At 49.2% G+C, this 1,153,433-nt stretch overlaps 2 protein-coding genes and 1 pseudogene across 4 annotated transcripts; 2 read left to right on the plus strand and 1 right to left on the minus strand.

The window, feature by feature from the left end:
* Positions 1–25,173: 25,173 nt before the first annotated feature.
* On the plus strand, positions 25,174–238,688 carry LOC137345807 (zinc-binding protein A33-like; annotated as a pseudogene).
* Positions 48,118–192,193, plus strand: LOC137346253 (uncharacterized). 3 transcript variants are annotated; one of them, XM_068009704.1, is made up of 4 exons: positions 48,118–48,527; positions 60,862–61,017; positions 61,201–61,338; positions 189,017–192,193. In XM_068009704.1, the coding sequence occupies exons 3-4, from the start codon at positions 61,239–61,241 to the stop codon at positions 191,983–191,985; spliced, it is 3,069 nt and encodes a 1,022-aa protein (XP_067865805.1). In that variant the 5' UTR covers positions 48,118–48,527; positions 60,862–61,017; positions 61,201–61,238; the 3' UTR covers positions 191,986–192,193. The 3 variants fall into 3 exon arrangements, with proteins under 3 accessions (XP_067865805.1, XP_067865804.1, XP_067865806.1); XM_068009705.1 differs by lacking the exon at positions 48,118–48,527 and adding an exon at positions 49,365–49,875; XM_068009703.1 differs by lacking the exon at positions 60,862–61,017.
* A 2,822-nt stretch (positions 238,689–241,510) lies between the features above and the next one.
* LOC137345808 (collagen alpha-2(XI) chain-like) lies at positions 241,511–971,530 on the minus strand. Its single transcript, XM_068009057.1, has 69 exons — positions 970,996–971,530; positions 836,715–836,882; positions 807,930–808,146; positions 771,672–771,834; positions 761,678–761,809; positions 757,854–758,134; positions 754,227–754,318; positions 753,599–754,044; positions 753,176–753,301; positions 739,597–739,794; positions 733,029–733,082; positions 718,785–718,826; positions 713,336–713,398; positions 708,619–708,693; positions 706,452–706,538; positions 705,801–705,857; positions 698,172–698,225; positions 695,258–695,311; positions 695,113–695,166; positions 683,946–683,999; positions 682,676–682,729; positions 681,696–681,740; positions 673,557–673,610; positions 533,741–533,785; positions 533,595–533,648; positions 358,948–358,992; positions 354,623–354,676; positions 352,713–352,757; positions 351,226–351,279; positions 351,056–351,100; positions 348,936–348,989; positions 342,745–342,852; positions 340,587–340,640; positions 338,923–338,976; positions 337,881–337,925; positions 337,074–337,127; positions 330,833–330,877; positions 329,837–329,890; positions 326,465–326,518; positions 322,804–322,857; positions 322,600–322,707; positions 320,035–320,124; positions 318,009–318,062; positions 315,880–315,987; positions 310,592–310,699; positions 309,659–309,712; positions 308,366–308,419; positions 305,485–305,592; positions 303,269–303,322; positions 302,970–303,023; positions 302,818–302,871; positions 299,844–299,897; positions 298,964–299,071; positions 288,896–288,949; positions 277,350–277,403; positions 277,201–277,254; positions 276,706–276,759; positions 275,675–275,782; positions 269,906–269,959; positions 265,481–265,534; positions 262,208–262,315; positions 259,256–259,309; positions 256,911–256,946; positions 253,893–253,946; positions 252,866–253,136; positions 249,341–249,453; positions 247,618–247,686; positions 244,581–244,814; positions 241,511–242,183 (listed from the first exon to the last, which is right to left on the minus strand). Exons 1-69 carry the CDS (start codon positions 971,102–971,104, stop codon positions 242,037–242,039), a joined length of 6,123 nt encoding a protein of 2,040 aa, XP_067865158.1. The 5' UTR covers positions 971,105–971,530; the 3' UTR covers positions 241,511–242,036.
* Positions 971,531–1,153,433: the final 181,903 nt, after the last annotated feature.

A 1,153,433-nucleotide genomic window follows, 5' to 3' on the forward strand; every position in this document is an offset into this window, starting at 1 on the left:
CACAATTTTAGAGAGGATGCAAGGATGGAGAGAGCTGGTGTGTGTATGTACACAAATCACTGAAGGTGACAGGACAAGGTGAGAAGTCTGTTAAAATGCATTTCAGATCCTTGGCTTTATAAGTAGAGACACAGAGTACAAAAACAAGGAAGTTATGAAGTTATGATAAACCTTTATAAATCACTGGTTCGACCCCAGCTGGAATATCGTGTTCAATCCTGGGCACCAGACTTTGGGAATGATGTCATGGTCTTGGAGAGGGTACAGAGGAGATTTACTGGAATGGGACCAGGGATGAGGGAGTTCAGTTAATATGAAGAGACTATTCAGTATCCATGGATTATGGATGTTTTTTTCAGATGTGTGTGATTTATTTAATGTTATGTTGAATTGTGCAGTGCCCCGACTGAACCAATGTGGTTCCAACAACCAATGGGAGGGAATTATTTGGCTTTGAAATTGGGTGACAGATTTAATTGGTCAATAACCTCTCATTGTAATTTCTATTAGATTGTTCACTTTTAGTCAGTCAGATATCTGAATAGTAACTGAGCAGCTGACTGGTTACTTGAGGCAATACTGAATACTACACTTTGGAGGGTTGAGGAGCTAAAGGGATACACATGGGGAAGGGGGGTAGGTGGAAAAAACAGACACCAGGGGTGGGGGGCTGGGGGAGAGGACACTCAATGGAGGGGAGGGGAGACACTCGGTGGGGTGTGGGGGTGGGGAGGTGGGAGAGACAACCGGAGAAGGGGGAAAAGTGACACAGAGCTGGGGGGGGGGGGGGGAGAGACGCTTGGGGTGAGGGGAGGGGAGGGGACATGTTGAGAGGGCCCGACACCACAAGGTGCAACACACTGAGGAGCTGTGATATTCTGAAGTGTAAGACTTTGATTTTGACTCTGGGGTGAGAGTCACTGGGGTGTGATGTTGGGGTGTGATGTTGGGGTGTGATGTTGGGGTGTAACTGCTGGGGTGAGACTCGCTGGGGTGAGACTCGCTGGGGTGAGACTCGCTGGGGTGAGACTCGCTGGGGTGAGACTCGCTGGGGTGAGAGTCGCTGGGGTGAGAGTCGCCGGGGTGAGACACGCTGCGGTGTGATGTTGGGGTGTGACTCGCTGGGGTGTGACTCGCTGGGGTGAGAGTCGCTGGGGTGAGAGTCGCTGGGGTGAGAGTCGCTGGGGTGAGAGTCGCTGGGGTGAGAGTCGCTGGGGTGAGAGTCGCTGGGGTGAGACACGCTGGGGTGTGATGTTGGGGTGTGACTCGCTGGGGTGAGTCTCGCTGGGGTGAGAGTCGCTGGGGTGAGAGTCGCTGGGGTGAGTCTCGCTGGGGTGAGTCTCGCTGGGGTGAGTCTCGCTGGGGTGAGAGTCGCTGGGGTGTGACTCGCTGGGGTGAGTCTCGCTGGGGTGTGACCCTCTGGGGCATGAGGGTGAATACAGAATCTGCTTTTGGGAGATGATTCTGGGCCTTGCTGGTACAGTTGTGGCTCTCACTCTGAGTGTCACTGACTTGCTCAATGTGGGGGTTTTATTAGAAGTGAAAGTGGAGGAAACAGTCTCTTCTCGGAAGAAGCTGGACTGCAGCCAGTGACCGGGCTCTGCACTGTGACTGGGAATGTGTAACAGAATCGTGCTGTCCTCACTGGCAGGATTCAGACCCTGATACTCAGCTAGCTGAAGCGATGTTTCTCTTTAAAACAACAGCAACTAAACACTTCAAATAATTCACAGGCTGCTTGGCCTTGGAAGAAGTCCTGGGGACATGAACCATGCTGTATAGACGAGAATTTGATCAACAACTTTCCAAAAAGTTAGTTCAGGGACTTTCCAACAGTGATAAAGATAAGGTAGAGGGCAGCAAGCAAACAACTATATGGGTGGGCCCAGGGGGAGCAACCACGGAGTGGAACGGGATAGTGTACAGGGTCAAAGTGTACAGTCCGTAGTTTGACCACAGTATTTCAGGGCAGTGAAATCCCTGAAAGAACTTTCTTCACAGTCTCATTCCCAGCCTTTACCCCATTCAGCCATCACCCCATTTCCCCCACTCAGTAATAAACACTAATTGTGGAAATAAACCACAAACCTGGTAAAATACTGTACACACAGAAATATACCGTACATCCAATAATAAACACAACACCCAAAAGTATACAGTGCACTCAGTAATAAACCATCTTCTCCTTCTTCTTCTTCTTTGGCCTCCTTGTGTTGGGAGACAATGGGTAAGCGCCTGGAGGTGGTCAGTGGTTTGTGGAGCAGCGCCTGGAGTGGCTATAAAGGCCAATTCTAGAGTGACAGACTCTTCCACAGGTGCTGCAGATAAAATTGGTTGACGGGGCTGTTACACAGTTGGTTCTCTCCTTGCGCTTCTGTCTTTTTTCCTGCCAACTGCTAAGTCTCTTCGACTCGTCACACTTTAGCCCCGCCTTTATGGCTGCCCGCCAGCTCTGGCGATCTCAAACAACTGACTCCCACGACTTGTGATCAATGTCACAGGACTTCATGTCGCGTTTGCAGATGTCTTTAAAGCGGAGACATGGACGGCCGGTGGGTCTGATACCAGTGGCGAGCTCGCTGTACGATGTGTCCTTGGGTATTCTGCCATCTTCCATGCGGCTCACATGGCCAAGCCATCTCAAGCGCCGCTGACTCAGTAGTGTGTATACGCTGGGGATGTTGGCCGTCTCGAGGACTTCTGTGTTGGAGATACGGTCCTGCCACCTGATAAACCATACATGCAATTATAAATTATAGACCCAGTGATTAAACCGCACACCCAGTGACAAACTGCACCCTCTCCGTAATAAACCATGCAAGTAATAAACCAGACCCTCCGTAATAAACCTACAGAAGTAATAAACCAGACCCTCCATAATAAACCACACAATTAATAAACCATGATGATGGTATCTGTCCGTCTCTGGAGACAATGGACTTTGTCCAGGGTGTGTGTCATTTCTGAATTGAACAGCATCTGTTGTGGCTGTAGAGGCTGACTCGTGAGTGGCATTCCCTTACACAGCTGGCACAGATGAACAACATTGGCCCAAGGTTTGTTTCTGTTTTTTTTCCTTCTGCCGGCCTCTCTTTTCTGCCATCATTTATTTTGTCTTCTGCTTTTTCCACACTCTTCCTGACTGCCTTTCTCCAGACACTCCAGTCAGTGTAGTATAATGGCCTGAAAGGGTTAATGTTTGAGACAGTGAGAGTAAACCACTCCCATGCCAGTGATGAGGATGTAATGGTCACATGGGTATTAGGCTGGGAAGATGCTAGAAGCAGCACGAGGTGTGTTGGCTAGACAGGCTTGTGGAGAGTGTAAATAGTTATACGTTTATAATAAACAAGTTATTCATTAACCCTGCAAAGACTCTGAAACTTCTGTTAACAACATTCAATCCAGGCTACAACAATACCCAAGAGTCAGCAGCAAGGACTTCCCACACATCGACTCTGATCCCCGTCAATTTGAGGTCTAGCTTTCAGACATCCTTGTATTGCAGACATGGATGAACTGTTGGTCTCGGCTGATAGCACGCTCGCTGTAGAGCATGTCTTTGTGTATGCAGCCATCAACCATCACTCATTCAGCTCACATGACCCAGCCAACGGATTTGCCGCTGACACAAGAGGACAAACATGCTGGGGATCCCTATACACCGGTATACTTCTGTATTCGACACACTGTCCTGCCAGGAGATGCCCAATATCTGTCTGAGGCAGCAGAGCTGGAAGCTATTCAGCCACTTTTCTTGGCTTGCATAAGTTGTCCTTGTTTCGTTACTATAAAGGAGGGTGCTGAGAACACAAGCCTGGTACACGCAGAGCTTTGTATTGTCGGTTAGTTTGCTGTCGGTCCACACTCACCTTCTCAACTTTAACATGACAGCTGCGGCCTTGGCAATGCTGATGCTGATTTCGGCATCAAAGGGGCAGGTTGCTGGTGATTGTTGATCCAAGGTATGTGAAGCTGTCAATGACCTCCAGAGTGAGGTTGTCCATGTTGATGGAAGATGGAGTCTCCATGTCCTGGCACATAACTTTTGTCTTCCTGACACTGATCGTCAGTCTAAACTCCTTGCAGGCCCGGGAGAACTGATCTACAAGTTTCTGTAAGTGAATGTCATTATGGGATGTCAGCGCAGTGTCATCAGCAAACAGCAATACACAGACTAGGACTTCATGCACTTTGATCTTGGTGCGCAGTCTTGCCAAGTTGACCAGCTTACCATCAGCTCTGGCATGGAGGTAGATGCCCTCATTTGAGTCGCCAAAAGCGTACAATAGCAGCAAGGAGAAGAATATGCCAAAGAGAGTTGGCGCCAGGATACAGCCCTGCTTTACCCCACTGCTGACTGTGAAAGTGTCTGATGTTGCTCCATTGTAACTGATGGAATTGTGCATGTTCTCATAGAAAGAAGAAGTAACACCCAGGAGTCCAGGAGCACAGCCTATTTTCCACAGCAGTTTGAAGAGTGCGTCTCTGCTGACAAGATGGAAGGTCTTGGTGAGGTCTATGAAGGAAATGTCGAGCGGTCTGTGCTGTTCATGGCACTTCTCCTGTAATTGCCGAAGTGAGAAAATCATGTTGACTGTTGACCTGCCAACTCTGAAGCTGCACTGAGACTCAGGATAGATGTGTAATGCCGGGGTCTGCAATCTGGTCAGAGTAACTGGTCACAGTAATTGTTGCAGTCACTGTGATCCCCGTTAGTTTTGTACAAGGTGACAATGTATGCATGATGCATATCTTGAGGCACAGATCTTTCCTTCCAACAGAGACACAAGAGTTCATGGAGATGTTACAGAAGCGCGGGTTTTCCGATCTCTTTTCTTCCATGCAATGAGTGCAGAGTTATAGATGGTGACATGCAGATGATCCCATTTTGACACCGCACTCTGGTTTTGGGCATTGTTATCTGAAAGAGTCTGATCGAGGATGTTGAGGAACTCTTGGGTCCTGTTTGGGTCAGTGGTACAGCAAGTGTTGATCCGAGGACGACCTTTCTTCTTGAATTGGTATCATTTCCTTGGCTGAAACCTGACCTTGCTACACATCAGAGAGTGGTCAGTGTCACAGTCAGCACTGTGATAGCTGTGAGTGATGAGGACACTATTGAGGGTGGTACGTCTGGTGATAAGGTCTAGCTGGTGCCAGTGGCCTGATCTCGGATGTCTCCAGGACACCTTGTGACACGGCTTGACCTGGAAGGAGCTGCTCATCACACACAGTCCATGGTGACAGCATAACTCCAGCAACCTCTGTCCATGTTCGTTCATCTTGCTAATCCCCTGGTACCTCTGCACATTGGCCAAGCTGTGTAGTTGGTACCCACCCTTGTGTTGAAGTTCTCTAGAAATACAGGTGCTGGGAATTCTGCTGATGGCAGCATCAATTATCTCACAGATCTGATACTTGCCATCGTGAGTGGAGGTGAGTGTCAGGAAATTGATGTACATGTGGTTAACTGGGCTCACGCTTGTTGACAACTGAAGAGTAAGAAGTCTCTCTCAGCCTTCTGTGGGCTCAATCATCGCACATCAGTGGTGTCATATGTCCACATACTATGCACCTCTAAAGTGTTTCCACATGCTACCTCACAGAGAGGTCAAGGGGCACCAAATGCTTTGGGGTGTTGTAGCAAGCGTGAAGTCTTGATGTTAGGATGCAGCAAAGATGGAAAGCTGCAGTGAGTGAAGGAATAAAACTGTGCAAGAATTGCTGCCTTCTCTGAGGCTTGAAGTCAGGCCCTTCAGATTCTGAGACCGACACTCTGTCTACTGCATGTGTTCAAAAGGCCATGTGACCAAGTAGCACAGCTTGCACGATAGTCCAAACCATAATGCAAAGTTTGCATAAATCTGCGAGCCAGACAGGAGTCAAAGCTATCAGCTCCCGATCCATAGTCAGACGTGTTACCCAGGCTGTGGAGCCTGGTGGCTCACAGTCCACAGAACTGCGGCATTAATAAGTAGACAAAGCCCCGAGTGGCTAAAGGAGCATGGTGAAAAATCAGTGAGGTTTGCTGCTTTCCTTTGATATCTCATCTGGTAGAGTGGAGGACTCCAGAGGAAAACAAAGCAAAGTTATCCTGAAATCGCTGGTTCATTTCCGGCTCGAAGGAGTGTATGCCATTTTGGAGTAAGTGTGTATTGGCAGCAATTAGCTGAAGGCTGCACTCTGAACTTGACGAATAGAGATGTACTAGAAATGTAAACAACCCAAATGTAAACAGAACAGGGAAGGAAAGCATAGAAAAGAATAAAGTGAGGGAGGACTTTGATGGTAAAGAAATGCATAGAATTATAGAACAGGAGTCTAAAAGATGGTTGAACATAAAGTGATAGAAAATCCTATTAAAAATAAGTTAAAATATCTGTGGTGCAATGCCCACAGTATCTGTAATAAAACAGGTGAGCTGGAGGCAATCGTGTATTGGGAGGAACCAGATGTAGTTGGGATGAGTGAGACATGGCAACTGAAAATTCAGGGACTGGGAATTAAACATTGCAGGGTATAACATATTTAGAAATGATAGAGAGGGAAAAAAGGAAGGTGGAGTACTTACATTGATTAGGAATAGCATAATGGCAGCAGAAAAAAAGGGATGCAGCTATTTGCAAGACAGAATTAGAATTCATATGGATAAAGATAAAAGATAACAAATGATCAATCTACAGACCCCCACCTAATATTGGAAGGGAGATGTAGGAAGAAATATGGTTACGACCAAGGCGGGAGAAATGCACTGTTAATTCAGTCCCACTTCTCCATGGGTCACAGCACATCAATAAGTTTTTTCCACCAACCGAAGAATAGCCAATTAGATTCTATTTGTCCCCCAGAATAAAGCGCACCAACCAGGTTTCTTTAAACAACAACAACACTAACTATTTTTTTAAAAAGTCTTTACCACTAATGAGATAAATCTATATATATGAAAGCTCCTTATTTCCCTAATCCTCATGTACACACATACATTAAAAAAAACAGTTAAGTGGGAAAAAAAGGTTTTGGTTTGTTAGGAATAGAATGAATAATAAATCAGTTTGTCACGTTCTGGTAGGGTATTCTTCAGTTAGGTGAGGTGTCCCAGAGTCGCATAGTCAGACGCCACAGGAAGACTCTCCAGGCGAGGTTGATGAGCAGTCTACAATGGATAGGCATTCAAGGCATTTCAGCTACAGCAGACATCACATAGGTTTTTCAGCAGGAGCGTAGCAGCAGCTCTGCTTTGGACGCACAGCAGCAGGTTCCAGGATTTCCCAAAACACAGGAGGAAACAGGAACCACACAGGATGCAGGAATTCTTCAGAGACAGGAGGCAATAGGAATCTGCCAGCTTTCAAATACAGGGTTTCTTTTCACTGGATGCAAGTTTCCTTTTCAGAGAGTGGTATTTTCTGGGTCTTCCACTTTGATTTCCAGGCAGGTCAGAAACCAAATTTCAAATGCCTGCTCTTTGTCCAACTCACTGGTTTTAAAAGAGTCCAAAGTGAAAGTAAATCTTCCTGAGCTGATCACATGACCAGACACAGTGTCTCCCCTGTCATTTACAGTGTTGCTCTGAGGAGTTCAAAGACCCCTGACTGGCTTCCTTGAAACTGCTTGCTTTCCTATTCTTGTATACAAGTCAACATCGAAAAATTTCAGATATTTGCAGGTGTCCATGTCTACCGAAAATCCTTTTTTTCAGTTTTTATTTTAAAACACACAGAATTCTAAGATTTTAGTACAAAAATAAAACCTCTTGTAAAAATATTCATACCACACATTAGAAGTGACGTTAAGGCATTAGAGAGAGTGCATTAGAGTCACGAGAATGGTTCCAGGGATGAGGAACTTCAGTTCTGTGGATAGTTTGGAGAAACTGGAGCTGTTCTCCTTGGAGAAGAGGAGATTTGATAGAGGTGTTCAAAATCATGAGGGGTCTGAACAGACTAGATTGGGAGAAACTGTTTCCATAACTGTTCCCATTCGCAGAAAGATTCAGAACCAGAGGACAATGATTTAAGACAATTGGCAAAAAAAAAACCAATGGTGACATGGGGAAAACCTGTTTTATATACAGCAAATGGTTAGGATCTGGAGTGCACTACCTGAGAGTGTGATGGAGGCAGATTTAATTGAGGCTTTCAAAACAGAACTGGATAATTATCTGAAGAGAAAAACAATCAGGACTATGGGGAAAAGATGGGGAGTGGGACCAGGTGAGTTGCTCTTGTAGAAAACCGATACGGCAGGCTGAATGGCCTCCTTCTGCGCTGTAACCATTCTATGATTCTGTAATTCTAATAATCGTGGGTGATTTCAACAAAACAGATATTAGTTGGACGGGAGAGGTAGGTAAAGGGGAGAAGGGAATGGAGTTCCTACAATGTGTACAGGACTCCTTTCTAACCCAATATGTAAAAAGCCCAACAAGGGAAGATCGCTCTTGGATCTAGTAATGGGGAATGAACTAGAACAGATAAGAGAAGTAAAAACAGAGGAACATCTAGGCAGTAGTGACCATAATATAACACACTTTAAGATGATGGTAGAAAAAGACTATAAGTATGACCTGGTTAACAGATTGGAGTAAAGCTGATTTTGAGGGACTGAGAATAGAACTTGGGAAAATAAAATGGGAAAAAATATTGGCAAACGATGATGCAGATTCCAGAACAACAATGGGAAACATTGTTCAATAGAGTGCAGGAAAATATATTCTGCTAGAAGAAAAGATCAAACTAAACACTCGTGAGACTCTATGGATGAATAAAGAAATAGGGAACAATTGAGGGTTAGCAAAGAAGCATACATTAAGTACATAGACAACAGAGGAGTGCATGATAAGAAAAAATGATCTGGAATTGAAAGCTAGTCTCAGTCATGGCACCATGACTATCATCAATTGTCATAAAAGCCCATGTGGTTCACTAATGTCTGTTAGGAAAGGAAATCTGCCGTCCTTACCTGGTCTGACCGACATGTGACTCCAGACCCACAGCAATGTGGTTGGCTCTTAACTACCCTCTGAAATGGCCTAGCAAGCCATTCAGTTGTCAAGGGAAATTAGGGATGGGCAACAAATTCTGACCTTGCCAGCAATGCCCACATCCCAATAAAGAATTTTAAAAAAGTAAAAAAAACAAAAATTAGGAAAGCACAGAGGAACTCTGAAATTAAATTATCAAAGAACAAAACAAAATAGTAAAATATTGTAAAATACTGACCCTCCGACAGTGCAGCGCTCCCTCACTACTGACCCTCCGACAGTGCAGCGCTCCCTCACTACTGACCCTCCGACAGTGCAGCGCTCCCTCACTACTGACCCTACGACAGTGCTGCTCTCCCTCAGTACTGACCCTCCAACAGTGCAGCGCTCTCTCAATACTGACCCTCCGACAGTGGAACGCTCCCTCAGTACTGACCCTCCTACAGTGCAGCACTCCATCAGTAGTGACCCTCTGACAGTGCTGCTCTCCCTCAGTACTGACCCTCCGACAGTGCAGCGCTCCCTCAGTACTGACCCTCCGACAGTGCAGCGCTCCCTCAGTACTGCCCCTCCGACAGTGCAGCGCTCCCTCGGTACTGATCCTCCGACAATGCAGCTCTTCGTCAGTACTGACCCTCTGACAGTGCAGCACTCCATCAGTAGTGACCCACTGACAGTGCTGCACTCCCTCAGTACTGCCTGTAATGAGGTCTTTTTATGTTGTCTGATGCAAATTTAATGAGATGCGTGGAGTCCAGGTTGTTGAAGAGCTCCACTAGACGCTATATAATGGAATCTAAATACTGCAGATGCTGGAATCTGAAATAGGAAACAAATTGCTGGAAATACTTAGCAGGTCTGGTAGCATCTGTGGAGAGAGGTGCTGAGTTAACGTTTCAGGTCTGTGACCTTTCATCAGCTTATTACTGCTAACTTATTATACAGTACAGAACTCACTATTTACAGAACTTGCCTCTACTTGTTACAGCAGCAGTGAGACGAGCATGTAGTCACATGACTACATCCTGGCACTTAGCTCATGAGCATACCAAGATCTTAAAAGGACACTCTTAAAGACAATCACACAGCATCCCCTTCTTTCCAAAGTCTCGTGTGCTAGAATGAAAAAAAAAGAAACACTAGATAGCATCAAAATTAGTATATAGAAGGATCGAGAAAAATTTACAAGTATACAGCCGCACAAGTCTATGTTTCGTTTTGGTGATTTGACAACTCTTGCTCGGAGAATGTGTGTCTCGGGTGTTGAGTTTCTTAATGAAGTTTCTCCATCTCTGCATTCAGTTTCTGATGCTCTGCCTTCAGCCTGCTGACGTACTCTGTTGCTTTATTCAAGATCACCACTTTTGAGGCCTTGTCAATCTTGGAGAGTTCCGGCACCTCATCTTGAAGATCTAACAGACAATGCTTCAACTCATTCCTCCTCTGCCTCTTGAGGGCATTGTGTGTCCTTCACCTCTCCTCATCCTCTGTGTCTGAAGCTTCAGGCTTAAGGTTGAGGAGCAGTTGAGGGAGGAGTACTTGGTCTTATGGAGATACCTGCCCGCTCTGGCTTGTTGTGGTACTGTAAGTTCTCTAGAGAGCAAAAGTGAAGGCACGGCATAGTTGTGCTATTGCTGGGTTTCCAGACTGCACCATTTGATGCTGGTCAGTCTGTGAGCGGGTTCCGGTCCTTGGAGATTTCCCCTTGGTCTCTTCTGCTGTAATGGTTACCTTAGTGACCTCATGGATGGTTATAATGTTGAGGTCCTTATACATTGGTAGTCCAACCTCTGCTTGCCTGCTCGTGTTAACTAGGTAGAACATTTGTGGTTCCATGCTGACTTGGCATAGCTGCATTGCATTGTTAGTGTGATACTGCAAGGGAATGGATGACCTGTTGTATGCAGATAACCTGGCAGTTGTCAGTTGTATCATTGATTTCCAGTGACTCCAGAACATATCTTTCATGATTCGGACTGGTAGTATATTTGCACGAGCTTCGGTGTCAATCTTGACCCAGAGTGTATGTTTGTCAGCTTTCTTTGGGCACATGATGTTAAATGGAGCAAAAGTTGTTTGACTTCATCAACATGATGTGTTAGGTTCACAATGTGGAACGCTTTCTCATCTTCTGTTTGAGAACGTCTTCTCTCAGAGTCTGGTCTCAGGTTTGTTTTGCTGTGGACTTCGTGTATCAGCTTGCATTTACTCAAGACTTTGGCATGTTCCTTGCTGCTGTTGCCCTGTTTTCTGTTTGCTTGTGTTCTACCGTGACTTCTGGCTGTGTCTCTGGAGCCAGAATTATTGCATAGGTGTACCCAGTGTCCTTTTGCTACACGCCTTGCACAGGTCTCAAAATGCAGGACAACTTCACCATGAATAGGACCAACCACACTTACCACACAGCTTGTTTGCTCTTTTCAACCTGGTTATTGGTCTGATACTGTTGGCTACAGCTAGTGCTTGCAGGTCCTGTTGTTCAGCTACAATGGCTTCATATTTCCTGCCATCTTGCAGCAGTGCATCAATTCTGTGACCTTTCTTTTTCCCGATGAGGTCTTTCTGAAATGCTTCAATGGGTATTCATATGAGCATCAGCTCCATTATTCGGTCAGACAGCTCAGTTTCTGAGAAGTCGCATTTATTGCCCTTACTACGGCATCTACTAATGAACTGGTCTATTGATTCCTGTGGCTGTTGCCTGTAGGATATCAATTCCAGGTGGTGAATTTGAAAATTCACTCTTAATCGGAGTTGATCATCCAGCACCATCCATATCTTTGCGGGATATTTCTGGTCCTCTTCAGGTAAGCCAGAGTTATTGATTCTGTGTAATCCATCAGTTCTGACTGTTAGAAGCATTTTTACAGCCTGTTTTTCTGGTACTACAATTATTTGGTCTTTAAAGCCTAATGACATTCCTTTTTGGAACAGTTTGAATTCTGATAGGATACCCAGGTCTTTCCAGTTTGTGCTGCAAAATTTGGTATCCATAGTTCTACTGCTGTTTTGCTTTAAGACAAGCTTCTATGATTCTGTCAGCAGGTCTGGCAGCATCTGTGGAAAGAGAAGCAGAGTTAACGTTTCGGGTCAGTGACCCTTCTTCGGAACTGACAAATATTAGAAAAGTTGTTCAATATTCAGTGTATTTACACCTAATCTGTACTAATGCTTTGTCTTTCAACACACCATTAACATATTGTTTGCCTTTGCTCCGTGACCTTTTGGTCAGCTATGTGGCCTGGTCCAATCTGCACCTTCTCCTTTGTTATCTCTTGCCCCACCCCCACCTCACTTGCTTATAATCTGTGACTTTTCTAATATTTGTCAGTTCCGAAGAAGGGTCACTGACCCGAAACGTTAACACTGCTTCTCTTTCCACAGATGCTGCCAGACCTGCTGAGTGATTCCAGCATTTCTTGTTTTTGTTTCAGATTTCCAGCATCCGCAGTATTTTGCTTTTATTCTACGATTCTGTACTGCTTTCCTTTAAAAAAAAGTCTTGGCTGCTTTGATTGACAGGAGCAGGCGTTTAGCAGTGCTTGTCTGTTTATGTAGCTTCTGGCACTCTATTCTGTCTGTTGAAGAACATTTGTTGCTTTTAAATGAACTTTTTGATTTATTGCAGAAAGTGGGATTGAAGGTGAACCTGAAAAAGACTCAGTTGGTGCAGAGTGAAGTCACCTCCTTGAGGGTAAAAATCTCTGCTCCAGGACTCAGTCCGGATCAGTATAAGGTCAAAGTTATTCCGAGACTCCCATTGCTTGTATCGATGACGGCATTGCCATCCTTTTTGGGATTGGTAGGATATCGGAGAAGTTTTATCCTGAACTTTGCAGATTTGGCCGAGCCACTGTATGAATTATTGAAAGGTGATGAGGAAGATATTCGGCCAGCATGGGGGTGATAGTCACACAGAATCAGTGAATGTCTGAAAACAGGCAACAATGCAGACTACTGCCCTTATCACCCCAGACTCCAGCAGGCCTTTCCATCTGGAAGTTGGTTCAAACCCTTCCAGCCTGACAGCAGTTTTAAGTCAGCAACAGCAGATAGACGCACGTTGTGCCCTGTATTTTGAGAGAGGCAGGAAATATGTACTCAGCCTGTGAACGTCACCTTCTGGGCAGTCAATCACTTTACTTACATCACCGGACCACAGAAAGTGATTTTATATTCATCGCACATGCTCCTTAATCTTCTATTAAAACCAAGTGATACGAAGGTGTCTTCTCAATGGATCATCAAATAGACACTTGAGTTACTGCAGCGAGACTTGGACATCACCCCCACATGAACAACTCTTTTTGCCCTGATGCTTGTGTACGAGCGAAGTCCACACCAGTGTCTATTACCTGTGTTGGAGATGGAATTAAACCCGGTAAAAGCCTGCACTATTCTGGAGGCCCGAAATGTGTACTTGTACGGCTCGTCCTATTACACTGACGGCCACCCCAAAACCGGGTGTGTCATAGTTGACATGGACACTCCTGATTGGACAATGGGAGTCCAAGTTCCTGTCCATTCATCTCAACAATCAGAGCTGATAGCTGTCATCCTCACCGTCCACTATACAGCATCAAAAGCAACTAATATTGGGTCTGATAGTGGTTACGTCTGCAATGCAGTTATGGTCTTACCCCTGTACCATAAAAATGATTGTTGTTTATCTGATGGTAAATCTTTATTACATTCTGGTCTCCTCTGTAAGCTATGGGAAGTGCTCCGGGAACGAGTCACCCTCTGTCATTAGGAAAGGTAACAGCCCATCGGAAATAGTTGGGACAAGGGATCAAATTTGGGAAGATGTGGTAAATCAAGGCAAGAGAGAAAGGGATTAATATGGGAAATGATAATCTGACTATGACAGGAAAGATTCATCACCAAACACCCAGGGTAACAATACAGCCGACTGACTTGCTCCAGAATCCGCAGAGAATGGATTCCCAGTCCCAGGGTAGGTGATGGATAAATCCAGATCCCAGGCACCTGTTGTAGCTGTTGTTACGAAAATAAAAACCATCAATTTGACAGAACTCCAAACTTTGTTCACTCCATTTGCTCAGGTTATAGAATGGCACAAACAGGGGTGTCCAGTATCACAGCCCCCCTGGTGGGCAAACTCCACAGTGATTCAACACCATGATAAAGAAAGCCCCTCCCTATTAATGATTAAAATAAGGTTGATTCATTGGTAGTTTACATTCCTCCCCACCTTAAAGAGGAAATGTTAGTACTCTTTCATTCTCACCCAATGGCTGGACATTACTCAGCCGATACTACATCACAAAAGCTAACTTGCGCCTGTCGGTGGCCAGAAATGGAGCAGCATGTAGAGCAATATGTCAATAGATGTAGACCATGTTTGCAAGTTAATCCTCCTTCCTGTTCGAATCGCGCCCTACTCCGGTCACAACCTCCTCCTAATGGCCCGTGGACACACTTACAGATTGATTTTATTGGTCCCTTTACAAAGTCTCAGGGAAACTATGAGTTTGGTCTTGTGGTGGTGGACCAATTTACAAAATGGATGGAGGCCTTCCCAACCAGGAATAATAAAGTACATACGGCCACACAATTCCTTTTGCGTGAGGTGTTCTGTCGGTAGGGAATACCGAGACAGGTGGTTAGCGATCAGGGTCCACACTTTACAGGGGACATTTTTACTGCCCTGCAGGACATGCTCCAAATAAGGCAGAAATTGCACATTACACACCACCCGCAATCATCAGGGATTGTGGAAAGGAGTAATCGTACTTTGAAAACCAGAACACCCCACTCAATTGGCTGACATGAAGCCTCTATGTTTGATGACAATATGTTCCACCCGTCATAAGGCAATAGGGATAAGTCCATATGAGGCTATGACTGGGAGACAAATGCAGATACCGGGACAATAACTCTGGGGAATAGAACGTCATTAAAACTACAGCCATGTCGTCAGAAGTGGTTGCAGACAATGATAGACCACGTGGAATAAGTGAACAGACTGGTGGCAGAAAACCTGGGAAGGTCACAAAATCAAGTTAAACAATGTTTTGACGAGAAAGTCAAACCATTTGAATATGGGGTTGCAGATCAAGTAAAATAACAACATTTCTCCCCTAAAAAAAACACCTTTTGATGTGAAATGGGTCAGTCCCCAGACCATAACTGATAAATTAAACCCAGCTGTAAACTATTGAATGTGCCACACGGTCCAAAAAAAGAACCAAAGTTAAGGTGATTCCATATTAATCAGATGGAAACTGTTAAGGATTAAGATGTTACATTTGCTCTACCTACAGGTGAGAATGTGGACCTGCATGCTTGAATTAATACTTGGAAAGACAGTGAACACAATAAACACAACAATAACATTCAGGACACCATTATTCACTGTACTCTGGACAAAGCAGGTGAATGTGCTCCACTTTGCAATTTATGGATCAGAACCTCAGATTTTTGGTGGACATAAAGTTAATGAGTCACAATGACTCTTACAAGACATACGAGGAGGATCTCCCAGTTTGGATAAGAAATAATAAGAGAGATAGTGTAATGACAGCAAACATAACAGGCTATGGTGCTCTCCTGGGAAGACTTTCTATGAGAAATAAAAGAGGGATATGGAGTGTGTATTCTGTGCAAGGTAAAAGACAGGGGAGGCCTGAATGTGTGGAACTTTCTGGGAAAGAATAATGGGAACTGGGAGCAAGTAAAAGAAACAAACCAAGGCCCAGTGGAATCAGAGAGTGAAGAAGACATCCAATTGAGTTGGCTTCGATGGTGGAAGAGACAGGAAGGGCAATATTCTTGTCTTAGGTCTAATAATGGAAATTGGGATGACAGACCTCTTTCAGTAACTTTTCGGTGATGGGCCTTGGGGGGTAATAGGCCGAGTCAAGATAAGATTTGAGGATGCAATAACCGGATGTACAAATACCGACAGCTACCTCTACAGTGTTACACTCATACCAATGAGAAGGTCGATAGCTCAGATGCCTGGGATCAGGAACAAGTGGGGCAATGTCCTCAATTAGAGGCTCAAACTAGGGTGTCAACTGACGTGGCAGACAAAAGACACCTACACGAGATACTTCATATAAACACCTTTATTGATACTTCAATCACTTATTAAGCTACTCGTTATTTCCCTTGTTAAACTATTTGTTACTTGTTACAATAAATCACAAGACTCACGGCTTGGAATTAAATACTACCCGTTGTGAGGTGAGGTGATCAGTCTCCCTCCAGTGGTGGGTTCTCTTCACTGAATCCTGGACTCGGGGTTCCCTTCCGCGATGGTGGTTCCTGCAGATCTTCGCTTCGGAGGTTCCTAACCTCCCCTTTTTATCCAGTTGCTTCCAGCATCGAGAATGTTCTTAGTCACGTACACCCATGACTTGGAGCCATCCGTTTGCTTAGTGCTAGTTGCAAAGCAAAACAAAATACATCTGCTGGCCTTGTTCTCCCTATCTGTCCTTGTCTAGCAAACTTCGTAACTGCAGCAGTCTCATATTCTCATAGTCTCATTCAGAAAACAAAATACATCTTATCACACACTGCCTATTCAACAGGCTGGGCTTGTTAAGCTGCAACTGCAGCTGTTTCACAGTCCTTGTCCTTGTGTAAAGTTGGCTATTTTTCCCTTCATGCTTTGCAGATGCTTGGCTGTTAGCCATCCAGGTACAATCCAGAAATAGCCTTGTAATCATCCCTACCCACGAAGCAGTATATCACCAGGTAATACCAGAAGTGGTCCCTGTCATTTTAAACTTAACCAATTTAGTATTGCTCGAATGGTGTCCCAACATAACAATACAGTTAACTCAAGGGATGATACAGCAGGTTTTCGACCAGTATTGGGAAAAGGTTGCCTTTGTCAGGAATATCCTGTTATCAGGACAATACAGAATTATGTAAAATTAGGAGTTTGATTGAAGTTTGCCCAGTCAAGCACGAATGCTACAAGGTTGGGAAGCAGAAGTTATTGGGACTAGTAATACAGATCCCCAGTCTTATGAATTGACCCATGCCTAATCCTCTGTTTAGAGTAGAAAACATAGGGGTTGTGAGGGAAAGTGTCATTCGTCGATTCCTGAAAGCACCCCAATGGTCGATCCGGCTAAAAGAACTAACTTGGATAGAACCAAACCTACAGGGATTCAGAACAAGTAAGGATGCTCTCATTTGCCCAGATGATTTATTCAAGAGACACATGTGGATTCAATGAGTAGGAACTGAACAGTATAATGGAGGTTACAGGACCATCAGATGTGAGAACTAGAATGACCAATGTACGAGAAGGGAATTACTGTTTTACCACCTTAGAAGACTATCATCATCACGGGTCACTGAAATGTCCAATCAAACCTGGGCCCAACAGTCCGACACCAACCAAAACCACAGGGATAGGGGGAAAAAACCTCCTCGCCATTGCTAAGCCTGACCAACAGGTTTTACAAGTAAAAGATGACTTGAACGTAAACATAGAGGATTATGTCACTAAATGTGGATATGACATCCCTGAACTACCTATGGTCTTAACAACATTAATAAGTCAAATGAACATCTCCCAATGCCATTATTACACACAAGAGCAAAGAAATAAAGCTATAGCTAAGGAAGTTCCGGGGTAGAGGATTCAATACATTGATGGGAAATAGGGTTCAACGTGGAACTTCCCCCCTGAATTAGAATAATTTCACAAATATTGGTTATAACTCAGTTATTGGTGCTAATATGCTTACCACTCTATACTTGCTACTTGAAGCACCTGGTGTGTCAGACAAGATGAGAATTAAACATGATCACAGCACAAAATCTCTCGGAAATTAGTAAATGTGGAAGTTTGAAGTACACAAGAATTTAATTTGAGGGGTCAGCGTAAATGCCTTGCCCTCAATGTGGGGTTATTGTAACATATTTCACTGCTTGGTGTAATTTCTTAAAATGTGTAAGCTTAATTATGTGATTATAAGAAGTAATAACACTTTATAATACTGTTACAGTAACTATAATATGAGTAAACTCAGGTAAACCTAGTCTGAGGCTGAGAAGCAAAGCCTGATGCTGAGCTGAGGTTATGATCAAAAACAAGCTGGCAGCGAAAAACAAACCTCGAGTTAAATATAAAAAGAATGTAGTGGAATGTTTGAAACTAACATAATGAAAAACAGAACATTAGTTAATTACAATTAAAAGAGAAGATTTAATGTTCCTAAGATCTGTTATCACCAGATTAAAAGATATTGCTGTAAGTCATGTAACAAGTGTTTGTATGAGGTTCCTAGATCAGGAATAATAACGTTGTAAGGAAATGGAACAATGTGATACCAGAATATTAAGCATAACATTTGATGTTACACTTTGAAAAAATGATGATTAAACGGAATGAGTGAGATAGCCCAGGCGATTGTCAGTTGCCACGTAGACTCAAAAGAGAAAAAGGGTATAAAAGAACAGCTATTGAACATGAGAAGCAGCACAAAAACCCAGAGGAAGAAAGAAGAGAATCTTTAGTCAACAGAACACAGCATGAAAAAGAGACACTGCACCACAGTCACTCGGAGGGCTAGCGCCAAGGTTCTGAGGGACAGGCTGTGACTATTGTCCTGGTCAATTATTACTTCTTTGGAAAGGATGCAAAGTACTTCATAAACCTGTGGTACTTAGAACCAATATATATCTGTACCCATAGTAATTATTGTCGTCATGGACAAGTCACCCTTGTTGGATTGAACTGAATCCGGAAAGTAGCAGGAAAGCTCCACATATATCCCCATCCTCAATGATGGGGGAGCCCAGCACTTGAGTACAAAAGATAAGCATTTGCGACCATCTTAAGTCAGAAGTGCTGAGTGGCTGATCCATCTTGGCCTGATCCTGTGGTCCCCAGCATCACTGATGCCAATCTTCAGCCAATTTGATTCACTCCACGTGATATCAAGAAATGTCTGAAGGCACTGGATACTGCACAGGCCATAGGCCTGACAATAATCTAGCTGTAGTACTAAAGACTAGTGCTCAAGAACTAGCCAAACTATTTCAGTACAGCTACAACACTGGCAGCTACCCGACAATGTGGAAAATTGCCCAGGTATGTCCTATACGCAAAAAGCAGGATAAAATAAAATCTGGCCAATTATTGCCCCAACAGTCTACTCTCAATCATCAGCAAAATAATGGAAAGTGTCAACGACAGTACTATCAAGTGGCACTTATCCAGCAATAACCTGTTCACTGACAGTCAGTTTGCGTTCCACCAGGGTCATTAAGCCCCTGATCTCATTACAGCCTTGTTCCAATCATGGACAAAAAAGCAGAACTCAAGATGTGAGGTGAAAGTTACTGACTTCGACATCAAGGCAGCATTTGACCTAGTATGGCATCAAGAGCTCTAGTAAAATTGAAGTCAATGGGAATGAGGAGGAAAACTCTCCAATGGTTGGAGTCGTAACTAGCACAAAGGAAGATGGTTGTGGTTGTTGGGGGTCAATCATCTCATCACTGCAGGACTTCCTCTGGGTAATGTCCCAGGCCCAACCATCTTCAGCTGCTTCATCAACGACCTTCCCTCAATCATAAAGCCAGAAGTAAGGATGTTTGCTGGTGATTGCACAATGTTCAGAACCATTTGTGACTCCTCAGATACTGAAGACGTAAGTGTCCATATGCAACAAAACCTGGGCAACATTCAGCCTTGGGCTGATAAGTGGCACATAACATTTGTGCCACACAAGTGCCAGGCAATGACCATTTCCAACAAGAGAGAATCTAACCATCTCCCCTTGACATTCAATGGTATTACCATCACCGAATTCCCCACCATCAATATCCTGGGGGGTTACCGTTGACCAGAAACTTAATGGACCAGCCATATAAATATTGTGACAACAAGAGCAGGTCAGAAGCTGGGAATTCTGCAGCGAGTATCTCATCTCCGGACTCCCCAAAGCCTGTCCACCATCTACAAGGCACCATTGTCAGGAGGTTGATGGAATACTCTCCACTTGCCTGGATGGGTGCAGCTCCAACAACATTCAGGAAGCTAGACACCACCCAGGACAAAGTAGCCTGATTGATTGGCATCCCATCCACCACCAACGCACAGTGGTAGCACTGTGTACCATCTACAAGATGGACTGCAGCAACGCACCAAGGCTCCTTCGACAGCACTTTCCGAACCCACAACCTCTCCACCTAGAAAGACAAGGGTAGCAGTTGCATGGGAACATGACCACCACCGGCAAGTTCCTCTCCAAGCCACACACCATCGTGACTTGGAGCTATATTGCTGTTCCTTCACTGTCACTGGATCAAAGTCCTGGAACTCCCTCCCTATCAGCACGGTGGGAATACCAGCACCAGATTGACTGCAGCTGTTCAAGGCAATGGCTCGACACCACCTTCTCAAGGGCAATTAGCAATGGGCAAGAAATGCTGGTCTACACCCATGAAAGAATAAAAAAAAAACATTGTTTAATCCCCCACCATTTATATCCTGGCTGTAACCATTGCAGCAGCAGCAGGATTATAATCCACCACAATCTGTAACCTCATCTCCTGGCAGATCCTTCACTCCACCATTACCCTCAAACCAAGTGACCAATCTAGTTTAAGGAGAAGTGAAGGGGGAGCAGCACCAGGAAGACCTGAAAATGAGGCATCTACCATTTGAAGCTACAACACAGGACTGTATGTGTGCAGAATGACAGAAGCAGCAAACTAGAGACAGAGGCCAGCGATCCCCTAATCAACAGATCAGAACACAGCTTTGCAGTCTGGTGACATCCAGTCATGACTGCTGGTGAACAATTAAACAACTAACAGTAGGTGGAGACGCCATGAACATCCTCATCCTCAACGATAGCAGAGACCAGCGAGTGAATGTAAAAGACAAAACTGTAGCATTCACCCCAATCTTCAAACAAAAGTGTAGGGTGGATGATCCATCTCAGCCTCCTTCTGAGGTCCCCACCATCACAGATGTCAGTCTTCAGCCAATTCAGTTCAATCTACATGATATTAAGAAATGGCTGGGTGCACTGGATATAGCAAAGGCTATAGTCCCTATAACATCTCAGCTGTAAAGCTGAAGGCCTGTACTTCAGAACTAACTTAGGGCGGCACAGTGGTTAGCACTGCAGCCTCACAGCTCCGGGGACCCGGGTTCAATTCTGGGTACTGCCTGTGCGGAGTTTGCAAGTTCTCCCTGTGACCGCGTGGGTTTTCGCCGGGTGCTCCGGTTTCCTCCCACAGTCAAAGACTTGCAGGTGATAGGTAAATTGGCCATTGTAAATTGCCCCTAGTGTAGGTAGGTGGTAGGGAATATGGGATTACTGTAGGGTTAGTATAAATGGGTGGTTGTTGGTCGGCACAGTCTCGGTGGGCCGAAGGGCCTGTTTCAGTGCTGTATCTCTAAATAAAAAAAAAATAACTTCATCTCTAGCCAAGCTGTTCGAGTACAACTACAAAACTGGCATCTACCGGACAGGTATGTCCTGTCCACAAAAAAGCAGAACAAATCCAATCCAGTCAGTTACAGCCCCATCAGCCTCCTCTCAATCATTAGCAAAGTGATGGACGGTATCATGGACAATGCTATCAATCACCATTTACTCACAATAACCTGCTCACTGAGGCTCAGTTTGGAATCTGAAAAGATCACTCAACACAAGACCTCATTACAGCCTTGGACCATAGATGGACAAAACATCTGAATCCCAGAAATGAGCAGAGAGTGGCTGCTCTCAACATCAAGGCAGCATTTGACCAAATGTGACATCAAGGAGCCCTAGTAAAATGGCTGGTGTCACACCGAGCACAAAGGAAGCTGGTTGTTGTAGGAGGATAATCATCTCAGCTCCAGGATGTCACTGCAGCAGTTCCTCAGAGTGTTTTTTTTGTTTTCTTTCATGGGATGTGGGTTCATGGGAACAGCACCACCTCCAATTTCCCCTCCAACTCACATACCATTCTGAATTGGAAATATATCACCATTCCTACATCATCACAGTCAAAATCCTGGAACACATTCCCTACCAGCAGCATTGGGAGAATATCTTTCCCATACGGATTGCAGCATTTCAAGGCAATGGCTCACCACCACCTTCTCCAGGGGAATTAGGGACGGGTGATAAATGCTGGCTTTTCCAGTGAAATCCACATCCAGAGAATGAAGAATTAAAAAATAAAAATTTGATTTTTATATATTTTGCTTCTTGTTTTTAATTGTAAATTCATTTTGCTTTAACCTTTTCCCATTCTCTTGTCCTCTTTCACTACTGACTTTTTTAGCCTCCGCCTCTCATTTTCTATCTCCATTCTTTACTACTTTCTATCCATTTCATTTTGTACTGAACATTTCTCCCATTGTCTCTCTTATTTTTCTCTTCATTGATGAATTATTATTTCTGTCTTTCCTTTTCCTCTTCTCATCTTCATTCTACTGATCTTTGGACTGGTTTCTTTCTTTCTCCCTCTCAGACCTTTATAGCTGATTATTTCTTACTTATCTTTTCCACACATCATTTCCCTCTTTTTTTTTATTTCCCAATTTAATTCCACATCTCTCTCATTTTGAACCTTAATTCCTCATCTCATTTTGTACATTTCATCTTTCAATTTTAATCTTTCCTTTCCACATAATCACTTCAGTTGGTTTTAATTGTAATTTAATTTAACTTTTTCTTATTTCCTATTTTACTCCTTCCCATTGCTCTAATGTTCTCCTGATCTTTTACCATCCTGAACTGATTTATTTGTTTCAATTTATCTTTGCTTTGCTCAATTTCTTTTCCTATTTCACATTTCAATCTCTTTTCTCTTTATCTTCTCCCTCATTTTTCTATTTTCTTTTCCTCATATTCATTCTATTGCCCTTTTAACTCTTCATTTGCTGATTAACGTTTGTCTCTTCTCATCTCCCACACTTTCCGATGTATTTTTTGTCTCCATCACATTATTCTTGTTTCTCTGTTCTTCTCTTCCTCACATCTCACACTTTTTAAAAAATTCATTCTTGCTTAACTTTTCCTCTTCTCATCTCCCTCATTTTTCGATTAACTTTTTCTCTCCTTCATATCTCTCATTTTTACCTCAAACAGATACACATGGTGGGACTGTCACTATCAGTGTTTACACACTCCTTAATCTGACACAATTGGGATCTCTCTGAAATGTTCACCATGATTGGGACATTACCAGACTAGGTCAACTCCTTAGTGAAGAGCAGACAGTGTCCGTCCAAAGATTGTCAGCAAATTCCCCCTCATGAAGTGAGACTAATATCACTACCTCTCAGGTGGGAATTTCCTCCAGAACCCAAAGATACTCTTGTAAATTTCTCCATGAACCAACTTCCCAAAATTACCCACAGTCATTCTATTCCTCAGCCCCAGAGATTGGTCCAACATCACCTTCAATCAAATTCTGCTTCTCCTGAGTCTGGGCCGTGCACCTGGGTTCACAATTAGAAAAAATAGTTTTCAGGATTCCCTGTAGTCTAAGAAAAGGAATTAAAGGAAGACCAGTAAGGTCAAGTGGGTTTTTTGATACAGGAGCTGGTAAAGGGATGTTCTGCTGCTGATGGGTGAAACAGACCCAAGGGCTGTGTTGGTGCCATTAGAGGGAATCCTCCTCCCACTCATGAAGTGCCAGAGACTGGATTCTCCATCAGTCAGATGAAGCTTTCCATGGATATGGAGATGTCATCTTGGTACTTCAGAGGGACTGGGCCTTGTGTCCCCAATCTGACCCAGTATTAACAGGAATGGAGATTAAGGGAGCCAGAAGTTACCACTTGTGTCTCCAAAGAGTTATGGGTGATGTAAAAGAGGAGAAAATGATCTGTATAAATTTCCCCTCTGATCCAGTGTTGGCCAGTGTCTGTACATCGGTCAGCTCTGTACCATCAACCTCTGGAGAGGAAACATCACAATAAACTGAATTGAAACAAATTGGATGTTAGAAACAAAGAGTGAGATTCACTGTCAGTCCATCGAATGGGGCCAAACCCACTCCAGAAGCAGCAGTGGGAAAGGAAATGTAAGTGGGAAATGTTGATCCTCCTGCTCAGTCCATGGCCCAGCACATTAGTGCTTCAGTGTCCTGGTTATTCCAGATTAGCACCTTCCTTCCTTCTTTTCCTCCTTCCTTCCTGCTGGGTCAAATTTCATCCAATTCCGATCTTCCCACTGATCAATACTTCAATGCTATTTATCAGTGTCCAGTTTGGTTTCTAATCCCTTTGTAACAGGCCTCATATGTGTTAACCTGGTATTGACTGTTACTCCTCTTGATCCGTAGACAATCTGGATTAATTGTAAACAACAAGCATATCAAACACATGTATCTGGTATGAACACACCATGATCTGAGGATCTGTATTTTGTTCAGAATCCAGTTCCTCAAAGCTTTACTTTTTCTGTCTTTCCTTCACCGTCTCTTGGGTCGAGTGACTGACTGTCTTTTACAGCAGAGCTGCCGTTATCTCCCTCCGCAGGGGAATTCCAGCATTTCTCCATCTGTCACAGCACAGCAACAGGTGTGGGCAGGATGGATGTTGCTGAGTGTGACTGCACATGTCCTACCTCTTTGACGACACTCTCTTGTCCTTTGGACAGTCCTGGAAATGCACTGTCTGGAAATGCAGGGCATCTGAAGGACAGTCTTGGTCTTCAATGATGAGCTGAACCCAAAGAATTGAAGGACTGAAGAGATCAAAGTGGGAAATTCCTCAGACTGAATGTCACACACACACAATATTCCAACTGTAACCAGTAGAAAAGGATAAAGTAGAATGGGAGTGGACAAAGGCTCATCTCTCGAGGTTTCTAATTTACCTGCAGAGTGAGTGCTGCACCATCCCAGGGGCAGCTCCTGTGAATGGAATGTTTCGTGCTCTTGTGCTGATCTCTGTGAGTGTGCAGAATGTGTCTGATTTCAGGCCAGTGCTGGGTACAAGAACAACAACTTATATTTATATTGCACCTTCAACCTAATAAAATGTTCCAAGGCGCTTCACAGGAGCATTATAAAACAAAGCATGATACATAGCCACATAAGGAGATATTCGGTCAGATGACCAAAATCTTGGTCAATGAAGTAGGTTTTAAGGAGTGTCTTAAAGGAGGAAAGTGAGGTGGAGAGGTAGAGAGCTGTTAGAATCAGAGGACCTTAAACAGCAGGAGAGAGGGTTTAGGATGGAAAAGGAGCAACAGATGGCCATGGATGGACGTGCACAGCAAGAAGCTCTCTTGGGAGCTGACTGCCCAGGAGCCATCTTACACTGGTATGTGAATGAGGTAGATAAAGAGTAAACCTCCCTCTACAGTGTCACAGCAAACACTCCCATGGCAGGTACAGCCCAAGTTAAATACAGTGTAAAAGCCTCCAAATTGGCTCACCAATCACAGCCAACTCAGTTACAGCTTGTGTTAAACACAATGTACAAACTCTCTGACACTAACCAATGACACACACCAGCTCAGGTACAGCATGGTAAGCAGACAGATCAAAAATCCCTCTACATGTCAGTGTCAAGTCCTCCCAGGTGAGGTATAGACTCACTTTACACACGGTTTAAACTACAGTCAACTTGTTGCATCAAAGTCCGAGATTCATCGTTAGACTGTCACCTCGGCAAAATCCTGGACTGATGGGAATCTCAGTAAAGTTCCTCACCTTTACAAATCATTGAAGCTGCTGTTTCATCCCATCCTCAATACTGAGGGTCTTGGAGCCACCAGATCTGCTCTGTGAACCCAGAGACCTTTCTCCAGTCCCAGTTAGTGTGGTGATGATTCAACTTCTCTCTCCAGCTTCCTGAGATACTGTTCACTCCAAGAATCTTTAGCATTAAAGTTATTAATATTAATTCTAGAATCTGTAACTTTAATACAGTGAGACTGTGTCTGAATATGATTATATTTAATTTGAATATATTTGTAATGAATGGCATTTGTTTGAATTACTTACTTTAATATGAAATTGTTCTTTTCTTTCCATTTCCCTATTGATATGGTCTAAAGTCACTCACAGTGTCAGCTGCCGACTCCAGCTCCTCCCTCAGTAACTCCACTGATGTGGAACCAGGGCTGTAAACCCGCCTCCAACTGACATCACAAAGGAGCCAGGAGCCAATCACACAGCAGCCAGAATTATGTCACAAAGCAGCCCGAGTCTCTCCCACTCAAGGGGAAGGGGGTGGGGTGGTTACAGGGTCAAATGACCAGACTCTGCCGCAGACAAAGAGACGTTACACCACAGAAGGCAGACCATTGGCTGCCTTCTCCCATCTCCTGATTTTGATAGAATAAATAAGGAGAAACTGTTTCTACTGGTGAAAGCTCTGGTAACCAGAGGACACAGGTTGAAGGTGATTGGCAAAAGAACCAGAGGTGACATGAGGAAATATTCTTTCACACAGTGAGTTGTTATGATCTGGAATGCATTGTCCAAAAAAGGTGATGGAAGCAAATTGAATAGCAGCATTCAAAAGAGAATTAGATAAATACTTAGTGGGGAAAAATACAGAGTGATAAGGAAAGAGCAGAGGAGTGGGATTAATTGGATAGCTCAAGTAAAGGGCTGACACAAGCACAATGGCTACCTCTTGTGCTATGATTCTATATTCCTCCCTGTTTTCATTAGTTGCTTATAAGAGATATTCCAGCTCATCACACTGTTTTTAGTTTAGAGATACAGCACTGAAACAGGCCCTTCGCCCCACCGCGTCTGTGCCGACCACCAACCACCCATTGAAACTAATCCTACACAAATTCCATATTCCTACCACATCCCCACCTGTCCCTATATTTCCCTACCACCTACCTATACTAGGGGCAATTGCTAATGGCCAATTTATCTATCAACCTGCAAGTCTTTGGCATGTGGGAGGAAACCGGAGCACCCGGAGGAAACCCACGCAGACACAGGGAGAACATGCAAACTCCACACAGGCAGTACCCAGAATTGAACCCGGGTTGTTGGAGCTGTGAGGCTGCGGTGCTAGCCACTGCGCCACTGTGAGAATATTATAGGGTAATGCATGTATGGGACACAATAATTCGGGGGCACGTCAGTATAAAATCATACAGAGGCCAAATTCAATGCATAACATTCAATAGGTATCAGAGCATCACATTTCAGATTGAGATGCACCAACAGCTGAGGAGAGGATTTAAACATCCTCTGCAGTGATTATCACCCTGTTATTAAATACAGAGCGGAAGGGAAAGAGCAAGTGAGTGGGATTAATTGGATAGCTCAACTAAAGGGCTGACACAGGTACGATGGGCTGAATGGCCTCCTCCTATTCTGTGTGTTTATATGATCCTCTATTTTTTCATTCATTGCTGAGAAGAGATATCCCAGCACATCACACTGTGGGAATGTTGTAGAGCCATGCATGTATGGGACACAATCATCCTGGGTCACATCAGTATCAAATCATACAAGGGCCACAATCATTAGGTGCAATTTCAAAACATATCATTCAATAGGTATCAGAGTATCACATTTCAGATTGAAATGCACCAACAGCCGAGGAGAGGATTTAAACATCCTCTGCAGTGATTATCACCCTGTTATTACAGTCCTGCAGACTGTTAACTGGGAAGACAGACACTTCACCACTTTGTAACTGCAGCTTGTTGGCACCAATGTCAGCAACCTCATTCCCTAATCCAAGAGACTCCATGACCAGTGAGCTCCGCTGGATACAGACGGTGTCATTGAGCGGCAGAATCAAATCCTCATTTAACATCACAATATCATTTTAGTTTGTCAGGAAGGGTACTTGTAGAATGTATTACTTCAGTGCTGGAGAGATTGGGATGATTGGCCCCTTCAACAGGCTTCCAGTCAAAGGTACTGACAGGGTTAATGGGGAAGTTGCTACATTGGTGTACTTGTCCATAGATCACTGAAGGCAGCAGTGCAGGTAGATAGGGTGGTTAGGAAGGTATATGGGATACTTGCCTTTATTAGCTGAGGCATAGAATATAAGAGCAGGGAGGTTATGATGGAGCTGTATAAAATGCTAGTTAAGCCACAGCTGTAGTACTGTGTACAGCTCTGGGTACCACACTAAAGGAAGGATATGATTGCTCTGGAGAGGGTGCAGAGGAGATTCACCAGGATGTTGCCTGGGCTGGAGCATTTCAGCTATGAAGAGAGACTGAAAAGTCTTGGGTTGTTTTCCTTAGAGCAGAGAAGGCTAAGGGGAGACATGATTGAGGTTTACAAAATTATGAGGGGCATTGATAGGTTAGATAGGAAGAGACTTTTTCCCTTCGTGGAGGGGTCAATAACCAGGGGGCATAGATTTAAGGTAAGGGGAAGCAGGTTTTGAGGGGAACTGAGGAAAGTTTTTTTTTTTTACCCAGACGATGGTTGGAATCTGGAACGCACTGCCTGAAGGGGTGGTGGAGGCAGGAACCCTAACAACATTTAAGAGGTATTTAGATGAGCACGTGAAACGTCATAGCATACAGGGCTACGGGCCAAGTGCTGGAAAATGGGATCAGAATAGTTAGGTGTTTGATGGCCAGCACAGACACGATGGGCCAAAGGACCTGTTCTGTGCTGTATAACTCAATGACACGATGACTCCATCTGTCAATCATTATTGGAGTTGAGTTCCGAGATCCACTTTACCAGGCAACCCAACTTTGCAGCATTGGGGAATGAATTAAACTCAATTAGATGGAAAGTGATCCAATAAAACACATTCAGGTGGAAGGAATGTATCTGATTCATTCCTCTGCTGTGAGTTCACAGTTTGTTAGAAGGAGGGGAAGAGTTGTTGGGTTAATATTAGTAACTGTCTAATTTCAGGATTGATTGTTTCATGGCTAGAATGCAGAGAATGGGAGTTATGGAGAAGCTCTCATCTGTTCCCTTTGCCTTGGGTTATTTGTTGATCCTGTCCTAGTGGACTGTGAGTGTAATTTCTGCCGCTCCTGTATTGTGTCCTACAGACAGGTGCAGGGAGGGTCTGTCTGTTGCCCCCAGTGTGGTGAAGATGCTGCAGAGCAGACCCTGCAGCCCAACTGTGTATTGAGGAATGTGATGGACAAGATTTTCAGGCTGACTGGTTTGCTGGAGGTGAATGAGGAGGAGAGGCGTCTGTGCCAGGAACACCAAGAGAAATTGTCCCTGATCTGTGAGACGGATGAGATGTTCATCTGCCTGGTGTGCAGGGACTTGAAACTTCACAAGCAGCACAAATTTATAGAGAATTGAATTCATCACAACATGCAAGGTATGGGATCCCTTCTCAACGGTGAGAATGGTGATGGGGGAATGGTGGAAATGTACTACTCAGTCAGTACATGAAGGTGGACTGGGGTCTCCTGTATACTTTATCATGGGGTAATTCTGTCTTCTCTTCTACTTAGTAACTTCACAGAACTAGTCTTGTATCCAAGTATCACAGTTCAATACACTTCCTTCCTGTCTCCCCTGCAGAATAAAGGAGTTGCTTTCTTAAACTCACTAAACCAGAAAGTGGTCTCTTTGAAAGATGCGCTGCAGAAACAAGGACTTGAGATTGCACACACTAAAGTAAGTTGGTCTGATCTACCTGTGTCCAGAAAGGTTTACAATCTGCAGTCACTGTGTGTGTGTTGTGGCTGTTACACAGGCTAATATCTGCATGACAATGACTACACCTGTTGTTTTGGTAAGTCCCAAGATTGTAAAAGGTGTATTATCAATGCCAGATTTCTTTCAATGTGGCAGCCATTTTACATGTGCTAGCGAAATAAATAAATTACTAATTAAATAGTTTCTGAGGCTGTTTTGAAGGAGGGGTATCAGTTGGGGCATTGGGAGGAATCTCTGCTCTTTTTAATATTGCCAAGGGATCTTTCACATCCAGACAGGGCCTTGAGTTAACATCTTATCCAAAAGGCAGCACCTACACCAGTGCAGCGCTCCCTCAGTGTTGCCCATCTGAGAGTGCAGTGCTTCAGCAGGTCTCGGCCTAGATCATGTGCTGAAGTCTAAGTCATGGGTTCAAGATCCACTCTATTCATAGAGGCTACCAAATTGGCCAAGGCTCCAGGCTGTGGATTTCACTTTTTTTAGTTTGGAGAATGTGTAGGAATTAATTTTTTTGGTCTGGAAATCAGTGTCAATCATGTTGAATTCTGAAGTTTGTTCCTTTCCTTAAGGAAATGGGGTTTAATCTGATCTACCATGTTACACAGCAGTTTGCTGACCACCAGTTCCTCAATGACCAAGAGCAACATGATGGAAAGGCTGGAAGCTCAGGTGGAAAGTAACTTGACAAATGGAAAGAAACCTGACAGAAATGCACACGATACTCTTCTCCCCTGAGCTGGATATCACTAACATTTGAGGCCAAACTGAATCAAAGTGATCTCTCTGCAGGTCCACACTGTGCTCTTTTCTTCTCCCTCCTCACTTCTGTTTGATTAAATTGAAAGGTATCTGCCCCCTCCCAGTGGCTCATTGTTATGGCGATGGTGGACATCTGTAACTTAGCTTCCAAGTTGCTCGACAACAAAGGGAAACCTAAGCCAGGGTTTCTGTTGCTGACGTCCATTCGTTTTACTTAGTTTATGCTATTGCACCTCACTTTTTCTTACCAAATGCATTGTTTTACATTTGTGTTCAATTTCATCAAATATGTGTCTGCCCGTTTTACCAGTTCATGTCCTGTCACTATCCTCCTCACTTGTGTTTACTACATTTGAACTTTGAAACAATGCCCTGTCGAACCAACTCCAAATCATTGTGAAAAAGAGCGGGTTCCTAATACTGACCCCTGGGGGACACCACTGTATAGCCTCCCTCCAGACTGAAAAACAACCATTCACCATTACTCTCTGCTTTCTGTCTCTTAGCCAATGTTGTATTCATGCATCCACTGTCCCTATTAATCCAAGTCAATTATCTGGTACTTTATCAAAATATTCTAAACCTGCATCTTTCTGGGTTTTTTTTACTTTTTATTACACAATAGCAGAGTAAATCCATCTGGCTGATGGGTGACTGACCCCAGCTCCAGAATCTACAGTTGTTCACATTGGGCTGATCTCTCTGATTTGCCTGATCTGTCTGTGCAATGGTTCCTGGCTTTTCCCTCCACCTCTCTGTCTAGAAATCCATTCCACGTGTCCTCTTTGAGTGAAGAACTTCCTGACCATCGGATATTTAACTTCACCCGGTTTAGCCTGTCACTTTGTCATAATTTACCTTTCATTCATCCTGATCCGTCTCTAAATGCCACCCATTGTATCATGAACTTCCCTGCTCTCACCGGCACCCTGCTTAGGCGCCTCAACAGTCACCAGTGTTTCCTTCTTCCGTCTTGCCTTTACTGATTTATATATTTGAAGGGTCAAAGGGCTTTAAAAAGAATTCTGACCAAATCCTTTACTATCTAGAAGGACAGGGGCAGCAGACACATGGGAACACCACCAATTGCAAGTTTCCCTCCAAGCCACACACCATCCTGACTTAGAACTAAATCGCCGTTCCTTCACTGTCACTGGGTCAAAATCATGAACTCCCTCCCTAACAGTACTGTGGGTCTACAAACATCACATCGACTATAGTGCTTCAAGAAAGCAGTTCACCACAATCTTCTCGAGGGCAATTAGGGATCGGCAATAAATGCTGGCCTTGGCAGTGATGTCCACATCCCATTAAAGAATCAGATTCTGGCTTTTTGATTCATTCTCATGTCTGTATTAATCTTAGATTATTAAATAACCGTGTTCAAAGAGAACTTAATCTAAAGTGGGATAATATGAGACCAAATCGATGAAGCTTCAGTGAAGTGATGAAATCTGTTGGGAATGTGTGCCCTGGGTACATTGAGTGTGGAATCAATGAGAATGTACTGTCCCAAGTTGGTTTTCACCTCGCCCAGTTTAATTCACTTCAGCGTGCTTTTGTGTTCCATGAAGCTGCAACAACAAACTAACATTGTTTCTGTTTTCTCTTCAAGGAGGTTAGTTCTTGGAGGGACAGGTATGTATTGTCAATAATGAACTATTGCTGATGTAGCAGCTCCACATCCCACTGTGTTCTCTAGTCTGAATCCTGTAGTGTTAATTCACTTCATACAAAACTGGCTTTTATTGCAGGGGCTTGGAGTACAAGAGGAAGGAAGTCTTGCTGCAATTGTACAGGGCTTTGGTGAGACCACACCTAGAGTGATGTGTGCGGTTTTAGTCGCTGTGTACCAAAGGAGCTTTTTGCCTTAAACAAGGTGCAACAAAAGTTCATGGATTTAATTTCTAGCATGAGAGGGTTGTCTTATGAGGAGAGACTGAGTAAATTGGGCCCATACTGACTGGAGTTTAAAAAAATGCCAACTGATCTCAGAATCTTCTTTTTCAATGATGGGGTATGACAGGCTGGGTGCAGAGGGGCAGCCATGTAGGAGTAAGATGAAGAGCAATTTCTTCACTCGGTGTTGTTTCTCTACCCCTGAGGGCTGTGGATACTCAGTCACTGAGTATATTCAAGGCTGAGATTGATTAGATTTTGGGACTCTAAGGGATCGAGGATATGGGGATGAGAAAAAGTGGAGTTGAGGGTCAGCTGTGGTCTTATTGAATGGCGGTGCAGGCTCAAGGGGGTGTATAGCCTACTCCTGCTCCTAGTTCTTGAAGTTCTTCTGTCCTGGTGTTCTCCAACAGGTATTAATGTTAGCAGTTTTTCTGAAGAGACGCCCACTGCTATGTCTGGGAATGTGTGCCTGGGGACATACAAAGTGCACACTTAGGAGAGAAATAAAGGAAATTATCCATCCAGGTAAATGAATGAATAACATTGCTTCCACCAGTAATCCTGTATCCAGATCAACAGGGGTGATCTGAATCCCAGCCTGTGTTCAGTTGTAGATTATTCTTTCCCAAGTTGTGTCTGTAGAATTCACTTGCAGGGTTAGTGGTTTGACACAGAAGCTGTCGACATTCGAGGTTAGGTTGGTGAGGTGGATGAAGGGATGTGTGATTAGGACTATTCCCTCATGGAGGGTGGACGGTGGGGTGGGGGGGCAAATACTAATATGAACTGGCTGAGCTGACTGTAACTTGTATGTGGGAGGGTGGCAGGAATTTTATTTAAACCCTTTACACTTTATAGCATTTAAATACAGTCCCCACTGCTTACAGTTTGTGCTAATGCATTTTTCCCACTATAGGTAGTAGATGGCTTGTCCCAAAGTTGTGACTCTAAATCTAAAAATGGGCACACTTTTCTTCAAGGGAACCTGTAAAGTGATTTATGCCTTTAACCCCTTATAGAGACTAAACCAAATCAGGAGTACATCTCTATGAATCTCCTTTAAGTTCAAATCAGACAAATTCTCAGACACATGGGGAGGCGGTGGCGTAATGGTATTGTCACTGGACTAGTTACCCAGAGACCCAGGGTATTGCTCTGGGGACATGGGTTCGAATCCCACCACAGCAGAAGGTAGAATTTGAATTCAATTAATAAATCTGGAATTAAAAAGCTAGTCTAATGATGGCCATGAAATCATTGTCGATTTGTTGTAAAAACCCATCTGGTTCACTAATGTCCTTCAGGGAAGGAAATCTGCTGTCCTTACCTGGTCTGGCCGACATGTGACTCCAGACTCACAGCAATGTGGTTGACTCTTACATGCCCTCTGAAATGGCCTAGCAAGCCACTCAGTTGTATCTAACTGCTACGAAGTCAATAAAAAGGAATGAAACCGGACGGACCACCCGGCATCGACCTAGACACCAGAAACGACAACGGCAAACCCAGCCCTGTCGACACTGCAAAGTCCTCCTTACTAACATTGGGGACTTGTCCCAAAGTTGGGAGAGCTGTCCCACAGACTAGTCAAGCAACAGACTGATGGTCATACTCACGGAATCATACCTGACAGACAATGTCCCAGACACTGCCATCACCATTCCCGGGTATGTCCTGTCCCACCGGCAGTGCAGAGGTGACGGCACAGTGGTATACAGTAGGGAGGGAGTTGCCCTGGAAGTGCACAACATCGACTTTGCATCCCATGAAGTCTAATGGCATCAGGTCAAACATGGGCAAGGAAACCTCCTGCTGATTACCACTTACCGCCCTCCCTCAGCTAATGAGTCAGTACTCCTCCATGTTGAACAACACTTGGAGGAAGCACTGAGGGTGGCAAGGCACAGAATGTACTCTGGGTGGGGGACTTCAATGTCCATCCCAAGAGTGGCTCGGTAGCACCACTGCTGACTGAGCTGGTCAAGTCCTAAAGGACATATCCACCACCGACGCACAGTGGCAGCAGTGCGTACCATCTACAAGATGCACTGCAGCAACGCACCAAGGCTCCTTAGACAGCACCTTCCAAACACCCAACCTCTACCAACTAGAAGGACAAGGGCAGCAAATGTATGGGAGCACCACCAACTGCAAGTTCCCCTCCAAGTCGCACACCATCCTGACTAGGAACTATATCGCCGTTCCTTCACTGTCACTGGGTCAAAATCCTGGAATTCCCTTCCTAACAGCACTGGGGTGTACCTACCCCCACATAGACTGCTGCAGTTCAATAAGGCAGCTCACCACCACCTTCTCAAGGCAATAAATGCTGGCCTAGCCAGCGACGCCCACATCCCATGCATAAATTAAAAAAACTTATTTGGATCCAAAGAATTGTACTTTCTTTCCCTCAAAGAAAGATACTAAAAGAGAATATTACCATTTGTCGGGTGGCCTATTTAAAAAAATTATTGTGGCTGTCAAGTATCCCAGATATTATAAGGGTCTGGGAAGTCTGTTCAATATGCATCTCTCCACTTAGAGACACGGAGAGGGGGCTCCTTGTAGTTGTATACAGGATGCAACATGAGACAATTTATTAACTTTTTTTTATAGATTTATTAAAGAATTTAACATGCAACCACTTCTAAGTGGATAAATATAACACTATCAAATATTACTAAAAGATGTAACTCCTAATCTTATTTCTAACCTATAACCAAAAGTTTAACCTTGCTAATGTTACAGCAAAATATTTTAGAATATCCATAAATTTAAAGTGAACTTTTTTACCTTAAATTCCCCGTAGTTGAGAAGCATTGTTGAGGATTCAACATTTCTAATCTTTGCTTCATAACCTCCTTAGGTTTATACTGTTTCTGAAGTGTCATCTGACTTTTAACATATAGGTGTTATCTTCCTGTGTGTTTTTCTTTTGCTTTTTAAAATCCATACCTTGAACTACTATCTCCACTTAATGGTTTACTGGAACTCTCCTGCTCTTGAGGATGTGAGCATTTATCTGGTCAAAATGTTGATAATTGTGTTTATTTGACTATTTTAATTGCCTTTTTTATGGTAGGTTGGACTTCCCTTGTTGGTCAATCTGTCGACATTTACTAACACCATCAATTATTTTAAATTTATGGTATCTCTTACTGATATCACATGGGATATTTCAATGTGTGTGTTTATCCTCCAAGACCCGAGCTACAGAAACACTGAAATGGATTTTCCAACTTAAGTTTGTAGCAGGGACCTTGAAATTTCTAAGTCTGCCTTCTTAAAGGGGAATGCCAATGAGTCTTGAAAACCTGACCAGCCACTCAATCTTTAATTCTAAAAGGTATAATGCATTAACTATTTCTAAATTTTACCTAATGAAGCCTGATACCTATATTCCATCATACCTGTGTGTACTTCACATAGAAAAGGCACACTCTGAATCTTTGACACCTGTTTGTAACTTTATCACAAAAATGTCCTGTTCAAGGACAGCAGAGTATTCAACTCCACAGAAGCTTGGCAGGGGGAGCAGATGACAAAACAAATTGCAAAGGTTAAAAATAGTCTATTGATTACAACAAAACAAGCTGAACTGATTGGTTGGGCTGGTGTAGTGTAATTTACTGAGACACTCACTGTAAGCAGGTGGAGCCTCCACACTGAACATCCTGTTTCTGCACTGAAAGAGCTGGTGTGTGGAACACATTAATCAGTGACTTTGTAATTGACGATGGCAGCAATGGAAATTGATCAGTGCTCTTTGCCCAGTTGAAGTGGTGCGGACTGTGTGTCTTTTACTGAGGCCGGTGGGGCTGCTGTTCTTCTACTCGGCCAGTTTGTGGGGAACTGGGTCACAGCAGTTGGGTGGAAATGCTTGGTGATTTCTGACCCCTCCCCATGCTCAGATTTCTGAGCAACTCTTTTTTTTTTATTGATCAGAAATGAAATCTGTTTTACAATGTGAAGTGATCTTTTATAATGTCCTTAACATTTTTCACATTGGACAGTGTCCTCTCTCTGAAGGGAGGAAAATGGTGTAATATTTGACCTGTAGTCCATCCCACCTGATGCCAAGGATTCTCCGGAGGCAGCGAAGATGGAATGAATTGAGACGTCGCTCTTGGCTGACATACGTTGTCCAGGCCTCGCCGCCGTAGAGCAAGTACTGAGGACACAGGCTTGATACACGCGGACTTTTGTGTTCTGTGTCCGTGTGCCATTTTCCCACACTCTCTCTTGGCCAGTCTGGACATAGCAGTGGAAGCCTGTCCCATGCGCTTGTGGCAGGACCGTATCTCCAACACAGAAGTCCTAGAGGCAGCCAACATCCCCAGCTTATAGACCCTACTGAGCCAGCGGCGCTTGAGATGGCTTGGCCATGTGAGCCGTGTGGAAGATGGCAGGATCCCCAAGGACACATTGTACAGCGAGCTCGCCACTGGTATCAGACCCACCGGCCGTCCATGTCTCCGCTTTAAAGACGTCTGCAAACGCGACATGAAGTCCTGTGACATTGATCACAATTCGTGGGAGTCAATTGCCAGTGATCGCCAGAGCTGACGGGCAGCCATAAAGGCGGGGCTAAAGTGTGGCGAGTCGAAGAGACTTAGCAGTTGGCAGGAAAAAAGACAGAAGCGCAACGGGAGAGCCAACTGCGAAACAGTCCTGACAACCAATTTTATCTGCAGCACCTGTGGAAGAGCCTGTCACTCTAGAATTGGCCTTTATAGCCACTCCAGGCACTGCTCCACAAACCACTGACCACCTCCAGGTGCTTACCCATTGTCTCCCGAGACAAGGAGGCTAAAGAAGAAGAATTCCATTCCACCCAGAGTTCCAATTAAAGTGGGATTCTCTCCATTCCAGTAAAGGAACAATTGGCTCATTCCCCCTCCCCCAAGACTCAATCACTGTCCTCTCTTGGTCATCCACCGACGAGAGGGAACTCCAGTAACCCATGGACTTTGTTCTGCAGTTCTGCTTGCCCTGACCCTGGACTCTCGAACAGTAAACCCTTGGCTGCTGCTGTCTGCTGATCTGACCAGTGTGACTGCCATCGATACCAAACAGCTGCTTCCTGACAGCCTGGCCAGGTTCGATCTGTGTCACCATCCTGGCTGCTGTGGGTTTTATGGCAGGGATGCACTACTGGGAGGTGAAGGTGAGCGACCAGTCCAAATGGGACCTGGGCGTGGCCAGAGTCCATTAACAGGAAGGGAGACATCGCTTTGAAACCCGAGAATGGATACCTGGCACTGTCCCTGAGCAATGGAGAGCAGTACTGTGTTCAAACTTCACTGACAGTCACCTTGCTGGCTCTGAGGAGGAAGCCCAGCCACACATGAGTTTACCTGGACTACGAGGGAGGCCAAGTGTCCTTTTACAATGCTGCTGACTTGTCTCAATTCTACACTTTTACAGAGACTTTTTTTTTAATTTCCAAAATATACTTTATTCATAAAAATCTGTAAAAATTACATTCCGAAACAGTTTAATACAGCATCAAGTCAAAAAATACAAACAGTGCAAAGATGATCGGTTTCCTTCAATACAATCATGAGTTGCCTCACAACCCTTCCATTTCATTGTCATGCCATATACATTTTTACATTTGCAGCACACAGAATTTTCCCGATACAGTTCGAGGTGTTTTCCATGGACCCAGCCCCTCAGTTCAGCTTGGTGGGGGGACCTTACACTGTGGTCTTTCCCCATTGAGCCTTTGCTGCGGCTGCCCCAAGCGTTAGTGCGTCCCTCAGCACGTAGTCCTGGACCTTGGAATGTGCCAGTCTGCAACATTCGGTGGTGGACAACTCTTTGCGCTGGAAGACCAGCAAGTTTCGGGCAGACCAAAGGGCGTCTTTCACCAAATTGATAGTCCTCCAGCAGCAGTTGATGTTTGTCTCGGTGTGCGTCCCTGGGAACAGCCCGGAGAGCACAGACTCCTGTGTTACAGAGCTGCTTGGGATGAACCTCGACAAAAACCACTGCATCTCTTTCCACATTTGTCAAGAGAATGTTCCCTTTCTTTTGCCCCTGTTTGAATGACACTGGTGACAATGGTGCTCCTCTCTCAGTAGTTTTCTTGAGGTGACTGTGTCTTTAAAGATCTGTTCAGCTCTGGCTGCTCCTGGCTAGGTTGGTGTATAATTAAAAACACTTTACTGAGAATGTGTAACCGTGGTTGTGAGACTGGGAGGAGTGGACTATTAGAATTGTCTTTCTAACCTCATCTGCATTGCCCATTCTCTACTGTGAGAACCTAGTGGGACAGGGAATGTGTATTGACCAAACTCTACTGTCCATCCAATACACATTCCCTGTCCCACTCGGTTTACACTCATGATGTTTCAGTGTACCTGTGTCAGAGGAATCCACATCTCTGCTCCAATGAAATAGAAGCTTCATAAATTTCATCCTTGACAAATACACAAATTGCTTCTGATATTTTTTTCACTCCCTTGTGTCCCATTCGCAGCTATACACTGCAAAGTATTTGATGCCCCTTGATCTCTCTCTCTCTGCAGCGGTATATGGATTTTGAGCTCATTGATGCAACTACTGGCTGTGAACAGTTGCCCTTAGCCTAAAAGGGAGTGGGGAATTCAGGCATTGAACCCACTACCTCTCATGTAAAGCAACTGTTTTACCATTTGAGCTAATTCCCAGTCTCTGATGGCATCTTACTCGAACTTTCAGGAGCCCTTCAGCATCCACCTTCATGTTACTCTCTGACCAGCAGTGAAATCCTGCTTCGGGTTGACCCGCTGTCTGAACACATTAAATGCTTTGCTTGATCCGAGCAGCAGCAGGCGAGCACTGGCTGCACCGAAAGACACAATAATGATGGAAGAAGCCGAGAAGAGCCCGAACTTGAAGCAAGTGAGGTGACTGGAAACTAGCAGCTGCCCAGAGTGTGAGGGAGCAGTTGAGAGCCCTGTCTGACTGACAGAGACTTCTTTTGCTTTCAAGCGAGTGCTGAGTGGCAGGGACCCCATGACTGCATCTTGTTCTCCGACCGGTATTCAGTTTTGAATACTGGTGAGAATGTTGGTTTCTCGGGGGATTACAGGCAGAGCCAGGTTTATGGCACCATAGGTGGCTTAGCTGCACAGTGAGGGAGGGAGAGAAAGTGCAATTGAGGTAGGGGTTTGATAGTGAGGGGGAACAGACAGGCACTTCTGATGCAGACGTGACTCCAGGATGTTATGTTCCCTCCATGGTGCCAAGGTCCAGGATGTCACTGAGTGGCTGCAGGACATTCTGCGGGGGTGGGTGAACAGCCAAAGGTCATGGTCCTTATCAGTACCCATGACACAGACAAAAAGAGGGATGAGGTTCAAAAAGCAGAGTTTAGGTAGCTAGAAGAGAGATTGAAAAGCAAGACCTTGAAGGTAGTAATCTCCAGATTACTGCTACTGAGTACAGAAATAAGATAAAGCTGATGAATGCATGGCTGGAGAGATGGTGCAGGATAAAGGGCTTTAGATTCCTGGGGCATTGAACCTGGTTCTGGGGGAGATTGGACCTGTGCAAGCTGGATGAATTGCACCTCAACAGAACTAGGACCAATATCCTTGCAGGGGGTTTTGCTAGTGCTGTTGGGGAGCATTTAAACTAGCCTGGGAGGGGGATAGGAAACTGACAGCAGATTTGGAAGGGAAAGAAGAAAATGTGGAAATGGAAGACTGATAATGCTCGCAAGGCAAAGGAATAAAAAGCTGGAAGGTAGACAACAAGGGCGTTTGGCTGTACTCATTTTTGTGTTATAGTCTTTCTTGGATGTTTCTTGGATGTACTTTGCATCAGTATTCACCAAAGAGAGGGACTTGGTGGATGATGAGCCGAGGGAAGGGAGTGTAGATAGTCTCAGTCATGTCATTATCAAAAAGGAGGAGGTGTTGGGTGTCTTGCAAAGCATTAAGGTAGATAAGTCCCCAGGGCCTGATGGGATCTACCCCAGAATACTGAGGGAGGCAAGGGAAGAAATTGCTGGGGCCTTGACAGAAATCTTTGCATCCTCATTGGCTACAGGTGAGGTCCCAGAGGACTGGAGAATAGCCAATGTTGTTCCTTTGTTTAAGAAGGGTGGCAAGGATAATTCAGGAAATTATAGGCCGGTGAGCCTTACGTTAGTGGTAGGGAAATTATTAGAGAGGATTATTTGGGACAGGGTTTACTCCCATTTGGAAACAAATGAACTTATTAGCGAGAGACAGCATGGTTTTGTGAAGGGGAGGTCGTGTCTCACTAATTTGATTGAGTTTTTTGAGGAAGTGACGAAGATGATTGATGAAGGAAGGGCAGTGGATGTTATCTATATGGACTTTAGTAAAGCCTTTGACAAGGTCCTACATGGCAGACTGGTACAAAAGATGAAGTCACACTGGATCAGAGGTGAGCTGGCAAGATGGATACAGAACTGGCTCAGTCACAGAAGACAGAGGGTATCAGTGGATGGGTGTTTTTCTGAATGGAGGGGTGTGACTAGTGGTCTTCCGCAGGGATCAGTGCTGGGACCTTTGCTGTTTGTAGTATATATAAATGATTTGGAGGAAAATGTAGCTGGTCTGATTAGTCAGTTTGCAGACGACACAAAGGTTGGTGGAGTTGCGGATAATGATGAGGATTGTCAGAGGACACAGCAGGATATAGATCGGTTGGAGACTTGGGCGGAGAAATGGCAGATGGAGTTTAATCCGGACAAATGTGAGGTAATGCATTTTGGAAGCACTAATGCAGGTGGGAGGTATACAGTAAATGGCAGAACCCTTAGCAGTATTGACAGGCAGAGAGATCTGGGCGTACAGGTCCACAGGTCACTGAAAGTGGCAACACAGGTGGATAAGGTAGTCAAGAAGGCATACGGCATGCTTGCCTTCATCAGTCGGGGCATAGAGTATAAAAATTGGCAAGTCATGTTGCAGCTGTACAGAACCTTAAGTTAGGCCACATTTAGAATATTGCATGCAATTCTGGTCGCCACACTACCAGAAGGACGTGGAGGCTTTGGAGAGGGTACAGAGGAGGTTTGCCAGGATGTTGCCTGGTCTGGAGGGCATTAACTATGAGGAGAGGTTGGATAATCTTGGATTGTTTTCACTGGAACGATGGAGGTGGAGGGGCGACATGATAGAGGTTTACAAAGTTATGAGCGACATGGACAGAGTGGATAGTCAGAAGCTTTTTCCCAGGGTGGAAGAGTCAGTTACTAGGGGACATAGGTTTAAGGTGAGAGGGGCAAAGTTTAGAGGGGATGTGCGAGGCACGTTTTTACACAGAGGGTGGTGAGTGCCTGGAACTTGCTGCCAGGGGAGGTGGTGGAAACAATACGATAGCGACGTTTAAGAGACATCTTGACAAATACATGAATAGGAAGGGAATCGAGGGATATGAGCCCCAGAAGTGCAGAAGGTGTTAGTTTAGGCAGGCATCAAGATCGGCGCAGGCTTGGAGGGCCGAATGGCCTGTTCCTGTGCTGTACTGTTCTTTGTTGTTTGTTCTTAGCCGTGTTGGCAAGACCAGCATTTGTTGCCCATCCCGAATTGCCCTTGAAGGTGATGAGTTGCCTTTTTGAACCACTGCAGTGCATCTGGTGCAGGTACTCTCTGTGCTGTTGGGGAGGGAGTTCCAGGAATTTGACCCAGTGACAGTGAAGGAATGGTGATATAGTTCCAAGTCAGGGTGGTGTGTGGCTTGGAGGGGAACTTGCAGGTGGTGGTGTTCCCATGCATCTTCTTTCCTTGTCCTTCTAGGTGGTAGAGGTTGTGGGTTGGGAAGGTGCTGTTGAAGGAGTCTTGGTGAATTGCTGCAGTGCATCTTGTAGATGGTACACACGACTGCCACTGTGTACCAGTGGTGGAGGGAGTGAATGTTTAAGGTGGTGGATGAAGTGCCGATCAAGAGGACTGCTTTGTCCTGGATGGTGTCGAGCTTCTTGAGTGTTGTTGGAGCTGCGTCCATCCAGGCAAGTGGAGAGTATTCCATCACACTCCTGACTTGTGCCTTGTAGATGCTGAACAGGCTTTGGGGAGCTGAGTTACTCACTGCAGAATTCCCAGTCTCTGACCTGCTCTTGTTGCCACAGTATTTATGGTCCAGTTCAATTTCTGGTCAATGGTAACCCCCAGGATGTTGCTCGTCGGGGTTTCAGCAATTGGTAATGCTGTTGAATGTCAAGGGGAGATGGTTACATTCTCTCTTGTTTGAGATAGAATTGGACAAATTAACCCATTGGGCTCAGGGGCAGAGCCACAATGGATTCTTTGTGTTTTTTTAAGCAGGTGACGGCAAGTTCCAAGGCCACATGAGAACTGATGCCACAGCAAGAGATCCAGCAGCTTTAAGAATTTAAAAACTTAATTGCAGACATCAAATGTCACAGCATCTTTATCAATGAGACAAAGTGCTTGAGAAGGAGAGATAGTTGCAAGCATTTCTGTCTTTAATGTAACAAATGCAATACCACCAAGTCTGGGCATAAGAAATTGGAATCAATAAACACAATGTAATTGATATGTGTGGTCATTTAAAGCACTCAAAGGGAAATTTATCTGATATTTAGGAGGACAATCAACGTTTTAGAAAATAAAAAAACAGAACAGTCTAAGTGGTTTGCTGTGTTGGATATTAGCAATGGGTTCTGGTCCATACTGCTGGCACAAGAGGGTCAATATAAATTTGCGTTTGCGTTCCAGGGACAACAGGACGTATGGCTCCCAGGGAAAGGCACAGATATTGAAAGAAAAGGTTTATTATTTGAGAATAGTGATAACACAGGGAAAGCGTGAGACGGAGCGGATGCGAGTACAGACAATCCTCAAACTCCCCTTACCACAAGATACTAAGGCTCTGAGATCATTTTTGGGCCTTGTCGGGTATCGCAGGAACCTTACTGATGGATTTGACTTAAAGCCAGCCCCTTTATATAAAATCCTGAAAAGAACTACTATGTGCCTGGCGGACAATTTAATCTGCTGAGTATTTCCAGCATTTCTTGTTTTTGTTTCAGATTTTCAGCATCTGCAGTATTTTGCTTTTATTTTAGTGGACAATTTAATCTACCAGGGGTGTCAGGTTTTGACAGCAAAGGCCCTCCAGGGACCTTTTGTGTCAAAATCATTGAGGGGTGTGCAAGGGAAGGAGACATAAACGTAGTTTAGTGAATGACGCAGCCACAGTCCTTAATATTAATGATATCATAGAAAAGGTAAAGGAGGTCCACGACATTTCAAATAATGAAAGTGTTTGTAGTACATATGGTCCGTGGATGTTAGAACAAACGAAGAAAAATTGGAGGCAAATTGATGCAGGACAGGTACCAGTTTGGATAAATTACACCCAGTTGGAGGAATTACCTAGTCATACATAATAACATTACCACGTGCCAACTCAGAAAACCTAAGATATGGAAAGGTCAGGAGTGTGTAAATACAGGATCTATGAGTATTGGAGTAGTGTTGGGAATACCTGTAATTCTGAGAGATAAGTTAGGGATGCAATTACATGAAGTAGAAAATATAGGGGTGATAAGGGGAAAAGATTACATAAAATACCATGATATTTTACCCTACGTTATGGAAATTGGAAACGAGGTAGTTGGAACAACATTGTCTGAGTGTAGTCTGGAAAACCAGGTGGTCATATGTCCTCATCCTATATATAAAACGGCAGAATCAAAATGTGGGTTTAATGCCACTGTAAATTGCACCATGGAGACTAGGAAAGCATTGTCAGGGCTAACCCATGTGGCCTATATGGGAAAGGGGAGGTATTGCTTAACCACCACAGCGAAGGAGTACCAGTATGGACATAAACGGACTTGTCCGGTGAACAACAGTATGTTTCGTTACAACCCACGAATACCAACCAGAGTAGGGAAGATGGAGTTGGTAGATATACATAAACGAAAGAGAGAAACGAAACCTGTGACAAAGTATTAAGGAGGGTTTGACAAATTACCACCGGGAATATGAATATACTATTCAACTATTGTCCACACGCTTGGGTAAAGAGAGACAGCAGCTAGAAGTCATTGCTGTAGTATACTACAATCTGGAACAACAGTCGAAGATGCTACAAAATGAGATTGACGAGACAAACGATTCTACCTGGTGGAAGGACTTATGAAGTTGGGGGTCAAATGTGCAGATACACCCCTGGTTTAGAATTATCTCCCATGTCCTGATAGTGGTTTTGGGTATCAAGGCGTAATATGTGACATACTTAATTTGGAAACTTAGGAAATTAATTAGGCGATGTGAGAGGATGTATGAATACAGGATGGACAGCTACCTTAAAGACAATCAGTGTTCAAACTTGCTCTATAAAAGATAGACAATTAGTTATGCCACACGAGGGTGATTGTATAACCTATTCGTATATACTTTAAATTAATTAATGAATGGTCAACTTGCTCCAAGAATGAAATTGCAGCTGTATTGTGTTCGCACAATTGATTATGTAATCTTCTTCTTCTTTGGCCTCCTTATCTCGAGAGACAATGGGTAAGCGCCTGGAGGTGGTCAGTGGTCTGTGGAGCAGCGCCTGGAGTGGCTATAAAGGCCAATTCTAGAGTGACAGACTCTTCCACAGGTGCTGCAGAAAAATTTGTTTGTCGGGGCTGTTACACAGTTGGCTCTCCCCTTGTGCTTTTGTATTTTTTCCTGCCAACTGCTAAGTCTCTGCGACTCGCCACACCCCGCCTTTATGGCTGCCCGCCAGCTCTGGCGAACGCTGGCAACTGACTCCCACGACTTGTGGTCAATGTCACAGGACTTCATGTCGCGTTTGCAGACGTCTTTAAAGCGGAGACATGGACGGCCGATGGGTCTGATACCAGTGGCGAGCTCGCTGTACAATGCATCTTTGGGGATCCTGCCATCTTCCATGCGGCTCACATGGCCAAGCCATCTCAAGCGCTGCTGACTCAGTAGTGTGTATAAGCTGGGGAGGTTGGCCGCCTCGAGGACTTCTGTGTTGGAGATACGGTCCTGCCACCTGATGCCAAGTATTCTCCGGAGGCAGCGAAGAATTGAGACGTCGCTCTTGGCTGACATACATTGTCCAGGCCTCGCTGCCATAGAGCAAGGTACTGAGGGCACAGTCTTGATACACTCGGACTTTTGTGTTCCGTGTCAGTGCGCCATTTTCCCACACCCTCTTGGCCAGTCTGGACATAGCAGTGGAAGCCTTTCCCATGCGCTTGTTGATTTCTGCATCTAGAGACAGGTTACTGGTGATAGTTGAGCCTAGGTAGGTGAACTCTTGAACCACTTCCAGAGCGTGGTCGCCAATATTGATGGATGGAGCCTCACAGCTCCAGCGACCCGGGTTCAATTCTGGGTACTGCCTGTGCGGAGTTTGCAAGTTCTCCCTGTGTCTGCGTGGGTTTCCTCCGGGTGCTCCGGTTTCCTCCCACATGCCAAAGACTTGCAGGTTGATGGGTAAATTGGCCATTATAAATTGCCCCTAGTGTAGGTAGGTGGTAGGGAAATATAGGGACAGTTGGGGATGTGGTAGGAATATGGAATTAGTGTAGGATTAGTATAAATGGGTGGTTGTTGGTCAGCACAGACTCGGTGGGCCGAAGGGCCTGTTTCAGTGCTGTATCTCTAAAACTAAAAAACTAAAAACTAAGAACAATCTGCTGGACATTCCGCTTCTGTAAATTGCCTAGGCAACCACACTAAATTTAGAATAACAAGTGACGTATGCTCTGAAATGTATAAATGCTACCTCGCATTGTTTTAAACTTAACTCACATGTGACACTGTCAGTGGGACATGTGGTCCTGCGCAGTAGAATCAACTGAGTTCAGCTTGCAAGCAATAAAGAGTAATTGATTTTAAAATGGTGTCGAGACTTCTTGACCTATCCAGGTCTGAACCGATTCTTACAATCTCATCACCCAGACATGACACATTCCTAAGGAACTGTTAGTGTGAGAAATATACTGACCAGGCAAACCCACACCCCTTGTCCGAGGATGGCTCACCTCAGGTTCCACACGTCCCCCCTTTTGTCCTGAAAGGACAACTTCCAGTCCTCACTCAAGTTCTATGTTTGCTAGCCGCTGGGCTTCATCCTTCATGGGGTCATGGTTCTTGAGAAGAGGGAGGAGATGGGTTGTTGGACTGCCACCAGGACCCTGGAGATTTTGTGACCGGCAAACGGAGTGGATGCAACAGAGGAAGAGTTGGATGACAACGTACAGGATGAGCTGCACAGACCCCCCCTTGTGCCGCCAGCAAGAAGTCAAGGGCCATTGTCGCTAGATATGATTTCAGGGATTCCAAACCTAGGCACATACTCACCTAACAGTAACTTGGCTACAGTAATAGCAGCACATAGTTGTATCCCATACATTTAGGCATTTGTATCATCACCATTGTTGCAAGATGGCTCCTGGGCTGTAAGCTCCCTAGGAAACTCCCTCGCTGTTCAACTCTATCCATGGCCATCTGCTCCCATTCCTCGTGTTTTCTCCCCCAATCTACCCTCTTAAACTGTTTAAACTCCCCGGGCTCTTTAATCAATTCATTTTAGCCCTAACTAAAAGCTAACAGTTAGTTTATGTTACCTGGGCCCACTGCCCTCCCCCAGCCATACCTGCTCTTTGTTTTATCAATGAAATTGATCACAGTCTGGATGAAACTGAAAAGTACAGCTGGTGATACTCTGATCTCCAATCCTGCTGTCTTCACTGGTGGGGGAGGGGGCTTCCTCTTTGAACAAGCTCCCAGATGGGGGGGCTCCATCTGTGCTGACCTCTGGCGGGGCAGCACTCCCTCTGTTGGCAGAAAGGCCATCCATAATGCATAATAACTTCTCCAATCTGTCTGCATAACTGAAATTCCCCATCCCTAGAACCATTCTTGTGAATCTTGTCTGTACTTTCTCCAATGTCCTCACACCTTTCCTCAAGTGCGGGACCCATAATTGGACACAATACTCCAGCTGAGGATGAACTATTGTCATATGCAAGTTCAACATTACTTCCTTGCTCTTGTACTCTATGCCCCTATTAATAAAGCCCAGGATACTGTATGCTTTATGAACTACTCTCTCAACCTGTCCTGACACCTTCAATGACTTATGCACATATACACTTAGGTCCTTCTGCTCCTTTAGAGTTGTACCCTTTTGTTCTATCTTGTCTCTCCATGTTCTTCCTTCCAAAATGAATCACCACACATTTCTCTGCAATGAACTTCATCTACCACTTGTCTGCCCATTCCACCAACTTGTCTATATCCTTACACTATCCTCACAGTTCACAATGCTTCCAAGTTTTGTATCATCAGCAAACTTTGAAATGGTGCCCTGTACTCCAAGGTCGAGGTCATTAATGCAGATCAGGAAAAGCAAGGGTCCCAACACTAATCCCTGGGGAACTCCACTACAAACCTTCCTCCAGCCAGAAAGACTTCCAATAACCACTACTCTTTGTTTCCTGTCACTCAGCCAATTTCGTCTCGATGTTGCTAATAGTGGAGCAGACCTGAGGGGCTGCATTCCTCATGTACTTCCCTCTGTTACTTTCTGTGTCAAATTTTTATCCGTCCGAGCAACTGGTGATGAAACTAGCAATATTTCTTTGATTGGATAGTTCACGATATTTGTTCCTATCCCTGACTCAAATTGAAAAAAAGCCGAAATGTTAACTCTGCTTCTCTTTCCACAGATGCTGCCAGACCTGCAGAGTGGTTCCAGCATTTCTTGTCTTCATTTCTGACTCAAACTGTCTGAGACTATTCCGCCCGGAGCCTGATGATTCACAGTCTGTTTTAATTCTGATTGGTTTGATGCTATGTTAACGTCCAATCAGTCTGGAGCAGTCTGAATAATTGGCAACAGGGTTTAATATCATCGGTGCAGGGCACAGCTCACAGACTGAGTGACACAGTATCGGTACAGGACACAGCTCACAGACTGAGACACAGTATCAGTACAGGCACAGCTCACAGACTGAGAGACACAGTATCGGTGCAGGGCACAGCTCACAGACTGAGAGACACAGTATCGGTGCAGGGCACAGCTCACAGACTGAGAGACACAGTATCGGTACAGGACACAGCTCACAGACTGAGTGACACAGTATCGGTACAGGACACAGCTCACAGACTGAGTGACACAGTATCGGTACAGGACACAGCTCACAGACTGAGTGACACAGTATCGGTACAGGACACAGCTCACAGACTGAAAGTGGAAGTCTTGCGGAGGGTTTGGTTTTTCACTGGGTGTGCTTATCACATCCTATAATTTGCAGCTACAGGTATGGTTTAGTTGTGTGTTTTTTTTTTACTGAATGCACTGTATATTTTGGGTGTCATCTTTATTTGTGAATGTACGGTATATTTCTGTGTATAGTTTTTTTTTAACCAGTGGTTTAATACTGGGTGTTGGAACAGGGTTGTTGGGTGAATGTTGGAAAGGCTGGGCATTGGACTGTGGTGGAAGAAGTTCTTTCAGGGTTTTCATTGCCCTGAAATACTGTTCAAACTGCTGACTTTACACTTTGCCCTGTGGACTATGGGCCCTGACAATATTCCAGCAATAGTACTGAAGACCTGTGCTCCAGAAGTTTCCACGCCCCTAACCAAGCTGTTCCAGTACAGCTGCAACACTGGCATCTACCCTGCAATATGGAAAATTGCCCTGTACACACAAAGCAGGACAAGTGCAACCTGGCCAATTACGGCCTCATCAGTCTACTCTCGATCATCAGTAAAGTGATGGAAGGTGTCATCGATAGTGCTATCAAGCGGCAGTCGCTTAGCAATAATCTGCTCAGTGACACTCAGTTTGTGTTCTGCCAGTGACTGTGAACTCCTAACCTTACTCCAGCCTTGGTTCAAACATGGACAGAAGGGCTGAACTCAAGAAGAGAAGTGAGTGACTGCCTTTGAAATCAAGACAGCATTTTACCAAATATGGCATCAAGGAGACTGAGCAAAACGGAAGTCAGTGGGAATCTGGCGAAACTCTCCACTGGTTGGAACTGTACCCAGCACAAAGGAAGATTGTTGTGGCTGTTGGAGGTCCATAATCTCAGTCTCAGAAGACCACTGCAGGAGTTTCTCCAAAGTAGTGTCCTAGGCCCAACCATCTTCAGCTGCTTCATCAATGACCTCCCTTCAATCATAAGGTCAGAAGTGGGGATGTTCGCTGATGATTGCACAATGTTCAGCACCATTCGCAACTCCTCAGATACTGAAGCAGTCTGTGTAGAAATGCAGCAAGACCTGGACAATATCCAGGCTTGGGCTGATAGGTGGCAAGTAACATTCGCGCCACACAAGTGCCAGGCAATGACCACCTCCAACAAGAGAGAATCTAACCACCACTCCTTGACTGAATCCCCCACTATCAACATCCTGGGGGTTACCATTGACCAGAAACTAAACTGGAGTAGCCACAAATGAAGGGCCCGGGATCGGCGGATCCCCGAGTTGGAGATTCCTGGCGTCAGCGACTCACATCGACAACGGCTTCTTCCCTGAGGTAAAATCCGAAAGCGCGATTAAAGATCCGAGAGTGGCCATCTTTGGGAGGGGCTGAAAGGTCGCAGTGCTGCTGGTCAAAGTGTGGGCTTTGGCGTATGTCAGGCTTCAGTGACGAGGGTGAGTATTGACCAGGTAAGGCTTGGTTTTTTCATTCCCAATTTCTGTCTTTTAAGCCAGAAGTAAAGCGACGGGTGGAAATGGCAGTCGGTGGGGTAATATGCTCCTCCTGTGAAATGTGGGAGATCAGGGAGAAGTCAAATGTCCCTGACGACTATGTTTGTAGGAAGTGTGTCCAGCTGTGGCTCCTTTCAGATCGGTTGGAGCAGCAGTTGGACTCACTGAGGAGCATACAGGAGTCAGAAAGTATCAGAGAGTTTCAGGGAGGTGGTCACACTGCAGGTTCAGCCAGATAGATGGGTGACCACCAGGAGGGGCAGGCAGGTAGTGCAGGAGTCCCCTGTGGCTAGTCCCCTCAATAATAAGTTTGCTGTTTTGGATACTGTTGGGGGGGAATGGTCTCTCACGGGAAAGCAGCAGCAGCAACCAGGTCAATGGCACCACGACTGGCTCTGTTGTACAGCAGGGAAGGTCAAAGTGTAGGCGAGCGGTAGTGATAGGAGACTCAATAGTCAGGGGCACAGATATGCGTTTCTGTGGCCAGGAGCGACAATCCAGGATGGTGTGTTGTCTTCCTGGTTCCAGGGTCAAGAATGTCTCTGAGTGGGCACAGGGCATTCTGAAAGGGGAGGGTGAGCAGCCAGAGGTCATGGTCCATATTGGTACTAACGACATAGGCAGGAAGAGAGATGAGGTCCTGCAAAGTGAATATCGGAGTTAGGCAGAAGATTAAAAAGCAGGACCTCTAGGGTTGTAATCTCAGGATTACTCCCTGTGCCACGTGCTAGTGAGGGTAGGAATAGCAGGATAAGGCAAATGAATGCGTGGCTGAAGAGCTGGTGCAGGTGGGATGGCTTCAACTACTTGGACCATTGGGATCTTTACTGGTGCAGAGGTGACCTGCACAAGAGGGACGGGTTGCATCTGAACTGGAAGGGGACCAATATCCTTGCGGGGAGGTTTGCTGGTACTGCTCAGGAGGGTTTAAACTAGTCTTGCAGGGGGATGGGACCCAAAGTAGTAGTCTCTCCGATGAGATGTGACAGGTTTTGTGACGGGTAGGTCGTGCCTCACAAACCTTACTGAGTTTTTCGAGAAGGTGACCAAACAGGTGGATGAGGGTAAAGCAGTGGATGTGGTGGATAAGGATTTCAGTAAGGCGTTTGATAAGGTTCCCCACGGTAGGCTATTGCAGAAAATACGGAAGTATGGGGTTGAAGGTGATTTAGAGCTTTGGATCAGAAATTGGCTAGCTGAAAGAAGACAGAGGGTGGTGGTTGATGGCAAATGTTCATCCTGGAGTTTAGTTACTAGTGGTGTACCGCAAGGATCTGTTTTGGGGCCACTGCTGTTTGTCATTTTTATAAATGACCTGGAAGAGGGTGTAGAAGGGTGGGTTAGTAAATTTGCGGATGACACTAAGGTCGGTGGAGTTGTGGATAGTGCCGAAGGATGTTGTAGGGTACAGAAGGACATAGATAGGCTGCAGAGCTGGGCTGAGAGATGGCAAATGGAGTTTAATGCGGAAAAGTGTGAGGTGATGCACTTTGGAAGGAGTAACAGGAATGCCGAGTACTGGGCTAATGGGAAGATTCTTGGTAGTGTAGATGAACAGAGAGATCTTGGTGTCCAGGTACATAAATCCCTGAAAGTTGCTACCCAGGTTAATAGGGCTGTTAAGAAGGCATATGGTGTGTTAGCTTTTATTAGTAGGGGGATCGAGTTTCGGAGCCACGAGGTCATGATGCAGCTGTACAAAACTCTGGTGAGACCGCACCTGGAGTATTGCGTGCAGTTCTGGTCACCGCATTATAGGAAGGATGTGGAAGCTTTGGAAAGGGTGCAGAGGAGATTTACTAGGATGTTGTCTGGTATGGAGGGAAGGTCTTACGAGGAAAGGCTGAGGGACTTGAGGTTGGTTTCGTTGGAGAGAAGGAGGAGGAGAGGTGACTTAATAGAGACATATAAGATAATCAGAGGGTTAGATAGGGTGGATAGTGAGAGTCTTTTTCCTCAGATGGTGATGGCAAACACGAGGGGACATAGCTTTAAGTTGAGGGGTGATAGATATAGGACAGATGTCAGAGGTAGTTTCTTTACTCAGAGAGTAGTAGGGGCGTGGAACGCCCTGCCTGCAACAGTAGTAGACTCGCCAACTTTAAGGGCATTTAAGTGGTAATTGGATAGACATATGGATGAAAATGGAATAGTGTAAGTCAGATGGTTTCACAGGTCGGCGCATCGAGGGCCGAAGGGCCTGTACTGCGCTGTAATGTTCTAATTCTAATTCTAGTTCTAATATAAATACTGTGGCTACAAGAGCAGGTCAGAAGCTATGAATTGTGTGGCAAATAACTCACCTCCCCAAAGCCTGTCCACCATCTACAAGGCACAATTCAGGAGTGTGATGGAATACTCTCCAATTGACTGGATGGGTGCAGCTCCAACAACACTCAAGAAGCTCGACAGCATCTGGGACAAAGCAGCCCACTTGATTGACACCCCATCTACAAACATTCACTCCCTCCATCACGGACGCACAGTGACAACAGTGTGTGTACCATCTGCAAGATGCACTGCAGCAACGCACCAAGGCTCCTTAGACAGTACCTTCCAAACTCGCGACCTCTACCACCGAGAAGGACAAGGGCAGCAGATGCATGGGAATGCCACCACCTGCAAGTTCCTTTCCAAGCCACACAGCATCCTGACTTGGAACTATATCACCATTCCTTCACTGTCACTGGGTCAAAATCCTGGAACTCCCTTCCTAACAGCATTGTGGGTGTACCTACACCACATGGACTGCAGCGGTTCAAGAAGGCAGCTCACCTTGTCAAGGGCAATTAAAGATGGGCAATAAATGCTGGCATTGCCAGCGATGCCCACATCCCATGAATGAATTTTTTTTTAAACACCCTGAAGAGGAAGTGAGGGACCTTGGAGTGAATGTCCACAGATCCCTGAAGGTAGCAGGACAGATTGATAAGATGGTTAAGAAGGCAGATGGAATCCTTTCCTTTATTAGCTGTGTATCAGGGTCTGAATCCTGCCCAGTGAGGACAGCACAATTCTGTTCCACGTCCCCAATCACAGTGCAGAGCCTGTTCACTGGCTGCTGTCCAGCTTCTTCCGAGAAGAGACTGTTTCCTCCACACTTCGAATAAAACCCCCACATCGAGCATATCAGTGACACTCAGAGTGCAAACCACAACTGTACCAGCAAGGCCCAGAATCATATCCCAATAGCAGATTCGGTGTCTTGGTTCCCCCCCACCGCCCTGCCTCCCTCCCTCAAAGTTCTTCAACCCTCCAAAGGGTAATATTCAGTATTGCCTCAAGTAGTCACCCCGCTGCTCAGTTACTATTCAGATATCTGTCTGACTAGATGTGAACAGTTGAACAGGAAGTACAATGAGAAATCAGTGGCCAATTAAATCTGTCACCCAATTTCAAAGCAGGTCAGCTTGGTCAAGTGGAATGTACTTCCTGCGGTATGTGGGAAGTCACTAACACATCTGCAGGAAGTTTCACCGGCTGCAGAAGCCCAAGTTCCAGGTTTAGCATCCGCAAGACAGAGAACTATGTGGATAGCACGTTTAGGGAGGTGGTCACACTGCAGGTTAGGAAAATGCAGGCTGAGTGGGAATAGGTGACTGCCAGACAGGCAGTGCAGGAGTTCCCTGAGTTTATCTTGCTTGCTAATCGTTTTCCGTTTTGGATACTGGTGACAGCGATGGTTCCTTGGGGGAGTGCAGCCAGAGCAAAGTCTGAGGCACCACGGGTGGCTCAGCAGCACAGGCGGGGAGGAAGAAGAGTGGGGTTTTATTATTTAAAAGTTAGTTTTGCAACTGTGAAAAAGCAATGAACAGCTTGTTTTGTAAGAAATAAGCTTTAGCCTTTATTCCTTGTCGGGGAACATTTAGGGGACAGTGATCATAGTATCATAAAGATAAGGCTGATTAAGGAAAAGGAGAAATTCAAAGTAAAAATAATTTATTAGGGGAAGGCCAACTTCAATGTGGTGAGAACAGATCTGGCTCAGGCAAACTGCGGTATGCTCAGGCAAGCTCAGAGTGCGGTGGATGCCAGGACATTTAATGAATTTAAGGAGGAGATAGACACATTTTCAATTAGTAATGGGTTGATGGGTTATGGAGAACGGGCAGGAAAGTGGAGCTGAGGCCAAGATGAGATCAGCCATGATCGTATTGAATGGTGGAGCAGGCTCGAGGGGCTGAATTGCCTGCTCCTGCTCCTAGTTCTTATGGCCTTATAAACTGGAATCACACATTGGCAGGCAAAACTGTAACTGAAGAATGGCTGCCTTTAAAGATGAGATAGTTTGGGTACTGTCAAGATATATTCCCATGAGGGAGAAAGGTAGGGCAAACAAATCCAGAGCTCCCTGGATGACAAAAGAGGTAGAAAATAAGATGAAGCAGAAAAATCGTGCAAATGACAGGTGTCAGGTGGGCAATACAGTTGAGAACCAGGCTGAATATAGAAGGTCCAGAGGGGAAGTGAAAAAAAAAACTGAGAAGTAAAGAGAGAGTATGAGAAGGGACTGGAAGCTAAGACAAAAGGGAATCCAATAGTATTCTGCAGGCATATAAATACTAAAAGATTGGTAAAAGGAGGAGGGGACCGATTAGGGACCTAAAAGGGACCTACGCATGAAGGCAGAGGGTATGGCTGAAGTGCTAATTGCATATTTAGCATCTGTCTTTACCAAGAAAGAAGATGCTGCCCAAGTCATTGTGAAAGAGGTGGTAGTTGAGACTCTGGATGGGCTAAAAATGGACAAAGAGTAGGTATTAGATAAGCTGGCTGTACTTGTGTTGATATGTCACCAGTACCGGATGAGATGTACTGAGGATACTGAGAGAAGTAAGGCTAGAAATTGAGGAGACACTGGCCATAATCTTCCAGTCCTCCTTAGATACAGGGGTGGTGTCAGAGGACTGGGAAATTACAGATGTTACATACTTGTACAACTACAGGCCAGTCAGTTTAACCTTGGTAGGAAAGCTTTTAGAAACCATAATTTGGGACAAATTGTTTTTAACTAACTTGCTTGAGTTTTTGATGAGGTATCAGAAAGGGTTGATCAGGGAAATGAGGTTGATGTAGTGTATATGGACTTCCAAAAGGCTTTTGATAAAGTACCACATATTAGACTTGTCAGTAAAGTTAGAGCCCACGGTATAAAAGGGACAGTAACAGCATGGATACATAATTGGCTGAGTGACAGGAAACAGGTAGTAGTTATGAATGGTTGTTTTTCGGACTGGAGGAAGTTATATAGTGGGGTACCCCAGGGGTCTGTGTGGTGACCTCTGCTTTCCTTGATCTACATTAATGACCTCAACTTTGGTGAACAGAACACAATTTGAAAATGTGCAGATGACACAAAACCTGGTAGTCTTGTGAACTGTGAGGAGGATAGTGATAAACTTCAAGAGGACATAGACAGTCTGGTGAAATGAGCAGACAAGTGGCAGATGCAATTTAATGCAGAGATGTGAGAGTGATTTGTTTTGGTATGAGAAGTGAGGAACAGCAATATAAAATAAAGGGGATTCAATTCTAAAGGAGGTGCAGCAGCAGAGGCACCTGGGGGTATATGTACACAGATTGTTGAAGGTGATAGGGTAGGTATGGACCTGAGGGGCTGTATGGCCTCCTTCTATGCCATTAATGACTCTGACCGTAGGTTGAGAGTGGTTAATAAGGAATACAGGATCCTAGGCTTTATAAATAGAAGCATAGAGTACAAAAGCAAGGAAGTTATAGTCAACCTTAATAAAACACTGGTTCAGCCTCAACTGGAGTATTATGTCCAGTTATGGGCATCATCCTTTTGGAAGGCTATGAAGGCATTAGAAAAGGTTCTATGGATAAGGAGAGATTGGAGAAGCTGGGGCTGTTCTATTTAGAGAAAAGAAGATTAAGAGGAGATTTGATAGAGGTGTTCAACATCATGAGGGGCCTGGACAGAGTAGGTAGGGAGAAACTCCCACTGGTTGAAGGATTGAGAACCAGTGGACATTGATTCAAGGTGACTGGGAAAAGAAGCAGTGGTGATATGGGGACAAACGGTATAACCCAGCAAGTGATTAGGATCTGGAATGCAGGTCCAATCAAGGTCTTCAAAAGTAGATTCAATAATTATCTGAAGAGAAAAAAATTTGGAGAAGAAGAGCGGGAGTGGGACTAGGTGAGTTGCTCTCGTAGAGAGCTGCCATGAACATTTGGGACTAAATGGCCGCCTTCTGTGCTGTAACTGTTCTGTGCTACGGTGATTCTGTGAAACAGGCTCCCTGACAGAGGGGGGTGGCTCCCTCTTTGAACAGGCTCCCTGATTGGGGGTGGGGGGGGGCTCCCTCTTTGAACAGGCTCCCTGATGGTGGGGGGGGGGGGCTCCCTCTTTGAACAGGCTCCCGGACGGTGGGGGGGGTCTCCCTCTTTGAACAGGCTCCCTGATGGGGAGGGTGGGCTCCCTCTTTGAACAGGCTCCCTGATGGGGGGGTTGGTGGGGGGGCTTCCTCTTTGAACAGGCTCCCGGACGGGGGGGCTCCATCTGTGCTGACCTCCGGCGGGGCAGCACTCCCTCTGTTGGCAGACAAAGGTTGGCAGGCAAAATTGTAAATGAACAATGGGCTGCCTTTAAAGTGGAGATAGTTTGGGTACAGTCAAGGTACATTTCCACGAGGGGCAAAGGTAGGGCAAACAAGTTCGGAACTCCCTGGATGACAAAAGAGATGAAAAGTATGATGAAACAGAAAAAGGGTGCATAAGACAGATGTCTGATGGATATTATAATTGAGAACCAAGCTGAATATCTGAGATACTGAAGGGAACTGAAAAAACAAAGAAGAGGAGCGAAGAGAGAGTATGAAAAGAGACACGTGGCTAACGTAAGAGGAATCCAAAGGTCTTCCATAGGCACCTAAATAGTGACACAGTGGTAAAAAAGAGAAGTGGGACCAAAAAGGGAATTTATGCGTGGAGACAGGGGGCATGACTGACGTATTAAATGTATACTTTGTATCTGTATACTTTGTACCAAGGAAGAAGATGCTGCCGAAGTCGTAGTGAAAGAGGAAGTAATTGAGACACTAGATGGGCTAAAAATTGGTAAAGAAGCGGTATTAGATAGGTTGGCTGTAAAGATGATAAATTATCAGGGCCAGATGAGATGTATTCAAGGATACTGAGGGAAGTAAGAGTGGAGATTGAGGAGATGCTGGCCATATTCCAATCCTCTTTAGGTACAGGGATGGTGCTAGAGGACTGGGGATTTGCAAATGTTACATCCTTGTTCAAAAAAAGGTGTAAGGATAAGCCCAGCAACTACAGGCCAGTCAATTTAACCTCAGTGGTGGGAAAGCTTTTAGAAAAAATAATTAGGGACAAAATTAACAGTCACTTGGAAACCAGCATGGATTTGTTAAGGGCAAAATTTTTTTTACAACTAACTTGCTTGAGAATTCTGATGAGATAACGTAGAGCATTGATGCGAGTAATGCAGCCGATGTGGTGCACTTGGACTTCCAAAAGGTGTTGATAAAGTGTCAGATAACAGGCTTCTCAGCAAGTTAGAGATCATGGAATAAATGGGACAGTCGCAGCATGGACAGGAAGTTGGCTGAGTGACAGGAAACAAAGACTTGTGGTAAATGGTTGTCTTTGGACTGGAGGAAGAGATACAGTGGGGGTTCCCCTGGGGTCAATATTAGGACCCCTACTTTTCTTGATCTGTATTAATGACCTAGACTTTGGTGTGCAGGGCACAATTTCAAAATGTGCGAGTGGCACAAAACTTGGAAATATTGTGAACTGTGAGGAGGATAGTGATGAACTTCAAGAGGACATAGACAGTTTGGTGGAATGGGCGGACAAGTGGCAGATGCAATTTAATGCAGAGAAGTGTGAAGTGATTCATGTTGGTAGGAAGAATGAGGAGAGGTAATATAAATCAGTGGGTACAATTCTAAAGGGGTGCAGGAGCAGAGGCACCTGGGAGTATATGTGCACAAATTGTTGCAGGTTGAGAAAGTGGTTAATAAAGCATACAGTATCCTGGGATTTATAAATAGATTACAAAGGCAAGGAAGTTATGATAAACCTGTATGAAACACTGATTTGGCCCCAACTGGAGTATTGTGTACAATTCTGGGCACCACACTTTAGGAAGTATGTGAATGCATTAGAGAGGGTGCAGAAAAGATTTTCGAGAATGGTTCCAAGGGTAAGGAACTTTAGTTTTGGAAATAGATTGTTCTCCTTAGAGAAGGTTGAGAGGAGATTATTTTGAGGTGTTCAAAATCATGAAGGGCCTGGACAGAGTAGAGAGAAACTGTCCGCATTGGCCAAGAACCAGAGGACATTGATTCAAGGTGATTGGCGACATGAGCAAAACATTTTTATGCAGCGAGTGGTTAGGATCTGGAATGTGGTGCCTGAGAGTGTGATGGAGACAGATTCATTTGTGACTTTCAAAAGACAATTGATAATTATCTGAAGAGCAAACATTTGCAGAGCTATGGGGAAAAGGCAGGGATGTGGGACTAGGTGAGTTGCTCTTGCAGAGAACTGGCACAGACATGATGGGCTGCATGACCTCATTCTGTGCTGCAAAAGAATAATATTATCGAGTTCAATGTAGTGTTTGAAAAGGAGAAATATGGAACGGCTACCAAGAATCTAGATTTAGGTAAGCCTGACTTCAATGGGATGAGACAGAGACTGTCCACAGTAAACTGGTCTAGTCTGTTAATCAGTAAAAAAGATAGAAGATCACTGGATGCTTTTCAAAAACAAATAATTTAATGTGATACAGAACTAGTTTCTAATCCTGAAGAGCAGCAGTTTTGCTTGCCAAAATGAAAACAACCACAGATGACTAAAGAGGTAAGAGGCAACATAAAAATAAATGGAATACAAAAAAAAATCACAGATCCTGGCAAATAGGAGAGCTACAAAGAACAGCAATAAGTGAACAACAGATAGTAAGAGCTATAAAAAGGAGTCTCTCTGTCAAGGAACCTGTTTATAGAGGGAGTCCCTCCATTGGGCAGCATGTTTATAGAGGGAGCATGTTTAAAGAGGGAACCTCTCCTTTCCGGGAGAGTGTGAGTGTGTGTGAGAGTGTGTACAAAACTATTACCTTGAAGAACTTGGTGATCCCAATGAGTCCTTCGGGGGTTTTGATGTCCAAATCTGAGTTGAGATATTTGATTTTCCAGAATACCAGGTGTGTCTGCAACAACTACAACAGGTCTCAGCGAGCAGAGATAAGTCTTCACTATCAGTCTGTGCAGTTCTCAAACTGTCATTAACTCTCTCAACTGTCTCTGTCTATCTCTCTCTCCCTCTGTCTGTCTGTCTGTCTCTGCCTTGGCATCTCTCTGTGTTTCTTTCTGCCTCTGTCTTGTGACACGGGGCACATGTCTTCTTTAACAATATAGAAATATAAGAAATAGGAGCAGGAGTAGACCATTCTGCCTCTCAAGCCTGCTCAACCATTCACTATGATCATGGCTCAACCCCACTCTTTCCCGCCCCTCCCCATATGCTGATTTCCTGAGAGATCAATAATCAATCTCAATCTTGAATATACTCAGTAATGGAGCATCCACCACCCTCTGGGGTAAATAATTCCAAAGATTAGTAACCCACTGAGTGAAGAAATTTATCCTCATCTCAGTCCTAAATGATTGAGCCCTTACCCTGAGACTTTGCCCCCATGGTCTTGATTCCCAGCCAGTGGAAGCATCCCCTCAGTGTCTTCCCTGTCAAACCCCTTCAGAATTGTGTATGTTTCAATATGATCATACCTCATTCGTCTAAACTCCAGATAGTTATAGGCTGTAATTGCTTGGTTTTGAGTCATCATCATGCAATAAGTCAGGTGATTCCTGTGTTTTCTCCTTCTGCTTTGTGCGCTTCGGAAACTCGTCAAATTTAACTTGCTAACTTATACGCCGAACAAATACCCTGATGCACCTGGAATTTAAAGATGTTTCAACACCTCTGTCTGTCTGTCTGTCTCTCCCGATTGGTTGAAAATGGAGATCCAGTTCTTGATTGGTTTGGAATGTAGATCCTGATCTGGATTGGTTGGAAGGGATTATTCTAATTCTGAATGGTTTGGAGTCTTTTCAATTTGTCTTTGGGATGTGGGTATCGCTGACGAGGCCGGTATTTGTTGCCCATCTCTAATTGCCCTTGAGAAGGTGGTGGTGAGCTGCCTTCTTAAACTGCTGCAGTCTATATGGGGTAAGTACACCCACAATGCTGTTAGGAAGGGTGTTCCAGGATTTTGACACAGTGACAGTGAAGGTATGGCAATATAGTTCGAAGTCAGGATGGTGTGTGGCTTGGAGGTGAACTTGAAGATGGTGATATTCCCCTACGCCTGCTGCCCTTGTTCTTCTAGGCGGTAGAGGTGAAAGGTTTGGAAGGTGTTGGTAAAGGAGCCTTGGTGCATTGCTGCAGTACAACTTGAAGATGGTAAACATTGCTGCCACTGTGCACTGGTCGTGGAGGGGGTGAATGTTTAAGGTGGTGAATGAGGTGCCAATCAAGTGGGCTGCTTTATCCTGGATGGTGTCGAGCTTCTTGAGTGTTGTTGGAGCTGCTCCCACCCAGCCAAGTTGAGAGTATTCCATCACATTCTTGACTTGTGCCTTGTAGATGGTGGACAGGCATTAGGGAGTCAGGAGGTGAGTTACTCATCGCAGAATTCCTAGCCTCTGACCTGCTCTTATAGCCACATTATTTACATGGCTGGTCCAGTTGAGTTTCTGGTCAATGGTAACCCCCCAGGATGTTGATGGTGGGGGATTCAGCGAGGGTAAAGCTGTTGAATGTCGAGGGGAAATGGTTAGATTCTCTCTAGCTGGAGATGGTCATTGCCTTGGACCTGTGTGGCGCAAATGTTACTTGCTACTTATCAGCCCAAGCCTCAATGTTGTCTAGGTCTTGCATCCCCACTTCGGACCTTATGATGGAGGGAAGGTCATTGAGGAAGCAGCTGAAGATGGTTGGGCCTCGGACACTACCCTGAGGAACTCCTGCAGTGATACCCTGGGGCTAAGATGATTGGCCTCCAATAACTATCTTCCTTTGTGCCAGGTATGACTCCAACTAGTGGAGAATTTTCTCTGATTCTCATTGACTTCAATTTTGCTAGGGTTCCTTTGATGCCACATCTAGTCAAGGGCAGTCACTCTCACCTTGCCGGGCCTAGCTCCAGTATTAATGTAGTAATTAGTCAGAAATCAGTTGTATCTAATTCACTGTCCTTCTCCATATCAGAGACCATTTCTGGCCAGGACATAAACAAACCTGGTGCAATGGCTGAAGGAGGCAAAGACATCATTGAAATGCCAACTCTTGGGAGATCTCTCCGACTAGGGACGCTATACGATCGACGCAGTGACATGATCATCCCAGGTAACACCAGATCATCCAGGATGTTATCCCAATATAATCCAGAATAAAAACCTGAAAAAAATCAGTTAGGATAAACATCCAGGAAAGGAACCTAATATAGTCAAGAATAAAAACCTAACAGAATCTAATATCAGACAGCATTTAACAACAATTTCATCCAGAATTTAAACCTTAATATCACCAAAGATATGATCCCATTATCGCCGGGGGTATAAACCTCAATATCACACAGCATATCAATCACAATAACACGCAGGATATATTCCCATAATTGCTCAGGATATAATCCCCAGTACCACCAAGGATATAAACCCCAATATAATCCAGGATATAAATTCCAATATCATCAAGGATATAAATCCCAATATCAAAAAGGATATAAATCATAATATCAAACAGCATATCAACCACAATATCATGCAGGATATAAAGTGCAATACCATCTAGTATATATATTTCAATATCACCCAGGATATAAATGGAGCTATCATGTAGGATATAAATCCCAATATCACCCAGGAGATAAAGCCCAATACCACACACGATACAAGTGGCAATATCACCCAGGATATAAATCCCAATATCATCCAGGATATAAACTATAATATCAGCAAAGATATAAACACCAATATCACCCAGGATATAAATTCTAATATCACCCAAGATATAATTCCCAACATCATCCATGATAGAAACCCCAACATCATCCAGGAGAGAAACCCCAAAGTCATCCAGAATATAAACCCCAATGTCACCCAGTATATAAACTCCAATTTCACACAGGATATAAACCCAGCTATCACCAAGGATATAAAACCCCAATATCCCATGGGATATAAATCCCAAAGTCACCCAAGATAAAAACCCCAATATCACCCATGTTATAAGCACCAACATCATCCAGGACATAAAGCCCAATATCATCTTGGATATAATCCTCAATATCACCCAGGATATAAATCCCAATATCATCCAGGATATAAAGCCTAATATCACCAAGGATATAAATCCCAAAACCATCCAGGATATAATTCCTTATATCATCCAGGACACAAACCCCAATATCACCAAAGATATCATCCCATTATAGCCTGGGATATAAACCCCAATGTCACCCAGGATATCAATGCCAATATCACACAGGATATAATCCCCAGTATCATCCAGGATATAAATCCTGATATCTCACAGGATATAAATCACAATATCACCCGGGATATGAAGTCCAATATCATCCAGGATATATGTCCCATTATTGCCAGGATATGAATCCCAATATAATCCAAGATATAATCCCCAGTATCATCCAGGATATAAATCCCAATATCACACAGAATATAATTCCCAATATCATGCAACATATCAACCACAATATCACACAGGATATAAAGTGCAATCTCATCTAGTATAAATATTTCAATATCAACCAGGATATAAGCCCCAATGTCATCCAGGATATAAACCCCAATATCATCCAGGATATAATTCCCAATATCATCCAGGATATAGAAACATAGCAAATAGGAGAAGGAGGAGGCCATTCAGCCCTCCGAGCCTGCTCCGCCATTCATTATGATCATGGCTGATCATCCAACTCAGTAACCTGTTCCCGCTTTTTCCCCATATCCTTTGATCCCTTTAGACCCAAGGACTATATCTAAGTCCTTCTTGAAAACATACAATGTTTTGGCCTCAAATGCTTTCTGTGGTAGCAAATTCCATGGGCTCAGCAATCTCTGGGTGAAGTAATTTCTCCTCATCTCAGTCCAGAAAGGTTTACCCCGTATCCTCAGACTATGACCCCTGGTTCTGGATTCCCCCCCATCTGGAACATCCTTCCTGCATCTACCCTGTTAGAATTTTATAGGTTTCTGTGAGATCCGCCGCACTCTTCTGAACTCCAGCGAATATAATCCTAACCGACTCAATCTCTCCTAATACATCAGTCCCGCCATCCCAGGAATCAGTCTAGTAAACCTTCGCTGCACTCCCTCTATAGCAGGAATATCCTTCCTCAGATAAGTAGACCAAAACTGCATACAATATTCCAGGTGTGGCCTCACCAAGGTCCTGTATAGTTGCAGCAAGACATCCCTGCTCCTGTACTCGAATCCTCTCACTATGAAGGCCAACATACCATTTGCCTTTTTTACCACCTGTTGCACCTGCATGCTTACCTTCTGCGACTGGTGTACGAGAACACCCAGGTCTCGCTGCATATTCCCCTCTCTCAGTTTATAGCCATTTAGATAATAATCTGCCTTGCAGATTTTGCTACCAAAGTGGATAATCTCACATGTATCCACATTATACTGCATCTTCCATGCATTAGTCCACTCACTTAACTTGTCCAAATCACCCTGAAGCCTCTCTGCATCCTCCTCACAACTCACCCTCCCACCCAGTTTTGTGTCATCTGCAAATTTGGAGATATTACATTTAGTTCCCTCATCTAAATCATTAATATATATTGTGAATAGCTGGGGTCCTAGCACCGATCCCTGTGGTACCCTCGAGTGACTGCCTGCCATTCGGAAAAAGACCCATTTATTCCTACTCTTTGTTTCCTGTCTGTCAACCAATTTTCTATCCGTCGCAATACACTACCCCCAATCCCATGTGCTTTAATTTTACACACTAATCTCTTATGTGGGACTTTGTCGAAAGCCTTCTGAAAGTCCAAATAAACCACATCCACTGGCTCCCCCTCATCAACTCTACTAGTTACACATCCTTGTAGAATTCTCGTAGATTTGTCAAGCATGATTTCCCTTTCGTAAATCCATGCTGACTCTGCCCGATTCTACCACTGTTCTCGACCTTTTCTGCTACAAAATCTTGATAACTACGTCCCCACTACCGACGTCCGGCTGACTGGTCTATAATTCCCTGTTTTCTCTCTACCTCCCTTTTTAAATAGTGGGGTTACATTAGCTACCCTCCAATCTGTAGGAACTGTTCCAGAGTCTATAGAACCTTGGAAGATGACCACCAATGCATCCACTATTTCTAGGGCCACTTCCTTAAGTACTCTGGGATGTGGATAATCAGGCCCTGGAGATTTATCAGCCTTCAATCCCATCAATTTCCCCAACACCATTTATCTACTAATATTGATTTCCTTCAGTTCCTCCCTCTCACTAAACCCTGTGTTCCCCAACATTTCTGGTATGTTATTTGTGTCCTCCCTTGTGAAGACAGAACCAAAGTATGCATTTAGTTGGTCAGCCATTTCTTTGTTCCCCATAATAAATTCCCCTGTTTCTGACTGTAAGGGACCTACATTTGTCTTCACCAATCTTTTTCTCTTCACATACCTATAGAAACTTTTGCAGTCAGTTTTTATGTTCCCCGCAAGCTTGCTCTCGTACTCTATTTTCCCCTTCTTAATCAATCCCTTGGTCCTCCTTTGCTGAATTCTAAACTGCTCCCAATCCTCAGGTCTGTTGTTTTTTTCTGGCATATTTGTATGCCTCTTCCTTGGATCCATTGCTATCTCTAATTTCCCTTGTAAGCCATGGTTTGGCTACCTTTCCCGTTTTACTTTTGCACCAAACAGGAGTAAACAATTGCTGCAGTTCATCCATGCGTTCTTAGAATGTTTGCCATTGCCTTTCCTCCGTCATTCCTTTAAGTAACGTTTCCCAATCCAGCATAGCCAACTCGCGCCTCATACTTTTGTAGTTTCCTTTATTAAGATTCAGGACCCTTGTCTCAGAATCAACTACGTCACTCTCCATCTTGATAAAGAATTCTATGATATTGTGGTCACTCATCCCCAAGGGGTCCTGCACAACTAGATTGTCAATTATTCCTCTCTCATTACGCAATACCCAGTCTAGTATGGTCTGTTCTCTAGTTGGTTCCTCAAAGTATTGGTCCAGAAAACCATTCCGTATACACTCCAAGAATTCCTCCTCTACGGTATTGTGACTAATTTGATTTGCCCAATCTATATGCAGATTAAAGTCACGCATAATTACAGATGTTCCTTTACCGCATGCATCTCTAATTTCCTATTTAATGCCATTCCCAACATCACCACTACAGTTTAGGGGTTTATATACAACCCCACTAACCATTTTTGCCCGTTAATGTTTCTCAGCTTTACCCATACAGAGTCGACATTATCAGAGCTAATTTCCTTCCTTACTATTGTGTTAATTTCCTCTTTAACCAGCAATGCAACTCCACCACATTTTGCTTTTTGTCTGTCCCTCCTAAATACTGAATACCCATGGATGTTATTTTCCCATCCCTGGTCACCCTGCAGTCATGTCTCCATAATTCCGACTATATCATACCCATTTACATCTATTTGCATGATTAATTCATCCACTTTATTGCGAATGCTCTGCACGTTAAAGCACAAAGTCTTTTTAACACTACTTGTCCCCTTCCCACTATTTTTCACTGTGGCCCTGTTTGATTCTGGCCCTTGATTTCTCTGCCTATTACTTTTCTTATTCCCCTTATTGCCTTTTGTTCTTGTCTTTGATCCCCCCCTCCTCTGACTCCTTGCAAAGGTTCCCATCCCCCTGCCATTTTAGTTTGAACCCTCCCCAACCACTCTAGCAAATACTCCCCCGAGGACATCAGTCCCGGTCCTGCCCAGGTGTAACCCGTCCAGTTTGTACTGGTCCCACCTCCCCCAGAACCAGTCCCAATGTCCCAGGAATCTAAATCCCTCCCCCTCACACCATCTCTTCAACCATGTATTCATCCGATATATCCTGCTATTTCTACTCTGACTAGCACGTGGCACTGGTAGTAATCCTGAGATCGCTACCTTTGAGGTCCTACTTTTCAACTTACTTCCTAACTCCCTATATTCTGCTTTTAGGACCTCATCCCTTTTTTACCTACGTCGTTTGTACCAATGTGTACCATGACCACTGGCTGTTCACCCTCCCCATTCAGAATGTCCTGTAACCGCTCTGAGACATCCTTGACCCTAGCACCAGGGAGGCAACATACCGTCCTGGAGTCTCATTTGCGGCCACAGAAACACCTATCTATTCCCCTTACAATTGAATCTCCTATAACTATTGCATTCCCACAATTTTTACTCCTCCCCTGTGCAGCAGAGCCAACCGTGGTGCAACGAATTGGGCTGTTGCTGCTTTCCCCTGAGAGGCCATTCCCCCCAACAGTATCCAAAGCAGTATATCTGTTTTGCAGGGGAACAGCCACAGGAGATTCCTGAACTGCCTGCCGAGTCCTCTTGCTCTGCCTGGTGGTCACCCATTCCCTTCCTGCCTGTGCAGTCTGAGCCTGCGGTGTGACCACCTCTCTATCCGTGCTATCCACGATACTCTCTGCATCGCGGATGCTCCACAGTGTCCCCAGCTGCTGCTTCAGCTCTGAAACCCAGGCTTCCAGGAGCTGCAGCTGGAGACATTTCCTGCACACATGCTGGTCCCGGGCGCTAGAATTGTTCCTGGCTTCCCACATAGAGCGTGAGGAGCACACCACAGCTTTGAGCTCTCCTGCCATGACTTAACCCTTTAAATTAAACCTTTTGGAAAATGCTTAATATCAAATAATATCTATTACTCGAGGGCCCTTCTTCCCTGGTCCTCGTTACCACAGAACTCCCTAAAAACCACGACTTACTATATATGAAAATAAACTGTAGACCTCTCTTACCTTAGTTACTAAGCCAGCTATTTAGAGCTATTCCCTAATTATTAAATATTCTCTCAACCCTAATATCACCCAGGCAATAAACCCCAATATCACACAGGATATAAATGGAAATATCATTCAGGCCATAAATCCCAATGTCATCCAGGATATAAATCTCAATTTCACCCAGGATATAAAACCCAATTTCACCCAGGAGATAGACCCCAATGTCATCCAGGATCAAAAAAAAATCATTCAGATATAAATCCCAATATCATCCAGGATATAATTTCCAATATCATCCATGACAGAAACCCCAACATCACCCAGGATAAATAGCCCAATGTCATCCAGGATATAAATCCGAATGTCATCCAGGAGATAAAAACCCCAAAATCACCAGGATGAAAATACCAATATCATCTTGGATGTAATCCCCAATATCATCCAGGATATTCCTCCAGTATCATCCGGCATATAATTCCAAATATCATCCAGGAGATAAAGACCAATATCATCCAGGAGAAAATTCCCAATATCACCCAGGATATAAATCCCAATATCACCCAGTATATAATTCCCAACATCATCCAGGATATAAACCCTAATATCACCCACAATATCATCATCCAGTATATAATTCCCAATATCATCTGGGATATAAATCCCAATATCACCCAGTATATAATTCCCAACATCATCCAGGATATAAACCCTAATATCACCCACAATATCATCATCCAGTATATAATTCCCAATATCATCTGGGATATAAATCCCAATATCACCCAGTATATAATTCCCAACATCATCCAGGATATAAACCCTAATATCACCCACAATATCATCATCCAGTATATAATTCCCAATATCATCTAGGATATAAATCCCAATATCACCCAGGATATAATTCGCAATATCATCTCGGATACAAACCCCAATATCACCAAGGATATAAACCCCAGTGTCATCCAGTATATAAACCCCAAGAGCATCCAAGGTATAAACCCAAATATCACCAAGGATTATAAAACCTCAATATCACTTGGGATATGAACCCCAAAGTCACCCAAGATAAAATCACCAACATCATCCAGGATATAAACCCAAAAGCCATCCAGGATATAAATCCCAATATTATCCAGGATATAAATCCCAATATTATTCAGGATATAAACTCCAATGTCATCCAGGAAATAATTCCCAATATCACCCAGGATATAAACCCCTATATCATCCAGGATATAACCTGTTAAACACCCAGGATGTAAACACCAATATCACCCAAGATATAAACCTCAATATCGTCCAGAATATAAATCCTATTATCATCCAGGACATAAACCCCAATCACATCCAGGATATAAACCCCAATATCACGCAGGACATAATACCCAATATCACCCAGGACATCAACTCCCATATCACATAGGATATAAACCTCAATATCTCCCAGGACATAATACCCAATATCACCCAGGACATCAACTCCCATATCACATAGGATATAAACCCCAATATCACCCAGGACATCATCTCCCATATCACATAGGATATAAACCTCAATATCACCCAGGACATAATACCCAATATCACCCAGGACATCAACTCCCATATCACATAGGATATAAACTCCAATATCACCCAGGACATAATACCCAATATCACCCAGGACATCATCTCCCATATCACATAGGATATAAACTCCAATATCACCCAGGACATAATACCCAATATCACCCAGGACATCAACTCCCATATCACATAGGATATAAACTCCAATATCACCCAGGACATAATACCCAATATCACCCAGGACATCATCTCCCATATCACATAGGATATAAACTCCAATATCACCCAGGACATAATACCCAATATCACCCAGGACATCATCTCCCATATCACATAGGATATAAACCTCAATATCACCCAGGACATAATACCCAATATCACCCAGGACATCAACTCCCATATCACATAGGATATAAACTCCAATATCACCCAGGACATAATACCCAATATCACCCAGGACATCATCTCCCATATCACATAGGATATAAACTCCAATATCACCCAGGACATAATACCCAATATCACCCAGGACATCATCTCCCATATCACATAGGATATAAACTCCAATATCACCCAGGACATAATACCCAATATCACCCAGGACATCATCTCCCATATCACATAGGATATAAACTCCAATATCACCCAGGACATAATACCCAATATCACCCAGGACATCATCTCCCATATCACATAGGATATAAACCTCAATATCACCCAGGACATAATACCCAATATCACCCAGGACATCAACTCCCATATCACATAGGATATAAACTCCAATATCACCCAGGACATAATACCCAATATCACCCAGGACATCATCTCCCATATCACATAGGATATAAACTCCAATATCACCCAGGACATAATACCCAATATCACCCAGGACATCATCTCCCATATCACATAGGATATAAACCTCAATATCACCCAGGACATAATACCCAATATCACCCAGGACATCAACTCCCATATCACATAGGATATAAACCTCAATATCACCCAGGACATAATACCCAATATCACCCAGGACATCAACTGCCATATCACATAGGATATAAACTCCAATATCACCCAGGACATAATACCCAATATCACCCAGGACATCATCTCCCATATCACATAGGATATAAACTCCAATATCACCCAGGACATAATACCCAATATCACCCAGGACATCATCTCCCATATCACATAGGATATAAACCTCAATATCACCCAGGACATAATACCCAATATCACCCAGGACATCATCTCCCATATCACATAGGATATAAACCTCAATATCACCCAGGACATAATACCCAATATCACCCAGGACATCATCTCCCATATCACATAGGATATAAACTCCAATATCACCCAGGACATAATACCCAATATCACCCAGGACATCATCTCCCATATCACATAGGATATAAACCCCAATATCCCCCAGGATATAAACCCCTATATCATCCATGATATAACCTGTATAACACCCAGGAGATAAACCCCAATGCCACCCATGATATCATCCCCCATATCATTCAGGATATAATCTGAATAATGCACAGGATATATTATCACCAATATCACCCAGGATAGATATCCCATTATCACCCAGAATATAAAATGTAATACAATCCATGATATAAATCCTAATGTTACCCAGGATATAAACACCAACATCATCCAGGATATAAACCACAACATCACGAAGGATATGATCCAGAATATCATCTAGATATAAACCCCAATAAACATCTAGGATAGAAAAAACATCATGAAGGATGTGAACACCAATATCATCCAGGATACAAATCCAACTACTAATCAGGATATAAAACCCAATAAGATCCAGGATACAAATCCCACGACTGATCAGGATATAAACCCCAATATTATCCAGGATACAAATCCCACGACTGATCAGGATATAAACCCACATATCATCCAGGATACAAATCCCACCACTGATCAGGATATAAACCCCAATATTATCCAGGATACAAATCCCACTACTGATCAGGATATAAAAACCAATATCATCCAGGATACAAATCCCACTACTGATCAGGATATAAATACCAATATCATCCAGGATACAAATCCCACTACTGATCAGGATATAAACCCCAATATCATCCAGGATACAAATCCCACGACTGATCAGGATATAAAACCAAATATCATCCAGGATACAAATCCCACTACTGATCAGGATATAAACCCCAATATTATCCAGGATACAAATCCCACGACTGATCAGGATATAAACCCACATATCATCCAGGATACAAATCCCACCACTGATCAGGATATAAACCCCAATATTATCCAGGATACAAATCCCACTACTGATCAGGATATAAAAACCAATATCATCCAGGATACAAATCCCACTACTGATCAGGATATAAATACCAATATCATCCAGGATACAAATCCCACTACTGATCAGGATATAAACCCCAATATCATCCAGGATACAAATCCCACGACTGATCAGGATATAAATCCAAATATCATCCAGGATACAAATCCCACTACTGATCAGGATATAAACCCCAAGATTATCCAGGATACAAATCCCACTACTGATCAGGATATAAACCCCAAGATTATCCAGGATACAAATCCCACTACTGATCAGGATATAAACCCCAATATTATCCAGGATACAAATCCCACTACTGATCAGGATATAAACCTCAATATCATCCAGGATACAAATCCCACTACTGATCAGGATATAAACCTCAATATCATCCAGGATACAAATCCCACTACTGATCAGGATATAAACCCCAATATCATCCAGGATACAAATCCCACTACTGATCAGGATATAAAACCCAATATCATCCAGGATACAAATCCCACTACTGATCAGGATATAAACCCCAATATCATCCAGGATACAAATCCCATGACTGATCAGGATATCAACCCCAATATCATCCAGGATACAAATCCCACGACTGATCAGGATATAAACCCAAATATCATCCAGGATACAAATCCCACGACTGATCAGGATATCAACCCCAATATCATCCAGGATACAAATCCCACGACTGATCAGGATATAAACCCCAATATCATCCAGGATACAAATCCCACTACTGATCAGGATATAAACCCAAATATCATCCAGGATACAAATCCCACTACTGATCAGGATATAAACCCAAATATCATCCAGGATACAAATCCCACTACTGATCAGGATATAAACCCCAATATCATCCAGGATACAAATCCCACTACTGATCAGGATATAAACCCAAATATCATCCAGGATACAAATCCCACTACTGATCAGGATATAAACCCCAATATCATCCAGGATACAAATCCCACAACTGATCAGGATATAAACCCAAATATCATCCAGGATACAAATCCCATGACTGATCAGGATATAAACCCAAATATCATCCAGGATACAAATCCCACTACTGATCAGGATATAAACCCCAATATCATCCAGGATACAAATCCCACTACTGATCATGATATAAACCCCAAAATTATCCAGGATACAAATCCCACCACTGATCAGGATATAAAACCCAATATCATCCAGGATACAAATCCCACAACTGATCAGGATATAAACCCAAATATCATCCAGGATACAAATCCCACTACTGATCAGGATATAAACCCCAATATCATCCAGGATACAAATCCCACAACTGATCAGGATATAAACCCCAATATCATCCAGGATACAAATCCCACTACTGATCAGGATATAAACCCAAATATCATCCAGGATACAAATCCCACTACTGATCAGGATATAAACCCAAATATCATCCAGGATACAAATCCCACGACTGATCAGGATATAAACCCAAATATCATCCAGGATACAAATCCCACTACTGATCAGGATATAAACCCCAATATTATCCAGGATACAAATCCCACTACTGATCAGGATATAAACCCCAATATTATCCAGGATACAAATCCCACTACTGATCAGGATACAAACCCCAAAATTATCCAGGATACAAATCCCACCACTGATCAGGATATAAACCCCAATATCATCCAGGATACAAATCCCATGACTGATCAGGATATAAACCCAAATATTATCCAGGATACAAATCCCATGACTGATCAGGATATAAACCCCAATATCATCCAGGATACAAATCCCATGACTGATCAGGATATAAACCCCAATATCATCCAGGATACAAATCCCACTACTGATCAGGATATAAACCCAAATATCATCCAGGATACAAATCCCACTACTGATCAGGATATAAACCCAAATATCATCCAGGATACAAATCCCACGACTGATCAGGATATAAACCCAAATATCATCCAGGATACAAATCCCACTACTGATCAGGATATAAACCCAAATATCATCCAGGATACAAATCCCACTACTGATCAGGATATAAACCCCAATATTATCCAGGATACAAATCCCACTACTGATCAGGATATAAACCCCAATATTATCCAGGATACAAATCCCACTACTGATCAGGATACAAACCCCAAAATTATCCAGGATACAAATCCCACCACTGATCAGGATATAAACCCCAATATCATCCAGGATACAAATCCCATGACTGATCAGGATATAAACCCAAATATTATCCAGGATACAAATCCCACGACTGATCAGGATATAAACCCAAATATCATCCAGGATACAAATCCCATGACTCATCAGGATATAAACCCAAATATCATCCAGGATACAAATCCCATGACTGATCAGGATATAAACCCAAATATCATCCAGGATACAAATCCCACTACTGATCAGGATATAAACCCCAATATCATCCAGGATACAAATCCCACTACTGATCAGGATATAAACCCCAATATCATCCAGGATACAAATCCCACTACTGATCAGGATATAAACCCCAATATCATCCAGGATACAAATCCCACTACTGATCATGATATAAACCCCAAAATTATCCAGGATACAAATCCCACCACTGATCAGGATATAAAACCCAATATCATCCAGGATACAAATCCCACAACTGATCAGGATATAAACCCAAATATCATCCAGGATACAAATCCCACTACTGATCAGGATATAAACCCCAATATCATCCAGGATACAAATCCCACAACTGATCAGGATATAAACCCCAATATCATCCAGGATACAAATCCCACTACTGATCAGGATATAAACCCAAATATCATCCAGGATACAAATCCCACTACTGATCAGGATATAAACCCAAATATCATCCAGGATACAAATCCCACGACTGATCAGGATATAAACCCAAATATCATCCAGGATACAAATCCCACTACTGATCAGGATATAAACCCCAATATTATCCAGGATACAAATCCCACTACTGATCAGGATATAAACCCCAATATTATCCAGGATACAAATCCCACTACTGATCAGGATACAAACCCCAAAATTATCCAGGATACAAATCCCACCACTGATCAGGATATAAACCCCAATATCATCCAGGATACAAATCCCATGACTGATCAGGATATAAACCCAAATATTATCCAGGATACAAATCCCATGACTGATCAGGATATAAACCCCAATATCATCCAGGATACAAATCCCATGACTGATCAGGATATAAACCCCAATATCATCCAGGATACAAATCCCACTACTGATCAGGATATAAACCCAAATATCATCCAGGATACAAATCCCACTACTGATCAGGATATAAACCCAAATATCATCCAGGATACAAATCCCACGACTGATCAGGATATAAACCCCAATATCATCCAGGATACAAATCCCACTACTGATCAGGATATAAACCCAAATATCATCCAGGATACAAATCCCACTACTGATCAGGATATAAACCCCAAAATTATCCAGGATACAAATCCCACTACTGATCAGGATATAAACCCCAATATTATCCAGGATACAAATCCCACTACTGATCAGGATACAAACCCCAAAATTATCCAGGATACAAATCCCACCACTGATCAGGATATAAACCCCAATATCATCCAGGATACAAATCCCATGACTGATCAGGATATAAACCCAAATATTATCCAGGATACAAATCCCACGACTGATCAGGATATAAACCCAAATATCATCCAGGATACAAATCCCATGACTCATCAGGATATAAACCCAAATATCATCCAGGATACAAATCCCATGACTGATCAGGATATAAACCCAAATATCATCCAGGATACAAATCCCACTACTGATCAGGATATAAACCCCAATATCATCCAGGATACAAATCCCACTACTGATCAGGATATAAACCCCAATATCATCCAGGATACAAATCCCACAACTGATCAGGATATAAACCTCAATATTATCCAGGATACAAATCCCACTACTGATCAGGATATAAATCCAAATATCATCCAGGATACAAATCCCACTACTGATCAGGATATAAACCCCAATATCATCCAGGATACAAATCCCACTACTGATCAGGATATAAACCCCAATATTATCCAGGATACAAATCCCACTACTGATCAGGATATAAACCCCAATATTATCCAGGATACAAATCCCACTACTGATCAGGATATAAACCCCAATATTATCCAGGATACAAATCCCACTACTGATCAGGATATAAACCCAAATATTATCCAGGATACAAATCCCACTACTGATCAGGATATAAAACCAATTATCATCCAGGATACAAATCCCACTACTGATCAGGATATAAACCCCAATATTATCCAGGATACAAATCCCACTACTGATCAGGATATAAACCTCAATATTATCCAGGATACAAATCCCACTACTGATCAGGATATAAACCCAAATATCATCCAGGATACAAATCCCACTACTGATCAGGATATAAACCCAAATATCATCCAGGATACAAATCCCACTACTGATCAGGATATAAACCCCAATATTATCCAGGATACAAATCCCACTACTGATCAGGACATAAACCCAAATATCATCCAGGATACAAATCCCACTACTGATCAGGATATAAACCCCAATATCATCCAGGATACAAATTTCACTCCTGATCAGGATATAAACCCCAATATCATCCAGGATACAAATCCCACTGCTGATCAGGATATAAACCCATATATCATCCAGGATACAAATCCCACGACTGATCAGGATATAAACCCCAATATCATCCAGGATGCAAATCCCACTACTGATCAGGATATAAACCCCAATATCATCCAGGATACAAATTTCACTCCTGATCAGGATATAAACCCCAATATCATCCAGGATACAAATCCCACTGCTGATCAGGATATAAACCCATATATCATCCAGGATACAAATCCCACTACTGATCAGGATATAAACCCCAATATTATCCAGCATTCAAATCCCACTAGTGATCAGGATATAAGCCCCAATATCATCCAGGATACAAATCCCACGACTGATCAGGATATAAACCCCAATATTATCCAGGATACAAATCCCACTACTGATTAGGATATAAACCCCAATATCATCTAGGATACAAATCCCACTACTGATCAGGATATAAACCCCAATATTATCCAGGGTACAAATCTCACTCCTGATCAGGATATAAACCCCAATATTATCCAGGATACAAATCCCACTACTGATCAGGATATAAACCCCAATATTATCCAGGATACAAATCCCACTACTGATCAGGATATAAACCCCAATATCATCCAGGATACAAATCCCACTACTGATCAGGATATAAACCCCAATATTATCCAGGGTACAAATCTCACTCCTGATCAGGATATAAACCCCAATATTATCCAGGATACAAATCCCACGACTGATCAGGATATAAACCCCAATATTATCCAGGATACAAATCCCACTACTGATCAGGATATAAGCCCCAATATCATCCAGGATACAAATCCCACTACTGATCAGGATATAAACCCCAATATTATCCAGGATACAAATCCCACTACTGATCAGGATATAAACCCCAATATCATCCAGGATACAAATCCCACAACTGATCAGGATATAAACCCCAATATTATCCAGGATACAAATCCCACTACTGATCAGGATATAAACCCCAATATCATCCAGGATACAAATCCCACTACTGATCAGGATATAAACCCCAATATGATCCAGGGTACAAATCTCACTCCTGATCAGGATATAAACCCCAATATTATCCAGGATACAAATCCCACGACTGATCAGGATATAAACCCCAATATTATCCAGGATACAAATCCCACTACTGATCAGGATATAAACCCCAATATCATCCAGGATACAAATCCCACGACTGATCAGGATATAAACCCAAATATTATCCAGGATACAAATCCCACTACTGATCAGGATATAAACCCAAATATTATCCAGGATACAAATCCCACTACTGATCAGGATATAGACCCCAATATCATCCAGGATACAAATCCCACTACTGATCAGGATATAAACCCCAATATCATCCAGGATACAAATCCCACTACTGATCAGGATATAAACCCCAATATCATCCAGGATACAAATCCCACTACTGATCAGGATATAAACCCCAATATTATCCAGGATACAAATCCCACTACTGATCAGGATATAAAACCCAATATCATCCAGGATACAAATCCCACTACTGATCAGGATATAAACCCCAATATCATCCAGGATACAAATCCCACTACTGATCAGGATATAAACCCCAATATTATCCAGGATACAAATCCCACTACTGATCAGGATATAAACCCCAATATTATCCAGGGTACAAATCCCACTACTGATCAGGATATAAACCCCAATATTATCCAGGATACAAATCCCACTACTGATCAGGATATAAGCCCCAATATCATCCAGGATACAAATCCCACTACTGATCAGGATATAAACCCCAATATTATCCAGGATACAAATCCCACTACTGATCAGGATACAAACCCCAATATTATCCAGGATACAAATCTCACTCCTGATCAGGATATAAACCCCAATATCATCCAGGATACAAATCCCACTACTGATCAGGATATAAACCCCAATATCATCCAGGATACAAATCCCACTACTGATCAGGATATAAACCCCAATATTATCCAGGATACAAATCCCACTACTGATCAGGATATAAACCCAAATATTGTCCAGGATACAAATCCCACTACTGATCAGGATATAGACCCCAATATCATCCAGGATACAAATCCCACTACTGATCAGGATATAAACCCCAATATCATCCAGGATACAAATCCCACTACTGATCAGGATATAAACCCCAATATTATCCAGGATACAAATCCCACTACTGATCAGGATATAAAACCCAATATCATCCAGGATACAAATCCCACTACTGATCAGGATATAAACCCCAATATTATCCAGGATACAAATCCCACTACTGATCAGGATATAAAACCCAATATCATCCAGGATACAAATTCCAAAACTGATGAGGATATAAACGCCAATATTATCCAGGATACAAATCCCACTACTGATCAGGATATAAAACCCAATATCATCCAGGATACAAATTCCAAAACTGATGAGGATATAAACCCAAATATCATCCAGGACACAAATCCCACGACTGATCAGGATACAAATCCCACTACTGATCAGGATATAAACCCCAATATCATCCAGGACACAAATCCCACGACTGATCAGGATACAAATCCCACTACTGATCAGGATATAAACCCCAATATCATCCAGGACACAAATCCCACGACTGATCAGGATACAAATCCCACTACTGATCAGGATATAAACCCCAATATTATCCAGGATACAAATCTCACCACTGATCAGGATATAAACCCCAATATTATGCAGGATACAATTCCCACTCCTGATCAGGATATAAACCCAAATATTATCCAGGATACAAATCTCACCACTGATCAGGATATAAACCCCAATATTATGCAGGATACAATTCCCACTCCTGATCAGGATATAAACCCAAAAATCATCCCGGATACAAATCCCACTACTGATCAGGATATAAACCCAAATATCCAGGATACAAATCCCACGACTGATCAGGATACAAACCCCAATATTATCCAGGATACAAATCCCACTGGTGATCAGGATATAAACCCCAATATCATCCAGGATACAAATCCCACTAGTGATCAGGATATAAACCCCAATATCATCCAGGATACAAATCCCACTAGTGATCAGGATATAAACCCCAATATCATCCAGGATACAAATCCCACTAGTGATCAGGATATAAACCCCAATATCATCCAGGATACAAATCCCACTGATGATCAGGATATAAACCCCAATATTATCCAGGATACAACTCCCACTACTGATCAGGATATAAACCCCAATATTATCCAGGATACAGATCCCACTACTGATCAGGATATAAACCCCAATATTATCCAGCATACAAATCCCATGAGTGATCAGGATATAAACCCCAATATCATCCAGGATAGAAATCCCACAACTGATCAGGATATAAACCCCAATATCATCCAGGATACAAATCCCACTACTGATCAGGATATAAACCCCAATATCATCCAGGATACAAATCCCACTACTGATCAGGATATAAACCCCAATATCATCCAGGATACAAATCCCACTACTGATCAGGATATAAACCCCAATATTATCCAGGATACAAATCACACTACTGATCAGGATATAAAACCAAATATCATCCAGGATACAAATCCCACTACTGATCAGGATATAAACCCCAATATTATCCAGGATACAAATCCCACTACTGATCAGGATATAAACCCCAATATTATCCAGGATACAAATCCCACTACTGATCAGGATATAAACCCCAATATTATCCAGGATACAAATCTCACTCCTGATCAGGATATAAACACCAATATTATCCAGGATACAAATCCCACTACTGATCAGGATATAAACCCCAATATTATCCCGGATACAAATCCCACTACTGATCAGGATATAAACCCAAATATCATCCAGGATACAAATCCCACTACTGATCAGGATATAAACCCCAATATCATCCAGGATACAAATCCCACTACTGATCAGGATATAAACCCCAATATTATCCAGGATACAAATCCCACGACTGATCAGGATATAAACCCAAATATCATCCAGGATACAAATCCCACTACTGATCAGGATATAAAACCCAATATCATCCAGGATACAAATCTCACTCCTGATCAGGATATAAACCCCAATATCATCCAGGATACAAATCCCACTACTGATCAGGATATAAACCCCAATATCATCCAGGATACAAATCCCACTACTGATCAGGATATAAACCCAAATATCATCCAGGATACAAATCCCACTACTGATCAGGATATAAACCCCAATATTATCCAGGATACAAATCCCACTACTGATCAGGATATAAACCCCAATATCATCCAGGATACAAATCCCACTACTGATCAGGATATAAACCCAAATATCATCCAGGATACAAATCCCACTACTGATCAGGATATAAACCCAAATATCATCCAGGATACAAATCCCACTACTGATCAGGATATAAACCCAAATATCATCCAGGATACAAATCTCACTCCTGATCAGGATATAAACCCCAATATCATCCAGGATACAAATCCCACGACTGATCAGGATATAAACCCCAATATCATCCAGGATACAAATCCCACTACTGATCAGGACATAAACCCAAATATCATCCAGGATACAATTCCCACTACTGATCAGGATATAAACCCAAATATTATCCAGGATACAAATCTCACCACTGATCAGGATATAAACCCCAATATTATGCAGGATACAATTCCCACTCCTGATCAGGATATAAACCCAAAAATCATCCCGGATACAAATCCCACTACTGATCAGGATATAAACCCAAATATCCAGGATACAAATCCCACGACTGATCAGGATACAAACCCCAATATTATCCAGGATACAAATCCCACTACTGATCAGGATATAAACCCCAATATTATCCAGGATACAAATCCCACTACTGATCAGGATATAAACCCCAATATTATCCAGGATACAAATCCCACTGGTGATCAGGATATAAACCCCAATATCATCCAGGATACAAATCCCACTACTGATCAGGATATAAACCCCAATATTATCCAGGATACAAATCTCACTCCTGATCAGGATATAAACACCAATATTATCCAGGATACAAATCCCACTACTGATCAGGATATAAACCCCAATATTATCCCGGATACAAATCCCACTACTGATCAGGATATAAACCCAAATATCATCCAGGATACAAATCCCACTACTGATCAGGATATAAACCCCAATATCATCCAGGATACAAATCCCACTACTGATCAGGATATAAACCCCAATATTATCCAGGATACAAATCCCACGACTGATCAGGATATAAACCCAAATATCATCCAGGATACAAATCTCACTCCTGATCAGGATATAAACCCCAATATCATCCAGGATACAAATCCCACTACTGATCAGGATATAAACCCCAATATTATCCAGGATACAACTCCCACTACTGATCAGGATATAAACCCCAATATTATCCAGGATACAACTCCCACTACTGATCAGGATATAAACCCCAATATTATCCAGCATACAAATCCCATGAGTGATCAGGATATAAACCCCAATATCATCCAGGATAGAAATCCCACAACTGATCAGGATATAAACCCAAATATCATCCAGGATAGAAATCCCACAACTGATCAGGATATAAACCCCAATATCATCCAGGATACAAATCACATTACTGATCAGGATATAAACCCCAATATCATCCAGGATACAAATCCCACTACTGATCAGGATATAAACCCCAATATTATCCAGGATACAAATCTCACTCCTGATCAGGATATAAACACCAATATTATCCAGGATACAAATCCCACTACTGATCAGGATATAAACCCCAATATTATCCCGGATGCAAATCCCACTACTGATCAGGATATAAACCCCAATATTATCCAGGATACAAATCCCACTACTGATCAGGATATAAACCCCAATATTATCCAGGATACAAATCCCACTACTGATCAGGATATAAACCCAAATATCATCCAGGATACAAATCCCACAACTGATCAGGATATAAACCCCAATATTATCCAGGATACAAATCCCACTACTGATCAGGATATAAACCCCAATATTATCCAGGATACAAATCCCACTACTGATCAGGATATAAACCCCAATATTATCCAGGATACAAATCCCACTACTGATCAGGATATAAACCCAAATATCATCCAGGATACAAATCCCACGACTGATCAGGATATAAACCCCAATATCATCCAGGATACAAATCCCACAACTGATCAGGATATAAACCCCAATATTATCCAGGATACAAATCCCACTACTGATCAGGATATAAACCCCAATATTATCCAGGATACAAATCCCACTACTGATCAGGATATAAACCCCAATATTATCCAGGATACAAATCCCACTACTGATCAGGATATAAACCCCAATATTATCCAGGATACAAATCCCACTACTGATCAGGATATAAACCCCAATATTATCCAGGATACAAATCCCACTACTGATCAGGATATAAACCCCAATATTATCCAGGATACAAATCCCACAACTGATCAGGATATAAACCCCAATATTATCCAGGATACAAATCCCACAACTGATCAGGATATAAACCCCAATATCATCCAGGATACAAATCCCACTACTGATCAGGATATAAACCCCAATATTATCCAGGATACAAATCCCACTACTGATCAGGATATAAACCCCAATATTATCCAGGATACAAATCCCACTACTGATCAGGATATAAACCCAAATATCATCCAGGATACAAATCCCACTACTGATCAGGATATAAACCCCAATATCATCCAGGATACAAATCCCACTACTGATCAGGATATAAACCCCAATATCATCCAGGATACAAATCCCACTACTGATCAGGATATAAACCCCAATATCATCCAGGATACAAATCCCACTACTGATCAGGATATAAACCCCAATATTATCCAGGATACAAATCCCACTACTGATCAGGATATAAACCCCAATATTATCCAGGATACAAATCCCACTACTGATCAGGATATAAACCCAAATATCATCCAGGATACAAATCCCACAACTGATCAGGATATAAACCCCAATATTATCCAGGATACAAATCCCACAACTGATCAGGATATAAACCCCAATATCATCCAGGATACAAATCCCACAACTGATCAGGATATAAACCCCAATATTATCCAGGATACAAATCCCACTACTGATCAGGATATAAACCCCAATATTATCCAGGATACAAATCCCACTACTGATCAGGATATAAACCCCAGTATTATCCAGGATACAAATCCCACTACTGATCAGGATATAAACCCCAATATTATCCAGGATACAAATCCCACTACTGATCAGGATATAAACCCCAATATCATCCAGGATACAAATCCCACTACTGATCAGGATATAAACCCCAATATCATCCAGGATACAAATCCCACTACTGATCAGGATATAAACCCCAATATCATCCAGGATACAAATCCCACTACTGATCAGGATATAAACCCCAATATCATCCAGGATACAAATCCCACGACTGATCAGGATATAAACCCCAATATCATCCAGGATACAAATCCCACTACTGATCAGGATATAAACCCCAATATCATCCAGGATACAAATCCCACTACTGATCAGGATATAAACCCCAATATCATCCAGGATACAAATCCCACTACTGATCAGGATATAAACCCCAATATCATCCAGGATACAAATCCCACTACTGATCAGGATATAAACCCCAATATCATCCAGGATACAAATCCCACTACTGATCAGGATATAAACCCCAATATCATCCAGGATACAAATCCCACTACTGATCAGGATATAAACCCCAATATCATCCAGGATACAAATCCCACTACTGATCAGGATATAAACCCCAATATCATCCAGGATACAAATCCCACTAATGATCAGGATATAAACCCCAATATCATCCAGGATACAAATCCCACTACTGATCAGGATATAAAACCAAATATCATCCAGGATACAAATCCCACTACTGATCAGGATATAAACCCCAATATCATCCAGGATACAAATCCCACTACTGATCAGGATATAAAACCAAATATCATCCAGGATACAAATCCCACGACTGATCAGGATATAAACCCCAATATTATCCAGGATACAAATCCCACTACTGATCAGGATATAAACCCCAATATTATACAGGATGCAAATCCCACTACTGATCAGGATATAAACCCCAATATTATCCAGGATACAAATCCCAATACTGATCAGGATATAAACCCCAATATCATCCAGGATACAAATCCCACTACTGATCAGGATATAAACCCCAATATCATCCAGGATACAAATCCCACGACTGATCAGGATATAAACCCAAATATCATCCAGGATACAAATCCCACGACTGATCAGGATATAAACCCAAATATCATCCAGGATACAAATCCCACTACTGATCAGGATATAAACCCCAATATCATCCAGGATACAAATCCCACTACTGATCAGGATATAAACCCCAATATCATCCAGGATACAAATCCCACTACTGATTAGGATATAAACCCCAATATCATCCAGGATACAAATCCCACTACTGATCAGGATATAAACCCCAATATCATCCAGGATACAAATCCCACTACTGATCAGGATATAAAACCAAATATCATCCAGGATACAAATCCCACGACTGATCAGGATATAAACCCCAATATCATCCAGGATACAAATCCCACTACTGATCAGGATATAAACCCAAATATCATCCAGGATACAAATCCCACTACTGATCAGGATATAAAACCAAATATCATCCAGGATACAAATCCCACGACTGATCAGGATATAAACCCCAATATTATCCAGGATACAAATCCCACTACTGATCAGGATATAAACCCCAATATTATACAGGATGCAAATCCCACTACTGATCAGGATATAAACCCCAATATTATCCAGGATACAAATCCCAATACTGATCAGGATATAAACCCCAATATCATCCAGGATACAAATCCCACTACTGATCAGGATATAAACCCCAATATCATCCAGGATACAAATCCCACTACTGATCAGGATATAAAACCAAATATCATCCAGGATACAAATCCCACTACTGATCAGGATATAAACCCCAATATTATCCAGGATACAAATCCCACTACTGATCAGGATATAAACCCCAATATCATCCAGGATACAAATCCCACTACTGATCAGGATATAAACCCCAATATCATCCAGGATACAAATCCCACTACTGATCAGGATATAAAACCAAATATCATCCAGGATACAAATCCCACGACTGATCAGGATATAAACCCCAATATTATCCAGGATACAAATCCCACGACTGATGAGGATATAAACCCCAATATTATCCAGGATACAAATCCCACGACTGATCAGGATATAAACCCCAATATTATCCAGGATACAAATCCCACGACTGATCAGGATATAAACCCCAATATTATCCAGGATACAAATCCCACTACTGATCAGGATATAAACCCCAATATTATCCAGGATACAAATCCCACTACTGATCAGGATATAAACCCCAATATTATACAGGATGCAAATCCCACTACTGATCAGGATATAAACCCCAATATTATCCAGGATACAAATCCCAATACTGATCAGGATATAAACACCAATATTATCCAGGATACAAATCTCACTCCTGATCAGGATATAAACACCAATATTATCCAGGATGCAAATCCCACTACTGATCAGGATATAAACCCAAATATTATCCAGGATACAAATCCCACAACTGATCAGGATATAAACCCCAATATTATCCAGGATACAAATCCCACTACTGATCAGGATATAAACCCCAATATTATCCAGGATACAAATCCCACGATTGATCAGGATATAAACCCCAATATTATCCAGGATACAAATCCCACTACTGATCAGGATATAAACCCCAATATTATCCACGATGCAAATCCCACGACTGATCAGGATATAAACCCCAATATTATCCAGGATACAAATCCCACGACTGATCAGGATATAAACCCCAATATTATCCAGGATACAAATCCCACTACTGATCAGGATATAAACCCCAATATTATCCACGATGCAAATCCCACTACTGATCAGGATATAAACCCCAATATTATCCAGGATACAAATCTCACTCCTGATCAGGATATAAACACCAATATTATCCAGGATACAAATCCCACTACTGATCAGGATATAAACCCCAATATTATCCAGGATACAAATCCCACAACTGATCAGGATATAAACCCCAATATCATCCAGGATACAAATCCCACAACTGATCAGGATATAAACCCCAATATCATCCAGGATACAAATCCCACTACTGATCAGGATATAAAACCAAATATCATCCAGGATACAAATCCCACTACTGATCAGGATATAAAACCAAATATCATCCAGGATACAAATCCCACGACTGATCAGGATATAAAACCAAATATCATCCACGATACAAATCCCACGACTGATCAGGATATAAACCCCAATATCATCCAGGATACAAATCCCACTACTGATCAGGATATAAACCCGAATATCATCCAGGATACAAATCCCACTACTGATCAGGATATAAACCCCAATATTATCCAGGATACAAATCCCACTACTGATCAGGATATAAACCCCAATATTATCCAGGATACAAATCCCACTACTGATCAGGATATAAACCCCAATATCATCCAGGATACAAATCCCACTACTGATCAGGATATAAACCCCAATATCATCCAGGATACAAATCCCACGACTGATCAGGATATAAACCCCAATATCATCCAGGATACAAATCCCACTACTGATCAGGATATAAACCCCAATATCATCCAGGATACAAATCCCACTACTGATCAGGATATAAACCCCAATATCATCCAGGATACAAATCCCACTACTGATCAGGATATAAACCCCAATATCATCCAGGATACAAATCCCACTACTGATCAGGATATAAACCCCAATATCATCCAGGATACAAATCCCACTACTGATCAGGATATAAACCCCAATATCATCCAGGATACAAATCCCACTACTGATCAGGATATAAACCCCAATATCATCCAGGATACAAATCCCACTACTGATCAGGATATAAACCCCAATATCATCCAGGATACAAATCCCACTAATGATCAGGATATAAACCCCAATATCATCCAGGATACAAATCCCACTACTGATCAGGATATAAAACCAAATATCATCCAGGATACAAATCCCACTACTGATCAGGATATAAACCCCAATATCATCCAGGATACAAATCCCACTACTGATCAGGATATAAAACCAAATATCATCCAGGATACAAATCCCACGACTGATCAGGATATAAACCCCAATATTATCCAGGATACAAATCCCACTACTGATCAGGATATAAACCCCAATATTATACAGGATGCAAATCCCACTACTGATCAGGATATAAACCCCAATATTATCCAGGATACAAATCCCAATACTGATCAGGATATAAACCCCAATATCATCCAGGATACAAATCCCACTACTGATCAGGATATAAACCCCAATATCATCCAGGATACAAATCCCACGACTGATCAGGATATAAACCCAAATATCATCCAGGATACAAATCCCACGACTGATCAGGATATAAACCCAAATATCATCCAGGATACAAATCCCACTACTGATCAGGATATAAACCCCAATATCATCCAGGATACAAATCCCACTACTGATCAGGATATAAACCCCAATATCATCCAGGATACAAATCCCACTACTGATCAGGATATAAACCCCAATATCATCCAGGATACAAATCCCACTACTGATCAGGATATAAACCCCAATATCATCCAGGATACAAATCCCACTACTGATCAGGATATAAAACCAAATATCATCCAGGATACAAATCCCACGACTGATCAGGATATAAACCCCAATATCATCCAGGATACAAATCCCACTACTGATCAGGATATAAACCCAAATATCATCCAGGATACAAATCCCACTACTGATCAGGATATAAAACCAAATATCATCCAGGATACAAATCCCACGACTGATCAGGATATAAACCCCAATATTATCCAGGATACAAATCCCACTACTGATCAGGATATAAACCCCAATATTATACAGGATGCAAATCCCACTACTGATCAGGATATAAACCCCAATATTATCCAGGATACAAATCCCAATACTGATCAGGATATAAACCCCAATATCATCCAGGATACAAATCCCACTACTGATCAGGATATAAACCCCAATATCATCCAGGATACAAATCCCACTACTGATCAGGATATAAAACCAAATATCATCCAGGATACAAATCCCACTACTGATCAGGATATAAACCCCAATATTATCCAGGATACAAATCCCACTACTGATCAGGATATAAACCCCAATATCATCCAGGATACAAATCCCACTACTGATCAGGATATAAACCCCAATATCATCCAGGATACAAATCCCACTACTGATCAGGATATAAAACCAAATATCATCCAGGATACAAATCCCACGACTGATCAGGATATAAACCCCAATATTATCCAGGATACAAATCCCACGACTGATGAGGATATAAACCCCAATATTATCCAGGATACAAATCCCACGACTGATCAGGATATAAACCCCAATATTATCCAGGATACAAATCCCACGACTGATCAGGATATAAACCCCAATATTATCCAGGATACAAATCCCACTACTGATCAGGATATAAACCCCAATATTATCCAGGATAGAAATCCCACTACTGATCAGGATATAAACCCCAATATTATACAGGATGCAAATCCCACTACTGATCAGGATATAAACCCCAATATTATCCAGGATACAAATCCCAATACTGATCAGGATATAAACACCAATATTATCCAGGATACAAATCTCACTCCTGATCAGGATATAAACACCAATATTATCCAGGATGCAAATCCCACTACTGATCAGGATATAAACCCAAATATTATCCAGGATACAAATCCCACAACTGATCAGGATATAAACCCCAATATTATCCAGGATACAAATCCCACTACTGATCAGGATATAAACCCCAATATTATCCAGGATACAAATCCCACGACTGATCAGGATATAAACCCCAATATTATCCAGGATACAAATCCCACTACTGATCAGGATATAAACCCCAATATTATCCACGATGCAAATCCCACGACTGATCAGGATATAAACCCCAATATTATCCAGGATACAAATCCCACGACTGATCAGGATATAAACCCCAATATTATCCAGGATACAAATCCCACTACTGATCAGGATATAAACCCCAATATTATCCACGATGCAAATCCCACTACTGATCAGGATATAAACCCCAATATTATCCAGGATACAAATCTCACTCCTGATCAGGATATAAACACCAATATTATCCAGGATACAAATCCCACTACTGATCAGGATATAAACCCCAATATTATCCAGGATACAAATCCCACAACTGATCAGGATATAAACCCCAATATCATCCAGGATACAAATCCCACAACTGATCAGGATATAAACCCCAATATCATCCAGGATACAAATCCCACTACTGATCTGGATATAAAACCAAATATCATCCAGGATACAAATCCCACTACTGATCAGGATATAAAACCAAATATCATCCAGGATACAAATCCCACGACTGATCAGGATATAAAACCAAATATCATCCACGATACAAATCCCACGACTGATCAGGATATAAACCCCAATATCATCCAGGATACAAATCCCACTACTGATCAGGATATAAACCCGAATATCATCCAGGATACAAATCCCACTACTGATCAGGATATAAACCCCAATATTATCCAGGATACAAATCCCACTACTGATCAGGATATAAACCCCAATATTATCCAGGATACAAATCCCACTACTGATCAGGATATAAACCCCAATATTATCCAGGATACAAATCCCACTACTGATCAGGATATAAACCCCAATATTATCCAGGATACAAATCCCACAACTGATCAGGATATAAACCCCAATATCATCCCGGATTCAAATCCCACTACTGATCAGGATATAAACCCAAATATCATCCAGGATACAAATCCCACTACTGATCAGGATACAAATCCCACTACTGATCAGGATATAAACCCCAATATCATCCAGGATACAAATCCCACTACTGATCAGGATATAAACCCCAATATCATCCAAGATACAAATCCCACTCCTGATCAGGATATAAACCCCAATATCATCCAGGATACAAACCCCACAACTGATCAGGATGGAGACCCAAATATTATCCAGGATACAAATCCCACTACTGATCAGGATATAAACCCCAATATTATCCAGGATACAAATCCCACTACTGATCAGGATATAAACCCCAATATTATCCAGGATACAAATCCCACTACTGATCAGGATATAAACCCCAATATCATCCAGGATACAAATCCCACAACTGATCAGGATATAGACCCAAATATTATCCAGGATACAAATCCCACTGCTGATCAGGATATAAACCCCAATATTATCCAGGAAACAAATCCCACTACTGATCAGGATATAAAACCCAATATTATCCAGGATACAAATCCCACTACTGATCAGGATATAAACCCCAATATCATCCAGGATACAAATCCCACTACTGATCAGGATATAAAACCCAATATTATCCAGGATACAAATCCCACTACTGATCAGGATATAAACCCCAATATCATCCAGGATACAAATCCCACAACTGATCAGGATATAGACCCAAATATTATCCAGGATACAAATCCCACTACTGATCAGGATATAAACCCCAATATTATCCAGGATACAAATCCCACTACTGATCAGGATATAAAACCCAATATTATCCAGGATACAAATCCCACTACTGATCAGGATATAAACCCCAATATTATCCAGGATACAAATCCCACTACTGATCAGGATATAAACCCCAATATCATCCAGGATACAAATCCCACTACTGATCAGGATATAAACCCCAATATCATCCAGGATACAAATCCCACTACTGATCAGGATATAACCCCAATATCATCCAGGATACAAATCCCACTACTGATCAGGATATAAACCCAAATATCATCCAGGATACAAATCCCACGACTGATCAGGATATAAAACCCAATATCATCCAGGATACAAATCCCACGACTGATCAGGATATAAACCCCAATATCATCCAGGATACAAATCCCACGACTGATCAGGATATAAACCCCAATATCATCCAGGATACAAATCCCACTACTGATCAGGATACAAACCCCAATATCATCCAGGATACAAAGCCCACTACTGATCAGGATACAAACCCCAATATCATCCAGGATACAAATCCCATGACTGATCAGGATATAAACCCCAATATTATCCAGGATACAAATCCCACTACTGATCAGGATATAAACCCAAATATCATCCAGGATACAAATCCCACGACTGATCAGGATATAAACCCAAATATCATCCAGGGTACAAATCCCACGACTGATCAGGATATAAACCCCAATATCATCCAGGATACAAATCCCACGACTGATCAGGATATAAACCCCAATATCATCCAGGATACAAATCCCACTACTGATCAGGATATAAACCCAAATATCATCCAGGATACAAATCCCACGACTGATCAGGATATAAACCCGAATATCATCCAGGATACAAATCCCACTACTGATCAGGATATAAACCCCAATATCATCCAGGATACAAATCCCACGACTGATCAGGATATAAACCCGAATATCATCCAGGATACAAATCCCACTACTGATCAGGATATAAACCCCAATATTATCCAGGATACAAATCCCACTACTGATCAGGATATAAACCCCAATATCATTCAGGATACAAATCCCACTACTGATCAGGATATAAACCCCAATATTATCCAGGATACAAATCCCACTACTGATCAGGATATAAACCCCAATATCATTCAGGATACAAATCCCACTACTGATCAGGATATAAACCCAAATATCATCCAGGATACAAATCCCACTGCTGATCAGGATATAAACCCCAATATTATCCAGGATACAAATCCCACTGCTAATCAGGATATAAACCCCAATATTATCCAGGATACAAATCCCACACCTGATCAGGATATCAACCCCAATATCATCCAGGATACAAATCCCACTACTGATCAGGATATAAACCCAAATATCATCCAGGATACAAATCCCACTGCTAATCAGGATATAAACCCCAATATTATCCAGGATACAAATCCCACTACTGATCAGGATATAAACCCAAATATCATCCAGGATACAAATCCCACTGCTGATCAGGATATAAACCCCAATATTATCCAGGATACAAATCCCACTACTGATCAGGAAATAAACCCAAATATCATTCAGGATACAAATCCCACTACTGATCAGGATATAAACCACAATATTATCCAGGATACAAATCCCACGACTGATCAGGATATAAACCCCAATATTATCCAGGATACAAATCCCACCACTGATCAGGATGTAAACCCCAATTTCATTCAGGATACAAATCCCACGACTGATCAGGATATAAACCCCAATATCATCCAGGATACAAATCCCACGACTGATCAGGATATAAACCCCAATATTATCCAGGATACAAATCCCACGACTGATCAGGATATAAACCCAAATATCATCCAGGATACAAATCCCACGACTGATCAGGATATAAACCCCAATATCATCCAGGATACAAATCTCACTCCTGATCAGGATATAAACCCCAATATTATCCAGGATACAAATCCCACAACTGATCAGGATATCAACCCCAATATCATCCAGGATACAAATCCCACGACTGATCAGGATATAAAACCAAATATCATCCAGGATACAAATCCCACTACTGATCAGGATATAAACCCCAATATTTTCCAGGATACAAATCCCACAACTGATCAGGATATCAACCCCAATATCATCCAGGATACAAATCCCACGACTGATCAGGATATAAACCCCAATATTATCCAGGATACAAATCCCACAACTGATCAAGATATCAACCCCAATATCATCCAGGATACAAATCCCACGACTGATCAGGATATAAAACCAAATATCATCCAGGATACAAATCCCACTACTGATCAGGATATAAACCACAATATTATCCAGGATACAAATCCCACAACTGATCAGGATATAAACCCCAATATTATCCAGGATACAAATCCCACAACTGATCAGGATATCAACCCCAATATCATCCAGGATACAAATCCCACGACTGATCAGGATATAAAACCAGATATCATCCAGGATACAAATCCCACTACTGATCAGGATATAAACCCCAATATTATCCAGGATACAAATCCCACAACTGATCAGGATATCTACCCCAATATCATCCAGGATACAAATCCCACGACTGATCAGGATATAAAACCAAATATCATCCAGGATACAAATCCCACTACTGATCAGGATATAAACCACAATATTATCCAGGATACAAATCCCACAACTGATCAGGATATAAACCCCAATATCATCCAGGATACAAATCCCACTACTGATCAGGATATAAACCCCAATATCATCCAGGATACAAATCCCACTACTGATTAGGATGTAAACCCCAATATTATCCAGGATACAAATCCCACCACTGATCAGGATATAAACCCAAATATCATCCAGGATAGAATTCCCACGACTGATCATGATATAAACCCCAATTTCATTCAGGATACAAATCCCACTACTGATCAGGATATAAACCCCAATATTATCTAGGATACAAATCCCACCACTGATTAGGATGTAAACCCCAATATTATCCAGGATACAAATCCCACTACTGATCAGGATATAAACCCAAATATCATCCAGGATACAAATCCCTCGACTGATCAGGATATAAACCCCAATATTATGCAGGATACAATTCCCACTCCTGATCAGGATATCAACCCAAATATCATCCAGGATACAAATCCCACTACTGATCAGGATATAAACCCAAATATCCAGGATACAAATCCCACTACTGATCAGGATATAAACCCCAATATCATCCAGGATACAAATCCCACTACTGATCAGGATATAAACCCCAATATCATCCAGGATACAAATCCGACTACTGATCAGGATATAAACCCCAATATTATCCGTGATACAAATCCCACAACTGATCAGGATATAAACCCCAATATTATCCGTGATACAAATCCCACAACTGATCAGGATATAAACCCCAATATTATCCAGAATACAAATCTGACTACTGATCAGGATATAAACCCCAATATTATCCAGGATACAAATCCCATGACTGATCAGGATATAAACCCCAATATTATCCAGGATACAAATCCCACGACTGATCAGGATATATACCCCAATATCATCCAGAATACAAATCCGACTACTGATCAGGATATAAACCCCAATATTATCCAGGATACAAATCCCACGACTGATCAGGAGATAAACCCCAATATCATCCAGGATACAAATCCCACTACTGGTCAGGATATAAACCCCAATATCATCCAGAATACAAATCCGACTACTGATCAGGATATAAACCCCAATATTATCCAGGATACAAATCCCACGACTGATCAGGATATAAACCCAAATATCATCCAGAATACAAATCCGACTACTGATCAGGATATAAACCCCAATATTATCCAGGATACAAATCCCACGACTGATCAGGATATAAACCTCAATATCATCCAGGATACAAATCCCACGACTGATCAGGATATAAACCCCAATATCATCCAGGATACAAATCCCACTACTGATCAGGATATAAACCCCAATATCATCCAGGATACAAATCCCACTACTGATCAGGATATAAACCCCAATATCATCCAGGATACAAATCCCACGACTGATCAGGATATAAACCCCAATATCATCCAGGATACAAATCCCACTCCTGATCAGGATATAAACCCCAATATCATCCAGGATACAAATCCCACTACTGATCAGGATATAAACCCCAATATCATCCAGGATACAAATCCCACTCCTGATCAGGATATAAACCCCAATATTATCCAGGATACAAATCCCACGACTGATCAGGAAATAAACCCAAATATCATCCAGGATACAAATCCCACTACTGATCAGGATATAAACCCCAATTTCATCCAGGATACAAATCCGACTACTGATCAGGATATAAACCCCAATATTATCCAGGATACAAATCCCACGACTGATCAGGATATAAACCCCAATATCATCCAGGATACAAATCCCACGACTGATCAGGATATAAACCCCAATATCATCCAGGATACAAATCCCACTGGCGATCAGGATATAAACCCAAATATCATCCAGGATACAAATCCCACTCCTGATCAGGATATAAACCCCAATATTATCCAGGATACAAATCCCACTACTGATCAGGATATAAACCCAAATATCATCCAGGATACAAATCCCACGACTGATCAGGAAATAAACCCAAATATCATCCAGGATACAAATCCCACTACTGATCAGGATATAAACCCCAATATTATCCAGGATACAAATCCCACGACTGATCAGGATATAAACCCAAATATCATCCAGGATACAAATCCCACGACTGTTCAGGATATAAACCCAAATATCATCCAGGATACAAATCTCACTCCTGATCAGGATATAAACCCCAATATTATCCAGGATACAAATCCCACGACTGATCAGGATATCAACCCCAATATCATCCAGGATACAAATCCCACGACTGATCAGGATATAAAACCAAATATCATCCAGGATACAAATCCCACGACTGATCAGGATATAAACCCAAATATCATCCAGGATACAATTCCCACGACTGATCAGGATATAAACCCCAATATCATCCAGGATACAAATCCCACTACTGATCAGGATATAAACCCCAATATCATCCAGGATACAAATCCCACTACTGATCAGGATATAAACCCCAATATCATCCAGGATACAAATCCCACGACTGATCAGGATATAAAACCAAATATCATCCAGGATACAAATCCCACTGCTGATCAGGATATAAACCCCAATATCATTCAGGATACAAATCCCACTACTGATCAGGATATAAACCCCAATATCATCCAGGATACAAATCCCACTGCTGATCAGGATATAAACCCCAATATTATCCAGGATACAAATCCCACGACTGATCAGGATATAAACCCCAATATCATCCAGGATACAAATCCCACTGCTGATCAGGATATAAACCCCAATATCATCCAGGATACAAATCCCACTACTGATCAGGATATAAACCCAAATATCATCCAGGATACAAATCCCACGACTGATCAGGATATAAACTCAAATATCATCCAGGATACAAATCCCACTACTGATCAGGATATAAACCCCAATTTCATTCAGGATACAAATCCCACTACAGATCAGGATATAAACCCCAATATTATCTAGGATACAAATCCCACTACTGATCAGGATGTAAACCCCAATTTCATTCAGGATACAAATCCCACTACTGATTAGGATGTAAACCCCAATATTATGCAGGATACAAATCCCACTACTGATCAGGATATAAACCCAAATATCCAGGATACAAATCCCACTACTGATCATGATATAAACCCCAATATTATGCAGGATACAAATCCCACTACTGATCAGGATATAAACCCAAATATCCAGGATACAAATCCCACTAATGATCAGGATGTAAACCCCAATTTCATTCAGGATACAAATCCCACTACTGATCAGGATATAAACCCCAATATTATCTAGGATACAAATCCCACTACTGATCAGGATGTAAACCCCAATTTCATTCAGGATACAAATCCCACTACTGATTAGGATGTAAACCCCAATATTATCCAGGATACAAATCCCACTACTGATCATGATATAAACCCCAATATTATGCAGGATACAAATCCCACTACTGATCAGGATATAAACCCAAATATCCAGGATACAAATCCCACTACTGATCAGGATATAAACCCCAATATCATCCAGGATACAAATCCCACTACTGATCAGGATATAAACCCCAATATCATCCAGGATACAAATCCGACTACTGATCAGGATATAAACCCCAATATTATCCGGGATACAAATCCCACAACTGATCAGGATATAAACCCCAATATCATCCAGGATACAAATCCCACGACTGATCAGGATATAAACCCCAATATCATCCAGGATACAAATCCCACGACTGATCAGGATATAAACCCCAATATTATCCAGGATACAAATCCCACGACTGATCAGGATATAAACCCCAATATCATCCAGGATACAAATCCCACGACTGATCAGGATATAAACCCCAATATCATCCAGGATACAAATCCCACGACTGTTCAGGATATAAACCCCAATATTATCCAGGATACAAATCCCACGACTGATCAGGATATAAACCCCAATATCATCCAGGATACAAATCCCACGACTGATCAGGATATAAACCCCAATATCATCCAGGATACAAATCCCACGACTGATCAGGATATAAACCCCAATATCATCCAGGATACAAATCCCACTACTGATCAGGATATAAACCCCAATATCATCCAGGATACAAATCCCACTACTGATCAGGATATAAACCCCAATATTATCCAGGATACAAATCCCACTACTGATCAGGATACAAACCCCAAAATTATCCAGGATACAAATCCCACCACTGATCAGGATATAAACCCCAAAATTATCCAGGATACAAATCCCACCACTGATCAGGATATAAACCCCAATATCATCCAGGATACAAATCCCATGACAGATCAGGATATAAACCCCAATATCATCCAGGATACAAATCCCACTACTGATCAGGATATAAACCCCAATATCATCCAGGATACAAATCCCACGACTGATCAGGATATAAACCCCAAAATTATCCAAGATACAAATCCCACCACTGATCAGGATATAAACCCCAATATCATCCAGGATACAAATCCCACTACTGATCAGGATATAAACCCCAATATCATCCAGGATACAAATCCCACTACTGATCAGGATATAAACCCAAATATTATCCAGGATACAAATCACACTACTGATCAGGATATAAACCCCAATATCATCCAGGATACAAATCCCACTACTGATCAGGATATAAACCCCAATATCATCCAGGATACAAATCCCACTACTGATCAGGATATAAACCCCAATATCATCCAGGATACAAATCACACTACTGATCAGGATATAAACCCCAATATCATCCAGGATACAAATCCCACTACTGATCAGGATATAAACCCCAATATCATCCAGGATACAAATCCCACTACTGATCAGGATATAAACCCCAATATTATCCAGGATACAAATCCCACTACTGATCAGGATACAAACCCCAAAATTATCCAGGATACAAATCCCACCACTGATCAGGATATAAACCCCAATATCATCCAGGATACAAATCCCACGACTGATCAGGATATAAACCCCAAAATTATCCAAGATACAAATCCCACCACTGATCAGGATATAAACCCCAATATCATCCAGAATACAAATCCGACTACTGATCAGGATATAAACCCCAATATTATCCAGGATACAAATCCCACGACTGATCAGGAGATAAACCCCAATATCATCCAGGATACAAATCCCACGACTGATCAGGATATAAACCCCAATATCATCCAGGATACAAATCCCACTACTGATCAGGATATAAACCCCAATATTATCCAGGATACAAATCCCACGACTGATCAGGATATAAACCCCAATATTATCCAGAATACAAATCTGACTACTGATCAGGATATAAACCCCAATATTATCCAGGATACAAATCCCATGACTGATCAGGATATAAACCCCAATATTATCCAGGATACAAATCCCACGACTGATCAGGATATAAACCCCAATATTATCCAGGATACAAATCCCACGACTGATCAGTATATATACCCCAATATCATCCAGAATACAAATCCGACTACTGATCAGGATATAAACCCCAATATTATCCAGGATACAAATCCCACGACTGATCAGGAGATAAACCCCAATATCATCCAGGATACAAATCCCACTACTGGTCAGGATATAAACCCCAATATCATCCAGAATACAAATCCGACTACTGATCAGGATATAAACCCCAATATTATCCAGGATACAAATCCCACGACTGATCAGGATATAAACCCAAATATCATCCAGAATACAAATCCGACTACTGATCAGGATATAAACCCCAATATTATCCAGGATACAAATCCCACGACTGATCAGGATATAAACCTCAATATCATCCAGGATACAAATCCCACGACTGATCAGGATATAAACCCCAATATCATCCAGGATACAAATCCCACTACTGATCAGGATATAAACCCCAATATCATCCAGGATACAAATCCCACTACTGATCAGGATATAAACCCCAATATCATCCAGGATACAAATCCCACGACTGATCAGGATATAAACCCCAATATCATCCAGGATACAAATCCCACTCCTGATCAGGATATAAACCCCAATATCATCCAGGATACAAATCCCACTACTGATCAGGATATAAACCCCAATATCATCCAGGATACAAATCCCACTCCTGATCAGGATATAAACCCCAATATTATCCAGGATACAAATCCCACGACTGATCAGGAAATAAACCCAAATATCATCCAGGATACAAATCCCACTACTGATCAGGATATAAACCCCAATTTCATCCAGGATACAAATCCGACTACTGATCAGGATATAAACCCCAATATTATCCAGGATACAAATCCCACGACTGATCAGGATATAAACCCCAATATCATCCAGGATACAAATCCCACGACTGATCAGGATATAAACCCCAATATCATCCAGGATACAAATCCCACTGGCGATCAGGATATAAACCCAAATATCATCCAGGATACAAATCCCACTCCTGATCAGGATATAAACCCCAATATTATCCAGGATACAAATCCCACTACTGATCAGGATATAAACCCAAATATCATCCAGGATACAAATCCCACGACTGATCAGGAAATAAACCCAAATATCATCCAGGATACAAATCCCACTACTGATCAGGATATAAACCCCAATATTATCCAGGATACAAATCCCACGACTGATCAGGATATAAACCCAAATATCATCCAGGATACAAATCCCACGACTGTTCAGGATATAAACCCAAATATCATCCAGGATACAAATCTCACTCCTGATCAGGATATAAACCCCAATATTATCCAGGATACAAATCCCACAACTGATCAGGATATCAACCCCAATATCATCCAGGATACAAATCCCACGACTGATCAGGATATAAAACCAAATATCATCCAGGATACAAATCCCACGACTGATCAGGATATAAACCCAAATATCATCCAGGATACAATTCCCACGACTGATCAGGATATAAACCCCAATATCATCCAGGATACAAATCCCACTACTGATCAGGATATAAACCCCAATATCATCCAGGATACAAATCCCACTACTGATCAGGATATAAACCCCAATATCATCCAGGATACAAATCCCACGACTGATCAGGATATAAAACCAAATATCATCCAGGATACAAATCCCACTGCTGATCAGGATATAAACCCCAATATCATCCAGGATACAAATCCCACTACTGATCAGGATATAAACCCCAATATCATCCAGGATACAAATCCCACTGCTGATCAGGATATAAAGCCCAATATTATCCAGGATACAAATCCCACGACTGATCAGGATATAAACCCCAATATCATCCAGGATACAAATCCCACTGCTGATCAGGATATAAACCCCAATATCATCCAGGATACAAATCCCACTACTGATCAGGATATAAACCCAAATATCATCCAGGATACAAATCCCACGACTGATCAGGATATAAACTCAAATATCATCCAGGATACAAATCCCACTACTGATCAGGATATAAACCCCAATTTCATTCAGGATACAAATCCCACTACAGATCAGGATATAAACCCCAATATTATCTAGGATACAAATCCCACTACTGATCAGGATGTAAACCCCAATTTCATTCAGGATACAAATCCCACTACTGATTAGGATGTAAACCCCAATATTATGCAGGATACAAATCCCACTACTGATCAGGATATAAACCCAAATATCCAGGATACAAATCCCACTACTGATCATGATATAAACCCCAATATTATGCAGGATACAAATCCCACTACTGATCAGGATATAAACCCAAATATCCAGGATACAAATCCCACTAATGATCAGGATGTAAACCCCAATTTCATTCAGGATACAAATCCCACTACTGATCAGGATATAAACCCCAATATTATCTAGGATACAAATCCCACTACTGATCAGGATGTAAACCCCAATTTCATTCAGGATACAAATCCCACTACTGATTAGGATGTAAACCCCAATATTATCCAGGATACAAATCCCACTACTGATCATGATATAAACCCCAATATTATGCAGGATACAAATCCCACTACTGATCAGGATATAAACCCAAATATCCAGGATACAAATCCCACTACTGATCAGGATATAAACCCCAATATCATCCAGGATACAAATCCCACTACTGATCAGGATATAAACCCCAATATCATCCAGGATACAAATCCGACTACTGATCAGGATATAAACCCCAATATTATCCGGGATACAAATCCCACAACTGATCAGGATATAAACCCCAATATCATCCAGGATACAAATCCCACGACTGATCAGGATATAAACACCAATATCATCCAGGATACAAATCCCACGACTGATCAGGATATAAACCCCAATATTATCCAGGATACAAATCCCACGACTGATCAGGATATAAACCCCAATATCATCCAGGATACAAATCCCACGACTGATCAGGATATAAACCCCAATATCATCCAGGATACAAATCCCACGACTGATCAGGATATAAACCCCAATATTATCCAGGATACAAATCCCACGACTGATCAGGATATAAACCCCAATATCATCCAGGATACAAATCCCACGACTGATCAGGATATAAACCCCAATATCATCCAGGATACAAATCCCACGACTGATCAGGATATAAACCCCAATATCATCCAGGATACAAATCCCACTACTGATCAGGATATAAACCCCAATATCATCCAGGATACAAATCCCACTACTGGTCAGGATATAAACCCCAATATTATCCAGGATACAAATCCCACTACTGATCAGGATACAAACCCCAAAATTATCCAGGATACAAATCCCACCACTGATCAGGATATAAACCCCAAAATTATCCAGGATACAAATCCCACCACTGATCAGGATATAAACCCCAATATCATCCAGGATACAAATCCCATGACAGATCAGGATATAAACCCCAATATCATCCAGGATACAAATCCCACTACTGATCAGGATATAAACCCCAATATCATCCAGGATACAAATCCCACGACTGATCAGGATATAAACCCCAAAATTATCCAAGATACAAATCCCACCACTGATCAGGATATAAACCCCAATATCATCCAGGATACAAATCCCACTACTGATCAGGATATAAACCCCAATATCATCCAGGATACAAATCCCACTACTGATCAGGATATAAACCCAAATATTATCCAGGATACAAATCACACTACTGATCAGGATATAAACCCCAATATCATCCAGGATACAAATCCCACTACTGATCAGGATATAAACCGCAATATCATCCAGGATACAAATCCCACTACTGATCAGGATATAAACCCCAATATCATCCAGGATACAAATCACACTACTGATCAGGATATAAACCCCAATATCATCCAGGATACAAATCCCACTACTGATCAGGATATAAACCCCAATATCATCCAGGATACAAATCCCACTACTGATCAGGATATAAACCCCAATATTATCCAGGATACAAATCCCACTACTGATCAGGATACAAACCCCAAAATTATCCAGGATACAAATCCCACCACTGATCAGGATATAAACCCCAATATCATCCAGGATACAAATCCCACGACTGATCAGGATATAAACCCCAAAATTATCCAAGATACAAATCCCACCACTGATCAGGATATAAACCCCAATATCATCCAGGATACAAATCCCACGACTGATCTGGATATAAACCCCAATATTATCCAGGATACAAATCCCACTACTGACCAGGATATAAACCCCAATATTATCCAGGATACAAATCCCACTACTGATCAGGATATAAACCCAAATATCATCCAGGATACAAATCTCACTCCTGATCAGGATATAAACCCCAATATTATCCAGGATACAAATCCCTCTACTGATCAGGATATCAACCCCAATATCATCCAGGATACAAATCCCACTACTGATCAGGATATAAACCCCAATATCGTCCAGGATACAAATCCCACTACTGATCAGGATATAAAACCCAATATTATCCAGGATACAAATCCCACTACTGATCAGGATATAAAACCCAATATTATCCAGGATACAAATCCCACTACTGATCAGGATATAAAACCCAATATCATCCAGGATACAAATCCCACTACTGATCAGGATATAAACCCCAATATCGTCCAGGATACAAATCCCACTACTGATCAGGATATAAAACCCAATATTATCCAGGATACAAATCCCACTACTGATCAGGATATAAACCCAAATATCATCCAGGATACAAATCCCACTACTGATCAGGATATAAAACCCAATATTATCCAGGATACAAATCCCACTACTGATCAGGATATAAACCCCAATATTATCCAGGATACAAATCCCACTACTGATCAGGATATAAACCCCAATATTATCCAGGATACAATTCCCACTACTGATCAGGATACAAACCCAAATATTATCCAGGATACAAATCCCACTACTGATCAGGATATAAACCCCAATATTATCCGGGATACAAATCCCACAACTGATCAGGATATAAACCCCAATATCATCCAGGATACAAATCCCACGACTGATCAGGATATAAACCCCAATATCATCCAGGATACAAATCCCACGACTGATCAGGATATAAACCCCAATATCATCCAGGATACAAATCCCACCACTGATCAGGATATAAACCCCAATATCATCCAGGATACAAATCCCACTACTGATCAGGATATAAACCCCAATATCATCCAGGATACAAATCCCACGACTGATCAGGATATAAACCCCAATATTATCCAGGATACAAATCCCTCTACTGATCAGGATATAAACCCCAATATCATCCAGGATACAAATCCCACGACTGATCAGGATATAAACCCCAATATTATCCAGGATAGAAATCCCACTACTGATCAGGATATAAAACCCAATATTATCCAGGATACAAATCCCACTACTGATCAGGATATAAACCCCAATATTATCCAGGATACAAATCCCTCTACTGATCAGGATATAAACCCCAATATCATCCAGGATACAAATCCCACGACTGATCAGGATATAAACCCCAATATTATCCAGGATAGAAATCCCACTACTCATCAGGATATAAAACCCAATATCATCCAGGAGACAAATCCCACGACTGATCAGGATATAAACCCCAATATTATCCAGGATACAAATCCCTCTACTGATCAGGATATAGCAACCCCAATATCATCCAGGATACAAATCCCACTACTGATCAGGATATAAAACCCAATATTATCCAGGATACAAATCCCACTACTGATCAGGATATAAACCCCAATACTATCCAGGATACAAATCCCACTACTGATCAGTATATAATCCCAAATATCATCCAGGATACAAATCCCACTACTGATCAGGATATAAACCCCAATATCATCCAGGATACAAATCCCACTACTGATCAGGATATAAACCCCAATATTATCCAGGATACAAATCCCACTACTGATCAGGATATAAACCCCAATATTATCCAGGATACAAATCCCACGACTGATCAGGATATAAACCCAAATATCATCCAGGATACAAATCCCACGACTGATCAGGATATAAACCCCAATATCATCCAGGATACAAATCCCACGACTGATCAGGATATAAACCCCAATATCATCCAGGATACAAATCCCACTACTGATCAGGATATAAACCCAAATATCATCCAGGATACAAATCCCACGACTGATCAGGATATAAACCCGAATATCATCCAGGATACAAATCCCACTACTGATCAGGATATAAACCCCAATATCATCCAGGATACAAATCCCACGACTGATCAGGATATAAACCCCAATATCATCCAGGATACAAATCCCACTACTGATCAGGATATAAACCCGAATATCATCCAGGATACAAATCCCACTACTGATCAGGATATAAACCCCAATATCATTCAGGATACAAATCCCACGACTGATCAGGATATAAACCCCAATATTATCCAGGATACAAATCCCACTACTGATCAGGATATAAACCCAAATATCATCCAGGATACAAATCCCACTGCTAATCAGGATATAAACCCCAATATTATCCAGGATACAAATCCCACTACTGATCAGGATATAAACCCAAATATCATCCAGGATACAAATCCCACTGCTGATCAGGATATAAACCCCAATATTATCCAGGATACAAATCCCACTACTGATCAGGATATAAACCCAAATATCATCCAGGATACAAATCCCACTGCTAATCAGGATATAAACCCCAATATTATCCAGGATACAAATCCCACTACTGATCAGGATATAAACCCAAATATCATCCAGGATACAAATCCCACTGCTGATCAGGATATAAACCCCAATATTATCCAGGATACAAATCCCACTACTGATCAGGATATAAACCCAAATATCATCCAGGATACAAATCCCACTGCTAATCAGGATATAAACCCCAATATTATCCAGGATACAAATCCCACTACTCATCAGGATATAAACCCAAATATCATCCAGGATACAAATCCCACTACTGATCAGGAAATAAACCCAAATATCATTCAGGATACAAATCCCACTACTGATCAGGATATAAACCACAATATTATCCAGGATACAAATCCCACGACTGATCAGGATATAAACCCCAATATTATCCAGGATACAAATCCCACCACTGATCAGGATGTAAACCCCAATTTCATTCAGGATACAAATCCCACGACTGATCAGGATATAAACCCCAATATTATCCAGGATACAAATCCCACGACTGATCAGGATATAAACCCAAATATCATCCAGGATACAAATCCCACGACTGATCAGGATATAAACCCCAATATCATCCAGGATACAAATCTCACTCCTGATCAGGATATAAACCCCAATATTATCCAGGATACAAATCCCACAACTGATCAGGATATCAACCCCAATATCATCCAGGATACAAATCCCACGACTGATCAGGATATAAAACCAAATATCATCCAGGATACAAATCCCACAACTGATCTGGATATAAACCACAATATTATCCAGGATACAAATCCCACAACTGATCAGGATATAAACCCCAATATTATCCAGGATACAAATCCCACAACTGATCAGGATATCAACCCCAATATCATCCAGGATACAAATCCCACGACTGATCAGGATATAAAACCAAATATCATCCAGGATACAAATCCCACTACTGATCAGGATATAAACCCCAATATTATCCAGCATACAAATCCCACAACTGATCAGGATATCAACCCCAATATCATCCAGGATACAAATCCCACGACTGATCAGGATATAAAACCAAATATCATCCAGGATACAAATCCCACTACTGATCAGGATATAAACCACAATATTATCCAGGATACAAATCCCACTACTGATCAGGATATAAACCCCAATATCATCCAGGATACAAATCCCACTACTGATTAGGATGTAAACCCCAATATTATCCAGGATACAAATCCCACCACTGATCAGGATATAAACCCAAATATCATCCAGGATACAAATCCCACGACTGATCAGGATATAAAACCAAATATCATCCAGGATACAAATCCCACGACTGATCATGATATAAACCCCAATTTCATTCAGGATACAAATCCCACTACTGATCAGGATATAAACCCCAATATCATCCAGGATACAAATCCCACGACTGATCAGGATATAAAACCAAATATCATCCAGGATACAAATCCCACCACTGATTAGGATGTAAACCCCAATATTATCCAGGATACAAATCCCACTACTGATCAGGATATAAACCCAAATATCATCCAGGATACAAATCCCACTACTGATCAGGATATAAACCCCAATATCATCCAGGATACAAATCCCTCGACTGATCAGGATATAAACCCCAATATTATGCAGGATACAATTCCCACTCCTGATCAGGATATCAACCCAAATATCATCCAGGATACAAATCCCACTACTGATCAGGATATAAACCCAAATATCCAGGATACAAATCCCACGACTGATCAGGATATAAACCCCAATATCATCCAGGATACAAATCCCACTACTGATCAGGATATAAACCCCAATATCATCCAGGATACAAATCCGACTACTGATCAGGATATAAACCCCAATATTATCCGTGATACAAATCCCACAACTGATCAGGATATAAACCCCAATATCATCCAGGATACAAATCCCACTACTGATCAGGATATAAACCCCAATATTATCCAGGATACAAATCCCATGACTGATCAGGATATAAACCCCAATATTATCCAGGATACAAATCCCACGACTGATCAGGATATAAACCCCAATATTATCCAGGATACAAATCCCACGACTGATCAGGATATATACCCCACTATCATCCAGAATACAAATGCGACTACTGATCAGGATATAAACCCCAATATTATCCAGGATACAAATCCCACCACTGATCAGGATATCAACCCCAATATCATCCAGGATACAAATCCCACGACTGATCAGGATATAAAACCAAATATCATCCAGGATACAAATCCCACTACTGATCAGGATATAAACCCCAATATCATCCAGGATACAAATCCCACTACTGATCAGGATATAAACCCCAATATTATCCAGGATACAAATCCCACAACTGATCAGGATATCAACCCCAATATCATCCAGGATACAAATCCCACGACTGATCAGGATATAAACCCCAATATCATCCAGGATACAAATCCCACTACTGATCAGGATATAAACCCCAATATCATCCAGGATACAAATCCCACTACTGATCAGGATATAAACCCCAATATCATCCAGGATACAAATCCCACTACTGATCAGGATATAAACCCCAATATTATGCAGGATACAAATCCCACTACTGATCAGGATATAAACCCAAATATCCAGGATACAAATCCCACTACTGATCAGGATATAAACCCCAATATCATCCAGGATACAAATCCCACTACTGATCAGGATATAAAACCAAATATCATCCAGGATACAAATCCCACCACTGATTAGGATGTAAACCCCAATATTATCCAGGATACAAATCCCACTACTGATCAGGATATAAACCCAAATATCATCCAGGATACAAATCCCACTACTGATCAGGATATAAACCCCAATATCATCCAGGATACAAATCCCTCGACTGATCAGGATATAAACCCCAATATTATGCAGGATACAATTCCCACTCCTGATCAGGATATCAACCCAAATATCATCCAGGATACAAATCCCACTACTGATCAGGATATAAACCCAAATATCCAGGATACAAATCCCACTACTGATCAGGATGTAAACCCCAATATCATCCAGGATACAAATCCCACTACTGATCAGGATATAAACCCCAATATTATCCGTGATACAAATCCCACAACTGATCAGGATATAAACCCCAATATCATCCAGGATACAAATCCCACTACTGATCAGGATATAAACCCCAATATCATCCAGGATACAAATCCCACGACTGATCAGGATATAAACCCCAATATTATCCAGGATACAAATCCCACGACTGATCATGATAATAACCCCAATATCATCCAGGATACAAATCCCACGACTGATCAGGATATAAACCCCAATATCATCCAGAATACAAATCTGACTACTGATCAGGATATAAACCCAAATATTATCCAGGATACAAATCCCATGACTGATCAGGATATAAACCCCAATATTATCCAGGATACAAATCCCACGACTGATCAGGATATAAACCCCAATATTATCCAGGATACAAATCCCACGACTGATCAGGATATATACCCCACTATCATCCAGAATACAAATGCGACTACTGATCAGGATATAAACCCCAATATTATCCAGGATACAAATCCCACAACTGATCAGGATATCAACCCCAATATCATCCAGGATACAAATCCCACGACTGATCAGGATATAAAACCAAATATCATCCAGGATACAAATCCCACTACTGATCAGGATATAAACCCCAATATTATCCAGCATACAAATCCCACAACTGATCAGGATATCAACCCCAATATCATCCAGGATACAAATCCCACGACTGATCAGGATATAAAACCAAATATCATCCAGGATACAAATCCCACTACTGATCAGGATATAAACCACAATATTATCCAGGATACAAATCCCACTACTGATCAGGATATAAACCCCAATATCATCCAGGATACAAATCCCACTACTGATTAGGATGTAAACCCCAATATTATCCAGGATACAAATCCCACCACTGATCAGGATATAAACCCAAATATCATCCAGGATACAAATCCCACGACTGATCAGGATATTAAACCAAATATCATCCAGGATACAAATCCCACGACTGATCATGATATAAACCCCAATTTCATTCAGGATACAAATCCCACTACTGATCAGGATATAAACCCCAATATCATCCAGGATACAAATCCCACGACTGATCAGGATATAAACCCCAATATTATCCAGGATACAAATCCCACGACTGATCAGGATATATACCCCACTATCATCCAGAATACAAATGCGACTACTGATCAGGATATAAACCCCAATATTATCCAGGATACAAATCCCACAACTGATCAGGATATCAACCCCAATATCATCCAGGATACAAATCCCACGACTGATCAGGATATAAAACCAAATATCATCCAGGATACAAATCCCACTACTGATCAGGATATAAACCCCAATATTATCCAGCATACAAATCCCACAACTGATCAGGATATCAACCCCAATATCATCCAGGATACAAATCCCACGACTGATCAGGATATAAAACCAAATATCATCCAGGATACAAATCCCACTACTGATCAGGATATAAACCACAATATCATCCAGGATACAAATCCCTCGACTGATCAGGATATAAACCCCAATATTATGCAGGATACAATTCCCACTCCTGATCAGGATATCAACCCAAATATCATCCAGGATACAAATCCCACTACTGATCAGGATATAAACCCAAATATCCAGGATACAAATCCCACTACTGATCAGGATATAAACCCCAATATCATCGAGGATACAAATCCCACTACTGATCAGGATATAAACCCCAATATCATCCAGGATACAAATCCGACTACTGATCAGGATATAAACCCCAATATTATCCGTGATACAAATCCCACAACTGATCAGGATATAAACCCCAATATCATCCAGGATACAAATCCCACTACTGATCAGGATATAAACCCCAATATTATCCAGGATACAAATCCCATGACTGATCAGGATATAAACCCCAATATTATCCAGGATACAAATCCCACGACTGATCAGGATATAAACCCCAATATTATCCAGGATACAAATCCCACGACTGATCAGGATATATACCCCACTATCATCCAGAATACAAATGCGACTACTGATCATTATATAAACCCCAATATTATCCAGGATACAAATCCCACAACTGATCAGGATATCAACCCCAATATCATCCAGGATACAAATCCCACGACTGATCAGGATATAAAACCAAATATCATCCAGGATACAAATCCCACTACTGATCAGGATATAAACCCCAATATCATCCAGGATACAAATCCCACTACTGATCAGGATATAAACCCCAATATTATCCAGGATACAAATCCCACAACTGATCAGGATATCAACCCCAATATCATCCAGGATACAAATCCCACGACTGATCAGGATATAAACCCCAATATCATCCAGGATACAAATCCCACTACTGATCAGGATATAAACCCCAATATCATCCAGGATACAAATCCCACTACTGATCAGGATATAAACCCCAATATCATCCAGGATACAAATCCCACTACTGATCAGGATATAAACCCCAATATTATGCAGGATACAAATCCCACTACTGATCAGGATATAAACCCAAATATCCAGGATACAAATCCCACTACTGATCAGGATATAAACCCCAATATCATCCAGGATACAAATCCCACTACTGATCAGGATATAAAACCAAATATCATCCAGGATACAAATCCCACCACTGATTAGGATGTAAACCCCAATATTATCCAGGATACAAATCCCACTACTGATCAGGATATAAACCCAAATATCATCCAGGATACAAATCCCACTACTGATCAGGATATAAACCCCAATATCATCCAGGATACAAATCCCTCGACTGATCAGGATATAAACCCCAATATTATGCAGGATACAATTCCCACTCCTGATCAGGATATCAACCCAAATATCATCCAGGATACAAATCCCACTACTGATCAGGATATAAACCCAAATATCCAGGATACAAATCCCACTACTGATCAGGATATAAACCCCAATATCATCCAGGATACAAATCCCACTACTGATCAGGATATAAACCCCAATATCATCCAGGATACAAATCCGACTACTGATCAGGATATAAACCCCAATATTATCCGTGATACAAATCCCACAACTGATCAGGATATAAACCCCAATATCATCCAGGATACAAATCCCACTACTGATCAGGATATAAACCCCAATATCATCCAGGATACAAATCCCACGACTGATCAGGATATAAACCCCAATATTATCCAGGATACAAATCCCACGACTGATCATGATAATAACCCCAATATCATCCAGGATACAAATCCCACGACTGATCAGGATATAAACCCCAATATCATCCAGAATACAAATCTGACTACTGATCAGGATATAAACCCAAATATTATCCAGGATACAAATCCCATGACTGATCAGGATATAAACCCCAATATTATCCAGGATACAAATCCCACGACTGATCAGGATATAAACCCCAATATTATCCAGGATACAAATCCCACGACTGATCAGGATATATACCCCACTATCATCCAGAATACAAATGCGACTACTGATCAGGATATAAACCCCAATATTATCCAGGATACAAATCCCACAACTGATCAGGATATCAACCCCAATATCATCCAGGATACAAATCGCACGACTGATCAGGATATAAAACCAAATATCATCCAGGATACAAATCCCACTACTGATCAGGATATAAACCCCAATATTATCCAGCATACAAATCCCACAACTGATCAGGATATCAACCCCAATATCATCCAGGATACAAATCCCACGACTGATCAGGATATAAAACCAAATATCATCCAGGATACAAATCCCACTACTGATCAGGATATAAACCACAATATTATCCAGGATACAAATCCCACTACTGATCAGGATATAAACCCCAATATCATCCAGGATACAAATCCCACTACTGATTAGGATGTAAACCCCAATATTATCCAGGATACAAATCCCACCACTGATCAGGATATAAACCCAAATATCATCCAGGATACAAATCCCACGACTGATCAGGATATAAAACCAAATATCATCCAGGATACAAATCCCACGACTGATCATGATATAAACCCCAATTTCATTCAGGATACAAATCCCACTACTGATCAGGATATAAACCCCAATATCATCCAGGATACAAATCCCACGACTGATCAGGATATAAACCCCAATATTATCCAGGATACAAATCCCACGACTGATCAGGATATATACCCCACTATCATCCAGAATACAAATGCGACTACTGATCAGGATATAAACCCCAATATTATCCAGGATACAAATCCCACAACTGATCAGGATATCAACCCCAATATCATCCAGGATACAAATCCCACGACTGATCAGGATATAAAACCAAATATCATCCAGGATACAAATCCCACTACTGATCAGGATATAAACCCCAATATTATCCAGCATACAAATCCCACAACTGATCAGGATATCAACCCCAATATCATCCAGGATACAAATCCCACGACTGATCAGGATATAAAACCAAATATCATCCAGGATACAAATCCCACTACTGATCAGGATATAAACCACAATATTATCCAGGATACAAATCCCACTACTGATCAGGATATAAACCCCAATATCATCCAGGATACAAATCCCACTACTGATTAGGATGTAAACCCCAATATTATCCAGGATACAAATCCCACCACTGATCAGGATATAAACCCAAATATCATCCAGGATACAAATCCCACGACTGATCAGGATATAAAACCAAATATCATCCAGGATACAAATCCCACGACTGATCATGATATAAACCCCAATTTCATTCAGGATACAAATCCCACTACTGATCAGGATATAAACCCCAATATCATCCAGGATACAAATCCCACGACTGATCAGGATATAAAACCAAATATCATCCAGGATACAAATCCCACCACTGATTAGGATGTAAACCCCAATATTATCCAGGATACAAATCCCACTACTGATCAGGATATAAACCCAAATATCATCCAGGATAAAATCCCACTACTGATCAGGATATAAACCCCAATATCATCCAGGATACAAATCCCTCGACTGATCAGGATATAAACCCCAATATTATGCAGGATACAATTCCCACTCCTGATCAGGATATCAACCCAAATATCATCCAGGATACAAATCCCACTACTGATCAGGATATAAACCCAAATATCCAGGATACAAATCCCACTACTGATCAGGATATAAACCCCAATATCATCCAGGATACAAATCCCACTACTGATCAGGATATAAACCCCAATATCATCCAGGATACAAATCCGACTACTGATCAGGATATAAACCCCAATATTATCCGTGATACAAATCCCACAACTGATCAGGATATAAACCCCAATATCATCCAGGATACAAATCCCACTACTGATCAGGATATAAACCCCAATATCATCCAGGATACAAATCCCACGACTGATCAGGATATAAACCCCAATATTATCCAGGATACAAATCCCACGACTGATCATGATATAAACCCCAATATCATCCAGAATACAAATCTGACTACTGATCAGGATATAAACCCCAATATTATCCAGGATACAAATCCCATGACTGATCAGGATATAAACCCCAATATTATCCAGGATACAAATCCCACGACTGATCAGGATATAAACCCCAATATTATCCAGGATACAAATCCCACGACTGATCAGGATATATACCCCACTATCATCCAGAATACAAATCCGACTACTGATCAGGATATAAACCCCAATATTATCCAGGATACAAATCCCACGACTGATCAGGAGATAAACCCCAATATCATCCAGGATACAAATCCCACGACTGATCAGGATATAAACCCCAATATCATCCAGGATACAAATCCCACTACTGATCAGGATATAAACCCCAATATTATCCAGGATACAAATCCCACGACTGATCAGGATATAAACCCCAATATTATCCAGAATACAAATCTGACTACTGATCAGGATATAAACCCCAATATTATCCAGGATACAAATCCCATGACTGATCAGGATATAAACCCCAATATTATCCAGGATACAAATCCCACGACTGATCAGGATATAAACCCCAATATTATCCAGGATACAAATCCCACGACTGATCAGGATATATACCCCAATATCATCCAGGATACAAATCCCACGACTGATCAGGATATAAACCCAAATATCATCCAGGATACAAATCCCACGACTGTTCAGGATATAAACCCCAATATTATCCAGGATACAAATCCCACAACTGATCAGGATATCAACCCCAATATCATCCAGGATACAAATCCCACGACTGATCAGGATATAAAACCAAATATCATCCAGGATACAAATCCCACGACTGATCAGGATATAAACCCAAATATCATCCAGGATACAAATCCCACGACTGATCAGGATATAAAACCAAATATCATCCAGGATACAAATCCCACTACTGATCAGGATATAAACCCAAATATCATCCAGGATACAATTCCCACGACTGATCAGGATATAAACCCCAATATCATCCAGGATACAAATCCCACTACTGATCAGGATATAAACCCCAATATCATCCAGGATACAAATCCCACTGCTGATCAGGATATAAACCCCAATATTATCCAGGATACAAATCCCACGACTGATCAGGATATAAACCCCAATATCATCCAGGATACAAATCCCACTGCTGATCAGGATATAAACCCCAATATCATCCAGGATACAAATCCCACTACTGATCAGGATATAAACCCCAATATCATCCAGGATACAAATCCCACTGCTGATCAGGATATAAACCCCAATATTATCTAGGATACAAATCCCACGACTGATCAGGATATAAACCCCAATATCATCCAGGATACAAATCCCACTGCTGATCAGGATATAAACCCCAATATCATCCAGGATACAAATCCCACTGCTGATCAGGATATAAACCCAAATATCATCCAGGATACAAATCCCACTACTGATCAGGATATAAACCCCAATATTATCCAGGATACAAATCCCACTACTGATCAGGATATAAACCCCAATATTATCTAGGATACAAATCCCACGACTGATCAGGATGTAAACCCCAATTTCATTCAGGATACAAATCCCACTACTGATTAGGATGTAAACCCCAATATTATCCAGGATACAAATCCCACTACTGATCATGATATAAACCCCAATATTATGCAGGATACAAATCCCACTACTGATCAGGATATAAACCCAAATATCCAGGATACAAATCCCACTACTGATCAGGATGTAAACCCCAATTTCATTCAGGATACAAATCCCACTACTGATCAGGATATAAACCCCAATATTATCTAGGATACAAATCCCACTACTGATCAGGATGTAAACCCCAATTTCATTCAGGATACAAATCCCACTACTGATCAGGATGTAAACCCCAATATTATCCAGGATACAAATCCCACTACTGATCATGATATAAACCCCAATATTATGCAGGATACAAATCCCACTACTGATCAGGATATAAACCCAAATATCCAGGATACAAATCCCACTACTGATCAGGATATAAACCCCAATATCATCCAGGATACAAATCCCACTACTGATCAGGATATAAACCCCAATATCATCCAGGATACAAATCCGACTACTGATCAGGATATAAACCCCAATATTATCCGGGATACAAATCCCACAACTGATCAGGATATAAACCCCAATATCATCCAGGATACAAATCCCACGACTGATCAGGATATAAACCCCAATATCATCCAGGATACAAATCCCACGACTGATCAGGATATAAACCCCAATATTATCCAGGATACAAATCCCACGACTGATCAGGATATAAACCCCAATATCATCCAGGATACAAATCCCACGACTGATCAGGATATAAACCCCAATATCATCCAGGATACAAATCCCACGACTGATCAGGATATAAACCCCAATATCATCCAGGATACAAATCCCACGACTGATCAGGATATAAACCCCAATATCATCCAGGATACAAATCCCACGACTGATCAGGATATAAACCCCAATATCATCCAGGATACAAATCCCACGACTGATCAGGATATAAACCCCAATATCATCCAGGATACAAATCCCACTACTGATCAGGATATAAACCCCAATATCATCCAGGATACAAATCCCAATACTGATCAGGATATAAACCCCAATATCATCCAGGATACAAATCCCACTACTGATCAGGATATAAACCCCAATATCATCCAGGATACAAATCCCACTACTGATCAGGATATAAACCCCAATATTATGCAGGATACAAATCCCACTACTGATCAGGATATAAACCCAAATATCCAGGATACAAATCCCACTACTGATCAGGATATAAACCCCAATATCATCCAGGATACAAATCCCACTACTGATCAGGATATAAACCCCAATATCATCCAGGATACAAATCCGACTACTGATCAGGATATAAACCCCAATATTATCCGGGATACAAATCCCACAACTGATCAGGATATAAACCCCAATATCATCCAGGATACAAATCCCACGACTGATCAGGATATAAACCCCAATATCATCCAGGATACAAATCCCACGACTGATCAGGATATAAACCCCAATATTATCCAGGATACAAATCCCACGACTGATCAGGATATAAACCCCAATATCATCCAGGATACAAATCCCACGACTGATCAGGATATAAACCCCAATATCATCCAGGATACAAATCCCACGACTGATCAGGATATAAACCCCAATATCATCCAGGATACAAATCCCACGACTGATCAGGATATAAACCCCAATATCATCCAGGATACAAATCCCACGACTGATCAGGATATAAACCCCAATATCATCCAGGATACAAATCCCACGACTGATCAGGATATAAACCCCAATATCATCCAGGATACAAATCCCACGACTGATCAGGATATAAACCCCAATATCATCCAGGATACAAATCCCACGACTGATCAGGATATAAACCCCAATATCATCCAGGATACAAATCCCACGACTGATCAGGATATAAACCCCAATATCATCCAGGATACAAATCCCACGACTGATCAGGATATAAACCCCAATATCATCCAGGATACAAATCCCACGACTGATCAGGATATAAACCCCAATATCATCCAGGATACAAATCCCACCACTGATCAGTATATAATCCCAAATATCATCCAGGATACAAATCCCACTACTGATCAGGATATAAACCCCAATATTATCCAGGATACAAATCCCACTACTGATCAGGATATAAACCCCAATATTATCCAGGATACAATTCCCACTACTGATCAGGATACAAACCCAAATATTATCCAGGATACAAATCCCACTACTGATCAGGATATAAACCCAAATATTATCCAGGATACAAATACCACTACTGATCAGGATATAAACCCCAATATCATCCGGGATACAAATCCCACAACTGATCAGGATATAAACCCCAATATCAACCAGGATACAAATCCCACGACTGATCAGGATATAAACCCCAATATCATCCAGGATACAAATCCCACGACTGATCAGGATATAAACCCCAATATCATCCAGGATACAAATCCCACGACTGATCAGGATATAAACCCCAATATTATCCAGGATACAAATCCCACGACTGATCAGGATATAAACCCCAATATCATCCAGGATACAAATCCCACGACTGATCAGGATATAAACCCCAATATTATCCAGGATAGAAATCCCACTACTGATCAGGATATAAAACCCAATATTATCCAGGATACAAATCCCACTACTGATCAGGATATAAACCCCAATATCATCCAGGATACAAATCCCACTACTGATCAGGATATAAACCCCAATATTATCCAGGATACAAATCCCACTACTGATCAGGATATAAACCCCAATATTATCCAGGATACAAATCCCACTACTGATCAGGATATAAACCCCAATATTATCCAGGATACAATTCCCACTACTGATCAGGATACAAACCCAAATATTATCCAGGATACAAATCCCACTACTGATCAGGATATAAACCCCAATATTATCCGGGATACATATCCCACAACTGATCAGGATATAAACCCCAATATCATCCAGGATACAAATCCCACTACTGATCAGGATATAAACCCCAATATCATCCAGGATACAAATCCCACGACTGATCAGGATATAAACCCCAATATCATCCAGGATACAAATCCCACGACTGATCAGGATATAAACCCCAATATCATCCAGGATACAAATCCCACAACTGATCAGGATATAAACCCCAATATCAACCAGGATACAAATCCCACGACTGATCAGGATATAAACCCCAATATCATCCAGGATACAAATCCCACGACTGATCAGGATATAAACCCCAATATCATCCAGGATACAAATCCCACGACTGATCAGGATATAAACCCCAATATCATCCAGGATACAAATCCCACGACTGATCAGGATATAAACCCCAATATCATCCAGGATACAAATCCCACGACTGATCAGGATATAAACCCCAATATCATCCAGGATACAAATCCCACTACTGATCAGGATATAAACCCCAATATCATCCAGGATACAAATCCCACTACTGATCAGGATATAAACCCCAATATCATCCAGGATACAAATCCCACGACTGATCAGGGTATAAACCCCAATATTATCCAGGATACAAATCCCACTACTGACCAGGATATAAACCGCAATATTATCCAGGATACAAATCCCACGACTGATCAGGATATAAACCCCAATATCATCCAGGATACAAATCCCACTACTGATCAGGATATAAACCCCAATATTATCCAGGATACAAATCCCACGACTGATCAGGATATAAACCCCAATATTATCCAGGATACAAATCTCACGACTGATCAGGATATAAACCCCAATATCATCCAGGATACAAATCCCACAACTGATCAGGATATAAACCCCAATATCATCCAGGATACAAATCCCACTACTGACCAGGATATAAACCCCAATATTATCCAGGATACAAATCCCACGACTGATCAGGATATAAACCCCAATATCATCCAGGATACAAATCCCACTACTGATCAGGATATAAACCCCAATATTATCCAGGATACAAATCCCACGACTGATCAGGATATAAACCCCAATATTATCCAGGATACAAATCCCACGACTGATCAGGATATAAACCCCAATATCATCCAGGATACAAATCCCACAACTGATCAGGATATAAACCCCAATATCATCCAGGATACAAATCCCACTACTGATCAGGATATATACCCCAATATTATCCAGGATACAAATCCCACTACTGACCAGGATATAAACCCCAATATTATCCAGGATACAAATCCCACGACTGATCAGGATATAAACCCAAATATTATCCAGGATACAAATCCCACGACTGATCAGGATATAAACCCCAATATCATCCAGGATACAAATCCCACTACTGATCAGGATATAAACCCCAATATTATCCAGGATACAAATCCCACGACTGATCAGGATATAAACCCCAATATTATCCAGGATACAAATCCCACGACTGATCAGGATATAAACCCCAATATTATCCAGGATACAAATCCCACGACTGATCAGGATATAAACCCCAATATTATCCAGGATACAAATCCCACGACTGATCAGGATATAAACCCCAATATTATCCAGGATACAAATCCCACGACTGATCAGGATATAAACCCCAATATTATCCAGGATACAAATCCCACGACTGATCAGGATATAAACCCAAATATCATCCAGGATACAAATCCCACGACTGATCAGGATATAAACCCCAATATTATCCAGGATACAAATCCCACTACTGATCAGGATATAAACCCCAATATCATCCAGGATACAAATCCCACGACTGATCAGGATATAAACCCAAATATCATCCAGGATACAAATCCCACTACTGATCAGGATATCAACCCCAATATTATCCAGGATACAAATCCCACTACTGATCAGGATATAAACCCAAATATCATCCAGGATACAAATCCCACGACTGATCAGGATATAAACCTCAATATTATCCAGGATACAAATCCCACTACTGATCAGGATATAAACCCCAATATCAGCCAGGATACAAATCCCACGACTGATCAGGATATAAACCCCAAAATTATCCAAGATACAAATCCCACCACTGATCAGGATATAAACCCCAATATCATCCAGGATACAAATCCCACGACTGATCAGGATATAAACCCCAAAATTATCCAAGATACAAATCCCACCACTGATCAGGATATAAACCCCAATATCATCCAGGATACAAATCCCACCACTGATCAGGATATAAACCCCAATATCATCCAGGATACAAATCCCACGACTGATCAGGATATAAACCCAAATATCATCCAGGATACAAATCCCACGACTGATCAGGATATAAACCCCAATATCATCCAGGATACAAATCCCACTACTGATCAGGATATAAACCCCAATATCATCCAGGATACAAATCCCACTACTGATCAGGATATAAACCCCAATATTATCCAGGATACAAATCCCACTACTGATCAGGATATAAACCCCAATATTATCCAGGATACAAATCCCACCACTGATCAGGATATAAACCCCAATATTATCCAGGATACAAATCCCACTACTGATCAGGATATAAACCCCAATATTATCCAGGATACAATTCCCACTACTGATCAGGATACAAACCCAAATATTATCCAGGATACAAATCCCACTACTGATCAGGATATAAACCCCAATATCATCCAGGATACAAATCCGACTACTGATCAGGATATAAACCCCAATATTATCCGGGATACAAATCCCACGACTGATCAGGATATAAACCCCAATATCATCCAGGATACAAATCCCACGACTGATCAGGATATAAACCCCAATATCATCCAGGATACAAATCCCACTACTGATCAGGATATAAAACCCAATATTATCCAGGATACAAATCCCACAACTGATCAGGATATAAACCCCAATATCAACCAGGATACAAATCCCACGACTGATCAGGATATAAACCCCAATATCATCCAGGATACAAATCCCACGACTGATCAGGATATAAACCCCAATATCATCCAGGATACAAATCCCACGACTGATCAGGATATAAACCCCAATATTATCCAGGATACAAATCCCACGACTGATCAGGATATAAACCCAAATATCATCCAGGAGACAAATCCCACGACTGATCAGGATATAAACCCCAATATTATCCAGGATACAAATCCCACGACTGATCAGGATATAAACCCCAATATTATCCAGGATACAAATCCCACGACTGATCAGGATATAAACCCAAATATCATCCAGGATACAAATCCCACGACTGATCAGGATATAAACCCCAATATCATCCAGGATACAAATCCCACGACTGATCAGGATATAAACCCCAATATTATCCAGGATACAAATCCCACGACTGATCAGGATATAAACCCCAATATTATCCAGGATACAAATCCCACGACTGATCAGGATATAAACCCCAATATTATCCAGGATACAAATCCCACGACTGATCAGGATATAAACCCCAATATTATCCAGGATACAAATCCCACGACTGATCAGGATATAAACCCAAATATCATCCAGGATACAAATCCCACGACTGATCAGGATATAAACCCAAATATCATCCAGGATACAAATCCCACGACTGATCAGGATATAAACCCCAATATCATCCAGGATACAAATCCCACGACTGATCAGGATATAAACCCCAATATTATCCAGGATACAAATCCCACTACTGATCAGGATATAAACCCCAATATCATCCAGGATACAAATCCCACGACTGATCAGGATATAAACCCCAATATTATCCAGGATACAAATCCCACTCCTGATCAGGATATAAACCCCAATATTATCCAGGATACAAATCCCACGACTGATCAGGATATAAACCCCAATATCATCCAGGATACAAATCCCACGACTGATCAGGATATAAACCCCAATATTATCCAGGATACAAATCCCACGACTGATCAGGATATAAACCCCAATATCATCCAGGATACAAATCCCACGACTGATCAGGATATAAACCCCAATATTATCCAGGATACAAATCCCACGACTGATCAGGATATAAACCCAAATATCATCCAGGATACAAATCCCACGACTGATCAGGACATAAACCCAAATATCATCCAGGATACAAATCCCACGACTGATCAGGATATAAACCCCAATATCATCCAGGATACAAATCCCACGACTGATCAGGATATAAACCCCAATATTATCCAGAATACAAATCCCACGACTGATCAGGATATAAACCCAAATATCATCCAGGATACAAATCCCACGACTGATCAGGACATAAACCCCAATATCGTCCAGGATACAAATCTCACTCCTGATCAGGATATAAACCCCAATATCATCCAGGATACAAATCCCACTACTGATCAGGATATAAACCCCAATATCATCCAGGATACAAATCCCACTACTGATCAGGATATCAACCCCAATATCATCCAGGATACAAATCCCACTACTGATCAGGATATAAACCCCAATATTATCCAGGATACAAATCCCACTACTGATCAGGATATAAACCCCAATATCATCCAGGATACAAATCCCACTACTGATCAGGATATAAACCCCAATATTATCCAGGATACAAATCCCACTACTGATCAGGATATAAACCCCAATATTATCCAGGATACAATTCCCACTACTGATCAGGATATAAACCCAAATATTATCCAGGATACAAATCCCACTACTGATCAGGATATAAACCCCAATATTATCCAGGATACAAATCCCACTACTGATCAGGATATAAAACCAAATATCATCCAGGATACAAATCCCACTACTGATCAGGATATAAACCCCAATATTATCCAGGATACAATTCCCACTACTGATCAGGATATCAACCCAAATATCATCCAGGATACAAATCCCACTACTGATCAGGATATAAACCCAAATATCATCCAGGATACAAATCCCACTACTGATCAGTATATAATCCCAAATATCATCCAGGATACAAATCCCACTACTGATCAGGATATAAACCCCAATATCATCCAGGATACAAATCCCACTACTGATCAGGATATAAACCCCAATATTATCCAGGATACAAATCCGACTACTGATCAGGATATAAACCCCAATATTATGCAGGATACAATTCCCACTCCTGATCAGGATATCAACCCTAATATCATCCAGGATACAAATCCCACTACTGATCAGGATATAAACCCAAATATCCAGGATACAAATCCCACTGCTGATCAGGATATAAACCCCAATATCATCCAGGATACAAATCCCACTACTGATTAGGATATAAACCCCAATATTATCCAGGATACAAATCCCATTACTGATCAGCATATAAACCCCAATATTATCCAGGATACAAATCCCACGACTGATCAGGATATAAACCCAAATATCATCCAGAATACAAATCCGACTACTGATCAGGATATAAACCGCAATATTATCCAGGATACAAATCCCACGACTGATCAGGATATAAACCCAAATATCATCCAGAATGCAAATCCGACTACTGATCAGGATATAAACCCCAATATCATCCAGGATACAAATCCCACGACTGATCAGGATATAAACCCCAATATTATCCAGGATACAAATCCCACGACTGATCAGGATATAAACCCAAATATCATCCAGGATACAAATCCCACGACTGATCAGGACATAAACCCAAATATCATCCAGGATACAAATCCCACGACTGATCAGGATATAAACCCCAATATCATCCAGGATACAAATCCCACGACTGATCAGGATATAAACCCCAATATTATCCAGGATACAAATCCCATGACTGATCAGGATATAAACCCCAATATTATCCAGGATACAAATCCCACTACTGATCAGGATATAAACCCCAATATTATCCAGGATACAAATCTCACTCCTGATCAGGATATAAACCCCAATATCATCCAGGATACAAATCCCACGACTGATCAGGATATAAACCCCAATATTATCCAGGATACAAATCCCACTACTGATCAGGATATAAACCCAAATATCATCCAGGATACAAATCCCACGACTGATCAGGATATAAACCCCAATATTATCCAGGATACAAATCCCACTACTGATCAGGATATAAACCCCAATATTATCCAGGATACAAATCCCACTACTGATCAGGATATCAACCCCAATATCATCCAGGATACAAATCCCACTACCGATCAGGATATAAACCCCAATATCATCCAGGATACAAATCCCACGACTGATCAGGATATAAACCCCAATATTATCCAGGATACAAATCCCACGACTGATCAGGATATAAACCCCAATATCATCCAGGATACAAATCCCACGACTGATCAGGATATAAACCCCAATATTATCCAGGATACAAATCCCACTACTGATCAGGATATAAACCCAAATATCATCCAGGATACAAATTCCACTCCTGATCAGGATATAAACCCCAATATCATCCAGGATACAAATCCCACTACTGATCAGGATATAAACCCCAATATTATCCAGGATACAAATCCCACTACTGATCAGGATATAAACCCCAATATTATCCAGGATACAAATCCCTCGACTGATCAGGATATAAACCCCAATATTATCCAGGATACAAATCCCACGACTGATCAGGATATAAACCCAAATATCATCCAGGATACAAATCCCACGACTGATCAGGACATAAACCCAAATATCATCCAGGATACAAATCCCACGACTGATCAGGATATAAACCCCAATATCATCCAGGATACAAATCCCACGACTGATCAGGATATAAACTCCAATATTATCCAGGATACAAATCCCATGACTGATCAGGATATAAACCCCAATATTATCCAGGATACAAATCCCACTACTGATCAGGATATAAACCCCAATATTATCCAGGATACAAATCTCACTCCTGATCAGGATATAAACCCCAATATCATCCAGGATACAAATCCCACGACTGATCAGGATATAAACCCCAATATTATCCAGGATACAAATCCCACTACTGATCAGGATATAAACCCAAATATCATCCAGGATACAAATCCCACGACTGATCAGGATATAAACCCCAATATTATCCAGGATACAAATCCCACTACTGATCAGGATATAAACCCCAATATTATCCAGGATACAAATCCCACTACTGATCAGGATATCAACCCCAATATCATCCAGGATACAAATCCCACTACCGATCAGGATATAAACCCCAATATCATCCAGGATACAAATCCCACGACTGATCAGGATATAAACCCCAATATTATCCAGGATACAAATCCCACGACTGATCAGGATATAAACCCCAATATCATCCAGGATACAAATCCCACGACTGATCAGGATATAAACCCCAATATTATCCAGGATACAAATCCCACTACTGATCAGGATATAAACCCAAATATCATCCAGGATACAAATTCCACTCCTGATCAGGATATAAACCCCAATATCATCCAGGATACAAATCCCACTACTGATCAGGATATAAACCCCAATATTATCCAGGATACAAATCCCACTACTGATCAGGATATAAACCCCAATATTATCCAGGATACAAATCTCACTCCTGATCAGGATATAAACCCCAATATTATCCAGGATACAAATCCCACTACTGATCAGGATATCAACCCCAATATCATCCAGGATACAAATCCCACTACTGATCAGGATATAAACCCCAATATTATCCAGGATACAAATCCCACTACTGATCAGGATATAAACCCAAATATCATCCAGGATACAAATCCCACTACTGATCAGGATATAAACCCCAATATCGTCCAGGATACAAATCTCACTCCTGATCAGGATATAAACCCCAATATCATCCAGGATACAAATCCCACTACTGATCAGGATATAAACCCCAATATCTTCCAGGATACAAATCCCACTACTGATCAGGATATCAACCCCAATATCATCCAGGATACAAATCCCACTACTGATCAGGATATAAACCCCAATATTATCCAGGATACAAATCCCACTACTGATCAGGATATAAACCCCAATATCATCCAGGATACAAATCCCACTACTGATCAGGATATAAACCCCAATATTATCCAGGATACAAATCCCACTACTGATCAGGATATAAACCCCAATATTATCCAGGATACAATTCCCACTACTGATCAGGATATAAACCCAAATATTATCCAGGATACAAATCCCACTACTGATCAGGATATAAACCCCAATATTATCCAGGATACAAATCCCACTACTGATCAGGATATAAAACCAAATATCATCCAGGATACAAATCCCACTACTGATCAGGATATAAACCCCAATATTATCCAGGATACAATTCCCACTACTGATCAGGATATCAACCCAAATATCATCCAGGATACAAATCCCACTACTGATCAGGATATAAACCCAAATATCATCCAGGATACAAATCCCACTACTGATCAGTATATAATCCCAAATATCATCCAGGATACAAATCCCACTACTGATCAGGATATAAACCCCAATATCATCCAGGATACAAATCCCACTACTGATCAGGATATAAACCCCAATATTATCCAGGATACAAATCCGACTACTGATCAGGATATAAACCCCAATATTATGCAGGATACAATTCCCACTCCTGATCAGGATATCAACCCTAATATCATCCAGGATACAAATCCCACTACTGATCAGGATATAAACCCAAATATCCAGGATACAAATCCCACTACTGATCAGGATATAAACCCCAATATCATCCAGGATACAAATCCCACTACTGATTAGGATATAAACCCCAATATTATCCAGGATACAAATCCCATTACTGATCAGCATATAAACCCCAATATTATCCAGGATACAAATCCCACGACTGATCAGGATATAAACCCAAATATCATCCAGAATACAAATCCGACTACTGATCAGGATATAAACCCCAATATTATCCAGGATACAAATCCCACGACTGATCAGAATATAAACCCAAATATCATCCAGAATGCAAATCCGACTACTGATCAGGATATAAACCCCAATATCATCCAGGATACAAATCCCACGACTGATCAGGATATAAACCCCAATATCATCCAGGATACAAATCCGACTACTGATCAGGATATAAACCCCAATATCATCCAGGATACAAATCCGACTGCTGATCAGGATATAAACCCCAATATTATCCAGGATACAAATCCCACGACTGATCAGGATATAAACCCCAATATCATCCAGGATACAAATCCCACTACTGATCAGGATATAAAACCAAATATCATCCAGGATACAAATCCGACTACTGATCAGGATATAAACCCAAATATTATCCAGGATACAAATCCGACTACTGATCAGGATATAAACCCCAATATCATCCAGGATACAAATCCCACTACTGATCAGGATATAAACCCCAATATTATCCAGGATACAAATCCGACTACTGATCAGGATATAAACCCCAATATTATCCAGGATACAAATCCCACTACTGATCAGGATATAAACCCCAATATTATCCAGGATACAATTCCCACTACTGATCAGGATATAAACCCAAATATTATCCAGGATACAAATCCCACTACTGATCAGGATATAAACCCCAATATTATCCAGGATACAAATCCCACTACTGATCAGGATATAAAACCAAATATCATCCAGGATACAAATCCCACTACTGATCAGGATATAAACCCCAATATTATCCAGGATACAATTCCCACTACTGATCAGGATATCAACCCAAATATCATCCAGGATACAAATCCCACTACTGATCAGGATATAAACCCAAATATCATCCAGGATACAAATCCCACTACTGATCAGTATATAATCCCAAATATCATCCAGGATACAAATCCCACTACTGATCAGGATATAAACCCCAATATCATTCAGGATACAAATCCCACTACTGATCAGGATATAAACCCCAATATTATCCAGGATACAAATCCGACTACTGATCAGGATATAAACCCCAATATTCTGCAGGATACAATTCCCACTCCTGATCAGGATATCAACCCTAATATCATCCAGGATACAAATCCCACTACTGATCAGGATATAAACCCAAATATCCAGGATACAAATCCCACTACTGATCAGGATATAAACCCCAATATCATCCAGGATACAAATCCCACTACTGATTAGGATATAAACCCCAATATTATCCAGGATACAAATCCCATTACTGATCAGCATATAAACCCCAATATTATCCAGGATACAAATCCCACGACTGATCAGGATATAAACCCAAATATCATCCAGAATACAAATCCGACTACTGATCAGGATATAAACCCCAATATTATCCAGGATACAAATCCCACGACTGATCAGGATATAAACCCAAATATCATCCAGAATGCAAATCCGACTACTGATCAGGACATAAACCCCAATATCATCCAGGATACAAATCCCACGACTGATCAGGATATAAACCCCAATATCATCCAGGATACAAATCCGACTACTGATCAGGATATAAACCCCAATATCATCCAGGATACAAATCCGACTACTGATCAGGATATAAACCCCAATATTATCCAGGATACAAATCCCACGACTGATCAGGATATAAACCCCAATATCATCCAGGATACAAATCCCACTACTGATCAGGATATAAAACCAAATATCATCCAGGATACAAATCCGACTACTGATCAGGATATAAACCCAAATATTATCCAGGATACAAATCCGACTACTGATCAGGATATAAACCCCAATATCATCCAGGATACAAATCCCACTACTGATCAGGATATAAACCCCAATATTATCCAGGATACAAATCCGACTACTGATCAGGATATAAACCCCAATATCATCCAGGATACAAATCCCACTACTGATCAGGATATAAACCCCAATATCATCCAGGATACAAATCCCACGACTGATCAGGATATAAACCCCAATATTATCCAGGATACAAATCCCACTCCTGATCAGGATATAAACCCCAATATTATCCAGGATACAAATCCCACGACTGATCAGGATATAAACCCCAATATCATCCAGGATACAAATCCCACGACTGATCAGGATATAAACCCCAATATTATCCAGGATACAAATCCCACGACTGATCAGGATATAAACCCCAATATCATCCAGGATACAAATCCCACGACTGATCAGGATATAAACCCCAATATTATCCAGGATACAAATCCCACGACTGATCAGGATATAAACCCAAATATCATCCAGGATACAAATCCCACGACTGATCAGGACATAAACCCAAATATCATCCAGGATACAAATACCACGACTGATCAGGATATAAACCCCAATATCATCCAGGATACAAATCCCACGACTGATCAGGATATAAACCCCAATATTATCCAGGATACAAATCCCACGACTGATCAGGATATAAACCCAAATATCATCCAGGATACAAATCCCACGACTGATCAGGACATAAACCCAAATATCATCCAGGATACAAATCCCACGACTGATCAGGATATAAACCCCAATATCATCCAGGATACAAATCCCACGACTGATCAGGATATAAACCCCAATATTATCCAGGATACAAATCCCACGACTGATCAGGATATAAACCCCAATATTATCCAGGATACAAATCCCACTACTGATCAGGATATAAACCCCAATATTATCCAGGATACAAATCTCACTCCTGATCAGGATATAAACCCCAATATTATCCAGGATACAAATCCCACTACTGATCAGGATATCAACCCCAATATCATCCAGGATACAAATCCCACTACTGATCAGGATATAAACCCCAATATCATCCAGGATACAAATCCCACGACTGATCAGGATATAAACCCCAATATTATCCAGGATACAAATCCCACTACTGATCAGGATATAAACCCAAATATCATCCAGGATACAAATCCCACGACTGATCAGGATATAAACCCCAATATTATCCAGGATACAAATCCCACTACTGATCAGGATATAAACCCCAATATTATCCAGGATACAAATCCCACTACTGATCAGGATATCAACCCCAATATCATCCAGGATACAAATCCCACTACCGATCAGGATATAAACCCCAATATCATCCAGGATACAAATCCCACGACTGATCAGGATATAAACCCCAATATTATCCAGGATACAAATCCCACGACTGATCAGGATATAAACCCCAATATCATCCAGGATACAAATCCCACGACTGATCAGGATATAAACCCCAATATTATCCAGGATACAAATCCCACTACTGATCAGGATATAAACCCAAATATCATCCAGGATACAAATTCCACTCCTGATCAGGATATAAACCCCAATATCATCCAGGATACAAATCCCACTACTGATCAGGATATAAACCCCAATATTATCCAGGATACAAATCCCACTACTGATCAGGATATAAACCCCAATATTATCCAGGATACAAATCTCACTCCTGATCAGGATATAAACCCCAATATTATCCAGGATACAAATCCCACTACTGATCAGGATATCAACCCCAATATCATCCAGGATACAAATCCCACTACTGATCAGGATATAAACCCCAATATTATCCAGGATACAAATCCCACTACTGATCAGGATATAAACCCAAATATCATCCAGGATACAAATCCCACTACTGATCAGGATATAAACCCCAATATCGTCCAGGATACAAATCTCACTCCTGATCAGGATATAAACCCCAATATCATCCAGGATACAAATCCCACTACTGATCAGGATATAAACCCCAATATCATCCAGGATACAAATCCCACTACTGATCAGGATATCAACCCCAATATCATCCAGGATACAAATCCCACTACTGATCAGGATATAAACCCCAATATTATCCAGGATACAAATCCCACTACTGATCAGGATATAAACCCCAATATCATCCAGGATACAAATCCCACTACTGATCAGGATATAAACCCCAATATTATCCAGGATACAAATCCCACTACTGATCAGGATATAAACCCCAATATTATCCAGGATACAATTCCCACTACTGATCAGGATATAAACCCAAATATTATCCAGGATACAAATCCCACTACTGATCAGGATATAAACCCCAATATTATCCAGGATACAAATCCCACTACTGATCAGGATATAAAACCAAATATCATCCAGGATACAAATCCCACTACTGATCAGGATATAAACCCCAATATTATCCAGGATACAATTCCCACTACTGATCAGGATATCAACCCAAATATCATCCAGGATACAAATCCCACTACTGATCAGGATATAAACCCAAATATCATCCAGGATACAAATCCCACTACTGATCAGTATATAATCCCAAATATCATCCAGGATACAAATCCCACTACTGATCAGGATATAAACCCCAATATCATCCAGGATACAAATCCCACTACTGATCAGGATATAAACCCCAATATTATCCAGGATACAAATCCGACTACTGATCAGGATATAAACCCCAATATTATGCAGGATACAATTCCCACTCCTGATCAGGATATCAACCCTAATATCATCCAGGATACAAATCCCACTACTGATCAGGATATAAACCCAAATATCCAGGATACAAATCCCACTACTGATCAGGATATAAACCCCAATATCATCCAGGATACAAATCCCACTACTGATTAGGATATAAACCCCAATATTATCCAGGATACAAATCCCATTACTGATCAGCATATAAACCCCAATATTATCCAGGATACCAATCCCACGACTGATCAGGATATAAACCCAAATATCATCCAGAATACAAATCCGACTACTGATCAGGATATAAACCCCAATATTATCCAGGATACAAATCCCACGACTGATCAGGATATAAACCCAAATATCATCCAGAATGCAAATCCGACTACTGATCAGGATATAAACCCCAATATCATCCAGGATACAAATCCCACGACTGATCAGGATATAAACCCCAATATTATCCAGGATACAAATCCCACGACTGATCAGGATATAAACCCAAATATCATCCAGGATACAAATCCCACGACTGATCAGGACATAAACCCAAATATCATCCAGGATACAAATCCCACGACTGATCAGGATATAAACCCCAATATCATCCAGGATACAAATCCCACGACTGATCAGGATATAAACCCCAATATTATCCAGGATACAAATCCCACGACTGATCAGGATATAAACCCCAATATTATCCAGGATACAAATCCCACTACTGATCAGGATATAAACCCCAATATTATCCAGGATACAAATCTCACTCCTGATCAGGATATAAACCCCAATATTATCCAGGATACAAATCCCACTACTGATCAGGATATCAACCCCAATATCATCCAGGATACAAATCCCACTACTGATCAGGATATAAACCCCAATATCATCCAGGATACAAATCCCACGACTGATCAGGATATAAACCCCAATATTATCCAGGATACAAATCCCACTACTGATCAGGATATAAACCCAAATATCATCCAGGATACAAATCCCACGACTGATCAGGATATAAACCCCAATATTATCCAGGATACAAATCCCACTACTGATCAGGATATAAACCCCAATATTATCCAGGATACAAATCCCAGTACTGATCAGGATATCAACCCCAATATCATCCAGGATACAAATCCCACTACCGATCAGGATATAAACCCCAATATCATCCAGGATACAAATCCCACGACTGATCAGGATATAAACCCCGATATTATCCAGGATACAAATCCCACGACTGATCAGGATATAAACCCCAATATCATCCAGGATACAAATCCCACGACTGATCAGGATATAAACCCCAATATTATCCAGGATACAAATCCCACTACTGATCAGGATATAAACCCAAATATCATCCAGGATACAAATTCCACTCCTGATCAGGATATAAACCCCAATATCATCCAGGATACAAATCCCACTACTGATCAGGATATAAACCCCAATATTATCCAGGATACAAATCCCACTACTGATCAGGATATAAAACCAAATATCATCCAGGATACAAATCCCACTACTGATCAGGATATAAACCCCAATATTATCCAGGATACAATTCCCACTACTGATCAGGATATCAACCCAAATATCATCCAGGATACAAATCCCACTATTGATCAGGATATAAACCCAAATATCATCCAGGATACAAATCCCACTACTGATCAGTATATAATCCCAAATATCATCCAGGATACAAATCCCACTACTGATCAGGATATAAACCCCAATATCATCCAGGATACAAATCCCACTACTGATCAGGATATAAACCCCAATATTATCCAGGATACAAATCCGACTACTGATCAGGATATAAACCCCAATATTATGCAGGATACAATTCCCACTCCTGATCAGGATATCAACCCTAATATCATCCAGGATACAAATCCCACTACTGATCAGGATATAAACCCAAATATCCAGGATACAAATCCCACTACTGATCAGGATATAAACCCCAATATCATCCAGGATACAAATCCCACTACTGATTAGGATATAAACCCCAATATTATCCAGGATACAAATCCCATTACTGATCAGCATATAAACCCCAATATTATCCAGGATACAAATCCCACGACTGATCAGGATATAAACCCAAATATCATCCAGAATACAAATCCGACTACTGATCAGGATATAAACCCCAATATTATCCAGGATACAAATCCCACGACTGATCAGGATATAAACCCAAATATCATCCAGAATGCAAATCCGACTACTGATCAGGATATAAACCCCAATATCATCCAGGATACAAATCCCACGACTGATCAGGATATAAACCCCAATATCATCCAGGATACAAATCCGACTACTGATCAGGATATAAACCCCAATATCATCCAGGATACAAATCCGACTACTGATCAGGATATAAACCCCAATATTATCCAGGATACAAATCCCACGACTGATCAGGATATAAACCCCAATATCATCCAGGATACAAATCCCACTACTGATCAGGATATAAAACCAAATATCATCCAGGATACAAATCCGACTACTGATCAGGATATAAACCCAAATATTATCCAGGATACAAATCCGACGACTGATCAGGATATAAACCCCAATATCATCCAGGATACAAATCCCACTACTGATCAGGATATAAACCCCAATATTATCCAGGATACAAATCCGACTACTGATCAGGATATAAACCCCAATATTATCCAGGATACAAATCCCACTACTGATCAGGATATAAACCCCAATATTATCCAGGATACAAATCCGACTACTGATCAGGATATAAACCCAAATATTATCCAGGATACAAATCCGACTACTGATCAGGATATAAACCCCAATATCATCCAGGATACAAATCCCACTACTGATCAGGATATAAACCCCAATATTATCCAGGATACAAATCCGACTACTGATCAGGATATAAACCCAAATATTATCCAGGATACAAATCCGACTACTGATCAGGATATAAACCCCAATATCATCCAGGATACAAATCCCACTACTGATCAGGATATAAACCCCAATATTATCCAGGAAACAAATCCGACTACTGATCAGGATATAAACCGCAATATTATCCAGGATACAAATCCCACGACTGATCAGGATATAAACCCCAATATTATCCAGGATACAAATCCGACTACTGATCAGGATATAAACCCCAATATTATCCAGGATACAAATCCCACGACTGATCAGGATATAAACCCAAATATCATCCAGAATACAAATCCCACGACTGATCAGGATATAAACCCCAATATCATCCAGAATACAAATCCCACGACTGATCAGGATATAAACCCCAATATCATCCAGGATACAAATCCCACTACTGATCAGGATATAAACCCCAATATTATCCAGGATACAAATCCGACTACTGATCAGGATATAAACCCAAATATTATCCAGGATACAAATCCGACTACTGATCAGGATATAAACCCCAATATCATCCAGGATACAAATCCCACTACTGATCAGGATATAAACCCCAATATTATCCAGGATACAAATCCGACTACTGATCAGGATATAAACCGCAATATTATCCAGGATACAAATCCCACGACTGATCAGGATATAAACCCCAATATTATCCAGGATACAAATCCGACTACTGATCAGGATATAAACCCCAATATTATCCAGGATACAAATCCCACGACTGATCAGGATATAAACCCAAATATCATCCAGAATACAAATCCCACGACTGATCAGGATATAAACCCCAATATCATCCAGAATACAAATCCCACGACTGATCAGGATATAAACCCCAATATCATCCAGGATACAAATCCCACGACTGATCAGGATATAAACCCCAATATCATCCAGAATACAAATCCCACTACTGATCAGGATATAAACCCCAATATTATCCAGGATACAAATCCGACTACTGATCAGGATATAAACCGCAATATTATCCAGGATACAAATCCCACGACTGATCAGGATATAAACCCCAATATTATCCAGGATACAAATCCGACTACTGATCAGGATATAAACCCCAATATTATCCAGGATACAAATCCCACGACTGATCAGGATATAAACCCAAATATCATCCAGAATACAAATCCCACGACTGATCAGGATATAAACCCCAATATCATCCAGAATACAAATCCCACGACTGATCAGGATATAAACCCCAATATCATCCAGAACACAAATCCCACGACTGATCAGGATATAAACCCCAATATCATCCAGGATACAAATCCGACTACTGATCAGGATATAAACCCCAATATTATCCAGGATACAAATCCCACGACTGATCAGGATATAAACCCAAATATCATCCAGAATACAAATCCCACGACTGATCAGGATATAAACCCCAATATCATCCAGGATACAAATCCCACGACTGATCAGGATATAAACCCCAATATCATCCAGGATACAAATCCCACGACTGATCAGGATATAAACCCCAATATCATCCAGGATACAAATCCCACTACTGATCAGGATATCAACCCCAATATCATCCAGGATACAAATCCCACGACTGATCAGGATATAAACCCCAATATCATCCAGAATACAAATCCCACTACTGATCAGGATATAAACCCAAATATCATCCAGAATACAAATCCGACTACTGATCAGGATATAAACCCCAATATTATCCAGGATACAAATCCCACTACTGATCAGGATATAAACCCAAATATCATCCAGGATACAAATCCCACTACTGATCAGGATATAAACCCCAATATTATCCAGGATACAAATCCCACTACTGATCAGGATATAAACCCCAATATTATCCAGGATACAAATCCCACTACTGATCAGGATATAAACCCAAATATCATCCAGGATACAAATCCCACTACTGATCAGGATATAAACCCCAATATTATCCAGGATACAAATCCCACTACTGATCAGGATATAAACCCAAATATCATCCAGGATACAAATCCCACTACTGATCAGGATATAAACCCCAATATTATCCAGGATACAAATCCCACTACTGATCAGGATATAAACCCAAATATCATCCAGGATACAAATCCCACTACTGATCAGGATATAAACCCCAATATTATCCAGGATACAAATCCCACTACTGATCAGGATATAAACCCAAATATCATCCAGGATACAAATCCCACTACTGATCAGGATATAAACCCCAATATTATCCAGGATACAAATCCCACTACTGATCAGGATATAAACCCAAATATCATCCAGGATACAAATCCCACTACTGATCAGGATATAAACCCCAATATTATCCAGGATACAAATCCCACTACTGATCAGGATATAAACCCCAATATTATCCAGGATACAAATCCCACTGGCGATCAGGATATAAACCCCAATATTATCCAGGATACAAATCCCACTGGTGATCAGGATATAAACCCCAATATTATCCAGGATACAAATCCCACAACTGATCAGGATATAGACCCAAATATCATCCAGGATACAAATCCCACTACTGATCAGGATATAAACCCCAATATTATCCAGGATAGAAATCCCACTACTGATCAGGATATAAACCCCAATATTATCCAGGATAGAAATCCCACTACTGATCAGGATATAAACCCCAATATTATCCAGGATAGAAATCCCACTACTGATCAGGATATAAACCCCAATATTATCCAGGATAGAAATCCCACTACTGATCAGGATATAAACCCCAATATTATCCAGGATAGAAATCCCACTACTGATCAGGATATAAACCCAAATATCATCCAGGATACAAATCCCACTACTGATCAGGATATAAACCCCAATATTATCCAGGATACAAATCCCACTACTGATCAGGATATAAACCCCAATATTATCCAGGATACAAATCCCACTGGTGATCAGGATATAAACCCCAATATTATCCAGGATACAAATCCCACAACTGATCAGGATATAGACCCAAATATCATCCAGGATACAAATCCCACTACTGATCAGGATATAAACCCCAATATTATCCAGGATAGAAATCCCACTACTGATCAGGATATAAACCCCAATATTATCCAGGATAGAAATCCCACTACTGATCAGGATATAAACCCAAATATCATCCAGGATACAAATCCCACTACTGATCAGGATATAAACCCCAATATTATCCAGGATACAAATCCCACTACTGATCAGGATATAAACCCCAATATCATCCAGGATACAAATCCCATGACTGATCAGGATATAGACCCAAATATCATCCAGGATACAAATCCCACTACTGATCAGGATATAAACCCCAATATTATCCAGGATAGAAATCCCACTACTGATCAGGATATAAACCCCAATATTATCCAGGATAGAAATCCCACTACTGATCAGGATATAAACCCAAATATCATCCAGGATACAAATCCCACTACTGATCAGGATATAAACCCCAATATTATCCAGGATAGAAATCCCACTACTGATCAGGATATAAACCCAAATATCATCCAGGATACAAATCCCACTACTGATCAGGATATAAACCCCAATATTATCCAGGATACAAATCCCACTGGTGATCAGGATATAAACCCCAATATTATCCAGGATACAAATCCCACTACTGATCAGGATATAAACCCCAATATTATCCAGGATAGAAATCCCACTACTGATCAGGATATAAACCCAAATATCATCCAGGATACAAATCCCACGACTGATCAGGATATAAACCCCAATATTATCCAGGATACAAATCCCACTACTGATCAGGATATAAACCCCAATATCATCCAGGATACAAATCCCACTACTGATCAGGATATAAACCCAAATATCATCCAGGATACAAATCCCACTACTGATCAGGATATAAACCCAAATATCATCCAGGATACAAATCCCACTACTGATCAGGATATAAACCCCAATATCATCCAGGATACAAATCCCACTACTGATCAGGATATAAACCCAAATATCATCCAGGATACAAATCCCACTACTGATCAGGATATAAACCCCAATATTATCCAGGACACAAATCCCACGACTGATCAGGATATAAACCCCAATATTATCCAGGATACAAATCCCACTACTGATCAGGATATAAACCCAAATATCATCCAGGATACAAATCCCACTACTCTTCAGGATATAAACCCCAATATCATCCAGGATACAAATCCCACTACTGATCAGGATATAAACCCAAATATTATCCAGGATACAAATCCCACTGCTGATCAGGATATAAACCCCAATATTATCCAGGATACAAATCCCACTACTGATCAGGATATAAACCCCAATATTATCCAGGATACAAATCCCACGACTGATCAGGATATAAACCCCAATATTATCCAGGACACAAATCCCACTACTGATCAGGATTTAAAACCCAATATTATCCAGGACACAAATCCCACTACTGATCAGGATATAAACCCCAATATTATCCAGGACACAAATCCCACTACTGATCAGGATATAAACCCCAATATCATCCAGGATACAAATCCCACACCTGATCAGGATATCAACCCCAATATCATCCAGGATACAAATCCCACTCCTGATCAGGATATAAACCCCAATATTATCCAGGATACAAATCCCACACCTGATCAGGATATATACCCCAATATTATCCAGGATACAAATCCCACTACTGATCAGGATATAAACCCCAATATCATCCAGGATACAAATCCCACTCCTGATCAGGATATAAACCCCAATATTATCCAGGATACAAATCCCACACCTGATCAGGATATCAACCCCAATATCATCCAGGATACAAATCCCACTACTGATCAGGATATAAACCCCAATATCATCCAGGATACAAATCCCACTCCTGATCAGGATATAAACCCCAATATTATCCAGGATACAAATCCCACACCTGATCAGGATATAAACCCCAATATCATCCAGGATACAAATCCCACGACTGATCAGGATATAAACCCCAATATCATCCAGGATACAATTCCCACTGCTGATCAGGATATAAACCCCAATATTATCCAGGATACAAATCCCACGACTGATCAGGATATAAACCCCAATATTATCCATGATACAAATCCCACTGGCGATCAGGATATAAACCCCAATATTATCCAGGATACAAATCCCACTGCTGATCAGGATATAAACCCCAATATTATCCAGGATACAAATCCCACTGCTGATCAGGATATAAACCCCAATATTATCCAGGATACAAATCCCACTGGCGATCAGTATATAAACCCCAATATTATCCAGGATACAAATCCCACTGGTGATCAGGATATAAACCCCAATATTATCCAGGATACAAATCCCACTACTGATCAGGATATAAACCCCAATATTATCCAGGATAGAAATCCCACCACTGATCAGGATATAAACCCCAATATTATCCAGGATACAAATCCCACTGGCGATCAGGATATAAACCCCAATATTATCCAGGATACAAATCCCACTGGTGATCAGGATATAAACCCCAATATTATCCAGGATACAAATCCCACTACTGATCAGGATATAAACCCCAATATTATCCAGGATAGAAATCCCACCACTGATCAGGATATAAACCCAAATATCATCCAGGATACAAATCCCACTACTGATCAGGATATAAACCCCAATATTATCCAGGACACAAATCCCACTACTGATCAGGATATAAACCCCAATATTATCCAGGATAGAAATCCCACTACTGATCAGGATATAAACCCAAATATCATCCAGGATACAAATCCCACTACTGATCAGGATATAAACCCCAATATCATCCAGGATACAAATCCCACTCCTGATCAGGATATAAACCCCAATATTATCCAGGATACAAATCCCACGACTGATCAGGATATAAACCCCAATATTATCCAGGATACAAATCCCACTACTGATCAGGATATAAACCCAAATATCATCCAGGATACAAATCCCACTACTGATCAGGATATAAACCCCAATATCATCCAGGATACAAATCCCACTACTGATCAGGATATAAACCCAAATATCATCCAGGATACAAATCCCACTACACCTCAGGATGTAAACCCCAATATCATTCAGGATGCAAATCCCATTACTGATCAGGATATAAATCCCGATATCATCTAGGATATAATGCACAATAATCACAGAGCACATAAACACCAATATAATCCAGGATATAGACCCTAATATCATCTCGGATACAAATCTCAATTTCACCCAGGATATAAACTCCAGTTTCATTGAGGATATAATCCCTGAAATCACACAGGATATTATTAACTTGCATATAACCCCCAATAACAACCAGGATAAATGCACAATAACACAAAGTATATAAACTCCAAACCCATTGTGGATATAAACCTCAAAATCACGCATGATATATCCCCCAATATCACACAACATAAAACCCCAATAACACCCATGGTATAAACCCATTACCACCTAGCTTAGAAACCTCAATATCATGGAGGATATAAACTTCAATATCACCATGAATATACAACCCAGTATCGTCCTGGTTAGAATCCCAACATCATGAAGCATGTAATGCCAACAGACTGCACGTATGACAGAGCAGCGCACCTTCAGTACTGCGCCTCCCACAGTGCAGCATTCGCTGAGTACTGACCCTCAGACAGCTCAGCAATCTGTCAGTACTGATCCTCCGAGTGTGCCGAACTCCCTCAGTACAGACACCTGATATTGCAGCGCACCCTCACTACTGCCACGCAGACAGTGCATCACTGCTTCAGTAATGACACCCCGACCGTGCAGCAATCCCACAGTACTCATCTTCTGACAGTGCAGCACTCGCTCAGTATTGCCCCTCCAACAGTGCAGCCTCAGTACAGATCCTCTGACAGTGCAGCACTCCCTCAGTACTGACCATATGGCAGTGCAGCACTCCCTCAGTACTGACCTTCTGACAGTGCAGCATTCCCTCAGTACTGACCCTCCGACAGTGCAGCACTCGCTCAGTACTGACCCTCTGACAGTGCAGCATTCCCTCAGTACTGACCCTCTGACAGTACAGCACTCCCTCAGTACTGACCCTCCGACAGTACAGCACTCCCTCAGTACTGACCCTCCGACAGTACAGCATTCCCTCAGTACTGACCCTCCGACAGTACAGCACTCCCTCAGTACTGACCCTCCGACAGTGCAGCACTCCCTCAGTACTGACCCTCTGACAGTGCAGCACTCCCTCAGGACTGACCCTCTGACAGTGCAGCATTCCCTCAGTACTGACCCTCTGACAGTGCAGCACTCCCTCAGTACTGACCCTCTGACAGTGCAGCACTCCCACAGTACTGACCCTCTGACAGTGCAGCACTCCCTCAGTACTGACCCTCAGACAGTGCAGCCCTCCCTCAGGCAGTGCCGCACTCCCTCAGTACTGACCCTCTGACAGTGCAGCACGCCCTCAGTGCTGACCTTCTGACATTGCAGCCCTCTCTCAGGCAGTACCGCACTCCCTCAGGACTGACCATATGGCAATGCAGCACTCCCTCAGTACTGACGCTCTGACAGTGGAGCACTCCCTCCGTACTGACCCTCCGACAGTGCAGCACTCCCTCAGTACTGACCATATGGCAATGCAGCACTCCCTCAGTACTGACGCTCTGACAGTGGAGCACTCCCTCCGTACTGACCCTCCGACAGTGCAGCACTCCCTCAGTACTGACCAGATGGCAATGCAGCACTCCCTCAGTACTGACCCTCTGACAGTGCAGCATTCCCTCAGTACTGACCCTCTGACAGTACAGCACACCCTCAGTACTGCGCCTCTGACTGTGCAGCACACCCTCAGTCCAGACGTTCCACCAGTTCAGCACTCCCTCAGTACTGACCCTCAACAGTGCAGCACTCTCTCAGTACTGACCCTCTGACAGTGCACTCCCTCAGTACTGACCCTCCGACAGTGCAGCACTCCCTCAGTACTGACCATCTGACACTACTGCTCTCCCTCAGTACTGACCCTCTGACAGTGCAGCACTCCATCAGTACTGACCCTCTGACAGTGCAGCAATCCCTCAGTACTGACATTCTGACAGTGCAGCACTCCCTCAGTACTGACCCTCCGACATGCAGCACTTCCTCAGTACTGACCCTCTAACAGTGCAGCATTCCCTCAGTACTGACCCTCTGACAGTGCAGCATTCCCTCAGTACTGACCCTCCGACAGTGCAGCACTCCCTCAGTATTGACCATCTGACACTACTGCTCTCCCTCAGTACTGACCCTCTGACAGTGCAACACTCCCTCAGTACTGCGCCTCTGACTGTGCAGCACTCCCTCAGTACTGCGCCTCTGACAGTGCAGCACTCCCTCAGGACTGACCCTCTGACAGTGCAGCATTCCCTCAGTACTGACCCTCTGACAGTGCAGCACTCCCTCAGTACTGACCCACTGACAGTGCAGCATTCTCTCAGTAATGACCCTCTGACAGTGCAGCACTCCCTCAGTACTGACCCTCTGACAGTGCAGCATTCCCTCAGTAATGACCCTCTGACAGTGCAGCACTCCCTCAGTACTGACTGTCTGACAGTGCAGCATTCCCTCAGTACTGACCCTCTGACAGTGCAGCACTCCCTCAGTACTGACCCTCCGACAGTGCAGCACTCGCTCAGTACTGACCCTCTGACAGTGCAGCACTCCCTCAGTACTGACCCTCTGACAGTGCAGCACTCCCTCAGGACTGACCCTCTGACAGTGCAGCACTCCCTCAGGACTGACCCTCTGGCAGTGCAGCACTCACTCAGTACTGACCCTCTGACAGTGCAGCACTCCCTCAGTGCTGACCCTCCGACAGTGCAGCACTCACTCAGTACTGACCCTCTGACAGTGCAGCATTCCCTCAGTACTGACCTTCTGACAGTGCAGCATTCCCTCAGTACTGACCCTCCGACAGTGCAGCACTCGCTCAGTACTGACCCTCTAACAGTGCAGCATTCCCTCAGTACTGACCCTCGGACAGTACAGCACTCCCTCAGTACTGACCCTCCGACAGTACAGCACTCCCTCAGTACTGACCCTCCGACAGTGCAGCACTCCCTCAGTACTGACCCTCTGACAGTGCAGCACTCCCTCAGGACTGACCCTCTGACAGTGCAGCATTCCCTCAGTACTGACCCTCTGACAGGGCAGCACTCCCTCAGTACTGACCCTCTGACAGTGCAGCACTGCCACAGTACTGACCCTCTGACAGTGCAGCACTCCCTCAGTACTGACCCTCCGACAGTGCAGCACTCCCTCGGGACTGACCCTCTGGCAGTGCAGCACTCACTCAGTACTGACCCTCTGACAGTGCAGCACTCCCTCAGTGCTGACCCTCCGACAGTGCAGCACTCGCTCAGTACTGACCCTCTGACAGTGCAGCATTCCCTCAGTACTGACCTTCTGACAGTGCAGCATTCCCTCAGTACTGACCCTCCGACAGTGCAGCACTCCCTCAGTACTGACCCTCCGACAGTGCAGCACTCCCTCAGTACTGACCCTCTAACAGTGCAGCACTCCCTCAGGACTGACCCTCTGACAGTGCAGCATTCCCTCAGTACTGACCTTCTGACAGTGCAGCATTCCCTCAGTACTGACCCTCCGACAGTACAGCACTCCCTCAGTACTGACCCTCCGACAGTGCAGCACTCCCTCAGTACTGACCCTCTGACAGTGCAGCACTCCCTCAGGACTAACCCTCTGACAGTGCAGCATTCCCTCAGTACTGACCCTCTGACAGTGCAGCACTCCCTCAGTACTGACCCTCTGACAGTGCAGCACTGCCACAGTACTGACCCTCTGACAGTGCAGCACTCCCTCAGTACTGACCCTCCGACAGTGCAGCACTCCCTCAGGACTGACCCTCTGGCAGTGCAGCACTCACTCAGTACTGACCCTCTGACAGTGCAGCACTCCCTCAGTGCTGACCCTCCGACAGTGCAGCACTCGCTCAGTACTGACCCTCTGACAGTGCAGCATTCCCTCAGTACTGACCTTCTGACAGTGCAGCATTCCCTCAGTACTGACCCTCCGACAGTGCAGCACTCGCTCAGTACTGACCCTCTGACAGTGCAGCATTCCCTCAGTACTGACCCTCTGACAGTACAGCACTCCCTCAGAACTGACCCTCCGACAGTGCAGTACTCCCTCAGTACTGACCCTCTGACAGTGCAGCACTCCCTCAGGACTGACCCTCTGACAGTGCAGCATTCCCTCAGTACTGACCCTCTGACAGTGCAGCACTCCCTCAGTACTGACCCTCTGACAGTGCAGCACTCCCACAGTACTGACCCTCTGACAGTGCAGCACTCCCTCAGTACTGACCCTCAGATCGTGCAGCCCTCCCTCAGGCAGTGCCGCACTCCCTCAGTACTGACCCTCTGACAGTGCAGCACGCGCTCAGTGCTGACCTTCTGACATTGCAGCCCTCCCTCAGGCAGTACCGCACTCCCTCAGTACTGACCATATGGCAATGCAGCAGTCCCTCAGTACTGACCCTCTGACAGTGTAGCACTCCCCCCGTACTGACGCTCCGACAGTGCAGCACTCCCTCAGTACTGACCCTCTGACAGTGCAGCACTCCCTCAGTACTGACCCTCCGACAGTGCAGCACTCCCTCAGTACTGACCATCTGACACTACTGCTCTCCCTCAGTACTGACCCTCTGACAGTGCAGCACTCCCTCAGTACTGACCCAACGACAGTGCAGCACTCCCTCAGTACTGACCATCTGACACTACTTCTCTCCCTCAGTACTGACCCTCTGACAGTGCAGCACTCCATCAGTACTGACCCTCTGACAGTGCAGCAATCCCTCAGTACTGACATTCTGACAGTGCAGCACTCCCTCAGTACTGACCCTCCGACATGCAGCACTTCCTCAGTACTGACCCTCTAACAGTGCAGCATTCCCTCAGTACTGACCCTCTGACAGTGCAGCATTCCCTCAGTACTGACCCTCCGACAGTGCGGCACTCCCTCAGTACTGACCATCTGACACTACTGCTCTCCCTCAGTACTGACCCTCTGACAGTGCAACACTCCCTCAGTACTGCGCCTCTGACTGTGCAGCACTCCCTCAGTACTGCGCCTCTGACAGTGCAGCACTCCCTCAGGACTGACCCTCTGACAGTGCAGCATTCCCTCAGTACTGACCCTCTGACAGTGCAGCACTCCCTCAGTACTGACCCACTGACAGTGCAGCATTCTCTCAGTAATGACCCTCTGACAGTGCAGCACTCCCTCAGTACTGACCCTCTGACAGTGCAGCATTCCCTCAGTAATGACCCTCTGACAGTGCAGCACTCCCTCAGTACTGACTGTCTGACAGTGCAGCATTCCCTCAGTACTGACCCTCTGACAGTGCAGCACTCCCTCAGTACTGACCCTCCGACAGTGCAGCACTCGCTCAGTACTGACCCTCTGACAGTGCAGCACTCCCTCAGTACTGACCCTCTGACAGTGCAGCACTCCCTCAGGACTGACCCTCTGACAGTGCAGCACTCCCTCAGGACTGACCCTCTGGCAGTGCAGCACTCACTCAGTACTGACCCTCTGACAGTGCAGCACTCCCTCAGTGCTGACCCTCCGACAGTGCAGCACTCACTCAGTACTGACCCTCTGACAGTGCAGCATTCCCTCAGTACTGACCTTCTGACAGTGCAGCATTCCCTCAGTACTGACCCTCCGACAGTGCAGCACTCGCTCAGTACTGACCCTCTAACAGTGCAGCATTCCCTCAGTACTGACCATCTGACAGTGCATCACTCCCTCAGTACTGACCCTCCGACAGTGCAGCACTCCCTCAGCACTGACCCTCTAACAGTGCAGCATTCCCTCAGTACTGACCCTCTGACAGTGCAGCATTCCCTCAGTACTGACCCTCTGACAGTGCAGAACTCCCTCAGTACTGACCCTCCGACAGTGCAGCACTCCCTCAGTACTGACCATCTGACACTACTGCTCTCCCTCAGTACTGACCCTCTGACAGTGCAGCACTCCCTCAGTGCTGACCCTCCGACAGTGCAGCACTCACTCAGTACTGACCCTCTGACAGTGCAGCATTCCCTCAGTACTGACCTTCTGACAGTGCAGCATTCCCTCAGTACTGACCCTCCGACAGTGCAGCACTCGCTCAGTACTGACCCTCTAACAGTGCAGCATTCCCTCAGTACTGACCCTCTGACAGTACAGCACTCCCTCAGTACTGACCCTCCGACAGTACAGCACTCCCTCAGTACTGACCCTCCGACAGTGCAGCACTCCCTCAGTACTGACCCTCTGACAGTGCAGCACTCCCTCAGGACTGACCCTCTGACAGTGCAGCATTCCCTCAGTACTGACCCTCTGACAGTGCAGCACTGCCACAGTACTGACCCTCTGACAGTGCAGCACTCCCTCAGTACTGACCCTCCGACAGTGCAGCACTCCCTCAGGACTGACCCTCTGGCAGTGCAGCACTCACTCAGTACTGACCTTCTGACAGTGCAGCACTCCCTCAGTGCTGACCCTCCGACAGTGCAGCACTCGCTCAGTACTGACCCTCTGACAGTGCAGCATTCCCTCAGTACTGACCTTCTGACAGTGCAGCATTCCCTCAGTACTGACCCTCCGACAGTGCAGCACTCGCTCAGTACTGACCCTCTGACAGTGCAGCATTCCCTCAGTACTGACCCTCAACAGTACAGCATTCCCTCAGTACTGACCCTCCGACAGTGCAGCACTCCCTCAGTACTGACCCTCTGACAGTGCAGCACTCCCACAGTACTGACCTCTGACAGTGCAGCACTCCCTCAGTACTGACCCTCAGACAGTGCAGCCCTCCCTCAGGCAGTGCCGCACTCCCTCAGTACTGACCCTCTGACAGTGCAGCACGCGCTCAGTGCTGACCTTCTGACATTGCAGCCCTCCCTCAGGCAGTACCGCACTCCCTCAGTACTGACCATATGGCAATGCAGCACTCCCTCAGTACTGACCCTCTGACAGTGTAGCACTCCCCCCGTACTGACCCTCCGACAGTGCAGCACTCCCTCAGTACTGACCATATGGCAATGCAGCATTCCCTCAGTACTGACCCTCTGACAGTACAGCACACCCTCAGTACTGCGCCTCTGACTGTGCAGCACACCCTCAGTCCTGACGTTCCACCAGTCCAGCACTCCCTCAGTACTGACCCCCAACAGTGCAGCACTCTCTCAGTACTGACCCTCTGACAGTGCAGCATTCCCTCAGTACTGACCATCTGACAGTGCAGCACTCCCTCAGTACTGACATTCTGACAGTGCAGCACTCCCTCAGTACTGACCCTCCGACAGTGCAGCACTTCCTCAGTACTGACCCTCTAACAGTGCAGCATTCCCTCAGTACTGACCCTCTGACAGTGCAGCATTCCCTCAGTACTGACCCTCTGACAGTGCAGCACTCCCTCAGTACTGACCCTCCGACAGTGCAGCACTCCCGCAGTACTGACCATCTGACACTACTGCTGTCCCTCAGTACTGACCCTCTGACAGTGCAACTCTCCCTCAGTACTGCGCCTCTGACTGTGCAGCACTCCCTCAGTACTGCGCCTCTGACAGTGCAGCACTCCCTCAGGACTGACCCTCTGACAGTGCAGCATTCCCTCAGTACTGACCCTCTGACAGTGCAGCACTCCCTCAGTACTGACCCACTGACAGTGCAGCATTCCCTCAGTAATGACCCTCTGACAGTGCAGCACTCCCTCAGTACTGAACCTCTGACAGTGCAGCATTCCCTCAGTAATGACCCTCTGACAGTGCAGCACTCCCTCAGTACTGACTGTCTGACAGTGCAGCATTCCCTCAGTACTGACCCTCCGACAGTGCAGCACTCGCTCAGTACTGACCCTCTGACAGTGCAGCACTCCCTCATTACTGACTGTCTGACAGTGCAGCATTCCCTCAGTACTGACCCTCCGACAGTGCAGCACTCGCTCAGTACTGACCCTCTGACAGTGCAGCATTCCCTCAGTACTGACCTTCTGACAGTGCAGCATTCCCTCAGTACTGACCCTCCGACATTGCAGCACTCGCTCAGTACTGACCCTCTAACAGTGCAGCATTCCCTCAGTACTGACCCTCTGACAGTACAGCACTCCCTCAGTACTGACCCTCCGAAAGTACAGCACTGCCACAGTACTGACCCTCTGACAGTGCAGCACTCCCTCAGTACTGACCCTCTGACAGTGCAGCACTCCCTCAGGACTGACCCTCTGACAGTGCAGCATTCCCTCAGTACTGACCCTCTGACAGTGCAGCACTCCCTCAGTACTGACCCTCTGACAGTGCAGCACTGCCACAGTACTGACCCTCTGACAGTGCAGCACTCCCTCAGTACTGACCCTCCGACAGTGCAGCACTCCCTCAGGACTGCCCCTCTGGCAGTGCAGCACTCACTCAGTACTGACCCTCTGACAGTGCAGCACTCCCTCAGTGCTGACCCTCCGACAGTGCAGCACTCGCTCAGTACTGACCCTCTGACAGTGCAGCATTCCCTCAGTACTGACCTTCTGACAGTGCAGCATTCCCTCAGTACTGACCCTCCGACAGTGCAGCACTCGCTCAGTACTGACCCTCTGACAGTGCAGCATTCCCTCAGTAGAGACCCTCTGACAGTACAGCACTCCCTCAGTACTGACCCTCCGACAGGACAGCACTCCCTCAGAACTGACCCTCCGACAGTGCAGTACTCCCTCAGTACTGACCCTCTGACAGTGCAGCACTCCCTCAGGACTGACCCTCTGACAGTGCAGCATTCCCTCAGTACTGACCCTCTGACAGTGCAGCATTCCCTCAGTACTGACCCTCTGACAGTGCAGCACTCCCTCAGTACTGACCCTCTGACAGTGCAGCACTCCCACAGTACTGACCCTCTGACAGTGCAGCACTCCCTCAGTACTGACCCTCAGACAGTGCAGCTCTCCCTCAGGCAGTGCCGCACTCCCTCAGTACTGACCCTCTGACAGTGCAGCACGCACTCAGTGCTGACCTTCTGACATTGCAGCCCTCCCTCAGGCAGTACCGCACTCCCTCAGTACTGACCATATGGCAATGCATCACTCCCTCAGTACTGACCCTCTGACAGTGTAGCACTCCCTCCGTACTGACCCTCCGACAGTGCAGCACTCCCTCAGTACTGACCATATGGCAATGCAGCATTCCCTCAGTACTGACCCTCTGACAGTACAGCACACCCTCAGTACTGCGCCTCTGACTGTGCAGCACACCCTCAGTCCTGGCGTTCCACCAGTTCAGCACTCCCTCAGTACTGACCCTCAACAGTGCAGCACTCTCTCAGTACTGACCCTCTGACAGTGCAGCATTCCCTCAGTACTGACCATCTGACAGTGCAGCACTCCCTCAGTACTGACCCTCTGACAGTGCAGCAATCCCTCAGTACTGACATTCTGACAGTGCAGCACTCCCTCAGTACTGACCCTCCGACAGTGCAGCACTCCCTCAGTACTGACCCTCTAACAGTGCAGCATTCCCTCAGTACTGACCCTCTGACAGTGCAGCATTCCCTCAGTACTGACCCTCTGACAGTGCAGCACTCCCTCAGTACTGACCCTCCGACAGTGCAGCTCTCCCTCAGTACTGACCATCTGACACTACTGCTCTCCCTCAGAACTGACCCTCTGACAGTGCAGCATTCCCTCAGTACTGACCCTCCGACAGTGCAGCACTCGCTCAGTACTGACCCTCTAACAGTGCAGCATTCCCTCAGTACTGACCCTCTGACAGTACAGCACTCCCTCAGTACTGACCGTCCGACAGTACAGCACTCCCTCAGTACTGACCCTCCGACAGTGCAGCACTCCCTCAGTACTGACCCTCTGACAGTGCAGCACTCCCTCAGGACTGACCCACTGACAGTGCAGCATTCCCTCAGTACTGACCCTCTGACAGTGCAGCACTCCCTCAGTACTGACCCTCTGAGAGTGCAGCACTGCCACAGTACTGACCCTCTGACAGTGCAGCACTCCCTCAGTACTGACCCTCCGACAGTGCAGCACTCCCTCAGGACTGACCCTCTGGCAGTGCAGCACTCACTCAGTACTGACCCTCTGACAGTGCAGCACTCCCTCAGTGCTGACCCTCCGACAGTGCAGCACTCGCTCAGTACTGACCCTCTGACAGTGCAGCATTCCCTCAGTACTGACCTTCTGACAGTGCAGCATTCCCTCAGTACTGACCCTCCGACAGTGCAGCACTCGCTCAGTACTGACCCTCTGACAGTGCAGCATTCCCTCAGTACTGACCCTCTGACAGTACAGCACTCCCTCAGTACTGACCCTCCGACAGTACAGCACTCCCTCAGAACTGACCCTCCGACAGTGCAGTACTCCCTCAGTACTGACCCTCTGACAGTGCAGCACTCCCTCAGGACTGACCCTCTGACAGTGCAGCATTCCCTCAGTACTGACCCTCTGACAGTGCAGCACTCCCTCAGTACTGACCCTCTGACAGTGCAGCACTCCCACAGTACTGACCCTCTGACAGTGCAGCACTCCCTCAGTACTGACCCTCAGACAGTGCAGCCCTCCCTCAGGCAGTGCCGCACTCCCTCAGTACTGACCCTCTGACAGTGCAGCACGCGCTCAGTGCTGACCTTCTGACATTGCAGCCCTCCCTCAGGCAGTACCGCACTCCCTCAGTACTGACCATATGGCAATGCAGCACTCCCTCAGTACTGACCCTCTGACAGTGTAGCACTCCCTCCGTACTGACCCTCCGACAGTGCAGCACTCCCTCAGTACTGACCATATGGCAATGCAGCATTCCCTCAGTACTGACCCTCTGACAGTGCAGCACTCCCTCAGTACTGACCCTCCGACAGTGCAGCACTCCCTCAGGACTGACCATCTGACACTACTGCTCTCCCTCAGTACTGACCCTCTGACAGTGCAGCACTCCCTCAGTACTGAACCGCCGACAGTGCAGCACTCCCTCAGTACTGACCATCTGACACGACTGCTCTCCCTCAGTACTGACCCTCTGACAGTGCAGCACTCCATCAGTACTGACCCTCTGACAGTGCAGCAATCCCTCAGTACTGACATTCTGACAGTGCAGCACTCCCTCAGTACTGACCCTCCGACAGTGCAGCACTTCCTCAGTACTGACCCTCTGACAGTGCAGCACGCACTCAGTGCTGACCTTCTGACATTGCAGCCCTCCCTCAGGCAGTACCGCACTCCCTCAGTACTGACCATATGGCAATGCATCACTCCCTCAGTACTGACCCTCTGACAGTGTAGCACTCCCTCCGTACTGACCCTCCGACAGTGCAGCACTCCCTCAGTACTGACCATATGGCAATGCAGCATTCCCTCAGTACTGACCCTCTGACAGTACAGCACACCCTCAGTACTGCGCCTCTGACTGTGCAGCACACCCTCAGTCCTGGCGTTCCACCAGTTCAGCACTCCCTCAGTACTGACCCTCAACAGTGCAGCACTCTCTCAGTACTGACCCTCTGACAGTGCAGCATTCCCTCAGTACTGACCATCTGACAGTGCAGCACTCCCTCAGTACTGACCCTCTGACAGTGCAGCAATCCCTCAGTACTGACATTCTGACAGTGCAGCACTCCCTCAGTACTGACCCTCCGACAGTGCAGCACTCCCTCAGTACTGACCCTCTAACAGTGCAGCATTCCCTCAGTACTGACCCTCTGACAGTGCAGCATTCCCTCAGTACTGACCCTCTGACAGTGCAGCACTCCCTCAGTACTGACCCTCCGACAGTGCAGCTCTCCCTCAGTACTGACCATCTGACACTACTGCTCTCCCTCAGAACTGACCCTCTGACAGTGCAGCATTCCCTCAGTACTGACCCTCCGACAGTGCAGCACTCGCTCAGTACTGACCCTCTAACAGTGCAGCATTCCCTCAGTACTGACCCTCTGACAGTACAGCACTCCCTCAGTACTGACCGTCCGACAGTACAGCACTCCCTCAGTACTGACCCTCCGACAGTGCAGCACTCCCTCAGTACTGACCCTCTGACAGTGCAGCACTCCCTCAGGACTGACCCACTGACAGTGCAGCATTCCCTCAGTACTGACCCTCTGACAGTGCAGCACTCCCTCAGTACTGACCCTCTGAGAGTGCAGCACTGCCACAGTACTGACCCTCTGACAGTGCAGCACTCCCTCAGTACTGACCCTCCGACAGTGCAGCACTCCCTCAGGACTGACCCTCTGGCAGTGCAGCACTCACTCAGTACTGACCCTCTGACAGTGCAGCACTCCCTCAGTGCTGACCCTCCGACAGTGCAGCACTCGCTCAGTACTGACCCTCTGACAGTGCAGCATTCCCTCAGTACTGACCTTCTGACAGTGCAGCATTCCCTCAGTACTGACCCTCCGACAGTGCAGCACTCGCTCAGTACTGACCCTCTGACAGTGCAGCATTCCCTCAGTACTGACCCTCTGACAGTACAGCACTCCCTCAGTACTGACCCTCCGACAGTACAGCACTCCCTCAGAACTGACCCTCCGACAGTGCAGTACTCCCTCAGTACTGACCCTCTGACAGTGCAGCACTCCCTCAGGACTGACCCTCTGACAGTGCAGCATTCCCTCAGTACTGACCCTCTGACAGTGCAGCACTCCCTCAGTACTGACCCTCTGACAGTGCAGCACTCCCACAGTACTGACCCTCTGACAGTGCAGCACTCCCTCAGTACTGACCCTCAGACAGTGCAGCCCTCCCTCAGGCAGTGCCGCACTCCCTCAGTACTGACCCTCTGACAGTGCAGCACGCGCTCAGTGCTGACCTTCTGACATTGCAGCCCTCCCTCAGGCAGTACCGCACTCCCTCAGTACTGACCATATGGCAATGCAGCACTCCCTCAGTACTGACCCTCTGACAGTGTAGCACTCCCTCCGTACTGACCCTCCGACAGTGCAGCACTCCCTCAGTACTGACCATATGGCAATGCAGCATTCCCTCAGTACTGACCCTCTGACAGTGCAGCACTCCCTCAGTACTGACCCTCCGACAGTGCAGCACTCCCTCAGGACTGACCATCTGACACTACTGCTCTCCCTCAGTACTGACCCTCTGACAGTGCAGCACTCCCTCAGTACTGAACCGCCGACAGTGCAGCACTCCCTCAGTACTGACCATCTGACACGACTGCTCTCCCTCAGTACTGACCCTCTGACAGTGCAGCACTCCATCAGTACTGACCCTCTGACAGTGCAGCAATCCCTCAGTACTGACATTCTGACAGTGCAGCACTCCCTCAGTACTGACCCTCCGACAGTGCAGCACTTCCTCAGTACTGACCCTCTAACAGTGCAGCATTCCCTCAGTACTGACCCTCTGACAGTGCAGCATTCCCTCATACTGACCCTCTGACAGTGCAGCACTCCCTCAGTACTGACCCTCCGACAGTGCAGCACTCCCTCAGTACTGACCATCTGACACTACTGCTCTCCCTCACTACTGACCCTCTGACAGTGCAACACTCCCTCAGTACTGCGCCTCTGACTGTGCAGCACTCCCTCAGTACTGCGCCTCTGACAGTGCAGCACTCCCTCAGTACTGACCCTCCGACAGTGCAGCACTTCCTCAGTACTGACCCTCTAACAGTGCAGCATTCCCTCAGTACTGACCCTCTGACAGTGCAGCATTCCCTCAGTACTGACCCTCTGACAGTGCAGCACTCCCTCAGTACTGACCCTCCGACAGTGCAGCACTCCCTCAGTACTGACCATCTGACACTACTGCTCTCCCTCACTACTGACCCTCTGACAGTGCAACACTCCCTCAGTACTGCGCCTCTGACTGTGCAGCACTCCCTCAGTACTGCGCCTCTGACAGTGCAGCACTCCCTCAGGACTGACCCTCTGACAGTGCAGCATTCCCTCAGTACTGACCTCTGACAGTGCAGCTCTCCCTCAGTACTGACCCACTGACAGTGCAGCATTCCCTCAGTAATGACCCTCTGACAGTGCAGCACTCCCTCAGTACTGACCCTCAGACAGTGCAGCATTCCCTCAGTAATGACCCTCTGACAGTGCAGCACTCCCTCAGTACTGACTGTCTGACAGTGCAGCATTCCCTCAGTACTGACCCTCCGACAGTGCAGCACTCGCTCAGTACTGACCCTCTGACAGTGCAGCATTCCCTCAGTACTGACTCTCTGACAGTACAGCACTCCCTCAGTACTGACCCTCTGACCGTACAGCACTCCCTCAGTACTGACCCTCCGACAGTGCAGCACTCCCTCAGTACAGACCCTCTGAGAGTGCAGCACTCCCTCAGTACTGACCCTCTGACAGTGCAGCACTCCCTCAGGACTGACCCTCTGACAGTGCAGCACTCCCTCAGGACTGACCCTCTGGCAGTGCAGCACTCACTCAGTACTGACCCTCTGACAGTGCAGCACTCCCTCAGTGCTGACTTTCTGACAGTGCAGCCCTCCCTCAGTACTGACCCTCTGACAGTGCAGCACTCCCTCAGTACTGACCCTCTGACAGTACAGCACTCCATCAGTACTGACCCTCTGACAGTGCAGCAATCCCTCAGTACTGACATTCTGACAGTGCAGCGCTCCCTCAGTACTGACCCTCCGACAGTGCAGCACTCCCTCTGTACTGACCCTCTAACAGTGCAGCATTCCCTCAGTACTGACCCTCTGACTGTGCAGCATTCCCTCAGTACTGACCCTCTGACAGTGCAGCACTCCCTCAGTACTGACCCTCTGACAATGCAGCACTCCCTCAGGACTGACCCTCTGACAGTGCAGCATTCCCTCAGTACTGACCCTCTGACAGTGCAGCACTCGCTCAGTACTGACCCTCTGACAGTGCAGCATTCCCTCAGTACTGACTCTCTGACAGTACAGCACTCCCTCAGTACTGACCCTTCGACAGTGCAGCACTCCCTCAGTACTGACCCTCTGACAGTGAAGCACTCCCTCAGTACTGACCCTCTGACAGTGCAGCACTCCCTCAGGACTGAACCTCTGACAGTGCAGCACTCCCTCAGGACTGACCCTCTGGCAGTGCAGCACTCACTCAGTACTGACCCTCTGACAGTGCAGCACTCCCTCAGTGCTGACTTTCTGACAGTGCAGCCCTCCCTCAGTACTGACCCTCTGACAGTGCAGCACTCCCTCAGTACTGACCCTCTGACAGTGCAGCACTCCATCAGTACTGACCCTCTGACAGTGCAGCAATCCCTCAGTACTGACATTCTGACAGTGCAGCACTCCCTCAGTACTGACCCTCCGACAGTGCAGCACTCCCTCAGTACTGACCCTCTAACAGTGCAGCATTCCCTCAGTACTGACCCTCTGACAGTGCAGCATTCCCTCAGTACTGACCCTCTGACAGTGCAGCACTCCCTCAGTCCTGACTCTCCATCAGTGCAGCACTCCCTCATCACTGCCCATCCGACTAGTAACGATCCCTCAGTGCTGTTCCACAGACTGGGCTGCACTCCCTCAGTACTCACCGTCCAACAGTGCAGCACACACTCAGTACTGACCTTTTGACAGTACAGCACTCCCTCATTACTAACCCTCTGACATGGCAGCACTCCCTCAGTACTGACCGTCCAACAGTGCAGCATTCCCTCAGCAATGACCCTCTGACAGTGCAGCACTCCCTCAGTACTGACCCTCTGACAGTGCAGCATTCCCTCAGTAATGACCCTCTGACAGTGCAGCACTCCCTCAGTGCTGACTCTCTGACAGTGCAGCATTCCCTCAGCAATGACCCTCTGACAGTGCAGCACTCCCTCAGTACTGACCCTCTGACAGTGCAGCATTCCCTCAGTAATGACCCTCTGACAGTGCAGCACTCCCTCAGTGCTGACTCTCTGACAGTGCAGCATTCCCTCAGTACTGACCCTCCGACAGTGCAGCACTCGCTCAGTACTGACCCTCTGACAGTGCAGCATTCCCTCAGTACTGACCTTCTGACAGTGCAGCATTCCCTCAGTACTGACCCTCCGACAGTGCAGCACTCGCTCAGTACTGACCCTCTGACAGTGCAGCATTCCCTCAGTACTGACCCTCAACAGTACAGCACTCCCTCAGAACTGACCCTCCGACAGTGCAGTACTCCCTCAGTACTGACCCTCTGACAGTGCAGCACTCCCTCAGGACTGACCCTCTGACAGTGCAGCATTCCCTCAGTACTGACCCTCTGACAGTGCAGCACTCCCTCAGTACTGACCCTCTGACAGTGCAGCACTCCCACAGTACTGACCCTCTGACAGTGCAGCACGCGCTCAGTGCTGACCTTCTGACATTGCAGCCCTCCCTCAGGCAGTACCGCACTCCCTCAGTACTGACCATATGGCAATGCAGCACTCCCTCAGTACTGACCCTCTGACAGTGTAGCACTCCCCCCGTACTGACCCTCCGACAGTGCAGCACTCCCTCAGTACTGACCATATGGCAATGCAGCATTCCCTCAGTACTGACCCTCTGACAGTACAGCACACCCTCAGTACTGCGCCTCTGACTGTGCAGCACACCCTCAGTCCTGACGTTCCACCAGTCCAGCACTCCCTCAGTACTGACCCCCAACAGTGCAGCACTCTCTCAGTACTGACCCTCTGACAGTGCAGCACTCCCTCAGTACTGACCCTCCGACAGTGCAGCACTTCCTCAGTACTGACCCTCTAACAGTGCAGCATTCCCTCAGTACTGACCCTCCGACAGTGCAGCACTCCCGCAGTACTGACGATCTGACAGTGCAGCACTCCCTCAGTACTGACCCTCCGACAGTGCAGCATTCCCTCAGTACTGACCCTCTGACAGTGCAGCACTCCCTCAGTACTGACCCTCCGACAGTGCAGCACTCCCGCAGTACTGACCATCTGACACTACTGCTCTCCCTCAGTACTGACCCTCTGACAGTGCAACACTCCCTCAGTACTGCGCCTCTGACTGTGCAGCACTCCCTCAGTACTGCGCCTCTGACAGTGCAGCACTCCCTCAGGACTGACCCTCTGACAGTGCAGCATTCCCTCAGTACTGACCCTCTGACAGTGCAGCACTCCCTCAGTACTGACCCACTGACAGTGCAGCATTCCCTCAGTAATGACCCTCTGACAGTGCAGCACTCCCTCAGTACTGAACCTCTGACAGTGCAGCATTCCCTCAGTAATGACCCTCTGACAGTGCAGCACTCCCTCAGTACTGACTGTCTGACAGTGCAGCATTCCCTCAGTACTGACCCTCCGACAGTGCAGCACTCGCTCAGTACTGACCCTCTGACAGTGCAGCACTCCCTCAGTACTGACTGTCTGACAGTGCAGCATTCCCTCAGTACTGACCCTCCGACAGTGCAGCACTCGCTCAGTACTGACCCTCTGACAGTGCAGCATTCCCTCAGTACTGACCTTCTGACAGTGCAGCATTCCCTCAGTACTGACCCTCCGACAGTGCAGCACTCGCTCAGTACTGACCCTCTAACAGTGCAGCATTCCCTCAGTACTGACCCTCTGACAGTACAGCACTCCCTCAGTACTGACCCTCCGACAGTACAGCACTGCCACAGTACTGACCCTCTGACAGTGCAGCACTCCCTCAGTACTGACCCTCTGACAGTGCAGCACTCCCTCAGGACTGACCCTCTGACAGTGCAGCATTCCCTCAGTACTGACCCTCTGACAGTGCAGCACTCCCTCAGTACTGACCCTCTGACAGTGCAGCACTGCCACAGTACTGACCCTCTGACAGTGCAGCACTCCCTCAGTACTGACCCTCCGACAGTGCAGCACTCCCTCAGGACTGACCCTCTGGCAGTGCAGCACTCACTCAGTACTGACCCTCTGACAGTGCAGCACTCCCTCAGTGCTGACCCTCCGACAGTGCAGCACTCGCTCAGTACTGACCCTCTGACAGTGCAGCATTCCCTCAGTACTGACCTTCTGACAGTGCAGCATTCCCTCAGTACTGACCCTCCGACAGTGCAGCACTCGCTCAGTACTGACCCTCTGACAGTGCAGCATTCCCTCAGTACTGACCCTCTGACAGTACAGCACTCCCTCAGTACTGACCCTCCGATAGTACAGCACTCCCTCAGAACTGACCCTCCGACAGTGCAGTACTCCCTCAGTACTGACCCTCTGACAGTGCAGTACTCCCTCAGGACTGACCCTCTGACAGTGCAGCATTCCCTCAGTACTGACCCTCTGACAGTGCAGCATTCCCTCAGTACTGACCCTCTGACAGTGCAGCACTCCCTCAGTACTGACCCTCTGACAGTGCGGCACTCCCACAGTACTGACCCTCTAACAGTGCAGCACTCCCTCAGTACTGACCCTCAGACAGTGCAGCTCTCCCTCAGGCAGTGCCGCACTCCCTCAGTACTGACCCTCTGACAGTGCAGCACGCGCTCAGTGCTGACCTTCTGACATTGCAGCCCTCCCTCAGGCAGTACCGCACTCCCTCAGTACTGACCATATGGCAATGCAGCACTCCCTCAGTACTGACCCTCTGACAGTGTAGCACTCCCTCCGTACTGACCCTCCGACAGTGCAGCACTCCCTCAGTACTGACCATATGGCAATGCAGCATTCCCTCAGTACTGACCCTCTGACAGTACAGCACACCCTCAGTACTGCGCCTCTGACTGTGCAGCACACCCTCAGTCCTGGCGTTCCACCAGTTCAGCACTCCCTCAGTACTGACCCTCAACAGTGCAGCACTCTCTCAGTACTGACCCTCTGACAGTGCAGCATTCCCTCAGTACTGACCATCTGACAGTGCAGCACTCCCTCAGTACTGACCCTCTGACAGTGCAGCAATCCCTCAGTACTGACATTCTGACAGTGCAGCACTCCCTCAGTACTGACCCTCCGACAGTGCAGCACTCCCTCAGTACTGACCCTCTAACAGTGCAGCATTCCCTCAGTACTGACCCTCTGACAGTGCAGCATTCCCTCAGTACTGACCCTCTGACAGTGCAGCACTCCCTCAGTACTGAACCTCCGACAGTGCAGCTCTCCCTCAGTACTGACCATCTGACACTACTGCTCTCCCTCAGAACTGACCCTCTGACAGTGCAGCATTCCCTCAGTACTGACCCTCCGACAGTGCAGCACTCGCTCAGTACTGACCCTCTAACAGTGCAGCATTCCCTCAGTACTGACCCTCTGACAGTACAGCACTCCCTCAGTACTGACCGTCCGACAGTACAGCACTCCCTCAGTACTGACCCTCCGACAGTGCAGCACTCCCTCAGTACTGACCCTCTGACAGTGCAGCACTCCCTCAGGACTGACCCACTGACAGGGCAGCATTCCCTCAGTAGTGACCCTCTGACAGTGCAGCACTCCCTCAGTACTGACCCTCTGACAGTGCAGCACTGCCACAGTACTGACCCTCTGACAGTGCAGCACTCCCTCAGTACTGACCCTCCGACAGTGCAGCACTCCCTCAGGACTGACCCTCTGGCAGTGCAGCACTCCCTCAGTACTGACCGTCCGACAGTACAGCACTCCCTCAGTACTGACCCTCCGACAGTACAGCACTGCCACAGTACTGACCCTCTGACAGTGCAGCACTCCCTCAGTACTGACCCTCTGACAGTGCAGCACTCCCTCAGGACTGACCCTCTGACAGTGCAGCATTCCCTCAGTACTGACCCTCTGACAGTGCAGCACTCCCTCAGTACTGACCCTCTGACAGTGCAGCACTGCCACAGTACTGACCCTCTGACAGTGCAGCACTCCCTCAGTACTGACCCTCCGACAGTGCAGCACTCCCTCAGGACTGACCCTCTGGCAGTGCAGCACTCACTCAGTACTGACCCTCTGACAGTGCAGCACTCCCTCAGTGCTGACCCTCCGACAGTGCAGCACTCGCTCAGTACTGACCCTCTGACAGTGCAGCATTCCCTCAGTACTGACCTTCTGACAGTGCAGCATTCCCTCAGTACTGACCCTCCGACAGTGCAGCACTCGCTCAGTACTGACCCTCTGACAGTGCAGCATTCCCTCAGTACTGACCCTCTGACAGTACAGCACTCCCTCAGTACTGACCCTCCGATAGTACAGCACTCCCTCAGAACTGACCCTCCGACAGTGCAGTACTCCCTCAGTACTGACCCTCTGACAGTGCAGTACTCCCTCAGGACTGACCCTCTGACAGTGCAGCATTCCCTCAGTACTGACCCTCTGACAGTGCAGCATTCCCTCAGTACTGACCCTCTGACAGTGCAGCACTCCCTCAGTACTGACCCTCTGACAGTGCGGCACTCCCACAGTACTGACCCTCTAACAGTGCAGCACTCCCTCAGTACTGACCCTCAGACAGTGCAGCTCTCCCTCAGGCAGTGCCGCACTCCCTCAGTACTGACCCTCTGACAGTGCAGCACGCGCTCAGTGCTGACCTTCTGACATTGCAGCCCTCCCTCAGGCAGTACCGCACTCCCTCAGTACTGACCATATGGCAATGCAGCACTCCCTCAGTACTGACCCTCTGACAGTGTAGCACTCCCTCTGTACTGACCCTCCGACAGTGCAGCACTCCCTCAGTACTGACCATATGGCAATGCAGCATTCCCTCAGTACTGACCCTCTGACAGTACAGCACACCCTCAGTACTGCGCCTCTGACTGTGCAGCACACCCTCAGTCCTGGCGTTCCACCAGTTCAGCACTCCCTCAGTACTGACCCTCAACAGTGCAGCACTCTCTCAGTACTGACCCTCTGACAGTGCAGCATTCCCTCAGTACTGACCATCTGACAGTGCAGCACTCCCTCAGTACTGACCCTCTGACAGTGCAGCAATCCCTCAGTACTGACATTCTGACAGTGCAGCACTTCCTCAGTACTGACCCTCCGACAGTGCAGCACTCCCTCAGTACTGACCCTCTGACAGTGCAGCATTCCCTCAGTACTGACCATCTGACAGTGCAGCACTCCCTCAGTACTGACCCTCTGACAGTGCAGCATTCCCTCAGTACTGACCCTCTGACAGTGCAGCACTCCCTCAGTACTGACCCTCCGACAGTGCAGTTCTCCCTCAGTACTGACCATCTGACACTACTGCTCTCCCTCAGAACTGACCCTCTGACAGTGCAGCACTCCCTCAGTACTGACCCTCCGACAGTGCAGTTCTCCCTCAGTACTGACCATCTGACACTACTGCTCTCCCTCAGAACTGACCCTCTGACAGTGCAGCATTCCCTGAGTACTGACCCTCCGACAGTGCAGCACTCGCTCAGTACTGACCCTCTAACAGTGCAGCATTCCCTCAGTACTGACCCTCTGACAGTACAGCACTCCCTCAGTACTGACCGTCCGACAGTACAGCACTCCCTCAGTACTGACCCTCCGACAGTGCAGCACTCCCTCAGTACTGACCCTCTGACAGTGCAGCACTCCCTCAGGACTGACCCACTGACAGGGCAGCATTCCCTCAGTACTGACCCTCTGACAGTGCAGCACTCCCTCAGTACTGACCCTCTGACAGTGCAGCACTGCCACAGTACTGACCCTCCGACAGTGCAGCACTCCCTCAGGACTGACCCTCTGGCAGTGCAGCACTCACTCAGTACTGACCCTCTGACAGTGCAGCACTCCCTCAGTGCTGACCCTCCGACAGTGCAGCACTCGCTCAGTACTGACCCTCTGACAGTGCAGCATTCCCTCAGTACTGACCTTCTGACAGTGCAGCATTCCCTCAGTACTGACCCTCCGACAGTGCAGCACTCGCTCAGTACTGACCCTCTGACAGTGCAGCATTCCCTCAGTACTGACCCTCTGACAGTACAGCACTCCCTCAGTACTGACCCTCCGACAGTACAGCACTCCCTCAGAACTGACCCTCCGACAGTGCAGTACTCCCTCAGTACTGACCCTCTGACAGTGCAGCACTCCCTCAGGACTGACCCTCTGACAGTGCAGCATTCCCTCAGTACTGACCCTCTGACAGTGCAGCACTCCCTCAGTACTGACCCTCTGACAGTGCAGCACTCCCACAGTACTGACCCTCTGACAGTGCAGCACTCCCTCAGTACTGACCCTCTGACAGTGCAGCACGCGCTCAGTGCTGACCTTCTGACATTGCAGCCCTCCCTCAGGCAGTACCGCACTCCCTCGGTACTGACCATATGGCAATGCAGCACTCCCTCAGTACTGACCCTCAGACAGTGTAGCACTCCCTCCGTACTGACCCTCCGACAGTGCAGCACTCCCTCAGTACTGACCATATGGCAATGCAGCATTCCCTCAGTAGTGACCCTCTGACAGTACAGCACACCCTCAGTACTGCGCCTCTGACTGTGCAGCACACCCTCAGTCCTGACGTTCCACCAGTTCAGCACTCCCTCAGTACTGACCCTCAACAGTGCAGCACTCTCTCAGTACTGACCCTCTGACAGTGCAGCACTCCCTCAGTACTGACCCTCTGACAATGCAGCAACCCCTCAGTACTGACATTCTGACAGTGCAGCACTCCCTCAGTACTGACCCTCCGACAGTGCAGCACTCCCTCAGTACTGACCCTCTAACAGTGCAGCATTCCCTCAGTACTGACCCTCTGACAGTGCAGCATTCCCTCAGTACTGACCCTCTGACAGTGCAGCACTCCCTCAGTACTGACCATCTGACACTACTGCTCTCCCTCAGTACTGACCCTCTGACAGTGCAGCACTCCCTCAGTACTGAACCGCCGACAGTGCAGCACTCCCTCAGTACTGACCATCTGACACGACTGCTCTCCCTCAGTACTGACCCTCTGACAGTGCAGCACTCCATCAGTACTGACCCTCTGACAGTGCAGCAATCCCTCAGTACTGACATTCTGACAGTGCATCACTCCCTCAGTACTGACCCTCTGACAGTGCAGCACTTCCTCAGTACTGACCCTCTAACAGTGCAGCATTCCCTCAGTACTGACCCTCTGACAGTGCAGCATTCCCTCATACTGACCCTCTGACAGTGCAGCACTCCCTCAGTACTGACCCTCCGACAGTGCAGCACTCCCTCAGTACTGACCATCTGACACTACTGCTCTCCCTCACTACTGACCCTCTGACAGTGCAACACTCCCTCAGTACTGCGCCTCTGACTGTGCAGCACTCCCTCAGTACTGCGCCTCTGACAGTGCAGCACTCCCTCAGTACTGACCCTCCGACAGTGCAGCACTTCCTGAGTACTGACCCTCTAACAGTGCAGCATTCCCTCAGTACTGACCCTCTGACAGTGCAGCATTCCCTCAGTACTGACCCTCTGACAGTGCAGCACTCCCTCAGTACTGACCCTCCGACAGTGCAGCACTCCCTCAGTACTGACCATCTGACACTACTGCTCTCCCTCACTACTGACCCTCTGACAGTGCAACACTCCCTCAGTACTGCGCCTCTGACTGTGCAGCACTCCCTCAGTACTGCGCCTCTGACAGTGCAGCACTCCCTCAGGACTGACCCTCTGACAGTGCAGCATTCCCTCAGTACTGACCTCTGACAGTGCAGCTCTCCCTCAGTACTGACCCACTGACAGTGCAGCATTCCCTCAGTAATGACCCTCTGACAGTCAAGCACTCCCTCAGTACTGACCCTCAGACAGTGCAGCATTCCCTCAGTAATGACCCTCTGACAGTGCAGCACTCCCTCAGTACTGACTGTCTGACAGTGCAGCATTCCCTCAGTACTGACCCTCCGACAGTGCAGCACTCGCTCAGTACTGACCCTCTGACAGTGCAGCATTCCCTCAGTACTGACTCTCTGACAGTACAGCACTCCCTCAGTACTGACCCTCTGACCGTACAGCACTCCCTCAGTACTGACCCTCCGACAGTGCAGCACTCCCTCAGTACTGACCCTCTGAGAGTGCAGCACTCCCTCAGTACTGACCTTCTTACAGTGCAGCACTCCCTCAGGACTGACCCTCTGACAGTGCAGCACTCCCTCAGGACTGACCCTCTGGCAGTGCAGCACTCACTCAGTACTGACCCTCTGACAGTGCAGCACTCCCTCAGTGCTGACTTTCTGACAGTGCAGCCCTCCCTCAGTACTGACCCTCTGACAGTGCAGCACTCCCTCAGTACTGACCCTCTGACAGTGCAGCACTCGCTCAGTACTGACCCTCTGACAGTGCAGCATTCCCTCAGTACTGACTCTCTGACAGTACAGCACTCCCTCAGTACTGACCCTCTGACCGTACAGCACTCCCTCAGTACTGACCCTCCGACAGTGCAGCACTCCCTCAGTACTGACCCTCTGAGAGTGCAGCACTCCCTCAGTACTGACCTTCTTACAGTGCAGCACTCCCTCAGGACTGACCCTCTGACAGTGCAGCACTCCCTCAGGACTGACCCTCTGGCAGTGCAGCACTCACTCAGTACTGACCCTCTGACAGTGCAGCACTCCCTCAGTGCTGACTTTCTGACAGTGCAGCCCTCCCTCAGTACTGACCCTCTGACAGTGCAGCACTCCCTCAGTACTGACCCTCTGACAGTGCAGCATTCCCTCAGTACTGACCCTCTGACAGTGCAGCACTCCCTCAGTACTGACCCTCTGACAGTGCAGCACTCCCACAGTACTGACCCTCTGACAGTGCAGCACTCCCTCAGTACTGACCCTCTGACAGTGCAGCCCTCCCTCAGGCAGTGCCGCACTCCCTCAGTACTGACCCTCTGACAGTGCAGCACGCGCTCAGTGCTGACCTTCTGACATTGCAGCCCTCCCTCAGGCAGTACCGCACTCCCTCGGTACTGACCATATGGCAATGCAGCACTCCCTCAGTACTGACCCTCAGACAGTGTAGCACTCCCTCCGTACTGACCCTCCGACAGTGCAGCACTCCCTCAGTACTGACCATATGGCAATGCAGCATTCCCTCAGTAGTGACCCTCTGACAGTACAGCACACCCTCAGTACTGCGCCTCTGACTGTGCAGCACACCCTCAGTCCTGACGTTCCACCAGTTCAGCACTCCCTCAGTACTGACCCTCAACAGTGCAGCACTCTCTCAGTACTGACCCTCTGACAGTGCAGCACTCCCTCAGTACTGACCCTCTGACAATGCAGCAACCCCTCAGTACTGACATTCTGACAGTGCAGCACTCCCTCAGTACTGACCCTCCGACAGTGCAGCACTCCCTCAGTACTGACCCTCTAACAGTGCAGCATTCCCTCAGTACTGACCCTCTGACAGTGCAGCATTCCCTCAGTACTGACCCTCTGACAGTGCAGCACTCCCTCAGTACTGACCATCTGACACTACTGCTCTCCCTCAGTACTGACCCTCTGACAGTGCAGCACTCCCTCAGTACTGAACCGCCGACAGTGCAGCACTCCCTCAGTACTGACCATCTGACACGACTGCTCTCCCTCAGTACTGACCCTCTGACAGTGCAGCACTCCATCAGTACTGACCCTCTGACAGTGCAGCAATCCCTCAGTACTGACATTCTGACAGTGCATCACTCCCTCAGTACTGACCCTCTGACAGTGCAGCACTTCCTCAGTACTGACCCTCTAACAGTGCAGCATTCCCTCAGTACTGACCCTCTGACAGTGCAGCATTCCCTCATACTGACCCTCTGACAGTGCAGCACTCCCTCAGTACTGACCCTCCGACAGTGCAGCACTCCCTCAGTACTGACCATCTGACACTACTGCTCTCCCTCACTACTGACCCTCTGACAGTGCAACACTCCCTCAGTACTGCGCCTCTGACTGTGCAGCACTCCCTCAGTACTGCGCCTCTGACAGTGCAGCACTCCCTCAGTACTGACCCTCCGACAGTGCAGCACTTCCTCAGTACTGACCCTCTAACAGTGCAGCATTCCCTCAGTACTGACCCTCTGACAGTGCAGCATTCCCTCAGTACTGACCCTCTGACAGTGCAGCACTCCCTCAGTACTGACCCTCCGACAGTGCAGCACTCCCTCAGTACTGACCATCTGACACTACTGCTCTCCCTCACTACTGACCCTCTGACAGTGCAACACTCCCTCAGTACTGCGCCTCTGACTGTGCAGCACTCCCTCAGTACTGCGCCTCTGACAGTGCAGCACTCCCTCAGGACTGACCCTCTGACAGTGCAGCATTCCCTCAGTACTGACCTCTGACAGTGCAGCTCTCCCTCAGTACTGACCCACTGACAGTGCAGCATTCCCTCAGTAATGACCCTCTGACAGTCAAGCACTCCCTCAGTACTGACCCTCAGACAGTGCAGCATTCCCTCAGTAATGACCCTCTGACAGTGCAGCACTCCCTCAGTACTGACTGTCTGACAGTGCAGCATTCCCTCAGTACTGACCCTCCGACAGTGCAGCACTCGCTCAGTACTGACCCTCTGACAGTGCAGCATTCCCTCAGTACTGACTCTCTGACAGTACAGCACTCCCTCAGTACTGACCCTCTGACCGTACAGCACTCCCTCAGTACTGACCCTCCGACAGTGCAGCACTCCCTCAGTACTGACCCTCTGAGAGTGCAGCACTCCCTCAGTACTGACCTTCTTACAGTGCAGCACTCCCTCAGGACTGACCCTCTGACAGTGCAGCACTCCCTCAGGACTGACCCTCTGGCAGTGCAGCACTCACTCAGTACTGACCCTCTGACAGTGCAGCACTCCCTCAGTGCTGACTTTCTGACAGTGCAGCCCTCCCTCAGTACTGACCCTCTGACAGTGCAGCACTCCCTCAGTACTGACCCTCTGACAGTGCAGCACTCCATCAGTACTGACCCTCTGACAGTGCAGCAATCCCTCAGTACTGACATTCTGACAGTGCAGCGCTCCCTCAGTACTGACCCTCCGACAGTGCAGCACTCCCTCTGTACTGACCCTCTAACAGTGCAGCATTCCCTCAGTACTGACCCTCTGACTGTGCAGCATTCCCTCAGTACTGACCCTCTGACAGTGCAGCACTCCCTCAGTACTGACCCTCCGATAGTGCAGCACTCCCTCAGTACTGACCATCTGACACTACTGCTCTCCCTCAGTACTGACCCTCTGACAGTGCAGCACTCCCTCAGTACTGACCCTCCGACAGTGCAGCACTCCCTCAGTACTGACCATCTGACACTACTGCTCTCCCTCAGTACTGACCCTCTGACAGTGCAGCACTCCCTCAGTACTGCGCCTCTGACTGTGCAGCACTCCCTCAGTACTGCGCCTCTGACAGTGCAGCACTCCCTCAGGACTGACCCTCTGACAGTGCAGCATTCCCTCAGTACTGACCCTCTGACAGTGCAGCACTCGCTCAGTACTGACCCTCTGACAGTGCAGCATTCCCTCAGTACTGACTCTCTGACAGTACAGCACTCCCTCAGTACTGACCCTCCGACAGTGCAGCACTCCCTCAGTACTGACCCTCTGACAGTGAAGCACTCCCTCAGTACTGACCCTGTGACAGTGCAGCACTCCCTCAGGACTGAACCTCTGACAGTGCAGCACTCCCTCATGACTGACCCTCTGGCAGTGCAGCACTCACTCAGTACTGACCCTCTGACAGTGCAGCACTCCCTCAGTGCTGACTTTCTGACAGTGCAGCCCTCCCTCAGTACTGACCCTCTGACAGTGCAGCACTCCCTCAGTACTGACCCTCTGACAGTGCAGCACTCCATCAGTACTGACCCTCTGACAGTGCAGCAATCCCTCAGTACTGACATTCTGACAGTGCAGCACTCCCTCAGTACTGACCCTCCGACAGTGCAGCACTCCCTCAGTACTGACCCTCTAACAGTGCAGCATTCTCTCAGTACTGACCCTCTGACAGTGCAGCATTCCCTCCGTACTGACCCTCCGACAGTGCAGCACACCCTCAGTCCTGACGTTCCACCAGTTCAGCACTCCCTCAGTACTGACCCTCAACAGTGCAGCACTCTCTCAGTACTGACCCTCTGACAGTGCAGCATTCCCTCAGTACTGACCATCTGACAGTGCAGCACTCCCTCAGTACTGACCCTCTGACAGTGCAGCAATCCCTCATTACTGACATTCTGACAGTGCAGCACTCCCTCAGTACTGACCCTCCGACAGTGCAGCACTCCCTCAGTACTGACCCTCTAACAGTGCAGCATTCCCTCAGTACTGACCCTCTGACAGTGCAGCATTCCCTCAGTACTGACCCTCTGACAGTGCAGCAATCCCTCAGTACTGACCCTCCGACAGTGCAGCACTCCCTCAGTACTGACCATCTGACACTACTGCTCTCCCTCAGTAATGACCCTCTGACAGTGCAGCACTCCCTCAGTACTGACCCGCCGACAGTGCAGCACCCCCTCAGTACTGACCATCTGACACTACTGCTCTCCCTCAGTACTGACCCTCTGACAGTGCAGCACTCCATCAGTACTGACCCTTCTGATAGTGCAGCAATCCCTCAGTACTGACATTCTGACAGTGCAGCACTCCCTCAGTACTGACCCTCTGACAGTGCAGCACTCCATCAGTACTGACCCTCTGACAGTGCAGCACTCCCTCAGTACTGACCCTCTGACAGTGCAGCACTCCATCAGTACTGACCCTCTGACAGTGCAGAAATCCCTCAGTACTGACATTCTGACAGTGCAGCACTCCCTCAGTACTGACCCTCCGACAGTGCAGCACTCCCTCAGTACTGACCCTCTAACAGTGCAGCATTCCCTCAGTACTGACCCTCTGACAGTGCAGCATTCCCTCAGTACTGACCCTCTGACAGTGCAGCACTCCCTCAGTCCTGACTCTCCATCAGTGCAGCACTCCCTCATCACTGCCCATCCGACTAGTAACGATCCCTCAGTGCTGTTCCACAGACTGGGCTGCACTCCCTCAGTACTCACCGTCCAACAGTGCAGCACACACTCAGTACTGACCTTTTGACAGTACAGCACTCCCTCATTACTAACCCTCTGACATGGCAGCACTCCCTCAGTACTGACCGTCCAACAGTGCAGCATTCCCTCAGCAATGACCCTCTGACAGTGCAGCACTCCCTCAGTACTGACCCTCTGACAGTGCAGCATTCCCTCAGTAATGACCCTCTGACAGTGCAGCACTCCCTCAGTACTGACATTCTGACAGTGCATCACTCCCTCAGTACTGACCCTCTGACAGTGCAGCACTTCCTCAGTACTGACCCTCTAACAGTGCAGCATTCCCTCAGTACTGACCCTCTGACAGTGCAGCATTCCCTCATACTGACCCTCTGACAGTGCAGCACTCCCTCAGTACTGACCCTCCGACAGTGCAGCACTCCCTCAGTACTGACCATCTGACACTACTGCTCTCCCTCACTACTGACCCTCTGACAGTGCAACACTCCCTCAGTACTGCGCCTCTGACTGTGCAGCACTCCCTCAGTACTGCGCCTCTGACAGTGCAGCACTCCCTCAGTACTGACCCTCCGACAGTGCAGCACTTCCTCAGTACTGACCCTCTAACAGTGCAGCATTCCCTCAGTACTGACCCTCTGACAGTGCAGCATTCCCTCAGTACTGACCCTCTGACAGTGCAGCACTCCCTCAGTACTGACCCTCCGACAGTGCAGCACTCCCTCAGTACTGACCATCTGACACTACTGCTCTCCCTCACTACTGACCCTCTGACAGTGCAACACTCCCTCAGTACTGCGCCTCTGACTGTGCAGCACTCCCTCAGTACTGCGCCTCTGACAGTGCAGCACTCCCTCAGGACTGACCCTCTGACAGTGCAGCATTCCCTCAGTACTGACCTCTGACAGTGCAGCTCTCCCTCAGTACTGACCCACTGACAGTGCAGCATTCCCTCAGTAATGACCCTCTGACAGTCAAGCACTCCCTCAGTACTGACCCTCAGACAGTGCAGCATTCCCTCAGTAATGACCCTCTGACAGTGCAGCACTCCCTCAGTACTGACTGTCTGACAGTGCAGCATTCCCTCAGTACTGACCCTCCGACAGTGCAGCACTCGCTCAGTACTGACCCTCTGACAGTGCAGCATTCCCTCAGTACTGACTCTCTGACAGTACAGCACTCCCTCAGTACTGACCCTCTGACCGTACAGCACTCCCTCAGTACTGACCCTCCGACAGTGCAGCACTCCCTCAGTACTGACCCTCTGAGAGTGCAGCACTCCCTCAGTACTGACCTTCTTACAGTGCAGCACTCCCTCAGGACTGACCCTCTGACAGTGCAGCACTCCCTCAGGACTGACCCTCTGGCAGTGCAGCACTCACTCAGTACTGACCCTCTGACAGTGCAGCACTCCCTCAGTGCTGACTTTCTGACAGTGCAGCCCTCCCTCAGTACTGACCCTCTGACAGTGCAGCACTCCCTCAGTACTGACCCTCTGACAGTGCAGCACTCCATCAGTACTGACCCTCTGACAGTGCAGCAATCCCTCAGTACTGACATTCTGACAGTGCAGCGCTCCCTCAGTACTGACCCTCCGACAGTGCAGCACTCCCTCTGTACTGACCCTCTAACAGTGCAGCATTCCCTCAGTACTGACCCTCTGACTGTGCAGCATTCCCTCAGTACTGACCCTCTGACAGTGCAGCACTCCCTCAGTACTGACCCTCCGATAGTGCAGCACTCCCTCAGTACTGACCATCTGACACTACTGCTCTCCCTCAGTACTGACCCTCTGACAGTGCAGCACTCCCTCAGTACTGACCCTCCGACAGTGCAGCACTCCCTCAGTACTGACCATCTGACACTACTGCTCTCCCTCAGTACTGACCCTCTGACAGTGCAGCACTCCCTCAGTACTGCGCCTCTGACTGTGCAGCACTCCCTCAGTACTGCGCCTCTGACAGTGCAGCACTCCCTCAGGACTGACCCTCTGACAGTGCAGCATTCCCTCAGTACTGACCCTCTGACAGTGCAGCACTCGCTCAGTACTGACCCTCTGACAGTGCAGCATTCCCTCAGTACTGACTCTCTGACAGTACAGCACTCCCTCAGTACTGACCCTCCGACAGTGCAGCACTCCCTCAGTACTGACCCTCTGACAGTGAAGCACTCCCTCAGTACTGACCCTGTGACAGTGCAGCACTCCCTCAGGACTGAACCTCTGACAGTGCAGCACTCCCTCATGACTGACCCTCTGGCAGTGCAGCACTCACTCAGTACTGACCCTCTGACAGTGCAGCACTCCCTCAGTGCTGACTTTCTGACAGTGCAGCCCTCCCTCAGTACTGACCCTCTGACAGTGCAGCACTCCCTCAGTACTGACCCTCTGACAGTGCAGCACTCCATCAGTACTGACCCTCTGACAGTGCAGCAATCCCTCAGTACTGACATTCTGACAGTGCAGCACTCCCTCAGTACTGACCCTCCGACAGTGCAGCACTCCCTCAGTACTGACCCTCTAACAGTGCAGCATTCTCTCAGTACTGACCCTCTGACAGTGCAGCATTCCCTCCGTACTGACCCTCCGACAGTGCAGCACACCCTCAGTCCTGACGTTCCACCAGTTCAGCACTCCCTCAGTACTGACCCTCAACAGTGCAGCACTCTCTCAGTACTGACCCTCTGACAGTGCAGCATTCCCTCAGTACTGACCATCTGACAGTGCAGCACTCCCTCAGTACTGACATTCTGACAGTGCAGCACTCCCTCAGTACTGACCCTCCGACAGTGCAGCACTCCCTCAGTACTGACCCTCTAACAGTGCAGCATTCCCTCAGTACTGACCCTCTGACAGTGCAGCATTCCCTCAGTACTGACCCTCTGACAGTGCAGCAATCCCTCAGTACTGACCCTCCGACAGTGCAGCACTCCCTCAGTACTGACCCTCAACAGTGCAGCACTCTCTCAGTACTGACCCTCTGACAGTGCAGCATTCCCTCAGTACTGACCCTCTGACAGTGCAGCAATCCCTCATTACTGACATTCTGACAGTGCAGCACTCCCTCAGTACTGACCCTCCGACAGTGCAGCACTCCCTCAGTACTGACCCTCTAACAGTGCAGCATTCCCTCAGTACTGACCCTCTGACAGTGCAGCATTCCCTCAGTACTGACCCTCTGACAGTGCAGCAATCCCTCAGTACTGACCCTCCGACAGTGCAGCACTCCCTCAGTACTGACCATCTGACACTACTGCTCTCCCTCAGTAATGACCCTCTGACAGTGCAGCACTCCCTCAGTACTGACCCGCCGACAGTGCAGCACCCCCTCAGTACTGACCATCTGACACTACTGCTCTCCCTCAGTACTGACCCTCTGACAGTGCAGCACTCCATCAGTACTGACCCTTCTGATAGTGCAGCAATCCCTCAGTACTGACATTCTGACAGTGCAGCACTCCCTCAGTACTGACCCTCTGACAGTGCAGCACTCCATCAGTACTGACCCTCTGACAGTGCAGCACTCCCTCAGTACTGACCCTCTGACAGTGCAGCACTCCATCAGTACTGACCCTCTGACAGTGCAGAAATCCCTCAGTACTGACATTCTGACAGTGCAGCACTCCCTCAGTACTGACCCTCCGACAGTGCAGCACTCCCTCAGTACTGACCCTCTAACAGTGCAGCATTCCCTCAGTACTGACCCTCTGACAGTGCAGCATTCCCTCAGTACTGACCCTCTGACAGTGCAGCACTCCCTCAGTCCTGACTCTCCATCAGTGCAGCACTCCCTCATCACTGCCCATCCGACTAGTAACGATCCCTCAGTGCTGTTCCACAGACTGGGCTGCACTCCCTCAGTACTCACCGTCCAACAGTGCAGCACACACTCAGTACTGACCTTTTGACAGTACAGCACTCCCTCATTACTAACCCTCTGACATGGCAGCACTCCCTCAGTACTGACCGTCCAACAGTGCAGCATTCCCTCAGCAATGACCCTCTGACAGTGCAGCACTCCCTCAGTACTGACCCTCTGACAGTGCAGCATTCCCTCAGTAATGACCCTCTGACAGTGCAGCACTCCCTCAGTGCTGACTCTCTGACAGTGCAGCATTCCCACAGTACTGACCCTCTGACAGTGCAGCACTCGCTCAGTACTGACCCTCTGACAGTGCAGCATTCCCTCAGTACTGAACCTCTGACCGTACAGCACTCACTCAGTACTGATCCTCCGACAGTGCAGCACTCCCTCAGTACTGACCCTCTGACAGTGCAGCACTCCCTCAGTAATGACCCTCCGACAGTGCAGCAATTCCTCAGTACTGACATTCTGACAGTGCAGCACTCCCTCAGTACTGACCCTCCGACACTGCAGCACTCCCTCAGTACTGACCCTCTAACAGTGCAGCATTCCCTCAGTACTGACCCTCTGACAGTGCAGCATTCCCTCAGTACTGACCCTCTGACAGTGCAGCACTCCCTCAGTACTGACCCTCCGACAGTGCAGCACTCCCTCAGTACTGACCATCTGACACTACTGCTCTCCCTCAGTACTGACCCTCTGACAGTGCATCATTCCCTCAGTACTGACCCTCCGACAGTGCAACACTCCCTCAGTACTGACCATCTGACACTACTGGTCTCCCTCAGTACTGACCCTCTGACATTGCAGCACTCCCTCAGTACTGACGCTCCGACAGTGCAGCACTCCCTCAGTACTGACCATCTAACAGTGCAGCATTCCCTCAGTACTGACCCTCTGACAGTGCAGCATTCCCTCAGTACTGACCCTCTGACAGTGCAGCACTCCCTCAGTACTGACCCTCCGACACTGCAGCACTCCCTCAGTACTGACCCTCTAACAGTGCAGCACTCCCTCAGTACTGACACTCCGACAGTGCAGCACTCCCTCAGTACTGACCCTCTAACAGTGCAGCACTCACTCAGTACTGACCATCTGACACTACTGCTCTCCCTCAGTACTGACCCTCTGACAGTGCAGCACTCCCTCAGTACTGCGCCTCTGACTGTGCAGCACTCTCTCAGTACTGCGCCTCTGACAGTGCAGCACTCCCTCAGGACTGACCCTCTGACAGTGCAGCATTCCCTCAGTACTGACCCTCTGAGAGTGCAGCACTCCCTCAGTACTGACGCTCCGACAGTGCAGCACTCCCTCAGTACTGACCCTCTAACAGTGCAGCATTCCCTCAGTACTGACCCTCTGACAGTGCAGCATTCCCTCAGTACTGACCCTCTGACAGTGCAGCACTCCCTCAGTACTGCGCCTCTGACAGTGTAGCACTCCCTCAGGACTGCGCCTCTGACAGTGCAGCATTCCCTCAGTACTGACGCTCTGACAGTGCAGCACTCCCTCAGTACTGACCCTCTGACAGTGCAGCATTCCCTCAGTAATGACCCTCTGACAGTGCAGCACTCCCTCAGTACTGACCCTCTGACAGTGCAGCATTCCCTCAGTCATGACCCTCTGTCAGTGCAGCACTCCCTCAGTACTGACTCTCTGACAGTGCAGCATTCCCTCAGTACTGACCCTCCGACAGTGCAGCACTCGCTCAGTACTGACCCTCTGACAGTGCAGCATTCCCTCAGTCATGACCCTCTGACAGTGCAGCACTCCCTCAGTACTGACTCTCTGACAGTGCAGCATTCCCTCAGTACTGACCCTCCGACAGTGCAGCACTCGCTCAGTACTGACCCTCTGACAGTGCAGCACTCCCTCAGAACTGACCCTCTGACCGTACAGCACTCCCTCAGTACTGACCCTCTGACTGTGCAGCACTCCCTCATCACTGCCCATCCGACTAGTAACGATCCCTCAGTGCTGTTCCACAGACTGGGCTGCACTCCCTCAGTACTGACCGTCCAACAGTGCAGCGCACACTCAGTACTGACCCTCTGACAGTGCAGCATTCCCTCAGTAATGACCCTCTGACAGTGCAGCACTCCCTCAGTGCTGACTCTCTGACAGTGCAGCATTCCCTAAGTACTGACCCTCTGACAGTACAGCACTCCCTCAGTACTGACCCTCTGACCGTTCAGCACTCCCTCAGTACTGACCCTCCGACAGTGCAGCACTCCCTCAGTACTGACCCTCTGACAGTGCAGCACTCCCTCAGTACTGCGCCTCTGACTGTGCAGCACTCTCTCAGTACTGCGCCTCTGACAGTGCAGCACTCCCTCAGGACTGACCCTCTGACAGTGCAGCATTCCCTCAGTACTGACCCTCTGAGAGTGCAGCACTCCCTCAGTACTGACGCTCCGATAGTGCAGCACTCCCTCAGTACTGACCCTCTAACAGTGCAGCATTCCCTCAGTACTGACCCTCTGACAGTGCAGCATTCCCTCAGTACTGACCCTCTGACAGTGCAGCACTCCCTCAGTACTGCGCCTCTGACAGTGCAGCACTCCCTCAGGACTGACCCTCTGACAGTGCAGCATTCCCTCAGTACTGACGCTCTGACAGTGCAGCACTCCCTCAGTACTGACCCTCTGACAGTGCAGCATTCCCTCAGTAATGACCCTCTGACAGTGCAGCACTCCCTCAGTACTGACTCTCTGACAGTGCAGCATTCCCTCAGTACTGACCCTCCGAAAGTGCAGCACTCGCTCAGTACTGACCCTCTGACAGTGCAGCATTCCCTCAGTACTGACCCTCTGACAGTACAGCACTCCCTCAGAACTGACCCTCTGACCGTACAGCACTCCCTCAGTACTGACCCTCTGACTGTGCAGCACTCCCTCATCACTGCCCATCCGACTAGTAACGATCCCTCAGTGCTGTTCCACAGACTGGGCTGCACTCCCTCAGTACTGACCGTCCAACAGTGCAGCACACACTCAGTACTGACCCTCTGACAGTGCAGCATTCCCTCAGTAATGACCCTCTGACAGTGCAGCACTCCCTCAGTGCTGACACTCTGACAGTGCAGCATTCCCTAAGTACTGACCCTCTGACAGTACAGCACTCCCTCAGTACTGACCCTCTGACCGTTCAGCACTCCCTCAGTACTGACCCTCCGACAGTGCAGCACTCCCTCAGTACTGACCCTCTGACAGTGCAGCACTCCCTCAGTACTGACCCACTGACAGTGCAGCACTCCCTCAAGACTGACCCTCTGACAGTGCAGCCCTCCCTCAGTACTGACCCTCTGACAGTGCAGCACTCCCTCAGTACTGACCCTCTGACCGTGCAGCACTCCCTCAGTACTGACCCTCAGACAGTGCAGCCCTCCCTCAGGCAGTGCCGCACACCCTCAGTACTGACCCTCTGACAGTGCAGCACTCCCTCAGTACTGACCCTCCGACAGTGCAGCACTCCCTCAGTACTGACCATCTGACACTACTGCTCTCCCTCAGTACTGACCCTCTGACAGTGCAGCACTCCCTCAGTACTGCGCCTCTGACTGTGCAGCACTCCCTCAGTACTGCGCCTCTGACAGTGCAGCACTCCCTCAGGACTGACCCTCTGACAGTGCAGCATTCCCTCAGTACTGACCCTCTGACAGTGCAGCACTCCCTCAGTACTGACCCTCTGACAGTGCAGCATTCCCTCAGTCATCACCCTCTGACAGTGCAGCACTCCCTCAGTACTGACTCTCTGACAGTGCAGCATTCCCTCAGTACTGACCCTCCGACAGTGCAGCACTCGCTCAGTACTGACCCTCTGACAGTGCAGCATTCCCTCAGTACTGACCCACTGACAGTGCAGCATTCCCTCAGTACTGACCCTCTGACAGTGCCGCACTCCCTCAGTACTGACCCTCAGACAGTGCAGCCCTCCCTCAGGCAGTGCCGCACAGCCTCAGTACTGACCCTCTGACAGTGCAGCACTCCCTCAGTACTGACCCTCCGACAGTGCAGCACTCCCTCAGTACTGACCATCTGACACTACTGCTCTCCCTCAGTTCTGACCCTCTGACAGTGCAGCACTCCCTCAGTCATCACCCTCTGACAGTGCAGCACTCCCTCAGTACTGACCCTCTGACCGTACAGCATTCCCTAAGTACTGACCCTCTGACAGTACAGCACTCCCTCAGTACTGACCCTCTGACCGTTCAGCACTCCCTCAGTACTGACCCTCCGACAGTGCAGCACTCCCTCAGTACTGACCCTCTGACAGTGCAGCACTCCCTCAGTACTGCGCCTCTGACTGTGCAGCACTCTCTCAGTACTGCGCCTCTGACAGTGCAGCACTCCCTCAGGACTGACCCTCTGACAGTGCAGCATTCCCTCAGTACTGACCCTCTGAGAGTGCAGCACTCCCTCAGTACTGACGCTCCGACAGTGCAGCACTCCCTCAGTACTGACCCTCTAACAGTGCAGCATTCCCTCAGTACTGACCCTCTGACAGTGCAGCATTCCCTCAGTACTGACCCTCTGACAGTGCAGCACTCCCTCAGTACTGCGCCTCTGACAGTGCAGCACTCCCTCAGGACTGACCCTCTGACAGTGCAGCATTCCCTCAGTACTGACGCTCTGACAGTGCAGCACTCCCTCAGTACTGACCCTCTGACAGTGCAGCATTCCCTCAGTAATGACCCTCTGACAGTGCAGCACTCCCTCAGTACTGACTCTCTGACAGTGCAGCATTCCCTCAGTACTGACCCTCCGACAGTGCAGCACTCGCTCAGTACTGACCCTCTGACAGTGCAGCATTCCCTCAGTACTGACCCTCTGACAGTACAGCACTCCCTCAGAACTGACCCTCTGACCGTACAGCACTCCCTCAGTACTGACCCTCTGACTGTGCAGCACTCCCTCATCACTGCCCATCCGACTAGTAACGATCCCTCAGTGCTGTTCCACAGACTGGGCTGCACTCCCTCAGTACTGACCGTCCAACAGTGCAGCACACACTCAGTACTGACCCTCTGACAGTGCAGCATTCCCTCAGTAATGACCCTCTGACAGTGCAGCACTCCCTCAGTGCTGACACTCTGACAGTGCAGCATTCCCTAAGTACTGACCCTCTGACAGTACAGCACTCCCTCAGTACTGACCCTCTGACCGTTCAGCACTCCCTCAGTACTGACCCTCCGACAGTGCAGCACTCCCTCAGTACTGACCCTCTGACAGTGCAGCACTCCCTCAGTACTGACCCACTGACAGTGCAGCACTCCCTCAAGACTGACCCTCTGACAGTGCAGCCCTCCCTCAGTACTGACCCTCTGACAGTGCAGCACTCCCTCAGTACTGACCCTCTGACCGTGCAGCACTCCCTCAGTACTGACCCTCAGACAGTGCAGCCCTCCCTCAGGCAGTGCCGCACACCCTCAGTACTGACCCTCTGACAGTGCAGCACTCCCTCAGTACTGACCCTCCGACAGTGCAGCACTCCCTCAGTACTGACCATCTGACACTACTGCTCTCCCTCAGTACTGACCCTCTGACAGTGCAGCACTCCCTCAGTACTGCGCCTCTGACTGTGCAGCACTCCCTCAGTACTGCGCCTCTGACAGTGCAGCACTCCCTCAGGACTGACCCTCTGACAGTGCAGCATTCCCTCAGTACTGACCCTCTGACAGTGCAGCACTCCCTCAGTACTGACCCTCTGACAGTGCAGCATTCCCTCAGTCATCACCCTCTGACAGTGCAGCACTCCCTCAGTACTGACTCTCTGACAGTGCAGCATTCCCTCAGTACTGACCCTCCGACAGTGCAGCACTCGCTCAGTACTGACCCTCTGACAGTGCAGCATTCCCTCAGTACTGACCCACTGACAGTGCAGCATTCCCTCAGTACTGACCCTCTGACAGTGCAGCACTCCCTCAGTACTGACCCTCAGACAGTGCAGCCCTCCCTCAGGCAGTGCCGCACAGCCTCAGTACTGACCCTCTGACAGTGCAGCACTCCCTCAGTACTGACCCTCCGACAGTGCAGCACTCCCTCAGTACTGACCATCTGACACTACTGCTCTCCCTCAGTTCTGACCCTCTGACAGTGCAGCACTCCCTCAGTCATCACCCTCTGACAGTGCAGCACTCCCTCAGTACTGACCCTCTGACCGTACAGCACTCCCTCAGTACTGACCCTCCGACAGTGCAGCACTCCCTCAGCACTGACCCTCTGACAGTGCAGCACTCCCTCAGGACTGACCCTCTGACAGTGCAGCCCTCCCTCAGTACTGACCCTCTGGCAGTGCAGCACTCCCTCAATACTGACCCTCTGACAGTGCAGCACTCCCTCAGTGCTGAATTTCTGACAGTGCAGCCCTCCCTCAGGCAGTGCCGCACTACCTCAGTACTGACCCTCCGACAGTGCCGCCCTCCCTCAGTACTGACCCTCTGACAGTGCAGCACTCCTTCAGTACTGACCCTCTGACAGTGCAGCACTCCCTCAGTACTGACCCTCTGACAGTGCAGCACTCCCTCAATACTGACCCTCTGACAGTGCAGCACTCCCTCATTACTGACTCTCCATCAGTGCAGCACTCCCTCAGTACTGACCCTCTGACTGTGCAGCGCTCCCTCATCACTGCCCATCCGACTAGTAACGATCCCTCAGTGCTGTTCCACAGACTGGGCTGCACTCCCTCAGTACTGACCGTCCAACAGTGCAGCACACACACAGTACTGACCTTTTGACAGTACAGCACTCCCTCAGCACTGACCCTCTGACAGTGCAGCATTCCCTCAGTACTGACCCTCTGACAGTGCAGCACTCCCTCAGTACTGACCCTCTGACAGTGCAGCATTCCCTCAGTAATGACCCTCTGACAGTGCAGCACTCCCTCAGTGCTGACTCTCTGACAGTGCAGCATTCCCTCAGTACTGACCCTCTGACAGTACAGCACTCCCTCAGTACTGACCCTCTGACCATACAGCACTCCCTCAGTACTGACCCTCCGACAGTGCAGCACTCCCTCAGTCCTGACCCTCTGACAGTGCAGCACTCCCTCAGTACTGACCCTCTGACAGTGCAGCACTCCCTCAGGACTGACCCTCTGACAGTGCAGCCCTCCCTCAGTACTGACCCTCTGACAGTGCAGCACTCCCTCAGTACTGACCCTCTGACAGTGCAGCACTCCCTCAGTACTGACCCTCAGACAGTGCAGCCCTCCCTCACGCAGGGCCGCACACCCTCAGTACTGACCCTCTAACAGTGCAGCTTTCCCTCAGTACTGACCCTCTGACAGTGCAGCACTCCCTCAGTACTGACCCTCCGACAGTGCAGCACTCCCTCAGTACTGACCATCTGACACTACTGCTCTCCCTCAGTACTGACCCTCTGACAGTGCAGCACTCCCTCAGTACTGCGCCTCTGACTGTGCAGCACTCCCTCAGTACTGCGCCTCTGACAGTGCAGCACTCCCTCAGGACTGACCCTCTGACAGTGCAGCATTCCCTCAGTACTGACCCTCTGACAGTGCAGCACTCCCTCAGTACTGACCCTCTGACAGTGCAGCATTCCCTCAGTACTGACCCTCTGACAGTGCAGCACTCCCTCAGTACTGACCCTCTGACAGTGCAGCATTCCCTCAGTCATGACCCTCTGACAGTGCAGCACTCCCTCAGTACTGACTCTCTGACAGTGCAGCATTCCCTCAGTACTGACCCTCCGACAGTGCAGCACTCGCTCAGTACTGACCCTCTGACAGTGCAGCATTCCCTCAGTACTGACCCTCTGACAGTGCAGCATTCCCTCAGTACTGACCCTCTGACAGTACAGCACTCCCTCAGTACTGACCCTCTGACCGTACAGCACTCCCTCAGTACTGACCCTCCGACAGTTCAGCACCCCCTCAGTACTGACCCTCTGACAGTGCAGCACTCCCTCAGTACTGACCCTCTGACAGTGCAGCACTCCCTCAGGACTGACCCTCTTACAGTGCAGCCCTCCCTCAGTACTGACCCTCTGGCAGTGCAGCACTCCCTCAGTACTGACCCTCTGACAGTGCAGCACTCCCTCAGTGCTGACTTTCTGACAGTGCAGCCCTCCCTCAGGCAGTGACGCACTCCCTCAGTACTGACCCTCTGACAGTGCAGCCCTCCCTCAGTACTGACCCACTGACAGTGCAGCACTCCTTCAGTACTGACCCTCTGACAGTGCAGCACTCCCTCAGTACTGACCCTCTGACAGTGCAGCACTCCCTCAGTACTGACTCTCCATCAGTGCAGCACTCCCTCAGTACTGACCCTCTGACTGTGCAGCACTCCCTCATCACTGCCCATCCGACTAGTAACGATCCCTCAGTGCTGTTCCACAGACTGGGCTGCACTCCCTCAGTACTGACCTCCAACAGTGCAGCACACACTCAGTACTGACCTTTTGAGAGTACAGCACTCCCTCAGTACTGACCCTCTGACAGTGCAGCACTCCCTCAGTACTGACCCTCCGACAGTGCAGCATTCCCTCAGTAATGACCCTCTGACAGTGCAGCACTCCCTCAGTACTCACCCTCTGACACTGCAGCATTCCCTCAGTAATGACCCTCTGACAGTGCAGCACTCCCTCAGTGCTGACTCTCTGACAGTGCAGCATTCCCTCAGTACTGACCCTCTGACAGTCCAGCACTCCCTCAGTACTGACCCTCTGACCGTGCAGCACTCCCTCAGTACTGACCCTCCGACAGTGCAGCACTCCCTCAGTACTGACCCTCTGACTGTGCAGCACTCCCTCAGGACTGACCCTCTGACAGTGCAGCCCTCCCTCAGTACTGATCCTCTGACAGAGCAGCACTCCCTCAGTACTGACCCTCAGACAGTGCAGCCCTCCCTCAGGCAGTGCCGCACACCCTCAGTACTGACCCTCTGACAGTGCAGCACGCCCTCAGTGCTGACCTTCTGACATTACAGCCCTCCCTCAGGCAGTACCGCACTCCCTCAGTACTGACCATATGGCAATGCAGCACTCCCTCAGTACTGACCCTCTGACAGTGTAGCACTCCCTCCGTACTGACCCTCCGACAGTGCAGCACTCCCTCAGTACTGACCATATGGCAATGCAGCACTCCCTCAGTACTGACCCTCTGACAGTGCAGCATTCCCTCAGTACTGACCCTCTGACAGTGCAGCACTCCCTCAGTACTGACCCTCTGACAGTGCAGCAATCCCTCAGTACTGACATTCTGACAGTGCAGCACTCCCTCAGTACTGACCCTCCGACAGTGCAGCACTCCCTCTGTACTGACCCTCTAACTGTGCAGCATTCCCTCAGTAATGACCCTCTGACAGTGCAGCACTCCCTCAGTACTGACTCTCTGACAGTGCAGCATTCCCTCAGTACTGACCCTCCGACAGTGCAGCACTCGCTCAGTACTGACCCTCTGACAGTGCAGCATTCCCTCAGTACTGACCCTCTGACAGTGCAGCACTCCCTCAGTACTCACCCTCTGACCGTACAGCACTCCCTCAGTACTGACCCTCCGACAGTGCAGCACTCCCTCAGTGCTGACCCTCTGACAGTGCAGCACTCCCTCAGTACTGACCCTCTGACAGTGCAGCACTCCCTCAGGACTGACCCTCTGACAGTGCAGCCCTCCCTCAGTACTGACCCTCTGACAGTGCAGCACTCCCTCAGTACTGACCCTCTGACAGTGCAGCACTCCCTCAGTACTGACCCTCAGACAGTGCAGCCCTCCCTCAGGCAGTGCCGCACACCCTCAGTACTGACCCTCTGACAGTGCAGCACTCCCTCAGGCAGTACCGCACTCCCTCAGTACTGACCATATGGCAATGCAGCACTCCCTCAGTACTGACCCTCTGACAGTGTAGCACTCCCTCCGTACTGACCCTCCGACAGTGCAGCACTCCCTCAGTACTGACCATATGGCAATGCAGCACTCCCTCAGTACTGACCCTCTGACAGTGCAGCATTCCCTCAGTACTGACCCTCTGACAGTGCAGCACTCCCTCAGTACTGACCCTCTGACAGTGCAGCATTCCCTCAGTGCTGACCCTCTGACAGTACAGCACACCCTCAGTACTGACGTTCCACCAGTTCAGCACTCCCTCAGTACTGACCCTCTGACAGTGTAGCACTCACTCAGGACTGACCCTCTGACAGTGCAGCATTCCCTCAGTACTGACCCTCTGACAGTGCAGCACTCCCTCAGTACTGACCCTCTGACAGTGCAGCACTCCCTCAGTACTGACCCTCTGACAGTGCAGCACTCTCTCAGTACTGACCCTCTGACAGTGCAGCATTCCCTCAGTACTGACCATCTGACAGTGCAGCACACCCTCAGTACTGATCCTCTGACAATGCAGCAATCCCTCAGTACTGACATTCTGACAGTGCAGCACTCCCTCAGTACTGACCCTCCGACAGTGCAGCACTCCCTCAGTACTGACCCTCTAACAGTGCAGCATTCCCTCAGTACTGACCCTCCGACTGTGCAGCACTCCCTCAGTACTGACCATCTGACACTACTGCTCTCCCTCAGTACTGACCCTCTGAAAGTGCAGCACTCCCTCAGTACTGACCCTCTGACAGTGCAGCAATCCCTCAGTCCTGACATTCTGACAGTGCAGCACTCCCTCAGTACTGACCCTCCGACAGTGCAGCACTCCCTCAGTACTGACCCTCTGACAGTGCAGCACTCGCTCAGTACTGACCCTCTGACAGTGCAGCATTCCCTCAGTACTGACCCTCTGACAGTACAGCACTCCCTCAGTACTGACCCTCTGACCGTACAGCACTCCCTCAGTACTGTCCCTCCGACAGTGCAGCACTCCCTCAGTACTGACCCTCTGACTTTGCAGCACTCCCTCAGGACTGACCCTCTGACAGTGCAGCCCTCCCTCAGTACTGACCCTCTGACAGTGCAGCACTCCCTCAGTACTGACCCTCTGACAGTGCAGCACTCCCTCAGTGCTGACTTTCTGACAGTGCAGCCCTCCCTCAGGCAGAGCCGCACTGCCTCAGTACTGACCCTCTGACAGTGCAGCCCTCCCTCAGTACTGACCCTCTGACAGTGCAGCACTCCCTCAGTACTGACCCTCTGACAGTGCAGCACTCCTTCAGTACTGACCCTCTGACTGTGCAGCACTCCCTCAGTACTCACTCTCCATCAGTGCAGCACTCCTTCAGTACTGACCCTCTGACTGTGCAGCACTCCCTCATCACTGCCCATCCGACTAGCAACGATCCCTCAGTGCTGTTCCACAGACTGGGCTGCACTCCCTCAGTACTGACTGTCCAACAGTGCAGCACACACTCAGTACTGACCTTTTGACAGTACAGCACTCCCTCAGTACTGACCCTCTGACAGTGCAGCACCCCCTCAGTACTGACCTTTTGACAGTACAGCACTCCCTCAGTACTGACCCTCCGACAGTACAGCACTCCCTCAGTACTGACCCTCTGACAGTACAGCACTCCCTCAGTACTGACCCTCCGACAGCACTGTACTCCCTCAGTACTGACTCTCTGACAGTACAGCACTTCCTCAGTACTGACTCTCCGACAGTACAGCACTCCCTCAGTACTGACCCTCCGACAGTGCAGCACTCGCTCAGTACTGACCCTCTGACAGTGCAGCATTCCCTCAGTACTGACCCTCTGACAGTACAGCACTCCCTCAGTACTGAGCCTCTGACCGTACAGCACTCCCTCAGTACTGACCCTCCGACAGTGCAGCACTCCCTCAGTACTGACCCTCCGACAGTGCAGCCCTCCCTCAGTACTGACCCTCTGACAGTGCAGCATTCCCTCAGTACTGACCCTCTGACAGTACAGCACTCCCTCAGTACTGACCCTCTGACCGTACAGCGCTCCCTCAGTACTGACCCTCCGATAGTGCAGCACTCCCTCAGTACTGACCCTCCGACAGTGCAGCACTTCCTCAGGACTGACCCTCTGACAGTGCAGCCCTCCCTCCGTACTGACCCTCTGACAGTGCAGCACTCCCTCAGTACTGACCCTCTGACAGTGCAGCACTCCCTCAGTGCTGACTTTCTGACAGTGCAGCCCTCCCTCAGGCAGTGCCGCACTCCCTCAGTACTGGATCTCTGACAGTGCAGCACTCCCTCAGTACTGACCCTCTGACAGTGCAGCACTCCCTCAGTACTGACTCTCCATCAGTGCAGTACTCCTTCAGTACTGACCCTCTGACTGTGCAGCACTCCCTCATCACTGCCCATCCGACTAGCAACGATCCCTCAGTGCTGTTCCACAGACTGGGCTGCACTCCCTCAGTACTCACCGTCCAACAGTGCAGCACACACTCAGTCCTGACCTTTTGACAGTACAGCACTCCCTCAGTACTGACCCTCTGACAGTGCTGCACTCCCTCAGTACTGACCTTTTGACAGTACAGCACTCCCTCAGTACTGACCCTCCGACAGTACAGCACTCCCTCAGTACTGACCCTCTGACAGTACAGCTCTCCATCAGTACTGACCCTCCGACAGTACTGTACTCCCTCAGTACTGACTCTCCGACAGTACAGCACTCCCTCAGTACTGACTCTCCGACAGTACAGCACTCCCTCAGTACTGACCCTCCGACAGTACAGCACTCCCTCAGTACAGACCCTCCGACAGTACAGCACTCCCTCAGTACTGACCCTCTGACAGTACAGCACTCCTTCAGTACTGACCCTCCGACAGTACTGCACTCCCTCAGTCCAGTCCCTCCGACAGTACAGCACTCCCTCAGTACTGACTCTCCGACAGTACAGCACTCCCTCAGTACTGACCCTCCGACAGTACAGCACTCCCTCAGTACAGACCCTCCGACAGTACAGCACTCCCTCAGTACTGACCCTCCGACCGTACAGCACTCCCTCAGTACTGACCCTCCGACTGTACAGCACTCGCTCAGTACTGACCCTCCGACAGTACAGCACTCCCTCAGTACTGACCCTCCGACAGTGCAGCACTCCCTCAGTACTGACCCTCTGACCGTACAGCACTCCCTCAGTACTGTCCCTCCGACAGTGCAGCACTCCCTCAGTACTGACCCTCTGACTTTGCACCACTCCCTCAGGACTGACCCTCTGACAGTGCAGCCCTCCCTCAGTACTGACCCTCTGACAGTGCAGCACTCCCTCAGTACTGACCCTCTGACAGTGCAGCACTCCCTCAGTGCTGACTTTCTGACAGTGCAGCCCTCCCTCAGGCAGTGCCGCACTGCCTCAGTACTGACCCTCTGACAGTGCAGCCCTCCCTCAGTACTGACCCTCTGACAGTGCAGCACTCCTTCAGTACTGACCCTCTGACAGTGCAGCACTCCCTCAGTACTGACCCTCTGACAGTGCAGCACTCCTTCAGTACTGACCCCCTGACTGTGCAGCACTCCCTCAGTACTGACTCTCCATCAGTGCAGCACTCCCTCAGTACTGACCCTCTGACTGTGCAGCACTCCCTCATCACTGCCCATCCGACTAGCAACGATCCCTCAGTGCTGTTCCACAGACTGGGCTGCACTCCCTCAGTACTGACCGTCCAACAGTGCAGCACACACTCAGTGCTGACCTTTTGACAGTACAGCACTCCCTCAGTACTGACCCTCTGACAGTGCAGCACTCCCTCAGTACTGACCTTTTGACAGTACAGCACTCCCTCAGTACTGACCCTCCGACAGTACAGCACTCCCTCAGTACTGACCCTCTGACAGTACAGCACTCCCTCAGTACTGACCCTCCGACAGTGCAGCACTCGCTCTGTACTGACCCTCTGACAGTGCAGCATTCCCTCAGTACTGACCCTCTGACAGTACAGCACTCCCTCAGTACTGACCCTCTGACCGTACAGCACTCCCTCAGTACTGACCCTCCGACAGTGCAGCACTCCCTCAGTACTGACCCTCCGACAGTGCAGCATTCCCTCAGTACTGACCCTCTGACAGTGCAGCATTCCCTCAGTACTGACCCTCTGACAGTACAGCACTCCCTCAGTACTGACCCTCTGACCGTACAGCGCTCCCTCAGTACTGACCCTCCGATAGTGCAGCACTCCCCCAGTACTGACCCTCTGACAGTGCAGCACTCCCTCAGGACTGACCCTCTGACAGTGCAGCCCTCCCTCAGTACTGACCCTCTGACAGTGCAGCACTCCCTCAGTACTGACCCTCTGACAGTGCAGCACTCCCTCAGTGCTGACTTTCTGACAGTGCAGCCCTCCCTCAGGCAGTGCCGCACTCCCTCAGTACTGACCCTCTGACAGTGCAGCACTCCCTCAGTACTGACTCTCCATCAGTGCAGCACTCCCTCAGTACTGACCGTCTGACTCTGCAGCACTCCCTCATCACTGCCCATCCGACTAGCAACGATCCCTCAGTGCTGTTCCACAGACTGGGCTGCACTCCCTCAGTACTGACCGTCCAACAGTGCAGCACACACTCAGTACTGACCTTTTGACAGTACAGCACTCCCTCAGTACTGACCCTCTGACAGTGCAGCACTCCCTCAGTACTGACCTTTTGACAGTACAGCACTCCCTCAGTACTGACCCTCCGACAGTACAGCACTCCCTCAGTACTGACCCTCTGACAGTTCAGCACTCCCTCAGTACTGACCCTCCGACAGTACTGTACTCCCTCAGTACTGACTCTCCGACAGTACAGTACTCCCTCAGTACTGACTCTCCGACAGTACAGCACTCCCTCAGTACTGACCCTCCGACAGTACAGCACTCCCTCAGTACAGACCCTCCGACAGTACAGCACTCCCTCAGTACTGACCCTCTGACAGTACAGCACTCCCTCAGTACTGACCCTCCGACAGTACTGCACTCCCTCAGTACTGACCCTCCGACAGTACAGCACTCCCTCAGTACTGACTCTCCGACAGTACAGCACTCCCTCAGTACTGACCCTCCGACAGTACAGCACTCCCTCAGTACAGACCCTCCCACCGTACAGCACTCCCTCAGTACTGACCCTCCGACCGTACAGCACTCCCTCAGTACTGACCCTCCGACAGTACAGCACTCCCTCAGTACTGACCCTCCGACAGTACAGCACTCCCTCAGGGCTTCCCTTCAATCCAGCTTTTCATTGTATCTTTGCAGGAGTCACTTTATGGGACCTGGACAAACTCCAAAATAACCTCAACGTTCAGCCAAGTCCCAATACTGAGTTCAGCATCATTTCCTCAGACTCCATTGATGATACAACATCCTCTTTAGATGTGGATGCATCCCTCAAGGCCAGTTTTCTGAGTGGACTGGTTGACGTGAGCGGCTCTGCCAAGTTCCTGAAAAACAGTAAGGTATCCAAGCAGCATGCCCGGGTCACCCTCCAGTACCGAGCCACAACCCGGTTTGAGCAGCTGACCATGAGCCATCTGGGACCCCAGAATATATCCTACCCATCAGTCGTTGATCAGGATTTGGCCACTCATGTTGTCACAGCCGTCTTGTACGGAGCTCAGGCTTTCTTCGTGTTTGACCGGGAATATTCATCCAACGACAATGGCCAGGATATTGAGGGAGAGCTGAATGTGATGGTTAAAAAGATCCCCAGCTTCCAAATTGATGGAAAAGGCTCCGTGAAGCTGTCAGACCATGAAAAGAAAATTGTTGAGACATTCAGCTGCACATTTCATGGAGATTTCTTCCTCGATAGGAACCCGGTGGGTTACGAAGATGCTCTTCAAGTTTACTCAACACTCCCCAAGTTACTGGGCGAACACGGAGAGAAGGCAGTGCCGCTGAAAGTCTGGTTGTATCCTTTGAGCATGCTGGTCTCGAAAGCTGCCCAGTTAGTTCGGCAGATCAGTCTTGAGCTGGTCAATGAGTGCCGGCTCCTCCTGGAGCATTTCCATGACATAGAGATGAGATGCAATGATCTGATGAAAAGCACAGCAGCCAGAACATTCCCTGAGTTAAAGACAAAGATTCAAACCTTCAAGAGATTGTGTCTGGAATACCAGCTGTTCTTTCAGAAAGAACTGGCGACAATTCTGCCATCCATCCGCAGAATGGAGCAGGGGGAAAGTGGCCTGGTGGAAATATTGGAAGGGAAGGAGCGATCTCCATTCAGTAACCGTTCACTGGACATTTGGGTGGAGAAGAGGGAGAAGGAAGTGAACACTGTGGGCGGATACCTGGCCATGTTGCAAGGAGTGGACATTCTGACCCAGAGTCAGTTGGACAGGGTCTTGGTGGACCCAATGACTGAACACGTGGTCTGCTTCACCTTCAGCTCACTGTCGGAGACAGATAACTATCTACAGGAGCTCACCAACTACCTTAAGAGCCCACAGTCTTTAACAGAACCAAACCACATATCACAAAGTGATGCATGTCAGCTGAGTGAGGGTTGGTTTGAAGTAGCATCGGTGACTGAGAAAATGAGAAAACAGGCGCGATTGTTCCTGCAATTCACTGAGTCCAACAAATCCTTTGGGAATAACAAGGCTGGTGAGAGCAGCAAGATTGCAATAGCTTCAGTAGATGACAGGAGTTGTCCTGGGGCCTCGATTTTCCTGTATGAAGAGGGAATTTTGTTGAAGGAGGAATTCATACTGCAGAAAACTGACATCCCATTGATCAGAGGAATAAGCGATTCCAGTGTAACACTACAACTCAAAGCGCCTGGAGATAACACTGAACCAGTGTTGATGTTCAGGGTAGTGTATAGGTGTGTTGAAGATGAGGATTGGTCCTGGCAGGATACACAGGATGACCATGAGACCTTCACAGTGTCCGGATTGCATCCACACAAGGAATACCAGTTCAGGTCTGCTCCTGTATACAAGTCCTGGGCTGGCTTGCTCAGTGATCCCACTGCCAGTCTCCTCACCCTTCCTGCTGCTTCTCCCAGTCAGCTTTCAGTACTCAATGTTCAACCCACATCACTGACCATCACCTGGGCCCCTCCTGCCCAGCTTGGTGATGGTGTTAATATTGGGCATTACTTAGTCGAATATCAGAAAGGCAGGAGCCAGGAGGACACATGGACTCAGATCAGAACTGATGATTCGACCCATGAGTGTATCCTGGACAACCTGAATGTCGGCACTTCCTATCGGATCCGGGTGTCCGCTGACTGTGGGGTAGCGGGAATCAGTGCTCTGAGTCAGGAGGTGGAGACATTGACCCCGAGAGAGAGGAGCTCGGCTCAGTTAGCAGAAAGTGTTCGCAGAATGTGTAGACTGGTGAGGGCTGGGAGGCCGGATGTTTACCAGCTCCCTCTGAGAATAGAGACGGATGAAGAGATGGGGGCAATAATGGAGGAAGAGATGTGGGGAATAAGAGCGAGAGTGAGGCACAGAATGTGCAGAAAGTTCATCTTTGGAGAAGCCGGGAGCTCAACCAATCACAGGACCATCGTACTCACTGGGAACGAGGAATCGGGGAAAAGTGATCTGATCAATGGTCTCATCAACTACATCCTGGGCGTGGACTGGACAGATCAGTTCAGGTTCCAAATAACTGACCATCCGTGCTCAATAGCCCTGTATGAGATCAATTACCAGGAGGGTTTCAGGGTCCCATACTCTCTCACCATTGTGAATGTAGATGAGGAACACCTAGGGGATTTTTATATCTTGAAGGATCACTATTACAGGAGAAGTAATTTTATGTGTCTGGTCACAAAATTATCAGCAGATTCTTTGCAGCAAGAGATCAATTCCTTTTCTGAAAGCTATCTGAGCAGGTCCAATATTACCCCCCAGCTCCTGATCACATCCTGTGATGATCAAACTCCTGCTGTTCTGGAGGTGTTTCAGGAATCAGAGATTCCTTTCCCCAGAGATGGACAGGGTGTCCCCATCTATTTCCAATTCAACTTTTCAGGCTTATTTGCAACCAACTCCTACCCTGAGCCCACAATGCAGCGAAGGGAAGAGGGGGAAGAGGAGGGAGAGGGAGTAGGATCTGGGGGAAGAGGGAGTGGGGGAGGTGGAGTCACAGCAGGCAGCAAGACTGGCGCTGATACATGGATCTACAACATGAAGAGGTTGTTCTGGGACATGAGCAACGACAACCTCAAGAAATTCCTCATGGAATTAAACAGCGACCGCAATTGTTGACAACGCGATCGGTAGGTGGCGCTGTTTTGGCACATGCGCAGATACAGCATGTGCCACGAAAACGTCACAGCTTGCGACTGTAGCAGCTGCCAGGACTAAAGATGGCGCTGCTCAAAAAATCACAGAGATGAAACCTAACAAACACGTGGCAGAATACAATGGCCGGAGTGAGAGAGTGGAGCAGGCCGGGGAGAGCAGCGCGGGGGCCGGGGAGATCAGCGCGGGGGCCGGGGAGATCAGCGCGGGGGCCGGGGTGATCAGCGCGGGGGCCGGGGAGAGCAGCGCGGGGGCCGGGGAGAGCAGCGCGGGGGCCGGGGACAGCAGCGCGGGGGCCGGGGACAGCAGCGCGGGGAGACCAGCGGTAGCGGTGCCGGGGGGCAAGGGGGGGGAAGGGAGAGGGAGGAGAAAGAGGGAGGGGGGGAGAAAGAGGGAGAGGGCGAGAAAGAGGGAGGGGGGGGAGAAAGAGGGGTAAGGAAGGGGGAGAAAGAGGGAGAGGGAGGGGTAAGGAAGGGGGGAGGGAGAGAGCTGGGGGAGAGGGAGGAAGGGGAGAGAGTGGGGAAGGGGAGAGCTGGGGGGAAAGGGAGGAAGGGGAGAGAGTTGGGGGAGGGGAGCAGCAGAACGGAAGAGGAGTGCCTTTTTCTGTGCATGCGCCATAAACACAACAGCAAAAGACTTACTGACCAGTCCCTGGACCCGGTGACACCAAGGTCTTCGCACGCTCGCTCCCCGCGGCTCTCTACGGCCTCTCGCTTCCGGCCCTCTCCATTCAGCCGTTCCCTCCAGCTGCGGGTGCCCAATCCAGTTGCTTTCTCCCCTTCTCCACAGTACTTCAGGCATTGCAACTGTTTGGTCCCTGCATTTTGCATGCTCCCTCTCCCCACCCCTCCCTGCTCTCCCCACCCCTCCCCCTCTTCACCACCCCTCCCTCTCTTCACCCACCCCTCCCTCTCTTCACCCACCCCTCCCTCTACCCCCCCACCATAGTTGAATATCTGAAGTGCAGTTGCAAAGTCGGGGAAATAACATGCAAAACAAAACCTCAACAATTCTGGGTTTAATTATTGAAAAGTTTTATTAAGTTCATTAAGTATCCAAGGAACTGCTGTGCATGGATACATGAGTGTTGTGTCCAGCATTCCCGTTAGACAGACAGGCCGAGTCTCTGCTATGCACAGCTAAAGAGATTGTTCCTGGAGAGCCTTGTGGTGAATAAACGCTTGGCTCTCTATTCCACTACTGTATTGTCCATGTGAAGAAGGCAAAGTCACAAGAGTCTGAGCTCAGTCTATTCTTGGTGAATGTTCCCCAAACGCATCCCAATGTGCATTCCCAATTCATCCATAAATGCAATGTTCCTTTCCACATCGTGATGAGCTCCGCAGCATGATCTAGTTGTCTTCGTTGCTTGAATGCTGACCGTAAGTCTCGAGGATTGTTTTCTCGACGGCATGTTTTACATGAAAAGAAATAAAGCAAATCAGAGTCAGAGCTTGCCTCCCTCCATCCACTGAAATTACTGTTGTGCACACCTTTTTAAGTTCTGCAGTGAAGGCACCAATTGATAACGTCGCCAATGAAGCACTTATTACCCACCTCAGATGAAGGAATCAGCACATCCTTGCGTCATCTCCTGCACTGCCTCCTTTGCTTGAATGTCGTCCTTAAGTGTCAAGGATTGTTTTCTCAAGGGCACGTTTTACATGAAAGGAAATAAGGAAAGAACATCAGTGTCAGAGCTTCCCTCCCTCCAATGAAATTACTGTTGAGAATGCTTTGTGTTCTGCGGTAAAGGCATGTACTGATAACACCGTCAATGAATCACTTAGTACCCACCTCAGCTGTCGGAGGCAGGATGATGTTACTGCCCCTATCTCGTGATGGTTCAATGCTGCTCTCAGGGAAAACATGAATGATGTGAGGATGCTGGAAAAGAAGCACATTTCTTTTGGGCTATGAACATAAAGCTGGCCATTTAGCCCAGCTGTTCCCTGCTAGTGGTTATGTTACTCGTGCGTCTTTCCATCCATTCCCATTTAATCCTGCCTACTACTATCACCAGTTGTGTTCACAGCAAGAGCATTCACATTTCTGCTACCACTGGACACGGCATGCTTGTTTCTTTTAGTGCTCAGTCTCTTCTTGCTGAATGTTCCCCAAGTGCTTGACCCCTTTGGACGCCCTCTCTGCTTGACAGGCAGCAGCTGGCAATTGCGGAGTCTCACAAGGCTCTGCATGGTTGTTTCAACGTCGGATGGGGAAACAGGTGGCTGTGTGTCCATGTGCACTGCTCTGATGGGTGTAGGAGCAGGTAACTGTGTGTCCATGAGCACTGCCCTGATGGGTGTAGGAGCAGGTAACTGTGTGTCCATGAGCACTGCCCTGATGGGTGTAGGAGCAGGTAACTGTGTGTCCATGAGCACTGCCCTGATGGGTGTAGGAGCAGGTGTCTGTGTAACTGAGCAGCAAGGAGAGGGTACCGCAGGTGGGGGAAGTGGAGATTTGAACAGGCAGGCATATGTATGGTCCATCAGATCATTAGGCCAGGGGGTGAGACGCTCAGGATCCAGGGTTTGTGACACGTGACTGATGTCCAGCGCGCGGCCACCTCCATCCGAAGGTGCTTCCGGGCAATTGTTGGGCATAGTAAATGGTTCCATCTCATCAGCCAGTCCTTGCTGCCAGCGGAGAGTCTGTTGCCGCAGCCAGTCCAGTCTCCTCATGAATGCTGCCGTTCCACTCTGCAGAATGGCCTGTTGTAGCTGGTACAATTGATCTGAAAGCAAGCGGTATTTTTCATTGTGGCTGAGGGGCCTTGGCTGTTCCTCTGTAATCACAATGGCAGCAGCCATGCCTGTCGTCGTTGGTGTCTGAGATGCACGCCAGCGACAATTGGGGGCGAGCCTGTCCAAAGGCAGACCCAGATGCCTCTGCACAACAACAGCATGTTTGCAGGGCAACAAAGTCTGAATGGAGAAGATGCAGCTGCAGGTAGCCTGGCCATCATGTATCTGCAGTGTGTACTGTTTGGCGCCAGAAATCACAGTCACTGTGCCTTCATCCTGCTACATGCGGTGGCCCAGACAATGGAAATGTTTTCAGAGCAACTCACAACAGGGACTGGAGAACATGCGGTGGCCCAGACAATGGAAATGTTTTCAGAGCAACTCACAACAGGGACTGGAGAACATGCGGTGGCCCAGACAATGGAAATGTTTTCAGAGCAACTCACAACAGGGACTGGAGAACATGCGGTGGCCCAGACAATGGAAATGTTTTCAGAGCAACTCACAACAGGGACTGGAGAACATGCAGTGGCCCAGCCAATGGAAATGTTTTCAGAGCAACTCACAACAGGGACTGGAGAACATGCGGTGGCCCAGACAATGGAAATGTTTTCAGAGCAACTCACAACAGGGACTGGAGAACATGCGGTGGCCCAGACAATGGAAATGTTTTCAGAGCAACTCACAACAGGGACTGGAGAACATGCGGTGGCCCAGACAATGGGAATGTTTTCAGAGCAACTCACAACAGGGACTGGAGAACATGCGGTGGCCCAGACAATGGAAATGTTTTCAGAGCAACTTACAAAGGCAGAGCAACTTACCTTGGAACAATCTCCTGTGTCAAATAAAAATGAAGCAAGTCTCCAAAACAAATAAATAATTCAGAGAAAATGCCCGACGGAACCTCCCCTCCTTCCACTTTCAAAAAGTCGCGCCGAAGCTTTGACGCATGCGCAGAGGCCAAACTGGCGCATCGGCGAGGAAGACGAAATAACGCGATGACGTCATCTGCGCATGCGCAGGGGGCATGAGACCGTCTGCGCATGTGCGCACCGCGGCGCATCCTGATGACGTGTCCGATGAAGTAGCGTTGACATGAATTACTTTGTTAAACAGCTCTCTCTACTTGGAGCAGGATACAGATTGAAGACAGTGATGGGGGACAGAGAGACAGAGCAAGAGAAAGAGCAGGTGGTGGTGGTGGGGAGAGCAAGCGTGGGAGACGGGGGGAGAGAGAGAGCAGGACACTGGGGGGAGAGAGAGAGCGGAACATGGGGGATGGAGGGAGAGCAGGACACGGGGGGAGAGAGAGAGTGGGACACGGGGGGTGGAGGGGGAGCAGGACACAGGGGCTGAGAGAGAGTGGGACACGGGGGGTGGAGGGGGAGCAGGACACAGGGGCTGAGAGAGAGTGGGACACGGGGGGTGGAGGAGGAGCAGGACACAGGGGCTGAGAGAGAGTGGGACACGGGGGGTGGAGGGGGAGCAGGACACGGGGGGAGAGAGAGAGTGGGACATGGGGGGTGGAGGGGGAGCAGGACACGGGGGGAGAGAGAGAGCGGAACATGGGGGATGGAGGGAGAGCAGGACACAGGGGCAGAGAGAGAGTGGGACACGGGGGGTGGAGGGGGAGCAGGACACAGGGGCTGAGAGAGAGTGGGACACGGGGGGTGGAGGGGGAGCAGGACACGGGGGGAGAGAGAGAGTGGGACACGGGGGGTGGAGGGGGAGCAGGACACGGGGGGAGAGAGAGAGCGGAACATGGGGGATGGAGGGAGAGCAGGACACAGGGGCAGAGAGAGAGTGGGACACGGGGGGTGGAGGGGGAGCAGGACACAGGGGCTGAGAGAGAGTGGGACACGGGGGGTGGAGGGGGAGCAGGACACGGAGAGAGAGAGCGGAACATGGGGGGTGGAGGGAGAGCAGGACACAGGGACTGAGAGAGAGTGGGACACGGGGGGTGGAGGGAGAGCAGGACACAGGGGCTGAGAGAGAGTGGGACACGGGGGGTGGAGGGGGAGCAGGACACGGGGGGAGAGAGAGAGCGGAACATGGGGGATGGAGGGAGAGCAGGACACAGGGGCAGAGAGAGAGTGGGACACGGGGGGTGGAGGGGGAGCAGGACACAGGGGCTGAGAGAGAGTGGGACACGGGGGGTGGAGGGGGAGCAGGACACGGAGAGAGAGAGCGGAACATGGGGGGTGGAGGGAGAGCAGGACACAGGGACTGAGAGAGAGTGGGACACGGGGGGTGGAGGGGGAGCAGGACACGGGGGGTGGAGGGGGAGCAGGACACGGGGGGAGAGACAGAGTGGGACACGGGGGGTGGAGGGGGAGCAGGACACGGGGAGAGAGAGAGCGGAACATGGGGGGTGGAGGGAGAGCAGGACACGGGCTGAGAGAGAGTGGGACACAGGGGTTGGAGGGGGAGCAGGACACGGGGGGAGAGAGAGAGTGGGACACGGGGGGGTGGAGGGGGAGCAGGATACGGGGGGAGAGAGAGCGGAACACGCGGGGTGGAGGGAGAGCAGGACACGGGGAGAGAGAGAGTGGGACACGGGGGGTGGAGAGGGAGCAGGACACGGGGGCAGAGAGAGAGTGGGACACGGGGGGGTGGAGGGGGAGCAGGATACGGGGGGAGAGAGAGCGGGACACGGGGAGAGAGAGCGGGATACAGGGGGAGAGAGAGCGGGACACCGTGGGGGAGTGAGTGGGACACGGGGTTGGGGGGGAGAGAGCAGGACACGGGGGGAGAGAGAGCAGGACACAGGGGGAGAGAGAGCAGGACACAGGGGGAGAGAGAGCGGGACACGGAGGGGGGCAGAGAGAGCAGGACATGGGGGGAGAGAGAGCGGGACACAGGGAGAGAGAAAGCGGGATACAGGGGGAGAGAGAGCGGGACGGTGGGGGAGAGAGTGGGACACGGGGGGAGAGAGCGGGACATGAGGGGAGAGAGCGAGACACGGGGTGGGGGGGAGAGAGCGGGACATGACGGGAGAGAGCGGGACACGGGGGGAGAGAGAGCGGGACACGGGGGGAGAGAGCGGGACATGACGGGAGAGAGCGGGACACGGGGGGAGAGAGAGCGGGACACGGGGGGAGAGAGAGTGGGACACGGGGGGAGAGAGCGGGACATGAGGGGAGAGAGCGGGACACGGGGGGGAGAGAGAGCGGGAAACGGGAGAGAGAGAGCGGGACACGGGGGGAGAGAGAGCGGGACACGGGGGGGAGAGAGCGGGACACAGGGGGAGAGAGAGAGCGGGACACGGGGGGAGAGAGAGAGCAGGACACGGGGGGAGAGAGCAGGACATGGGGGGGAGAGCGGGAAACGGAGGGGGGCAGAGAGAGCAGGACACGGGAGGAGAGAGAGTGGGACACGGGGGGAGAGAGAGCGGGACACAGGGGGAGAGAGAGTGGGACACAGGGGCAGAGAGAGCAGGACACGGGGGAGAGAGAGTGGGACACGGGGGGAGAGAGAGCAGGACTAGGGGGGAGAGAGAGTGGGACACGGGGGGAGAGAGAGCAGTACTCGGGGGGAGAGAGAGTGGGACACGGGGGCAGAGAGAGTGGGACACGGGGGGAGAGAGAGCAGGACATGGGGGGAGAGAGAGCGGGACACGGGGGGTGAGAGAGCAGGACACGGGGGGTGAGAGAGCAGGACACGGGCAGAGAGAGAGTCGGACACGGGGGGTGGAGGGAGAGCAGGACACGGGGAGAAAGAGCGGGACACGGAGTGGGGCAGAGGGAGCAGGACACGGGGGGAGAGAGAGCGGAACACGGGGGGTGGAGGGAGAGCAGGACACAGGGGGAGAAAGAGCGGGACACGGGGGGGAGAGAGAGCGGGACACGGGGGGAGAGAGAGCGGGACACGGGGGGGCGAGAGCGGGACACGGGGGGAGAGAGAGCGGGACACTGGGGGGGGAGAGAGCGGGACACGGGGGGAGAGAGAGCGGGACACTGGCGGGGGAGAGAGCGGGACACGGGGGGAGAGAGAAAGAGGGACACGGAGGGGAGAGAGAGAGCGGGACACGGGGGGAGAGAGAGCGGGACACGGTGGGGAGAGACCGGGACACGGGGGCAGAGAGAGCAGGACATGGGGGGAGAGAGAGCGGGACACTGGGGGGGAGAGAGCGGGACACGGGGGGAGAGAGAAAGAGGGACACGGAGGGGAGAGAGAGAGCGGGACACGGGGGCAGAGAGAGCAGGACATGGGGGGAGAGAGAGCGGGACACTGGGGGGGAGAGAGCGGGACACGGGGGGAGAGAGAGAGCGGGACACGGGGGGAGAGATAGCAGGACATGGGGGGAGAGAGAGCGGGACACGGGGGGTGGAGAGAGAGCAGGACACGGGAGAGAGAGAGTGTGACACGGGGGGAGAGAGAGCAGGACTAGGGGGGAGAGAGAGTGGCACACGGGGGCAGAAAGAGCAGGACATGGGGGGAGAGAGAGCGGGACACGGGGGGTGAGAGAGCGGAAAAAGGGGGAAGAGAGAGAGTGGGACAATGGGGGAGAGAGAGCGGAAAAAGGGGGAAGAGAGAGAGTGGGACAATGGGGGGGAGAGAGCGGGACACGGGGGCAGAGAGAGCAGGACATGGGGGGAGAGAGAGCGGGACACGGGGGGTGGAGAGAGAGCAGGACACAGGAGGAAGAGAGTGTGACACGGGGGGAGAGAGAGCGGGACACAGGGGGAGAGAGAGCAGGACTAGGGGGGAGAGAGAGCAGGACACGGGAGAGAGAGAGTGTGACACGGGGGGAGAGAGAGCAGGACACGGGAGAGAGAGAGTGTGACACGGGGGGAGAGAGAGCGGGACACAGCGGGAGAGAGAGCAGGACTAGGGGGGAGAGAGAGCAGGACTAGGGGGGAGAGAGAGTGGGACACGGGGGGAGAGAGAGCAGGACTAGGGGGGAGAGAGAGTGGGACACGGGTGCAGAAAGAGCAGGACATGGGGGCAGAGAGAGCGGGACACGGGTGTGAGAGAGCAGGACACAGGGGCAGAGAGAGAGTCGGACACGGGGGGTGGAGGGAGAGCAGGACACGGGGAGAAAAAGCGGGACACGGAGTGGGGCAGAGGGAGCAGGACACGGGGGGAGAGAGAGCGGAACACGGGGGGTGGAGGGAGAGCAGGACACAGGGGGAGAGAGAGCGGGTCACGGATGGGGGCAGAGAGAGCGGGACACGGGGGCAGAGAGAGCAGGACACGGGAGAGAGAGAGTGTGACACGGGGGGAGAGAGAGCAGGACTATGGGGGAGAGAGAGCAGGACTAGGGGGGAGAGAGAGTGGGACACGGGGGGAGAGAGAGCAGGACTAGGGGGGAGAGAGAGTGGGACACGGGTGCAGAAAGAGCAGGACATGGGGGCAGAGAGAGCGGGACACGGGTGTGAGAGAGCAGGACACAGGGGCAGAGAGAGAGTCGGACACGGGGGGTGGAGGGAGAGCAGGACACGGGGAGAAAAAGCGGGACACGGAGTGGGGCAGAGGGAGCAGGACACGGGGGGAGAGAGAGCGGAACACGGGGGGTGGAGGGAGAGCAGGACACAGGGGGAGAGAGAGCGGGACACGGAGGGGGGCAGAGAGAGCAGGACACGGGGAGAGAGAGCAGGACATGGGGGGAGAGAGCGGGACACGGCGGCAGAGAGAGCAGGACACAGGAGGAGAGAGAGCAGGACACGGAGGGAGAGAGAGTGGGACACGGGGGGAGAGAGAGCGGGACTAGGGGGGAGAGAGAGTGGGACAACGGGGGCAGAGAGAGTGGGACACAGGGGCAGAGAGAGCAGGACACGGGGGGAGAGAAAGTGGGACACGGGGGGAGAGAGAGCAGGACTAGGGCGGAGAGAGAGTGGGACACGGGGAGAGAGAGAGCGGGACACGGGGGGAGAGAGACAGCGGGACACGAGGGCAGAGAGAGAGTGGGACACGGGGGGAGAGAGAGCGGGACACGGGGGCAGAGAGAGCAGGACATGGGGGGAGAGTGAGCGGGACACGGGGCAGAGAGAGCGGAACACGGGGGGTGGAGGGAGAGCAGGACACAGTGGGAGAGAGAGAGTGGTACACAGGGGGTGGAGGGGGAGCAGGACACGGGGAGAGAGAGCGGGACACGGAGTGGGGCAGAGAGAGCAGGACACGGGGGGAGAGAGAGCGGGACATGGGGAGAGAGAGAGCGGGATACAGGGGGAGAGAGAGCGGGACACGGTGGGGGAGAGAGCGGGACAAGAGGGGAGAGAGCGGGACACGGTGGTGGGGGGAGAGAGCAGGACACAGGGGGAGAGAGAGCGGGACATGAGGGGAGAGAGCGGGACACGGGGGGGAGAGAGCGCGGGAAACGGGGGGAGAGAGAGCGGGACACGGGGGGGGGAGAGAGAGCAGGACACGGGGGGAGAGAGAGCGGTACACGGGGAGAGAGAGCAGGACACAGGGGGAGAGAGAGCGGGACACGGAGGGGGGCAGAGAGAGCAGGACACGGGGGGAGAGAGAGCGGGACATGGGGGGGAGGGAGAGCGGGACATGGGGGGGAGAGAGAGCGTGACACGGTGAGGGAGAGAGTTGGACACGGGGGGAGAGAGCGGGACACGGGGGGGGGGAGAGAGCGGGACACGGGGGGGGGAGAGAGAGCGGGACACGGTGGGAGAGAGAGAGCGGCACACGGGGGAGGAGAGAGCGGGACACGGAGGGGAGAGAGAGCGGGACACGGAGGGGAGAGAGAGCGGGACACGAGGGGAGAGAGTGGGGCACGGGGGGAGAGAGAGCGGGACATGAGGGGAGGGAGCGGGACACGGAGGGGGGAGAGAGCGGGACATGAGGGGAGAGAGCGGGACACGGAGGGGAGTGAGAGCGGGACACGGAGGGGAGAGAGAGCGGGACATGAGTGGAGAGAGCGGGACACGGAGGGGAGAGAGAGCGGGACATGAGGGGAGAGAGCGGGACACGGAGGGGAGTGAGAGCGGGACACGGAGGGGAGAGAGAGCGGGACATGAGGGGAGAGAGCGGGACAGGGAGGGGAGAGAGAGCGGGACATGAGTGGAGAGAGCGGGACACGGAGGGGAGAGAAAGCGGGACATGGGGGGGCAGAGAGCGGGACACGGGGGGGGAGAGAGCGGGACACGAGGGGAGAGAGAGCGGGACACGGAGGGGAGAGAGAGCGGGACATGAGGGGAGAGAGCGGGACACGGGGGAGGAGAGAGCGGGACACGGGGGGAGAGAGAGCAGGACACGAGGGGAGAGAGAGCGGGACACGGAGGGGAGAGAGAGCGGGACATGAGGGGAGCGTGCCGGACACGGGGGAGGAGAGAGCGGGACACGGGGGGAGAGAGAGAGCGGGACACGAGGGGAGAGAGAGCGGGACACGGAGGGGAGAGAGAGCGGGACACGGAGGGGAGAGAGAGCAGGACACGGAGGGGGGAGAGAGCGGGACATGAGGGGAGAGAGCGGGACACGGAAGGAGAGCATGGAGCAGGACACGGCGGGGGGGGAGCCGGAAGCAGGACATGGGTGGGGGAGAGCAGAGAGCAGGACACGGGGCGGGGGGAGCAGAGAGCAGGACACGGTGGGGGGGGAGAGCAGAGAGCAGGACACGGGGTGGGGGAGAGCAGAGTGCAGGACATGGGGCGGGGGGAGCAGAGAGCAGGACACGGGGGCGGGGGGCAGAGAGATGGACACGGGGCGGGGGAGAGCAGGGAGCAGGACATGGGTGGGGGAGAGCAGGGAGCAGGACACGGGGTGGGGGGGAGCAGGGAGCAGGACACGGAGGGGAGAGAGAGCGGGACATGAGGGGAGCGTGCCGGACACGGGGGAGGAGAGAGCGGGACACGGGGGGAGAGAGAGAGCGGGACACGAGGGGAGAGAGAGCGGGACACGGAGGGGAGAGAGAGCGGGACACGGAGGGGAGAGAGAGCAGGACACGGAGGGGGGAGAGAGCGGGACATGAGGGGAGAGAGCGGGACACGGAAGGAGAGCATGGAGCAGGACACGGCGGGGGGGGGAGCCGGAAGCAGGACATGGGTGGGGGAGAGCAGAGAGCAGGACACGGGGCGGGGGGAGCAGAGAGCAGGACACGGTGGGGGGGGAGAGCAGAGAGCAGGACACGGGGTGGGGGAGAGCAGAGTGCAGGACATGGGGCGGGGGGAGCAGAGAGCAGGACACGGGGGCGGGGGGCAGAGAGATGGACACGGGGCGGGGGAGAGCAGGGAGCAGGACATGGGTGGGGGAGAGCAGGGAGCAGGACACGGGGTGGGGGGGAGCAGGGAGCAGGACACGGGGGTTGGGGAGCAGGGAGCAGGACACGGGGGGCGGGGAGCAGGCAGCAGGACATGGGGGGGGAGGAGCAGGGAGCCGGACACGGTGGGGGCGGGGGAGAGCAGGGAGCAGGACACTGGGGGGGTAGCAGGGAGCAGGACACGGGGGGGGAGCAGGGAGCAGGACATGGGGGGGAGGGAGAGCAGGGAGCAGGACACGTGGGGGGAGCAGGGAGCAGGACGCAGGGGGGTGGGGGAGAGCAGGGAGCAGGACACGGGTGACGGGGGAGCAGGGAGCAGGAAACGGGGGGGGATGGAGAGCAGGGAGTAGGACACGGGGCGGGGAGCAGGGAGCAGGAAACGGGGCGGGGGGTGGAGAGCAGGGAGCAGGACACGGGTTGGGGGGAGCAGGGAGCAGGACACGGGGCGGGGGGAGCAGAGAGCAGGACACGGTGGGACGGCGGAAAGCAGGGAGCAGGACACGGGTGGGGGGGAGCAGGGAGCAGGACACGGGTGGGGTGGGTGGAGAGCAGGGAGTAGGACACGGTGGGGGGAGCAGGGAGCAGGACACGGTGGGGGGGCGGAAAGCAGGGAGCAGGACACGGGTGGGGGGGAGCAGGGAGCAGGACACTGGGGGGTGGGTGAAGAGCAGGACGTAGGACACGGTGGGGGGGGTGGTGGAGAGCAGGGAGTAGGACACGGTGGGGGGGGGGGTGGAGAGCAGGGAGTAGGACACGGTGGGGGGGGGGGTGGTGGAGAGGAGGGAGTAGGACACGGTGGGGGGGGGATGGTGGAGAGCAGGGAGCAGGACACGGGGGGCGGGGAGAGCAGGTAGTAGGACACAGGGTGGGGGTGGAGAGCAGGGAGCAGGACAAGGAGGGGGAGAGCAGAGAGCAGGACATGAGGGGTGGGGAGCAGAGAGCAGGATACGGGTGGGGGGAGAGAGAGAGAGCAGGACACGGCGGGGAGAGAGATTGCTGGACACGTGGGTGAGAGAGAGAACAGGACATGGGGGTAAGGGAGAGAGCAAGACATGGTGTGAAGAGAGAGAATAGGACACGGGGGGAGAGAGTTCGAGCGGGTCACGGAGGGAGAGAGAGCAGGACACAGGGGCAGAGAGAGCAGGAAATGGGGGGAGAGAGAGCGGGACACGGGGGCAGAGAGAGCAGGACACAGGAGGAGAGAGAGCAGGACACGGGGGGAGAGAGAGAGTGGGACACGGGGGGAGAGAGAGCGGGACACGGGGGCAGAGAGAGCAGGACATGGGGGGAGAGAGAGCGGGACACGGGGGGTGAGAGAGCAGGACACAGGGGCAGAGGGAGCAGAACACGTGGGGTGGAGGGAGAGCAGGACACAGGGGGAGAGAGAGAGTGGTACACGGGGGGGTGGAGGGAGAGCAGGACACAGGGGGAGAGAGAGCGGGACACGGGGAGAGAGAGAGCGGGACATGGGGGGGGAGAGAGAGCAGGACACGGGGGAGAGAGAGCGGTACACGGGGAGAGACAGCAGGACACAGGGGAGAGAGAGCGGGACACGGAGGGGGGCAGAGAGAGCAGGACACGGGGGGAGAGAGCAGGACATGGGGGGGAGAGAGAGCGGGACATGGGGGGAGAGAGAGCGGGACATGGGGGGAGAGAGAGCGGGACACAGGGAGAGAGAGCAGGACATGGGGGGGAGAGGTGCGGGACATGGGGGGAGAGAGAGCGGGACACGGGGAGAGAGAGCGGAACATGGGGGGGAGAGAGAGCGTGACACAGTGAGGGAGAGAGTGGGACACGGGGGGAGAGAGAGGGAAACGGGGGGAGAGAGAGCGGGACACGGGGGGAGAGAGAGAGCGGGACACGGGGGAGGAGAGAGCGGGACATGAGGGGAGAGAGCGGGACACGGAGGGGAGAGAGAGCGGGACACGGAGGGGAGAGAGTGGGGCACGGGGGGAGAGAGAGCGGGACATGGAGGGGAGAGAGCGGGACACGGGAGGGGGGAGAGAGCGGGACATGAGGGGAGAGAGCGGGACATGGGAGGGGGGAGAGAGCGGGACATGAGGGGAGAGAGCGGGACACGGGGGGGGAGAGAGAGCGGGACACGGGGGGGGAGAGAGCGGGACACGGGGGGAGAGAGAGAGCGGGACACGAGGGGAGAGAGAGCGGGACACGGAGGGGAGAGAGAGCGGGACATGAGGGGAGAGAGCGGGACACGGGGGGGGAGAGAGGGGGACATGGGGGGGGAGAGAGCGGGACACGGGGGGAGAGAGAGCGGGACACGGAGGGGAGAGAGAGCGGGTCATGAGGGGAGAGAGCGGGACAGGGAGGGGAGAGAGAGCGGGACACGAGGGGAGAGAGCGGGACACGGGGGGGAGAGAGCGGGACACGGGGGGAGAGAGAGAGCGGGACATGGGGGGGGGGAGAGAGCGGGACATGAGGGGAGAGAGCGGGACACGGGGGAGGAGAGAGCGGGACACTGGGGGAGAGAGAGCGGGACACGAGGGGAGAGAGAGCGGGACACGGAGGGGAGAGAGCGCGGGACATGAGGGGAGCGTGCGGGACACGGGGGAGGAGAGAGCGGGACACGGGGGGAGAGAGAGAGCGGGACACGAGGGGAGAGAGCGGGACACGGGGTGGGAGAGAGAGAGCGGGACACGGGGGGGGAGAGAGAGCGGGACACGGGGGGAGAGAGAGAGCGGGACACGGAGGGGAGAGAGAGCAGGACACGGTGGGGGGGGGGGTAAAGAGCGGGACATGAGGGGAGAGAGCGGGACACGGAAGGAGAGCATGGAGCAGGACACGGCGGGGGGGGAGCAGGTCATGGGTGGGGGAGAGCAGAGAGCAGGACACGGGGCGGGGGGAGCAGAGAGCAGGACACGATGGGGGGGGAGAGCAGACAGCAGGACATGGGGCGGGGGGAGCAGAGAGCAGGACACGGGGGCGGGGAGCAGAGAGCAGGACACGGGGCGGGGGGAGCAGAGAGCAGGACACTGGGGGGGTGAGCAGAGAGCAGGACACGGGGCGGGGGAGAGCAGGGAGCAGGACATGGGTGGGGGAGAGCAGGGAGCAGTACACGGGGTGGTGGGGAGCAGGGAGCAGGACACGGGGGGTGGGGAGCAGGGAGCAGGACACGGGGGGCGGGGGGAGAGCAGGGAGCAGGACACTGACGGTGGGGGGGGTAGCAGGGAGCCGGACACGGGGGGGGGAGCAGGGAGCAGGACATGGGGGGGAGGGAGAGCAGGGAGCAGGACACGGTGGGGAGCAGGGAGCAGGACGTGGGGGGGGTGGAGAGCAGGGAGCAGGACACGGGTGGCTGGGGAGCAGGGAGCAGGACATGGTGGGGGGGAGGAGCAGGGTGCCGGACACGGTGGGGGCGGGGGAGTGCAGGGAGCAGGACACTGGGGGGGGGAGCAGGGAGCAGGACACGGGGGGGGAGCAGGGAACAGGACATGGGGGGGAGGGAGAGCAGGGAGCAGGACACGGTGGGGAGCAGGGAGCAGGACGTGGGGGGGGTGGAGAGCAGGGAGCAGGACACGGGTGGCGGGGGAGCAGGGAGCAGGAAACGGGGGGGGATGGAGAGCAGGGAGTAGGACACGGGGCGGGGAGCAGGGAGCAGGAAACGGGGCGGGGGGTGGAGAGCAGGGAGCAGGACACGGGTTGGGGGGAGCAGGGAGCAGGACACGGGGGGGGATGGAGAGCAGGGAGTAGGACACGGGGCGGGGAGCAGGGAGCAGGAAACGGGGCGGGGGGTGGAGAGCAGGGAGCAGGACACGGGTTGGGGGGAGCAGGGAGCAGGACACGGGGCGGGGGGAGCAGAGAGCAGGACACGGTGGGACGGCGGAAAGCAGGGAGCAGGACACGGGTGGGGGGGAGCAGGGAGCAGGACACGGTGGGGGGGCGGAAAGCAGGGAGCAGGACACGGGTGGGGGGGAGCAGGCAGCAGGACACGGGGGGGTGGGTGGAGAGCAGGGAGTAGGACACGGTGGGGGGGGGGTGGTGGAGAGCAGGGAGTAGGACACGGTGGGGGGGGGGGGTGGTGGAGAGCAGGGAGTAGGACACGGTGGGGGGGCGGGGGTGGTGGAGAGCAGGGAGTAGGACATGGTGGGGGGGGGGGATGGTGGAGAGGAGGGAGCAGGACACGGGGGGCGGGGAGAGCAGGTAGTAGGACACAGGGTGGGGGTAGGGAGCAGGACAAGGAGGGGGAGCGCAGAGAGCAGGACATGGGGGGTGGGGAGCAGAGAGCAGGATACGGGTGGGGGGAGAGAGAGAGAGCAGGACACGGCGGGGAGAGAGATTGCTGGACACGTGGGTGAGAGAGAGAACAGGACATGGGGGTAAGGGAGAGAGCAAGACATGGTTTGAAGAAAGAGAACAGGACACGGGGGGAGAGAGTTCGAGCGGGACACGGAGGGAGAGAGATGAGAGAAAACACAGGACACGGGGGGGGGGGGCTGCAGGGGGAGAGAGAGAGGGCAGGACACGGGGGGAGAGAGTTCGAGCGGGACACGGAGGGAGAGAGATGAGAGAGAACACAGGACACGGGGGGGGGCTGCAGGGGGAGAGAGAGAGGGCAGGACACGGGGGGAGAGAGAGAGGATGTGACAAGGGGAGAGAGAGTGGGTAATGAGGGTAGAGGGAGAGACAGTGGGCCATGGCAGAGCATGGCTACCTGACCCGAACCCGAAGGGACCCGACGGCATGTGTCGGTTTCGGGTCGGGTCGCTCTTCCGGGTTTGGCATTCGGGCTCGGGTCGGGTCAGGCCGGGTCAGACACAGTGGCAGCCAGGAAGTCAAGGCAGGGAACTCTCCACACTAGTCTACAGTGAGCGATTCCATCGAAGGGAGAGCACAACATCTTCAATAAATCTGATAATTTTCCGGTGGTCGGTTCGGGCCGGGTCGGATGTGGTTCTGTCGGGCTCGGGCTGGGTTTCATTTGCAGACCTGAGCAGGCCTTTAGGACATGGGGGGTAGGGGGATTTTGGTGGGAAAGAGTGAGACATGGGGGGAGAGAGAGAGCAGGACATGGGGGGAGAGAGAGAACAGGACTCAAGGGAGAGAGAGAGTGCGGGACATCGGGGTAGATAGAGCGGTATACGGAGAGAGAGAGATCGGGACACGGGAGAGAGAGAGAGAGAGACTGGAATACGAGGGAGAGAGAGGGGGTGACACAGAGGGAGAGAGAGAGAAAGAGTGCAAAACGGGGAGAGAGGGGAAGATGGTAATAGGCGATCGGGAGAGAAAACAGGACAAGGGGGTAGAGAGAGAGTAGGTCATGGGGAGAGAGCGAGAGCGGGACACGGGCAGAGAGAGATTGTGAAACATGGGGAGTGGCGAGCAGGGCATAGGGAGAGCGCGGGACATGGGGAGAGAGAGCGAGACACGGGGAGAGGGAGGAGGAGATGGTCACAGGCGAGTGAGAGAGAATAAACAGGACAAGGGGGTGGAGAGAGAGAGCAGGTCATGGGGAGAGAGAGATAGCGGGACACGGGGAGAGAGAGAGTGGGACACGGTGAGAGAGAGAGCGGGACACGGGGAGAGAGAGAGTGGGACATGGGGAGAGAGAGAGCAGGACACGGGAACAAAAGGTCAAGTAAACACAATTTTAAACATTTTGACCAGATAAAAGCTCACTACTTCAAATTCCGGTAAAACATTAAGTTAGTTCATGATATGATCAAATATGAATTTTATGAGGAACACAGGAAGATTACATCTAAATGGAGAAGTCAGATGACACTTCAGAAATAGTATAAAAATGAGAGGTTTTGAAAGCAAAGTTCAGAGGTGTTGTATCCTCAAACAATACTTCTCATCCCATGTCTTACTCAGGGGATCTAAGGTAAAAGTTTACTTTAAACTTTGATGGATATTCTAAGATAATTTTGCTTCAACATTAGATTCTATGTTAGAAATAAGAATATGTTACATCTCTCAGTAATATTGGATATTGTGATATACATGCCCACTTAAGTTTATTGCATGTTAAATTCTTTAATAAATATATAAAAGTTAATAAATTGTCTCATGTAGTATTCTGTATACAACTACAAGAGCCCCCTCTCTGTGTCTTTCTAAGTGGAGAGATACGTATTGAAGACAGTATCCCAGACCCTTATAATATCTGGAATATTTATGACAGCCATAGAAATTAAAAATAGACTATCTGAAAGATGATAAAATTCTCTGTTGGTGTTCTTTCTTTGAGGGAAAGCTAGTACAATTCTTTAGACCCAAATAAGTGTTGGAGAATTTGTCTGGTTTGAACTTGATTAAGGGAGATTCATAGGGATGTACTCCTGATTTGATTTAGCCCCTATAAGGGGTTAAAGTCATAAATCACTTTAGGGACACGTGGACAGAGAAAGCAAGACACGTGGAGAGAGAGAGAGTGGGACACGGTGAGAGAGAGCGGGATAAGGCGAGAGAGAGAGCAGGACCCGGGGAGAGAGAGAATGAGACACAGAAGGCGAGAGAGAGAGTGGGACACAGGGGTAGAGTGAGTGAGAGACTGGGACATGGGAGTAGAGAGAGAGAGATGGGGATGCAGGTGCAGAGAGAGAGAGAGAGTGTGAAATGGGAGGTTAGAGAAAGGGGGACACGGGGGAGAGAGACAGTGGGACACGAGGTGAGAGAGCGGGACATGGGGGGAGAGAGAGAGCGAGACACGTAGAGAGAGCACGGGACAGTGGAGGAGAGAGGGAGCGGGACACGGAGAGAGAGAGCGGGACAGAGAGAGAGAGAGCAGGACACGGAGAGAGGCAGTGGGACATGGGAGCAGAGAGAGCTGGATGGGGAACAGAGTGGGGGGGGAAGAGAGAAAGAGAATGGGACACGGAGGTAGAGAGAGAGGGACATGGTAGGGATGGAGGGAGAGAGAGCAAGATACTGTGAGTAGAGAGACAGGGACACGAGGGAGGGTGGGGGGGGGAGAAAGAGAGAGAGACAGAGCGAGGGTCATGGGAGGAGAGGGAGAGAATGGGCACGGGAAGAGAGAGAGCGTGACATGGGAGGGATAGAGACAGAGAGAGGGACACGGGGAGAGAGAGAGGGTGGGACAGGGGCCAAGAGAGAGAGAGAGCATGACACTGTGAGAGTGAGAGAGAACATGACACGAGGAGAGGGTGAGAGAGCAGGCGACACGGGGCGGGGGGAGAGTGAGCTTACAACATGGGACATGGGCGTGGGGGGAGAGAGAGACAGAGTGCAACATGGGAGGCGAGAGAAAGTGCGGGACAGTGGGGAGAGAGAGATACAGGGAAGTGAGAGAGTGCGTCACGGGGGAGAGAGAAAGCGGGACAGGTAGAGAGAGAGCGCGGAACATGGGAGGGATAGAGAGAGAGAGAGAGCGGGACACATGGAGAGAGTGGAACATGTGGGAGAGAGAGCAGAACACATGGAGAGAGAGAGCCGGTCACATGGAGAGAGAGTGGGACACGTGGAAAGAGAGTGAGTCACATGGAGAGAGAGTGGGACACGTGGAAAGAGTGGGACGTGTGGGAGAGAGAGAGAACGGAACATGTGGAGAGAGAAAGCGGGTCACATGGAGAGAGAGAGAGAGAGAGCGGGACATGGTGGATACAGAGAGTGCGGTACCCCGGGAGAGAGAGCGGGACATGGTAGAGACAGAGCCGCCTCAGTCGTAACATATTAATTGGGGATGTTATGACCAAGGTGGGAGAAGTTCACTGTGAATTAAGTCCCACTACTCCACAGGTCACAGCATATCAAGAAAGTTACCCATCGACAAAAGAATAGCCAAATTAGACACTCTATTTGTCCCCCAGAATAAAGCACAGCAAAGCAGGTTTCTTCAAACAACAACATTAACTATTTATTAGAAAAGAAACAATAGTCTTAACTATTAATGGGTTAACTTTCTATATTTGAAAAGCTCCTTAGCCCTCATGCATACACACATACATTATTTTTTAAAAACGGTTCACCGGAGAAAAAATTCTTTTTGGTTTACAGCTTCTTAGGAATAGAAGGAATAATAAAAATAAATCAGTTCATCACATTCTGGTCGGATGTTTTCAGTACAGTGAGGTTTCCCAAAGTTGAATAATCGGATGCCACTCAAAGTCTCTCCAGGCGAGGTTGATGAACAGTCTGTGATGGATAGGCATTCAAGGTAGTTCAACCACAGCAGGCGTCACACAGGTCTTTCAGCAGGGGTACAGCAAGAAGTCTGCTCAAGACTCACAGCAGCAACACAGCAGTAGAAGCTTTGTTCAGGTTCCAGGAGGTAACAGGAACCACACTAGATGCAGGAATTCTTCAGAGACAGGAGGCAGTAAGAATCTGCCACCTTTCAAATACAGGGTTTCTTTTCAAGAGATGCAAGTCTCCTTTACAGAGAGGTCTTTTTCTCTAGTCTCCAGGCAGGTCGTGTCTAAGTTTCAAATGTCTTTTTCTCTTTGTCAACTCACTGGTTTTTAAAGTCCAAAGTGAAAGCAAAACGTCCTGCCGATCACGTGACCAGACACAATGTCCCCACTGTCATTCAAAGTGTTGCTTTGAGGAGATTGACGCCCTGACTGGCTTCTTTGCAAGTGCTTGCTTTCCTATTATTGTATACAAAATCAACTTCCAACAATTCCAGCTGTTTGCAGGTGTCCAAGTTCACTGAAAAAAAATCCTTTTTTCAGTTTTTTAAAACATATAGAAGTCTAAGATTTTAGTACAAAATTAAAAGTTCTTGTAACATCTCCGCCCTTGGTGAAATGAAATGGCATTCTTGAATGTATTTCATTGCAATGTCAAAACAGGAGTTGAAAGCATTTTTAAACATTTTTTTTCACAAAGGTTATTCCCATCAGCCAATTGCAACCTTCCAAACATAGTCTCCCAGTTGTTTCATGTGTTCCTTCCAAGTGTCCCTATAGACAAGCACCTCAGCAAAGTGAACTTCACAGTAAGGAACACTGACTACTACTGGTGTTCGCTATTCTATGAGGAGTTTTTCGAGTATCCATTAACCTGTGTGGTATCATTGGACACTGGAAAACCCCATTCAGTGTGACAATAGCTGATATTTCTTCAGTTCAGGATGTTAAAGGAACTTGCCAGTATCCCTTTAACAAATTTGCCTTGTAAGAAACATGGCACTGTCCAATCTGTCAGTGCAGTCCTCCAAGCGAGGAACTGGGTCAGAATCTGCCTTCATTACTGCATTGACTTTTCTGTAGTCTCTGCAAAATCAGGTTGACACATCAGATTTAGGCACTAATACTATTGGTGAACTCCAGCTGCTTTGACTCAGTTCTATTAAGTTGTTTTCCAGCATGTATTGGATTTCTGCATTTACTTGGGCCTGCGTCATAAATACATGGTAACCAACTGTAAATTATGTTTTATGCATTTGGATATTAATGCCAACCACCATTTTATACATCATGTTTAAGTTTTTTACTTCCATGTTCCAATAGTTAAAATGGAGCAGAAAGGTCAGGTGGGACAGCAACTTGAATGGGTCCAAGTCACAGGAACCATGATTCACACTATTCAGCATGCCTGAATTTTAAACTGTAGCAGTTGAGGTTATAGCTTGTTCTGAAGTCACAGCTGCCTTGTGCTGCCTGAAGCCATACTTCGCCTTGACACCTCCCTACAAGAAGCAGAACTGCCTTCAAGCTGCATTGACTTTTCTCTAAGGCTTTTTCAACAAGAAAATTTCAAAGAAACCACACTCTGCAAAATCCAGCAAGAAAAATCAAAAAGGAGACAAGCTACAAAAACAGCAGGAATGCCTGATTTCTACCAGTTTTCTCTCCGTCTAAAGGTGACTTCAGAAAATTAAGCTACCTCCATTTACCTTCGAGAGTGCATAAAGCAGAAATTTGTAAGAGAAGAGGTATTTCCAACAGCTCCTCCCACATTCAGCATTTCTAGTCAGTGATCTCCAGTTTGTTTGGGCTTTTTTTGAGAATTAAAGATGTGCTCTAGGTTCGAATGAAATGTTATAGTTCTGTTTAATAAATGTCTTTGCCTTTTTATGCCTTTAATCTTTCCTTGTATGTTTGTAAGCGTGCGTTGAGAAGTTAATCCCCCTTCCCGTGTTTAAGAGTGTGTTAATAAACCTACTACTCTGCTTTAACTCTAACAACCGTGTTGTTGTTGTGGTCATTTACTACCAGGGTTAATGGGAGGAAAATATTCAGTCACTTTAAACTAATTTGGCAGGGGGATGGGATACAGAGTGGAGGTACAGTAGGGGGTGATGCACAGTCAAACAAAGAAGAGAAACTAAGTCAGTCTGGAAGGCAGAGCAAATATAGACCTGTTAAGGCACAAGCGAATAATGCAAGGCTGGATTGCATCTATTTTAACGCAAGGAGTCTCACAAGTAAGGTAGATGATTTGAGGGTGTTGATTGATTAACACATGGAATATGATATTATTGCTATCACATAGACATGGTTGAAAGAAGGGCGGAACTGGTAGCTCAATATTCCAGGGTATAGAATCTTCGAGCATGACGGGGGGGGAGGGATAAAAGAGGAGGTAGCCTTACACTACTGATCAAGGAGTTAATTATTGCATTAAGGAGGGATGATATCTTAGAAGGTTCCTCAAATGAAGCCATATGGTTAGAACTTAAAAACAAAAAGGGGTCAATCACTTTGCTGGGAGTGTACTACAGGCCTCCAAACAGTCAGGGAGAGATAGAGGAGCAGATATGTAGGAAAATCTCAGAACGATGTAAAAATAATAGGGTAATAATAGTAGGGGATTTCAACTTCTTCAACATTAACTAGGATACTCTTAGTGCAAAAGGCTTAAAGGGGGCAGAATTCTTAAAATGCATACAGGAGAGCTTTTTGAGCCAGTATGTAGAAAGTGCGACAAGAGAAGGGGCAGTACAGGATCTAATCTTAGAGAATGAAGCCGGACAAGTGATAGAAGTGTCAGTGGGGGAGCATTTCAGAGATAGTGACCATAACTCTGTAAAATTTAAGGTAGTTATGGAAAAGGACAAAGAGGGACCAGAAATAAAGGTACTGAATTGGGAGAAGGCCGATTTCAATATGATAAAACAGGATTTGGCCAAAGTGGACTGGGAGCAGTTACTTGCAGTTACATGAGACTTTCATTTATATCATTTATATATACTACAAATAGCAAAGGTCCCAGCACTGATCCCTGAGGAACACGACTAGTCACATCCCTCCATTCAGAAAGGCACCCTTCCACTGCTACCCTCTGTCTTCAATGACCAAGCCAGTTCTGTATCCATCTTGCCAGCTCACCTCTGATCCCGTGTGACTTCACCTTTTGTATCAGTCTGTCATGAGGGACCTTGTCAAAGGCTTTACTGAAGTCCATATAGATAACATCCACTGCCCTTCCTTCATCAATCATCTTTGTCACTTCCTCAAAAAACTCCAAATGGGAGTAAATCCTGTCCCGAAGAATCCTCTCTAATAATTTCCCTACCACTGATGTAAGGCTCACCGGCCTATAATTTCCTGGATTATCCTTGCTCCCCTTCTTAAACAAAGGAACAACATTGGCTATTCTCCAGTCCTCTGGGACCTCACCTGTAGCCAATGAGGATGCAAAGATTTCTGTCAAGGCCCCAGCAATTTCTTCCCTTGCCTCCCTCAGTATTCTAGGGTAAATCCCATCAGGCCCTGGGGACTTATCTACCTTAATGCTTTGCAAGACACCCAACACCTCCTCCTTTTTGATAATGAGATGACTGAGACTATCTACACTCCCTTCCCTAGGCTCATCATCCACCAAGTCCTTCTCTTTGATGAATACTGATGCAAAGTACTCGTTTAGTACCTCGCCCATTTCCTCTGGCTGCACACATAGATTCCCTTCTCTGTCCTTGAGTGGGCCAACCCTTTCTCTGGTTACCCTCTTGCTCTTTATATACGTATAAAAAGCCTTGGGATTATCCTTAATCCTGTTTGCCAATGACTTTTCATGACCCCTTTTAGCCCTCCTAACTCCTTGCTTAAGTTTGTTCCTACTGTCTTTATATTGCTCAAGGGCTTCGTCTGTTCCCAGCCTTCCAGCCCTTACGAATGCTTCCTTTTACTTTTTGACTAGGCTCACAATATCCCGTGTTATCCAAGGTTCCTGAAACTTGCCAAACTTATCCTTCTTCCTCACAGGAACATGCGGGTCCTGGATTCTAATCAACTGATGTTTGAAAGACTCCCACATGTCAGATGTTGATTTACCCTCAAACAGCCGCCCCCAATCTAAATTCTTCAGTTCCTGCCTAATATTGTTTAGATTAGATTAGAGATACAGCACTGAAACAGGCCCTTCGGCCCACCGAGTCTGTGCCGAACATCAACTAATCCCATATTCCTACCAAACATCCCCACCTGTCCCTATATTTCCCTACCACCTACCTATACTAGTGACAATTTATAATGGCCAATTTACCTATCAACCTGCAAGTCTTTTGGTTTGTGGGAGGAAACTGGAGCACCCGGAGAAAACCCACGCAGACACAGGGAGAACTTGCAAACCCCACACAGGCAGTACCCGGAATCGAACCCGGGTCCCTGGAGCTGTGAGGCTGCGGTGCTAACCACTGCGCCACTGTGCCGCCCTGTTATAATTAGCCTTCCCCCAATTTAGCACCTTCACCCGAGGACTACTCTTATCCTTATCCACAAGTACCTTAAAACTTATGGAATTATGGTCACTGTTCCCGAAATGCTCCCCTACTGAAACTTCGACCACCTGGCCGGGCTCATTCACCAATACCAGGTCCAGTATGGCCCCATCCCTAGACTACATATTGTTTCAAGAAGCCCTCCTGGATGCTCCTTACAAATTCTGCCCCATCCAAGCCCCTAGCACTAAGTGAGCCCCAGTCAATACAGGGGGAGTTAAAATCACCCACCACTAAAACCCTGTTACCTTTACATCTTTCGAAAATCTGTCTACTAATATGCTCCTCTACCTCCCGCTGGCTGTTGGGAGGCCTGTAGTAAACCAACAACATCATGACTGCACCCTTCCTATTCCTGAGCTCCACCCATTTTGCCTCACTGCATGACCCCTCTGAGGTGTCCTCCCGCAGTACAGTTGTGATATTCTCCTTAACCAGTAATGCAACTCCCCCACCCCTTTTACATCCCCCTCTATCGTGCCTGAAGCTTCTACATCCCGGAACATTTAGCTGCCAATCCTGTCCTTCCCTCAACCAAGTCTCTGTAATTGCAACAACATCATAGTACTAATCCATGTAAGTTTGCGGACGACACAAAGGTTTGTGGAGTTGCAGATAGTGATGAGGATTGTCAGAGGATACAACAGGATATAGATCGGTTGGAAACTTGGGAGGAGAAATGGCAGATGGAATTTAATCCGGACAAATGTGAGGTAATGCATTTTGGAATGTCTAATGCAGGTGGGAGGTATACAGTAAATGGCAGAACCCTTAGGAGTATTGACAGGCAGAGAGATCTGGGCGTAGAGATCCACAGGTCACTGAAAGTGGCAACACAGGTGGATAAGGTAGTCAAGAAGGCATACGGCATGCTTGCCTTCATCGGTCGGGGCACAGAGTATAAAAATTGGCAAGTCATGCTGCAGCTGTACAGAACTCTAGTTAGGCCACACTTAGAATATTGCGTGCAATTCTGGTCGCCACACTACCAGAAGGACGTGGAGGCTTTGGAGAGGGTACCGAAGAGGTTTACCAGGATGTTGCCTGGTCTGGAGGGCATTAACTATGAGGAGAGGTTGGATAAACTCGGATTGTTTTCACTGGAATGACGGAGGTGGAGGGGCAACATGATCGAGGTTTACAAAGTTATGAGCGGCATGGACAGAGTGGATAGTCAGAAGCTGTTTCCCAGGGTGGAATAGTCAGTTACTAGGGGACATAGGTGAGAGGGGCAAAGTTTAGAGGGGATGTGCAAGGCAAGTTCTTTACACAGAGGGTGGTGAGTGCCTGGAACTTGCTGCCGGGGGAGGTGGTGGAAGCAGGTACGATAGCGACGTTTAAGAGGCATCTTGACAAATACATGAATAGGATGCGAATAGAGGGATACGGTCCGCGGAAGTGCAGAAGGTGTTAGTTTAGGCAGGCATCAAGATCGGCGCAGGCTTGGAGGGCCGAATGGCCTGTTCTTGTGCTGTATTGATCTTTGTCCTTTGTTGAGACCAGTGGGAGTCATTCAAAAGGAATTAGTGAGAGTTCAGGGCCAACATGTTCCCATTAAGGTGAAGGGTAGTACTAATAAGTCCAGGGAACCCTGGATGTCAAGGGATATGCAGGATTGGATAAGGGATAAAAAGGCTTATGGCAGATTCAGAAGGCTGTAAACAGCAGAGGCCCTGGTGGAGTTTAGAAAGTGCAGGGGGGGTTAGTTAAAAAAGTAATTAGGAGAGAGAAGAGGGAACATGAAAAAACACTGGCAGACAAAATAAAGGAAACTCCCAAGGTGTTTTATAAGTATATTAAGGGCAAGAGGACAACCCGGGAAAGAGTAGGTCACGTTAGGGACCAGAGTGGCAATCTGTGTGTGGAGCTGAAGGACGTAGGTGAGGTTTTAAATGATTACTTTTCATCGATGATCACTATGGAGAAGGATGATGCAGATGTTGAGATCAGGGAGGGGAATTGTGATATATTTGAACATATTAGCATTGAAAGGGAGGAGGTATTAGTGGTTTTAGCGAGCTTAAAAGTGGATAAATCCCTAGACTCAGATGAGATGTATCTCAGGCTGTTATGTGAGGTAAGGGCGGAGATTGCAGGGGCTCTGACACAAATTTTCAAATCCTCTCTGACCACAGGAGAGGTGCCAGAAGACTGGAGGACAGCGAATGTGATACTATTATTCAAGAAAGGAGCAGGGATAAACAAGGTAATTCCAGGCCTAACATCAGTGGTTGGGAAACGATTGGAAAAAATTCTGACGGACAGGATTAATATCCATTTGGAGAGGCAGGGATTAATCAAGAATAGTCAGCATGGCTTTGACAAGGGGAAATCATGTCTAAAAAATTGGATTGAATTTTTTGCGGTGGTGACTAGATGTGTAGATGAGGGTAAAGCAGTTGATGTAGTCTATATGGACTTCAGTAAGGCTTTTGATAAGTTCCCACATGGGAGACTGGTTAAGAAGGTAAAAACCCATGGGACCCAGGGTAAATTGGCAAATTGGATCCAAAATTGGCTTAGTGGCAGGAGACAGAGCGTGATGGTCAAGGGTTGCTTAACCCGTGTGTAAAGTGAGTCTATACCTCACCTGGGAGGACCTAACACTGACATGGAGAGGGATTTTTAATCTGTCTGATTACCATGTTGTACCTGAGCTGGTGTGTGTCATTGGTCAGTGTCAGAGGGTTTGTACGTTGTGTTTAACACAGGCTGTAACTGAGTTGGCTGTGCTTGGTGAAGTAGTTTAGAGGGAGTTTTACTCTGTATCTAATTCGGGCTATACCTGCCCTGGGAGTGTTTGCTGTGACACTGTAGAGGGAGATAGTAACATCTTCTGGCAGCATCTGTGAAAAGAGAAGCAGAGTTAACGTTTCGGGTCAGTGACCCTTCATCGGATCTGACAAATATTAGAAAAGTCACAGGTTATAAGCAAGTGAGGTGGGGGTGGGGCAAGAGATAACAAAGGAGGTCGAGATTGGACCAGGCCACATAGCTGACCAAAAGGACATGGAGCAAAGGCAAACAATATGTTAATGGTGTGTTGAAAGACAAAGCATTAGTACAGATTAGGTGTAAATACACTGAATATTGAACAGCAGCAAGTGCAAACCTGAAAAAAAAAAGTGGGTAAGCAAACTGAACAAACAAAGATGAAATGAAATAAATGCAAAAAAAAATTGTTAAAAAATGTAAAAAAGAATGTTAAAAAAAAGGAAGAAAAAATAACTAAAAATGAAACTTTATCAACTTTGCTTTCAATTTCCACCCTTCTCTCACCTTTACATGGCCCATCTCTGACACTTCCCTTCCCTTCCTCGACTTCTCTGTCTCCATCTCTGGGGATAGGTTGTCTACTAATATCCATTATATGCCCACCGACTTCCACAGCTATCTCGACTACACTTCTTCACACCCTACCTCCTGTAAGGACTCCATTCCATTCTCCCAGTTTCTCCGTCTCTGACGCATCTGCTCTGATGATGCTACCTTCCATGACGGTGCTTCTGATATGACCTCCTTTTCCCTCAACCGAGGATTTCCCCCCACTGTGGTTGACAGGGCCCTAAACTGTGTCCGACCCATTCCCCGCACCTCTACCCTCACCCCTTCCCCTCCCTCCCAGAACCGTGACAGGGTTCCCCTTGTCCTCACTTTTCACCCCACCAGCCTCCATATCCAAAGGATCATCCTCCGCCATTTCCGCCACCTCCAGCGTGATGCCACTACCAGTCGCATCTTCCCCTCCCTTCCCCTGTCAGCATTCCGAAGGGATTGTTCCCTCCGCGACACCCTGGTCCACTCCTCCATTACCCCCACCACCTCATCCCCGTCCCAGGGCACCTTCCCCTGCAATCGCAGGAGGTGTAATACCTGCCCATTTACCTCCTCTCTCCTCACTATCCAAGGCCCCAAACACTCCTTTCAGGTGAAGCAGCGATTTACTTGTACTTCTTTCAATGTAGTATACGGTATTCGCTGCTCACAATGTGGTCTCCTCTACATTGGGGAGACCAAGCGCAGACTGGGTGACCGCTTTGCGGAACATCTCCGCTCAGTCCGCAAGCAGGACCCTGAGCTTCCGGTTGCTTGCCATTTCAACACTCCCCCCTGCTCTCATGCTCACATCTCTGTCCTGGGATTGCTGCAGTGTTCCAGTGAACATCAACGCAAGCTCGAGGAACAGCATCTCATTTACCGATTAGGCACACTACAGCCTGCCGGACTGAACATTGAGTTCAATAATTTCAGAGCATGACAGCCCCCCATTTTCTTTCATTTTTAGTTATTTTTTCTTCCTTTTTTTTAACATTCTTTTTTACATTTTTTACAATCTTTTTTTTGCATTTATTTCATTTCATCTTTGTTTGTTCAGTTTGCTTACCCACTTTTTTTTTTCAGGTTTGCACTTGCTGCTGTTCAATATTCAGTGTATTTACACCTAATCTGTACTAATGCTTTGTCTTTCAACACACTATTAACATATTGTTTGCCTTTGCTCCGTGACCTTTTGGTCAGCTATGTGGCCTGGTCCAATCTAGACCTCCTTTGTTATCTCTTGCCCCACCCCCACCTCACTTGCTTATAACCTGCGACTTTTCTAATATTTGTCAGATCCGATGAAGGGTCACTGACCCGAAACGTTAACTCTGCTTCTCTTTTCACAGATGCTGCCAGACCTGCTGAGTGATTCCAGCATTTCTTGTTTTTATTTCAGATTTCCAGCATCCGCAGTATTTTGCTTTTGTTTGTGTTGTTGTGTTGTTGTAGTAACATCTTCTGTTTGTTTTCTCGTTCCCAGATGTTGGAAATAATCATACTTTAAACTTGGAATGGCTGGAGTCTTTGTTTATTCATTCAGTCAGCATGCTGCCTGGTGTAGACTGCTTGAGACTGGTTTCCTGTTACACATCACATGACTCTCCAGTGCAGCCGTGAATGTGGTCCCACTGGAACAATTACACAGAAACATAGGAGCAGAAGTAGGTCATTCAGCCCATCGAGCCTGCCCTGCCATTCAATATGATCATGGCTGACCATCCAATTCAATGCCTTTTTCCCACACTATCCCCATATCCCTTTATGTCATTTGTATTTAGAAATCTGTCAATCTCTGCTTTAAATATATTCAATGACTGACCTTTCACAGCCCTCTGGGATAGAAATTCCAAAGATTCACAACCCTATGAGTAAAGAAATTTCTCCTGATCTCTGTTCTAAGTGGCTTCCTCCTTATTTTGAAATTGCGTCCCATGGTTCTAGACTCACCGACCAAGGAAAACAGCTGCATCTACCCTGTTCTTCCCTTTATATATTTTGTAGGTTTCAATGAGATCACCTCTCATTCTTCAAAACTCTAGCGAATACAGTTTCCCCAATCTCTCTTCATTGGACAGTCCCGCCATCCCGGGAACAAGTCTGGTGAATCTTTGTTGCACTCCCTCTATGGCAATAATATCCTTCCGAAGGTTAGGGGACCAAAACTGCACACAGTACTCCAGGTGCAGTCTAACCAAGGTTCTATACAATTGAAGCAAGACTTCACTACTCCTGTGCTCAAATCCTCTTGCGATAAAGGCCAACATACCATTAGCCTTCTTAATTGCTTGCTGCATCTGCATGTTAGCTTTCAGTGACTTATTGACAAGGACACCCAGGTCTCTTTGTACATCTACACTTTCTAATCTCTTACCATTTAAGGAATACTTTGTACATCTATTCCTCCTACCACAGTGGATAACCTCACATTTTTCCACATTATATTCCATCTACCACATTCTTGCCCACTCACTAAGTCTGTCCAAATCCCCTTGAAGCCACTTTGCATCTTCCTCACAACACACATTCCCACCTAGTTTTGTGTCATTCACGAACTTGGAAATATTATATTTGGTCCCCACATCCAAATCATTGATACATATTGTGAACAACTGGGGCCCAAGCACTGATCCTTGCAGTACCCCACTAGACACAGCCTGCCAATGCGAGAATGACCCTTTTATTCCTACTGCCTGCCTGTTAACCAATCCTTAATCCATGCCAGTATATTATCTCCTATCCCATGTGCTTTAATTTTGTTAACCAACCTCCTGTGGGGGACTTTATTAAAAAACCTTCTGAAAATCCAAGTTTACCAAGTCCACTGACTCCCCTTTATCAATTCTGTTAGGAACATCCTCAAAAAACTCCAAAAGGTTTGTCAAACGTGATTTCCCATTCATAAATCCATGTTGACTATTCCCAATCAGATCATTATTATCCAAGTGTCCATTTATCACATTCTTTAGAATTGATTCTAGCATTTTCCCAATGACTGATGTAAGGCTAACAGGTCTGTAATTCCCTGTTTTCTCTCTCCCTCCCTTCTCAAATAGTGGGATGATATTTGCCACCTTCCAATCTGCAGGAACCGCTCCAGAATCTACAGAATTTTGGAAGATGATCACCTTTGCATCCACTATATAGCTACCTCTTTCAACACTCAGGGATGTAGAATATCAGGTCCTGGGGACTTCTCAACCTTCAGCCCCATTAATGTCTCTAATACAACCTTCTTACTAATAATAATTTCCTTCAATTCCTCATTTCCCCCTAATCCTTTGGATCCCTAATTCTGGAAGATTTCTTGTATCTTCTTCAGTGAAGACAGACACAAAGTAACATAACATAACAATTAGTTCCCAGCACTTTACAAATAGTATAACAATGTATAACATCCCTCTTTCTTTCAAACATAATGGTCCTATGTCAATATAATTGTCCCAGTTATTAACTTTTCTTTAAACTAAAGTAGATTATCAACCGACTTTTGGAAATAATTTGAACCCCTTTTTAGAGTCTTTTATAGTGTTTATTCTTTTCTAAAAATATTCACAGTATCGTTTGGGTGATAAGATGTTGTTCCTCCATCTTGTGGATTTGGCATTTGTTGCTCTTAGTGGTGAGTTGGCACACTGTACAGGCTATGTTGTGTCACTTGCTGATGAAGTTGTTAATGTTGTCTTGCTGGATAGTGATGTTTCTGGTGTTGTTGATGGTCTTTTCTGTTGTTCCAGCTCAGGTGTAGGTCAAATATGGATTCTGTTCCTTCTCATTTGGTTACCGGTTTTGGTCTCAATGATATATGACTTTGGAGTTTCAGCTTCACTAATAACTTTTGCTGGGCTCCAGGTTTTCATGATTGGATCCTGTGTACAGTTTGTCCTTTCAACAGCTTGGGTAGGGATTTAGCATATTTGTTGAAGTGTTTCTCTCCTCTTACCTGTGCTTCAGTGAGTTGTCTCACTTCCTCCTGGTCACTTGAAGGATGTATTTTGCTTGGCAGAGTTATCTTATATTTTCTTCCATTTAACAGCTCCATTTAACAGGTGATTTCATGTCAGCCTTGAGAGGTGTGGATCGGAGTGACAATAAGGCCAGGTTTGGGTCTTCCTTCGTCTCTTGGCATTTGACAAGTGTTCTTTTGACCGTCTGGACGTGTATTTCTATAAATTTGTGTCCCTGTGGGTAGTGTGGTGATGAGGTGATGATGTTGAACCCATACTGGTCAGCAAATTCCTTAAATTCTCTGGATGTAAATTGGGTGCCATTGTCACATATTAACCTTTCAGGAATCCTTTGCTCAGCGAACAGAACTCGTACTTTTGTTTTATTCATTCATGGGATGTGGGCATCGCTGGCCAGGCCAGCATTTATTGCCCATCCCCTAATTGCCCTTGAGAAGATGGTGGTGAGCTGCCTTCTTGAACCGCTGCAGTCCATGTGGGGTAGGTACACCCACAGTGCTGTTAGGAAGGGAGTTCCAGAATTTTGACCCAGCGACAGTGAAGGAACGGTGATATAGTTCCAAGTCAGGATGGTGTGTGACTTGGAGGGGAACTTGCAGGTGGTGGTGTTCCTATGTATTTGCTGCCCTTGTCCTAGTTGGTAGAGGTTGCGGGTTTGGAAGGTGCTGTCGAAGGAGCCTTGGTGCATTGCTGCAGTGCATCTTGGAGATGGTACACACTGCTGCCACTGTGCGTCAGTGGTGGAGGGAGTGAATGTTTGTAGATGGGGTGCCAATCAAGCAGGCTGTTTTGTCCTGGATGGTGTCGAGCTTCTTGAGTGTTGTTGGAGCTGCACCCATCCAGGCAAGTAGAGAGTTTTCCATCACACTCCTGACTTGTGTCTTGTAGATGGTGGACAGGCTTTGGGGAGTCAGGAGCTGAGTTACTCGCCTCAGGATTCCAAGCCTCTGACCTGCTCTTGTAGCCACAGTATTTATATGGCTACTCCAGTTCAGTTTCTGGTCAATGGTAGCCTCTAGGATGTTGATAGTGGTGGATCCAGCGATGGTAATGCCATTGAATGACAAGGGGAGATGGTTAGATTCTCTCTTGTTGGAGATGGTCATTGCCTGGCGCTTGTGTGGCGCAAATCTAACTTGCCACTTATCAGCCTAAGCCTAGATATTGTCCAGGTCTTGCTGCATTTCTACACAGACTGCTTCAGTATCTGAGGAGTCACGAATGGTGCTGAACATTATGCAATCATCAGCAAACATCCCCACTTCTGACTTTATGATTGAAGGAAGATCATTGATGAAGCAGCTGAAGATGGTTGGGCCTAGGACACTACCCTGAGGAACTCCTGCAGTGATGTCCTGGAGCTCAGATGATTGACCTTCAGCAGAGATTATTGTTGTGGCTCTCAAGTCTTTCATCTTCCAGATAATAGGGAACTTTGAGTACTAGTCTGTGACTATGAGATACCATTCTTGATTATGTGTGAATAAATCGGCTCCTACAGTGTGCCACGGTCTGGGTGGTACTTCAGTAGCTATCATTCCTCTTTCTGTTGTGAGTTTCTGTACTTCTGGCATACATTGCATGTAGACACCATATTTTCGATTTCTTTCTATATGCCTGTCCAGTACACTGCTGATTTGGCTCTGAGCTTACACTTCTCCATTCCCATGTGGCCTTCGTGTATCTTTTCGAGAAGTTCTTCCTGCATTGTTTTGGGTATAATTATTCTGGATCCGGCCAGCAGGACACCATCTTCTAGTGAGATATCATCTCTGATAGACCAGTCCTGCCGTATTGCTGGCTGTGTGTGCTGTATCCTATCAGACCATCCCTGGATCACTTGCTGAGATAGCATCTGTAACTCCTCGGCTTTGCTGGTCTCATCTCTAATTTGACTCAGTTTTGGTGGTGTTACGTTCACTAGGTGATGAATCTTTATGCCCAGATCTTCTATCTCATGGTTCTCCTATGGTGACAACTGAGATAGGGTGTCTGCCAGCACCATTTCTCTTCCTGGCTTCTATTCCAGAATGAGATCGTAACTCTGAAGCCTCAGTCTGGCTGGTGCTTAACATAGATTTTCCTTGTAGATCTGCTCCAGTGGATGATGATCACTCTCCACTGTGAACTTCCTCCTATAGAGATATGTGTGGAAGTTCTCACATCCATACACGACTGCCAAAAACTCTGTTTCTGTGTTGGCATATCTTGTCTCAGCTGTTGTCAGAGCTTTGGACACAAATGCTTTCCCTCTTTCACCAGGGCTGCTCCCAGTCCTTTTATGGAAGCCTCTAATTGCAGAGTGACAGGTTTCTTTCTGTCGTAGTATGACAGACTTGTCTCCTTGCACACTACCTTTTTGAGTTTGTTGAAAGTCCTGTCATGTGACCACTGGTACGGTACATTTTCTTTCATCAGCTTTTGCAGGTTTGCTATGTGTTCCGACATGTGGAATACAGCAGCTCATGTATTGTATCAAACCAAGGGAACTTCTCAACTCTCTCTTATCTCTTGGGGCTTCCATCCCCGAGATGGCTGAGATTATTTCAGGGCTCGGATTAACTCTGTCAGGTGTGTACACCATTCCCAAGAACTGACATTCTGTCACTTTCACAATGCATTTGTCTGTGTTTAGCTTAATCCCAGCTTTCCTGGTTCTCTCCATGGCTCCATGTAGATGATTGCCATGATCTTTTCCATCTACACCATATATCTGAATATCATCAGCTATGCTGACTGCTCCTTTGCATCCCCTGTATGTCCCCTCTATCTTCTGTTGGAACACATCCTGGCTCACTTTGATGCCAAAGGGTAGACACAGGAATATGTACGGTCCACAAGGTGTGTTGAATGTTGTCAACAGTGAAGATTCTGCAGCTAGCTTCACATTCCAGTAGCCATTTCTGGCATCAAGCTTCCTGAAACCTTGTGCCCCTGCCAGTGCTGGTGTGATTTCTTCCAATGTTGGAATAGGGTAGTGATCCCTCTTTAATGCTTGGTTAAGATCTTTGGGATGTTTAGTTTAGTTTTACTAGGCAAATTCTTAGCCATCCATTTGGTTTCTCTCTCACCACAATAAAATTTACCCAGTCTGTAGGTTCTGTGACTCTGGCGATCACCTTCTTTTCTTCCATTTCTCAGAGCTCTCTTTCAAGCTTTCCTTTTAGTTCTATTGATATTTTACGTGGGGGATGAATCACTGGTTTCATCGCTAGGTCAATAATGATGTGATACTCAAAATTTTCAAAGCATCCAACTGTCTCATCTAAACACTCTGAGGACATTTGTATCAGATCTTCTTTGCTTCTGAGCGAAGGGCACTTTTCAACGGGTGTACTGTCTTCAACCCTCATGGTTTACTGAGATAATCTGCAGCTCTTCACAACTGCTCAACCCCAGGATAGCTGGACCATCTGTTTCTGTGACGTAGAGTTAGCAACTTTTCTTTTGTGTATCCCTCTGATTTGGGTTGTTCCTAGCTGTCGAGTCTCAGTTCCCCCGTATGCTGTTACCATGAGGTTGTTTGGTTCCAGAGCACCTTCCCTTGGATAGCCATTTTCTTCCAAATTTTCAGTAAAGATCTTCTGGTATAGTCTGAGCGGAATGATGTTACTCTGCGCTCCAGTATCAATCTTCACCTTCAGATTTATCCTTGTGGGTTTATTTCTCAGCCTCTTCCTGATCTGAATAGTCGTGTGAATTTCTTTTCTCTGGGAACTGTCACATCCAGACATTTTGTGCAATTGTATGGTTCCTATGTCTATCATGTTCTCAAACCCATCGCCATCTTCCAGGGTATGGATGTTTTGGTTTTCTTCACTACTCATTTGCCCTGTTACTTTGGCTCTGGTGACTCATCTGCCACTTTCTTGCCTTGTTCTGCACATCCTTTCCCAGTGATTGGTCTTTCCCACCAGCTCTGCAGATTGATCCATATGCCGGACATTTCCTTCTGTCTGTGAATTCATGTGTTCGTCCACAGCTCCTGCACATCTTTCTCTCTGTCTTGTGTACATTCTTTAGTTGTTGTTTCACTGCATCAACCCTGTTGCCTTTCGCTTGGCTTAACTGAAGGTTAACTGAAGGTCAGAGTCTTCATCTGTCTGCTTGTAGCTTCATGTGCTCTGGCAGTGTGTACAGCCTGTGATATTGTGAGCTTGTCCGGTCCGATTAGAACTTTCTGTACTTCCACATTGCAGGGTAGATGCCAGTGTTGTAGCTGTACTGGAACAGCTTGGCTAGGGGCGCAGCAAGTTCTGGAGCACAGGTCTTCAGTATTATTGCCGAAATATTGTCAGGGCCCATAGCTTTTGCAGTATCCAGTGCCTTCAGTTGTTTTTTGACATCACACGGAGTGAATCGAATTGGCTTAAGTCTGGCATCTGTGATGCTGGGGACTTCAGGAGGAGGCCGAGATGAATTATCACCTCGGCACTTCTGGCTGAAGATTGTTGCAAATGCTTCAGCCTTATCTTTCGCACTGATGTGCTGGGCTCCCCTCATTGAGGATGGGGATATTTGTGGAGCCACCTCCTCCAGTTAGTTGTTTAATTGTCCACCACCATTCACGGCTGGATGTGGCAGGACTGCAGAGCTTTGATCTGATCCGTTGGTTATGGGATCGCTTAGCTCTGTCTATCGCATGCTGCTTACGCGGTTTGGCACGCAGATAGTCCTGTGTTGTATCTTCACCAGGTTGACACCTCATTTTGAGGTATGCCTGGTGCTACTCCTGGCATACCCTCCTGCACTCTTCATTGAACCAGGGTCGGTCTCCTGGCTTGATGGTAATGGTAGAGTGGGGGATATGCCAGGCCATGAGGTTACAGATTATGGTTGAATACAATTCTGCTGCTGCTGATGGCCCACAGCACCTCATGGATGCCCAGTTTTGCATTGCTAGATCCGTTCGAAATCTATCCCATTTAGCACGGTGATAGTGCCACACAACACGACGGACGGTATCCTCAATGAGAAGGCGGGACTTTGTCTCCACAAAGACTGTGCAGTGGTCACTCCTACCAATACTGTCATGGACAGGAGCAGCTGCAGCAGGCAGATTGGTGAGGACAAGGTCAAGTATGTTTTTCCCTCGTGTTGGTTCCCCACCATCTGCCCCATACCCATTCTGGCAGCTATGTTCTTTAGGACTCGGCCAGTAGTGGTGCTATCGAGCCACTCTTGGTGATGGACATTGAAGTCCCCCACCCAGAGTACATTTTGTGCCCTTGCCACCCTCAGTGCTTCCTCCAAGTGGTGTACTGAGTCATCAGCTGAGGGAGGGCATGTTTGAGCTAATGCCATGAGACTTCATGGGGTCTGGAGTCGATGTTGAGGACTCCCAGGGCAACTCCCTTCCTACTGTATACCACTGTCCCGCCACCTCTGGTGGGTCTGTCCTGCCCGTGGGACAAGACATACCCGAGGATGGTGATGGCATTGTCTGTAAGGTATGATTCCATGAGTATGACTATGTCAGGCTGTTGCTTGACTAGGCTGTGGGACAGCTCTCCCAACTTTGGCACAAGCCCCCAGCTGTTAGTAAGGAGGACTTTGCAGGGTCGACAGGGCTGGGTTTGCCGTTGTCATTTCCAGTGCCTCGGTCGATGCCGGGTGGTCCTTCCGGTTTCATTCATTTTTATTGACTTTGTAGCGGTTAGGTACAACTGAGTGGCTTGCTAGGCCATTTCAGAGGGCATGTAAGAGTTAACCACATTGCTGTGGGTCTAGAGTCACATGTAGGCCAGACCAGGTAAGGACATTAGTGAACCAGATGGGTTTTTACAACAATCGACAATGGTTTCATGGCCATCATTAGACTTGCTTTTAACTCCAGATTAATTGAATTCAAATTCCACCTTCTTCTGTGGTGGGATTCAAACCCATGTCCCCAGAGAAATACCCTGGGTCTCCAGGTTACTAGTCCAGTGATAATACCACTACATCACCACCTACCCCTATTGAATTACCCTATCTGGCTTCTTTCTCTTTCTGTCTGGGTATCTTCTTCCATTTCCATTCGCTTGACTCTGCTCTCCCAACATCTCAGACTGTGTCGACCCTGAACTTTAACTTTGACAACCAACTCCACTTAATGTTTGGGACTGTGACAGTGATTGATTAATCTTAATCAAAGACCCTGACTCACTTTGCTCTCCTGGTGGATACTGTGATACTGGAAAACTTTCAGTTTATGACTTTCACTTTAATTCTGATTTTCACTTGGGACTGTAGGAATTTGGACTATAGGACGTTTGACATGTTCTCCCTTTGTCAGATTTCCTCTTTCATGACTCTGATGGAGTATCTCTCAAATCTTCACTAGATATATGAATGCAACTAGTCTTTTTACAAGTCCAAACACATACTTCTCCTTATCGCCTCAGTGGTTTATCACCATGACCTTCTGACCTGCACTGAACTCTCTAAGTTACATGCCTTGTGGATTATGACTGATCTTCACTCTGTCTTGCTTTTCTCTTTGCTATTGATGACAGACTTAAGCAAAGTAAGCCTTGTCCTGGAGCATGTTGTCATGAAGATGTTTCCATTATTAAATTTTTTTGAGGAATTTTGTTTAAATGTCTGTGAGGAGATGCTGGATTTGTAAAGGGTGACTGGAAGGGCACTTGGGACTTTGTCGCTTCCAGTAAATGTTAGTTTTTAAGCAATGAAGTTAAAATAACTCTGGCTATTGGAGCTGTTTACAGAGATGTTACATGTCTAGGTTTATGGTGGTCATGAGTTTTGGGCTTTCTGACTTGGAGCATGGACTGTTTGAATGTTCAGTTGGGATTGCAGCCTGCTGAGAGAAGCAGTCGACTCATTTTTTTCCACCTCTTTGAGAAACTCTGAGAAACCAGTGTGATAGCTGAAACTCCTGATGCAGTGATTCTCCAGAAAAGCCTGCCAGACTGATCCTCGATGTCACCTGAAGAGAAATGCTCCAGAAAGATCCCACTGTCACCATCTACGTGCACCTGGATGTATGACCAAAGGACCATCTGGAACATTCCATATCTTAACATTTTTCTTCTCGAATGAACAACTATTTGACCCAAGTATTTTTTGTGTTTTTTGTAAAATTGATCTCTGCAGAGAAAGCTTTATTTTTTCTTTAATCGGTGTGTGTGTGTGTGTGTTGGGTTATTTTAGAAGGATATAGATTTGTATCTTGTTATGACCAGGTGGGCGGCATAGTGGTTAGCACTACAGCCTCATAGCTCCAGCGACCTAGGTTCGGTTCTGGGTACTGCCTGTGTGGAGTTTGCAAGTTCTCTCTATGACCGTGTTGATTTCCACTGGGTGCTCTGGTTTCCTCCCACACCCAAAGACCTGCAGGTTGATAGGTAAATTGGCCATTGTAAGTTGCCCCTAGTGTAGGTAGATGGTGGGGATGTGGTAAGGAATATGGGATTAGTATAAATGGGTGGTTGTTAGTCAGCACATTTCCCACCATTTGTGGTCTCCTAAGATTTTGATTCCTTTCTCGGTATCTTTATTATCCTGCTGCATATGAACCAAATGTTCTTGTAAGGTAGTTGTACATTGAAGGATTGATTTCAAACTAAGTAAAAGGGGATAATCGGGTGAGCAAAGTGGACACCGACCTTAGGGCTTCCTCCTGAAGGGGCAGCTCCAGCTGTATTTCTGTAATGCTGCGCAGGTGAAATGGTAATAACAGTTTTCCTCTGACTTTGACCAATTCAACTGGGGAGAGACAGAACATGGGGCTATTAAGGGGGCAGAGGGCTTCCTCGAGGTGTAGGTGTGAGGCACTAGTTGTAACACAGTACCATTCCCTGTCCATGTAGGCAGTTCCCGCCAGAGCAGGACTCCATCAGCCTACGGTGAATGTGCAGTTTGGAGAATGCTCGTCCAATGTGAACTCACACGTGGGTGTAGTATGCTGGTACATGTCACACCTGCACACCCTCTCATTTCCAAGTTGTCAACAACACTCCAAGTCTGAGACTAAACACATGTTAATTTTAATAATCAACCATCGAGGATGGTCCTGAAATTCCTCAAAGATAATATCATCATGGGAATGTTCAATGATTCCCATGGATTCTACAGGATGTACTGTAGAGTTTACAATGATCAGGGCTGCCAATATCACTGGAACCAGGCCGTTACTGCCCTGAGAGTGAGCTCGAGGGGTGAAGAAGGCCAGGCCGTGCCGTCTGATGTGTTTATATTCTTCTTCCATCTTATTGGTTCCAAGCCAGGTGGTCAAGTGGTGATTCTTGACAAAGGCAGGAATATGATTAGATTCGAGGTCAGACAATCCTTTTTGGAGTAAAGGTAAGCACAAAGTTTCCATCCATACTACAGGTGACTGCTTTGGTGATGTTCTGCTGTGTTTACTCTTCATTGTTTTCCCCAATAATCTCATTGACCTTATCCGAGAGGGACTGCATGGCCGCTACTATCTCTCAGGTGGATAACAGGGTTTTACCTTGTTCATGGATTAGATCCCACTTTGGTCATTTAATTTGGTTAAAAGCCCCTTCAGTTGCCTCCACATGACTTCATCATGTTCCCACATAAACTCGACATCTATACGATTCAGGCCGGCCACACCGGCGGTGGCTCCTATCCCCACCCATTCGGCTAAACCTCATTTGTGTTGGGTCTTCAGCCCTTCACCCATGTCTGAGTCAGGGCTCCTCCAATCTGTCCTGTGGTTCCTCACCTGCACCTCCCCGAACACTTCATTTAACATGAGGTGAAACAAGTTCAGGTAGTTACTGTGACACAATCCGTCAGGCAGATGCAGAGAGGTTAAATTAAAAACAACCAGAACAATTTCAAAGTGAACATCATTATAGAGCAAATCACCTGATTCCATCACTTCTAATCCATTTGTTTGTGGATTAGGGAGTAACATGGGACAAGGGGGAGCCGGACTTCTGGCAGTGATTTCACCTGGTTTCCCAATGGTCTCTAACCTCACCTGAGAGCTGACATAGACACTGTCATCACCCGGTTCACAACGGACGTTACCACTGTGTCTATTCCAGAACTGGGACCAGTTTAATCTTTGAATTAGTACCAGACCATTCTTTCCATCAGATTGTCTGGATATCTTCCCCTGATAGGATACCCAGACATCCCCTACAGGAGGGGCAAACATGCTGAATTGGTCAACAGTCACCAGTAGTTTCCTTCTTCCGTCTCGCCTTACTGATTTTCTTTTTGAAGGGTTAAATGGGTAATAAAAAGGGGTACAGGAGGAGGTAACAGAGCTGCTGGCCAAGCTTGGCTCCTCCTCTTGCCCCTCCTCTTGCTTTACTTCCCACCCTGCACCCCATCGGGTAACTCGATCTGCCAGATTCAGTTCGTCCCACTCCCTTGCTCCTTCCCCTATTCCTGCAATTTTCCCACCATCAATTATTTATCCAATTCCCTTTTGAAGGTGACTATTGAATCTGTATCCACCACCCGATCAGGCAGTGCATTTAAAATCCTCAGCACTCCCTGTGTAAAATGTTTTTCTCCTGTCACCTCTGGATTTTTTGCCAATCACTTTAAATCTGTGCCCTCTGCTTATCGATCCTTCAGCCATTGGAAACAGTTTCTCCTGATTTACCTTTTTCATGATTTTAAACACCTCGATCAAATCTCCTTTTCGGCTTCTCTGCTCGAAGCAGAACAACCCCACCTTCTCCAGTCTATCTGTGTAACTGTAATAACCTCATCCCTGGAACCATTCTAGTAAATCTCTTCTGTACATTCGCCAAATCCTTCCTGTCCTTTCTAAAGTGTGGTGCCCAGAATTGGACACAATTCTCCAGCTGGGGCCAGACTAGTATTTTATAAAGGTTTAGCATCACTTCAGGGGGAATGGTGTGATAGAATCTTTAACATCCTGATTTTAATTACTGGAATGGGGAGAATGAGGGGGGAGGGGCCTTGGCTTAGCACTGCTGGATGAGGACAGCACCTCTGGCAGCAAAGCAGCCCCTCAGCACTGGGCTGCAGTGTCTCTTATCCTGATTTCCCATCTCGAGCCCCACAACTGTCTGACTTGGAGCTGAGCTGCCAACCTGACATTCCTGAGCACAAACCAGCTTCATGTCGGTCCTGGAAATCTAACCAGATCCTGCGACCTTTACCATCTAGAAGGATAAGGGCAGCAGACACATGGGAACACTGTCACCTGCAAGTTCCCCTCCAAGCCACACACCATCCTGACTTGGAACTATATCGCCGTTCCTTCACTGTCGCTGAGACAAAAACCTGGAACTCCCTTCCTAACAGCACTGTGGGTGTACCTACACCACACAGACTGCAGTGGTTCAAGAAAGCAGCTCACCACCACCTTCTCGAGGACAATTAGGGATGGGCAATAAATGCTGGCCTTGACAGTGATGCCCACATCCCATGAACAAATAAAAAAGCAAGAATCTGATTCGTTCTCATGTTTCTTACAATAACGGTGTTCAAAGAGGACTTGATCTAAGGTGGAATATTATTAGATCAAGCAAAAGTGAAGCTTCAGTGAAGTGATGAAATCTGTTGGGAATGTGTGTCCAGTGTACATTGAGTGTGGAATTGATGAGAATGCACTGTTCCAAGTTGGTTTTCACCTCGCCCAGTTTAATTCACTTCAGCGTGCTTTTGTGTTCCATGAAGCTGCAACAACAAACTAACATTGTTTCTGTTTTCTCTTCAAGGAGGTTAGTTCTTGGAGGGACAGGTGTGTATTGTCAATAATGAACTATTGCTGATGTAGCAGTTCCACATCCCACTGTCTTCTCCAAACTGAATCCTGTAGTGTTAACTCACTTCATACAAAACTGGCCTTTATTGCAGGGACTTGGAGTACAAGAGGAAGGAAGTCTTGCTGCAATTGTACAGGGTTTTGGTGAGATCACACCTAAAGTGCTGTGTACGGTTTTAGTCACCGTACCAAAGGAGCTTTTTGCCTTAGACAAAGTGGAAGAGACGCCCATTGCTATGTCTGGGAATGTGTGCCTGGGACATACAAAGGTCCTTTGCAGTATAAACTATGGAGGGAAATGAAGGAAATTATCCATCCAGGTAAATGAATGAATAAAATTGCTTCCACCAGTAATCCTGTATCCAGCTCAACAGGGGTGATCTAACTCCCAGCCTGTGTTCAATTGTAAATGAGTCTTTCCCGAGTTATGTCTGTATTCACTTGCAGTGTTAGTGGTTTGACACAGAAGCTGTCGACATTCGAGGTTAGGCTGGTGAGGTGGATGAAGGGATGTGTGATTAGGACTATTCCCCCATGGAGTAGAGACAGGGGGATAAATACTGATATGGACTGGCTGGGCTGACTGTAACCTGTATGTGGGAGGGTGGCAGGAATTTTATTTAAACCCTTTATGCTTTATAGCATTTAAATATAGTCCCCACTGCTTACAGTTTGTGCTAATACAGTTTGCCCACCATACGCTGTGGACAGTTTGTCTCCAAGTGGTGGCTCTAATAAATCTAAAAATGGACGAACACATTCCTTCGAGGGAACCTGTGTGTAGAACCATTAGTACTTCACATAGAAAAGGCACGCTCTGATTGAATCTGTGTTGCTTGTTTGTCATAACTTTATCACAACAATGTTCTGCTTAAGGACAGCAGAGGACCCTCAACTCCCCAGAAGCTTGACAGGGGGAGCAGATGATGAGACAAATAGCAAAGATTAAAAATAGTCTCTTGTTTTAAACAAAGAAAGCTGGTTGGATTATGTGCAGCTGAACTGATTGGGCTGGTGTAGTGTAATTTACTGAGACACTCACTGTAAGCAGGTGCAGCCTCCACACTGAACATCCTGTTTCTGCACTGAAAGAGCTGGTGTGTGGAACACATTAATCAGTGACTTTGTAATTGACGATGGCAGCAATGGAAATTGATCAATGCTCTTTGCCCAGTTGAAGTGGTGCGGACTGTGTGTCTTTTACTGAGGTCGGTGGGGCTGCTGTTCTTCTACCAGGGGCCAGTTTGTGGGGAACTGGGTCACAGCAGTTGGGTGGAAATGCTTGGTGATTTCTGACCCCTCCCCATGCTCAGATTTCTGAGGAAATCTTTTATTTTTATTGATCAGAAATGAAATCTGTTTTGCAATGTGAAGTGATCTTTTATAATGTCCTTAACATTTTTCACATTGGACAGTGTCCTCTCTCTGAAGGGAGGAAAATGGTGTAATATTTGACCTGTAGTCCATCCCACCTGATGCCAAGGATTCTCCGGAGGCAGCGAAGATGGAATGAATTGAGACGTCGCTCTTGGCTGACATACGTTGTCCAGGCCTCGCCGCCGTAGAGCAAGTACTGAGGACACAGGCTTGATACACGCGGACTTTTGTGTTCTGTGTCAGTGTGCCATTTTCCCACACTCTCTCTTGGCCAGTCTGGACATAGCAGTGGAAGCCTGTCCCATGCGCTTGTGGCAGAAACAATGCTCAAATTTCTGAGGAACATTTTTTTCATTGATTTGGAAATGAAATCTGTCTGAAAGGACCACTTAACATTGTAAAATGTCCTTAACATTTCTCACATTGGACAGTGTCCTATCTCTGAAGGGAGAAAAATGGTGTAATACTGTCCTGTAGTCCATCCCACACAGAATCCTATTGAAGTGGGACTCGCTCCACTCCAGTAAAGGAACAATTGGCTCATTCTCCCTCCCCCAAGACTCAATCACTGTCCTCTCTTCGTCATCCACTGACGAGAGGGAACTCCAGTAACCCATTGACTTTGTTCTGCAGTTCTGCTTGCCCTGATCCTGGACCCTCGAACAGCAAACCCTTGTCTGCTGCTCTCTGCCCGACCTGACCAGTGTGACTGTCATCGATACCAAGCAGCTGCTTCCCGACAGCCCCGCCAGGTTCAACGTGTGTGTCTCTGTCCTGGCCGCTGAGGGCTTCCAGTTGGGGACGCACTACTGGGAGGTGGAGGTGAGCGGCAAGTCCAAATGGGACCTGGGCGTGGCCAGAGAGTCCATTATCAGGAATGGAGACATCGCTTGGAAACCCAAGAATGGATACCTGGCACTGACCCTGAGCACTGGAGAGCGGTACTGTGCTCTAACCTCACCGACAGTCACCCTGCTGGCTCGGAGTGGGAAGCCCAGCCGCAATGGAGTTTACCTGGACTACGAGGGAGGCCAAGTGTCCTTTTACAATGTTGATGACTTGTCTCATCTCTACACTTTTACAGAGACATTTGTTGAGAGAATGTTCCCTTTCTTTTGCCCCTGTTTGAATGACACTGGTGACAATGGTGCTCCTCTCTGTTGTTTTCTTTAGGTGACTGTATCTTTAAAGATCTGTTCAGCTCTGGCTTGGTTGGTGTCTGATTAAAAATGCTTTACTGAGAATGTGTAACTGTGGGTGTGAGACTGGGAGGAATCGACGATTGGAATTGTCTTTCTAACCTAATCTGCATTGCCCAGTCTCTACCCTGAGACCCTAGTGGGACAGGGAATATGTATTGACCAAACTCCAATACACATTCCCTGTCCCACTCGGCTTGCACTCATGGTGTTTTAGTGTACCTGTGTCAGAGGAATCCAAATCTCTGCTCCAATGAAATAGCTTCATAAATTTCATCCTTGACAAATACACAAATTGCTTCTGGTCTCTTTTCTTTACTCTACCCCACCCCCTGCCCTGTCCACTGGTGTCCCAGTCTTTATGGTCAGCTATCCCAGTCCAGTTACTCTATCCAGTCACAAGTAGGCCAGCTACTGAGAACAATGAATCAACAGGCAGTAACCAAGGAGAATGTCTCACTTCCCAGTGAAACAGCATCTGCAATCTCACTCAGTTGGCTCAATCTGCACTATATACAGTTTTACACATAACCTGCTTTGTACGAAATGGTTCTAATCCTGAGTGTGGCAGTTGCATCAACACCAGGCCATTGGAGAGTATTCCATCACACTCCTTATTTGCTCCTGCCTGGTATTGGAAGGGGTTTGGGAAGTTGGGAGTTGATGCATTTACTGCAGAAGAGCCAGCCTCTGATCTGCTCGCATAGTTGTGGCATTTATGTGGCTGGTCAATGGTGACCCCCCCCCCTCGGATGTTGACAGTGGGGAATTCAGTGATGGTAATGCTGCAGAACATCAAGGGGCGATGTTTAGATTCTCTCATTGGAGATGGTCATTGCCTGGCACTTGTGTGGTGCGAGTGTTACTTGCCACTTATCAGCCCAAGCCTGAATGCTGTCCGGGTATTGATAGGGACTGCTTCAGTATCTGAGGACTCGGGAATGGTGCTGAACATCATGCAATCATCAGCGAACATTCCCACTTCTGATCTTAAGATGGAAGGAAGGTCATTGATGAAAATGGTTTGGCCTACCACACTACCCTGAGGAACCCCTGCTGTGATGTCCTGGAGCTCAGATGATTGACCGCCAACAACCACAACCATCTTCCTTTGTGCTCGGTATGACTCCAACCCAGCAGAGAGTTTTCCCCCTAATTCCCATTGACTCCAGTTTTGCGAAGGCTCCTTGATGCCATACTCGGTCATATGCTGCCTTGATGTCAAGGGCAGTCACGCTCACCTCACCTCTGGAGTTCAGCTCTTTTGTCCATGTTTGGACCAAGGCTGTAATGAGGTCAGGAGCTGAATGGCCCTGGCGGAACCCAAACTGAGCGTTGGTGAGCAGGTTGTTGGTGAGTAAATGCTGTTTGATAGCACAGTTACAGCCTGGAATCTGATTGTAAATTTCAAATGCTACATTTCTATATAGAATAATGGATAGCCGGGAGTGAATTACAGCCCGCTGGAATCCCATCAGCTTGCTTCTGAATCTCCAAATCACAGGCCCCCCAAAGAGAAGGTTCTGTCTGCCTGACCCATTGAACAATCTGTAGAGATTGAGCAGTCATTACCCAAGTTCGGAAAACATTGGCCCAGCTCGGCAGGTGCTGAGGTTTCACAATGAGCAAACATCAGCGAACAAATTTGCAAGTGGCAATTAACATTCGCGCCACACAAGTGCCAGGCATTGACCATCTCCAACAAGAGAGAATTTAACCATCTCCCCTCGACATTCAATGGCATTACCATCGCTGAATCCCCCACTCTCAACATGCTAGCGGGTACCATTGACCAGAAACCGAACTGGAGTAGCCATATAAATACCGTGGCTACAAGAGCAGGTCAGAGGCTATTAATCCTGCGGCGACTAACTCACCTCCTGACTCCCCAAAGCCTGTCCACCATCTACAAGGCACAAGTCTGGAGTGTGATGGAATATTGTCCACTTGCCTAAATGGGTGCAGCTCCAACAACACTCAAGAAGCTCGACACCATCCAGGACAAAGCAGCCCGCTTGATTGGCACCCCATCAACAAACATTCACTCCCTCCACCACCGATGCACAGTGGCAGCAGTGTGTACCATCTACAAGATGCACTGCAGCAATGCACCAAGGCTCCTTAGACAGCACTTTCCAAACCCGCGACCTCTACCACCTCGAAGGACAAGGGCAGCAAATACATGGGAACACCACCACCTGCAAGTTCCCCTCCAAGTCACACACCATCCTGACTTGGAACTATATCACCATTCCTTCACTGTCGCTGTGTCAAAGTCCTAGCACTCCCTTCCTAACAGCACTGTGGGTGTACCTACCCCACACGGACTGCAGCAGTTCAAGAAGGCAGCTCACCACCACCTTCTCAAGGGCAATTCGGGATGGGCAATAAATGCTGGAGTTCATCCAGTTAACCAGCTGAAACTGTACAATTTTCCAGCAATAGTGAGCTTCCAGGATTGCCCTAAGCATTAGCCAACCAGCTTTATGGGGAGCCCAGCATGAGGAATCGCAGCTCTCAGTAGCATTTGTGCCTTCGCCACCCCCCCACCCCCACCCCCCCCCCATTCTGTTTGGCTTCTTCTTCTCCATGTCCTGACCTTAACCTTCCCTGCAGATATGGAAGGAGTCTACTTGCACACTAGGTCAGTCGGCAAGCTCTACAATCTATCAAGGCTGAAAGTGAAGACAAAAACACATTAAGTCCTGATCAGAGAACTCCTATACGCTGATGATATTGCAGGGGTTGCTCACACAGAAACTCAGCTAGAAAGACTCTCTCTGTCTCTCCCATGCCTGTAACTTGTTCTCCTTGACTATAAGCGTCAAGAAAACTGCGCTCACAGGACAGGTTGTTGCATCTCTGCCCCGATCACACTAAATAACACCCCACTGGAACTGGTTAGCACATTCAGCTATCTTGGGGCCACGGTGACAGGCAATCTGTCCCTTGATACAGAGCTCGATAAACCCATAGGGAAAGCAGCTACCACCTTTGGCTGACTTGCGAAATGCACCTGGAATAACACCAAGCTGACATGTGTGCGAAATATCAGAGGTGAAAAGGCTTGTGAAATGAACACCACGAGGCAGCAGGTGGGGGCTGGGGAACTGTACAGCCAAGTTGCATCAGTGTATTTTTTCTCTCCCTTTCTCTTCATTGGAACTACAGGAGGCCAATTCACCTTCAAGCCTGTCCTCTCCATTCAATGAAGTCACAGCTCATTTGTGAACTAACTCCATCTCCCTCAATCCTAACAAAGTGTATCAATCTCCGATTTTAAAATTAACAACCTATTAGGCGCCAACTGCCATTTGTGGAAGAGAGTTCCAAACTTCTCCCATCCTTTGCATGCAGTGTTTCCTTACCTCGAAATCTTAAGTCTCTACTTCCAGGTGTCATTTTGATAAATCTACACTGCACCCCCTCCCCTAACCGTCCTAAGGTGAGCACATACTCCAGGTGTGGTCTAACCAGGGCTTTGTATAATTTAAGCATGACTTCTACACACCTGTATAAAGGATATTCCATTGGACATTTTGATCATGACATTTTATTGATCTGTGTTGATGGTCCCCAAGTCTCTTTGGATTTCCACTATTGCTAGCTTATTTCTTTTAAATAGATATATGGCATTGAAACAGGCCCTTCAGCCCACCGAGTCTGTGCTGACCATCAACCACCCATTTATACTAATCCTACATTAATCCCATATCCCCTACCACATCCCCTCAATTCTCCTACCACCTACCTACACTAGGGGCAATTTACAATGGCCAATTTACCTATCAACCTGCAAGTCTTTGGCTGTGGGAGGAAACCGGATCACCCAGCGAAAACCCACACAGTCACAGGGAGAACTTGCAAACTCCGCACAGGCAGTACCCAGAATTGAACCCAGGTCGCTGGAGCTGTGGTGCTAGCCACTGCGCCACTGTGCTGCCCTAGTTTTTCACCATTTGGAAAGTGCCCTGCTCTGGCAATTCTGGGTCCAAAATGAATGACTTCACATTTGCCTACATTAAAATCCATTTCACCACAGATTTGCCCATCCACTTAATCTATCAACCTCTCCCTGTAATTTTATGCTTCCACTATTTCTACACTATTTACAATGCACCTCTGTCTTTGTTTCATTATCAAATTTGCATGTGTGATTTTTCTATCCCATCATCTCAATACAGTGAATAGTTAAGGCCCCAACACAGATCCTTGCGGGAGCCCACAGGTCACATCCTGCCAATTAGATTACCCGCCCATTATCCTGAATCTCTGTCTCCGCATGCTCAGCCAATTTCCTAACCAGCTCAATAATTCGCCTTCCATTCTGTCAGCTTCAACCTTAGCTAAGAGTCTCTTACGAAGGACTTTATTGAAGGTCTTCTGGAAGTCCATATAAATAACATCCATAGACCCTGTCGATTACTTTACTCACCTCATCAAAAAAAAATCAATCAGCTTTGTCAGGCATGACCTACCCTTTACAAATCCGTGCTGGCTGGCTCTCACTGATCCGTTAAAAACATCTGAGGTGTTCAGTCACCCTATCCTTAAATATAGACTCAAGCAATTTCCCAACAGATTGTTCAGCTAACTGGTCTCTAATTCCTTGGTTTCGACCCCGCTCACCACCTTTAAATAGAAAGTTGACCTGTGTAATTTTCTAATCTAAAGGAATGATTCCTGAATCGAGAGGACGTTGGAAGATGAGAGTTAGGGTGTCTGCAATGATCTCACCTCCTTCAAAACAAAACTGATGAAAAGAAGAGGCAGGCAGGGTAATGTTGGTGATTTACGATCTATTAAAAGATTCGCTCCATTCAGACAGAAACAGTACAGTACAGCGAGTGACCTACCACACGGCGCCGACAGTAAATTTCTCAGACAAAATAAAATGTGATGACAAAAATGAACAAGGTCGAGTAAAAGCGCAAGCGAGCTGAGGTGATTTGCTACGTCCAGGATCGGTAACTGCTGGGGACTTTGGGCAAGGGTGTAAAATGCGAGGTAAGGAGAGAGAGAGAGAGCGAGAGAGAGAGAGAGAGAAGGTGGCATCAGGACATAAGGAGTATACACATGTGTGGGAGAGAAGCAGAGAAGCATAGAGAGAATATGAAGAGGGCAGTTTTTAAAAAAAAACACACATGAGCCACCTTCAGGAGTTTACAGAAAATTAACACAACAAGCAGCAATTTATAGATATATTTTACATTAGAAATAAAAAATACTTACAAACATATAACACTCTGAGCACCTTTTTTTTTAAAAAAGGAGAGTAAAATACAATTTTGGAGCACCATATTTACTAGTAAAGCTTCACAGACTTAATTCATCATTTATTTTTAATATTTGGTTCAATTTCTGGCAGGTTTGCGAATTAAATAAAATCGTCTCTCTCTCTCTGTTGTGGTTTTATATTACAATCTATGGAGAACACTTTTAATTAAAAACAAAACAAAAACACATTTCTCATGTTGCCGTTTTTTCCTTAGAAAAAATAATCCCACCTGAAACCAGGCCACTACCACCAAAGGGAAGCTGGTCTTAAAGGGACAGTACATACAGTGGAGGGAGGTAGAGGGAAGCAGGAGACATTTTAAGATACATTTCTCATACTTTTTTTTTGACACACACGTAACTGTTCTCTCAGGGTCTTCAGGCAGGAGAACACACTCGTCACGGCTGAGCTTTTCCTTTTCCCGAAGTGGTGTCAGTTGCACGACGATTATTGGGAGGAGATGGGGAAGGGTCAGTGGCGGTGATAGTGGCACTAGTCATGGTGGGGTGGGTGGCGTGTGTTTTTTTTTTTCTCTCTCTCTCGTTTAGCCCTGGAAGCAGACGGGTCCCACGTCAAATCCAAACTTCTGATTGGGTTCGGCGAAGTCAGTGAACAGCACATCGACGAAAGGCATCTGCTCCACCTGCGGAGTGTTTATCTCCAGCACCGTTTTGTCGTTCCCCTTCCTCATCTAGGGGCAGCACAGGAAGGAGATGCAGAGTTACTGGGACAGCCTACGAGGCAGCAACACGATCATCCCACATCAACTTCACTGACACGTGCACAGACTTTCTCTCTACAAGCCACCCTCTTTCTCCCCATCCCTCTCTTTCCAGGTTTAATCTCTGGTTTTCCACCTTCTTTATTAACTGGAAACCTGTGTAACTGACTCCAACCACTGCTCAAGAAACCAAATGGGGAACAGCTCAAGCACTTCCAGCTGCATACAGGCCCAATGGCGACTTTATATTACAGCTTGCTGACTTTTGGTCACATCATGATGAGTGAGAAGATGCACTATTGGAATTTGTGATTATCATTGATTTCTCCCACGTTTGATACAGAGTAAAGCTCCCTCTACACTGTCCCATCAAACACTCCCAGGACAGGTACAGCACAGGGTTAGATACAGAGTAAATCTCCCTCTACACTGTCCCATCAAACACTCCCAGGACAGGTACAGCACGGGGTTAGATACAGAGTAAATCTCCCTCTACACTGTCCCCATCAAACTCTCCCAGGACAGGTACAGCACAGGGTTAGATACAGAGTAAATCTCCCTCTACACTGTCCCATCAAACACTCCCAGGACAATTACAGCACGGGGTTAGATACAGAGTAAAGCTCCCTCTACACTGTCCCCATCAAACACTCCCAGGACAGGTACAGCACGGGGTTAGATAAAAAAAAAAAAACGGGGTTAGATACAGAGTAAATCTCCCTCTACACTGTCCCCATCAAACACTCCCAGGACAGGTACAGCACGGGGGTTAGATACAGAGTAAAGCTCCCTCTGCAAAAAAAAAATGGGGGGTTAGATACAGAGTAAATCTCCCTCTACACTGTCCCCATCAAACACTCCCAGGACAGGTACAGCACGGGGGTTAGATACAGAGTAAAGCTCCCTCTGCAAAAAAAAAATGGGGGGTTAGATACAGAGTAAATCTCCCTCTACACTGTCCCCATCAAACACTCCCAGGACAGGTAAATCCCTCTCTTCTGGACTGATAACAGAGAAAAAAAAACAAAACGGGGTTAGATAAAAAAAGAAAAAAAAAAACGGGGTTAGATACAGAGTAAAGCTCCCTCTACACTGTCCCATCAAACACTCCCAGGATAGGTACAGCACGGGGTTAGATAAAAAAAAACAAAAAAACGGGGTTAGATACAGAGTAAATCTCCCTCGACACTGTCCCCATCAAACACTCCCAGGACAGGTACAGCACGGGGTTAGATACAGAGTAAATCACCCTCTACATTGTCCCCATCAAACACTCCCAGGACAGGTACAGCACGGGGTTAGATACAGAGTAAATCACCCTCTACACTGTCCCATCAAACACTCCCAGGATAGGTACAGCACGGGGTTAGATAAAAAAAACCAAAAAAACGGGGTTAGATACAGAGTAAATCTCCCTCGACACTGTCCCCATCAAACACTCCCAGGACAGGTACAGCACGGGGTTAGATACAGAGTAAATCACCCTCTACATTGTCCCCATCAAACACTCCCAGGACAGGTACAGCACGGGGTTAGATACAGAGTAAATCACCCTCTACATTGTCCCCATCAAACACTCCCAGGACAGGTACAGCACGGGGTTAGATACAGAGTAAATCACCCTCTACATTGTCCCCATCAAACACTCCCAGGACAGGTACAGCACGGGGTTAGATACAGAGTAAATCACCCTCTACATTGTCCCCATCAAACACTCCCAGGACAGGTACAGCACGGGGTTAGATACAGAGTAAATCACCCTCTACACTGTCCCATCAAACACTCCCAGGATAGGTACAGCACGGGGTTAGATAAAAAAAACCAAAAAAACGGGGTTAGATACAGAGTAAATCTCCCTCGACACTGTCCCCATCAAACACTCCCAGGACAGGTACAGCACGGGGTTAGATACAGAGTAAATCACCCTCTACATTGTCCCCATCAAACACTCCCAGGACAGGTACAGCACGGGGTTAGATACAGAGTAAATCACCCTCTACATTGTCCCCATCAAACACTCCCAGGACAGGTACAGCACGGGGTTAGATACAGAGTAAAGCTCCCTCTACACTGTCCCCATCAAACACTCCCAGGACAGGTACAGCACGGGGTTAGATACAGAGTAAATCACCCTCTACATTGTCCCCATCAAACACTCCCAGGACAGGTACAGCACGGGGTTAGATACAGAGTAAATCACCCTCTACACTGTCCCCATCAAACACTCCCAGTGTCAGTTTGCTGGCGAATTTGGGACAGTTTTGCTCACACTCAGGACAGAACCTTCCCTGACTCATCTCACATCCATTAAGTATGATTCACAGACAAACGGAGAACATTAGGAGAGCGACAAGCGCTGAGACTGACCGCACAGCCATCCATGATGGCCTTGATGTAGGGGTTGTTATCGAAGGACATTTCCTCGTCGTTGGAGCCCAGGAAGCGCATGGCCTTGTCGTAGTTGTCGGCTGCCAAGTGGTACCATGCGACTGAGCGGTGGCAGTGGTAGGTGAAGTTCTGGCGGGCCGCCACACTCAGCAGTCGCAGGAAGGTCATCTGCACAACGCCAATGGGGTTACTGTCCGAGTCCACATAGGAAAGCTGCAGGAGAGGTGGGAAGACGAAGCTTGCTTTTATATCATGCCTTTCACTGCCTCAGGATGTCAATTGTGCACAGCAAGATCCCTCAAACAGCAGCATGATAAATGACCAGATAATCTACTTCAATGATGCTGATTGTGGAATAAATATTTGCCCAGAATACCAGGCAGAAGTCCCCAGTGTCGAGGGATATTTTACATCCACCTCAGAAGGGGCTTTGATTTAACATCTCATCCGAAAGGCGGCACAACCTTCTAACTCGGAGGCGAGAGAGTGCTGGCACTTATGACAGTACAGCATTCCCCTGCTAATGCACTGGGAGTGTCAGCCTGCATTACAAGTTCAAGTTTCTAGAGTGGGACTTGAACCCCTGACCTTTTGACTCAGGGAGGTCAGCGAGCTATGCACTGGGCCAGGGCTGGCACAAGTGGTGGGTTTCAAGCTCAGACTCTGAGCAGCACGTTTCCCAGTGTCAGAGCACTAAGGTGAGCGGGCAAATCTAATGAGTCGAGGCTTTAACATACAGACATATAAAATGAACGGGCAGGAGAAGAACAGTTGATCCACCCCAGCGTGACCTCCTCATTAAGATGGACGGAGCACGTTTGAAAACATTCTCCCACTTCCGACACAGGCAAACGGAAGCCACAATGGAGAGGGTTAAAGGCCCTGAATTCACTGTGTGATTTTACTGTGTGAAGCTCCTCGGTTGAAAGCAAACCCATTGAAAATGAACAGTCTGGAGCCTCCCACTGGACCAATGGGTGAGAGAAACGCATTCACTGTTCATACACCAAGACACCTGGCAATTGTATACCACCTTCTCACATCCTGAAACACTCTGGGGTTAATGTTCATCTAACTCACCAGGCGGGAATCCCATGGGATTGGGTGGAATGCACACTTCAGCGGAGCATAAATCAGGTGAAATTAGGGGAGGGGGTAAATACAGTGTTGCCCCCCCCCCCGCTTCCCTGCCCACAATGCCTTCAGTTTCCCCATGGTCAAGTTAGGTTAAAATTGCTCCCTTCATGTCTAATCAATGCCTTTGAAGCATAGTTGCTTGTTAAGTAGGCAAACACAGCAGCTATCTTACACACCCTACAATCAGCAATGAGACGATAGTCTGATTTATTTAGGGAAGAATGTTATCCAACAGACTAAACATTCTCTGCTCATTCTTGTCTCACACCAATGGAATCTTTAACAGCGGCCTGAGCAGAGAGAGAAAGACAGGGCCTCGGTTGAATCTCACATCTGAAAGACAGCACCTCAGACACTACAGCACTCCCTCAGTACTGGTTCTAGGAGTGGTGAGACATGATCAGAGGTCGGAATGGTACGGTAGCATAGCGGTTATGTTACTGGACCTGGAAGCCTGGACGAATAATCTAGCAATCTAAGTTTAAATCCCATCACTACAGTGGCTGGGGAATTTAAATTCAATTAAATAAATCTGGAATAAAAATCTGGTTTTGATTGCGGAACTACTGGATTATTGTAAAAACCCATCTGGTTCATTAATATCCTTTAGGGAACAAAATCTGCTGTCCTTACCCAAACTGGCCTACATGTGACTCCAGACCCACAGCAATTTGGTTGACTCTTAACTGCCCTCTGAAATGGCCTAGCAAGCCACTCAGTCTTATTCAAGAAGGCAGCTCACCACCACCTTCTCAAGGGCAATTAGAGATGGGGCAATAAACGCTGGCCTAGCCAGTGATGCCCACATCCCATGAATTAAAACAATGAAGGGAATATGTTTACAATTGAGTGCATCAGTTAGAAAATGAGTGAAACTGAAGTTAGATTTCAACAGGTCTCGGAGAAGTAATGAAACAGATAAAATAGGAAAGTGGGGCAGCAGGACTGAACGTTGATCATTCAGTAAAATAATAACCTTGGGTATTGATTTTATTTGTGTCTTCCCTCCTGGAGATTAACGCTTTCTTGTGTGTGTTTTTTTTTGGTGTGTTCTCAACTACCTCACCCAGATGCCTGTTAGACACAGATACACACAGAGACAGGCCCAGTGATATATAGACACACACACACACACACACACACACCAAGTGCTGTACACATGCATACAAACACATGCGCACACACAGAGATACAAGCACACACACACAGACATAGACCCAGTGATAAACTTACATGCACACACAAACATACATATCCATACATACACATATGTATGTATGTATGTAGCCCGCCACAAACTCAATTCCCTAACCACTGATTTCATCTTCTTTAAGACGTTCCTTCACACTTGCCTCTTCAATCAAGTGTTTGGTCACCAGTCCTAATATGGCTGTGACACTCGGTGTCACATTGTTTCTGGTTATGCTCCTGTGAACAGCCTTGGGAAATTTAGGCCAGTTGTTGAAGACGACCATATGTACATACACATGAATATACATGCACACGCGTGTGGCTGCACATGTGTGCGTGTGTATATATATCTTTGTGTGTTTTGTGTTTATATATATCATTTTAAAATGCTTGTGTCTTGGTGTTTTCTGTGACAGACTGTCTCAGGACACACACTATGTAGACTACCCCCCCACCGCCTCCCTTCCTCGTGCCGCTGCTCGCCATGAGTCAGTGGACGCTGTAAAGTTTACCAGCTGCAGTGTGACAATGTAAACATGACAAAGACAAAGTGTGACACTGACAAAGTGCGTGTGTGCTGGACACAAGCCATTTGCTATCTTACAGATACACATCAGGTGTGACTGACAGCTCAGCACTCTGTCCCACTCTCCCGCCCCTCTTGCCCCACGGAGCTGCCGTTCCTTACCTGTGCCCCCCGTTTGAACTCGCTGAACCAGGCTCCGGGATACTCATTGTTCCAGGACGATATCTTCACCTGAAGATCACAATCACAATGTGACACAGTCTGAACTGTCTTTCAAACACTCCATCACAATCAGAACCAACAGTGTAAGGAGGGGAGTTCCCCACCCGCCGGTCAGAATTCCCCGCCCAATATTCCAAAATCCCAGCCAAAATTACCCACTTCCCCCCCAGTCTGAAGTTACCCACTGCCCCCCCCCAGTCGGAATTACCCACTGCCCCCCCCAGTCTGAATTACCCACTGCCCCCCCAGTCTGAATTACGCACTGCCCCCCCCAGCCTGAATTACCCACTGCCCCCCCCCAGCCTGAATTACCCACTGCCTCCCCAGTCTGAATTACCCACTGCCCCCCCCAGTCTGAATTACCCACTGCCCCCCCCAGTCTGAATTACCCACTGCCCCCCCCAGCCTGAATTACCCACTGCCCCCCCAGCCTGAATTACCCACTGCCTCCCCCAGCCTGAATTACCCACTGCCCGTCCAGCCTGAATTACCCACTGCCCCCCCAGTCTGAACTACTCACTGCCCCCCAGTCTGAATTACCCACTGCCCGTCCAGCCTGAATTACCCACTGCCCCCCCAGTCTGAATTACTCACTACCCCCCCAGCCTGAATTACCCACTGCCTCCCCAGTCTGAATTACCCACTGCCCGTCCAGCCTGAATTACTCACTGCCCCTCCAGCCTGAATTACCCACTGCCTCCCCAGTCTGAATTACCCACTGCCCGTCCAGCCTGAATTACCCACTGTCCCCCCAGCCTGAATTACCCACTGCCCGTCCAGCCTGAATTACCCACTGCCTCCCCCAGCCTGAATTACCCACTGCCCGACCAGCCTGAATTACCCACTGCCCGACCAGTCTGAATTACCCACTGCCCCCCCAGTCTGAATTACTCACTGCCACCCCAGTCTGAATTACCCACTGCCCGTCCAGCCTGAATTACCCACTGCCCCCCAGTCTGAATTACCCACTGCCCCCCCAGTCTGAATTACTCACTGCCTCTCCAGCCTGAATTACCCACTGCCCCCCCAGCCTGAATTACTCACTGCCTCCCCAGTCTGAATTACCCACTGCCTCCCCAGCCTGAATTACCCACTGCCCCCCCAGCCTGAATTACCCACTGCCCCCCCAGCCTGAATTACCCACTGCCCCCCCAGCCTGAATTACCCACTGCCCCCCCAGCCTGAATTATCCACTGCCCTACCAGTCTGAATTACCCACTGCCCTCCCAGTCTGAATTACCCACTGCCCCTCTCGCCTGAACTCCCCACTGCCCCCTGCAGAGAGCGTTCCCCTCAAAACAAGAATTCCCTACTTCCCCATATACTTCCAAGTTTTCCCTACCTCAGCCCAGTATTCCCCATGGGGGGGGTCGGGAGACAGGGTCTGGGTGGCAGAGGTGGAGGGAAACGAGATGGAGCTGGGGGGACGGAGTGAGGTTCAGGCTGCGAGGCAAAGGGAGCAAGGAGGCAATGGGTGTGAGGCGGAGATGGGATCGAGGCGGAGATGGGATCGAGGCGGAGATGGGAGCGAGGCGGAGATGGGAGCGAGGCGGAGATGGGAGCGAGGCGGAGGGAGTGGGTGTGGGTGTATGCGCGCGTGCTCAGGAGAGGGTGTGCGGGAATGGATGAGGTCAGACCTGGGAGCTGCGGAGTTTCCACTCACCCCTTCGGATTTCTTGTCTGGGAAGATGCAGGTCTCTCCACCTGCTGTGAAGTTACAGTAAACCTTGAAGGAATCTGCAGAGCAGCCCTGGTTCGGGTCAATCCAATATTCACCTGATGGGGGAGGGAGAGCATGGGGTCAAAACCACAGTCAAGCAAAGAATGCCGGAACACTAAAATACTCAGCCTAAACCAGCCAGAATTAAAGGTGAGAAGAACCTGCAAGTATACAGAGGTAAAGTACATTAGCGCGAATGGAAAGGCCTGCTAGCCATGTTACGCACAGCAAGATCCCACAAAACAGATAAAGAGTTTAGTGGTCAGTGAATCAGTTTTAGCTGATGTGGGATGAGGGGGGAATGTTGGCCAGGACAGTCTGTGCATCTCCTGCCTTCTTCAAATGGGATCTAACTAAGCAGACAGACAAACTTTAACAAATCGGAGCCGCACAGCAGAAGCCGCCCCCCCCCACCCACCTCAGTTATTGTTTTTTGCTGAAAGCTTTGACTCTTAGTGAAGTGCTTCCCCCCCATCCAGGGAGTGGTAACCCTCCCTGCCATAATCTTTATGGGAGATGCTGGCTGGCCAGCATATCTGGGCTATTCGCCTCTCGAAGGCACCACGACCCAGTCTGATCTTGTCAGTGAGAGATGCTGGGTCGCGGAGATCACTGGGTCACAGGGGATCACGGGGTCGCGGGGTGGCGATCAAGAGTGGAAAGTCAGCTTGAAGTCTCCTGAACACCCCCTCAGTGGAGCTGTGCCAGCTGAGCACAGACACTGGACTGGTTGATGTTTCAGCTGTGAGGGTTGATATTTCATCAAAGTGAGGCACGAAATGCTTCACATTAATCTGTATCGAACTGCGATTCAGCAGGTTGTGAATGTTGGGCTGCGTGCTTACTTCTCAATGTGTCAATGCACACATGTCCGATTGCTCACTGAGTAGGTAACACTCTCATCTCCGAGTCCCAGTCCAGAGGCTTGAGTGCATAAGCTAGGCTGATCATCCGGTGAGGGAGTGCTGCACTGTCAGAGGGTCAGTACTCAGAGAGTGCTGCACTGTGGGAGGGTCAGTACTGAGATAGTGCTGTACTGTGGGAGGGTCAGTACTGAGGGAGTGCTGCACTGTCAGAGGGTCAGTACTGAGGGAGTGCTGCACTGTCAGAGGGTCAGTACTGAGGGAGTGCTGCACTGTCGGAGGGTCAGTACTGAGATAGTGCTGTACTGTGGGAGGGTCAGTACTGAGGGAGTGCTGCACTGTGGGAGGGTCAGTACTGAGATAGTGCTGTACTGTGGGAGGGTCAGTACTGAGGGAGTGCTGCACTGTGGGAGGGTCAGTGCTGAGGGAGTGCTGCACTGTCGGAGGGTCAGTACTGAGATAGTGCTGTACTGTGGGAGGGTCAGTACTGAGGGAGTGCTGCACTGTCGGAGGGTCAGTACTGAGATAGTGCTGTACTGTGGGAGGGTCAGTACTGAGGGAGTGCTGCACTGTGGGAGGGTCAGTACTGAGATAGTGCTGCACTGTGGGAGGGTCAGTACTGAGGGAGTGCTGCACTGTGGGAGGGTCAGTACTGAGATAGTGCTGTACTGTGGGAGGGTCAGTACTGAGGGAGTGCTGCACGGTGGGAGGGTCAGTACTGAGGGAGTGCTGCACTGTCGGAGGGTCAGTACTGAGATAGTGCTGTACTGTGGGAGGGTCAGTACTGAGGGAGTGCTGCACTGTGGGAGGGTCAGTACTGAGATAGTGCTGCACTGTGGGAGGGTCAGTACTGAGGGAGTGCTGCACTGTGGGAGGGTCAGTACTGAGATAGTGCTGTACTGTGGGAGGGTCAGTACTGAGGGAGTGCTGCACTGTCGGAGGGTCAGTACTGAGATAGTGCTGTACTGTGGGAGGGTCAGTACTGAGGGAGTGCTGCACTGTGGGAGGGTCAGTACTGAGATAGTGCTGTACTGTGGGAGGGTCAGTACTGAGGGAGTGCTGCACTGTCGGAGGGTCAGTACTGAGATAGTGCTGTACTGTGGGAGGGTCAGTACTGAGGGAGTGCTGCACTGTCGGAGGGTCAGTACTGAGATAGTGCTGCACTGTGGGAGGGTCAGTACTGAGGGAGTGCTGCACTGTGGGAGGGTCAGTACTGAGGGAGTGCTGCACTGTCGGAGGGTCAGTACTGAGATAGTGCTGTACTGTGGGAGGGTCAGTACTGAAGGAGTTTTTTTAAATTTTCATTCATGGAATGTGGGTGTCTTTGGCCAGGCCAGCATTTGTTGCCCATCCCTAATTTCCCTTGAGAAGGTGGTGGTGAGCTGCCTTCTTGAACCACTGCAGTCCATGTGGGGTAGGTACGCCCATAGAGCTGTTAGGAAGAGAGTTCCAGGATTTTGACCCAGTGACAGTGAAGGAACGGCGATATAGTTCCAAGTCAGGATGGTGTGTGACTTGGAGGGGAACTTGCAGGTGGTGGTGTTCCCATTCATTTGCTGCCCTTATCCTACTAGTTGGTAGAGGTCGCTGGTTTGGAAGGTGCTGTCTAAGGAGCCTTGGTCTGTTGCTGCAGTCCATCTTGTAGATGGTACACACTGCTGCCACTGTGCGTCTGTGGTGGAGGGAGTGAATGTTTGTAGCAGGCTGCTTTGTCCTGGATGGTGTCGAGCTTCTTGAGTGTTGTTGGAGCTGCACCCATCCAGGCAAGTGGACAGTATTCCATCACACTCCTGACTTGTGCCTTGTAGATGGTGGACAGGCTTTGGGGAGTCAGGAGGTGAGTTACTCGCTGCAGAATTCCTAACCTCTGACCTGCTCTTGTAGCCACAGTATTTATCTGGCTACTCCAGTTCAGTTTCTGGTCAATGGTAACCCCCAGGATGTTGATAGTGGGGGATTCAGCGATGGTAATGCCATTGAATGTTCAGGGGAGATGGTTAGATTCTTTCTTGTTGGAGATGGTCATTGCCTGGCACTTGTGTGGCGCGAATGTTATTTGCCACTTATCAGCCCAAGCCTGGATATTGTCCAGGTCTTGCTGTATTTTTACATGGACTGTTCCAGTATCTGAGGAGTTGCGAATGGTGCTGAACATTGTGCAATCATCAGCGAACATCCCCACTTCTGACCTTGTGATGGAGGGAAGGTCATTGATGAAGCAGCTGAAGATGGTTGGACCGAGGACACTACCTTGAGGAACTCCTGCAGTGATGTCCTGGAGCTCAGATGATTGACCTCCAACAACCACAACCTTCCTTTGTGCTAGGTATGACTCCAACCAGCGGAGAGTTTTCCCCGATTGCCATTGACTCGATTTTGCTCGGGCTCCTTGACGCTATACTTGGCCAAATGCTGCCTTGATGTCAAGGGAGTGCTGCACTGTCGGAGGGTCAGTACTGAGGGAGTGCTGCACTGTCAGAGGGTCAGTGCTGAAGGAGTGCTGCATGGTCAGAAGGAGGGGGCCATACTGTTAGTAAGGTTTAATATCCCACAGAGACTGCACAACCAGTGGGTCAGTAAGGGTTAATACCCTATGGAGACTCACCATCCGTGTAGTCTTCATGACAGAGCTGCAGGTCCCTGCAGGTGCGTGCTGGATTTTCCTTTGTTCCGATCGGATGCCTCATCTGTTCAATCTCCACTTTCAGTGAGTTCAGAGATCCGAATATTTCTTCCATGCCATCAGCGTAGTCGAGGATCTCGTCTCCCATCATCCGCTCGTCCGGCACGATCTCGCTTCCATCGATGAACACGGATCGCTTGCTTTTCTTGCGCCTCTGGATGGGCAGTGGTTGAATGACTTCACCTGGAGGACCCTAGAAAGACGAGAAGGCGAAGAGACATCAACATGGGCAGCAGAGACATGTGGAGTTCGGACATGTCCCTCCATATCGCTGAGGAGCGGCCCCACAGCGTCCAAGCACAAATGGAATTGGAGGGTTTATCAGCTCCCCTGCAATCCCAGCAAAGTTCCCCGCTTCAAGGGAGCTTCCTGCCTTTGATACCCAATACTTTAAGCTGTTTCTGTAACACAGAGCTGAAAACATAACTAGCTCCCTCTACACTGTCCCATCCAACACTCCCAGGACAGGTACAGCACGAGTTAGATACAGAGTAAAGCTCCCTCTACACTGTTCCAGTCAAGTTTGTGCAGCTTCTTTTTAACTACATCAGTGTAATATCTCTTCTTACGATCAGGCAGCTTTGTGGCCTCTGAGTGAGACAGCCTGGGGATCATGTCTGGTCTCTGGAAGGAGATTCCCATTGCATCAGTCTGCCCTAGATTAGAATGCTGAATCAAGAGTTGACTGGACCGTGTCTCACCCACTGTACCAACCAGTGCCAGTCTCCCTTCTACCACAGAAAAGTATGTGCAAACTCAAGATTTATGTTCCCTGGAGCCCCAGACGAGGAGCGGATTGATTAATTGGAGGGTACAATGCAGCAAAGACAAGCAGCCAACCTGACAGCCGATGGTTCAAGAGATCAAAGAATGGGTCTCTCTCCAGACTATCTCAGTGCCGCACCTATCTACTACAGCAAAGTGTGCAGAGATCATAAGAACAACTTACAGGAACACCAGGAGGACCGGTAACCCCTCGCATGCCTTTAGGACCAGCAGGACCCTGCAGCAAACAGAGAGAAGATACAGTTAAATACAACAACAACTTGTACTTCTTTAGCACCCATAATATAATAAAACATCCCGAGATGCTTCACAGGAGCAATTATCATACAAACTTTGAGACCAAGCCACATGAAAAGATATTAGGTCAGATGACCAAAAGCTTGGTCAAAGAGGTAGGTTTTAAGGAGTGTCTTAAAGGAGGAAAGAGGTAGAGAGGCGGAGAGAGAAAGAGGTAGAGAGGCAGAGAGAGGTAAAGAAGAGAGAAGTGGAGGGAGAGGGAGCGAGGCGGAGGGAGAGGTAGAGAGAAAGAGAAGAGAGCGGTAGAGAGGAAGAGAAGAGAGTGGTAGAGAGGAGGAGAGAGGCGGAAAGAGTGATAGGGAGGAGGAGAGAGTGGTAGAGAGGAGGAGAGAGTGGTAGGGAGGAGGAGAGAGTGGTGGAGAGGAGGAAAGAGTGATAGGGAGGAGGAGAGAGTGGTAGAGAGGAGGAGAGAGTGGTAGGGAGGAGGAGAGAGTGGTGGAGAGGAGGAAAGAGCGGTAGAGAGGAGGAAAAGGAGGAGGAAAGAGCGGTAGAGAAGAGGAAAGGGAGGAGGAAAGAGCGGTAGAGAGGTGGAGGGACAGCTAGAGAGGAGGAGAGAGAGGTAAAGAGATGGAGAGAGAGGTAGAGAGGCAGAGAAAGCAGTAGAAAGGCAGAGAGAGAGATAGGAGGAGAGGTCGAGAGGCAGACAGAGAGGTTGGAAGAGAGTGAAGTAGGAAGAGAGAGAGAGATAGGGAGGCGGGGAGAGAGGTAGGGAGGCGGAGAGAGAGGTAGGCAGGCGGAGAGAGAGGTAGGGGAGGAGGAGAGAGAGGTAGGGGAGGAGGAGAGAGAGGTAGGGGAGGAGGAGAGAGAGGTAGGGGAGGAGTAGAGAGAGGTAGGGGAGGAGTAGAGAGAGGTAGGGAAGGAGTAGAGAGAGGTAGGGGAGGAGGAGAGAGAGGTAGGGAAGGAGTAGAGAGAGGTAGGGGAGGAGTAGAGAGAGGTAGGGGAGGAGTAGAGAGAGGTAGGGAAGGAGTAGAGAGAGGTAGGGGAGGAGTAGAGAGAGGTAGGGGAGGCAGATAGAGAGGTATAGGATGGGATTTCTGGAGTTTAGGGCCAATGGTGGAGTGAAAGCAATCAGGGATGCTCACGAGCCCTGAATTGAGAAGCTCAGAGTTTGCAGAAAATAAACACACACGAGACTGTTGGGTCCCTCTCCCTTCAATACGCGTCTCCTGGCCATCCAATATTGCTCTTCAGTGATAGGGCTGAAGTGCTGTCTGAGTTGGTCAACGCTTGCACCTGAAATGCCTCTGAGCCCCATTTCAACCAAGGTGTCAAGCCAGCTGACAGAGTTTCACACAAACATGCTGCAAATATCACACATGCCCCTCCAGAAACAAGCAGCACTGGTACACGCCCCCCCCCACCGCCAGTGCCCGGGGGAAATCTCCCCCCAGAGTGATCCTGATGGAAAGCCTGAAGAAACAGCGGGAGATTGGAGGAAACCCCTGCAGGAACCGGATCCCAAGACGGTCAGATATCGTGGGAAACCTCAAGCCACAGTCCTGGCACTGATATTCCTCCGCAGAGGGAGTCGCTTGGCAGCTTGCCCGGAAACCCATCTCAACCCGGGGAGGGCGGGTCCCACCAGTGTCAAGTTACCCTCGCCCAAACTGAGGCCAAGGCTGAGGCGACGGTCAGCATGGCTGCGTGGATACAAAGCGGGACATCACTCTGAGAAGTGGCCGTGTAACTCAGCAGGTCAGGTTCCTGCTCTGCCTGCCCATGACGTGACCATCAGGCGATGAGACACTCATCCTCTCCCTCGCTCCACCCTGCAGGGCTGGCCTCCCCCAGCTGCAAGTTCCCAGTTACTCCAATATAACTCTGGAGCTACACTTTAGCCTTTTGCCAATTATTGTAAATCTGTGCCCTCTCATTCTCGATCCTTTCACGAGTGGGAACAGTTTCTCTCTATCTACTCTGTCCAGACCCCTCATGATTTTCAATACCTCTATCAAATCACCTCTCAGCCTTCTCTTCTCCAAGGTAAACAGTCCTAACTTCTCCAATCTATCTTCATAACTGAAATTCCTCATTCCTGAAACCATTCTCGTGAATCTTTTCTGCACCCTCTCTAACACCTTCACATCCTTCCCAAAGTGTGGTGCCTAGAATTGGACACAATTCTACAGCTGAGACTGAACTAGTCATAGAGTCATAGAGTTTTACAGCACAGAAACAGGCCCTTCTGCCCATCGTGTCCGGGCCGGCCATCAAGCACCTATCTATTCTAATCCCATTATTCCAGCACTTGGCCCATAGCCTTGTATGTTATGGCATTTCAAGTGCTCATCTAAATACTTCTTAACTGTTGGGGTTCCTGCCTCTACCACCCCTTCAGGCAGTGTGTTCCAGATTCCAGCCATTCTCTGGGTGAAAAAATGTTTCTAAACTCCTGCCCCTTACCTTAAAAGACCAGTGTCTTCTACACTGTCTTCTAATGAAGGAACGTGCATTTAATTTGTACCTTTCACAACCTCAGCAGTTTGCAACCAATGGAGAACTCATGAAGTGTAGTCATTGTTGTTAATGTAGGAAATACGACAGCCAATTTGTGCATAGCAAGATCGCACTAGCATCAATGTGATAATGACCCTATCATTTGTTTTAGTGATATCGGTTGAGGGTAACTAGTGGCCCCAGGACACCGGGGAGAATGCCACAACTCTTTTTAGAAATAGTGCTATGGGAGATTTTGCAGACATTCTCATTCATCCATGCTTTTTTTTCCCCCAAAGACTTTCTCCTGTGAGTCTCATATTCCATGGAGGCAAACAACCTTCCGACATTTCGCCCCAGACAAGACATTTGTGCCCTCTACATCTGCGACTGCAATTTTACTTTCAACGAGTGGCTCAGAACATATTTGCAAAGAGGGTTGACTCACCCTAGAACCTTTCGAACCTTTAGGACCAGGGTGACCCTGGAAAACAAGGAGGAAAAGGGAAACACAATGTTAGGAAGAGTGCACTGAACCCTTGCGTATCTTCTTATCAGCAGTCACACACTTTAAAGGGTGCAAGCAGCATTGGCTGAGGGAAGTCCAGTATCAACCAGGGAATCTCCATGACTTCCACATCATAGTGAGACAGCACATGGGGAATGTAGGTACTTGACACAAAATACTCTGGGTTTCTCTTTTATGAGGCACCGCTATTTAGAAACACTGATGCCTCGAAAGTAGAAAGTAGGATTAAAATTTAGAGCAATTGAAAAGGTGAAGTTCACACAAATTCGGCTTCTTGACTTGATCATGTACAAACAGATTCACAGAAAAAGGCAGCATGTTCAAAGTAAACTAGTCACCACAGCAGTGAATCGCAATATTAAAAAAAAACGACCAAAGCCAGTGTTTTACCACTGGCACATATCACTGAAATGAAACATTAGTCCTTTTGAGTGCTGATTATCTACCGAACTTGCACGTTTGTTAATTGCCAATAAGAAACCCCTAGAAAAATCATTTTTGTCAATGTTGTGCTTCTCCAGGTAAAAATATTTACAAAGAGGTAAGGGGAAATCAATGTATGGGCACTTCCTCACGGCCATCTTTCCTGTTCCTGTGGAAATCGGATTACCATCCGGGAGAAAGCAGCCCGCTTGATCAGCACCCCATGCACTACCTTAAACATTCACTCCCTCCACCACCGACGCACAGTGGCAGCAGTGTGTACCATCTACAAGATGCACTGCAGCAATGCACCAAGGCTCCTTAGACAGCACCTTCCAAACCCTCGACCTCTACCAACTAGAAGGACAAGGGCAGCAAATGCATGGGAACACCACCACCTGCAAGTTCCCGTCCAAGTCACACACCATCCTGACTTGGAACTATATCACCGTTCCTTCACTGTCGCTGGGTCAAAATCCTGGAACTCCCTTCCTAACAGCACTGTGGGTGTACCGACCCCACATGGACTGCAGCGGTTCAAGAAGGCAGTTCACCACCACCTTCTCAAGGGAAATTAGGGATGGGCAATAAATGCTGCCTAGCCAGCGATGCCCACATCCCAGGAATGAATTAAAAAAAACAGGGTAAAGGGGATATAGGGGAATGGGGCACAAACAGGAGAATCTCACGCTTATGTCAGGATCTATAAACATGGACCAATTGCTTGGATATATACTGACGTCACCAACTGATGAACCACCAGCCAGAACTCCCATCCCCTCTTAGATATGGTCACTGGGTAAAATTCAGTTGGTGTGTGATTTAAGTTTGAGCATGTTAACCTGCCCAAGAAACTGATTGCATTTGCAATGCGTTGCCAATTGGCACAGTGGGCAGTGCCTCTCTGTGTGTCTCTAACAACAGTGGGATGGAGTCTTGGTCTGAGGCAGACAGCACATCATAGGGAAGCCAAGTACTTTTATAGATAACAGTTAGTCCATGTGATCTTTTGGATGGGTTTTGATCATCTGAAAGGGCCGGAGATAAATCTGCTAGACTATTTTTTTCCCCCCTTATTGGCTCTGGGTTTGCTCTGATTTTTTTGCCTCTTTCAGGAGATTACTTGGCTGTGGGGGTTGTTGCTGGGGGCGTGGAGGGTGCTGGGGTTGAGTGGGGGCTTTAGTGTTTAGTGATGATGCTCCGACCATCCTGAGTTTGGGGTGCGGTTGACAGGTCAGCTGACATTTCCTGCCCACCAATTTCTTGCATCTGTCCTGACTCTGGAATTGTTGCCGGGAGCAGCCTCAGCACCATCAACACCATTGCAATCGACATTTCCCTCTCAAGCAATGAAACTGAACATAGGAAATAGGAGCAGGAGTGGATCATATGGCCAATTGAGCCTGCTCCTCCATTCAACACCATCACTTTCCCGCCCAATCTCCCCTACATCCCTTGATCGCCTCACTGCCCAAAGAACTACTGATCTCAGTCTTGGCAAGTTAATCACTGAAAACACCCAGTCTGGGATAGGGAGCAGAGTGGGGGAGGGGAAGTTGAGTCTCCGAGGAGTGTAAATGTTATTCCAGTGTCACGGACAGACACGTCCTTCCCAATCTCCTTCTTCTCCAATCAAACCTTCCTCTTGCAGCAAAGGGCCCACTCTGCCGGACACCAGGAGTTGGTGTTGTAATAGACCCATTGTGTACTTGAGTCTCCCCAGTCAAGGAGCTAGGCCTGGGGCACACCTTTTGCTCGGGTTAAGTTATTTCCAGGTTTGATGATGCTCTGGAGCTCACTGCTGTTAAATACCACCATCCTTGAGCAGTAACGAAGCTTACCGGTAAACCAGGAGGACCAGAAGGACCCAAGGGACCACTCGCACCTGGAACACCCTAGGGCCAAAGAGAACATGATGTGAAAACTAAACACGGAACTGAGCACCGAGGAAATTCTTTGTACACAGACACACCCCTTTACAGTAACTGAGGCATCCCCAGTGGGGGTGATAGTGTCACGGAAAATATTTCTCGTCTCTCAGTTTCTATTCTCACCCACTCTCCCGTCTTCCTGCATTTGGTGTCCTTCACTGTCTGTCTGTCTCTCTCTTTCCTTCCTAAGCTGTTGCCTCATTGTCATCCCTGAATTGACCTGTCTGAATCTTTCCCAATCTCTCTCACTCTCCGTGTGAACCCGTCGCTCTCCGTGTGAACCCCCCGCTCTCCGTGTGTACCCCTCGCTCTCCGTGTGTACCCCCGCTCTCCGTGTGTACCCCCCGCTCTCCGTATGTACCCCCCGCACTCCGTGTGAACCCCCCGCTATCCGTGTGAACCCCTCGCTATCCGTGTGAACCCCTCGCTATCCGTGTGAACCCCTCGCTATCCGTGTGAACCCCTCGCTCTCCGTGCAAACCCCTTACTCTGCCTCTAACGTACCTTTCCTTTCTTCCAGTGTAGCTTTCCTTTTTGTTCTGCTTTTCCCACATTCTCTGCGCCTTCCTTCCCTTTCCATTTCTCTAAATATCTTCTGCAACCAGCCTGTCTATACAAGTATCAAACTTGTCTAACACCATTTTTCATTGTAACAGCCATCACTATAAAACTCTTAGCACTGCAATAGTTTAATGCTGCAATGAGTACAGTAATAGTATAGCACTTGTATCGCGTAACACTGATCGCATTACACTGTTACAATGTTAGACTGACAGCGCAACACCGTAACTGCACGCCACTGTAACTGTGTGCCATCATAATATTAAGAGTGAGACACTGCAAATAGTCTAACAGGGCAATGTCGAACACCCAGGGGTATCATTCTTGTTCCGTTCTGCTGCATTTTTCAGCGTAATTCGCCCAAAAATCGGCAGAACCGGCACAAGATTGTGGAAGTTTCAGCGCCAATTACGTCCAGCGCCACTTGAGTTTCTGCAATACTTTGGGCTAGTTCTAAAAGAATATGGCGCAGGAATCAGGCCCCGCCCACAAAACTGGCCCTGCCCTCCCCTTGGCCAAATTAATCACCGCAATGAGCTTCTGCTAATGGTGCCCCTTTGTGGGCCTTTGAAGAGACTGCAAAAATTACGCTGGTTCTTCTGGGCACAAGAACACAAGAAGGTACCTTTTAGAAGGTTCTGAATAAATATTTATATATTTTTAATTTATTCAGAAACCAACTACATATCCCAATATATCTAGCAAATGATTCAGTATAATTTGTAAAGTCATTTTGAGTTAAACTTGGTTTACTTGCGGGTGTTGCGTAGTGTTTGATTGATCAGGGTTTGATTGTATCAGTCTGTCCACTTATCTGTGTTCACTGTGTTTGATTGCTTAAGCTTACAGGTGGAGCTGCAGAGTAAACTTGAAACTAAAAAGACACAGCTTGGAACACACACTGGCTGCTATGAGGAGACATGTACTGAGATTTATTTTTATGTATTTATTTTATTTAGAGATACAGCACTGAAACAGGCCCTTCGCCCCACCGAGTCTGTGCTGACCATCAACCACCCATTTATACCACTCCTACACTAATCCCATATTCCCACCACAACCTCACCTTCCCTCAATTCCCCTACCACCTACCTATACTAGGGGCAATTTATAATGGCCAATTTACCTATCAACCTGCAAGTCTTTGGCTGTGGGAGGAAACCGGAGCACCCGGCAAAAACCCACACCGTCACAGGGAGAACTTGCAAACTCCGCACAGGCAGTACCCAGAATTGAACCTGGGTCGCTGGAGCTGTGAGGCTGCGGTGCTAACCACTGCGCCACTGTTGTGCAAGTACTAGTATAGGTCAAACTGCTGTAAATACACCAATATGTGATTTAATACAAGTGCGATATCTGCTTTGCTCTGAGATCAATCAGTTATACAAATTAAATCCAGCAACCCAGTGTAAACATAATATGGTGGACTAGCGCTCTGATTAAAAATGCTTATTCTTGTTATAAGCCAATCCAACTGCACCGGGTTATCGCTCTGTGTTAAACACCGATACTCAAACACTGTGGTATTGTATTAAACACTGATACTCAAACACTGCGGTACTGTGTTAAACACCAATACTCAAACACTATGGTACTGTGTATAACACTGATACTCAAACACTGTGGTACTGTGTTAAACACTGATACTCAAACACTGTGGTACTGTGTTAAACACTGATACTCAAACTCTGTGGTACTGTGTTAAACACCAATACTCAAACACTGTGGTACTGTGTTGAACACCAATACTCAAACACTGTGGTACTGTGTTAAACACCGATACTCAAACACTGTGGTATTGTATTAAACACTGATACTCAAACACTGCGATACTGTGTTAAACACCAATACTCAAACACTGTGGTACTGTGTTAAACACCAATACTCAAACTCGGTGGTACTGTGTTAAACACCGATACTCAAACACTGTGGCACTGTGTTAAACACTGATACTCAAACACTGTGGTACTGTGTTAAACACCAATACTCAAACACTGTGGTACTGTGTTAAACACCAATACTCAAACACTGTGTTAAACACTGATACTCAAACACTGTGGCACTGTGTTAAACACTGATACTCAAACACTGTGGTACTGTGTTAAACACCAATACTCAAACACTGTGGTACTGTGTTAAACACCAATACTCAAACACTGTGTTAAACACTGATACTCAAACACTGTGGCACTGTGTTAAACACTGATACTCAAACACTGTGGTACTGTGTTGAACAGCAATACTCAAACACTGCAGGAAGCTGGTACTCTCTTTTAAATCGTGAAGAATGTGACCAATTACATTGTCGCCTTTAAGTCCTTCTGTTCCATGTGGACCAGGAAGCCCTCGATCTCCCTTCTCGCCTTGCTCTCCAGGAGGTCCAATTAATCCAATGAGGCCAGGGTGACCCTGAAACAGATTACAGAGGAGTGAATATCTGAAAATTAAAGAGGATAAAGAGAGATTCACGGCAGCAACAATACAGAACCACAGAAAGACAAAAATAATGCTAACCCGAAGTGATATGCATAGGCCCAACAGAGGGCCAGCACAGGGACTGAAACATAGATACAGGGCCCACACAGAGACTGAGACCCAGATACAGGGCCCGCACAGAGACTGAGACCCAGATACAGGGCACACACAGTGACTCAGACCCAGATACAGGGCCCGCACAGAGACTGAGACCCAGATACAGGGCCCGCACAGAGACTGAGACCCAGATACAGGGCACACACAGTGACTCAGACTCAGATACAGGGCCCGCACAGAGACTGAGACCCAGATACAGGGCACACACAGAGACTGAGACCCAGATACAGGGCACACACAGTGACTCAGACCCAGATACAGGGCCCGCACAGAGACTGAGACCCAGATACAGGGCCCGCACAGAGACGGAGACCCAGATAAAGGGCCCACACAGAGACTGAGACCCAGAGACAGGGCCCGCACAGAGACTGAGACCTAGATACAGGGCACACACCGTGACTCAGACCCAGATACAGGGCCCGCACAGAGACGGAGACCCAGATAAAGGGCCCACACAGTGACTCAGACCCAGATACAAGGCCCGCACAGAGACTGAGACCCAGATACAGGGCCCACAACAGTGACTCAGCCCCAGATACAGGGCCCGCACAGAGACTGAGACCCAGATACAGGGCCCACACAGAGACTGAGACCCAGATACAGGGCCCGCACAGAGACTGAGACACAGATACAGGGCCCGCACAGAGACTGAGACCCAGATACAAGGCCAGCACAGGGACTGAGAGCCAGATACAGGGCCCACACAGAGACTGAGACCCAGATACAGGGCCCGCACAGAGACTGAGACACAGATACAGGGCCCACACAGAGACTGAGACCCAGATACAGGGCCTGCACAGAGACTGAGACACAGATACAGGGCCCGCACAGAGACTGAGACACAGATACAGGGCCCACACAGAGACTGAGACCCAGATACAGGGCCCGCACAGAGACTGAGACACAGATACAGGGCCCACACAGAGGCTAAGACCCAGATACAGGGCCCGCACAGAGACTGAGACCCAGATACAGGGCGCACACAGTGACTCAGACCCAGATACAGGGCCAGCACAGGGACTGAGCCAGATACAGGGCCCAGACAGGGAGGGAAGCCCAGATACAGGGCCCACACAGTGACTCAGACCCAGATACAGGGCCCACACAGAGACTGAGACCCAGATACAGGGCCCACACAGTGACTGAGACCCAGATACAGGGCCCCACACAGGGAGGGAGGCCCAGATACAGGGCCCACACAGAGACTGAGGCCCAGATACAGGGCTCACACAGGGAGGGAGGCCCAGATACAGGGCTCACACAGAGAGGGAGGCCCAGATACAGGGCCCACACAGAGGTGGGGGGGAGGCCCAGATACAGGGCCTACACAGTGGTGGGGGGAGGCCCAGATACAGGGCCAACACAGGGCTGGCGGCCCAGATACAGGTCCCACACAGTGGTGAGGGGATGCCCAGATACAGGGCCCACACAGGGAGGGAGACCCAGAAACAGGGTCCACACAGGGAAGGAGGCCCAGATACAGGGCCCACACAGGGAAAGAGTCCCAGATACAGGGCCCACACAGGGAGAGAGGTCCAGATACAGGGCCCACACAAGAAAGGAGGCCTAAATGTTACTCAGTGGTAATTTAGGCTTGGACTTTATCCTGAAGATAAGTTCTGTGCAGTGGGCCTGTCATGACGCCTTTCGGAATGGAAGCCTGCTCCACAGGGACAAAGCAGGTATCAAGATAGTGAGAGAGATCACAGAGAGTGGTCTGGATTGCGTGGCAGGAAAGGGATGTGGTTGGGGGGGGGAGGGGGGTCTGGATCATAAGGATGGGTTTACTGGGTAGTTCGTTGGACCTGGAGGTGACACTCCTGCTCCGCTCGGCCCACAAGCAGTGCTGTAAAGGCACTTACCTCATGGATTCAGCCACTGTTAGTGCCTTTAAGCTGCTGAGTATCCCGAGGCCTGGGAAACTCGCCCGCCTTGGGTTAAAGACGGACTAACTGTTAAAATGAAGGCGCACAGCCTCATTATAACATTTCAATGACTAACCCTCGTCTCGCGAGTGGATTGGTCGCCCCTCATCCCTCCTCTGTTAAAACCAGGAGCGGATGGGTTCGATTCCTGTCTCAGATTTCTGGCATTTTAACCTCTGACCTGACCCTAATCCACCCTTTTTTTCCCTGGGATGTGGGTGCTGCTGGCAAGGCCAGCATTTGTCGCCCATCTCTAATTGCCCTTGACAACTGGGTGGCTTGCTAGGCCATTTCAGTGGGCAGTTAAGAGTCAACCACATTGCTGTGGGTCTGGAGTCACATGTAAGCCAGACTGGGTCAGGATGGCAGGTTTCCTTCCCTAAAGGGCATTAGTGAACCAGATGGGTTTTTACAACAATCAATGATAGTTTCATGGCACCATGACTGCCAGATTTTTATTAATTAATGGAACTTAAATTCTACCAGCTGCCATAGTGCGATTTGAACCCGTGACCCCAGGACATTAGCCTGGGTCCTGGATTACTAGTCTAATGACATTACCACCACGCCCGTCTCCTGCTTAATGCTCCTGTGAAGGATCTTGGGTTGTTTCATGATGCTGTGTAAATGGAAATTATCGTTGATCACATGCGGAATTTGTCACATCAGTATGACAGGGCGATCTGCACACATCCAGTCGGATCAGAGGCAGGAGAATTGCATGGTTCTGAACTTTCAGCCTGGCCCTCACGGGGGAATCATACTAACTCCTCCAGCTCGTCCCATAGACACAGAGACATTTAGAGCTCATAGGAGGCCATTTGACCCACCGTGTCTGCGTCAGTAACAATGGCCATCCAATCAGATGGCTTTCTGCTGCTGGTACCTCCAGATCCATGACCAATCCTCAGACAGCAGGGATCCTAACAGCCACAGTGGAAGGTCCATGGTTCTAGGCTCCAGTGTTAACACAAAGAGGATGGCGATGCCCCACCAACAGCCCTGCCGACAAACAGAATCCATTGGGAACGTAGCAGATATGACTGGGAAGTCTTACCTTCTCTCCCTTAGCACCGCCGTCTCCCTTCAAGCCAGGTAAACCAGGGGGGCCCTAAAGGCAAGTGAAGTCAAAGAGGAGTAGGGTTAACATCACGAGGCAACAGTATGGGACACGTCACAATGAGATAATCCAGATCCGCCGAGATACAGGAAACTATCCCAGAGAGACTGAAATACCAGAAACCATCCCAGACAGACCGAGATACCGGAAACTATCCCAGACAGACCGAGATACCGGAAACCATCCCAGACAGACCAAGATACCGGAAACCATCCCAGAGAGACCGAGATACCGGAAACCATCCCAGACAGATCGAGATAACGGAAACGATCCCAGACAGATCGAGATACCGGAAACCATCCCAGACAGACCGAGATACCGGAAACCATCCCAGACAGACCGAGATACCGGAAACTATCCCAGACGGACCGAGACACCGGAAACCATCCCAGACAGGCCGAGATTCTGGAAACCATCCCAGACAGACCAAGAGTCTGGAAACTATCCCAGGCAGACCGAGATAACGGAAACTATTCCAGACAGACCGAGATTCTGGAAACTATTCCAGACAGACTGAGATATCGGAAACAGTTCCAGACAGACCGAGATATCGGAAACTATCCCAGACGGACCGAGACACCGGAAACCATCCCAGACAGGCCGAGATTCTGGAAACCATCCCAGACAGACCGTGATACCGGAAAGCATCCCAGACAGACCGAGATACTGGAAAGCATCCCAGACAGACCGTGATACCGGAAAGCATCCCAGAAAGACAGAGATACCGGAAACCATCCCAGACAGACCGAGATACTGGAAACCATCCCAGACAGACCGAGATACTGGAAACTATCCCAGACAGACCATGATACCGGAAAGCATCCCAGAAAGACAGAGATACTGGAAACCACCCCAGACAGACCGAGATACCGGAAAGCATCCCAGACAGACCGTGATACCGGAAAGCATCCCAGACAGACAGAGATACTGGAAACCATCCCAGACAGACAGAGATACTGGAAACAATCCCAGACAGACCGAGATACCGGAAAGCATCCCAGACAGACCGAGATACTGGAAACCATCCCAGACAGACCGAGATACTGGAAACCATCCCAGACAAACCGAGATACCGGAAACCATCCCAGACAGACCGTGATATCGGAAACCATTCCAGAAATCCCGAGATACCGGAAAACCATCATAAAAAGACAGAGATATCGGAAACCATCCCAGAAAGACCGAGATACCAGAAACCATCCCAGACAGATCGAGATATCGGAAACCATCCCAGACAGATCGAGATACCGGAAACAACCCCAGACAGACCGAGATACCAGAAACCATCCCAGAGAGACCAAGATACCGGAAACCATCCCAGAGAGACTGAAATACCAGAAACCATCCCAGACAGATCGAGATACCGGAAACCATACCAGACAGATCGAGATAACGGAAACCATCCCAGACAGATCGAGATACCGGAAACCATCCCAGACAGACCGAGATTCTGGAAACCATCCCGGAAAGACACAGATTCTGGAAACAATCCCAGAGAGACCGAGATACCGGAAACCATTCCATACAGACCGACATTCTGGAAACTATTCCAGACAGACTGATAGACCGGAAACCATTCCAGACAGACCGAGATACCGGAAACCATCCCAGAGAGACCGAGATACCGGAAGCCATCCCAGAAAGACCGAGATACCGGAAGCCATCCCAGAAAGACTGAGATACCGGAAGCCATCCCAGAAAGACCGAGATACCGGAAGCCATCCCAGACAGATCGAAATACCGGAAACCAACCCAGAGAGACCGAGATACCGGAAACCATCCCAGAGAGACCGAGATACCGGAAACCATCCCAGAAAGACCGAGTTACCGGAAACCATCCCAGGCAGATCGAAATACCGGAAACCAACCCAGAGAGACCAAGATACCGGAAACCATCCCAGAGAGACCGAGATACCGGAAACCATCCCAGACAGACAGAGATACCGGAAACCATCCCAGAGAGACCGAGATACCGGAAACCATCCCAGACAGACAGAGATACCGGAAACCATCCCAGAGAGACCGAGATACCGGAAACCGACCCAGACAGACCGAGATAACGGAAACCATCCCAGAGAGACCGAGATACCGGAAACCAACCCAGACAGACCGCGATACCAGAAACCATCCCAGACAGAGCGAGATACCGGAAACCATCCCAGACAGACCGAGATACCAGAAACCATCCCAGACAGACCGAGATATTGGCAAACTGCCCAGACGGACTGAGATACCGGAAGCCGTCCCAGAGAGACCGAGATACTGGGAAACAGCCCAAATAGATCAAGGTATCAGGAAATTGCCCAGAGACACCGAGATACCGGGGAATTTACTGAGCTTGGTGCTATCGGGGGGTGGGGGGGGGGGGGGTAGCTGAGCTTGGTGTTATCGAGGGGGGGTCACTGAGCTCGGTGCTATGGGGGGGGGTCACTGAGCTCGGTGCTATCGGGGGGGGTCACTGAGCTCGGTGCTATGGGAGGGGGGTCACTGAGCTCGGTGCTATCGGGGGGGGGGTCACTGAGCTCGGTGCTATGGGGGGGGTCACTGAGCTCGGTGCTGTCGGGGGGGGGAATTCACTGAGCTCGGTGCTATCGGGGGGGGGAGATATTCACTGAGCTCGGTGTTATCGGGGGGGGGGGTCACTGAGCTCGGTGCTATCGGGGGTGGCGAAATTCACTGAGCTCGGTGCTATCGAGGGAGGGAGATATTCACTGAGCTCGGTGTTATCGGGGGGGGGGGGTCACTGAGCTCGGTGCTATCGGGGGTGGCGAAATTCACTGAGCTCGGTGATATCGGGGGGGGGGTCACTGAGCTCGGTGCTATTGGGGGTGGCGAGATTCACTGAGCTCGGTGCTATCGGGGGGGGGGGATATTCACTGAGCTCGGTGATATCGGGGGGGCGATATTCACTGATCTCGGTGATATCGGCGGGGGGGTCACTGAGCTCGGTGCTATCGGTGGGGGGGTGGTCACTGAGCTCGGTGCTATCGGGGGGGGGTCACTGAGCTCGGTGCTGTCGGGGGGGGGGTCATTGAGCTCGGTGTTATCGCGTGGGGGGCGAAATTCACTGAGCTCGGTGCTATCGGGGGGGGGGTCACTGAGCTCGGTGCTATCGGGGGGGGGTCACTGAGCTCGGTGCTATCGGGGGGGGGGGGTGACTGAGCTCTGTGCTGTCGGGGGGGGGTCACTGAGCTCGGTGCTATCGCGTGGGGGGCGAAATTCACTGAGCTCGGTGCTATCGGGGGGGAGGGGGTCACTGAGCTCGGTGCTATCCGGGGGGGGGAATTCACTGAGCTCGGTGCAATCGGCGGGGGGGGAATTCACTGAGCTCGGTGCTATCGGGGGGGGGGGGTCACTGAGCTCGGTGCTATCGGGGGGGGGGTCACTGAGCTCGGTGCTATCGGGGGGGGAATTCACTGAGCTCGGTGCTATGGGGGGGGAATTCACTGAGCTCGGTGCTATCGGGGGGGGGGGGCACTGAGCTCGGTGCTATCGGGGGGGATCACTGAGCTCGGTGCTATCGGGGGGGGGGGAATTCACTGAGCTTGGTGCTATCGGGGGGGAATTCACTGAGCTCGGTGCTATGGGGGGGGTCACTGAGCTCGGTGCTATTGGGGGGGGTCACTGAGCTCGGTGCTATCGGGGGGGGTCACTGAGCTCGGTGCTATCGGGGGGGGGGGTCACTGAGCTCGGTGCTATCGGGGGGGGGAATTCACTGAGCTCGGTGCTATCGGGGGGAGCGAATTCACTGAGCTCGGTGCTATTGGGGGGGGGGAATTCACTGAGCTCGGTGCTATCGGGGGGGGGTCACTGAGCTCGGTGCTATCGGGGGGGGAATTCACTGAGCTCGGTGCTATGGGGGGGTCACTGAGCTCGGTGCTATCGGGGGGGGGTCACTGAGCTCGGTGCTATCGGGGGGGGTATTCACTGAGCTCGGTGCTATCGGGGGGGGCGAATTCACTGAGCTCGGTGCTATCGGGGGGGGCGAATTCACTGAGCTCGGTGCTATCGGGAGGGGGGAATTCACTGAGCTCGGTGCTATCGGTGGGGGGAATTCACTGAGCTCGGTGCTATCGGGAGGGGGGAATTCACTGAGCTCGGTGCTATCGGGGGGGGGTCGCTGAGCTCGGTGCTATCGCAGGGGGTCACTGAGCCCGGTGCTATCGGGGGGGGTCGCTGAGCTCGGTGCTATCGGGGGGGGTCGCTGAGCTCGGTGCTATCGGGGGGGGTCGCTGAGCTCGGTGCTATCGCAGGGGGTCACTGAGCTCGGTGCTGGTATTAATCCTCTCTCTGTAATCGGGACAGGTTGGGATGTTCGACTAGCCGATGGGGTAATAGTGAAAGTCTGCGTTCTTTACTTACCATTGGACCGGGAGGACCCGTCTGTCCAGGAATCCCAGGAATTCCTTGTTCACCCTATCAAAAAGAGGAAGATATCAGGTACAATAGGAGGTAGCAAAGCAAGATAGCAAGATGGAGAGAGCAAAGGACAGAGAGAGGCAGAGAGGGTTGGAGGGAGTAGAGGGAGTGGAGGGACAGATGGGCGGAGAGGGCCGGAGAGAGGCAGGGGGACGGAGAGAGAGAGGAGAATGGAGAGAAGCAGGACGGAGAGAGAGTAGGACGAAGAGAGGCAGGAGGACGGAGAGGGGCAAGAGGATGGAGTGAGAGGAGGACAGAGAGGGGCAGGAGAATGGAGAGAGAGGAGGATGGGGAGGGGCAGGAGGACGGGGAGGGGCATGGGGATGGAGAGAGAGGAGGACAGAGAGGGGCAGGAGGACAACGAGGGGCAGGAGGACGGAGAGAAGCAGGAGGACGGAGGCAGGGGGATGGAGAGAGAGATGAGGACGAAGAGAGGCAGGGGGCCGGTGAGAAAGACGAGGACACGAGGGGCAGTGGGACGGAGAGAGGTACGGGGACGGAGAGAGGCAGGGGGACGGAGAGGGCCAGGGGGACGGAGAGAGAGAGGGATGGACAGAGGCAGGGGGACGGAGAGAGAGATGAGGAAGGAGAGAGGCGGGGGATGGAGAGAGAGATGAGGAAGGAGAGAGGCAGGGGGATGGAGAAAGAGACGAGGACGGAGAGAGGCGGGGGATGGTGAGAGAGATGAGGACGGAGAGAGGCGGGGGATGGTGAGAGAGACGAGGACGGAGAGAGGCGGGGGATGGTGAGAGAGACGAGGACGAAGAGAGGCGGGGGATGGTGAGAGAGGCAAGGATACGAGGGGAAGTAGGACGGAGAGAGGCACGGGGACGGAGAGGGGCAGGTGGACGGAGAGAGACAGGGGGACGGAGAGGGACAGAGGGACGGAGAGGGACAGGGGGACGGAGAGGGACAGGGGGACGGAGAGAGGCAGGGGGACTGGAGAGAGACAGGGGGATGGAGAGGGGCAGGGGTAGGGAGAGGGGCAGAGGGACGGAGAGAGGCAGAGGGACAGAGAGATAGAGGGACGGACAGAGGCGGGGGGCTCCCACACATAAGGCCATCCCCACACCTCGCGTACTCCCATACACATCTCACAGACTCTGAATGAGAGGCCGTGAGTGGTAGAAAGGCAGGAACGAAAGCCAGGACGAGGGCCTGGTGACACCTTTCCCACCTCATGCTGCCGGACAAGATTCACAGCTGTTCTGCCCCCTTCGACATTATGGAGGCTCCTTTACCTGTCTCTGACACTCGGGCAGCTTCTCCCACAGTGTGCACACAAACATCTTGCCCCGCACACAGGACATACTCCTGTCCTGTCCAGCGCTGCTCATTCCCATCCCACAGTGTGGGTCTTCACCGTGTTGGTGAGCTGCTGTACACATCTCCTGTACTGGTTTGGTCACGGTGTGGCCTGGTCCAATCTGCACCTTCTCCTTTGTTATCTCTTGCCCCACCCCCACCTCACTTGCTTATAATCTGTGACTTTTCTAATATTTGTCAGTTCCGAAGAAGGGTCACTGACCCGAAACGTTAACTCTGCTTCTCTTTCCACAGATGCTGCCAGACCTGCTGAGTGATTCCAGCATTTCCTGTTTTTGTTTCCTGTACTGGTGGGTTTGTACGCGTTCCCACCTCACGGAGCCGTACAGGCTCCTGCCTCACCTTCTACAACAGAGTACTGACCCCTGTCTAAAGCATTAACCGGCCAAGAACTAGATTTACCAGAATGGTACCGGGGATGAAGGAGTTCAGTTATGCGGAGAGACTGGTGAAGCTGGGATTGTTCTCCTTCGAGCGGAGAAGGTTAAGAGGACATTTAATGGAGGTGTAGATCATAGAGTAATGGAGCCATTGACATCACATTGAGTCCTTGTTGGTTCTTCATGGAGCAAGCCAGTCAGTCCCACTCCCCTGCTCCATCCCTGTAGCCCTGCAGGTTTATTTCCCTCAAGTGTCCATCCAATTTCCGTTTGAAATTATTGATCATCTCCGCTTCCACCACCCTGGTGGGCAGCGAGTTTCAGTTCTTCCTCATATTCCCCCTGCATCTCTTGCCCAAAACCTTCAATCTGTGTCCCCTAGTCCTTGTACCATTTGTTAGTGGGAACAGTTTTTCCTTGTCTAACTTATCTAAGCCTGTCATAATCTTGCACACTTCTATTAAATCTCCCTTCAATCTCCTTTGTTCTCAGGAGAACAAACCCAGCTTTTCCAACCGAACCTTGTAACTAAAATCCTCTATCCCTGGAACCATTCTGGTAAATCTCCTCTGCATCCTCTCAATGACCCTCCTATCCTTCCTAAAGTGTGGTGACCAGAACTGGATGCAATACTCCAGTCGGGGCCTAATCAGATCTCTATAAAGGTTCAGCAGAACTTCCCTGCTTTTGTATTCAATACTTCTATTTATGAAGCCCAAGATCCCACATGCTTTACTAACCACTCTCTCTCAGTATGTCCTACCACCTTCAAAGATCGATGCACATGCACCCCCAGGTCCCTCTGTTCCTGCACACTCTAGAACTGTGCCATTAACTATATATTGCCTCTCCCTATTCCTTCTGCCAAAATGCATCACCTCACATTTGTCAGGATTAAATTCCATCTGCCACCAGTCTGCCCATTCTGCTAGCCTGTCTATGTCCTGTTGCAGGCAATTCGTATCATAGAACATAGAACAGTACAGCACAGTACAGGCCCTTCGGCCCACGATGTTGTGCTGAACCTTTAACCTACTCTAAGATCAAACTAACTACCGACCCTTCATTCTACTATCATCCATGTACCGATCCAAGAGTCGCGTAAATGCCCCTAATGTATCTGCTTCTACTACCACCGCTGGCAGTGCATTCCACGCACCCACCACTCTCTGTGTAAAGAACCTACCTCTGACATCTCCCCGAAACCTTCCTCCAATCACCTTAAAATTATGCCCCCTGGTGATAGCCCTTTCCACCCTGGGAAAAAGTCTCTGGCTATCCACTCTATCTATACCTCTCATCATCTTGTACACCTCTATCAAGTCACCTCTCATCCTTCTTCGCTCCAATGAGAAAAGCCCTAGCTCCCTCAATCTCTCTTCGTAGGACATGCCCTCCAGTCCAGGCAGCATCCTGGTAAATCTCCTCTGCACCCTCTCTAAAGCTTCCACAATATTCCAAGTGTGGTCGAGCCAGAGTCTTATAGAGCTGCAGCATAACCTCGCGGCTCTTAAACTCAATCCCCCTGTTAATGAAAGCCAACACACCATACGCCTTCTTAACAACCCTATCAACTTGGGTGGCAACTTTGAGCGATCTATGGACACGGACCCCAAGATCCCTCTGTTCCTCCACACTACCAAGAATCCTGTCTTTAAGCCTGTATTCCGCATTCAAATTCGACCTTCTAAAATGAATCACTTCACACTTTTCCAGGTTGAACTCTATCTGCAACTTCTCAGCCCAGCTCTGCATCCTGTCAATGTCCCGTTGCAAGCTACAACAGCCTTCCACACTATCCACAACTCCAGCAACCTTCGTGTCATCGGCAAACTTGCTAACCCAGCCTTCCACTTCCTCATCCAAGTCATTTATAAAAATCACAAAGAGCAGAGGTCCCAGAACAGATCCCTGTGGAACACCACTGGTCACCGAGCTCCATGCTGAATACTTTCCATCTACTACCACCCTCTGACTTCTATGGGCCAGCCAATTTTGTATCCAGGCAGCCAACTTTCCCTGAATCCCATGCCTCCTTACTTTCTGAATGAGCCTACCATGCGGAACCTTATCAAACGCCTTGCTTAAATCCATATACACCACATCCACTGCTCTTCCTTCATCAATGTGTTTTGTCACATCTTCAAAGAATTCAGTAAGGCTTGTGAGGCATGACCTGCCCCTCACAAAGCCATGCTGACTGTTTCTAATCAAACCATGCTTTTCCAAATAATCATAAATCCTGTCTCTCAGAATCCTCTCCAATAATTTGCCCACGACCGACGTAAGACTGACTGGTCTATAATTCCCAGGGTTATCCCTATTCCCTTTCTTGAACAAAGGAACAACATTGGCCACCCTCCAATCATCCGGTACTACTCCAGTGGACAGTGAAGACACAAAGATCATCGCCAAAGGCGCAGCAATCTCTTCCCTCGCTTCCCGTAATATCCTTGGGTATATCCCGTCTGGCCCCGGGGACTTATCTGTCCTCATATCATTCAAAATTTCCAGCACATCCTCCCTCTTAACCTCAACCTGTTCGAGCATATCAGCCTGTTCCACGCTGTCCTCACAAACGACCAGGTCCATCTCACTAGTGAATACTGAAGCAAAGTATTCATTTAGGACCTCCCCTACCTCCTCCGACTCCAGGCACAAGTTCCCTCCACTATCCCTGATCGGCCCTACCCTCACTCTGGCCATCCTCTTGTTCCTCACATAAGTGTCGAACGCCTTGGGATTTTCCTTAATCCTACCCGCCAAGACTTTTTCATGTCCCCTTCTAGCTCTCCTAAGTCCATTCTTCAGTTCCTTCCTGGCTACCTTGTAACCCTCTAGAGCCCTGTCTGATCCTTGCTTCCTCAACCTTAAGTAAGCTTCCTTCTTCCTCTTGACTAGCTGTTCCACATCTCTTGTCATCCAAGGTTCCTTCACCCTACCATCCCTTCCCTGCCTCATCGGGACAAACCTATCCAGCAGTCGCAGCAAGTGCTCCCTAAACAACCTCCACATTTCTGTCATGCATTTCCCTGAGAACATCTGTTCCCAATTTATGCTCCCCAGTTCCTGCCTAATAGCATTGTAATTCCCCCTCCCCCAATTAAATATTTTCCCATCCCGTCTGCTCCTGTCCCTCTCCATGACTATAGTAAAGGTCAGGGAGTTGTGATCACCATCACCGAAATGTTCTCCCACCGAGAGATCTGCCACCTGGCCTGGTTCGTTGCCAAGCACCAAGTCCAACATAGCCTCCCCTCTAGTCGGCCTATCTACATATTGAGTCAGGAAACCTTCCTGGACACACCTGACAAAAACTGCTCCATCCAAACGATTTGCACTAAGGAGGTTCCAATCAATATTAGGGAAGTTGAAGTCACCCATGACAACAACCCTGATTGCCACATCTCCAGGTTTGATGTCATCGGCAAATCTTGAAATTCTACTCTGGAGAAATAGTTTTCATTGGTTGGAAGGTCAGTAACTGGAGGACACAGATTTTAGATAGTTAGCTGAAGGGGGAGATGAGGAGTTTTTGTTTTAATTCAGCGAGTTGTCATACTTAGCACAGCACTGCCTGAAACAACGGAACTGGATAAATACTTGAAGTGGAAAAATTTGTGGGGACAAGCGGAGGAGTGGTACTAAACGGATAGGTCTTTCCACGAGCCAGCACAGGCATGAAGGGCCAAATGGCCTCCTTCAGAGCTGTCTGATTCACCAATCCTCATGAGCTGAACCGCTGCACTGGAATAATTGCTAATGAGATGAAAAATAACCTGGGGTCCTTGAGCTATGAAAGGGACAAGACTCTTCATCTCTCTTACTCTCATCCTGGCACAAAACCCAAATGGTTCCTCACGGTTCCAATGGTAAAATCGTCCAAGTCATTTATGACCCAGAGGACACCTTTGAAGAGGCCTGGGTAGCTTCCCATTAAAACTGTACAGGCATGACGACCTGTGTCTACAATCTCCCGCTCTGCCAACAAAACAACCGGACTCACCACAGCACCTGGAATACCACGGAGACCCTCGGTACCCCGTTTCCCCGGGGTACCCTGCGGGCCGATGGGACCAGTCTTCCCAGGAGGCCCATTTGCTCCGGGTCCACCCTGAAATAAAAGTGAATGAGCCATTAGCACACGGAATCTTGGCAGTTATCGGGTCCCACTGCCACTGGGCCCTCCCTGGGACGTCACCTACTGGATTGGACAGAAAATCTCTTCCTCGCTCCTTTCCCCTTCCCCTCCCCACCAGCCCCAACCGGTGTTTGCCCCTCCTCCGCTTCGAGAGCCAGTGACCCCTGTGCGGGCTTCAGGACTAGGGGTTCCAGGAGCCTCTGGCAATCTTCACTTGCCACCCCCTCCCCCACCGACTCTGAGCGTCACAACAAACCCTAAAGGAGCTGCGAGAGGGCCGTCTCACCGACTTGTTGTCCCCTGCCATCATACATCGCCACCTCCAGGCTTCAACCTCGCTGATCTATCTGACTTACTGCTGGATTCCCCCGTGGCATTGCTCCGGATAGAGTGATCGTTTTATATCAGGACTTTTATAGTGCACTCTGCAGCATTCCGCTGCTGAAATGGGGCCTGTTTTAAGCATGTCCATCCCCCAAAGCCCAGGTAGCGTAAATGTCAAAATTGATGCAGCCCGAGGGCAGTTTCATTATTGTTCGATCAAGGAACGTAGAAGATTGGGAATGCCCGTGTCAGGTACAGGCTGCAGCTCAGAAACGTCCAGAATTTAAAGATGATTTTACGTCTTTAATAAAGTCTGACGTCCAGAGTGGACCCTGCCCCAAGCAATGTGGGCACCAGCTCGTCTCCCTCTGCTCCCGAGAACGCCTGTGGGCCTCTTCCCGACGGTACACCGAGCACTTACAAACTGCGCACACAAGGGAGAGGCAGACCCCATGGTGCCACCCATCTCAGTTCCATCACCTTCCCTGTCCCCATCTCTTTACCGACACAGGCAGACGCTCATCACTGAACCCAGAACAATGATAACAGGGTGGACTGTCAGAATCCGTTACCTTGCTTCCTTTCTCCCCCTCTCGGCCCTCTGGACCACGAGCTCCGGCCGGACCCTGGGAGAAAAGGTGAGACACAAAACCGGATGTTAGACCAGAAGGTGGACGTGGAAAGACAGACAACCAGCAGGGTGGAGGGAAGGACAGGGAGATGACATTGGAAACCACAGAAAGCCCTTTGTGGTCAACATGCAACCCAATCATGGTAAATTAACCCCAACACACCACAGCCTCTCAGTCAATATCCAAAGAACGCATTTACACGACCCATTCCACCACACTCACACAGCTCCAACACTGAGATATAAACCTCATACAGCTCCCAGATTTAGTTATGAACTTCCAATTTGGTCCACACATGGCTTCTGGGCTCCAGATGATCTCCGAGCAGGGCACAAGCCAGGGGCCTCCCTGCTCTGTGTTGCAGGGACACCCTGAGTAAACCTTCTCAGGCTGTAGGTTTCTCTCAGGGTCACACTACCGGAAATCTTTGCTTACCCTCTTTCCTGGTGGGCCCGGTGGGCCCACTTCCCCGGTCGGACCTGGCGACCCCTGCATGATAAGGAAAGGGAGAAAAAGGAGTCAGTTAATCTGAAGAGCCACCCAAAACACTGCAGGATCAGAGCACTCCCTCCATCCCCACTTACAGCTTGTCCTTGCTCGCCATCTTCTCCCCTTTCACCTTTGGCACCATCTTGACCCTAAAAAAGGACAAGAAACACAAGTCTAAGAATGACAACAACCAATCAGTCCGGTTTTAGGGGCCCAACTCCATCCTTCTTGAGAGGAGCATGCATTGTTGGGGGGTCAATTTTAAACAGGTTAACAATGGGACCAAAAGAGTAATATCTGCCCCTTCGTTTCCCCGGCACTGCGGGCGCACTTCTCAACTGCACAGGCTCTGAGCTGCAAGGCAAAAGCCTGAGGTCTACACTGCAGGACTCTGCCAAGCTCAAGAGGAGTTATGGATTAAATAAACCCCAAGCCTGTCACTAGACAATGCCCAGATTTGGCCAAGCCGGAGCAGATTGAGAGGGAAGGGGAGATTGAGGGAGAGGGAGGAAATCCAGGGTGTTGAGGCCCTGGGAGAGAGTGTGCTAAAACAGAGAAACACAAGGACACACAGAGATGGAAAAGCGCACAGGATGAGAAATTAGGATCTCAGGGAGAACAAGCAGGAAAGCAATGGTCATAATAGCGTTGATAGGATGGAGTGAAAGGAGATGAGATTCTGATGGAGAGACGGGTTAGTGAAAAGAGATGAGAGAACTATAACCTATCAGACTAGACTTGTATCCTGTCCACAGGTGAGATGTGCTAGAGCAGCCTGTCCAGATAGAGGAGCAGTATCCACATCTGGAACAACCTGTCCACATAGAGGAGCAGTATCCACATCTGGAACAACCTGTCCACATAGAGGAGCAGTATCCACATCTGGAACAACCTGTCCACATAGAGGAGCAGTATCCACATCTGGAACAACCTGTCCACATAGAGGAGCAGTATCCACATCTGGAACAACCTGTCCACATAGAGGAGCAGTATCCACATCTGGAACAACCTGTCCACATAGAGGAGCAGTATCCACATCTGGAACAACCTGTCCACATAGAGGAGCAGTATCCACATCTGGAACAACCTGTCCACATAGAGGAGCAGTATCCGCATCTAGAACAACCTGTCCACATAGAGGAGCAGTATCCACATGTGGAACAACCTGCCCAGATAGAGGAGCAGTATCCACATCTGGAACAACCTGCCCAGATAGTGGAGCAGTATCCACATCTAGAACAACCTGCCCAGATAGAGGATCAGTATCCACATCTGGAACTACCTGTCCACATAGAGGAGCAGTATCCACCTCTAGAACAACCTGTCCACATAGAGGAGCAGTATCCACATTTAGAACAACCTGTCCACATAGAGGAGCAGTATCCACATTTAGAACAACCTGTCCAGATATAGGAGCAGTATCCACATTTAGAACAACCTGTCAACATAGAGGAGCAGTATCCACATCTAGAACAACCTGTCCAGATAGAGGAGCAGTATCCACCTCTAGAACAACCTGTCCACATAGAGGAGCAGTATCCACCTCTAGAACAACCTGTCCACATAGAGGAGCAGTATCCACATCTAGAACAACCTGTCCACATAGAGGAGCAGTATCCACATCTAGAACAACCTGTCCACATAGAGGAGCAGTATCCACATCTAGAACAACCTGTCCACATAGAGGAGCAGTATCCACATCTAGAACAACCTGTCCACATAGAGGAGCAGTATCCACATCTAGAACAGCCTGTCCAGACATAGGAGCAGTATCCACATCTAGAACAACCTGTCCACATAGAGGAGCAGTATCCACATTTAGAACAACCTGTCCACATAGAGGAGCAGTATCCACTTCTAGAACAACCTGTCCACATAGAGGAGCAGTATCCACATCTAGAACAACCTGTCCAGATATAGGAGCAGTATCCACATCTAGAACAACCTGTCCACATATAGGAGCAGTATCCACATTTAGAACAACCTGTCCACATAGAGGAGCAGTATCCACATCTAGAACAACCTGTCCACATAGAGGAGCAGTATCCACATTTAGAACAACCTGTCCACATAGAGGAGCAGTATCCACATCTAGAACAACTTGCCCGCATAGAGGAGCAGTATCCACATCTAGAACAACCTGTCCAGATAGTGGAGCAGTATCCACATTTGGAACAAACTGTCCACATAGAGGAGCAGTATCCACATTTAGAACAACCTGTCCACATAGAGGAGCAGTATCCACATCTAGAACAACCTGTCCAGATAGTGGAGCAGTATCCACATTTGGAACAACCTGTCCACATAGAGGAGCAGTATCCACATTTAGAACAACCTGTCCACATAGAGGAGCAGTATCCACATCTAGAACAACCTGTCCAGATAGTGGAGCAGTATCCACATTTGGAACAACCTGTCCACATAGAGGAGCAGTATCCACATCTAGAACAACTTGTCCGCATAGAGGAGCAGTATCCACATCTAGAACAACCTGTCCACATAGAGGAGCAGTATCCACATCTAGAACAACCTGTCCACATAGAGGAGCAGTATCCTCATCTAGAACAACCTGTCCACATAGAGGAGCAGTATCCACATCTAGAACAACCTGTCCACATAGAGGAGCAGTATCCACATTTAGAACAACCTGTCCACATAGAGGAGCAGTATCCACATTTAGAACAACCTGTCCACATAGAGGAGCAGTATCCACATTTAGAACAACCTGTCCACATAGAGGAGCAGTATCCACATCTAGAACAACCTGTCCACATAGAGGAGCAGTATCCACATTCAGAACAACCTGTCCACATAGAGGAGCAGTATCCACATTTAGAACAACCTGTCCACATAGAGGAGCAGTATCCACATTTAGAACAACCTGTCCACATAGAGGAGCAGTATCCACATTTAGAACAACCTGTCCACATAGAGGAGCAGTATCCACATCTAGAACAACCTGTCCACATAGAGGAGCAGTATCCACATTCAGAACAACCTGTCCACATAGAGGAGCAGTATCCACATTTAGAACAACCTGTCCAGATAGAGGAGCAGTATCCACATTCAGAACAACCTGTCCACATAGAGGAGCAGTATCCACATTTAGAACAACCTGTCCAGATAGTGGAGCAGTATCCACATCTAGAACAACCTGTCCAGATAGAGGAGCAGTATCCACATTTAGAACAACCTGTCCACATAGAGGAGCAGTAGCCACATCTAGAACAGCCTGTCCAGACATAGGAGCAGTATCCACATCTAGAACAACCTGTCCACATAGAGGAGCAGTATCCACATCTTGAACAACCTGTCCACATAGAGGAGCAGTATCCACATCTAGAACAACCTGTCCACATAGAGGAGCAGTATCCACATTTAGAACAACCTGTCCAGATAGTGGAGCAGTATCCACATCTAGAACAACCTGTCCACATAGAGGAGCAGTATCCACATCTAGAACAGCCTGTCCAGACATAGGAGCAGTATCCACATCTAGAACAACCTGTCCACATAGAGGAGCAGTATCCACATCTTGAACAACCTGTCCACATAGAGGAGCAGTATCCACATCTAGAACAACCTGTCCACATAGAGGAGCAGTATCCACATTTAGAACAACCTGTCCACATAGAGGAGCAGCATCCACATCTAGAACAACCTGTCCAAATAGAGGAGCAGTATCCACATCTAGAACAACCTGTCCAGATATAGGAGCAGTATCCACATTTAGAACAACCTGTCCACATAGAGGAGCAGTATCCACATTTAGAACAACCTGTCCACATAGAGGAGCAGTATCCACATCTAGAACACCCTGTCCAGATAGAGGAGCAGTATCCACATTTGGAACAACCTGTCCACATAGAGGAGCAGTATCCACATCTAGAACAACCTGTCCACATAGAGGAGCAGTATCCACATCTAGAACAACCTGTCCACATAGAGGAGTAGTATCCACATCTAGAACAACCTGTCCACATAGAGGAGCAGTATCCACATCTAGAACAACCTGTCCACATAGAGGAGCAGTATCCACATCTAGAACAACCTGTCCACATAGAGGAGCAGTATCCACATCTAGAACAACCTGTCCACATAGAGGAGCAGTATCCACATTTAGAACAACCTGTCCACATAGAGGAGCAGCATCCACATTCAGAACAACCTGTCCACATAGAGGAGCAGTATCCACATTCAGAACAACCTGTCCACATAGAGGAGCAGTATCCACCTCTAGAACAACCTGTCCAGATAGAGGAGCAGTATCCACATCTAGAACAACCTGTCCAGATAGAGGAGCAGTATCCACATCTAGAACAACCTGTCCACATAGAGGAGCAGTATCCACATCTAGAACAACTTGTCCGCATAGAGGAGCAGTATCCACATCTAGAACAACCTGTCCACATAGAGGAGCAGTATCCACATCTAGAACAACCTGTCCACATAGAGGAGCAGTATCCACATTTAGAACAACCTGTCCACATAGAGGAGCAGCATCCACATTCAGAACAACCTGTCCACATAGAGGAGCAGTATCCACATCTAGAACAACCTGTCCACATAGAGGAGCAGTATCCACATCTAGAACAACTTGTCCGCATAGAGGAGCAGTATCCACATTTAGAACAACCTGTCCACATAGAGGAGCAGTATCCACATCTAGAACAACTTGTCCGCATAGAGGAGCAGTAACCACATCTAGAACAACCTGTCCACATAGAGGAGCAGTATCCACATCTAGAACAACCTGTCCACATAGAGGAGCAATATCCACATCTAGAACAACCTGTCCACATAGAGGAGCAGTATCCACATTTAGAACAACCTGTCCACAGAGAGGAGCAGTATCCACATCTAGAACAACCTGTCCACATAGAGGAGCAGTATCCACATCTAGAACAACCTGTCCACATAGAGGAGCAATATCCACATCTAGAACAACCTGTCCACATAGAGGAGCAGTATCCACATTTAGAACAACCTGTCCACAGAGAGGAGCAGTATCCACATCTAGAACAACCTGTCCACATAGAGGAGCAATATCCACATTTAGAACAACCTGTCCACATAGAGGAGCAGTATCCACATCTAGAACAACTTGTCCGCATAGAGGAGCAGTATCCACATTTAGAACAACCTGTCCAGATAGAGGAGCAGTATCCACATCTAGAACAACCTGTCCACATAGAGGAGCAGTATCCACATTTAGAACAACCTGTCCAGATAGAGGAGCAGTATCCACATCTAGAACAACCTGTCCACATAGAGGAGCAATATCCACATCTAGAACAACCTGTCCACATAGAGGAGCAATATCCACATTTAGAACAACCTGTCCACATAGAGGAGCAGTATCCACATTTAGAACAACCTGTCAACATAGAGGAGCAGTATCCACATCTAGAACAGCCTGTCCACATAGAGGAGCAATATCCACATCTAGAACAACCTGTCCACATAGAGGAGCAGTATCCACATTTAGAACAACCTGTCCACATAGAGGAGCAGTATCCACATTTAGAACAACCTGTCCACATAGAGGAGCAGTATCCACATCTAGAACAGCCTGTCCAGACATAGGAGCAGTATCCACATCTAGAACAACCTGTCCACATAGAGGAGCAGTATCCACATTTAGAACAACCTGTCCACATAGAGGAGCAGTATCCACTTCTAGAACAACCTGTCCACATAGAGGAGCAGTATCCACATCTAGAACAACCTGTCCAGATATAGGAGCAGTATCCACATCTAGAACAACCTGTCCACATATAGGAGCAGAATCCACATTTAGAACAACCTGTCCACATAGAGGAGCAGTATCCACATCTAGAACAACCTGTCCACATAGAGGAGCAGTATCCACATTTAGAACAACCTGTCCACATAGAGGAGCAGTATCCACATCTAGAACAACTTGCCCGCATAGAGGAGCAGTATCCACATTTAGAACAACCTGTCCAGATAGTGGAGCAGTATCCACATTTGGAACAACCTGTCCACATAGAGGAGCAGTATCCACATTTAGAACAACCTGTCCACATAGAGGAGCAGTATCCACATCTAGAACAACCTGTCCAGATAGTGGAGCAGTATCCACATTTGGAACAACCTGTCCACATAGAGGAGCAGTATCCACATTTAGAACAACCTGTCCACAAAGAGGAGCAGTATCCACATCTAGAACAACCTGTCCAGATAGTGGAGCAGTATCCACATTTGGAACAACCTGTCCACATAGAGGAGCAGTATCCACATCTAGAACAACCTGTCCAGATAGTGGAGCAGTATCCACATTTGGAACAACCTGTCCACATAGAGGAGCAGTATCCACATTTAGAACAACCTGTCCACATAGAGGAGCAGTATCCACATCTAGAACAACCTGTCCAGATAGTGGAGCAGTATCCACATTTGGAACAACCTGTCCACATAGAGGAGCAGTATCCACATCTAGAACAACCTGTCCACATAGAGGAGCAGTATCCACATCTAGAACAACTTGTCCGCATAGAGGAGCAGTATCCACATCTAGAACAACCTGTCCACATAGAGGAGCAGTATCCACATCTAGAACAACCTGTCCACATAGAGGAGCAGTATCCTCATCTAGAACAACCTGTCCACATAGAGGAGCAGTATCCACATCTAGAACAACCTGTCCACATAGAGGAGCAGTATCCACATTTAGAACAACCTGTCCACATAGAGGAGCAGCATCCACATTCAGAACAACCTGTCCACATAGAGGAGCAGTATCCACATTCAGAACAACCTGTCCACATAGAGGAGCAGTATCCACCTCTAGAACAACCTGTCCAGATAGAGGAGCAGTATCCACATCTAGAACAACCTGTCCAGATAGAGGAGCAGTATCCACATCTAGAACAACCTGTCCACATAGAGGAGCAGTATCCACATCAGAAGAACTTGTCCGCATAGAGGAGCAGTATCCACATCTAGAACAACCTGTCCACATAGAGGAGCAGTATCCACATCTAGAACAACCTGTCCACATAGAGGAGCAGTATCCACATTTAGAACAACCTGTCCACATAGAGGAGCAGCATCCACATTCAGAACAACCTGTCCACATAGAGGAGCAGTATCCACATCTAGAACAACTTGTCCGCATAGAGGAGCAGTATCCACATTTAGAACAACCTGTCCACATAGAGGAGCAGTATCCACATCTAGAACAACTTGTCCGCATAGAGGAGCAGTAACCACATCTAGAACAACCTGTCCACATAGAGGAGCAGTATCCACATCTAGAACAACTTGTCCGCATAGAGGAGCAGTATCCACATTTAGAACAACCTGTCCACATAGAGGAGCAGTATCCACATCTAGAACAACTTGTCCGCATAGAGGAGCAGTAACCACATCTAGAACAACCTGTCCACATAGAGGAGCAGTATCCACATCTAGAACAACCTGTCCACATAGAGGAGCAATATCCACATCTAGAACAACCTGTCCACATAGAGGAGCAGTATCCACATCTAGAACAACCTGTCCACATAGAGGAGCAGTATCCACATCTAGAACAACCTGTCCACATAGAGGAGCAATATCCACATCTAGAACAACCTGTCCACATAGAGAAGCAGTATCCACATTTAGAACAACCTGTCCACAGAGAGGAGCAGTATCCACATCTAGAACAACCTGTCCACATAGAGGAGCAGTATCCACATCTAGAACAACCTGTCCACATAGAGGAGCAATATCCACATCTAGAACAACCTGTCCACATAGAGGAGCAGTATCCACATTTAGAACAACCTGTCCACAGAGAGGAGCAGTATCCACATCTAGAACAACCTGTCCACATAGAGGAGCAATATCCACATTTAGAACAACCTGTCCACATAGAGGAGCAGTATCCACATCTAGAACAACTTGTCCGCATAGAGGAGCAGTATCCACATTTAGAACAACCTGTCCAGATAGTGGAGCAGTATCCACATCTAGAACAACCTGTCCACATAGAGGAGCAGTATCCACATTTAGAACAACCTGTCCACATAGAGGAGCAGTATCCACATCTAGAACAACCTGTCCACATAGAGGAGCAGTATCCACATCTAGAACAACCTGTCCACATAGAGGAGCAATATCCACATCTAGAACAACCTGTCCACATAGAGGAGCAGTATCCACATCTAGAACAACCTGTTCACATAGAGGAGCAGTATCCACATCTAGAACAACCTGTCCACATAGAGGAGCAGTATCCACATCTAGAACAACCTGTCCACATAGAGGAGCAGTATCCACATCTAGAACAACTTGTCCGCATAGAGGAGCAGTATCCACATTTAGAACAACCTGTCCACATAGAGGAGCAGTATCCACATCTAGAACAACCTGTCCACATAGAGGAGCAGTATCCACATCTAGAACAGCCTGTCCACATAGAGGAGCAATATCCACATTTAGAACAACCTGTCCACATAGAGGAGCAGTATCCACATCTAGAACAGCCTGTCCACATAGAGGAGCAGTATCCACATCTAGAACAACCTGTCCACATAGAGGAGCAATATCCACATCTAGAACAACCTGTCCACATAGAGGAGCAGTATCCACATCTAGAACAGCCTGTCCACATAGAGGAGCAATATCCACATTTAGAACAACCTGTCCACATAGAGGAGCAGTATCCACATCTAGAACAGCCTGTCCACATAGAGGAGCAATATCCACATCTAGAACAACCTGTCCACATAGAGGAGCAGTATCCACATCTAGAACAACCTGTCCACATAGAGGAGCAGTATCCACATTTAGAACAACCTGTCCACATAGAGGAGCAGTATCCACATCTAGAACAACCTGTCCACATAGAGGAGCAGTATCCACATCTAGAACAGCCTGTCCAGACATAGGAGCAGTATCCACATCTAGAACAACCTGTCCACATAGAGGAGCAGTATCCACATTTAGAACAACCTGTCCACATAGAGGAGCAGTATCCACATCTAGAACAACCTGTCCACATAGAGGAGCAGTATCCACATCTAGAACAACCTGTCCAGATATAGGAGCAGTATCCACATCTAGAACAACCTGTCCACATATAGGAGCAGTATCCACATTTAGAACAACCTGTCCACATAGAGGAGCAGTATCCACATCTAGAACAACCTGTCCACATAGAGGAGCAGTATCCACATTTAGAACAACCTGTCCACATAGAGGAGCAGTATCCACATCTAGAACAACTTGCCCGCATAGAGGAGCAGTATCCACATTTAGAACAACCTGTCCAGATAGTGGAGCAGTATCCACATTTGGAACAACCTGTCCACATAGAGGAGCAGTATCCACATTTAGAACAACCTGTCCAGATAGTGGAGCAGTATCCACATTTGGAACAACCTGTCCACATAGAGGAGCAGTATCCACATCTAGAACAACCTGTCCAGATAGTGGAGCAGTATCCACATTTGGAACAACCTGTCCACATAGAGGAGCAGTATCCACATTTAGAACAACCTGTCCACATAGAGGAGCAGTATCCACATCTAGAACAACCTGTCCACATAGAGGAGCAGTATCCACATCTAGAACAACCTGTCCAGATAGTGGAGCAGTATCCACATTTGGAACAACCTGTCCACATAGAGGAGCAGTATCCACATTTAGAACAACCTGTCCACATAGAGGAGCAGTATCCACATCTAGAACAACCTGTCCAGATAGTGGAGCAGTATCCACATTTAGAACAACCTGTCCACATAGAGGAGCAATATCCACATCTAGAACAACTTGTCCGCATAGAGGAGCAGTATCCACATCTAGAACAACCTGTCCACATAGAGGAGCAGTATCCACATCTAGAACAACCTGTCCACATAGAGGAGCAGTATCCACATCTAGAACAACCTGTCCACATAGAGGAGCAGTATCCACATCTAGAACAACTTGTCCGCATAGAGGAGCAGTATCCACATCTAGAACAACCTGTCCACATAGAGGAGCAGTATCCACATCTGGAACAACCTGTCCACATAGAGGAGCAGTATCCACATTTAGAACAACCTGTCCGCATAGAGGAGCAGTATCCACATCTAGAACAACCTGTCCACATAGAGGAGCAGTATCCACATCTAGAACAACTTGTCCGCATAGAGGAGCAGTATCCACATCTAGAACAACCTGTCCACATAGAGGAGCAGTATCCACATTTAGAACAACCTGTCCAGATAGTGGAGCAGTATCCACATTTGGAACAACCTGTCCACATAGAGGAGCAGTATCCACATCTAGAACAACCTGTCCACATAGAGGAGCAGTATCCCACGTCGAGAACCCTCTGACCTTGTAAAGCCTATGATAGAGGAAGGGAGGCAAGATCGCACTGGATGGAGGGTCCCACAGTTGAGGACACAGGCTTGTTGTAAAGGGCCGACTGAAGCAGGGGCTAAATCAGGAACTAAAGAACAGGTTGCCATTTCTGTATGTGTGCCTGACCTTGGAGAGCAGTGTCAAGGACAGAAAGGATTCTCATGCTGATCACAATCTGACAGGCTGTGACATGAATACTCCCCACATGACCATTTCCAGTTGTATTTAGTCCTATACAGCTGAGAGAGTATTATGGGGCATCCACGGCCACCGCAAATGAGAATCCCGTTGGATGTCAATACAGAATTCAGAGGTGAAGCTCTAGTTTCCACAAGGGCGGCACAGTGGTGCAGTGGTTAGCACCGCAGCCTCACAGCTCCAGCGACCCGGGTTCAATTCCGGGTACTGCCTGTGTGGAGTTTGCAAGTTCTCACTGTGTATGCGTGGGTTTCCTCCGGGTGCTCCAGTTTCCTCCCACATGCCAAAGACTTGCTGGTTGATAGGTAAATTGGCCATTATAAATTACCCCTAGGATAGGTAGGTGGTAGGGAAATATAGAGACTGGTGGGGATGTGGTAGGAATATGGGATTAGTGTAGGATTAGTATAAATGGGTGGTTGATGGTCGGCACAGACTTGGTGGGCCGAAGGGCCTGTTTCAGGCTGTATCTCTAAAAAAAAAGCTGGGACAGTCTGGAGTGGGATTCAAACCCTGCACCTTCTGACGCAGAGGCAGGAGGGAATGTTACCAACTGAATGAAAGGATCAGTCCAGATTGGGTAACAAAGAGCTGAGGCTGCATAGACTGTAGCAGAAAGGAATGGCTGAGGGAGGCAAAAACCCAACAAATATCAGAGAAAATGGAGCTGCAGCAGAGGATGAGCTTTAATTCAACGCAGGAATGATACAGGAAGGAGGAAGGCGTACAAGTTCCCCTCTGAGTCACACACCATCCTGACTTGGAACTACAGCACCATTCCTTCACTGTCGCTGGGTCAAAATCCTGGAACTCCCTTCCTAACAGCACTGTGGGTGTACCTACTCCACATGGGCTGCAGCGGTTCAAGAAGACAGCTCACCACCACCTTCTCAAGGGCAATTAGGGATGGGCAATAAATGCTGGCCTGGTCAGCGACACCCACATCCCCATGATGGGAAAAGAGAAACAGGAGATGAAACAAGAGCGCACAGTGTAGACAAACTTTCGACTGAGAATTTTTAATTGATAAAATTAAACAATAATGATGATCAGAAGGTTTGCAGAGATCATTCACACTTACACGTGGTCCAACTTCCCCAGGAGGGCCGGGATCACCAGGAAAACCAACAGGACCCTACAGGGAGAAAAAGAGATGGAATAAATGAGAGATCACACAAACTGCAGCATCATTACCACCCATTACAGCTGTGGGTTCAGACAGACAATGTCCCGTTACGGGCATGCGGGTTCAGACAGACAAGATCCGGTTACAGCAGTGGGTTCAGACAATGTTCGGTTACAGCAGTGGGTTCAGACAATGTTCAGTTACAGCAGTGGGTTCAGACAATGTTCGGTTACAGCAGTGGGTTCAGACAATGTCCGGTTACAGCAGTGGGTTCAGACAATGCTCGGTTACAGCTGTGGGTTCAGACAATGTCTGGTTGCAGTAGTGGGTTTAGACAATGTCCGGTTACAGCAGTGGGTACAGACAATGTCAGGTTACAGCAGTGGGTTTAGACAATGTTCGGTTACAGCAGTGGGTTCAGACAATGTTCGGTTACAGCAGTGGGTTCAGACAATGTTCAGTTACAGCAGTGGGTTCAGACAATGTCCGGTTACAGCAGTGGGTTCAGACAATGTCAGGTTACAGCAGTGGGTTCAGACAATATCTGGTTACAGCAGTGGGTTCAGACAATGTCTGGTGACAGCAGTGGGTTCAGACAATGTCAGGTTACAGCAGTGGGTTCAGACAATATCTGGTTACAGCAGTGGGTTCAGACAATGTCTGGTGACAGCAGTGGGTTCAGACAATGTCTGGTGACAGCAGTGGGTTCAGACAATGTCTGGTGACAGCAGTGGGTTCAGACAATGTCAGGTTACAGCAGTGGGTTCAGACAATATCTGGTTACAGCAGTAGGTTCAGACAATGTCTGGTGACAGCAGTGGGTTCAGACAATGTTCGGTTACAGCAGTGGGTTCAGACAATGTCAGGTTACAGCAGTGGGTTCAGACAATATCTGGTTACAGCAGTGGGTTCAGACAATGTCTGGTGACAGCAGTCGGTTCAGACAATGTTCGGTTACAGCAGTGGGTTCAAACAGACAATGTCCGGTTACAGCAGTGGGTTCAGACAATGTCTGGTGACAGCAGTGGGTTCAGACAATGTTCGGTTACAGCAGTGGGTTCAGACAATGTCTGGTGACAGCAGTGGGTTCAGACAATGTTCGGTTACAGCAGTGGGTTCAGACAATGTCTGGTGACAGCAGTGGGTTCAGACAATGTTTGGTTACAGCAGTGGGTTCAGACAATGTCTGGTGACAGCAGTGGGTTCAGACAATGTCCGGTTACAGCAGTGCGTTCAGACAATGTCAGGTTACAGCAGTGGGTTCAGACAATGTTCGGTTACAGCAGTGGGTTCAAACAGACAATGTCCGGTGACAGCAGTGGGTTCAGACAATGTCTGGTGACAGCAGTGGGTTCAGACAATGTCCTGTTACAGCAGTGGGTTCAGACAATGTCCTGTTACAGCAGTGGGTTCAGAAAATGTCCGGTTACAGCAGTGGGTTCAGACAATGTCCTGTTACAGCAGTGGGTTCAGACAATGTCCGGTTACAGCAGTGGGTTCAGACAATGTCTGGTGACAGCAGTGGGTTCAGACAATGTCCGGTTACAGCAGTGGGTTCAGACAATGTCAGGTTACAGCAGTGGGTTCAGAAAATGTCCTGTTACAGCAGTGGGTTCAGACAATGTCCTGTTACAGCAGTGGGTTCAGACAATGTCTGGTGACAGCAGTGGGTTCAGACAATGTCTGGTGACAGCAGTGGGTTCAGACAATGTCCGGTTACAGCAGTGGGTTCAGACAATGTTCGGTTACAGCAGTGGGTTCAGACAATGTCCTGTTACAGCAGTGGGTTCAGACAATGTCCGGTTACAGCAGTGGGTTCAGACAATGTCAGGTTACAGCAGTGGGTTCAGACAATGTCCGGTTACAGCAGTGGGTTCAGACAATGTCCTGTTACAGCAGTGGGTTCAGACAATGTCCGGTTACAGCAGTGGGTTCAGACAATGTCTGGTGACAGCAGTGGGTTCAGACAATGTTCGGTTACAGCAGTGGGTTCAGACAATGTCCGGTTACAGCAGTGGGTTCAGACAATGTCCGGTTACAGCAGTGGGTTCAGACAATGTCTGGTGACAGCAGTGGGTTCAGACAATGTTCGGTTACAGCAGTGGGTTCAGACAATGTCCGGTTACAGCAGTGGGTTCAGACAATGTCCGGTTACAGCAGTGGGTTCAGACAATGTCTGGTTACAGCAGTGGGTTCAGACAATGTTCGGTTACAGCAGTGGGTTCAGACAATGTTCAGTTACAGCAGTGGGTTCAGACAATGTCCTGTTACAGCAGTGGGTTCAGACAATGTCTGGTGACAGCAGTGGGTTCAGACAATGTTCGGTTACAGCAGTGGGTTCAGACAATGTCCGGTTACAGCAGTGGGTTCAGACAATGTTCGGTTACATCAGTGGGTTCAGACAATGTCAGGTTACAGCAGTGGGTTCAGACAATGTTCGGTTACAGCAGTGGGTTCAGACAATGTCTGGTTACAGCAGTGGGTTCAGACAATGTTCGGTTACAGCAGTGGGTTCAGACAATGTTCAGTTACAGCAGTGGGTTCAGACAATGTCCTGTTACAGCAGTGGGTTCAGACAATGTCTGGTGACAGCAGTGGGTTCAGACAATGTTCGGTTACAGCAGTGGGTTCAGACAATGTCCGGTTACAGCAGTGGGTTCAGACAATGTTCGGTTACATCAGTGGGTTCAGACAATGTCAGGTTACAGCAGTGGGTTCAGACAATGTCCGGTTACAGCAGTGGGTTCAGACAATGTTCGGTTACATCAGTGGGTTCAGACAATGTCAGGTTACAGCAGTGGGTTCAGACAATGTCCGGTTACAGCAGTGGGTTCAGACAATGTTCGGTTACAGCAGTGGGTTCAGACAATGTCCGGTTACAGCAGTGGGTTCAGACAATGTCAGGTTACAGCAGTGGGTTCAGACAATGTCCGGTTACAGCAGTGGGTTCAGACAATGTCCGGTTACATCAGTGGGTTCAGACAATGTCAGGTTACAGCAGTGGGTTCAGACAATGTCCGGTTACAGCAGTGGGTTCAGACAATGTTCGGTTACATCAGTGGGTTCAGACAATGTCCTGTTACAGCAGTGGGTTCAGACAATGTTCGGTTACAGCAGTGGGTTCAGACAATGTCCTGTTACAGCAGTGGGTTCAGACAATGTTCGGTTACAGCAGTGGGTTCAGACAATGTCCTGTTACAGCAGTGGGTTCAGACAATGTCTGGTGACAGCAGTGGGTTCAGACAATGTCCTGTTACAGCAGTGGGTTCAAACAGACAATGTCCAGTTACAGCAGTGGGTTCAGACAATGTCCCGTTCCAACAGTGGGTTCAGACAATGTCTGGTTACCGCAGTGGGTTCAGACAATGTCAAATTACAGCAGCGGGTTCAGACAATGTCAAATTACAGCAGTGGGTTCAAGACAGACAATGTCCGGTTACAGCAGTGAGTTCAGACAATGTCAAATTACAGCAGTGGGTTCAGACAATGTCTGGTTACAGCAGTGGGTTCAAGACAGACAATGTCCGGTTACAGCAGTGGGTTCAAGACAGACAATGTCCGGTTACAGCAGTGAGTTCAGACAATGTCAAATTACAGCAGTGGGTTCAGACAATGTCTGGTTACAGCAGTGGGTTCAAGACAGACAATGTCCGGTTACAGCAGTGGGTTCAAGACAGACAATGTCCCGTTCCAACAGTGGGTTCAGACAATGTCTGGTTACAGCAGTGGGTTCAAGACAGACAATGTCCCGTTCCAACAGTGGGTTCAGACAATGTCTGGTTACCGCAGTGGGTTCAGACAATGTCAAATTACAGCAGCGGGTTCAGACAATGTCAAATTACAGCAGTGGGTTCAGACAATGTCCTGTTACAGCAGTGGGTTCAGACAATGTCCGGTTACAGCAGTGGGTTCAGACAATGTCTGGTGACAGCAGTGGGTTCAGACAATGTCCGGTTACAGCAGTGGGTTCAGACAATGTCCTGTTACAGCAGTGGGTTCAGACAATGTCCAGTTACAGCAGTGGGTTCAGACAATGTCCTGTTACAGCAGTGGGTTCAGACAATGTCTGGTGACAGCAGTGGGTTCAGACAATGTCTGGTGACAGCAGTGGGTTCAGACAATGTTCGGTTACAGCAGTGGGTTCAGACAATGTCCTGTTACAGCAGTGGGTTCAGACAATGTCTGGTGACAGCAGTGGGTTCAGACAATGTTCGGTTACAGCAGTGGGTTCAGACAATGTCCGGTTACAGCAGTGGGTTCAGACAATGTTCGGTTGCAGCAGTGGGTTCAGACAATGTCCGGTTACAGCAGTGGGTTCAGACAATGTCCGGTTACAGCAGTGGGTTCAGACAATGTCCGGTTACAGCAGTGGGTTCAGACAATGTCAGGTTACAGCAGTGGGTTCAGACAATGTTCGGTTACAGCAGTGGGTTCAGACAATGTCCGGTTACAGCAGTGGGTTCAGACAATGTCCTGTTACAGCAGTGGGTTCAGACAATGTCAGGTTACAGCAGTGGGTTCAGACAATGTTCGGTTACAGCAGTGGGTTCAGACAATGTCCGGTTACAGCAGTGGGTTCAGACAAAGTCCTGTTACAGCAGTGGGTTCAGACAATGTCTGGTGACAGCAGTGGGTTCAGACAATGTCTGGTTACAGCAGTGGGTTCAGACAATGTTCGGTTACAGCAGTGGGTTCAGACAATGTCCGGTTACAGCAGTGGGTTCAGACAATGTCCTGTTACAGCAGTGGGTTCAGACAATGTCCGGTTACAGCAGTGGGTTCAGACAATGTCCTGTTACAGCAGTGGGTTCAGACAATGTCTGGTGACAGCAGTGGGTTCAGACAATGTCTGGTGACAGCAGTGGGTTCAGACAATGTTCGGTTACAGCAGTGGGTTCAGACAATGTCCTGTTACAGCAGTGGGTTCAGTCAATGTCTGGTGACAGCAGTGGGTTCAGACAATGTTCGGTTACAGCAGTGGGTTCAGACAATGTCCGGTTACAGCAGTGGGTTCAGACAATGTTCGGTTACATCAGTGGGTTCAGACAATATCAGGTTACAGCAGTGGGTTCAGACAATGTTCGGTTACATCAGTGGGTTCATACAATGTTCGGTTGCAGCAGTGGGTTCAGACAATGTCCGGTTACAGCAGTGGGTTCAGACAATGTCAGGTTACAGCAGTGGGTTCAGACAATGTTCGGTTACAGCAGTGGGTTCAGACAATGTCCGGTTACATCAGTGGGTTCAGACAATGTCAGGTTACAGCAGTGGGTTCAGACAATGTTCGGTTACAGCAGTGGGTTCAGACAATGTCCGGTTACATCAGTGGGTTCAGACAATGTCAGGTTACAGCAGTGGGTTCAGACAATGTTCGGTTACAGCAGTGGGTTCAGACAATGTCCGGTTACAGCAGTGGGTTCAGACAATGTCCGGTTACAGCAGTGGGTTCAGACAATGTCAGGTTACAGCAGTGGGTTCAGACAATGTTCGGTTACAGCAGTGGGTTCAGACAATGTCCGGTTACAGCAGTGGGTTCAGACAATGTCCGGTTACAGCAGTGGGTTCAGACAATGTCAGGTTACAGCAGTGGGTTCAGACAATGTTCGGTTACAGCAGTGGGTTCAGACAATGTCCGGTTACAGCAGTGGGTTCAGACAATGTCAGGTTACAGCAGTGGGTTCAGACAATGTTCGGTTACAGCAGTGGGTTCAGACAATGTCCGGTTACATCAGTGGGTTCAGACAATGTCAGGTTACAGCAGTGGGTTCAGACAATGTTCGGTTACAGCAGTGGGTTCAGACAATGTCCGGTTACATCAGTGGGTTCAGACAATGTCAGGTTACAGCAGTGGGTTCAGACAATGTCCTGTTACAGCAGTGGGTTCAGACAATGTCAGGTTACAGCAGTGGGTTCAGACAATGTCCGGTTACAGCAGTGGGTTCAGACAATGTCCTGTTACAGCAGTGGGTTCAGACAATGTCTGGTGACAGCAGTGGGTTCAGACAATGTCTGGTGACAGCAGTGGGTTCAGACAATGTTCGGTTACAGCAGTGGGTTCAGACAATGTCCGGTTACAGCAGTGGGTTCAGACAATGTCCTGTTACATCAGTGGGTTCAGACAATGTCTGGTGACAGCAGTGGGTTCAGACAATGTTCGGTTACAGCAGTGGGTTCAGACAATGTCCGGTTACAGCAGTGGGTTCAGACAATGTTCGGTTACATCAGTGGGTTCAGACAATGTCAGGTTACAGCAGTGGGTTCAGACAATGTTCGGTTACATCAGTGGGTTCAGACAATGTTCGGTTGCAGCAGTGGGTTCAGACAATGTCAGGTTACAGCAGTGGGTTCAGACAATGTCAGGTTACAGCAGTGGGTTCAGACAATGTCCGGTTACATCAGTGGGTTCAGACAATGTCAGGTTACAGCAGTGGGTTCAGACAATGTCAGGTTACAGCAGTGGGTTCAGACAATGTTCGGTTACAGCAGTGGGTTCAGACAATGTCAGGTTACAGCAGTGGGTTCAGACAATGTTCGGTTACAGCAGTGGGTTCAGACAATGTCCGGTTCCAGCAGTGGGTTCAGACAATGTTCGGTTACATCAGTGGGTTCAGACAATGTCAGGTTACAGCAGTGGGTTCAGACAATGTTCGGTTACAGCAGTGGGTTCAGACAATGTCCGGTTACAGCAGTGGGTTCAGACAATGTCCTGTTACAGCAGTGGGTTCAGACAATGTTCGGTTACAGCAGTGGGTTCAGACAATGTCCGGTTACAGCAGTGGGTTCAGACAATGTCAGGTTACAGCAGTGGGTTCAGACAATGTTCGGTTACAGCAGTGGGTTCAGACAATGTCCGGTTACAGCAGTGGGTTCAGACAATGTCCGGTTACAGCAGTGGGTTCAGACAATGTTCGGTTACAGCAGTGGGTTCAGACAATGTCCGGTTACAGCAGTGGGTTTCGACAATGTCCGGTTACAGCAGTGGGTTCAGACAATGTCCAGTTACAGCAGTGGGTTCAGACAGACAATGTCCGGTTACAGCAGTGGGTTCAGACAATGTCCTGTTACAGCAGTGGGTTCAGACAATGTCTGGTGACAGCAGTGGGTTCAGACAATGTCCTGTTACAGCAGTGGGTTCAAACAGACAATGTCCAGTTACAGCAGTGGGTTCAGACAATGTCCTGTTACAGCAGTGGGTTCAAACAGACAATGTCCAGTTCCAGCAGTGGGTTCAGACAATGTCCCGTTCCAACAGTGAGTTCAGACAATGTCTGGTTACCGCAGTGGGTTCAGACAATGTCAAATTACAGCAGTGGGTTCAGACAATGTCAAATTACAGCAGTGGGTTCAAGACAGACAATGTCCGGTTACAGCAGTGAGTTCAGACAATGTCAAATTACAGCAGTGGGTTCAGACAATGTCTGGTTACAGCAGTGGGTTCAAGACAGACAATGTCCGGTTACAGCAGTGGGTTCAAGACAGACAATGTCCGGTTACAGCAGTGGGTTCAGACAATGTCCGGTTACAGCAGTGGGTTCAGACAATGTCAGGTTGCAGCAGTGGGTTCAGACAATGTCAGGTTACAGCAGTGGGTTCAGACAATGTTCGGTTACAGCAGTGGGTTCAGACAATGTCAGGTTACAGCAGTGGGTTCAGACAATGTTCGGTTACAGCAGTGGGTTCAGACAATGTCCGGTTACAGCAGTGGGTTCAGACAATGTCCTGTTACAGCAGTGGGTTCAGACAATGTTCGGTTACAGCAGTGGGTTCAGACAATGTCCGGTTACAGCAGTGGGTTCAGACAATGTCAGGTTACAGCAGTGGGTTCAGACAATGTTCGGTTACAGCAGTGGGTTCAGACAATGTCCGGTTACAGCAGTGGGTTCAGACAATGTCCGGTTACAGCAGTGGGTTCAGACAATGTTCGGTTACAGCAGTGGGTTCAGACAATGTCCGGTTACAGCAGTGGGTTTCGACAATGTCCGGTTACAGCAGTGGGTTCAGACAATGTCCAGTTACAGCAGTGGGTTCAGACAGACAATGTCCGGTTACAGCAGTGGGTTCAGACAATGTCCTGTTACAGCAGTGGGTTCAAACAGACAATGTCCAGTTACAGCAGTGGGTTCAGACAATGTCCGGTTGCAGCAGTGGGTTCAAACAGACAATGTCCAGTTACAGCAGTGGGTTCAGACAATGTCCTGTTACAGCAGTGGGTTCAGACAATGTCTGGTGACAGCAGTGGGTTCAGACAATGTCCTGTTACAGCAGTGGGTTCAGACAATGTCTGGTGACAGCAGTGGGTTCAGACAATGTCCTGTTACAGCAGTGGGTTCAAACAGACAATGTCCAGTTACAGCAGTGGGTTCAGACAATGTCCTGTTACAGCAGTGGGTTCAAACAGACAATGTCCAGTTCCAGCAGTGGGTTCAGACAATGTCCCGTTCCAACAGTGGGTTCAGACAATGTCTGGTTACCGCAGTGGGTTCAGACAATGTCAAATTACAGCAGTGGGTTCAGACAATGTCAAATTACAGCAGTGGGTTCAAGACAGACAATGTCCGGTTACAGCAGTGAGTTCAGACAATGTCAAATTACAGCAGTGGGTTCAGACAATGTCTGGTTACAGCAGTGGGTTCAAGACAGACAATGTCCGGTTACAGCAGTGGGTTCAAGACAGACAATGTCCGGTTACAGCAGTGAGTTCAGACAATGTCAAATTACAGCAGTGGGTTCAAGACAGACAATGGTCCTCCGCAAACAGAACCAATATGAAAGGCCTGGCCCATCAGCCACCCCACCTTACTTATCATCTGTTGTGGAAAGGCTAACCGCATAGGATTTCTTTCATTGCCCTTCCCCCCGAGGCTGTATTGTGGAATGTATTACATTGGGAGATGATGGTTTTGTTTGTCTACTGTTTGTACGGACATTAGCAACAGGACAGGACCATTCAGCCCCTCGGGACTGCTCTGCTATTGAATTTGCTCATGGCTGACGTACACCTCAACTCCATTTAGCCGCCTTCGCTCTCTATTGCTCGACGTCCTGAGCCTACACAAATCTATTGATCTCATTCTGAAAGCTCCAATTCAGCGCCAGCATCCACAGCCTTTTGAGTGACCGAGTTACAAATTACTCTTTCCCCCTGTGTTGGGAAAGTCCTTTTGATTTTGCTCCTGAATGCTCCAGCTTTAATTTTAAGATTATTTTAAGATTTGAAGCTGCTTGTCATGTCAACAATTACCAATTTCTGTTAAGACGTTGCCCACTGCAAGTCTCGATGCAAAATGAAGGTCCCACTACTCCATCCCAACAACCTACCCCATGCCCCCAGCCATTGCCTTCGCATCCTGAGGTCTCTCTCCATGAGCCTACCGATTGGTGCTGTTGTGTGTTGGAGGCCAAAGCCCACTTGGAACTGGGTTGAGACAGACCCAAACTCACTTCTCACGGAGCCTTGCAGCCTGCAGACAGAGGATAGGTGTATCCCATTCGTCAGGGCTGGAATTGAACCCAAGGCCTGAAGGTAAAAGGTCAACATCTAACCCACTTGTGCCAACTGGGTTCCGACGCAGATTGTTGTCGATCTGAGCGTACTCCAGAACTGCTGCCGTCCGTAGCGTAAGAACTGGAGCCGTTAAGTCTGTGCTGCCCACAGCACATCTCATTGCAAGTTCTGACAAAGGGTCATCGACCTGAAACGTTAACCCTTTCCCTGCTGTCTTCCCTGCTGAGTATTTCGAGCATTGTCAGTTTTTATTCCAGTTGAATACGAGGTCAGACCATTTCCTCAGGCTGGTACATGAAACTCTGAACTCTGAACCACCACCTTCTCAAGGACAATGAGGGATTGGCAATAAATGCTGGCCTTGCCTTTAGACTCACATCCCATGAACGAATAAAAAAAAAAGCCCCTTTCCCAGTGTTAAATGAGCTAAAGCTCTCAGCAATTGGTTCTCTAAAAGCTTAGTTACAGAAAGAAATTGAAAATATATCTGCCATCGGGAAGATCTGCAGCCTACTTACAGGATTGCCCTTGGGTCCATCGTCACCAGTGGGCCCTCTGGTACCTGGAGGCCCAGCAGTGCCTGGTTGTCCAGACTCTCCTTTCTCTCCTCTTTCACCTTTTGGACCCTGTTTTAAAGAAAGTAAAAACATGAGACCAGGCAGGTTATCAATGTTCACTTTTTAGATTATCTGTGTCCAGTTTTCTCCCTCTCCTATCCCAGTGTCACCACCCCACCCTCTCCCTGGGCTATGCTTGCAGAGGGCACCTGGCCAGCCTTCAGCAATTCGCGTGAGTGGCCTTTCTCGACGGGCGGGCCGGGGCAGAGAGCGACAGCCCAGTCTGGATCAGTCCTTGCCCAGTTTCCGCGCGCCTGCACTTAGCCGCAGCACTCTGGAGGTGGGGACCAGAGCTTCCAGCAAGATGGACACCCACCTTAGGCCAGAGAGGGGGTGCAGACGGGGACCTCTTGACAGCTGGAAGGTCGAACCAATTACCTTAGGCTGGATCTGCGTTAAACAGCTCAGAATGGCCCCAAGAATGGAGTATTCAGTCAATACACTGGAATACAATGCTCTGGAATGAAACAGGCTGTCGCTGCAGTTGTTACATATGCACATAACATTTAGTAGAGGACAGTACCACCCTCTGTGTCATTTAGAACCTCCTCCCCTCCACATCACCACATGATTAACATATCAGTGCGACTCAATGAGCCTGGTCTGAAGTTCTGATTGGATGATACTGGGTATCAGATTATTGCAGCTCCCTACCCTGGCCATGTAGCCACCCATCACTCCCAATCTGACTCTCTGGCAGCTTGCCACTCTCGAGAGTTATTTCTTAGCACGTCCGGTGTTTCGGGGCCGAAACGGCTCGACACCCTGATGAAGTACATACCTTACGGCCAGGAAGGCCTTGGATTCCTGGCATTCCGGATTCACCAGCTTCACCCTGAGGGGAAGACAGCCATTCATTGTAAGCAGGAGGTGAACGACAATTACAGCAGCTCAGTAAACAGTCTCATTTTACAACAAAGCCCAGACCCCCAATTCTGTTCTATTCCAGAAAGCCAGGTGGTGAAGGATCAAACTGGAGCCAATGTTTACACACTTTTAAAGGCATTTATTTACAGAGTTACACATTACAAACATGCACAGTTTCAGTCTGTTCCTATTTATAGGAGCACAAATGAATCACCCAGTTAATGCCCATTACCTGCCTACAATTAAATACAATTAACACATTCACCCCCAAGTTTGATGTAGAGTTATAAACTACAAGAGTAAATGTCAAAATTATTGAAATACATGTTCGAGTTAAAAAGTGATCCTTTCTCTATTGTGTATCTATGCCTTTACTGGTCATCTACAGCACAGCCCCACATACAGACTCTCTGGTTTCCTGATTAATTAAATTACTGTATACTGTTCAAATCGAATGATAATATCCTCCTATTCACAGGACCTCTAAACTAGATCCATTCTTGCCTCCGTTACTTTTCCCTTAATCTATAGGCATCAAAGATTCAAACTCGGTATCATCCAGCCATCACCTCTTGAGTTTGGTCTTGTACTATTTCCGATCTTGCCCCTTCACTTGAAATTTCCCAATACAACAGGACAAACAAGTGACTTCCCCCGCAGTGTCTCTCGATCCAGTTTATTAACTGTTCAACTGACTCTATGACACAGAATTGCTGCTGATCAAATGGACCTCCCTTTACTGAGAATAAACTGGGTGCACAGAGTCTACAGGTCGTTCAGCCAAGTGTCTAGACGATCTTTATGCTCCACATCAGCCTGCGTTTACTTTACCTCATCTTGTCCTATCAACATATCCTTCTATTACTTCCAGTTTGCCCTTAAATGCATCTATACTATTCACCTCAACCACTCCCCAGGGTAGTGAGATCCACATTCTCACCACGCTCTAGGTGAGGAATTCTCTCCAGAATTCCCTCATTGGATTTATTGGTGACTATTATATATTTATAAACACTAGTTCTGGTCTCCTCCACAAGTGGAAATATCTTCTCTCCATCTACCCTATCAAACCCCTTCCTAATCTTAAAGAGCATCAGATATAGGATGCAGGTGCAGGAGCCGGCCATTCGACCCCTTGAGCTTGCTCCGCCATTCCGGCTGATTCTCGACCTCAACTTCACTTTCCCGGCCATCCCCAAATCCCATAACCTCCTTAGTACCCAAAAAATCTAATGATCTCAGTCTTAAAAATATTCATCGACTGAGCATTCACTGTCTGATGGGATAAAGGATTCCCAAGATTCACAACCCTCTGAGTGAAGAAATGTTGTCTCTTTCTAAGTAGCTGACCTTGTATCCTGAGACTGTAACCCCTAGCTCTAGACTCTCCAGTCAGGGGAAACAGCGTCTCAGCACCCATCCTGCCAAGTCCTCAAAGAATTTTATACATTTCAATGCGATCACCTCTCATTCTTCAAAACTCTGAAGAACATAGGCCCACTCTACACATTCTCGCCTCAAGGGACAACCCTCTCACCCTGGGATCCAGTCTAATGAACCTTCGTTGAACCCTGTCTAAGCCTAATATATTCTTCCTTATGCAGATTGGGTGAGCGCTTTGCGGAACACCTCCGCTCTGTCCGCAAGCATGACCCCGAGCTTCTGGTTGCTTGCCATTTTAATTCACCACCCTGCTCTCAAGCCCACATTTCTGTCCTAGGCCTGCTGCAGTGTTCCAGTGAAGCTCAATGAACAGCACCTCATCTTGCGATTAGGCACTCTACAGCCTTGTGGACTCAACATTGAGTTCAACAACTTCAGACCATGACCCCCATTTTGTATTTTTCCCCCATGTACCAGTCTATAACTTGTGTTTCATGGTTTTGCTTTCAGAGAGAGCTGTTCATTATTCTGCCATTAACACCCTCTCTGGACAAATGCTTTGTCTTTTACTACGGCTATTTACTACTCCCTTTGCCTTTTCTTCCGTGACATCACTGTCATTTATCTCTCCTGCCCTCTGCCCTATCACACACCTTCCCTTTTGTTCTTCTTCCCTCCTCCCCCTTTTCACTTGCTCAAAGCCTATTACATTTCTAACCTTCGCCAGTTCTGATGAAAGGTCACAGACCTGAAACGTTAGCCCTGTTTCTTCCTCCACAGATGCTGCCAGACCTGAGCAGACCTGCTGAGTATTTCCAGCACCTGCAGTATTTTGCTTTGATATTCTTCCTTAGGCACGATCATCAGTACTGTACACAGTACTCCAGATGCGGTCTCACCAATGCCCTGTATAGTTGCACAAGACATCTTCCTACTTGCTGGCCGGAACTACATGTTAACTTTCTGTGTTTTGTGTAAAAGAGTACCCTCTGAATACCAACTTTTAATAGTCTTGCATATTTAAAAAAAAATATGCTGCTTTTCTATTCTTCCTGCCAAAGAGAATGGGTTCACATTGCTCAAAATTGTATGCCATCTGCCAGGTTCTTGCCCACTCAATTAACCCGTCCATATCCCTTATCAGGTTTCTCACAGTTTAATTTCCCATCTAATTTTGAATGTTAAACTTGGATATTTTACACTTGGTTCCCTCATCTAAATCATTAATATAGAATGTAAATAGCTGAGGCCCGAGCACTGATCCTCAGGGCACTCCACTAATAACAGCCTGCCAACCCGAAAATGACCCGATTATTCCTGCTCTGTTTTACTGCCCTTTAACCAATCCTCAAACCGTGCTAATATATTCCCGCCAATCCCAAGTGCCCTAACCTTTGCCGGATTTTGGACAAAGGACCTCTGTCAGGCCACCCCTCAGCCTTGGCTTATGCAAACCGCTGACGTTATCTCTTTCCTCCGTTGAGTTAGGTTTTGCGGCAACTTACCTTCTCACCGATGGACCCTGGGTTACCAACACCTCCGGGGGGACCTTGGGGACCCTGGGAGAAAAAGCATGACAAGAAGAGGGGGTCAGAGGGGAGCACAGCCATGGGTTCGCAAAGTGTGCATTCGAACTAATAAATGAAGCTGAGCTTACATCTGCCCCGGACGGACCGGCTGGGCCTGTGGGACCAGGAGGGCCAGGCGGACCCTGTGAAGGGAAAGACAAAGAGAATCATAAGCGACAACCTCTTAGGACATTGCAGGAGGAGGCTGACTGCACAGTCTGAAGCTCGGACGTTTCCCAACCACTGTTACTGCATCGAGAATGTAAGGAAAATTACACACCCAGACCCTGTAATATTACAGAATGGAGTCAAGAGGAATCCCTTGTAATCTCACAGTCAGTGATAACACAATATTATTAAGATCCCAGCAGCCACGACAGAAACTCACCATGGGACCAACATCACCAGTTTCACCCTTCGTTCCTGAAGGACCAGGCATTCCCTGAAATAGAAAGCAACACAAGTCATTCGTGGCCATAGAAACTCAGCCATACGGTGTACTCTATCCATCGAATACACTATACAGTACAGAGTAATAATGTGTAGGGGACGGGACCGTAAGGTAGCACAGTGCAGGGGAGGGGCTGTAAGGTAGCACAGTGCAGGGGAGGGGCTGTAAGGTAGCACAGTGCAGGGGGAAGGGATCGTAAGGTAGCACAGTGCAGGGGAAGGGATCGTAAGGTAGCACAGTGCAGGGGAGGGGCTGTAAGGTAGCACAGTGCAGGGGGAGGGGATCGTGAGGTAGCACAGTGCAGAGGAGGGATCGTAAGGTGGCACAGTGCAGGGGAGGGATCGTAAGGTAGCACAGTGCAGGGGAGGGGATCGCAAAGTAGCACAGTGCAGGGGGAGGGGATCGTAAGGTAGTGCAGTGCAGGGGAAGGGATCGTAAGGTAGCACAGTGCAGGGGAGGGGCTGTAAGGTAGCACAGTGCAGGGGGAGGGGCTGTAAGGTAGCACAGTGCAGGGGGAGGGGATCGCAAGGTAGTGCAGTGCAGGGGAAGGGATCGTAAGGTAGCACAGTGCAGGGGAGGGGCTGTAAGGTAGCACAGTGCAGGGGGATGGGATCGTAAGGTAGCACAGTGCAGGGGAGGGCCTGTAAGGTAGCACAGTGCAGGGGGAGGGGATTGTAAGGTAGTGCAGTGCAGGGGAAGGGATCGTAAGGTAGCACAGTGCAGGGGAGGGGCTGTAAGGTAGCACAGTGCGGGGGAGGGGCTGTAAGGTACCACAGTGCAGGGGAGGGGATTGTAAGGTAGTGCAGTGCAGGGGAGGGGCTGTAAGGTATCACAGTGCAGGGGAGGGGCTGTAAGGTAGCACAGTGCAGGGGGAGGGGATCGTAAGGTAGTGCAGTGCAGGGGAAGGGATCGTAAGGTTGCACAGTGCAGGGGAGGGATTGTAAGGTAGCACAGTGCAGGGGAGGGATTGTAAGGTAGCACAGTGCAGGGAAGGGGATCGTCAGGTAGCACAGTGCAGGGGAGGGATTGTAAGGTCGCACAGTGCAGGGGAGGGATTGTAAGGTCGCACAGTGCAGGGGAGGGATTGTAAGGTAGCACAGTGCAGGGGAGGGATTGTAAGGTAGCACAGTGCAGGGGAGGGATTGTAAGGTCGCACAGTGCAGGGGAGGGATTGTAAGGTCGCACAGTGCAGGGGAGGGATTGTAAGGTAGCACAGTGCAGGGGAGGGGCTGTAAGGTAAGGTAGCACAGTGCAGGGGAGGGATTGTAAGGTAAGGTAGCACAGCAGCGCAGTGCCGGGCAGGGAGAATAGCCCCAATTATTTCATCCCCCCAGCTCAGTGTCCCCTTTAGGGGGCAGGATTGAAGCTGGGGCGGGCGGGGGGGGGAGGGGGGGTGGGAGGTAAACTGGGGGTGGAGGCAGGGTGGAAGCTGGGGTGGGGGCAGGGTGGTAGTCGGGGGAGGGGAGTGCTGGGAGGGCTGGAATATGGCCAAATAAGGGACAGAGACCCCACACCGTGCAATTTCTCATTCCAACCTCCAGTAGCCAGGCTTTACCCCTCCCTCTCCTGGTATGTGTCCCCATTCCCCCTCTCATCCACCCACTGTGTCCCCTCCCCCCAATGTGTGACCCCCCCCTCCCCCCCTCCCCCCTCATCCCCACAGTGTTGCCTGTCCCTCCCCCAGAGCATGACACCCTCCCCCCTCATCCCCACAGTGTTGCCTGTCCCTTCCCACGAAGAGTGACACCCTCCCCCCCTCCTCATCCCCACAGTGTTGCCTGTCCCTCCCCCAGAGTATGACCCCTCCAGTTTCATCCCCAGTGTTCCCTGCCCATCCTCCAGTGTGACCCCACCTCCCTCATCCCCACAGTGTTGCCTGTCCCTCCCCCAGAGCATGACACCCTCCCCCCTCATCCCCACAGTGTTGCCTGTCCCTCCCCCAGAGTATGACCCCTCCAGTTTCATCCCCACAGTGTTCCCTGCCCATCCTCCAGTGTGTCCCACCTCCCTCATCCCCACAGTGTTCCCTGCCCATCCTCCAGTGTGTCCCACCGCTGTGTCTCTCCCTCCCGCGCCCCTCCCAGGTACAGGATGGAGTATCACCAATGCCTCGATCCATTCAAACCTCCCTTGGACGAGTATCGAACACTGACCTGCAGACCAATTGGACCCGGTGATCCTGGGAAACCTCTTGGACCTTCATCCCCCTTCTGTCCGAAAAAGCCTTGCTGACCTCTCTGCCCAGGCTCTCCATCGGCACCCTGAGGGGAGACAGCATTAACAGTGAGGGGCGACACAGCATCATATTCAGCCAGGAGGAGCTTTCTGGGCCCATCTCCCCTCTCCTGGTCACAGTGTTCTCTCAGCACCTTTCCAGTAAGAATCCATTCCACTTATGGGCGAGAACCTGTCGAGATCCTTTTTCAAAACGCGTTGGAGTCTCTCTCGCCAGTGATTAGCTTCACATATTTATTCATCTTTCAGTCAAGCAGGAAAACTGAGAGATGTCCTCTCTGGGGAATCTAGGGTTCAGGCCCACTGTCCTTACAGCTAAGGGGTTACTTCAAGCCACAGCAGGAATACTGGTTTTACACCCCGCACAATATTGCGGAGAGTAAAACTGGGACAGGCTGGTGGGTCAAGCCATCGTTGTCCCCTCCTGATCCTGTCGCTTTCCCCACCGGGGAGGCAGCTCAGTCGAAAATTGTCCCTTGCTATATTTTTTTCTGAATTTACCAAGTTTTATTTTGGGATCTGATTTTTATCCTCCACTGATTTTCTCCACATTTTTTAAAATACTAATAAGCTTGAGTGTTTAAAAAGTCAATAAAAAATACAGCTTCAATGTGAAACGACTGTCCAAAGATATATGTATGTGGTCAGTCTTCACAGGAAATGGGATAATTCTGTACAGCTGCCCTATCGAATCTGAGAATCTCTACACTCGACTATTCTAATGTATTCCTGGCTGCTCTCCCACATTCTACCCTCCTTAAATTTGAGGTCATCCAAAACTCTGCTGCCCATATCTTAACTTGCACCAAACCCCATTCACCCATCACCCCCTGTGTTCACTGCCTTACATTGACTCCCGGTCCAGCAACATCTCGATTTTAAAATTCTTATCCTTGCTTTCAAATCCCTCCATTGCCTCAGCCTTCCCTATCTCTATAACCTCCTCCAGCACCTACACCCCTCCCTATCTCTATAACCTCCTCCAGCACCTACACCCCTCCCTATTTCTGTAACTTCCTCCAGCACCTACACCCCTCCCTATCTCTGTAATTCCTCTAGCACCTACACCGCTCCCTATCTCTGTAACCTCCTCCAGCCCTGCACCCCTCCCTATCTCTGTAACCTCCTCCAGCCCTGCACCCCTATCTCTGTAACCTCCTCCAACCCTACGCCCCTATCTCTGTAACCTCCTCTAGCCCTGCACCCCTATCTCTGTAACCTCCTCCAGCCCTACACCCCTCCCTATTTCTGTAACTTCCTCCAGCACCTACACCCCTCCCTATCTCTGTAACCTCCTCCAGCACCTACACCCCTCTCTATCTCTGTAACCTCCTCCAGCACCTACACCCCTCCCTATTTCTGTAACTTCCTCCAGCACCTACACCCCTCCCTATCTCTGTAACCTCCTCCAGCACCTACACCCCTCTCTATCTTTGTAACCTCCTCCAGCCCTACACCCCTCCCTATCTCTGTAACCTCCTCCAGCCCTACACCCCTATCTCTGTAACCTCCTCCAGCACCTACACCCCTCTCTATCTTTGTAACCTCCTCCAGCCCTACACCCCTCCCTATCTCTGTAACCTCCTCCAGCCCTACACCCCTATCTCTGTAACCTCCTCCAGCCCTACACCCCTCCCTATTTCTGTAACTTCCTCCAGCACCTACACCCCTCCCTATCTCTGTAACCTCCTCCAGCACCTACACCCCTCTCTATCTCTGTAACCTCCTCCAGCACCTACACCCCTCCCTATTTCTGTAACTTCCTCCAGCACCTACACCCCTCCCTATCTCTGTAACCTCCTCCAGCACCTACACCCCTCTCTATCTTTGTAACCTCCTCCAGCCCTACACCCCTCCCTATCTCTGTAACCTCCTCCAGCCCTACACCCCTATCTCTGTAACCTCCTCCAGCCCCTAAATCCCTCCCTATCTCTGTAACCTCCTCCAACCCTGCACCCCTATCTCTGTAACCTCCTCCAGCCCTAAACCCCTCCCTATCTCTGTAACCTCCTCCAGCCCCTACACCCCTTTGAGATCTCCACACTCCTCTAATTCTGGCCTCTTAAGCATCTCCAATTTTAATCATTCCTCCATTGGTGGCTGTGCCTGTAGTTGCTCTGGAATTTTTTTCCAAAACCTCTCTGACTCTCCACCTCGCTTTCCTCCTTAAAACCAACCTCTTTGGCCAAACTTTTGGTCACCTGTCCTAATATCTCTTTATGTGGCTTTATAACACTCCTGTGAAGCACATTGGAAAGTGTTATTACGTTAAAGGCATAATATAAATGCAAGTCATAATTGGTGTTGTGATCTGTCAAATACCCTATTGTTCAAAACCGTTCTTATACAGTGCTTTTCAGCACCTCAGCACATCCCAAAGCACTTGACAGCCACTGACTTACTGCTGCAGTGTAGTGACTGTTATAATGCAGGAAACACATCAGCTGATTTGTGCATAGGAAGCTCCCACTAACAGCAATGTGATAATGACCAGATAGTCTGTTTTTAGTGGTTTTGTTTGCAGGATAAACATTGGCCAGTGCCATGGGAGCTTTTCCATCCATCTTTAGTTTAACATTTCATCAGAAAATCTGCACCTCCAACCATGTAGCACCTCCTCAGTAGTGCACTGGCCACTCTAGTCCCTCAAGTCGGGGCTTGAACCCACAACCTTCTGGACTGGGGGCAAGATGGCTACCCACTGAGCCACAGCTGAGACAGCAGTTTACTACAGTCATTCTGGTATACAAGTGAAAGGTCCTGAAAGATTGCTAGCTTCCAATACCAGCGAATACTTACAGAAGGACCTGGCTGACCAACAGGACCGATTGGGCCAGGAGGACCAGGTGGACCCTGCAACAAGGCAAAAACACACAAACAAGTGTTACAAATCCGATGTAAGAAAATGATTGAAGAAAGGTAATTAAACAAAGAAATTATTTACCCCCACCTACAGTTCGACGCCAACGTGTACATTTTTGTAAATCTACAGTTTAAACTGAAAGACCCAACTGGTTTTGTCATTACTGCTGATTTAACTTAGTTTAAAATAACAATCATGGTTGTTGAAAGCTTGTCATTGTATTGAGCAAGAGATGGGGGGGAGGCCACGAGCAATGCTGAATGGGACCTCATTGATATTTAGTTCCAATTAAATACCAGCATTCAGATTATATTTTGCTGCAGGTTTTCTGGCCTGCTCTGCTGAAGGCAGACACTGCTCACTGCAGCATGTCCCAAAGGTGAACGTTGGCCTCTGGTACCTTTGAAAATGGCCACTGTTTACTTCAGGGCCTAGACATCAAGGCCCAGATATTCCACAGGGCCCAGACAACGAGGCCCAGATATTCCACAGGGCCCAGACAACGAGGCCCTGATATTCCACAGGGCCCAGACAGCGAGGCCCAGATATTCCACAGGGCCCAGACAGCGAGGCCCAGAAATTCCACAGGGCCTATACAGAGAGGCCCAGAAATTCCACAGGACCTAGACACCAATGCACAACAATTTCACAGGGCCCGAGACAGCAAGGCCCAGAAATTCCACGGGGCCTATACAGAGAGGCCCAGAAATTCCACAGGACCTAGACACCAAGGCCCAGAAATTCCATGGGCCCCAGACAGCGAGGCCTGCAATTCCACGGGGCCTAAACACCAAGGCTCAGAAATTCCACGGGACCTAGACACCAAGGCCCAGAAATTCCATGGGCCCCAGACAGCGAGGCCTGCAATTCCACGGGGCCTAAACACCAAGACTCAGAAATTCCACGGGGCCTAAACACCAAGACTCAGAAATTCCACGGGGCCCAGACACCAAGGTCCAGAAATTCCACGGGGCCGAGACACCAAGGCCCAGAACAGAAATTCCACAGGACCTAGACACCAAGGCCCAGAAATTCCACGGGGCCTAGACACCAACAGCCTGCCTATAGTTTGGTTTGGGAACAGAGAGATACGTTTAGGATAATGTCCATTTAGTTACATCCTTCTCTCCAATTCCCATGGTTACTTTGCCACGCAAAGACATGATTCTCCTCCCGGTTTGTTGGTGTCTGTTTGGAATGAAGAATGGTGAATTAAAAGTTGCACTCACATGTTCACCTTTGTTGCCCTTCCTCCCCTTATGTCCAGGCTCACCAACTTCACCCTGTAAAACAATGAGGAAGAAGCAAAAACCTCATTTACTAGGGATTTGCACAGGTAATCGACTCAGAAAACCCACCAGTTAGCTTCAATCGTTCAATTGTATTTGATTTGTGAGTAGATTCTGTCCTGCGCACCCAGACCCAGTGTGGGTCCCACAAGACGACAGTCAGGATTGTTCTGTTATTACTGATTCCCGGATTTTGTGTTCACACGAAATATCCACCACAATTACTTTCTGCTCACAGGACAGGCCGCAATCAGGTACTTCCTGATCCCAGGCACACACTGTCACATGTAACCCCCTCCCCCCCACTCACGGGACAGGCTTAGAAGTACCTCCCACCATTTATGTTCCACATGAGACTCCTTGCTCTCTCCTTCATACAACACAAAAGGAAGACATTCCTCTCTGTGGCAAAGTCTTATTCCCCTGCTGTCCTTTCCCCATACTCTTCTGCATTTCTGTTATACAAATATTGATCCATTCCCCTGTCAAAACCAATCGGAGGTTCTGCTTGTACCACTGTCTCTAATCGGACATTTCGCGTCTTAGAAGCCCCGGCACTAAAAATAGCATCTCATTGTTATTTGTGCCCTCCAATCACTGATACACTGCCCAGTGGAAATAATTTTTCCTCATTCACTCAAAAGTCCAAACCCTGATTATTTTGAACGCCTCTGTCAGTTCCACAGAAGCTCTTCCCCAACCATGCCCACTCCCACGTTCCCTGGCCATTTACACTCTTTCGTTGTGGGTCTGTTTCCGGTCTTGAGCCGAGGTTTTACCGGGAGACCAGGAGCAACCCTCCCCTGGGGGATTATCAGAATCCAGCAGAATTCTTACTCGACATCACCCTTGAAAAACCTTCGTGGACCTTACCTTGTCTCCGTCCTCACCAGGAACGCCTGGGGTACCTGCTGGTCCAGGGAGACCAACTGGGCCTTGGACACCATCTCGACCAGCTGGACCGATAGGGCCTTTCCCACCCTGCAATAAAAGATTGAAAATGCAATTTATGAACATTGGCAGCTTAGCTCAGGGACACTCATTACAGCGTTCCTCCTCCCCCTCAATCAACTCATCAACAACTGCGGTTACACTGAACGCTGTCCCTGTCCCACTTCCAAATACGGAATGTCACCAAAGCCTTTCCACAAGAAAAAGAGTGAAGTCAGCTTCACACTTACACACCAGGGCAGCTCGGAACCTCCGGTTCTTGGGTTACGCAACAACATGGGTAAGGCAGCTCCACTTTCCCGCCCGCTCCCCACATCTGTTGATTCCCAGAGAGACCAAAACTCTATCGATCTCAGCCCTAAAAATACTCAACAACAGAATATCCACAACCCTCTGGGGTAGAGAATTCCAACGATTCACAACCCTTTGAGTTGAGAAGTTTCTCTTCATCTCAGTCCTAAATGATCAGCCCCCTTATTCTGAGACTGTGCCCCTGCATTCTAGATTCTCCAGCCAGGGGGAAAAAAAATCTCTCAATGTCTACTGTATCCAGCCCTTTCAGAATCGTGCATGTTTCAATGAGATCACCTCCCATTCTTCTAAACTCCAGAGAGTACAGGCCCAACTTACTCAGCCTCTCACCTTAGGACAACCCTCTCATGCCAGGAACCAATTTAGTGAACCTTGTTGTATCGCCTCCAATGCAAGTATATCCTTTTTTAAGTATGGATACCAAAACCGTACACAGTACGCTGGTTGTGGTCTCATCATAGCCCTGTACAATTGGTAGCAAGACTTCCTTATTCCTGTACTCCAGTCCTCTTGCAATAAAGGCCAACATGCCATTTGCCTTCCTAACTGTTTGCTGTACCTGCATGTTAACTTTCTGCGTTCCTTGTACAAACACACCCAAGACTCTCTGAACATCAACATTTACAAGTTTCTAGAATATTACAGCGCAGTACAGGCCCTTCGGCCCTCGCTGTTGCGCCGACCTGTGAAACCATCTGACCTACACTATTCCATTTTCATCCATATGTCTATCCAATTACCACTTAAATGCCCTTAAAGTTGGCGAGTCTACTACTGTTGCAGGCAGGGCGTTCCACGCCCCTACTACTCTCTGAGTAAAGAAACTACCTCTGACATCTGTCCTATATCTATCACCCCTCAACTTAAAGCTATGTCCCCTCGTGTTTGCCATCACCATCTGAGGAAAAAGACGCTCACTATCCACCCTATCTAACCCTCTGATTATCTTATATGTCTCTATTAAGTCACCTCTCCTCCTCCTTCTCTCCAACGAAAACAACCTCAAGTCCCTCAGCCTTTCCTCGTAAGACCTTCCCTCCATACCAGGCAACATCCTAGTAAATCTCCTCTGCACCCTTTCCAAAGCTTCCACATCCTTCCTATAATGCGGTGACCAGAACTGCACGCAATACTCCAGGTGCGGTCTCACCAGAGTTTTGTACAGCTGCAGCATGACCTCGTGGCTCCGAAACTCGATCCCCCTACTAATAAAAGCTAACACACCATATGCCTTCTTAACAGCCCTATTAACCTGGGGAGCAACCTTCAGGGATTTATGCACCTGGACACCAAGATCTCTCTGTTCATCTACACTACCAAGAATCTTCCCATTAGCCCAGTGCTCTGCATTCCTGTTACTCCTTCCAAAGTGAATCACCTCACACTTTTCCGCATTAAACTCCATTTGCCATCTCTCAGCCCAGCTCTGCAGCCTATCTATGTCCCTCTGTACCCTACAACATCCTTCGGCACTATCCACAACTCCGACCTTAGTGTCATCCGCAAATTTACTAACCCACCCTTCTACACCCTCTTCCAGGTCATTTATAAAAATGACAAACAGCAGTGGCCCCAAAACAGATCCTTGCGGTACACCACTAGTAACTAAACTCCAGGATGAACATTTTCCATCAACCACCACCCTCTGTCTTCTTTCAACTAGCCAATTTCTGATCCAAAGCTCTAAATCACCTTCAACCCCATACTTCCGTATTTTCCGCAATAGCCTACCGTGGGGAACCTTATCAAACGCCTTACTGAAATCCATATACACCACATCCACTGCTTTACCCTCATCCACCTGTTTGGTCACCTTCTCGAAAAACTTAATAAGGTTTGTGAGGCACGACCTACCCTTCACAAAACCGTGCTGACTATCGCTAATGAACTTATTCTTTTCTAGATGATTATAAATCCTGTCTCTTATAACCTTTTCCAACATTTTACCCACAACCGAAGTAAGGCTCACAGGTCTGTAATTACCAGGGCTGTCTCTACTCCCCTTCTTGAACAAGGGGACAACATTTGCTATCCTCCAGTCTTCCGGCACTATTCCTGTCGACAATGACGACATAAAGATCAAGGACAAAGGCTCTGCAATCTCCTCCCTAGCTTCCCAGAGAATCCTAGGATAAATCCCATCTGGCCCAGGGGACTTATCTATTTTCACACTTTCCAAAATTGCTAACACCTCCTCCTTGTGAACCTCAATCCCATCTAGCCTAGTAGCCTGAATCTCAGTATTCTCCTCGACAACATTTTCTTTCTCTACTGTAAATACTGACGCAAAATATTCATTTAACGCTTCCCCTATCTCCTCTGATTCCACATACAACTTCCCACTACTATCCTTGATTGGCCCTAATCTAACTCTAGTCATTCTTTTATTCCTGATATACCTATAGAAAGCCTTAGGGTTTTCCCTGATCCTATCCGCCAATGACTTCTCGTGTCCTCTCCTTGCTCTTCTTAGCTCTCCCTTTAGATCCTTCCTGGCTTTCATGCCTTTTAAAAAATATTCTGCTTTTCTGTTCTTATTATCAAAGTGAATAACTCACACTTCCCCACATTAAACTCCATCTGCCACTTTGTTGCCCACTCACTTGACCTGTCTGTATCTCTTTGCAGCCTCTTCGTGTCCTCCCCACAGCTTACATTCCCACCTAGCTTTGTATTGTCAGCACACGAAGAGTAAGGACGTCTTGCTGCAGTTGTGCAGGGCTTTGGTGAGACTACATCTAGAGTACTCTTTATGGTTTTGGTCTCCATACCTAAGGAAGGATATACTTGCTTTAGAAGCGGTGCAACAAAGGTTCGTTGGACTGATTCCTGGGTGGGAAGGCTGCCCTGTGAGGAGAGATTGAGTAGAATGGGTTCCGAAGAAGGGTCACTGACCCGAAACGTTAACTCTGCTTCTCTTTCCACAGATGCTGCCAGACCTGCTGAGTGGTTCCAGCATTTCTTGTTTTTGTTTGAGTAGAATGGGCCTAGACTCACTGGAGTTTAGAAGAATGAGAGGTGATCTCATTGAAATATGTACAAATGAGAGGCTGTTTCCCCTGGATGGAATGTCTGGAACATGGGGGCACAGTCTCAGGATTAGGAGTCGGTCATTTCAGACGGAGACGAGGAGAAATTCTGTCACCCAGAAGGTTGTGAATCTTTGAAATTCTCTACCCCCGAGAGCTGTGGATGCTCAGTCATTAAGTACATTCAAGGCTGAGATTGATGGATTTTTGGGCTCCAAGGGAATCAAGGGGTTATAGGGATCAGGTGGGAAAGTGGAGTTGAGGCTGAAGGTCAGCCATGATATTGAATGGCGGAGCAGACTCGGAAGCAATCCGGAAGTTACTGTGCAGGCGGCTCACAAGTCGTCCCCTTTGTAAGATACCGCACGCGTGCGGCCTCGCGAGAAAATTTAAAGGTACCGCACATTCAAATGGACAGGTTGCACATAGCAAAAAGATATTTAGAACATAGAACATAGAACATAGAACATACAGCACAGAACAGGCCCTTCGGCCCACGATGTTGTGCCGATCCTTTGTCCTCTGTCAAGGACAATTTAATCTATACCCCATCATTCTCCTTTATCCATATACCTATCCAAAAGCCTTTTGAAAGTCCCTAAAGTTTGTGACTCAACAACTTCCCCGGGCAAGGCATTCCATGCCTCGACCACTCTCTGGGTAAAGAACCTTCCCCTGACATCCCCCTTATATCTCCCACCCTTCACCTTAAATTTATGACCCCTTGTAACGCTTTGCTCCACCCGGGGAAAAAGTTTCTGACTGTCTACCCTATCTATTCCCCTGATCATCTTATAAACCTCTATCATGTCACCCCTCATCCTTCTCCGTTCTAATGAGAAGAGGCCTAGAATGTTCAGCCTTTCCTCGTAAGACTTATTCTCCATTCCAGGCAACATCCTGGTAAATCTCCTCTGCACCCTCTCCAAGGCTTCCACATCCTTCCTAAAATGAGGCGACCAGAACTGCACACAGTACTCCAAATGAGGCCTTACCAAGGTCCTGTACAGCTGCATCATCACCTCACGGCTCTTAAATTCAATCCCTCTGCTAATGAACGCTAACACCCCATATGCCTTCTTCACAGCCCTATCCACTTGAGTTGCAACTTTCAATGATCTATGCACATAGACCCCAAGGTCTCTCTGCTCCTCCACATGCCCAAGAACCCTACCGTTAACCCAGTATTTTGCATTCATGTTTGTCCTTCCAAAATGGACGACGATCGAGGGATCATTGCTTTCTGGTCATTCTTCTGCCTCCAGCCCCAAAACGACCCAATTTGCTGAGTTGAATTTCACGACTTGAGGTGGAATTTGAACTCTTGATGCCTGGGTTTCAATATTACAACAACTGGTTGACAAGGGGATTAAGATCAAATTAATGGACCCCACCACATCAAGTGTGTCAATATGTATTTGGACTGATGCAAAATGGGCTCACTGGTAATGAGTCAATATCATCGGAGAGTCCACACTCTTATTGAATTGGCCAAATGCCCATGGCTTAGTCCATGAGTTCTGCAGGGAAGCAATGGGTACACTTTACCCCACCCCCCGCCAAGTCAACGGGCACATTTAATCCCCCAAAACACCAGCACACTTAACCCCCAAAACAATGGGTACACTTAATCCTCCCTTGAACTACGGGCACACTTACCCTCCCACACCACAGGCACACTTAACTCCCAAAATAATACGTACACCCTCAGAACAACGGGCGCACTTAACCCTATGAACCAGCAGCACACTTAATCCCCAAAACAATGGGTAGAATTGCTCCCCCTGAACCAACAGGCACACTTACCCCGCAAACCCATCTCACCCCACCCCCCCACATCCACTCAAAAAACCCAGCAGGCAGACTCACCGGTACTCCTTTCTCTCCAGCAGGGCCAGGGGGTCCCTGAGGTCCTGGACGTCCTGGGAGGCCGATGGGACCACCAGGACCTGATTTTCCTCTCACACCAGGGGAGCCCTGAGGAGTGAAGGAAGAGATTAGAGAATGAATGAAGAGTGAAAACCAACATGTTAGTCAAAGGCAGGGAAAACAAGTACTGTTACCTAGCTAACTGCAAATACAGGTATCTCCAATGATTGGCCCACCTTTGGAATTAATAAGTTATCGCTGAACTCAACTGTTTAAAGAGGACCCCTTCCCCCACACCATCGTTCCCAATGGTTGGGGTCTCCAACCTGTGGCCGTGGGTCACGTGCCATCCACAGGCCCCGTGCCACCTGGCCCTCTATCCTCATTCTTATTCACCAGTATCGCCTGTTTGGACCATGGGATCTTGGCAATGGCCGCTTATTTGTGCCACTGTCTCAGTGATTGGATGAGGCTCCAATCAGAAAGTCACCATCTGTGCATGCCAGCAACGCGTGATATTTGTCAATGAGCAGGAACCTGGACGTAAACCTTACGGCCGTTCCCCCCGCCCCGAGGCTCCACCACAGGCACTGAGGCAATGGGAAATACTGTGGCACCCCTACCCTAGAGGGTGTGGTTTAACCCTGGACCACGCTGCTATGTTCTCAGTTGCCTCGAAGGGCTTGGTTTTCCTCTTTTGCCCGGCCCAAAGTTGACCAAGGCAGCGGTGGTGGAAAAAGGAGCACGAATTGGACGAGGCCTTCCTAAATTTTTCCCCCGCCCTCCTTGCCTTTGGCTCTTGACCTGTGGCTCTGCCGCCACAGTTGCTGGGGTAGTCGTTAGGGGGGCAGATTGATGGACCATTGCCCTCCTGCCAGCCCCTGTCCCCCGTAGCCCTCCTACACTGCCAGATGAACTCAGGGTGGCTTGGGTAAGGCCTCAGATGTGAAAAGGGTTCAAAGGGATACATTTAGAGGACAGGTTGCATGTATTCCCTTGAGTTTAAAAGATTAAGGGGTGGCCTAATAGAGGTGTTTAGGTGATTGAAAGATTTAATAGTTTCCCTCTACCTCCTCCGGTGGTAGAGGAGAACAAGTAGGCCTAACTTTAAAATTAGAGCTTGGCCATTCAGAAGAGATGTCAGGAAGCACTTCTTCACACAAATGATCAAGAAAAATCTGGAACTCACTCTCCTCAAAATGCTGTTGACACTGGGTGGGGGGGGATGGGGGGGAAACTGAAAATTTCAAAACTGAGATTGATAGATTTTTGTCGGCTAAGGACATTATGAGAGACAGAACCAAGGTGGCTAGATGGAGTTTTGATATGGATCTAACTGAATTGTGAAACCGCTTCGAGGGGCTGAATGGTGTACTTTCCCAGTCTGCTGAAGGAATCCAGATCAGCTGAGATCTGTAGTTGTTGATTCCTTGGCGTCTTCAGGACCTGGAGTCCCCCTGAAATCTTCTTCGGGCCTCTTTGACTGCTACAGCAGTGGCCCCGATACACCATGTAGCCTCCTGGGGAAGGGGCGGTTGGTGGGGGCTCTCTGGAGGGAATCTCCTCAGGAGCCTAGCATGATCAGAGTCACCTTCCAACCCAGTGTCTACTGACACCACTGTGCAAGCCCATGAGTTGGAAGCCGGGTGGGAATTGTGGACAGAACTCAGAGGAAACGATCTATTTTACAACAGAGTCTGCTCACTCAGCAAGCAGTCTACAGGGTCTATTTAAAATGAGTCTCCATGAACTACAGCAAATAGAACGCGTGATCAAAACTCCAGCAAGGTCTCCAGCAAAATGCAGTGAGTGGAGGACAGTCACATACAAAAATTATGTGCGTAAAATCGATTCCAGTCACTTCGGGGTGTGACTGATGGAGGTTGTGGTGGGGCGGACGGGGGGTGGAGAGGGGAGGGGAAATTACTCAATCATCTCCATTCTGACTGGGAATAGTTATGTCATGGGCAGAATTCCCATCTATTCCCTGGAGGGAGGTCAGGGAAATTAAGCCTCTAAATGGCCTTGATTGACAACCCGGGCTATTTTATCCTCTTTCTGACAAAGGCATTTTTACCAACGAACCCGTTCCCAAATTAGCTCCCCATTGTATGAGGCCAGATACTTACGGCTGGGCCAGGTGGGCCTGGGGGACCCTGACCACCTTTCAATCCTGGTCCACCCTGCGGAGAAAGGAGAAAGAAAGAATTAAAGCCCGTTATCTGATCTATCACAGGCCACAGAGCATCCATCTGTGAACGTGGCCTGACACAGTACCTATAAATACTAACTTCCATTTGTAATCTAGGATATTGTCAGAGATCCCTATTGCTCTCATCAATTCGTTCAGTAAACAATTAGGAAGATAAATGTTAAGTTAGCTTTTATTACAAAGAGATTGGAGTATAAGAGTAAGGAGATCTTACTACAGTTATACAGGGCATTGGTAAGGCCACACCTGGAGTACTGTGTGCAGTTTTGGTCTCCTTACCTAAGGAAGGACATACTTACCCTAGAGGGAGTGCAATGAAGGTTCACTGGACTGATTCCTGGGATGAGGGAATTGTCCTATGATGAGAGATTGAGGAGACTAGGCCTACATTCCTTGGAGTTTAGAAGAATGAGGGTGATCTCATTGAAACATATAAAATTCTTAAGGGTCTTGACAGGGTAGATGCTGAGAAAATGTTTCCCCCTGGCTGGGGAATCTAGAACACGGGGTCACAGTCTCAGAATAAGGGGTCGGCCATTGGGACTGAGATGAGGAGAAATTTCTGCACTCAGAGGTTGTGAATTTTTGGAATTCTCTACCCCAGAGAACTGTGGATGCTCAGTCGTTGAGTATAATCAAGACCGAGATCAATAGATTTTTGGATACTGAGGGAATTGAGGGATATAGGGATAGTGTGGGAAGGTGGAGATGAGGGAGAAGATTAGCCATGATCTTGAATGGTGGAGCAGGTTGAAGCATCAAATCGCCTACTCCTGCTCCTATTTCTTAAGTTCTAAGTGGAGGCATTATAGGATATTGTGAAATATCTCTATAGCCCCTATGTGGGGTATTATAGGATTATTGTTATTTATCCCTATTGTCTCTATGTGGGGATATTATAGGATATTGCCTGTCTGTGGGGGTATTATTATACCATATTGCCACATATTCTTATTGCCCCTATGGGGTATTATAGGATATTGTCACATATCCGGCACGATGGGCCAAGTGGCCTCTTTCTGTGCCTTAAACTTTCTATGATTCTATGATTGCCCCTAAGTGGGGCATTATAGGATATTGCCATATCAAGCCTGCAGCAAGGGAACATGGCCTACCACCTGAGAGGAGGGAGGGTGAATGGATTGGACTATTTTGTATGGAGGGGGAGGTGAGTATACAGAAGTGTCTGCATTGGGAGGGCAGGTGGTCTCAGCAAATTCAACAAGGAACTGGACAGATATTTGGCAGAGAAAGAGATTCAGGGGCAGGAAAGGTGAAGCTTTATTCAAACAGTTTGGTGGAGCGAATGGGGGAGAAACAGTTTCCACTGGCAGAGGGATAGCTCTTCAAGAGAGCCAGCACACTCAATGGGCCGAATGGCCTCCTTCTGTGCTATGTGCTGGTTTATGATCCCTATTGCCCTTACTCAGGGGGATTATCTTATATTGTGATACTTCTTTTCCCTCCTTTCAATGACTAGGAAACCTGTGATTAATACTTTATATTCACTCAAATCAATGAGAGAATAAAACATCATCCCTTACAATGTGTTGAGTTCTTTGACATATTACTTCATTCGTCAAAAGTCAATGCAAACTTAATTAGATATGGTATTAATACGCAGATAACAAGAGACTACCAGGGCTATTTCTGAGGAAGTTGGAGAGGGAGAGGGGGAGAAGGGAGAGGGGAATGGGGGAGGGAGAGCGGGAGCAGGAGAGAGGGAGGGAGCGGGAGGGAGGAATAGTGTCACCTCAAATTCTGTTCTTTTCTGGAGAGATTAAGCTCGTCTTGCTTAATCTTTCCCCATACCTTCTATCCCTGATGCCTGGAATCATCACAAAGTGTCGCACGAATCAGTATATCAGTGTAGAAAAGCTACTGCTTCCCAGTCAGTCTGATACCTAATTCACATCGCTTAACATTATTCTCCGTTTACTCACCGGAGTTCCAGGCAATCCAGTCTCACCGGGGAAGCCTCTCAGACCTGGGGGTCCATTTTTGCCTGGGGCCCCAAGGGGACCAGGGTCTCCCTGTGGAAAGGAAGAGGGGGAAAATGGTTCAACAATGGTTAACGCAGGAGGAAGGTCTGTCCAGATAGGTCCAACACAATTCAGTGGTGTGAACCAGCAATGGATGTTCATGAGCTGGTGGGGAGGGCAAGAGAGTGAAAAACTGAGAGGAAACAGAGAGAGAGAGAGAGACACACACAGAGGAGAGGGGAGAGAGAAAGAGGCACAGAGAGGAGAGGGGAGAGAGAGATGGAGAGGTACGAGAGACAGACAGAAAGAGAGAGAGAGAGAGGAAAGAGAGAGACACAGAAAGGAAAGAGGAGAGAGAGATGGAGAGGAAAGCGAGAAAGAGGAAAGAAAGAGACGAGAGAGCCACACAGACAGAGAGGAGAGGGGAGAGAAAAAGAGATGGAGAGGAAAGAGAGACAGAGATGAAAGAGAGAGAGGACAGGCAGAAAGAGAGGAGAGAAAGGGAGGAGTGAGAAGAGAGACAGACATGCAGAGAGGAGAGAGAGTCACAAAGAGAGACAAAGACAGACAGAAAGGAGCGAAGACAGACAGAAAGGAGAAAGACAGTGTAGCCAGTCCTTCAGCAAGAACACATTCAACTTAAAGGCAGCCAATATTAAAGGATCAAGCGGCTGGACTGCAAAGGTGGTTTATAAATTGACAATCGTCAGAAATGAGCCAAGTTTCATATCCCAGAAACCAACAGGACTTTGAACTAAACTCTTAAAACAGGGAGCCGAACTGAAATGATTCATTCAGGGACACAGACACATTTCGAATGACTTCATGAATATACTAGTCAAGAGATGGCTGATGCAATCAGACAACACAATAGTATGCATCTATCCAGATTTAAGTGACTTATCTCGACCATTGAACTCCTGTAGAAACTAGAAATAGCAGTGACAATGTAATGAGTGGGTGGACACACAACCCTTGGAAATGCTAATGACAAAAACTGTTTCGTTGGGGCGAAGCTCATTCACCAATCTGATGATGCTGATAAGTCGGTATCTTCCCCGTCGAAACACTTTCATATGTTCATGGGCTATTCGCTAACTCTGGATGTAGAATTGTTGCAGGATTTAAGAAGTTTACAATCAAAAGCTGGAGGGATTGGCATCAATCATTGTCACAGGTGTGATTTTTGTACGATAAAAAAAGTGTGCTCGGAGACAAGAGCAGCAACTTACAAAGGAACCATGGGCGGGATTGATCATCCACACCAATGGGAATGTACTCCTTTGAGTGTTCGACAGGGTGAGTGCAGTTCGGAAATAAAGGGACAGAGTTTGGGAGTACTGATTTAACTTGAAAGGGGTGGGTTACGGATATTTATATTGATTTAACTTGAAGGGAGCAGGGTATTGATGTTTGTAAGTTATTTAGGTACAATAAACTGTTAAAAGAATACAGAGTATACTGAGTTGTGAGCCTGGGCCATTTTCTCCACCTGGATGGGTTCAGGTCGGACTTTAGAGTTAAGAGTATAAGGGCGGAGGTGCGGGTTCACCAACCAACAGAGAGGAAGGAGCGAGACAGAGAGAAAAGCTAGAGACAGAGACCAAAGAGACAGAGAGGAGATAGAGACAGAGGAAAGAGAGACAGAGAGAGGAAGGAGAGGGACAAAGAGTAAGTCAGAGACAGAGAGAGAGAGACAGAGTGAGAGAGAAAGACAAACAGAATGTGTGACAGACAGTGGCAGTAAGTGGCAAAGAGAGACTCAAAAAACAAGAAGCTAAACTTCCTGTTTATCACCCGTGGTCACTGTGCTTCCCCAAGAACACTGTGAACTCAGGAAACTCCATCTGAAATGCCCACTAGCTTTGTGACAGCAGGTGTTTGCCACACTTGATGCCACTTTAGCCATTTGCACTCAGTTAGACCTCGATCCATTCACAAAAAACATGCTGTCGAAAAGCTGAGGCAGTCTGTGCCCGCAATCCACCCCTCCCATCCGCCCCGCACAGTATCATGCCTGGAACCCGGCCCGGTAACAGGCCCGGTGCCAGGCTTTAAGGCGGCACAGTGGAGCAGTGGTTAGCACCGCAGCCTCACAGCTCCAGCGACCCGAGTTCAATTCTGGGTACTGCCTGTGCGGAGTTTGCAAGTTCTCCCTGTGACCGCGTGGGTTTCTGCCGGGTGCTCCGGTTTCCTCCCACAGCCAAAGACTTGCAGGTTGATAGGTAAATTGGCCATTGTAAATTGTCCCTAGTGTAGGTAGGTGGTAGGAGAATGTAGGGAATATGGGATTAATGTAGGATTAGTATAAATGGGTGGTTGTTGGTTGGCACAGACTTGGTGGGCTGAAGAGCCTGTTTCAGTGCTGTATCTCTCTATATCCTGGATACCAGCCCGGTAACAGGCCCGGCACCTGCACAGTAATGGACCATGCCCCTGCCAGTAACAGGCCTGGTAAATATACCAATGCATCAACACCAAATGAGGAGAAGCTGCACAGATAATTGAGACTGTTAATTTCCTCACCTTGGTGCCTTCTTTCCCAGATGGGCCTGGTAGACCTTGCTCCCCTGGTGGCCCAGGAGGTCCTGGATGTCCCCGCTCACCCATTGGTCCCGATTCACCACTAGAACCCTGCAGGTAAAGGACAAAGAGTTGCATTAATATCAGAACTTGAATCTGAGCGCCTGATAAATACTGGGGCGGCGAAATGTAAAACATGGGACTCACCTGAGGTCCAACTACACCAGGTGGTCCTGGAGGGCCAGTCTTGCCTTGGAAACCCTGAAGACAAGAATACAGATTGGAGCAAGCACATGGACATGCAGGAACATGAGAAAAAGCTATAAATAGTTGAAGTAGATCCCTCCCAAACTCTAATTTACCTTTCAAAGCCCATCCCCCAGTACATTATCCCCTCTCAATGAAGCCCATCCCCTCGTACATTAACCCATCCGCCAGTACATTAACTCTCCCAACGAATCCCATCCCCCTGGTACATTAACCCTCCCAATGAATCCCATCCCCCTGGTACATTAACTCTCCCAATGAATCCCATCCCCCTGGTACATTAACCCTCCCAATGAATCCCATCCCCCTGGTACATTAACTCTCCCAATGAATCCCATCCCCCTGGTACATTAACCCTCCCAATGAAGCCCATCCCCCTGGTACATTAACTCTCCCAATGAATCCCATCCCCCTGGTACATTAACCCTCCCAATGAATCCCATCCCCCTGGTACATTAACCCTCCCAATGAAACCCATCCCCCTGGTACATTAACCCTCCCAATGAAGCCCATCCCCCTGGTACATTAACCCTCCCAATGAATCCCATCCCCCTGGTACATTAACCCTCCCAATGAATCCCATCCCCCTGGTACATTAACCCTCCCAACGAATCCCATCCCCCTGGTACATTAACCCTCCCAATGAAACCCATCCCCCTGGTACATTAACCCTCCCAATGAAACCCATCCCCCTGGTAAATTAACTCTCCCAACGAATCCCATCCCCCTGGTACATTAACCCTCCCAATGAATCCCATCCCCCTGGTACATTAACCCTCCCAATGAAACCCATCCCCCTGGTACATTAACCCTCCCAATGAAACCCATCCCCCTGGTAAATTAACTCTCCCAACGAATCCCATCCCCCTGGTACATTAACCCTCCCAATGAATCCCATCCCCCTGGTACATTAACCCTCCCAATGAATCCCATCCCCCTGGTACATTAACCCTCCCAATGAAGCCCATCCCCCCGGTACATTAACCCTCCCAATGAATCCCATCCCCCTGGTACATTAACCCTCCCAATGAAACCCATCCCCCTGGTAAATTAACTCTCCCAACGAATCCCATCCCCCTGGTACATTAACCCTCCCAATGAATCCCATCCCCCTGGTACATTAACCCTCCCAATGAATCCCATCCCCCTGGTACATTAACCCTCCCAATGAAACCCATCCCCCTGGTACATTAACCCTCCCAATGAATCCCATCCCCCTGGTACATTAACCCTCCCAATGAATCCCATCCCCCTGGTACATTAACTCTCCCAACGAATCCCATCCCCCTGGTACATTAACCCTCCCAACGAATCCCATCCCCCTGGTACATTAACCCTCCCAATGAAACCCATCCCCCTGGTAAATTAACTCTCCCAACGAATCCCATCCCCCTGGTACATTAACCCTCCCAATGAATCCCATCCCCCTGGTACATTAACCCTCCCAATGAAGCCCATCCCCCCGGTACATTAACCCTCCCAATGAATCCCATCCCCCTGGTACATTAACCCTCCCAATGAAGCCCATCCCCCCGGTACATTAACTCTCCCAACGAATCCCATCCCCCTGGTACATTAACTCTCCCAACGAATCCCATTCCCCTGGTACATTAACTCTCCCAATGAATCCCATCCCCCTGGTACATTAACCCTCCCAATGAATCCCATCCCCCTGGTACATTAACCCTCCCAATGAATCCCATCCCCCTGGTACATTAACCCTCCCAATGAAGCCCATCCCCCCGGTACATTAACTCTCCCAACGAATCCCATCCCCCTGGTACATTAACTCTCCCAACGAATCCCATCCCCCTGGTACATTAACTCTCCCAATGAATCCCATCCCCCTGGTACATTAACTCTCCCAACGAATCCCATCCCCCTGGTACATTAACCCTCCCAATGAATCCCATCCCCCCGGTACATTAACCCTCCCAATGAATCCCATCCCCCCGGTACATTAACTCTCCCAACGAATCCCATCCCCCTGGTACATTAACTCTCCCAACGAATCCCATCCCCCTGGTACATTAACTCTCCCAATGAATCCCATCCCCCTGGTACATTAACTCTCCCAACGAATCCCATCCCCCTGGTACATTAACTCTCCCAATGAATCCCATCCCCCTGGTACATTAACCCTCCCAATGAATCCCATCCCCCTGGTACATTAACTCTCCCAACGAATCCCATCCCCCTGGTACATTAACCCTCCCAATGAATCCCATCCCCCTGGTACATTAACCCTCCCAATGAATCCCATCCCCCTGGTACATTAACCCTCCCAATGAATCCCATCCCCCTGGTACATTAACCCTCCCAACGAATCCCATTCCCCTGGTACATTAACTCTCCCAACGAATCCCATCCCCCTGGTACATTAACCCTCCCAATGAATCCCATCCCCCTGGTACATTAACTCTCCCAACGAATCCCATCCCCCTGGTACATTAACCCTCCCAATGAATCCCATCCCCCTGGTACATTAACCCTCCCAATGAATCCCATCCCCCTGGTACATTAACTCTCCCAACGAATCCCATCCCCCTGGTACATTAACCCTCCCAACGAATCCCATCCCCCTGGTACATTAACCCTCCCAATGAATCCCATCCCCCTGGTACATTAACCCTCCCAATGAAGCCCATCCCCCCGGTACATTAACTCTCCCAACGAATCCCATCCCCCTGGTACATTAACCCTCCCAATGAATCCCATCCCCCCGGTACATTAACCCTCCCAATGAAGCCCATCCCCCCGGTACATTAACTCTCCCAACGAATCCCATCCCCCTGGTACATTAACCCTCCCAATGAATCCCATCCCCCCGGTACATTAACTCTCCCAATGAATCCCATCCCCCTGGTACATTAACCCTCCCAATGAATCCCATCCCCCTGGTACATTAACCCTCCCAATGAAGCCCATCCCCCCGGTACATTAACTCTCCCAATGAATCCCATCCCCCTGGTACATTAACTCTCCCAATGAATCCCATCCCCCTGGTACATTAACCCTCCCAATGAATCCCATCCCCCTGGTACATTAACCCTCCCAATGAATCCCATCCCCCTGGTACATTAACCCTCCCAATGAATCCCATCCCCCTGGTACATTAACCCTCCCAATGAAGCCCATCCCCCCGGTACATTAACTCTCCCAATGAATCCCATCCCCCCGGTACATTAACCCTCCCAATGAAGCCCATCCCCCCGGTACATTAACTCTCCCAATGAATCCCATCCCCCTGGTACATTAACTCTCCCAACGAATCCCATCCCCCTGGTACATTAACTCTCCCAACGAATCCCATCCCCCTGGTACATTAACTCTCCCAACGAATCCCATCCCCCTGGTACATTAACTCTCCCAATGAATCCCATCCCCCTGGTACATTAACTCTCCCAATGAATCCCATCCCCCTGGTACATTAACTCTCCAAATGAATCCCATCCCCCTGGTACATTAATCCTCCTAGTGAAGCCCATTCCCCTCATACATTAACCCACCAATGAAGTGATCTGGGATGTCCTCAGCTCATGAAATACCCTGCATAAGGGAAGGTTTTCTCCTGCCATCCTCTGCAGAAGGATCTACTCACCACTTCCCCTCTCTGTCCAGGGTGTCCTGGGAGCCCGTCCTTTCCTGGCGGCCCCTACCAATATTAGAGCATGGAGTTAGTCTGGGAGGTCACCAACTGCCTCGCTGCTGTGATCCTTTAATCACTGCCAAAATCTATCACTAAACCCCAGGGCCACTTGCATGACAATCCCGGGACTCCGGAGTCAGTCTTTTGAGCAGCTTTGCAGCTGTGAATGGACATCTCACCAACAGGCACCAGCTCACCGCACGGACTGTGTTACAGTGAGTCCAGGCATGGAGCCAGAGGCTGGCTTGGCAGAGCCCACCGCAAGAGGGGAGCCACTGCACATAATCCCGCTCAGAGTGCCTGCTTTGAATGTGGCCGGACCGTCACCTGCGTTCGATGTCCACCTGGGCGTGTGGTCATGCAAACTGACCCCCGATCGCCCGGTTTGGCATAACAGAGGCACATTCAGCTGACTGGGTCTCCCTGGGTTCGACCATCACGCTCACACTCAGCACCCACCGGACCACCCTCTGACCTCTAAACGGGACTGAGCTCTGCTTCAAGCACCTCGGAAACACAGAGAATTTCAAACAACGGTACACAGGGTGTTTGGGACAGGTGCAAGGGAGGAACGGTTAAACACATGCAAACTGATGTTGGTCTCTTCATGGTTTACATGATTACATAAAACACGATGCACACTAAATCAATCTTTAACTGAACACTGCGGCGCATGTATGTTTCAGATATCACACAGGGGAATTGCACTTGAGTGTGCTACTGATATCACACAGAGGAATTCCACCCCAGCCTGTGTTACAGATATCACAAAGGGGAATTTCACATCAGTGTGTGTTACAGATATCACACAGGGGAATTTCACCCCAGCCTGTGTTACTGATATCACACAGAGGAATTTCACCCCAGTGTGTGTTACAGATATCACACAGGGGAATTTCACCCCAGTGTGTGTTACAGATATCACACAGGGGAATTTCACTCCAGTGTGTGTTACAGATATCACACAGGGGAATTTCACCCCAGTGTGTGTGTTGCAGATATCACACAGAGCAATTTCACCCCAGTGTGTGTTACAGATACCACACAGCGGAATTTCACTCCAGTTTGTGTTACAGATACCACACAGGGGAATTTCACTCCAGTTTGTGTTACAGATACCACAGAGGGGAATTTCACTCCAGTGTATGTTAAAGATATCGCACAGGGGAATTTCACTCCAGTGTGTGTTACAGATATCACACAGGGGAATTTCACCCCAGTGTGTGTTACAGATATCACACAGAGCAATTTCACTCCATTGTGTGTTACAGATACCACACAGCGGAATTTCACTCCAGTTTGTGTTACAGATACCACACAGGGGAATTTCACTCCAGTTTGTGTTACAGATACCACAGAGGGGAATTTCACTCCAGTGTATGTTAAAGATATCGCACAGGGGAATTTCACTCCAGTGTGTGTTAAAGATACCTCACAGGGGAATTTCATCCCGTGCTTTTTAAAAATTATTTGTTCATGGGATGTGGGCGTCGCTAGCTAGGCCAGTATTCATTGCCCATCCCTACTTGCCCTTGAGAAGGTGGTGATGAGTTGCCTTCTTGAACCGCTGCAGTCCATGTGGGGTAGGGTACACCCACAGTGCTGTTAGGAAGGGAGTTCTAGGATTTTGACACAGTGACAGTGAAGGAACGATGATATAGTTCCAAGTCAAGATGGTGTGTGGCTTGGAGGGGAACTTGCAGGTGGTGTTCCCATGAATCTGCTGTCCTTGTCCTTCTAGGTGGTAGAGGTCGTAGGTTTGAAAGGTGCAGTCAGTGGAGCCTTGGTGTGTTACTGCAGTGCATCTTGTAGATGGTACACACTGCGGGCACTGTGTGTCGGTGGTGGAAGGAGTGAACGTTGAAGGTGGTGCACAGGGTGACAATCAAGCAGACTGCTTTGTCCTGGATGGTGTCGAGCTTCTTGAGTGTTGTTGGAGCTGTACTCATCCAGGCAAGTGGAGAGTATTCCATCACATTCCTGACTTTGTGTCTTGTAGATGGTGGACAGGCACTGGGGAGTCAGGAGGTGAGTTACTCACTGCTGGATTCCTAGCCTCTGACCTGCTCTTGTAGCCACAGTGTTTACATAACTGGTCCAGTTCCATTTCTGGTCAATCATAACCCCCAGGATGAAATGCCATTGAACATCAAGGGGAGATATTTGGATTCTCTCTCATTTGAGATGGTACTATGACGATGCTTCTTCATTTTCTTTTTAAAGTAATTGTTTGAGGACTCATATTTAAATTGTGGAGATAGATTCTTTGGAAGGCTGAAGATTTCTTAAATGCTGGACTTTGCTTTGTTGTTGACAGTTCACTGAAAGGTCACTCAGATGTTGTTTGAAAACAACCTTTGCTGGAAATCATGTGCTTTGGGCTCAGTAAACAACAGAAACCTTGGTGACCTAGGGAAGATGTTTACAGAGAAACCACATGTCAAGGTTTATGGAGGTCAGGAGGTTGCCTTTCTGTTAGGGTGTGAGCTGTTTTGCAGAAGGTTGGAGATCAACCTGCTGAGGAAAAACCACCCAGCTCACCTCTTTCTCTACCTCTTTGAAGAAACCCTGCAAAGATCCACTGTGGGAGAGCTAAAATCCCTGGTGCTGCATCGCTCCTGAGAAGCTGGAAAAACCTGCCAGGTTAATTCTCAATGCCGCCTGGAAAGAACTGCTTTAGAAAAGATCCCAGTGACTCATCTCCCATATATCCGGACACCAGACTAAAAGGGACAACTGACATCCTTCAATATCCTCTTTCTTCTTCAAGAATTAGCAAGTATTTTGTCCAAGTATTCTTTTATTTCTGTAACAGACCTCTGCAGTGTGTGTGAGAGTTTGTGTGTGGGGAATTTTAAAAGGGAACTTCCGTATTTCAATCTGTGTGTCAAGGCTTTGCTTCATTATTGGATAAGTCTTGTTTGATAATAAACTGATAATTTTGTTATTTATGAAAGAAACCTGGTTGGTGAATTTTATTCTGGGATAAAGAGTTGAGTATATGATTGACCATTACGATAACCGAGTAAACATTTAAAAATATATGTTGTGATCTGTGAAGAAGTGGGATTCGAAAAGACAGTGCACTCCTTCCACCTCAGTAGTAACAGGTGGTCATTGCCTGGCACTTGTGTGGCATGAATGTGACTTGCCAACTATCAGCCCAAGCTTGAATATTGTCCAGATCTTGCTGTGGGTCTGTCTCTAGATGCTCCTCCCTCTGAGATCAGCTCTCGGTGATGTTATGGTCCTGTGGGACCAGGATGCACATGGCGGCCCAGGGCAGGAATCAGGAGAAGGCGGAAACATTTTGAATTCACTTACTGGTGGTCCTTTTGGTCCTGCGAAACCGGTGGATCCTTGAGGTCCTGGAAGACCCTGTGTCGGAAAGGAAAGAAGAGGAAGATGATTAAATTAAAACAATGCACAGAGCGGGTTTGAACAAAAAAATGCAAACTCTATATAACACTGAGCACAGGAATGAGCTGAGGATTCTCTGATCAACAAACACCTAAATATTAATTAAATACCCTGAACTCACAAACACCGTGCACATGGGTTAGAGACCCCTGATCCTGGCCCACTGTTCCAGAGTTTGGTGCGGGGAGGGGAGGCAGGGAGAGTAGCATGAATTGGGAGGGTGCCCATCACCCTAAACATCTCCACCTCTCTCTCTGCTCCTTTCAAACCTTACCACCGTGACCAAGCCTTTGGCCACCTGCCCTCTTAGCTCCTTACATGGTGCGGTGTATATTTTTCTCTGATTATGCTCCTGCATGACACCTTGGAATGCTGAAGACTCTGTAGGAATGTAGGGTTGGAGTTGTGGGCCTTTAAGGGGTAAATCTGTGATTGTGCAGTCCCAGCCTGGAAGTCACACTTGACGGCAACGTGGCTCCAATAGAGAGTTGCACGTCGTAGCCCCGATCCTCCAGCCCGTGTTATCCAAGAGGCCAGGATTACCCCTCAAGAGAAAGGACTAAGTTGAGCAAGGCTCAAGTTCACTGTGATGAATGGTACAAAAAGCGTCAAGCGACCCTTAGCGGTGAGGCAGTCAGAAATATGAAGAGACTTGAGGCATAACTCAGTAACAAAGTGTATTAGATTGTGGAAGTAGCTCAAAGGGAAGGACACTGAACAGAACTTAAGATTGATAAACAATTCGAGGTATTTCCAGCAAAGGTGATTGTGAGATAGGGAGCGAAGCTGGGTAGTTGGGCCCAAATGATCAATAGGGAAGGGTTAGCAATACTCATCCTATCCTGTTCTGAAGCTACTGGTAATTCTGCTAAACAGTTTCATACAGTCGGATAGACTTACCCGTTCACCAGGGGGACCTGGAGGTCCATCTGCTCCTGAGCTTCCCTGTGAGAGAGCAAAAAAAACACAATGAGCTGCAATGTTTCATTAGAGGGAATGAATCTACATCCTCCAGAGAAACAGATAAACACCATTCCATCCAAATAGCCCGATGCCCACTCTAAAGATCTGCTATAACATCCTGTTAGACACACCACCCACAGGATAACACCCTCAGTGATAACACTCTCTCTCTTACACACCCCAACCTCAGTATAAAACCCTCAGTTATAACAGTCCCTTTGTAACACACACCACCCACATCTAACACCCTCAGTAAGAACACTCTCCCTGTTAGACACCCATCCTCAGTTATAACACTCTCTCTGTCACACACCACCCTCAGTTATAACACTCTCTCTGTTACACACCCACCCTCAGTATAAAATCCTCTGTTAAAATACTCTCTCTGACACACTCCAGCCTCTGGAGAATCCCTCAACTATAATAATTTCCCTGTTACACACCACCCTCAGTTATAACACTCTCTCTGTTACACACCACACCCTCTGTTATAACACTCTCCCTGTTAGACACCCATCCTCAGTTATAACACTCTCTCTGTCACACACCACCCTCAGTTATAACACTCTCTCTGTTACACACCCACCCTCAGTATAAAATCCTCTGTTAAAATACTCTCTCTGACACACTCCAGCCTCTGGAGAATCCCTCAACTATAATAATTTCCCTGTTACACACCACCCTCAGTTATAACACTCTCTCTGTTACACACACCACCCTCAGTTATAACACTCTCTCTGTTACACACCACACCCTCAGTTATAACACTCTCTCTGTTACACACCACACCCTCAGTTATAACACTCTCTCTGTTACACACCACACCCTCAGTTATAACACTCTCTCTGTTACACACACCACCCTCAGTTATAACACTCTCTCTGTTACACACCACCCTCAGTTATAACACTCTCTCTGTTACACACCACACCCTCAGTTATAATACTCTCTCTGTTACACACACCACCCTCAGTTATAACACTCTCTCTGTTACACACACCACCCTCAGTTATAACACTCTCTCTGTTACACACCACACCCTCAGTTATAACACTCTCTCTGTTACACACCACACCCTCAGTTATAATACTCTCTCTGTTACACACACCACCCTCAGTTATAACACTCTCTCTGTTACACACCACACCCTCAGTTATAACACTCTCTCTGTTACACACCACACCCTCAGTTATAACACTCTCTCTGTTACACACCACACCCTCAGTTATAACACTCTCTCTGTTACACACACCACCCTCAGTTATAACACTCTCTCTGTTACACACACCACCCTCAGTTATAACACTCTCTCTGTTACACACCACACCCTCAGTTATAATACTCTCTCTGTTACACACACCACCCTCAGTTATAACACTCTCTCTGTTACACACCACACCCTCAGTTATAACACTCTCTCTGTTACACACCACACCCTCAGTTATAACACTCTCTCTGTTACACACCACACCCTCAGTTATAACACTCTCTCTGTTACACACACCACCCTCAGTTATAACACTCTCTCTGTTACACACCACACCCTCAGTTATAACACTCTCTCTGTTACACACACCACCCTCAGTTATAACACTCTCTCTGTTACACACCACACCCTCAGTTATAATACTCTCTCTGTTACACACACCACCCTCAGTTATAACACTCTCTCTGTTACACACCCACCCTCAGTATAAAATCCTCTGTTAAAATACTCTCTCTGACACACTCCAGCCTCTGGAGAATCCCTCAACTATAATAATTTCCCTGTTACACACCACCCTCAGTTATAACACTCTCTCTGTTACACACCACACCCTCAGTTATAACACTCTCTCTGTTACACACCACACCCTCAGTTATAATACTCTCTCTGTTACACACACCACCCTCAGTTATAACACTCTCTCTGTTACACACCACACCCTCAGTTATAACACTCTCTCTGTTACACACACCACCCTCAGTTATAACACTCTCTCTATTACACACCACACCCTCAGTTATAATACTCTCTCTGTTACACACACCACCCTCAGTTATAACACTCTCTCTGTTACACACCACACCCTCAGTTATAACACTCTCTCTGTTACACACACCACCCTCAGTTATAACACTCTCTCTGTTACACACCACACCCTCAGTTATAACACTCTCTCTGTTACACACCACACCCTCAGTTATAACACTCTCTCTGTTACACACACCACCCTCAGTTATAACACTCTCTCTGTTACACACCACACCCTCAGTTATAACACTCTCTCTGTTACACACACCACCCTCAGTTATAACACTCTCTCTGTTACACACCACACCCTCAGTTATAATACTCTCTCTGTTACACACACCACCCTCAGTTATAACACTCTCTCTGTTACACACCACACCCTCAGTTATAATACTCTCTCTGTTACACACACCACCCTCAGTTATAACACTCTCTCTGTTACACACCACACCCTCAGTTATAACACTCTCTCTGTTACACACCACACCCTCAGTTATAATACTCTCTCTGTTACACACACCACCCTCAGTTATAACACTCTCTCTGTTACACACCACACCCTCAGTTATAATACTCTCTCTGTTACACACACCACCCTCAGTTATAACACTCTCTCTGTTACACACCACACCCTCTGTTATAACACTCTCTCTGTTACACACCACCCTCAGTTATAACACTCTCTCTGTTACACACACCACCCTCAGTTATAACACTCTCTCTGTTACACACACCACCCTCAGTTATAACACTCTCTCTATTACACACCACCCTCAGTTATAACACTCTCTCTGTTACACACACCACCCTCAGTTATAACACTCTCTCTATTACACACCACCCTCAGTTATAACACTCTCTGTTACACACCCACCCTCAGTATAAAATCCTCTGTTACAATACTCTCCCTGACACACTCCAGCCTCTGGAGAATCCCTCAACTATAATAATTTCCCCGTTACACACCACACCCTCAGTTATAACACTCTCTCTGTTACACGCCACCCTCAGTTATAACACTCTCTCTGTTACACACCACACCCTCAGTTATAACACTCTCTCTGTTACACACCACACCCTCAGTTATAACACTCTCTCTGTTACACACCACACCCTCAGTTATAACACTCTCTCTGTTACACACCACACCCTCAGTTATAACACTCTCTCTGTTACACACCACACCCTCTGTTATAACACTCTCTCTGTTACACACCACACCCTCAGTTATAACACTCTCTCTGTTACACACCACCCTCAGTTATAACACTCTCTCTGTTACACACCACACCCTCAGTTATAACACTCTCTCTGTTACACACCACCCTCAGTTATAACACTCTGTTACACACACCACCCTCAGTTATAACACTCTCTCTATTACACACCACCCTCAGTTATAACACTCTCTGTTACACACCCACCCTCAGTATAAAATCCTCTGTTAAAATACTCTCCCTGACACACTCCAGCCTCTGGAGAATCCCTCAACTATAATAATTTCCCCGTTACACACCACACCCTCAGTTATAACACTCTCTCTGTTACACACCACACCCTCTGTTATAACACTCTCTCTGTTACACACCACTCTCAGTTATAACACTCTCTCTGTTACACAGCACCCTTAGTTATAATACTCTCTCTGTTACACACACCACCCTCAGTTATAACACTCTCTCTGTTACACACCACCCTCAGTTATAACACTCTCTCTATTACACACCACCCTCAGTTATAACACTCTCTCTGTTACACACACCACCCTCAGTTATAACACTCTCTCTATTACACACCACCCTCAGTTATAACACTCTCTGTTACACACCCACCCTCAGTATAAAATCCTCTGTTAAAATACTCTCCCTGACACACTCCAGCCTCTGGAGAATCCCTCAACTATAATAATTTCCCCGTTACACACCACACCCTCAGTTATAACACTCTCTCTGTTACACACCACACCCTCAGTTATAACACTCTCTCTGTTACACACCACCCTCAGTTATAACACTCTCTCTGTTACACACCACACCCTCAGTTATAACACTCTCTCTGTTACACACCACCCTCAGTTATAACACTCTGTTACACACACCACCCTCAGTTATAACACTCTCTCTATTACACACCACCCTCAGTTATAACACTCTCTGTTACACACCCACCCTCAGTATAAAATCCTCTGTTAAAATACTCTCCCTGACACACTCCAGCCTCTGGAGAATCCCTCAACTATAATAATTTCCCCGTTACACACCACACCCTCAGTTATAACACTCTCTCTGTTACACACCACCCTCTGTTATAACACTCTCTCTGTTACACACCACCCTCAGTTATAACACTCTGTTACACACACCACCCTCAGTTATAACACTCTCTCTATTACACACCACCCTCAGTTATAACACTCTCTGTTACACACCCACCCTCAGTATAAAATCCTCTGTTAAAATACTCTCCCTGACACACTCCAGCCTCTGGAGAATCCCTCAACTATAATAATTTCCCCGTTACACACCACACCCTCAGTTATAACACTCTCTCTGTTACACACCACCCTCTGTTATAACACTCTCTCTGTTACACACCACCCTCAGTTATAACACTCTGTTACACACCACACCCTCAGTTATAACACTCTCTCTGTTACACACCACCCTCAGTTATAACACTCTCTCTATTACACACCACCCTCAGTTATAACACTCTCTGTTACACACCCACCCTCAGTATAAAATCCTCTGTTAAAATACTCTCCCTGACACACTCCAGCCTCTGGAGAATCCCTCAACTATAATAATTTCCCCGTTACACACCACACCCTCAGTTATAACACTCTCTCTATTACACACCACCCTCAGTTATAATACTCTCTCTGTTACACACCACTCTCAGTTATAACACTCTCTCTGTTACACAGCACCCTTAGTTATAATACTCTCTCTGTTACACACACCACCCTCAGTTATAACACTCTCTCTGTTACACACCACCCTCAGTTATAATACTCTCTCTGTTACACACACCACCCTCAGTTATAACACTCTCTCTGTTACACACCATCCTCAGTTATAACACTCTCTCTGTTACACACCACACCCTCAGTTATAACACTCTCTCTGTTACACACCACTCTCAGTTATAACACTCTCTCTGTTACACAGCACCCTTAGTTATAATACTCTCTCTGTTACACACACCACCCTCAGTTATAACACTCTCTCTGTTACACACCATCCTCAGTTATAACACTCTCTCTGTTACACACACCACCCTCAGTTATAACACTCTCTCTGTTACACACCATCCTCAGTTATAACACTCTCTCTGTTACACACCACACCCTCAGTTATAACACTCTCTCTGTTACACACCACTCTCAGTTATAACACTCTCTCTGTTACACAGCACCCTTAGTTATAATACTCTCTCTGTTACACACACCATCCTCAGTTATAACACTCTCTCTGTTACACACCACACCCTCAGTTATAACACTCTCTCTGTTACACACCACTCTCAGTTATAACACTCTCTCTGTTACACAGCACCCTTAGTTATAATACTCTCTCTGTTACACACACCATCCTCAGTTATAACACTCTCTCTGTTACACACCACCCTCAGTTATAATACTCTCTCTGTTACACACACCACCCTCAGTAATAACACACTCTGTTACACACACCACCCTCAGTTACAACACTCTCTCTGTTACACACACCACCCTCAGTTATAACACTCTCTGTTACACACCCACCCTCAGTATAAAATCCTCTGTTAAAATACTCTCCCTGACACACTCCAGCCTCTGGAGAATCCCTCAACTATAATAATTTCCCTGTTACACACCACACCCTCAGTTATAACACTCTCTCTGTTACATACCACACCCTCAGTTATAACACTCTCTCTGTTACACACACCATCCTCAGTGTAAAACCCTCAGTTATAACACTCTCTCTGTTACACATCCCACCCTTAGTATAAAACCCTCAGTTATAACACTCGCCCTTTAAATACCCTGCCCTTACTATACTGTTGAAGTAGAACATCGTATTCCAGTATAATGAAAACATGCCTCTGATGATTTTCTGCTTTCCAGCACATGCTCTTTTTGATCTGCATTTCTCCCGACTGCCCCCATTTTTCGCTTACCTTTGCTCCCGCTTTGCCAGTTGCTCCTCTTGGTCCCCTTTGACCACGTGGGCCCTTGAAGAGAAAGACAAATTTCATTTTTTTCCAGAAATATACTCTATTCTTCAAATTGGTAAAAGTACATTACAGAGCAGTTCAAACTTGACATTACATAAAGAACAATACAGATCAGTTTCTTTCAATACAGTACATGAGGTGCCTCTCTACACTTACCATTACAGGTTATATTTACAATGTGTTTGCCTTTCGTGTCAAACATTTTCTGGTACATGCAGCCCGAGGGGTTTTACACAGGTTCCAGCCCCTCGATTCACTATGGTGGGAGGACCTTACACAGTGGTATTTCCCCATTGAGCCTTTGCAACGGCTGTCCCAAGCTTTACTGCGTCCCTCAGCACGTAGTCCTGGACCTTGGAACGTGCCAGTCCGCAACACTCTGTCATTGACAGCACTTGCACTGGAAGACCAGCAGGTTTCGGGCAGACCAAAGAGCGTCTTTCACCGAATTGATGATCCTCCGGCAGCAGTTGATGGGGGAACAGCCCGTAGAGCACAAAGTCCTGCAACATGGAGCTGCTCAGGATCACTGAGTGGCTGCCGAAAGCCCAACCACTTGTAGCCCGATCTGGAATTGGTAAGGGAGGGACCACATGTGTTCCAACTCCCACTCCCCTAGCTGGTTGAGTGTTACACTTCCTCCCAGTCTCATTAACCTCAGTTACACTTTGCGTGATTATTACTTTACACTTACTAAACTGGGAACCATTTCAATTCAATTTCTGAAAGATCAGTGAGCTCATGACGTACCGTGGGTCCACGTTGTCCTCTTTGTCCTAACTTGCCTTGTAAACCCTGTGAGGATAGGAGGAGGAACAAGGTCGAGAGATGGAGGAGAAAGATGCAGGAAAGGGAGGAGAAAGACAGGTGGAGAGAAGTGGGGGAGGTATGGAAAAAGAGAGAAGATAGGGTTAGAAAGGCAAAGTCGAGAGAGACAGACACAGAGGGAGAGAGACAAGAAGAGAGAGAGGGAGGCAGAGATGAAGGAGAAAGGGCAGGGGAAGAGAGGGAGAGAGACAGATATAGAGGAGAAAGAGACAGTGATAGAGGAGAGACAGGAGAGGCCATTATGGAGGACAAAGTGCAGGGAAAGACAGGGAGGGAGAAACAGAGGAGAGCATGGGAAAGACAATGATTGGAGGAGAAATGTAGGAAAAGAGGGAGACAGACAGAGATAGAGGAGAAAGAGGCAGAGATAGAGGAGCGAGCAGGAGAGACAGGTGAGACACAGAGAGAGAGGAGAGCAGGAGAGGCCGATATGTAGGAGAAAGTGCAGGGGAAGAGAGAAAGAGAGAGAGTGACTTAGGGGAGAAAGGGGAGAGAGGCAGAAATAGACATCACAGAGGGAAGGGACGGATGCAGGAGCAAGGGAGCAAGAGACAGAGATGGAGGAGAGAAAGCAGAGAGGAGACAGAGGGTGAGACATATTGGGGAGTAAGAGTAGAGCAAGTGAGGAGACAAAGGGAGAAAGAGAGGCAGCGATGGAAAACAGAGAGCAGGGAAAGAGAGAGAGAAAACAGAAAGACATGCAGCGAAAGGGTGAAATAGATACCAACATGGAGATGGAGCAAATGACAGAGACAGAGAAACCAATACAGTTCAAATGAGGGCCACACAGACAAAGGGAGCGTGAGTGAGGGAGGGATAGAGAGTGTGGGGTGGGGGGGGAGACAAAGACAGACAGATGATCAGTTTACAATTGATGTACATGGCTATCCCCGTTAACAGGAAGATGTTGAAGTGTTTGCTGCCGCCGTTTTCTGACGGGTGAGACGCTTCTCTCCGAACTTACCCGAGCACCCTTCTCGCCGTTAGTACCTGGGAATCCAGGGAAACCAATTGAACCCTAGAAAAAGGAAGCAGAGGGTTAGACAGAGCCCCTGACAGTGACATGTTACTGATGCCCCAGCTCACTCTCACCAGCACTGTAGGGTGCTTCGCAATTCTCAGCTGGAAACCTTCAATGCTGCTTTGAATCTTCATTGACTTCACTGGGGAGAATATCACTGCCTTTGAAACTTTCTTGAGGTCGTGACCAGAAGTGGGAGGTGGCCAATGAAGACTGATGCCCTGCTGACAGCATAACTGGGAGAGGCAGGTGCTGCTGCGGACAGGAGAACAGCAGGGCACCTTGACGTGGAGGTGCCCTCGGAGGATGGAAGAAATCATTTGTGACCACAGCTGCCTGGGCCATCATTGTGGAGGGTCACCTTCTCCACAGGCTGGCCTGCGGCTGCCGGATGTGGCCCTGGGATGGGATAAATAGAGGAGGCCTCGCTGGCCATCATTTTCCTCCCCCGCCCCCTCACTCCAGCCTGCCATGGGGACTCCGCTTCCAGGGACCTGCCCAGCTTCACCTGCGTCTCCGACAAGATCACCCTGAGGTGGGAACACCTCAGCCTGCCGACCCGACGGCAACCTTTCGGATTTCCCTCCCAGTCTCGCCTCTGCAGGTCTCATAAGCTTCCGCCAACTGTCCCCATGCGGTGTGGAGTCACGTAGAGCGGGACAGGACGATTGCAGGTCTGGGCTAAGTCAGCTGATCTCACCAGGGCAGGACATGATAATCCGTCACAGGCTAGGGAACGGAAACAAAGGCCAAGGTATAGACACACACACACACACACACACACACACAGCGGTACAGATATAAACGCAAGCATACACCCTTGAAACACTTGAAGGACCTTGCATTTATATAGCTCCTTTCCAAACCTCTGCATGACCCAAAGCACTTTACAACCAATGAAGTACCTCTGAAGCATAGTCACTGTTGTGATGTAGGAAGCACGGCAGCCATTTTTTACACAGCAAGATCCCACAAAGCAGCACTGTGACGGTAAACAACTCATCTGTTTTTTTTATGATGCTGATTGAGTGATAAACATTGGACAAGGACACCAGGGATAACTGCCCCCACTTCTTCTAAATAGCGGACGTGGGGTTTTTTACATCCACCTGAGAGGGCAGATGGGACGCCAGTTTAACGCCTCACCTAAAAGACGGCACCTCTGGCAGTGCAAGGTGCCCTCAGTACTGCAGTGGGAGTGTCAGCCCGGATTACGTCTCTGGACCGGGTCTCGATCCATGACCTTGTGACTCACAGGCAAGAGTGCATGTGTATACAATCACACACACACGTATGCACGCACACACAAGCATACACGCACGTACACACACAAGCACACGCTCACGCGCGCACACACACAGCACGCACGTGCACACACACGTGCACGCGCACACATGCACACACATACATATACACACACATGCACGTACACACATGCACACACATATGTATATCCGCTTCAAATAGAGGTACATACACATACATAAAGGGACGAGAAATATTCAAAGCATTCCTATAGAGATAAGTTATACACATTATAATTTATTATTATTGTGAGTGTTGTGTAATTCAGCCCTGGATTGGAGCTGTCACTTTGATCTTCCTACCTTGGGGCCCTGACGTCCGGGGTAACCAGGGAGACCGGGCACTCCAAGTTTACCCTAAAAAACAGGGAAATAGGTGGTATAAAAAAGGGATAATTGCAACACACAGGGAACCCATGTTATACATTTGGCATACACATTCATAGTCCATTAACAACGTGCATTTACATAGCGCCTTTAATCTAGTAAAATGTCCCAAGGTGCTTCACAGGAGCGTTATCAGACAAAGTTTGTCAGCGAGCTACAAAAGGAGAGGGAGATATGAGGGCAGTGACCAAAAGCTTGTGAGGAAGGTAGGTTTTAAGCAGTGTCTTAGAGGAGGAGAGAAATATTGAGGCAGTGAGGTTTAGGAAGGGATTTCCAGAGCTCAAGCCCTGGACCGCTGACAGCACGGTCACGAATGATGGGTCAGAGGAACAGGGGTTGAGCAAGAGGTCAGAGTTCGAGGAACAGAAAGTTCTCAGAGGGTTGTAGGGCTGAAGGAGGTTATGGAGATAAGGAGGGACCAGGCCATGGAGGGATTTAAACATGAGGATGAGAATTGGAGGTGTGTCAGCAAGGACAGGCGTCTGAGTGAGGGGAACCTGGTGTGAGGCAGGATATAGGGAGCAGAGTTGAAGAAGGGTTGAGGTTAAGAAACTGGCCAGGAGATCATTGGAATGGTCGTGTCTCGAGGAGACAGATGCATAGGTTACGTTTTGAACAACAGGTGGGCTGAGCTAGAGGAAGGGGAGGAGGGGGAGCAGGAGGAGCTGGGGGAGGGGGGGAGCAGGGGGAGGAGGGGGTGGAGGGGGAGGAGGGAGAGCAGGGGGAGCAGGGGGAGGAGGGAGAGCAGGGGGAGGAGGGGGAGCAGGGGGAGGAGGGAGAGCAGGGGGAGCAGGGAGAGGAGGGGGAGCAGGGAGAGGAGGGGGAGCAGGGAGAGGAGGGGGAGCAGGGGGAGGAGGGAGAGCAGGGGGAGGAGGGAGAGCAGGGGGAGGAGGGAGAGCAGGGGGAGGAGGGGGAGAAGGGGGGGGAGGGAGAACAGGGGGAGGAGGGGGGAAGGAGGGGGAGGAGGAAGAGCAGGCGGAGCAGAGGGAGGATGATGATAATGATGTTCTGGAGCTGGAAGGAGGTAGTCTTTGTGGTGGACAGGATATGAGGTCAGAAGCACAGAAGGAGATGGTGCTCCAAGCCAGGCTCCATTCAGCTGCAAGAGTGAGATATCCTATCTCACAGAGTGAATCACCCTCCAGGGGGGAGGGAAGAGCCAGAAAGAAGTGAAGCAAACAGGAAGGAAGGAGAGAAGGGTAGGACGGGGGGAGGGTAGGGGGCGAGGGTGGGTAGGGGGCGAGAGAGGGTAGGGGGTGAGAGAGGGTAGGAGGGAGGGAGAGAAGGAAGGGAGGGAAGTAGAGAAGGAAGGAAGGATAGGTGGTGAGGGAGGGTAGGAAGTGTGGTAGGGAAGGAAGGAAGGGAGGGAGGGTAGGAAGTGTGATAGGGAAGGGAGGAAGGATAGGAGGTGAGGAAGGGAAGGAGGGGAGGGTAGGAGGAAAGGAGAGAAGGAAGAAAAGGTAGGAGGTGAGGGAGAGAAGAAAGGGAGGGAGGGAGGTTAGGAAGGAGGGAGTATAGGAGGGAGGGAGGGAAGGAAGGGTGGGATGGAAGGAAGTAAGGGGGGGGTAAGAGGTGAGGGAGCAAAGAAATGAAAGGAAGGTAAGAGGTGAGGAAAGGAGGAAGGAGGGAGGAAGGAAAGAAAGATGAAGGAAGGAAAGAAGGAAGAAAGTATTGGGTGGGAGGTGAGGCAGGGAAGGAGAGAAGGGTAGGAGGGAGGGAAGGAGAGCAGGTGAGGGAGAGAAGGAAACTAGGATAAGAGTGGGAGGGGAAGGGATGGGAGGGAGCGGAGGGACAGAATGGAGAGGGAAGGAAGGGTAGGAGGCGGGGTAAGTAAAGTAGATATGGAGGGGAGGGGAGGGGAGGGTGGGCATGGGACAGGCCGGAGAGAGGAATAGTAGGTAGGGGGGAGGATGGGGGACGGGTCAGAGAGTGGGATGGTAAGTAGGAGGGGAGGATGGTGACGGGATGGAGAGGGAGACGATAGGCAGGAGGGAGCAGAACCCTCTCACCCGACAGTAACTTTAACAAGACTGCTTCACCCAGCTGGGCTGCACCATACCACAACGTGTCTCACCTTCTCACCTGTCGCACCCAGTGGACCAGGGTCACCTGGAGGTCCCACACGACCTTTGGGACCCTCAGGTCCATCTTCTCCTCGGGGACCACTTGGCCCGAGCTCCCCCTGAGAGAAAAAAAAGCACAATTGAAAAAACATTAAAGTATTGCAATCTTTTCAGATGAGCAATGTCAAGAGTTCATCGGGTCAATGGGACACCATCAAACGCAACAGGGAGGGGCCGAGGCAATTCATCAACTCATCCTTCACCTACCGGTGAAACTTCTTTGTTGATTCACTTGCAGGATTTTCAAGGAGGGTCACGTCCAGTCAGAGAATGCTTAATATATACAGTGACCAGAAGGCAGTGAGAGCCCAGCCTCATGGCCACTGAGAGTTACCTTCACTCCGATAGGCTTGTCACATTTCATCTCCTATTTAAATGACTTTTCTCTGTACCACATCAGATAGCCGAAATATGTTTCAGGGGGTAGAAACCAGTGCCAGCAGAGAGCAATCCTAGCTCAGGTACAGCACTGACTAGATAGAGAGTAAAGCTCCCTCTACACTGTCCTATCAAACACTCCCAGGACAGGTACAGCACGGGTTAGATACAGTGTAAAGCTCCCTCTACAAACAAAAGAAAACAAAAAGGAAAAAAAAGAAAAAAAAACAGGTTAGATACAGAGTAAAGCTCCCTCTACACTGTCCCCATCAAACACTCCCAGGACAGGTACAGCATGGGTTAGTTTTTAGAGATACAGCACTGAAACAGGCCCTTCGGCCCACCGAGTCTGTGCCGACCATCAACCACCCATTTATACTAATCCTACACTAATTCCATATTCCTACCACATCCCCACCTGTCCCTATATTTCCCTACCACCTACCTATACTAGGGGCAATTTATAATGGCCAATTAACCTATCAACCAGCAAGTCTTTGGCATGTGGGAGGAAACCGACACAGACACAGGGAGAACTTGCAAACTCCACACAGGCAGTACCCAGAATTGAACCCAGGTCGCTGGAGCTGTGAGGCTGCGGTGCTAACCACTGCGCCATTGTGCCGCCTGATGCAGAGCAAAGTTCTCTCTACAAACAAAAGAAAACAAAAAGGAAAAAAAAGAAAAAAAAAACAGGTTAGATACAGAGTAAAGCTCCCTCGACAAACAAAAGAAAACAAAAAGGAAAAAAAAGAAAAAAAAAACAGGTTAGATACAGAGTAAAGCTCCCTCTACACTGTCCCCATCAAACACTCCCAGGATAGATACAGCATGGGGTCAGATACAGAGTAAAGCTCCCTCTACACTGTCTCCATCAAACACCCGCAGGAGAGTTACAGCACGGGGTTAGATACAGAGTAAAGCTCCCTCTACACTGTCCCCATCAAACACTCCCAGGACAGGTACAGCACGGGTTAGATACAGAGTAAAGCTCTCTCTACAAACAAAAGAAAGCAAAAAGGAAAAAAAAATGAAAAAAAATGGGTTAGATACAGAGTAAAGCTCCCTCTACACTGTCCCATCAAACACTCCCAGAGCAGGTACAGTACGTGCCCACATGCAGCAAGACCAGGACAACATTCACACTACACACATGCCAGGCAATCACCATCTCCAAGAAGACAGAATCTAACCATCTCCCCTTGATGTTCAGCAACATTACCATCATTGAATCCCCTGCCATCAATATCCTGAGGGTTATGATTGACCAGAAACTGAATTGGACCAGACATATAAATACTGTGGCTATAAGGGCAGGTCAGAGGCTAGGAATTCTGCAGCAAGTAACTCACCACCTGACTCCCCAAAGCCTGTCCACCATCTACAAGACACAAGTCAGGAGTGTGATGGAATACTCTCCACTTGCCTGGATGGGTGCAGCTCCAACAACACTCAAGAAGCTCGACATCATTCAGGATAAAGCAGCCCGCTTGATTGGCACCCCATCCACCACCTTCAACATTCACTCCCTCCACCACCGACACACAGAGGCAGCAGTGTGTACCATCTACAAGATGCATTGCAGCAACTCATCAAGGCTTCTTCGACAGCACCTTCTAAACCCGTGACCTCTACCACCTAAAAGGACAAAGGCAGCAGATGCATGGCAACACTACCACCTGCAATTTCCCCTCCAAGCCACGCACCATCCTGACTTGGAACTAAATTGCCCTTCCTTCGCTGTCACTGGGTAAAAATCCTGGAACTCCCTTCCTAACAGCACTGTGGGTCTACCTACCCCACATGGACTGCAGTGGTTCAAGAAGGCAGCTCACCACCACCTTCTCAAGGGAAATTAGGAATGGGTAATAAATGCTGGCCTGGCCAGCAATGCCCACACCCCATGAATGAATAAGAAAAAGTCCTTTTCTCCTACCTCATCTATTACAGTGACGGCAGATACGGTGCAAGTTAGATGCACAATATAATTCCCTCAACAATGCCCCAAGAATGTGTCTTTACCCAAACCTTCTGCATTCATTTGAACCCAATATGCTGATGGAAGAATAGCTACTGGGAAGGTGCATGATGCGGGTAATCCCAGAATAATGCTGGATCCTGTCACACTCTCATCATGTCTGCAGCCATTCCTTGAATCAACCCCATGCCCTTCTATCCGGCAGTAGCAGGTATTGAAGGGGAAATACAAATGTAGGTGTCTCATCCAAGGATACCATGTTCTTTGTAGGCTTCAGACAGACTTTGATTTGAAAAGGTCAGGCTGTGATTAAAAGTGAGTGGGATCCAGTGAGCTGAAATAACCATCTGTTCAATTCAAAAAGATATTTGAGCAAATCACACAAGATGTTTGTATTTGAATTGAGTGACTTATCTTCCTTTTCAGGCTCTTGCCCAACATTAAAGACTGGCTCGGCTTTGATTGTACCAAAAGGAGCTGGGACATCCATTTAAGAGTTAAGATGGTTTTAACCTTTCCTGTCACCCTTTATATACTGTGGCAGGACAACAGAAATCCATACCGAGCCAAGTATTGAACAGCAGTGCTTCATTTCTGTGACATAGCTGTCAGACAATGCCAGCAATACAGGGAATGCCATAACCTCAAAATATCCAGGGTAGGACAGAGTTTCCTGGAACTGCCGATAACTTTCTTGAACTTTTCCAAAGGGTACGATAACTTCTTTACCAAGAAATCCCAATTGCTGACTCATTTCTCATATTACACTCAGCATGTTGGAAGGTCAAGAGTTCAAAAGAAAGACTCGCTTTTAATGTTCCTAATTAGCCCTGGTATTCTGAAAGCTCTCACTGGGTGAATTGCTTTGACATGCAGTGAATGTTGTTACATAGGCAGAAGGTGGCAGCGGTTTTGCACACAAAGACATCAGCGAACATTAATCTGTGTTTTGGCGTTGGTAGCTGAGGGAATAATATTGGGTAGGACACTAGCAGAAACTAACTGCTCTTCTTCCAATCGTAACCACAGAATTTTTAGTGATCCCACTCCCCCGGAAAGACAAAACAGGGCCTCAGTTAAACCCATCGAGTCTTGCTTCAGCTGACATATCCAGGGGCTGAAGGTAGATACACAGTGAGAACAGTAAATGGTAGACCTGGTAGAGCCAGCCTGGCTTTCTGAGGCTGCCTTATGCACCCTAGACTGCCGGCAGGCCCAGTCCAATACGGTGCTGGCACTAACTTGGGAGCAAATGATTCTGTGCTTTGCAAAAGCCCAACAAAAACAGTCATTCCAGTTCTTGCAAGAGGGAGCCGCACAACTGAAGATTTTGCATGTCTCACGTCTCTCAGTGGACTTTGCGGGTCATATGACGTCCTTGGTAGGAATCTTCTGAAATATCTCCACAGCCATCCTGAGCTTCAATGGCAGCTCACACTTCTCAATGGTAAAAGCGACCGCATCTTGAGAAGATGCTGTATGCCTACTTGCCAGGTCTTCTCTGGTCTTCAAGCTGTGCCCTTCTATCCCTTGGACAGTGCTACTGAGCAGTTACAATGGTACAATTGTGCTGCAGACATCAAAATAGGTTACTGCACGATCCCAAAACTGAGCTTCGTCAAGGATCTCAATATTCTCTTGTGTGCGTTTTAAAAAATTCTTTCATGGGATGTGGGCATCGCTGGCTAGGCCAGCATTTAATACCCATCCCAAATTGCTCTTGAGAAGGTGGTAGTGAGCTGCCTTCTTGAACCACTGCAGTCCATGTGGTGTAGGTACACACACAGTGCTGTTAGGAAGGGAGTGCTAGGACTTTGACCCAGCGACAGTGAAGGATCAACGATATAGTTCCAAGTCAGAATGGTGTGTGACTTGGAGGGGAACTTGCAGGTGGTGGTGTTCACATGCATCTGCTGCCCTTGTCCTTCTAGTTGGTAGAGGTCGCGGGTTTGGAAGGTGCTGTTGAAGGAGCCTTGGTGCATTGCTGCAGTGCATCTTGTAGATGGTACACACTGCTGCCACTGTGCGTCAGTGGTGGAGAGAGTGAATGTTGTGCATGAGGTGCCAATCAAGTGGGCTGCTTTGTCCTGGATGGTGTCGAATTTCATGGCTGATGGTATCTTGAATCCATTTACCCACTTTGGTTCCATAACCCTTCAGACCATTACATAACAAAAATCCATCAAGCTCATTTTTACATTTTTCAATTGCCACTCCTCCCCCTCAGCCTCAATGGTTTCTTAGCGGAGAGAATTGCAGATTTCCACTCCCCTTTGTGTGAAAAAGTGCTTCCGGACATCAGCCGTGAACAACCTGGCTCCAAGTTTAAGGTTATTCCCCCTTGTTGTGAACTCCCCCCACCAGAGAAAACAGTTGTCACTATCTACCCTATCACATCTTTTAAACATCTCAATCACTGGTGCCTTTTATTTGTGAATATCACCCCAGTGCCATTGGGGCGGCACAGTGGCGCAGTGGTTAGCACTGCAGCCTCACAGCTCCAGGGACCCGGGTTCGATTCCGGGTACTGCCTGTGTGGAGTTTGCAAGTTCTCCCTGCGTCTGCGTGGGTTTTCTCCGGGTGCTCCGGTTTCCTCCCACAAGCCAAAAGACTTGCAGGTTGATAGGTAAATTGGCCATTATAAATTGTCACTAGTATAGGTAGGTGGTAGGGAAATATAGGGACAGGTGGGGATGTTTGGTAGGAATATGGGATTCGTGTAGGATTAGTATAAATGGGTGGTTGATGTTCGGCACAGACTTGGTGGGCCGAAGGGCCTGTTTCAGTGCTGTATCTCTAATCTAAAATCTAATCTAACCCGGCTTGGCATTTATCAGTGACTTTTTATCAGAGGAGAGTTATCGAGCCAGGATAAAGGAAGTGCACTGGACCGGAACCAAACTACTGCATACACACACACACACACACACACACAGACACACACACACAGATACACAGACACACAGACACACACACAGACACACACACACACAGACAGACACACACAGACACAGACACACACACAGACAGACACAGACACACACACACACACACAGACACACACAGACACACACACACACCATATAAATACCGTGGCTACAAGACCAGGTCAGAGGCTGGGAATTCTGTGGTGAGTAACTCACCTCCTGACTTCCCAAAGACTGTCCGCCATCTACAAGGCACAAGTCAGCAATGTGATGGAATACTCTCCACTTGCCTGGATGGATGCAGCTCCAACAATTCATAGACTGGCTTACCACCACCTTCTGAAGGGCAATTAGGGATGGGCAATAAATGCTGGCCTGGCCAGCGACGCCCACATCCCATGAACAAATTTTAAAAGATCTAATTGAATAGCAGAACAGGTTCAAGGATCTGAATGGTCTCTACCAGTTCCCACGGCAATTTATCTTCTTGCGTTCTCTGTTTTGGGATGACACTGTATGTGACTGTTTCCATAGTGACAGCCGCCCCCATGCATGATACAAAGAACCCTAAAGCTATGGTCTATCAAGGGCCTGTACGGTCGTCCACAGCAAGGATTGTAAAGCAGAAACCATGAGCCCATCTTTAGGGATTCTTGATATGGAATCGGCCAACTTCATCACAGCTCAGTGTGTCGGGATTCCTTGCAGTGAGGTCAGGGGTCATCTCATTCCGTTTATAATGAAGACAAAGCATCGTCAATGCAAACCAGTGAAGTGTCAGTGGCCAAGAACACGCCAATAACACGCACCAAATTATGGCCTATTATAAGATGGATTATTCTTAAATCAGTGTGCTTACTCGTTCACCCTTGAGGCCCATGTCTCCCTTGAAGCCTGGGAAGCCATCTTCACCCTAGGAGAAAGCAGTAGGCAATGAGTGAACTATAGCAAAACAGAATGACACAAGAAATAAATCCTCTACCTTCCTCAACAATCAATCGCTAGAGACACAAGAACCTGCATTTCCATAGCGCCTTACACAACCTCAGCACATCCTAAAGCACTTCAGAGCCAAGGAAGTCCTTTTTGAATGAAGTGTTGGCAGCTGTTGTAATGTAGGAAATGCAAGAATCAATTTATGCACAGTGGGATTCCACAAACAGCATGGTGATAAAGACCAGATTTTTTTTTTTATTGATGTTGGTTGAATATTGGCCCAGGACACTGGGGAGAGATCCCCTGCTCTTCTTTAAAACAGTGCTATAGGACCTTTTGCGTCTATCCAAGGAGACAGCTGGGCCTCAGATTAGTGTCCCATCTGAAAGCTGGCACCTCTGACAATGCAGCACTCCCTTCGTACTGCACCGAAGTGTCAGCTCAGATTTTGTGACCAAATCTCTGGAGTGGAGCTTGAACCCATGATCATCGGACTCAGAGGTGAGCGTACTGTCGACTGAGCCAATTGAAATTAATGGAATAAATAACGGTGGATTCTGTAAGGAATATGAGAGGAACCCCACCAGATTCTCTTTACCCACAGGGTAAAGGTGACGATCTCACCCCATGTGACACCACCTCCTTCCTGAATCATCAACAACAGCAACTTATATTTATATAGCACTTTTAACATCATAAAATATTCCAAGGTGCTACACAGGAGCATTATAAAACAAAATATGACACTGAGCCACATAAGGAGATATTGGATCAGATGACCAAAAGCTCAGTCAAAGAGGTAGGTTTTAAGGAGTGTTTTAAAGGAGGAGAGGTGGAGAGGTGTAGGGAGGGTATTCCAGAGCTTCGGGCCTAGACAGCTGAAGGCACGGCCGCCATTCGTGGAGTGATTAAAATCAGCGATACTCAAGAGGTCAGAATTGAAGGAGCGCAGAGATGTCGGAGGGTTGTGGGGCTGGAGGAGGTTACAGAGATCGGGAGGGCCGAGGACATGGAGGGATTTGAAAACAAGGATGAGAATTTTAAAATTGAGACGTTGCTTGACCGGGAGCCAGTGTAGGTCAGCGAGCACAGGGATGATAAAGGAACTGTACTTGGTGTGAGTTAAGACACAGGTAGCAGAGTTTTGGATGACCTCAAGTTTACAGAGAATGGCAGAGCAGTCAGGAGTGTGTTGGAATAGTCACACACATCACCTCTGGCCAGCACCACCCAGCAAGGCTATTATCCAAACCCATCGCTCCTGACATAGCAGAAACTACAGTCACCTTAATAGTTTTTTTTGTTCACACCATGCCTGGCATTACAGGAAGCCATTGGCTCCCAATGGCACTAATGCATGCTTCGCAGTTGGCTCACCCCACAAGAACGACAAGGGTGCCCAGGTAAACTGTCTACACGTGGGTAGGGCTGTGGCACGAAATAGCAGCTCCTGAGATCTGCAATGGACCGGAGACCAGCGGTGCCAAATTGGTGCCAAGTAGGGCCTTTGCCTCTGACCAGAGAGTGCCCTACTGACTGTGCCAAAGCGTGACGCTCTCGGTTACTGCCAGGCAGAGCTGGCTCCTGTGGGAGAACAGCTGAGGTGCCAAAGCCCACCAGACACCACCTCCTGCCTGAAAACGGGCATAGAGAAGATGAGCTAAAGTGGGTAAATGGTTGGTTGGTTTGTCGAAGCCAAGCTTGGGGTTTAAGGGCCTGCAGATTGTAAGGAGGAGGGAATATTAAAGGAGGTGAGGAATTCCAAAGACCTGAGGTCCTGGAAAAAGCGAGTTAGAGCAGGAGATCCCGGCAGAGTGAGTGTGTAAGGAGGAGGTAAAGACGGGTAGTTGGAGCTGAGGGAGGAGGGAGTTCAAAGAAGCAATGGCCATAGCTATATCCATAAGCTGGAGAGAGATTAAAAAAAGATGGAGAAAGGAACTGGAGGAGAGAGCCGAGAAAAGGATGGCCAATCAGTAGACACATATCGGCACCATGTTCAAATGGACACGCAAAAAACCCGAAAACTGAATCAAACATTCTCACCTTTTCACCTTTGTGTCCCTTCAGTCCTCGGATTCCCTCAGATCCCTGAAAGAAACAGAGGGACGGTTAGTCTCGGGATGGAGATGTGAGCGATGACGACAAACAATGTCTCAAACGCTCAGGGTTACGAGACACAAACGCAGTCATTCACTCTCGACACGGATTCTCACCTTCACACCACGTGGCCCAGGATAGCCAATCGGACCCTGAGGACCTGACGGGCCCTGTGTGAAAAAAAGAAGAGCGAGATGGTTACACATATAATTGTCCCGAGTAAAGGAGGGCGGAGCTGGGGGGTAGGGATGGTGGCCTCACCTTGTCTCTTCCCAGCACTGCCACTTCTTTAGACCTCACTTAAGTACTGAGGTAGCGCACTCACTTTCAATCAGGAGAACGCAGAGGTAAAATATCATTTAAAATAACAGGCCGTGGCTGGCAACACAGACATTTGAAGATCTGGATGCCTCTGCGAGATAGCTTGTCTTGGATTCATACACAATGGTACAGCCATCAGTATAGTGGTTTTATATCTCTGTGAAATACATTTGGCTGGGGTTGTTCTCCTTGGAGCAAAGGAAGTTGAGGGGAGATTTGATAGAGTATAAATTTGATCTGGATTATGGCAGGTTTAGATACAAAAGACAAAGAAAAGCTGATGTACAAGGGAGCACAGATTTGAAGGATTTGGGCAAGAGATACATGGTGGGGATGTGAGGAAGAACTTCTTTTACACTGCAAGTGGTAATGACCTGGAACTCGCTGCCTACGAGAGTGGTGGAAGCAGAGATGATGAATAATTCCAAAAGGAAATTGGATGGGCACTTGAGGGAAATAAATTTGCAGGGTTACGGGGCTCAAGCGGGGGAGTGGGACTGACTGGATTGCTCTGCGGAGAGTCAGCATGGACTCGATCGACCGAAGGGCCTCCTTCTGTGTTGTAATGACCCTATGACTTTGTTCAACATGAGCAAACCTTCACAAGCCCGGCATTACTGTGCTTTGTTTTCCTCTGAGAGATTTCCCCATGATTGACTCCCCTTTGACCTCCCTCTGGTCATACAGCTTAGGGAACCTGCCTCCAACTGGGAGGTAAGACAATGGAGAGGGAGAAATTGGAAAACTGAAACAAAAAGCAAAGTGGAACTTCAACCAAATATGTAGAGCCCCTCCCGTCATAACACTCAGACAAAGCTCCTCCTCAAAGACATCCTTTAACTAACATACGAGGAAGTCGCCCAAAGCAATTCACAGCAAGTAAGTGCAGTCACTGTTATGTAGACAAATTGGGCATTCAAACTGTGCACAGCAAGATCCCACAAACCGCAAATCAATGAAGATCCAGATAATCTGATTTTTCTTTTTAAGTGATGTTGGTTGGGGGGGGAAATCAGCATTGGCCAGGACACTGGGGAGAACTCCCTTGCTCTTCTGCAAAATAGTGTAATGGGATCTTTTATACCCAAAGGATAGCACCCCTGACAATGGAGCACTGTCACTGAAGGGCCAGATAGGTTATGTGCCCATACTCCAAAGATCAGTTTGACCTTACAAGCTTCAATTGCTTTTATTTCAATCAACATCTCAGCTCAACTCCTTAGAGTAACCAAGAGTGAGCAACCCTTCCTTGGCCAGAATCAAGCCTCAATGAGATACGTACCTGGTTACCTTTGGAACCCGTTGGCCCTTCTTTACCCGGGTGACCCTGTGAAGAATGAAACCACAGGTCAGAGGTCACGTAACACCAGGAAAGCAAACCCACATCCTGATAACGGTTGGAGGTCAGATCTCACCAATCAGCAGACAAAGAAACACACTCCAATAAAAACCAAAAACACACATTACCAATACAGGCCAGATGACGCCAACAAGCAATAAAACAATAAATAATTGCCACAGTTTATTCAATGCCACAACTCCGAGATGAGGTGAAGTTTAAGAATCTGTTAAAACTTATTTTCAAACCTTGATTTTGTGGTCACCCTTATTTTTTTCGGAATAAGCAAGTGTTGGTGTGGCTGTTTCTAATTTCCCAGACTGTCGCTGGAATCTCAAAGCTACCCCCACATCAACCCCTTCAATCGTTGAGTGGCTTTAATACAGGTAACATCAGTGCTCACTTCAGCATCACAGTGCCTGAGCGGACAAGTGGCCTATCCAGGGAGGCTGACATTTTCCTTGCCTGACTGGCAGTCTAAGGGTTAGGACCACAATATCACCAACAAGTTCAAACTCGCTGGAAATTTCTATGATTTTGTTTTTTAAATCAGATCACACTTACTTTTGAAAGAAGACGTCTTAGATCACTGGGCAGAACATAGCAACAATGACACTTTCCTCCAGAGCGAGTCAGTTCCGCAGTGGGCACCCATCAGCTGGACATGCACCTTCTATACTGTGACATCTGGTAGCCAAGTTACTGATAGACCAGCAACATATAACTAGCCTTGGGACATCGTGCTTTATGGAGTTTTAGTCCCAGAAGACTGCTTTACTTTTCAATAGCTTTTTAAAAAATTGTTTACATGAGTGGAAGCAATGATTTTTCGATTTCAATCTTATTGTGAAATCCCTCTTTGAAAAATGGACTATTTGAAGGAGTTTTGTTTGGTCTAGCATGCTCCGAGCCACCCCCACAGTGGAATGGTTTGCATTCCATCAACGGGAATTAGATTTCGACAAGGAAAACTTACAGGGCTATGGAGAGTGGGAAGGGGAGTAGGACGAATTGGATCACTCTTTCAGGGAGTGGGCACAGGCACGATAGGCCGAATAGCCTCCTTCTGTGCTGCATGGGTCTACAGTCCTTTCAGGAATAGGGGATGGGACCAGTTTGTTTGGTCTATCCATCCTGCTTCCCATATTAAACTGCACAGAATTTACACAGCATCATTTCTTTAATCTCCAGGGAGAGGTTTCCAAGCTCAGATAGCTTGGAGAAATCTTTCATTCCCACTTCACCAAAGACCTATGAACAGAAAGTCCTCAGGGTGTCAATGCATTGCTGAAAGTTTGACCGTGCCAAGCCCCGACATGCCCAGGAGGGGCTGGAGCTAAAAAGCAAGCTGTTTGCTGCTTGCCCCACCCAATGTAATAGATCACCGGATTACAGGACTATCTGGAGCCAGGTTGAAAGGATCCCAGCCAAGCCCCCGCTTCACCCACGCACCCCACCCCCCCCACCCCGCGTGCCCCCCCCCCCCCCCACCTCATGTGACAGGCCTACCCCTCCAAGTCCTATCACTGAGCTGGCTGGTCAATTACGAACAGCGCCCAGGAGTACTGCAGACCTGTCTGGCTCAGGTATCGGATAGCAGGGTCAGCCACCGAATGCTGAGCTGGTCCCAACCTCTGACTGTTTCATCCCAGAGCCACCCACGCAACCCACCCCCCACCTCGCCCCCCCAGGATAAATTAAAGAGCAGTCAGCTCATCTGTGCTGCTCAAAGGGCTCAGTCGTCCTGTTCCTAAACCTTCCCCTCCCTTCCCTGCATAAACAGTTGTCACTGGGTCAATTTATAAAATGCACCGAGCTCGTTGTCTAAAGTCAGAAAGTCTGTGGATACCTACAGGAGGACCATCAGCACCAGGGATTCCAGGCAGACCAGGCTTTCCAGTTGGACCCTGTAGGAAGAAAAACCAGGAAGGAATATTAGAGTGATCTTCTCCTGGCCCTGAATCAAAACCAGCAAAAATACATAGCATTTATCTAGCACCTTTCACATAGTAAAATGTCCCAAGAAACTTCACAGGAGCGTTATTTAGCAGAATTTGACACAGAGCCACATAAGGAGCTATTATAGCAGATGACCAAAAGCTTGGTCAAAGAGGGAAGTCTTAGTGAGCATCTTAAAGGAGGAAAGCAAGGTGGAGAAGTGAACAGGTGGAGAAGTTTGGGGAGGGAATTCCAGAGGTTAGCAGCTGAAGGTACGGTCACCAATGGTGGAGTGATTAACACTTGGGATAATCGAGAGGCCAGAATTAGAAGATGGCAGAGATCTTGCAGGAGTGCAGGGGCTGAAGGAGGTTACAGAGATAGGGAGGGGTGTAGGGTCTGGAGGAGGTCACAGAGATATGGAGGGGTGTAGGGCTGGAGCAGATTACAGAGATAGGGAGGGGTGTATGTGCTGGAGGAGGTTACAGAAATATGGAGGGTGTAGGGGCTGGAGGAGGTCACAGAGATTTGGAGGGTTGTAGGGGCTGAAGGAGGTTACAGAGATAAGGAAGGTTGAAGAGGCTGGAGGAGGTTATAGAGATAGGGAGGGATGTAGGACTGGAGGAGGTTACAGAGCTAGGGAGGGGTGTAGGACTGGAGGAGGTTACAGAGATAGGGAGGGGTGTAGGGGCTGGAGGAGGTTACAGAGATAGGAAGGGGAGAGGCCATGGAGGGATTTGAACACAGCAGTAAACTACAGAATTGTGATCTGCTCCTTAGATATGGATGGGAAATCACATCCCTGAGCTTCCCATCATGTGCCCATCAGTGCTACTCCCCACTGACAGTGTGGGTTCAGCCCTTACATCTCCGATACACACAGGTGGGGCCCATGACAAATAAACACAACTGCTGCCTTTCTGTTGGACAGATGCACTGAAGTGTTTTTTGTATTCATTCACGGGATGCGGGCGTTGCTTGGCTCTCTTGGCATTTCTTCGTGGACAAAGATTTTGGGAAGGTTGTCCTCATCAGTTGCAGACCCGCTAGTGGCTAGTCATGCCTATGTGTAACTGGCAGATTCTCCCACAGCGGGTACAAGTGAAGGTCTAGTAGCTGCTGGGGGCAATTGGATCTATCCTTCTCCTCCTTTTCTCTTTCATACTGGTTCTTCGCTCAGTCTCAAAGGTGTCTGTAGCCCTCCTGACGTAGTATCTCCAGGCATCAAGATCTATGGCCTGCGATTCCAATTGGCGATGGTTGATGTGGCACACAGAGAGGGACTTCTTCAAAAGTTTGCGTGGGGTCCCTCTGTTCCTTTTACCCATGGTCAGCTCTCCATACAACACGATCTTGGGCAGGCGACTGTCATTCACCCGAGCATTGTGACCCACCCAACGCAGTTGGCTTTGCAGGAGGATGGCCCCGATGCTGGTGATGTTGGCCGTTTCCAGGACTTCATTGTTTGTGATGTGGTTCTGCCAGCGGATCTTGAGGATGCTGCGGAGGCAGCGCTGATGGTAAGTGCTCTAGACGGCGTGCATGACGGCGGTATAGGACCCATGACTCGGTGCCATACAGAAGGGTGGTGAGGACTACGGCTTTGTACACTTTGAGTTTAGTCTGTGCTCTGAGGCTGTCTTGGCTCCACACTCGTTTGTAGAGTCGGCCAAACGTACTGTTTGCTTTTGAGAACCTATTGTCCACTCCTTGTTTATGGTGGCATCAAACGAGATGATGCTCCCCAAATAAGTAAATTTCTTGATGGCATTTAGCTCGGTTCCCTCGACAACAATGCTTGGTGGTCTATATTGTTCTTGGGGTGCAGACTGATGCAGGATTAGGTTTCTTTAAACTAATTTTCAGTCCGAAGAGTTGTGCCGCCTCAGAAAAATGTGTTGGTATATGTTGCAGGTCTGACTGACTGTGGGCCAGGAGAGCACAGTCATCGGCAAAAAGAAGCTCACGTATGAGTTTTTCTTGTGTCTTTGTGTGAGCCTGAAGATGCCTGAGGTTGAAAAGGCCTCCATCAGTACAGAAGTGTGTGGAAACTCCCTCCTTGAGGTCTTCCATTGCCTGCTGCAGAATCATGCTGGTGAGTAAGGTCAGAGCCAGTGCACATCCCTGCTTCACGCCATTGGACATTCAGAAGGGACTTGAGAGGTCACTGTTTTGCTTGACTTGTCCGGACTGATTTTCATGAAACTGCTGCACCCTTGCCAGGAACCTGGGTGGGCATCCAGGTTTTACAAGGATTTTCCAAAGTCCATCTCTGCTCACAGTGTCGAATGCTTTGGCGAGGTCTACGAAAGTGACGTACAGGCCTTTGTTTGGCTCACAACACTTTTCTTGTAATTGTCTGAGTGCAAATATCTAGGCCAGCATTTATTGCCCATCCCTAATTACCCTTGAGAAGGTGGTGGTCAGATGCCTTCTTGAACCCCTGCTGTCCATGTGGGGGGAAGGTACACCCACAGTGCTATTAGGTGGGAGTTTCAGGATTTTGACCCAGCAACAGTGAAGGAACGGCAATGTAGTTCCAAGTCAGGATGGTGTGTGGCTTGGAGGAGAACGTGCAGGTGGTGGTGTTTATTATTTATTTATTTAGAGATGCAGCACTGAAACAGATCCTTCGGCCCACCGAGTCTGTGCCGACCAACAACCACCCATTTATATTAATCCTACATTCATGCCATATTCCCTACCACATCCCCACCATTCCCTGATCACCTACCTATACTAGGGGCAATTTACAATGGCCAATTTACCTATCAACCTGCAAGTGTTTGGCTGTGGGAGAAAACTGGAACACCTGGCGGAAACCCACGTGGTAACAGGGAGAACTTACAAACTCTGCACAGGCAGTACCTAGAACTGAACCCGGGTCGCTGGAGCTGTGAGGCTGCGGTGCTAACCACTGCACCACTGTTCCCATGCATCTGCTGCCTTGTCCTTCTAGTTGGTAGAGGTCGTGGGTTTGCAAGGTGCTGTTTAAGGAGCTTTGGTGCATTGCTGCAGTGCATCCTGTAGATGGTACACACTGCTGCCACTGTGCATCGGTGGTGGAGGGAGTGAATGTTGAATGTGGGGAGTGGAGTGCCGATGAAGCTGCTTTGTCCTGGATGGTGTCGAGCTTCTTGAGTGATGCAGGAGCTGCACCCATCCAGGCAAATGGCAGTTTGACACAGTCTTCAGGACATGTCAGGATTGCTTGGATCAAGTATGGAACTCTTCATCTTTGCCCGTTCAACCTCGTTTCCTTCTCTCATCAGTGCAGTGATGATTCCACAAACTCCAGCCACATTCCTGTAACTTATCCAAGTGGACCTGAACAGCTAGACTATTCAAGACTGTACAGCTGTGCAGCTGACCCCAGTCCTGCTCTCGCCTGAGATCTGCACCTATCCCCCCACAAGGAATCCATAGAGGATGATCAGAAGTGAGAGTCCCAGTGGAGTTTTATTGCTCTCTCTCTATTTCTCTCTCTCTCCCGCTCTCCAGCCCAGGATGAGCTGAGATCAATCATAATAGAGATCAAGGAACCCGGTGCAGAGCTGGGATCCTCCTGGACCATGTACCTCAGCAGAACACAGAGTGGTGCATTTAGCAACTCAGCCACTGCGGAAGCCCATTGGATGACAGGATAATGGTCAGGATCGATGGTCACCGATCACTATCTTGAGGAAACACTCGGTCAGCCCTCAAGGCACCCAGATTCCAGACCAGGCAGCCACTGTTAGGATTTTCCAGAACAAGACCGGACTTGAAAAAGACACGACGGTGAAATGATCAGCAAAGCACACTCTTCTTCCCCAGCTCCATTAATTCAGAGCTTTGAACTCTAGGCTGAAGCACGAGACTTAACCCAAACGCTGAATCGCCCCCAGTCAGACATTCCCAGTGAGAGTTGGCTCTGAGTATTGCTCGGGAAAGTGCCGACTTCCGGAGCCTGATTCTCTGTTCCTCCAATGGAAAAGTAGGGACTGTGATTTTATCGCACAGCACACGCTGTGAGTACCATTTCTGAGGCAAAACGTCCAGTCCTAAATGGTTCTGTAAGAAACTCGGCAAAAGGACAAAATCAAATGAAACTGAATTTGGTCGTTCTGCCACTGCGAGACTGGTGCGTCAGCCAGGAGGAGATCAGCACTGACAGACCGGGGAATCAGTCAGCATCTTACACAAGGGTGGAAACAAGCTAATGATCAATGATGGAGGTTCTCCCACACATGTGACTTACCTTGTGACCCGGAGGTCCCATGGCTCCCTGAGGTCCAGCTATACCCTGCAGGAGAGGAGGGACAAGAGGAAAGGATCAATGACACATTGGAGCCACTAAACATCACGCTCACCTTAAGCACATCGGCAACTAGTTCCTTGGAGGGATCCATCACGTGGAATAGATGTGGGCTTAGCACCACACACCCGATCCAAGACTAGTCCTCGAGCACTTCCACAACAGAAATAGACCAGAGCCAAGCTTGGCGACTGTCATCTAAATATTAGATTGTGAAAATTAGGGGGAAAAAAACAATCTGTATCAACCTGGAAAGTACCAAATAAGGTCAGGCAAAAGATCATAGACAAGGTCTGTACCCGGTAGCGAAGGGACAGTGTTCATAGACCAGGTCTGTACCCGGTAGTGAAGGGACAGTGTTTGTCGAGCAGGTCTGTGTCCGGTAGTGAAGGGACAGTGTTCATAGACCAGGTCTGTACCCGGTAGTGAAGGGACAGTGTTTATAGACCAGGACTGTACCCGGAAGTGAAGGGACAGAGATTATAGACCAGGTTTATATGCGGCAGTGAAGGTGCAGTGTTTATAGACCAGGTTTGTACCCGGTAGTGAAGGGACAGTGTTTATAGACCAGGACTGTACCCGGAAGTGAAGGGACAGTGATTATAGACCAGGTTTATATGCGGCAGTGAAGTTGCAGTGTTTATAGACCAGGTTTGTACCCGGTAGTGAAGGTGCAGTGTTTATAGACAAGGTTTGTATGCGGTGGTGAAGGGACAGTGTTTATAGACCAGGTCTGTATCCAGTAGTGAAGGGACAATGTTTATAGAGCAGGTCTGTACCCGGTAGCGACGGGCCAGTGTTCACAGACAAGGTCAGTACGCAGTAGTGAAGGGACAGTGTTTCTCGACCAAGACTGTACCCAGCAGTGAAGGGACAGTATTTATTGACCAGGTCTGTACCCGTAACTGAAGGGACAGTGTTTATAGACCAGGTCTGTCCCCGGTAGTGAAGGGACAGTGTTTATAGTCCAGGTCTGCATCCAGTAGCGAAGGGACAGTGTTTATAGTCCAGGTCTGTATCCAGTAGCGAAGGGACAGTGTTTATAGAGCAGGTCTGTACCTGGTAGTGAAGGGACAGTGTTTATAGAACAGGTCTGTACCCGTTAGCGACGCGCCAGTGTTTACAGACAATGTCAGTACGCGGTAGTGAAGGGACAGTGTTTCTCGACCAAGACTGTACCCAGCAGTGAAGGGACAGTTTTTATAGACCAGGTCTGTACCCGGTAGTGAAGGGACAGTGTTTATAGACCAGGTCTGTACCCGGTAGTGAAGGGACAGTGTTTATACACAAGGTCTGTCCCCGGTAGTGAAGGGACAGTGTTTATAGACCAGGTCTGTACCCGTTAGTGAAGGGACAGTGTTTATAGTCCAGGTCTGTTCCCAGGGCCTGTTCCTGTGCTGTAATTTAAAAAAAGGGCAGGACGCAGTGGCGCAGTGGTTAGCATTGCAGCCTCACAGCTGTAGGGACCCGGGTTCGATTCTGGGTACTGCCTGTGTGGAGTTTGCAAGTTCTCCCTGTGTCTGCGTGGGTTTTCTCCGGGTGCTCCGGTTTCCTCCCACAAGCCAAAAGACTTGCAGGTTGGTAGGTAAATTTGCCATTATAAATTGTCACTAGTATAGGTAGGTGGTAGGGAAATATAGGGACAGGTGGGGATGTTGGGTAGAAATATGGGATTAGTGTAGGATTAGCATAAATGGGTGGTTGATGGTCGGCACAGACTCTGTGGGCCGAAGGGCCTGTTTCAGTGCTGTATCTCTAATCTAATCTAGTAGCGAAGGGACAGTGTTTATGGACCAGGACTGTACTCGGTAGTGAAGGGACAGTGTTTACATTCCAGGTCTGTTCCCAGAAGTGAAGGGACAGTGTTTATAGAGAATGTCTGTACCCGGTAGTGAAGGGACAGTGTTTATAGACAAGGTTTGTACCCAGTAGCGAAATGAAAGTGTTTATAGAGAAGGTCTGTACCCGGAGGTGAAGGCACAGTGTTTATAGACCAGGTCTGTACCCAGTAGCGAAGGGACAGTGTTTATAGACCATGTCTGTATACGGTAGTGAAGGGACAGTGTTTATAGAGCAGGTCTGTACCCGGTAGTGAAGGGACAGTGTTTATAGACCAGGACTGTATCCAGTAGTGAAGGGACAGTGCTTATAGACCAGGTCTGTACCCAGTAGTGAAGGGACAGTGTTTATAGAGCAGGTCTGTATCCAGTAGTGAAGGGACAGTGTTTATAGACCATGTCTGTATACGGTAGTGAAGGGACAGTGTTTATAGAGCAGGTCTGTACCCGGTAGTGAAGGGACAGTGTTTATAGACCAGGACTGTATCCAGTAGTGAAGGGACAGTGTTTATAGACCAGGTCTGTACCCGGAACTGAAGGGACTGTGTTTATAGACCAGGTCTGTAGCCGGTAGTGAACGGACAGTGTTTACAGAACAGGTCTGTACCCGGTAGTGAAGGGACAGTATTTACAGACAAGGTCTGTAGCCGGTAGTGAAGGGACAGTGTTGATAGACCATGTCTGTATACGGTAGTGAAGGGACAGTATTTACAGACAAGGTCTGTATCCGGTAGTGAAGGGACAGTGTTTATAGACCAGATCTGTACCCGGAACTGAAGGGACTGTGTTTATAGACCACGTCTGTACCCGGTAGTGAAGGGACAGTGTTTATAGACCAGATCTGTACCCGGAACTGAAGGGACTGTGTTTATAGACCAGGTCTGTACCCGGTAGTGAAGGGACAGTATTTACAGACAAGGTCTGTACCCGGTAGTGAAGGGACAGTATTTACAGACAAGGTCTGTACCCGGTAGTGAAGGAACAGTGTTTATAGACCAGGTCTGTACCCGGTAAAAAAGGGACAGTGTTTATAGACCAGGTCTGTACCCGGAACTGAAAGGACTGTGTTTATAGACCAGGTCTGTACCCAGTAGTGAAGGAACAGTGTTTATAGACCAGGTCTGTACCCGGTAAAAAAGGGACAGTGTTTATAGACCAGGTCTGTACCCGGAACTGAAAGGACTGTGTTTATAGACCAGGTCTGTACCCGGCAGTGAAGGGACAGTTTTTATAGACCAGGTCTGTACCCGGAACTGAAAGGACTGTGTTTATAGACCAGGTCTGTACCCGGCAGTGAACGGACAGTTTTTATAGACCAGGTCTGTACCCGGAACTGAAAGGACTGTGTTTATAGACCAGGTCTGTACCCGGTAGTGAAGGGACAGTGTTTATAGACCAGGACTGTACCCGGTAGTGAAGGGACAGTGTTTATAGAAAAGGTCTTTACACGGTAGTGAAGGGACAGTGTTTATAGACCAGGTCTGTACCCGGTAGTGAAGGGACAGTGTTTATAGACCAGGACTGTACCCAGTAGTGAAGGGACAGTGTTTATAGACCAGGTCAGTACCCAGTAGCGAAGGGACAGTGTTTATAGACCAGGTCTGTACCCGGTAGCGAAGGGACAGTGTTTATAGACCAGGTCTGTACCCGGTAGCGAAGGGACAGTGTTGAAAGAAAAGGTCTGTACCCGGGAGTGAAGGGACAGTGTTTCTAGACCAGGTCTGTACCCGGTAGCGAAGGGACAGTATTTATAAACCAGGTCTGTACCCGGTAGCGAAGGGACAGTGTTTACAGACGAGGTCTGTACCCGGTAGCGAAGGGACAGTGTTTATAGACCAGGTCTGTATCCAGTAGCGAAGGGACAGTGTTTATAGACCAGGTCTGTACCCGGTAGCGAAGGGACAGTGTTTATAGACCAAGTCTGTACCCGGTAGCGAAGGGACAGTATTTATAGCCCAGGTCTGTATCCAGTAGCGAAGGGACAGTGTTTATAGACCAGGTCTGTACCCGGAACTGAAGGGACTGTGTTTATAGACCAGGTCTGTACCCGGTAGTGAAGGAACAGTTTTTATAGACCAGGTCTGTACCCGGTAGTGAAGGAACAGTTTTTATAGACCAGGTCTGTACCCGGAACTGAAGGGACAGTGTTTTTAGACCAGGTCTGTACCCGGTAGTGAAGGAACAGTTTTTATAGAACAGGTCTGTACCCGGTAGTGAAGGAACAGTTTTTATAGACCAGGTCTGTACCCGGAACTGAAGGGACAGTGTTTTTAGACCAGGTCTGTACCCGGTAGTGAAGGAACAGTTTTTATAGAACAGGTCTGTACCCGGTAGTGAAGGAACAGTTTTTATAGACCAGGTCTGTACCCGGAACTGAAGGGACTGTGTTTATAGACCAGGTCTGTACCCGGTAGCGAAGGGACAGTGTTTATAGACCAGGTCTGTACCCGGTAGCGAAGGGACAGTGTTTATCGCCCAGGTCTGTATCCAGTAGCGAAGGGACAGTGTTTATAGACATGGTCTGTACCCGGAACTGAAGGGACTGTGTTTATAGACCAGGTCTGTACCCGGTAGTGAAGGAACAGTTTTTATAGACCAGGTCTGTACCCGGTAGTGAAGGAACAGTTTTTATAGTCCAGGTCTGTACCCGGTAGTGAAGGAACAGTGTTTATAGACCAGGTCTGTACCCGGAACTGAAGGGACAGTGTTTTTAGACCAGGTCTGTACCCGGTAGTGAAGGAACAGTTTTTAGAGAACAGGTCTGTACCCGGTAGTGAAGGAACAGTTTTTATAGACCAGGTCTGTACCCGGAACTGAAGGGACTGTGTTTATCGACCAGGTATGTACCCGGTAGTGAAGGGACAATGTTTATCTTCCAGGTCTGTATCCAGTAGCGAAGGGACAGTGTTTACAGACCAGGTCTGTACCCGGAACTGAAGGGACAGTGTTTATAGACCAGGTCTGTACCCGGTAGCGAAGGGACAGTATTTATAGACCAGGTCTGTACCCAGTAGTGAAGGGACAGTTTTTATAGACCAGGTCTGTACCCGGAACTGAAGGGACTGTGTTTATAGACCAGGTCTGTACCCAGGAGTGAAGGGACAGTTTTTATAGACCAGGTCTGTACCCGGAACTGAAGGGACTGTGTTTATAGACCAGGTCTGTACCCGGAAGTGAAGGGACAGTGTTTATAGACCAGGTCTGTACCCGGAACTGAAGGGACTGTGTTTATAGACCAGGTCTGTACCCGGAAGTGAAGGGACAGTTTTTATAGACCAGGCCTGTACCCGGTAGCGAAGGGACAGTGTTTATAGACCAGGCCTGTACCCGGAACTGAAGGGACTGTGTTTATAGACCAGGTCTGTACCCGGTAGTGAAGGGACAGTGTTTATAGTCCAGGTCTGTATCCAGTAGCGAAGGGACAGTTTTTATAGACCAGGTCTGTACCCGGAACAGAAGGGACTGTGTTTATAGACCAGGTCTGTACCCAGTAGCGAAGGGACAGTGTTTATAGTCCAGGTCTGTACCCGGTAGCGAAGCGACAGTATTTATAGACCAGGTCTGTACCCAGTAGTGAAGTGACACTTTTTATAGACCAGGTCTGTTCCCGGTAGTGAAGGGACAGTGTTTTTAGACCAGGTCTGTACCCGGTAGTGAAGGAACAGTTTTTATAGAACAGGTCTGTACCCGGTAGTGAAGGAACAGTTTTTATAGACCAGGTCTGTACCCGGAACTGAAGGGACAGTGTTTTTAGACCAGGTCTGTACCCGGTAGTGAAGGAACAGTTTTGAGAGAACAGGTCTGTACCCGGTAGTGAAGGAACAGTTTTTATAGACCAGGTCTGTACCCGGAACTGAAGGGACTGTGTTTATAGACCAGGTCTGTACCCGGTAGCGAAGGGACAGTGTTTATAGACCAGGTCTGTACCCGGTAGCGAAGGGACAGTGTTTATAGCCCAGGTCTGTATCCAGTAGCGAAGGGACAGTGTTTATAGACATGGTCTGTACCCGGAACTGAAGGGACTGTGTTTATAGACCAGGTCTGTACCCGGCAGTGAAGGAACAGTTTTTATAGACCAGGTCTGTACCCGGTAGTGAAGGAACAGTTTTTATAGTCCAGGTCTGTACCCGGTAGTGAAGGAACAGTGTTTATAGACCAGGTCTGTACCCGGAACTGAAGGGACAGTGTTTTTAGACCAGGTCTGTACCCGGTAGTGAAGGAACAGTTTTTAGAGAACAGGTCTGTACCCGGTAGTGAAGGAACAGTTTTTATAGACCAGGTCTGTACCCGGAACTGAAGGGACTGTGTTTATAGACCAGGTATGTACCCGGTAGTGAAGGGACAATGTTTATCTTCCAGGTCTGTATCCAGTAGCGAAGGGACAGTGTTTACAGACCAGGTCTGTACGCGGAACTGAAGGGACAGTGTTTATAGACCAGGTCTGTACCCGGTAGCGAAGGGACAGTATTTATAGACCAGGTCTGTACCCAGTAGTGAAGGGACAGTTTTTATAGACCAGGTCTGTACCTGGAACTGAAGGGACTGTGTTTATAGACCAGGTCTGTACCCAGGAGTGAAGGGACAGTTTTTATAGACCAGGTCTGTACCCGGAACTGAAGGGACTGTGTTTATAGACCAGGTCTGTACCCGGAAGTGAAGGGACAGTATTTATAGACCAGGTCTGTACCCGGAACTGAAGGGACTGTGTTTATAGACCAGGTCTGTACCCGGAAGTGAAGGGACAGTTTTTATAGACCAGGCCTGTACCCAGTAGTGAAGGGACAGTTTTTATAGACCAGGTCTGTACCCGGAACTGAAGGGACTGTGTTTATAGACCAGGTCTGTACCCGGAAGTGAAGGGACAGTGTTTATAGACCAGGTCTGTACCCGGAACTGAAGGGACTGTGTTTATAGACCAGGTCTGTACCCGGAAGTGAAGGGACAGTTTTTATAGACCAGGCCTGTACCCAGTAGTGAAGGGACAGTTTTTATAGACCAGGCCTGTACCCGGAACTGAAGGGACTGTGTTTATAGACCAGGTCTGTACCCGGTAGTGAAGGGACAGTGTTTATAGTCCAGGTCTGTATCCAGTAGCGAAGGGACAGTTTTTATAGACCAGGTCTGTACCCGGAACAGAAGGGACTGTGTTTATAGACCAGGTCTGTACCCAGTAGCGAAGGGACAGTGTTTATAGACCAGGTCTGTACCCGGTAGTGAAGGGACAGTGTTTATAGACCAGGTCTGTACCCGGAAGTGAAGGGACAGTGTTTATAGACCAGGTCTGTACCCGGTAGCGAAGCGACAGTATTTATAGACCAGGTCTGTACCCAGTAGTGAAGTGACACATTTTATAGACCAGGTCTGTTCCCGGTAGTGAAGGGACAGTGTTTATAGTCCAGGTCTGTATCCAGTAGCGAAGGGACAGTGTTTATAGACCAGGTCTGTACCCGGTAGCGAAGGGACAGTATTTATAGACCAGGTCTGTACCCGGAACTGAAGGGACTGTGTTTATAGACCAGGCCTGTACCCGGTAGTGAAGGGACCGTGTTTATAGACCAGGTCTGTACCCGGAAGTGAAGGGACAGTGTTTATAGACCAGGTCTGTACCCGGAAGTGAAGGGACAGTTTTTATAGACCAGGTCTGTACCCGGAAGTGAAGGGACAGTGTTTATAGACCAGGTCTGTACCCGGTAGTGAAGGGACAGTGTTTATAGACCAGGTCTGTACCCAGTAGTGAAGGGACAGTTTTTATAGACCAGGTCTGTACCCGGAACTGAAGGGACTGTGTTTATAGACCAGGTCTGTACCCGGAAGGGAAGGGACAGTGTTTATAGACCAGGTCTGTACCCGGTAGTGAAGGGACAGTGTTTATAGACCAGGTGTGTACCCGGTAGTGAAGGGACAGTGTTTATAGACCAGGTCTGTACCCGGTAGTGAAGGGACAGTGTTTATAGACCAGGTCTGTACCCAGTAGTGAAGGGACAGTTTTTATAGACCAGGCCTGTACCCGGTAGTGAAGGGACCGTGTTTATAGACCAGGTCTGTACCCGGAAGTGAAGGGACAGTGTTTATAGACCAGGTCTATACCCGGTAGTGAAGGGACAGTGTTTATAGACCAGGTCTGCACCCGGAACTGAAGGGACAGTGTTTATAGACCAGGTCTGTACCCAGTAGTGAAGGGACAGTTTTTATAGACCAGGTCTGTACCCGGAACTGAAGGAACAGTGTTTATAGACCAGGTCTGTATCCAGTAGCGAAGGGACAGTATTTATAGACCAGGTCTGTACCCGGTAGTGAAGGAATAGTTTTTATAGTCCAGGTCTGTATCCAGTAGCGAAGGGACAGTGTTTATAGACCAGGTCTGTACCCGGTAGCGAAGGGAAAGTATTTATAGACCAGGTCTGTACCCAGTAGTGAAGGGACAGTTTTTATAGACCAGGTCTGTACCCGGAACTGAAGGGACAGTGTTTATAGACCAGGTCTGCACCCGGAACTGAAGGGACAGTGTTTATAGACCAGGTCTGCACCCGGAACTGAAGGGACAGTGTTTATAGCCCAGGTCTGTACCCAGTAGTGAAGGGACAGTTTTTATAGACCAGGTCTGTACCCGGAACAGAAGGAACAGTGTTTATAGACCAGGTCTGTATCCAGTAGCGAAGGGACAGTATTTATAGACCAGGTCTGTACCCGGTAGTGAAGGAATAGTTTTTATAGAACAGGTCTGTACCCGGTAGTGAAGGGACAGTGTTTATAGTCCAGGTCTGTATCCAGTAGCGAAGTGACAGTGTTTATAGACCAGGTCTGTACCCGGTAGCGAAGGGAAAGTATTTATAGACCAGGTCTGTACCCGGAACTGAAGGGACTGTGTTTATAGACCAGGTCTGTACCCAGGAGTGAAGGGACAGTTTTTATCGACCAGGTCTGTACCCGGAACTGAAGGGACTGTGTTTATCGACCAGGTCTGTACCCAGTAGTGAAGGGACAGTTTTTATAGACCAGGCCTGTACCCGGTAGTGAAGGGACCGTGTTTATAGACCAGGTCTGCACCCGGAAGTGAAGGGACAGTGTTTATAGACCAGGTCTGTACCCGGTAGTGAAGGGACAGTGTTTATAGACCAGGTCTGTACCCGGTAGTGAAGGGACAGTGTTTATAGACCAGGTCTGTACCCGGAAGTGAAGGGACAGTGTTTATAGACCAGGTCTGTACCCGGGAGTGAAGGGACAGTGTTTATAGACCAGGTCTGTACCCGGAAGTGAAGGGACAGTGTTTATAGACCAGGTCTGTACCCGGAAGTGAAGGGACAGTGTTTATAGACCAGGTCTGTACCCGGAAGTGAAGGGACAGTGTTTATAGACCAGGTCTGTACCCGGAAGTGAAGGGACAGTATTTATAGACCAGGTCTGTACCCGGAAGTGAAGGGACAGTGTTTATAGACCAGGTCTGCACCCAGTAGTGAAGGGACAGTGTTTATAGACCAGGTCTGCACCCAGTAGTGAAGGGACAGTGTTTATAGACCAGGTCTGTACCCGGTAGTGAAGGGACAGTGTTTGTAGACCAGGTCTGTACCCGGTAGTGAAGGGACAGTGTTTATAGACCAGGTCTGTACCCGGAAGTGAAGGGACAGTGTTTATAGACCAGGTCTGTACCTGGACGTGAAGGGACAGTGTTTTTAGAACAGGTCTGTACCAGGTAGTGAAGGGACAGTGTTTATAGACCAGGTCTGTACCCGGTAGTGAAGGGACATTGTTTATAGACCAGGTCTGTACCCGGAAGTGAAGGGACAGTTTTTTTGTAGACCAGGTCTGTACCCGGAAGTGAAGGGACCGTGTTTATAGACCAGGTCTGTACCCGGAAGTGAAGGGACAGTGTTTATAGACCAGGTCTGTACCCGGAAGTGAAGGGACAGTGTTTATAGACCAGGTCTGCACCCAGTAGTGAAGTGACAGTGTTTATAGACCAGGTCTGTACGCGGTAGTGAAGGGACAGTGTTTATAGACCAGGTTTGCACCCAGTAGTGAAGGGACAGTTTTTATAGACCAGGTCTGTACCCGGTAGTGAAGGGACAGTGTTTATAGACCAGGTCTGTACCAGGTTGTGAAGGGACATTGTTTATAGACCAGGTCTGTACCCGGAAGTGAAGGGACAGTGTTTATAGACCAGGTCTGCACCCAGTAGTGAAGGGACAGTGTTTATAGACCAGGTCTGTACCCGGAACTGAAGGGACAGTGTTTATAGAGCAGGTCTGTACCCGGTAGTGAAGGGACAGTGTTCATAGACCAGGTCTGTACCCGGAAGTGAAGGGACAGTGTTTATAGACCGGGTCTGTATCCGGTAGAGAAGGGACAGTGTTTATAGACCAGGTCTGTACCCGGTCGTGAAGGGACAGTGTTTATAGACCAGGTCTGTACCCGGAAGTGAAGGGACAGTGTTTATAGACCAGGTCTGTACCCGGAAGTGAAGGGACAGTGTTTATAGAGCAGGTCTGTACCCGGTAGTGAAGGGACAGTGTTTATAGACCAGGTCTGTACCCGGTAGTGAAGGGACAGTGATTATAGACCAGGTCTGTACCCGGTAGCGAAGAGACAGTGTTTATAGACCAGGTCTGTACCCGGTCGTGAAGGGACAGTGATTATAGACCAGGTCTGTACCCGGTAGCGAAGAGACTGTGTTTATAGACCAGGTCTGCACCCAGTAGTGAAGTGACAGTGTTTATAGACCAGGTCTGTACGCGGTAGTGAAGGGACAGTGTTTATAGACCAGGTTTGCACCCAGTAGTGAAGGGACAGTGTTTATAGACCAGGTCTGTACGCGGTAGTGAAGGGACAGTGTTTATAGACCAGGCCTGTACCCGGTAGTGAAGGGACAGTGTTTATAGACCAGGTCTGTACGCGGTAGTGAAGGGACAGTGTTTATAGACCAGGTCTGTACGCGGTAGTGAAGGGACAGTGTTTATAGACCAGGTCTGTACCCGGTAGTGAAGGGACAGTGTTTATAGACCAGGTCTGTACCCGGTAGTGAAGGGACAGTGTTTATAGACCAGGTCTGTACGCGGTAGTGAAGGGACAGTGTTTATAGACCAGGTCTGTACCCGGTAGTGAAGGGACAGTGTTTATAGACCAGGTTTGCACCCAGTAGTGAAGGGACAGTGTTTATAGACCAGGTTTGCACCCAGTAGTGAAGGGACAGTTTTTATAGACCAGGTCTGTACCCGGTAGTGAAGGGACAGTGTTTATAGACCAGGTCTGTACCCGGTAGTGAAGGGACAGTGTTTATAGACCAGGCCTGTACCCGGTAGTGAAGGGACAGTTTTTATAGACCAGGTCTGTACCCGGTAGTGAAGGGACAGTGTTTATAGACCAGGTTTGCACCCAGTAGTGAAGGGACAGTTTTTATAGACCAGGTCTGTACCCGGTAGTGAAGGGACAGTGTTTATAGACCAGGTCTGTACCCGGTAGTGAAGGGACAGTGTTTATAGACCAGGCCTGTACCCGGTAGTGAAGGGACAGTGTTTATAGACCAGGTTTGCACCCAGTAGTGAAGGGACAGTGTTTATAGACCAGGTTTGCACCCAGTAGTGAAGGGACAGTTTTTATAGACCAGGTCTGTACCCGGTAGTGAAGGGACAGTGTTTATAGACCAGGTCTGTACCCGGTAGTGAAGGGACAGTGTTTATAGACCAGGTCTGTACCCGGAAGTGAAGGGACAGTGTTTATAGACCAGGTCTGTACCCGGTAGTGAAGGGACAGTGTTTATAGACCAGGTTTGCACCCAGTAGTGAAGGGACAGTGTTTATAGACCAGGTCTGTACCCGGTAGTGAAGGGACAGTTTTTATAGACCAGGTCTGTACCCGGTAGTGAAGGGACAGTGTTTATAGACCAGGTCTGTACCCGGTAGTGAAGGGACAGTGTTTATAGACCAGGCCTGTACCCGGTAGTGAAGGGACAGTGTTTATAGACCAGGTCTGTACCCGGAAGTGAAGGGACAGTGTTTAGAGACCAGGTCTGTACCCGGAAGTGAAGGGACAGTGTTTATAGACCAGGTCTGTACCCGGTAGTGAAGGGACAGTGTTTATAGACCAGGTCTGTACCCGGAAGTGAAGGGACAGTGTTTATAGACCAGGTCTGTACCCGGTAGTGAAGGGACAGTGTTTATAGACCAGGTTTGCACCCAGTAGTGAAGGGACAGTGTTTATAGACCAGGTTTGCACCCAGTAGTGAAGGGACAGTGTTTATAGACCAGGTCTGTACCCGGTATTGAAGGGACAGTTTTTATAGACCAGGTCTGTACCCGGTAGTGAAGGGACAGTGTTTATAGACCAGGTCTGTACCCGGTAGTGAAGGGACAGTGTTTATAGACCAGGCCTGTACCCGGTAGTGAAGGGACAGTGTTTATAGACCAGGTCTGTACCCGGAAGTGAAGGGACAGTGTTTAGAGACCAGGTCTGTACCCGGAAGTGAAGGGACAGTGTTTATAGACCAGGTCTGTACCCGGTAGTGAAGGGACAGTGTTTATAGACCAGGTCTGTACCCGGTAGTGAAGGGACAGTGATTATAGACCAGGTCTGTACCCGGTAGCGAAGAGACAGTGTTTATAGACCAGGTCTGTACCCGGTCGTGAAGGGACAGTGTTTACAGACCAGGTCTGTACCCGGTAGTGAAGGGACAGTGTTTATAGACCAGGTCTGTATCCGGTAGTGAAGGGACAGTGTTTATAGACCAGATCTGTACCCGGTAGTGAAGGGACAGTGTTTATAGTCCAGGTCTGTACCCGGTAGCGAAGGAACAGTGTTCATAGACCAGGTCTGTACCCGGTAGTGAAGGGACAGTGTTTATAGTCCAGGTCTGTATCCGGTAGTGAAGGGACAGTGTTTATAGACCAGATCTGTACCCGGTAGTGAAGGGACAGTGTTTATAGTCCAGGTCTGTACCCGGTAGCGAAGGGACAGTGTTCATAGACCAGGTCTGTACCCGGTAGTGAAGGGACAGTATTTATAGCCCAGGTCTGTACCCATTAGCGAAGGGACAGTGTTTATAGACCAGGTCTGTACCCGGAACTGAAGGGACTGTGTTTATAGACCAGGTCTGTACCCGGAACTGAAGGGACTGTGTTTATAGACCAGGTCTGTATCCGGTAGTGAAGGGACAGTGTTTATAGACCAGATCTGTATCCAGTAGCGAAGGGACAGTGTTTATAGACCAGGTCTGTACCCGGAACTGAAGGGACTGTGTTTATAGACCAGGTCTGTACCCGGTAGTGAAGGGACAGTGTTTATAGTCCAGGTCTGTACCCCGCAGCGAAGGGACAGTGTTCATAGACCAGGTCTGTACCCGGTAGTGAAGGGACAGTATTTATAGCCCAGGTCTGTATCCAGTAGCGAAGGGACAGTGTTTATAGACCAGGTCTGTACCCGGTAGCGAAGAGACAGTGTTTATAGACCAGGTCCGTACCCGGACGTGAAGGGACAGTGTTTATAGACCAGGTGTGTACCCGGAACTGAAGGGACTGTGTTTACAGACCAGGTCTGTACCCGGTAGTGAAGGGACAGTGTTTATAGTCCAGGTCTGTACCCGGTAGCGAAGGGACAGTGTTTATAGACCAGGTCTGTATCCGGTAGTGAAGGGACAGTGCTTATAGACCAGGTCTGTATCCGGTCGTGAAGGGACAGTGTTTAGAGATCATGTCTGTAACCAGAACTGAAGGGACAGTGTTTATAGACCAGGTCTGTACCCGGTAGTGAAGGGACAGTGTTTATAGACCAGGTCTGTATCCAGTAGTAAATGGACAGTGTTTATAGACAAGGTCTGCACCCGGTAGTGAAGAGACAGTGTTTATAGACCAGGTCTGTACCAGGTAGTGAAGAGACAGTGTTTATAGACCAGGTCTGCACCCGGCAGCGAAGAGACAGTGTTTATAGACCAGGTCTGTACCCGGTCTTGAAGGGACAGTGTTTATAGAGCAGGTCTGTACCCGATCGTGAAGGGACAGTGTTTATAGACCAGGTCTGTACCCAGTAGCAAAGGGACGGTGTTTATAGACCAGGACTGTAGCCGGTCGAGAAGGGACAGTGTTTATAGACCAGATCTGTACCCAGTAGCGAAGGGACGGTGTTTATAGACCAGGACTGTATCCAGTAGTGAAGGGACAGTGTCTATAGACCATGTCTGTATCCGGTAGTGAAGGGACAGTGTTTATAGACCAGGTCTGTACCCGGAACTGAAGGGACAGTGTTTATAGACCAGGTCTGTACCCGGTAGTGAAGCAACAGTTTTTATAGACCAGGTCTGTACCCGGTAGTGAAGGAACAGTTTTTATAGACCAGGTCTGTACCCGGAACTGAAGGGACTGTGTTTATAGACCAGGTCTGTACCCGGTAGTGAAGGGACAGTGTTTATCGACCAGGACTGTATCCAGTAGTGAAGGGACAGTGTTTATAGACCAGATCTGTACCCTGTAGTGAAGGAACAGTTTTTATAGACCAGGTCTGTACCCGGATCTGAAGGAACAGTTTTTATAGAACAGGTCTGTACCCGGTAGCGAAGAGACAGTGTTTATAGACCAGGTCCGTACCCGGTCGTGAAGGGACAGTGTTTATAGACCAGGTGTGTACCCGGAACTGAAGGGACTGTGTTTACAGACCAGGTCTGTACCCGGTAGTGAAGGGACAGTGTTTATAGTCCAGGTCTGTACCCGGTAGCGAAGGGACAGTGTTTATAGACCAGGTCTGTACCCGGAACTGAAGGGACTGTGTTTATAGACCAGGTCTGTACCCGGTAGTGAAGGGACAGTGTTTATAGTCCAGGTCTGTACCCCGCAGCGAAGGGACAGTGTTCATAGACCAGGTCTGTACCCGGTAGTGAAGGGACAGTATTTATAGCCCAGGTCTGTATCCAGTAGCGAAGGGACAGTGTTTATAGACCAGGTCTGTACCCGGTAGCGAAGAGACAGTGTTTATAGACCAGGTCCGTACCCGGTCGTGAAGGGACAGTGTTTATAGACCAGGTGTGTACCCGGAACTGAAGGGACTGTGTTTACAGACCAGGTCTGTACCCGGTAGTGAAGGGACAGTGTTTATAGTCCAGGTCTGTACCCGGTAGCGAAGGGACAGTGTTTATAGACCAGGTCTGTATCCGGTAGTGAAGGGACAGTGCTTATAGACCAGGTCTGTATCCGGTCGTGAAGGGACAGTGTTTAGAGATCATGTCTGTAACCAGAACTGAAGGGACAGTGTTTATAGACCAGGTCTGTACCCGGTAGTGAAGGGACAGTGTTTATAGACCAGGTCTGTATCCAGTAGTAAATGGACAGTGTTTATAGACAAGGTCTGCACCCGGTAGTGAAGAGACAGTGTTTATAGACCAGGTCTGTACCAGGTAGTGAAGAGACAGTGTTTATAGACCAGGTCTGCACCCGGCAGCGAAGAGACAGTGTTTATAGACCAGGTCTGTACCCGGTCTTGAAGGGACAGTGTTTATAGAGCAGGTCTGTACCCGATCGTGAAGGGACAGTGTTTATAGACCAGGTCTGTACCCAGTAGCAAAGGGACGGTGTTTATAGACCAGGACTGTAGCCGGTCGAGAAGGGACAGTGTTTATAGACCAGATCTGTACCCAGTAGCGAAGGGACGGTGTTTATAGACCAGGACTGTATCCAGTAGTGAAGGGACAGTGTCTATAGACCATGTCTGTATCCGGTAGTGAAGGGACAGTGTTTATAGACCAGGTCTGTACCCGGAACTGAAGGGACAGTGTTTATAGACCAGGTCTGTACCCGGTAGTGAAGCAACAGTTTTTATAGACCAGGTCTGTACCCGGTAGTGAAGGAACAGTTTTTATAGACCAGGTCTGTACCCGGAACTGAAGGGACTGTGTTTATAGACCAGGTCTGTACCCGGTAGTGAAGGGACAGTGTTTATCGACCAGGACTGTATCCAGTAGTGAAGGGACAGTGTTTATAGACCAGATCTGTACCCTGTAGTGAAGGAACAGTTTTTATAGACCAGGTCTGTACCCGGATCTGAAGGAACAGTTTTTATAGAACAGGTCTGTACCCAGTAGTGACGGAACAGTTTTTATAGAACAGGTCTGTACCCGGTAGTGAAGGGACAGTGTTTATAGTCCAGGTCTGTATCCAGTAGCAAAGGGACAGTGTTTATAGACCAGGTCTGTACCCAGTAGCGAAGGGACAGTGTTTATAGACCAGGTCTGTACCCGGTAGCGAAGGGACAGTATTTCTAGTCCAGGTCTGTATCCAGTAGCAAAGGGACAGTGTTTATAGACCAGGTCTGTACCCAGTAGCGAAGGGACAGTGTTTATAGACCAGGCCTGTACCCGGTAGTGAAGGGACAGTGTTTATAGACCAGGTCTGTACCCGGTAGTGAAGGGACAGTGTTTATAGACCATGTCTGTACCCGGTAGTGAAGGGACAGTGTTTATAGACCAGGTCTGTATCCAGTAGCGAAGGGAGGGTGTTTATAGACCAGGTCTTTGCCCAGTAGTGAAGGGACAGTGTTTATAGACCAGGTCTGTATCCAGTAGCGAAGGGACAGTGTTTATCGACCAGGTCTGTACCCGGTAGTGAAGGGACACTGTTTATAGACCAGGTCTGTATACAGTAGCGAAGGGACAGTGTTTATAGACCAGGACTGTACCCCGTCGTGAAGGGACAGCGTTTATAGACCAGGTCTGTACCCCGTAGTGAAGGGACAGTGTTTATAGACCAGTTCTGTATCCAGTAGCGAAGGGACAGTGTTTATAGACCAGGTCTGTATCCAGTAGCGAAAGGACAGTGTTTTTAGACCAGGTCTGTACCCAGTAGCGAAGGGACGGTGTTTATAGACCAGGACTGTACGCAGTAGCGAAGGGACGGTGTTTATAGACCAGGACTGTACCCAGTAGCGAAGGGACGGTGTTTATAGACCAGGACTGTACCCAGTAGCGAAGGGACGGTGTTTATATACCAGGTCTGTATCCAGTAGCGAAGGAACGGTGTTTATAGACCAGGACTGTACCCGGTCGTGAAGGGACAGTGTTTATAGACCAGGTCTGTACCCGGCAGTGAAGGGACAGTTTTTTTTGAGCAGGTCTGTACCCGGTAGTGAAGGGACAGTGTTTATAGACCAGGTCTGTATCCGGTAGTGAAGGGACAGTGCTTACAGCCCAGGTCTGTATCCGGTCGTGAAGGGACAGTGTTTATAGACCAGGTCTGTACCCGGTCGTGAAGGGACAGTGTTTATAGACCAGGTCTGTACCCAGTAGCGAAGGGACGGTGTTTATAGACCAGGACTGTACCCGGTAGTGAAGGGACAGTGTTTATAGACCAGGTCTGTACCCGGAAGTGAAGGGACAGTGTTTATAGACCAGGTCTGCACCCAGTAGTGAAGTGACAGTGTTTATAGACCAGGTCTGTACCCGGTAGTGAAGGGACAGTGTTTATAGACCAGGTCTGTACCAGGTTGTGAAGGGACAGTGTTTATAGACCAGGTCTGTACCCGGAAGTGAAGGGACAGTGTTTATAGACCAGGTCTGTACCCGGTCGTGAAGGGACAGTGTTTATAGACCAGGTCTGTACCCGGAAGTGAAGGGACAGTGTTTATAGACCAGGCCTGTACCCGGCAGTGAAGGGACAGTGTTTATAGAGCAGGTCTGTACCCGGTAGTGAAGGGACAGTGTTTATAGACCAGGTCTGTACCCGGTAGTGAAGGGACAGTGATGAAAGACCAGGTCTGTACCCGGTAGCGAAGAGACAGTGTTTATCGACCAGGTCTGTACCCGGTCGTGAAGGGACAGTGTTTACAGACCAGGTCTGTACCCGGTCGTGAAGGGACAGTTTTTCTAGACCAGGTCTGTACCCAGTAGCGAAGGGACGGTGTTTATAGACCAGGACTGTATCCAGTAGTGAAGGGACAGTGTCTATAGACCATGTCTGTATCCGGTAGTGAAGGGACAGTGTTTATAGACCAGATCTGTACCCGGTAGTGAAGGGACAGTGTTTATAGTCCAGGTCTGTACCCGGTAGCGAAGGGACAGTGTTCATAGACCAGGTCTGTACCCGGTAGTGAAGGGACAGTATTTATAGCCCAGGTCTGTATCCAGTAGCGAAGGGACAGTGTTTATAGACCAGGTCTGTACCCGGAACTGAAGGGACTGTGTTTATAGACCAGGTCTGTACCCGGAACTGAAGGGACTGTGTTTATAGACCAGGTCTGTACCCGGTAGTGAAGGGACAGTGTTTATAGTCCAGGTCTGTACCCCGCAGCGAAGGGACAGTGTTCATAGACCAGGTCTGTACCCGGTAGTGAAGGGACAGTATTTATAGCCCAGGTCTGTATCCAGTAGCGAAGGGACAGTGTTTATAGACCAGGTCTGTACCCGGTAGCGAAGAGACAGTGTTTATAGACCAGGTCCGTACCCGGTCGTGAAGGGACAGTGTTTATAGACCAGGTGTGTACCCGGAACTGAAGGGACTGTGTTTATAGTCCAGGTCTGTACCCGGTAGCGAAGGGACAGTGTTTATAGACCAGGTCTGTATCCGGTAGTGAAGGGACAGTGCTTATAGACCAGGTCTGTATCCGGTCGTGAAGGGACAGTGTTTATAGACCATGTCTGTAACCAGAACTGAAGGGACAGTGTTTATAGACCAGGTCTGTACCCGGTAGTGAAGGGACAGTGTTTATAGACCAGGTCTGTATCCAGTAGTAAATGGACAGTGTTTATAGACAAGGTCTGCACCCGGTAGTGAAGAGACAGTGTTTGTAGACCAGGTCTGTACCCGGTAGTGAAGAGACAGTGTTTATAGACCAGGTCTGCACCCGGCAGCGAAGAGACAGTGTTTATAGACCAGGTCTGTACCCGGTCTTGAAGGGACAGTGTTTATAGAGCAGGTCTGTACCCGGTCGTGAAGGGACAGTGTTTATAGACCAGGTCTGTACCCAGTAGCGAAGGGACGGTGTTTATAGACCAGGACTGTAGCCGGTCGAGAAGGGACAGTGTTTATAGACCAGATCTGTACCCAGTAGCGAAGGGACGGTGTTTATAGACCAGGACTGTATCCAGTAGTGAAGGGACAGTGTCTATAGACCATGTCTGTATCCGGTAGTGAAGGGACAGTGTTTATAGACCAGGTCTGTACCCGGAACTGAAGGGACAGTGTTTATAGACCAGGTCTGTACCCGGTAGTGAAGCAACAGTTTTTATAGACCAGGTCTGTACCCCGTAGTGAAGGAACAGTTTTTATAGACCAGGTCTGTACCCGGAACTGAAGGGAATGTGTTTATGGACCAGGTCTGTACCCGGTAGTGAAGGGACAGTGTTTATAGACCAGGACTGTATCCAGTAGTGAAGGGACAGTGTTTATAGACCAGATCTGTACCCTGTAGTGAAGGAACAGTTTTTATAGACCAGGTCTGTACCCGGATCTGAAGGAACAGTTTTTATAGAACAGGTCTGTACCCAGTAGTGACGGAACAGTTTTTATAGAACAGGTCTGTACCCGGTAGTGAAGGGACAGTGTTTATAGTCCAGGTCTGTATCCAGTAGCAAAGGGACAGTGTTTATAGACCAGGTCTGTACCCAGTAGCGAAGGGACAGTGTTTATAGACCAGGTCTGGACCCGGTAGCGAAGGGACAGTATTTCTAGTCCAGGTCTGTATCCAGTAGCAAAGGGACAGTGTTTATAGACCAGGTCTGTACCCAGTAGCGAAGGGACAGTGTTTATAGACCAGGCCTGTACCCGGTAGTGAAGGGACAGTGTTTATAGACCAGGTCTGTACCCGGTAGTGAAGGGACAGTGTTTTTAGACCAGGTCTGTACCCGGTAGTGAAGGGACAGTGTTTATAGACCAGGTCTGTATCCAGTAGCGAAGGGAGGGTGTTGAGAGACCAAGTCTGCACCCAGTAGCAAAGGGAGGGTGTTTATAGACCAGGTCTTTGCCCAGTAGTGAAGGGACAGTGTTTATAGACCAGGTCTGTATCCAGTAGCGAAGGGACAGTGTTTATCGACCAGGTCTGTACCCGGTAGTGAAGGGACACTGTTTATAGACCAGGTCTGTATCCAGTAGCGAAGGGACAGTGTTTATAGACCAGGACTGTACCCGGTAGTGAAGGGACACTGTTTATAGACCAGGTCTGTATCCAGTAGCGAAGGGACAGTGTTTATCGACCAGGTCTGTACCCGGTAGTGAAGGGACACTGTTTATAGACCAGGTCTGTATCCAGTAGCGAAGGGACAGTGTTTATAGACCAGGACTGTACCCCGTCGTGAAGGGACAGCGTTTATAGACCAGTTCTGTATCCAGTAGCGAAGGGACAGTGTTTATAGACCAGGTCTGTATCCAGTAGCGAAAGGACAGTGTTTTTAGACCAGGTCTGTACCCAGTAGCGAAGGGACGGTGTTTATAGACCAGGACTGTACGCAGTAGCGAAGGGACGGTGTTTATAGACCAGGACTGTACCCAGTAGCGAAGGGACGGTGTTTATAGACCAGGACTGTACCCAGTAGCGAAGGGACGGTGTTTATATACCAGGTCTGTATCCAGTAGCGAAGGAACGGTGTTTATAGACCAGGACTGTACCCGGTCGTGAAGGGACAGTGTTTATAGACCAGGTCTGTACCCGGCAGCGAAGGGACAGTTTTTTTTGAGCAGGTCTGTACCCGGTAGTGAAGGGACAGTGTTTATAGACCAGGTCTGTATCCGGTAGTGAAGGGACAGTGCTTACAGCCCAGGTCTGTATCCGGTCGTGAAGGGACAGTGTTTATAGACCATGTCTGTACCCGGTCGTGAAGGGACAGTGTTTATAGACCAGGTCTGTACCCAGTAGCGAAGGGACGGTGTTTATAGACCAGGACTGTACCCGGTAGTGAAGTGACAGTGTTTATAGACCAGGTCTGTACCCGGCCGTGAAGGGACAGTGTTTATAGACCAAGTCTGTACCCAGTAGCGAAGGGACGGTGTTTATAGACCAGGACTGTACCCGGTAGTGAAGGGACAGTGTTTATAGACCCGGTCTGTACCCGGCCGTGAAGGGACAGTGTTTATAGACCAAGTCTGTACCCAGTAGCGAAGGGACAGTGTTTATAGACCAGGTCTGTACCCAGTAGTGAAGGGACAGTGTTTATAGACCAGGTCTGTACCCGGCCGTGAAGGGACAGTGTTTATAGACCAGGACTGTATCCAGTAGTGAAGGGACAGTGTTTATAGACCCTGTCTGTATACGGTAGTGAAGGGACAGTGTTTATAGACCAGGTCTGTACCCGGTAGCGAAGGGACAGTATTTCTAGTCCAGGTCTGTATCCAGTAGCAAAGGGACAGTGTTTATAGACCAGGTCTGTACCCAGTAGCGAAGGGACAGTGTTTATAGACCAGGCCTGTACCCGGTAGTGAAGGGACAGTGTTTATAGACCAGGTCTGTACCCGGTAGTGAAGGGACAGTGTTTATAGACCATGTCTGTACCCGGTAGTGAAGGGACAGTGTTTATAGACCAGGTCTGTATCCAGTAGCGAAGGGAGGGTGTTTATAGACTAGGTCTGCACCCAGTAGCAAAGGGAGGGTGTTTATAGACCAGGTCTTTGCCCAGTAGTGAAGGGACAGTGTTTATAGACCAGGTCTGTATCCAGTAGCGAAGGGACAGTGTTTATCGACCAGGTCTGTACCCGGTAGTGAAGGGACACTGTTTATAGACCAGGTCTGTATACAGTAGCGAAGGGACAGTGTTTATAGACCAGGACTGTACCCCGTCGTGAAGGGACAGCGTTTATAGACCAGGTCTGTATCCAGTAGCGAATGGACAGTGTTTATAGACCAGGTCTGTACCCGGTAGTGAAGGGACACTGTTTATAGACCAGGTCTGTATCCAGTAGCGAAAGGACAGTGTTTTTAGACCAGGTCTGTACCCAGTAGCGAAGGGACGGTGTTTATAGACCAGGACTGTACGCAGTAGCGAAGGGACGGTGTTTATAGACCAGGACTGTACCCAGTAGCGAAGGGACGGTGTTTATAGACCAGGACTGTACCCAGTAGCGAAGGGACGGTGTTTATATACCAGGTCTGTATCCAGTAGCGAAGGAACGGTGTTTATAGACCAGGACTGTACCCGGTCGTGAAGGGACAGTGTTTATAGACCAGGTCTGTACCCGGCAGTGAAGGGACAGTTTTTTTTGAGCAGGTCTGTACCCGGTAGTGAAGGGACAGTGTTTATAGACCAGGTCTGTATCCGGTAGTGAAGGGACAGTGCTTACAGCCCAGGTCTGTATCCGGTCGTGAAGGGACAGTGTTTATAGACCAGGTCTGTACCCGGTCGTGAAGGGACAGTGTTTATAGACCAGGTCTGTACCCAGTAGCGAAGGGACGGTGTTTATAGACCAGGACTGTACCCGGTAGTGAAGGGACAGTGTTTATAGACCAGGTCTGTACCCGGAAGTGAAGGGACAGTGTTTATAGACCAGGTCTGCACCCAGTAGTGAAGTGACAGTGTTTATAGACCAGGTCTGTACCCGGTAGTGAAGGGACAGTTTTTATAGACCAGGTCTGTACCCGGTAGTGAAGGGACAGTGTTTATAGACCAGGTCTGTACCAGGTTGTGAAGGGACAGTGTTTATAGACCAGGTCTGTACCCGGAAGTGAAGGGACAGTGTTTATAGACCAGGTCTGTACCCGGTCGTGAAGGGACAGTGTTTATAGACCAGGTCTGTACCCGGAAGTGAAGGGACAGTGTTTATAGACCAGGCCTGTACCCGGTAGTGAAGGGACAGTGTTTATAGAGCAGGTCTGTACCCGGTAGTGAAGGGACAGTGTTTATAGACCAGGTCTGTACCCGGTAGTGAAGGGACAGTGATGAAAGACCAGGTCTGTACCCGGTAGCGAAGAGACAGTGTTTATCGACCAGGTCTGTACCCGGTCGTGAAGGGACAGTGTTTACAGACCAGGTCTGTACCCGGTCGTGAAGGGACAGTTTTTCTAGACCAGGTCTGTACCCAGTAGCGAAGGGACGGTGTTTATAGACCAGGACTGTATCCAGTAGTGAAGGGACAGTGTCTATAGACCATGTCTGTATCCGGTAGTGAAGGGACAGTGTTTATAGACCAGATCTGTACCCGGTAGTGAAGGGACAGTGTTTATAGTCCAGGTCTGTACCCGGTAGCGAAGGGACAGTGTTCATAGACCAGGTCTGTACCCGGTAGTGAAGGGACAGTATTTATAGCCCAGGTCTGTATCCAGTAGCGAAGGGACAGTGTTTATAGACCAGGTCTGTACCCGGAACTGAAGGGACTGTGTTTATAGACCAGGTCTGTACCCGGAACTGAAGGGACTGTGTTTATAGACCAGGTCTGTACCCGGTAGTGAAGGGACAGTGTTTATAGAAAAGGTCTGTATCCAGTAGCGAAGGGACAGTGTTTATAGACCAGGTCTGTACCCGGAACTGAAGGGACTGTGTTTATAGACCAGGTCTGTACCCGGTAGTGAAGGGACAGTGTTTATAGTCCAGGTCTGTACCCCGCAGCGAAGGGACAGTGTTCATAGACCAGGTCTGTACCCGGTAGTGAAGGGACAGTATTTATAGCCCAGGTCTGTATCCAGTAGCGAAGGGACAGTGTTTATAGACCAGGTCTGTACCCGGTAGCGAAGAGACAGTGTTTATAGACCAGGTCCGTACCCGGTCGTGAAGGGACAGTGTTTATAGACCAGGTGTGTACCCGGAACTGAAGGGACTGTGTTTACAGACCAGGTCTGTACCCGGCAGTGAAGGGACAGTGTTTATAGTCCAGGTCTGTACCCGGTAGCGAAGGGACAGTGTTTATAGACCAGGTCTGTATCCGGTAGTGAAGGGACAGTGCTTATAGACCAGGTCTGTATCCGGTCGTGAAGGGACAGTGTTTATAGACCATGTCTGTAACCAGAACTGAAGGGACAGTGTTTATAGACCAGGTCTGTACCCGGTAGTGAAGGGACAGTGTTTATAGACCAGGTCTGTATCCAGTAGTAAATGGACAGTGTTTATAGACAAGGTCTGCACCCGGTAGTGAAGAGACAGTGTTTGTAGACCAGGTCTGTACCCGGTAGTGAAGAGACAGTGTTTATAGACCAGGTCTGCACCCGGCAGCGAAGAGACAGTGTTTATAGACCAGGTCTGTACCCGGTCTTGAAGGGACAGTGTTTATAGAGCAGGTCTGTACCCGGTCGTGAAGGGACAGTGTTTATAGACCAGGTCTGTACCCAGTAGCGAAGGGACGGTGTTTATAGACCAGGACTGTAGCCGGTCGAGAAGGGACAGTGTTTATAGACCAGATCTGTACCCAGTAGCGAAGGGACGGTGTTTATAGACCAGGACTGTATCCAGTAGTGAAGGGACAGTGTCTATAGACCATGTCTGTATCCGGTAGTGAAGGGACAGTGTTTATAGACCAGGTCTGTACCCGGAACTGAAGGGACAGTGTTTATAGACCAGGTCTGTACCCGGTAGTGAAGCAACAGTTTTTATAGACCAGGTCTGTACCCCGTAGTGAAGGAACAGTTTTTATAGACCAGGTCTGTACCCGGAACTGAAGGGAATGTGTTTATGGACCAGGTCTGTACCCGGTAGTGAAGGGACAGTGTTTATAGACCAGGACTGTATCCAGTAGTGAAGGGACAGTGTTTATAGACCAGATCTGTACCCTGTAGTGAAGGAACAGTTTTTATAGACCAGGTCTGTACCCGGATCTGAAGGAACAGTTTTTATAGAACAGGTCTGTACCCAGTAGTGACGGAACAGTTTTTATAGAACAGGTCTGTACCCGGTAGTGAAGGGACAGTGTTTATAGTCCAGGTCTGTATCCAGTAGCAAAGGGACAGTGTTTATAGACCAGGTCTGTACCCAGTAGCGAAGGGACAGTGTTTATAGACCAGGTCTGGACCCGGTAGCGAAGGGACAGTATTTCTAGTCCAGGTCTGTATCCAGTAGCAAAGGGACAGTGTTTATAGACCAGGTCTGTACCCAGTAGCGAAGGGACAGTGTTTATAGACCAGGCCTGTACCCGGTAGTGAAGGGACAGTGTTTATAGACCAGGTCTGTACCCGGTAGTGAAGGGACAGTGTTTTTAGACCAGGTCTGTACCCGGTAGTGAAGGGACAGTGTTTATAGACCAGGTCTGTATCCAGTAGCGAAGGGAGGGTGTTTATAGACCAAGTCTGCACCCAGTAGCAAAGGGAGGGTGTTTATAGACCAGGTCTTTGCCCAGTAGTGAAGGGACAGTGTTTATAGACCAGGTCTGTATCCAGTAGCGAAGGGACAGTGTTTATCGACCAGGTCTGTACCCGGTAGTGAAGGGACACTGTTTATAGACCAGGTCTGTATCCAGTAGCGAAGGGACAGTGTTTATAGACCAGGACTGTACCCCGTCGTGAAGGGACAGCGTTTATAGACCAGTTCTGTATCCAGTAGCGAAGGGACAGTGTTTATAGACCAGGTCTGTATCCAGTAGCGAAAGGACAGTGTTTTTAGACCAGGTCTGTACCCAGTAGCGAAGGGACGGTGTTTATAGACCAGGTCTGTATCCAGTAGCGAAGGAACGGTGTTTATAGACCAGGACTGTACCCGGTCGTGAAGGGACAGTGTTTATAGACCAGGTCTGTACCCGGCAGCGAAGGGACAGTTTTTTTTGAGCAGGTCTGTACCCGGTAGTGAAGGGACAGTGTTTATAGACCAGGTCTGTATCCGGTAGTGAAGGGACAGTGCTTACAGCCCAGGTCTGTATCCGGTCGTGAAGGGACAGTGTTTATAGACCATGTCTGTACCCGGTCGTGAAGGGACAGTGTTTATAGACCAGGTCTGTACCCAGTAGCGAAGGGACGGTGTTTATAGACCAGGACTGTACCCGGTAGTGAAGTGACAGTGTTTATAGACCAGGTCTGTACCCGGCCGTGAAGGGACAGTGTTTATAGACCATGTCTGTACCCGGTCGTGAAGGGACAGTGTTTATAGACCAGGTCTGTACCCAGTAGCGAAGGGACGGTGTTTATAGACCAGGACTGTACCCGGTAGTGAAGTGACAGTGTTTATAGACCAGGTCTGTACCCGGTCGTGAAGGGACAGTGTTTATAGACCAGGTCTGTACCCAGTAGCGAAGGGACGGTGTTTATAGACCAGGACTGTACCCGGTAGTGAAGTGACAGTGTTTATAGACCAGGTCTGTACCCGGCCGTGAAGGGACAGTGTTTATAGACCAGGTCTGTACCCAGTAGCGAAGGGACGGTGTTTATAGACCAGGACTGTACCCGGTAGTGAAGGGACAGTGTTTATAGACCCGGTCTGTACCCGGCCGTGAAGGGACAGTGTTTATAGACCAAGTCTGTACCCAGTAGCGAAGGGACAGTGTTTATAGACCAGGTCTGTACCCAGTAGTGAAGGGACAGTGTTTATAGACCAGGTCTGTACCCGGCCGTGAAGGGACAGTGTTTATAGACCAGGACTGTATCCAGTAGTGAAGGGACAGTGTTTATAGACCCTGTCTGTATACGGTAGTGAAGGGACAGTGTTTAAAGACCCTGTCTGTACCCAGTAGCGAAGGGACAGTGTTTATAGACCAGGTCTGTACCCAGTAGTGAAGGGACAGTGTTTATAGACCAGGTCTGTACCCGGCCGTGAAGGGACAGTGTTTATAGACCAGGTCTGTACCCAGTAGTGAAGGGACAGTGTTTATAGACCAGGTCTGTACCCGGCCGTGAAGGGACAGTGTTTATAGACCAGGACTGTATCCAGTAGTGAAGGGACAGTGTTTATAGACCCTGTCTGTACCCGGTAGTGAAGGGACCTTGTTTATAGAGCAGGTCTGTACCCGGCCCTGAAGGGACAGTGTTTATAGAGCAGGTCTGTACCCGGTAGTGAAGGGAGATTGTTTATAGAGCAGGTCTGTACCCGGCCCTGAAGGGACAGTGTTTATAGACCAGGTCTGTACCCGGTAGTGAAGGGACGGTGTTTATAGACCAGGACTGTATCCAGTAGTGAAGGGACAATGTTTATAGACCAGGTCTGTACCCGGTAGTGAAGGGACATTGTTTATAGAGCAGGTCTGTACCCGGTAGTGAAGGGACAGTGTTTGTAGAGCAGGTCTGTATCCGGTAGTAAAGGGTCAGTGTTTTTAGTCCTGGTCTGTTCCCAGTAGTGAAGGGACAGTATTTACAGACAAGGTCTGTACCTGGTAGCAAAGGGACAGTGTTTATCGACCAGGTCTGTACCCGGTAGTGAACGGTCAGTGTTTGTAGAGCAGGTCTGTACCCGGTAGTGAAGGGTCAGTGTTTTTAGTCCTGGTCTGTTCCCAGTAGTGAAGGGACAGTATTTACAGACAAGGTCTGTACCTGGTAGCGAAGGGACAGTGTTAATAGTCCAGGTCTGTATCCAGTAGCGAAGGGACAGTGTTTATCGACCAGGTCTGTAGCCGGTAGCGAAGGGACAGTATTTATAGTCCACTTCTGTATCCAGTAGCAAAGGGACACTGTTTGTAGACCAGATCTGTAGCCGGTAGCGAAGGGACAGTATTTATAGACCAGGTCTGTACCCGGTAGTGAAAGGACAGTGTTTATAATCCAGGTCTGTACCCGGTAGCGAAGGGACAGTATTTATAGACCAGGTCTGTACCCGGAACTGAAGGGACAGTGTTTATAGATAGGTCTGTAGCCGGTAGTGATGGGACAGTGTTTATAGAACTGGTCTCTATCCAGTAGTGAAGGGACAGTGTTTATAGACCAGGTCTGTACCCGGTAGCGAATGGACAGTGTTTATAGACCAGGCCTGTACCCGGTAGCGAATGGACAGTGTTTATAGACCAGGCCTGTACGCGGTAGTGAAGGGACAGTGTTTATAGACCAGGTCTGTACCCGGTAGTGAAGGGACAGTGTTTATAGACCAGGTCTGTACCCGGTAGTGAACGGTCAGTGTTTGTAGAGCAGGTCTGTACCCGGTAGTGAAGGGTCAGTGTTTTTAGTCCTGGTCTGTTCCCAGTAGTGAAGGGACAGTATTTACAGACAAGGTCTGTACCTGGTAGCGAAGGGACAGTGTTAATAGTCCAGATCTGTAGCCGGTAGCGAAGGGACAGTGTTTATAGACCAGATCTGTAGCCGGTAGCGAAGGGACAGTGTTTATAGTCCACTTCTGTATCCAGTAGCAAAGGGACAGTGTTTATAGACCAGATCTGTAGCCGGTAGCGAAGGGACAGTATTTATAGACCAGGTCTGTACCCGGTAGTGAAGGGACAGTGTTTATAATCCAGGTCTGTACCCGGTAGCGAAGGGACAGTATTTATAGATAGGTCTGTAGCCGGTAGTGATGGGACAGTGTTTATAGAACTGGTCTCTATCCAGTACTGAAGGGACAGTGTTTATAGACCAGGTCTGTACCCGGTAGCGAATGGACAGTGTTTATAGACCAGGCCTGTACCCGGTAGCGAATGGACAGTGTTTATAGACCAGGCCTGTACGCGGTAGTGAAGGGACAGTGTTTATAGACCAGGTCTGTACCCGGTAGTGAAGGGACAGTGTTTATAGACCAGGTCTGTACCCGGTAGTGAAGGGACAGTGTTTATAGACCAGGTCTGTACCCGGTAGTGAAGGGACAGTGTTTATAGACCAGGTCTGTACCCGGAACTGAAGGGACAGTGTTTATAGATAGGTCTGTAGCCGGTAGTGATGGGACAGTGTTTATAGAACTGGTCTCTATCCAGTACTGAAGGGACAGTGTTTATAGACCAGGTCTGTACCCGGTAGCGAATGGACAGTGTTTATAGACCAGGCCTGTACCCGGTAGCGAATGGACAGTGTTTATAGACCAGGCCTGTACGCGGTAGTGAAGGGACAGTGTTTATAGACCAGGTCTGTACCCGGTAGTGAAGGGACAGTGTTTATAGACCAGGTCTGTACCCGGTAGTGAAGGGACAGTGTTTATAGACCAGGCCTGTACCCGGTAGCGAAGGGACAGTGTTTTTAGACTAGGTCTGTATCCAGTAGCGAAGGGACAGTGTTTATAGACCAGGCCTGTACCCGGTAGCGAAGGGACAGTGTTTATAGACCAGGTCTATACCCGGTAGTGAAGGGACAGTGCTTATAGACCAGGTCTGTACCCTGTAGTGAAGGGACAGTGCTTATAGACCAGGTCTGTACCCTGTAGTGAAGGGACAGTGTTTATAGACCAGGTCTGTACACTGTAGTGAAGGGACAGTGCTTATAGACCAGGTCTGCACCCGGTCGTGAAGGGACAGTGTTTATAGACCAGGTCCGTACCCAGTAGTGAAGGGACAGTGTTTATAGACCAGACCTGTACCCGGTAGCGAAGGGACAGTGTTTTTAGACTAGGTCTGTATCCAGTAGCGAAGGGACAGTGTTTATAGACCAGGCCTGTACCCGGTAGCGAAGGGACAGTGCTTATAGACCAGGTCTGTATCCGGTAGTGAAGGGACAGTGCTTATAGACCAGGTCTGTACCCTGTAGTGAAGGGACAGTGTTTATAGACCAGGTCTGTACCCGGTAGTGAAGGGACAGTGTTGAGAGACCAGGTTTGTACCCGGTAGTGAAGGGACAGTGTTTATAGAGCAGGTCTGTACCCGGTAGTGAAGGGACAGTGTTTATAGACCATGTCTGTATACGGTAGTGAAGGGACAGTGTTTATAGCCCATGTCTGGATACGGTAGTGAAGGGACAGTGTTAAAAGAGCAGGTCTGTACCCGGTAGTGAAGGGACAGTGTTTATAGACCAGATCTGTACCCGGTAGTGAAGGGACAGTGTTTATAGACCAGGTCTGAACCCGGTAGTGAAGGGACAGTGTTTATAGACCAGGTCTGAACCCGGTAGTGAAGGGACAGTGTTTATAGACCAGGTCTGTACCCGGTAGTGAAGGGACAGTGTTTATAGACCAGGTCTGTATCCAGTGGTGAAGGGACAGTGTTTATAGACCAGGTCTGTACCCGGTAGCGAAGGGACAGTATTTTTAGTCCAGGTCTGTATCCAGTAGCAAAGGGACAGTGTTTATAGACCAGATCTGTACCCGGTAGTGAAGAGACAGTGTTTATAGACCAGGTCTGTACCCGGTAACGAAGGGACAGTTTTTTTCGAACAGGCCTGTACCCGGTAGTGAAGGGACAGTGTTTATAGACCAGGTCTGTACCCGGTAGTGAAGGGACAGTGTTTATAGACCAGGTCTGTACCCGGTAACGAAGGGACAGTGTTTTTCGAACAGGCCTGTACCCGGTAGTGAAGGGACAGTGTTTAAAGACCAGGTCTGTATCCAGTAGCGAAGGGAGGGTGTTTATAGTCCAGGTCTGTACCCAGTAGCGAAGGGACAGTGTTTATAGACCAGGCGTGTACCCGGTAGTGAAGGGACAGTGTTTATAGACCAGGCGTGTACCCGGTAGTGAAGGGACAGTGTTTATAGACCAGGTCTGTACCCGGCCGTGAAGGGACAGTGTTTATAGACCAAGTCTGTACCCAGTAGCGAAGGGACGGTGTTTATAGACCAGGACTGTACCCAGTAGCGAAGGGACAGTGTTTATGGACCAGGTCTGTACCCAGTAGTGAAGGGACAGTGTTTATAGACCAGGTCTGTACCCGGCCGTGAAGGGACAGTGTTTATAGACCAGGACTGTATCCAGTAGTGAAGGGACAGTGTTTATAGAGCATGTCTGTACCCGGTAGTGAAGGGACATTGTTTATAGAGCAGGTCTGTCCCCGGCCGTGAAGGGACAGTGTTTATAGACCAGGTCTGTACCCGGTAGTGAAGGGACATTGTTTATAGAGCAGGTCTGTACCCGGTAGTGAAGGGACAGTGTTTGTAGAGCAGGTCTGTTGCCGGTAGCGAAGGGACAGTGTTTATAGACAAGGTCTGTACCCCATAGTGAAGGGTCAGTGTTTGTAGAGCAGGTCTGTATCCGGTAGTAAAGGGTCAGTGTTTTTAGTCCTGGTCTGTTCCCAGTAGTGAAGGGACAGTATTTACAGACAAGGTCTGTACCTGGTAGCAAAGGGACAGTGTTTATCGACCAGGTCTGTACCCGGTAGTGAACGGTCCGTGTTTGTAGAGCAGGTCTGTACCCGGTAGTGAAGGGTCAGTGTTTTTAGTCCTGGTCTGTTCCCAGTAGTGAAGGGACAGTATTTACAGACAAGGTCTGTACCTGGTAGCGAAGGGACAGTGTTAATAGTCCAGGTCTGTATCCAGTAGCGAAGGGACAGTGTTTATCGACCAGGTCTGTAGCCGGTAGCGAAGGGACAGTATTTATAGACCAGATCTGTAGCCGGTAGCGAAGGGACAGTGTTTATAGTCCACTTCTGTATCCAGTAGCAAAGGGACAGTGTTTGTAGACCAGATCTGTAGCCGGTAGCGAAGGGACAGTATTTTAGACCAGGTCTGTACCCGGTAGTGAAGGGACAGTGTTTATAATCCAGGTCTGTACCCGGTAGCGAAGGGACAGTATTTATAGACCAGGTCTGTACCCGGAACTGAAGGGACAGTGTTTATAGATAGGTCTGTAGCCGGGAGTGATGGGACAGTGTTTATAGAACTGGTCTCTATCCAGTAGTGAAGGGACAGTGTTTATAGACCAGGTCTGTACCCGGTAGCGAATGGACAGTGTTTATAGACCAGGCCTGTACCCGGTAGCGAATGGACAGTGTTTATAGACCAGGCCTGTACGCGGTAGTGAAGGGACAGTTTTTATAGACCAGGTCTGTACCCGGTAGTGAAGGGACAGTGTTTATAGACCAGGTCTGTACCCGGTAGTGAAGGGACAGTGTTTATAGACCAGGCCTGTACCCGGTAGCGAAGGGACAGTGTTTTTAGACTAGGTCTGTATCCAGTAGCGAAGGGACAGTGTTTATAGACCAGGCCTGTACCCGGTAGCGAAGGGACAGTGTTTATAGACCAGGTCTATACCCGGTAGTGAAGGGACAGTGCTTATAGACCAGGTCTGTACCCTGTAGTGAAGGGACAGTGCTTATAGAGCAGGTCTGTCCCCGGCCGTGAAGGGACAGTGTTTATAGACCAGGTCTGTACCCGGTAGTGAAGGGACATTGTTTATAGAGCAGGTCTGTACCCGGTAGTGAAGGGACAGTGTTTGTAGAGCAGGTCTGTAGCCGGTAGCGAAGGGACAGTGTTTATAGACAAGGTCTGTACCCCGTAGTGAAGGGTCAGTGTTTGTAGAGCAGGTCTGTATCCGGTAGTAAAGGGTCAGTGTTTTTAGTCCTGGTCTGTTCCCAGTAGTGAAGGGACAGTATTTACAGACAAGGTCTGTACCTGGTAGCAAAGGGACAGTGTTTATCGACCAGGTCTGTACCCGGTAGTGAACGGTCCGTGTTTGTAGAGCAGGTCTGTACCCGGTAGTGAAGGGTCAGTGTTTTTAGTCCTGGTCTGTTCCCAGTAGTGAAGGGACAGTATTTACAGACAAGGTCTGTACCTGGTAGCGAAGGGACAGTGTTAATAGTCCAGGTCTGTATCCAGTAGCGAAGGGACAGTGTTTATCGACCAGGTCTGTAGCCGGTAGCGAAGGGACAGTATTTATAGACCAGGTCTGCACCCGGTAGTGAAGGGACAGTGTTTATAGACCAGGTCTGTATCCAGTAGTGAAGGGACAGTGTTTATAGACCAGGTCTGTATCCAGTAGCAAAGGGACAGTGTTTATAGACCAGATCTGTACCCGGTAGTGAAGGGACAGTGTTTATAGACCAGGTCTGAACCCGGTAGTGAAGGGACAGTGTTTATAGACCAGGTCTGTACCCGGTAGTGAAGGGACAGTGTTTATAGACCAGGTCTGTATCCAGTGGTGAAGGGACAGTGTTTATAGACCAGGTCTGTACCCGGTAGCGAAGGGACAGTATTTTTAGTCCAGGTCTGTATCCAGTAGCAAAGGGACAGTGTTTATAGACCAGATCTGTACCCGGTAGTGAAGAGACAGTGTTTATAGACCAGGTCTGTACCCGGTAACGAAGGGACAGTTTTTTTCGAACAGGCCTGTACCCGGTAGTGAAGGGACAGTGTTTATAGACCAGGTCTGTACCCGGTAGTGAAGGGACAGTGTTTATAGACCAGGTCTGTACCCGGTAACGAAGGGACAGTGTTTTTCGAACAGGCCTGTACCCGGTAGTGAAGGGACAGTGTTTAAAGACCAGGTCTGTATCCAGTAGCGAAGGGAGGGTGTTTATAGTCCAGGTCTGTACCCAGTAGCGAAGGGACAGTGTTTATAGACCAGGCGTGTACCCGGTAGTGAAGGGACAGTGTTTATAGACCAGGCCTGTACCCGGTAGTGAAGTGACAGTGTTTATAGACCAGGTCTGTACCCGGCCGTGAAGGGACAGTGTTTATAGACCAAGTCTGTACCCAGTAGCGAAGGGACGGTGTTTATAGACCAGGACTGTACCCAGTAGCGAAGGGACAGTGTTTATAGACCAGGTCTGTACCCAGTAGTGAAGGGACAGTGTTTATAGACCAGGTCTGTACCCGGCCGTGAAGGGACAGTGTTTATAGACCAGGACTGTATCCAGTAGTGAAGGGACAGTGTTTATAGACCAGGTCTGTACCCGGCCGTGAAGGGACAGTGTTTATAGACCAGGCCTGTACCCGGTAGCGAAGGGACAGTGTTTATAGACCAGGTCTATACCCGGTAGTGAAGGGACAGTGCTTATAGACCAGGTCTGTACCCTGTAGTGAAGGGACAGTGCTTATAGAGCAGGTCTGTCCCCGGCCGTGAAGGGACAGTGTTTATAGACCAGGTCTGTACCCGGTAGTGAAGGGACATTGTTTATAGAGCAGGTCTGTACCCGGTAGTGAAGGGACAGTGTTTGTAGAGCAGGTCTGTAGCCGGTAGCGAAGGGACAGTGTTTATAGACAAGGTCTGTACCCGGTAGTGAAGGGTCAGTGTTTGTAGAGCAGGTCTGTACCCGGTAGTAAAGGGTCAGTGTTTTTAGTCCTGGTCTGTTCCCAGTAGTGAAGGGACAGTATTTACAGACAAGGTCTGTACCTGGTAGCAAAGGGACAGTGTTTATCGACCAGGTCTGTACCCGGTAGTGAACGGTCAGTGTTTGTAGAGCAGGTCTGTACCCGGTAGTGAAGGGTCAGTGTTTTTAGTCCTGGTCTGTTCCCAGTAGTGAAGGGACAGTATTTACAGACAAGGTCTGTACCTGGTAGCGAAGGGACAGTGTTAATAGTCCAGATCTGTAGCCGGTAGCGAAGGGACAGTGTTTATAGACCAGATCTGTAGCCGGTAGCGAAGGGACAGTGTTTATAGTCCACTTCTGTATCCAGTAGCAAAGGGACAGTGTTTATAGACCAGATCTGTAGCCGGTAGCGAAGGGACAGTATTTATAGACCAGGTCTGTACCCGGTAGTGAAGGGACAGTGTTTATAATCCAGGTCTGTACCCGGTAGCGAAGGGACAGTATTTATAGACCAGGTCTGTACCCGGAACTGAAGGGACAGTGTTTATAGATAGGTCTGTAGCCGGTAGTGATGGGACAGTGTTTATAGAACTGGTCTCTATCCAGTAGTGAAGGGACAGTGTTTATAGACCAGGTCTGTACCCGGTAGCGAATGGACAGTGTTTATAGACCAGGCCTGTACCCGGTAGCGAATGGACAGTGTTTATAGACCAGGCCTGTACGCGGTAGTGAAGGGACAGTGTTTATAGACCAGGTCTGTACCCGGTAGTGAAGGGACAGTGTTTATAGACCAGGTCTGTACCCGGTAGTGAAGGGACAGTGTTTATAGACCAGGCCTGTACCCGGTAGCGAAGGGACAGTGTTTTTAGACTAGGTCTGTATCCAGTAGCGAAGGGACAGTGTTTATAGACCAGGCCTGTACCCGGTAGCGAAGGGACAGTGTTTATAGACCAGGTCTATACCCGGTAGTGAAGGGACAGTGCTTATAGACCAGGTCTGTACCCTGTAGTGAAGGGACAGTGCTTATAGACCAGGTCTGTACCCTGTAGTGAAGGGACAGTGTTTATAGACCAGGTCTGTACACTGTAGTGAAGGGACAGTGCTTATAGACCAGGTCTGTACCCGGTCGTGAAGGGACAATGTTTATAGACCAGGTCTGTACCCTGTAGTGAAGGGACAGTGTTTATAGACCAGTTCTGTACCCTGTAGTGAAGGGACAGTGCTTATAGACCAGGTCTGCACCCGGTCGTGAAGGGACAGTGTTTATAGACCAGGTCCGTACCCAGTAGTGAAGGGACAGTGTTTATAGACCAGGCCTGTACCCGGTAGCGAAGGGACAGTGTTTTTAGACTAGGTCTGTATCCAGTAGCGAAGGGACAGTGTTTATAGACCAGGCCTGTACCCGGTAGCGAAGGGACAGTGCTTATAGACCAGGTCTGTATCCGGTAGTGAAGGGACAGTGCTTATAGACCAGGTCTGTACCCTGTAGTGAAGGGACAGTGTTTGTAGACCAGGTCTGTACCCTGTAGTGAAGGGACAGTGTTTATAGACCAGGTCTGTACCCGGTCGTGAAGGGACAGTGTTTATAGACCAGGTCCGTACCCAGTAGCGAAGGGACGGTGTTTATCGACCAGTTCTGTACCCGGTAGTGAAGGGACAGTGTTTATAGACCAGGTTTGTACCCGGTAGTGAAGGGACAGTGTTTATAGAGCAGTTCTGTACCCGGTAGTGAAGGGACAGTGTTTATAGACCATGTCTGTATACGGTAGTGAAGGGACAGTGTTTATAGCCCATGTCTGGATACGGTAGTGAAGGGACAGTGTTAAAAGAGCAGGTCTGTACCCGGTAGTGAAGGGACAGTGTTTATAGACCAGATCTGTACCCGGTAGTGAAGGGACAGTGTTTATAGACCAGGTCTGAACCCGGTAGTGAAGGGACAGTGTTTATAGACCAGGTCTGTACCCGGTAGTGAAGGGACAGTGTTTATAGACCAGGTCTGTATCCAGTAGTGAAGGGACAGTGTTTATAGACCAGGTCTGTATCCAGTAGCAAAGGGACAGTGTTTATAGACCAGATCTGTACCCGGTAGTGAAGGGACAGTGTTTATAGACCAGGTCTGAACCCGGTAGTGAAGGGACAGTGTTTATAGACCAGGTCTGTACCCGGTAGTGAAGGGACAGTGTTTATAGACCAGATCTGTACCCGGTAGTGAAGAGACAGTGTTTATAGACCAGGTCTGTACCCGGTAGCGAAGGGACAGTATTTTTAGTCCAGGCCTGTACCCGGTAGTGAAGGGACAGTGTTTATAGTCCAGGTCTGTACCCGGTAGTGAAGGGACAGTGTTTATAGACCAGGTCTGTACCCGGTAACGAAGGGACAGTGTTTTTCGAACAGGCCTGTACCCGGTAGTGAAGGGACAGTGTTTAAAGACCAGGTCTGTATCCAGTAGCGAAGGGAGGGTGTTTATAGTCCAGGTCTGTACCCAGTAGCGAAGGGACAGTGTTTATAGACCAGGCGTGTACCCGGTAGTGAAGGGACAGTGTTTATAGACCAGGCCTGTACCCGGTAGTGAAGGGACAGTGTTTATAGACCAGGTCTGTACCCGGTAGTGAAGGGACAGTGTTTATCGACCAGGTCTGTACCCGGTAGTGAAGGGACAGTGTTTATAGACCAGGTCTGCATCCAGTAGCGAAGGGACAGTGTTTATCGACCAGGTCTGTACCCGGTAGTGAAGGGACACTGTTTATAGACCAGGTCTGTACCCAGTAGTGAAGGGACAGTGTTTATCGACCAGGTCTGTACCCGGTAGTGAAGGGACACTGTTTGTAGACCAGGTCTGTATCCAGTAGCGAAGGGACAGTGTTTGTAGACCAGGACTGTACCCCGTCGTGAAGGGACAGCGTTTATAGACCAGGTCTGTACCCCGTAGTGAAGGGACAGTGTTTATAGACCAGTTCTGTATCCGGTAGCAAATGGACAGTGTTTATAGACCAGGTCTGTACCCAGCAGCAAATGGACAGTGTTTATAGACCAGGTCTGTACCCGGTAGTGAAGGGACAGTGTTTCTAGACCAGGCCTGTACCCGGGAGTGAAGGGACAGTGTTTATAGACCAGGCCTGTGCCCGGTAGTGAAGGGACAGTGTTTATAGACCAGTTCTGTATCCAGTAGCGAAGGGACAGTGTTTTTAGACCAGGTCTGTATCCAGTAGCGAAGGGACAGTGTTTTTAGACCAGGTCTGTATCCAGTAGCGAAGGGACAGTGTTTTTAGACCAGGTCTGTATCCAGTAGCGAAGGGACAGTGTTTAGAGACCAGGTCTGTATCCAGTAGCGAAGGGACAGTGTTTTTAGACCAGGTCTGTATCCAGTAGCGAAGGGACAGTGTTTAGAGACCAGGACTGTACCCCGTCGTGAAGGGACAGTGTTTATAGACCAGTTCTGTATCCGGTAGCAAATGGACAGTGTTTATAGACCAGGTCTGTACCCGGTAGTGAAGGGACAGTGTTTATAGACCAGGTCTGTACCCGGTAGTGAAGGGACAGTGTTTCTAGACCAGGCCTGTACCCGGGAGTGAAGGGACAGTGTTTATAGACCAGGCCTGTACCCGGTAGTGAAGGGACAGTGTTTATAGACCAGGTCTGTACCCGGTAGTGAAGGGACAGTGTTGATAGACCAGGTCTGTACCCGGTAGTGAAGGGACAGTGTTTATAGACCAGGTCTGTACCCGGTAGTGAAGGGACAGTGTTTCCAGACCAGGTCTGTATCCAGTAGCGAAGGGACAGTGTTTATAGACCAGGCCTGTACCCGGTAGTGAAGGGACAGTGTTTATAGACCAGGTCTGTATCCAGTAGCGAAGGGACAGTGTTTATAGACCAGGCCTGTACCCGGTAGTGAAGGGACAGTGTTTATAGACCAGGCCTGTACCCGGTAGTGAAGGGACAGTGTTTATAGACCAGGTCTGTACCCGGTAGTGAAGGGACAGTGTTTATAGACCAGGTCTGTACCCGGTAGTGAAGGGACAGTGTTTATAGACCAGGTCTGTATCCAGTAGCGAAGGGACAGTGTTTATAGACCAGGCCTGGACCCGGTAGTGAAGGGACAGTGTTTATAGACCAGGTCTGTACCCGGTAGTGAAGGGACAGTGTTTCTAGACCAGGTCTGTACCCGGTAGTGAAGGGACAGTGTTTATAGACCAGGTCTGTATCCAGTAGCGAAGGGACAGTGTTTATAGAGCAGGCCTGTACCCGGTAGTGAAGGGACAGTGTTTCTAGACCAGGCCTGTACCCGGTAGTGAAGGGACAGTGTTTATAGACCAGGTCTGTACCCGGTAGTGAAGGGACAGTGTTAATAGACCAGGCCTGTACCCGGTAGCGAAGGGACAGTGTTTATACACCAGGTCTGTATCCGGTAGTGAAGGGACAGTGCTTATGGACCAGGTCTGTACCCGGTAGTGAAGGGACAGTGTTTATAGACCAGGTCTGTACCCTGTAGTGAAGGGACAGTGCTTATAGACCAGGTCTGTACCCGGTAGTGAAGGGACAGTGTTTATAGACCATGTCTGTAAACGGTAGTGAAGGGACAGTGTTTATAGACCAGGACTGTACCCCGTCGTGAAGGGACAGTGTTTATAGACCAGGTCTGTACCCCGTAGTGAAGGGACAGTGTTAAAAGAGCAGGTCTGTACCCGGTAGTGAAGGGACAGTTTTTGTAGACCAGGTCTGTATCCAGTAGCAAAGGGACAGTGTTTATAGACCAGATCTGTACCCGGTAGTGAAGGGACAGTGTTTATAGACCAGGTCTGAACCCGGTAGTGAAGGGACAGTGTTTATAGACCAGGTCTGTACCCGGTAGTGAAGGGACAGTGTTTATAGACCAGGTCTGTATCCAGTAGTGAAGGGACAGTGTTTATAGACCAGGTCTGAACCCGGTAGTGAAGGGACAGTGTTTATAGACCAGGTCTGTACCCTGTAGTGAAGGGACAGTGCTTATAGACCAGGTCTGTACCCGGTAGTGAAGGGACAGTGTTTATAGACCATGTCAGTAAACGGTAGTGAAGGGACAGTGTTTATAGACCAGGACTGTACCCCGTCGTGAAGGGACAGTGTTTATAGACCAGGTCTGTACCCCGTAGTGAAGGGACAGTGTTAAAAGAGCAGGTCTGTACCCGGTAGTGAAGGGACAGTTTTTGTAGACCAGTTCTGTATCCGGTAGCAAATGGACAGTGTTTATAGACCAGGTCTGTACCCGGTAGTGAAGGGACAGTGTTTATAGACCAGGTCTGTACCCGGTAGTGAAGGGACAGTGTTTCTAGACCAGGCCTGTACCCGGGAGTGAAGGGACAGTGTTTATAGACCAGGCCTGTACCCGGTAGTGAAGGGACAGTGTTTATAGACCAGGTCTGTACCCGGTAGTGAAGGGACAGTGTTCATAGACCAGGTCTGTACCCGGTAGTGAAGGGACAGTGTTTATAGACCAGGTCTGTACCCGGTAGTGAAGGGACAGTGTTTCCAGACCAGGTCTGTATCCAGTAGCGAAGGGACAGTGTTTATAGACCAGGCCTGTACCCGGTAGTGAAGGGACAGTGTTTATAGACCAGGTCTGTATCCAGTAGCGAAGGGACAGTGTTTATAGACCAGGCCTGTACCCGGTAGTGAAGGGACAGTGTTTATAGACCAGGCCTGTACCCGGTAGTGAAGGGACAGTGTTTATAGACCAGGTCTGTACCCGGTAGTGAAGGGACAGTGTTTATAGACCAGGTCTGTACCCGGTAGTGAAGGGACAGTGTTTATAGACCAGGTCTGTATCCAGTAGCGAAGGGACAGTGTTTATAGACCAGGCCTGTACCCGGTAGTGAAGGGACAGTGTTTATAGACCAGGTCTGTACCCGGTAGTGAAGGGACAGTGTTTCTAGACCAGGTCTGTACCCGGTAGTGAAGGGACAGTGTTTATAGACCAGGTCTGTATCCAGTAGCGAAGGGACAGTGTTTATAGAGCAGGCCTGTACCCGGTAGTGAAGGGACAGTGTTTCTAGACCAGGCCTGTACCCGGTAGTGAAGGGACAGTGTTTATAGACCAGGTCTGTACCCGGTACTGAAGGGACAGTGTTTATAGACCAGGCCTGTACCCGGTAGCGAAGGGACAGTGTTTATACACCAGGTCTGTATCCGGTAGTGAAGGGACAGTGCTTATAGACCAGGTCTGTACCCGGTAGTGAAGGGACAGTGTTTATAGACCAGGTCTGTACCCTGTAGTGAAGGGACAGTGCTTATAGACCAGGTCTGTACCCGGTAGTGAAGGGACAGTGTTTATAGACCATGTCTGTAAACGGTAGTGAAGGGACAGTGTTTATAGACCAGGACTGTACCCCGTCGTGAAGGGACAGTGTTTATAGACCAGGTCTGTACCCCGTAGTGAAGGGACAGTGTTAAAAGAGCAGGTCTGTACCCGGTAGTGAAGGGACAGTTTTTGTAGACCAGGTCTGTATCCAGTAGCAAAGGGACAGTGTTTATAGACCAGATCTGTACCCGGTAGTGAAGGGACAGTGTTTATAGACCAGGTCTGAACCCGGTAGTGAAGGGACAGTGTTTAAAGACCAGGTCTGTACCCGGTAGTGAAGGGACAGTGTTTATAGACCAGGTCTGTATCCAGTAGTGAAGGGACAGTGTTTATAGACCAGGTCTGAACCCGGTAGTGAAGGGACAGTGTTTATAGACCAGGTCTGTACCCGGTAGCGAAGGGACAGTATTTTTAGTCCAGGTCTGTATCCAGTAGCAAAGGGACAGTGTTTATAGACCAGATCTGTACCCGGTAGTGAAGAGACAGTGTTTGTAGACCAGGTCTGTACCCAGTAGCGAAGGGACAGTGTTTTTCGAACAGGCCTTTACCCGGTAGTGAAGGGACAGTGTTTATAGAGTAGGACTGTACCCGGTAGTGAAGGGACAGTGTTTATAGACCAGGTCTGTACCCGGTAGCGAAGGGACAGTGTTTATAGACCAGGCCTGTACCCAGTAGTGAAGGGACAGTGTTTATAGACCAGGTCTGTACCCGGTAGTGAAGGGACAATGTTTATAGACCAGGTCTGTATCCAGTAGTGAAGGGAGGGTGTTTATAGACCAGGTCTGTACCCAGTAGCAAAGGGAGGGTGTTTATAGACTAGGTCTGTATCCAGTAGCGAAGGGACAGTGTTTATAGACCAGGTCTGTGCCCAGTAATGAAGGGACAGTGTTTATAGACCAGGTCTGTATCCAGTAGCGAAGGGACAGTGTTTATCGACCAGGTCTGTACCCGGTAGTGAAGGGACAGTGTTTATAGACCAGGTCTGTACCCGGTAGTGAAGGGACAGTGTTTATAGACCAGGTCTGTGCCCAGTAGCAAAGGGAGGGTGTTTATAGACTAGGTCTGTATCCAGTAGCGAAGGGACAGTGTTGATCGACCAGGTCTGTGCCCAGTAGTGAAGGGACAGTTTTTATAGACCAGGTCTGTATCCAGTAGCGAAGGGACAGTGTTTATCGACCAGGTCAGTACCCGGTAGTGAAGGGACACTGTTTATAGACCAGGACTGTACCCGGTAGTGAAGGGACAGTGTTTATAGACCAGTTCTGTATCCAGCAGCGAAGGGACAGTGTTGATCGACCAGGTCTGTGCCCAGTAGTGAAGGGACAGTTTTTATAGACCAGGTCTGTATCCAGTAGCGAAGGGACAGTGTTTATCGACCAGGTCAGTACCCGGTAGTGAAGGGACACTGTTTATAGACCAGGACTGTACCCCGTCGTGAAGGGACAGCGTTTATAGACCAGGTCTGTACCCCGTAGTGAAGGGACAGTGTTTATAGACCAGTTCTGTATCCAGCAGCGAAGGGACAGTGTTTATAGACCAGGTCTGTACCCAGTAGCGAAGGGACGGTGTTTATAGACCAGGACTGTACCCGGTAGTGAAGGGACAGTGTTTATAGACCAGGTCTGTACCCGGTCTTGAAGGGACAGTGTTTATAGACCAGGTCTGTACCCGGCCGTGAAGGGACAGTGTTTATAGACCAGGTCTGTACCCAGGAGCGAAGGGACGTTGCTTATAGACCAGGACTGTACCCGGTCGTGAAGGGACAGTGTTTATAGACCAGGACTGTATCCAGTAGTGAAGGGACAGTGTTTATAGACCCTGTCTGTATACGGTAGTGAAGGGACAGTATTTATAGAGCTGGTCTGTACCCGGTATTGAAGGGACGGTGCTTATAGACCAGGTCTGTACCCGGTAGTGAAGAGACATTGTTTATAGAGCAGGTCTATACCCGGCCGGTAGTGAAGGGACATTGTTTATAGAGCAGGTCTGTACCCGGCCGTGAAGGGACAGTGTTTATAGACCAGGTCTGTACCCGGTAGTGAAGGGACGGTGTTTATAGACCAGGACTGTATCCAGTAGTGAAGGGACAGTGTTTATAGACCAGGTCTGTACCCGGTAGTGAAGGGACATTGTTTATAGAGCAGGTCTATACCCGGCCGTGAAGGGACAGTGTTTATAGACCAGGTCTGTACCTGGTAGTGAAAGGACATTGTTTATAGAGCAGGTCTGTACCCGGTAGTGAAGGGACAGTGTTTGTAGAGCAGGTCTGTAGCCGGTCGCGAAGGGACAGTGTTTATAGACCAGGTCTGTACCCGGTAGTGAAGGGTCAGTGTTTGTAGAGCAGGTCTGTACCCGGTAGTGAAGGGTCAGTGTTTTTAGTCCTGGTCTGTTCCCAGTAGTGAAGGGACAGTATTTACAGACAAGGTCTGTACCTGGTAGCGAAGGGACAGTGTTTATCGACCAGCTCTGTACCCGGTAGTGAACGGTCAGTGTTTGTAGAGCAGGTCTGTACCCGGTAGTGAAGGGTCAGTGTTTTTAGTCCTGGTCTGTTCCCAGTAGTGAATGGACAGTATTTACAGACAAGGTCTGTACCTGGTAGCGAAGGAACAGTGTTAATAGTCCAGGTCTGTATCCAGTAGCGAAGGGACAGTGTTTATAGACCAGGTCTGTACCCGGCAGCGAAGTGACAGTATTTATAGTCCAGGTCTGTATCCAGTAGCAAAGGGACAGTGTTTATAGACCAGATCTGTAGCCGGTAGTGAAGGGACAGTGTTTATAATCCAGGTCTGTATCCAGTAGCGAAGGGACAGTGTTTATAGACCAGGTCTGTAGCCGGTAGTGATGGGACAGTGTTTATAGACCGGGTCTGTATCCAGTAGCGAAGGGACAGTGTTTATAGACAAGGTCTGTACCAGGTAGCGAATGGACAGTGTTTATAGACCAGGTCTGTACCCGGTAGTGAAGGGACAGTGTTTATAGACCAGGTCTGTACCCGGTAGTGAAGGGACAGTGTTTATCGACCAGGCCTGTACCCGGTAGTGAAGGGACAGTGTTTATAGACCAGGTCTGTACCCGGTAGTGAAGGGACAGTGTTTATAGACCAGGTCTGTACCCGGTAGTGAAGGGACAGTGTTTATAGACCAGGTCTGTATCCAGTAGCGAAGGGACAGTGTTTATAGACCAGGCCTGTACCCGGTAGCGAAGGGACAGTGTTTATAGACCAGGTCTGTATCCGGTAGTGAAGGGACAGTGCTTATAGACCAGGTCTGTACCCTGTAGTGAAGGGACAGTGTTTATAGACCAGGTCTGTACCCTGTAGTGAAGGGACAGTGCTTATAGACCAGGTCTGTACCCTGTAGTGAAGGGACAGTGTTTATAGACCAGGTCTGTACCCGGTCGTGAAGGGACAGTGTTTATAGACCAGGTCCGTACCCAGTAGCGAAGGGACGGTGTTTATAGACCAGGTCTGTACCCGGTAGTGAAGGGACAGTGTTTATAGACCAGGTCTGTACCCGGTAGTGAAGGGACAGTGTTTAAAGACCAGGTCTGTACCCGGTAGTGAAGGGATAGTGTTTATAGACCAGGTCTGTACCCGGTAGTGAAGGGACAGTGTTTATAGACCAGGTCTGTACCCGGTAGTGAAGGGAAAGTGTTTATAGACCAGGTTTGTACCCGGTAGTGAAGGGACAGTGTTTATAGACCAGGTCTGTACCCGGTAGCGAAGGGAGGGTGGTTATAGACCAGGTCTGTACCCGGTAGTGAAGGGACAGTGTTTATCGACCAGGTCTGTACCCGGTAGCGAAGGGAGGGTGTTTATAGACCAGGTCTGTACCCGGTAGTGAAGGGACAGTGTTTATAGGCCAGGTCTGTACCCGGTAGCGAAGGGAGGGTGTTTATAGACCAGGTCTGTACCCGGTAGTGAAGGGACAGTATTTATAGACCAGGTCTGTACCCGGTAGCGAAGGGACAGTGTTTCTAGACCAGGTCTGTACCCGGTAGTGAAGGGACAGTGTTTATAGACCAGGTTTGTACCCGGTAGTGAAGGGATAGTGTTTATAGACCAGGTCTGTACCCGGTAGTGAAGGGACAGTGTTTATAGACCAGGTTTGTACCCGGTCGTGAAGGGACAGTGTTTATAGACCAGGTCCGTACCCAGTAGCGAAGGGACGGTGTTTATAGACCAGGTCTGTACCCGGTAGTGAAGGGACAGTGTTTATAGACCAGGTCTGTACCCGGTAGTGAAGGGACAGTGTTTAAAGACCAGGTCTGTACCCGGTAGTGAAGGGATAGTGTTTATAGACCAGGTCTGTACCCGGTAGTGAAGGGACAGTGTTTATAGACCAGGTCTGTACCCGGTAGTGAAGGGAAAGTGTTTATAGACCAGGTTTGTACCCGGTAGTGAAGGGACAGTGTTTATAGACCAGGTCTGTACCCGGTAGCGAAGGGAGGGTGGTTATAGACCAGGTCTGTACCCGGTAGTGAAGGGACAGTGTTTATCGACCAGGTCTGTACCCGGTAGCGAAGCGAGGGTGTTTATAGACCAGGTCTGTACCCGGTAGTGAAGGGACAGTGTTTATAGGCCAGGTCTGTACCCGGTAGCGAAGGGAGGGTGTTTATAGACCAGGTCTGTACCCGGTAGTGAAGGGACAGTGTTTATAGACCAGGTCTGTACCCGGTAGCGAAGGGACAGTGTTTCTAGACCAGGTCTGTACCCGGTAGTGAAGGGACAGTGTTTATAGACCAGGTTTGTACCCGGTAGTGAAGGGATAGTGTTTATAGACCAGGTCTGTACCCGGTAGTGAAGGGACAGTGTTTATAGACCAGGTTTGTACCCGGTAGTGAAGGGACAGTGTTTCTAGACCAGGTCTGTACCCGGTAGTGAAGGGACAGTGTTTATAGACCAGGTCTGTACCCGGTCGTGAAGGGACGGTGTTTATAGACCAGGACTGTACCCGGTAGCGAAGGGACGGTGTTTATAGACCAGGACTGTACCCGGTACTGAAGGGACAGTGTTTATAGACCAGGACTGTACCCGGTACTGAAGGGACAGTGTTTATACACCAGGTCTGTACCCGGCCGTGTAGGGACAGTGTTTATAGACCAGGTCTGTACCCAGTAGCGAAGGGACGGTGTTTATAGACCAGGACTGTACCCGGTACTGAAGGGACAGTGTTTATAGACCAGGTCTGTACCCGGCCGTGAAGGGACAGTGTTTATAGACCAGGTCTGTACCCGGTAGTGAAGAGACAGTGTTTGTAGAGCAGGTCTGTAGCCGGTAGCGAAGGGACAGTGTTTATAGACCAGGTCTGTACCCGGTAGTGAAGGTTTAGTGTTTATCGACCAGGTCTGTACCCGGTAGTGAACGGTCAGTGTTTGTAGAGCAGGTCTGTACCCGGTAGTGAAGGGTCAGTGTTTTTAGACCAGGTCTGTACCCGGTAGTGAAGGGACAGTGTTTATAGACCAGGTCTGTACCCGGTAGCGAAGGGACAGTGTTTATAATCCAGTTCTGTACCCGGTAGCGAAGGGATAGTGTTTATAATCCAGGTCTGTACCCGGTAGCGAAGGGATAGTATTTATAGACCAGGTCTGTACCCGGAACTGAAGGGACAGTGTTTATAGACCAGGTCTGTATCCAGTAGCGAAGGGACAGTGTTTATAGCCCAGGTCTGTCCCCAGTAGCAAATGGACAGTGTTTATAGACCAGGTCTGTACCCGGTAGTGAAGGGACAGTGTTTGTAGACCAGGTCTGTACCCGGTAGTGAAGGGACAGTGTTTATAGACCAGGTCTGTATCCAGTAGCGAAGGGACAGTGTTTATAGACCAGGTCTGTACCCGGTAGTGAAGGGACAGTCTTTATAGACCAGGCCTGTAGCCGGTAGTGAAGGGACAGTGTTTATAGACCAGGTCTGTACCCGGTAGTGAAGGGACAGTGTTTATAGACCAGGCCTGTACCCGGTAGTGAAGGGACAGTGTTTATAGACCAGGTCTGTACCCGGTAGTGAAGGGACAGTGTTTATAGACCAGGTCTGTATCCAGTAGCGAAGGGACAGTGTTTATAGACCAGGCCTGTACCCGGTAGCGAAGGGACAGTGTTTATAGACCAGGTCTGTATCCGGTAGTGAAGGGACAGTGCTTATAGACCAGGTCTGTACCCTGTAGTGAAGGGACAGTGTTTATAGACCAGGTCTGTACCCTGTAGTGAAGGGACAGTGCTTATAGACCAGGTCTGTACCCTGTAGTGAAGGGACAGTGTTTGTAGACCAGGTCTGTACCCGGTCCTGAAGGGACAGTGTTTATAGACCAGGTCCGAACCCAGTAGCGAAGGGGCGGTGTTTATAGACCAGGTCTGTACCCGGTAGTGAAGGGACAGTGTTTATAGACCAGGTTTGTACCCGGTAGTGAAGGGATAGTGTTTATAGACCAGGTCTGTACCCGGTAGTGAAGGGACAGTGTTTATAGACCAGGTTTGTACCCGGTAGTGAAGGGACAGTGTTTCTAGACCAGGTCTGTACCCGGTAGTGAAGGGACAGTGTTTATAGACCAGGTCTGTACCCGGTCGTGAAGGGACGGTGTTTATAGACCAGGACTGTACCCGGTAGCGAAGGGACGGTGTTTATAGACCAGGACTGTACCCGGTACTGAAGGGACAGTGTTTATAGACCAGGACTGTACCCGGTACTGAAGGGACAGTGTTTATAGACCAGGTCTGTACCCGGCCGTGTAGGGACAGTGTTTATAGACCAGGTCTGTACCCAGTAGCGAAGGGACGGTGTTTATAGACCAGGACTGTACCCGGTACTGAAGGGACAGTGTTTATAGACCAGGTCTGTACCCGGCCGTGAAGGGACAGTGTTTATAGACCAGGTCTGTACCCGGTAGTGAAGGGACAGTGTTTATAGACCAGGTCTGTACCCTGTAGTGAAGGGACAGTGCTTATAGACCAGGTCTGTACCCTGTAGTGAAGGGACAGTGTTTGTAGACCAGGTCTGTACCCGGTCCTGAAGGGACAGTGTTTATAGACCAGGTCCGAACCCAGTAGCGAAGGGGCGGTGTTTATAGACCAGGTCTGTACCCGGTAGTGAAGGGACAGTGTTTATAGACCAGGTTTGTACCCGGTAGTGAAGGGATAGTGTTTATAGACCAGGTCTGTACCCGGTAGTGAAGGGACAGTGTTTATAGACCAGGTTTGTACCCGGTAGTGAAGGGACAGTGTTTCTAGACCAGGTCTGTACCCGGTAGTGAAGGGACAGTGTTTATAGACCAGGTCTGTACCCGGTCGTGAAGGGACGGTGTTTATAGACCAGGACTGTACCCGGTAGCGAAGGGACGGTGTTTATAGACCAGGACTGTACCCGGTACTGAAGGGACAGTGTTTATAGACCAGGACTGTACCCGGTACTGAAGGGACAGTGTTTATAGACCAGGTCTGTACCCGGCCGTGTAGGGACAGTGTTTATAGACCAGGTCTGTACCCAGTAGCGAAGGGACGGTGTTTATAGACCAGGACTGTACCCGGTACTGAAGGGACAGTGTTTATAGACCAGGTCTGTACCCGGCCGTGAAGGGACAGTGTTTATAGACCAGGTCTGTACCCGGTAGTGAAGGGACAGTGTTTGTAGAGCAGGTCTGTAGCCGGTAGCGAAGGGACAGTGTTTATAGACCAGGTCTGTACCCGGTAGTGAAGGGTCAGTGTTTATCGACCAGGTCTGTACCCGGTAGTGAACGGTCAGTGTTTGTAGAGCAGGTCTGTACCCGGTAGTGAAGGGTCAGTGTTTTTAGACCAGGTCTGTACCCGGTAGTGAAGGGACAGTGTTTATAGACCAGGTCTGTACCCGGTAGCGAAGGGACAGTGTTTATAATCCAGGTCTGTACCCGGTAGCGAAGGGATAGTGTTTATAATCCAGGTCTGTACCCGGTAGTGAAGGGATAGTATTTATAGACCAGGTCTGTACCCGGTAGTGAAGGGACAGTGTTTATAGACCAGGTCTGTATCCAGTAGCGAAGGGACAGTGTTTATAGACCAGGCCTGTACCCGGTAGCGAAGGGACAGTGTTTATAGACCAGGTCTGTATCCGGTAGTGAAGGGACAGTGCTTATAGACCAGGTCTGTACCCTGTAGTGAAGGGACAGTGTTTATAGACCAGGTCTGTACCCTGTAGTGAAGGGACAGTGCTTATAGACCAGGTCTGTACCCTGTAGTGAAGGGACAGTGTTTGTAGACCAGGTCTGTACCCGGTCGTGAAGGGACAGTGTTTATAGACCAGGTCCGAACCCAGTAGCGAAGGGACGGTGTTTATAGACCAGGTCTGTACCCGGTAGTGAAGGGACAGTGTTTATAGACCAGGTCTGTACCCGGTAGTGAAGGGACAGTGTTTATAGACCAGGTCTGTACCCGGTAGTGAAGGGATAGTGTTTATAGACCAGGTCTGTACCCGGTAGTGAAGGGACCGTGTTTATAGACCAGGTTTGTACCCGGTAGTGAAGGGACAGAGTTTCCAGACCAGGTCTGTACCCGGTAGCGAAGGGAGGGTGTTTATAGACCAGGTCTGTATCCAGTAGCGAAGGGAGGGTGTTTATAGACCAGGTCTGTATCCAGTAGCGAAGGGACAGTGTTTATAGACAAGGTCTGTATCCGGTAGTGAAGGGACAGTGTTTATAGACCAGGTCTGTATCCGGCAGTGAAGGGACAGTGCTTACAGCCCAGGTCTGTATCCGGTCGTGAAGGGACAGTGTTTATAGACCAGGACTGTACCCGATCGTGAAGGGACAGTATTTATAGACCAGGTCTGTACCCAGTAGCAAAGGGACGGTGTTTATAGACCAGGACTGTACCCGGTAGTGAAGGGACAGTGTTTATAGACCAGGTCTGTACCCGGTAGTGAAGGGACAGTGTTTATAGGCCAGGTCTGTACCCAGTAGCGAAGGGACGGTGTTTATAGACCAGGACTGTACCCGTTAATGAAGGGACAGTGTTTATAGACCAGGTCTGTACCCAGTAGTGAAGGGACAGTGTTTATAGACCAGGTCTGTACCCGGCCGTGAAGGGACAGTGTTTATAGACCAGGTCTGTACCCATGAGCGAAGGGACGGTGCTTATAGACCACGACTGTACCCGGTCGTGAAGGGACAGTGTTTATAGACCAGGACTGTATCCAGTAGTGAAGGGACAGTGTTTATAGACCCTGTCTGTATACGGTAGTGAAGGGACAGTGTTTATAGAGCTGGTCTGTACCCGGTAGTGAAGGGACGGTGCTTATAGACCAGGTCTGTACCCGGTAGTGAAGGGACAGTGTTTGTAGAGCAGGTCTGTACCCGGTAGTGAAGGGACATTGTTTATAGACCAGGTCTGTACCCGGTAGTGAAGGGACAGTGTTTGTAGAGCAGGTCTGTACCCGGTAGTGAAGGGACAGTGTTTATAGAGCAGGTCTGTACCCGGCCCTGAAGGGACAGTGTTTATAGACCAGGTCTGTACCCGGTAGTGAAGGGACGGTGTTTATGGACCAGGACTGTATCCAGTAGTGAAGGGACAGTGTTTATAGACCAGGTCTGTACCCGGTAGTGAAGGGACATAGTTTATAGAGCATGTCTATAACCGGCCGTGAAGGGACAGTGTTTATAGACCAGGTCTGTACCCGGTAGTGAAGGGACATTGTTTATAGAGCAGGTCTGTACCCGGTAGTGAAGGGACAGTGTTTGTAGAGCAGGTCTGTAGCCGGTAGCGAAGGGACAGTGTTTATAGACCAGGTCTGTACCCGGTAGTGAAGGGTCAGTGTTTGTAGAGCAGGTCTGTACCCGGTAGTGAAGGGTCAGTGTTTTTAGTCCTGGTCTGTTCCCAGTAGTGAAGGGACAGAATTTACAGACAAGGTCTGTACCTGGTAGCGAAGGGACAGTGTTTATCGACCAGGTCTGTACCCGGTAGTGAACGGTCAGTGTTTGTAGAGCAGGTCTGTACCCGGTAGTGAAGGGTCAGTGTTTTTATTCCTGGTCTGTTCCCAGTAGTGAAGGGACAGTATTTACAGACAAGGTCTGTACCTGGTAGTGAAGGGACAGTGTTAATAGTCCAGGTCTGTATCCAGTAGCGAAGGGACAGTATTTATAGACCAGGTCTGTACCCGGCAGCGAAGGGACAGTATTTATAGTCCAGGTCTGTATCCAGTAGCGAAGGGACAGTGTTTATAGACCAGGTCTGTACCCGGTAGCGAAGGGACAGTATTTATAGACCAGGTCTGTACCCGGAACTGAAGGGACAGTGTTTATAGATAGGTCTGTATCCGGTAGCGAAGGGACAGTATTTATAGACCAGGTCTGTACCCGGCAGCGAAGGGACAGTATTTATAGTCCAGGTCTGTATCCAGTAGCGAAGGGACAGTGTTTATAGACCAGGTCTGTACCCGGTAGCGAAGGGACAGTATTTATTGACCAGGTCTGTACCCGGCACTGAAGGGACAGTGTTTATAGATAGGTCTGTAGCCGGTAGTGATGGGACAGTGTTTATAGACCAGGTCTGTATCCAGTAGCGAAGGGACAGTGTTTATAGACAAGGTCTGTACCCGCTAGTGAAGGGACAGTGTTTATAGACCAGGCCTGTACCCGGTAGTGAATGGACAGTGTTTATAGACCAGGCCTGTACCCGGTAGTGAAGGGACAGTGTTTATAGACAAGGTCTGTACCCGGTAGCGAATGGACAGTGTTTATAGATCAGGTCTGTACCCGCTAGTGAAGGGACAGTGTTTATAGACAAGGTCTGTACCCGGTAGCGAATGGACAGTGTTTATAGACCAGGCCTGTATCCAGTAGCGAAGGGACAGTGTTTATAGACAAGGTCTGTACCCGGTAGTGAAGGGACAGTGTTTATAGACCAGGTCTGTACCCGGTAGTGAAGGGACAGTGTTTATAGACCAGGTCTGTGCCCAGTAGTGAAGGGACAGTGTTTATAGACCAGGTCTGTATCCAGTAGCGAAGGGACAGTGTTTATAGACCAGGCCTGTACCCGGTAGTGAAGGGACAGTGTTTATAGACCAGGTCTGTATCCAGTAGCGAAGGGACAGTGTTTATAGACAAGGTCTGTACCCGGTAGTGAAGGGACAGTGTTTATAGACCAGGTCTGTACCCGGTAGTGAAGGGACAGTGTTTATAGACCAGGTCTGTACCCGATAGCGAAGGGACAGTGTTTATAGACCAGGTCTGTACCCGGTCGTGAAGGGACAGTGTTTATAGACCAGGTCTGTATCCAGTAGCGAAGGGACAGTGTTTATAGACCAGGTCTGTACCCGGTAGTGAAGGGACAGTGTTTATAGACCAGGTCTGTATCCAGTAGCGAAGGGACAGTGTTTATAGACCAGGCCTGTACCCGGTAGCGAAGGGACAGTGTTTATAGACCAGGTCTGTACCCGGTAGCGAAGGGACAGTGTTTATAGACCAGGTCTGTATCCGGTAGTGAAGGGACAGTGCTTATAGACTAGGTCTGTACCCTTTAGTGAAGGGACAGTGTTTATAGACCAGGTCTGTACCCTGTAGTGAAGGGACAGTGCTTATAGACCAGGTCTGTACCCTGTAGTGAAGGGACGATGATTATAGACCAGGTCTGTACCCGGTCGTGAAGGGACAGTGTTTATAGACCAGGTCCGTACCCAGTAGCGAAGGGACGGTGTTTATAGATCAGGTCAGTACCCGGTAGTGAAGGGACAGTGTTTATAGACCAGGTCTGTACCCGGTAGTGAAGAGACAGTGTTTATAGACCAGGTCTGTACCCGGTAGTGAAGGGATAGTGTTTCTAGACCAGGTCTGTACCCGGTAGTGAAGGGACAGTGTTTATAGACCAGGTCTGTACCCAGTAGCGAAGGGACGGTGTTTATAGACCAGGTCTGTATCCAGTAGCGAAGTGAGGGTGTTTATAGACGAGGTCTGTATCCAGTAGCGAAGGGACAGTGTTTATAGACCAGGTCTGTACCCAGTAGTGAAGGGACAGTGTTTATAGACCAGGTCATTACCCGGTAGTGAAGGGACCGTGTTTATAGACCAGGTCATTACCCGGTAGTGAAGGGACAGTGTTTATAGACAAGGTCTGTACCCGGTAGCGAATGGACAGTGTTTATAGATCAGGTCTGTACCCGCTAGTGAAGGGACAGTGTTTATAGACAAGGACTGTACCCGGTAGCGAATGGACAGTGTTTATAGACCAGGCCTGTATCCAGTAGCGAAGGGACAGTGTTTATAGACAAGGTCTGTACCCGGTAGTGAAGGGACAGTGTTTATAGACCAGGTCTGTACCCGGTAGTGAAGGGACAGTGTTTATAGACCAGGTCTGTGCCCAGTAGTGAAGGGACAGTGTTTATAGACCAGGTCTGTATCCAGTAGCGAAGGGACAGTGTTTATAGACCAGGCCTGTACCCGGTAGTGAAGGGACAGTGTTTATAGACCAGGTCTGTATCCAGTAGCGAAGGGACACAGTTTATAGACAAGGTCTGTACCCGGTAGTGAAGGGACAGTGTTTATAGACCAGGTCTGTACCCGGTAGTGAAGGGACAGTGTTTATAGACCAGGTCTGTATCCAGTAGCGAAGGGACAGTGTTTATAGACCAGGTCTGTACCCGGTCGTGAAGGGACAGTGTTTATAGACCAGGTCTGTATCCAGTAGCGAAGGGACAGTGTTTATAGACCAGGTCTGTACCCGGTAGTGAAGGGACAGTGTTTATAGACCAGGTCTGTATCCAGTAGCGAAGGGACAGTGTTTATAGACCAGGCCTGTACCCGGTAGCGAAGGGACAGTGTTTATAGACCAGGTCTGTACCCGGTAGCGAAGGGACAGTGTTTATAGACCAGGTCTGTATCCGGTAGTGAAGGGACAGTGCTTATAGACTAGGTCTGTACAATTTAGTGAAGGGACAGTGTTTATAGACCAGGTCTGTACCCTGTAGTGAAGGGACGATGATTATAGACCAGGTCTGTACCCGGTCGTGAAGGGACAGTGTTTATAGACCAGGTCCGTACCCAGTAGCGAAGGGACGGTGTTTATAGATCAGGTCAGTACCCGGTAGTGAAGGGACAGTGTTTATAGACCAGGTCTGCACCCGGTAGTGAAGGGACAGTGTTTATAGACCAGGTCTGTACCCGGTAGTGAAGGGATAGTGTTTCTAGACCAGGTCTGTACCCGGTAGTGAAGGGACAGTGTTTATAGACCAGGTCTGTACCCAGTAGCGAAGGGACGGTGTTTATAGACCAGGTCTGTATCCAGTAGCGAAGTGAGGGTGTTTATAGACGAGGTCTGTATCCAGTAGCGAAGGGACAGTGTTTATAGACCAGGTCTGTACCCAGTAGTGAAGGGACAGTGTTTATAGACCAGGTCATTACCCGGTAGTGAAGGGACCGTGTTTATAGACCAGGTCATTACCCGGTAGTGAAGGGATAGTGTTTCTAGACCAGGTCTGTACCCGGTAGTGAAGGGACAGTGTTTATAGACCAGGTCTGTACCCGGTAGTGAAGGGACAGTGTTTATAGACCAGGTCATTACCCGGTCGTGAAAGGACAGTGTTTATAGACCAGGTCTGTATCCAGTAGTGAAGGGACAGTGTTTGTAGACCAGGTCTGTATCCAGTAGCGAAGGGACAGTGTTTATAGACCAGGTCTGAACCCGGTAGTGAAGGGACAGTGTTTATAGACCAGGTCATTACCCGGTAGCGAAGGGAGGGTGTTTATAGACCAGGTCTGTATCCAGTAGCGAAGTGAGGGTGTTTATGGATGAGGTCTGTATCCAGTAGCGAAGGGACAGTGTTTGTAGACCAGGTCTGTATCCAGTAGTGAAGGGACAGTGTTTATAGACCAGGTCTGTATCCAGCACTGAAGGGACAGTGTTTATAGACCAGGTCTGTATCCAGTAGTGAAGGGACAGTGTTTATAGACCAGGTCTGTACCATGAACTGAAGGGACAGTGTTTATAGACCAGGTCTGTACCCGGTAGTGAAGGGACAGTGTTTATCGACCAGGTCTGTACCATGAACTGAAGGGACAGTGTTTATAGACCAGGTCTGTACCCGGTAGTGAAGGGACAGTGTTTATAGACCAGGTCTGTAGCCGGTAGTGAAGGGACAGTGTTTATAGACCAGGTCTGTCCCCAGTAGCAAATGGACAGTGTTTATAGACAAGGTCTGCACCCGGTAGCGATGGGACAGTGTTTATAGACCAGGCCTGTACCCGGTACTGAAGGGACAGTGTTTCTAGACCAGGTCTGTACCCGGTAGCGAAGGGACAGTGTTTATAGACCAGGCCTGTACCCGGTAGTGAAGGGACAGTGTTTTTGACCAGGTCTGTACCCGGTAGTGAAGGGACAGTGTTTATCGACCAGGTCTGTACCTGGTAGTGAAGGGACAGTGTTTATAGACCAGGGCTGTATCCAGTAGCGAAGGGACAGTGTTTTCGACCAGGCCTGTACCCGGTAGCGAAGGGACAGTGTTTATAGACCAGGTCTGTATCCGGTAGTGAAGGGACAGTGCTTATAGACCAGGTCTGTTCCCGGTCGTGAAGGGACAGTGTTTATGGACCAGGTCTGTACCCTGTAGTGAAGGGACAGTGTTTATAGACCAGGTCTGTACCCGGTCGTGAAGGGACAGTGTTTATAGACCAGGTCTGCACCCAGTCGTCAAGGGACAGTGTTTATAGACCATGTCTGTATACGGTAGTGAAGGGACAGTGTTTATAGACCAGGGCTGTACCCGGTAGTGAAGGGACAGTGTTTATAGACCAGGTCTGTACCCGGTAGTGAAGGGACATTGTTTATAGAGCAGGTCTGTACACGGTAGTGAAGGGACAGTGTATGTAGAGCAGGTCTGTAGCCGGTAGCGAAGGGACAGTGTTTATAGACCAGGTCTGGACCCGGTAGTGAAGGGACAGTGTTTATAGACCAGGTCAGTACCCGGAACTGAAGGGACAGTTTTTATAGACCAGGTCTGTACCCGGTCGTGAAGGGACAGTGTTTATAGACGAGGTCTGTATCCAGTGGCGAAGGAACAGTTTTTATAGACCAGGTCTGTACCCGAACTGAAGGGACAGTGTTTATAGAGCAGGTCTGTATCCAGTAGCGAAGGGACAGTGTTTGTAGACCAGGTCTGTACCCGGTAGCGAAGGGAGGGTGTTTATAGACCAGGTCTGTATCCAGTAGTGAAGGGACAGTGTTTATAGACAGGTCTGTATCCAGTAGCGAAGGGACAGTGTTTAGGGACCAGGTCTGTACCCGGTAGCGAAGGGACAGTATTTATAGACCAAATCTGTACCCGGTAGTGAAGGGACAGTGTTTATAGACCAGGTCTGTACCCGGTAGTGAAGGGACAGTGTTTATAGACCAGGTCAGTACCCGGAACTGAAGGGACAGTGTTTATCGACCAGGTCAGTACCCGGTAGTGAAGGGACAGTGTTTATGGACCAGGTCTGTACCCGGTAGTGAAGGGACGGTGTTTATAGACCAGGTCTGTAGCCGGTAGTGAAGGGACAGTGTTTATAGACCAGGTCTGTACCCGGTAGTGAAGGGACAGTGTTTATAGACCAGGCCTGTGCCCGGTACTGAAGGGACAGTGTTTATAGACCAGGTCTGTACCCGGTCGTGAAGGGACAGTGTTTATAGACCAGGCCTGTACCCGGTAGTGAAGGGACAGTGTTTATAGACCAGGTCTGTACCCGGTAGTGAAGGGACAGTGTTTATAGACCAGGTCTGTATCCAGTAGCGAAGGGACAGTGTTTATAGACCAGGTCTGTACCCGGTAGTGAAGGGACAGTGTTTATAGACCAGGTCTGTACCCTGTAGTGAAGGGACAGTGTTTATAGACCAGGTCTGTATCCAGTAGCGAAGGGACAGTGTTTATAGACCAGGCCTGTACCCGGTAGCGAAGGGACAGTGTTTATAGACCAGGTCTGTATCCGGTAGTGAAGGGACAGTGCTTATAGACCAGGTCTGTACCCTGTAGTGAAGGGACAGTGTTTATAGACCAGGTCTGTACCCTGTAGTGAAGGGACAGTGTTTATAGACCAGGTCTGTACCCGGTCGTGAAGGGACAGTGTTTATAGACCAGGTCCGAACCCAGTAGCGAAGGGACAGTGTTTATAGACCAGGTCTGTACCCGGTAGTGAAGGGACAGTGTTTATAGACCAGGTCTGTACCCGGTAGCGAAGGGACAGTATTTATAGACCAGGTCTGTACCCGGTAGTGAAGGGACAGTGTTTATAGACCAGGTCAGTACCCGGAACTGAAGGGACAGTGTTTATAGACCAGGTCTGTATCCAGTAGCGAAGGGACAGTGTTTATGGACCAGGTCTGTACCCGGTAGTGAAGGGACATTGTTTATAGACCAGGTCTGTACCCGGTAGCGAAGGGACAGTATTTATAGTCAGGTCTGTACCCTGTAGTGAAGGGACAGTGTTTATAGACCAGGTCAGTACCCGGAACTGAAGGGACAGTGTTTATAGACCAGGTCTGTACCCGGAACTGAAGGGACAGTGTTTATAGAACAGCTCTGTACCCAGTAGTGAAGGGACGGTGTTTATAGACCAGGTCTGTAGCCGGTAGTGAAGGGACAGTGTTTATAGACCAGGTCTGTACCCGGTAGTGAAGGGACAGTGTTTATAGACCAGGCCTGTGCCCGGTACTGAAGGGACAGTGTTTATAGACCAGGTCTGTACCCGGTAGTGAAGGGACAGTGTTTATAGACCAGGCCTGTGCCCGGTAGTGAAGGGACAGTGTTTATAGACCAGGTCTGTACCCGGTAGTGAAGGGACAGTGTTTATAGACCAGGTCTGTATCCAGTAGCGAAGGGACAGTGTTTATAGACCAGGTCTGTACCCGGTAGTGAAGGGACAGTGTTTATAGACCAGGTCTGTATCCAGTAGCGAAGGGACAGTGTTTATAGACCAGGTCTGTACCCGGTAGTGAAGGGACAGTGTTTATAGACCAGGTCTGTATCCAGTAGCGAAGGGACAGTGTTTATAGACCAGGTCTGTACCCGGTAGTGAAGGGACAGTGTTTATAGACCAGGTCTGTACCCGGTAGTGAAGGGACAGTGTTTATTGACCAGGTCTGTATCCAGTAGCGAAGGGACAGTGTTTATAGACCAGGTTTGTACCCGGTAGTGAAGGGACAGTGTTTATAGACCAGGTCTGTATCCAGTAGCGAAGGGACAGTGTTTATAGACCAGGCCTGTACCCGGTAGCGAAGGGACAGTGTTTATAGACCAGGTCTGTATCCGGTAGTGAAGGGACAGTGCTTATAGACCAGGTCTGTACCCTGTAGTGAAGGGACAGTGTTTATAGACCAGGTCTGTACCCTGTAGTGAAGGGACAGTGCTTATAGACCAGGTCTGTACCCTGTAGTGAAGGGACAGTGTTTATAGACCAGGTCTGTACCCGGTCGTGAAGGGACAGTGTTTATAGACCAGGTCCGAACCCAGTAGCGAAGGGACAGTGTTTATCGACCAGGTCTGTACCCGGTAGTGAAGGGACAGTGTTTATAGACCAGGTCTGTACCCGGTCGTGAAGGGATAGTGTTTATAGACCAGGTCTGTACCCGGTAGTGAAGGGACCGTGTTTATAGACCAGGTTTGTACCCGGTAGTGAAGGGACAGTGTTTCTAGACCAGGTCTGTACCCGGTAGTGAAGGGACAGTGTTTATAGACCAGGTCTGTACCCGGTAGCGAAGGGAGGGTGTTTATAGACCTGGTCTGTATCCAGTAGCGAAGGGACAGTGTTTATAGACCAGGTCAGTACCCGGAACTGAAGGGACAGTGTTTATCGACCAGGTCAGTACCCGGTAGTGAAGGGACAGTGTTTATGGACCAGGTCTGTACCCGGTAGTGAAGGGACGGTGTTTATAGACCAGGTCTGTAGCCGGTAGTGAAGGGACAGTGTTTATAGACCAGGTCTGTACCCGGTAGTGAAGGGACAGTGTTTATAGACCAGGCCTGTGCCCGGTACTGAAGGGACAGTGTTTATAGACCAGGTCTGTACCCGGTCGTGAAGGGACAGTGTTTATAGACCAGGCCTGTACCCGGTAGTGAAGGGACAGTGTTTATAGACCAGGTCTGTACCCGGTAGTGAAGGGACAGTGTTTATAGACCAGGTCTGTATCCAGTAGCGAAGGGACAGTGTTTATAGACCAGGTCTGTACCCGGTAGTGAAGGGACAGTGTTTATAGACCAGGTCTGTACCCTGTAGTGAAGGGACAGTGTTTATAGACCAGGTCTGTATCCAGTAGCGAAGGGACAGTGTTTATAGACCAGGCCTGTACCCGGTAGCGAAGGGACAGTGTTTATAGACCAGGTCTGTATCCGGTAGTGAAGGGACAGTGCTTATAGACCAGGTCTGTACCCTGTAGTGAAGGGACAGTGTTTATAGACCAGGTCTGTACCCTGTAGTGAAGGGACAGTGTTTATAGACCAGGTCTGTACCCGGTCGTGAAGGGACAGTGTTTATAGACCAGGTCCGAACCCAGTAGCGAAGGGACAGTGTTTATAGACCAGGTCTGTACCCGGTAGTGAAGGGACAGTGTTTATAGACCAGGTCTGTACCCGGTAGCGAAGGGACAGTATTTATAGACCAGGTCTGTACCCGGTAGTGAAGGGACAGTGTTTATAGACCAGGTCAGTACCCGGAACTGAAGGGACAGTGTTTATAGACCAGGTCTGTATCCAGTAGCGAAGGGACAGTGTTTATGGACCAGGTCTGTACCCGGTAGTGAAGGGACATTGTTTATAGACCAGGTCTGTACCCGGTAGCGAAGGGACAGTATTTATAGTCAGGTCTGTACCCTGTAGTGAAGGGACAGTGTTTATAGACCAGGTCAGTACCCGGAACTGAAGGGACAGTGTTTATAGACCAGGTCTGTACCCGGAACTGAAGGGACAGTGTTTATAGAACAGCTCTGTACCCAGTAGTGAAGGGACGGTGTTTATAGACCAGGTCTGTAGCCGGTAGTGAAGGGACAGTGTTTATAGACCAGGTCTGTACCCGGTAGTGAAGGGACAGTGTTTATAGACCAGGCCTGTGCCCGGTACTGAAGGGACAGTGTTTATAGACCAGGTCTGTACCCGGTAGTGAAGGGACAGTGTTTATAGACCAGGCCTGTGCCCGGTAGTGAAGGGACAGTGTTTATAGACCAGGTCTGTACCCGGTAGTGAAGGGACAGTGTTTATAGACCAGGTCTGTATCCAGTAGCGAAGGGACAGTGTTTATAGACCAGGTCTGTACCCGGTAGTGAAGGGACAGTGTTTATAGACCAGGTCTGTATCCAGTAGCGAAGGGACAGTGTTTATAGACCAGGTCTGTACCCGGTAGTGAAGGGACAGTGTTTATAGACCAGGTCTGTATCCAGTAGCGAAGGGACAGTGTTTATAGACCAGGTCTGTACCCGGTAGTGAAGGGACAGTGTTTATAGACCAGGTCTGTACCCGGTAGTGAAGGGACAGTGTTTATTGACCAGGTCTGTATCCAGTAGCGAAGGGACAGTGTTTATAGACCAGGTTTGTACCCGGTAGTGAAGGGACAGTGTTTATAGACCAGGTCTGTATCCAGTAGCGAAGGGACAGTGTTTATAGACCAGGCCTGTACCCGGTAGCGAAGGGACAGTGTTTATAGACCAGGTCTGTATCCGGTAGTGAAGGGACAGTGCTTATAGACCAGGTCTGTACCCTGTAGTGAAGGGACAGTGTTTATAGACCAGGTCTGTACCCTGTAGTGAAGGGACAGTGCTTATAGACCAGGTCTGTACCCTGTAGTGAAGGGACAGTGTTTATAGACCAGGTCTGTACCCGGTCGTGAAGGGACAGTGTTTATAGACCAGGTCCGAACCCAGTAGCGAAGGGACAGTGTTTATCGACCAGGTCTGTACCCGGTAGTGAAGGGACAGTGTTTATAGACCAGGTCTGTACCCGGTCGTGAAGGGATAGTGTTTATAGACCAGGTCTGTACCCGGTAGTGAAGGGACCGTGTTTATAGACCAGGTTTGTACCCGGTAGTGAAGGGACAGTGTTTCTAGACCAGGTCTGTACCCGGTAGTGAAGGGACAGTGTTTATAGACCAGGTCTGTACCCGGTAGCGAAGGGAGGGTGTTTATAGACCTGGTCTGTATCCAGTAGCGAAGGGAGGGTGTTTCTAGACCAGGTCTGTATCCAGTAGCGAAGGGACAGTGTTTATAGACAAGGTCTGTATCCGGTAGTGAAGGGACAGTGTTTATAGACCAGGTCTGTATCCAGTAGCGAAGGGACAGTGTTTATAGACAAGGTCTGTATCCGGTAGTGAAGGGACAGTGTTTATAGACCAGGTCTGTATCCAGTAGCGAAGGGACAGTGTTTATAGACCAGGCCTGTACCCGGTAGTGAAGGGACAGTGTTTATCGACCAGGTCTGTATCCTGTCGTGAAGGGACAGTGTTTATAGACCAGGTCTGTACCCGGTAGTGAAGGGACAGTGTTTATAGACCAGGTCTGTACCCGGTAGCGAAGGGAGGGTGTTTATAGACCAGGTCTGTATCCAGTAGCGAAGTGAGGGTGTTTATAGACGAGGTCTGTATCCAGTAGCGAAGGGACAGTGTTTATAGACCAGGTCTGTACCCGGTAGTGAAGGGACAGTGTTTATAGACCAGGTCTGTATCCAGTAGCAAAGGGACAGTGTTTATAGACCAGGCCTGTACCCGGTAGTGAAGGGACAGTGTTTATAGACCAGGTCTGTATCCAGTAGCGAAGGGACAGTGTTTATAGGCAAGGTCTGTACCCAGTAGTGAAGGGACAGTGTTTATAGACCAGGTCATTACCCGGTAGCGAAGGGAGGGAGTTTATAGACCAGGTCTGTATCCAGTAGCGAAGTGAGGGTGTTTATAGACGAGGTCTGTATCCAGTAGCGAAGGGACAGTGTTTGTAGACCAGGTCTGTATCCAGTAGTGAAGGGACAGTGTTTATGGACCAGGTCTGTATCCAGTACTGAAGGGACAGTGTTTATAGACCAGGTCTGTATCCAGTAGTGAAGGGACAGTGTTTATAGACCAGGTCTGTATCCAGTAGCGAAGTGAGGGTGTTTATAGACGAGGTCTGTATCCAGTAGCGAAGGGACAGTGTTTATAGACCAGGTCTGTACCCGGTAGTGAAGGGACAGTGTTTATAGACCAGGTCATTACCCGGTAGCGAAGGGAGGGTGTTTATAGACCAGGTCTGTATCCAGTAGCGAAGTGAGGGTGTTTATAGACGAGGTCTGTATCCAGTAGCGAAGGGACAGTGTTTATGGACCAGGTCTGTATCCAGTACTGAAGGGACAGTGTTTATAGACCAGGTCTGTACCCAGTCGTGAAGGGACAGTGTTTATAGACCAGGTCTGTACCCGGTAGTGAAGGGACGGTGTTTATAGACCAGGTCTGTACCCGGTAGTGAAGGGACAGTGTTCATAGACAGGTCTGTATCCAGTAGCGAAGGGACAGTGTTTATGGACCAGGTCTGTACCCGGTAGTGAAGGGACAGTGTTATAGACCAGGTCTGTACCCTGTAGCGAAGGGACAGTATTTATAGACCAAATCTGTACCCGGTAGTGAAGGGACAGTGTTTATAGACCAGGTCTGTACCCGGTAGTGAAGGGACGGTGTTTATAGACCAGGTCTGTAGCCGGTAGTGAAGGGACAGTGTTTATAGATCAGGTCTGTACCCGGTAGTGAAGGGACAGTGTTTATAGACCAGGTCTGTACCCGGTAGTGAAGGTACAGTGTTTATAGACCAGGTCTGTACCCGGTAGTGAAGGGACAGTGTTTATAGACCAGGCCTGTACCCGGTAGTGAAGGGACAGTGTTTATAGACCAGGCCTGTACCCGGAACTGAAGGGACAGTGCTTATAGACCAGGTCTGTACCCGGTAGTGAAGGGACAGTGTTTCTAGACCAGGTCTGTACCCGGTAGTGAAGGGACAGTTTTTATAGACCAGGTCTGTATCCAGTAGCGAAGGGACAGTGTTTATAGACCAGGCCTGTACCCGGTAGCGAAGGGACAGTGTTTATAGACCAGGTCTGTATCCGGTAGTGAAGGGACAGTGCTTATAGACCAGGTCTGTACCCTGTAGTGAAGGGACAGTGTTTATAGACCAGGTCTGTACCCTGTAGTGAAGGGACAGTGCTTATAGACCAGGTCTGTACCCTGTAGTGAAGGGACAGTGTTTATAGACCAGGTCTGTACCCGGTCGTGAAGGGACAGTGTTTATAGACCAGGTCCGAACCCAGTAGCGAAGGGACAGTGTTTATCGACCAGGTCTGTACCCGGTAGTGAAGGGACAGTGTTTATAGACCAGGTCTGTACCCGGTCGTGAAGGGATAGTGTTTATAGACCAGGTCTGTACCCGGTAGTGAAGGGACCGTGTTTATAGACCAGGTTTGTACCCGGTAGTGAAGGGACAGTGTTTCTAGACCAGGTCTGTACCCGGTAGTGAAGGGACAGTGTTTATAGACCAGGTCTGTACCCGGTAGCGAAGGGAGGGTGTTTATAGACCTGGTCTGTATCCAGTAGCGAAGGGAGGGTGTTTCTAGACCAGGTCTGTATCCAGTAGCGAAGGGACAGTGTTTATAGACAAGGTCTGTATCCGGTAGTGAAGGGACAGTGTTTATAGACCAGGTCTGTATCCAGTAGCGAAGGGACAGTGTTTATAGACCAGGCCTGTACCCGGTAGTGAAGGGACAGTGTTTATCGACCAGGTCTGTATCCTGTCGTGAAGGGACAGTGTTTATAGACCAGGTCTGTACCCGGTAGTGAAGGGACAGTGTTTATAGACCAGGTCTGTACCCGGTAGCGAAGGGAGGGTGTTTATAGACCAGGTCTGTATCCAGTAGCGAAGTGAGGGTGTTTATAGACGAGGTCTGTATCCAGTAGCGAAGGGACAGTGTTTATAGACCAGGTCTGTACCCGGTAGTGAAGGGACAGTGTTTATAGACCAGGTCTGTATCCAGTAGCAAAGGGACAGTGTTTATAGACCAGGCCTGTACCCGGTAGTGAAGGGACAGTGTTTATAGACCAGGTCTGTATCCAGTAGCGAAGGGACAGTGTTTATAGGCAAGGTCTGTACCCAGTAGTGAAGGGACAGTGTTTATAGACCAGGTCATTACCCGGTAGCGAAGGGAGGGAGTTTATAGACCAGGTCTGTATCCAGTAGCGAAGTGAGGGTGTTTATAGACGAGGTCTGTATCCAGTAGCGAAGGGACAGTGTTTGTAGACCAGGTCTGTATCCAGTACTGAAGGGACAGTGTTAATAGACCAGGTCTGTATCCAGTAGTGAAGGGACAGTGTTTATAGACCAGGTCTGTATCCAGTAGCGAAGTGAGGGTGTTTATAGACGAGGTCTGTATCCAGTAGCGAAGGGACAGTGTTTATAGACCAGGTCTGTACCCGGTAGTGAAGGGACAGTGTTTATAGACCAGGTCTGTACCCGGTAGCGAAGGGAGGGTGTTTATAGACCAGGTCTGTATCCAGTAGCGAAGTGAGGGTGTTTATAGACGAGGTCTGTATCCAGTAGCGAAGGGACAGTGTTTATGGACCAGGTCTGTATCCAGTACTGAAGGGACAGTGTTTATAGACCAGGTCTGTACCCAGTCGTGAAGGGACAGTGTTTATAGACCAGGTCTGTATCCAGTACTGAAGGGACAGTGTTTATAGACCAGGTCTGTACCCAGTCGTGAAGGGACAGTGTTTATAGACCAGGTCTGTGCCATGAACTGAAGGGACAGTGTTTATAGACCAGGTCTGTACCCGGTAGTGAAGGGACAGTGTTAATAGACCAGGTCTGTACCATGAACTGAAGGGACAGTGTTTAGAGACCAGGTCTGTACCTGGTAGTGAAGGGACAGTGTTTATAGACCAGGTCTGTAGCCGGTAGTGAAGGGACAGTGTTTATAGACCAGGTCTGTCCCCAGTAGCAAGTGGACAGTGTTTATAGACAAGGTCTGCACCCGGTAGCGATGGGACAGTGTTTATAGACCAGGCCTGTACCCGGTACTGAAGGGACAGTGTTTATAGACCAGGTCTGTACCCGGTAGTGAAGGGACATTGTTTATAGACCAGGTCTGTACCCGGTAGTGAAGGGACAGTGTTTATAGACCAGGTCTGTACCCGGTAGTGAAGGGACAGTGTTTCTAGACCAGGTCTGTACCCGGTAGTGAAGGGACAGTTTTTATAGACCAGGTCTGTACCCGGTAGTGAAGGGACAGTGTTTATAGACCAGACCTGTACCCGGTAGTGAAGGGACAGTGTTTTTGACCAGGTCTGTACCCGGTAGTGAAGGGACAGTGTTTATAGACCAGGTCTGTACCCGGTAGTGAAGGGACAGTGTTTATAGACCAGGTCTGTACCCGGAAGTGAAGGGACAGTGTTTATAGACCAGGTCAGTACCCGGAACTGAAGGGACAGTGTTTGTAGACCAGGTCTGTACCCGGTAGTGAAGGGACAGTGTTTATAGACCAGGTCAGTACCCGGAACTGAAGGGACAGTGTTTATAGACCAGGTCTGTACCCGGTAGTGAAGGGACGGTGTTTATAGACCAGGTCTGTACCCGGTAGTGAAGGGACAGTGTTTATAGACCAGGTCTGTACCCGGTAGTGAAGGGACAGTGTTTATAGACCAGGTCTGTACCCGGTAGTGAAGGGACAGTGTTTATAGACCAAGTCAGTACCCGGAACTGAAGGGACAGTGTTTATAGACCAGGTCTGTACCCGGTAGTGAAGGGACAGTGTTTATAGACCAGGTCTGTACCCGGTAGTGAAGGGACGGTGTTTATAGACCAGGTCTGTACCCGGTAGTGAAGGGACAGTGTTCATAGACAGGTCTGTATCCAGTAGCGAAGGGACAGTGTTTATGGACCAGGTCTGTACCCGGTAGTGAAGGGACAGTGTTATAGACCAGGTCTGTACCCTGTAGCGAAGGGACAGTATTTATAGACCAAATCTGTACCCGGTAGTGAAGGGACAGTGTTTATAGACCAGGTCTGTACCCGGTAGTGAAGGGACGGTGTTTATAGACCAGGTCTGTAGCCGGTAGTGAAGGGACAGTGTTTATAGACCAGGTCTGTACCCGGAAGTGAAGGGACAGTGTTTATAGACCAGGTCAGTACCCGGAACTGAAGGGACAGTGTTTGTAGACCAGGTCTGTACCCGGTAGTGAAGGGACAGTGTTTATAGACCAGGTCAGTACCCGGAACTGAAGGGACAGTGTTTATAGACCAGGTCTGTACCCGGTAGTGAAGGGACGGTGTTTATAGACCAGGTCTGTACCCGGTAGTGAAGGGACAGTGTTTATAGACCAGGTCTGTACCCGGTAGTGAAGGGACAGTGTTTATAGACCAGGTCTGTACCCGGTAGTGAAGGGACAGTGTTTATAGACCAAGTCAGTACCCGGAACTGAAGGGACAGTGTTTATAGACCAGGTCTGTACCCGGTAGTGAAGGGACAGTGTTTATAGACCAGGTCTGTACCCAGTAGTGAAGGGACGGTGTTTATAGACCAGGTCTGTACCCGGTAGTGAAGGGACAGTGTTCATAGACAGGTCTGTATCCAGTAGCGAAGGGACAGTGTTTATGGACCAGGTCTGTACCCGGTAGTGAAGGGACAGTGTTATAGACCAGGTCTGTACCCTGTAGCGAAGGGACAGTATTTATAGACCAAATCTGTACCCGGTAGTGAAGGGACAGTGTTTATAGACCAGGTCTGTACCCGGTAGTGAAGGGACGGTGTTTATAGACCAGGTCTGTAGCCGGTAGTGAAGGGACAGTGTTTATAGATCAGGTCTGTACCCGGTAGTGAAGGGACAGTGTTTATAGACCTGGTCTGTACCCGGTAGTGAAGGTACAGTGTTTATAGACCAGGTCTGTACCCGGTAGTGAAGGGACAGTGTTTATAGACCAGGCCTGCACCCGGTAGTGAAGGGACAGTGTTTATAGACCAGGCCTGTACCCGGAACTGAAGGGACAGTGTTTATAGACCAGGTCTGTACCCGGTAGTGAAGGGACAGTGTTTCTAGACCAGGTCTGTACCCGGTAGTGAAGGGACAGTTTTTATAGACCAGGTCTGTACCCGGTAGTGAAGGGACAGTGTTTATAGACCAGGCCTGTACCCGGTAGTGAAGGGACGGTGTTTTTGACCAGGTCTGTACCCGGTAGTGAAGGGACAGTGTTTATAGACCAGGTCTGTACCCGGTAGTGAAGGGACAGTGTTTATAGACCAGGTCTGAACCCGGAAGTGAAGGGACAGTGTTTATAGACCAGGTCAGTACCCGGAACTGAAGGGACAGTGTTTGTAGACCAGGTCTGTCCCCAGTAACAAGTGGACAGTGTTTATAGACAAGGTCTGCACCCGGTAGCGATGGGACAGTGTTTATAGACCAGGCCTGTACCCGGTACTGAAGGGACAGTGTTTATAGACCAGGTCTGTACCCGGTAGTGAAGGGACATTGTTTATAGACCAGGTCTGTACCCGGTAGTGAAGGGACAGTGTTTATAGACTAGGTCTGTACCCGGTAGTGAAGGGACAGTTTTTATAGACCAGGTCTGTACCCGGTAGTGAAGGGACAGTGTTTATAGACCAGGCCTGTACCCGGTAGTGAAGGGACAGTGTTTTTGACCAGGTCTGTACCCGGTAGTGAAGGGACAGTGTTTATAGACCAGGCCTGTACCCGGTAGTGAAGGGACAGTGTTTTTGACCAGGTCTGTACCCGGTAGTGAAGGGACAGTGTTTATAGACCAGGTCTGTACCCGGTAGTGAAGGGACTGTGTTTATAGACCAGGTCTGTACCCGGAAGTGAAGGGACAGTGTTTATAGACCAGGTCAGTACCCGGAACTGAAGGGACAGTGTTTGTAGACCAGGTCTGTACCCGGTAGTGAAGGGACAGTGTTTATAGACCAGGTCAGTACCCGGAACTGAAGGGACAGTGTTTATAGACCAGGTCTGTACCCGGTAGTGAAGGGACGGTGTTTATAGACCAGGTCTGTACCCGGTAGTGAAGGGACAGTGTTTATAGACCAGGTCTGTACCCGGTAGTGAAGGGACAGTGTTTATAGACCAGGTCTGTACCCGGTAGTGAAGGGACAGTGTTTATAGACCAGGTCAGTACCCGGAACTGAAGGGACAGTGTTTATAGACCAGGTCTGTACCCGGTAGTGAAGGGACAGTGTTTATAGACCAGGTCTGTACCCGGTAGTGAAGGGACAGTGTTTATAGACCAGGTCTGTACCCGGTAGTGAAGGGACAGTGTTTATAGACCAAGTCAGTATCCGGAACTGAAGGGACAGTGTTTATAGACCAGGTCTGTACCCGGTAGTGAAGGGACAGTGTTTATAGACCAGGTCTGTACCCGGTAGTGAAGGGACGGTGTTTATAGACCAGGTCTGTACCCGGTAGTGAAGGGACAGTGTTCATAGACAGGTCTGTATCCAGTAGCGAAGGGACAGTGTTTATGGGCCAGGTCTGTACCCGGTCGTGAAGGGACAGTGTTATAGACCAGGTCTGTACCCGGTAGCGAAGGGACAGTATTTATAGACCAAATCTGTACCCGGTAGTGAAGGGACAGTGTTTATAGACCAGGTCTGTACCCGGTAGTGAAGGGACGGTGTTTATAGACCAGGTCTGTAGCCGGTAGTGAAGGGACAGTGTTTATAGATCAGGTCTGTACCCGGTAGTGAAGGGACAGTGTTTATAGACCAGGTCTGTACCCGGTAGTGAAGGTACAGTGTTTATAGACCAGGTCTGTACCCGGTAGTGAAGGGACAGTGTTTATAGACCAGGTCTGTACCCGGTAGTGAAGGGACAGTGTTTATAGACTAGGTCTGTACCCGGTAGTGAAGGGACAGTTTTTATAGACCAGGTCTGTACCCGGTAGTGAAGGGACAGTGTTTATAGACCAGGCCTGTACCCGGTAGTGAAGGGACAGTGTTTTTGACCAGGTCTGTACCCGGTAGTGAAGGGACAGTGTTTATAGACCAGGCCTGTACCCGGTAGTGAAGGGACAGTGTTTTTGACCAGGTCTGTACCCGGTAGTGAAGGGACAGTGTTTATAGACCAGGTCTGTACCCGGTAGTGAAGGGACTGTGTTTATAGACCAGGTCTGTACCCGGAAGTGAAGGGACAGTGTTTATAGACCAGGTCAGTACCCGGAACTGAAGGGACAGTGTTTGTAGACCAGGTCTGTACCCGGTAGTGAAGGGACAGTGTTTATAGACCAGGTCAGTACCCGGAACTGAAGGGACAGTGTTTATAGACCAGGTCTGTACCCGGTAGTGAAGGGACGGTGTTTATAGACCAGGTCTGTACCCGGTAGTGAAGGGACAGTGTTTATAGACCAGGTCTGTACCCGGTAGTGAAGGGACAGTGTTTATAGACCAGGTCTGTACCCGGTAGTGAAGGGACAGTGTTTATAGACCAGGTCAGTACCCGGAACTGAAGGGACAGTGTTTATAGACCAGGTCTGTACCCGGTAGTGAAGGGACAGTGTTTATAGACCAGGTCTGTACCCGGTAGTGAAGGGACAGTGTTTATAGACCAGGTCTGTACCCGGTAGTGAAGGGACAGTGTTTATAGACCAGGTCTGTACCCGGGAGTGAAGGGACAGTGTTTATAGACCAGGTCTGTACCCGGTAGTGAAGGGACGGTGTTTATAGACCAGGTCTGTACCCGGTAGTGAAGGGACAGTGTTTATGGGCCAGGTCTGTACCCGGTAGTGAAGGGACAGTGTTTATAGACCAGGTCTGTACCCGGTAGTGAAGGGACAGTGTTTATAGACCAGGTCAGTACCCGGAACTGAAGGGACAGTGTTTATAGACCAGGTCTGTACCCGGTAGTGAAGGGACAGTGTTTATAGACCAGGTCTGTACCCGGTAGTGAAGGGACAGTGTTTATAGACCAGGTCTGTACCCGGTAGTGAAGGGACAGTGTTTATAGACCAGGTCTGTACCCGGGAGTGAAGGGACAGTGTTTATAGACCAGGTCTGTACCCGGTAGTGAAGGGACGGTGTTTATAGACCAGGTCTGTACCCGGTAGTGAAGGGACAGTGTTTATGGGCCAGGTCTGTACCCGGTCGTGAAGGGACAGTGTTATAGACCAGGTCTGTACCCGGTAGCGAAGGGACAGTATTTATAGACCAAATCTGTACCCGATAGTGAAGGGACAGTGTTTATAGACCAGGTCTGTACCCGGTAGTGAAGGGACGGTGTTTATAGACCAGGTCTGTAGCCGGTAGTGAAGGGACAGTGTTTATAGATCAGGTCTGTACCCGGTAGTGAAGGGACAGTGTTTATAGACCAGGTCTGTACCCGGTAGTGAAGGTACAGTGTTTATAGACCAGGTCTGTACCCGGTAGTGAAGGGACAGTGTTTATAGACCAGGCCTGTACCCGGTAGTGAAGGGACAGTGTTTATAGACCAGGCCTGTACCCGGAACTGAAGGGACAGTGTTTATAGACCAGGTCTGTACCCGGTAGTGAAGGGACAGTGTTTCTAGACCAGGTCTGTACCCGGTAGTGAAGGGACAGTTTTTATAGACCAGGTCTGTACCCGGTAGTGAAGGGACAGTGTTTATAGACCAGGCCTGTACCCGGTAGTGAAGGGACAGTGTTTTTGACCAGGTCTGTACCCTGTAGTGAAGGGACAGTGTTTATAGACCAGGTCTGTACCCGGTAGTGAAGGGACAGTGTTTATAGACCAGGTCTGAACCCGGAAGTGAAGGGACAGTGTTTATAGACCTGGTCAGTACCCGGAACTGAAGGGACAGTGTTTGTAGACCAGGTCTGTCCCCAGTAGCAAGTGGACAGTGTTTATAGCAAGGTCTGCACCCGGTAGCGATGGGACAGTGTTTATAGACCAGGCCTATACCCGGTACTGAAGGGACAGTGTTTATAGACCAGGTCTGTACCCGGTAGTGAAGGGACATTGTTTATAGACCAGGTCTGTACCCGGTAGTGAAGGGACAGTGTTTATAGACTAGGTCTGTACCCGGTAGTGAAGGGACAGTTTTTATAGACCAGGTCTGTACGCGGTAGTGAAGGGACAGTGTTTCTAGACCAGGTCTGTACCCGGTAGTGTAGGGACAGTGTTTCTAGACCAGGTCTGTACCCGGTAGTGAAGGGACAGTTTTTATAGACCAGGTCTGTACCCGGTAGTGAAGGGACAGTGTTTATAGACCAGGCCTGTACCCGGTAGTGAAGGGACAGTGTTTTTGACCAGGTCTGTACCCGGTAGTGAAGGGACAGTGTTTATAGACCAGGTCTGTACCCGGTAGTGAAGGGACAGTGTTTATAGACCAGGTCTGAACCCGGAAGTGAAGGGACAGTGTTTATAGACCAGGTCAGTACCCGGAACTGAAGGGACAGTGTTTGTAGACCAGGTCTGTCCCCAGTAACAAGTGGACAGTGTTTATAGACAAGGTCTGCACCCGGTAGCGATGGGACAGTGTTTATAGACCAGGCCTGTACCCGGTACTGAAGGGACAGTGTTTATAGACCAGGTCTGTACCCGGTAGTGAAGGGACATTGTTTATAGACCAGGTCTGTACCCGGTAGTGAAGGGACAGTGTTTATAGACTAGGTCTGTACCCAGTAGTGAAGGGACAGTTTTTATAGACCAGGTCTGTACCCGGTAGTGAAGGGACAGTGTTTATAGACCAGGCCTGTACCCGGTAGTGAAGGGACAGTGTTTTTGACCAGGTCTGTACCCGGTAGTGAAGGGACAGTGTTTATAGACCAGGCCTGTACCCGGTAGTGAAGGGACAGTGTTTTTGACCAGGTCTGTACCCGGTAGTGAAGGGACAGTGTTTATAGACCAGGTCTGTACCCGGTAGTGAAGGGACTGTGTTTATAGACCAGGTCTGTACCCGGAAGTGAAGGGACAGTGTTTATAGACCAGGTCAGTACCCGGAACTGAAGGGACAGTGTTTGTAGACCAGGTCTGTACCCGGTAGTGAAGGGACAGTGTTTATAGACCAGGTCAGTACCCGGAACTGAAGGGACAGTGTTTATAGACCAGGTCTGTACCCGGTAGTGAAGGGACGGTGTTTATAGACCAGGTCTGTACCCGGTAGTGAAGGGACAGTGTTTATAGACCAGGTCTGTACCCGGTAGTGAAGGGACAGTGTTTATAGACCAGGTCTGTACCCGGTAGTGAAGGGACAGTGTTTATAGACCAGGTCAGTACCCGGAACTGAAGGGACAGTGTTTATAGACCAGGTCTGTACCCGGTAGTGAAGGGACAGTGTTTATAGACCAGGTCTGTACCCGGTAGTGAAGGGACAGTGTTTATAGACCAAGTCAGTATCCGGAACTGAAGGGACAGTGTTTATAGACCAGGTCTGTACCCGGTAGTGAAGGGACAGTGTTTATAGACCAGGTCTGTACCCGGTAGTGAAGGGACGGTGTTTATAGACCAGGTCTGTACCCGGTAGTGAAGGGACAGTGTTCATAGACAGTTCTGTATCCAGTAGCGAAGGGACAGTGTTTATGGGCCAGGTCTGTACCCGGTCGTGAAGGGACAGTGTTATAGACCAGGTCTGTACCCGGTAGCGAAGGGACAGTATTTATAGACCAAATCTGTACCCGGTAGTGAAGGGACAGTGTTTATAGACCAGGTCTGTACCCGGTAGTGAAGGGACGGTGTTTATAGACCAGGTCTGTAGCCGGTAGTGAAGGGACAGTGTTTATAGATCAGGTCTGTACCCGGTAGTGAAGGGACAGTGTTTATAGACCAGGTCTGTACCCGGTAGTGAAGGTACAGTGTTTATAGACCAGGTCTGTACCCGGTAGTGAAGGGACAGTGTTTATAGACCAGGCCTGTACCCGGTAGTGAAGGGACAGTGTTTATAGACCAGGCCTGTACCCGGAACTGAAGGGACAGTGTTTATAGACCAGGTCTGTACCCGGTAGTGAAGGGACAGTGTTTCTAGACCAGGTCTGTACCCGGTAGTGAAGGGACAGTTTTTATAGACCAGGTCTGTACCCGGTAGTGAAGGGACAGTGTTTATAGACCAGGTCTGTACCCGGTAGTGAAGGGACAGTGTTTATAGACCAGGTCTGTACCCGGTAGTGAAGGGACAGTGTTTATAGACCAGGTCTGTACCCGGTAGTGAAGGGACAGTGTTTATAGACCAGGTCAGTACCCGGAACTGAAGGGACAGTGTTTATAGACCAGGTCTGTACCCGGTAGTGAAGGGACAGTGTTTATAGACCAGGTCTGTACCCGGTAGTGAAGGGACAGTGTTTATAGACCAGGTCTGTACCCGGTAGTGAAGGGACAGTGTTTATAGACCAGGTCTGTACCCGGTAGTGAAGGGACAGTGTTTATAGACCAAGTCAGTATCCGGAACTGAAGGGACAGTGTTTATAGACCAGGTCTGTACCCGGTAGTGAAGGGACAGTGTTTATAGACCAGGTCTGTACCCGGTAGTGAAGGGACAGTGTTTATAGACCAGGTCTGTACCCGGTAGTGAAGGGACGGTGTTTATAGACCAGGTCTGTACCCGGTAGTGAAGGGACAGTGTTCATAGACAGTTCTGTATCCAGTAGCGAAGGGACAGTGTTTATGGGCCAGGTCTGTACCCGGTCGTGAAGGGACAGTGTTATAGACCAGGTCTGTACCCGGTAGCGAAGGGACAGTATTTATAGACCAAATCTGTACCCGGTAGTGAAGGGACAGTGTTTATAGACCAGGTCTGTACCCGGTAGTGAAGGGACGGTGTTTATAGACCAGGTCTGTAGCCGGTAGTGAAGGGACAGTGTTTATAGATCAGGTCTGTACCCGGTAGTGAAGGGACAGTGTTTATAGACCAGGTCTGTACCCGGTAGTGAAGGTACAGTGTTTATAGACCAGGTCTGTACCCGGTAGTGAAGGGACAGTGTTTATAGACCAGGCCTGTACCCGGTAGTGAAGGGACAGTGTTTATAGACCAGGCCTGTACCCGGAACTGAAGGGACAGTGTTTATAGACCAGGTCTGTACCCGGTAGTGAAGGGACAGTGTTTCTAGACCAGGTCTGTACCCGGTAGTGAAGGGACAGTTTTTATAGACCAGGTCTGTACCCGGTAGTGAAGGGACAGTGTTTATAGACCAGGCCTGTACCCGGTAGTGAAGGGACAGTGTTTTTGACCAGGTCTGTACCCTGTAGTGAAGGGACAGTGTTTATAGACCAGGTCTGTACCCGGTAGTGAAGGGACAGTGTTTATAGACCAGGTCTGAACCCGGAAGTGAAGGGACAGTGTTTATAGACCTGGTCAGTACCCGGAACTGAAGGGACAGTGTTTGTAGACCAGGTCTGTCCCCAGTAGCAAGTGGACAGTGTTTATAGCAAGGTCTGCACCCGGTAGCGATGGGACAGTGTTTATAGACCAGGCCTATACCCGGTACTGAAGGGACAGTGTTTATAGACCAGGTCTGTACCCGGTAGTGAAGGGACATTGTTTATAGACCAGGTCTGTACCCGGTAGTGAAGGGACAGTGTTTATAGACTAGGTCTGTACCCGGTAGTGAAGGGACAGTTTTTATAGACCAGGTCTGTACCCGGTAGTGAAGGGACAGTGTTTATAGACCAGGCCTGTACCCGGTAGTGAAGGGACAGTGTTTTTGACCAGGTCTGTACCCGGTAGTGAAGGGACAGTGTTTATAGACCAGGCCTGTACCCGGTAGTGAAGGGACAGTGTTTATAGACCAGGTCAGTACCCGGAACTGAAGGGACAGTGTTTATAGACCAGGTCTGTACCCGGAACTGAAGGGACAGTATTTGTAGACCAGGTCTGTACCCGGTAGTGAAGGGACAGTGTTTATAGACCAGGTCAGTACCCGGAACTGAAGGGACAGTGTTTATAGACCAGGTCTGTACCCGGTAGTGAAGGGACGGTGTTTATAGACCAGGTCTGTACCCGGTAGTGAAGGGACAGTGTTTATAGACCAGGTCTGTACCCGGTTGTGAAGGGACAGTGTTTATAGACCAGGTCTGTACCCGGTAGTGAAGGGACAGTGTTTATAGACCAGGTCTGTACCCGGTAGTGAAGGGACGGTGTTTATAGACCAGGTCTGTACCCGGTAGCGATGGGACAGTGTTTATAGACCAGGTCTGCACCCGGTAGTGAAGGGACAGTGTTTATAGACCAGGTCTCTATCCAGTAGTGAAGGGACAGTGTTTATAGACATGGTCTGTATCCAGTAGCGAAGGGACAGTGTTTATAGACCAGGTCTGTACCCGGTCGTGAAGGGACAGTGTTTATAGACCAGGTCTGTACCCTGTAGTGAAGGGACAGTGTTTATAGACCAGCTCTGTACCCGTTCGTGAAGGGACAGTGTTTATAGACCAGGTCTGTATCCAGTGGCGAAGGAACAGTTTATATAGACCAGGTCTGTACCCGGAACTGAAGGGACAGTGTTTATAGAGCAGGTCTGTATCCAGTAGCGAAGGGACAGTGTTTGTAGACCAGGTCTGTACCCGGTAGCGAAGGGAGGGTGTTTATAGACCAGGTCTGTATCCAGTAGCGAGGGGACGGTGTTTTTCGACCAGGTCTGTACCCAGTCGTGAAGGGACAGTGCTTATAGACCAGGTCTGTACCCGGTAGCAAAGGGACAGTGTTTATAGACCAGGTCAGTACCCGGAACTGAAGGGACAGTGTTTATAGACCAGGTCTGTACCATGAACTGAAGGGACAGTGTTTATAGACCAGGTCTGTACCCGGTAGTGAAGGGACAGTGTTTATCGACCAGGTCTGTATCCAGTAGCGAAGGGACAGTGTTTATAGAGCAGGTCTGTACCCGGTAGTGAAGGGACAGTGTTTATAGACCAGGTCTGTATCCAGTAGCGAAGGGACAGTGTTTATAGACCAGGTCTGTACCCGGAACTGAAGGGACAGTGTTTATAGACCAGGTCAGTACCCGGTAGTGAAGGGACAGTGTTTATAGACCAGGTCTGTACCATGAAATGAAGGGACAGTGTTTATAGACCAGGTCTGTACCCGGTAGTGAAGGGACAGTGTTTATAGACCAGGTCTGTACCCGGTCGTGAAGGGACAGTGTTTATAGACCAGGTCTGTATCCAGTGGCGAAGGAAAAGTTTTTATAGACCAGGTCTGTACCCGGAACTGAAGGGACAGTGTTTATAGAGCAGGTCTGTATCCAGTAGCGAAGGGACAGTGTTTATAGACCAGGTCTGTATACAGTAGCGAAGGGACGGTGTTTATAGACAGGTCTGTATCCAGTTGCGAAGGGACAGTGTTTATGGACCAGGTCTGTACCCGGTAGTGAAGGGACAGTGTTTATAGACCAGGTCTGTATCCAGTAGTGAAGGGACAGTGTTTATAGACAGGTCTGTATCCAGTAGGGAAGGGACAGTGTTTATGGACCAGGTCTGTACCCGGTAGTGAAGGGACAGTGTTTATAGACCAGGTCTGTACCCGGTAGCGAAGGGACAGTATTTATAGACCAAATCTGTACCCGGTAGTGAAGGGACAGTGTTTATAGACCAGGTCTGTACCCGGTAGTGAAGGGACAGTGTTTATAGACCAGGTCTGTACCCGGTAGTGAAGGGACAGTGTTTATAGACCAGGTCTGTACCCGGTAGTGAAGGGACAGTGTTTATAGACCAGGTCTGTACCCGGAAGTGAAGGGACAGTGTTTATATACCAGGTCAGTACCCGGAACTGAAGGGACAGTGTTTATAGACCAGGTCTGTACCCGGAACTGAAGGGACAGTATTTGTAGACCAGGTCTGTACCCGGTAGTGAAGGGACAGTGTTTATAGACCAGGTCAGTACCCGGAACTGAAGGGACAGTGTTTATAGACCAGGTCTGTACCCGGTAGTGAAGGGACGGTGTTTATAGACCAGGTCTGTACCCGGTAGTGAAGGGACAGTGTTTATAGACCAGGTCTGTACCCGGTAGTGAAGGGACAGTGTTTATAGACCAGGTCTGTACCCGGTAGTGAAGGGACAGTGTTTATAGACCAGGTCTGTATCCGGTAGTGAAGGGACAGTGTTTATAGACCAGGTCTGTACCCGGAAGTGAAGGGACAGTGTTTATAGACCAGGTCAGTACCCGGAACTGAAGGGACAGTGTTTATAGACCAGGTCTGTACCCGGAACTGAAGGGACAGTATTTGTAGACCAGGTCTGTACCCGGTAGTGAAGGGACAGTGTTTATAGACCAGGTCAGTACCCGGAACTGAAGGGACAGTGTTTATAGACCAGGTCTGTACCCGGTAGTGAAGGGACGGTGTTTATAGACCAGGTCTGTACCCGGTAGTGAAGGGACAGTGTTTATAGACCAGGTCTGTACCCGGTAGTGAAGGGACAGTGTTTATAGACCAGGTCTGTACCCGGTAGTGAAGGGACAGTGTTTATAGACCAGGTCAGTACCCGGAACTGAAGGGACAGTGTTTATAGACCAGGTCTGTACCCGGTAGTGAAGGGACAGTGTTTATAGACAAGGTCTGTACCCGGCAGTGAAGGGACGGTGTTTATAGACCAGGTCTGTACCCGGTAGTGAAGGGACAGTGTTTATAGACAGGTCTGTATCCAGTAGCGAAGGGACAGTGTTTTTGGACCAGGTCTGTACCCGGTAGTGAAGGGACAGTGTTATAGACCAGGTCTGTACCCGGTAGCGAAGGGACAGTATTTATAGACCAAATCTGTACCCGGTAGTGAAGGGACAGTGTTTATAGACCAGGTCTGTACCCGGTAGTGAAGGGACGGTGTTTATAGACCAGGTCTGTAGCCGGTAGTGAAGGGACAGTGTTTATAGACCAGGTCTGTACCCGGTAGTGAAGGGACAGTGTTTATCGACCAGGTCTGTACCCGGTAGTGAAGGTACAGTGTTTATAGACCAGGTCTGTACCCGGTAGTGAAGGGACAGTGTTTATAGACCAGGCCTGTACCCGGTAGTGAAGGGACAGTGTTTATAGACCAGGCCTGTACCCGGAACTGAAGGGACAGTGTTTATAGACCAGGTCTGTACCCGGTAGTGAAGGGACAGTGTTTATAGACCAGGTCTGTACCCGGTAGTGAAGGGACAGTGTTTATAGACCAGGTCTGTATCCAGTAGCGAAGGGACAGTGTTTTCGACCAGGACTGTACCCGGTAGCGAAGGGACAGTGTTTATAGACCAGGTCTGTATCCGGGAGTGAAGGGACAGTGCTTATAGACCAGGTCTGTACCCGGTCGTGAAGGGACAGTGTTTATGGACCAGGTCTGTACCCTGTAGTGAAGGGACAGTGTTTATAGACCAGGTCTGTACCCGGTCGTGAAGGGACAGTGTTTATAGACCAGGTCTGTACCCAGTAGCGAAGGGACGGTGCTTATTAGATTTTTTGATTAGATTAGAGATGCAGCACTGAAACAGGCCCTTCGGCCCACCGAGTCTGTGCCGAACATCAACCACCCATTTATACTAATCCTACACTAATCCCATATTCCTACCAAACATCCCCACCAGTCCCTATATTTCCCTACCACCTACCTATACTAGTGACAATTTATAATGGCCAATTTACCTATCAACCTGCAAGTCTTTTGGCTTGTGGGAGGAAACCGGAGCACCCGGAGAAAACCCACGCAGACACAGGGAGAACTTGCAAACTCCACACAGACAGTACCCGGAATCGAACCCGGGTCCCTGGAGCTGTGAGGCTGCGGTGCTAACCACTGCGCCACTGTGCCGCCCGATAGACCAGGTCTGTACACGGCAGCGAAGGGACAGTGTTTATAGAGCAGGTCTGTACCCGGTAGTGAAGGGACAGTGTTTATAGACCAGGACTGTATCCAGTAGTGAAGGGACAGTGTTTATAGACCAGGTCTGTACCCGGTAGTGAAGGGACAGTGTTTATAGACCAGGTCTGTACCCGGTAGTGAAGGGACATTGTTTATAGAGCAGGTCTGTACACGGTAGTGAAGGGACAGTGTATGTAGAGCAGGTCGGTAGCCGGTAGCGAAGGGACAGTGTTTATAGACCAGGTCTGGACCCGGTAGTGAAAGGACAGTGTTTATAGACCAGGTCAGTACCCGGAACTGAAGGGACAGTGTTTATAGACCAGGTCTGTAGCCGGTAGTGAAGGGACAGTGTTTATAGAACAGGTCTGTATCCAGTAGCGAAGGGACAGTGTTTATAGACAAGGTCTGCACCCGGTACTGAAGGGACAGTGCTTGTAGACCAGGTCTGTACCCGGTAGCGATGGGACAGTGTTTATAGACCAGGTCTGTACCCGGTAGCGATGGGACAGTGTTTATAGACCAGGTCTGCACCCGGTAGTGAAGGGACAGTGTTTATAGACCAGGTCTCTATCCAGTAGTGAAGGGACAGTGTTTATAGACATGGTCTGTATCCAGTAGCGAAGGGACAGTGTTTATAGACCAGGTCTGTACCCGGTCGTGAAGGGACAGTGTTTATAGACCAGGTCTGTACCCTGTAGTGAAGGGACAGTGTTTATAGACCAGCTCTGTACCCGTTCGTGAAGGGACAGTGTTTATAGACCAGGTCTGTATCCAGTGGCGAAGGAACAGTTTATATAGACCAGGTCTGTACCCGGAACTGAAGGGACAGTGTTTATAGAGCAGGTCTGTATCCAGTAGCGAAGGGACAGTGTTTGTAGACCAGGTCTGTACCCGGTAGCGAAGGGAGGGTGTTTATAGACCAGGTCTGTATCCAGTAGCGAGGGGACGGTGTTTTTCGACCAGGTCTGTACCCAGTCGTGAAGGGACAGTGCTTATAGACCAGGTCTGTACCCGGTAGCAAAGGGACAGTGTTTATAGACCAGGTCAGTACCCGGAACTGAAGGGACAGTGTTTATAGACCAGGTCTGTACCATGAACTGAAGGGACAGTGTTTATAGACCAGGTCTGTACCCGGTAGTGAAGGGACGGTGTTTATAGACCAGGTCTGTACCCGGTAGTGAAGGGACAGTGTTTATCGACCAGGTCTGTATCCAGTAGCGAAGGGACAGTGTTTATAGAGCAGGTCTGTACCCGGTAGTGAAGGGACAGTGTTTATAGACCAGGTCTGTATCCAGTAGCGAAGGGACAGTGTTTATAGACCAGGTCTGTACCCGGAACTGAAGGGACAGTGTTTATAGACCAGGTCAGTACCCGGTAGTGAAGGGACAGTGTTTATAGACCAGGTCTGTACCATGAAATGAAGGGACAGTGTTTATAGACTAGGTCTGTACCCGGTAGTGAAGGGACAGTGTTTATAGACCAGGTCTGTACCCGGTCGTGAAGGGACAGTGTTTATAGACCAGGTCTGTATCCAGTGGCGAAGGAAAAGTTTTTATAGACCAGGTCTGTACCCGGAACTGAAGGGACAGTGTTTATAGAGCAGGTCTGTATCCAGTAGCGAAGGGACAGTGTTTATAGACCAGGTCTGTATACAGTAGCGAAGGGACGGTGTTTATAGACAGGTCTGTATCCAGTTGCGAAGGGACAGTGTTTATGGACCAGGTCTGTACCCGGTAGTGAAGGGACAGTGTTTATAGACCAGGTCTGTACCCGGTAGTGAAGGGACAGTGTTTATAGACCAGGTCAGTACCCGGAACTGAAGGGACAGTGTTTATAGACCAGGTCTGTACCCGGTAGTGAAGGGACAGTGTTTATAGACAAGGTCTGTACCCGGCAGTGAAGGGACGGTGTTTATAGACCAGGTCTGTACCCGGTAGTGAAGGGACAGTGTTTATAGACAGGTCTGTATCCAGTAGCGAAGGGACAGTGTTTTTGGACCAGGTCTGTACCCGGTAGTGAAGGGACAGTGTTATAGACCAGGTCTGTACCCGGTAGCGAAGGGACAGTATTTATAGACCAAATCTGTACCCGGTAGTGAAGGGACAGTGTTTATAGACCAGGTCTGTACCCGGTAGTGAAGGGACGGTGTTTATAGACCAGGTCTGTAGCCGGTAGTGAAGGGACAGTGTTTATAGACCAGGTCTGTACCCGGTAGTGAAGGGACAGTGTTTATCGACCAGGTCTGTACCCGGTAGTGAAGGTACAGTGTTTATAGACCAGGTCTGTACCCGGTAGTGAAGGGACAGTGTTTATAGACCAGGCCTGTACCCGGAACTGAAGGGACAGTGTTTATAGACCAGGTCTGTATCCGGGAGTGAAGGGACAGTGTTTATGGACCAGGTCTGTACCCTGTAGTGAAGGGACAGTGTTTATAGACCAGGTCTGTACCCGGTCGTGAAGGGACAGTGTTTATAGACCAGGTCTGTACCCAGTAGCGAAGGGACAGTGTTTATTAGATTTTTTGATTAGATTAGAGATACAGCACTGAAACAGGCCCTTCGGCCCACCGAGTCTGTGCCGAACATCAACCACCCATTTATACTAATCCTACACTAATCCCATATTCCTACCAAACATCCCCACCAGTCCCTATATTTCCCTACCACCTACCTATACTAGTGACAATTTATAATGGCCAATTTACCTATCAACCTGCAAGTCTTTTGGCTTGTGGGAGGAAACCGGAGCACCCGGAGAAAACCCACGCAGACACAGGGAGAACTTGCAAACTCCACACAGACAGTACCCGGAATCGAACCCGGGTCCCTGGAGCTGTGAGGCTGCGGTGCTAACCACTGCGCCACTGTGCCGCCCTATAGACCAGGTCTGTACACGGCAGCGAAGGGACAGTGTTTATAGACCAGGACTGTATCCAGTAGTGAAGGGACAGTGTTTATAGACCAGGTCTGTACCCGGTAGTGAAGGGACAGTGTTTATAGACCAGGTCTGTACCCGGTAGTGAAGGGACATTGTTTATAGAGCAGGTCTGTACACGGTAGTGAAGGGACATTGTTTATAGAGCAGGTCTGTACACGGTAGTGAAGGGACATTGTTTATAGAGCAGGTCTGTACACGGTAGTGAAGGGACAGTGTTTCTAGACCAGGACTGTATCCAGTAGTGAAGGGACAGTGTTTATAGAGCAGGTCTGTACCCGGTAGTGAAGGGACAGTGTTTATAGACCAGGACTGTATCCAGTAGTGAAGGGACAGTGTTTATAGACCAGGTCTGTACCCGGTAGTGAAGGGACAGTGTTTATAGACCAGGTCTGTACCCGGTAGTGAAGGGACATTGTTTATAGAGCAGGTCTGTACACGGTAGTGAAGGGACATTGTTTATAGAGCAGGTCTGTACACGGTAGTGAAGGGACAGTGTATGTAGAGCAGGTCGGTAGCCGGTAGCGGAGGGAAAGTGTTTATAGACCAGATGTGGACCCGGTAGTGAAAGGACAGTGTTTATAGACCAGGTCAGTACCCGGAACTGAAGGGACAGTGTTTATAGACCAGGTCTGTAGCCGGTAGTGAAGGGACAGTGTTTATAGAACAGGTCTGTATCCAGTAGCGAAGGGACATTGTTTATAGAGCAGGTCTGTACACGGTAGTGAAGGGACATTGTTTATAGAGCAGGTCTGTACACGGTAGTGAAGGGACATTGTTTATAGAGCAGGTCTGTACACGGTAGTGAAGGGACAGTGTTTCTAGACCAGGACTGTACCCGGTAGTGAAGGGACAGTGTTTATAGACCACGTCTGTACCCAGTAGCAAATGGACAGTGTTTATAGACAAGGTCTGCACCCGGTACTGAAGGGACAGTGCTTGTAGACCAGGTCTGTACCCGGTAGCAATGGGACAGTGTTTATAGACCAGGTCTGTACCCGGTAGTGAAGGGACAGTGTTTATAGACCAGGTCTGTACCCGGTAGTGAAGGTACAGTGTTTATAGACCCGGTCTGTACCCGGTAGTGAAGGGACAGTGTTTATAGACCAGGCCTGTACCCGGTAGTGAAGGGACAGTGTTTATAGACCAGGCCTGTACCCGGAACTGAAGGGACAGTGTTTAGAGACCAGGTCTGTACCCGGTAGTGAAGGGACAGTGTTTATAGACCAGGTCTGTACCCGGTAGTGAAGGGACAGTGTTTATAGACCAGGTCTGTATCCAGTAGCGAAGGGACAGTGTTTTCGACCAGGCCTGTACCCGGTAGCGAAGGGACAGTGTTTATAGACCAGGTCTGTATCCGGTAGTGAAGGGACAGTGCTTATAGACCAGGTCTGTACCCGGTCGTGAAGGGACAGTGTTTTTGGACCAGGTCTGTACCCTGTAGTGAAGGGACAGTGTTTATAGACCAGGTCTGTACCCTGTAGTGAAGGGACAGTGTTTATAGACCAGGTCTGTACCCGGTCGTGAAGGGACAGTGTTTATAGACCAGGTCTGTACCCAGCAGCGAAGGGACGGTGCTTATTAGATTTTTTGATTAGATTAGAGATACAGCACTGAAACAGGCCCTTCGGCCCACCGAGTCTGTGCCGAACATCAACCACCCATTTATACTAATCCTACACTAATCCCATATTCCTACCAAACATCCCCACCAGTCCCTATATTTCCCTACCACCTACCTATACTAGTGACAATTTATAATGGCCAATTTACCTATCAACCTGCAAGTCTTTTGGCTTGTGGGAGGAAACCGGAGCACCCGGAGAAAACCCACGCAGACACAGGGAGAACTTGCAAACTCCACACAGACACTACCCGGAATCGAACCCGGGTCCCTGGAGCTGTGAGGCTGCGGTGCTAACCACTGCGCCACTGTGCCGCCCTATAGACCAGGTCTGTACACGGCAGCGAAGGGACAGTGTTTATAGAGCAGGTCTGTACCCGGTAGTGAAGGGACAGTGTTTATAGACCAGGACTGTATCCAGTAGTGAAGGGACAGTGTTTATAGACCAGGTCTGTACCCGGTAGTGAAGGGACAGTGTTTATAGACCAGGTCTGTACCCGGTAGCGAAGGGACATTGTTTATAGAGCAGGTCTGTACACGGTAGCGAAGGGACAGTGTTTATAGACCAGGTCTGGACCCGGTAGTGAAAGGACAGTGTTTATAGACCAGGTCAGTACCCGGAACTGAAGGGACAGTGTTTATAGACCAGGTCTGTAGCCGGTAGTGAAGGGACAGTGTTTATAGAACAGGTCTGTATCCAGTAGCGAAGGGACAGTGTTTATAGACCAGGTCTGTACCCGGTAGTGAAGGGACATTGTTTATAGACCACGTCTGTACCCAGTAGCAAATGGACAGTGTTTATAGACCAGGTCTGTACCCGGTAGCGATGGGACAGTGTTTATAGACCAGGTCTGTACCCTGTAGTGAAGGGACAGTGTTTATAGACCAGGTCTGTACCCGGTCGTGAAGGGACAGTGTTTATAGACCAGGTCTGTACCCTGTAGTGAAGGGACAGTGTTTATAGACCAGCTCTGTACCCGGTCGTGAAGGGACAGTGTTTATAGACCAGGTCTGTATCCAGTGGCGAAGGAACAGTTTATATAGACCAGGTCTGTACCCGGAACTGAAGGAACAGTGTTTATAGAGCAGGTCTGTATCCAGTAGCGAAGGGACAGTGTTTGTAGACCAGGTCTGTACCCGGTAGCGAAGGGAGGGTGTTTATAGACCAGGTCTGTACCCGGTAGCGATGGGACAGTGTTTATAGACGAGGCCTGTACCCGGTAGTGAAGGGACAGTGTTTATAGACCAGGTCTGTACCCGGTAGTGAAGGGACAGTGTTTATAGACCAGGTCTGGACCCGGTAGTGAAGGGACAGTGTTTATAGACCAGGTCTGTACCCGGTAGTGAAGGGACAGTGTTTATAGACCAGGTCTGTATCCGGTAGCGAAGGGACAGTGTTTATAGACCAGGTCTGTATCCGGTAGCGAAGGGACAGTGTTTATAGACCAGGTCTGTATCCGGTAGTGAAGGGACAGTGCTTATAGACCAGGTCTGTACCCGGTCGTGAAGGGACAGTGTTTATAGACCAAGTCTGTACCCAGTAGCGAAGGGACTGTGCTTATACACCAGGTCTGTACCCGGCAGCGAAGGGACAGTGTTTATAGAGCAGGTCTGTACCCGGTAGTGAAGGGACAGTGTTTATCGACCAGGACTGTATCCAGTAGTGAAGGGACAGTGTTTATAGACCAGGTCTGTAAACGGTAGTGAAGGGACAGTGTTTATAGACCAGGTCTGTACCCGGTAGTGAAGGGACAGTGTTTATAGACCAGGTCTCGACCCGGTAGTGAAGGGTCAGTGTTTTTAGTCCTGGTCTGTACCCGGTAGTGAAGGGACAGTGTTTATAGACCAGGTCTGTACCCGGTAGTGAAGGGACATTCTTTATAGACCAGGTCTGTACCCGGTAGTGAAGGGACAGTGTTTATAGACCAGGTCTGTAACCGGTAGTGAAGGGACAGTGTTTATAGACCAGGCCTGTACCCGGTAGTGAAGGGACAGTGCTTATAGACCAGGTCTGTACCTGGTAGCGAAGGGACATTATTTATAGACCAGGTCTGTACCCGGTAGTGAAGGGACAGTGTTTATAGACCAGGTTTGTACCATGAACTGAAGGGACAGTGTTTATAGACCAGGCCTGTATCCAGTAGCGAAGGGACAGTGTTTATAGACCAGGTCTGCACCCGGTAGTGAAGGAACAGTGTTTATAGACCAGGTCTGTACCCAGTAGCAAATGGACAGTGTTTATAGACAAGGTCTGCACCCGGTACTGAAGAGACAGTGTTTGTAGACCAGGTCTGTACCCGGTAGCGATGGGACAGTGTTTATAGACCAGGCCTGTACCGGTAGTGAAGGGACAGTGTTTCTAGACCAGGTCTGTACCCGGTAGTGAAGGGAAATTGTTTATAGACCAGGCCTGTACCCGGGAGTGAAGGGACAGTGTTTATAGACCAGGTCTGTACCCTGTAGTGAAGGGACAGTGTTTATAGACCAGGTCTGTACCCTGTAGTGAAGGGACAGTGTTTATAGACCAGGTCTGTACCCTGTAGTGAAGGGACAGTGTTTATAGACCAGGTCTGTACCCAGTAGTGAAGGGACAGTGTTTCTAGACCAGGTCTGTACCCGGTAGTGAAGGGACAGTGTTTATAGACCAGGTCTGTACCCGGTAGTGAAGGGACAGTGTTTATAGACCAGGTCTGTACCCGGTAGTGAAGGGACAGTGTTTATAGACCAGGTCTGTACCCGGTAGTGAAGGGTCAGTGTTTCCAGTCCAGGTCTCTACCCGGTAGTGAAGGGACAGTGTTTATAGACCAGGTCTGTACCCGGTAGTGAAGGGACAGTGTTTATAGACCAGGTCTGTATCCAGTAGCGAAGGGACAGTGTTTATAGACCAGGCCTGTAACCGGTAGCGAATGGACAGTGTTTATAGACAAGGTCTGTATCCGGTATTGAAGGGACAGTGCTTATAGACCAGGTCTGTACCCGGTCGTGAAGGGACAGTGTTTATAGACCAGGTCTGTACCCTGTAGTGAAGGGACAGTGTTTATAGACCAGGTCTGTACCCGGTCGTGAAGGGACAGTGTTTATAGACCAGGTCTGTACCCGGCAGCGAAGGGACAGTGTTTATAGAGCAGGTCTGTACCCGGTACTGAAGGGACAGTGTTTATAGACCAGGACTGTATACAGTAGTGAAGGGACAGTGTTTATAGACCAGGTCTGTATACGGTAGTGAAGGGACAGTGTTTATAGACCAGGTCTGTACCCGGTAGTGAAGGGACATTGTTTATAGAGCAGGTCTGTACACGGTAGTGTAGGGACAGTGTTTGTAGAGCAGGTCTGTAGCCGGGAGCGAAGGAGAGTGTTTATAGACCAGGTCTGGACCCGGTAGTGAAGGGTCAGTGTTTTTAGTCCTGGTCTGTACCCGATAGTGAAGGGACAGTGTTTGTAGAGCAGGTCTGTATCCAGTAGCGAAGGGACAGTGTTTCTAGACCAGGTCTGTACCCTGAACTGAAGGGACAATGTTTATAGAGCAGGTTTGTATCCAGTAGCGAAGGGACAGTGTTTGTAGACCAGGTCTGTACCCGGTAGTGAAGGGACAGTGTTTATAGACAGGTCTGTATCCAGTAGCGAAGGGACATTGTTTTTTGACCAGGTCTGTACCCGGTAGTGAAGGGACAGTGTTTATAGACAGGTCTGTATCCAGTAGTGAAGGGACAGTGTTTATAGACCAGGTCTGTACCCGGTAGTGAAGGGACAGTGTTTATAGACCAGGTCTGTACCCGGTAGCGAAGGGACATTATTTATAGACCAGGTCTGTACCCGGTAGTGAAGGGACGGTGTTGATAGACCAGGTCTGTACCCGGTAGTGAAGGGACAGTTTTTTATAGACCAGGTCTGTACCCGGTAGCGAAGGGACATTATTTATAGACCAGGTCTGTACCCGGTAGTGAAGGGACGGTGTTGATAGACCAGGTCTGTACCCGGTAGTGAAGGGACAATGTTTATAGAGCAGGTCTGTATCCAGTAGCGAAGGGACAGTGTTTGTAGACCAGGTCAGTACCCGGTAGTGAAGGGACAGTGTTTGTAGAGCAGGTCTGTATCCAGTAGCGAAGGGACAGTGTTTATAGACCAGGTCTGTACCCGGAACTGAAGGGACAATGTTTATAGAGCAGGTCTGTATCCAGTAGCGAAGGGACAGTGTTTATAGACCAGGCCTGTACCCGGTAGTGAAGGGACAGTTTTTTATAGACCAGGTCTGTACCCGGTAGCGAAGGGACAGTGTTTATAGACCAGGTCTGTACCCGGTAGCAAAGGGACAGTGTTTATAGACCAGGTCAGTATCCGGAACTGAAGGGACAGTGTTTATAGACCAGGTCTGTACCCGGTAGTGAAGGGACAGTGTTTATAGACCAGGTTTGTACCATGAACTGAAGGGACAGTGTTTATAGTCCAGGTCTGCACCCGGTACTGAAGAGACAGTGTTTGTAGACCAGGTCTGTACCCGGTAGTGATGGGACAGTGTTTATAGACCAGGTCTGTACCCGGTAGTGAAGGGACAATGTTTATAGAGCAGGTCTGTATCCAGTAGCGAAGGGACAGTGTTTGTAGACCAGGTCTGTACCCGGTAGTGATGGGACAGTGTTCATAGACCAGGTCTGTACCCGGTAGTGAAGGGACAGTGTTTATAGACCAGGTCTGTACCCGGTAGTGAAGGGACAGTGTTTATAGACCAGGTCTGTACCCGGTAGTGAAGGGACAGTGTTTATAGACCAGGTCTGTACCTGGTAGTGAAGGGACAGTGTTTATGGACCAGGTCTGTACCCGGTCGTGAAGGGACAGTGTTTATAGACCAGGTCTGTACCCAGTAGCGAAGGGACGGTGCTTATAGACCAGGTCTCTACCCGGCAGCAAAGGGGCAGTGTTTATAGAGCAGGTCTGTACCCGGTAGTGAAGGGACAGTGTTTATAGACCAGGACTGTATCCAGTAGTGAAGGGACAGTGTTTATAGACCATGTCTGTATACGGTAGTGAAGGGACAGTGTTAATAGACCAGGTCTGTACCCGGTAGTGAATGGACAGTGTTTATAGACCAGGTCTGTACCCGGTAGCGAAGGGACATTGTTTATAGAGCAGGTCTGTACACGGTAGTGAAGGGACAGAGTTTGTAGAGCAGGTCTGTAGCCGGTAACCAAGGGACAGTGTTTATAGACCAGGTCTGGACACGGTAGTGAAGGGTCAGTGTTTATAGACCAGGTCTGTACCCGGAAGTGAAGGGACAGTGTTTATAGACCAGGTCTGTACCCGGTAGTGAAGGGACAGTGTTTATAGACCAGGTCTGTACCCGGTAGTGAAGGGACAATGTTTATAGACCAGGTCTGTACCCGGTAGTGAAGGGACAGTGTTTATAGACCAGGTCTGTACCCGGTAGTGAAGGGACAGTGTTTATAGACCAGGTCTGTACCCGGTAGTGAAGGGACAGTGTTTATAGACCAGGTTTGTACCCGGTAGTGAAGGGACAGTGTTTCGAGACCAGGTCTGTACCCGGTAGTGAAGGGACAGTGTTTATAGACCAGGTCTGTACCCGGTAGCGAAGGGACAGTGTTTATAGACGAGGGCTGTATCCAGTAGCGAAGGGACAGTGTTTATAGACCAGGTCTGTACCCGGGAGTGAAGGGACAGTGTTTATAGACCAGGTCTGTACCCGGTAGTGAAGGGACAGTGTTTATAGACCAGGTCTGTACCCGGGAGTGAAGGGACAGTGTTTATAGACCAGGTCTGTACCCTGTAGTGAAGGGACAGTGTTTATAGACCAGGTCTGTACCCGGTAGTGAAGGGACAGTGTTTATAGACCAGGTCTGTACCCAGTAGCGAAGGGACGGTGCTTATCGACCAGGTCTGTACCCGGCAGCGAAGGGACAGTGCTTATAGAGCAGGTCTGTACCCGGTAGTGAAGGGACAGTGTTTATAGACCAGGTCTGTACCCGGTAGTGAAGGGACATTGTTTATAGAGCAGGTCTGCACACGGTAGTGAAGGGACAGAGTTTGTAGAGCAGGTCTGTAGCCGGTAACGAAGGGACAGTGTTTATAGACCAGGTCTGGACCCGGTAGTGAAGGGTCAGTGTTTTTAGTCCTGGTCTGTACCCGGGAGTGAAGGGACAGTGTTTATAGACCAGGTCTGTACCCGGTAGTGAAGGGACAGTGTTTGTAGACCAGGTCTGTATCCAGTGGCGAAGGAACAGTTTTTATAGACCAGGTCTGTACCCGGAACTGAAGGGACAGTGTTCATAGAGCAGGTCTGTATCCAGTAGCGAAGGGACAGTGTTTGTAGACCAGGTCTGTATCCAGTGGCGAAGGAACAGTTTTTATAGACCAGGTCAGTACCCGGAACTGAAGGGACAGTGTTTATAGAGCAGGTCTGTATCCAGTAGCGAAGGGACAGTGTTTGTAGACCAGGTCTGTACCCGGTAGCGAAGGGAGGGTGTTTATAGACCAGGGCTGTATCCAGTAGCGAAGGGACGGTGTTTATACACCAGGTCTGTATCCAGTAGTGAAGGGACAGTGTTTATAGACCAGGTCTGTACCCAGTAGCGAAGGGACAGTATTTATAGACCAAATCTGTACCCGGTCATGAAGGGACAGTGTTTATAGACCAGGTCTGTACCCGGTAGTGAAGGGACAGTGTTTATAGACCAGGTCTGTACCCGGTAGCGAAGGGACAGTATTTATAGACCAAATCTGTACCCGGTAGTGAAGGGACAGTGTTTATAGACCAGGTCTGTACCCGGTAGTGAAGGGACGGTGTTTATAGACCAGGTCTGTACCCAGTAGCAAAGGGACAGTGTTTATAGACCAGGTCAGTACCTGGAACTGAAGGGACAGTGTTTATAGACCAGGTCTGTACCCGGTAGTGAAGGGACAGTGTTTATAGACCAGGTCTGTACCATGAACTGAAGGCACAGTGTTTTTAGACCAGGTCTGTACCATGAACTGAAGGGACAGTATTTATAGACCAGGTCTGTACCCGGTAGTGAAGGGACGGTGTTTATAGACCAGGTCTGTAGCCGGTAGTGAAGGGACAGTGTTTATAGACCAGGTCTGTATCCAGTAGCGAAGGGACAGTGTTTATAGACCAGGTCTGTCCCCAGTAGCAAATGGACAGTGTTTATAGACAAGGTCTGCACCCGGTACTGAAGAGACAGTGTTTGTAGACCAGGTCTGTACCCGGTAGCGATGGGACAGTGTTTATAGACCAGGCCTGTACCCGGTAGCGAAGGGACAGTGTTTATAGACCAGGTCTGTACCTGGTCGTGAAGGGACTGTGTTTATAGACCAGGTCTGTACCCAGTCGTGAAGGGACAGTGTTTATAGACCAGGTCTGTACCCAATAGCGAAGGGACGGTGTTTATCGACCAGGTCTGTACCCAGTAGCGAAGGGACGGTGTTTATAGACCAGGACTGTACCCGGTCGTGAAGGGACAGTGTTTATAGACCAGGTCTGTACCCGGTCGTGAAGGGACAGTGTTTATAGACCAGGTCTGTACCCAGTAGCGAAGGGACGGTGTTTATAGACCAGGACTGTACCCGGTCGTGAAGGGACAGTGTTTATCGACCAGGTCTGTACCCGGTAGCGAAGGGACGGTGTTTATAGACCAGGATTGTATCCAGTAGCGAAGGGAGGGTGTTTATAGACCAGGTGTGTATCCACTAGCGAAGGGAGGGTGTTTATAGACGAGGTCTGTATCCAGTAGCGAAGGGACAGTGTTTATAGACCAGGTGTGTATCCACTAGCGAAGGGAGGGTGTTTATAGACCAGGTGTGTATCCACTAGCGAAGGGAGGGTGTTTATAGACGAGGTCTGTATCCAGTAGCGAAGGGACAGTGTTTATAGACCAGGTCTGTACCCGGTAGTGAAGGGACACTGATTATAGACCTGGTCTGTATCCAGTAGCGAAGGGAAGGTGTTTTTAGACCAGGTCTGTACCCGGTAGTGAAGGGACATTGTTTATAGACCAGGTCTGTACCCGGTAGTGAAGGGACAGTGTTTATAGACCAGGTCTGTACCCGGTAGTGAAGGGACAGTGTTTCTAGACCAGGTCTGTACCCGGTAGGGAAAGGACAGTGTTTATAGACCAGGTCTGTACCCGGTAGTGAAGGGACAGTGTTTATAGACCAGGTCTGTACCCGGTAGTGAAGGGACAGTGTTTATAGACCAGGTTTGTACCCGGTAGTGAAGGGACAGTGCTTCTAGACCAGGTCTGTACCCGGTAGTGAAGGGACAGTGTTTATAGACCAGGTCTGTACCCGGTAGTGAAGGGACAGTGTTTCTCGACCAGGTCTGTATCCAGTAGCGAAGGGAAGGTGTTTATAGACCAGGTCTGTATCCAGTAGCGAAGGGAGGGTGTTTATAGACCAGGTCTGTACCCGGTAGTGAAGGGACACTGTTTATAGACCAGGTCTGTATCCAGCAGCGAAGGGAAGGTGTTTTTAGACCAGGTCTGTACCCGGTAGTGAAGGGACACTGTTTTTAGTCCAGGTCTGTATCCAGTAGCGAAGGGAGGGTGTTCACAGACCAGGTCTGTATCCAGTAGCGAAGGGACAGTGTTTATAGACCAGGTCTGTACCCGGTAGTGAAGGGACAGTGTTTATAGACCAGGTCTGTACCCGGTAGTGAAGGGACAGGGCTTATAGACCAGGTCTGTACCTGGTCATGAAGGGACAGTGTTTATAGACCAGGTCTGTACCCGGTAGTGAAGCAACAGTGCTTATAGACCAGGTCTGTATCCAGTAGCGAAGGGACGGTGTTTATAGACCAGGACTGTACCCAGTAGCGAAGGGACGGTGTTTATAGACCAGGACTGTACCCAGTAGCGAAGGGACGGTGTTTATAGACCAGGTCTGTACCCAGTAGCGAAGGGACGGTGTTTATAGACCAGGACTGTACCCGGTCGTGAAGGGACAATGTTTATAGAAGAGGTCTGTACCCACTAGCGAAGGGACGGTGTTTATAGACCAGGTCTGTACCCAGTAGCGAAGGGACGGTGTTTATAGACCAGGTCTGTACCCAGTAGCGAAGGGACGGTGTTTATAGACCAGGACTGTATCCAGTAGCGAAGGGACGGTGTTTATAGACCAGGACTGTACCCGGTCGTGAAGGGACAGTGTTTATAGAAGAGGTCTGTACCCACTAGCGAAGGGACGGTGTTTATAGACCAGGTCTGTACCCGGTCGTGAACGGACAGTGTTTATAGACCAGGTCTGTACCCGGTAGCGAAGGGACGGTGTTTATAGACGAGGTCTGTACCCGGTCGTGAAGGGACAGTGTTTATAGACCAGGTCTGTACCCGGTAGCGAAGGGACGGTGTTTATAGACGAGGTCTGTACCCGGTCGTGAAGGGACAGTGCTATCAACCAGCTCTGTACCCAGTAGCGAAGGGACGGTGTTTATAGACCAGGTCTGTACCCGGTCGTGAAGGGACAGTGTTTATAGACCAGGTCTGTACCCAGTAGCGAAGGGACGGTGTTTATAGACCAGGACTGTATCCAGTAGCGAAGGGAGGGTGTTTATAGACCAGGTCTGTATCCACTAGCGAAGTGAGGGTGTTTATAGACGAGGTCTGTATCCAGTAGCGAAGGGACAGTGTTTATAGACCAGGTCTGTACCCGGTAGTAAAGGGACAGTGTTTAGAGACCAGGACTGTACCCGGGAGTGAAGGGACAGTGTTTATCGACCAGGACTGTATCCAATAGTGAAGGGACAGTGTTTATCGACCAGGACTGTACCCGGGAGTGAAGGGACAGTATTTATCGACAAGGACTGCATCCGGTAGTGAAGCAACAGTGTTTATATTCCAGGTCTGTACCCGGAAGTGAAGGGACAGTATTTATCGACAAGGACTGCATCCGGTAGTGAAGGAACAGTGTTTATATTCCAGGTCTGTACCCGGAAGTGAAGGGACAGTGTTTAGAGACCAGGACTGTACCCGGGAGTGAAGGGACAGTGTTTAGAGACCAGGACTGCATCCGGTAGTGAAGGAACAGTGTTTATATTCCAGGTCTGTACCCGGAAGTGAAGGGACAGTGTTTAGAGACCAGGACTGTACCCGGGAGAGAAGGGACAGTGTTTATCGACCAGGACTGTACCCGGGAGTGAAGGGACAATGTTTATCGACAAGGACTGCATCCGGTAGTGAAGCAACAGTGTTTATATTCCAGGTCTGCACCCGGAAGTGAAGGGACAGTGTTTATCGACCAGGACTGTACCCGGGAGTGAAGGGACAGTGTTTATAGACCAGGTCTGCATCCAGTGGTGAAGGGACAGTGTTTATCGACCAGGACTGTATCCAATAGTGAAGGGACAGTGTTTATGGACCAGGTCTGTATCCGGTAGGGAAGGGAAAGTGTTTATCGACCAGGTCTGTACCCAGTAGCGAAGGGTCATTGTTTATAGACCAGGACTGTACCCGGTCGCGAAGGGACAGTGTTTATCGACCAGGTCTGTACCCAGTAGCGAAGGGACGGTGTTTATAGACCAGGTCTGTACCCGGTAGTGAAGGGACAGTGTTTATAGAGCAGGTCTGTACCCGGTAGTGAAGGGACTGTGTTTATGGACCAGGTCTGTACCCGGTAGTGAAGGGACAGTGCTTATAGAGCAGGTCTGTACCCGGTCGTGAAGGGACAGTGCTTATAGACCAGGTCTGTATCCGGTCGTGAAGGGAAAGTGTTTATCGACCAGGTCTGTACCCAGTAGCGAAGGGTCATTGTTTATAGACCAGGACTGTACCCGGTCGCGAAGGGACAGTGTTTATCGACCAGGTCTGTACCCAGTAGCGAAGGGACGGTGTTTATAGACCAGGTCTGTACCCGGTAGTGAAGGGACAGTGTTTATAGAGCAGGTCTGTACCCGGTAGTGAAGGGACTGTGTTTATGGACCAGGTCTGTACCCGGTAGTGAAGGGACAGTGTTAATAGACAAGGACTGTATCCAGTATTGAAGGGACAGTGTTTATCGACCAGGACTGTACCCGGGAGTGAAGGGACAGTGTTTATAGACAAGGACTGTACCCGGTAGTGAAGGGACAGTGTTTATAGACCAGGTCTGCATCCAGTAGTGAAGGGACAGTGTTTATCGACGAGGACTGTACCCGGGAGTGAAGGGACAGTGTTTATAGACCAGGTCTGCATCCAGTAGTGAAGGGTCAGTGTTTATCGACCAGGACTGTACCCGGTAGTGAAGGGACAGTGTTTATAGACCAGGTCTGTATCCAGTAGTGAAGGGACAGTGTTTATAGACGAGGTCTGTACCCGGTAGTGAAGGGACAGTGTTTATAGACCAGGTCTGTACCCGGTAGTGAAGGGACAGTGTTTATAGACCAGGTCTGTACCCGGTAGTAAAGGGACAGTGTTTATGCACCAGGTCTGTACCCGGTAGTGAAGGGACAGTGTTTATAGACCAGGTCTGTACCCGGTAGTAAAGGGACAGTGTTTATGCACCAGGTCTGTACCCGGTAGTGAAGGGACAATGTTTATCGACCAGGACTGCATCCGGTAGTGAAGGAACAGTGTTTATATTCCAGGTCTGTACCCGGAAGTGAAGGGACAGTGTTTAGAGACCAGGACTGTACCCGGGAGTTAAGGGACAGTGTTTATCGACCAGGACTGTACCCGGGAGTGAAGGGACAGTGTTTATCGACCAGGACTGTACCCGGGAGTGAAGGGACAGTGTTTATAGACCAGGACAGTACCCGGGAGTGAAGGGACAGTGTTTATAGAACAGGTCTGTACCCGGGAGTGAAGGGACAGTATTTATAGAGAAGGTCTGTACCCGGAAGTAAAGGGACAGTGTTTATCGACCAGGTCTGTACCCGGGAGCGAAGGGACTCTTTTTGTAGACCAGGTCTGTACCCAGTAGTGAAGGGACAGTGTTTATAGACCAGGTCTGTACCCGGTAGTGAAGGGACAGTGTTTATAGACCAGGTCTGTATCCAGTAGTGAAGGGACAGTGTTTATAGACCAGGTCTGTACCCGGTAGTGAAGGGACAGTGTTTATAGACCAGGTCTGTACCCGGTAGTGAAGGGACAGTGTTTATAGTCCAGGTCTGTACCCGGTAGTGAAGGGACAGTGTTTATCAACCAGGACTGTACCCGGGAGAGAAGGGACAATGTTTATAGATCAGGTCTGTATCCAGTAGTGAAGGGACAGTGTTTATAGACCAGGACTGTACCCGGGAGTGAAGGGACAGTGTTTATAGACAAGGACTGTACCCGGGAGAGAAGGGACAATGTTTATAGATCAGGTCTGTATCCAGTAGTGAAGGGACAGTGTTTATAGACCAGGACTGTACCCGGGAGTGAAGGGACAGTGTTTATAGACAAGGAATGTACCCGGTAGTTAAGGGACAGTGTTTATAGACCAGGACTGTATCCAGTAGTGAAGGGACAGTGTTTATCGACCAGGACTGTACCCGGGAGTGAAGGGACAGTGTTTATCGACAAGGACTGTACCCGGGAGTGAAGGGACAGTGTTTATCGACCAGGACTGTATCCAGTAGCGAAGGGACAGTGTTTATAGACAAGGACTGAACCCGGGAGTGAAGGGACAGTGTTTATAGAGAAGGTCAGTACCCGGTAGTGAAGGGACAGTGTTTATCGACCAGGACTGTATCCGGTAGTGAAGGGACAGTGTTTATATTCTAGGTCTTTACCCGGGAGTGAAGGGACAGTGTTTATAGAGAAAGTCTGCACCCGGTAGAGAAGGGAGGGTGTTTATGGACCAGGTCTGTATCCAGTAGCGAAGGGACAGTGTTTATAGACCAGGTCTGTACCCGCTAGTGAAGGGACAGTGTTTATAGACCAGTACTGTATCCAGTAGTGAAGGGACAGTGTTTATAGACCAGCTCTGTATCCAGTAGTGAAGGGACAGTGTTTGTAGACCAGGTCTGTACCCGGTAGTGAAGGGACAGTGTTTATAGACCAGGTCTGTACCCGGTCGTGAAGGGACAGTGTTTATAGACCAGGTCTGTACCCAGTAGCGAAGGGACGGTGCTTATAGACCAGGTCTCTACCCGGCAGCGAAGGGACAGTGTTTATAGACCAGGTCTGTACCCGGTAGTGAAGGGACAGTGTTTATAGACCAGGTCTGTACCCGGTAGTGAAGGGACAGGGCTTATAGACCAGGTCTGTACCTGGTCATGAAGGGACAGTGTTTATCGACCAGGTCTGTACCCGGTAGTGAAGGGACAGTGCTTATAGACCAGGTCTGTACCCAGTAGCGAAGGGACGGTGTTTATAGACCAGGCCTGTACCCGGTAGTGAAGGGACAGTGTTTATAGAAGAGGTCTGTACCCACTAGCGAAGGGACGGTGTTTATAGACCAGGTCTGTACCCGGTCGTGAAGGGACAGTGTTTATAGAAGAGGTCTGTACCCACTAGCGAAGGGACGGTGTTTATAGACCAGGTCTGTCCCCACTAGCCAAGGGACGGTGTTTATAGACCAGGACTGTACCCGGTCGTGAAGGGACAGTGTTTATAGAAGAGGTCTGTACCCACTAGCGAAGGGACGGTGTTTATAGACCAGGTCTGTACCCACTAGCGAAGGGACGGTGTTTATAGACCAGGACTGTACCCGGTCGTGAAGGGACAGTGTTTATAGAAGAGGTCTGTACCCACTAGCGAAGGGACGGTGTTTATAGACCAGGTCTGTACCCACTAGCGAAGGGACGGTGTTTATAGACCAGGTCTGTACCCAGTAGCGAAGGGACGGTGTTTATAGACCAGGACTGTACCCGGTCGTGAAGGGACAATGTTTATAGACCAGGTCTGTACCCGGTCGTGAAGGGACAGTGTTTATAGACCAGGTCTGTACCCAGTAGCCAAGGGACGGTGTTTGTAGACCAGGACTGTACCCGGTCGTGAACGGACAGTGTTTGTAGACCAGGTCTGTACCCGGTAGCGAAGGGACGGTGTTTATAGACGAGGTCTGTACCCGGTCGTGAAGGGACAGTGTTTAGAGACCAGGACTGTACCCGGGAGTGAAGGGACAGTGTTTATCGACCAGGACTGTATCCAATAGTGAAGGGACAGTGTTTATCGACAAGGACTGCATCCGGTAGTGAAGGAACAGTGTTTATATTCCAGGTCTGTACCCGGAAGTGAAGGGACAGTGTTTAGAGACCAGGACTGTACCCGGGAGTGAAGGGACAGTGTTTAGAGACCAGGACTGCATCCGGTAGTGAAGGAACAGTGTTTATATTCCAGGTCTGTACCCGGAAGTGAAGGGACAGTGTTTAGAGACCAGGACTGTACCCGGGAGAGAAGGGACAGTGTGTATCGACCAGGACTGTACCCGGGAGTGAAGGGACAGTGTTTATCGACAAGGACCTCATCCGGTAGTGAAGCAACAGTGTTTATAGACCAGGTCTGCATCCAGTGGTGAAGGGACAGTGTTTATCGACCAGGACTGTATCCAATAGTGAAGGGACAGTGTTTATGGACCAGGTCTGTATCCGGTAGGGAAGGGACAGTGCTTATAGACCAGGTCTGTACCCGGTAGTGAAGGGACAGTGTTTATGCACCAGGTCTGTACCCGGTAGTGAAGGGACAGTGTTTATCGACCAGCACTGTACCCGGGAGTGAAGGGACAATGTTTATCGACCAGGACTGCTTCCGGTAGTGAAGGAACAGTGTTTATATTCCAGGTCTGTACCCGGAAGTGAAGGGACAGTGTTTAGAGACCAGGACTGTACCCGGGAGTTAAGGGACAGTGTTTATCGACCAGGACTGTACCCGGGAGTGAAGGGACAGTGTTTATCGACCAGGACTGTACCCGGGAGTGAAGGGACAGTGTTTATAGACCAGGACAGTACCCGGGAGTGAAGGGACAGTGTTTATAGAACAGGTCTGTACCCGGGAGTGAAGGGACAGTATTTATAGAGAAGGTCTGTACCCGGAAGTAAAGGGACAGTGTTTATAGACCAGGTCTGTATCCAGTAGTGAAGGGACAATGTTTATAGACCAGGTCTGTACCCGGTAGTGAAGGGACAGTGTTTATAGACCAGGTCTGTACCCGGTAGTGAAGGGACAGTGTTTATAGACCAGGTCTGTACCCGGTAGTGAAGGGACAGTGTTTATAGACCAGGTCTGTATCCAGTAGTGAAGGGACAGTGTTTATAGACCAGGTCTGTACCCGGTAGTGAAGGGACAGTGTTTATAGACCAGGTCTGTACCCGGTAGTGAAGGGACAGCGTTTATGCACCAGGTCTGTACCCGGTAGTGATGGGACAGTGTTTATAGACCAGGTCTGTACCCGGTAGTGAAGGGACAGTGTTTATAGACCAGGTCTGTACCCAGTAGTGAAGGGACAGTGTTTATAGACCAGGTCTGTACCCGGTAGTGAAGGGACAGTGTTTATAGTCCAGGTCTGTACCCGGTAGTGAAGGGACAGTGTTTATCAACCAGGACTGTACCCGGGAGAGAAGGGACAGTGTTTATAGACCAGGACTGTATCCGGGAGAAAAGGGACAATGTTTATAGATCAGGTCTGTATCCAGTAGTGAAGGGACAGTGTTTATAGACCAGGACTGTACCCGGGAGTGAAGGGACAGTGTTTATAGACAAGGACTGTACCCGGGAGAGAAGGGACAATGTTTATAGATCAGGTCTGTATCCAGTAGTGAAGGGACAGTGTTTATAGACCAGGACTGTACCCGGGAGTGAAGGGACAGTGTTTATAGACAAGGAATGTACCCGGTAGTTAAGGGACAGTGTTTATAGACCAGGACTGTATCCAGTAGTGAAGGGACAGTGTTTATCGACCAGGACTGTACCCGGGAGTGAAGGGACAGTGTTTAGAGACCAGGACTGTACCCGGGAGTGAAGGGACAGTGTTTATCGACCAGGACTGTATCCAATAGTGAAGGGACAGTGTTTATCGACCAGGACTGTACCCGGGAGTGAAGGGACAGTATTTATCGACAAGGACTGCATCCGGTAGTGAAGCAACAGTGTTTATATTCCAGGTCTGTACCCGGAAGTGAAGGGACAGTATTTATCGACAAGGACTGCATCCGGTAGTGAAGGAACAGTGTTTATATTCCAGGTCTGTACCCGGAAGTGAAGGGACAGTGTTTAGAGACCAGGACTGTACCCGGGAGTGAAGGGACAGTGTTTAGAGACCAGGACTGCATCCGGTAGTGAAGGAACAGTGTTTATATTCCAGGTCTGTACCCGGAAGTGAAGGGACAGTGTTTAGAGACCAGGACTGTACCCGGGAGAGAAGGGACAGTGTTTATCGACCAGGACTGTACCCGGGAGTGAAGGGACAATGTTTATCGACAAGGACTGCATCCGGTAGTGAAGCAACAGTGTTTATATTCCAGGTCTGTACCCGGAAGTGAAGGGACAGTGTTTATCGACCAGGACTGTACCCGGGAGTGAAGGGACAGTGTTTATAGACCAGGTCTGCATCCAGTGGTGAAGGGACAGTGTTTATCGACCAGGACTGTATCCAATAGTGAAGGGACAGTGTTTATGGACCAGGTCTGTATCCGGTAGGGAAGGGACAGTGCTTATAGAGCAGGTCTGTACCCGGTCGTGAAGGGTCAGTGTTTATAGACCAGGTCTGTATCCGGTCGTGAAGGGAAAGTGTTTATCGACCAGGTCTGTACCCAGTAGCGAAGGGTCATTGTTTATAGACCAGGACTGTACCCGGTCGCGAAGGGACGGTGTTTATAGACCAGGTCTGTACCCGGTAGTGAAGGGACAGTGTTTATAGAGCAGGTCTGTACCCGGTAGTGAAGGGACTGTGTTTATGGACCAGGACTGTATCCAGTAGTGAAGGGACAGTGTTTATAGACCAGGTCTGTACCCGGTAGTGAAGGGACAGTGTTAATAGACAAGGACTGTATCCAGTATTGAAGGGACAGTGTTTATCGACCAGGACTGTACCCGGGAGTGAAGGGACAGTGTTTATAGACAAGGTCTGTACCCGGTAGTGAAGGGACAGTGTTTATAGACCAGGTCTGCATCCAGTAGTGAAGGGACAGTGTTTATCGACGAGGACTGTACCCGGGAGTGAAGGGACAGTGTTTATAGACCAGGTCTGCATCCAGTAGTGAAGGGTCAGTGTTTATCGACCAGGACTGTACCCGGTAGTGAAGGGACAGTGTTTATAGACCAGGTCTGTATCCAGTAGTGAAGGGACAGTGTTTATAGACCAGGTCTGTACCCGGTAGTGAAGGGACAGTGTTTATAGACCAGGTCTGTACCCGGTAGTGAAGGGACAGTGTTTATAGACCAGGTCTGTACCCGGTAGTAAAGGGACAGTGTTTATGCACCAGGTCTGTACCCGGTAGTGAAGGGACAGTGTTTATCGACCAGGACTGCATCCGGTAGTGAAGGAACAGTGTTTATATTCCAGGTCTGTACCCGGAAGTGAAGGGACAGTGTTTAGAGACCAGGACTGTACCCGGGAGTTAAGGGACAGTGTTTATCGACCAGGACTGTACCCGGGAGTGAAGGGACAGTGTTTATCGACCAGGACTGTACCCGGGAGTGAAGGGACAGTGTTTATAGACCAGGACAGTACCCGGGAGTGAAGGGACAGTGTTTATAGAACAGGTCTGTACCCGGGAGTGAAGGGACAGTATTTATAGAGAAGGTCTGTACCCGGAAGTAAAGGGACAGTGTTTATCGACCAGGTCTGTACCCGGGAGCGAAGGGACTCTTTTTGTAGACCAGGTCTGTACCCAGTAGTGAAGGGACAGTGTTTATAGACCAGGTCTGTACCCGGTAGTGAAGGGACAGTGTTTATAGACCAGGTCTGTATCCAGTAGTGAAGGGACAGTGTTTATAGACCAGGTCTGTACCCGGTAGTGAAGGGACAGTGTTTATAGACCAGGTCTGTACCCGGTAGTGAAGGGACAGTGTTTATAGTCCAGGTCTGTACCCGGTAGTGAAGGGACAGTGTTTATCAACCAGGACTGTACCCGGGAGAGAAGGGACAATGTTTATAGATAAGGTCTGTATCCAGTAGTGAAGGGACAGTGTTTATAGACCAGGACTGTACCCGGGAGTGAAGGGACAGTGTTTATAGACAAGGACTGTACCCGGGAGAGAAGGGACAATGTTTATAGATCAGGTCTGTATGCAGTAGTGAAGGGACAGTGTTTATAGACCAGGACTGTACCCGGGAGTGAAGGGACAGTGTTTATAGACAAGGAATGTACCCGGTAGTTAAGGGACAGTGTTTATAGACCAGGACTGTATCCAGTAGTGAAGGGACAGTGTTTATCGACCAGGACTGTACCCGGGAGTGAAGGGACAGTGTTTATCGACAAGGACTGTACCCGGGAGTGAAGGGACAGTGTTTATCGACCAGGACTGTATCCAGTAGCGAAGGGACAGTGTTTATAGACAAGGACTGAACCCGGGAGTGAAGGGACAGTGTTTACAGAGAAGGTCAGTACCCGGTAGTGAAGGGACAGTGTTTATCGACCAGGACTGTATCCGGTAGTGAAGGGACAGTGTTTATATTCTAGGTCTTTACCCGGGAGTGAAGGGACAGTGTTTATAGAGAAAGTCTGCACCCGGTAGCGAAGGGAGGGTGTTTATGGACCAGGTCTGTATCCAGTAGCGAAGGGACAGTGTTTATAGACCAGGTCTGTACCCGCTAGTGAAGGGACAGTGTTTATAGACCAGGTCTGTATCCAGTAGCGAAGGGACGGTGTTTATAGACCAGGTCTGTACCCAGTAGCGAAGGGACGGTGTTTATAGACCAGGACTGTACCCGGTCGTGAAGGGACAATGTTTATAGACCAGGTCTGTACCCAGTAGCCAAGGGACGGTGTTTGTAGACCAGGACTGTACCCGGTCGTGAAGGGACAGTGTTTATAGACCAGGTCTGTACCCAGTAGCCAAGGGACGGTGTTTGTAGACCAGGACTGTACCCGGTCGTGAACGGACAGTGTTTGTAGACCAGGTCTGTACCCGGTAGCGAAGGGACGGTGTTTATAGACCAGGACTGTACCCGGTCGTGAAGGGACAGTGTTTATAGACCAGGTCTGTACCCAGTAGCCAAGGGACGGTGTTTGTAGACCAGGACTGTACCCGGTCGTGAACGGACAGTGTTTGTAGACCAGGTCTGTACCCGGTAGCGAAGGGACGGTGTTTATAGACGAGGTCTGTACCCGGTCGTGAAGGGACAGTGTTTAGAGACCAGGACTGTACCCGGGAGTGAAGGGACAGTGTTTATCGACCAGGACTGTATCCAATAGTGAAGGGACAGTGTTTATCGACCAGGACTGTATCCAATAGTGAAGGGACAGTGTTTATCGACAAGGACTGCATCCGGTAGTGAAGGAACAGTGTTTATATTCCAGGTCTGTACCCGGAAGTGAAGGGACAGTGTTTAGAGACCAGGACTGTACCCGGGAGTGAAGGGACAGTGTTTAGAGACCAGGACTGCATCCGGTAGTGAAGGAACAGTGTTTATATTCCAGGTCTGTACCCGGAAGTGAAGGGACAGTGTTTAGAGACCAGGACTGTACCCGGGAGAGAAGGGACAGTGTTTATCGACCAGGACTGTACCCGGGAGTGAAGGGACAGTGTTTATCGACAAGGACTGCATCCGGTAGTGAAGCAACAGTGTTTATAGACCAGGTCTGCATCCAGTGGTGAAGGGACAGTGTTTATCGACCAGGACTGTATCTAATAGTGAAGGGACAGTGTTTATGGACCAGGTCTGTATCCGGTAGGGAAGGGACAGTGCTTATAGAGCAGGTCTGTACCCGGTCGTGAAGGGTCAGTGTTTATAGACCAGGTCTGTATCCGGTCGTGAAGGGAAAGTGTTTATCGACCAGGTCTGTACCCAGTAGCGAAGGGTCATTGTTTATCGACCAGGTCTGTACCCAGTAGCGAAGGGACGGTGTTTATAGACCAGGTCTGTACCCGGTAGTGAAGGGACAGTGTTTATAGAGCAGGTCTGTACCCGGTAGTGAAGGGACTGTGTTTATGGACCAGGACTGTATCCAGTAGTGAAGGGACAGTGTTTATAGACCAGGTCTGTACCCGGTAGTGAAGGGACAGTGTTAATAGACAAGGACTGTATCCAGTATTGAAGGGACAGTGTTTATCGACCAGGACTGTCCCCGGGAGTGAAGGGACAGTGTTTATAGACAAGGACTGTACCAGGTAGTGAAGGGACAGTGTTTATAGACCAGGTCTGCATCCAGTAGTGAAGGGACAGTGTTTATCGACGAGGACTGTACACGGGAGTGAAGGGACAGTGTTTATAGACCAGGTCTGCATCCAGTAGTGAAGGGTCAGTGTTTTTCGACCAGGACTGTACCCGGTAGTGAAGGGACAGTGTTTATAGACCAGGTCTGTATCCAGTAGTGAAGGGACAGTGTTTATAGACCAGGTCTGTACCCAGTAGTGAAGGGACAGTGTTTATAGACCAGGTCTGTACCCGGTAGTGAAGGGACAGTGTTTATAGTCCAGGTCTGTACCCGGTAGTGAAGGGACAGTGTTTATCAACCAGGACTGTACCCGGGAGAGAAGGGACAGTGTTTATAGACCAGGACTGTATCCGGGAGAGAAGGGACAATGTTTATAGATCAGGTCTGTATCCAGTAGTGAAGGGACAGTGTTTATAGACCAGGACTGTACCCGGGAGTGAAGGGACAGTGTTTATAGACAAGGACTGTACCCGGGAGAGAAGGGACAATGTTTATAGATCAGGTCTGTATCCAGTAGTGAAGGGACAGTGTTTATAGACCAGGACTGTACCCGGGAGTGAAGGGACAGTGTTTATAGACAAGGAATGTACCCGGTAGTTAAGGGACAGTGTTTATAGACCAGGACTGTATCCAGTAGTGAAGGGACAGTGTTTATCGACCAGGACTGTACCCGGGAGTGAAGGGACAGTGTTTATCGACAAGGACTGTACCCGGGAGTGAAGGGACAGTGTTTATCGACCAGGACTGTATCCAGTAGCGAAGGGACAGTGTTTATAGACAAGGACTGAACCCGGGAGTGAAGGGACAGTGTTTATAGAGAAGGTCAGTACCCGGTAGTGAAGGGACAGTGTTTATCGACCAGGACTGTATCCGGTAGTGAAGGGACAGAGTTTATATTCTAGGTCTTTACCCGGGAGTGAAGGGACAGTGTTTATAGAGAAAGTCTGCACCCGGTAGCGAAGGGAGGGTGTTTATGGACCAGGTCTGTATCCAGTAGCGAAGGGACAGTGTTTATAGACCAGGTCTGTACCCGCTAGTGAAGGGACAGTGTTTATAGACCAGTTCTGTATCCAGTAGTGAAGGGACAGTGTTTATAGACCAGCTCTGTATCCAGTAGTGAAGGGACAGTGTTTGTAGACCAGGTCTGTACCCGGTAGTGAAGGGACAGTGTTTATAGACCAGGTCTGTACCCGGTCGTGAAGGGACAGTGTTTATAGACCAGGTCTGTACCCAGTAGCGAAGGGACGGTGCTTATAGACCAGGTCTCTACCCGGCAGCGAAGGGACAGTGTTTATAGACCAGGTCTGTACCCGGTAGTGAAGGGACAGTGTTTATAGACCAGGTCTGTACCCGGTAGTGAAGCGACAGTGCTTATCGACCAGGTCTGTATCCAATAGCGAAGGGACGGTGCTTATAGACCAGGTCTCTACCCGGCAGCGAAGGGACAGTGTTTATAGACCAGGTCTGTACCCGGTAGTGAAGGGACAGTGTTTATAGACCAGGTCTGTACCCAGTAGCGAAGGGACGGTGTTTATAGACCAGGACTGTACCCGGTCGTGAAGGGACAATGTTTATAGACCAGGTCTGTACCCGGTCGTGAAGGGACAGTGTTTATAGACCAGGTCTGTACCCAGTAGCCAAGGGACGGTGTTTGTAGACCAGGACTGTACCCGGTCGTGAACGGACAGTGTTTGTAGACCAGGTCTGTACCCGGTAGTGAAGGGACAGTGTTTATAGACCAGGTCTGTACCCGGTCGTGAAGGGACAGTGTTTAGAGACCAGGACTGTACCCGGGAGTGAAGGGACAGTGTTTATCGACCAGGACTGTATCCAATAGTGAAGGGACAGTGTTTATCGACCAGGACTGTACCCGGGAGTGAAGGGACAGTATTTATCGACAAGGACTGCATCCGGTAGTGAAGCAACAGTGTTTATATTCCAGGTCTGTACCCGGAAGTGAAGGGACAGTGTTTATCGACCAGGACTGTACCCGGGAGTTAAGGGACAGTGTTTATCGACCAGGACTGTACCCGGGAGTGAAGGGACAGTGTTTATCGACCAGGACTGTACCCGGGAGTGAAGGGACAGTGTTTATAGACCAGGACAGTACCCGGGAGTGAAGGGACAGTGTTTATAGAACAGGTCTGTACCCGGGAGTGAAGGGACAGTATTTATAGAGAAGGTCTGTACCCGGAAGTAAAGGGACAGTGTTTATCGACCAGGTCTGTACCCGGGAGCGAAGGGACTCTTTTTGTAGACCAGGTCTGTACCCAGTAGTGAAGGGACAGTGTTTATAGACCAGGTCTGTATCCAGTAGTGAAGGGACAGTGTTTATAGACCAGGTCTGTACCCGGTAGTGAAGGGACAGTGTTTATAGACCAGGTCTGTACCCGGTAGTGAAGGGACAGTGTTTATGCACCAGGTCTGTACCCGGTAGTGATGGGACAGTGTTTATACACCAGGTGTGTACCCGGTAGTGAAGGGACAGTGTTTATAGACCAGGTCTGTACCCGGTAGTGAAGGGACAGTGTTTATAGACCAGGTCTGTACCCAGTAGTGAAGGGACAGTGTTTATAGACCAGGTCTGTACCCGGTAGTGAAGGGACAGTGTTTATCAACCAGGACTGTACCCGGGAGAGAAGGGACAGTGTTTATAGACCAGGACTGTATCCGGGAGAGAAGGGACAATGTTTATAGATCAGGTCTGTATCCAGTAGTGAACGGACAGTGTTTATAGACCAGGACTGTACCCGGGAGTGAAGGGACAGTGTTTATAGACAAGGACTGTACCCGGGAGAGAAGGGACAATGTTTATAGATCAGGTCTGTATCCAGTAGTGAAGGGACAGTGTTTATAGACCAGGACTGTACCCGGGAGTGAAGGGACAGTGTTTATAGACAAGGAATGTACCCGGTAGTTAAGGGACAGTGTTTATAGACCAGGACTGTATCCAGTAGTGAAGGGACAGTGTTTATCGACCAGGACTGTACCCGGGAGTGAAGGGACAGTGTTTATCGACAAGGACTGTACCCGGGAGTGAAGGGACAGTGTTTATCGACCAGGACTGTATCCAGTAGCGAAGGGACAGTGTTTATAGACAAGGACTGAACCCGGGAGTGAAGGGACAGTGTTTCTAGAGAAGGTCAGTACCCGGTAGTGAAGGGACAGTGTTTATCGACCAGGACTGTATCCGGTAGTGAAGGGACAGTGTTTATATTCTAGGTCTTTACCCGGGAGTGAAGGGACAGTGTTTATAGAGAAAGTCTGCACCCGGTAGCGAAGGGAGGGTGTTTATGGACCAGGTCTGTATCCAGTAGCGAAGGGACAGTGTTTATAGACCAGGTCTGTACCCGCTAGTGAAGGGACAGTGTTTATAGACCAGTTCTGTATCCAGTAGTGAAGGGACAGTGTTTATAGACCAGGTCTGTACCCGCTAGTGAAGGGACAGTGTTTATAGACCAGTTCTGTATCCAGTAGTGAAGGGACAGTGTTTATAGACCAGCTCTGTATCCAGTAGTGAAGGGACAGTGTTTGTAGACCAGGTCTGTACCCGGTAGTGAAGGGACAGTGTTTATAGACCAGCTCTGTATCCAGTAGCGAAGGGACAGTGTTTATAGACCAGGTCTGTACCCGCTAGTGAAGGGACAGTGTTTATAGACCAGTTCTGTATCCAGTAGTGAAGGGACAGTGTTTATCGACCAGGACTGTACCCGGGAGTGAAGGGACAGTGTTCATCGACAAGGACTGCATCCGGTAGTGAAGGAACAGTGTTTATATTCCAGGTCTTTATCCAGTAGTGAAGGGACAGTGTTTATCGACCAGGACTGTACCCGGGAGAGAAGGGACAGTGTTTATAGACCAGGTCTGTACCCGGAAGTGAAGGGACAGTGTTTATAGACCAGGTCTGTACCCGGTAGTGAAGGGACAGTGTTTATAGACCAGGTCTGTACCCGGAAGTGAAGGGACAGTGTTTATAGACCAGGTCTGTACCCGGTAGTGAAGGGACAGTGTTTATAGACCAGGTCTGTACCCGGTAGTGAAGGGACAGTGTTTATAGACCAGGTCTGCATCCAGTAGTGAAGGGACGGTGTTTATAGACAATGACTGTACCCGGTAGTGAAGGGACAGTGTTTATCGACCAGGTCTGCATCCAGTAGTGAAGGGACAGTGTTTATCGACCAGGTCTGCATCCAGTAATGAAGGGACAGTGTTTATCGACCAGGACTGTACCCGGTAGTGAAGGGACAGTGTTTATAGACCAGCTCTGCATCCAGTAGTGAAGGGACAGTGTTTATCGACGAGGACTGTACCCGGTAGTGAAGGGACAGTGTTTATAGACCAGGTCTGCATCCAGTAGTGAAGGGACAGTGTTTATCGACCAGGACTGTACCCGGGAGTGAAGGGACAGTGTTTATCGATCAGGACTGTATCCAACAGTGAAGGGACAGTGTTTATCGACAAGGACTGCATCCGGTAGTGAAGGAACAGTGTTTATATTCCAGGTCTGTACCCGGAAGTGAAGGGACAGTGTTTAGAGACCAGGACTGTACCCGGGAGTGAAGGGACAGTGTTTATCGACCAGGACTGTATCCAATAGTGAAGGGACAGTGTTTATCGACCAGGACTGTACCCGGGAGTGAAGGGACAGTGTTTATCGACAAGGACTGCATCCGGTAGTGAAGCAAAAGTGTTTATATTCCAGGTCTGTACCCGGAAGTGAAGGGACAGTGTTTATCGACCAGGACTGTACCCGGGAGTGAAGGGACAGTGTTTATCGACAAGGACTGCATCCGGTAGTGAAGGAACAGTGTTTATATTCCAGGTCTGTACCCGGAAGTGAAGGGACAGTGTTTAGAGACCAGGACTGTCCCCGGGAGTGAAGGGACAGTGTTTATCGACCAGGTCTGCATCCAGTAGTGAAGGGACAGTGTTTATCGACCAGGACTGTACCCGGGAGTGAAGGGACAGTGTTTATCGACAAGGACTGCATCCAGTAGTGAAGGAACAGTGTTTATATTCCAGGTCTGTACCCGGAAGTGAAGGGACAGTGTTTAGATTCCAGGTCTGTACCCGGAAGTGAAGGGACAGTGTTTTGAGACCGGGACTGTACCCGGGAGTGAAGGGACAGTGTTTATCGACAAGGACTGCATCCGGTAGTGAAGGAACAGTGTTTATATTCCAGGTCTGTACCCGGAAGTGAAGGGACAGTGCTTCGTGACCAGGACTGTACCCGGGAGAGAAGGGACAGTGTTTATAGACCAGGTCTGCATCCAGTAGTGAAGGGACAGTGTTTATCGACCAGGACTGTATCCAATAGTGAAGGGACAGTGTTTATCGACCAGGACTGTACCCGGGAGTGAAGGGACAGAGTTTATCGACCAGGTCTGTACCCGGAAGTGAAGGGACAGTGTTTATCGACCAGGACTGTACCCGGGAGTGAAGGGACAGTGTTTATAGACCAGGTCTGCATCCAGTAGTGAAGGGACAGTGTTTATCGACCAGGACTGTATCCAATAGTGAAGGGACAGTGTTTATCGACCAGGACTGTACCCGGGAGTGAAGGGACAGTGTTTATCGACCAGGACTGTATCCAGTAGTGAAGGGACAGTGTTTATAGACCAGGTCTGCATCCAGTAGTGAAGGGACAGTGTTTATCGACCAGGACTGTATCCAATAGTGAAGGGACAGTGTTTATAGACCAGGTCTGCATCCAGTAGTGAAGGGACAGTGTTTATCGACCAGGACTGTATCCAATAGTGAAGGGACAGTGTTTATCGACCAGGACTGTACCCGGGAGTGAAGGGACAGTGTTTATTGACAAGGACTGCATCCGGTAGTGAAGCAACAGTGTTTATATTCCAGGTCTGTACCCGGAAGTGAAGGGACAGTGTTTAGAGACCAGGACTGTACCCGGGAGTGAAGGGACAGTGTTTATCGACCAGGACTGTACCCGGGAGTGAAGGGACAGTGTTTATAGACCAGGACTGTACCCGGGAGTGAAGGGACAGTGTTTATAGAGAAGGTCTGTACCCGGAAGTGAAGGGACAGTGTTTAGAGACCAGGACTGTACCCGGAAGTGAAGGGACAGTGTTTATAGAGATGGTCTGTACCTGGTAGTGAAGGGACCGTGTTTATAGTCCCGGTCTGTACCCGAAAGTGAAGGGACAGTGTTTGGAGACCAGGACTGTACCCGGGAGTGAAGGGACAGTGTTTATAGAGAAGGTCTGTACCCGGTAGTGAAGGGACAGTGTTTATAGTCCAGGTCTGTACCCGGAAGTGAAGGGACAGTGTTTAGAGACCTGGACTGTACCCGGGAGTGAAGGGACAGTGTTTATAGAGAAGGTCTGTACCCGGTAGTGAAGGGACAGTGTTTATAGACCAGGTCTGTCCCCGGGAGTCAAGGGGCAGTGTTTATAGTCCAGGTCTGTACCCGGAAGTGAAGGGACAGTGTTTATATTCCAGGTCTGTACCCGAGAGTGAAGGGACAGTGTTTATAGAGAAGGTCTGTACCCAGTAGTGAAGGGACCATGTTAATAGACCAGGTCTGTATCCAGTAGCGAAGGGACAGTGTTTATAGACCAGGTCTGTACCCGGTAGTGAAGGGACAGTGTTTATAGACCAGGTCTGGACCCGGGAGTGAAGGGACAGTGTTTATAGACCAGGACTGTATCCAGTAGCGAAGGGACAGTGTTTATAGACCAGGTCTGTACCCGGTAGTGAACGGACAGTGTTTATAGACCAGGTCTGTACCCGCTAGTGAAGGGGCAGTGTTTATAGACCAGGTCTGTATCCAGTGGCGAAGGGACAGTGTTTATAGACCAGTTCTGTACCCGGTAGTGAAGGGACAGTGTTTATATACCAGGTCTGTACCCGCTAGTGAAGGGGCAGTGTTTATAGACCAGGTCTGTATCCAGTAGTGAAGGGACAGTGTTTATAGACCAGGTCTGCATCCAGTAGTGAAGGGACAGTGTTTATCGATGAGGACTGTACCCGGGAGTGAAGTGACAGTGTTTATATTCCAGGTCTGTACCCGGAAGTGAAGGGACAGTGTTTAGAGACCAGGACTGTACCCGGGAGTGAAGGGACAGTGTTTATCGACCAGGACTGTACCCGGGAGTGAAGGGACAGTGTTTATCGACCAGGACTGTACCCGGGAGTGAAGGGACAGTGTTTATATACCAGGACTGTACCCGGGAGTGAAGGGACAGTGTTTATAGAGAAGGTCTGTACCCGGAAGTGAAGGGACAGTGTTTATCGACCAGGTCTGTACCCGGGAGCGAAGGGACTGTTTTTGCAGACCAGGTCTGTATCCAGTAGCGAAGGGACAGTGTTTGTAGACCAGGTCTGTACCCGGTAGTGAAGGGACAGTGTTTATACACCAGGTCTGTACCCGGTAGCGAAGGGACAGTGTTTATACACCAGGTGTGTACCCGGTAGTGAAGGGACAGTGTTTATAGACCAGGTCTGTACCCGGTAGTGAAGGGACAGTGTTTATCGACCAGGACTGTACCCGGGGGTGAAGGGACAGTGTTTATCGACCAGGACTGTACCCGGGAGTGAAGGGACAGTGTTTATATACCAGGACTGTACCCGGGAGTGAAGGGACAGTGTTTATAGAGAAGGTCTGTACCCGGAAGTGAAGGGACAGTGTTTATCGACCAGGTCTGTACCCGGGAGTGAAGGGACAGTGTTTATCGACCAGGTCTGTACCCGGGAGCGAAGGGACTGTTTTTGCAGACCAGGTCTGTATCCAGTAGCGAAGGGACAGTGTTTGTAGACCAGGTCTGTACCCGGTAGTGAAGGGACAGTGTTTATACACCAGGTCTGTACCCGGTAGCGAAGGGACAGTGTTTATACACCAGGTGTGTACCCGGTAGTGAAGGGACAGTGTTTATAGACCAGGTCTGTACCCGGTAGTGAAGGGACAGTGTTTATACGCCAGGTGTGTACCCGGTAGTGAAGGGACAGTGTTTATAGACCAGGTCTGTACCCGGTAGTGAAGGGACAGTGTTTATAGACCAGGTCTGTACCCGGTAGTGAAGGGACAGTGTTTATAGACCAGGTCTGTACCCAGTACTGAAGGGACAGTGTTTATAGACCAGGTCTGTACCCAAACGTGAAGGGACAGTGTTTATCGACCAGGTCTGTACCCGGTAGTGAAGGGACAGTGTTTATAGTCCAGGTCTGTACCCGGTAGTGAAGGGACAGTGTTTATAGACCAGGTCTGTATCCAGTAGCGAAGGGACAGTGTTTATCGACCAGGCCTGTCCCCGGTAGCGAAGGGACAGTGTTTATCGACCAGGAATGTACCCGGGAGTGAAGGGACAGTGTTTATAGACAAGGACTGTATCCAGTAGTGAAGGGACAGTGTTCATAGACAAGGACTGTACCCGGGAGAGAAGGGACAGTGTTTATAGATCAGGTCTGTATCCAGTAGTGAAGGGACAGTGTTTATCAACCAGGACTGTACCCGGGAGAGAAGGGACAGTGTTTATAGACCAGGACTGTATCCAGTAGTGAAGGGACCGTGTTTATCGACCAGGACTGTACCCGGGAGTGAAGGGACAGTGTTTATAGACAAGGAATGTACCCGGTAGTGAAGGGACAGTGTTTATAGACCAGGACTGTATCCAGTAGTGAAGGGACAGTGTTTATCGACCAGGACTGTACCCGGGAGTGAAGGGACAGTGTTTATCGACAAGGACTGTACCCGGGAGTGAAGGGACAGTGTTTACCGACCAGGACTGTATCCAGTAGCGAAGGGACAGTGTTTATAGACAAGGACTGAACCCGGGAGTGAAGGGACAGTGTTTATAGAGAAGGTCTGTACCCGGTAGTGAAGGGACAGTGTTTATCGACCAGGACTGTATTCGGTAGTGAAGGGACAGTGTTGATAGACCAGGTCTGTATCTGGTAGTGAAGGGACAGTGTTTATATTCCAGGTCTTTACCCGGGAGTGAAGCGACAGTGTTTATAGAGAAGGTCTGCACCCGGTAGCGAAGGGAGGGTGTTTATGGACCAGGTCTGTATCCAGTAGCGAAGGGACAGTGTTTATAGACCAGGTTTGTACCCGGTAGTGAGGGGACAGTGTTTATAGACCAGGTCTGTACCCGGTAGTGAAGGGACAGTGTTTCTAGACCAGGTCTGTATCCAGTAGCGAAGGGACAGTGTTTATAGACCAGGTCTGTACCCGGTAGTGAAGGGACAGTGTTTATAGACCAGGTCTGTACCCGGTAGTGAAGGGACAGTGTTTCTAGACCAGGTCTGTATCCAGTTGCAAAGGGACAGTGTTTATAGACCAGGACTGTATCCAGTAGTGAAGGGACAGTGTTTATAGACCAGTTCTGTCTCCAGTAGCAAAGGGACAGTGTTTATAGACCAGGACTGTATCCAGTAGTGAAGGGACAGTGTTTATCGACCAGGTCTGTATCCAGTAGCAAAGGGACAGTGTTTATCGACCAGGCCTGTACCCGGTAGTGAAGGGACAGTGTTTATATACCAGGTCTGTACCCGCTAGTGAAGGGGCAGTGTTTATAGACCAGGTCTGTATCCAGTAGTGAAGGGACAGTGTTTATAGACCAGGTCTGCATCCAGTAGTGAAGGGACAGTGTTTATCGATGAGGACTGTACCCGGGAGTGAAGTGACAGTGTTTATATTCCAGGTCTGTACCCGGAAGTGAAGGGACAGTGTTTAGAGACCAGGACTGTACCCGGGAGTGAAGGGACAGTGTTTATCGACCAGGACTGTACCCGGGAGTGAAGGGACAGTGTTTATCGACCAGGACTGTACCCGGGAGTGAAGGGACAGTGTTTATATACCAGGACTGTACCCGGGAGTGAAGGGACAGTGTTTATAGAGAAGGTCTGTACCCGGAAGTGAAGGGACAGTGTTTATCGACCAGGTCTGTACCCGGGAGCGAAGGGACTGTTTTTGCAGACCAGGTCTGTATCCAGTAGCGAAGGGACAGTGTTTGTAGACCAGGTCTGTACCCGGTAGTGAAGGGACAGTGTTTATACACCAGGTCTGTACCCGGTAGCGAAGGGACAGTGTTTATACACCAGGTGTGTACCCGGTAGTGAAGGGACAGTGTTTATAGACCAGGTCTGTACCCGGTAGTGAAGGGACAGTGTTTATCGACCAGGACTGTACCCGGGGGTGAAGGGACAGTGTTTATCGACCAGGACTGTACCCGGGAGTGAAGGGACAGTGTTTATATACCAGGACTGTACCCGGGAGTGAAGGGACAGTGTTTATAGAGAAGGTCTGTACCCGGAAGTGAAGGGACAGTGTTTATCGACCAGGTCTGTACCCGGGAGTGAAGGGACAGTGTTTATCGACCAGGTCTGTACCCGGGAGCGAAGGGACTGTTTTTGCAGACCAGGTCTGTATCCAGTAGCGAAGGGACAGTGTTTGTAGACCAGGTCTGTACCCGGTAGTGAAGGGACAGTGTTTATACACCAGGTCTGTACCCGGTAGCGAAGGGACAGTGTTTATACACCAGGTGTGTACCCGGTAGTGAAGGGACAGTGTTTATAGACCAGGTCTGTACCCGGTAGTGAAGGGACAGTGTTTATACGCCAGGTGTGTACCCGGTAGTGAAGGGACAGTGTTTATAGACCAGGTCTGTACCCGGTAGTGAAGGGACAGTGTTTATAGACCAGGTCTGTACCCGGTAGTGAAGGGACAGTGTTTATAGACCAGGTCTGTACCCAGTACTGAAGGGACAGTGTTTATAGACCAGGTCTGTACCCAAACGTGAAGGGACAGTGTTTATCGACCAGGTCTGTACCCGGTAGTGAAGGGACAGTGTTTATAGTCCAGGTCTGTACCCGGTAGTGAAGGGACAGTGTTTATAGACCAGGTCTGTATCCAGTAGCGAAGGGACAGTGTTTATCGACCAGGCCTGTCCCCGGTAGCGAAGGGACAGTGTTTATCGACCAGGAATGTACCCGGGAGTGAAGGGACAGTGTTTATAGACAAGGACTGTATCCAGTAGTGAAGGGACAGTGTTCATAGACAAGGACTGTACCCGGGAGAGAAGGGACAGTGTTTATAGATCAGGTCTGTATCCAGTAGTGAAGGGACAGTGTTTATCAACCAGGACTGTACCCGGGAGAGAAGGGACAGTGTTTATAGACCAGGACTGTATCCAGTAGTGAAGGGACCGTGTTTATCGACCAGGACTGTACCCGGGAGTGAAGGGACAGTGTTTATAGACAAGGAATGTACCCGGTAGTGAAGGGACAGTGTTTATAGACCAGGACTGTATCCAGTAGTGAAGGGACAGTGTTTATCGACCAGGACTGTACCCGGGAGTGAAGGGACAGTGTTTATCGACAAGGACTGTACCCGGGAGTGAAGGGACAGTGTTTACCGACCAGGACTGTATCCAGTAGCGAAGGGACAGTGTTTATAGACAAGGACTGAACCCGGGAGTGAAGGGACAGTGTTTATAGAGAAGGTCTGTACCCGGTAGTGAAGGGACAGTGTTTATCGACCAGGACTGTATTCGGTAGTGAAGGGACAGTGTTGATAGACCAGGTCTGTATCTGGTAGTGAAGGGACAGTGTTTATATTCCAGGTCTTTACCCGGGAGTGAAGCGACAGTGTTTATAGAGAAGGTCTGCACCCGGTAGCGAAGGGAGGGTGTTTATGGACCAGGTCTGTATCCAGTAGCGAAGGGACAGTGTTTATAGACCAGGTTTGTACCCGGTAGTGAGGGGACAGTGTTTATAGACCAGGTCTGTACCCGGTAGTGAAGGGACAGTGTTTCTAGACCAGGTCTGTATCCAGTAGCGAAGGGACAGTGTTTATAGACCAGGTCTGTACCCGGTAGTGAAGGGACAGTGTTTATAGACCAGGTCTGTACCCGGTAGTGAAGGGACAGTGTTTCTAGACCAGGTCTGTATCCAGTTGCAAAGGGACAGTGTTTATAGACCAGGACTGTATCCAGTAGTGAAGGGACAGTGTTTATAGACCAGTTCTGTCTCCAGTAGCAAAGGGACAGTGTTTATAGACCAGGACTGTATCCAGTAGTGAAGGGACAGTGTTTATCGACCAGGTCTGTATCCAGTAGCAAAGGGACAGTGTTTATCGACCAGGTCTGTACCCGGTAGTGAAGGGACAGTGTTTATAGACCAGGTCTGTATCCAGTAGCGAAGGGACAGTGTTTATAGACCAGGTCTGTACCCGCTAGTGAATGGACAGTGTTTCTAGACCAGTTCTGTATCCAGTAGTGAAGGGACAGTGTTTATCGACCAGGACTGTACCCGGGAGAGAAGGGACAGTGTTTATAGACCAGGTCTGTCCCCGGTAGTGAAGGGACAGTGTTTATAGACCAGGTCTGTACACGGAAGTGAAGGGACAGTGTTTATCGACAAGGACTGCATCCGGTAGTGAAGGAACAGTGTTTATATTCCAGGTCTGTACCCGGAAGTGAAGGGACAGTGTTTGGAGACAAGGACTGTACCCGGGAGTGAAGGGACAGTGTTTATAGACCAGGACTGTACCCGGGAGTGAAGGGACAGTGTTAATAGAGAAGGTCTGTACCCGGAAGTGAAGGGACAGTGTTTAGAGACCAGGACTGTACCCGGGAGTGAAGGGACAGTGTTTATAGAGATGGTCTGTACCTGGTAGTGAAGGGACAGTGTTTATAGTCCAGGTCTGTACCCGGAAGTGAAGGGACAGTGTTTGGAGACCAGGACTGTACCCGGGAGTGAAGGGACAGTGTTTATAGTCCAGGTCTGTACCCGGAAGTGAAGGGACAGTGTTTGGAGACCAGGACTGTACCCGGGAGTGAAGGGACAGTGTTTATAGAGAAGGTCTGTACCCGGTAGTGAAGGGACAGTGTTTATAGTCCAGGTCTGTACCCGGAAGTGAAGGGACAGTGTTTAGAGACCTGGACTGTACCCGGGAGTGAAGGGACAGTGTTTATAGAGAAGGTCTGTACCCGGTAGTGAAGGGACAGTGTTTCTAGACCAGGTCTGTCCCCGGGAGTGAAGAGGCAGTGTTTATAGTCCAGGTCTGTACCCGGAAGTGAAGGGACAGTGTTTAGAGACCAGGACTGTACCCGGGAGTGAAGGGACAGTGTTTATAGAGAAGGTCTGTACCCGGTAGTGAAGGGACAGTGTTTATCGACCAGGACTGTACCCGGTAGTGAAGGGACAGTGTTTATCGACCAGGACTGTACCCGGGAGTGAAGGGACAGTGTTTATATTCCAGGTCTGTACCCGGTAGTGAAGGGACAGTGTTTATCGACCAGGACTGTACCCGGGAGTGAAGGGACTGTGTTGATAGACCAGGTCTGTGTCCGGTAGTGAAGGGACAGTGTTTATATTCCAGGTCTGTACCCGAGAGTGAAGGGACAGTGTTTATAGAGAAGGTCTGTACCCGCTAGTGAAGGGGCAGTGTTTATAGACCAGGTCTGTACCCGGTAGTGAAGGGACAGTGTTTATAGACCAGATCTGGACCCGGGAGTGAAGGGACAGTGTTGAGAGACCAGGTCTGTACCCGGTAATGAAGGGACAGTGTTTATAGACCAGGACTGTATCCAGTAGCGAAGGGACAGTGTTTATAGACCAGGTCTGTACCCGGTAGTGAACGGACAGTGTTTATAGACCAGGTCTGTACCCGCTAGTGAAGGGGCAGTGTTTATAGACCAGGTCTGTATCCAGTGGCGAAGGGACAGTGTTTATAGACCAGTTCTGTACCCGGTAGTGAAGGGACAGTGTTTATAGACCAGGTCTGTACCCGGTAGTGAAAGGACAGTGTTTATCGACCAGGACTGTACCCGGAAGTGAAGGGACAGAGTTTATATTCCAGGTCTGAACCCGGTAGTGAAGGGACAGTGTTTATATTCCAGGTCTGAACCCGGTAGTGAAGGGACAGTGTTTATAGACCAGGTCTGTATCCGGTAGTGAACGGACAGTGTTTATAGACCAGGACTGTATCCGGTAGTGAAGGGACAGTGTTTATATTCCAGGTCTGTACCCAGTCGTGAAGGGACAGTGTTTCTAGTCCAGGTCTGTACCCGGTAGTGAACGGACAGTGTTTATAGACCAGGTCTGTACCCGGTAGTGAAGGGACAGTGTTTATAGACCAGGTCTGTACCCGGAAGTGAAGGGACAGTGTTGAGAGACCAGGACTGTACCCGGGAGTGAAGGGACAGTGTTTATAGAGAAGGTCTGTACCCGGTAGTGAAGGGACAGTGTTTATCGACCAGGACTGTATCCGGTAGTGAAGGGACAGTGTTTATAGACCAGGTCTGTACCCGGAAGTGAAGCGACAGTGTTTAGAGACCAGGATTCGACCCGGGAGTGAAGGGACAGTGTTTATAGAGAAGGTCTGAACCCGGCAGTGAAGGGACAGTGTTTATAGACCAGGACTGTACCCAGTAGTGAAGGGACAGTGTTTATAGACCAGGTCTGTACCCAGTCATGAAGGGACAGTGTTTATAGACAAGTTCTGTACCCAGTAGTGAAGGGACAGTGCTTAATGACCAGGTCTCTACCCGGTAGTGAAGGGACAGTGTTTATAGACCAGGTCTGTATTCGGGAGTGAAGGGACAGTGTTTATAGACCAGGTCTGTACCCAGTAGCAAATGGACAGTGTTTATAGACCAGGTCCGTATCCGGTAGCGAAGGGACGGTGTTTATAGACCAGGCTTGTACCCAGTAGCGAAGGGACGGTGTTTCTTGACCAGGTCTGTATCCGGTAGTGAAGGGACAGTGTTTATAGACCAGGTCCGTATCCAGCAGTGAAGGGACGGTGTTTATAGACCAGGTCTGTACCCAGTAGAGAAGGGACGGTGTTTATAGACCAGGTCTGTATCCAGTAGTGAAGGGACAGTGTTTATAGACCAGGTTTGTACCCGGTAGTGAAGGGACAGTATTTATAGACCAGGTCTGTACCCAGTAGCGAAGGGATGGTGTTTATAGACCAGGTCTTGTACCCGGTAGTGAAGCGACAGTGTTTATAGACCAGGTTTGTACCCAGTAGTGAAGGGACGGTGTTTGTAGACCAGGTCTGTATCCAGTAGTGAAGGGACAGTATTTACAGACAAGGTCTGTACCCGTTAGTGAAGGGACAGTGTTTATTGACCAGGTTTGTACCCGGTAGCGAAGGGACAGTGTTTATAGACAAGGTCTGTATCCAGTAGTGAAGGGACAGTGTTTATAGACCATGTCTGTATCCAGTAGCGAAGGGACAGTGTTGATAGACAAGGTCTGTACCCGGTAGCGAAGGGACAGTGTTTATAGACAAGGTCTGTACCCAGTCGTGAAGGGACAGTGTTTATAGACAAGTTCTGTACCCAGTAGTGAAGGGACAGTGCTTATTGACCAGGTCTCTACCCGGTAGTGAAGGGACCGTGTTTATAGACCAGGTCTCTACCCGGTAGTGAAGGGACAGTGTTTATAGACCAGGTCTGTACCCAGTAGCAAATGGACAGTGTTTATAGACCAGGTCCGTATCCGGTAGCGAAGGGACGGTGTTTATAGACCAGGCTTGTACCCAGTAGCGAAGGGACGGTGTTTCTTGACCAGGTCTGTATCCGGTAGTGAAGGGACAGTGTTTATAGACCAGGTCCGTATCCAGCAGTGAAGGGACGGTGTTTATAGACCAGGTCTGTACCCAGTAGAGAAGGGACGGTGTTTATAGACCAGGTCTGTATCCAGTAGTGAAGGGACAGTACTTACAGACAAGGTCTGTACCCAGTAGTGAAGGGACAGTGTTTATATTCCAGGTCTGAACCAGGTAGTGAAGGGACAGTGTTTATAGACCAGGTCTGTACCCGGTAGTGAACGGACAGTGTTTATAGACCAGGACTGTATCCGGTAGTGAAGGGACAGTGTTTATATTCCAGGTCTGTACCCAGTCGTGAAGGGACAGTGTTTATAGACCAGGTCTGTACCCAGTCGTGAAGGGACAGTGTTAATAGACCAGGTCTGTACCCGGTAGTGAAGGGACAGTGTTGATAGACCAGGTCTGTACCCGGTAGTGAAGGGACAGTGTTTATAGTCCAGGTCTGTACCCAGTAGTGAAGGGACAGTGTTTATAGACCAGGTCTGTACCCAGTCATGAAGGGACAGAGTTTATAGACAAGTTCTGTACCCAGTATTGAAGGGACAGTGTTTATTGACCAGGTCTCTACCCGGTAGTGAAGGGACAGTGTTTATAGACCAGGTCTGTATTCGGTAGTGAAGGGACAGTGTTTATAGACCAGGTCTGTACCCGGTAGTGAAGGGACAGTGTTTATAGACCAGGTCTGTACCCGGAAGTGAAGGGACAGTGTTTAGAGACCAGGACTGTACCCGGGAGTGAAGGGACAGTGTTTATAGAGAAGGTCTGTACCCGGTAGTGAAGGGACAGTGTTTATCGACCAGGACTGTATCCGGTAGTGAAGGGACAGTGTTTATAGACCAGGTCTGTACCCGGAAGTGAAGCGACAGTGTTTAGAGACCAGGATTCGACCCGGGAGTGAAGGGACAGTGTTTATAGAGAAGGTCTGTACCCGGCAGTGAAAGGACAGTGTTTATCGACCAGGACTGTACCCGGGAGTGAAGGGACAGTGTTTATAGACCAGGACTGTACCCGGGAGCGAAGGGACAGTGTTGATAGACCAGGTCTGTATCCGGTAGTGAAGGTACAGTGTTTATCGACAAGGACTGTACCCGGGAGTGAAGGGACAGTGTTTATCGACAAGGACTGTACCCGGGAGTGAAGGGACAGTGTTTATCGACAAGGACTGTACCCGGGAGTGAAGGGACAGTGTTTATCGACAAGGACTGTACCCGGGATTGAAGGGACAGGGTTTATCGACAAGGAGTGTACCCGGGAGTGAAGGGACAGTGTTTATAGACCAGGTCTGTATCCGGTAGTGAAGGGACAGTGTTTATCGACAAGGACTGTACCCGGGAGTGAAGGGACAGTGTTTATCGACAAGGACTGTTCCCGGTAGTGAAGGGACAGTGTTTATCGACAAGGACTGTACCCGGGAGTGAAGGGACAGTGTTTATCGACAAGGACTGTTCCCGGTAGTGAAGGGACAGTGTTTATCGACAAGGACTGTACCCGGGAGTGAAGGGACAGTGTTTATCGAAAAGGACTGTATCCGGGAGAGAAGGGACAGTGTTTATAGACCAGGTCTGTACCCGGAAGTGAAGGGACAGTGTTTAGAGACCAGGTCTGTACCCGGAAGTGAAGGGACAGTGTTTAGAGACCAGGTCTGTACCCGGGAGTGAAGGGACAGTGTTTATTGACCAGGACTGTACCCGGGAGTGAAGGGACAGTGCTTATATTCCAGGTCTGAACCAGGTAGTGAAGGGACAGTGTTTATAGACCAGGTCTGTACCCGGTAGTGAACCGACAGTGTTTATAGACCAGGACTGTATCCGGTAGTGAAGGGACAGTGTTTATATTCCAGGTCTGTACCCAGTCGTGAAGGGACAGTGTTTATAGACCAGGTCTGTACCCGGTAGTGAACGGACAGTGTTTATAGACCAGGTCTGTACCCAGTCGTGAAGGGACAGTGTTAATAGACCAGGTCTGTACCCGGTAGTGAAGGGACAGTGTTGATAGACCAGGTCTGTACCCGGTAGTGAAGGGACAGTGTTTATACTCCAGGTCTGTACCCAGTAGTGAAGGGACAGTGTTTATAGACCAGGTCTGTACCCAGTCGTGAAGGGACAGTGTTTATAGACAGGTTCTGTACCCAGTAGTGAAGGGACAGTGCTTATTGACCAGGTCTCTACCCGGTAGTAAAGGGACAGTGTTTATAGACCAGGTCTGTATTCGGTAGTGAAGGGACAGTGTTTATAGACCAGGCTTGTACCCAGTAGCAAATGGACAGTGTTTATAGACCAGGTCTGTACCCGGTAGCGAAGGGACGGTGTTTATAGACCAGGCTTGTACCCCGTAGTGAAGGGAGAGTGTTTATAGACCAGGTCTGTACCCAGAAGCGAAGGGACGGTGTTTCTTGACCAGGTCTGTATCCGGTAGTGAAGGGACAGTGTTTATAGACCAGGTCCGTATCCAGCAGTGAAGGGACGGTGTTTATAGACCAGGTCTGTACCCAGTAGAGAAGGGACGGTGTTTATAGACCAGGTCTGTATCCAGTAGTGAAGGGACAGTATTTACAGACAAGGTCTGTACCCAGTAGTGAAGGGACAGTGTTTATAGACCAGGTTTGTACCCGGTAGTGAAGGGACAGTATTTATAGACCAGGTCTGTACCCAGTAGCGAAGGGATGGTGTTTCTAGACCAGGTCTGGACCCGGGAGGGAAGCGACAGTGTTTATAGACCAGGTTTGTACCCATTAGTGAAGGGACAGTGTTTATAGACCAGGTCTGTACCCGGTAATGAAGGGACAGTGTTTATAGACAAGGTCTGGACCCGGGAGGGAAGGGACAGTGTTTATCGAAAAGGACTGTACCCGGGAGTGAAGGGACAGTGTTTATAGACCAGGTCTGTACCCGGTAATGAAGGGACAGTGTTTATAGACCAGGTCTGTACCCGGGAGTGAACGGACAGTGTTTATAGACCAGGTCTGTACCCGCTAGTGAAGGGACAGTGTTTATAGACCAGGTCTGTATCCGGTAGTGAACGGACAGTGTTTATAGACCAGGTCTGTATCCAGTGGCGAAGGGACAGTGTTTATAGACCAGTTCTGTACCCAGTCGTGAAGGGACAGTGTTTCTAGTCCAGGACTGTACCCGGTAGTGAACGGACAGTGTTTATAGACCAGGTCTGTACCCAGTCGTGAAGGGACAGTGTTTATCGAGAAGGTCTGTACCCGGTAGTGAAGGGACAGTGTTTATCGACCAGGACTGTATCCGGTAGTGAAGGGACAGTGTTTATAGACCAGGTCTGTACCCGGAAGTGAAGGGACAGTGTTTAGAGACCAGGACTGTACCCGGGAGTGAAGGGACAGTGTTTATAGAGAAGGTCTGTACCCGGTAGTGAAGGGATAGTTTTTATCGACCAGGACTGTATCCGGTAGTGAAGGGACAGTGTTTATAGACCAGGTCTGTACCCGGAAGTGAAGGGACAGTGTTTAGAGACCAGGATTCGACCCGGAAGTGAAGGGACAGTGTTTATAGAGAAGGTCTGTACCCGGTAGTGAAAGGACAGTGTTTATCGACCAGGACTGTACCCGGGAGCGAAGGGACAGTGTTGATAGACCAGGTCTGTATCCGGTAGTGAAGGGACAGTGTTTATCGACAAGGACTGTACCCGGGAGTGAAGGGACAGTGTTTATCGACAAGGACTGGTCCCGGTAGTGAAGGGACAGTGTTTATCGACAAGGACTGTACCCGGGAGTGAAGGGACAGTGTTTATCGAAAAGGACTGTACCCGGGAGTGAAGGGACAGTGTTTATAGACCAGGTCTGTACCCCGAAGTGAAGGGACAGTGTTTAGAGACCAGGTCTGTACCCGGAAGTGAAGGGACAGTGTTTAGAGACCAGGTCTGTACCCGGAAGTGAAGGGACAGTGTTTAGAGACCAGGACTGTACCCGGGAGTGAAGGGACAGTGTTTATAGAGAAGGTCTGTACCCGGTAGTGAAAGGATAGTGTTTATAGACCAGGATTCTACCCGGGGGTGAAGGGACAGTGTTCATAGAGAAGGTCTGTACCCGGTAGTGAAGGGACAGTGTTTATCGACAAGGACTGTACCCGGGAGTGAAGGGACAGTGTTTATCGACAAGGACTGTACCCGGGAGTGAAGGGACAGTGTTTATCGAAAAGGACTGTACCCGGGAGTGAAGGGACAGTGTTTATAGACCAGGTCTGTACGCCGAAGTGAAGGGACAGTGTTTAGAGACCAGGTCTGTACCCGGAAGTGAAGGGACAGTGTTTAGAGACCAGGTCTGTACCCGGGAGTGAAGGGACAGTGTTTATCGACCAGGACAGTACCCGGGAGTGAAGGGACAGTGTTTATAGACCAGGACTGTATCCGGTAGTGAAGGGACAGTGTTTATATTCCAGGTCTGTATCCAGTCGTGAAGGGACAGTGTTTATAGACCAGGTCTGTACCCAGTCGTGAAGGGACAGTGTTAATAGACCAGGTCTGTACCCGGTAGTGAAGGGACAGTGTTGATAGACCAGGTCTGTACCCGGTAGTGAAGGGACAGTGTTTATATTCCAGGTCTGAACCAGGTAGTGAAGGGACAGTGTTTATAGACCAGGTCTGTACCCGGTAGTGAACGGACAGTGTTTATAGACCAGGACTGTATCCGGTAGTGAAGGGACAGTGTTTATATTCCAGGTCTGTACCCAGTCGTGAAGGGACAGTGTTTATAGACCAGGTCTGTACCCAGTCGTGAAGGGACAGTGTTAATAGACCAGGTCTGTACCCGGTAGTGAAGGGACAGTGTTGATAGACCAGGTCTGTACCCGGTAGTGAAGGGACAGTGTTTATAGTCCAGGTCTGTACCCAGTAGTGAAGGGACAGTGTTTATAGACCAGGTCTGTACCCAGTCATGAAGGGACAGTGTTTATAGACAAGTTCTGTACCCAGTATTGAAGGGACAGTGCTTAATGACCAGGTCTCTACCCGGTAGTGAAGGGACAGTGTTTATAGACCAGGTCTGTACCCAGTAGCAAATGGACAGTGTTTATAGACCAGATCCGTATCCGGTAGCGAAGGGACGGTGTTTATAGACCAGGCTTGTACCCAGTAGCGAAGGGACGGTGTTTCTTGACCAGGTCTGTATCCGGTAGTGAAGGGACAGTGTTTATAGACCAGGTCCGTATCCAGCAGTGAAGGGACGGTGTTTATAGACCAGGTCTGTACCCAGTAGAGAAGGGACGGTGTTTATAGACCAGGTCTGTATCCAGTAGTGAAGGGACAGTATTTACAGACAAGGTCTGTACCCAGTAGTGAAGGGACAGTGTTTATAGACCAGGTTTGTACCCAGTAGTGAAGGGACAGTGTTTATAGACCAGGTCTGTACCCAGTAGCGAAGGGATGGTGTTTATAGACCAGGTCTTGTACCCGGTAGTGAAGCGACAGTGTTTATAGACCAGGTTTGTACCCAGTAGTGAAGGGACGGTGTTTGTAGACCAGGTCTGTATCCAGTAGTGAAGGGACAGTATTTACAGACAAGGTCTGTACCCGTTAGTGAAGGGACAGTGTTTATTGACCAGGTTTGTACCCGGTAGCGAAGGGACAGTGTTTATAGACAAGGTCTGTATCCAGTAGTGAAGGGACAGTGTTTATAGACCATGTCTGTATCCAGTAGCGAAGGGACCGTGTTGATAGACAAGGTCTGTACCCGGTAGCGAAGGGACAGTGTTTATAGACAAGGTCTGTACCCAGTCGTGAAGGGACAGTGTTTATAGACAAGTTCTGTACCCAGTAGTGAAGGGACAGTGCTTATTGACCAGGTCTCTACCCGGTAGTGAAGGGACCGTGTTTATGGACCAGGTCTGTATTCGGTAGTGAAGGGACAGTGTTTATAGACCAGGTCTGTACCCAGTAGCAAATGGACAGTGTTTATAGACCAGGTCCGTATCCGGTAGCGAAGGGACGGTGTTTATAGACCAGGCTTGTACCCAGTAGCGAAGGGACGGTGTTTCTTGACCAGGTCTGTATCCGGTAGTGAAGGGACAGTGTTTATAGACCAGGTCCGTATCCAGCAGTGAAGGGACGGTGTTTATAGACCAGGTCTGTACCCAGTAGAGAAGGGACGGTGTTTATAGACCAGGTCTGTATCCAGTAGTGAAGGGACAGTACTTACAGACAAGGTCTGTACCCAGTAGTGAAGGGACAGTGTTTATAGACCAGGTTTGTACCCGGTAGCGAAGGGACACTGTTTATAGACAAGGTTTGTATCCAGTAGTGAAGAGACAGTGTTTATAGACCAGGTCTGTACCCAGTAGCAAATGGAAAGTGTTTCTAGACAAGGTCTGCACCCGGTAGTGAAGGGACAGTGTTTATAGACCAGGTCTGTACCCAGTAGCAAATGGACAGTGTTTATAGACAAGGTCTGCACCCGGTAGTGAAGAGAAAGTGTTTATAGACCAGGTCTGTACCCGGTAGTGAAGGGACAGTGTTTATAGACCAGGTCTGTACCCAGTAGCAAATGGACAGTGTTTATAGACAAGGTCTGCACCCGGTAGTGAAGAGACCGTGTTTATAGACCAGGTCTGTACCCGGTAGCAAATGGACAGTGTTGATAGACAAGGTCTGCACCCGGTAGTGAAGAGACAGTGTTTATAGACCAGGTCTGTACCCAGTAGCAAATGGAAAGTGTTTCTAGACAAGGTCTGCACCCGGTAGTGAAGAGACAGTGTTTATAGTCCAGTTCTGTACCCGGTAGTGAAGGGACAGTGTTTATAGACCAGGTCTGTACCCGGTCGTGAAGGGACAGTGTAAATAGACCAGGTCTGTACCCGGTAGTGAAGGGACAGTCTTTATAGTCCAGGTCTGTACCCGGTAGTGAAGGGACAGGGTTTATAGACAAGGTCTGTACCCGGCAGCGAAGGGACAGTGTTTATAGACCAGGTCTGTACCCTGTAGTGAAGGGACAGTGTTTATAGACCAGGTATGTACCCGGCAGCGAAGGGACAGTGTTTATAGACCAGGTCTGTATCCGGTAGTGAAGGGACAGTGTTGATAGACCAGGTCTGTACCCGGTAGTGAAGGGACAGTCTTTATAATCCAGGTCTGTACCCGGTAGTGAAGGGACAGTGTTGATAGACAAGGTCTGTATCCAGTAGTGAAGGGACAGTGTTTATAGACCAGGTCTGTACCCGGTAGTGAAGGGACAGTGTTGATAGACAAGGTCTGTACCCAGTAGTGAAGGGACAGTGTTTATTGACCAGGTTTGTACCCGGTAGCGAAGGGACAGTGTTTATAGACCAGGTCTGTACCCGGTAGTGAAGGGACAGTGTTGATAGACAAGGTCTGTACCCGGTAGTGAAGGGACAGTGTTGATAGACAAGGTCTGTATCCAGTAGTGAAGGGACAGTGTTTATTGACCAGGTTTGTACCCGGTAGTGAAGGGACAGTGTTTATAGACCAGGTTTGTACCCAGTAGTGAAGGGACAGTGTTTATAGTCCAGGACTGTATCCGGTAGCGAAGGGACAGTGTTGATAGACCAGGTTTGTACCCGGTAGTGAAGGGACAGTGTTTATAGACCAGGTTTGTACCCGGTAGTGAAGGGACAGTGTTTATTGACCAGGTTTGTACCCGGTAGCGAAGGGACAGTGTTTATAGACCAGGTTTGTACCCGGTAGTGAAGGGACAGTGTTTGTAGACCAGGTTTGTACCCGGTAGTGAAGGGACAGTGTTTATTGACCAGGTTTGTACCCGGTAGCGAAGGGACAGTCATTATAGTCCAGGACTGTATCCGGTAGCGAAGCGACAGTGTTTATAGACCAGGTCTGTACCCGGTAGCGAAGGGATAGTGTTGAGAGACAAGGTCTGTATCCAGTAGTGAAGGGACAGTGTTTATAGACCAGGTCTGTACCCGGTAGCGAAGGGATAGTGTTTATAGACAAGGTCTGTATCCAGTAGTGAAGGGACAGTGTTTATAGACCAGGTCTGTACCCGGTAGTGAAGGGACAGTGTTTATAGACCAGGTTTGTACCCAGTAGTCAAGGGACAGTGTTTATTGACCAGGATTGTACCCGGTAGCGAAGGGACAGTGTTGATAGACCAGGTCTGTACCCGGTAGTGAAGGGACAGTGTTTACAGACAAGGTCTGTATCCAGTAGTGAAGGGACAGTGTTTATAGACAAGGTCTGTATCCAGTAGCGAAGGGACAGTGTTTATAGACCAGGTCTGTATCCAGTAGCGAAGGGACAGTGTTTATAGACAAGGTCTGTATCCAGTAGTGAAGGGACAGTGTTTATAGACCAGGTCTGTATCCAGTAGCGAAGGGACAGTGTTTATCGACCAGGTCTGTATCCAGTAGCGAAGGGACAGTGTTTATAGTCCACGTCTGTACCCGGTAGCGAAGGGACAGTGTTTATAGACCAGGTCTGTACACGGTAGTGAAGGGACAGTGTTTATAGTCCAGGTCTGTATCCGCTAACGAAGGGACAGTGTTTATAGACCAGGTCTGTATCCAGTAGCGAAGGGACAGTGTTTGTAGACCAGGTCTGTATCCAGTAGCGAAGGGACAGTGTTTAGAGACCAGGTCTGTATCCAGTAGCGAAGGGACAGTGTTTGTAGACCAGGTCTGTATCCAGTAGCGAAGGGACAGTGTTTATAGACAAGGTCTGTATCCAGTAGTGAAGGGACAGTGTTTATAGACAGGTCTGTATCCAGTAGCGAAGGGACAGTGTTTATCGACAAGGTCTGTATCCAGTAGTGAAGGGACAGTGTTTATAGACAAGGTCTGTATCCAGTAGCGAAGGGACAGTGTTTATAGACCAGGTCTGTATCCAGTAGCGAAGGGACAGTGTTTATAGACAAGGTCTGTATCCAGTCGTGAAGGGACAGTGTTTATAGACAAGGTCTGTATCCAGTAGTGAAGGGACAGTGTTTATAGACAAGGTCTGTATCCAGCAGCGAAGGGACAGTGTTTATAGACAAGGTCTGTGTCCAGTAGCGAAGGGACAGTGTTTATAGACCAGGTCTGTATCCGGTAGTGAAGGGACAGTGTTGATAGACCAGGTCTGTATCCAGTCGTGAAGGGACAGTGTTTATAGACCAGGTCTGTACCCGGTAGTGAAGGGACAGTGTTGATAGACAAGGTCTGTACCCAGTAGTGAAGGGACAGTGTTTATTGACCAGGTTTGTACCCGGTAGCGAAGGGACAGTGTTTATAGACCAGGTCTGTACCCGGTAGTGAAGGGACAGTGTTGATAGACAAGGTCTGTACCCGGTAGTGAAGGGACAGTGTTGATAGACAAGGTCTGTATCCAGTAGTGAAGGGACAGTGTTTATTGACCAGGTTTGTACCCGGTAGTGAAGGGACAGTGTTTATAGACCAGGTTTGTACCCAGTAGTGAAGGGACAGTGTTTATAGTCCAGGACTGTATCCGGTAGCGAAGGGACAGTGTTGATAGACCAGGTTTGTACCCGGTAGTGAAGGGACAGTGTTTATAGACCAGGTTTGTACCCGGTAGTGAAGGGACAGTGTTTATTGACCAGGTTTGTACCCGGTAGCGAAGGGACAGTGTTTATAGACCAGGTTTGTACCCGGTAGTGAAGGGACAGTGTTTGTAGACCAGGTTTGTACCCGGTAGTGAAGGGACAGTGTTTATTGACCAGGTTTGTACCCGGTAGCGAAGGGACAGTCATTATAGTCCAGGACTGTATCCGGTAGCGAAGGGACAGTGTTTATAGACCAGGTCTGTACCCGGTAGCGAAGGGATAGTGTTGAGAGACAAGGTCTGTATCCAGTAGTGAAGGGACAGTGTTTATAGACCAGGTCTGTACCCGGTAGCGAAGGGATAGTGTTTATAGACAAGGTCTGTATCCAGTAGTGAAGGGACAGTGTTTATAGACCAGGTCTGTACCCGGTAGTGAAGGGACAGTGTTTATAGACCAGGTTTGTACCCAGTAGTGAAGGGACAGTGTTTATTGACCAGGATTGTACCCGGTAGCGAAGGGACAGTGTTGATAGACCAGGTCTGTACCCGGTAGTGAAGGGACAGTGTTTACAGACAAGGTCTGTATCCAGTAGTGAAGGGACAGTGTTTATAGACAAGGTCTGTATCCAGTAGCGAAGGGACAGTGTTTATAGACCAGGTCTGTATCCAGTAGCGAAGGGACAGTGTTTATAGACAAGGTCTGTATACAGTAGTGAAGGGGCAGTGTTTATAGACCAGGTCTGTATCCAGTAGCGAAGGGACAGTGTTTATCGACCAGGTCTGTATCCAGTAGCGAAGGGACAGTGTTTATAGTCCACGTCTGTACCCGGTAGCGAAGGGACAGTGTTTATAGACCAGGTCTGTACACGGTAGTGAAGGGACAGTGTTTATAGTCCAGGTCTGTATCCGCTAACGAAGGGACAGTGTTTATAGACCAGGTCTGTATCCAGTAGCGAAGGGACAGTGTTTGTAGACCAGGTCTGTATCCAGTAGCGAAGGGACAGTGTTTAGAGACCAGGTCTGTATCCAGTAGCGAAGGGACAGTGTTTGTAGACCAGGTCTGTATCCAGTAGCGAAGGGACAGTGTTTATAGACAAGGTCTGTATCCAGTAGTGAAGGGACAGTGTTTATAGACAGGTCTGTATCCAGTAGCGAAGGGACAGTGTTTATCGACAAGGTCTGTATCCAGTAGTGAAGGGACAGTGTTTATAGACAAGGTCTGTATCCAGTAGCGAAGGGACAGTGTTTATAGACCAGGTCTGTATCCAGTAGCGAAGGGACAGTGTTTATAGACAAGGTCTGTATCCAGTCGTTAAGGGACAGTGTTTATAGACAAGGTCTGTATCCAGTAGTGAAGGGACAGTGTTTATAGACAAGGTCTGTATCCAGCAGCGAAGGGACAGTGTTTATAGACAAGGTCTGTGTCCAGTAGCGAAGGGACAGTGTTTATAGACAAGGTCTGTATCCAGTCGCGAAGGGACAGTGTTTATAGACAAGGTCTGTATCCAGTCGCGAAGGGACAGTGTTTATAGACAAGGTCTGTGTCCAATAGCGAAGGGAAAGTGTTGAAGGACAAGGTCTGTGTCCAGTAGCGAAGGGACAGTGTTTATAGACAAGGTCTGTGTCCAGTTGCGAAGGGACAGTGTTTATAGACCAGGTCTGTACACGGTAGTGAAGGGACAGACTTTATAGTCCAGGTCTGTACCCGGTAGTGAAGGGACAGTGTTTATTGACCAGGTTTGTACCCGGTAGCGAAGGGACAGTGTTTATAGACCAGGTTTGTACCCGGTAGTGAAGGGACAGTGTTTGTAGACCAGGTTTGTACCCGGTAGTGAAGGGACAGTGTTGATTGACCAGGTTTGTACCCGGTAGCGAAGGGACAGTCATTATAGTCCAGGACTGTATCCGGTAGCGAAGGGACAGTGTTTATAGACCAGGTCTGTACCCGGTAGCGAAGGGATAGTGTTGAGAGAAAAGGTCTGTATCCAGTAGTGAAGGGACAGTGTTTATAGACCAGGTCTGTACCCGGTAGCGAAGGGATAGTGTTTATAGACAAGGTCTGTATCCAGTAGTGAAGGGACAGTGTTTATAGACCAGGTCTGTACCCGGTAGTGAAGGGACAGTGTTTATAGACCAGGTTTGTACCCAGTAGTGAAGGGACAGTGTTTATTGACCAGGATTGTACCCGGTAGCGAAGGGACAGTGTTGATAGACCAGGTCTGTACCCGGTAGTGAAGGGACATTGTTTACAGACAAGGTCTGTATCCAGTAGTGAAGGGACAGTGTTTATAGACAAGGTCTGTATCCAGTAGCGAAGGGACAGTGTTTATAGACCAGGTCTGTATCCAGTAGCGAAGGGACAGTGTTTATAGACAAGGTCTGTATCCAGTAGTGAAGGGACAGTGTTTATAGACCAGGTCTGTATCCAGTAGCGAAGGGACAGTGTTTATCGACCAGGTCTGTATCCAGTAGCGAAGGGACAGTGTTTATAGTCCAGGTCTATATCCGCCAGCGAAGGGACAGTGTTTATAGACCACGTCTGTACCCGGTAGCGAAGGGACAGTGTTTATAGACCAGGTCTGTGCACGGTAGTGAAGGGACAGTGTTTATAGTCCAGGTCTGTATCCGCTAACGAAGGGACAGTGTTTATAGACCAGGTCTGTATCCAGTAGCGAAGGGACAGTGTTTGTAGACCAGGTCTGTATCCAGTAGCGAAGGGACAGTGTTTAGAGACCAGGTCTGTATCCAGTAGCGAAGGGACAGTGTTTGTAGACCAGGTCTGTATCCAGTAGCGAAGGGACAGTGTTTATAGACAAGGTCTGTATCCAGTAGTGAAGGGACAGTGTTTATAGACAGGTCTGTATCCAGTAGCGAAGGGACAGTGTTTATCGACAAGGTCTGTATCCAGTAGTGAAGGGACAGTGTTTATAGACAAGGTCTGTATCCAGTAGCGAAGGGACAGTGTTTATAGACCAGGTCTGTATCCAGTAGCGAAGGGACAGTGTTTATAGACAAGGTCTGTATCCAGTCGTGAAGGGACAGTGTTTATAGACAAGGTCTGTATCCAGTAGTGAAGGGACAGTGTTTATAGACAAGGTCTGTATCCAGTAGCGAAGGGACAGTGTTTATAGACAAGGTCTGTGTCCAGTAGCGAAGGGACAGTGTTTATAGACAAGGTCTGTATCCAGTCGCGAAGGGACAGTGTTTATAGACAAGGTCTGTATCCAGTCGCGAAGGGACAGTGTTTATAGACAAGGTCTGTGTCCAGTAGCGAAGGGAAAGTGTTGAAAGACAAGGTCTGTGTCCAGTAGCGAAGGGACAGTGTTTATAGACAAGGTCTGTGTCCAGTTGCGAAGGGACAGTGTTTATAGACCAGGTCTGTACACGGTAGTGAAGGGACAGACTTTATAGTCCAGGTCTGTACCCGGTAGTGAAGGGACAGTGTTGATAGACGAGGTCTGTATCCGCTAGCGAAGGGACAGTGTTTATAGACCAGGTCTGTATCCGCTAGCGAAGGGACAGTGTTTATAGACCAGGTCTGTATCTGCTAGCGAAGGGACAGTGTTTATAGACCAGGTCTGAACCCGGTAGTGAAGGGACAGTGTTGATAGACCAGGTCTGTATCCGGTAGCGAAGGGACAGTGTTTATAGACCAGGTCTGAACCCGGTAGTGAAGGGACAGTGTTTATAGTCCAGGTCTGTACCCGGTAGTGAAGGGACAGTGTTGATAGACCAGGTCTGTACCCGATAGTGAAGGGACAGTGTTTATAGACCAGGTCTGTACCCGGTAGTGAAGGGACAGTGTTTATAGACCAGGTCTGTACCCGGTAGTGAAGGGACAGTGTTGATAGACCAGGTCTGTACCCGGTAGTGAAGGGACAGTGTTTATAGTCCAGGTCTGTACCCGGTAGTGAAGGGACAGTGTTTATAGACAAGGTCTGTACACGGCAGCGAAGGGACAGTGTTTAGAGACCAGGTCTGTATCCGGTAGTGAAGGGACAGTGTTGATAGACCAGGTCTGTACCCGGTAGTGAAGGGACAGTCTTTATAGTCCAGGTCTGTACCCGGTAGTGAAGGGACAGTGTTTATGGACAAGGTCTGTACCCGGCAGCGAAGGGACAGTGTTTATAGACCAGGTCTGTACCCTGTAGTGAAGGGACAGTGTTTATAGACCAGGTCTGTACCCGGCAGCGAAGGGACAGTGTTTATAGACCAGGTCTGTACCCTGTAGTGAAGGGACAGTGTTTATAGACCAGGTCTGTACCCGGCAGCGAAGGGACCGTGTTTATAGACCAGGTCTGTATCCGGTAGTGAAGGGACAGTGTTGATAGACCAGGTCTGTACCCGGTAGTGAAGGGACAGTCTTTATAATCCAGGTCTGTACCCGGTAGTGAAGGGACAGTGTTGATAGACAAGGTCTGTATCCAGTAGTGAAGGGACAGTGTTTATAGACCAGGTCTGTACCCGGTAGTGAAGAGACAGTGTTGATAGACAAGGTCTGTACCCAGTAGTGAAGGGACAGTGTTTATTGACCAGGTTTGTCCCCGGGAGCGAAGGGACAGTGTTAAGAGACCAGGTCTGTACCCGGTAGTGAAGGGACAGTGTTGATAGACAAGGTCTTTACCCGGTAGTGAAGGGACAGTGTTGATAGACAAGGTCTGTATCCAGTAGTGAAGGGACAGTGTTTATTGACCAGGTTTGTACCCGGTAGCGAAGGGACAGTGTTTATAGACCAGGTTTGTACCCGGTAGTGAAGGGACAGTGTTTATAGACCAGGTTTGTACCCAGTAGTGAAGGGACAGTGTTTATAGTCCAGGACTGTATCCGGTAGCGAAGGGACAGTGTTGATAGACCAGGTTTGTACCCGGTAGTGAAGGGACAGTGTTTATAGACCAGGTTTGTACCCGGTAGTGAAGGGACAGTGTTTATTGACCAGGTTTGTACCCGGTAGCGAAGGGACAGTGTTTATAGACCAGGTTTGTACCCGGTAGTGAAGGGACAGTGTTTGTAGACCAGGTTTGTACCCGGTAGTGAAGGGACAGTGTTTATTGACCAGGTTTGTACCCGGTAGCGAAGGGACAGTCATTATAGTCCAGGACTGTATCCGGTAGCGAAGGGACAGTGTTTATAGACCAGGTCTGTACCCGGTAGCGAAGGGATAGTGTTGAGAGACAAGGTCTGAATCCAGTAGTGAAGGGACAGTGTTTATAGACCAGGTCTGTACCCGGTAGCGAAGGGATAGTGTTTATAGACAAGGTCTGTATCCAGTAGTGAAGGGACAGTGTTTATAGACCAGGTCTGTACCCGGTAGTGAAGGGACAGTGTTTATAGACCAGGTTTGTACCCAGTAGTGAAGGGACAGTGTTTATTGACCAGGATTGTACCCGGTAGCGAAGGGACAGTGTTGATAGACCAGGTCTGTACCCGGTAGTGAAGGGACAGTGTTTACAGACAAGGTCTGTATCCAGTAGTGAAGGGACAGTGTTTTTAGACAAGGTCTGTATCCAGTAGCGAAGGGACAGTGTTTATAGACCAGGTCTGTATCCAGTAGCGAAGGGACAGTGTTTATAGACAAGGTCTGTATCCAGTAGTGAAGGGACAGTGTTTATAGACCAGGTCTGTATCCAGTAGCGAATGGACAGTGTTTATCGACCAGGTCTGTATCCAGTAGCGAAGGGACAGTGTTTATGGTCCAGGTCTGTATCCGCCAGCGAAGGGACAGTGTTTATAGACCACGTCTGTACCCGGTAGCGAAGGGACAGTGTTTATAGACCAGGTCTGTACACGGTAGTGAAGGGACAGTGTTTATAGTCCAGGTCTGTATCCGCTAACGAAGGGACAGTGTTTATAGACCAGTTCTGTACCCGGTAGCGAAGGGACAGTGTTTAGAGACCAGGTCTGTATCCAGTAGCGAAGGGACAGTGTTTGTAGACCAGGTCTGTATCCAGTAGTGAAGGGACAGTGTTTATAGACCAGGTCTGTACCCGGTAGTGAAGGGACATTGTTTACAGACAAGGTCTGTATCCAGTAGTGAAGGGACAGTGTTTATAGACAAGGTCTGTATCCAGTAGCGAAGGGACAGTGTTTATAGACCAGGTCTGTATCCAGTAGCGAAGGGACAGTGTTTATAGACAAGGTCTGTATCCAGTAGTGAAGGGACAGTGTTTATAGACCAGGTCTGTATCCAGTAGCGAAGGGACAGTGTTTATCGACCAGGTCTGTATCCAGTAGCGAAGGGACAGTGTTTATAGTCCAGGTCTATATCCGCCAGCGAAGGGACAGTGTTTATAGACCACGTCTGTACCCGGTAGCGAAGGGACAGTGTTTATAGACCAGGTCTGTGCACGGTAGTGAAGGGACAGTGTTTATAGTCCAGGTCTGTATCCGCTAACGAAGGGACAGTGTTTATAGACCAGGTCTGTATCCAGTAGCGAAGGGACAGTGTTTGTAGACCAGGTCTGTATCCAGTAGCGAAGGGACAGTGTTTAGAGACCAGGTCTGTATCCAGTAGCGAAGGGACAGTGTTTGTAGACCAGGTCTGTATCCAGTAGCGAAGGGACAGTGTTTATAGACAAGGTCTGTATCCAGTAGTGAAGGGACAGTGTTTATAGACAGGTCTGTATCCAGTAGCGAAGGGACAGTGTTTATCGACAAGGTCTGTATCCAGTAGTGAAGGGACAGTGTTTATAGACAAGGTCTGTATCCAGTAGCGAAGGGACAGTGTTTATAGACCAGGTCTGTATCCAGTAGCGAAGGGACAGTGTTTATAGACAAGGTCTGTATCCAGTCGTGAAGGGACAGTGTTTATAGACAAGGTCTGTATCCAGTAGTGAAGGGACAGTGTTTATAGACAAGGTCTGTATCCAGTAGCGAAGGGACAGTGTTTATAGACAAGGTCTGTGTCCAGTAGCGAAGGGACAGTGTTTATAGACAAGGTCTGTATCCAGTCGCGAAGGGACAGTGTTTATAGACAAGGTCTGTATCCAGTCGCGAAGGGACAGTGTTTATAGACAAGGTCTGTGTCCAGTAGCGAAGGGAAAGTGTTGAAAGACAAGGTCTGTGTCCAGTAGCGAAGGGACAGTGTTTATAGACAAGGTCTGTGTCCAGTTGCGAAGGGACAGTGTTTATAGACCAGGTCTGTACACGGTAGTGAAGGGACAGACTTTATAGTCCAGGTCTGTACCCGGTAGTGAAGGGACAGTGTTGATAGACGAGGTCTGTATCCGCTAGCGAAGGGACAGTGTTTATAGACCAGGTCTGTATCCGCTAGCGAAGGGACAGTGTTTATAGACCAGGTCTGTATCTGCTAGCGAAGGGACAGTGTTTATAGACCAGGTCTGAACCCGGTAGTGAAGGGACAGTGTTGATAGACCAGGTCTGTATCCGGTAGCGAAGGGACAGTGTTTATAGACCAGGTCTGAACCCGGTAGTGAAGGGACAGTGTTTATAGTCCAGGTCTGTACCCGGTAGTGAAGGGACAGTGTTGATAGACCAGGTCTGTACCCGATAGTGAAGGGACAGTGTTTATAGACCAGGTCTGTACCCGGTAGTGAAGGGACAGTGTTTATAGACCAGGTCTGTACCCGGTAGTGAAGGGACAGTGTTGATAGACCAGGTCTGTACCCGGTAGTGAAGGGACAGTGTTTATAGTCCAGGTCTGTACCCGGTAGTGAAGGGACAGTGTTTATAGACAAGGTCTGTACACGGCAGCGAAGGGACAGTGTTTAGAGACCAGGTCTGTATCCGGTAGTGAAGGGACAGTGTTGATAGACCAGGTCTGTACCCGGTAGTGAAGGGACAGTCTTTATAGTCCAGGTCTGTACCCGGTAGTGAAGGGACAGTGTTTATGGACAAGGTCTGTACCCGGCAGCGAAGGGACAGTGTTTATAGACCAGGTCTGTACCCTGTAGTGAAGGGACAGTGTTTATAGACCAGGTCTGTACCCGGCAGCGAAGGGACAGTGTTTATAGACCAGGTCTGTACCCTGTAGTGAAGGGACAGTGTTTATAGACCAGGTCTGTACCCGGCAGCGAAGGGACCGTGTTTATAGACCAGGTCTGTATCCGGTAGTGAAGGGACAGTGTTGATAGACCAGGTCTGTACCCGGTAGTGAAGGGACAGTCTTTATAATCCAGGTCTGTACCCGGTAGTGAAGGGACAGTGTTGATAGACAAGGTCTGTATCCAGTAGTGAAGGGACAGTGTTTATAGACCAGGTCTGTACCCGGTAGTGAAGAGACAGTGTTGATAGACAAGGTCTGTACCCAGTAGTGAAGGGACAGTGTTTATTGACCAGGTTTGTCCCCGGGAGCGAAGGGACAGTGTTAAGAGACCAGGTCTGTACCCGGTAGTGAAGGGACAGTGTTGATAGACAAGGTCTTTACCCGGTAGTGAAGGGACAGTGTTGATAGACAAGGTCTGTATCCAGTAGTGAAGGGACAGTGTTTATTGACCAGGTTTGTACCCGGTAGCGAAGGGACAGTGTTTATAGACCAGGTTTGTACCCGGTAGTGAAGGGACAGTGTTTATAGACCAGGTTTGTACCCAGTAGTGAAGGGACAGTGTTTATAGTCCAGGACTGTATCCGGTAGCGAAGGGACAGTGTTGATAGACCAGGTTTGTACCCGGTAGTGAAGGGACAGTGTTTATAGACCAGGTTTGTACCCGGTAGTGAAGGGACAGTGTTTATTGACCAGGTTTGTACCCGGTAGCGAAGGGACAGTGTTTATAGACCAGGTTTGTACCCGGTAGTGAAGGGACAGTGTTTGTAGACCAGGTTTGTACCCGGTAGTGAAGGGACAGTGTTTATTGACCAGGTTTGTACCCGGTAGCGAAGGGACAGTCATTATAGTCCAGGACTGTATCCGGTAGCGAAGGGACAGTGTTTATAGACCAGGTCTGTACCCGGTAGCGAAGGGATAGTGTTGAGAGACAAGGTCTGAATCCAGTAGTGAAGGGACAGTGTTTATAGACCAGGTCTGTACCCGGTAGCGAAGGGATAGTGTTTATAGACAAGGTCTGTATCCAGTAGTGAAGGGACAGTGTTTATAGACCAGGTCTGTACCCGGTAGTGAAGGGACAGTGTTTATAGACCAGGTTTGTACCCAGTAGTGAAGGGACAGTGTTTATTGACCAGGATTGTACCCGGTAGCGAAGGGACAGTGTTGATAGACCAGGTCTGTACCCGGTAGTGAAGGGACAGTGTTTACAGACAAGGTCTGTATCCAGTAGTGAAGGGACAGTGTTTTTAGACAAGGTCTGTATCCAGTAGCGAAGGGACAGTGTTTATAGACCAGGTCTGTATCCAGTAGCGAAGGGACAGTGTTTATAGACAAGGTCTGTATCCAGTAGTGAAGGGACAGTGTTTATAGACCAGGTCTGTATCCAGTAGCGAATGGACAGTGTTTATCGACCAGGTCTGTATCCAGTAGCGAAGGGACAGTGTTTATGGTCCAGGTCTGTATCCGCCAGCGAAGGGACAGTGTTTATAGACCACGTCTGTACCCGGTAGCGAAGGGACAGTGTTTATAGACCAGGTCTGTACACGGTAGTGAAGGGACAGTGTTTATAGTCCAGGTCTGTATCCGCTAACGAAGGGACAGTGTTTATAGACCAGTTCTGTACCCGGTAGCGAAGGGACAGTGTTTAGAGACCAGGTCTGTATCCAGTAGCGAAGGGACAGTGTTTGTAGACCAGGTCTGTATCCAGTAGTGAAGGGACAGTGTTTATAGACAAGGTCTGTATCCAGTAGTGAAGGGACAGTGTTTATAGACAGGTCTGTATCCAGTAGCGAAGGGACAGTGTTTATCGACAAGGTCTGTATCCAGTAGTGAAGGGACAGTGTTTATAGACAAGGTCTGTATCCAGTAGCGAAGGGACAGTGTTTATAGACCAGGTCTGTATCCAGTAGCGAAGGGACAGTGTTTATAGACAAGGTCTGTATCCAGTCGTGAAGGGACAGTGTTTATAGACAAGGTCTGTATCCAGTAGTGAAGGGACAGTGTTTTTAGACAAGGTCTGTATCCAGTAGCGAAGGGACAGTGTTTATAGACAAGGTCTGTGTCCAGTAGCGAAGGGACAGTGTTTATAGACAAGGTCTGTATCCAGTCGCGAAGGGACAGTGTTTATAGAAAAGGTCTGTATCCAGTAGTGAAGGGACAGTGTTTATAGACAAGGTCTGTATCCAGTAGCGAAGGGACAGTGTTTATAGACAAGGTCTGTGTCCAGTAGCGAAGGGAAAGTGTTGAAAGACAAGGTCTGTGTCCAGTAGCGAAGGGACAGTGTTGATAGACAAGGTCTGTGTCCAGTTGCGAAGGGACAGTGTTTATAGACCAGGTCTGTACACGGTAGTGAAGGGACAGACTTTATAGTCCAGGTCTGTACCCGGTAGTGAAGGGACAGTGTTGATAGACCAGGTCTGTATCCGCTAGCGAAGGGACAGTGTTTATAGACCAGGTCTGTATCCGCTAGCGAAGGGACAGTGTTTATAGACCAGGTCTGTATCCGCTAGCGAAGGGACAGTGTTTATAGACCAGGTCTGTATCTGCTAGCGAAGGGACAGTGTTTATAGACCAGGTCTGAACCCGGTAGTGAAGGGACAGTGTTGATAGACCAGGTCTGTATCCGGTAGCGAAGGGACAGTGTTTATAGACCAGGTCTGAACCCGGTAGTGAAGGGACAGTGTTTATAGTCCAGGTCTGTACCCGGTAGTGAAGGGACAGTGTTGATAGACCAGGTCTGTACCCGGTAGTGAAGGGACAGTGTTTATAGACCAGGTCTGTACCCGGTAGTGAAGGGACAGTGTTTATAGACCAGGTCTGTACCCGGTAGTGAAGGGACAGTGTTGATAGACCAGGTCTGTACCCGGTAGTGAAGGGACAGTGTTTATAGTCCAGGTCTGTACCCGGTAGTGAAGGGACAGTGTTGATAGACCAGGTCTGTACCCGGTAGTGAAGGGACAGTGTTTATAGACCAGGTCTGTACCCGTTAGTGAAGGGACAGTGTTTATAGTCCAGGTCTGTACCCGGTAGTGAAGGGACAGTGTTTATAGACCAGGTCTGTACCCGGGAGCAAAGGGACAGTGTTGATAGACCAGGTCTGTACCCGGTAGTGAAGGGACAGTGTTTATAGACCAGGTCTGTACCAGGTAGTGAAGAGACAGTGTTTGTAGACCAGGTCTGTACTGGGTAGTGAAGGGACAGTGTTTCGAGACAAGGTCTGCACCCGGTAGTGAAGAGACAGTGTTTGTAGACCAGGTCTGTACCCGGTAGTGAAGGGACAGTGTTTATAGACCAGGTCTGTACCCAGTAGCAAATGGACAGTGTTTATAGACAAGGTCTGCACCAGGTAGTGAAGAGACAGTGTTTGTAGATCAGATCTGTACCCGGTAGTGAAGGGACAGTGTTTATAGACAAGGTCTGCACCCGGTAGTGAAGAGACAGTGTTTGTCGACCAGGTCTGTACCCGGTAGCGAAGGGACAGTGTTTGTAGACCAGGTCTGCACCCGGTAGTGAAGGGACAGTGTTTATAGACCAGGTCTGTACCCGGTAGTGAAGAGACAGTGTTTGTAGACCAGGTCTGTACTGGGTAGTGAAGGGACAGTGTTTCTAGACAAGGTCTGCACCCGGTAGTGAAGAGACAGTGTTTATAGACCAGGTCTGTACCCGGTAGTGAAGGGACAGTGTTTATAGACCAGGTCTGTACCAGGTAGTGAAGAGACAGTGTTTGTAGACCAGGTCTGTACTGGGTAGTGAAGGGACAGTGTTTATAGACCAGGTCTGTACCAGGTAGTGAAGAGACAGTGTTTGTGGACCAGGTCTGTACTGGGTAGTGAAGGGACAGTGTTTCTAGACAAGGTCTGCACCCGGTAGTGAAGAGACAGTGTTTATAGACCAGTCTGTACCCAGTAGTGAAGGGACAGTGTTTATAGACCAGGTCTGTACCCAGTAGCAAATGGACAGTGTTTATAGACAAGGTCTGCACCAGGAAGTGAAGAGACAGTGTTTGTAGACCAGGTCTGTACCCGGTAGCGAAGGGACAGTGTTTATAGACGAGGACTGTACCCGGTAGTGAAGGGACAGTGTTTATAGACCAGGTCTGTACCCGGTAGCGAAGGGACAGTGTTGATAGTCCAGGTCTGTACCCGGTAGTGAAGGGACACTGTTTATAGACCAGGACTGTACCCGCTAGTGAAGGGACAGTGTTTATAGACCAGGTCTGTACCTGGTAGTGAAGGGACAGTGTTTATAGACCAGGTCTGTACCCGGTAGTGAAGGGACAGTCTTTATAGACCAGGTCTGTACCCGGTAGTGAAGGGACAGTCTTTATAGACCAGGTCTGTACCCGGTAGTGAAGGGACAGTGCTTATAGACCAGGTCTGTACCTGGTAGTGAAGGGACAGTGTTTATAGACCAGGTCTGTACCCAGTAGTGAAGGGACAGTGTTGATAGTCCAGGTCTGTACCCGGTAGTGAAGGGACAGTGTTTATAGACCAGATCTGTACCCGGTAGTGAAGGGACAGTCTTTATAGTCCAGGTCTGTATCCAGTAGTGAAGGGACAGTGTTTATAGACAAGGTCTGTATCCAGTAGAGAAAGGACAGTGTTTATAGACAAGGTCTGTATCCAGTAGTGAAGGGACAGTGTTTATAGACAAGGTCTGTATCCAGTAGTGAAGGGACAGTGTTTATAGACAAGGTCTGTACCCAGTAGAGAACGGACAGTGTTTATAGACAAGGTCTGTATCCAGTAGTGAAGGGACAGTGTTTATAGACAAGGTCTGTATCCAGTAGTGAAGGGACAGTGTTTATAGACAAGGTCTGTATCCAGTAGCGAAGGGACAGTGTTTATCGACAAGGTCTGTATCCAGTAGTGAAGGGACAGTGTTTATAGACAAGGTCTGTATCCAGTAGCGAAGGGACAGTGTTTATCGACAAGGTCTGTATCCAGTAGTGAAGGGACAGTGTTTATAGACCAGGTCTGTACCCGTTAGTGAAGGGACAGTGTTTATAGACCAGATATGTACCCGGTAGTGAAAGGACAGTCTTTATAGACCAGGTCTGTACCCGGTAGTGAAGGGACAGTGTTTATAGACCAGGTCTGTACCTGGTAGTGAAGGGACAGTGTTTATAGACCAGGTCTGTACCCAGTAGTGAAGGGACAGTGTTGATAGTCCAGGTCTGTACCCGGTAGTGAAGGGACAGTGTTTATAGACCAGATCTGTACCCGGTAGTGAAGGGACAGTCTTTATAGTCCAGGTCTGTATCCAGTAGTGAAGGGACAGTGTTTATAGACAAGGTCTGTATCCAGTAGAGAAGGGACAGTGTTTATAGACAAGGTCTGTATCCAGTAGTGAAGGGACAGTGTTTATAGACCAGGTCTGTACCCGGGAGTGAAGGGACAGTGTTTATAGACAAGGTCTGTATCCAGTAGAGAACGGACAGTGTTTATAGACAAGGTCTGTATCCAGTAGTGAAGGGACAGTGTTTATAGACAAGGTCTGTATCCAGTAGCGAAGGGACAGTGTTTATCGACAAGGTCGGTATCCAGTAGTGAAGGGACAGTGTTTATAGACAAGGTCTGTATCCAGTGGCGAAGGGACAGTGTTTATAGACAAGGTCTGTACCCAGTAGCAAATGGACAGTGTTTATAGAACAGGTCTGTATCCGGTAGTGAAGGGACAGTGTTTATAGACCAGGTCTGCATGCAGTAGTGAAGGGACAATATTTACAGACAAGGTCTGCACCCGGCAGTGAAGGGACAGTGTTAATAGACAAGGTCTGTACCCGGTAGTGAAGGGACAGTGTTTATAGACCAGGTCTGTACCCGGTAGTGAAGGGACAGTGTTTATAGACCAGGTCTGTACCCGGTAGTGAAGGGACAGTGTTTATAGACCAGGTCTGTACCCGGTAGTGAAGGGACAGTGTTTATCGACCAGGTCTGTACCCGGTAGTGAAGGGACAGTGTTTATAGACCAGGTCTGTACCCGGTAGTGAAGGGACAGTATTTATAGACCAGGTCTGTACCAGGTTGTGAAGAGACAGTGCTTGTAGACCAGGTCTGTACCCGGTAGTGAAGAGACAGTGTTTGTAGACCAGGTCTGAACCCAGTAGCAAATGGACAGTGTTTCTGGACAAGGTCTGCACCCGGTAGTGAAGAGACAGTGTTTACAGACCAGATCTGTATCCAGTAGCGAAGGGACAGTGTTTATAGACAAGGTCTGTATCCAGTAGCGAAGGGACAGTGTTTATAGACCAGGTCTGTATCCAGTAGCGAAGGGACAGTGTTTATAGACAATGTTTGTATCCAGTAGTGAAGGGACAGTGTTTATAGACAAGGTCTGTATCCAGTAGTGAAGGGACAGTGTTTATAGACCAGGTCTGTATCCAGTAGCGAAGGGACAGTATTTATAGACCAGGTCTGTATCCAGTAGCGAAGGGACAGTGTTTTTAGACAAGGTCTGTATCCAGTAGTGAAGGGACAGTGTTTATAGACAAGGTCTGTATCCAGTAGCGAAGGGACAGTGTTTATAGACAAGGTCTGTATCCAGTCGTGAAGGGACAGTGTTTATAGACAAGGTCTGTATCCAGTAGCGAAGGGACAGTGTTTATAGACCAGGTCTGTATCCAGTAGCGAAGGGACAGTGTTTATAGACCAGGTCTGTATCCAGTAGCGAAGGGACAGTGTTTATAGACAAGGTCTGTATCCAGTAGTGAAGGGACAGTGTTTATGGACCAGGTCTGTATCCAGTAGCGAAGGGACAGTGTTTATAGACAAGGTCTGTATCCAGTAGTGAAGGGACAGTGTTTATAGACAGGTCTGTATCCAGTAGCGAAGGGACAGTGTTTATAGACAAGGTCTGTGTCCAGTAGCGAAGGGACAGTGTTTATAGACAAGGTCTGTGTCCAGTAGCGAAGGGAAAGTGTTGAAAGACAAGATCTGTGTCCAGTAGCGAAGGGACAGTGTTTATAGACAAGGTCTGTATCCAGTAGCGAAGGGACAGTGTTGATAGACCAGGTCTGTACCCGGTAGTGAAGAGACAGTGTTTATAGACCAGGGTTGTACCCGGTAGTGAAGGGACAGTGTTTATAGACCAGGTCTGTACCCGGTAGTGAAGGGACAATGTTTATAGACCAGGTCTGTACCCGGTAGTGAAGGGACAGTGTTTATAGTCCAGGTCTGTACCCGGTAGTGAAGGGACAGTGTTTATAGACCAGGTCTGTACCCGGTAGTGAAGGGACAGTGTTTATAGACCAGGTCTGTACCCGGTAGTGAAGGGACAGTGTTTATAGACCAGGTCTGTACACGGTAGTGAAGGGACAGTGTTTATAGACCAGGTCTGTACCCGGTAGTGAAGGGACAGTGTTTATAGTCCAGGTCTGTACCCGGTAGTGAAGAGACAGTGTTTATAGACCAGGTCTGTACCCGGTAGTGAAGGGACAGTGTTTATAGACCAGGTCTGTACCCGGTAGTGAAGGGACAGTGTTTATAGACCAGGTCTGTACCCGGTAGTGAAGGGACAGTGTTTATAGTCCAGGTCTGTACCCGGTAGTGAAGGGACAGTGTTTATAGACCAGGTCTGTACCCGGTAGTGAAGGGACAGTGTTTATAGACCAGGTCTGTACCCGGTAGTGAAGGGACAGTGTTTATAGACCAGGTCTGTACCCGGTAGTGAAGGGACAGTGTTTATAGACCAGGTCTGTACCCGGTAGTGAAGGGACAGTATTTATAGACCAGGTCTGTACCAGGTTGTGAAGAGACAGTGTTTGTAGACCAGGTCTGTACCCGGTAGTGAAGGGACAGTGTTTCTAGACAAGGTCTGCACCCGGTAGTGAAGGGACAGTGTTTATAGACCAGGTCGGTACCCAGTAGTGAAGGGACAGTGTTTGTAGACCAGGTCTGTACCCAGTAGCAAATGGACAGTGTTTATAGACAAGGTCTGCACCCGGTAGTGAAGAGACAGTGTTTGTTGACCAGGTCTGAACCCAGTAGCAAATGGACAGTGTTTCTGGACAAGGTCTGCACCCGGTAGTGAAGAGACAGTGTTTGCAGACCAGATCTGTATCCAGTAGCGAAGGGACAGTGTTTATAGACAAGGTCTGTATCCAGTAGCGAAGGGACAGTGTTTATAGACAAGGTCTGTATCCAGTAGTGAAGGGACAGTGTTTATAGACAAGGTCTGTATCCAGTAGCGAAGGGACAGTGTTTATAGACAAGGTCTGTATCCAGTAGTGAAGGGACAGTGTTTATAGACAAGGTCTGTATCCAGTAGCGAAGGGACAGTGTTTATCGACCAGGTCTGTATCCAATAGCGAAGGGACTGTGTTTATAGACAAGGTCTGTATCCAGTAGTGAAGGGACAGTGTTTATAGACAAGGTCTGTATCCAGTAGCGAAGGGGCAGTGTTTATAGACAAGGTCTGTATCCAGTAGTGAAGGGACAGTGTTTATCGACCAGGTCTGTATCCAGTAGCGAAGGGACAGTGTTTATAGACCAGGTCTGTATCCAGTAGTAAAGGGACAGTGGTTATAGACAAGGTCTGTATCCAGTAGCGAAGGAACAGTGTTTATAGACCAGGTCTGTATCCAGTAGTGAAGGGACAGTGTTTATAGACCAGGTCTGTACCCGGTAGTGAAGGGACATTGTTTATAGACCAAGCCTGTGCCCGGTACTGAAGGGACAGTGTTTATAGACCAGGTCTGTACCCGATAGTGAAGGGACAGTGTTTATAGACCAGGACTGTACACGCTAGTGAAGGGACAGTGTTTATAGACCAGGTCTGTACCCGGTAGTGAAGGGACATTGTTTATAGACCAGGTCTGTACCCGATAGTGAAGGGACAGTGTTTATAGACCAGGACTGTACACGCTAGTGAAGGGACAGTGTTTATAGACCAGGTCTGTACCCGGTAGTGAAGGGACAGTATTTATAGACCAGGTCTGTACCAGGTAGTGAAGAGACAGTGTTTGTAGACCAGGTCTGTACCCGGTAGTGAAGGGACAGTGTTTCTAGACAGGGTCTGCACCCGGTAGTGAAGAGACAGTGTTTATAGACCAGGTCTGTACCCGGTAGTGAAGGGACAGTGTTTATAGACCTGGTCTGTACCCAGTAGCGAAGGGACGGTGTTTGTAGACCAGGTCTGTACCCAGTAGCGAAGGGACAGTGTTTATAGACCAGGTTTGTACCCGGTAGTGAAGGGACAGTGTTTATAGACCTGGTCTGTACCCAGTAGCGAAGGGACGGTGTTTATAGACCAGGTCTGTATCCGGTAGTGAAGGGACAGTGTTTATAGACCAGGTCTGCATGCAGTAGTGAAGGGACAGTATTTACAGAGAAGGTCTGTAACCGGCAGTGAAGGGACAGTGTTAATAGACAAGGTCTGTACCCGGTAGTGAAGGGACAGTGTTTATAGACCAGGTCTGTATCCAGTAGCGAAGGGACGTTGTTTATAGACCAGGTTTGTACCCGGTAGTGAAGGGACAGTGCTTATAGACCAGGTCTGTATCCAGTAGTGAAGAGACGGTGTTTATAGACCAGGTCTGTACCCAATAGTAAATGGACAGTGTTTATAGAACAGGTCTGTACCCGGTAGCGAAGGGACAGTGTTTATAGACAAGGTTTGTATCCGGTAGTGAAGGGACAGTGTTTATAGACCAGGTCTGTATCCGCTTGCCATGGGACAGTGTTTATAGACCAGGTCTGTACACGGTAGTGAAGGGACAGTTTTTATAGACCAGGTCTGTATCCGCTAGCGAAGGGACAGTGTTTATAGACCAGGTCTGTACCCGGTAGTCAAGGGACAGTGTTTATAGACCAGGTCTGTACCCGGTAGTGAAGGGACAGTGTTTATAGACCAGGTCTGTATCCGCTAGCGAAGGGACAGTGTTTATAGACCAGTTCTGTACCCGGTAGTGAAGGGACAGTGTTTATAGACCAGGTCAGTACCCGGTAGTGAAGGGACAGTGTTGATAGACCAGGTCTGTACCCGGTAGTGAAGGGACTCTGTTGATAGACCAGGTCTGTACCCGGTAGTGAAGGGACAGTGTTTATAGACCAGGTCTGTATCCGCTAGCGAAGGGACAGTGTTTATAGACCAGTTCTGTACCCGGTAGTGAAGGGACAGTGTTTATAGACCAGGTCAGTACCCGGTAGTGAAGGGACAGTGTTGATAGACCAGGTCTGTACCCGGTAGTGAAGGGACTCTGTTGATAGACCAGGTCTGTACCCGGTAGTGAAGGGACAGTGTTTATAGACCAGGTCTGTACCCGGTAGTGAAGGGACAGTGTTTATAGACCAGGTCTGTACCCGGTAGTGAAGGGACAGTGTTTGTAGACCAGGTCTGTACCCGGTAGTGAAGGGACAGTGTTTCTAGACAAGGTCTGCACCCGGTAGTGAAGGGACAGTGTTTATAGACCAAGTCTGTACCCAGTAGCAAATGGACAGTGTTCATAGACAAGGTCTGCACCCGGTAGTGAAGAGACAGTGTTTATAGACAAGGTCTGCACCCGGTAGTGAAGGGACAGTGTTTATAGACCAGGTCTGTACCCAGTAGCAAATGGACAGTGTTTATCGACAAGGTCTGCACCCGGTAGTGAAGGGACAGTGTTTATAGACAAGGTCTGCACCCGGTAGTGAAGGGACAGTGTTTATAGACAAGGTCTGAACCCAGTAGCAAATGGACAGTGTTTCCGGACAAGGTCTGCACCCGGTAGTGAAGAGACAGTGTTTGCAGACCAGATCTGTATCCAGTAGCGAAGGGACAGTGTTTATAGACAAGGTCTGTATCCAGTAGCGAAGGGACAGTGTTTATAGACAAGGTCTGTATCCAGTCGCGAAGGGACAGTGTTTATAGACAAGGTCTGTATCCAGTAGCGAAGGGACAGTGTTTATAGACAAGGTCTGTATCCAGTAGTGAAGGGACAGTGTTTATAGACAAGGTCTGTATCCAGTAGCGAAGGGACAGACTTTATAGTCCAGGTCTGTACCGGGTAGTGAAGGGACAGTGTTTATAGACAAGGTCTGTATCCAGTCGCGAAGGGACAGTGTTTATAGACAAGGTCTGTATCCAGTAGCGAAGTTACAGTGTTTATAGACAAGGTCTGTATCCAGTAGTGAAGGGACAGTGTTTATAGACAAGGTCTGTATCCAGTAGCGAAGGGACAGACTTTATAGTCCAGGTCTGTACCCGGTAGTGAAGGGACAGTGTTTATAGTCCAGGTCTGTATCCGCTAGCGAAGGGACAGTGTTTATAGACCAGGTCTGTACCCGGTAGTGAAGGGACAGTGTTGATAGCCCAGGTCTGTACCCGGTAGTGAAGGGACAGTGTTTATAGTCCAGGTCTGTACCCGGTAGTGAAGGGACAGTGTTTATAGACCAGGTCTGTACCCGGTAGTGAAGGGACAGTGTTTATAGACCAGGTCTGTACCCGGTAGTGAAGGGACAGTGTTTATAGACCAGTTCTGTACCCGGTAGTGAAGGGACAGTGTTGATAGACCAGGTCTGTACCCGGGAGCGAAGGGACAGTGTTTATAGACCAGTTCTGTACCCGGTAGTGAAGTGACAGTGTTTATAGACCAGGTCTGTACCCGGGAGCGAAGGGACAGTGTTTATAGACCAGGTCTGTACCCGGTAGTGAAGGGACAGTGTTTGTAGACCAGGTCTGTACCCGGTAGTGAAGGGACAGTGTTTCTAGACAAGGTCTGCACCCGGTAGTGAAGGGACAGTGTTTATAGACCAAGTCTGTACCCAGTAGCAAATGGACAGTGTTCATAGACAAGGTCTGCACCCGGTAGTGAAGAGACAGTGTTTATAGACAAGGTCTGCACCCGGTAGTGAAGGGACAGTGTTTATAGACCAGGTCTGTACCCAGTAGCAAATGGACAGTGTTTATCGACAAGGTCTGCACCCGGTAGTGAAGAGACAGTGTTTGCAGACCAGATCTGTGTGCAGTAGCGAAGGGACAGTGTTTATAGACAAGGTCTGTATCCAGTAGCGAAGGGACAGTGTTTATAGACAAGGTCTGTATCCAGTCGCGAAGGGACAGTGTTTATAGACAAGGTCTGTATCCAGTAGCGAAGGGACAGTGTTTATAGACAAGGTCTGTATCCAGTAGTGAAGGGACAGTGTTTATAGACAAGGTCTGTATCCAGTAGCGAAGGGACAGACTTTATAGTCCAGGTCTGTACCGGGTAGTGAAGGAACAGTGTTTATAGACAAGGTCTGTATCCAGTCGCGAAGGGACAGTGTTTATAGACAAGGTCTGTATCCAGTAGCGAAGTTACAGTGTTTATAGACAAGGTCTGTATCCAGTAGTGAAGGGACAGTGTTTATAGACAAGGTCTGTATCCAGTAGCGAAGGGACAGACTTTATAGTCCAGGTCTGTACCCGGTAGTGAAGGGACAGTGTTTATAGTCCAGGTCTGTATCCGCTAGCGAAGGGACAGTGTTTATAGACCAGGTCTGTACCCGGTAGTGAAGGGAGAGTGTTGATAGCCCAGGTCTGTACCCGGTCGTGAAGGGACAGTGTTTATAGTCCAGGTCTGTACCCGGTAGTGAAGGGACAGTGTTTATAGACCAGGTCTGTACCCGGTAGTGAAGGGACAGTGTTTATAGACCTGGTCTGTACCCGGTAGTGAAGGGACAGTGTTTATAGACCAGTTCTGTACCCGGTAGTGAAGGGACAGTGTTGATAGACCAGGTCTGTACCCGGGAGCGAAGGGACAGTGTTTATAGTCCAGTTCTGTACCCGGTAGTGAAGTGACAGTGTTTATAGACCAGGTCTGTACCCGGGAGCGAAGGGACAGTGTTGATAGACCAGGTCTGTACCCGGGAGCGAAGGGACAGTGTTTATAGACCAGTTCTGTACCCGGTAGAGAAGTGACAGTGTTTATAGACCAGGTCTGTACCCGGGAGCGAAGGGACAGTGTTGATAGACCAGGTCTGTACCCGGTAGTGAAGGGACAGTGTTTATAGACCAGGTCTGTACCCGGTAGTGAAGGGACAGTGTTTATAGACCAGGTCTGTACCCGGTAGTGAAGGGACAGTCTTTATAGACCAGGTCTGTACCCGGTAGTGAAGGGACAGTGTTTATAGACCAGGTCTGTACCCGGTAGTGAAGGGACAGTGTTTATAGACCAGGTCTGAACCCAGTAGCAAATGGACAGTGTTTCTGGAAAAGGTCTGCACCCGGCAGTGAAGAGACAGTGTTTGTAGACCAGGTCTGTACCCGGTAGTGAAGGGACAGTGTTTATAGACCAGGTCTGAACCCAGTAGCAAATGGACAGTGTTTCTGGACAAGGTCTGCAACCGGTAGTGAAGAGACAGTGTTTGTAGACCAGGTCTGTACCCGGTAGTGAAGGGACAGTGTTTATAGACCAGGACTGTACACGCGAGTGAAGGGACAGTGTTTGTGGACCAGATCTGTACCCGGTAGTGAAGGGACAGTGTTTATAGACAAGGTCTGCACCCGGTAGTGAAGAGACAGTGTTTGTAGACCAGGTCTGTACCCGGTAGTGAAGGGACAGTGTTTATAGACCAGGACTGTACACGCGAGTGAAGAGACAGTGTTTGTAGACCAGGTCTGTACCCGGTAGTGAAGGGACAGTGTTTATAGACCAGGACTGTACACGCGAGTGAAGGGACAGTGTTTGTAGACCAGGTCTGTACCCAGTAGCAAATGGACAGTGTTTATAGACAAGGTCTGCACCCGGTACTGAAGGGACAGTGTTTATAGACCAGGTCTGTACCCGGTAGTGAAGGGACAGTGTTTATAGACCAGGTCTGTACCCGGTAGTGAAGGGACAGTGTTTATAGACCAGGACTGTACACGCTAGTGAAGGGACAGTGTTTATAGACCAGGTCTGTACCCGGTAGCGAAGGGACAGTGTTGATAGTCCAGGTCTGCACCCGGTTGTGAAGGGACAGTGTTTATAGACCAGGTCTGCATGCAGTTGTGAAGGGACAGTATTTATAGACCAGGTCTGTACCAGGTAGTGAAGAGACAGTGTTTGTAGACCAGGTCTGTACCCGGTAGTGAAGGGACAGTGTTTCTAGACAGGGTCTGCACCCGGTAGTGAAGAGACAGTGTTTGTAGACCAGGTCTGTACCCGGTAGTGAAGGGACAGTGTTTATAGACCTGGTCTGTACCCAGTAGCGAAGGGACGGTGTTTATAGACCAGGTCTGTACCCAGTAGCGAAGGGACAGTGTTTATAGACCAGGTTTGTACCCGGTAGTGAAGGGACAGTGTTTATAGACCTGGTCTGTACCCAGTAGCGAAGGGACGGTGTTTATCGACCAGGTCTGCATGCAGTAGTGAAGGGACAGTATTTACAGACAAGGTCTGTAACCGGCAGTGAAGGGACAGTGTTAATAGACAAGGTCTGTACCCAATAGCAAATGGACAGTGTTTATAGACCAGGTCTGCACCCAGTAGTGAAGGGACAGTGTTTATTGACCAGGTTTGTACCCGGTAGCGAAGTGACAGTGTTTATAGACAAGGTCTGTATCCAGTAGTGAAGGGACAGTGTTTATAGACAAGGTCTGTATCCGGAAGTGAAGGGACAGTGTTTATAGTCCAGGTCTGTATCCGCTAGCGAAGGGACAGTGTTTATAGTCCAGGTCTGTATCCGCTAGCGAAGGGACAGTGTTTAGAGACCAGGTCTGTACCCGGTAGTGAAGGGACAGTGTTGATACTCCAGGTCTGTACCCGGTCGTGAAGGGACAGTGTTTATAGACCAGGTCTGTACCCGGTAGTGAAGGGACAGTGTTGATACTCCAGGTCTGTACCCGGTAGTGAAGGGACAGTGTTTATAGACCAGGTCTGTACCCGGGAGCGAAGGGACAGTGTTGATAGACCAGGTCTGTACCCGGGAGCGAAGGGACAGTGTTTATAGACCAGGTCTGTACCCGGGAGCGAAGGGACAGTGTTTATAGACCAGGTCTGTACCCGGTGGTGAAGGGACAGTGTTTTTCGACCAGGTCTGTACCCGGTAGTGAAGGGACAGTGTTTATAGACCAGGTCTGTACCCGGTAGTGAAGGGACAGTGTTTATAGACCAGGTCTGTACCCGGTAGTGAAGGGACTCTGTTGATAGACCAGGTCTGTACCCGGAAGTGAAGGGACAGTGTTTATAGACCAGGTCTGTATCCAGTAGCGAAGGGACAGACTTTATAGTCCAGGTCTGTACCCGGTAGTGAAGGGACAGTGTTTATAGACCAGGTCTGTACCCGGTAGTGAAGGGACAGTGTTGATAGCCCAGGTCTGTACCCGGTAGTGAAGGGACAGTGTTTATAGTCCAGGTCTGTACCCGGTAGTGAAGGGACAGTGTTTATAGACCAGGTCTGTACCCGGTAGTGAAGGGACAGTGTTTATAGACCAGGTCTGTACCCGGGAGCGAAGGGACAGTGTTTATAGACCAGTTCTGTACCCGGTAGTGAAGGGACAGTGTTGATAGACCAGGTCTGTACCCGGGAGCGAAGGGACAGTGTTTATAGACCAGTTCTGTACCCGGTAGTGAAGTGACAGTGTTTATAGACCAGGTCTGTACCCGGGAGCGAAGGGACAGTGTTGATAGACCAGGTCTGTACCCGGGAGCGAAGGGACAGTGTTTATAGACCAGTTCTGTACCCGGTAGTGAAGTGACAGTGTTTATAGACCAGGTCTGTACCCGGGAGCGAAGGGACAGTGTTGATAGACCAGGTCTGTACCCGGTAGTGAAGGGACAGTGTTTATAGACCAGGTCTGCACCCGGTAGTGAAGGGACAGTGTTTATAGACCAGGTCTGTACCCGGTAGTGAAGGGACAGTCTTTATAGACCAGGTCTGTACCCGGTAGTGAAGGGACAGTGTTTATAGACCAGGTCTGTACCCGGTAGTGAAGGGACAGTGTTTATAGACCAGGTCTGTACCCGGTGGTGAAGGGACAGTGTTTTTTGAACAGGTCTGTACCCGGTAGTGAAGGGACAGTGTTTATAGACCTGGTCTGTAGCCGGCAGTGAAGGGACAGTGTTTATAGACCAGGTCTGTACCCGGTAGTGAAGGGACTCTGTTGATAGACCAGGTCTGTACCCGGAAGTGAAGGGACAGTGTTTATAGACCAGGTCTGTACCCGGTAGTGAAGGGACTCTGTTGATAGACCAGGTCTGTACCCGGAAGTGAAGGGACAGTGTTTATAGACCAGGTCTGTACCCGGTAGTGAAGGGACAGTGTTGATAGACCAGTTCTGTACCCGGGAGCGAAGGGACAGTGTTTATAGACCAGGTCTGTACCCGGTAGTGAAGGGACAGTGTTTATAGACCAGATCTGTACCCGGAAGTGAAGGGACAGTGTTTATAGACCAGGTCTGTACCAGGTTGTGAAGAGACAGTGTTTGTAGACCATGTCTGTACCCGGAAGTGAAGGGACAGTGTTTATAGACCAGGTCTGTATCCAGTAGCGAATGGACAGACTTTATAGTCCAGGTCTGTACCCGGTAGTGAAGGTACAGTGTTTATAGTCCAGGTCTGTATCCGCTAGCGAAGGGACAGTGTTTATAGACCAGGTCTGTACCCGGTAGTGAAGGGACAGTGTTGATAGCCCAGGTCTGTACCCGGTAGTGAAGGGACAGTGTTTATAGTCCAGGTCTGTACCCAGTAGTGAAGGGACAGTGTTTATAGACCAGGTCTGTACCCGGTAGTGAAGGGACAGTGTTTATAGACCAGGTCTGTACCCGGGAGCGAAGGGACAGTGTTTATAGACCAGTTCTGTACCCGGTAGTGAAGTGACAGTGTTTATAGACCAGGTCTGTACCCGGGAGCGAAGGGACAGTGTTGATAGACCAGGTCTGTACCCGGGAGCGAAGGGACAGTGTTTATAGACCAGTTCTGTACCCGGTAGTGAAGTGACAGTGTTTATAGACCAGGTCTGTACCCGGTAGTGAAGGGACAGTGTTGAAAGACCAGTTCTGTACCCGGGAGCGAAGGAACAGTGTTTATAGACCAGGTCTGTATCCAGTAGTGAAGGGACAGTGTTTATTGACCAGGTTTGTACCCGGTAGCGAAGGGACAGTGTTTATAGACAAGGTCTGTATCCAGTAGTGAAGGGACAGTGTTTATAGACAAGGTCTGTATCCGGAAGTGAAGGGACAGTGTTTATAGTCCAGGTCTGTATCCGCTAGCGAAGGGACAGTGTTTATAGACCAGGTCTGTACCCGGTAGTGAAGGGACAGTGTTGATACTCCAGGTCTGTACCCGGTCGTGAAGGGACAGTGTTTATAGACCAGGTCTGTACCCGGTAGTGAAGGGACAGTGTTGATACTCCAGGTCTGTACCCGGTAGTGAAGGGACAGTGTTTATAGACCAGGTCTGTACCCGGGAGCGAAGGGACAGTGTTGATAGACCAGGTCTGTACCCGGGAGCGAAGGGACAGTGTTTATAGACCAGGTCTGTACCCGGTAGTGAAGGGACAGTGTTTATAGACCAGGTCTGTACCCGGGAGCGAAGGGACAGTGTTTATAGACCAGGTCTGTACCCGGTGGTGAAGGGACAGTGTTTTTAGACCAGGTCTGTACCCGGTAGTGAAGGGACAGTGTTTATAGACCAGGTCTGTACCCGGTAGTGAAGGGACAGTGTTTATAGACCAGGTCTGTACCCGGTAGTGAAGGGACTCTGTTGATAGACCAGGTCTGTACCCGGAAGTGAAGGGACAGTGTTTATAGACCAGGTCTGTACCTGGTAGTGAAGGGACAGTGTTTATAGACCAGGTCTGTACCCGGTACTGAAGGGACAGTGTTGAAAGACCAGTTCTGTACCCGGGAGCGAAGGGACAGTGTTTATAGACCAGGTCTGTACCCGGTAGGGAAGGGACAGTGTTTATAGACCAGGTCTGTACCCGGTAGTGAAGGGACAGTGTTTATAGACCAGGTCTGTACCCGGAAGTGAAGAGACAGTGTTTGTAGACCAGGTCTGTACCCGGAAGTGAAGGGACAGTGTTTATACACCAGGTCTGTATCCAGTCGCGAAGGGACAGACTTTATAGACCAGGTCTGTACCCGGTAGTGAAGGGACAGTGTTTATAGTCCAGGTCTGTATCCGCTAGCGAAGGGACAGTGTTAAGAGACCAGGTCTGTACCCGGTAGTGAAGGGACAGTGTTGATAGCCCAGGTCTGTACCCGGTAGTGAAGGGACAGTGTTTATAGTCCAGGTCTGTACCCGGTAGTGAAGGGACAGTGTTTATAGACCAGGTCTGTACCCGGTAGTGAAGGGACAGTGTTTATAGACCAGGTCTGTACCCGGGAGCGAAGGGACAGTGTTTATAGACCAGTTCTGTACCCGGTAGTGAAGGGACAGTGTTGATAGACCAGGTCTGTACCCGGGAGCGAAGGGACAGTGTTTATAGACCAGTTCTGTACCCGGTAGTGAAGTGACAGTGTTTATAGACCAGGTCTGTACCCGGGAGCGAAGGGACAGTGTTGATAGACCAGGTCTGTACCCGGTGGTGAAGGGACAGTGTTTTTAGAACAGGTCTGTACCCGGTAGTGAAGGGACAGTGTTTATAGACCAGGTCTGTAGCCGGCAGTGAAGGGACAGTGTTTATAGACCAGGTCTGTACCCGGTAGTGAAGGGACTCTGTTGATAGACCAGGTCTGTACCCGGAAGTGAAGGGACAGTGTTTATAGACCAGGTCTGTACCCGGTAGTGAAGGGACTCTGTTGATAGACCAGGTCTGTACCCGGAAGTGAAGGGACAGTGTTTATAGACCAGGTCTGTACCCGGTAGTGAAGGGACAGTGTTGATAGACCAGTTCTGTACCCGGGAGCGAAGGGACAGTGTTTATAGACCAGGTCTGTACCCGGTAGTGAAGGGACAGTGTTTATAGACCAGGTCTGTACCCGGAAGTGAAGGGACAGTGTTTATAGACCAGGTCTGTACCCGGTAGTGAAGGGACAGTATTTATAGACCAGGTCTGTACCAGGTTGTGAAGAGACAGTGTTTGTAGACCATGTCTGTACCCGGAAGTGAAGGGACAGTGTTTATAGACCAGGTCTGTATCCAGTAGCGAATGGACAGACTTTATAGTCCAGGTCTGTACCCGGTAGTGAAGGGACAGTGTTTATAGTCCAGGTCTGTACCCGGTAGTGAAGGGACAGTGTTTATAGTCCAGGTCTGTATCCGCTAGCGAAGGGACAGTGTTTATAGACCAGGTCTGTACCCGGTAGTGAAGGGACAGTGTTGATAGCCCAGGTCTGTACCCGGTAGTGAAGGGACAGTGTTTATAGTCGAGGTCTGTACCCGGTAGTGAAGGGACAGTGTTTATAGACCAGGTCTGTACCCGGTAGTGAAGGGACAGTGTTTATAGACCAGGTCTGTACCCGGGGGCGAAGGGACAGTGTTTATAGACCAGGTCTGTACCCGGTGGTGAAGGGACAGTGTTTTTAGACCAGGTCTGTACCCGGTAGTGAAGGGACAGTGTTTATAGACCAGGTCTGTACCCGGTAGTGAAGGGACTCTGTTGATAGACCAGGTCTGTACCCGGAAGTGAAGGGACAGTGTTTATAGACCAGGTCTGTACCCGGTAGTGAAGGGACAATGTTTATAGACCAGGTCTGTACCCGGTAGTGAAGGGACAGTGTTGAAAGACCAGTTCTGTACCCGGGAGCGAAGGGACAGTGTTTATAGACCAGGTCTGTACCCGGTAGTGAAGGGACAGTGTTTATAGACCTGGTCTGTACCCGGTAGTGAAGGGACAGTGTTTATAGACCAGGTCTGTACCCGGAAGTGAAGGGACAGTGTTTATAGACCAGGTCTGTACCCGGTAGTGAAGGGACAGTATTTATAGACCAGGTCTGTACCAGGTTGTGAAGAGACAGTGTTTGTAGACCAGGTCTGTACCCGGAAGTGAAGGGACAGTGTTTATAGACCAGGTCTGTATCCAGTAGCGAAGGGACAGACTTTATAGTCCAGGTCTGTACCCGGTAGTGAAGGGACAGTGTTTATAGACCAGGTCTGTATCCGCTAGCGAAGGGACAGTGTTAAGAGACCAGGTCTGTACCCGGTAGTGAAGGGACAGTGTTGATAGCCCAGGTCTGTACCCGGTAGTGAAGGGACAGTGTTGATAGCCCAGGTCTGTATCCGCTAGCGAAGGGACAGTGTTAAGAGACCAGGTCTGTACCCGGTAGTGAAGGGACAGTGTTGATAGCCCAGGTCTGTACCCGGTAGTGAAGGGACAGTGTTTATAGTCCAGGTCTGTACCCGGTAGTGAAGGGACAGTGTTTATAGACCAGGTCTGTACCCGGTAGTGAAGGGACAGTGTTTATAGACCAGGTCTGTACCCGGGAGCGAAGGGACAGTGTTTATAGACCAGTTCTGTACCCGGTAGTGAAGTGACAGTGTTTATAGACCAGGTCTGTACCCGGGAGCGAAGGGACAGTGTTGATAGACCAGGTCTGTACCCGGGAGCGAAGGGACAGTGTTTATAGACCAGTTCTGTACCCGGTAGTGAAGTGACAGTGTTTATAGACCAGGTCTGTACCCGGGAGCGAAGGGACAGTGTTGATAGACCAGGTCTGTACCCGGTAGTGAAGGGACAGTGTTTATAGACCAGGTCTGCACCCGGTAGTGAAGGGACAGTGTTTATAGACCAGGTCTGTACCCGGTAGTGAAGGGACAGTGTTTATAGACCAGGTCTGTACCCGGTAGTGAAGGGACAGTGTTTATAGACCAGGTCTGTACCCGGTAGTGAAGGGACAGTGTTTATAGACCAGGTCTGTACCCGGGAGCAAAGGGACAGTGTTTATAGACCAGGTCTGTACCCGGGAGCGAAGGGACAGTGTTTATAGACCAGGTCTGTACCCGGTGGTGAAGGGACAGTGTTTTTAGAACAGGTCTGTACCCGGTAGTGAAGGGACAGTGTTTATAGACCAGGTCTGTAGCCGGCAGTGAAGGGACAGTGTTTATAGACCAGGTCTGTACCCGGTAGTGAAGGGACTCTGTTGATAGACCAGGTCTGTACCCGGAAGTGAAGGGACAGTGTTTATAGACCAGGTCTGTACCCGGTAGTGAAGGGACTCTGTTGATAGACCAGGTCTGTACCCGGAAGTGAAGGGACAGTGTTTATAGACCAGGTCTGTACCCGGTAGTGAAGGGACAGTGTTGATAGACCAGTTCTGTACCCGGGAGCGAAGGGACAGTGTTTATAGACCAGGTCTGTACCCGGTAGTGAAGGGACAGTGTTTATAGACCAGGTCTGTACCCGGTAGTGAAGGGACAGTGTTTATAGACCAGGTCTGTACCCGGAAGTGAAGGGACAGTGTTTATAGACCAGGTCTGTACCCGGTAGTGAAGGGACAGTATTTATAGACCAGGTCTGTACCAGGTTCTGAAGAGACAGTGTTTATAGACCAGGTCTGTATCCAGTAGCGAATGGACAGACTTTATAGTCCAGGTCTGTACCCGGTAGTGAAGGGACAGTGTTTATAGTCCAGGTCTGTATCCAGTAGCGAATGGACAGACTTTATAGTCCAGGTCTGTACCCGGTAGTGAAGGGACAGTGTTTATAGTCCAGGTCTGTACCCGGTAGTGAAGGGACAGTGTTTATAGTCCAGGTCTGTATCCGCTAGCGAAGGGACAGTGTTTATAGACCAGGTCTGTACCCGGTAGTGAAGGGACAGTGTTGATAGCCCAGGTCTGTACCCGGTAGTGAAGGGACAGTGTTTATAGTCCAGGTCTGTACCCGGTAGTGAAGGGACAGTGTTTATAGACCAGGTCTGTACCCGGTAGTGAAGGGACAGTGTTTATAGACCAGGTCTGTACCCGGGAGCGAAGGGACAGTGTTTATAGACCAGTTCTGTACCCGGTAGTGAAGGGACAGTGTTGATAGACCAGGTCTGTACCCGGAAGTGAAGGGACAGTGTTTATAGACCAGGTCTGTACCCGGTAGTGAAGGGACAGTATTTATAGACCAGGTCTGTACCAGGTTGTGAAGAGACAGTGTTTGTAGACCAGGTCTGTACCCGGAAGTGAAGGGACAGTGTTTATAGACCAGGTCTGTATCCAGTAGCGAAGGGACAGACTTTATAGTCCAGGTCTGTACCCGGTAGTGAAGGGACAGTGTTTATAGACCAGGTCTGTATCCGCTAGCGAAGGGACAGTGTTAAGAGACCAGGTCTGTACCCGGTAGTGAAGGGACAGTGTTGATAGCCCAGGTCTGTACCCGGTAGTGAAGGGACAGTGTTGATAGCCCAGGTCTGTATCCGCTAGCGAAGGGACAGTGTTAAGAGACCAGGTCTGTACCCGGTAGTGAAGGGACAGTGTTGATAGCCCAGGTCTGTACCCGGTAGTGAAGGGACAGTGTTTATAGTCCAGGTCTGTACCCGGTAGTGAAGGGACAGTGTTTATAGACCAGGTCTGTACCCGGTAGTGAAGGGACAGTGTTTATAGACCAGGTCTGTACCCGGGAGCGAAGGGACAGTGTTTATAGACCAGTTCTGTACCCGGTAGTGAAGGGACAGTGTTGATAGACCAGGTCTGTACCCGGGAGCGAAGGGACAGTGTTTATAGACCAGTTCTGTACCCGGTAGTGAAGTGACAGTGTTTATAGACCAGGTCTGTACCCGGGAGCGAAGGGACAGTGTTGATAGACCAGGTCTGTACCCGGGAGCGAAGGGACAGTGTTTATCGACCAGTTCTGTACCCGGTAGTGAAGTGACAGTGTTTATAGACCAGGTCTGTACCCGGGAGCGAAGGGAGAGTGTTGATAGACCAGGTCTGTACCCGGTAGTGAAGGGACAGTGTTTATAGACCAGGTCTGCACCCGGTAGTGAAGGGACAGTGTTTATAGACCAGGTCTGTACCCGGTAGTGAAGGGACAGTGTTTATAGACCAGGTCTGTACCCGGTAGTGAAGGGACAGTGTTTATAGACCAGGTCTGTACCCGGTAGTGAAGGGACAGTGTTTATAGACCAGGTCTGTACCCGGGAGCGAAGGGACAGTGTTTATAGACCAGGTCTGTACCCGGGAGCGAAGGGACAGTGTTTATAGACCAGGTCTGTACCCGGTGGTGAAGGGACAGTGTTTTTAGAACAGGTCTGTACCCGGTAGTGAAGGGACAGTGTTTATAGACCAGGTCTGTAGCCGGCAGTGAAGGGACAGTGTTTATAGACCAGGTCTGTACCCGGTAGTGAAGGGACTCTGTTGATAGACCAGGTCTGTACCCGGAAGTGAAGGGACAGTGTTTATAGACCAGGTCTGTACCCGGTAGTGAAGGGACTCTGTTGATAGACCAGGTCTGTACCCGGAAGTGAAGGGACAGTGTTTATAGACCAGGTCTGTACCCGGTAGTGAAGGGACAGTGTTGATAGACCAGTTCTGTACCCGGGAGCGAAGGGACAGTGTTTATAGACCAGGTCTGTACCCGGTAGTGAAGGGACAGTGTTTATAGACCAGGTCTGTACCCGGTAGTGAAGGGACAGTGTTTATAGACCAGGTCTGTACCCGGAAGTGAAGGGACAGTGTTTATAGACCAGGTCTGTACCCGGTAGTGAAGGGACAGTATTTATAGACCAGGTCTGTACCAGGTTCTGAAGAGACAGTGTTTATAGACCAGGTCTGTATCCAGTAGCGAATGGACAGACTTTATAGTCCAGGTCTGTACCCGGTAGTGAAGGGACAGTGTTTATAGACCAGGTCTGTACCCGGTACTGAAGGGACAGTGTTTATAGTCCAGGTCTGTACCCGGTAGCGAAGGGACAGTGTTTATAGTCCAGGTCTGTATCCGCTAGCGAAGGGACAGTGTTTATAGACCAGATCTGTACCCGGTAGTGAAGGGACAGTGTTGATAGCCCAGGTCTGTACCCGGTAGTGAAGGGACAGTGTTTATAGTCCAGGTCTGTACCCGGTAGTGAAGGGACAGTGTTTATAGACCAGGTCTGTACCCGGTAGTGAAGGGACAGTGTTTATAGACCAGGTCTGTACCCGGGAGCGAAGGGACAGTGTTTATAGACCAGTTCTGTACCCGGTAGTGAAGGGACAGTGTTGATAGACCAGGTCTGTACCCGGGAGCGAAGGGACAGTGTTTATAGACCAGTTCTGTACCCGGTAGTGAAGTGACAGTGTTTATAGACCAGGTCTGTACCCGGGAGCGAAGGGACAGTGTTGATAGACCAGGTCTGTACCCGGTAGTGAAGGGACAGTGTTTATAGACCAGGTCTGTACCCGGTAGTGAAGGGACAGTGTTTATAGACCAGGTCTGTACCCGGTAGTGAAGGGACAGTGTTTATAGACCAGGTCTATATCCGCTAGCGAAGGGACAGTGTTTATAGACCAGGTCTGTACCAGGTAGTGAAGGGACAGTGTTGATACTCCAGGTCTGTACCCGGTAGTGAAGGGACAGTGTTTATAGACCAGGTCTGTACCCGGTAGTGAAGGGACAGTGTTGATACTCCAGGTCTGTACCCGGTAGTGAAGGGACAGTGTTTATAGACCAGGTCTGTACCCGGGAGCGAAGGGACAGTGTTTATAGACCAGGTCTGTACCCGGGTGCGAAGGGACAGTGTTTATAGACCAGGTCTGTACCCGGTGGTGAAGGGACAGTGTTTTTAGACCAGGTCTGTACCCGGTAGTGAAGGGACAGTGTTTATAGACCAGGTCTGTACCCGGTAGTGAAGGGACAGTGTTTATAGACCAGGTCTGTACCCGGTCGTGAAGGGACTCTGTTGATAGACCAGGTCTGTACCCGGAAGTGAAGGGACAGTGTTTATAGACCAAGTCTGTACCCGGTAGTGAAGGGACAGTGTTTATAGACCAGGTCTGTACCCGGTAGTGAAGGGACAGTGTTGATAGACCAGTTCTGTACCCGGGAGCGAAGGGACAGTGTTTATAGACCAGGTTTGTACCCGGTAGTGAAGGGACAGTGTTTATAGACCAGGTCTGTACCCGGTAGTGAAGGGACAGTGTTTATAGACCAGGTCTGTACCCGGAAGTGAAGGGACAGTGTTTATAGACCAGGTCTGTACCCGGTAGTGAAGGGACAGTATTTATAGACCAGGTCTGTACCAGGTTGTGAAGAGACAGTGTTTGTAGACCAGGTCTGTACCCGGAAGTGAAGGGACAGTGTTTATAGACCAGGTCTGTATCCAGTAGCGAAGGGACAGACTTTATAGTCCAGGTCTGTACCCGGGAGAGAAGGGACAGTGTTTATAGACCAGTTCTGTACCCGGTAGTGAAGGGACAGTGTTTATAGACCAGGTCTGTACCCGGTAGTGAAGGGACAGTGTTTATAGACCAGTTCTGTACCCGGTAGTGAAGGGACAGTGTTTATAGACCAGGTCTGTACCCGGGAGCGAAGGGACAGTGTTGATAGACCAGGTCTGTACCCGGGAGCGAAGGGACAGTGTTTATAGACCAGTTCTGTACCCGGTAGTGAAGTGACAGTGTTTATAGACCAGGTCTGTACCCGGGAGCGAAGGGACAGTGTTGATAGACCAGGTCTGTACCCGGGAGCGAAGGGACAGTGTTTATCGACCAGTTCTGTACCCGGTAGTGAAGTGACAGTGTTTATAGACCAGGTCTGTACCCGGGAGCGAAGGGACAGTGTTGATAGACCAGGTCTGTACCCGGTAGTGAAGGGACAGTGTTTATAGACCAGGTCTGTACCCGGCAGTGAAGGGACAGTGTTTATAGACCAGGTCTGTACCCGGTAGTGAAGGGACAGTGTTTATAGACCAGGTCTGTACCCGGTAGTGAAGGGACAGTGTTTATAGACCAGGTCTGTACCCGGTAGTGAAGGGACAGTGTTTATAGACCAGGTCTGAACCCAGTAGCAAATGGACAGTGTTTCTGGACAAGGTCTGCACCCGGCAGTGAAGAGACAGTGTTTGTAGACCAGGTCTGTACCCGGTAGTGAAGGGACAGTGTTTATAGACCAGGTCTGAACCCAGTAGCAAATGGACAGTGTTTCTGGACAAGGTCTGCACCCGGTAGTGAAGAGACAGTGTTTGTAGACCAGGTCTGTACCCGGTAGTGAAGGGACAGTGTTTATAGACCAGGACTGTACACGCGAGTGAAGGGACAGTGTTTGTGGACCAGATCTGTACCCGGTAGTGAAGGGACAGTGTTTATAGACAAGGTCTGCACCCGGTAGTGAAGAGACAGTGTTTGTCGACCAGGTCTGTACCCGGTAGTGAAGGGACAGTGTTTATAGACCAGGACTGTACACGCGAGTGAAGAGACAGTGTTTGTAGACCAGGTCTGTACCCGGTAGTGAAGGGACAGTGTTTATAGACCAGGACTGTACACGCGAGTAAAGGGACAGTGTTTGTAGACCAGGTCTGTACCCAGTAGCAAATGGACAGTGTTTATAGACAAGGTCTGCACCCGGTACTGAAGGGACAGTGTTTATAGACCAGGTCTGTACCCGGTAGTGAAGGGACAGTGTTTATAGACCAGGTCTGTACCCGGTAGTGAAGGGACAGTGTTTATAGACCAGGACTGTACACGCTAGTGAAGGGACAGTGTTTATAGACCAGGTCTGTACCCGGTAGCGAAGGGACAGTGTTGATAGTCCAGGTCTGCACCCGGTCGTGAAGGGACAGTGTTTATAGACCAGGTCTGCATGCAGTTGTGAAGGGACAGTATTTATAGACCAGGTCTGTACCAGGTAGTGAAGAGACAGTGTTTGTAGACCAGGTCTGTACCCAGTAGTGAAGGGACAGTGTTTCTAGACAGGGTCTGCACCCGGTAGTGAAGAGACAGTGTTTGTAGACCAGGTCTGTACCCGGTAGTGAAGGGACAGTGTTTATAGACCTGGTCTGTACCCAGTAGCGAAGGGACGGTGTTTATAGACCAGGTCTGTACCCAGTAGCGAAGGGACAGTGTTTATAGACCAGGTCTGTACCCGGTAGTGAATGGACAGTGTTTATAGACCTGGTCTGTACCCAGTAGCGAAGGGACGGTGTTTATAGACCAGGTCTGTATCCGGTAGTGAAGGGACAGTGTTTATAGACCAGGTCTGCATGCAGTAGTGAAGGGACAGTATTTACAGACAAGGTCTGTAACCGGCAGTGAAGGGACAGTGTTAATAGACAGGGTCTGTACCCAATAGCAAATGGACAGTGTTTATAGACCAGGTCTGCACCCAGTAGCGAAGGGACGGTGTTTAGAGACCAGGTTTGTACCCGGTAGCGAAGGGACAGTGTTTATGGACCAGGTCTGTATCCAGCAGTGAAGGGACAGTGTTTATTGACCAGGTTTGTACCCGGTAGCGAAGGGACAGTGTTTATAGACAAGGTCTGTATCCGGTAGTGAAGGGACAGTGTTTATAGTCCAGGTCTGTATCCGCTAGCGAAGGGACAGTGTTTATAGTCCAGGTCTGTATCCGCTAGCGAAGGGACAGTGTTTATAGACCAGGTCTGTACCCGGTAGTGAAGGGACAGTGTTGATACTCCAGGTCTGTACCCGGTAGTGAAGGGACAGTGTTTATAGACCAGGTCTGTACCCGGTAGTGAAGGGACAGTGTTGATACTCCAGGTCTGTACCCGGTAGTGAAGGGACAGTGTTTATAGACCAGGTCTGTACCCGGGAGCGAAGGGACAGTGTTGATAGACCAGGTCTGTACCCGGTAGTGAAGGGACAGTGTTTATAGACCAGGTCTGTACCCGGGAGCGAAGGGACAGTGTTTATAGACCAGGTCTGTACCCGGGAGCGAAGGGACAGTGTTTATAGACCAGGTCTGTACCCGGTATTGAAGGGACAGTGTTTTTAGACCAGGTCTGTACCCGGTAGTGAAGGGACAGTGTTTATAGACCAGGTCTGTACCCGGTAGTGAAGGGACAGTGTTTATAGACCAGGTCTGTACCCGGTAGTGAAGGGACTCTGTTGATAGACCAGGTCTGTACCCGGAAGTGAAGGGACAGTGTTTATAGACCAGGTCTGTACCCGGTAGTGAAGGGACAGTGTTTATAGACCAGGTCTGTACCCGGTAGTGAAGGGACAGTGTTGATAGACCAGTTCTGTACCCGGGAGCGAAGGGACAGTGTTTATAGACCAGGTCTGTACCCGGTAGTGAAGGGACAGTGTTTATAGACCAGGTCTGTACCCAGTAGTGAAGGGACAGTGTTTATAGACCAGGTCTGTACCCGGAAGTGAAGGGACAGTGTTTATAGACCAGGTCTGTACCCGGTAGTGAAGGGACAGTATTTATAGACCAGGTCTGTACCAGGTTGTGAAGAGACAGTGTTTGTAGACCAGGTCTGTACCCGGTAGTGAAGGGACAGTGTTTCTAGACAAGGTCTGCACCCGGTAGTGAAGAGACAGTGTTTATAGACCAGTCTGTACCCGGTAGTGAAGGGACAGTGTTTATAGACCAGGTCTGTACCCAGTAGCAAATGGACAGTGTTTATAGACAAGGTCTGCACCCGGTCGTGAAGGGACAGTGTTTATAGACCAGGTCTGTACCCGGTAGTGAAGGGACATTGTTTATAGACCAGGTCTGTACCCAGTAGCAAATGGACAGCGTTTATAGACAAGGTCTGCACCCGGTAGTGAAGGGACAGTGTTTATAGACCAGGTCTGTACCCAGTAGCAAAAGGACAGTGTTTATAGACAAGGTCTGCACCCGGAAGTGAAGGGACAGTGTTGATAGACAAGGTCTGCACCCGGTAGCGAAGGGACAGTGTTTTTGACAAGGTCTGAACCCAGTAGCAAATGGACAGTGTTTCTGGACAAGGTCTGCACCCGGTAGTGAAGAGACAGTGTTTGCAGACCAGATCTGTATCCAGTAGCGAAGGGACAGTGTTTATAGACAAGGTCTGTATCCAGTAGCGAAGGGACAGTGTTTATAGACAAGGTCTGTATCCAGTCGCGAAGGGACAGTGTTTATAGACAAGGTCTGTATCCAGTAGCGAAGGGACAGTGTTTATAGACAAGGTCTGTATCCAGTAGTGAAGGGACAGTGTTTATAGACAAGGTCTGTATCCAGTAGCGAAGGGACAGACTTTATAGTCCAGGTCTGTACCGGGTAGTGAAGGGACAGTGTTTATAGACCAGGTCTGTACCTGGTAGTGAAGGGACAGTGTTGATAGACCAGGTCTGAACCCGGTAGTGAAGGGACAGTGTTGATAGACCAGGTCTGTACACGGTAGTGAAGGGACAGTGTTTATAGACCAGGTCTGTACCCGGTAGTGAAGGGACAGTGTTGATAGACCAGGTCTGTACCCGGTAGTGAAGGGACAGTGTTGATAGACCAGGTCTGTACACGGTAGTGAAGGGACAGTGTTTATAGACCAGGTCTGTATCCAGTAGTGAAGGGACAGTGTTTATAGACCAGGTCTGTACACGGTAGTGAAGGGACAGTGTTTATAGACCAGGTCAGTACACGGTAGTGAAGGGACAGTGTTTATAGACCAGGTCTGTACCCGGTAGTGAAGGGACAGTGTTTATAGACCAGGTCTGTACACGGTAGTGAAGGGACAGTGTTTATAGACCAGGTCTGTACACGGTAGTGAAGGGACAGTGTTTATAGTCCAGGTCTGTATCCGGTAGTGAAGGGACAGTGTTTATAGACCAGGTCTGTACCCGGTAGTGAAGGGACAGTGTTTATAGACCAGGTCTGTACCCGGTAGTGAAGGGACAGTGTTTATAGACCAGGACTGTACACGCTAGTGAAGGGACAGTGTTTGTAGACCAGATCTGTACCCGGTAGTGAAGGGACAGTGTTTATAGACCAGGTCTGTACCCAGTAGCAAATGGACAGTGTTTATAGACAAGGTCTGCACCCGGTAGTGAAGGGACAGTGTTTATAGACCAGGTCTGTACCCGGTAGTGAAGGGAAAGTGTTTATAGACCAGGTCTGTACCCGGTAGTGAAGGGACAGTGTTTATAGACCAGGTCTGTACCCGGTAGTGAAGGGACAGTGTTTATAGACCAGGTCTGTACCCGGTAGTGAAGGGACAGTGTTTATAGACCAGGTCTGTAACCGGTAGTGAAGGGACAGTGTTTATAGACCAGGTCTGTACCCGGTAGTGAAGGAACAGTGTTTATAGACCAGGTCTGTACCCGGTAGTGAAGGGACAGTCTTTATAGTCCAGGTCTGTATCCAGTAGTGAAGGGACAGTGTTTAGAGACAAGGTCTGTATCCAGTACTGAAGGGACAGTGTTTATAGACAAGGTCTGTATCCAGTAGCGAAGGGACAATGTTTATAGACAAGGTCTGTATCCAGTAGTGAAGGGACAGTGTTTAGAGACAAGGTCTGTATCCAGTAGTGAAGGGACAGTGTTTATAGACAAGGTCTGTATCCAGTAGCGAAGGGACAGTGTTTATAGACAAGGTCTGTATCCAGTAGTGAAGGGACAGTGTTTATAGACAAGGTCTGTACCCAGTAGCGAAGGGACGGTGTTTATCGACCAGGTTTGTACCCGGTAGTGAAGGGACAGTGTTTATCGACCAGGTCTGTATCCAGTAGTGAAGGGACAGTGTTTATAGACCAGGTCTGTACCCAATAGCAAATGGACAGTGTTTATGGACCAGGTCTGTACCCAATAGCAAATGGACAGTGTTTATAGACCAGGTCTGTATCCAGTAGTGAAGGGACAGTGTTTATAGACCAGGTCTGTACCCGGTAGTGAAGGGACAGTGTTTATAGACCAGGTCTCTATCCGGTAGTGAAGGGACAGTGTTTATAAACCAGGTCTGTACCCAATAGCAAATGGACATTGTTTATAGACCAGGTCTGCACCCAGTAGCGAAGGGACGGTGTTTTTAGGCCAGGTTTGTACCCGGTAGTGAAGGGACAGTGTTTATAGACCAGGTCTGTACCCAGTAGCGAAGGGACGGTGTTTATAGACAAGGTCTGTATCCAGTAGTGAAGGGACGGTGTTTATAGACCAGGTCTGCACCCAGTAGCGAAGGGAGGGTGTTTATAGACCAGGTCTGTATCCAGTAGTGAAGGGACAGTATTTACAGACAAGGTCTGTACCCGGTAGTGAAGGGACAGTGTTTATAGACCAGGTCTGTACCCAGTAGCGAAGGGACGGTGTTTATAGACCAGGTCTGTATCCAGTAGTGAAGGGACAGTATTTACAGACAAGGTCTGTACCCGGTAGTGAAGGGACAGTGTTTATTGACCAGGTTTGTACCCGGTAGCGAAGGGACAGTGTTGATAGTCCAGGTCTGTATCCGGTAGTGAAGGGACAGTATTTACAGACAAGGTCTGTACCCGGTAGCGAAGGGACATGTGTTTATAGACAAGGTCTGTATCCAGTAGCAAAGGAACAGTGTTTGTAGACAAGGTCTGTATCCAGTAGTGAAGGGACAGTGTTTATAGACAAGGTCTGTATCCAGTAGTGAAGGGACAGTGTTGATAGACAAGGTCTGTATCCAGTAGCGAAGGGACAGTGTTTATAGACAAGGTCTGTATCCGGTAGTGAAGGGACAGTGTTTATAGACAAGGTCTGTATCCAGTAGTAAAGGGACAGTGTTTATAGACAAGGTCTGTACCCAGTAGTGAAGGGACATTGTTTATAGTCCAGGTCTGTATCCAGTAGCGAAGGGACAGTGTTTATTGACAAGGTCTGTATCCAGTAGCGAAGGGACAGTGTTTATAGACAAGGTCTGTATCCAGTAGCGAACGGACAGTATTTATAGACAAGGTCTGTACCCGGTAGTGAAGGGACAGTGTTTATAGACAAGGTCTGTATCCAGTAGTGAAGGGACAGTGTTTATAGACAAGGTCTGTATCCAGTAGTGAAGGGACAGTGTTTATAGACAAGGTCTGTATCCAGTAGTGAAGGGACAGTGTTTATAGACAAGGTCTGTATCCAGTAGTGAAGGGACAGTGTTAATAGACCAGGTCTGTATCCAGTAGTGAAGGGACAGTGTTTATAGACAAGGTCTGTATCCAGTAGTGAAGGGACAGTGTTTATAGACAAGGTCTGTATCCAGTAGTGAAGGGACAGTGTTTATAGACAAGGTCTGTATCCAGTAGTGAAGGGACAGTGTTTATAGACAATGTCTGTATCCAGTAGTGAAGGGACAGTGTTTATAGACAAGGTCTGTATCCAGTAGTGAAGGGACAGTGTTTATAGACAATGTCTGTATCCAGTAGTGAAGGGACAGTGTTTATAGACAATGTCTGTATCCAGTAGTGAAGTGACAGTATTTATAGACAATGTATGTATTCAGTAGTGAAGGGACAGTATTTATAGACAATGTCTGTATCCAGTAGTGAAGGGACAGTGTTTATAGACAATGTCTGTATCCAGTAGTGAAGGGACAGTGTTTATAGACAATGTCTGTATCCAGTAGTGAAGGGACAGTGTTTATAGACAAGGTCTGTATCCAGTAGTGAAGGGACAGTGTTTATAGACAATGTCTGTACCCAGTAGTGAAGGGACAGTGTTTATAGACAAGGTCTGTATCCAGTAGTGAAGGGACAGTGTTTATAGACAATGTCTGTATCCAGTAGTGAAGGGACAGTGTTTATAGACAATGTCTGTATCCAGTAGTGAAGGGACAGTATTTATAGACAATGTCTGTATCCAGTAGTGAAGGGACAGTGTTTATAGACAAGGTCTGTATCCAGTAGTGAAGGGACAGTGTTTATAGACAATGTCTGTATCCAGTAGTGAAGGGACAGTGTTTATAGACAATGTCTGTATCCAGTAGTGAAGGGACAGTATTTATAGACAATGTCTGTACCCAGTAGTGAAGGGACAGTGTTTATAGACAAGGTCTGTATCCAGTAGTGAAGGGACAGTGTTTATAGACAATGTCTGTATCCAGTAGTGAAGGGACAGTGTTTATAGACAATGTCTGTATCCAGTAGTGAAGGGACAGTATTTATAGACAATGTCTGTACCCAGTAGTGAAGGGACAGTGTTTATAGACAAGGTCTGTATCCAGTAGTGAAGGGACAGTGTTTATAGACAAGGTCTGTATCCAGTAGTGAAGGGACAGTGTTTATAGACAATGTCTGTATCCAGTAGTGAAGGGACAGTGTTTATAGACAAGGTCTGTATCCAGTAGTGAAGGGACAGTATTTATAGACAATGTCTGTATCCAGTAGTGAAGGGACAGTGTTTATAGACAATGCCTGTATCCAGTCGTGAAGGGACAGTGTTTATAGACAATGTCTGAATCCAGTAGCGAAGGGACAGTGTTTATAGACAATGTCTGTATCCAGTAGTGAAGGGACAGTGTTTATAGACAATGTCTGTATCCAGTCGTGAAGGGACAGTGTTTATAGACAATGTCTGAATCCAGTAGCGAAGGGACAGTGTTTATAGACAATGTCTGAATCCAGTAACGAAGGGACAGTGTTTATAGACAAGGTCTGTATCCAGTAGTGAAGGGACAGTGTTTATAGACAATGTCTGTATCCAGTTGTGAAGGGACAGTGTTTATAGACAATGTCTGAATCCAGTAGCGAAGGGACAGTGTTTATAGACAAGGTCTGTATCCAGTAGTGAAGGGACAGTGTTTATAGACAAGGTCTGTATCCAGTAGTGAAGGGACAGTGTTTATAGACAAGGTCTGTATCCAGTAGTGAAGGGACAGTGTTTATAGACAATGTCTGTATCCAGTAGTGAAGGGACAGTGTTTATAGACAAGGTCTGTATCCAGTAGTGAAGGGACAGTATTTATAGACAATGTCTGTATCCAGTAGTGAAGGGACAGTGTTTATAGACAAGGTCTGTATCCAGTAGTGAAGGGACAGTGTTTATAGACAATGTCTGTATCCAGTAGTGAAGGGACAGTGCTTATAGACAAGGTCTGTATCCAGTAGTGAAGGGACAGTGTTTATAGACAAGGTCTGTATCCAGTAGTGAAGGGACAGTGTTTATAGACAAGGTCTGTATCCAGTAGTGAAGGGACAGTGTTTATAGACCAGGTCTGTATCCAGTAGTGAAGGGACAGTGTTCATAGACAAGGTCTGTATCCAGTAGTGAAGGGACAGTGTTTATAGACCAGGTCTGTATCCAGTAGTGAAGGGACAGTGTTTATAGACAAGGTCTGTATCCAGTAGTGAAGGGACAGTGTTTCTCGACCAGGTCTGTATCCAGTAGTGAAGGGACAGTGTTTAAAGACAAGGTCTGTATCCAGTAGCGAACGGACAGTGTTTATAGACAAGGTCTGTATTCAGTAGTGAAGGGACATTGTTTATAGTCCAGGTCTGTATCCAGTAGCGAACGGACAGTGTTTATAGACAAGGTCTGTATCCAGTAGTGAAGGGACAGTGTTTATAGACAAGGTCTGTATCCAGTAGCGAAGGGACAGTGTTTATAGACAAGGTCTGTATCCAGTAGCGAAGGGACAGTGTTTGTAGACAAGGTCTGTATCCAGTAGTGAAGGGACAGTGTTTATAGACAAGGTCTGTATCCAGTAGCGAAGGGACAGTGTTTATAGACAAGGTCTGTATCCAGTAGCGAAGCGACAGTGTTTGTAGACAAGGTCTGTATCCGGTAGTGAAGGGACAGTGTTTATAGACCAGGTCTGTACCCGGTAGTGAAGGGACAGTCTTTATAGTCCAGGTCTGTATCCAGTAGTGAAGGGACAGTGTTTAGAGACAAGGTCTGTATCCAGTACTGAAGGGACAGTGTTTATAGACAAGGTCTGTATACAGTAGCGAAGGGACAATGTTTATAGACAAGGTCTGTATCCAGTAGTGAAGGGACAGTGTTTAGAGACAAGGTCTGTATCCAGTAGTGAAGGGACAGTGTTTATAGACAAGGTCTGTATCCAGTAGCGAAGGGACAGTGTTTATAGACAAGGTCTGTATCCAGTAGTGAAGGGACAGTGTTTATAGACAAGGTCTGTACCCAGTAGCGAAGGGACGGTGTTTATCGACCAGGTTTGTACCCGGTAGTGAAGGGACAGTGTTTATCGACCAGGTCTGTATCCAGTAGTGAAGGGACAGTGTTTATAGACCAGGTCTGTACCCAATAGCAAATGGACAGTGTTTATGGACCAGGTCTGTACCCAATAGCAAATGGACAGTGTTTATAGACCAGGTCTGTATCCAGTAGTGAAGGGACAGTGTTTATAGACCAGGTCTGTACCCGGTAGTGAAGGGACAGTGTTTATAGACCAGGTCTCTATCCGGTAGTGAAGGGACAGTGTTTATAAACCAGGTCTGTACCCAATAGCAAATGGACATTGTTTATAGACCAGGTCTGCACCCAGTAGCGAAGGGACGGTGTTTTTAGACCAGGTTTGTACCCGGTAGTGAAGGGACAGTGTTTATAGACCAGGTCTGTACCCAGTAGCGAAGGGACGGTGTTTATAGACAAGGTCTGTATCCAGTAGTGAAGGGACGGTGTTTATAGACCAGGTCTGCACCCAGTAGCGAAGGGAGGGTGTTTATAGACCAGGTCTGTATCCAGTAGTGAAGGGACAGTATTTACAGACAAGGTCTGTACCCGGTAGTGAAGGGACAGTGTTTATAGACCAGGTCTGTACCCAGTAGCGAAGGGACGGTGTTTATAGACCAGGTCTGTATCCAGTAGTGAAGGGACAGTATTTACAGACAAGGTCTGTACCCGGTAGTGAAGGGACAGTGTTTATTGACCAGGTTTGTACCCGGTAGCGAAGGGACAGTGTTGATAGTCCAGGTCTGTATCCGGTAGTGAAGGGACAGTATTTACAGACAAGGTCTGTACCCGGTAGCGAAGGGACATGTGTTTATAGACAAGGTCTGTATCCAGTAGCAAAGGAACAGTGTTTGTAGACAAGGTCTGTATCCAGTAGTGAAGGGACAGTGTTTATAGACAAGGTCTGTATCCAGTAGTGAAGGGACAGTGTTGATAGACAAGGTCTGTATCCAGTAGCGAAGGGACAGTGTTTATAGACAAGGTCTGTATCCGGTAGTGAAGGGACAGTGTTTATAGACAAGGTCTGTATCCAGTAGTAAAGGGACAGTGTTTATAGACAAGGTCTGTACCCAGTAGTGAAGGGACATTGTTTATAGTCCAGGTCTGTATCCAGTAGCGAAGGGACAGTGTTTATTGACAAGGTCTGTATCCAGTAGCGAAGGGACAGTGTTTATAGACAAGGTCTGTATCCAGTAGCGAACGGACAGTATTTATAGACAAGGTCTGTACCCGGTAGTGAAGGGACAGTGTTTATAGACAAGGTCTGTATCCAGTAGTGAAGGGACAGTGTTTATAGACAAGGTCTGTATCCAGTAGTGAAGGGACAGTGTTTATAGACAAGGTCTGTATCCAGTAGTGAAGGGACAGTGTTTATAGACAAGGTCTGTATCCAGTAGTGAAGGGACAGTGTTAATAGACCAGGTCTGTATCCAGTAGTGAAGGGACAGTGTTTATAGACAAGGTCTGTATCCAGTAGTGAAGGGACAGTGTTTATAGACAAGGTCTGTATCCAGTAGTGAAGGGACAGTGTTTATAGACAAGGTCTGTATCCAGTAGTGAAGGGACAGTGTTTATAGACAATGTCTGTATCCAGTAGTGAAGGGACAGTGTTTATAGACAAGGTCTGTATCCAGTAGTGAAGGGACAGTGTTTATAGACAATGTCTGTATCCAGTAGTGAAGGGACAGTGTTTATAGACAATGTCTGTATCCAGTAGTGAAGTGACAGTATTTATAGACAATGTATGTATTCAGTAGTGAAGGGACAGTATTTATAGACAATGTCTGTATCCAGTAGTGAAGGGACAGTGTTTATAGACAATGTCTGTATCCAGTAGTGAAGGGACAGTGTTTATAGACAATGTCTGTATCCAGTAGTGAAGGGACAGTGTTTATAGACAAGGTCTGTATCCAGTAGTGAAGGGACAGTGTTTATAGACAATGTCTGTACCCAGTAGTGAAGGGACAGTGTTTATAGACAAGGTCTGTATCCAGTAGTGAAGGGACAGTGTTTATAGACAATGTCTGTATCCAGTAGTGAAGGGACAGTGTTTATAGACAATGTCTGTATCCAGTAGTGAAGGGACAGTATTTATAGACAATGTCTGTATCCAGTAGTGAAGGGACAGTGTTTATAGACAAGGTCTGTATCCAGTAGTGAAGGGACAGTGTTTATAGACAATGTCTGTATCCAGTAGTGAAGGGACAGTGTTTATAGACAATGTCTGTATCCAGTAGTGAAGGGACAGTATTTATAGACAATGTCTGTACCCAGTAGTGAAGGGACAGTGTTTATAGACAAGGTCTGTATCCAGTAGTGAAGGGACAGTGTTTATAGACAATGTCTGTATCCAGTAGTGAAGGGACAGTGTTTATAGACAATGTCTGTATCCAGTAGTGAAGGGACAGTATTTATAGACAATGTCTGTACCCAGTAGTGAAGGGACAGTGTTTATAGACAAGGTCTGTATCCAGTAGTGAAGGGACAGTGTTTATAGACAAGGTCTGTATCCAGTAGTGAAGGGACAGTGTTTATAGACAATGTCTGTATCCAGTAGTGAAGGGACAGTGTTTATAGACAAGGTCTGTATCCAGTAGTGAAGGGACAGTATTTATAGACAATGTCTGTATCCAGTAGTGAAGGGACAGTGTTTATAGACAATGTCTGTATCCAGTCGTGAAGGGACAGTGTTTATAGACAATGTCTGAATCCAGTAGCGAAGGGACAGTGTTTATAGACAATGTCTGTATCCAGTAGTGAAGGGACAGTGTTTATAGACAATGTCTGTATCCAGTCGTGAAGGGACAGTGTTTATAGACAATGTCTGAATCCAGTAGCGAAGGGACAGTGTTTATAGACAATGTCTGAATCCAGTAGCGAAGGGACAGTGTTTATAGACAAGGTCTGTATCCAGTAGTGAAGGGACAGTGTTTATAGACAATGTCTGTATCCAGTTGTGAAGGGACAGTGTTTATAGACAATGTCTGAATCCAGTAGCGAAGGGACAGTGTTTGTAGACAAGGTCTGTATCCAGTAGTGAAGGGACAGTGTTTATAGACAAGGTCTGTATCCAGTAGTGAAGGGACAGTGTTTATAGACAAGGTCTGTATCCAGTAGTGAAGGGACAGTGTTTATAGACAATGTCTGTATCCAGTAGTGAAGGGACAGTGTTTATAGACAAGGTCTGTATCCAGTAGTGAAGGGACAGTATTTATAGACAATGTCTGTATCCAGTAGTGAAGGGACAGTGTTTATAGACAAGGTCTGTATCCAGTAGTGAAGGGACAGTGTTTATAGACAATGTCTGTATCCAGTAGTGAAGGGACAGTGTTTATAGACAAGGTCTGTATCCAGTAGTGAAGGGACAGTGTTTATAGACAAGGTCTGTATCCAGTAGTGAAGGGACAGTGTTTATAGACCAGGTCTGTATCCAGTAGTGAAGGGACAGTGTTCATAGACAAGGTCTGTATCCAGTAGTGAAGGGACAGTGTTTATAGACCAGGTCTGTATCCAGTAGTGAAGGGACAGTGTTTATAGACAAGGTCTGTATCCAGTAGTGAAGGGACAGTGTTTATAGACCAGGTCTGTATCCAGTAGTGAAGGGACAGTGTTTAAAGACAAGGTCTGTATCCAGTAGCGAACGGACAGTGTTTATAGACAAGGTCTGTATTCAGTAGTGAAGGGACATTGTTTATAGTCCAGGTCTGTATCCAGTAGCGAACGGACAGTGTTTATAGACAAGGTCTGTATCCAGTAGTGAAGGGACAGTGTTTATAGACAAGGTCTGTATCCAGTAGCGAAGGGACAGTGTTTATAGACAAGGTCTGTATCCAGTAGCGAAGGGACAGTGTTTGTAGACAAGGTCTGTATCCAGTAGTGAAGGGACAGTGTTTATAGACAAGGTCTGTATCCAGTAGCGAAGGGACAGTGTTTATAGACAAGGTCTGTATCCAGTAGCGAAGCGACAGTGTTTGTAGACAAGGTCTGTATCCGGTAGTGAAGGTGCGGTGTTTATAGACCAGGTCTGTATCCGGTAGTGAAGGTGCGGTGTTTGTAGACCAGGTCTGTATCCGGTAGTGAAGGTGCGGTGTTTATAGAACAGGTCTGTATCCGGTAGTGAAGGTGCAGTGTTTATAGAACAGGTCTGTACCTGGACATTGTGGTCGTTGGATTACCTGAGCTCCAGGGATGCCCTGTTGTCCCGGAGGTCCTGGTTCCCCTTGAGGCCCCTGTTTGAATTAAATGAGACTGGACGTTAAATTTCTGAGCACTCAGAGATGATCATAATAATGAATGGAATTTAAAGATACAAATCACACACCAGGTTGCCTTTGGGGCCATGGGAACCATCCGATCCACGCACTCCCTGAAACACAGAAGTAACGCGAGTGAACAACATTGTTTCATGACAACAGAACGAGGCAATTGCAGCTTTTTTTTTAAACAGAGTAGAAAGGCAGCCAAGACACTGTCCCTTTCACTTGGCTTTTTTAATGATTGCAAAGCCAGAAAGGAGGAAAAGGGAAAAATATTTCTGCCAAAATATGAAGGACGTAGTATCCCAATTTGGTCAGTTAAACAAGTGACAGAATTTGCAGTACATATTACTCAGATGTCCAGCAATACTCGTCATAATTGATCCACCAATATTGAACAGCTCCAGCCAGATAATCACACACCACTTAACAGGGGTAAACAACACCGAGGCCAGGCATTCTCCGGTTTCCAGAATACAATTGTCAATTGGGGACAAATTCAGGCTTTGCTTCGAGATGTGAAATCACAGAGATATGACATCACATTCCTTCTGAGGAGAAATTCCACAGCTACAAGAGATTTGGAGAATAGCCATTCACTGACTCACACACTGGGATTCAGAGAGAATGAGAGGATCCGTCACTGATTCACTGACTGGGATAGAGAGAGAATCAGAGGATCCATCACTGACTCACTGACTGGGATCGAGAGAGAATGAGAGGATCCATCATTACTCACTGGGATCAAGAGAGAATGAGAGGATCCATCACTAACTCACTGGGATTGAGAGAGAATGAGAGGATCCATCACTGACTCACTGGGATCGAGAGAGAATGAGAGGGTCCATCACTGACTCACTGGGATGGAGAGAGAATGAGAGGATCCATCACTGACTCACTGACTGGGATCGAGAGAGAATGAGAGGATCCATCACTGACACACTGGGATCGAGAGAGAATGACAGGATCCATCACTGACTCACTGACTGGGATCGAGAGAGAATGAGAGGATCCAGCACTGACTCACTGGGATTGAGAGAGAATGAGAGGATCCATCACTGACTCACTGGGATGGAGAGAGAATGAGAGGATCCATCACTGACTCACTGACTGGGATCGAGAGAGAATGAGAGGATCCATCACTGACACACTGGGATTGAGAGAGAATGACAGGATCCATCACTGACTCACTGACTGGGATCGAGAGAGAATGAGAGGATCCATCACTGACTCACTGACTGGGATCGAGAGAGAATGACAGGATCCATCACTGACTCACTGACTGGGATCGAGAGAGAATGACAGGATCCAGCACTGACTCACTGACTGGGATCGAGGCAGAATGAGAGGATCCATCACTGACTCACTGGGATCGAGAGAGAATGAGCGGATCCATCACTGACTCACTGGGATCGAGAGAGAATGAGAGGATCCATCACTGACTCACTGGGAGCGAGAGAGAATGAGAGGATCCATCACTGACTCAATTGGATCAAGAGAGAATGAGAGGATCCATCACTGACTCACTGACTGGGATCGGGAGAGAATGAGAGGATCCATCACCGACTCACTGGGATCGAGAGAGAATGAGAGGATCAATCACTGACTCACTGGGATCGAGAGAGAATGAGAGGATCCATCACTGACTCACAGGGATCCAGAGAGAATGAGAGGATCCATCACTGACTCACTGGGATCGAGAGAGAATGAGAGGATCCATCACTGACTCACTGACTGGGATCGAGAGAGAATGAGAGGATCCATGACTGACTCACAGGGATCGAGAGAGAATGAGAGGATCCATCACTGACTCACTGGGATCGAGAGAGAATGAGAGGATCCATCACTGACTCACTGGGATCGAGAGAGAATGAGAGGATCCATCACTGACTCACTGGGATCGAGAGAGAATAAGAGGATCCATCACTGACTCACAGACTGGGATCGAGAGAGAATGAGAGGATCCATCACTGACTCACTGGGATCGAGAGAGAATGAGAGGATCCATCACTGACTCACAGACTGGGATCGAGAGAGAATGAGAGGATCCATCACTGACTCACTGGGATCGAGAGAGAATGAGAGGATCCATCACTGACTCACTGGGATCGAGAGAGAATGAGAGGATCCATCACTGACTCACTGGGATCGAGAGAGAATGAGAGGATCCATCACTGACTCACTGGGATCGAGAGAGAATGAGAGGATCCATCACTGACTCACTGGGATCGAGAGAGAATGAGAGGATCCATCACTGACTCACTGGGATCGAGAGAGAATGAGAGGATCCATCACTGAGTCACTGACTGGGATCGAGAGAGAATGAGAGGATCCATCACTGACACACTGGGATCGAGAGAGAATGAGAGGAACCATCACTGACTCACTGGGATCGAGAGAGAATGAGAGGATCCATCACTGACTCACTGGGATCGAGAGAGAATGAGAGGATCCATCACTGACTCACTGGGATCGAGAGAGAATGAGAGGATCCATCACTGACTCACTGACTGGGATCGAGAGAGAATGAGAGGATCCATGACTGACTCACAGGGATCGAGAGAGAATGAGAGGATCCATCACTGACTCACTGGGATCGAGAGAGAATGAGAGGATCCATCACTGATTCACTGGGATCGAGAGAGAATGAGAGGATCCATCACTGACTCACTGGGATCGAGAGAGAATGAGAGGATCCATCACTGACTCACTGGGATCGAGAGAGAATGAGAGGATCCATCACTGACTCACTGGGATCGAGAGAGAATGAGAGGATCCATCACTGACTCACTGGGATCGAGAGAGAATGAGAGGATCCATCACTGAGTCACTGACTGGGATCGAGAGAGAATGAGAGGATCCATCACTGACACACTGGGATCGAGAGAGAATGAGAGGAACCATCACTGACTCACTGGGATCGAGAGAGAATGAGAGGATCCATCACTGACTCACTGGGATCGAGAGAGAATGAGAGGATCCATCACTGACTCACTGGGATCGAGAGAGAATGAGAGGATCCATCACTGACTCACTGACTGGGATCGAGAGAGAATGAGAGGATCCATGACTGACTCACAGGGATCGAGAGAGAATGAGAGGATCCATCACTGACTCACTGGGATCGAGAGAGAATGAGAGGATCCATCACTGACTCACTGGGATCGAGATAGAATGAGAGGATCCATCACTGACTCACTGGGATCGAGAGAGAATAAGAGGATCCATCACTGACTCACAGACTGGGATCGAGAGAGAATGAGAGGATCCATCACTGACTCACTGGGATCGAGAGAGAATGAGAGGATCCATCACTGACTCACAGACTGGGATCGAGAGAGAATGAGAGGATCCATCACTGACTCACTGGGATCGAGAGAGAATGAGAGGATCCATCACTGACTCACTGGGATCGAGAGAGAATGAGAGGATCCATCACTGACTCACTGGGATCGAGAGAGAATGAGAGGATCCATCACTGACTCACTGGGATCGAGAGAGAATGAGAGGATCCATCACTGACTCACTGGGATCGAGAGAGAATGAGAGGAACCATCACTGACTCACTGGGATCGAGAGAGAATGAGAGGATCCATCACTGACTCACTGGGATCGAGAGAGAATGAGAGGATCCATCACTGACTCACTGGGATCGAGAGAGAATGAGAGGATCCATCACTGACTCACTGGGATCGAGAGAGAATGAGAGGATCCATCACTGACTCACTGGGATCGAGAGAGAATGAGAGGATCCATCACTGACTCACTGGGATCGAGAGAGAATTAGAGGATCCATCACTGACTCACTGACTGGGATCGAGAGAGAATGAGAGGATCCATCACTGACTCACTGGGATCGAGAGAGAATGAGAGGATCCATCACTGACTTACTGGTATCGAGAGAGAATGAGAGGATCCATCACTGACTCACTGGGATCGAGAGAGAATGAGAGGATCCATCACTGACTCACTGGGATCGAGAGAGAATGAGAGGATCCATCACTGACTCACTGGGATCGAGAGAGAATGAGAGGATCCATCACTGACTCACTGGGATCGAGAGAGAATGAGAGGATCCATCACTGACTCACTGGGATCGAGAGAGAATGAGAGGATCCATCACTGACTCACTGGGATCGAGAGAGAATGAGAGGATCCATCACTGACTCACTGGGATCGAGAGAGAATGAGAGGATCCATCACTGACTCACTGGGATCGAGAGAGAATGAGAGGATCCATCACTGACTCACTGGGATCGAGAGAGAATGAGAGGATCCATCCCTGACTCACTGGGATCGAGAGAGAATGAGAGGATCCACCACTGACTCACTGGGATTGAGAGAGAATGAGAGGATCCATCACTGACTCACTGAGATCGAGAAAGAATGAGAGGATCCATCACTGACTCACTGACTGGGCTCGAGAGAGAATGAGAGGATCCATCACTGACTCACTGGGATCGAGAGAGAATAAGAGGATCCATCACTAACTCACTGGGATCGAGAGAGAATGAGAGGATCCATCACTGACTCACTGGGATCGAGAGAGAATGAGAGGATCCATCACTAACTCACTGACTGGGATCGAGAGAGAATGAGAGGATCCATCACTGACTCACTGACTGGGATCGAGAGATAATGAGAGGATCCATCACTGACTCACTGGGATAGAGAGAGAATAAGAGGATCCATCACTAACTCACTGACTGGGATCGAGAGAGAATGAGAGGATCCATGACTGACTCACTGACTGGGATCGAGAGAGAATGAGAGGATCCATGACTGACTCACTGACTGGGATCAAGAGAGAATGAGAGGATCCATCACTGACTCACTGGGATAGAGAGAGAATAAGAGGATCCATCACTGACTCACTGGGATCGAGAGAGAATGAGAGGATCCATCACTGAATCACTGACTGGGATCGAGAGATAATGAGAGGATCCATCACTGACTCACTGGGATCGAGAGAGAATAAGAGGATCCATCACTAACTCACTGACTGGGATCGAGAGAGAATGAGAGGATCCATGACTGACTCACTGACTGGGATCGAGAGAGAATGAGAGGATCCATGACTGACTCACTGACTGGGATCGAGAGAGAATGAGAGGATCCATCACTGACTCACTGGGATCGAGAGAGAATGAGAGGATCCATCACTGACTCACTGGGATCGAGAGAGAATGAGAGGATCCATCACTGACTCACTGGGATCGAGAGAGAATGTGAGGATCCATCACTGACTCACAGGAATCGAGAGAGAATGAGAGGATCCATCACTGACTCACTGCGATCGAGAGAGAATGAGAGGATCCACCACTGACTCACTGGGATCGAGAGAGAATGAGAGGATCCATCACTGACTCACTGGGATCGAGAGAGAATGAGAGGATCCACCACTGACTCACTGGGATCGAGAGAGAATGAGAGGATCCATCACTGACTCTCTGACTGGGATCGAGAGAGAATGAGAGGATCCATCACTGACTCACTGGGATCGAGAGAGAATGAGAGGATCCATCACTGACTCACTGGGATCGAGAGAGAATGAGAGGATCCACCACTGACTCACTGGGATCGACAGAGAATGAGAGGATCCATCACTGACTCACTGACTGGGATCGAGAGAGAATGAGAGGATCCATCACTGACTCACTGGGATCGAGAGAGAATGAGAGGATCCATCACTGACTCACTGGGATCGAGAGAGAATGAGAGGATCCATCACTGACTCACTGGGATCGAGAGAGAATGAGAGGATCCATCACTGACTCACTGGGATCGAGAGAGAATGAGAGGATCCATCACTGACTCACTGGGATCGAGAGAGAATGAGAGGATCCATCACTGACTCATTGACTAGGATCGAGAGATAATGAGAGGATCCATCACTGACTCACTGGGATCGAGAGAGAATGAGAGGATCCATCACTGACTCATTGACTAGGATCGAGAGATAATGAGAGGATCCATCACTGACTCACTCAATGGGATCGAGAGAGAATGAGAAGATCCATCACTGACTCACAGACTGGGATCGTGAGAGAATGAGAGGATCCATCACTGACTCACTGGGATCGAGAGAGAATGAGAGGATCCATCACTGACTCACTGGGATCGAGAGAGAATGAGAGGATCCATCACTGACTCACTGACTGGGATCGAGAGAGAATGAGAGGATCCATCACTGACTCACTGACTGGGATCGAGAGAGAATGAGAGGATCCATCACTGACTCACTGGGATCGAGAGAGAATGAGAGGATCCATCACTGACTCACTGACTGGGATCGAGAGAGAATGAGAGGATCCATCACTGACTCACTGGGATCGAGAGAGAATGAGAGGATCCATCACTGACTCACTGGTATCGAGAGAGAATGAGAGGATCCATCACTGACTCACTGGGATCGACAGAGAATGAGAGGATCCATCACTGACTCACTGGGATCGAGAGAGAATGAGAGGATCCATCACTAACTCACTGGGATCGAGAGAGAATGAGAGGATCCATCACTAACTCACTGGGATTGTGAGAGAATGAGAGGATCCATCACTGACTCACTGGGATCGAGAGAGAATGAGAGGATAGATCACTGACTCACTGGGATCGAGAGAGAATGAGAGGATCCATCACTGACTCACTGGGATCGAAAGAGAATGAGAGGGTCCATCACTGACTCACTGGGATGGAGAGAGAATGAGAGGATCCATCACTGACTCACTGACTGGGATCGAGAGAGAATGAGAGGATCCATCACTGACTCACTGGGATCGAGAGAGAATGAGAGGATCCATCACTGACTCACTGGGATCGAGAGAGAATGAGAGGATCCATCACTGACTCACTGGGATCGACAGAGAATGAGAGGATCCATCACTGACTCACTGGGATCGAGAGAGAATGAGAGGATCCATCACTAACTCACTGGGATCGAGAGAGAATGAGAGGATCCATCACTAACTCACTGGGATTGTGAGAGAATGAGAGGATCCATCACTGACTCACTGGGATCGAGAGAGAATGAGAGGATAGATCACTGACTCACTGGGATCGAGAGAGAATGAGAGGATCCATCACTGACTCACTGGGATCGAAAGAGAATGAGAGGATCCATCACTGACTCACTGGGATGGAGAGAGAATGAGAGGATTCATCACTGACTCACTGACTGGGATCGAGAGAGAATGAGAGGATCCATCACTGACTCACTGACTGGGAAGGAGAGAGGATGAGAGGATCCATCACTGACTCACTGACTGGGATGGAGAGAGAATGACAGGATCCATCACTGACTCACTGACTGGGATCGAGAGAGAATGAGAGGATCCATCACTAACTCACTGGGATCGAGAGAGAATGAGAGGATCCATCACTAACTCACTGGGATTGAGAGAGAATGAGAGGATCCATCACTGACTCACAGGGATGGAGAGAGAAAGAGAGGATCCATCAGTCACTCACTGGGAGCGAGAGAGAATGAGAGGATCCATCAGTAACTCACTGGGATCGAGAGAGAATGAGAGGATCAATCACTAACTCACTGACTGGGATCGAGAGAGAATGAGAGGAACCATCACTGACTCACTGTGATCGAGAGAGAATGAGAGGATCCATCACTGACTCACTGGGATCGAGAGAGAATGAGAGGATCCATCACTGACTCACTGACTGGGATCGAGAGAGAATGAGAGGATATATCACTGACTCACTGGGATCGAGAGAGAATGAGAGGATCCATCACTGACTCACTGGGATCGAGAGAGAATGAGAGGATCCATCACTGACTCACAGGGATCGAGAGAGAATGAGAGGATCCATCACTGACTCAATTGGATCAAGAGAGAATGAGAGGATCCATCACTGACTCACTGACTGGGATCGAGAGAGAATGAGAGGATCCATCACTGACTCACTGACTGGGATCGAGGCAGAATGAGAGGATCCAGCACTGACTCACTGACTGGGATCGAGAGAGAATGAGAGGATCCATCACTGACTCACTGGGATCGAGAGAGAATGAGAGGATCCATCACTGACTCACTGGGATCGAGAGAGAATGAGAGGATCCATCACTGACTCACCGACTGGGATCGAGAGAGAATGAGAGGATCCATCACTGAGTCACTGGGACAGAGAGAGAATGAGAGGATCCATCACTGACTCACTGGGATCGAGAGAGAATGAGAGGATCCATCACTGACTCACTGGGATCGAGAGAGAATGAGAGGATCCATCACTGAATCACAGGGATCGAGAGAGAATGAGAGGATCCATCACTAACTCACTGGGATGGAGAGAGAATGAGAGGATCCATCACTGACTCACTGACTGGGATCGAGAGAGAATGAGAGGATCCATCAATGACACACTGGGATGGAGAGAGAATGACAGGATCCATCACTGACTCACTGACTGGGATGGAGAGAGAATGAGAGGATCCATCACTGACTCACTGACTGGGATCGAGAGAGAATGAGACGATCGATCACTGACTCACTGGGATCGAGAGAGAATGAGAGGATCCATCACTGACTCACTGACTGGGATCGAGAGAGAATGAGAGGACCCATCACTGACTCACTGACTGGGATCGAAAGAGAATGAGAGGATCCATCACTGACACACTGGGATGGAGAGAGAATGAGAGGATCCATCACTGACTCACTGACTGGGATCGAGAGAGAATGAGACGATCGATCACTGACTCACTGGGATCGAGAGAGAATGAGAGTATCCATCACTGACTCACTGGGATCGAGAGAGAATGAGAGGATCCATCACTGACTCAATTGGATCAAGAGAGAATGAGAGGATCCATCACTGACTCACTGACTGGGATCGAGAGAGAATGAGAGGATCCATCACTGACTCACTGAATGGGATCGAGAGAGAATGAGAGGATCCATGACTGACTCACTGGGATCGAGAGAGAATGAGAGGATCCATCACTGACTCACTGACTGGGATCGAGAGAGAATGAGAGGATCCATCACTGACTCACTGGGATCGAGAGAGAATGAGAGGATCCATCACTGAATCACAGGGATCGAGAGAGAATGAGAGGATCCATCACTAACTCACTGGGATGGAGAGAGAATGAGAGGATCCATCACTGACTCAATGGGATCGAGAGAGAATGAGAGGATCAATCACTAACTCACTGACTGGGATCGAGAGAGAATGAGAGGATCCATCACCGACTCAATGGGATCGAGAGAGAATGAGAGGTTCAATCACTAACTCACTGACTGGGATCGAGAGAGAATGAGAGGATCCATCACTGACTCACTGTGATCGAGAGAGAATGAGAGGATCCATCACTGACTCACTGACTGGGATCGAGAGAGAATGAGAGGATCCATCACTGACTCACTGTGATCGAGAGAGAATGAGAAGATCCATCACTGACTCACTGACTGGGATCGAGAGAGAATGAGAGGATCCATCACTGACTCACTGGGATCGAGAGAGAATGAGAGGATCCATCACTGACTCACTTGGATCGAAAGAGAATGAGAGGATCCATCACTGACTCACAGGGATCGAGAGAGAATGAGAGGATCCATCACTGACTCAATTGGATCAAGAGAGAATGAGAGGATCCATCACTGACTCACTGACTGGGATCGAGAGAGAATGAGAGGATCCATCACTGACTCACTGACTGGGATTGAGGCAGAATGAAAGGATCCATCACTGACTCACTGGGATCGAGAGAGAATGAGAGGATCCATCACGGACTCACTGGGATCGAGAGAGGATCCACCAGTGACTCACTGGGATCGAGAGAGAATGAGAGGATCCATCATTGACTCACTGACTGGGATCGAGAGAGAATGAGAGGATCCATCACTGAGTCACTGGGATCGAGAGAGAATGAGAGGATCCATCACTGACTCACTGGGATCGAGAGAGAATGAGAGGATCCACCACTGACAAACTGACTGGGATCGAGAGAGAATGAGAGGATCCATCACTAACTCACTGGGATCGAGAGAGAATGAGAGGATCCATAACTGACTCACTGGGATGGAGAGAGAATGAGAGGATCCATCACTGACTCACTGACTGGGATCGAGAGAGAATGAGAGGATCCATCACTGACACACTGGGATGGAGAGAGAATGAAAGGATCCATCACTGACTGGGATCGAGAGAGAATGAGAGGATCGATCACTGACGCACTGGGATCGAGAGAGACTGAGAGGATCCATCAATGACTCACTGGGATCGAGAGAGAATGAGAGGGTCCATCACTGACTCACTGGGATGGAGAGAGAATGAGAGGATCCATGACTGACTCACTGACTGGGATCGAGAGAGAATGAGAGGATCCATCACTGACACACTGGGATGGAGAGAGAATGACAGGATCCATCACTGACTCACTGACTGGGATCGAGAGAGAATGAGAGGATCCATCACTGACTCACTGGGATCGAGAGAGAATGAGAGGATCCATCACTAACTCACTGGGATCGAGAGAGAATGAGAGGATCCATCACTAACTCACTGGGATTGAGAGAGAATGAGAGGATCCATCACTGACTCACTGAGATCGAGAGAGAATGAGAGGATCCACCACTCACTCACAGGGATGGAGAGAGAAAGAGAGGATCCATCACTGACTCACTGGGAGCGAGAGAGAATGAGAGGATCCATCACTAACTCACTGGGATCGAGAGAGAATGAGAGGATCCATCACTAACTCACTGACTGGGATCGAGAGAGAATGAGAGGATCCATCACTGACTCACTGACTGGGATCGAGAGAGAATGAGAGGATCCATCACTGACTCACAGGGATCGAGAGAGAATGAGAGGATCCATCACTGACTCAATTGGATCAAGAGAGAATGAGAGGTTCCATCACTGACTCACTGACTGGGATCAAGGCAGAATGAGAGGATCCATCACTGACTCACTGGGATCGAGAGAGAATGAGCGGATCCATCACTGACTCACAGGGATCGAGAGAGAATGAGAGGATCCATCATTGACTCACTGGGAGCGAGAGAGAATGAGAGGATCCATCACTAACTCACTGGGATCGAGAGAGAATGAGAGGATCCATCACTAACTCACTGACTGGGATCGAGAGAGAATGAGAGGATCCATCACTGACTCACTGACTGGGATCGAGAGAGAATGAGAGGATCCATCACTGACTCACAGGGATCGAGAGAGAATGAGAGGATCCATCACTGACTCAATTGGATCAAGAGAGAATGAGAGGTTCCATCACTGACTCACTGACTGGGATCGAGGCAGAATGAGAGGATCCATCACTGACTCACTGGGATCGAGAGAGAATGAGCGGATCCATCACTGACTCACAGGGATCGAGAGAGATTGAGAGGATCCATCACTAACTCACTGGGATCGAGAGAGAATGAGAGGATCAATCACTAACTCACTGACTGGGATCGAGAGAGAATGAGAGGATCCATGACTGACTCACTGGGATGGAGAGAGATTGAGAGGATCCATCACTGACTCAATTGGATCAAGAGAGAATGAGAGGTTCCATCACTGACTCACTGACTGGGATCGAGGCAGAATGAGAGGATCCATCACTGACTCACTGGGATCGAGAGAGAATGAGCGGATCCATCACTGACTCACAGGGATCGAGAGAGAATGAGCGGATCCATCACTGACTCACAGGGATCGAGAGAGATTGAGAGGATCCATCACTAACTCACTGGGATTGAGAGAGAATGAGAGGATCAATCACTAACTCACTGACTGGGATCGAGAGAGAATGAGAGGATCCATCACTAACTCACTGGGATGGAGAGAGAATGAGAGGATCCATCACCGACTCGCTGGGATCGAGAGAGAATGAGAGGATCAATCACTAACTCACTGACTGGGATCGAGAGAGAATGAGAGGATCCATGACTGACTCACTGACTGGGATCGAGAGAGAATGAGAGGATCCATCACTGACTCACTGGGATCGAGAGAGAATGAGAGGATCCATCACTGACGCAAATTGGATCAAGAGAGAATGAGAGGATCCATCACTGACTCACAGGGATCGAGAGAGAATGAGAGGATCCATCACTGACTCAATTGGATCAAGAGAGAATGAGAGGATCCATCACTGACTCACTGACTGGGATCGAGAGAGAATGAGAGGATCCATCACGGACTCACTGGGATCGAGAGAGAATGAGAGGATCCATCACTGACTCACTTGGATCGAAAGAGAATGAGAGGATCCATCACTGACTCACAGGGATCGAGAGAGAATGAGAGGATCCATCACTGACTCAATTGGATCAAGAGAGAATGAGAGGATCCATCACTGACTCACTGACTGGGATCGAGAGAGAATGAGAGGATCCATCATTGACTCACTGACTGGGATCGAGAGAGAATGAGAGGATCCATCACTGAGTCACTGGGATCGAGAGAGAATGAGAGGATCCACCACTGACAAACTGACTGGGATCGAGAGAGAATGAGAGGATCCATCACTAACTCACTGGGATCGAGAGAGAATGAGAGGATCCATAACTGACTCACTGGGATGGAGAGAGAATGAGAGGATCCATCACTGACTCACTGACTGGGATCGAGAGAGAATGAGAGGATCCATCACTGACGCACTGGGATCGAGAGAGACTGAGAGGATCCATCAATGACTCACTGGGATCGAGAGAGAATGAGAGGATCCATCACGGACTCACTGGGATCGAGAGAGGATCCACCAGTGACTCACTGGGATCGAGAGAGAATGAGAGGATCCATCATTGACTCACTGACTGGGATCGAGAGAGAATGAGAGGATCCATCACTGAGTCACTGGGATCGAGAGAGAATGAGAGGATCCACCACTGACAAACTGACTGGGATCGAGAGAGAATGAGAGGATCCATCACTAACTCACTGGGATCGAGAGAGAATGAGAGGATCCATAACTGACTCACTGACTGGGATCGAGAGAGAATGAGAGGATCCATCACTGACTCACTGACTGGGATCGAGAGAGAATGAGAGGATCCATCACTGACTCACTGACTGGGATTGAGGCAGAATGAAAGGATCCATCACTGACTCACTGGGATCGAGAGAGAATGAGAGGATCCATCACTGACTCACTGGGATCGAGAGAGAATGAGAGGATCCATCACGGACTCACTGGGATCGAGAGAGGATCCACCAGTGACTCACTGGGATCGAGAGAGAATGAGAGGATCCATCATTGAGTCACTGGGATCGAGAGAGAATGAGAGGATCCACCACTGACAAACTGACTGGGATCGAGAGAGAATGAGAGGATCCATCACTGAGTCACTGGGATCGAGAGAGAATGAGAGGATCCACCACTGACAAACTGACTGGGATCGAGAGAGAATGAGAGGATCCATCACTAACTCACTGGGATCGAGAGAGAATGAGAGGATCCATAACTGACTCACTGGGATGGAGAGAGAATGAGAGGATCCATCACTGACTCACTGACTGGGATCGAGAGAGAATGAGAGGATCCATCACTGACGCACTGGGATCGAGAGAGACTGAGAGGATCCATCAATGACTCACTGGGATCGAGAGAGAATGAGAGGATCCATCACGGTCTCACTGGGATCGAGAGAGAATGAGAGGATCCATCACGGACTCACTGGGATCGAGAGAGGATCCACCAGTGACTCACTGGGATCGAGAGAGAATGAGAGGATCCATCATTGACTCACTGACTGGGATTGAGGCAGAATGAAAGGATCCATCACTGACTCACTGGGATCGAGAGAGAATGAGAGGATCCATCACGGACTCACTGGGAGCGAGAGAGGATCCACCAGTGACTCACTGGGATCGAGAGAGAATGAGAGGATCCATCACTGAGTCACTGACTGGGATCGAGAGAGAATGAGAGGATCCATCACTGAGTCACTGGGATCGAGAGAGAATGAGAGGATCCACCACTGACAAACTGACTGGGATCGAGAGAGAATGAGAGGATCCATCACTGACTCACTGGGATCGAGAGAGAATGAGAGGATCCATAACTGACTCACTGGGATGGAGAGAGAATGAGAGGATCCATCACTGACTCACTGACTGGGATCGAGAGAGAATGAGAGGATCCATCACTGACACACTGGGATGGAGAGAGAATGAAAGGACCCATCACTGACTCACTGACTGGGATCGAGAGAGAATGAGAGGATCGATCACTGACGCACTGGGATCGAGAGAGACTGAGAGGATCCATCAATGACTCACTGGGATGGAGAGAGAATGAGAGGATCCATCACTGACACACTGGGATGGAGAGAGAATGAAAGGACCCATCACTGACACACTGACTGGGATCGAGAGAGAATGAGAGGATCGATCACTGACGCACTGGGATCGAGAGAGACTGAGAGGATCCATCACTGACTCACTGGGATGGAGAGAGAATGAGAGGATCCATGACTGACTCACTGACTGGGATCGAGAGAGAATGAGAGGATCCATCACTGACACACTGGGATGGAGAGAGAATGACAGGATCCATCACTGACTCACTGACTGGGATCGAGGCAGAATGGGAGGATCCATCACTGACTCACAGGGATCGAGAGAGAATGAGAGGATCCATCACTGACTCAATTGGATCAAGAGAGAATGAGAGGATCCATCACTGACACACTGACTGGGATCGAGGCAGAATGAGAGGATCCATCACTGACTCACTGGGATCGAGAGAGAATGAGAGGATCCATTATGACTCACTGGGATCGAGAGAGAATGAGAGGATCCATCACTGACTCACTGGGATCGAGAGAGAATGAGAGGATCCATTATGACTCACTGGGATCGAGAGAGAATGAGAGGATCCATCACTGACTCACTGGGATCGAGAGAGAATGAGAGGATCCATCACTGACTCACTGGGATCGAGAGAGAATGAGAGGATCCATCACTGACTCACAGGGATTGAGAGAGAATGAGAGGATCCATCACTGACTCAATTGGATCGAGAGAGAATGAGAGGATCCATCACGACTCACTGGGATTGAGAGAGAATGAGAGGAACCATCACTGACTCACTGGGATCGAGAGAGAATGAGAGGATCCATCACTGACTAACAGGGATCGAGAGAGAATGAGAGGATCCATCACGACTCACTGGGATTGAGAGAGAATGAGAGGATCCATCACTGACTCACTGGGATCGAGAGAGAATGAGAGGATCCATCACTGACTAACAGGGATCGAGAGAGAATGAGAGGATCCATCACTGACTCAATTGAATCAAGAGAGAATGAGAGGATCCATCACTGACTCACTGACTGGGATCGAGAGAGAATGAAAGGATCCATCACTGACTCACTGACTGGGATCGAGGCAGAATGAGACGATCCATCACTGACTCACTGGGATCGAGAGAGAATGAGCGGATCCATCAGTGACTCACTGGGATCGAGAGAGAATGAGCGGATCCATCACTGACTCACTGGGAGCGAGAGAGAATGAGAGGATCCATCACTAACTCACTGGGATGGAGAGAGAATGAGAGGATCCATCACCGACTCAATGGGATCGAGTGAGAATGAGAGGATCAATCACTAACTCACTGACTGGGATCGAGAGAGAATGAGAGGATCCATCACTGACTCACTGGGATCGAGAGAGAATGAGAGGATCCATCACCGACTCAATGGGATCGAGTGAGAATGAGAGGATCAATCACTAACTCACTGACTGGGATCGAGAGAGAATGAGAGGATCCATCACTGACTCACTGTGATCGAGAGAGAATCAGAGGATCCATCACTGACTCACTGACTAGGATCGAGAGAGAATGAGAGGATCCATCACTGACTCACTGGGATCGAGAGAGAATGAGAGGATCCATCACTGACTCACTGGGATCGAAAGAGAATGAGAGGATCCATCACTGACTCACAGGGATCGAGAGAGAATGAGAGGATCCATCACTGACTCACTGACTGGGATCGAGAGAGAATGAGAGGATCCATCACTGACTCACTGTCTGGGATCGAGGCAGAATGAAAGGATCCATCACTGACTCAATTGGATCAAGAGAGAATGAGAGGATCCATCACTGACTCAATTGGATCAAGAGAGAATGAGAGGATCCATCACTGACTCACTCACTGGGATCGAGAGAGAATGAGAGGATCCATCACTGACTCACTGGGATCGAGAGAGGATCCACCAGTGACTCACTGGGATCGAGAGAGATTGAGAGGATCCATCATTGACTCACTGACTGGGATCGAGAGAGAATGAGAGGATCCATCACTGATTCACTGGGATCGAGATAGAATGAGAGGATCCATCACTGACTCAATGGGATCGAGAGAGAATGAGAGGTTCCATCACTGACTCACTGAGATCGAGAGAGAATGAGTGGATCCATCACTGACTTACTGGGATCGAGAGAGAATGAGAGGATCCATCACTGACTCACTGGGATCGAGAGAGAATGAGAGTATCCATCAGTGACTCAATTGGATCAAGAGAGAATGAGAGGATCCATCATTGACTCACTGACTGGGATCGAGAGAGAATGAGAGGATCCATCACTGACTCACTGACTGGGATTGAGGCAGAATGAAAGGATCCATCACTGACTCACTGGGATCGAGAGAGAATGAGAGGATCCATCACGGACTCACTGGGATCGAGAGAGAATGAGAGGATCCACCAGTGACTCACTGGGATTGAGAGAGAATGAGAGGATCCATCATTGACTCACTGACTGGGATCGAGAGAGAATGAGAGGATCCATCACTGAGTCACTGGGATCGAGAGAGAATGAGAGGATCCACCACTGACAAACTGACTGGGATCGAGAGAGAATGAGAGGATCCATCACTAACTCACTGGGATCGAGAGAGAATGAGAGGATCCATAACTGACTCACTGGGATGGAGAGAGAATGAGAGGATCCATCACTGACTCACTGACTGGGATCGAGAGAGAATGAGAGGATCCATCACTGACGCACTGGGATCGAGAGAGACTGAGAGGATCCATCAATGACTCACTGGGATCGAGAGAGAATGAGAGGATCCATCACGGACTCACTGGGATCGAGAGAGGATCCACCAGTGACTCACTGGGATCGAGAGAGAATGAGAGGATCCATCATTGACTCACTGACTGGGATCGAGAGAGAATGAGAGGATCCATCACTGAGTCACTGGGATCGAGAGAGAATGAGAGGATCCACCACTGACAAACTGACTGGGATCGAGAGAGAATGAGAGGATCCATCACTAACTCACTGGGATCGAGAGAGAATGAGAGGATCCATAACTGACTCACTGACTGGGATCGAGAGAGAATGAGAGGATCCATCACTGACTCACTGACTGGGATCGAGAGAGAATGAGAGGATCCATCACTGACTCACTGACTGGGATTGAGGCAGAATGAAAGGATCCATCACTGACTCACTGGGATCGAGAGAGAATGAGAGGATCCATCACGGACTCACTGGGATCGAGAGAGGATCCACCAGTGACTCACTGGGATCGAGAGAGAATGAGAGGATCCATCATTGAGTCACTGGGATCGAGAGAGAATGAGAGGATCCACCACTGACAAACTGACTGGGATCGAGAGAGAATGAGAGGATCCATCACTGAGTCACTGGGATCGAGAGAGAATGAGAGGATCCACCACTGACAAACTGACTGGGATCGAGAGAGAATGAGAGGATCCATCACTAACTCACTGGGATCGAGAGAGAATGAGAGGATCCATAACTGACTCACTGGGATGGAGAGAGAATGAGAGGATCCATCACTAACTCACTGACTGGGATCGAGAGAGAATGAGAGGATCCATCACTGACGCACTGGGATCGAGAGAGACTGAGAGGATCCATCAATGACTCACTGGGATCGAGAGAGAATGAGAGGATCCATCACGGACTCAGTGGGATCGAGAGAGAATGAGAGGATCCATCACGGACTCACTGGGATCGAGAGAGGATCCACCAGTGACTCACTGGGATCGAGAGAGAATGAGAGGATCCATCATTGACTCACTGACTGGGATTGAGGCAGAATGAAAGGATCCATCACTGACTCACTGGGATCGAGAGAGAATGAGAGGATCCATCACGGACTCACTGGGATCGAGAGAGGATCCACCAGTGACTCACTGGGATCGAGAGAGAATGAGAGGATCCATCACTGAGTCACTGACTGGGATCGAGAGAGAATGAGAGGATCCATCACTGAGTCACTGGGATCGAGAGAGAATGAGAGGATCCACCACTGACAAACTGACTGGGATCGAGAGAGAATGAGAGGATCCATCACTAACTCACTGGGATCGAGAGAGAATGAGAGGATCCATAACTGACTCACTGGGATGGAGAGAGAATGAGAGGATCCATCACTGACTCACTGACTGGGATCGAGAGAGAATGAGAGGATCCATCACTGACACACTGGGATGGAGAGAGAATGAAAGGACCCATCACTGACTCACTGACTGGGATCGAGAGAGAATGAGAGGATCGATCACTGACGCACTGGGATCGAGAGAGACTGAGAGGATCCATCAATGACTCACTGGGATGGAGAGAGAATGAGAGGATCCATCACTGACACACTGGGATGGAGAGAGAATGAAAGGACCCATCACTGACACACTGACTGGGATCGAGAGAGAATGAGAGGATCCATCACTGACTCACTGGGATCGAGAGAGAATGAGAGGTTCCATCACTGACTCACTGAGATCGAGAGAGAATGAGTGGATCCATCACTGACTTACTGGGATCGAGAGAGAATGAGAGGATCCATCACTGACTCACTGGGATCGAGAGAGAATGAGAGTATCCATCAGTGACTCACTGGGATCGAGAGAGAATGAGAGGATCCATCAGTGACTCACTGGGATCGAGAGAGAATGAGAGGATCCATCACTGATTCACTGGGATCGAGAGAGAATGAGAGGATCCACCACTGACTCACAGGGATCGAGAGAGAATGAGAGGATCCATCACTGACTCAATTGGATCAAGAGAGAATGAGAGGATCCATCACTGACTCACTGACTGGGATCGAGAGAGAATGAAAGGATCCATCACTGACTCACTGACTGGGATCGAGAGAGAATGAGAGGATCCATCACTGACTCACTGACTGGGATCGAGAGAGAATGAGAGGATCCATCACTGACTCACTGACTGGGATCGAGAGAGAATGAGAGGATCCATCACTGACTCACTGACCGTGATCGAGAGAGAATGAAAGGATCCATCACTGACTCACTGACTGGGATCGAGAGAGAATGAGAGGATCCATCACTGACTCACTGACTGGGATCGAGAGAGAATGAGAGGATCCATCACTGACTCACTGACTGGGATCGAGAGAGAATGAGAGGATCCATCACTAACTCACTGGGATGGAGAGAGAATGAGAGGATCCATCACCGACTCAATGGGATCGAGTGAGAATGAGAGGATCAATCACTAACTCACTGACTGGGATCGAGAGAGAATGAGCGGATCCATCACTGACTCACTGGGAGCGAGAGAGAATGAGAGGATCCATCACTAACTCACTGGGAAGGAGAGAGAATGAGAGGATCCATCACCGACTCAATGGGATCGAGTGAGAATGAGAGGATCAATCACTAACTCACTGACTGGGATCGAGAGAGAATGAGAGGATCCATCACTGACTCACTGTGATCGAGAGAGAATCAGAGGATCCATCACTGACTCACTGACTGGGATCGAGAGAGAATGAGAGGATCCATCACTGACTCACTGGGATCGAGAGAGAATGAGAGGATCCATCACTGACTCACTGGGATCGAGAGAGAATGAGAGGATCCATCACTGACTCACAGGGATCGAGAGAGAATGAGAGGATCCATCACTGACTCAATTGGATCAAGAGAGAATGAGAGGATCCATCACTGACTCACTGACTGGGATCGAGAGAGAATGAGAGGATCCATCACTGACTCACTGTCTGGGATCGAGAGAGAATGAGAGGATCCATCACTGACTCAATTGGATCAAGAGAGAATGAGAGGATCCATCACTGACTCAATTGGATCAAGAGAGAATGAGAGGATCCATCACTGACTCACTGACTGGGATCGAGAGAGAATGAGAGGATCCATCACTGACTCACAGGGATCGAGAGAGAATGAGAGGATCCATCACTGACTCAATTGGATCAAGAGAGAATGAGAGGATCCATCACTGACTCACTGACTGGGATCGAGAGAGAATGAGAGGATCCATCACTGACTCACAGGGATCGAGAGAGAATGAGAGGATCCATCACTGACTCAATTGGATCAAGAGAGAATGAGAGGATCCATCACTGACTCACTGACTGGGATCGAGAGAGAATGAGAGGATCCATCACTGACTCACTGTCTGGGATCGAGGCAGAATGAAAGGATCCATCACTGACTCACTGGGATCGAGAGAGAATGAGAGGATCCATCACTGACTCACTGGGATCGAGAGAGGATCCACCAGTGACTCACTGGGATCGAGAGAGAATGAGAGGATCCATCACTGACTCACTGGGATCGAGAGAGAATGAGAGGATCCATCACTGACTCACTGGGATCGAGAGAGAATGAGAGGATCCATCAGTGACTCACTGGGATCGAGAGAGAATGAGAGGATCCATCACTGATTCACTGGGATCGAGAGAGAATGAGAGGATCCACCACTGACTCACAGGGATCGAGAGAGAATGAGAGGATCCATCACTGACACACTGGGATGGAGAGAGAATGACAGGATCCATCACTGACTCACTGACTGGGATCGAGAGAGAATGAAAGGATCCATCACTGACTCACTGACCGGGATCGAGAGAGAATGAGAGGATCCATCACTGACTCACTGGGATCGAGAGAGAATGAGAGGATCCATGATTGACTCACTGACTGGGATCGAGAGAGAATGAGAGGATCCATCACTGACTCACTGGGATCGAGAGAGAATGAGAGGATCCATCACTGACGCAATTGGATCAAGAGAGAATGAGAGGATCCATCACTGACTCACAGGGATCGAGAGAATGAGAGGATCCATCACTGACTCAATTGGATCAAGAGAGAATGAGAGGATCCATCACTGACTCACTGACTGGGATCGAGGCAGAATGAGAGGATCCATCACTGACTCACAGGGATCGAGAGAGAATGAGAGGATCCATCACTGACTCAATTGCATCAAGAGAGAATGAGAGGATCCATCACTGACTCACTGACTGGGATCGAGAGAGAATGAGAGGATCCATCACTGACTCACTGACTGGGATCGAGGCAGAATGAGAGGATCCATCACTGACTCACTGGGATCGAGAGAGCATGAGAGGATCCATCACTGACTCACTGAGATCGAGAGAGAATGAGAGGATCCATCACTGACTCACAGGGATCGAGAGAGAATGAGAGGATCCATCACTGACTCAATTGGATCAAGAGAGAATGAGAGGATCCATCACTGACTCACTGACTGGGATCGAGATAGAATGAGAGGATCCATCACTGACTCACTGGGATCGAGAGAGAATGAGAGGTTCCATCACTGACTCACTGAGATCGAGAGAGAATGAGTGGATCCATCACTGACTTACTGGGATCGAGAGAGAATGAGAGGATCCATCACTGACTCACTGGGATCGAGAGAGAATGAGAGTATCCATCAGTGACTCACTGGGATCGAGAGAGAATGAGAGGATCCATCAGTGACTCACTGGGATCGAGAGAGAATGAGAGGATCCATCACTGACTCACTGGGATCGAGAGAGAATGAGAGGATCCACCACTGACTCACAGGGATCGAGAGAGAATGAGAGGATCCATCACTGACTCAATTGGATCAAGAGAGAATGAGAGGATCCATCACTGACTCACTGACTGGGATCGAGAGAGAATGAGAGGATCCATCACTGACTCACTGACTGGGATCGAGAGAGAATGAGAGAATCCATCACTGACTCACTGGGATCGAGAGAGAATGAGAGGATCCATCACTAACTCACTGACTGGGATCGAGAGAGAATGAGAGGATCCATCACTGACTCACTGGGATCGAGAGAGAATGAGAGGATCCATCACTAACTCACAGGGATCGAGGCAGAATGAGAGGATCCATCACTGACTCACTGACTGGGATCGAGAGAGAATGAGAGGATCCACCACTGACTCACAGGGATCGAGGCAGAATGAGAGGATCCATCACTGACTCACTGACTGGGATCGAGAGAGAATGAGAGGATCCATCACTGACTCACTGAGATCGAGAGAGAATGAGAGGATCCATCACTGACTCACTGGGATCGAGATGGAATGAGAGGATCCATCACTGACTCACTGGGATCGAGAGAGAATGAGAGGTTCCATCACTGACTCACTGAGATCGAGAGAGAATGAGTGGATCCATCACTGACTCACTGGGATCGAGAGAGAATGAGAGTATCCATCAGTGACTCACTGGGATCGAGAGAGAATGAGAGGATCCATCAGTGACTCACTGGGATCGAGAGAGAATGAGAGGATCCATCACTGACTCACTGGGATCGAGAGAGAATGAGAGGATCCACCACTGACTCACAGTGATCGAGAGAGAATGAGAGGTCCATCACTGACTCAATTGGATCAAGAGAGAATGAGAGGATCCATCACTGACTCACTGACTGGGATCGAGAGAGAATGAGAGGATCCATCACTGACACACTGGGATGGAGAGAGAATGAAAGGATCCATCACTGACTCACTGACTGGGATCGAGAGAGACTGAGAGGATCCATCACTGACTCAATTGCATCAAGAGAGAATGAGAGGATCCATCACTGACTCACTGACTGGGATCGAGAGAGAATGAGAGGATCCATCACTGACTTACTGACTGGGATCGAGAGAGAATGAGAGGATCCATCACTGACTCACTGGGATCGAGAGAGCATGAGAGGATCCATCACTGACTCACTGAGATCGAGAGAGAATGAGAGGATCCATCACTGACTCACTGGGATCGAGAGAGAATGAGAGGTTCCATCACTGACTCACTGAGATCGAGAGAGAATGAGTGGATCCATCACTGACTTACTGGGATCGAGAGAGAATGAGAGGATCCATCACTGACTCACTGGGATCGAGAGAGAATGAGAGGATCCATCACTGACTCACTGGGATCGAGAGAGAATGAGAGTATCCATCAGTGACTCACTGGGATCGAGAGAGAATGAGTGGATCCATCACTGACTTACTGGGATCGAGAGAGAATGAGAGGATCCATCACTGACTCACTGGGATCGAGAGAGAATGAGAGTATCCATCAGTGACTCACTGGGATCGAGAGAGAATGAGAGGATCCATCAGTGACTCACTGGGATCGAGAGAGAATGAGAGGATCCATCACTGACTCACTGGGATCGAGAGAGAATGAGAGGATCCACCACTGACTCACAGGGATCGAGAGAGAATGAGAGGATCCATCACTGACTCAATTGGATCGAGAGAGAATGAGAGGATCCATCACTGACTCACTGACTGGGATCGAGAGAGAATGAGAGGATCCATCACTGACTCACTGACTGGGATCGAGAGAGAATGAGAGGATCCATCACTGACTCACTGACTGGGATCGAGAGAGAATGAGAGGATCCATCACTGACTCACTGGGATCGAGAGAGAATGAGAGGATCCATCACTGACTCACTGGGATCGAGAGAGAATGAGAGGATCCATCACTGACTCACTGGGATCGAGAGAGAATGAGAGGATCCATCACTGAGTCACTGACTGGGATCGAGAGAGAATGAGAGCATCCATCACTGATTCACTGGGATCGAGAGAGAATGAGAGGATCCATCACTGACTCACTGGGATCGAGAGAGAATGAGAGAATCTATCACTGACTCACTGGGATCGAGAGAGAATGAGAGGATCCATCACTGACTCACTGGGATCGAGAGAGAATGAGAGGATCCATCACTGACTCACTGGGATCGAGAGAGAATGAGATAATCTATCACTGACTCACTGGGATCGAGAGAGAATGAGAGGATCCATCACTGACTCACTGAGTGGGATCGAGAGAGAATGAGAGGATCCATCACTGATTCACTGGGATCGAGAGAGAATGAGAGGATCCATCACTAACTCACTGGGATCGATAGAGAATGAGAGGATCCCTCAATGAGTCACTGGGATCGAGAGAGAATGAGAGGATCCATCACTGACTCACTGAGTGGGATCGAGAGAGAATGAGAGGATCCATCACTGATTCACTGGGATCGAGAGAGAATGAGAGGATCCATCACTGACTCACTGGGACAGAGAGAGAATGAGAGGATCCATCACTGACTCACTGGGATCGAGTGAGAATGAGAGGTTCCATCACTGACTCACTGGGATCGAGAGAGAATGAGAGGATCCATCACTGACTCACTGACTGGGATCAAGAGAGAATGAGAGGATCCATCATTGACTCACTGGGATCGAGAGAGAATGAGAGGATCCATCACTGACTCACTGGGATCGAGAGAGAATGAGAGGATCCATCACAGACTAACTGACTGGGATCCAGAGAGAATGAGAGGATCCATCATTGACTCACTGGGATCGAGAGAGAATGAGAGGATCCATCACTGACTCGCTGGGATCCAGAGAGAATGAGAGGATCCATCACTGATTCACTGGGATCGAGAGAGAATGAGAGGATCCATCACAGACTCACTGACTGGGATCGAGAGAGAATGAGAGGATCCATCACTGACTCACTGGGATCGAGAGAGAATGTTTGGATCCATCACTGATTCACTGGGATCGTGAGAGAATGAGAGGATCCATCACTGACTCACTGGGATCGAGAGAGAATGAGAGGATCCATCACTGACTCACTGGGATCGAGAGAGAATGAGAGGATCCATCACTGACTCACTGACTGGGATTGAGAGAGAATGAGAGGATCCATCACTGACTCACTGACTGGGATCGAGAGAGAATGAGAGGATCCATCACTGACTCACTGACTGGGATCGAGGGAGAATGAGAGGATCCATCACTGACTCACTGGGATCGAGAGAGAATGAGAGGATCCATCACTGACTCACTGACAGGGATCGAGAGAGAATGAGAGGATCCATCACTGACTCACTGACAGGGATCGAGAGAGAATGAGAGGATCCATCACTGACTCACTGGGATCGAGAGAGAATGAGAGGATCCATCACTGACTCACTGGGATCGAGAGAGAATGAGAGGATCCATCACTAACTCACTGGGATCGAGAGAGAATGAGAGGATCCATCACTGACTCACTGGGATCGAGAGAGAATGAGAGGATCCATCACTAACTCACTGGGATCGAGAGAGAATGAGAGGATCCATCACTAACTCACTGGGATCGAGAGAGAATGAGAGGATCCATCACTGACTCACTGGGATCGAGAGAGAATGAGAGGATCCATCACTGACTCACTGACTGGGATCGAGAGAGAATGAGAGGATCCATCACTGACTCACTGGGATCGAGAGAGAATGAGAGGATCCATCACTAACTCACTGGGATCGAGAGAGAATGAGAGGATCCATCACTGACTCACTGGGATCGAGAGAGAATGAGAGGATCCATCACTGACTCACTGGGATCGAGAGAGAATGAGAGGATCCATCACTGACTCACTGACAGGGATCGAGAGAGAATGAGAGGATCCATCACTGACTCACTGGGATCGAGAGAGAATGAGAGGATCCATCACTGACTCACTGGGATCGAGAGAGAATGAGAGGATCCATCACTAACTCACTGGGATCGAGAGAGAATGAGAGGATCCATCACTGACTCACTGGGATCGAGAGAGAATGAGAGGATCCATCACTGACTCACTGGGATCGAGAGAGAATGAGAGGATCCATCACTGACTCACTGGGATCGAGAGAGAATGAGAGGATCCATCACTGAGTCACTGACTGGGATTGAGAGAGAATGAGAGGATCCATCACTGACTCACTGGGATCGAGAGAGAATGAGAGGATCCATCACTGAGTCACTGACTGGGATTGAGAGAGAATGAGAGGATCCATCACTAACTCACTGGGATCGAGAGAGAATGAGAGGATCCATCACTAACTCACTGGGATCGAGAGAGAATGAGAGGATCCATCACTGACTCACTGGGATCGAGAGAGAATGAGAGGATCCATCACTAACTCACTGGGATCGAGAGAGAATGAGAGGATCCATCACTAACTCACTGGGATCGAGAGAGAATGAGAGGATCCATCACTGACTCACTGGGATCGAGAGAGAATGAGAGGATCCATCACTGACTCACTGACAGGGATCGAGAGAGAATGAGAGGATCCATCACTGACTCACTGGGATCGAGAGAGAATGAGAGGATCCATCACTGACTCACTGGGATCGAGAGAGAATGAGAGGATCCATCACTAACTCACTGGGATCGAGAGAGAATGAGAGGATCCATCACTGACTCACTGGGATCGAGAGAGAATGAGAGGATCCATCACTGACTCACTGGGATCGAGAGAGAATGAGAGGATCCATCACTGACTCACTGGGATCGAGAGAGAATGAGAGGATCCATCACTGAGTCACTGACTGGGATTGAGAGAGAATGAGAGGATCCATCACTGACTCACTGGGATCGAGAGAGAATGAGAGGATCCATCACTGACTCACTGGGATCGAGAGAGAATGAGAGGATCCATCACTGACTCACAGGGATCGAGCGAGAATGAGAGGATCCATCACTGACTCACTGGGATCGAGAGAGAATGAGAGGATCCATCACTGACTCACTGGGATCGAGAGAGAATGAGAGGATCCATCACTGACTCACTGGGATCGAGAGAGAATGAGAGGATCCATCACTGACTCACTGGGATCGAGAGAGAATGAGAGGATCCATCACTGACTCACTGGGATCGAGAGAGAATGAGAGGATCCATCACTGACTCACTGGGATCGAGAGGGAATGAGAGGATCTATCACTGACTCACTGGGATCGAGAGAGAATGAGAGGATCCATCACTGACTCACTGGGATCGAGAGAGAATGAGAGGATCCATCACTGACTCACTGGGATCGAGAGGGAATGAGAGGATCTATCACTGACTCACTGGGATCGAGAGAGAATGAGAGGATCCATCACTGACTCACTGGGATCGAGGGAGAATGAGAGGATCCATCACTGACTCACTGGGATCGAGAGAGAATGAGAGGATCCATCACTGAGTCACTGACTGGGATTGAGAGAGAATGAGAGGATCCATCACTGACTCACTGACTGGGATCGAGAGAGAATGAGAGGATCCATCACTGACTCACTGGGATCGAGAGAGAATGAGAGGATCCATCACTGACTCACTGGGATCGAGAGAGAATGAGAGGATCCATCACAGACTCACTGGGATCGAGAGAGAATGAGAGGATCCATCACTGACTCACTGGGATCGAGAGAGAATGAGAGGATCCATCACTGCTTCACTGGGATCGAGAGAGAATGAGAGGATCCATCACAGACTCACTGACTGGGATCGAGAGAGAATGAGAGGATCCATCACTGACTCACTGGGATCAAGAGAGAATGTTTGGATCCATCACTGACTCACTGGGATCGAGAGAGTATGAGAGGATCCATCACTGATTCACTGGGATCGAGAGAGAATGAGAGGATCCATCACTGATTCAGTGGGAACGAGAGAGAATGAGAGGATCCATCACTGATTCACTGGGACCGAGAGAGAATGAGAGGATCCATCACTGACTCACTGACTGGGATTGAGAGAGAATGAGAGGATCCATCACTAACTCACTGGGATCGAGAGAGAATGAGAGGATCCATCACTAACTCACGGGGATCGAGGGAGAATGAGAGGATCCATCACTGACTCACTGACTGGGATCGAGAGAGAATGAGAGGATCCATCACTGACTCACTGACAGTGATCGAGAGAGAATGAGAGGATCCATCACTGACTCACTGGGATCGAGAGAGAATGAGAGGATCCATCACTAACTCACTGGGATCGAGAGAGAATGAGAGGATCCATCACTAACTGACTGGGATCGAGAGAGAATGAGAGGATCCATCACTGACTCACAGGGATCGAGAGAGAATGAGAGGATCCATCACTAACTCACTGGGATCGAGAGAGAATGAGAGGATCCATCACTAACTTACTGGGATCGAGAGAGAATGAGAGGATCCATCACTGACTCACTGGGATCGAGAGAGAATGAGAGGATCCATCACTGACTCACTGGGATCGAGAGAGAATGAGAGGATCCATCACTGACTCACTCGGATCGAGAGAGAATGAGAGGATCCATCACTGAGTCACTGGGATCGAGAGAGAATGAGAGGATCCATCACTGACTCACTGAGATCGAGAGAGAATGAGAGGATCCATCACTGACTCACTGAGTGGGATCGAGAGAGAATGAGAGGATCCATCACTGATTCACTGGGATCGAGATAGAATGAGAGGATCCATCACTGACTCACTGGGATCGAGTGAGAATGAGAGGATCCATCACTGACTCACTGGGATCGAGTGAGAATGAGAGGTTCCATCACTGACTCACTGGGATCGAGAGAGAATGAGAGGATCCATCACTGACTCACTGAGTGGGATCGAGAGAGAATGAGAGCATCCATCACTGACTCACTGGGATCGAGAGAGAATGAGAGGATCCATCACTGACTCACTGACTGGGATCCAGAGAGAATGAGAGGATCCATCATTGACTCACTGGGATCGAGAGAGAATGAGAGGATCCATCACTGACTCGCTGGGATCCAGAGAGAATGACAGGATCCATCACTGATTCACTGGGATCGAGAGAGAATGAGAGGATCCATCACAGACTCACTGACTGGGATCGAGAGAGAATGAGAGGATCCATCATTGACTCACTGGGATCGAGAGAGAATGAGAGGATCCATCACTGACTCGCTGGGATCCAGAGAGAATGAGAGGATCCATCACTGATTCACTGGGATCGAGAGAGAATGAGAGGATCCATCACTGTGTCACTGACTGGGATTGAGAGAGAATGAGAGGATCCATCACTGACTCACTGGGATCAAGAGAGAATGTTTGGATCCATCACTGACTCACTGGGATCGAGAGAGTATGAGAGGATCCATCACTGATTCACTGGGATCGAGAGAGAATGAGAGGATCCATCACTGATTCACAGGGAACGAGAGAGAATGAGAGGATCCATCACTGATTCACTGGGAGTGAGAGAGAATGAGAGGATCCATCACTGACTCACTGACTGGGATTGAGAGAGAATGAGAGGATCCATCACTAACTCACTGGTATCGAGAGAGAATGAGAGGATCCATCACTAACTCACTGGGATCGAGAGAGAATGAGAGGATCCATCACTAACTCACTGAGATCGAGAGAGAATGAGAGGATCCATCACTGACTCACTGACTGGGATCGAGAGAGAATGAGAGGATCCATCACTGACTCACTGACTGGGATCGAGAGAGAATGAGAGGATCCATCACTGACTCACTGGGATCGAGAGAGAATGAGAGGATCCATCACTGACTCACTGGGATCGAGAGAGAATGAGAGGATCCATCACTGATTCACTGGGATCGAGAGAGAATGAGAGGATCCATCACTAACTCACTGGGATCGAGAGAGAATGAGAGGATCCATCACTAACTTACTGGGATCGAGAGAGAATGAGAGGATCTATCACTGACTCACTGGGATCGAGAGAGAATGAGAGGATCCATCACTGACTCACTGGGATCGAGAGAGCATGAGAGGATCCATCACTGACTCACTGGGATCGAGAGAGAATGAGAGGATCCATCACTAATTCACTGGGATAGAGAGAGAATGAGAGGATCCATCACTAACTCACTGGGATCGAGAGAGAATGAGAGGATCCATCACTAACTCACTGGGATCGAGAGAGAATTAGAGGATCCACCACTGACTGACTGGGATCGAGAGAGAATGAGAGGATCCACCACTGACTCACTGGGATCTAGATTGAATGAGACGTTCCACCACGGACTCACTTACTGGGATCGAGAGAAAATGAGAGGATCCATCACTGACTCACTGGGATCGAGAGAGAATGAGAGGATCCATCACTAACTCACTGGGATCGAGAGAGAATGAGAGGATCCATCACTAACTCACTGGGAACGAGAGAGAATGAGAGGATCCATCACTGACTCACTGACTGGGATCGAGAGAGAATGAGCGGATCTATCACTGACTCACTGACTGGGATTGAGAGAGAATGAGAGGATCCATCACTGACTCACTGGGATCAAGAGAGAATGAGAGGATCCATCACTGACTCACTGGGATAGAGAGAGAATGAGAGGATCCATCACTAACTCACTGGGATCGAGAGAGAATGAGAGGATCCATCACTAACTCACTGGGAACGAGAGAGAATGAGAGGATCCATCACTGACTCACTGACTGGGATCGAGAGAGAATGAGCGGATCCATCACTGACTCACTGACTGGGATCGAGAGAGAATGAGAGGATCCATCACTGACTCACTGGGATCGAGAGAGAATGAGAGGATCCATCACTGACTCACTGGGATCGAGAGAGAATGAGAGGATCCATCACTGATTCACTGGGATCGAGAGAGAATGAGAGGATCCATCACTGACTCACTGGGATCGACAGAGAATGAGTGGATCCATCACTGACTCACTGGGATCGAGAGAGTATGAGAGGATCCATCACTGATTCACTGGGATCGAGAGAGAATGAGAGGATCCATCACTGATTCACTGGGATCGAGAGAGAATGAGAGGATCCATCACTGACTCACTGGGATCGACAGAGAATGAGTGGATCCATCACTGACACACTGGGATCGAGAGAGTATGAGAGGATCCATCACTGATTCACTGGGATCGAGAGAGAATGAGAGGATCCATCACTGATTCACTGGGATCGAGAGAGAATGAGAGGATCCATCACTGACTCACTGGGATCGAGAGAGAATGAGAGGATCCATCACTGACTCACTGACTGGGATAGAGAATGAGAGGATCCATCAATGACTCACTGACTGGGATCGAGAGAGAATGAGAAGATCCATCACTGACTCACTGGGATCGAGAGAGAATGAGAGGATCCATCACTGACTCACAGGAATCGAGAGAGATGGAGAGGATCCATCACTGACTCACTGACTGGGATCGAGAGAGAATGAGAGGATCCATCACTGACTCACTGGGATCGAGAGAGAATGAGAGGATCCATCACTAACTCACTGGGATCGAGAGAGAATGAGAGCATCCATCTCTAACTCACTGGGATCGAGAGAGAATGAGAGGATCCATCACTGACTCACTGGGATCGAGAGAGAAAGAGAGGATCCATCACTGATTCACTGGGATCGAGAGAGAATGAGAGGATCCATCACTAACTCACTGGGATCGAGAGAGAATGAGAGGATCCATCACTAACTTACTGGGATCGAGAGAGAATGAGAGGATCCATCACTGAGTCACTGGGATCGAGAGAGAATGAGAGGATCCATCACTGACTCACTGGGATCGACAGAGAATGAGTGGATCCATCACTGACTCACTGGGATCGAGAGAGTATGAGAGGATCCATCACTGATTCACTGGGATCGAGAGAGAATGAGAGGATCCATCACTGATTCACTGGGATCGAGAGAGAATGAGAGGATCCATCACTGACTCACTGGGATCGACAGAGAATGAGTGGATCCATCACTGACACACTGGGATCGAGAGAGTATGAGAGGATCCATCACTGATTCACTGGGATCGAGAGAGAATGAGAGGATCCATCACTGATTCACTGGGATCGACAGAGAATGAGAGGATCCATCACTGACTCACTGGGATCGAGAGAGAATGAGAGGATCCATCACTGACTCACTTACTGGGATAGAGAATGAGAGGATCCATCACTGACTCACTGACTGGGATCGAGAGAGAATGAGAAGATCCATCACTGACTCACTGGGATCGAGAGAGAATGAGAGGATCCATCACTGACTCACAGGAATCGAGAGAGATGGAGAGGATCCATCACTGACTCACTGACTGGGATCGAGAGAGAATGAGAGGATCCATCACTGACTCACTGGGATCGAGAGAGAATGAGAGGATCCATCACTAACTCACTGGGATCGAGAGAGAATGAGAGCATCCATCACTAACTCACTGGGATCGAGAGAGAATGAGAGGATCCATCACTGACTCACTGGGATCGAGAGAGAAAGAGAGGATCCATCACTGATTCACTGGGATCGAGAGAGAATGAGAGGATCCATCACTAACTCACTGGGATCGAGAGAGAATGAGAGGATCCATCACTAACTTACTGGGATCGAGAGAGAATGAGAGGATCTATCACTGACTCACTGGGATCGAGAGAGAATGAGAGGATCCATCACTGACTCACTGGGATCGAGAGAGCATGAGAGGATCCATCACTGACTCACTGGGATCGAGAGAGAATGAGAGGATCCATCACTAACTCACTGGGATCGAGAGAGAATGAGAGGATCCATCACTAACTCACTGGGATCGAGAGAGAATGAGAGGATCCACCACTGACTGACTGGGATCGAGAGAGAATGAGAGGATCCACCACTGACTCACTGGGATCTAGATTGAATGAGACGTTCCACCACGGACTCACTTACTGGGATCGAGAGAAAATGAGAGGATCCATCACTGACTCACTGGGATCGAGAGAGAATGAGAGGATCCATCACTAACTCACTGGGATCGAGAGAGAATGAGAGGATCCATCACTAACTCACTGGGAACGAGAGAGAATGAGAGGATCCATCACTGACTCACTGACTGGGATCGAGAGAGAATGAGCGGATCCATCACTGACTCACTGACTGGGATCGAGAGAGAATGAGAGGATCCATCACTGACTCACTGGGATCGAGAGAGAATGAGAGGATCCATCACTGACTCACTGGGATAGAGAGAGAATGAGAGGATCCATCACTAACTCACTGGGATCGAGAGAGAATGAGAGGATCCATCACTAACTCACTGGGAACGAGAGAGAATGAGAGGATCCATCACTGACTCACTGACTGGGATCGAGAGAGAATGAGCGGATCCATCACTGACTCACTGACTGGGATCGAGAGAGAATGAGAGGATCCATCACTGACTCACTGGGATCGAGAGAGAATGAGAGGATCCATCACTGACTCACTGGGATCGAGAGAGAATGAGAGGATCCATCACTGATTCACTGGGATCGAGAGAGAATGAGAGGATCCATCACTGACTCACTGGGATCGACAGAGAATGAGTGGATCCATCACTGACTCACTGGGATCGAGAGAGTATGAGAGGATCCATCACTGACTCACTGGGATCGAGAGAGAATGAGAGGATCCATCACTGATTCACTGGGATCGAGAGAGAATGAGAGGATCCATCACTGACTCACTGGGATCGACAGAGAATGAGTGGATCCATCACTGACACACTGGGATCGAGAGAGTATGAGAGGATCCATCACTGATTCACTGGGATCGAGAGAGAATGAGAGGATCCATCACTGATTCACTGGGATCGAGAGAGAATGAGAGGATCCATCACTGACTCACTGGGATCGAGAGAGAATGAGAGGATCCATCACTGACTCACTGGGATCGAGAGAGAATGAGAGGATCCATCACTGACTCACTTACTGGGATAGAGAATGAGAGGATCCATCACTGACTCACTGGGATCGAGAGAGAATGAGAGGATCCATCACTGACTCACAGGAATCGAGAGAGATGGAGAGGATCCATCACTGACTCACAGGAATCGAGAGAGATGGAGAGGATCCATCACTGACTCACTGGGATCGAGAGAGAATGAGAGGATCCATCACTGACTCACTGGGATCGAGAGAGAATGAGAGGATCCATCACTGACTCACAGGAATCGAGAGAGATGGAGAGGATCCATCACTGACTCACTGGGATCGAGAGAGAATGAGAGGATCCATCACTGACTCACTGGGAACGAGAGAGAATGAGAGGATCCATCACTGACTCACTGGGATCGAGAGAGAATGAGAGAATCTATAACAGACACACTGGGATCGAGAGAGAATGAGAGGATCCATCACTGACTCACTGGGATCGAGAGAGAATGAGCGGATCCATCACTGACTCACAGGAATCGAGAGAGATGGAGAGGATCCATCACTGACTCACTGGGATCGAGAGAGAATGAGAGGATCCATCACTGACTCACTGGGATCGAGAGAGAATGAGAGGATCCATCACTGACTCACTGGGATCGAGAGAGAATGAGAGAATCTATAACAGACACACTGGGATCGAGAGAGAATGAGAGGATCCATCACTGACTCACTGGGATCGAGAGAGAATGAGAGGATCCATCACTGATTCACTGGGATCGAGAGAGAATGAGAGGATCCATCACTGACTCACTGGGATCGAGAGAGAATGAGAGGATCCATCACTGACTCACTGGGATCGAGAGAGAATGAGAGGATCCATCACTGACTCACTGAGTGGGATCGAGAGAGAATGAGAGGATCCATCACTGATTCACTGGGATCGAGAGAGAATGAGAGGATCCATCACTGACTCACTGGGATCGAGAGAGAATGAGAGGATCCATCACTGACTCACTGGGATCGAGAGAGAATGAGAGGATCCATCACTGACTCACTCGGATCGAGAGAGAATGAGAGGATCCATCACTAACTCACTGGGATCGAGAGAGAATGAGAGGATCCATCACTGACTCACTGAGTGGGATCGAGAGAGAATGAGTGGATCCATCACTGATTCACTGACTGGGATCAAGAGAGAATGAGAGGATCCATCACTGACTCACTGGGATCGAGAGAGAATGAGAGGATCCATCACTGACTCACTGACTGGGATCGAGAGAGAATGAGAGAATCTATCACTGACTCACTGAGATCCAGAGAGAATGAGAGGATCCATCATTGACTCACTAGGATCGAGAGAAAATGAGAGGATCCATCACTGACTCACTGGGATCCAGAGAGAATGAGAGGGTCCATCACTGATTCACTGGGATCGAGAGAGTATGAGAGGATCCATCACTGATTCACTGGGATTGAGAGAGAATGAGAGGATCCATCACTGATTCACTGGGATCGAGAGAGAATGAGAGGATCCATCACTGATTCACTGGGATCGAGAGAGAATGAGAGGATCCATCAATGACTCACTGGGATCGAGAGAGAATGAGAGGATCCATCACTGACTCACTGGGATCGAGAGAGAATGAGACGATCCACCACTGACTCACTTACTGGGATCGAGAGAGAATGAGAGGATCCATCACTGACTCACTGGGATCGACAATGAGAGGATCCACCACTGACTCACTGGGATCGAGAGAGAATGAAAGGATCCATCACTGATTCACTGGGATCTAGAGAGAATGAGAGGATCCATCACGGACTCACTGGGTTTCGAGAGAGAATGAGAGGATCCATCACTGACTCACTGGGATCGAGAGAGAATAAGAGGATCCATCACTGACTCACTGGGATCGAGAGAGAATGAGAGGATCCATCACTGAGTCACTGACTGGGATTGAGAGAGAATGAGAGGATCCATCACTGACTCACTGGGATCGAGAGAGAATGAGAGGATCCATCACTGACTCACTGACTGGGATCGAGAGAGAATGAGAGGATCCATCACTGACTCACTGACTGGGATCGAGAGAGAATGAGAGGATCCATCACTGAATGACTGGGATCGAGAGAGAATGAGAGGATCCATCACGGACTCACTGGGATCGAGAGAGAATGAGAGGATCCATCACTGACTCACTGGGATCGAGAGAGAATGAGAGGATCCATCACTGACTCACTTACTGGGATCGAGAGAGAATGAGAGGATCCATTACTGACTCACAGGGATCGAGAGAGAATGAGAGGATCCATCACTGACTCACTGGGATCCAGAGAGAATGAGAGGATCCATCACAGACTCACTGACTCACTGGGATCGAGAGAGTATGAGAGGATCCATCACTGATTCACTGGGATCGAGAGAGAATGAGAGGATCCATCACTGATTCACTGGGATCGAGAGAGAATGAGAGGATCCATCACTGATTCACTGGGATCGAGAGAGAATGAGAGGATCCATCAATGACTCACTGGGATCGAGAGAGAATGAGTGGATCCATCACTGACTCACTCGGATCGAGAGAGAATGAGAGGATCCATCACTGATTCACTGACTGGGATCAAGAGAGAATGAGAGGATCCATCACTGACTCACTGGGATCGAGAGAGAATGAGAGGATCCATCACTGACTCACTGACTGGGATCGAGAGAGAATGAGAGAATCTATCACTGACTCACTGAGATCCAGAGAGAATGAGAGGATCCATCATTGACTCACTGGGATCGAGAGAAAATGAGAGGATCCATCACTGACTCACTGGGATCCAGAGAGAATGAGAGGGTCCATCACTGATTCACTGTGATCGAGATAGAATGAGAGGATCCATCACAGACTCACTGACTCACTGGGATCGAGAGAGTATGAGAGGATCCATCACTGATTCACTGGGATCGAGAGAGAATGAGAGGATCCATCACTGATTCACTGGGATCGAGAGAGAATGAGAGGATCCATCACAGACTCACTGACTCACTGGGATCGAGAGAGAATGAGAGGATCCATCAATGAATCACTGGGATCGAGAGAGAATGAGTGGATCCATCACTGACTCACTGGGATCGAGAGAGAATGAGAGGATCCATCACTGACTCACTGGGATCGAGAGAGAATGAGACGATCCATCACTGAGTCACTGACTGGGATTGAGAGAGAATGAGAGGATCCATCACTGACTCACTGGGATCGAGAGAGAATGAGAGGATCCATCACTGACTCACTGACTGGGATCGAGAGAGAATGAGAGGATCCATCACTGACTCACTGACTGGGATCGAGAGAGAATGAGAGGATCCATCACTGAATGACTGGGATCGAGAGAGAATGAGAGGATCCATCACGGACTCACTGGGATCGAGAGAGAATGAGAGGATCCATCACTGACTCACTGGGATCGAGAGAGAATGAGAGGATCCATCACTGACTCACTTACTGGGATCGAGAGAGAATGAGAGGATCCATCACTGACTCACTTACTGGGATCGAGAGAGAATGAGAGGATCCATCACTGACTCACTGGGATCCAGAGAAAATGAGAGGGTCCATCACTGATTCACTGGGATCGAGATAGAATGAGAGGATCCATCACAGACTCACTGACTCACTGGGATCGAGAGAGTATGAGAGGATCCATCACTGATTCACTGGGATCGAGAGAGAATGAGAGGATCCATCACTGATTCACTGGGATCGAGAGAGAATGAGAGGATCCATCACTGATTCACTGGGATCGAGAGAGAATGAGAGGATCCATCAATGACTCACTGGGATCGAGAGAGAATGAGTGGATCCATCACTGACTCACTGGGATCGAGAGAGAATGAGAGGATCCATCACTGACTCACTGGGATCGAGAGAGAATGAGACGATCCAACACTGACTCACTTACTGGGATCGAGAGAGAATGAGAGGATCCATCACTGACTCACTGGGATCGAGAATGAGAGGATCCACCACTGACTCACTGGGATCGAGAGAGAATGAAAGGATCCATCACTGACTCACTGGGATCTAGAGAGAATGGGAGGATCCATCACTGACTCACTGGGTTGCGAGAGAGAATGAGAGGATCCATCACTGACTCACTGGGATCGAGAGAGAATAAGAGGATCCATCACTGACTCACTGGGATCAAGAGAGAATGAGAGGATCCATCACTGAGTCACTGACTGGGATTGAGAGAGAATGAGAGGATCCATCACTGACTCACTGGGATCGAGAGAGAATGAGAGGATCCATCACTGACTCACTGACTGGGATCGAGAGAGAATGAGAGGATCCATCACTGAATGACTGGGATCGAGAGAGAATGAGAGGATCCATCACGGACTCACTGGGATCGAGAGAGAATGAGAGGATCCATCACCGACTCACTGGGATCGAGAGAGAATGAGAGGATCCATCACTGACTCACTTACTGGGATCGAGAGAGAATGAGAGGATCCATTACGGACTCACAGGGATCGAGAGAGAATGAGAGGATCCATCACTGACTCACTGGGATCGAGAGAGAATGAGAGGATCCATCACTAACTCACTGGGATCGAGAGAGAATGAGATGATCCACCACTGACTCACTGGGATCTAGATAGAATGAGACGATCCACCACTGACTCACTTACTGGGATCGAGAGAGAATGAGAGGATCCATCACTGACTCACTGGGATCGAGAGAGAATGAGAGGATCCATCACTAACTCACTGGGATCGAGAGAGAATGAGAGGATCCATCACTAACTCACTGGGATCGAGAGAGAACGAGAGGATCCATCACTAACTCACTGGGATCGAGAGAGAATGAGAGGATCCATCACTGACTCACTGACTGGGATCGAGAGAGAATGAGAGGATCCATCACTGACTCACTGACTGGGATCGAGAGAGAATGAGAGGATCCATCACTGAATGACTGGGATCGAGAGAGAATGAGAGGATCCATCACGGACTCACTGGGATCGAGAGAGAATGAGAGGATCCATCACTGACTCACTGGGATCGAGAGAGAATGAGAGGATCCATCACTGACTCACTTACTGGGATCGAGAGAGAATGAGAGGATCCATTACTGACTCACAGGGATCGAGAGAGAATGAGAGGATCCATCACTGACTCACTGGGATCCAGAGAGAATGAGAGGGTCCATCCCTGATTCACTGGGATCGAGATAGAATGAGAGGATCCATCACAGACTCACTGACTCACTGGGATCGAGAGAGTATGAGAGGATCCATCACTGATTCACTGGGATCGAGAGAGAATGAGAGGATCCATCACTGATTCACTGGGATCGAGAGAGAATGAGAGGATCCATCACTGATTCACTGGGATCGAGAGAGAATGAGAGGATCCATCAATGACTCACTGGGATCGAGAGAGAATGAGTGGATCCATCACTGACTCACTGGGATCGAGAGAGAATGAGAGGATCCATCACTGACTCACTGGGATCGAGAGAGAATGAGACGATCCAACACTGACTCACTTACTGGGATCGAGAGAGAATGAGAGGATCCATCACTGACTCACTGGGATCGAGAATGAGAGGATCCACCACTGACTCACTGGGATCGAGAGAGAATGAAAGGATCCATCACTGACTCACTGGGATCTAGAGAGAATGGGAGGATCCATCACTGACTCACTGGGTTGCGAGAGAGAATGAGAGGATCCATCACTGACTCACTGGGATCGAGAGAGAATAAGAGGATCCATCACTGACTCACTGGGATCGAGAGAGAATGAGAGGATCCATCACTGAGTCACTGACTGGGATTGAGAGAGAATGAGAGGATCCATCACTGACTCACTGGGATCGAGAGAGAATGAGAGGATCCATCACTGAATGACTGGGATCGAGAGAGAATGAGAGGATCCATCACGGACTCACTGGGATCGAGAGAGAATGAGAGGATCCATCACCGACTCACTGGGATCGAGAGAGAATGAGAGGATCCATCACTGACTCACTTACTGGGATCGAGAGAGAATGAGAGGATCCATTACGGACTCACAGGGATCGAGAGAGAATGAGAGGATCCATCACTGACTCACTGGGATCGAGAGAGAATGAGAGGATCCATCACTAACTCACTGGGATCGAGAGAGAATGAGATGATCCACCACTGACTCACTGGGATCTAGATAGAATGAGACGATCCACCACTGACTCACTTACTGGGATCGAGAGAGAATGAGAGGATCCATCACTGACTCACTGGGATCGAGAGAGAATGAGAGGATCCATCACTAACTCACTGGGATCGAGAGAGAATGAGAGGATCCATCACTAACTCACTGGGATCGAGAGAGAACGAGAGGATCCATCACTAACTCACTGGGATCGAGAGAGAATGAGAGGATCCATCACTGACTCACTGACTGGGATCGAGAGAGAATGAGAGGATCCATCACTGACTCACTGACTGGGATCGAGAGAGAATGAGAGGATCCATCACTGAATGACTGGGATCGAGAGAGAATGAGAGGATCCATCACGGACTCACTGGGATCGAGAGAGAATGAGAGGATCCATCACTGACTCACTGGGATCGAGAGAGAATGAGAGGATCCATCACTGACTCACTTACTGGGATCGAGAGAGAATGAGAGGATCCATTACTGACTCACAGGGATCGAGAGAGAATGAGAGGATCCATCACTGACTCACTGGGATCCAGAGAGAATGAGAGGGTCCATCCCTGATTCACTGGGATCGAGATAGAATGAGAGGATCCATCACAGACTCACTGACTCACTGGGATCGAGAGAGTATGAGAGGATCCATCACTGATTCACTGGGATCGAGAGAGAATGAGAGGATCCATCACTGATTCACTGGGATCGAGAGAGAATGAGAGGATCCATCACTGATTCACTGGGATCGAGAGAGAATGAGAGGATCCATCAATGACTCACTGGGATCGAGAGAGAATGAGTGGATCCATCACTGACTCACTGGGATCGAGAGAGAATGAGAGGATCCATCACTGACTCACTGGGATCGAGAGAGAATGAGACGATCCAACACTGACTCACTTACTGGGATCGAGAGAGAATGAGAGGATCCATCACTGACTCACTGGGATCGAGAATGAGAGGATCCACCACTGACTCACTGGGATCGAGAGAGAATGAAAGGATCCATCACTGACTCACTGGGATCTAGAGAGAATGGGAGGATCCATCACTGACTCACTGGGTTGCGAGAGAGAATGAGAGGATCCATCACTGACTCACTGGGATCGAGAGAGAATAAGAGGATCCATCACTGACTCACTGGGATCGAGAGAGAATGAGAGGATCCATCACTGAGTCACTGACTGGGATTGAGAGAGAATGAGAGGATCCATCACTGACTCACTGGGATCGAGAGAGAATGAGAGGTTCCATCACTGACTCACTGACTGGGATCGAGAGAGAATGAGAGGATCCATCACTGACTCACTGACTGGGATCGAGAGAGAATGAGAGGATCCATCACTGAATGACTGGGATCGAGAGAGAATGAGAGGATCCATCACGGACTCACTGGGATCGAGAGAGAATGAGAGGATCCATCACCGACTCACTGGGATCGAGAGAGAATGAGAGGATCCATCACTGACTCACTTACTGGGATCGAGAGAGAATGAGAGGATCCATTACGGACTCACAGGGACCGAGAGAGAATGAGAGGATCCATCACTGACTCACTGGGATCGAGAGAGAATGAGAGGATCCATCACTAACTCACTGGGATCGAGAGAGAATGAGATGATCCACCACTGACTCACTGGGATCTAGATAGAATGAGACGATCCACCACTGACTCACTTACTGGGATCGAGAGAGAATGAGAGGATCCATCACTGACTCACTGGGATCGAGAGAGAATGAGAGGATCCATCACTAACTCACTGGGATCGAGAGAGAATGAGAGGATCCATCACTAACTCACTGGGATCGAGAGAGAACGAGAGGATCCATCACTAACTCACTGGGATCGAGAGAGAATGAGAGGATCCATCACTGACTCACTGACTGGGATCGAGAGAGAATGAGAGGATCCATCACTGACTCACTGGGATCGAGAGAGAATGAGAGGATCCATCACTGACTCACTGGGATCGAGAGAGAATGAGAGGATCCACCACTGACTCACTGGGATCGAGAGAGAATGAAAGGATCCATCACTGACTCACTTGGATCTAGAGAGAATGAGAGGATCCATCACTGACTCACTGGGTTTCGAGAGAGAATGAGAGGATCCATCACTGACTCACTTGGATCTAGAGAGAATGAGAGGATCCATCACTGACTCACTGGGTTTCGAGAGAGAATGAGAGGATCCATCACTGACTCACTGGGATCGAGAGAGAATAAGAGGATCCATCACTGACTCACTGGGATCGAGAGAGAATGAGAGGATCCATCACTGTGTCACTGACTGGGATTGAGAGAGAATGAGAGGATCCATCACTGACTCACTGGGATCGAGAGAGAATGAGAGGATCCATCACTGACTCACTGACTGGGATCGAGAGAGAATGAGAGGATCCATCACTGACTCACTGGGATCGAGAGAGAATGAGTGGATCCATCACTGACTCACTGGGATCGAGAGAGAATGAGAGGATCCATCACTGACTCACTGGGATCGAGAGAGAATGAGACGATCCATAACTGACTCACTTACTGGGATCGAGAGAGAATGAGAGGATCCATCACTGACTCACTGGGATCGAGAATGAGAGGATCCACCACTGACTCACTGGGATCGAGAGAGAATGAAAGGATCCATCACTGACTCACTGGGATCTAGAGAGAATGGGAGGATCCATCACTGACTCACTGGGTTGCGAGAGAGAATGAGAGGATCCATCACTGACTCACTGGGATCGAGAGAGAATAAGAGGATCCATCACTGACTCACTGGGATCGAGAGAGAATGAGAGGATCCATCACTGAGTCACTGACTGGGATTGAGAGAGAATGAGAGGATCCATCACTGACTCACTGGGATCGAGAGAGAATGAGAGGTTCCATCACTGACTCACTGACTGGGATCGAGAGAGAATGAGAGGATCCATCACTGACTCACTGACTGGGATCGAGAGAGAATGAGAGAATCCATCACTGAATGACTGGGATCGAGAGAGAATGAGAGGATCCATCACGGACTCACTGGGATCGAGAGAGAATGAGAGGATCCATCACCGACTCACTGGGATCGAGAGAGAATGAGAGGATCCATCACTGACTCACTTACTGGGATCGAGAGAGAATGAGAGGATCCATTACGGACTCACAGGGACCGAGAGAGAATGAGAGGATCCATCACTGACTCACTGGGATCGAGAGAGAATGAGAGGATCCATCACTAACTCACTGGGATCGAGAGAGAATGAGATGATCCACCACTGACTCACTGGGATCTAGATAGAATGAGACGATCCACCACTGACTCACTTACTGGGATCGAGAGAGAATGAGAGGATCCATCACTGACTCACTGGGATCGAGAGAGAATGAGAGGATCCATCACTAACTCACTGGGATCGAGAGAGAATGAGAGGATCCATCACTAACTCACTGGGATCGAGAGAGAACGAGAGGATCCATCACTAACTCACTGGGATCGAGAGAGAATGAGAGGATCCATCACTGACTCACTGACTGGGATCGAGAGAGAATGAGAGGATCCATCACTGACTCACTGGGATCGAGAGAGAATGAGAGGATCCATCACTGATTCACTGGGATCGAGAGAGAATGAGAGGATCAATCACTGACTCACTGGGATCGAGAGAGAATGAGAGGATCCACCACTGACTCACTGGGATCGAGAGAGAATGAAAGGATCCATCACTGACTCACTTGGATCTAGAGAGAATGAGAGGATCCATCACTGACTCACTGGGTTTCGAGAGAGAATGAGAGGATCCATCACTGACTCACTTGGATCTAGAGAGAATGAGAGGATCCATCACTGACTCACTGGGTTTCGAGAGAGAATGAGAGGATCCATCACTGACTCACTGGGATCGAGAGAGAATAAGAGGATCCATCACTGACTCACTGGGATCGAGAGAGAATGAGAGGATCCATCACTGTGTCACTGACTGGGATTGAGAGAGAATGAGAGGATCCATCACTGACTCACTGGGATCGAGAGAGAATGAGAGGATCCATCACTGACTCACTGACTGGGATCGAGAGAGAATGAGAGGATCCATCACTGACTCACTGACTGGGATCGAGAGAGAATGAGAGGATCCATCACTGAATGACTGGGATCGAGAGAGAATGAGAGGATCCATCACTGACTCACTGGGATCGAGAGAGAATGAGAGGATCCATTACTGACTCACAGGGATCGAGAGAGAATGAGAGGATCCATCACTGACTCACTGGGATCCAGAGAGAATGAGAGGGTCCATCACTGATTCACTGGGATCGAGATAGAATGAGAGGATCCATCACAGACTCACTGACTCACTGGGATCGAGAGAGTATGAGAGGATCCATCACTGATTCACTGGGATCGAGAGAGAATGAGAGGATCCATCACTGATTCACTGGGATCGAGAGAGAATGAGAGGATCCATCACTGATTCACTGGGATCGAGAGAGAATGAGAGGATCCATCACTGACTCACTTACTGGGATCGAGAGAGAATGAGAGGATCCATTACTGACTCACTGGGATCGAGAGAGAATGAGAGGATCCATCACTGACTCACTGGGATCGAGAGAGAATGAGAGGATCCATCACTGACTCACTTACTGGGATCGAGAGAGAATGAGAGGATCCATTACTGACTCACAGGGATCGAGAGAGAATGAGAGGATCCATCACTGACTCACTGGGATCCAGAGAGAATGAGAGGGTCCATCACTGATTCACTGGGATCGAGATAGAATGAGAGGATCCATCACAGACTCACTGACTCACTGGGATCGAGAGAGTATGAGAGGATCCATCACTGATTCACTGGGATCGAGAGAGAATGAGAGGATCCATCACTGATTCACTGGGATCGAGAGAGAATGAGAGGATCCATCACTGATTCACTGGGATCGAGAGAGAATGAGAGGATCCATCACTGACTCACTTACTGGGATCGAGAGAGAATGAGAGGATCCATTACTGACTCACTGGGATCGAGAGAGAATGAGAGGATCCATCACTAACTCACTGGGATCGAGAGAGAATGACAGGATCCATCACTAACTCACTGGGATCGAGAGAGAATGAGAGGATCCATCACTAACTCACTGGGATCGAGAGAGAATGAGAGGATCCATCACTGATTCACTGGGATCGAGAGAGAATGAGAGGATCCATCACTGATTCACTGGGATCGAGAGAGAATGAGAGGATCCATCACTGACTCACTGGGATCGAGAGAGAATGAGAGGATCCATCACTGACTCACTGGGATCGAGAGAGAATGAGAGGATCCATCACTAACTCACTGGGATCGAGAGAGAATGAGAGGATCCATCACTGACTCACTGGGATCGAGAGAGAATGAGAGGATCCATCACTAACTCACTGGGATCGAGAGAGAATGACAGGATCCATCACTAACTCACTGGGATCGAGAGAGAATGAGAGGATCCATCACTGACTCACTGGGATCGAGGGAGAATGAGAGGATCCATCACTGATTCACTGGGATCGAGAGAGAATAAGAGGATCCATCACTGACTCACTGGGATCAAGAGAGAATGAGAGGATCAATCACTGACTCACTGGGATCGAGGGAGAATGAGAGGATCCATCACTGATTCACTGGGATCGAGAGAGAATAAGAGGATCCATCACTGACTCACTGGGATCAAGAGAGAATGAGAGGATCAATCACTGACTCACTGGGATCGAGGGAGAATGAGAGGATCCATCACTGATTCACTGGGATCGAGAGAGAATAAGAGGATCCATCACTGACTCACTGGGATCAAGAGAGAATGAGAGGATCAATCACTGACTCACTGGGATCGAGGGAGAATGAGAGGATCCATCACTGATTCACTGGGATCGAGAGAGAATAAGAGGATCCATCACTGACTCACTGACTGGGATCGAGAGAGAATGAGAGGATCCATCACTGACTCACTGACTGGGATCGAGAGAGAATGAGAGGATCCATCACTGACTCACTGGGATGGAGAGAGAATGAGAGGATCCATCACTGACTTACTGACTGGGATCGAGAGAGAATGAGAGGATCCATCACTGACTCACTGGGATCGAGAGAGAATGAGAGGATCCATCACTGACTCACTGGGATCGAGAGAGAATGAGAGGATCCATCACTGACTCACTGGGATCGAGAGAGAATGAGAGGATCCATCACTGACTCACTGGGATCGAGAGAGAATGAGAGGATCCATCACTGACTCACTGGGATCGAGAGAGAATGAGAGGATCCATCACTGACTCACTGGGATCGAGAGAGAATGAGAGGATCCATCACTGACTCACTGGGATCTAGAGAGAATGAGAGGATCCATCACTGACTCACTGGGTTGCGAGAGAGAATGAGAGGATCCATCACTGACTCACTGGGATCGAGAGAGAATAAGAGGATCCATCACTGACTCACTGGGATCGAGAGAGAATGAGAGGATCCATCACTGAGTCACTGACTGGGATTGAGAGAGAATGAGAGGATCCATCACTGACTCACTGGGATCGAGAGAGAATGAGAGGATCCATCACTGACTCACTGACTGGGATCGAGAGAGAATGAGAGGATCCATCACTGACTCACTGACTGGGATCGAGAGAGAATGAGAGGATCCATCACTGACTCACTGGGATCGAGAGAGAATGAGAGGATCCATCACCGACTCACTGGGATCGAGAGAGAATGAGAGGATCCATCACTGACTCACTTACTGGGATCGAGAGAGAATGAGAGGATCCATTACGGACTCACAGGGATCGAGAGAGAATGAGAGGATCCATCACTGACTCACTGACTGGGATCGAGAGAGAATGAGAGGATCCATCACTGACTCACTGGGATCGAGAGAGAATGAGAGGATCCACCACTGACTCACTGGGATCGAGAGAGAATGAGACGATGCACCACTGACTCACTGGGATCTAGATAGAATGAGACGATCCACCACTGACTCACTTACTGGGATCGAGAGAGAATGAGAGGATCCATCACTAACTCACTGGGATCGAGAGAGAATGAGAGGATCCATCACTAACTCACTGGGATCGAGAGAGAACGAGAGGATCCATCACTAACTCACTGGGATCGAGAGAGAATGAGGGGATCCATCACTGACTCACTGACTGGGATCGAGAGAGAATGAGAGGATCCATCACTAACTCACTGGGATCGAGAGAGAACGAGAGGATCCATCACTGATTCACTGGGATCGAGAGAGAATGAGAGGATCAATCACTGACTCACTGGGATCGAGAGAGAATGAGAGGATCCATCACTGACTCACTGGGATCGAGAGAGAATGAGAGGATCCATCACTAACTCACTGGGATCGAGAGAGAATGACAGGATCCATCACTAACTCACTGGGATCGAGAGAGAATGAGAGGATCCATCACTGACTCACTGGGATCGAGCGAGCATGAGAGGATCCATCACTGACTCACTGGGATCAAGAGAGAATGAGAGGATCCATCACTGACTCACTGGGATCGAGAGAGAATGAGAGGATCCATCACTGACTCACTGGGATCGAGAGAGAATGAGAGGATCCATCACTGACTCACTGGGATCGAGAGAGAATGAGAGGATCCATCACTGACTTACTGACTGGGATCGAGAGAGAATGAGAGGATCCATCACTGACTCACTGGGATCGAGAGAGAATGAAAGGATCCATCACTGACTCACTGGGATCGAGAGAGAATGAGAGGATCCATCACTGACTCAATGGGATCGAGAGAGAATGAGAGGATCCATCACTGACTCACTGGGATCGAGAGAGAATGAGAGGATCCATCACTGATTCACTGGGATCGAGAGAGAATAAGAGGATCCATCACTGACTCACTGGGATCGAGAGAGAATGAGAGGATCAATCACTGACTCACTGGGATCGAGGGAGAATGAGAGGATCCATCACTGATTCACTGGGATCGAGAGAGAATAAGAGGATCCATCACTGACTCACTGACTGGGATCGAGAGAGAATGAGAGGATCCATCACTGACTCACTGACTGGGATCGAGAGAGAATGAGAGGATCCATCACTGACTCACTGGGATGGAGAGAGAATGAGAGGATCCATCACTGACTTACTGACTGGGATCGAGAGAGAATGAGAGGATCCATCACTGACTCACTGGGATCGAGAGAGAATGAGAGGATCCATCACTGACTCACTGGGATCGAGAGAGAATGAGAGGATCCATCACTGACTCACTGGGATCGAGAGAGAATGAGAGGATCCATCACTGATTCACTGGGATCGAGAGAGAATGAGAGGATCCATCACTGACTCACTGGGATCGAGAGAGAATGAGAGGATCCATCACTGACTCACTGGGATCGAGAGAGAATGAGAGGATCCATCACTGACTCACTGGGATCGAGAGAGAATGAGAGGATCCATCACTGACTCACTGGGATCGAGAGAGAATGAGAGGATCCATCACTGACTTACTGACTGGGATCGAGAGAGAATGAGAGGATCCATCACTGACTCACTGGGATCGAGAGAGAATGAAAGGATCCATCACTGACTCACTGGGATCGAGAGAGAATGAGAGGATCCATCACTGACTCAATGGGATCGAGAGAGAATGAGAGAATCTATCACTGACTGACAGGGATCCAGAGAGAATGAGAGGATCCATCACTGACTCACTGGGATCGTGAGAGAATGAGAGGATCCATCACTGACTCACTGACTGGGATCGAGAGAGAATGAGAGGATCCATCACTGACTTACTGACTGGGATCGAGAGAGAATGAGAGGATCCATCACTGACTCACTGACTGGGATCGAGAGAGAATGAGAGGATCCATCACTGACTCACTGGGATCGACAGAGAATGAGAGGATCCATCACTGACTCACTGACTGGGATTGAGAGAGAATGAGAGGATCCATCACTGACTCACTGGGATCGAGAGAGAATGAGAGGATCCATCACTGAATCACTAAATGCGATCGAGAGAGAATGAGAGGATCCATCACTGATTCACTGGGATCGAGAGAGAATGAGAGGATCCATCACTGATTCACTGGGATCGAGAGAGAATGAGAGGATCCATCACTGACTCACTGGGATCGAGAGAGAATGAGAGGATCCATCACTGACTCACTGGGATCGAGAGAGAATGAGAGGATCCATCACTGACTCACTGACTGGGATCGAGAGAGAATGAGAGGATCCATCACTGACTCACTGGGATCGAGAGAGAATGAGAGGATCCAACACTGACTCACTGGGATCGAGATAGAATGAGAGGATCCATCACTGACTCACTGGGATAGAGAGAGAATGAGAGGATCCATCACTGACTCACTGACTGGGATCGAGAGAGAATGAGAGGATCCATCACTTACTCACTGGTATCGAGAGAGAATGAGAGGATCCATCACTGACTCACTGGGATCGAGAGAGAATGAGAGGATCCATCACTGATTCACTGAGATCGAGAGAGAATGAGAGGATCCATCACTGACTCACTGACTGGGATCGAGAGAGAATGAGAGGATCCATCACTGACTCACTGGGATCGAGAGAGAATGAGAGGATCCAACACTGACTCACTGGGATCGAGATAGAATGAGAGGATCCATCACTGACTCACTGGGATAGAGAGAGAATGAGAGGATCCATCACTGACTCACTGACTGGGATCGAGAGGGAATGAGAGGATCCATCACTGTCTCACTTACTGGGAGCGAGAGAGAATGAGAGGATCGATCAGTGACTCACAAGGATCGAGAGAGAATGAGAGGATCCATCACTGAGTCAGTGACTGGGATCGAGAGAGAATGAGAGGATCCATCACTGACTCACTGACTGGGATCGAGAGAGAATGAGAGGATCCATCACTGAGTCAGTGACTGGGATCGAGAGAGAATGAGAGGATCCATCACTGACTGGGATCGAGAGAGAATGAGAGGATCCATCACTGAGTCAGTGACTGGGATCGAGAGAGAATGAGAGGATCCATCACTGACTTACTGACTGGGATCGAGAGAGAATGAGAGGATCCATCACTGACTCACTGGGAACGAGAGAGAATGAGAGGATCCATCACTGACTCACTGACTGGGATCGAGGGAGAATGAGAGGATCCATCACTTACTCACTGGGACCGAGAGAGAATGAGAGGATCCATCACTTACTCACTGGTATCGAGAGAGAATGAGAGGATCCATCACTGACTAACTGGGACCGAGAGATAATGAGAGGATCCATCACTGACTCACTGGGAACGAGAGAGAATAAGAGGATCCATCACTGACTCACTGACTGGGATCGAGAGAGAATGAGAGGATCCATCACTGACTCACTGGGATCGAGAGAGAATGAGAGGATCCATCACTGACTCACTGGGATCGAGAGAGAATGAGAGGATCCATCACTGACTCACTGGGATGGAGAGAGAATGAGAGGATCCATCACTGACTTACTGACTGGGATCGAGAGAGAATGAGAGGATCCATCACTGACTCACTGGGATCGAGAGAGAATGAGAGGATCCATTACTGACTCACTGGGATCGAGAGAGAATGAGAGGATCCATCACTGACTCACTGGGATCGAGAGAGAATGAGAGGATCCATCACTGACTCACTGGGATCGAGAGAGAATGAGAGGATCCATCACTGACTCACTGGGATCGAGAGAGAATGAGAGGATCCATCACTGACTCACTGGGATCGAGAGAGAATGAGAGGATCCATCACTGACTCACTGGGATCGAGAGAGAATGAGAGGATCCATCACTGACTCACTGGGATGGAGAGAGAATGAGAGGATCCATCACTGACTTACTGACTGGGATCGAGAGAGAATGAGAGGATCCATCACTGACTCACTGGGATCGAGAGAGAATGAAAGGATCCATCACTGACTCAATGGGATCGAGAGAGAATGAGAGAATCTATCACTGACTCACAGGGATCCAGAGAGAATGAGAGGATCCATCACTGACTCACTGGGATCGTGAGAGAATGAGAGGATCCATCACTGACTCACTGACTGGGATCGAGAGAGAATGAGAGGATCCATCACTGACTTACTGACTGGGATCGAGAGAGAATGAGAGGATCCATCACTGACTCACTGGGAACGAGAGAGAATGAGAGGATCCATCACTGACTCACTGACTGGGATCAAGAGCGAATGAGAGGATCCATCACTGACTCACTGGGATCGAGAGAGAATGAGAGGATCCATCACTGACTCACTGACTGGGATTGAGAGAGAATGAGAGGATCCATCACTGACTCACTGGGATCGAGAGAGAATGAGAGGATCCATCACTGAATCACTAAATGCGATCGAGAGAGAATGAGAGGATCCATCACTGATTCACTGGGATCGAGAGAGAATGAGAGGATCCATCACTGACTCACTGGGATCGAGAGAGAATGAGAGGATCCATCACTGACTCACTGGGATCGAGAGAGAATGAGAGGATCCATCACTGACTCACTGACTGGGATCGAGAGAGAATGAGAGGATCCATCACTGACTCACTGGGATCGAGAGAGAATGAGAGGATCCATCACTGACTCACTGGGATCGAGAGAGAATGAGAGGATCCATCACTGATTCACTGAGATCGAGAGAGAATGAGAGGATGAACCACTGACTCACTGGGATCGAGAGAGAATGAGAGGATCCATCACTGATTCACTGACTGGGATCGAGAGAGAATGAGAGGATCCATCACTGACTCACTGACTGGGATCGAGAGAGAATGAGAGGATCCATCACTGATTCACTGACTGGGATCGAGAGAGAATGAGAGGATCCATCACTGATTCACTGACTGGGATCGAGAGAGAATGAGAGGATCCATCACTGATTCACTGACTGGGATCGAGAGAGAATGAGAGGATCCATCACTGACTCACTGGGATCGAGAGAGAATGAGAGGATCCATCACTGATTCACTGACTGGGATCGAGAGAGAATGAGAGGATCCATCACTGACTCACTGACTGGGATCGAGAGAGCAAGAGAGGATCCATCACTGACTCACTGACTGGGATCGAGAGAGAATGAGAGGATCCATCACTGACTCACTGACTGGGATCGAGAGAGCAAGAGAGGATCCATCACTGACTCACTGACTGGGATCGAGAGAGAATGAGAGGATCCATCACTGTCTCACTTACTGGGAGTGAGAGAGAATGAGAGGATCGATCAGTGACTCACAAGGATCGAGAGAGAATGAGAGGATCCATCACTGACTCACTGACTGGGATCGAGAGAGAATGAGAGGATCCATCACTGAGTCAGTGACTGGGATCGAGAGAGAATGAGAGGATCCATCACTGATTCACTGACTGGGATCGAGAGAGAATGAGAGGATCCATCACTGAGTCAGTGACTGGGATCGAGAGAGAATGAGAGGATCCATCACTGACTCACTGACTGGGATCGAGAGAGCAAGAGAGGATCCATCACTGACTCACTGACTGGGATCGAGAGAGAATGAGAGGATCCATCACTGATTCACTGGGATCGAGAGGATCCATCACTGACTCACTGGGAACGAGAGAGAATAAGAGGATCCATCACTGACTCACTGACTGGGATCGAGAGAGAATGAGAGGATCCATCACTGACTCACTGGGATAGAGAGAGAATGAGAGGATCCATCACTGACTCACTGGGATCGAGAGAGAATGAGAGGATCCATCACTGACTCACTGGGATCGAGAGAGAATGAGAGGATCCATCACTGACTCACTGGGATGGAGAGAGAATGAGAGGATCCATCACTGACTTACTGACTGGGATCGAGAGAGAATGAGAGGATCCATCACTGACTCACTGGGATCGAGAGAGAATGAGAGGATCCATCACTGACTCACTGGGATCGAGTGAGAATGAGAGGATCCATCACTGACTCACTGGGATCGAGAGAGAATGAGAGGATCCATCACTGACTCACTGGGATCGAGTGAGAATGACAGGATCCATCACTGACTCACAGGGATCCAGAGAGAATGAGAGGATCCATCACTGACTAACTGGGATCGAGATAGAATGAGAGGATCCATCACTGATTCACTGGGATCGTGAGAGAATGAGAGGATCCATCACTGACTCACTGACTGGGATCGAGAGAGAATGAGAGGATCCATCACGGACTTACTGACTGGGATCGAGAGAGAATGAGAGGATCCATCACTGACTCACTGACTGGGATCAAGAGCGAATGAGAGGATCCATCACTGACTCACTGGGATCGAGAGAGAATGAGAGGATCCATCACTGACTCACTGGGATCGAGAGAGAATGAGAGGATCCATCACTGACTCACTGACTGGGATTGAGAGAGAATGAGAGGATCCATCACTGACTCACTGGGATCGAGAGAGAATGAGAGGATCCATCACTGAATCACTAAATGCGATCGAGAGAGAATGAGAGGATCCATCACTGATTCACTGGGATCGAGAGAGAATGAGAGGATCCATCACTGATTCACTGGGATCGAGAGAGAATGAGAGGATCCATCACTGACTCACTGGGATCGAGAGAGAATGAGAGGATCCATCACTGACTCACTGACTGGGATCGAGAGAGAATGAGAGGATCCATCACTGACTCACTGGGATCGAGAGAGAATGAGAGGATCCATCACTGACTCACTGGGATCGAGAGAGAATGAGAGGATCCATCACTGACTCACTGGGATCGAGAGAGAATGAGAGGATCCAACACTGACTCACTGGGATCGAGAGAGAATGAGAGGATCCAACACTGACTCACTGGGATCGAGAGAGAATGAGAGGATCCATCACTGACTCACTGACTGGGATCGAGAGAGAATGAGAGGATCCATCACTTACTCACTGGGATCGAGAGAGAATGAGAGGATCCATCACTGATTCACTGAGATCGAGAGAGAATGAGAGGATGAACCACGGACTCACTGGGATCGAGAGAGAATGAGAGGATCCATCACTGATTCACTGACTGGGATCGAGAAAGAATGAGAGGATCCATCACTGTCTCACTTACTGGGAGCGAGAGAGAATGAGAGGATCGATCAGTGACTCACAAGGATCGAGAGAGAATGAGAGGATCCATCACTGACTCACTGACTGGGATCGAGAGAGAATGAGAGGATCCATCACTGACTCACTGGGATCGAGAGAGAATGAGAGGATCCAACACTGACTCACTGGGATCGAGAGAGAATGAGAGGATCCATCACTGACTCACTGACTGGGATCGAGAGAGAATGAGAGGATCCATCACTTACTCACTGGGATCGAGAGAGAATGAGAGGATCCATCACTGATTCACTGAGATCGAGAGAGAATGAGAGGATGAACCACGGACTGACTGGGATCGAGAAAGAATGAGAGGATCCATCACTGTCTCACTTACTGGGAGCGAGAGAGAATGAGAGGATCGATCAGTGACTCACAAGGATCGAGAGAGAATGAGAGGATCCATCACTGACTCACTGACTGGGATCGAGAGAGAATGAGAGGATCCATCACTGAGTCAGTGACTGGGATCGAGAGAGAATGAGAGGATCCATCACTGACTCACTGACTGGGATCGAGAGAGAATGAGAGGATCCATCACTGAGTCACTGACTGGGATCGAGAGAGAATGAGAGAATCCATCACTGACCACTGGGATCGAGAGAGAATGAGAGGATCCATCACTAACTCACTGGGATCGAGAGAGAATGAGAGGATCCATCACTAACTCACTGGGATCGAGAGAGAATGAGAGGATCCATCACAAACTCACTGGGATCGAGAGAGAATGAGAGGATCCATCACTGACTCACTGGGATCGAGAGAGAATGAGAGGATCCATCACTGACTCACTGACTGGGATTCAGAGAGAATGAGAGGATCCATCAATGACTCACTGGGATCGAGAGAGAATGAGAGGATCCATCACAGACTCACTGGGATCGAGAGAGGATCCACCACTGACTCACTGGGATCGAGAGAGCATGAGAGGATCAATCACTGACTCACTGACTGGGATCGAGGGAAAATGAGAGGATCCATCACTGACTCACTGGGATCGAGGGAGAATGAGAGGATCCATCACTGATTCACTGGGATCGAGAGAGAATGAGAAGATCCATCACTGACTAACTGGGATGGAGAGAGAATGAGATGATCCATCACTGATTCACTGGGATCAAGAGAGAATGAGACGATCCACCACTGACTCACTGGGATCGAGTGAGAATGAGACGATCCACCACTGACTCACTGGGATCGAGTGAGAATGAGAGGATCCATCACTGACTCACTGGGATCGAGAGAGAATGAGAGGATCCACCACTGACTCACTGGGATCGAGAGAGAATAAGACGATCCACCACTGAGTCACTTACTGGGATCGAGTGAGAATGAGAGCATCCACCACTGACTCACTGGGATCGAGAGAGAATGAGAGGATCCACCACTGACTCACTGGGATCGAGAGAGAATGAGAGGATCCACCACTGACTCACTGGGATCGAGTGAGAATGAGACGATCCACCACTGAGTCACTTACTGGGATCGAGAGAGAATGAGAGGATCCATCACTGACTCACAGGGATCGAGAGAGAATGAGAGGATCCATAACTGACTCACTGACTGTGATCGAGAGAGAATGAGAGGATCCAGCACTGACTCACTGGGATCGACAGAGAATGAGAGGATCCATCACTAACTCACTGGGATCTAGAGAGAATGAGAGGATCCAGCACTAACTCACTGGGATCGAGTGAGAATGAGAGGATCCATCACTAACTCACTGGGATCGAGAGAGAATGAGAGGATCCATCACTGACTCACTGGGATCGACAGAGAATGAGAGGATCCATCACTAACTCACTGGGATCTAGAGAGAATGAGAGGATCCAGCACAAACTCACTGGGATCGAGTGAGAATGAGAGGATCCATCACTAACTCACTGGGATCGAGAGAGAATGAGAGGATCCATCACTGACTCACTGGGAGCGAGAGAGAATGAGAGGATCCATCACTGACTCACTGGGATCGAGAGAGAATGAGAGGATCCATCACTGACTCACTGGGAGCGAGAGAGAATGAGAGGATCCATCACTGACTCACTTGGATCAAGAGAGAATGAGAGGATCCATCACTGATTCACTGACTGGGATCGAGAGAGAATGAGAGGATCCATCACTGACTCACTGACTGGGATTGAGAGAGAATGAGAGGATCCATCACTGACTCACTGGGATTGAGAGAGAATGAGAGGATCCATCACTGACTCACTGGGATCGAGAGAGAATGAGAGGATCCATCACTGAATCACTAACTGAGATCGAGAGAGAATGAGAGGATCCATCACTGATTCACTGGGATCGAGAGAGAATGAGAGGATCCATCACTGACTCACTGGGATCGAGAGAGAATGAGAGGATCCATCACTGACTCACTGGGATCGAGAGAGAATGAGAGGATCCATCACTGACTCACTGACTGGGATCGAGAGAGAATGAGAGGATCCATCACTGACTCACTGGGATCGAGAGAGAATGAGAGGATCCATCACTGACTCACTGGGATCGAGAGAAGAATGAGAGGATCCATCACTGACACACTGGGATCGAGAGAGAATGAGAGGATCCATCACTGACTCACTGGGATCGAGAGAGAATGAGAGGATCCATCACTGACTCACTGGGATAGAGAGAGAATGAGAGGATCCATCACTGACTCACTGGGATCGAGAGAGAATGAGAGGATCCATCACTGACTCACTGGGATAGAGAGAGAATGAGAGGATCCATCACTGATTCACTGAGATCGAGAGAGAATTAGAGGATGAACCACTGACTCACTGGGATCGAGAGAGAATGAGAGGATCCATCACTGATTCACTGACTGGGATCGAGAGAGAATGAGAGGATCCATCACTGACTCACTGGGATCGAGAGAGAATGAGAGGATCCATCACTGACTCACTGGGATCGAGAGAGAATGAGAGGATCCATCACTGACTCACTGGGATCGAGAGAGAATGAGAGGATCCATCACTGACTCACTGACTGGGATCGAGAGAGAATGAGAGGATCCATCACTGATTCACTGGGATCGAGAGAGAATGAGAGGATCCATCACTGATTCACTGGGATCGAGAGAGAATGAGAGGATCCATCACTGACTCACTGACTGGGATCGAGAGAGAATGAGAGGATCCATCACTGACTCACTGGGATCGAGAGAGAATGAGAGGATCCATCACTGACTCACTGGGATCGAGAGAGAATGAGAGGATCCATCACTGACTCACTGACTGGGATCGAGAGAGAATGAGAGGATCCATCACTGATTCACTGGGATCGAGAGAGAATGAGAGGATCCATCACTGATTCACTGGGATCGAGAGAGAATGAGAGGATCCATCACTGATTCACTGGGATCGAGAGAGAATGAGAGGATCCATCACTGATTCACTGGGATCGAGAGAGAATGAGAGGATCCATCACTGATTCACTGGGATCGAGAGAGAATGAGAGGATCCATCACTGACTCACAGGGATCGAGAGAGAATGAGAGGATCCATCACTGATTCACTGGGATCGAGAGAGAATGAGAGGATCCATCACTGACTCACTGGGATCGAGAGAGAATGAGAGGATCCATCACTGACTCACTGGGATCGAGAGAGAATGAGAGGATCCATCACTGACTCACTGGGATCGAGAGAGAATGAGAGGATCCATCACTGACTCACTGGGATCGAGAGAGAATGAGAGGATCCATCACTGACTCACTGACTGGGATCGAGGGAGAATGAGAGGATCCATCACTGACTCACTGGGATCGAGAGAGAATGAGAGGATCCATCACTGACTCACTGGGATCGAGAGAGAATGAGAGGATCCATCACTGACTCACTGACTGGGATCGAGAGAGAATGAGAGGATCCATCACTGACTCACTGGGATCGAGAGAGAATGAGAGGATCCATCACTGACTCACTGACTGGGATCGAGAGAGAATGAGAGGATCCATCACTGACTCACTGGGATCGAGAGAGAATGAGAGGATCCATCACTGACTCACTGACTGGGATCGAGAGAGAATGAGAGGATCCATCACTGACTCACTGGGATCGAGAGAGAATGAGAGGATCCATCACTGACTCACTGGGATCGAGAGAGAATGAGAGGATCCATCACTGACTCACTTGGATCGAGAGAGAATGAGAGGATCCATCACTGACTCACTGGGATCGAGAGAGAATGAGAGGATCCATCACTGACTCACTGGGATCGAGAGAGAATGAGAGGATCCATCACTGACTCACTGGGATCGAGAGAGAATGAGAGGATCCATCACTGACTCACTGGGATCGAGAGAGAATGAGAGGATCCATCACTGACTCACTGACTGGGATCGAGGGAGAATGAGAGGATCCATCACTGACTCACTGGGATCGAGAGAGAATGAGAGGATCCATCACTGACTCACTGACTGGGATCGAGAGAGAATGAGAGGATCCATCACTGACTCACTGGGATCGAGAGAAAATGAGAGGATCCATCACTGACTCACTTGGATCGAGAGAGAATGAGAGGATCCATCACTGACTCACTGACTGGGATCGAGGGAGAATGAGAGGATCCATCACTGATTCACTGGGATCGAGAGAGAATGAGAGGATCCATCACTGACTCACTGGGATCGAGAGAGAATGAGAGGATCCATCACTGACTCACTGACTGGGATCGAGAGAGAATGAGAGGATCCATCACTGACTCACTGGGATCGAGAGAGAATGAGAGGATCCATCACTGACTCACTGGGATCGAGAGAGAATGAGAGGATCCATCACTGACTCACTGGGATCGAGAGAGAATGAGAGGATCCATCACTGACTCACTGGGATCGAGAGAGAATGAGAGGATCCATCACTGACTCACTGGGATCGAGAGAGAATGAGAGGATCCATCACTGACTCACTGGGATCGAGAGAGAATGAGAGGATCCATCACTGACTCACTGGGATCGAGAGAGAATGAGAGGATCCATCACTGACTCACTGGGATCGAGAGAGAATGAGAGGATCCATCACTGACTCACTGGGATCGAGAGAGAATGAGAGGATCCATCACTGACTGGGATCGAGGGAGAATGAGAGGATCCATCACTGATTCACTGGGATCGAGAGAGAATGAGAGGATCCATCACTGACTCACTGGGATCGAGAGAGAATGAGAGGATCCATCACTGACTCACTGGGATCGAGAGAGAATGAGAGGATCCATCACTGACTCACTGGGATCGAGAGAGAATGAGAGGATCCATCACTGACTCACTGGGATCGAGAGAGAATGAGAGGATCCATCACTGACTCACTGGGATCGAGAGAGAATGAGAGGATCCATCACTGACTCACTGGGATCGAGAGAGAATGAGAGGATCCATCACTGAGTCACTGGGATCGAGAGAGAATGAGAGGATCCATCACTGACTCACTGGGATCGAGAGAGAATGAGAGGATACATCACTGATTCACTGGGATCGAGAGAGAATGAGAGGATCCATCACTGACTCACTGGGATCGAGAGAGAATGAGAGGATCCATCACTGACTCACTGGGATCGAGGGAGAATGAGAGGATCCATCACTGATTCACTGGGATCGAGAGAGAATGAGAGGATCCATCACTGACTCACTGGGATCGAGAGAGAATGAGAGGATCCATCACTGACTCACTGGGATCGAGAGAGAATGAGAGGATCCATCACTGACTCACTGACTGGGATCGAGAGAGAATGAGAGGATCCATCACTGACTCACTGGGATCGAGAGAGAATGAGAGGATCCATCACTTATTCACTGGGATCGAGAGAGAATGAGAGGATCCATCACTGACACACTGGGATCGAGAGAGAATGAGAGGATCCATCACTGACACACTGGGATCGAGAGAGAATGAGAGGATCCATCACTTATTCACTGGGATCGAGAGAGAATGAGAGGATCCATCACTGACTCACTGAGATCGAGAGAGAATGAGAGGATCCATCACTGATTCACTGGGATCGAGAGAGAATGAGAGGATCCATCACTGATTCACTGGGATCGAGAGAGAATGAGAGGATCCATCACTGACTCACTGGGATCGAGAGAGAATGAGAGGATCCATCACTGACTCACTTCGATCGAGAGAGAATGAGAGGATCCATCACTGACTCACTGGGATCGAGAGAGAATGAGAGGATCCATCACTGACTCACTGGGATCGAGAGAGAATGAGAGGATCCATCACTGATTCACTGGGATCGAGAGAGAATGAGAGGATCCATCACTGACTCACTGGGATCGAGAGAGAATGAGAGGATCCATCACTGACTCACTGGGATCGAGAGAGAATGAGAGGATCCATCACTGACTCACTGGGATCGAGAGAGAATGAGAGGATCCATCACTGACTCACTGGGATCGAGAGAGAATGAGAGGATCCATCACTGACTCACTGGGATCGAGAGAGAATGAGAGGATCCATCACTGACTCACTGGGATCGAGAGAGAATGAGAGGATCCATCACTGACTCACTGGGATCGAGAGAGAATGAGAGGATCCATCACTGATTCACTGGGATCGAGAGAGAATGAGAGGATCCATCACTGACTCACTGGGATCGAGAGAGAATGAGAGGATCCATCACTGATTCACTGGGATCGAGAGAGAATGAGAGGATCCATCACTGACTCACTTCGATCGAGAGAGAATGAGAGGATCCATCACTGAGTCACTGACTGGGATCGAGAGAGAATGAGAGGATCCATCACTGACTCACTTCGATCGAGAGAGAATGAGAGGATCCATCACTGACTCACTGGGATCGAGGGAGAATGAGAGGATCCATCACTGATTCACTGGGATCGAGAGAGAATGAGAGGATCCATCACTGATTCACTGGGATCGAGAGAGAATGAGAGGATCCATCACTGACTCACTTCGATCGAGAGAGAATGAGAGGATCCATCACTGACTCACTGGGATCGAGAGAGAATGAGAGGATCCATCACTGATTCACTGGGATCGAGAGAGAATGAGAGGATCCATCACTGACTCACTGGGATCGAGAAAGAATGAGAGGATCCATCACTGACACACTGGGATCGAGAGAGAATGAGAGGATCCATCACTGACTCACTGGGATCGAGAAAGAATGAGAGGATCCATCACTGACACACTGGGATCGAGAGAGAATGAGAGGATCCATCACTGATTCACTGGGATCGAGGGAGAATGAGAGGATCCATCACTGACTCACTGGGATCGAGAGAGAATGAGAGGATCCATCACTGACTCACTTGGATCGAGAGAGAATGAGAGGATCCATCACTGAATCACGGAATGGGATCGAGAGAGAATGAGAGGATCCATCACTGACTCACTGGGATCGAGAGAGAATGAGAGGATCCATCACTAACTCACTGACTGAGATCGAGAGAGAATGAGAGGATCCATCACTGAATCACGGAATGGGATCGAGAGAGAATGAGAGGATCCATCACTGACTCACTTGGATCGAGAGAGAATGAGAGGATCCATCACTGATTCACTGGGATCGAGAGAGAATGAGAGGATCCATCACTGACTCACTGGGATCCAGAGAGAATGAGAGGATCCATCACTGATTCACTGGGATCGAGAGAGAATGAGAGGATCCATCACTGACTCACTGGGATCAAGAGATAATGAGAGGATCCATCACTGACTCACTGGGATAGAGAGAGAATGAGAGGATCCATCACTGACTCACTGACTGGGATCGAGGCAGAATGAGAGGATCCATCACTGACTCACTGAGATAGAGTGAGAATGAGAGGATCCATCACTGACACACTGGGATCGAGAGAGAATGAGAGGATCCATCACAGACTCACTTGGATCGAGTGAGAATGAGAGGATCCATCACTGACACACTGGGATCGAGAGAGAATGAGAGGATCCATCACTGACTCACTGGGATCGAGAGAGAATGAGAGGATCCATCACAGACTCACTTGGATCGAGTGAGAATGAGAGGATCCATCACTGACACACTGGGATCGAGAGAGAATGAGAGGATCCATCACAGACTCACTTGGATCCAGAGAGAATGAGAGGATCCATCACTGACTCACTGAGATCGAGTGAGAATGAGAGGATCCATCACTGACACACTGGGATCGAGAGAGAATGAGAGGATCCATCACTGACTCACTGGGATCGAGAGAGAATGAGAGGATCCATCACAGACTCACTTGGATCGAGTGAGAATGAGAGGATCCATCACTGACACACTGGGATCGAGAGAGAATGAGAGGATCCATCACAGACTCACTTGGATCGAGAGAGAATGAGAGGATCCATCACTGAATCACTGACTGGGATCGAGAGAGAATGAGAGGATCCATCACTGACTCACTTGGATCGAGAGAGAATGAGAGGATCCATCACTGAATCACTGACTGGGATCGAGAGAGAATGAGAGGATCCATCACTGACTCACTGGGATCGAGAGGGAATGAGAGGATCCAACACTGACTCACTGGGATCGAGAGAGAATGAGAGGATCCATCACTGACTCACTGGGATCGAGAGAGAATGAGAGGATCCATCACTGACTCACTGGGATCGAGAGGGAATGAGAGGATCCAACACTGACTCACTGACTGGGATCGAGAGAGAATGAGAGGATCCATCACTGACTCACTGGGATCGAGAGGGAATGAGAGGATCCATCACTGACTCACTGACTGGGATCGAGATAGAATGAGAGGATCCATCACTGACTCACTGGGATCGAGAGAGAATGAGAGGATCCATCACTGACTCACTGACTGGGATCGAGATAGAATGAGAGGATCCATCACTGACTCACTGGGATCGAGAGAGAATGAGAGGATCCATCACTGACTCACTGGGATCGAGAGAGAATGAGAGGATCCATCACTGACTCACTGGGATCGAGAGAGCATGAGAGGATCCATCATTGACTCACTGACTGGGATCGAGAGAGAATGAGAGGATCCATCACTAACTCACTGACTGGGATCGAGAGAGAATGAGAGGATCCATCACTGACTCACTGGGATCGAGAGAGAATGAGAGGATCCATCACTGACTCACTGGGATCGAGAGAGAATGAGAGGATCCATCACTGAATCACTGACTGGGATCGAGAGAGAATGAGAGGATCCATCACTGACTCACTGGGATCGAGAGAGAATGAGAGGATCCATCACTGACTCACTGGGATCGAGAGAGAATGAGAGGATCCATCACTGACTCACTGGGATCGAGAGAGAATGAGAGGATCCATCACTGACTCACTGGGATCGAGAGAGAATGAGAGGATCCATCACTGACTCACTGGGATCGAGAGAGAATGAGAGGATCCATCACTGATTCACTGGGATCGAGAGAGAATGAGAGGATCCATCACTGACTCACTGGGATCCAGAGAGAATGAGAGGATCCATCACTGAATCACTGACTGGGATCGAGAGAGAATGAGAGGATCCATCACTGACTCACTGGGATCGAGAGAGAATGAGAGGATCCATCACTGATTCACTGGGATCGAGAGAGAATGAGAGGATCCATCACTGACTCACTGGGATCCAGAGAGAATGAGAGGATCCATCACTGAATCACTGACTGGGATCGAGAGAGAATGAGAGGATCCATCACTGATTCACTGGGATCGAGAGAGAATGAGAGGATCCATCACTGACTCACTGGGATCCAGAGAGAATGAGAGGATCCATCACTGACTCACTGGGATCAAGAGAGAATGAGAGGATCCATCACTGACTCACTGGGATCGAGAGAGAATGAGAGGATCCATCACTGACTCACTGGGATCGAGAGAGAATGAGAGGATCCATCACTGACTCACTGACTGGGATTGAGCGAGAATGAGAGGATCCATCACTGATTCACTGGGATCCAGAGAGAATGAGAGGATCCATCACTGAATCACTGACTGGGATCGAGAGAGAATGAGAGGATCCATCACTGACTCACTGGGATCGAGAGAGAATGAGAGGATCCATCACTGATTCACTGGGATCGAGAGAGAATGAGAGGATCCATCACTGACTCACTGGGATCCAGAGAGAATGAGAGGATCCATCACTGAATCACTGACTGGGATCGAGAGAGAATGAGAGGATCCATCACTGATTCACTGGGATCGAGAGAGAATGAGAGGATCCATCACTGACTCACTGGGATCCAGAGAGAATGAGAGGATCCATCACTGACTCACTGGGATCAAGAGAGAATGAGAGGATCCATCACTGACTCACTGGGATCGAGAGAGAATGAGAGGATCCATCACTGACTCACTGGGATCGAGAGAGAATGAGAGGATCCATCACTGACTCACTGACTGGGATTGAGCGAGAATGAGAGGATCCATCACTGACTCACTGGGATCGAGAGAGAATGAGAGGATCCATCACTGACTCACTGACTGGGATCGAGGGAGAATGAGAGGATCCATCACTGACTCACTGGGATCGAGAGAGAATGAGTGGATCCATCACTGACTCACTGGGATCGAGAGAGAATGAGAGGATCCACCACTGATTCACTGGGATCGAGAGAGAGTGAGAGGATCCACCACTGACTCACTGGGATCGAGAGAGAATGAGAGCATCCATCACTGACTCACTGGGATCGAGAGAGAATGAGTGGATCCATCACTGACTCACTGGGATCGAGAGAGAATGAGAGGATCCATCACTGACTCACTGGGATCGAGAGAGAATGAGCGGATCCATCACTGACTCACTGGGATCGAGAGAGAATGAGCGGATCCATCACTGAATCACTGACTGGGATCGAGAGAGAATGAGAGGATCCATCACTGACTGAGATCGAGGGAGAATGAGAGGAAACAACACTGATTCACTGGGATCGAGAGAGAATGAGAGGATCCATCACTGACTCACTGACTGGGATCGAGGGAGAATGAGAGGATCCATCACTGATTCACTGGGATCGAGAGAGAATGAGAGGATCCATCACTGATTCACTGGGATCGAGAGAGAATGAGAGGATCCATCACTGACTCACTGGGATCGAGAGAGATTGAGTGGATCCATCACTGACTCACAGGTATCGAGAGAGAATGAGAGGATCCACCACTGACTCACTGGGATCGAGAGAGAATGAGTGGATCCATCACTGACTCACTGGGATCGAGAGAGAATGAGAGCCTCCATCACTGACTCACTGGGCTCGAGAGAGAATGAGTGGATCCATCACTGACTCACTGGGATCGAGAGAGAATGAGAGGATCCACCACTGATTCACTGGGATCGAGAGAGAGTGAGAGGATCCACCACTGACTCACTGGGATCGAGAGAGAATGAGAGCATCCATCACTGACTCACTGGGATCGAGAGAGAATGAGTGGATCCATCACTGACTCACTGGGATCGAGAGAGAATGAGCGGATCCATCACTGACTCACTGGGATCGAGAGAGAATGAGAGGATCCATCACTGACTCACTGGGATCGAGAGAGAATGAGAGGATCCATCACTGGCTCACTGGGATCGAGAGAGAATGAGAGGATCCATCACTGACTCACTGGGAACGAGAGAGAATGAGACGATCCATCACTGACTCACTTACTGGGATCGAGAGAGAATGAGAGGATCCATTACTGACTCACTGGGATCGAGAGAGAATGAGAGGATCCATCACTGACTCACTGGGATCGAGAGAGAATGAGAGGATCCATCACTGACTCACTGACTGGGATCGAGAGAGAATGAGAGGATCCATCACTGACTCACTGACTGGGATCGAGAGAGAATGAGAGGATCCATCACTGACTCACTGGGATCGAGAGAATGAGAGGATCCATCACTGACTCACTGGGATCGAGAGAGAATGAGAGGATCCATCACGAACTCACTGGGATCGAGAGAGAATGAGAGGATCCAGCACTGATTCACTGGGATCGAGAGAGAATGAGAGGATCCATCACTGATTCACTGGGATCGAGAGAGAATGAGAGGATCCATCACTGACTCAATGGGAACAAGAGAGAATGAGAGGATCCATCACTGACTCACTGGGTTCGAGAGAGAATGAGAGGATCCATCACAGACTCACTTGGATCGAGAGAGAATGAGAGGATCCATCACTGAATCACTGACTGGGATCGAGAGAGAATGAGAGGATCCATCACTGACTGAGATCGAGGGAGAATGAGAGGAAACAACACTGATTCACTGGGATCGAGAGAGAATGAGAGGATCCATCACTGATTCACTGGGATCGAGGGAGAATGAGAGGATCCATCACTGACTCACTGGGATCGAGAGAGAATGAGAGGATCCATCACAGACTCACTTGGATCGAGAGAGAATGAGAGGATCCATCACTGAATCACTGACTGGGATCGAGAGAGAATGAGAGGATCCATCACTGACTGAGATCGAGGGAGAATGAGAGGAAACAACACTGATTCACTGGGATCGAGAGAGAATGAGAGGATCCATCACTGACTCACTGGGATCGAGAGAGAATGAGAGGATCCATCACTGACTGAGATCGAGGGAGAATGAGAGGAAACAACACTGATTCACTGGGATCGAGAGAGAATGAGAGGATCCATCACTGACTCACTGGGATCCAGAGAGAATGAGAGGATCCATCACTGACTCACTGGGATCGAGAGAGAATGAGAGGATCCATCACTGACTCACTGGGATCGAGAGAGAATGAGAGGATCCATCACTGACTCACTGGGATCGAGAGAGAAAGAGAGGATCCATCACTGACTCACTGGGATCGAGAGAGAATGAGAGGATCCATCACTGACTCACTGGGATCGAGAGAGAAAGAGAGGATCCATCACTGACTCACTGGGATCAAGAGATAATGAGAGGATCCATCACTGACTCACTGGGATCGAGAGAGAATGAGAGGATCCATCACTGATTCACTGGGATCGAGAGAGAATGAGAGGATCCATCACTGACTCACTGGGATCGAGAGAGAAAGAGAGGATCCATCACTGACTCACTGGGATCAAGAGATAATGAGAGGATCCATCACTGACTCACTGGGATCGAGAGAGAATGAGAGGATCCATCACTGACTCACTGGGATCGAGAGAGAATGAGAGGATCCATCACTGACTCACTGGGATCGAGAGAGAATGAGAGGATCCATCACTGACTCACTGGGATCGAGAGAGAATGAGAGGATCCATCACTGACTGGGATCAAGGGAGAATGAGAGGATCCATCACTGACTCACTGGGATCGAGAGAGAATGAGAGGATCCATCACTGACTGGGATCAAGGGAGAATGAGAGGATCCATCACTGACTCACTGGGATCGAGAGAGAATGAGAGGATCCATCACTGATTCACTGGGATCGAGAAAGAATGAGAGGATCCATCACTGACTCACTGGGATCGAGAAAGAATGAGAGGATCCATCACTGACTCACTGAGATCGAGTGAGAATGAGAGGATCCATCACTGACACACTGGGATCGAGAGAGAATGAGAGGATCCATCACTGAGTCACTGACTGGGATCGAGAGAGAATGAGAGGATCCATCACTGACTCACTGGGATCAAGAGATAATGAGAGGATCCATCACTGACTCACTGGGATCAAGAGATAATGAGAGGATCCATCACTGACTCACTGGGATCGAGAAAGAATGAGAGGATCCATCACTGACTCACTGAGATCGAGTGAGAATGAGAGGATCCATCACTGACTCACTGGGATCGAGAGAGAATGAGAGGATCCATCACTGAGTCACTGACTGGGATCGAGAGAGAATGAGAGGATCCATCACTGACTCACTGAGATCGAGTGAGAATGAGAGGATCCATCACTGAGTCACTGACTGGGATCGAGAGAGAATGAGAGGATCCATCACTGACTCACTGGGATCAAGAGATAATGAGAGGATCCATCACTGACTCACTGACTGGGATTGAGAGAGAATGAGAGGATCCATCACTGACTCACTGGGATCAAGAGTTAATGAGAGGATCCATCACTGACTCACTGGGATCAAGAGATAATGAGAGGATCCATCACTGACTCACTGGGATCGAGAGAGAATGAGAGGATCCATCACTGACTCACTGACTGGGATCGAGAGAGAATGAGAGGATCCATCACTGAATCACTGGGATCGAGAGAATGAGAGGATCCATCACTGACTCACTGGGATCGAGAGAGAATGAGAGGATCCATCACTGACTCACTGGGATCGAGAGAGAATGAGAGGATCCATCACTGAATCACTGGGATCGAGAGAGAATGAGAGGATCCATCACTGACTCACTGGGATCGAGAGAGAATGAGAGGATCCATCACTGAATCACTGGGATCGAGAGAATGAGAGGATCCATCAGTGACTCACTGCGATCGAGAGAGAATGAGAGGATCCATCACTGACTCACTGGGATCGAGAGAGAATGAGAGGATCCATCACTGACTCACTGGGATCGAGAGAGAATGAGAGGATCCATCACTGACTCACTGGGATCGACAGAGCATGAGAGGATCCATCATTGACTCACTGACTGGGATCGAGGGAGAATGAGAGGATCCATCACTGAAACACTGACTGGGATCGAGAGAGAATGAGAGGATCCATCACTGATTCACTGGGATCGAGAGAGAATGAGAGGATCCATCACTGAAACACTGACTGGGATCGAGAGAGAATGAGAGGATCCATCACTGACTCACTGGGATCGAGAGAGAATGAGAGGATCCATCACTGACTGGGATCGAGGGAGAATGAGAGGATCCATCACTGATTCACTGGGATCGAGAGAGAATGAGAGGATCCATCACTGACTCACTGGGATCGAGAGAGAATGAGAGGATCCATCACTGACTCACTGGGATCCAGAGAGAATGAGAGGATCCATCACTGACTCACTGGGATCGAGAGAGAATGAGAGGATCCATCACTGATTCACTGGGATCGAGAGAGAATGAGAGGATCCATCACTGATTCACTGGGATCGAGAGAGAATGAGAGGATCCATCACTGACTCACTGGGATCGAGAGAGAATCTGTGGATCCATCACTGACTCACTGGGATCGAGAGAGAATGAGAGGATCCACCACTGATTCACTGGGATCGAGAGAGAATGAGAGCATCCATCACTGACTCACTGGGATCGAGAGAGAATGAGCGGATCCATCACTGACTCACTGGGATCGAGAGAGAATGAGAGGATCCATCACTGACTCACTTACTGGGATCGAGAGAGAATGAGAGGATCCATCACTGACTCACTGGGATCGAGAGAGAATGAGTGGATCCATCACTGACTCACTGGGATCGAGAGAGAATGAGCGGATCCATCACTGACTCACTGGGAACGAGAGAGAATGAGACGATCCATCACTGACTCACTTACTGGGATCGAGAGAGAATGAGAGGATCCATTACTGACTCACTGGGATCGAGAGAGAATGAGAGGATCCATCACTGACTCACTGGGATCGAGAGAGAATGAGAGGATCCATCACTGACTCACTGACTGGGATCGAGAGAGAATGAGAGGATCCATCACTGACTCACTGGGATCGAGAGAGAATGAGAGGATCCATCACGAACTCACTGGGATCGAGAGAGAATGAGAGGATCCATCACTGACTCACTGGGATCGAGAGAGAATGAGAGGATCCATCACTGACTCACTGGGACCGAGAGAATGAGAGGATCCATCACTGACTCACTGGGATCGAGAGAGAATGAGAGGATCCATCACGAACTCACTGGGATCGAGAGAGAATGAGAGGATCCATCACGAACTCACTGGGATCGAGAGAGAATGAGAGGATCCATCACTGACTCACTGGGACCGAGAGAATGAGAGGATCCATCACTGACTCACTGGGATCGAGAGAGAATGAGAGGATCCATCACGAACTCACTGGGATCGAGAGAGAATGAGAGGATCCATCACAAACTCACTGGGATCGAGAGAGAATGAGAGGATCCATCACTGACTCACTGGGATCGAGAGAGAATGAGAGGATCCATCACTGACGCACTGACTGGGATCGAGAGAGAATGAGAGGATCCATCACTGACTCACTGGGATCGAGAGAGAATGAGAGGATCCATCACTGACTCACTGGGATCAAGAGAGAATGAGAGGATCCATCACTGACTCACAGGGATCGAGAGAGAATGAGAGGATCCATCACTGACTCACTGACTGGGATCGAGAGAGAATGAGAGGATCCATCACTGACTCACTGACTGGGATCGAGAGAGAATGAGAGGATCCATCACTGACTCACTGACTGGGATCGAGAGAGAATGAGAGGATCCATCACTGACTCACTGGGATCGAGAGAGAATGAGAGGATCCATCACTGACTCACTGACTGGGATCGAGAGAGAATGAGAGGATCCATCACTGACTCACTGGGATCGAGAGAGAATGAGAGGATCCATCACGAACTCACAGGGATCGAGAGAGAATGAGAGGATCCATCACTGACTCACTGACTGGGATCGAGAGAGAATGAGAGCATCCATCACTGACTCACTGGGATCGAGAGAGAATGAGAGGATCCATCACTGACTCACTGGGATCAAGAGAGAATGAGAGGATCCATCACGAACTCACTGGGATCGAGAGAGAATGAGAGGATCCATCACAAACTCACTGGGATCGAGAGAGAATGAGAGGATCCATCACTGACTCACTGGGATCGAGAGAGAATGAGAGGATCCATCACTGACGCACTGACTGGGATCGAGAGAGAATGAGAGGATCCATCACTGACTCACTGGGATCGAGAGAGAATGAGAGGATCCATCACGAACTCACAGGGATCGAGAGAGAATGAGAGGATCCATCACTGACTCACTGACTGGGATCGAGAGAGAATGAGAGGATCCATCACTGACTCACTGGGATCGAGAGAGAATGAGAGGATCCATCACTAATTCACTGGGATCGAGAGAGAATGAGAGGATCCATCACTGACTCACTGGGATCGAGAGAGAATGAGAGGATCCATCACTGACTCACTGGGATCGAGAGAGAATGAGAGGATCCATCACTGACTCACTGGGATCGAGAGAGAATGAGAGGATCCATCACTGACTCACTGGGATCGAGAGAGAATGAGAGGATCCATCACTGACTCACTGGGATCGAGAGAGAATGAGAGGATCCATCACTAATTCACTGGGATCGAGAGAGAATGAGAGGATCCATCACTGACTCACTGACTGGGATCGAGAGAGAATGAGAGGATCCATCACTGACTCACTGGGATCGAGAGAGAATGAGAGGATCCATCACTGACTCACTGGGATCGAGAGAGAATGAGAGGATCCATCACTAATTCACTGGGATCGAGAGAGAATGAGAGGATCCATCACTGACTCACTGACTGAGATCGAGAGAGAATGAGAGGATACATCACTGACTCACTGACTGAGATCGAGAGAGAATGAGAGGATCCATCACTGACTCACTGGGATCGAGAGAGAATGAGAGGATCCATCACTGACTCACTGACTGAGATCGAGAGAGAATGAGAGGATCCATCACTGACTCACTGGGATCGAGAGAGAATGAGAGGATCCATCACTAACTCACTGGGATCGAGAGAGAATGAGAGGATCCATCACTGACTCACTGGGATCGAGAGAGAATGAGAGGATCCATCACTGACTCACTGGGATCGAGAGAGAATGAGAGGATCCATCACTGACTCACTGGGATCGAGAGAGAATGAGAGGATCCATCACTAACTCACTGGGATCGAGAGAGAATGAGAGGATCCATCAATGCCTCACTGGGATCGAGAGAGAATGAGAGGATCCATCACTGACTCACTGGGATCGAGAGAGAATGAGAGGATCCATCAATGCCTCACTGGGATCGAGAGAGAATGAGAGGATCCATCAATGCCTCACTGGGATCGAGAGAGAATGAGAGGATCCATCACTGACTCACTGGGATCGAGAGAGAATGAGAGGATCCATCACTGACTCACAGGGATCGAGAGAGAATGAGAGGATCCATCAATGCCTCACTGGGATCGAGAGAGAATGAGAGGATCCATCAATGCCTCACTGGGATCGAGAGAGAATGAGAGGATCCATCAATGCCTCACTGGGATCGAGAGAGAATGAGAGGATCCATCAATGCCTCACTGGGATCGAGAGAGAATGAGAGGATCCATCAATGCCTCACTGGGATCGAGAGAGAATGAGAGGATCCATCACTGACTCACTGACTGGGATCGAGAGAGAATGAAAGGATCCATCACTGACTCACTGACTGGGATCGAGAGAGAATGAAAGGATCCATCACTGACTCACTGACTGAGATCGAGAGAGAATGAGAGGATCCATCACTGACTCACTGGGATCGAGAGAGAATGAGAGGATCCATCACTGACTCACTGACTGGGATCGAGGGAGAATGAGAGGATCCATCACTGACTCACTGGGATCGAGAGAGCATGAGAGGATCCATCACTGACTCACTGGGATCGAGAGAGCATGAGAGGATCCATCATTGACTCACTGACTGGGATCGAGAGAGAATGAGAGGATCCATCACTGACTCACTGGGATCGAGAGAGCATGAGAGGGTCCATCACTGACTCACTGGGATCGTGAGAGAATGAGAGGATCCATCACTGACTCACTGGGATCGAGAGAGAATGAGAGGATCCATCACTGACTGGGATCGAGAGAGAATGAGAGGGTCCATCACTGACTCACTGGGATCGAGAGAGCATGAGAGGGTCCATCACTGACTCACTGGGATCGAGAGAGAATGAGAGGATCCATCACTGACTCACTGGGATCGAGAGAGAATGAGAGGATCCATCACTGACTCACTGACTGGGATCGAGAGAGAATGAGAGGATCCATCATTGACTCACTGGGATCGAGAGAGAATGAGAGGGTCCATCACTGACTCACTGGGATCGAGAGAGCATGAGAGGGTCCATCACTGACTCACTGGGATCGAGAGAGAATGAGAGGATCCATCACTGACTCACTGGGATCGAGAGAGAATGAGAGGATCCATCACTGACTGGGATCGAGAGAGAATGAGAGGGTCCATCACTGACTCACTGGGATCGAGAGAGCATGAGAGGGTCCATCACTGACTCACTGGGATCGAGAGAGAATGAGAGGATCCATCATTGACTCACTGACTGGGATCGAGAGAGAATGAGAGGATCCATCATTGACTCACTGGGATCGAGAGAGAATGAGAGGGTCCATCACTGACTCACTGGGATCGAGAGAGCATGAGAGGGTCCATCACTGACTCACTGGGATCGAGAGAGAATGAGAGGATCCATCACTGACTCACTGGGATCGAGAGAGAATGAGAGGATCCATCACTGACTGGGATCGAGAGAGAATGAGAGGGTCCATCACTGACTCACTGGGATCGAGAGAGCATGAGAGGGTCCATCACTGACTCACTGGGATCGAGAGAGAATGAGAGGATCCATCACTGACTCACTGGGATCGAGAGAGAATGAGAGGATCCATCACTGGCTCACTGGGATCGAGGGAGAATGAGAGGATCCATCACTGATTCACTGGGATCCAGAGAGCATGAGAGGATCCATCAATGCCTCACTGGGATCGAGAGAGAATGAGAGGATCCATCACTGACTCACTGGGATCGAGAGAGAATGAGAGGATCCATCACTGACTCACTGGGATCGAGAGAGCATGAGAGGATCCATCAATGCCTCACTGGGATCGAGGGAGAATGAGAGGATCCATCACTGATTCACTGGGATCCAGAGAGAATGAGAGGATCCATCACTGACTCACTGGGATCGAGAGAGAATGAGAGGATCCATCACTGGCTCACTGGGATCGAGGGAGAATGAGAGGATCCATCACTGACTGGGATCGAGAGAGAATGAGAGGATCCATCACTGATTCACTGGGATCGAGAGAGAATGAGAGGATCCATCACTGACTCACTGGGATCCAGAGAGAATGAGAGGATCCATCACTGACTCACTGGGATCAAGAGATAATGAGAGGATCCATCACTGACTCACTGGGATCGAGAGAGAATGAGAGGATCCATCACTGATTCACTGGGATCGAGAGAGAATGAGAGGATCCATCACTGACTCACTGGGATCCAGAGAGAATGAGAGGATCCATCACTGACTCACTGGGATCAAGAGATAATGAGAGGATCCATCACTGACTCACTGGGATCGAGAGAGAATGAGAGGATCCATCACTGACTCACTGGGATCGAGAGAGAATGAGAGGATCCATCACTGATTCACTGGGATCGAGAGAGAATGAGAGGATCCATCACAGACTCACTGGGATCCAGAGAGAATGAGAGGATCCATCACTGACTCACTGGGATCAAGAGATAATGAGAGGATCCATCACTGACTCACTGGGATCGAGAGAGAATGAGAGGATCCATCACTGATTCACTGGGATCGAGAGAGAATGAGAGGATCCATCACTGACTCACTGGGATCCAGAGAGAATGAGAGGATCCATCACTGACTCACTGGGATCAAGAGATAATGAGAGGATCCATCACTGACTCACTGGGATCGAGAGAGAATGAGAGGATCCATCACTGACTCACTGGGATCGAGAGAGAATGAGAGGATCCATCACTGACTCACTGGGATCGAGAGAGAATGAGAGGATCCATCACTGACTCACTGGGATCGAGAGAGAATGAGAGGATCCATCACTGACTCACTGGGATCGAGAGAGAATGAGAGGATCCATCACTGACTGGGATCGAGAGAGAATGAGAGGATCCATCACTGATTCACTGGGATCGAGAGAGAATGAGAGGATCCATCACTGACTCACTGGGATCGAGAGAGAATGAGAGGATCCATCACTGACTCACTGGGATCCAGAGAGAATGAGAGGATCCATCACTGACTCACTGGGATCAAGAGATAATGAGAGGATCCATCACTGACTCACTGGGATCGAGAGAGAATGAGAGGATCCATCACTGACTCACTGACTGGGACCGAGGTAGAATGAGAGGATACATCACTGATTCACTGGGATCGAGAGAGAATGAGAGGATCCATCACTGACTCACTGGGATCGAGAGAGAATGAGAGGATCCAGCACTAACACACTGGGATCGAGAGAGAATGAGAGGATCCATCACTAACTCACTGGGATCGAGAGAGAATGAGAGGATCCATCACTGACTCACTGGGATCGAGAGAGAATGAGAGGATCCATCACTAACACACTGGGATCGAGAGAGAATGAGAGGATCCATCACTAACACACTGGGATCGAGAGAGAATGAGAGGTTCCATCACTAACTCACTGGGATCGAGAGAGAATGAGAGGATCCATCACTGACTCACTGGGATCGAGAGAGAATGAGAGCATCCATCACTGACTCACTGGGATCGAGAGAGCATGAGAGGATCCATCACTGACTCACTGGGATCGAGAGAGAATGAAAGGATCCATCACTGACTCACTGACTGGGATCGAGAGAGAATGAAAGGATCCATCACTGACTCACTGGGATCGAGAGAAAATGAGAGGATCCATCACTGACTCACTGGGATCGAGAGAGAATGAGAGGACCCATCACTGACTCACTGACTGAGATCGAGAGAGAATGAGAGGATCCATCACTGACTCACTGGGATCGAGAGAGAATGAAAGGATCCATCACTGACTCACTGACTGGGATCGAGAGAGAATGAAAGGATCCATCACTGACTCACTGACTGGGATCGAGAGAGAATGAAAGGATCCATCACTGACTCACTGGGATCGAGAGAAAATGAGAGGATCCATCACTGACTCACTGGGATCGAGAGAGAATGAAAGGATCCATCACTGACTCACTGGGATCGAGAGAAAATGAGAGGATCCATCACTGACTCACTGACTGGGATCGAGAGAGAATGAAAGGATCCATCACTGACTCACTGACTGAGATCGAGAGAGAATGAGAGGATCCATCACTGACTCACTGGGATTGAGAGAGAATGAGAGGATCCATCACTGACTCACTGGGATCGAGAGAGAATGAGAGGATCCATCACTGACTCACTGGGATCGAGAGAGAATGAGAGGATCCATCACTGATTCACTGGGATCGAGAGAGAATGAGAGGATCCATCACTGACTCACTGACTGGGATCGAGAGAGAATGAGAGGATCCATCACTAACTGGGATCCAGAGAGAATGAGAGGATCCATCACTGACTCACTGGGATCGAGAGAGAATGAGAGGATCCATCACTGACTCACTGGGATCGAGAGAGAATGAGAGGATCCATCACTGACTCACTGGGATCGAGAGAGAATGAGAGGATCCATCACTGACTCACTGACTGGGATCGAGAGAGAATGAGAGGATCCATCACTGACTCACTGGGATCGAGAGAGAATGAGAGGATCCATCACTGACTCACTGGGATCGAGAGAGCATGAGAGGATCCATCACTGACTCACTGACTGGGATCGAGGGAGAATGAGAGGATCCATCACTGATTCACTGGGATCGAGAGAGAATGAGAGGATCCATCACTGACTCACTGGGATCGAGAGAGATTGAGTGGATCGATCACTGACTCACTGGGATCGAGAGAGAATGAGTGGATCCATCACTGACTCTCTGGGATCGAGAGAGAATGAGAGCATCCATCACTGACTCACTGGGATCGAGAGAGAATGAGTGGATCCATCACTGACTCACTGGGATCGAGAGAGAATGAGAGGATCCATCACTGATTCACTGGGATCGAGAGAGAATGAGAGGATCCATCACTAACTGGGATCCAGAGAGAATGAGAGGATCCATCACTGACTCACTGGGATCGAGAGAGAATGAGAGGATCCATCACTGACTCACTGGGATCGAGAGAGAATGAGAGGATCCATCACTGACTCACTGGGATCGAGAGAGAATGAGAGGATCCATCACTGATTCACTGGGATCGAGAGAGAATGAGAGGATCCATCACTGACTCACTGACTGGGATCGAGAGAGAATGAGAGGATCCATCACTAACTGGGATCCAGAGAGAATGAGAGGATCCATCACTGACTCACTGGGATCGAGAGAGAATGAGAGGATCCATCACTGACTCACTGGGATCGAGAGAGAATGAGAGGATCCATCACTGACTCACTGGGATCGAGAGAGAATGAGAGGATCCATCACTGACTCACTGGGATCGAGAGAGAATGAGAGGATCCATCACTGACTCACTGACTGGGATCGAGAGAGAATGAGAGGATCCATCACTGACTCACTGGGATCGAGAGAGAATGAGAGGATCCATCACTGACTCACTGGGATCGAGAGAGCATGAGAGGATCCATCACTGACTCACTTGGATCGAGAGAGAATGAGAGGATCCATCACTGACTCACTGACTGGGATCGAGGGAGAATGAGAGGATCCATCACTGATTCACTGGGATCGAGAGAGAATGAGAGGATCCATCACTGATTCACTGGGATCGAGAGAGAATGAGAGGATCCATCACTGACTCACTGGGATCGAGAGAGATTGAGTGGATCGATCACTGACTCACTGGGATCGAGAGAGAATGAGTGGATCCATCACTGACTCTCTGGGATCGAGAGAGAATGAGAGCATCCATCACTGACTCACTGGGATCGAGAGAGAATGAGAGGATCCATCACTGACTCAGTGGGATCGAGAGAGAATGAGAGGATCCACCACTGATTCACTGGGATCGAGAGAGAGTGAGAGGATCCACCACTGACTCACTGGGATCGAGAGAGAATGAGAGCATCCATCACTGACTCACTGGGATCGAGAGAGAATGAGTGGATCCATCACTGACTCACTGGGATCGAGAGAGAATGAGCGGATCCATCACTGACTCACTGGGATCGAGAGAGAATGAGCGGATCCATCACTGACTCACTGGGATCGAGAGAGAATGAGAGGATGCATCACTGACTCACTGGGATCGAGAGAGAATGAGAGGATCCATCACTGGCTCACTGGGAACGAGAGAGAATGAGAGGATCCATCACTGACTCACTTACTGGGATCGAGAGAGAATGAGAGGATCCATCACTGACTCACTGGCATCGAGAGAGAATGAGAGGATCCATCACTGACTCACTGACTGGGATCGAGAGAGAATGAGAGGATCCATCACTGACTCACTGACTGGGATCGAGAGAGAATGAGAGGATCCATCACTGACTCACTGGGATTGAGAGAATGAGAGGATCCATCACTGACTCACTGGGATCGAGAGAGAATGAGAGGATCCATCACGAACTCACTGGGATCGAGAGAGAATGAGAGGATCCAGCACTGACTCACTGGGATCGAGAGAGAATGAGAGGATCCATCACGATCTCACTGGGATCGAGAGAGAATGAGAGGATCCAGCACTAACACACTGGGATCGAGAGAGAATGAGAGGATCCATCACTAACTCACTGGGATCGAGAGAGAATGAGAGGATCCATCACTGACTCACTGGGATCGAGAGAGAATGAGAGGATCCATCACTGACTCACAGGGATCGAGAGAGAATGAGAGAATCTATCACTGACTCACTGGCATCGAGAGAGAATGAGAGGATCCATCACTGACTCACTGGGATCGAGAGAGAATGAGAGGATCCATCACTGACTCACTGGGATCGAGAGAGAATGAGAGGATCCATCACTGACTCACTGGGATCGAGAGAGAATGAGAGGATCCATCACTGACTCACTGGGATCGAGAGAGAATGAGAGAATCCATCACTGACTCACTGGGATCGAGAGAGAATGAGAGGATCCATCACTGACTCACTGACTGGGATCGAGAGAGAATGAGAGGATCCATCACTGACTCACTGACTGGGATCGAGAGAGAATGAGAGGATCCATCACTGACTCACTGGGATCGAGAGAGAATGAGAGGATCCATCACGAACTCACTGGGATCGAGAGAGAATGAGAGGATCCAGCACTAACACACTGGGATCGAGAGAGAATGAGAGGATCCATCACTAACTCACTGGGATCGAGAGAGAATGAGAGGATCCATCACTGACTCACTGGGATCGAGAGAGAATGAGAGCATCCATCACTGACTCACTGGGATCGAGAGAGAATGAGAGGATCCATCACTGACTCACTGGGATCAAGAGATAATGAGAGGATCCATCACTGACTCACTGGGATCGAGAGAGCATGAGAGGATCCATCACTGACTCACTGACTGGGATCGAGGTAGAATGAGAGGATACATCACTGATTCACTGGGATCGAGAGAGAATGAGAGGATCCATCACTGACTCACTGGGATCGAGAGAGAATGAGAGGATCCATCACTGACACACTGGGATCGAGAGAGAATGAGAGGATCCATCACTGACTCACTGGGATCGAGAGAGAATGAGAGGATCCATCACTGACTCACTGGGATCGAGAGAGAATGAGAGGATCCAGCACTGACTCACTGGGATCGAGAGAAAATGAGAGGATCCATCACTGACTCACTGGGATCGAGAGAGAATGAGAGGATCCATCACTGACTCACTGACTGGGATCGAGAGAGAATGAAAGGATCCATCACTGACTCAGTGACTGAGATCGAGAGGGAATGAGAGGATCCATCACTGACTCACTGACTGGGATTGAGAGAGAATGAGAGGATCCATCACTGAGTCACTGACTGGGATCGAGAGAGAATGAGAGCATCCATCACTGATTCACTGGGATCGAGAGAGAATGAGAGGATCCATCACTGACTCACTGGGAAAGAGAGTGAATGAGAGGATCCATCACTGACTCACTGGGATCGAGATAGAATGAGAGGATCCATCACTGACTCACTGGGATCGAGAGAGAATGAGAGGATCCATCACTGACTCACTGGGATCGAAAGAGAATGAGAGGATCCATCACTGACTCACTGGGATAGAGAGAGAATGAGAGGATCCATCACTGGCTCACTTGGATCGAGAGAGAATGAGAGGATCCATCACTGACTCACTGGGATCGAGAGAGAATGAGAGGATCCATCACTGATTCACTGGGATCGAGAGAGAATGAGAGGATCCATCACTGACTCACTGGGATCGAAAGAGAATGAGAGGATCCATCACTGACTCACTGGGATCGAGAGAGAATGAGAGGATCCTTCACTGGCTCACTTGGATCGAGAGAGAATGAGAGGATCCATCACTGACTCACTGGCATCGAGAGAGAATGAGAGGATCCATCACTGACTCACTGGGATCAAGAGATAATGAGAGGATCCATCACTGACTCACTGGGATCGAGAGAGCATGAGAGGATCCATCACTGACTCACTGACTGGGATCGAGGTAGAATGAGAGGATACATCACTGATTCACTGGGATCGAGAGAGAATGAGAGGATCCATCACTGACTCACTGGGATCGAGAGAGAATGAGAGGATCCATCACTGACACACTGGGATCGAGAGAGAATGAGAGGATCCATCACTGACTCACTGGGATCGAGAGAGAATGAGAGGATCCATCACTGACTCACTGGGATCGAGAGAGAATGAGAGGATCCATCACTGAGTCACTGACTGGGATCGAGAGAGAATGAGAGCATCCATCACTGATTCACTGGGATTGAGAGAGAATGAGAGGATCCATCACTGACTCACTGGGATCGAGAGAGAATGAGAGGATCCATCACTGACTCACTGGGATCAAAAGAGAATGAGAGGATCCATCACTGACTCACTGGGATCGAGAGAGAATGAGAGGATCCATCACTGGCTCACTTGGATCGAGAGAGAATGAGAGGATCCATCACTGAGTCACTGACTGGGATTGAGGGAGAATGAAAGGATCCATCACTGACTCACTGACAGTGATTGAGAGAGAATGAGAGGATCCATCACTGACTCACTGGGATCGAGAGAGAATGAGAGGATCCATCACTGACTCACTGGGATCGAGAGAGAATGAGAGGATCCATCACTAACTCACTGGGATCGAGAGAGAATGAAAGGATCCATCACTGACTCACTGACTGGGATCGACAGAGAATGAGAGGATCCATCACTGACTCACTGGGATCGAGAAAGAATGAAAGGATCCATCACTGACTCACTGACTGGGATCGACAGAGAATGAGAGGATCCATCACTGACTCACTGGGATCGAGAGAGAATGAGAGGATCCATCACTGACTCACTGACTGGGATTGAGAGAGAATGAGAGGATCCATCACTGACTCACTAGGATCGAGAGAGAATGAGAGGATCCATCACTGACTCACTGGGATCGAGAGAGAATGAGAGGATCCATCACTGACTCACAGGGATCGAGAGAGAATGAGAGAATCTATCACTGACTCACTGGCATCGAGAGAGAATGAGAGGATCCATCACTGACTCACAGGGATCGAGAGAGAATGAGAGAATCTATCACTGACTCACTGGGATCGAGAGAGAATGAGAGGATCCATCACTGACTCACTGGGATCGAGAGAGAATGAGAGGATCCATCACTGACTCACTGGGATCGAGAGAGAATGAGAGGATCCATCACTGACTCACTGGGATCGAGAGAGAATGAGAGAATCCATCACTGACTCACTGGGATCGAGAGAGAATGAGAGGATCCATCACTGACTCACTGACTGGGATCGAGAGAGAATGAGAGGATCCATCACTGACTCACTGGGATCGAGAGAGAATGAGAGGATCCATCATGAACTCACTGGGATCGAGAGAGAATGAGAGGATCCAGCACTAACACACTGGGATCGAGAGAGAATGAGAGGATCCATCACTAACTCACTGGGATCGAGAGAGAATGAGAGGATCCATCACTGACTCACTGGGATCGAGAGAGAATGAGAGCATCCATCACTGACTCACTGGGATCGAGAGAGAATGAGAGGATCCATCACTGACTCACTGGGATCAAGAGATAATGAGAGGATCCATCACTGACTCACTGGGATCGAGAGAGCATGAGAGGATCCATCACTGACTCACTGACTGGGATCGAGGTAGAATGAGAGGATACATCACTGATTCACTGGGATCGAGAGAGAATGAGAGGATCCATCACTGACTCACTGGGATCGAGAGAGAATGAGAGGATCCATCACTGACACACTGGGATCGAGAGAGAATGAGAGGATCCATCACTGACTCACTGGGATCGAGAGAGAATGAGAGGATCCATCACTGACTCACTGGGATCGAGAGAGAATGAGAGGATCCAGCACTGACTCACTGGGATCGAGAGAAAATGAGAGGATCCATCACTGACTCACTGGGATCGAGAGAGAATGAGAGGATCCATCACTGACTCACTGACTGGGATCGAGAGAGAATGAAAGGATCCATCACTGACTCAGTGACTGAGATCGAGAGAGAATGAGAGGATCCATCACTGACTCACTGACTGGGATTGAGAGAGAATGAGAGGATCCATCACTGAGTCACTGACTGGGATCGAGAGAGAATGAGAGCATCCATCACTGATTCACTGGGATCGAGAGAGAATGAGAGGATCCATAACTGACTCACTGGGAAAGAGAGTGAATGAGAGGATCCATCACTGACTCACTGGGATCGAGATAGAATGAGAGGATCCATCACTGACTCACTGGGATCGAGAGAGAATGAGAGGATCCATCACTGACTCACTGGGATCGAAAGAGAATGAGAGGATCCATCACTGACTCACTGGGATAGAGAGAGAATGAGAGGATCCATCACTGGCTCACTTGGATCGAGAGAGAATGAGAGGATCCATCACTGATTCACTGGGATCGAGAGAGAATGAGAGGATCCATCACTGACTCACTGGGATCGAAAGAGAATGAGAGGATCCATCACTGACTCACTGGGATCGAGAGAGAATGAGAGGATCCATCACTGGCTCACTTGGATCGAGAGAGAATGAGAGGATCCATCACTGACTCACTGGGATCGAGAGAGAATGAGAGGATCCATCACTGACTCACTGGGATCAAGAGATAATGAGAGGATCCATCACTGACTCACTGGGATCGAGAGAGCATGAGAGGATCCATCACTGACTCACTGACTGGGATCGAGGTAGAATGAGAGGATACATCACTGATTCACTGGGATCGAGAGAGAATGAGAGGATCCATCACTGACTCACTGGGATCGAGAGAGAATGAGAGGATCCATCACTGACACACTGGGATCGAGAGAGAATGAGAGGATCCATCACTGACTCACTGGGATCGAGAGAGAATGAGAGGATCCATCACTGACTCACTGGGATCGAGAGAGAATGAGAGGATCCATCACTGACTCACTGGGATCGAGAGAGAATGAGAGGATCCATCACTGAGTCACTGACTGGGATCGAGAGAGAATGAGAGCATCCATCACTGATTCACTGGGATTGAGAGAGAATGAGAGGATCCATCACTGACTCACTGGGATCGAGAGAGAATGAGAGGATCCATCACTGACTCACTGGGATCAAAAGAGAATGAGAGGATCCATCACTGACTCACTGGGATTGAGAGAGAATGAGAGGATTCATCACTGGCTCACTTGGATCGAGAGAGAATGAGAGGATCCATCACTGACTCACTGGGATCGAGAGAGAATGAGAGGATCCATCACTGATTCACTGGGATCGAGAGAGAATGAGAGGATCCATCACTGACTCACTGGGATCGAGAGAGAATGAGAGGATCCATCACTGACTCACTGACTGGGATCGAGAGAGAATGAGAGGATCCATCACTGACTCACTGGGATCGAGAGAGAATGAGAGGATCCATCACTGACTCACTGACTGGGATTGAGAGAGAATGAGAGGATCCATCACTGACTCACTGGGATCGAGAGAGAATGAGAGGATCCATCACTGACTCACTGACTGGGATCGAGAGAGAATGAGAGGATCCATCACTGACTCACTGGGATCGAGAGAGAATGAGAGGATCCATCACTGAGTCACTGACTGGGATTGAGGGAGAATGAAAGGATCCATCACTGACTCACTGACTGTGATTGAGAGAGAATGAGAGGATCCATCACTAACTCACTGACTGGGATCGAGAGAGAATGAGAGGATCCATCACTGACTCACTGACTGGGATCGAGAGAGAATGAGAGGATCCATCACTGACTCACTGGGATCGAGAGAGAATAAGAGGATCCATCACTGACTCACTCACTGGGATCGCGAGAAAATGAGTGGATCCATCACTGACTCACTGAGATCGAGAGAGAATGAAAGGATCCATCACTGACTCACATGGGATTGAGAGAGAATGAGAGGATCCATCACTGACTCACTGGGATTGAGAGAGAATGAGAGGATCCCTCACTGACTCACTGACTGGGATTGAGAGAGAATGAGAGGATCCATCACTGACTCACTGGGATCGAGAGAGAATGAGAGGATCCATCACTGACTCACTGGGATCGAGAGAGAATGAGAGGATCCATCACTAACTCACTGGGATCGAGAGAGAATGAAAGGATCCATCACTGACTCACAGACTGGGATCGACAGAGAATGAGAGGATCCATCACTGACTCACTGGGATCGAGAAAGAATGAAAGGATCCATCACTGACTCACTGACTGGGATCGACAGAGAATGAGAGGATCCATCACTGACTCACTGGGATCGAGAGAGAATGAGAGGATCCATCACTGACTCACTGACTGGGATTGAGAGAGAATGAGAGGATCCATCACTGACTCACTAGGATCGAGAGAGAATGAGAGGATCCATCACTGACTCACTGACTGTGATCGAGAGAGAATGAGAGGATCCATCACTGACTCAGTGACTGGGATTGAGAGAGAATGAGAGGATCCATCACTGACTCACTGGGATCGAGAGAGAATGAGAGGATCCATCACTGACTCACTGGGATCGAAAGAGAATGAGAGGATACATCATTGACTCACTGGGATCGAGAGAGAATGAGAGGATCCATCACTGACTCACTGGGATCGAGAGAGAATGAGAGGATCCATCACTGAGTCACTGACTGGGATCGAGAGAGAATGAGAGGATCCATCACTGACTCACTGGGATCGAGAGAGAATGAGAGGATCCATCACTGATTCACCGGGATCGAGAGAGAATGAGAGGATCCATCACTGACTCACTGGGATCGAGAGTGAATGAGAGGATCCATCACTGACTCACTGGGATCGAGATAGAATGAGAGGATCCATCACTGACTCACTGGGATCGAAAAAGAATGAGAGGATCCATCACTGACTCACTGGGATCGAGAGAGAATGAGAGGATCCATCACTGACTCACTGGGATCGAGAGAGAATGAGAGGATCCATCACTGACTCACTGACTGGGATCGAGAATGAGAGGATCCATCACTGACTCACTGGGATCGAGAGAGAATGAGAGGATCCATCACTGACTCACTGACTGGGATTGAGAGAGAATGAGAGGATCCATCACTGACTCACTGGGATCGAGAGAGAATGAGAGGATCCATCACTGACTCACTGACTGGGATTGAGAGAGAATGAGAGGATCCATCACTGACTCACTGGGATCGAGAGAGAATGAGAGGATCCATCACTGACTCAGTGACTGGGATCGAGAGAGAATGAGAGGATCCATCACTGACTCTGACTGGGATTGAGAGAGAATGAAAGGATCCATCTCTGACTCACTGACTGGGATTGAGAGAGAATGAGAGGATCCATCACTAACTCACTGACTGGGATCGAGAGAGAATGAGAGGATCCATCACTGACTCACTGGGATCGAGAGAGAATGAGAGGATCCATCACTGACTCACTGACTGGGATCGAGAGAGAATGAGAGGATCCATCACTGACTCACTGGGATCGAAAGAGAATTAGAGGATCCATCACTGACTCACTCACTGGGATCGCGAGAGAATGAGTGGATCCATCACTGACTCACTGAGATCGAGAGAGAATGAGAGGATCCATCACTGACTCACTGGGATTGAGAGAGAATGAGAGGATCCATCACTGACGCACTGACTGGGATCGAGAGAGAATGAGAGGATCCATCACTGATTCACTGACTGGGATCGAGAGAGAATGACAGGATCCATCACTGACTCACTGGGATCGAGAGAGAATGAGAGGATCCATCACTGACTCACTTGGATCGAGAGAGAATGAGAGGATCCATCACTGACTCACTGGGATCGAGAGAGAATGAGAGGATCCATCACTGAATCACTGGGATCGAGAGAGAATGAGAGGATCCATCACTGACTCACTGGGATCGAGAGAGAATGAGAGGATCCATCACTGACTCACTGGGATCGAAAGAGAATGAGAGGATCCATCACTGACTCACTGGGATCGAGAGAGAATGAGAGGATCCATCACTAACTCACTGACTGGGATCGAGAGAGAATGAGAGGATCCATCACTGACTCACTGGGATGGAGAGAGAATGAGAGCATCCATCACTGACTCACTGGGATCGAGAGAGAATGAGAGGATCCATCACTGACTCACTGACTGGGATCGAGAGAGAATGAGAGGATCCATCACCGAGTCACTGACTGGGATTGAGAGAGAATGAGAGGATCCATCACTGACTCACTGGGATCGAGAGAGAATGAGAGGATCCATCACTGACTCACTTGGATCGAGAGAGAATGAGAGGATCCATCACTGAGTCACTGACTGGGATCGAGAGAGAATGAGAGGATCCATCACTGACTCACTGGGATCGAGACAGAATGAGAGGATCCATCACTGACTCACTGGGATCGAGAGAGAATGAGAGGATCCATCACTGACTCACTGGGATTGAGAGAGAATGAGAGGTTCCATCACTGACGCACTGACTGGAATCGAGAGAGAATGAGAGGATCCATCACTGACTCACTGACTGGGATCGAGAGAGAATGACAGGATCCATCACTAACTCACTGACTGGGATCGAGAGGGAATGAGAGGATCCATCACTGACTCACTGACTGGGATCGAGAGAGAATGAGAGGATACATCACTGACTCACTGGGATCGAGAGAGAATAAGAGGATCCATCACTGACTCACTGACTGGGATCGAGAGAGAATGAGAGGATCCATCACTGACTCACTGGGATCGAGAGAGAATGAGAGGATCCATCACTGACTCACTGGGATCGAGAGAGAATGAGAGGATCCATCACTGACTCACTGACTGGGATTGAGAGAGAATGAGAGGATCCATCACTAACTCACTGACTGGGATCGAGAGAGAATGAGAGGATCCATCACTGACTCACTGGGATCGAGAGAGAATGAGAGGATCCATCACTGACTCACTGACTGGGATCGAGAGAGAATGAGAGGATCCATCACTGACTCACTGGGATCGAGAGAGAATAAGAGGATCCATCACTGACTCACTCACTGGGATCGCGAGAAAATGAGTGGATCCATCACTGACTCACTGAGATCGAGAGAGAATGAGAGGATCCATCACTGACTCACTGGGATCGAGAGAGAATGAGAGGATCCATCACTGACTCACTTGGATCGAGAGAGAATGAGAGGATCCATCACTGACTCACTTGGATCGAGAGAGAATGAGAGGATCCATCACTGACTCACTGAGATCGAGAGAGAATGAGAGGATCCATCACTGAATCACTGGGATCGAGAGAGAATGAGAGGATCCATCACTGACTCACTGGGATCGAGAGAGAATGAGAGGATCCATCACTGACTCACTGGGATCGAGAGAGAATGAGAGGATCCATCACTGAGTCACTGACTGGGATCGAGAGAGAATGAGAGGATCCATCACTGACTCACTGGGATCGAAAGAGAATGAGAGGATACATCACTAACTCACTGCGATCGAGAGAGAATGAGAGGATCCATCACTGACTCACTGGGATCGAGAGAGAATGAGAGGATCCATCACTGACTCACTTGGATCGAGAGAGAATGAGAGGATCCATCACTGACTCACTGGGATCGAGAGAGAATGAGAGGATCCATCACTGAATCACTGGGATCGAGAGAGAATGAGAGGATCCATCACTGACTCACTGGGATCGAGAGAGAATGAGAGGATACACCACTGACTCACTGGGATCGAGAGAGAATGAGAGGATCCATCACTGACTCACTTGGATCGAGAGAGAATGAGAGGATCCATCACTGAGTCACTGACTGGGATCGAGAGAGAATGAGAGGATCCATCACTGACTCACTGACTGGGATCGAGAGAGAATGAGAGGATCCATCACTGACTCACTGGGATCGAGAGAGAATAAGAGGATCCATCACTGACTCACTCACTGGGATCGCGAGAAAATGAGTGGATCCATCACTGACTCACTGAGATCGAGAGAGAATGAGAGGATCCATCACTGACTCACTTGGATCGAGAGAGAATGAGAGGATCCATCACTGAATCACTGGGATCGAGAGAGAATGAGAGGATCCATCACTGACTCACTGGGATCGAGAGAGAATGAGAGGATCCATCACTGACTCACTGGGATCGAGAGAGAATGAGAGGATCCATCACTGAGTCACTGACTGGGATCGAGAGAGAATGAGAGGATCCATCACTGACTCACTGGGATCGAAAGAGAATGAGAGGATACATCACTGACTCACTGCGATAGAGAGAGAATGAGAGGATCCATCACTGACTCACTGGGATCGAGAGAGAATGAGAGGATCCATCACTGACTCACTGGGATCGAGAGAGAATGAGAGGATCCATCACTGAATCACTGGGATCGAGAGAGAATGAGAGGATCCATCACTGACTCACTGGGATCGAGAGAGAATGAGAGGATCCATCACTGACTCACTGGGATCGAGAGAGAATGAGAGGATCCATCACTGAATCACTGGGATCGAGAGAGAATGAGAGGATCCATCACTGACTCACTGGGATCGAGAGAGAATGAGAGGATCCATCACTGAGTCACTGACTGGGATCGAGAGAGAATGAGAGGATCCATCACTGACTCACTGGGATCGAGAGAGAATGAGAGGATCCATCACTGACTCACTGGGATTGAGAGAATGAGAGGATCCATCACTGAGTCACTGACTGGGATCGAGAGAGAATGAGAGGATCCATCACTGACTCACTGGGATCGAGAGAGAATGAGAGGATCCATCACTGACTCACTGGGATTGAGAGAATGAGAGGATCCATCACTGATTCACTGGGATCGAGAGAGAATGAGAGGATCCATCACTGACTCACTGGGATCGAGAGTGAATGAGAGGATCCATCACTGACTCACTGGGATCGAGAGAGAATGAGAGGATCCATCACTGACTCACTGGGATCGAGAGAGAATGAGAGGATCCATCACTGACTCACTGGGATCGAAAGAGAATGAGAGGATCCATCACTGACTCACTGGGATCGAGAGAGAATGAGAGGATCCATCACTGACTCACTGGGATCGAGAGAGAATGAGAGGATCCATCACTAACTCACTGACTGGGATCGAGAGAGAATGAGAGGATCCATCACTGACTCACTGGGATCGAGAGAGAATGAGAGGATCCATCACTGACTCACTGACTGGGATCGAGAGAGAATGAGAGGATACATCACTGACTCACTGGGATCGAGAGAGAATGAGAGGATCCATCACTGAATCACTGGGATCGAGAGAGAATGAGAGGATCCATCACTGACTCACTGGGATCGAGAGAGAATGAGAGGATCCATCACTGAGTCACTGACTGGGATCGAGAGAGAATGAGAGGATCCATCACTGACTCACTGGGATCGAGAGAGAATGAGAGGATCCATCACTGACTCACTGGGATTGAGAGAATGAGAGGATCCATCACTGAGTCACTGACTGGGATCGAGAGAGAATGAGAGGATCCATCACTGACTCACTGGGATCGAGAGAGAATGAGAGGATCCATCACTGACTCACTGGGATTGAGAGAATGAGAGGATCCATCACTGATTCACTGGGATCGAGAGAGAATGAGAGGATCCATCACTGACTCACTGGGATCGAGAGTGAATGAGAGGATCCATCACTGACTCACTGGGATCGAGAGAGAATGAGAGGATCCATCACTGACTCACTGGGATCGAGAGAGAATGAGAGGATCCATCACTGACTCACTGGGATCGAAAGAGAATGAGAGGATCCATCACTGACTCACTGGGATCGAGAGAGAATGAGAGGATCCATCACTGACTCACTGGGATCGAGAGAGAATGAGAGGATCCATCACTAACTCACTGACTGGGATCGAGAGAGAATGAGAGGATCCATCACTGACTCACTGGGATCGAGAGAGAATGAGAGGATCCATCACTGACTCACTGACTGGGATCGAGAGAGAATGAGAGGATACATCACTCACTCACTGGGATCGAGAGAGAATGAGAGGATCCATCACTGACTCACTGGGATCGAGAGAGAATGAGAGCATCCATCACTGACTCACTGGGATCGAGAGAGAATGAGAGGATCCATCACTGATTCACTGGGATCGAGAGAGAATGAGAGCATCCATCACTGACTCACTGGGATTGAGAGAGAATGAGAGCATCCATCACTGACTCACTGGGATCGAGAGAGAATGAGAGGATCCATCACTGATTCACTGGGATTGAGAGAGAATGAGAGCATCCATCACTGACTCACTGGGATCGAGAGAGAATGAGAGGATCCATCACTGACTCACTGACTGGGATCGAGAGAGAATGAGAGGATACATCACTGACTCACTGGGATCGAGAGAGAATGAGAGGATCCATCACTGACTCACTGGGATCGAAAGAGAATGAGAGGATACATCACTGACTCACTGGGATCGAGAGAGAATGAGAGGATCCATCACTGACTCACTGGGATCGAGAGAGAATGAGAGGATCCATCACTGACTCACTGGGATCGAGAGAGAATGAGAGGATCCATCACTGACTCACTGGGATTGAGAGAGAATGAGAGGTTCCATCACTGACGCACTGACTGGGATCGAGAGAGAATGAGAGGATCCATCACTGACTCACTGACTGGGATCGAGAGAGAATGAGAGGATCCATCACTGACTCACTGGGATCGAGCGAGAATGAGAGGATCCATCACTGACTCACTGGGATCGAGAGAGAATGAGAGGATCCATCACTAACTCACTGACTGGGATCGAGAGAGAATGAGAGGATCCATCACTGACTCACTGAGATCGAGAGAGAATGAGAGGATCCATCACTGACTCACTGACTGGGATCGAGAGAGAATGAGAGGATCCATCACTGACTCACTGGGATCGAGAGAGAATGAGAGGATCCATCACTGACTCACTTGGATCGAGAGAGAATGAGAGGATCCATCACTGAGTCACTGACTGGGATCGAGAGAGAATGAGAGGATCCATCACTGACTCACTGGGATCGAGAGAGAATGAGAGGATCCATCACTGACTCACTGACTGGGATCGAGAGAGAATGAGAGGATCCATCACTGACTCACTGGGATCGAGAGAGAATGAGAGGATCCATCACTGACTCACTTGGATCGAGAGAGAATGAGAGGATCCATCACTGAGTCACTGACTGGGATCGAGAGAGAATGAGAGGATCCATCACTGACTCACTGGGATCGAGAGAGAATGAGAGGATCCATCACTGACTCACTGGGATCGAGAGAGAATGAGAGGATCCATCACTGACTCACTGGGATTGAGAGAGAATGAGAGGTTCCATCACTGACGCACTGACTGGGATCGAGAGAGAATGAGAGGATCCATCACTGACTCACTGACTGGGATCGAGAGAGAATGACAGGATCCATCACTAACTCACTGACTGGGATCGAGAGGGAATGAGAGGATCCATCACTGACTCACTGACTGGGATCGAGAGAGAATGAGAGGATCCAACACTGACTCACTGGGATTGAGAGAGAATGAGAGGATCCATCACTGACTCACTGACTGGGATCGAGAGAGAATGAGAGGATACATCACTGACTCACTGGGATCGAGAGAGAATAAGAGGATCCATCACTGACTCACTGACTGGGATCGAGAGAGAATGAGAGGATCCATCACTGACTCACTGGGATCGAGAGAGAATGAGAGGATCCATCACTGACTCACTGGGATCGAGAGAGAATGAGAGGATCCATCACTGACTCACTGGGATCAAGAGAGAATGAGAGGATCCATCACTGACTCACTGACTGGGATTGAGAGAGAATGAGAGGATCCATCACTAACTCACTGACTGGGATCGAGAGAGAATGAGAGGATCCATCACTGACTCACTGGGATCGAGAGAGAATGAGAGGATCCATCACTGAGTCACTGACTGGGATCGAGAGAGAATGAGAGGATCCATCACTGACTCACTGGGATCGAGAGAGAATGAGAGGATCCATCACTGACTCACTGGGATTGAGAGAATGAGAGGATCCATCACTGATTCACTGGGATCGAGAGAGAATGAGAGGATCCATCACTGACTCACTGGGATCGAGAGTGAATGAGAGGATCCATCACTGACTCACTGGGATCGAGAGAGAATGAGAGGATCCATCACTGACTCACTGGGATCGAGAGAGAATGAGAGGATCCATCACTGACTCACTGGGATCGAAAGAGAATGAGAGGATCCATCACTGACTCACTGGGATCGAGAGAGAATGAGAGGATCCATCACTGACTCACTGGGATCGAGAGAGAATGAGAGGATCCATCACTAACTCACTGACTGGGATCGAGAGAGAATGAGAGGATCCATCACTGACTCACTGGGATCGAGAGAGAATGAGAGGATCCATCACTGACTCACTGACTGGGATCGAGAGAGAATGAGAGGATACATCACTCACTCACTGGGATCGAGAGAGAATGAGAGCATCCATCACTGACTCACTGGGATCGAGAGAGAATGAGAGGATCCATCACTGACTCACTGGGATCGAGAGAGAATGAGAGCATCCATCACTGACTCACTGGGATTGAGAGAGAATGAGAGGATCCATCACTGATTCACTGGGATTGAGAGAGAATGAGAGCATCCATCACTGACTCACTGGGATTGAGAGAGAATGAGAGCATCCATCACTGACTCACTGGGATCGAGAGAGAATGAGAGGATCCATCACTGATTCACTGGGATTGAGAGAGAATGAGAGCATCCATCACCGACTCACTGGGATCGAGAGAGAATGAGAGGATCCATCACTGACTCACTGACTGGGATCGAGAGAGAATGAGAGGATCCATCACTGACTCACTGGGATCGAAAGAGAATGAGAGGATACATCACTGACTCACTGGGATCGAGAGAGAATGAGAGGATCCATCACTGACTCACTGGGATCGAGAGAGAATGAGAGGATCCATCACTGACTCACTGGGATCGAGAGAGAATGAGAGCATCCATCACTGACTCACTGGGATCGAGAGAGAATGAGAGGATCCATCACTGATTCACTGGGATTGAGAGAGAATGAGAGCATCCATCACTGACTCACTGGGATCGAGAGAGAATGAGAGGATCCATCACTGACTCACTGACTGGGATCGAGAGAGAATGAGAGGATACATCACTGACTCACTGGGATCGAGAGAGAATGAGAGGATCCATCACTGACTCACTGGGATCGAAAGAGAATGAGAGGATACATCACTGACTCACTGGGATCGAGAGAGAATGAGAGGATCCATCACTGACTCACTGGGATCGAGAGAGAATCAGAGGATCCATCACTGACTCACTGGGATTGAGAGAGAATGAGAGGTTCCATCACTGACGCACTGACTGGGATCGAGAGAGAATGAGAGGATCCATCACTGACTCACTGCGATCGAAAGAGAATGAGAGGATACATCACTGACTCACTGGGATCGAGAGAGAATGAGAGGATCCATCACTGACTCACTGGGATCGAGAGAGAATGAGAGGATCCATCACTGACTCACTGGGATCGAGAGAGAATGAGAGGATCCATCACTGACTCACTGGGATCGAGAGAGAATGAGAGGATCCATCACTAACTCACTGACTGGGATCGAGAGAGAATGAGAGGATCCATCACTGACTCACTGGGATCGAGAGAGAATGAGAGGATCCATCACTGACTCACTGAGATCGAGAGAGAATGAGAGGATCCATCACTGACTCACTGACTGGGATCGAGAGAGAATGAGAGGATCCATCACTGACTCACTGGGATCGAGAGAGAATGAGAGGATCCATCACTGACTCACTTGGATCGAGAGAGAATGAGAGGATCCATCACTGAGTCACTGACTGGGATCGAGAAAGAATGAGAGGATCCATCACTGACTCACTGGGATCGAGAGAGAATGAGAGGATCCATCACTGACTCACTGGGATCGAGAGAGAATGAGAGGATCCATCACTGACTCACTGGGATTGAGAGAGAATGAGAGGTTCCAACACTGACGCACTGACTGGGATCGAGAGAGAATGAGAGGATCCATCACTGACTCACTGACTGGGATCGAGAGAGAATGACAGGATCCATCACTAACTCACTGACTGGGATCGAGAGGGAATGAGAGGATCCATCACTGACTCACTGACTGGGATCGAGAGAGAATGAGAGGATCCAACACTGACTCACTGGGATTGAGAGAGAATGAGAGGATCCATCACTGACTCACTGACTGGGATCGAGAGAGAATGAGAGGATACATCACTGACTCACTGGGATCGAGAGAGAATAAGAGGATCCATCACTGACTCACTGACTGGGATCGAGAGAGAATGAGAGGATCCATCACTGACTCACTGGGATCGAGAGAGAATGAGAGGATCCATCACTGACTCACTGGGATCGAGAGAGAATGAGAGGATCCATCACTGACTCACTGGGATCGAGAGAGAATGAGAGGATCCATCACTGACTCACTGACTGGGATTGAGAGAGAATGAGAGGATCCATCACTAACTCACTGACTGGGATCGAGAGAGAATGAGAGGATCCATCACTGACTCACTGGGATCGAGAGAGAATGAGAGGATCCATCACTGACTCACTGACTGGGATCGAGAGAGAATGAGAGGATCCATCACTGACTCACTGGGATCGAGAGAGAATAAGAGGATCCATCACTGACTCACTCACTGGGATCGCGAGAAAATGAGTGGATCCATCACTGACTCACTGAGATCGAGAGAGAATGAGAGGATCCATCACTGACTCACTGGGATCGAGAGAGAATGAGAGGATCCATCACTGACTCACTGGGATCGAGAGAGAATGAGAGGATCCATCACTGAGTCACTGACTGGGATCGAGAGAGAATGAGAGGATACATCACTGACTCACAAGGATCGAGAGAGAATGAGAGGATCCATCACTGACTCACTGGGATCGAAAGAGAATGAGAGGATACATCACTGACTCACTGCGATCGAGAGAGAATGAGAGGATCCATCACTGACTCACTGGGATCGAGAGAGAATGAGAGGATCCATCACTGACTCACTTGGATCGAGAGAGAATGAGAGGATCCATCACTGAGTCACTGACTGGGATCGAGAGAGAATGAGAGGATCCATCACTGAGTCACTGACTGGGATCGAGAGAGAATGAGAGGATACATCACTGACTCACAAGGATCGAGAGAGAATGAGAGGATCCATCACTGACTCACTGGGATCGAAAGAGAATGAGAGGATACATCACTGACTCACAAGGATCGAGAGAGAATGAGAGGATCCATCACTGACTCACTGCGATCGAGAGAGAATGAGAGGATCCATCACTGACTCACTGGGATCGAGAGAGAATGAGAGGATTCATCAATGACTCACTTGGATCGAGAGAGAATGAGAGGATCCATCACTGAGTCACTGACTGGGATCGAGAGAGAATGAGAGGATCCATCACTGACTCACTGGGATCGAGAGAGAATGAGAGGATCCATCACTGACTCACTGGGATCGAGAGAGAATGAGAGGATCCATCACTGACTCACTGGGATCGAGAGAGAATGAGAGGATCCATCACTGACTCACTGGGATCGAGAGAGAATGAGAGGATCCATCACTGACTCACTGGGATCGAGAGAGAATGAGAGGATCCATCACTAACTCACTGACTGGGATCGAGAGAGAATGAGAGGATCCATCACTGACTCACTGGGATCGAGAGAGAATGAGAGGATCCATCACTGACTCACTGAGATCGAGAGAGAATGAGAGGATCCATCACTGACTCACTGACTGGGATCGAGAGAGAATGAGAGGATCCATCACTGACTCACTGGGATCGAGAGAGAATGAGAGGATCCATCACTGACTCACTTGGATCGAGAGAGAATGAGAGGATCCATCACTGAGTCACTGACTGGGATCGAGAGAGAATGAGAGGATCCATCACTGACTCACTGGGATCGAGAGAGAATGAGAGGATCCATCACTGACTCACTGGGATCGAGAGAGAATGAGAGGATCCATCACTGACTCACTGGGATTGAGAGAGAATGAGAGGTTCCAACACTGACGCACTGACTGGGATCGAGAGAGAATGAGAGGATCCATCACTGACTCACTGACTGGGATCGAGAGAGAATGACAGGATCCATCACTAACTCACTGACTGGGATCGAGAGGGAATGAGAGGATCCATCACTGACTCACTGACTGGGATCGAGAGAGAATGAGAGGATCCAACACTGACTCACTGGGATTGAGAGAGAATGAGAGGATCCATCACTGACTCACTGACTGGGATCGAGAGAGAATGAGAGGATACATCACTGACTCACTGGGATCGAGAGAGAATAAGAGGATCCATCACTGACTCACTGACTGGGATCGAGAGAGAATGAGAGGATCCATCACTGACTCACTGGGATCGAGAGAGAATGAGAGGATCCATCACTGACTCACTGGGATCGAGAGAGAATGAGAGGATCCATCACTGACTCACTGGGATCGAGAGAGAATGAGAGGATCCATCACTGACTCACTGACTGGGATTGAGAGAGAATGAGAGGATCCATCACTAACTCACTGACTGGGATCGAGAGAGAATGAGAGGATCCATCACTGACTCACTGACTGGGATCGAGAGAGAATGAGAGGATCCATCACTGACTCACTGACTGGGATCGAGAGAGAATGAGAGGATCCATCACTGACTCACTGGGATCGAGAGAGAATAAGAGGATCCATCACTGACTCACTCACTGGGATCGCGAGAAAATGAGTGGATCCATCACTGACTCACTGAGATCGAGAGAGAATGAGAGGATCCATCACTGACTCACTGGGATCGAGAGAGAATGAGAGGATCCATCACTGACTCACTGGGATCGAGAGAGAATGAGAGGATCCATCACTGAGTCACTGACTGGGATCGAGAGAGAATGAGAGGATACATCACTGACTCACAAGGATCGAGAGAGAATGAGAGGATCCATCACTGACTCACTGGGATCGAGAGAGAATGAGAGGATCCATCACTGACTCACTGACTGGGATCGAGAGAGAATGAGAGGATCCATCACTGACTCACTGGGATCGAGAGAGAATAAGAGGATCCATCACTGACTCACTCACTGGGATCGCGAGAAAATGAGTGGATCCATCACTGACTCACTGAGATCGAGAGAGAATGAGAGGATCCATCACTGACTCACTGGGATCGAGAGAGAATGAGAGGATCCATCACTGACTCACTGGGATCGAGAGAGAATGAGAGGATCCATCACTGAGTCACTGACTGGGATCGAGAGAGAATGAGAGGATACATCACTGACTCACAAGGATCGAGAGAGAATGAGAGGATCCATCACTGACTCACTGGGATCGAAAGAGAATGAGAGGATACATCACTGACTCACTGCGATCGAGAGAGAATGAGAGGATCCATCACTGACTCACTGGGATCGAGAGAGAATGAGAGGATCCATCACTGACTCACTTGGATCGAGAGAGAATGAGAGGATCCATCACTGAGTCACTGACTGGGATCGAGAGAGAATGAGAGGATCCATCACTGACTCACTTGGATCGAGAGAGAATGAGAGGATCCATCACTGAGTCACTGACTGGGATCGAGAGAGAATGAGAGGATACATCACTGACTCACAAGGATCGAGAGAGAATGTGAGGATCCATCACTGACTCACTGGGATCGAAAGAGAATGAGAGGATACATCACTGACTCACAAGGATCGAGAGAGAATGAGAGGATCCATCACTGACTCACTGCGATCGAGAGAGAATGAGAGGATCCATCACTGACTCACTGGGATCGAGAGAGAATGAGAGGATCCATCAATGACTCACTTGGATCGAGAGAGAATGAGAGGATCCATCACTGAGTCACTGACTGGGATCGAGAGAGAATGAGAGGATCCATCACTGACTCACTGGGATCGAGAGAGAATGAGAGGATCCATCACTGACTCACTGGGATCGAGAGAGAATGAGAGGATCCATCACTGATTCACTGGGATCGAGAGAGAATGAGAGGATCCATCACTGACTCACTGGGATCGAGAGTGAATGAGAGGATCCATCACTGACTCACTGGGATCGAGAGAGAATGAGAGGATCCATCACTGACTCACTGGGATCGAGAGAGAATGAGAGGATCCATCACTGATTCACTGGGATCGAGAGAGAATGAGAGGATCCATCACTGACTCACTGGGATCGAGAGTGAATGAGAGGATCCATCACTGACTCACTGGGATAGAGAGAGAATGAGAGGATCCTTCACTGACTCACTGGGATCGAGAGAGAATGAGAGGATCCATCACTAACTCACTGACTGGGATCGAGAGAGAATGAGAGGATCCATCACTGACTCACTGGGATTGAGAGAGAATGAGAGGATCCATCACTTACTCACTGGGATCGAGAGAGAATGAGAGGATCCATCACTAACTCACTGACTGGGATCGAGAGAGAATGAGAGGATCCATCACTGACTCACTGGGATCGAGAGAGAATGAGAGCATCCATCACTGACTCACTGGGATCGAGAGAGAATGAGAGGATCCATCACTGACTCACTGACTGGGATCGAGAGAGAATGAGAGGATACATCACTGACTCACTGGGATCGAGAGAGAATGAGAGGATCCATCACTGACTCACTGGGATCGAAAGAGAATGAGAGGATACATCACTGACTCACTGGGATCGAGAGAGAATGAGAGGATCCATCACTGACTCACTGGGAACGAGAGAGAATGAGAGGATCCATCACTGAGTCACTGACTTGGATCGAGAGAGAATGAGAGGATCCATCACTGACTCACTGGGATCGAGAGAGAATGAGAGGATCCATCACTGACTCACTGGGATCGAGAGAGAATGAGAGGATCCATCACTGATTCACTGGGATCGAGAGAGAATGAGAGGATCCATCACTGACTCACTGGGATCGAGAGAGAATGAGAGGATCCATCACTGAGTCACTGACTTGGATCGAGAGAGAATGAGAGGATCCATCACTGACTCACTGGGATCGAGAGAGAATGAGAGGATCCATCACTGACTCACTGGGATCGAGAGAGAATGAGAGGATCCATCACTGATTCACTGGGATCGAGAGAGAATGAGAGGATCCATCACTGACTCACTGGGATCGAGAGAGAATGAGAGGATCCATCACTGACTCACTGGGATCGAGAGAGAATGAGAGGATCCATCACTGACTCACTGGGATCGAAAGAGAATGAGAGGATCCATCACTGACTCACTGGGATCGAGAGAGAATGAGAGGATCCATCACAGACTCACGGACTGGGATCGAGAGAGAATGAGAGGATCCATCACTGACTCACTCACTGGGAACGCGAGAGAATTAGTGGATCCATCACTGACTCACTGGGATTGAGAGAGAATGAGAGGTTCCATCACTGACTCACTGACTGGGATCGAGAGAGAATGAGAGGATCCATCACTGACTCACTGGGATTGAGAGAGAATGAGAGGTTCCATCACTGACTCACTGACTGGGATCGAGAGAGAATGAGAGGATCCATCACTAACTCACTGACTGGGATCGAGAGGGAATGAGAGGATCCATCACTGACTCACTGACTGGGATCGAGAGAGAATGAGAGGATCCATCACTGACTCACTGAGATCGAGAGAGAATGAGAGGATCCATCACTGACTCACTGGGATTGAGAGAGAATGAGAGGTTCCATCACTGACGCACTGACTGGGATCGAGAGAGAATGAGAGGATCCATCACTGACTCACTGACTGGGATCGAGAGAGAATGAGAGGATCCATCACTAACTCACTGACTGGGATCGAGAGGGAATGAGAGGATCCATCACTGAGTCACTGACTGGGATCGAGAGAGAATGAGAGGATCCATCACTGACTCACTGGGATCGAGAGAGAATGAGAGGATCCATCACTGAGTCACTGACTGGGATCGAGAGAGAATGAGAGGATCCATCACTGACTCACTGGGATCGAGAGAGAATGAGAGGATCCATCACTGACTCACTGGGATCGAGAGAGAATGAGAGGATCCATCACTGACTCACTGGGATTGAGAGAGAATGAGAGGTTCCAACACTGACGCACTGACTGGGATCGAGAGAGAATGAGAGGATCCATCACTGACTCACTGACTGGGATCGAGAGAGAATGACAGGATCCATCACTAACTCACTGACTGGGATCGAGAGGGAATGAGAGGATCCATCACTGACTCACTGACTGGGATCGAGAGAGAATGAGAGGATCCAACACTGACTCACTGGGATTGAGAGAGAATGAGAGGATCCATCACTGACTCACTGACTGGGATCGAGAGAGAATGAGAGGATACATCACTGACTCACTGGGATCGAGAGAGAATAAGAGGATCCATCACTGACTCACTGACTGGGATCGAGAGAGAATGAGAGGATCCATCACTGACTCACTGGGATCGAGAGAGAATGAGAGGATCCATCACTGACTCACTGGGATCGAGAGAGAATGAGAGGATCCATCACTGACTCACTGGGATCGAGAGAGAATGAGAGGATCCATCACTGACTCACTGACTGGGATTGAGAGAGAATGAGAGGATCCATCACTAACTCACTGACTGGGATCGAGAGAGAATGAGAGGATCCATCACTGACTCACTGGGATCGAGAGAGAATGAGAGGATCCATCACTGACTCACTGACTGGGATCGAGAGAGAATGAGAGGATCCATCACTGACTCACTGGGATCGAGAGAGAATAAGAGGATCCATCACTGACTCACTCACTGGGATCGCGAGAAAATGAGTGGATCCATCACTGACTCACTGAGATCGAGAGAGAATGAGAGGATCCATCACTGACTCACTGGGATCGAGAGAGAATGAGAGGATCCATCACTGACTCACTGGGATCGAGAGAGAATGAGAGGATCCATCACTGAGTCACTGACTGGGATCGAGAGAGAATGAGAGGATACATCACTGACTCACAAGGATCGAGAGAGAATGAGAGGATCCATCACTGACTCACTGGGATCGAAAGAGAATGAGAGGATACATCACTGACTCACTGCGATCGAGAGAGAATGAGAGGATCCATCACTGACTCACTGGGATCGAGAGAGAATGAGAGGATCCATCACTGACTCACTTGGATCGAGAGAGAATGAGAGGATCCATCACTGAGTCACTGACTGGGATCGAGAGAGAATGAGAGGATCCATCACTGACTCACTTGGATCGAGAGAGAATGAGAGGATCCATCACTGAGTCACTGACTGGGATCGAGAGAGAATGAGAGGATACATCACTGACTCACAAGGATCGAGAGAGAATGAGAGGATCCATCACTGACTCACTGGGATCGAAAGAGAATGAGAGGATACATCACTGACTCACAAGGATCGAGAGAGAATGAGAGGATCCATCACTGACTCACTGCGATCGAGAGAGAATGAGAGGATCCATCACTGACTCACTGGGATCGAGAGAGAATGAGAGGATCCATCAATGACTCACTTGGATCGAGAGAGAATGAGAGGATCCATCACTGAGTCACTGACTGGGATCGAGAGAGAATGAGAGGATCCATCACTGACTCACTGGGATCGAGAGAGAATGAGAGGATCCATCACTGACTCACTGGGATCGAGAGAGAATGAGAGGATCCATCACTGATTCACTGGGATCGAGAGAGAATGAGAGGATCCATCACTGACTCACTGGGATCGAGAGTGAATGAGAGGATCCATCACTGACTCACTGGGATCGAGAGAGAATGAGAGGATCCATCACTGACTCACTGGGATCGAGAGAGAATGAGAGGATCCATCACTGATTCACTGGGATCGAGAGAGAATGAGAGGATCCATCACTGACTCACTGGGATCGAGAGTGAATGAGAGGATCCATCACTGACTCACTGGGATAGAGAGAGAATGAGAGGATCCATCACTGACTCACTGGGATCGAGAGAGAATGAGAGGATCCATCACTAACTCACTGACTGGGATCGAGAGAGAATGAGAGGATCCATCACTGACTCACTGGGATTGAGAGAGAATGAGAGGATCCATCACTTACTCACTGGGATCGAGAGAGAATGAGAGGATCCATCACTAACTCACTGACTGGGATCGAGAGAGAATGAGAGGATCCATCACTGACTCACTGGGATCGAGAGAGAATGAGAGCATCCATCACTGACTCACTGGGATCGAGAGAGAATGAGAGGATCCATCACTGACTCACTGACTGGGATCGAGAGAGAATGAGAGGATACATCACTGACTCACTGGGATCGAGAGAGAATGAGAGGATCCATCACTGACTCACTGGGATCGAAAGAGAATGAGAGGATACATCACTGACTCACTGGGATCGAGAGAGAATGAGAGGATCCATCACTGACTCACTGGGAACGAGAGAGAATGAGAGGATCCATCACTGAGTCACTGACTTGGATCGAGAGAGAATGAGAGGATCCATCACTGACTCACTGGGATCGAGAGAGAATGAGAGGATCCATCACTGACTCACTGGGATCGAGAGAGAATGAGAGGATCCATCACTGATTCACTGGGATCGAGAGAGAATGAGAGGATCCATCACTGACTCACTGGGATCGAGAGAGAATGAGAGGATCCATCACTGAGTCACTGACTTGGATCGAGAGAGAATGAGAGGATCCATCACTGACTCACTGGGATCGAGAGAGAATGAGAGGATCCATCACTGACTCACTGGGATCGAGAGAGAATGAGAGGATCCATCACTGATTCACTGGGATCGAGAGAGAATGAGAGGATCCATCACTGACTCACTGGGATCGAGAGAGAATGAGAGGATCCATCACTGACTCACTGGGATCGAGAGAGAATGAGAGGATCCATCACTGACTCACTGGGATCGAGAGAGAATGAGAGGTTCCATCACTGACTCACTGACTGGGATCGAGAGAGAATGAGAGGATCCATCACTGACTCACTGGGATTGAGAGAGAATGAGAGGTTCCATCACTGACTCACTGACTGGGATCGAGAGAGAATGAGAGGATCCATCACTAACTCACTGACTGGGATCGAGAGGGAATGAGAGGATCCATCACTGACTCACTGACTGGGATCGAGAGAGAATGAGAGGATCCATCACTGACTCACTGGGATTGAGAGAGAATGAGAGGTTCCATCACTGACGCACTGACTGGGATCGAGAGAGAATGAGAGGATCCATCACTGACTCACTGACTGGGATCGAGAGAGAATGAGAGGATCCATCACTAACTCACTGACTGGGATCGAGAGGGAATGAGAGGATCCATCACTGACTCACTGACTGGGATCGAGAGAGAATGAGAGGATCCATCACTAACTCACTGACTGGGATCGAGAGGGAATGAGAGGATCCATCACTGACTCACTGACTGGGATCGAGAGAGAATGAGAGGATCCATCACTGACTCACTGACAGGGATTGAGAGAGAATGAGAGGATCCATCACTGACTCACTGGGATCGAGAGAGAATGAGAGGATCCATCACTGACTCAATGACTGGGATTGAGAGAGAATGAGAGGATCCATCACTGACTCACTGGGATCGAGAGAGAATGAGAGGATCCATCACTGACTCACTGACTGTGATCGAGAGAGAATGAGAGGATCCATCACTGACTCACTGACTGGGATTGAGAGAGAATGAGAGGGTCCATCACTGACTCACTGGGATCGAGAGAGAATGAGAGGATCCATCACTGACTCACTGACTGGGATCGAGAGAGAATGAGAGGATCCATCACTGACTCACTGGGATCGAGAGAGAATGAAAGGATCCATCACTGACTCACTGACTGTGATCGAGAGAGAATGAGAGGATCCATCACTGACTCACTGGGATCGAGAGAGAATGAGAGGATCCATCACTGACTCACTGACTGGGATCGAGAGAGAATGAGAGGATCCATCACTAACTCACTGACTGGGATCGAGAGAGAATGAGAGGATCCATCACTGACTCACTGGGATCGAGAGAGAATGAGAGGATCCATCACTGACTCACTGACTGGGATCGAGAGAGAATGAGAGGATCCATCACTGACTCACTGGGATCGAGAGAGAATAAGAGGATCCATCACTGACTCACTCACTGGGATCGCGAGAAAATGAGTGGATCCATCACTCACTCACTGAGATCGAGAGAGAATGAGAGGATCCATCACTGACTCACTGACTGGGATCGAGAGAGAATGACAGGATCCATCACTGACTCACTGGGATTGAGAGAGAATGAGAGGATCCATCACTGACTCACTGGGATTGAGAGAGAATGAGAGGATCCATCACTGACTCACTGACTGGGATCGAGAGAGAATGAGAGGATCCATCACTGACTCACTGACAGGGATTGAGAGAGAATGAGAGGATCCATCACTGACTCACTGGGATCGAGAGAGAATGAGAGGATCCATCACTGACTCAATGACTGGGATTGAGAGAGAATGAGAGGATCCATCACTGACTCACTGGGATCGAGAGAGAATGAGAGGATCCATCACTGACTCACTGACTGTGATCGAGAGAGAATGAGAGGATCCATCACTGACTCACTGACTGGGATTGAGAGAGAATGAGAGGGTCCATCACTGACTCACTGGGATCGAGAGAGAATGAGAGGATCCATCACTGACTCACTGACTGGGATCGAGAGAGAATGAGAGGATCCATCACTGACTCACTGGGATCGAGAGAGAATGAGAGGATCCATCACTGACTCACTGACTGTGATCGAGAGAGAATGAGAGGATCCATCACTGACTCACTGGGATCGAGAGAGAATGAGAGGATCCATCACTGACTCACTGACTGGGATCGAGAGAGAATGAGAGGATCCATCACTAACTCACTGACTGGGATCGAGAGAGAATGAGAGGATCCATCACTGACTCACTGGGATCGAGAGAGAATGAGAGGATCCATCACTGACTCACTGACTGGGATCGAGAGAGAATGAGAGGATCCATCACTGACTCACTGGGATCGAGAGAGAATAAGAGGATCCATCACTGACTCACTCACTGGGATCGCGAGAAAATGAGTGGATCCATCACTCACTCACTGAGATCGAGAGAGAATGAGAGGATCCATCACTGACTCACTGGGATTGAGAGAGAATGAGAGGATCCATCACTGATGCACTGACTGGGATCGAGAGAGAATGAGAGGATCCATCACTGACTCACTGACTGGGCTCGAGAGAGAATGACAGGATCCATCACTGACTCACTGGGATTGAGAGAGAATGAGAGGATCCATCACTGACTCACTGGGATTGAGAGAGAATGAGAGGATCCATCACTGACTCACAGACTGGGATCGAGAGAGAATGAGAGGATCCATCACTGACTCACTGGGATCGAGAGAGAATAAGAGGATCCATCACTGACTCACTCACTGGGATCGAGAGAAAACGAGAGGATCCATCACTGACTCACTGAGATCGAGAGAGAATGTGAGGATCCATCACTGACTCACTGGGATCGAGAGAGAATGAGAGGATCCATCACTGACTCACTGACTGGGATCGAGAGAGAATGAGAGGATCCATCACTGACTCACTGGGATCGAGAGAGAATAAGAGGATCCATCACTGACTCACTCACTGGGATCGCGAGAAAATGAGTGGATCCATCACTCACTCACTGAGATCGAGAGAGAATGAGAGGATCCATCACTGACTCACTGGGATTGAGAGAGAATGAGAGGATCCATCACTGACTCACTGACTGGGATCGAGAGAGAATGAGAGGATCCATCACTGACTCACTGGGATTGAGAGAGAATGAGAGGATCCATCACTGACTCACTGACTGGGATCGAGAGAGAATGAGAGGATCCATCACTGACTCACTGGGATCGAGAGAGAATGAGAGGATCCATCACTGACTCACTGACTGTGATCGAGAGAGAATGAGAGGATCCATCACTGACTCACTGGGATCGAGAGAGAATGAGAGGATCCATCACTGACTCACTGACTGGGATCGAGAGAGAATGAGAGGATCCATCACTAACTCACTGACTGGGATCGAGAGAGAATGAGAGGATCCATCACTGACTCACTGGGATCGAGAGAGAATGAGAGGATCCATCACTGACTCACTGACTGGGATCGAGAGAGAATGAGAGGATCCATCACTAACTCACTGACTGGGATCGAGAGAGAATGAGAGGATCCATCACTGACTCACTGACTGGGATCGAGAGAGAATGACAGGATCCATCACTGACTCACTGGGATTGAGAGAGAATGAGAGGATCCATCACTGACTCACTGGGATTGAGAGAGAATGAGAGGATCCATCACTGACTCACTGACTGGGATCGAGAGAGAATGAGAGGATCCATCACTGACTCACTGACAGGGATTGAGAGAGAATGAGAGGATCCATCACTGACTCACTGGGATCGAGAGAGAATGAGAGGATCCATCACTGACTCAATGACTGGGATTGAGAGAGAATGAGAGGATCCATCACTGACTCACTGGGATCGAGAGAGAATGAGAGGATCCATCACTGACTCACTGACTGTGATCGAGAGAGAATGAGAGGATCCATCACTGACTCACTGACTGGGATTGAGAGAGAATGAGAGGGTCCATCACTGACTCACTGACTGGGATCGAGAGAGAATGAGAGGATCCATCACTGACTCACTGGGATCGAGAGAGAATGAGAGGATCCATCACTGACTCACTCACTGGGATCGAGAGAGAATGAGAGGATCCATCACTAACTCACTGACTGGGATCGAGAGAGAATGAGAGGATCCATCACTGACTCACTGGGATCGAGAGTGAATAAGAGGATCCATCACTGACTCACTGGGATCGAGAGAGAATGAGAGGATCCATCACTGACTCACTGACTGGGATCGAGAGAGAATGAGAGGATCCATCACTAACTCACTGACTGGGATCGAGAGAGAATGAGAGGATCCATCACTGACTCACTGGGATCGAGAGTGAATAAGAGGATCCATCACTGACTCACTCACTGGGATCGCGAGAAAATGAGTGGATCCATCACTCACTCACTGAGATCGAGAGAGAATGAGAGGATCCATCACTGACTCACTGGGATTGAGAGAGAATGAGAGGATCCATCACTGATGCACTGACTGGGATCGAGAGAGAATGAGAGGATCCATCACTGACTCACTGACTGGGATCGAGAGAGAATGACAGGATCCATCACTGACTCACTGGGATTGAGAGAGAATGAGAGGATCCATCACTGACTCACTGGGATTGAGAGAGAATGAGAGGATCCATCACTGACTCACAGACTGGGATCGAGAGAGAATGAGAGGATCCATCACTGACTCACTGGGATCGAGAGAGAATAAGAGGATCCATCACTGACTCACTCACTGGGATCGAGAGAAAATGAGAGGATCCATCACTGACTCACTGAGATCGAGAGAGAATGTGAGGATCCATCACTGACTCACTGGGATCGAGAGAGAATGAGAGGATCCATCACTGACTCACTGACTGGGATCGAGAGAGAATGAGAGGATCCATCACTGACTCACTGGGATCGAGAGAGAATAAGAGGATCCATCACTGACTCACTCACTGGGATCGCGAGAAAATGAGTGGATCCATCACTCACTCACTGAGATCGAGAGAGAATGAGAGGATCCATCACTGACTCACTGGGATTGAGAGAGAATGAGAGGATCCATCACTGACTCACTGACTGGGATCGAGAGAGAATGAGAGGATCCATCACTGACTCACTGGGATTGAGAGAGAATGAGAGGATCCATCACTGACTCACTGACTGGGATCGAGAGAGAATGAGAGGATCCATCACTGACTCACTGGGATCGAGAGAGAATGAGAGGATCCATCACTGACTCACTGACTGTGATCGAGAGAGAATGAGAGGATCCATCACTGACTCACTGGGATCGAGAGAGAATGAGAGGATCCATCACTGACTCACTGACTGGGATCGAGAGAGAATGAGAGGATCCATCACTAACTCACTGACTGGGATCGAGAGAGAATGAGAGGATCCATCACTGACTCACTGGGATCGAGAGAGAATGAGAGGATCCATCACTGACTCACTGACTGGGATCGAGAGAGAATGAGAGGATCCATCACTAACTCACTGACTGGGATCGAGAGAGAATGAGAGGATCCATCACTGACTCACTGACTGGGATCGAGAGAGAATGACAGGATCCATCACTGACTCACTGGGATTGAGAGAGAATGAGAGGATCCATCACTGACTCACTGGGATTGAGAGAGAATGAGAGGATCCATCACTGACTCACTGACTGGGATCGAGAGAGAATGAGAGGATCCATCACTGACTCACTGACAGGGATTGAGAGAGAATGAGAGGATCCATCACTGACTCACTGGGATCGAGAGAGAATGAGAGGATCCATCACTGACTCAATGACTGGGATTGAGAGAGAATGAGAGGATCCATCACTGACTCACTGGGATCGAGAGAGAATGAGAGGATCCATCACTGACTCACTGACTGTGATCGAGAGAGAATGAGAGGATCCATCACTGACTCACTGGCTGGGATTGAGAGAGAATGAGAGGGTCCATCACTGACTCACTGACTGGGATCGAGAGAGAATGAGAGGATCCATCACTGACTCACTGGGATCGAGAGAGAATGAGAGGATCCATCACTGACTCACTCACTGGGATCGAGAGAGAATGAGAGGATCCATCACTAACTCACTGACTGGGATCGAGAGAGAATGAGAGGATCCATCACTGACTCACTGGGATCGAGAGTGAATAAGAGGATCCATCACTGACTCACTGGGATCGAGAGAGAATGAGAGGATCCATCACTGATTCACTGACTGGGATCGAGAGAGAATGAGAGGATCCATCACTAACTCACTGACTGGGATCGAGAGAGAATGAGAGGATCCATCACAGACTCACTGGGATCGAGAGTGAATAAGAGGATCCATCACTGACTCACTCACTGGGATCGCGAGAAAATGAGTGGATCCATCACTCACTCACTGAGATCGAGAGAGAATGAGAGGATCCATCACTGACTCACTGGGATTGAGAGAGAATGAGAGGATCCATCACTGATGCACTGACTGGGATCGAGAGAGAATGAGAGGATCCATCACTGACTCACTGACTGGGATCGAGAGAGAATGACAGGATCCATCACTGACTCACTGGGATTGAGAGAGAATGAGAGGATCCATCACTGACTCACTGGGATTGAGAGAGAATGAGAGGATCCATCACTGACTCACAGACTGGGATCGAGAGAGAATGAGAGGATCCATCACTGACTCACTGGGATCGAGAGAGAATAAGAGGATCCATCACTGACTCACTCACTGGGATCGAGAGAAAATGAGAGGATCCATCACTGACTCACTGAGATCGAGAGAGAATGTGAGGATCCATCACTGACTCACTGGGATCGAGAGAGAATGAGAGGATCCATCACTGACTCACTGACTGGGATCGAGAGAGAATGAGAGGATCCATCACTGACTCACTGGGATCGAGAGAGAATAAGAGGATCCATCACTGACTCACTCACTGGGATCGCGAGAAAATGAGTGGATCCATCACTCACTCACTGAGATCGAGAGAGAATGAGAGGATCCATCACTGACTCACTGGGATTGAGAGAGAATGAGAGGATCCATCACTGACTCACTGACTGGGATCGAGAGAGAATGAGAGGATCCATCACTGACTCACTGGGATTGAGAGAGAATGAGAGGATCCATCACTGACTCACTGACTGGGATCGAGAGAGAATGACAGGATCCATCACTGACTCACTGGGATTGAGAGAGAATGAGAGGATCCATCACTGACGCACTGACTGGGATCGAGAGAGAATGAGAGGATCCATCACTGACTCACTGACTGGGATCGAGAGAGAATGACAGGATCCATCACTGACTCACTGGGATTGAGAGAGAATGAGAGGATCCATCACTGACTCACTGGGATTGAGAGAGAATGAGAGGATCCATCACTGACTCACTGACTGGGATCGAGAGAGAATGAGAGGATCCATCACTGACTCACTGGGATCGAGAGAGAATAAGAGGATCCATCACTGACTCACTCACTGGGATCGAGAGAAAATGAGAGGATCCATCACTGACTCACTGAGATCGAGAGAGAATGAGAGGATCCATCACTGACTCACTGGGATCGTGAGAGAATGAGAGGATCCATCACTGACTCACTGGGATCGAGAGAGAATGAGAGGATCCATCACTGACTCACTGGGATCGAGAGAGAATGAGAGGATCCATCACTGACTAACTGGGATCGAGAGAGAATGAGAGGATCCATCACTGACTCACTGGGATCGAAAGAGAATGAGAGGATCCATCACTGACTCACTGGGATCGAGAGAGAATGAGAGGATCCATCACTGATTCACTGACTGGGATCGAGAGAGAATGAGAGGATCCATCACTGACTCACGGACTGGGATCGAGAGAGAATGAGAGGATCCATCACTGACTCACTCACTGGGATCGCGAGAGAATTAGTGGATCCATCACTGACTCACTGAGATCGAGAGAGAATGAGAGGATCCATCACTGACTCACTGGGATTGAGAGAGAATGAGAGGATCCATCACTGACTCACTGGGATCGAGAGAGAATGAGAGGTTCCATCACTGACGCACTGACTGGGATCGAGAGAGAATGAGAGGATCCATCACTAACTCACTGACTGGGATCGAGAGGGAATGAGAGGATCCATCACTGACTCACTGACTGGGATCGAGAGAGAATGAGAGGATCCATCACTAACTCACTGACTGGGATCGAGAGGGAATGAGAGGATCCATCACTGACTCACTGACTGGGATCGAGAGAGAATGAGAGGATCCATCACTGACTCACTGACAGGGATTGAGACAGAATGAGAGGATCCATCACTGACTCACTGACTGGGATCGAGAGAGAATGAGAGGATCCATCACTGACTCAATGACTGGGATTGAGAGAGAATGAGAGGATCCATCACTGACTCACTCGATCGAGAGAGAATGAGAGGATCCATCACTGACTCACTGACTGTGATCGACAGAGAATGAGAGGATCCATCACTGACTCACTGACTGGGATTGAGAGAGAATGAGAGGGTCCATCACTGACTCACTGGGATCGAGAGAGAATGAGAGGATCTATCACTGACTCACTGACTGGGATCGAGAGAGAATGAGAGGATCCATCACTGACTCACTGGGATCGAGAGAGAATGAGAGGATCCATCACTGACTCACTGACTGGGATTGAGAGAGAATGAAAGGATCCATCACTGACTCACTGGGATCGAGAGAGAATGAGAGGATCCATCACTGACTCACTGACTGGGATCGAGAGAGAATGAGAGGATCCATCACTAACTCACTGACTGGGATCGAGAGAGAATGAGAGGATCCATCACTGAGTCACTGACTGGGATCGAGAGAGAATGAGAGGATACATCACTGACTCACAAGGATCGAGAGAGAATGAGAGGATACATCACTGACTCACTGCGATCGAGAGAGAATGAGAGGATCCATCACTGACTCACTGGGATCGAAAGAGAATGAGAGGATACATCACTGACTCACTGGGATCGAGAGAGAATGAGAGGATCCATCACTGACTCACTTGGATCGAGAGAGAATGAGAGGATCCATCACTGAGTCACTGACTGGGATCGAGAGAGAATGAGAGGATCCATCACTGACTCACTGGGATCGAGAGAGAATGAGAGGATCCATCACTGACTCACTGGGATCGAGAGAGAATGAGAGGATCCATCACTGATTCACTGGGATCGAGAGAGAATGAGAGGATCCATCACTGACTCACTGGGATCGAGAGTGAATGAGAGGATCCATCACTGACTCACTGACAGGGATCGAGAGAGAATGAGAGGATCCATCACTGACTCACTGGGATCGAGAGAGAATGAGAGGATCCATCACTGACTCACTGGGATCGAGAGAGAATGAGAGGATCCATCACTGACTCACTGGGATCGAGAGAGAATGAGAGGATCCATCACTGATTCACTGGGATCGAGAGAGAATGAGAGGATCCATCACTGACTCACTGGGATCGAGAGTGAATGAGAGGATCCATCACTGACTCACTGGGATCGAGAGAGAATGAGAGGATCCATCACTGACTCACTGGGATCGAGAGAGAATGAGAGGATCCATCACTGACTCACTGGGATCGAGAGAGAATGAGAGGATCCATCACTGATTCACTGGGATCGAGAGAGAATGAGAGGATCCATCACTGACTCACTGGGATCGAGAGTGAATGAGAGGATCCATCACTGACTCACTGGGATCGAGAGAGAATGAGAGGATCCATCACTGACTCACTGACTGGGATCGAGAGAGAATGAGAGGATCCATCACTGACTCACTGGGATCGAGAGAGAATGAGAGGATCCATCACTGACTCACTGGGATCGAGAGAGAATGAGAGGATCCATCACTGACTCACTGACTGGGATCGAGAGAGAATGAGAGGATCCATCACTGACTCACTGGGATTGAGAGAGAATGAGAGGATCCATCACTTACTCACTGGGATCGAGAGAGAATGAGAGGATCCATCACTAACTCACTGACTGGGATCGAGATAGAATGAGAGGATCCATCACTGACTCACTGGGATCGAGAGAAAATGAGAGGATCCATCAGTTTCACTGGGATCGAGAGAGAATGAGAGGATCCACCACTGACTCACAGGGATCCAGAGAGAATGAGAAGATCCATCACTGACTCACTGACTGGGATCGAGAGAGAATGAGAGGATCCATCACTGACTCACTGGGATCGAGAGAGAATGAGAGGATCCATCACTGAGTCACTGACTGGGATCGAGAGAGAATGAGAGGATCCATCACTGATTCACTGGGATCGAGAGAGAATGAAAGGATCCATCACTGACTCACTGGGATCGAGAGAGAATGAGAGGATCCATCACTGACTCACTGGGATCGAGAGAGAATGAGAGGATCCATCACTAACTCACTGACTGGGATCGAGAGAGAATGAGAGGATCCATCACTGACTCACTGGGATCGAGAGAGAATGAGAGGATCCATCACTAACTCACTGACTGGGATCGAGATAGAATGAGAGGATCCATCACAGACTCACTGGGATCGAGAGAGAATGAGAGGATCCATCACTAACTCACTGACTGGGATCGAGAGAGAATGAGAGGATCCATCACTGACTCACTGGGATCGAGAGAGAATGAGAGGATCCATCACTAACTCACTGACTGGGATCGAGAGAGAATGAGAGGATCCATCACTGACTCACTGGGATCGAGAGAGAATGAGAGGATCCATCACTAACTCACTGACTGGGATCGAGATAGAATGAGAGGATCCATCACTGACTCACTGGGATCGAGAGAAAATGAGAGGATCCATCATTGACTCACTGGGATCGAGAGAGAATGAGAGGATCCATCACTGATTCACTGGGATCGAGAGAGAATGAGAGGATCCATCACTGACTCACTGGGATCGAGAGAGAATGAGAGGATCCATCACTGCCTAACTGGGATCGAAAGAGAATGAGAGGATACATCACTGACTCACTGGGATCGAGAGAGAATGAGAGGATCCATCACTGATTCACTGGGATCGAGAGAGAATGAGAGGATCCATCACTAACTCACTGACTGGGATCGAGATGGAATGAGAGGATCCATCACTGACTCACTGGGATCGAGAGAAAATGAGAGGATCCATCACTGACTCACTGAGATCGAGAGAGAATGAGAGGATCCATCACTGATTCACTGGGATCGAGAGAGAATGAGAGGATCCATCACTGACTCACTGGGATCGAGAGAGAATGAGAGGATCCATCACTGACTCACTGGGATCGAGAGAGAATGAGAGGATCCATCACTGACTCACTGACTGGGATCGAGAGAGAATGAGAGGATACATCACTGACTCACTAGGATCGAGAGAGAATGAGAGGATACATCACTGGCTCACTGACTGGGATCGAGAGAGAATGAGAGGATACATCACTGACTCACTAGGATCGAAAGAGAATGAGAGGATCCATCACTGACTCACTGGGATCGAGAGAGCATGAGAGGATCCATCACTGGCTCACTGACTGGGATCGAGAGAGAATGAGAGGATACATCACTGACTCACTAGGATCGAAAGAGAATGAGAGGATCCATCACTGACTCACTGGGATCGAAAGAGAATGAGAGGATCCATCACTGACTCACTGGGATCGAGAGAGAATGAGAGGATCCATCACTGACTCACTGGGATCGAGAGAGAATGAGAGGATCCATCACTGACTCACTTGGATCGAGAGAGAATGAGAGGATCCATCACTGAGTCACTGACTGGGATCGAGAGAGAATGAGAGGATCCATCACTGATTCACTGGGATCGAGAGAGAATGAGAGGATCCATCACTGACTCACTGGGATCGAGAGAGAATGAGAGGATCCATCACTGACTCACTGGGATCGAGAGAGAATGAGAGGATCCATCACTGATTCACTGGGATCGAGAGAGAATGAGAGGATCCATCACTGACTCACTGGGATCGAGAGAGAATGAGAGGATGCATCACTGACTCACTGGGATCGAAAGAGAATGAGGGGATCCATCACTAACTCACTGGGATCGAGAGAGAATGAGAGGATCCATCACTGGCTCACTTGGATCGAGAGAGAATGAGAGGATCCATCACTGACTCACTTGGATCGAGAGAGAATGAGAGGATCCATCACTGACTCACTGACTGGGATCGAGAGAGAATGAGAGGATCCATCACTGACTCACTGGGATCGAGAGAGAATGAGAGGATCCATCACTGACTCACTGACTGGGATCGAGAGAGAATGAGAGGATCCATCACTGACTCACTGGGATTGAGAGAGAATGAGAGGATCCATCACTGACTCACTGGGATCGAGAGAGAATGAGAGGATCCATCACTGACTCACTGACTGGGATCGAGAGAGAATGAGAGGATCCATCACTGACTCACTGGGATTGAGAGAGAATGAGAGGATCCATCACTTACTCACTGGGATCGAGAGAGAATGAGAGGATCCATCACTAACTCACTGACTGGGATCGAGAGAGAATGAGAGGATCCATCACTGACTCACTGGGATCGAGAGAAAATGAGAGGATCCATCAGTTTCACTGGGATCGAGAGAGAATGAGAGGATCCACCACTGACTCACAGGGATCCAGAGAGAATGAGAAGATCCATCACTGACTCACTGACTGGGATCGAGAGAGAATGAGAGGATCCATCACTGACTCACTGGGATCGAGAGAGAATGAAAGGATCCATCACTGACTCACTGGGATCGAGAGAGAATGAGAGGATCCATCACTGACTCACTGGGATCGAGAGAGAATGAGAGGATCCATCACAGACTCACTGGGATCGAGAGAGAATGAGAGGATCCATCACTAACTCACTGACTGGGATCGAGAGAGAATGAGAGGATCCATCACTGACTCACTGGGATCGAGAGAGAATGAGAGGATCCATCACTGACTCACTGAGATCGAGAGAGAATGAGAGGATCCATCACTGACTCACTGGGATCGAGAGAGAATGAGAGGATCCATCACTGACTCACTGACTGGGATCGAGAGAGAATGAGAGGATCCATCACTGTCTCACTGACTGGGATTGAGGGAGAATGAGAGGATACATCACTGACTCACTAGGATCGAGAGAGAATGAGAGGATCCATCACTGTCTCACTGACTGGGATTGAGGGAGAATGAGAGGATACATCACTGACTCACTGGGATCGAAAGAGAATGAGAGGATACATCACTGACTCACTGGGATCGAGAGAGAATGAGAGGATACATCACTGACTCACTGGGATCGAGAGAGCATGAGAGGATCCATCACTGACTCACTGACTGGGATCGAGAGAGAATGAGAGGATCCATCACTGCCTAACTGGGATCGAAAGAGAATGAGAGGATACATCACTGACTCACTGGGATCGAGAGAGAATGAGAGGATACATCACTGACTCACTGGGATCGAGAGAGCATGAGAGGATCCATCACTGACTCACTGACTGGGATCGAGAGAGAATGAGAGGATCCATCACTGACTCACTGGGATCGAAAGAGAATGAGAGGATCCATCACTGATTCACTGGGATCGAGAGAGAATGAGAGGATCCATCACTGACTCACTGGGATCGAGAGAGAATGAGAGGATCCATCACTGAGTCACTGACTGGGATCGAGAGAGAATGAGAGGATCCATCACTGATTCACTGGGATCGAGAGAGAATGAGAGGATCCATCACTGATTCACTGGGATCGAGAGAGAATGAGAGGATCCATCACTGATTCACTGGGATCGAGAGAGAATGAGAGGATCCATCACTGACTCACTTGGATCGAGAGAGAATGAGAGGATCCATCACTGAGTCACTGACTGGGATCGAGAGAGAATGAGAGGATCCATCACTGACTCACTGGGATCGAGAGAGAATGAGAGGATCCATCACTGATTCACTGGGATCGAGAGAGAATGAGAGGATCCATCACTGACTCACTGGGATCGAGAGAGAATGAGAGGATGCATCACTGACTCACTGGGATCGAAAGAGAATGAGGGGATCCATCACTAACTCACTGGGATCGAGAGAGAAAGAGAGGATCCATCACTGGCTCACTTGGATCGAGAGAGAATGAGAGGATCCATCACTGGCTCACTTGGATCGAGAGAGAATGAGAGGATCCATCACTGACTCACTGACTGGGATTGAGAATGAGAGGATCCATCACTGACTCACTGGGATTGAGAGAGAATGAGAGGATCCATCACTGACTCACTGGGATCGAGAGAGAATGAGAGGATCCATCACTGACTCACTGGGATCGAGAGAGAATGAGAGGATCCATCACTGACTCACTGGGATCGAGAGAGAATGAGAGGATCCATCACTGACTCACTTGGATCGAGAGAGAATGAGAGGATCCATCACTGACTCACTGACTGGGATCGAGAGAGAATGAGAGGATCCATCACTGACTCACTGACTGGGATTGAGGGAGAATGAGAGGATCCATCACTGACTCACTGGGATCGAGAGAGAATGAGAGGATCCATCACTGACTCACTGACTGGGATCGAGAGAGAATGAGAGGATCCATCACTGACTCACTGGGATTGAGAGAGAATGAGAGGATCCATCACTGACTCACTGGGATCGAGAGAGAATGAGAGGATCCATCACTGACTCACTGGGATCGAGAGAGAATGAGAGGATCCATCACTGACTCACTGGGATAGAGAGAGAATGAGAGGATCCATCACTGACTCACTGGGATAGAGAGAGAATGAGAGGATCCATCACTGACTCACTGGGATAGAGAGAGAATGAGAGGATCCATCACTGACTCACTGGGATCGAGAGAGAATGAAAGGATCCATCACTGACTCACTGGGATTGAGACAGAATGAGAGGATCCATCACTGACACACTGGGATAGAGAGAGAATGAGAGGATCCATCACTGACTCACTGGGATCGAGAGAGAATGAGAGGATCCATCACTGACTCACTGACTGGGATCGAGAGAGAATGAGAGGATACATCACTGACTCACTGGGATCGAGAGAGAATGAGAGGATCCATCACTGACTCACTGGGATCGAGAGAGAATGAGAGGATCCATCACTAACTCACTGACTGGGATCGAGAGAGAATGAGAGGATCCATCACTGACTCACTGGGATCGAGAGAGAATGAGAGCATCCATCACTGACTCACTGGGATCGAGAGAAAATGAGAGGATCCATCACTGACTCACTGACTGGGATCGAGAGAGAATGAGAGGATCCATCACTGACTCACTGGGATCGAGAGAGAATGAGAGGATCCATCACTGACTCACTGGGATCGAGAGAGAATGAGAGGATCCATCACTGACTCACTGGGATCGAAAGAGAATGAGAGGATCCATCACTGACTCACTGGGATCGAGAGAGAATGAGAGGATCCATCACTGGCTCACTTGGATCGAGAGAGAATGAGAGGATCCATCACTGACTCACTGACTGGGATCGAGAGAGAATGAGAGGATCCATCACTGACTCACTGGGATCGAGAGAGAATGAGAGGATCCATCACTGACTCACTGGGATCGAGAGAGAATGAGAGGATCCATCACTGATTCACTGGGATCGAGAGAGAATGAGAGGATCCATCACTAACTCACTGGGATCGAGAGAGAATGAGAGGATCCATCACTAACTTACTGGGATCGAGAGAGAATGAGAGGATCTATCACTGACTCACTGGGATCGAGAGAGAATGAGAGGATCCATCACTGACTCACTGGGATCGAGAGAGCATGAGAGGATCCATCACTGACTCACTGGGATCGAGAGAGAATGAGAGGATCCATCACTAATTCACTGGGATAGAGAGAGAATGAGAGGATCCATCACTAACTCACTGGGATCGAGAGAGAATGAGAGGATCCATCACTAACTCACTGGGATCGAGAGAGAATTAGAGGATCCACCACTGACTGACTGGGATCGAGAGAGAATGAGAGGATCCACCACTGACTCACTGGGATCTAGATTGAATGAGACGTTCCACCACGGACTCACTTACTGGGATCGAGAGAAAATGAGAGGATCCATCACTGACTCACTGGGATCGAGAGAGAATGAGAGGATCCATCACTAACTCACTGGGATCGAGAGAGAATGAGAGGATCCATCACTAACTCACTGGGAACGAGAGAGAATGAGAGGATCCATCACTGACTCACTGACTGGGATCGAGAGAGAATGAGCGGATCTATCACTGACTCACTGACTGGGATTGAGAGAGAATGAGAGGATCCATCACTGACTCACTGGGATCGAGAGAGAATGAGAGGATCCATCACTGACTCACTGGGATAGAGAGAGAATGAGAGGATCCATCACTGACTCACTGGGATAGAGAGAGAATGAGAGGATCCATCACTGACTCACTGGGATAGAGAGAGAATGAGAGGATCCATCACTGACTCACTGGGATCGAGAGAGAATGAGAGGATCCATCACTGACTCACTTGGATCGAGAGAGAATGAGAGGATCCATCACTGAGTCACTGACTGGGATCGAGAGAGAATGAGAGGATCCATCACTGATTCACTGGGATCGAGAGAGAATGAGAGGATCCATCACTGACTCACTGGGATCGAGAGAGAATGAGAGGATCCATCACTGACTCAATGGGATCGAGAGAGAATGAGAGGATCCATCACTGATTCACTGGGATCGAGAGAGAATGAGAGGATCCATCACTGACTCACTGGGATCGAGAGAGAATGAGAGGATGCATCACTGACTCACTGGGATCGAAAGAGAATGAGGGGATCCATCACTAACTCACTGGGATCGAGAGAGAAAGAGAGGATCCATCACTGACTCACTGACTGGGATCGAGAGAGAATGAGAGGATCCATCACTGACTCACTGACTGGGATCGAGAGAGAATGAGAGGATCCATCACTGACACACTGGGATCGAGAGAGAATGAGAGGATCCATCACTGACTCACTGACTGGGATCGAGAGAGAATGAGAGGATCCATCACTGACTCACTGACTGGGATTGAGGGAGAATGAGAGGATCCATCACTGACTCACTGGGATCGAGAGAGAATGAGAGGATCCATCACTGACTCACTGACTGGGATCGAGAGAGAATGAGAGGATCCATCACTGACTCACTGGGATTGAGAGAGAATGAGAGGATCCATCACTGACTCACTGGGATCGAGAGAGAATGAGAGGATCCATCACTGACTCACTGGGATCGAGAGAGAATGAGAGGATCCATCACTGACTCACTGGGATCGAGAATGAGAGGATCCATCACTGACTCACTTGGATCGAGAGAGAATGAGAGGATCCATCACTGACTCACTGACTGGGATCGAGAGAGAATGAGAGGATCCATCACTGACTCACTGACTGGGATTGAGGGAGAATGAGAGGATCCATCACTGACTCACTGGGATCGAGAGAGAATGAGAGGATCCATCACTGACTCACTGACTGGGATCGAGAGAGAATGAGAGGATCCATCACTGACTCACTGGGATTGAGAGAGAATGAGAGGATCCATCACTGACTCACTGGGATCGAGAGAGAATGAGAGGATCCATCACTGACTCACTGGGATCGAGAGAGAATGAGAGGATCCATCACTGACTCACTGGGATAGAGAGAGAATGAGAGGATCCATCACTGACTCACTGGGATAGAGAGAGAATGAGAGGATCCATCACTGACTCACTGGGATAGAGAGAGAATGAGAGGATCCATCACTGACTCACTGGGATCGAGAGAGAATGAAAGGATCCATCACTGACTCACTGGGATTGAGACAGAATGAGAGGATCCATCACTGACACACTGGGATAGAGAGAGAATGAGAGGATCCATCACTGACTCACTGGGATCGAGAGAGAATGAGAGGATCCATCACTGACTCACTGACTGGGATCGAGAGAGAATGAGAGGATACATCACTGACTCACTGGGATCGAGAGAGAATGAGAGGATCCATCACTGACTCACTGGGATCGAGAGAGAATGAGAGGATCCATCACTAACTCACTGACTGGGATCGAGAGAGAATGAGAGGATCCATCACTGACTCACTGGGATCGAGAGAGAATGAGAGCATCCATCACTGACTCACTGGGATCGAGAGAAAATGAGAGGATCCATCACTGACTCACTGACTGGGATCGAGAGAGAATGAGAGGATCCATCACTGACTCACTGGGATCGAGAGAGAATGAGAGGATCCATCACTGACTCACTGGGATCGAGAGAGAATGAGAGGATCCATCACTGACTCACTGGGATCGAAAGAGAATGAGAGGATCCATCACTGACTCACTGGGATCGAGAGAGAATGAGAGGATCCATCACTGGCTCACTTGGATCGAGAGAGAATGAGAGGATCCATCACTGACTCACTGACTGGGATCGAGAGAGAATGAGAGGATCCATCACTGACTCACTGGGATCGAGAGAGAATGAGAGGATCCATCACTGACTCACTGGGATCGAGAGAGAATGAGAGGATCCATCACTGACTCACTGGGATCGAGAGAGAATGAGAGGATCCATCACTGACTCACTGACTGGGATCGAGAGAGAATGAGAGGATCCATCACTGACTCACTGGGATCGAGAGAGAATGAGAGGATCCATCACTGACTCACTGACTGGGATTGAGAGAGAATGAGAGGATCCATCACTGACTCACTGGGATCGAGAGAGAATGAGAGGATCCATCACTGATTCACTGGGATCGAGAGAGAATGAGAGGATCCATCACTGACTCACTGACTGGGATCGAGAGAGAATGAGAGGATCCATCACTGACTCACTGGGATCGAGAGAGAATGAGAGGATCCATCACTGACTCACTGACTGGGATCGAGAGAGAATGAGAGGATCCATCAGTGACTCACTGGGATCGAGAGAGAATGAAAGGATCCATCACTGACTCACTGACTGGGATTGAGAGAGAATGAGAGGATCCATCACTAACTCACTGACTGGGATCGAGAGAGAATGAGAGGATCCATCACTGACTCACTGGGATCGAGAGAGAATGAGAGGATCCATCAGTGACTCACTCACTGGGATCGAGAGAGAATGAGAGGATCCATCACTGACTCACTGGGATCGAGAGAGAATAAGAGGATCCATCACTGACTCACTCACTGGGATCGCGAGAAAATGAGTGGATCCATCACTAACTCACTGAGATCGAGAGAGAATGAGAGGATCCATCACTGACTCACTGACTGGGATTGAGAGAGAATGAGAGGATCCATCACTGACTCACTGGGATTGAGAGAGAATGAGAGGATCCATCACTGACTCACTGACTGGGATTGAGAGAGAATGAGAGGATCCATCACTGACTCACTGGGATTGAGAGAGAATGAGAGGATCCATCACTGACTCACTGACTGTGATCGACAGAGAATGAGAGGATCCATCACTGACTCACTGACTGGGATTGAGAGAGAATGAGAGGATCCATCACTGACTCACTGACTGGGATTGAGAGAGAATGAGAGGATCCATCACTGACTCACTGGGATTGAGAGAGAATGAGAGGATCCATCACTGACTCACTGACTGTGATCGACAGAGAATGAGAGGATCCATCACTGACTCACTGACTGGGATTGAGAGAGAATGAGAGGGTCCATCACTGACTCACTGGGATCGAGAGAGAATGAGAGGATCTATCACTGACTCACTGACTGGGATCGAGAGAGAATGAGAGGGTCCATCACTGACTCACTGGGATGGAGAGAGAATGAGAGGATCCATCACTGACTCACTGACTGGGATTGAGAGAGAATGAAAGGATCCATCACTGACTCACTGGGATCGAGAGAGAATGAGAGGATCCATCACTGACTCACTGACTGGGATCGAGAGAGAATGAGAGGATCCATCACTAACTCACTGACTGATATCGAGAGAGAATGAGAGGATCCATCACTGACTCACTGGGATCGAGAGAGAATGAGAGGATCCATCACTGACTCACTGACTGGGATCGAGAGAGAATGAGAGGATCCATCACTGACTCACTGGGATCGAGAGAGAATAAGAGGATCCATCACTGACTCACTCACTGGGATCGCGAGAAAATGAGTGGATCCATCACTGACTCACTGGGATTGAGAGAGAATGAGAGGATCCATCACTGACTCACTGACTGGGATCGAGAGAGAATGACAGGATCCATCACTGACTCACTGGGATTGAGAGAGAATGAGAGGATCCATCACTAACTCACTGGGATCGAGAGAGAACAAGAGGATCCATCACTGACTCACTCACTGGGATCGAGAGAAAATGAGAGGATCCATCACTGACTCACTGGGATCGAGAGAGAACAAGAGGATCCATCACTGACTCACTCACTGGGATCGAGAGAAAATGAGAGGATCCATCACTGACTCACTGGGATCGAGAGAGAACAAGAGGATCCATCACTGACTCACTCACTGGGATCGAGAGAAAATGAGAGGATCCATCACTGACTCACTGAGATTGAGAGAGAATGAGAGGATCCATCACTGACTCACTGGGATCGAGAGAGAACAAGAGGATCCATCACTGACTCACTGGGATCGAGAGAGAATGAGAGGATCCATCACTGACTCACTGGGATCGAGAGTGAATGAGAGGATCCATCACTGACTCACTGGGATCGAGAGTGAATGAGAGGATCCATCACTGACTCACTGGGATCGAAAGAGAATGAGAGGATCCATCACTGACTCACTGGGATCGAGAGTGAATGAGAGGATCCATCACTGACTCACTGGGATCGAGAGAGAATGAGAGGATCCATCACTGACTCACTGGGATCGAAAGAAAATGAGAGGATCCATCACTGAATCACTGACTGGGATCGAGACAGAATGAGAGGATACATCACTGACTCACAAGGATCGAGAGAGAATGAGAGGATCCATCACTGACTCACTGGGATCGAGAGAGAATGAGATGATCCATCACTGATTCACTGGGATCGAGAGAGAATGAGAGGATCCATCACTGACTCACTGGGATCGAGAGTGAATGAGAGGATCCATCACTGACTCACTGGGATCGAGAGAGAATGAGAGGATCCATCACTGACTCACTGACTGGGATCGAGAGAGAATGAGAGGATCCATCACTGACTCACTGGGATCGAGAGAGAATGAGAGCATCCATCACTGACTCACTGGGATCGAGAGAGAATGAGAGGATCCATCACTGACTCACTGAGATCGAGAGAGAATGAGAGGATCCATCACTGACTCACTGACTGGGATTGAGAGAGAATGAGAGGATCCATCACTGACTCACTGGGATCGAGAGAGAATGAGAGGATCCATCACTGAGTCACTGACTGGGATCGAGAGAGAATGAGAGGATACATCACTGACTCACAAGGATCGAGAGAGAATGAGAGGATACATCACTGACTCACTGCGATCGAGAGAGAATGAGAGGATCCATCACTGACTCACTGGGATCGAAAGAGAATGAGAGGATACATCACTGACTCACTGCGATCGAGAGAGAATGAGAGGATCCATCACTGACTCACTGGGATCGAGAGAGAATGAGAGGATCCATCACTGATTCACTGGGATCGAGAGAGAATGAGAGGATCCATCACTGACTCACTGGGATCGAGAGTGAATGAGAGGATCCATCACTGACTCACTGGGATCGAGAGAGAATGAGAGGATCCATCACTGACTCACTGGGATCGAGAGAGAATGAGAGGATCCATCACTGACTCACTGACTGGGATCGAGAGAGAATGAGAGGATCCATCACTGACTCACTGGGATTGAGAGAGAATGAGAGGATCCATCACTTACTCACTGGGATCGAGAGAGAATGAGAGGATCCATCACTAACTCACTGACTGGGATCGAGAGAGAATGAGAGGATCCATCACTGACTCACTGGGATCGAGAGAAAATGAGAGGATCCATCAGTTTCACTGGGATCGAGAGAGAATGAGAGGATCCACCACTGACTCACAGGGATCCAGAGAGAATGAGAAGATCCATCACTGACTCACTGACTGGGATCGAGAGAGAATGAGAGGATCCATCACTGACTCACTGGGATCGAGAGAGAATGAGAGGATCCATCACTGAGTCACTGACTGGGATCGAGAGAGAATGAGAGGATCCATCACTGACTCACTGGGATCGAGAGAGAATGAAAGGATCCATCACTGACTCACTGGGATCGAGAGAGAATGAGAGGATCCATCACTGACTCACTGGGATCGAGAGAGAATGAGAGGATCCATCACAGACTCACTGGGATCGAGAGAGAATGAGAGGATCCATCACTAACTCACTGACTGGGATCGAGAGAGAATGAGAGGATCCATCACTGACTCACTGGGATCGAGAGAGAATGAGAGGATCCATCACTGACTCACTGAGATCGAGAGAGAATGAGAGGATCCATCACTGAGTCACTGACTGGGATCGAGAGAGAATGAGAGGATCCATCACTGACTCACTGGGATCGAGAGAGAATGAAAGGATCCATCACTGACTCACTGGGATCGAGAGAGAATGAGAGGATCCATCACTGAGTCACTGACTGGGATCGAGAGAGAATGAGAGGATCCATCACTGACTCACTGGGATCGAGAGAGAATGAGAGGATCCATCACTGACTCACTGACTGGGATCGAGAGAGAATGAGAGGATCCATCACTAACTCACTGACTGGGATCGAGAGAGAATGAGAGGATCCATCACTGACTCACTGGGATCGAGAGAGAATGAGAGGATCCATCACTGACTCACTGAGATCGAGAGAGAATGAGAGGATCCATCACTGAGTCACTGACTGGGATCGAGAGAGAATGAGAGGATCCATCACTGACTCACTGGGATCGAGAGAGAATGAAAGGATCCATCACTGACTCACTGGGATCGAGAGAGAATGAGAGGATCCATCACTGAGTCACTGACTGGGATCGAGAGAGAATGAGAGGATCCATCACTGACTCACTGGGATCGAGAGAGAATGAGAGGATCCATCACTGACTCACTGACTGGGATCGAGAGAGAATGAGAGGATCCATCACTGACTCACTAGGATCGAAAGAGAATGAGAGGATCCATCACTGACTCACTGGGATCGAGAGAGAATGAGAGGATCCATCACTGCCTAACTGGGATCGAAAGAGAATGAGAGGATACATCACTGACTCACTGGGATCGAGAGAGAATGAGAGGATACATCACTGACTCACTGGGATCGAGAGAGCATGAGAGGATCCATCACTGACTCACTGACTGGGATCGAGAGAGAATGAGAGGATACATCACTGACTCACTAGGATCGAAAGAGAATGAGAGGATCCATCACTGACTCACTGGGATCGAAAGAGAATGAGAGGATCCATCACTGACTCACTGGGATCGAGAGAGAATGAGAGGATCCATCACTGACTCACTGGGATCGAGAGAGAATGAGAGGATCCATCACTGACTCACTTGGATCGAGAGAGAATGAGAGGATCCATCACTGACTCACTGGGATCGAGAGAGAATGAGAGGATCCATCACTGACTCACTGGGATCGAGAGAGAATGAGAGGATCCATCACTGACTCACTTGGATCGAGAGAGAATGAGAGGATCCATCACTGAGTCACTGACTGGGATCGAGAGAGAATGAGAGGATCCATCACTGATTCACTGGGATCGAGAGAGAATGAGAGGATCCATCACTGACTCACTGGGATCGAGAGAGAATGAGAGGATCCATCACTGACTCACTGGGATCGAGAGAGAATGACAGGATCCATCACTGATTCACTGGGATCGAGAGAGAATGAGAGGATCCATCACTGACTCACTGGGATCGAGAGAGAATGAGAGGATGCATCACTGACTCACTGGGATCGAAAGAGAATGAGGGGATCCATCACTAACTCACTGGGAGCGAGAGAGAATGAGAGGATCCATCACTGGCTCACTTGGATCGAGAGAGAATGAGAGGATCCATCACTGACTCACTTGGATCGAGAGAGAATGAGAGGATCCATCACTGACTCACTGGGAGCGAGAGAGAATGAGAGGATCCATCACTAACTCACTGGGAGCGAGAGAGAATGAGAGGATCCATCACTGGCTCACTTGGATCGAGAGAGAATGAGAGGATCCATCATTGACTCACTGACTGGGATCGAGAGAGAATGAGAGGATCCATCACTGACTCACTGACTGGGATTGAGGGAGAATGAGAGGATCCATCACTGACTCACTGGGATCGAGAGAGAATGAGAGGATCCATCACTGACTCACTGACTGGGATCGAGAGAGAATGAGAGGATCCATCACTGACTCACTGGGATTGAGAGAGAATGAGAGGATCCATCACTGACTCACTGGGATCGAGAGAGAATGAGAGAATCCATCACTGACTCACTGGGATCGAGAGAGAATGAGAGAATCCATCACTGACTCACTGGGATCGAGAGAGAATGAGAGGATCCATCACTGACTCACTGGGATCGAGAGAGAATGAGAGGATCCATCACTGACTCACTTGGATCGAGAGAGAATGAGAGGATCCATCACTGACTCACTGACTGGGATCGAGAGAGAATGAGAGGATCCATCACTGACTCACTGGGATCGAGAGAGAATGAGAGGATCCATCACTGACTCACTGGGATCGAGAGAGAATGAGAGGATCCATCACTGACTCACTGGGATAGAGAGAGAATGAGAGGATCCATCACTGACTCACTGGGATAGAGAGAGAATGAGAGGATCCATCACTGACTCACTGGGATAGAGAGAGAATGAGAGGATCCATCACTGACTCACTGGGATAGAGAGAGAATGAGAGGATCCATCACTGACTCACTGGGATCGAGAGAGAATGAAAGGATCCATCACTGACTCACTGGGATTGAGACAGAATGAGAGGATCCATCACTGACACACTGGGATAGAGAGAGAATGAGAGGATCCATCACTGACTCACTGGGATCGAGAGAGAATGAGAGGATCCATCACTGACTCACTGACTGGGATCGAGAGAGAATGAGAGGATACATCACTGACTCACTGGGATCGAGAGAGAATGAGAGGATCCATCACTGACTCACTGGGATCGAGAGAGAATGAGAGGATCCATCACTAACACACTGACTGGGATCGAGAGAGAATGAGAGGATCCATCACTGACTCACTGGGATCGAGAGAGAATGAGAGCATCCATCACTGACTCACTGGGATCGAGAGAGAATGAGAGGATCCATCACTGACTCACTGACTGGGATCGAGAGAGAATGAGAGGATCCATCACTGACTCACTGGGATCGAGAGAAAATGAGAGGATCCATCACTGACTCACTGGGATCGAGAGAGAATGAGAGGATCCATCACTGACTCACTGGGATCGAGAGAGAATGAGAGGATCCATCACTGACTCACTGGGATCGAGAGAGAATGAGAGGATCCATCACTGACTCACTGGGATCGAAAGAGAATGAGAGGATCCATCACTGACTCACTGGGATCGAGAGAGAATGAGAGGATCCATCACTGGCTCACTTGGATCGAGAGAGAATGAGCGGATCCATCACTGACTCACTGACTGGGATCGAGAGAGAATGAGAGGATCCATCACTGACTCACTGGGATCGAGAGAGAATGAGAGGATCCATCACTGACTCACTGACTGGGATTGAGAGAGAATGAGAGGATCCATCACTGACTCACTGGGATCGAGAGAGAATGAGAGGATCCATCACTGATTCACTGGGATCGAGAGAGAATGAGAGGATCCATCACTGACTCACTGACTGGGATCGAGAGAGAATGAGAGGATCCATCACTGACTCACTGGGATCGAGAGAGAATGAGAGGATCCATCACTGACTCACTCACTGGGATCGAGAGAGAATGAGAGGATCCATCAGTGACTCACTGGGATCGAGAGAGAATAAGAGGATCCATCACTGACTCACTCACTGGGATCGCGAGAAAATGAGAGGATCCATCACTGACTCACTGGGATTGAGAGAGAATGAGAGGATCCATCACTGACTCACTGGGATTGAGAGAGAATGAGAGGATCCATCACTGACTCACTGACTGGGATCGAGAGAGAATGAGAGGATCCATCACTGACTCACTGGGATCGAGAGAGAATAAGAGGATAGATCACTGACTCACTCACTGGGATCGAGAGAAAATGAGAGGATCCATCACTGACTCACTGAGATCGAGAGAGAATGAGAGGATCCATCACTGACTCACTGGGATCGAGAGAGAATGAGAGGATCCATCACTGACTCACTGGGATCGAGAGAGAATGAGAGGATCCATCACTGACTCACTGGGATCGAGAGAGAATGAGAGGATCCATTACTGACTCACTGGGATCGAGAGAAAATGAGAGGATCCATCACTGACTCACTGACTGGGATCGAGAGAGAATGAGAGGATCCATCACTGACTCACTGACTGGGATCGAGAGAGAATGAGAGGATACATCACTGACTCACTAGGATCGAAAGATAATGAGAGGATCCATCACTGACTCACTGGGATCGAAAGAGAATGAGAGGATCCATCACTGACTCACTGGGATCGAGAGAGAATGAGAGGATCCATCACTGACTCACTGGGATCGAGAGAGAATGAGAGGATCCATCACTGAGTCACTGACTGGGATCGAGAGAGAATGAGAGGATCCATCACTGATTCACTGGGATCGAGAGAGAATGAGAGGATCCATCACTGACTCACTGGGATCGAGAGAGAATGAGAGGATCCATCACTGAGTCACTGACTGGGATCGAGAGAGAATGAGAGGATCCATCACTGACTCACTGACAGGGATCGAGAGAGAATGAGAGGATCCATCACTGATTCACTGGGATCGAGAGAGAATGAGAGGATCCATCACTGACTCACTGGGATCGAGAGAGAATGAGAGGATCCATCACTGATTCACTGGGATCGAGAGAGAATGAGAGGATCCATCACTAATTCACTGGGATCGAGAGAGAATGAGAGGATCCATCACTGACTCACAGGGATCGAGAGAGAATGAGAGGATCCATCACTAACTCACTGGGATCGAGAGAGAATGAGAGGATCCATCACTAACTCACTGGGATCGAGAGAGAATGAGAGGATCCATCACTGACTCACTGGGATCGAGAGAGAATGAGAGGATCCATCACTGACTCACTGGGATCGAGAGAGAATGAGAGGATCCATCACTGACTCACTGACTGGGATCGAGAGAGAATGAGAGGATCCATCACTGACTCACTGGGATCGAGAGAGAATGAGAGGATCCATCACTGACTCACTGACTGGGATTGAGAGAGAATGAGAGGATCCATCACTGACTCACTGACTGGGATCGAGAGAGAATGAGAGGATCCATCACTGACTCACTGGGATCGAGAGAGAATGAGAGGATCCATCACTGACTCACTGGGATCGAGAGAGAATGAGAGGATCCATCACTGATTCACTGGGATCGAGAGAGAATGAGAGGATCCATCACTGACTCACTGACTGGGATCGAGAGAGAATGAGAGGATCCATCACTGACTCACTGGGATCGAGAGAGAATGAGAGGATCCATCACTGACTCACTGACTGGGATTGAGAGAGAATGAGAGGATCCATCACTGACTCACTGACTGGGATCGAGAGAGAATGAGAGGATCCATCAGTGACTCACTGGGATCGAGAGAGAATGAAAGGATCCATCACTGACTCACTGACTGGGATTGAGAGAGAATGAGAGGATCCATCACTAACTCACTGACTGGGATCGAGAGAGAATGAGAGGATCCATCACTGACTCACTGGGATCGAGAGAGAATAACAGGATCCATCAGTGACTCACTCACTGGGATCGAGAGAGAATGAGAGGATCCATCACTGACTCACTGGGATCGAGAGAGAATAAGAGGATCCATCACTGACTCACTCACTGGGATCGCGAGAAAATGAGTGGATCCATCACTAACTCACTGAGATCGAGAGAGAATGAGAGGATCCATCAGTGACTCACTGGGATCGAGAGAGAATGAAAGGATCCATCACTGACTCACTGACTGGGATTGAGAGAGAATGAGAGGATCCATCACTGACTCACTGGGATTGAGAGAGAATGAGAGGATCCATCACTGACTCACTGGGATTGAGAGAGAATGAGAGGATCCATCACTGACTCACTGACTGGGATCGAGAGAGAATGAGAGGATCCATCACTGACTCACTGGGATCGAGAGAGAATAAGAGGATAGATCACTGACTCACTCACTGGGATCGAGAGAAAATGAGAGGATCCATCACTGACTCACTGAGATCGAGAGAGAATGAGAGGATCCATCACTGACTCACTGGGATCGAGAGAGAATGAGAGGATCCATCACTGACTCACTGGGATCGAGAGAGAATGAGAGGATCCATCACAGACTCACTGAGATCGAGAGAGAATGAGAGGATCCATCACTGACTCACTGGGATCGAGAGAGAATGAGAGGATCCATCACTGACTCACTGGGATCGAGAGAAAATGAGAGGATCCATCACTGACTCACTGACTGGGATCGAGAGAGAATGAGAGGATACATCACTGACTCACTAGGATCGAAAGATAATGAGAGGATCCATCACTGACTCACTGGGATCGAAAGAGAATGAGAGGATCCATCACTGACTCACTGGGATCGAGAGAGAATGAGAGGATCCATCACTGACTCACTGGGATCGAGAGAGAATGAGAGGATCCATCACTGACTCACTGGGATCGAGAGAGAATGAGAGGATCCATCACTGACTCACTTGGATCGAGAGAGAATGAGAGGATCCATCACTGAGTCACTGACTGGGATCGAGAGAGAATGAGAGGATCCATCACTGATTCACTGGGATCGAGAGAGAATGAGAGGATCCATCACTGACTCACTGGGATCGAGAGAGAATGAGAGGATCCATCACTGATTCACTGGGATCGAGAGAGAATGAGAGGATCCATCACTGACTCACAGGGATCGAGAGAGAATGAGAGGATCCATCACGAACTCACTGGGATCGAGAGAGAATGAGAGGATCCATCACTGACTCACTGGGATCGAGAGAGAATGAGAGGATCCATCACTGACTCACTGGGATCGAGAGAGAATGAGAGGATCCATCACTAACTCACTTGGATCGAGAGAGAATGAGAGGATCCATCACTGACTCACTGGGATCGAGAGAGAATGAGAGGATCCATCACTGACTCACTGGGATCGAGAGAGAATGAGAGGATCCATCACTGACTCACTGGGATCGAGAGAGAATGAGAGGATCCATCACTGACTGACTTGGATCGAGAGAGAATGAGAGGATCCATCACTGACTCACTGACTGGGATCGAGAGAGAATGAGAGGATACATCACTGACTCACTGGGATCGAGAGAAAATGAGAGGATCCATCACTGACTCACTGGGATCGAGAGAGAATGAGAGGATCCATCAGTGACTCACTGGGATCGAGAGAGAATGAAAGGATCCATCACTGACTCACTGACTGGGATTGAGAGAGAATGAGAGGATCCATCACTAACTCACTGACTGGGATTGAGAGAGAATGAGAGGATCCATCACTAACTCACTCACTGGGATCGAGAGAAAATGAGAGGATCCATCACTGACTCACTGGGATCGAGAGAGAATGAGAGGATCCATCAGTGACTCACTGGGATCGAGAGAGAATGAGAGGATCCATCAGTGACTCACTGGGATCGAGAGAAAATGAGAGGATCCATCACTGACTCACTGGGATCGAGAGAGAATGAGAGGATCCATCACTGACTCACTGGGATCGAGAGAGAATGAGAGGATCCATCACTGACTCACTGGGATCGAGAGAGAATGAGAGGATCCATCAGTGACTCACTGGGATCGAGAGAGAATGAGAGGATCCATCACTGACTCACTGGGATCGAGAGAGAATGAGAGGATCCATCAGTGACTCACTGGGATCGAGAGAGAATGAGAGGATCCATCACTGACTCACTGGGATCGAGAGAGAATGAGAGGATCCATCACTGACTCACTGGGATTGAGAGAGAATGAGAGGATCCATCACTGACTCACTGGGATTGAGAGAGAATGAGAGGATCCATCACTGACTCACTGACTGTGATCGAGAGAGAATGAGAGGATCCATCACTGACTCACTGGGATCGAGAGAGAATAAGAGGATAGATCACTGACTCACTCACTGGGATCGAGAGAAAATGAGAGGATCCATCACTGACTCACTGAGATCGAGAGAGAATGAGAGGATCCATCACTGACTCACTGGGATCGAGAGAGAATGAGAGGATCCATCACTGACTCACTGGGATCGAGAGAGAATGAGAGGATCCATCACTGACTCACTGGGATCGAGAGAGAATGAGAGGATCCATCACTGACTCACTGGGATCGAGAGAAAATGAGAGGATCCATCACTGACTCACTGGGATCGAGAGAGAATGAGAGGATCCATCACTGACTCACTGGGATCGAGAGAGAATGAGAGGATCCATCACTGACTCACTGGGATCGAGAGAGAATGAGAGGATCCATCACTGACTCACTGACTGGGATCGAGAGAGAATGAGAGGATCCATCACTGACTCACTTGGATCGAGAGAGAATGAGAGGATCCATCACTGAGTCACTGACTGGGATCGAGAGAGAATGAGAGGATCCATCACTGATTCACTGGGATCGAGAGAGAATGAGAGGATCCATCACTGAGTCACTTGGATCGAGAGAGAATGAGAGAATCCATCACTGACTCACTGGGATCGAGAGTGAATGAGAGGATTCATCACTGATTCACTTGGATCGAGAGAGAATGAGAGGATCCATCACTGATTCACTGGGATCGAGAGAGAATGAGAGGATCCATCACTGAGTCACTTGGATCGAGAGAGAATGAGAGAATCCATCACTGACTCACTGGGATCGAGAGAGAATGAGAGGATCCATCACTGATTCACTTGGATCGAGAGAGAATGAGAGAATCCATCACTGACTCACTGGGATCGAGAGAGAATGAGAGGATCCATCACTGACTCACTGGGATCGAAAGAGAATGAGAGGATCCATCACTGACTCACTGGGATCGAGAGAGAATGAGAGAATCCATCACTGACTCACTGGGATCGAGAGAGAATGAGAGGATCCATCACTGACTCACTGGGATCGAGAGAGAATGAGAAGATCCATCACTGACTCACTGGCATCGAGAGAGAATGAGAGGATCCATCACTGACTCACTGACTGGGATTGAGAGAGAATGAGAGGATCCATCACTGACTCACTGGGATCGAGAGAGAATGAGAGGATCCATCACTGACTCACTGGGATCGAGAGAGAATGAGAGGATCCATCACTGATTCACTGGGATCGAGAGAGAATGAGAGGATCCATCACTGACTCACTGACTGGGATCGAGAGAGAATGAGAGGATCCATCACTGACTCACTGGGATCGAGAGAGAATGAGAGGATCCATCACTGACTCACTGACTGGGATTGAGAGAGAATGAGAGGATCCATCACTGACTCACTGACTGGGATCGAGAGAGAATGAGAGGATCCATCAGTGACTCACTGGGATCGAGAGAGAATGAAAGGATCCATCACTGACTCACTGACTGGGATTGAGAGAGAATGAGAGGATCCATCACTAACTCACTGACTGGGATCGAGAGAGAATGAGAGGATCCATCACTGACTCACTGGGATCGAGAGAGAATGAGAGGATCCATCAGTGACTCACTCACTGGGATCGAGAGAGAATGAGAGGATCCATCACTGACTCACTGGGATCGAGAGAGAATAAGAGGATCCATCACTGACTCACTCACTGGGATCGCGAGAAAATGAGTGGATCCATCACTAACTCTCTGAGATCGAGAGAGAATGAGAGGATCCATCAGTGACTCACTGGGATCGAGAGAGAATGAAAGGATCCATCACAGACTCACTGGGATTGAGAGAGAATGAGAGGATCCATCACTGACTCACTGGGATTGAGAGAGAATGAGAGGATCCATCACTGACTCACTGGGATTGAGAGAGAATGAGAGGATCCATCACTGACTCACTGACTGGGATCGAGAGAGAATGAGAGGATCCATCACTGACTCACTAGGATCGAGAGAGAATAAGAGGATAGATCACTGACTCACTCACTGGGATCGAGAGAAAATGAGAGGATCCATCACTGACTCACTGAGATCGAGAGAGAATGAGAGGATCCATCACTGACTCACTGGGATCGAGAGAGAATGAGAGGATCCATCACTGACTCACTGGGATCGAGAGAGAATGAGAGGATCCATCACTGACTCACTGGGATCGAGAGAGAATGAGAGGATCCATCACTGACTCACTGGGATCGAGAGAGAATGAGAGGATCCATCACTGACTCACTGGGATCGAGAGAAAATGAGAGGATCCATCACTGACTCACTGACTGGGATCGAGAGAGAATGAGAGGATACATCACTGACTCACTAGGATCGAAAGATAATGAGAGGATCCATCACTGACTCACTGGGATCGAAAGAGAATGAGAGGATCCATCACTGACTCACTGGGATCGAGAGAGAATGAGAGGATCCATCACTGACTCACTGGGATCGAGAGAGAATGAGAGGATCCATCACTGATTCACTGGGATCGAGAGAGAATGAGAGGATCCATCACTGACTCACTGGGATCGAGAGAGAATGAGAGGATCCATCACTGATTCACTGGGATCGAGAGAGAATGAGAGGATCCATCACTGACTCACTCACTGGGATCGAGAGAGAATGAGAGGATCCATCACTAACTCACTGGGATCGAGAGAGAATGAGAGGATCCATCACTAACTCACTGGGATCGAGAGAGAATGAGAGGATCCATCACTGACTCACTGGGATCGAGAGAGAATGAGAGGATCCATCACTAACTCACTTGGATCGAGAGAGAATGAGAGGATCCATCACTGATTCACTGGGATCGAGAGAGAATGAGAGGATCCATCACTAACTCACTGGGATCGAGAGAGAATGAGAGGATCCATCACTAACTCACTGGGATCGAGAGAGAATGAGAGGATCCATCACTGACTCACTGGGATCGAGAGAGAATGAGAGGATCCATCACTGACTCACTGGGATCGAGAGAGAATGAGAGGATCCATCACTGACTCACTGGGATCGAGAGAGAATGAGAGGATCCATCACTGACTCACTTGGATCGAGAGAGAATGAGAGGATCCATCACTGACTCACTGACTGGGATCGAGAGAGAATGAGAGGATACATCACTGACTCACTGGGATCGAGAGAGAATGAGAGGATCCATCACTGACTCACTGGGATCGAGAGAAAATGAGAGGATCCATCACTGACTCACTGGGATCGAGAGAGAATGAGAGGATCCATCAGTGACTCACTGGGATCGAGAGAGAATGAAAGGATCCATCACTGACTCACTGACTGGGATTGAGAGAGAATGAGAGGATCCATCACTAACTCACTGACTGGGATTGAGAGAAAATGAGAGGATCCATCACTGACTCACTGGGATCGAGAGAGAATGAGAGGATCCATCAGTGACTCACTCACTGGGATCGAGAGAGAATGAGAGGATCCATCACTGACTCACTGACTGGGATCGAGAGAGAATGAGAGGATCCATCACTAACTCACTCACTGGGATCGAGAGAAAATGAGAGGATCCATCACTGACTCACTGGGATTGAGAGAGAATGAGAGGATCCATCACTGACTCACTGGGATTGAGAGAGAATGAGAGGATCCATCACTGACTCACTGACTGGGATCGAGAGAGAATGAGAGGATCCATCACTGACTCACTGGGATCGAGAGAGAATAAGAGGATAGATCACTGACTCACTCACTGGGATCGAGAGAAAATGAGAGGATCCATCACTGACTCACTGAGATCGAGAGAGAATGAGAGGATCCATCACTGACTCACTGGGATCGAGAGAGAATGAGAGGATCCATCACTGACTCACTGGGATCGAGAGAGAATGAGAGGATCCATCACTGACTCACTGGGATCGAGAGAGAATGAGAGGATCCATCACTGACTCACTGGGATCGAGAGAGAATGAGAGGATCCATCACTGACTCACTGGGATCGAGAGAGAATGAGAGGATCCATCACTGACTCACTGGGATCGAGAGAAAATGAGAGGATCCATCACTGACTCACTGACTGGGATCGAGAGAGAATGAGAGGATCCATCACTGACTCACTTGGATCGAGAGAGAATGAGAGAATCCATCACTGACTCACTGGGATCGAGAGTGAATGAGAGGATCCATCACTGACTCACTGGGATCGAGAGAGAATGAGAGGATCCATCACTGATTCACTTGGATCGAGAGAGAATGAGAGAATCCATCACTGACTCACTGGGATCGAGAGAGAATGAGAGGATCCATCACTGACTCACTGGGATCGAAAGAGAATGAGAAGATCCATCACTGACTCACTGGCATCGAGAGAGAATGAGAGGATCCATCACTGGCTCACTTGGATCGAGAGAGAATGAGAGGATCCATCACTGACTCACTTGGATCGAGAGAGAATGAGAGGATCCATCACTGACTCACTGACTGGGATCGAGAGAGAATGAGAGGATCCATCACTGACTCACTGGGATCGAGAGAGAATGAGAGGATCCATCACTGACTCACTGGGATCGAGAGAGAATGAGAGGATCCATCACTGACTCACTGGGATCGAGAGTGAATGAGAGGATCCATCACTGACTCACTGGGATCGAGAGAGAATGAGAGGATCCATCACTGATTCACTTGGATCGAGAGAGAATGAGAGAATCCATCACTGACTCACTGGGATCGAGAGAGAATGAGAGGATCCATCACTGACTCACTGGGATCGAAAGAGAATGAGAAGATCCATCACTGACTCACTGGCATCGAGAGAGAATGAGAGGATCCATCACTGGCTCACTTGGATCGAGAGAGAATGAGAGGATCCATCACTGACTCACTTGGATCGAGAGAGAATGAGAGGATCCATCACTGACTCACTGACTGGGATCGAGAGAGAATGAGAGGATCCATCACTGACTCACTGGGATCGAGAGAGAATGAGAGGATCCATCACTGACTCACTGGGATCGAGAGAGAATGAGAGGATCCATCACTGACTCACTTGGATCGAGAGAGAATGAGAGGATCCATCACTGACTCACGGACTGGGATCGAGAGAGAATGAGAGGATCCATCACTGACTCACTGAGATCGAGAGAGAATGAGAGGATCCATCACTGACTCACTGACTGGAATCGAGAGAGAATGAGAGGATCCATCACTGACTCACTGGGATCGAGAGAGAATGAGAGGATCCATCACTGACACACTGACTGGGATTGAGAGAGAATGAGAGGATCCATCACTGACTCACTGGGATCGAGAGAGAATGAGAGGATCCATCACTGACTCACTGACTGGGATTGAGAGAGAATGAGAGAATCCATCACTGACTCACTGGGATCGAGAGAGAATGAGAGGATCCATCACTGACTCACTGACTGGGATCGAGAGAGAATGAGAGGATCCATCACTGACTCACTGGGATCGAGAGAGAATGAGAGGATCCATCACTGACTCACTGGGATCGAGAGAGAATGAGAGGATCCATCACTGACTCACTGGGATCGAGAGAGAATGAGAGGATCCATCACTGAGTCACTGACTGGGATCGAGAGAGAATGAGAGGATCCATCACTGACTCACTGACTGGGATCGAGAGAGAATGAGAGGATCCATCACTGACTCACTGACTGGGATCGAGAGAGAATGAGAGGATCCATCACTGAGTCACTGACTGGGATCGAGAGAGAATGAGAGGATCCATCACTGACTCACTGACTGGGATCGAGAGAGAATGAGAGGATCCATCACTGACTCACTGACTGGGATCGAGAGAGAATGAGAGGATCCATCACTGACTCACTGACTGGGATCGAGAGAGAATGAGAGGATCCATCACTGACTCACTGACTGGGATTGAGAGAGAATGAGAGGATCCATCACTGACTCACTGGGATCGAGAGAGAATGAGAGGATCCATCACTGACTCACTGACTGGGATTGAGAGAGAATGAGAGGATCCATCACTGACTCACTGACTGGGATCGAGAGAGAATGAGAGGATCCATCACTGACTCACTGGGATCGAGAGAGAATGAGAGGATCCATCACTGATTCACTGGGATCGAGAGAGAATGAGAGGATCCATCACTGACTCACTGACTGGGATCGAGAGAGAATGAGAGGATCCATCACTGACTCACAGGGATCGAGAGAGAATGAGAGGATCCATCACTGACTCACTGGGATCGAGAGAGAATCAGAGAATCCATCACTGACTCACTGACTGGGATCGAGAGAGAATGAAAGGATCCATCACTGACTCACTGACTGGGATCGAGAGAGAATGAAAGGATCCATCACTGACTCACTGGGATCGAGAGAGAATGAGAGGATCCATCACTGACTCACTGGGATCGAGAGAGAATCAGAGAATCCATCACTGACTCACTGACTGGGATCGAGAGAGAATGAGAGGATCCATCACTGACCCACTGGGATCGAGAAGGGACAGAATGCCCTCTGTGTGATACCAAAACCTATTTTTCTCTAGATATTATTTTCTGCCAAGCAGTGAATTCTACATTGCACAGAAAACATTTGACTATTTTGCTTCTGCCATTACTCACAGGGGGTCCTTGCAGTCCAGGGGGTCCTTTTGGTCCAAGGTGTCCTCTTGGTCCCTTGGGGAAAGAGATAGGAGTAAAATAAACAAACATTTCAGGATATGATCTTGTACGCCACGCTGCATGATTGATAAAAGTTTGACATGTAGGACTGAGGGAAGTGAATCTTAATCTTAATTTTGCTCCGCCTTACATTTAAACTTCTTCAGCTGCGGGGTCGATTGATTTGTCCTGATGGTGTTATCAACTGGTGGGGCAGTTCATGGTCAGGGAATTCCCGTGGTGAGCACACAATTGGGCCGATGCACACAATAGAAATTCTCGGATATAAGTCCTTATAGTGAACACAGCGAGATTTGTGCAATGCGTTGAGTTGAACCCACAGTCAGGACTAGGCAATTGCCCTGATCGGAGGGCACAGTGACCCAGCCAGGGCTCTGTGGTTGCTGCAAGATGAACAGCAGCCTTCACCACCCAGGAACATTCATGTCACACTCGGGACACAGATCCTGCAGCAAGGTGAGGCTTGTAGACCCACAGCACTGTACAAGTGGCTCAAGGCTCACGGCTTCCATCTCCGTTCCCCAGGCATGAGTTCTTTTGACTTGGGATGCCAGGTGATTACCTACCTATTTGCTGCTGTGTCCAGCTACCGGCCAAGCCCAAATGCTAAGTTATGCAGTCCCACTGTCACTCCCTCAGAAGCTGGACAAGGTCTGTTGTCAAACCCAGAGCCATGTTCAGGTGACCCAGTCTCCCTCGGCCAGAGTTTTGTTAAATTTAGTTACAAGATATGCAAGTTGCCGGCAAGGCCCACATTTGTTGCCCATCCTGAATTGCCCTTGAGAAGGTGGTGGTGAGCTGCCTTCTTTATTTTTATTTTTTTTAATTTTTTTTATTTAGAGATACAGCACTGAAACAGGCCCTTCGGCCCACCGAGTCTGTGCCGTCCAACAACCACCCATTTATACTAACCCTGCAGTAATCCCATATTCCCTACCACCTACCGACACTAGGGGCAATTTACAATGGCCAATTTACCTATCAACCTGCAAGTCTTTGGCTGTGGGAGGAAACCGGAGCACCCGGCGAAAACCCACACGGTCACAGGGAGAACTTGCAAACTCCACGCAGGCAGAACCCAGAAACAGTTCCTGAAACTCTGCAGTCTGTGGGGTATAGGAAACCCTAACCTTATTCAGAGAGAATGAGTCAGGTGTAGCGGTATTGGGAGAGTGTGAGGTGGGGCAGTTATTGGGAGAGTGTGAGGTGTGGGGGGGTATTGGGAGGGTGTGGGGGGGTATTGGGAGAGTGTGAGGTGTGGAGGGGGTATTGAGAGAGTGTGAGGTGTGGGGGGTATTGGGAGAGTGTGAGGTGTGAGGGTATTGGGAGAGTGTGAGGTGGGGCAGGTATTGGGAGAGTGTGAGGTGTGGGGGGTTATTGGGAGAGTGTGAGGTGTGGGGGGCTATTGGGAGAGTGTGAGGTGTGGGGGGGGGGGGGGTTACTGGGAGAGTGTGAGGTGTGGAGAGTATTGGGAGAGTGTGAGGTGAGGGGGTATTGGGAGAGTGTGAGGTATTGGGAGAGTGTGAGGTGGGGCGAGTATTGGGAGAGGGTGAGGTGCAAGGGTATTGGGAGAGTGTGAGGTTTTGGGGGGCAGTATTGGGACAGTGTGAGGTGGGGGGTATTGGGAGAGTGTGAGGTGTGGGGGGGGGGGTTACTGGGAGAGTGTGAGGTGTGGAGAGTATTGGGAGAGGGTGAGGTGCGAGGGTATTGGGAGAGTGTGAGGTGTGGGGGGGGGTTACTGGGAGAGTGTGAGGTGTGGAGAGTATTGGGAGAGTGTGAGGTGAGGGGGTATTGGGAGAGTGTGAGGTGGGGGGTATTGGGAGAGGGTGGCGTGTGGAGGGTCTTGGGAGAGTGTGAGGTGAGGGGGTATTGGGAGAGTGTGAGGTGGAGGGTATTGGGTGAGTGTGAGGTGTGGGGGGTATTGGGAGAGTGTGAGGTGGGGCAGGTATTGGGAGAGTGTGAGGTGTGGGGGGTTATTGGGAGAGTGTGAGGTGTGGGGGGCTATTGGGAGAGTGTGAGGTGGGGGTATTGGGAGAGTGTGAGGTGGGGCGGGTATTGGGAGAGTATGAGGTGGGGCGGGTATTGGGAGAGGGTGAGGTGCGAGGGTATTGGGAGAGTGTGAGGTTTTGGGGGGCAGTATTGGGACAGTGTGAGATGGGGGGTATTGGGAGAGTGTGAGGTGGGGCGAGTATTGGGAGAGGGTGAGGTGCGAGGGTATTGGGAGAGTGTGAGGTGTGGGGCGGGGTTACTGGGAGAGTGTGAGGTGTGGAGAGTATTGGGAGAGTGTGAGGTGAGGGGGTATTGGGAGAGTGTGAGGTGGGGGGTATTGGGAGAGGGTGACGTGTGGAGGGTCTTGGGAGAGTGTGAGGTGAGGGGGTATTGGGAGAGTGTGAGGTGGGGGGTATTGGGAGAGTGTGAGGTGGGGGGTATTGGGAGAGTGTGAGGTGGGGGTTATTGGGAGAGTGTGAGGTGGGGGGGTTTTGGGAGAGTTTCAGGTGGGGGGTATTGGGAGAGTGTGAGGTGGGGGGGGGTACTGGGAGAGTGTGAGGTGGGGGGGTTTGGGAGAGTGTGAGGTGGGGGGGTTTGGGAGAGTGTGAGGTGGGGGGGTTTTGGGAGAGTGTGAGGTGGGGGGGTTTTGGGAGAGTGTGAGGTGGGGGGGGGTTTGGGAGAGTGTGAGGTGGGGGGGTTTTGGGAGGGTGTGAGGTGGGGGGGGTTTTGGGAGAGTGTGAGGTGGGGGGGGTTTTGGGAGAGTATGAGGTGTGGGAGTTTTGGGAGAGTGTGAGGTGGGGGGGTTTTGGGAGAGTGTGAGGTGAGGGGGTTTTGGGAGAGTGTGAGGTGGGGGGGTTTTGGGAGAGTGTGAGGTGGGGGGGTATTGGGAGAGTGTGAGGTGGGGGGGTTTTGGGAGAGATTCAGGTGGGGGGTATTGGGAGAGTGTGAGGTGGGGGGGGTACTGGGAGAGTGTGAGGTGGGGGGGTTTGGGAGAGTGTGAGGTGGGGGGGTTTTGGGAGAGTGTGAGGTGGGGGGGTTTTGGGAGAGTGTGAGGTGGGGGGGGTTTTGGGAGAGTGTGAGGTGGGGGGGTTTTGGGAGGGTGTGAGGTGGGGGGGGGGTTTTGGGAGAGTGTGAGGTGGGGGGGGTTTTGGGAGAGTGTGAGGTGGGGGGGGGGGGTTTGGGAGAGTGTGAGGTGTGGGAGTTTTGGGAGAGTGTGAGGTGGGGGGGTTTTGGGAGAGTGTGAGGTGAGGGGGTTTTGGGAGAGTGTGAGGTGGGGGGGTTTTGGGAGAGTGTGAGGTGGGGGGGTTTTGGGAGAGTGTGAGGTGAGGGGGTTTTGACAGAGTGTGAGGTGGGGGGGGGGGTTTTGGGAGAGTGTGAGGTGGGGGGGTTTTGGGAGAGTGTGAGGTGGGGGTTATTGGGAGAGTGTGAGGTGGGTGGGGGAATTGGGAGAGTGTGAAATGGGGGGTTTTGGGAAAGTGTGAGTGGTGGGAGTATTGGGAGAGTGTGAGGTGGGGTGGGCTATTGTGAGAGTGTGAGGTGGGGATGTTTTGGGAGAGTGTGAGGTGGGGGGGGGTATTGGGAGAGTGTGAGGTGGGGGGATATTGGGAGAGTGTGAGGTGGGGGCGTATTGGGAGAGTGTGAGGTGGGGGGGTATTGGGAGAGTTTCAGGTGGGGGGTATTGGGAGAGTGTGAGGTGGGGGGGTATTGGGAGAGTGTGAGGTGGGGGGGTTTTGGGAGAGTGTGAGGTGGGGGGGGGGGTTTGGGAGAGTGTGAGGTGGGGGGGGTTTTGGGAGAGTGTGAGGTGGGGGGGTTTTGGGAGAGTGTGAGGTGGGGGGGTTTTGGGAGAGTGTGAGGTGACGGGGTTTTGGGAGAGTGTGAGGTGGGGGGGGGGGTTTTGGGAGAGTGTGAGGTGGGGGGATTTTGGGAGAGTGTGAGGTGGGGGGGTTTTGGGAGAGTGTGAGGTGGGGGGGGTTTTGGGAGAGTGTGAGGTGAGGGGGTATTGGGAGAGTGTGAGGTGGGGGGTATTGGGAGAGTGTGAGGTGGGGCGAGTATTGGGAGAGGGTGAGGTGCAAGGGTATTGGGAGAGTGTGAGGTTTTGGGGGGCAGTATTGGGACAGTGTGAGGTGGGGGGTATTGGGAGAGTGTGAGGTGTGGGGGGGGGGGTTACTGGGAGAGTGTGAGGTGTGGAGAGTATTGGGAGAGTGTGAGGTGAGGGGTATTGGGAGAGTGTGAGGTGGGGGGTATTGGGAGAGGGTGGCGTGTGGAGGGTCTTGGGAGAGTGTGAGGTGAGGGGGTATTGGGAGAGTGTGAGGTGGGGGGTATTGGGAGAGTGTGAGGTGTGGGGGGTATTGGGAGAGTGTGAGGTGGGGCAGGTATTGGGAGAGTGTGAGGTGTGGGGGGTTATTGGGAGAGTGTGAGGTGTGGGGGCTATTGGGAGAGTGTGAGGTGGGGGTATTGGGAGAGTGTGAGGTGGGGCGGGTATTGGGAGAGTATGAGGTGGGGCGGGTATTGGGAGAGGGTGAGGTGCGAGGGTATTGGGAGAGTGTGAGGTTTTGGGGGGCAGTATTGGGACAGTGTGAGATGGGGGGTATTGGGAGAGTGTGAGGTGGGGCGAGTATTGGGAGAGGGTGAGGTGCGAGGGTATTGGGAGAGTGTGAGGTGTGGGGGGGGGGGGTTACTGGGAGAGTGTGAGGTGTGGAGAGTATTGGGAGAATGTGAGGTGAGGGGGTATTGGGAGAGTGTGAGGTGGGGGGTATTGGGAGAGGGTGACGTGTGGAGGGTCTTGGGAGAGTGTGAGGTGAGGGGGTATTGGGAGAGTGTGAGGTGGGGGGTTTGGGAGAGTGTGAGGTGGGGGGGTTTTGGGAGAGTGTGAGGTGGGGGGGTTTTGGGAGAGTGTGAGGTGGGGGGGGTTTTGGGAGAGTGTGAGGTGGGGGGGTTTTGGGAGGGTGTGAGGTGGGGGGGGGTTTGGGAGAGTGTGAGGTGGGGGGGGTTTTGGGAGAGTGTGAGGTGTGGGAGTTTTGGGAGAGTGTGAGGTGGGGGGGTTTTGGGAGAGTGTGAGGTGAGGGGGTTTTGGGAGAGTGTGAGGTGGGGGGGTTTTGGGAGAGTGTGAGGTGGGGGGGTATTGGGAGAGTGTGAGGTGGGGGGGTTTTGGGAGAGTTTCAGGTGGGGGGTATTGGGAGAGTGTGAGGTGGGGGGGGGTACTGGGAGAGTGTGAGGTGGGGGGGTTTGGGAGAGTGTGAGGTGGGGGGGTTTTGGGAGAGTGTGAGGTGGGGGGGTTTTGGGAGAGTGTGAGGTGGGGGGGGTTTTGGGAGAGTGTGAGGTGGGGGGGTTTTGGGAGGGTGTGAGGTGGGGGGGGGTTTTGGGAGAGTGTGAGGTGGGGGGGGTTTTGGGAGAGTGTGAGGTGGGGGGGGGGGTTTTGGGAGAGTGTGAGGTGTGGGAGTTTTGGGAGAGTGTGAGGTGGGGGGGTTTTGGGAGAGTGTGAGGTGAGGGGGTTTTGGGAGAGTGTGAGGTGGGGGGGTTTTGGGAGAGTGTGAGGTGGGGGGGTTTTGGGAGAGTGTGAGGTGAGGGGGTTTTGGGAGAGTGTGAGGTGGGGGGGGGTTTTGGGAGAGTGTGAGGTGGGGGGGTTTTGGGAGAGTGTGAGGTGGGGGTTATTGGGAGAGTGTGAGGTGGGTGGGGGAATTGGGAGAGTGTGAAATGGGGGGTTTTGGGAAAGTGTGAGTGGTGGGAGTATTGGGAGAGTGTGAGGTGGGGTGGGCTATTGTGAGAGTGTGAGGTGGGGATGTTTTGGGAGAGTGTGAGGTGGGGGGGGGGTATTGGGAGAGTGTGAGGTGGGGGGATATTGGGAGAGTGTGAGGTGGGGGGGTATTGGGAGAGTTTCAGGTGGGGGGTATTGGGAGAGTGTGAGGTGGGGGGTATTGGGAGAGTTTCAGGTGGGGGGTATTGGGAGAGTGTGAGGTGGGGGGTATTGGGAGAGTGTGAGGTGGGGGGTATTGGGAGAGTGTGAGGTGGGGGGGTTTTGGGAGAGTGTGAGGTGGGGGGGGGTTTGGGAGAGTGTGAGGTGGGGGGGGTTTTGGGAGAGTGTGAGGTGGGGGGGTTTTGGGAGAGTGTGAGGTGGGGGGGTTTTGGGAGAGTGTGAGGTGACGGGGTTTTGGGAGAGTGTGAGGTGGGGGGGGGGGGTTTTGGGAGAGTGTGAGGTGGGGGGGTTTTGGGAGAGTGTGAGGTGGGGGGGTTTTGGGAGAGTGTGAGGTGGGGGGGGTTTTGGGAGAGTGTGAGGTGAGGGGGTATTGGGAGAGTGTGAGGTGGGGGGTATTGGGAGAGTGTGAGGTGGGGCGAGTATTGGGAGAGGGTGAGGTGCAAGGGTATTGGGAGAGTGTGAGGTTTTGGGGGGCAGTATTGGGACAGTGTGAGGTGGGGGGTATTGGGAGAGTGTGAGGTGTGGGGGGGGGGGGGTTACTGGGAGAGTGTGAGGTGTGGAGAGTATTGGGAGAGTGTGAGGTGAGGGGTATTGGGAGAGTGTGAGGTGGGGGGTATTGGGAGAGGGTGGCGTGTGGAGGGTCTTGGGAGAGTGTGAGGTGAGGGGGTATTGGGAGAGTGTGAGGTGGGGGGTATTGGGAGAGTGTGAGGTGTGGGGGGTATTGGGAGAGTGTGAGGTGTGGGGGCTATTGGGAGAGTGTGAGGTGGGGGTATTGGGAGAGTGTGAGGTGGGGCGGGTATTGGGAGAGTATGAGGTGGGGCGGGTATTGGGAGAGGGTGAGGTGCGAGGGTATTGGGAGAGTGTGAGGTTTTGGGGGGCAGTATTGGGACAGTGTGAGATGGGGGGTATTGGGAGAGTGTGAGGTGGGGCGAGTATTGGGAGAGGGTGAGGTGCGAGGGTATTGGGAGAGTGTGAGGTGTGGGGGGGGGGTTACTGGGAGAGTGTGAGGTGTGGAGAGTATTGGGAGAATGTGAGGTGAGGGGGTATTGGGAGAGTGTGAGGTGGGGGGTATTGGGAGAGGGTGACGTGTGGAGGGTCTTGGGAGAGTGTGAGGTGAGGGGGTATTGGGAGAGTGTGAGGTGGGGGGTATTGGGAGAGTGTGAGGTGGGGGGTATTGGGAGAGGGTGACGTGTGGAGGGTCTTGGGAGAGTGTGAGGTGAGGGGGTATTGGGAGAGTGTGAGGTGGGGGGTATTGGGAGAGTGTGAGGTGGGGGTTATTGGGAGAGTGTGAGGTGGGTGGGGGAATTGGGAGAGTGTGAAATGGGAGGGTTTGGGAAAATGGGAGTTGGGCGGGGTATTGGGAGAGTGTGAGGTGGGGGGTATTGTGAGAGTGTGAGGTGGTGGGCTATTGTGAGAGTGTGAGGTGGGGATGTTTTGGGAGAGTGTGAGATGGGGGGGGGTATTGGGAGAGTGTGAGGTGGGGGGGTTTTGGGAGAGTTTCAGGTGGGGGGTATTGGGAGAGTGTGAGGTGGGGGGGTTTTGGGAGAGTGAGAGGTGGGGGGGGGGGTTTGGGAGAGTGTGAGGTGGGGGGGGGTTTTGGGAGAGTGTGAGGTGGGGGGGTTTTGGGAGAGTGTGAGGTGGGGGGGGGGTTTTGGGAGAGTGTGAGGTGGGGGGGGGTTTGGGAGAGTGTGAGGTGGGGGGGTTTTGGGAGAGTGTGAGGTGGGGGGGTTTTGGGAGAGTGTGAGGTGAGGGGGTTTTGGGAGAGTGTGAGGTGGGGGGGGTTTTGGGAGAGTGTGTGGTGGGGGGGTTTTGGGAGAGTGTGAGGTGGGGGGGTTTTGGGAGAGTGTGAGGTGGGGGGGTTTTGGGAGAGTGTGAGGTGGGGGGTTTTGGGAGAGTGTGAGGTGGGGGGGTTTTGGCAGAGTGCCTCTGTGCTGTGACTGTGTCTCTAGGTGGACTGAAGGGGGAGTGAGTGAGGAATTCAGCACTGGGAGCTGGACAGAGAAGCCTGGGACAGCCTGGCTCCCAGTGGAAATGGGTCCCTCTGGGTTCAGCCCCTCTGGGATCGGACCCTCTGGGATTGGGCCCTCTGCGCTCGGACCCTCTGATGCTCGTGGCACCCTGGCCATGCCCCGGATTCTCTTCACTCGAATGGGGGAACAAGTCCGGGTGATACTTACAGGTTCACCTGGCAAGCCTCTGGGTCCAGCCTCCCCGTCATCTCCCTGCAGAACAAAGCCAAACAGAAGGTATTAAATCGCAAAGCGATTGCAGTCACCTCTCTCTCACAGCGCAGCCAACAAACAAAGCAGATGTCCAGAGAGGAGAGGTAAGCTAATGAAATTTATACCCAGCCTTTCACAATCTCACGACGTCCCAAAGTGCTTTACAGACAATGAATTACTTTTCAAAGGGTAGTCGCTGTTGCAATGCAGGAAATGTGGCATTCAGCCTGTGCACAGCAAGATCCCACAATCAGACAATGAGCTGAGAAACTTTTTTCAATGATTGGAGGGGTAAATACTGCAACCGGACGCCGGGGAATTCTCCCCCTGCTCTTCCTCAAAATAATGGCTGCGGGATCTTTCACCTCCGCCTGGGAGGGCAGACGGGGCCTCGGTTTCACGTCTCATCTGAAAGACGGCACCTCCGGCTGTGCAGTGCTCCCTCAGCGCTGCTCCCGAGTGTCAGCCTGGAGTTTGCGCTCGAGTCTCTGAAGAAGGACTTGAACCCATGACCTTCTGACATCGGGGGGAGGAGGGGGGGGGTGGGCAGCGGAGATGAGAAGTGGGGGGTGGGGAGGAAGAATGACTGACACAACACCCATGGGGAATGAGGTGAGCTGCCCGCAGGGTGTAATCCACTGTCCCAGGCGGAGGAGCATGACCATCAGTGATGGGAGTGGATTGGAGGCCCGGCCCCGGAGATTATGAGGCGAGACAATCTGCAGCGCCTGTTTTACACCCATTGCAACGTCCTCACCTCCCACCCACCGCTCCAGTCCTATCCTGCCCTGCACCTACCCTTCAGTCTCCCGCCAATGTCATGATCCGCCCCGTTCCACGCCTCAATCCCATGAGGCAACCCCGGCACCCTCCCCACCCCCCGCACTCCCTGCTTTCAATGAACAGATCACCGGTGGAACAAGGCAAACACTCACCCTCTCTCCGTCTTCCCCTTGCTTTCCCAGTGGTCCCTGAGCGCCAGGCTCCCCCTACAACGACAAGACAAATGAGGAGATCAAGCTGCCGGCACGCCACCAATAACTTTCCGCCATCGTGCTTCCGGCGCGGAGCCCCCCCCCCCGTCTGTCGGGGACAACGCACTGGAACATGGTGCCCAGCCCACCTTTCACACCCCATGACATCAGTAAATGGGAAAGCACGGGCGGAATGCACACCTCAACACACAAGGCCCAGCATCAGGAGCTGTGCAGGTGGAGAACTGACCCCTTGAGGTTCATTTTCAAAGACAGGCAGACGCGGCTCCCTATCGCACCTTTCCCCCACCTCAGGATGTTCCAAAGTGCTCGACAACCAATGAAGCACGTTTGAAGTGCGGTCGCCATTGTCCCGCCTGGAAGTTGGCGCACCGCAAGATCCTCGCACGCCCCAATGCGCCGAATGGATGGACAACCTGTCTTTGAATGGCGTTAGTTTGAGGGATAAATGTTAGGCCAGGTCACTGGGGAGGTCTCCCCTGCTCTTCTTCAAAATAGCGGCCGTGGGATCTTTTACAAGAGCGGACCAGCGCGGCCTCGGCTTAACGTCTCATCCTGCGCTTTGCCGATAGCCGGACGGTTAACTCAGCCGCTGATGCCACTTGGGGATTGGGGATTGGAGAAACATCCGTGCTGGAAGCTCTGATTGGCATGTGTCAAAGTTCATGAACACAAGCACTGCCAAATGCTTATACCCCGAGTTTACTCTCAAAGAGAACGGAGAGTAATATCCGGGCGGTGCACAAAAGCGGCATCCCACTCAATCCTCTGGGTTAGCTGAGTTAAAGTTACACCCGATACGTCTACCCTGTGCCCTTTAACCCTTTTCCACCCTGCGAAACTACAAATGATGAAATGATTTTCACTGTCAGACTTCAGCGCGACTTCACCTCGGGTGCGAGAGAGATGACAGAATGGGCCGCTCACTTGCACCTACCCGTTTGGATCTGAGTTCCTCCCTTCAGGTGCGACTGGACCCGCGTCATTTTGGCGAGCGTGCTTGATCGACAGATCACAACGGCAAAAGCGTGACACTGGCACCTCTGCACTACCTCTAGAATTCCATCCCTCGCTGAGGCGGGTGCGCAAACGTGTGCCCGTCCTCCTGATCCGCGCTCGGCTGAGGGCCAGTTACCTCGCCTCGAGCAAGCCGTCAGAAAGACCCAATGCACCGGTCTCAGTGCACTCGGCTGCTCAGTCATGTACTCACCCGGTTCCCCTTTTCTCCAGGAAGGCCAGGAAGTCCATCAAAACCTCGGTCACCCTGTGCAACACAAAGACAGACATGAGCAGGTACTTCAACACTGCAACTCAGTGCGAGCTCACACTCTTTTACAGCAGCACACACTGATCACCACAGGGACTCACACACACTCACACACACACTGATCACCACAGGGACTAACACACACACACACACAGATCACCACAGGGACTCACACACACTCACACACACACTGATCACCACAGGGACTAACACACACACACACACACTGATCACCACAGGGACTCACACACACTCACACACACACTGATCACCACAGGGACTAACACACACACACACACTGATCACCACAGGGACTCACACACACACACACACTGATCACCACAGGGACTCACACACACACTGATCACCACAGGGACTCACACACACACACACACTGATCACCACAGGGACTCACACACACTCACACACACACTGATCACCACAGGGACTGACACACACACACACACACACTGATCACCACAGGGACTGACACACACTCACACACACACTGATCACCACAGGGACTGACACACACACACACACACACACACACTGATCACCACAGGGACTCACACACACTCACACACACACTGATCACCACAGGGACTGACACACACACACACTCACACACACACTGATCACCACAGGGACTAACACACACACACACACTGATCACCACAGGGACTCACACACACACACACTGATCACCACAGGGACTCACACACACTCACACACACACTGATCACCACAGGGACTGACACACACACACACACACTGATCACCACAGGGACTGACACACACTCACACACACACTGATCACCACAGGGACTGACACACACACACACACACACACACACACACACTGATCACCACAGGGACTCACACACACTCACACACACACGCTGATCACCACAGGGACTGACACACACTCACACACTGATCACCACAGGGACTGACACACACTCACACACACACTGATCACCACAGGGACTCACACACACTCACACACACACTGATCACCACAGGGACTGACACACACTCACACACTGATCACCACAGGGACTGACACACACTCACACACACACACTGATCACCACAGGGACTGACACACACTCACACACTGATCACCACAGGGACTGACACACACTCACACACACACTGATCACCACAGGGACTGACACACACACACACACACACACACACACTGATCACCACAGGGACTGACACACACACACCCACACACACTGATCACCACAGGGACTGACACACACTCACACACACACTGATCAACACAGGGACTGACACACACACACACACACACACACACTGATCACCACAGGGACTGACATACGCATACACATACACACTGATCATACAGAAACATGGAAAATAGGAGTCGGCCATTCGGCCCTTCGAGCCTGCTCCGCCATTCATTATGATTATGGCTGATCATCCAACTCAGTAACCTGTTCCTGCTTTCGCCCCATATCCTTTGATCCCTTTAAACCCAAGAGCTATATCTAATTCCTTCTTGAAAACATACAATGTTTTGGCCTCAACTGCTTTCTGTGGTAGTGAATTCCATGGGCTCACCACTCTCTGGGTGAAGAAATTTCTCCTCATCTCAGTCCTGAATGGTTTATCCCGTATCCTTAGACTATGACCCCTGGTTCTGGACTCCCCCACCATCGGGAACATCCTTCCTGCATCTACCCTGTCAAGTCCTGTTAGAATTTTATAGGTTTCTATGTGATCCCCCCTCACTCTTCTGAACTCCAGCGAATATAATCCTAACCGACTCAATCTCTCCTCATATGTCAGTCCCACCATCCCAGGAATCAGTCTGGTAAACCTTCGCTGCACTCCCTCTGTAGCAAGAACATCCTTCCTCAGATAAGGAGACCAAAACTGCACACAATATTCCAGGTGATGCCTCACCAAGGCCCTGTATAATTGCAGCAAGACATCCCTGCTCCTGTATTCGAATCCTCTCGCTATGAAGGCCAACATACCATTTGCCTTTTTTACTACCTGTTGCACCTGCATGCTTACCTTCTGTGACTGGTGTACGAGAACACCCAGGTCTCGCTGCAGATTCCCCTCTCTCAGTTTATAGCCGTTCAGATAATAATCTGCCTTCCTGTATTTGCTACCAAAGTGGATAACCTCACATTTATCCACATTATACTGCATCTGCCATGCATTAGCCCACTCACTTAACTTGTCCAAATCACCCTGAAGCCTCTCTGCATCCTCCTCACAACTCACCCTCACACCCAGTTTTGTGTCATCTGCAAATTTGCAGATATTGCATTTAGTACATTCATCAATATATATTATGAATAGCTGGGATCCTAGCACCGATCCCTGCGATACCCCACTAGTCACTTCCTGCCATTTGGAAAAAGACCCATTTATCCCTATTCTTTGTTTCCTGTCTGCCAACCAATTTTCTATCCATCACAATACACTACCCCCAATCCCATGCACTTTAATTTTACATGTTAATCTCTTATGTGGGACTTTGTCGAAAGCCTTCTGAAAGTCCAAATAAACCACATCCACTGGCTCCCCCTCATCAACTCTACTAGTTACATCCTCAAAGAATTCTAGTAGATTTGTAAATACATGCTGACACTGCCCAATTTAACCACTGTTCTCCAAGTGCTCTGCTATAAAATCTTTGATAATGGACTCTGGAATTTTCCCCAGTACCGACGTCAGACTGACTGGTCTATAATTCCCTGTTTTCACTCCACCTCCCTTTTTAAATAGTGCGGTTACATTAGCTACCCTCCAATCTGTAGGAACCGTTCCAGAGTCCATAGAATCTTGGAAGATGACCACCAATGCATCCACTATATCTAGGGCCACTTCCTTAAGTACTCTGGGATGCATACCATCAGGGCCTGGGGATTTATCGACCTTCAATCCCATCAATTTCCCCAACACCATTTCTCTACTAATACTGATTAATACTAATCACCACAGGGACTGACACACACACACACACTGATCACTGCAGGGACTGACACACACACACACACACACACAGATCACCAGAGGGACTGACACACACACACGCACTGATCACCACAAGGACTGACACTCACACTGGTCACCACAGGGACTGACACACTGGTCACCACAGGGACTGACACACACACACTGATCACCACAGGGACTGAGACACGCATACTGATCACCACAGGGACTGACACACACACACACACTGATCACCACAGAGGCTAACACACACACACACATACTGATCACCACAGGGACTGACACAGACACACACACTGATCACCACAGGGACTGACACACGCATACTGATCACCACAGGGACTGACACACACACACACACACTGATCACCACAGAGGCTAACACACACACACATACTGATCACCACAGGGACTGACACACACACACTGATCACCACAGGGACTGAGACACGCATACTGATCACCACAGGGACTGACACACACACACACACTGATCACCACAGAGGCTAACACACACACACACACTGATCACCACAGAGGCTAACACACACACACATACTGATCACCACAGGGACTGACACACACACACACACTGATCACCACAGGGACTGACACACACACACACACACACTGATCACCACAGTGGATAACACACACACACTGATCACCACAGGGACTGACACAGACACACACACTGATCATCACAGAGGATAACACACACACACACTGATCACCACAGGGACTGACACAGACACACACACTGATCACCACAGGGACTGACACACACACACACACACACACTGATCATCACAGAGGATAACACACACACACATACTGATCACCACAGGGACTGACACAGACACACGCACTGATCACCAGAGGGACTGACACACACACACACACACACAGATCACCACAGGGACTGACACACACACACATACTGATCACCACAGGGACTGACACAGACACACACACTGATCACCACAGGGACTGACACACACACACACACAGATCACCAGAGGGACTGACACAGACACACACACTGATCACCACAGGGACTGACACACACACACACACAGATCACCAGAGGGACTGACACACACACACGCACTGATCACCACAAGGACTGACACTCACACTGGTCACCACAGGGACTGACACACACATACTGATCACCACAGGGACTGACACACACACACACACTGATCACCACAAGGACTGACACACACACTGATCATCACAGGATCTGACACACACACACTGATCACCACAGGGACTGACACACACACACACACACACACTGATCACCACAGGGACTGACACACATGCGCACACACACACTGATCACCACAGGGACTGACACACACACACTGATCACCACAGGGACTGACACACACACACTCACGCACTGATCACCACAGGGTCTGACACACACACACACTGATCACCACAGGGACTGACACGCACTGATCACCACAGGGACTGACACACACACACTGATCACCACAGGGACTGACACACACTGATAACCACAGGGACTGACACACACACACACTGATCACCACAGAAACTGACACACACACACACTGATCACCACAGGGACTGACACACACACAGTGATCACCACAGGGACTGACACGCACTGATCACCACAGGGACTGACACACACACACTGATCACCACAGGGACTGACACACACTGATAACCACAGGGACTGACACACACACACACTGATCACCACAGAAACTGACACACACACACTGATCACCACAGGGACTGGCACACACACACACACTGATCACCACAGGGACTGACACACACACACACACACACACTGATCATCACAGAGGATAACACACACACACATACTGATCACCACAGGGACTGACACAGACACACGCACTGATCACCACAGGGACTGACACACACACACATACTGATCACCACAGGGACTGACACAGACACACACACTGATCACCACAGGGACTGACACACACACACACACAGATCACCAGAGGGACTGACACAGACACACACACTGATCACCACAGGGACTGACACACACACACACACAGATCACCAGAGGGACTGACACACACACACGCACTGATCACCACAAGGACTGACACTCACACTGGTCACCACAGGGACTGACACACACATACTGATCACCACAGGGACTGACACACACACACACACTGATCACCACAAGGACTGACACACACACTGATCATCACAGGATCTGACACACACACACTGATCACCACAGGGACTGACACACACACACACACACACACTGATCACCACAGGGACTGACACACATGCGCACACACACACTGATCACCACAGGGACTGACACACACACACTGATCACCACAGGGACTGACACACACACACTCACGCACTGATCACCACAGGGTCTGACACACACACACACTGATCACCACAGGGACTGACACGCACTGATCACCACAGGGACTGACACACACACACTGATCACCACAGGGACTGACACACACTGATAACCACAGGGACTGACACACACACACACTGATCACCACAGAAACTGACACACACACACACTGATCACCACAGGGACTGACACACACACAGTGATCACCACAGGGACTGACACGCACTGATCACCACAGGGACTGACACACACACACTGATCACCACAGGGACTGACACACACTGATAACCACAGGGACTGACACACACACACACTGATCACCACAGAAACTGACACACACACACTGATCACCACAGGGACTGGCACACACACACACACTGATCACCACAGGGACTGACACACACACACACACACACTGATCACCACAGGGACTGACACACACACACACACGGATCACCACAGGGACTGACACACACACACTGATCACCACAGGGACTGACACGCACTGATCACCACAGGGACTCACACACACACACACACACACACACTGATCACCACAGGGACTGACCCACATCCACACTGATCACCACAGAAACTGACACACACACACTGATCACCACAGGGACTGACACGCACTGATCACCACAGGGACTGACACACACACACACACACTGATCACCACAGGGACTTACACACACACACACTGATCACCACAGGGACTAACACACACACACACACACTGATCACCACAGGGACTGACACACACACACTGATCACCACAGGGACTGACACGCACTGATCACCACAGGGACTGACACACACATACTGATCACCACAGGGACTGACACACACTGATAACCACAGGGACTGACACACACACACACTGATCACCACAGAAACTGACACACACACTGATCACCACAGGGACTGACACACACACACACTGATCACCACAGGGACTGACACACACACACACACACTGATCACCACAGGGACTGACACACACACACACGGTTCACCACAGGGACTGACACACACACACACACTGATCACCACAGGGACTGACACACACACACTGATCACCACAGGGACTGACACACACACACACACTGATCACCACAGGGACTGACACACACACACACTCACGCACTGATCACCACAGGGTCTGACACACACACACACTGATCACCACAGGGACTGACACACACACACTGATCACCACAGGGACTGACACGCACTGATCACCACAGGGACTGACACACACACACTGATCACCACAGGGACTGACACACACTGATAACCACAGGGACTGACACACACACACACTGATCACCACAGAAACTGACACACACACACACTGATCACCACAGGGACTGACACACACACACTGATCACCACAGGAACTGACACGCACTGATCACCACAGGGACTGACACACACACACTGATCACCACAGGGACTGACACACACTGATAACCACAGGGACTGACACACACACACACTGATCACCACAGAAACTGACACACACACACTGATCACCACAGGGACTGGCACACACACACTGATCACCACAGGGACTGACACGCACTGATCACCACAGGGACTCACACACACACACACACACTGATCACCACAGGGACTGACCCACATCCACACTGATCACCACAGAAACTGACACACACACACTGATCACCACAGGGACTGACACGCACTGATCACCACAGGGACTGACACACACACACACACTGATCACCACAGGGACTTACACACACACACACTGATCACCACAGGGACTAACACACACACACACACACACACACTGATCACCACAGGGACTGACACACACACACGCACTGATCACCACAGAAACTGACACACACGCACACTGATCACCACAGAAACTGACACACACACACTGATCACCACAGGGACTGACACGCACTGATCACCACAGGGACTGACACACACACACACACTGATCACCACAGGGACTGACACACACACACACTGATCATCACAGAAACTGACACACACACACACTGATCACCACAGGGACTGACACACACACACTGATCACCACAGGGACTGACACACACACACACACACACACACGCCACCGCCGCCACCGGTAACACCTCTGCCGCTGACACCTCCGCCGCCGACACAATCACTGCCACCAACACAATCACCACCAACACTGGCGCCACTGACACCACTGCCAACACCGACACCACGACCAGCGACACCACCACTACTGCCAACACTGCCGCCACCACTGCCGACACCACCGCTGCCAATGCCACCACTGACACCAACACCACTGCCACCACCAACACCGTCACCGACACCAACAACGACATCACTGCCGCTGACACCACCACCGCCAATACAACCAACACCACCAACGCCACTGGCACCACTGCCGCCGACACCCCCAACACCGACACCAGCAACACCAACAGCACCACCACCGACACCACTAGCATTGACACCAACACCGTCACCACCGCTGCCAATGCCACCGACACCAACACCGAAATCTCTGCCGCTGGCGCCACCGCCGCCAACACCGCTGCCATCACCAACACCGACACCACCAATGCTGTCGACACCACCAAAACCGACACCACCGCCTCCGACACCACTGCTACCAACACCACTGCCACCGACACTACCACTGACACCACCAACATCACCGTCGCCGACACCACTGCAACCTACACCACCAATACCGACACCACCACCACCGACGCCACTGCCGCCGACACCGACACCACCGCTACCAACGCCACTGGCACCACTGCCGCCGACACCACCACCACAGACACCACTGCCACAGACACCACCGCCGCCCTCACCAACACTGTCACCACCATCGCCAACACCACTGCCGCCTATACCAACACCGACACCACTGCCACCACCACCGCCGACTCCACCAACACCACCAACACAGACACCACCGACACCGACACCAGCGCCACCAACACCACTGCCACCGATGCCGATACCACCAACACCGACACCACCGACACCAACACCACCACCAATGCCACCAGCGCCACTGCCGGCAACACCACCAATACCGACACCACTGCCGCCCACACCACCACCAACACCGATGCTGCCGATGCCATCGCCGCCAACACCACTGCCAACAAAACCGCCTCCACTGACATCACCAACACTGACACAACCACCACCAATGCCACTGGCACCACTGCCGCCAAACATCAACACCACCACCAATGCCACTGCCACCAACACCACCAATACCGACACCACTGCTGCCGACACCACTGCCACCTACACCACCAATACCGACACCACCAACACTGACTCCACCGCCGCCGCCACAACCAACACCACCAACACCGACACCACCACCACCGACACCACCAACGCCACCGGCACCATTGCCGCTGACACCACCACCGCCGACACCAACACCGACACCTCCATTGCTGACACCACTGCCACCTACACCACTAACACAGACACTACCGCCACCACTGCCGCCGACACCACCGCTGCCGACTCCTCCGCCGCCACCAACACCACCGCCACTACTGCTGACACCACCGACCGTGACACCACCGACGCTTCTGGCACCAGCGCTGCTGCCACCGCCACTGCCCCCAGCGACACCGAAACCACCGCCGCCAATGCCGACACCACCACCATCGACACCACCGCTGCCCATACGACTGCCGCCGACACCACTGCCACCAACACCACTGCCGCCGATACCACTGCCGCCACCACCGACGCAGACACCACCGCTACCACTGTCGCCAACACCGACGCCACCATCGCCACTACTGCCGCCGACACCACTGTCACCGACACCACCGACGCCGACACCACCACCGACACCACTGCCGCCACCACCGCCAACATCACCACCACCATCGTCGCCAACACTGGCGCCGCTGAAACCTCTGCCGACACCACCACCGCCATTCCACTACTGGGACTGATACACACACACTCCACCACCTCCAGCGTGATGCCACCACCAAACACATCTTCCTCCCCCCACTTCCCCTGTCAGCATTCCGAAGGGATCGTTCCCTCTGCAACACCCTGGTCTACTTCACCATCACCCCCAACACCTCGTCTACTTCCCATGGCACCTGTCCATGCAATAACAGGAGGTGTAATACCTGCCCATTTACCTCCTCTCTCCTCACTATCCAAGGTCCCAAACACACCTTTCAGGTGAAGCAGCGATTTACTTGTACTTCTTTCAATGTAGTATACTGTATTCGCTGCTCACAATGTGGTCTCCTCTACATTGGAGAGACCAAACGCAGATTGGGTGACCGCTTTGCGGAACACCTCCACTCAGTCGGAAAGCATGACCCCGAGCTTCCAGTCGCCTGTCAATTTAATTCTCTGCTTTGTTCCCACTCTGACCTCTCTGTCCTCAGCCTCCTGCACTGTTCCAATGAAGCTCAATTCCAGCTTGAGGAACAGCACCTCATCTTTTTATTAGGCACTTCACAGCCTTCTGGACTCAACATTAAGTTCAACAATTTCAGATCGTAATCTCTGCCCCCATTTTGTTTCCTTTTCTTTGAGTATTTCAGTCTTAATTTTGTTTTTGCTTTCAGACAGCAGCTGTTCATTATTCTGCCATTCACACCTCCTCTTGTCCCATTCCCACTCCCTTTGGCTCTGCCCCACCAACTCTTTTGTCATTTAATGTCTCCCGTCTTCTGCCTGATCACAGAGCTTACTGTTTTTTCTTTTCCCACACTTCCCCATTTCACCTGCTTAAAAACCTTTCACTTTTCTCATATTTGCCAGTTCTGATGAAGGGTCACTGACCTGAAACATTAACTCTGCTTCACTCTCCACAGATGCTGCCAGACCTGCTGAGTATTTCCAGCATTTCTCATTTTAATTTTAGATTTACAGCATCTGCACTATTTTGCTCCTGCTCTCACACACAGACACGCACGCAAACTCTCTGATCACCGCAGGGATTGACACTAAACTGCATCTTCACACATCTGACATACAGTGCTCCCAGTGAGCAGCAAATGGTGTTTCAGACCATAGGAATCTCTATCATTTTTATTTCAGATGTGAGCAGCACTGGTAAGGCAGCATTGATGCTGATGCTCATAGCGCAGACAAGGATGAGTTAAACATAAAGCCCCGAAACCAAGCTAACCTGCCTGACAGGAATGTGATGGATTCAGATCAGACAGCCGGTGTTACCCCGTCTGTCTTCACACCCAAGCCCTCTCTTATCCGTGCCCCCCTCTTACCCCTGCCCCCTTTTACCCCCACCCCAGGATCCCACTCTCTTGACCACAGATGTTTACCCCGATGCCCCTTACCTACTCTCACCCCTGCAGCCTGTTACCCCATTTTTACCACTAGACTTCGTCCCTTCCTCTTAACACTCTTCACTTCACTCTCTTGACACCTGCTCCGACTTATCCCCATTACAGCCACCGCCCCCCCACACCCCCCCAACAAACTTAACCCTTCCCCCCTATTAGCTCCCCTTACTCCTGCCTTATCTTAAACCCCGTGTCCCCCCCAGCACAAGTCAAAGGTCAAATTGAGAAACCGAAGAGAGCAACACTCCATTTCCCAAGCTCATTCACGTGCACTCACACACTGCTCTGATAGAGGTGGAAGCCCAGGCTTACAGCAACAAGCTCGACACCATACCTTGATTCCTGTTTCCCCTGGCATTCCTCTTGCTCCATCAGCACCTGCGCGACCCTGCAACACAAGCCAGTCTTGTTATTCAGAAGCTGACAAATGCATTACTACAAGGATAACGGGCAATGAATGCAGAGAAAGGGACACTCACCCTCCGACCTGATCTCCCGGGTGGACCTGGAGCACCTCGAGGGCCACGTGGACCCTGTTTAACACAAAGACATGTCACTCACTGTAACCCACGTTACACCGTCACTCACTGTACCCCCCAAATTACACCGTCACTCACTGTACCCCCCATATTACACCGTCAATCACTGTACCCCAAATTACACCGTCACTCACTGTACCCCCCATATTACACCGTCAATCACTGTACCCCAAATTACACCGTCACTCACTGTACCCCCCATATTACACCGTCAATCACTGTACCCCACATTACACTGTCACTCACTGTACCCCAAATTACACTGTCACTCACTGTACCCCAAATTACACTGTCACTCATTGTACCCCACATGACACCGTCACTCACTGCACCCCACATTACACCGTCAATCACTGTACCCCCACATTACACCGTCAATCACTGTACTCCTCATTACACCATCAATCACTGTAACCCCACATTACACCGTCAATCACTGTACCCCTCATTACACCATCAATCACTGTACCCCTCATTACACCATCAATCACTGTAACCCCACATTACACCGTCAATCACTGTACCCCACATTACACCGTCACTCACTGTACCCCACATTACACCGTCAATCACTGTACCCCTCATTACACCATCAATCACTGTACCCCTCATTACACCATCAATCACTGTACCCCTCATTACACCATCAATCACTGTAACCCCACATTACACCGTCACTCACTGTACCCCACATTACACCGTCAATCACTGTACCCCACATTACACCATCACTCACTGTACCCCCCACATTACACCATCAATCACTGTAACCCCACTTTACACCGTCACTCACTGTAACCCCACATTACACCATCAATCACTGTAACCCCACATTACACCGTCACTCACTGTACCCCACATTACACCGTCACTCACTGTACCCCACATTACACCATCAATCACTGTACCCCACATTACACCATCAATCACTGTACCCCCACATTACACCATCAATCACTGTAACCCCACATTACACCATCAATCACTGTAACCCCACTTTACACCGTCACTCACTGTACCCCACATTACACCATCAATCACTGTACCCCCACATTACACCATCAATCACTGTAACCCCACATTACACCGTCAATCACTGTACCCCCACATTACACCGTCAATCACTGAACCCCCCCACATTACACCGTCACTCACTGTCCCCCACATTACACCGTCACTCACTGTCCCCCACAAAACACTGTCAATCACTGTACCCCCCACATTACACCGTCAATCACAGTACCCCCACCCCCCACATTACACCGTCAATCACTGTAACCCCCCCCCACATTACACCATCAATCACTGTACCCCCCACATTACACCATCAATCACTGTACCCCCCACATTACACCGTCAATCACAGTACCCCCACCCCCCACATTACACCGTCAATCACTGTACCCCCCCCCCCACATTACACCATCAATCACTGTACCCCCCACATTACACCATCAATCACTGTAATCCCCACATTACACCATCAATCACTGTACCCCCCACATTACACCGTCAATCACTGTACCCCCCACATTACACCGTCAATCACTGTACCCCCCACATTACACCATCAATCACTGTACCCCCCACATTACACCGTCAATCACTGTACCCCCCACATTACACCATCAATCACTGAACCCCCCACATTACACCGTCAATCACTGTACCCCCCACATTACACCGTCAATCACTGTACCCCCCATATTACACCATCAATCACTGTACCCCCCACATTACACCGTCAATCATAGTACCCCCCACATTACACCATCAATCACTGTACCCCACATTACACCGTCACTCACTGTACCCCACAAAACACTGTCAATCACTGTACCCCCCACATTACACCGTCAATCACAGTACCCCCACCCCCCACATTACACCATCACTCACTGTACCCCCCACATTACACCATCAATCACTGTACCTCCCCCACATTACACCATCACTCACTGTACCCCCCACATTACACCATCAATCACTGTACCTCCCCCACATTACACCATCACTCACTGTACCCCCCACATTACACCATCAATCACTGTACCTCCCCCACATTACACCATCACTCACTGTACCCCCCACATTACACCATCAATCACTGTACCCCCCACATTACACCGTCAATCATAGTACCCCCCACATTACACCATCAATCACTGTACCCCACATTACACCGTCACTCACTGTACCCCACAAAACACTGTCAATCACTGTACCCCCCCACATTACACCGTCAATCACAGTACCCCCACCCCCCACATTACACCATCACTCACTGCACCCCCCACATTACACCATCAATCACTGTACCCCCCACATTACACCGTCAATCACTGTAATCCCCACATTACACCGTCAATCACTGTACCCCCCACATTACACCGTCAATCACTGTACCCCCCACATTACACCATCAATCACTGTACCCCCCACATTACACCGTCAATCACTGTACCCCACATTACACTGTCAATCACTGTAATCCCCACATTACACCGTCAATCACTGAACCTCCCTCATTACACCGTCAATCACTGTAATCCCCACATTACACCGTCAATCACTGTACCTCCCCCACATTACACCGTCAATCACTGTAATCCCCACATTACACCGTCAATCACTGTACCTCCCCCACATTACACCGTCACTCACTGTACCCCACATTACACCATCACTCACTGTACCCCACATTACACCGTCAATCACTGAACCTCCCTCATTACACCGTCAATCACTGTAATCCCCACATTACACCGTCACTCACTGTACCCCCCACATTGCACACTGACCCCCGAGCCCCCCACACTACACACATATACTCTGAGATAAGCAGATTGCCTACCTGGGGACCCATGTCACCTTCTTCTCCCTTTAGACCATATCCTCCAGGACTTCCCTGGAAACCAAGAGCAAGATCATGATCAGCGTGAGTGAGAACAGGGTGGAAAATATATCTACTGGTGTAAGGAGCTGAGAGATTGGGCAGTTCACGCTGCATTGGCCATCTCACACCAACCAAAGAACAAAGAACAAAGAACAGTACAGCACAGGAACAGGCCATTCGGCCCTCCAAGCCTGCGCCAATCTTGATGCCTGCCTAAACTAACACCTTCTGCACTTCCAGGGCCCATATCCCTCTATTCCCTTCCTATTCATATATTTGTCAAGATGTCTCTTAAACATCGCTATTGTATCTGCTTCCACCACCTCCCCTGGCAGCAAGTTCCAGGCACTCACCACCATCTGTGTAAAAAACCTGCCTCGCACATCCCCTCTAAACTTTGCCCCTCATACCTTAAATCTATGTCCCCTCGTAACTGACTCTTCCACCCTGGGAAAAAGCTTCTGACTATCCACTCTGTCCATGCCGCTCATAACTTTGTAAACCTCTATCATGTCGCCCCTCCACCTCCGTCGTTCCAGTGAAAACAATCCGAGTTTATCCAACCTCTCCTCATAGCTAATGCCCTCCAGACCAGGCAACATCCTGGTAAACCTCCTCTGTACCCTCTCCAAAGCCTCCATGTCCTTCTGGTAGTGTGGCGACCAGAATTGCACGCAATATTCTAAGTGTGGCCTAACTAAGGTTCTGTACAGCTGCAACATGACTTGCCAATTTTTATACTCTATGCCCCGACCGATGAAGGCAAGCATGCCGTATGCCTTCTTGACGACCTTATCCACCTGCATTGCCACTTTCAGTGACCTGTGGACCTGTACGCCCAGATCTCTCTGTCTGTCAATACTCCTAAGGGTTCTGCCATTTACTGTATACTTCCCACCTGCATTAGACCTTCCAAAATGCATTACCTCACATTTGTCCGGATTAAACTCCATCTGTCATTTCTCCGCCCAAGTCTCCAACCGATCTATATCCTGCTGTATCCTCTGACAATCCTCATCATTATCCGTAACTCCACCAACCTTTGTGTCGTCCGCAAACTTACTAATCAGACCAGCTACATTTTCCTCCAAATCATTTATATATACTACAAACAGCAAAGGTCCCAGCACTGATCCCTGCAGAACATCACTAGTCACATCCCTCCATTCAGAAAAGCACCCTTCCACTGCTACCCTCTGTCTTCTCTGACCGAGCCAGTTCTGTATCCATCTTGCCAGCTCACCTCTGATCTCATGTGACTTCACCTTTTGTACCAGTCTGCCATGCGGGACCTTGTCAAAGGCTTTACTGAAGTCCATATAGATAACATCCACTGCCCTTCCTTCATCAATCATCTTCGTAACTTCCTCAAAAAACTCAATCAGGTTAGTGAGACATGACCTCCCCTTCACAAAACCATGCTGCCTCTCGCTAATAAGTTCATTTGTTTCCAAATGGGAATAAATCCTGTCCCGAAGAATCCTCTCTAATAGTTTCCCTACCACTGACGTAAGGCTCACCAGCCTATAATTTCCTGGATTATCCTTGCTTCCCTTCTAAAAACAAAGGAACAACGTTGGCTATTCTCCAGTCCGCTGGGACCTCACCTGTAGCCAATGAGGATACAAAGATTTCTGTCAAGGCCCCAGCAATTTCCTCCCTTGCCTCCCTCAGTATTCTGGGGTAGATCCCATCAGGCCCTGGGGACTTATCTACCTTAATGTTTTTCAAGACTCCCAACACTTCCTCCTTTTTGATAATGACATGACCCAGACTATCTACATTCCCTTCCCTAGACTCATGATCCACCAAGTCCTTCTCTTTGGTGAATACTGATGCAAAGTACTCATTTAGTATCTCGCCCATTTCCTCTCACTCCACGCATAGATTCCCTCCTCTGTCCACTGCAACAGCCTTCCTGCCCCTCAGTTCCACTAGAGGGTAGGAGTGCAAACCCTTCATAGAGCCTTAGAGTCATACAGCATAGAAACAGGCCCTTCGGCCCATCACGTTCATGCCGACCATAATGCCTATCTATACTAAACCACCAACCTGCATTAATTCCATATCCCTCGATGCCTTGCTCATTCAAGCGCCTGTCCAGATGCCTCTTAAATGTTGCTACTGTTCCTGTCTCCACCACCTCCTCTGGCAGCTTATTCCAGATACCCACTATTCTTTGTGTGAAAAATTTACCCCTTTGATCCCCTTTAAATCTCCTCCCTCTCACCTTAAATCTATGCCCTCTAGTTTTAGTCACCCCTACCATGGGAAACAGACTCTGGCTATCTACCCTATCTATGCCTCTCATAATTTTATATACCTCTATCATGTCCCCTCTCAGCCTCCTTCACTCCAGGGAAAACAGACCCAGCCTATCCAATCTCTCTTGATAACTCAAGCCCTCCAAACCAGGCAACATCCTTGTGAATCTTTTCTGCACCCTCTAGAGCTTAATCACATCTTTCCTGTAGTGCGGTGACCAGAACTGCACACAGTACTCCAAATGCGGCCTAACCAACCTTATGTACAACTGTAACATGACATCCCAACTCTTGTACTCAATGCCTCAGCCGATGAAGGCAAGCATGCCATACGCCTTCTTCACCACCCTGTCTACCTGTGTTGCCACTTTCAGGGAACTATGTACTTGCACCCCAAGGTCTCTCTGCTCAACAACACTCCCCAGGGCCCTGCCATTCACAGTATATGTCCTGCCCTGGTTTAACTTCCCAAAATGCATCATTTTGCACTTGTCTGCGTTAAATTCCATTTGCCAATCCCTTGCCCACTTTCCGTGTTTATCTATATCCTGTTGTAACCTTAGACAACCTTCTTCACTGTCCACTAAACCACCAATTTTGGTGTCATCTGCAAACTTACTAATCATGCCCCCTACATTCACATCCAAGTCATTAATATATATGACAAACAACAGAGGGCCCAGCACCGATCCCTGCGGCACACCACTGGTCACCGGCCTCCAATCTGAAAAACAACCCTCCACTCCCACCCTCTGCCTCCTGTCACCAAGCCAATTTTGTATCCAATTGGCTAGCTCACCCTGGATCCCATGTGCTCGAACCTTCTGGACCAGCCTACCACGTGGGACCTTGTCAAAGGCCTTGCTAAAGTCCATGTAGACAACGTCCATCGCCCTGCCCTCGTCAATCCTCTTGGTCACCTCCTCAAAAAACTCAATCAAATTCGTGAGACATGATTTCCCACGCACAAAGCCATGCTGACTATCCCTAATCAGACCTTGCCTTCCCAAATGCATCTAAATCCTGTCTCTCAGAATCCCTTCCAATAACTTTCCCACCACTGATGGAAGGCTCACCGGCCTTGAGTTCCCTGGATTATCCCTGCTGCCCTTCTTAAATAAAGGCACGACATTAGCTATCCTCCAGTCTTCCGGTACCTCACCCGTGGCTAACGATGATACAAAAATCTCTGCCAGGGCCCCAGCAATCTCCTCCCTTGCTTCCCATAGCATCTTAGGATACACCTGGTCAGGCCCTGGGAATTTATCCACCTTAATGTGCTTCAAAACCTCCAACACCTCCTCCTTTGTAATGTTGATATGCTCCAGGATATTGCTGTTCCCTCCCTTGAATTCACTAGCTTCCATGACCTTCTCCACAGTAAATACAGACATTTAAGACCTCGCCCACTTCCCGTGGCTCCACACATAGATTACCACATTGATCCTTCAGGGGACCTACTCTCGCCCTAGCTACCCTTTTACTCTTAATATACTTATAGAAACCCTGCTCAGCAGAGTGGGGAAAGTCTTCGCTCGAGTAGCTTTAAACAGGCTCCAGAAGCTGGCCGAGCGTGTCTACCCTGAGGCACAGTGTGGCTTTCGAGCAGAGAGATCGACCGTTGACATGCTGTTCTCCCTTTGCCAGCTACAGGAGAAATGTCACAAACAACAGATGCCCCTCTACATTGCTTTCATTGATCTCACCAAAGCCTTTGACCTCGTCAGCAGACGTGGTCTCTTCAGACTACTAGAAAAGATCGGATGTCCACCAAAGCTACTAAGTATCATCACCTCATTCCATGACAACATGAAAGGCACAATTCAGCATAGCGGTACCTCATCAGACCCCTTTCCAATCCTGATGGCGTAAAACAGGGCTGTGTTCTCACACCTACACTGTTTGGGATCTTCTTCTCACTGCTGCTCTCACATGCGTTCAAGTCTTCAGAAGAAGGAATTTTCCTCCACACAAGATCAGGTGGCAAGTTATTCAACCTTGCCCGCCTAAGAGTGAAGACCAAAGTACGGAAAGTCCTCATCAGAGAACTCCTCTTTGCTGATGATGCTGCATTAACATCTCACACTGAAGACTGTCTGCAGAGACTCATCGACAGGATTGCGGCTGCCTGCAATGAATTTGGCCGAACCATCAGCCTCAAGAAAACCAACATCATGGGGCAGGACATCAGAAATACTCCATCCATCAATATCGGCGACCACTGTCTGGAAGTGGTTCAAGACTTCACCTACCTAGGCTCAACTATCACCAGTAACCTGTCTCTAGATGCAGAATTAAACAAGCGCATGGGAAAGGATTCCACTGCTATGTCCAGACTGACCAAGACAGTGTGGGAAAATGGCGCACTGACACGGAACACAAAAGTCCGAGTGTATCAAGCCTGTGTCCTCGGTACCTTGCTCTACGGCAGTGAGGCCTGGATAACGTATGTCAGCCAAGAGCGACGTCTCAATTGATTCCATCTTCGCTGCCTCCGGAGAATCCTTGGCATCAGGTGTCAGGACCGTATCTCCAACACAGAAGTCCTCGAGGCGGCCAACATCCCCAGCTTATACACACTACTGAGTCAGCGGCGCTTGAGATGGCTTGGCCATGTGAGCCGCATGGAAGATGGCAGGATCCCCAAAGACACATTGTACAGCGAGCTCGCCACTGGTATCAGACCCACCGGCCATCCATGTCTCCGCTATAGAGACGTCTGCAAACGCGACATGAAATCCTGTGACACTGATCACAAGTCGTGGGAGTCAGTTGCCAGCGTTCGCTAGAGCTGGCGGGCAGCCATAAAAGCGGGGCTAATGTGTGGCGAGTCAAAGAGACTTAGCAGTTGGCAGGAAAAAAGACAGAAGCACAAGGGGAGAGCCAACTGTGCAACAGCCCCGACAACCAATTTTATCTGCAGCACCTGTGGAAGAGCCTGTCACTCTAGAATTGGCCTTTATAGCCACTCCAGGCGCTGCGTCACAAACCACTGACCACCTCCAGGTGCTTACCCATTGTCTCTCGAGACAAGGAGGCCAAAGAAGAGGAAGAACTTAGAGAAATTTTTAGGATTCTCCTTTATCTTATCTGTCAGGGAAATCTCATGGCCCCTTTTCGCCCTCCTAATTTCCTTCTTAAGTGCACTCCTACATACTGTATACTCCTCGAGGGACTCGCTTGATCCCAGCTGCCTATGCCTGACATATGCCTCCTTCTTTGTCCCGACCAGATCCTCAATATCCCTCGTCAACCAAAGTGTCCATTGTTCAAGTCCAGACACTTCCTCAATAGCAGTTGAGCCCAGCTGCTTTGTACAATATTTAACATCGAATTGCACCCGACCCAGCAGACTACTCCTCTCTGTTGTATCTGCTCATCTCAGCCAGGGTAGTGGAGGCTCTCCAATTGGCCTCTGTCCTTTTTCCTTTCAAGTGACCACGTGCGGACTGTTGGCAAGGATCCGACTGGGCTCTGCTGTGCCATCACCCATGGCCAAATAGCCCGCTGGCACAGCATGGGTTGCGGGAGGGTGAAGATTGGCATGGGGTCTGTCTCCCCTCCCTCTCCCTTACTTAGGCCAACCGCAATCCCTGCAGGTCTATACTGTAGAGATGGTCTCCGCTGGGAGGGAGTGGATGGGGAGGGGCAGGGTTAGAGCTGAAGCCAGGCTCATGCTGGGGCCCACCCCCACTCTATGCAGCTCCCTCAGAATGGCAACGGCAGCCATGTTGCCAGAGTCAGTGGAGCCCCCCAGGAGGCTCCTGGCCTCCAATCTCGACTCCATCTTTCCCATCGCGCAACTGCTGCCTGAACATCGGCCGAATTCTATCCACTCGCATGTTGAGGAGTCACCGTAGCAAGTTGTCAAAACTTCACAGAGTATGTACTTTGGAAGGGTGTTGATCGCTGTGATGCCACCGGAGACATACCGTAACCGGGGAAACGAGGAGACTGACCGCACAATCTGCAGGCCGAGATTCAGTGTTCGAGGCCCGAGTGGAGCCTCGAACCCGCAACTGTCTACCTCGGAGGTGAGGGAACGACCAATTGATCCGGGGCTGAATGATTGGATGGCGCTCCTGCTACCAAATAGGGGTTAACATTTCCAGGATTCCTGCAGTCAATCGAGGGAGGATTGGTGGCTGAAATATTGCACAATTTCACATCGTGGCTCAGAGTATTAGTATCCACTTAAATCACACAGCAGGGGCTCCTTTCATCCGAAGGACAGCAGCTCCGACAGTGCAGCACTCCCTCAGTACTGACCCTCCGACAGTGCAGCACTCCCTCAGTACTGACCCTCTGACAGTGCAGCACTCCCTCAGTACTGACCCTCCGACAGTGCAGCACTCCCTCAGTACTGACCCTCTGACAGTGCAGCACTCCCTCAGTACTGACCCTCCGACAGTGCAGCACTCCCTCAGTACTGACCCTCCGACAGTGCAGCACTCCCTCAGTACTGACCTTCCGACAGCGCAGCACTCCCCTAGTACTGCCCCTCCAACAGTGCAGCACTCTCTCAGTACTGACCCTCTGACAGTGCTGCACTCCCTCAGTACTGAACCTCTGACAGTGCTGCACTCCCTCAGTACTGACCCTCCGACAGTGCAGCACTCCCTCAGTACTGACCCTCTGACAATGCAGCACTCCCTCAGTACTGACCCTCCGACAGTGCAGCACTCCCTCAGTACTGACCCTCCGACAGTGCAGCACTCCCCTAGTACTGCCCCTCCAACAGTGCTGCACTCCCTCAGTACTGCCCCTCTGACAGTGCTGCACTCCCTCAGTACTGACCCTCTGACAGTGCAGCACTCCCTCAGTACTGCCCCTCCAACAGTGCAGCACTCCCTCAGTACTGAGCCTCTGACAGTGCTGCACTCCCTCAGTACTGACCTTCTGACAGTGCAGCACTCCCTCAGTACTGACCCTCTGACAGTGCTGCACTCCCTCAGTACTGCACTGCAAGTGTCAGGCTGGATTATGGGCTCAGGTCTAGAGTGGAACTTGAATCCCTGGCCTTGTAACTTAGAGGCGTGAGTGTTACCCACTGAGTCACGGCTGGATAATTGGACGGTTTTCCTGGTACATCCTGGGTCTCAACATCCCCATGAATCCTTGGATCCATTTGGTGGTTTAAAGCTCTTTATAAATTGTGATATTCTGATTGAATAGACCTGGACCCCTGTTTGTACAGCTTTTCCTGATGATTCTTGAACGCACCCCGCTCCCCCCTAATCCCACATGTCCTCAGAGTCCCATGAGATAGTGTGGCGACCTGGAAAGCATTGAACAGGCAGGAGGCAGGGAAGAGGTTGCTCACCACAGGTCCTGGTCGTCCTGTGAAACCCATGGGTCCTGAAGGTCCTCGTAACGCCAACTGGAAGAAGAAGTAGAGAGGTCAGCTGGGGAGGTGCTGGGGTCAGCTATTTACCCAATGGCTCAAAGCAACTACTCTGAGGGAAGGATTCATGAACCCTATGGTGTAGGCCCGATATCGGGGCTCAGGTCCGGGAGCCCGCATCGACTGAGTTTCCATGGAAACGTCGGAGCTTTGATCACTCTGCTCCCGCCAACCACACCCCCGCCCCCCTACCCACAGGACAGCTGTTGCTCAGCATCACCAAACCAATCAGACCAATCCAATCTCAAGGTAGGTGTCTCTGGTTGGTGTTTACTTATGGAGTCACCCGTTTCATTGGTGTTTATCCAAGAGACGCCCCTCCCCCACTTCACACACACAAACACACACACACACCCTGTCCCAAAGAGCGGCCGGTAATGGCCCACTAATGACTCCCAATTCACAGCCTTCACCTCTTTGAACCCCGCCATTGCGAGACAGGCTAACCGCGGGCAAGGCAGTGAAAGTCCGCTCGGGTTCAACCGGGATGATCCCGGGGCAGGGCGGGGAGGGGAGGGAAGTGCCCGGTGCCAGTCTAGCTAGGGGTCCTCTATCAGGCTCTATACCTACCCGAGCTTGTTGTAGAATCGCCTGGGCCTGTGCCTCTTGTGCAGACACAACTGGTCCCTTATCCCCTCCGCTCGCACCAAATCGGAACTGAAAAGAGAAAAATGCGCACAGGCAAACACATGAGGCAGGTGGTTAGAGAAAGACAACATTGCACAGAGAGGGTGATGTCCAGAGTCATTCCGCTTAGTGCCTGTCGGCCTGCGGTGCTCCCACCTCGGGCCCAGCCTGTTGCAGAAGCTCACGCTGTTCGCACGCTGTCCGGGCCTATCGGTAAGGGTCATGCCCTGACATCAAACCTCACCCACTGGGAGCCTATGCCAGAGTTCCAGCCCTGTGCCATCCATCTTTACCTCACCAAGGTTCCTCGCACTGCCTGTATCCAGATACAAGCCCACTGACTCTAGCCCAGAAACTCTCGTATCTATTGCAAGCCCTGCGATGGACAAGGAAATCAATCAATTTGTCAAATTGTCCTGGAGGCAGCCACTATCTTCCTGTAATTTCTCAAATACTTCCCCGGGGCACGCAGTCGCTTCCTGTCATTTTTCTGGAATCATGGATCAGTCCAGCACAGTAGGAGGACAGTCAGCCCATTAAGTCTGGCTCTTGCAAACAGCAATCCAGTTTGTCGCACTCCCCTATTTGCTCTCCCCAACAACCCCCCCCCCCCCCCCCACAAGTCCCCCGCACCCATAAGCCTACACATTTTTCTCCTTCAAGTTTTTATCCCATTCCCATCTGAAGGTGACTGCCCGATCAGGAATTGCATTCCAAATCCTAAACATTTGTTGCACAAAAATGTTTTTCCTACTGCCACCTCTGGTTCTTTTGCCAATCACCTTAAATCTGTGAGGTCCAGTTATCGACCCATCAGCCACTGGGAACAGTTTTCTTTATTTACCCTGTATAAATCTTTCATGATTTTGAAGACCTCTATCATGTGTCCTTTTCACCTTCTCTACTCTAAGGAGAACAATGGTATCAAGCAGTCTCAGTTTACAGCATTGCAACCAACAGAGAAAATGAACTTTTGACTAAGAGCAGACTGCTGCCAGGCAAGGAGCACCAGAAAAAAAATGTCTGTGCAGTTTAAGGACCTGCTTTGAGAATGAGATGGATTTGTGTACAAGTCTTGCTATTTTACCCTTGTTTGTCATTTAGTAATGATACTGAGAAGTCATCAGTAAGTCTGTACGCTAAAAGCTATAAAATGCACAATAAATATTTTAAGAATTAATTCAATCCCAGACGGGAGGTCAGTGCTCGAGTCCAAGGGCAAGCAATCCCTTCCTGTAATATCTCAAACACCTTTCTTAACGCACTCAAAGATGCTCAAAAGTGCAATTTTGTCGGATCGTTGGAGAAGGAATAGCCTGAGAAAAGCACCCAAGGCACACATCCATTTCCAGCATGTGGTGATTATATGGAATGGACAGGTTTATAGGAGCAGAGCGGGAGATGTCCGAGAGGGACATGGATCAGGAGCTGGCCAAGGAAACATCTGGAGAGTGAGAGAGAAATGAGTGTGTGAGGTGTTTCCAAAAATGAGGATCGGCCTGGTGGAGTGCAGTGGCCTCCAGCATGTCCCAGCCATTCCTGTGTTAAAATAGACAAGGCATGATCACATTAACCAACGCGTACAAACACCGAACAGAGGACGTTGAACCATCCAGAGTGCTCCCCATTCCAACGTTTCATCCCAGTGCTTCTCTTAAAGGCAAGTCACAAGACTGGGGTCCGGCTCCCTCGCGCAGAATTGTCCCTGGAGCAGAGAAGGTCAATGGGAGATTTAAAAGGGGTGCTCAAAATGTTAATGGGGTTTTGCTAGAGTAAATAAGGGGAATTTCCACTGGCTGGAGGGTCAGCAGCCAGAGGACACAGATTTAGGGCGATTGACAAAAAGAACCTGAGGCGACGGGAGGAAACATTTCTTTCACACAGTGAGTTGTTGTGATCTGGAATGTTCTGCCTGAAAGGGCAGTGGAAGCAGATTCAATGATAACTTTCAAAAGGTCAATTGGATCAATATTTGAAAGGGAAGAAAATGTCCAGGGCTCTAGGGAAAGGAGTGGGACTAATTGGATAGATCTGACGACCTCACCACATCCCCTCCCCCCGCCTCCTCCTCTCCTCTCCTCTCCTCTCCCTCCCTCACACCATTACTTACCGGCAGCATGAGTGATGTACCAGGGGGACCGGGCAGCCCATCAGCACCAGGAAGCCCAGGACGGCCACTGCGCCCCTGGAAACAGATCACATGATCAGAGTTAGCCAATCGACGGAGGCACCACCGCTGCCCCGCCCCAAAAATAGCAACAATCTGCACCGGCTCAAATCAGGAGGATGAGAAATAGGTCAAATACTCGACAGAACAGATACCATATCATTGTATACCTAGTGCTGTTCATAACATATACCATAACTGTGTATAATCACTCCCCCAGTGTACATAACACACCAGAACTGTATAATAGATTGAGTCGTGTACAATATATATCCTTACTGTACTTAACAGACTGAATACTGCTTAATTGTACATGAAAAATCAAATACTGTATCTAATAAAACAGATACTGCGTGGCACGGTCGCACGGTGGTTCTGTTATGGGACGAGTAACCCAGAAGGCAGGATTAATGACTTGGGGACAGGGGTTCAAATCCCACCAAAGCAATTTGGGGAAATAGTATTCAATTAATAAATTCCTAATCAAAAAACACCAGTCTCAGTAATAGTGACCGTGAAACTATCAGATTGCTGCATAAACCCGCCAGGTTCACTATAATACCCCTTGAGGGAAGGAAATCTGCCGTCCTTACTTGGTTTGTCCTACATGTGACTCTTAATTGCCCTGTGAAATGGCCTAGCAAGGGCAATTAGGGACAAGCCAGCGACGCCCACATCCCATGAATGAATTTTTTTTTTAAATTACGTGATGCCATTGCTGTGCATGGTAAATTAACTCCTCTATGATATATATTGTGAATCAAATATTTGTCGTTAAATGGTGATGGTTACAACCTGAAAGATGATATCTTTATGTACATTCGAGGGAACACCGGCACTACGTATCTTGACAGGAGCTGAAATTTCCATCTCGGAATGCCACCAGATCCCAGCATCTCCCTCCCACTGATCCCAGCATTCCGAAAACCACCTTCTTCGGAAAGAACTGGCTCTGCCAACGTGCCTGCACATGAATACATTCATACGCGCACACTCATATACACACACAAGCACAAGCACATGTGCACACACGCAGGCACACAGACACAAACACATATGTGCATGCATACACACACACACCTCCACAAACACACACACACACACACACTATCCAGGCTGACTTTAACCTCTTTGGCCTGTGTGTTTTTTTCATTCGTTCAAAGGATTTGAGCATCGCTGGCCAGGCCAGTATTTATTGCCCATCCCTAATTGCCCTTGAGAAGGTGGTGGTGAGCTGCCTTCTTGAACCTTTGCAGTCCATTTGGGGTAGGTACACCCACAGTGCTGTTAGGAAGGGAGTTCCAGGATTTTGACCCAGCGACAGTGAAGGAACGGCGAGAGAGTTCCAAGTCAGGATGGTGTGTGACTTGGAGGGGAACTTGCAGGTGGTGGTGTTCCCATGCATTTGCTGCCCTTGTCCTTCTAGTTGGTACAGGTCACGGGTTAGGAACGTTCTGTCTAAGGAGCCTTGGTGCGTTGCTGCAGTGCATCTTGTAGATGGTACACACTGCTGCCACTGTGCGTCGGTGGTGGAGAGAGTGAATGTTTGTGAATGGGGTGACAATTAAGTGGGTTGCTTTGACATGGATGGTGTCGAGCTTCTTGAGTGTTGTTGGAGCTGCACCTATCCAGGCAAGTGGAGAGTATTCCATCACACTCCTGACTTGTGCCTTGTAGATGGTGGACAGTCTTTGGGGAGTCAGGAGGTGAGTTACTCGCTGCAGGATTCCCAGCCTCTGACCTGCTCTTGTAGCCAAGTATTTATATGGCTTCTCCACTTCAGTTTTGGTCAATGGTAACCCCCAAGGTGTTCATAGTGGGGGATTGAGTGATCGTAATGCCACTGAATGTCAAGGGGAAAGAACATGTTACAACATCACTAGTTGTTACCTCCAAGTCCAAAAGGAAAGCCCCAAAATCAGTGCTTTGTTGCTGTAATGCACAGAATCACCACCAGGGGAGGACAGATTGCTACTCCACAATCCTGTTCCCAAGGACCAGTTCAGAGAACAGATGAGAATCCTGGCAGGAATCTGTGTGATGGACTTCCCCAGTCCTTGTAACTCCTTGCACACCACACCATCACATAATCCCTCACACACACCACACTACCCGGAACTCCGTAAACACTGCGGTCCCCGACACTCCTCTCACTCACACACTCACACATCACTCCCCGTCACTCACACACAAACACACCGCTCCCCGTCACTCACACACACACCCCGCTCCCCGTCACTCACTCACACACACCGCTCCCCGTCATTCACACACACACATCACTCCCCGTCACTCACACACAAACACACCGCTCCCCGTCACTCACTCACACACACCGCTCCCCGTCACTCACACACACACACACCGCGCCCCGTCACTCACACACACACCCCGCTCCCCGTCACTCACTCACACACACACACACACCGCTCCCCGTCACTCACTCACACACACACACACACCGCTCCCCGTCACTCACACACACACACGGCGCACCGTCACTCACACACACACACCGCTCCCCGTCACTCACACACACACACACACACCGCTCCCCGTCACTCACACACACACCGCTCCCCGTCACTCACACACACACACACACACACCGCTCCCCGTCACTCACTCACACACACCGCTCCCCGTCACTCACACACACACCGCTCCCCGTCACTCACTCACACACACCGCTCCCCGTCACTCACACACACACCGCTCCCCGTCACTCACTCACACACACCGCTCCCCGTCACTCACACACACACCGCTCCCCGTCACTCACACACACACCCCGCTCCCCGTCACTCACACACACACATCACTCCCCGTCACTCACACACACACACCGCTCCCCGTCACTCACACACACACCCCGCTCCCCGTCACTCACACACACACATCACTCCCCGTCACTCACACACACACACCGCTCCCCGTCACTCACTCACACACACCGCTCCTCGTCACTCACACACACACACCGCTCCCCGTCACTCACACACACACACCGCTCCCCGTCACTCACACACACACACACTGCTCCCCGTCACTCACACACACACCCCGCTCCCCGTCACTCACACACACACATCACTCCCCGTCACTCACACACACACACACTGCTCCCCGTCACTCACACACACACCCCGCTCCCCGTCACTCACACACACACATCACTCCCCGTCACTCACTCACACACACACCGCTCCCCGTCACTCACACACACACATCACTCCCCGTCACTCACACACACACACACACACACACACACAGCTCGCCATCACTCCTCACTCACACACACTCCATCACTCCTCACGCTCACACCACTCCCCGTCACACACACACGCCGTTATGCGTTACACACACACACTCTGCTCCCCGTCTCTCTCTCACACACACACACACAAACAGCACCCCATCACTCCTCACACACACACCGCTCCGTCACTCCTCACACACACACCGCTCCCCGTCACTCCTCACTCGCTCACACACACCGCTCCCCGTCACTCCTCACTCGCTCACACACACTGCTCCCCGTCACTCCTCACTCACACACACACCGCTCCCCGTCACTCCTCACTCGCTCACACACACTGCTCCCCGTCACTCCTCACTCGCTCACACACACCGCTCCCCGTCACTCCTCACTCACTCACACACACCGTTCCCCATCACTCTTCACACACAACACTCCCCGTTACTCACTCACACGCACACACGCACCACTCCACGTCACTCACTGACACATACACACTCCGCTCCCCGTCACATACACATACACACACACACAGGTGCGCGTGCACACACACACTCCGCTCCCCGTCACTCACACACACACACAGGTGCGCGTGCACACACACACACCGCTCCCCGTCACTCACTCACACACACACACAGCTCGCCATCACTCCTCACTCACACACACTCCGTCACTCCTCACGCTCACACCACTCCCCGTCACACACACACGCCGTTATGCGTTACACACACACACTCCGCTCCCCGTCTCTCTCACACACACACACACACACACACTCCGCTCCCCATCACTCACACACACACACACACCTCCCTGTCTCTCCTCACAGACACACGGCCATTTGTTAAACTCCTTCCCTGCTACCCACCACTAACCAGGCAATGTTTCTCTATTGCAGCCACTCAGACAATTAGTGCACCCTCTCTCCTTGTGCGTTGACAGAAATCCTTCATTGGACCTGATGTTAGAGGACCTGCAAGTCAGGGACCAGTGACCGAATGGAGTGGGAACCCCTCGTTTTTCCAACAGCTTTCTGGGTTTCTCGGTTTGTGTTGCATTCTGACCCAGTCAGACAACTGCAGAAAGGCACGGCCTGTCACATTCACATCAATGGCTCTGTGAGCCGACAGGAATTCCTGTGCAGCATTTCTACAATAATGCTGCTGAAGGCCCTGCTTCCAACACCCTTACAAAGGCCCAGCTTGAGACAAACCTGCCTAGACAGAGGACTGGGTCAGGGCGCCCCCACATTTCGACGCGGGCACGATGTTAAATGGGCATCGGGCCCAGACTCCACCCTCCAGCCCCCGCCGGGGCCGGTCAGCTACAAACCAGGGATCAACTCCCTGCAGGTTCACAGCGTTGAAGGAGTTCTCCGCAGATGAAGATTGGACTTACCCTTTCACCAGGATCGCCCATGGGTCCGGGGGATCCCGACGCTCCTGGGGGGCCAGTCGGACCCTGTCAACAAGACCAAAACAAAACCAAAGTCAAAAACCAATACAAGAGGCAGGCTCTGAGGCCTCAGCACCTGTAACTAGCACAGGCAAAAAACAAGGTTCATCGCAGTCCCCTTCATTACACTGCAATCTGCCCAGGACAGATAGTGAGACAGCAGCAAGGAAAGAGCAGAGAGACAGCAGCAAGGAGAAAGCAGAGAGACAGCAGCAAGGAGAAAGCAGAGAGACAGCAGCAAGGAGAAAGCAGAGAGACAGCAGCAAGAAGAAAGCAGAGAGAGACAGCAGCAAGGAGAAAGCAGAGAGACAGCAGCAAGGAGAAAGCAGAGAGACAGCAGCAAGGAGAAAGCAGAGAGACAGCAGCAAGGAGAAAGCAGAGAGAGACAGCAGCAAGAAGAAAACAGAGAGAGACAGCAGCAAGGAGAAAACAGAGAGACAGCAGCAAGGAGAAAGCAGAGAGACAGCAGTAAGGAGAAAGCAGAGAGACAGCAGTAAGGAGAAAGCAGAGAGACAGCAGCAAGGAGAAAGCAGAGAGAGACAGCAGCAAGAAGAAAACAGAGAGAGACAGCAGCAAGGAGAAAACAGAGAGACAGCAGCAAGGAGAAAACAGAGAGACAGCAGCAAGGAGAAAGCAGAGAGACAGCAGCAAGGAGAAAGCAGAGAGAGACAGCAGCAAGAAGAAAACAGAGAGAGACAGCAGCAAGGAGAAAACAGAGAGACAGCAGCAAGGAGAAAGCAGAGAGACAGCAGTAAGGAGAAAGCAGAGAGACAGCAGTAAGGAGAAAGCAGAGAGACAGCAGCAAGGAGAAAGCAGAGAGAGACAGCAGCAAGAAGAAAACAGAGAGAGACAGCAGCAAGGAGAAAACAGAGAGACAGCAGCAAGGAGAAAGCAGAGAGACAGCAGTAAGGAGAAAGCAGAGAGACAGCAGCAAGGAGAAAGCAGAGAGACAGCAGCAAGAAGAAAACAGAGAGAGACAGCAGCAAGGAGAAAACAGAGAGACAGCAGCAAGGAGAAAGCAGAGAGACAGCAGTAAGGAGAAAGCAGAGAGACAGCAGCAAGGAGAAAACAGAGAGAGACAGCAGCAAGGAGAAAGCAGAGAGACAGCAGCAAGGAGAAAGCAGAGAGACAGCAGCAAGGAGAAAGCAGAGAGAGACAGCAGCAAGAAGAAAACAGAGAGAGACAGCAGCAAGGAGAAAACAGAGAGACAGCAGCAAGGAGAAAACAGAGAGACAGCAGCAAGGAGAAAACAGAGAGAGACAGCAGCAAGGAGAAAGCAGAGAGACAGCAGCAAGGAGAAAGCAGAGAGACAGCAGCAAGGAGAAAGCAGAGAGAGACAGCAGCAAGGAGAAAACAGAGAGACAGCAGCAAGGAGAAAGCAGAGAGACAGCAGCAAGGAGAAAGCAGAGAGACAGCAGCAAGAAGAAAACAGAGAGAGACAGCAGCAAGGAGAAAACAGAGAGACAGCAGCAAGGAGAAAGCAGAGAGACAGCAGTAAGGAGAAAGCAGAGAGAGACAGCAGCAAGGAGAAAACAGAGAGACAGCAGCAAGGAGAAAGCAGAGAGACAGCAGCAAGGAGAAAGCAGAGAGAGACAGCAGCAAGGAGAAAGCAGAGAGACAGCAGCAAGGAGAAAACAGAGAGACAGCAGCAAGGAGAAAACAGAGAGACAGCAGCAAGGAGAAAACAGAGAGACAGCAGCAAGGAGAAAACAGAGAGAGACAGCAGCAAGGAGAAAACAGAGAGACAGCAGCAAGGAGAAAGCAGAGAGACAGCAGTAAGGAGAAAGCAGAGAGAGACAGCAGCAAGGAGAAAACAGAGAGACAGCAGCAAGGAGAAAACAGAGAGACAGCAGCAAGGAGAAAGCAGAGAGACAGCAGCAAGGAGAAAACAGAGAGACAGCAGCAAGGAGAAAGCAGAGAGACAGCAGCAAGGAGAAAACAGAGAGACAGCAGCAAGGAGAAAACAGAGAGACACCAGCAAGGAGAAAACAGAGAGACAGCAGCAAGGAGAAAGCAGAGAGAGACAGCAGCAAGGAGAAAGCAGAGAGACAGCAGCAAGGAGAAAACAGAGAGACAGCAGCAAGGAGAAAGCAGAGAGAGACAGCAGCAAGGAGAAAACAGAGAGAGAGCAGCAAGGAGAAAACAGAGAGAGACAGCAGCAAGGAGAAAACAGAGAGACAGCAGCAAGGAGAAAGCAGAGAGACAGCAGCACGGAGAAAGCAGAGAGACAGCAGCAAGGAGAAAACAGAGAGAGACAGCAGCAAGGAGAAAACAGAGAGACAGCAGCAAGGAGAAAGCAGAGAGAGACAGCAGCAAGGAGAAAGCAGAGAGACAGCAGCAAGGAGAAAACAGAGAGACAGCAGCAAGGAGAAAACAGAGAGACAGCAGCAAGGAGAAAGCAGAGAGACAGCAGCAAGGAGAAAGCAGAGAGAGACAGCAGCAAGGAGAAAGCAGAGAGAGACAGCAGCAAGGAGAAAGCAGAGAGACAGCAGCAAGGAGAAAGCAGAGAGAGACAGCAGCAAGGAGAGCAGAGAGCAACAGCAGCAAGGAGAAAGCAGAGATAGACAGCAGCAAGGAGAAAGCAGAGAGAGACAGCAGCAAGGAGAAGCAGAGAGAGACAGCAGCAAGGAGAAAACAGAAAGACAGCAACAAGGAGAAATCAGAGAGAGACAGTAGCAAGGAGAGAGCAGAGAGAGACAGCAGCAAGGAGAAAACAGAGAGAGACAGCGGCAAGGGGAGAGCAGAGTGAGACAGCAGCAAGGAGAAAGTAGAGAGAGACAGCAGCACAGAGAATGCAGAGAGAGACAGAAGCAAAGAGAAAGCAGAGAGAGACAGCAGCAAAGAGAAAGCAGAGAGAGACAGCAGCAAGGAGATAGCAGAGAGACAGCAGCAAGGAGAAAGCAGAGAGACAGCAGCAAGGAGAAAGCAGAGAGACAGCAGCAAGGAGAAAGCAGAGAGACAGCAGCAGAGAGACAGCAGCAAGGAGAAAGCAGAGAGACAGCAGCAAGGGGAAAGCAGAGAGACAGCAGCAAGGAGAAAGAAGAGAGACAGCAGCAAGGTGAAAGTAGAGAGAGACTGCAGCAAAGAGAAAACAGAGAGAGACAGCAGCAAGGAGAAAGCAGAGAGATAGCAGCAAGGAGAGAGCAGAGAGACAGCAGCAAGGAGAGAGCAGAGAGACAGCAGCAAGGAGAAAGCAGAGAGACAGCAACAAAGAGAAAGCAGAGAGAGACAGCAGCAAGGAGAAAGCAGAGAGACAGCAGCATGGAGAAAGCAGAGAGAGACAGCAGCAAGGAGAAAGAAAGCAGAGAGAGACAGCAGCAAGGAGAGAGAAAGCAGAGAGACAGCAGCAAGGAGAGAGAAAGCAGAGCGAGGGCGTTGGACTGGGAGGACAGAGAGAGAGAGGCACAAAGGTTGAAGTCAAGGAAAGTCTGCAAGAGGTCAAGAAAGGGAGGGTGGAGAGTGAGAGAGTGGAAGAGAAACGAGCGGAAAAGGAGAGGAGGGAGAGACATGAGAAACAAGAAGGGTACCGAGTGAGAGAAAGAGAGAGACAGAATGCGAGGGAGAGGAGAAAGGGTGTGTGCACAATGGTAACATCTCAGCTGCCACGAGATAAAGAGGCTGGTCCGGAAGCAAACCTTAACCATTTGGCACTAACATCACCCACAGGCAGGCAGCAACCCGTGAATGACCAGCTCGTCTGCTTGTGCTGGACCGAGGGCACAGAGACCAGGAGAATGTCCTGATCCTCTTTGAGAATTCCCACGGGATCTGAAAGGTTCTCCTGACCAGGCAGACAGGGGCCTCGGTTTAAGATGTGATTTACAGACCAGTCCCTCTGACAATGCGGCACTCCCTCGGTACTGACAATACGGCACTCCCTCGGCGCTGACAGTGCGGCACTCCCTCGGTACTGACAGTATGGCACTCCCTCGGTGCTGACAGTGCGGCACTCCCGCGGTACTGATAGTGCGGCACTCCCTCGGTACTGACAGTACGGCACTCCGTCAGTACTGACAATACGGCACTCCCTCGGCGCTGACAGTGCGGCACTCCCTCAGTGCTGACAGTACGGCACTCCCTCGGTACTGACAATATGGCACTCCCTCAGTGCTGACAGTACGGCACTCCCTCGGTACTGACAATATGGCACTCCCTCAGTGCTGACAGTGCGGCACTCCCTCAGTGCTGACAGTACGGCACTCCCTCAGTGCTGACAGTACGGCACTCCCTCGGAACTGACAATATGGCACTCCCTCAGTGCTGACAGTGCGGCACTCCCTCAGTGCTGACAGTATGGCACTCCCTCGGAACTGACAATATGGCACACCCTCAGTGCTGACATTACGGCACTCCCTCGGTACTGACAATATGGCACTCCCTCAGTGCTGACAGTGCGGCACTCCCTCAGTACTGACAATATGGCACACCCTCAGTGCTGACAGTGTGGCACTCCCTCAGTGCTGACAGTACAGCACTCACTCGGTACCGACAGGGCGGCACTCCCTCAGTATCGCAAGGCAGAGGATCTTCAGACCAAGGAGGCTCCACCAGCCACTCTCTCTGACTCTGGTGCAGGTCCTTAAAGCTGTTTGTCTTTGCAGAGTTCAAACCTTCACCCTCACCCTCGCCCTCCACCCTCAACCTCCCCCACCACCCTCATTGTCACCCTCCACCCTCAGCCTCCCCCACCACACTCACCGTCACCCTCCACCCTCAGCCTTCCCCGCCACCCTCACTGCCACCTTCACCCTCTGTCTCCACCCTCACCCTTTTCCCTCCATTCACCTCCACCTCCATGCTCACCCTCTTCCCTACCATCCACCCTCATGCTCACTCATTCTCTCTCTCAACCCTCCATCCTCACCTTTCACCCTCACCCTCTTGCACTACCCCCCTCACCCTGACCCTCGCTCCCTACACTAACCATCTATTACAATATTTATTTCTCAGAATTATCTATCCTACAATGGCTATTCCTCCTCAGAACATCCCTGTATGATTCCCCCCGCCCACCTCACACACTCCTGCTCCAGCCCCCATCCTGACTCCATTGAGATCCCGACTGCTTACCCAGAGCCACCAGAATGAGGAACAGCTCACGATCTGACTCGGAGACAACCTGGCAAAGCCTAATCCTCTCCCTGCGACTTGGGCAGAAGACGTTTCAGGGTACGATGGCCAGACTCCGTTCATTTCAAGAAATTGCAGGATTCTTCACACTGACGTCATTTTATGGGGAGTAACAAGGAGGCAAAACAACAGGCAGGGATGAACAATTGAGGGGATTGGTTCAAAAGGACAGGAGCATGGTTTGGGAAAAGACAAGTGGATGTGAAAGGGACCGAAAATGTGCAGCTCCTGTTCCCACAGCAGATCAAACAGAATCACTTACCGCAGGACCTTCAGCACCAGGAGGACCTTCAACCAGCATCCCCTGTAAATACATAGAGACAGTGTCAGACACAGGAGGGGGAGAAGAGGGGGAATCCCTTGTAAATACATAGAGACAGTGTCAGACACAGGAGGGGGAGGGGAGGGGGAATCCCCTGTAAATACATAGAGACAGCGTCAGACACAGGAGGGGGAGAGGAGGGGGAATCCCCTGTAAATACATAGAGACAGTGTCAGACACAGGAGGGGGGAGGGGAGGGGGAATCCCCTGTAAATACATAGAGACAGTGTCAGACACAGGAGGGGGAGAGGAGGGGGAATCCCCTGTAAATACATAGAGACAGTGTCAGACACAGGAGGGGGAGGGGAGGGGAATCCAATGTAAATACATAGAGACAGTGTCAGACACAGGAGGGGGAGGGGAGGGGAATCCAATGTAAATACATAGAGACAGTGTCAGACACAGGAGGGGGAGGGGAGGGGGAATCCCCTGTAAATACCTAGAGACAGTGTCAAACACAGGAGGGGGAGGGGAGGGGGAATCCCCTGTAAATACATAGACAGTGTCAGACACAGGAGGGGGAGGGGAGGGGAATCCAATGTAAATACATAGAGACAGTGTCAGACACAGGAGGGAAAAGAGGAGGGGGAAGCCCCTGTAATTACAAAGAGACAGTGTCAGACACAAGAGGGGGGAGGGGAGGGGAATCCCCTATAAAGACATAGAGACAGTGTCAGACACAGGAGGGGGAGGGGAGGGGAATCCCCTGTAATTACAAAGAGACAGTGTCAGACACAGGAGGGTAAAGAGGAGGGCGAAGCCCCTGTAATTACAAAGAGACAGTGTCTGACGCAGGATTGGGGTGGGGAGGGGAATCCCCTGTAATTACAAAGAGACAGTGTCAGACACTGGAGGGAAAAGAGGAGGGGGAAGCCCCTGTAAATACATAGAGACAGTGTCAGACACAGGAGGGTAAAGAGGAGGGCGAAGCCCCTGTAATTACAAAGAGACAGTGTCTGACGCAGGATTGGGGTGGGGAGGGGAATCCCCTGTAATTACAAAGAGACAGTGTCAGACACTGGAGGGAAAAGAGGAGGGGGAATCCCCTGTAATTACAAAGAGACAGTGTCAGACACAAGAGGGGGGAGGGGAGGGGAATCCCCTATAAATACATAGAGACAGTGTCAGACACAGGAGGGGAGGGGGATTCCCTGTAAATATATAGAGACAGTGTCAGACACAGGAGGGGAGGGGGATTCCCTGTAAATATATAGAGACAGTGTCAGACACAGGAGGGGGGAGGGGAGGGGAATCCCCTGTAATTACAAAGAGACAGTGTCAGACACAGGAGGGGAAAGAGGAAGGGGATTCCCTGTAAATACATAGAGACAGCGTCAAACACAGGAGGGGGAGGGGAGGGGAGGGAAATCCCCTGTAATTACAAAGAGACAGTGTCAGAACACAGGAGGGGAAAGAGGAAGGGGATACCCGGTAAATACATCGAGACAGTGTCAGTCACAGGAAGGGGGAGGGGAGAGGAATCCCTGTAAATACATAGAGACAGTGTCAGACACAGGAGGGGGAAGGGGAGGGGAATCCCTGTAATGACAAAGAGACAGTGTCAGACACAGGAGGGGAAAGAGGAAGGGGATTCCCTGTAAATACATAGAGACAGTGTCAGACACAGGAGGGGGGAGGGGAGGGGAATCCCCTGTAATTACAAAGAGACAGTGTCAGACACAGGAGGGGAAAGAGGAAGGGGATTCCCTGTAAATACATAGAGACAGTGTCAAACACAGGAGGGGGAGGGTAGGGGAGGGAAATCCCCTGTAATTACAAAGAGACAGTGTCAGACACAGGAGGAGAAAGAGGAAGGGGATACCCGGTAAATACATAGAGACAGTGTCAGACACAGGAGGGGAAGGGGAAGGGGGATTCCCTGTAAATACATAGAGACAGTGTCAGACACAGGAAGGGGGAGGGGAGGGGAATCCCTGTAAATACATAGAGACAGTGTCAGACACAGGAGGAGGGAGAGGAGGGGAATCCCCTGTAATTACAAAGAGACAGTGTCAGACACAGGAGGGGAAAGAGGAAGGGGATTCCCTGTAAATACATCGAGACAGTGTCAGATACAGGAAGGGGGAGGGGAGGGGAATCCCTGTAAATACATAGAGACAGTGTCAGACACAGGAGGGGGGAGGGGAGGGGAATCCCCTGTAAATACATAGAGACAGTGTCAGACACAGGAGGGGGAGGGGGGAATCCCCTGTAAATACATAGAGACAGTGTCAGACACAGGAGGGGGAGGGGGGAATCCCCTGTAAATACATCGAGACATTGTCAGACACAGGAGGGGGGAGGGGAGGGGGGAATCCCCTGTAAATACACAGAGACAGCGTCAGACACAGGAGGGGGGAGGGGAGGGGAATCCCCTGTAATTACAAAGAGACAGTGTCAGACACAGGAGGGAGGAGGGGAGGGGGATTCCCTGTAAATATATAGAGACAGTGTCAGACACAGGATGGGGGAGGGGAGGGGAATCCCCTGCAAAAAATTCTAATTCTAATTCTAATTACGAAGAGACATTGTCAGACACAGGAGGGAGGAGGGGAGGAGGATTCCCTGTAAATATATAGAGACAGTGTCAGACACAAGAAGGGGGAGGGGAGGGGAATCCCCTGTAATTACAAAGAGACAGTGTCAGACACAGGAGGGGAGGGGGATTCCCTGTAAATATATAGAGACAGTGTCAGACACAGGAGGGGGAGGGGAGGGGAGGGGAATCCCCTGTAATTACAAAGAGACAGTGTCAGACACAGGAGGGGAAAGAGGAAGGGGATTCCCTGTAAATACATAGAGACAGTGTCAAACACAGGAGGGGGAGGGGAGGGGAGGGGAATCCCCTGTAATTACAAAGAGACAGTGTCAGACACAGGAGGGGAAAGAGGAAGGGGATACCCGGTCAATACATAGAGACAGTGTCAGACACAGGAGGGGGAGGGGAAGGGGGAATCCCTGTAAATACATAGAGACAGTGTCAGACACAGGAGGGGGGAGGGGAGGGGAATCCCCTGCAATTACAAAGAGACAGTGTCAGACACAGTAGGGGAAAGAGGAAGGGGATTCCCTGTAAATACATCGAGACAGTGTCAGACACAGGAAGGGGGAGGGGAGGGGAATCCCTGTAAATACATAGAGACAGTGTCAGACACAGGAGGGGGAGGGGGGAATCCCCTGTAAATACATAGAGACAGTGTCAGGCACAGGAGGGGGAGGGGGGAATCCCCTGTAAATACATAGAGACAGTGTCAAACACAGGAGGGGGAGGAGAGGGGAGGGGAATCCCCTGTAATTACAAAGAGACAGTGTCAGAGACAGGAGGGGAAAGAGGAAGGGGATACCCGGTAAATACATAGAGACAGTGTCAGACACAGGAGGGGGAGGGGAAGGGGGATTTCCTGTAAATACATAGAGACAGTGTCAGACACAGGAGGGGAAAGAGGAAGGGGATTCCCTGTAAATACATCGAGACAGTGTCAGACACAGGAAGGGGGAGGGGAGGGGAATCCCTGTAAATACATAGAGACAGTGTCAGACACAGGAGGGGGGAGGGGAGGGGAATCCCCGGTAAATACATAGAGACAGTGTCAGACACAGGAGGGGAGGGGGATTCCCTGTAAATATATAGAGACAGTGTCAGACACAGGAGGGGGAGGGGAGGGGAGGGGAATCCCCTGTAATTACAAAGAGACAGTGTCAGACACAGGAGGGGAAAGAGGAAGGGGTTTCCCTGTAAATACATAGAGACAGTGTCAAACACAGGAGGGGGAGGGGAGGGGAGGGGAATCCCCTGTAATTACAAAGAGACAGTGTCAGACACAGGAGGGGAAAGAGGAAGGGGATACCCGGTAAATACATAGAGACAGTGTCAGACACAGGAGGGGGAGGGGAAGGGGGATTCCCTGTAAATACATAGAGACAGTGTCAGACACAGGAAGGGGGAGGGGAGGGGAATCCCTGTAAATACATAGAGACAGTGTCAGACACAGGAGGGGGGAGGGGAGGGGAATCCCCTGTAATTACAAAGAGACAGTGGCAGACACAGTCGGGGAAAGAGGAAGGGGATTCCCTGTAAATACATCGAGACAGTGTCAGACACAGGAAGGGGGAGGGGAGGGGAATCCCTGTAAGTACATAGAGACAGTGTCAGACACAGGAGGGGGGAGGGGAGGGGAATCCCCTGTAAATACATAGAGACAGTGTCAGACACAGGAGGGGGAGGGGGGAATCCCCTGTAAATACATAGAGACAGTGTCAGGCACAGGAGGGGGAGGGGGAATCCCCTGTAAATACATAGAGACAGTGTCAAACACAGGAGGGGGAGGGGAGGGGAGGGGAATCCCCTGTAATTACAAAGAGACAGTGTCAGACACAGGAGGGGAAAGAGGAAGGGGATACCCGGTAAATCCATAGAGACAGTGTCAGACACAGGAGGGGGAGGGGAAGGGGGATTCCCTGTAAATACATAGAGACAGTGTCAGACACAGGAGGGGAAAGAGGAAGGGGATTCCCTGTAAATACATCGAGACAGTGTCAGACACAGGAAGGGGGAGGGGAGGGAATCCCTGTAAATACATAGAGACAGTTTCAGACACAGGAGGGGGGAGGGGAGGGGAATCCCCTGTAAATACATAGAGACAGTGTCAGACACAGGAGGGGAGGGGGATTCCCTGTAAATATATAGAGACAGTGTCAGACACAGGATGGGGGAGGGGAGGGGAATCCCCTGCAATTACAAAGAGACATTGTCAGACACAGGAGGGAGGAGGGGAGGAGGATTCCCTGTAAATATATAGAGACAGTGTCAGACACAAGAAGGGGGAGGGGAGGGGAATCCCCTGTAATTACAAAGAGACAGTGTCAGACACAGGAGGGGAGGGGGATTCCCTGTAAATATATAGAGACAGTGTCAGACACAGGAGGGGGAGGGGAGGGGAGGGGAATCCCCTGTAATTACAAAGAGACAGTGTCAGACACAGGAGGGGAAAGAGGAAGGGGATTCCCTGTAAATGCATAGAGACAGTGTCAAACACAGGAGGGGGAGGGGAGGGGAGGGGAATCCCCTGTAATTACAAAGAGACAGTGTCAGACACAGGAGGGAAAGAGGAAGGGGATTCCCTGTAAATACATAGAGACAGTGTCAGACACAGGAGGGGGAGGGGAAGGGGGATTCCCTGTAAATACATCGAGACAGTGTCAGACACAGGAGGGGGGAGGGGAGGGGAATCCTCTGTAATTACAAAGAGACAGTGTCAGACACAGTAGGGGAAAGAGGAAGGGGATTCCCTGTAAATACATCGAGACAGTGTCAGACACAGGAAGGGGGAGGGGAGGGGAATCCCTGTAAATACATAGAGACAGTGTCAGACACAGGAGGGGGGAGGGGAGGGGAATCCCCTGTAAATACATAGAGACAGTGTCAGACACAGGAGGGGGAGGGGGGAATCCCCTGTAAATACATAGAGACAGTGTCAGGCACAGGAGGGGGAGGGGGGAATCCCCTGTAAATACATAGAGACAGTGTCAAACACAGGAGGGGGAGGAGAGGGGAGGGGAATCCCCTGTAATTACAAAGAGACAGTGTCAGACACAGGAGGGGAAAGAGGAAGGGGATACCCGGTAAATACATAGAGACAGTGTCAGACACAGGAGGGGGAGGGGAAGGGGGATTCCCTGTAAATACATAGAGACAGTGTCAGACACAGGAGGGGAAAGAGGAAGGGGATTCCCTGTAAATACATCGAGACAGTGTCAGACACAGGAAGGGGGAGGGGAGGGGAATCCCTGTAAATACATAGAGACAGTGTCAGACACAGGAGGGGGGAGGGGAGGGGAATCCCCGGTAAATACATAGAGACAGTGTCAGACACAGGAGGGGAGGGGGATTTCCTGTAAATATATAGAGACAGTGTCAGACACAGGAGGGGGAGGGGAGGGGAGGGGAATCCCCTGTAATTACAAAGAGACATTGTCAGACACAGGAGGGGAAAGAGGAAGGGGATTCCCTGTAAATACATAGAGACAGTGTCAGACACAGGAGGGGGGAGGGGAGGGGAATCCCCTGTAATTACAAAGAGACAGTGTCAGACACAGGAGGGGAAAGAGGAAGGGGATTCCCTGTAAATACATAGAGACAGTGTCAAACACAGGAGGGGGAGGGGAGGGGAGGGAAATCCCCTGTAATTACAAAGAGACAGTGTCAGACACAGGAGGGGAAAGAGGAAGGGGATACCCGGTAAATACATAGAGACAGTGTCAGACACAGGAGGGGGAGGGGAAGGGGGATTCCCTGTAAATACATAGAGACAGTGTCAGACACAGGAAGGGGGAGGGGAGGGGAATCCCTGTAAATACATAGAGACAGTGTCAGACACAGGAGGGGGAGGGGAAGGGGGATTCCCTGTAAATACATAGAGACAGTGTCAGACACAGGAAGGGGGAGGGGAGGGGAATCCCTGTAAATACATAGAGACAGTGTCAGACACAGGAGGGGGGAGAGGAGGGGAATCCCCTGTAATTACAAAGAGACAGTGTCAGACACAGGAGGGGAAAGAGGAAGGGGATTCCCTGTAAATACATCGAGACAGTGTCAGACACAGGAAGGGGGAGAGGAGGGGAATCCCTGTAAATACATAGAGACAGTGTCAGACACAGGAGGGGGGAGGGGAGGGGAATCCCCTGTTAATACATAGAGACAGTGTCAGACACAGGAGGGGGAGGGGGGAATTCCCTGTAAATACATCGAGACAATGTCAGACACAGGAGGGGGAGGGGGGAATCCCCTGTAAATACATCGAGACATTGTCAGACACAGGAGGGGGGAGGGGAGGGGGGAATCCCCTGTAAATACACAGAGACAGCGTCAGACACAGGAGGGGGGAGGGGAGGGGAATCCCCTGTAATTACAAAGAGACAGTGTCAGACACAGGAGGGGAGGGGGATTCCCTGTAAATATATAGAGACAGTGTCAGACACAGGAGGGGGGGAGGGGAGGGGAATCCCCTGCAATTACAAAGAGACAGTGTCAGACACAGGAGGGAGGAGGGGAGGAGGATTCCCTGTAAATATATAGAGACAGTGTCAGACACAAGAAGGGGGAGGGGAGGGGAATCCCCTGTAATTACAAAGAGACAGTGTCAGACACAGGAGGGAGGAGGGTAGGGGGATTCCCTGTAAATATATAGAGACAGTGTCAGATACAGGAGGGGGGAGGGGAGGGGAATCCCCTGCAAATACATAGAGACAGTGTCAGACACAGGAGGGGAAAGAGGAGGGGGAATCCCCTGTAAATACATAGAGACAGTGTCAGACACAGGAGGGGAAAGAGGAGGGGGAATCCCCTGTAAATACATAGAGACAGTGTCAGACACAGGAGGGAAAAGAGGAGGGGGAAGCCCCTGTAATTACAAACAGACAGTCTCTGACGCAGGATTGGGGTGGGGAGGGGAATCCCCTGTAATTACAAAGAGACATTGTCAGACACAGGAGGGAAAAGAGGAGGGGGAATCCCCTGTAATTACAAAGAGACAGTGTCAGACAAAGGAGGGGGGAGGGGAGGGGAATCCCCTATAAATATATAGAGACAGTGTCAGACACAGGAGGGAAAAGAGGAGGGGGAATCCCCTTAATTACAAAGAGACAGTGTCAGACACAGGAGGGGAGGGGGATTCCCTGTAAATATATAGAGACAGTGTCAGACACAGGAGGGGGGAGGGGAGGGGAATCCCCTGTAATTACAAAGAGACAGTGTCAGACACAGGAGGGGAAAGAGGAAGGGGATTCCCTGTAAATACATAGAGACAGTGTCAAACACAGGAGGGGGAGGGGAGGGGAGGGAAATCCCCTGTAATTACAAAGAGACAGTGTCAGACACAGGAGGGGAAAGAGGAAGGGGATACCCGGTAAATACATAGAGACAGTGTCAGACACAGGAAGGGGGAGGGGAGGGGAATCCCTGTAAATACATAGAGACAGCGTCAGACACAGGAGGGGGGAGAGGAGGGGAATCCCCTGTAATTACAAAGAGACAGTGTCAGGCACAGGAGTGGGGGGGGGAGAGGAGGGGAATCCCTGTAAATACATAGAGACAGTGTCAGACACAGGAGGGGGGAGGGGAGGGGAATCCCCTGTAAATACATAGAGACAGTGTCAGACACAGGAGGGGGAGGGGGAATCCCCTGTAAATACATAGAGACAGTGTCAGACACAGGAGGGGGAGGGGGGAATCCCCTGTAAATACATCGAGACATTGTCAGACACAGGAGGGGGGAGGGGAGGGGGGAATCCCCTGTAAATACACAGAAACAGCGTCAGACACAGGAGGGGGGAGGGGAGGGGAATCCCCTGTAATTACAAAGAGACAGTGTCAGACACAGGAGGGAGGAGGGGAGGGGGAATTCCCTGTAAATATATAGAGACAGTGTCAGACACAGATGGGGGGGAGGGGAGGGGAATCCCCTGCAATTACAAAGAGACAGTGTCAGACACAGGAGGGAGGAGGGGAGGAGGATTCCCTGTAAATATATAGAGACAGTGTCAGACACAAGAAGGGGGAGGGAAGGGGAATCCCCTGTAATTACAAAGAGACAGTGTCAGACACAGGAGGGAGGAGGGGAGGGGGATTCCCTGTAAATATATAGAGACAGTGTCAGATACAGGAGGGGGGAGGGGAGGGGAATCCCCTGTAAATACATAGAGACAGTGTCAGACACAGGAGGGGAAAGAGGAGGGGGAATCCCCTGTAAATACATAGAGACAGTGTCAGACACAGGAGGGAAAAGAGGAGGGGGAAGCCCCTGTAATTACAAAGAGACAGTGTCTGACGCAGGATTGGGGTGGGGAGGGGAATCCCCTGTAATTACAAAGAGACATTGTCAGACACAGGAGGGAAAAGAGGAGGGGGAATCCCCTTAATTACAAAGAGACAGTGTCAGACACAGGAGGGGGGAGGGGAGGGGAATCCCCTATAAATACATAGAGACAGTGTCAGACACAGGAGGGAAAAGAGGAGGGGGAATCCCCTTAATTACAAAGAGACAGTGTCAGACACAGGAGGGGAGGGGGATTCCCTGTAAATATATAGAGACAGTGTCAGACACAGGAGGGGGGAGGGGAGGGGAATCCCCTGTAATTACAAAGAGACAGTGTCAGACACAGGAGGGGAAAGAGGAAGGGGATTCCCTGTAAATACATAGAGACAGTGTCAAACACAGGAGGGGGAGGGGAGGGGAGGGGAATCCCCTGTAATTACAAAGAGACAGTGTCAGACACAGGAGGGGAGGGGGATTCCCTGTAAATATATAGAGACAGTGTCAGACACAGGAGGGGGGAGGGGAGGGGAATCCCCTGTAATTACAAAGAGACAGTGTCAGACACAGGAGGGGAAAGAGGAAGGGGATTCCCTGTAAATACATAGAGACAGTGTCAAACACAGGAGGGGGAGGGGAGGGGAAGGGAATCCCCTGTAATTACAAAGAGACAGTGTCAGACACAGGAGGGGAAAGAGGAAGGGGATACCCGGTAAATACATAGAGACAGTGTCAGACACAGGAGGGGGAGGGGAAAGGGGATTCCCTGTAAATACATAGAGACAGTGTCAGACACAGGAGGGGAAAGAGGAAGGGGATTCCCTGTAAATACATAGAGACAGTGTCAAACACAGGAGGGGGAGGGGAGGGGAGGGGAATCCCCTGTAATTACAAAGAGACAGTGTCAGACACAGGAGGGGAAAGAGGAAGGGGATACCCGGTAAATACATAGAGACAGTGTCAGACACAGGAGGGGGAGGGGAAAGGGGATTCCCTGTAAATACATAGAGACAGTGTCAAACACAGGAGGGGGAGGGGAGGGGAGGGAAATCCCCTGTAATTACAAAGAGACAGTGTCAGACACAGGAGGGGAAAGAGGAAGGGGATACCCGGTAAATACATAGAGACAGTGTCAGACACAGGAGGGGGAGGGGAAAGGGGATTCCCTGTAAATACATAGAGACAGTGTCAGACACAGGAAGGGGGAGGGGAGGGGAATCCCTGTAAATACATAGAGACAGTGTCAGACACAGGAGGGGGGAGAGGAGGGGAATCCCCTGTAATTACAAAGAGACAGTGTCAGACACAGGAGGGGGGGGGGAGAGGAGGGGAATCCCTGTAAATACATAGAGACAGTATCAGACACAGGAGGGGGGAGGGGAGGGGAATCCCCTGTAAATACATAGAGACAGTGTCAGACACAGGAGGGGGAGGGGGAATCCCCTGTAAATACATAGAGACAGTGTCAGACACAGGAGGGGGAGGGGGGAATCCCCTGTAAATACATCGAGACATTGTCAGACACAGGAGGGGGGAGGGGAGGGGGGAATCCCCTGTAAATACACAGAGACAGCGTCAGACACAGGAGGGGGGAGGGGAGGGGAATCCCCTGTAATTACAAAGAGACAGTGTCAGACACAGGAGGGAGGAGGGGAGGGGGATTCCCTGTAAATATATAGAGACAGTGTCAGACACAGGAGGGGGGGAGGGGAGGGGAATCCCCTGCAATTACAAAGAGACAGTGTCAGACACAGGAGGGAGGAGGGGAGGAGGATTCCCTGTAAATATATAGAGACAGTGTCAGACACAAGAAGGGGGAGGGGAGGGGAATCCCCTGTAATTACAAAGAGACAGTGTCAGACACAGGAGGGAGGAGGGGAGGGGGATTCCCTGTAAATATATAGAGACAGTGTCAGACACAGGAGGGAGGAGGGGAGGGGAATCCACTGTAAATACACAGAGACAGTGTCAGACACAGGAGGGGGGAGGGGAGTGGAATCCCCTATAAATACATAGAGACAGTGTCAGACACAGGAGGGAAAAGAGGAGGGGGAAGCCCCTGTAATTACAAAGAGACATTGTCAGACACAGGAGGGAAAAGAGGAGGGGGAATCCCCTGTAATTACAAAGAGACAGTGTCAGACACAGGAGGGGGGAGGGGAGGGGAATCCCCTATAAATACATAGAGACAGTGTCAGACACAGGAGGGAAAAGAGGAGGGGGAATCCCCTTAATTACAAAGAGACAGTGTCAGACACAGGAGGGGAGGGGGATTCCCTGTAAATATATAGAGACAGTGTCAGACAAAGGAGGGGAAAGAGGAGGGGGAATCCCCTGTAAATACATAGAGACATTGTCAGACACAGGAGGGGAGGGAAATCCCCTGTAATTACAAAGAGACAGTGTCAGACACAGGAGGGGGGAGGGGAGGGGGGAATCCCCTGTAAATACACAGAAACAGCGTCAGACACAGGAGGGGGGAGGGGAGGGGAATCCCCTGTAAATACAAAGAGACAGTGTCAGACACAGGAGGGTGGAGGGGAGGGGAATCCCCTATAAATGCATAGAGACAGTGTCAGACACAGGAGGGGGCAGGGGAGGGGAATCCCCTATAAATACATAGAGACAGTGTCAGACACAGGAGGGGGGACAGGAGGGGGATCCCCTGTAAATACATAGAGACAGTCAGACACAGGAGGGGGGAGGGGAGGGGAATCCCCTATAAATACATAGAAAAAATGTCAGACACAGGAGGGGGGAGGGGAGGGGAATCCCCTATAAATACATAGAGACAGTGTCAGACACAGGAGGGGGGAGGGGACAGGAATTCCCTGTAATTACACAGAGACAGTTTCAGACACAGGAAGGAGGAGGGGAGGGGGATTCCCTGTAAATACATAGAGACAGTGTCAGACACAGGAGGGGGGAGGGGAGGGGGATTCCTTGTAAATACAAAGAGACAGTGTCAGACACAGGAGGGAGGAGGGGAGGGGGATTCCCTGTAAATATATAGAGACAGTGTCAGACACAGGAGGGGGGAGGGGAGGGGAATCCCCTGTAATTACAAAGAGACAGTGTCAGACACAGGAGCGGGGAGGGGAGGGGAATCCCCTGTAATTACAAAGAGACAGTGTCAGACACAGGAGGGGGGAGGGGAGGGGAATCCCCTGTAAATACATAGAGACAGTGTCAGACACAGGAGGGGAGGGGGATTCCCTGTAAATATATAGAGACAGTGTCAGTCACAGGAGGGGAAAGAGGAGGCGGAATCCCCTGTAAATACATAGAGACAGTGTCAGACACAGGAGGGAAAAGAGGAGGGGGAAGCCCCTGTAAATACATAGAGACAGTGTCAGACACAGGAGGGTAAAGAGAAGGGGGAAGCCCCTGTAATTACAAAGAGACAGTGTCTGACGCAGGATTGGGGTGGGGAGGGGAATCCCCTGTAATTACAAAGAGACAATGTCAGACACATTTGGGAAAAGAGGAGGGGGAATCCCCTGTAATTACAAAGAGACAGTGTCAGACACAGGAGGGGGGAGGGGAGGGGAATCCCCTATAAATACATAGAGACAGTGTCAGACACAGGAGGGGAGGGGGATTCCCTGTAAATATATAGAGACAGTGTCAGACACAGGAGGGGGAAGGGGAGGGGATTCCCCTGTAAATACATAGAGACAGTGTCAGACACAGGAGGGGAGGGGGATTCCCTGTAAATATATAGAGACAGTGTCAGACACAGGAGGGGGGAGGGGAGGGGAATCCCCTGTAATTACAAAGAGACAGTGTCAGACACAGGAGGGGGAGGGGAGGGGAATCCGCTGTAAATACATAGAGACAGTGTCAGACACAGGAGGGGAGGGGGATTCCCTGTAAATATATAGAGAAAGTGTCAGACACAGGAGGGGGGAGGGGAGGGGAATCCCCTGTAATTACAAAGAGACAGTGTCAGACACAGGAGGGGGGAGGGGAGGGGAATCCCCTATAAATACATAGAGACAGGGTCAGACACAGGAGGGGAGGGGGAATCCCCTGTAAATACATAGAGACAGTGTCAGACACAGGAGGGGGGAGGGGAGGGGAATCGCCTATAAATACATAGAGACAGTGTCAGACACAGGAGGGGGGACAGGAGGGGGAATCCCCTGTAAATACATAGAGACAGTGTCAGACACAGGAGGGGGAGGAGGGAATCTCCTATAAATACATAGAGACAGTGTCAGACACAGGAGGGGAAAGAGGAGGGGGAATCCCCTGTAAATACATAGAGACATTGTCAGACACAGGAGGGGAGGGGGATTCCCTGTAAATATATAGAGACAGTGTCAGACACAGGAGGGGGGAGGGGAGGGGAATCCCCTGTAATTACAAAGAGACAGTGTCAGACACAGGAGGGGGGAGGGGAGGGGAATCCCCTATAAATACATAGAGACAGTGTCAGACACAGGAGGGGGTACAGGAGGGGGAATCCCCTGTAAATACATAGAGACAGTCAGACACAGGAGGGGGGAGGGGAGGGGAATCCCCTATAAATACATAGAGACAGTGTCAGACACAGGAGGGGGGAGGGGAGGGGAATCCCTATAAATACATAGAGACAGTGTCAGACACAGGAGGGGGGAGGGGAGGGGAATCCCCTGTAATTCCAAAGAGACAGTGTCAGACACAGGAGGGAGGAGGGGAGGGGGCTCCTGTAATTACAAAGAGACAGTGTCAGACACAGGACGCGGGAGTGGACAGGAAACCCCTGTAAATACATAGAGACGGCGTCAGGCACAGGAAGGGAAAGGGAGGGGCATCCCCTATAAATACATAGAGGCAGTGTCAGACACAGGAGGGGGGAGGGGACAGGAATCTTCTGTAAATACAGAGAGACGGCATCGAACACAGGAGGGGGGAGGGGAGGAGGGATGAGAAACTGAAAGGAAGATGTGGCGGTGAGGGTGTGTATGTAGGAGGAAGGGGAGGGGGAGAGGGAAGGCTGAGGATAATGGTATGTGGTTGCGAGGGAGGATGAGAGTGGCGGGGTAGTGGAATAGGGCTGAGTTGAAAAATGTGGGGGCAGGAGGGACGGAGGTGAAAGAGGAGCTGGGATATTGGAGGTGGAAGGGAAGAGATGGTCAAGATGGGTGGAGTGTAGGTGAGTGGAGGAGGCGAGGTGAAGAGTAAGGGCGAAGGACTGGGGAATAGGGGAGGAAAGGGAGGAGGGCAGACAGTGTGGACGAGGAGGGCAAACGGGAGTAAGGGAAGAGGAGGGGGGTGATGGGGAGGGAGAGGGCTCCCCTCTACCAGTAGGGGAAGCAAGGAACCTCTCTCATGCTAACAGGGATACACAGCACTGGTGGTGGCCGTCAGTACAGGTTTGGATACTCACTGGCTCAACAACTGCAGGCTCCCCTTTCTCTCCCTTCAATCCGCTCAGGGCCATCTGAAAAATAAAACCCTTTGTCATTAAAGCAGAAAAATAGTGCATTCTCGTTGCAAACACCAGAACCTGCTGGAGGCTGAAAGACGGCCGGTGACTGCATACTGACCGACTCATGTGCTCCCGGCCTGGGATGCGTGGGTTGGGGCTTAGTAAACACGCACACCACAGTGCCGGGTTGGTGTAAGCGGGAAAGTGACTCGGTCGGCTCCTCGTTGAAGTTGTCAAATTCAGATGCCAGTTTCGACTGGTTTTGCAGGGGATTGGGATTGGCGAGGGCTGGCATGGCATTGGGACAAGGCTGATAATCACAGAGCTGGCACCGATCGGACTGGCACTGATCGGGATGGCACTCGACGATTCCTATGTCTACCTGTTGCTCTCGTTACAGGACGTCCCTTTCTGTCATATTTTATCATATTACAATAACTTACCTGCCCAGTAAACAATGCCTGATGGTCACCACCCGTCTGCTGTCTGCCAATCCCTCCCACCGTCTATACTCCTCCAGACACCTTGGCAGCCGAATGTGGCCAGAGTTCAGCTGTTGCAGGCGTTGGATGGTGGGGGCAGCAGTGCTGGGGGGCGGGGGGTGGGAAACTGAAGAGCGAGCATTGTAAGCAGTATCATTACTAAAGTTGGCATGGCTGAGGAAATGATGTAATTGGAAATGGTCACTCAACATCGGCTGACATCAGTAACATGCATGATGGCGCCCAACTTCGAACATGAAGTGGCATCATGCACAACAGGATATTACATCAATAGCGAGCTGGCATCGCTAGACAGATACCATCACAGGAACTGGCAGCCAGTGTTAGAAAGTGAATGATGGTATCACTGAATGAGAGATAACATCACCCAGTTCACCGCCCAGCATCAGAAAGCTGGACATTACATCAACCAAGAAGCGATATCAGCAACCAGGAAATTACATCACATGTTAACAGCGAGTGTACCAAGGCATGACTAAACAGGAGATGACATCACTGCAGCAGGGGGTGAAATCACGCAGATGAAGGTGTAAAGAAGATGTCAGGAAGTGCGGTGTTAATAACAGAGAGGCAGAAGGAGAGAGCGTCAAAGAAATAGAGGCAGATAGACATTTACAAAACATGACAAGACGACCATATTGCATTGGAAGAGCACAGGTGGACACCATAGGGGAGCAGAAGAGAAACGTGAAGAAGCAGAACAAAAAGGGGCTTTGGAGACAACGTGTAGAGAGACCAGGAGACGACGTGTACAGAGACCAGGAGACGACGTGTACAGAGACCAGGAGACGACGCATACAAAGACCAGGAAATGACGCGTACAGAGACTAGGAAATGACGCGTACAGATACCAGGAGACAACGTGTACAGAGACCAGGAGACGAAGCGTACAGAGACCAGGAAACAATTTGTACAGAGACCTAGAGACAATGTGTACAGAGACCAGGAAACAACAAAACAGAGACCAGGAGACAATGTGTACAGAGACTAGGAAACGACGTTTACAGAGACTAGGAGAGGATGTGTACAGAGACCAGGAAACAACGTGTACAGAGACCAGGAGACGATGTGTACAGAAACCAGGAAACAACAAAACAGAGACCAGGAGACGACGTGTACAGAGGCCAGGAGAAGACGTGTACAGAGGCCAGGAGACGACGTGTACAGAGGCCAGGAGACGACGTGTACAGAGACCAGGAGACGACGTGTACAGAGACCAGGAGACGACGTGTACAGAGACCAGGGTATGATGTGTAGAGGGATCTGGAGATGACGTGTACAGAGACCAGGAGACGACGTGTACAGAGACCAGGAACCGACATGTACAGAGACCAGGTGACGACGAGTAGAAAGGCCAGGAAATGACGCGTACAGAGACTAGGAAATGACGCGCACAGATACCAGGAGACAACGTGTACAGAGACCAGGAGACGATGCGTACAGAGACCAGGAAACAATTTGTACAGAGACCTAGAGACAATGTGTACAGAGACCAGGAAACAACAAAACAGAGACCAGGAGACAATGTGTACAGAAACCAGGAAACAATGTGTACAGAGACCAGGAAACAACAAAACAGAGACGAGGAGAGGATGTGTACAGAGACCAGGAAACAACGTGTATAGAGACCAGGAGACGATGTGTACAGAGACCAGGAAACAACAAAACAGAGACTAGGAGAGGATGTGTACAGAGACCAGGAGACGATGTGTACAGAAACCAGGAAACAACAAAACAGAGGCCAGGAGACGACGTGTACAGAGACCAGGAGACGATGTGTACAGAAACCAGGAAACAACAAAACAGAGGCCAGGAGACGACGTGTACAGAGACCAGGAGACGACGTGTACAGAGACCAGGGTATGATGTGTAGAGGGATCTGGAGATGACGTGTACAGAGACCAGGAGACGACGTGTACAGTGACCAGGAACCGACATGTACAGAGACCAGGTGACGACGTGTAGAAAGGCCAGGAGATGATCCACCAGGACTTGGTGGATGATGAGCCTAGGGAAGGGAGTGTAGATAGTCTCTCATCTATCATCTCATTATCACAAAAGAGGAGGTGTTGGGTGTCTTGCAAAGCATTAAGGTAGATAAGTCCTCAGGGCCTGATGGGATCTACCCCAGAATACTGAGGGAGGCAAGGGAAGAAATTTCTGAGGCCTTGACAGAAATCTTTGCATCCTCATTGGCTACAGGTGAGGTCCCAGAGGACTGGAGAATAGCCAATGTTGTTCCTTTGTTTAAGAAGGGTGGCAAGGATAATCCAGGAAATTATAGGCCTGTGAGCCTTACGTCAGTGGTAGGGAAACTATTAGAGAGGAGTATTCGGGACAGGATTTACTCCTATTTGGAAACAAACGAACTTATTAGCGAGAGGCAGCATGGTTTTGTGAAGGGGAGGTCGTGTCTCACTAATTTGAATGAGTTTTTTGAGGAAGTGACGAAGATGATTGATGAGGAGAAGGGCAGTGGATGTTATCTATATGGACTTCAGTAAAGCCTTTGACAAGGTCCCTCATGGCAGACTGGTACAAAAGGTGAAGTCACATGGGATCAGAGGTGAGCTGGCAAGATGGATACAGAACTGGCTCTGTCATAGACTGAAGGTAGCAGTGAAAGGGTGCTTTTCTGAATGGAGGGATGTGACTAGTGGTGTTCTGCAGGGATCAGTGCTGGGACCTTTGCTCTTTGTAGTATATATAAATGATTTGGAGGAAAATGTAGCTGGTCTGATTAGTAAGTTTGCGGATGACACAAAGGTTGGTGGTGTGGATATTGATGAGGATTGTCAGAGGATACAGCAGGATATAGATCGGTTGGAGACTTGGGCGGAGAAATGGCAGATGGAGGTTAATCCACACAAATGTGAGGTAATGCATTTTGGAAAGTCTAATGCAGGTGGGAAGTATACAGTAAATGGCAGAACCCATAGGAGTATTGACAGGCAGAGAGATCTGGGCGTACAGGTCCACAGGTCACTGAAAGTGGCAACGCAGGTGGATAAGGTAGTCAAGAAGGCATACGGCATGCTTGCCTTCATCGGTTGAGGCACAGAGTATAAAAATTGGCAAGTCATGCTGCATCTCTACGGAACTTTAGTTAGGCCACATTTAGAATATTGCGTGCAATTCTGGTCACCACACTACCAGAAGGACATGGAGGCTTTGGCGAGGGTACAGAAGAGATTTACCAGGATGTTGCCTGGTCTGGAGGGCATTAGCTATGAGGAGAGGTTGGATAAACCCGGATTGTTTTCACTGGAACGACGGAGGTGGAGGGGCGACATGATAGAGGTTTACAAAGTTATGAGCGACATGGACAGAGTGGATAGTCAGAAGCTTTTTCCCAGGGTGGAAGAGTCAGTTACTAGGGGACATCGGTCTAAGGTGCGAGGGGCAAAATTTAGAGGGGATGTGCGAGGCAAGTTCTTTACACAGAGGGTGGTGAGTGCCTGGAACTTGCTGCCGGGGGAGGTGCTGGAAGCAGGTACAATAGCGATGTTTAAGAGGCATCTTGACAAATACATGAATAGGATGCGAATAGGGGGATGCGGTCCGCGGAAGTGCAGAAGGTTTTAGTTTAGGCAGGCATCAAGATTGGCGCAGGCTTGGAGGGCCGAATGGCCTGTTCCTGTGCTGTACTGTTCTTTGTTCTTTTGTTTGTTCTTTGTGTACAGAGAACAGGAGACGATGTGTACAGAGACCAGGAGACGATGTGTACAGAGATCAGGAAATGATGTGTGGAGGGATCTGGAGATGACATGTAGAGAGACGAGGAGACAATGTGTACAAAGACCAGGAGACGATGTGTACAGAGACCAGGAAATGATGTGTAGAGGGATCTGGAGATGACATGTAGAGAGACGAGGAGACAATGTGTACAGAGACCAGGAGACGATGTGTACAGAGACCAGGAAATGATGTCTAGAGGGATCTGGAGATGACATGTAGAGAGACGAGGAGACAATGTGTACAAAGACCAGGAGACGATGTGTACAGAGACCAGGAGACGATGTGTATAGAGTCCAGGAGACAATGTGTACAGAAACCAGAAGGCGATGTGCACAGAGACCAGGAGACGATATGTACAGAGACCAGGAGATGATGTGTACAGAGAACAGGAAACAAAGTGTACAGAGACATAGAGACGACCTGTAGAAAGACTAGGAGACTACGTGTACAGATACCAGGACACGACATGCACAGAAACCAGGAGACGAGGTGTACAGAGACCAGGAGACGAGGTGTACAGAGACCAGGAGACGAGGTGTACAGAGACTAGGACATGACGTGTGCAGAGACAAGGAGACGATGTGTACAGAGTCCAGGAGATGATGTGTACAGAGACCAGGAGACGATGTGCACAAAGACTAGGAGACTACGTGTACAGAGACCAGGAGACGACGTGTACAGAGACAAGGAGACGATGTGTACAGAGACCAGGAGATGATGTGTACAGAGACCAGGAGGCGATGTGCACAAAGACTAGGAGACAATGTGTACAGAGACCAGGAGACGATGTGCACAAAGACTAGGAGACTACGTGTACAGATACCAGGACACGACATGTACAGAGACAAGGAGACGATGTGTACAGAGACCAGGAGATGATGTGTACAGAGACCAGGAGACTACGTGTACAGAGACCAGGAGACGACATGCACAGAGACCAGGAGACGAGGTGTACAGAGACCAGGAGACGAGGTGTACAGAGACCAGGAGACGAGGTGTACAGAGACTAGGATACTACATGTACAGAGACCAGGAGACAACATGCACAGAGACCAGGAGACGAGGTGTACAGAGACCAGGAGACAACATGTAGAGACCAGGAGACGATGCGTACAAAGACAAGGAGACGACGTGTACAGAGACCAGGAAACGACGTGTACAGAGACAAGGAGACGAGGTGTACAGAGACCAGGAGACGATGCGTACAGAGACCAGGAGACAACGTGTACAGAGACCAGGACACAACGTGTACAGAGACCTAGAGACGATGTGTACAGAGACCAGGAAACAACAAAACAGAGACCAGGAGACAATGTGTACAGAGACCAGGAAACAACGTGTCCAGAGTCCAGGAAACAACATGTACAGAGACCAGGAGGCGACGTGTAAAGAGACAAGGAAATGACGTGTACAGAGACAAGGAGATAACGTGTACAGAGACCAGGAGACAACATGTACAGAGACCAGGAGACGACGTGTACAGAGACCAGGGTATGATGTGTAGAGGGATCTGGAGATGACGTGTACAGAGACCAGGAGACGACGTGTACAGAGACCAGGAGACGATGTGTACAGAGACCAGAAAATGATGTGTAGAGGGATCTGGAGATGATATGTAGAGAGACCAAGAAATAACATGTACAGAGACCTAGAGATGATGTGTACAGAGACCAGGAAACAACAAAACAGAGACCAGGAGACAATGTGTACAGAGACCAGTAGACAATGTGTACAGAGACCAGAAGCGAGGTGCACAGAGACCAGGAGACGACGTGTACAGAGACCAGGAGACGAGGTGTACAGGGACCAGGAGACGACAGGTACAGGGACCAGGAAACGATGTGCACAGAGGCCAGGAGCCGATGAGTACAGAGACCAGGAGATGACGTGTACAGAGATCAGGAGACGAGGTGCACAGAGACCAGGAGACGACGTGTACAGAGACCAGGAGACGAGGTGTACAGGGACCAGGAGACAACATGTCCAGAGACCAGGAGACGTTGCGTACAAAGACAAGGAGATGACGTGTACAGAGACAAGGAAATGACATGTACAGAGACCACAAGACAACGTGTACAGAGATCAGGAGACAACGTGTACAGAGACCTGGAGATGATGCGTAGACCAGGAGACGACGCGTAGAGAGACCAGGAGACGAGGATAGAAAGAGGGTAGACAGCATTGAAGCAGATGCTTCCAATGACGCACAATCAACAGGAAAGTACAGGGTTCCAGTAAAACATTGAGAGGTGAGGGACTGTGTTCCGCTTCCCCTGGTCACTTACTCCTTCCGTGTGCACCTCAGTCTCAACAGGAAGTCCCGGACCAATCTCTGTGGGCAAGGACTCCTCGTAATAGTCCTGATAAACGTAGTCGTAATCATAGCCGGGGTCACCCGGGTCAATATCTTCTCCAGTAAAATACTCCTTGGAATGCCCTGGGTCTCCTTTAGACAGGTGAGTGCTGGTGTCTACCTGCTCTTGCTGCCGAGGAGCAGTGAAAGAAAAGCGAAAGCAGCTGTTAGGTTAGTGACGCACTCCGCCCGTGAGCTTGATGATCATGGCTCGGTATCTTTGGGCCAAACCCAGGATGAGCCCGCCCATCTGGGGAATGGTATGCCAAAGACATACTCTGCCCTGATCATGCTGCCATTCACTGCTGCCTGGCACAGTGGTGAGTCGGGCACCCTGCTCTCAGCATCCTATCCCTTCTCTACACTCGGCCACAGACTGATACACCACGACTTACCCCTTTGGCCATGGTCTGTTTGTCCCTATAGAGGTGTGGGAGGAAGCAGCATCTGTTATGCTAGACGGAGTGAGGTGCAGGAATCGGAGCTAAACAGTAGTGCAAAGTGGATGGGGTAGTGTCAGACGCCTGTTATACCGCACACCCATTGTTGAGTCACCCAATGAGTCTGTTGAATCAATGCAACAGAACCTCAAGTGTGGCTTAAAATGGGCAATTCCCTTGTGTGCAACCACTTCAGACAAATTTCTACCTCGAAAAGCCTGAAGTTCAATTTTGCCCCCTGCAACAAAGGTTCACTAGACTGGTTCCTGGGATGAGTGGATTGTCCTGTGAGGAGAGATTGAGGAGACTAGGCCTATATTCCTTGGAGTTTAGAAGAATGAGGGTGATCTTATTGAAACAGATAAAATTCTTAAGGGTCTTGACAGGGTAGATGCTGAGAAAATGTTTCCCCCTGGCTGGGGAATCTAGAACACAGGGTCACAGTCTCAGAATAAGGGGTCGGCCATTGGGACTGAGATGAAGAGAAATTTCTTGACTCATGGGGTTGTGAATTTTTGGAATTCTCTACCCCAGAGAACTGTGGATGTTCAGTCGTTGAGTACATTCAAGACAGAGGTCCAGAGGTTTTGGGATATTAAGGGAATGAAGGGATATGGGGATAGTCCGGGAAGGTGGAGATGAAGTAGAAGATTAGCCATGATCTTGTTGAGTGGTATAGCAGGCTGAAGGGCTGAATTGCCTACTCCAGCTGATATTTCTCATGTTTTTATGTCTTTACAAGCCACAGAAGGTCTTGCACTGTGGGAAGTTGCCTGTGTCTCTCAGCAGACTTCCAGCAACCGGCCTCGCACTTCACCTTTTATTCTTATTGTCTTTGTGTGCGCTTTAGAATTTTGTGTTCATTAAAGTCAGAGATGTTATGCTGAGTAATGACATGCTGTTCCATTGCAGGTACTTAGTGTCTGCATCAAACACTCCTAGGACAGGTATAGCATGGGATTGGCTGGAGAGTTTGGAGCACTTCCTGTGTGCAATCAGCTGAAGCAGCTGCAACTGTGGGAGCATCAGCTGGAGAGGTGAGAGCAGATAAGTAAGAGGAGAGAGCTGTGAACTACAAAACAAGTTTGAAACTGATTCTCTTCACTGGAGTAAAGGACCTGTGAGTTATTATGGAGAGGTGGGTGTTGGAGCACTGGTGAACTGTTTTACTTGGACTGTTGGGGGAGGGAGGAGATACCAGAAGATCCAGGGGTGGGGCTGAAAGATTCTGTCGAGGGCCCCTGTATTTGCTTTTGTGTTTGCCTCCATCTTACACTAAGAGGGTTCCCTCCCCACCCCAACTGCATGGCTCGGGACGGCTGGAGCCACCCGGGTGAAGAAACTCTTCGTAACAACAGCAGAAGGTGAAAAGCACCGGTGGGTCCACCCGACCCGGGTGAAGGATCCCCCCCTGACCAGAAGACTGGACTTTGTCTTCTCGACAGTAAAGTGCTCCAAACATCAATTTAACAGAAACATCCTCGCAGCCTTTCTCTCCCTTCCACCACTCAGCTACCTATCCTCTCCTCTTCCTTTTCCTTTCCACCCCATCCTCCTCTACTCCCACCACCATCCCACCACCCTCCCCCATCATATTGGTTAAATTCTTCAAAACAAGACTGCTGCTTGCTTTATTTGTTAGGGGTGGATGTGGCTCTTCGACTCCCTGGCAAGCCCCTCTTCGCCAGTGGTGGGGCCTTCTCTCACGTATGCTGCTGTGGCTGCTGCAGCTGCACCTGTTGCCCCGTCATCATTTATGCTGTTAAATTCAAAGCATGGGGTTAAGGGCTACATCCACCCCAACATGTCAATATAGGCATGCGTAAAAGCAATGGCTGAGGTTGTCGGCCCCTCAGCCATTGTTGCTGCCTCTAAAATGTACGGGAAGGCAGTGTTTTTCCTGAAGACCGAGCAGATGGTTTCCTTGGCCCTGAGTAAGGGGCTCCGGTGGGCTGGACCTTTCTGCTATTGGACCCCCTGGAGGCCTCTGCGCAGGGGGGCAATTTGTCCAATATCCTGCCCTTCATTCCTGGTGAGTTCCTCCTCCCCCACCTGCACCATATGGGAGAGGTACAGACAGGGCTCAACCGAGTCCCGCTCGGTCTTCGGGAGAACAGCCTCCGGCATGTGTACTCCTTCCACCACCACCTCTTTATGTAGCTGGCGCAGGAGGAGCTTACAGAAAGCCTATTTAGTGTTGAGTTCCAGGGGCCGGCCTACCGCATTTTCTGGACCTCGGACGGGGCATGGTGCCATGCTTGTCAGAGGCTGGGGCATGTTCATAAGAGCTGCCCCAGCCTCCGAGCCGCCAACTCCGCCTTGGCGGCCCAGGGTGGTGCCGTCGCACCTTCCCCTTCTCCCCCCACACCTGCAACAACTGCCGCTCAGCTGGTTCCGGAGGCCCTGGTTTTCATGGCCTCTGGTGGGGAGGGGGAGACCCGTCCGGGTGGAAGGAAGGCGCAGCGCAAAGCAAAACACCCGAAGGCGCACCCCCTGGATAGAGGGAAAAGTGCTGAGACTAAGCTCAGCCCTACGGCTGATCCAGGGGACCCCACCTGCCCCTCAGCTGAGCTCGGGCCCAAGAATTCTGGGCAGAGGGGAGCGGAGGGAGAAGCAGAGGCCTCTACTGAGATGGAGGTCTATGAGCCTCCACGCCCCTCCCGAAATAAGAGGAGGAAACATTCCTCCTCTGAAGAGGGCCATGAGTTGCAGGGCCCAACTCCTGGCGCGGGTCCTCGGGCTGCCCCGCTACCAGCACCATGAGGGGTGAAAGCCCTGGGCGGGAACCCTCTGTCCCTCAGGATGGAGGTGGGAGAGACGCCCCTAAAGCTTTGAGAACTCCCAAGGAGGGGGGCCTGTTGACCCCAAGGGAGAAATCATTCCTTTGGCCAATGGGTCGGGTGTCCTGGCTGGGGGCGAGACCTGTGAGGGTCAACCCTCCCAACAGCCTGACGCTGCCACCCTGGATGTACCCGACCCAGAGGCCAATTTGTGTAATTCCCCATCTGCTGGGTCTGTGGGCGCTGGCGGAGCGGGAGATGGCCTGCTCCCTCGCCTCCAGTCCTGGCTCCGACTAGATTTCTGGAGTCCGGAACAACCAACTCCCCTACGTTGCTCACTGGCCTGGGGACAGAGGCGGTGGGGTTCCTGGGCTCCTGGCGCCCATAGGCTCCAGCCTAATAGTTGAACCCAGAGAGGACTCCTCCGCCATCAACCCTGGGGGTGGGATCGTGACGGAGGCGGGACCAGCTGGCGCGGCCGGGGCATCCGTCCCACAGAGTGTGGTGGGTGTGTCGGCTGCTGGCGATGACGACCCGGAGAAGGATGGCGACTCGGTGTGGGGCGCGAAGGATGATCTTGAATCCATTGCCTGTGAGGTGGTGGTCTCCCTCATGACTCCCACCGAGTCTCCTCTCATCCCCACAGCGGAATTTCGGGACTTCCTCGCGGCATGCAGGGGTTGCCGCAATAATGTTCAGCTGGCCCTCGGCGGGTGGTCGAGCTTGGCGCTGATCATCTAGTCTGTCCGCACCGACCTCAAGAAGGGAGGGAAGGGCGCGGGCATGAAACTGGTTGACAGGCGCCGATTTAGTGTGTTCCTCAATGGGTTGCTGGGGCAGTGGAAGGCCAGGTGCACTTCCACTCCCTCCTCACAGTGAGTTTTTAAGTACTTTTGACATGAAGATAACCACAGCCAGCCTCAACATCAACGGCAGCAGGGGGTCTCACCGCAGATTTCACAATCTCTCAGTCCTCAGGGAAGGGAGATATGCCGTGAGCTTTCTGCAGGAAACCCAGACCGTTCTGGGAGATGAAGACACCTGGCTCCTGGAGTGGCAGGGTGGGGTCTACATGAGTCACCTCACCCCTATTTCTAGTTGGGTGGCTATCTTGTTGGCCCCGACCTTTCAGCCGGAGATCTTGGGGGTCAAGGAGCTGCCTTCTCCAGCTCGCCGTTCGCCTAGGTAGCGTGCCGCTCCACTTTGTGAACGTGTACGCACCCAGGCCTGGCACATTGTAAGCATGCTTCTTTGAAGAAGTGTCCGCTCTCTTGAGCTCTGTCGATAGTGGCGAGTGCATCATCCTCGGGGGTGATTTTAATTGTACCCTCGAGGTGAGGGATCGCTCCGGTCCTCAGCGCGGCCAAGCGTGGGTGGAGGTTGAGGGAACTGATCAGCTCCCTTAACTTGGTGGACGTCTGGCGGAATCTCCATCTGGACTCCAGCGCCTTCATCTGGAGTTTTGGAAGAGGAGGGTCCCAAATTGACTGCCTCTACATTTCGCAGGCATACATCTTCCGTGTCTCGGCGGCCTACATGCGGCTGGTGCCGTGCTCAGACCACCACCTGGTGTGGGCAGAGTTGACTCCACTCCACACGGGGCGGGGTCCGCGTACTGGCACTTTAACAACTGGCTGCTGGAGGACGAGTGATTCCGGGACTCATTCCGTCAATTCCGGGCCGACTGGAGAAGGAAGCAGGGGGGCTTCCCCTCCCTGAGGCTGTGGCGGGATGTGGGCAAGGCTCACGTCCATGTCTTCTGTCAGGAGTACGCGATGGGCTCGACCAAGAGGCAAGAAACTGAGATGGGGCGCCTGGAGAGTAAGGTGCTCGACTTGAAGTCCCGTCATGGACCCGGCCCCGTGGCAGGCGTACAAAGAGAAGAAGGGCGCGCTGAGGGACCTGCAGCTCATAGGGTTCCGAGGCGCATACGTGAGGTTGCAGATCCAGATCCTGGAAGATTTGGACCGCGCCTCACCCTTCTTCTACTCGCTGTAAAAATGGTGGGGAGTCCGTAAGCAGCTCATTGAGCTCCTGGCCAACGATAGATCTTCTGTCACAGATCTGGAGGGAATGGGCCTCCTGGTCCGTACTTATTACAGCGCGTTGTTCTCTCTGGATCCATCCAGCGAAGATGCGCGCAGAGTTTAGTGGGGAGACCTGCTGACCGGCACACTCCACCATCTCTCAAGGGGCAAATCCCTGGGACCAGACAGGCTGACCGTGGAGTTCCTCAGGGCGTTCTGGGACGTCCTGGGGGACAATTACTCGCGGGTCCGAGGGGAAACCTGGCGACCAGGGAGATGCCCCTCTCCTGACGCAGCGCAGTCATAGTCCTGCTGCCTAACAGGGGCGATCTCCACTTGCTTATGAAGTGGCGTCCGGTCTCCCTCCTCAGCATGGATTATAAGATCTTTGCCCGGGCTTTGTCTACCCACCTGGGCTCCGTGCTGGCCCACATGATCCACCCCGACCAGTCCTACACGGTCCCGGGCTGGTCCATCCAACCAACATCAACCTGGTTAGACGCGCCTCCCTGAAGGAGTTGCCTGTCTTTTACTGGGATCTATTCAGAGTCTGGAACATGGTCGCCTCCAATTGGGGGAGGAGAGTGTCTCGGCTGTTTGGGTGGCCGACTCCGGGGACAGATCGATGGGCGGAAGAGACGCCCCTCACTGTGGGTGACAAGGGGGCTCGGGAGTGCGGAGCGCTCCCGCCCGAGCTGACCACAGCTCGGCTGGAGCTGCTCATCAGACCCAGGCCCTGAAACCCTCCTCGGGAGCCAGTCCCACACAACCTGAGCCGCCTCTTGCAAATGCCCTCCGTGCCATTCCACACCACGCAGAGGGGTTTCCTGTACGGGCTACTCCTGCACACTCTCCACTTCCTTACCCTCGTCAGCCGGCCGGACGCGCCCTGGCGATCCATGTTGCCATCTGGCAGTGAGGGAAATTCCCGGTGGAGGTCTCTCGATGCAGGAGTCCTCCCCCTTTACATCGGAAACCTGGGGTGGAGGGTGCTGCATAGGGCAGTTCCGAGCAATCGACTTTTAAGTAGGTTCACAGACTCCCAGGCCGCCTGTAATTTCTGCTGCCTGGACGAGTCCATGTTTCACGTTTATATGGAGCGTGCGAGGTTGCAGCCTCTCTTTGAGTATTTAAAGGCGCTGCTCCTCAGATTTTGGCTGCACTTCAGCCCCACGCTCCTGATCTTTGGGAACCCAGTGTGGAGAGGCGTGGGCCAGGAGAAGGATCGCTTTGCCGGTCTGCTCCTGGGCTTGGCCAAGGTGGCAATTCACAGATTCAGTCTGCGGGCCGTCGGGGGGCGGGGGGGGGGTCCGTCCGCCCTGATTGCCTGCCTCTGTTCGGCGGTTACGTTTACACGCGGGTGTCCCTGGAGGAGGAGCATGCGGTGTTCGCTGGTACGCTTGAGGTCTTCCGTGACCGGTGGGCAGCGCAGGGGCTGGAGTACATCATCGATGCTGAGAATGGCATTTTAATTTGAGTTTTGTTTTATTTATCTGTTTGTAATAAAGTTATTTATTTAAAATGTATATAAAGGGGGCCTGGGGAATAAAGGCCCCCTGAAGCAAAATAAAAGTGGCCACCTTAAAAGAAAATGGGGTTGGCTGCTGCCTGATTGGAGGTGCTGAGTGATTAATGAAAAGAAAAGAAAAAAAACGGGTTCGATACAGAGTATCACATGGATAATCATTGTTTCAGAGAGCTACCTCCGAGCCCTCCGTAACCTCAGGCTACGCAGGGCCACTCTATCCGGGCAGTTTATCACTTAACCTGCACCCCACCCCCACCCCGCAACCTTCGAACCGGCTCCCGCCCCCACCCCCTGTCAGTGCTCGGTCCAAGGTGAGCAAGGCTAAAACATCTCCCGTTGGGCACGAGTCATAGTTTGCACACAGATCACCCCAAGTCTCCACACAGTCGCCTTCCTTCACCAGGACAAAGCCCTCTTCAATCAGCTGTCACCTCTCCTATCCGCGCTCTCTGCCATGCCAGCCCTGCCTGTATTCATCCAAACTATTTTTGGGATCCATTCCTTCCCCCACCAGTGTGGACTGCCCTGGGATCTTCCCTGCTCTGAAGGCACTCTAGATGTGAAAATTGTTGTTGTTGAATGGTTTGTGGTCACAAATGGTTCAAAATCCCAGTCTCTCTACAGAGACAAGTCAGGGCTTGAGGCAATTAGAGGCTGGTTGGAGTGAGAGGCGGGTTGGAGTGGAGTGGGAGGCTGGTTGGAGTGGAGTGAGAGGCTGGTTCAGTAAGTGGCTGCTTCAGGGAGAGGCCGGCTGGAGTGGAGTGAGGGGCCGGCTGGAGTGGAGTGAGAAGCCGGTTGGAGTGGAGTGGGAGGCCGGTTGGAGTGGAGCGGGAGGGTGGCTGGAGTGGAGCGGGAGGCTGGTTCACTGAGAGGCTGGTTCACTGAGAGGCTGGTTCAGTGAGAGGCTGGCTGGTTGGAGTGGAGTGAGAGGCTGGTTCAGTGAGAGGCTGGTTCAGTGAGAGGCTGGCTGGTTGGAGTGGAGTGAGAGGCTGGTTCAGTGAGAGGCTGGTTCAGTGAGAGGCTGGTTGGAGTGGAGTGAGAGGCTGGTTCAGTGAGAGGCTGGTTGGAGTGGAGTGAGAGGCTGGTTCAGTGAGAGGCTGGTTCAGTGAGAGGCTGGTTCAGTGAGAGGCTGGTTGGAGTGGAGTGAGAGGCTGGTTCAGTGAGAGGCTGGTTCAGTGAGAGGCTGGTTGGAGTGGAGTGAGAGGCTGGTTCAGTGAGAGGCTGGTTCAGTGAGAGGCTGGTTCACTGAAACTCTGCCATTAACCACTGATCGAACTGATGCCAATTCAGATAACAGCTGGGTTGCATGACTGCCCCTTTAGCCTGAGGACATGGTTGGGTTACAAAGAATTTACAGCCCAGAAACAGGCCATTCGGCCCAACAGATCCATGCTGGTGTTTATGCTTCACACGAGCCTCCTCCCACCCTATCGGCACATCCGTCTTTTCCTTTTTCCCTTGTGTTTATCCAGCTTCCCTGAAATGTATCTGTACTCTTCACCTCAACCATTCCCTGTGGTAGCGAGTTGCACATTCTCACCACTCTCTGGGTAAAGAAATTTCTCCTGAATTCCCAATTGGATTTATTAGTGACTGTCTTATATTTATGGTCCCCTAGTTCTGGTCTCCCCTGCAAGTGGAAACATTTTCTCTACCCCTACCTTATCAAACCCCTTCATAATTTTGAAGACGTCTTTCGACTATCCCTCAGTCTTCTCTTTTTTAGAGGAAAGAACCCCAGTCTGTTCATGTTTAATTGATGGTTATAATCAGTCAGTTGTGGTATCATCCTAGTAATTTTGTTTTGCTCCTTTTCCAGTGCCTCCATATCCTTTCTATAATATGGAAACCAGAACTGTGCTGCAAGTGTGTTCTAACCAAGGTTCAACACAAATTTGAAGGCTGTAGTCTGTGAGCTGAGGAGAGAGGGTGGGTTGTTTGACTGGCACTCGAGTTGAGTACCGGTTGGCATCTCTGTGCTTGGCAACTTCAGGACAGTTCCTGCAGAGTATCTCAGTTCACGTGAAGAAAGCAAAAGTGGTTACATAAGGACAAACATGGCCATTGCCATTCATACTGCAGAGATGGACACAGGTGTGCGACTGCCATTCAGTGACTCGGAGGCACCGTCTCAAAGGCGTCTCTCTGACCCTCAATCTCTCGGGGCGGGACGAGGGTTGGGGTGGGGGGTGGGGAGAAACACCCCTATGAAACTCATTGGCATTCTTAATCCTGAATAATTTCATCTCTCCCCATTCATTATTGCAGCCCTCAATGGGTCACCTCATCCAAGTGACCACTCTACTTCAGATCATGAGTATCGACAGGCTATTCAGCTACAAAGCACCTCAAAGCTGGGTCCGTCCTGGTCTCACTTGGCATGTGACGGTCAGCAGAAAGAACCCTGGGCAATTTGTATTCCACCACCCCAGGCCCCCCCCACCCCCAACCCAGAGATGCTGAGTGCCGATTGTAAGCGCCCCCAGCCTTCCTCTAAATTCAGTACGGATAGGGGGGACAAACCCGGGTTCTTCCTGCTCGGTATGGACCAGGGATGGAAGGTTCACCCCTCGGCCTTCAGGGCCAGCTGTCCCGCGAGCAATCAGGTGAAAGAGGCACAGACCTGTGCGAGTGGCAGGCAGTCACTGTGGGAGCAGACACACACATGTAACCATCAACAGTAGACATAGACACACACATACACCATTGACTTTGATCCCTTTGAGGCTCCGCACACAGGGGAATAGGAGTTGCTTATCGCGGAAAAAGCACATTGGATTTTTGAAAGTTCTCCCATGGAATTTTTTTTAAAACTTTGTTCTTCTCTCTCGAATCCAACACCATGCACAGTGGTCAGAACTTTCATCCTCCTTTATCACAACATCCTCTACTGTAATCATTGCAAAGATCAAAGTGGGGGGTAGGTACAATGTAGAGGGAGCTTTACTCTGTATCTAACCCCGTGCTGCATCTGTCCTGGGAGTGTTTGATGGGGACAGTGTAGAACTCTGTATCTAACCCCGTGCTCTACCTGTCCTGTGAGTGTTTGATGGGGACAGTGTAGAGGGAGATTATTGGATCTGACAAATGAATCCTGGAGAGGGGTAGTGCAGTGGGAGTGTTATGCCATGTCTACCCCGACTCTTCCTGACCATCAAGGAATTACTGGTGTTATGGGAAACTTTGCATTCTTAGTTTCTCTATTGTTCATCTCACTGACTAGTTGACTGGCACTGGTGAAGAGTGTTTATTCCAGGAAAGAACAAATGTTGGAAAATCTTATTCCACATAGGAGCCTTTCAGATAAAACACCTTTGGAAAGAAAGCAGCGTGCAGGAGCCTCTGTTCATATCCTCCCACGACTGGCGGACTTTGTCAGGAACAGACTGCAATACCAGAATCAACCATATAAAGAATCAATGCACTGGCAATCGAGTGTTCACTCGCAGTAAACACAGAAACCTCTGAAAGGACAAGGACTCCCCCCACGCCTCCCCAAACCATCCCAATCCCTGGATTTTTCAGTCTGCTGTTCAACAAGCTAGCCCAGGAGTTAAGCTTGGTTCTAACCCTGAAATAATTCCAGATCATCTTTGAGCTCAGTTGCCACACCGGAGCTGGCTGATTTTAAGAAATAGCTAAATGAAGGGGAGTGGGCGAGCATTGTTGTCCATTGGCTGAAAACCCGATGATAAACCCACTCCACAGAAGTTTGAGGAAAGGGGCTGCATCCATGGGCTACCCCTCTTCCCGCCCCTTGTCTTGTCCTTCATCAGCTGGTCAGCTGTGCAGTGCAGTCTGACCCTCACATAGCCAACCCGCACCCCCCCCCCCCCCAACACCCTGCGCCGCCCAGCACCTACTGGCCCCACAAGCCCAATGGTCACAAACTCATGGCACAACAGCAGGACACGGACAGAAGCAAGTTAGCCACCGTTCAGAAACAACATTGCATATTGTAGGCATGGAAACAAAGGAAAACAAGGCCACAGTGTCTGCTAATCTCATTTAACTGGCTGCATAATGTAACAGCAAATCGGACAGAGGAGTGAGGGAACTGGCTGGTCAACGGTTCCAGGCCCATCTCCATGACAACACAGTGCTGGGATATCTAGTAGATGGCAGCCAGACAATTGCCTGTTCATCTCTGATGCTAACAATAAGCCAATCTGATGACTTCTATCTCTAGGTATCTATAGCAAGTAGTTATCACCCCTTACCTGTAGGCCCAGGAGCCTCCTACCTCCAGGTAACTATAGCAACCGGCAGTGGCTGCTTTGAACCCTGGACAAATAGATGTCATTGGTCAGGGGGGTTGTGCAGTGGGCATTGTTGGAACCCAGAGATTAGGATTCAGATATCCTCTCTCTCCTGCATGTAGGGAACCTGAGAAAAATTAATACAGGACGTTCTCCCAAACTGTTATTGGGCATATGTCCAAAGCATGAAATTAGGCACAAATGGTCATATGTCACCTGTGGAGGATGGGTCTGGGAAATAAGTTATGCAGTAGTGGGGGTGTTCCGAGATGGGTTACAGCACATTGCGGGCGTGGAGAACTTTGCTCTAAATCTACCATCCGTTCATCTTTCCAGTAGTGTCTAAATTCAGCAGCAAGGGCCAAAGCTGTTCCATTGTCCAGTATGGTCTGCCTCCGCCCAAGGAGCAGAGGTAAACCCAAATTATTAATCTACTCATGTCCTGTGGGCTCTCATGACATGCTGGACCGGGGTTGCGGTGGGAGGGGTCACCAGAATACGTTGAGCAAACCAAACCAAACTGAACTCAACCAGGTTTCACATTACAATAGCCTTGACAGTGTGGACATGCTGGTAAGACGTGGCCTGGGACATTGGGAAATTCCACATCCTGCCCCTGTAGTTTTCCGACTATTGGTTTTAACAGGCAGGGTGATATGGGCCGCCACAGCAGGAACTCTTGATAGTCTCTTTGGGAAAATCCCGACAATTCACCGTACTGGAAATCTGGAACTCTCTCCTCCTAAAAAGCCTGTAGATGGGGATCAATTGGAATTTTCAAGACCGAGATCGATAGTTTTTTTGGGTCGGTCAGAGTAACGAGGGGTAAGGAGAAAAAGCCAGCAAATGGAGATGTGGGCACCGTTGGCAAGGCCAGCATTTGTTGCCCGTCCCTAATTGCCCTTGAACTGAGTGGCTTGCTAGGCCATTTCAGAGGGCAGTTAAGAGTCAACCGCATTGCTGTGGGTCTGGAGTCACATGTTGGCCAGACCAGGTAAGGATGGCAGATTTCCTTTCCTTCAGGACATTAGTGGACCAGATGGGTTTTTAATGACCATTGATGATAGTTTCATGGCACCATTGCTGAGGCTAGCTTTCAATCCCAGATTTTTATTAATTAATTGAATTTAAATTCCACCAGCTGCCGTGGTGGGATTTGAACCCGTGTCCCGGGGCAATAGCCTGGTACTCCGGATTACTAGTCCAGTGACATTACCACTACACCATCGTCTCCCATACTGTTGAGGTGCAGGTCAGCCCATGTTCTGACTGAATGGTGGTACAGGCTCAACGGGCCGAATGGCCTCCTCCTGTTTCTATTCGTGCTCGGCTCCCATGTAGGATCAAACTGTCTTTGGTGGCGGTGCCCAAAAGAAACAGTTAGAAATGGTATGCCGAGTTCATAAATGGAGGCCTGTTCACCAGCCCAGCCACTGGAGAAGGGAAGGGGCTGGAGAGAAATAGCTTCTCTCTTCAGAGTTTTCCAAATAACTGTTGTACGAATCCAGGAATCGCGTGGGTACATTACTGAGCAACACCATGGCAGTGATGAATCATTGGTCTTGGTGCCAACTATGGTTCCCCCTTTGGCTGTTACTGCCCAACATTTCTGTTACACACCATGCTTTGGCAGGGATTGGCAACTTTGAAAGAAGCCTATTTGCTAACCCAAGGAAAATGGCCACGCGCTCCTCCTGCAACAGATGCATCATGGGGCTTGAGGTCAGGAGGCAGAAGGCAAATCCAAAGAGCATCGGAACAGGAGGAGGCCATTCAGCCCCTCGAGTCTGTTCTGCCATTCAATGAGATTATGGCTGATCTGTGTCTTAACGCCAACCACCAACCTTGTTCTGTAACCCTTACTACCCTTACCTAAGAAAAACCTACCAATCTCAACTTTGACCCCCTCAGCCTCAACTGCTTTCTGGGGGAGAGAGTTCCAGATTTCCACAACCCTTTGTGTGAGGAAGTGCTTCCTGAATGGCCTCGCTCTAATTTTAAGGTTACGCCCCCTTGTTCTGTACTCCCCCGCTAGAGGAAATATTTTCCCTCCCTCTCTACCCTATCAAATCCTTTAATTATCTTAAACACCTCAATTATGTCATCCCTTAATCTTCTATACCCAAGGGAATAGAAGCCCAGTTTACACAACTTGTCCGAGTATTGTATCCCTTTTAGGCCTGGTATCACTCTGATAGCAAACTGGTCACTCGTTGTCTGTACTAGGCTATGACTAGAGGACGGTAGTTATGTGTGATCTAAATATAACCTGCCATCAAGTGTTCAGCTTTTCATCAAACTACATCATCCTTTCCAGGGACACACCCTTCACCCCCACCCACCCTCACCACGCATACCCCTCCCCCCACTGCCCCAAACCCAGCCAGGTTCAGTCCAGTTCGGCTTCACCGTTGCTCATCCCTACTGCACCTCCGAGAGAGTGATGAGAAGATGGTGGGCGCGGGCAGTCGTGTTACCTTGGTTACATCACTCTCGATGATTTGAGGAACCTCCTCTGTGAATGGCACTTCAGTATAGTCCTGCCCATCCGTTTGTGTCTCAAATGCAATCTCCTCTTCATACAGAGCTGGGTCGGTTGGATCCTACACCGGATCGTAATGGGAGAAGAGTGCGTTAGTAGCTGATGCGCCTCGAGGGCGAGAAGGAGAAGTTCAAGTGCAAACAAGGAGAAGGAGCGGTGCCATGAGGACGAGAGGACCATTATCTCGGAGATAATGGATCGCCAGAGCAAGACAGGTGAAAATGGAGGTGGAGAGAATGAGCGGGTGAATGAGAGGATGAAAGGAGAATAAGAGAGATGGCGGGATTATCCAGGATCTTTCCGCCGTGCCCAAGAGGAAAGATCGGGATAATGGCCCTCTTGATGGTTGTGGTTCTACCTGTTGGAACCCGTTCAATCGGGTCTTCTGCTGGACGGTTTTGGCGGAGGCTTTGGCTGCAGCGGGCCTAGGCTTGGTCACCTTGACCGCTGGGTTCCGGACAGCGGCCAACTTGGCGGAGGCAGGCTTCGGGGGGGACGCCTTTTTTTTAGGGGCCGCGCTGGCCTTGGACGGTTTGGCTTTCGCTTTAGCAGTGCTGCTTCCTGCCTGCTTCCGTCCATTGGCTTTCCCTTTCTGGAAGATGGTGATGAAAGATGGAGTGGAGGAAACCATGAAAGAGAAGAGAGAGAATGGACATGACCAATGACATGAAATGAAATGATGCAACAAATGGCGGCGATGAATCCCAACGTCCACTGATCTGGGCTTTGACTTTGGAGAGTGAGCACCAGGTGGGAACACTAATAAGATGAGTTCTGCTGCCACATCACAGACGTGAATCATCCCTGCAATATAATAAATCCGAAAGTCATGCCTGGCATTAACTAGTATACGCAGAATCGGAATCCAAAACAATGGGCTTCCACCTTAGCCCATTTTACACTATGGCACAGGTAGGGACAAATGGAGAAAGTCTGCTCCCCTCAAACACTTCCTTCTGGAGGCGGCCAGCCTGCTTTTTGATTACATCTCTTGTGAATTTCTTTGGGAGGTTTGACTATGCTAAAGACACTGTTGTTGTTGTTAAGCCGTCTTCTGCCGCTTCCAAATTCCGATCGTCTGTGTTGGTCATTGGTGATGTGAAGAGCCTCATGATGGCAGTTCCACATTTGCCTCAGACCATCTGTCTCAGTCTCCGTTTCCCCCTCTCACACACACTGTCCGTCTGTCTGTCTCAGTCTCAGGTTCAGTTACTCTGACACACACTGACCGTCTGCCTGTCTCAGTTTCTCTCTCACACTGACCGTCTGTCGGTCTCGGTTTCTCTCACACACTGCCCGTCTGACTGTCTCAGTTTCTCTCTCACACTGACCGTCTGACTGTCTCAGTCTCAGTTTTTCTCACACACTGACCGTCTGACTGTCTCAGTTTCTCTCTCACACTGACCGTCTGACCGTCTCAGTTTCTCTCTCTCACTCACCGTCTGACTGTCTCAGTCTCAGTTTCTCTCACACTGACCGTCTGACTGTCTCAGACTCAGATTCTCTCTCTCTCTCACTGACCGTCTGACTGTCTCAGTTTTTCTCACACACACACCGTCTGACTGTCTCAGACTCAGTTTCTCTCACACTGATGGTCTGACTGTCTCAGTTTTTCTCACACACACACCGTCTGACTGTCTCAGTCTCAGTTTCTCTCTTACACTGACCATCTGACTGTCTCAGACTCAGTTTCTCTCAGACACTGACCATCTGACTATCTCAGTTTCTCGCTCACACTGACTGTCTGAGTCTCAGTTTCTTTCACACACTGACCGTCTGTCTGTCTGTCTCAGTTTTTCTCACACACTGACCGTCTGACTGTCTGAGTTTCTCTCATACTGACCGTCTGACTGTCTCAGTCTCAGTTTCTCTCACACACTGACCGTCTGACTGTCTCAGTCTCGGTTTCTCTCACACACTCACCGTCTGACTGTCTCAGTCTCGGTTTCTCTCACACTGACCGTCTGACTGTCTCAGTTTCTCTCTCACACTGACCGTCTGCCTGTCTCAGTTTCTCTCTCACACTGACCGTCTGACTGTCTCAGTCTCAGTTACTCTCACACACTGACCATCTGACTGTCTCAGTCTCAGTTTCTCTCACACACTGACTGTCTGTCTGTCTGTCTCAGTTTTTCTCACACACTGACCGTCTGACTGTCTCTGTCTCAGTTTCTCTCACACACTGCCCGTCTGACTGTCTCAGTCTCAGCTTCTCTCACACACTGACCGTCTGACCGTCTGACTGTCTCAGTTTCTCTCTCACACTGACCGTCTGACTGTCTCAGTTTCTTTCTCACACTGACCGTCTGACTGTCTCAGTTTCTTTCTCACACTGACCGTCTGCCTGTCTCAGTTTCTCTCTCACACTGACCGTCTGACTGTCTCAGTCTCAGTTTCTCTCAGACACTGACCATCTGACTGTCTCAGTCTCAGTTTCTCTCACACACTGACCATCTGACTGTATCAGTCTCAGTTTCTCTCACACAATGACCGTCTGACTGTCTCAGTCTCAGTTTCTCTCACACACTGACCATCTGTCTGTCTCAGTTTCTCTCACAAACTGACCATCTGACTGTCTCAGTCTCAGTTTCTTTCACACACTGACCGTCTGACTGTCTCAGTTTTTTTCACACACAGACCGTCTGACTGTCTCAGTCTTAGTTTCTCTCTCACACTGACCGTCTGACTGTCTCAGTCTTAGTTTCTCTCACACACTGGCCATCTGACTGTCTCAGTCTCAGTTTCTTTCACACACTGACCGTTTGACTGTCTCAGTCTTAGTTTCTCTCACACACTGCCCATCTGACTGTCTCAGTATCAGTTTCGCTCACACACTGACCGTCTGTCTCAGTTTCTTTCACACACTGACCGTCTGACTGTCTCAGTTTCTCTCACACACTGACCGTCTGACTGTCTCAGTCTCAGTTTCTCTCGCACAATGACCGTCTGACTGTCTCAGTTTCTCTCACACACTGACGGTCTCAGTCTCAGTTTCTCTCTCACACTGACTGTCTGACTGTATCAGTTTCTCTCACACACTGACCGTCTGACTGTCTCAGTCTCAGTTTCTTTCACACACTGACCGTCTGACTGTCTCAGTTTTTTTCACACACTGACCATCTGACTGTCTCAGTCTCAGTTTCTCTCTCACACTGACCATCTGATGGTCTCAGTTTCTTTCACACACTGACCGTTTGACTGTCTCAGTCTCAGTTTCTCTCACACACTGACCATCTGACTGTCTCAGTCTCTGTTTCGCTCACACACTGACCGTCTGACTGTCTCAGTTTCTTTCACACACTGACCGTCTGACTGTCTAAGCGTCAGTTTCTCTCACACACTGACCATCTGACTGTCTCAGTTTCTCTCACACACTGACCGTCTGACTGTCTCAGTCTCAGTTTCTCTCACACAATGACCGTCTGACTGTCTCAGTTTCTCTCACACACTGACCGTCTGACTGTCTCGGTTTCTCTCACACACTGACCGTCTGACTGTCTCAGTCTCTGTTTCTCTGACACACTGACTGTCTCAGTCTCAGTTTCTCTCACACACTGACCGTCTGACTGTCTCAGTCTCAGTGTTCATCACACACTGACCGTCTGACTGTCTCAGTTTCTCTCTCACACTGACCGTCTGACTGTATCAGTTTCTCTCACACACTGACCGTCTGACTATCTCAGTCTCAGTCTCTCTCACACACTGACCATCTGACTGTCTCAGTTTCTCTCTCACACTGACCGTCTGACTGTCTCAGTCTCAGTTTCTCTCACACAATGACCGTCTGACTGTCTCGGTTTCTCTCACACACTGACCGTCTGACTGTCTCAGTCTCTGTTTCTCTGACACACTGACTGTCTGACTGTCTCAGTCTCAGTTTCTCTCACACACTGACCGTCTGACTGTCTCAGTCTCAGTGTTCATCACACACTGACCGTCTGACTGTCTCAGTTTCTCTCACACACTGACTTTCTGACTGTCTCAGTCTCAGTTTCTCTCTCACACTGACCGTCTGACTGTATCAGTTTCTCTCACACACTGACGGTCTGATTGTCTCAGTCTCAGTTTGTCTCACACACTGACCGTCTGACTGTCTCAGTCTCAGCTTCTCTCACACACTGACCGTCTGACTATCTCAGTCTCAGTCTCTCTCACACACTGACCATCTGACTGTCTCAGTTTCTCTCTCACACTGACCGTCTGACTGTCTCAGTCTCAGTTTCTCTCACACACTGACCGTCTGACTGTCTCAGTCTCTCTCACACTGACCGTCTGACTGTCTCAGTTTCTCTCACACACTGACCGTCTGAATGTCTCAGTCTCAGTTTCTCTCACACACTGACCGTCTGACTGTCTCAGTTTCTCTCACACAGTGACCGTCTGACTGTCTCAGTCTCAGTTTCTCTCTCACACACTGACTGTCTGTCTCAGTTTCTCTCACACACTGACTGTCTGTCTCAGTCTCCCTGTATCTCACACACTGACCGTCTGTCTGTCTCAGCCTCCCTGTACGTCACACACTGACTGTCTCAGCCTCTCCCTGTCCTTGTGTCTATATGGTCTTCAAATTCTGCTTCTTCCCACTTGCCCTTTTTTTTCCCCCTCCCCCCAACCTCGATCTTATGAATGTCACAGCCTGGTGCTCTGAGCAAACTGTAAAACATGAAAGCAGTCGATGATGGTAAGCAGTGATGGCAACAGATGATGACAGTCGACAACTCAGGACACACAGCACCTCGGACACAAACTGGCACATGCCTGGCCCACCACCCTCCTCTTTTACCTGCCCCGTATCAGCTTTTCCAACAGCTGCCTCAGTCACTGGCACGGTGGGTGGAGCTGGTGTCTGAAACTCATCGTAATAGTCATAATACTCGTAATCTTCATCATAGTACTATGTGTGACAGAGACAGCGAGAAACAAAAACACAGCAGAGACTGTTAAAGCAAAAATTAAGAGATTTTCACAAATTTCTGTTCATGTTGGGTAATAAGGCTATAGCATTTAGTCACAAAAAAAAAAGCCACAAGGAATAAGAGGGGACCGATCACTGTTGTCTACACTGAGTGAGGTGTACAGACCTGCTCACTCATCATCCTAAAAGATGAGATCGCCATGGAGATAAAACGGTCGGGCTGCCCTTTCAGAGGGCATGTAATAGTCAACCACATTGCTGTGGGTCTGGAGTCACATGTAGGCCAGACCAGGTAAGGACAGCAGATTTCCTTCCCTAAAGGACATTAGTGAACCAGATGGGTTTTTACAACAATCGACAATGGTTTCATGGCCATCATTAGACTAGCATTTAATTCCAGATTAATTAATTGAATTCAAATTCCACCTTCTGCTATGGTGGGATTTGAACCCATGTCCCCAGAGCAATACCCTGGGTCTCTGGTTTACTAGTCCAGTGACAATACCACTACACCACCGCTTCCCCCCCATTCACAGTTCTTAAGAACGGTCACCAATTGTCCAAGCAGAACTGATTGCTATTTGTCCAAACAGAATTGATCTCCAGTAGTTTTGCAGGAATTGGTCCCTGAAGGCAGTTCAAGGACTAGTCCCTGGTGGTCCCACCAGAGATGGTTCCTGATGGTCCTGCTAGGTTTGGCCTTTGACAGTTCAAGAGCTGGTCAACTAATGGTCCTGCTGGGATTGGTCTGACAGTTCATGAGCTGGTCAACTAACTATCCTGCTAGGATTGGTCTATGCAGTTCAAGAGCTGGTCAACTAATGGTCCTGCTGGGATTGGTCTATAACAGTTCAAGAGTTGGTCAACTAATGGTCCTGCTGGGATTGGTCTAACAGTTCAAGAGCTAGTCAACTAATGGTCCTGCTGGGACTGGTCTATAACAGTTCTAGAGCTGGTTAACTAATGATCCTGCTGGGATTAGTCTAACAGTTCAAGAGCTAGCCAACTAATGATCCTGCTAGGATTAGTCTAACAGTTCAAGAGCGAGCCAACTAATGGTCCTGCTGGGATTGGTCTGTAACAGTTCAAGAACTGATCAGCTGATGGTCCTGCTGCGATTGGTGACAATTTAACAAATGGTCAACTGAAGGCCCTGCTGGGATTGGTCTTCAAGGGCTGGTCCCTTGTACTGATGAATTTGCAGAGAACAGAAGCTCGGGTCTGCTTGGGCTGTTGGATTTAGATCTGGTTATGGATGATATGCTGGTTGATGGACGTACACTACCTAATTCAGTTCAACTGGAGGTTCCACCACAGAATGCAGTCAACTTAACAACCTCATCCCAGCACAAAATGGGCATCATCCCTTTCACAGGGCCCTCCATAAATGCACCAGACAGGTGAAAGGGCAATGATCCCATAGGATGAAACATGAACAAGAACCATTGGAGAGGAATCTCTTAATTTGCCGTGTGTAATCACAGACTGGCCACAGTGTTGTGTTACATCCTTATTTAATATTCTCAACAAGAAGAGTTACGAAAGCCGCCATCAAGTCAATATCTGGAGTTTGCATGGGGTTGCGAAGCAGGCTGGCATTGTGTTCATCTCTGTCAGTTTAGCTTCACAAACCTCGGAGGTGAGTGGGTGGGGCGGTATGTGTAGGGGTGGGAGCGGGGGCACAGGGGAACCAGCACTGCCCCACCCCCATCCCTCCCACTCACAAGTCCACTAGACAGTGTGTTGACGTCTTGTTGTTGCCCTGTTGTCCACATCAGGAAGCAGGGGAGTCACATCCAACTGCTCTCCCCGTTTTACCAAGGAGACGGCTGACCCCAAACTTGACCCCAGTCAAGAGGTCGAGACAAGATTCATTAAAGGTCAAAAGGTGGAATTCCCCCCACAATATGTCAGTGGGCGACAGCAGGCCACACCACATCCACTGCAGGAATGTGTGGGGGACAGCGAAGAATAGGATTGAGGTGGGCACTGATGTCTCCCATGAATGAAGAATCGGACAAGCGGCACCTCTGACCTCTGGGCCCGTGACGGAGTGCTATGCTCCGGGCCTAGCATACATGGAGCTGCTAGGGGGTCAGCAGGATAACCTTCACGGAGTCACATCAGTGGCAGTCTGCCAACACCAGGTCATCATCCCTTTAAATGGCCCCTTTAAGAGGCACAACTATGAGAGGTTTAAGAGGAAATAAAATACTAAGTGCCAGGCGGGAGGTGGGCACGGGTAGAGTGTGGTGACAGATGTTATCCCAACTCTCTTGGAGGGAGTTCCACGGGATTGGGGAGGGAGACTTGAAAGGGGGCGGGGCAACAATATGCCAGATATTCAACCCGCCCGCTAATGAGTCCCAGCTGAAAGCAAAATCGAGGTGGGTATTAAACCCAGCGTCACCCCCATCTATGACAATGGGTTAGGTTAAAATTGGCCCCAGAGTTACTATAGAAACGAGAGGCGTTGTGGTGGGGTGGGGGGGGGGGATGGGGAGAGGGGTGAGGGTCAGGGGACAAAAGGAAGTGAGGATCTAAACCGACTGGAGCAGAGATGAACATCCGCTGGGGAGCTAGGAGTGGACATGTGAGTAATTAGCTGCTCATAAATTCACATCCAGGGACGCAGGCATCCCAGTATCTAACAGACAGAGTCAAACACTCAATGAATTTCCTCGCCCCCTCCCCACCAATAGGGACTCTCGGCATTGCCCGGGCTCAGCCAATGGCAGGCTGGGGATGCACAATGCCAATATAAAAGGGCCCCGGTTGCCGGGACGGGAGAGAGGCCCACACCTTCCAATTGTTAGTTGCCGCCGAATTCATTGGCTCCGCTCTGTTTATAATTCGACCGCTGTTAAGTGGCGTCCAAGGTGGCCGGTTAAAAAAAAAAGGCTCGAAGTGCGCGACGGGGAATGTAGTGCAGAGACGTCATGCCCCACAGGTCGCCGTGTTTGTGTGAGGAGGGGGTGGGGGGGGGGCCCTTTTCCCATTAATCCAAAAGGGCTGCGGTCCCTGTGAGTGAGTCCCTGGCACCAGCAAAAGCAAAGCAAAGCAAATGGGGAAAAAAAACCTAGCCATGGTATTTTTCAGATCAATTCATTCTCAAAGCATGGACCTCACTTGTAAGGCCAGTATTTATTGCCCATCCCAAGTTGCCATCTGAAGGTTATAACTGAGTGTGACTCAGATCACTTCAGCATAGGACTGGAATCACACATCCAGGAAGGAGAGCAGTTTTTTTCCCCTCCATTCAGGGGCACCAGTGACCCAGTTTAGGTATAAATCCTTAATTTACTTTCGAAATCTTGGTTTGGAAACTTTCAACACCATGAGCAGGATTTGAATTCAGGTCTCTGGGATTCCTAGTCCAGTGATATACCCACTACACTACCAAAGCCACCACACTCTGAGCTGCTCAGTCCCTCAGATCAATGGCTGGGGGACTCACTATCCTAGGGTCAACTGCGACCCGTTCTGCACAGGAGGTGGGGCAAGGCTCTCTCGCACACTTACATACTCCTTAACGCTGGGTTCCTGACTCTGGGGGTAGTCCGGGAGTGGGGTGTCGCAGTCCGGACTGTAGTGCTGGCAATAGTCGTAGGCAGCCTGGGGGTCGGAGGAAATCAACAGCTGCTGGATGTCACCCTGAGGAAGAGAAAGAGAGAGTGGGTTAGGAGTGGCTGTGAGATGGGCCAAAGGGCCTCCTGTGATTAAACAGCATGGAGCCTGCAACACCTCCCAGTTACACCAGGCTTGCCAACTCCAGTTGGACAAATTACGATGCAAACTCCCACCTTTAACCACCCCGCACCCCCACCTGGCTTCCCCCCGCATTGGTCTTCTAAAGTGCCTATCCTCCCAAGGACCCAACTCAGCCGGATGCCTCGCGATACGATTGGGTGATTCTTAACTGTCATTCAAACAGTCTCCTTCCCCCAGTCTGCAGTGAATGAGCGAAGGTGTTCCAATTCAAAGAAGGGAAATGTTCTCCCTGGAGAGGCTCAGGTCGGGAGATCAATCTTTAATCCCTGGAGATTCCAGGGCAATCCTGACAGGCTCGCCCCCTTAGCCCTATAAAAAACATATGAAATAGGAGCAGGAGGAGGCCATTCGGCTCCTCAACAAAATCATGGCTGATCTGATTGTGGCCTTAACTCCACTTTCCTGTAGCTCACCATACCCCTTGACTCCCTTGTAGATCAAAAATATGTCTCACTCAGCCTTGAATATATGCAATGACCAGCTTCCACTGCTCTCTGGCGAAGAGAATTCCAAAGATTAACGACCCTCTAAGACCCTCCTCATCTCCGGCTTAAAAGGGAGACCCCTTATTTTGAAACTGTGTCCCCCGAGTTCTCGATTCCCCCAGGAGTGGAAACATGGTCTCAGCATCTACCCTGTCAAAACCCCTCAGAATCTTCTATGTTTCAATAAGATCACCTCTCATTCTTCTAAACTCCAATGAGTAAAGGCCCAACCTGCTCAACCTTTCCTCATAACACAAACCCTTCATCCCAGGAATCAACCTGGGAGAGACAGGGGAAATGGGTGAGGGGCGGGGATAAGGAGCAAGAGATCGGGAGGAGATGAGGGCAAAAGTGAAGGGAGGTGCAGGGAGGGATGGGGAGGGGAGGAGGGTGTCAAAGGGACTGGGAAGGGAGGCGTGGGTTTGAGGAGGAGGTGAGGTGGGACAAGGAAGTGAGGGGGAGGAGAGGGGTATTAGGCGAGGTGTAGGGAAGGAGAGGGGAAGGAGAGGGGTTGGAGAGGGGGTGTGGTGTGGCCTAATTCAAAAGCCAATACTACATCTCCAGAGGACGGTCACTTGATGGAGTGAATATCCGCTCATCCCAAGGGCAGTGGCTTTTCCCCCTCGGAAGCTGCTTGGCCCCCTTTCAGGGGGCGGGTTAATCAGCCGATTGATCGTGGACTTGTGCACTGACTCTGACACACTACAGCAGGGAGCTGGGAGCCAAGAAGCCGCGGGAACTGCAGGCTCAGGAGAAAGCTCTCCGCTTGGAAGCAGAGACAAAACAGCTCACAGTCGGTGCATTCCCCAACCCCCAGCTCTTCCCACTAATCCCCTCCATGTGCCAGAATCCAAGCTTCTAGTCGCTCAGGGCAGGGCTGGTTGGCAGGGAGATGAGCCTGGGCCGTCTCCTCGGGACATCCCCTCCCCCCATCCCCCCGCCCTCGATCGAGGGAAAAACTGCTTCCAGACTAGGCCAGGCTCCCCTACCAGGGGCCTGTCTGACCCCGGCAACCTGCAGTTGTCATGGTACAGTGCTTCTGTGTTTTCATACAGGGCAAGGCCTGAGTGGGGGACTGACAATGACGCCATTCCACCGCTCACTGCTTCCTCTGCCAGGGATTCCTGCAAAAGCTGCTACTGCTACTTCCCTCAGCTCTCCCCGAGTCCCGGGATTTTCCACCCTCGTATGGGGTTGAGCAAAAGCGTAAGGTCCAAGCTTCTGCCCGTGGCCTGTATAGAGGAGTTGGAGGGACTCAGCTGTGACATAGTTGATCAGCCTCAGTGCCCAGTGAAGACAGTAGAGAATCAGCAAGAAAAAAAACAAACTTGCATTAATATAGCACCTTTCACATCCTAAGGATATCCCCAAGCACTCCACAGTACTTTTGAAGTGCAGTCACTGTTGTAAATTAGAAAACAGCAATCAATTGTGCACAGAAAGCTCCCACAAACAGCAATGTGACACTGACCACAAAGTCTGTTTTTTTCGTAAAACCAACACTGTACCTGTCCTGGAAATGTTCGATGGGACAGTGTAGAGGGATCTAACCCGTTTTTTTTTTAAGGTGGCCTTTATACCCCAGGCCCCTTTTATGTATTTTATGTCGAGGGGGCCTTTATTTTCCAGGCCCCCCTTATATACAGTTTATAAAAATAACTATTAAAAAGTAAATAAAACAAAACTCAAATTAAAATGCCATTCTCGCCGTCAATTATGTAGCCCAGTCCCTGTGCTGCCCACCGGTCGCGGAAGGCCTCAAGCGTACCGGCGGACACCGCATGCTCCTTCTCCAGGGACACCCGGGCGCGAACGCAACCTTGGAAAAGGGGCAGACAATCAGGGCGGATGGACCCCCCGATGGCCCGCTGCCTGGACCTGTGAATTGCCACCTTGGCCAGGCCCAGGAGCAGACCGACGAGGAGATCCTCCTCCCGGCCCACGCCCCTCCACACCGGGTGTCCAAAGATCAGGAGCGTGGGGCTGAAAACTTGAGGAGCAGCCCCTTCAAATACTCAAACGGGCTGCGACCTCGTACACTCTACATAAACGTGGAACACGGACTCGTCCAGGCCGCAGAAATTACAGGCGGCCTGGGAGTCCGTGAACCTACTTAAAAGTCTAATGCACGGGACTGCCCTGTGCAACACCCTCCACCCCAGGTCCCCGATGTAAAGGGGGAGGACTCCTGCGTAGAGAGACCTCCATCGGGGTTTCCCCTCGCCGCCAGATGGCAACACCGACCGCCAGGGCGTGTCCGGCTGGCTGACGAGGGCGAGGAAGTGGAGACTGTGCAGGAGCAGCCCGTACAGGAAACCCCTCCGCGCCAATTGGAATGGCATGGAGGGCATTTCTGAGAGGCAGCTCGGGTTGTGCGGGACAGGCTTCCGAGGAGGGTTTCGGGGCCTGGGTCCGATGAGCAGTTCCGGCCGAGCGGGAGTCAGCCCGGCCGGGAGTGCTCCGCTCTCCCAAGCCCCCTCGTCACCTGCAGTGAGGGGCATCCCGGGGGCTTCGGCTACTCCACCGTCCGTCAGTCCGTCCCCGGAGTCAGCCGCCCGGACAGCCGAGGCGCTCTCCTCCACCGGCAGGGGAGCGCCCTGACTGGAGGCGACCATGTTCCAGACTCCGAATAGATCCCGGTAAAAGACAGGCAACTCCCTCAGAGAGGCGCAGCTAACGGACTCCACCGGCAGCTGCGTGTCATCTTGAAGGCAGTGACACTGGCGGAAAAAATAGGTTGCCAGAGCACACCATCTGGGAGGACGCTCGACGTACAGGTATCTCTGCAGGGTCCGAAGGCGGAAAGTCGCTGGGTGTGGACGCACACCAGCGACTGACCGCCCTCCTCAATCGGGAGACTCAGGACTGCGGCAGAGACCCAGTGTTTCCTCTTGCCCCAGAAGAAATCGACGAGTTTCTTCTGGATCTTGGTGGCGAATGCAGGGGGCGCGGCCAAAGTGACCAACCAGTACCACAGCATCGAGGCCACCAGTTGGTTTATGACCAGCGCTCGGCCCCTGTGGGAAAGCACTCGGAGCAGTCCTGTCCAGCACCCCAGCCGAGTGGTGACTTTCGCCTCCAACTCCTGCCAGTTTGTCGGCCAGGCTTCCTCAGCGGGGCTAAGGTGGACTCCCAGATAGAGGAGGTGCATGGTGTTCCACTCAAAAGGTGCCAACTCCTCTGGCAGGGAGTTCACCCGCCACTGGACCCAGGAGACCGGAACATTTCTCCCAATTGATCTTTGCGGAGGACGCGGCAGAAAAGGTCTGCTGGCAGTCGCACATCCTCCGCAAGTCAACGGGATCTGTGACCGCGAGGAGCACGTCATCGGCGTAAGCCGAGAGGACGACCCACATGGCCAGCTCGCGCAGAGCCAATCCTGTCAACCTCCTGCGAAGCAGGCACAGGAAAGGCTCCAAGCAGATGGTAAACAATTGGCCGGACATGGGGCATCCCTGACGCACTCCTCTCCCAAAGTGAAGGGGTGCCGTCAAGGACCCGTTAACTTTGACCAGACACTTTGTGGTGGCATACAAAAGTCGGACCCGGACCACAAAATGTGGCCCGAGTCCGAAAGCGCGCAGAGTCCCGAAAAGGTATTCGTGATCCACCCTGTCGAATGCCTTCTCCTGATCGAGGGAGAGAAAGGCGACCGACTGACCAGTCCTCTGGGAAAGATGGATCAGGTCCCGGACCAGATGGATGTTGACCTGGATGGACTGGCCCGGGACTGTGTAGGACTGGTCAGGGTGGATCATGTGGGCCAGCACGGAACACAGGCAGGTAGACATAGCCCTGGCAAAGATCTTATAATCTGTGCTGAGGCGGGAGACCGGTCGCCAGTTTTTAAGCAGGCGGAGATCGCCCCTCGTCGGCAGCAGGATGATGACCGCCCTGCGCCATGAAAGGGGCATCTCCCCGGTCGCCAGGCTTTCCCCCAGGACCCACGTGTAATCGTCCCCAAAACGCCCTGAGGAACTCCACGGTCAGCCCATCCAGCCCCGGGGATTTGGCCCATGAGAGCTGGTGGAGGGCGCTGGTCAGCTCCGCCAACGGGAGCAGAGCCTCCAATCCTTCGACGCCCTCTGGGCTGACTTGCAGCAGGTCCTCCCACAAAACTCTACGCGCGTCCTCGCTGGACGGATCCAGAGAGAACAACGCACTGTCATAAGTACGGACCAGGAGGCCCATTCCTTCTGGATCTGTCTTGGAGAATCTGTCATCGGCCAGCAACTCGATGAGCTGCTTATGGACCCCCTGCCAATTTTCCAGCGAGTATAAGAAGGGTGAGGCGCGGTCCAAATCTTCCAGGATCTGGATCTGCGACCTCACATATGCGCCTCGGGACCCTATGAGCTGCAAGGTCCCTCAGCGCACCCTTCTCTTTGTACACCTGCCACAGGGTGGGGTCAACGACGGCATGACCAAGGCAGGACTGCAAGTCGAGCACCTCCCTCTCTAGGCGCCCGAACTCGGCTTCCCGCCTCTTGGTCGACCCCTTCGCATACTCCTGACAGAAGACGCGGATCTGAGTCTTGCCCACATCCCACCATAGCCTCTAGGATTGGAAGCCCCCCTGCTTCCTTCTCCAGTCGGCCCAGAATCGACAGAACGAGTCCCGGAATCGCTCGTCCTCCAGCAGCCGGTTGTTAAAGTGCCAGTACGTGGACCCTGCCCGCGTGCGGAGCAGAATAAACTCCGTCCACACCAGGTGGTGGTCCAAACACGGCACCAGCCGCATGGAGGCCGCCGAGACGCGGGAAGCGTACGCCTGCGAAAAGCACTCCTCCATTTGAAGGTGCTGGAGTCGGGATGGAGATTCCACCAGATGTCCACCAAGTTGAGGGAGCTGATCAGTTCCCTCAACTTCTCCACTGACGCTTGGCAGCACTGGGACCGGAGCGATACCCCACCTCGAGAGTACTGTTAAAATCCCCCCCCGAGGATGATGCACTCGCCGCTATCGATGGAGCTCAAGAGAGCAGACACTTCTTCAAAGAAGCGTGCTTACAATGCGCCGGGCCTGGACGCGTACACATTCACAAAGTGGAGAGGCGAGGTGGAGCAAGCGGCCCAGCACTAGCTCCTTGACCCCCAAGATCTCTGGCTGAAAGTTCGGGGCCAACAAGATAGCCACCGCACTGGAAATTGGAGTGAGGTGACTCATGTAGACCCCACCCTGCCACTCCAGGTGCCAGGTGGCTTCGTCTCCCGGAACGGTGTGGGTTTCCTGTAGAAAGCTCACTGCATATCTCCCTTCCCTGAGGACTGAGAGATTGTGAAGTGTGTGGTGAGACCCCCTGCTGCCATTGATGTTGAGACTGGCTATGGTTATCTTCATGTCAAAGGTACTTAAAACCGTCACCAACACCTCACTGTGAGGAGGGAGCAGAAGTGCACATGGCCTTCCACTCCCCCAGCAACCCATTGAGGAACACATTAAATCGCCGCCTCTTAACCAGTTTCACGCCCACACCCATCCCCGCTTTCTTGAGGGTGGCACGGACGGACTGGATGATCAGCGCCAGATTCGACCAACGGCCGAGGGCCAGCTGAACTTTATTGCAGCAACCCCTGCATGCCGCGAGGAAATCCCGGAGTTCCGCTGTGGGGATGAGAGGAGACTCGGTGGGAAGCACGAGGGATTCCACCGCCTCACTGGCGATGGAATCAAGATCGCCCTCCGTGCCCCACAGAGTCCCCATCCTCCTCCGGGTCGTCACCACCAGCGGCCGACACACCCACCACACACTGTGGGGTGGACCTCCCGGCCGCGCCAGCTGGTCCCACCTCCGTCACGATCCCACCCCCAGGATCGATGGCGGAGGAGTCCTCTCTGGGTTCTTGATTGGAACTGGAGCCTGTGGGCGCCAGCGGTTCAGGACGCACCCCCCCCTCCACCTCCGTCCCCAGGCCAAATGAGTGGTTCAGGGGAGATGGAAGTGCCCGACTCCGGAAATCCAGCTGGAGTGGGACCGGAGGTGGAGTTTAGTTTTAGTTTTAGAGATACAGCACTGAAACAGGCCCTTCAGCCCACCGAGTCTGTGCCGATCATCAACCACCCATTTATACTAATCCTACACTAATTCCATATTCCTACCACATCCCCACCTGTCCCTATATTTCCCTACCACCTACCTATTTTAGGGGAAATTTATAATGGTCAATTAACCTATCAACCTGCAAGTCTTTTAGCTTGTGGGAGGAAACCGGAGCACCCGGAGAAAACCCACGCAGACACAGGGAGAACTTGCAAACTCCACACAGGCAGTACCCAGAATTGAACCCGGGTCGCTGGAGCTGTGAGGCTGCGGTGCTAACCACTGCGCCACTGTGCCGCCCACAGTGAGGAGGCCATCTCCCATCCCGTCAGCGCCCACAGGACCAGCAGACGGGAAAGTACACAGATTGGCCTCTGGGTTGGGTACATCCAGGGCAGGAGAGTCAGGCTGTTGGGAGGGCGGACCCTCACAGGTATCACCCTCACCCAGGACACCAGACCCATAGGCCAAAGGAATGATTTCTCACGTGGGTCCACAGACTCCCCTACCAAGGGTGGGTTCCCCACCTCAGGAGTTGACAAGATAACAGGGGCATCTCCCCACCTCTGTTCTGAGGGGTGGAGGGTTCCCGCCCAGGGCTGGCGGCCCTGATCGTGCTGGTGGCAGGGGGAGCCTGAGGACCCACGCCAGGAGATGGACCCCGTGTCCTCCTCTTATTTCGGGAGGGGCGCAGAGGCTCCGAGACCTCCATGTCATCAGGGGCCTCTGCCTCCGCACCCACCTGCTGCCTGGTCACTTTGGGCCTGAGACCAGCCCTGGGTCAGGTGGATTCCCCGGGAGCAGGCCTTGGGCTGAGGTCAGGCTGGGGTTGTGCCACGGTGTCCGGGGACGCGCTTCCTGATGTTTATTTTTCCTCCGCGCCTTCCTTCCACTTGGACGGGCACCTCCCTCCCCACCGGAGGCTGTGAAAACCACAGCCTCCGGTACCGACTGAACGGTGTCTGGTGGAGATGTAGGGGGAGTGGGGGAAGGTGCAGCGGTGCCACCCTGGGCTGCTGAGGTGGAGTTGGCAGCCAGGAGGTTGGGGCAGTTCTTACGAACATGCCCCACCCCTTGCAGACATAGCACTGCGCCCGTCCAAGGTCCAGAAGATGCGGTAGGCCGTCCCCTGGAACTTCACATTGAAATGGCCATCCGTGACCTCCTCCCGTGCCAGCTGCATAAATAGCGGGCGGCGGAAAGAATGCACATGCCGGAGGCTGTTCTCCTGAAGACCAAGCGGGATTGGGGTGTGCCCTTGTCTTTACCTCCCCCAGATGGTGCAAGTGGGGAAGGAGGAGCTCACCAGAAATGTAGGGCGGGACATTGGACAGAATGACCGGTTGTGCAGTGGCCTCCAGGGGATCCACTGGCAGAAAGGTCCTGTCCACGGTGAGCCCCTTATTCAAGGCCAGGAACACTGCCCGCTCAGTCTTCAGGAAAAACACCGCCTTCCCGTACATTTTTGAGGCAGCAACAATGGCCGAAGGGCTGACAACCTCGGCCATTGCCTTCACACATACCTCAACTGGCATATTGGAGTGGACGTAGCTCTTGACCCCGTGCTTTGATGTTACCAGCGCAAACGGTGATGGGCAACAGGTGCAGCTGCAGCAGCCACAGCAGATATGTGAGAAGGCCCCGCCACCGGTGAAGAGGAGCTTGCCATGGGGGTCGCAGAGCTACGCCCAACCCCAAGAAACAAAGCACACAACAGTTTTCTCTTCAACACAAGCAATATGATGGGGGTGGTGGGGGGTGGGTGTGGATGGGAGTAGAGGAGGATAGGGTTGAAAAGGACAAGGAGAGGAGAGGATAGGTGGCCGAGTGATGGAAGGGAGAGAACAGCTGCGAGGATGTTACTGTTCAATTGGTGGTTGGAGCACCTTGCTTCAGAGTCTGCAGTTCAGTCTTCCAGTTAGGGGAGGGCTCTTCGTCCGAGTCGGCTACAGCCGCCTGGTTCTCTCCTTTTCCTTCTGTTCGATAAAGATTGCCTTCAGCCGGGCAGCTCCAGCCATCCCGAGCCACACAGTTGGGGGTGGGGAGGGAGCCCCTTTTGTGCAGGATGGCAGATAAACACAAGAGCAAATACAGGGGCTCCCTATAGAATTTGGCAGCCCCACCCCTGGATCTTCTGGTGCCTCCTCCCTCCCCCAACAGTCCAAACAACAAACAGTTCTCTGGTGCTCCAAGACCCACCTCTCCAAAATGAATTGCAGGTCACCTTTGTCCTTGAATAAAGTACAACAGTTCCACAGTTAAAGTAAAAATGCAGCTCTCTCCACTCTGATGTCTCCTCTCCAGTTCCAGCTCCCACCAGCCTGCTCAGGTGCAGCTGGTTCGACTAATCGCATGCAGGAAGTGCTCCAAATTGCCCAGCCAATCCCTGCTGTACCTGTCCTGGGAATGTTTGATGGGACAGTGTCGAGGGAGCTTTACTCTGTATCTAACCCGGGTATTTTTCTTTTTTTTGTAGAGGGAGCTTTCCTCTGTATCTAACCCCCGAGCTGTCCCTGCCCTGGGAGTGTTTGATGGAACATTGTAGAGGGAGCTTTACTCTGTATCTAACCCCCGGGCTGTACCTGCCCTGGGCGTGTTTGATGGGACATTGTAGAGGGAGCTTTACTCTGTATCTAACCCCCGGGCTGTACCTGCCCTGGGCGTGTTTGATGGGACAGTGTAGAGGGAGCTTTACTCTGTATCTAACCCCCGGGCTGTACCTGCCCTGGGAGTGTTTGATGGGACATTGTAGAGGGAGCTTTACTCTGTATCTAACCCCCGGGCTGTACCTGCCCTGGGAGTGTTTGATGGGACAGTGTAGAGGGAGCTTTACTCTGTATCTAACCCCCGGGCTGTACCTGCCCTGGGCGTGTTTGATGGGACAGTGTAGAGGGAGCTTTACTCTGTATCTAACCCGTTCTGTACATGTCCTGGGAGTGTTTGATGGGACAGGGTAGAGGGAGTTTTACTCTGTATCTAACCTGTGTTGTACCTGTACTGGGAATGTGTTCATTGATGTTACTCTCTATCTAACCTATGCTGTATCTGTTCTCATTATCTCATTTCTGTTTGTACGATGTTGCTGAGTGTAACTTGGCTGTCACATTTCTATCATTACAACATAGACAACATTTGAAAAAATACTGGCTGTCTATAAAGTGCTTTGGGACGGCCATGATCTTGTAAAAGTTGCAATGGGAAGAGGACCTCAGGTCTTACCTCGAAGACTTCTTCATCTAGGATCCGGGTGCCAAACACCACGATTCCCTTGGTGTCAATGATGGGCTTGTTACTCCGGGGCAGGGACTTGGTCACAGTTTTCTTGCAGTCAAAAATCATGGTTATCTTCTTCTTCTGGACACTGATAGCGAGTCGATGCCACCTGTGAGAGAGACAGAGGAAGAGAACACAAGGTGGGTCAGTGAGAGTGAGTGAGAGAGAGAAAGAGAGAACACAAGGTGGATCAGTGAGAGAGAGAGAACACAAGGTGGGTCAGTGAGAGTGAGATAGAGAACACAAGGTGGGTCAGTGAGAGTGAGTGAGAGAGAGAGAGAGAGAACACAAGGTGGGTCAGTGAGAGAGAGAGAACACAAGGTGGGTCAGTGAGAGTGAGTGAGAGAGAGAGAACACAAGGTGGGTCAGTGAGAGAGAGAGAACACAAGGTGGGTCAGTGAGAGAGAGAACACAAGGTGGGTCAGTGTGAGAGTGAGAGAGAGAGATGGAGAACACAAAGTGGGTCAGTGAGAGTGAGAGAGAGAACAAGCTGAGTCAGCGAGAGTGAGAGAGAGGACAAGGTGAGTCAGTGAGAGTGAGAGAGAGAACACAAGGTGGGTCAGTGTGACAGCGAGAGATAGAGAACACAAGGTGGGTCAGTGAGAGTGAGAGAGAGAACAAGCTGAGTCAGCGAGAGTGAGAGAGAGGACAAGGTGAGTCAGTGAGAGTGAGAGAGAGAACACAAAGTGGGTCAGTGTGAGAGTGAGAGAGAGAGATGGAGAACACAAAGTGGGTCAGTGAGAGTGAGAGAGAGAACAAGCTGAGTCAGCGAGAGTGAGAGAGAGGACAAGGTGAGTCAGTGTGAGAGTGAGAGAGAGAACACAAGGTGGGTCAGTGTGAGAGCGAGAGATAGAGAACACAAGGTGGGTCAGTGAGAGTGAGAGAGAGAACACAAGGTGGGTCAGTGAGAGTGAGATAGAGAACACAAGGTGGGTCAGTGAGAGTGAGAGAGAGAACACAAGGTGGGTCAGTGAGAGTGAGAGAGAGAACACAAGGTGGGTCAGTGAGATAGAGAACACAAAGTGGGTTGGTGAGAGAGAGAGAGAACAAGCTGAGTCAGCGAGAGTGAGAGCGAGGACAAGGTGAGTCAGTGAGAGTGAGAGAGAGAACACAAGGTGGGTCAGTGTGAGAGTGAGAGCGAGAGATAGAGAACACAAGGTGGGTCAGTGAGAGTGAGATAGAGAACACAAGATGGGTCAGTGAGAGTGAGAGAGGGAACACAAGGTGGGTCAGTGTGAGAGTGAGAGAGAGAACACAAGGTGGGTCAGTGAGAGTGAGAGAGAGAACACAAGGTGGGTCAGTGAGAGAGTGAGTGAGAGAGAGAACACAAGGTGGGTCAGTGAGAGAGAGAGAACACAAGGTGGGTCAGTGAGAGAGAGAACACAAGGTGGGTCAGTGTGAGAGTGAGAGAGAGAACACAAGGTGGGTCAGTGAGAGTGAGAGAGAGAACACAAGGTGGGTCAGTGAGAGTGAGAGAGAGAACACAAGGTGGGTCAGTGAGAGAGAGAGAACACAAGGTGGGTCAGTGAGAGAGAGAACACAAGGTGGGTCAGTGTGAGAGTGAGAGAGAGAGAGAGAACACAAGGTGGGTCAGTGAGAGAGAGAGAACACAAGGTGGGTCAGTGAGAGAGAGAACACAAGGTGGGTCAGTGAGAGTGAGAGAGAGAACACAAGGTGGGTCAGTGAGAGTGAGAGAGAGAACACAAGGTGGGTCAGTGTGAGAGTGAGAGAGAGAACACAAGGTGGGTCAGTGAGAGTGAGAGAGAGAACACAAGGTGGGTCAGTGTGAGAGTGAGATAGAGAACACAAGGTGGGTCAGTGAGAGTGAGAGAGAGAACACAAGGTGGGTCAGTGTGAGAGTGAGAGTGAGAGAGAGAACACAAGGTGGGTCAGTGTGAGAGTGAGAGAGAGAACACAAGGTGGGTCAGTGAGAGTGAGAGAGAGAACACAAGGTGGGTCAGTGAGAGTGAGAGAGAGAACACAAGGTGGGTCAGTGTGAGAGTGAGAGAGAGAACACAAGGTGGGTCAGTGAGAGAGTGAGAGTGAGAGAGAGAACACAAGGTGGGTCAGTGAGAGTGAGAGAGAGAACACAAGGTGGGTCAGTGTGAGAGTGAGATAGAGAACACAAGGTGGGTCAGTGAGAGTGAGAGAGAGAACACAAGGTGGGTCAGTGTGAGAGTGAGAGAGAGAACACAAGGTGGGTCAGTGTGAGAGTGAGAGAGAGAGAACACAAGGTGGGTCAGTGAGAGAGTGAGAGAGAGAGAGAGAACACAAGGTGGGTCAGTGAGAGAGTGAGAGAGAGAACACAAGGTGGGTCAGTGAGAGTGAGAGAGAGAACAAGCTGAGTCAGCGAGAGTGAGAGAGAGGACAAGGTGAGTCAGTGAGAGGCGGCCGTATGGAGCAGAAGAGAGATGATGTTCCTAGTCAGTGGGGAAAATGAAGAAACCTGTTAGCCCACCAATGCAATGTAGCTGGAGTTGGCAGAAGTGGTCAGCAGCTGTAGTGTGCCCACCGATGTCTTGGATTCAGCGTAGTAATGTTTCATTGATCTGACCAGGTCAGGAGAGATTGGCATATCGTGACATTCACCAGATCCTGCACTGTGGCTGCCCCGCACCTCACTTTGTCTTGTCAATCCTACTCCATCCACAGCACTCCTCTCCTCCATATCAAAACCAATGGGACTGAATCAATGCAACTCCTGGCACCCTCACTCCCTTGGCATGTTGACCTTCCAGTTCTCCCCTCCACCACCTGCCAGTGACTGCAGTCCTTATCTCATCTCCTACAATCTCAGTCATCTCTAACCACTCTCAGCACACATTCTGAAATGGTCTCACTGAACCTTTGTGCTATTTACTCATCTCTTGCATCATGGGCAGCAATGTGGCCGTGCACCTGGATACCCATCTTCTCCATTCATAATCCTCCTTACCTGATGAAGCGGCACAAGCACCTTCTTCATCCTGAACCTCCAGACCTCTTGTGTCTGTACTATGTCATGCTAGGATGACGCATGCAACAGTCTGGCTGGCAAATACTGCAGAGAACCTATCAAGGCAGCTGAACCTTCGCATTCCTATGGCTTGCTCAAGAAGGCACTTGCCTGGAAATGGGGCTGGAACATAGGGAATAGGAGCAAGAGTAAACCATATGGCCCCTTGAGCCTGCTCCGCCATTCAATATGATCATGGCTAATCTTCGGCCTCAACTCCACTTTCCCACCCACTCCCCATATCCTTTGATTCCCCAAGAGACCAAATGTCTGTCTATTTCAGCCTTAAATATACTCCATGATGGAGCATCCACATCTCTTTGGGATAGAGGATTCCAAAGATTCACAACCCTTTGAATGAAGGAATTTCCCCTCATCTCAGTCCCCTTAATCTGACCCGAAACGTTAACTCTACTTCTCTTTCCAAAGATACAAACATAGATACAGACTGTCATGCACAGAGATCAATACATCAACAAAGAAACAGATTGACACACGCAGATCAATACACAAGCTCTGAAACAGACTGACACACAGACAGAACATTACACAGACATAGGAACAGACACACACACAGAACAATATACAGATATAGGAATTGACTGACACACACACAGAGCATTACACAGACGTAGAAACTGACAGACACACATCCAGACATAGGAACAGACACACACACACACAGAACAATACACAGATATGGAAACAGACTGACACACACACACACAACCACACGGACACACACAAAGCATTAAACAGTATAGAAACAGACTGACACACACACAGAGCAATACGCAGACATAGAAACTGACTGACACACACAGAGCAATACACAGACATAGGGACAGACAGACACAAAGGGGGAACAATATACAAACACAGATACAAGACTGTCATGCACAGAGATCAATACATCAAAGAAACAGATTGACACACACAGAGCAATACACAGACATAGGAACATACACAGACACAAAGAACAATACACACAGAACAGGCTGACACATACGTAGAGACATACACAAGCAGGCAAATGTAGGGAAATACACAGACATAGAAACAGATAGAAATAGACAGTGAAATAAACAGACAAAAAACAGACACCCTTGTAGAGAAACACACAGATGTACAAGCAGAGAGACACACATGCGGGTTACAGTGATCACAGAGTCATGGACTCAATCATAGATCATAACATCAATAGATTTAGGATTGTTATGGAAAAGGATGAGGCACAATCACTGTGACGAACATCAACTGAGGGAGGGCTAACTTCAGTGTATTCAAAATACATCTGGCCCTGATGGTGTGGAATCAAAAACGGATCGGCAGAAACAGTAATTGAACAATGGGAGGTCTTCAAAGAGGACATAGTTCAGGTACAGAATAGATGCATACCAGTGAGAGGTGGGGTGGGGGGGGGGGGGGGGGGGTGGAAGAATATCATCCAAAGCTAGAGCTCCCTAGATATCTGTATAGAGGGGAAAATGAGACAGAAAATGGAGGCATATGACAATGTAAGGTTCATAATATAGTACAGAACCAAGCTGAATATAGAATGCACAGCTAGAGATCTAAAAACAGGAATGAGGAGGCAAAAAGAGTATATGAGAATATAGGTAAATATTATGTATGGGGAACAGTGTTTCAACATCTACCTTGTTAAGACCTCCGAATCTTATATGTTTCATTAAGATCACCTCTCATTCTTCTAACCTTCAATGAGTAAAGGCCCAACCCGCTCAACCTTTCCTCATAAGACAACCCCTTCATCCCAGGAATCAGCCTAGTGAACCTTCTCTGAACTGCTTCCAATGCAAGTATATCCCTCCTTAAATAAGCATACCAAAACTATACACAGTACTCTAGCTGAGGTCTCACCAGTGCCCTGAACAGTTGTAGCATGACTTCCCTACTTTTATACTCCATCCCCCTGCAATAAATGCCAGCATTCCATTTACTTTCCTAATTACTTACTGTATCTGCATGCTAACTTTTTGTGATTCATGTACTAAGATACTGAGATCCCTTTGTACTACAGCATTCTGCAGTCTCTCTCCATTTAAATAATATTCTGTTTTTCTATTCTTCCTCCAAAGTGGACAAGTTCACATTTTCCCACATTCTGTTCCATCTGCCAAATTTTTGCCCACTCAGCTAACCTATATATATCTCCTTGAAGACACTTTGCATCCTCCTCACAACTTGCTTCCCCAACTATCTTTGTATCATCTGCAAATTTGGCTACAATACACTCAGTCCTTTCATCCAAGTCATTAATATAAGTTGAGGCCCCAGCACTGATCCCTGTGGCGCTCCACTAGTTACAGTTTACTATCCTGAAAATGATCCATTTATCCCAACTCTCTGTTTCCTGTTAGCCAATCCCCTATCCATGCTAATATATTACCCCAACACCATGAGCTCTTATCTGTTTAGTAACCTTTTGTGTGGCACCTTATCAAATTCTTTTTGGAAATCCAAATACACTACATCAACTGGTTCTCCTTTATCCATCTTGCTTGCTACATCCTCAAAGAATACGAATAAATTTGTCAAACGTGATTTCCCTTTCATAAAACCATGTTGATTCTGCCCAATTGCATTATGATTTTCTAAATGTCCTGCTACTGCCTCTTTAATAATTGATTCCAGCATTTTCCCAGTGACAGATGTTAGGCTAACTGGCCTCTAGTTTCCTGCTTTCAGTCTCCCTTCTTTCTCAAAGAGGTGTTACGTTTGCATCTTTCCAATTCACTAGGACCTTTCCAGGATCTAGGGAATTTTGGAAGATTACAACCAATGCATCCATTATCTCTGCAGCCACTTGTTTTAAGACCCTGGGATGCAGGCCATCAGGTCCAAGTGACTTGTCAGCCTTTAGGCCCATTAGTTGCCCTAGTACTTTTTCCTCTAGTGATAGTTATTGTTTTAAGTTCCTCCATCACTTTTGCCTCTTGATTTTCCGCTATCCTTCTGATATTTTTTGTGTCTTCTACTGTGAAGACAGATACAAGATACTCATTCAAAGTCTCTGCCATTTTCTTGTTTCCCATTATTAATTCCCTTGTCTCGTCCTCTAAGGGACCAACGGTAGGAAGAATGGTGGAAGAATGAGGAGAGGCAATATAAATGAAATGATATAATTTTAAAGGAACGCAGGAACAGAGAGATCTCCTGGCCTATGTACACAAACCTTAGAAGGTAGCAGGACAAGTTGAGAAGGCTGTTAGAAAAGCATATAGAATCCTTGGCTTTGTAAATAGAGGCGTGGAGTATAAAAGCAAGGAAGTTATTTTGAACCTTTATAAAACACTGGTTAGACCCCAGCTGGAGTATTGTGTCCAATTCTGGGCTCCACACTTTAGGAAGGATGTCAGGGCCTTGGAGAGGGTGCAGAGGAGATTTACTGGAATGGGACCAGGGATGAGGGAGTTCAGTTAATGTGGAGAGACTGGAGAAGCTGGGATTGTTCTCCTCAGAGAAGAGAAGGTTAAGAGGAGATTTAACAATCATTCAAAGCCACAAATGGTTCTGACAGAATAAATAATGAGAAACTGTTTCCAGTGACATAAGGGTCGGTAATCATAGGACACAGATCGAAAGTGATTGGCAAAAGAATCAGAGGTGACATGAGGATACATCATTTTACACAGCGAGTTGGTGCAATCCAGAATGTTGTCTGAAAGGGTGGCAGAAGTAGATTCAATAATAACTTTTCAAAGGGAATTGGATAAATACTTGAAGGAGCAAAATAATTACTGAGGCATGATGGAAGAGTAGGGGAGTGGGATTGATTGGATCGATCTACCAAAGGGCTGGCACAGGCAGAATGGGCCAAAAGGCCTCTTTATGTGCTGCATCATTCACTGATTCTTTGCAATAATACACTGCACATATTATAGAAATACAGAGACATCGAAACAGATAGACACAGAAGTACAACAATGCACAGAGACACAGTCTTGCTGAGAAATTGGAAGGCATAAAAAGAAGTGGACACAGACACACAGAGAAATACACAGACACAGACAGGCGTTGGAGGCGGTTCAGAGGAGGTTTACTAGATTGATACCTGGAACAAGCGGGTGTCTTATGAGGAAAGGTTGGACAGACTGGGCTTGTTTACAATGGAGTTTAGAAGAGTGAGGGGAGGCCTGATTTAAGTATATAAGATCCTGAACGGTCTTGACAAGGTGGATGTGGAAAGGATGTTTCCTCTTGTGGGTGAGTCCAGAACAAAGGGGCACTGTTTTAAAATTTGGGATCGCCCTTTTAGGAAAGAGATGAAGAGAATTTTTTTCTCTCAGAGGGTTGTGTGACTTTGGAACTCTCTGCCTCAGAAGGTGGTGGAGGCGGAGTCATTGAATAATTTTTAAGGCGGAGGTAGATAGATTTTTGTTACGCAAGGGATTCAAAGGTTATCGGGGGTAAATGGGAGTGTGGAATTCGAAACACAAACAGATCAGCCATGATCTTATTGAATGGCGGAGCAGGCTCAAGGGGCCGAATGGCCTACTCCTGCTCCTAATTCATATGTTCAAACAGAAATAGTCAGAGACATGTAGAGAGATGCACAGACACAGGAACAGACAGACACACACATACAGAAATACACAGACACAGAAACAAACAGTCACGTACGTAGAGAGATACACTGACGCAGAGATGGTCACACATGTAGAGAAATACACAGACACAGAAATAAAAAGATACAGACGAAGAAACATGCACAGACACACATAGAGAGATACAGAGACATAGAAAAAAAACAGACTCACATGTACACAAATACACAGGCACACACACAGCCAGACAGACACGTACAGAAATACACAGATACAGCACAGAAAATCATGCACGTAGGGTGATGCACAAACAGAGTCGGACACACATGTAGGGAGATACATAGACATGGAAACAGACAGATACAAACATAGAGAGACACATAACACAGACACAGAGAGACACCTATATGTAGACAGGTAAGCAGGCACAGAAACAGACAGACACACACAAAGAGAAACACAGAAATAGTTTGGCAACACGTTGACAAACATCAAAACAGACAGATACGTAAAAAGATACACAGACACAGATACGGGTATATACATGCATACCGCAATACACCAACACAGAAACAGGCATACACACACATGGAGAAACAAACGCAGACACAGAAACACAGACACACACGTGGAAATACACAAAAAGAGAAACACAGACACAGACACAGAAGCAGACAGACACACATGCACAGAGATAGACTCAAATGTACAGAGATAGACACAGACACATTAACACAAAAGTACACAGATATGCAGACACAAAAACAGACACACACGGAGAGAAATACATCGCAACAGACAGACACACACATACTGTTGCACAGACACAGAAATTGACAGTCACACACCTAGAGAAATACAGAGACAAAGAGACAGACACACACACGTAGAGAAATGCACAAGCACAGAAACAGACAGAGATGCACATACAGACATACTCAGACACAGAAATACACATGTGTAGAAAGATACAGACAGAGAAACAGACAAACAGACACACACACGGAGAAACACAGTTGCAGAAACAGATAGACAGGCACACAAGTAGAGAGATACATAGGCACAGAAACAGACAGACACACACGTAAATAGATAAATAGGCTGGGATTTAATAGGGCTGTATAGGAAAGGCGAAGGTAGAGGTGGAAGCACATGGCGAAGGCCCTCCCGCTCCGACTCCTGCTCCCATAGTAATTTTGCGCCGGCTGGCCAATTAATGGCCAGCTGGCAGGATAACCTGGCAGGATAACTGGCCCTCAATGTCCGAAGGCGGGCTTTCAGTTCGAGGCCACATCGCCACCTGATATGGAAGGAATTGATGGTGCCATGTTTAAAAGGCTGCCAGCACCCGAGGATTGATGCGGAAGTCCGTTCCTGCAGCTGTCATCCCAACGAATGCTGTCAAAGCACTCAGGCCTTCCAGCACCCAGCTGGCAGAGACCCTCCAGCACCCAGCTGGCAGAGACCCTCCAGCACCCAGCTGAAAGAGATGGTCCATCATCGTCCGAAGAAAAGCACAGGAGGGACATGCTAGTGACATGGCAGATGCAAGATCCTGGATGGCCCCATGGTTCAGTGGTGATTCCCTGAGTATTCTCCTCCAGGTTACTTGGACAAGGGGGAAAGTCCTCCTCCCCAGGGACAGAAGGAGGAGACCTCCCTGCTTAACCAAACAGGCCTGGACGGAGGTCACAGAGGAGGTCAGCAGCCATGAGGTCATCCAGAGAGCCTTGTTGTAGTACCGCAAGAGAGGCAATGACCTTCTCCACTGGGGAGGCAGCAAATAGATAAGTGTGAGGGTGTTTATAGTGGGAATGGAGAGTCTACCATATTGGTGGCAATAGCTGGAGGCTGAAGCATCACCTTTGTAAGGAATGGCTCAGTCACCTCATTAGCAGGCACGAGGGAACCCTCAGCCGAGCATGAGCGATGGTGTTCATGTGTCCTCCAATGTACAAACATTAATGTGAGATGAAGGCCATTCTGTGGGCTCCTGTCTGGAGAGGTGAGGAGTGCTGGTCATTCTATTCCCTCTCGCGGGTCAACCACAAGAACACCGAGCTGCCATCTCCGGGAAGCAGCCGCCTACCTCTGAGGAGGAGGAGGAATCCTCAGAGGGTGCAGTGTCACCACATTCTCTCGCACCCTCCACCAGATACTTTCAGCTTGGTGGGTATATGTCTGCAAGTAGAATCGGGGTCACAAGCTGGTGAGAGCCTCACACACGTGCCTGACCAGCTGTCGGAGGCTCTGATAGCTGAGGCCACTGACACTCGGGCGAGTACGCAAGGCCGGGCCCATGCTGAGCCCCAGGCTGATGACGGGCCTCTGGAGTCATCTGCGAGGTGGCAGATGCTGGAAGTCCAGTGTGAGGTGTGTGAAGATCTGGCGGGGATTCCAGAGGAGATGTGCACACTGGTTCGGACACTGCAGACTCCATTCAGGCCATGAGTGCTGCCATCTCCCTCTCATATGAGCACGTGGCCTCCTCCATCGAATGATTGGCGACTCTCCTGGTGAGCCCCATCCAGCAGACCTGACAGTGGGTGCTGGAGATGTACACAGACCTGCAGACCATGGCCTTTCTGCTGTTGGATAGAGCTCATGGACAAGGCGAGAGAGGGACGTGGTACCTGGAGTCTTCACCATGTCCTCCTCCTTCTCAGGCCAGCAGGGAGGTGCAAGTGTGCCTAGCGAGGGAGGAGGAGCAGCTGCCTTCTGCCTCTGGGGGCTCCTCTCAGGGTGCTCCTGGAGCGGAGAGCAGCTCCTCAGCCCCTCTGCCAGTGCCACCAACGCCTTAGCTTGCCGCCATGACCGAGGAGGCTCCTGCACCTGAGCAGCTGCCCCTCAGCATGCCAGGGCCTGGCAGCCAGGCGACGGCTGCCAAGGTCATCCCAGGCCACGGAGCAACAAGGTCAGCAGCCTGGCTCCTCCCCAGCTGGCAGTGAAAGGGGAGCATCACATGCATAAAAGAATTAAGAAATGATGCACTTGGACCTCCCAGGTGAAGGCAGAGTTAAAGACTCTCTGCTTGTGTCAGATGATTTTTGTAATAAATGTAGGATTTGATTTATGTAGTTTCCATCCATTGACGGTGACCCTCTGCAAGAGGTCACAGGTCGATCCAAGGGCTGGATGGGGGTGACCAGGGCTTACGTGTTCATCCTTTGCACACTGTTGAAGTACCAGGTACCAGGGGCTGAGGGGCTCTGAAGAGGTGAGTGACATTAGTGTGGGTAGAATGTGGTTCTTTATTCGAATGGTTGACTGCTGTAGGGGTCAGTGAGTATAAGAGCCTCCCAAGCCTCCCTTGTGCCTATGTCATTGCACCCTCCATGCGGCCCCTCATGTCTTTCAGGACACTGTGGCTGGTCATCAGTTTCCTCATCTTCCTCCTCGTCTGAGGAATCCTCGCGCTCCACTCAGTCCTTCTCAGCCCAGGCCTCTCCCCTCTGCAGCACCAGGTTGTGTACAGCGCAGCAGACCACCGCGATCCGGGAGACCCTTGCTGGGGCTTACTGACGTGTCCCACCGGAACGATCCAGGTATCTGAATCGCAGCTTGAGGAGACCAATGTTCTGCTCGATGGTGACGGAGGTTGGCACATGGCTCACTTTTAGCGTCCCTCAGCCTCTGTCCTGGGGTTCCTCACAGGTGTTGGCAGCCATCTTTTCAGTGGGTATCCCTTGTCGGCAAGTATCCATCCTTGAAGGCGCATGGGGGGAGGGAGGGGAGGGGATGAAAAGCTGTGGCATCTGGGAGTGACAGAGAATGTCCGCATCACAGCTTCTCCCAGGGCACTGTTCACACACCCGCAGGACCTGTTGAGGGTGGTCGCAGACAAGTTGCACGTTGAGGGAATGAATTCCCTTCCGGTTAATGAAAGCTGCTGGCTAGCCTGCGGGAGCCTTGATGGCCACATGTGTGCAATCTATCACCTGGGGGGAGCCCTGCCACGGCGGCAAATCCTCTGGCTCTCTGAGCCTGACTGTCTGCATCAGTTCAGTAATGAATGTACTGGCTGGCCCTCCTGAAGAGGGCCTTGATGCAGTGATGTGCAGTGGATTGGGAGATGCCAGACAGGTCTCCAGTCGGCCCCTGGAATGAACCTGAGGCATAGACATTCGGTGCCACAGTGACCTTGACAGCCACTGGCAGTAGATGACCACCACTGCAATCAGAGCTCACCTCCTCCGCCATCATAGCACACAGAGAGAGTGATCACGGCCTCTCGGGAGAGACACAGTCTACGGCGACTCTGCCCCCCCAGCATCTGGAGGTAGCACCTCCTCTGCCTGTATACGCTTGCTGCAGGGTACCTTCATCTCCGAGCTGGTGCCTGCTCACGGTTCCCTCTGCGGCTTTCTGCCGCTTGGCCATCAGGAGGCTGCCCCTGCAGCTGGCCAGGAGGTCTCTGCTGCCCCGATGTATGAGGCTGCACCTCCCCTCCTTTGAGGTTGTCCTCCTCGCCGGAGGGACCCTCAATCCCAAACCATTGGCTCCCGACCTCCTTTGCACTGAATTTTAAGAACAGCCTTACTGCACGGTTGCCAAGTGCAGCAATAGCAGCAGCTCCAGCTTCGATGCCACCCTGTAAAGGCTGCAGAGGCTCCGATGCCCCGTGTGCTTAACATAAAATGTGAATGGGCCAATAAAATCCCTTCCCACTGCCCTGATAACTTACCTAATTGCTTCGCAATTGCCGATTATTGAAGCACAAATGGAGTCGGCACACATCTTGTCCACCACCACTTGTGGAATGAGGTGGAGGCGAGATGATGTCGGGTTCTGTCACGACGCCATCCTGCACAATTTTACAGCCACCACTCCACCACCCCCCCACCCCCCATCCCGGCTCCATCACCATCTGTTTAAGGATTGTAAAACCTCAGACACAGAGACAGACGGACACACATGTAGAAAGTTACACAAACAGAGACACGGAGAAATCAACAGACACAGAGAAATACACAGACACAGAAACAGACACACATTGTACAGAGATGAACAGATCACAGAAAAAGATGGACACACACATAGAAAGATATACAGAGACAGAAACAGACAGACACACACGTAGAGATCTAAAGAGACCCAGAAAGAGACAGAAACACACGTAGAGAAATGCACAGACATTGAAAGAGTCAGACACACCGCTGAGCAATGAGCCAACACAGAAACAGACAGCCACACATGTAGAGAGATACATAGACACAGAAACAGACAGACACACATGTAGAGAGATACATAGACACAGAAACAGACAGACACACATGTAGAGAGATACACAGACACAGAAACAGACAGACACACATGTAGAGATCTAAAGAGACCCAGAAAGAGACAGAAACACACGTAGAGAAATGCACAGACATTGAAAGAGTCAGACACACCGCTGAGCAATGAGCCAACACAGAAACAGACAGCCACACATGTAGAGAGATACATAGACACAGAAACAGACAGACACACATGTAGAGAGATACATAGACACAGAAACAGACAGACACACATGTAGAGAGATACACAGACACAGAAACAGACAGACACACATGTAGAGATCTAAAGAGACCCAGAAAGAGACAGAAACACACGTAGAGAAATGCACAGACATCGAAAGAGTCAGACACACCGCTGAGCAATGAGCCAACACAGAAACAGACAGCCACACATGTAGAGAGATACACAGACACAGAAACAGACAGACACACATGTAGAGAGATACACAGACACAGAAACAGACAGACACACATGTAGAGAGATACACAGACACAGAAACAGACAGACACACATGTAGAGAGATACACAGACACAGAAACAGACAGACACACATGTAGAGAGATACATAGACACAGAAACAGACAGACACACATGTAGAGAGATACACAGACACAGAAACAGACAGACACACATGTAGAGAGATACACAGACACAGACAGATGCACAGAAACGGACAAACATAAACTTGAAACTTAACAAGAAACCAGGAAGCATTGTGAACTGTGAGGAGGATACTGTAGAACTTCAAAAGGACATAGACAAGTTGGTGGAATGGACGGACAAGTGGCAGATGAAGTTCAATATGGAGAAATGTGAAGTGATTCATTTTGGGAAGAAAAACACAGAGAGACAATACAAAATAAGGGGTGCAACACTAAGTGGGGTGCAGGAGCAGGGGGACCTGAGTGTATATTTGCATAAGTCATTGAAGATGGCAGGACAGGTTGAGAGAGCAGTTAATATAGCATACTGTATCTTAAGCTTTATTAATAGGTGCATAGAGTACAAGAACAAGGAGGTTATGTTGAACTTGTATAGGACACTAGTTTGGGCTCAACTGGAGTATTGTGTCCAGTTCTGGGCACCGCACTTTAGGAAAGGTGTGAAAGCATTGGAGAGTGTACAGGAAAATTCACAAGAATGGTTCCAGGGATAAGGAACTTCAGTCATGAAGATACATTGGTGAAGTTAGGACTGTTTTCCTTCGAGAAAAGAAGGCGGAGAGGTGATTTGATAGAGGTATTCAAAATCATGAGTGATAGGGACAGACAGAGACACACCTAGAGAAATAGACAGACACACATGTTTGCAGAAACATAAACACAGAAAGAGGGAGAACACACGTAGAGAAATGCACAGTCACAGAAACAGACCGATACACACGTAGAAAGATATACAGACACGGAAACACATGTCAAAACATAGAAAAAGACAAGCACGTAGAGAAACACACTTTCACAGAAACAGATAGATACACACATGGAGAGGTACACAGACACAGTTATAGGCAGACACACACCTAGGGATACACAGACAGAAATAGACAGACACGCATAGAGAAATACACAGACACAGAAATAGACAGATGTCAGGTAAATACGCAGACACAGAAAAAGAACAATGGGTTATCTTTACGGAAGAAATGCTAAAGGTACAGGCTAGGAACATTCCAACAAGGACAAAAAGGTGAAGGAACTAAAAACAGGGCTTGTTGGATGACGAGGGAGATAGAGATTATGATGAAACAAAAAAATGGTGTATGATGCATGTCAGGTGAATTCTTAGAGCGAGAACAAGGCCAAATACAATAAGTTGAGAGGGAAGGTGAAGAGGAAAATAAGACTGGCAAAGTGAGAATATGAGAATAGAATTGCAGTCAACATAAAAGGGAACTCAAAAATCTTCTACATGTAAAAAGTAAGTGGGTAAGAGGTGAAGTGGGGCCTATTAGGGATAAACAGGGTATTATATGCTTAGAGGCTAATATACTTAATGAGTACTTTGTATCAGTGTTCACTAAGGAAGTGGAATCTGACACAATATCAGTAGAAGTGGAGAGAGTAGAGGCAATAGATAGGGTAAAACTTGAGGGGGAGCTGGTACTGAAAAGACTGGCCATGCTTGGGATAGATAAGTCACCTGGTCCGAATGGCTTGCATCCCAGTTTGCTGAAGGACGTGGGGATGGAGATAGCAGAAGGGCTTGCCATAATTTTCCAATCTTCCCTGGATGCAGGGGAGGTGCCAGAGGATTGGAGAGTGGCAAATGTGTCACCCTGAATCAAGAGAGGTGTAAGGACAGTCTGAACAACTACAGGCCAGTTCGTTTAACATCAGTGGTGGGGAAGATTTTAGAATTAGGGGAGAAATCAGACTGATCCACTGCCCAAGAGTCAGCTACCTGCAAATGACAGAGCGCCAGTGCTGTCGGAGGCTGTACCTATCCAGGCTGATGGTCTTGGAGCTGTGTGCTCTGATCCACAATGACCTGAGGCCTCAGGGCCCCGTGGCAGTTCCCTTACCTACAGCTGTCAAGGTCTCCATCGTCCTGAATTTCTGTACAACTGGGTCATTCCAGGGATCAGCTGTGGACCTAGGTGGCATCTCGCAGTAAGCAGCTCATCAGGCCTCAGGCCTCCAGCATTAGATGCCATTTTCAGGAGGGCAGGGCACAGAGGGCATTGGGTTTTGCCTCCATCGCTGAATTGCCCCAGATGCAGGGCATTATCGATTGTGCCCATGTGGCCATCAAGGCACACAGTGTGCCAATGAGATCCATCACCAGGAAGGGCTTCCACTCCCTCAATGTCCAACTGGTCTGTGACCACAACAAGAGTTTCCTCCATGTGTGCGCTCACTTTCCTGGCAGTTGCCATGACTCCTTCATCATCCGCCAATCCAGGCTGCCTCAGCTTCTCACTCCATCCCCCAAAGTGTATGGATGGATCCAAGGGTTCAAGGGAAATCCCATGAAGAGATGGATACTGACCCCTCCATGGGAGCCTCAGACAGAGGCACAGAGGCAAAACAACCGATGCTACCTGCTCAGCTGGCCAATCATTGTGCAGGCCATCGGGTTTCTGAAGATGCAATTCCAGTACCTGGATGGGTTGGATGACACCCTCCAATACCCTCCTGCAAGGGTCTCGGTCATCGTGATGGTCTGCTGTGCTCTCCATAACATGGCCCTCCAGAGAGGTGTGGACCTTGAGGACGGTGAGGCCCTGGAAAGAGACAGCTCACTGGGGGAGGAGCGGGAGATAGGATAGGAGGAGGAAGAGGAGGTGGAGTGGGGTAACACTGAACAGAGATACACAACGAGGTGGCCTCTTCCTGCCACCCTCCAAGAAGAGTTCCTCCTTCCTCTCCCTCATGGCCTCCAGCATCAGATCCAGGTGGGCATCGATGAAAAGAGGGTCTGCCCTGCCCCTACTGCCAGGCCTCCAGCTCCCCTGTGACATCTCACTTCCCTCTGGTGCAGTGGAAGGTTTTGGCACAAACCGGATATCTCTCCCTCAGGACAACCAGCATCCTCAGTGATGGCGTGCCTACATGAGTACCACACATCATCTGATTCAACTTCATTCCCCTCCCCAATGACTAAGTGGACAGGAAACCAGTCTCCACACCAGTTAAGGGCTTAGCCATTTGAAAATCTGAATCTGAATCAGTTTCTCACTGAGGCGGGTTTCTGACAAAAAAAAAAGACCCAGTTCCTGCTGCCCGCCTCCCTAACAAAAATCCAGCCCACAGACACTGAAATGGAGTGACACACACATACTGATATACAGATAAACAGATACATACAAATTCAGAACTGATCTAGCAGCTCAAAACCGGGCATCCAAGAGGCGCTGTGGGCCATCCGCAGCAGCAGAATTGTACTCAACCACAATCTGTAACCTCATGGCCCGGCATATCCCCCACTGTACCATTACCATCAAGCCAGGAGACCAACCCTGGTTCAATGAAGAGTGCAGGAGGGCATGCCTGGAGCTGCACCAGGCATACTTAAAAATGAGTTGTCAACCTGGTGAAGCTACAACCCAGGACTACTTGCATGCCAAACAGCGTAAGCAGCATGTGATAGACAGAGCAAAGCAATCCCACAACCAACGGATCAGATCTAAGCTCTGCAGTCCTGCCACATCCAATCGTGAATGGTGGTGGAGAATTAAACAACTAACTGGAGGAGGTGGCTCCACAAATATCCCCATCCTCAATGATGGGGGAGCCCAGAACATCAATGTGAAAGATAAGGCTGAAGCATTTACAACAATCTTCAGCCCAAAGTGCTAAATGGATGATCCATCTCAGCCTCCTCCTGAAATCCCCAGCATCACAGATGCCAGACTTCAGCTAATCCAATTTACTCCACCCAATATCAAGAAACGACTGAAGGCACTGGATACTGCAAAGGCTATGGGTCCTGACAATATTCCGACAATAGTACTGAAGACCTGTGCTCCAGAACTTGCCGCGATCCTAGCCAAGCTGTTCCAGTACAGCTACAACACTGGCATCTACCCGGCAATGTGGAAAATTGCCCAGGTATGTCCTGTACACAAAAAGCAGGACAAATCCAACCCGACCAATTACCGCCCCAACAGTCTACTCACAATCATCAGTAAAATGATGGAAAGGGTCATCAACAGTGCTATCAAGCAGCACTTACACAGCAATAACCTACTCACTGACGGTCAGTTTGGTTCCAGAGGTGAGGTAAGAATAACTGCCCTTGACATCAAGGCAGGATTTGACTGAGTATGGCATCAAGCAGCCCTAGCGAAACTAGAATCAATGGGAATCAGGGGGCACACTTTCTATTGATTGGAGTCATACTTAGTGCAAAGGAAGATGATTGTGGTTCATAGAATCATAGAAAGTGTACAGCACAGAAAGAGGCCACTTGGCCCAATGTGTCTGCTCCGGCTGGAGAAAAAAGAGCCACGCAGCCTAATCCCACTTTCCAGCATTTGGTCCGTAGCCCTGCAGGTTACAGCACTTCAGGTGCACATCCAGGCACCTTTGAAACGAGATGAAGTTTTCTGCCTCTTTCCTACTACCCTTTCAGTCAGTGAGTTCCAGACCCCCATCACCCTCCGGATGAAAAAACATTTCCTAAACACCCCTCTAATCCTTCTACCAATCACTTTAAATCTATGCTCCCTAGTCACTGATCTCTCTGCTCAGGTAAATAGGCCCTTCATATCCATTCTATCAATGCCCCTCACAATCAAATCTCCCCTCAGCCTCCTCTGTTCCAAAGAAAACAACACCAGCCTATCCAACTTTTCATAGCTGCAATTTTCCAGTCCTGTCAACATCCTTGTAAACCTTCACTGTACCCTCTCTAGTGCAATAACATCCTTTCCGTAATGAGGTGACCAGAACTGCACACAGTATGCAAGTTGTGGCTTAACTAATGTTTTATATCGTTCCAGCATAACCTCCCTGCTCTTCTATTCGATGCCTCTACTAATAAATGAAAGGATTCCATTTGCCTTCTTAACCACCTTATCAACCTGTCCTGCTACCTTCAGGGATCTGTAGACATTCACTCCAAGGTCCCTCACTTCCTCTAGTATCACTATCCTCCCATTTATTGTGTATTCCTTTGCCTTGTTTGACCTGCCCTAATGCATCACCTCACACTTCTCTGGGTTAAATTCCATTTGCTACTTTTCTGCCCACCTGACCAGTCCATTGATATCTCCCTGCAGTCTACAGCTATCCTCCTCGCTATCAACCACATGGCCAATTTTTGCTTTTTTGCAACTCTGCTTCTCTCTCCACAGATGCTGCCAGACCTGCTGAGTATTTCCAGTATTTCTTGTTTTTATTTCAGATTTCCAGCATCCGCAGTATTTTGCTTTTATTATATGGCCAATTTTTGTGTCGTCTGCAAAATCTCCCTGCATTTACGTCCAAATCGTTAACATATACCACAAAAGGCGGGGGACCCAGTACTGAACCCTGTGGAACGCCACTGGAAACAGCCCTCCAGTCGCAAAAACACCCTGGATTCCATGGGCTTTTTGTTTTAAACCAGTCTGCCATGTGGGACCTTGTCAAAGCCTTGCTAAAATCCATGTAGACCACATCATCTGCACTACCCTTATCAATCCTCCTTGTTACTTCTTCAAAAAATTCAATCAAGTTAGTCAGATACTGCATTCCCTTAACAAATCCACGCTGACTGTTCTTGATTAATCCGTGTCTAAGTGACAGTTTACCCTGTCTCTCAAAATTGAATCCAACAATTTGCCCACTACCGAGGTTAGACTGACTGGCCTGCAATTATTCGGTCTATCCCTCGCTCCCTTTTTAAACAGAGGTACAACATTGGAAATCCTCCAATCCTCCGACACTATTCATGTATCTGGCGGGGACTGGAAAATGATGGTCGGACCTTAGACACACACGTAAAGAGAAACAGAGACACAGAAAGAGCAGGAACACATGTAGAGACATACACAGATATAGAAACAGGCAAACACATAAAGAGATTCACAAACATAGAAACAGAGACACACACAAGTAGAAAGATACACAGATACAGAAATAGAAAGACACACACACACACGTACAGCAATAGAGACACAGAATCGGACAGACATACACAGAGAAATATACAGACACAGAAACAGACTGGCACACACAGAAAAATACACAGATACACAAAATGGACATGTAGAGAGTTGCACAGGCAGAAACAGACAGACACACACTGAGAGACATACACAGACACAGATGCTGACAGACACACATACAGAAATACATGGACACAGAAATAGACAGTGTTACTCCAATGTGTTTTGTTGAATGATAATTTTCTTTGGTCCACTGATTGGAGATCTGAATTTATATATTTTGTGAAGAAATTTAAAAAGAACATTTAAAAATGGGTGACTGCTGGCAGCTTAAGATGATCGCCTAGTTTGCAACATTGTAAGCTACATTGCAAAGGACTGTGAGGAGGGAGACAAAATGGCTGCATTTCCCAGCAAGAGCCAAGACCCAGGAAGTTTAAAGAAACTGCTTTGTTTGAATCACTAAGTGATTGTCATGTGACAAGCCCCTTCCCATCTGTGGTTTTAAGCTGGTGTTTTCTCTGCAGCAACAGGAGAAGCAACTAGACTCTGACATGTGCAGACCCTAAGTGGGGGACCCCCCCTCTCTCTTTCTCTCTTGCTCCATTCCCTTGAAAGCTTTCAAATCCTGACTGACCACCTTTGTATACTCCAGCTACAATCAGAAACCCCATTGGAGGAAATCATCCGCATCTCCATCTCCAAGAAACCCACTGAACCAATCATCTACCTCTTCAAGCTAAAAGCCTCAGCACCACAGAATTCAGCTCGAAGCCAGCCAAATCACCAAACTTCACAGACCATACCTTTTTATTTTTATGGACTCTAACTCACCCAATCTGCCCTTCCCCATTCTGTATGTGTGTGTAAACCTCGAGTGTGTGTGTGCGAGTGAAAGTTGGCACACTGCTTATTATTTTAATAGTTTGGATTAGGTATAATAAAGTTAACCTTTTTTTTTGTTAACTCAAGAAAACCTGTTCGATTGGTTCTTGCTATGATCATAACAAGAACCAATCATCTACTGAATTGGCCAGTACATTCACTTTAAGAAAGAGTTAAACCTGTTGCGGTCAAACAACGAGAGGGAAAAGAGGGAAGCCCTTCGACCCCTCCTCACTTGACCATAACACACACGTTGAGAGAAACACAAGCACAGAAAGAGAGAGAACGCACAGAGAGTTACAGACACAGAAACAGATAAAAACACGTAGACATACACACACAGATGCAGACACAGAGAGATACACAGACACAAACTTAGAGAGATATGCAGACATAGAAACAGACAGACACACAGAGAAATACACGGACACAGAGACACATAGATAGTTACACCGATACAAAATGCATAGAGATATAATGGACACAGAAATAGACAGACACAGACATAGAGAGAGAACACACATAGAGATACATAGACACAGAAAGACACACGTAGAGAAATACAGACACACAAACAGACGGACACACACATAGAGGAATACACAGACAAAGAAATAGACACACACACACTGAGAGAAACACAGACACAGAAGGAAGAGAACACACATAGGGACATACACAACACAGAAGCAGACAGGTGGATGGGTAGAAACATACACAGACACAGAAACAGACAGGCACACAGGTAGACAAATACACAGAAAAAAAAGAGACCCACATAGAGAGATACACAGGAACAGAGACACACACGTAGAGGGATACACAGAGACAGAAAAAGGGAGACATATGTAGAGCAATACGCAGACACAGGAACATACAGACACACACAAATACACAGATACAGTAACAGACACACACACATAGAGAGATACACCAAAACAGAAACAGACAGGCACAAACATACTAAAATTCACAGACACAGAAACAGATGGACTCATATTCGCAAACACAGAAACACACAGAGATACACAAACACAGAAACAGATAGACTTATCTAGAGAGATACACAAACACAGAAACAGAAAGACGCAGATACAAATGTAGAGATATGCACAGACACAGAAACAGACAGATAGCCAGACAAAGAATCAGACAGACACAAACATAGTGAGATACACCAAAACAGAAACAGACAGACACAAACATACAGAAATACAGACACAGACAGATACACACATATACAGAGATACACATGCGTAGAGAAATACATAGACACAGAAACAGACACAAACATTGAGCAATACACAGATACAGAAATGGACAGACACACACACACAGATTTGCAAACACAGAAACCAACAGATACATGCGTTGAGAGATGCACAGACATAGAAACAGACAGGCACACAAGGAGAGAGATACACAGACACACACCTAGAAAAATACACATAAAACAGACAGACACACACCTAGAAAAATACACAGACACAAACAGGCAAACATACACCTGGACGAATACACCAAAAAAGAAACAGACACACACCTAGGAAAATACAGAGACGCAAACAGATGCACACGTAGAGAGAGTGACACAGACACACGCCTAGAAAAATACATATACATAGATGCAGATACAGACAGACACACATGCAGAGAAATACACAGGCATGGAAACAGACAGAAAACATGCAGAGTAATACGCAAACAGAAACAGACCAACACAGTCATAGAAACGTACAGACACATACCCAGAGAGATACACAGACACAGAAACAGACAGATACATAGAGAAATACAGACACAGAAAGAGACAGACACACCCTTACTGAAATACACAGTCACCGATACAGACAGAGACACATATATAGAGGAATAGTATAGTAACAGGCACAGTAACAGACACTCATGTACAGAGATACACAGACTCAGAGAGACAGATATGTAGAGATATAAATCGACACAGAAACAGAGAGACACGTAGATAAATGCACAGACACAGAAACAGAGACATAGAAGTGCTGAAATACACAGACACAGAAACAGACAGAGACACTTTGAGGGATACGTAGACACAGAACCAGATGGGCACACAAGTAGAGAAATTGACAGACACAGAAACAGACAGACACAGATGTAGAGAAATACACAGATAGAGCCAAAGATAGATACAAAAGTATACTTTGACGGAGAAATGCACAGGCATGCAACTGATGAGATACACAGACATAGAAACAGACAGACAAACACAGAGAGAAATACACAGACACAGAAACAGACAGAGACACATGAGAAAGATACACAGACTCAAACAAACAGGCACACAAGTAGAGAAATACAAAGATACAGAACCAGACAGACACATGCGTGGACAGAGACACAAAGAAGTACGCAGACACAGACACAGAAAGAAAGAGAACATACATGTACAGAAATACAGGCTCATAAACAGACAAATATAGAGAGAGATACACAGACACGGAAACAGACCAACACACACGTACAGAAATACACAGGGACAGAAACAAAGAAACACACACATATAGAGAAATACACAGAAACAGAGAGACACACAAGTAGAGACATACACAAAGAAACAGACATGTAGCTAGATACACAGATGCAGAAACAGACTGACAGACATACAGAGACATAGAAGCAGACAGACTCATACAGAGATTCACAGACACAGCAACAGACAGCCAGACACATTGAGAAATACACGAAGAAACAGAGACCATAGAGAGATGCAGATAGAGAAACACACAGCCACACATGTAGAGAGATACGCAGGCAGACGCACACCTAGTGAAATGCACAGACTCAGAAATAGGCACACACATACTGAAATACACACACACACACACACACACAGAAACAGATCCATACATGTAGAGGGATCGCAGACAGACATGTACGGAGATACACAGACACGGAAAAAGAAAGACATACGTCGAAAGATAAACTAATAAAGAAATACACAGACACAGAAACATACAGATACAAATGTCGAGATACGCAGATACAGTCAGATGCACACAGGCAGTGAAATGCTCAGACATAGAAACAGACACACAAACATAAACATAGAGAGATGCACAGTCACACATGTGAAGAGGTGCACAGACACAGACCGAGAAAAATACACAGAAACAGAAGACACACGCATAGAGAAATACACAGACACAGAAACAGACAAACACAGAGAGAGATGCATAGACAGAGAAACACACAGTCACACATGTAGAGAAGTACACAGACAAAGAAACAGGCAAACACACACCTAGAGAAATACACAGACACAGAAACAGAAAGACACACATGTAGAGAGACACACAGATGCAAAACAGAATAGATGACACATGTAGAGAGGTAGACAGACACAGAAAGAGACAGACACACACGCGGAGAAATACACACGCACAGAAACAGACTGATACACACATAGAAACATACACAGAAACAGAAACAGACACACACACAGACAGATAGACACAGAAACAGACAGGCACACAGGTATAGAGAAACAGAAGCAGCAACAGACAAGTAGTGAAATCTACTTTCACAGTAACAGACTGACACACACATAAACAGATGCACAGACACAGAAACAAACAGGCACACAGGTAGAGAAATACATGGACAAATAAACAGACAGACACCGACATCGAGAGATAGGCAGAAACAGACAGGTGCATACGTAGAGAGATACATAAAGACAGAAGCACACATATAAAGAATCACAGACACAGACAGACACACACCTACAAAAATACACTGACACAGAAACAGACACACGTAGAGAGATACACAGACACAGAAGCAGACCAACAGGTAGAGAGATTCACAGAAACAGAGAGGTAGACACATGGAAAGATACACTGACACAGAAACAGAGACACACATATAGATACACAGACACAGAAGCAGACCAACATGTGGACATATACACAGAAACAGACAGGTAGACACATGGAGAGATACACAGGCACAGAAACACACAGACACACATAGAGAGATATACACTGACAGAAGCTCACCGAGAAAAATATACACAGAAATAGACATACACACTCCAAAAGATACACAGACACAGAAACAAACATACACCTAGAGAGGTACACATACACAGAAACAGACAGATATGCACCTACAGAGACAAAGAAATAGACAGACAGTCGTGTAGAGAAATACAGAGACACAGAAACAGACAGACACTCACATAGAGAAACACACAGACACAGAAACAGACAGACATTCACATAGAAAAATGCACAGACACAGAAGCAGACAGACACTCACATAGAGAAATACACAGACACAGAGAAGGACAGTCACTCACAGAGAAATACACAGACACAGAAACAGCCTGACACTCACCGAGAAAAACACATACACGGAAACAGACAGACACCCACAGATAAATACACAAACACAGAGAAGGACAGTCACTCATAGAGAAATACACAGACACAGAAACAGCCTGACACACACAGAGAAAGACATAGAAACAGACACACACATCCAGAAATACACAGACACAGAAACAGACAGACACGCACATAGAGAAATACACAGACACTGAAAAGGCCTGACATTCACAGAGAGAAATACACAGAAAGAGACACACACATAGAGAAATACACAGAACAAGAAACAGCCAGATACGCACATAAAGAAATACACAGACATGGAAACAGACTGAGACTCACATAGAGAAATACAACGACATGGAAACAGACAGGCAAACAGAGAAATACACAGAAACAGAATGACACATACATAGAGATTTACACAGACACAGAAACAGACAGAAACTCACACAGAGAAATACACAGACACAGAAACAGACCGACAAACAGAGAAATACACAGACATAGAAACAGACTGACACACACACAGAAATACACAAACACAGAAATGGACAAACACACGTAGAAAAAGACACAGAAACAGACAGGTACACACAGAGAAATACACAGACACAGAAACAGACAAACACTCACCTAAAGAAATACACAGACATAGAAACAGACATATACATGTAGAAAAATACACCAAAACAGACAGGTACACAGAGAAATACACAGGCACAGAAACAGACTGACACTCACACAGAGAAACACACAGACACAGAAACAGACAGACATTCACATAGAAAAATGCACAGACACAGAAGCAGACAGACACACACATAGAGAAATACACAGACACAGAGAAGGACAGTCACTCACACAGAAATACACAGACACAGAAACAGCCTGATACACAAAGAGAAAGACACAGAAACAGACACACACATCCAGAAATACACAGACAGACACTCACACAGACATAGAAACAGACAAACACGCGTAGAAAAATACACAGAGACAGACAGGTATGCCCAAAGAAATACACAGACACAGAAACAAACACACACATAGAAAAATACACAGAAACAGAAACAGACAGACAGGCACATAGACAAATACAAAGACACAGCAACAGACAGACACACATATAGAGAAATACACAGACACAGACAGACACACACATCAAGAAATCCACAGACACAGAACAGACTGACACTCACAGCTAAATACAAAGACACAGAAACAGACAGGCACTCACATAGAGAAATACACAGACACAGAAACAGACAAACATTCACATAGAGAAATACACAGACACAGAAACAGACTGACGCTCACATAGAGAAATACACAGACAACGGAACAGACAAGCACACATAGAAAAATACACAGAAAGAGACAGGTACACACAGAGAAATACACAGACACAGAAACAGACAGGCAAACAGAAAAAACACAGACACATAAAGAGACAGGTACACACAGAGAAATACACAGACACAGTAACAGACAGGTACACACAGAGAAATACACAGACACAGAAACAGACAGGCAAACAGAGAAATACACAGACACAGAAACAGACAGGCAAACAGAGAAATACACAGACACAGAAACAGACAGTCACTCACATAGAAAAATACAAAGACACAGAAACAGACACACACATAGAGAAATACACAGACACAGAAACTCTGACAGGCAAACAGAGAAATATACAGGCACAGAAACAGACTGACACTCACCAAGAAAAACACATACAGGGTAACAGACAGACACCCACAAATAAATACACAAACACAGAGAAGGACAGTCACTCACAGAGAAATACATAGACACAGAAACAGCCTGACACACACACAGAGAAAGACACAGAAACAGACACACACATCCAGAAATACACAGACACAGAAACAGTCAGACACACACACATAGAGAAATACACAGACACAGCAAACGCCTGGCATTCACATAGAGAAATACACAGAAACAGACACACACAACCAGAAATACACAGACAGAGAATCAGCCAGACACGCACATAAGGAAATATACAGATATGGAAACAGACAGGCACACATAGACAAATACACAGACACAGAAACAGACAAGCACACATAGAGAAACACACAGACACAGAAACAGACAGATATTCACATAGAAAAATGCACAGACACAGAAGCAGACAGACACTCACATAGAGAAATACACAGACACAGAGAAGGACAGTCACTCACAGAGAAATACACAGACAGAGAAACAGCCTGACACTCACCGAGAAAAACACATACACGGAAACAGACAGACACCCACAGATAAATACACAAACATAGAGAAGGACAGTCACTCACAGAGAAATACACAGACACAGAAACAGCCTGACACACACAGAGAAAGACATAGAAACAGACACACACATCCAGAAATACACAGACACAGAAACAGACAGACACTCACATAGAGAAATACACAGACATAGAAACAGACATATACATGCAGTAAAATACACCAAAACAGACAGGTACACAGAGAAATACACAGGCACAGAAACAGACTGACACTCACACAACCAGAAATACACAGACACGGAATGAAATTAACACACACATAGAGAAATACACAGACACAGAAACAGACAGACACTAACATAGAGAAACACACAGATACAGAAACAGACAGACATTCACATAGAAAAATGCACAGACACAGAAGCAGACAGACACTCATATAGAAAAATACACAGACACAGAAGCAGACAGACACACACATAGAGAAATACACAGACACAGAGAAGGACAGTCACTCACACAGAAATACACAGACACAGAAACAGCCTGATACACAAAGAGAAAGACACAGAAACAGACACACACATCCAGAAATACACAGACAGACACTCACACAGACATAGAAACAGACAAACACGCGTAGAAAAATACACAGAGACAGACAGGTACGCCCAAAGAAATACACAGACACAGAAACAAACACACACATAGAAAAATACACAGAAACAGAAACAGACAGACAGGCACATAGACAAATACAAAGACACAGCAACAGACAGACACACATATAGAGAAATACACAGACACAAACAGACAGACACACACATCGAGAAATACACAGACACAGAACAGACTGACACTCACAGCTAAATACAAAGACACAGAAACAGACAGGCACTCACATAGAGAAATACACAGACACAGAGAAGGACAGTCACTCACATAGAAATACACAGACACAGAAACAGCCTGATACACAAAGAGAAAGACACAGAAACAGACACACACAACCAGAAATACACAGACAGAGAATCAGCCAGACACGCACATAAGGAAATACACAGATATGGAAACAGACAGGCACACATAGAGAAATATACGGCCACAGAAACAGACTGACACTCACATAGAGAAATATAAAGACATGGAAACAGACAGGCAAACAGAGAAATACACAGAAACAGAAACAGACAGACACACACATAGAGAAAAACACAGACACAGAAACAGACAGACAGGCACATAGAGAAATACAAAGACACAGCAACAGACAGACACACACAGCTAAATACAAAGACACAGAAACAGACAGGCACTCACATAGAGAAATACACAGACACAGAAAAAGTCAGACACACATAGACAAATACACAGACACAGAAACAGACAAACACTCACATAGAGAAATACACAGACACAGAAACAGACTGACGCTCAAATAGAGAAATACACAGACACAGAAACAGACAAGCACACATAGAGAAATACACAGAAAGACACAGGTACACACAGAGAAATACACAGACACAGAAACAGACAGGCAAACAGAAAAAACACAGACACCGTAAGAGACAGGTACACACAGAGAAATACACAGACACAGTAACAGACTGACACTCACAGAGAAATACACAGACACAGAAACAGACAGGCAAACAAAGAAATATACAGAGACAGAAACAGACAGACACGCACATAGAGAAGTACACAGGCACAGAAGCAGACTGACACTCACACGGAGAAATACACAGACACAGAAAAAGACAGACACTCACATAGAGAAATACAAAGACACAGAAACAGACAAGCACACATAGAGAAACACACAGATACAGAAACAGACAGACACTCACATAGCGAAATGCACAGACACAGAAACGGACAAACACACGTAGAAAAATACACAGAAACAGACAGGTACACACAGAGAAACACACAGGCAAAGAATCAGACAGACACTCACATGGCGAAATACACAGACACAGAAACAGACACTCACATCGAGAAATACACAGCCACAGAAACAGACAGACACACACATCGAGAAATACACAGACACAGAAAAGGCCTGACATTCACACAGAGAAATACACAGAAAGAGACACACCCATCCAGAAATACACAGACAGAAAATCAGCCAGACACGCACATAAAGAAATACACAGACATGGAAAGAAACACACACATTGAAAAATACACAGAAACAGAAACAGACAGACAGGCACACATAGAGAAATACAAAGACATGAAAACAGACAGGCAAACAGAGAAATACACAGAAACAGAAACAGACAGGCACACATATAGAGAAATACACAGACACAAACAGACAGACACACACATAGAGAAATACACAGACACAGAACAGACTGACTCTCACAGCTAAATACAAAGACACAGAAACAGACAGGCACTCACATAGAGAAATACACAGACACAGAAAAAGTCAGACACACATAGAGAAATACACAGACACAGAAACAAACAAGCACACACAGAAAAATACACAGAAAGAGACAGGTACACACAGAGAAATACACAGACACAGTAACAGACTGACATTCACAGAGAAATACACAGACACAGAAACAGACAGGCAAACAGAGAAATATACTGAGACAGAAACAGACAGAAACGCACATAGAGAAATACACAGACACAGAAGCAGACAGACACTCACATCGAGAAATACACAGACACATAAACAGACTGACGCTCAAATAGAGAAATACACAGACACAGAAACAGACAGGCAAAAAGAGAAATATACAGAGACAGAAACAGACAGACACGCACATAGAGAAATACACAGGCACAGAAGCTGACAGACACTCACACGGAGAAATACACAGACACAGAAACAGACAAGCACACATAGAGAAACACACAGACACAGAAACAGACAGACACTCACATAGAGAAATGCACAGACACAGAAACGGACAAACACACGTAGAAAAATACACAGAAACAGACAGGTACACACAGAGAAATACACAGGCAAAGAATCAGACAGACACTCACATAGAGAAATACACAGACACAGAAACAGACAGACACACACAGAGAAATACACAGACACAGAAAAGGCCTGACATTCACATAGAGAAATACACAGAAAGAGACACACCCATCCAGAAATACACAGACAGAGAATCAGCCAGACACGCACATAAAGAAATACACAGACATGGAAAGAAACACACACATTGAAAAATACACAGAAACAGAAACAGACTGACACTCACATAGAGAAATACAAAGACATGGAAACAGACAGGCAAACAGAGAAATACACAGAAACAGAAAGGCACATAGAGAAATACAAAGATACAGCAACAGACAGACACACATATCGAGAAATACACAGACACAAACAGACTGACACAGACATAGAGAAATACACAGACACAGAACAGACTGACACTCACAGATAAATACAAAGACACAGAAACAGACAGGCACTCACATAGAGAAATACACAGACACAGAAAAAGTCAGACACACATAGAGAAATACACAAACACAGAAACAGACAAACACTCACATCGAGAAATACACAAACACAGAAACAGACAGACACTCACAGAGAGAAATACAGACACAGAAACAGACTGACGCTCACATAGAGAAATACACAGACACAGAAACAGACAAGCACACACAGAAAAATACACAGAAAGAGACAGGTACACACAGAGAAATACACAGACACAGTAACAGACTGACACTCACAGAGAAATACACAGACACAGAAACAGACAGGCAAACAGAGAAATATACAGAGACAGAAACAGACAGACACACACATAGAGAAATACACAGAGACAGAAGCAGACAGACACTCACTCGGAAAAATACACAGATACAGAAAAAGATAGACATTCACATAGAGAAATAGAAAGACACAGAAACAGACAAGCACACATAGAAAAATACACAGAAACAGACAGGTACAGACACAGAAATACACAGGCAAAGAATCAGACACTCACATAGAGAAATACACAGACACAGAAAAGGCCTGACAGTCACATAGAGAAATACACAGAAAGAGACACACACATCCAGAAATACACAGACAGAGAATCAGCCAGACACGCACATAAAGAAATACACAGACATGGAAAGAAACACACACATTGAAAAATACACAGAAACAGAAACAGACTGACACTCACATAGAGAAATACAAAGACATGGAAACAGACAGGCAAACAGAGAAATACACAGAAACAGAAAGGCACATAGAGAAATACAAAGATACAGCAACAGACAGACACACATATCGAGAAATACACAGACACAAATAGACAGACACACACATAGAGAAATACACAGACACAGAACAGACTGACACTCACAGATAAATACAAAGACACAGAAACAGACAGGCACTCACATAGAGAAATACACAGACACAGAAAAAGTCAGACACACATAGAGAAATACACAAACACAGAAACAGACAAACACTCACATCGAGAAATACACAAACACAGAAACAGACTGACACTCACAGAGAGAAATACAGACACAGAAACAGACTGATGCTCACATAGAGAAATACACAGACACAGAAACAGACAAGCACACACAGAAAAATACACAGAAAGAGACAGGTACACACAGAGAAATACACAGACACAGTAACAGACTGACACTCACAGAGAAATACACAGACACAGAAACAGACAGGCAAACAGAGAAATATACAGAGACAGAAACAGACAGACACACACATAGAGAAATACACAGAGACAGAAGCAGACAGACACTCACTCGGAAAAATACACAGATACAGAAAAAGATAGACATTCACATAGAGAAATAGAAAGACACAGAAACAGACAAGCACACATAGAAAAATACACAGAAACAGACAGGTACAGACACAGAAATACACAGGCAAAGAATCAGACAGACACTCACATAGCGAAATACACAGACAAAGAAACAGACACTCACATAGAGAAATACACAGACACAGAAAAGGCCTGACAGTCACATAGAGAAATACACAGAAAGAGACACACACATCCAGAAATACACAGACAGAGAATCAGTCAGAAACGCACATAAAGAAATACACAGACATGGAAACAAACACACACATAGAGAAATACACAGAGACAGGTACACACAGAGAAATACACAGACACAGAAACAGACTGACACTCACACAGAGAAATACACAGACATAGAAACAGACAGGTCACACGTAGGGAACTACACATAGAGGGATAAACATACTCAGAAACAGACAGGCAAAAAGAGAAATGAACAGACACAGAAACAGACAGACACTCTCAGAGAAATTCACAAGCACAGAGACAGACACCCACACAGAAATGCACAGACACAGAAACAGACAGACACTCACATAGAGAAATGCACAGACACAGAAACAGACAGACACTCACACAGAGAAATACACAGACACAGAAACAAACTGACACGCACATAGAGAAATACACAGACAGAGAATCAGACATACACTCACATAGAGAAAGACACAGACAGAAAATCATACAGACACTCACATAGAGAAAGACACAGACAATCAGACAGACACTCACATAGAGAAATAAACAGACAGAGAATCATACAGACACTCACATAGAGAAAGACACAGACAGAGAATCATACAGACACTCACATAGAGAAATACACAGACAGAGAATCATACAGACACTCACATAGAGAGAGACACAGAGACAGAAACAGACAGACACTCACATAGAGAAATGCACAAACATAGAAACAGACTGACACACACAGAGAAATGCACAGACACAGAAACAGACAGACACTCACATAGAGAAATACACAGACATAGAAACAGACTGACACACACAGAGAAATGCACAGACACAGAAACAGACAGACACTCACACAGAGAAATACACTGACACAGAAACAAATTGACACGCACATAGAGAAATACACAGACAGAGAATCATACAGACACTCACATAGAGAAAGACACAGACAGAGAATCATACAGACTCTCACATAGAGAAAGACACAGACACAGAAACAGACAGACACTCACATAGAGAAATACACAAACATAGAAATAGACTGACACACTGAGAAATGCACAGACATAGAAACAGACAGACACTCACACAGAGAAATACACAGACATAGAAACAGACAAACACACGGAGAAAAATACACGGAAACAGACAAGTACACACAGAGAAATACAAAGACATAGAAACAGACAAACACACGGAGAAAAATACACAGAAACAGACAGGTACGCACATAGAGAAATACACAGACACAGAAACAGACTGACACTCACACAGAGAAATACACAAACATAGAAACAGACAGACACACACACAGAGAAATACACAGACACAGAGACAGACACACACACAGACAAAGCCACAGACACAGAAACATACAGACACTCACACAGAGAAATACACAGGCACAGAAACAGACAGACACTCACATAGAGAAATACAGAGAAATAGAAACAGACTAACACATGTAGAAAAATAGGGAGAAACAGACAGGTACACACAGAGAAATACACAGACAAAGAAACAGACAGACATGGAGAGAAATACACAGACACAGACAGAGACTCATAGAGCGAAATACACAGACACAGAAAAAGACAGACACACACAGAGAAATACCCAAACACAAAAATAGAAAGGCAAACAGAGAAATACACATGCACAGAAACAGAAACAAACTGACACTCACCGAGAAATACACATACACGGAAACGGACAATCACATAGAGAAATACACAGACTCAGAAACTGACTGACACGCACAGAGAAATACAAAGACACAGAAACAGACAGACACACAGAGAAATACACAAACACAGAAACAGACAGACACCGACAGAGAAATACACAGACACAGAAACACACAAACACACGTAGAAAAATACACAGAAACAGACAGGTACACACAGAGAAATACACAGACACAGAAACAGACTGACACTCACACAGGAAATACACAGACGCAGAAACAACTTGACATGCACAAAGAGAAATACAGAGAAAAAGAAACAGACAGAAACTGACATAGAGAAATACACAGACACGGAGACAGACAGACACTCACATAGAGAAATACACAGACACGGAGACAGACAGACTCACATAGAGAAATACACAGGCACGGAGACAGACAGACACACACATAAAGAAATACACAGACACAAACGCAGACAGGCAAACAGAGAAATACATAGACACAGAAACAGACTGACGCTCACAGAGAGAAATACACAGACACAGAAACAGACTGACACTCTATTTAACTTTTTATTTTATTTAGAGATACAGCACTGAAACAGGCCCTTCAGCCCACTGAGTCTGTGCCGACCAACAACCACCCATTTATACTAATCCTACATTAATCCCACACTCACATAGGGAAATACATAGACACAAAACAGACAGGCAAACAGAGAAATACACAGACACAGAAACAGACAGACATTCACATAGAGAAATACACAGACACAGAGACAGGCAGGTACACAAAGGGAAATACAGAGACATAGAAACAGACAAACACACGTAGAAAAATACACAAAGACAGACAGGTACACACAGAGAAATACACAGACACAGAAACAGACAGACTCTCACACAGAGAAATACACAGACACAGAGACAGACAGGTACACAAAGGGAAATACACAGACACAGAAACAGAGAGACATTCACATAGAGAAATACAGACACAGAAACCGACAGACACACACATAAAGAAATACACAGACACAGAAACAGACTGACACTCTTTCTTTATTTTTTTATTTTATTTAGAGATACAGCAGTGAAACAGGCCCTTCAGACCACTGAGTCTGTGCCGACCAACAACCACCCATTTATACTAATCCTACATTAATCCCACACTCACTTAGACAAAGACACCGACACAGAAACAGACAGACACTCACACAGAAATACACAGACACAAAACAGACAGGCAAACAGAGAAATAAACAGACACAGAAACAGGCAAACACACGTAGAAAAATACACAGAAACAGACAGGTACACACAGAGAAATACACAGACACAGAAACAGACAGACACTCACATAGAGAAATACACAGACACGGAGACAGGCAGGTACACAAAGGGAAATACACAGACACAGAAACAGACAGGCAAACAGAGAAATACACAGACACAGAAACAGACAAACACACGTAGAAAAATACACAGAAACAGACAGGTACACACAGAGAAATACACAGACACAGAAACAAATTGACACGCACACAGAGAAATACACAGACACAGAAACAGACAGACACTCACATAGAGAAATACACAGACATAGAAACAGACAAACACACGGAGAAAAATACACGGAAACAGACAAGTACACACAGAGAAATACAAAGACATAGAAACAGACAAACACACGGAGAAAAATACACAGAAACAGACAGGTACGCACATAGAGAAATACACAGACACAGAAACAGACAGACCTTCATCCAGATAAATACACAGACATAGAAACAGACAGGTCACACGCAGTGAAATACACGTAGAGAGATAAACAAACACAGAAACAGACAGACACACACATAGAGTGATAGACAGACACAGAAACAGACAGACACACACATAGAGAAATAGACAGACACAGGAACAGACAGACACACACAGAGAAATACACAGCAACAGAAACAGACAGACGCACATGTAGTGATATACAGACACAGAAACAGACAGGCACCAACATACTGAAATACACAGACACAGAAACAGACAGGCACTCACATAGAGAAATAGGCAGACAGACGCACATGTACTCAAATAATCAGATACAGAAAGAGCAGAGTTTTGGATGACCTCAAGGAGGGTAGAATGTGGGAGACCAGCCAGGAATGCATTAGAATAGTGAAGTCTAGAGGTAACAAAGGAATAGATGAGGGTTTCAGCAGCAGATGAGCTGAGGCAGGGGTGGAGTCGGGAGATGTTACAGAGATTGAAATAGGCGGTCTTAGTGATGGAGTGAATATGAGCTTGGAAGCTCAGCTCAGGGTTTAATAGGATACCAAAATTGTGAATGTTTAGTTCAGCCTTAGACAGTGGCTAGTGAATTGAAACTTGCATAGCAAGGGAAATATACAGTATAAACAGACAGACACACACAGACACAGACAAACACATATACATAACTACACAAACGCCCACCAAAACAGACAAACCACAGATGGCAGTAAAGTACTAACTTTCCATCGGAGAGATTGATGCCTCCGAAGATGGGGTATTTCTCGGGTGCAGGTTTGCCGCTGTGATCCTCATACAGGAAGACTGGTGACCTCCCCAGTTCCACGCCAAGCTGCTGCATGCCATGCTCGCTGTAGATGGAAAGCAGGAAAGCCTGGTTTCCAACTTTTGGTTTCACCAATGCCATGATGGAGAAGTCCTCAGGGAACCGTGTGCCTGCTGGAGAAGAGAATGGACAACAGGATCAATAAACTTTAGTCACCAGAGACAAGGGGAGGGACAGTCAGTGACCAGAGACAAGGGGAAGGACAGTCAGTGACCAGAGACAAGGGGAAGGAGAGTCTGTGACCAGAGACAAGGGGCAGGAGAGTCAGTGACCAGAGACAAGGGGAAGGAGAGTCTGTGACCAGAGACAAGTAGATGGACAGTCAATGACCAGAGACAAGGGGAAGAAGAGTCAATGACCAGAGACAAGGGGAAGGAGAGTCTGTGACCAAGACAAGTGGATGGACAGTCAGTAACCAGAGTCAAGGGGATGGACAGTCAGTGACCAGAGACAAGGGGAGGGACATTCAGTGACCAGAGACAAGGGGAGGGACAGCCAGTGATCAGAGACAAGGTGATGGACAGTCAGTGACCACAGACAAGGGGATGGACAGTCAGTGACCAGAGACAAGGGGAGGGACAGCCAGTGACCAGAGACAAGGGGAGGAACAATCAGTGACCAGAGAGAAGGGGATGGACACTCAGTGACCAGAGACAAGTGGATGGACAGTCAGTGACCAGAGACAAGGGGATGGACAGTCAGTGACCAGAGACAAGGGGATGAACAGCGTGTGACCAGAGACAAGGGGATGGACAGTCAGTGACCAGAGACAAGTGGATGGACAGTCAGTGACCAGAGACAAGGGGATGGACAGTCAGTGACCAGAGACAAGGGGATGGACAGTCAGTGACCAGAGACAAGGGGAAGGACACTCAGTGACCAGAGACAAGGGGATGGACAGCGTTTGACCAGAGACAAGAGGAGGGACAGTCAGTGACCAGAGACAAGGGGATGGACAGCCAGTGACCAGAGACAAGGGGAAGGACACTCAGTGACCAGAGACAAGTGGATGGACAGCGTGTGACGAGAGACAAGGGGAGGGACAGTCAGTGACCAGAGACAAGGGGATGGACACTCAGTGATCAGAGACAAGGAGATGGACAGTCAGTGACCAGAGACAAGTGGATGGACACTCAGTGATCAGAGACAAGGAGATGGACAGTCAGTGATCAGAGACAAGGAGATGGACAGTCAGTGACCAAGACAAGTGGATGGACACTCAGTGACCAGAGACAAGTGGATGGACAGTCAGTGACCAGAGACAAGGGGATGGACAGTCAGTGATCAGAGACAAGGGGAAGGACACTCAGTGATCAGAGACAAGGGGAAGGACACTCAGTGACCAGAGACAAGGGGATGGACACTCAGTGACCAGAGACAAGGGGATGGACAGTCAGTGACCAGAGACAAGGGGATGGACAGTCAGTGACCAGAGACAAGGGGAAGGACACTCAGTGATCAGAGACAAGGGGAAGGACACTCAGTGACCAGAGACAAGGGGATGGACAGTCAGTGACCAAGACAAGTGGATGGACACTCAGTGACCAGAGACAAGGGGAAGGACACTCAGTGACCAGAGACAAGTGGATGGACAGTCAGTGACCAGAGACAAGGGGATGGACAGTCAGTGACCAGAGAAAAGTGGATGGACACTCAGTGACCAGAGACAAGGGGATGGACAGTCAGTGACCAAGACAAGTGGATGGACACTCAGTGACCAGAGACAAGGGGATGGACACTCAGTGACCAGAGACAAGGGGATGGACACTCAGTGATCAGAGACAAGGAGATGGACAGTCAGTGACCAAGACAAGTGGATGGACAGTCAGTGACCAAGACAAGGGGATGGACACTCAGTGATCAGAGACAAGGAGATGGACAGTCAGTGACCAAGACAAGTGGATGGACAGTCAGTGACCAAGGCAAGTGGATGGACACTCAGTGACCACAGACAAGGGGATGGACAGTCAGTGACCAGAGACAAGGGGATGGACAGTCAGTGATCAGAGACAAGGGGAAGGACACTCAGTGATCAGAGACAAGGGGAAGGACACTCAGTGACCAGAGACAAGGGGATGGACAGTCAGTGATCAGAGACAAGGGGAAGGACACTCAGTGATCAGAGACAAGGGGAAGGACATTCAGTGACTAGAGACAAGGGGAAGGACAGTCAGTGACTAAGACAAGTGGATGGACAGTCAGTGACCAGAGACAAGGGGATGGACAGTCAGTGACCAAGACAAGTGGATGGACACTCAGTGACCAGAGACAAGGGGATGGACAGTCAGTGACCAAGACAAGTGGATGGGCACTCAGTCATCAGAGACAAGGGGAAGGACACTCAGTGACCAGAGACAAGCGGATGGACAGTCAGTGACCAGAGACAAGTGGATGGTCACCCAGTGACCAGAGACAAGGGGATGGACAGTCAGTGACCAAGACAAGTGGATGGACACTCAGTGATCAGAGACAAGGGGAAGGACACTCAGTGACCAGAGACAAGTGGATGGACAGTCAGTGACCAGAGACAAGGGGATGGACAGTCAGTGACCAGAGACAAGTGGATGGACACTCAGTGACCAGAGACAAGGGGAAGGACACTCAGTGATCAGAGACAAGGGGAAGGACACTCAGTGACCAGAGACAAGTGGATGGACAGTCAGTGACCAGAGACAAGGGGATGGACAGTCAGTGACCAGAGACAAGGGGATGGACAGTCAGTGACCAAGACAAGTGGATGGACACTCACTGATCAGAGACAAGGGGAAGGACACTCAGTGACCAGAGACAAGTGGATGGACACTCAGTGATCAGAGACAAGGAGATGGACAGTCAGTGACCAAGCGAAGTGGATGGACACTCAGTGATCAGAGACAAGGAGATGGACAGTCAGTGACCAAGACAAGTGGATGGACACTCAGTGACCAGAGACAAGGGGATGGACAGTCAGTGACCAAGACAAGTGGATGGACGCTCAGTGATCAGAGACAAGGACATGGACAGTCAGTGACCAGAGACAAGGGGATGGACAGTCAGTGACCAGAGACAAGGAGATGGACACTCAGTGACCAGAGACAAGGGGAAGGACACTCAGTGACCAGAGACAGGGGGATGGACAGTCAGTGACCAGAGACAATGGGAGGGACAGTCAGTGACCAGAGACAAGTGGATGGACAGTCAGTGACCAGAGACAATGGGAGGGACAGTCAGTGACCAGAGACAAGTGAATGGACAGTCAGTGACCAGAGACAAGGGGAAGGACAGTCAGTGAGCAGAGACAAGGGGAGGGACAGTCAGTGACCAGAGACAAGGGGATAGACAGTCAGTGACCAATCCAAGTGGATGGACAGTCACTGACCAGAGACAAGGGGATGGACAGTCAGTGACCAGAGACAAGGGGAGGGACAGTCAGTGACCAGAGACAAGGGGAGGGACAGTCAGTGACCAATCCAAGTGGATGGACAGTCACTGACCAGAGACATGGGGATGGACAGTCAGTGACCAATCCAAGTGGATGGACAGTCACTGACCAGAGACAAGGGGAAGGACAGTCAGTGACCAGAGACATGGGGAGGGACAGTCAGTGACCAGAGACAAGGGGAAGGACAGTCAGTGACCAGAGACAAGGGGAGGGACAGTCAGTGACCAGAGACAAGGGGAAGGACAGTCAGTGACCAGAGACAAGGGGAGGGACAGTCAATGACCAGAGACAAGGGGATGGACAGTCAGTGACCAATTCAAGTGGATGGACAGTCACTGACCAGAGACAAGGGGATGGACAGTCAGTGACCAGAGACAAGGGGAGGGACAGTCAGTGACCAGAGACAAGGGGAGGGACAGTCAGTGACCAGAGACAAGGGGAAGGACAGTCAGTGACCAGAGCCAAGGGGAGGGACAGTCAGTGACCAGAGACAAGGGGATGGACAGTCAGTGACCAATCCAAGTGGATGGACAGTCACTGACCAGAGACAAGGGGAGGGACAGTCAGTGATCAGAGACAAGGGGAAGGACAGTCAGTGATCAGAGACAAGGGGAGGGACAGTCAGTGACCAGAGACAAGGGATGGACAGTCAGTGACCAATCCAAGTGGATGGACAGTCACTGACCAGAGACAAGGGGAGGGACAGTCAGTGACCAGAGACAAGGGGAAGGACAGTCAGTGACCAAGACAAGTGGATGGACAGTCAGTGACCAGAGACAAGGGGAAGGACAGTCAGTGACCAGAGACAAGGGGAGGGACATTCAGTGACCAGAGACAAGGGGAAGGACAGTCAGTGACCAAGACAAGTGGATGGACAGTCAGTGACCAAGACAAGGGGATGGACACTCAGTGATCAGAGACAAGGAGATGGACAGTCAGTGACCAAGACAAGTGGATGGACAGTCAGTGACCAAGGCAAGTGGATGGACACTCAGTGACCACAGACAAGGGGATGGACAGTCAGTGACCAGAGACAAGGGGATGGACAGTCAGTGATCAGAGACAAGGGGAAGGACACTCAGTGATCAGAGACAAGGGGAAGGACACTCAGTGACCAGAGACAAGGGGATGGACAGTCAGTGATCAGAGACAAGGGGAAGGACACTCAGTGATCAGAGACAAGGGGAAGGACATTCAGTGACTAGAGACAAGGGGAAGGACAGTCAGTGACTAAGACAAGTGGATGGACAGTCAGTGACCAGAGACAAGGGGATGGACAGTCAGTGACCAAGACAAGTGGATGGACACTCAGTGATCAGAGACAAGGGGAAGGACACTCAGTGACCAGAGACAAGTGGATGGACAGTCAGTGACCAGAGACAAGGGGATGGACAGTCAGTGACCAGAGACAAGTGGATGGACACTCAGTGACCAGAGACAAGGGGAAGGACACTCAGTGATCAGAGACAAGGGGAAGGACACTCAGTGACCAGAGACAAGTGGATGGACAGTCAGTGACCAGAGACAAGGGGATGGACAGTCAGTGACCAGAGACAAGGGGATGGACAGTCAGTGACCAAGACAAGTGGATGGACACTCACTGATCAGAGACAAGGGGAAGGACACTCAGTGACCAGAGACAAGTGGATGGACACTCAGTGATCAGAGACAAGGAGATGGACAGTCAGTGACCAAGACAAGTGGATGGACACTCAGTGACCAGAGACAAGGGGATGGACAGTCAGTGACCAAGACAAGTGGATGGACGCTCAGTGATCAGAGACAAGGACATGGACAGTCAGTGACCAGAGACAAGGGGATGGACAGTCAGTGACCAGAGACAAGGAGATGGACACTCAGTGACCAGAGACAAGGGGAAGGACACTCAGTGACCAGAGACAGGGGGATGGACAGTCAGTGACCAGAGACAATGGGAGGGACAGTCAGTGACCAGAGACAAGTGGATGGACAGTCAGTGACCAGAGACAATGGGAGGGACAGTCAGTGACCAGAGACAAGTGAATGGACAGTCAGTGACCAGAGACAAGGGGAAGGACAGTCAGTGAGCAGAGACAAGGGGAGGGACAGTCAGTGACCAGAGACAAGGGGATAGACAGTCAGTGACCAATCCAAGTGGATGGACAGTCACTGACCAGAGACAAGGGGATGGACAGTCAGTGACCAGAGACAAGGGGAGGGACAGTCAGTGACCAGAGACAAGGGGAGGGACAGTCAGTGACCAATCCAAGTGGATGGACAGTCACTGACCAGAGACATGGGGATGGACAGTCAGTGACCAATCCAAGTGGATGGACAGTCACTGACCAGAGACAAGGGGAAGGACAGTCAGTGACCAGAGACATGGGGAGGGACAGTCAGTGACCAGAGACAAGGGGAAGGACAGTCAGTGACCAGAGACAAGGGGAGGGACAGTCAGTGACCAGAGACAAGGGGAAGGACAGTCAGTGACCAGAGACAAGGGGAGGGACAGTCAATGACCAGAGACAAGGGGATGGACAGTCAGTGACCAATTCAAGTGGATGGACAGTCACTGACCAGAGACAAGGGGATGGACAGTCAGTGACCAGAGACAAGGGGAGGGACAGTCAGTGACCAGAGACAAGGGGAAGGACAGTCAGTGACCAGAGCCAAGGGGAGGGACAGTCAGTGACCAGAGACAAGGGGATGGACAGTCAGTGACCAATCCAAGTGGATGGACAGTCACTGACCAGAGACAAGGGGAGGGACAGTCAGTGATCAGAGACAAGGGGAAGGACAGTCAGTGATCAGAGACAAGGGGAGGGACAGTCAGTGACCAGAGACAAGGGATGGACAGTCAGTGACCAATCCAAGTGGATGGACAGTCACTGACCAGAGACAAGGGGAGGGACAGTCAGTGACCAGAGACAAGGGGAAGGACAGTCAGTGACCAAGACAAGTGGATGGACAGTCAGTGACCAGAGACAAGGGGAAGGACAGTCAGTGACCAGAGACAAGGGGAGGGACATTCAGTGACCAGAGACAAGGGGAAGGACACTCAGTGACCAGAGACAAGGAGATGGACAGTCAGTGACCAGAGACATGGGGAAGGACAGTCAGTGACCAGAGACAAGTGGATGGACAGTCAGTGACCAGAGACAAGGGGAAGGACAGTCAGTGACCAAGACAAGTGGATGGACAGTCAGTGACCAGAGACAAGGGGAAGGACAGTCAGTGACGAGAGACAAGGGGAGGGACATTCAGTGACCAGAGACAAGGAGATGGACAGTCAGTGACCAGAGACAAGTGGATGGACAGTCAGTGACCAGAGACAAGGGGAGGGACAGTCAGTGACCAAGCCAAGTGGATGGACAGTCAGTGACCAGAGACAAGGGGAGGGACAGTCAGTGACCAGAGACAAGGGGAGGACAGCCAGTGACCAGAGACAAGGGGAAGGACAGTCAGTGACCACAGACAAGGGGATGGACAGTCAGTGACCAGAGACAAGGGGAGGGACAGCCAGTGACCAGAGACCAGGGGAGGAACAATCAGTGACCAGAGACAAGGAGATGGACACTCAGTGATCAGAGACAAGGAGATGGACAGTCAGTGACCAAGACAAGTGGATGGACACTCAGTGACCAGAGACAAGGGGATGGACAGTCAGTGACCAAGACAAGTGGATGGACGCTCAGTGATCAGAGACAAGGACATGGACAGTCAGTGACCAGAGACAAGGGGATGGACAGTCAGTGACCAGAGACAAGGAGATGGACACTCAGTGACCAGAGACAAGGGGAAGGACACTCAGTGACCAGAGACAGGGGGATGGACAGTCAGTGACCAGAGACAATGGGAGGGACAGTCAGTGACCAGAGACAAGTGGATGGACAGTCAGTGACCAGAGACAATGGGAGGGACAGTCAGTGACCAGAGACAAGTGAATGGACAGTCAGTGACCAGAGACAAGGGGAAGGACAGTCAGTGAGCAGAGACAAGGGGAGGGACAGTCAGTGACCAGAGACAAGGGGATAGACAGTCAGTGACCAATCCAAGTGGATGGACAGTCACTGACCAGAGACAAGGGGATGGACAGTCAGTGACCAGAGACAAGGGGAGGGACAGTCAGTGACCAATCCAAGTGGATGGACAGTCACTGACCAGAGACATGGGGATGGACAGTCACTGACCAGAGACAAGGGGAAGGACAGTCAGTGACCAGAGACATGGGGAGGGACAGTCAGTGACCAGAGACAAGGGGAAGGACAGTCAGTGACCAGAGACAAGGGGAGGGACAGTCAGTGACCAGAGACAAGGGGAGGGACAGTCAGTGACCAGAGACAAGGGGAAGGACAGTCAGTGACCAGAGACAAGGGGAGGGACAGTCAATGACCAGAGACAAGGGGATGGACAGTCAGTGACCAATTCAAGTGGATGGACAGTCACTGACCAGAGACAAGGGGATGGACAGTCAGTGACCAGAGACAAGGGGAGGGACAGTCAGTGACCAGAGACAAGGGGAAGGACAGTCAGTGACCAGAGCCAAGGGGAGGGACAGTCAGTGACCAGAGACAAGGGGATGGACAGTCAGTGACCAATCCAAGTGGATGGACAGTCACTGACCAGAGACAAGGGGAGGGACAGTCAGTGATCAGAGACAAGGGGAAGGACAGTCAGTGATCAGAGACAAGGGGAGGGACAGTCAGTGACCAGAGACAAGGGATGGACAGTCAGTGACCAATCCAAGTGGATGGACAGTCACTGACCAGAGACAAGGGGAGGGACAGTCAGTGACCAGAGACAAGGGGAAGGACAGTCAGTGACCAAGACAAGTGGATGGACAGTCAGTGACCAGAGACAAGGGGAAGGACAGTCAGTGACCAGAGACAAGGGGAGGGACATTCAGTGACCAGAGACAAGGGGAAGGACACTCAGTGACCAGAGACAAGGAGATGGACAGTCAGTGACCAGAGACATGGGGAAGGACAGTCAGTGACCAGAGACAAGTGGATGGACAGTCAGTGACCAGAGACAAGGGGAAGGACAGTCAGTGACCAAGACAAGTGGATGGACAGTCAGTGACCAGAGACAAGGGGAAGGACAGTCAGTGACGAGAGACAAAGGGAGGGACATTCAGTGACCAGAGACAAGGAGATGGACAGTCAGTGACCAGAGACAAGTGGATGGACAGTCAGTGACCAGAGACAAGGGGAGGGACAGTCAGTGACCAAGCCAAGTGGATGGACAGTCAGTGACCAGAGACAAGGGGAGGGACAGTCAGTGACCAGAGACAAGGGGAGGACAGCCAGTGACCAGAGACAAGGGGAAGGACAGTCAGTGACCACAGACAAGGGGATGGACAGTCAGTGACCAGAGACAAGGGGAGGGACAGCCAGTGACCAGAGACCAGGGGAGGAACAATCAGTGACCAGAGACAAGGAGATGGACACTCAGTGACCAGAGACAAGTGGATGGACAGTCAGTGACCAGAGACAAGGGGATGGACAGTCAGTGACCAGAGACAAGGGGATGAACAGCATGTGACCAGAGACAAGGGGAGGGACAGTCAGTGACCAGAGACAAGGGGATGGACAGTCAGTGACCAGAGACAAGGGGAGGGAAAGTCAGTGACCAGAGACAAGGGGATGGACAGCCAGTTACCAGAGACAAGGGGAAGGACACTCAGTGACCAGAGACAAGTGGACGGACAGCGTGTGACGAGAGACAAGGGAGGGACAGTCAGTGACCAGAGACAAGAGGATGGACACTCAGTGATCAGAGACAAGGAGATGGACAGTCAGTGATCAGAGACAAGGAGATGGACAGTCAGTGACCAAGACAAGTGGATGGACACTCAGTGACCAGAGACAAGTGGATGGACAGTCAGTGACCAGAGACAAGGGGATGGACAGTCAGTGACCAGAGACAAGGGGATGGACAGTCAGTGATCGGAGACAAGGGGAAGGACACTCAGTGATCAGAGACAAGGGGAAGGACACTCAGTGACCAGAGACAAGGGGAGGATCAGTCAGTGACCAGAGACAAGGGGATGGACAGTGAGTGACCAATCCAAGTGGATGGACAGTCACTGACCAGAGACAAGGGGAGGGACAGTCAGTGACCAGAGACAAGGGGAAGGACAGTCAGTGACCAGAGACAAGGGGAGGGACAGTCAGTGACCAGAGACAAGGGGATGGACACTCAGTGACCAATCCAAGTGGATGGACAGTCACTGACCAGAGACAAGGGGATGGACAGTCAGTGACCAGAGACAAGGGATGGACAGTCAGTGACCAATCCAAGTGGATGGACAGTCACTGACCAGAGACAAGGGGAGGGACAGTCAGTGACCAGAGACAAGGGGAAGGACAGTCAGTGACCAAGACAAGTGGATGGACAGTCAGTGACCAGAGACAAGGGGAAGGACAGTCAGTGACCAGAGACAAGGGGAGGGACATTCAGTGACCAGAGACAAGGGGAAGGACACTCAGTGACCAGAGACAAGTGGATGGACAGTCAGTGACCAGAGACAAGGGGAAGGACAGTCAGTGACCAAGACAAGTGGATGGACAGTCAGTGACCAGAGACAAGGGGAAGGACAGTCAGTGACGAGAGACAAGGGGAGGGACATTCAGTGACCAGAGACAAGGAGATGGACAGTCAGTGACCAGAGACAAGTGGATGGACAGTCAGTGACCAGAGACAAGGGGAGGGACAGTCAGTGACCAAGCCAAGTGGATGGACAGTCAGTGACCAGAGACAAGGGGAGGGACAGCCAGTGACCAGAGACAAGGGGAAGGACAGTCAGTGACCACAGACAAGGGGATGGACAGTCAGTGACCAGAGACAAGGGGAGGGACAGCCAGTGACCAGAGACCAGGGGAGGAACAATCAGTGACCAGAGACAAGGAGATGGACACTCAGTGACCAGAGACAAGTGGATGGACAGTCAGTGACCAGAGACAAGGGGATGGACAGTCAGTGACCAGAGACAAGGGGATGAACAGCATGTGACCAGAGACAAGGGGAGGGACAGTCAGTGACCGGAGACAAGGGGATGGACAGTCAGTGACCAGAGACAAGGGGAAGGACACTCAGTGACCAGAGACAAGGGGATGGACAGTCAGTGATCAGAGACAAGGGGAAGGACACTCAGTGATCAGAGACAAGGGGAAGGACATTCAGTGACTAGAGACAAGGGGAAGGACAGTCAGTGACTAAGACAAGTGGATGGACAGTCAGTGACCAGAGACAAGGGGATGGACAGTCAGTGACCAAGACAAGTGGATGGACACTCAGTGACCAGAGACAAGGGGATGGACAGTCAGTGACCAAGACAAGTGGATGGGCACTCAGTCATCAGAGACAAGGGGAAGGACACTCAGTGACCAGAGACAAGTGGATGGACAGTCAGTGATCAGAGACAAGTGGATGGTCACCCAGTGACCAGAGACAAGGGGATGGACAGTCAGTGACCAAGACAAGTGGATGGACACTCAGTGATCAGAGACAAGGGGAAGGACACTCAGTGACCAGAGACAAGTGGATGGACAGTCAGTGACCAGAGACAAGGGGATGGACAGTCAGTGACCAGAGACAAGTGGATGGACACTCAGTGACCAGAGACAAGGGGAAGGACACTCAGTGATCAGAGACAAGGGGAAGGACACTCAGTGACCAGAGACAAGTGGATGGACAGTCAGAGACCAGAGACAAGGGGATGGACAGTCAGTGACCAGAGACAAGGGGATGGACAGTCAGTGACCAAGACAAGTGGATGGACACTCACTGATCAGAGACAAGGGGAAGGACACTCAGTGACCAGAGACAAGTGGATGGACACTCAGTGATCAGAGACAAGGAGATGGACAGTCAGTGACCAAGCGAAGTGGATGGACACTCAGTGATCAGAGACAAGGAGATGGACAGTCAGTGACCAAGACAAGTGGATGGACACTCAGTGACCAGAGACAAGGGGATGGACAGTCAGTGACCAAGACAAGTGGATGGACGCTCAGTGATCAGAGACAAGGACATGGACAGTCAGTGACCAGAGACAAGGGGATGGACAGTCAGTGACCAGAGACAAGGAGATGGACACTCAGTGACCAGAGACAAGGGGAAGGACACTCAGTGACCAGAGACAGGGGGATGGACAGTCAGTGACCAGAGACAATGGGAGGGACAGTCAGTGACCAGAGACAAGTGGATGGACAGTCAGTGACCAGAGACAATGGGAGGGACAGTCAGTGACCAGAGACAAGTGAATGGACAGTCAGTGACCAGAGACAAGGGGAAGGACAGTCAGTGAGCAGAGACAAGGGGAGGGACAGTCAGTGACCAGAGACAAGGGGATAGACAGTCAGTGACCAATCCAAGTGGATGGACAGTCACTGACCAGAGACAAGGGGATGGACAGTCAGTGACCAGAGACAAGGGGAGGGACAGTCAGTGACCAGAGACAAGGGGAGGGACAGTCAGTGACCAATCCAAGTGGATGGACAGTCACTGACCAGAGACATGGGGATGGACAGTCAGTGACCAATCCAAGTGGATGGACAGTCACTGACCAGAGACAAGGGGAAGGACAGTCAGTGACCAGAGACATGGGGAGGGACAGTCAGTGACCAGAGACAAGGGGAAGGACAGTCAGTGACCAGAGACAAGGGGAGGGACAGTCAGTGACCAGAGACAAGGGGAAGGACAGTCAGTGACCAGAGACAAGGGGAGGGACAGTCAATGACCAGAGACAAGGGGATGGACAGTCAGTGACCAATTCAAGTGGATGGACAGTCACTGACCAGAGACAAGGGGATGGACAGTCAGTGACCAGAGACAAGGGGAGGGACAGTCAGTGACCAGAGACAAGGGGAAGGACAGTCAGTGACCAGAGCCAAGGGGAGGGACAGTCAGTGACCAGAGACAAGGGGATGGACAGTCAGTGACCAATCCAAGTGGATGGACAGTCACTGACCAGAGACAAGGGGAGGGACAGTCAGTGATCAGAGACAAGGGGAAGGACAGTCAGTGATCAGAGACAAGGGGAGGGACAGTCAGTGACCAGAGACAAGGGATGGACAGTCAGTGACCAATCCAAGTGGATGGACAGTCACTGACCAGAGACAAGGGGAGGGACAGTCAGTGACCAGAGACAAGGGGAAGGACAGTCAGTGACCAAGACAAGTGGATGGACAGTCAGTGACCAGAGACAAGGGGAAGGACAGTCAGTGACCAGAGACAAGGGGAGGGACATTCAGTGACCAGAGACAAGGGGAAGGACACTCAGTGACCAGAGACAAGGAGATGGACAGTCAGTGACCAGAGACATGGGGAAGGACAGTCAGTGACCAGAGACAAGTGGATGGACAGTCAGTGACCAGAGACAAGGGGAAGGACAGTCAGTGACCAAGACAAGTGGATGGACAGTCAGTGACCAGAGACAAGGGGAAGGACAGTCAGTGACGAGAGACAAGGGGAGGGACATTCAGTGACCAGAGACAAGGAGATGGACAGTCAGTGACCAGAGACAAGTGGATGGACAGTCAGTGACCAGAGACAAGGGGAGGGACAGTCAGTGACCAAGCCAAGTGGATGGACAGTCAGTGACCAGAGACAAGGGGAGGGACAGTCAGTGACCAGAGACAAGGGGAGGACAGCCAGTGACCAGAGACAAGGGGAAGGACAGTCAGTGACCACAGACAAGGGGATGGACAGTCAGTGACCAGAGACAAGGGGAGGGACAGCCAGTGACCAGAGACCAGGGGAGGAACAATCAGTGACCAGAGACAAGGAGATGGACACTCAGTGACCAGAGACAAGTGGATGGACAGTCAGTGACCAGAGACAAGGGGATGGACAGTCAGTGACCAGAGACAAGGGGATGAACAGCATGTGACCAGAGACAAGGGGAGGGACAGTCAGTGACCAGAGACAAGGGGATGGACAGTCAGTGACCAGAGACAAGGGGAGGGACAGTCAGTGACCAGAGACAAGGGGATGGACAGCCAGTTACCAGAGACAAGGGGAAGGACACTCAGTGACCAGAGACAAGTGGACGGACAGCGTGTGACGAGAGACAAGGGAGGGACAGTCAGTGACCAGAGACAAGAGGATGGACACTCAGTGATCAGAGACAAGGAGATGGACAGTCAGTGATCAGAGACAAGGAGATGGACAGTCAGTGACCAAGACAAGTGGATGGACACTCAGTGACCAGAGACAAGTGGATGGACAGTCAGTGACCAGAGACAAGGGGATGGACAGTCAGTGACCAGAGACAAGGGGATGGACAGTCAGTGATCGGAGACAAGGGGAAGGACACTCAGTGATCAGAGACAAGGGGAAGGACACTCAGTGACCAGAGACAAGGGGAGGATCAGTCAGTGACCAGAGACAAGGGGATGGACAGTGAGTGACCAATCCAAGTGGATGGACAGTCACTGACCAGAGACAAGGGGAGGGACAGTCAGTGACCAGAGACAAGGGGAAGGACAGTCAGTGACCAGAGACAAGGGGAGGGACAGTCAGTGACCAGAGACAAGGGGATGGACAGTCAGTGACCAATCCAAGTGGATGGACAGTCACTGACCAGAGACAAGGGGATGGACAGTCAGTGACCAGAGACAAGGGATGGACAGTCAGTGACCAATCCAAGTGGATGGACAGTCACTGACCAGAGACAAGGGGAGGGACAGTCAGTGACCAGAGACAAGGGGAAGGACAGTCAGTGACCAAGACAAGTGGATGGACAGTCAGTGACCAGAGACAAGGGGAAGGACAGTCAGTGACCAGAGACAAGGGGAGGGACATTCAGTGACCAGAGACAAGGGGAAGGACACTCAGTGACCAGAGACAAGTGGATGGACAGTCAGTGACCAGAGACAAGGGGAAGGACAGTCAGTGACCAAGACAAGTGGATGGACAGTCAGTGACCAGAGACAAGGGGAAGGACAGTCAGTGACGAGAGACAAGGGGAGGGACATTCAGTGACCAGAGACAAGGAGATGGACAGTCAGTGACCAGAGACAAGTGGATGGACAGTCAGTGACCAGAGACAAGGGGAGGGACAGTCAGTGACCAAGCCAAGTGGATGGACAGTCAGTGACCAGAGACAAGGGGAGGGACAGCCAGTGACCAGAGACAAGGGGAAGGACAGTCAGTGACCACAGACAAGGGGATGGACAGTCAGTGACCAGAGACAAGGGGAGGGACAGCCAGTGACCAGAGACAAGGGGAGGAACAATCAGTGACCAGAGACAAGGAGATGGACACTCAGTGACCAGAGACAAGTGGATGGACAGTCAGTGACCAGAGACAAGGGGATGGACAGTCAGTGACCAGAGACAAGGGGATGAACAGCATGTGACCAGAGACAAGGGGAGGGACAGTCAGTGACCGGAGACAAGGGGATGGACAGTCAGTGACCAGAGACAAGGGGAAGGACACTCAGTGACCAGAGACAAGTGGATGGACAGCGCGTGACCAGAGACAAGGGGAGGGACAGTCAGTGACCAGAGACAAGGGGATGGACAGCCAGTGACCAGAGACAAGGGGAAGGACACTCAGTGACCAGAGACAAGTGGACGGACAGCGTGTGACGAGAGACAAGGGAGGGACAGTCAGTGACCAGAGACAAGAGGATGGACACTCAGTGATCAGAGACAAGGAGATGGACAGTCAGTGATCAGAGACAAGGAGATGGACAGTCAGTGACCAAGACAAGTGGATGGACACTCAGTGACCAGAGACAAGTGGATGGACAGTCAGTGACCAGAGACAAGGGGATGGACAGTCAGTGACCAGAGACAAGGGGATGGACAGCCAGTGACCAGAGACAAGGGGAAGGACACTCAGTGACCAGAGACAAGTGGACGGACAGCGTGTGACGAGAGACAAGGGAGGGACAGTCAGTGACCAGAGACAAGAGGATGGACACTCAGTGATCAGAGACAAGGAGATGGACAGTCAGTGATCAGAGACAAGGAGATGGACAGTCAGTGACCAAGACAAGTGGATGGACACTCAGTGACCAGAGACAAGTGGATGGACAGTCAGTGACCAGAGACAAGGGGATGGACAGTCAGTGACCAGAGACAAGGGGATGGACAGTCACTGACCAGAGACAAGGGGATGGACAGTCAGTGACCAGAGACAAGGGGAGGGACAGTCAGTGACCAGAGACAAGGGGAGGGACAGTCAGTGACCAATCCAAGTGGATGGACAGTCACTGACCAGAGACATGGGGATGGACAGTCAGTGACCAATCCAAGTGGATGGACAGTCACTGACCAGAGACAAGGGGAAGGACAGTCAGTGACCAGAGACATGGTGAGGGACAGTCAGTGACCAGAGACAAGGGGAAGGACAGTCAGTGACCAGAGACAAGGGGAGGGACAGTCAGTGACCAGAGACAAGGGGAAGGACAGTCAGTGACCAGAGACAAGGGGAGGGACAGTCAATGACCAGAGACAAGGGGATGGACAGTCAGTGACCAATTCAAGTGGATGGACAGTCACTGACCAGAGACAAGGGGATGGACAGTCAGTGACCAGAGACAAGGGGAGGGACAGTCAGTGACCAGAGACAAGGGGAAGGACAGTCAGTGACCAGAGCCAAGGGGAGGGACAGTCAGTGACCAGAGACAAGGGGATGGACAGTCAGTGACCAATCCAAGTGGATGGACAGTCACTGACCAGAGACAAGGGGAGGGACAGTCAGTGATCAGAGACAAGGGGAAGGACAGTCAGTGATCAGAGACAAGGGGAGGGACAGTCAGTGACCAGAGACAAGGGATGGACAGTCAGTGACCAATCCAAGTGGATGGACAGTCACTGACCAGAGACAAGGGGAGGGACAGTCAGTGACCAGAGACAAGGGGAAGGACAGTCAGTGACCAAGACAAGTGGATGGACAGTCAGTGACCAGAGACAAGGGGAAGGACAGTCAGTGACCAGAGACAAGGGGAGGGACATTCAGTGACCAGAGACAAGGGGAAGGACACTCAGTGACCAGAGACAAGGAGATGGACAGTCAGTGACCAGAGACATGGGGAAGGACAGTCAGTGACCAGAGACAAGTGGATGGACAGTCAGTGACCAGAGACAAGGGGAAGGACAGTCAGTGACCAAGACAAGTGGATGGACAGTCAGTGACCAGAGACAAGGGGAAGGACAGTCAGTGACGAGAGACAAGGGGAGGGACATTCAGTGACCAGAGACAAGGAGATGGACAGTCAGTGACCAGAGACAAGTGGATGGACAGTCAGTGACCAGAGACAAGGGGAGGGACAGTCAGTGACCAAGCCAAGTGGATGGACAGTCAGTGACCAGAGACAAGGGGAGGGACAGTCAGTGACCAGAGACAAGGGGAGGACAGCCAGTGACCAGAGACAAGGGGAAGGACAGTCAGTGACCACAGACAAGGGGATGGACAGTCAGTGACCAGAGACAAGGGGAGGGACAGCCAGTGACCAGAGACCAGGGGAGGAACAATCAGTGACCAGAGACAAGGAGATGGACACTCAGTGACCAGAGACAAGTGGATGGACAGTCAGTGACCAGAGACAAGGGGATGGACAGTCAGTGACCAGAGACAAGGGGATGAACAGCATGTGACCAGAGACAAGGGGAGGGACAGTCAGTGACCAGAGACAAGGGGATGGACAGTCAGTGACCAGAGACAAGGGGAGGGACAGTCAGTGACCAGAGACAAGGGGATGGACAGCCAGTTACCAGAGACAAGGGGAAGGACACTCAGTGACCAGAGACAAGTGGACGGACAGCGTGTGACGAGAGACAAGGGAGGGACAGTCAGTGACCAGAGACAAGAGGATGGACACTCAGTGATCAGAGACAAGGAGATGGACAGTCAGTGATCAGAGACAAGGAGATGGACAGTCAGTGACCAAGACAAGTGGATGGACACTCAGTGACCAGAGACAAGTGGATGGACAGTCAGTGACCAGAGACAAGGGGATGGACAGTCAGTGACCAGAGACAAGGGGATGGACAGTCAGTGATCGGAGACAAGGGGAAGGACACTCAGTGATCAGAGACAAGGGGAAGGACACTCAGTGACCAGAGACAAGGGGAGGATCAGTCAGTGACCAGAGACAAGGGGATGGACAGTGAGTGACCAATCCAAGTGGATGGACAGTCACTGACCAGAGACAAGGGGAGGGACAGTCAGTGACCAGAGACAAGGGGAAGGACAGTCAGTGACCAGAGACAAGGGGAGGGACAGTCAGTGACCAGAGACAAGGGGATGGACAGTCAGTGACCAATCCAAGTGGATGGACAGTCACTGACCAGAGACAAGGGGATGGACAGTCAGTGACCAGAGACAAGGGATGGACAGTCAGTGACCAATCCAAGTGGATGGACAGTCACTGACCAGAAACAAGGGGAGGGACAGTCAGTGACCAGAGACAAGGGGAAGGACAGTCAGTGACCAAGACAAGTGGATGGACAGTCAGTGACCAGAGACAAGGGGAAGGACAGTCAGTGACCAGAGACAAGGGGAGGGACATTCAGTGACCAGAGACAAGGGGAAGGACACTCAGTGACCAGAGACAAGTGGATGGACAGTCAGTGACCAGAGACAAGGGGAAGGACAGTCAGTGACCAAGACAAGTGGATGGACAGTCAGTGACCAGAGACAAGGGGAAGGACAGTCAGTGACGAGAGACAAGGGGAGGGACATTCAGTGACCAGAGACAAGGAGATGGACAGTCAGTGACCAGAGACAAGTGGATGGACAGTCAGTGACCAGAGACAAGGGGAGGGACAGTCAGTGACCAAGCCAAGTGGATGGACAGTCAGTGACCAGAGACTAGGGGAGGGACAGCCAGTGACCAGAGACAAGGGGAAGGACAGTCAGTGACCACAGACAAGGGGATGGACAGTCAGTGACCAGAGACAAGGGGAGGGACAGCCAGTGACCAGAGACAAGGGGAGGAACAATCAGTGACCAGAGACAAGGAGATGGACACTCAGTGACCAGAGACAAGTGGATGGACAGTCAGTGACCAGAGACAAGGGGATGGACAGTCAGTGACCAGAGACAAGGGGATGAACAGCATGTGACCAGAGACAAGGGGAGGGACAGTCAGTGACCGGAGACAAGGGGATGGACAGTCAGTGACCAGAGACAAGGGGAAGGACACTCAGTGACCAGAGACAAGTGGATGGACAGCGCGTGACCAGAGACAAGGGGAGGGACAGTCAGTGACCAGAGACAACGGGATGGACAGCCAGTGACCAGAGACAAGGGGAAGGACACTCAGTGACCAGAGACAAGTGGACGGACAGCGTGTGACGAGAGACAAGGGAGGGACAGTCAGTGACCAGAGACAAGAGGATGGACACTCAGTGATCAGAGACAAGGAGATGGACAGTCAGTGATCAGAGACAAGGAGATGGACAGTCAGTGACCAAGACAAGTGGATGGACACTCAGTGACCAGAGACAAGTGGATGGACAGTCAGTGACCAGAGACAAGGGGATGGACAGTCAGTGACCAGAGACAAGGGGATGGACAGCCAGTGACCAGAGACAAGGGGAAGGACACTCAGTGACCAGAGACAAGTGGACGGACAGCGTGTGACGAGAGACAAGGGAGGGACAGTCAGTGACCAGAGACAAGAGGATGGACACTCAGTGATCAGAGACAAGGAGATGGACAGTCAGTGACCAGAGACAAGGGATGGGCAGTCAGTGACCAAGACAAGTGGATGGACAGTCACTGACCAGAGACAAGGGGAGGGACAGTCAGTGACCAGAGACAAGGGGAAGGACAGTCAGTGACCAAGACAAGTGGATGGACAGTCAGTGACCAGAGACAAGGGGAAGGACAGTCAGTGACCAGAGACAAGGGGAGGGACATTCAGTGACCAGAGACAAGGGGAAGGACACTCAGTGACCAGAGACAAGTGGATGGACAGTCAGTGACCAGAGACAAGGGGAAGGACAGTCAGTGACCAAGACAAGTGGATGGACAGTCAGTGACCAGAGACAAGGGGAAGGACAGTCAGTGACGAGAGACAAGGGGAGGGACATTCAGTGACCAGAGACAAGGAGATGGACAGTCAGTGACCAGAGACAAGTGGATGGACAGTCAGTGACCAGAGACAAGGGGAGGGACAGTCAGTGACCAGAGACAAGGGGAGGGACAGCCAGTGACCAGAGACAAGGGGAAGGACAGTCAGTGACCACAGACAAGGGGAAGGACAGTCAGTGACGAGAGACAAGGGGAGGGACATTCAGTGACCAGAGACAAGGAGATGGACAGTCAGTGACCAGAGACAAGTGGATGGACAGTCAGTGACCAGAGACAAGGGGAGGGACAGTCAGTGACCAAGCCAAGTGGATGGACAGTCAGTGACCAGAGACAAGGGGAGGGACAGTCAGTGACCAGAGACAAGGGGAGGACAGCCAGTGACCAGAGACAAGGGGAAGGACAGTCAGTGACCACAGACAAGGGGATGGACAGTCAGTGACCAGAGACAAGGGGAGGGACAGCCAGTGACCAGAGACCAGGGGAGGAACAATCAGTGACCAGAGACAAGGAGATGGACACTCAGTGACCAGAGACAAGTGGATGGACAGTCAGTGACCAGAGACAAGGGGATGGACAGTCAGTGACCAGAGACAAGGGGATGAACAGCATGTGACCAGAGACAAGGGGAGGGACAGTCAGTGACCAGAGACAAGGGGATGGACAGTCAGTGACCAGAGACAAGGGGAGGGACAGTCAGTGACCAGAGACAAGGGGATGGACAGCCAGTTACCAGAGACAAGGGGAAGGACACTCAGTGACCAGAGACAAGTGGACGGACAGCGTGTGACGAGAGACAAGGGAGGGACAGTCAGTGACCAGAGACAAGAGGATGGACACTCAGTGATCAGAGACAAGGAGATGGACAGTCAGTGATCAGAGACAAGGAGATGGACAGTCAGTGACCAAGACAAGTGGATGGACACTCAGTGACCAGAGACAAGTGGATGGACAGTCAGTGACCAGAGACAAGGGGATGGACAGTCAGTGACCAGAGACAAGGGGATGGACAGTCAGTGATCGGAGACAAGGGGAAGGACACTCAGTGATCAGAGACAAGGGGAAGGACACTCAGTGACCAGAGACAAGGGGAGGATCAGTCAGTGACCAGAGACAAGGGGATGGACAGTGAGTGACCAATCCAAGTGGATGGACAGTCACTGACCAGAGACAAGGGGAGGGACAGTCAGTGACCAGAGACAAGGGGAAGGACAGTCAGTGACCAGAGACAAGGGGAGGGACAGTCAGTGACCAGAGACAAGGGGATGGACAGTCAGTGACCAATCCAAGTGGATGGACAGTCACTGACCAGAGACAAGGGGATGGACAGTCAGTGACCAGAGACAAGGGATGGACAGTCAGTGACCAATCCAAGTGGATGGACAGTCACTGACCAGAGACAAGGGGAGGGACAGTCAGTGACCAGAGACAAGGGGAAGGACAGTCAGTGACCAAGACAAGTGGATGGACAGTCAGTGACCAGAGACAAGGGGAAGGACAGTCAGTGACCAGAGACAAGGGGAGGGACATTCAGTGACCAGAGACAAGGGGAAGGACACTCAGTGACCAGAGACAAGTGGATGGACAGTCAGTGACCAGAGACAAGGGGAAGGACAGTCAGTGACCAAGACAAGTGGATGGACAGTCAGTGACCAGAGACAAGGGGAAGGACAGTCAGTGACGAGAGACAAGGGGAGGGACATTCAGTGACCAGAGACAAGGAGATGGACAGTCAGTGACCAGAGACAAGTGGATGGACAGTCAGTGACCAGAGACAAGGGGAGGGACAGTCAGTGACCAAGCCAAGTGGATGGACAGTCAGTGACCAGAGACAAGGGGAGGGACAGCCAGTGACCAGAGACAAGGGGAAGGACAGTCAGTGACCACAGACAAGGGGATGGACAGTCAGTGACCAGAGACAAGGGGAGGGACAGCCAGTGACCAGAGACAAGGGGAGGAACAATCAGTGACCAGAGACAAGGAGATGGACACTCAGTGACCAGAGACAAGTGGATGGACAGTCAGTGACCAGAGACAAGGGGATGGACAGTCAGTGACCAGAGACAAGGGGATGAACAGCATGTGACCAGAGACAAGGGGAGGGACAGTCAGTGACCGGAGACAAGGGGATGGACAGTCAGTGACCAGAGACAAGGGGAAGGACACTCAGTGACCAGAGACAAGTGGATGGACAGCGCGTGACCAGAGACAAGGGGAGGGACAGTCAGTGACCAGAGACAAGGGGATGGACAGCCAGTGACCAGAGACAAGGGGAAGGACACTCAGTGACCAGAGACAAGTGGACGGACAGCGTGTGACGAGAGACAAGGGAGGGACAGTCAGTGACCAGAGACAAGAGGATGGACACTCAGTGATCAGAGACAAGGAGATGGACAGTCAGTGATCAGAGACAAGGAGATGGACAGTCAGTGACCAAGACAAGTGGATGGACACTCAGTGACCAGAGACAAGTGGATGGACAGTCAGTGACCAGAGACAAGGGGATGGACAGTCAGTGACCAGAGACAAGGGGATGGACAGCCAGTGACCAGAGACAAGGGGAAGGACACTCAGTGACCAGAGACAAGTGGACGGACAGCGTGTGACGAGAGACAAGGGAGGGACAGTCAGTGACCAGAGACAAGAGGATGGACACTCAGTGATCAGAGACAAGGAGATGGACAGTCAGTGATCAGAGACAAGGAGATGGACAGTCAGTGACCAAGACAAGTGGATGGACACTCAGTGACCAGAGACAAGTGGATGGACAGTCAGTGACCAGAGACAAGGGGATGGACAGTCAGTGACCAGAGACAAGGGGATGGACAGTCAGTGATCGGAGACAAGGGTAAGGACACTCAGTGATCAGAGACAAGGGGAAGGACACTCAGTGACCAGAGACAAGGGGAGGAACAGTCAGTGACCAGAGACAAGGGGATGGACAGTGAGTGACCAATCCAAGTGGATGGACAGTCACTGACCAGAGACAAGGGGAGGGACAGTCAGTGACCAGAGACAAGGGGAAGGACAGTCAGTGACCAGAGACAAGGGGAGGGACAGTCAGTGACCAGAGACAAGGGGATGGACAGTCAGTGACCAATCCAAGTGGATGGACAGTCACTGACCAGAGACAAGGGGATGGACAGTCAGTGACCAGAGACAAGGGATGGGCAGTCAGTGACCAATCCAAGTGGATGGACAGTCACTGACCAGAGACAAGGGGAGGGACAGTCAGTGACCAGAGACAAGGGGAAGGACAGTCAGTGACCAAGACAAGTGGATGGACAGTCAGTGACCAGAGACAAGGGGAAGGACAGTCAGTGACCAGAGACAAGGGGAGGGACATTCAGTGACCAGAGACAAGGGGAAGGACACTCAGTGACCAGAGACAAGTGGATGGACAGTCAGTGACCAGAGACAAGGGGAAGGACAGTCAGTGACCAAGACAAGTGGATGGACAGTCAGTGACCAGAGACAAGGGGAAGGACAGTCAGTGACGAGAGACAAGGGGAGGGACATTCAGTGACCAGAGACAAGGAGATGGACAGTCAGTGACCAGAGACAAGTGGATGGACAGTCAGTGACCAGAGACAAGGGGAGGGACAGTCAGTGACCAGAGACAAGGGGAGGGACAGCCAGTGACCAGAGACAAGGGGAAGGACAGTCAGTGACCACAGACAAGGGGATGGACAGTCAGTGACCAGAGACAAGGGGAGGGACAGCCAGTGACCAGAGACAAGGGGAGGAACAATCAGTGACCAGAGACAAGGAGATGGACACTCAGTGACCAGAGACAAGTGGATGGACAGTCAGTGACCAGAGACAAGGGGATGGACAGTCAGTGACCAGAGACAAGGGGATGAACAGCATGTGACCAGAGACAAGGGGAGGGACAGTCAGTGACCAGAGACAAGGGGATGGACAGTCAGTGACCAGAGACAAGGGGAAGGACACTCAGTGACCAGAGACAAGTGGATGGACAGCGCGTGACCAGAGACAAGGGGAGGGACAGTCAGTGACCAGAGACAAGGGGATGGACAGCCAGTGACCAGAGACAAGGGGAAGGACACTCCGTGACCAGAGACAAGTGGACGGACAGCGTGTGACGAGAGACAAGGGAGGGACAGTCAGTGACCAGAGACAAGAGGATGGACACTCAGTGATCAGAGACAAGGAGATGGACAGTCAGTGATCAGAGACAAGGAGATGGACAGTCAGTGACCAAGACAAGTGGATGGACACTCAGTGACCAGAGACAAGTGGATGGACAGTCAGTGACCAGAGACAAGGGGATGGACAGTCAGTGATCGGAGACAAGGGGAAGGACACTCAGTGATCAGAGACAAGGGGAAGGACACTCAGTGACCAGAGACAAGGGGAGGAACAGTCAGTGACCAGAGACAAGGGGATGGACAGTGAGTGACCAATCCAAGTGGATGGACAGTCACTGACCAGAGACAAGGGGAGGGACAGTCAGTGACCAGAGACAAGGGGAAGGACAGTCAGTGACCAGAGACAAGGGGAGGGACAGTCAGTGACCAGAGACAAGGGGATGGACAGTCAGTGACCAATCCAAGTGGATGGACAGTCACTGACCAGAGACAAGGGGATGGACAGTCAGTGACCAGTGACAAGGGGAAGGACAGTCAGTGACCAAGACAAGTGGATGGACAGTCAGTGACCAGAGACAAGGGGAAGGACAGTCGGTGACCAGAGACAAGGGGAGGGACATTCAGTGACCAGAGACAAAGGGAAGGACACTCAGTGACCAGAGACAAGGAGATGGACAGTCAGTGACCAGAGACATGGGGAAGGACAGTCAGTGACCAGAGACAAGTGGATGGACAGTCAGTGACCAGAGACAAGGGGAAGGACAGTCAGTGACCAAGACAAGTGGATCGACAGTCAGTGACCAGAGACAAGGGGAAGGACAGTCAGTGACCAGAGACAAGGGGAGGGACATTCAGTGACCAGAGACAAGTGGATGGACAGTCAGTGGCCAGAGACATGGGAACGACAGTCAGTGACCAGAGACAAGTGGATGGACAGTCAGTGACCAGAGACAAGGGGAGGGACAGTCAGTGACCAGAGACAAGAGGATGGACAGCCAGTGACCAGAGACAAGGGGAAGGACAGTCAGTGACCAGAGACAAGGGGAGGGACAGCCAGTGATCAGAGACAAGGTGATGGACAGTCAGTGACCACAGACAAGGGGATGGACAGTCAGTGACCAGAGACAAGGGGAGGGACAGCCAGTGACCAGAGACAAGGGGAGGAACAATCAGTGACCAGAGACAAGGAGATGGACACTCAGTGACCAGAGACAAGTGGATGGACAGTCAGTGACCAGAGACAAGGGGAGGGACAGTCAGTGACCAGAGACAAGTGGATGGACAGTCAGTGACCAGAGACAAGGGGATGGACAGTCAGTGACCAGAGACAAGGGGAAGGACACTCAGTGACCAGAGACAAGTGGATGGACAGCATGTGACCAGAGACAAGGGGAGGGACAGTCAGTGACCAGAGACAAGGGGATGGACAGTCAGTGACCAGAGACAAGGGGAAGGACACTCAGTGACCAGAGACAAGTGGATGGACAGCGCGTGACCAGAGACAAGGGGAGGGACAGTCAGTGACCAAAGACAAGGGGATGGACAGCCAGTGACCAGAGACAAGGGGAAGGACACTCAGTGACCAGAGACAAGTGGACGGACTGCGTGTGACGAGAGACAAGGGAGGGACAGTCAGTGACCAGAGACAAGAGGATGGACACTCAGTGATCAGAGACAAGGAGATGGACAGTCAGTGATCAGAGACAAGGAGATGGACAGTCAGTGACCAAGACAAGTGGATGGACACTCAGTGACCAGAGACAAGTGGATGGACAGTCAGTGACCAGAGACAAGGGGATGGACAGTCAGTGACCAGAGACAAGGGGATGGACAGTCAGTGATCGGAGACAAGGGGAAGGACACTCAGTGATCAGAGACAAGGGGAAGGACACTCAGTGACCAGAGACAAGGGGAGGGACAGTGAGTGACCAATCCAAGTGGATGGACAGTCACTGACCAGAGACAAGGGGAGGGACAGTCAGTGACCAGAGACAAGGGGAAGGACAGTCAGTGACCAGAGACAAGGGGAGGGACAGTCAGTGACCAGAGACAAGGGGATGGACAGTCAGTGACCAATCCAAGTGGATGGACAGTCACTGACCAGAGACAAGGGGATGGACAGTCAGTGACCAGTGGCAAGGGGAAGGACAGTCAGTGACCAAGACAAGTGGATGGACAGTCAGTGACCAGAGACAAGGGGAAGGACAGTCGGTGACCAGAGACAAGGGGAGGGACATTCAGTGACCAGAGACAAGGGGAAGGACACTCAGTGACCAGAGACAAGGAGATGGACAGTCAGTGACCAGAGACATGGGGAAGGACAGTCAGTGACCAGAGACAAGTGGATGGACAGTCAGTGACCAGAGACAAGGGGAAGGACAGTCAGTGACCAAGACAAGTGGATCGACAGTCAGTGACCAGAGACAAGGGGAAGGACAGTCAGTGACCAGAGACAAGGGGAGGGACATTCAGTGACCAGAGACAAGTGGATGGACAGTCAGTGGCCAGAGACATGGGAACGACAGTCAGTGACCAGAGACAAGTGGATGGACTGTCAGTGACCAGAGACAAGGGGAGGGACAGTCAGTGACCAAGCCAAGTGGATGGACAGTCAGTGACCAGAGACAAGGGGAGGGACAGTCAGTGACCAGAGACAAGAGGATGGACAGCCAGTGACCAGAGACAAGGGGAAGGACAGTCAGTGACGAGAGACAAGGGGAGGGACAGCCAGTGATCAGAGACAAGGTGATGGACAGTCAGTGACCACAGACAAGGGGATGGACAGTCAGTGACCAGAGACAAGGGGAGGGACAGCCAGTGACCAGAGACAAGGGGAGGAACAATCAGTGACCAGAGACAAGGAGATGGACACTCAGTGACCAGAGACAAGTGGATGGACAGTCAGTGACCAGAGACAAGGGGAGGGACAGTCAGTGACCAGAGACAAGTGGATGGACAGTCAGTGACCAGAGACAAGGGGATGGACAGTCAGTGACCAGAGACAAGGGGAAGGACACTCAGTGACCAGAGACAAGTGGATGGACAGCATGTGACCAGAGACAAGGGGAGGGACAGTCAGTGAGCAGAGACAATGGGAGGGAAAGTCAGTGACCAGAGACAAGGGGAGGGACAGTCAGTGACCAGAGACAAGGGGATGGACAGTCAGTGACCAATCCAAGTGGATGCACAGTCACTGACCAGAGACAAGGGGAGGGACAGTCTGTGACCAGAGACAAGGGGAAGGACACTCAGTGACCAGAGACAAGGGGATGGACAGTCAGTGACCAGAGACAAGTGGAGGGACAGGCAGTAACCAGAGACAAGGGGATGGACACTCAGTGACCAGAGACAAGGGGATGGACAGTCAGTGACCAGAGACAAGGGGTGGGACAGTCAGTGACCAGAGACAAGAGGAGGGACATACAGTGACCAGAGACAAGGGGAAGGACACTCAGTGACCAGAGACAAATGGAGGGACAGTCAGTGACCGGAGACAAGGGGAAGGACAGTCAGTGACCGGAGACAAGAGGAGGGACATACAGTGACCAGAGACAAGGGGAAGGACACTCAGTGACCAGAGACAACTGGAGGGACAGTCAGTGACCAGAGACAAGAGGAGGGACAGTCAGTGACCAGAGACAAGGGGAGGGACAGTCAGTGACCAGAGACACGGGGAGGGACAGTCAGTGACCGGAGACAAGAGGAGGGACAGTCAGTGACTAGAGACAAGGGGAGGGACAGTCAGTGACCAGAGACACGGGGATGGACAGTCAGTGACCAGAGACAAGGGGAGGGACAGTCAGTAACCAGAGACAAGAGGAGGGACAGTCAGTGACCAGAGACAAGGGGAGGGACAGTCAGTGACCAGAGACACGGGTAGGGACAGTCAGTGACCGGAGACAAGAGGAGGGACAGTCAGTGACCAGAGACAAGGGGAGGGACAGTCAGTGACCAGAGACACGGGGATGGACAGTCAGTGACCAGAGACAAGGGGAAGGACACTCAGTGACCAGAGACAAATGGAGGGAAAGTCAGTGACCGGAGACAAGAGGAGGGACAGTCAGTGACCAGAGACAAGGGGAGGGACAGTCAGTGACCAGAGACACGGGGAGGGACAGTCAGTGACCGGAGACAAGAGGAGGGACAGTCAGTGACCAGAGACAAGGGGAGGGACAGTCAGTGACCAGAGACACGGGGATGGACTGTCAGTGACCAGAGACAAGGGGAAGGACAGTCAGTGACCAGAGACACGGGGATGGACAGTCAGTGACCAGAGACAAGGGGAGGGACAGTCAGTGACCAGAGACACGGGGATGGACACTCAGTGACCAGAGACAAATGGAGGAACAGTCAGTGACCGGAGACAAGAGGAGGGACAGTCAGTGACCAGAGACAAGGGGAGGGACAGTCAGTGACCAGAGACACGGGGATGGACAGTCAGTGACCAGAGACAAGGGGAGGGACAGCCAGTAACCGGAGCCATGGGGAGGGACAGTCAGTGACCGGAGCCATGGGGAGGGACAGTCAGTGACCGGTGACAAGGGGAGGGACAGTCAGTAACCGGAGCCATGGGGAGGGATGCTCAGTAACACATCACCTGGGAAAATTACCCAGGTTTACAAGTGCAATAAGCTCTACTCATCTCCTGCACAACATATAGAAACTCATGCATCAAACGCAATGCAAGACAGTTGCCGGCTTTCTTATAGCTTTCCGTTTAAAGTGCTGATGCTCCTCGAGAGCAATGGAACACTTTCCAATCAAAGGTTGGAAGGGTCAGCATCAATCACTTTTCGGCAAGTTGTTCCATTGATTGACGTTGGCCACAGAGCACCGTTCTCTGGGAACTGGGTGATGATGTCACTTGGAAGATGTCAATCACAAGCCTATGGGCACTGGGCGATGATGTCACACCACAGCTGCCAATCACCATTCTGTGGGCACTGGCAGATGATGTCACTTGGCAACTGTCAATCACCAGACTCTGGACACTGACTGATAAGCAAACATTAGTATCGTCCAGTCACCAGGCATAGCCAAAACCTATGGTTCCTCTTCCCCACACTACAGAGGGGTCCTCCACCTCCTCACCATACCCTGCTCAGCCCCTTCTTACCTGGGAACAGCTGTTTCGTGGGGGCGCTTATTTGAGCCTTTTTGGATATTCTGTAAGCCACATCTGCACTGGAGACGGATTTCCTTTTGGGACAGAAGCCTGTGGTTGTCCTTACTCCTTCAGGTAACCTGTTAAACTGCAACACTTGTAAAACATCTACAGGATCGGCTGCAGAGAGAACAGAGAAAAGAGCAATCAGTACTGCGATCAAACACACAACAGATAAATGTTCAGTGTAAGGCCAGCAGACACTTCCTCATCAAATCGACCCCACCTATCCTGCAATCCCTTAGGGTAGGGTTTACAATTGTCTGTCAGGCCTAATAACTGGGATCGAAGATCAAACACATCTAGGTTGTCCACTGAATACATCTAACTTCCTCAATGACCTCTCAGAATATCATGCAACAAAATTGTTGCCCTCCCAACTGTTGTAAGGTCCACCTGATTCCTCTTCAAACGACCCCTGAAATCCCTGAAGAACCTCTCCAAAGCAACCCCTCCAGGATTGTCCCCGAGTCTCTGGGAATTGCAGATTAATTCAGTCACCTCCGCGAGTAAACCCCTGACACAAAAGTAATTGGTCAATTTCCAAACCGTCTGCGGGCATTCTTCCATTTTCTTTGAGCACTCATTATACAAGATACTGGAGATCAATAAAAAGTCTATTTGACTGACCATCAAGAATACTTACATCAGAAAACAAAGTGCCATTAGGATGGAATACTGGACAGCCAATGGTGAGACACGCTAGGTACACGAGGGGTTAAACAGTTCACTGTGACACACTCTCGGTACACGAGGGGTTAAACAGCTCACTGTGACACACTCTCGGTACACGAGGGGTTAAACAGCTCACTGAGACATACTGAGTGCACGAGGGGCTAAACAGCTCACTGTGACACACGAGTGCATGAGGGGCTAAACAGCTCACTGTGACACACTCTCGGTACATGAGGGGTTAAACAGCTCACTGTGAGACACTCTCGGTACACGAGGGGTTAAACGGCTCGATGTGACACACTCTCGGTACACGAGGGGTTAAACGGCTCACTGTGAGACATTCTCGGTACACGAGGGGTTAAACAGCTCACTGTGAGACACTCTCAGTACACGAGGGGTTAAACAGCTCACTGTGACACACTCTCGGTACACGAGGGGTTAAACGGCTCACTGTGAGACACTCTCGGCACACGAGGGGTTAAACAGCTCACTGTGAGACACTCTCGGTACATGAGGGGTTAAACAGCTCACTGTGACACACTCTCAGTGCACGAGAGGTTAAACAGCTCACTATGAGACATCCTCGGTACACGAGAGGGTAAACAGCTCACTGTGAGACACTCCACTACATGAGGTGTTAAACAGCTCATTGTGAGACATTCTCGCTACACGAGGGTAAACAACTCACTGTGAGATACTCCACTACATGAGGCGTTAAACAGCTCACTGTGACACACTCTCGGTACACGAGGGGTTAAACAGCTCACTGTGACACACTCTCGGTACACGAGGGGTTAAACGGCTCACTGTGACACACTCTCAGTACACGAGGGGTTAAACAGCTCACTGTGACACACTCTCGGTGCACGAGAGGTTAAACAGCTCACTATGAGACATTCTCGGTACACGAGAGGGTAAACAGCTCACTGTGAGACACTCCACTACATGAGGCGTTAAACAGCTCACTGTGACACACTCTCGGTACATGAGGGGTTAAACGGCTCACTGTGAGACATTCTCGGTACACGAGAGGGTAAACAGCTCACTGTGAGATACTCCACTACATGAGGCGTTAAACAGCTCACTGTGACACACTCTCGGTACACGAGGGGTTAAACAGCTCACTGTGACACACTCTCGGTACACGAGGGGTTAAACAGCTCACTGTGACACACTCTCGGTACACGAGGGGTTAAACGGCTCACTGTGAGACACACTCAGTACACGAGGGGTTAAACAGCTCACTGTGACACACTCTCGGTGTACGAGAGGTTAAACAGCTCACTATGAGACATTCTCGGTACACGAGAGGGTAAACAGCTCACTGTGAGACACTCCACTACATGAGGCGTTAAACAGCTCACTGTGACACACTCTCGATACACGAGAGGTTAAACAGCTCACTATGAGACATCCTCGGTACATGAGAGGGTAAACAGCTCACTGTGAGACATTCCACTACATGAGGCGTTAAACAGCTCACTGTGAGACATTCTCGCTACACGAGGGTAAACAGCTCACTGTGAAATACTCCACTACATGAGGCGTTAAACAGCTCACTGTGACACACTCTCGGTACACAAGGGGTTAAACAGCTCACTGTGACACACTCTCGGTACACGAGGGGTTAAACAGCTCACTGTGACACACTCTCGGTACACGACGGGTTAAACGGCTCACTGTGAGACACTCTCAGTACACGAGGGGTTAAACAGCTCACTGTGACACATTCTCGTTGCACGAGAGGTTAAACAGCTCACTGTGACACACTCTCGGTACACGAGGGGTTAAACAGCTCACTGTGACACACTCTCGGTACACGAGGGGTTAAACAGCTCACTGTGACACACTCTCGGTACACGAGGGGTTAAACAGCTCACTGTGAGACATTCTCGGTACACGAGAGGTTAAACAGCTCACTGTGACACACTCTCGGTACACGAGGGGTTAAACAGCTCACTGTGACACACTCTCGGTACACGAGGGGTTAAACAGCTCACTGTGACACACTCTCGGTACACGAGGGGTTAAACAGCTCACTGTGAGACATTCTCGGTACACGAGAGGGTAAACAGCTCACTGTGAGACACTCCACTACATGAGGCGTTAAACAGCTCACTGTGACACACTCTCGGTACATGAGGGGTTAAACGGCTCACTGTGAGACATTCTCGGTACACGAGAGGGTAAACAGCTCACTGTGAGATACTCCACTACATGAGGGGTTAAACAGCTCACTGTGACAAACTCTCGGTACACGAGGGGTTAAACAGCTCACTGTGACACACTCTCGGTACACGAGGGGTTAAACAGCTCACTGTGACACACTGAGTACACAAGGGGTTAAATAGTTCACAGAGACACTCGGTACACCAGGGGTATACCTGAGACGACACAGTATGCTAGCAGTGGGTTTACTTACAGCCTTTAATTTATCTGAAGTCGTTTCAGAAGTAAAGTCATTAACTTAAGCAGATTTCAGCAAAGCATATAAAAATACAGAGGTCACTTGACCTCTGTGTGACCCAGGCATGGTATAGCAAGGCAGACGCGGTGACTCCCAGAGTTACACCCGGCTGTAGTTTTGCAGCTGGTTATTCTGCTTTAGCCCTGTCTCCAAGTGTTGCCCCAGTTCTAGCAACAACAACAACAACTTGTATTCACATAGGGCCTTTGAAATGTCCCAAGGCGCTTCACAGGAATGACTGTCAGGCAAAATTAGTCACTGAGCCAGGTCAGGAGATATTAGGTCAGATAACCAAAAGCTTGGTCAAAGAGGTAGGTTTTAAGGAGCGTCTTAAAGGCAGAAAGCGAGCTGGAGAGGCGGAGAGGTTTAGGAAGGGAATTCCAGAGCTTGTGGTCCAGGCAACTGAAGGTGCGGCCGCCAATGCTGGAGCGATTAAAATCGGGGATGCTCAAGAGGCCAGAATTCGACGAGCGCAGATATCTCGGATGACCTCAGGTTTGCGGAGGTCAAGTTTGAGTATGGTTGCCAACCCCAGTTGTGCTAATCACCTCATTTACCTGCCCCCCCACCCCCCTCCCCACTATCGGCTCCCGCCATTGGTCACCCGACACGCCAATCCTTGCCTTCCCAGCCAATTCGAATGGGGAACTGACTTTTCCCTGCCCAGTAGGATGAGGTGCTGGCTCTCGGTCAAACAGCCTGGTTTCCACCGTCTCCAATATTTTGATAGCAAAAGATCAAAAATAAAAACACAGAGTTCTGTTTAATGCCCCTCCAGGGGTTCATCCCGGGTGTCCTCCAGACTCATTGTCTGCTCCTGGGAGACTCTAGGACAAGGCTAGAGGGTTGGAAACCTTTGGGGAAAGGTGGGAGGTTGTCCCAGAGAGAGAGAGAGAGAGAGAGGGCATGGGAAGGCCACCTCCAAGTGCTGAGGTACGGTTCCACAGGCCGCACCTTCCATCCTCCGGTCGGCCTGCGAAGGTGCCTCGCCCCCTCCACTCGGGTGCCAGCTCATTCCGTGAGGTCCGCATTGAAACCTTCACACCTCCGAGCGCACTCCGTTCGAGGGACAGCTCCCTCCCTCGACCACCGCTGCTCAAAGCGGGCGGAAGCTTGCTCATTTGCCTCACTGCGGGAGCTTGCTGTGCGCAACTTGGATGCAGCGTCCGTTTGTATTCCAACACCTCGGAGGGAGGGGGGAATCAAAGGAGTGCTTCATTGGCGGTGAAGCATTTCAGATCATGCGGGTTGTGTAAGATTTGATATAAATAGAGGCTCTTTTCCATCCCAGAGCCAGTACTATAGAGCTAGTCATTGGACCACAATCGGTTTCCGGCCGCAGACTGCTTGCTGCTTATTTGGGCTCTGACCCTGTTTACATATTTCAGATTGCTTTCTCCCTGCCGCCATCCAACTTGCTACCGCTGAGCTTCAGCTCTGGATCCCTGCTCATTGTACAACCGCTGCCAATAACCTGGAGTTGGCCTCAAGACGTGATATTTCAGACTAAACGGGCCAGATGTAAGAGGAAAAATAGAACTGCCAAAAGAAACAGGTCAGGAAGAGAAACTGCTTCAGATTAAAAAATACACCATTTTTTTTTTAAAGAGACAACCAGCTCAATAAAAGAAAAGCACCTCAGGCTACCTGCTACTAGAACGGTGGCCTTATATTGGACAGCAGTGAGTTGGAGTGGCAGAGGGATGAGGGATGGGTTGCAGGGAGGCCGGGGAGTGGGGGGGGTGGGGTGGGTGGTGGGGTGTGGGGGGTGTTGGGTGACCCGCTCATTCCATGACTGTTCCTTTGATACTGCTTGGTATTTCGGCGGTTCTCTGGGAATCTTGCCCGCTCACTGAGTCTCAGTCTCTGGGAGCCAGGCCAGACAGGCTCCGGGTTCCACTTTGCCTGGCAAGGCCCGTTGGAATTCCAAACATTCCCGGCTCTCCCTTTGCCAAGTTGCGTCATTGGATCAGCCGGGTGGGCAAATCCGGAAGGATCCCAGTCCAAGTATGGTACAACTCTCAGTGCCTTAAGGACAGCACAGTGGTGCAGTGGTTAGCACCGCAGCCTCACAGCTCCAGCGACCCGGGTTCGGTTCTGGGTACTGCCTGTGTGGAGTTTGCAAGTTCTCCCTGTGACTGCGGGGGTTCCTGCCGGGTGCTCCTGTTTCCTCCCACATGCCAAAGACTTGCAGCTTGATAGGTAAATTGGCCATCATAACTTGCCGCTAGTGTAGGTAGGTGGTAGGAGAATGGTGGGGATGTGCTAGGGAATATGGGATTAATGTAGGATTAGTATAGGGTGGTTGTTGGTCAGCACAGACTCGGTGGACTGAAGGACCTGTTTCAGGTCTGTATCTCTCAATGACTCTACTCGGCAAGCTTCCTCTCCAAGTGTCCAGAAAAGAAAAAATAATACGTTGATTAAAAATGCAAAGGTGATTTTGTTCCATTTTTTTCTCCGTAGCCAAAGAACTCAATGTTCATTGGACATTAATGCCATGCGAGAATTAGAGAGCTCAATGGTCATTGGATACCAAGCCCTGGGAGAGCCAATGACCATTCAGCTGTCTGGACACTGAGCTCGGAGAGAGCCAATGACCATTGAGCTCTCTGGTTCTCTCAGGATTAGGTATCCAGAGTGCGCAATGTTCATTGGCTCTCTCAGGATTAGAGATCCAGAGAGCTCAATGGTCATTGGCTCTCTCAACGCTCAGTGTCCAGAGAGCTAAATGGTCATGGTGATACCGAGCCCTGAGAGAGCCAGAGAGCTCAATGGCCATTGGCTCGCTCAGGGCCCGTTATCCAATCAGAGAGCCGGCTGTGCCCTTTGCTGTTTTCTGGTAGCCCAGCAGCTTCAGCCTTTCAGATGAAACATTAAACTGAGAACGCCCCCCTCCCACCCTCTCAGGTGGACGTAAACGATCCCATGGGCACCATTTTGAAGAAGAGCAGGGAAGTTCTCCCCGTTGACCTGGCCCAATATTTACCCCTCAATCAACATCGGAATATCTGGTCAGTATCTCATCGCTCCTTGTGGGATCTTGCTGTGCGCATATTGGCTCCTGAGTTTCCTACATTACAGCAGTGACTGCACTTCATTAGCCATAAAGCACTTTGGGAGGCCCCGGGTATGTGGAGGGCGTTATATAAAAGCTGCTCTTCTCTTTCTTCGATAGGACTGGCCGCATTGATCTAAACCTGCTGCTGGGAAGCTCGGCAGGGTAACCCCTTTCAGAATGGAAAGTTCCATACAGATAGAGAGCGGACTGTGCCTTTAAGTGGCCGGTCAGTGCTTTTAGGCTGCCTGCCCATGATATCCAGCCCAGTCAGTCTGGGCTGCAGACAGGGAGGAGGAGGTGGTGAGCCCCAGGACAAGCTGACCCGTTCACCGTGCCTGTGATCCTGTGGGATTTAAAGCAGCGGTTATTCTTTTATTCATTCCGCCCCAGCATTCATTCCCATTTTCATTTACTCCCACCTCCCACATAAGGCAGCCACGTTCCACGAGCCCTTTACATGGGAACCTTTGGCCGGCTATTCAACCGTGGGGTGCATCGGGACCTGTACTCATTCACCACCGGGACACATATACTTTTCACTTTGTGGAATGGGGTGGTGGGGGGGGGGGGGAGGAGGGTGAGCGAGGGAGGATGGTGTCTGGAATCATTAGATAGCGCTCAAGAACAGGAACCCCCCCGCCCCCCCACCGCCCCCCGCCACCTCCCTCCTCTTCCAGCCTTCTCCATTCCTTTCGGAGTGGACGACAAACCTGAGTCCCCATCTGCCCTCTCAGGCAGAGGGAAAAGATCCCACGGCCGCCATTTTGAAGGAGAGAGGCGGCGCATCTCCCCGGTGTCCTGGGGGCCAGCGCCTATCCCTCGACCAGCATCACTGACGGACAGATGATCTGGTCGTCACCTCATCGCTGTTTGTGGGATCTTGCTGTGCACAAATTGGCCGCCATCGTTTCCTACATTACAACAGCGGCTATGCTTCAAAAATTTTTAAAAAGTACTTCGCTGCCTGCGAAGATCTTTTGGGACGTTCTGAGGGGAGGTGAAAGGCGCTATAGAAATGGAAGTCGCTTGTGCTCTCTCTAAGTGCAGATTGCACCCACAACTGCCGAGACCGGATCTGAAATCGCTCGTGGCTGAGTCTAGCAGGAATGGCGTGCTAGTGGGCAAGGTCAGATGTGTGCCTGGGTGGAATGCAGGGGTTGGTTGGGGGGGTCAGGGGTCAAGGGTTAAGCTGGACCTGAGAGACCAAAATAAACTTAATAGCTGCCAGCAGCAAGGTAGTTATCTCACTCTCTGAATCTGTCCACCTGTCTCTCTCTCTCTCGCTCTCTCTCTCTCCCCTCTCTCCGCTTTCCTCTCTCTCTCCCTCTCTCTCTCCTTCGCTCTCACTCCCACTCTCTGATACAGACTCCATGTCACCTTTCAGTTTGCTACTTAACAAACTCTTGCTTTCCCCATGGTTTATAAAACATTCCTGCAACACCCCTCCCTCCACACACAATGCCTTCTCCTTTTCCCCCATCTCAACACCAACTTTAACGCTATCCCCACCGCACTGCCCCAGCCCCCTGCCCCAGCCGCCCTGCCCCAGCCGCCCTGCGATTGCCCCAAGCCCCTGGGAGCCAGGCCGGGACAGGATGCTCAAGGGTGCGTGGAGAAAGACGGCTGGGGCAGCCATCAGGTCTGGCTCTCCGAAGCTGAAGGGTCGATGATCACACACTCCGAATAATCGGAGAAAGCTAGGCATCTTCTCCTGCCAGCACCCGAGGCTCCACGCCAGGGTATGGCTCCCAGTCAAAGTGGCAAAGAGTTCAGACTTTGTAGCTTAACCAATGAGGCTCTGCTCTCCCACTCACACACACACGCGTACACACACACCTCCGACTCAAGCTCATCATGCTTTGGGAGTCACGGGGACTGGGTGGAGAAGTTTCTCCGCCCTCCAGCCGTTCTCCCTCTGACTCCTCCTCCCTTGTCTCTTCCATTTTAAAATCAATGACACCATGCTGCAGCTGCGACTCAGTGCGTGGCACTCCCGCCTCTCAGACAGAACGATCGAGGGCTGCAGTCCGACTGCAGAGACTCCAGCACTACATTGAAAGCTGGCACTCCCAGTGCAGTGCCGTGTTCTGGATGAGACATTAAATTGAGGCCCCACCTTCCCTCTCAGGTGGACGGAAATGATTGAATGGCCACTATTCAAATGAAGAGCAGCCGCGTTATCCCCGGTGTCCTGGCCAATATTTATCCAACAATCAGCACGCACCAAAACAGATCATTTTGGTCATTTATCTCATTGCTCTTTACTGAACACACGGGTGCTGCATTTCCTACATTTAAAAGGAAGCAAGATAAACACACGAGGGTGAAAGGAATAGATGGATGTGCTGATAGGGTGAGATGAGGTGGGAGAGGAGGCTCGTGTGGAGCAGAAACCTGGACCTGCTGGGCCGAATGGCCAGTTTCTGCGCTCTACATTCTCCTTCTTTTCCTAACCGTGCTTCAGCAATCCCGCACTCCCACTGGGGAGCTGTACACGCATGTCAGAGATAGGACCGCGATGCTTTCATCCTGAGTCTCAGCCTTACCCTCTGAGAACAAGGCAGCCCTGCTAGCAGCACAAGGCCACAGGAATCGCACACCCAAGATCTGCTGTCCCCTCTCTTAACTCAACCTCCGTCCTTCCCAGACACAGAGAAAATGGGGATCTGCGTACATCTCTCAGCCGTTGTCATGGTGATGGTGGCAAAAGCCACGCGACGTGCTGGTACACACAGCTACTCTTAGATAACTAAAGCATGGTGTCACCCAAAGCACTTCTGCATTCATCCAGTGCAACAATTCCCCTGTAACACAGTGCAACAATTCCCCTGTACACAGTGCAACAATTCCCCTGTAACACAGTGCAACAATTCCCCTGTACACAGTGCAACAATTCCCCTGTAACACAGTGCAACAATTCCCCTGTACACAGTGCAACAATTCCCCTGTAACACAGTGCAACAGTTTCCCCTGCAAGACAGTGCAACAATTCCCCTGTAACACAGTGCAACAGTTTCCCCTGCAAGACAGTGCAACAATTCCCCTGTAACACAGTGCAACAATTCCCCTGCAAGACAGTGCAACAATTCCCCTGTACACAGTGCAACAATTCCCCTGTAACACAGTGCAACAATTCCCCTGGAACACAGTGCAAAATGCTGCAACAGTATGCCCATAACACATCGCGGCAGAGTCCGCTGTAATACAATGCAACACATTCACCTGTAAAACAGTGTAACAGTTTGCCCTGTAACACAGTGCAACAGTGTTCCTACAACACAGTAGTTTCCCCTGTAATACAATGCAACACATTCACCTGTAACACAGTGCAACAGTTTCCCTAAAATACTGTGCAACAGAGTCCTCTGAAACACAGTGCAACAGATTCCCCTGTAAAGCAGTGCAGCCGTTTCCCCTGTAGCACAGTGCAGGTTTCCCCTGTAACAGTGCAACAGTGTCCCCTGTAACACAGTGCAACGATTCCCCTGTAACACAGTCCAACAGTGTCCCCAGTGACATAGTGCAACAGCGTCCTCTGTAAAACAGTGCAACAGAGTCCCCTGTAACACAGTGCAACAGAGTCCCCTGTAACACAGTGCAAGAGTTTCCCTGTAACACAGTGCAAGAGGTTCCCTGTAACACAGTGCAGCAGTTTCCCCTGTAAAACAGTGCAGCAGTTACCCCAGCAACACAGTGCAGCATTTTTCCTGTAACACAGTGCATCAGGTCCCCTGTAAAACAGTGTGCCAGGTTCCCCTGTAACATAGTGCAAGAGTGCCCCCAGTAACACAGTGCAACAGAGACCCCTGTAACACAGTGCAACAGAGTCTCCTGTAAAACAGTGCAATGGTTTCCCGGTAACACAGTGTAGCAGTTTCCCCTGTAACACAGTCTAACATTGTCCCCAGTGAAATAGTGCAACAGCGTTCTCTGTAACACAGTGCAACAGAGTCGCCTTTAACACAGTGCAACAGGTTCCCCTGTAACACAGTGCAACTTTCCCCTGTGACACAGTGCAACTTTCCCCTGTAACACAGTACAACAAAGTCCCCTGTAACACAGTGCAACAGAGTCTCCAGTAACACAGTGCAAAAGTTGTCCTGTAACACAGTGCAACAGTTTCCCCTGTAACACAGTGCAACAGTGTCTCCTCTAACACAGTGCAATGGTTTCCCGGTAACACAGTGCACAGAGTCTCCTGTAGAACAGCGGAGGTGTCCCCTGTAACAGAGCAACGACTCCACTGTAACACAATGCAACAGTGTCTGCTGTAACACAGTGCAACAGTGTCCCCTGCAACACAGTGCATCAGGTTCCCATTTAACACGGTGCAGCAGTTACCCCGGCAACACAGTGCAGCATTTTTCCTGTAACACAGTGCATCAGGTTCCCCTGGAACACAGTGCAATTGTTTCCCTACAACACTGCGTAACAGAGTCCCCTGTAAAATAGTGTAACAGTATTCCCGTAACACAGTGCCACAGGTTTCCTGTAAGACAGTTTAATAAGTTTCCCCTGTCACACCCTCTAATAGTTTACACTGTCACACAGTGAGACAGTTTCTCCTGTAACACAGTGCAACAGAGTCCCCTGTAACATAGTGCAATTGTTTCCCTACAACACTGCGTAACAGAGTCCCCTGTAAAATAGTGTAACAGTATTCCCGTAACACAGTGCCACAGGTTTCCTGTAAGACAGTTTAATAAGTTTCCCCTGTCACACCCTCTAACAGTTTACACTGTCACACAGTGAGACAGTTTCTCCTGTAACACAGTGCAACAGAGTCCCCTGTAACATAGTGCAAGAGTTTCCCTGTAACACAGTGCAGCAGTTTCCCCTGTAACACAGTCTAACATTGTCCCCAGTGAAATAGTGCAACAGCGTTCTTTGTAACACATTGCAACAGAGTCGCCTTGAACACAGTGCAACAAGTTCCGCTGTAACACAGTGCAACTTTCCCCTGAGACACAGTGCAACTGTCCCCTGTAACACAGGACAACAGAGTCCCCTGTAACACAGTGCAACAGAGTCTCCTGTAACACAGTACAACATTTTTTCCTGTAACACAGTGCAACAGATTCCCCTGTAACACAGTGCAACAGTTTCCCCTGTAGAACAGCGGAAGTTTCCCCTGTAATAGTGCAACGACTCCACTTTAACACAATGCAACAGAGTCGCCTTTAACACAGTGCAACAAGTTCTCCTGTAACACAGTGCAACTTTCCCCTGTGACACAGTGCAACTTTCCCCTGTAACACAGTACAACAAAGTCCCCTGTAACACAATACAACAGATTCCCCTGAAACACAGTGCAACAGTTTCCCCTGTAGAACAGCGGAAGTTTCCTCTGTAACAGTGCAGTGACTCCCCTGTAACACAATGCAACAGTGTCCACTGTAACACAGTGCAACAGTGTCCCCTGCAACACAGTGTAACAGATTTCCCTGTAACACAGTGCAACAGAGTCTCCTGTAACACAGTGCAATAATTTCCCTGTAACGCAGTGGAGCAGTTCCCCTGTAACACAATGCAACAGTTTCCCTCAAATACTGTGCAACAGAGTCCCCTGTAACACAGTGCAAAAGAGTCCCCTGTGAAACAGCGCAACAGTTTCCCCAGCAACACAGTGCAACATTTTCCTCTAACCCAGTGCATCAGGTTCCCATTTAACACATTGCAACAGTTTCCTTGGCAACACAGTGCAACAGTTTCCCCAGCAACACAGGGGAATTGTTTCCCTACAACACTGCGTAACAGAGTCCCTTGTAAAATAGTGTAACAGTATTCCCGTAACACAGTGCCACAGGTTTCCTGTAAGACAGTTTAATAAGTTTCCCCTGTCACACCCTCTAACAGTTTACACTGTCACACAGTGAGACAGTTTCTCCTGTAACACAGTGCAACAGAGTCCCCTGTAACATAGTGCAAGAGTTTCCCTGTAACACAGTGCAGCAGTTTCCCCTGTAACACAGTCTAACATTGTCCCCAGTGAAATAGTGCAACAGCGTTCTTTGTAACACATTGCAACAGAGTCGCCTTGAACACAGTGCAACAAGTTCCGCTGTAACACAGTGCAACTTTCCCCTGAGACACAGTGCAACTGTCCCCTGTAACACAGGACAACAGAGTCCCCTGTAACACAGTGCAACAGAGTCTCCTGTAACACAGTACAACATTTTTTCCTGTAACACAGTGCAACAGATTCCCCTGTAACACAGTGCAACAGTTTCCCCTGTAGAACAGCGGAAGTTTCCCCTGTAATAGTGCAACGACTCCACTTTAACACAATGCAACAGAGTCGCCTTTAACACAGTGCAACAAGTTCTCCTGTAACACAGTGCAACTTTCCCCTGTGACACAGTGCAACTTTCCCCTGTAACACAGTACAACAAAGTCCCCTGTAACACAATACAACAGATTCCCCTGAAACACAGTGCAACAGTTTCCCCTGTAGAACAGCGGAAGTTTCCTCTGTAACAGTGCAGTGACTCCCCTGTAACACAATGCAACAGTGTCCACTGTAACACAGTGCAACAGTGTCCCCTGCAACACAGTGTAACAGATTTCCCTGTAACACAGTGCAACAGAGTCTCCTGTAACACAGTGCAATAATTTCCCTGTAACGCAGTGGAGCAGTTCCCCTGTAACACAATGCAACAGTTTCCCTCAAATACTGTGCAACAGAGTCCCCTGTAACACAGTGCAAAAGAGTCCCCTGTGAAACAGCGCAACAGTTTCCCCAGCAACACAGTGCAACATTTTCCTCTAACCCAGTGCATCAGGTTCCCATTTAACACATTGCAACAGTTTCCTTGGCAACACAGTGCAACAGTTTCCCCAGCAACACAGGGGAATTGTTTCCCTACAACACTGCGTAACAGAGTCCCTTGTAAAATAGTGTAACAGTATTCCCGTAACACAGTGCCACAGGTTTCCTGTAAGACAGTTTAATAAGTTTCCCCTGTCACACCCTCTAACAGTTTACACTGTCACACAGTGAGACAGTTTCTCCTGTAACACAGTGCAACAGAGTCCCCTGTAACATAGTGCAAGAGTTTCCCTGTAACACAGTGCAGCAGTTTCCCCTGTAACACAGTCTAACATTGTCCCCAGTGAAATAGTGCAACAGCGTTCTTTGTAACACATTGCAACAGAGTCGCCTTGAACACAGTGCAACAAGTTCCGCTGTAACACAGTGCAACTTTCCCCTGAGACACAGTGCAACTGTCCCCTGTAACACAGGACAACAGAGTCCCCTGTAACACAGTGCAACAGAGTCTCCTGTAACACAGTACAACATTTTTTCCTGTAACACAGTGCAACAGATTCCCCTGTAACACAGTGCAACAGTTTCCCCTGTAGAACAGCGGAAGTTTCCCCTGTAATAGTGCAACGACTCCACTTTAACACAATGCAACAGAGTCGCCTTTAACACAGTGCAACAAGTTCTCCTGTAACACAGTGCAACTTTCCCCTGTGACACAGTGCAACTTTCCCCTGTAACACAGTACAACAAAGTCCCCTGTAACACAATACAACAGATTCCCCTGAAACACAGTGCAACAGTTTCCCCTGTAGAACAGCGGAAGTTTCCTCTGTAACAGTGCAACGACTCGTCTGTAACACAATGCAACAGTGTCCACTGTAACACAGTGCAACAGTGTCCCCTGCAACACAGTGTAACAGATTTCCCTGTAACACAGTGCAACAGAGTCTCCTGTAACACAGTGCAATAATTTCCCTGTAACGCAGTGGAGCAGTTCCCCTGTAACACAATGCAACAGTTTCCCTCAAATACTGTGCAACAGAGTCCCCTGTAACACAGTGCAAAAGAGTCCCCTGTGAAACAGCGCAACAGTTTCCCCAGCAACACAGTGCAACATTTTCCTCTAACCCAGTGCATCAGGTTCCCATTTAACACATTGCAACAGTTTCCTTGGCAACACAGTGCAACAGTTTCCCCAGCAACACAGGGGAATTGTTTCCCTACAACACTGCGTAACAGAGTCCCTTGTAAAATAGTGTAACAGTATTCCCGTAACACAGTGCCACAGGTTTCCTGTAAGACAGTTTAATAAGTTTCCCCTGTCACACCCTCTAACAGTTTACACTGTCACACAGTGAGACAGTTTCTCCTGTAACAGTGCAACAGAGTCCCCTGTAACACAGTGCAAGAGTTTCCCTGTAACACTGTGCAACAGAGTCTCCTGTAACACAGTGCAAGAGTTTCCCTGTAACACAGTGCAGCAGTTTCCCCTGTAACACAGTCTAACATTGTCCCCAGTGAAATAGTGCAACAGCGTTCTTTGTAACACATTGCAACAGAGTCGCCTTTAACACAGTGCAACAAGTTCCGCTGTAACACAGTGCAACTTTCCCCTGAGACACAGTGCAACTTTCCCCTGTAACACAGTACAACAGAGTCCCCTGTAACACAGTGCAACAGAGTCTCCTGTAACACAGTGCAACAGAGTCTCCTGTAACACAGTGCAATGGTTTCCCGGTAACACAGTGCAACAGAGTCTCCTGTAACACAGTGCAACAGAGTCTCCTGTAACACAGTGCAATGGTTTCCCGGTAACACAGTGCAACAGTTTCCCCAGCAACACAGTGCAGCAATTTTCCTCTAACCCAGTGCATCAGGCTCCCATTTAACACGGTGCAGCAGTTACCCCGGCAACACAGTGCAGCATTTTTCCTGTAACACAGTGCATCAGGTTCCCCTGTAACACAGTGCAATTGTTTCCCTACAACACTGCGTAACAGAGTCCCCTGTAAAATAGTGTAACAGTATTCCCGCAACACAGTGCCACAGGTTTCCTGTAAGACAGTTTAATAAGATTCCCCTGTCACACCCTCTAATAGTTTACACTGTCACACAGTGAGACAGTTTCTCCTGTAACACAGTGCAACAGAGTCCCCTGTAACACAGTGCAAGAGCTTCCCTGTAACACAGTGCAGCAGTTTCCCCTGTAACACAGTCTAACATTGTCCCCAGTGAAATAGTGCAACAGCATTCTTTGTAACACATTGCAACAGAGTCGCCTTTAACACAGTGCAACAAGTTCCGCTGGAACACAGTGCAACTTTCCCCTGAGACACAGTGCAACTGTCCCCTGTAACACAGTACAACAGAGTCCCCTGTAACACAGTGCAACAGAGTCTCCTGTAACACAGTGCAACATTTTTTCCTGTAACACAGTGCAACAGATTCCCCTGTAACACAGTGCAACAGTGTCTCCTGTAACACAGTGCAATGGTTTCCCGGTAACACAGTGCACAGAGTCTCCTGTAACACAGTGCAATGGTTTCCCGGTAACACAGTGCAGCAGTTTCCCCTGTAACACAGTCTAACATTGTCCCCAGTGAAATAGTGCAACAGCGTTCTTTGTCACACAGTGCAACAGAGTCGCCTTTAACACAGTGCAACAAGTTCACCTGTAACACAATGCAACTTTCCGCTGTAACACAGTACAACAGAGTCTCCTGTAACACAGTGCAACAGAGTCTCCTGTAACACAGTGCAACATTTTTTCCTGTAACACAGTGCAACAGTTTCCCCTGTAGAACAGCGGAAGTTTCCCCTGTAATAGTGCAACGACTCCACTTTAACACAATGAAACAGAGTCGCCTTTAACACAGTGCAACAAGTTCTCCTGTAACACAGTGCAACTTTCCCCTGTGACACAGTGCAACTTTCCCCTGTAACACAGTACAACAAAGTCCCCTGTAACACAATACAACAGATTCCCCTGAAACACAGTGCAACAGTTTCCCCTGTAGAACAGCGGAAGTTTCCTCTGTAACAGTGCAACGACTCGTCTGTAACACAATGCAACAGTGTCCACTGTAACACAGTGCAACAGTGTCCCCTGCAACACAGTGTAACAGATTTCCCTGTAACACAGTGCAACAGAGTCTCCTGTAACACAGTGCAATAATTTCCCTGTAACGCAGTGGAGCAGTTCCCCTGTAACACAATGCAACAGTTTCCCTCAAATACTGTGCAACAGAGTCCCCTGTAACACAGTGTAAAAGAGTCCCCTGTGAAACAGCGCAACAGTTTCCCCAGCAACACAGTGCAACATTTTCCTCTAACCCAGTGCATCAGGTTCCCATTTAACACAATGCAACAGTTTCCTTGGCAACACAGTGCAACAGTTTTGCCAGCAACACAGAGCAATTGTTTCCCTACAACACTGCGTAACAGAGTCCCTTGTAAAATAGTGTAACAGTATTCCCGTAACACAGTGCCACAGGTTTCCTGTAAGACAGTTTAATAAGTTTCCCCTGTCACACCCTCTAACAGTTTACACTGTCACACAGTGAGACAGTTTCTCCTGTAAAAGTGCAACAGAGTCCCCTGTAACAAAGTGCAAGAGTTTCCCTGTAACACTGAGCAACAGAGTCTCCTGTAACACAGTGCAATGGTTTCCCGGTAACACAGTGCAGCAGTTTCCCCTGTAACACAGTCTAACATTGTCCCCAGTGAAATAGTGCAACAGCGTTCTTTGTAACACAGTGCAACAGAGTCGCCTTTAACACAGTGCAACAAGTTCCGCTGTAACACAGTGCAACTTTCCCGAGACACAGTGCAACTGTCCCCTGTAACACAGTACAACAGAGTCCCCTGTAACACAGTGCAACAGAGTCTCCTGTAACACAGTGCAATAATTTCCCTGTAACGCAGTGGAGCAGTTCCCCTGTAACACAATGCAACAGTTTCCCTCAAATACTGTGCAACAGAGTCCCCTGTAACACAGTGTAAAAGAGTCCCCTGTGAAACAGCGCAACAGTTTCCCCAGCAACACAGTGCAACATTTTCCTCTAACCCAGTGCATCAGGTTCCCATTTAACACAATGCAACAGTTTCCTTGGCAACACAGTGCAACAGTTTCCCCAGCAACACAGAGCAATTGTTTCCCTACAACACTGCGTAACAGAGTCCCTTGTAAAATAGTGTAACAGTATTCCCGTAACACAGTGCCACAGGTTTCCTGTAAGACAGTTTAATAAGTTTCCCCTGTCACACCCTCTAACAGTTTACACTGTCACACAGTGAGACAGTTTCTCCTGTAACAGTGCAACAGAGTCCCCTGTAACAAAGTGCAAGAGTTTCCCTGTAACACTGAGCAACAGAGTCTCCTGTAACACAGTGCAATGGTTTCCCGGTAACACAGTGCAGCAGTTTCCCCTGTAACACAGTCTAACATTGTCCCCAGTGAAATAGTGCAACAGCGTTCTTTGTAACACAGTGCAACAGAGTCGCCTTTAACACAGTGCAACAAGTTCCGCTGTAACACAGTGCAACTTTCCCGAGACACAGTGCAACTGTCCCCTGTAAAACAGTACAACAGAGTCCCCTGTAACACAGTGCAACAAGTTCCCCTGTAACACAGCGGAGCATTTCCCCTGTAACACAATGCAACAGTTTCCCTCAAATACTGTGCAACAGAGACCCCTGTAACACAGTGCAACAGTTTCCCCAGCAACACACTGCAGCATTTTTCCTCTAACCCAGTGCATCAGGTTCCCGTTTAACACAATGCAACAGTTTCCCCGGCAACACAGTGCAGCATTTATCCTGTAATACAGTGCATCAGGTTCCCCTGTAACACAGTGCAACTGTTTCCCTACAACACTGCGTAACACAGTCCCCTGTAAAATAGTGTAACAGTATTCCCATAACACAGTGCCACAGGTTTCCTGTAAGACAGTTTAATAAGTTTACCCTCTCACACCCTCTAACAGTTTACAGTGTCACACAGTGAGACAGTTTCTCCTGTAACACAGTGCAACAGAGTCCCCTGTAACACAGTGTAACAGAGTCCCCTGTGACACAGTGCAAGAGTTTCCCTGTAACACAGTGCAACAGAGTCTCCTGTAACACAGTGCAATGGTTTCCCGGTAACACAGTGCAGCAGTTTCCCCTGTAACACAGTCTAACATTGACCCCAGTGAAATAGTGCAACAGCGTTCTTTGTAACACAGTGCAACAGAGTCGCCTTTAACACAGTGCAACAAGTTCACCTGTAACACAGTGCAACTTTCCCCTGAGACACAGTGCAACTTTCCCCTGTAACACAGTGCAACAAAGTCTCCTGTAACACAGTGCAATGGTTTCCTGGTAACACAGTGCAGCAGTTTCCCCTGTAACACAGTGCAACAGTTTCCCCAGCAACACAGTGCAACATTTTTTCCTGTAACACAGTGCAACAGATTCCCCTGTAACACAGTGCAACAGTTTCCCCTGTAGAACAGCGGAGGTGTCCCCTGTAACAGAGCAACGACTCCACTGTAACACAATGCAACAGTGTCTGCTGTAACACAGTGCAACAGTGTCCCCTGCAACACAGTGTAACAGATTTCCCTGTAACACAGTGCAACAGAGTCTCCTGTAACACAGTGCAATAATTTCCCTGAAACACAGCGGAGCAGTTCCCCTGTAACACAATGCAACAGTTTCCCTCAAATACTGTGCAACAGAGTCCCCTGTAACACAGTGCAAGAGTGTCCGCTGTAACACATTGCAACAGTTTCCCCAGCAACACAGTGCAGCATTTTTCCTCTAACCCAGTGCATCAGGTTCCCGTTTAACACGGTGCAGCAGTTACCCCGGCAACACAGTGCAGCATTTTTCCTGTAACACAGTGCATCAGGTTCCCCTGTAACACAGTGCAATTGTTTCCCTACAACACTGCGTAACAGAGTCCCCTGTAAAATAGTGTAACAGTATTCCCGTAACACAGTGCCACAGGTTTCCTGTAAGACAGTTTAATAAGTTTCCCCTGTCACACCCTCTAACAGTTTACACTGTCACACAGTGAGACAGTTTCTCCTGTAACAGTGCAACAGAGTCCCCTGTAACACAGTGCAAGAGTTTCCCTGTAACACAGTGCAAGAGTTTCCCTGTAACACAGTGCAGCAGTTTCCCCTGTAACACAGTCTAACATTGTCCCCAGTGAAATAGTGCAACAGCGTTCTTTGTAACACATTGCAACAGAGTCGCCTTTAACACAGTGCAACAAGTTCCACTGTAACACAGTGCAACTTTCCCCTGAGACACAGTGCAACTGTCCCCTGTAACACAGTACAACAGAGTCCCCTGTAACACAGTGCAACAGAGTCTCCTGTAACACAGTGCAACATTTTTCCTGTAACACTGCGGAGCAGTTCCCCTGTAACACAATGCAACAGTTTCCCTCAAATACTGTGCAACAGAGTCCCCTGCAACACAGTACAAGAGTGTCCACTGTAACACAGTGCAACAGTTTCCCCAGCAACACACTGCAGCATTTTTCCTCTAACCCAGTGCATCAGGTTCCCGTTTAACACAGTGCAACAGTTTCCCCGGCAACACAGTGCAGCATTTTTCCTGTAATACAGTGCATCAGGTTCCCCTGTAACACAGTGCAACTGTTTCCCTACAACACTGAGTAACACAGTCCCCTGTAAAATAGTGTAACAGTATTCCCATAACACAGTGCCACAGATTTCCTGTAAGACAGTTTAATAAGTTTACCCTCTCACACCCTCTAACAGTTTACAGTGTCACACAGTGAGACAGTTTCTCCTGTAACACAGTGCAACAGAGTCCCCTGTAACACAGTGTAACAGAGTCCCCTGTAACACAGTGCAAGAGTTTCCCTGTAACACAGTGCAACAGAGTCTCCTGTAACACAGTGCAATGGTTTCCCGGTAACACAGTGCAGCAGTTTCCCCTGTAACACAGTCTAACATTGACCCCAGTGAAATAGTGCAACAGCGTTCTTTGTAACACAGTGCAACAGAGTCGCCTTTAACACAGTGCAACAAGTTCACCTGTAACACAGTGCAACTTTCCCCTGAGACACAGTGCAACTTTCCCCTGTAACACAGTGCAATGGTTTCCCGGTAACACAGTGCAGCAGTTTCCCCTGTAACACAGTGCAACAGTTTCCCCTGTAGAACAGCGGAGGTTTCCCCTGTAACAGTGCAACGACTCCACTGTAACACAATGCAACAGTGTCCGCTGTAACACAGTGCAACAGTGTCCCCTGCAACACAGTGTAACAGATTTCCCTGTAACACAGTGCAACAGAGTCTCCTGTAACACAGTGCAATAATTTCCCTGTAACACAGCGGAGCAGTTCCCCTGTAACACAATGCAACAGTTTCCCTCAAATACTGTGCAACAGAGTCCCCTGTAACACAGTGCAAGAGTGTCCGCTGTAACACATTGCAACAGTTTCCCCAGCAACACAGTGCCGCATTTTTCCTCTAACCCAGTGCATCAGGTTCCCGTTTAACACGGTGCAGCAGTTACCCCGGCAACACAGTGCAGCATTTTTCCTGTAACACAGTGCATCAGGTTCCCCTGTAACACAGTGCAATTGTTTCCCTACAACACTGCGTAACAGAGTCCCCTGTAAAATAGTGTAACAGTATTCCCGTAACACAGTGCCACAGGTTTCCTGTAAGACAGTTTAATAAGTTTCCCCTGTCACACCCTCTAACAGTTTACACTGTCACACAGTGAGAAAGTTTCTCCTGTAACACAGTGCAACAGAGTCCCCTATAACACAGTGCAAGAGTTTCCCTGTAACACAGTGCAGCAGTTTCCCCTGTAACACAGTCTAACATTGTCCCCAGTGAAATAGTGCAACAGCGTTCTTTGTAACACATTGCAACAGAGTCGCCTTTAACACAGTGCAACAAGTTCCGCTGTAACACAGTGCAACTTTCCCCTGAGACACAGTGCAACTGTCCCCTGTAACACAGTACAACAGAGTCCCCTGTAACACAGTGCAACAGAGTCTCCTGTAACACAGTGCAACATTTTTCCTGTAACACAGCGGAGCAGTTCCCCTGTAACACAATGCAACAGTTTCCCTCAAATACTGTGCAACAGAGTCCCCTGTAACACAGTACAAGAGTGTCCACTGTAACACAGTGCAACAGTTTCCCCAGCAACACACTGCAGCATTTTTCCTCTAACCCAGTGCATCAGGTTCCCGTTTAACACAGTGCAACAGTTTCCCCGGCAACACAGTGCAGCATTTTTCCTGTAATACATTGCATCAGGTTCCCCTGTAATACAGTGCAACTGTTTCCCTACAACACTGCGTAACACAGTCCCCTGTAAAATAGTGTAACAGTATTCCCATAACACAGTGCCACAGGTTTCCTGTAAGACAGTTTAATAAGTTTACCCTCTCACACCCTCTAACAGTTTACAGTGTCACACAGTGAGACAGTTTCTCCTGTAACACAGTGCAACAGAGTCTCCTGTAACACAGTGTAACAGAGTCTCCTGTAACACAGTGCAATGGTTTCCCGGTAACACAGTGCAGCTGTTTCCCCTGTAACACAGTCTAACATTGTCCCCAGTGAAATAGTGCAACAGCGTTCTTTGTAACACATTGCAACAGAGTCGCCTTTAACACAGTGCAACAAGTTCACCTGTAACACAGTGCAACGTTCCCCTGAGACACAGTGCAACTTTCCCCTGTAACACAGTGCAACAGAGTCCGCTGTAACACAGTGCAACAAAGTCTCCTGTAACACAGTGCAATGGTTTCCCGGTAACACAGTGCAACAGTTTCCCCAGCAACACAGTGCAACAGTTTCCCCAGCAACACAGTGAAACATTTTTTCCTGTAACACAGTGCAACAGATTCCCCTGTAACACAGTGCAACAGTTTCCCCTGTCGAACAGCGGAAGTTTCCCCTGTAACAGTGCAACGACTCCACTGTAACACAATGCAACAGTGTCCGCTGTAACACAGTGCAACAGAGTCTCCTGTAACATAGTGCAATGGTTTCCCGGTAACACAGTGCAACAGCTTCCCCAGCAACACAGTGCAACATTTTTCCTGTAACACAGTGCAACAGATTCCCCTGTAACACAGTACAACAGATTCCCCTGTAACACAGTGCAACAGTTTCCCCTGTAGAACAGCGGAAGGTTCCCCTGTAACAGTGCAACGACTCCCCTGTAACACAATGCAACAGTGTCCGCTGTAACACAGTGCAACAGTGTAACAGATTTCCCTGTAACACAGTGCAACAGTGTCCCCATTTAACACAGTGCAACAGTTTCCCCGGCAACACAGTGCTGCATTTTTCCTGTAATACAGAGCATCAGGTTCAACTGTAACATAGTGCAAGAGTGTCCCCTTAGCACAGTGCAACAGAGTCCCCTGTAACACAGTGCAACAGAGTCTCCTGTAACACAGTGCAATGGTTTCCCGGTAACACAGTGCAGCAGTTTCCCCTGTAACACAGTCTAACATTGTCCCCTGTGAAATAGTGCAACAGCGTTCTTTGTAACACAGTGCAACAGAGTCGCCTTTAACAGAGTGCAACAAGTTCCCCTGTAACACCGTGCAACTTTCCCCTGAGACACAGTGCAACTTTCCCCTGTAACACAGTACAACAGAGTCCCCTGTAACACAGTGCAACAAAGTCTCCTGTAACACAGTGCAATGGTTTCCCGGTAACACAGTGCAACAGCTTCCCCAGCAACACAGTGCAACATTTTTCCTGTGACACAGTGCAACAGATTCCCCTGTAACACAGTACAACAGATTCCCCTGTAACACAGTGCAACAGTTTCCCCTGTAACACAGTACAACAGATTCCCCTGTAACACAGTGCAGCAGTTTCCCCAGCAACAGTGCAACATTTTTCCTGTAACACAGTGCAACAGATTCCCCTGTAACACAGTACAACAGATTCCCCTGTAACACAGTGCAGCAGTTTCCCCAGCAACACAGTACAACAGATTCCCCTGAAACACATTGCAACAGTTTCCCCTGTAGAACAGCGGAAGTTTCCCCTGTAACAGTGCAACGACTCCCCTGTAACACAATGCAACAGTATCCGCTGTAACACAGTGCAACAGTGTAACAGATTTCCCTGTAACACAGTGCAACAGTTTCCCCGGCAACACAGTGCAGCATTTTTCCTGTAACACAGAGCATCAGGTTCAACTGTAACATAGTGCAAGAGTGTCCCCTTAGCACAGTGCAACAGAGTTCCCTGTAACACAGTGCAACAGTTACTCCTGTAACACAGTGCAAGAGTTTCCCTGCAACACAGTGCAATGGTTTCTTTGTAACACAGTGCAGCAGTTTCCCCTGTAATACACTGCAACAGTTTCCCCAGCAACACAGTGTAAACTTTTTCCTGTAACACGGTGCAACAGATTCCCCTGTAACACAGTGCAACACATTCCACTGTAACACAGTGCAACAATTTCCCCTGTAGATCAGCGGAAGTTTCCCCTGTAACAGTGCAACGACTCTCCTGTAACACAATGCAACAGTGTCCGCTGTAACACAGTACAACAGAGTCCCCTGTAACACAGTGCAACAGTGTCCCCTGTAACACAGTGCAACAGAGTCTCCTGTAACATAGTGCAATGGTTTCCCGGTAACACAGTGCAGCAGTTTCCCCAGCAACACAGTGCAACATTTTTCCTGTAACACAGTGCAACAGATTCCCCTGAAACACAGTGCAACAGTTTCCCCTGTAGAACAGCGGATGTTTCCCCTGTAACAGTGCAACGACTCCCCTGTAACACAATGCAACAGTGTCCACTGTAACACAGTGCAACAGTGTCCCCTGCAACACAGTGTAACAGATTTACATGTAACACAGTGCAACAGAGTCTCCTGTAACACAGTGCAATAATTTCCCTGTAACACAGCGGAGCAGTTCCCCTGTAACACAATGCAACAGTTTCCCTCAAATACTGTGCAACAGAGTCCCCTGTAACACAGTACAAGAGTGTCCACTGTAACACAGTGCAACAGTTTCCCCAGCAACACAGTGCAGCATTTTCCCTCTAACCCAGTGCATCAGGTTCCTGTTTAACACAGTGCAACAGTTTCCCCGGCAACTCAGTGCAGCATTTTTCCTGTAACACAGTGCATCAGGTTCCCCTGTAGCACAGTGCAACTGTTTCCCTACAACACTGCGTAACAGAGTCCCCTGTAAAATAGTGTAACAGTATTCCCGTAACACAGTGCCACAGGTTTCCTGTAAGACAGTTTAATAAGTTTCCCCTCTCACACCCTCTAACAGTTTACAGTGTCACACAGTGAGACAGTTTCTCCTGTAACACAGTGCAACAGAGTCCCCTGTAACACAGTGTAACAGAGTCCCCTGTAACACTGTGCAAGAGTTTCCCTGTAACACAGTGCAACAGAGTCTCCTGTAACACAGTGCAATGGTTTCCCGGTAACACAGTGCAGCAGTTTCCCCTGTAACACAGTCTAACATTGTCCCCAGTGAAATAGTGAAACAGCGTTCTTTGTAACACAGTGCAACAGAGTCGCCTTTAACACAGTGCAACAAGTTCACCTGTAACACAGTGCAACTTTCCCCTGAGACACAGTGCAACTTTCCCCTGTAACACAGTGCAACAGAGTCCCCTGTAACACAGTGCAACAGAGTCTCCTGTAACACAGTACAATGGTTTCCCGGTAACACAGTGCAGCAGTTTCCCCTGTAACACAGTGCAACAGTTTCCCCAGCAACACAGTGCAACATTTTTTCCTGTAACACAGTGCAACAGATTCCCCTGTAACACAGTGCAACAGTTTCCCCTGTAGAACAGCGGAAGTTTCCCCTGTAACAGTGCAACGACTCCACTGTAACACAGTGCAACGGTGTCCGCTGTAACACAGTACAACAGAGTCCCCTGTAACACAGTGCAACAGAGTCTCCTGTAACATAGTGCAATGGTTTCCCGGTAACACAGTGCAACAGCTTCCCCAACAACACAGTGCAACATTTTTCCTGTAGCACAGTGCAACAGTGTCCCTTGTAACACAGTGCATCAGTGTCCCTGTAACACAGTGCATCAGTGTCCCTGTAACACAGTGCAACAGTGTCCCTGTAACACAGTGTAACAGTTTCCCTATAACACAGTGTAACAGTTTCCCTGTAATACTATGGAACAGAGTCCCCTATAACACAGTGCAACAGTGTCCCCTATAACACAATGCAACAGTGTCCCTGTAACACAGTGCAACAGTGTCCCTTGTAACACAGTGCAACAGTGTCCCTGTAGCACAGTGCAACAGTGTCCCTTGTAACACAGTGCATCAGTGTCCCTGTAACACAGTGCAACAGTGCCCTGTAACACAGTGCAACAGTGTCCCCTATAACACAATGCAACAGTGTCCCTGTAACATAATGCAACAGTGTCCCTGTAACACAGTGCAACAGTGTCCCTTGTAACACAGTGCAACAGTGCCCTGTAACACAGTGCAACAGTGTCCCTGTGACACGGTGCAACAGGCTCCCTGTAACACAGTGCAACAGTTTCCCTATAACACAGTGCAAAGGTTTCCCTGTAACACAGTGCAAGAGTGTCCCCTATAACACAGTGCAACAGTGTCCCTGTAACACAGTACAAAGGTTTCCCTGTAACACAGTGCAACAGTGTCGCTGTAACACAGTGCAACAGTGCCCTGTAACACAGTGCATCAGTGTCCCTGTAACACAGTGCAACAGTGTCCCTGTAACACAGTGCAACAGTGTCCCTGTAACACAGTGCAACAGTTTCCCTGTAATACTATGGAACAGAGTCCCCTATAACACAGTGCAACAGTGTCCCCTATAACACAGTGCAACAGTGCCCTGTAACACAGTGCAACAGTGTCCCCTATAACACAATGCAACAGTGTCCCTGTAACATAATGCAACAGTGTCCCTGTAACACAGTGCAACAGTGTCCCTTGTAACACAGTGCAACAGTGCCCTGTAACACAGTGCAACAGTGTCCCTGTGACACGGTGCAACAGGCTCCCTGTAACACAGTGCAAGAGTGTCCCCTATAACACAGTGCAACAGTGTCCCTGTAACACAGTGCAAAGGTTTCCCTGTAACACAGTGCAACAGTGTCGCTGTAACACAGTGCAACAGTGTCCCTGTAACACAGTGCAACAGTGTTGCTGTAACACAGTGTAGCAGTTTCTCCTGTAACACAGTGTCGCAGTTTCTCCAGTAACAGAGTGCAACAGTTTCCCTATAACACAGTGTAACAATTTCCCTGTAATACTATGTAACAGAGTCCCCTATAACACAGTGCAACAGTGTCCCTGTAACACAGTGTAGCAGTTTCTCCTGTAACACAGTGCTGCAGTTTCTCCAGTAACACAGTGCAACAGTTTCCCTATAACACAGTGTAACAGTTTCCCTGTAATACTATGTAACAGTGTCCCCTGTAACACAGTGCAATGGTTTCCCTGTAACACATTGAAACATTTTCCCCTGTAACACAGTGCAACAGAGTCCCCTATAACACTGTGTAACAGAGTCCCCTCTAACACAGCGCAACAGTGTCCCCTGTAACACAGTGCGACAGTGTTCCCTGTAATACAGTGCAGTGTCCCTTGTAACACATGCAACAGTTTTCCCTGTAAGACAGTGTAACAGATCACCCTGTAACACAGTGCAACAGTGTCCCAGTAACACAGTGCAACAGTTTCTCCTGTAACACAGTGCAACAGTGTCCTCTGCAACACAGTCAAAGGTTACTCTGTAACACGGTGCAACAGTGACCCTGTAATACTGTACAATAGTTTCCCCTGTAACACACTGCAACACAGCTTCCCCTGTAACACAGTGCCACAATTTCTCCTGTAACACATGGAGCAGGTTCCCTGTAACACAGTGCAGTGTCCCCTGTAACAAATGAAACAATTTTCCTTGTAATACAGTATAGCAGAGTCCCCTATAACACAACAGTGTCCCATGTAACACAACACAACAGTGTCCCCTGTAACACAGCACAATAGTGTCCCCTGTAACACATGCAGCAGTTTTCCCTGTAATACAGTATAACAGAGGCCCCTGTAACACATGCAGCAGTTTTCTCTGTAACACACTGCAACCCAGTTTCCCCCGTAACACAGTGCAACAGAGTCGCCTATAACACAGTGCAACAGTTTTCCCTGTAACACAGTGCAACAGAGTCCCCGTAACAGTGTGTAACAGAGTCCCCAGTAACACAGTGCCACAGGTTTCCTATAAGACAGTGTAATAAGTTTCCCCTGTCACACTGTGTAACAGTTTACACTGTCACACAGTGAGACAGTTTCTCCTGTAATGCAGTGTGACAGCTTCCCCTGTAACACAGAGTACGTTTCTGCTATAACAGTGTGTAACAGAGTCCCCTGCAAAATAGTGTAACTGTATGCCCATAACACAGAGAGACAGAGTCCCCTGTAACACAGAGCAACAGTTTCCCTATAATAATATGCAACTTTCCCCTGTAACACAGTGCAACAGAGTCCTCTGCAACACAGTGCAACTGTTTCCCTATAACACTGCGTAACAGAGTCCCCTGTAAAATAGTGTAACAGTATTCCCATAACACAGTGCCACAGGTTTCCTGTAAGACAGTTTAATAAGTTTCCCCTGTCACACCCTCTAACAGTTTACACTGTCACACAGTGAGACAGTTTCTCTTGTAACATAATGAGACAGTTTCTTCTGTAACACAGAGTAAGTTTCTGCTATAAGACTGTGTAACACAGTCCCCTGCAAAATAGTGTAACTGTATGCCCATAACACAGAGTGACAGAGTCCCCTGTAATACAGTGCAACAGATTCACCTGTAAAACAGTGTAACAGTTACCCCTGTAACACAGTGCAACAAGAGTCCTTTGCAACACAGTGCAATGGTTTCCCTGTGACACAGTGCAACAGTTTCCCCTGTAACACAGTGTATCCGTTTCCCATGTAACACAGTGCAACAGTTTCCCCTGTAACACAGTGCAACAGTTTCGCCTGTAAAATAGTGCAACAGTTTCCCTAGTAACACAGTGCAACTTTCCCCTGTAACACAGTGCAACAGTTTCCCTATAACACAGTGCAACAGAGTCCCCTGCAACACAGTGTAACAGATTTCCCTGTAACACAGTGCAACAGAGTCTCCTGTAACACAGTGCAATGATTTCCCTGTAACACAGTGCACAGTTTGCCCTTTAACACAGTGCAACAGAGTCCCCATAACAGAGTGTAACAGAGTCCCCAGTACAAAAGTGCCACAGGTTCCCTGTACGACAGTGTAATAGGTTTCCCCGTCACACAGTGCATCAGTTTACACTGTCACACAGTGAGACAGTTTCTCCTGTAACACAGTGCAACAGAGTCCCCTGTAACACAGTGCAACTTTCCCCTGTAACACTGTGCAATGGTTTCCCTGTAACACTATGCAATGGATTCCCTGTAATACACTGCAACAGTTCTCTCTGTAACACAGTGTAACAGAGTCCCCTGTAACACATGCAACCATTTTCCCTGTAATATAGTATAAGAGTCCCCTGTAACACTGTCTAACAGAGTCCCCTGTAACACAACACAACAGTGTCCCCTGTAACACATGCAGCAGTTTTCCCTGTAACATGGTGTAACAGTGCCCCCTGTAACACAGTGGGACAGTGTCCCCTGTAATACACTCAACAGAGTCCCCTGAAATACATGCAATAGAGTCCACTGTAACACAGTGCAACAGTGTCCCCGGTAACATAGTGTAACAGTTTCCCTTAACACAGTGCAACAGAGTCCCCTGTAAACATGTAACACAGTGTAACAGAGTCCCCTGTAACACAATGCAACAGTGCCCCCATAACACAGTGCAACACTGCCCCCTGTAACACAGTGAAACAGATTCCCCTGTAACACTGTCACAGTTTCCCCGTAACACAGTGCAACAGTCCCCTGTAACACAGTGCCACAGATTCACCTGTAACATAGTGTAACAGTTTCCCCTGTAACACAGTGAGACAGTTTCCCCTGTAACACAGTGCGACAGATTCCCCTGTAACACCGTGCAACAGTTTCCCCGTAACACAGTGCCACAGATTCACATGGAACAGTTTCCCTGTAACATACTGTAACAGATTTCCCTGTAACACAATGCAACAGAGTACCCTGTAACAGGTTTCCCCTATAATGAGACAGTTTCACCTGTAACACAATGTGACAGTTTCCACTGTAACATAGTGAGACAGTTTCCCCTGTAACACAGTGCAACAGCCCCCTGTAACACAGTGCCACAGATTCACCTGTAACATAGTGTAACAGTTTCTCTGTAACACAGTGCAACAGTGTCCCCTGTAACACCATGTGACAGTTTCCCCGTAACACATGCAACAGTGTCCCCTGTAATACATGCAACAGTGTGCCCTGTACCACATGCAGCAGGTTCCCTGTAACACAATGTAACAGTGTCCCCTTTAACACAGTGCAGTGTCCCCTGTAACAAATGGAACAATTTTCCTTGTAATACAGTATAGTAGAGTCCCTAGTAATACAACACAACAGTGTCCCCTGTAACACAGCACAATGGTGTCCCCTGTAACACATGCAGCAGTTTTCCCTGTACACAGTGTAACAGAGTCCCCTGTAACACAGTGCAACAGTGTCCCCTATTAACACAGTGCGACAGTGTCCCCTGTAACACAGTGTGACAGTGTCCCCTGTAACACAGTGCAACAGTGTCCACTGTAACACAGTGCAACAGTGTCCACTGTAACACAGTGCGACAGTGTCCCCTGTAACACATACACTGTCTTACAGGGAAAACTGTTGCATGTGTTACAGGGGACACTGTTACACTGTCTTACAGGGAAAACTGTTGCAACAGTGACCCCTGTAACACAGTGCAACAGTGTCCCCTGTAACTCATGCAGCAGCTTTCCCTGTAACAGACTGCAACTCAGTTTCCCCCGTAACACAGTGCAACAGAGTCCCCAGTAACACAGTGCCACAGGTTTCCTGTAAGACAGTGTAATAAGTTTCCCCTATCACACAGTGTAACAGTTTACACTGTCACACAGTGAGTCAGTTTCTCCTGTAATGCAGTGTGACAGATTCCCTTGTAACACAGAGTTTCTGCTAAAACACTGTGTAACAGAGTCCCCTGTCAAGTATTGTAACAGTATTCCCAAAACAAATTGTGACAGAGTCCACTGTAATACAGTGCAACAGAGTCCTCTGCAACACAATGCAATAATTTCCCTGTAACACAGTGCAACAGCCTCCCTGTAATACAGTGTAACAGACTCCCCTATAGCACAGTGCAACATTGTCCCCTGTAACACATGCAACAGTTTTCCCTGTAATACAGTATAACAGAGTCCCCTGTAACACTGTGCAACAGAGACCCCTGGAACACAGTGTAACAGTGTCCTCTGTAACACACTGCAGTGCCCCTGTAACACATGCAACAGTTTTCTGTGTAATACAATATAACAGGGTCCCCTGTAACATGGTGTACGAGTGCCCCCTGTAACACAATGGGACAGTGTCCCCTGTAATACATGCAACAGAGTGCCCGTAACACAGTGCATCCCAGTTTCCCCTGTAACACAGTGCAACAGAGTCCCCTGTAACACAGTGCAACTTTCCCCTGTAACACCGTGCAACAGTTTCCCCATAACATAGTGCAACAGTCCCCTGTAACATAGTGCCTCAGATTCACCTGTAACAGTTTCCCTGTAACACAGTGTAACAGAGTCCCCTGTAACACAATGCAACAGAGTACCCTGTAACAGGTTTCCCCTATAGTGAGACAGTTTCCCCTGTAACACAATGTGACAGTTTCCCCTGTAACACATGCAACAGTTTCTCCTGTAACACAGTGTAACAGAGTCCCCTGTAACACAGTGCAAGAGTCCCCTGTAACACAGTGAAACAGAATCTCCTGTAACACAGTGCCAAAGTTTCATCTGTAACATAGTGTAACAGTTTCCCTTAACACAGTGCAACAGAGACCCCTGTAACACAGTGCAACAGAGTACCCTGTAACACGTTTCTCCTATAGTGAGACAGTTTCCCCTGTAACACAATGAGATAGTTTCCCCTGTAACACATTGAGACAGTTTCCACTGTAACACAGTATGACAGTTTCCCCAGTAACACAGTGCAACAGCATCCCCTGTAAACATGCAACAGTGTCCCCTGTAACACAGTGCAACAGTGTCCCCGTAACACAGTGCCACAGATTCACCTGTAACATAGTGTAACAGTTTCTCTGTAACACAGTGCAACAGTGTCCCCTGTAACACATTGAGACAGTTTCCACTGTAACACAGTGAGCCAGTTTCCCCTGTAACTCAATGCAACAGTTTCCCCTGTAACACAGTGAGACAGTTTCCCCTGTAACACAGTGAGACAGTTTCCCCTGTAACACAGTGCAACAGTCCCCTGTAACACAGTGTCACAGATTCACCTGTAACAGTTTCCCTGTAACGCAGTGTAACAGAGTCCCCTGTAACACAATGCACCAGAGTACCCTGTAACAAGTTTCCCCTATAGTGAGACAGTTTCCCCTGTAACACATGCAACAGTTTCTCCTGTAACACAGTCTAACAAAGTCCCCTGTAACACAATGCAACAGAGTACCCTGTAACAAGTTTCTCCTATAGTGAGACAGTTTCCCCTGTAACACAATGCGACTGTTTCCCCTGTAACACAGTGTAACAGTTTCCCCTGTAACACATGCAACAGTTTCCCTTGTAACACATGCAACAGTTTCTCCTGTAACACAGTGCAACAGAGTCCCCTGTAATACAGTGCAACAGAGTCCCCTGTAACACAGTTTAGTAGTTTCCCCTGTAAAACTGTGTAGCAGAGTCCCCTGTAACACTGTATAACAGAGACCCCCTGTAACACAGTGCAACAGTGTCCCCTGTAACTCATGCAACAGTGTCCCCTGTAACACATGCAACAGTATCCCCTGTAACACATGCAACAGTGTCCCCTGTAACACATGCAACAGTATCCCCTGTAACACAGAGCAACAGTTTCCCCTGTAACACAGAGCAACAGTTTCCCCTGTAACACGGAGCAACAGTTTCCCCTGTAACACATGCAACAGTTTCCCTTGTAACACATGCAACAGTGTCCCCTGTAACACACTGCAACAGTTTCTCCTGTAACACAGTGTGATAGAGTCCTCTGTAACACACAGTAACAGATTTCCTTGTAACATGCTGTAGCAAATTACCAGTAATGCACAATGTTACAAATTCCCCTGCAACACACTAACAGATTCCCTGTAACCCATTAAGAGAAAACCTGTAATACACTGTAAGGGATTCCCCATAATGCACTGTAAAGGGTTCCCTCTAATGTACCATAATACACATGTAATAGATTTACTTAATCTGCAGTGATAGATTCCCAATAACACAATCTTTGTCACCCACTATAACAGATTCCCTGTAATAAACTATAGCAAAGCTGTTGTAATGGTCAAAAGTAAATGCCCAGTATTAACCTTGTATAGATTCTCTGTAACTCACTGTTGTGAATTCCCTGTAATGCATTGTAATGGGTTCTGAGTAATGCACTGCAACAGATACTGTGTAACATTCTGTAATAGATTCCCCACAACAAAGTCCAACAAAATCACTATAGTGCATTGTAACAGAATCTATGTAACACACTGTAACAGATTCACTGTAACACACTGTAACCGGTTCACTGTAACATGAACAGATTCACTGTAACACACTGTAACAGGTTCACTGTAACACATTGTAACTGATTCACTGTAACACACTGTAATAAATTCTCTGTAACACACTAACAGAGTTCCTGTAATATACTGTAACAGATTCCCTGCATCACTCTTTTGCAGATTCCCTATAACACAATATAACAGATTTACCTATAACATATTGTTACAGCTTTCCCAAAGCACACTATCACAAATTCCTTCAAAAACACTAACCGATTCACTGTGATGCTGTGTAAGAGATTATTTATAATGCATTGCTAGATTCCCTGTAATGAACGGAAACAGATTCCCTTAATGCTACTGAAAGAGATTTACTGTCACAGAGTGTATCAGCGTTCCTCTAGTTGACTGCAATAGCTCCATGGTGACACACAGCCACAGGCCATTTGTCACACACTGCAGCAGATTCCCTGTCATCCAAAGTACCAGATCCCCTGTAATGATCTGCAGCAGATATGACATAAAGCTCAGTAAAGGACACCTGTAAGATAGTAACAGATTCCCAGTAACACATATATACCAGAGTCCCTGTAACAAACTGTAATAGATCCCCTGTAAGACCCAGTAACAGATTCCCAGTAACACATATATACCAGAGTCCCTGTAACAAACTGTAATAGATCCCCTGTAAGACCCAGTAACAGATTCCCAGTAACACATATATACCAGAGTCCCTGTAACAAACAGTAATAGATCCCCTGTAAGACCCAGTAACAGATTCCCAGTAACACATATATACCAGAGTCCCTGTAACAAACTGTAATAGATCCCCTGTAAGACCCAGTAACAGATTCACAGTAACACATATATACCAGAGTCCCTGTAACAAACTGTAATAGATCCCCTGTAAGACCCAGTAACAGATTCACAGTAACACATATATACCAGAGTCCCTGTAACAAACTGTAATAGATCCCCTGTAAGACCCAGTAACAGATTCCCAGTAACACATATATACCAGAGTCCCTGTAACAAACTGTAATAGATCCCCTGTAAGACCCAGTAACAGATTCCCAGTAACACATATATACCAGAGTCCCTGTAACAAACTGTAATAGATCCCCTGTAAGACCCAGTAACAGATTCCCAGTAATACATATATACCAGAGTCCCTGTAACAAACTGTAATAGATCCCCTGTAAGACCCAGTAACAGATTCACAGTAACACATATATACCAGAGTCCCTGTAACAAACTGTAATAGATCCCCTGTAAGACCCAGTAACAGATTCCCAGTAACACATATATACCAGAGTCCCTGTAACAAACTGTAATAGATCCCCTGTAAGACCCAGTAACAGATTCACAGTAACACATATATACCAGAGTCCCTGTAACAAACTGTAATAGATCCCCTGTAAGACCCAGTAACAGATTCCCAGTAACACATATATACCAGAGTCCCTGTAACAAACTGTAATAGATCCCCTGTAAGACCCGGTAACAGATTCCCAGTAACACATATATACCAGAGTCCCTGTAACAAACTGTAATAGATCCCCTGTAAGACCCAGTAACAGATTCCCAGTAACACATATATAACAGAGTCCTTGTAACAAACTGTAACAGATCCCCTGTAAGACCCAGTAACAGATTCCCAGTAACACATATATAACAGAGTCCTTGTAACAAACTGTAATAGATCCCCTGTAAGACACTGTGACAGATTGCCAGATATGGGTATAACCATTTCCTGGTAATGGAGTGTAACAGATTCCCTGTAATGCACAGAAGCAGATTTCCTGTAACACTCTATACCAAAGTCCCTGTAATGCACTGTAACACAGTCACTGTAACATACTCTAGCAGATCCCCGTAATGCACTTTAACTGACACCCTATAATGCCCTGTTAAGAATGTTGCACAATCTCTATAACACACTGTAAAGGATTCCCCTGTAGCACACTGTAACAGATCCCTGTAACAGATTCTCAGTAACCAACTGTATCAGATTCTGTGTAACCCATTGTCACAGATTCCCTGAAGCACAGTGTGACAGAGTCACTGTAACAACCTGAAGCAGATATCCTGTAACACACTGTAATTAATTCCCTGCAATGAACCTTCACAGATTTCCTATAACAATCTGTAACAAATATCCTGTATCACATGATAACAGATTCATTGTAATGCAATGTAACAATTCACAGTAAGTACAACAGATTCACTATAATAAATTTCCAGTAATGCAATGTAACATATTCCCTGTAACCCAGTGTAACAGATACCCATTAATGTACGATAACAGATTCCCTGTAATACAGCACAGCAGATGTTCCTTACTGGAGTCTCTGAAACACAACATAACAATGACTGTAACGTATTGTAGCAAATTCTCTAACACATGGTAACAGACTCCCTGTGATGCACTGTAACAAGTTCTCAAACATAATGTAACAGATTCTGCACAACACACTGTTGCACATTCCAAGTAACATACTTTAATAGATTCCCTCTAACACATTGTACTAGATTTCCTGTAATATATTTCCTGTAATGCGCTGTAACTGATTCCCTGTAGTAGACTGTAATAGATTTGTTAAATGTACTATATCAGATTGCCCATAATGTACAGGGACATGTCTGTAACAGACTGTAACAGATTCCCTATAATGGCCTGTAACAAATTCCCTGAAATGGACTGTAATAAATTCCCTGCAACACACTAACAAATTTGCTCTAATGCCCTCTTTACACTGTGTACTTGGGGAAACTTACACTGTGTTACAGGGAAATCTGATGCATTGTGTTACAGGGGACTCTTTTAAAAATTCCCTGTAATACAATGCAGCAGATTCACTGGACCACACTATAGCAGAATCACTGTAATGTACTATAACAAATTCCCAAAAGACACTGTAACAGATTCCCTGTAATGGACTGTATAAGATTCCCAGAAGTGCAATGTGACAGATTCCCAGTAACTCACTTTAACAGTGTCCTGTAGTATATTGTAGCAGATTAGCAGATTCCTGATAGCACAGTCACAGATTCCCTGTAATGCATTGAAACTGATTCCCTATAAAATTACAGCTGCAGATTCCTTGTAATGCATTTAATACATTCCCCATAATATACTGTAAAAGATTCCCTGAAACGCACTGTCACAAATTCCCTGAAACACACAGTCATAGAATCCCTGAAACACACAGTCACAGAATCCCTGAAACACACAGTCACAGAATCCCTGCAATAAACTTAAGCAGATTTCCTGTAATGCTGTGTTGAAGATTCCTTGTAATGCACTGACATATTCCCTGTCATGCATTGTAATGCATTCCCTGCAACTAACTCTGACAGATTACCTGTAACACACTTCAACAGGTCTCCTATAAAGATCTGTAAATGATTCCCAATAATGCACTGTAACAGAATCAGCATAATGTGCTGTAACAGATTGCCTTATAACACTGTAACAGATTCCCTGTAACGTAAAGTAGACAATTCTCTAACATATGATAAACCCAGCATCATGTACTGTAAACAGATTCTGCAAAATGAATTGTTGCAGATTCCTTGTAATGCAGTGTAGCAGATTTGCTATAATGCACTGTAACAGATTCCCTATAATAGATTGCCAGTAATGCCCTTGTAATAGATTCCCTGTAGCAAATATTCCCTAACACAGTGCAACAGATTCCCCTGTACAGTGCAACAGAATCCCTTGTAATGCACAGTAACAGATTTCCTGTAATGCACTGTGGTAGATTTCCTGTCAAGCATTGTAACAGATTTGTTGTAATACAGTGCATTAAAGGGAAGCAGTTACAGTGTAACAGATTCACTACAGCATACTGTAGCAATTTCTCTGTAACATGATAAACTCACTGTCATGCATTGTAACTGATTCTGTTTGACATACCTTAACAGATTCTGCAAAATGCACTGTCACACATTCCATGTAACCCATTTTGACAGATTCCTTGTAACACAGTGTACCAGATTTCCTATAATGTGCTGTAACGAGATCCCCTGTAACAATCTGTACGATTCCTCTATAATGATCTGTAACAGATTCCCTGTAATACACTCTAACAGATTTCCTTGAATGCACTGTAATAGATTCCCTGCATTGAACTGCAATGGAGTCCCTTTAACACGTTATAACAGATTGTCTGCTGTTGCAGGTCCCTTGGAACACATTGTCACCAACTCCTTATAATGATCTATAATAGATTTATGATATAATTCCCTGTAACAGATTCTGCATAATGCACTGTAATGAGTTTCCTGTAACTACATGTAATAGATTCCCAACAATGGCAACAAATCCACTGTAACAGATATTGTGTAGTGCACTGACCAAGTTATCTGTAACACATTTTAACAGATCTCTATCAAAAATCTGCAGCTAATTCCCAGTAATGTACTCTAACAGATTCCCCTGTAACACATTGTAACAGATTCCCCATAACACAATGTAACAGATTTCCTGAATGACTCTATAGTAGATTCACAGTAACATAATGTAATGCAATGTAAATGATTCCCTCTAAAACACTAACAGAAGTTGTGTAATGCACTGTAACAGATTCTTTTCAACATACAGTAACAGGTTACCTGTAACACACTGTCACAGATTCCTCTAGCGCACTGTCACAGATTCCCTGTAATGAAGTGTTGCCAATTCTCTTCAACAACCCATAATAGATTTATTATAATGCACTGTGATGGATCAACCTGTAACACACTGTAACAGATTTCCAGGAATGCACTGTAAGAGTTCTCTGTAGCTCACTGTGATGCTCTGTCGCAGCTTCCCTTTAATGTGCTGTCGCAGAGTCCACATAATGAACTGAGGCCAATTGCCTGTAACAGTCTATAATAGATTTATAATGCACTGTAATAGATTTCCCATCAAGCACTGTAAAGGAATCCATGCAACACACTGTAACAGATTTCAAGTAACATACAGTTGCAAATTCTCTTTAATGACAAGGAACATATTTACTGTAGTGTACTGTAACAGAGTTGCAGTAACACACTGCAGCAGATACTCTGTAATGCACGGTCATAGATTCCCTGTAACACACCGTAACAGATTCCTCAAAAAGCACCATTGCAGATTCACTGGTAATATACTATAACAGATTACCTGTAATGCACTGTTGCAAATTTCTTGCAATGAATAGGAACAGATTCCTGTAACTGACTGTAATAGAATTCCTGTAACAGGTTCCTTGTAACATGCTGTTACAGATTCCTTGTAATATGCTGTAATAGATTCCTTGTAATGCACTGCAACATATTCCCAGTAATACACTATTGCAGTATTCCTGTAATGTAGTGTAATAGATTCCCAGTAACACATTGCCACAGATTCCCTGTAATGCAATGTAACAGATTCCCCATAACACACTGTAACACATTCTGTATAACACATTGAAATGGATCCTGCTGTAACGCACCGTCATAGATCCCACTGTAATGCACCATCACAAATCCCACTGTAACGCACCAGCATAGATCCCCACTGTAACACACCTTTGCAGATTCCTGCTGTAACACATTGTCACATATTTCCCTGTAATGCATTGTCATAGATTTCAAGTAGTGCAATGTAAGATTCCCCATAACATAATATAACAGAATTCCCATAATACGCTGTAATAGATTCCTTGTAACACACTGTAATAGAGTCTTGTAATGAATTCCCTATAATGCACTGTAATGGTTTTCCTGCAATGCACTGTAATGGGTTCATTGTAATGAACTGTAATGGATTCCCCATATTGCATTGTAACAGATTCCCAGTAATTCTCAGTAAGATTATCTATAACATAATAGAATGGATTCCTGTTACACACTGTAATGCTTTCCCTGTATTACATTGTTACAGATTCCCTGAAATGCACTGTAACAGAATCCCTGTAATACACTGCAACAGGAGCATTGTAATGCACTGTAACAGATATCAAGTAACCCACTCTTGCAGAGTCCCTGTAACACACTGGAACAGATTTATTGTGATGTAGTGAGACAAAATTGCATACAACACATTGTAACAGTTTCTCTGCAATGCATTGTCACAGATTCTTTGTGATGCCCTGTACCAGATTCTGTAAAGCACTCCAACAGATTCCTTGTAATGCATTATAACCTGTTTTCCCTAACATACTGTAATCCCTGTAACACATAACAGATTCTCAGTAAAGCAATGTAACAGATTCCCAGCAATTCAATGTAACATAATATTACAGATTTCACATTATACACTGTACTGAATATCCTGTAATGCATTCCAATAGATTCTGTAATGCATTGTAACTGATTCCCTGTAATGCACTGTAACAGGAACTGTGTAAGACACTGTAACAGAATCACTCATAACATACCCCTCATAGCACACTAACTGTTTCCCTGTAACACAGAGTCCTGTAGCTCACTGTAATAGATTCCCTGTAATGCATTGTCACAGAGTCCCTGCAATGCATTGTCATAAGTTCCTTGTAACACACTTTCGCAGAGTCCTTGTAATGCACTGTAACAGATTTATTGTAAGATACTGTAACAAAATACTCTAATACATTGTAATAGGTTCACCATGTTGTAATGTAGCAGATTTCCGGTAAGGCATTATCACAGATTCCTTGTGCGGTACTGTAGCAGATTCCCTCTAATGCATAGTAACAGATTCCGAGTGACACAATTTAACAGATTTTCTATAACACACTGTAACAGATTCCCTGTAATGCACTGTAATGAATTCCCCGTAATGCACCGCAACAAATTCCCCATAACACACTGTAATAGATTTCCATTAATGCAATGTAAGATTCCCTGTAACACAATATAACAGATACCCATAACACACTGTAATAGATTCCTTGTAACACATTGTTATGAATTATTGTAATGCATTGTACTGGATACCCTGTAATGTACTATAATGGATTCTATGAAACACACTATAATGTATTCCCTGTGATGCACTGTAATGGATCTGTAACATAATAGAATGGATTCCTGAAATGGATTCATGTAACATACTGTAATGGATTTCCTGTAACAAACTGTAACAGATTCCATGTAATGCACTGTAATGGATAGCCTGTAATGCACCATAATGGATTCCTGTAATGGATTCCCTGTGATGCACTGTAATGGATTCCTGTCATGCATTTTCTGTAATGCACTATAATTGATTCAATGAAAAACACTGTAATGTATTCCTGTTACACACTGTAATATATTCCCGTAACACCTTGCAATGGATTCCCAGTGACACATTGTAATGGGTTGCCAGTGGCATACTGGATTTCTGTAATGCGTTCCATGTAATTCACTGTAATGGATTCCATGCAACACACTGTAAGGGATTCCCTATAATGCCATGTAACAGATTCTCAATGATGCCCTGTAACAAATTCCAAGTAATTCTCAGTAAGATTCCCTATAACATAATATAATGGATTTCTGTAATGGATTCCTGTAACACCCTGTAATGGATTTCCACCAACATGCTGTAATGGATTCCTGCAATGCATTTCTGGAAATGCATTATAATGGATTCTCTGTAATGCACTGTAACAGAATCCCAGTCATGCGCTGAAACAGATTTCTTCTAACAGACTTTCACAGTGTACCTGTAACACACTGCAATGCTTTGCCTGGAATACATTGAAACAGATTCCTGCATTACACTGCAACAGAATTCCTGTGATGCACTGTAACATAATCCTGGCAATGCACTGCAACAGTTTTTTCAAACACACTTTCAGAGTTCTTGTAACACACTGGAACAGATTTACTATAATATAGTGTACCAAAATCCCCAGTAACACACTGTAACTGCTTCCCTTTAATGCATTGTCATAGTTTCCTTAGATGCACTGTAATGGTTTCCGTGAAGCATTCTGTAACAGATTCCCTGTAATGCAGTGTAACATACTTCCTATAACACCCTGTAATTGATTCCTTGTAAGGCAATGTAAGATTCCCATAATGCAATATAACAGATGTCCTATAATGTACTGTAATGGATTCCCATCAATGCACTGTAATAGATTTTCTGTAAAGTATTGTAACAGATTCCATGTAATGTACTGTAGCAGATACTCTGTAAAACACTGTAACAGAATCATTGTAATAACGCGCCCCTCATAACACACTGTTTCTCTGTAATGCACTGTTACAGATTCCTGTAATGCAGTGTCACAGATTCCCTGTAACAAAATTTCACAGATTCCTTGTAATGCATTGTAACAGATTTACTGTAAGGGACTATAACAAGATACGCCATAATAAATTGTAAAGATTTCCCATGTTGCATTGTAGCAGATTTCCAATAATGCAGTCACAAATTCCTTGTGTGGCACTGTAACAGATGTCCCATAGCACATTGTTATAGATTCCCTATCATGCACAGTGATGACTTCCCTGTAATGCACTGTAACAGATTCCTTGAAAACACAGGTTCTCTGTAATATACTGTAGCAGGTTCCCTGTAACACACTGTAATGGATTTTCCATAACACACTGAAATGGATTCCCTGTAATTGATTTCCTGTAATGCATTCCGTGCAATGCACTATAATGATATCTGTGGCACACTGTAATTGATTTCCTGGAATGCAATGTAACAGATTTGCTGTAATGTAACAAAATCCTATGTAGCACATTGTAACTGTTCCCATAGCACACTGTAATGGATTCCCTGTAGTACACTGCACATATCCCAGTAAAGCAATGTAAGATTCCCATAATGCAATATAACAGATTTCCCATAACTTACTGTAATTGATTTCCTGTAATCCATTGTAACAGATTCCCTGTAATGCACTGTAGCAGATATCCTGCAACACATTGTAACAGAATCATTGTAATAACATATCCCTCATAACACACTGTAACAGATTCCCTGTAACACATTGTAACATATACCCTGTAACAGATCCCTGTAATGTACTGTCACAGAGTCCCTGTAATGTATTGTCACAGATTCCCTGTTACACATTTGTTAGAGTGTCTGTAATGCACTGTAACAGATTTACTGTATGGTACTATAACAAGACACCCTGTATTACATTGTAACAGGTTTTGCAAATTGTATAATGGCAGATTCCTGGTAACATATTGTCACAAATTCCTTGTGTGGCACTATAACAGTTTTCCCATAGCACACTATAATAGATTCCCTATAATATACTATAATGGATTCCCTGTAACACATTGTAGCAGATTCCCCATAATGCACTGCAACAGATTCACTGTAATTCATTTTTTGTAATGCACTGTAATAATTCCTATAACACACTGTAATGGATTCCCTGTAATGCAATGCCTGTAAAGCACTGTAATGCACTGTAATAATTCCTCTAATACACTATAATGGATTCCCTGTAATGTATTCCTTGTAACACACTGTAATGGATTCACTATAATGCACCATAATGATTCCTGTAATGCACAGTAATGATTCCTGTAATGCACTATAATGATTCCTGTAATGCACTGTAATGGATTCCCTGCAACACACTATGCATTCCCTGTAATATACTGAAACATATTTTTTAGTATGCACTGTAACAGAATTCCTGTAATATACTGCAATGGAATCATTGTAATGTGCTATAACAGATTTTTCTGACACACTTTCACAGAGTCCCTGTAATGCACTGTAACAAATTTGCTGTAATGTACTATAACAAAAATGCCCTGCAACACACTGTAACTGTCTTTCTTTAATGCATTGTCATAGATTCCTTGTGAGGCACTGTAACCGATTCCCTGTAATGCAATGTAACCTAATTCCCATAACACACTGTAATGGACTACCTGTAACACACTAACAGATCCCAGTAAAGCAATGTAACAGATTCCCAGTAACACAATAGAAGACTCCCATAAAGCAATATGTGATTTCCCCTAAAACACTGTAATAGATTCCCTCTAATACATTGTAACAGATTCCCTACAATATACTGTAACAGAATCATTGTCATAACATATCCTTATAACACACTGTAACAGATTTCCTGTAATACACTAACACATTCCATGTAAAGCAATGTAATGGATTTCCTGTACGCATTGTAACAGATCCCTCATAGTACACTAACAAATTTCACTGAACATAGAATGCACTGTAGCAGATTCCCTTCAGCCCACTGCAGCAGATCCAGTGTAATCGCTGTATCAGATTCCCCGTTAAACACTAATAGGTTCCTTATAATGCAGTGTATTAAATTCCCTATGATGCACTGTCATAAATTCCCTGTGACAGTTTGCCTGTGACACACTGCAGCAGATTCCCTGTAATCACTGTCACAGATTCCAGGCAATGCACTTGAGCGGATTCCACCTAATGCATTGTAATTGATCCACATAATGCAATTTAATTGATTCCCTTTAATATACTGCAACAGATTCCCCATAACGCACTAACAGATTATCCTTTACACACTGTAATAGATACCTGGTAGTGCACTGTAACATATTCACCATAATGCAGTCCAACTGATTCCTTATAATGACCTGGTACAGATTTTATGCAATTCACAGTCACAGTTTATCTGTAACATACAGTAGCAGATGACTTGTAACACATTGCAACAGATTACCTGTGACGCAATGAAACAGATTCCCAGTTATATCACTGTAACAGATCAACATCCTGAGCATTTCCATTGGCCAGAACTGTACCAGCCATATAAATACCGTAGCTACAAGAGCAGGTCAGAGACTCGGAGTTCTGTGGCGAGTAACTCACCTCCTGACTTCCCAAAGCCTGTCCACCATCTGCAAGGCACAAGTCAGGAGTGTGATGGAATACTCTCCACTTGCCTGGATGGGTGCAATTCCAACAACACTCAAGAAGCTCGACATCATTCAGAACAAAGCTGCCCGCTTGATTGGCATCCCATCCACCAACTTAAACATTCACTCCCTCCACCACCGACACACAGTGGCAGCAGTGTGTACCATTTACAAGATGCACTGCAGCAACTCACCAAGGCTCCTTAGACAACACCTTCCAAACCCGCAACCTCTACCACCTAGCAGGGCAAGGGCAGCAGATGCATGGGAACACCAGCACCTGCAAATTCCCCTCCAAGCCACACACCATCCTGACTTGGAACGATATCGCCGTTCCTTCACTGTCGCTGGGTCAAAAACCTGGAACTCTCTTCCTAACAGCACTGTGGGTGTACCTACCCGACATGGACTGCAGTGGTTCAAGAAGGCGGCTCACCAGCACCTTCTTAAGGGCATTTAGGGATGGGCAACAATACTGGCCTTGCCAGGCATGCCCACATCCTATGAAAAAACACCAGATTTCCGGTAGCACAATTTAACAGATTACCTAAAATATACTAAGAAATTTCCAGGAGAGCAATGTAACCAGTTCTTTTTCATGCGCAGTTACAGATTCCCTGTAAAACACCTTGGACAATTCTCATATTACATAGTAACAGGTTCTCTGTACAGCATCGGAACAGATCCCTAATAGTGCAATGTAAGAGATTCCATTTAACATACTATCGTAGATTCCCCTGAAAGCCACAACAAATTTTCTGAAACACACTAAAAGATCCCTCATAATTCATTGCAACAAATTCCCTGTAACACATTGCAGTTGGGTTCCTGTAACACACTGTAATGGATTCCTGTAACACATCGTAATGGATATCCTGTAATGTGCTGTTACGAATTGAGCTATAACAGATCTCTCATAATGCATTGTTACAAATTCCAGTAACTTACTGTAATGGAACTGTAACGCACTATGACAGATTTCACGTATCATACTATAATAATTCCCTCATGACACATTCTAACAGAGTTCCTGTAACGTGCTATAACAAATCTCCTTGATTACAATGTAACAGGTTCGCTGTAATCACTGTTGCAGCTTCCCTGTAATACACTATAGCCAATTCCCTATAAAGCAATGTAACAGGTTCCCCTGTAACACACTAACATATTCCCCTGCAATACACTATAAGTGTTTCCTCTATAGCACACTCTAACAAATTCCTTGAAACACACAGTAACTGATTCCCTGTTAACACACTGTAACAGATTTCTTATAACAAATTTCTTGTAACAGACTGTAACCGATTCCCGACAAATCACTGTAACCGATTTCTAGTACCACAATGTAATAGATTACTTGTTATGCATTGTAAGACATTGCTAGTAATTGCAGAATGACAGATTCCCTGCAACACATTGTAATCGATTCCTGGGAATACACTGTAACAGATTCTCCATAGTGTGCTGTAGTGGATTCCTGGTAAAGATCTGTAATAGGTTCCCTGTAATGCACCATAACAGATTTCCTGTAACCCACTGTAATGGACTCCCTGTAACATACAATAAACAGATTTCCAGTAACACACAGATTCTTTGTTATGCACTGTTTCAGATTCCTTGTAACAAACTCGCATGCCACAGGTTAACCTCAGTGTTCTAGCTGGGGGTGAGTCACCAGTCAATGATTACTGGGAACTAGGGTGAAACTGCCCCCCAGCTCATTTCACTCAGGGCCCTTTCAGTCAACAGACTGGGGAAACTTTCATCAGCCTGGGCTGGATTCATACCCAGGACCAACAGGTGAAAGATCAGTGGCTCACCCACTGCACCACCCAGTCCCAGAGGTGAAAGGTCAGTGACTCACCCATTGCACCAGCCAGTCCCAGAGGTGAAAGGTCAGTGGCTGACCCACTGCACCAACCAGTCCAAGAGGTGAAAGGTCAGTGGCTGAGCCACTGTACCACCCAGCCCCAGAGATGAAAGGTCAGGGCTGACTCACTGTACCAGCGAGCCCCAGAGGTGAAAGATCAGGGCTGACTCACTAAATGATTTGGAGGAAAGTATAGGTGGTCTGATTAGCAAGTTTGCAGACGACACTAAGATTGCTGGAGTAGCAGATAGTGAAGGGGACTGTCAGAGAATACAGCAGAATATAGACAGATTGGAGAGTTGGGCAGAGAAATGGCAGATGGAGTTCAATCAGGGTAAATGCGAGGTGATGCATTTTGGAAGATCCAATTCAAGAGTGAACTATACAGTAAATGGAAAAGTCCTGGGGAAAACTGATGTACAGAGAGATTTGGGTGTTCAGGTCCATTGTTTCCTGAAGGTGGCAACGCAGGTCAATAGAGTGGTCAAGAAGGCATACGGCATGCTTTCCTTCATCGGACGGGTATTGAGTACAAGAGTTGGCAGGTCATGTTACAGTTGTATAGGACTTTGGTTCGGCCACATTTGGAATACTGCGTGTAGTTCTGGTCGCCACATTACCAAAAGGATGTGGATGCTTTGGAGAGGGTGCAGAGGAGGTTCACCAGGATGTTGCCTGGTATGGAGGGCGCTTGCTATGAAGAGAGGTTGAGCAGATTAGGATTATTTTCATTAGAAAGATGGAGGTTGAGGGGGGACCTGATTGAGGTGTACAAAATCATGAGAGGTATAGACAGGGTGGATAGCAAGAAGCTTTTTCCCAGAGTGGGGGATTCAATTACTAGGGGTCACGAGTTCAAAGTGAGAGGGGAAAAGTTTAGGGGGGATATGCGTGGAAAGTTCTTTACGCAGAGGGTGGTGGGTGCCTGGAACGCGTTGCCAGCGGAGGTGGTAGATGCGAACACGATAGCGTCTTTTAAGATGTATCTAGACAGATACATGAATGGGCAGGAAGCAAAGAGATACAGACCCTTAGAAAATAGGCGACATGTTTAGGTAGAGGATCTGGATCGGCGCAGGCTTGGAGGGCAGAAGGGCCTGTTCCTGTGCTGTAATTTTCTTTGTTCTTTGCATCATCCAGTCCCAGAAATGAAAGGCCAGTGTTTGACCCTGTCCCAGAGGTGAAAGGCCAGTGTCTGGCAGACTGTGCATCCAATCAACAGGCAAAGCTGCTTTGCAAGAGAGATTTAGAAAAAAAATGAGGTAATCATTACAGCTAATGATGATACACAGGGCCTCGCTACCGGAGGTCACCCGGCCCTTTGGGTTTTGTAACCAACCCATTATTCCTGATCGCTCAGTGTTAAATGGTCAAATATCCGCTTGCCTCGTCTGAAGGTACAATCACAGTCTGGGACATAGTTCCACTTGCTCAGCGAGTGAACCCACAGCTCCCCGAGCTGCCATCCCATTTTTTAACAAAAAGTCTCGGTCCAGTTTGGGACTGTTTTCCGTGTATTGATTGACCCAATTCCAACCCCCTTCCAATCCTTCCCCCGCCAACTCTACAAACATGTAGATTCAACATCCCTAAAGAGATGTGCCAGATCAGCCAGTGAGATTTGGTCCCTGATGATACCCAGAGAAGTTAAGGAGAGTCCTGGCCTGTTACACAGTCCTCGATAAGGACCACGAGATGAACGCAACCCTGCAGTCCCTTTGATCTCAACCAAGCCAAACTGTATCCCATCAAACCATCACTCTTAAATCAGTCCAGGCCTCCAACACCCTCTCCGTTTAACCTGTTCCAGCTATGGATCAGGCATCGGGGAGCAAAATGCTTCCTAAACTCCTGTCCAGAAACGCGACCTTCACAAGTCTCAAAACAATTGCCGATAATTGAGGCTTCCACTATCTTCATAACAATGTGTTCAGTGGAAATTATACAGCAATGAATGCAGTACAGGCTAAGAGCCGCTCACGGCTTTGAATCAACAGTTCAAACCAGTGTGAAGTATAAAATGCCACAATCGGCCAGCTGAGGGCAGAACTGTGCTGCTAGAATGAGACTACGAGAAAAGGAAGAACAGTTAAGAGTTGTAGCAGTACTGATGGAGCTTAACTCTAACCCCGTGCTGTACCTGTCCTGGGAGTGTTTGATGGGACAGTGTAGAGGGAGCTTTACTCTGTATCTAACCCCGTTTTTTTTTTTCCAATCAGAGAGCAGCCAACCCCGTTTTTTTTTTATTTTCTTTTTTAGAAAGAGCTTTACTCTGTATCTAACCCCTTTTTTTTTCTTTTTTTCTGTGAGTTTTTGATGGGGACAGTGTAGAGGGAGCTTTACTCTGTATCTAACCTCGTTTTTTTTTTAAATCTAACCCCCGTGCTGTACCTGTCCTGGGAGTGTTTGATGAGGACAGTGTAGAGGGAGCTTTACTCTGTATCTAACCTCGGTTTTTTTTTTTTTCTTTTACATCGAGGGGGCCTTTATCCCTCAGGCCCCCTTTATGTACATATTTACAGTTTTAAAATAACTTTATTAAAACAGATAAATAAACAAAAAACTCAAATTAAAATGCCATTCTCGGCGTCGACGATGCACTCCAGTCCCTGCGGTGCCCACCGGTCGCGGAAGGCCTCAAGCGTACCGGCGGACACCGCATGCTCCTTTTCCAGGGACACCCGGGCGCGAACGTAACCGCGGAAGAGGGGCAGGCAATCGGGGAGGACGGACCCCCCGACGGCCCGCAACCTGGACCTGTGAATTGCCACCTTGGCCAGGCCCAGGAGCAGACCGACGAGGAGATCCTCCTCCCGGCCCAAGCCCCTCCGCACCGGGTGCCCAAAGATCAGGAGCGTGGGACTGAAGTGCAGCCAGAATTTGAGGAGCAGCCCCTTCAGATACTCAAATAGGGGCTGCAACCTCGCACACTCCATATAAATGTGGAACACGGACTCGTCCAGGCCGCAGAAAGTACAGGTGGCCTTGGAGTCCGTGAACCTACTTAAAAGCCTATTGCACGGGACTGCTCTGTGCAGCACCCTCCACCCCAGGTCCCCGATGTAAAGGGGGAAGACTCACGCGTAGAGAGACCTCCATCGGGGTTTCCCCTCGCCGCCAGATGGCAACGCGGACCGCCAGGGCGTGTCCGGCCGGCTGACGAGGGCGAGGAAGTGGAGAGTGTGCAGGAGCAGCCCGTACAGGAAACCCCTCCGCGCCGATTGGAATGGCACGGAGGGCATTTCCGAGAGGCGGCTCGGGTTGTGCGGGACCGGCTCCCGAGGAGGGTTTCGGGGCCTGGGTCCGATGAGCAGTTCCGGCCGAGCGGGGGTCAGCTCGGCCGGGATCGCTCCGCACTCCCGAGCCCCCTCGCCACCCGCAGTGAGGGGCGTCCCGGGGGTTTCGGCTACTCCTCCGCCCGCCGGACCGTCCCCGGAGTCGGCCGCCCGGACAGCCGAGGCGCTCTCCTCCGCCGGCGGGGGAGCGCCCTGACTGGAGGCGACCATGTTCCAGACTCGGAAAAGATCCCGGTAAAAGACAGGCAACTCCCTCAGAGAGGCGCGGCTAACGGACTCCACCGGGAGCTGCGTGTCGTCTTGAAGGCAGTGACACTGGCGGAAAAAATACGTCGCCAGCGCACACCATCTGGGAGGACGCTCGACGTACAGGTATCTCTGCAGGGTCCGAAGGCGGAGAGTCGCAGCCTGGGTGCGGACGCACACCAGCGACTGACCGCCCTCCTCGATCGGGAGACTCAGGACCGCGGCAGAGACCCAGTGTTTCCTCTTGCCCCAGAAGAAATCGACGAGTTTCTTCTGGATCTTGGTGGCAAATACAGGGGGCGGGGCCAAAGTGACCAACCGGTACCACAGCATGGAGGCCACCAGTTGGTTTATGACCAACGCTCGGCCCCTGTAGGAAAGCACTCGGAGCAGTCCTGTCCAGCGCCCCAGCCGAGCGGTGACTTTCGCCTCCAACTCCTGCCAGTTTGCCGGCCAGGCTTCCTCAGCGGGGCTAAGGTGGACTCCCAGATAGAGGAGGTGCGTGGTGCTCCACGCAAAAGGTGTCATCTCCTCCGGCAGGGAGTCCACCCGCCACTGATCAATCAGGAGTCCGGAACATTTCTCCCAATTGATCCTCGCGGAGGACGCGGCAGAAAAGGTCTGCTGGCAGTCGCGCATCCTCCGCAAGTCAACGGGATCTGTGATTGCGAGGAGCACGTCGTCGGCGTAAGCCGAGAGGACGACCCACATGGCCGGCTCGCGCAGAGCCAATCCCGTCAACCTCCTGCGAAGCAGGCACAGGAAGGGCTCCACGCAGATGGTATACAATTGGCCGGACATGGGGCACCCCTGACGCACTCCTCTCCCAAATCGAAGGGGCGCCGTCAAGGACCCGTTAACATTGACTAGACACTCTGCGGCGGCGTATAAAAGTCGGACCCGGGCCACGAAATGCGGCCCGAGTCCGAAAGCGCGCAGAGTCCCGAAAAGGTAATCGTGATCCACCCTGTCGAACGCCTTCTCCTGATCGAGGGAGAGAAAGGCGACCGACTGACCAGTCCTCTGGGAAAGATGGATCAGGTCCCGGACCAGGTGGATGTTGTCCTGGATGGACCGGCCCGGGACCGTGTAGGACTGGTCGGGGTGGATCATGTGGGCCAGCACGGAGCCCAGGCGGGTAGACATAGCCCGGGCAAAGATCTTAAAATCCGTGCTGAGGAGGGAGACCGGACGCCAGTTTTTAAGCAGGCGGAGATCGCCCCTCTTCGGCAGCAGGACGATGACCGCCCTGCGCCACGAGAGGGGCATCTCCCCGGTCGCCAGGCTTTCCCCCAGGACCCGAGCGTAATCGTCCCCCAGGACGTCCCAGAACGCCCTGAGGAACTCCACGGTCAACCCATCCAGCCCTGGGGATTTGCCCCTCGAGAGCTGGTGGAGGGCGCCAGTCAGCTCCGCCAACGTGAGCGGAGCCTCCAATCCTTCGGCGCCCTCCGGGCTGACCTGCGGCAGGTCCTCCCACAAAACTCTGCGCGCATCCTCACTGGACGGATCCGGAGAGAACAACGCACTGTAATACGTCCGGACCAGGAGGCCCATTCCCTCCGGATCCGTGATGGAGGATCCGTCGTCGGCCAGCAGCTCGACGAGCTGCTTACGGACCCCCCGCCATTTTTCCAGCGAGTAGAAGAAGGGTGAGGCGCGGTCCAAATCTTCCAGGATCTGGATCCGCGACCTCACGTACGCGCCTCGGGACCCTATGAGCTGCAGGTTCCTCAGCGCGCCCTTCTTCTCTTTGTACGCCTGCCACAGGGCCGGGTCCGCGACGGCATGACCGAGGCGGGATTCCAAGTCGAGCACCTCCCTCTCAAGGCGCCCGATCTCGGCTTCCCGCCTATTGGTCGACCCCTTCGCGTACTCCTGACAGAAGACGCGGATGTGAGTCTTGCCCACATCCCACCATAGCCTCAAGGAGGGGAAGCCCCCCTGCTTCCTTCTCCAGTCGGCCCAGAATCGACAGAACGAGTCCCGAAATCGCACGTCCTCCAGCAGCCGGTTGTTAAAGTGCCAGTACGCGGACCCCGCCCGCGTGCGGAGCGGAGTGAACTCCGCCCACACCAGGCGGTGGTCCGAGCACGGCACCAGCCGCATGGAGGCCGCCGAAACGCGGGAGACGTACGCCTGCGAAATGTAGAGGCGGTCGATTCGCGACCCCCCTCCTCCAGACCTCCACGTGAAGGCGCTGGAGTCGGGATGGAGATTCCGCCAGACGTCCACCAAGTTAAGGGAGCTGATCAGTCCCCTCAACTTCTCCACCGACGCTTGGCCGCGCTGGGGACCGGAGCGATCCCCCACCTCGAGGGTGCAGTTAAAATCCCCCCCGAGGATGATGCACTCGCCGCTATCGATGGAGCTCAAGAGAGCGGACACTTCTTCAAAGAAGCGCGCTTGCAAAGCGCCGGGCCTGGGCGCGTACACGTTCACAAAGTGGAGCGGCACGCTACCCAGGCGAACGGCGAGGTGGAGCAAGCGGCCCGGCACTAGCTCCTTGACCCCCAAGATCTCCGGCTGAAAAGTCGGGGCCAACAAGATAGCCACCCCACTAGAAGTAGGGGTGAGGTGACTCATGTAGACCCCACCCTGCCACTCCAGGAGCCAGGTGGCTTCGTCTCCCGGAACGGTGTGGGTTTCCTGCAGAAAGCTCACCGCGTATCTCCCTTCCCTAAGGACTGAGAGATTGTGAAATCTGCGGTGAGCCCCTCTGCTGCCGTTGATGTTGAGGCTGGCTATGGTTATCTTCATGTCAAAGGTACTTAAAACCCGTCACCAACAGCTCACTGTGAGGAGGGAGTGGAAGTGCACCTGGCCCTCCACTCCCCCAGCAACCCATTGAGGAACACATTAAAACGGCGCCTCTCAACCAGTTTCACGTCCGCGCGCTTGCCCGCTATCTTAAGGGTGGCACGGACGGACTGGATGATCAGCGCCAGATTCGACCAACGGTCGAGGGCCAGCTGAACTTTATTGCGGCAACCTCTGCAAGCCGCGAGGAAATCCCGGAGTTCCGCCGTGGGGATGAGAGGAGATTCGGTGGGAGGCACGAGGGACTCCACCACCTCACTGGCGATGGAATCAAGATCATCCTCCGTGCCCCGCACCGAATCCCCATCCTCCTCCGGGTCGTCACCGCCAGCGGCCGACACATCCACCACACACTGTGGGGCGGACGTCCCGGCCGCGCCAGCTGGTCCCGCCTCCGTCACGATCCCACCCCCAGGATCGATGGCGGAGGAGTCCTCTCTGGGTTCTATTGTGAAACTGGAGCCTGTAGGCACCAGCGGTTCAGGACCCCCCTCCACCTCCATCCCCAGGCCAATGACTGGTCCAGGGGAGACAGAAGTTCCGGACTCCGGGAAACCAGCCGGAGCCGAGACTGGAGGCGGCGAGAGGAGGCCATCTCCCGCTCCGCCAGCACCCACAGGCCCAGCAGATGGGGCAGCATTCTCAGTTATAACTGGGTCGGGTGTCTCCTGGTTGGTGGTGGACTCCGGCTGGGAGGCCCGACCCTCTGGGGCCTCGCCCTCCCCTTCATTCAGGACACCCGACCCAGTAGCAGTGGCGGAATGGGCGGTTTCCCCAGGCTCCCCCACCACAAGCAGGGCCCCACTTACTCCTTCAGGAGGGGCCTCACGTACCGGGGCCATCCCCTCCCCTCCATCCTGAGGAATAGGGAGCACCTGCCCGGACTTTGCAGCCTTGGTGGTGGCGGTAGGGGGCACCTGAGGACCAGAAACAGGAGGCAGCTCCCCTCCAACAGATGGGCCCTGCACCTCAGGGCCCTGTGTTATTTCTGTGGAGGGGTGCCTTCTCCTCTTTTTCGCACTTGGGCGCGGAGACTCAGAGACCTCCATGTCATCAGAGGCCTCCGCCTCCGCACCCTTTTTTCCTTTTTTAGTCACCCTGGGCCTGAGCCCAGCCCTGGGACAGGTGGATTCCATGGGAATGGGCTTTGGGCTGAGCTCAGGCTCGGGTTGAGTCAAAGTGTCCAGGGGACGCGCCTCACGATGTTTCTTTTTTCCCCGCGTCTTCCTTCCGCTCGGACGGACGCTCCCCTCCCCGCCAGAGGCTGTGAAAACCACAGCCTCCGGAACCGACTGAGCGGTGTCTGTTGGATGTGCGGGGGGAGTGGGAGGAGGTGCTGTGGAACCACTCTGGGCCGCCGAGGTGGAGCTGGCGGCCGGGAGGTTGGGGCAGTTCTTACGAACATGCCCCACCCCCTTGCAGACGTGGCACCGCGCCCCGTCCGAGGTCCAAAAGACGCGGTAGGCCGTCCCCTGGAACTCCACATTAAATTGGCCCTCCGTGTCCTCCTCCCGCGCCAGCTGCATAAATAACTGGCGGCGGAAGGAGTAGACATGTTGGAGGCTGTGCTCCCGAAGACCAAGCCGGACTGGGGTGATCCCCGACCTCACCTCCCCCAGATGGTGCAGGTGGGGGAGGAGGAGCTCACTGGGAATGAAGGGTGGGACGTTGGACAACATTATCCGATGCGCAGTGGCCCCCAGAGGGTCCACTGGCAGGAAGGTCCCCCCCACAGTGAGCCCTTTACTCAGGGCCAGGGACACCGCCCGCTCGGTCTTCAAAAAGAACACAGCCTTCCCATACATCTTTGAGGCCGCAACAATGGCCGAGGGGCCGACAACCACGGCCATTGCCTTAACGCAGGCCTCAATAGACATGTTGGGGTGGGGATAGCTCTTCACCCCATGGCTGCATGTCAATAATTTAAAGGGTGACGGGGCCACGTGGGCAGCCACAGAAGCTGCAGCTGCGTAGGTAGTAGAGGGCCCCGCCACCGGTGATGAAGGGCTTGCCATGGGTCCAAGAGCTAAACCCACCCCAAATTGTGGACTTGCACACTAAATAACAGATTCACAGAAAAATTTGAAAAGACAAACAAACAAACAACAGGTTACTGGAGAGGCTGAGGTAAGAGAGGAGAGGCAAAGGCAGGCTGGAAGGGATGACTTGCTTTCTGGAGGTGGTGCTCACAGTACACTTAAAACAAACAGTCTTTGAAGTTGGTCTTCCGGTCTTCTGGTTGGGGGAGTCGTCTTCACCTGGGTCAGCTGAAGCTGCCCAGGCACTATCTATCCCCTTCCGTCTGTTTAGCTGGGCAGCTTCAGCTGACCCAGGCTTGGCAATTGGGGTGGGGAGGGAGCTTTCCTGTGTGCTTTTGCAGCAGCACAGATTCCTGTTGAATTGGCAGCCCCACCCCTTGTTGTTCCAGCCACTTGTTCCTCCCCCAACAGTCCAAAGTAAATTACTGGTGTTCAGCACCCACCTCCAGACAAAGCCTTGTTTCCAACAAAAAAAGAATGTCACTTTCTTCTCTTTTAAAAGTGATTGTTGTTGGAGTTTTCCTCTGCTTGTTTGTAGAAGCTCTCCCTTGCTCAGTGTAGCTCCTCTCTCCACCTCTGCAACCTCCAACTGCCACCAGCACTGTCAGCTGCACCTCGTTGATGCACTCAGGCTCCCAAATCAGTGGGCAGCCAATCCCAGTGCTGTACCTGTCCTGGGAGTGTTTGATGGGACAGTGTAGAGGGAGCTTTACTCTGTATCTAACCCGTTTTTTTTTTCTTTTCTTTTTTTTTCATGTCGAGGGGGCCTTTATTCCTCAGGCCCCCTTTATATACATATTTACATTTTTAAAATAACTTTATTAACACCAGATAAATAAACAAAAAACTCAAATTAAAATGCCATTCTCGGCGTCAATGATGCACTCCAGTCCCTGCGGTGCCCACCGGAAGGTCTCAAGTGTACCGGCGGACACCGCATGCTCCTTCTCCAGGGACACCCGGGCGCGAACGTAACCGTGTATCTAACCCCGTGCTGTACCTGTCCTGGGAGTGTTTGATGGGGACAGTGTAGAGGGAGATGGTGAACTATGCTTTAGAAATAAACTGCAGTTTCTAAGCCCCTCCTTGTGGTGTCACAGAAGGGTTTAAATCTCAGCCATTCTAAAAATGTAACATCCCCTTCCTGCCTATCTTGGGGTAGCCCTTTAGGATACCCTGCCTGGATACACCCCCAGGGTACCCCTTGTGGTAGCCCCCTCACTCCGTCCCCAGATACAACCGGGAATACCTGCTCCCAGGATACACCTCCTGGGCACTCACCTCCTGGGATACCCCACTTGGATATGACACTGCCCCCACCAACCCCGAGATACCAGACCCCATCCCCTGGGATATTCCCCCCCCCCCACCCTCCCCCACCGGCTCCCATCTCCAGGCTACTTCCCAAATATTGCTCCCCTTTCATTTTAAAAAGCAAACCAGCCTTGGCATTCGAATCAAATGTCCATTTGTCAAGTGAGCTTTTCTTGTTCTAAATGAACTGCTCCTCTTAGGAAAATGTGCTGGAATGCTGGAGGCTGCCAGGTGAGGGAAGCGGAGCCAGGGAGGAGGGGCTTTCACTTCCTGTGCAGTTCGCGAAATCAAACCGGCCTTTCTACCTGAGCAGAGAGAGCCTGGGTTCAGCCTGCCCCCCCCCCCCCAAGGGGCCACCCCCATCTCCCTCCGGGCCCAGTAGCAGCCGTGTCAGTAATCCTCTCGGCAGCAGACTAAACTCCATCCCCCCGCCCCTCACCACCGATCCTAATAGGCTGACATTGTTTGCAGTGGGAGGGGGCAGGACAGCTGGCTGAAAGCACCCCATTCTCTGTCAGTCGGCTGCAGACAGCAGGGTTTCCTGTTGACTGTGGAGAGGTTAGATCATGGCTGCTTGATGGGCTCCCAGCTGCAGAAAGCTGGCTCTGGTTCACCTCCAACTGCTCCTTCTAGGTCGCTCGGCACACAGTACTACCTTTATACAGAGTGCCAAGCAGCCAGGCTCCCCCAGGGAACTCGACAGAAACAGCCTTTAGCAGGCAGGGCAAGTAGGAGGGGGCGGCGGTGAGGGAGCAAAGAAATGAAACAAGAGCCGAGAGTGGGACTGAATGGAAGGAACTGAAGGAGAGAATTGGGAAGGAGAGTGATCGCAGTACAATAGAATGAAGGTAGGGAAAGAGACTGAGACAGTGTGTGTGTGAGAGAGGGAGAGATAAAGTGCGAGAGACAGAGATCAGCGAAAGCAGAGAGAGAGAGAGAGAGAAAGAAACACAGATACACACTCTCACAGATCGATACCAGACACACATTCATATAGAGAGAGACACACACAAATAGATAAAGACACACATACACACAGATAGACAGAGACACATACTCAGATAGACAGAGACACACACATACACACAGATAGACAGAGACACATACTCAGATAGACAGAGAGACACACATACACACAGATAGACAGAGACACATACTCAGATAGACAGAGACACACATACACACAGATAGACAGAGACACATACTCAGATAGACAGAGACACACACATACACACAGATAGACAGAGACACATACTCAGATAGACAGAGACACACACATACACACAGATAGACAGAGACACATACACACAGATAGACAGAGACACACACATACACACAGATAGACAGAGACACATACTCAGATAGACAGAGACACACACATACACACAGATAGACAGAGACACATACTCAGATAGACAGAGAGACACACATACACACAGATAGACAGAGACACATACTCAGATAGACAGAGACACACATACAGGTAGACAGAGACACACACATACACACAGATAGAGACACATACTCAGATAGACAGAGAGACACACATACACACAGATAGACAGAGACACATACTCAGATAGACAGAGACACACATACAGGTAGACAGAGACACACACATACATACAGATAGAGACACATACTCAGGTAGACAGAGACACATACTCAGATAGACATGCGCACACACAGAGACAGACGCACACACACACATAGACATGCATATACAGTTAGACAGACACACTCACAGATAGAGACATACACACATACAGTTCGACAGACACACGGACAGACACACACACATGTAGACAGACAGACACACAAAGGGCTGGATATAAATATAAGCAGACACACTGATAGACATACACATATAGAGAATAAGGTGGGTATGTAAATATGAGCTGAGCGACACAAACTCACACAGCTGAATACATATCTGTAAATCTGCACGCGTGTATAGACACATACATACACACAGAGAGCAACAGGCACAGATATAGAGACAGCCAAACAGGGGAGAGAGACCCACGCATCGACATAGAGAACACACTAAGCTGAGAGAGAGAGAAAAATCAGACACTCAGAGAGACACAGAAAGGGGGAGAGAGTGAGAAAGATCCATATAGATATGAAGGGAATGCAATATACACAGTAAGGCAAAAAGAGTGACAAAGCCAGCAGACAAAAGCTACTCTCCCACACACAGAATGCACAAGGTAAATCTCAGAGACTTGCATAGACAATAGCACAAAGTGACAAAGGGGCTGAAATGGGCATTGGACATCAGTGTAATATGTGCAATGGAGAACTGGCTCTCCGATATTTCTTTGCCTCAGGTTCAATGGGTGTAGATGATCAGGTGGGGTTTAAGAAGTGCACCCAATTCTCTGTCACCCAATCTCTGCCAACTCTGAGAGTGAGAAAGACAGAGTCAGAAAAAGGGAGTGGAAATAAAAGGAGGCTGATAGTGTCAGTGGTGACTCAGTTGGTAACATTCTTGCCTTTGAGCCATACGTTTCTGACTGGGATTTTGTGTGATCCCCTGAGGGGGGGGGAGCACAGAGTATCGCAACGGATGAACGGGGGGAGGAGGGCCCGTCGCCTCCCCCTCGCCAAGCGATCTTCCTGTGGGGTGAGGGGGGATGGGCTGATGACAGCCTTCCCACCCATGGGCCAATTGATGCCCTTAAGTGGCCTGCCAATGGCCAAGTAAGGGCCTCTTCCCGCCTCCACTGGGATCTTCCAAGCGGTGGGGGGGCGGGGGGATGCCTCCGCCACGTGGGGACAACGCCTTGTAAAACAAGGCGCCCTCCCTGTGGGCTTGGGAAGGGGTGGTCCCTCCTTTGTTGGCAATTTGTGGCCCACAGAGGACCGTCACCAGCAACCAATTCACACCCCCAGGAACCCCCTCCCCTGGACTGCATGACCACCACCCCCCCCACCCCCCCCCCCCCACAGCACCCTCTCGCCGAGGCCTGCAGACCGGCCCCGGCGACTCGGCCTCACCTACCTCTGTGCTGGGGTTCCAACGCTGGGCCTGGGTCCGAGGCCTCTGCAGTACCGGCAGTGGCCACCGCTCCCAGTAGCTCCCATGCCCCCCTTTTACGACCCAGCACCGGGTGCCTCAGCTCCAGCACAAAATCCATCCCTCTGTGTGCAAATCTCATGCCAGGACGTGAGCAGAATAAAATCTCGGCTGACACTTCAGTGCAGTACTGAGGAAGTGCTGCACTGTCAGAGGTGCTGCCTGTTGGATGAGATGTCTGCTCTCACAAGTGGTTGTAAAAGATCCCACAGCTGCTGTTTCAAAGAGGAACTTCCCAGTGTTCCTCCCAGTGTCCTGGCCATTTTGATCCCTCATTCAGCATCACAAAACCAAGCTATCTAATGTCAGCTGTGGCTCAGTTGGTCGTGCTTTTTTGCCTTTGAGTTACAAGGTTCTGGGTTCAAGTCCCACTCCAGGACTTGAGCACAAAAATCAAGGTTGACACTTCAGTGCAGTACTGAAGGAGCACTGCACTGTCAGAGCTGCTGTCTTTCAGATGAGATGTTAGACCAAGGCCCCATCTGCTTGCTTGGGTAGATATAAAAGATCCCATGGCACTATCTCAAAGAAGAGCAGGGAAGTTCTCTCTGGTATCCTGGTCAATATTTCTTCCTCAATCAACATCACAGAAACAGATTATCTGGTCAATATCACATGGGTGTTTGTGGGAGCTTGCTGTGTGCAAATTGGCTGCTGTGTTTCCTACATTACAAGTGGCTACACTTCAAAAAGGTACTTCATTAGCTGTAAAATGCTTTGAGACTTCCAGTGGTCATGAAAAGCGTTATGTAAATGGAAGTCTTTTTTATTATCTGGTCTTATCACATTGCCATTTGTGGGAGCTTGCTGTGCACATTGTCTGCCATGTTTCCTACATTAAGCCAGTGACTACACTTCAAAAGCACTTCATTGGCAGTAAAGCAATCTGGGATATCCTGAGGTCGTAAAAGAGTCCATATAAATGCAAGTCTGCTGGGGAGACTGAATTAGGCAAGTGGCAAATGTCGGGTAGAATGAATGGAAGCTGAGAGATAGAAATGAGGAGTAAACGTGAGGGAGTAAGTTGAGAGTATAATGGAAAGTGTACAGTTTATCTGAGTAAGATAATCAAGAAATAAAAGGCAGCCTTATCCAAAGCCTGACTGACTGCCAACCAAAGGTATTCAGGGATATGGGGTCCGCTCACAGATCAGCCATGATCTCACAGAATAGCCGAACAGGTTCGAGGGGCTAAGTGGCCTCCTCCTGTTCCTATGTTCTGGAAAGGATTTTGTTCATAAGATTTGCAATGTTGGGATCTAGATGTTATACACCAGAAAGCCAGATGGTGAAGGATATAACTTTTATAAGCATTTATTTACAGACATACATATTACAAACATGCACGTCCTATCCCAATGACAGTTTCACTCTGTTCCTATTTATAGGGGCACAAGTGAATCCCCAGTTAATGCCCAACACCTGCATGCAATTAAATACAATTAATATTGAATTAGCACCAGAATATTTTTCAGAAAACTGTTAAAAATATTGTGCAAATTAAGCATTGCATCATTAATTATTGGTATATTTTGCTTCGGTGCAATCATATTTTTTGTAAAGAAATAACACTCATGGTTTTAGCCTGAAAACACTCTCTGCAGTGCTCCCGTAGTACTGCACTTGAAGTGTCAGCCTCGATCAAGTCACTGGAGGGGGACTTGGACTTACAATTTTCTGACTCAGTGCTATCCACTGAGCCATGGATGACACCTACTTGGAGACACTTCTGTAAGACACCCAAGTATTATTGTGTCAACTGCATAGCAAGTGTATCTAACCTACTCACTTAAAAGGAACCTTGATGTTATCCAAGAATGACAATCACTAATAACAGCACAACATGGTCACAACATGATAAGAATTGTACAGTACAGTGGAAGTGTCTACATGCACATATAGGCATAAATAGCTAGAACAAGGATCTATGTGTAGGTGATGCATCTTTCAATCTTCTATATCATTAAAGTTCTTTCTTCTCACACGCCTCCGCAAGGCATTACAAGTCACAGGGTTAAATCGTTGTAATTGGCTCGATTAACCACTATCTATTAGCATAAACATTCTACAAAGCCAAAATACTGCAGATGCTGGAAATCTGAAATCTGAACAGAAAATGCTGGAAGTGCTCAACAGATCAGGCAGCATCTGTGGAGAGAGAAGTCGGGTCAACCAGTTCTGACGAATGGTCACCAACCCGAAACATCAACACTGCTTCTTTCGCTACAGATGCCACCTGACCTGCTAAGTATTTCCAGAATTTTCTATTTATACTTGTTCTTCGGGTTATTGATTATATACCTCAAAATTCCAAATGCTAATTACTAAACTTAGCCGTCAACCTACGAGTTTTATTTGAGAAATTCCTGTAACAATTTCCTTCAGTACAGGCATGTTCCTTTCTCTAAGAAGGGTCACTGACCTGAAACGTTAACTCTGCTTCTCTCTCCACAGATGCTGCCAGACCTGCTGAGTATTTCCAGCATTTCTTGTTTTTATTTCAGATTTCCAGCATCCGCAGTATTTTGCTTTTATTCCTTTCTCTAATGCCTGGGGCTGAAGTCTGACCGAGTTCCCAGTGTTCGGAGAGTTACACCTTGGCTTATCAGCCAATACTTCCCAAGATGTGAGTGCGCTCCATTTCAGCTTCGAGCTTTTTCCTTTCTGTTTTTGAGCATGGCAAAACCTTATTTCTGACAAACAAAATCTCACTGGTGCTGCACTATATTATCTGTATGGTGCAGGTCATTGCATAACAGATTATATTTCTTGTGTCTGGCACACACATACTGCAAACATCATCCTTAATTCCATATTCCAATTGTGATATAATCAACAGCTTTTATTTGTTTGTACTGAAAACATGTTGGTATAAACCGCTGGAAATTTCTTAAAGGCCTGTACTAATTTTTAAAGTTGAGTCGAAAGTGCTCAATAAAAATTTTGAACTTAAAAAATGTTTCAGCAGAACTTTCTGCTTACATACATTGAATACTGCTTCAAGAAGTTTGGTTACAAAAGTGGAAATCCATTAAATAGAGATATATCCAATGACCTATAATTTTTTTTTTAATGAGTTTTCACTACAAAATCTGCACCCTAAACATCTGGTTAACAAAGTGCTGCTCCATCATATTACACACAGTCCACATGAAGTAGGTAAGAGATGCATGGTTTTATTTATTCTTTAGGAACATTTAAAAAATGCTTGATTCTCATCTCTGGGGAGGTCTCCTGTGAACATCGTTCTGTCCCACGTATGAGCCCTCGCACCTTACAACAATAAATCTCGCCGCCTTGCTCACAGATCCGCTGCTGCATGAACAAAGTTGGGAGTTTGTGCAGACCAACTTAATTTGTCTACAGACAAACAAATAGAAAGATAAAGGTAGGTCTCAAAATCTCCTGACAATATTTATATCATTTGAATATCTATAGTTATATTAGTACCTGTAGAAATATTAATACTCATTTTAATTCCCATGGTAAAATAATTTAATCCCCATATCTGCACATATGCACACTAACATTAATGTCCACAGCTGAACTTGTAATACTAATCCTTATTAATACTAATAATAATCCCATTATCAAGATGGGATTTAAGTTGGTGATCTCCCGATATCATTCAGGAAATGAGTAAGCTGGGAAAGGTTGCTTTGACAAATCTAAACACACGATCATTGAGTAGCTGCAGATTTTTAATTGTAGGTTGATTCACCTCAGCTTGTGCAGGAATGGGTAAGGACCAACTCAAGATTCGAGAAGGAGCAGCAAAGATAGGTAGCGGGCTAGAACTGAACCACGTATCACCTTATGACCTACGGTGGGTTCAGGGTCGGAGAGCAAACAGGGGTCATGTCACCATAGTATGTTTGATGGGTTAACAAGTGAGATCATTTCAATTAGACAGTCACCAACCATCTTTCCCTTCTTTCCCTTTACCGAGAGATGGAACATTCCAGTGCAGCAGGGCTGTCGATATCTGTCAGTTTCTTCCCTTCTGTGGATGACACACTCCAGCTTGGCTTGTTAGCCTTTCCAGCGGATGACCATACAGTTATCTTCCACTTACAGTATGGTATAAGTGTCAGTATGGAGGGAGAATAAACCAGCCAGCCAGCCAGCCAGCCATCCCACCGGTCACTCCTATATCCAATCAGTCACTCCTACATCTGACCAGTAATCTCATCAAGTCAGCCATCCAGATACTTTTCCATCTCCTCAACCCAGCCAGCAACTTCACCAGCTACCCCATCAAACCACCAACTAGTTTTCCCGCCAAGTGCTCCATCAGACAACCCACAACTCACGTTCCAAAACTGTTCAGCCAATATACCCATCAGTACAGCCAATACACCAGACATTTCACCAAGTAACTGACTTAACTAACTCACCCAACTAACCAATGAGTCACCCAACCTACCAACACATCCCAATTAACCAAGTCAAACAATTGACCAATCCCTGCCTGAACTCATCAGCCAACCCAATTGACAGCCATCCCATCGAACAAGCGCCCTATCGACACGTCCGACATAGCATTCGGCCCACCCAACTGAGGAGTCATCCAAATAGTCTGCCCCTAAAGCCGATTAGCCCAACTGACTCCCTACACACACCCACTCACCCAGCAGATTACCAACACAGACCCACTCACCCAACAGACTTCCTCCACTGACCCAATTACACAACACACTCCTTCCACTGCCTCCAATAACCCAGCTACGCAACAGACTCCTTCCACTGACCCACTCACCCAATAGACTCCCTCCACTGACCCAGTCACCCAACTCACTCCCTCCACTGACCCACTGACCCAATAGACTCCCTCCACTGACCCAGTCACCCAACTCACTCCCTCCACTGACCCACTCACCCAATAGACTCCCTCCACTGACCCAGTCACCCAACTCACTGCCTCCAATGACCCACTCACCGAACTCACTGCCTCCAATGACCCACTCACCCAACAGACTCCCTCCACTGACACACTCACCCAACTCACTCCCTCCACTGACACATTCACGCAAATTACTCCCTCCACTGATCCAACAGCCAAACTGACGACATCCGTCCACTGATCCAACCTCCCAACTCCCACCCTCCACTGATCCAACCTCCCAACTCACTCCCCTCCAATGATCCAACCTCCCAACTCACTCCCTTCCTGCACTGATCTAACCTCCCAACCGTCTCCCTCCTCTGATCCAACCTCCCAGCTGACTCCCTGCACTGATCCAACCTCCCAACTGACTCCCTCCATTGATCCAACCTCCCAAGTCCGTCCGTCCAATGATCCAATCTCCCAATTCCCTCCCTCCACTGATCCAGTCACCCTACTGACTCCCTCCACTGATCAAACCACACAACTGATTCCCTCCACTGATCCAACCTCCCAACTGATTCCCTCCACTGATCCAAACTCCCAACTGATTCCCTCCCTCCACTAATCCAACCTCCCAACTTACTCCCTCCCTCCACTGATCCAACCTCCCAACTCCCACCCTCCACTGATCCAACCTCCCAGCTTCCTCCCTCCACTGATCCAACCTCCCAACTGATTCCCTCCCTCCACTGATCCAACCTCCCAACTGATTCCCTCCCTCCACTGATCCAACCTCCCAACATACTCCCACCCTCCAATGATCCGGGCTCCCAACTGTCTCCCTCCACTGATCCAACCTCCCAACTGATTCCCTCCCTCCACTGATCCAACCTCCCAACTGATTCCCTCCCTCCACTGATCCAACCTCCCAACATACCCCCACCCTCCAATGATCCGGGCTCCCAACTGTCTCCCTCCATTGATCCAACCTCCAAACTCTGTCCCTCCACTGATCTAGTCAGCCTACTGCCTCCCTCCACTGATCCAACCTCCCAACTGATTCCCTCCACTGATCCAATCTCCCAACTGATTCCCTCCATTGATCCAACATTCCAACTGACTCCCTCCCTCCACTGATCCAACCTCCCAACATACTTCGACTCTCCACCGATCCAACCTCCCAAACTTACTCCCTCCCTCCACTGATCCAACCTCCCAACTGACTCCCTCCCTCTACTGATGCAACCTCGCAACTCTCTCCCTCCACTGATCCAACCTCCCAACTGACTCCCTCCCTCCACTGATCCAACCTCTCAACTGACTCCCTCCCTCCGCTGATCCAACCTCCCAACTGACTCCCTCTCCCTCGACAGATGCAACCTCTCAACTCCCTCCCTCCACTGATGCAACCTCCCAACTGACTCCCTTCACTGATCCAATCACCCAACTTACTCCCTCCCTCCACAGATACAACTTCTCAACTGACTCCCTCCACCGATCCAACCTCCCAAACATACTCCCTCACTCCACTGATCTAACCTCCCAACTGACTCCCTCCACTGACCCAACCTCCGAACTCTGTCTGTCCACTGATTCAACCTCCCAACTCCCTCCCTCCACTGAGCCAGTCACCCTGCTGCCTACCTCCACTGACCCAACCTCCCAACTGACTCCCTCCCTCCACTGCTCCAACTTCCCAACTGACTCCTCCACTGATCCAACCTCCCAACTGACTCCCTCCACTGATCCAACCTCCCAACTCCCTCCCTCCACTGAACCAGTCACCCTACTGCCTCCCTCCACTGATCCAACCTCCCAACTGACTCCCTCCCACCACTGCTCCAACTTCCCAACTGACTCCCTCCACTGATCCAACCTCCAAACTCTGTCCCTCCACTGATCTAGTCAGCCTACTGCCTCCCTCCACTGATCCAACCTCCCAACTGATTCCCTCCACTGATCCAATCTCCCAACTGATTCCCTCCATTGATCCAACATTCCAACTGACTCCCTCCCTCCACTGATCCAACCTCCCAACTTACTCCCTCCCTCCACAGATACAACTTCTCAACTGACTCCCTCCCTCCACTGATCCAACCTCCCAACATACTTCCACTCTCCACCGATCCAACCTCCCAAACTTACTCCCTCCCTCCACTGATCCAACCTCCCAACTGACTCCCTCCCTCTACTGATGCAACCTCGCAACTCCCTCCCTCCACTGATCCAACCTCCCAACTGAATCCCTCCCTCCACTGATCCAACCTCTCAACTGACTCCCTCCCTCCGCTGATCCAACCTCCCAACTGACTCCCTCCCTCTACAGATGCAACCTCCCAACTCCCTCCCTCCACTGATCCAACCTCCCAACTGACTCCCTCCCTCTACTGATGCAACCTCCCAACTGACTCCCTCCACTGATCCAACCTCCCAACTGACTCCCTCCCTCTACAGATGCAACATCCCAACTCCCTCCCTCCACTCATCCAACCTCCCAACTGAATCCCTCCCTCTACTGATGCAACCTCCCAACTCCCTCCCTCCACTGATCCAACCTCCCAACTGACTCCCTCCCTCTACTGATGCAACCTCCCAAGTGACTCCCTCCACTGATCCAACCTCCCAACTGACTCCCTCCCTCTACAGATGCAACCTCCCAATTCCCTCCCTCCACTGATCCAACCTCCCAACTGACTCCCTCCCTCCACTGATCCAACCTCCCAACTGACTCCCTCCACTGATACAACCTCCCAACTGACTCACTCCACTGATCCAACCTCCCAACTGACTCCCTCCCTCGACAGATGCAAACTCTCAACTCCCTCCGTCCATTGATTCAACCTCCCAACTGACTCCCTCCCTCGACTGATGCAACCTCCCAACTGACTCCCTCCACCGATCCAACCTCCCAAACATACTCCCTCACTCCACTGATCTAACCTCCCAACTGACTCCCTCCACTGACCCAACCTCCGAACTCTGTCCGTCCACTGATTCAACCTCCCAACTCCCTCCCTCCACTGAGCCAGTCACCCTGCTGCCTACCTCCACTGATCCAACCTCCCAACTGACTCCCTCCCTCCACTGCTCCAACTTCCCAACTGACTCCCTCCACTGATCCAACCTCCCAACTGACTCCCTCCACTGATCCAACCTCCCAACTCCTTCCCTCCATCCACTGATCCAGTCACCCTACTGCCTCCCTTCACTGATCCAACCTCCCAACTGACTCCCTCCCTCCACTGCTCCAACTTCCCAACTGACTCCCTCCACTGATCCAACCTCCCAGCTCCGTCCGTCCACTGATCCAACCTCCCAACTCCCTCCCTCCACTGATCCAGTCACCCTACTGCCTCCCTCCACTGATCCAACCTCGCAACTCCCTCCCTCCCTCCACTGATCCAACCACCCAACTGACTTCCTCCACTGATCCAACCTCCCAACTCCCTCCCTCCACTGATCCAAACTCCCAACTGTCACCCTCCACTGATCCAACTTCCTAAATGACTCCCTCGCTCCATTGATCCAACCTCCCAACTGATTCCCTCCCTCCACCGTTCCAGTCACCCTACTGCCTCCCTGCACTGATCCAACTTCCCAACTCCCTCCCTCCACTGATCCAACCTCCCAACTGTCACCCTCCACTGATCCAATTTCCTTAATGACTCCCTCGCTCCACTGATCCAACCTCCCAACTGTCACCCTCCACTGATCCAACTTTCTTAATGACTCCCTCGCTCCACTGATCCAACCTCTCAACTCCCTCCCTCCACTGATCCAACCTCCCAACTCCATCCATCCAATGATCCAACCTCCCAACTGACTCCCTGCACTGATCCAACCACACAACTGACTCCCTCCATTGATCCAACCTCCCAACTGATTCCCTCCCTCCACTGTTCCAGTCACCCTACTGCCTCCCTCCACTGATCCAACTTCCCAACTCCCTCCCTCCATTGACCCACTCACCCAACAGACTCCCTCCACTGACACACTCACCCAACTCACTCCCTCCACTGACCCATTCACGCAAATTACTCCCTCCACTGATCCAACAGCCAAACTGACGACATCCGTCCACTGATCCAACCTCCCAACTCCCACCCTCCACTGATCCAACCTCCCAACTCCCACCCTCCACTGATCCAACCTCCCAACTCACTCCCCTCCACTGATCCAACCTCCCAACTCACTCCCTTCCTGCACTGATCTTACCTCCCAACCGTCTCCCTCCTCTGATCCAACCTCCCAGCTGACTCCCTGCACTGATCCAACCTCCCAACTGACTCCCTCCATTGATCCAACCTCCCAAGTCCGTCCGTCCAATGATCCAATCTCCCAATTCCCTCCCTCCACTGATCCAGTCACCCTACTGACTCCCTCCACTGATCAAACTACACAACTGATTCCCTCCACTGATCCAACCTCCCAACTAATTCCCTCCACTGATCCAAACTCCCAACTGATTCCCTCCCTCCACTGATCCAACCTCCCAACTTACTCCCATCCTCCACTGATCCAACCTCCCAACTCCCACCCTCCACTGATCCAACCTCCCAGCTCCCTCCCTCCACTGATCCAACCTCCCTACTGATTCCCTCCCTCCACTGTTCCAACCTCCCAACTGATTCCCTCCCTCCACTGATCCAACCTCCCAACATACTCCCACCCTCCAATGATCCGGGCTCCCAACTGTCTCCCTCCACTGATCCAACCTCCCAACTGATTCCCTCCCTCCACTGATCCAACCTCCCAACTGATTCCCTCCCTCCACTGATCCAACCTCCCAACATACTCCCACCCTCCAATGATCCGGGCTCCCAACTGTCTCCCTCCATTGATCCAACCTCCAAACTCTGTCCCTCCACTGATCTAGTCAGCCTACTGCCTCCCTCCACTGATCCAACCTCCCAACTGATTCCCTCCACTGATCCAATCTCCCAACTGATTCCCTCCATTGATCCAACATTCCAACTGACTCCCTCCCTCCACTGATCCAACCTCCCAACTTACACCCTCCCTCCACAGATACAACTTCTCAACTGACTCCCTCCCTCCAATGATCCAACCTCCCAACATACATCCACTCTCCACCGATCCAACCTCCCAAACTTACTCCCTCCCTCCACTGATCCAAGCTCCCAACTGACTCCCTCCCTCTACTGATGCAACCTCGCAACTCTCTCCCTCCACTGATCCAACCTCCCAACTGACTCCCTCCCTCCACTGATCCAACCTCTCAACTGACTCCCTCCCTCCGCTGATCCAACCTCCCAACTGACTCCCTCTCCCTCTACAGATGCAACCTCCCAACTCCCTCCCTCCACTGATCCAACCTCCCAACTGACTCCCTCCCTTTACTGATGCAACCTCCCAACTGACTCCCATCCTCCACTGATCCAACCTCCCAACTCCCACCCTCCACTGATCCAACCTCCCAACTGACTCCCTCCCTCTACAGATGCAACCTCCCAACTCCCTCCCTCCACTCATCCAACCTCCCAACTGACTCCCTCCCTCTACTGATGCAACCTCCCAACTCCCTCCCTCCACTGATCCAACCTCCCAACTGACTCCCTCCCTCTACTGATGCAACCTCCCAACTGACTCCCTCCACTGATCCAACCTCCCAACTGATTCCCTCCACTGATCCAATCTCCCAACTGATTCCCTCCATTGATCCAACATTCCAACTGACTCCCTCCCTCCACTGATCCAACCTCCCAACTTACTCCCTCCCTCCACAGATACAACTTCTCAACTGACTCCCTCCCTCCAATGATCCAACCTCCCAACATACATCCACTCTCCACCGATCCAACCTCCCAAACTTACTCCCTCCCTCCACTGATCCAACCTCCCAACTGACTCCCTCCCTCTACTGATGCAACCTCGCAACTCTCTCCCTCCACTGATCCAACCTCCCAACTGACTCCCTCCCTCCACTGATCCAACCTCTCAACTGACTCCCTCCCTCCGCTGATCCAACCTCCCAACTGACTCCCTCTCCCTCTACAGATGCAACCTCCCAACTCCCTCCCTCCACTGATCCAACCTCCCAACTGACTCCCTCCCTTTACTGATGCAACCTCCCAACTGACTCCCTCCACTGATCCAACCTCCCAACTGACTCCCTCCCTCTACAGATGCAACCTCCCAACTCCCTCCCTCCACTCATCCAACCTCCCAACTGACTCCCTCCCTCTACTGATGCAACCTCCCAACTCCCTCCCTCCACTGATCCAACCTCCCAACTGACTCCCTCCCTCTACTGATGCAACCTCCCAACTGACTCCCTCCACTGATCCAACCTCCCAACTGACTCCCTCCCTCTACAGATGCAACCTCCCAACTCCCTCCCTCCACTGATCCAACCTCCCAACTGACTCCCTCCCTCCACTGATCCAACCTCCCAACTGACTCCCTCCCTCCACTGATCCAACCTCCCAACTGACTCCCTCCACTGATCCAACCTCCCAACTGACTCCCTCCCTCTACAGATGCAAACTCCTAACTCCCTCCGTCCATTGATTCAACCTCCCAACTGACTCTCTCCCTCGACTGATGCAACCTCCCAACTGACTCCCTTCACTGATCCAATCAGCCAACTTACTCCCTCCCTCCACAGATACAACTTCTCAACTGACTCCCTCCACCGATCCAACCTCCCAAACATACTCCCTCACTCCACTGATCTAACCTCCCAACTGACTCCCTCCACTGATCCAACCTCCCAACTCCCTCCCTCCACTGAACCAGTCACCCTACTGCCTCCCTCCACTGATCCAACCTCCCAACTGACTCCCTCCCACCACTGCTCCAACTTCCCAACTGACTCCCTCCACTGATCCAACCTCCAAATTCTGTCCCTCCACTGATCTAGTCAGCCTACTGCCTCCCTCCACTGATCCAACCTCCAAACTGATTCCCTCCACTGATCCAAACTCCCAACTGATTCCCTCCCTCCACTGATCCAACCTCCCAACTTACTCCCATCCTCCACTGATCCAACCTCCCAACTCCCACCCTCCACTGATCCAACCTACCAGCTCCCTCCCTCCACTGATCCAACCTCCCAACATACTCCCACCCTCCAATGATCCGGGCTCCCAACTGTCTCCCTCCACTGATCCAACCTCCCAACTGATTCCCTCCCTCCACTGATCCAACCTCCCAACTGATTCCCTCCCTCCACTGATCCAACCTCCCAACATACTCCCACCCTCCAATAATCCGGGCTCCCAACTGTCTCCCTCCATTGATCCAACCTCCCAACTGACTCCCTCCCTCAACTGATGCAACCTCCCAACTGACTCCCTCCACTGATCCAACCTCCCAACTGACTCCCTCCCTCTACAGATGCAACCTCCCAACTCCCTCCCTCCACTGATCCAACGTCCCAACTGACTCCCTCCCTCCACTGATCCAACCTCCCAACTGACTCCCTCCCTCCACTGATCCAACCTCCCAACTGACTCCCTCCACTGATCCAACCTCCCAACTGACTCCCTCCCTCTACAGATGGAAACTCCCAACTCCCTCCGTCCATTGATTCAACCTCCCAACTGACTCCCTCCCTCGACTGATGCAACCTCCCAACTGACTCCCTTCACTGATCCAATCACCCAACTTACTCCCTCCCTCCACAGATACAACTTCTCAACTGACTCCCTCCACCGATCCAACCTCCCAAACATACTCCCTCACTCCACTGATCTAACCTCCCAACTGACTCCCTCCACTGATCCAACCTCCCAACTCCCTCCCTCCACTGAACCAGTCACCCTACTGCCTCCCTCCACTGATCCAACCTCCCAACTGACTCCCTCCCACCACTGCTCCAACTTCCCAACTGACTCCCTCCACTGATCCAACCTCCAAACTCTGTCCCTCCACTGATCTAGTCAGCCTACTGCCTCCCTCCATTGATCCAACATTCCAACTGACTCCCTCCCTCCACTGATCCAACCTCCCAACTTACTCCCTCCCTCCACAGATACAACTTCTCAACTGACTCCCTCCCTCCACTGATCCAACCTCCCAACATACTTCCACTCTCCACCGATCCAACCTCCCAAACTTACTCCCTCCCTCCACTGATCCAACCTCCCAACTGACTCCCTCCCTCTACTGATGCAACCTCGCAACTCCCTCCCTCCACTGATCCAACCTCCCAACTGACTCCCTCCCTCCACTGATCCAACCTCTCAACTGACTCCCTCCCTCCGCTGATACAACCTCCCAACTGACTCCCTCCCTCTACTGATGCAACCTCCCAACTCGCTCCCTCCACTGATCCAACCTCCCAACTGACTCCCTCCCTCTACTGATGCAACCTCCCAACTGACTCCCTCCACTGATCCAACCTCCCAACTGACTCCCTCCCTCTACAGATGCAACCTCCCAACTCCCTCCCTCCACTGATCCAACCTCCCAACTGACTCCCTCCCTCTACTGATGCAACCTCCCAACTCCCTCTCTCCACTGATCCAACCTCCCAACTGACTCCCTCCCTCTACTAATGCAACCTCCCAACTGACTCCCTCCACTGATCCAACCTCCCAACTGACTCCCTCCCTCTACAGATGCAACCTCCCAATTCCCTCCCTCCACTGATCCAACCTCCCAACTGACTCCCTCCCTCTACAGATGCAAACTCCCAACTCCCTCCGTCCATTGATTCAACCTCCCAACTGACTCCCTCCCTCGACTGATGCAACCTCCCAACTGACTCCCTTCACTGATCCAATCACCCAACTTACTCCCTCCCTCCACAGATACAACTTCTCAACTGACTCCCTCCACCGATCCAACCTCCCAAACATACTCCCTCACTCCACTGATCTAACCTCCCAACTGACTCCCTCCACTGATCCAACCTCCCAACTCCCTCCCTCCACTGAACCAGTCACCCTACTGCCTCCCTCCACTGATCCAACCTCCCAACTGACTCCCTCCCACCACTGCTCCAACTTCCCAACTGACTCCCTCCACTGATCCAACCTCCAAACTCTGTCCCTCCACTGATCTAGTCAGCCTACTGCCTCCCTCCATTGATCCAACATTCCAACTGACTCCCTCCCTCCACTGATCCAACCTCCCAACTTACTCCCTCCCTCCACAGATACAACTTCTCAACTGACTCCCTCCCTCCACTGATCCAACCTCCCAACATACTTCCACTCTCCACCGATCCAACCTCCCAAACTTACTCCCTCCCTCCACTGATCCAACCTCCCAACTGACTCCCTCCCTCTACTGATGCAACCTCGCAACTCCCTCCCTCCACTGATCCAACCTCCCAACTGACTCCCTCCCTCCACTGATCCAACCTCTCAACTGACTCCCTCCCTCCGCTGATACAACCTCCCAACTGACTCCCTCCCTCTACTGATGCAACCTCCCAACTCGCTCCCTCCACTGATCCAACCTCCCAACTGACTCCCTCCCTCTACTGATGCAACCTCCCAACTGACTCCCTCCACTGATCCAACCTCCCAACTGACTCCCTCCCTCTACAGATGCAACCTCCCAACTCCCTCCCTCCACTGATCCAACCTCCCAACATACTCCCACCCTCCAATGATCCGGGCTCCCAACTGTCTCCCTCCACTGATCCAACCTCCCAACTGATTCCCTCCCTCCACTGATCCAACCTCCCAACTGATTCCCTCCCTCCACTGATCCAACCTCCCAACATACTCCCACCCTCCAATGATCCGGGCTCCCAACTGTCTCCCTCCATTGATCCAACCTCCAAACTCTGTCCCTCCACTGATCTAGTCAGCCTACTGCCTCCCTCCACTGATCCAACCTCCCAACTGATTCCCTCCACTGATCCAATCTCCCAACTGATTCCCTCCATTGATCCAACATTCCAACTGACTCCCTCCCTCCACTGATCCAACCTCCCAACTTACACCCTCCCTCCACAGATACAACTTCTCAACTGACTCCCTCCCTCCAATGATCCAACCTCCCAACATACATCCACTCTCCACCGATCCAACCTCCCAAACTTACTCCCTCCCTCCACTGATCCAAGCTCCCAACTGACTCCCTCCCTCTACTGATGCAACCTCGCAACTCTCTCCCTCCACTGATCCAACCTCCCAACTGACTCCCTCCCTCCACTGATCCAACCTCTCAACTGACTCCCTCCCTCCGCTGATCCAACCTCCCAACTGACTCCCTCTCCCTCTACAGATGCAACCTCCCAACTCCCTCCCTCCACTGATCCAACCTCCCAACTGACTCCCTCCCTTTACTGATGCAACCTCCCAACTGACTCCCATCCTCCACTGATCCAACCTCCCAACTCCCACCCTCCACTGATCCAACCTCCCAACTGACTCCCTCCCTCTACAGATGCAACCTCCCAACTCCCTCCCTCCACTCATCCAACCTCCCAACTGACTCCCTCCCTCTACTGATGCAACCTCCCAACTCCCTCCCTCCACTGATCCAACCTCCCAACTGACTCCCTCCCTCTACTGATGCAACCTCCCAACTGACTCCCTCCACTGATCCAACCTCCCAACTGATTCCCTCCACTGATCCAATCTCCCAACTGATTCCCTCCATTGATCCAACATTCCAACTGACTCCCTCCCTCCACTGATCCAACCTCCCAACTTACTCCCTCCCTCCACAGATACAACTTCTCAACTGACTCCCTCCCTCCAATGATCCAACCTCCCAACATACATCCACTCTCCACCGATCCAACCTCCCAAACTTACTCCCTCCCTCCACTGATCCAACCTCCCAACTGACTCCCTCCCTCTACTGATGCAACCTCGCAACTCTCTCCCTCCACTGATCCAACCTCCCAACTGACTCCCTCCCTCCACTGATCCAACCTCTCAACTGACTCCCTCCCTCCGCTGATCCAACCTCCCAACTGACTCCCTCTCCCTCTACAGATGCAACCTCCCAACTCCCTCCCTCCACTGATCCAACCTCCCAACTGACTCCCTCCCTTTACTGATGCAACCTCCCAACTGACTCCCTCCACTGATCCAACCTCCCAACTGACTCCCTCCCTCTACAGATGCAACCTCCCAACTCCCTCCCTCCACTCATCCAACCTCCCAACTGACTCCCTCCCTCTACTGATGCAACCTCCCAACTCCCTCCCTCCACTGATCCAACCTCCCAACTGACTCCCTCCCTCTACTGATGCAACCTCCCAACTGACTCCCTCCACTGATCCAACCTCCCAACTGACTCCCTCCCTCTACAGATGCAACCTCCCAACTCCCTCCCTCCACTGATCCAACCTCCCAACTGACTTCCTCCCTCCACTGATCCAACCTCCCAACTGACTCCCTCCCTCCACTGATCCAACCTCCCAACTGACTCCCTCCACTGATCCAACCTCCCAACTGACTCCCTCCCTCTACAGATGCAAACTCCTAACTCCCTCCGTCCATTGATTCAACCTCCCAACTGACTCTCTCCCTCGACTGATGCAACCTCCCAACTGACTCCCTTCACTGATCCAATCAGCCAACTTACTCCCTCCCTCCACAGATACAACTTCTCAACTGACTCCCTCCACCGATCCAACCTCCCAAACATACTCCCTCACTCCACTGATCTAACCTCCCAACTGACTCCCTCCACTGATCCAACCTCCCAACTCCCTCCCTCCACTGAACCAGTCACCCTACTGCCTCCCTCCACTGATCCAACCACCCAACTGACTCCCTCCCACCACTGCTCCAACTTCCCAACTGACTCCCTCCACTGATCCAACCTCCAAATTCTGTCCCTCCACTGATCTAGTCAGCCTACTGCCTCCCTCCACTGATCCAACCTCCAAACTGATTCCCTCCACTGATCCAAACTCCCAACTGATTCCCTCCCTCCACTGATCCAACCTCCCAACTTACTCCCATCCTCCACTGATCCAACCTCCCAACTCCCACCCTCCACTGATCCAACCTACCAGCTCCCTCCCTCCACTGATCCAACCTCCCAACATACTCCCACCCTCCAATGATCCGGGCTCCCAACTGTCTCCCTCCACTGATCCAACCTCCCAACTGATTCCCTCCCTCCACTGATCCAACCTCCCAACTGATTCCCTCCCTCCACTGATCCAACCTCTAACATACTCCCACCCTCCAATAATCCGGGCTCCCAACTGTCTCCCTCCATTGATCCAACCTCCCAACTGACTCCCTCCCTCAACTGATGCAACCTCCCAACTGACACCCTCCACTGATCCAACCTCCCAACTGACTCCCTCCCTCTACAGATGCAACCTCCCAACTCCCTCCCTCCACTGATCCAACCTCCCAACTGACTCCCTCCCTCCACTGATCCAACCTCCCAACTGACTCCCTCCCTCCACTGATCCAACCTCCCAACTGACTCCCTCCACTGATCCAACCTCCCAACTGACTCCCTCCCTCTACAGATGGAAACTCCCAACTCCCTCCGTCCATTGATTCAACCTCCCAACTGACTCCCTCCCTCGACTGATGCAACCTCCCAACTGACTCCCTTCACTGATCCAATCACCCAACTTACTCCCTCCCTCCACAGATACAACTTCTCAACTGACTCCCTCCACCGATCCAACCTCCCAAACATACTCCCTCACTCCACTGATCTAACCTCCCAACTGACTCCCTCCACTGATCCAACCTCCCAACTCCCTCCCTCCACTGAACCAGTCACCCTACTGCCTCCCTCCACTGATCCAACCTCCCAACTGACTCCCTCCCACCACTGCTCCAACTTCCCAACTGACTCCCTCCACTGATCCAACCTCCAAACTCTGTCCCTCCACTGATCTAGTCAGCCTACTGCCTCCCTCCATTGATCCAACATTCCAACTGACTCCCTCCCTCCACTGATCCAACCTCCCAACTTACTCCCTCCCTCCACAGATACAACTTCTCAACTGACTCCCTCCCTCCACTGATCCAACCTCCCAACATACTTCCACTCTCCACCGATCCAACCTCCCAAACTTACTCCCTCCCTCCACTGATCCAACCTCCCAACTGACTCCCTCCCTCTACTGATGCAACCTCGCAACTCCCTCCCTCCACTGATCCAACCTCCCAACTGACTCCCTCCCTCCACTGATCCAACCTCTCAACTGACTCCCTCCCTCCGCTGATACAACCTCCCAACTGACTCCCTCCCTCTACTGATGCAACCTCCCAACTCGCTCCCTCCACTGATCCAACCTCCCAACTGACTCCCTCCCTCTACTGATGCAACCTCCCAACTGACTCCCTCCACTGATCCAACCTCCCAACTGACTCCCTCCCTCTACAGATGCAACCTCCCAACTCCCTCCCTCCACTGATCCAACCTCCCAACTGACTCCCTCCCTCTACTGATGCAACCTCCCAACTCCCTCTCTCCACTGATCCAACCTCCCAACTGACTCCCTCCCTCTACTAATGCAACCTCCCAACTGACTCCCTCCACTGATCCAACCTCCCAACTGACTCCCTCCCTCTACAGATGCAACCTCCCAATTCCCTCCCTCCACTGATCCAACCTCCCAACTGACTCCCTCCCTCTACAGATGCAAACTCCCAACTCCCTCCGTCCATTGATTCAACCTCCCAACTGACTCCCTCCCTCGACTGATGCAACCTCCCAACTGACTCCCTTCACTGATCCAATCACCCAACTTACTCCCTCCCTCCACAGATACAACTTCTCAACTGACTCCCTCCACCGATCCAACCTCCCAAACATACTCCCTCACTCCACTGATCTAACCTCCCAACTGACTCCCTCCACTGATCCAACCTCCCAACTCCCTCCCTCCACTGAACCAGTCACCCTACTGCCTCCCTCCACTGATCCAACCTCCCAACTGACTCCCTCCCACCACTGCTCCAACTTCCCAACTGACTCCCTCCACTGATCCAACCTCCAAACTCTGTCCCTCCACTGATCTAGTCAGCCTACTGCCTCCCTCCATTGATCCAACATTCCAACTGACTCCCTCCCTCCACTGATCCAACCTCCCAACTTACTCCCTCCCTCCACAGATACAACTTCTCAACTGACTCCCTCCCTCCACTGATCCAACCTCCCAACATACTTCCACTCTCCACCGATCCAACCTCCCAAACTTACTCCCTCCCTCCACTGATCCAACCTCCCAACTGACTCCCTCCCTCTACTGATGCAACCTCGCAACTCCCTCCCTCCACTGATCCAACCTCCCAACTGACTCCCTCCCTCCACTGATCCAACCTCTCAACTGACTCCCTCCCTCCGCTGATACAACCTCCCAACTGACTCCCTCCCTCTACTGATGCAACCTCCCAACTCGCTCCCTCCACTGATCCAACCTCCCAACTGACTCCCTCCCTCTACTGATGCAACCTCCCAACTGACTCCCTCCACTGATCCAACCTCCCAACTGACTCCCTCCCTCTACAGATGCAACCTCCCAACTCCCTCCCTCCACTGATCCAACCTCCCAACTGACTCCCTCCCTCTACTGATGCAACCTCCCAACTCCCTCTCTCCACTGATCCAACCTCCCAACTGACTCCCTCCCTCTACTAATGCAACCTCCCAACTGACTCCCTCCACTGATCCAACCTCCCAACTGACTCCCTCCCTCTACAGATGCAACCTCCCAATTCCCTCCCTCCACTGATCCAACCTCCCAACTGACTCCCTCCCTCCACTGATCCAACCTCCCAACTGACTCGCTCCCTCCAATGATCCAACCTCCCAACTGACTCCCTCCACTGATCCAACCTCCCAACTGACTCCCTCCACTGATCCAACCTCCCAACTGACTCCCTCCCTCTCCAGATGCAAACTCCCAACTCCCTCCGTCCATTGATTCAACCTCCCAACTGACTCCCTCCCTCGACTGATGCAACCTCCCAACTGACTCCCTTCACTGATCCAATCACCCAACTTACTCCCTCCCTCCACAGATACAACTTCTCAACTGACTCCCTCCACCGATCCAACCTCCCAAACATATTCCCTCACTCCACTGATCTAACCTCCCAACTGACTCCCTCCACTGACCCAACCTCAAAACTCTGTCCGTCCACTGATTCAACCTCCCAACTCCCTCCCTCCACTGAGCCAGTCACCCTGCTGCCTACCTCCACTGATCCAACCTCCCAACTGACTCCCTCCCTCCACTGCTCCAACTTCCCAACTGACTCCCTCCACTGATCCAACCTCCCAACTGACTGCCTCCACTGATCCAACCTCCCAACTCCTTCCCTCCATCCACTGATCCAGTCACCCTACTGCCTCCCTTCACTGATCCAACCTCCCAACTGACTCCCTCCCTCCACTGCTCCAACTTCCCAACTGACTCCCTCCACTGATCCAACCTCCCAGCTCCGTCCGTCCACTGATCCAACCTCCCAACTCCCTCCCTCCACTGATCCAGTCACCCGACTGCCTCCCTCCACTGATCCAACCTCCCAACTCCCTCCCTCCCTCCACTGATCCAACCACCCAACTGACTTCCTCCACTGATCCAACCTCCCAACTCCCTCCCTCCACTGATCCAAACTCCCAACTGTCACCCTCCACTGATCCAACTTCCTAAATGACTCCCTCGCTCCATTGATCCAACCTCCCAACTGATTCCCTCCCTCCACCGTTCCAGTCACCCTACTGCCTCCCTGCACTGATCCAACTTCCCAACTCCCTCCCTCCACTGATCCAACCTCCCAACTGTCACCCTCCACTGATCCAACTTCCTTAATGACTACCTCGCTCCACTGATCCAACCTCCCAACTGTCACCCTCCACTGATCCAAGTTTCTTAATGACTCCCTCGCTCCACTGATCCAACCTCCCAACTCCCTCCCTCCACTGATCCAACCTCCCAACTCCGTCCATCCAATGATCCAACCTCCCAACTGACTCCCTGCACTGATCCAACCACACAACTGACTCCCTCCATTGATCCAACCTCCCAACTGATTCCCTCCCTCCACTGTTCCAGTCACCCTACTGCCTCCCTCCACTGATCCAACTTCCCAACTCCCTCCCTCCACTGACCCACTCACCCAACAGACTCCCTCCACTGACACACTCACCCAACTCACTCCCTCCACTGACCCATTCACGCAAATTACTCCCTCCACTGATCCAACAGCCAAACTGACGACATCCGTCCACTGATCCAACCTCCCAACTCCCACCCTCCACTGATCCAACCTCCCAACTCCCACCCTCCACTGATCCAACCTCCCAACTCACTCCCCTCCACTGATCCAACCTCCCAACTCACTCCCTTCCTGCACTGATCTTACCTCCCAACCGTCTCCCTCCTCTGATCCAACCTCCCAGCTGACTCCCTGCACTGATCCAACCTCCCAACTGACTCCCTCCATTGATCCAACCTCCCAAGTCCGTCCGTCCAATGATCCAATCTCCCAATTCCCTCCCTCCACTGATCCAGTCACCCTACTGACTCCCTCCACTGATCAAACTACACAACTGATTCCCTCCACTGATCCAACCTCCCAACTAATTCCCTCCACTGATCCAAACTCCCAACTGATTCCCTCCCTCCACTGATCCAACCTCCCAACTTACTCCCATCCTCCACTGATCCAACCTCCCAACTCCCACCCTCCACTGATCCAACCTCCCAGCTCCCTCCCTCCACTGATCCAACCTCCCAACTGATTCCCTCCCTCCACTGTTCCAAACTCCCAACTGATTCCCTCCCTCCACTGATCCAACCTCCCAACATACTCCCACCCTCCAATGATCCGGGTTCCCAACTGTCTCCCTCCACTGATCCAACCTCCCAACTGATTCCCTCCCTCCACTGATCCAACCTCCCAACTGATTCCCTCCCTCCACTGATCCAACCTCCCAACATACTCCCACCCTCCAATGATCCGGGCTCCCAACTGTCTCCCTCCATTGATCCAACCTCCAAACTCTGTCCCTCCACTGATCTAGTCAGCCTACTGCCTCCCTCCACTGATCCAACCTCCCAACTGATACCCTCCACTGATCCAATCTCCCAACTGATTCCCTCCATTGATCCAACATTCCAACTGACTCCCTCCCTCCACTGATCCAACCTCCCAACTTACTCCCTCCCTCCACAGATACAACTTCTCAACTGACTCCCTCCCTCCAATGATCCAACCTCCCAACATACATCCACTCTCCACCGATCCAACCTCCCAAACTTACTCCCTCCCTCCACTGATCCAACCTCCCAACTGACTCCCTCCCTCTACTGATGCAACCTCGCAACTCTCTCCCTCCACTGATCCAACCTCCCAACTGACTCCCTCCCTCCACTGATCCAACCTCTCAACTGACTCCCTCCCTCCGCTGATCCAACCTCCCAACTGACTCCCTCTCCCTCTACAGATGCAACCTCCCAACTCCCTCCCTCCACTGATCCAACCTCCCAACTGACTCCCTCCCTTTACTGATGCAACCTCCCAACTGACTCCCTCCACTGATCCAACCTCCCAACTGACTCCCTCCCTCTACAGATGCAACCTCCCAACTCCCTCCCTCCACTCATCCAACCTCCCAACTGACTCCCTCCCTCTACTGATGCAACCTCCCAACTCCCTCCCTCCACTGATCCAACCTCCCAACTGACTCCCTCCCTCTACTGATGCAACCTCCCAACTGACTCCCTCCACTGATCCAACCTCCCAACTGACTCCCTCCCTCTACAGATGCAACCTCCCAACTCCCTCCCTCCACTGATCCAACCTCCCAACTGACTCCCTCCCTCCACTGATCCAACCTCCCAACTGACTCCCTCCCTCCACTGATCCAACCTCCCAACTGACTCCCTCCACTGATCCAACCTCCCAACTGACTCCCTCCCTCTACAGATGCAAACTCCCAACTCCCACCGTCCATTGATTTAACCTCCCAACTGACTCTCTCCCTCGACTGATGCAACCTCCCAACTGACTCCCTTCACTGATCCAATCAGCCAACTTACTCCCTCCCTCCACAGATACAACTTCTCAACTGACTCCCTCCACCGATCCAACCTCCCAAACATACTCCCTCACTCCACTGATCTAACCTCCCAACTGACTCCCTCCACTGATCCAACCTCCCAACTCCCTCCCTCCACTGAACCAGTCACCCTACTGCCTCCCTCCACTGATCCAACCTCCCAACTGACTCCCTCCCACCACTGCTCCAACTTCCCAACTGACTCCCTCCACTGATCCAACCTCCAAACTCTGTCCCTCCACTGATCTAGTCAGCCTACTGCCTCCCTCCACTGATCCAACCTCCAAACTGATTCCCTCCACTGATCCAAACTCCCAACTGATTCCCTCCCTCCACTGATCCAACCTCCCAACTTACTCCCATCCTCCACTGATCCAACCTCCCAACTCCCACCCTCCACTGATCCAACCTACCAGCTCCCTCCCTCCACTGATCCAACCTCCCAACATACTCCCACCCTCCAATGATCCGGGCTCCCAACTGTCTCCCTCCACTGATCCAACCTCCCAACTGATTCCCTCCCTCCACTGATCCAACCTCCCAACTGATTCCCTCCCTCCACTGATCCAACCTCCCAACATACTCCCACCCTCCAATAATCCGGGCTCCCAACTGTCTCCCTCCATTGATCCAACCTCCCAACTGACTCCCTCCCTCTACTGATGCAACCTCCCAACTGACTCCCTCCACTGATCCAACCTCCCAACTGACTCCCTCCCTCTACAGATGCAACCTCCCAACTCCCTCCCTCCACTGATCCAACCTCCCAACTGACTCCCTCCCTCCACTGATCCAACCTCCCTACTGACTCCCTCCACTGATCCAACCTCCCAACTGACTCCCTCCCTCTACAGATGCAAACTCCCAACTCCCTCCGTCCATTGATTCAACCTCCCAACTGACTCCCTCCCTCGACTGATGCAACCTCCCAACTGACTCCCTCCACTGATCCAACCTCCCAACTCCCTCCCTCCACTGAACCAGTCACCCTACTGCCTCCCTCCACTGATCCAACCTCCCAACTGACTCCCTCCCACCACTGCTCCAACTTCCCAACTGACTCCCTCCACTGATCCAACCTCCAAACTCTGTCCCTCCACTGATCTAGTCAGCCTACTGCCTCCCTCCACTGATCCAACCTCCAAACTGATTCCCTCCACTGATCCAATCTCCTAACTGATTCCCTCCATTGATCCAACATTCCAACTGACTCCCTCCCTCCACTGATCCAACCTCCCAACTTACTCCCTCCCTCCACAGATACAACTTCTCAACTGACTCCCTCCCTCCACTGATCCAACCTCCCAACATACTTCCACTCTCCACCGATCCAACCTCCCAAACTTACTCCCTCCCTCCACTGATCCAACCTCCCAACTGACTCCCTCCCTCTACTGATGCAACCTCGCAACTCCCTCCCTCCACTGATCCAACCTCCCAACTGACTCCCTCCCTCCACTGATCCAACCTCTCAACTGACTCCCTCCCTCCGCTGATCCAACCTCCCAACTGACTCCCTCCCTCTACAGATGCAACCTCCCAACTCGCTCCCTCCAATGATCCAACCTCCCAACTGACTCCCTCCCTCTACTGATGCAACCTCCCAACTGACTCCCTCCACTGATCCAACCTCCCAACTGACTCCCTCCCTCTACAGATGCAACCTCCCAACTCCCTCCCTCCACTGATCCAACCTCCCAACTGACTCCCTCCCTCTACTGATGCAACCTCCCAACTCCCTCTCTCCACTGATCCAACCTCCCAACTGACTCCCTCCCTCTACTAATGCAACCTCCCAACTGACTCCCTCCACTGATCCAACCTCCCAACTGACTCCCTCCCTCTACAGATGCAACCTCCCAATTCCCTCCCTCCACTGATCCAACCTCCCAACTGACTCCCTCCCTCCACTGATCCAACCTCCCAACTGACTCGCTCCCTCCAATGATCCAACCTCCCAACTGACTCCCTCCACTGATCCAACCTCCCAACTGACTCCCTCCACTGATCCAACCTCCCAACTGACTCCCTCCCTCTACAGATGCAAACTCCTAACTCCCTCCGTCCATTGATTCAACCTCCCAACTGACTCCCTCCCTCCATTGATCCAACCTCCCAACTGATTCCCTCCCTCCACTGTTCCAGTCACCCTACTGCCTCCCTCCACTGATCCAACTTCCCAACTCCCTCCCTCCACTGACCCACTCACCCAACAGACTCCCTCCACTGACACACTCACCCAACTCACTCCCTCCACTGACCCATTCACGCAAATTACTCCCTCCACTGATCCAACAGCCAAACTGACGACATCCGTCCACTGATCCAACCTCCCAACTCCCACCCTCCACTGATCCAACCTCCCAACTCCCACCCTCCACTGATCCAACCTCCCAACTCACTCCCCTCCACTGATCCAACCTCCCAACTCACTCCCTTCCTGCACTGATCTTACCTCCCAACCGTCTCCCTCCTCTGATCCAACCTCCCAGCTGACTCCCTGCACTGATCCAACCTCCCAACTGACTCCCTCCATTGATCCAACCTCCCAAGTCCGTCCGTCCAATGATCCAATCTCCCAATTCCCTCCCTCCACTGATCCAGTCACCCTACTGACTCCCTCCACTGATCAAACTACACAACTGATTCCCTCCACTGATCCAACCTCCCAACTAATTCCCTCCACTGATCCAAACTCCCAACTGATTCCCTCCCTCCACTGATCCAACCTCCCAACTTACTCCCATCCTCCACTGATCCAACCTCCCAACTCCCACCCTCCACTGATCCAACCTCCCAGCTCCCTCCCTCCACTGATCCAACCTCCCAACTGATTCCCTCCCTCCACTGTTCCAAACTCCCAACTGATTCCCTCCCTCCACTGATCCAACCTCCCAACATACTCCCACCCTCCAATGATCCGGGTTCCCAACTGTCTCCCTCCACTGATCCAACCTCCCAACTGATTCCCTCCCTCCACTGATCCAACCTCCCAACTGATTCCCTCCCTCCACTGATCCAACCTCCCAACATACTCCCACCCTCCAATGATCCGGGCTCCCAACTGTCTCCCTCCATTGATCCAACCTCCAAACTCTGTCCCTCCACTGATCTAGTCAGCCTACTGCCTCCCTCCACTGATCCAACCTCCCAACTGATACCCTCCACTGATCCAATCTCCCAACTGATTCCCTCCATTGATCCAACATTCCAACTGACTCCCTCCCTCCACTGATCCAACCTCCCAACTTACTCCCTCCCTCCACAGATACAACTTCTCAACTGACTCCCTCCCTCCAATGATCCAACCTCCCAACATACATCCACTCTCCACCGATCCAACCTCCCAAACTTACTCCCTCCCTCCACTGATCCAACCTCCCAACTGACTCCCTCCCTCTACTGATGCAACCTCGCAACTCTCTCCCTCCACTGATCCAACCTCCCAACTGACTCCCTCCCTCCACTGATCCAACCTCTCAACTGACTCCCTCCCTCCGCTGATCCAACCTCCCAACTGACTCCCTCTCCCTCTACAGATGCAACCTCCCAACTCCCTCCCTCCACTGATCCAACCTCCCAACTGACTCCCTCCCTTTACTGATGCAACCTCCCAACTGACTCCCTCCACTGATCCAACCTCCCAACTGACTCCCTCCCTCTACAGATGCAACCTCCCAACTCCCTCCCTCCACTCATCCAACCTCCCAACTGACTCCCTCCCTCTACTGATGCAACCTCCCAACTCCCTCCCTCCACTGATCCAACCTCCCAACTGACTCCCTCCCTCTACTGATGCAACCTCCCAACTGACTCCCTCCACTGATCCAACCTCCCAACTGACTCCCTCCCTCTACAGATGCAACCTCCCAACTCCCTCCCTCCACTGATCCAACCTCCCAACTGACTCCCTCCCTCCACTGATCCAACCTCCCAACTGACTCCCTCCCTCCACTGATCCAACCTCCCAACTGACTCCCTCCACTGATCCAACCTCCCAACTGACTCCCTCCCTCTACAGATGCAAACTCCCAACTCCCACCGTCCATTGATTTAACCTCCCAACTGACTCTCTCCCTCGACTGATGCAACCTCCCAACTGACTCCCTTCACTGATCCAATCAGCCAACTTACTCCCTCCCTCCACAGATACAACTTCTCAACTGACTCCCTCCACCGATCCAACCTCCCAAACATACTCCCTCACTCCACTGATCTAACCTCCCAACTGACTCCCTCCACTGATCCAACCTCCCAACTCCCTCCCTCCACTGAACCAGTCACCCTACTGCCTCCCTCCACTGATCCAACCTCCCAACTGACTCCCTCCCACCACTGCTCCAACTTCCCAACTGACTCCCTCCACTGATCCAACCTCCAAACTCTGTCCCTCCACTGATCTAGTCAGCCTACTGCCTCCCTCCACTGATCCAACCTCCAAACTGATTCCCTCCACTGATCCAAACTCCCAACTGATTCCCTCCCTCCACTGATCCAACCTCCCAACTTACTCCCATCCTCCACTGATCCAACCTCCCAACTCCCACCCTCCACTGATCCAACCTACCAGCTCCCTCCCTCCACTGATCCAACCTCCCAACATACTCCCACCCTCCAATGATCCGGGCTCCCAACTGTCTCCCTCCACTGATCCAACCTCCCAACTGATTCCCTCCCTCCACTGATCCAACCTCCCAACTGATTCCCTCCCTCCACTGATCCAACCTCCCAACATACTCCCACCCTCCAATAATCCGGGCTCCCAACTGTCTCCCTCCATTGATCCAACCTCCCAACTGACTCCCTCCCTCTACTGATGCAACCTCCCAACTGACTCCCTCCACTGATCCAACCTCCCAACTGACTCCCTCCCTCTACAGATGCAACCTCCCAACTCCCTCCCTCCACTGATCCAACCTCCCAACTGACTCCCTCCCTCCACTGATCCAACCTCCCTACTGACTCCCTCCACTGATCCAACCTCCCAACTGACTCCCTCCCTCTACAGATGCAAACTCCAAACTCCCTCCGTCCATTGATTCAACCTCCCAACTGACTCCCTCCCTCGACTGATGCAACCTCCCAACTGACTCCCTCCACTGATCCAACCTCCCAACTCCCTCCCTCCACTGAACCAGTCACCCTACTGCCTCCCTCCACTGATCCAACCTCCCAACTGACTCCCTCCCACCACTGCTCCAACTTCCCAACTGACTCCCTCCACTGATCCAACCTCCAAACTCTGTCCCTCCACTGATCTAGTCAGCCTACTGCCTCCCTCCACTGATCCAACCTCCAAACTGATTCCCTCCACTGATCCAATCTCCTAACTGATTCCCTCCATTGATCCAACATTCCAACTGACTCCCTCCCTCCACTGATCCAACCTCCCAACTTACTCCCTCCCTCCACAGATACAACTTCTCAACTGACTCCCTCCCTCCACTGATCCAACCTCCCAACATACTTCCACTCTCCACCGATCCAACCTCCCAAACTTACTCCCTCCCTCCACTGATCCAACCTCCCAACTGACTCCCTCCCTCTACTGATGCAACCTCGCAACTCCCTCCCTCCACTGATCCAACCTCCCAACTGACTCCCTCCCTCCACTGATCCAACCTCTCAACTGACTCCCTCCCTCCGCTGATCCAACCTCCCAACTGACTCCCTCCCTCTACAGATGCAACCTCCCAACTCCCTCCCTCCACTGATCCAACCTCCCAACTGACTCCCTCCCTCTACTGATGCAACCTCCCAACTGACTCCCTCCACTGATCCAACCTCCCAACTGACTCCCTCCCTCTACAGATGCAACCTCCCAACTCCCTCCCTCCACTGATCCAAGCTCCCAACTGACTCCCTCCCTCTACTGATGCAACCTCCCAACTCCCTCTCTCCACTGATCCAACCTCCCAACTGACTCCCTCCCTCTACTAATGCAACCTCCCAACTGACTCCCTCCACTGATCCAACCTCCCAACTGACTCCCTCCCTCTACAGATGCAACCTCCCAATTCCCTCCCTCCACTGATCCAACCTCCCAACTGACTCCCTCCCTCCACTGATCCAACCTCCCAACTGACTCGCTCCCTCCAATGATCCAACCTCCCAACTGACTCCCTCCACTGATCCAACCTCCCAACTGACTCCCTCCACTGATCCAACCTCCCAACTGACTCCCTCCCTCTACAGATGCAAACTCCTAACTCCCTCCGTCCATTGATTCAACCTCCCAACTGACTCCCTCCCTCGACTGATGCAACCTCCCAACTGACTCCCTTCACTGATCCAATCACCCAACTTACTCCCTCCCTCCACAGATACAACTTCTCAACTGACTCCCTCCACCGATCCAACCTCCCAAACATATTCCCTCACTCCACTGATCTAACCTCCCAACTGACTCCCTCCACTGACCCAACCTCCGAACTCTGTCCGTCCACTGATTCAACCTCCCAACTCCCTCCCTCCACTGAGCCAGTCACCCTGCTGCCTACCTCCACTGATCCAACCTCCCAACTGACTCCCTCCCTCCACTGCTCCAACTTCCCAACTGACTCCCTCCACTGATCCAACCTCCCAACTGACTGCCTCCACTGATCCAACCTCCCAACTCCCTCCCTCCACTGAACCAGTCACCCTACTGCCTCCCTCCACTGATCCAACCTCCCAACTGACTCCCTCCCACCACTGCTCCAACTTCCCAACTGACTCCCTCCACTGATCCAACCTCCCAACTGACTCCCTCCACTGATCCAACCTCCCAACTCCTTCCCTCCATCCACTGATCCAGTCACCCTACTGCCTCCCTTCACTGATCCAACCTCCCAACTGACTCCCTCCCTCCACTGCTCCAACTTCCCAACTGACTCCCTCCACTGATCCAACCTCCCAGCTCCGTCCGTCCACTGATCCAACCTCCCAACTCCCTCCCTCCACTGATCCAGTCACCCGACTGCCTCCCTCCACTGATCCAACCTCCCAACTCCCTCCCTCCCTCCACTGATCCAACCACCCAACTGACTTCCTCCACTGATCCAACCTCCCAACTCCCTCCCTCCACTGATCCAAACTCCCAACTGTCACCCTCCACTGATCCAACTTCCTAAATGACTCCCTCGCTCCATTGATCCAACCTCCCAACTGATTCCCTCCCTCCACCATTCCAGTCACCCTACTGCCTCCCTGCACTGATCCAACTTCCCAACTCCCTCCCTCCACTGATCCAACCTCCCAACTGTCACCCTCCACTGATCCAACTTCCTTAATGACTCCCTCGCTCCACTGATCCAACCTCCCAACTGTCACCCTCCACTGATCCAAGTTTCTTAATGACTCCCTCGCTCCACTGATCCAACCTCCCAACTCCCTCCCTCCACTGATCCAACCTCCCAACTCCGTCCATCCAATGATCCAACCTCCCAACTGACTCCCTGCACTGATCCAACCACACAACTGACTCCCTCCATTGATCCAACCTCCCAACTGATTCCCTCCCTCCACTGTTCCAGTCACCCTACTGCCTCCCTCCACTGATCCAACTTCCCAACTCCCTCCCTCCACTGACCCACTCACCCAACAGACTCCCTCCACTGACACACTCACCCAACTCACTCCCTCCACTGACCCATTCACGCAAATTACTCCCTCCACTGATCCAACAGCCAAACTGACGACATCCGTCCACTGATCCAACCTCCCAACTCCCACCCTCCACTGATCCAACCTCCCAACTCCCACCCTCCACTGATACAACCTCCCAACTCACTCCCCTCCACTGATCCAACCTCCCAACTCGCTCCCTTCCTGCACTGATCTAACCTCCCAACCGTCTCCCTCCTCTGATCCAACCTCCCAGCTGACTCCCTGCACTGATCCAACCTCCCAACTGACTCCCTCCATTGATCCAACCTCCCAAGTCCGTCCGTCCAATGATCCAATCTCCCAATTCCCTCCCTCCACTGATCCAGTCACCCTACTGACTGCCTCCACTGATCAAACCACACAACTGATTCCCTCCACTGATCCAACATCCCAACTGATTCCCTCCACTGATCCAAACTCCCAACTGATTCCCTCCCTCCACTGATCCAACCTCCCAACTTACTCCCATCCTCCACTGATCCAACCTCCCAACTCCCACCCTCCACTGATCCAACCTCCCAGCTCCCTCCCTCCACTGATCCAACCTCCCAACTGATTCCCTCCCTCCACTGTTCCAACCTCCCAACTGATTCCCTCCCTCCACTGATCCAACCTCCCAACATACTCCCACCCTCCAATGATCCGGGTTCCCAACTGTCTCCCTCCACTGATCCAACCTCCCAACTGATTCCCTCCCTCCACTGATCCAACCTCCCAACTAATTCCCTCCCTCCACTGATCCAACCTCCCAACATACTCCCACCCTCCAATGATCCGGGCTCCCAACTGTCTCCCTCCATTGATCCAACCTCCAAACTCTGTCCCTCCACTGATCTAGTCAGCCTACTGCCTCCCTCCACTGATCCAACCTCCCAACTAATTCCCTCCACTGATCCAATCTCCCAACTGATTCCCTCCATTGATCCAACATTCCAACTGACTCCCTCCCTCCACTGATCCAACCTCCCAACTGACTCCCTCCCTCCACAGATACAACTTCTCAACTGACTCCCTCCCTCCACTGATCCAACCTCCCAACATACTTCCACTCTCCACCGATCCAACCTCCCAAACTTACTCCCTCCCTCCACTGATCCAACCTCCCAACTGACTCCCTCCCTCTACTGATGCAACCTCGCAACTCTCTCCCTCCACTGATCCAACCTCCCAACTGACTCCCTCCCTCCACTGATCCAACCTCTCAACTGACTCCCTCCCTCCGCTGATCCAACCTCCCAACTGACTCCCTCTCCCTCTACAGATGCAACCTCCCAACTCGCTCCCTCCACTGATCCAACCTCCCAACTGACTCCCTCCCTTTCCTGATGCAACCTCCCAACTGACTCCCTCCACTGATCCAACCTCCCAACTGACTCCCTCCCTCTACAGATGCAACCTCCCAACTCCCTCCCTCCACTCATCCAACCTCCCAACTGACTCCCTCCCTCTACTGATGCAACCTCCCAACTCCCACCCTCCACTGATCCAACCTCCCAACTGACTCCCTCCCTCTACTGATGCAACCTCCCAACTGACTCCCTCCACTGATCCAACCTCCCAACTGACTCCCTCCCTCTACAGATGCAACCTCCCAACTGACTCCCTCCACTGATCCAACCTCCCAACTGACTCCCTCCCTCCACTGATCCAACCTCCCAACTGACTCCCTCCCTCCACTGATCCAACCTCCCAACTGACTCCCTCCACTGATCCAACCTCCCAACTGACTCCCTCCACTGATCCAACCTCCCAACTGACTCCCTCCCTCTACAGATGCAAACTCCCAACTCCCTCCGTCCATTGATTCAACCTCCCAACTGACTCCCTCCCTCGACTGATGCAACCTCCCAACTGACTCCCTTCACTGATCCAATCACCCAACTTACTCCCTCCCTCCACAGATACAACTTCTCAACTGACTCCCTCCACCGATCCAACCTCCCAAACATACTCCCTCACTCCACTGATCTAACCTCCCAACTGACTACCTCCACTGATCCAACCTCCCAACTCCCTCCCTCCACTGAGCCAGTCACCCTGCTGCCTCCCTCCACTGATCCAACCTCCCAACTGACTCCCTCCCAAAACTGCTCCAACTTCCCAACTGACTCCCTCCACTGATCCAACCTCCAAACTCTGTCCCTCCACTGATCTAGTCAGCCTACTGCCTCCCTCCACTGATCCAACCTCCAAACTGATTCCCTCCACTGATCCAATCTCCCAACTGATTTCCTCCATTGATCCAACATTCCAACTGACTCCCTCCCTCCACTGATCCAACCTCCAAACTCTGTCCCTCCACTGATCTGTTCAGCCTACTGCCTCCCTCCACTGATCCAACCTCCAAACTGATTCCCTCCACTGATCCAATCTCCCAACTGATTCCCTCCATTGATCCAACATTCCAACTGACTCCCTCCCTCCACTGATCCAACCTCCCAACTTACTCCCTCCCTCCACAGATACAACTTCTCAACTGACTCCCTCCCTCCACTGATCCAACCTCCCAACATACTTCCACTCTCCACCGATCCAACCTCCCAAACTTACTCCCTCCCTCCACTGATCCAACCTCCCAACTGACTCCCTCCCTCTACTGATGCAACCTCGCAACTCCCTCCCTCCACTGATCCAACCTCCCAACTGACTCCCTCCACTGATCCAACCTCCCAGCTCCGTCCGTCCACTGATCCAACCTCCCAACTCCCTCCCTCCACTGATCCAGTCACCCTACTGCCTCCCTCCACTGATCCAACCTCCCAACTCCCTCCCTCCCTCCACTGATCCAACCACCCAACTGACTTCCTCCACTGATCCAACCTCCCAACTCCCTCCCTCCACTGATCCAAACTCCCAACTGTCACACTCCACTGATCCAACTTCCTAAATGACTCCCTCGCTCCATTGATCCAACCTCCCAACTGATTCCCTCCCTCCACCGTTCCAGTCACCCTACTGCCTCCCTGCACTGATCCAACTTCCCAACTCCCTCCCTCCACTGATCCAACCTCCCAACTGTCACCCTCCACTGATCCAACTTCCTTAATGACTCCCTCGCTCCACTGATCCAACCTCCCAACTGTCACCCTCCACTGATCCAACTTTCTTAATGACTCCCTCGCTCCACTGATCCAACCTCCCAACTCCCTCCCTCCACTGATCCAACCTCCCAACTCCGTCCATCCAATGATCCAACCTCCCAACTGACTCCCTGCACTGATCCAACCACACAACTGACTCCCTCCATTGATCCAACCTCCCAACTGATTCCCTCCCTCCACTGTTCCAGTCACCCTACTGCCTCCCTCCACTGATCCAACTTCCCAACTCCCTCCCTCCACTGACCCACTCACCCAACAGACTCCCTCCACTGACACACTCACCCAACTCACTCCCTCCACTGACCCATTCACGCAAATTACTCCCTCCACTGATCCAACAGCCAAACTGACGACATCCGTCCACTGATCCAACCTCCCAACTCCCACCCTCCACTGATCCAACCTCCCAACTCCCACCCTCCACTGATACAACCTCCCAACTCACTCCCTTCCTGCACTGATCTAACCTCCCAACCGTCTCCCTCCTCTGATCCAACCTCCCAGCTGACTCCCTGCACTGATCCAACCTCCCAACTGACTCCCTCCATTGATCCAACCTCCCAAGTCCGTCCGTCCAATGATCCAATCTCCCAATTCCCTCCCTCCACTGATCCAGTCACCCTACTGACTGCCTCCACTGATCAAACCACACAACTGATTCCCTCCACTGATCCAACCTCCCAACTGATTCCCTCCACTGATCCAAACTCCCAACTGATTCCCTCCCTCCACTGATCCAACCTCCCAACTTACTCCCATCCTCCACTGATCCAACCTCCCAACTCCCACCCTCCACTGATCCAACCTCCCAGCTCCCTCCCTCCACTGATCCAACCTCCCAACTGATTCCCTCCCTCCACTGTTCCAACCTCCCAACTGATTCCCTCCCTCCACTGATCCAACCTCCCAACATACTCCCACCCTCCAATGATCCGGGCTCCCAACTGTCTCCCTCCACTGATCCAACCTCCCAACTGATTCCCTCCCTCCACTGATCCAACCTCCCAACTGATTCCCTCCCTCCACTGATCCAACCTCCCAACATACTCCCACCCTCCAATGATCCGGGCTCCCAACTGTTTCCCTCCATTGATCCAACCTCCAAACTCTGTCCCTCCACTGATCTAGTCAGCCTACTGCCTCCCTCCACTGATCCAACCTCCCAACTGATTCCCTCCACTGATCCAATCTCCCAACTGATTCCCTCCATTGATCCAACATTCCAACTGACTCCCTCCCTCCACTGAACCAACCTCCCAACTGACTCCCTCCCTCCACAGATACAACTTCTCAACTGACTCCCTCCCTCCACTGATCCAACCTCCCAACATACTTCCACTCTCCACCGATCCAACCTCCCAAACTTACTCCCTCCCTCCACTGATCCAACCTCCCAACTGACTCCCTCCCTCTACTGATGCAACCTCGCAACTCTCTCCCTCCACTGATCAAACCTCCCAACTGACTCCCTCCCTCCACTGATCCAACCTCTCAACTGACTCCCTCCCTGCGCTGATCCAACCTCCCAACTGACTCCCTCTCCCTCTACAGATGCAACCTCCCAACTCCCTCCCTCCACTGATCCAACCTCCCAACTGACTCCCTCCCTTTACTGATGCAACCTCCCAACTGACTCCCTCCACTGATCCAACCTCCCAACTGACTCCCTCCCTTTACAGATGCAACCTCCCAACATCCTCCCTCCACTCATCCAACCTCCCAACTGACTGCCTCCCTCTACTGATGCAACCTCCCAACTCCCTCCCTCCACTGATCCAACCTCCCAACTGACTCCCTCCCTCTACTGATGCAACCTCCCAACTCCCTCCCTCCACTGATCCAACCACCCAACTGACTCCCTCCCTCCACTGATCCAACCTCCCAACTGACTCCCTCCCTCCACTGATCCAACCTCCCAACTGACTCCCTCCACTGATCCAACCTCCCAACTGACTCCCTCCACTGATCCAACCTCCCAACTGACTCCCTCCCTCTACAGATGCAAACTCCCAACTCCCTCCGTCCATTGATTCAACCTCCCAACTGACTCCCTCCCTCGACTGATGCAACCTCCCAACTGACTCCCTTCACTGATCCAATCACCCAACTTACTCCCTCCCTCCACAGATACAACTTCTCAACTGACTCCCTCCACCGATCCAACCTCCCAAACATACTCCCTCACTCCACTGATCTAACCACCCAACTGACTCCCTCCACTGATCCAACCTCCCAACTGACTCCCTCCCTCCACTGATCCAACCTCCCAACTGACTCCCTCCCTCCACTGATCCAACCTCTCAACTGACTCCCTCCCTCCGCTGATCCAACCTCCCAACTGACTCCCTCTCCCTCTACAGATGCAACCTCCCAACTGCCTCCCTCCACTGATCCAACCTCCCAACTGACTCCCTCCCTTTACTGATGCAACCTCCCAACTGACTCCCTCCATTGATCCAACCTCCCAACTGACTCCCTCCCTCTACAGATGCAACCTCCCAACTCCCTCCCTCCAATCATCCAACCTCCCAACTGACTCCCTCCCTCTACTGATGCAACCTCCCAACTCCCTCCCTCCACTGATCCAACCTCCCAACTGACTCCCTCCCTCGACTGATGCAACCTCCCAACTGACTCCCTCCACTGATCCAACCTCCCAACTGACTCCTTCCCTCTACAGATGCAACCTCCCAACTCCCTCCCTCCACTGATCCAACCTCCCAACTGACTCCCTCCCTCCACTGATCCAACCTCCCAACTGACTCCCTCCCTCCACTGATCCAACCTCCCAACTTACTCCCTCCCTCCACAGATACAACTTCTCAACTGACTCCCTCCCTCCACTGATCCAACCTCCCAACATACTTCCACTCTCCACCGATCCAACCTCCCAAACTTACTCCCTCCCTCCACTGATCCAACCTCCCAACTGACTCCCTCCCTCTACTGATGCAACCTCGCAACTCCCTCCCTCCACTGATCCAACCTCCCAACTGACTCCCTCCCTCCACTGATCCAACCTCTCAACTGACTCCCACCCTCCACTGATCCAAGCTTCCAACTGACTCCCTCCACTGATCCAACCTCTGAACTCGCTCCCTCCACTGAGCCAACCTCCCAACTGACTCCCTCCACTGATCCAACCTCCAAACTGACTCCCTCCACTGATCCAAACTCCCAACTGACTCCCTCCACAGCTCCAACCTACCATCTCCCTCCCTCCACTGATCCAACCTCCCAACTCCCTCCCTCCACTGAGCCAGTCACCCTGCTGCCTCCCTCCACTGATCCAACCTCCCAACTGACTCCCTCCCACCACTGCTCCAACTTCCCAACTGACTCCCTCCACTGATCCAACCTCCAAACTCTGTCCCTCCACTGATCTAGTCAGCCTACTGCCTCCCTCCACTGATCCAACCTCCCAACTGATTCCCTCCACTGATCCAATCTCCCAACTGATTCCCTCCATTGATCCAACATTCCAACTGACTCCCTCCCTCCACTGATCCAACCTCCCAACTTACTCCCTCCCTCCACAGATACAACTTCTCAACTGACTCCCTCCCTCCACTGATCAAACCTCCCAACATACTTCCACTCTCCACCGATCCAACCTCCCAAACTTACTCCCTCCCTCCACTGATCCAACCTCCCAACTGACTCCCTCCCTCGACTGATCCAACCTCTCAACTGATTCCCTCCCTCCGCTGATCCAACCTCCCAACTGACTCCCTCCCTCTACAGATGCAACCTCCCAACTCCCTCCCTCCACTGATCCAACCTCCCAACTGACTCCCTCCCTCTGCTGATGCAACCTCCCAACTCCCTCCCTCCACTGATCCAACCTCCCAACTGACTCCCTCCCTCTACTGATGCAACCTCCCAACTGACTCCCTCCACTGATCCAACCTCCCAACTGACTCCCTCCCTCTACAGATGCAACCTCCCAATTCCCTCCCTCCACTGATCCAACCTCCCAACTGACTCCCTCCCTCCACTGATCCAACCTCCCAACTGACTCCCTCCCTCCACTGATCCAACCTCCCAACTGACTCCCTCCACTGATCCAACCTCCCAACTGACTCCCTCCACTGATCCAACCTCCCAACTGACTCCCTCCCTCTACAGATGCAAACTCCCAACTCCCTCCGTCCATTGATTCAACCTCCCAACTGACTCCCTCCCTCGACTGATGCAACCTCCCAACTGACTCCCTTCACTGATCCAATCACCCAACTTACTCCCTCCCTCCACAGATACAACTTCTCAACTGACTCCCTCCACCGATCCAACCTCCCAAACATACTCCCTCACTCCACTGATCTAACCTCCCAACTGACTCCCTCCACTGACCCAACCTCCGAACTCTGTCCGTCCACTGATTCAACCTCCCAACTGCCTCCCTCCACTGAGCCAGTCACCCTGCTGCCTACCTCCACTGATCCAACCTCCCAACTGACTCCCTCCCTCCACTGATCCAACCACCCAACTGACTCCCTCCCTCCACTGATCCAACCTCCCAACTGACTCCCTCCCTCCACTGATCCAACCTCCCAACTGACTCCCTCCACTGATCCAACCTCCCAACTGACTCCCTCCACTGATCCAACCTCCCAACTGACTCCCTCCCTCTACAGATGCAAACTCCCAACTCCCTCCGTCCATTGATTCAACCTCCCAACTGACTCCCTCCCTCGACTGATGCAACCTCCCAACTGACTCCCTTCACTGATCCAATCACCCAACTTACTCCCTCCCTCCACAGATACAACTTCTCAACTGACTCCCTCCACCGATCCAACCTCCCAAACATACTCCCTCACTCCACTGATCTAACCACCCAACTGACTCCCTCCACTGATCCAACCTCCCAACTGACTCCCTCCCTCCACTGATCCAACCTCCCAACTGACTCCCTCCCTCCACTGATCCAACCTCTCAACTGACTCCCTCCCTCCGCTGATCCAACCTCCCAACTGACTCCCTCTCCCTCTACAGATGCAACCTCCCAACTGCCTCCCTCCACTGATCCAACCTCCCAACTGACTCCCTCCCTTTACTGATGCAACCTCCCAACTGACTCCCTCCATTGATCCAACCTCCCAACTGACTCCCTCCCTCTACAGATGCAACCTCCCAACTCCCTCCCTCCAATCATCCAACCTCCCAACTGACTCCCTCCCTCTACTGATGCAACCTCCCAACTCCCTCCCTCCACTGATCCAACCTCCCAACTGACTCCCTCCCTCGACTGATGCAACCTCCCAACTGACTCCCTCCACTGATCCAACCTCCCAACTGACTCCTTCCCTCTACAGATGCAACCTCCCAACTCCCTCCCTCCACTGATCCAACCTCCCAACTGACTCCCTCCCTCCACTGATCCAACCTCCCAACTGACTCCCTCCCTCCACTGATCCAACCTCCCAACTTACTCCCTCCCTCCACAGATACAACTTCTCAACTGACTCCCTCCCTCCACTGATCCAACCTCCCAACATACTTCCACTCTCCACCGATCCAACCTCCCAAACTTACTCCCTCCCTCCACTGATCCAACCTCCCAACTGACTCCCTCCCTCTACTGATGCAACCTCGCAACTCCCTCCCTCCACTGATCCAACCTCCCAACTGACTCCCTCCCTCCACTGATCCAACCTCTCAACTGACTCCCACCCTCCACTGATCCAAGCTTCCAACTGACTCCCTCCACTGATCCAACCTCTGAACTCGCTCCCTCCACTGAGCCAACCTCCCAACTGACTCCCTCCACTGATCCAACCTCCAAACTGACTCCCTCCACTGATCCAAACTCCCAACTGACTCCCTCCACAGCTCCAACCTACCATCTCCCTCCCTCCACTGATCCAACCTCCCAACTCCCTCCCTCCACTGAGCCAGTCACCCTGCTGCCTCCCTCCACTGATCCAACCTCCCAACTGACTCCCTCCCACCACTGCTCCAACTTCCCAACTGACTCCCTCCACTGATCCAACCTCCAAACTCTGTCCCTCCACTGATCTAGTCAGCCTACTGCCTCCCTCCACTGATCCAACCTCCCAACTGATTCCCTCCACTGATCCAATCTCCCAACTGATTCCCTCCATTGATCCAACATTCCAACTGACTCCCTCCCTCCACTGATCCAACCTCCCAACTTACTCCCTCCCTCCACAGATACAACTTCTCAACTGACTCCCTCCCTCCACTGATCAAACCTCCCAACATACTTCCACTCTCCACCGATCCAACCTCCCAAACTTACTCCCTCCCTCCACTGATCCAACCTCCCAACTGACTCCCTCCCTCGACTGATCCAACCTCTCAACTGATTCCCTCCCTCCGCTGATCCAACCTCCCAACTGACTCCCTCCCTCTACAGATGCAACCTCCCAACTCCCTCCCTCCACTGATCCAACCTCCCAACTGACTCCCTCCCTCTGCTGATGCAACCTCCCAACTCCCTCCCTCCACTGATCCAACCTCCCAACTGACTCCCTCCCTCTACTGATGCAACCTCCCAACTGACTCCCTCCACTGATCCAACCTCCCAACTGACTCCCTCCCTCTACAGATGCAACCTCCCAATTCCCTCCCTCCACTGATCCAACCTCCCAACTGACTCCCTCCCTCCACTGATCCAACCTCCCAACTGACTCCCTCCCTCCACTGATCCAACCTCCCAACTGACTCCCTCCACTGATCCAACCTCCCAACTGACTCCCTCCACTGATCCAACCTCCCAACTGACTCCCTCCCTCTACAGATGCAAACTCCCAACTCCCTCCGTCCATTGATTCAACCTCCCAACTGACTCCCTCCCTCGACTGATGCAACCTCCCAACTGACTCCCTTCACTGATCCAATCACCCAACTTACTCCCTCCCTCCACAGATACAACTTCTCAACTGACTCCCTCCACCGATCCAACCTCCCAAACATACTCCCTCACTCCACTGATCTAACCTCCCAACTGACTCCCTCCACTGACCCAACCTCCGAACTCTGTCCGTCCACTGATTCAACCTCCCAACTGCCTCCCTCCACTGAGCCAGTCACCCTGCTGCCTACCTCCACTGATCCAACCTCCCAACTGACTCCCTCCCTCCACTGCTCCAACTTCCCAACTGACTCCCTCCACTGATCCAACCTCCCAACTGACTCCCTCCACTGATCAAACCTCCCAACTCCCTCCCTCCACTGAACCAGTCACCCTACTGCCTCCCTCCACTGATCCAACCTCCCAACTGACTCCCTCCCACCACTGCTCCAACTTCCCAACTGACTCCATCCACTGATCCAACCTCCCAACTGACATTCTCCACTGATCCAACCTCCCAACTCCTTCCCTCCATCCACTGATCCAGTCACCCTACTGCCTCCCTTCACTGATCCAACCTCCCAACTGACTCCCTCCCTCCACTGCTCCAACTTCCCAACTGACTCCCTCCACTGATCCAACCTCCCAACTCCGTCCGTCCACTGATCCAACCTCCCAACTCCCTCCCTCCACTGATCCAGTCACCCTACTGCCTCCCTCCACTGATTCAACCTCCCAACTCCCTCCCTCCCTCCACTGATCCAACCACCCAACTGACTTGCTCCACTGATCCAACCTCCCAACTCCCTCCCTCCACTGATCCAAACTCCCAACTGTCACCCTCCACTGATCCAACTTCCTAAATGACTCCCTCGCTCCATTGATCCAACCTCCCAACTGATTCCCTCCCTCCACTGTTCCAGTCACCCTACTGCCTCCCTGCACTGACCCAACTTCCCAACTCCCACCCTCCACTGTTCCAACCTCCCAACTGTCACCCTCCACTGATCCAACTTCCTTAATGACTCCCTCGCTCCACTGATCCAACCTCCCAACTGTCACCCTCCACTGATCCAACTTTCTTAATGACTCCCTCGCTCCACTGATCCAACCTCAACTCCCTCCCTCCACTGATCCAACCTCCCAACTCCGTCCATCCAATGATCCAACCTCCCAACTGACTCCCTGCACTGATCCAACCACACAACTGACTCCCTCCATTGATCCAACCTCCCAACTGATTCCCTCCCTCCACTGTTCCAGTCACCCTCCTGCCTCCCTCCACTGATCCAACTTCCCAACTCCCTCCCTCCACTGATCCAGTCACCCTACTGACTCCCTCCACTGTACCAACCTCCCAACTGATTCCCTCCCTCCACTGATCCAACCTCCCAACTGATTCCCTCCCTCCACTGATCCAACCTCCCAGCTGACTCCCTCCCTCCACTGATCCAACCTCCCACCTGACTCCCTCCCTTCACTGATCCAACCTCCCAACTGATACCCTCCCTCTACTGATCCAACCTCCCAGCTGACTCCCTCCACTGATCCAACCTCCCAACTGACTCCCTCCCTCTACAGATGCAACCTCCCAATTCCCTCCCTCCACTGATCCAACCTCCCAACTGACTCCCTCCCTCCACTGATCCAACCTCCCAACTGACTCCCTCCCTCCACTGATCCAACCTCCCAACTGACTCCCTCCACTGTCCAACCTCCCAACTGACTCCCTCCACTGATCCAACCTCCCAACTGACTCCCTCCCTCTACAGATGCAAACTCCCAACTCCCTCCGTCCATTGATTCAACCTCCCAACTGACTCCCTCCCTCGACTGATGCAACCTCCCAACTGACTCCCTTCACTGATCCAATCACCCAACTTACTCCCTCCCTCCACAGATACAACTTCTCAACTGACTCCCTCCACCGATCCAACCTCCCAAACATACTCTCTCACTCCACTGATCTAACCTCCCAACTGACTCCCTCCACTGACCCAACCTCCGAACTCTGTCCGTCCACTGATTCAACCTCCCAACTCCCTCCCTCCACTGAGCCAGTCACCCTGCTGCCTACCTCCACTGATCCAACCTCCCAACTGACTCCCTCCCTCCACTGCTCCAACTTCCCAGCTGACTCCCTCCACTGATCCAACCTCTCAACTGACTCCCTCCACTGATCCAACCTCCCAACTCCCTCCCTCCACTGAACCAGTCACCCTACTGCCTCCCTCCACTGATCTAACCTCCCAACTGACTCCCTCCCACCACTGCTCCAACTTCCCAACTGAATCCCTCCACTGATCCAACCTCCCAACTGACTCCCTCCACTGATCCAACCTCCCAACTCTTCCCTCCATCCACTGATCCAGTCACCCTACTGCCTCCCTTCACTGATCCAACCTCCCAACTGACTCCCTCCCTCCACTGCTCCAACTTCCCAACTGACTCCCTCCACTGATCCAACCTCCCAACTCCGTCCGTCCACTGATCCAACCTCCCAACTCCCTCCCTCCACTGATCCAGTCACCCTACTGCCTCCCTCCACTGATCCAACCTCCCAACTCCCTCCCTCCCTCCACTGATCCAACCACCCAACTGACTCCCTCCCTCCACTGATCCAACCTCTCAACTGACTCCCTCCCTCCGCTGATCCAACCTCCCAACTGACTCCCTCCCTCTACAGATGCAACCTCCCAACTCCCTCCCTCCACTGATCCAACCTCCCAACTGACTCCCTCCCTCTACTGATGCAACCTCCCAACTCCCTCCCTCCACTGATCCAACCTCCCAACTGACTCCCTCCCTCTACTGATGCAACCTCCCAACTGACTCCCTCCACTGATCCAACCTCCCAACTGACTCCCTCCCTCTACAGATGCAACCTCCCAATTCCCTCCGTCCACTGATCCTACCTCCCAACTGACTCCCTCCCTCCACTGATCCAACCTCCCAACTGACTCCCTCCCTCCACTGATCCAACCTCCCAACTGTCTCCCTCCACTGATCCAACCTCCCAACTGACTCCCTCCCTCTACAGATGCAAACTCCCAACTCCCTCCGTCCATTGATTCAACCTCCCAACTGACTCCCTCCCTCGACTGATGCAACCTCCCAACTGACTCCCTTCACTGATCCAATCACCCAACTTACTCCCTCCCTCCACAGATACAACTTCTCAACTGACTCCCTCCACCGATCCAACCTCCCAAACATACTCCCTCACTCCACTGATCTAACCTCCCAACTGACTCCCTCCACTGACCCAACCTCCGAACTCTGTCCGTCCACTGATTCAACCTCCCAACTGCCTCCCTCCACTGAGCCAGTCACCCTGCTGCCTACCTCCACTGATCCAACCTCCCAACTGACTCCCTCCCTCCACTGCTCCAACTTCCCAACTGACTCCCTCCACTGATCCAACCTCCCAACTGACTCCCTCCACTGATCCAACCTCCCAACTCCCTCCCTCCACTGAACCAGTCACCCTACTGCCTCCCTCCACTGATCCAACCTCCCAACTGACTCCCTCCCACCACTGCTCCAACTTCCCAACTGACTCCATCCACTGATCCAACCTCCCAACTGACTCCCTCCACTGATCCAACCTCCCAACTCCTTCCCTCCATCCACTGATCCAGTCACCCTACTGCCTCCCTTCACTGATCCAACCTCCCAACTGACTCCCTCCCTCCACTGCTCCAACTTCCCAACTGACTCCCTCCACTGATCCAACCTCCCAGCTCCGTCCGTCCACTGATCCAACCTCCCAACTCCCTCCCTCCACTGATCCAGTCACCCTACTGCCTCCCTCCACTGATCCAACCTCCCAACTCCCTCCCTCCCTCCACTGATCCAACCACCCAACTGACTTCCTCCACTGATCCAACCTCCCAACTCCCTCCCTCCACTGATCCAAACTCCCAACTGTCACCCTCCACTGATCCAACTTCCTAAATGACTCCCTCGCTCCATTGATCCAACCTCCCAACTGATTCCCTCCCTCCACTGTTCCAGTCACCCTACTGCCTCCCTGCACTGATCCAACTTCCCAACTCCCTCCCTCCACTGATCCAACCTCCCAACTGTCACCCTCCGCTGATCCAACTTCCTTAATGACTCCCTCGCTCCACTGATCCAACCTCCCAACTGTCACCCTCCACTGATCCAACTTTCTTAATGACTCCCTCGCTCCACTGATCCAACCTCCCAACTCCCTCCCTCCACTGATCCAACCTCCCAACTCCGTCCATCCAATGATCCAACCTCCAAACTGACTCCCTGCACTGATCCAATCACACAACTGACTCCCTCCATTGATCCAACCTCCAAACTGATTCCCTCCCTCCACTGTTCCAGTCACCCTACTGCCTCCCTCCACTGATCCAACTTCCCAACTGATTCCCTCCCTCCACTGATCCAACCTCCCAACTGATTCCCTCCCTCGACTGATCCAACCTCCCAGCTGACTCCCTCCCTCCACTGATCCAACCTCCCACCTGACTCCCTCCCTTCACTGATTCAACCTCCCAACTGATACCCTCCCTCTACTGATCCAACCTCCCAGCTGACTCCCTCCACTAATCCAACCTCCCAACTGATTCGCTCCACTAATCCAACCTCCCAAAATACTCCCTCCCTCCACTGATCCAACCTCCCAGCTGACTCCCTCCCTCCACTGATCCAACCTCCCAACTGACTCCCTCCACTGATCCAACCTCCCAACTAACTCCCTCCACTGATCCAACCTCCCAACTAACTCCCTCCACTGATCCAACCTCCCAACATACTCCCACCCTCCACTGATCCAAGCTTCCAACTGACTCCCTCCACTGATCCAACCTCTGAACTCGCTCCCTCCACTGATCCAACCTCCCAAATGACTCCCTCCACTGTTCCAACCTCCAAACTGACTCCCTCCACTGTTCCAAACTCCCAACTGACTCCCTCCACAGCTCCAACCTACCATCTCCCTCCCTCCACTGATCCAACCTCCTAACTCACTCCCCTCCACTGATCCAGCCTCCCAACTGACTCCCTTCCTGCACTGATCTAACCTCCCAACCGTCTCCCTCCTCTGATCCAACCTCCCAGCTGACTCCCTGCACTGATCCAACCTCCCAACTGACTCCCTCCATTGATCCAACCTCCCAAGTCCGTCCGTCCAATGATCCAATCTCCCAACTCCCTCCCTCCACTGATCCAGGCACCCTACTGACTCCCTCCACTGATCAAAGCACACAACTGATTCCCTCCACTGATCCAACCTCCCAACTGATTCCCTCCACTGATCCAAACTCCCAACTGATTCCCTCCCTCCACTGATCCAACCTCCCAACTTACTCCCTCCCTCCACTGATCCAACCTCCCAACTCCCACCCTCCACTGATCCAACCTCCCAACTCCCACCCTCCACTGATTCAACCTCCCAGCTCCCTCCCTCCACTGATCCAACCTCCCAACTGATTCCCTCCCTCCACTGATCCAACCTCCCAACTGATTCCCTCCCTCCACTGATCCAACCTCCCAACATACACCCACCCTCCAATGATGCGGGCTCCCAACTGTCTCCCTCCACTGATCCAACCTCCCAACTGATTCCCTCCCTCCAATGATCCAACCTCCCAACTGATTCCCTCCCTCCACTGATCCAACCTCCCAACATACTCCCACCCTCCAATGATCCGGGCTCCCAACTGCCTCCCTCCATTGATCCAACCTCCAAACTCTGTCCCTCCACTGATCTAGTCAGCCTACTGCCTCCCTCCATTGATCGAACCTTCCAACTGACTCCCTCCCTCCACTGATCCAACCTCCCAACTTACTCCCTCCCTCCACAGATACAACTTCTCAACTGACTCCCTCCCTCCACTGATCCAACCTCCCAACATACTTCCACTCTCCACCGATCCAACCTCCCAAACTTACTCCCTCCCTCCACTGATCCAACCTCCCAACTGACTCCCTCCCTCTACTGATGCAACCTCACAACTCCCTCCCTCCACTGATCCAACCTCCCAACTGACTCCCTCCCTCCACTGATCCAACCTCTCAACTCACTCCCTCCCTCCGCTGATCCAACCTCCCAACTGACTCCCTCCCTCTACAGATGCAACCTCCCAACTCCCTCCCTCCACTGAGCCAACCTCCCAACTGACTCCCTCCCTCTACTGATGCAACCTCCCAACTGACTCCCTCCACTGATCCAACCTCCCAACTGACTCCCTCCCTCTACAGATGCAACCTCCCAACTCCCTCCCTCCTCTCATCCAACGTCCCAACTGACACCCTCCCTCTACTGATGCAACCTCCCAACTCCCTCCCTCCACTGATCCAACCTCCCAACTGACTCCCTCCCTCTACTGATGCAACCTCCCAACTGACTCCCTCCACTGATCCAACCTCCCAACTGACTCCCTCCCTCTACAGATGCAACCTCCCAATTCCCTCCCTCCACTGATCCAACCTCCCAATGGACTCCCTCCCTCCACTGATCCAACCTCCCAACTGACTCCCTCCCTCCACTGATCCAACCTCCCAACTGACTCCCTCCCTCCACTGATCCAACCTCCCAACTGACTCCCTCCCGCCACTGATCCAACCTCCCAACTGACTCCCTCCCTCCACTGATCCAACCACCCAACTGACTTGCTCCACTGATCCAACCTCCCAACTCCCTCCCTCCACTGATCCAAACTCCCAACTGTCACCCTCCACTGATCCAACTTCCTAAATGACTCCCTCGCTCCATTGATCCAACCTCCCAACTGATTCCCTCCCTCCACTGTTCCAGTCACCCTACTGCCTCCCTGCACTGACCCAACTTCCCAACTCCCACCCTCCACTGTTCCAACCTCCCAACTGTCACCCTCCACTGATCCAACTTCCTTAATGACTCCCTCGCTCCACTGATCCAACCTCCCAACTGTCACCCTCCACTGATCCAACTTTCTTAATGACTCCCTCGCTCCACTGATCCAACCTCAACTCCCTCCCTCCACTGATCCAACCTCCCAACTCCGTCCATCCAATGATCCAACCTCCCAACTGACTCCCTGCACTGATCCAACCACACAACTGACTCCCTCCATTGATCCAACCTCCCAACTGATTCCCTCCCTCCACTGTTCCAGTCACCCTCCTGCCTCCCTCCACTGATCCAACTTCCCAACTCCCTCCCTCCACTGATCCAGTCACCCTACTGACTCCCTCCACTGTACCAACCTCCCAACTGATTCCCTCCCTCCACTGATCCAACCTCCCAACTGATTCCCTCCCTCCACTGATCCAACCTCCCAGCTGACTCCCTCCCTCCACTGATCCAACCTCCCACCTGACTCCCTCCCTTCACTGATCCAACCTCCCAACTGATACCCTCCCTCTACTGATCCAACCTCCCAGCTGACTCCCTCCACTGATCCAACCTCCCAACATACTTCCACTCTCCACCGATCCAACCTCCCTAACTTACTCCCTCCCTCCACTGATCCAACCTCCCAACATACTTCCACTCTCCACCGATCCAACCTCCCAAACTTACTCCCTCCCTCCACTGATCCAACCTCCCAACTGACTCCCTCCCTCTACTGATGCAACCTCGCAACTCCCTCCCTCCACTGATCCAACCTCCCAACTGACTCCCTCCCTCCACTGATCCAACCTCTCAACTCACTCCCTCCCTCCGCTGATCCAACCTCCCAACTGACTCCCTCCCTCTACAGATGCAACCTCCCAACTCCCTCCCTCCACTGAGCCAACCTCCCAACTGACTCCCTCCCTCTACTGATGCAACCTCCCAACTGACTCCCTCCACTGATCCAACCTCCCAACTGACTCCCTCCCTCTACAGATGCAACCTCCCAACTCCCTCCCTCCACTCATCCAACGTCCCAACTGACACCCTCCCTCTACTGATGCAACCTCCCAACTCCCTCCCTCCACTGATCCAACCTCCCAACTGACTCCCTCCCTCTACTGATGCAACCTCCCAACTGACTCCCTCCACTGATCCAACCTCCCAACTGACTCCCTCCCTCTACAGATGCAACCTCCCAATTCCCTCCCTCCACTGATCCAACCTCCCAACGGACTCCCTCCCTCCACTGATCCAACCTCCCAACTGACTCCCTCCCTCCACTGATCCAACCTCCCAACTGACTCCCTCCCTCCACTGATCCAACCTCCCAACTGACTCCCTCCCGCCACTGATCCAACCTCCCAACTGACTCCCTCCCTCCACTGATCCAACCACCCAACTGACTTGCTCCACTGATCCAACCTCCCAACTCCCTCCCTCCACTGATCCAAACTCCCAACTGTCACCCTCCACTGATCCAACTTCCTAAATGACTCCCTCGCTCCATTGATCCAACCTCCCAACTGATTCCCTCCCTCCACTGTTCCAGTCACCCTACTGCCTCCCTGCACTGACCCAACTTCCCAACTCCCACCCTCCACTGTTCCAACCTCCCAACTGTCACCCTCCACTGATCCAACTTCCTTAATGACTCCCTCGCTCCACTGATCCAACCTCCCAACTGTCACCCTCCACTGATCCAACTTTCTTAATGACTCCCTCGCTCCACTGATCCAACCTCAACTCCCTCCCTCCACTGATCCAACCTCCCAACTCCGTCCATCCAATGATCCAACCTCCCAACTTACTCCCTGCACTGATCCAACCACACAACTGACTCCCTCCATTGATCCAACCTCCCAACTGATTCCCTCCCTCCACTGTTCCAGTCACCCTCCTGCCTCCCTCCACTGATCCAACTTCCCAACTCCCTCCCTCCACTGATCCAGTCACCCTACTGACTCCCTCCACTGTACCAACCTCCCAACTGATTCCCTCCCTCCACTGATCCAACCTCCCAACTGATTCCCTCCCTCCACTGATCCAACCTCCCAGCTGACTCCCTCCCTCCACTGATCCAACCTCCCACCTGACTCCCTCCCTTCACTGATCCAACCTCCCAACTGATACCCTCCCTCTACTGATCCAACCTCCCAGCTGACTCCCTCCACTGATCCAACCTCCCAACTGACTCCCTCCCTCTACAGATGCAACCTCCCAATTCCCTCCCTCCACTGATCCAACCTCCCAACTGACTCCCTCCCTCCACTGATCCAACCTCCCAACTGACTCCCTCCCTCCACTGATCCAACCTCCCAACTGACTCCCTCCACTGATCCAACCTCCCAACTGACTCCCTCCACTGATCCAACCTCCCAACTGACTCCCTCCCTCTACAGATGCAAACTCCCAACTCCCTCCGTCCATTGATTCAACCTCCCAACTGACTCCCTCCCTCGACTGATGCAACCTCCCAACTGACTCCCTTCACTGATCCAATCACCCAACTTACTCCCTCCCTCCACAGATACAACTTCTCAACTGACTCCCTCCACCGATCCAACCTCCCAAACATACTCTCTCACTCCACTGATCTAACCTCCCAACTGACTCCCTCCACTGACCCAACCTCCGAACTCTGTCCGTCCACTGATTCAACCTCCCAACTCCCTCCCTCCACTGAGCCAGTCACCCTGCTGCCTACCTCCACTGATCCAACCTCCCAACTGACTCCCTCCCTCCACTGCTCCAACTTCCCAGCTGACTCCCTCCACTGATCCAACCTCTCAACTGACTCCCTCCACTGATCCAACCTCCCAACTCCCTCCCTCCACTGAACCAGTCACCCTACTGCCTCCCTCCACTGATCTAACCTCCCAACTGACTCCCTCCCACCACTGCTCCAACTTCCCAACTGAATCCCTCCACTGATCCAACCTCCCAACTGACTCCCTCCACTGATCCAACCTCCCAACTCCTTCCCTCCATCCACTGATCCAGTCACCCTACTGCCTCCCTTCACTGATCCAACCTCCCAACTGACTCCCTCCCTCCACTGCTCCAACTTCCCAACTGACTCCCTCCACTGATCCAACCTCCCAACTCCGTCCGTCCACTGATCCAACCTCCCAACTCCCTCCCTCCACTGATCCAGTCACCCTACTGCCTCCCTCCACTGATCCAACCTCCCAACTCCCTCCCTCCCTCCACTGATCCAACCACCCAACTGACTCCCTCCCTCCACTGATCCAACCTCTCAACTGACTCCCTCCCTCCGCTGATCCAACCTCCCAACTGACTCCCTCCCTCTACAGATGCAACCTCCCAACTCCCTCCCTCCACTGATCCAACCTCCCAACTGACTCCCTCCCTCTACTGATGCAACCTCCCAACTCCCTCCCACCACTGATCCAACCTCCCAACTGACTCCCTCCCTCTACTGATGCAACCTCCCAACTGACTCCCTCCACTGATCCAACCTCCCAACTGACTCCCTCCCTCTACAGATGCAACCTCCCAACTCCCTCCCTCCACTCATCCAACGTCCCAACTGACACCCTCCCTCTACTGATGCAACCTCCCAACTCCCTCCCTCCACTGATCCAACCTCCCAACTGACTCCCTCCCTCTACTGATGCAACCTCCCAACTGACTCCCTCCACTGATCCAACCTCCCAACTGACTCCCTCCCTCTACAGATGCAACCTCCCAATTCCCTCCCTCCACTGATCCAACCTCCCAACGGACTCCCTCCCTCCACTGATCCAACCTCCCAACTGACTCCCTCCCTCCACTGATCCAACCTCCCAACTGACTCCCTCCCTCCACTGATCCAACCTCCCAACTGACTCCCTCCCGCCACTGATCCAACCTCCCAACTGACTCCCTCCCTCCACTGATCCAACCACCCAACTGACTTGCTCCACTGATCCAACCTCCCAACTCCCTCCCTCCACTGATCCAAACTCCCAACTGTCACCCTCCACTGATCCAACTTCCTAAATGACTCCCTCGCTCCATTGATCCAACCTCCCAACTGATTCCCTCCCTCCACTGTTCCAGTCACCCTACTGCCTCCCTGCACTGACCCAACTTCCCAACTCCCACCCTCCACTGTTCCAACCTCCCAACTGTCACCCTCCACTGATCCAACTTCCTTAATGACTCCCTCGCTCCACTGATCCAACCTCCCAACTGTCACCCTCCACTGATCCAACTTTCTTAATGACTCCCTCGCTCCACTGATCCAACCTCAACTCCCTCCCTCCACTGATCCAACCTCCCAACTCCGTCCATCCAATGATCCAACCTCCCAACTGACTCCCTGCACTGATCCAACCACACAACTGACTCCCTCCATTGATCCAACCTCCCAACTGATTCCCTCCCTCCACTGTTCCAGTCACCCTCCTGCCTCCCTCCACTGATCCAACTTCCCAACTCCCTCCCTCCACTGATCCAGTCACCCTACTGACTCCCTCCACTGTACCAACCTCCCAACTGATTCCCTCCCTCCACTGATCCAACCTCCCAACTGATTCCCTCCCTCCACTGATCCAACCTCCCAGCTGACTCCCTCCCTCCACTGATCCAACCTCCCACCTGACTCCCTCCCTTCACTGATCCAACCTCCCAACTGATACCCTCCCTCTACTGATCCAACCTCCCAGCTGACTCCCTCCACTGATCCAACCTCCCAACTGACTCCCTCCCTCTACAGATGCAACCTCCCAATTCCCTCCCTCCACTGATCCAACCTCCCAACTGACTCCCTCCCTCCACTGATCCAACCTCCCAACTGACTCCCTCCCTCCACTGATCCAACCTCCCAACTGACTCCCTCCACTGATCCAACCTCCCAACTGACTCCCTCCACTGATCCAACCTCCCAACTGACTCCCTCCCTCTACAGATGCAAACTCCCAACTCCCTCCGTCCATTGATTCAACCTCCCAACTGACTCCCTCCCTCGACTGATGCAACCTCCCAACTGAATCCCTTCACTGATCCAATCACCCAACTTACTCCCTCCCTCCACAGATACAACTTCTCAACTGACTCCCTCCACCGATCCAACCTCCCAAACATACTCTCTCACTCCACTGATCTAACCTCCCAACTGACTCCCTCCACTGACCCAACCTCCGAACTCTGTCCGTCCACTGATTCAACCTCCCAACTCCCTCCCTCCACTGAGCCAGTCACCCTGCTGCCTACCTCCACTGATCCAACCTCCCAACTGACTCCCTCCCTCCACTGCTCCAACTTCCCAGCTGACTCCCTCCACTGATCCAACCTCTCAACTGACTCCCTCCACTGATCCAACCTCCCAACTCCCTCCCTCCACTGAACCAGTCACCCTACTGCCTCCCTCCACTGATCTAACCTCCCAACTGACTCCCTCCCACCACTGCTCCAACTTCCCAACTGAATCCCTCCACTGATCCAACCTCCCAACTGACTCCCTCCACTGATCCAACCTCCCAACTCCTTCCCTCCATCCACTGATCCAGTCACCCTACTGCCTCCCTTCACTGATCCAACCTCCCAACTGACTCCCTCCCTCCACTGCTCCAACTTCCCAACTGACTCCCTCCACTGATCCAACCTCCCAACTCCGTCCGTCCACTGATCCAACCTCCCAACTCCCTCCCTCCACTGATCCAGTCACCCTACTGCCTCCCTCCACTGATCCAACCTCCCAACTCCCTCCCTCCCTCCACTGATCCAACCACCCAACTGACTCCCTCCCTCCACTGATCCAACCTCTCAACTGACTCCCTCCCTCCGCTGATCCAACCTCCCAACTGACTCCCTCCCTCTACAGATGCAACCTCCCAACTCCCTCCCTCCACTGATCCAACCTCCCAACTGACTCCCTCCCTCTACTGATGCAACCTCCCAACTCCCTCCCTCCACTGATCCAACCTCCCAACTGACTCCCTCCCTCTACTGATGCAACCTCCCAACTGACTCCCTCCACTGATCCAACCTCCCAACTGACTCCCTCCCTCTACAGATGCAACCTCCCAATTCCCTCCGTCCACTGATCCAACCTCCCAACTGACTCCCTCCCTCCACTGATCCAACCTCCCAACTGACTCCCTCCCTCCACTGATCCAACCTCCCAACTGACTCCCTCCACTGATCCAACCTCCCAACTGACTCCCTCCCTCTACAGATGCAAACTCCCAACTCCCTCCGTCCATTGATTCAACCTCCCAACTGACTCCCTCCCTCGACTGATGCAACCTCCCAACTGACTCCCTTCACTGATCCAATCACCCAACTTACTCCCTCCCTCCACAGATACAACTTCTCAACTGACTCCCTCCACCGATCCAACCTCCCAAACATACTCCCTCACTCCACTGATCTAACCTCCCAACTGACTCCCTCCACTGACCCAACCTCCGAACTCTGTCCGTCCACTGATTCAACCTCCCAACTGCCTCCCTCCACTGAGCCAGTCACCCTGCTGCCTACCTCCACTGATCCAACCTCCCAACTGACTCCCTCCCTCCACTGCTCCAACTTCCCAACTGACTCCCTCCACTGATCCAACCTCCCAACTGACTCCCTCCACTGATCCAACCTCCCAACTCCCTCCCTCCACTGAACCAGTCACCCTACTGCCTCCCTCCACTGATCCAACCTCCCAACTGACTCCCTCCCACCACTGCTCCAACTTCCCAACTGACTCCATCCACTGATCCAACCTCCCAACTGACTCCCTCCACTGATCCAACCTCCCAACTCCTTCCCTCCATCCACTGATCCAGTCACCCTACTGCCTCCCTTCACTGATCCAACCTCCCAACTGACTCCCTCCCTCCACTGCTCCAACTTCCCAACTGACTCCCTCCACTGATCCAACCTCCCAGCTCCGTCCGTCCACTGATCCAACCTCCCAACTCCCTCCCTCCACTGATCCAGTCACCCTACTGCCTCCCTCCACTGATCCAACCTCCCAACTCCCTCCCTCCCTCCACTGATCCAACCACCCAACTGACTTCCTCCACTGATCCAACCTCCCAACTCCCTCCCTCCACTGATCCAAACTCCCAACTGTCACCCTCCACTGATCCAACTTCCTAAATGACTCCCTCGCTCCATTGATCCAACCTCCCAACTGATTCCCTCCCTCCACTGTTCCAGTCACCCTACTGCCTCCCTGCACTGATCCAACTTCCCAACTCCCTCCCTCCACTGATCCAACCTCCCAACTGTCACCCTCCGCTGATCCAACTTCCTTAATGACTCCCTCGCTCCACTGATCCAACCTCCCAACTGTCACCCTCCACTGATCCAACTTTCTTAATGACTCCCTCGCTCCACTGATCCAACCTCCCAACTCCCTCCCTCCACTGATCCAACCTCCCAACTCCGTCCATCCAATGATCCAACCTCCAAACTGACTCCCTGCACTGATCCAATCACACAACTGACTCCCTCCATTGATCCAACCTCCAAACTGATTCCCTCCCTCCACTGTTCCAGTCACCCTACTGCCTCCCTCCACTGATCCAACTTCCCAACTGATTCCCTCCCTCCACTGATCCAACCTCCCAACTGATTCCCTCCCTCGACTGATCCAACCTCCCAGCTGACTCCCTCCCTCCACTGATCCAACCTCCCACCTGACTCCCTCCCTTCACTGATCCAACCTCCCAACTGATACCCTCCCTCTACTGATCCAACCTCCCAGCTGACTCCCTCCACTAATCCAACCTCCCAACTGATTCGCTCCACTAATCCAACCTCCCAAAATACTACCTCCCTCCACTGATCCAACCTCCCAGCTGACTCCCTCCCTCCACTGATCCAACCTCCCAACTGACTCCCTCCACTGATCCAACCTCCCAACTAACTCCCTCCACTGATCCAACCTCCCAACTAACTCCCTCCACTGATCCAACCTCCCAACTAACTCCCTCCACTGATCCAACCTCCCAACATACTCCCACCCTCCACTGATCCAAGCTTCCAACTGACTCCCTCCACTGATCCAACCTCTGAACTCGCTCCCTCCACTGATCCAACCTCCCAAATGACTCCCTCCACTGTTCCAACCTCCAAACTGACTCCCTCCACTGATCCAAACTCCCAACTGACTCCCTCCACAGCTCCAACCTACCATCTCCCTCCCTCCACTGATCCAACCTCCTAACTGACTCCCTCCACTGATCCAACTTTCCAACTGACTACCTCCACTGATCCAATCTCTGAACTCACTCCCCTCCACTGATCCAGCCTCCCAACTGACTCCCTTCCTGCACTGATCTAACCTCCCAACCGTCTCCCTCCTCTGATCCAACCTCCCAGCTGACTCCCTGCACTGATCCAATCTCCCAACTGACTCCCTCCATTGATCCAACCTCCCAAGTCCGTCCGTCCAATGATCCAATCTCCCAACTCCCTCCCTCCACTGATCCAACCTCCCAACTGATTCCCTCCACTGATCCAAACTCCCAACTGATTCCCTCCCTCCACTGATCCAACCTCCCAACTTACTCCCTCCCTCCACTGATCCAACCTCCCAACTCCCACCCTCCACTGATCCAACCTCCCAACTCCCACCCTCCACTGATTCAACCTCCCAGCTCCCTCCCTCCACTGATCCAACCTCCCAACTGATTCCCTCCCTCCACTGATCCAACCTCCCAACTGATTCCCTCCCTCCACTGATCCAACCTCCCAACATACACCCACCCTCCAATGATGCGGGCTCCCAACTGTCTCCCTCCACTGATCCAACCTCCCAACTGATTCCCTCCCTCCACTGATCCAACCTCCCAACTGATTCCCTCCCTCCACTGATCCAACCTCCCAACATGCTCCCACCCTCCAATGATCCGGGCTCCCAACTGTCTCCCTCCATTGATCCAACCTCCAAACTCTGTCCCTCCACTGATCTAGTCAGCCTACTGCCTCCCTCCATTGATCGAACCTTCCAACTGACTCCCTCCCTCCACTGATCCAACCTCCCAACTTACTCCCTCCCTCCACAGATACAACTTCTCAACTGACTCCCTCCCTCCACTGATCCAACCTCCCAACATACTTCCACTCTCCACCGATCCAACCTCCCAAACTTACTCCCTCCCTCCACTGATCCAACCTCCCAACTGACTCCCTCCCTCTACTGATGCAACCTCGTAACTCCCTCCCTCCACTGATCCAACCTCCCAACTGACTCCCTCCCTCCACTGATCCAACCTCTCAACTCACTCCCTCCCTCCGCTGATCCAACCTCCCAACTGACTCCCTCCCTCTACAGATGCAACCTCCCAACTCCCTCCCTCCACTGAGCCAACCTCCCAACTGACTCCCTCCCTCTACTGATGCAACCTCCCAACTGACTCCCTCCACTGATCCAACCTCCCAACTGACTCCCTCCCTCTACAGATGCAACCTCCCAACTCCCTCCCTCCACTCATCCAACGTCCCAACTGACACCCTCCCTCTACTGATGCAACCTCCCAACTCCCTCCCTCCACTGATCCAACCTCCCAACTGACTCCCTCCCTCTACTGATGCAACCTCCCAACTGACTCCCTCCACTGATCCAACCTCCCAACTGACTCCCTCCCTCTACAGATGCAACCTCCCAATTCCCTCCCTCCACTGATCCAACCTCCCAACGGACTCCCTCCCTCCACTGATCCAACCTCCCAACTGACTCCCTCCCTCCACTGATCCAACCTCCCAACTGACTCCCTCCCTCCACTGATCCAACCTCCCAACTGACTCCCTCCCGCCACTGATCCAACCTCCCAACTGACTCCTTCCACTGATCCAACCTCCCAACTGACTCCCCCCACTGATCCAACCTCCCAACTGACTCCCTCCCTCTACAGATGCAAACTCCGAACTCCCTCCGTTCATTGATTCTACCTCCCAACTGACTCCCTCCCTCGACTGATGCAACCTCCCAACTGATTCCCTCCACTGATCCAAACTCCCAACTGATTCCCTCCCTCCACTGATCCAACCTCCCAACTTACTCCCTCCCTCCACTGATCCAACCTCCCAACTCCCACCCTCCACTGATCCAACCTCCCAACTCCCACCCTCCACTGATTCAACCTCCCAGCTCCCTCCCTCCACTGATCCAACCTCCCAACTGATTCCCTCCCTCCACTGATCCAACCTCCCAACTGATTCCCTCCCTCCACTGATCCAACCTCCCAACATACTCCCACCCTCCAATGATCCGGGCTCCCAACTGTCTCCATCCACTGATCCAACCTCCCAACTGATTCCCTCCCTCCACTGATCCAACCTCCCAACTGATTCCCTCCCTCCACTGATCCAACCTCCCAACATACTCCCACCCTCCAATGATCCGGGCTCCCAACTGTCTCCCTCCATTGATCCAACCTCCAAACTCTGTCCCTCCACTGATCTAGTCAGCCTACTGCCTCCCTCCACTGATCCAACCTCCCAACTGATTCCCTCCACTGATGCAAACTCCCAACTGATTCCCTCCATTGATCCAACCTTCCAACTGACTCCCTCCCTCCACTGATCCAACCTCCCCACTTACTCTCTCCCTCCACAGATACAACTTCTCAACTGACTCCCTCCCTCCACTGATCCAACCTCCCAACATACTTCCACTCTCCACCGATCCAATCTCCCAAACTTACTCCCTCCCTCCACTGATCCAACCTCCCAACTGACTCCCTCCCTCTACTGATGCAACCTCGCAACTCCCTCCCTCCACTGATCCAACCTCCCAACTGACTCCCTCCCTCCACTGATCCAACCTCTCAACTGACTCCCTCCCTCCGCCGATCCAACCTCCCAACTGACTCCCTGCCTCTACAGATGCAACCTGCCAACTCCCTCCCTCCACTGATCCAACCTCCCAACTGACTCCCTCCACTGATCCAACCTCCCAACTGACTCCCTCCCTCTACAGATGCAACCTCCCATCTCCCTCCCTCGACTCATCCAACCTCCCAACTGACTCCCTCCCTCTACTGATCCAACCTCCCAACTGACTCCCTCCCTCTACTGATGCAACCTCCCAACTGACTCCCTCCACTGATCCAACCTCCCAACTGACTCCCTCCCTCTACAGATGCAACCTCCCAATTCCCTCCCTCCACTGATCCAACCTCCCAACTGACTCCCTCCCTCCACTGATCCAACCTCCCAACTGACTCCCTCCCTCCACTGATCCAACCTCCCAACTGACTCCCTCCCTCCACTGATCCAACCTCCCAACTGACTCCCTCCCTCTACTGATCCAACCTCCCAACTGACTCCCTCCCTCTACTGATGCAACCTCCCAACTGACTCCCTCCACTGATCCAACCTCCCAACTGACTCCCTCCCTCTACAGATGCAACCTCCCAATTCCCTCCCTCCACTGATCCAACCTCCCAACTGACTCCCTCCCTCCACTGATCCAACCTCCCAACTGACTCCCTCCCTCCACTGATCCAACCTCCCTACTGACTCCCTCCCTCCACTGATCCAACCTCCCAACTGACTCCCTCCACTGATCCAACCTCCCAACTGACTCCCTCCCTCTACAGATGCAAACTCCGAACTCCCTCCGTCCATTGATTCAACCTCCCAACTGACTCCCTCCCTCGACTGATGCAACCTCCCAACTGACTCCCTCCACCGATCCAATCACCCAACTTACTCCCTCCCTCCACTGATCTAACCTCCCAACTCCCTCCCTCCACTGAGCCAGTCACCCTGCTGCCTCCCTCCACTGATCCAACCTCCCAACTGACTCCCTCCCTCCACTGCTCCAACTTCCCAACTGACTCCCTCCACTGATTCAACCTCCCAGCTCCCTCCCTCCACTGATCCAACCTCCCAACTGATTCCCTCCCTCCACTGATCCAACCTCCCAACTGATTCCCTCCCTCCACTGATCCAACCTCCCAACATACTCCCACCCTCCAATGATCCGGGCTCCCAACTGTCTCCCTCCACTGATCCAACCTCCCAACTGATTCCCTCCCTCCACTGATCCAACCTCCCAACTGATTCCCTCCCTCCAGTGATCCAACCTCCCAACATACTCCCACCCTCCAATGATCCGGGCTCCCAACTGTCTCCCTCCATTGATCCAACCTCCAAACTCTGTCCCTCCACTGATCTAGTCAGCCTACTGCCTCCCTCCACTGATCCAACCTCCCAACTGATTCCCTCCACTGATGCAATCTCCCAACTGATTCCCTCCATTGATCCAACCTTCCAACTGACTCCCTCCCTCCACTGATCCAACCTCCCAACTTACTCCCTCCCTCCACAGATACAACTTCTCAACTGACTCCCTCCCTCCACTGATCCAACCTCCCAACATACTTCCACTCTCCACCGATCCAATCTCCCAAACTTACTCCCTCCCTCCACTGATCCAACCTCCCAACTGACTCCCTCCCTCTACTGATGCAACCTCGCAACTCCCTCCCTCCACTGATCCAACCTCTCAACTGACTCCCTCCCTCCGCTGATCCAACCTCCCAAATGACTCCCTCCCTCTACAGATGCAACCTCCCAACTCCCTCCCTCCACTGATCCAACCTCCCAACTGACTCCCTCCACTGATCCAACCTCCCAACTGACTCCCTCCCTCTACAGATGCAACCTCCCATCTCCCTCCCTCGACTCATCCAACCTCCCAACTGACTCCCTCCCTCTACTGATCCAACCTCCCAACTGACTCCCTCCCTCTACTGATGCAACCTCCCAACTGACTCCCTCCACTGATCCAACCTCCCAACTGACTCCCTCCCTCTACAGATGCAACCTCCCAATTCCCTCCCTCCACTGATCCAACCTCCCAACTGACTCCCTCCCTCCACTGATCCAACCTCCCAACTGACTCCCTCCCTCCACTGATCCAACCTCCCAACTGACTCCCTCCCTCCACTGATCCAACCTCCCAACTGACTCCCTCCCTCTACTGATCCAACCTCCCAACTGACTCCCTCCCTCTACTGATGCAACCTCCCAACTGACTCCCTCCACTGATCCAACCTCCCAACTGACTCCCTCCCTCTGCAGATGCAACCTCCCAATTCCCTCCCTCCACTGATCCAACCTCCCAACTGACTCCCTCCCTCCACTGATCCAACCTCCCAACTGACTCCCTCCCTCCACTGATCCAACCTCCCAACTGACTCCCTCCCTCCACTGATCCAACCTCCCAACTGACTCCCTCCACTGATCCAACCTCCCAACTGACTCCCTCCCTCTACAGATGCAAACACCGAACTCCCTCCGTCCATTGATTCAACCTCCCAACTGACTCCCTCCCTCGACTGATGCAACCTCCCAACTGACTCCCTCCACCGATCCAATCACCCAACTTACTCCCTCCCTCCACTGATCCAACCTCCCAACTCCTTCCCTCCATCCACTGATCCAGTCACCCTACTGCCTCCCTTAACTGATCCAACTTCCCAACTGACTCCCTCCACTGATCCAACTTCCCAACTGACACCCTCCACTGATCCAACCTCCCAACTCCGTCCGTCCACTGATCCAACCTCCCAACTCCCTCCCTCCACTGATCCAGTCACCCTACTGCCTCCCTCCACTGATCCAACCTCCCAACTCCCTCCCTCCCTCCACTGACCCAACCACCCAACTGACTTCTTCCACTGATCCAACCTCCCAACTCCCTCCCTCCACTGATCCAAACTCCCAACTGTCACCCTCCACTGATCCAACTTCCTAAATGACTCCCTCGCTCCACTGATCCAACCACCCAACTGACTCCCTCCATTGATCCAACCTCCCAACTGATTCCCTCCCTCCACTGTTCCAGTCACCCTACTGCCTCTCTCCACTGATCCAACTTCCCAACTCCCTCCCTCCACTGATCCAACCTCCCAACTGTCACCCTCCACTGATCCAACTTCCTTAATGACTCCCTCGCTCCACTGATCCAACCTCCCAACTCCCTCCCTCCACTGATCCAACCTCCCAACTGACTCCCTGCACTGATCCAACCTCCCAACTGATTCCCTCCCTCCACTGTTCCAGTCACCCTACTGTCTCCCTCCACTGATCCAACTTCCCAACTCCCTCCCTCCACTGATCCAACCTCCCAACTGACTCCCTCCCTCCACTGCTCCAACTTCCCAACTGACTCCCTCCACTGATCCAACCTCCCAGCTCCGTCCGTCCACTGATCCAACCTCCCAACTCCCTCCCTCCACTGATCCAGTCACCCTACTGCCTCCCTCCACTGATCCAACCTCCCAACTCCCTCCCTCCCTCCACTGATCCAACCACCCAACTGACTTCCTCCACTGATCCAACCTCCCAACTCCCTCCCTCCACTGATCCAAACTCCCAACTGTCACCCTCCACTGATCCAACTTCCTAAATGACTCCCTCGCTCCATTGATCCAACCTCCCAACTGATTCCCTCCCTCCACTGTTCCAGTCACCCTACTGCCTCCCTGCACTGATCCAACTTCCCAACTCCCTCCCTCCACTGATCCAACCTCCCAACTGTCACCCTCCGCTGATCCAACTTCCTTAATGACTCCCTCGCTCCACTGATCCAACCTCCCAACTGTCACCCTCCACTGATCCAACTTTCTTAATGACTCCCTCGCTCCACTGATCCAACCTCCCAACTCCCTCCCTCCACTGATCCAACCTCCCAACTCCGTCCATCCAATGATCCAACCTCCAAACTGACTCCCTGCACTGATCCAATCACACAACTGACTCCCTCCATTGATCCAACCTCCAAACTGATTCCCTCCCTCCACTGTTCCAGTCACCCTACTGCCTCCCTCCACTGATCCAACTTCCCAACTGATTCCCTCCCTCCACTGATCCAACCTCCCAACTGATTCCCTCCCTCGACTGATCCAACCTCCCAGCTGACTCCCTCCCTCCACTGATCCAACCTCCCACCTGACTCCCTCCCTTCACTGATCCAACCTCCCAACTGATACCCTCCCTCTACTGATCCAACCTCCCAGCTGACTCCCTCCACTAATCCAACCTCCCAACTGATTCGCTCCACTAATCCAACCTCCCAAAATACTCCCTCCCTCCACTGATCCAACCTCCCAGCTGACTCCCTCCCTCCACTGATCCAACCTCCCAACTGACTCCCTCCACTGATCCAACCTCCCAACTAACTCCCTCCACTGATCCAACCTCCCAACTAACTCCCTCCACTGATCCAACCTCCCAACTAACTCCCTCCACTGATCCAACCTCCCAACATACTCCCACCCTCCACTGATCCAAGCTTCCAACTGACTCCCTCCACTGATCCAACCTCTGAACTCGCTCCCTCCACTGATCCAACCTCCCAAATGACTCCCTCCACTGTTCCAACCTCCAAACTGACTCCCTCCACTGATCCAAACTCCCAACTGACTCCCTCCACAGCTCCAACCTACCATCTCCCTCCCTCCACTGATCCAACCTCCTAACTGACTCCCTCCACTGATCCAACTTTCCAACTGACTACCTCCACTGATCCAATCTCTGAACTCACTCCCCTCCACTGATCCAGCCTCCCAACTGACTCCCTTCCTGCACTGATCTAACCTCCCAACCGTCTCCCTCCTCTGATCCAACCTCCCAGCTGACTCCCTGCACTGATCCAATCTCCCAACTGACTCCCTCCATTGATCCAACCTCCCAAGTCCGTCCGTCCAATGATCCAATCTCCCAACTCCCTCCCTCCACTGATCCAACCTCCCAACTGATTCCCTCCACTGATCCAAACTCCCAACTGATTCCCTCCCTCCACTGATCCAACCTCCCAACTTACTCCCTCCCTCCACTGATCCAACCTCCCAACTCCCACCCTCCACTGATCCAACCTCCCAACTCCCACCCTCCACTGATTCAACCTCCCAGCTCCCTCCCTCCACTGATCCAACCTCCCAACTGATTCCCTCCCTCCACTGATCCAACCTCCCAACTGATTCCCTCCCTCCACTGATCCAACCTCCCAACATACACCCACCCTCCAATGATGCGGGCTCCCAACTGTCTCCCTCCACTGATCCAACCTCCCAACTGATTCCCTCCCTCCACTGATCCAACCTCCCAACTGATTCCCTCCCTCCACTGATCCAACCTCCCAACATACTCCCACCCTCCAATGATCCGGGCTCCCAACTGTCTCCCTCCATTGATCCAACCTCCAAACTCTGTCCCTCCACTGATCTAGTCAGCCTACTGCCTCCCTCCATTGATCGAACCTTCCAACTGACTCCCTCCCTCCACTGATCCAACCTCCCAACTTACTCCCTCCCTCCACAGATACAACTTCTCAACTGACTCCCTCCCTCCACTGATCCAACCTCCCAACATACTTCCACTCTCCACCGATCCAACCTCCCAAACTTACTCCCTCCCTCCACTGATCCAACCTCCCAACTGACTCCCTCCCTCTACTGATGCAACCTCGTAACTCCCTCCCTCCACTGATCCAACCTCCCAACTGACTCCCTCCCTCCACTGATCCAACCTCTCAACTCACTCCCTCCCTCCGCTGATCCAACCTCCCAACTGACTCCCTCCCTCTACAGATGCAACCTCCCAACTCCCTCCCTCCACTGAGCCAACCTCCCAACTGACTCCCTCCCTCTACTGATGCAACCTCCCAACTGACTCCCTCCACTGATCCAACCTCCCAACTGACTCCCTCCCTCTACAGATGCAACCTCCCAACTCCCTCCCTCCACTCATCCAACGTCCCAACTGACACCCTCCCTCTACTGATGCAACCTCCCAACTCCCTCCCTCCACTGATCCAACCTCCCAACTGACTCCCTCCCTCTACTGATGCAACCTCCCAACTGACTCCCTCCACTGATCCAACCTCCCAACTGACTCCCTCCCTCTACAGATGCAACCTCCCAATTCCCTCCCTCCACTGATCCAACCTCCCAACGGACTCCCTCCCTCCACTGATCCAACCTCCCAACTGACTCCCTCCCTCCACTGATCCAACCTCCCAACTGACTCCCTCCCTCCACTGATCCAACCTCCCAACTGACTCCCTCCCGCCACTGATCCAACCTCCCAACTGACTCCTTCCACTGATCCAACCTCCCAACTGACTCCCCCCACTGATCCAACCTCCCAACTGACTCCCTCCCTCTACAGATGCAAACTCCGAACTCCCTCCGTTCATTGATTCTACCTCCCAACTGACTCCCTCCCTCGACTGATGCAACCTCCCAACTGATTCCCTCCACTGATCCAAACTCCCAACTGATTCCCTCCCTCCACTGATCCAACCTCCCAACTTACTCCCTCCCTCCACTGATCCAACCTCCCAACTCCCACCCTCCACTGATCCAACCTCCCAACTCCCACCCTCCACTGATTCAACCTCCCAGCTCCCTCCCTCCACTGATCCAACCTCCCAACTGATTCCCTCCCTCCACTGATCCAACCTCCCAACTGATTCCCTCCCTCCACTGATCCAACCTCCCAACATACTCCCACCCTCCAATGATCCGGGCTCCCAACTGTCTCCATCCACTGATCCAACCTCCCAACTGATTCCCTCCCTCCACTGATCCAACCTCCCAACTGATTCCCTCCCTCCACTGATCCAACCTCCCAACATACTCCCACCCTCCAATGATCCGGGCTCCCAACTGTCTCCCTCCATTGATCCAACCTCCAAACTCTGTCCCTCCACTGATCTAGTCAGCCTACTGCCTCCCTCCACTGATCCAACCTCCCAACTGATTCCCTCCACTGATGCAAACTCCCAACTGATTCCCTCCATTGATCCAACCTTCCAACTGACTCCCTCCCTCCACTGATCCAACCTCCCCACTTACTCTCTCCCTCCACAGATACAACTTCTCAACTGACTCCCTCCCTCCACTGATCCAACCTCCCAACATACTTCCACTCTCCACCGATCCAATCTCCCAAACTTACTCCCTCCCTCCACTGATCCAACCTCCCAACTGACTCCCTCCCTCTACTGATGCAACCTCGCAACTCCCTCCCTCCACTGATCCAACCTCCCAACTGACTCCCTCCCTCCACTGATCCAACCTCTCAACTGACTCCCTCCCTCCGCCGATCCAACCTCCCAACTGACTCCCTGCCTCTACAGATGCAACCTGCCAACTCCCTCCCTCCACTGATCCAACCTCCCAACTGACTCCCTCCACTGATCCAACCTCCCAACTGACTCCCTCCCTCTACAGATGCAACCTCCCATCTCCCTCCCTCGACTCATCCAACCTCCCAACTGACTCCCTCCCTCTACTGATCCAACCTCCCAACTGACTCCCTCCCTCTACTGATGCAACCTCCCAACTGACTCCCTCCACTGATCCAACCTCCCAACTGACTCCCTCCCTCTACAGATGCAACCTCCCAATTCCCTCCCTCCACTGATCCAACCTCCCAACTGACTCCCTCCCTCCACTGATCCAACCTCCCAACTGACTCCCTCCCTCCACTGATCCAACCTCCCAACTGACTCCCTCCCTCCACTGATCCAACCTCCCAACTGACTCCCTCCCTCTACTGATCCAACCTCCCAACTGACTCCCTCCCTCTACTGATGCAACCTCCCAACTGACTCCCTCCACTGATCCAACCTCCCAACTGACTCCCTCCCTCTACAGATGCAACCTCCCAATTCCCTCCCTCCACTGATCCAACCTCCCAACTGACTCCCTCCCTCCACTGATCCAACCTCCCAACTGACTCCCTCCCTCCACTGATCCAACCTCCCTACTGACTCCCTCCCTCCACTGATCCAACCTCCCAACTGACTCCCTCCACTGATCCAACCTCCCAACTGACTCCCTCCCTCTACAGATGCAAACTCCGAACTCCCTCCGTCCATTGATTCAACCTCCCAACTGACTCCCTCCCTCGACTGATGCAACCTCCCAACTGACTCCCTCCACCGATCCAATCACCCAACTTACTCCCTCCCTCCACTGATCTAACCTCCCAACTCCCTCCCTCCACTGAGCCAGTCACCCTGCTGCCTCCCTCCACTGATCCAACCTCCCAACTGACTCCCTCCCTCCACTGCTCCAACTTCCCAACTGACTCCCTCCACTGATTCAACCTCCCAGCTCCCTCCCTCCACTGATCCAACCTCCCAACTGATTCCCTCCCTCCACTGATCCAACCTCCCAACTGATTCCCTCCCTCCACTGATCCAACCTCCCAACATACTCCCACCCTCCAATGATCCGGGCTCCCAACTGTCTCCCTCCACTGATCCAACCTCCCAACTGATTCCCTCCCTCCACTGATCCAACCTCCCAACTGATTCCCTCCCTCCAGTGATCCAACCTCCCAACATACTCCCACCCTCCAATGATCCGGGCTCCCAACTGTCTCCCTCCATTGATCCAACCTCCAAACTCTGTCCCTCCACTGATCTAGTCAGCCTACTGCCTCCCTCCACTGATCCAACCTCCCAACTGATTCCCTCCACTGATGCAATCTCCCAACTGATTCCCTCCATTGATCCAACCTTCCAACTGACTCCCTCCCTCCACTGATCCAACCTCCCAACTTACTCCCTCCCTCCACAGATACAACTTCTCAACTGACTCCCTCCCTCCACTGATCCAACCTCCCAACATACTTCCACTCTCCACCGATCCAATCTCCCAAACTTACTCCCTCCCTCCACTGATCCAACCTCCCAACTGACTCCCTCCCTCTACTGATGCAACCTCGCAACTCCCTCCCTCCACTGATCCAACCTCTCAACTGACTCCCTCCCTCCGCTGATCCAACCTCCCAAATGACTCCCTCCCTCTACAGATGCAACCTCCCAACTCCCTCCCTCCACTGATCCAACCTCCCAACTGACTCCCTCCACTGATCCAACCTCCCAACTGACTCCCTCCCTCTACAGATGCAACCTCCCATCTCCCTCCCTCGACTCATCCAACCTCCCAACTGACTCCCTCCCTCTACTGATCCAACCTCCCAACTGACTCCCTCCCTCTACTGATGCAACCTCCCAACTGACTCCCTCCACTGATCCAACCTCCCAACTGACTCCCTCCCTCTACAGATGCAACCTCCCAATTCCCTCCCTCCACTGATCCAACCTCCCAACTGACTCCCTCCCTCCACTGATCCAACCTCCCAACTGACTCCCTCCCTCCACTGATCCAACCTCCCAACTGACTCCCTCCCTCCACTGATCCAACCTCCCAACTGACTCCCTCCCTCTACTGATCCAACCTCCCAACTGACTCCCTCCCTCTACTGATGCAACCTCCCAACTGACTCCCTCCACTGATCCAACCTCCCAACTGACTCCCTCCCTCTGCAGATGCAACCTCCCAATTCCCTCCCTCCACTGATCCAACCTCCCAACTGACTCCCTCCCTCCACTGATCCAACCTCCCAACTGACTCCCTCCCTCCACTGATCCAACCTCCCAACTGACTCCCTCCCTCCACTGATCCAACCTCCCAACTGACTCCCTCCACTGATCCAACCTCCCAACTGACTCCCTCCCTCTACAGATGCAAACACCGAACTCCCTCCGTCCATTGATTCAACCTCCCAACTGACTCCCTCCCTCGACTGATGCAACCTCCCAACTGACTCCCTCCACCGATCCAATCACCCAACTTACTCCCTCCCTCCACTGATCCAACCTCCCAACTCCTTCCCTCCATCCACTGATCCAGTCACCCTACTGCCTCCCTTAACTGATCCAACTTCCCAACTGACTCCCTCCACTGATCCAACTTCCCAACTGACACCCTCCACTGATCCAACCTCCCAACTCCGTCCGTCCACTGATCCAACCTCCCAACTCCCTCCCTCCACTGATCCAGTCACCCTACTGCCTCCCTCCACTGATCCAACCTCCCAACTCCCTCCCTCCCTCCACTGACCCAACCACCCAACTGACTTCTTCCACTGATCCAACCTCCCAACTCCCTCCCTCCACTGATCCAAACTCCCAACTGTCACCCTCCACTGATCCAACTTCCTAAATGACTCCCTCGCTCCACTGATCCAACCACCCAACTGACTCCCTCCATTGATCCAACCTCCCAACTGATTCCCTCCCTCCACTGTTCCAGTCACCCTACTGCCTCTCTCCACTGATCCAACTTCCCAACTCCCTCCCTCCACTGATCCAACCTCCCAACTGTCACCCTCCACTGATCCAACTTCCTTAATGACTCCCTCGCTCCACTGATCCAACCTCCCAACTCCCTCCCTCCACTGATCCAACCTCCCAACTGACTCCCTGCACTGATCCAACCTCCCAACTGATTCCCTCCCTCCACTGTTCCAGTCACCCTACTGTCTCCCTCCACTGATCCAACTTCCCAACTCCCTCCCTCCACTGATCCAACCTCCCAACTGATTCCCTCCCTCCACTGATCCAACCTCCCAACTGTCACCCTCCACTGATCCAACTTCCTTAATGACTCCCTCGCTCCACTGATCCAACCTCCCAACTCCCTCCCTCCACTGATCCAACCTCCCAACTGACTCCCTGCACTGATCCAACTTTCCAAATGACTACCTCCACTGATCCAATCTCTGAACTCCCTCCCTCCACTGATCCAACCTTCCAACTGACTCCCTCCACTGCATTGAACTAACCCAAACCCCCTCATTAAACAAGACACCCAGCCAATTTACAACAAATCCCACCCCTCCCGCCCTGCAATGTGGTACATCCAATAAGTTTCAATCTCTCTCACATCAGGGAAGAAAAGTCACCTTTCGGCCAAGGCCATTGCTTAATTACAGTGCACCCTGTGGCATGTAACGATTTGTATCTTCTACAATTAACTCATCTCAAGGAACATCCTGGACTCGTCACTTTAGTCCCTGTGAAAAATTTTCTCTCAGAAGTTTCCTGCAAAAGATTGCAATTCAAACTTGACGCATTCTTATTAATGGCCTGCCTCCTTAAAGCTCCAGCTTTCTGACAGACTGAACCCTTTATTGTGTAGTTACGTAATTTTGTTGAGAAGACGTTTCCTCTGTTCGAGTTGCACTCTTTACATCGATTTATGATGTCTAGTTGATCATCTGCATTCAGGTCCAGCTTGGGTTAAAAATAGGCCCATTTCACACTGGGAACTTATGCTTGGGCAGGGGTCGAGTGATGTGTTTGGAACTATGCAAATAAAACCTGCAAATAGCCAGGTGAGAAACAGTTAATTTATTGGCAAGCAATTGGGCACCATGGCAAATGGGTGGCAGACATTAGGCCTCGTCACCCTGCTGGCATTGCTCAATGCTGAATGGGCAACCTGCTGCGCTGCACATTGGTGATGGCTGGCGCCTGTCACTCAGGAGACATGTTTCCCTCACTCTGAATTTAAAGCGTGTTGCCTTAGTGCAGTCTCAGGCTGGTATCTCAGCCAAACTCAGATGTGTATCCAATTGTTCCATGGGGTGGCTTCACCCCACCCCCACCCCCCACCTCCAGCCCCAGCTCCAGCACGGTGAGGTTCTCTCACTCCGGTGCTGGGTCTGTGCTCCAGCCCTTGGCTTCTGAAACTTACTGTCATAATTTTGCCCAGTGCGGAATAACTCCACACCAGCCTCGAGCAAGAGAAAATGAGATCTGTGTGCAGCTTCTACATTGCAGTCCGGTTTCACACTCTCCTGACTCACCCAGGGCACCCGCTGAACCGTCAGCAACAGTCAGCTTGGAGCGGGGCCAGGCTCTCTCCACACACGCCATTCATTCATCACCTCGCATACCTATTCAGTGTGCCGTCAAGGATCGGTTATTTAGCTTTCCATTCCTTTCTCTATTGCTTCAAATTTCTCCACTCATTCAAGTCCCATTTCCACCAGACTTCTTCCACCTCCTCTCCATCCATTTGCCTCCGTTTCAAATGGGATTTGAGTTTGTTAACTCTTCCGTTTAGCTGCAATAAATCACTCGAGCGCATCTTCAAATCCATCCTGCTCCAAACCACCCCCCCCTGCCAAAGAATTGAACAGCAATATCATTTCTCAGGTGATAAAGCCCTGTCACCGAGTCACATTCTTGCAGTAATGAGTGTGGCTCTCACCGCAATCAGCCACCTGGAAATAAATCATTAAACGCACACCAGCCAGTGTATCTCCGGACACCGTTAAGAGGCAGAGGGCACATTCCGACTGTGCGCAAGCCTTTGGATGGGCGAGCCCATTCTCCACGAGAGTCAGAGCACATCCAGGGCAGCTCAGTCTGGGAAACGCTCCACCTTCTTTCCATTGCTGGTGTTACAGCTCAGTTGAGGAACTCGCGACACAGCATGGGGGTTGGGGGTTGGGGGTTGGGGGTGGGGGGTGGGGGGGTACGAAAAGGCTTGGAGGAACAAGAAGACCCTCAATATGGAGACAAGAGTACAATGGTGAGTTCTGGGATTCCCATCCAATATTGCAATGCACCTGCACTTAGATTTGGTTATAGACTTGCAGATTAACTGCTGGTAATTGCCCCTAAATTTCAGAATCTACTGCTCCAGTGATTCAATGATGCACATTCCCTCCAGAACCAGCCATTGTACAGGTAGACAAGCCTCTTGAGGGAGGTTTATCCTCACCCCCAAACCCCCTCCCCCAGCCACCCTCCCAACTTTTGACCCTGGGTTCTGTCCCTGTTGGGATGTAGGGACAAAGAGGAGAAGTTATTTGTCCAAGAGAACTGGTCTTCAGCTCCAACTCCATAGCCCTTGCCTACCTTTGAGTGTGGGGAGTGGGGGCAGGGGGTGGTTGGCGGAGAAAGATGTGCAAAATGGATGGGGTGAGGGGGGCAGCACCTAGGCAAAGTGCAAGAACATCAATGGTGCCCGTCAATGAACCAGATTCAATGTGCCTACCAGTGGTGTGCCACGTTTGCACTGGGCTGTCACTTCCCCTAAAAGCTCTTTTCAACTACAGGGCCTGAAACACGTCCCTTGTGTGCGTGTGTGTGTGTTAATTCCCTCCCTCTCCTTGACCGCAGAACTACATTCTGACTGGCCCCATTCATCTGCACTTCCTGACCAATCGGGGGCTTGCTGAACACATTGGACAAGAGGCCCTTTCATTGACTGTACAACATCACCCAGCCCCTGTCTGCCCAGGGAGCTCAGAACTGAAAGGTGAGAGAGATTGTGAGGTGCTCACAATAAGACACTATCCTTTCATAGAACACCATCTCCACCCCAAAAAGACATGTCCACATCATACAACAACTGTCTACACAAATTTCGGGATTATCCAATCACCTGGCACTGTGTACAGCCCCCAAAAGCTTTGATATAAATCAGCTGGGAGGCTCAGCAACCCCAGAATAATAACGGAGCCTTTGAATAATCAACCTTTAGGCATTCAGGAGCATGGTGCCTTGTTCTCCCTGGCTACGCAGTGCCAACAAGCACCAAGGAAGGGCATCAGCATGCTACGGGGTTGACATACTAATGGTTGGTTGGTCACAGGCACCTTGTAAGTGTCCTCTTGAAGGGAATGGTAAATGCTTTTTTTAAATTTGGATGGAGGGTCATGACCCACCCCGCCCCCTCCCCATAATGTTACAGGCCAGTCAAATGCCGGGAGTGTCTGCAACATAGCCCTCTTGCCCTGGGTCTACCATACGGCCGTGAACAGAATGGGAGTTAGGTCCTTTGCTTTATCAGAGCTGTGCTTTGGCATTAGGAGTTCATTGGCATCCCAAGGCCTCCATCGCCCAGTGTTGCCTACTCAAGTCCAATACATAAGGAGTGTAAATGGATGTGTTAGAGGCATTGGTGGAGATCAAGAATGGGTTTATATCTGTACCCTCAACCATCCCACCCCTACCCCACCCCTACCCCCTCAAACATCTCATGTTAGGGCTTGAGAGCCAGGGTGCGAACTTGTAGTTTGAGGTCCAATATTCCTGCAGTAGCTGTGCGCCTATGGACCATTCTGTCACCAATCTTCATGTTCCTAGGGGTTATTCTGACTCATGTTGGTGGATCTCAAGTATACTGTGCTTCCAAACATCTGGATTGTAACATTCTTAATTGTTGACAAATTTAGCATCAAGATTTAATAGAAAGGAGGAATCCAGTGGCATCCTATTATCTGGGAGACTTCACTCCACTGCCCTGTACTGTGGTTGATGAAGGAGCCGCCCATCCCAGGGAAGAGCTGCAGTCTTCCTCGGTGGACTCCCAAGTTCCATCCAATTCCACCTTGTCCCAGTGCGCTAACCAGTCACTCCACGGCCCTCGCGCCGCTCCCTAGCAGGAGAACCATTAGACTGAAAGCATCCCTTGCCTTGCTGACTGACTGCCACACCTCTCTGAAGCTCCGTGCAGCACTGGTGCTGCTGCTGGGGGAACAAGGTTGAGCTGGTGGGAGAAGGAACTCTGGGGGGGGGGGGGGGGGTGGCGGGGTGGGAGGAGGCTCCAGCAGCCAAGAGTGGAGCCCATGAAAAGCCGCGAACCGGAGCTTTCCCCGCCGGGGTCCAAAGCTTTCTCTACAAGCAGCGGCCAACACCGCCACCCCCGCTGTCACCCTCACATTTTGCAACCCTCCCAACTGTGCTGGAGACAAATATCACTGCATGTCCACAGATAGATGGTTGTTGGGCATAGCCAAACAAAAAAACAGTGCCCTACAAGCCAATGAATTCCTCACTCAACTCACACAATCCATTGCCCTAGATACTTTCCAGGAAGCCTGCCTGCAGCTTGCCCCTCCTTTAGTGACAGAACTGAGGGAGATTGCAGACGGTGTCAAACTGACATCCCTCCACCAAGGCCGGTAGTGGGCAGGTCGAGGTTAATTTCCCCATTGCTCTTAACTCTGGTTGGTGACCGACCATCTAACAAGGGAGATTGCAACTTGAGCTGCCATCATCCCAGAGTCATCCGGGATCTCCACAAGGCAGCTCACAAAGAAACACTTAAAATGGGCGGGCTGTTTTACAAGGAAAGATTGTATCTCGGTTTGTATCCGCTGGAATTTAGAAGAGTAAGAGGCGACTTGATTGAGACGTATAAGATCCTGAGGGGTCTTGACAGGGTGGATGTGGAAAGGATGTTTCCCCTTGTGGGAGAATCTCGAACTAGGGGTCACTGCTTAAAAATAAGGGGTCGCCTATTTAAGACAGAGAGATGAGGAGAAATTTTTCTTGCAGAGGGTCGTGAATCTTTGGAATTCTCTTCCTCAAAAGGCGGTGGAAGCAGAGTCTTTGAATATTTTTAAGGCAGAGGTAGATAGATTCTTGATAAGCAAGGGGGTGAAAGGTTATCAGGGGTCGGTGGAAATGTGGAGTAATCAGTTCAGCCATGAACTTAATGAATGGCGGAGCAGGCTCGAAGGGCTGAGTGGCCTACTCCTGCTCCTAATTCATATGTTTGCACTCACACACTCGCTCATACACACACAAAGCCAGCCTGGCTGCTAAAAGAGTGGGGAATGCAGTCGGAATTTCTCTCAGGCAAACAACGACTTGTCTTGTGAGTGTTTGGCTTCAGGTCAAATTAGCCAAACTGTAATTGGGTCAACAATACGGGGGCGGGGGTGGGGGGTGGTGGAGGGTGAAAGAAGTGGCTCAGATCAGAAAAATTGCATTCATCTTTTTCTTTTTGAGTTTGCCAAAGACAGGTGGGTGTGAGAGAATCTCCATCCAATGTTGTTTCTACATTGAAAGGCACTGAATTATATATATATATATATAGAATAGCGAAGATTTCAGATCTGTGAATGAACATTCTTTTATCTGAATACCGCAGAAGTGGCCTTTCAAAGGGTTATTTAGCCACCTAAGGCACGTTAATGGTTAATGGGCGGAAAGTGCAGGTTAACCCTTTGCACGACGCAAATAGCACACCTCGGGTCTCACACATTCTAAATATACCCACTCCACTCGGCAGGGTTTGATAAGACTCCCTTCCTCTCCCTTCCCAATCTAGAGGATTCTAGCTGGCAATAAAAATCAGAGGCCGGCCAGACATCCTGAGGGAGGCAGTGTGAACGGCGTCCCTATAATTCACATGAGGTTGTTGAGCGCCTTGAGCTGTGTGTCCCGATGCTCCTGGGAGTCTGGGTTTCCACACCGACCTGCCACGTTTTCAGGCTGGGACGCCCGGTCTATTTCTAACGCGCGGCATATTGATAGCAACAGTCAGGAGGCCACACCGCAAGTTAAAAATACACAGGCAGGGTGGGAGCAATACAACCACGGTGGAGTTTTTAAAATACAGGGAGATTTTGTGGGGAGGGAGGGGGGGGGGGGGGGGGGGGTGAGAAACTTCGAGAATCCTTCAAGGTCCATTGCAATATTTGCCTCGGACTCACTTGCAAGCTAATCGGGCAAGTCCAGTCACCTGGCACCTTTCACTCACAAGCCATCCATTTGCAGTCGTCTTTGAAAGGCTCGGATTGTGTTTTGTGCCTTAATAGGTTCAGGAATGTTGGCGTTCAGTCAATAATTGAACAGCCCGGTTCCCCGAACGGCAGGATGCAAATATTTGACATCTGTCACTCTTAGCGCCCGGAGAGAGAATGATGACTGGTTAAAACGACCAAAAGTAGCACTGGGATTGCCCAGAGCACCCCTCACCAGTGTGACCAGTCAACTAGTAATTCGTACAGTAACCAACTCGGTCAATCTATTCAGCAAGAGATATTGAGGGGTGTGTGTGGGGGGGGGGGGGGGGGGGTTTGTAACTACAAAGAGCCCCATAAAAGATTGCAAGAGACCTGGTAAACAGGAAAGCAAAATAGACACACATTACAGGGTCCGGTTTAGTGGTTCTGTGTAACTGTACACAACCTGTTGGGTGACTAACCCAATCTTTCCAGGTAGAATACCCTCTCGAGACAGAGATTGAGGTGGATTAAGATGTGTTGGCCTGGGACGGACGGTGCCTCTGATATTGGTCAGACGAGACTGGATGACCAATCTTCATGCAGACTGCCCTGCCGGTCCCTTGCCAGTTACAGTGTGAGTATCTTAAATATAATACAACAACCGTCTCGTCCACCACCCCCACTCTTCCACTTCTACTCCTTACTCAGATGAATGCGCATGAATGTTAAAACTCTGGATTCGCCAGAATACCGGGAATAAAACACAGTGCATTCTGACAAATGCATTGCAATGGAGCTGGCCACCGCAGAGGTGAGGGATACCGGTGTGAGATGGGGTGGCACGGTGGAACCAACAGATGGCGTCTCTCGCCCTCTCTTTCACACCATCTCCGCCCCCACTCACACACACACGGACACACACACACACACATCTCTAACCACCCCCCCCCCCCCCCCCTCCCTCCCTCCCCACCTTCAGAGTGCGAGCAGAGCCCGTCTGGAACCGCATTCCCCAACCCCTGCTGGAGAAAAGGTATCACCGGCAGAAGGCTGAAGCAACTGGGTCCTCCATGTCCTCAAATACCTCCCACTTCTCCAAGTGCCACTGAGGGCGAGAGGCTTTGACAGACAGCCCTGCTCTGACTGACACCTTCTCCTCTCTGAGTTAGCAACCGGTCTGAATACATTCCCCACCCCCCCACCCTGCACCGCTCATCCATGAAAATCACATCAAATCCACATTTCTTGGAAAATTGAAACTACTCATTGCAGAACTCTCAGAAAAATGAGGACTTTGCAACAAAAAAAAAGTTGCAAAGTTTGCAACTTGTGTTCCAGTCGGACAGTTCCCCCATCATTTCAAAAGCACCGTCCAGAACCAGAGGTGGAAATAACAAACCACTTGACACAGATAACCTCCCAGAACTAGGATTTGCACTGCCTTATCTTCCGTCTATTCCCCCCACCTCAAACTTTTTGCTGGAATAAGAGGCAATCCCAAACCCATCTTTCGTCTGCAGACAAAGTGAAAGCGCCGGCCTTACCTGCCCGGATTCCCGACGATTGCCACAGGACTAATGTCAAAGTGAAAAGTGATAAACTCGTGTCCCACATCCAGCCTTTTCTTCGCGAAGGAGAGCTCGGCAAATCCATGGTTCCCCGGCTCCCACCAGTAAAGCCGGGTCACTTTTTACTGGAGGGTGACGTTCAAACAGGTTGAGGGGGGTTGGTTGGAGGGCCAGGAGGGAGGGAGGGAGGGGATGTGTGGAGGAGGAGGGGTGGGGGGTGAAATCTGCAGCAGATGATCACAAAGTAAGTGAGTGATGTGAGATGAGAGGCCGGCTGGTGTCCAGTCTATAGTTCCATGTATGGGCTGGTGGATAGTTTCTCTAGTTGCTTGGAGGTGTCTGTGATGGGAGCAGGAGGGCTGCCCCTTTTCTTTCCTCTTAGCCTGAAGCTGCTTGGTTCCTGGGGCTTTGTGCCCTGTCTCTGTTCAGATGGCAGTGAGAGGTGCTGGATGTAACATGCCCCCTTTCTGCTCCACGCTCCGCCACTCGCTGCACTGACACACTGGCACCGGCGCGGCTCTGCACTGGCCCCCCGCACTCCGCGCCGCCGCCTCCTCCGCCGCCTCAATCCCCGCCCCGCCGCCCGCCCCGCCGCCCGGCTTTCCGACAAACCCATTGGCCCAGAGCGCCAGAGGGGGCGGGGCCCGAACCCGAGAGGGATTCCGTGACGTCACGCCGAGGCCCCGACCAATCCGGCGGCTCCGTCCCGCGAGCGGCCCCCGGCCGGCGGCACATTCAAACAGTGAAGGCGGCCCAGGAGATATCCTGCACCTTGGACCAGAGGCAGGGGGAGGGGGAGGGGGAGGGGTGAAGAGACAGAGAGACCCAGACAGAGCAGTGAGACCCAGACAACTAGACAGAGATAGATCCAGACACAGATAGACACCGACCCAGATAGACACAAATAGACCCAGACACAGCTAGACATCAATCCAGCAAGACACAGATTGATCCAGACAGCTAGACCCAGATAGACGCAGATAACTAGACACAGATAGACCCAGACAGCTAGACACAGATAGACCCAGATAACTAGACACAGATAGACGCAGATAGACCCAGATAACTAGACACAGATAGACGCAGATAGACCCAGATAACTAGACACAGATAGACGCAGATAGACCCAGATAACTAGACACAGATAGACCCAGATAGACCCAGATAACTAGACACAGATAGACGCAGATAGACCCAGATAACTAGACACAGATAGACCCAGATAGACCCAGATAACTAGACACAGATAGACCCAGATAGACCCAGATAACTAGACACAGATAGACGCAGATAGACCCAGATAACTAGACACAGATAGACCCAGATAGACCCAGATAACTAGACACAGATAGACCCAGATAACTAGACACAGATAGACCCAGATAACTAGACACAGATAGACCCAGATAGACCCAGATAACTAGACACAGATAGACGCAGATAGACCCAGATAACTAGACACAGATAGACCCAGATAGACCCAGATAACTAGACACAGCTAGACCCAGATAGACACAGATAACTAGACATAGCTAGACACAGATAGACCCAGATAACTAGACACAGATAGACCCAGACAACTAGACACAGATAGACCCAGATAGACACAGATAACTAGACATAGCTAGACACAGATAGACCCAGATAACTAGACACAGATAGACGCAGATAGACCCAGATAACTAGACACAGATAGACCCAGATAACTAGACACAGATAGACCCAGATAGACCCAGATAACTAGACACAGATAGACGCAGATAGACCCAGATAACTAGACACAGATAGACCCAGATAGACCCAGATAACTAGACACAGCTAGACACAGATAACTAGACACAGATAGACCCAGAAAGACCACGATAGACCCAGATAACTAGACACAGCTAGACACAGATAGACCCAGATAACTAGACACAGCTAGACACAGATAACTAGACACAGCTAGACACAGATAACTAGACACAGATAGACCCAGAAAGACCACGATAGACCCAGATAACTAGACACAGCTAGACACAGATAGACCCAGATAACTAGACACAGCTAGACACAGATAACTAGACACAGATAGACCCAGATAACTAGACACAGATAGACCCAGATAGACACAGATAACTAGACATAGCTAGACACAGATAGACCCAGATAACTAGACACAGATAGACCCAGATAGACCCAGATAACTAGACACAGATAGACGCAGATAGACCCAGATAACTAGACACAGATAGACCCAGATAGACCCAGATAACTAGACACAGATAGACCCAGAAAGACCACGATAGACCCAGATAACTAGACGCAGCTAGACACAGATAGACCCAGATAACTAGACACAGCTAGACACAGATAACTAGACACAGATAGACCCAGATAACTAGACACAGATAGACCCAGATAGACCCAGATAACTAGACACAGCTAGACACAGATAGACCCAGATAACTAGACACAGATAGACCCAGATAACTAGACACAGCTAGACACCGATAGACCCAGATAACTAGACCCAGATAGACCCAGATAGACCCAGATAACTAGACACAGCGAGACACAGATAGACCCAGATAACTAGACCCAGATAGACCCAGATAACTAGACACAGATAGACCCAGACAACTAGACACAGATAGACCCAGATAACTAGACCCAGATAGACCCAGATAACTAGACACAGATAGACCCAGACAACTAGACCCAGATAGACCCAGATAACTAGACACAGATAGACCCAGATAGACCCAGATAACTAGACACAGCTAGACACAGATAGACCCAGATAACTAGACACAGATAGACCCAGACAACTAGACACAGATAGACCCAGATAACCAGACATAGATAGACCCAGACAACTAGATACAGCTAGACACAGATAGACCCAGATAACTAGACACAGCTAGACCCAGATAGACCCAGATAACTAGACACAGCTAGACACAGATAGACCCAGACAACTAGACACAGATAGACCCAGACAACTAGACACAGATAGACCCAGATAACTAGACACAGATAGACCCAGACAACTAGATACAGCTAGACACCGATAGACCCAGACAGCTAGACACAGATAGACCCAGATAGACCCAGATAACTAGACACAGATAGACCCAGACAACTAGATACAGCTAGACACGGATAGACCCAGACAGCTAGACACCGATAGACCCAGATAACTAGACACAGATAGACCCAGACAACTGGATACTGATAGACCCAGACAGCTAGACTCAGATAGACCCAGACAGCTCGATACAGCTAGACACCAATAGACCCAGACAGATAGACCCAGACAGCTAGACACAGATAGACCCAGATAACTAGACACAGATAGACCCAGACAACTAGATACAGCTAGACACCGATAGACCCAGACAGCTAGACACAGATAGACTCAGACAGCTAGATACAGCTAGACACTGATAGACCCAGATAACTAGACACAGATAGACCCAGACAACTAGACACAGAGAGACCCAGATAACTAGACACAGATAGACCCAGACAACTAGACACAGCTAGACACAGATAGACCCAGACAGCTAGACAGAGATAGACCCAGACAACTAGACACAGATCGACCCAGACAGCTAGACACTGATAGACCCAGACAGCTAGACACAGATAGACCCAGACAACTAGATACAGCTAGACACCAATAGACCCAGACAGCTAGACACAGATAGACCCAGACAGCTAGACACAGATAGACCCAGATAACTAGACACAGATAGACCCAGACAACTAGATACAGCTGGACACCGATAGACCCAGACAGCTAGACACAGATAGACCCAGACAGCTAGATACAGCTAGACACAGATAGGCCCAGATAACTAGACACCGATAGACCCAGACAACTAGATACAGCTAGACACCGATAGACCCAGATAACTAGACACAGATACACCCAGACATCTAGACACAGCTAGACACAGATAGACCCAGACAACTAGACACAGGTAGACCCAGATAACTAGACACAGATAGACCCAGACAACTAGATACAGCTAGACACCAATAGACCCAGACAGCTAGACACAGATAGACCCAGACAGCTAGACACAGATAGACCCAGATAACTAGACACAGATAGACCCAGACAACTAGACACAGATAAACCCAGACAGCTAGATACAGCTAGACACTGATAGACCCAGATAACTAGACACAGATAGACCCAGACAACTAGATACAGCTAGACACCGATAGACCCAGATAACTAGACAGATAGACCCAGACAACTAGACACAGCTAGACACAGATAGACCCAGACAACTAGACACAGATAGACCCAGACAGCTAGACACAGATAGACCCAGACAACTAGATACAGCTAGACACCAGTAGACCCAGACAGCTAGACACAGATAGACCCAGACAGCTAGACACAGATAGACCCAGATAACTAGACACAGCTAGACCCAGACAACTAGATACAGCTCGACACCAATAGACCCAGACAGCTAGACACAGATAGACCCAGACAACTAGACACCAATAGACCCAGACAGCTAGACACAGATAGACCCAGACAGCTAGACACAGATAGACCCAGATAACTAGACACAGATAGACCCAGACAACTAGATACAGCTAGACACCGATAGACCCAGACAGCTAGACACCGATAGACCCAGATAACTGGACACAGATAGACACCGATAGACCCAGACAGCTAGACACCGATAGACCCAGACAGCTAGACACAGATAGACCCAGACAGCTAGATACAGCTAGACACTGATAGACCCAGATAACTAGACACAGATAGACCCAGACAACTAGATACAGCTAGACACTGATAGACCCAGACAGCTAGACACAGATAGACCCAGACAGCTAGATACAGCTAGACACTGATAGACCCAGATAACTAGACACAGATAGACCCAGACAGCTAGATACAGCTAGACACCGATAGACCCAGATAACTAGACACAGATAGACCCAGACAACTAGACACAGATAGACCCAGACAGCTAGATACAGCTAGACAATGATAGACCCAGATAACTAGACACAGATAGACCCAGACAACTAGATACAGCTAGACACCGATAGACCCAGACAGCTAGACACAAATAGACCCAGACAGCTAGATACAGCTAGACACTGATAGACCCAGATAACTAGACACAGATAGACCCAGACAACTAGATACTGATAGACCCAGACAGCTAGACACAGATAGACCCAGACAACTAGATACAGCTAGACACCAATAGACCCAGACAGATAGACCCAGACAGCTAGACACAGATGGACCCAGATAACTAGACACAGATAGACCCAGACAACTAGATACAGCTAGACACCGATAGACCCAGACAGCTAGACACAGATAGACCCAGACAGCTAGATACAGCTAGACACTGATAGACCCAGATAACTAGACACAGATAGACCCAGACAACTAGATACAGCTAGACACCGATAGACCCAGATAACTAGACACAGATACACCCAGACAGCAAGACACAGCTAGACACAGATAGACCCAGATAACTAGACACAGATAGACCCAGACAACTAGACACAGATAGACCCAGACAGCTAGACACAGATAGACCCAGACAACTAGATACAGCTAGACACCAATAGACCCAGACAGCTAGACACAGATAGACCCAGATAACTAGACACAGATAGACCCAGACAACTAGATACAGCTAGACACCGATAGACCCAGACAGCTAGACACAGATAGACCCAGACAGCTAGATACCGCTAGACACTGATAGACCCAGATAACTAGACACAGATAGACCCAGACAACTAGACACAGATAGATCCAGATAACGAGACACAGATAGACCCAGACAACTAGACACAGATAGACCCAGACAACTAGATACAGCTAGACACCAATAGACCCAGACAGCTAGACACAGATAGACCCAGATAACTAGACACAGATAGACCCAGACAACTAGATACAGCTAGACACCGATAGATCCAGACAGCTAGACACAGATAGACCCAGACAGCTAGACAGATATAGACCCAGACACCTATACACAGATAGACCCAGACAGCTAGACAGACACAGATAGACCCAGACACCTATACAAAGATAGGCCCAGTCAGCTAGACAGAGATAGACCCAAACATATCCACATATACACAGGTAGACCCAGAGACAGTTAAACACAGATAAACCCAGACAGCTATACAGAGATAGACCTAGACACAGATAGACCCAGACACAGCTAGACACAAATAGACCCAGACATATCTAAATATACACAGATAGACCTAGAGACAGTTAGACACAAAGAGACCCAGACAGCTATACACAGATAGACCCAGACAGCAATACACACATAGATCCCCACATATCTACATGCATAGATAGATCTATACGCAGCTGCATAAACAGGTAGACCTACACACATCTACCTCTTTACTGATGGACCCACACATACCTATGTATACACAGATAGACCCACACATATCTACATATACACAGACCCACCCATACCTACCTCTACACAGATGGACCTATACATATCTACCTGTACAGAGATAGACCCATACATACCTACCTATACGCAGCTAGACCCACACATATCTACATATATTCAGATAGACTCATACATACCTACATATACACAGGTAGACCCATACATATCTACCTGTACACAGATAGACCCGTGCATACCTACCTCTAAACAGATAGACCGACACTTATCTACCTATACACAGATAGACCCACATATATCTGCGTATACACATACGTACCTACATATACACAGAAAGACCCACACATACCTACCTGTACAAGGACAGACCCACACATATCTACATATACACAGATAGACCCACACATTCAGGTCAGTGACCTGTACACAAACAGACCCATATATTTGAACATACACACAGATAGACACAGACACAGCTACTTATACACAGACTCACAATATCTATATATACACTGATAGACCCAGCCACAGTTAGACATAAAAACAAAATACTGCAGATGCTGCAAATCTGAAATGAAAAGAAGAAATGCTGGAAATACTCAGCAGGTCTGGCAGTATCTGTGGAGAGAGAAGCAGAGTTAACGTTTCAGGTCAGTGACCCTTCTGCTTCTCTCTCCACAGATGCTGCCAGACCTGCTGAGTATTTCCAGCATTTCTTGTTTTTATTATCACAGTTAGATGTACATAGATTGTCCCATACAAATGTATATAAAGAAGAAAACACTTGCTTTTATATAATCCCTTTCACAATCTCGGGTCTTCCAAAAGTAATTTACAGCCAATGAAGTACATTTGCAGTGTAGTTACTGTTGTAATGTAGGAAACGTTGCAGCCTATTTGTGCATAGCAAGCTCCCACTGACAGCAATGTATTAAATGACCAGATAATGTTTTTTGAGCTGTTGATTGAAAGATAAATACAGGCCAGGGCACTGGGGAGAACTCACCTAATGTTCTTCAGAATAGTCTCATGGAATCTTTGATAGTCTCTCAAGTGGGCAGATGGGACCTCAGTTGGATGTCTCGTCGGAGATAAAGCACCCCCAGTAGTACAGAATTTCTCAATACTGTGCCCTCTGAAAGTGCAGCACCCCCTCAGTACTGACCCTCCAACAGTGCAGCACGCCCTCAGTACTGACCCTCTAATAGTGCAGCACTCTCTCGGTACTGACCCTCTGAGAGTGCAGCAGTCCCTCAGTTCTGACCCTCTGACAGTGCAGCAGTCCCTCAGTACTGTGCCCTCTGACAGTGCAGCATGCCCTCAGTACTGACCCTCTGACAGTGCAGCACTCCCTCAGTACTGACCCTCCAACAGTGCAGCACGCCCTCAGTACTGACCCTCTAATAGTGCAGCACTCTCTCGGTACTGACCCTCTGAGAGTGCAGCAATCCCTCAGTTCTGACCCTCTGACAGTGCAGCAGTCCCTCAGTACTGTGCCCTCTGACAGTGCAGCATGCCCTCAGTACTGACCCTCTGACAGTGCAGCACTCCCTCAGTACTGCCCCTCTGACAGTGCAGTACTCCCTCAGTACTGACCCTCTGCCAGTGCAGCACTCCCTCAGTACTGACCCTCTGACAGTGCAGCACTCCCTCAGTACTGACCCTCGTCAGTGCAGCACTCCCTCAGTACTGACCCTCTGACAGTGCAGCACTCCCTCAGTACTGACCCTCTGACAGTGCAGCACTCCCTCAGTACTGACCCTCTGACAGTGCAGTACTCCCTCAGTACTGACCCTCTGACAGTGCAGCACTCCCTCAGTACTGACCCTCTGACAGTGCAGTACTCCCTCAGTACTGACCCTCTGACAGTGCAGCACTCCCTCAGTACTGACCCTCTGACAGTGCAGTACTCCCTCAGTACTGACCCTCTGACAGTGCAGTACTCCCTCAGTACTGACCCTCTGCCAGTGCAGCACTCCCTCAGTACTGACCCTCGTCAGTGCAGCACCCCCTCAGTAATGTGCTGGAACTGTCAGCCTTGGTGATGGAGTGGATCTTCAACCTATGACCTGGTAAATAAATGAGCAACTGTTGAACAAATTGGCTCTGTTGTTTCTTGGGTTCATTAGCTCTTCGGAGCCTTTGAGATGAAGAAACATATTTGGTTAGTGAGACACAAAGGCACTTTATTTTTGTCATAGAAGATCAGAGCAGGATTGAAAGTTGGGCAGAGTTTTATCTCAGGAGAATACTTTGCCAAATATCTGTATGTGAGCGTCTCTTGCAGCTGGCATGGAAGATTCCTCTGGATCAGGAGCATCTTGCTGCTGTGTTGCAGCTTCCTTGTTCCCCAGAGCAGAGTTGCTAAGGGCGCAGCCAGCAACCACCATGGGAGACCCACTCAGGTGTCCAATATCATGCCCGCTGGGCACATCAAGGGCACTCACCAACCCCATGCCGCTGGAAAAAAAGCTCTTCTTATTTTTCCAATCCCTCTACACTTCCATCCCCCACCAGGACGGTTTGAGGGCTCTCCACTTCTTCCTTGAACAGAGGCCCAACCAGTCTACATCCACCTCCACCCTCCTCCGCCTGGCTGAGCTTGTTCTTACATTGAACAACTTCTCCTCAAACTCCACTCACTTCCTTCAAGTAAAAGGTGTTGCTATGGGTACCCACACGGGTCTTAGTTATACCTGTCTTATTGTGAGATATGTCGAATATTTCTTGTTCCAGTTCTACCCGGGCCCCCTCCCTCACCTCTTTTTTCAGTACATTGATGATTGTATCACTGCTGTTTCCTGCTCCCTCCCGGAACTGGTAAACTTCATCAACTTTGCTTCCAATTTCCACCCTTCTCTCACCTTTACATGGTTCATCTCCGACACTTCCCCTCCCTTCCTTGACTTGTCTGTCTCCATTTCTAGGGATAGGTTACCCACCAATATTCACTATAAGCCCACTGACTCCCACAGTTACCTTGACTACCTCACACCCTGCTTCCTGTAAGGACTCCATTCCATTCTCCCAGTTTCTCAGTTTCTCCATCTCCGTCACATCTGTTCAGACAATGCAACCTTCCATACCAGCATTTCTTATATATCTTCCTTTTTCCTCAACCAAGAATACCCCCCAAAAACTGTGGTTGGCAGAGCCCGCGACCATGTCTGTTCTATTCCACACACTTATGCTCACACCTCTTTCCCCCCCCTCCCAGGATCATGATAGGATGTCCTCACCTTCCACCCCAGCAGCCTTTGTACTCAACAGATCATTCTCCGTCCACTTCCACCACCTCCAACGTGACGCCACCACCAAACACATCTTCCCCTCTACTCCCCTTTAAGCATTCCGAGGGGGTCACTCCTCAGTCACCCCCAATACACTCTCCCTTTCCTGCAGCACCTTCCCATGCAAGTGCAGGAGATGCAACACCTGCTCTTTTACCTTCTCTCCCCTCACCGTCCAAGGCTCCAAACACTCCTACCAGGTGAAACAGCAATTTACATGCACTACTTCCAATTTAATATACTGTATTCACTGCTCACAATGTGGCCTCCTCTACACTGGGGAGACCAAATGCAGATTGGGTGAGCACTTTGTGGAACACCTCCGTTCAAACCACAAGGGTGGCCCCGAGCTTGCGGTGGCCTGCCATTTTAATTCACCATCCTCCTCCCAGTCTGACCATTCTGTCCTTGGCCTGCTCAAAGAATAGCACCTCATATTTCGACTGGGTACTTTACGGCCTTCCGGACTCAGCATTGAGTTCAATAATTTTAGATCATAACTTCTGCCCCCATTTTGTTTCTCTTTTCTTTGCTGATTTGATTTTTTTTCTCTTTTGTTTCTTTCTTATTTCCCTTTCCTTTTTGCTTTCAGATGGCAGCTATTCTGGATGCTGCCATTCACACCTCTTCTCGACACATCCTTTCCTTGTCCCATTACCACTCCCTTTGGCCCTGCACCATTAACACCTTTGTCATTTAATCTCTCCCGCCCTCCACAGATCTTCACTTTTGTTCCTCTTCCTACCCTCCTCCCTTTCACTTGCTCAACCTATTACATTTCTAACTTTTCCCTGTTCTCATGAAAGGTCACTGACCTGAAACATTAACCCTGTTTCTCTCTCCGCAGATGCGGCCAGAACTGCTGAGTATTTCCAGCATTTTCTGCTTTTAATTCCCCGACACCAGATGTTGGACTAACTGGCCTACAATTCCCTGATTTTCCTCTCTTACCTTTCTTAAATAGTGGAGAGGCATGCACAATTTTCCAATCTGAAGGAACAGTTCCTGAATTGAGAGAACTTGGAAAGATTATAGTTAGGGTATCTGCAATGTTCTCACCTGCTTCATTTAAAATCCTGGAATGGAAACCATCTGGCCCTGGGGACTTGTCAGTCTTTAGTGTCATTATTTGCTTCATTACTGTTAATTTTCTTACGTTAATTTTGGTGAGTCACGACTTCAATTCAATATTAGTTTCCTTGGGATGTCTGGCATGCTATTCATCCCATACCAGGTCATCCCTCCAGAAAGGATTTAGATTTATTTATTTATATTTAGAGATACAGCACTGAAACAGGCCCTTCGGCCCACCGCGTCTGTGCCAACCAAAAACCACCCATTTATACTAATCCTAAATTAATCCCATATTCCCTACCACCTACCTACACTAGGGGCAATTTACAATGGCCGATTTACCTATCAACCTGCAAGTCTTTGGCTGCGGGAGGAAACCAGAGCACCCGGCGAAAACCCGCGCGGTCACAGGGAGAACTTGCAAACTCCACACAGACAGTACCCAGAATCAAACCCGGGTCCCTGGAGCTGTGAGGCTGCGGTGCTAACCACTGCGCCACTGTGCCTCCTGTTTCACAACCCTAGGACATCGCAAAGCACGTAATAGCCAATAAAGTACTGTTTGAAGTGTAGTCACTGTTGTAATGTAGGTAATGCAGCAACCAATTGATGCACAGCAAGAACCCGTAAACAAGAAATGAGATGCGTTAAGTCTATTATGCGCACTTTATCAAATGTCCTCTGAAAATCCCTGTTGTACGTTAACTGTTGCTTTTTCCTTTCCTGCACACCTTGCGATTTTCTCATAAAATGTAATTTGACAAGCACAAACTGTGCTTTTATAAAGCAAACAAAAACCCCAGAAAGTGCTGGAAATACTCAGCCTCTGTGGGGCAAGAAACAGAGTTAATGTTCCAGGTATGGACCCTTCATCAAAACCGTTTTCCAGCATTTGCAGTCCTTGCTTCAGATTTTTTTTTTTTACTTTTGGTTTGCACTTTTATAATCCATGCTGACTGCCCCCTACATTGATGAAATGTTGGGGTGCGATGGAGTAAAGAGAGTGGGAGGAGGCTTGTGTGGAGCATAAACACGGATTGGGCCGAACCACCGTTGTTTGTGCTGTGACTTCTATGTCACTCCACGTAACCCCTGTCTTTCGAAATCTTCACAAATTTCATTCTGTCCCACAGCCTCCAGTAGGACCAGGTGAAGGCTGAAAGGGAACCCTAGACCTTTTTCTCACCTGGTCGTAACACCTTCATCCAGCTTGTCCTTCATTCCATCAGCACTATTCATCTCAACCACTCCGTGTGGTATCAAGTTCCACATTCTTACCACTGTCTGGGTAAAGAAATTTCTCCTGAATTTCCTATTAGATTCGTTAGTGACCATCTTATATTGATGGCCCCTAGTTCTGGTCTCCCCCACAGGTGGAAACATCGCTACACCTACCTTATCAAACCCCCTTCATAATTTTAAAGACCTCTATCAGGTCACCACTCAGCGTTCTTTTATCTGGAGAAAAGAGCCCCAGCCTGTTCAATCTTTCCCAATAGAGAAAACCTCTCAGTTCTGGTATCATCCATGTAAATTTTTTATGCAGCTTCCCTGATGCCTCTATGTTCTTTTCAGTGCCTCCAAAGCCCACATCCGACACAAGAAAACCCACAGTGGTGGACAGCTTTGGGAACCACACGTTCAAAGTCACCTCCTCTCGAGCATTGCCCGCGAGTCATGTCTCAAAGTACTCATACATTATAGCCCAAAATGTTATTTTCCAATTTCTTTTAGTTTTCAATATGCTACCAATCCCTCACGCTTTCTTAATCCTAATCAGGCAGGTGGATTGGAATCTGTCCTGTCAGCATTGCTGCGACTTACTCACTGTCGAAACACGTCAGGAAGTTCAGTAGAAGCAAAATACTGCGGATACTGGGCGCCTGAAAAATGAAACAGAAAATGCTGGAAAGACTCAGCAGGTCTGGCAGCATCTGCGGAGGGAGAAACAGAGTTAACGTTTCAGGTCGATGACCTTTCGTCAGAGGTGGAAGAAGTTAGAGGTGTGAGAGGTCTTAAGCAACTACAGAGGCAGGGAAAGGGAGAAGGGGAGGAACGTAGGACTGATTAGATGATATAAGAACATAAGAAATAGGAGCGGGAGTCGGCCATACGGCCCCTCGATCATGGTCCACTATTCAATAAGATCATGGTTGATCCTTAACCTCATCTCCACCTTCCTGCCTAATCCCCATATCCCTGGATTTCCTTAAGAGTCCAAAATTCTATCCATCTCAGCCATGTCCCCATTAAAACAATTACTCTCTCCCACCCTGACTGTTTCCCCAGTACGGCCCTCATTTCCACTCCCTTAAACCCAAGGGACGCAGACTTGCATGGATATGTTGGACAATTGGTTTAATCATTCACCACCATTCTGGCAGGACCACATAAAGCACTATTGGGTTTTGCTCTCCTCTGTGTAAAACTGCTTAATATTCCAGGATCATCTTGGAATGCAAAGGAAACCCTTGGCTTATTCTCTCTACTGCAATCTGTCTTCCTAAACCCGTCTCCCCTGTACCCTCCACTCTCACCTCCAACAATAAGTGTGAGGAGCTGATAAACTTCTTTGTCACGAAGATCAAGACAATCCAATCAGCTGCCTCTGCCGTGTCCCTCCCTTCCACTAGCCCACCAGGCCAAACTTCCTCTAATGCTCCCCCCTGCCCTAGCCCTGAATTTGTATCTTTCTCTAGTTTCACTCCTATCTCCCCTCATGCCCTCTCCAAGATCATCTTGTCCATGAAACCCACTTCCTGTTCACTCGACCTTATTCCCACTAAACTACTGACCAACCAACCTCCCCTGCTGGTCCCCATGTTAGCTGATATTGTCACTAGTTCTCTCTCTTCAGGTGTTGTCCCTCTCTCCTTTATATCTGCCATTATCACCCCGCCCCCTCAAAGAATCAACGCTTGACCCCACCGCCCTTGCAAACTGCTGTCCCATCTCCAACCTCCCTTTCCTCTCCAAAGACCTTGAATGTGCTGTCGCCTCCCAAATCCGTTCCCATCTTTCCCAGAACACCATGTTTGAATCCCTCCAATCTTCTGCCCCATCACCGTACTGAAACAGCTCTTATCAAAGTCAAAAACGACATCCCGTGTGACTGTGACAAAGGTAAACTACCTTTCCTCACCTTTCTCTACCTGTCTACAGCCTTTGACATGATTGACCACACCATCCTCCTCCAATGCCTCTCCACTGCCATGGGTGGGACTGCTCTCACCTGGTTCCATTGTTATTGATCCAATCATAAACAGAGAATCATCTGCAAATGGCTTTTCTTCCTGCTCTTGGACGGTTACTTCTGGTGACCCTGCCCCCCTCCTATTTCCCATCTACATGCTACCCCTTGTGAATTGTATATTAATTGTTTTTACATGTAGGTAGGTGGCGGGCATTAACTGGGGATTCACGTGTGTCTTTATAAATAGGAACAGACTGAAACTGTGGTCATTGAAATAGGAGCTATATGTTTTTAATGTGTGACACTGTAAATAAATGCTTATAATAGTGTGTAAAGATTGTCTCCCATTATATCCTTCACCAACTGGATTTCTGGAATATAACATGGTAGCAGAGGATGTTAGCCTAAAGGTTGAAAGCTAAGAAAACAAATCTAGACGGAAAACTACAATCCTGGCAGCTATTGTGGAAAATGACAGAAAGAAAGTGTAAATTGGCAGAGTATGATTACCCTCCCTTCAATGTTCTCAGAGTCGGAACCCGATGACCAGTGGAAGAATGAAGTAGATATGTGGACAGGGGTTACATCCCTGTCAAAGAGGAAACAAGGTATGGCCTTGGTAATAAAAACAAGAAATGCTGGAGATACTCAGCAGGTCTGGCAGCATCTGTGGAGTGAGAAGCAGAGTTAACGTTTCAGGTCAGTGACCCTTCTTCAGAACCGTTCTGAAGAAGGGTCACTGACCTGAAACGTTAACTCTGCTTCTCTCTCCACAGATGCTGCCAGACCTGCTGAGTATTTCCAGCATTTCTTGTTTTTATTTCAGATTTCCAGCATCTGCAGTATTTTGCTTTTATTTTATGGCCTTGGTAATGTCGTTTCCTACCTGAAGTAAAATCAGAAGTATTTTATGAGGTGGATGCCATCAGCTGGATAGTGATGAAAGTTTGGACTTTCTATTAGAATTTTTGGATGAAATTTACAAGAAGGATGATCTGTTAAATGCCTATGATGCATAGTCAAACTTTGATAGATTTCGGAAAAAAGATGGTCATTCCATGGAGGAATATATCATGGACTTTAACAGATTGTATAAAAGATTAATTAAATTGAATTTACAGATCCCTGGTTCAGTGCTAGCATTTAAATTGCTGGATTGTGCTAAGGTGTCTCAGAAGGACAGGCTCCTGGTTCTAACTGGTGTTTGGTTCTTGGAGAGGGAGACCCTGTTGGATCAGATATTTGAAGCCTTCAAAACATTCCTGGGGAAACAGTCATTTCCATCAGCCTTTGTGAAATAAATAAGACATTCCGTGGTGACACAAAAAACAGAGGACTCAATAGTTGCCAGATTTCGATATGGTCCAGATACTGGGCACAGGCATCAATACAATGGAAGGATTAAAGACAGGAGGAATGAGGATGAAAGCACCTTTACCAGGTCTGGCTACTACAGCAGAAGACAGAATTGGGACAGCAACAATAGGTTAATGAATCTCAGGAATGCCCAAGGAACTGTTAATAGGAGCTTCAGGTGTGACTCAAAGTATCACTATGCAATGAACTGTCCAAAACTGTGTCCTTCATATGACACATGACCACAGAGAATTCTGAGGAACAGGATGAAGATAATGATAAATCTGAACTAATTGTACTGTTTACAAGGAGTTTTAGTCCTGTGATGAAGATGGTGGTTGCAGGCTCCTTTAACTGTGCAGTGCTAGATAGTGCTTGCACTTTGACAGTATGTGGAACAGATTGGTTAAAATGTTATCTTGATTCACTAAGTAGTGAGGATTGACACAAGGTTAAAGAGTATAAAAGTACTACTTGCTTTAGGCTTGGAGATGACAACACATAGAGGTCTCTAAAGAGGTTTGTAATTCCATGTAAAATAGTGGAAGCAAGCCATCTTATAAGTACAAATGTAGTCTTTAGTGAGATACCTATGCTCTTGAGTAAACCTTCTATGAAAAAGGCACAAATGAAACTTGACATGGATCGTAATAAGGCAATTATTTTGAAAAGTTAGTGGATCTGCAGTTTACCGAGTCAGGACAGTATTGTATCCCCTTAATAAAACGTGATGTTTGTCATCAGAGTGTTAGACTAGTATTAATGGTATCAGGCGATAAAAATAAGAGAGAAAACAAGTACATTGTCTTAAAATTACACAGACAAATTGTTCAGCTTACTTATAAAAGGCTAAAAATCCTACTAAAAGATGCAGGTATGGTTGATGAAGAGTATCGAAGGCTAGTAGGAGAGATGGGTGAGAAGTGTGAAATCTGTAAAAAGTATCGGAGGATGCTGCCATGTCCACTTGTAAGCCTTCCATTACCATGAGACATTAATGAGGCAGTTGGCATGGATCTAAAGATAATGGGGTAAAGACAGAATATTTTCATTCTGCATTTTATAGACCTGGCAACCAGATTTAGTCTTTCTACAATAATAGGACAAAAGTGCGATTATAGACAAAATCATGGAGAAATGGATAGGGACTGGACTTGGGGCACCAGCTAAGTTTCTGACAGATAAGGGTGGGGAATTTGCCAATGACGAGTTCAGAAACATTTGTGAAAATGTGAACATTATACTCATGAATACCGCAGCTGATAGTCCTTTCAGCAATGGGCTCTGTTAAAGGAATCATGTGGTGATCAATGAAATGTTGCATAAAATCTTAGCTGATCAACCAGACTGCAGAGTTGACAAGTGCCCTGGCATGGGCGGTTCATGGAAAGATTTCACTCCAGATGGTTGAAGGATATAGACCAGGGTTGTCCAAGTTTTTTGAGTGTGGGGGGGGGGGCACTTTACAATTTTTGTCTTACTTGGGGAGGGGGGGTGCAGTGAGACAATTTCGGAAAGATAAAGGCATTAAAAAATTATCTTGCTATTAATCAAAACAATAGCAAATGTGCATTTTTGTGAACAAGCTTTAAATGGGAAAATTAATTTGACTTACTTTCTCATCACTATGTTGGACTATATTTAGTGAGATACCTGGCATTTTTTGCTTGCACAAGAAGTCAATGTTTGCCGGCACACTTGTAGCGATGCGGGGTATTCCAGATAGATGTCCATCTGTTGGGAGTGAACTTGATCACTCTCTCTCCCTCTCTCTCACACTCTCTCTGACTCACTCTCTCCCTGTGTTTCCCCCTCCCCCAACCATGTCGTCCTTGCTCTCTTTGTCCCCCCCGTTCTCTCTCTGTCTTCCCCTCTTACTTTGTTCCCCCTCTTTCTCTCTCTGTGGCCCCCCACATCTGTGCCCCCGTCTCTCTCTCTCGCGGTGTCCCCTCTCTCTGTCTCCCTCTCTCTATCTCTGCCCTACTCTCCCTCTGCCTTTTCCTTCCTCTCTGCCCCCATCTCTCAGACCCCCTCTCTCTCTGTCTCCCCCACTATCTCTCTCTCTTTCTCTATGTCCCCCCTCTCTCTCTCTGTGCCCCCCTCGCTGTATCACTCTGTCTCTCCCTGCCCCCCTCTCTCTCTGCCCTCTCTCTCTCTCTCCTCTCTCTCTCTTTCTGTCCCCCTCTTTCTCTCTCTCTGCCCTCTCTCCCTTTCTCTTGCTCTGCCCCACTCTCTCTCTGCCCTTCCCTCCCTCTCTGCTCCCCATCTCTCTGCCCCCCTTTCTCTCTGTCCCTCTCTCTGTCTCCCCTGCTATCTCTTTCTCTCTGTTCCCCCCTCTATGTGTCACTCTCTCTCTGCCCTCCTCTCTCTCTCTTTCTCTTTGTCCCCCCTCTCTCTCTCTCCATCTCCCTTTTCCTCTCTCTCTGACAGTTGCAGGGAGTGGGAGTGCTCAGCACAGCAGCTTTGTGGTTGGTCAGTTTAAAAAAAATACGCGCTGAGTTTCACTGACAGCTGCTGACATCAGGAACAGTGACTTCTGAACTTTGGACAGATTCGGGGTTTTCCTGCCTTTTTTTAAAAGCTCGGAAAACCCTGAATCTGTCCAAAGTTGGGAAACCGCTGATACTGCTCTCACGCAGCAGCTGTCAGCTGCAAAACTGATGCGATTTTTAAAAAAAGGCCAGTCTGAAAGAAGGAGCCAATGGGCAATTTCTCATCTCTGAAATATATCTGCAAGCCGGATAGAAACCTTCAGTGGGCCGGATACGGGCCCATGGGCCAGGATGGTGGACAACCCTGATATAAACCATATCAGTTAATCTATGGGCGAAATCCCAAATTGCCTTCTGTACTGCACATCAGTCCTTCTGCTCTAGAAGGTACTACAGTTAGTTCCATTTATTTTCTGCACATGTGAATCTTTTACACGCAGGAGACGGGCTTTCATCGAGGCTGAATTCTCAGAGAAAATTCAGAGAGCTTTAAGGCACCGTCTAAGACCATCTGAGACAGAATTTAATTCAGGACATTTGGTGTATTATGAAAGAAAGGTTCATAGGGAATGGAAAGGCCCTGGTAAGGGAATCGGTTTTGTTGGGAAGACAGTACTTATTAAACATGGCAATCAAACTGTTAAGGTTCATTCCTCATGATTAATTGAGATTAATTACAAAATCTCAGAGTCTGAGCAACTGACAGAAGTAAAAAGATGCAATTTTTTTATTCTTTCACAGGATGTGGGTGTCGCTGGCTGGGACAACTTGTGTTGCCCATCCCTAACTGCCCTTGAGAAGGTGAGCCGCCTTCTTGAACCGCTACAGTCCATATGGGATAGATACACCTACAGTGCTGTTAGCAAGGGAGTTCCAGGATTTTGACCTTATACCTGAAATGCTCATGTGTTTTGTGATGAAGGTCCTGAGGAACAGAGTACGGCAGATCAAGGACTGGATAGTAGTAATGTGAGTGATCATGATACACTGGACAGAGCTATTACATCCAAAGGCCAATTGTCCAGAGTGGGTATTCGGGCGACAGATGTTCCAGGGGAGGGTCTAGTGGATGGCATGACAATTGTGGGATGTGCAGGAAAAGTTACTGGCAAGTTTAAATATTGGTTGAATGTTCAGGATGATGGCTTGAAACACCGTAGCATACAAGGCTATGGGCCAAGTGCTGGAAAATCGGATTAGAATAGATAGGCTTGATGGCCAGCACGGACAGAGTGGGCCGAAGGACTTGTTTCTGTGCTGTATAACTCTATGACTCTATAAGAAGCAAGGTCCATGGACTGGCAGAATGGGGGTTAAAGAGTGGAGAGTAAGAAAGCTCAGTGCAAGTTCTCATAGTGGGTCCATAAGTGACATCAAGAAACAATCACAAACCAGAGAAAGAGCCTCTGATAATGCAAGAGGGAGGTCTCGCCTTAGTAGTCCCAACAGAGAAAAAAGTGCAAGTAGCTTGAATAGATTAGACAATTAAATAAATAGCAGCACAGTCACAGAACAGAACTAGAAGCAGAAGTCCTCATGATCATGAAGTTTTAGAAACATAGAAAATAGGAGGAGTAGGCCATTCGGCCCTTCGAACCTTCTCCGCCATTCATTATGATCATGGCTGATCATCCAACTCAGTAACCCGTTCCTGCTTTCGCCCCATACCCTTTGATCCCTTTAGACCCAAGAGCTATATCTAACTCCTTCTTGAAAACATACAATGTTTTGGCCTCAACTGCTTTCTGTGGTAGAGAATTCCATAGGTTCACCACTCTCTGGGTGAAGTAATTTCTCCTCATCTCAGTCCTGAAAGGTTTACCCCATATCCTTAGACTATGACCCCTGGTTCTGGACTCCCCACCATCGGGAACATCCTTCCTGCATCTATCCTGTCAAGTCCTGTTAGAATTTTATAGGTTTCTATCAGATCTCCCCTCACTCTTCTGATCTCCAGTGAATATAATCCTAACCGACTCAACCTCTCCTCATACCTCAGTCCTGCCATCCCAGGAATCAGTCTGGTAAACCTTCGCTGCACTCCCTCTATAGCAAGAACATCCTTCCTCAGATAAGGAGACCAAAAGGCTGCTAATAAACTTGAGGATAAACTAATAAGAGAAGCAAAACAAAGGGAATTAGATAGTTGGAGAGAGTTTGGAGTTTATTCTGAGGTACCTGATAAGGGGCAAACAGCTTTGTCACAGAGATGGATTTGTACTGAAAAAGTTCCTGCAGATGGGATGTATGAGGCTAAAGTGAGGCTAGTTGCTAGGGGTTTTAAAGAGCGACTGGTGATACAGATGTTAGAATGGACTTTCCCACAGCTGGAAAAGTAATCTTGAAAATCTCGTTACTTCTTTTGGCCACATATTCATGGGAGTGAAGATCAATCGACATAAAAGCCACATTTCTGCAGAGCTATACATTTCAGAGAGAAGTGTTTCTGAAACCATCCAAAGAGGCAGCAGATGCAGAAGGAAAACTATGGAAACTAGACAAATGCATCTCTATGGCTTCAATGCTTCCAGGATATGGTAATTTTCAGTAGGATCCGTTTTGCTGAAAATCACTTGTAATCAACAAAAAGCAAATCCCGCAATTTTTTATTGGTATCGTAAAAAAAAACTTTCAGGCATCTTCATGATGCATGTTGATGATTTCTTGTGGAATGGCACTGCGGAATTTGAGAAATGTGTTATTAATAAGATTAGAATAGAACTTAAAATTGGGAGTCAGGCTTCTGGGGCTTTCAAATATACTGGTTTAGATATTAAGAGTAGGTCTGGAATAACTTTAAATCAACTATCCTATTTAGAGAGTGTTACTCCCATCCTGTTTAATCATGCTAAATCCTCATAGAAAGATGATGTTATATCTACAGAAGAGGCAGAGCAATTGTGAAGCTTTATTGGGCACTCAGACAAGACCAGATGCCAGTTTTGATGTGTTGGAGTGAAGTTTTATGATGAAACACCTTAAAGTTGAGAATGTTTTCAGGGCAAATAAAACAGGACACTATTAGATCTGAAAAATGCGTTCTTAAGTTCTCATCCCTAGGTGACCCAAAGACCATGAAGCCAGTCATTTTTAGCAATGCTTCACATACTAATCTTCCCAATGGGTGCTCTAATGCAATGGTTTCCTAATATTTTTGATGGGTGAAAATGGGAAATGTTATCCTTTAGCTTGGGAAGCTAAGGAAATAAAAAGTGTTGTTAAAAGTACTTTAGCTGCAGAAACACATGCTCTTGTGGAGTCAGTGGATACGAGATTCCATTTTTCAAATGTTTCAAGTAAGATTATGTACAATGGGTGTACTGAAGGTAGTATATCCAATGAATGGTATATAGATAATCCTTCACTGTGGGATAATGTATACACTACAAAAAGTGTGAGTGAGAAAAAGTTACGGATTGACCTTGCTGGCATGAAACAAATGCTGGGAAGAAAGGAAATCTCTAAAATTAAATAGGTGGATGCAAGTCATCAACTATTTGATTGTTTTACAAAAAGAAATGCATGCATGGAGAAATTGTGTGGGGTCCCGGAGGAGGGATATCTCAAAATGTAATGATTTGCACAGAATATGAAGGTTTCTGATTTAATTTGTTTTGAAATTTTGCTTGTACATATAAACTGTAATTTTTATGTAAGGGAGTAAAGGGACTCTAAATTGTATATTAATTGCAGGTGGTGGGCATTAACTTGGGATTCACTTGTGTCCCGAGAAATAGTCACAGACTGAAACTATGGTTGTTGCGTTAGGAGGTGCATGCTTGTAATCTGGAAGTGTATAAATAAATGCTGACGAAAGTGTGTAAAGATTGCCTTCAGTAATATCCTTCACCAACTGGCATTCTGGTGCTATCATCTGAAAACACTGCATTACTTTCCCCATGTACGCTGACAGCACCCAGCTCGACCTCACCATTATCTCTCTCGATCCCTCCCCTGTCTCTAAATGGTCAGACTGCTTGTTCGACACCTAGTACTGGATAAGCAGAGATTCCATCCAATTAAATATTGGGAAGACCAAAGCCATTGTCTTCAGTCCTCGCAACAAACTCCATTCCCTAGCTACCAATTCTATCCCTCGCCCATTCAACTGTCTGAAGCTGAACCAGACTGTTCACAACTTTTGTGTCACAGTTGACCCCGAGATGAACTTCCGGCCACATATTCATGCCATCACTAAGATCACCTATATCCATAATATCTCCCGACTCTGCCCCTGCCTCAGCTCATCTGCTGCTGAAATTATCATTCATTCCTTTGTTACCTCTAGAGTTGGCTATTTTAACACACCCCTGGCTGGCCTCTCACATTCCACCCTCTGTAAACTTGAGGTTATCCAAACCTCTGCTGCCCGTGTCCTAACTCGCACCAAATCCCATTAAGGCATCAACCCTGTGCTCGCTGACCTACACTGGCTACCGGTCTGGCAATGCTCCAGTTTTAAAATTCTCATTCTTGTTTGCAAATCCCTCCTTTTCCTCACCCCACCCTATCTCTGTAATCTCCACCAGCCCCACAACCCTCCAAGATATCTGCTGTTCTCAAATTCTGGACTCTTGAGCATCCCCGATTTTAATTGTTCCATTATTGGCGACCATCCCTTCAGCTGTCAAAGCCCTAAGCTCTGGAATTGCCTTAGACTTCTTCTCCTTTCTGTCTCACTTTTGTCTTTCAAGACACTCCTTAAAACCTACCTCTTTGACCAAGCTTTTGGTAATCTGACCTAATATCTCCTTATGTGCTTTGGTGTCATATTTTGTTTTATAATGCCCCTGTGAAGTGCCTTGGGACGATTTTAATTGCATTAAAGGTGCTATCTAGATAAACGTTTTTATTGTTGTTGAATATACTTAATAATGAAAACACAGTTCTCTGCGTAGAGAATTCCAAAGATTCACAACCCCCTGAGTGAAGAGATTTCTCCTCATCTCAGTCCTAAATGGCCGTCCCCTTATCCTGAGACTGCGCCCCCTAGTTCTAGACTGTCGAGTCAGGGGGGAAAACAGCCTCTCAGCATCTAACCTGTCAAGCCCTCTCAGAATCTTATGTTTCAATCAGATCACTGCTCTTTCTCCTGAACTCCAGAGAATATAGGCATATTCTACTCAATCTCTCCTTGTAAGACAAACGTCTCATCCCAGGAATCAGTCCAGTGAACATTTGTTCTACCACCTCTAAGGCAAGTATATCCTTTCTTAGGTACGGAGACCAAAACCAAACAGTACTCCGAGTGTGGTCTCACCAAAACCCTGTACTATCACAGCAAGACTTCCTTACTCTTGTACTCCAACTGCTTGGCAATAAAGATCAACATGCGATTTGCCTTCCTAAATGCTTGCTGTACCCGCATTTTAACTTTCTGTGTTTCGTGTACAAAGGTACCCAAATCCCAGTGAACATCCACATTTAATAAAAACAGAAAATGCTGGAAATACTCAGCAGGTCAGGCAGCATCTGTGGAGAGAGAAACAGAGTTAATGTTTCAGGCTGATAGGCTTTCACCGTCCTTCTTCAGATATAGTATCATCTTTCTGTGAGGATCTAGTACGAATAACTGGGATGGGAGTAACTCTCTCTCAATTGGATTGTTGATTTAAAAGTTATTCATGACCTACTCTGCTTAATATCTAAACCAATATATTTAAAAGCCCCACAAGCCTGACTCCCAATTTTAATACTATTAATAACACTCAGTTAACTTGGCTGTACCCTTTGCAAACGCCTCACGGTTTACATTCCCACCTAGCTTTGTATCATGAGCAAACTCGGGTAGATTACTCTCATTAAATGACAAAAGGGATGATGGTGCAAGGCAAAAGGGAGTGGTATGGCGACAAGGAAAGAAACAAAAGATCTGTCTAGACAAGGTGCAAATGGGAATAGCAGAATCATTACAGCAGATGCTGTCTGAAAAATTGGGAGTGGTGGCTATTATCTGAAATTGTTGAACTCAATGTTGAGTCCAGAATGTTGTAAAGTGCCTAATCAAAAGACGAGGTGCTGTTCCTCGAGCTTGTGTTGAGCTTCATTGGAACAGCATATAGAAGAGGCCGGGGACAGAGAAGTCAGAATGGGAGTGGGCCAGAGAATTGAAATGACAAGCTCAATTCAGCACCCAAGCTCCCCGATTTACCAAGCCCAAATTGAAGAATCACTGGCTGAGGGTGCAAAATTCCCGGATCGGCATTCCCAACCTGCGCCCGTAGTGATAAGGATCGAAGCCACTCCAAGCTCCAACATCAACAGAGGTGTTTCCAGTCGAGATCTTGTGGGGTCCACTTGTATGTTGTGGGTGAGCTTGTGGGCGGCGAGGGTGGCGAGGGGAGGGGCGAAACACACTTGCTGCCCTAGGTTTCAGGTCCAGGGTATTTCAACACCCACTGGGCTGGGCAGACGCAGCCCTGAAGTGGGAAAGGAGGGAAAGGCGTCTGATGGGCGCTCAAGCGGCTGAACAGTCAACTTGCGTTCCTGCGTCTCGCTGGTGGGTCGTGGGCAGGGGAGGCTGTTATAATGGGCAGAAGAAGCCTCGACTTTCGGTGTTGGCCTTGGAGGCATGGTCCTGCTCCTCCGGTTAGAATACAAGTGGGATCCCATGAAGTTTCTCCTGAATTCCCTCTTGGGTTTATTAGTATTATGTTTATGAGCTCCAGTTCTGGTGTCTCCTACAAGTGGAACATCTTCTATACATCTCCCCTATCAAATCCCATCATAATCTTAAAAAAAACTCGATCTAGTCACCCCTCAGCCTTCTCTTTTTCTCAAGAAAAGAGACCCAGCCTGTCCAATTTTTCCTAGTAGGTATAACCTCTCCATTTTTGGAATCATCCTTGTAAATCTATTTTTATATCTTTGCAATACCTCAATATCTTTTTTACAATACAGAGACGAGAACTGTGCACTGTACTCCCAGTGTGATCTAACCAAGGTTCTTTACAAGTTCGCATAACTTCTCTGTTTTCAATTCTATTCCTCTGGCAATGAGCACCATTGTTGTCAGCGTTTGCTGTGCTCCAATGATTTTGATACAGTACCGGCCAATAACCGCAGCTAGTTACCATAGCCGGGAAGCACAGCTGGTAACCACAGCCGATAACCACGGATGGTAACCACATCCAGTAACCAAAACCAATGGAGCTGCACTCAACAGTCAATGGTGGGGGTGGAGGGGGTGGCGTGTGGAAGAAGGCAGGGGAAGAGCACAGTGAACAGTGAGAAGAGACTGAGAAAAGTAGAGTGGGAGCACAGGGAGGTTCCGCGTTTACTCCCAGATGGCAGTGCCACCCGATTGTTGTTTACCCTGGGAGCTAGCCAGCTCCCGACTCTAACACACATATTATATTCTTTGGTTTTCCCAGTCTGTGGTTAAGGATAATTGAAAGGCATGGGTTTGATTTCCTGCCGACTGAAAGAGTTGCCTTTCTCAGTCGCCTCCCCCTAAATCAAACGTCTCCTGTTCTGGTACATGCTACTGTTTACAATCCAGATGTTTGAGTGCAAACTTGCAGCCATCAAGGTAGGGGATGAAAGGAAGAAAGACGTGCATTTATAGTGTGCATTTCACCAGCCCAGGACGTCCCAATGTGCTCTGCAGCTAATGAACTACAATCTTTGATGTCAGTGATGGGGAACGGAAGACGATCCCTTTATTGGCAGCACAAAACTCACCCAGCTCAGCCCAGCCCAGCCCCCCACATTTACCATGCATTCCCCATTACTACTCTGTGCCTTGGCCCTTCACTGAGATTGCTAAATACAAACTGCTACAAACAGGATAGAGAGGGACAAACCACACTTTCCTTTCAAACACTCCAAGGACAGATACAGCAGGGGCCAGATACAGAGGAAAGCTCCCTCTACGCTGTCCCATCAAACACCCCCAGGGCAGGTACAGCACAGGTTAGATACAGAGCAAAGCCTTCACCTGGAGGACTGGAGGAGGAGGGTCCCAAATCGACCGCCTCTACATTTCGCAGGCGTAGGTCTCCCGCGTCTTGGCAGCCTCCATGCGGCCAGTGCCATGCTCGGACCACCACCTGGTGTAGGCCGAGTTCATTCCACTCCGCACTTGGGCAGGGTCCGCGTACCGGCACTTTGACAACCGGCTGCTGGAGGACGAGCGATTCCGGGACTCGTTCCGTCGGTTCTGGGCCGACTGGAGAAGGAAGCAGGGGGATTTCCTCTCCTTGAGGCTATGGTGGGATGTGGGCAAGACTAACATCCGTGTCTTCTGTCAGGAGTATGTGAAGGGGTCGACCAAGAGGCGGGAAGCCCAGATCGGGCACCCAGAGAGGGAGGTGCTCGACTTGGAGTCACGCCTCGGTCAGGCCATCGTAGACCCGGCCCGGTGGCAGGTGTACAAAGAGAATGACACGCTGAGGGACCTGCAGCTTGTAGGGTCCTGAGGCGCGTCGTGAGGTTGTGGGTCCAGATCCTGGAAGATTTGGACTGCGCCTCACCCTTCTTCTACTCGCTGGAAAAGTGGCGGGGGGGTCCGTAAGCAGCTCATTGAGCTGCTGGCTGTTGACGGATCCTCCATCACGGATCTGGAGGGAATGGGCCTCCTGGTCTCTACCAATTACAGTGCGTTGTTCTCTCCAGATCCGTCCAGCGAGGATGCGCGCAGGGTTTTGTGGGAGGATCTGTCAAAGCTTAGCCCGGAGGGCGCTGAAGGATTGGAAGCTCCGCTCATGTTGGCGGAGCTGACTGGCGCCCTCCACCAGCTCTCGAGGGGCAAATCCCGGAGGCTGGGCGGGCTGACCGTGGAGCTCCTCAGTGCATTCTGGGGTGTCCTGGGGGACGATTACATATGGGTCCTAGGGGAAAGCCTGCGACCGGAGAGATGCGCCTCGCATGGCGCAGGACGGTCATCGTCCTGCTACCAAAGAGGGGCAATCTCCACTTGCTTAAAAACCGGTGTACGATCTCCCTCCTCAGCACAGGCTATAAGATCTTTGCCCGGGCTATGCCTAACCACCTGGGCTCCGTGCTGGCCCACATGATCCACCCCAATCAGTCCAACACGGTCCCGGGCCGGTCCATCCAGGACAACATCCACCTGGTCCGGGACCTGATCCATCTTTCCCAGAGGACTGGTCTGTCGGTTACCTTTCTCTCTATCAGGAGAAGGCATTTGACAGGATGGATCACGAATACCTTTTCGGGATTCTGAGCGCTTTCGGACTTGGGCTGCATTTTGTGGCCTGGGTCCGACTTTTAGATGCCACCGCAGAGTGTCTAGTCAAAGTTAACGGGTCCTTGACGACGCCCCTTCGCTTCAGGGGAGGAGTGCATCAGGGATGCCCCATGTCCAGCCAATTGTATACCATCTGCGTGGAGCGTTCCTGTGCCTGCTTCGCAGGAGGTTGATGGGATTGGCTCTGCGCGAGCCGGCCATGCGGGTCATCCTCTCGGCTTACGTCGACAACGTGCTCCTCACGGTCACAGATCCCGTTGATCAGCGGAGGATCCGCAACTGCCAGCAGACCTTTTCTACCACATCCTCCGCAAGGATTAGTTGGAAGAAATGTTTTGGACTCCTGGTGGGTCGCTGGAGGAGTTAACACCTTTTGCGTGGAGCACCACGCATCTCCTCTATCTGGGAGTCCACCTTAGCCCCGCTGAGGAAGCCTGGCCGGCAAACTGGCAGGAGTTGGAGGCGAAAGTCACCACTTGGCTGGGGCGATGGACAGGACTGCTCCGAGTGCTTTCCTACAGGGACCAAACGCTGGTCATAAACCAACTGGTGGCCTCAATGCTGTGGTACCGGTTGGTCACTTTGGCCCCACCCTCTGCCGTTGCCACCAAGATCCAGAAGAAGCTCGTCGATTTCCTCTGGGGCAGGAGGAAACACTGGGTCTCTGCCGTGGTTCTGAGTCTCCCGATCGAGGAGGGCATCCAATCGCTGGTACGCGTCCGCACCCAGGCTGCGACTCTCCACCATTGGATCCTGCAGAGATACCTGTACGTTAGGCGTCCTCCCAGATGGTGTATGCTGGCGACGTATTATTTCCACCAGGGGCACTGCCTCCAAGACGACACGCAGGTCCCGACAGAGAACGTTAGCCGCGCTTCTCTGAAGGAGTTGCCTGTCTTTTACCGGGATCTATTCAGAGTCTGGAACATGGTCACCTCCAGTCAGACCGCTCCCCTGCTGGCAGAGGAGAGTACCTCGGCTGTCCAAGCGGCCGACTCCGGGGACGGACCAGTGTGCGGAGGAGTAGCCGAAGCACCTGTGACGCCCCTCACTGCGGGTTTTTAGGGGGCTTGGGAGAGCGGAGCGCTCCCAGCCAAGCTGACCCCCTCTCAGCCGGAACTGCTCATCAGACCCAGGCCCCGAAATTCTCCGCAGGAGCCAATCCCACACAACCTGAGCCGCCTGTTGGAAATACCCTCCATGCCATTCCAAATCATCGGGGACCTGGGGTGAAGGGTGCTGCACAGGGCTGTCCCATGCAATAGACTTTTAAGTAGGTTCACAGACTCCCAGGCTGCCTGTAATTTCTGCGGCCTGGACGAGTCCATGTTCCAAGTATACATGGAATGTGCGAGGTTGCAGACCCTCTTGAGTATTTAGAGGGGCTGCTCCTCAGGTTCTGGCTGCATTTCAGCCCCACACACCTGATCTTTGGGCACCTGGTGCGGAGGGGCGTGGGCCGGGAGGAGGATCTCCTCGTCGGTCTGCTCCTGGACCTGGCCAAGGTGGCAATTCACAGGTCCAGGCTGCAGACCATCGAGTGGTTCGTCTGCCCTGATTGCCTGCCCCTCTTCCGAGGTTATGTTCGCGCCCAGGTGTGCCTGGAGAAGGAGCAAGCAGTTCGCTTGAGGCCTTCTGCGACGGGTGGCACCGCAGGGTATGGCGTGCATCATCGATACCAAGAATGGCATTTTAATTTGAGTTTTCACAGAATCACAAGAATCACAGTATAATACAGTGCAGAAGAGGCCCTTCGGCCCATCGAGTCTGCACCGATGCATTAAAGACCTGTCTACCTAATCCCATTTGCCAGCCCTTGTCCCATAGCCTTGAATGTTATGACGTGCCAAGTGCTCATCCAGGTACTTTTTAAAGGATGTGAGGCAACCCGCCTCTACCACCCTCCCAGGCAATGCATTCCAGACCGTCACCACCCTCTGGGTAAAAAAGGTCTTCCTCAAATCCCCCTTAAACCTCCCGCCCCTCACCTTAAACTTGTGTCCCCTCGTAACTGACCCTTCAACTAAGGGGAACAGCTGGTCCCTATCCACCCTGTCCATGCCCCTCATAATCTTGTACACCTCGATCAGGTCACCCCTCAGTCTTCTCTACTCCAGCGAAAACAACCCAAGCCTATCCAACCTCTCTTCATAGCTTAAATGTTCCATCCCAGGCAACATCCTGGTGAATCGCCTCTGCACCCCCTCCAATGCAATCACATCCTTCCAATAATGTGGTGACCAGAATTGCACACAGTACTCCAGCTGTGGCCTTACCAAAGTTCTGTACAACTCCAACATGACCTCCCTGCTGTTGTAATCTATGCCTCGATTGATAAAGGCAAGCATCCCATATGCCTTTCTCACCACCCAATTAATCTGCCCTTCTGCCTTCAGAGATCTATGGAAAAACACGCCAAGGTCCCTTTGTTCCTTGGAACTTCCCAATGTCAGGCCATTCATTGAATACTTCCGTGTCACATTACTCCTTCCAAAGTGTATCACCTCACACTTTTCAGGGTTAAATTCCATCTGCCACTTTTCTGCCCATTTGACCATCTCGCCTATATCTTCCTGTAACCCAAGACACTCAACCTCACTGTTAACCACTCGGCCAATCTTTGTGTCATCCGCGAACTTAATGATCCGAACACCCACATAGTCATCTATGTCATTTATATAAATGACAAACAATAGGGGACCCAGCACAGATCCCTGTGGTACGCCACTGGACACTGGCTTCCAGTCACTAAAACAGCTGTCTGTCATCACTCTCTGTCTCCTACAGCTAAGCCAGTTTTGAATCCAGCTTATCCACCTTATCAAGTTACCCTGTATCCCATGTGCATTTGCTTTCGTGATAAGTCTCCCATGTGGGACCTTGTCAAACACTTTGCTGAAATCCATGTAAACTACATCAACTGCACTACCCTCATCTACACACCTGGTCACATGCTCAAAAAATTCAATCAAATTTGTTAGGTATGACCTTCCTCTGACAAAGCCATGTTTTGTTTTATTGATCGAGAGCAGTGGTTAGCACCGCAGCCTCATAGCTCCTGCGACCCGGGTTCAATTCCGGGTACTGCCTGTGTGGAGTTTGCAAGTTCTCCCTGTGTCTGTGTGGGTTTCCTCCGGGTGCTCCGGTTTCCTCCCACATGCCAAAGACTTGCAGGTTGGTAGGTAAATTGGCCATTATAAAGTTGCCCCGAGTATAGGTAGGTGGTCGGGAAATATAGGGACAGGTGGGGATGTGGTAGGAACATGGAATTAGTGTAGGAGTAGTATAAATGGGTGGTTGATGGTCGGCACAGACTCGGTGGGCCGATGGGCCTGTTTCAGTGCTGTATCTCTAATCAAAACTAAACAAAAAAATGTGTGTAAATGGGGCCTGGTAAATAAAGGCCCCTCAACAAAAATATATAAAAAGGGCCTGGGGTATGAAAACCCACTCAAGCAAAAGGAAGAAGATAAAAAGAATAAAAAACAGGTTAGATACAGAGTAAACCTCCCATGACACTGTCCCCATCAAACACTCCCAGGACAGGTACAGCACAGTTAGATACAGAATACAGTTCTAAAATCTTAGCATCACAATAACACAGATGGAGGCCATTCAGCCCATCTTATCCATACCAGCTCACTGTCGAGCCATCCAATCAGTCCCAATGCCCTGCATTATCCCAGTAGCCCTGCAAGTTCATTTCCCTCAAGTGCTCCTTCATTTTCCTCTTCATCTCATTGATCACCTCCACGACCGTATACTATCCTCACTGTAACTTTCGCTGATGCATCCACACCCCTCTCAGTAACACATTCTGATATACCCCACACCCCTCACAGTAACACAGTCTGATATACCCCACACCCCTCACAGTAACACAGTCTGATATACCCCACACCCCTCACAGTAACACAGTCTGATATACCCCACACCCCTCAGTAACACAGTCTGATATACCCCACACCCCTCAGTAACACAGTCTGATATACCCCACACCCCTCACAGTAACACAGTCTGATATACCCCACACCTCTCACAGTAACACAGTCTGATATACCCCACACCCCTCAGTAACACAGTCTGATATACCCCACACCCCTCACAGTAACACATTCTGATATACCCCACACCTCTCACAGTAACACAGTCTGATATACCCCACACCCCTCACAGTAACACAGTCTGATATACCCCACACCCCTCACAGTAACACAGCCTGATATACCCCACACCCCTCACAGTAACACATTCTGATATACCCCACACCCCTCACAGTAACACATTCTGATATACCCCACACCCCTCACAGTAACACATTCTGATATACCCCACACCTCTCACAGTAACACAGTCTGATATACCCCACACCCCTCACAGTAACACAGTCTGATATACCCCACACCCCTCACAGTAACACAGTCTGATATACCCCACACCCCTCACAGTAACACAGTCTGATATACCCCACACCCCTCACAGTAACACATTCTGATATACCCCACACCTCTCACAGTAACACAGTCTGATATACCCCAGACCCCTCACAGTAACACAGTCTGATATACCCCACACCTCTCACAGTAACACAGTCTGATATACCCCACACCTCTCAGTAACACAGTCTGATATACCCCACACCCCTCACAGTAACACATTCTGATATACCCCACACCTCTCACAGTAACACAGTCTGATATACCCCACACCCCTCACAGTAACACAGTCTGATATACCCCACACCCCTCACAGTAACACATTCTGATATACCCCACACCCCTCACAGTAACACAGTCTGATATACCCCACACCTCTCACAGTAACACGGTCTGATATACCCCACACCCCTCACAGTAACACATTCTGATATACCCCACACCTCTCACAGTAACACATTTTGATATACACCACACCTCTCACAGTAACACATTCTGATATACACCACACCCCTCACAGTAACACAGTCTGATATACCCCACACCCCTCACAGTAACACATTCTGATATACCCCACACCCCTCACAGTAACACATTCTGATATACCCCACACCTCTCACAGTAACACATTCTGATATACACCACACCTCTCACAGTAACACATTCTGATATACACCACACCCCTCACAGTAACACAGTCTGATATACCCCACACCCCTCACAGTAACACATTCTGATATACCCCACACCCCTCACAGTAACACATTCTGATATACCCCACACCCCTCACAGTAACACAGTCTGATATACCCCACACCCCTCACAGTAACACACTCTGATATACCCCACACCCCTCACAGTAACACAGTCTGATATACCCCACACCCCTCACAGTAACACATTCTGATACACCCCACACCCCTCACAGTAACACAGTCTGATATACACCACACCCCTCACAGTAACACATTCTGATATACCCCACACCTCTCACAGTAACACAGTCTGATATACCCCACACCTCTCACAGTAACACATTCTGATATACCCCACACCCCTCACAGTAACACATTCTGATATACCCCACACCCCTCACAGTAACACATTCTGATATACCCCACACCCCTCAGTAACACACTCTGATATACCCCACACCCCTCAGTAACACATTCTGATATACCCCACACCCCTCACAGTAACACAGTCTGATATACACCACACCCCTCACAGTAACACATTCTGATATACCCCACACCTCTCATAGTAACACATTCTGATATACCCCACACCTCTCACAGTAACACATTCTGATATACCCCACACCCCTCACAGTAACACATTCTGATATACCCCACACCCCTCACAGTAACACAGTCTGATATACCCCACACCCCTCACAGTAACACATTCTGATATACCCCACACCCCTCACAGTAACACATTCTGATATACCCCACACCCCTCACAGTAACACAGTCTGATATACCCCACACCCCTCACAGTAACACAGTCTGATATACCCCACACCCCTCACAGTAACACAGTCTGATATACCCCACACCCCTCACAGTAACACAGTCTGATGTACCCCACACCCCTCACAGTAACACATTCTGATATACCCCACACCTCTCACAGTAACACAGTCTGATATACCCCACACCCCTCACAGTAACACAGTCTGATATACCCCACACCCCTCACAGTAACACATTCTGATATACCCCACACCTCTCACAGTAACACAGTCTGATATACCCCACACGCCTCACAGTAACACAGTCTGATATACCCCACACCCCTCACAGTAACACATTCTGATATACCCCACACGCCTCACAGTAAGACAGTCTGATATACCCCACACCCCTCACAGTAACACAGTCTGATATACCCCACACCCCTCACAGTAACACCGTCTGATATACCCCACACCCCTCAGTAACACACTCTGATATACCCCACACCCCTCACAGTAACACCGTCTGATATACCCCACACCCCTCAGTAACACACTCTGATATACCCCAAACATCTCAGTAACACATTATGATATACCCCACACCCCTCACAGTAACACCGTCTGATATACCCCACACCCCTCAGTAACACACTCTGATATACCCCAAACATCTCAGTAACACACTCTGATATACCCCACACCTCTCAGTAACACATTCTGATATACCCCACACCCCTCTCAGTAACACATTCTGATATACCCCACACCCCTCACAGTAACACATTCTGATATACCCCACACCTCTCAGTAAAATACTCTGATATACCCCACACCCCTCACAGTAACACAGTCTGATATACCTCACACCCCTCAGTAACACACTCTGATATACCCCACACCTCTCAGTAACACAGTCTGATATACCCCACACCCCTCACAGTAACACAGTCTGATATACCCCACACCCCTCACAGTAACACAGTCTGATATACCTCACACCCCTCAGTAACACACTCTGATATACCCCACACCCCTCAGTAACACACTCTGATATACCCCAGACCCCTCAGTAACACACTCTGATATACCCCACACCCTCCTCAGTAACACAGTCTGATCTACCCCACACCCCTCAGTAACACACTCTGATATACCCCAGACCCCTCAGTAACACAGTCTGATATACCCCACACCCCTCAGTAACATACTCTGATATACCCCACACCCCTCAGTAACATACTCTGATATACCCCAGATCCCTCAGTAACACAGTCTGATATTCCCCAGACCCCTCAGTAACACAGATATACCCCATATCCCTCAGTAACACAGTCGGATATACCGCATATCCCTCAGTAACACAGTCAGATATATCCCAGACCCCTCAGTAACACAGTCTGATATACCCCATATCCCTCAGTAACACAATCAGATATACCCCACACCCCTCAGTAACACAGTCTGATATACCCGACACCCCTCAGTAACACACTCTGATATTCCCCAGACCCCTCAGTAACACAATCAGATATACCCCATATCCCTCAGTAACAGTCAGATATACCCCAGACCCCTCAGTAACACAGTCAGATATACCCCATATCCCTCAGTAACACAGTCTGATATACCCCAGACCCCTCAGTAACACAGTCTGATATACCCCAGACCCCTCAGTAACACAGTCTGATATTCCCCAGACCCCTCAGTAACACAATCAGATATACCCCATATCCCTCAGTAACAGTCTGATATTCCCCAGACCCCTCAGTAACACAGTCAGATATACCCTATATCCCTCAGTAACACAGTCTGATATACCCCAGACCCCTCAGTAACACAGTCTGATATACCCCAGACCCCTCAGTAACACAGTCTGATATTCCCCAGACCCCTCAGTAACACAGTCAGATATACCCCATATCCCTCAATAACACAGTCAGATATACCCCATATCCCTCAGTAACACAGTCAGATATACCCCAGACCCCTCAGTAACACAGTCTGATATACCCCATATCCCTCAGTAACACATTCTGATATACCCCACACCCCTCATTACCATACTCTGATACAACCCACACACCGCTCAGTAACACACTCTGATATTCCCCAGACCCCTCAGTACAATCAGATATACCCCACACCCCTCAGTAACACAGTCAGATATACCCCATATCCCTCAGTAACACAGTCAGATATACCCCAGACCCCTCAGTAACACAGTCTGTTATACCCCAGACCCCTCAGTAACGCAGTCAGATATACACCATATCCCTCAGTAACACAGTCAGATATACCCCAGACCCCTCAGTAACACAGTCAGATATACCCCAGACCCCTCAGTAACACAGTCAGATATACACCATATCCCTCAGTAACACAGTCAGATATACCCCACACCCCTCAGTACCAGACTCTGATATACCCGACACCCCTCAGTAACACACTCTGATATTCCCCAGACCCCTCAGTAACACAGTCAGATATACCCCATACCCCTCAGTAACACAGTCTGATAAACCCGACACCCCTCAGTAACACACTCTGATATTCCCCAGACCCCTCAGTAACACAGACAGATATACTCCACACCCCTCAGTAACACAGTTTGATATACTCGACACCCCTCAGTAACACACTCTGATATACCCCAGACCCCACAGTAACACAGTCTAATATACCCGACACCCCTCAGTAACACACTCTGATATACCCCAGACCCCTCAGTAACACACTCTGATATACCCCACACCCTCCTCAGTAACACAGTCTGATCTACCCCACACCCCTCAGTAACACACTCTGATATACCCCAGACCCCTCAGTAACACAGTCTGATATACCCCACACCCCTCAGTAACATACTCTGATATACCCCACACCCCTCAGTAACATACTCTGATATACCCCAGATCCCTCAGTAACACAGTCTGATATTCCCCAGACCCCTCAGGAACACAGTCAGATATACCCAATATCCCTCAGTAACACAGTCGGATATACCCCATACCCCTCAGTAACACAGTCAGATATACCCCAGACCCCTCAGTAACACAGTCTGATATACCCCATATCCCTCAGTAACACAATCAGATATACCCCACACCCCTCAGTAACACAGTCTGATATACCCGACACCCCTCAGTAACACACTCTGATATTCCCCAGACCCCTCAGTAACACAGACAGATATACCCCACACCCCTCATTACCATACTCTGAGACAACCCACACATCGCTCAGTAACATACTCTGATATTCCCCAGACCCCTCAGTAACACAGACAGATATACCCCACACCCCTCATTACCATACTCTGATACAACCCACACATCGCTCAGTAACACACTCTGATATTCCCCAGACCCCTCAGTAACACAATCAGATATACACCATATCCCTCAGTAACACAGTCAGATATACCCCAGACCCCTCAGTAACACAGTCAGATATACACCATATCCCTCAGTAACACAGTCAGATATACCCCACACCCCTCAGTACCATACTCTGATATACCCGACACCCCTCAGTAACACACTCTGATATTCCCCAGACCCCACAGTAACACAGTCTAATATACCCGACACCCCTCAGTAACACACTCTGATATACCCCAGACCCCTCAGTAACACACTCTGATATACCCCACACCCTCCTCAGTAACACACTCTGATATTCCCCAGACCCCTCAGTAACACAGACAGATATACTCCACACCCCTCAGTAACACAGTCTGATATACCCGACACCCCTCAGTAACACACTCTGATATACCCCAGACCCCACAGTAACACAGTCTAATATACCCGACACCCCTCAGTAACACACTCTGATATACCCCAGACCCCACAGTAACACAGTCTAATATACCCGACACCCCTCAGTAACACACTCTGATATACCCCAGACCCCTCAGTAACACACTCTGATATACCCCACACCCTCCTCAGTAACACAGTCTGATCTACCCCACACACCTCAGTAACACACTCTGATATACCCCAGACCCCTCAGTAACACAGTCTGATATACCCCACATCCCTCAGTAACATACTCTGATATACCCCACACCCCTCAGTAACATACTCTGATATACCCCAGATCCCTCAGTAACACAGTCTGATATTCCCCAGACCCCACAGTAACACAGTCTAATATACCCGACACCCCTCAGTAACACACTCTGATATACCCCAGACCCCTCAGTAACACACTCTGATATACCCCACACCCTCCTCAGTAACACACTCTGATATTCCCCAGACCCCTCAGTAACACAGTCAGATATACCCCAGACCCCTCAGTAACACAGTCTGATATACCCCATATCCCTCAGTAACACAATCAGATATACCCCAAACCCCTCAGTAACACAGTCTGATATACCCGACACCCCTCAGTAACACACTCTGATATTCCCCAGACCCCTCAGTAACACAGACAGATATACCCCACACCCCTCATTACCATACTCTGAGACAACCCACACATCGCTCAGTAACATACTCTGATATTCCCCAGACCCCTCAGTAACACAGACAGATATACCCCACACCCCTCATTACCATACTCTGATACAACCCACACATCGCTCAGTAACACACTCTGATATTCCCCAGACCCCTCAGTAACACAATCAGATATACACCATATCCCTCAGTAACACAGTCAGATATACCCCAGACCCCTCAGTAACACAGTCAGATATACACCATATCCCTCAGTAACACAGTCAGATATACCCCACACCCCTCAGTACCATACTCTGATATACCCGACACCCCTCAGTAACACACTCTGATATTCCCCAGACCCCACAGTAACACAGTCTGATATTCCCCAGACCCCTCACAGTAACACAGTCTGATATACCCCACACCCCTCACAGTAACACAGTCTGATATACCCCACACCCCTCACAGTAACACATTCTGATATACCCCACACCCCTCACAGTAACACAGTCTGATATACCCCACACCTCTCACAGTAACACGGTCTGATATACCCCACACCCCTCACAGTAACACATTCTGATATACCCCACACCTCTCACAGTAACACATTCTGATATACACCACACCTCTCACAGTAACACATTCTGATATACACCACACCCCTCACAGTAACACAGTCTGATATACCCCACACCCCTCACAGTAACACATTCTGATATACCCCACACCCCTCACAGTAACACATTCTGATATACCCCACACCTCTCACAGTAACACATTCTGATATACACCACACCTCTCACAGTAACACATTCTGATATACACCACACCCCTCACAGTAACACAGTCTGATATACCCCACACCCCTCACAGTAACACATTCTGATATACCCCACACCCCTCACAGTAACACATTCTGATATACCCCACACCCCTCACAGTAACACAGTCTGATATACCCCACACCCCTCACAGTAACACACTCTGATATACCCCACACCCCTCACAGTAACACAGTCTGATATACCCCACACCCCTCACAGTAACACATTCTGATACACCCCACACCCCTCACAGTAACACAGTCTGATATACACCACACCCCTCACAGTAACACATTCTGATATACCCCACACCTCTCACAGTAACACAGTCTGATATACCCCACACCTCTCACAGTAACACATTCTGATATACCCCACACCCCTCACAGTAACACATTCTGATATACCCCACACCCCTCACAGTAACACATTCTGATATACCCCACACCCCTCAGTAACACACTCTGATATACCCCACACCCCTCAGTAACACATTCTGATATACCCCACACCCCTCACAGTAACACAGTCTGATATACACCACACCCCTCACAGTAACACATTCTGATATACCCCACACCTCTCATAGTAACACATTCTGATATACCCCACACCTCTCACAGTAACACATTCTGATATACCCCACACCCCTCACAGTAACACATTCTGATATACCCCACACCCCTCACAGTAACACAGTCTGATATACCCCACACCCCTCACAGTAACACATTCTGATATACCCCACACCCCTCACAGTAACACATTCTGATATACCCCACACCCCTCACAGTAACACAGTCTGATATACCCCACACCCCTCACAGTAACACAGTCTGATATACCCCACACCCCTCACAGTAACACAGTCTGATATACCCCACACCCCTCACAGTAACACAGTCTGATGTACCCCACACCCCTCACAGTAACACATTCCGATATACCCCACACCCCTCACAGTAACACAGTCTGATATACCCCACACCCCTCACAGTAACACAGTCTGATATACCCCACACCCCTCACAGTAACACATTCTGATATACCCCACACCTCTCACAGTAACACAGTCTGATATACCCCACACGCCTCACAGTAACACAGTCTGATATACCCCACACCCCTCACAGTAACACATTCTGATATACCCCACACGCCTCACAGTAAGACAGTCTGATATACCCCACACCCCTCACAGTAACACAGTCTGATATACCCCACACCCCTCACAGTAACACCGTCTGATATACCCCACACCCCTCAGTAACACACTCTGATATACCCCACACCCCTCACAGTAACACCGTCTGATATACCCCACACCGCTCAGTAACACACTCTGATATACCCCAAACATCTCAGTAACACATTATGATATACCCCACACCCCTCACAGTAACACCGTCTGATATACCCCACACCCCTCAGTAACACACTCTGATATACCCCAAACATCTCAGTAACACACTCTGATATACCCCACACCTCTCAGTAACACATTCTGATATACCCCACACCCCTCTCAGTAACACATTCTGATATACCCCACACCCCTCACAGTAACACATTCTGATATACCCCACACCTCTCAGTAAAATACTCTGATATACCCCACACCCCTCACAGTAACACAGTCTGATATACCTCACACCCCTCAGTAACACACTCTGATATACCCCACACCTCTCAGTAACACAGTCTGATATACCCCACACCCCTCACAGTAACACAGTCTGATATACCCCACACCCCTCACAGTAACACAGTCTGATATACCTCACACCCCTCAGTAACACACTCTGATATACCCCACACCCCTCAGTAACACACTCTGATATACCCCAGACCCCTCAGTAACACACTCTGATATACCCCACACCCTCCTCAGTAACACAGTCTGATCTACCCCACACCCCTCAGTAACACACTCTGATATACCCCAGACCCCTCAGTAACACAGTCTGATATACCCCACACCCCTCAGTAACATACTCTGATATACCCCACACCCCTCAGTAACATACTCTGATATACCCCAGATCCCTCAGTAACACAGTCTGATATTCCCCAGACCCCTCAGTAACACAGATATACCCCATATCCCTCAGTAACACAGTCGGATATACCGCATATCCCTCAGTAACACAGTCAGATATATCCCAGACCCCTCAGTAACACAGTCTGATATACCCCATATCCCTCAGTAACACAATCAGATATACCCCAGACCCCTCAGTAACACAGTCAGATATACACCATATCCCTCAGTAACACAGTCAGATATACCCCACACCCCTCAGTACCATACTCTGATATACCCGACACCCCTCAGTAACACACTCTGATATTCCCCAGACCCCACAGTAACACAGTCTGATATTCCCCAGACCCCTCACAGTAACACAGTCTGATATACCCCACACCCCTCACAGTAACACAGTCTGATATACCCCACACCCCTCACAGTAACACATTCTGATATACCCCACACCCCTCACAGTAACACAGTCTGATATACCCCACACCTCTCACAGTAACACGGTCTGATATACCCCACACCCCTCACAGTAACACATTCTGATATACCCCACACCTCTCACAGTAACACATTCTGATATACACCACACCTCTCACAGTAACACATTCTGATATACACCACACCCCTCACAGTAACACAGTCTGATATACCCCACACCCCTCACAGTAACACATTCTGATATACCCCACACCCCTCACAGTAACACATTCTGATATACCCCACACCTCTCACAGTAACACATTCTGATATACACCACACCTCTCACAGTAACACATTCTGATATACACCACACCCCTCACAGTAACACAGTCTGATATACCCCACACCCCTCACAGTAACACATTCTGATATACCCCACACCCCTCACAGTAACACATTCTGATATACCCCACACCCCTCACAGTAACACAGTCTGATATACCCCACACCCCTCACAGTAACACACTCTGATATACCCCACACCCCTCACAGTAACACAGTCTGATATACCCCACACCCCTCACAGTAACACATTCTGATACACCCCACACCCCTCACAGTAACACAGTCTGATATACACCACACCCCTCACAGTAACACATTCTGATATACCCCACACCTCTCACAGTAACACAGTCTGATATACCCCACACCTCTCACAGTAACACATTCTGATATACCCCACACCCCTCACAGTAACACATTCTGATATACCCCACACCCCTCACAGTAACACATTCTGATATACCCCACACCCCTCAGTAACACACTCTGATATACCCCACACCCCTCAGTAACACATTCTGATATACCCCACACCCCTCACAGTAACACAGTCTGATATACACCACACCCCTCACAGTAACACATTCTGATATACCCCACACCTCTCATAGTAACACATTCTGATATACCCCACACCTCTCACAGTAACACATTCTGATATACCCCACACCCCTCACAGTAACACATTCTGATATACCCCACACCCCTCACAGTAACACAGTCTGATATACCCCACACCCCTCACAGTAACACATTCTGATATACCCCACACCCCTCACAGTAACACATTCTGATATACCCCACACCCCTCACAGTAACACAGTCTGATATACCCCACACCCCTCACAGTAACACAGTCTGATATACCCCACACCCCTCACAGTAACACAGTCTGATATACCCCACACCCCTCACAGTAACACAGTCTGATGTACCCCACACCCCTCACAGTAACACATTCTGATATACCCCACACCCCTCACAGTAACACAGTCTGATATACCCCACACCCCTCACAGTAACACAGTCTGATATACCCCACACCCCTCACAGTAACACATTCTGATATACCCCACACCTCTCACAGTAACACAGTCTGATATACCCCACACGCCTCACAGTAACACAGTCTGATATACCCCACACCCCTCACAGTAACACATTCTGATATACCCCACACGCCTCACAGTAAGACAGTCTGATATACCCCACACCCCTCACAGTAACACAGTCTGATATACCCCACACCCCTCACAGTAACACCGTCTGATATACCCCACACCCCTCAGTAACACACTCTGATATACCCCACACCCCTCACAGTAACACCATCTGATATACCCCACACCCCTCAGTAACACACTCTGATATACCCCAAACATCTCAGTAACACATTATGATATACCCCACACCCCTCACAGTAACACCGTCTGATATACCCCACACCCCTCAGTAACACACTCTGATATACCCCAAACATCTCAGTAACACACTCTGATATACCCCACACCTCTCAGTAACACATTCTGATATACCCCACACCCCTCTCAGTAACACATTCTGATATACCCCACACCCCTCACAGTAACACATTCTGATATACCCCACACCTCTCAGTAAAATACTCTGATATACCCCACACCCCTCACAGTAACACAGTCTGATATACCTCACACCCCTCAGTAACACACTCTGATATACCCCACACCTCTCAGTAACACAGTCTGATATACCCCACACCCCTCACAGTAACACAGTCTGATATACCCCACACCCCTCACAGTAACACAGTCTGATATACCTCACACCCCTCAGTAACACACTCTGATATACCCCACACCCCTCAGTAACACACTCTGATATACCCCAGACCCCTCAGTAACACACTCTGATATACCCCACACCCTCCTCAGTAACACAGTCTGATCTACCCCACACCCCTCAGTAACACACTCTGATATACCCCAGACCCCTCAGTAACACAGTCTGATATACCCCACACCCCCCAGTAACATACTCTGATATACCCCACACCCCTCAGTAACATACTCTGATATACCCCAGATCCCTCAGTAACACAGTCTGATATTCCCCAGACCCCTCAGTAACACAGATATACCCCATATCCCTCAGTAACACAGTCGGATATACCGCATATCCCTCAGTAACACAGTCAGATATATCCCAGACCCCTCAGTAACACAGTCTGATATACCCCATATCCCTCAGTAACACAATCAGATATACCCCACACCCCTCAGTAACACAGTCTGATATACCCGACACCCCTCAGTAACACACTCTGATATTCCCCAGACCCCTCAGTAACACAATCAGATATACCCCATATCCCTCAGTAACAGTCAGATATACCCCAGACCCCTCAGTAACACAGTCAGATATACCCTATATCCCTCAGTAACACAGTCTGATATACCCCAGACCCCTCAGTAACACAGTCTGATATACCCCAGACCCCTCAGTAACACAGTCTGATATTCCCCAGACCCCTCAGTAACACAGTCAGATACACCCCATATCCCTCAATAACACAGTCAGATATACCCCATATCCCTCAGTAACACAGTCAGATATACCCCAGACCCCTCAGTAACACAGTCTGATATACCCCATATCCCTCAGTAACACATTCTGATATACCCCACACCCCTCATTACCATACTCTGATACAACCCACACACCGCTCAGTAACACACTCTGATATTCCCCAGACCCCTCAGTACAATCAGATATACCCCACACCCCTCAGTAACACAGTCAGATATACCCCATATCCCTCAGTAACACAGTCAGATATACCCCAGACCCCTCAGTAACACAGTCTGTTATACCCCAGACCCCTCAGTAACGCAGTCAGATATACACCATATCCCTCAGTAACACAGTCAGATATACCCCAGACCCCTCAGTAACACAGTCAGATATACCCCAGACCCCTCAGTAACACAGTCAGATATACACCATATCCCTCAGTAACACAGTCAGATATACCCCACACCCCTCAGTACCATACTCTGATATACCCGACACCCCTCAGTAACACACTCTGATATTCCCCAGACCCCTCAGTAACACAGTCAGATATACCCCATACCCCTCAGTAACACAGTCTGATAAACCCGACACCCCTCAGTAACACACTCTGATATTCCCCAGACCCCTCAGTAACACAGACAGATATACTCCACACCCCTCAGTAACACAGTTTGATATACTCGACACCCCTCAGTAACACACTCTGATATACCCCAGACCCCACAGTAACACAGTCTAATATACCCGACACCCCTCAGTAACACACTCTGATATACCCCAGACCCCTCAGTAACACACTCTGATATACCCCACACCCTCCTCAGTAACACAGTCTGATCTACCCCACACCCCTCAGTAACACACTCTGATATACCCCAGACCCCTCAGTAACACAGTCTGATATACCCCACACCCCTCAGTAACATACTCTGATATACCCCACACCCCTCAGTAACATACTCTGATATACCCCAGATCCCTCAGTAACACAGTCTGATATTCCCCAGACCCCTCAGGAACACAGTCAGATATACCCAATATCCCTCAGTAACACAGTCGGATATACCCCATATCCCTCAGTAACACAGTCAGATATACCCCAGACCCCTCAGTAACACAGTCTGATATACCCCATATCCCTCAGTAACACAATCAGATATACCCCACACCCCTCAGTAACACAGTCTGATATACCCGACACCCCTCAGTAACACACTCTGATATTCCCCAGACCCCTCAGTAACACAGACAGATATACCCCACACCCCTCATTACCATACTCTGAGACAACCCACACATCGCTCAGTAACATACTCTGATATTCCCCAGACCCCTCAGTAACACAGACAGATATACCCCACACCCCTCATTACCATACTCTGATACAACCCACACATCGCTCAGTAACACACTCTGATATTCCCCAGACCCCTCAGTAACACAATCAGATATACACCATATCCCTCAGTAACACAGTCAGATATACCCCAGACCCCTCAGTAACACAGTCAGATATACACCATATCCCTCAGTAACACAGTCAGATATACCCCACACCCCTCAGTACCATACTCTGATATACCCGACACCCCTCAGTAACACACTCTGATATTCCCCAGACCCCACAGTAACACAGTCTAATATACCCGACACCCCTCAGTAACACACTCTGATATACCCCAGACCCCTCAGTAACACACTCTGATATACCCCACACCCTCCTCAGTAACACACTCTGATATTCCCCAGACCCCTCAGTAACACAGACAGATATACTCCACACCCCTCAGTAACACAGTCTGATATACCCGACACCCCTCAGTAACACACTCTGATATACCCCAGACCCCACAGTAACACAGTCTAATATACCCGACACCCCTCAGTAACACACTCTGATATACCCCAGACCCCACAGTAACACAGTCTAATATACCCGACACCCCTCAGTAACACACTCTGATATACCCCAGACCCCTCAGTAACACACTCTGATATACCCCACACCCTCCTCAGTAACACAGTCTGATCTACCCCACACACCTCAGTAACACACTCTGATATACCCCAGACCCCTCAGTAACACAGTCTGATATACCCCACATCCCTCAGTAACATACTCTGATATACCCCACACCCCTCAGTAACATACTCTGATATACCCCAGATCCCTCAGTAACACAGTCTGATATTCCCCAGACCCCACAGTAACACAGTCTAATATACCCGACACCCCTCAGTAACACACTCTGATATACCCCAGACCCCTCAGTAACACACTCTGATATACCCCACACCCTCCTCAGTAACACACTCTGATATTCCCCAGACCCCTCAGTAACACAGTCAGATATACCCCAGACCCCTCAGTAACACAGTCTGATATACCCCATATCCCTCAGTAACACAATCAGATATACCCCAAACCCCTCAGTAACACAGTCTGATATACCCGACACCCCTCAGTAACACACTCTGATATTCCCCAGACCCCTCAGTAACACAGACAGATATACCCCACACCCCTCATTACCATACTCTGAGACAACCCACACATCGCTCAGTAACATACTCTGATATTCCCCAGACCCCTCAGTAACACAGACAGATATACCCCACACCCCTCATTACCATACTCTGATACAACCCACACATCGCTCAGTAACACACTCTGATATTCCCCAGACCCCTCAGTAACACAATCAGATATACACCATATCCCTCAGTAACACAGTCAGATATACACCATATCCCTCAGTAACACAGTCAGATATACCCCACACCCCTCAGTACCATACTCTGATATACCCGACACCCCTCAGTAACACACTCTGATATTCCCCAGACCCCACAGTAACACAGTCTAATATACCCGACACCCCTCAGTAACACACTCTGATATACCCCAGACCCCTCAGTAACACACTCTGATATACCCCACACCCTCCTCAGTAACACACTCTGATATTCCCCAGACCCCTCAGTAACACAGACAGATATACTCCACACCCCTCAGTAACACAGTCTGATATACCCGACACCCCTCAGTAACACACTCTGATATACCCCAGACCCCACAGTAACACAGTCTAATATACCCGACACCCCTCAGTAACACACTCTGATATACCCCAGACCCCACAGTAACACAGTCTAATATACCCGACACCCCTCAGTAACACACTCTGATATACCCCAGACCCCTCAGTAACACACTCTGATATACCCCACACCCTCCTCAGTAACACAGTCTGATCTACCCCACACACCTCAGTAACACACTCTGATATACCCCAGACCCCTCAGTAACACAGTCTGATATACCCCACATCCCTCAGTAACATACTCTGATATACCCCACACCCCTCAGTAACATACTCTGATATACCCCAGATCCCTCAGTAACACAGTCTGATATTCCCCAGACCCCTCAGTAACACAGTCAGATATACCCCATATCCCTCAGTAACACAGTCAGATATACCCCATATCCCTCAGTAACACAGTCAGATATACCCCAGACCCCTCAGTAACACAGTCTGATATACCCCATATCCCTCAGTAACACAATTAGATATACCCCACACCCCTCAGTAACACAGTCTGATATACCCGACACCCCTCAGTAACACACTCTGATATTCCCCAGACCCCTCAGTAACACAGACAGATATACCTCACACCCCTCATTACCATACTCTGATACAACCCACACATCGCTCAGTAACACACTCTGATATTCCCTAGACCCCTCAGTAACACAATCAGATATACCCCACACCCCTCAGTAACACAGTCAGATATACCCCATATCCCTCAGCAACACAGTCACATATACCCCAGACCCCTCAGTAACACAGTCTGATATACCCCAGACCCCTCAGTAACGCAGTCAGATATACACCATATCCCTCAGTAACACAGTCTGATATACCCCAGACCCCTCAGTAACACAGTCAGATATACCCCAGACCCCTCAGTAACACAGTCAGATATACCCCAGACCCCTCAGTAACGCAGTCAGATATACACCATATCCCTCAGTAACACAGTCAGATATACCCCAGACCCCTCAGTAACACTGTCAGATATACCCCAGACCCCTCAGTAACACAGTCAGATATACACCATATCCCTCAGTAACACAGTCAGATATACCCCACACCCCTCAGTACCATACTCTGATATACCCGACACCCCTCAGTAACACACTCTGATATTCCCCAGACCCCTCAGTAACACAGTCAGATATACCCCATACCCCTCAGTAACACAGTCTGATATACCCGACACCCCTCAGTAACACCCTCTGATATTCCCCAGACCCCTCAGTAACACAGACAGATATACTTCACACCCCTCAGTAACACAGTCTGATATACCCGACACCCCTCAGTAACACACTCTGATATACCCCAGACCCCTCAGTAACACAGTCTGATATACCCCACACCCCTCAGTAACATACTCTGATATACCCCACACCCCACAGTAACACAGTCTAATATACCCGACACCCCTCAGTAACAAACTCTGATATACCCCAAACATCTCAGTAACACACTCTGATATACCCCACACCTCTCAGTAACACATTCTGATATACCCCACACCCCTCTCAGTAACACATTCTGATATACCCCACACCCCTCACAGTAACACATTCTGATATACCCCACACCTCTCAGTAAAATACTCTGATATACCCCACACCCCTCACAGTAACACAGTCTGATATACCTCACACCCCTCAGTAATACACTCTGATATACCCCACACCTCTCAGTAACACAGTCTGATATACCCCACACCCCTCACAGTAACACAGTCTGATATACCCCACACCCCTCACAGTAACACAGTCTGATATACCTCACACCCCTCAGTAACACACTCTGATATACCCCACACCCCTCAGTAACACACTCTGATATACCCCAGACCCCTCAGTAACACACTCTGATATACCCCACACCCTCCTCAGTAACACAGTCTGATCTACCCCACACCCCTCAGGAACACACTCTGATATACCACAGACCCCTCAGTAACACAGTCTGATATACCCCACACCCCTCAGTAACATACTCTGATATACCCCACACCCCTCAGTAACATACTCTGATATACCCCAGATCCCTCAGTAACACAGTCTGATATTCCCCAGACCCCTCAGTAACACAGATATACCCCATATCCCTCAGTAACACAGTCGGATATACCGCATATCCCTCAGTAACACAGTCAGATATATCCCAGACCCCTCAGTAACACAGTCTGATATACCCCATATCCCTCAGTAACACAATCAGATATACCCCACACCCCTCAGTAACACAGTCTGATATACCCGACACCCCTCAGTAACACACTCTGATATTCCCCAGACCCCTCAGTAACACAATCAGATATACCCCATATCCCTCAGTAACAGTCAGATATACCCCAGACCCCTCAGTAACACAGTCAGATATACCCCATATCCCTCAGTAACACAGTCTGATATACCCCAGACCCCTCAGTAACACAGTCTGATATACCCCAGACCCCTCAGTAACACAGTCTGATATTCCCCAGACCCCTCAGTAACACAATCAGATATACCCCATATCCCTCAGTAACAGTCTGATATTCCCCAGACCCCTCAGTAACACAGTCAGATATACCCTATATCCCTCAGTAACACAGTCTGATATACCCCAGACCCCTCAGTAACACAGTCTGATATACCCCAGACCCCTCAGTAACACAGTCTGATATTCCCCAGACCCCTCAGTAACACAGTCAGATATACCCCATATCCCTCAATAACACAGTCAGATATACCCCATATCCCTCAGTAACACAGTCAGATATACCCCAGACCCCTCAGTAACACAGTCTGATATACCCCATATCCCTCAGTAACACATTCTGATATACCCCACACCCCTCATTACCATACTCTGATACAACCCACACACCGCTCAGTAACACACTCTGATATTCCCCAGACCCCTCAGTACAATCAGATATACCCCACACCCCTCAGTAACACAGTCAGATATACCCCATATCCCTCAGTAACACAGTCAGATATACCCCAGACCCCTCAGTAACACAGTCTGTTATACCCCAGACCCCTCAGTAACGCAGTCAGATATACACCATATCCCTCAGTAACACAGTCAGATATACCCCAGACCCCTCAGTAACACAGTCAGATATACCCCAGACCCCTCAGTAACACAGTCAGATATACACCATATCCCTCAGTAACACAGTCAGATATACCCCACACCCCTCAGTACCATACTCTGATATACCCGACACCCCTCAGTAACACACTCTGATATTCCCCAGACCCCTCAGTAACACAGTCAGATATACCCCATACCCCTCAGTAACACAGTCTGATAAACCCGACACCCCTCAGTAACACACTCTGATATTCCCCAGACCCCTCAGTAACACAGACAGATATACTCCACACCCCTCAGTAACACAGTTTGATATACTCGACACCCCTCAGTAACACACTCTGATATACCCCAGACCCCACAGTAACACAGTCTAATATACCCGACACCCCTCAGTAACACACTCTGATATACCCCAGACCCCTCAGTAACACACTCTGATATACCCCACACCCCTCAGTAACATACTCTGATATACCCCACACCCCTCAGTAACATACTCTGATATACCCCAGATCCCTCAGTAACACAGTCTGATATTCCCCAGACCCCTCAGGAACACAGTCAGATATACCCAATATCCCTCAGTAACACAGTCGGATATACCCCATATCCCTCAGTAACACAGTCAGATATACCCCAGACCCCTCAGTAGCACAGTCTGATATACCCCATATCCCTCAGTAACACAATCAGATATACCCCACACCCCTCAGTAACACAGTCTGATATACCCGACACCCCTCAGTAACACACTCTGATATTCCCCAGACCCCTCAGTAACACAGACAGATATACCCCACACCCCTCATTACCATACTCTGAGACAACCCACACATCGCTCAGTAACATACTCTGATATTCCCCAGACCCCTCAGTAACACAGACAGATATACCCCACACCCCTCATTACCATACTCTGATACAACCCACACATCGCTCAGTAACACACTCTGATATTCCCCAGACCCCTCAGTAACACAATCAGATATACACCATATCCCTCAGTAACACAGTCAGATATACCCCAGACCCCTCAGTAACACAGTCAGATATACACCATATCCCTCAGTAACACAGTCAGATATACCCCACACCCCTCAGTACCATACTCTGATATACCCGACACCCCTCAGTAACACACTCTGATATTCCCCAGACCCCACAGTAACACAGTCTAATATACCCGACACCCCTCAGTAACACACTCTGATATACCCCAGACCCCTCAGTAACACACTCTGATATACCCCACACCCTCCTCAGTAACACACTCTGATATTCCCCAGACCCCTCAGTAACACAGACAGATATACTCCACACCCCTCAGTAACACAGTCTGATATACCCGACACCCCTCAGTAACACACTCTGATATACCCCAGACCCCACAGTAACACAGTCTAATATACCCGTCACCCCTCAGTAACACACTCTGATATACCCCAGACCCCACAGTAACACAGTCTAATATACCCGACACCCCTCAGTAACACACTCTGATATACCCCAGACCCCTCAGTAACACACTCTGATATACCCCACACCCTCCTCAGTAACACAGTCTGATCTACCCCACACACCTCAGTAACACACTCTGATATACCCCAGACCCCTCAGTAACACAGTCTGATATACCCCACATCCCTCAGTAACATACTCTGATATACCCCACACCCCTCAGTAACATACTCTGATATACCCCAGATCCCTCAGTAACACAGTCTGATATTCCCCAGACCCCACAGTAACACAGTCTAATATACCCGACACCCCTCAGTAACACACTCTGATATACCCCAGACCCCTCAGTAACACACTCTGATATACCCCACACCCTCCTCAGTAACACACTCTGATATTCCCCAGACCCCTCAGTAACACAGTCAGATATACCCCAGACCCCTCAGTAACACAGTCTGATATACCCCATATCCCTCAGTAACACAATCAGATATACCCCAAACCCCTCAGTAACACAGTCTGATATACCCGACACCCCTCAGTAACACACTCTGATATTCCCCAGACCCCTCAGTAACACAGACAGATATACCCCACACCCCTCATTACCATACTCTGAGACAACCCACACATCGCTCAGTAACATACTCTGATATTCCCCAGACCCCTCAGTAACACAGACAGATATACCCCACACCCCTCATTACCATACTCTGATACAACCCACACATCGCTCAGTAACACACTCTGATATTCCCCAGACCCCTCAGTAACACAATCAGATATACACCATATCCCTCAGTAACACAGTCAGATATACCCCACACCCCTCAGTAACACAGTCAGATATACACCATATCCCTCAGGAACACAGTCAGATATACCCCACACCCCTCAGTACCATACTCTGATATACCCGACACCCCTCAGTAACACACTCTGATATTCCCCAGACCCCACAGTAACACAGTCTGATATTCCCCAGACCCCACAGTAACACAGTCTAATATACCCGACACCCCTCAGTAACACACTCTGATATACCCCAGACCCCTCAGTAACACACTCTGATATACCCCACACCCTCCTCAGTAACACACTCTGATATTCCCCAGACCCCTCAGTAACACAGTCAGATATACCCCAGACCCCTCAGTAACACAGTCTGATATACCCCATATCCCTCAGTAACACAATCAGATATACCCCACACCCCTCAGTAACACAGTCTGATATACCCGACACCCCTCAGTAACACACTCTGATATTCCCCAGACCCCTCAGTAACACAGACAGATATACCCCACACCCCTCATTACCATACTCTGAGACAACCCACACATCGCTCAGTAACATACTCTGATATTCCCCAGACCCCTCAGTAACACAGACAGATATACCCCACACCCCTCATTACCATACTCTGATACAACCCACACATCGCTCAGTAACACACTCTGATATTCCCCAGACCCCTCAGTAACACAATCAGATATACACCATATCCCTCAGTAACACAGTCAGATATACCCCAGACCCCTCAGTAACACAGTCAGATATACACCATATCCCTCAGTAACACAGTCAGATATACCCCACACCCCTCAGTACCATACTCTGATATACCCGACACCCCTCAGTAACACACTCTGATATTCCCCAGACCCCACAGTAACACAGTCTAATATACCCGACACCCCTCAGTAACACACTCTGATATACCCCAGACCCCTCAGTAACACACTCTGATATACCCCACACCCTCCTCAGTAACACACTCTGATATTCCCCAGACCCCTCAGTAACACAGACAGATATACTCCACACCCCTCAGTAACACAGTCTGATATACCCGACACCCCTCAGTAACACACTCTGATATACCCCAGACCCCACAGTAACACAGTCTAATATACCCGACACCCCTCAGTAACACACTCTGATATACCCCAGACCCCACAGTAACACAGTCTAATATACCCGACACCCCTCAGTAACACACTCTGATATACCCCAGACCCCTCAGTAACACACTCTGATATACCCCACACCCTCCTCAGTAACACAGTCTGATCTACCCCACACACCTCAGTAACACACTCTGATATACCCCAGACCCCTCAGTAACACAGTCTGATATACCCCACATCCCTCAGTAACATACTCTGATATACCCCACACCCCTCAGTAACATACTCTGATATACCCCAGATCCCTCAGTAACACAGTCTGATATTCCCCAGACCCCTCAGTAACACAGTCAGATATACCCCATATCCCTCAGTAACACAGTCAGATATACCCCATATCCCTCAGTAACACAGTCAGATATACCCCAGACCCCTCAGTAACACAGTCTGATATACCCCATATCCCTCAGTAACACAATCAGATATACCCCACACCCCTCAGTAACACAGTCTGATATACCCGACACCCCTCAGTAACACACTCTGATATTCCCCAGACCCCTCAGTAACACAGACAGATATACCTCACACCCCTCATTACCATACTCTGATACAACCCACACATCGCTCAGTAACACACTCTGATATTCCCTAGACCCCTCAGTAACACAATCAGATATACCCCACACCCCTCAGTAACACAGTCAGATATACCCCATATCCCTCAGCAACACAGTCACATATACCCCAGACCCCTCAGTAACACAGTCTGATATACCCCAGACCCCTCAGTAACGCAGTCAGATATACACCATATCCCTCAGTAACACAGTCTGATATACCCCAGACCCCTCAGTAACACAGTCAGATATACCCCAGACCCCTCAGTAACACAGTCAGATATACCCCAGACCCCTCAGTAACGCAGTCAGATATACACCATATCCCTCAGTAACACAGTCAGATATACCCCAGACCCCTCAGTAACACTGTCAGATATACCCCAGACCCCTCAGTAACACAGTCAGATATACACCATATCCCTCAGTAACACAGTCAGATATACCCCACACCCCTCAGTACCATACTCTGATATACCCGACACCCCTCAGTAACACACTCTGATATTCCCCAGACCCCTCAGTAACACAGTCAGATATACCCCATACCCCTCAGTAACACAGTCTGATATACCCGACACCCCTCAGTAACACCCTCTGATATTCCCCAGACCCCTCAGTAACACAGACAGATATACTTCACACCCCTCAGTAACACAGTCTGATATACCCGACACCCCTCAGTAACACACTCTGATATACCCCAGACCCCTCAGTAACACAGTCTGATATACCCCACACCCCTCAGTAACATACTCTGATATACCCCACACCCCACAGTAACACAGTCTAATATACCCGACACCCCTCAGTAACACACTCAGATATACCCCAGACCCCTCAGTAACACAGTCTGATATACCCCACATCCCTCAGTAACATACTCTGATATACCCCACACCCCTCAGTAACATACTCTGATATACCCCAGATCCCTCAGTAACACAGTCTGATATTCCCCAGACCCCTCAGTAACACAGTCAGATATACCCCATATCCCTCAGCAACACAGTCACATATACCCCAGACCCCTCAGTAACACAGTCTGATATACCCCAGACCCCTCAGTAACGCAGTCAGATATACACCATATCCCTCAGTAACACAGTCTGATATACCCCAGACCCCTCAGTAACACAGTCAGATATACCCCAGACCCCTCAGTAACACAGTCAGATATACCCCAGACCCCTCAGTAACGCAGTCAGATATACACCATATCCCTCAGTAACACAGTCAGATATACCCCAGACCCCTCAGTAACACTGTCAGGTATACCCCAGACCCCTCAGTAACACAGTCAGATATACACCATATCCCTCAGTAACACAGTCAGATATACCCCACACCCCTCAGTACCATACTCTGATATACCCGACACCCCTCAGTAACACACTCTGATATTCCCCAGACCCCTCAGTAACACAGTCAGATATACCCCATACCCCTCAGTAACACAGTCTGATATACCCGACACCCCTCAGTAACACCCTCTGATATTCCCCAGACCCCTCAGTAACACAGACAGATATACTTCACACCCCTCAGTAACACAGTCTGATATACCCGACACCCCTCAGTAACACACTCTGATATACCCCAGACCCCTCAGTAACACAGTCTGATATACCCCACACCCCTCAGTAACATACTCTGATATACCCCACACCCCTCAGTAACATACTCTGATATACCCCAGATCCCTCAGTAACACAGTCTGATATTCCCCAGACCCCTCAGTAACACAGTCAGATATACCCCATATCCCTCAGTAACACAATCAGATATACCCCACACCCCTCAGTAACACAGTCTGATCTACCCCACACCCCTCACTAACACAGTTTTATATACCCCACACTCCTCAGTAACATACTCTGATATACCCCACACCCCCCTCAGTCACACAGTCTGATATACCCCACACCCCTCAGTAACACACTCTGATATTCCCCACACCCCTCAGTAACACACTCTGAAATACCCCAGACCCCTCAGTAATACAGTCTGATATACCCCATCCCCCTCAGTAACGCACTCTGATATTCCCCACACCCCTCAGTAACACTGTCTGATATACCCCACACCCCTCAGTAACACAGTCCGATATACCCCACACCCCTCAGTAACACAGTCAGATATACCCCATATCCCTCAGTAACACACTCTATATATTCCCCACACCCCTCAGTAACACACTCTGATATCCCCCACACCCCTCAGTAACATAGTCTGATATATCCGACACCCCTCAGGAACACACTCAGATATAATCCCACCTCTCACTGTAACACAGTCTGATATACCCCACACCCCTCACTGTAACACTCTAATGTACCCCATACTCCTCAGTAACACAGTCTGATATACCCCACACCCCTCAGTAACACACTCTGATATACCCCACACCCCTCAGTAACAGTCTGATATACCCCACACCCCTCAGTAACACAGTCGTATATACCCCTCACCTCAATAACACAGTCTGTTATCCCCCACACCCCTCACTGTAACACAGTCTGATATATCCGACACCCCTCAGGAACACACTCAGATATACCCCACACCCCTCAGTAACACAGTCTGATATACCCGACACCCCTCAGTAACACACTCTGATATTCCCCAGACCCCTGAGTAACACAATCTGACATACCCCATATCGCTCAGTAACAGTCAGATATACCCCAGACCCCTCAGTAACACAGTCAGATATACCCTATATCCCTCAGTAACACAGTCTGATATACCCCAGACCCCTCAGTAACACAGTCTGATATACCCCAGACCCCTCAGTAACACACTCTGATATTCCCCAGACCCCTCAGTAACACAGTCAGATATACCCCATATCCCTCAATAACACAGTCAGATATACCCCATATCCCTCAGTAACACAGTCAGATATACCCCAGACCCCTCAGTAACACAGTCTGATATACCCCATATCCCTCAGTAACACAGTCTGATATACCCCACACCCCTCATTACCATACTCTGATACAACCCACACACCGCTCAGTAACACACTCTGATATTCCCCAGACCCCTCAGTACAATCAGATATACCCCACACCCCTCAGTAACACAGTCAGATATACCCCATATCCCTCAGTAACACAGTCAGATATACCCCAGACCCCTCAGTAACACAGTCTGATATACCCCACATCCCTCAGTAACATACTCTGATATACCCCACACCCCTCAGTAACATACTCTGATATACCCCAGATCCCTCAGTAACACAGTCTGATATTCCCCATATCCCTCAGTAACACAGTCAGATATACCCCATATCCCTCAGTAACACAGTCAGATATACCCCACACCCCTCAGTAACACAGTCAGATATACCCCATATCCCTCAGTAACACACTCTATATATACCCCACACCCCTCAGTAACACACTCTGATATCCCCCACACCCCTCAGTAACATAGTCTGATATATCCGACACCCCTCAGGAACACACTCAGATATAATCCCACCTCTCACTGTAACACAGTCTGATATACCCCACACCCCTCACTGTAACACTCTAATGTACCCCATACTCCTCAGTAACACAGTCTGATATACCCCACACCCCTCAGTAACACACTCTGATATACCCCACACCCCTCAGTAACAGTCTGATATACCCCACACCCCTCAGTAACACAGTCGTATATACCCCTCACCTCAATAACACAGTCTGTTATCCCCCACACCCCTCACTGTAACACAGTCTGATATATCCGACACCCCTCAGGAACACACTCAGATATACCCCACACCTCTCACTGTAACACAGTCAGATAGACCCCACACCCCTCAATAACACACTCTGATAAAATTACCCCACACCCCTCACAGTAACACAGTCTGATATATCCCACACCCCTCAGTAACACACTCTGATCTACCCCACACCCCTCAGTAACACAGTCTGATATACCCCACACCCCTCAGTAACACACTCTGATATATACCCCACACCCCTCAGTGTAACACAGTCTGATATACCCCATACCCCTCACTGTAATACTCTAATATACCCCACACCCCTCAGTAACACAGTCTGATATACCCCACACCCCTCACTGTAACACACTCTGATATCCCCCACACCCCTCAGTAACATAGTCTGATATATCCGACACCCCTCAGGAACACACTCAGATATACCCCCCACCTCTCACTGTAACACAGTCTGATATATCCCACACCTCTCACTGTAACACAGTCTGATATACCCCACACCCCTCACTGTAACACTCTAATGTACCCCACACCCCTCAGTAACACAGTCTGATATACCCCACACCTCTCACTGTAACACAGTCTGATATACCCCACACACCTCACTGTAACACAGTCTGATATTTCCCACACACCTCACTGTAACACAGTCTGATATTTCCCACACCCCTCAGTAACACAGTCTGATATACCCCACACCTCTCACAGTAACACAGTCTGATATTTCCCACACCCCTCAGTAACACAGTCTGATATACCCCACACCTCTCACTGACACAGTCTGATATATCCCACACCCCTCAGTAACACAGTCTGATATACCCCACACCTCTCACTGTAACACAGTCTGATATTTCCCACACCCCTCAGTAACACAGTCTGATATACCCCACACCTCTCACTGTAACACAGTCTGATATTTCCCACACCCCTCAGTAACACAGTCTGATATATCCCACACCCCTCAGTAACACAGTCAGATATACCCCACACCTCTCACTGTAACACTCTTATATCGCCCACACACCCCTCAGTAAAACTGATATATCTCACACCCCTTTAACAGTCTGATGTACTCCACTCTGTCACCCACACTCTATGATAAACCCCTGGAAACCGGGATAGCGTCCTTCACCATTTGCTGTTATGTATGTAACACAAAGGCCACTTAGTTTTGGATTGACCGGGACAATGCTTTTTCATGAACAGCTTGTCACTGGGAATGGCTGTGGGGGATTTGAGGATGAGTGCGCGATGGGGAAGTTTGCGCGTGTCTCCCGATCTGGATCTCTGACACTTCCCGCTCGGGTTGTCAGGGATAGTGGGACTGTGCTGTGACCACATTGATCGCTATACTGGAGGCCATCACTGTGGCACTTTGCTCAGCTCTCGCCTTGTTTGCTTTGGAATATCTCCAGCATTTCATTGAGACGGAGAAGTTGACTGTTTGCCTTTGAAACCCATTCTAATTAGACAGTGCCTGAGATTGCACATCATCACCCAAGCTACTTCCTTCACGAGAACACACTCACACTCGAAAACCAGGCAGATAATAAACGTGGACAGTGTGTGGCATCTCCCACCTCGGTCAGTCTGCTACCTCCAACTTAATTCATGTAATCATGGCCCAGCCTCGAATAAATTGTTGGATTTGCTCCCCATAATGATTTTAAACTTGCACATCGACAACAGAGGATGTCAGTAGATGGGAATTGTAGAAACCCGTGCAATGTCTCTCTCTCCCTCCAACTTCTTTCTCTGTCTACCTTGCTCTCTCTCCCTCTGTCTCTATCTCTCTGACTTCCCATCGACCTTTGTCTCTCTCACCAAGCTCTCTCTGCTCACCTCCCTTTCTCTCTCCATCGCACGATCTCCACCCTCTCTCAGCAACTTCGCTCTCTTTCTCTCTCTAACTATCCCAGCTCTCTCTGTCCATCTCTCTGTCTCCAGCTCTCTCTCTCTTTGACCTCACTCTCTCCCTCTGATCGATCCCTCACAATTTCTCTCTTGCTCACTGTCTCTAGCCTCTCTCCTTCTCTGTGATCTCTCTCTCTGTCATCCATCTTCATTTGACCTTTCCTGCTCTCTCTCTCTCTCCCTCTGACCTCTTTCTCTCTCTGTCTCTGACCTCCATCTCCCCAACCCCTCTCTCCCCCTCTCTCTCTGACCTGTCCCTCTGTGACCTTTCTCTCTCTCCCTGACCTCTCTCTGACCTCCCTCTCTCTAACCTCATGATCAACCGGAAAAGTGGGCAAGGGAGTGGCAAATGGAATTTAATGCAGACAAGTGTGAAGTGATACATTTTGGGAAGTTAAACCAGGGCAGGACATATACCGTGAATGGCAGGGCCCTGGGCAGTGTTGTTGAGCAGAGAGACCTTGGGGTGCAAGTACATAGTTCCCTGAAAGTGGCAACACAGGTAGACAGGGTGGTGAAGAAGGCATATGGCATGCTTGCCTTCATCGGCCGAGGCAGTGAGTACAAGAGTTGGGATGTCATGTTACAGTTGTACAGAACGTTGGTTAGGCCGCATTTGGAGTACTTTGTGCAGTTCTGGTCGCCGCACTACAGGAAAGATGTGATTAAGCTCGAGAGGGTGCAGAAAAGATTCACAAAGATGTTGCCTGGTTTGGAGGGCTTGAGTTATAAAGAGAGATTGGATAGGCTGGGTCTGTTTTCCCTGGAGCGAAGGAGGCTGAGAGGGGACATGATAGAGGTATATAAAATGATGAGAGGCATAGATAGGGTAGATAGCCAGAGTCTGTTTCCCATGGTAGGGGTGACTAAAACTAGAGGGCATAGATTTAAGGTGAGAGGGAGGAGGTTTAAAGGGGATCAAAGGGGTAAATCTTTCACACAAAGAATAGTGGTTATCTGGAATGAGCTGCCAGAGGAGGTGGTGGAGGCAGGAACAGTAGCAAAATTTAAGAGGCATCTGGACAGGTATTTGAATGAGCAAGGCATAGAGGGATATGGAATTAACGCAGGCAGGTGGGATTAGTATAGATAGGCATTATGGTTGGCATGGACGCGGTGGGCCAAAGGGCCTGTTTCTGTGCTTTACGACTCTATGACTCTATGACCTCGCTCTCTCTGGTCTGCCTCTCTGAGACCTCACTCTCTCCCCCCAACCTTTCTTTCTCTGACCTGCCTCTATCTCTCCCTGATCTCTCTCTCTAACCTGCCTTTCTGCAACTTTCCTCTCTCCTTGACCTCCCTCTCCAACTCCCCTCTCCTCTCTCTCTGACCTCCCTCTCTCAGATCTCCCTCTCTCTGACCTGCCTCTCGGTGACTTCTCTCTCTCCCCGACCTTTATCTCTCTGCCACCTCCTGACCTCCCTCTCTCTAACCTTGCTCTCTCTGCGACCTCTCTGTTCCCCCCGACCTCTCCCTCTCTGTCTCCCTTACCCTCTCTCTCTGACCTCCCCCTCTCTCCCCAATCTCGCTATCTCTGACGTGTCTCTCTGCGACCTCTCTCTTTCTTTGAATTCTCTTTCTCTCCCTCAGACCTCTTTTTCCTCTCTCTCCCTAACCTCTCTCTTTCCAACCTTGTTTTCTCTCTCTCCCTCTCTTTGAATTCCATCCTCTCTCTCTTTCTGACATTTCCGTCTCTCTGACCCATCTCTCTCCAACCTCTCGTTCGCTCTCCCCTTTCTCTCTAACACTCACTCCCCTCCCTTCTCTCCCTCTCTTCAACTCTCTCTTCCTCCCTTTCTCTCTCTCTCTCTCTCTCTCTCTCTCTCCCTCTCTCTGATCTCTCTCTCTCTCTCCCTCTCTCTGATCTCTCTCTCTCCACTTCTCTCTCTCCCAGAAAGTGTTAAGCCTGCTGAGTTGGGAACTGCCGAAGGAGCGGTCATGTTCAAAAATAAAACTCGCCCAACCAAGACAATAGTTATCAAAGTAAGCACTGCATTGAGCAAATCCCGCATTTAAACTCCAAACCGAGCAATCTCCACTGGCTGAAGCTTTAATTATTGTCATTGCCTCAATGACCCTTTTCCCAAAATGCTGGGAGGATAGCTGCTGATTTGCAATAACCATGTCGCAATTGGAGGGCCCGTTTCTGCAAACATAACTGACACGTCAAACCGACAGTTCCAACTAGTGCCGACCTACAGCAAGTTGGAATGACTCAGTCAGGGCTCCCTCAGTAACTCAGAGGTAGATTCAGCAAACTGGAGGTGAGGAAGGCCCTCAAGTTCCATCCTCTCCATTTCCTGAGTTAGCTGATATCAGTTGGACTAGCAGTGGGGAGGGGTAGATGAGAGAGGTAAAATCATGTGTAGTTATTGGTACCCATTGTCAGAAGGATTACATAGGAGTATACAGCATTGACAGCACTGAAACAGGCCATTCGGCCCAACTGGTCTGTGCTGGTGTTTCTGCTCCACACCAGCCTCCTCCCACCCCTCTTCATCTCACCCTTTCAACATATCCTTCCAATCCCTTCTCTCTCGTGTGTTTTTCCAGCTTCCCTTTAAATGTATCTCTGCTCTTCACCTCAACCATTCCCTGTGGTAGCGAGTTCCGCATTCTCACCACTCTCTGGGTAAAGAAGTTTCTCCTGAATTCCGATTGGATTTAACAGTGGCTATCTGATATTTATGGCCCCCTAGTTCTGGTCTCCCCCACAAGTGGAAATATCATTCCTACACCTACCTTACCAAACCCCCTTCATCATTTTAAATTCCTCGATCACCCCTCAGCCTCCTTTTCTCTGGAGAAATGAGCCTGTTCAGCCTTTCCTGATAATTATAACCTTTGAGTTCTGGTATCGTCTGTGTAAATCTTTTTATCTTACGGATACCTAGAACCATTCACAGCACTCCGAGTGTGGTCTAACCACAGGATACAAAAGCAATGGAAAAGATGGCGTGAAGATTTGCGAGGATGCTTCCAGGGGTTGTAGCGGCTGCAATTCCCGCATCTCGGCACCGCTGGAGCAGGGCTGTTGTGAGGGGTGAGGGGTGAGGGAGTGGGGGGGGGGGGGGGGGGGCGCGGTGGTGCCTGAGTGTCAACCCCATTCCACATCCCGGGCATGGGATCATGTTAACAGCTGTGCCCTACCAAAGCACAGCAGAGTTCTCCATCCCTAAAAAAAGAAATAGGGGAGAGTTATTCTTCAAACCCGACACGGGACATTTGAAGGATGGGATTGAAGGATCCTCTTTGGGATTGATGACTTTTGTTTATTGCCACTTCTGGGGCTTTTATTAGCCACACAATGGCACCCAGAAAAAAAACTCCACACCCACCCCCCGCAGGCAGTACTGGGCCTAACCAGAGTTTCTAGGCGAGCCTGGGACTGTCCTGCAAATTCCCTCCCTAGGATGGCTGTGGATGTAAAGCAGTGAGGCAGAATATTCATCTCATCTCCCACGGCCTTCCCCACAGCTGAATATGGGCACAGGCTGCATCATTGATAAACCCAGTGGCCTGGATCCCACCCCATGTTACTGGCCCACAACTACCCCCTCCCCTACCTCGGCCATCATCCCTGCCCTGCCTTTCTCTCCTCTCCCTCAGCACCTCCTAACCCACCCTTCTACCCTCTTCCCCCAACACTCCCCCCCCACCGCCCATCCCATAGAACCATAGAAAAGTTACGCCACAGAAGGAGGCCATTCAGCCCATCATGTCTGTGCCGGCTGAAAAAACTAGCCGCTCAGTCTAATCCCACTTCCCAGCACCTGGTCCATAGCCTTGCCAGTTACAGCACTTCAGGTGCCTGTCCAGGTACCTTTTAACAGAATTGAGGGTTTCTGCTTCCACCACTATTCCTGGCAGTGAATTTCAGACACCCACCACCCTCTGAGTGAAAACTTTTTTCCTCATGTCCCCTCTAATCCTTCTACCAATCACCTTAAATCTGTGCCCCCTGGTAATTGACCTCTCTGCTAGGGGAAACAGGTCCTTCCTGTCTAATCTATCTCAGCCCCTCATAATTTTGTACACCTCTATTAAGTCACCCCTCAGCCTCCTGTGTTCAAAGGTAAACAACCCTAGCCTATCCAATCTTTCCTCATAGCTGCAACTTTCAAGCCCTGGCAACATTCTTGTAAATCTCCTCCGTACTCTCTCCAGAGCAATTATGTCCTTCCTGTAATGTGGTGACCAGAACTGTACGCAATACTCCAGCTGTGGCCTAACCAGCATTTTATACAGTTCCAGCATCACATCCCTGCTTTTGTATTCTATACCTCGCACTTGCCCCCCGAACAACCCTCCCACACCCCGCCTTGACCTTCCTCTCCCACATCACCCCTCCCTTCTCCCTCCCATTTCCACTGTGTGCTCCCTGCTCTGCGCCCCTCAACACTAAAATGAGCCACCCACTTTAGGTCTCCCACCCTCTCAGTGCAGATCCACAGTTGTGGAGAAATTAAGAAAGTTGGGCTTTGTTCACTAGAGATCAGATGGTTGGTGGGGTCACCTGGTGAAGACCTTCAGGATTTTGAAGGGTAATCAGTGTTTGATGATTTGCAACCACTCGGTAAGACAGTAACAAAGATAATCACTGAGGAACTAAAAAGTGCACTTTTATAGATACAGTGCTTAGGATGTTGTTAGGATCTGGAATACATCTCCCTGAACACAAACTGAACGCATATGCAATTATTCGCCAAGCATCTATCCTTGTCCCTTCTTTCCTATTTCTCATCTACCTCCACATGTACATTGACAACACCCAACTCTACCTCACCTCTACCCCTCACAACCCCTCCACACTCTCTAAATTAGCAGCCTGTTTGTTCAACATCTAGAGCTCAATGAACAGAAATTTAACTCGACCCAAATATTGGGCAGAGCGAAGCCATTGCCTTCAGTCTCCATCGTAAACTCCTCTCCCCAGCGACCGACTCCATCACTCTCCCTGGCGACTGCCTGAGATTGAGCAGGACTGTTTGCGATCTTGCTGCCCTATTTGACCCTGAGGTGAGCTTCCGGCCACATATCCAGGCTGTCCAAGAGCGCCCTGCTGCTAAAACCCTTATCCAGGCCTTTGTTGCGTCCAGACTTGACCATTCCAATGAACTCCTGGCCAGACTCCCACCTTGCAACCACTGTAAATTTCTGCACATCTAAAACTCTGCCACTAGATATCCTAACTTACACCAAGTCCTTTTCACCCATCATCCTTGTGCTCACTGATCGACATGGGTTCTTGGTCTGGCAATGCCTCAGTGTTAACATTCTCCACCCTCTTTACAAAACCTTACCATGACCTTGCCCTTCCACACCTCTACTGCCCTGCGATCCGTCGAGATCTCTGCACTCCTTCGATTCCGACCCCGTGAGCACCCCCAGTTTTAAAGCTCTGCCATCGGCTGCCATGCCTTCAGCTGTCTGGGCCCCAAGCTCTGAAATTCCCTTGCGAAACCTCTCCACCTCTCTGCCTCTCTCTCTCCTCCTTTAAAACACTCCTCTTTGTCCAAGCTTGTCCGAAGATCTCCTTTTGTGATTTGGTGACTTGTGTTTACTAATGATCCCCTGAATTGCCTTTGGATGTGTTACTGCATTAAAGATCCTACAGCAATAGAAGGAGGTGTTGTAACTTTCGAAAGGGAATTGGATAAATCTTTGGAAAGGAAAAATTTGCAGGGCACTGGGGAAAAGAGCGGGGCGACTACTGAAGCCTTTTTCCGAGAGCTGGGTCAACTGGCCTCCCTCAACGTTCCAAGACTCCCTAAAATCAATGATCCATCAGAGTTGTTGGAACAGGAAACATTCCACCACAAGTGGAGGTAGAGATGGGAACATTATTTACAAAGGATCAAGGAGGAGGGTGAAAGAATACATTGAAATGACAGGGAAATGGGATATGATGACAGCAAGAGATGAAACTCTGGCTGTAATTAAATTAAATGGATGGAGTATCTAGGGCTCGAGCTACTTGATTTCCCAGCACATGTGAGAGACCAGAAGCACTGTTTTTAGCACGAGACAGGCAAAAACAACAGATATTCGGCACAAGCCCCAATAGGCCGAATGGCAGCTTCCTGTGCTTTTGACAATTAAGATTCCCACTCCAGACACAACCACATAATCTAGGCTGACACTGCCAGTGCACTACTGAGGGAGTGCTGCACTGTCGGAGGGTCAATACTGAGGGAGTGCTGCACTGTTGGAGGGTCAGTACTGAGGGAGTGCTCCACTGTCGGAGGGTCAGTACTGAGGGAGTGCTGCACTGTCAGAGGGTCAGTACTGAGGGAGTGCTGCACTGTCAGACGGTCAGCACTGAAGGAGTATTGCACTGTCAGAGGGTCAGTATTGAGGGTGTGCTGCACTGGCAGAGGTTCAGTACTGAGGGTGTTCTGCACTGTTGGAGGGTCAGTAGTGAGGGAGTGCTGCAATGTCAGAGGGTCAGTACTGAGGGTGTTCTGCACTGTCGGAGGGTCAGTACAGAGGGAGTGCTGCACTGTCAGAGGGTCAGTACTGCGGGTCAGTACTGAGGGAGTGCTGCACTGTCACAGGGTCAGTACTGAGGGAGTGCTGCACTGATGGAGGGTCAGTACTGAGGGAGTGCTGCATTGTCAGAGGGTCAGTACTGAGGGAATGCTGCACTGATGGAGGGTCAGTACTGAGGTAGTGCTGCACTGTCAGAGCGTCAGTACTGAGGGAGTGCTGCACTGTCAGACGGTCAGTACTGAGGGAGTGCTGCACTGTCAGAGGGTCAGTACTGAGGGAGTGCTGCATTGTCAGAGGGTCAGTACTGAGGGAATGCTGCACTGATGGAGGGTCAGTACTGAGGGAGTGCTGCACTGTCAGAGGGTCAGTACTGAGGGAGTGCTGCACTGTCAGAGGGTCAGTACTGAGGGAGTGCTGCATTGTCAGAGGGTCAGTACTGGGGGAGTGCCGCACTGATGGAGGGTCAGTACTGAGGGAGTGCTGCATTGTCAGAGGGTCAGTACTGAGGGAGTGCTGCATTGTCAGAGGGTCAGTACTGAGGGAGTTCCGCACTGATGGAGTTCTCAATCTGTGTTGGTGTTGAGAAGATTGGAATATTTCTGTTTATTCCCCCGACCACCACTTCCCCAGATGCTCAGATCTGCCGGATCTAAGAACAAACACCTGCTTCTCTTGTTACTGTCTGTGTTGTCTGCATCAAAAGATCCCATGGTCTGTGCTGGTACAGGTGTGCCCCCCGAGGGCCTGGCAGCCTGCCCAGCCATCCCCAGCAGGCGGGGCACCTCGCTCGAGTTTCTATTTCCCTCCCACTGCTCCACAGACTAAAAGGAGAAGGTGACGTGTGCGACCTGCTGTCAGTCAGAGATGCCAGTGAGGGTAATGGGAGCGCTGATGAGGCTGATATAGGGTAGTCCAAGGAGACAAGGTCTCAGGCTTCACAGAGTCCAGGGGACTGCGCATTCTGGCTCTGAGTCCTAATCTCAGTGGGTGGTGGGGGGAAGCCCCAGTCGTACAAAACACGAGTTAAACTGGCAGCAGGGCAAACAGTGAGTCACATCGTTAACAGCTAAATAAAGAAAGAAAGGCTTGCATTTATATCGCACCTTTCATGACCACCAGACATCTCAAAGTGCTTTACAGCCAATGAAGTACTTCTTGAACCGTAGTCACTGTTGTAATATAGGAAATGCAGTGGCTCATTTGCGCACAGCAAGATCCCACAAATGGCAATATGACAATGAGTCAATAATCTGTTTTTGTGATGTTGATTGAGGGATAAATGTTGGCCAGGACACGAGGGATAACTTCCCTGCTCTTCTTCCAAATAGGGATCTTTTTACACCTCCCCTGAGAGGGCAGACAGGGTCTTAGCTGAAGCTGATTTTTCAGCTGAATGATTGCACCGCTGACAGTGCAGCACTCCCTCAGTACTACACAGGAGTTCAACTGTGATTTTTATACTCAAGTCTTAGAGTGGCACTTGAACCGACAGCTTTTCTGCCTCAGAAGCAATAGCATTACCACCCGAGCCACAGCTAAGGCACAGCAATGCTCCTGACTTCACTTTCACTCTCCTCAGGTCCTTGTCTGCAATAATGCCAATCCCTGCCTGTCACCCCCACCATCTCAAGACAAACTCTTGAAATGCAAGAGATTTGGTATAAAAATCATGAGTTGCTAGTTTTTTCAAACATAGCTTGACAATTATACAAACATACAAACATACAAATTAGGAGCAGGAGTAGGCCATTCGGCCCCTCGAGCCTGCTCCGCCATTCAATAAGATCATGGCTGATCTGTTTCTGTCTCAAATTCCACATTCCCATCTACCCCCGATAACCTTTGATTCCCTTGCCTAACAGGAATCTATCTACCTCCGCCTCAAAAATATTCAATGACCCCGCCCCCGCCACCTTCTGAGGCAGAGAATTCCAAAGTCGCACAACCCTCCGAGAGAAAAAATTTCTCCTCGTCTCTGTCCTAAAAGGGCATCGCCTAATTTTAATACAGTGCCCCCTAGTTCTGGACTCACCCACAAGAGGAAACATCCTTTCCACATCCACCTTGTCAAGACCGTTCAGGATCGTATAAACTTCAATCAAGTCTCCCCTCACTCTTCTAAACTCCGGTGAAAACAAGCCCAGTCTGTCCAACCTTTCCTCATAAGACAACCCGCTTATTTCAGGTATCAAAATAGTAAACCTCCTCTGAATCACCTCCAACGTATTTCCATCCTTCCTTAAATAAGGAGACCAAAACTGCTCACAGTATTCGAGATGTGATCTCACCAATGCCCTGTATAACTGAAGCATAACATCCTTACTTTTATTTTCAATTCCTCTCGTAATAAACGATATCATTCCATTAGCCTTCTTTATTACTTGCTGTACCTGCATACTAACTTTTTGTGACTCATGCACTAGAGCACCTAGATCTCGGAATTCTGCAGTCGTTCCCCGTTTAAGAAGTACTCTGCTTTTTTATTCTTCCTGCCAAAGTGAACAACTTCACATTTTCCCACATTATACTCCATCTGCCAGATTTCTGCCCATTCACTCAACCTATCTATATCGGTCTTCAACCTCCTTATGTCCTCTTCACAACATACTTTCCGACTTATCTTTGTGTCATCTGCAAATTTAGCTACCATGCCATCGCTCCCCTCATCTAAGTCACTGATATAAATTGTAAAAAGTTGAGGCCCCAGCACAGACCCCTCGGAGACTCCACTCGTCGCATCCTGCCAATCAGAAAAGGTTTATAAACCTCATTGGCAGCTTATTTAATCTCTGACAAAAACTACCTTCCTGCGCTTTCTAGGCCTAACAAGGCCTAACTTCAGGGACCAGCGTCTATGCGTCCCAAGAACGCTTGATCCGAGATTGAGTCAGGCCATTTTTCAGGCGTTCAGAGTGGCTGCCTAAGAAGGCTGTTTGGCCCCTTACATAGACTAATGCCTGATTCAGGACATCTCAGGGAAACTGGGACGCCATGACATCGCGCCTCCTCCCACAGACTCCAGCAGGAATCGCTGGGAGGTGGCTCTGAGAAAACGCGTTACTCTCCTTCCCGCTCGCCCCCACTTCTATGGTTGGAGGGGGGCCGGTCTATGAGCAGGGATCTACGAATGGGGATCTCGCATGCTTAAATAGAAATTTGCGGCACAAGAGGAGACATTTGGCCCACTGTGTCTGCGCCACAGATGCAGTTGATTCAATACACTTATGAAAAATAGCCTGCGAGAATAACACACAGTAATTCAGGTCAGACTTTGAACAAATAGATGATTTCCTGCATGTTCTTGGCCTGTTACAATTTGCCATTCTGTCCCATTTGGCGCAGTTCACTGAAACAGTTGCAAAACAGGCACTGACCCTTATCAAAATTGGCAAGGCTTAGATGTTGATCAGTTTCTGTTCTGGCAGGTGTTAGTGCGGCAATGTAAACTGAGCCGGACTCTCTGTCTGCGACCAATCGAGTGCCCAAACTCTTGCTGTAAACCAGGCAGAACCTGTGAATGATACGAAGACTTCACACAGCACATCAGGAAGCTGAAGAACACCAATGTAGATGAAAAGGAAATAAAATTAGGACGTGACCCCGCTAAAAATTACAACAAAAATTAGAAAGTTTGTTTTTTAACAATTAGTGAATTTTCCCCAAGGACCTCATTTCCAATTTGTGGTTTTAGAATTTGTTCAATCATCAGTCATTGAGTATGTTCAAGACAGAGATCGATAGATTTCTAGATATTAAAGATATCAAGGGATATGGGGACAGTGCGGGAAAATGACGTTGACTTAGATCAGCTATGATCTGGCTGAGTGGCAGAGGACGCTCAAGGGGCCGAATAGCTTACTCCTCCTCCTGTTTCCTGTGTTCCTATGTTCCTGTCACTCCAATATTTACTTACCAATATCTCAGAGATGTCACTCTTAAAATCCTAAAATCTTTGCCTAAGCTTTGGTTCTTGTTTAAGTGAGAAAATCTGAGAGAGTTTGCGGAGAAGCAGAGGGAAAATTACAAATTAATAAATCAAACTAACATTTTCCATTCAAAGGGCTGGTAGGCGAGACAACTAGATGTGTGTTTTACAGAGTATGTGAGCTGGGATCAATAAACAAAAGAGAAAGGCATGTGGGTCTCGGGAGATTTTTCACATTCCTACAAGGCCCAGTGCGTTCCAGAGGCACGTTTTTTAAAAATTCATTCCTGGGATGTGGGCGTCGCTGACCAGGCCAGCATTTGTTGCCCATCACTAATTGACCTTGAGAAAGTGGTGGTGAGCTGCCTTCTTGAACCGCTGCAGTCCATGTGGGGTCGGTACACCCACAGTGCTGTTAGGAAGGGAGTTCCAGAATTTTGACCCAGCGACAGTGAAGGAACGGCGATATAGTTCCAAGTCAGGATGGTGTGTGGCTTGGAGGGGAACTTGCAGGTGGTGGTGTTCCCATACATCTGCTGCCCTTGTCCTTCTAGTTGGTAGAGGTTGCAGGTTTGGAAGGCGCCGTCTAAGGAGCCTTGGTGCGTTGCTGCAGTGCATCTTGTAGATGGTACACACTGCTGCCACTGTGTGTCGGTGGCGGAGGGAGTGAATGTTTGTGGATGGGGTGTTAATCAAGCGGGCTGCTTTGTCCTGGATGGTGTCGAGCTTCTTGAGCGTTGTTGGAGCTGCACCCATCCAGGCAAGTGGAGAGTACTCCATCACACTCCTGACTTGTGCTTTGTAGATGGTGGACAGGCTTTGGGGAGTCAGGAGGTGAGATACTTACCGCAGGATTCCTAGCCTCTGACCTGCTCTTGTAGCCATGGTATTTATATGGCTGGTCCAGTTCAGTTTCTGGTCAATGGTAACCCTCCAGGATGTTGATAGTGGAGGATTCAGTGATTCAGGGGTGTCTATAGCAGTGCCCGGTCCCCCAGCTCGCTTGCTGCAGCCTCATGGATAATTCAGTGTACCTTGCCCTTCACTGCCTGAATATGGGCAGCAAGTAATGGGTTTTCATTGCAGTCTTCTAGGAGCTTAATTTTATCTTGAAATTGCGTCTTAAAATCACCAGAGGTGGCTTGTCTGTGTCTGCCTCTGCGCACTGTAGCAGGCCGATATCGGAGAGTGTGTGCCTAGTCCGATAGCGAGCCGCAAAATTGGGCTCGGTAGCACCTGTAGTTTCAGTACTATGGGTGCCACTTTGGTGGGGACCCTGCGTCCTCACTTCCTATGTGTCCTGTGGTGAACGCCATCTTGGTGAGGGCGTTAGCTTGGGCATTAGAAATATTCAGCAGAAGCATGCAGAGTTGGCTGATGATAAATAAGAACATAAGAAATAGGAGCTGCAGTAGACCATTTGGCCCTTCGAGCCTGCTCTGCCATTCAACAAGGTCATGACTGATCTTCTCCCTCATCTCCACCTTCCCACACTATCCCTATATCCCTTAATTCCCTCAGTATCCAAAAATCTATTGATCTCAGTCTTGATTATACTCAACGACTGAGCATCCACAGTTCTCTGGGATAGAGAATTCCAAAGATTCACAACCTCTGAGTGAAGACATTTCTCCTCATCTCAGTCCCAATGGCCGACCCCTTATTCTGAGACTGTGACCCCGAGTTCTCGATTCCCCAGCCAGGGGGAAACATTTTCTCAGCATCTACCCTGTCAAGACCCTTAAGAATTTCATGTTTCAATTAGATCACCTCCCGTTCTTCTAAATTCCAAGGAATGTAGGCCTAGTCTCCTCAATCTCTCCTCATAGGACAATCCCCTCATCCCAGCAACCAGTCGAGTGAACCTTCATTTCACTCCCTCTAGGGTAAGTATGTCCTTCCTTAGGTAAGGAGACCAAAACTGCACACAATACTCCAGATGTGGCCTCACCACTGCCCTGTATAATTGCAGTTAGACTTCTTTACTCTTATACTCCAATCCCTTTGTAACAAAAGCTAATAGAACATTTGCCTTCCTAATTGCTTGCTGTACCTGCATATTAACTTTCTGTGATTCATGTACAATAACACCCAGATCCCTTTAAATGCAAATATTTTCCAGCCCCTCACTATTTTCAAAAATAGTCTGCGTTTCTATTCTTATCAAAGTGATAACCTTACTTTTCCCCACATTGTATTCCATCTGCCATGTTCTTGCCCATCATCCAACCTGTCTATATCCCACTGCAGTCTCTTTGTATTCTCCTCACTGCTTACTTTCCCACCTAACTTTGTATCGTCACAAACTTGGACAAGTTACACTGGGTCCCCTCATCTCCGTCATTTCTACTAATTGTAAACAGCTGAGACCAAGTACTGATCCTTGTGATACCCCAATAGTTACAACCTGCCAACCAAAAAATGTCCCATCTCTTCCGATTTTCTGCTTTCTGTCCACTAACCAATCCTCAATCCAATTGCATGTCCTGATTTTGTGTCAACCTGGTTTCCTTTTCATAAATGCATGTTGACTCTGCCTGATCACATTATGATTCTCTAAGCATATCGCTGACTTAACACCAGTGCTGCCAATTTGAACCTCGTCCCTCCGGCAAACACCCTGTTGTAACCTCACAGAACTGCACGTGCATTCAGCATCAGGAAGGACGTTCACCCACCAGCACTATTCAAAGGGATAAAAACAGAATATGCTGGAATTACTCAGCAGGTCAGGCAGAATCTTTGGAGAGAGAAACAGAGCTAACATTTCAGGTCGATGACCTTTTGTCAGAACTGAGAGAATGGAGAGATGTAGCAGTTTCTAAGGCAGGCTGGTAAAGTGGGGGCAGGAGGAAGAACAGAAGGGACGGTCTGTGATGGGGTGGAAGGCAGGAGAGAATAAATGACAGAAGGGATGATAGTGAAAGACAAGGGGAGATGGTAATGGGACAAGGAAAGAAACAAAAGATGTGTCCAGAGGAGGTGTAAATGGGAACAGCAGAATCACCACAAACAGCTGCTGTTCAAAAGATATAGGAGCGGTGTTTATGATCTGAAAATGTTGAACTCAATGTTGAGCCTAGAAGGATGTAAAGTGCCTCATTGAAAGATGAGGTGCTGTTCCTCGTACTTACACCGAGCTTCATTGAAACAGCATCCCAGCCTATCACAGACCTTCCCCTTTCTTCTTCCCTCATCTCTCCCCTTTGCCTGCCTGGCTTAAAACCTATGGCATCTCTTAGCACAGACCTGAAATGTTAACTCTGTTTCTCTCACCACAGATGCTGCCTGACCTGCTGAGTATTTCCAGCATTTTCTCTCTTTATTGCGGATTTGGGGCGGCGCAGTGGTTAGCACCACAGCCTCACAGCTCTAATGACCCGGGTTCGATTCTGGGTACTGCCTGTGTGGAGTTTGTAAGTTCTCCCTGTGATTGTGTGGGCTTCCGCCGGGTGCTCCGGTTCCCTCCCACAGCCAAAGACTTGCAGTTTGACAGGTAAATTGGCCATTGTAAATTGCCCCTAGTGTAGGCAGGTGGTAGGAGAATTGAGGGAAGGTAGGGATGTGGTAGGGCATGTAGGATTAGTATAAATAGGTGGTTGATGGTCAGCACAGACTTGATGGGCCGAAGGGCCTGTTTCAGTGCTGTATCACTCTATGATTTCCAGTCACCGCAGTATTTTGCTGTTCAATTTAAAGGGCTCATCAACAACTCGCAAGTTCGTTGCCGATTACTTTCTGCTGGCTCTGAGTTTGTGGAAGTGCTGGGTGTTTTGAGGAGCTGCTGACAGGTTGAAGTCCGCAGGGAGTGGTGCTGCACGTGTTGGCTGTGACTGCAAGGACTCTGGGCACATCACTTGCTCCCAGTCATTGCGCTATGGTTGTCATTACACTTTCACTGCAGCATGAGAGGGAGGCAGAGTAGAGGCAGTAACTAAGAGAATTCTCCCAGTCTGCTGTCCACTGCTGCACCAGCGACACTCTCTATGCCAAGAGAGGAGAGTTCATTGTGCTCTCTCTGAAGCAGGCACAGCGGGCTTGTGGCTTTGCCAGCACAGCGGGCTTCCCCAAGATGCACGGCACCATCGACTGCGCACATGTGGATCTGCAGGCGCAGCATCTCAATGCTGAGATGCGCCCGCAAAGGGTTACCACTCGCTGAATGTGCAGTTGGTGTGTGGTCAGGCCCAGCACATTGTGCGGGTGAATGCCCGCTAGCCTGTTATGCAGTCAGGACGCATTCACTCCGGGCCAGTCCGCTGATCCCTCAATCTTTCACCACCACGTCAGACCAGAGGGTGGGTGCTAGGCGGCAAGTGCGAACTGTTCTGCATCTGGCCCAGGGCTCCCCTCCGCCAGCCAACAACGTGCAGCCAGCCCGTGTGCAATGGGAGCTACGCTGCCAATGGAAACAACATCGAGCAGACCTTCAGGCTGCTGAGGCAATGTTTCTGCTGACTGGACTGCTCTGAAGGAGCCCTCCAGCAGTCGCTGGGACATGTGTCCTGAATCGCGGCCCTATGCTGTATCCTCCACAATCTGGCCATCATAAAGGCACAGGCCTTGCCACCAGGGATATGGGGAGAGGAGGAGGAGGTGGAGGAGGAGTAAGAGGAAGAGGAAGAGGAAGAAGAAGAGGAAGGAAGAGGAAGAGGAAGGAAGAGGAATCCGGCATATCAACATACCAGCCTGGGTGTTCGTGATGGCCTCATTTAACCTCCCCTACCTCAGGAAGGATATTATTGCCATTGAGGGAGTGCAACGAAGATTCACCAGACTTGTTCCCGGGATGGCGGGACTGTCCTATGAAGAGAGATTGGGGAAACTGGGCCAGTATTCTCTAGAGTTTCGAAGTATGAGAGGTGATCTCATTGAAACCTACAAAATACTTAAAGGGATAGACAGGGTAGATGCAGCGAACTTGTTTCCCCTGGTCGGGGAATCTAAAACCAGGGGACACAATTTCAAAATAAGGGGGAAGGCTTATGACGAGATGAGGAGAAATTTCTTTACTCGGAGGGTTGTGAATCTTTGGAATTCTCTACTCCAGAGGGCTGTGGAAGTTCAGTCATTGAGTATGTTTAAAGTAGAGATTGACAAATCTCTAAATACAAATGACATAAAGGGATATGGGGATAGTGTGGGGAAAAAGGCATTGAAGTGGATGATCAGCCATGATTGTATCGAATGGTAGAGTAGGCTCGATGGGCTGAATGGCCTACTCCTGTTCCTATGTTCCTAACTCTGGTCCCTGTGAATACAATGCCAGATTCCCATTGCACAACCTGACCATCCCTCAGTTATGTACCATCGCAGCATTCACTTGGCCACCACAAAACAACCATTCCATATCAACCTTATCCATACAAAACATCCAGTATTCCATACAAAAGTCAACTAATCATCCTTGTGCTTTCCTTTAGTGCCTGCCTTCCATGTGCCTTTGCCTGTCCTCGTGCTCCTACGTAGTGCTACCCCAGTGGCTCCATGACTGGTGAAAGGCTGCTGACTTTCACTGGGGTAGACTGCAGGTGGCCTTGTGAGGAGGGCCTCCAGCAGCTCTGGGCCTTGAGTGCCTGGCTTTGGACTGCACCACCTCAGTACGGATGGCAGCGGTCTGGGCTGGCTGGCTAACAGGCAACAGCAGGGGCACTGGCGGAGTGGCAGAGGTGGAAGGGAAGACGAATGCTGTCATCCCGTGAAAGGATGGTAGGTTCGTGCTCCACAGAGCCACTGCCACTCCCCTGGGGCCACGCCTCAGCAATCCTAGTGATCTGCTGGAGGACAGATTGCTGGGCGGCTGTGAGAGCCTGCGAGCACTTTAGAGCACTGGTATCCACAGCCGTGATGGTGGCAGGCTGAGCCTGCATGGCAGAAAGCAGGGTTCTCCTAACCTCAGTCTGACCTCCCACTGCAGCACACAGACATTGGGTGGCTTCTGCAGGCAGTGTTTCTTTGTCATCAGAGTCCGGCTCCCCTTGACTTCCCTGCTCCCACCACTGCCTGGCCAGGTGCCAGTGACTGGTATCTGAAAGGGGAAAGGCACAAGGGTAGGGGAGGAGGGAGGCAAGAGGTGCATACTGACACCACCTGCAGCTTGTAAATCAGGAGGGACTGTGGAATGAGGGGAAAGTGGAATGCAAGAAAGCGGGTTAGGTAGGGACAGACTGTCGTCCTCCATGGTCTCAGCTCTGCTGCTGTCCACGGCCTCAGCGATGGCTGCACCCACTGTCCCCTCCATGGGGGCGAGGGAATGCAGCCGTGCCAGTCCCCCTGCCAGTTAGCTGCTGCTGCCTTGTTCTGCCAGAGAGAGGGAAGCGTGTCAGTGAATGTGGTGCAATGTGTTTGGGTGATGGACCTCTGCTGGTCGAATAGCTGGCAGTGTGTGGAAGCTGTCAGATATGGGTGTGAGGCTTGCAGCAGTGCTAAACGTGCGAGGGTGAGGTGAAGCTACGAGTGTTAGTTTTGTGCCATGCTTGATCGAGATTGTTGATGGATGAGTGATAGGGGTGTGGTACATTGAGCAATGTGTGAGTAGTGGGGCTGTCCAAGGATATGGCATTTGAAGATCCATTCGCTGACCTTGACCTCTGATGTGAGGCTGTTTAACCTCTTGCAGCACAGCTCCCCTTCCTTTCTAAGAGCTTTACTGTAGTGTTTTGAAATTGCAATTGCATTGTGCATTGTGTACCCTAGAGGCTGCCGTACAACACACATGTTAGCAAAGAGAAAGTGAAACTGAGACAGAATAAAAGAAGAAGCCTTTATGTTCAGCTGCTGCAGTCTTTGCCTCATTGCCTTTGCCTCATATCCTATACTAAACTCAGCTAAACCTCACTCAAATCCTGAGGACATTACAATGACGATGAGATAAAAAGCAAAGGATGAAAAAGAAATGGAACCATTGCTTTCAGGCATGAAAATTTTGGAAACTTTTGTCTACTTTCACAGACAGCATTTTAACTTGGAAACTGTTAGAGTGACACACAGGAATCTTGTACTGTGTATACTCACAAACTGTTCTCTCCAAAATAACCATCCAATCAAAGAAGTATGGAATCCCGGATCACTGCAGAGAAGTTTCCTCTAAAACGAATGTGATGCCGGATCCTTTATCACTGTGTTGCTGATCTGTATGGTGTTGTCTATGCCCAATCTACCACATTTTGATGTGCATTCAGAACCGTTATCTGTATCCCCACGTTTGCAAAAGTGGCTGCAACGTTTCGAAGGCCTGATGGCAGGTTTCGCAATCATAGACGATACAAGGAAAAAGGCCTTGCTTCTACACTATGGAGATGATGAATTAGAAGATATCTTTCAGACACTTACACCTGAGCAAAATGACTATAACTCATCTACATCACGACCAAGAAAAATACCATATACAAAACCATTGTCTTCTGATGCATTAAGCAAGAAGCAAACGAGTCAACTGACCAATATTGCATATGATTGAGGCAACTAGCAACGAAGTGTGATTTGGTAATGTTGCACATGAAATTAAATCACAAAGAGTCAAAGGCTGTCTCTCCAGTCAACTATGCCGAAAAGCACTCAAGAAAGACAGAAAGCTGTCACAGCTGCTGGAGTTAGCAAGATCATTATCACACTCTGAATCCAGAGCTACTGAAGTTGAGGCTGCTAACGGTAACCACCATGCTCCAATCTCAACTCCTGTGAACACTATTCGTCGTTCAAGTGCCAGGAAACCACCTGCAAAATAACAACAGCCATCTCATAAACAGAGCAGTGACTTATCCAAAGAATGTTTCCGGTGCTTACCAACACCAGACAGGTGTCCTACTGTTGGTAAACAGTGCAAAGCACTTTGCTCATGTTTTCCATTCATCAGCAAAATCAACTTCTAAGGCCAATAACAAGAGAAGTGTGTCATGTACGTGTACCACGGCGAAAGGGTGAGAGAACGTAGCGAATGTAGAGGCAGATGACCCTGAATATACTTTTGTCCTCTCTCTCTCAGATACAGCAAACAGCCACGTGTGACAGTGACCATTGGCTGCTCGGACGTAACTGCTCTCATAGATACAGGAGCATCTGTCAATGTCATGGGAGACAAAATATTCAACAAACTTCAGGATTGTCCCATTCTCTGCAAACCAGGGAATACAAAAATTTTATGTTACAACAGTGACAAACACCTGAAAATCCTCAGAACTTCTGAAATGCCAGTCTCATTCAAAAGCTCTAAAACGAATGCTGTATTCTGTCATATCTGGAGAATGTGACACACTTAGCAGTTTCCACACAGCAACAGATATGCACATGATTGCAGTCACATACACAATTCCCTCACATAAAAAAAACAACATTCTCGAACTGTACGCCGATTGCTTCACTGGTATCAGCAAGCTAGAAGGTGTTAAATGCAAGCTCCATGTTGACTCTAACCTGTCTCCAGTTGCACATCAATGGTGACAAATACCATTTCATGTTGGAAAGCAGACAGAGAAGGAACTTCAATGCCTACTTGACTTTAACATTTTTGAGAAAGTTGGAGATGAGCCTACCCCTTGGATCTCATCCATACAAGTCGTCAAGAAACCCAAGAGCAAGAACCAGATTAGAATCTGCCTTGGTTTGCGATCACCAAACTGAGCCATACAACGAGAAAAACACTTGACACCGACATTCAGTGACATCATAGAGAAAGTGAATGATGCAAAACATTTTGTTAAACTTGACCTCATTTCAGACTACCATCAAATTGAGCTTGCGGAAGAATCAAGATATCTTACTGTATTCTCTACTCACATCGGACTTTTCTGATACAAGAGGCTCAACTTTGGAGTCAGCTCAGCAGCTGAGGTATTTCAGCACTCAATTCAATCTGCATTTCAAGGACTTGAAAGCACACTGAACATCAGTGATGACATTCTCATCTATGGCCGCACCAAAAGTGAATTCGAGACACGCCTACATGCATGCCTATAATGTCTCAATGAATGTAACCTCACCTTGAACAAAGACAAGTGCTTTTTTAATGAAAGCAGAATTGAATTCTTCGGTCATGTGTTCAGTGGTGAAGGAGTATCACCAGATCCATGGAAAACTGAAGCCATTGCAAATGCTGTGGATCCAAGACCGTGAAAGAAGTCCGGAGTCTGCTAGGACTCGTCACGTACTGCAGTCATTTCATCCCTGACCAAACTATGCTATCTTCCCCCTACGCAAAACGGAAAAAAAGACCACCAATTGGGGATGGACTAAATCACACAAACAGGTGGTACACCAGATCAAACAACATTTGTCAGCAAGTTGCACAAATGCTTACTTTGACCCCGAGAAACCATCCAGCTAGTCTTGGTGCAGTTCTCGAACAGAAAGTCAAGCCAGGTAACTCATCAATTATTGCGATGGAAAGCAGATCGCTAACTCCCGAAGGGTAACATTATTGACAAACAGAGAGAGGAGCGCTCTCAATCACATGGGGTATCTTACACTTTCATCGCTACCTATATGGAAGTGAGCTTAAAGTAATAACTGATCATAGACCACTAGTGAGCTTGTTCAACAATCCACAGAGAAAACCACCCACTCGAATGGAATGTTGGATACTCAAACTACAAGAGTACGTGTACCTTGCTGAGTATCAGCCAGACATGCTCAACCTAGCAGACTACCTTTCACGATATCCGAGCCGACAGTCGGTCCTACTAGTCCTGAGGAAAAGGTTGCCGAACGATATCTTAACTATGTAAACATAAATGTGGTGCCAAAGTCACTACTAGCCGACATCAAAGAAGCAACAAAACAAGATGACCCTTTGCAATTATGTATGGAGGCTATGGAATTACGAAACTGGAAAGACATGATCGAGAAAGTATCTACAACCAAAATCGCTCACACATTACAAGGTCTTCACAATGTTCGAGATGAGCTCATATCCGATCTCCATTTTCGCAACAACTGTATTGCCATTCCACACTCATTGAGGGAATGTGTTGTCGATATTGCACATGAAGAACACCAGGAAATAGTCAAAACCAAACAACTCCTTAGGGAAAAGGAATGGTTCCCAGGAATCGACCATATAGTAGAGCACAAAATCAATCAGTGTTTGCCATGTGAAGCAACCACAATGTCAAATCTTCCTGATCTTCTCAAGATGTCCGAACTACCTCCAGGACCATGGATTGAAGTTAGCGTTGACTTCACAGATTAGCCCACAGGTGAACACCTACTTGCTGTCACTGACGACTACAGCAGATTCCCAATCGTGGAATTAGTTGTGTCAACATCAACCAAGGCAATCATCCCGACGCTTGACCAGATCTTTGCCTTGTTTGGAATCCCTCAAATAGTCAGAAGTGACAATGGACCCCCATTCACCAGTGATGAGTTCAGTAAATTTGCAAACGACCTAGAGTCCACTCATCGCAAAATCATACCCCATTGGCCCAGAGCTAATGGAGAAGTCACGAGGTTTATGCAAACCTTGAACAAAGTGATCCATAAAGCTCCAGCTGAGTACAACTCATGGAAGCAAGAATTGCATCACTTTCTTTGTAGTTACAGAGTGACTCCTCACTCGACAACTGGAAAACCTCCAGCTTCACTCATCTTTACACATCCTATGAGCACACGTCTACCTGAGCTACCCTGCGGAGTTAATGATCAACGTGTACATGAAAACAATTGAGAACAGAAGGATCGAATTAAAGTACATGCAGAGTGAAACATGAAATTTCGAGCTATGCCACTTAAGCCAGGAGATAAAGTACTGGTGAAACGTGATGGTCACATTGGAAAGCAAACAACCCCTTATGACATCCGACCATTTGTTGTGACCAACACAAAAGGATAACTGATCACTGCTTCAAAGCACTGAAATCATCACTCATAAGCATTGACTCCAATTCCGACATTAACGCCTCAGATGAAGAACGAGTCAAATGAGACCACATCTGATGCCAGCCGATATCCCACTCATGAGAGAAAACATTCACCCTACTTAAGAGACAACATTATGAAGTGAACTATTGTATTTAAGCTTGTCGTTTACATTTTTAGAAACAAACCATTGAAAGATGCTATGTCTCTCATTTACTAAGAAGGGAAGGGATGCAGTGTTGTAGTGTTTTGAAATTGCAATTGCATTGTGCATTGTGTGCTCTAGAGGCTGCTGTAGGACATACATGAGCAAGGAGAAGGTGAAACTAAGATAGAATAAAAGGAGAAGCCTTTGTGTTCAGCTGCTGCAGTCTTTATCTCACTGTCATTGCCATATATGCGATACCAAACTCGGCTAAACCTCACTCAAGTGCATCAGGGATTGTTACTTAAAGCAATATGTTGCAGAACCTACCAGGGAACAGGCTATTTTAGATCCAGTAATGTGCAATGAGGTAGGATTAATAAGAGATCTCATAGTTAAGGATCCTCTAGGGGGTAACGATCACAACATGGTAGAATTTCAAATTCAGTTTGAGGGCGAGCAACTCTGGCATCAAACCAGTGTCCTCAACTTAAACAAGGACAATTACAGAGGTATGAAGAAAGAGTTGTCTAAAGCGGGCTGGGAAAATAGACTAAAGGGAAGGTCAGTGGATGAGCAGTGGCAGACATTTAAGGAGTTATTTCATAATCAGCAAAAATTTATCCGGGTCAAAAAGCAGGACTCGATGAGAAGGAAGAACTACCCGTGGTTAACAAAGGCGGTCAAGGAGAGTATCCAATCAAAAACTAAGGCATACAAAGCGGCAAAAACTAATGGTAGGCCAGTGGATTGGGAATTTTTTGGGAACCAGCAGCGGATGACTAAAAAGTTAATAAAGAGGGAGACAATTAATTATAAAAGTAAATTGGCAAGATATATAAAAACAAACAGCAAGAGCTTCTACGGGTATATAAAAAGAAAGAGAGTAGCTAAAGTGAGTGTGGGACCCTTGGAGGATGCGACTGGAGAATTGATAACGGGGAACAGGGAAATGGCAGATAATTTAAACCAATATTTTGCATCGGTCTTCACGTTGGAGGACACTGTAAACATCCCACAGATATCAGATAAGCAAGGAGTTAATGGGGGCAAAGATCTTGTAACAGTCTCTATCACGAGGGACAAAGTATTTGACAAACTAATGGGACTAAAGGCAAACAAGTCACCAGGACCTGATGGCCTGCATCCAAGGGTTTTAAAGGAAGTGGCTGAAGAGATAGTGGAGGCATTGGTCGAAATATTCCGGAACTCACTGGATTCCGGGATTGTCCCAGCAGATTGGAAAACCACTAATGTGATGCCCCTGTTCAAGAAGGGAGGGAGACAAAATGCAGGAAACTATAGGGAAAATGCTAAAGTCCATTATTAAGGAAGAAATAGCAGGACCTTTAGAAAAGCTTAGCGCAATCAAACGGAGTCAACATGGTTTTGTGAAAAAGAAATCATGTTTGACAAATTTGCTAGAATTCTTTGAGGATATAACAAGCAGAGTTGATAAAGGGGAACCGGTAGATGTAGTGTATTTAGATTTCCAGAAGGCTTTCGATAAGGTGTCACATAAAAGATTATTGCACAAGTTAGGAGCTAACGGTATTGGGGGTCATGTATTAACATGGATTGAGGATTGGTTAACTCACAGAAGACAGATTCGGGATTAATGGGTCTTTTTCAGGTTGGTTACTGACTTGGAGGAGGGGACAGAGTGTAATATATTCAAATTTGCTGATGATACAAAAATATGTGGGAGGTCATGTTGTGATGAGGACATAAGGAATCTGCAAGGGGATACAGATAGGTTGAATGAGTGGGCAAAAACTTGGCAGATGGAGCTTAATATAGGAAAGTGTGAGGTCATGCACTTTGGTAGGAAGAATCAAAAGGCACGGTATTATTTAAATGGAGAGAGACTTCAAAAAAGTGCAGCACAGAGGGATCTGGGTGTTGTTGTGCATGAAAAACAAAAAGTTAGCATGCAGGTGCAGCAAATACAACTGTACAGGGTGTTGGCGAGGCTGCACCTGGAGTACTGTGTACAGTTGGTCCCCATTTTTAAGAAAGGACATTGGAGGCAGTTCAAAAGAGATTCCCAGGAATCAGCCTAGTGATGAAGGGATTGACTTATCAAGAATGGCTAAACAGGTTAGGCCTTTATTCATCAGAGTTTAGAAGAATGAGGGGTGATCATATTGAAACGTCCAAGATTCTGAAGGGGCTTGACAGGGTAGATGTTGAGAAGATGTTTCCACTAGTGGGGGAATCTCAAACTAGGGGACATAGTTACAGAATAAGGGGACACTCATTTAAAACTGAGATGCAAAGGTATTTCTTCTCTCAGAGGGTAGTGAATGTTTGGAATTCTCTCCCCCAGAAAGTTGTGGAGGCTACATCACTGAAAGTATTTAAAGAGGAGGTAGATAGATTTTTGAAATATCGGGGAGTTGAGGGCTATGAGGAGCTGGCACGAAAGAGGAGTTGAGGTCTGGGGCAGATCACCCATGATCTTATTGAATGGCGGGTCAAGCTTGAGGGGCCGAATGGCCTACTCCTGCTCCTGGTCGCAGGAGTAGGTCATTGTCTTATGCTCTGACAGGTCTATCAAGTTGAGCCGTTGTCTGTAGACCCCCAGCACTGGATAGCTCCTCTTTCGGGAATTCGACAAACTAACTGCCCCTATGCACCCTCCATGTGTGCGTGCCAGCACAGTGACAGGCAGCTGGTGCCCCTTTGTCTACTGCAGCCCATTCCCACGTGACTGCTAAAGTTCCCTTCTCTCACTCTGCTCCTGACTGGAGGAGAGCCGTCGAACTTCCGTGAGACCCGTGTGCCTCCGCTTCAAGGGTGCTTGCTAGCATGACATGATGGACCTAAATGTCGACTGTCACACCTGGGAGTCACTAGCTGGCGAAAGAGGAAAATGGCGACACATCTTGTGGACTGATGTGCACGACCATGATGACCAGTTACTACAGCAGCTTGGCAACAGGCGCCAACGTCATAAACAACAACTCACAGCGTCAGTTGGTAGCTTCACGTGCAGAACTTCTGGTAGAACCTGCCTCTCAAGGATTGGCCTTCACAGCCATCAGTAAAGGTGCACCAAGAGAAGACACCCCACCGACATGGATTGTTTACTGCGTGTCCATCATCTTTCACAGATGGAAGGATGTCAACCATGTGAGTGTGAATGTGTGTTTCAGAGGGAGTGACTGCACTAGTGTGTGAGAGAGAGTGTGCATTTGTGTGTGCACACGAGAGAATGTGTGTGTGAGGTTTGTGCGTGTGTCTGTGAACGTGCATGTCCGTGTTAATGTGTGTGTCTGTGTGAGATGAGTGAGTGTGTACAAGTATGCGTTTGTGTATCTGAGTCTGTAAGTACGTGAGAGAGAGTGTGCGAGTGTGTGTGTGAGAGAGAGTGTGTACACATATGAGAGAATGTGTGTGTGAGGTTTGTGAATGAGAATGTGTGTGGTTGTGAATGCGTATGTCTGTTAATGTGTGTGTCTGTGCAAGATGAGTGTGTGTGTGTGTGTGTGTGAGAGTATGAGTAAGTAAGAGTGTGTGTGAGTGTGTGTCTATGCGAGTGTGTATTTGTGTGTGCAGGTGTGAGTCAGTCTATGGGTGTCTGTCTCATTGTCTATTGGTCTGTGTGCGCTTCTCTCTGTGCCCATGTGACAAATAAACCACTGAATAATTAAGTAAGCTCAGAGGAAATTCTGTGCTGTTGAGGAATTTCTCTGTGGCTCTGTCAGGTCAGGACCACACTGACCGACATTCGGTGAGCAAATCCTGCTGGAGTGTGGTTCCCAGTGACGCAGCCCGTCTGTGGGGGAAGCTCACTCCCTGAAAGGCTGCAAGCTGACATCATTCATTCCTAGGCTGCTTCCTGATATTATCACAATCCCACATCACTCACACATTGCCTTTGAACTCTGCCTTGTTGATGGAGCTCTCTCTCTCGGACTCCCCTCATGTTTTGACTAGACGGCAAGTCAGTGGAACTGGGCCTGTTAGCCGGAGAGAGTCAGGACTGATCAGATATTCAGACACATGCTGCTTGACTGTTAACCCCTTCAGACTTCCCAAAACAAGCAGTTTATTCTCCAGTGTTCCCAAATCGATTGCTGTCTGAAATGAAATCACTGCCTTATTGGAGCTGAGTTGAGAAACCCTCAAATGAAAGAGTGTTTGATAGGACAATGTAGAGGGAGCTTTACTCTATATCTCACCCATACGGTACCTGTTGTAGCAGAGTCCCTTCCAAAGCCATTCACTGACAGAGCTCAGAGAGAGCAGCTCAGCGATGACCACTTGACATAATTCATCCTTGATACACCAACAGTCCCAAAGTCTTCATCACCAAAAACCACACACGCAGAAACAGACTTGATCCCAGACACAGACTCTCACACACACACACAGACAGTCTTTACCGCAGACACAGACTCACACACACAGAGACAGACTTTACCCCAGACACAGACTCTCACACACACACAGTGACAGACTTTACCCCAGACACTGACTCTCACACACACACACACACACACACACACTTTAACCCAGACACAGACTCTCACACACACAGAGACAGACTTTACCCCAGACACAGACTCTCACACACACACAGTGACAGACTTTATCACACACACACACACACACACACACACACACACACACACACACACACACACACACACACACACACACACACACACACACACACACACACACTTTAACCCAGACACAGACTCTCTCACACACAGAGACAGACTTTACCCCAGACACTGACTCTCACACACGCAGACACACAGGCTTTACACCAGACACAGATTCTCACACACACACACAGACAGACTTTACCCCAGACACTGACTCTCACACACACAGAGACAGACTTTACCCCAGACACAGATTCTCACACACACAGAGACAGATTTTACCCCAGACACTGACTCTCACACACACACACACACACAGACTTTAACCCAGACACAGACTCTCTCACACAGACAGACAGACTTTACCCCAGATACTGACTCTCACACACGCAGACACACAGGCTTTACACCAGACACAGATTCTCACACACACAGACTTTACCCCAGACACAGACTCTCACACACGCAGAGACAGACTTTATCCCAGACACTGACTCTCACACACACACACACACAGACTTTACCCCAGACACTGACTCTCACACACACAGAGACAGACTTTACCCCAGACACAGATTCTCACACACACAGAGACAGATTTTACCCCAGACACAGACTCTCACACAGAGACAGAAATACTTTACCCCAGACACTGACTCTCACACACACACACACAGACTTTACCCCAGACACTGACTCACACACAGACAGACATTACCCCAGACACTGACTCTCACACACACAGAGACAGACCTGACCCCAGACACTGACTCTCACACACACACACAGACTTTACCCCAGACACTGACTGTCACACACACACACACAGACTTTACCCCAGACACTGACTCTTACACACGCACAGAGACAGATTTTACCCCAGACACTGACTCACACACGAGACAGACAGACTTTACCCCAGACCCTGACTCTCACACACACATACACACAGACAGACTTTACCCCAGACCCTGACTCTCACACACACAGAGACAGACTTTATCCCAGACACTGACTCTTACACACACACAGAGACAGACTTTACCCCAGACACTGACTCACACACAGAGACAGACTTTATCCCAGACACTGACTCTCTCACACACACACACACAGACTTTACCCCAGACCCTGACTCTCACACACACACACACACACACACACACAGACTTTACCCCAGACCCTGACTCTCACACACACAGAGACAGACTTTATCCCAGACACTGACTCTCTCACACACACACAGACAGACTTTACCCCAGACACTGACTCTCTCACACACACAGAGACAGACTTTACCCCAGACACTGACTCTCTCACACACACTCACAGACTTTACCCAAGACACAGATTCTCACACACACAGAGACAGACTTTACCCCAGACACAGATTCTCACACACAGAGACAGACTTTACTCCAGACACTGACTCTCACACACAGAAACAGACTTTACCCCAGACACTGACTCTCTCACACACAGAGACAGTCTTTACCCCAGACACTGACTCTCACACACACACACATACACACACAGACTTTACCCCAGACCCTGACCCTCAGACATACACAGACAGACAGACTTTACCCCAAACCCTGACTCTCACTCACACACAGAGACAGACTTTACCCCAGACCCTGACACACAGACAGACTTGACCCCCAATACAGAGCGGTCCATTGGCGAGTTGCCAACTCCAGCTGGACATATTCCTGGAGATATTGTCACATGACGCCCCACAACCAGCCACCCCCCCCCCACACTCCCTATGCTGCTTCGATTGGTCACCCGTCCTGTTCATCCTCACGTTGCCCTGCCCTCTCAGCGGGTCGCATAGCAATCTGACTCCCCAGTAACTGATTGGATGATTCTTGACCCTTGGTCAAAGATCCTGTGTTCTACCAACTCCAATATATTTATAACTAGCAATCACAAGTGTCGGAGGAAAATGAAAAATACACGCTATTGTTTTCAACGCCCTGATGATTCGTTTTCCCAGATTTGCTCCAGGAAATTAATGTTCAATTCCTGATGATTCCAGGACCGTCCTGACGGGTTTACTAATGAGCCTTTAGCATTCTGCAGTTACCACCAAAGCACGAAGCACAGCTGATTAAATGTTTCCACAGTCAGTTCGAGAATAAAGGAGCAGCTGTCTCACAAAAGGTCACCTCCCAGGTTAAACAAGTGGCCTCGCGAGTTGGAATAAGGAGTCTCTCTGCTCGGGGCCTGTGTATTCTGTCGCTCTGCGGAAAGATTTTCATTTTTCCATTCAGCTGTTGAAATTTGACATTTTTTATGAGGAGAGGCTGAATCAAAGGGAACTTTTCACCCTGTCCGCAAGGTCCCTGTGTGTGTCTCTTGTGTTGGCTCTTGTACATGGACAGTACACAATGGGTAAAAGGGAATGATTCACTCTCGTCTGGCACTGTGCGCCCCATGTATGTCTCAGGCCGGAATTCTATGCCCCCATTGGGAGCAGGCCGGGAGTTGCGCGTAAAACCGTTTGGGATGATGGCAGGTGGAAGGCGAACCCCTCTCCCACCCCTGCCCCTGGGCCAATTGAGGCCTTTAAGTGGCCAATTAATGGTATTATACCAGCTGCAGATGGGCTCATCACTACCCAGTAATAACTGGCAGCCTCCTTACAAGCTGTGAGGTTGCCTCTCCTGATAGGGCACCCTGTGCCCCATGGAGGGCCCTGCCAGTGGCACGTGCCGCCCCCACTGGAACAACCCCCCTGCCCTCTCAATCGATACCCTCCTCCTGGGGCCTACCGGTTTTTCCTGGGTGAGGCCCGACTCCACTTATCTGTTCCCAGGCCAGCGTCAGTGGTGTCTCTCCTGGCTGGGTGCAGTCCCAGCAGTGACCACTGCTCCTTGTGGCGCTCCGGGCACTGAAAATCTGCTGGCCCTCCCGATTGGCTGGCAGCCCTTGGAGGTGGGGCATCCTGCCTCAGAGGGGCGGAAGCCAAACCGCAGGCATTTAATTGGCTGAACCACGCGGAATACGGTCGTGGCTTCCAGGGCCGGCACAGGCAGGCACCGGCCCCACGCGGCTTCCCAGCCGGTGGACAGGGCCCCCACCGCCTCCTCGTGAAATTCCGGCCTCACTGTCAACTTCTGCACGTGCACAGCGGCTAATAGGGAACAGTTCACTGCCGCCTGGTTATTGTGTGTTTCAGAGGTGGGACTGGTGAGTGGCAGTGCGGTATATTTTCAATCAGTGATGGCCCTGCACAAACACTTGGCACACTCGTGCGAGAGCAGGATTGGCTGGGAAACGTCACAGATAGGAAGAGAGAGACGGTCAGCCAGAGGGAGGGATAGAGGCAGAGAGAGAGAGAGAGAGAGAGAGAAAACAGGCAGAGCCTTATTAGCATCCATCCCAACTTGTCCTGCCACCTTCAAAGATTTGTGCACATGCTCCCTCAGGTCTCTTTCTTCCTGCACCCCCTTTTAAAATTGTACCCCTTAGTTTATATTGCCTCTCCTCATTCTTCCTTTCAAATGTAGCACTTCCCACATCTCTGAGCTAAATTCCGTCGGCTTTGTGTCTGCTCCTTTCACCAGTCTGCCTATGTCCCTTTGAAGTCTGTTACTATCCTCCTCACTGCTTACTACATTTCCAGGTTTTGTGCCTCCTGCAAGCTTTGAAATTGCGGCTTCTGTCCCCAAGCCCAGGTCATTAATATATATCAAAAAGAGCAGTGGTTCTAATACTGCCCCCCCCCACCCCCCTGGGGAACACCACTGTATACTTCCCTCCAGTCTGAAAAACAACCGCTCACCACTATTCTCTGCTTTCTGTTCCTTAGTCAAGTTTGTATCCATGCTGCCACTGTTTCTTTAATCCCATGGGCTTTCATTTTGCTGGTACATCTCTTGTGTAACACTTCGTCAAATGCCTTCTGAATATCCATGTACACAACATCAATCGCACTACCCTCATCAATCCTCTCCGTTACTTCAGCAAAGAACTTAATTAAGTTTGCCAGGCGCAACTTGTCATTCACAAATCTGTGCCGGCTGCCCTTCAATAAGCCATGACTCGGTGGGGTTGCCCTTTCACCTTAAGGTTAGAAGGTTGTGGGCTCCAATCCCACTATTGAGTCTTGGTTACAAAATCCAGACCAATGCTCTTGAACACTACCGAGGCAGTGCTGCACAGCCAGAGGTGCTGTCCTTCAGGTGAGGTGTTAAACCAAAGCCCTTTTTGCTCTCTCAGGTGGGTGTAAAAAGATCCGAACGGCACTATTTTGGAGATCGCCCAGTGCCCCAGTGTCAACATTTACGCCTTGACCAACAGATTATGTGGTCATTATCACGTTGCTGTTCGTGGGAGCTTGCTGTGCACCTACATTACAACAGTTATTATACGTCAAAAGGTATTTATTTGACTCACTGTAAAATGTTTCGGGAGATCCAATGTCGTTAAAGGTGCTATATAAATGCAAATCTCTTTCTGTCCTTTCTTTCACGATCTTCCAGGTGATAATTAATATTGTCTCAGATCACAGTCTCTGGAAGTTTCGCCATCAATGACATTAAGCTGGCTGGCCTGTAGTGAACTGGTTTGACTCTCTCCTCTTCTTTAAACAGGGCTCTAACATTTGTAATCCTCAAGCACATCTATATTCTAGAAGGATTGGAAAATATTGGCCAGAGCCTCTGCTATTTCCACCCTTACTTCCCTCAGCCACCTGAAATGCACCCTTGTTGTTCCTGGCTTCATAATATTTCCTGGATTCGGTGTCAGTGTTAACACCCAGAGTGAAGTGAGGGCAATCGCAATCAGGTTTAAATGCTGGAAGGCCTTCAGAAGCCGCTGGTGGGGCTATTGATGTGTCAGGGATGGCTTATATCAAGTGCTCATCGATGAGCTGCTCTCTGAGAGTAGGGACACTGCCACGTCAGGTAGAGCATGTGTGAGATACAGAGTAAAGCTCCCTCCATCCTGCTACAATAAACACGCGCAGGTCATGTACAGGATGGGCTAGTTACAAAGCAAAGCACTCTCCACAGCATCTCATCAAACATTCCCAGATCAGGTCAAGACCCTTGAGCTTCAGGTTGCCTGCCCTTTTTAATTCTCCACCTTGCTTTCAGGCTGATCTTTCTGTGCTCGGCTTGCTGTAGTGTTCCGATGAAGCTCAGCACAAGCTTGAGGAACATCACCTCAACTTTCAATTCGGCACCTTTACAGCCTTCCAGACTCAACATTCTGTTCAATCATTTCAGACAGTAATTTCTGCCCCCATTTTGTTTCCTTTTTCTTTGCATGTTGCGGCCTTAATCTTGTTTTTCTATTGTTTTTGCTTTCGGACTGCAGCTGTTCATTATTCTGCCATTCACACCTCCTCTTGTCCCATTACCACTCCCTTTGGCTCTGCCCCACCAATTCTTTTGTCATTTAATCTATCCTGCCTTCCGCCCTATCACAGACCTTCCCTTTTGTTCTTTTTCCATCTTCCCCCATTTCACCTACTTTAAAACCTAATACTTTGCCAGTTCGAGTGAAAGGTCACTGATAAGCAAGGGGATGGAAGGTTATCGGGTGTGAGTGGAAATATGGAGTAATCAGTTCTGCCATGAACTTATTGAATGGCGGAGCAGGTTCGAGGGGCCTGCTTCTGCTCCTATGATCGTATGTACTGCCCCCATTAAACACTCCCAGAGCAGGTACAGCACGGGGTTGGCTATTGCCTGATTGGAGGTGCTGAGTACTGATTGCAGCAACAAGCCTTAGCTGACAGTGCTAGTGGCAGTTGGAGGTTGCAGAGGTGGAGAGAGGAGCAATACTGAGCAGATGGAGAGGAGTTACAACCAAGCACAGCGAAAGTTTGAATAAAACCAACCATTACAGTGACGAAAGGCTTTGTTTGGAGGTAGGTGCTGAACACCAGAAGTTTTCTTTGCTTCGGACAGTTGGGGGAAGAACAAGTAGCTGGAACAACAAGGGGTGAGGCTGCCAATTCTGCAGGGATCTGTGCTGCTGCAATAGTCACACAGGGAAGCTCCCTCCCCACCCCAATTGCCCAGCTTTGGTCAGCTGAAGCTGCTTGGCTAAAGAGACAGAAGGAGACAGCTAGTGCATGGGCAGCTTTCAGCTGACCCAGGTGAAGATGCCGCACCCAACCGGAAGTCCAAGAGTGCTGGCAAAGACTGTTTTAAGTGAGCTGTGTGCACCACCTCCGGTAAACAAGTAATTGCTTACAGCCTGCCTTTCCCTGTCCTGTATACCCTCAGCCTCTCCTCGTACCTCTATTTGTTTATTCAGTATCTCTTGCAAACTTTTATTTTTGTTTGATTTGCAAGCCCACAATTCCGGGTTGGTTTAGCTGTTGGACCCATGGCAAGCCCATCATCACTGGTGGCAGGGCCCTCTCATACCTATACAGCTGCAGCCTCTGTGGCCACCCATGTGTTCTCATCAACTTTTAAATTAATAACTTCCAATCATGGATTGAAGAGCTATGCCCACCTCAACATGTCCATTCAAGACTGTTAAAGGCAATGGCCGAGGTTGTCCGCCCCTCCGCCATTGTCGCAGCCTCACAAATATATGGAAAGGCATTGTTTAACCTGAAGATGGAGAAGGCTGTGTCCCTGGCCCCGAGTAAGGGGCTCACTGTGGGGGTGGGGGGAACCTTCCTGCTGGTGGACCTTCTGGGGGCCACTGTGCAGCAGATAATGTTATCAAACGTCCCGTCCTTCATTCCCAGTGAGCTCTTCCTCCCCCTCCTGCACCATCTCGGGGAGGTGAGGTCCGGGATCACCCCAGTCCCACTTGATCTTCAGGAGAACTGCCGACAGCATGTTTACTCCTTCCGCCGCCAGCTCTTTACGCAGCTGGCACGGGAGGAGGTCACGGAAGGCCAACTTCGAGGTGGAGTGCCAGGAACGGCCTACCATGTTTTCTGGACCTCGGACTGGACGCAGTGCCATGCCTGCGAGGGGGTGGGGCATGTTTGTAAGAACTGCCCCAATCTGCTGGCTGCCAACTCCACCTCGGTGGCCCTGGATGGCGCCGCTGCCCCTCCTCCCACTCTCGCTACATCTCCATCAGACACCGCTCAGGAAGTTCCAGAGACTGTGGTCTTCACAGCGTCGGTGAGGCGGCGGAGACACATCTGGGTGGAAGAACGACACGGCACAAAACACCTGAAGACACGCCCCCTTGATGTGTAAAAAGGTTCTGAGCCTGGGCTCAGCCCCACGGCTGATACAGAGTGCCCACCTGCCCCGCGACTGAGCTTGGGCCCAAGAGAGATGGGCAGGGGGATGCAGAGGGAGAAGCAGAGTCCTCAACTGCGATGGAGGTCTCTGAGCCTTCACGATCCTCCTCTGAAGAGTGCCAGGACTTGCGGGGTCCATCTCCTGGCGTGGGTACTTGGGCTTCCCCCACCACCAACACCATTGGGGCCTTGAGCCCTAAGCGGCTGGGGGTGCGACCGTGACGGAGGCAGGACCAGTTGGTGCGACTGGGACGTCTGCCCTGCAGTGCGTGGTGGGTGTGTTGGACGCTGGCAGTGACGACCCGGAGGAGGATGGGGACTCGGTGTGGGGCACGGAGAACGATCTTGAATCCATTGCCAGAGAGGCAGAGGTCTCCCTCGTGCCCCCAACGAGTCTCCTCTCATCCCCACCGCGGAACTCCGGGACTTCCTCATGGCATGCAGGGGTTGCCACAATAAAGTTCAGCTGGCCCTCGGCTAGTGGTCATGTTTGGCGCTAAGCATCCAGTCCGTCCGTGCCGCCCTCATGAAGGCGGGGAAGGGCGCAGGCATGAAACTGGTTGAGAGGCACCGATTTAATGCATTCCTCAATGGGTTGCTGGAGGAGTGGAAGGCCAGATGCACTTCCGCTACTCCTCATAGTGAAGTGTTACTGATTGGATCAAAGTACTTTTGACATGAAGATAACCATAGCCAGCCTCAACATAAACAGCAGCAGGGGGTCTCACTGCAGATTTCACAATCTCTCAGTCCTCAGGGAAGGGAGGTATGCAGTGAGCCTTCTGCAGGAAATCCACACCGTTGCAGGAGACGAAGCCACTTGGCTCCTGGAGTGGCAGGGTGGGGTCTACATGAGTCACCTCACCCCTATTTCTAGTGGGGTGGCTATCTTATTGGCCCCGACTTTTCAGCCGGAGATCTTGGGGGTCAAGGAGCTTGTGCCGGGCCGCTTGCTCCACCTCACCGTTCGTGCCGCGCCTAGGCCCGGCGTGTTGCAAGCACACTTCTTTGAAGAAGTGTCTGCTCTCTTGAACACTATCGATAGCGGCGAGTGCATCATCCTCGGGGGGGGGATTTTAACAGTACCCTCGAGGTGGGGGAATCGCTCCGGTCCCCAGCGCGGCCATGCGTCGGTGGAGAAGTTGAGGGAACTCATCAGCTCCCTCAACTTGGTGGATGTCCAGTGGAATCTCCATCCCAACTCCAGCGCCTTCACGTGGAGGCCTGGAGGAGGAGGGTCCCGAATCGATCGCCTCTACATTTCATAGGCTTACGTCTCCCGAGTCTCGGCGGCCTCCATACGGCTGGTGGAGTTCTCGGACCACCACCTGGTGTTGGCAGAGTTCACTCCACTCTGCACGTGGTTGGGGTCCGCGTACTGGCACTTTAACAACCGGCTGCTGGAGGACGAGCGATCCTGGGACTCGTTCTGTCGATTCTGGGCCGACTGGAGAAGAAAGCGGGGTGCTTTCCCTCCTTGAGGTTATGGTGGGATGTGGGCAAGACTCACATCTGCGTCTTGTGTCAGGAGTATGTGAAGGGGTCGCCCAAGAGGCGGGAAGCCATGATTGGGCAGCTGGAGAGGGAGGTGCTCAACTTGGAGTCCCATCTTGGTCATGCCGTTGCGGACCCGGCCCTGTGGCAGGTGTATAAAGAGAAGAAGGGCGCGCTGAGGGACCTGCAGCTCATTGGGTCCTGGGGCGTGTACGTGAGGTCGCGGATCCAGATCCTGGAAGATTTGGACCACTCCTCACCCTTTTTCTACTCACTGGAAAGATGGCGGGGGGTCCGTCAGCAGCTTGTCGAGCTGCTGGCCGACGATAGATCCTCCATCAGGGATCCGGAGGGAACGAGCCTTTTGGTCCGTACCTATTACAGCATGTTGTTCTCTCAGGATCCGTCCAGTGAGGATGTGCACAGGGTTTTGTGGGAGGACCTGCCGAAGGTCAGCTGGAGGGCGCCGAAGAATTGGAGGCTCCGGTCACATTGGCGGAGCTGACTGGCGCCCTCCACCAGCTCTCGAGGGGCAAATCCCCGGGGCTGGACTGGCTGACAATGGTGTTCCTCGGAGCAATTACACGCAGGTCCTGGGGGAAAGCCTGGCGACCAGGGAGATCTCCCTCTCGTGGCTCAGGGCATTCGACAGGGTGGACCACAAATATCTTTTCAGGACTCTGCGCACTTTCAGACCCGGGACACCGCTGCAGAGTGTCTGGTCAAAGTTAACAGGTCCTTTACATCTTCTCTTCACTTTGGGAGAGGAGTGCGTCAGGGATACCCCATGTCCAGCCAATTATATACCATCTGCATGGAGTCATTCCTGTGCCTACTTCGTAGAAGATTGATGGGCTTGTCTCTGCGCAAGCCGGGCATGTGGGTCGTCCTCTCAGCTTATGCCGATGACATGCTCCTCACGGTCACAGATCCCGTTGACTTGCAGAGGATGCGCGACTGCCAGCAGACTTTTTCTGCTGCGTCCTCCACAAGGATCAATTAGGAGAAATGTTCCGGACTCCTGATGAGTCAATAATGGGTGGACTCCCTGCCAGAGGAGTCAACAGCTTTGGCGTGGAGCACCACGCACCTCCTCTAACTGGGAGTCCACCTTAGCCCCACTGAGGAAGCCTGGCAGGCAAACTGGCAGGAGTTGGAGGTGAAGGTCACCTCTCGGCTGGGACGTTGGACAGGACTGCTCCAAGTGCTTTCCTACAGGGGCCGAGCGCTGGTCATAAACCAACTGGTTGCCTCGATGCTGTGGTACTGGTTGGTCACTTTGGCCCCACCCCCTGCCGTTGCCACCAAGATCCAGAAGAAGCTCGTCGATTTCTTCTGGGGCACGAGGAAACACTGAGTCTCTGCCGTGGTCCTGAGTCTCCCGATTGAGAAGGACGGCCAGTTGCTGGTGTGCGTCCGCACCCGGGCTGCGACTCTCCACCTTCGGACCCTACAGAGATACCTGTACACCGAGCGTCCTCCCAGCTAGTGTGCGCTGGCGATGTATTTTTTCCACTGGGGCAAGACGACATGCAGCTCCCGGCGGAGACCGTTAGCCACGCCTCTCTGAGGGAGTTGCCTGTCTTTTACCGGGATCTATTCAGAGTTTGGAACATGGTCGCCTCCAGTTAGGGCGCTCCCCCGCCAGCAGAGGAGAGCACCTTTGCTCTCTGGGCGGCCGGCTCTGGGGACTTACTGACAGGTGGAGGAGTAGCTGAAGCTCCTGGGACGCCCCTCACTGCAGGTGATGAGGGGGCTCGGGAATGTGGAGCACTCCTGGCCAAGCTGACCCCCGCTCAGCCGGAACCGTTAATTGGACCCAGGCCCCAAAACCCTCCTTGGGAGCCGGTCCCGCACAACTTGAGCCGCCTCTCTGAGATGCCTTCCGTGCCAATCCACATGGCGCGGAGGGGTTTCCTGTATGGGCTGCTCCTGCACACTTTCCACTTCCTCGCCCTTGTCTTCCGCCTGAACATGCCGTGGCGGTCCGTGTTGCCATCTGGCGAGGGGAAACCCCGGTGGAGGTCTCTCTATGAGGGAGTCCTCCCCCTTTAAATAAAGAACCTGGAGGGGAGAGAGATCACTGCGAGGGCAGTTCCGTGCAATCAACTTTTAAGTAGGTTCACGGACTCCCAGCCTGTAATTTCTGCGGCCTGGACGAGTCCATGTTCCACGTATATATGGAGTGTGCGAGGTTGCAGCCCCTCTTTGAGTATTTAAAGGGGTTGCTCCTCAGGAATCGGTTGCACTTCAGCCCCACACTCCTGATCTTTGGGCACTCGGTGCGGAGGGGCGTGGGCCAGGAGGGGGATCTCCTCTTCGGTCTGCTCCTGGGCCTGGCCAAGGTGGCAATTCACAGGTCCAGGCTGCGGGCCGTCGGGGGGTCCATCCACCATGATTGCCTGCCCCTCTTCCGAGGTTGCGTTTGCACCCAGGTTTCGCTGGAGAAGGAGCATGCGTTGTCCGCCGGTACGCTTGAGGCCTTCTGCGACCGGTGGGCACCGCAGGGACTGGAGTGCATCATCAATGCTGAGAATGGCATTTTAATTTGGGTTTTGTTTTATTTATTTGTTTTTGATAAAAGTTATTTCAAAAAACGGGTTAGATACAGAGTAAAGCTCCCTCTACACTGTTCCCATCAAACATTCCCAGGACAGATACAGCACAGGGTTAGATACAGAGTAAAGCTCCCTCAGTGAGTGGACACAAATACTATTCTGAGGGAAAGGAGTCACCTGTGAAGGTACTGATATCATTTTGAGGGGAGAGTGACCCCTGTGAGACGAGACGTCACTTTGAGGGGAGAGAGGGAACACTGCAAGAGGAAAGATTGATCACTGCGGGGGGAGAGAGATCACTGCGGGGTGGGGGGAGATCACTGCGGGGGGAGAGAGATCACTGCTGGGGGAGAGAGATCACAGCGGGGGGAGAGAGATCACTGTGAGTGGAGAGAGATCTTTTTGCTTCAATCTGGTCAGTTACTCTCACTAAGATGACCGGTGATATGATCTCTCCAGCTGCAGCATTTATTACTGGAGGGTTTAGCTATCTGATAATGACTCCCCGGGCCTCAAGGTGTCACTGGTGTCCAGCACCAGAAGCCTGAGAGCGGAAGATGCAGTAAAAACATGTGGAGAAAAATACAAACAAACCCCTGTCAATTCAAAGTTTGGCTGGATTTGAGAATCCGAGGGATTCGTCTTCAAGTTTCGTGGACTACGTGGAGAGCACGTTTAGGGAGGTGGTCACACCGCAGGTTAGGAGCATGCATGCAGAAAGGGAATGGGTAACCACCAGGCAGTCTAAGAGAACCAGGCAGGCAGTGCAGGAGTCTCCTGGGTCTATCTTGCTTGCTCATCAGTTTTACATTTGGATACTGGTGAGAGCGATGGTTCCTCGGGGAAGTGCAGCCAGAGCAAAGTCCGTGGCACCACGGGTGGCTCAACTGCACAAGCGGGGAGGAAAAGGAATGGAAGAGCAATAGTGATAGAGGATTTGTTAGTTAGGGGATCAGACAGGCATTTCTGCGGCAGTAAGCGTGAGTCCAGGATGGTGTGTTGCCTCCCTGGTGCCAGGGTTCAAGATATCTGGTCAGGACTGGACAGGAACTTGGGAGTGGGAGGGGGAGGATCCACTTGTCATGGTCATTGTAGGTACCACCAACATAGGTAGGACTAGGAAAGAGGTTCTGCTTAGACAGTATGAGGAGCCCGGCACCAAATTGAAGAACAGAACCTCAAGGGTAATAATCTCTGGATTATTAGCTGAGCCACGTGCCAATTGGCAGAGGGTATATAAGATTAGCGAAATGAATACATGGCTCAAAGTCTGGTGTGGCAGAAGCGGGTTTTGGTTTGTGAGGCACTGGCACCTGTACTGGGGAAAGTGGGGGCTGTACCATTGGGATGGTCTGTACCTTAACAATGCTGGGACCAGTGTTCTAGCAAACCATAAAATTAGGGTAGTAGAGAGGGCTTTAAACTAAACAAGGGGGGAGAGGGATCAAGCTTGGGTAGATGAAGCAAATCAAGGGGTAGAGTCAAAGCAGTAGAGCAGAATAGTAATATGGGAAATGAAGGTCAGAGAATGGCAGGAAGGGACATAAGAACATAAGAAATAGGAGCAGGAGTAGGCCATTTGGCCCCTCAAGCCTGCCCTGCCATTCAATAAGATCGTGGCTGATCTGCCCCAGACCTCAAATCCTCTTTCGACCCAGCTCCTCATAGCCTTCAACTCCCCAGTATTTCAAAAATCTATCTATCTCCTCTTTAAATATTTTCAGTGATCTAGCCTCCACAACTCTCTGGGGTAGAGAATTCCAGACATTCATCACACTCAGAGAAGAAATTCCTTCACATCTCAGTTTTAAATGACTGTCCCCTTATTCTGTAACTATGTCCCCTAGTTCGAGATTCCACCACTAGTGGAAACATCTTCTCAACATCTACCCTGTCAAGGCCCCTCAGAATCTTGTATGCTTCAATAAGATCACCAATACAGAGAGAAAAAAAATCTAAGAACACACCAACAGTTAAGACTAGATGTTACAAAGGTAACAAAAAGACAAAACTAAAGGCTCTGTATCTGAATGCACATAGCATTCATAACAAAGTTGCTGAACTGATAGAGCACGTTGAAGTAAATAAATATCATCTGATGGCCGTTACGGAGACATGGCTCCAGGATGATAAGGATTGGGTCCTGAATATTGAGGGGTGCATAACATTCAAGAAGAATAAAAAGCTAGGTAAAGGTGGAGGGGGTAGCATTGTTAATCAAGGATGGCATTGGTGCAAGAATTAGAGATGATCTTGGTTCAGGAGATCAGGATATAGAATCAGTTTGGATGGAGATGAGAAATAGTAGGGGAAAGAGGTCACGAGGAGGAGTGGTCTACAGGCTAACAGTCATCACAATGTAGGATGAAGTATACAAGAAGAAATATTAGGTGCTTGCGATAAAGGGACGGCAATCATCATGGGTGATTTTAATCTACATATAAACCGGAAAAATCAGAGTGCCAATAGTAGCCTGGATAAGGGGTTCAGAGAATGCTTTCAAGATAGTTTCTTAGAACAGCACATTCTGGAACTAACCAGAGACCAGGTTATATTGGTGTTGTGTAATGTGATAGGATTAATTAATAACCTCAGAGTAAAGGCCCATCAAGGTAGCAGCACCCACAATGTGATTGAATTTTACATCCAGTTTGAAAGAGAGAGGAGTGAGTCTAAGACTAGTACTTTAAACTTAAATAAGGGCAACTCTGTGGGCATGAAAGCTGAGCTAGCTGAAGTGAACTGGGTTACTAGGCTAGTAGACAGATCAATAGAGAAGCAGTGGCCGACATTTAAGGGGATATTTCAGAATACTCAGAATAAGTATATTCCTACTATAAAGAAAAATTCTAAGGGGAGGACCCACCATCTGTGGTTAACTAAAGGAGTTAAGGAAAGCATCAAACTTAAGGGAAAAGCAGATAATTGTGCAAGGATGCATGGCAGGTCAGATGATTGGTCAGAATATCAACAATGGCAGAGAATGACTAAAAGGTTAATCAGGAGAAAGAAATTAGAGTATGAGAGGAAGCTAGCTAGAAATGTAAAAACAGATAGCAAGAGTTTCGGAAGGTAGTTAAAAGGAAAAGAGTAAGTAAAGTGAGTGTTGGTCCTCTAGAGAATGAGAATGGGGAGTTAATAGTAGATAATAAGGAAATGGCGGATGAAATTAAAAAATATTTTGCACTCCCTGATTTACAGCTATTACTGGAATGTTTTCTTTATCCTTTATAGTGAAGATAGAAGCAAAATATTTTTTGTGTTTCACTGATAATAAGGGATGGGATCAGTGCATTAGTAAGGGAGAATCTCAGATCGGAAGAAAAAAATGTGGAATCTGTTTGGGTGGAGCTAAGAAACAGCAAAAGGCAGCAAACATTGGTAGGAGTTGTTTATAGGCCACCAAACAGTAGTGGTAGTGTGGGGCATGGTATTAATCAGGAGATTAGCGAAGCATGCAACATAAGTAATACAGTAATCATGGGTGACTTCAATTTGCTCATCAACTGGGTAAATCTAATGAGCACGAATGCTGTGGAGGACGAGTTTCTGAAGTGTTTTAGGGATGGTTTTCTTGAGCAGTATGTTCAGGAACTGACTAGAGAACAGGCTATTTTAGATTTACTATTACGTAATGAGAAAGGGCTAATTAATAACCTTGTAAAAGAACCTTTAGGGTTGAGTGACGATAATATGATAGAATTTTACATCACGTTTGAAAGTGAGGTAGTTCAGTCTGAAGCCAGGGTGTTAAATTTGAACAAAGGAAATTATGGAGGTATGAGGGGCAAATTGGCTGACGTGGATTGGGAAAATACATTAAAAGGTATGACAGTACAAAGGCAATGGATAGTCTTTAAAGACTTATTACATAGTTGACAGCAACTGTACATTTCTTCAAGGCACAAAAACCCCAAAAGTAAAGGCAGTCAACTGTGGAATACAAAGGAAGTTAAGGACTGTATATGATTAAAAGAAAAGTCCTATAAATATGCCAGAAACAGTAGTAAACCTGAGGATTGGGAGGATTTTAGAATACAGCAAAGGGGAATGAAGAAATTGATAAAGAAAGGGAGAACAGAATATGAATGTAAGCTAGCAAAAAACATAAAACCAGACTGTAAAAGCTTCTATTGATACGTAAAAGGAAACGTTTGGCTAAGACAAATGTGGGTCACTTACAGGCAGAGTCAGGAGAATTTATAATGGGGAATAGAGAAATGGCAGGGAAGCTAAATGATTACCTTGTGTCTGTCTTCACTGAGGAAGATACAAGAAATCTCCCAGAATTAGAGATCCAAGGGACTAGGGAGAATGAGGAATTGAAGGAAATTAGTATTAGTAAGAAGGTTGTATTGGAGAAATTAATGGGGCTGAAGGTTAAGTCCCCAGGACCTGATATTCTACATCCCAGAGTGTTGAAAGAGGTAGCTATATAGTGGATGCATTGGTGATCATCTTCCAAAATTCTATAGATTCTGGAGCGGTTCCTGCAGGTTGGAAGGTGGCAAATGTCAACCCCACTATTTAAGAAGGGAGGTAAAGAGAAAACAGGGAATTGCAGACCTGTTAGCCTTACATCAGTCGTTGGAAAAGGCGAGAATCTATTCTAAAGGATGTGATAAATGTACACTTCGATAATAATGATCTGATTGGGAATAGTCAACATGTATTTATGAATTGGAAATGATGTTTGATGAACCTGTTGGAGTTTTTCGAGGATGTTACTAACAGAATTGATAAAGGGGAGTCAGTGGACATGGTATACTTGGATTTTCAGAAGGCTTTTGATAAAGTCCCCCACAGGAGGTTGAATAGCAAAATTAAAGCATATGGGATAGGAGATAATATACTGGCATGGATTAAGGATTGGTTACCAGACAGAAAACAGAGAGTAGGAATAAACGGGTCATTCTCGCGCTGCAGGCTGTGTCTAGTGGGGTACCGCAGGGATCAGGGCTTGGGCCCCAGTTGTTCACAATATGTATCAATGATTTGGATCTGGGACCAAATATAATATTTCCAAGTTCGCAGATGACACAAAACTAGGTGGGAATGTGTGTCGTGAGGAAGATGCAAAGCGGCTTCAAGGGGATTTGGACAGACTTAGTGAGTGGGCAAGAATGTGGCTGATGGTATATAATGTGGAAAAATGTGAGGTTATCCACTGTGGTAGGTGGAATAGATGTACAAAGTATTTCTTAAATGGGAAGAGATTAGAAAGTGTAGATGTATAAGGGACTTGGGTGTCCTTGTCAATAAGTCACTGAAAGCTAACATGCAGGTGCAGCAAGCAATTAAGAAGGCTAATGGTATGTTAGCCTTTATCACAAGAGGATTTGAGTACAGGAGCAGTGAAGTCTTGCTTCAATTGTATAGAACCTTGGTCAGACCGCACTTGGAGTACTGTGTGCAGTTTTGATCCCCTTACCTTAGGAAGGATATTATTGCCATAGAGGGAGTGCAACGAAGGTTCACCAGACTTGTTCCCGGGATGGTGGGACTGTCCAATGAAGAGAGATTGGGGAAACTGGGCCAGTATTCTCTAGAGTTTCGAAGAGTGAGAGGTGATCTCATTGAAACCTACAAAATACTTAAAGGGATAGACAGGGTAGATGCAGCTAAGATGTTTCCGCTGGTCGGGGAATCTAGAACCAGGGGACACAATTTCAAAATAAGGAGGAAGCCAATAAGGACAGAGATGAGGAGAAATTTCTTTAGTCAGAGGGTTGTGAATCTTTGGAATTCTCTACCGCAGAGGGCTGTGGAAGCTCAGTCATTGAATATGTTTAAAGCAGAGAGTAACAGATTTCTAAATACTACTGACATAAAGGGAGTTGAGGATAGTGTGGGAAAAGGGCATTAAAGTGGATGATCAGCCATGATCATATTGAATGGCGGGGCAGGCTCGATGGGCTGAATGGTCTACTCCTGCTCCTATGTTTCCCCTTTAAAGGGATTGACTTGGCCGGTCAAATATTCAATCCTGTTTGTGTGTCTCCATGTGTGATGTTTGTGTCCATGCGTGTTTATCTGTGTCTCTGTATGCATGTCTGTGTGTTTGCATGTGTGTCTGTGTGAGTGTTTATGTGTGTGTTGCTGTATATGTGTATGTCCCTGTATCTGTGGGTCTCTGTTTATTTCCATGTGTGTCTGCTATGTATCTGTGTGTGTGAGTGAGCGTGTGTGTTTGTGTTTGTCTGCGTTAATCTGTGCTGTTCTATGTGTATGTGTGTTAGTGTGTGCTGATCTATATGTGTGTGTATCTGTGTGCCAGTGTGTGTATGTGTACATGAGAGTGTGTGTATGTCCGTGTGCATGTGCATGTATCTGTGCATATGTATGTGTGAGTGTGTGTGCGTGCATCAGTGTGTACGTATCTGTATGTGTGTGCATGCGTGTGTACCTGTGTGTGTCAGTGTGTACGTATCTGTATGTGTGTGTGTGTGCGCATGTGTACCTGTGTGTGTCAGTGTGTATGTATCTGTGTGTGAATACGCATGTGTATGTGTGTCAGTGGGTGTATCTGTATGTTGATGTGTGTGTGTGTGTGTGTGTGTGTGTGTGTGTTGCTGCCTCTCTCTATCTGTGACTTTTCGTTTTTGACTGTATCTTGCTGATATTTGATCAGATTACGTGAGCTTTCCCACTTTATAAGCAGGGCCAGATTTTCAGTAAAAACTAACCGACAAAGGAATATCATCACCAGCTTTCTTTTGTGTGGGTATCACGTGCTTTCTGTTCTATTGTATATGTGCATAATCTTTCCGTTTGTGTTACTTCTTTCTTTGCATGCCTCGCTCCTTCTTGCTGTTTGCAGCCTGTGTCTGTCTGAGCATGTGGGCATCTATGTCTTTCCCTGCCCATGTCCTGTGAGCATCCGTTCCTTTATCAGTACATTGTTGATCATCGTGTGTGTGTGTGTGTGTGTGTGTGTGTGTTTATCGCTCACTCCCTCTCTCGCTTCCTGAGTATTCCTCTCCTTCCATGTGCGTGTTTCTTTTGCTGCAAGATCGCAGTCCAGAAATGTTGGCCTTGAAATTCCCGTACAAGCGAGGGAACCTTCCAGAGAGACTGCGTCAAGAGCTGAGACAGGCCATTGGCACCATTTCGCAGTTGGGGGGGGGGGGGGGGGGGCGCAGTTTCCACTGATCTCCTGCTGAAGTCACGTTGCGAGATTGTAGAATCATAGAAAGTTACAACACAGAGGGAGGCCATTCAGGTCATCGTGCCTGTGCTAGCCCTTTGAAAGAGCAGTCCTGCTAAGTTCCGCATCCCTATTTTTTTTTAGACCGTAACCCTGTAAGTTCCTCATTTTCGAATGCCTGTCCAACTCCCCTTGAAAATTATTCGGGGAATCAGCTTCCACCACCTTTTCAGGTCCAGCGTCCCAGACCGACAACTCTCTGAGTGAAAGAATTTCTCCGCGTCTCCCCTCTGGATGTTTTGCCGGAATGTGTTTTCTCTATCTGCTTTATCCAAACCTCTCACCAGCTCGGAAACCTCTAGCAGGTCACCTCTTAACCTTCTCTGTTCCCAGGAGATCAGTCCGAACTTTTCCGACCTCTCCTGATAACCGAAGTCCCTCATCCCTGATAACAAGTCAGTGAGTAGGTCATTATCATAACTCCACCCCCAATTATCATCAACAGTCAATATGTCTTTATCAGCCAGCAAACAGTCTCAGCGACAGCACAGAGGAGCAGCCAGGAGCATTAATGTCTGTTCTATGTAAGGCTGGGCACAAGGCAAGACAACAGTCTGATTCACTCTGATTGCAGCCAGTAAGACACAGCCCCCACCTGCCCCAGGACAGAACACATTTGTCAACATCCACTGCACAGTTCAAAGACTCTAGTCGTCTACCTCCGACTTGGAAATCGGAATGGCGAGAGGCAGTTTAAAATAAAGCATTTGCATTTATATAGCGCCTTTAATGACCTCAGGATGCCCCACAGTGCTTTACAGCCAATAAAGTACTTTTGAAGTGTAGTCATTGTTGTAATGTAGTAAATATAAAGCAGTGTGATACTGGCAAGAGCACCTGTTTGTAGCGATGCTAAGGTTTAAGGGATATTATGGCCCTGGACACCAGGGAGAACTCCCCTGCTCTTCTTTGGACCAGTGTCCAGGGATCTTTTGCACCTGCCTGACAGGTTCAACATCTCATGCGAAAGTCGGCACCTGCGACAGTGCCGCACTCCCTCAGTACCCTACCGGGATTGTTGGCCTGTATTATCAACTCAAGTCTTTGGAGTGGGATTTCAACAGACAATCTTTTGAGTCTGAGGCTGGAGTGCTATCCACTTGGGTTTGGGGAGGGGGCGTTTACGGAGGGGTTGGGGAGGGAGTGTTTACGGAGGGGTTGGGGAGGGAGCATTTACGGAGGGGTTGGGGAGGGGGTGTTTACGGAGGGGTTGGGGAGGGAGTGTTTACAGAGGGTTTGGGGAGGGGGTGTTTATGGAGGGGTTGGGGAGGGGATGTTTACGGAGGGTTTGGGGAGGGAGCGTTTACGGAGGGTTTGGGGAGGGGGCGTTTACGGAGGGTTTGGGGAGGGGGCGTTTACGGAGGGTTTGGGGAGGGAGCGTTTACGGAGGGTTTGGGGAGAGGGTGTTTACAGATGGTTTGGGGAGGGGGCGTTTACAGATGGTTTGGGGAGAGGGTGTTTACGGAGGGTTTGGGAAGGGGGTGTTTACAGAGGGTTTGGGGAGGGGGCGTTTATGGAGGGGTTGGGGAGGGGGTGTTTACGGAGGGGTTGGGGAGGGAGCGTTTACGGAGGGTTTGGGGAGGGGGCGTTTACGGAGGGTTTGGGGAGGGAGCGTTTACGGAGGGTTTGGGGAGAGGGTGTTTACAGAGGGTTTGGGGAGGGGGCGTTTACAGAGGGTTTGGGGAGGGGGTGTTTACAGAGGGTTTGGGGAGGGGGCGTTTACAGAGGGTTTGGGGAGGGGGCGTTTACAGATGGTTTGGGGAGGGGGTGTTTACAGAGGGTTTGTGGAGGGGGTGTTTACAGATGGTTTGGAGAGGGGGTGTTTACAGATGGTTTGTGGAGGGGGTGTTTACAGATGGTTTGGAGAGGGGGTGTTTACGGAGGGTTTGGGAAGGGGGTGTTTACAGAGGGTTTGGGGAGGGGGCGTTTACGGAGGGTTTGGGGAGGGGGTGTTTGTGGAGTGAGGGGGAGGGGGTGTTTACAGAGGGTTTGGGGAGGGGGTGTTTGTGGAGTGAGGGGGAGGGGGTGTTTACAGAGGGTTTGGGGAGGGGGTGTTTACAGAGGGTTTGGGGAGGGGGTGTAATTCGGATTTGCGGACAGCCTGTAATTCTGTTTTCTGGTTCAAACGTACAGGTTGGATTGAAGACATCTGAATGTTATTAGAGGCTAATGGTCGATCCGTGACATATGGAAGCATTAGCGACATTCCTGCTACTGTACACAGATGTGAGCATCATGCAGTGAGTCCTCAGGGACTCTGCCGAGAATGTGGAAAATCTGCCCAGATAGTCATCCTCATCATCAGGACTGTACCACTGCATCTCTCCGTTTCTGCTGACGTCTCCCTATCACTCACCTTGCTCTCACTCTCTCTCTCCTGCTCTTGCTGTCTCTATCACTTTCTCATTGTCTCTCTCACCCTCACTCTCACAATCTCTATCTCTGCCACTCATTCTCTCTCTGTCTCTTTTCTCTGTCTCTTTCTCGATGAGTAAAAATGGATTTCTGCACATTGTCATTAGACACTACGTCCCCTTGTTGGGTAAGGAAAGGTTTCAGAACAGTGCAAACACCCCAACAAGGGCCAATCACTGATCTGTTCTCACACGTTAACATTAACTGCCCAGTCCCCCATTCCACTGAGCTTCCACTGTCAATATTCAAACTTTCTACCATTGACAAGAATGAAAAAGAACACCAAAATACACATCGAAATACCCCGAAACACACATGGAAAAGAGCGGTCCAGCCCAGCGCAATCGTCATCAGTATCTAACTCGGTTTTTTTTCTGTCGAGGGGGCCTTTATTCCCCATCCCCCTTTATATATACTTCCAAATTAACTTTATTAAAATCGAATAAATAAAACAAAAACTCAAATTAAAACAGCATTGTCCCCATTGACTATGCACTCCAGTCCCTGCGGTGCCCACCGGTCGCGGAAGGCCTCTAACGTGCCGGCGGACACCGCATGCTCCTTCTCCAGGGACACCCGGTCGCGAACGTAACCGCGGAAGAGGGGCAGGCAATCAGGGTGGTTGGACCCCCCGACGACACTGGCGGAAAAAATACGTTGCCAGCGCACACCATCTGGGAAGACGCCACCCTCCTCGATCGGGAGACTCAGGACCGCAGCAGAGATCCAGTTTTTCATTGTGCGCCAGAAGAAATCGGGGAGCTTCTTCTGGATCTTGTTAGCAAATGCAGGGGGCGGGGCCAAAGTGACCAAGCGTTACCACAGCATCGAGGCCACCAGTTGGTTTATGACCAGTGCTCGGCCCCTGTAGGAAAGCACTCGGAGCAGTCCTGTCCAGGGCCCCAGCCGAGTGGTGATTCTCGCCTCCAACTCCTGCCAGTTTGCCGGCCAGGCTTCCTCAGCGGGGCTAAGGTGGACTCCCAGATAGAGGAGGTGCGTGGTGCTCCATGCAAAAGGTGTTAACTCCTCCGGTCGGGAGTCCACCCGCCACTGGCCCAACAGGAGTCCAGAAGCCGTCTCCCAATTGATCTTTGCGGAGGACGCGGCAGAAAAGGTCTGCTGGCAGTCGCACATCCTCTGCAAGTCAACGGGATCTGTGACCGCGAGGAGCACGTCGTCGGCGTAAGCCGAGAGGACAACCCGCATAGCTGGCCCGCGCAGAGCCAATCCTGTCAACCTCCTGCGAAGCAGGCACAGGAACGGCTCCACACAGTTGATATATAATTGGACGGACATGGGGCATCCCTGATGCACTCCTCTCCCAAAGCGAAGGGTCGCCGTCAAGGACCCGCTAACTTTGACCAGACACTCTGCAGCGGTGTATAAAAGTTGGACCTGGGCCACAAAATGCGGCCCGAGTCCGAAGGCGCACAGAGTCCCGAAAAGGTAATCGTGATCCACCCTGCTGAATGCCTTCCCCTGATCGAGGGAGAGAAAGGCGACCAACAGACCAGTCCTCTGGGAAAGATGGATCAGGTCCCGGACCAGGTGGATGTTGTCCTAGATGGACCGGCCCGGAACCGTGTAGGACTAGTCGGGCTGGATCATGTGGGCCAGCATGGAGCCCAGGAGGGTAGATATAGCCCGCGCAAAGATCTTATAATCCGTGCTGAGGAGGGAGACTGGACGCCAGTATTTAAGCAAGCGGAGATTGCCCCTCTTTGGCAGCAGGACTATGACCGCCCTGCGCCAAGAGAGGGGCACCTTCCCAGACGCCAGGCTTTCCCCCAGGACACGCGCGTAATCGTCCCCCAGGACGTCCCAAAACGCCCAAGGAACTCCATGGTCAGCCCGTCCAGCCCCAGGGATTTGCCCCTCGAGATCTGGTGGAGGCCGCCAGTCAGGTCCGCCAACGTGAGCGGAGCCTCCAATCCTTCGGCGCCTCCGGGCTGACCTTCGGCAGGTCCTCCCACAAAACTCTGCATGCATACTCGCTGGAGAGATCCGGAGAGAACAATGCACTGTAATAGATACAGACCAGGAGGCCCATTCCCTCCGGATCCGTGATGGAGGATCCGTCGTCGACCAGTAGCTCAACGAGCTGCTTACGGACCCCCCGCCATTTTTCCAGCGAGTAGAAGAAGGGTGAGGCGCGGTCCAAATCTTCCAGGATCTGGATCCGTGACCTCACGTACACGCCTCGGGACCCTATGAGCCGCAGGTCCCTCAGCGCGCCCTTCTCTTTATACGCCTGCCACAGGGCCGGGTCCGCGACTACATGTCCGAATCGGGACTCCAAGTCGAGCACCTCCCTCTCTGGGCGCCCGATCTCGGCTTCCCTCCTCTTGGTCGACCCCTTCGCATACCCCTGACAGAAGACGCAGATGTGAGTCTTGCCCACATCCCACCATAGCCTCAAGGAGTGGAAGCCCCCCTGCTTCCTTCTCCAGTCGGTCCAGAATCGACAGAACGAATCCCGGAATCGCTCGTCCTCCAGCAGCTGGTTGTTAAAGTGCCAGTAGGCGGACCCCGCCCGCGTGCAGAGAGGAGTGAACTCCGCTCACACCAGGTGGTGGTCCGAGCACGGCACCAGCCGCATGGAGGCCGCCGAGACGCGGGAGACGTATGCCTGCGAAAAGTAGAGGCGGTCGATTTGGGACCCTCCTCTTTCAGACCTCCACGTGAACAAACAAAGAACAAAGAACAGTACAGCACAGAAACAGGCCATTCGGCCCTCCAAGCCTGCGCCGATCTTGATGCCTGCCTAAACTAACACCTTCTGCACTTCCGGGGCCCGTATTCCTCTATTCCCTTCCTATTCATATATTTGTCAAGATGTCTCTTAAACATCGCTATTGTATCTGCTTCCACCACCTCCCCTGGCAGCAAGTTCCAGGCACTCACCACCATCTGTGTAAAAAACCTGCCTCGCACATCCCCTCTAAACTTTGCCCCTCGTACCTTAAATCTATGTCCCCTCGTAACTGACTCTTCCACCCTGGGAAAAAGCTTCTGACTATCCACTCTGTCCATGCCGCTCATAACTTTGTAAACCTCTATCATGTCGCCCCTCCACCTCCGTCGTTCCAGTGAAAACAATCCGAGTTTATCCAACCTCTCCTCATAGCTAATGCCCTCCAGACCAGGCAACATCCTGGTAAACCTCCTCTGTACCCTCTCCAAAGCCTCCATGTCCTTCTGGTAGTGTGGCGACCAGAATTGCACGCAATATTCTAAGTGTGGCCTAACTAAGGTTCTGTACAGCTGCAACATGACTTGCCAATTTTTATACTCTATGCCCCGACCGATGAAGGCAAGCATGCCGTATGCCTTCTTGACTACCTTATCCACCTGCGTTGCCACTTTGTGACCTGTGGACCTGTACGCCCAGATCTCTCTGCCTGTCAATACTCCTAAGGGTTCTGCCATTTACTGTATACCTCCCACCTGCATTAGACCTTCCAAAATGCATTACCTCACATTTGTCCGGATTAAACTCCATCTGCCATTTCTCCGCCCAAGTCTCCAACCAATCTATATCCTGCTGTATCCTCTGACAATCCTCATCATTATCTACAACTGCACCAACCTTTGTGTCATCCGCAAACTTACTAATCAGATCAGTAACATTTTCCTCCAAATCATTTATATATACTACAAACAGCAAAGGTCCCAGCACTGATCCCTGCGGAACACCACTCGTCACATCCCTCCATTCAGTAAAACACCCATCCACTGATACCCTCTGTCTTCTATGACTGAGCCAGTTCTGTATCCATCTTGCCAGCTCACCTCTGATCCAGTGTGACTTCACCTTTTGTACCAGTCTGCCATGCGGGACCTTGTCAAAGGCTTTACTAAAGTCCATGTAGATAACATCCACTGCCCTTCCTTCATCAATCATCTTTGTCACTTCCTCAAAAAACTCAATCAAATTAGTAAGACACGACCTCCCCTTCACAAAACTATGCTGTCTCTCACTAATAAGTTCATTTGTTTCCAAATGGGAGTAAATCCTGTCCCGAAGAATCCTCTCTAATTGTTTCCCTACCACTGACGTAAGGCTCACCGGCCTATAATTTCCTGGATTATCCTTGCCACCCTTCTGAAACAAAGGCACAACATTGGCTATTCTCCAGTCCTCTGGGACCTCACCTGTAGCCAATGAGGATGCAAAGATTTCTGTCAAGGCCCCAGCAATTTCTTCCCTTGCCTCCCTCAGTATTCTAGGGTAGATCCCATCAGGCCCTGGGGACTTATCTACCTTAATGCTTTGCAAGACACCCAACACCTCCTCCTTTTTTATAATGAGATGACTGAGACTATCTACACTCCCTTCCCTAGTCTCATCATCCACCAAGTCCTTCTCTTGGGTGAATACTGATGCAAAGTACTCATTTAGTACCTCGCCCATTTCCTCTGGCTCCACACATAGATTCCCATCTCTGTCCTTGAGTGGGCCAACCCTTTCCCTGTTTACCCTCTTGCTCTTTATATATGTATAAAAAGCCTTGGGATTTTCCTTAATCCTGTTTGCCAATGACTTTTCATGACCCCTTTTAGCCCTCCTAACTCCTTGCTTAAGTTCCTTCCTACTGTCTTGATATTCCTCAAGTGCTTCATCTGTTCCTAGCCTTCCAGCCCTTACAAATGCTTCCTTTTTCTTTTTGACTTGGCTCACAATATCCCGTGTTATCCAAGCTTCCCGAAACTTGCCAAACTTGTCTTTCTTCCTCACAGGAACATGCTGGTCCTGGACTCTAATCAGCTGACGTTTGAAAGACTCCCACATGTCAGATGTTGATTTACCCTCAAACAGCCGCCCCCAATCTAAATTCTTCAGTTCCTGCCTAATATTATTATAATTAGTCTTCCCCCAATTTAGCACCTTCACCCGAGGACTACTCTTATCCTTATCCACAAGTACCTTAAAACTTATGGAATTATGGTCACTGCTCCCGAAATGCTCCCCCACTGAAACTTCGACCACCTGGCCGGGCTCATTCCCCAATACCAGGTCCAGAATGGCCCCATCCCTAGTTGGACTATCTACATACTGTTTCAAGAAGCCCTCCTGGATGCTCCTCACAAATTCTGCCCCATCCAAGCCCCTAGCGCTAAGTGAGTCCCAGTCAATATTGGGGAAGTTAAAATCACCCACCACCACAACCCTGTTACCTTTACATCTTTCCAAAATCTGTCTACATATCTGCTCCTCTACCTCCCACTGGCTGTTGGGAGGCCTGTAGTAAACCCCCAACATCGTGACTGCACCCTTCCTATTCCTGAGCTCCACCCAGATTGCCTCACTGCATGACCCCTCCAAGGTGTCCTCCCGCAGTACAGCTGTGATATTCTCCTTAACCAGTAATGCAACTCCCCCACCCCTTTTACATCCCCCTCTATCCCACCTGAAGCTTCTAAAGCCTGTAACATTTAGCTGCCAATCCTGCCCTTCCCTCAACCAAGTCTCTGTAATAGCAACAACATCATATTTCCAAGTACTAATCCAAGCTCTAAGTTCATCTGCCTTACCTGTTATACTTGTGAAGGCACTGGAGTCGGGATGGAGATTCCGCCAGACGTCCACCAAGTTGAGGGAGCTGATCAGTTCCCTCAACTTCTCCACTGACGCTTGGCCGCGCTGGGGACCGGAGCGATCCCCCACCTCGAGGGTACAGTTAAAATCCCCCCCCCCCCCCCGAGGATGATGCACTCGCCGCTATCGATGGAGCTCAAGAGAGCGGACAATTCTTCAAAGAAGCACACTTGCAACGCGCCGGGCCTGGGCACGTACACGTTCACAAAGTGGAGCGGCACGCTACCCAGGTGAACGGCGAGGTGGAGCAAGCAGCCTGGCACGAGTTCCTTGACCCCCAAGATCTCCGGCTGAAAAGTTTGTGCCAAAAAGATAGCCACCCTACTAGACTTAGGGGTGAGGTGACTCATGTGGACCCCACCCTGCCACTCCAGGAGCCAGGTGGCTTCGTCTCCCGGAACGGTGTGGGTTTCCTGCAGAAAGTTCACCGCATATCTCCCTTCCCTGAGGACTGAGAGATTGTGAAATCTGCGGTGAGACCCCCTGCTGCCATTGATGTTGAGGCTGGCTATGGTTATCTTCATGTCAAAGGTACTTAAAACCTGTCACCAACACCTCACTGTGAGGAGGGAGCGGAAGTGCACCTGGCCTTCCACTCCCCCAGCAACCCATTGAGGAACACATTAAAACGGCGCCTCTCAACCAGTTTCACGCCCGTGCCCTTGCCCGCTTTCTTGAGGGCGGCACGGACGGACTGAATGATCAGCGCCAAACTCGACCAACGGCCGAGGGCCAGCTGACCTTTATCGTGGCAACCCCTGCAAGCCGCGAGGAAATCCCGGAGTTCCGCCGTGAGGATGAGAGGAGGCTCGGTGGGAGGCACGAGGGACTCCACCACCTCACTGGCGATGGAATCAAGGTCATCCTCCGTGCCCCACACCGAATCCCCATCCTCCTCCGTGTCGTCACTACCAGTGGCCGACACACCCACCACACACTGTGGGGCGGACGTCCCGACTGCGCCAGCTGGTCCCACCTCCGTCACGATCCCACCCCCAGGATCAATGGTGGAGGAGTCCTCTCTGGGTTCTAAGATGGAACTGGAGCCTGTGGGCACCAGCGGTACAGGACCCCCCTCCATCTCCGTCCCCAAGCCAATGAGTGGTCCAGGGGAGACAGAAGTTCCCGAATCCGGAAATCCAGCCAGAGCCGAGACCGGAGGTGGAGAGAGGAGGCCATCTCCCGCTCCGCCAGCACCCACAGGCCCAGCAGATGGGGCAGCATTCTCGGTTATAACCGGGTCGGGTGTCTCCTGGTTGTGAGTGGATTCTGGCTGGGAGGGCCAACACTTTGGGCCCTCGCCTTCCCCTCCACTCAGGGCACCCTATCCAGTGGCAGAATGGGCGGCATCCCCAGGCTCCCCCACCACAAGCAGACCTCCACTTACTCCTCCAGGAGGAGCCTCATGTACAGGGAACTCCCCCTCCCCTCCATCCTGAGCGGTAGGGTGCACCTGCCCAGACTTTGCAGCCTTGGTGATGGTGGTGGCAGGGGGAACCTGGGGACCTGAAACAGGAGACGGCTCCCCTCTAACAGATGGGCCCTGCATCTCAGGGCCCTGTGTTACCTCTGTGGAGGAGTGCCTTCACCTCTTTTTCCCAGTTGGGCGCAGAGGCTCAGAGACCTCCATGTCATCAGAGGCCTCCACCTCCGCACCCTCCATTATTTTAGTCACCCTGGGCCTGAGCCCAGCCCTGGGACAGGTGGATTCTCTGGGAGCGGGCCTTGGGCTGAGCTCAGGCTCAGGTTGTGTCACGGTGTCCAGGGGATGAGCCTCTCTGTGTTTACTTTTCCTCCGCGCCTTCCTTCCACTCGGATGGGCACTCCCCTCCCCGCCGGAGGCTGTGAAAACCACAGCCTCCGGAACCGACTGAGCGGTGTCTGTTGGATGTGTGGGGGGAGTGGGAGGAGGTGCAGTGGTGCCAGGCTGGGCCGCCAAGGTGGAGCTGGCGGCCGGGAGGTTGGGGCAGTTCTTACGAACATGCCCCACTCCCTTGCAGACGTGGCACTGTGCCCCGTCCGAGGTCCAAAAGACGCGGTTGGCCGTCCCCTGGAACTCCACATTAAATTGGCCCTCCGTGTCCTCCTCCCGCGCCAGCTACATAAATAGCTGGGGGCCGAAGGAGTAGACATGTCGGAGGCTGTGCTCCCGAAGACCGAGCGGGACTGGGATGATCCCTGACCTCACCTCCCACAGATGGTGCAGATGGGGGAGGAGGAGCTCACTGGGAATGAAGGGCGGGACATCTGACAACATTACCCGCTGCGCAGTGGCCCTCAGAGGGTCCACTGGCAGGAAAGTCCCACCCACTGTGAGCCCCGTATTTAGGGTGAGGGACACCGCCCGCTCGGTCTTCAGGAAGAACACAACCTTCCCATCCATCTTTGAGGCTGCCATAATGGCCAAGGGGCCGACAACCTCGGCCATTGCCTTAATGCAAGCCTCAATAGTCATGGTAGGGTGGGTGTAACTCTTCACCCCATGCTCTGTTGTCAATATTCTAAATGGTGACGGGGCCACAGGAGCAGCTGCTGCAGCATTAGGAAGGCCCCGCCACTGAACAAGACTGTGAAGCCATGGGGTAGAAGAGTCACGCCCACCGTTGAGAGAAAAAATAAATAAAAATTGAAATCAAGAGAAAGGGATAACAAATAACGAATTATCCCAAAAAGCAAATAAGCACAGACTGGAGGGTGTGGCTAGGGAGAGAGGCTGAATGAGAGTAGGGTCAGGAGGAATCAGTCTCTTTGCCAGTGTTAAATCAGGCAGTTCTTTTGCTGGTCTTCCAGTTGGTGGTGGAAGGGGGTGCGATGTCTTCACCTGGGACAGCTGGAGCTGCCCAGGCACACTCTGCTTCCGATGTGGTAAACACAGTAAAGAGAAAGTCTCTTCACCTGGGCAGCTCCAGCTATCCCAGGCTAGCTGGGGAGGGAGCTCCTATTCAATGCTGTTAAACACAGGAGCTCCCTGTTCAAACAAACAAAACCACCCAGGGTCTTCCGGTCTCTTCCTTTCCCCCTCCCCACAATAATCAATGAATGGGCTACAAAACCCAAACTCACACAAGAGCTGTCAGATCTTCTAGCCTCCTGCTTTCTTGTTACAAAAAGACAGATGGTAATCCTTTGTTTCAGTCTCAGTCTCTCCCTCTTGCAGCAGTCACACAGCCTCCAAACTCTGCACACAGCAACAGTCAGCTGCACCTTGTTGATGCACTCAGCACCTCCAACTAACCAGCAGCCAATCCCCGTTTTTTTTTCTAACCCCCGTTTTTTTTTAGAGGGAGCTTTACTCTGTATCTAACCCCATACAGTACCTGTCCAGGGAGTGTTTGATGGGGACAGTGTAGAGGGAGCTTTACTCTGTATCTAACCCCCGTTTTTTTTTGATGGGGACCGTGTAGAGGGAGCTTTACTCTGTATCTAACCCCCTTTTTTTTTTAAGGTGACCTTTATACCCCAGGCCCCTTTTATATATTTTTTATGTCGAGGGGGCCTTTATTCCTCAGGCCCCCATTATATATTTTTTATATGTCGAGGGGGCCTTTATTCCTCAGGCCCCCTTTATATACACACTTATATTTTTAAAATAACTTTATTAAAAACAGATAAATAAACAAAAAACTCAAATTAAAATGCCATTCTCGGCGTCGACGATGCACTCCAGTCCCTGCGGTGCCCACCGGTCGCGGAAGGCCTCAAGCGTACCAGCGGACACCGCATGCTGCTTTTCCAGGGACACCCGGGCGCGAACGTAACCGCGGAAGAGGGGCAGGCAATCGGGGAGGACGGACCCCCCGACGGCCCGCAACCTGGACCTGTGATTTGCCACCTTGGCCAGGCCCAGGAGCAGACCGACGAGGAGATCCTCCTCCCGGCCCAAGCCCCTCCGCACCGGGTGCCCAAAGATCAGGAGCGTGGGACTGAAGTGCAGCCAGAATTTGAGGAGCAGCCCCTTCAGATACTCAAGTAGGGGCTGCAACCTCGCACACTCCATATAAATGTGGAACACGGACTCGTCCAGGCCGCAGAAAGTACAGCTGGCCTAGGAGTCCGTGAACCTACTTAAAAGCCTATTGCACGGGACTGCTCTGTGCAGCACCCTCCACCCCAGGTCCCCGATGTAAAGGGGGAAGACTCCCGCGTAGAGAGACCTCCATCGGGGTTTCCCCTCGCCGCCAGATGGCAACGCGGACCGCCAGGGCGTGTCCGGCCGGCTGACGAGGGCGAGGAAGTGGAGAGTGTGCAGGAGCAGCCCGTACAGGAAACCCCTCCGCGCCGATTGGAATGGCACGGAGGGCATTTCCAAGAGGCGGCTCGGGTTGTGTGGGACCGGCTCCCGAGGAGGGTTTTGGGGCCTGGGTCCGATGAGCAGTTCCGGCCGAGCGGAGGTCAGCTCGGCCGGGATCGCTCCGCACTCCCGAGCCCCCTCGCCACCCGCAGTGAGGGGCGTCCCGGGGGTTTCGGCTACTCCTCCGCCCGCCGGACCGTCCCCGGAGTCGGCCGCCCTGACAGCCGAGGCGCTCACCTCCGCCGTCGGGGGAGCGCCCTGACTGGAGGCGACCATGTTCCAGACTCGGAAAAGATCCCGGTAAAAGACAGGCAACTCCCTCAGAGAGGCGCGGCTAACGGACTCTACCGGGAGCTGCGTGTCGTCTTGAAGGCAGTGACACTGGCGGAAAAAATACGTCACCAGCGCACACCATCTGGGAGGACGCTCGACGTACAGGTATCTCTGCAGGGTCCGAAGGCGGAGAGTCGCAGCCTGGGTGCGGACGCACACCAGCGACTGACCGCCCTCCTCGATCGGGAGACTCAGGACCGCGGCAGAGACCCAGTGTTTCCTCTTGCCCCAGAAGAAATCGACGAGTTTCTTCTGGATCTTGGTGGCAAATACAGGGGCCGGGGCCAAAGTGACCAACCGGTACCACAACATGGAGGCCACCAGTTGGTTTATGACCAACGCTCGGCCCCTGTAAGAAAGCACTCGGAGCAGTCCTGTCCAGCGCCCCAGCCGAGCGGTGACTTTCGCCTCCAACTCCTGCCAGTTTGCCGGCCAGGCTTCCTCAGCGGGGCTAAGGTGGACTCCCAGATAGAGGAGGTGCGTGGTGCTCCACGCAAAAGGTGTCATCTCCTCCGGCAGGGAGTCCACCCACCACTGACCAACCAGGAGTCCGGAACATTTCTCCCAATTGATCCTCGCGGAGGACGCGGCAGAAAAGGTCTGCTGGCAGTCGCGCATCCTCCGCAAGTCAACGGGATCTGTGATTGCGAGGAGCACGTCGTCGGCGTAAGCCGAGAGGATGACCCGCATGGCTGGCTCGCACAGAGCCAATCCCGTTAACCTCCTGCGAAGCAGGCACAGGAAGGGCTCCACGCAGATGGGGCACCCCTGACGCACTCCTCTCCCAAATCGAAGGGGCGCCGTCAAGGACCCGTTAACTTTGACTAGACACTCTGCGGCGGCGTATAAAAGTCGGACCCGGGCCACGAAATGCGGCCCGAGTCCGAAAGCGCGCCTCCGCCATGTCCTTCCCATACATCTTTGAGGCTGCAACAATGGCCGAGGGGCCGACAACCACGGCCATTGCCTTAACACAAGCCTCAATAGTCATATTAGGATGGGTGTAACTCTTCACCCCATGCTTTGATGTTAAGATTTTAAATGGTGACGGGGCCACAGGAGCAGCTGTCGCAGCTGCTGCAGCATAGGAGGGCCCCGCCACCGGAGAGAACTGAGAAGCCATGGGGTAGAAGAGTTACAGGCACTTTGCTGAGAGAAAAAAAAAGAAAAGAGCAAATACAATAAATCAAAAATGCAACACTTAAAGGATGTAGCACAGGGGAAGAGGCTGAGGGAGAAGAAGGCCAGGAGGAATCAGTCTTTGTTAGTATTGCACAAGTCTTGTAGCTGGTCTTCCACTTGGGAAGGTGGGGTGATGTTTTCACCTAGGTCAGCTGTAAGCTGCCAAGGCACACGCCTCCTGCGATGGTCAGATAATAAGTCTCTTCACCTGGGCAGCTCCAGCTGTCCCAGGCTTAGTAGTTGGGGTGGGGAGGGAGCTCCCTATCCAAAGATGTTAAACACAGGAGCTCCCTATTGAACAATACAGCCCCGCCCAAGGTCTTCAGGTCTCTTCTTTCCCCACCCCCAACAATCAATGAAAAAGACTTTCAGTACCAAGCAAACTCACAAAAAGAGCTTCCAGTTCTCTGCCTTCCTTCCTTTGTTGAAATTTGGAAAAAACTTTTGTTTCAGTTTGAGTCTCCCTCTTGCAGCAGTCACACAGCCTGCAGCCTCCAAACTCTGCACACAGCCACAGTCAGCTGCACCTTGTTGATGCACTCAGCACCTCCAACCAACCAGCAGCCAACCCCCGTTTTTTTTTTCTTTTCTGGGAGTGTTTGATGGGGACAGTGTAGAGGGAGATTTACTCTGTATCTAACCCCCGTTTTTTTTTCTATTATTTTTTTTTATGTCGAGGGGGCCTTTACAGCCAACCCCCGTTTTTTTTTTTAGGGAGCTTTGCTCTGTATCTAACCCGGTGTTGTTCCTGTCCTGGGAGTGTTTGATGGGGACAGTGTAGAGAGAGCTTTACTCTGTATCTAACCCCGTGTTGTTCCTGTCCTGGGAGTGTTTGATGGGGACAGTGTAGAGAGAGCTTTACTCTGTATCTAACCTATTCTCTAATTGATGTCTCGCTAGCAATGATAAAGATGGAAAGAAGGCCGGGGCCCAGACAGATAGACTGACAGACTTGTATTCATATATCACTTTTCAGAACCTCAGGAAATGGTGCAGCATTTTACAGCCAATGAAGTATTTTGGAAGTATAGTCAGTGTTGCACTGTGGGAAAACAAAGCAGTCAATTTGTACGCAAACAACAATGATGAGATCACCTGTTTTTTAGTGATGCTGCTTTATGAATTAATGTTGGCCCAGGAGACAGGGGGGAACGTTGCTGCTGTTCAACAAATTGGGGGCGGCACAGTGGCGCAGTGGTTATCACCGCAGCCTCAGCTCCAGAGACCCGGGTTCAATTCTGGGTACTACCTGTGCGGAGTTTGCAAGTTCTCCCTGTGACGGCGTGGATTTCCTCCGGGTGCTCCGGTTTCCTCCCACATGCCAAAGACTTGCAGGTGATAGATAAATTGGCCATTCTAAATTGCCCCGAGTGTAGGTAGGTGGTAGGGAATATGGAATTACTGCAGGGTTAGTATTAATGGGTGGTTCTTGGACGGCACTGACTGGGTGGGCCGAAGGACCTGTTTCAGTGCTGTATCTCGAAATAAAATAAAAAATAGAACCATGAGATCTTTTAGATCCATCTGAAAGGCCAAATGGTTCAATGTCTCTTCCGAAAGTCGGCCCCTCCGACAGTGTCGCATTCCCTCAGTACTGACCCTCTGACAGTGCAGCACTCCCTCAGGACTGACCCTCTGACAGTGTAGCATTCCCTCAGTACTGACCCTCCGACAATGCAGCACACCCTCAGTACTGACACTCTGACAGGGCAGCAGTCCCTCAGTACTGAACCTCTGACAGTGCAGCACTCCCTCAGTACTGGACCTCTGACAGTGCAGCACTACCTCAGTACTGGCCCTCTGACAGTGCAGCACTCCCTCAGTACTGAAGCTCTGACAGTGCAGCACTCCCTCAGTACTGATCCTCTGACAGTGCAGCATTCCCTCAGTACTGACCCTCTGACAGGGCAGCACTTCCTCAGTACTGACCCTCTGACAGTGCAGCACTCCCTCAGTACTGCCCCTCGGACAGTGTCGCATTCCCTCAGTACTGACCCTCTGACAGTGTCACACTTCCTCAGTACTGACCCTCTGACAGTGCAACATTCCCTCAGTACTGACCCTCTGATGGTGGAGCATTCCCTCAGTACTGACCCTCTGACAGTGCAGCACTCCCTCAGTACTGACCCTCTGACAGTGCAGTATTCCCTCAGTACTGACCCTCTGACAGTGCAGCATTCCCTCAGTACTGCCCCTCTGACAGTGTCGCATTCCCTCAGTACTGACCCTCCGACAATGCAGCACTCCCTCAGTACTGACCCTCTGACAGTACAGCATTCCCTCAGTACTGACCCTCTGACAGGGCAGCACTCCCTCAGTACTGAACCTCTGACAGTGCAGCACTCCCTCAGTACTGAACCTCTGACAGTGCAGCACTCCCTCAGTACTGGCCCTCTGACAGTGCAGCACTCCCTCACTACTGAACCTCTGACAGTGCAGCACTCCCTCAGTACTGAACCTCTGACAGTGCAGCACTCCCTCAGTACTGGCCCTCTGACAGTGCAGCACTCCCTCAGTACTGACCCTCTGACAGTGCAGCACTCCCTCAGTACTGACCTCTGACAGGGCAGCACTTCCTCAGTACTGACCCTCTGACAGTGCAGCACTCCCTCAGTACTGCCCCTCTGACAGTGTCACATTCCCTCAGTACTGACCCTCTGACAGTGTCGCACTCCCTCAGTACTGACCCTCTGACAGTGTCACACTCCCTCAGTACTGACCCTCTGACAGTGCAACATTCCCTCAGTACTGACTCTCTGATGGTGGAGCATTCCCTCAGTAATGACCCTCTGACAGTGCAGCACTCCCTCAGGACTAACCCTCTGACAGTGCAGCATTCCCTCAGTACTGACCCTCTGACAGTGTCGCACTCCCTCAGTCCTGACCGTCTGACAGTGGAGCATTCCCTCAGTACTGACCGTCTGACATTGCAGCGCACCCTCAGTACAGCCCCTCTGACAGTGCAGCACTCTTTCAGTACTGACCCTCTGACAGTGCAGCATTCCCTCAGTACTGCCCCTCTGACAGTGCAGCATTCCCTCAGTACTGACCGCTGACAGTGCAGTACCCCCTCAGTACTGACCCTCTGACAGTGCAGTACTTCCTCAGTACTGACCCTCTGACAGTGCAGCATTCCCTCAGTACTGACCCTCTGACAGTGCAGCACTCCCTCAGTACTGACCCTCTGACATTGCAGCGCTCCCTCAGTACTGCTCCTCTGACACTGCAGCACTCCCTCAGTACTGACCCTCTGACAGTGCAGCACTCCCTCAGTACTGAACCTCTGACAGTGCAGCACTCCCTCAGTACTGAACCTCTGACAGTGCAGCACTCCCACAGTACTGAACCTCTGACAGTGCAGCACTCCCTCAGTACTGGCCCTCTGACAGTGCAGCACTCCCTCAGTACTGACCCTCTGACAGGGCAGCACTTCCTCAGTACTGACCCTCTGACAGTGCAGCACTCCCACAGTACTGACCCTCTGACAGTGCAGCACTCCCTCAGTACTGCCCCTCTGACAGTGCAGCACTCCCTCAGTACTGAACCTCTGACAGTGCAGCACTCCCACAGTACTGACCCTCTGACAGTGCAGCACTCCCTCAGTACTGCCCCTCTGACAGTGTCGCATTCCCTCAGTACTGACCCTCTGACAGTGTCGCACTCCCTCAGTACTGACCCTCTGACAGTGCAACATTCCCTCAGTCCTGACCCTCTGATGGTGGAGCATTCCCTCAGTACTGACCCTCTGACAGTGCAGCACTCCCTCAGTACTGACCCTCTGACAGTGTCGCACTCCCTCAGTACTGACCGTCTGACATTGCAGCGCTCCCTCAGTGCAGCCCCTCTGACAGTGCAGTACTCCCTCAGTACTGACCCTCTGACAGTGCAGCATTCCCTCAGTACTGCACCTCTGACAGTGCAGTACCCCCTCAGTACTGACCCTCTGACAGTGCAGTACTTCCTCAGTACAGCCCCTCTGACAGTGCAGTACTCCCTCAGTACTGACCCTCTGACAGTGCAGCATTCCCTCAGTACTGCACCTCTGACAGTGCAGTACCCCCTCAGTTCTGACCCTCTGACAGTGCAGTACTTCCTCAGTACTGACCCTCTGACAGTGCAGCATTCCCTCAGTACTGACCCTCTGACAGTGCAGTACTCCCTCAGTACTGACCCTCTGACAGTGCAGGACTCCCTCAGTACTGACCCTCTGACAGTGCAGCACTCCCTCAGTACTAACCCACCGACAGTGCAGCACTCCCTCAGTACTGACCATCTGACAGTGCAGTACTACCTCAGTACTGACCCTCTGACAGTACAGTCCTCCCTCAGTACTGACCCTCTGACATTGCAGCGCTCCCTCAGTACTGACCCTCTGACAGTGCAGTACTCCCTCAGTACTGAGCCTCTGACAGGGCAGCACTCCCTCAGTACTGACCCTCCGACAGTGTCGCTTTACCTCAGTACTGACCCTCTGACAGTGCAGCACTCCCTCAGTACTGACCCTCTGACAGTGCAGTACTCCCTCAGTACTGACCATCTGACAGTGCAGTACTCCCTCAGTACTGACCCTCTGACAGTACAGTACTCCCTCAGTACTGACCCTCTGACAGTGAAGCACTCCCTCAGTACTGACCCTCTGACAGTGCAGTACTCCCTCAGTACTGACCCTCTAACAGTGCAATACTCCCTCAGTACTGACCCTCTGACAGTGCAGTACTCCCTCAGTACTGACCCTCTGACAGTACAGTACTCCCTCAGTACTGACCGTCTGACAGGGCAGCACTCCCTCACTACTGACCCTCCGACAGTGTCGCATTACCTCAGTACTGACCCTCTGACAGTGCAGCACTCCCTCAATACTGACCCTCTGACAGTGCAGTACTCCCTCAGTACTGAGCCTCTGACAGTGCAGTACTCCCTCAGTACTGACCCTCTGACAGTGCAGCACTCCCTCAGTACTGACCCTCTGACAGTGTCGCACTCCCTCAGTACTGACCCTCTGACATTGCAGCGCTCCCTCAGTACAGCCCCTCTGACAGTGCAGTACTCCCTCAGTACTGACCCTCTGACAGTGCAGCATTCCCTCAGTACTGCACCTCTGACAGTGCAGTACTTCCTCAGTACAGCCCCTCTGACAGTGCAGTACTCCCTCAGTACTGACCCTCTGACAGTGCAGTACTCCCTCAGTACTGACCCTCCAACAGTGCAGCACTCCCTCAGTACTGACCCTCTGACATCGCAGCGCTCCCTCAGTACTGCCCCTCTGACAGTACAGCACTCCCTCAGTACTGACCATCTGACAGTGCAGTACTACCTCAGTACTGACCCTCTGACAGTACAGTACTCCCTCAGTACTGACCATCTGACAGTGCAGCACTCCCTCAGTACTGACCCTCTGACAGTGAAGCATGCCCTCAGTACTGACACTCCGACAGTGAATTACTCCCTCAGTACTGACCCTCTGACAGTGCAGTACTCCCTGAGTACTGACCCTCTGACAGTGCAGCACTCCCTCAGTACTGACCCTCTGACAGTGCAGCACTCCCTCAGTACTAACCCACCGACAGTGCAGCATTCCCTCAGTACTGACCCTCTGACAGTGCAGTACTCCCTCAGGTCTGACCCTCTGACAGTGCAGCACTCCCTCAGTACTGACCCTCTGACATTGCAACGCTCCCTCAGTACTGACCCTCTGACAGTGCAGTACTCCCTCAGTACTGAGCCTCTGACAGGGCAGCACTCCCTCAGTACTGACCCTCCGACAGTGTCGCTTTACCTCAGTACTGACCCTCTGACAGTGCAGCACTCCCTCAGTACTGACCCTCTGACAGTGCAGTACTCCCTCAGTACTGACCATCTGACAGTGCAGTACTCCCTCAGTACTGACCCTCTGACAGTACAGTACTCCCTCAGTACTGACCCTCTGACAGTGAAGCACTCCCTCAGTACTGACCCTCTGACAGTGCAGTACTCCCTCAGTACTGACCCTCTGACAGTGCAATACTCCCTCAGTACTGACCCTCTGACAGTGCAGTACTCCCTCAGTACTGACCCTCTGACAGTACAGTACTCCCTCAGTACTGACCGTCTGACAGGGCAGCACTCCCTCACTACTGACCCTCCGACAGTGTCGCATTACCTCAGTACTGACCCTCTGACAGTGCAGCACTCCCTCAATACTGACCCTCTGACAGTGCAGTACTCCCTCAGTACTGACCCTCTGACAGTGCAGTACTCCCTCAGTACTGAACCTCTGACAGAGCAGTACTCCCTCAGTACTGACCCTCTGACAGTGCAGTACTCCCTCAGTACTGACCCTCTGACAGTGCAGCACTCCCTCAGTACTGACCATCTGACAGTGCAGTACTCCCTCAGTACTGACCCTTGACAGTGCAGCACGCCCTCAGTACTGAACCTCGGACAGTGCAGCACTCCCTCAGTACTGGCCCTCTGACAGTGCAGCACTCCCTCAGTACTGAACCTCTGACAGTGCAGCACTCCCACAGTACTGAACCTCTGACAGTGCAGTACTCCCTCAGTACTGGACCTGTGACAGTGCAGCACTCCCTTAGTACTGACCCTCTGACAGTGCGGCACTCCCTCAGTACTGAACCTCTGACAGTGCAGCACTCCCTCAGTACTGCCCCTCTGACAGTGTCGCATTCCCTCAGTACTGACCCTCTGACAGTGTCGCACTCCCTCAGTACTGACCCTCTGACAGTGTCACACTCCCTCAGTACTGACCCTCTGACAGTGCAGTACTCCCTCAGTACTGACCATCTGACAGTGCAGTACTCCCTCAGTACTGCCACTCTGATGGTGGAGCATTCCCTCAGTACTGACTCTCTGACAGTGAAGCACTCCCTCAGTACTGACCCTCTGACAGTGCAGTACTCCCTCAGTACTGACCCTCTGACAGTGCAATACTCCCTCAGTACTGACCCTCTGACAGTGCAGTACTCCCTCAGTACTGACCCTCTGACAGTACAGTACTCCCTCAGTACTGACCGTCTGACAGGGCAGCACTCCCTCACTACTGACCCTCCGACAGTGTCGCATTACCTCAGTACTGACCCTCTGACAGTGCAGCACTCCCTCAATACTGACCCTCTGACATTGCAGCGCTCCCTCAGTACAGCCCCTCTGACAGTGCAGTATTCCCTCAGTACTGCACCTCTGACAGTGCAGTACTTCCTCAGTACAGCCCCTCTGACAGTGCAGTACTCCCTCAGTACTGACCCTCTGACAGTGCAGCATTCCCTCAGTACTGCACCTCTGACAGTGCAGTACCCCCTCAGTTCTGACCCTCTGACAGTGCAGTACTTCCTCAGGACTGACCCTCTGACAGTGCAGTACTCCCTCAGTACTGACCCTCTGACAGTGCAGTACTCCCTCAGTACTGACCCTCCAACAGTGCAGCACTCCCTCAGTACTGACCCTCTGACATTGCAGCGCTCCCTCAGTACTGCCCCTCTGACAGTACAGCACTCCCTCAGTACTGACCATCTGACAGTGCAGTACTACCTCAGTACTGACCCTCTGACAGTACAGTACTCCCTCAGTACTGACCATCTGACAGTGCAGCACTCCCTCAGTACTGACCCTCTGACAGTGAAGCATGCCCTCAGTACTGACACTCCGACAGTGAATTACTCCCTCAGTACTGACCCTCTGACAGTGCAGTACTCCCTGAGTACTGACCCTCTGACAGTGCAGCACTCCCTCAGTACTGACCCTCTGACAGTGCAGCACTCCCTCAGTACTAACCCACCGACAGTGCAGCATTCCCTCAGTACTGACCCTCTGACAGTGCAGTACTCCCTCAGGTCTGACCCTCTGACAGTGCAGCACTCCCTCAGTACTGACCCTCTGACATTGCAACGCTCCCTCAGTACTGACCCTCTGACAGTGCAGTACTCCCTCAGTACTGAGCCTCTGACAGGGCAGCACAACCTCAGTACTGACCCTCCGACAGTGTCGCTTTACCTCAGTACTGACCCTCTGACAGTGCAGTACTCCCTCAGTACTGACCATCTGACAGTGCAGTACTCCCTCAGTACTGACCCTCTGACAGTACAGTACTCCCTCAGTACTGACCCTCTGACAGTGAAGCACTCCCTCAGTACAGCCCCTCTGACAGTGCAGTACTCCCTCAGTACTGACCCTCTGACAGTGCAGCATTCCCTCAGTACTGCACCTCTGACAGTGCAGTACCCCCTCAGTTCTGACCCTCTGACAGTGCAGTACTTCCTCAGTACTGACCCTCTGACAGTGCAGTACTCCCTCAGTACTGACCCTCTGACAGTGCAGTACTCCCTCAGTACTGACCCTCCAACAGTGCAGCACTCCCTCAGTACTGACCCTCTGACATTGCAGCGCTCCCTCAGTACTGCCCCTCTGACAGTACAGCACTCCCTCAGTACTGACCATCTGACAGTGCAGTACTACCTCAGTACTGACCCTCTGACAGTACAGTACTCCCTCAGTACTGACCATCTGACAGTGCAGCACTCCCTCAGTACTGACCCTCTGACAGTGAAGCATGCCCTCAGTACTGACACTCCGACAGTGAATTACTCCCTCAGTACTGACCCTCTGACAGTGCAGTACTCCCTGAGTACTGACCCTCTGACAGTGCAGCACTCCCTCAGTACTGACCCTCTGACAGTGCAGCACTCCCTCAGTACTAACCCACCGAGAGTGCAGCATTCCCTCAGTACTGACCCTCTGACAGTGCAGTACTCCCTCAGGTCTGACCCTCTGACAGTGCAGCACTCCCTCAGTACTGACCCTCTGACATTGCAACGCTCCCTCAGTACTGACCCTCTGACAGTGCAGTACTCCCTCAGTACTGAGCCTCTGACAGGGCAGCACTCCCTCAGTACTGACCCTCCGACAGTGTCGCTTTACCTCAGTACTGACCCTCTGACAGTGCAGTACTCCCTCAGTACTGACCATCTGACAGTGCAGTACTCCCTCAGTACTGACCCTCTGACAGTACAGTACTCCCTCAGTACTGACCCTCTGACAGTGAAGCACTCCCTCAGTACTGACCCTCTGACAGTGCAGTACTCCCTCAGTACTGACCCTCTGACAGTGCAATACTCCCTCAGTACTGACCCTCTGACAGTGCAGTACTCCCTCAGTACTGACCCTCTGACAGTACAGTACTCCCTCAGTACTGACCGTCTGACAGGGCAGCACTCCCTCACTACTGACCCTCCGACAGTGTCGCATTACCTCAGTACTGACCCTCTGACAGTGCAGCACTCCCTCAATACTGACCCTCTGACAGTGCAGTACTCCCTCAGTACTGACCCTCTGACAGTGCAGTACTCCCTCAGTACTGAACCTCTGACAGAGCAGTACTCCCTCAGTACTGACCCTCTGACAGTGCAGTACTCCCTCAGTACTGACCCTCTGACAGTGCAGCACTCCCTCAGTACTGACCCTCTGACAGTGCAGTACTCCCTCAGTACTGACCCTTGACAGTGCAGCACACCCTCAGTACTGAACCTCGGACAGTGCAGCACTCCCTCAGTACTGGCCCTCTGACAGTGCAGCACTCCCTCAGTACTGAACCTCTGACAGTGCAGCACTCCCACAGTACTGAACCTCTGACAGTGCAGTACTCCCTCAGTACTGGACCTGTGACAGTGCAGCACTCCCTTAGTACTGACCCTCTGACAGTGCGGCACTCCCTCAGTACTGAACCTCTGACAGTGCAGCACTCCCTCAGTACTGCCCCTCTGACAGTGTCGCATTCCCTCAGTACTGACCCTCTGACAGTGTCGCACTCCCTCAGTACTGACCCTCTGACAGTGTCACACTCCCTCAGTACTGACCCTCTGACAGTGCAGTACTCCCTCAGTACTGACCATCTGACAGTGCAGTACTCCCTCAGTACTGCCACTCTGATGGTGGAGCATTCCCTCAGTACTGACTCTCTGACAGTGAAGCACTCCCTCAGTACTGACCCTCTGACAGTGCAGTACTCCCTCAGTACTGACCCTCTGACAGTGCAGTACTCCCTCAGTACTGACCCTCTGACAGTACAGTACTCCCTCAGTACTGACCGTCTGACAGGGCAGCACTCCCTCACTACTGACCCTCCGACAGTGTCGCATTACCTCAGTACTGACCCTCTGACAGTGCAGCACTCCCTCAATACTGACCCTCTGACAGTGCAGTACTCCCTCAGTACTGACCCTCTGACAGTGCAGTACTCCCTCAGTACTGAACCTCTGACAGAGCAGTACTCCCTCAGTACTGACCCTCTGACAGTGCAGTACTCCCTCAGTACTGACCCTCTGACAGTGCAGCACTCCCTCAGTACTGACCCTCTGACAGTGCAGTACTCCCTCAGTACTGACCCTTGACAGTGCAGCACGCCCTCAGTACTGACCCTCTGACAGTGTCGCACTCCCTCAGTACTGACCCTCTGACAGTGTCACACTCCCTCAGTACTGACCCTCTGACAGTGCAGTACTCCCTCAGTACTGACCATCTGACAGTGCAGTACTCCCTCAGTACTGCCACTCTGATGGTGGAGCATTCCCTCAGTACTGACTCTCTGACAGTGCAGCACTCCCTCAGTACTGACCATCTGACAGTGCAGTACTCCCTCAGTACTGACCCTCTGACAGTGCAGTACTCCCTCAGTACTGACCCTCTGACAGTACAGTACTCCCTCAGTACTGACCCTCTGACAGTGCAGCACTCCCTCAGTACTGACCTTCTGACAGTGCAGTACTCCCTCAGTACAGACCCTCTGACAGTGCAATACTCCCTCAGTACTGACCCTCTGACAGTGCAATACTCCCTCAGTACTGACCCTCTGACAGTGCAGTACTCCCTCATTACTGAACCTCTGACAGTGCAGTACTCCCTCAGTGCTGACCCTCTGACAGTGCAGCACTCCCTCAGTACTGACCCTCTGACAGTGCAGTACTCCCTCAGTACTGACCCTTGACAGTGCAGCACGCCCTCAGTACTGAACCTCGGACAGTGCAGCACTCCCTCAGTACTGGCCCTCTGACAGTGCAGCACTCCCTCAGTACTGACCTTCTGACAGTGCAGTACTCCCTCAGTACAGACCCTCTGACAGTGCAATACTCCCTCAGTACTGACCCTCTGACAGTGCAATACTCCCTCAGTACTGACCCTCTGACAGTGCAGTACTCCCTCATTACTGAACCTCTGACAGTGCAGTACTCCCTCAGTGCTGACCCTCTGACAGTGCAGCACTCCCTCAGTACTGACCCTCTGACAGTGCAGTACTCCCTCAGTACTGGACCTGTGACAGTGCAGCACTTCCTTAGTACTGACCCTCTGACAGTGCGGCACTCCCTCAGTACTGAACCTCTGACAGTGCAGCACTCCCTCAGTACTGCCCCTCTGACAGTGTCGCATTCCCTCAGTACTGACCCTCTGACAGTGTCGCACTCCCTCAGTACTGACCCTCTGACAGTGTCACACTCCCTCAGTACTGACCCTCTGACAGTGCAGTACTCCCTCAGTACTGACCATCTGACAGTGCAGTACTCCCTCAGTACTGCCACTCTGATGGTGGAGCATTCCCTCAGTACTGACTCTCTGACAGTGCAGCACTCCCTCAGTACTGACCATCTGACAGTGCAGTACTCCCTCAGTACTGACCCTCTGACAGTGCAGTACTCCCTCAGTACTGACCCTCTGACAGTACAGTACTCCCTCAGTACTGACCCTCTGACAGTGGAGCACTCCCTCAGTACTGACCCTCTGACAGTGCAGTACTCCCTGAGTACTGACCCTCTGACAGTGCAGCACTCCCTCAGTACTGACCCTCTGACAGTGCAGCACTCCCTCAGTACTAACCCACCGACAGTGTCGCTTTACCTCAGTACTGACCCTCTGACAGTGCAGTACTCCCTCAGTACTGACCATCTGACAGTGCAGTACTCCCTCAGTACTGACCCTCTGACAGTACAGTACTCCCTCAGTACTGACCCTCTGACAGTGAAGCACTCCCTCAGTACTGAACCTCTGACAGTGCAGTACTCCCTCAGTACTGACCCTCTGACAGTGCAATACTCCCTCAGTACTGACCCTCTGACAGTGCAGTACTCCCTCAGTACTGACCCTCTGACAGTACAGTACTCCCTCAGTACTGACCGTCTGACAGGGCAGCACTCCCTCACTACTGACCCTCCGACAGTGTCGCATTACCTCAGTACTGACCCTCTGACAGTGCAGCACTCCCTCAATACTGAACCTCTGACAGTGCAGTACTCCCTCAGTACTGACCCTCTGACAGTGCAGTACTCCCTCAGTACTGAACCTCTGACAGAGCAGTACTCCCTCAGTACTGACCCTCTGACAGTGCAGTACTCCCTCAGTACTGACCCTCTGACAGTGCAGCACTCCCTCAGTACTGACCCTCTGACAGTGCAGTACTCCCTCAGTACTGACCCTTGACAGTGCAGCACACCCTCAGTACTGAACCTCGGACAGTGCAGCACTCCCTCAGTACTGGCCCTCTGACAGTGCAGCACTCCCTCAGTACTGAACCTCTGACAGTGCAGCACTCCCACAGTACTGAACCTCTGACAGTGCAGTACTCCCTCAGTACTGGACCTGTGACAGTGCAGCACTCCCTTAGTACTGACCCTCTGACAGTGCGGCACTCCCTCAGTACTGAACCTCTGACAGTGCAGCACTCCCTCAGTACTGCCCCTCTGACAGTGTCGCATTCCCTCAGTACTGACCCTCTGACAGTGTCGCACTCCCTCAGTACTGACCCTCTGACAGTGTCACACTCCCTCAGTACTGACCCTCTGACAGTGCAGTACTCCCTCAGTACTGACCATCTGACAGTGCAGTACTCCCTCAGTACTGCCACTCTGATGGTGGAGCATTCCCTCAGTACTGACTCTCTGACAGTGAAGCACTCCCTCAGTACTGACCCTCTGACAGTGCAGTACTCCCTCAGTACTGACCCTCTGACAGTGCAATACTCCCTCAGTACTGACCCTCTGACAGTGCAGTACTCCCTCAGTACTGACCCTCTGACAGTACAGTACTCCCTCAGTACTGACCGTCTGACAGGGCAGCACTCCCTCACTACTGACCCTCCGACAGTGTCGCATTACCTCAGTACTGACCCTCTGACAGTGCAGCACTCCCTCAATACTGACCCTCTGACAGTGCAGTACTCCCTCAGTACTGACCCTCTGACAGTGCAGTACTCCCTCAGTACTGAACCTCTGACAGAGCAGTACTCCCTCAGTACTGACCCTCTGACAGTGCAGTACTCCCTCAGTACTGACCCTCTGACAGTGCAGCACTCCCTCAGTACTGACCCTCTGACAGTGCAGTACTCCCTCAGTACTGACCCTTGACAGTGCAGCACGCCCTCAGTACTGACCCTCTGACAGTGTCGCACTCCCTCAGTACTGACCCTCTGACAGTGTCACACTCCCTCAGTACTGACCCTCTGACAGTGCAGTACTCCCTCAGTACTGACCATCTGACAGTGCAGTACTCCCTCAGTACTGCCACTCTGATGGTGGAGCATTCCCTCAGTACTGACTCTCTGACAGTGCAGCACTCCCTCAGTACTGACCATCTGACAGTGCAGTACTCCCTCAGTACTGACCCTCTGACAGTGCAGTACTCCCTCAGTACTGACCCTCTGACAGTACAGTACTCCCTCAGTACTGACCCTCTGACAGTGCAGCACTCCCTCAGTACTGACCTTCTGACAGTGCAGTACTCCCTAAGTACAGACCCTCTGACAGTGCAATACTCCCTCAGTACTGACCCTCTGACAGTGCAATACTCCCTCAGTACTGACCCTCTGACAGTGCAGTACTCCCTCATTACTGAACCTCTGACAGTGCAGTACTCCCTCAGTGCTGACCCTCTGACAGTGCAGCACTCCCTCAGTACTGACCCTCTGACAGTGCAGTACTCCCTCAGTACTGACCCTTGACAGTGCAGCACGCCCTCAGTACTGAACCTCGGACAGTGCAGCACTCCCTCAGTACTGGCCCTCTGACAGTGCAGCACTCCCTCAGTACTGACCTTCTGACAGTGCAGTACTCCCTCAGTACAGACCCTCTGACAGTGCAATACTCCCTCAGTACTGACCCTCTGACAGTGCAATACTCCCTCAGTACTGACCCTCTGACAGTGCAGTACTCCCTCATTACTGAACCTCTGACAGTGCAGTACTCCCTCAGTGCTGACCCTCTGACAGTGCAGCACTCCCTCAGTACTGACCCTCTGACAGTGCAGTACTCCCTCAGTACTGGACCTGTGACAGTGCAGCACTTCCTTAGTACTGACCCTCTGACAGTGCGGCACTCCCTCAGTACTGAACCTCTGACAGTGCAGCACTCCCTCAGTACTGCCCCTCTGACAGTGTCGCATTCCCTCAGTACTGACCCTCTGACAGTGTCGCACTCCCTCAGTACTGACCCTCTGACAGTGTCACACTCCCTCAGTACTGACCCTCTGACAGTGCAGTACTCCCTCAGTACTGACCATCTGACAGTGCAGTACTCCCTCAGTACTGCCACTCTGATGGTGGAGCATTCCCTCAGTACTGACTCTCTGACAGTGCAGCACTCCCTCAGTACTGACCATCTGACAGTGCAGTACTCCCTCAGTACTGACCCTCTGACAGTGCAGTACTCCCTCAGTACTGACCCTCTGACAGTACAGTACTCCCTCAGTACTGACCCTCTGACAGTGCAGCACTCCCTCAGTACTGACCCTCTGACAGTGCAGTACTCCCTCATTACTGAACCTCTGACAGTGCAGTACTCCCTCAGTGCTGACCCTCTGACAGTGCAATACTCCCTCAGTACTGACCCTCTGACAGTGCAATACTCCCTCAGTAGTGACCCTCTGACAGTGCAGCACTCCTTTAGTACTGACCCTCTGACAGTGCAGCACTCGCTCAGTACTGACCCTCTGACAGTGCAGCACTCTCTCAGCACTGACCCTCCGACAGTGTAGCACTCCCTCAGTACTGACCCTCCGACAGTACAGCACTCCCTCAGTACTGAACCTCTGACAGTGCAGCACTCCCTCAGTACTGTCCCTCCAACAGTGTCGTATTCCCTCATTACTGACCCTCTGACAGTGCAGCACTCCCTCAGTAATGACACTCCGAAAGTGCCGCATTCCCTCAGTACTGACCCTCTGACAGTGCCGCACACTCTCACTACTGACCCTCCGACAGTGCAGCACTCCTTCAGTACAGACCCTCTGACAGTGCAGCACTCCCTCAGTACTGACCGTCCGACAGTGTAGCATTCCCTCAGCACTGACCCTCTGACAGTGCAGCACTCCCTCAGTACTGACCCTCTGACAGTGCAGTACTCCCTCAGTACTGACCCTCTGACAGTGCAGCACTCCCTCAGTACTGACCCTCTGACAGTGCAGCACACCCTCAGTACTGACCCTCTGACAGTGCAGCACTCCCTCAGTACTGACCCTCCGACAGTGTCGCATTACCTCAGTACTGACCCTCTGACAGTGCAGTACTCCTTCAGTACTGACCCTCTGACAGTACAGTACTCCCACAGTACTGACCCTCTGACAGTGCAGCACTCCCTCAGTACTGACCCTCTGACATTGCAGCGCTCCCTCAGTACTGACCCTCTGACAGTGCAGTACTCCCTCAGTACTGAGCCTATGACAGGGCAGCACTCCCTGAGTACTGACCCTCCGACAGTGTCGCATTACCTCAGTACTGACCCTCTGACAGTGCAGCACTCCCTCAGTACTGACCCTCTGACAGTGCAGTACTCCCTCAGTACTGACCCTCTGACAGTGCAGCACTCCCTCAGTACTGACCCTCTGACAGTGCAGTACTCCCTCAGTACTGAGCCTCTGACAGTGCAGTACTCCCACAGTACTGACCCTCTGACAGTGCCCCACTCCCTCAGTACTGACCCTCTGACTGTGCAGTACTCCCTCAGTGCTGAACCTCTGACAGTGCAATACTCCCTCAGTACTGACCCTCTGACAGTGCAGTACTCCCTCAGTACTGACCGTCTAACAGTGCAGTACTCTCTCAGTACTGACCCTCTGACAGTACAGTACTCCCTCAGTATTGACCCTCTGACAGTGCAGCACTCCCTCAGTACTGACCCTCTGACAGTGCAGTACTCCCTCAGTACTGACCCTCTCACAGTGCAATACTCCCTCAGTACTGACCCTCCGACAATGCAGCACTCCCTCAGTACTGACTCTCTGAAAGTACGGCATTCCCTCAGTACTGACCCTCTGACAGGGCAGCACTCCCTCAGTACTGAACATCTGACAGTGCAGCACTCCCTCAGTACTGAACCTCTGACAGTGCAGCACTCACTCAGTACTGGCCCTCTGACAGTGCAGCACTCCCTCTGTACTGAACCTCTGACAGTGCAGCACTCCCTCAGTACTGAACCTCTGACAGTGCAGCACTCCCTCAGTACTGGCCCTCTAACAGTGCAGCACTCCCTCAGTACTGACCCTCTGACAGTGCAGCACTCCCTCAGTACTGAACCTCTGACAGGGCAGCACTTCCTCAGTACTGACCCTCTGACAGTGCAGCACTCCCTCAGTACTGCCCCTCTGACAGTGTTGCATTCCCTCAGTACTGACCCTCTGACAGTGTCGCGCTCCCTCAGTACTGACCCTCTGACAGTGTCACACTCCCTCGGTACTGACCCTCTGACAGTGCAACATTCCCTCAGTACTGACACTCTGATGTTGGAGCATTCTCTCGGTACTGACCCACTGACAGTGCAGTACTCCCTCAGTACTGACCCTCTGACAGTGCAGTACTCCCTCAGTACTGACCCTCTGACAGAACAGTACTCCCTCATTACTGACCCTCTGACAGTGCAGCACTCCCTCAGTACTGACCCTCTGACAGTGCAGCACTCCCTCAGTACTGACCCTCTGACAGTGCAATACTCCCTCAGTACTGACCCTCTGACAGTGCAGGACTCCCTCAGTACTGACCCTCTGACAGTACAGTACTCCCTCAGTATAGACCCTCTGACACTGCAGCACTCCTTTAGTACTGACCCTCTGACAGTGCAGCACTCCCTCAGTACTGACCCTCTGACAGTGCAGCACTTCCTCAGTACTGACCCTCTGACAGTGCAGTACACCCTCAGTACTGTCCCTCTGACAGTGCAGCACTCCCTCATTACTGACCCTCCAACAGGGCAGCACTCCCTCAGTACTGACCCTCTGACGGTGGAGCATTCCCTCAGTACTGACCGTCTGACATTGCAGCGCTCCCTCAGTACAGCCCCTCTGACAGTGCAGTACTCCCTCAGTACTGACCCTCTGACAGTGCAGCATTCCCTCAGTACTGCCCCTCTGACAGTGCAGTACTCCCTCAGTACTGACCCTCTGACAGTGCAGCACTTCCTCAGTACTGACCCTCTGAATGTGCAGCATTCCCTCAGTACTGACCCTCTGACAGTGCAGTACTCCCTCAGTACTGACCCTCTGACAGTGCAGTACTACCTCAGTACTGACCCTCTGACAGTGCAGCATGCCCTCAGTACTGACCCGCCGACAGTGCAGTACTCCCTCAGTACTGGCCCTCTGACAGTGCAGTACTCCCTGAGTACTGACCCTCTGACAGTGCAGCACTACCTCAGTACTGACCCTCTGACAGTGCAACACTTCCTCAGTACGAACCCTCCGACAGTGCAGCATTCCCTCAGTACTGACCCTCTGACAGTGCAGCACTGCCTCAGGTCTGACCCTCTGACAGTGCAGCACTCCCTCAGTACTGACCCTCTGACATTGCAGCGCTCCCTCAGTACTGACCCTCTGACAGTGCAGTACTCCCTCAGTACTGAGCCTATGACAGGGCAGCACTCCCTGAGTACTGACCCTCCGACAGTGTCGCATTACCTCAGTACTGACCCTCTGACAGTGCAGCATTCCCTCAGTACTGACCCTCTGACAGTGCAGCACCTCCTCAATACTGACCCTCTGACAGTGCAGCACTCCCTCAGTACTGACCCTCTGACAGTGCAGCACTCCCTCAGTACTGACCCTCCGACAGTGCAGCACCCCCTCAGTACTGACCCTCTGACAGTGCAGCATTCTCACAGTACTGACCCTCTGACAGTGCAGCACTCCCTCAGTACGGACCCTCTGACAGTGCAGCACCTCCTCAATACTGACCCTCTGACAGGGCAGCACTCCCTCAGTACTGAACCTCTGACAGTGCAGCACTCCCTCAGTACTGGCCCTCTGACAGTGCAGCACTCCCTCAGTACTGACCCTCTGACAGTGCAGCACTCCCTCAGTACTGAACCTCTGACAGGGCAGCACTTCCTCAGTACTGACCCTCTGACAGTGCAGAACTCCCTCAGTACTGCCCCTCTGACAGTGTTGCATTCCCTCAGTACTGACCCTCTGACAGTGTCGCGCTCCCTCAGTACTGACCCTCTGACAGTGTCACACTCCCTCAGTACTGACCCTCTGACAGTGCAGTACTCCCTCAGTACTGACCCTCTGACAGTTCAGTACTCCCTCAGTACTGACCCTCTGACAGTGCAGTACTCCCTCAGTACTGACCCTCTGACAGAACAGTACTCCCTCATTACTGACCCTCTGACAGTGCAGCACTCCCTCAGTACTGACCCTCTGACAGTGCAGTACTCCCTCAGTACTGACCCTCTGACAGTGCAATACTCCCTCAGTACTGAACCTCTGACAGTGCAGCACTCCCTCAGCACTGACCCTCCAACAGTGCAGTACTCCCTCAGTACTGACCCTCTGACAGAACAGTACTCCCTCATTACTGACCCTCTGACAGTGCAGCACTCCCTCAGTACTGACCCTCTGACAGTGCAGTACTCCCTCAGTACTGACCCTCTGACAGTGCAATACTCCCTCAGTACTGACCCTCTGACAGTGCAGTACTCCCTCAGTCCTGACCCTCTGACAGTACAGCACTCCTTTAGTACTGACCCTCTGACAGTGCAGCACTCGCTCAGTACTGACCGTCTGACAGTGCAGCACTCTCTCAGTACTCACCATCTGACAGTGCAGCACTCCCTCAGTACTGAACCTCTGACAGTGCAGCACTCCCTCAGCACTGACCCTCTGACAGTGCAGCACTCCCTCAGTACTGACCCTCTGACAGTGCAGCACTCGCTCAGTACTGACCCTCTGACAGTGCAGCACTCTCTCAGTACTCACCATCTGACAGTGCAGCACTCCCTCAGTACTGAACCTCTGACAGTGCAGCACTCCCTCAGCACTGACCCTCCGACAGTACAACACTCCCTCAGTACTGACCCTCTGACAGTGCAGCACTCCCTCAGTACTGACCCTCTGACAGTGCAGCACTTCCTCAGTACTGACCCTCTGACAGTGCAGTATTCCCTCAGTACTGACCCTCCAACAGTGTCACATTTGCTCAGTACTGACCCTCTGACAGTGCAGCACTCCCTCATTACTGACCCTCCAACAGGGCAGCACTCCCTCAGTACTGACCCTCTGACGGTGGAGCATTCCCTCAGTACTGATCGTCTGACATTGCAGCGCTCCCTCAGTACAGCCCCTCTGACAGTGCAGTACTCCCTCAGTACTGACCCTCTGACAGTGCAGCATTCCCTCAGTACTGCCCCTCTGACAGTGCAGTACTCCCTCAGTACTGACCCTCTGACAGTGCAGTACTTCCTCAGTACTGACCCTCTGACAGTGCAGCATTCCCTCTGTACTGACCCTCTGACAGTGCAGTACTCCCTCAGTACTGACCCTCTGACAGTGCAGCACTCCCTCAGTACTGACCCTCCGACAGTGCAGTACTGCCTCAGTACTGACCCTCTGACAGTACAGTACTCCCTCAGTACTGACCATCTGATAGTGCAGCACTCCCTCTGTACTGACCCTCTGACAGTGCAGCATGCCCTCAGTACTGACCCGCCGACAGTGCAGTACTCCCTCAGTACTGGCCCTCTGACAGTGCAGTACTCCCTGAGTACTGTCCCTCTGACAGTGCAGCACTCCCTCAGTGCTGACCCTCTGACAGTGCAGCACTTCCTCAGTACGAACCCTCCGACAGTGCAGCATTCCCTCAGTACTGACCCTCTGACAGTGCAGCACTCCCTCAGGTCTGACCCTCTGACAGTGCAGCACTCCCTCAGTACTGACCCTCTGACATTGCAGCGCTCCCTCAGTACTGACCCTCTGACAGTGCAGTACTCCCTCAGTACTGAGCCTATGACAGGGCAGCACTCCCTGAGTACTGACCCTCCGACAGTGTCGCATTACCTCAGTACTGACCCTCTGACAGTGCACCATTCCCTCAGTACTGACCCTCTGACAGTGCAGCACCTCCTCAATACTGACCCTCTGACAGGGCAGCACTCCCTCAGTACTGACCCTCTGACAGTGCAGCACTCCCTCAGTACTGACCCTCCGACAGTGCAGCACCCCCTCAGTACTGACCCTCTGACAGTGCAGCACTCTCACAGTACAGACCCTCTGACAGTGCAGCACTCCCTCAGGACTGACCCTCTGACAGTGCAGCATTCCCTCAGTACTGCCCCTCTGACATTGTCGCATTCCCTCAGTACTGACCCTCTGACAGTGCAGCACTCCCTCAGGACTGAACCTCTGACAGTGCAGCATTCCCTCAGTACTGCCCCTCTAACATTGCAGCGCTCCCTCAGTACTGCCCCTCTGACAGTGCAGTACTCCCTCAGTAGTGACCCTCTGACAGTGCAGCATGCCCTCAGTACTGACCCTCTGACAGTGCAGCTCTCCCTCAGTACTGACCCTCTTACAGTGCAGCATGCCCTCAGTACTGCCCCTCTGACAGTGCAGCACTCCCTCAGCACTGACCCTCTTACAGTGTAGCATGCCCTCAGTACTGACCCTCTGACAGTGCAGCACTCCCTCAGTACTGGCCCTCTGACAGTGCAGCACTCCTTCAGTACTGCCCCTCTGACAGTGTAGCACTCCCTCAGGACTGAACCTCTGACAGTGCAGCATGCCCTCAGTACTGACCATCTGATAGTCCAGTACTCCCTCAGTACTGCCCCTCTGACAGTGCAGCACTCCCTCAGCACTGACCCTCTTACAGTGTAGCATGCCCTCAGTACTGACCCTCTGACAGTGCAGCACTCCCTCAGTACTGGCCCTCTGACAGTGCAGCACTCCTTCAGTACTGCCCCTCTGACAGTGTAGCACTCCCTCAGGACTGAACCTCTGACAGTGCAGCATGCCCTCAGTACTGACCATCTGATAGTCCAGTACTCCCTCAGTACTGCCCCTCTGACAGTGCAGCACTCCCTCAGTACTGACCCTCTGATATTGCAGCGCTCCCTCAGTACTGACCCTCTGACAGTGCAGTACTCCCTCAGTACTGACTCTCTGACAGTGCAGTACTCCCTCAGTACTGACCCTCTGACAGTACAGCAGTCCCTCAGTACTGACCCTCTGACAGTGCAGCACTCCCTCAGTACTGACCCTCTGACAGTGCAGCACTCCCTCAATACTGACCCTCCGACAGTGTCGCATTCCCTCAGTACTGACCTCTGACAGTGCAGCACTCCCTCAGTACTGACCCTCTGACAGTGCAGCACTCCCTCAGTACTGACCCTCTGCCAGTGCAGCACTCCCTCAGTACTGACCCTCTGACAATGCAGCACCCCCTCAGTACTGACCCTCTGACAGTGCAGCACTCCCTCAGTACTGACCCTTTGACAGTGCAGTAATTCCTCAGTACTGACCCTTTGACAGTGCAGCACTCCCTCAGTACGGACCCTCTGACAATGCGGCACCTCCTCAGTACTGACCCTTTGACAGGGCAGCACTCCCTCAGTACTGACCCTCCGTCAGTGCAGCACTCCCTCAGTACTGACCCTCTGACAGTGCAGCACTCCCTCAGTACTGACCCTCCGACAGTGTCGCATTCCCTCAGTACTGACCCTCTGACAGTGCAGCACTCCCTCAGTACTGACCCTCTGACAGTGCAGCACTCCCTCAGTACTGACCCTCCGTCAGTGCAGCACTACCTCAGCACTGACCCTCTGACAGTGCAGCACTCCCTCAGTACTGACCCTCTGACAGTGCAGCACTCCCTCAGTACTGACTATCTGACAGTGCAGCACTCCCTCAGTACTGACTATCTGACAGTGCAGCACTCCCTCAGTACTGCATTCGGTGTATGTGCTCAGTTCTCTGGAGTGGGCCTTGAACCCACGACCTCTGGCTCAGAGGCAAGAGAGCTACCCACTCCTAACAACTGCAGACCCCTGAACCCTACCCAATCCAAGAACTTTCCAGTATTTTTGAGTCTTCCTGTCTGGTGTCACTCTCGAAAGCTGGAGGATCTGGTGGAACTTCTGTCCCACAAGTTCAAAACTTGAGACAAGTTTAAATCAGAAATGAAAATCCCTCTCCATATTTAACTGTCGATCTGGATCCTGCACGGGTCATTAAACCCAAAATAAATGTCGACTGACTGCAGCAACACACCCCGAGCACTCTTTACGAACCTGTTAAGCACTGACTGGGCCTGGTTGCAAACATAAAATAAAAGCAAAATTCTGCAGATGCTGGAAATCTGAAATAAGAAAAAGAAAGTGCTGGAAATACTCAGCAGGTCTGGCAGCATCTGTGTAGAGAGAAGCAGAGTTAACGTTTCAGGTCAGTGACCCTTCATCAGAAGTGGCAAAGATTAGCAAAGTATTAGGTTTATGATAAGCATTACTGCCATTTTTTTTATTTTAATTTTTTAAATTTTATTTTATTCTTTAACCATATGCTAGTCTTAAACTTGTTTGATGTGTTTTTGCTTTCGGACAGAGCTGTTCATTATTCTGCCAATGACACTCTCTCTGGTCTAAAACTTTGTCTTTACTGTAAATGTTAGCACTCTCTTTGCCTTTTATGCTGTGACATCTTTGTCATTTAATCTCTCCTATCCTCCGCCCTATCACACACCTTCCATTTTGTTCTGCGTTCCCCCCTCCCCACATTTATTTGCTTAACACCTAATACATTTCTGACCTTTGCCATTTCTGATGAAGGGTCACAGACCTGAAACGCTAACTCTGCTTCTCTCTCCACAGATGCTGCCAGACCTGATTGCAAACATCCTCTCCAGTGAATGCACCTCCCTCTAGTCAATACCTCTCACACTTCCTGGAACCCACATTGCCCACTTCTTCTCGCGACATCAAACCCTCCGCAACCACTGTTGTCAATGCCCCTGCACTGGCTGTAGATCAGGAAGATCAGGTGAGGCAGGCACCACCGACTTTTAGCAGAACAATGGCCTCGCTCAAACATTCCCATTGTCAGAGAGCAGAGAGGGGCCGAGTGCATTGGGAACAGGCGCAGTCACACGCTGGACACAATGACAGGTGACAGGGTGAGCTCCCCTCACATTAACAGTCAGATGCCAGACACAATGGTGAGAGTGTGAGCTCCCCTCACATTCACAGTAAGACGCCAGACACAATGACTGGTGAGAGTGTGAGCACCCCTCACATTAACAGTCAGACACCAGACACAATGACTGGTGAGAGTGTGAGCTCCCCTCACATTAACAGTCAGACGCCTGACACAATGACTGGTGAGAGTGTGAGCACCCCTCACATTAACAGTCAGACACCAGACACAATGACTGGTGAGAGTGTGAGCACCCCTCACATTAACAGTCAGACGCCAGACACAATGACTGTTGATAGTGTGAGCTCGCCTCACATTAACAGTCACACACCAGACACAATGACTGGTGACAGGGTGAGCTCCCCTCACATTAACAGTCAGATGCCAGACACAATGGTGAGAGTGTGAGCTCCCCTCACATTCACAGTAAGACGCCAGACACAATGACTGGTGAGAGTGTGAGCTCCCCTCACATTAACAGTCACACACCAGACACAATGACTGGTGATAGTGTGAGCTCCCCTCACATTAACAGTCAGACGCCTGACACAATGACTGGTGAGAGTGTGAGCTCCCCTCACAGTAACAGTCAGACACCAGACACAATGACTGGTGACAGTGTGAGCTCCCCTCACATTAACAGTCAGACGCCAGACACAATGACTGGTGACAGTGTGAGCTCACCTCACATTAACACTCAGAAACCAGACACAATGACTGGTGAGAGTGTGAGCTCCCCTCACATTAACAGTCAGACGCCAGACACAATGACTGGTGACAGTGTGAGCTCCCCTCACATTAACAGTCAGACGCCAGACACAATGACTGGTGACAGTGTGAGCTCACCTCACATTAACACTCAGAAACCAGACACAATGACTGGTGAGAGTGTGAGCTCCCCTCACTTTAACAGTCAGACGCCAGACACAATGACTGGTGACAGTGTGAGCTCCCCTCACGTTAACAGTCACACACCAGACACAATGACTGGTGAGAGTGTGAGCTCCCCTCACAGTAACAGTCAGACACCAGACACAATGACTGGTGAGAGTGTGAGCTCCCCTCACATTCACAGTCAGACGCCAGACACAATGACTGGTGAGAGTGTGAGCTCCCCTCACATTAACAGTCAGACGCCAGACACAATGACTGGTGAGAGTGTGAGCTCCCCTCACAGTAACAGTCAGACACCAGACACAATGACTGATGAGAGTGTGAGCTCCCCTCACATTCACAGTCAGACGCCAGACACAATGACTGGTGAGAGTGTGTGCTCCCCTCACAGTAACAGTCAGACACCAGACACAATGACTGGTGAGAGTGTGAGCTCCCCTCACAGTAACAGTCAGACGCCAGACACAATGACTGGTGAGAGTGTGTGCTGCCCTCACATTAACAGTCACACACCAGACACAATGACTGGTGAGAGTGTGATCTCCCCTCACATTAACAGTCACACACCAGACAGAATGACTGGTGAGAGTGTGAGCTCCCCTCACAGTAACAGTCACACACCAGACACAATGACTGGTGAGAGTGTGATCTCCCCTCACATTAACAGTCACACACCAGACAGAATGACTGGTGAGAGTGTGATCTCCCCTCACATTAACAGTCACACACCTGACACAATGACTGGTGAGAGTGTGAGCTCCCCTCACATTAACAGTCACACACCAGACACAATGACTGGTGAGAGTGTGAGCTCCCCTCACATTCACAGTCACACACCAGACAGAATGACTGGTGAGAGTGTGAGCTCCCCTCACATTAACAGTCACATACCAGACACAATGGTGAGAGTGTGAGCTCCCCTCACATTAACAGTCACACACCAGACACAATGACTGGTGACAGTGTGAGCTCCCCTCACATTAACAGTCACACACCAGACACAATGGTGAGAGTGTGAGCTCCCCTCACATTAACAGTCACACACCAGACACAATGACTGGTGACAGTGTGAGCTCCCCTCACATTAACAGTCACACACCAGACACAATGACTGGTGACAGTGTGAGCTCCCCTCACATTAACAGTCACACACCTGACACAATGACTGGTGAGAGTGTGAGCTCCCCTCACATTAACAGTCACACACCAGACACAATGACTGGTAAGAGTGTGAGCTCCCCTCACATTAACAGTCACACACCAGACACAATGACTGGTGACAGTGTGAGCTCCCCTCACATTAACAGTCACACACCAGTCACAATGACTGGTGACTGTGTGAGCTCCCCTCACATTAACAGTCACACACCTGACACAATGACTGGTGAGAGTGTGAGCTGCCCTCACATTAAAGGTCAGACACCAGACACAATGACTGGTAAGAGTGTGAGCTCCCCCCACATTAACAGTCACACACCTGACACAATGACTGGTGAGAGTGTGAGCTCCCCTCACATTAACAGTCACACACCAGACACAATGACTGGTGAGAGTGTGAGCTCCCCTCACATTAACAGTCACACACCAGACACAATGACTGGTGACAGTGTGAGCTCCCCTCACATTAACAGTCACACACCAGACACAATGACTGGTGAGAGTATGAGCTCCCTCACATTAACAGTCACACACCAGACACAATGACTGGTGACAGTGTGAGCTCCCCTCACATTAACAGTCACACACCAGACACAATGACTGGTGACAGTGTGAGCTCCCCTCACATTAACAGTCACACACCAGACACAATGACTGGTGACAGTGTGAGCTCCCCTCACATCAACAGTCACACACCAGACACAATGACTGGTGACAGTGTGAGCTCCCCTCACATTAACAGTCACACACCAGACACAATGACTGGTGACAGTGTGAGCAACCCTCACATTAACAGTCACACACCAGACACAATTACTGGTGACAGTGTGAGCTCCCCTCACATTAACAGTCAGACACCAGACACAATGACTGGTGACAGTGTGAGCAACCCTCACATTAACAGTCACACACCAGACACAATGACTGGTGACAGTGTGAGCTCCCCTCACATTAACAGTCACACACCAGACACAATGACTGGTGACAGTGTGAGCTCCCCTCACATTAACAGTCACACACCAGACACAATGACTGGTGAGAGTGTGAGCTCCCCTCACATTAACAGTCAGACACCAGACACAATGACTGGTGACAGTGTGAGCAACCCTCACATTAACAGTCACACACCAGACACAATGACTGGTGACAGTGTGAGCTCCCCTCACATTAACAGTCACACACCAGACACAATGACTGGTGACAGTGTGAGCTCCCCTCACATTAACAGTCACACACCAGACACAATGACTGGTGACAGTGTGAGCAACCCTCACATTAACAGTCACACACCAGACACAATGACTGGTGACAGTGTGAGCTCCCCTCACATTAACAGTCAGACACCAGACACAATGACTGGTGACAGTGTGAGCAACCCTCACATTAACAGTCACACACCAGACACAATGACTGGTGACAGTGTGAGCTCCCCTCACATTAACAGTCACACAGCAGGTCTGGTCCCAGCAGAGGAGATTAACCCGATTTACCCAGAATGTTCTGCGCCCAGTTCCACATAACACTGTTTGCTCCGTGCAAGGGGAACTAATCCTTCCACCCTCTGCAATCCAATTGCAGTTAGACATTGTAAAGTCTGGAGAAAATCTTCTATGCCCGTTTTCCCAGCCTAGAGCAAAGACATGCACCCTCCCCATTCATAACATCATAGTGCACAGAAGGAGGCCATTCGGTCCATCATACCTGTGCCGGTTCTTTGAAAGATCTATCCAATTAATCCCACTCTCCTGCTCTTTCTCCATAGCCCTGTAAATTCATCCTTTTCAAGTATTTATCCATTTCCCTTTTGAAAGTTATTATTGAATCTGCTTCCACCCTCCCTTTCAGGCAGAACATTCCAGATCACAACAACTCGCTGCATTAAAATCATTTCTGCTCATCTCCCCCTCTGGTTCATTGACCCCTCCCAGAGTGGAGGGTATTTTCAGCATTAGGGGTGGAGCATCATGCTCCCGCTCTGCCTCTGTTATCCGCGTCTGCGTAACGGCCTCACAATTCCCCCCGTATGCTGGTATTCCCATGGGTGGGCAAATCGACCATTTTACCCTCTGGTTGCTACCAGGCAACGTTAATCTTCTCCCCTCCATCGTCCTCTTTGTAACTAGCTCTGGGAGTCGACTCCTCCCCCGTGTAACAGACCTCATCCTAAACAGAATCAAAGAAGCCATGTCCAGCAGGCCAGCCCTGAGAGGAGGAGGGTTGCGGGGAGGTTGGAGGTCAGGGAGCCGGTGGAGGTTTCACAGAGGTTGGCTGACTTGATTCAAGGTTAAGAGGTCAGGTTGGAGGTAAAAGGTCAAGTTGAAGGTCAGAGGTCAGATAGAAGGTAAGAGGTCAGATTGGAAGGGAAAAGGTCATTTGGAAGGTCTGCAAGGAGTAAGCCAAGTTGAAAGCTACTTTGGAACAGCTGGGATATCCATGGGAAAGAAAAGGTCCAAACTTTCTCATCACCACCCCTCCTGTTAGGATATGAAACCTGAGTACTTGGAACTGCTGTGTCCCACTTAGGAGGCTTCTGGCAACGTGGCCCACATCTGCCACCCTTAAACCGCCATCAATCTACAAACAGGATAGAGGGGACTATAATCAGCAGTGACACTGATCTCAAATCACAGAGTCTGTCAGGCTCACTTCCAAATTATGCCTTCTTGTTGCTTTAGGCTTGGGCCTGACCAATGTTCCAAGGGCGTGTATGAGCCAAAGTCGGGATTGTGGGATTCTGGCCTTCACTGCTTATAATTTGCATCTGACAACTGTAATTTGGCAGGACTCTAAATGTAGCTCGACAGTGTGGGTGACCTGAACTGTTTGTTTAGATATATATGTATACATACACACAAAAAGGACTGTCGATGTCCTGTCACATTGCACACACTGGGCATTAGTGAGTCAGCAAGCTGGTTTACATCTCTCCCCCCATTTGTGTTCACAATCTCTTCAGTGGGCTGCCGACATGGGCCACCCACTCTCCATCTCATGCTTTCTGCTTTTGGACAAAGTCGGGATCTACTCCCAAGGAGCCATGACCAAGGCTAGTCTTCAGGAGAAATGGGATTTAAAGGTAAGGGCTGATTATACCAGGCATGTGAAGATTTCTCCACCTCCCACGCCTCTCTTTTAGAGTCAGACATTTTGCCCTTAATTTGATATATCATGCCATGAAGTGATGTCATCGAGAGTCCTCAACATTGACTCCAGACCCCAGGAAGTCTCATGGCAGCAGGTCAAACATAGGCACAGAAACCTCCTGTTGATTACCACCTACCGTCCACCCAAAGCTGATGAATCAGTACTCCTCCATGTTGAACATCACTTGTTGCCCATCACAGGGCACAGAATGTACTCTGGGTATGGGACCTCAATGTCCATTATCAAGAATGGCTCGGTAGCACCACTACTAACCGAGCTGGCCGAGTCCTGAAGGACATAGCTGCTAGGCTGGGTATGCGACAGGTGATGAGGGAACCAACAAGAGGGAAAAACCTACGTGACCTCGTCCTCACCTATCTACCTGTTACAGATGCATCAGTACATGACAGTATTGGTAGGAATCACCATCACACAGTCCTTGTGGAGACAAAGTCCTGTCTTATCATTGAGGATACCCACCATCGTGTTGTGTGGCACTTCTTCTTTGGCCTCCTTGTCTTGAGAGACTATGGGTAAGCGCCTAGAGGTGGTCAGTGGTTTGTGAAGCAGTGCCTGGAGTGGCTATAAAGGCCAATTCTAGAGTGACAGACTCTACCACAGGCCCTGCAGATAAAACTGGTTGTCGGGGCTGTTACACAGTTGGCTCTCTCCTTGCGCTTCTGTCTTTTTTCCTGCCAACTGCTAAGTCTCTTCGACTCGCCACTGTTTAGCCCCACCTTTATGGCTGTCCGCCAGCTCTGGTGATCACTGGCAACTGACTCCCACGACTTGTGATCAATGTCACAGGACTTCATGTCGCGTTTGCAGATGTCTTTAAAGCGGAGATGTGGATGGCCGGTGGGTCTGATACCAGTGATGAGTTCGCTGTACAATGTGTCTTTGGGGATCCTGCCATCTTCCATGCGGCTCACATGGCCAAGCCATCTCAAGCGCTGCTGGCTCAGTAGGGTGTATATGCTGGGGATGTTGGCCGCCTCGAGAACTTCTGCATTGGAGAAACGGTCCTGCCACCTGATGCCAAGGATTCTCCAGAGGCAGGGAAGATGGAATGTGGCACTACCACCGTGTTAAATGGAATAGATTCAGAACGGATCTATCAACTCAACACTGAACATCCATGAGGTGCTGTGGGCCAACAGCAGCAGCAGAATTGAACTCAACCACAATCTGTAATCTCATGGCCCAGCATATCCCCCACTCTACCATTACCATCAAACCAAGGGATTAACCCTGGTTCAATGAAGAGTGCAGGAGGGCATGGCAGGAGCACCAGGCATACCTCAAATATGGGTAGACAGTGGCATAGTGGTAATGTCACTGGACTATCAATCCAGCGGCCCAGGCTCATGCCATGGATCACAGGTTCAAATCCCATCACTGCAGCTGGGGGAATTTAAGTTCAATTAATTAATAAAAATCTGGATTTGAAAGCTAGTCTCAGTATTGGTGCCATGAAACTATCATCGATTGTCGTAAAAACCCATTTGGTTCACTAATTGCCTTTAGGGAAGGAAATCTGACATCCTCACCTGGTCTGGCCTACATGTGACTCCAGACCCACAGTAATGTGGTTGACTCTTAACTGCCCTTTGAAACGGTCGAGCAAGGCACTTAGTTGTCAATAGCAATTAGGGATGGGCAATAAATGCTCTCCTTGTCAGTGACACCCACATCTCAGGAAAGGATAAAAAAAAAGCTACCAACGCAGTGAAGCACAGAACTGCAGGCGAGCTAGACAACAGAAGCAGCATGGTATGGATAGAGCTAAGGAATTCTGCAACCAACAGATCAGGTCAAAACTCTGCAATCCTGCCACATCCAGTCGTGAATGGTGGTGAAAATTAAACAACTAACTGGAAGAGGAATCTGCAATCACATCCCCATCCTCAATGACAGGGGAGCCCAGCATATCAGTGCAAAAGACAAGGCTGAAGCATTTGCAACCCCCCCCCGCCCCATCTTCAGCTAGAAGTGCCAAGTGGGTGATCCATCTCGGACTCTTCCTGTGGACACCAGCTTGTCCGGCTTGTTAGCAAATGTAACACTACTATTCGAGAATGGAGGGAGAGAGAAAACTGCAGGTGTAACTACAGGAAAGTTAGCCTGACATCAGTCGTTGGAATCTATTATTGAGGAAGTCTTAACAATGCACTTAGAAAACCATAGCATGATCAGACAGAGTCAACATGGTTTTACAAAAGGGAAATCACGTTTCACAAATTTATTAGAGTTTTTTGAGTATGTAACTAGTAGGGTAGATAAAGGGGAACCAGTAGATGTAGTATACTTGGATTTCCAAAAGGCATTTGATAAAGTGGTACACACAAGATAAGGGCTCATAGAGTTGGGGGCAATAGATTAGCATGGATAGAGGATTGGTTAATGGACAGGAAGCAAAGAGTAGGGATAATCAGGGCATTTTTAATGGGGCTGCAACTACTGGAGTGCCGCAAGGATCAGAGCTGGGACCTCAGCTATTTGCAATCTATATTAATGACTTAGACGAAGAGACCAAGAGTAATGTATCCAAGTTTGGTAACGATACAAAGCTAAATGGGAATGTAAATTGTGAGGAGGACATAAGGAGGCTGTAAAGATACAGGTTAAATGAGTGGCCAGAAGGTGGCAGATGGTGTATAATGTAGGGAAGTGTGAAGTTAAAAGGTGTGAAACTTCAAAATGTTGATATTCAGAGACTTGGGTGTACTTGTACGAGGAACTGAGAAAGTTAGCTTGCAGGTACAGCAAGCAATTAGGAAGGCAAATGGTATGTTGGCTTTTATTGCAAGGGGACTGGAGTACAAGAACAAAGAATTCTTGCCACAATTGTACAGGGCTTTGGTGAGACCACAACTGGAGTACTGTGCGTAGTTTTGGTCTCCATATCTAAGGAAGGATCTACTGGAAGCAGTATAGCGAAGGTTCACTAGATTGGTTCCTGGAATGAAGGGGTTATCCTAAGATGAGATGAGCACAGAGAAAGATGGTTGTGGTCGTTGGAGGCCAATCATCTCCACGCCAGGACATTGCCGCAGGAGTTCCTCAGGGTAGTGACCTAGGCCCAACCATCTGCTGCTTTATCAATGATCTTTCCACCATCTTAAAGTCAGAAGTAGAGATTTTCACTAATGATTGCACAATGTTCACTATAATTCGCAACTCCACAGATACTGCAGCAGTCCGTGCCTTGTTAAGAAAGTACTTCCACTTTTTGTTAACTTTTGGGGACTTGTGTTTTATTTGTGAAAACTGAAAAGGATTCCAAGGATATTTTTTCACTGGGGTCATTGGAAGGCATGTTTGCATAAAACAGAGACTGGAAGTCACCTGTCTTCAGATAAATACCCAGCAGGGGCTTTTTGACTTGGAGAAGATGTTTACAGAGAAGTGACAGGTCAAGATTTATAGGGGTCAGGAGGCTTGACTCTTAACATATTGTTTTGGTTTTGCTTTGGGCAGTCTGTTGGGGTTTGGACAGTGTTCTGAAAGGAGTTTATGAAAAATCAACCTGAAGGGGAAATAAAATGCCAGACTTTTTCATGGGTGGCACAGTGGCGCAGTGGTTAGCACCGCAGCCTCACAGCTCCAGCGACCTGGGTTCAATTCCGGGTACTGCCTGTGTGGAGTTTGCAAGTTCTCCCTGTGTCTGCGTGGGTTTCCTCCAGGTGCTCCGGTTTCCTCCAACACGCCAAAGACTTGCAGGTTGATAGGTAAATTGGCCATTATAAATTGCCCCTAGTATAGGTAGGTAGTAGGGAAATATAGGGACAGGTGGGGATGTGGTAGGAACATGGAATTAGTGTAGGAGTAGTATAAATGGGTGGTTGATGGTTGGCACAGACTCGGTGGGCCGAAGGGCCTGTTTCAGTGCTGTATCTCTAAACTAAACTAAACTCAGCCTGTTCCATCTCTTTGAGAAGCTCTTAGAAGCGAGTGTAAGAAATAGAGAAATTGACGATGTATTCCTCCTGAAAGGCCTGCCTGAATACCCGATTGCCTCATGTCTGCTGAGATGCTGGAAAAATCTGCTGGATAATTCCTCAAAGCCGCCTGAATGAACTGATCCTCAACGTCGCCTGAAAAGAACTGTTCTAGAAAGATCCCAGTGACAGTTATCTATGCATATTTGGGACGCCAAGCCAAAGAAGGGACAACTGACATCTTTCCAAATCTTCTCATTTTTCTTCAAGAATTAGCAAGAAGTATTTGGCCAAAGTATTCCTTTTTGTCTTTTTTTGTAACTGAGCTGTAAAAACAAAATCTCTTTTTTCCCCAGTGTGTGTTTTTGAGGGTCAAAGGAAAAAAGGGAAATTTCATATTTCAATCTGTGTGTTTATGCTTTGCTTCATTACTGGTTAAGACTTGTTTTATAATAAACTGATAATTTTGTTGTTTATCAAAGAAACCTGGTTGGTGTATTTTTATTCTGGGATAAAAATAGAGTCCAAGATTGACCGTAACAGTAACTGGGTAAACATTTAAATATATGTTGTGACCTGTGGAGAAGTGGAACTAGAAAAATGGTGCACTCCTCCCACCTCAGTTGTAACAACCTGGACAACATTCAGGCGTGGGCTGATAAGTAGCAAGTTACAGTCATGCCACACAAGTGCCAGGCAATGCTCATCTCCAACAAGAGAGGATCTAACCATCTCCCCTTGACATTCAATGGCATTACCATCGCTGAAACCCCTATTATCAACATGATGGGGGGTTACCATTGACCAGAAACTGAATGAAACCAGACACATAAATGCAGTGGCTATGAGCAGGTCAGGGGCTGGGAATTCTGCAGTGAATAACTCATCTTCTGACTTCGAAACCATCCAGGACAAAACAGCCCACTTGATCGGCACCCCATCCACCATCTTCAACATTTACTCCCTCCACCACTGACACACAGTGGCAGCAGTGTGTACCATCTACAAGATGCACGACAACAACTCACTGAGGTTCCTTCGACAGCACCTTCCAAACCTGCGACCTCTACCACTTAGAAGGACAAGGGCAGCGGATGCATGGTAACACCACCACCTGCAACTTCCCCTCCAAGACACAAACCATCCTGACTTGGAACTATATCACCGTTCCTTCACTGTTGCTGGGCCAAAATCCTGGAACTCCCTTCCTAACAGCACTGTGGGTGTACCTACCCCACATGGACTGCAGCAGTTCAAGAAGGCAGCTCACCACCACCTTCTCAAGGGCAATTGTGGCGCAGTGGTTAGCACCGCAGCCTCACAATTCCAGGGACCCGGGTTCGATTCTGGGTACTGCCTGTGCGGAGTTTGCAAGTTCTCCCTGTGACCGTGTGGGTTTTCGCCGGGTGCTCCGGATTCCTCCCACCGCCAAAGACTTGCAGGTGATAGGTAAATTGGCCATTGTAAATTGCCCCTAGTGTAGGGTGGTAGGGAATATGGGATTACTGTAGGGTTAGTATAAATGGGTGGTTCTTGGTCGGCACAGACGCGGTGGGCCGAAGGGCCTGTTTCAGTGCTGTATCTCTAAATAAACAAAAAAATAGTTAGGAATGGGCAATAAATGCTGGCCTAGCCAGTGATGCCCACATGATTAGATTATGATTAGAGATACAGCACTGAAACAGGCCCTTCGGCCCACCGAGTCTGTGCCGACCATCAACCACCCATTTATACTAATCCTACACTAATCCCATATTCCTACCAAACATCCCCACCTGTCCCTATATTTCCCTACCACCTACCTATACTAGTGACAATTTATAATGGCCAATTTCCCTATCAACCTGCAAGTCTTTTGGCTTGTGGGAGGAAACCGGAGCACCCGGAGAAAACCCACGCAGACACAGGGAGAACTTGCAAACTCCACACAGGCAGTACCCGGAATCGAACCCGGGTCCCTGGAGCTGTGAGGCTGCGGTGCTAACCACTGCGCCACTGTGCCGCCCTACCACTGCGCCACTGTGCCGCCCCACATCCAAGGAACAATTAAAAAAAGGCCACAAGTAGCAATGACAGAAGGAAAAAAATGTGAAAATAGAAAAATAGAAGAGGCTGGAACATGGCCATAACCTGGGATGTGACAGTAAGATTTCGATGAGCATTTAAAAGCTGGGAGAGAGATAAGGGCGAGGAAGCAAGTCTGCAAATTCGCAAGGAGAGACCTGCAGAGGGGATAACAAATTTTTGAAAGATCTAGAGGTCGTGGGGTAGCTGCTAAAAGGATCATAACTGAGAGATTATAACTATTGGGAAAGTTTGAACAAGCTGGGCCTCTTTTCTCTAAAAGAGAAGGTTGAGGGGGTAACTGATAGAGGTCTTTAAGATCATGAAAAGGTTTGATATGGTAGGTCTGGAGAAGATGTTTCCACTTGTAGGGGAGTCCAGAACTCGGGGGCCATAACTATAAGACAGTCACTAATAAATTCAATCGTGAATTCAAGCGAAACTTCTCTACCCAGAGAGTGGTGAGAATGTGGAACTCGCTACCACAGGGGGTGGTTGAGGTGAATAGAACAGATACATTTAAGGGAAAGCTGGATAAACACAGGAGGGAGAAAGGAATAGAAGAATTTGCTGATAGAGTGAGACAAAAAGGGGTGGGAGGAGGTTCGTATGAAGCATAAACCAGCATGGGCCAGTTGGGCCAAATGCCCTGTTTCTGTATTGTATATTCTATTTAATTCTGCATAAGTAAATGGCTCTCAACAACCCACTTAACCCTGAAGAGTTCACAGCCAAGTCTGATCTTGTCTTCGATCTCACCGTGAGTGAGAGCAGAATGATGACTTTCTCTCCCTCATCCCCTGAGGGAGATGGCCAGTGAATTCAAAGACGAAATGAATGCCTTTCCCCAGCAGAGCTCGGCAGCGAGCGGGTGTGGGCCATAGGTTGTAGCCCAAGACCAGAATGGGCATCGGATCACACACACATTATCTTGGTGAGGTACATAGAGGGGAAAGTGCGAGCATTTGGTATTATGCAGTCAGTGTAGAACATGCTGCCGTCAGCTTGTCCCAGCTGGACTGGGTCAGGAATAGCAAGGAAATATAGGATTAGCAGAGCTGAACAGGACTTAGAGAATTTAAAACATTGCAATCTCACCGGGGAAAAAAACCAAGATATTCCAATGGGAACCACATCTGCCGTCCATGTCAACTGCACAACCTGCACCATGGATAAGAAATCAGATGGTCCAGACTGCCACCTACCCTGGGAATAGGGACTCAGATGGTACAGTCTGTCACCTACCCTGGGAATAGGGACTCAGATGGCACAGCCTGTCACCTATAGGTTGAATAGGCAGGCAGCTGGTATTGTCTGTCACTGACACCATCAATAGGGACTCAGAAGTCAATGGGAATCTGAGAAAACTCTCCACAGGTTGGAGTCATACCTCGCACAAAGAAGGTTGCGGTAGTTGGAGGTCAATCATCTCAGCTCCAGGACATCACTGCAGGAGTTCCTCAGGGTAGTGTCCGAGACCCAACCATCTTCAGCTGCTTCATCAATGACCTTCCTTCAATCATAAGGTCAGAAGTGGGGATGTTCGCTGATGATTGCACAATATTCAGCACCATTTGCGACTCCTCAGATACTGAAGCAGCCCATGTACAGATGCAGCCAGACCTGGGCACCATTCAGGCTTGGGCTGATAAGTGGTGATTAATATTCGAGTCACACAAGTGCCAGGTAATGACCATCTCCAACAAGAGAGAATCTAACCATCTCACCTTGACATTCAATGGCATTACCATCGCTGAATCCCCGACTATGAACAAACTAGGGGTTACCATTGACCAGAAACTGAACTGGAGTAGCCATATAAATATTGTGGCTACAAGAGCAGGTCAGAGGCTAGGAATCCTGTGGCGAGTAACTCACCTCCTGACTCCCCAAAGCCTGTCCACCATCTCCAAGGCACAAGTTAGAAGTGTGATGGAATACTCTCCAATTGCCTGGATGGGTGCGGCTCCAACAACAGTCAAGAAGCTCGGCACCATCCAGGAAAAAGCAGCCTGCTTGATTGACACCCCATTCACCATCTTCAGCATTCCCTCCCTCCACCACCGACACACAGTGGCAGCAGTGTGTACCATCTACAAGATGCACTGCAGCAATGCACCAAGGCTCCTTCAACAGCACTTTCGAAACCTGCAAACTCTACCTCCTAGAAGGACAAGGTCAGCAGACACATGGGAACACCACCACCTTCAAGTTCCCCTCCAAGCCACACACCATCCTGACTTGGAACTATATCGCCGTTCCTTCACTGTCGCTGGGTCAAAATCCTGGAACTCCCTTCCTACAGCACTGTGGGTGTACCTACCCCACATGGACTGCAGTGGTTCAAGAAGGCAGCTCACCACCACCTTCTCAAGGGCAATTCGGGATGGGCAATAAATGCTGGCCTGGCCAATGACACCCACATCCCATGAATGAATGAAGAAATAAGGATGGTAGAGTCTGCCACGTACACCATGAATAGGGTCTCAATGATAGTGTGCCACCTACAACTTGGTTGAAGTACCTGTTGGATTCTTGATCAAACAGGAGGGTGAAAATTAACTGCTCATTCCCAAGGAATAGCGGGGCTGAATCATCTGTACAACCAGAGCCTAAGTTTTTAAAAATTCATTCTTGGGATGTGGGTGTCATTGGCCAGGCCAACATTTATTGCCCATCCCTAATTGCCCTTGAGAAGGTGGTGGTGAGCTGCCTTCTTGAACAGCTGCAGTCCATGTGGGGTAGGTACACCCACAGTGCTGTTAGGAAGGGAGTTCCAGGATTTTGACGCAGCGACAGTGAAGGAACGGCGATATAGTTCCAAGTCAGGATGGTGTGTGACTTGGAGGGAACTTGCAGGTGGTGGTGTTCCCATGTATTTGCTGCTCTTGTCCTTCGAGGTGGTAGAGGTCGCAGGTTTGGAAGGTGCTGTCTAAGGAGCCTTGGTGCATTGCTGCAGTGCATCTTGTAGATGGTACACACTGCTGCCACTGTGCGTCAGTGGTGGAGGGAGTGAATGTTTGTAGATGGGGTGCCAATCAAGCGGGCTGCTTTGTCCTGGATTGTGTCGAGCTTCTTGAGTGTTGTTGGAGCTGCACCCATCCAGGCAAGTGGAGAGTATTCCATCACACTCCTGACTTGTGCCTTGTAGATGGTGGACAGGCTTTGGGGAGTTGGGAGATGAGTTATCCGGAGTGGAATTCTCAGTCTCTGACCCGCTCTTGTAGCCATGGTTTTTATATGGCTGATCCAATTCAGTTTCTGTTCAATGGTAACCCCAAGGATGTTGATAGTGGGGGATTCAGCTATGGTAATGCCATTGAATGTCAAGGTGAGATGGTCATTGTCTGGCACTTGTGTGGCTCGAATGTTATTTGCCACTTATCAGCCCAAGCCTGGATATTGTCCAGGTCTTGCTGCATTTCTACACGGTCTGCTTCAATATCTGAGGAGTCGTGAATGCTGCTGATCATTGTGCAGTCATCAGCGAACGTCCCCACTTCTGACCTTATGATTGAAGGAAGATCTTTGATGAAACAGCTGAAGATGGTTGGACCTAGGACACTACCCTGAGGAACACCTGCAGTGATGTCCTGGAGCTCAGATGACTGACCTCCAACAACCACAACCATCTTCCTTTGATTGACAGATTAAACAACCTTCTGATATAAACCTGTTCGCCTCTCTTCTCCTTCAAGATGCTCCTTAAAACGTACCTCTTCAATCAATCTTTTGCTCAACTGTCCTAATATCTCCCTATGCAGCTCAGTGTTCAATTTCTGTCTGATTCCACTCCTGTGAAACGCTTTGGGATGTTTCACTAAGTTGAAGGCGCTGTTATAAATGCAAGATGTTATGTGTACAAGACGTCAGCGTGTTTAAGACTAAACATAAAATACCTGAACACTTCAGGACAGTTCGGGAGGAACCATAATCATGGTTACAGAATGTTACTGAGCATGGGGAGGTGCTGTTGTCCTGTTCACCTGAGCATAGCCCTTCACAGCATGGGCCAGGCATGGGGTTGAAAAGCCTTTCCCAGGTGGGCCCAGAAAGTTCTGGGGTCAATTCCTGGTCAGATTGGAGTTGCCCAATTTCAGCCAAAGTCACACTGCGAGTGGTCTCAGCACCGACTCGATTTGGGACGAGATTGACCAGCCTGTTACCAGGGCTTAAAGAATTAAACTGTAAAGCCGGGCTGCAGATGCTTGTCTTGGAATCCCTTGAGTTCAGAAGGTTGAGGGATGATTGAATCAAGGTATTTAAAGTGATTAAAGAATTCGATAGGGTAGACAAAGAGAAACTATTTCCTGTGGTGCAGGAATCCAGAAAAAGGCAGCAATAATCTGAAAATTAGAGCCAGGCCGGTTAGTGGTGAGAAAAGAGAGCACTTCTTCGCACATACAGCATTCGAAATCTGGAACTCTCTCTACCCCCAGAAAGGTTGAGTGTGCTAGGTGGGGCAACAGGAGCTTTCAAAACTGACGGTGCTTTTGAAATGAAAGCTGGAGGTGCTGAAAACACTCAGCAGGCCCGGCAGCATCTGTGGAGAGAGAAACAGAGTTGACGTTTCAGGTTTTTGTCAGAACAAGATCTGATGAAGGGTCACAGACCGGAAACGTTAACTCTGTCTCTCTCTCCACAGATGCTGCCGGAGCCTGCCCCGTGTTTCCAGCGTTTCTTGTTTTTGTTTCTGTTTTTATTTCAGATTTCCAGCAGTATTTTGCTTTTATTCTACTGTCGCTCGATTTTTGCTACAGCAACAACTTAACATAGCAAAACATCCCAAGGTACTTCTCAGGAGCATTATCAAATAAAGCTTGACGCTGAGCCACATAAGACGACATTAGGGCAGATGACCAAAAGCTTGGTCAAAGAGATAGGTTTGACATGAGTCTTGAAGGAGGAGAGAGACTGAGAGAGGTAGGGAGGGAATTCCAGGGATGCATAAGAGACCAGAAGTGGAGGCACAAAGATGCTTCAGAGGATTGTGGGGCTGAAGGAAATTCCAGAAATAGGGAGGAGTGAGGCCATGGTTCAAAAACAAGGATGAGAATTTTATAATCAGGACATTTCTTGACCGGTAGCCAGTGTAGGTCAGCGAGCACAGGGGGTGATGGCTGAACAGGCCTCAGTGCGAGTCAGCAAGCACAGCGGGGGTGACGGCTGTACAGGCCTCAGTGTGAGTCAGCGAGCACAGGGGGGTGGCGGCTGAACAGGCCTCAGTGCGAGTCAGCGAGCACATGGGGGGTGACGGCTGAACAGGCCTCAGTGCGAGTCAGCAAGCACATGGGGTGACGGCTGAACAGGCCTCAGTGCGAGTCAGCGAGCACATGGGGTGACGGCTGAACAGGCCTCAGTGCGAGTCAGCGAGCACATGGGGTGACGGCTGAACAGGCCTCAGTGCGAGTCAGCGAGCACATGGGGTGACGGCTGAACAGGCCTCAGTGTGAGTCAGCAAGCACATGGGGGGTGACGGCTGAACAGGCCTCAGTGCGAGTCAGCAAGCACAGGGGGGTGACGGCTGAACAGGCCTCAGTGCGAGTCAGCGAGCACAGGGGGTGATGGCTGAACAGGCCTCAGTGCGAGTCAGCGAGCACATGGGGTGATGGCTGAACAGGCCTCAGTGCGAGTCAGCGAGCACATGGGGTGACGATTGAACAGGCCTCAGTGCGAGTCAGCGAGCACATGGGGTGATGGCTGAACAGGCCTCAGTGCAAGTCAGCGAGCACATGGGGTGACGGCTGAACAGGCCTCAGTGCGAGTCAGCGAGCACATGGGGTGATGGCTGAACAGGCCTCAGTGCAAGTCAGCAAGCACAGGGGGTGGCGGCTGAACAGGCCTCAGTGCGAGTCTGCGAGCACATGGGGTGATGGCTGAACAGGCCTCAGTGTGAGTCAGCGAGCACAGGGGGTGATGGCTGAACAGGCCTCAGTGCAAGTCAGCAAGCACAGGGGGTGGCGGCTGAACAGGCCTCAGTGCGAGTCTGCGAGCACAGTGGGTGATGGCTGAACAGGCCTCAGTGCAAGTCAGCAAGCACAGGGGGTGGCGGCTGAACAGGCCTCAGTGCGAGTCTGCGAGCACAGTGGGTGATGGCTGAACAGGCCTCAGTGTGAGTCAGCGAGCACAGGGGGTGATGGCTGAACAGGCCTCAGTGCAAGTCAGCAAGCACAGGGGGTGGCGGCTGAACAGGCCTCAGTGCGAGTCTGCGAGCACAGTGGGTGATGGCTGAACAGGCCTCAGTGCGAGTCTGTGAGCACAGGGGGTGATGGCTGAACAGGCCTCAGTGCAAGTCAGCAAGCACAGGGGGTGACGGCTGAACAGGCCTCAGTGCGAGTCTGCGAGCACAGGGGGTGATGGCTGAACAGGCCTCAGTGTGAGTCAGCGAGCACAGGGGGTGATGGCTGAACAGGCCTCAGTGCGAGTCTGCGAGCACAGGGGGTGATGGCTGAACAGGCCTCAGTGCGAGTCTGCGAGCACAGGGGGTGATGGCTGAACAGGCCTCAGTGTGAGTCAGCGAGCACAGGGGGTGATGGCTGAACAGGCCTCAGTGCGAGTCAGCGAGCACAGGGGGTGGCGGCTGAACAGGCCTCAGTGTGAGTCAGCGAGCACAGGGGGTGGCGGCTGAACAGGCCTCAGTGCGAGTCAGCGAGCACATGGGGTGATGGCTGAACAGGCCTCAGTGCAAGTCAGCGAGCACATGGGGTGACGGCTGAACAGGCCTCAGTGCGAGTCAGCGAGCACATGGGGTGATGGCTGAACAGGCCTCAGTGCAAGTCAGCAAGCACAGGGGGTGGCGGCTGAACAGGCCTCAGTGCGAGTCTGCGAGCACATGGGGTGATGGCTGAACAGGCCTCAGTGTGAGTCAGCGAGCACAGGGGGTGATGGCTGAACAGGCCTCAGTGCAAGTCAGCAAGCACAGGGGGTGGCGGCTGAACAGGCCTCAGTGCGAGTCTGCGAGCACAGTGGGTGATGGCTGAACAGGCCTCAGTGCAAGTCAGCAAGCACAGGGGGTGGCGGCTGAACAGGCCTCAGTGCGAGTCTGCGAGCACAGTGGGTGATGGCTGAACAGGCCTCAGTGTGAGTCAGCGAGCACAGGGGGTGATGGCTGAACAGGCCTCAGTGCAAGTCAGCAAGCACAGGGGGTGGCGGCTGAACAGGCCTCAGTGCGAGTCTGCGAGCACAGTGGGTGATGGCTGAACAGGCCTCAGTGCGAGTCTGTGAGCACAGGGGGTGATGGCTGAACAGGCCTCAGTGCAAGTCAGCAAGCACAGGGGGTGACGGCTGAACAGGCCTCAGTGCGAGTCTGCGAGCACAGGGGGTGATGGCTGAACAGGCCTCAGTGTGAGTCAGCGAGCACAGGGGGTGATGGCTGAACAGGCCTCAGTGCGAGTCTGCGAGCACAGGGGGTGATGGCTGAACAGGCCTCAGTGCGAGTCTGCGAGCACAGGGGGTGATGGCTGAACAGGCCTCAGTGTGAGTCAGCGAGCACAGGGGGTGATGGCTGAACAGGCCTCAGTGCGAGTCAGCGAGCACAGGGGGTGGCGGCTGAACAGGCCTCAGTGTGAGTCAGCGAGCACAGGGGGGGTGACGGCTGAACAGGCCTCAGTGTGAGTCAGCGAGCACGGGGGGGTGACGGCTGAACAGGCCTCAGTGCGAGTCAGCGAGCACAGGGGGGGTGACGGCTGAACAGGCCTCAGTGTGAGTCAGCGAGCACAGGGGGTGACGGTTGAACAGGCCTCAGTGTGAGTCAGCGAGCACAGGGGGTGACGGTTGAACAGGCCTCAGCCCGAGTTAGGACATGGGCAGCAGAGTTTTGGATGACCTCAAGTTTAAGGAGAGTAGAATGTGGGAGACCAGCCAGGAGTGCATGGGAATAGTCGAGTCTAGAGGTAACAAAGCAATGGATGAGGGTTTCAGCAGCAAATGAGCTGAGGCAGGGGTGGAGTCGGGTGTTGTTACAGAGGTAAGTCGAGGTTATCGAGAGATATGAAGCGAAGGGGGAGTAAATGGAGTTATTATACAGAGCCGCCATAATCTAATTGAATGGCAGTCGGGGCTTGTGGGACTGAAAGGCCTCCTCTCGGTCAACCTGCTCCATGTGTCAGCTGTAGCTCACCGGGCAGTAATCTTCTTTCCCAGTCAGAAAGGTGTATGTTCAAATCCCACTCTGGAGACTTAAGTATGTAACTTAGTCTGAGACTGCCAGTGCTACCCTGTCAGAGCTATGTCTTTCAGGAGTCATGTTACACTGAGGCCCTCTCTGGTGGTTGTTTTCAAGGTCCTTAAGCTGCTATTTTGAATAAGAGCAGGGAAGTTCTCCCCAGCGCCTTAATCAATATTTATCCCTCAACCAACATCACCAAAGCACATGTTATCCGGTCATTACCGCTGCTGTTTGTGGGATCTTGCTGTGCACAGATTGGCTGCTGTGTTGCCAACATTGCAATGGTGACTACACTTTGTAAAGCCCTAACGCCGTTACATTGGGACGTCGTGCAAGGCGCTATATAAATGTAGTCTTTCTTTCATTCTGGAAGGGTCTCGGCATAGATTATCAATTGGCGGAGGGCTTTGATTCAACTTCTGCGTCCCATTGAGCTTATCGAGCTGTCACGCCTGTAAACGTCATCAAACTCTCCCCCTCCAGCCCCTACCCCAGCTGGACGACGGGTGCTGCCGCCTCAAGGCACCCTTGAGAGGTGCCAGTCGTGCACCAAACCCGACCCGCGTCGGACATTTATGGTCCTGAGTCAAAGCTGTGAAACTGAAACCCGTAAACACAGCAGTCTGCGGGCTGGCACCAAACAAACTGACCGCTGCCAGGTTGTCATAGAAACCCAGCTGGGTTCGCCAATGCTCCACAGAGACAGGAACCTAGCTCTGCCTACTCGTGACTCCAGTCCCCCTCTATGTGATTAATTCCCTCTGAGGAGGTGTAGGAAGCTGCCTAGCAAGATCAGTTGCCACTTAGAGTGATTGGTGGATGGGCCATAAAAGTGGCCATCGCCCATATTATAAGATCACAGGATAATTAACGGAGGGCGGAAGCCATTTTGCCCAATTTAGTTCATCCAACCAATCAGGTTCAGGAAGGATGTCAGGGCCTTGGAGAAGGTGCAGAGGAGATTTACTAGAATGAGACCAGGGATGAGGGAGTTCAATTCATGTGGAGAGACTGGAGAAGCTGGGATGAGAACAGAAAGTGCTGGAAATATTCAACAGGTCTGGCAGCATCTGTGGAGAGAGAAGCAGAGTTAACGTTTCAGGTCAGTGACCCTCCATCAGAACTGGCAAAGGTTAGAACCGTAATAGGCTTTGAGCAAGTGAGGGGGGGTGGATGTCGAACAAGAAGGAAGGACGGAAGGACTGTGATAGGACAGAGGGGGAGAGAGAAGCTGGGATTGTTCTCCTTACAGCAGAGAAGGTTAAGGGGAGATTTAATAGAGGTGTTCGAAATCAGGAATGGTTTTGATAGAGTAAATATGTTGCTTCCAGTGGCAGAATGGCCGGTAACCACAGGACACGGATTTAAAGTGATGGTCAAAAACGAGAAGCAACATGAGGAAACTTTTATTTACCACAGTGATCTGGAATGTTCTGTCTGAAAGAGCGGTGGAAGCAGACTCAATAGTAACTTTGAAAAGAGAATTGGATAAATACCTGAAGGGAATGATGAGGCCAATGGGGATAATTCAGTCGGGCGGGGGGGGGGGGAGGGGGGTGGCGGGACTAATTTGCTAGTTCTACCAAAGAGACGGCAGCACAGGCACGATGGGCCAAATGGCCTCCTTTTCTGCCTGATTCTATGATTCTGAGACCCACCACCCCCCTCCCCCTTCCCCCGCAGTCCTCCCACTGCAACAATCAACTATTTCTTCATGATTCTGGAATGTTTAACTCCAGCACTCTACCTTAAATTCCATTCCAACATTTGACGTGAAGAAGTGGCCGCTATTTTGCGGTCGGACCATCGAGCTGTGGGCAGCCAGACTGGCAGCCCAGCTCAAGGCCTACTGACACGAGGCTGCACCGTGCCGGAGAGGTAACTTCGGGAGTGCAAAGGTGGGAAACCTCACGACCATGGAAGGAGAGATCCCGGAGCGGCGACGGCCCAGGTTATTCTGCACTGGGCCCAGAGGAGCCTTTTCAGCTTCGTCGCCCGTGGAACAAGGCCCCAACCACCTGCTACGACCCAAAATGGTGATCAGGGCCTGTTTTCCTGACAGGACCCCGAATTACCTAGTAAAATGGGGTCCAATTCCTGAAAATGGCAGCGCTATGGACACCCGATAGTAGGCCCTTTTCAAAATGGAGCTAGCCGCATTGGCATGATTAACGGAGAAGGTCCCGTTACCATTGTGATAACTGTAGGCCAAGCCAGTGAGGGTCACTCCCTCTGTGTGAAGGCCCCGTTACATTGTGGTAACAGTGGGCCAAGCCAGTGAGGGTCGATCCCTCTGTGTGACGGCCCCGTTACCATTGTGGTAATGGTGGGCCAAGCCAGTGAGGGTCACTCCCTCTGTGTGAAGGCCCCGTTACCATTGTGGTAACAGTGGGCCAAGCCAGTGAGGGTCAATCTTTCTTTTTCCCCAAAATGTACTTTATTCATAAAAATCTGTAAAAACATACCTTACAAAACAGTTCAAAACAGCTTCAAGTTGACATTCCAGAGAGTGCAAAAGAAATCAGTTTTCTTCAATACAGAACGTGAGTTGCCTCAGAACCCTTCCATTCCATTTTACACGCAATGTACATTTTCATACGAACAAACGAATTAGTCGCAGGAGTAGGCCACTCAGCCCCTCGCGCCTGAACTGATTTCTCCACATTCCCACCTACCCCCGATAACCTTCCACCGCCTTGCTTATCAAGAATCTATCTACCTCTGCCTTAAAAATATTGAAAGACTCTGCTTCCACCGCCTTTTGAGGAAGAGAGTTCCACGACCCTCTGAGAGAAAAAAATTTCTCCTCATCTCTGTCTTAACTGGGCGACCCCTTATTTTTAAACAGTGACCCCCTAGTTCCACATTCTCCCACTAGGGGAAACATCCTTTTCACATCCACCCTGTCAAGACCCCTCAAAGTCTTATATGTTTCAATCAAGTCGCCTCTTACTCTTCTAAACTCCAGCGGATATAAGCCTAGCCTGTCCAATCTTTCCTCATAAGGCAACCCACCCATTCCAGGTATTCATCTAGTAAACCTTCTCTGAACAGCTTCCAACGCATTTACATCCTTCCTTAAATAAGGAGACCAATACCAGACACAATACTCCAGATGTGGTCTCACCAATGCCCTGTATAGCTGAAGCATAACCTCCCTACTTTTGCATTCAATCCCCCTCGTGATAAACAATAACATTCTATTAGCTTTCCGAATTACTTGCTGTATCTGCATACTAACCTTTAGTGATTCAAGCACTAGGACACCCAGATCCCTCTGCATCTCAGAGCTCTCTCACCATTTAGATAATATGCTTTTTTTTATTCTGCCTGCCAAAATGGACAACTTCACATTTTCCCACATTATACTCCATCTGCCTGATTTTTGCCCACTTACTTAACCTATCTACATCCCTTTGTAGCCTCCTTAAGTCCTCTTCACAAGCTGCATTACACAGTAAAACCATATTTTGGTGCACACAGCCCGAGGGATTTTACACGGGTTAGTGTGAAGGCCCCGTTACCGTTGTGGTAACCGTGGGCCAAGCCAGAGAGGGGCGACCCCTCTGTGTGAAGGAAGCTGTTCCCGATACCACCCCTCACTTTTACTGGGTTCAACCTTTGTGCCATAATTTAATCCCAAAGAGTTTTTCCAGGGTTAAGTCTATCCATTACAATCCCTTTAACTGTCACCAACTTCCTTAGAACGTACCCAAAACAAATTAAGAATTTGACAAATAGTAAGGCAGAAAGACCGGGTGAGAGAGCCTTTGGAATTCCACCGGAATCTTCTCCGTTATTGTCTGAGGCTCTTCCTCCAAGGAATTTATGACATGCAGGCTTGAAATTCCAGACTGAAAGAGGCCCCACTGACCCTTTGACTCTGGGTGGTTCGATGTTGACTGAGCTCTGCTTTGGAGCTGTGTGTTAGAGAGTTGTTACCTTTTCACAGGGACTCCAGCTGATCAAACACTCCACAGGAGATTGAGTTGTTGAGGTGCAGGAGGTGGGGAGGTGGAGGTTTCTGTAGGGGAGGAGGTCTCACAGATATCCTGCCTCTGACTTCCATCTTTCTGGCCCTGAGATTCTGTTGCAGGAACAACAACGTACCTTGCCTCTCTGAAATTTCTGCTAAGTAGGGGAGTTAAATTGCTGAAAGGGATTAACCTCGCTACTTAAATATCATTAAAAGCAATCTCGTGGATCATTGAACTTCTGTGCATGAGAGTCCAGAACTAGGGGCCATAATTGTATGATAGTCATCAATAAATCCAACATAGAATTCGGGAGAAACAACTTTATCCAGAGAGGGATTAGAATATAGAACTCACCTCTGCAGGTCCTGCCCCTCCGACAGTGCAGCACTCCCTCAGTACTGCCCCTCCGACAGTGCAGCACTCCCTCAGTACTGACCCTCCAACAGTGCAGCACTCCCTCAGTACTGACCCTCTGACAGTGCAGCACTCCCTCAGTACTGACCCTCCGACAGTGCAGCACTCCCTCAGTACTGACCCTCAGACAGTGCAGCACTCCCTCAGTACTGACCCTCCAACAGTGCAGCACTCCCTCAGTACTGACCCTCCGACAGTGCAGCACTCCCTCAGTACTGACCCTCCAACAGTGCAGCACTCCCTCAGTACTGACCCTCTGGGGCGGCGCAGTGGTTAGCACCGCAGCCTCACAGCTCCAGTGACCCAGGTTCAGTTCTGGGTTCTGCCTGTGCAGAGTTTGCAAGTTCGCCCTGTGACCGCGTGGGTTTCTGTCAGGCGCTCTGGTTTCCTCCCACAGCCAAAGACTTGCAGGTTGATAGGTAAATTGGCCAACGTAAATTGTCCCTAGTGTAGGTAGGTAGGTGGTAAAATTGTGGGGATGTGGTAGGGAATATGGGATTAATGTAGGATTGGTATAAATGGGTGGTTGATAATCAGCACAGACTCGGTGGGCCGTAGGGCCTGTTTCAGTGCTGTATGACTCTATGAGTGCAGCACTCCCTCAGTACTGACCCTTCAACAGTTCAGCTCTCCCTCAGTACTGACCCGCCAACAGTGCAGCACTCCCTCAGTACTGACCCTTCAACAGTTCAGCTCTCCCTCAGTACTGACTCTTCAACAGTTCAGCTCTCCCTCAGTACTGACCCTCTAACAGTTCAGCACTCCCTCGGTACTGGCCCTCTGACAGTGCAGCACTCCCTCAGTACTGCCCCTCCGACTGTGCAGCACTCCCTCAGTACTGACCCTCTGACCGTGCAGCGTTCTCTTAGTACTGCACTGGATTATCTGTTCAAGTCTCTGGAGTGGGATTTGAACCCACGACCTGTTGACTCAGAGCCGAGAGTGAGAAGACAACTGACACCACTGGGACCTGAACCACCAAAAGTGCTCCTGCTGGCAGGAATTTCTGAGGGACTGACTAGATGTCAATTAAATAACCCAATCTGGGAAGCCCATTGTTGGAGTTCCTCAATCAAAACGACCAGGGAAGCAAATAATTAAGGAAGCTGCTCTCGGGATTCCTGCCATTCATTGGGAGATAGCGTCCCTGTGTCCGGCAATGTGGGAGGCAGCCATGCCGAATCACCCTGGGTGCCCGCTCACCTCCCCCCTCGAAAGAGGGAGGCCTGAGATCAAACTATTTACAAAACAACGGCTCTGAAAAAACAGAGAGGCAAAACTAAAAAGCAGAGCCGTAAAAAGGAGCAGGAGGGATTTTGGACACCCCTCAGCCTGCTCCGGGTTCTCCAGAGTTCGATAAGCGTCCAACGTCAGTCAGAGAGATGTGTTTCGAGCAGTTGGGTCACCTGGAGGGACGGGAAGTGGTCAGGGCCTGCACAGGGCCTCATCCTCTGCTTCTGGGCCAGGTGGAGTCAGGGCCAGGGAGCCCTGGTGCTGAGTGCCCGGGTCACCCAAATGAGCTTCTCACAGAGCAAGTAACAAGCATCCTCCCATTCATAACCATTCCCTCATCAGTGATGCCTCAGCCACTCACTTTTGCCTCTCCCACTTCCCCACCCTGCAGGGTTTAGAAGCCGGAATGTTTCAACTGACTCCGCAGGAGCTATTTTTACCCTAACTCGCCTGGCAGGAAATCCGTGGGATCAGGTGGGATGCTGGATTGATATCCCACCTGATATTACTCTCAGCACAATGGGTGTAAAAACAACATTGCAGCTGATTCCGTCAGCTGGTGGGTTAGCTTGGCCCTGGTACTTCCTTGCCTCCTGGACTGTGCAGCTCTTTAGGACAGAATGTGCACTCTCGAAACGGGAGCTGAATTACATCTGCACCCTGGCCCAATGATCGTTACCCCCACCCCAACCACCACCCGACTTTGCCCTTTAACCCTGCTTCATCTGAAGGCTACACTGGGCCTTGATCCACGGAGAGGTGAAAAGCAAAGGATTGTGAAAAAGCAACTCGCTTTACAACCTTACACAAATTCCCTTTTCCATCAGGAAATGAGGCACAGTGTAAAACAGACTGAGGTTTCGCTACTGCCCCTTAAAGTTTGCACCAGTATCTGCTGATTGGGTTCCCACTCACTTTAGAAATAGAGAGTTTTCTGATTGTTCTATAGCTTTAACTAATTTCAGAGAGGGAGGGAGGCAAATGTGACCTCTGACCCTCCCCTTGCCCAGTACCTATATGGCCTATTCAGCTCGCACCCCTGCTGTGCCCAATGAATGGAAGCCATACTGACCGTGGTGCAAATGTACATACGAATATATGAATTAGGAGCAGGAGTAGGCCACTCGGCCCCTCGAGCCTGCTCCACCATTCAATAACATCATGGCTGATCTGATTGTAACCTCAACACCACATTCCCGCCTACCCCCGATAACCTTTCACCCCTTGCTTATCAAGAATCTATCTACCTCTGCCTTAAAAATTTTCAAAGACTCTGCTTCCACCACCTTTTGAGGAAGAGAATTTCAAAAAATTTCTCCTCATCTCCGTCTTAAATGTCTTATTTTTTAACAGTGACCCCTGGTTCTAGATTCTCCCACAAGGGGAAACATCCTTTCCACATCCACCCTGTCAAGACCCCTCAGGGTCTTATATGTTTCAATCAAGTCACCTCTTACTCTTCTAAACTCCAGCTGAAAGGAGACATGAAGGATGGTATTTGTGAGAGATCTTTGGAATGTTCCGGTCTCAGACACATTTCCCGGTCATCCCTCTGCTTCCGTCTGTTCAGACAGTCCCTGGGGAGAAGGAAGGGTTGATATGGGAGGGGGGGGGGGGGGGCGGTGGGGGATGGGAGGGAGGGGGAAGAGAAGAATCAGAATTTTCTCTGAAATCACATCTGGCAGAGAGTTGCAGAAAACGGGGCCTGCAAATCTACTCAGCTCCGTGATGGAATTTCTCTCCCTAAATCTGCGGCCTTCCTGCTTTGGATGGGCTGTAAGTGGTGTGTCAGGCAGGCTGCAAAGCTTTACAGCACCCCTGCAATTCCAATGAGAGACAGGATCAGGAAGTGGCAGATGGAAAATTGTGTTTTCACACTCAGGAATGCAAGACAGGAGAAGTATTTGGCACTGAAAGTAACACAGCACACAAGACTACTGCTGTCGAATCAGAAAAACTCGACCCCGCACTGAAAGTAACACAGGCGCCTGGGAGAGTACGGAATGAGAATAGGGCTTTGTGACCTGTGGAGCTTGTTGCTCCAGAAAGCACACAATCTACTCCCCTCTGGCTCACTGTGCTCAAGAGCCCAAGCAAGAGGAACTGCCCAACTTAGCACATCCATCAAGGCATCCAACCACTTCCCCAGTGTCTCGAAGGTTCTCGCCTCCACTCCTCTGCTCCATTCCTTCCCTCCACATGTTCATCGTTGTACAAAGATGGACCTGGTGACATTAAGGCCCAGATTTTGCTCATTTAATGAATTCACAGCTCACAAATGCCACTCAGCCCAACGGATCTGTGCTGCGGTTGGTGCTCCACACAAGCCTCCTTCTGTCTCTCTTCATCTCACCCTATCAGATTACCCCTCTATTCCTTTCTCCCTGATGTACTTATCCAGCTTCCCCTTAAATGCATCTATATTCTTCACCTCAACTGCCCCATGTGGTAGCAGGTTCCACCATGTAACCGCTCTCTGGATAAAGAGGTTTCTCCTGAATTCTCTATTGGATTCATGAGTGACTGTCTTATATTTGTATTTTCTAGTTTTGGTCTTCCTTGCACATAGCGATGTCTTCTCCATGTCTACCCTATCACACCCCTTCATAATTTTAAACAGGCACGTAATATTTGCGCTACGCAAGTGCCAGGCAATGATCATCTCTAACAAGAGAGAATCTAACCATCTCCCCTTCACATTCAACAGAATTACCATCCCTGAATCCCACCCCCCACACCCCCCCCCCCCCCCACTATCAACATCCTGGGGGTTACCAATGACCAGAAACTGAACTGGAGTAGCCATATAAATACTGTGGCTGCAAGAGCAGGTCAAAGGCTGGGAATTCTGTGGTGAGTAACTCACCTCCTGACTCCCCAAAGCCTGTCCACCATCTGCAAGGCACATGTCAGGAGTGTGATGGAATACTCTCCACTTGCCTGGAGTGGCAGGACACAACTCTGTTTCACTCCATTCTTTACTCCGAAACTGTCAGAAGTGGAACCATCAAACTGTACAGGGCAGCGCATGTTGTCATGGAAAGAGCAGATAAGGCCGAGGAGCTTCGGTGGACAGCCAATTTTTCCCCAAATCCTCTGGAAGAGGTAGGTTAGCAGATTCTGTTACCCTGGGTCCATGGTGACAGACAATCTGTCTCCTGATGCAGAGCTCAATACACACATAGGGAAAGCAGCTTCCAACTTTGGCCGACTCGTGAAATGCACATGGGATAACACCAAGCTGACCCTTGGGACCAAGCTGATGGTTATAAGGCCTGTGTTCTCAGCACCTTGCTGTATGGCTGTGAAACATGGGTGACTTACAGCTACCAGGAAAAGAAGCTCAATAATTTCCATCATCGCTGTCTGTGGTGCATTATGGGTATATCCTGGCAGGACAAAATCACAAATGTGGCAGTCCTCTCAAAGGCAGAGCTCCCACGTATGTTGGCACTAATCAAACAGAGGCGGCTTCGGTGGACTGGACACGTCCGCAGAATAGAAGACAGTTGCATACCCAAGGACCTTCTGTATGGTGAGGTAGCCGGGGCCAGACGACCAGTGGAGAGCCCCAAGCTCCGCTTCAAGGATGCTTGCAAGCCTGGCATGAAGGCCCTGAAAAATTGACTATCACACCTGGGAGTCACTAGCTGGTGAAAGAGGGAAATGGCGACACATTCTGTGTTTGGGGTAGAAATGCAATACTGTACTAATGTGCCTCCTGGCGTGCCATAGTCATGTGACTGCTACCATGAGGCCATTGCAGGTCAGTTCATTAGAAGACACAGTAGAAGCAAGCCTGTTGTCCTGCAAAATCCTGCAGACTGGTGTACACTACCATGATGACCAGTTACTACAGCAGCTAACATCAAAAACAACAACTCGCAGCGTCACTTGGCAGCTTCACGTGCAGCACTTGTGGCAGAACCTGCCTCTCAAGGATTGGCCTTCACAGCCATCAGTAAAGGTGCACCAAGAGAAGACACCCCCACCGAAATGGATTGTTTGCTGCCTGTCCATCATCTTTCACAGGTGGAGGATGTCAACCATCAGTTTGAGACATTAGGGTTTGTAGAAACATTTTAGAGACTTTGCAATTGAGGTGTTTGAATGACTTGCATTCATTGAGCACAGCAGGAGACCTAGCTGAGCAATCCATGTAGGTGCTGGACATGGAGAAGTGGGGGAGGGGCAGAGGTGGGTATTGCCTGCCCACCTCTCTGGAAAGAGAGACAGTCCGCGTAAGTCGGAGTTTTGAAACAATCAGAGAACACTCTACTTTGAAAGTAAGCGCCAATCAGTTGAGCAGTTGCTGGCTTGTAAAGTTAAGCTCGGCCCCTCACAAGGGCTAGGTCCATGTAATTTATCATTGCTGATGTTACAGTGTGATAGGAAATCAATGGAATTGCCCTGAAAACTGCATTCTTTTCTGTCCTGTGTTTAATGCAAAATAAACCAAAAAGTTGGTTAGCAATTAGCCTTGTCTCACGGGAGTCTTCATCTATCAGTCCACATGCTGAAAGGTGGTAGAAACATATGGGGCGGGTGGTGTGTGGTGGAGGGGCACACGTCCGAGCACAGTAGCCATACCAAAGAGTTTCATTGTTACACCCCACCCACGTCACGCTGTTGTGTGATGAGACACTGGTGAATCAAGGTAGACTCCTGAACAAAGGAGACACAGGGACTATTTATGTGAGTGACTGGTGATGGTGAGCTGGGAGCTTGGGAGAATACTTAATGGAGGTCCAATACCGTAAGGAATACCTAGGAGCAAGAGGAGGCCACTTTGTTAACCATGGGAGCTGTTTATTTTATTAATCCAATTATCCGCCTTTTCTTCATAGCCTTCTATGGTTCTCTAGGACAGTGGGTCCCACAACCTCACAGCCCAATCCCTTCATCAGATAGGCTTTTCACCATTTAGCTTGGACTTTATGTTTGCGCTGTCCTATTCTAGAGGAAAGAGTTAATTCAGGCAAAAGTAGGCCCAGTTCAAAGTTGACCTAAAGTGAATCCAATTTCAAACCAAGCTGAGCCACTCTTCCTTGTGCCAGCTGTGCTCAGAACCACCTCTTCTCTCTTGATCTCTCATTGACTGGACATCAGACTACAATGGATTTGAACACAGGTCCCAGAGGTGAAAGCGGCAGTGCTTTAAAAGTGCTTTAAGCACGTTAGTCAACATTTTCATTTCGAACATGTAGGCGTTAAAACGTTACCTGTGGGCGGTGTAAATGGCCTTCTCAGCTCAGACCAGCTGTGCCAGCTGTGCTCAGTGAGTGGAAATCACTCTAACCTCCCAAGTGCAAAATCTCTAAAATGTAGGAACAAACCCTATTGTCTCAAACTGATATGGTATGCAAGAAACACAGTTCTGTTAGATACTTGATCTAGCTAATGGAGTGTGACCGAGATAGTATTTAGCACCTTGGGGCCTGAATGTAACTTTGCCGCAAAGATATGACACAAATCTACCTCAAAACGCCTCTTAGTCCAACAAGACAAAAACAAGAGCAGAGGGAGGTAGGACAGGGTTGAGAAGGCAGTTAATAAGATAAGTGGGATTCTGGACTTTATACATAGAGACATAGAGTACAAAAGCAAGGAAGTTATGGTGAAGCTTTATAAAATATTAGTTCGACCTCAACTGGAATATTGTGTCCAACTCTGGGCACCGCACTTTAGGAAGGATGTGAAGGCATTGGAAAGGGTGCAGAAAAGATTGACGAGAATGGTTCCAGGGATAAGAGACTGCCATTATGTGGATAGATTGGAGAAGCTCGGGCTGTTCTCTTTAGAGAAAAGATTAAGAGGAGATTTGATTGAGGTGTTCAAAATCATGAGGGGTCTGGACAGAGTAGATAAGGAAAAGCTGTTACCATTGGCAGAAGGGTCGAGAACCAGAGAACACTGATTTAAGGTGATTGGCAAAAGAACCAGAGGTGACAGGAAGAAAACCTTTTTACATAACGAGTGGTTTGGATCTGGAATGCACTGCCTGAGAGTGTGAAGCAGGCAGATTCAATCGTAGCTTTCAAAAGAGAATTGGACATTTACCTGAAGAGAAAATATTTGCAGGGCTACAGGGAAGACAGGGGGTGGGTCTAGGTGAGCTGTTCTTGTTCCGACCAGGTAAGGGGGTCTAGGGGTTTACTCTCAGCCTTTGCCTGGTTTAACCATAACAGGGTTTAATTTTAGAAACACTGTTTTTAGCGCCCACTCATGTTTCCCAGCCTTGTTCACTACTCCAATTGTAAGGCAAAGAAATCAAACAGGTTTCCTTAGATTTAAACAAGAAAGGTAGAAGTTTATTCATCTTAAACTCTAATCCGGTTAATGATTTTGAATATGCGATGCGAATACCCTCTCATGCGTATGCGATACACACATGCAGATAGAGACAGAAAATGTAGAAGGAATAAAGGGGAAAAGTTTGAGGCAATATTTGGTAGCTACAGTCCTTTAAGTTCAATGTAGAGTCTCTGGTTGCCGGTAAGTCTTGCAATTCATTGGGGCCCAGTTCACGCTTCAACCTGTTCCAATGTAGGAGTCTTTTCACTCTTGAGGTTTACGTGTCTTCCTTGGGTCTGGTGGCTTGGGAGAAAGTGAGAGAGAGAGGCTTCCTTGTTCCAGCTTCAGTTGCACACTGCCTTCTGAAATCAAACTGTCCTGTGGCTAGTTCAAAAAACTAGGACCAGTCAGTTAGTCATGTAACCAGCTGGTTTAACCAGTCCTAGCTTTGTGGATTGTATCATCTTAGCAGGCCCTGGAATGCGCTTCCTTACAGCTTCAATGTCTGGTGATCAAATCCATTTTAGGTTAATTGGAGCAGGGAATAGTCCTTTGCCTCCACAAGCAGCATCTCTTAGAATGCAAATGTCCTTTCAGCCCAGTGTCTGGTGATCTTCAAACAAGTCATTCACTCTAGCACCTGTTTAAAATCAATGTTCACATGAAAAAATTAATATGCCTCATTCTTGGCAGGTGGGGGTCTGCATGACACTCTTACAGAGAGCCGGCATGGACACAATGGGCTGAATGGCCTCCTTCTGTGCTGAATCATTCTATGATTCTACGATCCTAAGTCTGAAATATCTGTGGGAAATTTGGACTGATGGAATATCACAGTCAGTGTCCACCTGAGACTCCTGATAAACTTGGTGCAGTTTGGTGAAGCTCTTGTACCCAGAGGCTGAAGATGTAAACCTAGGGTAAACGTGTTGCCTTTAAAATAGGTTTTCTCATCACTTTTGGCCTTTCACCTCCAGAACCTGTGTCCCAATCTACACCGAAGGAACAAGAAGACTGGGCCTGTGGGACAGGCTGTCGGCTCTTGCAGTGGACACTAATTCACTGAATTCCCTCAAGCGAGAGTTGGCCCTCTTTCTGGCTAGGGTTAAAGATCACCTGGGCACAGGAAGTCAGTAGCCTGCAGTGTAAATCAGGGGCAATAGGGGCTAGACCTGGTCGCCTAAGAGGGTTGAAGAGGAGTCATCCAGATTTTCGATCCCCCCGAATTGGTCTGGGTTTTTGAACTGTCTCTTCGCCTCCCCCAGAAGGTCACATGGTTTGCGCCTGGGTTGGGGTGTGCCTGCAACATGATGGACAAGGCATCACAACTGTGTGGGGTAAGCAGGATGGACCAGAGCAGCTAATCCTGTCTGTCATCATTGATAAACTTGAATGAAAGCCCCTTCAACTGCTGGCTCTACAGTGGCCCTATATATCAGCTGTGGCTCCGTTAGTGGCAGGCGCACTTCTGAGTCAGAAGGTTCTACAGCCACCCCAGAGACGTGTCAGTAAAACAAATTAGGTTGATTTAAAAGAAAACAAATCCCAAGGGGCTATTTTGAAGAAAGATCAGGGGTGTTATCAATTTAGCCCACAACCAACATCAGTAAAACTGATTAACTGGTCATTGCCACATTGCTGCTTGTGGGATCTTGTTGTGCACTGACTAACTGCTGCGTTTCCTACGTCACAACTGTCATAGCGTTATACAGCACATGTGTCCATTGTGTCTGTGCTGGCCATCAAGCAGCTAACTATTCTAATCCCATTTTCCAGCACTTGGCCCATCGCCCTGTATGCGTTGACGTTTCAAGTGCTCATCTAAATACTTCTTAAATGTTGTGAGGGTTCCTGCCTCTACCACCTCTTCAGCCAGCGCATTCCAGATTCCAAACACCCTCTGGGTGAAAATATTTTTCCTCAAATCCCCTCTAAACCTCCTGCACCTTCCCTTAAATCTATGCCCCCTTGTTATTGACACCTCCGCTAAGGGAAAACCTTTCTTCCTGTCTAACCTATCAATGCCCCTCATAATTTTGTATACCTTAATCAGGTCCCCCCTTCAGCCTTCTCTGCTCTAAGGAAAACAACCCTAGCCTATCCAGTCTCTCGTCATAGCTGAAATGTTCCAGCCCAGGCAACATCCTGGTGAATCTCCTCTGCACCCTCTCCAGTGCAATCACATCCTCCCTATAGTGCGGTGACCAGAACTGTACACAGTCCTCCAGCTGGGGCCTAACTAGCATTTTATACAGTCGCTGCACTCTCTTGGCTGCGAAACACTCTTGGACATCCTGAGGTTGGGAAAGATGCTATCGAAAGGCAAGTCTTTGTCGAAATGTGTCTGGAAAGGGGCCTGCATCCAGCTCCCAGTGAGTGAAGGTTCACAGATGGCACGTGCCCCTAATTCAGCATTAATGGGCACTGAAAGCTGCCTCGCAAAGGCAAGCCACAGTGTGAGGTAAACAGTATCAAGGAGCACTCGCATTGCCCAGAATGTCATTAGGAAATGGCACATAATGTGAGGTATTGCATTGTCCCATACACTGGATGTAAAACAATACTGCAGTTACGGTTGAATGCTCTCTCCTTCTCCCTGATGGAGATGATGGAATAAAATTTAGGGGCGTGTAGGGATGATGTACAGGAGATTGATTATTAATACCATGATATCATGCTGGAATCATCCCAGACGCTGGTTCCTGAAGGCGGCCTCTGTGGAGACTCCTTCAGACTTGTTTCCACCACGTGATTGCCTGACACACGTTACTGGGGATAACTAATAGCCTTCAGGTGGTCCTCCGAGACTCCCACAGTCAGACGAAACCAAACGGTGCCCCCTTCCCGCAGCTCATGTTTCAGCTCCGCTCCAGCGGATTGTTTTATAAACGACTGAGAACATCTTGATGTCTTTGAATAACTTCTGTTTTAGCTACTAGCTTCACTGCTGTTAGACAGCCTCAGGTCTATGGAATTTAACTGCTGATTCTCCATGCCTCTCCTGCTTGCGTTTCCTCACCCTCCTTGCCTCTAATTCTTTCTCTCTCTCCTTATTGCTCAAAGTTTCTTTTCTGTCGTACAGTCTTGCTTTCATTGCTGTGGCTCAGTTGGTATCACTCTAGCCCTTGACTTACAAGGATTTAGATTTAGATTTAGAGATACAGCACTGAAACAGGCCCTTCGGCCCACCAAGTCTGTGCCGACCATTAACCACCCATTTATACTAATCCTGCACTAATCCCATATTCCTACCACATCCTCACCTGTCCCTATATTCCCCTACCACCTACCTATACTAGTGGCAATTTATAATGGCCAATTCACCTATCAACCAGCAAGTCCTTTGGCTGTGGGAGGAAACCGGAGCACCCGGAGGAAACCCACGCAGACACAGGGAGAACTTGCAAACTCCACACAGGCAGAACCCAGATTTGAACCCGGGTCGCTGGAGCTGTGAGGCTGCGGTGCTAACCACTGCGCCACTGTGCCGCCGTGTGGGTTCAAATCCCACTCCAGGGTTTGTCCTTTAGACAAGTGCTGCCTTTTGGATGAGATGTTAAAGTGAGGCCCCATCTGCCTCCTCGGGTGGATGGGAAAGATCCCATAGCTCTATTTTGAAGAAGAGTGGGGGGAGTTATCCCTGGTGTCCTGGACAATAATTATCCCTCGGTAAACATCATTATCACATTACTGTTTGTGGGAGATTGCTGTGCGCAGATTGGTTGCTGTGTTTCCTACATTACAACAGTGACTTCACCTCACAAGCACATCATTGGCTGCAAAGAGCTTTGAGATGTCCGTTGGTTCTGAAAGGTGCTATATAAATGCAAGTCTTTCTTCTCTCTCTTCCATTCTGTTTCCCCATTTCTCCCTTTGTCTTTGTCTCATTCTCCCCATTTCTCCCAATTTCTCTTATCCTGTGATTGTCTCTTTGCTTTCCATTTCTTTATCAGTCTCTTTCTCCATTACTTCATCGCTGTCTCTCTCTTTCTATCATTCTCTTTCTTTCGATCATTCTTTCCCTCTCTGTCTCCTTTTCTTTCCGCCCAATTCTTAATCTCCATCTTTTTGGCCTGGAAATTCCAGAGACGGAATTCCCAACCTCCTCCCTAATCCCCCGAGATTGAGTGAATCCCTGTGTAATCTCAGGGCCTTTGCCTATGTCAGCATGTGTCTCAGTCACTCTTCCTGTCTCTCCTATTCTCTCCACACTCTTTTTCCCTCAATCACTCTCAATCACATTGTCTCTTTGCTATCTCTGCCTCAATTTATTACATCACCTCTCTTCTGTCATCTCTCTCAGACTGGCTGTGTCTTTTTCTCTTTTCCTTGCCTTGCTCTACGTCCTCACTTCTCCGCAAACTGAGGTACAAAATTTGCTCCTCCCAGACTAGCTCGAAGACAGTTTGCGCCTTGTAAATGTGCTTTTTTCTCCCCTTTGTCCTACTCCCTTTATTTCCGAGATTTCCACCTCACCCCATGCACCCCCCCCCCCCCCCCCACCTCTCCTTTTTTCAATCGCTGAAACTCAGTCATGTGTCCACACCACCCCTGAGCTGTTATTAAAAAATCCCTGAACTGTTCAGATTCAGCCGTTGTCTAGCACAACACCTGGCTTCGCCATTAACACTCCTTTTCAACCCTCTCTGCCTTTTTTTGATTGGGTAAAGCCCTTCAACACGAAGGAGGCTCCAAGGGTAGCAGACAGCTGTAAAAGTGATCAGGGACACTGGTCTGATTCATCCAACCTGGCACTAAGCACAAGAATTTAATTTAAATGGTCAGCAGGCTTATTGTTCCATACATTAAATGCTGTCGACTGTGGGGTGGGGAATCAGAATTCTCTGAGCTCTTGGGGTGTCTGCACGTAACATACAGCTGTCAGCATCAACACAGAGAAGCTAGGCTGTACGCACAGGGACTGACAAGCTCTGCATACGTAGGGGCTAATGGGTTCTGTATACACCAGGGCTAAAAGTTCATCTGCCCGATTTTGGGCGCCTGGATCACGATTTGTGACCAGCCCGTGCTGGTTCCGTCGGAGGTGGGCAGTATGTAAATTGGTACTCCCACCTCATTACCATGCTTGTAGCGTGGGGGCCGAGCGTAGCTCTTGCTGCTGCTGGCTGCCTCCGCGCTCAGCAGGGGGCCGAGCAGCGTTGTATAAGAGCTCGTGGTGCAGCCGGCCCTCCCTTCTTAAAGGTTGACTGTCTTTCTTAAAGGGAAGTGGCACTGAATTTAAAAGATGGATAATGGAACACCAGAGCAGAGAAAGGGTTTCAGGGTGACAGATGCAGCTCTCAAGGCCTCAATGGCAGAGGTGGATAGGAGAAGAGACACCATGTTTCTGTGGTGGGGTGTGGGGGGGGGGGGGTGCAGCTAGAATACCCTCAAGGACAGCCCTCAGAAGGGAGTGGGAGCAGGTGACCAGGGAGGTCAACCCCCAGAGTCTGGACACGAGGACTGGCAGCAGTCCCAGAAGAAGTCTAATGACCTCATGTGTGTGGTCAAGGTTAGCGAAGGCATCTTCACATGACATCAGGTACCCACTGCAACACCAACCTCTCGTATTCCTCCATGCAACACATTCCCATCACTCAGGCATTCAGGACTCTGGCCTAACACCCAGACACGCCACCTCACCTTCATACACCTACCAAATGCTGCCAGCCTCACACCCATCTCTCACCGCCTCCACATACCTCCAGATATTCAGCTATGGCAGGCACATCACCCACATACAGTCGCTGACATTCTGCCCTCTGTCTTGAAGGGCAAGGTAGCCCACACAGAGCAGTACTAGCAAGGGACAAAAGACTTCTACATCCCCTGAGCCCTACGGCGGAGGTGGCCCTCAGCATGATGGGGACGGCTGTGGCAGCGCCCATGTCGCTGGGCATTGAGGATGACGGCATGTTGCTGCCTTGTGCCCGTTCTCAACTCCCAGCTCACCCTCATCCTGCTATCTGGCACGATGAGCGAGCTGCAGGTGGTGGCGCCATTCTCCCCGTGCTTCCCACCCCATCCCCCTTTCCTCACCCCAACCTTCCCCTTCTGATTCGGAAACCGAAAATGCTGGAAATACTCAGCAAGTCTGGCAGCATCAGTGGAGAGAGAAAAACAAGGTTAACATTTCTGATTGTGAGCTTTCATCAGATCTGTCAAAAGTTAGAAATGTCTTAAGTTTTGAGATAGTGAAAGGGGGGAGGGAAGCTCTGTGATAGGGTGGAGGGCAGGAGAGATTAAATGACAAGTTTCATGGCTTGGATGGCTGCTAGCCTGCCATTCACACCTCATCCGGGCACAACTTTTGTTTCTTTACTTGTCCCAATACCTTTGGATCTGTACCATGAAACCTTTTTATCATTTAAGACAGCCCGCGTCTACCTGCTTCCCAAAATCCACAAACAGGACTGTCCTGGCAGACCCATAGTGTCAGCCTGTTCCTGCCCCACTGAACTTATTTCTTCCTATCTTGACTCTATCTTTTCTCCCCTGGTCCAGTCTCTTCCCACCTACATCCGTGACTCTTCTGATGCCCTACATCATTTTTAACAGTTTCCAGTTTCCTGGCCCTAACCACCTCCTCTTCACTATGGACGTCCAATCTCTCTGTACCTCCATCCCCCACCAGGACAGTTTGAGGGCTCTCTGCCTCATCCTTGAACAGAGGCCCAACCAGTCCCCATCCACCACCACCCTCCTCCGCCTGGCTGAACTTGTTCTCACATTGAACAACTTCTCCTTCAACTCCACTCACTTCCTTCAAATAAAGGTGTTGCTATGGATACCCGCATGGGTCCTAGTTATACCTGTCTTATTGTGGGATACGTGGAAAATTTCTTGTTCCAGCCCATACTCGGGTCCCCTTCCTCACCTCTTTTTCCGGTACGTTGGTGACTGTGTCAGTGTCACTTCCTGCTCTCTCCCTGAACTGGAAAATTTAATCGATTTTGCTTCCAATTTCCACCCTCCCTCACTTCCACATGGTCCATCTCCAACTCTTCCCTTCCCTTCCTCGACTTTTCTGTCTCCATTTCTGAGGATAGGCAATAAACCTACATTGAGGTCTACTCCTCAATCACCCCAACGTCCCCTCCATTTCTCTCAGCACCTTTCCAGGCAAGTATAGGAGATGTAACATCAGCCCTTTTACCACCACTATCCTCACTGTCCGAGGCCCCAAACAATCCTTCCTAGTGAAACAATGATTTACTGATATCTCTTTCAATTTAGTTTACTGCATTTGCTGCTCACAATGAGGTTTCCTCTAGACTGGGGAGACTAAATGCAGACTGGGTAACTGCTTTGCAGAATACCTCCATTCAGTCTGCAAGTGCTTCCTGTCGCTTGTCTTTTCAATTGTCCACCTTGTTCCCACTCTGACCTTTCTGTCCTTTGGCTGCCACAGTGTGCTGATGAAGTTTAACTGTAAACTCAAGGAACAGGACCTTATAGAATCATAGAAAGAGGCCATTCGGCCCTTTGTGCCTGTCGCGTTGTGCTGTGTTTTAAAGTCTTCATTAAATAATTGACACAGGCTTTATATTCCGACTCAACACAAATGCTATTTATTGTCTGACTTATCTACATTACATGATTTCAGGTGCAGGTCTTTTCCTCACTGGTTTGTGTGTGCTCTTTGCAAGCCATGTGCTGAATGTGTCTTTCAAAATGGTGTCTCCTCCTTATAAATGTGTGATGATGTCATCAGTTGCATCAGTGGCCTGGTCTCTTAAAGGTACAGTTTCTTAAAGATGAAGTAACCATTACCGTCACAAGAGCAACTCAGCTAGTCCCACCCCCCTGCCTTTTAACCATAGCCCTACAAATTTTTTCTCTTCAGATAATTGTCCAATTCTCTTTGAAGGCCTTGATTGAATCTGCCTCCACCGCACTCTCAGGCAGTGCATTCCAGATCCTAACCATTCACTGCGTAAAAAAAGTTTTTCCTCATGTCGCCATCGCTTCTTTTGCCAATCACCTTGAATCGATGCCCTCTGGTTCTGCCTTCAGCTGACTGAGAAAGAGAGTATTTGAGGATCAGGACCTCAAACTCAGGACTAAGGTCATGGTGTACTGGGCAGCAGTGATCCCTGTGCTCCTATATGCTGTGTAGACTGGGATAACTTACGGCAGGCATCTCAAGGCACCGGAGAAATACCACCAACACTGTTTCCGCAAAATCCTTCATATTCATTGGCAGGAGAGGCAGTCTAATATCAGCATCCTCTCCCAAACAAACATTCCCAGCATCGAGCTGCTACTCACTCAAAATCAGCTTCGATGGCCGGGCCATGTCACTCACATGCCTGACACCAGAATCTGGAAGCAACTGCTCGACTGAGATACGCCGCGGCAAAAGACTCCTAGGAGGACAGAGGAAGTGCTTTAGGGACATTCTCAAGGCATCCCTGAAGAAATTCAACATACCCACCGACTCATGGGAGTCCCTTTCCCACAACTGCTCATTGTGGAGAAGGTGCATTCGGGATTGTACCGAGCACCGCATTAGATTGTGATGGGAGTGCGCGGAAGACAAGTCCAGGCAGCGGAAGGAGCACACAGCCCCATAAGTAACTCACCTACCCAACTCTTCAAACACCACCTGACCCACATGTGAGAGTCTGCGGTTCACACATCAGACTGGTTAGTCATGTTAGAGCTCACTGAACCAAAGTGGAAGCAAGTCATCCTCAGTCCTGAAGTACGGCCTAAGAAGGAGGGATACACAGACTGTTAGGATCTGTATAAACAGGGGCTGTTAGGCAGTAGTAGAATGGTTAGATACAGAGTAAAGCTCCCTCTACACTGTCCCCCATCAAACACTCCCAGGACAGGTACAGTACGGGGGTTAGAAAAAGAAGAAAAGAAAGAAAAAAAACAAAAACGGGTTAGATACAGAGTAAAGCTCCCTCTACACTGTCCCATCAAACACTCCCAGGACAGGTGCAGCACGGGTTAGATACAGAGTAAAGCTCTCTCTACACTGTCCCATCAAACACTCCCAGGCCAGGTACAGCACGGGGTTAGATACAGAGTAAAGCTCCCTCTACACTGTCCCCATCAAACACTCCCAGGACAGGTACAGCACGGGGTTAGATACAGAGTAAAGCTCCCTCTACCCTGTCCCCATCAAACACTCCCAGGATAGGTACAGCACGGGTTAGATACAGAGTAAAGCTCCCTCTACACTGTGGAGTCCCTCGTGCCTCCCATTGAGTCTCCTCTCATCCCCACGGTGGAACTCCAGGATTTCCTCGCGGCTTGCAGGGGTTGCCGCGATAAAGTTCAGCTGGCCCTCGGCCGTTGGTCGAGTCTGGCACTGATCATCCGGTCCGTCCGTGCCACCCTCAAGAAAGCGGGCATCCTGCTGCCAAAGATGGGCGATCTCTGCTTAAAAACTGGCGTCTGGTCTCCCTCCTCAGCACGGATTATAACATCTTTGTCTGGGCTATGTCTACCCGCCTGGGCTCTGTGCTGGCCCACATGATCCACCCCGACCAGTCCTACACAGTCCCGGGCCGATTCATCCAGGACAACATCCACCTGGTCCGGGACCTGATCCATCTTTCCCAGAGGACTGGTCTGTCAGTCGCCTTTCTCTCCCTCGATCAGGAGAAGGCGTTCGTCGGGGTGGATCACGAATACCTTTTTGGGAATCGGGCCGCATTTTGTGGCTCGGGACAACTTTTATATGCCGCCGCAGAGTGTCTAGTCAAGGTTAACAGGTCCTTGACGGCGCCCCTTCACTTTGGGAGAGGAGTGCGTAAGGGATGCCCCATGTCCAGCCAATTGTACACCATCTGTGTGGAGCCGTTCCTGTGCCTGCTTCGCAGGAGGTTGACAAGATTGGCTCTGCGCGAGCCGGCCATGCAGATCGTCCTCTTGGCTTACGCCGAGGACGTGCTCCTTGCGGTCACAGATCCCGTT

Source organism: Heterodontus francisci, chromosome 29 (genome assembly GCF_036365525.1).
Source record: "Heterodontus francisci isolate sHetFra1 chromosome 29, sHetFra1.hap1, whole genome shotgun sequence".
In the NCBI taxonomy this organism is placed as follows: Eukaryota; Metazoa; Chordata; class Chondrichthyes; order Heterodontiformes; family Heterodontidae; genus Heterodontus; species Heterodontus francisci.

What these genes read in the sequence shown, in the direction of transcription:
- LOC137345808 (XM_068009057.1), bottom strand. Translation starts at nt 971,104, where the DNA reads ATGGATTTGCCGAGCTCTCCTTCGCGAAGAAAAGGCTGGATGTGGGAC. An exon ending in GAGGCTTGCCAGGTGAACCT is followed by an intron (nt 673,611 to 681,695) that starts GTAAGTATCACC and finishes TCTTTCCCCAAG; the next exon opens with GGACCAAGAGGACACCTTGG. An exon ending in ATGGACCCAAGGGCAATCCT is followed by an intron (nt 288,950 to 298,963) that starts GTAAGTAGGCTG and finishes TTCTCCCTGTAG; the next exon opens with GGTCCTGTTGGTTTTCCTGG.
- LOC137346253 (XM_068009704.1), top strand. Translation starts at nt 61,239, where the DNA reads ATGGCTGAAGGAGGCAAAGACATCATTGAAATGCCAACTCTTGGGAGA. An exon ending in CAGTGACATGATCATCCCAG is followed by an intron (nt 61,339 to 189,016) that starts GTAACACCAGAT and finishes GTATCTTTGCAG; the next exon opens with GAGTCACTTTATGGGACCTG.